Genomic DNA, 1153433 nt, shown 5'->3' on the forward strand with positions numbered 1-1153433 from the left:
TTAATATGTTATTCTCGAAAGGAATGTTATGAAACATACAGATTTTTCACTCAGAAAATGTCACCTTTAACTAAGACATATCCATGAGGCAGAGGGTTAAGAGAGTTATGTAGAGGGGGCAATGAATCACATTTATTCACTTCTGTCTTTTGCAGAAGCCCCTTATAACTTTGCTTTGTAGATGGCAGATCTATCACCATGGAATAATGGGAGTACAAGCATATGAGGAAGACTAAACGTCTCTCCCAAGCACAAAACAAGAGAAAGGTTATTCTAAACCAAGGCGGACTGAGATGAACATACATTGTTTATTGCAGAAAAAATATAGAATGGGAGTCAGTGAAAATCACTCAGTTTAAATGAGCTTCCGTCCCATGAAAACAACAAATAATACAGAACAACAAACAATCCAGGCAGGAGCCAGGAGGAACACGTTTCACCTTTTGCTGTGGACAAAACTATACTCCCATCCCTGTAAAAGGTATTAGTCCTTCCAGATGTGTCAGATGCAGCACATCCATTAAAAAGAACATAGTAATGTAAGACTGGAAGGGGGCTTGTGGGCTTTCAAGTCCAGTCCTTATGAGCTCTTTAAAATTCTCCCAACATCAAATGATGGAAAGATGTAAAATGCATTCCTAAATAGCATCCTCATGTGTTTACTTGGCATGTACAGCAATCAGGTACAGCAAGTCTGGCTCAAGAAAAGTGTTGGCCGCATCTACTGTGTGACACCGAATTCATCATACAGTAACCACCACTACTTTTAGAATCAGCAGTAGTGCCAGGCAGTAAACCTGGGAAAGTACATAGATCTTTCAAGGGTCAACAGCTGAAGAAGCTGACTTAAAGCAGACAGGATCCCTGGAAATTTTTCATGTCCTAACACTCTGCCTGAATTTTGCAGTCAACAAGCTGAATTTTACAGGCCATTAGTCTATATGTGGATTATTGCCCTTGGGTATTTTGGAAATTAAAAACACTTTCATTTAGAAATGTTCTTTTCTGTGCAATTAAAATTTCATAAAGATATTTAGGCACATCAGTTTAGGACATGTGCTTAGTAACTGAATCACCATAAAAGCCCTTAATATTGCCTCTGGAACAGTTACTCTCTGGGATTTATAATCCACAAAATGAAAAGAATTGAGACAATAGATGGGAGCTGTTATTGTCCATCACAGTAGAATGTGTTTTTGTAATTAGCATGTTTATCAAAATCTGTATACCCAATAGCCTCTGAAGACTATTGTTTAAATCACATATATAACAAAATTCATATTTAACCAGTTGAATAGTAGGCTTTTAGAAATGCCTCAACATAAATTCATCCAGTCTGAATCACTTATTGTCTGTCGACTAGTGAGCCTAGAATGGCTGCCACTGAATGTTTGTTTTGAACCTTTTATAATTTTTTTAATATACAAAATGTACTTTAGTTTTAAACAAAAGAAGAAAATTGCATGCAAAGCATCTCAGCAATCCAAACTGCAAGAGTAAGAGCATTCAAATTTCAATATGTAACTCACAAGATCCTTTCAATTTTGAATTTGCTGGGTTTAGCCAGTATATATCAAAGCCTAAATGCTTTTTAAATGAAGGTTTTTGTCAATATCAGTTTTCTGATTGGATCAAGATAAAATGCTGCTTGAATCATTGTTCAGATGTGTTTTATGTAGCAAAAAAAAGCTGTCCCATACAAGTGTCAAGCTAGATTTTTCTTTTTAGACAATTCCTAAACTTTTAGGGATTGTTGATTCATTTGCATGTCTTTTGGAAATGACACTACTTATTTAGCAATGATGCTTTCAAAGGTTTTATTTCTTAGCAATTACTTCTTTTCTTGACTCTCTCAAACTATAGTTTAATATTTTGAAGAAAGGGTAATGCCGTTGATTTGCTGTATCATAAGATGTTTATGCACATGTGACTGTGCAGACACATACAGCATTAAACCTTCCTTTCAAATTTGATGGGCGCATCTACATGAGACACTACATCACCATAGTGATGACCTATAGTGATGTAACTCATTGCTAAAACAACAGCGCTGTCAGGCATAAACCATGATGCCAATGCTACTGTGCAGTAGCAACAAGCTACTGCATGGTGGCTCATTATTACTGTGCATTAGGGTCAGAAACAACCCATGTGCTGCTGGTTAAGGGTCTGGCTAAGGTCAGAAATGACCCATGCTAAAGCAAATAGTAAATGACTTTACAGTAACTGTGCAGTGAAGTGCACATGTAGACACTCCCACTATGTCCTTTTTTTATACCCATCCTGGGCTTCTCCTATGACTTGCTTTGGCAATGATTTGTGTGTGTTTTCTACTAGGTTGGCGGATCTCCTCCGGTGGGCTTTAAACTAGGCTCATCGGGGAGAGGGGAGTACGAGGGCATGGGAAGCTGTGGACCACCAAACCATGTGGCACCCACAAGGACAGCCAGCCTGAAGAAGGAGAACATTGGAAACCTAAAAGCCATGGGGAGACCAGCACTACAGAACAGGTAAGAAACAAGAAGGTAAGAAACAATGGGCCCCTTGGGACTCGGAGCGGGGGGGCAGCAAAGGCACCAGTCGCAGGGCTCAAGTGCCTATATACTAATGCTAGGAGCATGGGGAACAAGCAGGATGAATTAGCGCTCCTGCTTGCACTAAACACCTATGACTTAGTGGGGCTAACAGAGACCTGGTGGGATTCATCCCATGACTGGGCGGTACATATTTAGGGCTATAGATTGTATAGAAATGACAGGTTGGGGAAGAAAGGGGGGGGGGGTTACACTTTATGTCAGTGAGCAATATACATCAACCCTCATCAAGACAGAATCCAAGGTTGAGGAAGTAGAAGGATTGTGGGTTAGGCTACATGGGGGGCAAGGAGAAAGGGATTTGGTGGTAGGGGTCTGCTACAGACCCCCACACCAAGGGGAAGAAATAGATGCGGGGCTCCTGAGGCAACTCTCGGAGACCATAAAAGCTAAAGAGGCGGTAGTCATGGGGGACATAAACTACCCAGACATCTGCTGGGAGACGCAGACAGCAAGGTCCCATCGCTCACGCAGGTTTCTAACCTGTATACAGGACCTCCACCTGACACAGGAGGTACATGGTCCCACTAGGGGGAATGCCATACTAGATCTGGTATTGGCAACAGGAGATGACATAGTAGGGGACCTCCAGATCAGTAGCCATTTGGGAGACAGTGATCACATAATAATAGAATTCAACATAAGACAGCGAGTGGGTAAGGTAACTAGTAGGGTGAAAGTGCTAGACTTTAGGAAAGCTGATCTCAATGCACTCAGGTGATTAGTCAAGGAAGCACTGCAGACTAGGAGTTTTGAAGGGATGGGAGCCTAAGAAGGGTGGCTGTGCCTAAAGGAAACGATCCTTCGGGCACAAAGCAAGACGATCCCCGAGCAAGGTAAAAAAGGGAAAGGGGCCAGGAGGCTTCCATGGCTGATCAGAGAAATCCAGGGCAGCCTAAGGGCCAAAAGGGGAGCACATAAAAAGTGGAAACAGGGTGAGATCACTAAAGATGAATATACCTCCTCTGCTCGTGCTTGTAGGGAGGCAGTTAGATGGGCCAAAGCTACCATGGAGCTGAGGATGGCAACCCAAGTAAAAGACAACAAGAAATTGTTTTTTTAGATATATTGGGAGTAAAAGGAAGGCCCAGGGAGGAATAGGACCCCTGCTAAATGGGCAGAAACAATTGGTGACAGATAGGGGGGACAATGCTGAACTCCTCAACAAGTTCTTTGCCTCAGTGTTCCTAAGTGAGGGGCACGACAAGTCTCTCACTGGGGTTGTAGAGAGGCAGCAGCAAGGCGCCAGACTTCCATACGTAGATCCTGAGGTGGTGCAGAGTCATTTGGAAGAACTGGATGCCTTTAAATCGGCAGGCCCAGATGGGCTCCATCCAAGGGTGCTGAAGGCACTGGCCGACATCATTGCACAGCCACTGGCGGGAATATTCGAACGCTCGTGGTGCATGGGACAAGTCCCAGAGGACTGGAAAAGGGCTAACGTGGTCCCCATTTTCAAAACGGGGAGGAAGGAGGACCCAGGCAACTATAGGCCAGTCAGTCACACCTCCATCCTTGGTAAAGTCTTTGAAAAAATTATCAAGGCTCACATTTGTGAGAGCCCGGCAGGGCAAATTATGCTGAGGGGAAACCAGCACGGGTTTGTGGCGGGCAGATCGTGCCTGACCAATCTAGTCTCTTTCTATGACCAGGTTACGAAATGCCTGGACACAGGAGGAGGGGTGGATGTCGTATACTTAGACTTCAGGAAGGCCTTCGATACGGTATCCCACCCCATACTGGTGAACAAGCTAAGAGGCTGTGATGTGGATGACTGCACAGTCCGGCGGGTGGTGAATTGGCTAGAGGGTCGCACCCAAAGAGTCGTGGTGGATGGGTCGGTCTCGACCTGGAAGGGTGTGGGCAGTGGGGTCCCGCAGGGTTCGGTCCTTGGACCGATACTCTTTAATGTCTTCATCAGCAACTTGGACGTGGGAGTGAAATGTACTCTGTCCAAGTTTGCAGATGACACAAAGCTATGGGGAGAAGTGGACACGCCGGAGGGCAGGGAACAGCTGCAGGCAGACCTGGATAGGTTGGACAAGTGGGCAGAAAACAAGAGGATGCAGTTCAACAAGGAGAAATGCAAAGTGCTGCACCTAGGGAGGAAAAATGTCCAGCACACCTACAGCCTAGGGAATAACCTGCTGGGTGGCACAGAGGTGGAAAGGGATCTTGGAGTCCTAGTGGACTCCAAGATGAACATGAGCCAGCAGCGTGACGAAGCCATCAGAAAAGCCAATGGCACTTTATCGTCCATCAGCAGATGCATGACGAATAGGTCCAGGGAGGTGATACTTCCCCTCTATCGAGCGCTGGTCAGACCGCAGTTGGAGTACTGCGTGCAATTCTGGGCGCCACGCTTCAAGAAGGATGCGAATAACCTGGAGAGGGTCCAGAGAAGGGCAACTCGTATGGTCAAGGGCCTGCAGACCAAGCCCTACGAGGAGAGACTAGAGAAACTGGACCTTTTCAGCCTCCGCAAGAGAAGTTTGAGAGGCGACCTTGTGGCTGCCTATAAGTTCATCACGGGGGCACAGAAGGGAATTGGTGAGTATTTATTCACCAAGGCGCCCCCGGGGGTTACAAGAAACAATGGCCACAAGCTAGCAGAGAGCAGATTTAGATTGGACATTAGGAAGAACTTCTTCACAGTTCGAGTGGCCAAGGTCTGGAACGGGCTCCCAAGGTAGGTGGTGCTCTCCCCTACCCTGGGGGTCTTCAAGAGGAGGTTAGATGAGTATCTAGCTGGGGTCATCTAGACCCAGCACTCTTTCCTGCTTTATGCAGGGGGTCGGACTCGATGATCTATTGAGGTCCCTTCCGACCCTAACATCTATGAATCTATGAATCTATGATTGTGAACACCTGGCTTTAATGGCACTTTATTTCCAAAATGAACTGTCAGGTGAAAAAGAAATTATGTAACATGCTTTAACACCAGACATATCCATGAAGAATCAGAGTATTGTGTATACATATAAATCAATCATGACTGATCATGACACTTAATGTCACTTGAACATTTTGAAATCTTTTAGTTCATTGAAATTAAAGATTATAATATTAGCTGGAAAGCAACACAGAAATAATTTTAATAGATTCTGGAAAAATTGATAGAAGAGTTTTAAGAAGGCTTGGTTTTACTTGTTTTCATTGTACAGGAAGTTTCCAGGTATAGATTTATGTGTAGATACAGTGACACATACCATGTACTACACTAGATACTCTGATTCATTTCCTACTTCAGTTGGTCAGTTCTTGAGATAATAGTCTAAGACCTTTGTGTGGGTGACAACATCCTAGACACCTGAAAGTGGTTTGTTTTTCACGAGGGCAATTCTGTCTAGGTATATCATTGACAGGAGTCCAAATGAGTGCTCCTTCACCTGAGGGATAATAACTATAATGTGTAAAGACGTGGATTCCAGACTAAGGAACAGATCTAAGGAAGAGACTGATCACACAGAAAGAGAGAATCTAGACAGATGTTAGGTAAAGATATACTAGGGAGAAAGAGAAGGGAAGAAACCTAATGGGGGAATCCATTGCTATAGTTTTATACTTGTCTTTTTATTTGCTTGCATTATTTTATCAGTGTTTCCATATTAAAAGAGATTCAATGTAGGTATTCAGGAGGAAAGAATAAACACAGCTCTATTGTGGGGGTGGGGAAAGAATGCATCAACTCCTCTTTGAGACTGCCTAAATGTATTTTATACAGGGGAGAAGAAAATTTACACAGAAAATTCACCTAGAAAGGGTTCTCTTTTTAAACTAAGGCGAGCTAAGAGCTTACGAATTTTTTTTTGAGTAACAGGAAATGCTTTTCTAATTCTATAAATATTGTTGAGAGAAAAATATTTGAAGAAAATATATTATGCATCTGTTGTACCTGCTGCAGGCTTCATCTCGGGAAGAATGAATACATTTAAGGAAGCAGAGAATGTGGCTCCAGTGTATAGATTCTGATGAAATGCTAGATGTAAGTCAGATCAATATGCCAAAACACAAGTTGGTCTGGTCCTGATAAAAGTCCACTGTAATGGAAGGTCTGTAGGGGGAGGTTCTGATGTCAAACATATGACAAGCACCCTTGTGTCAGGGAAATCACAGGAGGCAAGAACAAAGTATGCAGCAGTGATCAGGGAAAAGGACATAGCTAACACAGGTGGGTCATATATTGATTTAGCTCTTTATTGCTCACTTTCACGGTTATGCTGCTGTGAAATCTGGCTGTAACCTCTTCTAAGTACTCGCCTCCTCATCCCCCTGCCCATCTCCCATGTAAGAGAAATTCCAAGAGAACATGATGACAATATGTCATATTCCATGTTTGAGGGTGACACTACCTACAGTAGATCTGGTTGATGAGCATCAACCAGGATGATAAGTTGGCAGATTAGATAAGGTAAATTGGTGTTTTAAAATAAAGGAAGGAAAGTGCTGTCCTAGGTTTTGACCAAACTAGAAAGAATGGGGGGGAAAGCATCCATCGTTGACAATCCCACGATTTGAGGATGATCTCTACCACAGCTCATTGATGGGTCTTGAGATAATTTAAGAGTCCAATCCTTGAGAGACAGATTCATCCAGTTTCAGGTCTTTCTACACAGGAAAGTAGGTTGCAGAGTGGGATTTTTCTCCTTTTCCTTCCTCCATTCTCTCTTCTCTGACTCATCTGTTTTACTTCAAAATGGGCTCCTGCTTGGTTGAGTTTGTGGTACCATTGGAGTCTGCCAGCAGCCAGCCCCTCCAACTCTTGATGTTGGCATCTGGGGTGGGGGTTTTGAGGTATGCTTTCAATGTGTTTTGTAACATTTCCTCCGGTCACTGCAAGATCTCAGGCAATTACTAAATTGGGAATAGAGCACTTGATTTGTAAATCAAGTCAGGCATCCGCATACAGGGCACCTATACACATGACAGAGCTCTGATCCAATGCGTGCTAATTAGCACACATCAGAGCAGACTTGATTAATTGAGTCTGCTGTGAGTCTGTTGGAGCATGATAATTAGCGCACTCCAGCAACTCCATGTCATGTGTATTCATTGATCCCATTTTTCAAAATGGTGGCAGGAGTACTTTAACTAAAGTCCATTGAACAAGCTTTAGTTAAATTGCCCCTGCTGCTATTTTAAAGTAAGGGGCACTGAATACATGTGACACTATGGGTGCTTTAATTAGAGAAGCTCTCAGAGCAGCTCTAACTAAAGCACTCCCCTCCCCCACCTCAGAGCATGTGTATAGACACCCATAATGTTAGATCCAGCAAAGCTGGTACTTGAGGATCACAGACTCAGCACTGGTAACAGTAGCTTCAGCAAGGATGCTGGTGTTTGTGCAATGATCTTCCCATTTGCTCTGGAGGATTTTTTAGAGGCATCATTGGTGAATGGAAATATAAAATTCAAGCACTTTTCTTTAATTAGACTTCATCATCAACTTCATGAAGTCTACTTGTCTGATGCTAGTCTTACGAGCTAGGGACAGACATTACATATAAACCGGTTTAAATTATCAGAAACTGATTTAAACCTGTAACAAAACAGATGGTCAGTGCACATAAACCAGTTTGAGAAAAATCTGGTAAAATGTAATATCAGACTTAACTGATTTGGCTCAAACCTGTTTATGCAATGTCTGTCCCAGACCCCTTGCTGGTTTAAATTAAATCAGACTCCCCCAGCATCCCAGCATGCTCTCTGAGCTGGGCAGGGCTCTCTGCTTCACAGCAGGGCTGGCTCCTCCTCTCTGCTCCCTGGCCACAGCTCCAGAGACTATGGGCTGCTCCCCCCTCGCCTCACCACTCCCTGCTAAGCAGGAATTCCCCACTCCCCTCTGCCTTGCCAAGAGGTGTCTGTGTATTAGCTAGCAGATCACATGCTGGCTATGGTCCGTGCTGAATCAACAAATAGAATCAACAGGCAGAATCAACAAGTGACTGGTAATGTCCCTCTGTTGATTTCTTAATTGGGTGATAAAGACTGTTATCAATTCCCTGCTGAGCTAATCATAGCTCCTGGCAGAGCCTGGCCCCTCCCCTCTCAGCTCCATGCTCTGGAATGAAGGGAGGGCTGCTCTAGCCGCCCCAGCTTCTAGCCTGAGCCACTACAGGCATGTGACTGCATTTTTGGGATGTCCGTCTGGTTACAAAACTGATTTAGTCTAGCCAGGTTAAACTAACCTGCAGAGATTTAATCAATTCAGGCTCAGGGTTTTTGAATGTCTGCTCCTAGCCATGCTGATTTACTTATCTGTCTGATTAGCCTATTATCAATCTTTCTCAAAATAAAACTTCCTAGTGCAGCTAATGCAACATATAAGTTTGAGATAGCCTCTTTTTAAATACACTTTATCTGCTTATTTCATGGGGTTGCATTTTCTGACATGATGTGCCAAAATATACTGTAAATATACCCTTCATTGCACTGGTCTTTATCCATTAGCATGCCAGTCTGCCAGCCTGCTGAGCTATCACACAAGCTCCTACTATGAAGATTTTGAAATGATACATATCTGACAATAAAACAGCATTTTATTCCCATTACATGGAACCTTAAATATACACATTACTTACACTAACCCTGTCATTTATTAAGTTTGTTGAACTGCTGGTGAGCCAGTTAGTCCAGTTAGGTGCAATAGGTAGGCAGACAGACTTAAATAACCATAAATCTGGTTATTAGATTTAGATTTAATGGATTAGATTAAAATTAAGGTATATTCTGATCTTCAGAAAATTCAGCAGTTCACTAGCTGCATGATGTCTCACACAGAATATATGAAAAGACTTGCATTCTAAAGATAATATTTAGCTATTTGTGAATTTGGGTTTAAATAGAAACTTCAATCAACATCATTCTAAGGCCTCAAATTAGCATGAATAGCAGTGATCTCTCAGAATACAGTGTAATACTTTATTCTGAATTCAGGAAGTATGTCCAAAGTGATGGTATCTGATGTTCCAGCAAAATCCAAAACGTTTTCTGGCAACTATTTTACAGGTATCAAATAGGCATGAATTAAAAATAATTACACTTTTATTTTTAAAGGTTGCTACACAATATCAACAAATATATGTTTCTCAGAGTGACAGATTCTATCTAGTAATTTATTTTTCTGAATGATTGTTTCAAGAAACACTGAATAAATGTCACTAGTATTCACTCCAAGCTAAAGTGCAGTGTCAATAGTGTCTGTGTTCATTTGATATTTCAGTTCAGCCTAAGCACTGTTAATTATACCTGAATACTTGCTACATTGGACTCTATGTTTACTAGGTACACACAGGAATACTTACTACTGTGTCAATTGCAAACATTCCAGAATTATGGGCCATCAGCCACCTCTACATCATTTTTTTTTCCTCAACAAGAAGTTTGAGGTTGTTCTTGCTTGCCTTTTGATTTTGAGTCCTTCTGTGATCAACATAAGGATCATATTTTCTCAATATATTCTTATGTCAAGGAAAAAATACTTCTGTGAGAAATGCAATCTGAGATTATCTCATACCTCAGGTATGAGGCTTTAAAGGAAACATTAGCTACTGGTAGATTTTTATAATAAAACAATGAGAATTGAAAACAATAGAATAAAACACAGGTGCTTTCAGTCCTGATCTAGCACTTGAGCTACCCAATTCATAGATTCATAGATGCTAGGGTTGGAAGGGACCTCAACAGATCATGGAGTCCGACCCCCTGCCTAGGCAGTAAAGAGTGCTGGAGTCAGATAACCTCAGGAAGATGCCTACCCAGCCTTCTATTAAAGACCCTCAAAGTAGGAGAGAGCACCACCTCCCTTGGAAGCCCATTCCAATTTTGGGCCACCCTTACCGTGAAGAAGTTTTTCCTGATATCAAGAAGTTTTTCCTGTGGAGGCTTATACATGGAAGGATATTCTAGTATTTAGTTCAGTAACCTGGATTTAGGAAATCTAAAATTAAGTCCCTGATGTGATAAAGACATCATGTAGCATTAGGAAACTCACATAGCCTCTCTTTCACAGATTAATAGTACTTTTTTACTACAAAGGGACTGCTCCAACCCAGTTCTACATGCTATGGAGAGGCTGGGTGGGACACAAAGGTTCTTCAGTGTAAGGCTAATCACCAGGCATCACCCACACTGAAGCACCCTCATGCCCCAGCCAGCCCCATCAGTGTCTACACGTTCATTGATGTGGACTAAGGCTAAGGGCAGAGATTCAAAAAGCCTGAACCTGAACTGATTCAATCTTTGCTAGTTAGTCTAACCTGCCTAGGTTGAACCGGTTTGCAACTGCACAGTCATTCCCTCTGGACTGAAGAAATGCTGGCATATGCCTGCAGTGGCTCAGGCTAGAAGCCGGGGGGCACTAGAGCCACCCTCCCTCCCATTCTACGGTGCTGAGATGGGGAGGCATGGCCAGGCCCTGGCAGGATGCTCTGATTAAGGAGAGGTGTAAACTCCCACCCTGCCTGCAATCCCACGCTTATCCGCACTTGGTGCTCAAGGGGCAGGAGTGCTGCCATACCCAGGCTAGCACTCTGAGGCAAAGCGAGTGTGTGTAGTGCATGCCACTGATACTGAACTTTTCAGTCTCCCTCTCCCTGCTTCTTCATACTGTCTGCAAACCTAACAGGTAAGGGAGCCAGCACGGGCTGATAACACTGCATTTATCAGCCCATCAGCCAAACAAAAGCCTCTTTCATTAGCTCAAGCTCTTCTTAAACACCTTTTTCCAAGGAAGGAACAGAGGGCCATTACCAGATGACCTGTTGATTAGCTCCAAAAAACCCTAAGCAGACACTGTTCTGTCTGCCTGTCCCAGTGAAATTGGACACACACACACATCTCTCAGCATTAGCTAATGTACCACATGCCTAGGGTCCATGGGGATAGGGTCCATGCTGTGGGAGATGGGAGGGAGGGAAGGGGATCCCTGCTTGAGCAGAGAGCAGGAGATGGGGCAGGGAGAAGCCAGGCAGACCCTGCTGGGCCTGCAGTCTCCACTACAGCTCCAGCTAGGGAGCAGAGGAGAGGGGACATCCCTACTCTCTGGAACAGACAGCACAGCCCAGGGCTGCAAATCATCTGGGATGCCAGGGGACTCTGATTTAACTTAAACCAGGAAGGGGTCTGGGACAGATATCAAATAAACCGGTTTTACCCAAATCAGTTAAATCTGATCCTACATTCAGCCAGGTTTATCTTAAACCAGTTTCAGCTATTTTGAAACTGGTTTATGTGCACTGAACTTATGTTCTGTTACAGGTTTAAACCAATTTCTGATCACTTAAACCATTTTATCTGTAATGTCTGTCTGTAGCCTAAATAAATGCCACCACAAACATATTTGCATTCACAATTACTATCTTATGGTGGCATTTACTAGTTTGCTGAGGCCTAATAGGACTGCCTGTGTAGACTCTGAGATTTTACTATTGAGCTAATTAGTCAACTGCACAGCAAACATCTCATGTAGATGTGCCCACAGCTATGAAGAACATAAATAAAATTAAAAGATCATGAGGAAGTCAGATACTGTAGTAATAGCAGACAGACAAGTACTGAATAGATAAGCTGAACAGTTCTGAATCTATTCTGCAAAAGGTAGTAAGTAATGTTGCATACAAACCAGTAGACTTACATTCTGAGGCTGGAAGGCTAGATTTTCAAAGCTATTTATGCTTTCATTCCAATGCGTGTAAGATATAATCTAGCATAAGGGCTTTTAAAAGGTTTGCAGTAATATAAGCTTATGTTGGTACTATTCTCCATTTGTAACATTAAGTTTTCCTCATTCTCAGACTTCTTGGGTAGCTCTGAAGAGAGCACACAGAATTCTACAACCATTGTACTTCTTCACCTTCAAAGATAATAAAGCTTTTGGTTTGTAAAATGGTTGAATAGGCGGAAATATCCAATGAGTTTGTCACAGAATAACTCAAGTGATCATCCATCCCAAAACTGTCCTGAATTTCATGGCTGTGCCCCAAAAGAATCCCTTCAATGAATGAATCTTTTTCTGAATCACTTGACCAACTCCCAGCCCTCCCACATTCTGCCAAGAGGTGAAGCTAAGTAGTCTGAATGCGGCACTGTAGAAATGTGCCTCAATTCTAGCGCTCAAAAGCCAGTCATTTTAAGAATGGCTGAACTCCTTGCTCACTCTCACTCTTCTCCAGCCTCACTAAGATCAACAGAGTTGTGCATCTGTAACAGGAGAAAAATGTGATTTAGCATGATCCATGTGTACACGGGCCTTTATCTCAGTACACATTCTTTTTTCTCAGAGTAAAATCACACAGTTACAAACTAAATGGGCACGTCAAGCAGAATGCTGAATTGGTACTGCTGCACGCTGTTACTGGTGGCCATCACGCAGCTGTCTGTTGTGCACGTGCTGCGTCTCCAGCAGCAGTTATCAACTCTCCACATTGACAGTTTGACTTCGGCAGCTCTCAGATTGAAATGCTGAGCCTTTAACGTTCTCTTTCTAAGGGTAGCATCTTGGGTTTTTCATTTGCTTTAGCCTAAAGCCACACAGCTGCTTCTGGCACAAAGCTGAGTTATAGCAATATATTTCTTTCTTGTCTGTTCTCACTTTGCTTTCCACTGACAGTAACTTACATCCAGTAATTTGTTTGAGGAATTCTGCTGAAATTGCATTTGAGAACACTGTGAAAAGCTCTCTTAAGTGACTAAAAACAAATTAAGCGCAAAGGAGAGGATGAGAAATTGCATTTGAGTGGCTGAACTCATGCAAAGATTCAGAAAGCTTAAAAACATGGGCTTCCAGACTAGCTTAGTGCTCTTGTGCTGTGCAGTATACAATGTTATATGGGTAAACTCCAATTAAAACAACAGCCAATTTGAATTTTAAGGAGTTTATATAAGTTTATTAGAATTCCTACAGAATATTTTAAGTTGGTTAGAATGATATGGCATAGCTCTCCATCTTTTAGGTATCAGGCGCCATGCTGTTCTCTAGCGTGCAATGTTCTTATACATAGTGCAGTAAGCATACTTCATTTGGAGTCCTCTTTCTGGTCTGTGGCTGGCTTGGTTATGGGTGACTGTTCCAACTCCTTAGTCATCTTTTATAGGATTTTTTCCCAGTGTTCATTTCTAACAGCTGGCCCTTTAAATTTGGCAGAGTTAAGAAGCTGAAGCCTTAAATTAGCTATTGAGTAGTTGGCTGCTGCTTCTCTCTCTATTAAAACTGGTTATTTGTTTCCCTTTTTTCATAAAACATGAGGTTTTACACATGTTCACAAGAGCAGTCACGCTATAACTGTTCTTCCCCAGGTCACTACAATCTACCCTGGAATACATTCCCTTCTTTTGAATAGTGCTTCTGCGAATTAGGGCAAGGCACATAGGGATGAATGTCTTCCATGTGAAGTAGTTGCAGGTGTATGCAGCCATGATTTCTGAAGAATCAGTGTCATTTGGCAGTCCTACTTCCATTGCAATTAGTGTCATCACTTTAAATGGAAAAGGAACTTGGCCCAAAGTCCTCTGATTGTCAGTGTCCTTTTTTTAAACACCGTGTACTCCATGATAAGATTGACTCCTCCGCCATTTCTAGATGGCATTTAGTAACTAAAGCAACAAATTAAAACAGAAATGAATGGCAATTTCCTCATGCCAAAGTGACCTTGTTCATACACTCTGTTATCAGCTTCTAGAAAGCTAAATGTCAATGGGAGAAAACATTATTTTCTAAATCATTATATCCTACGTGGTCCTGGCTATGACCATAAACTGCATCTGACTGGAGGGACTGGTGGCGACACAGCGGGGCTACTTGTGATGGGATAACTCCTATAAAATACCACAATGCTGAAAAGTGAGTATAGGGAGCTATAGGGAGCTCCACTGCCTTATGGCTAAGGGACATCACCCTGACAGAAACATGCCCTCACTAGGTAGTCAGCAGTAGTTCGTATCTGTTCCTCTGCCAGAAGCTACAACTATCGAAGCACTGAATGTCTAGATTCAGTCTGGCCTTTGGCTTCTTAGTGGTCTAAAGGTGGGGACGAATGGTGTTGGGCAGCCTCCAGTCCTCCATACTCTTGCCTAGGCACAAGCATTGAAGGTGTTGATATGATTGTCGCAGGACTCCATACAAGCATATTCACCAGGCACCTGACTAGACCTCATATGTGTACACCATGATCCAGGGATCGATGGTTGCCTGCTATATTCTCCAGCAGTCATGCCTCACTATTTCAACACTGTCAGTACATATTTAGAAAAATAAAGAAAATTAATCATCAGTATTCCAGTTTTGCATTTATAGATAAGCCTGATATTTTTAATACTAAAAGCTGATAACAAGTAAAGTTTATAATTAGAATGTGGGGAGGAAGGGGGAATTTGTATAATAATTAAGGTTGAGCTGTCTTTTAAATTCATCTCCATAACATTTAAATGCATTCATTAACTCGAGACATAATTGGGAGGCATGCCATTAATGCAACAGTTCTGAATGTTTGTCAAATTACCTCCAATCATCACTGTATCTTGATGATGCCTGGCAATCCGGTGTATGGACATCAATAAAATACTAATTATGAATTACTAATTGTAATCACTCCACCAGGCCTAAAAAAAGAAGCACCACTGTTTAAATTAAATTAAGTTAATTTTATTGACTTAATTATTGAAGGATGAACTGTTTCAAGCTGTAAAATTCTGAACTGACATTTCAAATTACTTCCATGCTTATAATTAATGCCAATTCTTCTAAAAGGAAAGACCACAAACAAAGAGATGCTGAAATAATAGGTCACACAAATTAACACATGCTTGCTTACCAGCTGTTTTAAACTAGGGGACCTGTTTTTTTTTTAAAGTTGTACATTTAAAATTTTTTCTATGCCAATTTATTTTATATTTAATATGTTTTAACCTGTTTTTAATATGCTTTTAACATATATCAGTTTACTTTTTGAGTTAGGCCACCTTATTTGCCAAGTAGATAAACAGCTTAAATTTTCAATAAAAAAATATATTAATAGCTAGGCAAAATGTGTAGATGCAAGACAATTTGCTATGTTTTTCTTCTCCAAAATCACAGTTCCCAGTGGCTGTCTTGACAGCTAGCCCTAAGGTAAAGCATTTGATCATGAACTTTCTCATTCATAAATGCTACAGCATACATATTTTAATGAGTACTCTGAGTTTAAAGGAGGTATTCAAACATCAATAATAGAAGATATTAAAGAGCTACTGGTTCCTAAACTCCTTTGATTAGCACAGGCCATCATATGGGAAGAACAGGTTAAGAAATTATTTTTGTCTGCCTGGTAATGTTTACTTGAGAACATATGCCAATGACCTAACCACTGCAGGGTGAGTATTTTGTTTCATCACTTGTAGTCCAGAGGGTGGATTACATTCAACTCTACATTAATCACTGAGGCATCACTATAAATACTTTTTTTATCACTTACAATAAAAAGTATCAATTTATGCTGCATTATTATTGATCCATGCTGACAGTGATGCAGATCCACTCAGCTTCAGGCATGACACCTGAACTTCACAGGTAGCAGGATGAATGCATCATCTGTTCATAATGTGCCTCATTTTCCCCCAGATCTTCTAGAGGGTTTAGCTAGGGTCTCAGTTATAGTCCTGCCTCCTCTTCAGTTTTCCTAGGTTGGTTTTACAGCCTAGGGTGTGACAAGAGGAAAAGCCCCTATAGATTGACGGCACCTTGTTTCCAGGAAACATTATCAACCGTACCACGTGCTATGAGCTAATATGAAACTACAAATGTGTCAGAGACATTTAAGGTATAAGTGGGAACTCAAAAAAGCACAGCTATTGAAACAAACAGAACTTAAGAGTAAAATGCTTGTTGGCACTGAAGTTTTGGCATTGCTCTTTGCTATGGCCAGGATTTTACCCTAAAAATGGAAGCAGGAAGAAACAATATATACCCTATGACTGATCCCGTAAAAGAGAAATGTTTTCTCTAAAAAAGTATTTCACAAAGTCCTGATTCTCCTCTTACATAAACTGATATCAATCCATAATCCCAACGTAATAGTATTACTCCAGGGTAAAACAAATGTAAATGAGAGAAGTAGCTGGACCAAGATGCTTATGGTTGCTAAAATGAATGTTTTCAAGTCACAAATCCTTATGAAAAACAGACATCTTTGTCTTCTATTAGTAGTATTTTTTTTATTATAATTGAAAAGATTGAAAAAGTTTTTGTCCTAATATCTACTTTAATAACTTTGTAAATGGACTACTTATTAGTATTACAAGTGGTTTTCAATCCTTCTTAATTAAATACTAATCTAATCTTTCATTGTCTCTCTTACAGCCATATCAGAATTCACTGTCATTTACTTATAGTTGATAGTAGCTGATGTACTTAAAAGCCAAATAGTTTAGAACAAGTATGTCAAACATACCTGACACCCCAAGCTAATCAAAACCGTGGGGCTCCTTGTGGGCTGGGTTCAGCCAGGGGGATGAGGAATACTTCAGCAGCCATTCTGGTGCTGGTGCTGATGGTGGTGGTGGCAGTGGTTATGGTGAGGGGTCTGTTGGTGGTGACAGGGAATCTGGCAGTGGCAGTAACTGGGGGAACAAGCCCCGAAGCAGTCATTGTCCATGTCCAGCAGGGCTGAAAAACTCTAGATTCTGTAGTAGGCTTTGCCCCCTAGCTTCCAGTGGCCCACCATTAGCTTGGTGAGCTAAACAGAGAGGCCCCATAGGCCAGACCTAGCCTGAAGGCCACCCCTGGGTTAAAATTTCCATACCACTGAACTGTCTAAGTGACAAGATGACATTGAAAGGGCCAGTTAATGTCAATGGAGCTATATCAAGAAAGAATTTAGTATAGATAATAGACTGAAGTATAGATAATAGACTATGATATTCCATCCATAATCTGTAATTGGCTTTGCATCTTCTGTATTTTGTAGTTACCTTGCATTTCCTATCTGCTCAAATCTAGTACACTGGGTTTTCAAGGAAAGCTAACTTCTTCAAGTTAGCTAACTTCATACTTTGTTTTAAAATTAACTGAAGATTTTTTTTTCCAACTTCAGTTTTTGTTTACATTCTGTAGGTGGCTCTCTGCTTAATGTAACTTTTTAAATAAAACCATAAACTTGAACAATTTAAAAAAATAAGATCAAATTTGAGCATTGTTACATTTTAATTTTAGGCAGCTCCTAGAGCTCCTAACATTTGGATCGTCTACACATTAGGCAATACAGCAGACATTGACTAAATAGCTGTACGTTAAATGTCTCAGCATCTACACATGCACCCCTATTAGGCTAGAGTGAACTAATTTACTCCACAGCAGGATAGTATTTGTAAATATAAGTACTATCCTACTGCATAGAAAAAAACTCTATAGCAGTGCATGTGTAGATGCTGGAGGGGCTGGCTGGGGCATGAGAGTGCTTCAGTGTTGGATTGCCTGCCAGCTAGCTCCACAGTGAAGCTCTCTTGAGCCCCAGCCAGCCCCTCCACAGCACACTGACCTGGAAGAAGGAGCCCCAGGCTGCCAGGATGATACCTGATGTCCTATGCCATTAGGGGCTGCTCCACCCTGGCTCCACATGCCTCATGTGAATTAACTGTGGAGCTTATTGCTCTGGAGTTAATTGCTCCTGGGCACATGTTCAAACAGCATGCCTAGGAGCAATAAATTCCAAAGCAATAAGCTCCACGTTTATTCATGTGCCATAATTGAAACTGTAAACACACCCATTAATATCTGAGACTAGTTTTAATCACTTTTGAGGCACCTAAACGTTACACCACTCCAGCCTAGATTTATCTCTGAACCATCATACCTAGTTCAGGTTACACTAATGTGTAGTCATTCTAGATTACATGTTAGTGTGAACACTTCACCTGCTCCCTGTCCCCACTGGCCTGGATTGAGTCACAGCCCACCTTTGCCCACCCCAGCACCCCAGATCCGCACTCACTACTACCCCCCCCCCCAGTTACTTATGGCTGCCCATGCTGTCTGTCCTGAGGGAGCAGGCAGGGAAAAGTTAACCTGCCCACCCATCTGCCACTGCTGCTCCCTGTACTGGGCTCAGCCCAGAGAAAAGCAGCAGCAGTCCAACAGTGGCAGTGGCAGCAGTGGGCCCAGGCAGGCAGGTTAACCCTTCACTCCCTTCTCCCTTGGAACAGACAGTGCAGGCAGCCACAAGTAAGTGGGGAGAGGAGGAGGTATCCCAGGAGGCTGTTCATCTCTGTTTCTGGGAAACCCCATGTGCAGCCAGACAGGGAGTTCTGCAGCAGGACCAGGATCTCCAGCCTACTTTAAATTTTTCAGATATCCCTGAGGTAGACAGAAGCATGTGCTCCCATTGCAGCTGCTTCCTGATGTTTGTACAGAAGGCATGCAGGACAGTTCCTCCTGATTGCTGTGTCACCCAGTTAAGAACTAATTTTTTATTGCACAGTGGAACATCTTCAACAGGAGGTATGGAGAGTTTCCTCGCCCATAGACTCCTTGATAAATTTTTCCAGGATTTTTCCTGGGATAGAAGTTAGGCTAATTGGCCTATAGTTGTCCAGGTCCTCTATCCTCCCCTTCTTAAAGATGGGTACAATATTGGCCCTCTTCCAGTCTTTAGGGACCAGCTCCAACCGCATGAGTTTTGGAAGAGTTTCACCAGAGATCCCATGATGACTTTGGCCAGCTCCTTCAGCATTCTTGGATGAAGTTCATCCACCCCTGATGACTTATAAATGTCTAACTATTCTAACTGATCATGCACCAGCTCAATGTCAACAGTAGGAAGGCAGTCATTCCCACCATGCCTATTCTGAACCTTCTCTAGTATGATTTTCCCCTTAGTCTGGTGAAATACCAAAACAAAGTAGTCATTCAGGAGTTCAGGTTTCTCCTGAGTGTCAGTAAGCATCTCTCCTGCATTGTTAAGCAATGGCCCCATGTTTCCATTTTTTTTCCTCCTATTCCCTATACAGGCGACCCTCACCATTCATGGGGGATAAGTTCTTGTATCCCCTGTGAATGGTAAAATCCACAAATAAGGCAGTGTGTTCATGAATGCCGTCTGCTTTCATGTACTCAGTGTCCCCAGCAGCTGGGGGGAAAGAGGGCATGGCTGCTCTGGCAATGTGGGAGTGTGGCGGTGGGAGCACAAAGGCAGCAGCGGCAGCCCAGTGGTGTTAGCAGGAGCCCAGCAGCAGCAAGTGTGGAGATTCCAAGGAGCTCCTTTAAGTGTATTTAAGAAGCGGGTTCAGCATTCATGGATATTTGAAACCATGAATGCTGAACCCACAAATAATGAGGGTTTCCTGTATACCTAAAGAAGGGCTTCTTATTGTCCTTGATTTCTGTTGCTAGTTTAAATTCAGTTGCCACCTTAGCCATTCTAATGTGCTCTGTACAACTGCGGGCCGTTGTGGTATAGTCCTCCTTGGGTACTGTCCCAAGCTTCCATTGTCTGTATGCTTCTTTCTTCTTCAAGAGTACCATAATATCCCTATTAAGCCAAGAAGGCTTACCAGGCCTTCTGCTATGTTTCCTCTGCATGGGAAAGGACTTCTTTTATGCTTCAAAGATCATGTCCTTGAGGAACAACTACTCTTCATGCACTCCTTTCACCTTCAGTTCCTAGTCCTGCAGCATTTCCCCTACTGTTGCCCTGATCCTGTTGAAATTCAATTTTTTGAAGTCCAGAACTTCAACCCTGCTAACTGATTTGCCTGCCTTGTGATGGACAGTGAATGTAATGGTTTCATGGTCACTGTTGCTACCCTCTATATTCAAGTCACTCACCAAATCATCTCCTTTGGCCAAGATGAAGTCTAGGAGAGCATTACTTCTGGTTGGCCCATGCACTCCCTGAGTCAGGTAGAACTCTTCAATACAGGTCAGGAAGCAATACAATTGATCCGACTTAGCTGAGTGTTCCTCCCAAGAGATGTCTGGGTAATTGAAGACACCCATGACAACCATGTCCCATGCACATGCAGCCTCTGCCGGTTCTCGAGAGAACTCCAGATCGAGCTCCTCCCCCTGGTTTGGTTGTCTATAGTGTACATCTACAGTTAGGTCTCTCTCACCATGTCCCCGCCAGACCTCCTTAACCCTAACCCCTCCACCCCCCCAAAGTATTTTCACCTGGAGAGTTTTGAGCTGCTCTTCTTTGGAGCTGATGCTGATGTCAGCCTCCAAGGAGGGGTACTGCTCCCTCACATAGAGAGCTACACCTCCACCTTTCTTCCCTACTTGGTCCCTTCTATATGGGGTGTAGCCCTTTATGGCTATGTTACAGTTATGTGAGGAGGCCCACCAGGTCTCCGTAATCCCTACTAGATCAAAATGCCCATTGGAGAGTAGAAAGGCTAGCTCCTCCTGCTTATTCCCCATGCTTCTGGCATTAGTGTACAGGCACCTGAGTCCTCCAATAGAAATCCTCAATTTCCTGTATCTGTTTTCCCCCCAAAATCAGTTTGTTACCCTCTTGCTAACTCATATATATATATACATAAAAAACTCATACCTTAATATTGACCCACTGCATCTGTGGTATGGCCTTGCAGTGGGAAGCTAAAAATGAAACACTGGGTAGAATCAAAACATGTATATGTTTACTAAGAAAGGAAATGGCAGAAAATGAAATTGCAGTTGCATCAAAAAATGATGCAGTTATTCAGGTAGGGTTATTGAAGGGAATGATGAGAGGCTTCTTATCAACATGTCATTATATTTATATCATATTATATTTTTATTATTCCATATATGAAACATGGGTCTATTCTAACAGACTTGGTAGTTTTCTGTCTTTAGCTCTTTATACAATATATACATTATGGGTATGGTAGCATCCAAAAGTACAGAGTGCAAAACCAAGGTACATATATATTCTACTGGTGTGGCAGAATTCTGGTGGTTTTCTGGAGTATGAAAGGTAAGTGGGGCCACTAGAGAGATTATAAGGTTTAAAAGGATACTAGCTAAATCATATGAATACCAAGGTGAAGTATTTTTTTCTTTAATTAGAAATTTACAGGAGAAAAAAATTATGCAAAGCCAATGGAGAATTTTCTCCATGTGAATATAGGGATTTATTTGGAGTCTAACATTTCATGAATAAGTTCTCTTCTTGTGGTAGCTAATTGAAATATAAGCTTGAGATTTATTCTTATCCTCTCCACTTTCTACTTAGTCTTGGGAAAGTCTTTGGTTAATATGAGTATATTCTAAAAACAAGTGTAGTTCTCAAGTAACAGCATCTCTTTCAGCAATAAACAGTGTCATTGTAGTTTTCAATGACAAGTGTTTCCATATCAATATGGTTAGTAAATGAGTATATACTAAATAATAATTCTGAAGTAACATCATAAGGAAATTATGAAATGAGCAAACATATTTAGATTCACTTTGGAAGACTGTCCTGTCTACTGACAAGAAATGAAATAATCTGAGAAAAAATGGGCAAAAATGGCAGTGTGGAGGTTAGAAATCATTACAGAAAAGTAAAGAAATAAAAATGCTGTTGATCCTGTTGATAGGCTGTAATGAAAACTACCATTAAAAACAAACCGCTGATAAAAACAAACAACCTTACAAAAAGTTCCACTTTCAACTTAACTGTGTAAAAGGCACTTTTTCCACAGCTCAGCAATTTAAGTTTAAAAATTGAATGAGGGTTACTAGTGATTTTGTCTTATATTTTATAAAGGCTTCTCCTTCTTTATTCTCCTTCTTTTATAATAGCTTTGGGTATAATCCCAACCCCATGCCAAATGAATACATTTTGCTAATGACTGCACTGGAGCAAAGTCAGGATTGAACTCTTCTCTTATTGTTTAAGAGACCTCTTATGAGGAAAATTGAGAAATCTGATTTACTGAAAGGGGTGAGATTCGGGGGTGGGGGGTGGGGGTAGAAGTTTGACTTTAACATTATCTAATTGGATTTTTTTTGCCCAAATTTGCCTGTTTTATAGGTTTTCATATTTCTAAAAAATTATTTTCACCACACAGACTCAAACCTTTAAATTCATACTGACTGTCTAGAAACATTTTTTGATTTTCCATCCATAAATATTAACAATTCACTGGAAAAAAGTAATTATACTTCCAGTACCCTGAAATATTATTTTGAAACTGTGGGGTGAGAATATTTTTTCAATGTTAAGTGTGATGTGTTATAAAGTTTTTGATAAAGTCTTACAGAAGTCTTGATACCTATGTCATTTTGGACAAAAGGGATTCCAAAGCATATCTTTCATTGCTTAAAAAAAATTGAAAGTTACAAATTTTTGTATTCTGAATAATAACTGATTTCATATTTTAGTACTGAAAAGTGTTTTTTAACACAAGTGAACATTAATTATTGATTTTTGGAATCTGTAAATTATACTTAAAACAGAACAATGTTCCAGAAGATTGCATCCACTAAATTGAAGAATTAGTGGTAAGAGATACCATTCTTGCCCTGAAGCCAAAGAAATCAGAGCACTAAACAATATCAAGAGAGAAACATTAATTTCTTACAGTCTAAGGATAATCAAAGTTGCAGGAAAATCCCTGAGGACCTGAACCAAACCTAGTGGTTGTTCATTCATTTGTTTTCTATAAACTTTAATGGATATAAAATATTGTCCCTGGAAGAAAAAAGGTTATAATGAATTTGTGTAGTATCTAAAGGGTTTCATAGACTCACAAAATAGTGCCCTTTTTGGAATAAGCATTTTGGATGGGTATATTATGCTGCGTTGTCACAGGTTCTCTGAATTTCCATGATTTCTTGTGGGATACATATTGGAAACCACTAGAGTTGAGGGACTTGGGTCAAATTTGCCAATCTCTATGTTTCCTGTTTTTACATCCCTAATTGAACTTTTTCCAAGCCTGCTGTCATGAATTAAACAGTGCTCTTCCCCACAATGTTAACAATGACTAATATACAGTGGCTGCAACTTGCATACTTCAAATTTCACTGCCACATGGTGTTAGCACCAGAATCTCAGAAGTAGTTTTAGCAGGAAGAGGATGAAAAGGGAGAGGGTATCCAGGAGCTTGTAAATGAACTCTCTTTAGTGTAGAATCACTCAGTGTGGCTTCATTTATAGGCTCAGGGAGCAAGGGCTGCCTGGTGGGAAGGACTGAGAGGCAGATCTGAAATGACATCAGTGACAACAAAATTGCTGGATGACAAAGGCTAGCCTCCTAAAGATCTGTGGGGAGCTCACACTAAGGCTGCAGTATACCTGCAGGAGGTCTAGATAAATGAACTCTATAAAACTGATTGAAAAAACACATCTGAATTTACTTATCAATAATTTGTCATCAAACTATTGACATATTAATTAACAATATACCAATTAACTGTGACATGTAAGTGGAATCCCACAGGGATCTGTCCTGGTCCTTGTACTAATCAATATTTTCATTAGTGCCTTCGATGAAGTAGAGAACATGCTGGGAATTGTTTTAGTAATGTGAAAGGTACTTTGGAGGCCAAGTTCAGAATTCAAATTTATCCTGGTAAATTGGCACAAAGGTCTGAAACCAACAAGATGAAACTCAATAATGACAAGTGCAAAGTGCTACACTTAGAAAAGAGAAATCAATTGCAGATACAAAATGAAACAAAAGCTTGGTGGACAGCATTTCTTCAGAGAAAGATATAACTGTTATATTGGACTACACAGTGAATGAGTGAACATGATGATGTTGCAAAAAAGGAAATGTGATTGCTTTGCTCTAATCCTTACTTTCCCTGGGTCTAGACACCCTGGTTAAGTACAGATGTTCAAAAAGCCTAAGGCAGAATCAATCTAAGTTATGTAGGTTAGACCAGTAGTGAACAGCACACATGATCACCCTTTGGCGGGGGGGGGGTGGGGAACATGCACACACTGGCCAAGGCCTGCAGGTTGAGGGCACCCCTGCATGCTTCCCAGGGTCTGCCCCTTCCCCTGGGCTCCCTGGGCTACCGGTGATGGCCAAGCACAGCCAAGTGCCTCAGCCACCCCTGATTGGCTACTGCTCATGGGCAAGCATGCCTCCTTCACCTCCTCCCCACCCTAGTATTCCAGGACCCTGAAGCTGCAGACCCAGGTGCCCATGGCCTGGGTACCTACCAGCAGTGGCCAAGTCATGGAGATCCCAGGGTTGCCTCCATACAAGCCCAGTCCCAGTGTTCTGCCCCCTGTCACCCTGACCCACCAAAGGCAAGCCACCCACACCAGCTCCTGCTCAGGGGGTCCATGCAGGGGTCCAAGTAGTAAGGTGTCTGGCTCTGCCCACTGAGATGTGGCGTTTGGGAACCAGGGTCAGGTTCCGTACGGATGTGCTCAAGCATGGCAGCATGCAGGTCCCTGGGTGGATGTGCAGGAGCCAGGGTCAGGCTCCATGGGGCTGTACCCAAGCACAGACTCAGTGGCAGATGTGTATGTACATCACTGGGTGCTTCATGAAAAGGTGCAGTGGTATGGCCCAGGGATGTGGGTGCCCAGGGCTCATACAGGGGACACTGATGCTTCTCTTCCCCCACTTCCTGCTGCAGCTGGCAGATGGCTGGAGGCAGGAGGTGGGGCTCAGGAGAGGGCTATTCTGGCTCAGCTCTGGGATAGACCAGGGGCAAGGCCCACTGGACACCTGGCCAGAGCAACCAAGCACAGGCCAAGTGCTAGCACACCTCCCTGTGAGGGGGGAGGGGGGCTGTTGCAGGGACCCACAAAGGAGGGTGGACTGCCGGAGGATAGCCAATGAACTTGAATCCATAGGGGATCTGGTACAGAAATTTGTTTCACTAACTTAACCTAAATCAATTAGATTTGAGTGCACATTGGACCAGGTCTATTTTAGACTGGGTTCCACCTTTTTTAGATCTTTCTATATGCACCAAACTTCTGTACAGTTCTGGGTTTAGATCAATTTTGATCACTTAGATGGGTTTGTGTATAATATCCGTACCTGGCTTCTGTTCCAGTGAATCCTGTTTTACTTTTAGATTGGTTACATTTGTTATGTGGTTGCTGGGGACAGTTGAGCAGGTATCAGCAAGTACATTGTGTCCTATTGTCTGCACTACCCATTCCAGAAGGTACAGACAAAATGCAAACTGTCTAAAAGAGAGCAACGTTATTAAAACATTATTTTTTTAAACCTAAAAGAAAGGTTACAAGAACTGATTTTTTCTTCTAGAAATTAGAAGACTGAAAGGGAACATGTCTTGAAATATGGATAAGGTAGTTGTAAAATGGACATTTATAAAGCAGACAGTTTTCAACCATTTGCTATGTTCACCCAGGAAAGAAGAAGTTTTCCTAGCTTAATTTGCAGAATGGGAGATTTAAGCTACAAGTTAAGAAAAAACTTGCTGACCGACAGAGGCTCAGTTTGTGCAGAGAGATTTGTGGTTAATTAGATTAATTTTATGTTTTGGGGTATTTTTCTTGGAAAGATCTCTGTAGTTTCTTTATAGGATGCAAATAAATGTTCAGCTTGTAGCAAAAATAATCTTTGTCAACCAGTACGTCAAGTATGTCTGAATAAATGTGTTCACACTCTCAAATACAATAAGACAAAAGTGAAACAGGGCAAACTTTGGATTAATACAACAGTTTAAATACATTACCAAACCAAAAAAGATCAGTTCAAACTTTACAACACTGCAATGCCTGAGTGCACAGTTGTGTTGGTCACAAACCATGCAAAGTCAGGCTTCTCTCCTAGTAATATTACTTTGTAGGGTAGAATGGGGTAGGAAAATGTTCATACTTCCAGAGCTCTCCACTCTCATTGTTGTAGGGTATAAGAGTGGAGAGAGAAATTGCTTCTAGCTAGAAGTTTGTGAGGAGACCATCAGAAAGTAGCTGTGTAGTGGTAGCACTGGCAACCATGACACGTTTATGTAGACACTTTACAATACCTTTCAGCAAAGATCTTGGATTAGCATCAGCTCTAGAGCTCTTTCTACATCTACCTACCTCTGTAATAGTATTTCCTGTCAAAGCAAGGTTCTCCCTTCTGCTCTGCAAAGGGGACTTCACTTTCATTTTCTGTGTTCTTGGACCTCTCCTGGGAGATTGCCACACTTTGGATGGACGTAAACTAATGTGTCAGGCTTTCATGGAAGCTGAAGAAATTCATAAGTTGATAGTGAACCTATCTAGTGCCCAAGTTAACAATGATAAAACATTTCTTTTTCTTCTTTTATAAAATGCTATTTCCACAGTATCTTCCCTTTTGGACAGGAACTTTAAGATGGTAAGTCATTTTCTACTTTACTTTCCCTAGGTCTAGACACCTTGTTCCAATGAATCCTGTTTTACTTTTAGGATGTTTAAATTTGTTGAGTAGTTGCTGGGGATAGCTGAGTAGTAATTTTGTGCTGGTATTTTGTCCTGTTGGTTGCATGTGTAACTAGCCAGGATTTCTGTCTGTCCTGCTTTGTGGGTTTGGCCTACAGAGTTGGCAGGTAGATATGTAAGTGGGAGTAGCCAGTGCATAGTCAACAATTAGTAATTGTATCTTCACTTCCCTGCATGTGACTTTTAGATAATAATAAGCTTTTACCTTGATATGAATAACCAGAAACCTAAAGGTAAGCAGCTTGTTCTAAAAGACAAAGTAGAGACTTGCAAGATAAGTCATGATGTTGTTTTACCAAAATGATACTCCCCTTCTAGAGTGCTCTGAGATGGAAAGGGCACTACTATTGATACAGGCAGCTATGAGAAAATTTCTTTGCTGTGCACTGTTCAGTCAAAAATATAGCAGTTCCTTTGCCTGCCAATCTATATTATTTCACCTGCATACTGGACAATATAGGGTTTTGCAATAATTGTTCCAAACCTTAAAGGTTGTTAATATCTGTAGAATGTTTAAAGGCAGCCAAACACCTTACATCTCTATGCACTGCTATGCCTTGCTTTAGGAAATATACCTCATCAAAAGCTTAGAAAGCTAGAAAATCAGGTATGTACGCCATGTGAACCAAGCTGCAAACCAGCGTAATTTTTCTATAACTATATTTATATCAAGGGTGTGAATTAAGGGGAAGCTCAGGGGGGATGAACCTCCTCCCCCATAAGAGACGAGAGCCCCCTGTAAGATTTGAAAATCATAACCTGGGGGGGTCTCCAATCAGATTGCTCCTTCACTTAGGTGGATTTGTTAATCAGTGAACCAGTTTAATTTTTTTTGCAGTGTCAAAGTATAATTTGAACCCTGTTTGTAGCTCTCAATAAATGGAAGAGTTTCTCATTGGAACCTGTTGTCCCACCACTAACCAGATCAGGATACTGACTGGAAATTGAGGACAAAGAGCACACAAATGAGAGAAAAGAAGCCTATGAAAGTCAAGAAGCAGGGAGCCAGAGTGGGAAATGGTGTTTGAACATGGCTGTGCCGGCATCAATGAGCTATTCACATCTTAGGATTCAATCTACCTAAAGTCAGAAGGTTTGCATTTTTTTGAGCTCATAGATAGGGGAAGAAAAAAGCTCACATCTGTTAGCAGTGATGATAGCTCTTGGCCACTTGGAGCAAAACAAATTCAGTTTTATTTTAGATAGCACAAAATACTTATTATTTATAGTACTAATGAATGTGATTTAGAACATGATATTTACTAATGCCCCCTTTCCACATTATCAGGCCAGGTGTCTGCTATCCATTTTCCAAAGTGTGCCTTCAGTTCTGGCATGAGCAAGAGTACTGGCTCTCTGCTTGTTAATGCTCTCCATTCAATAGTGTGTTCAGTGTGCTTTCAGTGCCGTTCACTGTAATTTGGTGGTGGTCTACTATGGAAAAATATCCCATACTTCCCTCAGTGTAAGAGCATACCACCAGCAAAGATATTGTAACTGTTGTTATGCTTTTTATAAGCAAAGACCAATCTCCTTGCCATTTTTTAGCATTGAGCACAGTCCAGGAACTGCACTTGTGGCTAAGTTATGCTGTCACATAGCAGATTACAAGGATTGTTGCTCAAGCGAGCCCTGCAATACTTTCTGCCCAGATGCTGAAAAAACTGAAGATTTCCACACAGATGTACCAGGCCTGGTTGCTATAATGCAGCTGTAATAATGTCAAAGTCATGCTAAGGTATGTGATTCCCTTTTGTGGTTGTACATTCCTAGCCAATCTAGTGATCTGCTAGCATTAAAATACAAATGTGGCTGCAACACCAAAGTAATAGAGAGCATATAGGTAAAAAAACAGTTCAACATCAGTAAGATGAAACGCAGCAGAAGATAGACCCTCAAGCTAGGTGTACATTAATTACTCATTTTTAAATCCATTTACGTACCTTTCAAAGTGGTTTATAAAAGTGGCATTAACTAACCAGGATTTTTGTGGGTGACATATTTTGTTGGACCAGGTGCACCATTGAGATAGATTTAGACAAACTTTCAAATGCAGTGCATCTTTCTTCGGCACTATTACTACATGGCCAGATACTTTGCAGTAGGAATTGTGTTGTGTTGAATGCAGGACATCTTGCTTTTGCTTCCATTTTTCTTTTATTTAAAGTTAGTACAAAATAACACCCCTATTTTGAAAAGCCCCCAAGAATTTGTGACTTTGCCACCTCCTTCTGCCTCTGGAAAGGGAATTTTTTGACATATTAAATATAGAATAGGGTATATTTAAAAAAAAACTAATGTTAAACTCTAAAAGTTTTCTTTTTTTAATATTTAACGGCACAGTCATTTTCATTGCTCCTTTGCTTCATGGCTTTTTCTGTTTGTCTCAGTTCTGCTCTTCCCACTTTGCTTTTTTCTTTGACATTTATTTCCATTTTCTGTTTTTCTGTGGAAAAATGTTAACTCACTCTTAGCTTATCTTTAAAATAAAAATAAGATTTATATTTGTTTAATACTCTTTTTTTACAAAGCCTTACTGGGCATGAACATATAAGTAATTTGCCACAGGATGAAAGGAATTTACAGCATGTCATCTTCCATATAAATACTCCTACCCTGGTATAAGAGAAAGGTAAATTGTGATAGTTTAGCCCTCAGTGAAAGAGGTAAGTTAATTTGGTGTGGTTTTCACTGACAATGGAGTGTACTCAGATGCACCCAGAGGGCATGTCCAGATGTGCATGAACGTTTGGTTCCCTGGGGACAAGTAGCAGTGGTGCAGCTTGTGCCACAGCTACATGTCCCCATGCCACGTGAGCTTTAGCACGCTGCGCGTTGCCCTGCGGGCAGTAGGGGAGGCTGAGGCCAGCACTTTGTTCGCCCCAGCAGCCTTACCTGGGGTCCTGGGGGCCTCCCGGGGCTGCAGCAATGGCAATCCTGCCTGGAGGAGCCTAGCCAGCAGCCGCAGCATGGCTGTAAGCAGCCCGGTTCCACTTTTTAATAGTGTGTGCTGCCCGAGCATGCACTACTTATATTCAGGTGTCAAAAAAAGTGTGGAAAAAAACCCAGAGCAGCGCACACTCAAGCAGTGTGCCCTTGCAGTGCAGAGAACCCCGGACTGTGCAGTATGTGTCACTGTAAACATGTTTGCAGCACCACATAACACACGACCACACTTATCTGGATATGCCTACACAGCTTATTTCAGAACATTGGCATGCAGTAAAGCCCCACCTTTTTTTATCACAAAGTACATTTTTTCATATATTTATCTTTTGTAAGGTGCTCAGATGCTGCAGAAATGGGGATCATATGAGTACCATAGTCACATTAAGCTTCAGTTCCATTTTAATTAATCAGTACTAAAGAAAAATAGAATGGGTTTACAATCTCCAAGCATTTAGAAAGGCAGATTTAGTTTTTAATCTCAACAAGTTCCCATATAGATGTATTACATGTGATATGCATCACATCCTTTTCACCTAATAGTGGCCATTATTAGAAAGTGCAAAATAAACTTCATTTTCCTATGCACTTCACAGCATTTCATGCTGAGAGACAAATTCTCACTTCTATGGAGGAAATAGTTTCAAAATGCCATTCATTTCTTGAGGTGGTCATAATTAAAACATCAACATTGTGAAGGATCCCAATTTTGTCTTAATACGTGACTTAAAAAAACTCTCAGTAAGACTCTTGTGTGTGTTTCTTAACTTACATGCTGATATTTGTATTGGAAGTGCCACATGTCATATGAAACTGATGCTGCAAACTCTGGCAATATGAAACCTCTGTAATCAGGTCATGGATGCTGGTATTCTGACTGCTGTCTTATATGGAAGAGATCTTTCTGAACTAACTGAAGGGTTCTACAGGGTCCTAACTAGAAAATGATTCTCTCTTACGGGATCAGGTATAATGGATCTTAATAAACATTTGGAACAGTCAATACAACCTTATTCACTGGTCTTCTTAACTGGAGTTTAGGCTTAATGCCCCCTAGCACCTGGGTTCTCTGTGATGGTATCAGAGGGGTGGTCTCTAAAGAGGGTTGGGGGGCAGGTTGACAGCATTGTTGCCTGATCTTATTTTCTGTATATCTTCTACCTCCAATGAAGAATCCTAAATTGCTCATTGTACTGTATCCAGTAAAGCAGATTCATGCACATTATTTTTAATATATGAAATTTTACTTGACCCCAAGAACACCCACCTGTAGCAGCAAAGGATAATATATAAAGGTGCCAAGATATTTCTATACGAGCTAAAAGAGGCAATGAAGTTTAGTAGTAAAGAAATTACAGTGCTGTTAAATATCATAGAATATGTTGAGTACCTACATGAATATACTAATGAGGATACCATGGTAAGGTACGTTTTCCTGAGACCAGATGAGAGTAATATCCTGCAGGTAGCAATTAGTTGTTGTGTAGGGCTTGTGCAATGTAGAAACTACTTGCTTTTAGAAATGAGGTACAGTAACAAAGATCTTATGGATAAACTAAAAAGGAAGTGGGTTTTATGAATAATGAACAATTACCTGCACTACATTATGCTGATACAAAAGCAAATAAATTTAACATTGGCTTTTAGTAATAACAAAATCTTTGAAGTTTTTTAAAGTAACTATCAAACATTTTTAATAGGATTGCAGCTCATAAGAAATTAGTTATATACATTTTATAGAACAAAAACAATGGTTTAGTAACAGTTCTTTACATTCATATCCATACATTCATATGCATACAAACCTTACCACAGAAAAATCATATGTTTCTTAGCAAACAATAACCATCCTAAAAAGAACTTTACGTGGCTCTCCAGTCATGCAACCAAAATGCAGATTACTCTATATTTTCATGTTTTGGCCTTCACCCATGCACTTGCAAAATCACTTCAACAAATGCTTGTTCCTGCACTTGCCTGTGTGTGCTGCAATGCCCTCATAATATTCAGAGCAGCACTTAAGCACACAGTAGATCTTAATCACATAATATTTAAGTGATTTCTGTCATGGGGATAGACTCAAATATCCTGAAATGAAGCCTAAGATTTGTGCATATCCTTTAAATGGTCCAATGCCTGTGCTTCAAAATATAGAGCTATTTAAAGCGTGGCTACAGGGGTCAAGGAAATTAAATAAATGCTTGAACCTGCAAAGAGTACATGCAAGTATATGCACGATTTTGTATCCAAATAGAGACCAGAACCAGTTGACAATCTAACTTGTTATGCATCGCAAATTGCCTAGATAGGAAAAACAATTTTAGATAGAGTTTATAGCAAAAAATGGAGAATTTCTAAGGTAATATGTTAGGTTTCCTATATTTCCTATCAATAACTTTCCTATCAAAGTTGGAAAGATGGTAATAATAGCATGGCATTTGTTTCAAGGTTTAAGCACAATTGTGATAAGATTAAAATACTGTGCCGGAACGGTGCCTGAATAAATACAGTTTGGAGAAATAAATCAGTTTGTTTCTTCTCTTTTAGATGAGAAAGATACTCAGAATATATTGATATGCACACATGTCATGAAACAGCCATTTTTTGTCAAGTACATAATGAGAGTTTTATCCATAGGCACAGTGTAATCATGAAATGTCAAGGGACATGTTTTATCATTTTCAGACAAAGAAGGAATAATATTAGGTTTCCCTTTGGATTGTCATGATGAATATTTGTTATAATAAAATACCCATGTGACTTAATTTGTATTGGCAAGCTCATCAGCATACTAAAAGCAAGAATACCAGGGCCTAAAATTGCTATGAGTAATGATGACATGAAAAAGCTAGTTGCATGTCACTTTAATAGCCTGAAATCATTATATTTCCAAGTAAAAGAACCTGTATCAAAAGTAAAGAGTGGTGGTAACTGGAAAAAATGGCTTGAGCAGAAAGAGGATTTCTGGACTGAGAACTGGAAATTGAAGCTCCATTTTGACTGAATGAAGAAACTGATGTATACAGCTTTTCCAGGCTAGAGGAAAGAGTGGAGAGAGAGGCACTACTTGAGGACATATGGTCTCAGTCATGCCAGTTGGTCAGTGTAGTAGTCTACCTATGTAGCAGATCAAAAAATCAATATTAACAATTGGAGTAAAGGTTTTATTCCTAATATTGGTTGCCTATCCTTGTGTTCCAAAAGGAGTTAGTTTTTAGGCTCAGAAAGTTGTGGCTCGGAGTAAAGACCTACCAAACTGTGCAGGAATTGTTTGACATTGGAGGCTAGTGATCTGCTATAGGATTATTCTCATGTTTCAGAATTCTGTGGGGGGAAATGATTTATGTAATCAGAACTTAAATCTAACTTTTCTTGTTTCAGCTAAATTTTGTTACGCTTCAAGGAGGAAAAGTTTAGCTGGTAGTTTGGCAGAAATTATGCAGTACTAGTTCAAAGCATTGCAGTAATGAAAGTGTTAACATGACATACCCAGCAGTCTTGAATTTGTCATGTGTATAATCTCCCTACATACAAGAATATGAATGCACATTATTATATAAACTTATCTTGCTTTACAAAATGCCGGCATCTTCTTATACCAGTTATCTGCAGTTTTACCTTTTCTCTCTTTCTCCTGCCCTCCTTCTGTCTGCAAAATACCAGTGGCTTCAGTCTACAGAATAGGTAATTTCTGTGAAGTGTATAGTTGATAAATTTTGGCTAGCATGAATTATTGATAGCATTTCAACTAAAAACATAACACTTTATTTTTAACCTGTGTGTGCAGTTTCAAATAATGTTCAGGTTTTTTTTTTAAATACATGTACCCCCTGATTATTAATAATCAGCAGAGACACTCATGTAACTTGCAGCTTACTTAACTTATCTAAGGAAAGATAACTCAGTGCAAGTATTCAACCTCTGCCTTTATTTACATGCCACTGAAGTCAATGGATTTACCAGCAAAATTATCTCTGAACTGGAAACATGTCTGTTTTATGTAGGTATATTCTTGTGTGACATGTTATGGTGAGGGGTGTGAGTGTATAGGTGTACATGCACATTAACATTCCCCAAATAGCTATGGTATGTGCCTCTAGTAGGGAACACCTTTGTCCATCCTTGAGAGCTGCTGCTGTTTGTCTTTCCCCCTCTTGTATATGGTGATTCAATATGTATAATCTTTATGATAAGAATAAAAGTGTGAGTTGTAGATCTGAGGGCACAGAGGTGTGAAACTGAGAGAGCAGATGGGTATAGCTGGGATGAGAGTAGGTGCCCAAGGGTTTAATCTCTAAAATACAACCAGGAGTCCCAAGATCACAACAGAGAGAAGAAAATAGGCACAGCAGGAGGCAAAATGAAGAAATAAATTTGCAGATATGAGAACAGCCAGGAATGATGACAAAACACAGAAAAAAGCATTGGAGTTGGTGTTTTGGGGAAGAAGGGGAGGAGAGAATTATGGAAGGGAGAACATGTACTATAATAGTAAGGGAGAAGAAAGGGAAGAAATTACTGAGAAAGATACTAAGTAGAGAAAGTGGGTTAGAAAATGAAAAAGCAGATATATACATAGAAAAGAGAGCAAAGACATGAGAAGACTGGGCAAACACAGCTAGTGAGGTACTACATTGGTAACAAGCTGTCAGAGCAAAAGGTAGAGAACAGTGAGATGCTTTTATGCTGATTTCTTACAAAAAAGAAGGAACTCCAAAGTCCTCAAAAGTTTGGGACTTTAACTGAGTTCAAAGATAAGACCTCATATGGCTACCATCTAATCAATTCATCCTTTTTCCCCCATCTAATCAATTAATCCTTTTTCTTTAGTGATAGAGGTTTGTGTACTTCTGACATTAAACATTTCTATCCCAACCAGTATCAGTGGGAAACAAAGAAAATTTAAACTTTTTTTCTTCACTTCATAAGAGACAATGTCATGATGGCACCAGTAATAATTTCTGATGGCATATTAAATCCTGTGAATGAAAACGAAAGACCCACATATCTAAATTATTAATTTGGTTAAGACCCATGATAAGGGGTCTTAACCAAAAGGGGGTGCTTCCTCTAAGGGGGGAAAGCATGCTGTTACGAAAGAGCCACATAAAAATAATCTTAAATCAAACAAATTCAACAAATGCTGAGCAATATCAAGAATCTCTTTCACATGGTCCCCATCTAGACTGAAGATGTAAAAGCCGATGGACGTAGAAACCCAATTCTGATTTGATATTCCAGGATGATTTACTTTATTTTAAAATGTAAAATTGGTCATTAATCAAAACAGTGTATCTAGAGGGAGAAAAATGACTCAATTTATAAGCAGAAACATTCCATCACTATTAACTAGATTTTGTTCTGCTTATCATAAGGAGACCATATTCTTAATGCTTTGGTTTGCCTTGTGGCCTTGCTGTTTGGCACGGTTTAGTGACCGAGGATGGATTTTTACAAACTCCTAAATGAGCTAAGAGTTATGCTCATAAGTTATTTGGGCACTCATAAAAATCCTACTCTAAAGTATGAGTTTGTAAGCATTTTAAATCTGAATCTTGTATCTGCCACGGGCTCTTTTTTTATATATATATCTTAAGCCTAAATAATTAAGTTGTGCTGATAACTATGGCTGATATTGCCAAAGTAAAGATTAATCACTATAGGCTTTAATTATGAAACCCTTTATTAGAAACTCACAAATAAAAGATGTTTATCAAGCCACTTTGTCCATTTTTATTTGGTAAACATTGATTTTTCTTCCATATTCATGGAATCAATATACCTCTGAGCACACGGGCCCAGTTCTAATGTCCTTACTCATTATCAAATTTAATTGGCAACATTGGCTGTTAGAGACTTCCCACCCCCAGCAGTCTCTAAGAATGTGTAGGGTGGCAAGCTTTTCTCCCCTATGCCTCCTTCCTCTCATCACAGCTTTTTAAGGGGAAATGTTGGAATAGTGAGTTCATTCATAAGCAATTCTGTGGTTATGTCCATGGTGTCGATTGTAGTGCAGCATAAAGATAAACTATATTCAAGCTAGTTAGCTTGGGTAGCAGAAATGGTCCAGACACAGCAACATGAAGTTTAACAGGCTCGTTTGCCTTGCTTCCGGGGTAATTCACTTCCTTCCAAATAGTCTCAGGGGAAGTTGTGCTTGCTTTGTTTTCCCATGGTAAAGGAGAGTCACTTAAATCAAGATGCCATCACAGCTGTATTGTATGCGCATAGTCGTTGCTTTGTACATAATCTCTCTGGGACTTGTCTCGGCATACACAAAACTCATTGAAAAACTGCAAATGGATTCTTTTGGAGCAGAGGGGAATGTATTTTTAGTACTCCAGTGTGCTAGTCAGGAATCTGTTAGACCTGTACATGAGCATTTTTGATGTTAAATGACCATGCTCCAGCATGTTTTAAGGAAGAATGTACTACACAATCGAATGGCTTTGGTAACTACAGTTTCTAGATAGTTTACCATATATAAATATAAACATACCTGTCAGATAATTCAGCTTTAAACAGAAGTCTGTATGCAGCTTTCACCCTTCCTGGGTATATGTTGCATACAGCTTATGGATCTGGATTGCTTTCCAAAGCTGTGTCCCTTTGCAGAAAGGTCTCCTCTAATTAGAACTTACATTTCAAATCAAAGATGAACCAATTGACTCAAAGAACACTTGAAATTGAAAATAATAACTAATCACCTTTGTAAGAGTCTCTCTCCATCAGCAACAGCTGTCTTTCAAGGCCACAGAATTTCTAAAGATTTTTGATTACTGAATAATTCTCTAACTATAAGGAGAAGCAAAGATTATTCAACAGCATAGTCTTACTTAACAATGGAAAATCAGACAGGGAAATCTTGCTATAACCTTTGCTCAGAGGCTTGGAGGAAAACATTTCAAGTTAGATACTTTAATATACGTCGTTTTATTTGGTGGTCTGTTAATAGTTCCGGAGAATGACTGTATCCGTAATTTATACCTGCTATACAAATTGGTGGTGGCTGTAAGGCTGATAGTAAAGATTGCCCTAAGCGGGTCTGGAGATTGCCTGAAGCTAAAACCCTTGGGCAATATATGCAGATGAAAGGAATGTTTTCATCCTTGAGAATTTTTTTGATGTTGCTCATGTATATAATCACTGTATTTGATTATCTTTCTGGACTGTCCTCATATATTTGAATCTTTGAGGCTATTTTTTAGAAAACCTGAAAGCTAACATCTCTCAGTTTCTTTAACTGAAGTGGAAGGAAGGTAGTTCATTTTTTCCCCCTGGTTAATTGTAAGGGGGAGACATAAGGTGGATGTTGAAGGAAACAGATTTGTGTGGTATGTTCATACTGATATTTAGGGCCTACTTTAAGACCGCCCTCAATCTCACCAATCCCCCATCTCTGTCTATAGATTATATCAAGTAATCTGCATTGAAGCTGCTCACATTATGATTCTTATTTCTGGAGTAAAAACCACCTAGGAATTAATTTGTGGATGGTTTGAGTCATCCTGGGCTTGTCTTTACTAACTTACGGGCAATAAGTGAGGGTGAGATGGAGAAGTCAGCCCAAAATAAGTGAACAAAAAATTGTGGACTGGTATGAGGCAAGCAAGGAGTGATATCAACCTTGTAATGGGTGGTTTTGCAGTTTCAACCAGGATCCAAAATAAAGAGTTTGTGGGATGGATTTTTGATAGATATGAGTTTCAAAGAACCTTAACATTGACCTAAACTGAAGGTTCCCAAACTTTTTCTTATTGCACACCCCCTTCCAGATTTACCAGATGTCCACATACCCCTAGCAGCATACATTTTTTTTACCCCATACATTCCAATTATTATTATAATGAAAATTAAATCCACCATTATACTATTTCATCTGTATATCCCCAGAAATGTCTTGCATACCCCCAGGGTACACATACTACAGTTTGGGAATTTGTGACCTAAACTATTAGTATAAAATTCTCTCTGTTGGTGAAATTCTGAATCTTAACTAGCATCAATCAAACTGTATGTACATGCTGAACATCACTGGTGTCTGATGGTGTTTACTTCCCACTGTGGCAGCTGTTAACATTTATTAAGTGGTTAAGTTGTAATATTATGAGTGCTTTAAATAAAATTACATGAATATACAGGCATATACAATAAGAGGAAACTCACAAAAGCAATGAATCTTAGAAATACGTATGTTTATCCTGATTTGCATAAGATATAAATTTACCACTTCAAAGCTACAACGCAAAGTAATATAAAACATTAGAAACATTTTTCAATTTTTCAATTTTAAAGCAAATTAGTGTATTCATATTTCAGCCCTTCAGCCTCTTCAATTACTACTGTTTTCAGTGCTTATAAGGAAGATAGGAAAAAATGAGCTGCAAAGGCTAAGGAGTGCTTGTAAGGCTTTTAAATGACAACTTTTTGAAGATCTTTTTTCTTGCCAAGCTGAAGCAGAATAATTTTCTATGTGTGTGTGTGTCTCTTCCAGCTTTGTCTTGAGTCACAACCCTGGTGTCCCCTGGGTTTGTGACAACCTCCTGTCTGTCTATTCTTTAGGGTCCACCAGCTGGGCCATCTGTACCTGAACTCTGCACAGGGTGCCAGGGGTCCTTCTCCTCTTGGCACATCCTGGAAATACCAGATCCTATTGATGGCCACTGCTCTTGCCATGGCAAAGTGTGCTGTTAGCTGAAGTCCCTTAAAGAAGTATTTCATTTTGGTGCTGTTACTTAGATGCCATATGTGTCCTATGTTGAATTCAACATCATAAATTTCCAAAACCACAGAAGAGGAAAGAAAACTGGGAGAGAATTGTCTCTATGCATAATAGATTCCAGGTATGTTGAGATAATTATATTAAGTACATAGTTGTAAAACAGTCCTTGCAGCTTCACATATAAGCTATTGAATTTACCTGTAACTCAGTTTGCTGAACCTACTGATGCACCCAACCCTACTTGTTCTGTTATTTTTTGTTAATATTCTGGTACAATGGCTTATTTTGTATACATATGGATATTTTTTACTCAAGTAAAATATTTAGGAGATTTTCTAAAATATTTGGTCTTTTTATTGTTTAGACTGTGGTAAGTCCAACGATAACTTAATTGTTCAGGCCTAATGGCATATGCAGCCTTTTGTCTTGAGCAACAGAATGTTCCTGGGTAGGTGTGATAGTACAGATCTGACTCGTATGGTATGCAACTCTCTCACAAGCCCTGCCTTCATTTTGCCAGTAGAGCTGTCACTTATGTGTAAGCTCTGCACACAGAGCTAATGCAAAATATGTAACCAATCTGCACTACAGAGAAATTATCTGCAGTGCAGATCAAAGAGAATTTTACTTTAGGATGCAAATTCAAAAATAATCCAGCATTAACCAAATCTTCCATGGCTGTTCTGTAGTAACTGTGAAATGAGTTGATGGTCTCAATCCATTTCTAAGTAAAAGTGGCCTCATCAGTAAGTTACAACCTTGTCAACAATTTTATATGACATTCTGGAAAGAGCAAACGAGCAGGGGGATGGAATTACTATCTCAGACTCCTGGTCCCCTTTTTATAACTGCTATCTCTACAGCAAGGTTGTGAGGAAACTTGTAACTGCATTGCTTATGCTGTATGTTTTCTATGCAAAAAGGAAGCTTCATCTGTCACTGCTTTCATTATGAAACACTTACTAAATATGTAATACACTATCCAAAATAAAAAGAGAGATAAATGACTGAAATGAAAATTATTTGGAAGTATTGTGTGCTTTTAAAGATAGAAAACTACTGGAAGAGACAATACCAGGTGATAAGCAAATATATATTTATGTATCATATTTAGGATGGACAATAAGCAGAGAGCAGCAGTGTTTGAGTTATAGCAGCATTTAAGTTTTGAATATGTTTGAAGCTCCGTGATTGTTTTTCTATGCATTAGGGACATAGATTTTATGCTTTGAGATTTAATGCCTAAAGAATTACCTTATGCAATAATGCAATGTAAATTACATTGTTTTCGCAGTAGAGTAGCTGTAACTTTACCTCCAGTTCTTCAAGGAAAATCTTTGAGTTTTAGTGGTTCTTAGTTTAAAAAGTGAGGTCCCAGAATGGGACACGTGTGTGCGTCTGCATGTGTATAAAATAAGATCAGATTTTGCATGTAAGTGAAGGGACTTCATTAGATATAACCCATACTCTTCTGGCCAAACTCCTGAGACGTACTGAACATTATTTCCTGAAGTCAGCTCCTAAGTGCTGAGTATATCTCAGGAGGTGGCCCTTTGTGTTGCATACTTTTGATTATTTAAGGAAAACTCTGTTGTAATACAGACGTACGCAAAGGGGGCAAATTAATTTTGCAAAGGGAACTTGAGTTCTGGTATGTCTCATCTTTTGACTGTGTGACATTGTAATTCTAAAGTTCCTTTACCAGACAGTATATATTTTAGCGAGAATGCAAGCAAACAGTTAAGTTTACTTTAGAGTTTCCTTTATAATTCCCCATTTTTAATACCTGTAAATATTCCAGTATTTCATTACATCTTTGGTTGAAGATTTCCAGCTGTGATATCCTCCTGATGTTGTTTAAGGAAAAGTTTGAGTAAAAATAGTTAGTCATCTTGAATGCATGTAATTTTAGGAAGAAAATATATTTCCTCTTTCTGTACAGATTCACACAGGGTTTTTTTTAACAGTACCTTGGCTGAAGCAGCTGATAGGAGAAGGTTGGCAATATGCAGGGAAATCTCTGTCATAAAAGTTAGAAGTGGCTGATCTTTCTTGTGAAAATTGCTTATGTTTTGCTGTGGAGTATTTCTGATAATGTTATTTTCTATTTTAATAATAATGTAAGTGTGATTTATGTTTCTTAGCACTTTTAATCACAGCTGTTCAGGAAATATTTTTTTTCTATCCTATGTTAGGATAAAAACGAGACCATTTATGTTTTATGCCTGGGTGGCAGGGAAGAAGACGGGGTGTATACAGATGTTTGGGGAGGTTAAGGAGAGGTTAGATTATGTTAAAAATGGCCACCTGATCTAACTGAGTTTGCCCAGGTGCAGACCTTTGACATAGTTCTCTAGCTAGGTGGATATAAATGTAAACTGTACAGAAGTTCCAGAAAGGGTGGATTGGTCTAAAATGTTTGACCCAATCTAAATTAATCCTACCTCCAAGGTGGCGATTGGGAGAGGTCCTGGATAATTGGAAAATGGCAAATGTAGTATTCATCTTTAAAAAAGGACAGAAGGAGAATCCATAAAGTACAGACTGGTCAGCCTCACCTCAGTCCCTGGAAAAATCATGGAGCAGGCCTTCAAGGAATTCATTTCTAAGCACTTGGAGGAAAAGGTGATTAGGAACAATAAGCATTGGATTCACCAAGAGCCAGTCATTCCTGACCAACCTGATTGCCTTCTATGATGAGATGACTGGCTCTATGGATGTGGGGAGACCAGTGGATGTGATATACCCTGACTTTAGCAAGGATTTTAATACAGTCTCACACATCATTATCTTAGGCAAGCTAAGGAAGTATGGATTGTGTGAATGGACTGTAAGGTGAATAGAAAACTGGCTGGATTGTCAGAATTAGAGGGTAGTAATCAATGGCTCGAAGTCTAGTTGGCAGCTGGCATCAAGCAGGGTGTCCTGTGGCCAATTTTGTTCAATATCTTCATCAGTGACCTAGAAGATGGGTTGGAGTGCACCCTCAGCAAGTTTACAGATGACACCAAGGTCAGGGGAGTAGTAGATATACTGGAGGGTAGGGTTAGGATATAGAGAGACCTAGACAAATTGGAGGATTGAACTAAAAGAGAACTTTTGAGGATCAATAAGGACAAGTACAGCATCCTGCACACAGGATGGAACAACCCCAGGCACAGGCTGGGGACTGAGTAGCTAAGCAGCAGCTCTGCAGAAAAGGACCTGGGGGTTACAGTGGACAATAAACTGAATATGACAAGGCCAACAGCATGCCTTTGTTGCCAAGAAGGTTAACAGCATACTGGACTGCATTAGTAGGAGCACTTCTAGCAGATTAAGGGAAATGTTTTTTCCCCTGTATTCAGCACTGATGAGGCCACAACTGGTGTACTGCATCCAGTTTTGGGCCTCCCACCATGGAAAGGATGTGGACAAATTGAAGAGAGTCCAGTGGAAGGTACTGAAAATAGTTAGGGGGCTGGGGAATGGGAACATGACTTCTTAGGTTTATTTCATCTAGAGAAGAGAAGACCAAGCCCCCACCCCACTCTCCCCTCCCCATCTTAATAGCAGATTCAACTACCTGAAGTGCGGTTCCAAAAAGGATGGACAGTTGTCAGTGGTGGCAGTTGACAGAGCAAAGACCAATGGTCTCAAGTTGTAGCAAGAGAAGTTTAAGTTAAATATTAGGAAAATGTTTCTCACTCACAAGGAAGGGTAGTGAAGCACTGGAACAGACTACCCAGAGAGCCTATGAATCTCCATCCTTGGAAGTTTTTAAAACCTAGCTAGACAAAGCCTTTGTTGGGTTAATATAATTGAGGATGGTCCTGCTTTGAGCAAGGGATTGGACTAGATGACATCCTGAAGTCCCTTCCAACCCTAATTTTCTATGATTCTAAGGCAAAAAGACATAAGATCTAGTGTCCTGCACATGGGACTTGGGGGAGAAGGGAGGGCGCTAAACAACTGACTCAGATTCATGCTCTTATCAAGTTTCCAATACTCATCTTTCTACAGTTCTCTCTAGACAACACTTTCTATCTTGATAGGCATACTATATAATTCCAATAATATGGCAGCTGACTTTTCTTACTTTGAGGTCACATTCTCAGAGGAAAAAATAAACTCTTATGACATGTAAGAAATTACAGCTTGCTTTCAAACTATGCTTTTATTTCTGTTCTGTATGTTTTTTTGTTGTCAAATGCTAGCTACAGGCATTCAAGAAACCTGAGGCACAAGTGCTCTAACTTTTGAGCTTTATTCTAAGTGTACAAGTTAATTCAGGACAAACAGAACAGATATAAGCCCTTCAGTGGGGCATGGCTCAGATCCTGCCTGATGGGCCGAGTCCAGCAGGTCATGGCCTGGACAGGTCTCACATGCCTCCTAGCATGCCCTGCAAGCTCCCCAGGCTACTGAAGACTCTTGAACTGAGCTTAATGGCTGAGCCACACCAGATTGGCTGCTGGGCCCAGGTCACCACACCTCCAATCCCTTGCCATCATGGCTTGCAAGTGCCTTTGTTTTTCAACTTGCTCGCCCAAGCAAGCAGGGAGACCCAGGAGCTACAGCAGATCCTGCTTATCACCCTGTGTGAGTCATGCTGGAGGCTGCAGGATATCATGGCCACCCACCTGGACCTGATGAATCAGCAGTTTGTCGTGGTATGCATCCTCATGGCCATGAGCCACCAGCCAGCTATTCTATGCATGGGTACACATCACACCCTGCACCCGCCAAATCTGATGCCTAGGTTCTTTGCCTGTGTGTATGGGTTTGTGTCCTTGATGCCCGAGTTCTGTTTGTCCCAGATACCTGGGTTCTGTGTGTGCGCATGTGTGTGTGTGTCCTGGACACCTAAGTTGTATGTCTGTGTGTATGTGGTGGGGGGGGGCAGGGGGAAGGTGTGTCCCAGGTGCCTGGGTTCTGTGTGTGTGTGTGTGTGTGTGTGTGTGTGTGTGTGTGTGTCCTAGATGCCTAGCACATACACACACACACAGAACCCAGGCATCTGCGACACACACATGCACCTGCACACACACACACCCCAGCTGTCTGGAACACAACTGGGCCACTGAGTTTCACAAAACCAATTTCATGTAGCCAATGAGGACAATGCCTGTGTCTTGGTCAACTCCCTGTTTCATGAGCTGATGGAGAGAGGGTGCTGTGCTCCCAGGGTCCCTGATTTTGTCATTGGTGATGTTATCACCCCCCAATTCTTGTTAGGGAACCAAACTACCCCTCCTGCCCTGATTCATGAGGTCCTATGCGGGGCAGCTGAATTGCCGAAAGGACCATTTCAACTATGGACTGGTCCTGGTGGTATAAGAACACTCAGTGCAGGGCTCAGGGAGAGGGTGAGCCCCCTGCTGATCTAGGTGGCCCCAGCCCCACACAGCAGCAGGATGTCCAGATTCATGAACCCATGGCCAAGTAACTTCTCAACTGCATAGACTGGGAGCCTTCCACAGATTAGTAGGGTTGGAGGGCTTCCAGTGCCCCCACCCTGGTACTGGGCTTTAGGTCTCCAGCCTGGGTTCCTGCAGACCCCCACATCCTGGGCAGTGCTGCCCACAACCCAGGCTGCCAGGGCACTATTCCCCTTCCCCACTAATTTTCCAACTGCCAGTAGAGCAGGCAAAGGGGAGGAGGACCAGGCTGTTTGAGACCCGATGCCAGGGCCAGCAGGAACACTGCCCAACTTCCAGGGCCAAGTCATTATCCTGGCCGCTGGCAGTCACCAGTATAAGTGCAGGCCCACCATAGGGAACCAGGCCAGTTCCAGAAAGGTGCAGGAGCTCTCAGAATGGGGGTGGGGGAGAAGGGTGCAGTCCACCAGCTTGCTAAGCCAATCCACACAAAAAGTTTGGCAGCTACAGCATTTAATTAAACTGAGGGGCATCAGTTTTGCACACAACATTCCCTCTGCTGCCTCAGAGGAAGTGTTTCTCCCATTGATGGCAGAAACAAACCCATCAGGAGAAATAAACCTACCAGCCTTCCTTGGAGGCTGGAACTCTGCCAACCTGCAAGGGGAAACCCATCATTTCCCATGTTTTTTTTCCTTTAAAGGAGAATCCATTTTTAAAGTTTGTTGATCAATTTTTTAAGTTTGTTCTCGGCCCTTTCATATATTCTTGCAACCCACTTTTGGGTATTGACCCACAGGTTGAGAAATGCTGCATTAGACTATTCCCTCACCTATAAACATCGCATTCAGAAGGGCAGCAATAAATTCTGTGCACGGGTAGCTGCCTTAAGATGTTCAGGCAGCATGACATGGGGTGCCAACTTCAAAGTGCTCAGAACCACTGCACTTGCAATTTTACTTCTGTATGGTCCAGAAGCTGTCACGCTAAAACTCTCACCACTGTACTTAACAGTGTCCAGAAACTTATAATAGGTTGAACATCTTACATACATACAGATGTACTCCCTGCACTTTCATGCATTAGACCAAGTGACATAAGAACCAGTCCCTTACTACCAGGTTTCTGGGCCTTTGGAGATCCCAGCAGGCTGGGTAATGTGGCCCATCTGTTACATTAAATTTAGTTCACAGGTCAGGTGAATGAAAATGAAATGATTGGTCAGACTAATCCGGTCTGAAATCTATAGGGTTTTATACCAACACCAAACCTGGCAGTGCATGGATGACTTGACAGTGCCTGGGTAGAGTGCCTGGTTGATTCTGAGGTGCTTGGTTGCGGTACTCAAGTGACCCAGTAGTTCCCATGCAGTGCCCACATGACCTGGCTTTGCCTAGGGACCTGGTTTTACCCAGGTTGGGTGCCCAGGTCACCCAGTAGTGCCTAGGTGGGGTGCCCTGATGACCGGGCAGTGCCTGTGTGACCCAGTAGTGCCCAGCTGGAATGCCTGTGTGTCCCAGTGGTGCCCAGATGTGCTGCCCAGGTAAACCAGTGGTACCCTGGTGGCATTCCTGGGCATTCCTGGCTGTGCTTATGTGGGGTGCCTAGGTAACATGGTAGTGTCTGGAAGACCTGGCAGTGCCCATATGGGGTGCCCTAGTTGGTGGTGTCCAGGTGACCAGACAGTGCCCAGATGGTTTACCAGGGTGACCCAGCAGCACACTGTTTAGGTGCCTGGGTGACCCTGGGTGCTCAGGTAGGGTGCACAAGTGACTCATTCACTGGTGCCCAGTTGTGGTGCCTGGATGACCTAGCTGTGCCCAGGTGACATAGCTGTTACCCACTGGCTCACCCTGGAACTCCACTCAGGAACCATTGTGTCACTCAGGCAACCAATTGAGCACCAGTGGGTCACCTGGGCACCACACCGTGGCATCACCAGCACCTAGCATGCCACCTGGGCACCAGCGGGTCACCCAGGCACTGTCAGGCCTCCCAGGCACCAATGCTCTCTCTCTCTCTCTCACACACAAACACACACACACTTCAGTATAATCTCCTAGTGGCTGTGACATGTGGGTTGGGGTTGACCTGAGAAGGATTTTTACCCCAAATCCCCACCTAAACACTGCTCTTTATTTCCTCCAGAGGAAACTTGGGCAGGGCCCTGCCTGACCCAAACCTTAGTTTTTACATGCCATCCTGCCTCCTGACAGACCACTGGACTGTGTGCTCTGTTCATTGTCCAGAATAAGCAGCTGTTTGGTCTGGTATTATGGGTGAAAATCCTTTCCAGGTCACCTCTAAACACATATCACTGCCACTTAGAGACTCTCCTGAGGAAGCCTGGGTTGGGCAGTGCCCAACCTGAAGCTTGTTTTTCCAGTGCCAACCTAACAACAGACCCCATGCATGTGCATTATGTATATGGCCCCTAAACAGGTCCTGTGGAACATTATGCCATTACTTGAATTAGTTTTTTTTACCCCTTTGTCTGTATTTATTACTCATTTGCCTTTCTCGGTACTGCCCCCTCTCCTCCCTCTCTCCTCTCCCTGTGTTTTATATTCTAAACACTCGTTCTATTTGATACACTGTTATGTGCATGTCCTCTCACAGCATCTTATGAAATGAGCTCTGGATCACAAAATGTCATGCTATACATCTCTGGTTTAATTAGTCTACAAGGTGCAAATCTACCCTGCCTTCTGCCTGACTTCAGACCAACATAGCTAACTACATTTCTCATGAGATTAAAATCCTCTATTTAACAACACTGCTATATCTGATCTTGGGGTTTTTCAGGGTTGGTCAGATTTCAGTTTCTCCATCCATACTCAGATAATATAGTTCTTTGCATCTGAGTTCTTCTTTTAATGTAATGGTGGCAAAATTACCAAAAACTGCAATCTTTACAAATGCCCAGACGGGGTAGATGGAATCTGAACACTGAGTGATGATACCAGACAGCGGCTCATATTTAGAAGCTGATATCTGATGCCATATGAAAGAAGAAAAAGTAGGACCCTGGAGCTGCAGGCCAAGAAAAGCCTTGCAGTACACCAGGTGTGCTTGGGCCCAGTACCTTCTGGCAGTACCCGAGCCAGAGAGGCCAAAGAGTTGCCTCTGCCCAGGCCCAGGCCTGATCTTCTGGCCCTTGCCAGCCTGAGCCAACAAAGGCAAGCTGCCTGCAGCATGCCCCACTGGGAGGCAGGGAGGGCACGCCATGCTGGGGTCAGATTGGTGGGGTGCCTGGCCCCATGGGTTGCCTGGGAGGGTATGCAAATACCAGAGCCCAGGTCATGTGGGTGTGCTCTTCCAGTCTCAGCACCAGGTCTGTGGGGTAATTCGTGACAGGGTATGGCAGAAGAAGGCCAGGGGATGCAAGTGCCCTGATGCCAGGACTGGTGCTGGGACACAGACCCCTTTACTGATGATTCTCTGTATTGGCAGAAAACCCATACAATTTTAAGGAAATAACTTATAGGGATACATGTAGTAGTCTTTACGTTCTCCCCCCGAAAAGACTCTTGCAACGTTTGGAGATAAATTGATACCTCTGTTGTTTACAGTAGACCTTTGACCAGGAAAAAGCCCTCAGAATCAAGCAAATGACATGTCCCTGTGTCATGAAATGTTATTTATATATTTCTGGGAAACAAACTTGAATATCAACATGTCATCTTCCAGAATTCAGTCAGCTATGAATATTGTGATAATCACTGATGTGTTACAGCTTTGCAGAATTGTTTTTAGTTTTCTCTGGTTCCACCCTTTAAAAGATCATATTAAATTGTGTTTACTTTTCTTTAGGGATATAGAAGAAAAATAAGTCAAAGGTATGTTTTGCATTTTGAAACTGGAAGTGGCAAAGCTCCAGTTTATCCTGTGCTGCTCTGGTAATACATTTCATGAGTTTGCACCTACCACTGTGAATTAGGTATTTCACTACATGTACTTTATCTTTATAACATACTTAAATAACATCAAAATTCAACATGTGATTTGAAAAAAAAAATTGAAATGGGTTCAGCTGAGAATTATGAGCTGAGAATTTTTTAAAACAATATTCAGATTGATATAGTGCTTCCTACCAAGCCAAAAATGTAATTACAGATGACCTACTTTTTTTTCTTTTCTCCAGTAAGCATTACATGAGAATTGCCTAATAATTTTCTTTCTAGATTCAGATTTCTATCATCCAGATATACATCCAACACACTGTAATGTAAAGGAAATGATGATTCATAGTGAGAACCAAATGAAATAGAATAATTGTATCTACTTGCAATAACCAGCTAATGTTTTCTCAGCCTACATACTGCATTATTAAATTCCCACTATGTCAACTGATGGGAATTCAGATTCTGGCAAGAGCATTGCATGAATATTATGTCAGACATCTGAAAATGGTACTTTTCAAGAAAAGAAAAAAAAGGAGAAACTAGTGATAGAAGGAGCAAATTGTGAAGTGTTATTAATGTATGATGAGGAATTTTTAACAGTCTAAGCTTTGACTTCCTAGTTTAGTAACTTAAACTCCCTGAAATGAAAACTACAAATAGACTTGATTTTTGCAATAGTTTAAAGTTAGTACAATTGCTTATCTTTCAAAATGTATTTTTTTTCAAAACAGGTAAGAGTATTGGAGTATTGGAGAAAAGAGTAGAATAGATGTTAGCTACCATCTAGATAGAGTCACAGAGCCAAATGAAAGTCCACCAATCTATTGTTTAGATTCCAGATCAGCGTTAAATGCTCCTTTCTCTATTAGAAAATGGCAGATACAATTGGAAACTCCAACAAAATACTAAGTATTTAGAGCTGACCTAGATCAAAAGGAACACTTAGCATCCTGAAAAAATCCTTGATTCCTTAGCCTTTGATATCATTTTGAAAGTCTGATGCCAGTCAATGAAAGAATTTCATTTATAACCCTCAACTCAGTGCTACTATCCCTATCCAAAATAATTATAGTGCCATCCATCTGGTGCTTTTATAATTAAGTTCCTGTCAATGTTGCCATTGTAAATCCCATTCTTTAGCTCTTTTGAGCTCAGTCATAAGAATGTATTCAAAGCTGAAAACTGATATATACAAATCAAGCTTAAGAGCTTTTCCCCCTGCTTTATATCTATTCTAAAATGAAGCTAGCCATTAGTAAGCCAGAAGAATAAAAAGCTACATTTAAGAAAACAGGAGGTCTCAAACCTAATCACTTATTTCTCTTATTGCTTAGCCACCAAAAAGAGAAACAGATTAGATAAAAGCACCAATTTTCTTTCTAAACTTGTTTCTTAGTCATATGAGTTTAATTATCACTACTACTTTTCAGGTTTGGCATATCTCTCTATTTCTTTCTTACACTCTGTTTGTTATATGTGTATTTTCAGCTTCTCTCATTTTCCCAACAGTTTCCTAAGACTTTCTAGGATATGTCTTCCAAATGGTTTGCTGATATTAACATTTAGTTATGGTTTTACTGCTGCGGTAATAGAAAGTTTAACAGATCATTAACTACTAAAATCCCACCTTTCTCCCTTACACATTTCTTCATGGCTCAAGCATTTCTCATTTAATCTCTTTTCATTCTCACCGTTCTACTTTTTGTTATTACTACTAAGTCTGCTGATTAAGATACCCAAAAGAAATGTTGTAAACATTAAATAAGGTAGTTCAGGAAGGAGAAGGTGGGGAAGGGGGAAGGGGAAAATCTCACTGCTAGTGAGATACAAACTCGAAGTGCTTGAAATACATATTTTCTGATCTGGGTGTTTCTTCACAGGAGTGTTCTTATTCCTCCTAGAAAAAATGTCGCCCAGTGCTGGAAATTATCAAAAATTTGAATTTCCAAGTTTTGTACAAAATATGGGACATTTTAGGAGCCTCTCTTAACAAAAGACTCGATTTTCAAATAAATAATCACACGTGGGTAGAAACTTAAAAAAAAAAAACAGGAATATCTATGCCAGTCTAATAAAATATCTAATAATAAAAATGATTCTTCAGACTTAAATAAGAGAAGATGGACCCACATTAAAAATAAATTAAAATCTAGACCATGACTAAGAATAGAATGGAATTTAAAAGTAAATAGCACTCCATATTATGGTAAATAAATCAATGTTAAGGAAGATGAAAGAAGACATTTTTACATAATTCTTAGTACCAGATATGCCAATTGCAATAAGGCTTCTACTATTTAGCTGTGTCATTCAGTCTTCTAGGGTGCCTGAACATAAGGCAGAGGCTGCTCCAATGTACAATAATTACAGCACACCAGAGCAGACTCGATTAATTGAGTCTGCTGGACTCCTGGAGCATGGTAATTACCACACTAACAAGATTCAACATCTTGCTGACATCCACAATATTCATGGTTTCTTCAGTGCCACCAAAGCCATGTATGGCCTGAGTACTTGGGGACCAACCTCCTTTAAACCTAAGGATGGAGGAGTCTTGATCAAGGAAAGGGGAGCCATCAATGCCCATTATAAGAAACATTTTGAAGACATTCCGCATGGTAATTAGTTCAGTCCAGCAGCCTCCCGCATATTGTGTATCAGCATCCCCACACTTAAAAATGGTGGCAGGGGCACTTGAACTAATGCTCATTCAACAAGGTTTAATTAAAGTGCCCCCACCACCATTTTGAAGCACAGGGACATTGATACATGAGACAGCAGTGCTTTAATTAGAATGGTTCTTAGAGCTGCTCTAATTAAAGCATTGCCCCTCCCCACACACCCCTAGAGCACCTGTAAAAATGCTCCTAGTGTTTGAAATAGATGAAAGAAGTAATTCTTACTTTACAGCATTTTGTTTATTCCTAAAATTTAGGTGAAAGTGTTTCATGATGTGATCTTTGCTTGCTATATTAACACGTTGTGGCAGGGCACTGTTGATGCCTGCCACTTTAAGGGCTCAGCCAAGCAGCCAGCAGGTGCTTGATTGTGGCAGCCATTTTAGACCTCTGGCCACCTATATAAACAGGGCAGTTCACTGCTGGAAGGCCAGGCAGTAACATTGCCTGGCTGCAAGGCTGCATGCAACATCCTGGAGGTAAGGGAGGAGCTGTAGGGGATGGTAAGGAGGCTCCTGGTCCTGGGCATGACCTAAAACTGCACTCTGCCAGGAGTGGGTGGCCTGGTGGGGCTCTCAGTGTCACAGGAGCCCCCAGGAAATACCAGGCCAGTTACCACCGTGGTGAAAAGTGGGTAGGGGTGCCTTAACCCCAGCACTCACCTTCAGGTGGGTTATTTGAACCATCTGATCCAGGGAATGCCAGGTAAGCTTCAGGAAGCTCCAGAGCTGGGAATGGGGGACCCTGATCCCTGAGTGCAGGTAGGAGGCATAGGCCCAACTGAGGAACTTAACTGGTCAATGCTGGGGCCAGGACTGGAAAGGGCCAGGGGCCCACCATGAGGGTGCCCATATAAAAGCTCGGGGTCCAAACTGGCCTGAGATGGGGCCAGGACTTATAGGGAAGCTGAAGGCCCCATGGAAGGGGCCACAGCTAATGGGCAAAGGGGATGATTGAGTCAACAGCCAGAGATGCCATCTGCGGGGCTTGGGCTTCATTGTAGGGGAGGAACAGAGCTGCAGATAGCACCCCTGGGCATTGGGGCAAGAAATAGGAACCCCCCTGCCTAATTAACATCCTAATTAGATATCACCAAGGCATGGCAGGAAAGAAGGCAGGCAGTTGGCCCAGAAACAGGTGAGCAGGCCATTGGTAGATTGGCCCCAAAAAGGCCCCCTGTTACACAGGTCTTGTTGAAATGGGATGCTATTGAGAGCTTCAGGCATACCAAGATACTACTTAGATGTGACTTTACAACCACATGCCCAATTCATTTATGCAAAGTGAAGTGAAATACTGGTCCTAGTCAAGACACTTGGAGTTTTGCCACTGACTTATGATATCACTCATAATGTAGACCTTCAGTTTCCGTTTTTAATGAAATAATGGTTTAGTTGTTACTGGAGACGTTTTTTGTCCTTACTTGAAATCATAATAGTAAAACAGCACTTTGGTTGCTATTAACTATTAACTAAAAGCAGGCAAACTGTTAATCCTGAGTTATAATTAAGAAATTAGATTTAACCGGAAATACTTCATTAACTACACTTTAATTCAACAATCATAAACTTGGCATCCATAGTGCACTTAATACAGCTTCATTTTGTTAACTCAATGCCCCTGGACCAGTGTCAATTACTGGTAATAGTATATCATAATATCACTGCAAATTAATACCATCTGTCAATACGAGAAGCATCAAGCTGAGTTTTGCAAAGCAAGCCAGCTTTTCTCACTAATGTAAATATATAGAACAGGTTTCCTTACAATGAAAGGAAGAACTTGGCCTCATCAGCCTCACTATCAGTATAGTCTGAGTAAAAGTAGAAGAACAAAATTCTGTCCCCAGGTCATAACACAATTCTATTAAATAATATACTTATTCTAGATCCATAGTTTTTATTTCCTATTTTAAAAAGGAGCAACTAGTCCTAACTACCAAGTTTGTCTTAAAGATTAGTTAGGGTTGGTTATGTGCTTACTCAGTTCACTATTACTGTAGACCAGCATTTCACTGATTACTATAGGCTCTTTCCTGTTTTTCTTGTAAAGTAAAAATTGGTTTTCAGCAACCACTTACCTTACTTATTATACTTCCCCAATAGAAAAGAGGCAAGTCTGGAAGCTTGCATTTATTTTTTCCAGTGGACCAACAGAAATATACCATATTATAATGCTGTTTATCTGATTGTTTCCCTGACAAAAATGTGTGTTTTCCTTACTCCTTTCACTTTCCATGCAATGGGTCTTGTACTCATGTCTGAGAAAATTCCTGAATGAAGAGCTTTTGGTTTAAATCCCTAATTTATAACAATTTTCCCTTTCCCTTTGACTGAAGGCCTTGAGGTTTGCTTGACTAGCACTACTTTAGTAGACCAGCATATCAGATAAAAAGACTAATAATAAACTTTGGAATTTTAATCCCTGCCTGACCCTATGGTGGTACTGACAGAAAAAAAGCATGGATTAGAGAGGCACAGGGAAGAGTTAAATGCCAGAACTGGGAGAAAAGAATACCTTTGCTCCTTGGTTTGTCTTCAATATGAGCCTTATTGTGAGAGGAATTCACAAAAGCTATTCAAGCCACAAATAGTTGGTTTATGCTATTATTAGTGCGATTACCAGGATAGTCTTCAGCAATCCCTCACAGTCAAGGATGATTGTCTTCCCTACCTCCCTCTTGACCATATGCCTTGGCTAAGCTGGGAGAATAAAACTTCCTTGGGGAGTCTGGAGTTGGGCATCGAGATGACATGGCTAGCCCAACAAAGTTGATGCTGGATGATCATTGCCTCAATAGTCATTGTGTTCCTTATATCCAGCCTGAAATGGTCTTGGAGGAGTTTATAACCATTTGACCTTGTCATCCCTTGGTTGCGCTCTGGTGAATAAACGTTCTCCCAGATCCTGGTGAGTACCCCTTATAAACTTATAGGTGGCCACCAGATCACCCCTGAGCCTGTGTTTTTCCAAGCTGAAGAGTCCCATAGCTCTCAACCTCTCATAATAAGGTCTGTTTTCCTGACCTCTGATCATGTGTGTGGATGTTCTCTGAACTCTCTCAAGCTTCTCCACATCCTTTTTGAATTGTAGAGCCCAAAACCGGACACAGTACTCCAGCTGCTGCCGCACCAAGGCCAAATACAATGGGAGAATGACATCCTGGGATTTGCTTGAGAAGCATCTATGGATGCAAGCCAGCGTTTTGCTCGCTTCACTAGCAGCCGCATCACACTGAAGGCTCATGTTCATCTTGTGGTCAATCATGACCCCCAAGTCCCTTTCATCTGTAGCGCTAGCCAGTGTAGCACTGCCGAGCCTATAAGTATGCTGCAGGTTTTTGCTCCCAAGGTATAGAATCTTGCATCGTTCAGTGTTAAATACCATCAGGTTCCCATCTGCCCATTTCCTGAGCCTGTCAAGGTCAGCCTAGATTTCCCCCCGTCCTCAGGTGTGGATGCTTTACCCCAAAGTTTGGTATCATTGGCGAACTTGGCCAGTCTGCATCTGGTACCAATATCTACATTGTTATTGAAGATGTTGAACAAAATAGGTCCAAGGACAGAGCCTTAAGGGACCCCAATGGTCACAGGACACAATGACGATTGACTTCCATCAACCACCACCCTCTGGGTTCGATCATGGAGCCAATTCCCCAACCAGCAGGTCGTGGTGGACCCGAGACCACAATTAGCCAGTTTTTGAAGAGGTGATCATGGGATACCAGATCAAAGGCTTTTTTAAAGTCAAGATATATGACATCAATCTTTTTTCCCCCTTGTCTAAGTGATAGGTCACCTGATCATAAAAGGAAATGAGATTGGTCAAGCACAGCCTACTGCCAACAAACCCACACTGGCTATCCCTCAGGGTGTTGCCATCAGCCAGTCCATTAAGAATGGCCTCTTTAATAATCTTTTCTAAGACCTTCCCTGGGATAGAGGTCAGGCTGATGGGCCTGTAGTTTACAGGATCCACTTTCCTCCCTTTCTTGAAGATAGGTACCACATTGGCCTTCTTCCAATCATCGGGCACTTCACCAGAGCACCAGGAGTTCTTGAAGATCCATGCCAGGGGCTAAGCTATCATGCTATCCAGCTCCTTAAGTACCCTGGGGTATAGACTATCAGGGCCAGCTGACTTGAAGGTGTCCAGCCTCTCAAGGTGTTCCTTCATGAGGTCATCATTGATGGAGGGCAAGGAATCTCCCTCACCCGGGCTTCCCTCTCCCATAATGGGCAGGGGTGTCCCATGGGACTGGTGAAAGACCAATGCAAAGTACCCATTTAGTAGGTTGGCTTTTTCCTGGATGTCGGTTGTCAGTTGTCCCATCTGGATTAGCAGGGGTCCAATGCTTGCTTTTCCTCCAGTTCCCCACATATCTAAAAAAGGACTTTTTATTATCTTTGATACTAGTAGCCAGTTGGAGTTCCATCGCAGCCTTGGCTTTCCTGGTTCATTCCCTGCAGGTCTGGACCAGTGAAGAATATTCCTCCTTGGAGGTGGATCCTGTCCTCCATCCTTTGTAGGTCTTTCTTTTTAGATGCAGGAGGTCCGCTAGTTCCTTGTTGAGCCAAGGGGGTTGCTGTGCCCTCTTGCTGCCTCTACTCTGAGATGGAATAATCTTAGCTTGTGCATCTAGGATCACTTCCTTGAGGAGCAACCACCCTTCCTGCATTCCCCTCCCATGGGGTTGTGGTCCAATAGGCCCTCACCAACAAGCCTCCTGAGCTTGTCAAAGTCAGCTTTCCTGAAGTCGAGGGCTTCTGTATTGCTGACTGACTTGTCAGCTTTACGGCAGATGATGAAGGTGATCAGGTTATGTTTGCTGTCACCCAGCTTCCCTTCGATTGTTAGGTTGCTGATTAGGTTGTGCCCAGTTGCCAGTATCAGGTCAAGCAGTGTTTTACCTCTTGTTGGCTCATAGACTTCTTGTGTCAGATAGAGCTCATCCATGCATGTGAGGAAGCTTCATGACTGCTCGGATTTGGCTGAGCGCTCTTCCCATGAGATATCTGGGTAGTTGAAGTCTCCTATGGCAACCATGGACCAGGAGCATGCGGCCTCAGCCAATTCCCTGGCAAACTCCTGATCAAGCTCTTGATTTTGGGTAAGAGGTCTGTAATAGACTCCCACCATTGTGTCCCTTGTGCCATGTTCCCCACGGATTTTAACCCAGAGGGTCTCCACTTGCCCACCCTGGGCACCAATGTTGGCTTGCAGGGACGTGTAGCTTTCCTTGACACAGAGCTACACCCTGCCCCTTTTGTCCACTTGATCTCTCCTGTACAGGGTATAGCCATCTGTACCTGTGGCCCAGTCATGGGTGGAGTCCCACCACGTCTCTGTTATCCCTATGATGTCATAATTATTTGTGTTAAGCAGGAGGACAAGTTCCTCCTTTTTATTACCCAAGCTCTTGGCATTTGTGTACAGGCAGGCAAGTGTCCCTCTAGGGGCCCTTACTTGCCCACCACTCATTCCAGGGCTGGGGCAGGATGGAGTTAAGAACACTCTTGTCAACAACAGAGTCTCAATTGAAAATATCTTCAAAATGCTCCTTCCAGTAGGCATCGATGGCTCCCCTTTCATTGATTCCTTCAGACTTAGGTTTGAAGGAGTTTGGTCCCTAAATACTCAGACTGTAGGTGGCTTTGGTGGCACTGAAGAAACTGCACATATTGTGGATGTCAGCAAGATGTTGAATATCCTCACACAGCTTGGTGGAGCTACCTAGATGTTGTGTTACCTGGCTTCTCAGGCCATGATTATAGTGTGGTGCTCTGGGCATTCACTATTATGGTTATCCATGGGGGTCCTGATGTTCCAGGTCTCAAAAATAATGATGTCTTTGCTGGTATTTTTGACTGCAGTCAAGGTGATACCACTGTATCCAGTTATCCAGTCAGGAAATAGGTAGACAGGCTATATTTAGGAGACTTTTTCGAGCCCCCTCCCCATGTGAGGTGAGCACAGTGGATCCTGAAGAGGTCTGCTCAGTCACAGTTGCGTATAACGAATCACACTCCTGTCTTATCCAAGTGCTGGATGACCTTCTTGCAACTGCCACCTTCACATCAATTCATGGGTAGGAGCTTCCAGACCACCTCACAATCCTGCTCCCATCACCATTATCTGGTCGCCAAAGTGCTTGAGAAATGTGCTGGGAAAGCTATTTTCATGGAAAACACATGTGAAAAGGGAGAGTTGAAAAGAGAGATTAACAGCAGGGAAAAAAAATACGGTTTGGTTCTAAAGTAGTCTGAGAATGGCAGCTGTAATATATATTGAGACTAGATAGTACAATCTCACATACAACTTACTAAGTGAGGTATGTAAATTGATTTTTGCTATGCTTGGAGGGCTAGATAAAATGTTTTTGCAGGTCAGATTCAGCCCATGGGCCATAGGTTGTCAACCTTTGCCTTTAAATGGTTGTAGTATAAGCAAAATAATATTGAATCCACTGAATTTTTAAAAAGTTTAATTTTTAATGGTTAGATTACATCAGGTATAGTTGTTTTAGGCTGCCTGCATATGTGTGTGGTTAAAAAATCTTTTTTTTCTTTTCTTTTTTTTTTTTTTGTAATATCACCTTATTTCTTTCTCATTTAAAAAAATAAAATAGCTAGGGAAGAAAGCAAATTTCATCAGACTTTCCACCTTGTCTCACTGGGACAAATTAGAATAAAAAAGAAAAAGGACAAGGTATTCTTATCGCTTCACAAGCCTGTATTGTTCAGTTGCATGATGCACAAGGGGGCTTTTCACTTAAATTAAGTGAAAGTGCTGCCAAAATAGAAAGTCTCAAATTAACTAAATATAGTATTTGTCTACTGAGAAACAAATACAGACACAGAACTTCACCAAGTGTGTCAAGGAAGAATCACAATAATAAAACAGAGGATGCAAAAGCTCTTCTTCATCGACCTCAAAATGCAAGTAATCGTTACATTGTCTTCCATTATTTGACTGTATCTTTATCTTTATTTCAGTACCGTTGGCTGTATCATAAAAAAGCTGGATTGACTACCTGTTGGTGATGGGATGCAGCAGCAGCAGCACGTAGTTGGTGGAGAGGGGAGCTATGGGTTCTCCAGCAACAGAAAGCCCCGACAGAGCAACTTGCAAAATGCTGTGGTCCCACTGAGGCACCAGGTAGTGCCATTCTGCTTTGTCTGCCCTTCAAAACCCAGCCTTGTTCAAACAACTAATCTTCAATCAAGCTCAGCGTTGCTTAATTTTTTGTGGACAAATCCATTTTATGAACTTTATAGACAGGTGTTTTTAGCCTACTTTTCATGGTTTGTCCCTAGGTGTACACACAGTTGGTAACCCTGACTGGAATATAGCCAGTGAAAACCTTGAGACATAATATCTAGATTAACTACTCAGGCAGTTTCTGATGTTCCCCATCCCCCAAAAACTCCCCAATACCTCTTCTCCCAGCTCTCTCTCTCTTTCTCCCTTGTTTCTGGATACATCTTTTTATCCAACAGTCTCCATTTTCAAATTTCTCCTTAGTTCCAGAGAGAGGATAGAATTTCTTCTGGTGTAGGGACTTGGTGTGTCAGCATCTTCTAATTGTTCCATTGTTTGCTTGATGCCCCATTCTCCACTAATAGACAAGATAAGCTGGTTCTCCTTCCAAACAAAGTTAACCCCTTCTTTCTGCCTATAAAAGCTAATAAGGGAAACTGAGGCATGCAACATAATCATGAGTTGAACAATATTACAACAAAACCACAGTTTGTCAGAGTAATATCTATACAAGTCCAGTGTTTTCTATTCCTTTGTCCTTATTCAAAACAGAAAAGAGTCTTTGGAACTTGGCTGTGTCTTCTGCAAGTAAAAGTGCTAGCACTAACATTTGTGCAAAAGATTTCTATTAAAAACTTTAAGTTAAAATCTGTTTCTGAAACTTGCAGAATTTCCATAAAATTGAAACACATTTGCAAAAGACATTAGATTTGAAAAATGAAATCAAAGTTTTGTGCTAAACTTGTCCTGTGTTACTTTTTTTGTATATGCTGATGGTCATGGTTGGTCATTGCATGAGTGGTGTTTAAGAAGGTATGCAGATGCCATGTTTCCTGTTCCCCAAGTTAAAAACCTTGCTCCTAAAAATACATAAATGCTTTATACGGTCTATTTTACTTCTGTGAATAGCTCCCTCGACATCAATGGTCACAAGATAGGAGGGAAATGCAAGTAAAAAGAAAATAAATATGGCCTATAAATGTTGTAAAAAAACATTACGCTCACATTTCTAGCATGCAAGCATGCACATTTCATGGCTGTCTGGTTCTTTTTCTTTTCACTGAGCCATCATTTAATTTCATTCCCAGAATTTGTTTAAGATACTATTTTGCATTTAGATTTTCCTGATAACTGCAAACAAAAGTTATCTCTAAAATTCTTGTCAAACTTTTAACTTTAAATGAATCTGAGACTTTATAATATATAATATTTTTGTACAGCATCAAAGTCTAACCAAAATAAAATGGAAGATACAGCATAAATTAAATGTTTTTATACCATTTTAAAAGCAATATTTTGACCTTTGAGGAGCAAATTAAGGAAGTTCAGTTTTTGTTTGTTTTTGTTTCCTTTTTTCCCTTCAAATTCCATTACAGGTTGACATTACCTTAGAACATTTTGATTTTAGGACAAAAAATGTATTTCTGACCAAATGTTATTCTCTTAAAAATGTTTCAATGAGCTTCAATCTTTTGTCAGTTTAGGGAGAACTGTAGTACACCTTAAATATGTTTGAAACATTAAATATTTACACTGAACATCTGTCAAAACTGTAAACATAATTACAGACACAATATCAGAGTAATATTAGAAAGGACTGTTTCTGTCTGATGATTTTCTTTTTAAGTTCAGTTTTCTTTTGGGGGTTTTATTTATTTATTTATTTTTTTGGTCTGAAATAGATGTTTCCTTTCTATTTCAAACAGCTTTGAATTTTATTGACCTCCTTGCTTTTCTTCCTAGCACTTTAACTATGCTTCCTACAGGGGGATTAGTGTATTATAAGTGTCCCTGGAAACACTATAATTTTCTCCTGATTTTAATGAGAGCAGAACTGATGAACTGCTGAATCCCATGTTGCCAACATGAACAAGTGTGTTCTTTTGACAAAGACATTATTTAAAAAGCACAAGAGACATGAATACATAGTAGGAAGCAGTTTTCTGTTGGGAATATGTTATGGTAGCACCCACAGTATGCTTTAGAACTTTTTCAAACAAAAACCCTTGAACTGAAGAGCTTAACATTTTAAACATGAGAGACAAACCAAGCTGTTGACTGAAGAGCGATCTGAGAAAGTGATCTGAAATAAAGGTTACATTCTCATCACACATGTAAGGAAATAAGAGTCAGAGCTGAAGAAAATGTTGAGAATTTAGAATTTAGTGAGGAACTTGAAAGGCAGAAGTGACTGAGTGACTGGGGACTCATGGATTTGGGAGGAAGAGGAGACAAAAAGAAGAGAAATGGTAGGAATAGTGAATTCCCCTACCACCAGTTTTGCCAAGAGAGAAGTACTATCTGCAGGAATACTCTACTTTGGGTTGAAGATTGAAGAAGGTTTTTCTGACTTTACAAATGAAAAATTCTTGCACATTTTTAGTGCAGTTGCTTCCACACTGCAGACTGATCAGGATTTCCTACCTCCTATATACAGTGAGAAGACTTAGTGGGGTCAACTGTTCTGTTGTAGATATTGAACACTTTGTCTTTCTTTTGCAGAGGAGAAAAGCCTGTCCATCAGTGGAAATGAGACAGAAAGTTTATGTATGTAACTCTTTTTTAAAAATTATCTGGCGACAAATGATCCTCAAAATAGATTACACACTCATACTTAATAACTTAGTGTAGTTTGCACACTAGTGTAGTCTGCTCACTAGTGTAGTTTGTACAATCACAAGTAAACTATTCGGGAAATATACACACCTGGCTTCTTAGGAACAATTTTTCCCTGGATTATGTGTATATTAAGAGCCCAGTTTTGTACACCATATATAGGTTACATTCACCCCAAAAATCAGTGGCTGCATCTGGACGAGCATGGATATTTGGTTCCCCAGAGATAACTAGCAGCGGCGCACCTTGTTATCTTGTGCTGCTGCTAGTTGTCCACAGGGAACACCCATACCACCTGCATTCTGGCATGCAGCAGATTACCCCGGGTGGCATAGAAAAGGCTGGAGCCAGCACTGGCCTGGCCCCAGCAGTCTTACCAGGGGTTCTGGAGGCTCCCAGGGCTGCAGCAGCAGTGATCCTGCTGCTCAAAGCCTGGTCACCAACCGCAGTATGGCCCCAGTGTTGAGTGGGGCTTTTGTGTGTGTGTGGATTTTTTTTGCATGGATTTTTTTGACTCTTGGATATCCAGGGGTCAAAAAAAAAACAACCCTGTGCTGCTCCTTTGCAGTACAGAAAACAATTGGACATGCAGTATATGGTGCCAAAGATGTGTCTGCGGTGTGCCATACCTCATGGCCGTGCTCATCTAGACATGGCTTGTGAGTCTCATCTCCAGAGAGAGAACAGAATTTGACCTAAACCAAGACTTTTGTATGAGATCAAATTTGAAAAATATGTACAAAGATGTGTTTTCCTTTCTCTGCCCAAAATTCTTCTTTCTGTTTTCTTTAATTCTTCTTCTTTCTTTCTTTGTGTTTGCATAAAAGTTCCTGTTTTATGTGAGAGCCTTTTTTGCTACTTAGTCCTCTAGGGAAAACATATCTCTGTGTTCTATTCAGAGGGGAATCTCTGAGATATTAAAAAATAAACATTATGATGATAAGTAAAAGAGAGAAGATGTACCCAATGAGAAAAGCCAGTTATACATAAATATCACAAATGTATATGTAATACACACAAAATGTACAAGCCATTTTCTACTACAGAAGTGTTCTAGTTTCCTGTTGCTAGGTATTTTGCTTATGCTGCAAAGTGTGTATTTAGTTTAAATATGATCATGTTTTTATATGTGCTATATTTAAATCATATTTGCTGTATCTTGGCTGCTTGTGATCTGGAAAGAAACAGGGTTGTCTACACGTAGGAAGAACAGCCCCCTGCTGTGTCTTGATACCTAAGGCTTTTGTTTAGGACACCGTGCTATAAACAAAAAACTGGTTTTGATCACGTAGCAGCAGGGAGGATCAGACCCCTAGCCATATTGGCTGAACTAGGCAGTGTTCTTTTTAAATTAATTGGTTAAGAGGAAAAAACTAAATGCCTGGCAACCTCTGATTGGATGTTTGGGGTGAAGTCATGCCAGTTAAATAGGAAGAGGGAGCTGGGGGCTGTTGTGGGCTCCAGGGAGGGCCCCTGCCGGAAAAACTAACATGAAGGGGAACTGTCATGTACAGAGTGAAAGAATCTCTGAATCTTTGACTCCTCTCCTCTCCCTTTCTTCGTTCCCTCTTTGCTTTCCTGGTTTTTGGGTGGGGTAATACTGTGGAGTCTTAATCCCCAGAGCAAACCCAGAATTAGAGCCTAGTAAAGTGTGGGTCAGGATTTGGAGCCCTGTTGTTGCTGTAGCATTTCTTCTGTCTTAGCCTAGCTGAGCCGATCTGCAGTTCAGACCCAGGAACTGGGATAAGCATGGCTCTCCTTCTTTTGATTTCTTTACAGTTTTTTGACCTAGTTGAAGCTGTGAGATTTGGGACTAGGAATTTTGGGGTGCAGTTACCACCCACACCCCCAAAGCTACCGCATGGAAGTGGAGATTCCTGTTCTACAGCTTCCCAGGGAGCAACGAGGGGCCCCTTGCACTGTAGAAGGACCTACTCTCACTAGCAGCTCTCAAGATGCAGCAAAACCCAAGGAGCAGCTCATAGGACATTCCTGCCGAGTAGAAGGTATAGGGGTGCATGCCTCCAAAACTAACACTTGGGTGAAGCCCCCCCACCACACACTCACACCTCTCAGACTGCCTGGGTATGGATGGAGTCTCCCCAAAACGGGTGCAAACTAGAGACTGTACTTTGTAGTTGAAAGTGTTTTAAATTGCATTTGGTGGTGTTTTCCCAGTAATCCCAGATTTCTGGGTGAGGGTTTGAGCCACAGTAAAAATATTTGGGTACCCCAAAATTTGAACCCATCCCTTGTTGCTGCCAACCAGTACCCAGAAGAAAGGTTACATATATAAGGCTTGTAAGCCCATAGTCAAAAGTGATTTAGGCTACCACACCCAACAGGACTTGAATTTCAAAGGCTTGATCACTTTTCAAAATGTTGCCACAAAAAAGACCAAAAGTGTTTATGAAAAAACCACTAGTTTAAAAAACATTCACCCATTTAAGTGATTCTAAATCTATGATGATCTTTTCTGAAGACTTTTTTTGAGGGTCTATTTTTAATTATTATCTTAAAAATAATAAGAAATATGTATTAATCACATTTAAAATTCAGTTTCAGGATAGGAAAGTATACAGGGCTAGCTCTAGAGACTGGTTAATGCATTCTCATTAGGATTTAATACAATTATTGGTACACATAAAGAGTTATAGAACTGTAAGAAAAATCTTTTAGTACATTTTATCATTCACCTTTGCTTTTCTGTGCTTTTTCTTGCCATATTTTCTTCTATCTGACTCTACTACAAATAGGAAAATAAAAGTTGAAGACAAAACATCTTATAATTTTTCTCTCTCGTGCAGAGTCATAACATAAATAAATCATTCCAAACTAGAAAAATAACTACCAGTACTAAACACTGGATGAAAGTTCAGCTTTTAGAAGAAAGGTATTATTCAGGCAGATCAGTACTTCAAATCAGCTCTAGTCAACCAATCTATTGGCCATGATCATGCCAATAAATGTGATAGTCAATTTTCATTTATAGTGGAATTGCTAGCACTGGGGGAAGGAGAGGGCAATTCCTTTTTTTTTAACCAATGTGCTAAAACACAGGAAACTGTTTGATAGAATAAGGTTTGGGATAGACAGGAATATATATATATATATATATATATATATATATATATAAACATTTGGGCATTGTTTGAATCTTCTTTGCTTTTTATTAACTATACTACCTTTGAATCTCTTTCAGATTCACTTGGGAACCCTTTCTAACTGGACACCCTTTGGATAATGTTTTTTTTTGTGGCAGGGCATTTGGGCAACACTTTAAGAGGTCAGGCAGCTTGCAAAGCCACTGGCAGGTGTGGGCCAGGGCTAATGGGGAGTCAGCTGACCCAAGAATCTGGCAGGTGAAGCTAGGCCTGATACAATCCTTGACTCAGGAGGGAGTCACTTGACTTCAACGGCTGGGCTTAAAGCGGGTATAAGTCCAGGCCCTGAGAGAAGTCTGATAGTAACATCTGGAGCCTGGTGAGAGAGCTCAGAAGAAGACTGCAAGTCAAGAGTAGCAGCATAGAGAGGACAGCTGAGGCAGTCTGGAGGTTCAGGTAGGAGCTAATGGGCTGGAGGAAGTTCTTAGGGACACAGGCTGGGGTCTGGGTGACTCCAAACCAAGGGACTAAGCATATAAGACCTATTGTGAGGCCTAAGGGAGCTCCCCACTAGCCCTTGCCCACAGATCAAGGGGCTAAGTATAGAAGATGTGTTATAGAGTCCAGGTAAAGCTCAGAGAAAGGGGCTTGGTGCATAAGATCTATTGTGAGTTCCAGGTTAGCCTAGAGACAAGGCCTGAGAGCTTAAGAGACCTGCTGAGCAGCCAGAGAGAGTAGAACCATGAGTGAGGCCATGAGAACTGACCCCAGTAGAATCTCACTGGCCTGCTAGAGGGGCCAAGGCCCAGAGAAAGGCTAAAGCCTGGAGGCAACCATAGCAGGAGACTACTGAAGCCAGAGAGGGGCATGGAGTTCTCAACTGGCCCAGGTTGGAGCCAGAGCTTAGTAGAAGCTACAGTCTATCAGGAAGGACCACTGCCAGAGAGGAAGGGGGATCAGCGGCCTGCAGCCCACAGTAAAGAGGGCCATGCCAGGGCTATCTGAAGGGTAGGAGGACCCAGGACAGAGGTGGCAGAGGGAGTGACTCCAAGAATCTCGCTGGCCTCCTAGTGGGGCTATCACCCAAAGGGGGGCCAAAGACTGGAGGAAGCCACAGTGGGAGACTACTAGAGAGAGGCCCAAAGCTCTCAAGTGGCCTGAGGTGGGGCCAGGGCTTCATAGAGGGTAAAGGTACAGGTGTGTCTACAGCCAGAGGGGAAGCGGTCAGAGAAAATGAGGCCCTAGATGAGGATGGCTAGGACAGGGCCATTAGATGTAGAGGAGGACCCAAGACAGTGATGAGACCAGGGAGCTTGGATGAAGTAGACTCAGGGCCAGAGAAAGGTGAGCCCAGAAGGAAGCTGGATGACAGCCAGTGATAGTAGGGACTGAGAGAGTGATCTGGGGCCACAGGAGCCTGGAGGAGTGACATCAGTAAGAGGTAAGGGTCACTGGACAGGGACAGCATGGCTTTGGGGACAGAGGCCAGGGCCTAAGCTGGTCCTGAGCATGATGGGAAAACTGAGGTCATGGTGGTGGGACCACTGGTGGTTGAGCAGCCCCTGGAAAGTACCACCAAGGCTAAAACCCAGGCAAGAGAGTCTGTGGAGCCCAAAAACTCCAGCCCCTGCTGCCTTGTAGGTTGCACCTTGGTGAGAAAAGGCTAGGAAATGCACCCCAAAATAAAAGCAGAGTCAGGACCAGATGGTCCAGAGCCCCAGGCAAGAAGCTGAGGAAGAACAGGACCTGATGGTCCAGCAGGCCAGTGAGGGGCCAAGAATAGTGTAGTGGGACCAGAAAGGTCCTGTGGCCCAGCAAGGGACCAGGAATAGTGTATTGGAACTGGAAGGGTCCAGCAACCAAGGAATTGACCTCCAGTGAAGGAGTAGGAATAATGCAGTGGGACCAGAAAGTCCAGTGGCCCAGTGAGGGCCAGGAATAGAGAAAGGCCCAACAGGGTCTAGAGGCTTGGAGAGGGGCCACATGAGAGACCAAGGGGTCTGACAGCAGCCCAGAGACGGTATGAAATGTCTAAGGATATGGGAAGGGGCCAAATGAGGAAGCAAAGGTTCTGACAGCCCAGGGAGGGGTCAGGAGTGAAAATGGGGGGCCTGGAAGGGGCCAAATGGGGCACCAAAGGATTTGGATACCCAGAGTGGAGTTGACTGAGGAACCTGGAGACCTAAGTGGGGCTGTGTGATACTGTGTGGTCTGCAGGCCTAGATGAGGGCTATGAGAGACTGAGGGGTCTGAGGGCCCAGAGGAGGGCTGTGTGAATGTTGACATGTGATAATGAGAACATCCATGATGATGCCATCTGTGAGGCATGGGGCACAGTGTAGGAAAAGTGTGGAGCCACAAAATTGGCCCATAAGGCAAAGGACCACAGCCACCAAGTGATTATTAAAACAAGATCAGGTCTGGGAAGCCCTGGGGCAGCTTCCCTTTTATAACTATAAAAGGCATCAAGGTATGGCAGGAAAGTAAAGGAGAGACTGTGTTCCCAGAGTGAGCAGAGGGGGAAAAAAGGATTTTTGGGGGGCGGGGGCTCCAAGGGCCTATGGCAACCCTTATAATATTAATATGACACATTAACACATTTTATATCTGTCTCCAAGTGCACTTTTTTTCAAAATCTGAGGCCCAAACTTGCTCTTGTGCATAGTTCTGCTTCTCTTAAGAAGCTCTATAGGAATATTCTGGCAAATCTGATCAGTTCTCCATAACTATACTCAGGTATACATAACTGTACTATCTGTTTCATTTTGCATCTATGATATGAATGTTCTATTTATTTCATTGTAGCTTATGCTGTTTGTCTGGATATTGCTCATGGAGCACATCTACATGTGTATTTAGGCATGCCTAAATTTAATAATGCGCGTTAGGCTTTTTTTAAGGCTCATGTCTATATGTGCATGCGTTGAAGCACATTAACACAGCATGCATGTACTGATCTAGGACTAAAGTTAGTCCCATGTCAGTCCATACTCAGTATTAATGCACCGTAACGTGTCAACATATGCATTAATGTGCTTTTTGGCATGAATAGCCTAAAATTGCCATTTAAGGTGCATGCATTTGTACATGCATGCCTTTAATGTGCCTTAAATGGAGCTAAAGCACCTGAAATGGGTGTAGACATGCCCATAGTATATAAAAATAATTTACACAAAATTTAGTGGCTGAGCCAAGAACTGAATTCTAATCCACTGTCCTAAGGACCTAGATAGGGAATTGTGTACCACTCCCACAACAACTATGAACAAGTTCCTAGCTGGCGAATCATTAGAATAGTTTGCTTATTGTGTGTGTCTGTACCCTTCTAGTCATTCTGGTTCTCATGATCAGGAGAAACTTTCTAGTGTCTTTCTTTTTTTTTAGTTGTTTTTTTTTTATATATATATAGTCTTTATTTTTGGAAGTAGTGTCTGAGTCAAGATAACAGCAACAACAACAACAACAGAAGACCTAGCCGGAGGCTCTCCAAGCTCTCTCCCATTTGTGGTAGGTCTTAAAAGTGGATAAACTTGGAATCTGCCCTTAATTTAGATGCTAGGTGTTATCTGGCTAACCCTGCATCAAATCTGGTGCTTGAGCATTTGCAAATCTCCTTCCAAATTTAACACTATTCTTCCCAGTTTTCACTAATAGATGTTTCATGACATTATGAATCCCATATGAGGTAAAAAAAAGAGACCCAGCACAATTTGGAGATAAGACAAGAAACTGGAGTCATTGCATTAAATTTGAGTTATGAAATAGTACAGAACGTAGAATGACACCAATTTTCACAAAGCATTTTGGTTCCCAGTGGCCTCCTAACGTTTCATAGCCCATTTATATTAGTCTGACCAGGAGACGTTTTTCAGACACCATAAAGTTCTTGTGCTTCAGGATGACATGACTGAACTTGTACAGAGTTGGCTCCTCAACTGTGGAATGTTCTCCGTTTTCATTGTCTCTAGTTTCCCTCTATGAATACCTGCCCTGTCTTAACCCTCCAAACAAGAGAGAAATATATATTTTCAAAGATGTACCTGGTCTTTACTCATTGGCAGCAGTTGAAGGGGAAAACCAAGCCCCTTTCAAAACTAATTAGATTTTTATTTCAATGTTTTGTATTTGCCCATTTTGGTTTTTGTTTGGTTGTTTTTTGTAAGTTGGAATGGCTTCTAAGTTGTAAGCTGGCTTAACTCTTAATGGTTTTAGTTGGGGTTGAAAGTTTATGGTATGAGTATTCATTTATATGAGTGAGAGTGCACATCTGAAATATTTATTTGTGCTACATTGATGTCTAGGGCTAAAAATAGATCTTGGGTTTATCCCAAGGCTGATTGTCAGACTTTGACTTGCATCAAAATAGGCTGGGGGGGTTGTTTATACATGCAGCTTGAATGGCAACTAATTAACTTTCCCCCTAGGACCAATTTGATCTCAGTACTTCACAGGTACTTAAGGTGGAAAAATTGACTTCTTATTTTGGGATCCTACAGAGATATAAAGCTTTGTCCCAGGGGAAATCGGACATCAGTTTTTAACCTAGAAGCCCAAGTTAGGTTCCAATACTGTTGTATATCATATAAACAGATAGGAGGAAACGTTCAAAAAACTAGGCAATCTAGGTTACAAAGGAACAGACACCACATTTTGTTTCAGGACAAGTTGAGCTGTTCTTGTCCCATAATAGAAAATTCCCAGAACAGGTATGTACACACACTGCCCATCCAGTCAGAGTTTAGTGAGCAGCTGAATACACTGATGTCTTTCTAACAGAGATGGCTGTCCTGGGGTTGCATTCAGACACACTCCATGATATCTTAGGACATACTTTTAATACTTAACCTGTGAACTGCTTTTTCCTGGGTTGTCTTGGGATAACGTATGTGGATGTCTAAATGACTGCACTTTATCCCAGGATAAAATAAGGTTTGAGGGGATAAATGTGTTGTCTGTTTTGTAATCTAACAGCTGCAACTATGGCCAATCCTTAGGCAAGTTGAACACGGCAGTAAGGTGTAGTAACAAGGGCAACTGCCCCAGGTGTCCACTTGCAAGGGGGTTGAAAAAATAGGATGCCGCCATCACGTGGTCATGCTGGCAGCAGTAGCAACCAGAAGCCACTGCTGTCCCTATGTGTAGGTGCCCAGCAATTCTGTCATGCCTCTGGGACAGAAGGATAGTTGACTTCTGGGTCCCATTGTGCAACCACAAGGGTCGGTCAAAATCAAGTCATAAGTTTGTGGCAGCCTACCTATAAATATCAATATTCTTCACCTTCACAATTCCGTCTTGCTGCACTGGCCACAGCACCTCTGAAAGGATTTTGCAGCATCCTGGGGTACTGCAGTACTCCACTAGTGAATCACTGATGTAGAAATCCCAGAAGCAGTTTGTACTTTTCATCTTGCATAAGTGAATCTGAGTGGGATAGCCGGTTCATACTATTTGGATCAAAAATACATATAGTGAAGTGCTGGCCTAAATGCACAGCAGTAACCAGCTTTAACAATCTAAGGCTGAACTTATCATTGAAGTATCTATCTATCTTCTGAGACCTGCTTGTATTTCCCCCCTCCTCCCCCCATCAAGAAATGTAGCTTGCATAATCACTAGGGACACTCCCCCTGTATGGTCATAACTGTCTAAACAAAATAGGGTATGCTAGTAGTATTTATCCATTATTTCTACACCATTCAGGCAGAAACAAAACAAGCTGAAATACATGTTCAATATGCCATGAAATGATTTTTGTTTGCAGCTCATTAAAAATAACAGGCATCATGTGTTTGATTCCCCAAGTGCCATCTCAAGAGTGAACCTGAGGAGTGAACTTAATACCTTTGTTAGAAATCCCTCATTGCCTCAGTGTTTTTTACTGAAACCCACAATTGCTTTAGACATTCATGTGTACAGTGCATATGTGCGGCACCTTAAACACTAATTGTACAGAATGAGATCATATCATACTGACACGTTGTAGTCCACAAAAGATAAGTCTGTCATTAGCCATGCAGAGATATTCAGAGCCTTTTTCTTACTAGCATTCAATATTATAAACACAAATGATATTTCAGTCTCCAATTCTTTTACAGGTGTTGGTCCTTGAATAGTTTCTTTATAAATACAGTGCTTTGCACTGTTAGAAAAGTTTTCATCACAGGTTTGTCACATATTGCACAAACAATCCAGCTACATACAACCCCTCAATTTTTGTATTATGCCTATATGAAAAATGCAAAGGCTGAGAATTTGTGACATATCTCAAGGTTATAAAGTTAATCCCAAGACCACTTTGAGGAACGGGCAGAAATCGTGGCTCTGGCCTTTACTGCAGACATCCATCTTCTGATCATCAAAATTCCTTGTTTATTAGCCAGCTAAACAATTATGTTGACTCAAAATACTTCCCTCACCCCCCCACCCCCATTTACTTTTGATTTGTTCAAAATACTGTGGACCTTCCCCTCCAGGATGTGATCATTTGATTTATGGCTTTGTTGTGTCCAAACAGGGCGGCAAAAATTAGGCAGAAGTTTTCTGCTGCAAATTGTTGCTTTCACTCTCATATAAGCGAAAATATCTTTAAAGGGGCTCTACAGCAGATCTGAATGAAGCAGCAGTCTTAACTACACTGGAACTTTGCTGGGAGGGGGTAAGGAGAGAGCACCAAGAGGTGTGACATATGATCTCTGTGTCCTGTAGTAGATTCCCAGCTGTCTGCAAGTTTGGGAGGTGGATCATCTTAAGAGCTAGATGTCAAGTTCTTCTGAAATAGGCCCATCTCTTTGAGTACGTCTCTGCCCTTCTATGGTGGCTGTGGAAAATTGGAACCACTGCCATTTTGAAATCTACCTGTTTTGGGATTTTATGTTATATATGGAAGATGCTCGGAGCCTGGAGTGGTGGATGACTAACAGAAATAGCAAACTCCTCAGACAGTTTCCTGGAATCTCTGTCTTTACTCCCCAGCTTCTAGTTGCAAACTACCACCAACTCCTAGTCACAAATTACTACTGAAGGAATGACATCTTCATGCTATTAATGTTGCATTAATTACGACATTTACCATTTATAAGATGAAGTTTTTTTCCCCCTAATCAGCATGAGGAAAAAGCCCTTGTCTTACATTTGCATACAATACAACCTCATTGAATATATTGTCTATTGATAAACTACTGCCAGAAGTGAATGTGCTCAGAAATGGAAACCAGCTGTGAAGTTGACTGAATATAGCTCACACTGATCATACATATGAAACACATGGCCTATACTGGCCAAATATACTGATGGGAATCTTGTTGTTTTTTGTAAGTAAACAAACAAACAAACAAACAACTTAAAAACCTACTTCCATCAGCTTACGTACTTACATTGTGTTACAAAAACTACATCAACTACAGGCCAAACAAAACAACAGATCATCAAAAACTTAAAATATGTTTCATCAACTTACATGACATTATAAAAACTACATCAGCTAAGAAGAAACAAACCAAGAAGGTGTCATAACTTAAAACATGTTTCTATCACCTTCCAAAACTTCAGCAAGTAAACAAACAAAAAAGATAGAGCATTTAAACATTATCCAAATCCCGCCTTCCTCAAATTTCTATTAATCCAGAGACCTGGATACTTTTGTTTCCTAATACTCATTTATTAATGCTTATAACTCCTTATCCCACATATGTTCTGCCCTTATCATGACTTTTTTCCTAGCCAACCCCGGGTCTGCGGCTATAGCTCTGCTGCCTCCCAGGCCTCATCATTTTTTATCCTCCTTGATCTACTAGGCCTTTCCATTCTTCTCTTCCATAAATACATCGCCTGCCTCTTACTTAGTTCTCTTGTGTACCCCCCAGCAATACCATCTCAAGTCCAAATACAAGGTATCATCTGCAGAAAGTTCCAGTTGTTGTAAAATTATTGTTTCTTGTCTTCCACAAAGGCTCACAAAAGCTTACTGCACTTTTCCATATTCTTCCTCCGTCTTTGCCCTGGGCCTTAGTCCACATTGCACATAAAACTACTTCTAGCATGAGTTAGCTCTTAGCACCCAGCCAATGTAGGAGCTTCTCTGCCTTCCCCTAGACCATTCTGGCAAACTGACACTCCCTCATCACATGGCATGTGCTTTCTTCCCCAGGACATGTTTGTGTGGGACACTCCACTGTTCTACACTGTCCCCATTTGTAATGGAGCACTTGTACTAGTACAAGTTGATATGCTAGCAGCCAACTAAAGTCCTGGTGCTGCTTCTATAAAGCTTTTGTCAAACATCCCTTTCAAAATTATATGTGCATCTTTCCCTATGAACCTTCCTACTGGGGATATAGTCCCTTTTTCCCTAAACCAGGCCTTCATTTGTTTATGGTCCACTAACTGTGTTGCTGCTATTGTCTGCATTCCACACCAATTCACAAATGTTACGATCTTCTCATGCTTTGGTGGCATTAACCAGGCCCAGGGCCATAAGAGTGACCTTTTACATGCATTAAATTAGTGCAATAACTTCCCTGAATAATACCACACAAATGCAGTCCATTTGGTGCCTCCTTTTATCCCTTCTTTGCAAATGTGTGCTTCGCAGAAACACCTCTGGAAACCCCCATCCTCCATTCAATTTCTGCTTGTATAGTGTTGTTCTCTTAAGCTTTTCCCTTCTAGTTTTCAAAAAGAACACCATCAGTTCCTCTTGAACCCTATGTGCAGTGGTGCATGATGGATGGAACCAAACATGTACATATAGTATGGCTGTGAGTACCACTGCCTTAATTACATTTCCTTGTCCTGCAATTGAAAGGTTACAAGTATACTAGTTACCCAGTTTTTGTCTCACCTTCTCTTTCAGTTTTTCCCAGGCTGCTTCACCTGTTAGTCACACATCTACATCCACCTCCACTCTCAATATCTTGATTTGTTCCATCATGACCTATAACCCCAGTTTTCCCATTCTTTCCATCTTCCCCACCACCAGGCACTTAATTTTTTCTATGTTTAGTTTTGCTCCCGATGCCTTTCCATAGTCATTTATGCATCTTATAGATTCATAGATTCATAGATGTTAGGGTCGGAAGGGACCTCAATAGATCATCGAGTCCAACCCCCTGCATAAGCAGGAAAGAGTGCTGGGTCTAGATGACCCCAGCTAGATACTCATCTAACCTCCTCTTGAAGACCCCCAGGGTAGGGGAGAGCACCACCTCCCTTGGGAGCCCGTTCCAGACCTTGGCCACTCGAACTGTGAAGAAGTTCTTCCTAATGTCCAATCTAAATCTGCTCTCTGCTAGCTTGTGGCCATTGTTTCTTGTAACCCCCGGGGGCCTTGGTGAATAAATACTCACCAATTCCCTTCTGTGCCCCCGTGATGAACTTATAGGCAGCCACAAGGTCGCTTCTCAACCTTCTCTTGCGGAGTCTGAAAAGGTCCAGTTTCTCTAGTCTCTCCTCGTAGGGCTTGGTCTGCAGGCCCTTGACCATACGAGTTGCCCTTCTCTGGACCCTCTCCAGTTTATCCGCATCCTTCTTGAAGTGTGGCGCCCAGAATTGCACGCAGTACTCCAACTGCGGTCTGACCAGCGCCCGATAGAGGGGAAGTATCACCTCCTTGGACCTATTCGTCATGCATCTGCTGATGCACAATAAAGTGCCATTGGATTTTTTGATGGCTTTGTCACACTGCCGGCTCATGTTCATCTTGGAGTCCACTAGGACTCCAAGATCCCTTTCCACCTCTGTGCCACCCAGCAGGTCATTCCCTAGGCTGTAGGTGTGCTGGACATTTTTCCTCCCTAGGTGCAGCACTTTGCATTTCTCCTTGTTGAACTGCATCCTGTTGTTTTCTGCCCACTTGTCCAACCTATCCAGGTCTGCCTGCAGCTGTTCCCTGCCCTCCGGCGTGTCCACTTCTCCCCATAGCTTTGTGTCATCTGCAAACTTGGACATTTCACTCCCTCGTCCAAGTCACTGATGAAGACATTAAAGAGAATCGGTCCGAGGACCGAGCCCTGCGGGACCCCACTGCCCACACCCTTCCAGGTCGAGACCGACCCATCCGCCATGACTCTCTGGGTGCAGCCCTCTAGCCAATTTGCCACCCACCGGACTGTGTAGTCATCCACGTCACAGCCTCTTAACTTGTTCACCAGTATGGGGTGGGATACCATATCGAAGGCCTTCCTGAAGTCTAAGTATACGACATCCACCCCTCCTCCTGTGTCCAGGCGTTTCGTAACCTGGTCATAGAAAGAGACTAGATTGGTCAGGCACGATCTGCCCGCCACAAACCCGTGCTGGTTTCCCCTCAGCATAATTTGCCCTGCTGGGCTCTCACAAATGTGAGCCTTAATAATTTTTTCAAAGACTTTACCAAGGATGGAGGTGAGACTGACTGGCCTATAGTTGCCCGGGTCCTTCTTCCTCCCCTTTTTGAAAATGGGGACCACGTTAGCCCTTTTCCAGTCCTCCGGGACTTGGCTCGTGCACCACGAGTGTTCAAATATTCCTGCCAGTGGCTCTGCAATGATGTCGGCCAGTGCCTTCAGCACCCTCGGATGGAGCCCATCCGGTCCTGCCGACTTAAAGGCATCCAGTTCTTCCAAGTGACTCTGCACCACCTCAAGATCTACATATGGAAGTCTGGCGCCTTGCTGCTGCCTCTCTACAACCCCAGTGAGAGACTTGTCGTGTCCCTCACTTAGGAACACTGAGGTAAAGAACTCGTTGAGGAGTTCAGCCTTGTCCCCCCTGTCTGTCACCAATTGTTTCTGCCCATTTAGCAGGGGTCCTATTCCTCCCTGGGTCTTCCTTTTACTCCCAATATATCTAAAAAACAATTTCTTGTTGTCTTTTACTTGGGTTGCCATCCTCAGCTCCACGGTAGCTTTGGCCTGTCTAACTGCCTCTCTACAAGTACGAGCAGAGGAGGTATATTCATCTTTAGTGATCTCACCTTGTTTCCACTTTTTATGTGCTCCCCTTTGGCCCTTAGGCTGCCCTGGATTTCTCTGGTCAGCCAGGGAAGCCTCCTGGCCCCTTTCTCTCTTTTGCCTCGCTCGGGGATCGTCTTGCTTTGTGCCCGAAGGATCGTTTCCTTAAGGCACAGCCACCCTTCTTGGGCTCCCATCACTTCAAAACTCCTACTCTGCAGTGCGTCCTTGACTAATCGCCTGAGTGCATTGAGATCAGCTTTCCTAAAGTCTAGCACTTTCACCCTACTAGTTACCTTACCCACTCGACGTCTTATGTTGAATTCTATTATTAGGTGATCACTGTCTCCCAAATGGCTACCGATCTGGAGGTCCCCTATCATGTCATCCCCTGTTGCCAATACCAGATTCAGTATGGCATTTCCTCTAGTGGGACCATGTACCTCCTGTGTCAGGTGGAGGTCCTGTACACAGGTTAGAAACCTGCGTGAGCGATGGGACCTTGCTGTCTGCGTCTCCCAGCAGATGTCCGGGTAGTTTAGGTCCCCCATGACTACCGCCTCTTTAGCTTTAATGGTCTCCGAGAGTTGCCTCAGGAGCCCCGCATCTATTTCTTCCCCTTGTTGTAGCAGACCCCTACCACCAAATCCCTTTCTCCTTGCCCCCCATGTAGCCTAACCCACAATCCTTCTACTTCCTCAACCTTGGATTCTGTCTTGATGAGGGTTGATGTATATTGCTCACTGACATAAAGTGCAACCCCCCCCCTTCTTCCCCAACCTGTCCTTTCTGTACAATCTATAGCCCTCAATATGTACCACCCAGTCGTGGGATGAATCCCACCAGGTTTCTGTTAGCCCCACTAAGTCATAGGTGTTTAGTGCAAGCAGGAGCGCTAGTTCATCCTGCTTGTTCCCCATGCTCCTAGCATTAGTATATAGGCACTTGAGCCCTGCGACTGGTGCCTTTGCTGCCCCCCCGCTCCGAGTCCCAAGGGGCCCATTGTTTCTTACCTTCTTGATTCTTACCTGTTCTGTAGTGCTGGTCTCCCCATGGCTTTCAGGTTTCCAATGCTCTCTTTCTTCAGGCTGGTCTGTCCTTGTGGGTGCCACATGGTTTAGTGGTCCACAGCCTCCCCTGCCCTCGTACTCCCCTCCCCCCAACGAGCCTAGTTTAAAGCCCGCCGGAGGAGATCCACCAACCTAGAAGAAAACACACGCTTACCTTTGGGGGACAGGTGAAGCCCATCCCAGCTGAGCATGTCCCTCGTCGTGATGTGCGGGTCATTGTCCAGGAAGCCGAAGCCTGCCTCGAGACACCACTGCCGAAGCTGCCAGTTGGTTTCTTGGATGCAGTTCTCCTGCTGTCTTCCTCGTCCGGTCACTGGTAGGATGGAAGAGAATACCATGTGTGCACCAAACTCCTTCAGCATGCCACCCAGAGCACTGTAGTCCGCCATCAGGTGATCGGGGGTTCTCCTGGCCGCATCATTAGAACCCACATGGACTATGACCATGGGGTAGTAATCGATGGGCTTGATCCTGGCCTGGATTACCTCCGTCACATCCCAAATCTTAGCACTAGAGGTATGCTGCCTCCCTGGAGCAGAGGGGTCCTGGTGACAGATGGGTCCTTCCGTACCTCTCAGGATAGAGTCGCCTATGACGAGCACTTGTCGCCTCCTCCTCTGGGTCCTTGTGGATCTCTTGACCTGTTCGGAGTGTGAAGAATGTGGTGTTTCTTCTTGCCCAAGGGTTTCCTCCTCCCCTTCCATCTCCTGCATGGTTGCCAGGGCCTCGTACCTGTTCACCAGTCGGACTGGAGAAGCTGGTACCGGTTCGCTGCGAGCTGCTCTGGTCCTGGCTGTGACCGTCTGCCACTCTGCTGTGGAAGGCATTCCCCGGGCTGCTTCTTCCTTCGGTGCCTGGGCCTGCAGGGAAAGGAAATAACTGTCAATTTCATCCTCCGCCTCCCTGATCCCCCTCAGCCTGCTAACCTCCTCCCGGAGCTCCCTCACCTGCGCCTCCAGAGCCCTAAGACAGGCACCTGCCGGACAGGTGTGGAGGCCCCCAATCTCTGCCCCCCCCAGCCCTGCTGGGGATCCCCCACAGGCCAGGAGGTAGGGGGACATCAGCTCCCCCATGGGCTCGGTCTGGGTGGAGGCCTCAGACCAGCCCCGGGTAGCCTTGGCCCCCTGGGCAGAGGCCCTAGCAGTACTCCTCGTCGACACCATTCTATAAGCTGCTGTTTGTGGACCTGTGTGGTGTCTACGCCCTACCCTTACAGGAGTCTCACTCCTGGCCCTCCCAGCCTGCCCGCCGGTGCAAACACCTGCGCAAACGCCAGCGTGCTCTTACAGAGCACCCCTGTTTGCGCACTCTGTTCGCGCCGCGCGGCTCGGGAGCGCGGCTCCCTACCGGCTCAGCTATATGGGACCCGGGGGGCTTCACCTCCGGATCCGGCTCAGCTGCGCCGGGTCCCTCCGCCCCACTTACCTTCGGGGGATCAGCTGCTGCTGCCCCCGCTGCCGATTCCTCTGCTGCTGCTGCTGCCACCGCCGCTGCCGCCTCCGTTCAGTCAGTTGGTAAAGGGGAACACGTGCGTGCGGGGACACACGTGTGCTTGACTCCTCTCCTTCCCACTGCTGGTTCCCGAGTGCTGGGAACTACGTCACCCTGGGGCTTTAAAGCCCGCGGTTTGAATTGCCCGCCCCGCTCCAACGGCCAATCAGGCACCCCGGTCTACCCAGAAGTGCCTGCCGGCAGTTCCGCCCCTACGCTCCCCCGCTGGGGGGATCCGCTGCCGCGGGAGCCTGCTCCCCAAGGGTTAGCCCCGGGGGTGCTCCCTGGCCTGGGGGGACAGTCCCCTCCCTAGCCCTCCCTGTTTGCGCGCTCTGTTCGCGCCGCGCGGCTCAGGACATGCATTCTAGGGACATGCTATCTCTTGCTAAGATATTAACATTGGGCATATACAACATACATTTTGCTTGTGTGCCCTTTCTTCCATGGATTAGCATGGCCTCAATCATACAATTATCCTGATCCTTCTTGATGGCACATATATTTAAGGCTGGTGAAGAAACAGGAGTGGTGACAGGGGGCAGCCCTGTCTCATGCCTCATTTGACCTTGACTTCCCCTGTTAGATGACCTTTTACTCATGACTCATGGCTTCCTGAATCTCCGGGGTGGCACAGGCTCTTAATAAGCTATGCCACTCCCGGGTACTCAGGGTTTCACATTCCACTATGTTCAGGGATTTCTGTAACCATAGTCCCAAATTCTTAATGTTAGCAGGTCCCAAGGTCTTGCTCAGGGTGGCTAGATCAGCTCCACTGAGGGGAACTGTCACGTATGGTTTCCCTGCATATCCCGGGTGACTGAGGTTTGAGTGATTGCACATGCCTCTGGCACCGATGTCCTCTCTTTCTCGGACTTAAGGTCCTCAGAGGGGAAGTCCACTGTGTCATCTGGGTCTCCCTATATCTCCCCACCCCAAATCTCTCCTGGGTTGAAGGGGATGTCTAGGTCCCAGGCTTGATATCCCTGCATGACAGCTGCTACTTGTAGACTGTACTGCTGGAGTTCTATCTTTAAATGATTGATGGTATTGATACAGAAACTGTGGTTTACTTTGGCTCCCTTCTCAGCTGGATCGTTAGCCATGGTCTTCACTAATTTGTGTAAGGTTTCTCAGCTAGCCTTTTCCTGGCCCAAGGATTCCAATTGTTGGACTTTATCTTGATTTACCTTTTCTCAAATCTTCATTTTCATTTTCAAAATTTTGAGACCAGTCCTTTTAGAAACTGATTACTTACTGGTTTCTAATTGGGCACATTTATCTTTTAGAATTTGGATTTGCTCTTCCTTCTCCTCAGTTTCTCGCTGAGCTTTTCCCTCAATTGCTGGTTTTACAGCATGCCACAGTAGCTAAACTAGGGCACTGTGTTGCCTTTGTGCCAAGGATTTTTCACAAAGGCAAAATTTCTCAAATTGGACTTCAGTGTCTCCTATGGAGAAGCCTGGGGTGCATACATCCTCCCTCCACAGGCTGGGTCCACTCTTCAGGATCCTCTTCTGGAGAGGGGAAATTTCCTCCCTCCATACCCACTTAGCTTCTTGGTCTCCTGCCCTGACTTTGTGGATCTTTTTCCTGAATAGGGACATTATCCTAAACATACTCCAAGCCCTCAGATCCTAAGCCTCAAATCTCCCCATGGACTATACCCCTGCCCTGCAGAAGTTTCATAGTTTCATAGTTGTTAAGGGCTGGAAGGGACCTTACAGATCATAGGGCCCAACCCCCTGCACTTGGGCAGGAAAGACTGCTGGGATCAGATGACCCTGCTGTAACCAAATCCCACTTCTCCATGGACGTGGGTTTTATTTGTTCCTGACCCTGAGCCTGTCAGTTCTTAAGCCCTTAGCTCCCAAGTTCTCACAGGGATTTTCCAAACAACTTCCACTCTCCTCTGTGGAAGTGGGTTCTAGGAGGTGACACAGCCCCCCCCCCCCCAGCCTCCCAAATATCAACTGTCCCAGCCATCAGTAATCTTAGAATTTTGCCTCCGTTCTCCACCAGCTAATGTTGGCTATAAAGGACCAACTCTTGGAATCATCATAAATTCTAGTTTATTGGATGGGATGTGAAGTTACCCATAAAATCATAAATGCAAACTTTAAATTATGAGTAGTACTGGTGACATTAGTGTACACACACACACACCACACACACTCATTCAAACCCATGTCATTTAAATCCATGTAGTATAGGGTATAGTAGCTTCTGTAGTGATTGTGAGAGCACTGTTAGTATATCTACCTATCCAAGGAACTGGAGTCTGCATCCTTGGTCAGCTTCCTTCAAGGTGATGTCGTCTCCAGAAGGAGGTTACCCACTTGTCCTCCTGTCTTGGTAGGTCAGGTGCTAGATGAGAGGGTGCCACTGAAGGTCACACTTCATTGCCTTTTATCCCTTTCTGGAAGACTTGTGTGATCTCCAAGCATCACCTTGGCTGCCCAATCTGGAGGTCATCCCACATGGATCTTGAATAGTGCATGATAGCTGTTAGTCACAGTCACTTGGTGTTTCTCGCAATGGTATAGTTTTGGAAGTCAGTTTGTGATTTTGATTAATTAACAATGGTATTGTTAATGGTTGCAGGAATAGTCAATAGGGTGGGTGCTCAGTCCCAGGAATTAGTTCCATGGCTTGTAGAGTAGAGTTTTGTAATGGTAAGTTTCCCTTGGCTAGGCTATTGTCATTTAATTACCTACTGATCACCATACATATTCGCATTCACTCAAGGGACCAACCTAATATAGCAGATTTTATCACTTTACAATTACAATTTCAATGCAGTTTTTAACAGTGGTCCAGGGTGTAACTTCATTCTACAGGGAGTACATTCCTTAAAGGTTTAAAAGTATAAAATATAAAATACAAAATTCCATGGTAAAGATGAGACAGATGAAATGTAAAAATGCATTGCGAGAAATATAATGTAATAAAAATGTAATGAGAATCAAAGGCTACTGGGGATAGTAAGTGTGTTAGGTTAGCATGAGGATATATTGACACTCTTTGAAGTGGATATTTTAGTTCTTCTGTTTTCTTTAGTGGCACTGAGCTTAACTGATATGTAGATGTAGTTTCTAGCTTTTTTCCTACAGAAAGCCACTTCAGCTTTCTAGCTTACTCTGAGCCTTGCTACACCCATGCAATGAGTGAGCTAGGTCTCTGCCAATACTTAAAAGGGAAAAAAATGCACAAAATGAGGGATAGGGGAAGGGGAATGCAGGCAAGAAAGGGCTTCTGTTATGTCAATGTCCAGAAGGGAAATGTGCGAAGGAGGCTTTCTGCTACACAGGAACTTGTGCTCTGCCTGGCCTTATGCTTTTCCTAAATCGAGATTCAGGAGTGCCACACTCAGTCCTCATTCTTGACGGTGCAAAATTGCACCTCATGTTATTAGAAATTACTACTGTCATGGACCGCACAAGCCTGGTCACTATGGACCACCTTTCCTATGACTTATTTTTAATCTATTTGCTAATACCTTGGCCTTTATCTTATCATCTAGTTTCAATAACATTATCGACCTCCAACTTTTCCCACTCTCCTTTCTTGTACAATAGCAGTATTTTTCCTCCTATGTGACCATACCTGCCCCCAGCTGCTCCCTCTCCAGACACTCTTGGAACACCACTAATAGGTTCAGACTTAGTATGTCCCAAAAAGTCTTCTAAAATTCTGTTGGGAGACTGTCATACCCTGGGAACTTGCCTCTCTTGAAGATATGGGTTGCCTCCTATGGTTCTTTCAGTGTCCATGTCTTCTCTAACTGATGCCTCTCACTTCAGTCTATGGTTCCCTCTAACCCAGCCACAAAAGAGTCAAGAGCTCCCTGATGCAACACCCTGCTGTAGTATAAATTTTGGTAAAACTATTTGACTGTACTACATATCTCTTCTGTCTTTTTTAGCTGCACTCCCCTCTCATTCTGAACTGCTATTATACTTTCCCCTCTTCTTTTTCAGGCAAAGTAAAAGGACCATTCTTCTCCTTCCTCCATTCAGGAAGCCTTCACATGAAAGATATTTTTCTGTCCTTTTTCTCTAAACCATTCCTTCAATATGTTTTTCTGTCTCTAATTTCCTCTCCTACCAGGAATACTTTCTCTGCCAGTAGTAGGAGATGCAGCAGTCTCCACTGAAGTCTCGTAAATCTCTTACACTTTTCCCAGGCCCTTCTTTTCTCCACATTCTGAAAAAAGGCTTGTGTTGTTCTCTAACATTTTCCCACCATCTCACTCTGCTTGTATACATTTCTTTCAGTGTTTCCCATTCTTCACAGTGTCTTCTATACCATCTGTATACTTATTCACCTTCCAGGAGTCTTGTATTTAACTTCCACTGACCTCTACTTGGTATTCCTTGCTTTCTCACTTGCAATACCATCCTCATTTACAGGTGATCTGAGAGGAAGAGTGCTATTCTCTCCACCACTTGAACTTTCCAGTCTATGGACCAAAACATGAAGTCTGTACAGGATCATGAGTGGCCTGCCATATCTACTATAGTAAACCTACTCTCAACTCTTCTTCTTGGGTGTCCTGTACTTTCATAATTTCATAGATGTTAGGGTTGGAAGGAACCTATTAGATCATCAAGTCCAACCCCCTGCCCTGGGCAGGAATGAGTGCTGGGGTCAGATGACCCCAGGCAGGTGTCTGTCCAATCTCCTTCTAAATATCTTCAAGAAAGGGGACAGCACCACTCCCTTGGAAGCATATTCCATATTTTGGCAACCCTCGCTTTAAAGAATTTTCTCCTGATGTCCAATCTGAATTTGCTCTCTTTCAGTTTGTGACCATTATTTCTTACACTGACAGGCACCCTGGTAAGCATTGTATCTCCTATTTCTTGCTGGCCCCCTCAATGAGCTTCTCGGCAGCCATGAGATCACCTCTCAGCCTCCTCTTGAGGAGGCTGAAGAGGTTCGGGTCTCCCAATCAGTCCACATAGGGTTTTTTCTGTCCCATATAGACTCCAAATGAGTGGTCCTCCTCTGAACCCTCTCCAGGCCATCCACATGTCTCTTGAAGTGTGCCTAAAACTACTTGCAGTACTCCAGCTGCAGCCTGACCAATGCCACATAGAGGGGAAGTATCACCTCCCTAGACCTGTTTGTGATGCACCTACTTATGCAAGAAAGGATTCTGTTAGCTTTACTTATTACCTCATCACACTGGTGATTCATGTTCATTTTGGAGTCGAGTACTACTCTGAGATCCCTTTCTGCAGTTCTGCTACTTAGAGCAGTACCTCCCAGGCTTTAGGAGTGTTGATGATTCTTCCTCCCCAGGTGCAACACATGACACTTATCCTTGTTAAACTGCATCCTATTCTGTTTGGCCCATTTCCCCAGCCTGTCCAAATCAGCCTGGATTCACTCCCTGCTGTCTAGTTTTGTACTTCCCCCCATAGTTTGGTATCATCAGCAAACATGGACAGGGTGCTTTTCACTCCCTCGTCCAAGTAACTAATGAAGATATTGAATAGTACTGCTCCCAGGACAGTGCCTTGGGGGACTCCACTGCCCATATTTCTCCACATAGAAACCAACCCATCCACCACCACTCTCTGGGTGTGTCCCATAAGCCAATTTTCTACCCAATGAACTGTGTAATAATCTACATTGCAACTATTTAGTTTATTTATAAGAATTGGGTGTGACACTGTGTCAAAGACCTTTTTTAAAATATAAGTAAATGACATCTACCTCTATTCCTTCATCCAAGCATTTTGTGACCTGGTTGTAAAATAAAACGAGGTTAGTCAGGCAGGATCTGCCTGCTATGAACCCATGCTGGTTGCCCCTTAGCATTATTTTACCCACTGGTCCCCCACAAATGTGTTCTTGCCAAGGATAGAGGTGAGACTAACCAGCCTGTAGTTACCTGGTTCCTCCTTCCTCCCCTTCTTGAAAATAGGGACCACTTTATGCTCCACTACCATCTTTGCCAGTATCTGTAAAGATGTATCTAACCCTGAAGTGTCACTTCCCATCCTTTCTCCACTATACAGTTAAAATTTCCAACCAATATTAGGACTATTTCTCCCAGTAGGAGGATTGCCAGTGCTTCTAAGAGGACACAGAATGCCTCTTACTCTGCTGGTGTATCCACATTCGGTATTCTAAACCCTTCTCCTCAGTCACCTTTAACACTCGGCTCCCAATTATCTCCCGTTACATTATTAGTCACAGCTATGGATCTTTATTTAGTACCACCAGGCCCACCACTCTGTGTTCATTACTGCCCAACCATATGGATAGGCCATGCTTTCATCTTCACATAAGGTCTCTGTAAGCCCTCTCTCCTAGGATCCCACATTCCTGCAGGTATATCATGTCTGCCTCCATCTGGTCCAAATACTGGCCCACCCACATCCATTTGCCATGCAAATGCTCCTTACATTAAGTGATATTAGTCTAATGAACATATTTATCCCAAGATATTATTTACAACCCTCCAAGTCCAGTCTGTGCACTCAGGTCTAGGTCTAGTCACTGAGGCCTAGGACTCCATTTCTGATTCCAAACTTGAGACTGATCCTTCCTTCTCCTCTGGTGTTCATCCTCCTTTCACCATGTTCACTACACACAACAAACATTGCATCTTCCTTTATCTAAGAAATCTACCCCAGAGAGGTTTTGGATTCCCTCTGAAGGCCCCAAAGAACCTGAGAGCCACAGACCTAGTAATGGGTCATGGAAGGGACCCAGGGGGTTTCTGCTTCACACATCCTCCAGACCACTCCTTCCTCCTCTCCTCCTCCTCCCCCTCTCCTTTTTCCTATACTCCCTGCCTTTTTTCTTAACCTTTCTCACCTCCATTCTCCCTTGTCATATTCTTCCTATTTCACCCTCCCAACTTCCCACCCTCCTTTTCCTCCCTCCATAGTATCAATTCCACTGTTCTTTCTGCCTCTTCTTTCCCTCCCACCTGTTCTATCCCTATATCCCCTATCTCCTCCTGCCAAGTGGCGGGGGGGGGGCGGGGAGTGAAGAGCCCCAGACCTGATTTGAAGCCTGTACCTTGCAGGTCTGACAGCACTTCAGGGGTGGAGCCTCCAGAGAGAATAAAAGGTGAGAGCTGCATGCCCAGCATGTAGCAGACATGTCAAGGAATGGAGAAGAGAGTGGGGCTAAGAAGAGCTGGGAAAGAGCATCCCAGTGAGCAGATGCTGTTCCCCTGAAGAGCCCCTGAAGACACCTCTCACTGTTTAGGGTTGGTAGACAGCTTCAGCTCCACTCAATGCATAGTGTAGCCCATGGGGCGAGACCCTGGGAGCTGTGTGAGGCAGCTCGGGTCTCCAGCCACTTGGTGCACACGGCGGTGCATGGAGCCTCAGGCCCTGGGAACTGTACGAGGCAGCTCAGGTCTACAATCCCAGGTATGAGGCTGGATTCTCAGTGCACAGAGTGGTGCATGGAGCCTCAGACCCTGGGAACACAAGGCAGCTTAGGTCTGCAACTCGTGGCATGAGGCTGGGAACCTGGAGCCAGCAGCATGGCATGGTGCAGTCTGGTGGGACCCTGACCCTGGGAGCTGCTCAAGATGGCCTGAGACCCTGACTGTGGCCAAAGTGGGGCACAGGGCTGCAAGAGATCAGAGGCCCTGCAGGAGCCCTGGGGCCTGCATTTAGGTCAGCTGAAAGAAACCCCGGCTGGGGTGACAAGGACCCCATATCACCCATTGGAGCTGTGAGTTATTGGGGAAAGGGTTCCCACTGGAGAGCGGGGTCTAACAGAGGGCCCTGTGGGGAAAGGGTCACTGTGGCCCCTTTCTTTTCCCTTTTTGGAGCTGTTCCAAGGCTTCTAGCATCAAAGGGGAGACTCCAGTACTCACACTGACGTTGATACCCTGAAGGGTGTGCAGGTGCCTTATATTTTGTTATTTCTAATGTGAGTTATTGTTTAACTGTTGTATATTTTGTGTGTGTGTATATAAAATACCTGTCTTGTTGAATCCCTTGTTAATACCCCCTCTGTGGTTTGCCAGTATTTATTTGCTGTTCACCTATATTTACTTGTTGGTTATTGGGACTTACCTGTACTTACCTGTTTCAGATCAGTTACTTACCTGTGCTGGGTCTGAGGCCATTGGTGGTGGTATACTATAACTGGTGACTAGAAAATTATATAGCCTTATATGTAAAATATATATTGTATATATTTATTAATATCACTCTTTGAGAGGGGGTGTATATGTGTGTGTATGTGTATTAATAAACCTGTATATAGTTAAGCTATTTTTGTCCTGGCCAGACTCTATAGAGAACAGAGGGAATGGGCCTGTATTGTAGATCCAGATCCCTCTCACAGCACTCCTGCTTGGTCACCCATCCTTTCTATTTGGAGAGGGGAGCACATACTTACAACATATTAAAATCAAGTGTGCCAGGACAGCATATTTCCAGCTTTCCTTGTAGGTCTCCCAGAATTTTATTTAGGCTGTTTTTTTCCAAATTGCTCTGCATCTGGATTAGACAATTCATATCAAATGCCCAAACCTTCAATATCTCCTGTAGTCTAAACCTCCTGAAATTCAACTGAGTAATCTCTAGCTTCCATACACCTGAGCAAAAACCCTGCTTTGCAGAGATTCTTATGCAGAACTGCCCCTTTCACTTGATTCTCATCCATTGTCCTCCACCAGGTACTGTCCATCCCACCTCTTCCCTTGCTGCCATTCCAAACACTGACATTGCTGCTGCCATCATGGCCACTGCTGCTCTTGATCCCTCCTAAGCCTTCCATCCAAACCAGGCTATAATCCTGATCTCGGCCAATAGACTGAGAAGTAGTCTACCGATGGCAACCTACCACAAGGCTAGGTTAAAGCAGCCCATTATGCTCAGTTGCCCTCAGTACCAGTTCTTTTTCAAATCATGGTGAACCACTACATAGAATACATTTCGTTTTCCTCTTCACTCACTTTCATAGCTGAGCTGCACCTTTCTTTCACATTTTCAATTATCCTGTTTTTTTTCCCCAGCCTTAAATGTCTGGCAAACATCTATGTAAATGAGATACTCTGTTGATTCCTCTCTCAAACCATGGCATATGATTGGTGTGGTCCTGCCCTCCATTAAGGTGAAGCGAGACCAGGAGACCCTATGCCTCATTGGCATCTAAATTTTATGAGAATTGCAAGACTCGTGACTGGAACTGGGTTTTCTTGTCATGAGTTGGACACTAGGATATTGGTTCCTTGTATGCTCTAGATTAACCTCCACAAATATATTGGGTAGTGTTGAGCTGTGGGGTCATCATGGCTTGAAATGCTTCTGAATCTGCTGGAGCCCAATCCAATATACATGATAAGTCATGATTTTTTTGGCTTTAGACACACATGATGCACAGTTTGTACTATACATAAGTACATCCAAAAGTGCTGCTCAAAACTCTGTTTATAGAGCACCTGTGCTGAAACTTGCAGTTGTTTGCAAAAAAAGTAAAATGCACCAATTCTGGATGAACTATGTTTATAGGTACCCATAGTAATGTGTTTATATGTAAATTAGTACAGGTATGTTTATTTCAAAGTCAGTGTTTTGTTCCCTTCAATTTCAACAGAGCCTGAGTAAGTTCTGAAAGTAAGGAGGGGAGAAAGAGAGATGCAGGGAGAAGTTCGGGCGAGGAAGGGCAAGGGAGCCACCTAGCTTCTTCTCCCCTCCCCCCCACCATGCCGCCACTATTTTTCCTGTTATAGCTGGGGGGGGGGGGGGGGGAGGGGAAGAAATTCAAGACAAACCTCCAATAATTAGATTACATACCTGGAAAATGCTAACAAATATATAAATTTTCCTTGTATAAAATCTAATTCTTGGGGGGTCATCTTAACTTCAAGGTTATATTAGATTCAAGTAAATATGGGGCTAGATAAAATAGAGGACTAATGCATAGGCATTAACTAGGATTATATTATAAATGGGGATATTCCACTAGTCAAAATGCAGAACTACTGGCATATTAATTCCTTATACCATTTTGTTCAACAAAATGATTAATCTATTATAAAATATTGTAAATACAACATGATTTGCTTCAATTTTTAGTTCTGTATTTCCATCTATATAAGTTAATTTAGGAATCACAAGGAACCTGATGAGTATTAAGAGCCTCTAGATTTGTTATGTTTCTCTAATGACCCAGTTAGTTTAGTGTGAGTGGTTTTGTGCAGCATTCAAGTTCTATGTGGCATGTTTCCTTGTTCTATCTCTTTTTTTTTCAAAATGGACCCCTTGTTACATTAAAAACAAGTTCTTTATGAGAAAAGCTTTGATTTATAGGTAACCCTTGAGAATGATAATGTGCAGTTGAAGGAAATGCTACTTACGGTATTAGGCAGACCTATTGGACTCAAATGCACTTGTGTTAAAAATAGAAATACAGTTGAATTAATTTTGCTAGTAGGTATTGGTTGAAAGTTCTGAAGGAAGGTATGCCTTTGAGAACATTTATATAATACTCTGTAAAGAGGATGCAAGGTAAATAAAAATTAGATTTATGAAAGATTGCAGTTCTACTCTGATTGAAAAGAATATTAGTTCATTTCTGATCAAAGTATTTGATAATGATGTCATGTGAAGATGACATCAGTGCGTAATGAGTGAAGAAAGCTTTTAAACAGGAAAATTATTTTCTTCCTGGTAAACGTGTAAGACAAGACAAAAAACACCAATTTTTGTTATTAACTATTTGCAAAAATCATTAGCAACTATTGCAAATATACTTAGCTCATTAACAAATCCTTCATAACAAATATGCATGTATGTTATGCATATGCAGAAATATACTTATCTTCCAGGTCCAGGAAGGACACGTCATGTTTCATCTTTTATTGAAAGGTAGCATGGTCTACTTGTCTGGACACTAATTTAAATGTTGAGTTAGATGTACTATTCTGGATGATCTTTCATTGTGAATGTAGAGAAGTTGTTTTGTTTTTGTTTTTAGGAGGGGTTGGGGGGGGAGAGTTAGTTCAAAACTCATTTATAAGTCGTCTGATCTTAAGAATTGCCAGAGTTTTCAGTCAGGAGGAGTATAGTGAGCTGTCACTTTGGCTGTTTACTGTTCTTAACCTTTGGCTTGTCACACCTAAATTAGATGGTATTATTTTTACCTGTAGACTGATTGGATGAGAAACTTCTGAAAAAAAAGTAGAATGGTGAGTACTCTTTATCACATGTATCCTGTGGTTCCTGTGCTGATAGGTGTCTTTACAAATGAAAGGCTGCTTCACAAACATACACGGGGAAAAATAATCCATTCATTTTGAAGTCTGCAAACAGCAAACTTTAAATCAGATTCACCAGGGGGTAGAGATCAAAGCCCTGAGGTAAGTGAGGAGGTGGGTGACATGGAGGTAGCAACAGGGAAAGCCTTCTTGTTCTTCCTAAGAAGGTAGAACAATCAGCTTTTTCATCGGGTGTCTGTACTTGAATGCATGGAGCCTGAGAAACGAGCTGGAAGAATTGGAAGTCCTCACACAATCACTGAACTATGATATGATTGGAATAATAGAGACTTGGTAGGATAGCTTACATGACTGGAGTACAATCATGGATGGGTATAAACTGGTCAGGAAGGTCATGGAGGGGAGAAGAGAAGTTGGTCATTGTGTAAAAGGTGTATGATAGCTTAGAGCTCCAGTATGAAACTGGAGACAGGCCTGGTGAAAGTCTCTGGGTTAGGGTCAGAGGGGAGAGCAACAAGGGTGATATCATGGTTGTTGCGTGCTATAGAGCAGCAAATCAGGAAGATGAGGTGGACGGGGCTGTCTTCAAACAGCTAGTGGAAGTTTTTAGATCATGGACCCTAGTTCTCATTGAAGATTTCAATCATCCTGACATCTGCTGGGAGGGCAATACAGCAGTTCACAGGCAATGCAGAAAGGTTTCAACAGTGTTGGGGACAGCTTCCTAGTGCAAATGTTAGGGACACTAACTAGGGGCTATGGCTCTTCTTGATCTGCTACTTACAACCAGGGGAGAAATGGTGGGAAACATAAAAGTTAACAGCAACTTGAGCAGCAGTGACTATAATATGATTGAGTTCAGGATCCTTAGGAAATCAAGGAAGGAGAGCAGCAGAGTACAGAGCCTCAATTTCTGAAAATCAGACTTTGACTCACTCAGGAAACTGATGAGCAAGATCCCTTGGGAGGCCAGTCTGAGGTAGAAAGGAGTCCAGGAGAGCTGGTTGTACCTCATAGAAACATTACTGAGAGCACACAAATGAACCATCCTGATGCACAGGAAGACTAGCAAAGTAGGGTACACTTTAATGAGCTAAAACACAAAATGGAAGCTCACAAGAAATGGAAACCTGGACAAACAACCAGGGAGGAGCATAAGAGTATTGCTCAGGCATGCAGGGATAAAGTCAGGAAGGCCAGAGTTGCAGCTAGCAAGGGATATAAAGGGTAATAAGAAGGGGTTCTGCAAGTATGTTAGCAACAAGAGGAAGATCAGGGAAAGTGTGAGTCACTTACTGAATGGGGAAGGCAACCTAGTGGAAAAGACTGAAGTATCTGAAGCCTTTTTTATCTCAGTCTATACAGACAAGGTCAGCTCCCAGACTACTACACCTGGCAGCACAGTTTGGGGAGGATGTGAGTAGCCAACAGTGATGAAAGAACAAGTTACGGACTATTTAGAAAAGGAGGACATCTACAAAACCATGGGGGCAGAAGCAATGCACTCAAGGATGCTGAAGAAATTGGCCAACATGATTGCAGAGCCACTATTCATTATCTTTAAAAATTCAGGGAGATTGTGAGAGGTCGGTGACCATTGGAAAAGGGCAAATATAGTGCCTATTTTTAAGGAAGAGGAGGAGGAGGATCTGGGGAACTACAGACCAGTCAGCCTCTCCTCAGTGCCTGGAAAGATCATGGAGCAGGTCCTTAAGGAATCTTTTTCTAAGCACTTTGAAGAGAAGTTGATTAGGAACAGTCGGCATGGATTCACCAAGGGCAAGTCATGCCTGACCAACCTGATTGCCTTCTGTGACGAGATGACAGGCTTTCTGGATGCCAGGGGAGCAATGGATCTCAATTCCTTCAAAGAGTAGTAATCAATGACTCAATGTATAGCTTACAGCCAGTATCAAGTGGAGTGCCCCAGGGATCTGTTTTGTTCAACACCTTCATCAATGGTCTGGAAGATGGGATGAAATGTACCCTCAGCAAGTTTGAAGATGACACCAAGCTGGAGGGAATAGTAGGTATGCTGAAGGTTACTGCTAGGATTCAAAGGGTATGTCTAAACATGCTATCAAGGTGAAGCAATAAACTTTGGTGCATATTGCACTGGAGCTTATTGTTCTTGGGCACCACGTTTACATGTATGCCTGGGAATGCAGCACACTGAGCTAGGTCAGAGCAGCCCCAGCTGTAAGGGAGACTAAGGAGTCAGCGTGCCAGCTCAGGGCTGCTTTCACCAGGTCAACGTGCTGCACAGAGACTGGCTGGGGCATGAGGGTACTCTAGTGTGGGGCTAGCCAGCAGGTAGCCCCTGCACTGAAGTACCTTCATGCTCCAGCCAGCTGTATCAGTGTCTACACATGCAGTGCTGTGGAGTAAAAAAACTCTGCAGTAGGATAGTACTTGCAAGTATTTACAAGTACTGTCCTTCTGCAGAATTAACTAGTTTCCTGAAGCCTAATAGGGCCACACATGTAGATGCAAGATGTTTACTGAAGAACAAATTAGTCTATTCTGCAGTAAATGCCTCATGTAGACGCACCCAGAGAGACCTAGACAAGTTGAAAGATTGGACCAAAAGACATCTCATGAGGTTCAATAAGGACAAGTGCAAAGTCATGCACTTAGGACAGAACAATCCCATGCACTGGTACAGGCTGGGAACTGACTGGCTAAGCAGCAGCTCTGCAAAAAAAGGACCTGGGAGTTACAGTAGACAGTAAGTTGGATATGAGTCAACGATGTGCCCTTGTTACCAAGAAGGATGATGGCACATTGGGCTGTATTAGGAGTGTAGGAGTGCTGCCAGTATATCAAGGGAAGTTTTTCTTTCTGTTTGGCACTGGTGAGGCCACATGGAGTGCTGTGTTTAGTTTGGGGCTCTCCTTACTACAGAAAGGATGTGGCAATTGTAGAGAGTCCAGCAGAAGGCAACAGAAATGGTTAGGGAGCTGGGACACATGACTTCTGGGGAGAGGCTGAGGGAAGTGGACTTTACTCTGGACAAGAGAAGGTTGAGAGGAGATTTAAGTACAGCCGTTGACCATCAACGGGAAGGGAGATTACAAAGAGGATGGAGGTAGACTGTTCACAGTGGTAGCAGATAATAGAACAAGGAGCAATGGGCTCAAGTTGCAGCAGGGAAAGTTTAGAAAAACTTTCTCGCTAGGAGTGAACAGGCTACTTGGAAAGGTTGTGGAATCTCTATCCTTAGAGGTTTTTAAGACAAGAGTAGGCAAAGCTTTGGCTGTGATGACCTAGCTGGGGATGGTCCTGCTTTGAGCAGGGGGATTGGATTAGATCAGTGTTTCTCAACCCATAGATGGCAACTCAAAAGTGGGTCACAAGAATACATGAAAGTGTTGTGAATAAATTTAAAAAATGGATCAACAAACTTAAACTTAAAAAACAGATTCTCCTGTAAAGGAGAAAAACATGGAAAACTGTGGCTTTTCCCTTGCAAGCTGTCAGAGTTCCAGCCTGTGAGGGGATGCTTGGATCCCTCCCTGCCCCACACACTGGGGACTGGGGCCTGGGGGCAGGAGGCAGCAGGTCAGGAGTGAGGGGCACTGGGTCATGACTGTCCATCGATGTTTACAAATGGGTCTTTGTACAAAAAAGGTTGAGAACAACTGAACTAGATGACCTTGTGAAGTCCCTTCCAACCCAAATTTTCTATGATACTAAATAGCAATGCTCACAAACAAACTGTAGCCTGCAGCTCCTATTGAATTTTATGGAAGCTGTGGCTGCTCAGTCTTCTGGGAAAGAAAATGCCTCTGTACCCCTTTTACTCTACCCAAAAGATAGAGGTAATAATTCTTATCTTTTTCATAAGCTGTTGTGATGATTAAGCCAGTAATGTACCCAGAACTGAAAGTGTTTAAAAGGCTATATATATGCTCTGCTTACTGTTATAAGGCAAAATGAAATCTCTAACATTGTCATTGTAATGTGTCTACCAAAATAGCTCCAGGGATACTATACAAGATACTTTGCATATTCAACACCAAAAGGGAAGCCCAATACGTTTTACTTTTGATATACTGTAAGTGATGCAATACAACAATATTGATGCTTTTTCTGCTACTCTTTTACTCCCAAAATACAGTGACCCAAGAGGAAAGAAATCTGAGAAATTATCATATTTTTTCTTAGAGTGAGGATTGTGATATGGCTAAACCAAAATTGTCTGTGCAGAACTTTAGACAAAAACAATCTCTACGTTCAGGACATTATCACTATCTGCTTTCTGCTGTTTTGTGTTTATTTATAAACCAGATAATCTATGACCTGAGGCTAGTATGAAATCAGAGCAATCATCCAGCAATCATGACAGAAACTAAATTTAATGATGAATTTTTCATAAACCTTTTCCATTGTTTAAATTTAATCAGTGTCCCATGACATTTGTCATTATATAATTAAGGAAATGCAAACTAAACAAAAGTACTTTGAGGTGAATACTGGTTAGATCTTTGCACTCAGTGAATAATCATCAATGGCTCACCATCTAATTGGGAGGAGGTATAAAGTGGGAATCCCCAAAGGTCTGTCTAGTGACAGGAATTGTGTAATCTTGTCATTAATGATATGGATGCTGGGATTTAGTGCACATTTAACAAAATTTTGGATAGCATTATGTTGGTTGAAATTGCAGACACCCGGGAGGATAGATCTGGGATCCAGAATGACCTGGTTAGAATGGAGAAATGGGCTGCAATCAACTAGATGAAATTCAACAAGGACAAGTGCAAAAACCTACACTTGGGACAGAATAATTGCATGTAGGAATGCAGGCTGGGGAATGACTGGCTAGGCTGCAAAACTTCACAGAAGGACCTGAGGCTTACAGTAGACTATAAGCTGGATATGAGCCAATGGCATACTGGATTGTATTAACAGGAGTATTACTTGCAAATCAAAGTGGTTCTTCAACTCTATTAAGTACTGGTAAGGCCTCACCTGAAGTACTGTGTCTAGTTTTGGGTCCCACGCTTCAAGAAGGAGGTGGACAAATCGGAAAGAATCAAGCAGAGGGTGACAAAAATAATTAGAGACCAGGGAAGAATGACTAATGAGCAGGGATTCTGGTTTTCTCTGATTATTTTTTTTTAATTCCCAATTTTTGGACTTAAGTAACCCAAAATCAACAATGTTCCCTGATTTAAAATGGTATAGCACTAATATATTGACAGTTCCTAGTCCTGTCCCTAGGAACTACAGAAAGGAAAACATCTCCATCCTCTCTATAATCAGCCTTTAGGTATTTGAAGACTGTTATCAAAACTACCCTTAGTCTTCTCTTCTCCAAGCTAAATAACCCTAGCTCTTTCTGCCTTTCCTCATTAGTAGGGATCCTGGTTTTCTCTGGTAAATAAAAAATCCCCACTTTTTGGATATAACCCCCTCCCCCCATCCACATCTTTCCATGATTAATATGAAACACCACACACACACACACACACACACATTACTTGCAAATATCTAGATATTAGTGGTATTTCATTTTAAGCAAGGAAAACGTGGATGTTGGTTTGTTTTTTTTTTCATATCCAAAAATTGGGGATTTTTTATTTATCAGAGAAAACCAGGATCCCTGCTAATGAGGAAAGGCAGAAAGAGCTAGGGTTATTTAGCTTGGAGAAGAGAAGACTAAGGGAAGATTTGATAACAGTCTTCAAATACCTGAAGGATGATGATAGAGAAGATGGAGATTTTTTTTCCTCTGTAGTCCTTAGGGACAGGACTAGGAACAATAGCTTCAAGATGCAGAAGGGAAAATTTAGGTAGGAAGTTAGAGGGAATTTTCTAACTATGAGGGTGACAACTAGAGAAGTTGTGGAATCATCATCCCTGGAAATTTTGAAGACCAGGGATGGGATAGTTTAGTTGGAGATGATCCTGTCTTGATCAGGGGGCTGGAGTAGATGGCCATGTAAGGTCTGTTCCATCCTATGATCTTATTAAAATACACTGGATCGTCCTTTGTTCAGGGCCCAGTGTATTTCAAGTATATTTGACATTGTTTCTGTTTGCCAAATTCACTGATAGTATTCTCTCTAAACACTGGGTACTCCATCTGGCCAGATCTAATAGTGTACTTGCTCCCATCCACTAGGCATCACAAGAGACAAAGTGACCTGACCAGCCTTCATTGTCTTTTTTGTTTCAGTGACAGTATGGAAAGCCACAACTGAAGCTTCTGATTCGGCTTTTTCAATGTGCCACACACAGTGAGTATTTAACACAACTAATGTCCCAGACTTAATCATAGGTGAAACAGTTTAAAATGTGTAATTGAAATTTGTGGCAGGCTCAGCAGGCCCTGTGTGTGTTTGATAAAAAGAAAAACAAAGAAGGATTAATAATAAATGTGTGAGCTGTGCTTTTTGCATTTTACTTTGGTGCAGGACAGAAATGCTACTTCTCAAACATGCATTCATATAGTGTGTATGTGGTGCTTGTTTATGATATGGACTGCAAGTGATTATTGGGTGGGACTTGTTCCATGAATAGTCCTACCAAGTTCTTAATAAGAGTGTTAAGGTAATATATTCTGCTTGTACATTACTTAAATATTTACTGAGAGAAAATCATTTTCTGGGTAAAGACTGAAATAGAAGACTGATCTCTGTGCTTCAGTTTCCCCTCTGTAACATGGAATAATTATAATACTCGCTTACCTCAAAGATGTTGTGAGAATAAATTTATGATTGCTTGTGAAGCACTTGCACGGTCATGGACAAAACGGACCACATACTCAAAGATGAGAGAGCTTACCAACAGCGTTCTACTAACTAACTCCTGAAAAAGACCCCACATGTTAAGTATGATTTAAACAAGAACTATGGGTTTTTATCTCATTACCTGGTATACCTTTTGTTGCCTCTTTGTTCCTATGGGTCCTTTGCTTGTATGCCTCTCACAGCACTCCTCTCCCTCCTACTTTCCTACCTACTGTATTCTAATCACTCACTCTACTTTATACTCTGCTCTATACTGTCCTTTCACAACATCTAAGGAAGTCAACTTGGTTTCCTGAAAGCTTGTCCTCTCTTATTTAACTAGTCTATAAATGTACATACCTACCCTGCCTTCTGATGGTGCAACAAAAGACACTGAAATGAGATAAGAAGGAAAGAATGGCTCTACAAAGGTAACCTGGAAAAATAGGTGGAGTTGTAAATGACAAAAATGGGGTTCTCATGCTATTATCAGAATAAGCAGGAGGTTTTTTCAATCTGCACAATATCCATTACTTCTAAACCAACAAATTGACACTATGAGCATATTTATGCTGCCTCACCAGAGTGCTACAGAACTGCAGTGAGATGTTTTGTGCCTGTATTCCCAAACCAGAAATAATGTAGATGGCTTAGTGCAGCTCTGGGTATGTGTCAATAACTTCCACTGCCTTTCAAGTGACTAACTGACATATACCTGATACTGTTCTGAGCCAGCCCTTGCTTCTGCTTGGGGGGAAAAAAAGATAGTATGGTTTCATTGCTATTATGTTTAACTGTGCCCGAGTGCCATGCTTGGTTGATGCATACATGACCTTGAGTCTGACTCATGATTTTTCAACACTTAGACTTAACATAGCTAATTAATTCAATAACTACATTGATGTCTTTGTGAACAGGGTGGATTGTAATACCTTTTTCCTCATGACATTTTTTAACAGAAAGCTTTTCCAAAAAAACTCCACTCGTGAGTTGGCTCAAAGTGTCATGGCCTCCTGTTAATTAAAGGAGACACGGTTGGCTTCTGACTTAACCCATACTGAATCTGACCTTTGGGTGCGATCTTTTCTGTTGAGGTTCTGGCCATTCCTCCTTTCTGCAAATCTGTTTTGAAGATCCAACCTTGGATGCTGATGAGCTTGTGAAGTTTTTAGGATGCTCTCAGGGAATTCACTCAATGAGCCATTGCCATTGTTCTCATAGAATACTCTAAGTATCTCCATTTTCTGATTGCTTATGCAGCTGCAATTGCTGTGCTAGATTAGCTCCTTATCCTGCATTATCTTTTCAGATCCCTGTGGCATACTGATGACCTTCAATGCAAAAGAGGCAGGGTGTCATATTGAATCCATAACCTTTGTTGGATCTTCTTGCAGAAGTGGTCACTCAGGGCACAGACAGAAGTTACATTTGTCATGTAATCAGTCCCTTGAAAGTGCTCTACAACTGTTCCCTGATAGAGGTGCACAGCTGTAGAGTGCTTTAAAAGTGCTTGATCATGAAATAAATTAAAATGAAGCGAAGCACCTTCATTAACTTCTGTCTGATCAGACTGATGCAGCCCAGCCCCACCCCCAGTGCTGTCTGCACAATGGGAGGGGGGAGAAGGGAAGGGAGGGAGCTCAAACTGAGGTTTGCTAGCCTGTGCTGGATTGGATTGGAGGCTCCCTGCCTGAGGGGGGAAGGGGAGTTCCAATCCACCGGGTCCCATTCCAGCACAGGCTAGTCAAACCTCAGCCCAAGCTGCCTCCCCTCCTTCCTCTCCCCTCCCACTGCAAACAGCACCAGAGCTGCTGGGGTCAGAGCTGACTCAGAGAGTGTCTATCGGGTTGGGAGGGTTGGTTTAACTCATGGTGCTTTCTGTAAAGCGCCATGAGTTAGACTGGGCTACTGCACATCTGTCAGTACCCTCAATGATTATCAACCATGGACTGACATGCCCATATCTTTCTAATATTTGCCTTCCATAATTTACTCATTTTTTAATTATCTTTAGTACTTAAGTTCCATAATATGCAAAATGAAGATACTTGGGTCTGGATTCTGCAGAGCAAATATACTGTAAGGATATGTTATGTTTTTGCTCATGATTCTGCACTGACAGTACAAATTAAGGTATTTGTGATGACTTTAACTTTAAAGCTTTAAAACTGTGAATCAACTGCAGTCATCACATGATAGTTCAGAAAAGCTGGAGGGAGAGTCTTGTGTCTATGGCTCAGTTAAGACAAATTTAGAACAGTGCTTTTGGAATCTACTTTTATAAGTTCTGGTTTAATAACCTTTGGGGATTTTTTTTAAATATCATACTTTATGCGTCTTCTACTTTTTGTATTTCAGCTCTTGGCTGACACAGTAATAGCCATAGAGATTAAAATAAATATATAAATATTCCCTTTGTTTAAAATATTTATTTAATGTGTATCTGTCATTTTTTTTGTTTTACCTAAATGAAGCAAATTCACTTTCCCAGTAGCTTCATGATGCTTCTTGCAGTACCTTGTGTTTTAGCCACAGCTAAAGATTTCTTCTTAAATATTACTCCAGAGCTGTATCCTTGCAAGGAAATTTTCTACGAAGTTATTAAAAAACTTAATTCAGTGAGAACTTAAGATAAGTAAGAAATGCTAAATAAAGATCCTTTTGTCCTTGTGTACTCCCTATATCATAGAATCTTAGAGAAGGAGGGTCAGAAGCAATCTCCAGAGGTCATCTAGTCCAGTCCCCAGTCTGAGGCTAAATCAAGGCTTTAAAAAAATCCTGACAGCTTGCTGCCAGCAGGAGGCTAAAAAATTCCCTCCTTACCCCATGTAGCAACCAGCAAAGCTCAGAAGCATGGCAAATATCTACAGCATCTCCAGGCAGTTTCTTCTACTGCCTTATTGTTCTAACAGTGAAGAGGTTTTTCCTGATATCCTGTCTAAACCTACTTTCCTGCAACTTCAAGCCACTGATCCACATCATGCTCTCTACAGCAAGAGAGAAAAGGTGTTTTCCTTCTTTACTGCAGCCCTTCGGGTATTTGAAGACCGCTATCATGTCCCCTCTTTGGTACCTTTTCTGAAAGCTGAACATGCCCATTTCCTTGAACCTCTCCTCAGATGACTTGACTTCCAAGCCCTTTATCATTTTTATTGCCTTCCTCTGGACCCTCTCTAATTTCTCCACATCCTTTTTTAAATGTGGAGCCCAAAATCTTCATATAATACTCTAGATGAGGCCTAACCGGTGCTGAGCAGAGGGGCACTATCATCTCCCATGTCCTGCATCCAATGCTTCTATTGATTCAGGCCAAAACTGCATTCACCTTCTGTGAAATTGCATTATACAGCAGACTCATGCTGAGTCTGTGATTTACCAAGACTCCCAGATCCTCCATAGTACTGCCATCCAGCCCAGTGTTACCCATTTCGTGTCTGTATTTTTGTTATTATTATTATTCCCTAGGTGTAGCACCTTGCATTTGTTAGAACTGAACTTCCTCCTGTTAGCTTCAGGCCAGTTTTCCAACCTGTCAGGATCCCTCTGAATTATACTCCTGTCCTCCAATGTGTTCCCAGTCCTTCCCAATTTCATGTTGTCTACAAACTTGCTCAGGAGGCAGTCAATTCCAGCATCCAAACTATTGTTATTTTATCTCTCAGCTTTCCCCCTTCCTTATCTTATTAGGTGTCCGGCTGCAGTTTTAATTATTTGTGAAGTCTGAGGCAAAGTAGGTGTTCAGTAGTTCTAGCTTCTTGCGTCTTCTTTTAAGAGCTCCCCCTGGATAGTTAACAGTGGATCCTCAGCTTTCTTTGTCTTCCTTTTCTGGCCAACATACTTATAGAATCTCCTCTTGTATTTAAGCTTCTTGACCAGGTGAAGCTCATCCTTTATCTTTACCTTCCTGATTTTGTCCCTGCAGTTTCTTGCTATATCCTGGTATGCTTCCTTGGTGGCTGACCTGCCCATCTTTCCATTGCTTGTATACTTTCCTCTGCATTTGAGTTATCCTAAAAACTCTGCAGATATAGTGATCTCTTACCATTCTTTTTGTTTTTTCCATGTAGGAGGAGTTTCTATTTGGGCTTCCAATATTATGCCCTTTAGGAGCTTTCAATTCTTGTGGGTGCCTTTTATCCTTCAGTCTATCAGTAGATCTATCTCTTCATAGATTGCCACAGATTAAAGATCTGTGTAGTTTGACCCCATTTCCCAACAGTTGGTAAACTAAGGGACATACTAAAGAAAGGAAAGCAAAGGATTTGATATCCTAGCCAGATGTCGTAGCACCTGATGAAGTGGGTTGTTGCCTACAAAAGCTTATGTTTCTCTGAAACAGTTCATCTTTAAGGGCCCTTGTACATGTGATGGGGCTTTTTGCCACATTGTCTCAGACTGTCTCCCTCAAACTGACATGATGGGGTATCATTTTTCCTGTCACTCTATTATGGGTGACAGGTCAAAAATCCCCAAATTCCTCCATGCACTATTCCACATAAAATATAGTAGGGGGATACCACATAACAATTTGATCCTGCTGACCTCTTAGTACTAAATTACAGCAGGGGGCACTGGTGATATTTTCAGATCAGCTAGAGTGGTTTAGCTTTATTAATTAACATACTTTATGTAATTGTAATTTCAGAACTTTCATTATTATCATAATTTAATACATATATTTTAAAGCAAAGTATTCTTTCCCCTTATTTGAAATTAATCATTATTTCTTATATTGTAATGTTTATATTTATTATTCTTTTTATTCCAGTAAAGCTTATTTATTGTTAAAATCTGCTGGCTAGCTCGTATTCCTTTGTTTCTCCCTTGACTACAGCACTTGGCCAGACAGCTGGCAGGTGTCAGTTTGGGGGTGGAGGGTGAAGTGTGCATCAGGGTCCCAGCCAATGCACCCCCTGTGTTCAGTGGATGGCCAGAGCACAGCCCCAGGCTGTGCTTGGGATGACAGCCAGCTTGGGAGTGTTTTGCTTTTGGGGGTCCCAGCTGACCCAGCCCCTGTTCGCAGTGGATGGCCACACAGTAGCCCTGGGCTGTGTTTTGGACTGCAGCCAGTTTGGGGGTGTTTTATTTTGGGGGACAAGCCATCTTTACAGAGCAACAGTAGCTTGTGCTAAGGGGGGCCTTTTTTTAGATAGGGCTATTGAATAGGCTCATTAGCATTATAACATTTTACGTTTCAATTCCTGTCCTCTGCAGATCTATGTTACTGGAAAAGCCTGTCCTTGGAAAAGTGGGGTGTCTGATGCCCACAGCATCACCCCCTTTTGCCATGGCATGCCCTCACTGCTAAAACTTTTGGGGCACTCAGTAGATAGGAGCACAATCCTAGGTTTCCTGTGTCTCAAGGCTCACCCCCTCCTGCCATGGCATCCCCTCACCACTACAACTTTTGGGGCACTCAGCAGACCCCTTTTGGCACAGAATCTTGAATTCTGCCTAGGCTTACTCCTGGGGTGCACACGTGTGGGTGACTTCTGAGAGTGTGACCGCATCCTCCTAGGTCTATGAAAGACCCCCCACCCAGCTGCTTTCACCATGATCTGTACACAATTTGTCCCCAGCACAGGCTTGAGGGAAGGAGAGGTGCTGGTGCTCAAGTGCCACTCCAGGCACCTGGCCATACCTCCTCCTCCTACATGCTCAGCATCTCCTGGCCATACCATCCCTGCCCCACCATTCCTAATGCCCCACCCCCCGCACATATTCTTCCCCTGCTTGAGCTGCATACCCACCCCCACCCCTCAGCCTCCTGCAGTCCCATCAATTCATATTTAAATAAACTGTGGGAATCCACCAAACCACCCACGTGCTCAGATGCATCCTGCAAAAAAGCAGGGACCCCTGCCCACCCAGATGTCCAGAGGGCACAGTCTCTAGAGCTGCCAGATAGCCTGTTCCTCTTCTTTCCCCTGCCCCAAAGGAAAGAATTCAGCTGTCTCTGCCTCAACCACTTCCCCTCGCACGCCAACTGCAGATTCCCATTACCCCGCCCCCCCCACCTTTCCAATATAGGCAATGTGCTGATCAGACATAGTTGATTGAAAGAAAATGTTTATTTAATTTCTGGAATCACTGAACACTAACTGCAGAACATTGTATCATGTCCTACAGAGCACACACTCCAGCAGCAGCAGCCAGAATGTGTGCAGCCAGGCAATTCCTCATAGTAGCTCCCCAACCACTGTTTGCTTGCAGGTCTAATGGCCCACCATGCCCTGCCTGCCTATGTCTGCTTTTGGCCACTGCCTTTGTGCAATTCTTTGGCCCAGGAATTGCTAAAAAATCTTACCCCTTGTCTCCAAATATTGTGAAGCATGCAGGCTGCCACTATGAAAATGGTGATGTTTTCTTGCTCAGCCTCTAGTCTGTAGTTCAGTGACCTCCGCCAGGCTTTCAGGCAACCAGAGGCACATTCAGCACTCATACAGCATTTGCTCATGTGATAATTGAAAGTCTGCTTTTGCTGGTGAGTCACTTGTCCATCATATGGCTTCATAAGCCAGGGCAGGAGGGATAATCTGCATCTGCTATGATAAATGGGGGCACAGAGACACCATGGATCACTACATCATCCAGTCTGGGCTCACAGCATCCCTTCTCCATCATGCCAGGTGAGTTTTGAAAGACACATGCATCGTAAGTGCTTCTTGCTCAGCTAGTATAAATGTTAGTAAATCATCCATGGTGTTTCCAGGTAATCCTGGAAACTACAGTTTCCAGGATTACTGAGTGAAATCCCTTTCTGTTGATAAATGACTGGCTCTTCTGGAATGGGGACAGGACCAGAATGTGTGTGCTGTCCAATGCACCCACACAGTTAGGGAACCCCATTGCCTTGAATCCTTCAACAACTTCCCTGAGGTTACTGAGGCAAATTAACTTGTTTGCTTCAATGTCCTGCAGCAGCTCACATATCTCATGTATCGTCACCCCTGTCATGCAGGGAGCCATGTCTAACTGGTTCCTGATGAACTGGAGTCTGGTTGGGGTGGCCACTTTCATGATGGCCATGGCCACCCTCTTTTCTGATTCAATATGCAGCCGCATGACAGTTTTCTGTCACTCAATGTGCGGGGACAGCATATCAACTATGTGAAAGAATGTCTCCCTGCTCATTCTGAATGTCTCCAGCCATTGCTGATCCACCCAAGTTGACATAACAATGCATTCCCACAAGCCAGAGCTTCTCATGTGTGCCCAGACCTTGCGATCGTTGCTCTTTAGGTTTAGCTACACAGCCGTCTCAGTCTCCAGAGCCACGGATTCCTCTCATTTGAACAATTCCAGCATTACATAAAGTTCTTGCACCATGGTGCATCTTGAAGTTGCTATCATGCAATGGTGCCCCCAGTAGGGTCAACATACCATGCATTGCGTTCGGCAACAGGAGCAATTGCTTATCAAGTTGCTTAGTTGGATATGGCCAGGACCTCCAAGATCTGAAGGTTCTCTTGCTCATGCCATTAGTCATGCAGAGAACAGAGCAACAGTTGGTTGTGCTAAGGGGGCTCTTGGTTAAATAGGGCTGTTGAACAGGCTCATCAGCATTCTAACACTCATGCTCTTTACATTTCAATTCCTATCCTTCATTGAACATTTTACTGTAAAAGCCCCTTCTTGGAAAATCTGGGGCGTCCAATGACCACAGCATCACCACCCCCTTTCCCAACCCCTCACCATTAAGACTTTTGGAGCAAAGAAAACAATCCCATGTGTACTATATCTAAAGGCTCACACCCTTTTGCCATGGCAGGCCCTCACAGCTAAAACTTTTGGAGTGCTCAGCAAATGCTTTTTAGTGGTGAACCCTGATTTTGGCCTAGGCTGGCTCCTGGGGTGCACACATCCCTGCCAAATCCCTTAACAATACGTCCCATTAGCACATCCAAAGCTATGCCAGGCATCCAGGAACATTTCCTAAATGGACAGTAGGGGGAAGGAATGGTTGATGCCCCAGCAGCAATTCTGTTCAATAAAGTTACATTAGTTTCAGGTGTTACCAGCAGTGAGCCATCATCACCTATCAACTTGGACAATCAGACCAACAATTTGGGTCAGACTATGAGTTGCAATGACACTGTTGAGTTACAATAGGCCACTTGGGCAGATTGGCATGAGTGTCAGGGTAAGGCACAGATCACACCTGTATAGGTATGCATAACTTTATCAAGTCAAGATGTTTGTGCACGGAGGTCCCATGCACTCGGCCCTGGTCATAAAGTAAACACTCTCTCTGTGCATCACTCCTCAGCCACCAAAAAAGCTACACAATGGAAGGACAAAAGAAGAAGCAATGTGTGTCTGGCTATCTGGACCAGCCACACACTTTTCAAAGCCAGGGCCCGAACTGGGCCCATGTTGAAGTTGAGGCACTGATTGATATTCAGGGAGAAAGGAAGGTGATAACACAGCTAGAAATTCAATGAAATAAGCTAATCTATGCATCCATTGCCAAGCAAATGAAGGAACATGGGTACACTCGTGACGAGGAAGAGTACCACAGTAAGATCAAGTCCCTAAAATGCGCTTTCCATTGGGCCAAGGGCCAGAATTCTTGTTCTAGGGTGGCGCACAGAGTAATCTCATGCTATGGCAAGCTGGTGGCCATTCTGACAAAGGATGCTGGAGACACTTGCCTATGGTCGCTCAGCACGATGGGTGTGCCAGAGATGGCCACAGCATCACCTCCCCAGGGCCAGTCTACAGCCTGTCCTGACACTGGAGCGGGCAGTGTGGTAGCCACTGCTCAAACTGCACTCAATCACAGGCATTTGGTGAGTGCTTGGAGCAGCTACAGGAGATAGAGAACCAAGATCGAGGGGAGAAGAGAAAACTTGAGTTTAGGACAAACCCTGATATCTTCTTTCTTCCTTTGCAGCACACTCGACACTTCTTGAACAGGGTCCCCTGCTTGAAGTGGTTTTTATGAAAGGCAGATAGAAAACTACACAAAAAGGACTGTGGGAGACTAGCCATGTCCGTGAAGTAAAACTGCAATCTCTCACTCTCAATGGATGGATAGTCTCCTTTAATTTTCATCTGCCATGACTTAGATGGAAAAAGAAGGAACCAAAGATGAACACAGTCCTGTGAGATAAGGTTGATGTTAGATCTGTGGTTCAGAAAGCTGGCTCCTCTTCACAGGACTCCACCATCCCATACCCTGCCCTTACCACACCAGGTGTTCTAACTTCACTTTTGTTAAATCTCCTTCATGGGAGCTATAGTGTCCAAATTGCCTTGCTTAGACTCAGCAGGAATTTCCTCATCCTCAGCCACTTGCCCAATTCTTCCTGGCACAAAACCCTAGTGAACCATCCCATCTTTTGTCTCTGCACTTATCTTTCAGTATAGAAGTATACTGGGCCACCACCCTGAATTTATGTTTGTGCTATTTATTTATAAAGAAAGTAAAGTTTTATTCCTGTAAGTTTCTTTGTTTTCAGCCAATGTATGCAGTGGCAAATGTCTTGTGGGTGGCGGCTGTTGGTGATGTGGGTCTCCCTTGCGGGGGGGGGGCACTGGTTTCTGTTTGGGGGGGGTGGTCATGAGGGCTGTCCCATGATGTACAGCAAGCATTTTAAATGTTGGGGTCTGGTGCCTAGCTGTGGCTGTGATAGTGGGACAGCTTAAAAAATTGGGGAGTGTAGAAACTAAAATACACATTAACCATCAGAACCTGAATTCAGGGTTCAGGCATTGAACTGTTCTGCTGAGTGGCCACATAGCATTACTGCCAATGACATCTGTTGTAAACAGAGGGTGCTAGGAGACATTGCAAATCTGGGATTGGGAATTCAGTCTTGGGGTCTGGCTAGTATATGGGATGCGTGGAACACAGAAGAGGAGCCAGCCTTCTGAACCACAGATCTAACATCAACCTTATCACACAGTACCCACCAGAGCCTGAATTCAGGGTTCAGCCAATGAAGTGTTCTGCTCACTGACTACATAGTTTTACTGCTGAGGGTGTCTCCTGTAATAAGTGGGGGGCTTGTAACAAGATTTTCAGGACTGTGACTGTGCTCCTGTGCTCCAGGGTGCCTGGCATGGTTCAAGCACCCCAGTTTTTGACACACCAACACACCCTAGCTGTCAGTAGAGTGAAGCTGAAGATGACTAACAATAACAGGTTTCTTTTAAATATTTTTAAAATTTAATTAATTAACTTAAAATAGGAGGATTGATCCATCAGCAGAAGATTGATCCATTTCAGGCTTTGCAGCTACACCTGGTGTGCTAAAGCATTCATTACACAAAAAACCTGCAAATTAAATGGCAAATTACATGAAAGTACCAGTGAATTGCAGCAGCAACTCGTGGGCAAGGGGCCTCAGGACACACAAACTGGTGGGTTGGCATGTATGTGACATCTACACATGATGGACTTTTTGGTTGCCAAAGGACAATTTGCCAAAATAAAGATAAAATACATCGGAGGCAGTCTAAGTTGTCACGCTCTATTACAGTTTGACACAACAAAACCTTGTGCATGTATACATAGTGACGCTATTATGCTAGCCAAATGACAGTTTTTTCTCATGTTTCATCACGTGTACAGGAGCAAATCATCATATGTACAAATGCCCAAAGATGCCATCCTGCCCTACCTTATGCCAGAATTCACTAGATATTCCTAAGCAACATATGGAAAATTTGAAATAAGATAATATGGCAAATGTCCCTGACTAATCAAGGCAGACAAGGTTCCTTGGGTGAATTTGATATCTTTTATTAGACCAACCCAAATAATTTGGGTTGGTCTAATAAAAGATATCAAATTCACCCAAGGAACCTTGTCTGCCTATGTCCTTAGACCAACACGGCTACAATCTACACCCCTAACTAATCAATACATTTTCTCTTTGGTATTAGAAGACTTTTGCATAAAAGATAATATTTTGGTTTGTAATATAGTGTTGTCGACTGACAGAAAAAATATTGTTTTTTCAGGAATTTGTATGCCCAATGAAGTTGTTAGGCACTATATGGTTAGCTGGAGATAGAATGACTCACCCAAACCTCCAAATCCATTCAATCAATATCTGACTCATTTTTGTTGGTGAGATAAATTGGCTGTTCATCTAAATTTACTTTGGACTCTTTTCAGAACATGTGTAGTGTATTAAATTGAACTGTAATGGAGGCAAAGTCATAACCAAAAAGAACCAAGTTACAGTACAAAAATTGTCACATAATATAGATCATTGTCTAAGTCACTAGTCCAAAATGGAACTGAAATGCTTTAGTAATTTCTTGTTCTGTAGACTAAATCAGTTCAATTAAGGTGTAAGCACAGAGCCATGTTTTGGGGGAACAAATACTAAGTTTTCTCCAGTGGAAAGTTAGCTTGTGAGTTGCAAAGATTCTAGAAATGTTAGGACTTTTTTCCATAAGTCAAACTTTGGAGAAAGACACCGATAAAGGCCATTGGGGAAGCACCAGTGCTACTTTTAGCGTAACCAACCTAGCTGAAGAACTTGAACTAGGAATCTTCATAGCTTGAAACAGGAGTTGTTATCTTCTAAGCCGAGCACTCTGTAACAATTCCTGTCTTCTGTGGGTCTGCTACTGAAGAGGGGTTTATAATCCACATTCACATTAACAATGGTCTCTTATGAGAACAGACTGCAATTTGCTTTGAAGGAAGCCTTCCTGTGGCCTTTAGTAAAACAAAACAAACAAACAGAAAGAAAACTATTGTTTGCATTGGTTATCTAATTAATTTTCATCCTGTAACCAATTTTAACAAGGGTTTGAGAGGACAAATTCTGAAGTACATAGGTGCCTCTGAACCCAGTTCTGGTCAGCGTGGGTATTGACCTGGTTCTGACACAGAGATTATATGTATTTAGTCAATGAACATCTAATGATGAATTAATCCAGTCTGTAGACACCGTTACTGCAGCTGGAGAGAAAATGTTTGACCTCTTTCCTATCCTCTCTAAATGACAGCTCCTCAGTGACTGAAAAGCAATATATTGTAGCTGAAAACCAAAGTATTTCAATTCAGAAATGTACTCACAGGTTTTAGGAAACTGATACCCATTTTCCTCTATAGGCCAAGCTTTATATTTGACTATATGTCCCATGAAGAACCACATGAGTTTCCGTTCTTGGTGAGGAAAGGCCCCAGAATTGTCCCATCTTTATAGTTGATCATAGGTAATGAATGTACCACTCCCATAAGGCACCACAACAGCATTTCAGAGTAAAATTATTTTCAACTATAGACAAAATACACTGTTCTTCTCCAAAATTGGAAAACGTATTTGGGGCTTTTGTTGAAAAACTGCAATGCAGGCATGCAACCATTCCCTGAAGTTCACAGCTAGAGAGAGGCAGGAGAGGCTCTGGGACTCCCCCAACCTCTGTACCTGGGTCAACCAAGGAGAGTAAGCATGATTGCATCCTGGCCAAACTCTGGAGAGGGGAGGTGCCACAGAGTGAGAGAGGAAGAGCCTTCCCTACTACAGGGACTCAAAAACAGTTCCTGGTTGCTGCCATGACGTGGTCTGCACACCCTAGTTGTTGCTCTAACAGCACTAGTATGGCGTGCCGGCATGCTACAACAGTAACACTGTGGAGTGGCTTCTGCCACGGGGGAATAAACTCCATGGCCACATCCAGACAAGTGAGTTTGGCAGTGGGGGGCAACCTTGAGAGACTGGAAAATCTAAGTTGTCAAGTCACTGAGATGAATAGATGGGTCCCATTTTTGCATATTTAAATATCCCATTTTTCCTCCATTCACTAAGAATCCACAGAGGCTGTAGGATCTTTCTAACACCCAAACTGGAGTGGTACACATCCTGTTCTGGCTACAGGTTTTTTTGGTATACAGGCAGATTTAGATTCCAGAATCTTACACTACACTGCTTTCTTTGCCTCATAAAAATAAAGTAATAGACCAATGGAGTAAATTTAATTATTTTGAAAATGTAGTGAATACATTCTTACAGTAGTGACTACTATAAATCTTGAATTATGGCAAACAGCTGTGTCATAACAACCTATTTGTAATACTAGGGTTACAGTTGTATCAGCATTTCCTTTCAAAGTCAGTTTTCATGGTTAAAAGCTTCAGGCAAAGAGCAAAAGGTTCTGTTTACTGATTTAAAAAAAAACAAAAGAACTGTAAAACAAGTCATCTGTTTGCTTTTTCTTTGGGGGGAATGGGGAAGAATGAGGAAGAACACAGTTTCTGACTTTATATGAAAAAATGAGAAAGACATGTTTAACAGTTCATATAGAAATACAGTAAATAGTATACAGTTACTTTCTCTATGCTGGCTGACATGGCTGCAGCATCTAATTGAATGCTGGCTGGGCAGCCACTGTTCAGAGTCCTTCTGTTATTTCCCTTTGCTGTGACTCACAGGTGCTTTCTTCCTTACTGAACTTCCACTCCAAAATACTGCATTCAGCACTGCTGTCCCCTCAGCCCCATTCATTTTTTTGGTAGATGTGGCAATCATTGAAACTTAGGAGGGGAAAAACTGTTTGGAAAAAAATATCTCGGATCAAGTCAATTTACATAATTTGATGAATAATCTCTATCAGTGCAGCGCCTGTTTTACTGAGATTTTAATTGCATCAAGGCAGGGAAATTCAGGATTGAGTTTCTGTGAAAAGCATTATTTCTGCCCCCTTGTGGTTATGGAATACAGTAGAGTAGGGCATGCTAGATTTATAGTTTTTAAATATCAATCTGTTTCAAAAGCAAACTATTTTTTTTTAAACACAGCAAAACTGACATTTCAGATTCTGTCCATAACAAGAAAGTAGTTTAATGGAAATGGAATTATCTGCCCCCCCCCCCCCAAAAAAAAAAAAGAGAAATAACAAATCTTGGAGAGTTTATTTCTGTCTTCACATATAATTAATGACTGACTGAGTGACTGCAAATTAAGAAAGTTTTCATACATTATCTGCTTTCAGACTCTGACAAGTAAGAGAAATTTTAGCACAAAATATTAATTCTTTCAGCAAAAGAAGAAAGTTGAAAATGGTAATTCGATGCATAGTTTCACTACTGACTATGAAACTATTAATGCAGCTCAATAGCAGTATACTTTCCTTGCTTGGTTTTCTCAAAATCTCACTAGAGGAACTAGGTATCTTGTCTTTGTCACTTACCTACAGATAAAAGCCATATTGCAATCTCTATTCCTAGCAGCGTGCGCGTATGCGCACACGCGTTTCTGTGTGTGTGTTGAACATATACAGTTTCCATCATAGCATTGATAGTGTCTAGAACCAATTCACTGAGCGCATGTGGAATGTGTCTATGGAAACAAGTGTGATGGTAGTTTAGCCACATAGTGGATAACCTTAATTATGTTATCAGATAGTTTATTGAGAATTAAGCTTACATAGCAAGTCAGGTTTCCAATTAAGAAATGTCACTGACTTTGTTTAATATTCTTTTGTCAGTGATGATGAGACTGCCATTTAATTTCTAAGAAAGGCAATTTTTTTTTCTTTTTTAAAAATTATCTTTTTTATAATTTTTCACTTAAATACTGAAAACAATAGCAATACTTTCTAGAGAAGAATAAGGCAATGCTACTACTTAGTGCCTGATTGTCTTGGACTTTTCAGTTAATGAATAGACCAAAACTTTCAGTTTCTATAAGTTAATATTCTAACTTTATTGAAACTATCATTTTGACAAGGTTGAAGCACTGTTAAAATCCTATCATTTCAACTTTTAGTTGATAGTATTATAGCAGCCAAAATAGTACTTTAAGGGAAGCATTTCAGCTTTGTTGAAGTATTTTGATAAGGTCATTTCAATATTTCCAAATTGTTTCCTTTCACTTTGAGCAGAAACAAAATCCTAGAGCTAGTCAAAACTTAGAATACCTATATGGTTACTGGAAGTGGAAGCACTGATAAATTGTATCAAGACATTGGGAAAAGCTACAATCAGTAGCAATTCAAAATAAATGGAAAACTAAGGCAATCTTTTGCTTGCTCATATACACATATGGACTCAGCATCTAAATGTAAGGGTATGTAGTTCCATGGTGTTGATTTAATTTGTATCTTTGCTAGGCATTTTCTAAACACAGAATCAGGTTTGTCGTGTTATGCTAGCATGTCAGATGCAATGTAAGGAGTAGACTAAGGGGTACACAATCAGACTTCATGTAAGCTCCTTGAACAACACCAGAGTATTTTTTTTATATATCTTTCTGCCTGTTATGCTTTCCTTGAGTGAGCTGACAATGGAGCCTGGGTGACATTTTACTGTGGCCAGTGCAATCATTAGGCTCCCCAGTCCTCCATGAACTAGTTATACAGCTTAGGAGGAAAGGTTTCTTCTCTTTTACCCCACTGATCAATTCCCCACTATACACCCTGACTGCTTGGCCCAGGCATTGGACAGAGTATTTGGCCATTAATTCAGTTCTATATCTGTCTAATCCAGGGCTGCACAATTATTTCGGCTGGTAAGCCACTTAAATTTTGGTGCGCTGTTAAGGGCCTCACACATATAATCTTTCAGAAGATATAATTTTAACAAATTATAAATTAAAAAATCATATGCTAAAAATCAAACATCTACTATAACCTATTTTAAGTTTATTTAAAAAAATAATTTTTGTCCTGATTTATATGTTTTTGAGTAGTATATAGAGACATTTTATAATAGCTCAAAATAAAGTCTCACTCTTGTATATTGTTTGGGCGGGGGGGGGAGGAGGGGGCATGGAGTGTCTGTGTGTGGGGAGGTGAGGGATGTGCAAGTGTTTGGAGGGCTTGCTCATGCTCTAGGTCCCAGAAGCTGCCTGGAGGTGAGGGGAGGCAGGGAGTGCATACATGCAGCAGAGTGGGCAGTGTGGTGCAGGTGCAGTCCACCCTGCCATCTGGCTCCTGACCATGCCCGCCAGTGGCCCTGGCCCAGTCAGCATGCACAGCTTCCTGGTGGGGCTGCTCCTGATGTGGCTGTACCCATCCAGGTACTGCTTGGTTACCCCTGCATTCAGGGGCTCCTCCTTCTCCTCTCCCTGCCCCTGCTGCATCTCTCCAGGCAGCAGGTAGTGCAGGAAAGTGGTGGCAGCCATGGGGATGTGTGCCAGGTACCTCATGCCCATCCAGGCAGAGGGGAAGCTGCAGCAGAACGGCTCCTTTCCCAGCACACAAGGCTCCAGCCTCAGCTCCTGGCTGCCTTCCAGCCACTTGGCCCCATAGGTGACTGATCAACATGCCAGGTGGGCAGAGTGGGTGGAAGGCAGCTGGGAGCTGGAGATGGAGCCCATGCACTGGGGCAGGAGTCATCAGACTGTAGCTTCCCTCCTGCCCTGAGTCAGACAGCAGGGGCATGAGGAGGAGGATCCACTGGAGGTGGAGGAAAGCTCAGCAGCACCCACGTGGCTGCAGCTGCACCAGGAGCAGCCCTGCTGAGAAGCAGTGTGTGCTGGCCAGGGCTGGGACCAGGACTGAGGGCATGTGCAGCACCATGGGGACAGTGGCATGCTGGATATACTCAATTGGCAGGCTCCCACCCACAAGCCAGATCCAATCAGTTGGTGAGCAGGCCATGTAGTGTCGACCCATGGTCTGATCTAATGCATTTCTAATGAGCCCTTCACTGTGGAATGTATGTGTTCTTGATTGTGAGTAAAGTAAACATGCATCATTCAGGCCTGCTTTTTCAAACTAAACTAAGACCATGTGCCGTTAAATGTTTGTATTTATGAATTTTTAAACCTATCTGTTTTTATATTGATTTTTTACAATTCCTTTGGGTGCTCCCAAGAAGGTTTTTGAAAGTAAACATAAACTGAAGTGACTGACTGACTGACTGATTGGGGCGGGGGAAATCTATAAATATGTATTTACACAAATCAACAATTAGTCTGCATGTTAACATTTAATTTCCTTGCAGTGCTTGCATTCTATGTCAAAATCTTAATGTCAAACAAGTACCGAGTTTTGTTGTTCTTGTTGCTATTTCATATGCTGGTTGTCTCATCTGCTTGTGGAATTATCTATGTCCTCTATTGGGTGAAATAAATTGTTCTTCCACTTCTTATTCCAGCTTCTCCCTGCTTCCCCCCGCCAATATGTATCACCCAACCGCTAGTTAAGTCTTAACCTAAGATCATAAAATCTCTTACTGAGAACTCAGCCATTATTTGTGGCCTTAAGGCTCTAATATGAACAAAATTTATTTGTATTCCCAGTGGGCTGAGTTGAAAGTTATCTTGCTACCTCTCATGTATAGCCTCTTTTTGTTGAAATGAGAGGGTCTATGATGGCACTTTGCTATATGCTTGCTGCTGTTTCTTTTCTCTTCTTTTGTATTCTCTCTGTGAGTATGTGATATGTTCTCCTAGTGAAGCTGAAGTGTGCAGAAGTATCGTGACTCTATATATCAGCAATTTGTTTCCCCTTCGTAACTGTTGTACATTCCCTTACTGCAACAAAAAACATCCTTGTTATGTTTTTGTAACCCAGAGCCAAACAAGCTACACTAGTTTTTCCTTTCCTATTGTTAGGAGTTGGTGTGGCAGGTAGACAGACACCTGCCAGTTGGCCCCAGGGGTGAATACAAAGGGGGTGCAATGGTGCAAGATGTACACTTTCACTCAACATTGCTGTGGGAGCAGCACCCAGGGACTTTGCTATCCCTGAACCCTAACCCCTTCCCTTCCCTTGTCTGGGTCTACCCCTAGACATTTAGGCTAGGGACAGAAGTTACACACAAACCGGTTTAAGTGATCAGAAACTGATTGAAACCTGTAACAAAAGCTCAGTACACATAAACTAGTTTCAAAATGACTGAAACTGGTTTAAGATAAACCTGGTTGAATATAGTGTCAGACTTAACTGATTTGGGTTAAACTGGTTTATGGAAACTTCTGTCCCAGGTCCTTTCCTCGTTGAAATTAAATCACAGTCCCCTAGCATCCCAACATGCTTTATAGCCCTGGACTGGGCTGTACTGTCTGCTTCAGAGAGCAGGGCTGGCCCTGGCCCTCTGCTTCCTAGCTGCAGTAGTGAGGGCTGGCTGACAAGTGGGGAGTAAGCCCAGTTGAGGACGCAGCCCAGTCTACAGGGGGAACTGCTCCCCCCACCCAAGCAAGCCCCAGCTAAGGTCTGAGTCAGGGAGGGGGCTTAAATCCCCTGTCCCCTGCTCAAACTTACTGCTGGCTGCAACTGTGGACTACAAATCCCAGAGGCATGTGGCGGCAGGAAGAGGAAGTGATGAGTAACCCTGCAGAGTCCTGCTGCTTTAATTTTGGACTGCAAATCCCAGAGACCTCGGGGGTAGCAGAAAGAAAAACACACAGCCAGAGAGCCATGCTCCAGCACCCCCTGGCTTTTAGCCTGAGCCACTGCAGGCATGTAGCTGCATTTTCTGAATCAAAGGTAGATGTCTGTTCACTTCTGTTTCAATTTAATCTGTGCATTTTAGACTAACCTGCAAAGACTGAATCAAATTAGCCTCAGGCTTTTTGACTGTCTGTACTTAGCCTTATTGTTTATGGAAAGCTTATGAACAAATAGGCAGAATATATTTTGTGGCTTCAAGAACTTTTAGGACCTACATGTCTTATGAACATTGCAAGGGTATTAACTTAGTGACACTTTGCTTCCTTTGGATTAGCATAAAGACCTCCATTGATATAGTGCACAGATATAGCAAAACATTTTAACAGATGATACAACAGGGCATTGCCCTCTGGTGTCACTATACGTGATGAGGTGTTTGGTTCCATCATTGCAATACTTAACAGGTACTCTAAAAGGAGCCAGGAAGAAGGAATTGGCATAACAAAGAGATCTCAGAGTGCTGTAAAGCACTTTCTTTATTAATAAGGATCTTTGGCATGTAATATCCAGATATTATGTGTTTAAGAACAACATCCCGAAGTATGCAATTTTACAACATAAGGTCACATAGTACTCAAAATGAGACAGCTTTTCCAAACCCTTTTCTGGCATCAGAAATAGATATTATTAAATAAGGTTAAAATGGCAAATTAATTGTAAGGTATCACATGTTTCCTCTGCCATTAAAGCTTAATTAATATACAAGTATGTTTTCCTTCTGACTCTCTGTGATGGTATATATAATGTTTTGTGTTATGTCGGGGTTGACAGCAGTTCTACAAAGAGTTTAGATTATGGTTTTGTATAGGATGATTTGGATAAGGGTGATCCTGCTTCAGGTAGGTGGCTAGACTAGATGACTTCTGGAGGCCCCTTCCAGTTCTACTTCTTTATGATTCTGTGAAGAGGGCACTATTTACCTTTCCTCAGAAGAATGAGACCTAAGGAAAATGTGAATTTGCTTATTTTGGCTTCTTGCATAGTACTCCCATTCCCTGTAAGTTGCAGTTTTATTTTTTGTACCCAAACTAGATGGAAGAAGAGTTGAATTTACATCACTCAGATACTATTGGTGCACATTTGGCTTTTATTGAAAAAGTAAACTATTGAGGAAGATTACAGGAATTATGAACAAGGACAAGGAGTAGAAGATGATGCAGTGTAAATTACATGAATTTGAGCAACAAAAATGATAAATAATTCTGTTTCAAGAATAGCTTTAGATCTGCTTTACCAAAGGTCTGCAAATTAAATTGTTATCTAACTGCAGTTTTAACCCACTGAATTGGACACTGCACTATTTTCAGTTGCTAAAGCAACAGTTCTCAAGGAGTTCTCAAGGAGAAACCTTTAAACTTTCTCAAAAATGCTGCTACGTAGCACCATATCCATATATGTCCCTGTGGCAATTCTTGTAGATCAACTCACCATTTTTAGGTTACACATGAAAACTCTCTCTCATGTTCCAATCAATAGTTCCTGATAAGGTATCATTTAAATCTGAAGCTTCTGTACAGATTACATTTCAGTAGGGGCTGTGAGATGACTTGACCATTTGTCTTACATATGCTCCTCAAGCCTGACTTTATTTACCTTGCCCAGAAAGTTTCTGAACAAAATAATGTCATAGATAGATACACAAGGACATATTAAAGCAAAGAGCATGATACGTGATCTAGTTCTGGAAAATGTGATTATCCATTGAACTGAAACTTGCAAAACTAGTATGAGGAACATGACTGCAGAGGCTGCCTGTGAATGTGCATTGTTTTTGTAGGAGATTGTAATGAAGCAGCCTCCTGGGTGTTGTGGACAAGGGAAAAAACACCCATAATAGTATGAGCTATAGTGGCAAAAAAGTGCTTTAGAGTCAGTCAGTCTCCCTTCTAGACAATATCCCAACTTGCACAGTCCTGGAGCTGTGGACATTAGCAATACATATCTTTTGATCAACATAACTGATTGTAGTGGGAAAGTGGCTGAAACGTATTTTAACCTTCAAGGCTGATCTATTCCAGTGTTTTCCTCAGAGCCTACAGTGTTAAGCCCTTGAAATACCCATATCTCAGAGAGAAGTTAATTCAGCAGATAAAAAGAGGGAAAAGGCTCATAAGAAGTGGTACAGAGATAGCAAAATTTTACTTTTAATACCATTGACAGCACAAACTTGCCCATCCAGCTGTAATCTGTCTTGAATGAATGCTCTTAGTTGGGAGAAAGTTCCATGTACTGTGTGTTTAAGTGGTGTTTACGTGCACCTATTCCCTGGTGCCTCTGTCAACAAGAGATTCAAACTACTAATACATATCTTATTGCCACCTCAAGGTTCTTCTCACCTTAAGAAAAATCCATTATACTTACAGCTTACTTAAATTCAGTGATGAGGAGAAGGAAAAAAGAGTTTAAAAAAACTGCTGGTTCTTTTCTGTTAAGAGCTGCTTCAGTCCAAGCCTGGAATACTTGAAGAACTCCATCAAATGGTCATAAGGGGTAGCCTGAAGAAGTCTATTTAAACAGAGAATGAAGAGTTTTATGATGCTGAGGATGGTAGACCTGTTTGTTCCGCTTTCTTTGAATAAAAGGAAATACATACTTAGAGTAGATAGAAGGAATCAGAACTTCTGATAGAGGTGATATCTTTTATTAGACCAAATAGATTTTTACAAAAAAAAACCCTTTATTTGCAGGCTTTCAGGCACTAGCACCCTTCTTCAAGCCTGGAAGAAAAGATTGTAAAGGTTCTCCTAGGTAGAAATTAAAGTTCATATTTCATAGGAGAATTGAAGGTGTGGTAAAATCTCCTGTTCGGAACAGTTCATTTTATGCAGATTAGGTTCAGAGAAAAGTTTGAATTGTCTGTTTACTTCCAAGTTGTTTGGTGGCAAGCAGGATGTAGAGTCATATTTCCTTCTGGTTATAATGTTTCATATTTCACAGAAGAATAAAAAGATGGTCTGCTCTGCTGGGCAGGAGTTTCTTATGTGGTGTGGTATCTCTGGGCTCTGTGATAATGCAAATTACCTTGAACAAAGGCAGGAGCAGGGTCTCAGGTTTCAGGTGGTAAAACTTGCTTCCTCCTTGTAAAAGTATGAAGATTTTATTTTAAAAATAGTAAATAAAGTAAATAAAAAGTAGATGTACATTATAACTTACTAATAGTGAGTCTATGTCCATACCTGTTAAGTAGTTGATTTGACTCACTCATTAAATCTTCAAACTCTGTCTTCTTTTATAAGCCAAATGTTATATATTTAATTCTTTGGCATACAGATGTTCTGAGTCAATTGCCAGGAAGCACTTTGTGGCTAACTCATTATTTACAACAATTTGGATAATGCCACTTACTGATTGTATGATAAACCATTGGATAAACTATAGTGGGGTGGACCCTTTTATTGATCTCTTTTTGTTTTTAACCAAATGACTTAGTTTTTAATGGTGTTGTTACATCTTGTACTGGTTGAAATGTATGCCAGGGTGGAAGGCACAATGCACTCCCACTTAAGCCTTTAACACAGATGACAAATAGGATTGGTAAAGGATCATCTATGCACCTGTTGTTTTTTCCCCCTGAACAACGTGTCCAAAATATGTTTCTTCTTCAGTGATTGGCTGAAACAGCCTCATATCATTCTCAGTAATTATGTAAACATTAGAAAATAATTGCTGTACAAATGTACATGTAATATATATTCTGCACAAAAGAATACCCTGTTGGAGGAGTGTTACTGCTGCAAAATGAATTACCCAAAAGTGAGGAATTGCTGAAACTAAGGCTCTCCATGTGACTGACTTTTGCTCCTTGTATGTGTGCTTTACAGCAGTGCTGTCTAACTTCCAAGTGGCCAGGGGGCATGTGCCCCACAGTCTGTACCTACAGGCAAGCTAATGGGCTGCACTAGGGCAAGCCACAGGCTGGGGAGAGGAAGCAGCAGCTGCAGGAGGGAGGGCTGCCCTCCCTGAAGACTTCAGCTGCTGTTACAGCTAGAGCAATACAGGGGTCAGAAGCCAAGCAGGAGCCCAGAGGCCCAGGAGCCACTAGTTGGACAGCCCTGCTTTCCATCAAGGAATTTAACCACATGGTCACATACTACTCAGTGAGCACATCTACACATGTTCCTATAGTGCCATTGTTACCGAGCCATCATTTAGTATTTCCTTTTTGGAGTAGGCTGCACGGTCCTTTTGGAAGTACTAAATGATGGTGCACTGCACATGGTTATTTTTAGCTGCTACATCGCCATAGCAATGCGTTAGAACAAGGAAGCAAGTTGCTATGGCAATGTAGCTATGATGTCATGTTTTGTGACTGCTGATGCTACACTGCCATAGCACTTTGCTACAACAGTATAATGTCATGTGTAGATGTGACCCGTATGCATGACTTCTCTGTCAGTCAGTTAAATCAAATTCCCACTGAATTCAGTGAAGGTTTGCTTGGAATCTGAGTGTGCTGACTGGCTGGTTCATGGGGGCTAAGGAATCTGATCAGCATCTCTTTTAATCACTGATGTTCAAAAAGTGGACTTTGCTTCATTTGTCATTCTTCATCATCCTTATTATATACTGAAGAAAATGAAGCAAAATGAAGTCATAATGTTATCTACCTAATTCATCTCCCTTATTTCTTATGTTGTTTATTTTGCTTCTGTCAATATAGTACCAAAATCCCTGACTTATGAGCTACCTGATATTTCTGCTTAGAGCTTGAGCATGCTTTGAGTCACAACAGAGAGAATTCATGTTTACTCCAAATTTTCAGTTTCAATAGCAAATAGAATTTAGCTACAAATAAAGCATAGATTCATGGGATTTTTTCTCATTCTCTATGCAGCATCTAACCTGATTATTACATGGGCAAAAGTCTTGTAAAAATATGCAATGATAATGAAATTAAAAGTCATATTATAATGTACTGGTAAGAGTAAAGGTATTAGGATTGTGTAGGCAGTTGCCCAAAAGAAAACGTTGGGAGGGGGGAAAAAAAATCATGGAATTTCTTTATGGAAGATGACAGACCATATACTGAACTAACACATCTAACAGAGTTAATCTGTACTAATTCTTAACACTAATGTCCATTCTTAATTTTATACATATGAACTACCTCTAGATATAAATACATGGATGTTTTCAGAATTGGTACCTGTAAATTATCTTTGTTCTGGCATATTTCAGGAAGTGGACCTCTCCTTGTTATCATACACCTTTACTGAAATCTCAAAACATGATCACTCTGTGATTTATTTTTTTTTAACACTATAAGAATATCACCTATTACAAGCAGCAATCTAGGGAAAATCCCATTTTGGTAGAAAGATAGACAGAATGACCTTAATAACTTTTTTCCGTTTCTAATTTGTATGATTCTAATTGCGATAATGTGGATAATTGCACGATTTTAAACCGATTAAACCTGTAAACATTTCTTTGTCACAGAACTTATAGGCTCATATATTCTACTGCCGAATTAAATGGACTAGCAGTAACAGGAAAAGAACAAACTGCTTAACTAAAATCTATCTTCACATCCTCTGTTTAACCATTGGGCACTTTTTCCTTGGAATTAGACATTACTATGTAATTTTTATATGCAGATTTCAAATTTTGAAGAGCAGGGCATTTTCTTCTGCCTCTAAAATTATGTAGGATGAATTGGAGTCAATCTTGCTACAAAGAGGATAGGTATCAGTGCTATATAGAAAAAAAAATATTGTACTATATGTTGATGCTGCATCTCAAAAATTAATACAGTACACTCCACAGAATCAGGGCATAAATATAATGTCAGCATACAAACGCTGTGGGGCTTGGCAATTATGATTTAGTGGAAATTAAGAGCAATATGTCAGTAACTATATCAATATAGCTATGTGTTGAAAGATATTCAGTAGAAAATAAACTGTAAATTATCTGTGAGATGTATTCATATGGACGCTAATACCCTGAGTTGGGACTTGTAGACCCCACACCATAAATAGAAATAATAGGGAAGGTATGATTCAGAAAAGCCTAAGACCTCAGATGAAGTGCAGACAGGGAACATCATCTACACAGACAATTAATGTGCATGAATAAACTCAAGAGCTTATTGCTCCAGAGTTTATTGCTCCTGGGGGCACTGTTTGAATGTGCAGCCGGGAGCAATACACCTCAGAGCAATAAGCTCTGGTTATTCATGTGCAGCACATTGGGCTAGGTCGGAGGAACGCCATCTGGCAGGAATCCCAGGGGATGAGCCTGCCAGCCCAGGGATGCTCTAACCTGGCTGTATGTGGTATGGAGGGGCAGGCAGCCCCTGCACTGAAGCACCCTCATGCCCCAGCTAGCTGGGCAGTGTCTATACATGTGCTGATGTGGAGTTTTTTTTATTCCACAGCAGAAGAGTACTTGTATTTACAAATACAAGTACTCTGCTGTGGAATAAGCGGACCCGGAACTGGACCAGAAGTACTTCTGGTCCACTATGAGGTCTGCCGCCAAGCACACAGGGGATACCCCCCCCCAGCTCAGCGACTGGTGCCTGCTGGGTCTGGGGGGGGCACCCGGGGTCCCCCCATGGTTGATCGCTCAGCGGGGAGGGCATAGGGAGGTAACCCACGTGCTTGGTGATGGACCCAGAAGTAGATTCTGGTCCACTTCCAGGTCCACCACCAAGCAGATGGGGGGGGCTGCACTCCTGTGGGATGCTCCATCTGCCCCATCATCTCAGCATTCAAGAGACACACCTGGTACCTCGGGGTATGTAGAAAAAAACATATAAAGCTGTGTCTATGATCTAAATGCTGATTCTCCGAATCAGAATCAAATCTTCAGATTCAGCCAAATCAAATTGGGACAGTGATCTGAATAATCAAATCAAATCACTATCACCCAAATTGGGCCAAATCCAAATTGAATACTGCCCACTTCGCACACCCCTACTGCCCAGCTAATTAATTAGCTTCACAGTAAACACCTCATTTGGGCACCCTCACTCAGACATTTTAGATCATTCAGTTTATCACTTCTGACTCCAACTAAACTGGGACTATCAAAAGTATAAGCCAGAAAAGGAGAATCAATAAGGATGGAAAATTAAAGTAGTAGAAGTGGCCATGGGACTGCAGCAGGTCATCTAATAGAGAAGAGATTTCTAGGCAGAAGGTGATACTAAAGGCAAGAGGTAAAAGAAGGTTCCAGTGAAGGGTAAAGACAACTGACTTCGCAAAAAAGGTGGGAAATGCCCAGGGAATATAGACTTATGGGTTAAGTGTATTAAAACATCATGGACAAGCTGGGTCTTGGCCAGGACTCACTGGAGTATGATGACTGTAAAAGTTTGGCCAGACCTACAAATGAAATCTAAATGACCAAATTAAAATAGGGCATCTTGCAGAAGAATATAAGTGTGTGACTGGGACCACTCAAAATTAGAGCAATCCAAATTGATTTAATCTCCTCTACTAGTTGCAAAAGTATCCAATTTTTTATTATGCTAAACCATTCATAAATATCTGTGTACCTTTACTGACTGTATCCTAGTTAACTCTGTCCCTGCCTAAGCTCAAGCAACCTTGACCAAGCGGCTTGGGGTTGAATGATCCTGGCTTGGGCTTGGTCTTTCTCTGGCACTTGCGCCCATTGTGCACCACTTCCTAAGGGAAGCTCCCAATACTCTCCTGCCACGTCTTGTTCTTAAGTTCACATGCAAGAGGTTCCCGTCTATGTTGGACTTGCTTAGAGGTGTTGCATGCAGACATCCTTGGGGCTTGATCTCTCCTACACCCCTTCCATATGCCAACCTGATGGTCTTGGCCATAGCCATACAGTTGGTAACTTGAGCTCTCTCCAACACAGGTGTGTGTGTTGACAGCCCAATTGGTCCTCTAATAGATTTTAATAAATACAGCATCTGCGTGTACACTGTTCACAAGTTGGTCAGTCTTCCTGCTGTGCGCTTCCTATAAAATGCTCAGAGGACATAGTAGAATAATTTTCCTCTTTATGATCATACTTCCTGGGTCAGACAGGCAAGCTGGTCCAGCCAACCAGAGTCCCTGAAGGCTCCTGGTCCCCCAGGCCCAGGAGTAATATCCCTGAATATGGCTTCAGTCTCTGGCCCCAGGAGCAATACAAATATTTTTTTTAAAAGAAACAAAAGTAAATCAGGGAGTTAGAGGTTTGTCCTCCCTACTCTTGTGTCCCTACATGTTGTCACAGCTTTAGTCCCTCAGCGTCCTTCCCCTGTCCAGCGCTGAGCTTGCTCCTTAGGGGGTCAGGCTCCCTAGACTCTATCTGGTGTCCCTGGTTTGTGCTGGCTGGGTCTGCTGGCCAGGAGCATGCATCTGCCTCCAGGCTGTTGCTCCCCTGCTTCTTCCTGGCATCTGGCTTTAGAAGCTGACTGCTGATTGATTGACATCATTCTCCCATACTGCTCCCAGCCACACTGATAAGCAGCTACTGAACTGTGCAAGTGGCTCTGCCTGGGGTTCTCTGTTTATCACCACCATGCCTCTGCCAGGTAAGTTTTCCTGGGTCACAGGGCTTCTGGAGCCATTCCCCCAGGACCGCAGGGTTTTCCCGTGGCTGCTCTGTGCCTGGGGAAGGGGTTTCCACACTTCCAATCTTGTCGCCCTGCAACAAACACATTTCTCCTTAATTAAGGCATAATTCTCAGAACAGGTAATCAATGTCCATCTGAGATTTTGTATATGTCTCCATCATCCAGACTATTGTAAATGTAAATCCTGCCCGATTGTTAAAACAATTACCCAAAGATGGTGTCCTGTCATCATTGCCCCAAAGTATTCCATTCATTCAATCAAGATCCATCTTCAGTCAATCAGAACCCATCCTCCTTGATTAAAATATAACCTCCAGACTGGTAAAAAACTTGGAAAAACAGGTTTCATGTCTGGACATCCAAAAATGGGATCCTAGCCGTCAGCAATTGTAATGTGATGGTCTCTTTCTACCTGCTTTGTTTTGGACTTTAATCAACCAACTATCAAGAAGAAATGCTTTGAAGCTATACAATTAATCTGTATAAGACTAAAACAAAGTTGCCATCAAAGTATGTGCTCCAAGAGAGATGAAAAAATCATCATAACATTGCAACTAGCTTATCATGGCAAAGGATCCTGCTCAGTGAAAGCTGTAAAGACTGAAACTGCTTCTTTCCTACATTGGTGAGAAAACACTCTTGCAGTTAAACATGTACTAGGTAGTTTATAATAGCTCATTTACTGAATATTGAAAAAGAGTCTTTTACTTTCATTTAGTTTTATAGGTCATGCATAGCATTGTTTTTAAAGCCTTTCTGCTATTAATTGAACGAGGTGTCATGTCAATCTTAACTGTACTAGATTTAAATCCTGCTTTTATCTGCAACAGAGTAAGGTGAGCCGGTTTCCTTTCACCTCATTCAAATTTCTGGAGATGGCATACACATGGATATGAGTTGTAGAAAAGGATTGTATAAGAAAATTCCCCCTGCAGATAAACAATAAAATATTGGGAAGGGGACAATCTTTATTAGATAATTCCAAAATGTGCAGAGGCAGAAATGGGAGGAAAGGAAGGTAAGGAAGAGAGCCCTTCTGCATAGAGCAGAGACAGACATACCAGCAACAGAATCATACAATCATAGAAAATTAGGGTTGGAAGAGACCTCAGAAGGTCATGTAGTCCAACATCCTCGCTCAAAGCAGGACCAATCCCAAGCAGATCATTCCAGCCAGGGCTCTGTCAAGCCGGGCATTAAAAACCTCTGAGGATTCCACCATCTCTTTAGGTAAACTGTTCCAGTTCTTCACTACCCTCCTAGTGAGAAAGCTTTTCTTAATATCTAACTTAAACTTTCTTTGCTGCAACTTGAGACCATTGCTCCTTTTTCTGTTATCTGCCACCACTGAGGACAGCCTAGCTCCATCCTCTTTGGAACCCCCCTTCAGCTAGTTAGAAACTGCTATCAAATTTCCCTTCAGTCTTCTCTTCTGCAGACGAAATAAGCCTAGTTCCCTCAGCCTGTCCTCACAACTCATATGCCCCAATCCCCTAACCCTTTTTGCTGCCCTCTGCTGGACTCTCTCCAACCTGTCCACATGCTTTCTGTAGTGGGAGGGGGGAAGGAAGGGAAGGGGTAAAACTGGAGGCAGTACTCCAGATGTGGCCTCACCAATGCAGAATAGAGTGGAATAATTACTTCCTTTGATCTGCTGGCAACACACCTTGCAATGCAGCCCAGTATGCCGTTAGCCCTCTTGGAAGCAAAGGCACACTGCTGACGCATAACCAGCTTATTGTCCACTGTAACCCCCAGATCCTTCTCTGCAGAGCTGCTGCTCAGCTAGTCAGTCTCCAGGCTGTAGCAGTGCATGGGGTTCTTCCATTCTAAGTGTAGGAGTTTGCACTTGTCCTTGTTTAATCCTAGAGATTTCTTTTGGAATCCTTCAATTTGTCTAGATACATCCAGCATATCTACTACATCCCCCAGCTTGGTGTCATCCACAAACTTGCTGAGGGTGCAATCCATCCCATCTTCCAGATCATTAAGGAAGGTATTGAACAAAACCGGCCCCAAGACCAACCCCTGGGACACTCCACTTGACACTGACTGCCACCTAGACACTGAGCCACTGATTACTACCCATTCAGTCCAATGATCCAGCCAGTCTTCTATCCACCTTACAGTCCATTCATTCAACCTATACTTCCTCAGCCTGCTTACCAGAATACTGTGAGAAATAGTATCAAAACCTTGCTAAAATCAAGGCATATTATGTCCATTGCTTTCCCTGCATCCACAGAGCCCGTAACCTCATCATTAGAAGTCAATCAGGTTGGTCAGGCATGACTTGCCCTTGGTGAATCCATGCTCACTGTTCTTAATCACCTAGTTCTCCTCCACGTGCTTAGAAATGGATTCTTTGAGGACCTGCTTCATGATTTTTCCAGGGTCTGAGGTGGGGCTGACTGGTCTGTAGTTCCCTGGATTCTTTTTCTTCCCTTTCTTAAAAATGGGCATTATATTGGCCCTTTTCCAATTGTCTGGGACCTTCCTCGATCACCACAAGTTTTCAAAGGTAATGGCCAGCAGCTCTGCAGTCACATCAACCAACTCCCTCAGCACCCTTAGATGCATTGCATCTGGCCCTATGGACTTGTACATGTCCAGATTTTCTAAATAGTCTCTAACCCGTTCTTTCACCACTGAGAGCTGCTCACCTTCTCCCCAAACTGAGCTGCTTAGTGCAGTAGTCTGGGAGCTGACCTTGCCTGAGAAGGCTGAAGTAAAAAGGGCATTGAGTACTTCAACCTTTTCCTTATTATCTATCACTAGGTTGCCACCCCATCCAGTAAGGGGCCCACATTTTCCCTGACTTCCCTCTTGTTGCTAACAGAGGATCATCCAACTGTTAGTAAAGTGTGGAACACAGAGTATGGGTGGGATCCAATGCTTAGATGGCAGCAGGAGATTGGCACCATTAGTAAAATGTGGAGTGGATCACTGACCAGATCCAATCTCTTCACAGGCCAGATGTGGCCTGTGGGCTGTAGGTTGCTGGTCCCTTGAATCCCAAGTAGCATTGACTTATTTTGGCTAGGAGAAAATGCTGTTATTCACTATTGATTAGATTCTTCAGGCCTTCATGTGACCTCTACATCTTTTAATATTTACGTTTCCTCTTAAAGAAATTCCCTCTATAACACAGCCTTTACTAACTTTTAGACACCCTCACCTGGTTCATCATCATCTTTGTAGAAAGAGAAATTCCAAATTTGTATAACAAATTTTTTTAATAGCCAACAATTAATATGAATTTTCTCATCTTTTCTTCTATATTCTTCATTCTTCTTCTAAATAACTATTTTTTTTAATAGTTAGCTTTGGCTAGCTTTGGTTTCCTTCCTATTTCTATAACATTATGTGCTTGTAAATACTTAGTACCATGTGGACACATGACCAACATGCATATTATTACTGTTTCACCTCACAATTGCATTTACTCCACTTATTTATCAGGTCATTCTAAACACAATTGCTCTTTTCCTTTATACAGACTTCTTCATTTCTGTCTTCAGTCCAATTTTGCTCTGTCTTTACATTTTGCATCTAAGTATTCTTTCTTCCTGGACACAGGCATATAAAGTTAACACAGCAGGACCTAATATAGATGCTGGCAGAATTGCACTTGTCACATCTATCCATTCTAGAATGTTTCCTTTCATTGGTACCATTTGTCTTCATTTCTCAAGACAGTTCTTTATCCTTATAAGCAGTTTGGATCTTCTACAATGCTGTAGCCTGTTGTGTGGTCATGTATTATACGATTTCCTGAAGTTTTTCTACAGGAGGTAATTTATGTCTACAATCTCTCCTTCTCAAATCTTTACATTATTTGCTCAAAAAAGCCTCTGTAAGTTTTGTTGTTACAGTTGCTGTCTTGTAAAATCATGCTGATAATCTTTAAACAATGAATTTATCCTTTAGTGCTCTCTTCTTTATCCTTTTTTAATATTTTCTGTATTTTTTTCCACATGACTGAAGGTTTTTGTTTATGTTGTTTTTATCTCCCCTAAAATCGGTATAAAAATGTAGATCTCTCCATTTCCTTTTTGTTTTTATTTTTTTCTACATAACTTTGTAAAAGTCTCCCTCTACCTATTTTACTGGGTTTTTTTCACAGCTTTAGGAGCATGCTTGTCTGATTTTTAATGCTTTGTCTACCCACAGTAATTTGAAAATGGTAAAATCTTTTTCATCTTTTCACTTCTTTCCTAGTCTGTTAAAAGTGTGTTCCTGTCATCAATTCTATCATTACCCCTTTTTTTCCCTACTCTGAGAAAGCTGAAGCATCTTAACTCATTTGCAATGTTTGTTTCCTCTACCAATAAATTACTTGTACTATCTCTTAAAGGTTTTACACATTCTTCAGAAGCCTTCATTCTCCATATATATTTTAGGAGATATACTATTCAATTCATTCTTGGCTTCAACTTTCCTTAAAATTGTTTTTGCATTCTATAAGCCTGCCACACAGAAAAGTATGCACTTGAAGGGTTTTATGCTTCACACTTTATACTTTAATAATAACCTGCACTTCATAGTCCCACCTCTGAGGGCTTAATTTATTTACAATAATTAGTGAGTTAAGACTCTTGATAATAGAATTAGTTTCTATTATTCCCATGCTACAAGTTGGGAAACAGAGGTGCACTGAGGTGAAATGACTTCTTGAGGTGCAAATAGCAAGTTGGAATCAAAGATAGAAAAGAATAGAGAATTTATTTTATCTATGTAAGTCTTGCTGTTCTGTTTTTTTCCATTTCCTGGTTTTTATTTTTATTTTTTCCATAGTAACCATTGTATAAGAAGTATTTCCACTGTAGGCTTGCTCCAGAGCCTATGATTTTCTTTGACAGTGACAGTGGAGAATATGATTTGCTCCTTCAGTACCCTCAAGTATTGTAACTATCACTTAATGCTCTTCCACATTTTCATCTTCGTGAGTGTCACTATAGAGCAAGAGCACTGTTCCATATAACTGGTTATTTTTGGGGAAGGAACCCTACTAACACACCTACAGTTCAGTTTATACATTTATAGTGCATGTGAGTGCATATGCATTATTATATTACCTTTAATTACATTGTCATATTGTCCATGGCAAACTTAAATTTAGGGGTTATACTGTGTGAATATATACCTCACAGATGCACATACAATATCTCCCTTAATTATGTTTGATAAATTGATATCTTTAATATAAGCCCTTCAGATCAGGGCTACTAAAGAGTTTCTACATTGCTTTATGATCCTGATTTGCAACATTTGGTCCCTATTTTAACATACAAAATAAAGATTATTATTATTTACTTTGTCTTTTTACCTATCCTTTTAGATTTCTTTACTCAGAGCCTTGCTATGATGTGCATCTTGAATTAGTCCTAAAACAGATTCCATCACCACCCTATTCCATTTATTATCAACTGCTGAGACACAGAGATGCCATTCCTTGCAGAGTATTTCCTAAGATCTCTCTCATCTCTGTACATTCAGCTTTATCCAATTACAGAACTTGATTCTTTTTTCTTGTGAATTCAATAATGCTTTTGAGATGTGTGTTCCTATACTCATAATTTAGTCAACAACACTTTCTGCATCAAAATAGTACAGAGAGCAAGCACCAAGCTGGCCTCCATAATAATTCACTTTATTGTGTTATTTGCCTGACAAAAAAGTGCCCTTCATGTTTCACAGGTGACACAGCACTGATGAGATTCTTCTAGTTTCCTTTGGAGAGGAAGGGAAAAGAAGAGGAAAAATGGTAGTTCATTCAGTTCAGAGCTGTCCAACTTCTGAGTGGTCAGGGGCCACAAGCCACCTAGCCAATGCTGCGAGGCATGGGAGAATTTAAAATTTTAAGAAGAGAGTGCTGCGCAACATCCATAACATGCTTTTTTATCTAGTTAAAGAGAAATGAGATGCTTTACTAAGATACTAGGTATCACTGTGTAAGTGAGTTTAAAATCAAAGCAAAAACTAATCTAACTATTGGAATGTGCACTAAGATGCTAGATTATATATAAAGTTAAAACACACAATAAACCAGGCAAAAATAGTCAAAAGATACTGCAACATTAGTTCTGTAGTCATTATAGTTGGCTGCAAGTCTCTCATTCAGATTCATAAAAAAAAAATCTAGCCTTGAGTGTCTTGACAGTAACTCCAGTACTTCACTGTAAGTCTTTTCTACACCTGAGTTAATATCACCACATCTGAGTTAAGGTTTTTAGCCAGAGCTAAAAACAGCCTGCAGGACTGTGAAATAGAAGAGAGACATTACCAGGAATGGCTAACAGACAGCAAATTGCTGAAGAAATGATAGTTTGAATAGTGGAACATCAAGAGCTTTAAAAAGGGTAGAAGGTCATTAACACCTGTGGAGTGGAGATTAGCAAGACTTGGGGAGATGACAGTGAGCCATGAAATCAATAGACTATCTCAGCAGTGCCAGAGTAGAAATGCTGCTGATCCTCCCAGGCAGTTGGTTTTAAAGTTTGGCTGGAGCAGGAAACAAAGGTCAGTGCAACTGTACCACTAAACCCCTGGATCTGCCCCTACTACATGAACACTCCTGGTTCATGCTCCTGGGGCCACAAATGGCACTCCACAGACCATACTTCCCCAGCCAACAGGCCCCCTCCCTAGAATCACACAAACCTCCCAAGCTAAATGGCACACCCACAGGGTAGACATGTAGACATCTCTTGCTTTATCACAAGCTTTGGTTTTCCAAAGCTCCCTGGTCACTTGCTCCCTCATCCCCACAGGCCATACCCTCCACCCTATCCCCAAGGGTGGGGGTATACTGTAGAAGAGAGGGGAAGTCCAGGGACTCCAGCAGCAGAAGCGGGAGAACAAAGGAGGGAAGGGAACCTAGATTGGGAACCTGGGGACCACATGTGGTCGGTGAGCTGCCAGTTGGGCAGCCCTGGCTTAGGTGATAGCACTTGCTGTTCTTATTTGTAGCACCTATGAGTCCTGTTCATGGGCTAGCACCTCATTGTGCTTTCTGTTCAAACACAGAATAAAAATGCAATTCTCTTCACCCCTCTCCCTAAATGTTTAGTTGTTAAAATATGGTACTACAGGCCATAATTCTGTTTCATTATTCATGATGAACATTACCCATTTCAAAAATAGTCCTGTCAAAACCAACATGATTTGTCACTAAAGTACTATTGCAGAGGCAATAGAGATATCTGAATCTGGTTTACAGCTCTTACTTTTTAGGCAATATCCAAATGCAAATGGCTGGAGAAGAGACAAAAATCATTATCACAGTGGCTTGGGGAAAAAAAAAACTGCTTCCAACTGGCTCACCATATGGAAAGTTTCTTCTAGGCTTTCTAATTAAGGAACAAGTGGGGCATGGGTAGGGTAGCATGAACTGAGCCCATGTCTTGACCAGGATGTTGTTCTCTGTTTTAACTGCATTGGAGTAGACATGGTTTACACTGAAACAAATTGTATTGGTGTAGAAACTGGACTAAAGGCTCACTCCAGTGTACCTATACCATTTGAGACAAACACTAAGTATGATATTGCCTAAATATCATACCTTGGATGATCATCAGAACTATGGAAAAGATTAGCATTTTCCCTCTAATACCCCAACACTGAGGAACCCTTAAGCATACCTCTTTGTGTGAAGGGGATATTTACAACAAGCAGCATTTGTCATAAACCAAAGGAAAGCAACAGTGAGTCCAACTGAAAGGGAAAAGTGTTATTTTCTTTGCAGCAGAAATAAACAGGCACAGGAGCTAATAAATCTACAGTCATTGCAATTCTCAAAGAAACAACAGCTGTACCAGATGCTGGAGCCTTCATCTTACCAGCTAAGCTTATTACTGTATATCACCAGCCTTCATTAGGATAACTTAGCAGTTTAGCCTCAGGGCTTGGCTATAGAGTCATGTTTCAACTATAGTGCAGAGTACCTCCTCTCATAACTTATCCAGTAATGAGCTATCAGAGCTACTACATCTGCTGTAGCAGAGTGACAAAATGACTCTCATTGTGTATGTATCAAATTGCCCACTGTGACATAATGGTTGCATGTGCAACATAGAAGTTAGCTTCCTCTCCAAGGACACCCTTTTTGGTGACTTCCTGATCCTGGAAAACCATCTGCATTTTCCACCTGTATGTCTTTTTGAGTCTGGCCCTTTATATTTGGTACAGCCAAGCAGCTGCAACCCTGAAGTGACCATAAGAATATATATCTAAATGGAGATGCAACTGGCTGGTGTTTATTACATCTCCCTCCCTTCAGTATTCTTCTCCAATATTGCAATTTTATTTTCTGTTTGAGAGGCAGAGGGAAGAAGGAAACATCCCCATAAGTTTTCTTGGTCTAAATTCCTTGATCCCAGGCTCTCCCTGCACTGGCAAGAAACAAGTTTCTGTGGCTAGGAACCCCTTCAGCTGACAGGACTCCCAACTCTGGGGGCATACCATGCTCTTCTCTGGCTAGGTGCCCCATTAGGTAACCTGGGCTCCCAGCTAATGCAGCCTACCAGCTTGGAGACCAGGTCAGCTGATGGGGCTTCAGCCACAGGGGTATGTGCTCCTGTGGTGGAGAGCTAGCATCAGCTGGGAGCTCTCAGGCTCAGTGGTGCAAATGGATCCCCCAGCTGGAAGCACTGATCAGCTGATGGGCTCCCAGTCATAGGGTCCCTGGCCACACATTCAGTTAATGGTGTGATAGGAAGCAGATAACTTTGTAGCTTTTTCCTTTTTTATTGTACCATTAATTGAATGAACATATGGCTAGGTGACCATTTAAGGCGTGATTAATTTGGTAATCATACCTTAAGTGTAACATGTAGAAGGGGCCTAAAACTAAATATACTCTCTATATGCCAATGCAGTTAAAAGTAAAGTGAATTATGTTGGGGTCTGCGGCTGCCCCCTCTGGCGCCTCAGAGGCCTCCACCCAGATGGAGCCCATGGTTCCAGGCTCCATGCAGATGGAGCTTCTGGCTCTTGGCTGCAGGGGCTGCCTGTCACTTTTTCAGGCTATGGGTCCTGGGAGCATAGCCATCTCCCCTTGTGAGGTCTGCTCTCTTTTGGGGTCTCTGGCACACCAGCTAGAGGAGCTCCAGGCCACAGTCCAGAGACTGTGTGCCATCAGGGACTGTAAGCAGGAGATCGACTCCTAGTGCCAGGCCCTTCTCCCCCGGCAGACGGAGGGTAGACCACGGTCTCCCTTCAGGACAATGGATGACTAGGGGACCTCCCATTCTGTCTAGCCAGGGGGTTGGACCAAGGTGGCTAAGGGCCCCAAAGTCTACCACACCAAGGTCCCTGCCCCACTGGAGCTTTGCAACAGGTACAAACCTCTTGCAGCCCCAGAAGAGCCTGCTAAGCTGCCAGCTCCCGCAGGTAACACAGGTTCTACTGTAGCTGCTGCCCCGCTCTCCCCAAGAAAAAAAACACAAAAAGTTTGTTGTGGGAGACTCCATCCTGTGGGGGACTGAGGGGGTAATCTGCCACCCTGGCTCCTCAGCCTGGGAAATCTGCTGCTTCCCAGGAGCCCATATCCAAGACATTGTGGAGAAGATCCCTAAACTCCTCCAGCCCACTGACCACTACCCTATGCTCCTTAACCATGTGGGCAGCAATGACACGCCTTGGAGAGCTCCCAGCCAGGTCATGAAGTGCTACAGGGATTTGGGAGCAGGTTTTAAGGGGTTGGGGGAGCAGGTGGTGTTTTCCTTGATCCTTCCTGTTTTGGGCTATGGGCTGAGGAGAGAGAGAAAGATCCAGGTAGTGAACCAAAGCCTGCAGTGCTGGTGTCATCAGGAAGGCTTCAGCTTCCATGACTACAGTCTGCTCTTTGGTGAGAGAGGCAGTGAGCTGCTGGGAAGGGATGGCCTCCACCTCTTTCCACTGGGGAGAAGGCTCTTTGTAGCCAGATTGGCTGACCTGCTCCACCGGGCTTTAACCTAAGCCCGCCAGGGGACGGGGGGACTACCACCACTGCTGGCCCACTGAGCAACCCTTGCAAAGCTAGCAGACCAAGGCACTTAAGGGGTTCCACCTTTTCTTCAGCCCTAGAGTGAGCTGTGGGCAAGGCAAGGGCCCCCAAGGGGACATTTACATGCCTGTGCACCAATGCCAGGAGTTTGGGGAATAAAAAGGAGGAACTTGTCCTGCTGCTCAACACAAACAATTATGATGTCATAGGGATAATGGAGACCTGGTGGGACTCCATCCATGTCTGGACCATGGGTATAGATGGCTATACACTGTACAGGAGGGATCGTGTGGACAAAAGGTGTAGCTCTCTATATCAAGGAGAGCTACGCATCCCTACAAGCTGACATCAGCACCCAGGGTGGACTAGAGACCCTCTGGGTTAAAATCCATGGGGAACATGGCACAGGAGATACAATGGTGGGAATCTACTACAGACCTCCCTCCCAGAATCAAGAGATTGACCAGGAGTTTGACAGGGAATTGGTTGAGGCTGCACAATCCCAGTCCATGGTTGTCATGGGAAACTTCAACTACCCAGACATCTCATGGGAAGGGCACTCAGACAAATCTGAACAGTCACAAAGCTTCCTCACATGCGTGGATGAGCTCTATCTGACTCAAAAAGTCTACGGGTCAATGAGAGGCAAAGCGCTAATTGACCGGGTACTGGCAACCGGGGATGAACTAATGATTGAAGGGAAGCTGGGTGACAGCTACCACGAGCTGATCATCTTCACCATCCGCCGAAAAGCTGTCAAGTCAGTCAGCGGTACAAAGGTCCTTGACTTCAGGAGGGCTGACTTTGACAAGCTCAGCAGACTTGTCAGTGAAGCCCTAAGGGACCATGACCCCAATGGGAGGGGAGCCCAGGAAGAGTGGTTGCTCCTCATGGGAGCAATCCTAGATGCACAAGCTAAGGCTATTCCATCTCGGAGAAAAGGCAGCAAAAGGGCACAGCAGCCCCCTTGGCTCAGCAAGGAACTAGCATCTTGTTGAGCTTGTCTGAGTCCAATAACTTCCTGCCCATGGCAGGGAACCAAACTTGATGATCTTGCAGGTCTCTTCTGGTCCTTGAATTCTATGATTCTATGTACTATGCTCGTGTTCCTGCCAGAGGGTCAGGAGCATTTCATCTGAAGTATAATCTGGTTCCTGCCCTGGAAGAAAAGATTCACAAATTAGAAACATGGGTATCCATGCTGAATTGCATTAGGACCAGCAAGATATTTTGGAGAAGAATTATGAGAGGCTGGTACTAGAGAGGCCAAAGGGCAATAAGGAGAAGTGACAGCATGAGACTACTCAAAGAAGGAGGGCCCCCAGAATTGAAAAGGAGAGGACGGAAGTCAGCAACCACTTTCAAGTGCTCTGTGGCAGAACTGTGGAGGAAGAGGCAGAGAAAAGGACATCTGCAGGCATAAGACAGAGGAGGCAGCAGCCTAGAGAGCAGAAAGTGCAAGGCTCCAAAGACAGGGGCTCTAGGACCACTGCTCCAAGAAGGAAGAGAAAAGTGGTAGTGGTCAGTAACTCACTTCTGCAGAGGACGAAGGCACCAATGTGTCAGCCAGATTTAGGGGCCTGGAAATTGTGCTGCCCACCTGATGCCCGAATTCAGGATGTCACAGAGAGTCCACCAAACCTCATCCATCTTTCAGACCACTACTCCCTCCTACTTGTCCATTAGGGCTGTGCAAAGCTTCAGTAGCTGATTCAATTTGGAGGAGATTCAGCCCGATTCGGCAGCCGAATATCCAAATCCAAATTGAATCAGGAGACCCATTAAAAGATCTACATTGATTTCAAAGCCTCCAAGTCTATTTGGAAAAGATTCAAAGAAATTCAGATTGGCCAAGGAGAGGCAAGCACAGCCAGGAAGCTGCAGGTTCTCCCGCTACTCCTCCAGCTGTGCCTACCTCTCCCTGTGTGGGGGCAGCTGCGGAAGAAGCCCCCATGGCTGCCTTGCCCAACCCCATCCCCCACCTGACCCCAGCCTCCTGGCACTTAAAAAGCTCTGCACTCACCAGCTAGAGCAGCAGCAATTAGGGCCTGTGGAGGTTCATGGCAGAACCCCCCCCCCCCATGCAGTGTGGGGTAGTGGGGGGCAGCAGGGATCAGCCCTCCCACTTGGCACCCGTACAGCAGCTGTCACATCGCATGGGTGCAGTGTGGCTTGGCAGGTCGCCACACACTGTCTGGGAGCTGGGGTGGCTCCACCTGTCAGTTGAGCCACGCTGCACCCATTCCATGGGGCAGCTGCTGCGCAGGTGCCAGGTGGGGGGAGTCATCCTCATTGCCCCCCACTGACCTGTGCTGCACGGGGGAGGCTCTGCCATGAGCCCTCAGAGGTTCTGATCACTGCTGCTGCAGCTGGTAAGTGTGAGGCTTTTTTTTTTAAGTGCTGGGAGGCTGGGGTCCGGCAGGGGATGGGGCAAGGCAGGGAAGCCATGGGGGCTTCTCCTGTGGCTCCCCCCACCTAGAGAGATGCAAGCACAGTCAGAGGAGCCATTGGAGAACCTGCAGCCGCTCAGCTGTGCCTGCCTCTCCCCGGCTGATACAAATCTCCAAATCAGCGCTGAATGAGTGCCAAATCTCCAATTCTGATTTGGCCAAATCAAATGGGGACAGTGATTCAAATACCAAATCGAATCACTGTCCTCCAAATTGGCTGAATCTGAATCAAATACTTCCCTATTCACACAGGCCTATTGTCCATGTAAGCACCAACAATACTGCCAGGAATGCTACTGACCAAATGTGAGGTGGATATGAGGCTCTTGGCAGGAGGATTAAGAAGTTTGGAGCACAAGTGGTGTTCTCATCCATCTCTTTCATGGAAGGCAGGGGTCCAGGCAGAGACCATCATATCCTGGAAGTGAACATGTGGCTGAGACAGTGGTGATGACATGAAAGCTTAAGCTTCTTCAATAACAGATGGAAGTTCATGGGAGAAGGGCTGCCATTCGCTGTAGGATTCTGTAAAAAGAACTATGATCTGACTGGCATCAATTAGACCTGGTGCAACAGCTCTTATGACTGAAATATGAACATTGAATGTTACACTCTCTTTCAGAAGGGCAGGGTTGGGAGAAAAGGTGGTGATGTTGCCTTGTTTGTCAGAAACATGTATACTTGTTCCCTGCTTCAGGAGGAAGAAGACAGTAAAGCAGAATACATTTGGGTAAAGATGAATGTGAAAGATGTGGAACCAGTATATTGGTGGGGATTTATTATATGCCACCTAATCGGGAACAGGAGGTGGATGAGGCACTCTTCAAGCAGGTGACAACGATGAATCTATCCAAAAGCTATGGGATGGTACTGATGGGATACTTCAGTTTTCTGGATGTATTTTGGAAGAACAGTGCAGCCAAACAAAATGTCCAGCCAGTTCCTAACTTGTGCAGAGGAAAACTTGCTCTTCCAGAAAGTGGAGGATAAAACTAGGGGATCATCTGTCTTGGATCTTGTCCTGACCAACAGGGAAGAATTGGTGGAGGATGTGAAGGTAATGGATAACTTGGGAGGAAATGGGGCTGTCTGTGGTCTGGTGCTGTTCAATGTGTATATTAATGATTTGAATGCTGGCATAGAAAGCTTCTTGAGCAAATTTGCAGATGACATGAAATGGGGAAGGAGTGTGAACATGTTGAAGATCTGACCACAATTTAGAAGGAGATCAACAAATTGGAAAGTTGGACTAGAGCTAACAGGATGTAGTTCAATGTGGACAAATGCAAGAGTGCTACACCTCAAGAGGAATAATCGAAAATACAAATACAATATGGGGGACATCTGACTGGATTTCAGCACTATAGAAAAGGATTAGGGAGTCTTGATATACCACATACTCGATACAAGTCTGCAGTGTGATGCAGCCACGCAAAAGGCGAATACGGTTTTGAGCTGAATGAATAGGAGTATTGGGTACAAGACATGGGAAGTGATAGTGCCTCTACTCTGTACTGGTTAGGCCTCATCTGGTATAGACTGGATACCCAGAAAAACTTTTTCACTGTTAGAACAGCACGGCAGTGGAACAGACTGTCTAGGGAAGTTGTTGACTCTCCAACACTGGAGGTGTTCAAGAAAGGGTTGTGCAGCCATTGGTAAGGCATGATCTAGGAATAGGCATCCATCTTTTCTACCCTTGGTATTTCCTATGCTTCTGGGCTTTGCTGGTTGCTCCGCCCTTCCCCTTCTACCTTCCCCCTTTTTCTACTGTGTGTGTCAGGGTGTTTTTAAGCTTCCCCAAGTGCAATTGGTGTTGGCTACATCTCATGCTTGGGACTTCAACTGGGGTGTCATGACGCTCCTGCTGGGACCAGAACTGGAGGCTCCTGGCTAGAGGATCTTTCTCCTCCACTCAGGATCAGACCAATCATGATGTTTGGAGTCAGGATGGAATTTTACTCAATGGTCAGATTGGTATGTACTGTGGGGTTTTTGTCTTCCTCTGTAGTGGTGTCACTTTACTAGCACCTCTTGAGCATATATTGAGAACATTTTATAGAAGCAGAACATTGGCTGCCATTGTTTCCCTGCTTTACCTGTGGAAGTTTAGATCTATGTTAGATCTATGTTGTGTCAGGGTTGAAAGCAGTCTTATATACAGTTTAGATTATATTTATACGGGCTGGTTTGGATAGGGATGATCCTTCCTCAGGTGGGGGGTTGAACTAGATGATTTTTGGAGGTCCCTTCCAGCCCTATTTCTCTATGACTCTGTGACATCGTAAACCAATATAATATGGGTTTACCAATATAATAGGGGTATCTGGAGCAGGAATACAGGTGGTTGGAGGAACAGACCTCCTTTCTGGGACCATGTGCAGTCTTAACTGCTGAAACATGACCTGTTTTCCATTATCCTCTGTAGGAATTGAAAAGTTTTGTACAATAACACTCATTGGCTTTCATGCCAAAGAACAGATGAAGGGATGACATCGATCCTTTATGCTGGTTGAAAAATCTCTCCAGTTGAGCAGGTCCTATCAAGGAGATATTTCAGGTTATTATAAAGTTGATTTGTGCTTCCATAATGATCTAGAAATGCCCTGGAGTAAATGAAATTCAGGCCCAATGCACAAAGTACAACTTGAGAGAATTGTCCACGTAGGAAAATGAGGAAAGATACAATTTTGAAATAAAACAAAAAGACCTTTTAAAAACCTGGAGATATGGAAGGATAGTTGGGATGTATTAAATAACTGAGGGTTAAATTCACTTCCACTGGGATACATCTGGCTCCTTTAAATATTTACTTTTTTTTCCTAAGTTTTTTCCAGTCTGGACTTTACATAATATTTGTGCGTGAACAGAGAATGGAGGAATGGTATTTCACACTTCATGAATTGCTCAGGAAATAATCATATCAATCATTTTGATGGACAGCATTGTGTCACTGTCCCTTCTGCAGGCGTGCAGGAAGTAATCTTTTTATGGTAATTTTTTAAAAATATATAAACATATATATTTATAACATGATTCCTGGAGGCTAGTCAGTCTTTTAACAAATAATCATGTCAACTTCTCAGTGATTGCAAAATGTATATGTCAAATAAAAAAGATAGTTGATGGAGTTTTTGAAACTCAAGTAGCCATATGTAAATCAAGGTTTATAATATAATTTCAAAGGACCCATTCTATCCAATTCAACCTGACTGGCTGCCATGAGAGCAGGACTGCATCCCAAGCTACAGAAATCTTCTTAAAAAGTCTGACCCCTTGAGATGTGTTTTATGTAATTAGGTGATTCTTGACTAATAAAAGATCATTAGGCTACAGGAGTTTATTTATTATTCACTGTTAATGATTCAGATTCTGCTGAGATGTTAATATGCTACTTATATGGCTGAGTGGTGACGCACACAGATACAAGGATATCTATGGGCATATTTTTCGTCTGCCTCCCTTAGCACCCACCACACCCTACCTTACCCCCTCTCCCCAGCCTAACTCTAGTTTAGATTTTTTGCCCAAAGGAAGTTAGAAAAAAAAATACCCTCACAGACTGCAGCTACTCATCCAGACCATCACTAAAAAATGTCCTGCTTTTAATATTTTGCTGCCCATGGCAACCACCTGTTCTGCTTATGTGCCAGAGCTGATATAACTCCAAGGAGTAAACATTCAGCAGAGTGATCAGTGATTAAGCACACAGTTCCTATCATTGATAATTAGAGTTGTGCCTCTAAATCAGGATGCAAAACATTGCTCAGATGACAAAAAACATGTTTCATTAAATGAACTGGTTATACACTTGAACGTGACCAGATATCATAGGTCCACATGAAAAAAAGCATCGTCTTGTTCAGGTAATTTGGACTGCTTGTCTGATAGTGTCTTCCCTCCATTCCCACTCCCCACCCGCTGGCTACCTCTGGTAATTTAGGGACTGATCCAGCAGACTTTTATGCAGATAACATATGAATTTGATATGAAGAATTTTACTAAAGTAAATTTCACTCAGGTGCATGATAAGCCATTTTTAGGATCCTTATTTCTTCCTTAATATATAGGATGCTACCTTTAAAATACTCGTTTAATTTTTATTCTTTTTTTGGAAGCAATTGTCTAAGAATGAAAATTATTTGCACATATACAGCCACCTTCTCTGGAAGGTGATGTGTAAGGAAGGAGAAAGCCCTGTCCCGTTCACCATAAAATCTTTCTCAAGCATGCTTTTGTTGTACAAAGCAATCTGGATTGGCAAGTATCTTTTCACTTAAAGGAAGTGTCCAAAATTTATAATTGTGGGCACCTAAAGTTAGACTTCTAAATTTGTATTTTTGTTTCTCAATGAGTGTCCTCATTTTCAGAAGTGCTAACTTCCACAAATCTTATTGCACTAAAAGGTCAACATTTCACTGTCAATTTAGAGTCAGCTTCCTTATTGCAATCACTGAGGACCTGTGCTTCGTAATTTATAGAGGTATATCCCAATTTTGGGACAATAGATGCTCAGTAGCTTTTGAAAAACAGATAATTTTGGAGCCATTAACTAGGTGTGCAGACTTGAAGATTCTGTGTTAATATGTCTATAGCATACATTGACTTTTGAAATGACAGGTTTTTCAAAGTGGGAAAATGCTGAACTGAAATAAACTTTTTGTTTCATTTTTTTAACATCTATTATTTTGATTAGTATTAAGTTTTAAAATAAAAAAAATTGTGAAGTTGGTAATTTGTTTGGGTGACACATTTTATTCTATAAAGTACTGGTTGTACACCCTTTTTTAAATCAAATATTAAGGCTTTCTTAAGACTTGGTTTAGCATTTTGAAAAAGACAGACTCCTTTGGTACATATGTAAAATGATAGTGCTTTGATGACATTGCCTCATACTGCTGCAGCAGTATAAATCAGGCAAAATGTGCATAAATGAAAAAAATATAAACTGAGCTTGAAGGCAGAGTAAGGGACTCAAGATCGTGCAGGAAAGCAGTAGTAGGAATCAGCAACATAGAAAAGAAAATAAATCAAATTTTAAACAAATGATTGAAGGGGCATAAATATGAGCATACATAGACTACCATACCTAAGCTAAATTAAGGAAATAGATTTTCTGAAGTTATTCTTAAAATACATATGTAGACTACAGAGGGCATGGAGAACAAAAACAAGATGGATGCCCTAAGATTATTGTTCTTTGTGAAAGTCAGTGGTTTGTAGGTGTTTTTACCTGTTTTGGTAATCTGTTCAGGTTGTACACCACGTTTTACTTTCAGTATGTCCTCTATTGCTGTTTGGGGTGACCTAACTCCCACCCTGGTCCCTGAAATTTGGGTAACTAGATTTGTCCAGTCGCATGGCAGTTTGGGCCTTCTTTTTTCAAGGTCTAGGATTTTGAATGCTCTTTCCTACTTACATCTCTGGCATCCCTTTGATTTATCCTTGAATATTTTCAATTAACTTTGCATTATTGTGGGGTTTAAATATTGCTCTGGATTCATAAGTATAGTTACCTTCTACTACCTTTTTCTCCCTCTATAGTGTATTCTATAACTTGAATAAAAAATATACAAAAGCAAGGGGTGACTAGGCCTCATTATGTATGTGTATGTATAATATATGTGCATATGCATTATATAATGTGGCCTAGTCACCCCTTCCTTATCTCTCTCTCTCTCTCTCTCTGTGGTTTCACAACCCCTTCAACTACTATGTGCATGTGCATGTGCATGTGCATGTGCATGTGCATGGCATGCAACACGCACGCGTTAAGGGGTTGTGAAACCACAGATAAAGTTGTATTAGGTTTTCAGTCTTGCATTTTAATACATTGCTATAGTGGAACAATTGTATTTGGTGGAATTACGTGACAAATTGAAAACCGATAACAGGAAATGCTTTTTTATGCAACTTCAAACTTTTTTGTCACGGAATGTTCTTGAGGTGAAGAATTAGAGATATTTAAAAAAACCACTGAAAATGTTACAAGTTTAATGAGAATATCCAAAATTCTAATACAAATAAACAAGGGAAAATAATGCCTCAGCCTTTCAGACTTAAACAAATCTCTAATTAATAAGTCTCAGGAGGTTTCTTGCACATTCCTCTCCATCATTTGGTGTTGTGTCCTGTCAGACAGGAGCCAGAACTAAACAGACATTTTCCTGATCCACCAACTTTTATAGTCCTACGTAGATCCATGTTTCTATTTATTTTAATTAAATGTGATTAGATCTAGAAATTAAGCATAGTAATTTGAAAAAGCTCCATCAGATGCAGAAAGTGGTGGCCTTTAGTTACACAGCATTCCAGAACTCCTCTTTTTGCAAGATTCCAATTGTAGATTTCAGTTTTGATAGTCGTATCTATTTTTTGGAGGTCATTTTGGCTCCCTGGTAGAAACCCTTTCGTTCCACCATCTTGATTTACAGTTACATTCCATTCACACTATGAATGTTTGTTCAATGGAGAGAGGATCATGAATGTACAAGACAAACACTTACAGGAACTGGACTTAGAATGTGGAACTCCAAAAATAAAAAGTGATCATAGCCTGCCACGCATTAAGAAGTAAATGCAAAATCTATCTCTTTGTGCTACATTTTCACAGCAACTTATCCCCTAACCACACCACACTTCTACCTTTGAAACTATCCCTACAAAAAGAAAGGAGAGTTTTTTCTTTGAAATTGAGGGCACTCTGATGCAATGATAATGGAAGCCTGAGAAGGGTATACGTATATACATAAGCAAGTCACTTCTCTCTCAGCATATAACTAGCAGTAAAGCAGGGAAGTGAAAGATCTGTGCTGATGTGAAAATATTGTGGTTGTAACCAACTCCTCTTAGGTGAACATCACATGGACTCTGACTTTTTTTTTGTCAGAGCTCTCTCCTTTGTATTATATTATCTTATGCATTTGGATGTCATGTAAGAGCTAAACTGTTTATGGACTGGACATTTTTATGAAACTGTATATTAAAAATACTGCATAAAATATACATTGATAAAACACATCAGGAAGATAATCAGATATATTTAAAAGAATAAAGATCAAAAAGAAAAAAGATGGAGACATGTACATCACATATTATATAAAAATGTTACATTTTTGTCATTAAGGGAAAATTTATAAGTGACAATATTCCAAACAGATTCAGTATTCAAAAGAATGAATGCATTAAGCTATACATGGAGCCCTTTTGTTTCTCTTTATGAGGTGTCTTGATGGGGATATATACTCCTGGGGAAAAAAAAAAATCTCTCAATATTAAAAAAAAAAAAATGCTTTCCTCTGAGTCTGTTCCTGGCTATAACTACACAGATGCATAACAATGAAGCATGGCACATGAAGAAAACATGCTGCTAAGGCTATAGGGAAAGCTAGCGATGTTTATGAAACATGAAAGCAATGCATCTAAAAAGACTAAAACATTTGGGTCCCAATTCTTCAACTCTTTTAAAGACCTTGTCACACATTCACTTGCAACAGCTGCAAACCATTGGAATGCAGTGACCTATTAAAGTTAGTATGTGTAGGAGATTACCCTCACCTGAAAAAGAACAATTTTACATTATCACAGGGGCACTTAACACCTAGTGAACTGTTTGAGTGTGAATCTGCTTGCATTTTAGCTGCACTTAGTAAGTGTTACGTTGAATGTGTAACACCACCTGAGCTGTACCAAAGTGAAATCCCAGTAGGGTCTATGGAAAGATCATGGAGCAAGTCTTCAAGGAATTTGCTATGAAGCACCTACGGGAGAACAGGGTACACGTACAAATACAGACTGAGGAGAACTGGGAAAGGCTGCAGTATTGTAGAGAACCTAGGGGTTACGGGAGATCATAAATTGAATATGAGCCAACTGTGTGCCCCTGTCAAAAAAGGGCCAACAGCACACTGCGTTGTACTAACAAGAGTATCACTTGCAAATGAAGAGAAGTGATTCTTCCACTGTATTCAGCACTGGGAGGGGGAGTTTTCAGCCCCACACTTCTAGGATATAGGCAGATTGGAAAGAGTCCAGCACAAAGCAACACAAATTATCAGGGGCCTGGGAGGCAAGATTTATAAGGAAAGGCTGATATAACTAGGATTATTAGTTTGGAGAAGAGAAGATTGAGGGGAGATTTTACAACAGTCTTTAAAGGGGGTAACAGAGGATGGAGATGGGTTTTTCTCTGTGGTGTAAGGGACAGAACTAAGAGCTGTGGCCTCAAGCGTCAGCAGGGGAGATTTAGGTTGGAGATTAGGAAGAACTTTGTGAGAAGGAGAGTGGTCAAATATTGGAACAGACTTTGTGAGGACGTTCCACCTCTACTTTCTTATGATCCTAAGTTTGCCAGAGTGTGTAGAGCTGTCTGGAAGAAAGGGAAGTGAAATGATCTGAAGAAACTCACTACCACTATGGAATATATTCCCTGTTGGCAAGATTCTCACCCTTGAGAATAAATTATAGTTTATGTATAAATGGGGGGTGAAAAATGGAGAACTTGGCTTTGGTTTATGGATTCTAGCACAATACAGCATTGTTCCTCTAAATTATGTACTGTAAAAAATGCTGTAAATTGCAGAAGCGTTTTTAGATTGTTTTTTGTATTTCTTTTGAAGTCTAGAGATACACTGAGCTATGTACTACAGGGCAGTTCTAGGATCTACAAGCTCTTTTTCCTATTAGTAGCTTACTGCTTCTTGCCTGATTTTCTTGTTACAAAAAGAAAGTAGAAGTTTTTTTTTAAATTTCTCTGGGCTACCAATACATTTAAAAAGATTCTGTGCTTACATCTGGTGCAGCTGCTAACACAGTATGGTGGCAACTAGGGGGAAAATGTGTGCACTGTATGCTCAGATCTTTTAGAAGTATGCAGAAGAGCCTAGGGGTGAGGCATAGGGGGTCCAGGGGCAGGAAGTCAGCAGGGATCATAGGATCCCAGCAAGATAAACATCCAAATGTGTCTTGAAGGTGTTCAAAGTGGGTGCTAGAACCACATCCGGCAGCAGCCTATTCCAAACCTTGGGGGCTCGGACAGTAAAAAAGTTCTTCCTTATGTCCAGCCTGAATTGGTTTGTGACCGTTCGATCTTGTTATCCTTTGGTGCGCTCTGGTGAATGGATGTTTCCCCAGATCCTGATGAACATGCCTGATAAACTTATAGGTGGCTACCAGATCACCCCTGAGCCTGCGCTTTTCCAGGCTGAAAAGTCCAACGGCTCTCAGCCTCTCATCATAAGGTCTGTTTTCCTGACCTCTGATCATGCGCATGGCTCTCCTCTGGACTCTCTCAAGCTTCTCCACATCCATTTTGAATTTAAGAGCCCAAAACTGGATATAGTACTCCAGCTGCAGTATCACCAAGGCCGAGTACAATGGGAGAACGATGTCCCGGGATTTGCTTGAGAAGCATCTATGGATGTAAGACAGGGTTTTTGCTCACTTTACTAGCCGCAACACCACATTGAAGGCTCATGTTCATCTTGTGGTCAATCATGACCCCCAAGTCCCTTTCATCTGTAGTGCTAGCCAGTGTAGCACTGCCGAGCCTATAAGCATGCTGCAGGTTTTTCTTCCCAAGGTGGAGAACCTTGGATTTTTCAGTGTTGAACACCATCAGGTTCTCATCTGCCCATTTCATAAGCCTGTCGATCTGCCTGAATCACCCTCCTGTCCTCAGGTGTGGATGATTTACCCCAGTTTGGTGTCATTGGCGAACTTGGCCAGCCTGTTTCTGACACCAACGTCTACATCATTGATGAAGATGTTAAAAAGTATAGGCCCAAGGACTGAGCCTTGGGGGACCCCACTTGTCACAGTGCACTTGACGATTGACTTCCAACAGGGGTATGCGCAGCAGCAGAAAGCATAAATTTGTGCTGGTGCTATGTATGCCACAGCAAAAGCATGCTCCTGCATGTAGGGATATACCCAGACAGAGTATCCTACTACAAGCCTCCAACTATAAAAAGCTCCCGAAAAGTAGAGAGGGAAGGGAACAAGTTGTGAGTTTAACTGCTTGTTGTAGAAGGTACAAGGCTAGGAGGCAAAGGCAAAAGAGGCCTCCTTGAGTGTCTGGGAAGGTGCAGAAGGGTTTCATATTTGTTGGCTTAATTTGTTTATTTGTGTGTGATTTAAGGACTATATTATTGGAAGGCTGTGGATCTCCTCAGGGGGCAAAGCTGCCTGTAAAAACCAGCAGATTAAATAACTTGCTTACAAGGTTCCTTGACCTACTCAGGGTATTTCCAAAAGAAGATACAAATTTATCTTGCTCTACTAAGTTCCAATGTGATGCCTATGGGTTAGAGAGATAATGCTGTAAAAATACAATTCCTTATTTTCATACCCATTCCTTAGATTTTTCTCACTTTTAGATTCATCTCCTCTTTTGGAGATGGCTGGCGCAGTCCTAGCTTAACTTAGTGTTGTTGAGTTTCCACGCTTAAAGGATCTTGGGAAATTATACTATTTTATTTGTATTATTATTATTTTTCCATTAATGGCCTGTATAATACTTTCCACTTTCTATCTTGCCTTTTCCAGTTGGCAAATATTGATTTCTGCCCTCCTCTTTCATTTCTTTTTATGAAGTACAAGCAATACATACAGTATGTTTATTTTTCTTGCTTGTCAAAAGCATAACTGATGATTTCATCAGTGTTATTGGCACAGTTGTTGGGAAACAAGGTTTTCTAGCTTGTACTCCCTCTGAAAAGCTCACTTCTTCTGGAATAACATAAATGTACTGTAGCATTATACATTAACAATGAATGTTGTGAGATTTTTTTAAATATCTAGATGGCAAAGAATTTGTTAAAGAAAACATTTATAATACAGAAGCTACTGCCCTTTATATTATAAGAGAGATTACTACTACAAGTAAAGTTAAATCTCTTTGTCTGAACTCCTTTATAGAATATGGTTCCAAGAAGATAGCTTCAGTTTAATGCGGATGTAGATGTGATTTTTTCTGTTTCTAACTGCTTTTTGGTGGAATTAATTCAAACTGTGCATAAACTGTACTTAAAAAATGATCTTGGAAACTGGAATTGTGGCTCTGCATCACTCTTATTGTATAGTTGTTTTTTGGGGGGGGTTGGTTTTTTTGTAGCCAAATGCTTAAATCAGTGGAGTGCAAGAGTCATACTGGGCTAACCAAATTTCATCGCATACAGAGCAGTTTTCAAAGCCTTATAATGAATTTGCTTTCTATCTGGATTTTCTTATGGTCTTGAAGTTCTGGAATCAAGTAGCATGATAAATATTATAAATCCAAAACCAATTCTCCCCTCCCAAAATTATAAAGCCAAAAATAAAAGTAATGTTTGCTAAGAAACAAGTAAAATACTATGGGTGAAATGCTAGCTTGATTGAAATCAGCAGCTATAAGTCCAATTAATCCAAGGAACTAGAACTCATCATTTGATATTTAGTCTTAATAATGTGTCCACCTCGCCTCCAAAGTTTATAAGCTTCTCCCTTTAAGAGTATTTTGTAAAAAATTAAGGTATAGAATTTTTTTCTTAGTATTTTAGCCACTTTCACAGTTTCCATTATTTTAATTCATTATTTGAGCAAGTTCTTGCTTGCCAGACAAGTTCTTGCTGCTCTGAAAGATGTAGTTATACATGGTTACATTCTTTATGTAACAAAATTGCCATAAGGAAGGGGGAAAATATTTCTAAGAGTACTAAAATGAGTTCTGCAAAGTGATGTATCTGCAAAGAAAAAGACTATTTTCCCTAGAAAAGTACATCATTGGGCAATGCAGATTTGCTGTACAGAGTAAGAGATTTTCAGATTTTCTCAGGATAGTAGTCTGAACACCTTGACATTTGCTAATTCAACTGATATTTACATTTTTTATAAAAAGTTCATTATTTACGTAAAATCAGAAAAAAAATTCTAGGAGATAAATCCACTGGCTCTAGTTAAGGAGAGAAGTGCTTTTCATAATTTTGCACAATGGGTGCAAAATTACTTACCATGTTATAAATAGCATTATACAGCATGAGAGAGCCATATGACATTATAAACTGGCTATGGGCAGAGCTGACAAACCAACCTGGTCGTTGAGCAACAGTAGCCAAAAACACAAGCAAAACTTTTAGACTAAAAAAGATTATGACACAATTAGAAATTACTGGTACATCAATATATAGATTATTTGATTAAATTCTATACTGTTTCAGGCTGGGGAGAGTCCCAGATATTCTCAAAGGGTTCCCAGAGTCTAATCTAGGGTGGGCAATCATTTGGGCCTGGGGGGCCAGATAGGGAGTTTTGATGAGTTGTTGCGGGCCAGATCAGCACCCTACTCCTTCCCTCCCCGCGACAAAAAACTCACTCAAACTCCCTATGTGGGATGGGGCCATGGGCAGGGAGCAGTGTTTGAGAGCAGAACCAGCAGGTGCAGCTGGGATCATGGGGCAGGGTTGTAGGGTAGTTACAGTGTGGGGCAGAGCCTGGGCCAGAGCCATGACCCACTGCCTGCATACCATTCTGATGGGTGCAGGTTCCGTGGGCAGGGAAGTTCAGGGAGCAGATCCTAGCTCTACCCTGGGCCCTGGTCCTGCATTGTCACCACCCCAAGATCCTGGTCTCAGCCCTGGAGGCAGCTCCTCACCCACACAGCCACGTGCCCTGCTCACACAGTTCCAGGCCATTCTCCATGGAGACTGCAGGATCATGGGGTGGGTACTGTGTGGGGCTAGGGCTTGGGGCAGAGTTGCAATCCACTCCTTGCAGGCCTCTGCCTTGTGGGAGGGGGTTGTGGGAGGTGTAAGGCATGTGTGTGTGGCGGGGCAGGGGGTGTTCATGTTTGTGGGGTGCTGCCTGGGTGCTAGGTGCTTGGAGCCGGCTGGGATGAGGGAAGGAAGGAGGGGGCAAGGGACATGTGCAGCAGAGCTTGCCTGGGTGGTGTGGTCCGTGGCTACTCCAGTGGTGCTCTGAAGAGGGTCAAGCCCCACCTGCTCCTGTCCAGGGCAACTTGAGCTGCACTCCAGCCCATGCCCACCAGCCCAGTCTTGGCCAGCGTGCACAGCTTACAAATGGAGATGTTCCCAGTGTGACTACAGCTTCCCTCACCTCCAGTGGAAGCTCCTCCTCCTGTTCCTGCTGTGCTGCTCTTGGTGGGGAGGATGCTCTATTGAGTTGGGGAGGAAGCTCCAGCCGGGCAGCTCCTACCCCAGTGTGCAGGACTCTGCTGAAGCTTCCGGACACCTTCCACACACTTGGCCACCCACAGGTGGCTGCTCTACCGGGTGAGTAGAGTGGATGGAAGGCAGCTGGGAGCTGGAACCCCACATGCTGACAGAGGAGCCACCTGGCTGAAGCTTCCTCCCTGCACAGAGTGGTACAGCAAGGGCAGGAGCAGGAGGAGAAGCACCATTTTGACCGCCCTGGGTGGGGCTTGGCTCCATGCAAAGCACTGCAGGGGAAGCTGTGGGCCAGATCCAATCAATTGGTGGGCACTTCACATGGGCCGGATCCAATCAGTTGGCAGGCCAGCTTTTACCCAGCCCTGATCTAAGTGCATCTACATGTACAATAAATGTGAAGCAATAAACTTCAGAGCACTTTCAACCAGAGCAAACTGCTTCTAGGAGCAGCATCTACACGCATGTCTGAAACAACAGCAATTTGAGCTGGGATGGAGTAGGCCCCTGGCTGGCTAGGCTGACCAGGTGCAATTTACACCCCCATTCAGTGTCTACATGTGAATTTCAGTGCAGAATATTATTCCATCCTAAAACAGTACTGTCCAGGACAGTACTCTCTTACGGAGTAATTAATTAGTTTACTATGCCCTAATACCAGTGCATGTGTAGATGGTGATGCTTTACTGCAGAGCTAATTAGTCTACTCTGCACTAAAGTGCATGTGTAGATGCACCTTCTGAGTGTTTAGATCTTGCCTTGTCACATGGTGTAGGAATGCCTTCCAAATGACTTAGATAAACCTTCTTGCCTGACTACATCTGGCTCTTGAGTTCTGAAGGAAACATGTTGCTTTGTTCATGAATGACTGGTACCTCCTGAGACTGGGGAGGCACCATGGCAGCGAGTGGGGACTTCCTGCAGCTGCCAGTGTTGGTGTCAGCAGCAGCAAGCAGGGACCTCCTGCAGATGCCACTGGCCACGTTGGCGGTGATGGCAGGGAGTGGGTGGTGAGCGGCAATCACTCACAGAAGATGGCGGTGGCTTCAGTAGTGGCCAAACTCGGGGGGGCACGTGTCCCTCTGTGCTCCCCTTACGCATCACTGATGGCTTTGTTCTTGGTTTGTATCGCATGTTTATAGTCTTGATTATTAAAAGAAGCATAGGATTTTCATAGTAATTCTGAGAATTTCTGAGAATGCATTCCACAGCCACAGAACTGTTCCTGAGAAAGGCTTGTGTCCCCCTTACACTGGTTTTGTTCTTGAATTTGACTGTTCCTTTAGGACAGTGGCAAAGAGCAGTCATAGGAAGTTATAAGGTATCCGAAGTAATGCAAAAGTTATAAGATATTTCAAATAATGTAAGGTACTGTGCATACTGAAGGTACCGTGTGTACTGTGGTTGCAACAATAATATGCTCCCGAGAAAGTTACAAAAGGGATAGTCCTGGACTACAGAAACTGAAATTTAAAACATTGAATAGCCCTATGGAGGGCTTTGAATTTTTGTCCAAAATCTTGAATATTTACTCTATCCAGTAGAAAGCAAAAACAAACAAATAAACAAAAAGTGGAATACCACAGCAATGTAGTTGAGGAATAAAAGAGCAGCTGCCCCTGAATCACTTGGAACCCTTTATAATTAGGGATTTAATTCCTATGTTTAACAACCAAGTCTGGAGTTCACAAATACCTGGATAAACTCATTCTGAGGGCTGAATTTGACAAGTGGAAAGATAAATTAATACCTAACAGTAGTTGTGAAAGAGCAGCAAGAATGTTTATGCATTCTTTTATTGGACCAACAGTATAGCCCTTCTTCATGGTTTGGGAAAGAAGCAGAAACAGAATAAACTAAACAATGGAAAACATTTTTTTAATCTGCATATACATGAAAACATGCACTTAAAGGAATGGAGGATGGATATGAAGTAGGAACAATGAGAGGTTATCAGGAGGTTCCTAAAACAAGGAAAATACAGTTAAATAACCTAAATATTTTGCTTAGGATGGTCCAACTCCTCAGTGCTTGGGGTGACCTTTCCATGGGGACTGTGTGAACTCCCCCATTCCCCCAACCCAGCAGGTTCCTCTGTCACAGTTCCTCTCCCTGCACCTCTACCATGCAGGGCTCCTGTTGGCAAGTGTCCAGTAAGATTACAGTGTCACAACCCAAAGTTGTGAGTTTTCGTTTGTGTGCGCTTCGGCGCTGCTAAATTATGTTCCCGCTAAATTGCAGCTTCCTTGCACGGTGGAGTTCTCTGCTGCAGAAGAGAACTCCGGTGCAATGCGGAATTTCTTTTGCATCTCAGAAATGCACGGTGCAAAGGAGTTCCCGCCATTTGTATGAAGATTCGTGCCACGTTATTGGCCGATTCTAATATATGTACACGTGGCGGCTAGCGATTGGCTTGCTAGCTGTATAAAGAACTTGAGTGATTTCCGCCCAAGTTGGAGGACTCCACGAACATCAGGAGAGAAATCACTTAGAGAGCGTGAAGATCTCTAAGCGCTGCAGATCCTCACGGACCCAATGCATTTCTTAAGCAGGCAACAGAGGTCTAAACAGCCTCTGGCCTCTCCCTGTCGCCGAGCGCAATCCTAGCAATATCCCTTTCCTATATACTCAAGATTCGAACCCACGGAGCTTTAACAACTCCGGGGCCAGAAAGCCGAACCAAACCCACGGAGCTTCGACAACTCTGTGGGAAAGAAATTGCCGAACCCGCGGAGCCTTAACAACTCCGGGGCCAAAGAACCGAATTTGTCGTAGTCCTCCAACGAGGATTTAAGCGGAGCTGTACCTGGGAAACTGTCCAGCCTACACTGCGAGCATCTTGGGTGTAAGTAAATAATCTTTAAATCAACCATTACGCCTCTGTGACTAATTCTAGCCCGTGCGTGCCTTGCCGCCGCACGGTCCTCTCCAGCCCCGCATGCCTGGGCTGCTGGCCACAGCCCGTGTGTGCAAAGAAAGGCCCGGCTCACCCCCGGCCCGCACATACAGTAGCTGGGAAAGTATGTCTTTCTTTAGCCATAATTATCTGAGTGACTCTGCTCCTGAAGAAGCATGTGCAGTCACATACATACTAAACAACCTTTTGGTTCTGAGCCACGTTTCTACATTTGACTAAGTAAAGTACTTTTTTGCCATACAAATAAGGCTTATTGATTCTTTTGTGAGTGTTGTGTTTTGTATTGTAACCAAATTAATAGTGTGCTTCAAAAACTCAGTATTGCTACATATTATCTTTAACTGGACCAAGATTATTTTATCCCCCATATGGTGGACTTCATCTTCTCTATCAGGAGCAAGACAGGCAAGTGGCCTCCTCATCAGCAGCCAGGTAGTCTTTGCATGTATCTAAATCCAGATCATTGAGGTTTCTATGTCTGAAAAGGGGAACTCTTTATTTAAGGACACTTTAAATATAGGGAAAAACAGTGTTTTTATTTTAAGTGACTGTTACCCATAAAAAATTAATCTAAATTACTGCAATTTTAGATCTTTATGAAAATCTTTATAAGTTGTTAAGAACCTCAAACATAATAGTAGTGCAAACATTTATGAAACTATCTTTTGTTTATTGTGCATCGTTTCCTCACTGCTATAATGCTGTTGTTCACTGTTGTATAATTTATCTTAGTACAGCTTTAATTGTATTTTCAATGTTCATAAGAAAGCATCCTATTTGGAATAATTACTCACTTTGAAGATCAGTAATTCGGTTCCTGAGCACCTAAGAAAATTAGTCAAAATTTTTGAAGAAGGCAGTTTCCTACAAAGACAAGGTACTTATTTTTTTTTCTTTTTTAAGTTTACTTCTTTCTCATTTAGTGAAGCATTAGGAAAGTTTCTTTGGACATGTTGACTTGTTAACCATTTTTCCCCCTCTCTAGAAAGATCTTTACCATTATAAAAGCTATCCTGTCTGTTGGAATCCTTGTCAACAATGATCGTGTGTTCCTCAAAGGCACGTTTTTCTAAGGTGCTTCATGAAAATGTCAGGGTGTAGAAGACATCTACAGAAAACCAGATTGTTTTTTCATGAGGTAGAATGTGACATGAAACTTCATATTTCAATATCAATTTATACAAGAACATTATTAACATAATGTAAGGGATTTTGTATTTAATTATACTTCCATTTAATGTTTTTTATCAAATACCAATAGTTAAAATATATATCTCGACAGAACATCAAGACAACAACAAAACTGCATGAAGATCTTTACAAACGAGGTCTCTGTCTCAAAAAACTTAAAAATGAAGGGACGGGTACTCAGCTGATATTTGTGTGTCTGCTAGTTTTGGTAGATTTCACAGTTTATATCGTATGTACTTGTTTCTGGGCCCAGGTCTGACATCCTTATATATGCTGACTAGTAGCTTTACCAACAGTCTCATTGAAGTTAATGGTACTTAAGGACAAAAGGTAAGGATGGGGAAGATTGATAAACTTAAACTCAAGATATTTTTCCCATATTTTCCTTGCTGACTTGATAATGAAGCATCTAGCAGATTACTTAAAATTGTGAATGATAAGCATAATAATCAAACTTGAGGTATACTAATTTTCCTTGTTGCTTTAGAACAGTGGTATTAAACTCACTCGGCCTCAACCTGGACCTCAACCACAAGGCTTCTCATGAGCTAGATAGAGCTGGCGTACTGGGTCACTGCAGAGGCAGAAATTTCACGTGCAGGGAGGTCCAGACTTGGCGAAGGGTCTTGGGAGGTGCAACTGTCATTACTTGCCATGGTCAGTAGGGCCAAGGCCCCAAATTCTGCTGCAGATCATACCATCTAACTTCCGGTGGTTTGCCAGTAGCCCAGCAGGCCAGATAGACAGGCTCCCCAGTCTGGATCCAGCCAATGGGCATTGTGTTTGATGCTCCTGCTTTAGAACATTTTGAACAAGAAATATTTAATTGTGCTGTAAATCAGAATTATCTGACAGGATGTAAAGTATATGTTAAATAGTGGCTACACCTAAATTATGACAAATTTTTTTGCTTTCCAGACCTTTTCTCATTAATTCTTTGTGGTGGCTGGTGGTATGCTTTTTACATACTGTTGACCTAACAACATTGATTTCTTCATGTGTCAGATTAGAGCTGCAGCATCTGATGACAGTTTCATATTTGGTCATTGTGGTTGCATTGCTGTCCTTCTTTTAAATATTTGGTTATAATGATGAATACATTCCTTTTCTAACTATGCACTCATCCAACAGTTTGGATCCTTGGTTTCCAAACTAGATATGGTCATTATAGTCCCAAATGAAGCTATGTCAGTATGTATCATTCTCCTGGAAGAAAAGCATGTTTTATTTAAGGAATGACAGATACTGCAGGTATTTTTTGGTGTTGAACTGGGATTTTTCAGTGCCTTGAAATCCATGTTTTCTGTTCATTTCATATGCTGCCATGGACACCCATCACCACATAAGTAGGGATGTGGAAGGAATAATCAATTTTGATATTTCTTTCTAGTCTATATTTGTAAATTCTAAGAGTGATTATTCTGTCACATTTTACACTCAATTGAAGATCTTTCTTCAGTTATAGAAAATGTCTTTCCCTAATCCCTATACCTCTTGGATGGCCAGTATTTAAGCTACTCTCCACTGCTTCAGGCAATTGTATTTTAGTAAAAGGGTCAGAAAAAAAACAGATCATACTTAGAAATAATGCCAGTTAAATGCCCATACCACATCACTGACCAAACTCTTCCCCATAAAAATAACCTTGCTTCCTTTGAGTTTATAGTTCTAAGCAGAACAATTCAGGTTCTGATTTTTCTTTAAATTTGGATCATTAGTGCTCATGGACCTCCTACTTCATCTTGGATTATTTTTTTCATTAATGTAAAACTTAGTAAATATTTACTATGAATATATTAGTGAGAGCCAACCCTTTGTTTGGCTGCAGCATTCCCTGTTTCCTCCCGATCTGCTGTTTGCCGCTCACAGACGCAGCCCATGACATTTGCGGCACACATGCTGCAGGTTGGTCACTCCTGTTATACATTTGGTTTTTCTGAGTTCTTAAATTTACCAAACATTAAGATGACAAGCTCTGCGTTTAATGTCTCTGGTATCTTACTCTAATCAATTTCTTTAAATGAATTGTAAGGAAGTTAAGGTACACACATATGTAACTGTTGGCTTGGTGGCTTTTAATTCTTTTTGTTTATTGCTGTTTTTCTTCCCTCCTAACAACTGAAGTTTTGTTATGCATCAAGGTGCTGTTGGATGATAATGTTTCAAAATGATATCAACCCCAAAGCTAAAACTAATATGGCAACAACATCCAGTGTATTCCATGTAAAGGGTTTCCTGACTTGTAATGTTTTTATTTCCCTTTCTTGTAAATTTTCACTAATGAATTACTTCATTGTCTTCTCATCTTATTTTATCACCATTGTCTATTTTTGTAGCTGTGCACTAAGACAAACAGGGAGAGCATCCTTGAAGGCACCTAAGTGTGTATGTAGTACATCCTGAAGTTGTTTCCTCTTTCAGGGCCTAAATGACTGTTCCAATCACTGGGAGTCTTTTCTTTGACATCAGTGAATCTGAGCCTTGGTCCTAACCTAAAAGACTTTGCTGGAGCTTCCATGTGTCATTTTGCCACTCTCCCTGCCGTTATATATGAAGATGCTTGTTTAAGCATGGAGTGGCCTTGGAAGACCACCACCTCTGACTTACATTGTAAAAAAATAAACCACCTGGCCTGGCTTGCATGGGATGGTTTGGAGAGGGATGATCCAGGAGAAGATTATCCAGGAGCACATCTGGGAAGGACTGGCAGGGGGGACGATGCCCAGGGGCAACCAGCATGGGGTCATTAGGGGCAGGTCCTGTCAGACCAACCTGATTGCCTTCTACGATCAGGTCACAAAATCATTGGATGCAGGTGTCACGGTGGATGTAGTCTTTCTGGACTTTAGGGAGGCCTTTGATACTGTCTCCCACCCCATTTTCATTAAAAAGCTAGGCGACTGTGGCATTGATGCCTACACAGTCAGATAGGTTGCAAATTGGCTGAGGGGCCGCACGCAGAGAGTGGTGGTGGACGGGTCATATTCGACCTGGAGGGATGTGGGCAGTGGGGTCCCCCTGGGCTCGGTCCTCGAGCCTGCACTGTTTAATTTCTTTATTAGCGACTTGGACGAGGAGGTGAAAAGCACCCTGTTCAAATTCGCTGATGACGCCAAGATCTGGGGCGAAGTGGGCACGCTAGAAGGTAGGGACAGGATACAGCTGGACCTGGACAGGTTACAGGGGTGGGCAAATGAGAATAGGATGGGATTCAATACTGACAAGTGCAGGGTACTGCACATGGGCAGTAAGAACCAGCAGCATACCTATAGGCTGGGGAACTCCCTTCTCGAAAGCACAGTGGCAGAAAGAAATCTTGGAGTCATTATCGATTCCAAAATGAACATGGGCCACCAGTGTGAGGACGTGGTCAGGAAGGCCAACCACACCTTGTCATGCATTCACAGATGCATCACAAGCAGGACCAAAGAGGTGATCCTCCCCATTTATGTGACACTGGTCAGGCCACAGTTAGAGTATTGAGTCCAGTTCTGGGCACTGCACTTTAGGAGAGAAATGGCCAGCATTGAGAGGATACAGAGGAGGGCCACTCGCATGATCTGGGGACAGCAGGGCAGACCCTATGAAGAGAGGCTACGGGACCTGAACCTGTTCAGCCTTCACAAGAGGAGGCTGAGAGGGGACTTGATGGCCGTCTACAAACTTACCAGGGGGGACCAGCGGGGAATGGGAGAGACCCTGTTCACCCATGCACCTCCTGGAGTAATAAGGAAGAACGGCCATAAATTGTTTGAAAATAGGATCGGGCCGGACATTAGAAGACACTATTTCAAAGTCAGGGCAGCTAGGATCTGGAACCAACTTCCAAGGGAAGTGGTGCTGGCTCCTACCTTGGGGGTCTTTAAGAGGAGGCTTGATGATTACCTAGCTGGGGTCATATGAGCCCAGTATTGTCTCCTGCCCATGGCAGGGGGTCGGACTTGACGATCTACTTAGGTCCCTTCTGACTCTACATCTATGAATTTATGAATCTATGATCCTGCCTTGGGCAGGGTGTTGGACTAGGACCAGTGTTTCTTAACTTGTAGGTGGTGTCCCAAAAGTGGGTGGCAAGAATATGTGAAAGGGTTTCAAACAAACATCATAAATGTATCAACAAACTTTCAAAATGGATTCTCCTTTAAAGGCAAAAAATGTGGGAAACCATGGCTTTTCCCTTGCAGACTGGCAGAGTTCTACCTTGCAAAGGGGTGCTTGGGGCCCCACACACTCACCCTCTGCCCCAGAATGTGGGGCTAGGGCCTTGGGGCAGGGGGGAAGCGGGCTGGAAGTGAGAGGCACTGGGTCAGAACTGGCCATTGATGTTTACAAAGGAGTCCTTGTACAAAAAATGTTGAGAGTAACTGGATTAGATGACCTCTGGAGGTCGCTTCCAGTCCTACTTTTCTATTCTATGTGCCCTCCTTCCCCCTGTCCCCCCCTTTATTAGGATTATCTGAATACATTTCTAAGATACCATCCACTGAAGGTTAGCCATACATATCTTGCTTAGCTCAGCAAGTTTTGGCTAATGATATCATCTCCCCTTCCTTCACATCAGGATTCTTAGAACTCTCTCAGCAGGTGTCAAGTGGAGAGTACTCTCATGTTATCTCAGTAAACGAACCTGGAAGAAGAAACGACGGAAAACATTAGAAGGGCACCATGCAGAAATAACGCACAAATATTTCGCTAGGGGCACAGAACAAGATCCTTGTCGCCACACATCTACTTCTGCTGTCTCCTGGCGCATGTAGCACAGGTGGGAAGGTGACAAGTTTATTGCTGAAGCATCTCAGACACAGGAGGACTTGGAGGGGAGCAGGGGGAAGAGATTATATCACTTCTTCAAAAGTCAGGCTGCTTAATAAAAAATTATCCAGGTCCTCTTGCAGGGGGTGAGGATAAAAATCTCTTGGGGCAGGGAACAGATTATTGCACCTCTTCAAAAGTCAGGATGGTTAATAAAAAAAATCCCCTCTTCTGGGGGAGGGGGTGTGGGGGGGGGATAAAAGTCTCTTTTGGGGGGGGAAGAGATTATTTTACTTCTTCAAAAGTCAGGCTGGTTAATAAGAAAAAGTCAGGTCTTCTTGCAGGGGGAGGGGGAATAAAACTATTTTCAGGGGTGGGGAGATTATTTCACTTTTTCAAAAGTCAGGCTAGTTAATAACAAAAATTCAGGTCGGGGGGGGGGAATAAAACTATTTTTGTGGGGGAAGAGATTATTTCACCTCTTCAAAAATCAGGCTGGTTAATAAAACAAAAATCCAGGTCCTCTTGCAGGGGGGAATAAAAACCTCAGGGGTGGGGAAGGTAAGAGATTATTTCATCTCTTCAAAAGTCAGGCTGGTTGAAAAATAATTCAGGTCCTCTTCTGGGGTGGGAGGAATAAAAAAAAGTCTTAATGGGGGGAGATAAACACCTCTTCTTCGGGGGGGGGGGGGGGGGGGGGCGGAATAATACATCCCTCCCAGCTCCAGCAAGGTTCTCAGGTACCAGCCCGGCTGGATGAGGTATAGCCTCTTATTAGGGTGGCAAAACAGAGGTTCCCCCTCCCTTTCCTCTTCTGATACATAAGCAGGTCCAAAGAAGCAGTGCCCCCTTATGAACACACACACACGCACACAAGAGCCCCCTGCCCTCCCCGGGGCTGGGGAGGCCCACAGGTGCGCAGGGCAAGGATCTGGCCCGCGTCCCTTCGCGGGGCGCTGCCCCCCGCATCACTTCGCAGCAGCGCGGAGGAATCCCGCCCCGCGCTCCCCCGCAGCAGCCGGGTGCTGCGGTCGCGTGCGAGTGCTCGCGCGGAAGGATACCCGCTCGCCGCCGCCTCCGCTGCCGCCTTGATATAGTGCGGCGCGGGCGGCGCGGCCGCACTTGGCGAGCGGCGCTCGCGGCTGGGGCAGGCGGGTGGGAGGCGGCAAAGCGGGTTGCCCGGCACTCGGCCACCGCCAACTTGGGAAGTGTCCGCCCGGACGAGCTCCCACCATGAGCCGCCTCCTGCCTCTCTGCCTGCTCGGATTGCTCCTGGGCGGCGGGCAAGGTAGGAGCGCCGCTGCGTCCCCGCCGGGCTCGGGGGCATCTTCGCGCCGCCTCCTGCTCCGCGGCGGCGCGGGGCACGCGGGCCGGGGTGGCGGGGTAGGCAGCGCCGTGCTCCGGGGCAGGGGGCGAGCCCGGGGGACTGGCAGCAGGAGCGACCCGCCAAACTTCGAGCCTTGTCTGCTTTGGATCCGACGGAGGAAGCCCCTGATGCGGGGAAGGGGAGAGGGCAGGCGTGGAGAGAGGTGCGGACCAGCTACCTGGGGGCTGGAGAGAACGATGTGTAAGGGCAGGTGGAGAGAGATCTCTATCGGTCTATCTAGAGAGAGATCGGTATCGATTGATGTATTTCTCGCCCTCCTCTCTTCTTTCCCATTTCAGGGGCTTTCTGTGCCTTGGATTTTGTGTGTGTGTGTGTGTGTGTGTGTGTGTGTGTGTGCGCGCACGCACATCTATATAAACTGGAAGATGCTAAGTGCACTTAGCTCCTTTGCATGGGTTATTGTCTTTTTTTCATTGGATTTTTTTAATGTAGCATGCGCATGGGAGTGTGTGTGTATACACACATACATGCACATATACATACATACACGTACACACATATACACACGTGTATACACATAGATTGGAACGTACTAAGTGCACTTAGCTGCTTTGCATGGGCAATCTTTTTTTTCTTTGGATTTTTTATGGGTGTGTATACATGCACATATGCATACATACACATATACACACATGTAGACATACACGTATACACACAATGTAGATTGGAAGATGCTAGGTACACTTAGCTACTTTGCATGGTCTGTCATTTTTTCTGTGGATTTTTGTGTGTGTGTGTATACATGTACATGCACATGTATACATATACGTACATGCACATGTAGACTGGAAGATGCGAAGTGCATTTAACTGCTTTGCATGGGCTATCTTTTTTTATGTTTTAAATAAATGTAGCGTGGGAGTGTGCGTGTGATTTGTTGTTGTTGTTGGAAGAACCTTTATTTGTTTGCAGCCCAGATTTGGGAAGCGGGAGGAGACAGATCTGGTTTGTGTTTGGTCCCTCTGGGGTTTGTTTGGGATTTGGGGAGAAGAGGTGGTGGGGGGAGTCTCCCCTGTTGTCAGTGATCTGTCATACTTGAAATTCGTCTCTCAAGGTCTCTCTGCTTCTGTCATTAGAAGTGGAGGAGAACTGTGTTCGTATCAGGCAGTTGGGAACTATAGGAGCGGATGGTCGGTCATGGTGAAGCTGGGCCGTTCTGGCTGGTGGGAGTGCATATGGGAGTTTACAGCTAGTAGCCTGTATCCGTGTGTGTATATGTTGTCTTCATTTTATTCATTAAAAAAAAAAAAGTCTGAAGAGGCAGGTATGGGGAAAGAACCAAATCACCTGTACAATCTGCTGGCTTTCATCTTCCTCTGTACATCATGTCCATACATGCCTGGGAGCCACGTTCCCTGAAATCGAGATTGGCTGCTGTGGGTGTATTACCTAGAGGATGATTTCAGGACTTAAGCTCCTGTAGTTGGGGGGGGGGGGAGCTGCAGGGCAGAGGCAGTGCCTGTGTATGTCACACATGGACAGGGCCCCTTTGTGTAGTAAATGAATGAACTGCAGTGTTTCATACTGTTCAGGCAAGTTTTTTTGGCATTCGGGCTGAACTGGGATTGCAACTCCCAGCATGTCCAAAACGTATCTCAAATCACTAAGCTAGTTTTCAGAATGGGGAGAGGGCCATGGGCATGTGTGTGTGTGTGGGGGGGGGGGGCGTGTTGTGTATTTGCAGACGCTTCTTTTTTTAGGGAGGGAAGCTGGGGGGAAAAAAAATCTTTCAGTGAAGTGAAGGTGTCTGAACTGCTGCTGGGTTAAAGTCCAGGCATTCCCCCCCTACTCCCTTTCTGCCAGCAGGGGGTGGCAGAACTCCATTCAGGTGCTCTGGCTTCTTCCTATTTGGCTGCATGCATTCAGGAGAGGGAGGGAGAAAGAGAGCAAGCCTGTCTTCTATCATTCTTCAAGCACAACTTGACATTTGGGATGTGAAGCCTTCATTTCTCCAGCTTCCTCCTCCCCCAAGCCAGAGGAGCTGGAGTGACATAACCAGATGCAGATTAGCTAGTGCACACATGCACACACGCACACACATGCACGCAGTGAACTGTTAGGAACTGTCACCGAGGCAGAAAGCTCAGTGCACATGTTTGCTGCAAAGGTGACTGTGCGAACTGTTGCACTTAAAAACCAAGCGAGCAAGAACTGCGGGGTGGGGGGTGGGCAGGGGTCAGTAGCACTGCAAATCCCTGCTTAATTGCAGTTCTGTCTAGAGCTCTGGGCATATCTGACATTTTGTTTAAGAAGTGGTGGATAGCAAAGCCCCACTAGGTGCTCTCAAGCTCTACAGAAATGCCTCTGAGCTTTCACCATCTCGTAGCGAGCGCTGGTGCTATCGCAATTAGCAATTCTGAAAGAGTCTGGAGGATTTTCAGCATAGTTGTATGCTGAAGCTTCAGCCTTTGTATTGATCCAGCTAGGTGCAGGGTGGCTACACATGGGGGTTGTGGTGTCTGGCAGAAAGCAAGTTGGCAGAGGGCCTTGTTATATGTTGCACTGTAAGATGCACAAATGTTGATCAGATCAGCACTGGCTTGCAGACACGCACACATTTTCTGACTGCCGTGGGAGAGGGTTGCTTAGTGTTCCCAGGCTGTCCTGCAAATGCAGAGGTTAATCTGTGAAGTGAAATCTCCAAATGCCATGGAGGGAGTTTGAATCTGAGCTCTTAGCAATATCCCCCCCCCCCCCCCCCCCGACGTGTATTTGTATGCAAGGGGACTGCTTATGTAGCATTACACCCGAGAAAGTTGGCATCAATGTCAATTCAACAGACAACTGCCGTTTTATAGAGCAAGCAAATGGAATCAGAAAAACGGAGTGTGGAAGGAGCAGGCAGCCTCGATCTGCTGCAGTGAATGGTGAATAGGACCAGGAGGGGCAACTCTCTAAGAAGAAATCTCCATTCAGGTTGTTAGGAGAGAAGGGAAAAACAAAAAAACGTGACTGGGATTTCTGGAAAAAAACCCACAAAAAACATTGTCGAGGCAAAAGACTTAAAGCAATTTTGTTTTCATTTCCTTGGAGTAAACTTCAACATTTCTTTAAATGCTTCGTAAAATTTGAGAGGCTGCTTCATACAGTCTCCTGGAATCTATCCTATAAACAATCCGTTTGAAGGATTCAGTAGCAAACATTTGCATCAGAACAAGTGGTGGGTTTTTCTTGTGTTTGTTGTTTTTTTTTTTTTTGTTTTAAGACGGTAGTACCCTGTACTATGTGCAGGGGAGTAAAAAGGGGATCAAAATAATCCCAGCAATGATCATGGGAGTCATTTGCTTTAGATATGCTAAAAACGTAGGCTAAAGATTTGTATTTCTAGCATTACAGTTGCAGTGGTTTTAAAGAAGAATGATTGAAAGTATTTCTTTGGGAAGTGGTGATGGAAAGCAAAGGGAATGTTAGAAGGGAAAGGAAATGGTGATATTGCCTGTTAGGTTGTCATAACAGTTGGAACCTAAGCAGCTGAGTGCAAGAACATGATAGCGAAAAACTAACTTAAGCACTGATCAATGTCATAATTAGCTAAGAAGACCAGCTACTTCCACTTTTAACTTTCATCACAAAGGAACAAGTTCCTTTTCACTGGCAATGTTGTTAAATTGCAGCTACAAACATTTTTATAGTGTATACAGTGTATAAGAGCTCAAATTTAATTAGCAAAGGAAAAAATTTACTAGCCAATTTACTATGTGTTTTTTAAGTGTGTGGAAATACGGGATCAGAGCAAGGCAGGCTACATTAGTCTTTACCAGTAGCCACAGACACTGCCTTATGGTGAATGAAAGTAGTCTTTCAAGACCTTAGTGTCCAAAAATGTTTATTGGTATGGGTTCTAGATCATTATCTAGCTAGCTTGCCTCACTATACTCTTTTTCTCTAATGAAGTCGGAATAGGAGACCTACTTGTTGCGGGTTAGCTATTTTAAATAAAAAACAAACCCACAAGCATGTAGAGTAGTAGGAAGAGCATTTGAGCAAGGATAAAAATGTGTCTTCTGCCAGTTCCTCTCTTAGGAACTTTCTTCAACAGAGAGGCCAGGTGTGTTGCATAGTCCGTTTATGGACTTTTCTTCATCTGCTTTTGAGTTAGAAACTAGGTACAAAATCTCTACTGAATTCACTGGGGTTTTGCCTTTGAATTTACTGGTGCTAGGATTTTGTCCCAGACTTCAGCATCTAGTTGCCTCAAGTCAACTAGGTACATTCTGGTAGCCTAGAATATTTTCTTTTTCTTCTAGTTCCAATTTTACAGAGCAACAGAATAAAAATCAAATATCATGAGCCTCCCTCCACATGAACATGAACACACACATACACACAAGGGGAAGTGGACTGCAAGTCAACAAGGAATATTTTAGAAACTCTGGTACAGAACAATTGATTGGAAAGTCTTTCCTTGGGATGCATACCAGTAACTGCGAGAGTGATCCTTTACCCACGGGTGGCGTCTTGAGGATGGATAATAAAGAAATGTTGTTTACCAAAAACTTGCCATTTTTGTATTTGGAGAACAGGAATGTTTTTATTAGCTTGCAGCTGCCCTAGAAAATGAAGCAGCAGCAATTCCCAAGAAAAGGCAACTCCTCCAATTACAGGATAAAGTGGTAGAAGGACAGCACTGAATATTCTGAAATGTTTGAACATATGTTTTTTTTATCTTGTGGGAATCTTTTGTTTAGTTAACAAAAATGTTTCTATGAGTGGCAATTTTTGGTGATGACCAAATTGTAAAGCATTTTTTAAAGTAAGTCCACCTCCTTCCTTTCTAAGAGAGCTTGGAATATGAAGACTTTGGTAATACGACCTTTCAATGACCTTTCCTTTGAGGTAGCACATCCTTGATCTGTTGTTCTTAAATTTCCTTCAGTAATCCTTTAGTTATACCAGTATTCAGATAATGCTATTAATTCCAGTACAACAAGTCAAGTATTAAAAGTGTTACTTTAAAATGATGATATATAATTTTTTTCGCTAAATTAATATGTGGCCAAGTGCATGGGTGTATGAGCATTGTAAGTATACACATTTCTTCAGTTATGAAATGCAGATAGTCTTTTATATCTAGAAATTAGGCAATGAAGCGTTTTCAGTTAGCACCAGCTAAGGATTTGGCTCATTTTATCTTAGATGCATGTGATTTGATAATAAATATGTCATTATATCAAATAATTATAACGTAGTTAATGAACCCTGGGGCTTTTGTGCTATAAGATACAGTTAGAATTATTGTTGATTGTGCAAATTTGATGGCTTTGAAGATCACAAAATGAAGTGGCTTGGTAAGAAAAGTTGTGTATAGTAGTGTTCAGAAGTCATATTAAGTCTGATAGACTATATTTATTAAAATCAAGTATTTTGAGCTGATCAATTTATGATTGTGTGTTTGTATGTGTAAAAATACTTATGCTCTAAGCTGTTGAAAAATCATTGCATTTTTCAGCAGCTAATTTTAAACTCAATAATTTCTCATAATGCATTGAATGGTTAGAATTCCCCCTGCAATTACCTCCATAGTCTCTTGATAGCCAGTTTCAACAAGATAATTCAACATCCTTGTCAAGCTGATGTTTTGTTAAATTGTAACCCAAATCATCTCTGGTCTCTCTCTGGTCTTTTTCGTAAAGATGCCCAGTGATATGAGCCAGGTTTGTAATAAAGTACTGTCAAGGTGCTTAATGTTATGCTGTAATGTTTTAAACTATATATTTTAAAAGCAAGACAAGAAAATGAGAAGCTTGTTTTACTTATAAATCTTGATCTGAATTATTGTTAATCCAGAATTACACTACTGAATCCAGAACTTCATTAACTTGGTAGTACTGTTCTGGGCTAACACCAATGTAAATAGCATCAGGTCATTGAATGTGTACAATGAACAATATCCATAGGATGTCAGTCAGTAAGATCAGCTATAAATTAATGAGAAACCGAAGAAAAGTACACACATTCAAAAGGACCTTTTGTTTAAGTGCATATGTTCTTTTCTTTATAATAACAACTACCATTGCAACAACAAACATATGAAAAACATGTTTGCACGCTATTTAAACCCTTGTTCAGGAGGGTACCTAATTTTTTGACCAAAGTTAAATATATAAGTAGTTCCATCAAAACACATTTGGCCTGATCCAAATGGTCTTGTCATTAACTAGAGTTTTTCTATTGACTTCAGTGGGTTTTGGATCTGGCTGTAGAGTATGCATACCTTGATGCCATATGAATTGGTGTCATATAAATGGTTTTGATTTTGAAAATATGCAGCATAGGATGGAGGGTATTTGATGTGATTTACAAAGTACACTTTCCTTGAAAGCTTAATTAATAGAATATACATAGGTATGTGCCTGTGCTTCAGAATTTATGGCCTTAACGACCTGGCACAGAAGCAGAGGCATGAACTCCTGAACCCTAAGAAAGATCTACTGTACAGTGAGATATTTATGGTGTAATTATTAAACTTCTGGAAAGCTGGTGGCAACGAAGCCAAATTCTGCTCGCCTTACTTAGATGGATATTTCCATTGACTTCAATCAGACTATGCCTGAGAGCCATACACATGGGACTTCTTTTTTTAGGAGGAATTCTTTCCTTACTTTTTCCATTTGTTTTATAGTACTTAAGGAATCATTATGGACAATATTGGTGCTACCATATGATAGACTTGTGATTATCTGACCACAAGAAATGCTATTGCTGTAAATAAACTACTGTAAAAGACTGGAATATTTTTCCCTTCTTCTTTCTTTCTTTTTTAAAAAAATTTTTAGAATAGAAATATATTTTTTCACCTATGCTTCAGTGTAGCCTTTAGGGAGTATAGGAAATAGGATGAACAGCTGCATACTGTTTTGAATTTGTCTAATAATGTATTGACAGAATTTCATTACTAGCAGCTGTACTGTGTAGCCATGCTAACAGAGGTTCACAGTGTAGATAGGGGGATCAGTTATGGCTTCATCAATTTTTGTTTAGAAAACATCCAAGGAAGGAGAATCTGGATGCTGCAGGAATTGTGTTTTGTGATTCAGAAGCTGTAGGCATTTCTTTTTTCCCAGTCAGTACTGACATCCGTACTGGTATGGTATAAGAGAATCTTGTGTTCCTCCTGGTATCACCTTTCAGCCAAGGTCATAAAAATGGGAGTTTCAGCATTCATAGTCACTGAAGATGTTGTGGCATAACTTTCAAACAGATAAGCCTTTTTTCTTTGTTTGTTTGTTTTTTAACCTTTTATTCACCTGAAATTCTCCATGTATGGTAGGACAGATATGTTGTTGCTGTCATGTATCATTCTAAATGCCTGTTTAGTGCTACTGAGCACTTTCAAACAACTGCCAAGGGTGGATGCATTTGAGAGATTGGTAGTCTTAATGAAATACTGTTTTATAAATCTCTTCAGAATTTTCCAGGATGTGAAATGCTACGTAAGTGTAAGTTCATAATATATATGTCGTATGAATCTGCATTTGCCTTTTTGATATTTAATTTCCAGTCAACTAAGATTAAACAATATTTACATTTAAGGTTTTAGTTTATTTATCAACAAGACACATGGTTTGTATGTGGAATTAAATTCTTAAATAGTGCTGGAAGGGGATTTATTAGACAAGATCATATTGTTCTCAGTATTTTGCTTTTACACTTGGTCATTTGGCTCTTACTGTGCAATGCAGTTTGAAAATAATATATTCATCTCATTAAAACACACAGCATTATTCAATTATGGCAGAAGCAGTTAAGTACAAGAACATTGTAGCAAAGAGCTGAATTTTGTTTGCTTTTCTTTATAGAGCTTTGTGAAAGTAGCTGTGTTTTAAAATGTTAGATGTGAAATATTTGGAAGGAGAGGTCTGAAATAATGAGAAATGGTGCTACTGCTGTTGTGGACATTGTACAGTGTGATGGTTCTTCCAAAGAACTTCCTTTAAAATGTAAGGAGAACTAATTTTGTCCTTCACCTATACAATAGACTTGTATAATGTAATGTGTAGAATGTTTCTTTGACTCTAATGGGGAAAGTATAACCAGAATTAAGACAGTATTATGTTTCTAGTCAAAGCAAAATAAACTAACCACATGTTTCCAGTTCTGTCATGCCAAAAGATGGTACATTTTGCTTTCTCTGGAGTTAGCAAGCATCCCAGTATTGTTCATGAACTAGATATTTTGAGAAGGAATAGCTATTTGTTCAATCAGTGATGATATGGATTGCATTTTTTTGTTTTATTTATTTTTCATTGAACAGCAGGTTGCTAAATGTAAACAATCTTTCTTGTTTATAGTTTGAGAACTACAGTCACCTGTTTTAAACTTTTAGAGGAGACTAAATAGCTTAACAAAATGAGGGCTCGGAGAGATGTGATTTGCTGCCATAAGTACATAGGGGCGGTCAAAGTAAAGGACAATATTGGCACAAGAACAAATGACTACCAACCGGCCACAAGTAATGGGCTGAAATTCAAATAAGATTTCTAAGTGTTAGAGGAATGAGGTTCTGGAACAGACTCTCAATCAGAGCAGAAGTCCAAAACTGATGGGCTTTTGAGCTGGAACCATATTGTTTTGTGAGAGTGAGATAAGACTAGTTGCTTACTGTTGCAGAAGACGGGCAACTTTGAGATGACCCAAATGAGTTGCTTTTCATCCAGTGTTCTGCATCCCTGAATCACCCCTGGTATTTTAATAATTGTTCTTTAGATATTCCTCTCCCACCCCCCCGCCCCCAAACAAAACAAAAAAGTCAGTTTTATGTTGTTGAATCATACTTTCTGGTAGATCGGTCTTCCAAAATATTCTTAAGTATCTATGTGTGTTGAAAGTAAAAGCTGGATACAGGAAGATATTACCAAAGTCAAATTTCTACCCTCTGATAAATTATGTGGAACTCCTGCTAAAGTAACTGGATATTACATACAGAGATATGAAAGGAAAACTTGATGCCTAAAATGCAACCCATACTTCTGTCCAAGCTTCAGAAAGCTAGAAGAGAAATTAGCAAAATACTATCTTCTACTTGTAAATGCCTATAGATTTTCAAACATAATCCTTCCTGTTAAAACAGATTATATTTTGATATACATGAAAAGTATTATCTTTTTAGTTGTTTCATCCTTTAATTAACAGTTTGTTTATACAAAAATGATTGCAAATTCCAGGCAATAAAGTCAGTTGTTTCAAGGTTTTCCATGTTTATGGCCTCTCAATGACTCCTTGTGTGACATGTTGACTTTAGAAGTAAAAAGGAGTTTTTCCCTAAATTCCAACCTTGCAAACTCAGTTTTGGGATCTGAAAGTTAAGCTGGATCTTGCCAGGATAGATATCACTGTTAACGAGTGTTGATGATTCTATAGATTATGTTCATAAAGTGGTAATACAGCATATTCATGTTTACGTGTTTGTGAAGTGGTTACCCTACGTTGAGTGTAGGGAAAAGCTAAGGTATGCTTTTCATGTGGACTAATTATGCTGTATTATTTATACTGTGTTTATATCTCTGCTGTGCAATTTAATTTTAGAAAATTATTTCATATAGGTAAGTTCTAGGTGTAAATTTTCAAACTTGGCATGAATGGAACTCTTCCTGAAGTCAGAGGAAGATTTGCATGCAGAGGGCCTATAGGCTCATGTGTGAGGTTGACTGCAGCTTTCAGTACCTGTTGATAATTGTAAATAGGATACACCACCAGGACCTCATTTTGCAAGGGTAATTTTAAAGTTGAACTTCAAAAGAAGTGGGAATCATTCCTAGATAAAGAATAGAAAAGCCTGGTGGGTATGCTTGTAGTATAAGTAGTTAAGTAACTTGAGTATTAGTACTACTTTAATAGTTTAGGAAGGCCAAGACTAGAGTAATAAACTTGCTGATGTAATACACCGATTCTCTTGAAAGAAAATTGTGATTATTGTTAGAGAGAGAGTATTTTCCTTATGTTTATAAAACCAAAATAAAATGAGCCTTGTTAAGAACTGTAATTAATTTACTACATTTCGTTCTGGGGAACAGATAACAAAGTTTGAACTTTTAGTTGCTCTCCAGGTCATAGCTTTATTGGAAATGGAATGTGTTTATGAAAGAACTTATCTTTTGTACTGAAAAATGTTTTGTGTATGTGTTGTGCGTGCCTCTGAGTTTTGGGTTTTTTTTTCATTTTCTTGTTTGATTTGTGTTTTTTGACACTAGTCAAAATTGTTCTTAACATGCTCAGTATTCAGATGGTGTTTCTAACTCATTGGAGTATTGTGGTTGAATGACTGGATGTTCAGTGGATTTGTGTCAGATTATGGTAGTTACAGGCATGAACACCAGTAGCTTCTTAACACTTGGGAATGGGCTTGCATTAGATCTCTGTGATTATTTCATTTTAACAATGTAGCCTCTAAATTTGGGTAACTTCTCCAGTTGTTTGCTTGTTGGACTGTCTTGCAGGTGAATGTTTTCACAGAGTTGATGCAACCTAGTTTTACTATACATTGCATAATTTGGTTACAGATGTATTTCTTACTATGGTGTCAGTAGATCTTTGTTCTGAAAGTACATTACTGTTAAAATAATATTAATTGATAAGGGTGTGCGAAACAGGCCATATTTGATTCGGATTCAGCCCGAATTGGGGACAGTGATTCGATTGGTTGATGCAGATCGCTGTCCCTGATTTGATTTGGCCGAATCCATAGATTTCATAGATTTCATAGACATTAGGGCTGGAAGGGACCTCGGAAGATCATCGAGTCCAGCCCCCCGCCCAAAGGGCAGGACGTCAGCTGGGGTCATAGGATCCCAGCAAGATAAGCATCCAGTTTCATCTTGAAGGTGTTCAATGAAGGCGCTTGAACAACCTCCGGCGGCAGGCTGTTCCAGACCTTGGGGGCTCGGACAGTAAAGAAATTCTTCCTTATGTCCAGCCTGAAACGATCTTGTAGTAGTTTGTGACCATTCGTCCTCGTCATCCCTTGGGGCGCTCTGGTGAACAAACGTTCCCCTAGATACTGGTGATCACCCCTGATAAACTTGTAGGTGGCCATCAGATCACCCCTGAGCCTGCGCTTTTCCAGGCTAAAGAGCCCCAGGGCTCTCAGCCTGTCATCGTAGGGTCTGCTTCCCTGACCCCAGATCATGCGCGTGGCTCTTCTCTGGACTCTCTCAAGCTTCTCCACATCCTTTTTGAATTGTGGAGCCCAAAACTGGACGCAGTACTCCAGCTGCGGCCTCACTAAGGCCGAGTACAGGGGGAGAATGACGTCCCGGGATTTGCTTGAGAAGCATCTATGGATGCAAGCCAGCGTTTTGGTCGCTTTACTAGCCGCAGCATCGCATTGCAGGCTCATGTTCATCTTGTGGTCAGTGATGACCCCCAAGTCTCTTTCTTCCATAGTGCTAACCAACATAGCACTGCCGAGCCTATAAGGATGCTGCGGGTTTTTCTTCCCAAGGTGGAGAACCTTGCATTTATCGGCGTTGAACACCATCAGATTCTCATCTGCCCACTTGCTGAGCCTGTCCAGGTCAGCCTGGATCACCCGCCTGTCTTCTGGTGTGGATGCTTTGCCCCAAAGTTTGGTGTCATCGGCGAACTTGGCCAGTCCGCTTCTGACTCCAGTGTCCACATCGTTAATGAAGATGTTGAACAGTATGGGTCCAAGGACAGAGCCCTGGGGGACCCCACTGGTCACAGGACACCACGATGAGTGACTTCCATCAATTACTACCCTCTGGGTCCGACCCCGGAGCCAATTTTCCAGCCAGTGGATCGTGGGGGACCCAAGGCGACAATTGGCCAGTTTCTCCAAGAGACGATCATGGGACACCAGATCGAAGGCTTTTTTGAAGTCAAGATATATGACATCAATCTCATCTCCCTTGTCCAGGTGATAGGTCACCTGGTCGTAGAAGGAAATGAGATTGGTCAAGCAAGACCTACCCGCAACAAACCCGTGCTGGCTATCCCTTAAGATGTTGGCGTCGGCCAGTCCATTAAGGATGGCCTCCTTAATAAACTTTTCTAAGATCTTCCCCGGGATACAAGTCAGGCTGATGGGCCTATAGTTAGCTGGATCCACTTTCCTCCCTTTCTTGAAGATAGGCACCACGTTGGCCTTCTTCCAGTCTTCGGGCACTACACCAGAGCGCCAAGAGTTTTCAAAGATCCGCGCTAGAGGCTGGGCTATGATGCTCGCCAGCTCCTTGAGTACCCTGGGGTGAAGATTGTCAGGGCCGGCTGACTTGAAGGTATCCAGCTTCTCAAGATGTTCCTTCACAAAGTCAGCATTAATGGAGGGCAGGGGATCACCCTCACCCGGACTTCCCGGCCCTGTAGCAGGCACAGGCGTCCCATGGGGCTGATGAAAGACCGACGCAAAGTACCTATTTAATAGGTTGGCTTTTTCCTGGGCGTCAGTTGTCAGTTGCCCCATCTGGTTCAGCAGGGGTCCAACGTTGCCCCTGCTTTTCCTCCGGCTCCCCACATATCTGAAAAAGGACTTTTTATTGTCCTTGATGCTCAAAGCTAGCTGGAGTTCAGCTGCAGCCTTGGCTTTCCTGGTCTGCTCCCTACAGGACCGGACCAGTGCAGAATAATCCTCCTTGGAGGTGACTCCCATCCTCCATCCTTTGTAGGCCTTTCTTTTTAGCCTCAGGAGGTCTGCTAGGTCCCTGGAGAGCCAGGGGGGCTGCTGTGCCCTCTTGCTGCCTTTCCTCCGAGATGGAATAGACTTAGTTTGTGCATTGAGGATCGCTCCCTTGAGGAGCAACCACTCTTCTTGAACTCCCCTCTCCCTGCGGTCACAGTCCCTTAGGGCCTCACTGACAAGCCTCCTGAGCTTGTCAAAGTCGGCTTTCCTGAAGTCAAGGACTTGCGTGTTGCTGACCGACTTGCCAGCTTTTCGGCGGATGGTGAAGGTGATCAGCTCATGGTCGCTGTCACCCAGCTTCCCATCGATCATTAGGTCGCCGACTAGGTCCTCCCCAGTAGCCAGCACCAGGTCGAGCAGCGCTTTGCCTCTCGTTGGCCCATAGACTTCTTGAGTCAGGTAGAGGTCATCCACGCACGAGAGGAAGCTCTGCGACCGCTCAGATTTTGCTGAGCGATCCTCCCACGAGATGTCTGGGTAATTGAAGTCACCCATGACAACCATGGTCCTGGAGCAAGCTGCCTCAGCCAGTTCCTGGGCAAACTCCTGGTCTAGCTCAGGACTTTGGGTGGGAGGTCTGTAATAGACTCCCACCATTGTGTCCCCTGTGCCGTGTTCCCCACAGATTTTAACCCAGAGGGTCTCCAGCCGTCCACCCTGGTCGCCAATATCGGCTTGCAGGGACGCGTAGCTTTCCTTAACATAGAGAGCTACACCCCCGCCCCTTTTCCGAATCTGAAGATGCGATGCTGATCTGGAGAATCTGTGATTCGGCCGTAGACACAGCTTTTAAATGTTTTTTTTTCTACATACCTCCAGGTATCAGGTGCAGCTCATGAACGCTGTGATGCTGGGGAGGATGGAGCGTCCCACAGAAGTACAGGTCCCCCCCTCCCCGTGTGCTCAGTGGCGAACCTGGAAAAGTGGACTGGAAGTACTTCCGGTCCACTTTTGGTTCTGCCAGGGGGCATGCCGAGGGGGCCCCCATGTGCCTCCTTAGCTGCGAGGGGACCTTGGGTCCCCCTCCCGTACCCAGTAGGCACCAGTTGCTGAGCCTCAGGGGCATGGGTGGGGGGGCAGCATGCTCCCTGGTGGACCTGGAAGTGGACCAGAAGTGCTTCTGGTCCACTTCTGGGTCTGCTGCCAAGCACACTGGGGAGCCCGGCATGCTTCCGTGGGATACTCTGTGTCCTAGCATCGCAGCACTTATGAGCTGCCTGGTACCTTGAGGTATGTAGAAAAAGCTTTTAAAACTAACCTTTATACTTTTACTATCTTCAGATATTCAAAAGTAAGGCAAAGCCTTTTTTTGCATTGAGATGTAAGAAGCCAGCTTCTTCAGTTTGTTCACCCCCATGATTACCCGTTTCATAATACTCTTCTGTTAGTATGGAGTGCTGTTTGGGAAATATTATGTGTGAATAGGGAAATTAATTGTTTCCTATGGAAAACTTTTTATAACAAAGAACAACTTAATTTTCAAAGAACATCTGCTTTCCTTCTCAGGTTTGCACATTAAAGCCTGAATTCCCTCCTTGTCACCTGCCCCCTTCCCCACCTCCCCAAAAAGGAAAAAAATAGTTTTTAATGGGAACCTAACTAATGTTTTGCAAAAACCAGATTTTTTATTTTATTTTTTTTAAATAAAGAAAAATCTTGCACAAAAAAAAATTAAACAGTAGAGCACCTTTTAAGTTGAAAAGACCATTTTATTTTGAGGAAACGTTTTGATATTAAATTTGCACTCAGCTCAAATAGACAGCTTCTATAGAGTGAATTAACTCCTTTAATGCAAGTTTCTCAACTACTTTCTTGGCAAAACGAATGTCTCCTATTGAACTTCTGTAGCGTTTCACAGTTTCTGCAGTTCTTCAGAGAGCTTACTTGAATGCCTTTTATTGTTCTACCATGCATAAAAATACTGCCTTAACATATCGTGAATGTACAGGTTTCCCTTGCTTTATGCAGGTTCTGTATGTGCAGATTTTGCTCTTATGTGATGATCATTTTTGTACCAAAACTTCATTATATGCAAGGTAAATTCACTCTTATGCGATCGGTGTGTTGGAAGTCCACAGTGAGCTGCTTTGTGTGGTGCATTGTGGAAGTGACACACACCAAAATATAGTTTCCTGTGTGGATTTTTGCTCCTTGCTCGTTATCTGAGATACGATAACGTATCTGTAGTTGCCATCCCCATTATGATAGTGCCCTGTGCTTGGGTGTACTGTCTGCTGTTGGTGGGTACCAACATTATCTTGTTAAAGTGGTAGAAATGAGTTTGGGGGTCAGTATAGTTGAGGTCTTGGAATGTATCCCTGTTTTTTACATTGTAAAGTGGGTTCCCTTTATGCAAATTTGAGTTGTGCGCCATTTTCCAGGAACTCATGTACAGCATAAAGCGAGGGAAACCTGTACTTGTGACTGTATTCAGGATTCTGAATTCCAATAGGTCTAGTCCTGAGAGGTGTGATTAACCTCAGCTCCTGGTAGCTAGCACTGCTGAAAACCTCTGAGGGCTGCTCACTACCTCACCTCACAGGACTGAGCTGTGTTGAGCAGCATATGCCAGTGAAATAACAGGAAGTATGTTCATATAGGAATAAATATTTATGAGTGATATCTCATTTTTGCTAACACAAGTAACAGAAAAAAGCTGATAATTCTTAATTTTACAAGTACACCTATGAAAATTTGATCTAAAAATCAGTAGCTATAAGAAATCAGTATGAGGAGTGTTCAGAGCCTAGCTAGGGACATCTGGGTTCTACTGAAGAAACATGTAGGTCTGCCTATGTAGGAACATGTGTAAATTTGCAAATATGAGCGAGTTAACTCTACTTTCATGGTTCAGCTGTACTTTAAGTCAGTACACACTTTTTTTTTTCTTTGTAGTTCTGAAAGACGATTATGAATATTGGATGGCCATTTTTCTGTTGATGCTTTTTATGCTTAACTATGTGTAGTGCTTTTATTATAAGGATTTTTATCCACTAAGGACTGCTCCGAGTTCAACTGTATTCCTATTGGATACAGTGTGAACACTGTAAAATATATTCTCTACAAGATGCATCAGTTTTCCATTCTCTGTGTCTGTTTTATTCATAATAAAATTTTTATCACGTCCAGGAAATAGTCTATGATGAGAGGTTACAAAATGATCATAATAGCTGCAGAACCATGACATTTTGGCAAGAGTATTTGGGTATGTAAAACATGTACTCATGGATGGATTTAGGATATTGAAAAGGGAGGTGCAGATGATGTGCTTCATCATCTCGTATAGCACGATGCACATTTTTGTTCAGTTAAAGAGAAACTAGAAGATAAGCTAGGGCCCTAGTGCTATATCATTCACTTTAAGGTCAAAGCAAAAATAAATTAACTTTATTGGAATGTTCACTAGTTTGCTAGATGACCTCTTAAGTTTAAACAGCAATAAGATAGAAGATATTGTTTCATTAGTCCTCTAGTCATTATATTTAAATGTCCTGACAGTGCTTCCAATACGTTACTGTCAGTCATTTCTACAACTGAGTTAAAGTTTCTAATTTGAACTAAAAAACAGTTTGCAGCGTTCTGAAGTAGAAGGGAGAGATTGCCAGGAATGACTAACAGGCTGCGTCTACATAAGATGCTGACCATGCAGTCATTTAGTAGTTGTATAAACAGTTGCCAAACACAGTCATTTAGTACTTGTATAAGTGCTGCTGAATGGCTTTTTCATGACGCTGACTGTGCAGTAGCCCATGACTGCTGTGCATTCAGCGTCTCGTGTAGACATGGCCACAGACAGCAAATGCAGAAGAAAGGTTAGTTTGATTAGTGGGACGTTAAGACCATGGAGAAGGGCAGAGGGTTGTTCAGCTCTGTGAAATGAAGAGATTAGCATGAAGTGGGTATATTTTAATAATAAGCCATGAAGTCAATTGACTCCATCAGTGGTGCCCAAATAAAAATGCTGCTGTCTCTCCTAGGAAGCTGTTTTTTAAAGTGTGGGTAGAGCAAGAATGAAAGGGATAGGAAAAGTGCAGAGGGTGCAGCTGCATCCATGCACCTGTGCTAGATCCAGCCCTGCATGCACTTTTATCCTTTTCCCTACTCCCTTTTAAAACATTATGCATCTCTATACATATTTATTTTGTAATTAATTAATATTATTTAAATAAGCACGTTTTAATGTTATTGTTTACCAAGTTCAGATGTAACCAGAGAAGATAAAGTTTGATATGTCCATTTACCCTGTAGATGTGGGTTTCCACAGTAAAGAATTATTAAAGCAGAAAAATTAAAATATTAGATTGTGAAGCAACTGTTAGCAAAGAAAAGGCATTTTAAACATGCTTTCCCTATAGAACATCATTCATGTGTACTTTAAAATGGCAGTAAGAGAACAAACAGAAGTAGTGCTGTATGATGAGTTACTTTTGCTGCAATAATGAATTATATTGCCTACTCATCAACTTTTGGAGGCTGATTTCTCATCTAAAGTATGAATAGAGAGAAAGTTAAGTACAAAGATGCACTGAGTTAACTTTCCGCTTTCTCCTACATCCCTTTGACACAGTATCTCTACTTGAGCTGTACTTCTGTTTACTGGCAGTGTACAATACATGTATAATCTAAACTTCATCTTTCTGTGCAATTATTTTAATTTTATGAGGGAGTAAATATTCTGGTTCAAAGTTGCTCACCTTTTTAGATGTTAGATCGGCTTATTTGGTGTTACAGTGGCATACTAGTGATGTACAGACCCATCTGGCATCAAAAGAGCTGACTCAATTGAGAAATGAAGTGCTTGATTTTCCTGGTAATTACAAGAAATAAGCAAACCCTGTCTTTTCTCCAGGACATTAAAGATATAAAAGTAGCGATCTATGCAAAGGATGGTGATTTTCTTTCTCTCCTATCTAATTTCTAGTTCACAAAGAACTGTGTAATAAATGGACACTACTGGCATCTTTGCTGTTAAATTTAGAAGAAAAGCTAAGGAAGACTAAATGAGAGTGGAAGTTTCCTTTCTTAGCACTAGCAGTGGTCTCCCCAAATCAGAGCTATTAGGGCAACATGAGGCACTTGCATTGCCATTGTTAGATGGTGAACTTCTACTCTAGATAAATCAAGGAAAACAGTTTCTGTGGCTGTCTATCCACTATTATTTACCGGCCCTTAAATAACTATTATTTGTCTTGAAAACTTAGCATTACCATGTATGAATGGCTCACAACAAAGTATTATTCTTACTGTGCTTCGGTGAGTAGGAACTAATGCCATTTTTGAGAATGAAACTGAATCGCAGAGGGATTCAGGATCATACTGGAGATCTGAGACAGGACAAGACACTAAATCTGGGTCTTCCAAACCAGGTGAGTAAGTACACCAACCACAGACCATGTTTGAAAATACTAATGGACCCCTATACTTGCGCAGTTTCTGCTGTCTTCATTGGGGACCACTAATGTTCCACACTTTGTGAGACTGTCCATGTAGTTTGTTGTAGTTTATCATTTGTGAGACTCATATTAAGAGTCAAACTGTGGAAGACAATTCTTGATTGCACCCCACGAATGGATTTGACGTGTTCTGAACTAGAAAGAAATGAGCCATTTGAATGAAAACACAGTTGTGCTTCTTAATAACTGTTGCCCACTGTTTATAAAATTAATATGCAGTACTGTCAGCGGTCAATATATCTTTTGATGTTTTCATAGAAACATGGTAATGGGGTGATTTTAATTTAGTTCTTAACTTTTGTGGGCAGGAGATAAATTTGTTGCTGTGGATGGATGAAGCATGACCAGGCAACAGGAAAATTTGAGCTCTGTTCCAGTCTCTCCTGATATCATAGCTAATGACTTGAGGCAGGTCATTTTTCTTGTCTGTGATTTGGTGCCATATTCTGTCAAAAGGGGTACTACTATTTACACATTTATACAGTAAAGTGGTTTGCTGTGCTTGCATAAAGTGCTGTAGCATCAAGTATTTTTTATATATATAATGAGAAGACTCGAGACTGGATATTTGTCCTTAATTTATTGTGAAAAATTATTTTTGTATTCATAACATTTGATAAGGTTTCATTGAGTTAGAAGCAAATTAGCAATATTTGCAGTACAGACAAGTTGGCTGTTTCCATGTCATCTATTCAATGGATTATGCTCTTTATTTTATTATGATATAGGAAGTTCTTACCTGTGATTATGGGCCATTTTTCTTATCATTGCACAAACATATGCGGAAATATGTTGATGTGGACTGTAAACTATTTAAGCGAGAAACAAAGAAAGAGAGGGAGAAAGGAAGTATTAATTTCCCATTTTACTATTGTGAAGTGAGATACCAGTCGACTGACTTACCCAGGGTCACCTAGGAAGTCTGTAGCAGAGGTCTGAACTCCATCCAATTTTTTTTGATTTTCACTGAAGTTCTGTAATGACAAGATCCTTCTCCTGTTTTTTTTATAGGACACAGGATCAAACCTGGCAAAAGAGATGCTGATTTCATTTCCTAGAGTTTATTCTTTAGGATCAGAGCACACCAGATTCTCTGAAGTTTCTGCCAAGAGGGTCTCTGCCTGAGGGGGAGGTTGACCAATATGATAATTCAACCATTCTCTGGGCTTTAGTTGAGATGCATCTAGAAATTAATTCTGACCTTAAACCTGCTGAGTACCCAGACTCTGGATATGGATGCAGGTAACAACTGAATTATTCCAAAATGTCACCTATTGGGAACCCTTTCACAATTGTAGATTGGGGGCATGTGTTTTAAGTGGAACTGTTGTCTTAGACATTGAAATACTGTGTCTGTGATGCCATGGAATGGAATTGAGACCCCAGCCCAGCATGAATTGCAATGGTGTGTGGGGAGGGAGGGTGCTTACACCTATGCTTTGGTAGTCCCTGGGTTGAGTGGCCTGTGGCTGGAGGTGTTTTGACTTTTCTACTTTTTCTTCTTTCCTAAAGATGAGTTTAGAAAAGTTCAGTAGCCTACACTTGACCAGACTTTGCAGTTTGCTTGAAAAATTGCTTTTAGTGAAGCAGCAGCACAAGGCAGCTTATTGATTTAGAGAGTGCCAACAAAAGTGGAGAGGAGGGGGAAAGGGGCAGGTAATTCACATACCAGTGTAGTCAGTTCTAACAGTAGCATGGAGTTATGCAGTGTGGGATGCCTGGAAGACTGACCAGACCCATGTCACAGAACGCTTCATGTCCACACATAATATTGACATAGTAGTACCCAGTGAACTGGTTCAAAATAATACTTTATTTTCCAAGTGTACTTCTGAACTGTTCCAGGCAGCTTTACATTATTTTGACAGGCTTGTATGTCTGTCTGCTTCAGGTTTAAACTGCATTTAAATAAGTTATGTCGTTGGTCCATGCCCTCTAACATTCCATGTCTACTCTCCAGGCTGCATGAAGCTGTAACATGTACATGTGTACTGATAACCAACTAAGCAGCATCTTTTATTTTAGGAAAAAGTCTAAGCTTAAGAATTTAAGTCTGTTATAATGTGAGGAATATTCCCCTGAGACTGTTCAAAGTACTCATTGATTTTAAAAGAAGAAGAAATAAAAAACCCCCAAATACTGCCTTTGCTGGGAAATTTAAGAAAAAATAGCCAGAGTTTCCGTAAGACCTTGATACAAACATTGCTTGGTGCTCTCTGTTCACTGTGGCAGTAATTACAATAAAATATGATACTGTCAAGATTGTTTTTCAGAGTTTTGAAATAATCACTCTCATGGTTTATCTCTTTGAAGGATGAAAGTAAATTCTGTCTCTACCAAATTGCTTTCTTTTAGTGGGGAAACAGACTGTTTTGTTATTCAAGGGAGATGTTGAGGGCTGGATTGCTAGCATGTTATCATTGGTTTGGAACTGGATGGGTTAGAACAGACAAAAGGAGGTCAACCTAGCAGTGTTGTCAACTTGTCTCTAACAAGCTCCGTTACCTAGGAGTCAGTAGTTTTTATTCTTATACTCCATTCTGTTAGCTGATTTTTGTGGATTATCTTGCAATCAAGTTTTGCTTGCTGTACTGTTGTTTTTTTCCCCTTATTTAAAACTGGGCTAATAGTGTATGATCGCTTATGTAATGTGGTTTGAAAAAAAAAAAAAGCACCAGCAAGTGCTACATTTTGAAATAGCTGTATCAATAATAACAAAATATAGAAGTAAACAGTAAAGCCACATGAATATCGAGATTTATTGCAGAAAAAGTCAGGACAAAAAAGAAAGTTCTAAATAAAATGTGCAACTTGGAAAGTAATTGTATTACAAAGGTGCAAGTTTTGAAGAACAAGGCAAGAAATAGTTAATTTACTGTATTAAAAAAAAAGGGGGGGGGGAGGAAGTTTTCATTCTGGTGGGTTCTCTTACCACCATTTTATTATGCCAGGAATACTGCAGAATGTTAGCTTCAACATGCACTTTTAGGTTTCTTCACGCAGAGAATGGGATGGCAGAACTATTGGAGAGAAAAGTGAATATGTTAGATTCATATCTGTGTTCACATGCATACTGATCATTCTCTATGGCAAGCTGGGGAGGCTCCACAAACATTTGCATAACCATGGTGTTTTAGGTCAGGACCTGAAGACAAGAAAAGAGCTATGCAGGAACAAGAGGGATATCACCAAGGGAGGCTTGCTGGCAAAGACCCATTGATACATTTTTATTAATGGAGTACATATGATGCTCATGCTTTTAACTGGAAACATTTGGAGAGAGTAGTTCTTCCAGAACTGTAACAAGCATTTTTTTTTCTATCTTGGTCCACAGTGGTGGTGGTCTGATAGTAGCAGCTGCTAATCTGCACCTTCTCATAACTGGTGCCTTGGGCTGGTGCCCCATTCACTCCTCCCTACTTTGGATACTGCTTCTTTCAATATGTTTTGACCACCCACAGGTTTAAGAGCTCATGGCTGACACCTTTAACAGTGTTTTTCACTTAGATTTAAGTTAACTTGAGATTTGGTTGTAATAGTCTACTACATTGATATAATTTTTCCACTTGGAGAACGCTCTCGTATCTTTTGCTTCAGTGAGCTGCATGACACCCAAATAGAGGTGATGGTGGAGATATTGGGTGGCCCCCTGACTCCTTTGAAGTCCAATATAAAAATTTGCAGTGACTTTTTTTTTTAGTGCTTGGATTTCACACTGTACTGTCTACACTCTGTTTGGAGAGGGGATGGAAACTGTCGATTATTTTTGCTAGCTAAAGAAATGCCAGTCCCATTGTGGGGGTCTATTTGTTTGTTGCCCTACGTATGAATCTCTCTTCCAGGACAACTAGAACTCAGAGGTAATAGAAATCACTTCTACTACATCTACTTCTATTGTCTTTCTCTTTTCTCATTCACAGGTACTTTGGGGTAGAGAAACGACTCCTCCTAGTTGCTGTGGGGTTGGAGGACGACAATCTCTTTTACATCTTACCAAGTTAAATAATGATTTCAATGAAGTCTTTTTTACAGCTTTGTGAAATATGCAGAAAGTAATTTGACTTCTGACTAAGGCTACTGTGAGATTCGGGGTTGGTGCCATGATTAGAACTCACATTATTTAATTTTGTCCATAGATTTCACAGCATTGTGGGTAGCATAGTAATGCCCATAATGCAAATTGGAATGATGAAAAGAACTCTTCTTATTTTTTTTAAGTGAATATGAAACCTGTTAAGATTTACAGTGGTGTTCTATAATCTGTCTCTGAAACAAGCAGGCAAGGGTTTTGTGATGATCTGGGGGGAGGGGTGGGGGAGAGAATTTGAGTGGGTTTATAGTAGTTTGGTAACTTGAATAAGCACTTTCTGCAGATGATTTGGCAATCTTAATTTAAAAAAAAAACTTTCCATGTTCTGTTTTAAATGAAAATAGTTTTACAACTCTTTAAAATGACTTTCTTGAGCGCAACATTAGTTCTAGTAGAAACTGATATGTTGCATGCAATATGCCATTTACTTTTCTAATTCTAATAGTTAATTTTTCCAGACCAAATTTGTCACTTTGGCAAGGTGGACTTTTATTTAATCTCTTTTCTGGACCTAATGCAGTCTTGTAAAAAGAGAACCTTTCTGATTCAAAGTTCTTCATTGTCATGTTGCCCATGTACATTTCTGACCAGAATGTAAAGTAGTTTTAATCCATACATCCTTTTTCTCTGTACTGGGGTAGGTGCCAAATCTATGTCAGTAATTAGCTTTTGAGTAAATTGGCTCAAACAACTTCAGTTGGCTCTAACAGTTCAGTGTAACTTGACTAGTTAACAAGTAGTTATAAAAAAGAAGCATTTTCATAAAGCGGTGCTACTCTATTTTGGATAAGTAGCCAAACATCTGTAAAAAACAAACAAAAAAAACCCCACCACAACATACCAAAAAAGAAAAATAAATTTTAATATTTTATTATTGATTTTGGGTTTTTTTTTATGTTGTTTTTTTAAGGGATAGCTTTGATTAATTCTTCAAATCACAGTATGGTGATTAGCTTATTGATAAAGGTGTCCCATAAAACTACTTTAATTCTTAAATTCTGTTTAAAAATAAAGACATTTGTGGGGGCCGAGGGGGATCCGGGAAAGGGTCAGCTGGGTTGTGGCCACAAACCGGGCACGTACAGATGGGTACTTTCGACTGCTGGAGTAGAATTAGGCACAAATGCGTACTGGTTCAAACAAAGATGGCTTTACTTACACTGTCGAGATGTACAGCGTAGGAAGAAAGTTAACTTCAAACTTCAGTTCCAGTTTAACCGAGGAGCTGTGAGAAGACGAGAGATCTTTCTATCGGGTTTTAACACGAGCATGCAGGACACGGGGGTACGTCGGGGATGGTTGGCGACGGGGAGTCGTCGGCGGTTGATCAGTCCGCCACGTTCACTCTGAGATGGGCGCGGAGTTCTCCAACCTGGGCGGAAACTGCTTCAACCTTTTATACGGCTAGCGAGCCAATTGCTAGTCGCCACGTAGGAATAATTTAGAACCGGCCAATAGTAATGTGTAAATTTGCATATGAGTGGCGGGAACCTTTCCACGCCGGGCCACCGTGCCGAGAAATTCCCTCGTACAAAATCTCACCGTGCCTTGTGCTAGAAAGTTCCACTGTGCCGAGGCACTCAACCACTATGCTCTGACAACATTATATGTTTTCCTTTAAAAGGTGAGGGGGGAGGGGAACAAGAAACAAAAGCAGCAGGAAATCCAAATCATTCTAGCCAGTTCTATGACAAATTGGGTAGAGAAAGGAATATTACATTATTACGAAATAAAATAGTTTAAACTGCCATAGAATCTGATTGTGGCAGGCAGCTGTTGGTCAAGAGCAGGGTGTATGGCCATAAAACATAAAGGAATAGTCAAAAACATACGTGGTGCACTGAATGTATGGCCTAAGTGAAAGATGCATGGAAGTAATTTATTCTGATTGTTCCTATATCTTCTGTTTTGTACTGGTCACAAATAAATCATAACAACTTTATATTTGTCAGTCTTAATTAACTAAATTTATTCAGCAAACAATTTCCAGTGTGCAGAGGGTATATGAACAGTTTGTTGAGAGTATTTTCAATTTACACTGCATTGGCTACATGAGTCTCTCCGCCCCCTCCCCCCCTCCAATTTTAAATTTGATAGTATATAATTATAATGAATGTATGCAGCACCAATAGTGCATTTGTAATGCATTCATTCAAGACTTTTTTTTTTTAATTCTGCAATCTTAAAATGCATGTTTTTGAGCATTCCTGGTGGAAAAACTGAAAAGTTTTTATTCTGGTAGGAAAAAAACCCCCACACAGGTCATTCTAATATGTAATATACACAGTGCTGCAAAAGAAGATAGAACTGTTACATGGATGTCAGGTGCTAGAGCTCTATGCAGAGACATGGAATTATTTTTGCTGAGTAGATTAGTTGAGCTCTGTTAAATGCAAGCTCTGAGAAGTGAACAGTTCCAGTGCCTCTTCAAGGCACAAGAAACAAGGGTCACAGACTAAGGATGTCCCACAAAGAAAATGTGTAAGAAATTAAAGGGAAAACTTGTAATGGTGTTTCTATTAGGTTGTTTAGGATAAAAACAGCAAGACAAATTCGGGGGAAAAATATATAATTAGGATCATAATCTATGTGCATGTATACTTTGAGTGAGAGTGGGAACTTCTCCTTTTTACAGTGGGGAAAAAAAAGCTGCTGAATTATTTTTTTTTTTTAATCCAAAAAATATTCCCATTGCTTTCCCAGTTCTACTATTAAGAAACAGCAGAAATTATGGGCATGGTCTTTGAGAATGCATAAGCTGTTCTTTTTGAGGAAGAAAAATCTTTTTTTTTTTTTATACAAGTCCAGATAAAATGGGCTTTGCATTAGCAATATGTGCAGTACGTGGGCAAAAGGAATCCTGCCCCATAACAGTGGCAAGGTGTACTGCATCAGTACAACCACACTGTAGGCCACCGCTATAAATTGTAACGGCAGTTGCATGTATTCAGTAGACATGCATCTATGTAGACGTAGTCCCACACTTTTACTTGCTTTTTTCCCCTTACCAACTTTGTACACGATCTCCACACGTACCCTATTTCACTTGTCTTTTCACTTCCTCATGCTAGAATATGATATTGTACACCTGCATAAAGGTAGTAGGTGAGACACGCAAAATATTTTCTCTTCACTTCATTGTGTTAGGCATTGTAGGGAAGTCAGAACAGTGAATATGTCTCTTTCACATCCACATATGGATGAATGCGTGTTTGGAAGATAGTTGTTAAGATACCTTAAATATGCAAACTTGTTTGCAGAATAAAAACAGTGAATGGTCTTTATGCAGGCTTTTGTGCAGAATATTTAAGATTACTATAATACATTTAAAACAGTGATTCCCAAACAAGTTGCTGGGACACCTGGTGTGCTTTGTGATCCTATGAAAGGTGTCCCACAGTGTGAGGAGATAAGCAGATAAGCACAGGTTCGGGTTCTGGCTCAATCCCTGCCTGGTAATTCCCCCATCCCTACTGCCTGGCCCCTCTGCAAAGAGGTAAGCAGTGTAATAAAGTTTTTTTTTTTAAAGTGGGGTGTCTAATGAGGGGTGTCTTGAGTCTAAAAAGATTGAAAACCATTGATTTAGAACATGAAATAACTGCTGTATTATATGTGCGGGTTCTTTGTTGCATGTGTAAACTAAAACTCTTTCTAAATTTATTTTTAATATATAGTTCATTGTCTCTGCTCAAAGATATAAAAGTAACTGTGTTAGTAGCTAATACACTAACACTAATTATCCCATAACTACGATCACTCCTATACTAATTGCTTATGTATTCTTCCTTCCATCCACATCCTTCTCATCTACTTCCATTCTTTCACAGCAGTAACTCTGGTTTTAAAAACTAGCTCCTATTCCAGGAACAAAACCTTGCATTTAAATGCTAGTTTTACTTTATTATTTAGAAATATTACTAACTTATTTAAATATCTATAATCGAGAAGCATTTTAAAGCGATGAAATTAACAGTTAATTAAATTGTAAAACCTACATTGCTCATAAAACACACGTTAGTTTGAATTTTCAAACATAGATATGTAACTAAGCATCTAAATCCATATTTCAATATGTAAATTGTAGTAGGGTATGAAGTAATGTACCTTTCATCAGAACATAACAGCTTGTCTCAGTAATAACACTATATTCAAAGAATTTCTGGACTATTTGGGTGTCATCTATCTGAACTTCAGTAGAGAATTTGATCTAGTGCCACATGGGAAATTATTAGTAGAAATGGAGAAGATGGGAATTCATTGAAGAACTGTAAGATGGATAAGGAACTGTCTTGAAGGAAAATGGGATTAAGTAATGTTGGAAGCAGAAGCATCAAGCTGTAAGCAGGCTACTAGGAGATAGCCAATAAGGCCGCGGCCAGACGAGTGCAGACATTTGGTTCCCAAGGGATAAGTAGTGACAGTGCAACTCGTGCTGCTGCTGCTTGTCCCCAGGGAACGCCTGTGCCATGTGTGCTTTGGTGCACAGCAAGTTACTCTGGGGTGGGGTGGTGGAGGGGAATGCTGTGGCCAGCATTGTGCTGGCCCCAGCAGCCTTACCTGGGATCCTGGGGGCCTCCCAGGACTGTACGCCACCTGGCCAGCAGCTGGAGAATGGCTCTGGGTGACCTGCCTCTGCTTTTGAGCGGTACACACTGCCTGTGTATGCACTGCTCTGCCTCCTCCCCCCACCAGGTTTTTTTTAACCCTGGGAAAATCGTAGGAGTGGGGAGCCTATCATAGAAATGGAGATTAAAAGAATTTGGCATGTTCAGGATAACAAAGCAAAGGCTGAGAGGGAATCTGATTGCTCTCAGCAAATATTTCAACGGAGTAAATGCAGTGAGGGAGAAGAATTGGTTAGGTTAGAGGACCGTCTTTAGATGGGCATAAACTGGCTGGACAAAGGTAAGCTGAAAATAAGACAGACTGCTTACTGTAAGAACAGTAAAGTTCTGGAATAGCATTCCCATCAGAGTAGAGGAGATAAAAAACCTAAGTATTTTTGAGATGCAGCTTGGTATGTTTATGAAAGTTATTTTACATTGTGGCGATCATCATAGGATGGGGTCTAGATTCTATGACCTAGGATTTCTCTCCAATCCTGTTTCCATACGTTTCTAATACTTAAGACAAAATTGCCTTTGAACGTTATGATTCAGGCTGTCCAGAATCTGATGCTGTAAGGTAATAGAAACAAAACAACCCACCAAGACCACTCAGTCTTGGATGAATGGACATACATATACACCATCAACCAGAACAACAAAAGCAAAAATAATAATAATAATAATAATAAAGAAATCCACAGAATCTTCATTAGAGGCTTCAAAACACAAATTGAATTTTTTACTTTGGTCTTCAGCCAGATCATCGTTTCTGTAAGTACTGTGGAAACGGAAATACAATAGTAGATTCATAAAAGTTAGGAAAATAATGAAGTAACCAAAGATATAAATGCTGTAATATATATGCAATATAAAAGATGAACAAAGAATTCGCAAAAAAACTAATAATTCTGGGTAATAAAAACAAAAAATCAATATTTGCATTCAGCACAGTAAAATTAGGTGTTGTGAAACCAACCATCAAAAACACTTTGTATCAAAGCGTCCTTCCTCCAATGGATAGTGTTTCTTTATGATTACTATGAATCACAATGTCATAATTGCATCCGTGGTTGTCCTCGATTAGAGTGGCTCATTCCAGAGTGCTAGGATTTTATTTCTGATTTTGCTTTAACATACTGATGATGTATCAGTGTGATATATATGTTTGCTATAAAGTGTTGATAACAATGCTCTGCAGAATCATTGGCATGTTACCCAAAATATATTATCTACAAACATATTCAATATCAGCTGGTTCAATTTATTGTTTACGAAATAAGAATTGGTTATTAAATACAATGGTAGTTTATGGTCAGTGAATGCGATTCCAGATGAAAAAATGAAAAACAACACAAAAAAACTGTTCTTTTTTTAAATGTATTTGTGCAAGGTCACCTGAGAAAATGTCCTCCAGCTTACAGAAATCTCTAATATGACTGGAAGAAGTATAGCAAAAATTTTATTGATTGAGCCATGAATTACAGGGATGTGTTACATTAGACTGGTTTGGGTTTTGATTATAGCTTTTGAAAGGAGAGGATGCATTTCTGGGGCTTAGGCATTCACAGTAAGTTCTCGGATGTAGAATCTTTCCATTGTGCCAGTGATCATCTAAACCTGGTGATCAGTAAATATGATCGGGATATGGCCAATTTGTAATTACTGGATCCAACTGCAAGGACAAAACTTTTCATTACAAAGTCAACAGATGGAATGCTGCATTTAAAGTCTCATGCCAAAAGTGCTTTTAAAAACATAGCAAGTAATGGTTCTGTACGACTGATAAGTTCATAGGTTCAGCAACATCACTGGTGGTAAACATTTTTGCAGGCATGCCACTAGTGAACCCCTGCTCTCTTCCCATGTGCCACTGATTCCTACTCCCTTCTGTGTCTATCCCTCCCTCCCACCCCATACAGGTTTGTGCCCTGGGGCTATGTAATATTATATAGAGGGCTTCCAGCCTCCAGCCACGCTGAATGGAGTGGAGGAAGGACGCTGCTACAAAGATGTCAACACCAATTGCCAGGTTAACCCTAGCCCTGTGACTGCCAGATTTATATAGTATGTGCGGATCCAAGGCCCTGAATTCAGCAGCAACTGCAGGAACAGCTCTTGGTAGTGATACTTGACACTTGCAGCAGTGGCTCTCTGCTATACTCCGCAGGGTCAGCTGCTTAAGTTCCCCGTCTCCATTCTAGTGCTTCCCAAACGGAGCACCTTGGGCTCATGTGCCACACATGGTTGTTTATGGCACATGTACTGTGGGTCAGTACTTTCCCTCTGTTTTATCCATATATTGTAGGTATCCTGGGCAACACAACACAACTCGCTCACCAAGACATAGACACATTCTCTTACATGTTTTATAATAATAATGTTACTGAACATTCTAGAACAGGGGTAGGCAACATTTTTGGCTGGAGCGCTGAGAAAACCACGATGTCTACTTTGTAAGGTGCTGGCATGCCACAAAAATAAAACCAGAGTGGGGGGTACATGGCAAGAGGCACTGTGTATTAATATATTTAATAATCATAAATGGTGCTTTTTATGGTGAATACCAGGTTTTCTAAAAACTATAAACCTGGTGACAATAAATAAAACTTGAATCTATTGCCTTCGTTCTTGTGTATTCTTTTTTGTTAAGCATGTCATGATGAGAGAGAGAGAGAGAAAAAAAAAAGGAAGGTGAGGGGAAAAAAAGAGAAAACAAAGCAAAAGTGCTAAAGAAAGAAAAAGGAGACAGAAGAAGGGAGAGAGAGAGAAGAGAGAAAGGAAGAAGAGAGGAAAACAAAGGAAAAAGAAAGAGGGTGTGTCCCTTGCTGCCCAGATCTCCCATCACAACTGGCTGTGCCTTAGGCCTGGTCCAGGGCAGTGTCTGGTGGAAGGAGGCAGCGACACCTCAGCAGCAAGGACCAGGGCACTCAGGCCTCCTCAGTGATCCTAGGGTGCAGGGAGCCTGGGCTCAGGGCTGGGAGGGAGAACCTGGCCAGATAGATGACCTATTCCACTCAGGCAGGGGCAGCACTGGGGCAACCCAGCTCTGGGGCCTGGTGGTACAGAGAGACAATGGCTCGGGGAGGTGCTGTGGGCAGGCTGACCCAGCTGCATCCTTGGGAAGGTGGCAGCTAAAGGAGAGGGGAGCGAGTGGGAAGTGGGGGCTGCCCTGGGGTTCTTCAGATCTGGGCTGTGGCAGATGGGTGGGGGTGCCTGGTGAGGCCTGGCCCAGCCTGGCCCGAGCAGCTTTATGGGGATGGAGCACAGCCGCCCTAACCACAAGGGGACGTCTTCTGGCCAGGGCAGAGCGCTGGACTTGGGCCCAGGGCTTGTCCACCTGGTGGAAGCCTCCAGTGAAGTGACCCTGCACAGCTCCTATCCAAGTCCTGCCCCCCCCCCCCCACCCAGCTCCCTCTGGGGGGCACAGCCTGGGGACAGGGGGCAGCATCAGCAGAATGCAGACTGTTCCCTGCTTGTGTTTTCCCTACTCCACCCCCAGTGCCTGCAACAATGCTGGGACCTGTGACTGCTTGAGAGAGCCCAGAGCAGCAACTTTAATTTTACGTATGTATGTATGTATGTATATATTTTAAACAATTTTGTCGCACAACTCAGGGCGAGCTGGGAAAAATGTCTCCGTGCCCCACTAATTGGCACACATGTCAGGGGTTGCTGATCCCTGTTCTAGAAGCAGCTTCACTTGAGAAAAGTAAAACTTTGTTTTGGTGGATTGCAGTGTACCGCATTTAACGGGTGTTCTACAACCGTGTCAAAATGGAATTTACAAGTTTAGTGTCCACATGAAAAGTGTACTTTTCTCCAGGAGAAACGGATGGAAAGTGACTTTGGCTTAGAATTTTCAGCATGCTGTCTTGTCAAAAAATGATAACACTGCCTTCGGATGCCATACTTCTGTATTATCAATATTCACATTTTTTTAATTTTATTTACAGATGTTTTACTTGCATACTTCAAAATAGTTAAAGAGCTTATAGAGAAATTGGGTCAGCTTAAATGGTGTTCCTGTAGGTAGCCATTCCAAAGGCGGGGGGAGGGGAAGCTATGTCCATTTTTGGAAATTTTATTTTAGTACAGATTTTATTAACAATACAACTGCATTATGTCTGCTTGTTACATGGGTAAGAAGCAGTCCCTTACATTTCAAACAAAGGAAGTTTAATAATTTAGAATAAAGAATTTCAAATGGTGTGCATATTTTATTTCACTAGTGCTTGCCAAATTGGATTATTTTAAAGTTGATTTTAGTTTATTCTGAACTTTAAGGGTCATGCATGAATTGACTGTCAGAATTTTTTTCAGGTTTTATTCCTCAATTAAAGTTGTTGTAGATGAAATTATTTAAAAAATGTCCTGCTTTGTTTCCACTGGTATTTTTACATGGTTAAATTATTTTTCTTATACCTCTGTGGATAAATAGGTTTCATTAAGCCATCTCCACCTGGTGGCAGCATGTCATAGCTAGCAACTAAATAAACAGAACTAGAGCATTCAAACATGGTTTATTTTTTTCCTTTACAGAAAGATAATGTCAAAGCCAGTTAATCAGATCAATTGTTTAATGCTAAAAAGACCTACACATTCAGATGAAATGTATGAAGTTTAATGAAATATATTCATATATGAAGCTTAATCATGTATATGCTTTATATTGTATGTAATCTCATAAAGGCATAGCTATGGGTGTGTGATTTTTTTTTTTTTATATAAATATTCCCTTGTATTAGCACCTTCCAAAGGATGAGGGAGTTGCCAAGTGCTCCATTAGCACAGCTGCATTAATGCCTGCATTACTTCCATTTTGAAAGAACAGTGAAAGTATTTTGATGGCTAAAATCAGTGCTCCGTGTTTCTTGTTCATATTCTGCTTATTGCTGTAGTTATAAAATATGGATTAGCCAGAGTAAAGATCACATAATGTACTTTCTTTTATCATAACTTTTCAGCCCATTGCAGTGAAATATCCCTTCACTTCAGTGCTGAATTGCCAATTTGCCACAATGAAGAAAGGAAACCTTTCTAGATAGCAGTTAAATTCTTAAAAGCATGCATTCATTTGCTAAGATACTCATTCTTACTAAGTCATCCAAGTCACTGGCCCGAAGTGCAGTATATAAATGTGAAGTGAAAAGTGCCACAGATGGTTAAGAACAAAATAATTCATTCTTTGTCTGCTTTGAGTAGTGATTCTGTTTAAAAAATGAATACATCTTTGGTAGCCATTAGGATAGCATACCTACCTCCACGCTTTTCCAAGATGTGTAGAATGAATCTAGGTTTAAGAGGGGCTGGAGATAAAAGCCCACAGATAATTAAATATCAGGGTGACTGATAAAAACGAAGTAAGAGGAGGCAATATGTGGGAGTCTTTACAGTCTTCTTAGAGGGCAACTAACTAGTCATCTAAGATCTATATACTAATATGAAAAGCATGGGGAATAAGCAGGAAAAGTTGGAAGTCCTAGTACAGTCATGGAAATATGTAGGAGCTGAGAAATATGATGGATAGTTCACACTAAAATCCTGTCAGGGATGGGTGTAATTTTTTGGGGGGGAAGGCAATTATTTTCGCTGGAGGGCCGCTTAATGAATTTTGATGAGCTGTCAAGGGATGCAAGGGCAGCCCTGCCTCTTAGAAGGTGCTACACCTCTACACGTCCTGATCATCATTTTGGACTGGAAGTCCTGCCCCTAACCTTTGCCACCCAAAGTCCCTCCCCTGACCCCTGGAAGTACTCCTTTTGGGAGGAGAGAGTTGCTATCTTGGAACCAGACAAAAACCAAATCATATACTAAAAGTCAAACACCTACTATAACATATTAGTTTCATTACAAAAAAATATTTTGTCATGATTTGTATTTGCATAACATATAGAAGCATGATTGCATAATAACTCAAAAATAAAGCCTTACTCTTGTATATTGGTTGGTGTGGCTGGTGGTGGGGGGGTGTGTATGTTGGGATGTGGGGTGTGTGTGGTGGGGTGTAGAGTGGCTGTGGGGGGCAGTGGCTTATGTTGGGGGGGTGTATGTGTGGGATTGTGGGGTGGGATGTGTGGGATTTGTGGGGGACTGTGGGGACCCCGCACTTGCTCTCCCCTATGGCACAGTCAGTTCTGGCAGCAGCAGCAGCAGGCACGGGCACTCTGGGTGCTCATGCCTGGTGCAGGCATTGCTGCCAGTGATGTGTGGTTCCAGCTAGTGTTGCACGTGGGAGCGAGAAGCACAGCTAGACTGGCCTGCCACTGTCTCATGGAGCTCTGTGCAGTGCATGTGCAGGTCCTGCACTCGTGTGCCACCGGGGGATGTCCCAGTGATGGAGCTAGATATCTTCATGTCTCCCTGCTGTGTAGGTCCCTGCACTGTGCCAGAAGTGGAGGAAGGCCCTTCCCCCTGCTTCCCTGCGGAGTCCTGGGACCTGCACAGCAGGGACATGGAAAGCAGCCAGCTCTATCGCTGGGGCGTCCCCTGGTGGTTCAGAGCTGTATGTGCTCTATATTGAGCCCCATGCAATAGAGGTGCAGTAGCAAGGTTGCGCTCCTTGCCCCCACATGCAGTGATGGCCAGAGCTGAGTGTTGCCAGCAACAGTGCCAACACCAGGCATGAGTGCCCCCACCTGCTGCTGCTGGCAGGGACTGTGCACCATGGAGGGGATGGGACTGTGGGTGGCGACCACCCACACCCTCCACTCTCCTTCACACCCACACTCCCACTGCCCCCCTGTGCATGCACTCCATGCTGCTGCCCAGCTGTAGCTCCTTCCCTACCCCTGCTGCTTCCCTAGCTGCTGCCCAGAGTGAGCAGGATGCCAGGGAAGCTGATCAGGTCCCCTGGTGGCTGCAGCAGTGGCATGAGCAGCCCTGGCTGGAAGCTGTGCGCTGGCTGGGCCAGGCCAGGCCCTTCTATCTACAAGGATGGGAGTGTAACACAATAGGGTATGTTGGCAGGGGAGGCGGCTGTTGGTGGATGTCCATGAGCTGGATAAAATTGCCTGGCAGGTCAGATCCAGGTCTAATTCAGAAAGATTGCGGGGGGGGGGGTGTTTCTCTTTATATAAAGGAGAGACCTGTTCTGAAGTGCAGGAGAAAGTGGTATAGCTGTTAAAAGCCTCTGAATGAAGGTAAAAGGTGACATAATAGGGGGTTCTTTCTATAGACCACTAAACCAGGAGGAGGTGGTAAAGAAGTCTTTTTTTTTTCCCCCCAAACAAATGGAAATATCCACATTGCAGTACCTGGTTGCTGATGAGGGACTTGAATTATCATAACACCTGTCTGGAGCTTAACATGGGAGTGTTCTTTCAACCCAGCAACAGGAAGGGTTAGAAAGTCTTTTGGAACAAGCCATGAAGAAGCCTACTAGGAAGGAAGCTCTTTTTGATTTGCTGCTCATGAACAGGGAGAATTGGCTAAGAATCTGAAGGGAGTGACAGTGATTGAGAATCTGTTGGGTGACAGTGACTATGAAATTATAAGAGATCAAGATCTTAAGGGAAGGAAGGAAGGAAAGCCACAGAATAAAGATACCAGACTTCAAAAAATCTGACTGTAATAAACTCGGGGAACTGATGTGTGATGAGTTTAAGGGGAAAAGGAGTCCAAGAGAGTTTGCTGTTCCCAAAAAAGACTGTATGATGGGGAGAAAAGTGTAGCAAGGGGAGAAAGTGCAACAGACCAGTCTGTCTAAATAGTTGCTCTCCAGTAAGTTGAAAATCACAAAACTAATCTTAGGAAACTCAGGCTACAAGGGATGAATATAAAGGTATTACCTGAGTATGCAGAGAAAACATAGGAAGTTTAAGACACAATTTGAGATGCAGCTAGCAAGGGGCATAAAAAACAAACAAACCCAAGAAACATGTTACAAGTGTATCTGAAGTAAGAGGAAGATCAAAGAAAGCAAGGGTCCCTTAATTGAACCTAGAGGGCAATCTGGTAATAGATGATGTGGAGCAGCCTAAAGTATTTGATGGGTTTTTTCTTTGTTCTTCATGAATTCAGATCTGCTATGAGATGACAAGTGCAGTTTACAGCTAGGAGAAGAAAGATGATCGGCCTAGAGAGGACAGTATGTTTTAGGTGTCGTTTAGAGATTATTTAGAGAGGCTGGAAGTTTTCAAGTCACCAGGGCCAGAAAGATTGTGTCCTAGATTAATCCTAGATTAATCAAGGAATTAATTTAACTGAGGTAATTGCAGAACCATTGGCTATTCTCTTTGATAATTCTGAGGGGTCAGGTGAAATCCTGGAAGACTGAAATGGCAATTATAGTACCTATTATTTAAAAAAAAAAAAACCAAAAAAAAAAAAAATCCAGGGAATTGTAGAATGGTCAATCATATCTCAATAAATGGAAAAAATATGGATCGTGTTATCAGTTAATCTGTTTCTAAACATCTAGAAAACAACAAGGTTATCAGGAATAGCCTGCATGGATTCATCAAGAGCAAATTTTCCTTGGCCCTACTGATTTTTATGAAGTGTGGAAAAGACAAGTGCAGAGTCTTAATGAGATGGATTTGGGGCGGGGGTGGGAAGCGGGGGAGGAAATGTCTTCCTGTCACTCCTCCTATGGGTCTGCTCAGGCAGGTTCAGAGCCAGTCAGAAGTGGTGGCTGCTGCAGCTGGAGCAGAGCACAGAGCCAGGTTCTCCCTGCCCTCTCCATTGCAGGCTTAGGGCTCCCTGCCTGTATGTGTTGGTCACTGCTGTGTATGTGTGTGTTGGAGAAACTCATTGGAGAAATAGCTTTCCAAACTTGGCCTTGAAACAAAGATTTTCAGACATCATGGCATCTTGAGAGCTTGCACAGTATTAAATGTAATAATATGAAGTAGGTCACTTATTTTTTTTTATAATGTGTAGTTTATAAAAGATATGTTAAGCAACCTTATTTTTGTCAAGAATTTAATGTAAAATTAATTCGGAATATTAAAAGCATTGTGGTAACTTTTTTTCAGTACTGTTTTAGGTCAGCACATCTCTGTTCCACTAGATGATAAAATCTTTTAAAATTATTCTTTTTTATTTTTTTTTTCATTCTCTCTCTTTCCTGCTGTATTTATAACTCTTGCTACTAACAATTCCCAGTAGGAATGATTGCATGAGTGATGCCTGAAATATCTGCAGTGCAACTTTTTAATTAGCTGAGCTCAGGTGTACTAGTTGCACCTGAATTTACCTGCTGTAAATAATGAATGTAAAGAAAAAATCCAGGGGGAGAAGTTTTGAACAAGTCTGCGAGCATATGTTACTGGCAACATGGAGATGATGACCAATTTTATTTTAAGAAAACCAGTTTAAGAATGAATTTCAGAAGTTATTTTTGGCCTAATTTTCAAATTCTGTTAAAGTCAATAGAAGGTTTAGGTCATGGCTGGGCAGTTATTTTAGCCACTTAATCAGTGCTGGTGTCCTCCTGAGTACCACATCTTTCTCTGCCCCTCCTTCCCTCCCTGGAGCTGTAGCATGCCACTATCCCCATCCCCTGTGTCTCTGTCTTTGTCCCCATCCTGAGCTGTAGCATGCCCTTATCCCCATCCCCTCTCTCTTTCTCTCCCTTTCCTTGGAGCTGTAGCACATTCCGATCCTCTCCCTTTCTTCTGCCTCCCCAGAGCTGTAGCAGTCCTGGGTGGGCACCACCATCAGCTGTAGATGCACCTGGTAGGTTCCGGGTAAGGATTGGGGCATCTGCCTGGATCCACAGCTGATGCCACTGCATCAGCACTGGGCAGAACCAGACATGCCTGCCTGCCCTCCACAGTGGAAGTGGTCCTGCTTGCCTGGCAACAGGTGGCGGCTGGAGCCAGAGCCACTGACCACCCACCTCCCATGACTTGGTGGCAGCCTGTTTGTGGTCACATAAAATCAGTTGGCAGGCTCAATCCGGCCCACAGGTCATATTTTGCTACCCCTGGTTTAGATTCTCAGCTCCACTGTAAATCAGGCCTTTCTAGATACTTGTGCCCCAGAGATTTATTACTAGTCTCTGTATTCCAGGTTGTACTGGAATGTGTGCGGGCCGCGCCCCGATCCCACCTTTGTCGCCATGTGCGGCGGCGATTCCCATCTCATTCCCGTCGCCATGTGCGAGCCGGGGGCGAGCCGGGCCCGTCTTTGTTGCACACGAGCTGTGGCCAGCAGCCCGGGCACACGGGGCTGGAGAGAACCGCTGGGCGGTTTAGCGCACGCGAGTTTGAATTAGTTACGGAGGCGTGATGGTTGATTGAAAAGATTGTTTACTTACACCCAAAGATGGTATTGGTGTAGGCTGGACAGGTTTCCAGGCACAGCTCCCGCTTGGATCCTCACTAGAGGAACACGACAAATCGATTGCTCCCACGGAGTTGTTCAGGCTCCGCGGGTCCGGTTCGGTTGAACTCGAAAAGTTTCCCCGGAGTTACTTAGGCTCCTCGGGTCCGAAGTTACAGGAAAGGGATACGTCTAGGATTGCGCTTGGTGACGGGGAGAGGCGAGAAGCGAAAGCTCCGTAGGCTCGGTTCTATTGCCTGTATTGCCTGCTTAGGGGAGGTGCGTTGGGTCCGCGAGGGTCCGCAGCGCTTGGAGATCTTCACACAGAATCTCTCTCGTCCTCCCTCCTCCGACTTGGGCGGAAACTACCCAAGCCTTTTGTACGGCTAGCAAGCCAATCGCTAGCCGCCACGTGTGCCTACATTAGGAATGGGCCAGTAATGTGGCGCGAATCCTAATACAAATGGCGGGAACTTCTTTACAGTATGTATCACTACGATGCAAAAGAGATGCACCCTGCAAAGAAGCTGTAATCTGGCGGGAAATCCCCCGTTGCACCAGAGTTCTCTCTTGCAGCAGAGAACTCTAGCATGCAAAGAAAGTGACAAATTGGCGGGAAATAATTTAGCGGTGCCGAAGCGCGCGCACAAACAAAAAATCACAACTTTAGGTTGTGACACCAGAAAAAGCTGCTTAATTTTCAGACAACAAAGACAGCGTACGAATTGATCTAAGAATTAACTTGAATTTCTTAACTCTTAAAATGAACTTAACATAGCAGGAACCAGACTGTTGGTTCCTAGCTTAACTAATACCAACTCTATCAGATTCTTTTGAATTCTTTTAGCCTTGATGGAGACTCTGTATCTTTATGACTGAGAAATGTAAATTTACACTTAAGGCCTTGTGTAGACAAAATGAGGGGCATGTGTGCACAACACTTTAAAGTGGGTTACATGCTTTTGCACCACTTTAATGGTGTCAGTGTTTGCATGCGTCAGTGGCGTATTGCACAGTAATTCCAGCCACTGTAATGAATTAGGCAGCATAATGCACCTTAAATGACTTTGGACATAGCAAACTAAAACTCCTTGGAGGAGTTTAGTTTGCTGCCCTACAGCCACGGAGCGAAGCACTGGGCTCTGTGCAGCTCAGGAGCTCTGCAGGAAGCCCATACAGGTAGCTTGGCAGGAGCCTGGGAAGGCAGGCTCTGCCCAAGGAACAAAAAAAGCAGCAAGCTTGATTTCCTGCTCCCCCCCCCCCCGGAGCCTGCTTCTGCTTGAGCTGTGCGGGGGCCCAGTGCTTCCCTCTGTGGGTGTGATGCCCCCCTGGGATTGCCTAAGCCAGATGCCTGCTTGTGGGGAGCCACTGCTGCTGCACTCAGGCACCACTTTGCCCACTGGCAGCTCACCCTCCCCTCTGCCACTGAGGAGGCAGTTAAGTGCATGGATGTGTGCATGACATGGGAGTTTACTTTTTAAAAACCCAACACTTCAATTTAGGACCCCCATTTCATCTACACATGCCCTAAGAAGACTGAAAAGACAAATAAATATTCCACATTTCTAAAATGGGAACTAGTGCTGCAAAATAATGAAATGTGCAATATCACACACAGTGGGAGAAACTTTCAGTTAAAGCCATAGAGAACTAGATTTTCCAGACTTCAGCTCCCATTTATTTATTTAATAAAGGCCATGCTTTAAAAAATGATCAGCACATTGCATACTTTTCCTGAAATCTAACCGCTTACCAGTATTTTGGCTCTTCACTGGGTACTGAATTCTTCTGAAGATTGTGGTTTGCATGCATGCACACTGTAATACTTCGAAGGGACTGCTTTTATGTAGCTGATATGAATCAATATATGATCCCATCTATATCCAACAAGTAAAACATGTTTTATATGTATATTGTTGTACTAGCATTAAGATGTTTTACTTCTGTTTGAGGTAGGAAAACATATATTGCTGAGTTCCAGCTACTTCTGAGTTTTTCTTGCACACACAGGGTGTCAGAAACAGAAACTTATTACAGATGGTGAATGATTAAATTTACAATATCAATGCATGCTGATTTCTTAGGGTAAAGTTAACCTCCAAACCAAGTTCCAGCTTGGAGCTGAAAGCAGTTATTTAGCATGACTTTTTCTGGTGGCAAGCCAGAGACTTAAACAGATCTGCTAGCACTGGCCTTTGACCCATAATCAAACTAGTAAATGTGGGATATCTGTGTGTGTTTAGTTTCTAATGTGATTCAAGGAAAGATCGCTGAAATCTTTTCCCGGCAGTTCTGGAACTGTGCTGTAGGGAGGAAGGGATGTTGGGGCTCACTTAGAAGCCTGGTCATCATGGAGGACAGACCTTGCAGTTTTATGATGAAGCATGTGGTGATAAATTTGTTGGCCAGAATCTGATGGAGTTTAATGCAGTATTGAACTAAGCAAATATTACTGTAAGATTTGGAAGAGTAACCCCATCAACTTTGAAGCAGGGGTTGAATGATGGTCCAGGAAATATGGAAGCGACAGTTTCCTGATGATATCTTTTATTGGACCAACTGAATACATTTGGTGCAATAAAATGTACTACCAAAACTCAATTTTTTTCTCACAGACTTTGAAAACAGAGATGTCCCTAAGCATTTCAGGGCTATTTGGTTATCCAGACATACTTTAAGTTTTTATAGTCCAAATATATGTACTAGTTGGTAACTCCTTGTAGCAGATCAAATGTACTGCAGGAAGAAATGTTTTTAAAAATGGACAGAACTAATACAGGAGACCCATGTCATTCATGGAGGATACATTCTGGAGATCCTTACGAATGGCGAAATCCGCGAATACTGACCGAGCTCCCCGTCAGGCCCTACAGCCATCCCCTGCAGCACCTGGGGACTGACTTCTTCCCCCTGAGTGCTGCTGTGGCTGCCTCTGGCGGTGGCAGAGAAAATGCTGCTGCCCTCCCGATCCCCGGGGCTCCCCCACAGCACCTGGGTACCAACCCTTTCCCCCCCCGAGCGCCACTGCAGCTGCCTCTGGGGGAGAAGTTGCCACCACTGCCACCCTCCATGTCCCCAGTGCTCGCTCTCCACCCACCTCCTGGTTCTGCCCTCCCCTGTGAATATTTGAATCCATGAACCTGGAGTTTTCCTGTATAGGCCTGACTAGATGCATTATAGTAAAAGAAAAGAAAAAAGATGAGGTTTTTCACCTTCTTCACAGAAGAATTTCATCCTATTAGTGTTAATGAACAGATTACATTTATTAAATTGAATCCAAAGGATAGCCAAAAAATTAAGCTCCAATTTGGACCTTCTGTATGCTACTCAGATCTAAGAGGGTTTTTTTTTTTTTCTTTCTTTTTTTCAAATTATAGTACCTGATATTTCAGGAGAAATGTCCTACCTTTGGGGAAATTTGTACTTCAGAGATTGTCATGCACAATAACAGCCACAATGGGTTTAAATATTCTCTTTTTGCTTTTATTGCTGTGTTCGTCAAAGCCTGCCAGTGTTTAAAAGTGAATGTAATTCAGTTCCTAGGAATTGGGTATTTCCAGCTTTGTCCTGGGTTTTAATGAGAGCCAATGGAGAATCAGTTATCAACATGCTTTCATAAAGTGTCTGTAGAATTAACTTATTTCTTTTACCTGCCCTGTGAACAAGGAAGACTCAAGGTAGAGCAGTACCTCAAATCTTCCATTAAAAACTTAATAGCAAGACTATAGAAAATATACATTTTTCAGGACTGACAACACTTTCTGTTCAGCATTGACCTGTTTTGACATCACCAACATTGAATTTGAAAGTATACTAACATATTAAGTTGTTTGAAAACTATTATTGATCCTTTTGCTCCTTCACTGCTTTTCAACTCATTTATCCATTTGCATTCTATAAAATAAAATTCAGTACTACAGCTCTAGCTGTACTTGGAAAAAATATATTTCCATAGTTGAGATGTCTAAGAGATTTCAGAAAAAGCCCAAATCAAAGACACAGGGCCAGTAAGAAATTTACATTATAAGTTGAATAAAAGGATATGATTAAAAAATGAATAACTTAAGTTTTATGCTGGTGTAGCAATGTAAAAAAAGCAGCCCTTTATATTTAACATGTACTGTAAATTGGCTTGGGGTCACCTTTGCAGATTCCCCAAATACTCCTAAAGCTTAATGTAAAGGTCTCAATTTAATTGAAAGATAAACATGTAATAAATAGTCAATACAACAATCCAACGTGATCAACCTGTTCTGAAGAAACTTCTTTAAAATAAATTAAAATTCTCTTCCCTCAAAAGTATAAGCAATTAGACTCTTAAATCTTATCCAAAATGGAAAAAATGGAACAAACATTTGGCAGGGAATTTAGCCTTTGCCACCTTTTCAATCTATATACTTTGAAGCTGTTAAATTCAGAACTGTGAGTATGTATCTATGTATTTTTACATAACTAAATGTGCTACTCATTTTTAGATGAGTTATGTAAAACTAAAGAAGCTAATTGTAGTTGATGTGACATACATGCATTATTGGTTGTTGGGCTAGACTGATATTTAGCTATGAATGATGAACTTTCTTTAAATGTTATGCTCTGTACAACATGTATACTTGAAGCTGATAGAACTGTAATAAGGAAAATGGTTATTGTATAACCGGGGAAGTGTGAAATGCGCAAACTTGGGACCTCCGGTGCAATTCCCTGACCTGCCATGTCTTTGGCATGAAGCATGTCCTGTTCTGTCCTTCTATGAATCATGCTCCTTGCAGATTCTACTAGATTTTTAACCACCTGCAGATCCTTCCAATGTAATCCACCACCCTTATATTGGCGTGATTGACATGAAGTGAATGACTTACATAATTTGTTTTGATTTTTACTTACTCGGTCATATAATCAACATGGGTTCTGTAGCTTTGTTTATCTTCATCTGATCATATAGTTACTATGTCTTCTGAAACCATTATCTATTTTCATGCCCGTTCTTCCTGCTTCTATATTTAGTGGTGACAAAAATCAACAATGAACAAATGATTTTTAGCTTCTGAAACAAATGTTAAGTGTTTGTTTTTGGCAACATAAAATTAAAATAAACAAGCATGTATCCGTTTGACCAATTTTCAAAAATGTTAAGCTAACAGGCATTATTGACAGTTTAACTGCATGGAAATTACACATTCAAGATAGTCTTGCTGATCCAGTTCCTAGCATTTGAAGACTTAAGGCTGAATCATTACTCTCTTTCCCTTCCTTTGTTCCCATCAGTGACAAGTTAACAGGTTTTTTGGTTGTAGCAATGTTGGTCTAAGGACATAGACAGACAAGGTTCTTTGCGTAGATGTGCTATCTTTTATTAGACCAACTGAGTAGTTGGAACAGAGTTCTTTCATAGTTTCATAGTAGCTAGGGTCAGGAGGGACTTGAACTGATCATCTAGCCTGACCCCCTGCCACAGGCAGGAATGAATGCTGGGTTCACAATACCCCAGACAAGTGATCATCCAACCTCCTCTTGAATTTGCCCAAGGTAGGGGTGAGGACCACTTCCCTAGGAAGTTGGTTCCAGATTCTGGCCACCCTAAGTGTAAAATATTGCCTACTGATCTGTAACCTAAACCTATTCTCCATTAGCTTATTACCATTGTTCCTTGTCACCCCAGGTGGTGCTGGGGAGAAAAGGGCTCTACCTATTTGCTGTTGATCTCCCCTAATGAGTTTGTAGGCAGCCCTGACCAGGCCTCCCCCCACTCCACCGCCGCAAGCTTCCTTTTGCTGAGGCTGAACAGGTTCAGGTCCTTCAGTCTCTCCTCATAGGGCCTGTCCTGCTGCCCTCTCACCAAGTGAGTGGCCCTCCTCTGAACCCTCCCCAGGCTGGCCACATTGCTTTTGAAGTGCAGCACCCAGTGCTGGACACAGTACTCCAACTGCGGCCTGACCAAAGTCTCATAGAGGGGGAGTATCACCTCTCTGGACCGGCTTGAGATGCATCTTTGAATGCATGACAAGGTATAGCTGGCCTTGCTGGCTGCGGTCTGGCATTGGTGGCTCATGTTCATCTTGGAGTCAACAATGACACCAAGATCCCTTTCTGCCTCTGTGCTTTCAAGAGGGGAACTCCCCAGACTGTATGTATGCTGTGGATTCCTTCTCCCAAGGTGCAGCACCCTGCATTTGTCTACGTTGAACCCCATCCTATTTTTGTCTGCCCACTTCTGTAGTCTGTCTAAATCTAGTTGCAGCCTGTCTCTCCCTTCAAGTGTGTCCACCTCGCCCCACATCTTAGTGTCATCAGCAAACTTGGACAGTGTGCTTTCTACCCCCTCGTCCAAGTTGCTGATGAAGATGTTAAACAGTGCGGGCCGGAGGACCGAGCCCTGGGGGACCCCACTGCTCACATCTCGCCAGATTGAGTACAACCCGTCCACCACTACTCTCTGGGTGCGCACCATCAGCCAATTTTTTTACCCATCCAACTGTGTAGGCATCAATGCCACAGTCGCTTAATTTATTGGTGAGGATGGGGTGAGAGACAGTGTCAAAGGCCTTCTTAAAGTCTAGAAAGACTATGTCCACGGCGACACCATCATCCAAGGATTTTGTTACTTGGTCATAAAAGGCAATCAGGTTGGTCAGGCAGGACCTGCCTTTGAACCCATGCTGATTGCCCCTGAGCATTATCTCCCCTGCTGGCCCCCCACAGATGTGCTTCTCTCCAAGATTTTCCCGAGCACCGAGGTGAGGCTTATAGGCCTATAGTTACTTGGGTCCTCCTTTCTCCCTTTCTTGAAAATTGGGACCACATTAGCCAGTTTCCAATCCCTCAGCACCTGGCCAGATGACCACAAATGCTGATACAGTCAGGCCAAGTGCTCCACGATGACCCCTGGCAGCTCCCTCAACACCCTTGGGTGGAGGGCATCTGGACCTGCAGATTTAAAAATGTTTAGTTCTTCCAGAAGATCCCTAACTACATCTGCACTGACTGAAGGCCTGACAGAGCTATCCCTGAGATTGTCCCTACCTCTGGAAGGGACAAGCTTTGCAAGCTTTTGGGCACAAGTATCCTCCTTTTGGCATAGGGAGACTCTGTTAATGACAGGTTAAGGAGTTCAGTCAGCATCTTACAGGAGAAGAATTGTCTTGTAAAGTCCTGTTACATCTAAGGTTCTGGTCTTGAAGCTCTGCTCAGGTGAAATTCATTGTAGTTATCAAACATAAGTATACTACAGTGATCTAAAATTGTTATAGAATAGTGGATTTGGCCCTCATTTGTGTACATTGCTAAGTTGCTTGTATGTCTGAGTTACACCCTGCTTAATCAGATTCTTCAAATCCCATTCATATTCACCTGAAAAGAGTTCAGTTTGTAAGAAGGCATAAGAGTCATTATTCACTGTTTGTCTGCGTTCAGCACATTTTAAAGAAGGGCAGGGACCTTGACTTTGTATAGTGCTTTAAATGTGCTGAACACAGACAAACAGTGAATAATGATTCATACTGCTTTTTAGGTACCTAGATACCTTGGTAGTCTGGCTCTTAGTGGCAAGTTTTTTTTTTTTCTTTCTTTCTTTCTTGGAAGTCCATCTCCAGGCTCACCGGACCCTCCCCGCCGTGGCCGCTGTGCACGGCGCCTTCCCACCGCTGCCCGTCATCCCAGCGGTACCTGGTGAGCTGGCCGAGCAGCCCGACATGCTGCTTAGGCTCCCGGTGCCCCGCAGCAGCAATACTGGCTGCCCTTTTGGCACCTTGCCCCGCAAGGGCCTCTACATGTGGGTGGTGCGCACCCGGCAAGCCCAGGCACTGGCTGGCCGCCCTGACACCACGTGGCGGCGGCGCCTGGCGCAGCCCGGGACCCCGGCGTGGCACACACTGTATAAGGCGCCCACCGCCAAGAAGACCGGTGACCTGTAGTGGCGGCTCGTGCACGGCATCCTGGCCACTGGCACCTTTGTTCGCCACCTGGACCCGGAGGCCTCGGCGGCTTGCCCCTTCTGCCCGGGGGTGCCGGATGAGGACATTTTCCACGCGTTCCTCAACTGCCCCCTGCTGCAGCCGCTCTTTGCCACCCTGGGCGCGCTGTTTTGGGCGCTGGGCCGGAACTTCTCCGAGGACGTCTACGTCCACTCCTTCCCCTACCGGGCAGCGGAGAGGGCCGTGGTCAGCCTGGCCATCTTCCTGCTGGGCCAGGCCAAGATGGCCACCGTGAAGAGCCGGCGAAACTGGCTCGCCGGGACCAGTATGGTCGACGCCCTGCAGCTCTTCTGCCTGCTGGTGCGGGCCCGCCTCTCGCTCGAGTTTGAGCACGCGGTCCTGCGGCGGACGGTGCCCACCTTCGAGGAACGCTGGGACCTCGAGGGGGCGCTCTGCCGAGTTGAGGCGGGGCGCCTGCTCCTCGCCCTGTAACACCCCCGGCTGCTCAAGCTGCGGACACACGTCCAGCGGGCCGAGGCCTTGGACTTTGTCTCACGCGGGTCGAGCCCTGAGGCTCCCCATGAGTGTCCCCGCTTGCGGAAATGTAAATATGTCAATAGACCTTTGGCTCACTATGGTTTTTAGTCTAGAGTGTACGGGCAGGCCTTGCAGGCCGTGAGCCCAGGACCATGTCCGTGAGGCCCAGGTGTTTGGGCCAACCTGTACATACTCTTTACTGGCTCCGAGTTATCACCCTCCCGGGAATAAAGGTCTCTTAAAAGTCAAAAGTCTTTCTTTCTTTCAAGATGGCCGCCGACAGCTGAAGCCTTTCTAAGCTCCTCCAGCTCAGGTGCTTTCAGCTCGTTGCCTCGCACTCCCTGCCCGCCTTTTCCTGTCCCCCCCAAAAAAAACCCTTGCCTCTCCCCACCCTGTCCCTGGGAACCCCCCCCCTGCCCCTTCCCCGCACTTTCTGAGCCTTTTTCCCCTGGGCTCTGGCAGCCTCGTTTGCCTCTGCCCCTCCCCCACCCCCGCCTGAGTTGTCCCTTTGATTTCTGCTGCCTCCCTCCCCCAGGGCCCCTTCCCTTGGTCCCTGCCATCTGCCCCTGCCTTGGGGCTTGGCCTGAGCCCCTGCAGGGTTGCTCTGCCCCCCCTCAGGCCGATTTTGGGGCGTTTTCAGCCCCCTCCCAGTCCCAGTCCCCCGTGTCAGCCTGAGGCTTTTTTTTTTGCTGCGCTTCGCAGTTTAACCCTGTCCTGGCAAGGAATGGCGGCTCCTACGCCTGGCAGCTGGCATGAGGATGTCTCTCGGAACCTCCCACTGTCTCATGGCCTGAGGGTTCATGCCCCTGTCCATGTGGGGCTCGAGGCTTGCATGGAGGCTCTGGCCGCCCTCCTGGGATGGCGTACCATCCGCTACGCGGGGCGTGTGAACACGGTCCCGATGATCTATTTGAGCAAGCCCGCCTTGGTTGACAGGGTGTGTGCGGAGGGCCTGGACATTGCGGGCATCCACTACCCTGTCACGCCCCTAGAGACTCAGGCAGTGAGGGTGGTGATTTCCAACGTCCCACCGCACGTTTCCAATCGGGAGCTGGCCAGGGGACTCGAGGCCTATGGGGTTCCCGCGAGTCCTTTTCGCCGCCTGCCGATGGGAAACAAGAACCCTCAGGGCAAGCACGTCCTGTCCTTTCGGAGGCAGGTCTTCATGCTCCTCAAGGAGGGCCCCCAGTCGCTGCCTCGCTCCCTGAGCCTCACGCTCGAGGGGCGGCGGTTTATTATCTATCTGTCTGTGGGAGAGACCACGTGCTTCAAGTGCGGGGGCTCCTCCCACCTGGCCGCGCAGTGCCCTCGGAACAAGGCGGCCGGACCATCGCCGCCTGCGGCAGCGCCGAGAGACGGCGCGTCGACCTCTGGGGCACGCGGCAGGCCCAGGGAGGCTGGGAGCTCTTCCTCCCGACCTCCTTCCCCCCCCATTCCATCTCAGGGGACCGGGGTCTCCAGCGGGAAGCCATCGTCCAGCCGAGGGGCTGGCGCTACTACCGTGGCCCCGCCGCCCCCTCCCCCGTCTGTGGCGCCCCCTGCCCTCGGTGCGGCAGCCCCACCGGGTGGAGAGGCGGACGCCTCCCCTTGCCCCCTGCCTGCCCCGGCCGAAGTGGCTGGGGTGGCCGGGGACTGCGGTGCTGGAGCCTCATCGGATGATGGGGCTCGGGCATCCTCCCTACCACCCGAAAAAGAGAGGCAGATGAGGGGGGCCTCTCAGGACACCCCATCCCTGACAGACCCCTCCTCGGCCAGTGCCGAGGACCCCCCCACTACAGAGCCGGACCCCGTTCCGGCCGCCACACCACCCGCCCCGTCGGATGTAGCCACCGACGAGGCAGACTTAGCGGGTGGGGGGGAGGGGCCTTCAGGGGTCCCCCTCCCCTCGCCTGTCCCCCAGCCTCCGGAGTCAGGCGGCAGCAGGGATAGTGGCGAATGTCTCTCTTCCGGTGGCCTGGCCCCGGGGGTGGCGGGAGAGCCCGCTGCCCCTTTGGTCACGCCCCAGCCTACCGGAGCAGATGGGGACGTTAGCGAGATGGAGATCCAGCTCTCGGAGTCTCGCAAGAGACGTCGTGAGCGGGATGGCCCCTCCCCCCCCAAGAAGACAGGGAATGTCCTCACGGAGCCGGTCCTCGACTCGGACGACGAGAGGCGGCTGATGTGCCTGGACATCGAGGGGGTCGACGCTGCAGTTGCGGGCGAGCTCCCGCCGGGGGTGCGGCCTCGCCGCTCTTCCGTGGGCAACATCCACCCCAAGCTGGCGGAGCCCCCCTGGGTCTCTCCTGACTATGGGGGACTCCTGTCCTTGCTGAAGCTAACCAAGGGGCAGAAAAATGTAGCGGGGCACATCACCCAGTGGTGTGCGGACCCCAAAGTGTTTGTCAAGGCTGCCAGGGCGGCAGTCAAGCTCATGAAGCAAGATCGGGGCACACGTCAGATGGCCTACCGTCTGGACAAGCTTGCCCAGAGGGTGAGAGTGGAGTGGGGCCTGGGCGGGTCCCTCGACTAGAGTAGGGCACGGTAGGCCTTCCCTGACCTGTCTGTATTGCCTTGCTCTGCTCTTGGGTGCTCGCTCTTCCACCCGCACTCTGCTTTGCTCCTCCTCTCCCACACCCACCCCCATGGCAGCCACAACCATTGGCACCTTCAACGTCAACGGCTGTCGAGACGCGGTGAAGCGCGAGGCCGTCCTGGAGCTCCTGCGGCAGAAGAGGCTGGCCATCGCCTTCCTACAAGAGACCCACTCTGACAGGTTCAACCAGGCGGCCTGGCGGGCTGCCTGGCGAGGACAGGTGTTCCTGAGCCACGGCACCAACCTCCGCGCGGGGGTCGCGACACTCTTATCGCCGCAGCTGCAGCTTGACGCGGCGGTGCCGCGGGAGGTCGTCCCCGGCCGCCTGCTGACCGTCCGCGTCACCCTCGCGCAACACCGTCTGCTGCTCGTCAACATCTACGCGCCCTCCGATGGCCAGGAGAGGGTCGCTTTCTTTGAGAGCTTGGCTGCCCTCCTGCACGACGCTAGCGAGGATGATGACCTGCTCCTCCTCGGGGGCGATTTCAATTGCACCACTGCCCCGCGCCTCGACCGCACAGGGCCTGAGCCCCACCTGCCCTCCGCTCGCAAGCTGCAAGCTGCCCTGGAGGGGGCAGACCTCGTGGACGTCTGGCGAGCCCTGCATCCCGATGCGCGCCAGTACACCTGGGCCAAGACGAGTGCCGGCGGTCTCACCATGGCTCGCCTCGACCGCCTTTATATCACCAGGCACCACCTGCCACTCCTGCGCAGCAGCCGCATCGCTCCCTCGGGTCTATCAGATCATGGCCTGGCCTTCAGCGAACTGAGCCTGCCGGGGAGAGCCTGTGCACGGGCACCGTATTGGTGTTTGAACATTAGTCTGCTCCAGGACTCTTATTTCCGGGACTGCTTTGCCCACTTTTGGCGGAGGTGGGAGGCTGCGAGACCGAGCCACTCCTCCTGGAAGCTGTGGTGGGACGTGGGCAAGGTCCAGACCCGAGCCTTCTGCCAGCAGTACACCCAGCTGGCCGCGAACGAGACGCGCCGCCGTATCCGGGAGTTGGAGGAGGACGTGGCGGAGCTCGAGGCTGCTCTGCTGGCCGCCGGCAGCGACGCGGCACTGAGCGAGAGCCTCCGGCTCCGCAGGAAATGCCTGCGCGACTTGGCGGAGAGCGCGGCCCGCGGCGCGAGGATCCGCGCCCGCTGCCAGGAGCTGGTGGAAACCGACGCCCCGACCCGCTTCTTTTTCGACCTGGAGCGGCGGCGGGCAGCGAGCAAAGTCTTGGACCATCTCAAGACTCCTGAGGGCCGGGTCATTACAGAGCCGGGCGAAGTCCGCGAACGTGCCGTCGCCTTCTATCGCGACCTGTTCGCGGCCGAGCCGTCGTGCCCCGAGGCCACGCGGGAACTCCACGAGGGCCTACCGCGTCTCGATGCCCTGGAGGCCGGCGAGCTGGAGCGGGACTTGTCCCTGGAAGAGCTGGCGGCCGCCACGGCCGGCCTCGCCTCCGGCAAAGCCCCGGGCCTCGACGGGCTGCCTGCCGAGTTCTACAAGACCTTCTGGCCTCTCCTCGGCCCCAGCCTCCTGCGCGTTTTCCAGGAGAGCCTCGCCGACAAGGTCTTGCCGATCAGCTGCCGCCGAGCGGTGCTGACCCTGCTGCCCAAGAAGGGAGACCTGGGCTACATGAAGAACTGGCGGCCGGTCTCCCTGCTGTGCGCGGACTACAAGATTCTGGCCAAAGCGCTGGCCACCCGCCTCCGCGCGGTCATGGCCTCTCTCACCGGGCCCGAGCAGAGCTACTGCGTGCCGGGCAGGACCATACAAGACAACCTGTTCCTGCTGCGGGACCTGCTCACGGCTAGCGAGCTCTTTGGCCTCGACGTCGGCCTCCTCTCTCTCGACCAGGAGAAGGCCTTTGACCGCGTGGGCCACGCCTACCTCTTCCGCACGCTGGAGGCCTTTGGCTTTGGGCCCCTCTTCACCGGGGCCCTCCGGGTCTTGTACCGGGACATTTCCAGCCTGCTCAAGGTGAACGGGGTGCTTTGCGCTCCGTTCCCCGCGCGCAGGGGCATTCGCCAGGGCTGTCCGCTGTCGGGCATGCTCTACGCCCTGGCCATCGAGCCGCTGTTACACGCGCTGCGCCGCCGCCTGAGTGGGGTGGTCCTGCCATCGGCCACGGGCCCGTCCGCTGGCCCTCGTCTCCGGCTGTCGGCCTATGCGGACGACGTCACCGTCTTCCTCGCCACCCGGGAAGACGTGCGGGCTCTGGCAGATTGCCAGCGGGCCTACGAGCGCGCCTCCTCCGCCCGCATCAACTGGGGCAAGAGTGACACTCTGCTGCTTGGCGCATGGACTGGCAGGCCTCCGCCAGACTTGCCGGGGGGCCTCGCCTGGCGCCGCGAGGGCCTCAAGGTCTTGGGCGTGTTCCTGGGGCCGACGACCTTCATGGCGCGCAACTGGGACGGGCTCGAGGAGGGAGTGGAGGCCCGCCTGCAGCGGTGGCGCTGGCGCCTGCCCAGCCTTTCCTACCGGGGGCGCGTCCTCGTCATCAATAACCTGGCGGCGGCCACCCTGTGGCACCGCTGCGCGGTGCTGGACCCTCCGCCGGAGCTACTGGAGAGACTGCAGCGGCTCCTGGTGGATTTCCTGTGGGACGGACGCCACTGGCTCCCACGAGCTGCCCTCTACCTGCCCACCGGCGAGGGGGGCCAGGGCCTGATCGATCTGGCCAGCAGGGTGGCCGCCTATCGGCTGCAGGCCCTCCAGCGGCTCCTGTACACCGAAGGCCACCTCCCGTGGCGACAGCTGGCGTGCCGATTCCTGCGGCGAGTGGGGGGCCTCGGCTTTGACCGGGAGCTGTTCCAACTGGACCTCACCTTCCTGAACGGGGCGGTCCTTCCCCCGTTCTACCGCAGCGTGGTGCGGGCCTGGCGGGCGGCCTTCCATCTCTGTCCCCAGGCCAGGCACCTGCGGTTCCCGCAGCTCCTTCGAGAGCCCTTGGTCCACAACCCGGCCCTGCACCGTGTCGTGCCGAGCCTGGCCTCCGCCAGCCTCACGGCAGCTCTCGTCGAGGCGCGCTCCACCCGCCTGGAGCACCTCCTGGACCCCGCTCGGTCGGACTGGCTGTCACCCGAGGCCCTGGCTGCCCGGCTGGCCATGCGCTCCGTCCGCACCGCGGGGCGGCTTCTGCGGGCCGTTAGGGCCGCCCTCCCGACGGAGGCAGCGACCGCCCTGGAAGCCCATCTCCAGACTCGCCGGCCCCTCCCCGCCGCAGACGCCGCAGAAGACGCCTTCCCACCGCTACCCGTCATCCCAGCGGTACCCGGCGAGCTGGCCGAGCGGCCCAACACGCTGCTCAGGCTCCCGGTGCCCCCCAGCAGCAATACGGGCTGCCCTTTTGGCACCCTGCCCCGCAAGGGCCTCTACATGTGGGTGGTGCGCACCCGGCACGCCCAGGTGCTCGCCGGCCGCCCGGACACCGCGTGGCGGCGGCGCCTGGCGCGGCCCGGGACCCCGGCGTGGCGCACGCTGTATAAGGCGCCCATCGCCAAGAAGACCGGCGACCTGCAGTGGCGGCTCGTGCACGGCATCCTGGCCACCGGCACCTTTGTGCGTCACTTGGACCCAGCGGCCTCGGCGGCCTGCCCCTTCTGCCCGGGGGTGCTGGACGAGGACATTTTCCACGCCTTCCTCGACTGCCCCCGGCTGCAGCCTCTCTTTGCCGCCCTGGGCGCACTGCTTCGGGTACTGGGCCGTGACCTCTCCGAAGACGCTTACGTCCACTCCTTTCCGTACCGGGCGGCCGAGCGGGCCACGGTCAGCCTGGCCAACTTCCTGCTGGGCCAGGCCAAGATGGCCACCCTGAAGAGCCGGCGAAACCAGCTCAGCGGCACCGGGATGGTCGACGCCCTGCAGCTCTTCCGCCTGCTGGTGCGGGCCCGCCTCTCGCTCGAGTTTGAGCACGCTGTCCTCCGGCGGGCGGTGCCCGCCTTTGAGGAGCGCTGGGCCCTCGAGGGGGTGCTGTGCCGGGTCGAGGCGGGACGCCTGATCCTCGCTCTGTGATGCCACCGGCTGCTCAAGCCGCAGAGACGCGTCAAGCGGGCCGAGGCCCTGGACTTTTGCTCGTGCGGGTCGACCCCGGAGGCCTCCATGGGTGTCCCTGCTGGCAGAACTGTAAATACTGTAAATAGTCCTTATGTTCGTTGTGTTGGTTGGTGTTTTTTTGTCTAGCGTGTACGGGCAGGCCTTGCAGGCCACGAGCCCAGGCCTTGTCCACGAGGCCCAGAGCTTTGGGCGTCCTTGTACATGCTTTTGACTGGCTCCGAGTCATCACCCTCCGGGGAATAAAGGTCTCTTAAAAGTTAAAAGTCTTTCTTTCTTTCTTTCTTTCTTTCTTTCTTTCTTTCTTTCTTTCTTTCTTTCTTTCTTTCGGGTAAATATTTATTTCTATGAAGTTTAATTGACCGGACTGAAAAGTCTGCTGTACTCTTCTTAAAAACCAGCAGTGTAAACCGGGGGTGCTCAGTCTCTGGCATGTGGGCTAGATCTAGTCTACAGAGCTAAGTCATTTGGCCCACGGGTCTTCCCAGGAATCTGGAAGTTTGGCAGTGGGAGAATGGAGCCACTGTTAATTACCCCTTGCCTGCTGCCAATTTTCTGGCTCCGGGGAGAAATGTGCAGGCTAGATGGCATGGCTCTGCATGGTAGATTGTATCAGCATGTGGTCAGACTGGGATGTGGAGTTACTCAGCAGCTATATCTGTATACACGGGGCTGGGAAGGTGCACCAGCTTGCACCCATGAACTGACTCTATGCACTGACCCTATGTGTTGACCCCATTCTGGATCTGGCCCTGCACATGGAATCTGGTCTGAAAACTGGCCCTATACCACTCATCCAGCCAGCGAGGTGGAATATGCTGAGCACTATCATTATTTGAAATATCTTGTGTTTAGTGGTAATGACTGAAAAAGATTTTTAGTCGCCACCTATTTACTATAGAATTGTATCTTAAAATCAAAGCACTCTCAAATTTGAAATAAAGGAATTGTTATAGCAAACCACTAAAAATGTTCTTTATCCTTGATGGAGCCTGTCTTTAATGGGAGAAATGAACACAAATACTGAAAAAATCCCTTTTATAATGTGCCGAGTGCCCTTAGCTTCTCTTAAAGTAAGTGGAAGTTCAGCACGTATCAGTCTTATTGCTAGGTAAAAGGCAGGCCAGACAGGCCATCTTCAGATTTGTTCCAGTTCGCATTTGATTGAGTGATTTTTTTTTCTTTTTTTTTCTTTTTAATAAGAATTCCTTCTTAAATCTCTGTAGTATTTTACAGACCATTCCTAGAATCTTCCCTCAGGCAAAATTCCCACTTGTATTTATGATATTTAGAATCAGGCTTTAAATATTAACCTCTAATAAATACAGGATCACTAAGGGTATAATTCATGAGGGCACTATGTATTTTTGGACTAATTGCTCTGAAAGCACTACTACGTGAGTTCCATATTTGAGCTTTCAAGAGTCTATAATTAATTAAATGCAAGTTGTGGTGCTTCAGAATACGTAGAATTATATAAAGGGGTCAGAATACCCTTCTCTTATCATGGTTTGACTAACAGGCTTTCCTGGAAAATAGATTATCTAGTAATGACCTAGCTGCTGTCCTCCTTGACTTTTTCTTGTCTGTACCTGTGTGTGTGTGCGCGCGTGCGCGTGCATGTACGTACGTACCTACGTACGTATGTATGTATGCACGCACGTATATGCATAGAGATTTTTTTTAATGAAGTTCACAGAACTTTATGCTGTTTGTCTAACCCAGGGGTGGGCAATTATTTTGGGCAGAGGGCCGCTTACTGAGTGTTGGCAAGCCACCGAGGGCTGTATGACAGTCAGCCCAGGGCAGATAAATATTAATTTTCTAATTTTTTTAGGGGTCCTGCGGGCTGGATAGAATGTCCTGGCGGGCTGCATCTGCCCCCTGGACTGCATTTTGCCCATCCCTAGTCTAACCCCTTCCCTTATGTTTAATTTAAAAATTTTTTTTTTCTCGATAAATGATGCTATGTATTAAAGAGGAACAAGCAAGGGCAGTACATTTGTGTACTACTGGAACATCTTTTGTCCCCCACCTTGAATGAACCATGCTGTATCTTTACACCTGTGATTGTTGACCAGGGTCACTTGACAGCCTGAAAAGCAGGAAGTGTTTTTAGTTGCATCCTTTGTTTTATCTATATTAGTGTTTGTGGTCGTATGTCTTTCAGGGATGTTGAAAACTTAACTACCAGTCACAGAGGTAATACATACTGGCTGCATTTATATGTGTGTGCTTAATTAAATAGCTGTGCAGTAAAGTGTCATAGTCTTCAAATGTTGGTATAAGGCTGCAGTAAACTAATTAATGCTGTAGTTAAGATAGTACTGTCCCAAACAGTACTATATTATGCCAGGATAATTTATTGAAATTAAATACACACGTAGGTGCTGAGTGTGGATGTAAATTGCTCCCAGTGAGCTTAGCCAGTCAGGGGTCAAATTCCTGCCTGTTGCATAGCTACATGGCTCCATGCTTTCAGCACCCTTGTGCTCCAGCCATCCCCTCCACTGCCCGATGCTGCTGACCAGAGCCTAGGGCCCCACACCCTAGGCTAGCTTGAATTGCTGCTGGCCTGGGTGCTTGTTTAGATGCTTCTCCTCGGAATAGTTTACTCTGGCTCAAACTGCTCAGGAGTTTATTTCTTCATGTTAATTGTATGTGTAGAGACACTCACTCAGGATGATTTTTGTGACACCCCAGATGCTGAAAGTTGCAACAAAGAATTATCAGGGAAAGAATGGTTGTATAGGCATACGTACTTTGAATTTAATATCCTGAAGAGAGTAGCTTTTGCAATCTACAAAACTTTGCTTTCTTAGACTTGAATGCTGACAGTAGTTCCAGACTAAATCTTCTGAAAGAGTTTTGTTTTCTCTCAATAAGAATATTACTGTTATTACAGATGGTACAACTCCAGGTAATGTTGAAGAGATCAATGCATGCTTTGTGAGTATAATAAATAATGCTTGCCCTTAAATTTATTTTGTGTTAATGTTCCAAGTAATTTAGAATTGTAACAAATGTTTCTTTAAAATACGCAATGCAGTTCTTTGCTACAGGGGTTTGAGTTCCTGGTAATGCTTCTGCAACCTGCTGTGTTATTTTTTTAAGTTTTCAGGTGTACCAATAAAATGTTGTTAATCAGACATCACTCTCATCTGAGTGTAACAAGCTCAGCAGGTAGCCTATCAGCTCAAATGAAGTATGTTATACTGCATTCTAGAAAACAGTGATGATTTTAGACAATTATTTGCAATTGTGAGTGTATGATAAGTATTTATATCAGTTCATTTCTTGAGTTCTTCAATTGCCACTCTTTTCATGTAAATTTCTAAACTTTACGGTGCCTGCAGATGTGCGAGGATGCTGCTCTGACATGCAGCCTCTGCATGTTGTGTATTCAGCATCCCTGTGCTTCAAAATGACGGTGGGGGAGCTTTACTTAAAGTGCCCCTGCCACCATTTTGAAGTGTGGGATGCTGAATACATGAGACACTGCAGGCACTTTAATTAGCGTGGCTTTTGGAGTAGTATCTTATGTCAGGGTAATTTACTGCAATTAAATGCATGTGTAGACAATGACCATGGCCATAAATTGAGCCCAGTCAGCCCAGCAGCTCACAGAGCTACTCTAATTGAAGTATCCCCCCTCCAGCCCCAAGAGCAGGCTGAAAATGCCCTAAGTGACTAAACACTCATTCTTCCTTGGATCTAAGCAAATAACCAAATAGTCTTCCCTAAATTATTACCTTTTGTTTGAACAAGTTGGGTTTACTTCAGATGTATATCTGGATCCGTACAGATTCACAGATTGTTGACACCTATATTTATCAAGATGCTGAGTGCTTTGTTCCTTTTGTCATTCAAATATTTAATACCAGCTAACTTGATCTTGGTTTAGGTCATGGGCATGATGTTAAAAATGCTTTTGACTATTGGTAAATGAAACTCTTTCCATTTTAATGAACAATAAGAACCTTCTCCATTGTATTCCTGTCTTCAAATAATAATCTGGTAGCTTGTATAAAATTGCCTATTCCTAAGAACATGGAAAGCCGATCAAACCTAATTATCTTTGTTGTTCTAATCTCCCAGCAGAGCCATTAGACTTTTCTTTTACTCAGCAGCAAACCAAAAATTTTTTTTTCTCAGTCATCTGCATTTCATGTTATAGATTTTTAATTCTTAGCTTCAGTAACATCCATCTCTAACACTAAGGATTTTACAAATGAGATTAGATAAAATTTAAAGTATTTTACAGAAGTAATTATTTACTAATAAATCACAGCCATTATTGTATGATAAGAAATTGGAAATGGTTTAGTTTTTGTTTTCAGATGATTAATCATTATCCATGAATGTAAGGCTTGTCTCTAAACAGGTCAGAATATTACTCAGGAAGTTGCTGAATTTTGGTTCTCTAGAGTGGCTAATGACTATTTTTAAGTCTTGGCAATAGTCTGATTGGCAACTTGTGGATTCTGTAATGTGATAAATTCTCCCTGGCACCAAGAAGAAAGAAGTAAGTAAAATTTTACAAGCAAGAAAGCTGTAGTGAAAGTTAAAATATAACCTAAGTCTGTAATGATATTAATGATATTTTCAGTGATAGACTTACACAGGACATAATAGTACAAGAGAAGATGGCCCAAATAAGATCTGTTTTTGAAGTTCTCACCATCTGTTTAACTTTGCAATCCATAGTACAACAGCTTTAAAGATGGGTAATGATAGTGACATACATAAATTGATATAGCCAAAGAATAGTGAAGTCTTGATGTTATGAATGTTCTAAATTGGTTGTAGAAAAAAGTATAGATTGTTTTACTTAAAATCAGTATTAAAATGAACTAGTTTTATTGAATGTAATTTACCCTGTAAAATGACAGTGATATGCAAGCATCCTTTCTTTCATTTAGAGAAACTTGCAAGTCTGATCATACAAATATGAATATGAATAAAGGGTGAATAGTTCAACTTAGTCCTTGTAAGCAGTTCCTCTTCTTGCATCCTTCATTATCTCAATCATTTACTAAAAATGGTGCTCTCCCCAACTGGTTCTTACTGCCTTGTCACTTCTCTGCTCTTTCTTTTCTCCCACGATGCTAACATGTCATTGATAAAGAAAGGGAAGGCAGATGTTTTCTGCAGTGGATCAAACAGTCAAAGTTTGTGGTGTACACGCGGGACTCCTTCTCCCCTACACCCCAGTCTATCATATATCCATTTAGATTTTAGTCAGCAGATTGTAAGCCTGAGGTTCTTGTCTGGTATCCCTTGTTTTTGTTCTCACTTGAGTTGAAAGTACTAGTTGCCTACAAGTCCGTCCCTTCTTCACCTTCTTGGAAGTCTGATGGTGACAGGGTTCCCTTTCTGCCTGCTCCTTTAGGTGTGGCCTCTTTCAGCTCCTTGACTGACCGGGTCACAAACAGTCACCAATCAATTCATCTCTTAATTACTTTGACATTATTAGGTTATCAATTGGCACTCTCTTTGCAGTTGATTCTTCCTTGATTAATTTGTTACAACTCAAATGATCAATTAGTCCCGTATTTGTAATTGATTTTATCCCATCAGATCTCAATTAATCTACAGTTTTAATCAATATGGTCCACCCTTATCAGTTAACTTCTTGTTTTGGGTCCTGCCCCCTTAAATTTACTTTAGCTCCTGGGACTTGCTCACCTTATGGGCAGGCACAGGTTTTTCTTTCCCTCCCGGGCACAACTCTTCTTTCTTTGGGGCTGGGACGATCCCCGTATCTGTCAGGATCTTGAGCTGGGCAACTGCCCAGCATTAGTCTCTCATTCTCTCTTTTTTGGACCATATTCTTCTCCTGGTCTTCGCTCCCAGTTCATGCTTTCATGTGAATGGTGAGGTATCTGTAGTTCTGCCCACTCCTCCTTTCTAGGAAAAAAAGTAAGCCTGGCTACTCCCTTTTAAAGAGGATCGGAACTCCTGGGGTCCTATGGGAGCCAGTTTCTGTTGCTCCTGATGGCTACTCAACTTTAACCCTTTTGGCACTGGCGTGGGCTTTCCCTACAGCTCTGGGCACAATTGCATCAGCGCTCCCCAGTTGGATTTCTCTCTGGGTCTATGTTTAACAGGGCCTGGGATTTGTAGCATATTATAGTCCTGTATACAAGAATAGGGCTTGTATAGGATATATACCTGTTTTTGTTTTTTGTTTTTAAATCATAATGTCAAAAAAATTTGGCAACAGTGTAAAATCCTATACTTAGATTTGCATATGGCATAGTGAGAATCAGTTTTGTTCCAAATCATACCTAAAAAGAAACGGTTTAAAATAGAGGTGGCCAAACTTTTTTCAAGTGTGCCAAAAGTTAAGTCCCACTTCTCTCTGAGTGCCACTCTGATCTCTGCCTCCCAGAAGTATACCTCATAGTTTGTTTCCTGGGGCACTAGAATGGTGGCAGTAGGGCTCGAGTCTCCAGACTGGCAAAGCAGAGCAGTGGCAGGATACTGCTGAAAGAGGTGGTGTCACTACCAAGAGCTGGGGTAACCAATCTCTGGCACTGTAACAACCTCAGTGTTACGGTGAATGTGGATTCAGAGCCTTAATTTAGTATCAGTTGCAGGCTAGTGAAGTCAACTCCTAGAGAAGCATCCTGGTGCTTCTCTATTCCATGCAGCCAGTGGCTGGAGCCCCCCCTACCACCATTCCACTGAGTGCTGGGGGTCATATGCCACACACAGTGGCTGCCTGTGGCATGTGTGCTGCAGGTTGGCCACCTCTAATGCTTTGTATTAGTTGGGCTGAAAATTAGAGAGAGAGAGATAAAATAAAAGGGTTTCTTGTAAAACATTTTAAAGAGGTGTGAAAAAACACTCATGTATCCTGATTATGCATGGGGATTTTTGACAAGGGAGTCAGAGGCCTGGGGCATTCCACCCTTGGACAACTGTATGCCAGAGACTGCCTGAAAGGTGTCACTGGGGTCCCTTGAAGATGCCCTCACTAAGCAGCCCCTTCAGTGGGACCTCTTATAATGGGGTTGTCCCCAGTCAAACTGTTAGGGATTGGGTGATTCCATGGGGCAGTGGGATGAGGTGCCATTCAAGGGAAACTGGTATCATGATGGGATACAGCAGAGTTGAAGACTTCATGTGGAACAGTGACATTGGAACCCCAGGTCTGAGCATAATGGAGAAGCATACTGTACAGAGGGCTCAGTTTTTGAAGTGGCACTGGAGCATATGGGGTTGCTTGAGAGGTGCCCTGCTGTATTTTTGGGAACAAGGGGAAATGGTAGCCTCTGGGTTCTCTGGACTTGGTGCTTGTTGCAGCTATGCAGGTCCCAGATTGGGATTGCTAAACTGGGCTAGGCCTGGGCAAAGGCATAACAAACAATAGTTGTGCAGTGGGAAAACCCTTTCTGTACCTGGCAGGCTGTGTGTGTGTGTTGGGGGTAGGGGGTGGTAAGGAAGTGACAACTGCTTAAGATCAGGGACAGGAAAGGATTGTGGTCAGTCTTGGGGAGAGAGTACAAGTTAAAATTAGACCATGTTAAGAGTGCTTAAAATGTTAATGAGCTTTAATGTGGGATCATTCACCAGTGTTGGATGCCCTCTAGGCATCTTGTAGTTATGCCACCTTGAAGGAGGTTCATCTTTTGAACTATGTTACCCAGCTCAAGTTAATATCCGACTGTTCAGCTGAGATAAAACCACCAATTGGCATTCTCTCTAGTATTCTAGGAGGCACCATCCCAGGTGGAGTAGCAATCTTCCAGGACTCTATGGTTCTGGACTGACAGCTAGGGATTGCTGGGCAGCAGATGAGTTGCAGGAGCTGCCATACTGCTGCAGGAGTAGAATGGGTGGGCCTGCTAGTTCCTTGAGCCACAGATTGAGCCTATGCTGCACTTGCTGCACCCCATGGCTACCCAGAAGCTCCCATGGGGGTTGGAGGATGCAGGTAAGGGCAGGGGAGGGGGCTGGCTTGCAGCTATGGGTGTCCGGAAACTCTCTAGCTGCCCAGCTCAGGCCCGCCACCCGCCTTCCTCCCCTTCTCCCCCCTTGGGCCCTTTTAACTTCCTGACAGCTGCTCGTCCCCCACTTCCCTGCCCTTACCTAGCAGTGAGCTGCTGGGCAGCTTTGGGGCTTAGCAGGGACTAACTTCAAACATATGGGGCTGGTGTGGGTTGTCAGGAGCAGGCATGGAGGGGCAACACCTGCTGCCCCTCTTCTCCCTTACTTTAGATACTGTCATTGCCACTCTGATTGGGACATCAGGGCAACAATCCAGGGATGGAGATGCCAATGTGGGACGATCTTGGCAGTGGGGTGGGGAGGATGGGGATGGAAGGCAGTGTAGTACGGGGGTGGAGAGGCCAGTCTGGGGGCAGGGTATATCCGAGGGATTTATGTCAAGTGTAGAGGGCAATAGGGGGACTGAGAGAGGTGATACAAGTGGTATGGGGGACCCCTTTTGCCCTCCCATGTGGCATATACTGTGGCTAGAGAGCTGGTGAGAGGGGCAGGCAGAGCAGACATGGCAGCTTCTTTGCATCCATGCGTCTGCTCACCAGGTGTCTAGTGGCAGGTCTGGACAGTGCGTTACAGGGAAAGATCTGAATGCTGTTTTTCCTGTGTCCTTTATTGGGCTGCACAGGGCTGCCCTCCGCCTCTCCCAACAGCTGGGCTCTGAGGGCTATCTTCCCCCTTCCATCCTGACAGCCAGTCATTGGGGGCTGTCTTCTACCCTTCCTCCTTCTGGCCTTGCAGCAAAGGGCCCTCTCCCCATCCTTATCCTTCCCACCTAGTTTCATCCAGTTGGTTCTCAGTTGTTTCTGCCTAAACTCTCTGGCTGTGCTGCCTTTGCCACAGAACAACTGAGAGGGGCACTAGATGGCCTCTGCTGGCCTCCCACCTGGGGCAGAACAGACCCAGAAAACCATGGTGCACCCCATGAACCCCAGACCCTACCTGCCCCTCTCCTGCTTTCTGTTTGCAGGTGTGCCCCCAGCCCTCATAGCACACCCTGATTTTGTGCTTTACTTTCGGTGCACATGGTATTGACCATCCCTGATTTAAGACACCATAAAGATGATTAGAGTAATTCATGCGTGCTTAGATCTTACTGCATTTCCTCTTTCCCTGGAAAACCTTTGAGAATGGTAAGATTTCCTTATGTATAAACTGAGGATAGTAGAGTGAAAGAGGATAGTAGAGTGTTTCAACATGGATGCAATGGAAAATGTAGCATGATTGCACTCTACTTGCCATGCTAACACCAGTGCACATATTCATTAAGATGTGTTCTGCTCTTTTTGAGGAGCATAGTTTTTAGATGAATTCTTTGCATGTGGTGAAGCTTGACTAAAGAATTGACTGATCTGAATAATGCATGCCCCTCCTTTCTGCTTCAATATAATCTTACTATTTACATGAAATGATGCTGGTGGTAAATGCTTTTTCATTGTCTGTAATTGGGATCTACAGCAGTGCATTAATAAATGTGAATGGAAATGTATTTTGTCATGATGGGAAAGGTACACAAATATGTATTTTTATGGGTTTTTTTTTTTCTTTTGTGTGGTCAAGAGAAGGGGAATGACTCAAAGAATTGGTGATAAATTATTTTCCCCAGGATATGTTGTCAAGGGCCTTTGGATTTACTGCCATCTTTTGAAGTTCATTTTCCATCAGGATAAAGTGGGGAGATATAAAAACAGGAACAAATAACAAATGCCTTGTCTTTTTCTATTTATGTCAAATATAGTATCTTTTAACTATGGAGCCTGGTACATAATGAATGCCAGTAAATTGTGATGAAAAGTGTGTGTGAAGCCAGTTGACTGTAAAAAGGCTGTCTCAGTCTGTATTCAGTGGGCATAATACCTTCTCACAAACCAAAAACCCTGCTATTGCTTTTTTGGCATTAATTGCCATTGTGGGCTGCCCATTCAATGTGCATGCAGCAGACATGGGAAGGAAAAATCTTTAAGGTTTAAAAAAAAATCTTGTGTCAAGATTTGGTGAATATTGACATGTCGGGGTGAGGAGAGTTTTACTACCTCTGCCCATTCTGTATTTATAGTATGACTGACTGACTCCTCCTGCTGGTGTGTTAGTTTGAATACATTTTAAAACACCAAATTTACCTTGAATTTAAAAAGGATGTACCAGATTTGTGTAACTGGTCAGTGTTGTTTGTTGAAGTGTTATCTGGAAGACAGCACAGAAACAAATGCTGTTCACACTGGTGAGCTGACTTGCTATGCTTTGCAGAAATATTGTACGTAAAGATAGACCCTTATTTCTCTTGCTTTTGCTTGGCACAATTATTATGCTTTTAAGAGTATGAGACTTGTTCAGGATATAATGCAAATGAATTACAGTTCGTTTACTAATACTTCAAATATATATATTAGCATAAATATGTCAAGAGAATTGGGCCTTGGCTGTGATCAAAATTTTGCATATCCAGTGAAGTAGCAAGCATTTGAAGAGAGATATTGAAAGTTATCTTTTCCCTAGTGTTGAAAACATTCCTAAGTAGTATTCTTTAGCAACTTCATAGTATACAGGTTATACTTGAATGTTGGTTAAAATATGCCATAGTGAGTCCTCCCTAAAGCATTTCCCCAGAGTTTCAAATATGAATTTTACTATTTTTAGATATGACCACTTATTTTACTTAGTTGGAATTTCCTTGCAGTTCTGGATATTGACTGATGAAACACATTATGTAACTAGTTATATTAAGGAAGAGAATTTGGAAGTGCTAAGCTTTGTATTTTTGAGGAGAAAAAACACTGTTTGACAATGTAAATACAATACATTTGTAATGAGTTGTGCTTTATTACCATCATGATTGTTTGTGAATAATCTGAGTTGAATGGAGGGTATTTATTTTACTGGCATTTAATTTGTTTCTGTTACAAACACCACATTTCAGGCTGTAAAACTCACATCTGGATCCTGCAGTAACCACACATTATAAGAAGAGTCATCCTGTCTCATTCTGTTAAAACGTACTTCTTTTATAGAAATACTTTGAAGTTGGCAGTAGTGAAAAACTGGCCTCTGTGTTGAAATAATCAAACAAGGAAATCTTTATATGACAATACTAAAAAAACCCAGAAATTTAAAAAATGTTTTAATTTTGACATTATACAGGTTAATTCGTCTAAAAAAAATAGTCAGACGGTTCAGTGATAAGACTGTTTTGCTTGTAGAGTGAACTATTTCAATACTGCAGCATCTTTTTTTTTTGCATCTTTATGCCATTTAAATCAACTTCAAATATGAAATTACTCTCTCAATTCCTGTATTATGAATGATCTATATTCCCTGTTTTCTGAGAGAGAACTAAATTAAACAGTATTCTTAGAGATAACTGATCTCCCTACGGAATATCCTAAGATTGTAGAATTGGGTAATAGATATTCTAGCATATTTAAAATAACATTATTAAGAAACAATACAAACCTACATTAATAAAAACATACGTTTATTTTGCAAGTCTGTCATCACATTGAACCCACTATTCTTAGGGAGATCTCAGTTCTTCCAGCTTTAATACATATATATCATTTTGAGTTAAGTGCTGTTATAAATGCTGAGTAGTATCAGTGATGAGAAGGCACTTAAAGACTAAGTTCTAAGGTCGCTCACAAATAAAAATCAGACCAGAAAAATAGGACAAACTGCCACTTGTTTGACTGGTTTTACTTTTTTTACCAAATACTTGTATGTTTGTTTGGTTAAAGCAACTGAACAGATTGTATTCTGATAGTTTTCAGTTTGGAGATGAGTACAGCTGATATTTAACCAAACCCTAGATAACCAATTCTTACAACCTTGAGTAGGATTGGGCCATTTTATTGCTTTGCATTTAAAATAAAAAGCAGAATTTCAAGAGTTTTATGCTTATTTGGCCAATGACCATGGAATATGTGGCTAGTAGAACTACAGTTGACTTCAGGGGGGCTCTAAACTTGGGAGCTTGTGCAAATCCAATTGCAGAATTGGACTTTTTAGTTGCACTGATAATACAGACACCAAAGAAAAAAATGGTCTGGCTGAGGAAATATTGAAGCTTTGCCGTTATGAAAATTGTTTAGTTGAAAAAAGTGGTTTTCTGTATAAATCTCCTTCAGACAAAATGCCCTGACTCAAGAAATCAACCCTATTCAGCGGATTTTTTTTGTTTTGTTTTGTTTTCCACCATTTTTAGTTTAGGGTTAGTAATTTTCTTTTAAATTGTCACTTTTTCTCATCTGAGAGAGGCCCAAGCCAAGCTGTAATTATTTGAAGTGCTTGAATGGCAAGCTAGATCAGCGGTTAAGCAGAAGAGTGTCTCTAAAGACTTCTTATCTCAAATTTTCATACATAATTTAAATATAAAAATATATCAATTTTTATGAAGAAATAAAGAAAACAATGAGAGAAGAAATATAATTAAAGATATAACAGATGTTGACCTAAACTGTTAAGGACATTTAGAACTCAATCCCTAAATAAATCAATGAGAGTTAAATATACAGATGTCTTTTTAAGTCTGGGTTTTTTGTTTTTAAATTATACTAAGTTATCAATATGTATGTTTCAAGTATATCTGAGCACAATCTCACCGTGTGAATAAAGAAAAAAACAAACCAGAACAAAAGCATAATTTTAGGGCATTTAAAAAGTGGAATACCAAAGCACTACTGAACTATAATGCATAACAAATAATTATATCTTGGTATAAGTTTATTGTGGAGCAGCTACCTGTTTTAACTGAATTTCAACCTTGGCATTAGGTTAATTTCTGAGATAGGGCTTAAATGAGGCAGAATTATTTGTAGATTATCCAGAACTGGGTGGACATCATCTGTGGTACATAAGGTCTGGTCCAATGCTTAATAAAGTTTAAAGAAAAAAAAAGTTCACAGTGAGCTTTAAGGCTGTGGGATATGCACAGATGTATATTTCCTAGCAGACAGTTCCCATATTTTGAATTTCACAATCGAGACATTATTCAGCTGTCTTGAAAAGAAAAAATGTTTCTTTTTAATGATGATTTTGGTTTTAATTAGAGGATAAACACAACTAGGATAAATAAATGTTCCTAGTTTTCTGTACAGCACAGGTTTTTCAATTGAGTTTGACTTTGCAGTCTTAGTGGAAGTTTGTTCAGGATGCATAAAGTACTGTTACAAACATTTCTTTTTAAAGAGTCCAAAAATATAAAGACATTTTAAATATTAGCTTTTTTGTTGCCAAAGCAGAGTGGTATGTAATTAGTTACTTCAGTAATCCTTTTTGAACTTGCATAGATAGTGCTACACTCTTGTTCAATGAAGAGCTGCTGATGCATCATGGAAAACTTTTTGTACATAGTAATCTATAAACTCGTCTGTTTCTATACCATAAATTTTAATTGCTGTTTCCGGTTCTTTGCTACTAAGGCAGTTTACATGATCTTTGTTTTTGAAGTGTTCATCTGGGGCTTTTGCTTATTCTCTGCATGGCATCATAGTCTTTTATCACATTTCTATTTCTTTAGCAACAAACTGTGATGGACAGCTGTCAAGACTCCTGTCAGAAGTAGGAATTTTCCATGTGGCAAACTTTTTTTTTTTCCTCCTGTTCTCCTCTGCTAATATTTTTCTTTCTACCTGCCCTGTCCATAAGGTAGATCTGCAGTTTGCCAGTGAAACAGACTTCACAGGAAAATTCATAGCACTCCTCAAGGCAATGTCATTAACTATCATTAACTTTTAGTGGTAGCAGGTTTAATAGTTTAACTGATCAGCTCAGTGATAACCAGTTCTAGCTTACCAGTTACCATTTAGCTTGGGCCCTGGTGCAGCCTGGGAGGGAAGGGGGAGAAAGAAAGTCCTGCGGTGTCTTACCAGGAGCTGGAAGGTGAAAGGGCAGGAGGGAGAGAAGATTGAGGAGGAAGGCAGCAGGGAGAAGAGAGGAGAAGAGCTCTGGTGGGGCTGCTTTGGTCCTTGGCTCCCCATGTTACTCAGGGAAGGTAATTACAACAGGTTAAATAAATATGTATTTAATCGGTATTTACTTCTCTCATGGGAACATGAAGCTGGGAAGTGGCAAGGAAATGAGGGTGGGGAAAGGGTAGTGAAGGAAGTCGGCCAATGAAAGAAATAAGCAAAGAAAAAAATAAAGAGGACATATATTAAAGGTCTTAATTTCAATAAATTGGGATTTTGGATTAGAGTGTAGGGGGTGTTGGTCATGCTTCCTGAAGTGTCTGAGTGCTGGAGTAGTGAGGGAAGGGGCTTTTGGAGCAGTTACTCCTGACCCAGAAAGGAAGCCCCAGCTCATGCAGACCCAATCCAGCCCCCTACAGTGTACCCCCTCCAGCCCCCTAGAGCCTGCTCCCAGAACCATCTGTACCTTGTGACCTGACTAGCTGGCTCATGCTTTGTAGGCTGTTTACATGGGGTTGCACCTTGGGGGTGGAAAGGTCACACTGCTGGGGGCAGAGGGGGATTGGTGTGGTGCCAGAACTGCTCCCTAAGCCATAGAGATCAAGGGGTGGAAAGTTTGTCCACACAGAACAGGAGGGTAAAGGAGGGGCACTACATCCTGGGATGCTGGAGAACTGCCAGTTGGGTGGCTCATGTGTGGGGAGTGGCCATACATTAATGGGACACGAGCTGGGTAACACAGATCAGAGAGAAACCTGCCCTGGAGTGGCATAACTCTAAGTCTATAAAGCAGGGGTGGGTAAAATGCGGCCCAAGGGCCGGATGAGGCCTGCCAAGCCATTCTATCTGGCCCACAGGGCCCCTAAAAATTTTAGAAAATTAATATTTATCTGCCCTGGGCTGCCTGTCATGCGGCCCTCGATGGCTTGCCGAAACTCAGTAAGCGGCTCTCCGCCCAAAATAATTGCCCACTCCTGCTATAAAGTGTGCTTAAAACTAGTTTCAGGTGTTAATGCATGCACAATCTAGGGGTTAAGAGCTCTAGGAGCCACATAAAATTAATGTGCAACAAGGCTCTAAATATTTAGAAAGAAAACAAGCAAGGGAATTAAGAAAAGGACATACCCCCTCCACGCCCCCTCCCCCCCAAAAAACCTCCCCAAAATAAAATAAAGGTAAATAAAGCAGCTCTACTAGATAATGAAAGCAAAGGATAATGTAACATAATACAAAACAACAATACCAGCATGTCCTGTATTTTCAGGCCGCTTAAGTCATTCTAAAAAACATTCTGCTGTATTTCCTAAAACATCAGTGAGAATGAGAAGCAAAGTGGTAAGTAGGAGTGGGCCTTCCTGTGCTCTTGCTTTGCTTACTGGCCTAGGATATTGGGACAGGTAGATCAAAATGAATTTTTTAGTTGAATGTATGCTAAATATCTGTCCCACACCATTGGTTAGTGGAGATATTAACACTCCTTGACACTGGGGAAAGGCTCCTCAAGCCTATGCCACAAGTGTTTTAGCTTTTGTGTTATTTGTTCTGACCATCATCCTTTTTCTAGGTACTTTTTGCTTGGTTGAAAGGCTGCAGAGGCATAAAGAGCCCCAGTTTTGGTTGAGGGAGCAGGAACCATAGATAACAGCTGTCAGACTGCATGCCAGACACCCCCCTACGTTCCTCCCACTCCATCTTGTGAGCCCTGATGTTAGAGTGAACAGTGTCAGGATCATTTCACTCAATGTTGATAGTGTACAGAGAAGCTGACACACTGTCACGGTGGAAGGCCTGTAAGAATTGTGTAAATTGTCAGGCATAGCTTCAGTCGTCAGACCAACTCAGAATCATGAGGATATAAGGACGGCTTGAAGCTATTATAAGTTTCTCCACTTACGGGAAGCAGGCTATGTATTCTGTTTCTAAGAGGGGCCACAAAGAATCCAATCCTACTGTTTGGGGTGGAAAGAAGCATCAGGATTAATGGATAAGAAGCAAATTTTGTTTTTATCAAAATTTCTCTGCATTCAAGAGAAATTTTAATAATCCATTAAATTAAGTAGTTTGAATTTCCAAATTCTTGCATTTGAGGCCACTGTTTTTGGGAATGATGACTTTTTCCTAAAATGAATAGTTAAGTCTCTAGCTGTTTCATATTTAAAATTATATTTTTCAAGATATTTCTATTAATGTTGTTGTATTCATCAAAACCTTGTTTTAAAATGAATCTATTGCATTTCTGTTAGATTGCTACTCTTGGTCTTTCTTGAGGGCTCGATCTTAAAGACTAAAATGTTGTATTTGTTATTAAAGGCACCTGAGATCTAATTACTGGTCAAGGTCAAGACTGCTTGATTGTGGAACTGGTGATTTTGTATTCTGGCTTAATTATTGCTTAAGACATATTACTAGAGCTACGTAGCCAGTAAATACTAATAAATAATCTATACATAACTTAGCTACTAGGACATACACTTTCTTTGTTCATTATACTTTCAGCTTGCTAAGCTTTAGAGCAAGTAAATGCTGCTAATAAAAATTAAGTCCTCCCAAAAGCAAATTACGTTTGTGTCATATGACCTTATTAAATAGCTGTATGGATAAAAGACTTTGTATGTTCTAGAACTGCATGTGTCATTTCTTCAGTGTCTCTGTAGTCAGTAAAGATGAGACAGTTTATTGGCTTTGTAAAGGTGTTTTTATTAACTTCTGGCTATGGCATGGCTTCATAAGCTGCTTTATAAGGTAACATTCAAAATAATAAATTCCTAAGTACTTAAGTCTTTAGTATTTGCTGTGTTCTCAGATAGACAGTTATACTGTGTTATAAGGAACAGTAAGAATAGTTCAGAATTGACTTTTAATATTAGTCTCTATGTTGTTAAGAAAAAGAGATTAAGAACATTAGTCTCTATGTTTTAAGTTTTTTCACTGTAATACTTTTTTCCTTGGGTGTGGGATCTAATGATTTATAGTATTCAGATGAGATGACCAGTAAAATGGGATTCAGGGGACGGGGGGTGAGGGGAAGACAAGGACAGGGAGAGCAGATTTTTGTCATCTTGCAGAGGAAAAAGGTAATCATCATACCCTTTTCTGGCTTTTAAGTCTATAAATCTCCAGATACCAACAAATTAATATAAAATAAGTATCAGATCAGCTGCAAAGAAAAGGGTAGGAAAACGGGAATGAAAATGGTAATAGAATAAAGGACTAACTGATTAACAAAGTTATTAATATTTGTCCTTTTTAACAACAGTTGGTCAACTGCCATGTATGGTTCTGTTGCTTGCTGATATGAAAGTCCCTGAATTCCCAAGATGTAATCATAGTGTACCAAAATCCAGTTTTGAGATGAGTAGTGATTTAAAATATACTGATTGGTAACTTTTAATCAAGAGATTGAGCCACCTATTAATAGCTTTATTTGTATTTTGCTAAATTAGGTATAAAAGAGTTTAAGTCTCTCTAAAGACTTATATTTAGTAGATCTTTACCCTTAGGCAGTTAGTTAATGCAACACATAGGAAAATGGATTTAAGTGTAAACTTCTTATTCCCAAAGTACCTCAGATAATTTCTTAGCCATATATTATTAAATATTATATTAAACAGATGTGTGTACATGCATAATATGATACACAAATGCTATATTTGAATATCTGGTAATTCTAAAATTACATGAGCCATTGCCAATTTAGACATGCCCGAAGGCAATTCTAATGTGAATATAGCTCTCGCATGAGAACCATTTTTTTTTACAGTTTCTTACCAGCAGAAAAAAAAAAATGAGTTGAATTGAATGAACCAGCAGCCCCAAGCTATTCTATGTGGTGGGAAGCCCTGAAGGCAGACATTAGAGAGAAAATTCTCTTTTATTCTTTCAAGACAAAAAAAGAGTCTGGGAATCTTTTTAAACAACTGAAAGGAAAGGAAATATGGAAACTAACATTCAGAATTCCTGAATTCAAAGTAAACAACACCACAAGGTAGAGAGCAAACCAGACTGCAGACTGCAAGGAGAGCTTTTTTTCACTGCATAAAATAACTTAAAAGGGGTGCATTTCTGTGTATAGAATAAATATGAAAATTAATTACAAATAAGGTGCTTAAAGTTAGGCACATAAATTAGCACCTTTCCCTGAACAGGTAAGCTTTCCTGGTTTGGATGATGTAAGCTGAATATACCAGGATCATAGGTAAAACCAATAGTTTCTGAAAAGCTATGTAATGAAGGAATAATTTCCACACACAAGCACAATATTTTTAATATTTTAAATCTTCCTATAATATACACAGGTTAGGTACAGGCTTTCAAATATAGCTCATGGCAGAATTGTTCTAAGTTGCATGGTTTTCTGAAAGTGGCGTACTTTAGATCAGTAACGAATAGAACACATGTTCACCCTTTGTGGGGGAGGGCCCATCTTTGACCAGGTTTGCCAATATCATACCTCCTTGTCATCATAATGGCCCGGGCTCTCCTCGCACGTCCTTCTACCCAACAGGTAACCTTCTCACCAAAAGCCCCTTGTCCATTCTGGCACTCAGATCCTATCCCAAGTAATGTCCCCTGCCCCTTGACCTTGCAGAAGTGGGGGTTGTGCCACCTCTCAATGACCCCTCCCCTTAGTAAGCCCACGACTGCACTCCACTTCGGTATACAGAAACAAATGATTTTGGGTTTGGGGAAGACTTCAGCTGCTTGCTTTGCCTGTACTCAGGGAAATGTACCCTTCTGAGTCTGCCCATGCCCAGCTTTATGCTACCTTGATTGTACTACTGGTTCAGCCTCCATGATCTTCTGCAATGAATAACCCAAGAAAGGGTCTCACAGAACCTAAACTGTTTACCTTAGCGTTGTAGCTCCCTCCTGTTTCTGACCACAGCACCACACTGCTGTGCCTGACTTCAAGCCAACCCCTTCCTTCTCTGTCTCTTGATTTGCTGTGGGTTCAAATTCCCTAGGAACAAAGCCACTCACTACAGGTTCCTAGGTAGTCGCACACTTTTATTGGGCATACCTGGGGTGGTGAGCAAAGAAACATTACCAAGAGTATCAGATAGGATAATTATAGAAGAAATGCTAGCTTGATCAGTGAATGATCAAAGGTTGTTAACACCTTCAGAATGAAGAGGTTAGTAGGAACCAAGTAAGTAATAATGAGCCATGAAGTCAGTTAACTCTCTAAGGGGTAGGGGGTAGCATTTCCAGCAGTTCTCAGAGGAGCAGCTGTAGACACTGTTGGGGTAGCTGGGGCAGGTGAAAGGCACCAGAGAAGAGAGCATTTACCTTCTCGCGTAAAGGCTTGGCAGTGCAGCACCATTAAAAGGATCTTGCAGTACCCTAGGTTCCATGGTAATGCTGGTTGAGAATCGCCGTACTGAAGTATTGGTACTTGCCAGCGATGGAAGCAAGATGCTGGTCTGATTTTTATATGAGAGCTATTAGTTTTTAAATAACTGTGGCCATCAATGCTGAAGGTGAAGGTTCTATAACTCTGTACTCCTATGCAATATTTACCAAAGATTGCAGTAGCAATTTCTACAATATCTCTAAACTTTTTTCAGTCATTAAGCCACCTTGAATAAAATCCCTCATTTTGTAAATATGGCCAACAGTCTTTGGTGCTTAATTTATGGCTACCTTGTATGGCTGTAGTGTTTTCTTGTGCCCAGCATTTTCTGTATCAGTGACTTTTCATTATTTACTGTTGCTCCTATCTTTGTATCATCTAGAAAATTTGAGTAATGGTTTTGTATTTTTTTCAGGTTGTAGATTAAAATATTAAATAGTACCTAGAATTGAGCAGTGTGAGATCCAGTAGGACCAATATGGACCCAGTAGGACCATGATGATGATTATGAGTCCCAATTTATAATTATACTGAGACATATCAGTTAGATAGTTTAAATCTATTTAGGCTGTACTTACGTTGATGGATTGTTTATTGTTTTAGTTTTTTTGTTGACCCTTTCCCTTTTATCAGCAGAATTTATTAAACTTATGTATTGATTTAATTAAAACGCATTTTCCATAATTAGCATTAATTTTATCATATTCTATTTATTTTTCAATCCACTTCACTGTTAGCAGTTCTATGTTGCCTGAGGTTTTTTTTCTCTTAGCTCAATTGGATTGGCTAACATTTGCTTTCATCTTTGTGAAACTGTTGTTTTTTAAGCACAGTACCAAATATGGATGCATGTGCATGGTGTGGAAGTGTTTGGTGTGCATATACAGTTCCTAGCTAGAACTTCATCTTCTTTGTGTATAAGTGTATTCAAATAATACATTTTGATTTTTTTGGTCAAAATGGCGTTTTCTGATAGAAAATTTTAGAGCACTTTCTGACTAGCTCTAGTTTTAGTTAAATGCTTGTGACCTATAATTTGTAATTTTTACTCTGTAATAAACTACTGAACAGCTTCAGAAGTATTAGATTTAGAGAGCTGACTACTATTCAACTTCACTGGGCTATTTTGGAGGAATTTGCAGCCTATAGAACCATAGAATACTAGCATGGAGATTTAAAAAAAAATCTGGACTTCATTGCCTATTTTTCATTTTCCAAATTTGATGCTATCGTCGTGATACCAGACTTTTTTCAAAGATTTGTATTTTCAACATATAATCTTTTCAATAGCAATAGCAAACCAGATTAAGTTGGTTTAGTTGGAGGAAGTCATCCCTTATTTTATTTCTGAAGAAAGAATAATTATTAAGCCTTACCTATAATTTGATATTATATGAAACACTTTTTCTGTGTGTAATAAGTGATTTGTAAGGTCTATAGTACACAAGTGAGGCATAATGGTATAATGAAATCTCTATTATCTGGCATCCCCAGGGTAAGGGGATTGCCAGTTACATAAAAACTCTGGTTATCTGAAATAACCTGTCAGGGTTTTCAGATAACATGGAGCCGGTTGGGGGGTGGGGGGGGGCGTGGTGGGGGTGGCTGCACACAAAGCGGCGGCAATGCAGGGTGGCGGGTGGCGGTGGCCGCTGTCACATGCATGTCTGTGTCTGTGTCCCATCCCCCCACCCCCGTGAGCATCTGGCCAGTTAATGCAGTATTCCGGTTGCTTAAGCACCGGATAGCAGAGATTTTGCTGTATAAAGTGGCTTTGTTCTAGTTCTAAACTTTAGTTTATGGATGCCAAGATATGAGGTAGGAATGGAAAAACTACCATAAAGTACAAGTCTTTGAAAGACCAAATTCTTTTTTATTTTAATATTCTATTATATTCCATTCAGTGAAAAAGAAATTTTGTTTTACAAATGAAAGGCTAACAGCATCCTCCTCGGGCTGAGTAATGTGGTATAGCAAATCAGTAAAACATGTGCAGATGACAGCATGATCCATGTGTCCTAGCTGGTCCTGTGTGATTTTGCTAGCTCTCAGCAATTCTTATCCTTTGGCATGCTTGTTTAAAAAAATGTTTCCTTGTATGTCCTAATCCACATCTTGGCAGCTTTTTGTGGAACTATAGTATTCTTACTATATTTATGACACATCACAATGATATTTTTCCTTTATATTGAGTTAGCTTCACCCTTTGTTACAAAGCTGTTGTAGGGAGCATATCTACAGTGAAAATGAACATACACACGTCAGGGTTTTGTTACAAACAGGAAGATAGCCTTTCAGTTCATCAATCTCTGAAGATAATGTTGTTATATAATTTAGGGCTCCACTGAAATCAAGTGATACAGGATATGGCCCTTTTGGGGAAATCCCCCCACCAGCATGAAGGATCCCAGATCCAATAGAACAGTTCTTTTAGGGAAGGATAAGACTTCAGGATCATGTGCAGGGGTGCCAATACCCTTATGTATCCCAACCCCATTATCAATGATAATTCTTTATGATGATTATAGGCAGTATAACCCAAGGTGGAGCTGTTTTAGTGTAGTTATTCCACATATTGTGCCCAGAAGAGCAGGAGCAAAAAGATCCCAGAAGGTATTATTATATCCCTAGCCATGTCTGAACAGGGTTTCTTTTCTGGTCTTCTCTAGAAGTGGGTTGCATTGAAGGTTCCGTTAGAGATTTTTGGGAGATCCTAGATGATTATGATGGAGACCTCACTCAGCATGTCAGCCTCCCAAATCGGCATGCTAGTAGGGACATAGAAGCAAAGACACTTGCAGCCCCCTCCCTATGATTTCATTAAGGGCTTTCTCATTGAAGTATCATGATCAATTTGGTTTAGTTCTTGTGGTTCAAATAAATCCTTGAAACTACTCTTTCTTCTTCACTTTTAAAAACCAACGCCTGTTGTATTTCAAGAGATACTACTCTGTTTTATGTTATTGTAAATGCATCTTTTTTCCTGTGTAAAATGTATTTTATAGTAGATTTCCATTCTAACTTGAGTAAACCATAAATTATGATTCGTACTATATTTAAGATGCAATCTATATGCTATCCTGTATCTCTTCTATTTTGTAAGTAGCGGCAAGGGATGTTTGTCAAGCAAAGCAATAGTTGAAGAATCAACATTAAATATGCATGTAAAAAGGGAGATAAACAGGGAGCAGAGATGCAATAAGTTAATTATTGTACATAATGTGCTAATTTTGGTTTAAATCATCATTGTGATAGGGATTTCAACTTACTACCATATTTACTTGAATCCAAGATAAGGTTTTTTCCCCATTCAACATGGGGAGGAGATGCTTGTCTTGGATTTGAGTAAAAGGAAGTGGGTAGGTGGCTGCTGGGGCTGCAACTCTGGTCTTGACCAGGTTTTGAATTACAGTTTGCAAAAAAAATTGGGCTGCCCATCATGATGTCCTAATTACATCGGAGGCCCCCCAGGTTATTCTTTTCAAATCTTACAGGGGGGCTCTTGTCTCTTATGGGGGGCTCAGCCCCTCAAACTCCCCCCTAATTTGAATCTTGGTCTTGACTAAGACTTGGAGTCAAAGCTGCAGCTTCTGTTCTGTGTCTCCCTACAGCCTTTGCCCCAACCCACCCTGCTCCTACGTGCCCTCTGCCATCTATGCCACCCACTGCTTTCACTCCATACCAACTCTATGCCCCTTCTCCCCATACCACTATTGCCATTTACTTGTGAGTCATGGTTCAAGTCTGGGTCCAGCAACAACTGCAGCCCTGCTCCGGACTGGTGCATGGAGCAAATACTGGCTCTGGTCCAGGACTGGGCAGGAAGCAGCAGCAGCTCTGGCCCCAGCTCTGGCTCTCACCTTCTGGCCAGGGCTGGGGCCAGGGCTGGAATTGCCAGTGCTGCAGACACTGCTGCCTTGATCTCATATTTACTTATACTTGTTTCTTGTATTCTTCCCTCTGAAATCCTTGGTGGAAGCATAGAAGGAATGTCTTTTCAAGATAAATAGATTTTTACGCAGAGCACGTGCATCAACAGGAACCACATTGCAATAACAGCATGCATATAAGGGGAAATCATTGTCATTTGAGAGTGTACCATCAGAATTTTTAGAGCCCCATGAGATAAAAACTAAAGTGAGTACCACTGAAAGCTGTTGATCTGTTATGATTTCTCTAACGTGTTCTCTAGGCATACCATGGGCCAGATCCTGTAGTAGCATACGCTGGAACAGACCATTCTGCAGTACAGAGCATTACAAGCATTTGTACAGATGCCACTGTCAGATTGTGGTCCACAGGTACAAAGAACAATTTTTATGTGAGAGACCTCAGTATATCACATCTTCTTGGGTTGAAAACTGGTGACATTCTACAACTAATTGTATAGTGAACACCACTCATTCACTCGGCATTCTAGGGTTTTGTTTTCTTTTTTTGTTAGTTTGTTTTTCTTTTAATTTCTTATGAAGAATATTGTGTAAACTCTGGTAATGCAATGCAACAAATGGCCAGTTTTAAGATTAGCATCTTTCTTAGAAATCCAGAGTATTAACATGGATAGGAGTTGTTAAAATGAATTTGTGTACTAACTTTAAAAGAAAATGACTAATTCTCAACAATTGCAAACAAAGGATGCTTGAATGAATGTTGTTCTTGGAATGGAAAAAAAGTTCTGTCAGGGTGGTGCTTTTTCTTAGTCTGTTCATGCAGCAGGAAGGTAACAGAAAGCTTTAGATCATTAGTCTTTAAATCATTATAACCATTCTCTTAGGAAATCTGGTTGATACATTCTCTCTCTTGTCATTGATTTCTCCTCATATAAACTGCTGACAGAATTGAGGAACTTAACTATTAGCCAGTAAATGGTGGGCCAAATTTATCCCTGGTGGAAAGTCATTGTCATAATTGGAGTTACCCTGTGGAAGTCTTTCATCTGTTTGCTTTTTAGAAAAGGATTATACTTCTAATTTAATCTTATTGCTCCTAAATGTTTCTCTTGGAATTGTCTCTCTGATAAATTTACTTGCTATATTCATACAATCAGCATTAATTGTAAATTTAGCCACCTATAAGCCCATTGAAGTTTCAAGTGCAACCCTAAGCCCAAAAGTTTATACTACAAATATTTTTCTTTTTGGGCTTAGTTATCTGGCCTTGCCCCCAGATCTGGTGATCTTTTGGAGTGTCTTCAACTATAAAAAAATATATTCAGTACAGAGGTATGTTACAATGTAAGCAGTACTTTCTCATTGTGATACAGACAGAAAATGTGGCTTTTAGTTTTATCGAGAACTGTCATCCCTAGAGAGATTCTTCCATTTTCTTTTCTTTGAAAAATACCAGCTAAATCTGGAATAATGTTTTGGTATTGGTATATGTTTTGAATAATAACATTGACAATGGTTATTAATCTACTAGGATAAATCGGGATCCAAACTCTCAAACGCCTTTCCTTCTTCCCTCCCTCCCCTAGTTTATTTACATGTTTAAATATTATGGTGATCATAATATACATTAAATATACAGCCAGTTGAATCAATTAGGTAATGTTACTCCCCTCAAAGTTCTTCATTTCCTGAACTTAATGTGCTTCTGAACTTCTCCCTTCAGTTTCTCTTCTCTCTTTGTTCAGACTTCCTGTTCCCTTTCCCTCCTGTTTGTTATCTCAACAGTTTAAAAAAAAAAAAGAAAAAAAAAAAAAGAAATAGCTAGTTGTATTGATAAACTTTATTTGAATAAGGAAAATGGTATGAGAGCTCAAACTTCACTACCTCTTTGCTTCATTGTTGAATTTCTGTTGCCTTGAACCTTATTCAATTCCCTTACTGCATGGCTTCCAGATATCAGTTTCAATATATTGTGAACATGTTCCCATGTTTACCTGAGGAAGGCTATTTAGTGCCCAGAAGCCCATCTGTATCCCTCCCAACTGTTCAGTTGGTCCAATGAAGGCTATTACCCACAAAAATCCTGGCCTCTTGCATATTCCTGGACCATCATGGTTACTACACTACTTCAACTCTACCACAAGTACATCCTCATACACCATTGTTTCCTCAGAAACCCTCTTAGCAAAGAACCCTCATTTTTCTTTTCTCAAGTTCTGTCTTGAATTTTCCAGGCTTTGGAGAGGAAAATGGCACTAGTGATTTGCTCTTCTCTGCAGTTGCTACAGGACATGCCTGAAGATCTGTGAAGTTTACCCAAGAAGTAGCAGGGTCACTGCTCTTTATTGCTACTTTGCAAGAAAATACATTATCTAGTGATTTGGAAATATGGAGGCAGGGCTGAGCTTTAAAATATCTACACTGTTACACATGCAAAAGCATGTTTGCTAAGGTCAAGTGGGAAAATACAAAGTATTAGAGATATGATATCTAGGATACCATATATTGCTTTTTGTTTTGACTTGTATTATTTTACAATCCAAGTTTTTGCCCTGAGGCCTGGGGTGATCCCTTGAAGGATTCTATGGCAGAGAAGTCTGGGAAGTCAGAGATCATGGTAGTAATTCTAGACCTTCACAAACTGCTGAATTTATTTTATGCTTTTAAGATACGGCATAGACTCTTAGTCTGTTTTGGTCTGACACTTTTAAAAGATGCGCTTGTGATTCTGTTTCTCTCCCCAGATTAGTTTGGGGTTAATGCTGTCGTGTTTTTATTGTCCACGGAATCAAAGCACAAAATGAGATCTTTGAATCTAAACACAAATGCTTTGCCTCTTTTCCACATCATTAGTTTATAGCAGGGAGGACATAAGGGTATGTTTGGAGCTATCCAAATAATGTTTCTTTATGCCTGTCTCTCCAGCTTTCCAAAAGAAAAAAGCTAATAAACAATACAGAAAAATTTTCTTTTAAAAACGTGCGTATAACAAACTTTTGGGGAAAATAATGGGCTATTACCCAGCTTTTGGATTAAGTATTTGCTTTTTCTTTAGACTGACTGAAGGCTAATTCTTTCTGTGGTGTTTGCAGGGGAGGGGGCTGTGCAGGTGGTGGCCCAGGGGGACCCAGCTGGTGCTGCCCAGGAAGAAGAGGCTCTGCTGCCTTTCCCTGCCCACATCCCCCATGCTCCCAGCTGCGGGCAGGGTTGGAGGGGACTGTCCAGCCTGGTGTGGGCCCTGGTACCTGGTGCATCTTACTGGATGTGGCCATGGCAGCAGAAGCGGGATGGGGCATACATAGCCAGCTGCCTCCCTCCTGGAGGTGCCCCACCTCCTGCACATGACTGCTAGCAGCGGAAGCCATGGCCTGGTGGTTGGAAACCCCTGGTCTGGGCTGGGCTGCACCAGCAGGGAGAGAGGGGAGCTGGCTCGGTTCCATAGAGCGCGTGCCAGCCAGGACCCTGTGCTCCTACTGCCGGCCGGGACCCTGCACTCCTGCCGCCTTGCTCTGGGCCCCGCTGGCACTGGCCTCGGGGCACCAGCGCCGGCCCTGCTCTGTCATATGACTGCCACACGCCTGCTTACTTCCAGCCGTGCCTGCCCCAGCCCGATGGTACAGGTGGGGATGACTGCAAGCAGCTCCGACTCCATGCACCCCACACTTGCTTGTCTGTGCTGAGCAGCAGCATCAGGGCACAAACTAGTGCTCAACACAGGGGAAAATTGCCCTCCCTCCCTGCCACCGGTGCTCCCTGCTGCAGCTGGTTGGAGCCCACATGGGGCTGCCTGTGCTTGCTCGCCATTGCCGCCACTGCCCCGTGGGGTGCTAGTGACATGGTGGAGATGCAGGCAACCCTGTGTGGGCTCTGGCTGGCTGCAGCAGGGAGCACCAGCGGAAGGGGAGGGGAGAACTTTTCCCCTGCGCTGAGCACCAGTTTGCTCCCTCCGCCGCTGCTCAGCCCGGATGAGTGAGTGTGGGGTCAGGGCTGCTTGTGGTCATCCCCGCCTGTACCGCAGGGATGGGGCAGTCGGGGCTGGGAGTGAGTGGGCGTGTGACAGGCCCCATGCTCCTGTCTGGCTGTGCTGGTGCCCTGGGACCAGTGCTGGAGGGGGCCAGAGCACAGGGTCCTGGGCAGCAGGGGCTCTATGGAGCCAGGCTGGCTCTCCTCTCTCCCTGCTGGCGCAGCCCAGCCCAGATCCATAGAGCCCTGCCAGCCCGCATCCTGCACTCCTGACATCTTTCTCTGGGCCCTGCTGGTGCTGGCCCTGGGGCACTGGCATGGACCTTGCACTCCTACATGCTTCTACCCCCTCTTGCTTTTTCCCTGAATTTCTTGCTCCAGTGCAGGGAGGCACGAACAGCCCCATGCTAGGTTGGGGGTGGACGGGGCAGGCCTTGCTTTTGCAGACGCCTGCCATGGCTTCCCCTGGGTCCTACTGCCCTTGTCTGCTGTCATCTTTGCCACGTGGCTAGGGGCAGATAGTATTAATTTTCTCCATTTTTTTTAGTGGCCCTGTGGGCTGGATAGAATGGTCCGGCGAGCCGTATTTTCCCCAGCCCTGCTGTAAAATGATACCACTTCTGATTTCCATTTAATTTCTATCTGTTTTCATATCCATTTCCTCAGTGGTGAAGTTTTAGTCAGGAATGAGTTTGTTTAATAAGATGCTGATTTACTTTGGGAGGCTTTGCTTCACTTGCTGCATTCCTAGGACTAATCACTGCACGTATTTACAAACTGGATATTATTTAAAGGGAAGCTCTCTAATTCTATTACTATTTTTTCCAACCAAATTATAATCTGTTGGAGTAACTGCAAGTTGGTAGCCTAAAAAAAAATAAATCAGATTTTCACTTATCTAATTATATTGATAAAGACAAAGTTATAGGGAACCACAGAACTTCTTTGCCAAGTGTACCAAATTTATTTTGTATGGTAATCAGATAAATACCATGTAAAATAGTAAGCATAAATGAACATTTAAAATATCTAGAAAAAGTTTCATTCATAGACTGTAATTTACTTCCATAATAAATGCATTAAGCAGATGATGACCAAAGGTCTGGGACCAGTGCTTAATCATGATCAGTTGACACAGTGTTCCACACCAAGCTTCTGCTCTGAATTGAATGTCCAAACTACAGTTGAAGTAGAATTTGTACTAATGAGCCTGGTGTGTACTAATATGTGTTCCCATGCAAAGTTGCATCTCTTTTAAAAAAATACCACAGATATCATCTTCTATGGGTATTCATTCACTTCCTTGTAAATACTTTTTAGCTTTTGAAAATAAAGTACTGTTAGAGGATTGAACGACTTTACTGCAGAAACAAGGTACAAGTGGGCAGTTGTATAATTGTGCCCCAGTAGGTATATTTGATACTGTTAAGGTTTCATAGATTTCCTAGACATTCAGGCTGGAAGGGACTCCGGAGGATCATCGAGTCCAACTCCCTGCCCCAGGGGAAGGAAGTCAGGAGGGATAATAGGATCCCAGCAAGATAAGCATCCAAATGTATTTTGAAGGCATTCAAAGTGGGTGCTTGAACCGCCTCTGGTGGTACTCTATTCCAAACCTTGGTGGCTTGGACAGTAAAGAAGTTCTTCCTTATGTCCAACCTGAATCGGTCATGGCGGAGTTTGTGACAGTTCAATCTTGTCATCCCTTGGGGCTCTCTGGTGAACAGATGTTCCCCCAGATCCGGGTGAGCACCCCGATAAACTTATAGGTGGCCACCAGATAACCTCTGAGCCTGCGCTTTTCCAGGCTGAAGAGTCCCATGGCTCTCAGCCTGTCATCGGAAGGTCTGTTTTCCTGACCTCTGATCATGCACGTGGCTCTCCTCTGCACCCTCTCAAGCTTCTCCACATCCTTTTTGAATTTTGGAGCCCAAAACTGGACACAGTACTCCAGCTGCGGCCTCACCAAGTGCAACGGGAGAATGATGTCCTGGGATGTGCTTGAGAAGCATTTATGGATGCAAGCTAGGGTTTTGCTTGCTTCACTAGCTGCAGCGTCACATTGAAGGCTCATGTTCATCTTGTGGTCAATCATGATCCCCAAGTCCCTATCATCTGTAGTCCTAACCACCATAGCACTGCCGAGCCTATAAGGATGCTGTGGGTTTTTCCTCCCAAGGTGGAGAACCTTGGATTTTTCGGTGTTAAACACCATCAGTTTCTCAACTGCCCCTTTCCTGAGCCTGTCAAGATCTGCCTGGATCACCCTCCTGTACTCGGGTGTGGATGCTTTACCCCAGAGTTTGGTGTCATCAGCAAACTTGGCCAGCCCGCTTCTGACACCAGTGTCTACATCATCGATGAAGATGTTAAATAGTATAGGCCCTAGGACAGAATCTTGAGGGACCCCACTGGTGACCGCGCTCCAAGATGATTGGCTTTTGTCAACCACCACCCTCAGGTTTTCATACAAATCAGGTTTTCATACAAATACATAATGTGTCCCCCTAAATTAAGCCAACTTGCTTTCTGAAACATTTTAGTTCTGTTAACAGTGTGCATGCCATCTCGGATACCTGTCCCAGAATTCTCATTTCACCCTGAATATTCAGTGATTTTCTTGGATATAAAGAAAGCATCAGGATTATCCAAATTGGTTTGTGGTGAATTTTATTTTTCAGAGGTTCGTGCTAATAATACACTTATTCAAACAGAACATTGGCTTTGGTTAAAGCAGAGTTAATCAAAATTATATTAAACATAGAAGTAAATCATTTGGAGCACTTGTATGAGTGGACATGATTTACTTTATAAGTGCAACAGAGACAACAGGACATATATTCTTCACATATAGACAAGGTCATAGGGCTAGTTGTTGTTGGTTATTATTTATTCTGTGCACCGTGTAGATTTATTGAAGAGGCAATGTCTCATACCATGAGCCTAGGTGGGAGAAAGGAAGCTGTCTATCCATCTTCCACCTATTTTTGTTTCTCTTGACTACATCTTAACCCTATGACATTATAGTTACTAATTCCACAATGTTTTCATTACCCTCTTTATGTTATTGGGAACATATCCATCATATAATATGGCTTCTTGTTTATTTCTCTTCCCCCTCACATTTGTGTATTTATACTTATTATATTAATCCTCTCAATGTCACTTTTTCATTTCTGAACATCCCTATGTTTTTTAATGAAAGGGTTGTACTGGACAAACTTGCTGATTTGCATTTAACTGACCTACCTGGCTTGTAAATTACTTACTTTTGGAGGCCTTCTCCAGCTTATCAGCAGATTTAAGGGCAGAATGCATTGATGAAACCTGCAAGTCATAAAGAATTTATAACATTCTCTAAGCATGGAAACATATTTTCTAGTAAATAAGTGAAGATTTTTTAAATTGTTGCCTGCTTTTGTTTCTTATTCATAGATTCATAGATGTTAGGGTCGGAAGGGACCTCAATAGATCATCAAGTCCGACCCCCTGCATAAGCAGGAAAGAGTGCTGGGTCTAAATGACCCCAGCTAGATACTCGTCTAACCTCCTCTTGAAGACCCCCAGGGTAGGGGAGAGCACCACCTCCCTTGGGAGCCTGTTCCAGACCTTGGCCACTCGAACTGTGAAGAAGTTCTTCCTAATGTCCAGTCTAAATCTGCTGTCTGCTAGCTTGTGGCCATTGTTTCTTGTAACCCCCGGGGGCGCCTTGGTGAATAAATCCTCACCAATTCCCTTCTGTGCCCCCGTGATGAACTTATAGGCAGCCACAAGGTCGCCTCTCAACCTTCTCTTGCGGAGGCTGAAAAGGTCCAGTTTCTCTAGTCTCTCCTCGTAGGGCTTGGTCTGCAGGCCCTTGACCATACGAGTTGCCCTTCGCTGTACCCTCTCCAGGTTATCCGCATCCTTCTTGAAGTGTGGCGTCCAGAATTGCACGCAGTACTCCAACTGCGGTCTGACCAACGCCCTATAGAGGGGAAGTATCACCTCCCTGGACCTATTTGTCATGCATCTGCTGATGCACAATAAAGTGCCATTGGCTTTTCTGATGGCTTCGTCACACTGCCGGCTCATGTTCAACTTGGAGTCCACTAGGACTCCAAGATCCCTTTCCACCTCTGTGCCACCCAGCAGGTCATTCCCTAGGCTGTAGGTGTGCTGGACATTTTTCCTCCCTAGGTGCAGCACTTTGCATTTCTCCTTTGTTGAACTGCATCCTGTTGTTTTCTGCCCACTTGTCCAGCCTATCCAGGTCTGCCTGCAGCTGTTCCCTGCCCTCCGGCGTGTCCACTTCTCCCCATAGCTTTGTGTTATCTGCAAACTTGGACAGAGTACGTTTCACTCCCACGTCCAAGTCGCTGATGAAGACATTAAAGAGTATCGGTCTAAGGACCGAACCCTGCGGGACCCCACTGCCCACACCCTTCCAGGTCGAGACCGACCCATCTACCACGACTCTTTGGGTGCGACCCTCTAGCCAATTCGCCACCCACTGGACTGTGCAGTCATCCACATCACAGCCTCTTAATTTGTTCACCAGTATGGGGTGGGATACCATATCGAAGGCCTTCCTGAAGTCCAGGTATACGACATCCACCCCTCCTCCTGTGTCCAGGCGTTTCGTAACCTGGTCATAGAAAGAGACTAGGTTGGTCAGGCACGATCTGCCCACCACAAACCCATGCTGGTTTCCCCTCAGCATAATTTGTCCTGCCGGGCTCTCACAAATGTGAGCCTTGATAATTTTTTCAAATACTTTACCAAGGATGGAGGTGAGACTGACTGGCCTATAGTTGCCCGGGTCCTCCTTCCTCCCCTTTTTGAAAATGGGGACCACGTTAGCCCTTTTCCAGTCCTCCGGGTCTTGGCCCGTGCGCCACGAGCATTCGAATATTCCCGCCAGTGGCTCTGCAATGACGTCGGCCAGTGCCTTCAGCACCCTCAGATGGAGCCCATCCGGGCCTGCCGACTTAAAGGCATCCAGTTCTTCCAAGTGACTCTGCACCACCTCAGGATCTACGCATGGAAGTCTGGTGCCTTGCTGCTGCCTCTCTACAACCCCAGTGAGAGACTTGTCGTGCCCCTCGCTTAGGAACACTGAGGCAAAGAACTCGTTGAGGAGTTCAGCCTTGTCCCCTCTATCTGTCACCAGTTGCTTCTGCCCATTTAGCAGGGGTCCTATTCCTCCCTGGGCCTTCCTTTTACTCCCTATGTATCTAAAAAACAATTTCTTGTTGTCCTTTACTTGGGTTGCCATCCTCAGCTCCATGATAGCTTTGGCCCGCCTAACTGCCTCCCTACAAGCACGAGCAGAGGAGGTATATTCATCTTTAGTGATCTCACTCTGTTTCCACTTTTTATGTGCTCCCCTTTTGGCCCTTAGGCTGCCCTGGATTTCTCTGGTCAGCCATGGAAGCCTCCTGGCCCCTTTCCCTCTTTTGCCTCGCTCGGGGATCGTCTTGCTTTGTGCCCAAAGGATCGTTTCCTTTAGGCACAGCCACCCTTCTTGGGCACCCATCCCATCAAAACTCCTACTCTGCAGTGCTTCCTTGACTAATCGCCTGAGTGCAATGAGATCAGCTTTCCTAAAGTCTAGCACTTTCACCCTACTAGTTACCTTACCCACTCGCCGTCTTATGTTGAATTCTATCATATTCTATCATTCTTATTAATTTCCTCACCAAATTGTCAAATTTTATTCAAAGTATCTGTCATTCATCCATATTATTGCCATTTCTACTTTATTACTGTTTTAGTCAAAGGGTCTCAAACATTATTTCTTCAACTAAACACTTCTAAAAAGAAAGTATTTTTTATTTTTATTTTTTATTTTTTATAATTGTATTGTGGTGGTGGTGGTGGTGGTGGTGGTATTAATAAATTCAGGAGCTTTTAAGATGAGAGCCATAACCAAAGAAAGACTCATGGTGCGGGAAGACAAATGTTATCAATTTAAAAGTGGAGGCATCCTGCAGGGAAATTACTATATGTTTTCTGTTCTGTAGGAACTCTTTTTTTGTAGATTTGTTCTATCCCATGGTGAATGGAAACTAAACCTCAGTAAGGCCACTGACAGTAGGAACTGCAGCTGTTTGGTTCAGCATCAGATCATGTTGCACCATATTGCTGGTGTAGGGGAAGGCTTGCCCTGAACTGGCAAGTAGTAAGGTTGGCTCCCTGTGCTCCTCTGGTTAGGAGTGCTGATCAGAGCTCCCAGCTGGGGAAGTGCGCTGGAGTCGAAGGCTCCATATAATCCCCTAGATTGGCTCCCCTGGCCAGCTGACCAGCACTCCCAGCCTCTGGAGCACATGGGAATCTGGAAGGGCTCCAGTGTGCTCCAGAGGCTGGGAGTGCTGACCACATCTTCAGTTAAAGGCATGATAGGAACTAGCCACAAAGTTATTACTTGTATTTTGATTAATAACTTTCTGGCAGTCCTTGTTTTATATCACACCATTCATTGAATTAACTGGTGTCACTATTTAGGACTTAATTAACCAGTTAACCAGGTCTCAGAAGTTGGTACCAAACCATTGTATCAAATTCAACTGAAAAAGGTTTTAGACATGTTTCTAAAGCGTTGCTCATAAATACTTATTCCTATTCAGAAAGTGGGGCGGGGGGTGTCTCTCTATCTTGTCATGATATTCTGTAAGAAATTATTGTTTTGCTTCTATGCCAAATGATAATCGGAGCCTGAGGGGGGGAAAAAAAAATGTATAGACTTTTTCTTGTTTTTATCTGTCATAAGGTTAGTTTTTTTTAACAAACCCACTAAGTACTGGATATAAAATATGCCATATTTTAAATCCTCATTCCTTAAATATTTCAGAAATATTTGTACCATTGCCATTAAAAGCATGGAGAAGAAAAGCACCCTTTTATTTTTAGTTGACTGTTTTGAAGCTTGAAGGGTTTTATTCTAACAAAAGCTTTCAGATGCTGCAATTCCATTTTTATGTGGATCATTCTTGAGTGCTAGCAGTCGATAAGAAAAAAAATACTAATGCCCAATGATGTTCATAATTTGTGTCCACATGTTGCAACTAAAATGTTCAAGTCTTCAATCAGCCTTTTGTGTGTTTTGCTTGAACAAGACTTATGTCTAGTTATATATTAGGAAGTATATTAGAAGAGTAATGGCATATCAAAGGAATATAATCTGTGATTTGATACTGATGATGGTAATAGAGGCTGATGACCATAATACTGCTCTTTTTATAGTGCATCATAATTATTGTTTGCAGTGCCATTTGCTGTGTTCTTGTCATCAGAAATACATGGTTGGTGCCTGAAAGATATTAAGTAATGCTTTCAGGGTGATGGTGTCTCTACCTCTGCTTTATGGTATTTTAAACTATTTGTATAACAAAAGCAAACTTTCTAACCAATAAGGCTACTATTCAGACAAACTCTGTTTCTTTCCTTTTTTTTGTGGCAGCAGGTTTATCTGCTTTTGATTCTTTTCAATTCAGTGTTGCTCAAGCTTGTGTGTGTATGCATTTTTAAAGCCAGCTCTGAATAAAAGTGATTATGGGAGAATATCTTTTTTTTTTTTTTTTTAATAGATAAAACATTGTTTATAGCATGTAGGCTAGCTATAAGCAATAAGCTTAGGGTTGCCATAGGGCTGCAGGAAAAAGATTGAAAATGTGACTGATGTATAACCTAAAAGCTAAAAACTCAGAAGGAAAAAAGGTGCAAAGTCTGTTATTGAAGAAATCATCTCATATAGCCTCATATTTGCCCTTGACCAATTATTTTGTGAACACTTATGTTTGATAATGATGCAAGTAACATGTTAGAAAGCACGGTCAAGTCTCATTTGGCTTCCTCAACTACACTACCACTCACATTAGGATGAAATTCAAGCCCTCTTAAAGTGAATTGGAGTACAGAAATTAAATTCTGAGGGATCAGGATTCAATCCTAAGAATATATTTATCGCAGGGAATGGGTGCTGCTCAAATTGATTGAAAAAGAAACCACTGTATATATGTCAAATGAAGGCAGGATCAAAGTGTGTTCAGTGCTGTTTCTGAAACCATGGTGAATTCTCAGGCATATTAAATTGATTTATTCATAAAATCTCCACCCCAGGATGCAGAGGGAATTGGCAGGGGTCATTGCGGGACCCGTGGCACAGCTTTACGAGCACCCGTGGTGCTCTGGCCAGGTGCCAGAGGACTGAAAAAGGGCCAGTGTGGTCCCCATTTTCAAAAAAAGGGAGGAAAGAGGACCCAGGTAACTGTAGGCCCGTTAGTCTTACCTCGTTCTTGGGGAAGCTCTTTGAGAAAATTATCCAGGTGCACATCTGTGAGGGACTAGCAGGGGAGATTATACTTAGGGGCAACCAACATGGGTTCATTAGGGGCAGGTCCTGTCAGACCAACTTGGTGGCCTTTTACGACTAGGTCGCTAAATCCTTGGATGCAGGTGTCGCTGTGGACGTAGTCTTTCTGGACTTCAGGGAGGGCTTCTACATGATCTCTCACCCCATTCTCATTTAAAAAAAAAAAAATTAGGTGACTGCGGCATTGATGCCTACACAGTCAGATGGGTCACAAATTGGCTAGAGGGCCACACCCCGAGACTGGTGGTGAATGGGTCATTTTCAACCTGGAGGGATGTGGGCAGTGGAGTCCTCCAGGGCTCAGTCCTTGGGCCTGCCCTGTTCAATGTCCTCATCAGCGACTTGGACGAGGGGGTGAAAAGCATCCTGTTCAAATTTGCGGATGACACTAAGATGTGGGGAGAGGTGGGCATGATAGAAGGGAGGGACAGGCTACAACTAGATCTAGGCAGGCTACGGGGGCAGGGGGATGAGAATAGGATGGGATTCAGTACTGGCAAGTGCAGACTACTGCACCTAGGGAGAAAGAAGCAGCAGCATACCTAAAGGCTGGGGAACTCCCTTCTCGTCAGCACAGAGACAGAAAGGGATCTTGGAGTCCTTATCGATTCCAAGATGAACATGGGCTGCCAATGTGACGATGTGGTCAGTAAGGCTAACCACACCTTGTCATGCATCCACAGATACATCACGAGCAGGTCCAAGGAGGTGATCCTCCCCCTCTATGCGACATTAGTCAGGATACATTTGGAGTACTGTGTCCAGTTCTGGGTGCTGCACTTCAGGAGGGATGTGGCTAGCATTGTCAGGGTCCAGAGGAGAGCCACTCGCATGGTTGGGGACAGCAGGGCAGACCCTATGAGGAGAGGCTATGTGACCTGAACCTGTTCAGCCTCCACAAGAGAAGGCTGAGAGGGGATCTGGTGGCCATCTATAAACTTAACAGGGGGGACCTGCAGGGAACGGGAGAGTCCCTGTTCCCCCTGAGCACTACCAGGAGTAACTAGGAATAACGGCCAGAATTTGATTGAGAGTAGGTTCAGGCTAGACATCAGGGACATCAGAAAGCACTACTTCACAGTCAGGACAGCTAGGATCTGGAACCAACTTCTAAGGGAAGTGGTGCTCGCTCCTACCCCGGGGGTCTTCAAAAGGAGGCTAGATAATTACCTACCCGGGGTCATTTGACCCCAGCATTCTTTCCTGCCAATGGCAGGGGGTCGGACTTGATGATCTGCTCAGGTCTCTTCAGACCCTACCAACTATGAACTATGTTGTCAGTAATGGGTCAATAATAGGTAATCCTGATGGTGGTAGTTATGATTGGAACTTTATTATAGTTGTGAATGGAACACAGTAACACTTTAATCAGTAATTCCTTCTGAATAGTATTAACCCTACTTTAGTCATGGGTTAAAATGTTAGCAGTCTGTCTATAGAACTGGTACACACATGCTATTTCAGTGGTAGGGAGTTTGAAGAAATATGGTAGCATAGTCAAGGAGTCATAATGGGTCTTGACCATGCTTTATAATATATTGCCAAACATAGATAGTTGTCATTTGCAATGAAACTATCTTAAGCCCCATTTACAAACAGAGGTCAATTTCTTAGCATGCACAAGCTTAGATGTATAAAGCACATCCTTAATAGACAATATAATTTGTGTGATAGGCAGAATAATAGTGTGGGCAGAATTTTTTCCATTTCCTACACTGATTTAAGGTGTTAGTCATCACCCTTGTGCTGCCATAAATTTTTTTTATGGCGGCACAAGTTGCAAGGGAACAGGTGTTCTAGGCCCCTGTCACACTCCAAGTAACCAAAAAAGTTGCTGTCACCAACAGTAGTTACAGTTTGTGGTGCATCAAATGGGAGGATGTCTGTTTTGTTTATTGCACCCAACAGGTATTCCTGTACAGGAGAATTCCTGGGGTGCGCTTGCAGATGCCTATACAGACACCTGCAGATGCTTCAGGCAGGCGCATTCCTGTGCCACATGTATCTCACTGTTGTGCCCCAAATCACTACAGCTGATCCCACTTCAAAGGTAACATCAGTTTATAGCCTAATAGAGATAGTGGAGGAGGCTGCTGTTTCTCGAAGACGTTAGGTGAAGGAGAGATGAAAACTCTTCTATGAATTACTAGTAACGCTAGTACATCTTACGAAGGCTAAGGACTTGTTATTTTTCATACTGCCCGTTTTATCTTGTATGAAGAGAAACAGCAAATAATATTTCTCTTGTTTGCCTTTTTCAAGATATTGGATTTCAGATTTAGAAATTGATTTAGTACTAATGCTCCTAATCTCATCTTCAATATAAACAGCAACCATCACACTGTATTGTAATATATTATCAGAATTCTCATATTGAGAATAGCACCAGCCACTCTTTCTTTTCCTACAACAGCTCGACTAGAAAGACATATCTCAGTTTGACCAAATAATACTTTGTCTTGTTTTTGTCCATGAATAAATATAACAGAACTTTGTTTTTGATTTCAAAAAGCAATAGTATTCTTTATCCTGCTAAAAATCCAACCCTATCTTGCAGCATGAATTTTCATAACCACGGTGACCTCAGCTTAGGGATCAGTGGCAAAAGATACTTGTTGTTTATCAGAATTGGCACTTTCCATGTTTTAAAGATGGTGATTCAAAAAAGGTCCAATGTTCTTGTTTGCTGTGTTAAGAGATGGAACCCTCTAATGGTCATGATACTACAGATGGGCAGCCTGTGAATTGAGTAGTCCTGTAATTTAATGGTAGATCTGTATGAGTATCCAAGCACTTTTATAGCCAAAAGATAGATAATATATGACTTTAGCAGGATCTGTGTGATGCAGGGTAACAATGGAAATGCACTAGTGACATCACAGTAGTTCATGCAACCTTAAGACTATTATAACATGAAATAAGAAAGGATTGGCAAGAGGTGGTAGAATGTAGAAAAAGTGGCAAAAGTCTATGTGGTCTTAATCCTATGTTAAGAAGGATTAAGGGAACTGACATGGTCTTCATTTTTTGGCCCTCATACAGACATCTGATACGTCCAATACAGCTTCTTCACAGACATCTCAACTGTGCAGAATATATGGAGGGCTTGAAACTAGGTTAACAGGAGGATGGAGACAAAAGCCCAGATATAAATAGAGAGCCAAGGGATCCATATAAAAACTTGCTATGGGGAGGCATTAGTGGAAACCTTAGCAATGTTCCCAGGGAGAAAATAGGCCATTCCGCTAGTTGCCTGAAATGTTCATACACTAATGCCAGAAGCAGAGAACAAGCAGGAATAATCAGAGGTTCAAGTACACTCACAGTATGATGATGTAATTGAGATTACAGAGATACCATGTGATGCTTCACATGATTGGGGTACTATCATGGATGGGTAAATCTTGTTGAGGAAGAGAAGAAGGAGATAAAGAGGATTTGTTTCCTGCTATATAAAGGAAATATACATGTGTTTTGAGCCACAGTACAAAAGTGGAAGGCATATTGAAACGCTTAGGTTTCAATAAGTTAAAGGTTAGAGCAGGAGAGTGTCTGCTGTAGGCCACCAAATCGGGAGGAAGAGGTGAATGAGGTCGTCTTTGAAGACCTGGTGGAAGGTTCCAAATCACAGGGCCTGGTTCTCACAGGGAACTTTAATTATGGTGTCACCGCTTGGGTGGAAAACAGAGCAGTGACAGGCAATCTAGAAAAAAACTTGAAGTGACAGGGATAACTTTTTGTGACATAGGTGGTGGAGAGGCCAACCACGGAGAAATCTCTTTTTAACTTGATACTTGCATGGGAGGAATTGGTGGAGAATGTGAAGGTGGAAGGCAGCTTGGATGATAGTGGGTATGTCTACACATTCATTAAGTTTGGTATCTGTAATTACTTTTAGTAGCTGTAATTACCTTAATGTGCCGTAACTGGTGCTACTGTGCGTTGGTGCTGGCACAAGCTTTTTTGGTGATGCTTCAAGCACAGTAGACTAATTTTACTGCACATTTGCATGGGTTTTACCCACCATGCTAATGCATAGTAGGATTAGCCTACTGTGTTTGAAGTGTCTTGCTTAGATGTGACCAGTGATAGAGTTCAAGATATTAAGAGAAGGAAGAAAGGAGAGCATCAGAATAACAACACTGGACTTGAGAGAAACATTCTTAATTAAACTTGGGGAACTGGTAGGTGGGATCTCTTGGGAGGCAAATCTGAGGAAAGGAGGAGTCCAGAAGGCCTGAGCCCATCTTAAGGGCACCATCTTAAGGAGGCCATCTTAACAGCACAGAAGTGAGTTTTCCCAATGTGACAGAAGAATGGGAAGTGCAACAGGAGTAGCCTGCCTAGGCAGCAGTCTCTTCAATGAGCTGAAACAGAAAAAGGAATCCTAAAACCCGCCAGAAACTTAGTTGCAGAAGGAAAACTAGTATTTTTAGCACACTTTCAAAAAATGGTGCAGACCCCTGGGATACACCCTAGAGCACTGAAGAAATTGTCTGAGGTAATTTCATAGGCATTAGATATTATCTTTGAGAAATCATGGAGGTAGTGTCAGATTCAGTATCACTAGAAAAGGGCAAATATGTTGCCTACATTTAAGAAATGAGAAGGAGAAAGTTTTGGGGTATTAGAGCGTCAATGCATAGAAAGATCATAGAACAGGTTCTCAAGGAATATATTTTGAAATGCACAAAGAAGAATGAAGTTATCAAGTGAATCCATGCTGGATTCTCCAACAGTAAGTCATTCCTGACCAACTTGATTTCATTCTCTGTAAGGTGACAGGCTCTGTGAATTGTGGGGTGGAAACACCATAATGTATATAAATTAGTTTTTGAAGTGGGTGCCACAATTCACAAAAGTTATGGAGGTGTGGATTGAGTCCTGTGAGGGGTGCTTGGAGTCCAAAAAGGTTGAGAACCACTGCAGCAGACCATATGCAGAATATGAGTTAGCAACATGCTCTTGTTGCAAAACGAAACAAAACAAAACAAAAACAAAAAAACAGCTGCGCAGCATACCGGGTTGTATTAACAGAACTATATCTTGTAAATTAAGGGAAGTGATTCTTCCACTGATGAGACCTCACTGGAAGTACTGTTTCCAGTTTTGGGAAGAAATGCTTAGAAAGAGATGTGGACAAATTGTAAAGAGTCCAGTGGAAAGCGGCAAAAATGATTAGAGGGGTGGGAGGTATGACGTACAAGGACAGGTTAAAAGAACTAGGGTTATTTAGTATGTAGAAAAGAAGTTGGAAGGAGCATTTGATGAACATCTCCAAATACTTGAAGGGCAGTTAGTTACAAAGAGGATGAAGATAGCCTTTTCTCTGTGGCTTTAAGGACAGGACTAAGAACAATGGTCCCAAGCGGCAGCACAGGAAATTTAGTTTGGAGAATCAGAAGAACGTTTTCCCTGTGAAGGTGGCTTAGCATTGGAACAGGCCACCTGGAGAAGAAGACTTGGACATTTACAAGAGAAAGTTAGACTGACACTTGCCTGGCATGGTTCAATCAAGATTTCCTTGAGCTGGTGGCTAGACTAGTTGCTCTCAGGAGGTTGCTGAACCCTGACAGCTCTACTTTCCTAAGATCATATAACCATATGATAGGAGCTGGTTGGAGAAAGAAACAGGAACCCAGGGCACATGGTTGTTGTAAGCTGGATGATGGGATAACAACATGCTCTAACACAATAGTGGCAAAAGTTTAATTGAACAAAAGATTGAGCTTCAGTTAGCAGAAGATACAACTGGTAATATGGCTAATGTGTTGTTGCTTACAGTTAGAAGCTATTGGACCCTTACCAATGATACTTTGAGTTCTCTACTCTTCTTACAGTTTTCTGTTTACTCTTTTTCTGGGGTTAATTCAGAATACTTCTGTTTATTTCCACAAAATTGCATTTTTGGATTTATCTTGGTGTTCCACCATAATGATTTTTTATGTTCCTGTATGTAACCTAAGTAATGTTCCAAAGTTTAACCACTATTGCAAATGAAGATTCTTCTTAATACTCAAGCTAAATATCTGTTATTGCAATTTAAGATAATTTTAACTTGTACTGGTTCTTGTGGCCAGAGAAAACAGTCTATCAAAATTCCCTTTATTATATTTCTTTCTTTCGAGTATTTGAAAATTGTTATCACATCCTTACTTAGTCTCTTGCTCTGCAGAGTAAAAAAATCTAAATTCTTCACTCCTGTCTTCATAAGTCATTTTTGTTAGAGAAATAATCATTTTTGTTGCTCTTTGCTGGACTCATTTCCAATCTATTCCCCTCCCCCCCCCCCCCTTTTTTTTTTTGAAGTTTTGTGTCCCAAATTGGAAACAGTACTACATGTAAAGCCTTAATAGTGCCCAACAGAACAGAATAATCCCTTCTCTTCACTTGCAAGCAAACGTTCTGTTAATAGAATGTAGTATGCTATTGACTTGTTTTGCAAGAACAGCACAATCAGTTTACATTGCACTATGACCCCTGGTTCTTTTCCAAAATACTGCAGCCAATGCAATTTCTCTCCTATCTAGATTAGTGTGTATTTTTTTTTATGAGTTCCTGACACATTACATCTATTCCTGACACATTACATCTATTACACAATTAACTGGTAATTGTGCAATACATTTAGACCAGCTACACATGCAAAGTAATTATCACAAAATAAAAAGAACTAACCAGCCAGCGTTAGTGTTTGAAAAATATAGACCATTTTATACCTGGTTTCTGTCCAGCTTTAATGTTTATGAAGGTCAGTCTGAATCCTAATCCTAACCCCCAAATTGTTTGCAACTGTACTAAATTGGTGGCATTTGCACACTTGCTAATTGTGTATTCAGTTCCAGTACAAGACCAGGACAGATGCTTGGAAAAATCCCAATTCATACCTCCTGTCATTCGACATGAAGTCGTTGATTACTATTCTTAATGTGCAACAGTTGTTCTAGTTATGTATTCACCTTAGAATACGATTAGAATAATCTAAACTGTTTTTCCTTGTTTTACTAAAGAAGCTCATGAAAGTCAGTGTTGAAAATTTTGCTAAAGTTGAGGATATGTCACGTCTTCTGCTCTCACCATCCACAAAACTTCTCATATTGTCACAGAGGAAAATCAAGTTGACCAAACATGACTTGTTCTTGACAAATCTATTTCTTTAAGTACCTTTTTATTCTCTAGGTTCTCAGAAATAGATTATGGAGCATAATATTAAAGGACCTTTCTAGGTACTGAGTTCATTTCCCTTTATTCTTCTTCTCTATTTGCCCTTTTCTATTTGTCCAGATCCTCATCTGGCCTTCATGAATTTTCAGAGATAACACCCAATGGCTCTAAATCAGTGGTTTTAAACATTTTTTTTCATTTGCAGCGTCCTTTGGAAATTTTGAATGGATGTGCGGACCCCTTTGAATTGTAAGTGTGGGTATTCATGTGCTTTTCATTAATCGTAGTCATTTTTTGTGGACCCCTTAGACATGGTCTGTGGGCCCTCTGGGTGACGAAACACATTTCATCAAAGTCAGATGAAATGTAGTTTTGGTGTCTTGTTGCACAGGACACTTAGTGTGTGTTAAAACTGTGTGGGATTAAAGTTAGACCGTTCTGCGCAGCTGTACTGGAACTTTTACTATCATTTCTAACAGGCACAGTTGACTGAGTTTTGGTTCTGGCAGTCAGTCTTGAACCAGTGCTTCTGGAGCTCTGATTGTTGGTCTGGACCCAGCATTGCTTCTCAGTCTTGAGCCAGCTCTGGGGCTGACAATCAACTCATTATCAGTCCTGCCTTAGCACCAGAGGTTTTTCAGTGAGAAGAAAAAGCAGGATTGAGCCTCTGGCAGGCTGCAGTACCATGATCCCATTGGAGCATGCTGACTGTAAAGCCCAGAGGGAAGTGAGGGGACTGCGAGAATCAGCTCCAGTACTTGCTATTGTCACTTAAAATTTGGCTGGATGCCTCAGGGGACTGCACATAGCTGAACACGTGCTACTTCATATAATCTGGAGATACTCCACCTGCAAAAAATGTTAATTTTGCTATGAAATGATCACACTTAGCATGTGTTTTATTACTTGTGTTCAGACACTTGCTCTTTATATGCATTTAACACATTGTAAGCGTAACGTGTGACATGGCCCTTGGTAAAGCTGAATTATGCAGCCCCACTTCTATATGAGTGAGTGGAGAAGCAGGCAGTATGAATGAAGTCATTCTTAAAATTCCAAAGAAAGTAAAAATCATATATGATTTTCCTCACCAGTAGAACAGCTTTTGCATGATCACAGTTACTAATATGGTACTATCTTTGGAAATTATAATTTATGTAACACAGCTACAATGTGTTAGGGTAAAAATCATTAGTTTTCATTTAACGTATCAGTTTGTTTTTTTTTCTAGATGTGTCCAAATATGTTTTGTAATACTATTGATTTTATCCTTTAGATGCTGATTTCCATTGTAAAATAATACTTTCCTTCTTTAGGTGATTCATATTTTTAAAATGAAAAAAATTACTTTCTTATTTCTATATTATTTCTCATTAGAGTGTTTCAAGAGCTGTTAACTCATTTAAAGGCTAGTGGATTTGGAATGTATCAATTTATTACCATAATTTTATTTTGTTAGTTTTACTGTTGCATTGCTAGATTCTAAAGAAAGCTAGAAAGACTTCATTGATAATGTATATGGACGTAGCTGTGAATACAGGCCCTTGAATTTGATTGTTGTTTACACTAAGGGCCCTTCTTTCCCTGATTACATTGTAAAGAGGTTTTCAAGCTGTGAATTATAGCTATAATTTAATTGACCTTAATGCATCTGGAGTGTTGCCGCTATTATGCATTTTAAAGCATATATAGAAATGATTACTTATCTTGAATGCTAAGCCATATTTTATAAAGATAAAACCTGGTCCTTCTGAATGCTAGGCCTTATAGATTCATAGCTGCTAGGGTTGGAAGAGACCTCAACAGATCATTGAGTCCAACCCCCTACCTAGGCAGGAAAGAGTGCTGGGGTCAGATGACCCCAGCCAGATGCCTATTCAGCCTTCTCTTAAAGACCCCCAAGGTAGGGGAGAGCACCACCTCCCTTGGCAGCCCATTCCAAATTTTGGCCACCCTTACCGTAAATATTTTTTTCCTGATAGCTAGCATAAAGCTGCTCTCTGTCAGTTTGTGACCATTGTTCCTTGAACCTTATTCTATGAAAAGAAATTAGTTTAGCAGGCCTATTGTGAAATGGTCAAGGAAGTCTCCTTGTTAAGATAATTTTTTTTCATTGCCACATTAAGAAATCTTTGCAGCCATTAGCCCTAAGCTTTGGACATTTCAGAAGTTCAGTAGATTAGAAAAGTGTGGTCCTCTTCACATCTGAATGTTTCAAGTTGCTAGATTCCAGTAATGACTTGCACAAAAAAAAAAGTCTCTGAATTTGGAACATTTTCATAGCATGTCCAACAAATACAAGAATCAGTTATTAGACAAGCACTTACTGGGTTTTTTTCCACTTAAAGTGCAAATCACCAGGTAGTAAATTAGTGTTCTGTAAAATATGTGTACAATAGCAAGATCTATCCTTTATGGCAAGGTGTTTAAAAACAAAACAAAACAAAACAAAACAAAAAAGATGTCTCCACAAGCAAGGAGGAAGACCCTTTTTCTGCCTGGAATGGTAGACATTTTAAGTTTTACTGCTAATATTAGATTGTATATTTGTAAAATAAAGCTATTATCTTTTTGTTCAACTCAGTCATGTTTGCCAAATGTCTGATGCAAAGCAGTTGTACACAGCTTCTTCCTATAATGCTGGCTCTGTCAAAACCTCTGACAGTAGTAAGAGATTTCCCATAGAAACTATGGAATATGGCCTAGGATGAGGAATTGCAATGTCCATTGTGCATTTTATGGTGTTCCTGTTCTTGCTGCAATAATTTTTTCAGTGGGTTATGATGACCCTTATTGAATATAAGCGTCGGTTTTACTTGAGGCTTGTCTGAAGACTCCATAAAACTGTTCAGGGGCTATTCATTATAAGTGAAACGTTTACTACCTGAATTGAAGCAGTTTTAAAAGCTACAGCACAAGACTTAGCACTTAACTATTTCGTCTTCCCTTGATACATTTCTGTTTAAAAAAAAAAAGAAAGAGTTGAACAAAACATTTTTTCCTGAGGACCTATTTGTATTTATTTAGAAATTTCAGCAGATAGAGCATTTGGTAATTAAATGCGTTTACTCTTGTGCTTTGTATGTGATGCTTCAAACTTTTTTCATGCTCTAGCCTTCTCTATCTCTGGGCCATCACCAGCAATTACTTTTACAATGTAGTTGTACCCAACGAATGAAAGTTAGGAATTCCCAAGATTTGAAGATGGCAATTTTGGGTGGGGAAGGATGTAAAGTTCAACCACATCTGTACATTGTTGTAGCTCTTCTCTACGAAGATTCAATCCTAGAACTAAAAATTCTTTTAAGACTCCCTCTTTAGCTATAGAGAAAGGTATGGCATTGTTAAATGCATGGCACATGCTATGAGTGGCCCATCTTGTAATGTTTTTCCCACTGTGTTGTTTGTTCCCAACATGGATGCTAAATGTTATTTGACCTTTCTTTCTTTTCATCCCCCTAACTAACTTGAATTAATATTAACCATTTTAATAAAAAGCTTGGATCTTACCAGTTTTTCCAGAGTAAATTGTGGAAGGCAACTCCGTATTAAAATGTATGCTGGTACTGATTACTGGATGAGTGCTTCAGTATGATCTCTGCTAAGAAGTCATGTTTTGCTGTTAAACCGGGTCTCTGTTAAATCATATTAACCTCACTAAAAATGGGCAAAAGTGGAACATCTTTGTAAAATTTACTATATGTGATGGATGACCATCTAGGCCACCTCCCAGCACAGATTAAATAACAGAAGTGTGGCAGTGAAGCAGGAAGTATGTCATGCTTCACTGCAGGGTCATTTTTTCCACTGATTCTCTGAATCTCCTCAAACGCTTCCTCCACAGCTAGACATTCAGCTAAGGTAAATCATTCTAACTCCACTGATATATTATTAGACTACAGTCAGATTACGCCATTTGGTAGCCTGGAAAGTTTTGCCCATATTTTGTTTTGCTTGATTTAATTCACTAGGAGCCTTCCCCCCCCCCCCCCTTTGGTCTCTGCAATAAGGAGAAGGCATAAATTCTGGCCCACCAGTTTCCTTCCCCCCCCCCCCCCCCATATGTCACTGAGGAAGAGAAATAGAATTTGCCTTGTGAATATGTAATTGGGCAAGGGAGTTAAGAGAAAGTGAATAGATGAAGTTAATCATTTTTCAACTTCTGATTCTTTCAGTGCATTTCACATATCTATACTTTTTAAATCTGTGCTCCCCCTTATGTTCATTATTCAGTTAAGTATTTTTTTTAAGATTAATTCCTTGCTCACAGACCAAATGCTATATATGTCCATATTGGAAATTGCTTCCCACTTGCTAGCTCAGTACCTTGAATGATCCAAATTCTTAGGGATCTTTTGTTGCTTATTATTCAGAATTTGTTCTACCTCAAATTTTAATTGCAACCAGAAGAACCTGCCAGTATTATTTGATATTAAGACCACTGGCATTACTAGAGTTTAACTCCATGTTAGAGGCAACATTTAACCTATCAAATTCATCCATAAAAAACTGAAATCTGAAACGGACTATGGGATAATCTAGTTGCCATAGTTTTCCAATATGAAGTTTTCTGAGTTCAGTTTTTCTCCTGCTTTTTAAAGCAACTTCATATTTAATCCCTATCTCAACTTCTGTTTCATGCCTGTTAACTTAGCCATTAATCTTTGATGAGGACCTTGTCAACTGTTCTTTGAACACCCAGATATACTTTATTCAGTGATTTTTTTCCCCTTATTTATCATGGCAGTAATGTTTTCAAAGAACTACGGAAGGTTAGTTAAGCATGACCTCCCCTGTCTGAATCCATGTTGACTGTCATTAATCAAACTGTGCTTTACTCTATGTTCTTCCTTAAAGATAATTTCCAAAATTTTCCTCACAGTACATGGTAAGTGTTCTGGTTTACATTTTAGCTTATAAGGTTTCTTTTTTTTTCTTTTCTTTTTTTTTTTTTAAAGCTTTGATTGATGAGATGTGAAGAGCTGGAGAGTTTTCTGTTCGTACCCTAATCCTTTTTTCTGTATGACAAAAATAATATTTTCACTTGCCCTAAAAAAGACGAATCTGTCAGTGGCATGTATTTCAACACTTGTTATTGATTAAAGCATTTGCTTATACGGAGATATTTTCGAAAGCTGAAATGGTCATGAAACATCTAACTGGTAGTAGATGTAAGCCAGATCAAAACTTTCATTACTAGCTTAATTAAGATTGAAATCTGTTCTGATTTTATACCTAAAAGTTTCAGTGATGTTGAATGAAGGACAGATTATCATGCTAAAAGGATTATTGCCAAACCCCAATATTTATTAAGGGTTATTGTAAAAAAATTACATATGTAAAAATCATGCTTTTAAATAATGTAACAAAACTCATAATATTTCTCAAGGATCAGTACATTTGCATATACCATAAGGGGAGAATCTCTCTGTATTCAACTTCGGTAAAAGCCTGAACGTAACTCAAGAGAAAAATAAGGCCAGAGGAACATGCTATGCTATGCTTTCCCAACAAAAGGAAAGATAAGAAGATACCTGCTTGGCTAACCAGTGAGAGTTCTCCAAAGAATGATAAAAAAAATAGTAGAACGAGTAGAAACTTGGCCGTATTAGTAAGGATGAATATAAGTTTATATAAAGGACAAAATCAAGAATGTCAAAGTACAAACTGAGATGATCAGTTAGCAACAAATATAAAAAAATGAAACACAAAATGTTCAAAGTATTTTAGAAGTTAGGGAAAGACGAAGGAGGTTGTAAAATATATTGAATAGGGAGAGGAAAATATGGATGGATTTGGGAGTCTAATGTGTTCAGTGACTTGTTTTATTCTAGTCTTCACAAAAAATTCAGTTACCAAGATAAAACTGAGCAGCTTAGAGTAGGGAAAAATCAGATTAGAGATTGCTTATCTCACGGGTGTTAAACGTACAGGCCCCAAGCTTCATCTGACCTGTAGATTCTCCCTATGTAGCCTGCTGGGTTTCTGGAACTTGGGGGCAGGTAGAGTGTGGCCTGCAATAGAACAAAGGCCCTTTCAGCCTTGCTTGCCATGACTGTTGGTGGTGAGGTTGAATTGCAGGTGCCCACGTATCCTGTGTTGGATCTGTCCTGTAAGGACCCTGGGATCCAGATCATGTTTGGGGCCCCTGGTGACATCCAGAGCTACAGAAATTTCAGAGCCATTGTTTATTATTTTTGAGAACTCACGAAGTTTCCCAAAATACTACAAAAACAGCAATCATTATAACAAAAGAGAAAAAGGAGACTCCAGGATGCAACAGATTTATCACTCTAACATTGATACCTAGAAAGATATTGGAACATATCATCAAACTATTTCAAAGCAAATATTTCAAAGCACAGCAGTAGAAAGGCATCTTGGAGTCGCATTCAACTCCAAAATGAATATGAGTTGTCAGTGTATTGAAGTGATAAGTAAAGCCAACTGCACTCTTTCATGCATTAGAACCAGCTCTAAGGAGGTGATACCTCCCCTCTATAGGGCATTGGTAAGACCACAGCTTGATTACTGCATCCAGTTCTGGGCACCGCAATTCAAGAGGGATATGAATAACTTTGAGAAGGTCCAGAGCAGGGCCACTCATATGGTTAAGGGCCTTCATGTAAGTTCCTATGAGAAGAGACTGAGGCACCCGAATCTCTTCAGCCTTCACAAACAAAGGCTGAGGGGGGATCTTGTGGCCATCTACAGATTCATCGGGGGGGGGGGGGGAAGCGAGCAGCAAGGAATAGGGGACACTGTTTACCAGGGAGGCTCTTTGGGTTACTAGGAAACATGGCTGTAAATTGATAGAGAGCAGTTTTATATTAGACATTAAGAAAAAATTCTTTACGGTGAGGGTTGCCAAAATCTGGAATGAGCTTCCAAGGGAGGTAGTGCTCTTCCCTACCTTGAAGGTCTTTAAGAGGAGACTAGACCAGCACCTGGCTGGGGTCATCTGACCTCAGCATTCTTTCCTGCCCAGGACAGGGGGTCGGACTCGATCTATTGAGGTCCCTTCCGACCCTAAAAATCTATGAAATCTATAAAGGATAGCAGGATGATAAATAAAAGCCAATATGGGTTGGTTGAAAGAAAGCCCTGCCCAACCAACTTGATTCTTTTTTGTGATAAGGGACAGGCCTTGTGTGTAGAGGGAGATTGTGGATATGAGTGGCTGTGTTATACCTGTTTTAAAAAAAGATATTTGACACAGTGTCTCATGACATTTATTTTATTTTATTTATTATTCCCAAAAAAGACTCAGGCAGCTTGTAAAAGGGGTACAGAATAACTTATAAAACAAGAGAACAAACAAGATAAAAAAAAACAAACCTTAAAATCAATTAGAATATTAACATAAACCACAACTCCTCAAAACAATGTCACAGTCTAGTTTTATTTGCGAAATGCCTGCCAAAATTGGAAGGTGTTAGTGTTTTTGCAAGACATCCAGGGTCAGCTGGGCCTTGAGAGGGAGGGCATTCCAGAGCAGAGAAGTGACTTCTGAGAATGATTTCCCATGCATTTTTAATTTTGCACACTAATGGTTCTTGCAGGAGGTTGCTCTTAGCTGACCTTGAGGATTGTGATGGGGCGTGAGTGAGAAGCCAGGTACACCTTGAATTGCACCCAGAAAGCTAATGAGAACTAGTGCTGACTCTTGAGCACTGGAGTTTTGTGCTTCCAGAGATGACTCCCACTTCAAAAGTCAAGCTGCTGGAGTTGCAGCTTCCAGACGGTTTTCAAGGGCACCCCAATATAAAGGGTATTGCAGAAGCCTAGCCCTCTGATTATGAAGGAATGGATGATGGTGGTCAGATATAAATCTGAAAGAAAGGGTTGCAGCCTTCTAACCAGATGGAGTTGATTAAATATGCTCCTTGCCACTGCTGCCACCTGAATATCCAGGTGCAGCATAGGGTCCAGGAATACCTCCAGGTTGCATAACTGAGTGAGAAGGGGAGGCTGAATCCTATCAATAAGTGTCTCAGTCCCTCCCAAGTAAAGTGGTTTGCCCATCACCGTCACCTCTGTCATGTCTGGATTCATCTTCAAGTGAGTTCGCTTGCATCTTTTTCCCATCTGCAGTCAGGCATTGGAAAAAAAAAAACAGACTTTGGAATGTGGGTTAGATGAGAGAGCAGATATTGTCTAAATGAAATTACTGTAAAGTGGAGGTATAACTGATTGGAAAACTATGCTCAGTGATTTAATGTCAGAATGGAATGAGGTATTAAATGCGATTCCAAAGAGTTTTGTGTTGGGCTGGCACTTCATTGTTCAGTATCTTCATTAATACTTTGGGAAGGTAGAATTAAATGTCTACTTAGTAAATTTGTAGATGGTGCTAAGAAAGATAGCAGACACTTCAGCAGGTATGATGAGGATTACAAGTGGCCCTTGCAATAATGGTCTGAAATACATAGGGTAAACTCAAATTGAAGACTACACCATTTACGCAGAACAATCAAATGTGTAGAAACAAATTGAAGAATAACTTGCTAGTTGCAGAACTGCAGGGAAGGACATGGTAGTGAAAGTAGATACAAGGGAACAGAATAGTGGCTAAGTACAGACATTTGGGTGCATCAAGGGGAGGTTAAATTGATTCTAAATGGCTGCCCAATATTGGGTAAGTCAGGGTAGGGGGACTGAAGTTTCACTGGGGGGGTGAAGTGAGGCATCACCCACGAGGAATGGCGAGCAGGTGCAACCTGTGGTTGGGCTGGGTTCCCCCCACCAGCAAACCTACACCCCATCCTTCCCACCCCTGCATGCACTAGGACTTCCTTGCTCAGCTCCAGCACACTGATAAAAGTGGCTACATCTAGAGCGGCTTGTGGGATGGGGGATGAGAGGGCTGGCTAGTTGTGGGGGAGGGGCAGGGTGCTGAGGGGGCCAAAAGTAGCCCAGTGTGGGGGAGGGAAGTGGGGTGGGGGATGAAAAGAGCAGCTGTGGGGATGGGACCAGTGGCTGGGTTTTCCCAGCCCCAGGGCTGCTCAGGGAAAGTACAGAAGTTCCATTTAGAGGTTTGACCTAAATTTGAATAAGCTTGTTACTACATTGATCCCAGTTTATCTTAAAGATGATGACCGGGGGGTGGGGCATCTGGCAATGGGCGGGGCTACTTATGCAGCCAAAATTCATTAAGTGGTCCTCCTCCCAAAATAATTGCCCGCCTCTGAGTTAAGCAGTTCCTTTGTCCCCAGTCTACCCCACACAGCTCTGAGCACCCCCAGAGATGCTTAGAGTTTCCCTTTCCAATCTTTCTAGCTCCCTATCCACTTGTCTCAGTCCTCAGACTCCTCTGACTAGGAGCTGCCAAGCTGCTTGATTCCAGCGTGTTATCCCATTGTCACATATATCTCCTTTAGACACTTTCTGGGTATTGGGCATCTCACCTTTCTTAGTATGTCAGCAAAGCTGTTCGAGACTGCTGCTGTTAAAGGTCTGCCTTGTTTTATATTGCCTATAGCCAGTCCTGACTTATTCATTCTCTGTTCACAGGCTAGTGAAGTAAACTGAGTTGCACATTATTATAACTGAATACAGTTAACACAAATATCACAATAAAAGTGGTAGTACGTCATAAGTGGATCCAGCAGCGATGAGTGGTCCAGCAGCAGTGGCCACATGGAATCTAGAGGTGGTGGCAGCAATGGGTCTGGAAGTGGCAAGATACCCAGAGGCTGAAGCTGGCCTAGTGGGGTCCAGTGGCAGTGGTATTGGAGTCTGGCTTCCCACCAATGTCCATCACCAACAGGACCAAAGGGAACTGAATTCCATGGTAGGCAGTGCTTCCAAGGTCTAGTGGCCCACTGATAGCCCAGCAAGCTAGATAGACCATCTCTATAGACTGGATCTGGGTCTATATGTTTAACCCCCCCTTATCTAGACGTTGCTGAGTTGATGAGGTTTCATCTGTGCAATCCCATTAACAGAAAACTGACCTAGAGTGCCTTTATTAACAGTGGGGTTGTGTTATATTTGACTTAAACTGAAAGTTTTCATGAAGATTGGTTAAAAATAAAGGAAAACACTTTTTTTTTTTTGCACATGGGGAACTCATCATGTTTAAAACAAACACTAAACAACACAAGGCTATTTTAGAATCTCTTTAGAGTGCAACCACACTCTGATAGGAATTAGTTAATATTTTAATTATTGCATACTAGAAACTCTCATTATATTTCGAAGTATGGATATGTTATTGCCAGTGCAAATTTCTATATGGGTTTTGAATATTATTGCACAGTACACCTATTTCCTACAGCCTTTGAACAAAGTATTCCTAGTTTTAGCCCATGTGCAATTGACAAATCATAGAAGAATATTTAACAATATAGGAAATTATATTTTATTTCTGTGATATCTCTCCTACACTGAAGTTAGGATAAATCTGATTTTATGCTTAAATAAAAAAAGAATATGCATATAAACTTGTCCTTCATCAGCACTCTTAATATGCACTTATATGTTTAGTTAAATTGTATTTTTCAAAACAAATGATAGAAATACAATATATATATAATATGCAAAAAATGTGCGTAGCTTTTATGAAAAGACATGAAAACCTGCTGTCTTGTGGGCAGGATTTACCCATACTTGGAAAACAAAATTGCAAACAACAAAAATGTATTAGTTTTATTCTTTTCCTATTTATTATAAGGTTCAATTGTTATAATAATTACCTTTTATTATACTCAACTGGAATAAGAGGGGGTAGTACATGTAATCAGCATAGTTTTGCTCTAGCAGTCCTGTTTAGTTCACTGCAGGTATGTTGCTGTGAAATAGAACCTCAATAGAGGATAATTTATGCAGTGTTTAGTTTTCAATGAAAATATAGAAATCAGCCATCCTCAAAAATATTTATAGCTGCTGTTACAAACAATGTAAAATATGGTTAATAATAAATCTGTCTAGAATATTTTAATAAACAAATTAAATACATTTGTATTTTATTTTCACTACTTTTCCAATTTTTTTTCAATTTTTGCCAAATTTGTTCAATGTGTACAAGGTGTTTGCATGTCCATCCATACAGATAATAACAGTATTTCATGAAAGCTATGTTGAAAATGTGGAGCTTATTAATTTTATGTCCTCTATAGCTTCAGAATTCAGTGATGATTATACAGATGTACAAAATGTCAAATTTTTTGTGCAAGAAAAAATTATTCTAGACTGATTTTTTTTTTAAATAGACCATGCCCTTTTAAAACTCCTTTCCATTTTAAATCTCAGATTCTTTTTTACACTACATGTTAAAAGTCCTATTTTGATTTCTTTAAGTTTACCACAATTTCAGACTTTATTCTAGTGATTTAAAAATAATCATAATAAATCTTGCAACTGATTTAGAAAGATATTTTCATTTTTATAAAAGGACCAAGTACTATTACTTGAGTTCACTTATAGGCCACATACATTGTAGAAACTGGTAACAAAAATAATTCACTCATAGTATGAATGGGCAAATCCAAAATGATTCAAACTTTGACTAGTATAAATAATTGTAAATCAGATGGTGGTTGGGTTCACAGTCCCATAAACTTTGGTTTTATAGGAGTGACATATGACTTTCAGTCTTGTCTCAAGTAATGGGCATTCAACCTGAAGTACCCCCTTAGGTGGTCTGATTTTTTTTTTATTTTATTTTTTTTAAGAGTTTTAATTCTCAGAACTTGTCTAAAAATCTAGTTGCTTTCAAGTCGCTCAAGCTGGGGACCCAATAATTGATGCATCCATAATTGTTAGTGAGTTGACCACTAAATAATATAAGGGTAATGTAGCAAAGAACTGCATAAAATCAACAAGAAAGCAGTACTACTCCATTTCTCTTTTGTTCTTGTCTGAAACTTGCAAATTCTAAAGGTCAAATAGATTGTGCTCTGTATGATAAAATAATGCTTGATTTCATCATTAATTTTATCTTGCTTTTACCTTTTATCAATTTATAGATTTCCTTGAATTTTAGAGTGAATACAGAGGCAGAGACATCTGATATAAAATGTCATGTGGCTATGAAATAACCACAGTTTCTTTAAGCAAGCTTTTAACAATTAAAGCCACTTTAGTAATGAGCCCTACCCAAAAAGAAAACTCTTGCATCCTATATAATTGTTTAATGAGGAAATGGGATCTTTACCATTTGGAAACACTGAATTGTAGAGCTGCCAGAGTGGTATTTAAATTCATATAATTCATGCTCAGGCAGCAGTCCAGATACTTTAATCTTAACCTGAAACACAATCTTGTTAAATCATTTTTTGACCTCAGTTCTTAACCAGAATAAAAACAAGGTTGGATGCTCTCCCATGCTGTGGTGGGCAGGACCAAATTTAAATTTTGTGAGCTTGAACAAAATATTTGCTTGGGGAGAAACAGTGGACAAACATATAAAACAAAAAATAGATCTTTACAAGCTCAGCGAGAATCATTAATGAGAGACAACAATAACCTCCAATTAAGACAGAAGGTGGAAAAATCTGGCAAACTCTCCTAAGTACTTAAATTCGTGGTTAGTAAATTTCTTCCAACATTCAGTAGAATTTCAGTAATGAAAATAGGTCAGGCTGTGTTTGGGAAGGTATGCAGAAAGGTTTTAACAGTGAATTATTTCTCTTCTGTGTAAGAGAAACAATACTTTTTTCCCTTTCCTAGTTGAAAATTCCTGCTATAGATGACAGAGGTCAGGTTTCTAAAAATCACTGGCCTAGTAACTGATACCAAATGAAAGGACTTCTTATATTGTGGGCCTGATGCTCCCTTTTTCAGCTTTAAAAAAGAGTGGGCCCAAAACTCCTGCTTTGACCATTGTGTTGCCAGTGCACTTGTGCAAAGTGGTTTGGAAATCATACGAGAGTAGGATGATTTTACATCTTCATGGTACTCATTTTTACTGACTGTAAGGGAGGATGTGAAATGTCAGGTTCAGGAGAATTACGCCCAAAGATTTTAGAGGTTATGAGCCTTTTTCCCCTCAAAGAAATAGAGATACTTAAGCTTTTGGGAGGGAGTTCCGGCTTTCTCAGAGAGTTTAAACTGTTGTGGTATCCAGCTAGGTGGTTACCAGTAGCTTAGTGGGGCGGATGGTACTAAACCTATTAGGCATTTAATAGGGAGAGATCCTATTCCATTCTGCTCAAATCCCTGAGAAACTGTTAATGGTTATATCTTTGCCATGTACCTTCCTCTTAGTCTTACTATTATGCTATGAAAAATGGAGAGAAAAGGATGTGCATACATTTTGCATTGACAGTTCTTCAGTTCAGTCAGGGGGTGCCACATTCAAGAATGCTTTGGGGTTGTGCTGCATGTAGGAGCCACTCCCCTCCTCTGGGATGTAAGCTGAAATTAGTGTTGTAAGCAGCACAGTTCTGGTGCCCCGGAGCAGATGTGCTGTGCAGCACAGTAGTGGAGTAGGTGTGTGGTGGCTCATCCCTGGAGTGATGGAGTGGCTACCCTGTGCAGCGTAGCTCCGGTGTGGTGAAGCAGCATGTGGCTGCTCCAGGGCTATGTTGCAGAAGTTTTCTTTGCTCCTGGACATGAGCTGGAGTGGGTGCTGCAGGCAGCATGCAGGGTCATATGGCATACCTTGCATGCTGTTTGGGTCATCTCTGAGACCTATGCAGTATCACCCGGTGCTGAATGATAGGGCTCCATGAGCCAGATCCAGCCTGTGGGCTGTCTTTGATACCCCTAAATTAGGATATTTCTATAGTGCTTTGGCTGTGGGTCCTGGGGAGAATTGAGCACTAGTGTTTGGTGCATTTTTAGTGACATGAGTTATGGAGACCGTGGGATGCCATACTGTAGAACAAATGAAATACCTCATTTTCATGTTAGGGTACACTTGCAGTTAATTGAAGCAGCATACTTTAGGGATGTCAAATACCTAGATTACTGTGGCTAGACCTTTGTTTTTGAAAAGGGGTTTAAGTTTCCTAGCAATATGTAGTGGGGAGTTTTTGGAAACATGCTATGATTTTAGGCTATGCATGGTGAAAAGTCAGTTAGGACATTCAGGCTGTGTGGCCCTTTGCTGAGAGGACATTAAAAACAGTAACTTAGCCAGATGTTTGGAGCAGTTTTCCTTCTTGAACAGCATCATTTTTTGTCTTGCCTAGGTGCAGCTTGCGTTAGATACTCCTCATCCCGTGTATTTGTTATACTCTTATAGGAACAGTGGTTTAATCAACTGAAAATGTGGTATGCAGTTGTCATCAGCTGAATTGATGATATTTCATTATTTTTCCTAGTATTGTAATGTAGTTATTGAAGAAAAGTTGGGATGGTATGGAGCCCTGTGGGACCTCCTAGCGAGAAGGAAGATTTTATCGTCATTCACTGTAGTCCTGGCCTGCCTCTTTCTGCAAATAGACAAGTAACTAGCATTTTCTGATCCATTGTACAGTGCCACTTTTAGTCATGGGCCTAGAGCCTCAAAGGTCCCCATCTAGTGCCTTCATAGAGGGTGAAAGCACAACACAAAATAGACAAAGCACAAGCACAAAAATGAACTAAAATTCAAATATGTAAGTGTGTTTGTGAAACACTAAATTAATACACATGTGTACTCAAGCCTGTGATAAATGTCACTTGATTAAAGACATGGCAGTCCCAAATCAGCACTGTGTTCAGGGCCTTCAAAAGATTTAAAATGATTCTGCCAAGAAATCCAATACTCTGTGATTCAACTTGTGTCCATATCACAATATTGTCCCCACAAAATTAATTGTGAATAAATGTTACGAGTGTTAGCTGTAGAGAGCCAGTGGTCGTTAATAATTACTGGCAGTGTAATTAAAAAGAATTGCTCATCTGCTTGACCACATTATTGTGTATTGTTTATCTTACCTTGTTGGTCGGAATGTTATTTTGTAGATATGAAGAAGATCACTGGCTTGGATATCAGCGAGCCTCGAGAAAAAAATAACTGCTATGTGTATGTTGTGACCCAAAAGCTGCCACAAAGTGCCAAATACTTGGCAGTTTATATAGTTGTGGTCTGCCAATAAAACATTATAGATGCAGCACAGATGCATTCTTGCATCAGAGCGCAGCTTGCTACATGTCAAGTTCACTGAGCGATAGGACCTATTTTACTGCTCCTTCCAGCAGGAGTAAGACATTCATTAAAAACTTGCTAGCTGTGGTAATGCTTACTTGCAGATGGTATCAGGTGTGTTCTGTGGATTATTTCTGCCTTAATGTGCCCTTCAACATATTGCATAGATTCCCCTTGGTATTTGGAGACAGTCACTACTTCTTTTCTGTCTAATCTTATTCTCTCTCACTGTGGTTCATGACCCTTTGTGGTGGCTGCAAGGACATTCATGTGCCATAATAAAATGCCATCTGGTTGTTTCCCCTTGTGTGCCCTCATACATCTTTTGCACGGTTTTCTCCATGCTCACTGGAACAAACAAGCATGATGTGTTGTCCTATTTGGATAGTGATAAATGTAATTACAAAAATACACTTGTAATTTTTGTATAAGTGTACATATCTATTATTGCTATCCTGTGTTGGAGAATGTAATCCTAAAGCAAGGGTGGGCAAAATGCAGCCCGTGGGCCGGATGGATGTGGTCTGCCAGGCCATTCTATCCAGCTCGCTGGGCCCCTAAATAGTTTAGAAAATTAATATTTATCTGCCCCTGGCTGCCTGTCATGCCAAATTAATTGCCTGCCCCTGGCCTAAAGTTAAAGGAATTTGTTAGTATCTCAGTAATTGTTGGTTATTCTTGACCATTATAGCTCTATAACACAGGGTCACTTCACATTTACAAGACAGTCCATGAACAGAATTATGCTGTAAGAATGTGTAGTCTGTGTGTTTAACTACACTTGCCTTTAAAATCTTGTGCCTAGAAGTAAGAAGTGTATAGTGATTATACCACGATTAACACGCTGTCATATATTTCAACAGTTAAGTATACTAAATGCACATGAGTGAGTGGAACTTTAACATAAATCGCTTAGCACAAAGATGATACATGTAGGTTCTTGAAGCAATGTATGTTTAATAAAAAGGAAGGCCTAGTTTTATTTAAACTCAAGGGAATAAATGAACACGGAACATTCAGTTTTGGAAGAAAGACAAAGCAATATATGCCCCAATTAGTATATAATAAGACAGCCTATGGCATGGGTGCCACAAGTGGCACAGGCAGCTTGTGTGTGTGACATGTGTCAGATGGAGGAGGGGACAAGCAGCACAGCAAGAGTTAGGACAGGAAGGAGGAAACCAGTCAGAGAGCACAGGGAAGGAATAGGCAGAACAGGAAATCAGGCAGGAAGCAGAAGGCTGGGAGTACCAGACTGGGCAGGGGAAGAGATTGGAGAGGCACCTGGGGAGGGTGTGGCACTGATTTGCATGCCTATCAAAACGTTTGCCCCCCAAGTGTGAAATGGTTATTGCTATATCTTGACTTCTTTCAACTCTATTTGCTTTATGTAAAGTGGTATAATCCCATTTTAAAAAGAACTAAAACATTCCTTTATTAAATGCCAGATGACAGTAAGAATGACCTCTGGTTTCCTTCTGTCCGCTCAACTACTGAATGACTGGAAACTACTAATATACTACCAAGTCCTGTGGTGAATGAAGCCAAAGAAATGTAATCCTCTCATGCCTGCATTGCAATTCCTGTTTCATGAATCAAGAAAGGATGAAAGTGCCTTTGCAAACTTATCTATAGCTCTCACTACTGTTGATACTATATTATAGCTTCCTAAAGGCTATTAAAGGTAATGTAATTTTTTTTTGTATATAGAAAAGGGAAAAGTAAAAATATTTCTGATACCAAAGTATGATAACTGTTGGTTAACAGTGTTTTTAATGAGAATATATAGTGGAATATATAGTTCTGAATTGTAGTTCATCTATCACTAAGTTTGACTGGAATTAAAGAAACTGAAAAACTACTGTTTTCTAATATAGAGCAGCACAGATATTGTCAACACACATGAATGTTTATCCCCTTGTTGCTCTGCTGCCCTCTCCTTTTGGATACATTCATAAAGCATTTCAGCTTTGTCTGCCCCTCTCCCCTCTGCTCCTGTAGTTCCAACTGAATTAAAGCCTTTCCAGTACTCCTGAGGCTTAAAATTAGACTGTGCCCATCTGTTGCCATGGATAAAGGGGAAAATTCAGGTATCTTGCCTACCATTGCATTCAATTAATGAAACTGGGCCCCTTGGAGTTTCTGCAGTAAGGATTCCTCCTTTTGTTTTTTCTTCCAAAGTAACCCCTGAGGCTGTCTGTGCCCATCTTCTTAGAAGTAAGGCTGAGGACTCGTATGGCATGCCCTGAGCTGGATGTTGAGAATTATAATGAGCATCCTGGAAACTCAGGGGCATGGGGCATAGTCTAGCTAGGGGTTGGAGTGGTGCAGACTGCCTTGCAGGTGGGCAGACAGGCGCCACTGCCTGGCCAGCATGCAGCCCTGTCCCTACTAACTTGTGAGAATGTGGGGAGAGGGGGCAGCATCCTGGGTTTCCAGGATTGTCATGTCAGCTTAGTAAAAACCCTCCCTCCCCTTGCACCCTGTTAAGCAGCTTTTCATGTATGAACATACATATGCAAATTTCTTGCAGTGTATCATTTTTTACATTTTTTCATTTGATACTTAATGTATTTATTGAAGTCAATGACAAAGTATTATTAATATTATGCATATCGTCAATATTCTAAAACAGTAAAACATATTGCATAAGAAGCATCTTGTTATATTGGTACTTCTCTTTTTCTGTCTCTTCTCACTTCCGTCTCTTTCTCTCTCAATTAATATACTTCATATAATGTAGGTTTGTTTTCCCTGCACTTAAATAAATCTTGCTTTTGTAGCCTTATTCTATTAGTGTTGCTTTATAGGTGCAAGTTGAAATATTTCTAGTATTCTTGTTTAACAATTATAATTAAATGCATGCAGTATTTAGGAAGGATTCACATACTTCAGTGAAATTATATTGTACTGAAAAAGTATGGATAATAAGATCTCTAAAAATGAATACATTGATTTGTGTTTCAGAATAGCAAAATTATTGAGTGCCCAATTAGTGTTGCTCTCTAACAATTTTCTGTGACTCTCTAGTTGTCATGTTCTGATGACTGCCATCGGAACTGCCTAAACCAATGCCCAACAAATTAAGCAATGATAAGTAACATTATCATCCCCTTTTAAAGAGTCCATTTGAGATGTTCAGTGCTCTTACACTTCTTCCTACAATATAGATTTAACATTCAAATTTTCCTCAAAACCAGCATCTTTATTTTAAATTAATTAATTGTTGCTTGACTTCAGTAGTCAAAATATCATTTTACATCTGTGGTAGGACAGAATAGCTTTCCTTTGCTGAAGAAGGATAGAGAGAGTCCCCAGGCCAGACAGCTCTATCTCCAACCAATACCAGTCACAGGAAGAGGAAAAGAAAGAGAGAACAAGAAAAGGAGGCAACATTTGGCATTTAAGAAAGAAGCTGAAGGAGAGCTCAGCTAGGAAGACTGAGGAAAAGAGATGGTGCTGCTTCTTGGGGCAACTTATAAGTAAAAAAATAAATACGGGGAGCCTGGCCTGGGAAGAAGGTACATTGGGTGCATGGTTGGATAATTTGGGCTCCCAAGACAAAGCTTGCTAAATTGACTGCTTTGGTTTTTCCTTTTGGTTTTTTTTCAAAACATAAGTGTGCTTCATACTCTCACTGACCATGGATCCAAAGTGTGGGTGTAAGGGATGTTGCTAACCCAAAGTAGGGTCCCTTCTTTACAGTTGATGCCATTCAACATCCCTGCCCTGTCTGGAATAAGGGGTTTCTCCTATACAGAATCAGAGGTCCTCAAGTTTTCCAATTTCATTGAAGAACAAGGGGAAGATGAGACAAAGTGAGTTTATACATAAATGAGGAATCCATTGACCCCTAGCAAGTGGGGATTATTCCTCCTTTTAATCTACAGAACAATTGTACTTTCTCCATAAAAATTGCTGACTGGAAAATTTTACATTTGTCTCTGCTGGCTAGAATTTTGTCTAGTACTTTTAGTCAGGAGTATGTAAGAGTGTTCTAGATTTTTTTTTGTCTGTTGTGCCAGGTATATCAGCTCACAGCCACTCCCTGGAAAGTGGAAAATTTGAAACCCCCTCGGTTCCTCATCCACTGGTAAATGTATGGTTTGAACAAACTGGCATGGTGTTGGATCCATGGTGAAGAAATTTACTGATGCTGATGTGCCCTGTTGGGAATAGCTACTACCTCCTCTTGTTCAAGGCTGAAGAACTGCTTCAGGCCTTCCCAGGAGATTTTAAATGTGGGAACAGCAGACCTCTTTGAAGGATGAAGGAAAACCACATGGGAGTAGTTGAAGAGCCTTATCATGACTGGAAAAGTCCAATCAAGTTTGTCTTGAAATAAGACATATGAACAAAAATCAACAGTGTATCGAAATGTGTTGCCTGATCGATATCATGGATTAAAGAAATGATAGATCAGATGGGAGAAAAGACGTGTATTACTACTGTTGGTCTGACCAAAGGGTATTGACAGATGCCACTTGCATCAGAATCTTCAAAGGGAAAAACACCCTTTGCCACTTCGAATACGCCAACTCAGTACAGTACTAATTGGGGTCACTTGGGCCTTTACCAGATTCTGCCTGCTTCCTTCACCTTCATTCGTGCTGCACCACTACTCATTTATATAATGTGTTTTATTACAGCTTGATCTGGGCCAATCACCTTAATCCTATCTCTGGCATTCCCTAGTCATTGAAGCAGGACTAATTGCAACTTTTTCGAATACCAGTAAGGAAAAAGACTAAACATTTACTTGGGGTGCGCTTAAGGAAACAGGAAAATCTAGCCATTAGTGGACAAAAGCATATGCTTTAGAAATTTACCTCTTACCAGTTTCATAGAACGAGTTCTTCAGTCTCTGGGATTAGTGGGTTGAGACCAGCAATTTATGGATGCCTTTTCATTTATTGCAGCTTCCCTTACAAACCTCCTAGAGAATTTTTGCCTGCAAACATTTCACTGGACTTAATGTGCACGCAGGCCTCCCAGTCCAACTTACGTAAAGAACTAGCATTATATAGCCCTGACTTCTCAAAAGACTTTGAGTCAGCATCTTTGATATGGAGTTAGTTGTGATCTTATCTCAGGTGGTAAGTGGAGAGGAACATCCTCTTCACTTTCCCACTCTTAGAGAGGAAATTCCCACACTGAAATGTAGCAATGCAATATACAAGCATTGTACAAGACACATGGCCAAATATATTATTAATAGCTTATTAATTGGTAAAATGCATAGTGTAACCTTAGAATGTTACATTACATCATACACCTCATATGAAGATGAAAGGTTTCCAAGATCCAGTCAAGAAGTAATATTTTAGGAAGTTTTCCCCTTTATTAAAAATGATATTCTGCAAGGTTTGATTTTTTTATGGGTGCTCTGCAGTGAAAATGATTAAATACTTGTAACTTTATTCAGAGGACTGCTTAGAAAGTTCTGCATGTGATTAGAGCTTCTACTAGCACTGTATGTAAACCATATGTGTCTTTGTATATATGTGTAGATATAAAAATCCATATGCATCTGCAATGTGTATGTATATACATACATACATACACACACACATATACACACTATAATATACATTAACATTCTTATACATTTATTATGCATATATGTAATGTTACTCTAACTTTTTCTTTATATGTATTACAACTTTTTTAGTTATGATCATTATTACCATCATTGTATGATGATGTAGAAATCAAAGGTGATGCTATATAAGAATATAAATTTTGTGTCGTGGCATGCTTTGAAAATATTTTAACCTTAAAAATGTTTTTAAGCACTGAGAACATAATACATAAAAAGAGAAAAGTCATGATTGCATATCAAATTATAGTACAGTGCCAATAGCTTTTGGAGTAGCAGCTTTCGAAGTAGGAACAGAAGTGTGACATCAGTCAGAATGGAATTTTACTCTTTTAATTCTGTTTATTAAAACAGACTAAGGATTATAAATACTTTATGGCAAGGGTGTCTAACATATGGCCTGTGGGCAGATATGGAGCTACTTAATTCAGCCTTCTAGGCTACCGGTGGGCTACCAGAAGTGTAGGGCAGGCATGGCCTCCTGCAGATTTTGGGGTCCTTAGGCTCTGGTGGAGGTGGGTATTGGCAGCAGGAAGGTAAGCAAGGGTTGTGTTGACAAAGTCTCACTTTCCCTGAGGTGGCCAGTATTCCCTCTGCTTGCTGTACTGCCACTGGTACCACCACATCCATCACTGTCCCTGCTGGTCCCACCTTGTGCTCTGTGCCCTGTGCTAGATTTGGCCTGCAAAAGAGCTCCACTGGTTGGATCTAGGCCGGGAAATGAGGTAAGTTTGATGCCCCTGTATTCTAGTAAAATTGCTTATTTTCTAGAAATATATTTCCTTACCTATTTTTCACATATATCGTAGGTGGATGTGTAAGAATCTGCAATTCCCATCTGAAAACATACTATTTCAGTTAAATTTAACTTTTAATCTTTGGGCCTTGTTACACCTTACACTGTGAGCTGCACAAATATTGATGAGTGTTAGGGCTAGCTCGAGTTTGGATCAGTTGCTCTTCAGGCTAGCAGGGGCCTGGAGGACTGAAAGCCACCCCTCCCATTCTGGTCTTCCCCCACTGCCCCCTGGGGCTCCCTCCTGCTTCCCCTTCCCTCTGGAGCATAATTTACTTGTGGCTATGTGTTTTGTCAGCCCCAGGCGAGCAGGCAGGAAAGGGTTAATGTACCTGCCTGGCCACTGCTGTTGAGGGCTGATGCTCTTCTGGCCTGGAGAAAAGCAGCATCAGCATCTGGGCAGTCGGGTTAACCCTTCCCTGCTTGCTCCCCTGGGACAACCGTATGGGCAGCCACAAGTAAGTGGGGGAGGAGAGCAGAGTGGGAAGTGAGTGGGGATTTCGGGTGATGGGGGAAGGTATGCCCAGTCTGGCCATTCCGGAAGTGAGGGTGGGTGGGGTGTTTACATTAAGGTGTAGCCTTAAGCAGAGGGTCACAAACTTTCTTATTTTGTGCTTCCTTCCAGATTTGCCAGCTGTCCGCATACCCTACCAGCATACTTCTTATATTTTAACCCCTTAAATACCTATTATAATGAAAATTAAAACTGCTATTACACAATTCCTGCCATGTACCTCTGTCACAGTGTCATTGCTTCCTTCCCAGGGTAGGGGAAGATGTCTCGGTGGCCTATAGTAGCCATGTCCTTAATAAGGTGGCCCAGTATATACTCCTCCTTGAATCTAGGTAACTACAGTCCTCACAGTCTCACCTGCCACAACTTGGATGGAATCTTTGAGGAGGTGATATATCCAGGGGTCATCCCTCTCCTCATAAGGGAACTACTAGTGCTACCAGTCTTGATACAGCTGAACCTCTAGGTCAGCTATGGTGCCTTAGGGGTCAGAATGGGAGCTCCTCCAGCCCTTACACTCCCACCCCAAACCTCCGATTGGAGGCACTATGGAGTATTTACAATCCCCATATGGGGTCTGCAGTCAGTTAACATCAGTTCAAGCCTTATTTATACTCAGCCTTGTAGATGAAGGTGCTGGGCTTTGCTCCAGGTATCCCTAACCACCCGTTCCTAATAAGAACAACAAAAGGTGAGCAGCTCAACTCAGCAGCTCAGCTGTCCACTGTCCTGTGCTTTCTGTACTCTGCTTCCTTCCGTGCTTCAGTTCCAGGGGCTTCTTAAAGGCTCCAGCTGCTCCCCCTTTCCCCTTGGTGTCTGCTGCCACTGCATAGCTGTGGCCTGTAATCCCTGCTGAGGGGATAACTGGGTCTGCTGTAGCCAGCCAACTGCTCATCGTTGGACCACCCCCAAACCCAGGGCTTCACCAGCAAGCAGCTTTGTCACTGGCCTCTGATCAGGCCAGTCCCTTCAACACAGTTGGGTGTGGAGAATGGCCCTGGCTTGGCTTGTTTGGCTCCCAGAGTGAACCACTGTCTGGGAGGATCCCAGACACACTGCAGGTAAGGGAAGGGGTGTGAGTGGGGTTCTCCTTCCCTTTTTACCATTCACTCTGCCACAATCTCCCAGAGATTTTTTGCTTACCCCCACAGGTATGTGTACCATAGTTTGGGAACCCCTGGCCAGAACGGCTACACCTTAATGTAACATGAGCTAGGTGGTATAATTTTGAGCTGCATAGCCTGTGCTTAAAATCACTTTTAGGTGTTAGTGGGTATACAGTCCAGGAGTTAAGAACTCCAGGAGTTGCCCAAAATTGCTGTGTAACAGGGCTATATGATTTACTGCTTTTCTTATGCAGAAGAGTAGGCAGCCCAGAATGGAGTATGCCATTTTCTCAGTCCAGACCATGTTACAATTCTTGTAGTTCATTTGCTATGTTTTTAAAACAGTCATCATTTTTAGTGTACACTGGTTGCAACAGTTTTTGTGAAATTTTAAAATGAAGAATGGGGGTAGCCTGCTGTATCTGGAAACTGAACTGATTGATTTTTTCTTTTTAAAAAAGAAAAACCATGCGTTTTCCCAGAGTATCTCATAAATTCGTATAATGTCCTTGAGAGCCAAGCCTTACATTTATAGGTTAGCTAGAAGATGCTTAAAGTGGCAATTAGGTAGCGAGTTATCTGTTGGCCTTGCATCTGAAGAGGTTCTTGTTCATAGATTCATAGATGTTAGGGTTGTAAGGGACCTCAATAGATCATCGAGTCCGACCCCCTGCATAGGCAGGAAAGAGTGCTGGGTCTAGATGACCCCAGCTAGATGCATATCCAACCTCCTCCTGAAGACCCCCAGGGTAGGGGAGAGCACCACCTCCCTTGGGAACCCGTTCCAGACCTTGGCCACTCTAACTGTGAAGAAGTTCTTCCTAATGTCCAGTCTAAATCTGCTCTCTGCTAGCTTGTGGCCATTAGTTCTTGTAACCCCCGGGGGCGCCTTGGTGAATAAAACCTCACCAATTCCCTTCTGTGCCCTGGTGATGAACTTGAATGTATTATTATATAATGAACTTGTGTATTATTCCTGTAAATATTTTCCCCAGTGTGAAATGTAACGTACTTACATTGGATGCATATAAATGCTGTCTGAAGCTTGCATACACACTCTATACAGTACTCAGTATGTTCCCCACTGTGGAGATGGATATACTGTAATGCTGACAGTAACATTGCTTTTGATCACCCTTTGCTTGTAAATGGTTTAATCAGAGTAATTTAATGAGATGTATATTTTAAACTTTAATCTGCAAAAAAGGTGCAGGAGTATGCCAGTTTGTGTTAGAAAAGTTCATGAAATAATGAAACAGTTCTGCTATATATATAAAAAACAAACAAACAAACAAACAAACAAAGAACCCCCCTCCCAAAAAAACTACATTAACCCCCCGCCCCCACTAAGTATTTATAGCTGTCTTTAGTCTTTTGACTATGTCTTGGTCACCAGTGGGTAATCTAGTACCCTTTCTAGGATACCCGCATAGCAAGAACAACCTTTCACCAGGTATCTTTCACCTGCAGTTGAAATAAAATCTCACTATAAAGAGTTAAGGTGGTCCTAGGCTTAATGTTAAATGCATACTGTTTTTGCTAAAAATAATTTAACCAGTCTTTTAGTATTATTTATTTTTGTTTCATACTTTTCTTTCATATGCAGCTTACTTTCACCATTTGATTTTTGTCTACACTTGTCTACATTGGTTGATAGTTTTTCATACTGAGAGAGCTTTTGTTCTATGAAGGAATCACACCCACCTCTAAAAACTTTAGGAATCAATAGGACCTACCACATATCTTGGCTTCTCTTCTTTATTTTGCAGAAGTAACTTTAAAGCTGATTTGTAATTTTTTTTAGTTGTAATTCAGGAAGTTAATTGTGTAGGTGGAAAATTAATAGAGTCTAAAAAGTTTTTGAGGAAATGACTTGCATGTGAAAAAGTTCATTGCTGGATATCAGTCTGTTCCAAATGAGAATGAAACTTATTCAATGTGACACTTCTAATTATAGGGTTTTTGGATCCTAAGTAGACCTAGATCAATCTTTGTATTTTTCTTTTTTAATCTGAGGATATCTACAGAATTTTGGCGCACACAGTTGTTCATAGTAGGTTTATTTCCTATCTCTTACTAATGGGACCACAGATATTTGACCTTAAAATGTTTTATCCGTATAGTTGTTGCACAGTGTTATTTATAGAACAGAGTTATAGCTATCTTGGTTTCATGAAACATGCTTTCCATTTCTTACCATGTTTAATTTTCCTTGGATGTATCCTTATAACATCAAGGAAAAGGATGTTTTGATGTTTTGTTAATTCATAACAAAATTATATCTGAATTTTGTTTGTTAATCCTTGAATTTGGGGTTTGGGAAAATTCCCTGTATTTATTTAGTGTTGGTGTGATGTACTCCATCACTAATAAAATATGGAGAATATCAAAATTTGCTGCTTACAATGCTTTCCCTCGTTTGTTTGTTTTTTGTTTGTTTGCTTATGTAAAGTTGTTGTTATTATATATTCACCCTTAATTCTGTGTGTTTGGGGGGGGGCAGGCATGTGGGTGCGCATGTATGGATGTGTGTAAAGCACACAATATTGCTGCTGTAAAATAAGTATTTGTAAATTGCTTTGAAATACCAATATTTAAATGTGCAATCAGAGCCTGTTTCTTAATCTTAGTTTCGTAATTGCTTTGAGAATACTTGTTTTGTGCTTGTCAAACTGTATTGTGTGTTGGCATTGAACGGTGATAAATCACATTGAAGTTTGTGACAAGTGGACTGTGCATTTTTACTTGTAAAGTCAATAACTAAGATAACACTGAAATAAAAATACAAAAAACCCCTCTCTATAAAAAGAGGGTTTTAGTTCAGCCTAAATTCTCCTATCTGTGTCTTTTAGCTCAATCTGCCTTGCAGCTTATATCAGGCTGCAGCCCTTGTAGCTTGAGCCATATATGTATATGTCTCTAAGCTTTTTGGAAGGGATTTAAGATACACACGGACCTTTCTTATTTTGAAAACAGTCTGTCTTGAGATAGCATTAAGAAGCAGGTAAGCTGTAAGTGAAGCAGAATAGAGAACTGACAAGAAAGTGATCATCCTTCTGCCTGCTCCCCACAGCTAAATGCCCTAGGTACAGGGACAGCCAGGTTTCCTCTTAATTGGCTCTTGCCTTAAGATTCTTCCAATCTTGGTTGCAACTTTCTATTTTCTGCCCAGACTATTCTGTAGTGTTGTGGGTGACTGTCCTGGGAGGTGAATTATGTTTAATCCCCTCAGGCTGAGAGGGGCCTGCAATGCTTTTCTCTCACTTCCTAGGTGAATGTTTTATCCAGTAGGCTATTATGAAAAAGGTGAGCTGTTACCACCACCTCTTCTCCTTCCCTTTACTAAAAGAAAAAAAAAAAAAAAGCATTGTGCAGAACTCAGCTGTCTACTTCACCTGATGAAGGGTACATGAAAGCTTGTCTATGTCTATCCCCAACCATGCAGTTGTTTCAGTTAAAGGTTTCTTGCATCTCACATTTCCTGACCATCATAGCAATAATATCACCTCAACACTACCATAAATGCTACAGAAGAATTGTGAGCAGTCAAATGGTTGATTTAGAATGACTATAACCAGTATTACAGAAGAAAATGTATTATCATAAACATAAAAGCATTTCAGAGACTATGGCAAGAACCATCCACAGAATAAAACAGGCTAGACTGCATAAATACATAGCTTTATGATTACTGGAAAGCTGTTCCTAACCTGAATTAATGTGCTTAAAGGTGCCCCAAAAGGAAAGGAAGGTATAGAGATAAATTTCATAAATGCAACTGTAATGAGTAAATATAAGAGTTGTGTCTTTTAACTCTGAAAGTTAAATTCTTCATTCTGTAAGTGGAAAGGATTTAAATATTTTCATGTTTTGTACATATTCTTAATTAAAAATTAAATCCTTTATTTTGTGGACTTCGAAGCTTTAATAACTTCACAATTGTGTTTGTTTTGGGAAAAATAAATTAAAAAATTGGAAATAAATGATAGGGAGCTAAAGAAAACAAGTTCAGAATTTATTTGTAAGCATATTCTGGTATTAAAATTCAAATGCATACAATATAAAACCCATCCTAAATTACTGTATTTACTCAAATCTTTTTTTCCCCATTCAGCACTGGGAGATTTGAGTATGGATTGGGAGGTTGCTGGCCGGTTGCTTAGTCAGTCAGATCTCACCTGTGCTTTTAGACTGCTAGTAAGCTATCCTCTCAGCTGATCTCAGTTTGGATTCAGTGCTACTAAAAACAATAGGAGGAAGTAAACATTTTGCAAAGGGCCTGTTCTTTTTGAAATTCTTAAAAATATTATTTAGATTAAACTGTAGGAGAATCTTCCGACTATGAAGAATAACTGCTGAATATAATTATTTCAAAGAACAGGGTTTAGATATGCCTTGTATACTATATATCTGTTTCAGTGATATAGGACTTTCGAACAACCCACAGTTTTGTAATTGATGATAACAAAACACTGACTCCAACAGTAGTCTGAACTGGTTGCTTATTTTCTTTATAGATAGTAGAACAACAAGTAAAACTTAGTTTTAAGTGTGGAACCGCTAGGAATGCTTTCCTAATAATACACATAAATACACACAATATGCTAGAAAGTTTATGTGTATGTGGGGCGTGGGGAGGGGGGAGGAGGTGGGGGTGGAATTTTGCTACTTTTTGTTAATTTGAGCTATTATTTTTCCATTTATGCTGGTTCTTAATTCAAAATGATTTATAGATCAAAACAATATAAATTATAGTTTTTGTATTTTGCTGTTTACAATTAGTAAAAAAAATGCTGATTATTTAACTAGTTTAAGGCTTTTTAAAAACTTAACTGAAAATACGTGCTATTATAACTGTAAATTAAATAAAGTACTCCAGTTGCATGTAATTCTTACTGTCACTTTAAACACATTCCTAAAGTGGAAATAAGGCAAAAAGCAAAATATTGAAAGCAAAATATTGCATACACTAGCAATCCCTAAGTGGACACATAGATAGTAGGACTCCGCTTGTTCACATGAACAATTGTGGAGTCAAAAGTCAAAATGTACAAACAGAGATACAAGCAAAGGCTAACATTTTCAGAAAATGCTCAGGGTGAGACTTGGAATGGAATTTAACAGCTTAAAGATGCGGGCAGGAACCTATTAATATTTGAAAAAGAGCATTGTTATCTAGAATTTAGGAGCTACGTATGTGGCGGTATAAATCTGTGTCATCTTAAAACAAAATAGTTTCTTTATTAACACTGATGTAATCTGGACTTTCTGTATTACAAATGGCAGTTTCTTATTTTTCTAATGGAGTTTATCTTTACATACCAAAATATTTAGGAATTCAAGTCTCTCTAATGTAAAATTTCTTCTGATAAAGGAGCATATATTGGATAAAGCAAAGGTGTTAAACTCACCCTTGATTCTGGGTTGGATTCCAACTTTGGGGCTATCCTTAGGCCAGTTCCATGGGGTTAGTGCCAGCTATGGTGGGTCCAGCTCTGATGGGGTATGGTTGCAACAGTGGGGACAGGACAAACAGGAGATGTATTTCCAGAGCCCTCATTTACCTCCCTGCCACCAATCACCATGTCCACTGGTGGCCAGGAGCCAAAATTCTGAAGCAAAACCCACCGCCACAATTTCCGGTAGCCCACAGGTAGCCTGACAGGCCAGATGTGGGCCATATCTTTGATACATCTAGGTTAAAACATTTTAATGCTGTTGGCTTAGAATCATAAAAATATAGGTCTGAAAGAAACCTTAGGAAGTTATCTAGTCTACTTCCCTGCTGAAGGCAGGACCATCCTTGTCTAAATGTTTGTATAATCTGCTCTTAAAAACTTGTGGATGTAATGTTGGCAAGTGCAGTACTTGATTTGCTCATTGTTTTTGAACTGCTTCTCTCATAGAGGATGTAAATTAGACCTGAGCTTGTCTTTTTAAGCATAGAAGAGTGTTTCAAGTACACAACGCATTAAGAAAAAGAAAATGTAATATTAAATTATTAAAGATACAAATATAACATCCATGTTAACAATTTAAATCAATAAAACTTCAAAAAGAAAGGAAAAACAAACTGGGGCCGTGTAAATAATAAAAAATATTAATTTAAATGTTACATTATAATTCTTTTTATTCACTCTGGTTCTTCAGGTACAAAGTGATAGGATAAAACTGAAATGAAACAAGACTTTGCTGCTAGATCTAATTCTCTAAATGAAAATTAGAAGTAGAAAGTTACAGCTAAATGGTTTTTAGCACACGGAAGTAATTTGTGATTTCATTCTGAAGTTCTTATTTTACTTAGGGTTTCCTTTCCAAAATAAATAATACTCAATTGTACAGTTAATTTGAGCCCACCATTACTGTAATTGACCATGCAGATTGGTAACTGTGCATGTAAATATTCAGTTAAATACAAAAAAAAAACTTCGTTATAAAAGCACTTTATATTTTCATGCCCCTTATTATGAAAATCCAAACGGTGGAACTGTTTTGGGGGAGATAAGAGAATTTTTTAAGAGGAGGTTTTATAGGTTTCATGAGTTTTCAGCTCTGGTGTCGTGTTGAATGTTATTCTATGAAATCTTCATTTAAAAAATATGCAGGCAATAATTGTGTGTTATACCGCTGATTTAGAACCAAGTTTATTTAAAATTCAGTCCAAAAAATGTGGTCTTGCAATGGACTAAATGTAATATGAAAACAAATTTGGAACAATGGCAATAGTGATTTGATCTAGCTGAGTGGTACCCATACTTTTTGCCCTGCCATCCACACGAGCAGTGGCAGGTCATTCCATAGGTTGCTTCTGGTCCATGGGTCTGTTCCAGCTATAGGCAAGTGGTTTGGCTAGGGCCTGATCTGGTTGTGCGGGGCAGGTGCGGCCAGGATCCAATCCCTGCAGCTGGGGGCAGGGTTCAACGCAGCTCTGTGGCAGTGGCCTGGCCATTGACTGATGCATCTGCTGAGGACCAGAATTGATTTAGCTGTGTGGGTCTTGGAAATTAAGAGGTCAGTTTTTGCCACATAAGCAATTAACATCCTTTTTTGGCATGAATGGAATTATTATATAAAATGTGCTTCAAATTTTAATAATACTATTCATAAACCCCTATTTAAAATGTATCTGTAAAATGAAGATACAACTATGATTGTCAAGCAATCTATTAAACTTACATTGTGAATGAATAAATAATATTAGCTCCTTTTTTATTTTTATAAAAAATTGCTAAACATTATTTGGCACAAATCATGGAACTATTTTTCACACTTTTTCCTTGCCTCAATACATTTTTGATTTCTTAAACAATGTGCTATACATTAATCAGACTTTTACAACTTTATCTCTCTGATACAGCTTACAAGGAGAACTTCAGTGATTAAAAGTATTGTCATTATTTTTGTTTAAATTTTAATCTTTGAACTATCATATATGGAACTCCACATTGATTTATTCAATTGCTAACATACATGAGTGACCCCCAGGACACATGAGGTGACTGTGAAATCCGTTGGTATGTTCTAAAAATACTCTCTTAAATTCTGATTCTAGTTCTGCATATTAATTCTGGCAAAAACTCTGCAGTAACTAAATAATTCTTTACAGAACGCTATATTTTGTCACTAGAAGGTCCTGCACTTGCTTACAGTATTGCAGTGTTGATAATTCATTCTTGATGTTGTCCCAAAGGTAAATGCATTATGTATTCCATGAATATTTTATAGATTCTTTTTAAAGCCAGCGACACATTCGTATTTTATACTGGATATAGTAATAATGAATATCTTCTTTCAATTATCCACAACGTATCTTAATTTTCAAGTTTATTTTCATGGCATAAATTCATTTAATACTTAAACAATATCATTCATATGCATGGTTTGTTGAGTCACAGCCTTACCTTAATCATGTATAAAGTCTATTTTAGAAAGCAACAGGATCATGGATACTGTATATTTTATAAATATAGTCTTTCAGTGTCCTTGTGATAAAGGCAAATGCAAATAACATAATTTAGATGCAGCCTATAACACATTCTTTTCATTTTTGAAAGGCCAAAATCCATTTTCGATGTGTAATTTATGATCTTAGCTTTAATGAAGACATTGACAGCTGACAGGAAAAGTATGTCAATTTTCTTCTCAAATGCACTTAAATTCTGATTAAGGGAACTGCGATACAGAACGTTAAAGGCCATGCTTGTATATGTGCGCGCGCACACGCGCGCACACATTTTTAGATGCCTTTCTACCTACCTAGATCTATGTATATATCTAAAAGCAAACATGGCCACACATAGAAACATGGATACATTAGGCAAACTGTCATCTATGTTTGAGGTAAGAATCACCCAAACCCTTTTTGAGGGTAGATTACATTTTTATAAAAACTCTTTAAAGCTTTTAACATCATATTTTGATTAATAATTTCCCTAATAAACAATTTTGATTGTTAAACTGTCTATGAAACTAACAATATCGAAAGGTATATTTAATTTTAATAAAATTAGGACATCTTATAATTAAGGGCCATAGGATTTGAGATGGTAGTTCCTCTCAGTGGCATTATTTAGCTTAGGGGGAATTTATGTATATTGTTTTCTTTTGTTAAGTGATAGCTTCATTATTAAGTTTTGAAATTTATTATTATAATTAAACATTTGATTGTTGTTAAGTATTACACATGCAGTGTATCAAGTCACAATGCATTCATATATCTGAAGGCAGAAATTGGCTTCTTCCATTTAATTTATCCCTGAATAAGTCCCTTTTAACTTTATTGCATCGAACACTATCTCTTTTCCTTTTGGCATAAGTAGCACCTACGTAACCTGTGGTGAGAGCAGGCAATTTTTGTTGCTTGGTCACTGCCCAAAGAGCAGATTTTGCGGTCTCTTCATGGCAACCCTGCTCCTCTGTGCTGATTGGTAGAGAGGCCCCTAGGGGGGCAGGTATGAGAGGGAAGTCGATATCTTGCCTGCTGTTTTCCCTTCATGTAGCCCTGCCCCTCAGTGCTGATTGACGGAGAGGCATGAGGGGTCAATAGCCATCTTGGCTGCTATCGTCTCTAGTGCCCTACCAGCCAATGCTTTCCTCTCCGAGTGGGATGCAAGGTTGGGTTGCCGCAGCAGCAAGAAATACTGACTCTGACTGGGGAACCAGCATTTTCTTTAATTAAAAAAATTTTTTTTTTGGTTGATTTCCTGGGAAATTGCAGCCAATGCCATTTTTTGCAATGATTGATGTTTTTTCTTATTTCCATGAAAATGGTGAAACCACAGTTTAAGTAGGTCTCTAACCATAAGGTCCATCTCTATTTAGTCCAACCTACTAGCTTCTTGAGGTATTGACACACAGTTTTGTTCTGCTAAGTATGACAGCCTTTCTTACCTGTTTTGTTTTTGTTTTTTTCTGTGAGAATCTTCAGTCTTTTCCTATTGCCACTATCTGTAGGAAAGTCCTTATCAAAAAGACTCTTTAAATCATTCTTTAATATCTACCTTGGTGATACTTGCATACCACACCTGTGTAACACTGGTTAGGCAGATGCCGAGTTGTGATTTCTACTTTACTCCTCAACTCTGTTTTAATCAATCCCTTATTTTTTTTCTACCCAACTTAACATTGTTTGTTTTGTCATAAATTGTTTAGAATTTTAAATTCCTCATATACACCAAATAATTCTTAGGCTCTGCTCAAATGAAACGTGAATCAATGACCTAATATATCAATGTGAATAATAATAACAGTGAAGAGTACAGATTATTTATTAAAATTATAATTTACATTTTAGCCTTTCAAACTCTTTTTTAATTAAAATTTGAGAGTAATGTGTTAGTTTCACTACCTATTTTATTTGTAATATTTCTGTAACAAAGGTTTATGAGATAATGAAACATGTGGGTAAACCTTTGCTAGCAGTAATAGTTTTAAAGTTTCTATTGTTTATTTTTTAATACTTGAAGACATAAAATACAGGTTAAGATAAAATGAGATTTTGCAGATGTTGGCACATTTAAGACTGGCTAAGGTTTTGAGCATGACCTTTACAATTCAAGAAGGTATAGAAATACTTGCATCTCTTGTAGCTATGGAATATCTAAAAGGTAATCTGCTATTCTGCTTTCTTACATCAAATCCCTAATCTTAATCAGACTCGGACCTCTGAAACTCAAGTCAGATCATATGTATCCTTACTGAGTAATGAAAATTACTTGTTCTTTTTCCTCTAGAAATCTTACTGCAATTTACTGATTGATGGTCTCCAGTTTTGACAAAAAAAAATATAGTTATTTTAGAAGTCATCTATCTGAAGTATTGGAATAAAAATATAATATTCCTAATCTTTAAAAAGATCCTGCAGCATATTATCCCATTAGTCTTTTGTGTAGTCCAGCCAAAATACTTGGGAGTCATTTTTTGATCTACAAACATGTATTTCTGAAAATATTTTTTCTGGGAGAAGAAGGCTAGTTTCAGAGGAGGCTGTTTTTGTATGGATCACTGCTTAGTGTTGTATCTGGTGTCAAAATATGTGAAAATAAAATAAATCATTTATGTGTATCTTTTATATGTCAAAGGGGAGCTTTTGACTCCATAAACTGATTATAGTTATGGTAATAAGATCAGTCAACAAATCTCTCTCAGAATTAATCATAGCTTCTAATTCAAATACAGCATCTAGGGTGTGGCATGAGATTGGTGGTGCCTTGTCCAACAGTTTCCCAGTTAAGACAGCAGTAGGACAAGGATTCTGTTTGGTCCACTACTTTTTAAATCTATTCCTGAATGATCTGAATCTTGTATTAACAGGGAATCACTTCCATGCAATTCAGTGTTGAATGATTCTATTCCTCTCTTGGTTTGGCAGATGGTGCTCTATTAACGTCACAGTCACAGATAAGCCTCTGTTACAGGACTGGCCCTTGAGGGCAACATTACACCCCTAATTTTAACTCACTCTGGTTTCTCAGTTTTCCTTCTCATTTTGAGAGGCTACCTTTGAGTCTTGGGATGATTTTAGTAGTCTGGCCCTTTGCCTAAATTAACTTGGCTGAACTCTCAGTTCTATTCATATCATACAACTCTTAGTCCATTACCAAAATCTAACTTGTTCTCTGCTGGTACTTATCGTGCCTGGTTGGAACCATTCATGTCCCGCTGGAACTAGTCGTACACTATGGACACTACTTGAGCCCTACTGGTCCTAAATGTGCCTTAGGAGAACTAATTATGGGCTCCAGCCCCCCCATGCCTCACAGGTCTTACTTTGGCTTCATTCATTGGGTTCCTGGCCCTGGCAAGGTTCTACCTACTCCTGGGGATCCTTGCCGTATCTTGGCTTTAGTCACTCTAGCCAGGCTTTGGTCCTCTTGGCCTTAGTCCATCTCTGGGTGACTTCAGTCCCTCCCAGTTCTCAGCCTCTCTGCCCTACCTCTAACCTTTTTGTCCTTATCCCATCTCTGTGACCCTGTCCATGCTAGGCTGCACATGCAGAGTACCCCAGGCACCCCACTATGTGGCCTCTGAACTGCCCTTGTAGCTACAACCCAAACCTCCCATCCAGCTAAGCACAAGATAAATACAAATGAACCATTTTCTAACTGAAGGTTAAATCCCACCTTGGGTCTTTATATGCCACAAAACCCATCTCCAATCTGCTGTCTCTCTCCCAGGCTCCAGGATACCTTCCTAGGGCTGCAGCTTTTCCTCAGTAGGAGATCTTGCTAGCAGGAGCTTCTCTTCTGCCTGCTCTAGTTCAGAAAACATGGTTTATACTCCCTGAGCCCCACTTCTGGTCAGGTGTCTCCCTGGCCAGCAGCGTGTGAGCTGTCTAAGACTACACACACATAATCTTTCAGAAGATATCTTTTTAACAAATGATAAATTAAAAAAAATTGTATACTAAAAGTCAAACATCTACTGTAACATATTTTACTTTATTTCTGAAACTATTTTTTATCCTGATTTTTGTTTCTGAGTAGTGTATGTATAGGCAATTGCATAATAGCTCAAAATAAAGTAGTCTTGTGTGTGTGTGTGTAAGGGTGGAAGGGTGGGAGGTGGGGGGGGAAGGGAGACTTCCTGTTCACAAGGTCTCCAGAGCCAGCTGGTGGTAGGGGGAGGAAAAGGGGTGCAGAGGATGCATGCAGCACAGCTCACCTGGGCAATGCAATGCAGGTTTGGTCACCTTTTTCCCCCCTTCCCATCCCCAATCTGGCCCTTGGCTGCCCCTACCATATTCTGCATGGGGCTAAGCCTCACCTGTTCCTGCTTGGGGGGAGCCCACACTGTGCTTCCACACACACCCACCGATAGTCCCAGTCCTGGCCAGTGTGCACAGGTTCATGGCAGGGCTGCTTCCAGTGTGGCTGCAACCTCCCAAGTACTTACTGCTCATTTCCCCCTGCCTCTGATGGCTCCTCCTCCTCTTTCTGCCTCTGCTGTGCTGCTCCAGCATCAGGTAGTGCAGGGAAGGGCAGTGGCCATGGGAACATGTGTCTGGCACTACACACCCAACTGGTCAGAGTGGGGGGGGGGGAGCTGCAGCCAGGTGTCTCTTGCCTCAGTGTGCAGGGTACCATGTTCAGCTCCAGTTCCAGATCCCAGTTGCTTTCCACCTGCTTGGCCCCCCACAGGAGGCTGCTCATCGTGCCAGGCAGGTGGAGTGGGTGGAAAGCAGCTGGAAGCTGGAGCCGCCTGGCTACAGCTTCCTCCCACCTGGCTGGGTATGTGGTGCCTGGCATGCAACCCCATGACCCCTGTCACTTCCCCCTGCTAGCTGCTGGCCAGAGTGGTACAGCAGGGGCAGAAGGAGGCAGAGCTGCTCGAGGTGGGGAATGCTGAGCAGTACCTGGGAAGCTGCAGCTGCACCAGGAACAGCTCCACCAGGAAGCTGTGTGTGCTGGCCAGGGCCAAGGCCATTGCAGGGTGCAGGCAGGAGTGTGGCATGGGCTGCCCTGGATGGGAGGCAGCAAGGCTTGGACCCATGCTGGACACCACAGGGGTAACTGGGTTGGCTACAATCAATTGGTGGGCACCTGTTGGTGGGCCAGATCCAGTTGGTTGGTGGGCTGGATCCAGCCTATGGGCCATATTTTGTCCACCCCTGAATTAAAGCAAAACAAGCTGTGGGTGTGGTTTTATTCTTTTGCAGTAAGACTGGCAGAAGGACAGTCCTGGCAGCTCTGTAAGTTAGAGTCCATATTATGTACGGAGGGGAACTGACCCAATGGTTTATTCTAAAATAGAAAAAAAAGTCTAATTACTTTTTAAGGCAGCTTTTTCCTTTAATAAACTCTGTGATAGGGGGGACTCATGACCTGAAATGGGACTACTTAATATGAACACTGTAGCTCAATTAAGAGCTTGAAATTATTGGATAAAACCTAACTTTTGTACCCTACGAAGTGCATTTTAGAAGCCTGTTGTTTTCCAAATAAACCCTTATTTGGATGGTAAAATAACAGTTATAATCTCCTCCAGACAAATGGCCTGGGAAATGTGCTGACAATCAGTGATGCAATCTTTCCAACAGATTTAAAACATGACATAAATTTAAGAATGACAGATGCCAGCATGAAGACAGATGTGCAGGCAGTAAGATTTTCTCAAACTTCCCCAATTTGTAAATTAATAAAGCACTGTTTTGGCTTCAAAATGTATCTGTATGAAGTACAAAACTACAAATAATGAGACACAATTACAAGACTGCAATTCGCTCTAATGAAATGTTTAGTTGTCACGGGGAGGTGGTGGCGGTGGTGGCGGACTCTGTGTTTGGACAGGATATGTTTTGAAGGAAGAATGAGATAGGTGACCTATATCACTATTTGTGATCTTGTTTGTTGTTTGAAGAAATGAGGGACATTAATCTCTCTATTGGTGGAAAATGTTCAGTACTGGCATAATGAAGAAAAAAACAAATTTGCTCTTTCTAACAACTTACAGCCTCTTCTATACTCTGGTATATTTCAGCTACTTGCAGAAAAAATAAGAGGCAAAATGAAGTAAGAGTTCCCTGTTTTTAATTTATTATTTTTTATTACTTAATTTTATTTATTTTACGTATCATCATATTTTATGTATCATCGTATTATTTCATTTTTGTTTAAATTAGTAGAAAGTGCAGTTTTTGCATGCTTGTACCAGTAAGCACAAATATAATTTTATTACCATATCTCATAATTTTACTGTTGATTCTACTTTCTCATTTTAGCAAAAGCTCTAAATAACCTACTACTACTACCACTAGATAAAATCTCAGTTCTAACCAACCCAGTTCAAGCTTGTTTTGCATCTAATTTTACAAATATTTGTAAAATTAATTAGTATTTTTGTAAAATTAATTATTATATTTATATTTACAAATATTTGTAAAATTAATTTTATATATATATATATATATATATAATTTGTTACACATTCATGAAGAATTTCATTAGATTATGGTTCTAGCAATAAGGACGTAGGGGATATAGTACGGGGATCCACAGATTTGTGGATGACAAAATCAGTCCTCTAAGATAGGCACTGAAGGGTAGAACAAGAGCCTGTGCTAGAATACAGGGTTGGGATGGGGGGATGTTGTTTGTTTTTTAACACTGTCTAGGTAAAAATAGTTTCTAAAATGGTGAACAGTCCTTTAAATTTGCAAGAGAAAAAGAAAATCACTAAATTGTATCCTGGTACTTCCTGGAACTTTCTGGAAAGCTTTTCACGTATCTGAATGTAAATTATTGTTGTTCAGGAACCTTATTTCTCAGCCATTTTTCTAATAAAAATACAGCTTGCCTCTGATATAAGTAGGTTGTAGGATGCTTGTGAGAGGGTAATTGACTGTTTCTGTAAGTCTGCCTGCTGTGGTGCAAGTACAGTTCTATAGATTGAGCTGCTCAGATCACCAGCTGTGTAATATTTTATTTGTATTTCCTTCCTACAGAAGAAAATCAGAAATGGAGTGCTTCAAGTTTGAGTAACATGTAGATGAATCAAGTCCTGCATTTTTAATTGAGGAAAAAACAAAAGGGAGGGAGATGTAGTTTTCTATGCCTCTCCCCATGAGCGTCACATGTCTGGATCTCCTTTGAACCTTGCTGCTGCCTTCTGGGTTGCACGGCTAAACTACTGGGAGCAGCCTTGGGTCAGCTCCCCAGGGGTCTCACCTGCCACATCTTTGAAGCTTAGTTCTTTAGCGGGAGGAAGATGTTTAATCCCATCTTCCCTGGTACTTCCCCCTTGGTCATCCTTCTGATTAGTGTTTCTACTGCTGCAGGCCTCTGTCCACGCCAGCCTTGTCGGTGACTTGCTGGGCCTTAGCTGGCCCTCCTTGTCTCGTGTGGTTCCCCTTCCGGGGTGCAACCACATATCTTCTGTCACTGGCCCCTCGGTCCTTCTTGACCTCTCTGAGCCAGGTGGGAATGCCTCTTCTGGTCCCCCCGAGCTTCCTTCCTGCTGGGGCTTTTTATCAGGGCGGCCGCCTGGCTAATCACCCCAGCACGCTTGTATAAAGTGCACCCATACAGACATGGGAGCCGTTCCTGGCCCCTCCCTGCTCCACCACGGGCTTTTGTTTTGATCTTGGACCACCGCTGTGGTTTCACTTTCACTGCTGGCAGCCACCGGCACAGTGTCCCGCCACCTCTCTCCGGCTTCAGGTAAGTTTCCTTCACAGATGTCTTTAAAAAACAATTAGGAATATATACACAAAAAACCCCTGAAAGGGGCATGATGTATCAGTTCTGTTACATATGCAGAATTGATTTTATGGGGATTGTTCTAAAAAAAATTGTCATAAAATGTTTTCAGTATGGTTTACCAAAACTTTGTTATTATCTATTTACCATTATTTGCTAGAGTTCACCTTCCCCTCTAAAATAATAGCATCTTGTAACCTCATTCATCTCAGGAACATATTTATAGCAGAAAACATAATGCTCCTTCAAAACTTCATACGCTGTTAATGGTGGACACTGGAAACCGATGGGAGGGAATTGGCAATATGTGAATTCAGGTGCCCTTTGGTATGTGTTGTGGAAGAAGTGTAGTTCTTGTTCAGGGTATTCTTGGGACTTGACAACAGTCAGACTCATTTAAACAAAAAGTAGACACATCATTGAGATGGGGCATGACACAGTTGTCTGTTGCTGTCCTTGAAAGTGAAGTGCTATTTACATCTGTGAGTTTCAAATTATTGCTTGCTTTCCTCTTCAAGAATACTGGCACATTCTAAACCAACTATATGAAGATACAGCATTATATGTTTTGTGATAGATTTCCATCCAATTTGTAGGTGGCCACAAGATCACCTGTCAGCCTTCTCTTTTGGAGGCTGAAGAGATCCAGGTCCCTCAATCTCTCCTCATGGGGCTTGTCCTGTAAGCCCCTAAACATATGAGTGGCCCTCTTCTGGACCCTCTTGAGTCTATCGACATCCTTCTTGAAGTATGGTGCCCAAAACTGGACACAGTACTCCAACTGCGGTCTGATCAATGCCACATAGATGGGAAGTATCATCTCCTTGGATCTATTTGTCATGCATCTGCTGATGCATGAAAAAGTGCAGTTAGCTTGGCTGATGATTCGTCACACTGATGACTCATGTTCATCTTGGAGTCCACTATGACTCCAAGATCCCTTTCTGCTTCTGTGCTGCTGACAAGGTAATTTCCCAGCCAGTAGGTGTGCTGGATATTTTTGCGCCCTAGGTGCAGCACTCTGCACTTGTCCTTATTGTACTTCATCCTATTGTGTACTGCCCACTTTTCTAACCTTTCCAGGTCTGCCTGCAATAGTTCCCTACCCCCCGGAGTGTGCACTTCACCCCACAATTTAGTATCATCTGCAAACTTGGACAGAGTACACTTCACACCCACATCTAAGTCACTGATGAAGATATTGAAGAGTACAGCTCCAAGGACTGAACTCTTTGGGACCCCACTACCCACATCCTTCCAGGTCGATACTGACCCATCCACTACCACTTCCTGGGTGTGACCGCTAAGCCAATTTGCCACCTACCAGACCGTGTAAACTTCTATATCACAGTCTCTTAATTTATTTAATTTATTTATGAGAATAGGATGAGATATGAACATGTTGGAGCATGTGTATAAGCACACTTTATGCCTAGAAGGCATTAGACAAACACTTAGCACCATGGCAATACTTAAGTATAGTTTCTTATCTGGCTATTTACATTCATTACATTGGATTCTTGGGGAGGCAGTATCTACACATTCATTAATGCACCATAATTACGATGCATTACGTTTAGTATGTGTAACAACAGAAACTAACTTATTGTGCCTCAATGGGCACTACTTTGCATTATAAAGATGAACACTTTTTTTAGTGATTTTAATATGCATTAGACTAAATCTAATGCTTATTAGTACATTAGCACAGGCTTTGCCCACCATGCTAATGCTTAGTAGAATTAGTCTTCTGTACTTTAAGTGTCTCGTGTAGATGTACCCACTGTGTGTATAACTTTCTGCTTCTCAAGGGTATATTTATTTACCAGAGGTGAAAGTCTTTTCTTCTAATTGTGACCAGGAGAATATTTACATCCTTTCAGACATTATAAAGTTACTATCCTAAAAATACTGTGACTCACTTAATTTCCCCACTGTGGGAAACATACTTCCCTGATCAGCCTGAGTAGCCAAGGCTAATTCTCATCAGAGGTCTCTCTTTTAATGTCTAAATTCATTATTGTCCGGAAGAGCCTGGCTGATGTTCCTCAGCCATGTCCACAATGGCATATTTGACTGGTATACCGATGATGGGTGCTAATTCTTAGGCCCCTTCTACATGGTACATCTATTGAGTAATTACCTGGTTAATTGTGCAATTAATTTAGATTGGCTACAAGTGCAAATTAATTATGGCACCTTGAAAAAGTCCAATCAGCTGTAAAGTTATTGCTGGAAAATTTATAATAACTTTATACCTGACTTCTATCTAGCTTTAGTTTGCATGCGTAGCCTGCATGTGGGGTGCAGACGGAGCAGGTTCTGCCAGCGGCAGGACTTGCAGCTGCGAGAGCTTGCTGTTTGCCTGTGCAGGGCAAGCTCAGGCACTCTCTGTTCCTATAATAGCGCATGATAGGATCTTTTGCTGGTTCCCACAGTCATACTCCTGAATGCATGTGCAGCATCACAGAAGGCATGATTGTGTGGATTGCATGATAAATCCCATCATGCCTTTACCAGTATGTGTAGAGGGGACCTTAGTGATCTCATGTGTAAATGGGTGAGGAATGTTTTATGTTGATCATTGAGAGGCAGTTAGCTGTGTTAATCTGAAGTTAGAAGGCAGGATCTTTATACACCTTCTATAGACTAACTACATAATCTACATTGGCCAAAAAATAAGAAACATAAAAATTACATTCATATCAAATACTGCAGTTCATACAGCCATAATATTGATCAGGCGGAATACATCCTTACACTACCTGTACATAGAGACTATGCATGTCATATCATGAAAACAAACTCAAGGAAACGTTCATGAGATTCCATAAACACATTAAAATATTGTAAATCTGTGATTATTATAAATATACTTAATTCAAATTTAGTCTACATTTTTCACTTAGTGAAACAACACCTCCCTTCCCTTTCCCTTCACTAGTTTTCTAGGGAAAAAAATGTTTTTTTTATTTGTGGTTGACTTGTGATTTTTTACTTAAAAAAAAAAAAAAATAAACTGTTTTGCTGGGCAAAGGGTGATGGTATAAAGCCAGTTGCTTTATCTCTATAGAAAGGAATTTCTAACAGGTGAAATGATTTTAAGGGTAAGAAATATAGCAGTAATAACAATAAGAATAATAAATAAATGCAATAAAACAACAAATCACAACTCTGTGAGAAGGTATAAAATTATGGATACAAAATATCCAGATTGCTCTATTGAGGTAGAACCAAAAAATATGACCACTTTAGGTCCCATTCAGCCCTATTTTTATATGATTTTATGACCAACATAACTAATTATTTTCAGAAAACAGAAGAGGAAAACATTTGACTCTTTTGGAAGCTATGCAATGATAAAGATTTAAGACCCTTGGAAATGGACTGGCAATTAAAACAGGTTACCTACTACTTTGGAAATAACCTGGAAAATAAAGGAGGGTGACCAACATAATCTGTTCTTATTGCCACCTACTCTTATAGGGGCAGATCCAGAAGCAGTACAGTGGTTGCAGGTGCACCCCCACCCAAACTTTAAAACCAACTGCCTAGGAGGGGTGTAGAATTTCTATTCAGGCATTGCTGAGCTAGTCTTTGGACTTCATAGCTCATTGTCATCTCCTTGCCAATCTCTGCCCACTCCAGAGGTGTTAATGACTCATTATCCTTTTTAATGGTCTTTGCTTGAGTAATACAGAAAAATACTAGAGGGATGTTTCTATTTCAATAATGCATTGGAGTATAAGGTTGAAGGAAGGGGTGAAGCCAGAGAATGGTACACTAAACAGACACAGAAAATAATATCCATGAGATTTTGAAAAAAAAGTATTATTATCAGAATTTTACCCCCCCCCATCCCCCGCTGCCATTCCTTACCCATGACATGCACACACAAATCATGCTGCCACCTACCTCTCTCCCCCTGGCCCATCACAACCCCCTGCCTGGTTTCTGGGACCAGGATCCCTCATGGGGCCAGCAAGGCTGGCAAGGCCTTGGCCAGGCAGAACAGTATGTGGGTTAGCTGTGCCATTTCTCTCCTTCCCTTCCTGCACTCTGCTGTGCAGTGTATCCCCAGTCACCCCGTCTATTGCTAGCCCCAGCAGAGCTGCCAGCCGTTGCTGCAGTTATGGACTGGTGGGATATGGCATGACAATGCAATGGCACTAGCACAGCAGATGGGCAATGCTCGTCTCCAGTGCTTCAGACCTTGGTACCACCCTGGCTGGGCAGTGCCCCCAGTCCCAGCCCCCAACCCTACCACAAGATGTCTGGCCTGGTGGGCAGGGGTGCACTATGTACCCCCTTCTTCCCTCCCACACTGAGCTGCTTCCACTATTATCCCAGTTGGGCAGTGCCTGCAGCCCCAGCCTGAGCCCAATTGGGATGAGCCGTAGTGGGATGAGGCAGCTCACACCTGCCTTGGCCTGTGGCACAGCACAGAACATTTGCCATCCATGCACCCCTGCCCAGCCCCCTGCCCACCTTGCCAGCTCTCTCCTCAGGCCCAGTACCCCACTGGCAGCGTGTGACCCTGACCCAAGCCAAAAGCTACCCCCCAGCCTTTAATTGCTGACTTAGACTTGCTGTTAACATTCTTTGTTATATCTTCAGTCTCACGGAAACTGATTAGTTTGGCAAATCATTGGAGTATAAGAGTAAAATCATACTCCCGTTTAAGCCAATGGGAATTGGATAATTTACTTCAACCGTGCCAAGATTTAAATCAAGTAGGGATCTTCTAGCTTTATTTTCTCATTCCTGGTCTCCTGGTCTCTAACACTTATTTGGAAATATTGCACTCAGAAAGTAGTAAAAGTAGATCTGCAAGAAAGCTATTTCCTGTGGAAAACTTCTATCTGTGCTCTTGAATCTGAAGGGGATCTGGGATAGAAATTCAATAAATCGATTTAATTTAAATCAGTTAAGTCTGATACTGCATCCATCCAGGTTTATCTTAAACTGGATTTGGCCATTTTGAAAGTGGTTTATGTGTACTGAACTTCTATTCTCTTATAGATTTGAACCAGTTTTCAATAATTTATATTGTTTCATGTGTCATTTCTGTCCCTAGCTGAAGTGCCCTTCCTCAAGTCTGAGGATTTGATGACTATGCATGAGATGTCTGTCTTCAAACAGAACAGTGTGCCTATATCTAATCCACAGAATGTTTACTATGCTTGTTTGTTTTATCAATCAAATATTTTTGTGAGTTTTAGAAGCAGCTGCAATTGTTTGTTTTCAATCCTTACTTGAAAAACTGCATTTTATGAATTTTGCTATCAGGAACTTGTGTCAAAACTGCAAATCTAATGCAGAAGAGTGGCAAATCCAATTTAAGGGTAGGCTTGGTTTGAATCATGTTGGAAAAAATTATATCTTTTTCAGCTACTTAAAATGGAGCTTCTCATTGCAATATATATGTACTAAGATAATTATAATCGATGCTGGCTTCGTTTAGATAAAACAACATGTAGCCGAAGCATAACAGCACTATTTTTAGATGTACAGCATCTATTCTAAGCTACATATACTTCAATACATGGTTCAGAAATCATAGCTGGAAGGATGTACCTTAGATTTGATTTTATTTGTCCTGAAATTTTACTGATAATAAGATAGCTGCAAATATTGTTAGTTGGCTCTCATTGCCACTGTTACATAGAATTAAGATTATACTAATTCTTTTTTTTTCCAAATGTATTTTAAAATTATATCTGCTATTTATCAGGAAGTATGCATTAGTATCTACTAGGAAAAAACTTGATCTGAAAAAAAAGTGTGTTTTTTTTCTTTTTAAAAAAATGGGTATTTGAAAGATTGTAGGTAACAAACTGTGTAATACTCATAAGCAGGACTGATACATATCTATAGAAATTCTTTTTCTAAATGGATGGAATTTCTGAAGAGCGATTTTTAAATATATACATGTTGCCTGTTTTATATATTTAATTTTCTTCAAATCATGGCTATTAGTGACCCCAAAAGGTTCCTTTTGTTTTATGAGCTACTTGCCTGCAAGACTATACCTGGATTGTTGTAGGCTGGCTTGCTTCTTTAAAGAAAGTGAATTCAGCTTCCCTGTGATAGACCAAATGATAGACCCAGCTAAACCAAATTTGAAGAAAGGTGCCTCTGCCCCAAACTTCTCTTTCTCCAATGAATCAAGAACTTCCAGGTGTGGAGTCTGGGGAGTTCCTGCTGGAAACAGAAGAGGCTGAGAAGGGGATTGAGGAGAAGTCTCAGGAGTGATAAAAGGTTCCAGAGCTTGGGGCTTTTGACAAACTGTGTTTCAAACTTTGTGTGCTGGAAGGGAGGGAGAGATGGATGGATGGTTGGATGGATGGATGGATGGATGGATGGATGGATGGATGATGTGCTGGGGTTTATGGACTCTTTGTTCTTTGTGTAGGAATATAGACTTTGTAGTAGTTTATTAGCCTGAGAACCTACAGAGGAATCCATGAGGAATTGAGGAGAAAAATGAGTCTGGGCCTTTGCCTTATTGCTGCGGGTGCTAAGGCAGATCAGCTGTTATAATCATAGTTTAAAACTTGCATGTTTAATAGCACACAGATGTCTTGAAATATGCGATCTGTAGCTTGAGTAAATGACTGGCTGTACAGGGGGTGGGTGGAGCAATTAATGCAATTTTGGATTGCTTAAAAAAAGACATTCACATTAGAATGCTGACTGTTGTATAAATTATAGGATCTAATTACAGAAGAGCATTGGAAAATGAGGATTGCATTGGTTCTCCCAGTATATTCATCTTCTCAGATAGAGGAGGAGTTGTACCGGACAGGGACTCAGACATGTTTCCCCAGACTGTGCATTCAAATCGACCACCTTGCTATCTTTCCCTTTACCAAAAGTAGGGATGTCATTAATTATAACACACTCCTAAGTGTTTTGTAATCAGTATTATTTCATGTGCCCAAAAAGTTATCTAAAGAATTTAGCACCAGATGTTTCCAGTTGCCATCCTACTTGTGAAAGAAAATGAAATGTTGGAAAACAGCGCCCAAAACGAAACCACATATGGTTAAAGTAGACAAGGTTCCTTGGGTGAATTTGATATCTTTTATTAGACCAACCCAAATGGTTGGAGAATAGTTATTAAGCAAGCTTCCAGGTTCAAAAACCCTTCGTCAGGCTAAGGACGCTGCAGCAGTTCCTGCGTGCTCTTCCTGGATGGAATGAAAAGTAAAGAAGCCAGGGGCTGGGCTGGGCTGGGGAGTCAGTTGCCAGGCAGATTGTAATGTATAAAAAATCCAATGTCTGTGTTTAGTCCCTGATCTCTAGTATCCAGCAGGTTGATGAAATGGAGCTCATAGGCTCGTCTCTGGGACGTGTTGTGTAAATTTCCCTTGAGGATCAGGACTGAGAGATTGGAGAGAGAGTGGCCCTCCTGTGAGAAATGTGCCCCCATCGGTAATTGGGTGTTTCTGTCTTTGATGGATTTCCGGTGTGCATTCATTCTGGTGCTCAGTTGTTGTCTGGTCTCTCCTACATATCTTCCATCAGGGCATTTGGTGCATTGGATGAGGTATACTACATTCCTGGAGGTGCAGCTGTAAGATCCTGGGATGCTGATGGCTCTGTTGTGGGGTGTAGTAATAGTGGAGGTGGTGGAGATGTGGGGGCAGGTTTTGCTATTCTTGTTATGGCACGGTCTGGATCCTTTTGGTGTGTTCTGGGGTTGAGGAAGTTTGCTTCTTGTGATGAGGTTGGCGAGGTTCGGTGCTTGTCTGAAGGCTAGAATGGGTGGCTCTAGGAAGATTTTTTTAAGAATAGGGTCTTTTTCTAATATGGGTTGCAATTTTTTGAGGATTTTCCTTATAGGTTCAAGGGATGGGTGATAGGTCATAACCAGCGGTGTGCGATTTGTGGGTGTTTTTCATCTGTACTGCAGCAGTTCTTCATGTGGTATCCAGGTGGCTCTTTCAAACGTGCGATCTACCTCTCTGGAGGAGTGTCCTTGCTGGGTGAAAGCCTTTTTAAGATTGGTGAGGTGGCGATCCCGGGTGTTCTCTTCAGTACAGATGCGGTGGTATCTGAGGGCTTGGCTGTATATCACAGCTTTTTTGGTGTGTTTCGGGTGATTGCTGGTTTTGTGCAGATATGTGTGTTGGTCTGTGGGTTTCTTGTATACTGTGGTCTGTATTTTACCCTTCTGGATACTGATCATTGTGTCTAAAAAGGGGATGTTGGTGCTGGAGTATTCTAAAGAAAGTCGGATGGAGGGATGGTGACTGTTGAATTTCTGGTGAAACTCAATTAGAGATTCCCGGTTCTCACTCCAAATGATGAAGATGTCATCGATATATTATAAGTATAGCAAGGGTTTGATGGTGCAGTTCTTGAGGAAGTCTTCTTCCAGGTGGCTCATAAAAAGGTTGGCATACTGTGGGGCCATTTTAGTGCACATAGCTGTTCCCATCGTCTGGAGGAAGTGTTGATTATTAAAAGTGAAATTGTTGTGTGTGAGGGTGAAGTGTATAAGCTCAGTGATATCTTTGGGTCTGTATTTTGGGTTGTAATCTTGTTCCTGTAGATATGTAAGGCAGGCATGGATGCCATCCTGGTGTGGGATGTTGGTGTATAGGCTGGTAACGTCCATGGTGGCTAGGAGTGTGTTGCTGGGAAGGTGGTCTATGTTTTTAAGTTTCCGTAGCAAGTCTGTGGTGTCTTGGACAAAACTTGCTCTGTGGCTGACAAGCGGTTTTAGGATGGATTCAACAAAACCTGATATTTCTTCAGTTAGGGTTCCATGGTTGGATATGATAAGTCTGCCAGGGTTCCCTTGTTTGTGGATTTTAGGGAGCATGTAAAAAGTCCCTGCGTTAGGTAGTGGGGGGATCAAGGTCTGTAGTTTTTCTTGTAATCTCGGTGGAAATTATTTGATGGTATTGTTGAGTTTTTTGGTGAAAAGGGGAGTAGGATCTTCTTGTAGTTCTTTGTAGTAGGTGGTGTCAGAGAGCTGTCTGTTGGCTTCCTTTATGTAATCCTCACGGTTTAGGATGACTATGGCTCCTCCTTTATCTGCTGGTTTTATTACTATTTGGTGGTTGGATCTTAGAGATTCTATGGCCTTTTTCTCTGGTAGAGAGAGGTTGTTGTGGTGGCGCGTGTTGCTGATTATTTCATTGTTCATTCTTTCCCTGAAGTAATCAATGTAGTGGTCAAGGTTAGGGTTTCGTCCACTGCGAGGTGTCCAATCTGATGTTTTTTTGGGTTTTTTGGTATTGATCTTTTCTTGAATGTTGTCAGAGGATGAGTTGTCGTTGGGAGTGGGTTCAGTGTGGTCGTGGAAATATTCTTTGAGGCGCAGGCATCGGAAGAATTCTTCTAGTTCTCCACATTGAAGTATTTTATTAGGGTATTTTTCTGGACAGAAATTTAGGCCTTTAGAAAGGACAGATTTTTCAGTTTTGGTAAGCGTGTGTGTGGAGAGATTGATAATATTTGTGGGTTGGTTGGTGCCTGCAGTTTCATCAAGTCTGAGGTTGGAAGGTCATAAGGTGTTGGTGTTGTTCCTCTGATGGTTGTTTTGTGGCTGGGGAGCTTGTTCTTGGAGTAATTTGTCCCATTTCTTCTTTTTATGTAGGATGAATGCTGTAGAAAGTTTTTCGTAGTCTCTTTGTATCTGCTGTATATTGTCAGGGAACATGCATGGATTTCTATCTTTTAAGTTGTTGTAGTGTATGACGATTTCCTTCCTGAGTTGGTCTCTTTTGGAGTAGAGTAGGTGAAGTAGATGATTTCTAATTTTCTCTGAAGTTCTTCTGCATAGCTGTGCAGCATATTTGGAGTTGTGTGTAGTAGTCAGGGGATTGTAGATGTTTAGTCCTCAGGGAATGAAGTTGTGTTTCTTGCAAAGGCTTAGAAAATATATGTCACTGTTGAGTCTGGCTTCTTTCTTTTTCATGTTGTACAGTTTCCATTTCAGACGGCTGAATTCGATATCTTCCATGTTGCAGGGGTTTAGGTTGTAGCCGTGTTGGTCTAAGGATATAGGCAGACAAGGTTCCTTGAGTGAATTTGATATCTTTTATTAGACCAACCCAAATGGTTGGAGAATAGTTATTAAGCAAGCTTTCGGGTATGGTTAAAGTACAAATTTACAGTTTGTCACATAAGAGTACTAGACAATTTAGATTGTTTCCTATCTCTCGGGACTAGATTCTGTTTGCTACAGAAGATGGTGAACTTCTTTGTATTTTCAAACAAACCTTGAGTGACGATGGCAGGTACAATTTCAATGGCTTTTAAACCCTTGTTTTTTTTAGTCTTGTATGAAAACATATTTACTATTAAAGTTATTGTTTCATTATTAGTACAGGCGGAGTAGTAGTATTATTTTGCCACAAAGAACACTAGAACGGAAACTTTTTTTTCTTGAATACTGCTGCAGGAGCTTCCATTAACATACGAGTTTGGGTTATTTGTATTAACGTCAGCTTGAATAAATATGTGTTATGTGCTTTATAGTTGCAATATCTCAAATATGATTTCCCCCAGGCTTTATGATGGCCATTAAGCCACAAGTCATTAATATTTTCTATACAAATGAAATATGGGGGATTAACATGCTGTTTTAGACTTATGTATCTCTTTAACCTTTTACAAATAAGTTTATTTAACCTTTTGCACATATGTTTACTGAGGTTCTTGAGAGCAGTCTTTTCATTTGTACAGTGTTAACTGATGGGCAAATGTTTACTGAATTGAAGTCTAGATTTTTCTCTGTGTTGCTACTGAATACGTGTACTTTTTAGTTTAAAAAGCAAAAAGAGATCCCTGTTACTCAAAGTATTTGGATTATTTTGGTTCAGTGTTTTGTGATCCTGACACACTTAGCCAAATCTTTTTTTTCTCACAAGTACATGTTTCAAGATATAGATTGTGTGACTCATTGTTGCATTATTGTATACTAATATGCAGCTTACTATAACTCTTTTTTGTCTGCCTGTGCATCTCTCTACCCTGAGGTAGTTCTGTTCACTTGAGAGAAACATCAGGTGGTCAGAAGATTGTGTTAATAAGGCTTAGATTTTTGGAGGTGATATTTTTTATTGGACCAACTACATAGTTGGGAGGGACACAAATGAGTTTCTGGGTATCACTGTACCCTTCCACATGTCTCTGAAAAATGGTTTTACTTTTTTCCTGGAGAGAGACACCCAAATTATAGTTGGAGGTCTTGGACTTGATCTTCAAGGAACCCTAGCATATGTAAAGTTTGCTTAACATTTTGTAGTAAAGACTAGTTGCCTGCTCTGCTCCTTTGACCAATTAAACTTTTCTGTGAAACTAAGGTACAGAAGATGAAACTTGCTGAATAACTGGTTTGAAAGATATAAAATAAACTCCCAAAGCTACTAATTAGTGTCAGAAACCCAAACTACACTCCATTCCATTTCATTTGCAAGACATGTGCGTTTGCCTTCTTGAACATTAAACACATAGCAATATCTTTTATAACAACCCACAAACAATACATTAAATACTTGGGTCTCCCTTTCAGAAGATGGATTGATTAAATATGTGACAGATGTTTTTCACATTTATAGAATCTTAGAAAAGTAAGGTTGGAAGAAACCTTCAGAGATCATCTAGTCCAAACTCCCACCAGGGGCAGGATTATCCCCATCCAAGCCATCCTATATAAATTCATTGTCTAATCCAGGGGTAGGCAAAGTTTTTTGGCTGGAGTGCTGAAAAAATTACACTGTCTACCTTGTAAGGTGCAGGAGTGCCAGCACACCACAAAATCAAAATGGGGTGAAGGGATTACATGGTAGTATGCACTGCACATTTAATACAAGTAATAATCAATGTTGCTTTTTTTTATTTTTATTTTTTTACAGTAAATAGACAGCTGGTGTCAGGCGGGGAGCGGGGGCTGCCCCAGGGCTCTGCTACTTGGGCCACAGCAGGGGGCCCAGCAGCACTGGAGGTGGGGCCCAGCCGGCCTGCACAGCTTCACAGGGATGGGGCGTAGCCACCCTGCCCACAAAGGGATGCTGCCTGACTGGGGCAGGATACCAGGCTCAGGGAGCTCCCTGCTTGGTCTCCGTGCCAGCTGGGTACAGTGTGAGTGGGAGCTGCAGCCACAGGCTGTTCCCCAGTCTAGGAACAGCCACCACAGCTGGTGCTCTGGGCCGAGCTGGCCAGGAGCCTGCAGCGCAATGGCTCTGTGCAGTGTCTGCCCCAGCCCTGGCCCCTTGAGGGGAGCTGCGGGTGGGCAAGGCTGCGACCCAGGCAGGCTGAGGCAGCTGTGATGGCTGTTCCCAGGCTCCAGGGTGCTCCCACAGCCAGTCCCCTGCACTGGGGATGGCTCTACCTCACCTGCACTGTGTCCAGTGTGCAGGGAGGCCAGTCATGGAGAGGGAAGCCCCCTGAGCCCAATGTCCTAACCCATCCTTGAGGAGCTGCACGGGCCAGGCCATGCCCCACCATGGGTGCCACTGGGCACCCCTGCCTGCCTGCCCACCACAGTTTGAGCCCGCAGAGCCCTGGGACTGCCCCCACTTCCCGCCTGGCCCCTGCTTTCCTAAGGGCCCGACAGGGCTGGCTTGCCCACGGTGCCTCCCCCCACGCTGCCCAGACCCTGCCCTGATCGCCCAGCCCCAGCACTCAGCACCTCAGTGCTGTTCCCAGTGGGACAGAGTGTCTGCCTGCCTGGGAAGCTCCCTCCAGGGGCCAGCTGGGCTGGAGCACGCAGTCTGAGAGCAAGGGGCAGGGGCAGTAGAGCACAGACAGCTGCCCTGCCTGCATTCTTCTGGCCCTGGTGCCTGCCGTGACGCTGGGACTTGTGGCTGCACAGCCCGGAGCAGCAACTTAAAAATAAATAAACAAGTTCACTAATGGCATGTGTGCTGGGGGTTGCTGACCCCTGGTCTAATCTATTGGTAAAACTACATAATTAATCCTGTCACACAACCAGAAGGTGTTGCACCTTAACCAACTATTAGTAAAGCAGGGGGATAAGTGACCAATATTATGCTGCTGCTAGGGTTGTAAATATGATTGAGAGTTTCAAGGAAGAGTGACATACCCCAAACCAACAACAGATGAAAGCAAAAAACCCCACCGTCTGTACCACTCTGACCATAAGTTAAAATTCTTTCCTGACCCCAGAGTTGCTTACAGACATGAAAAAACAAACTTAAAAAAAAGAAACCAGCACATTATTTTCAGCTTAGTGTGCCTCCATGCTGAGCTGAGCGCATACCCAGAAGAGGCATTGTGTCAGTTTGACCCAGCTTGCCCAATGTCTGTACAGATTGCACACTTTAGCAGTAGTTTTGGCCCTTTTATCTAATAGCTGAAGATATTAGATAAATGCCAAAAATCCCTGCTGAACATATGGTCTATACAGATGTTAGGCAAGCCAGATCAAACTGATGCAATGCCTCTTCTGGTAAAGTGATTTTTTTTGTATGTCTTCTCCCCTCATGTCTGTCAGCAGCTGAAATGTCACATTCAGTCTGAGCAGAGGGGCCAGACACTCTAAACTTCTGGGTTTAAGTCCCAACAAAAGCACTGGCTCACCCAAGGCAAAACCCCCACCCTTGGCTGTAACCAACACCAATGCTTCCGAGAAAGGGGAAACAAAAATCATATCCCCCTGCAAACCTCCCTCCTAAATTAAAAACTCCTGATGTGTAGCAATAGGAGGGGGAAAAATATCTTCCTGATCCCATATGAGAACCAGCAAAGCCCAGAAGCATAGGAAATACCTGTAGTAGAGCATAGGCATAGCTACTCCTAGATCATTCTTGACCAGTGCTTGTCCAGACTCCCCATGAACCCTATCAATGATGTACATTTCTCAGCTTCCTTAGGCAGTCCATTCTGTTGCCCCACTGTTCTAACACTGAAGATTCTTTTCCTGAAATGCAGTCAAGTAGATTTAGATTTCAGAATGGTCTGTGTCCTTCTGTCTGTTGCAAGAGAAAAAAGATGTTTTCCTTCTTCTGTATGGCAGCCCTTCATATATTTGAAGACTGCAAATCATTGTTTGGCACAATTTGTTCTTAATAAAAATCCTTGCTGGCTGCTTGTGGTCAGCCTTTCCTCATCCAGATACTTAAAAACAGACTTCCTTACACTATGTTCCAGTAACTTCCCTGGTATTGATGTAAGAATAACTGATCTGTAGTTCCCTGGGTCCTTCTTTTTTGCTTTTTCTGAAGAGGGGCACTACATTGGCTCTTTTCCAGTCCTATGGTACTTGTTCATCTCCCATGACATGCCATGGGCTCTGAGATTCCTTCTGGTAGTTCCTTCAGTACCCTAGGATGAAGTTCATCAGTCCCTGCGGACTTGAATTCATTCAAAACCATCACAAGTACTCTGACTGTTTCTTTTGTTATCTTATCCCTCCTCAAATCTGCTTTCCTATTGTAATTCATTGATGCATTACTAGAAGACACTGAGGCTGCATTCACGTGAGCATGGACTTTTGGTTCCCCGGGGACAATTAGTAGTGGATATCTTATCATAGAATCATAGAAGTAGGGTCGAAAGGGACCTTGTAGATCTTCAAGTCCGACCCCCTGCCTGGGCAGGAAGAAAACTGGGCTCAAATGACCCCAGCCAGGTAGGCATCGAGCTGCTTCTTGAAGACCCCCAGGGTAGGAGCCAGCACCACTTCCCTTAGAAGTTGGTTCTGGATCCTAGCCGCCCTAACTGTGAAGTAGTTCCTACGGATGTCTAATCTAAACTTACTGTCCAACAACTTGTGGCTGTTATTCCTTGTTATCCCGGGGGGGGGGGCGCTAGGGAAAACAAGGTCTGCCCCAGCAGCCTTACCTGAGGTCCTGGGGGTCTCCTGGGGCTGCAGCAGTGATCCTGCTGATCAGAGTGTGTCCAGCAGCCAGGGTGTGGCTCTAGCTGGCCAGGCTCTGGTTTTGAGCAGTGTGTACTGTCCCTGTCCCCAACATCCTTCCCCAGCCAGGCAGCATCCCCATGTGCACAGGGTGGTTGCGGCCCATCCCTGAGGCGCTGTGTGGGCCGGGCCATGCCCCACCACGGGTGCCACTGGGCACCACTCCCCTTTTTTAGCATGGGTTTTTCTTGACTCCTGTATAGCTAGGGGTCAAAAAAACCAAAACCCTGTGCTGTTTCCTTTCAGCAGGGAGAACACCTGAATGAGTGGTATGTGGCACCGCAGATTTGTCTGCAGCACCACATACTGCACGGCTGCGCTCATCTGGACATGGCCTGAAATATCATAGTTGTCCCATATAGATGGGTTGCATAAGAATCTATACAGGTGGTCAAGGAAAGAAAATCCAAAAAAGCTTTGATTTTAATTTACTTGGGTCAGATATTAATTGGAATAAAATATATGAAATCAAACATATTTTTAAGAATGTTTATTTGACCCCCAAATTTATATCCATATGAAATCCTGTCACCCAGTTACAAAACTCAGGGGCAGGCACCTCTGGTAGCAGCCGCAGGAGCCACCTTTGGTGGATGTTATATAAAATTATCCACCACAGCAGCTAGCATTTGACTGTGCCACTGATAGTACAGGGGCTGGAAGTGTTGCCCAGGGCATAGATCTACCCTCCCCAAAAAAGATTTATCAGAATATTGTTTTGAAAGCACTCTATAAGTTATTTTTATGCAGAATTTGAGTTTTAAAATTGTAATTGTTTAGCCAGTAACATACACTAACATGCATGTTATAAGCTATATGAGGCATCATCTTGAAATAGCATTAGAATGGCATTTACTGAGTTTTAAGGTGAAAATGTCCAATTCATATTGAAAATGTAATATGAGGGGACTCATTTCTAAGTACTTTTTAAGGCAGCTTTATCTCTACCAAACTCTGGTGGTGTGGGACTCATGCAGTGTGAAATGAGGCTGCTTAAGGTGAGCGCTTTGGAACCTGTGCCGGCGGTATCAGATACCCTAAGAAGTGCCTTTTATAAGCCTCTCCTTTTCCAAATAAAAATTCATATTATTATCCAGACGGATATCCTGGGAAACGTGCTGGTGGTCACTCGTCTAATAATTCCCTTATATAGGACAAGATATATATTTAAGCATTAAAAATGCCAGCATGCTGACGGGTATTCAGGCAGTGAGATCTTCTCTAGCTTCTCCTTTAAGTTTAATAGACAGGTTTCTAGGTGAAGAGTGTTTATCTGAAATACAGAGCCACAAACAAGAAGCAGCCATTGCTAGATTGGGATTTACTGAAATGTGCGTTTACGGGGGGGGGGGGGGGGGGGTCAGACCCTACATACAGATAGGGTATATTTTTTGTGGGAAAAGTGAGAGAGACAATTTAAATCACTATTTGTGATTGTCACGGTGGGCATCCTCCAGGAGGGCCGTGATCTCCTTGAGGCCCCTTCCTCTGTGCCAAGTCAGCCCAAGGGCACACTCTGATTCTCGCCCGCCACATCTTTGCTGTTAGATAAGGTTGGGAGGCTGCCTTATGTCTTCTTGGACACGGTTCATTGTAACCTCTGTCCCCTTGGACCCCCGGACCCCTTGTGGGTCTTGTCCTGCAAATGGGTGCCCTGGGCACCCTAGCCTTATGAGCTATGTGTGGCTCCAACCACCCCTTATACTACGCCCCAAGCCTCGCAGTTGGACTGGACGTTGTTCGGTCTCTTGGTCTCATGCCCGGCTTCTGGGCCTTCTCTGTACTGCCGCCCGGCTCTCGGGCCTTCTCTGTAGTGCCACCCCCTCCTGGGGCTCTCTATGCCCACTCTGGGCCTTCTCAGTACCGCTGCCCTCTCTCCTGGGCCTTCTTAAGAATACCGCCCTTCTCTTTGGGGCCCTCTCTCTAGTGCCGCCCCTTTCCTGGGGCTCTCTGTGCCCACTCTGGGGCCCTCCCTGTGAAGCCGCCCTTCTCTGGGGCCTTCTGTGCTCACTCTGGGATGTCTTGGTCAAGCCACCTGTCTCTCAGGCCCACCGCACTGCTACCCCCTCTCTCCGGGGCTCACCGCACTACTACCCCCTCTCTCCAGGGTTTACCTCACTACTACGCCCTTCTCCGGGGTTTACCTCAGGGCTATACCCTTCCTCAAGGGCTCACCACGCCCACCCTGGGGCTTCTCAATAACGCCCCCTCCCTGGGGCTCGCCACGCCCGCCCTGGGGCTTCTCAGTAGTGCCCCCCTCTCTGGGGCTCACCACACCCGCACTGGGGCTTCTCAATAACGCCCCCTCTCTGGGGCTCACCACGCCTGCACTGGGGCTTCTCAATAACGCCCCCTCTCTGGGGGTGGGGTCTAAGCACCCCGTGAGCTGTGCACTTACTGGCACTGGTGCCCCCACACCACTGTGGGTCCCTATGAGTATGCTGCACCCTCACTGGCGCCAGGGTCGCCACGCCGCTGTGGGTTCCCCATGAGGCCTCCTCCAACCCCTAATAGCCTCACCCAAGCCACTGGTGTAATACATAACAACAATGCAAAATACAAGCCCCTAGGCTCTAACACAAATTGAAGCCACCTGGCTATAACTTAACATCGTTGCTCAAGCCTCCAGAGCTGCCATAAGCTGTACTTGTGATCAGGCTTCTTCCCGCATCCTGGCTTAGGGAGCTCCTGCCTCTCTGACTGCTGGCAAGGAACTGCCAACCTGGCCGCAGCCCTGGGCTTTATGAGGGCCAGGCCCTGCCCCTTCCAGTCAGCTGACCTCCTGGTTGCCCCAGGCAACCCACAGCTGTGCTCCTTATTCCCTGCCAGGGCTCTCTCCCTGGCAGTTTCCCCTCTGTAGGAGCAGAGCACCGAGGTGCCCTGTGACAGTGATCTTGCTCTTTCTTTGAAGAATAAGACAATGATCTCTCCATTATATGAACATTTTAAACAATGCACTAATGAGGAAAAAAACAGTTTTACTCCTTACAGCTTGGCCTGTCTTGTATTCCCTGAGAGTATTTGAGTTACTTGCACAAAGGATAAGGGCAAAAGTATTAAAAAAAAAAAAAAATCTTGTATTTATTCATTTACTATAGTACATTAATATTTCAGCTTGTTTATTTTTGTATCATATGTTTGTTTTAATTTTGTTTAAATTGATAGAATGTACATTATGGTCTGGTTTTACCAATACCATACATTATTTATTATTTTATATAGAATTGTTTTGTCATTTTTTTTTTAGTGAATTGTTTTAGTGAATTTAGTGTATTGTATTTAGTGAATTGTTTTTTAGTGAATTTAGTGTATTGTTTTAGTGAAAACTGTAAATAATCGACTACTACATGTAATATTATTTGTAGTGATACATATTGCATGCTACGGACATTATTAACATAGTAAGGACAAATAAACAGCTTCTGTGAATATATCTAAGAGCATTTGTGTAAAATGTTTGTGCAAAATGTTTTTTATTTTAATGCTAAAATGTATCAACTATAGATATTTTGCAGAAAACATTTTAATTACAGAGTACTTGCTAATTGGGATACGTATAGCTCTGTTTCCTTGTTTGGTATATTTATGTTCTCACTTTGGCTTATGCAGTTGTTATGCTGCTTAAGCACTGTAGTTTTGTTTCCTTTCAGTGTTTTAATGTCAAGTAAATGTCTTTTGTGTATGAATTGTAAATCTTAAAACTACTCTGAAGTTTATTTGTGAAGGCTTGGATAAAATTAGTTACTTATATCTTATGAAGACAGGAAAAAGTATGTATGTGACATTGGTTCTTATTTGCAGATTTGCTCAGGATGAGGTGTGGGAATGGAGGGCCCAACTCAATTACTACTTTGAAGTTTTCATGCTAATTTTAGTGAGAGTTGCACTGGATTTTTTGTAGTCAAATCTGGACATCATCTGAGCAAAATTTCCTTTTATTCTTTTCTTTCTCTCCTCCCCCTCCAAAAAAAAGTTCATGGCAAATAGCTGTTCAAAGTGCTTAAATAGCCGAATTCAATAGGACTATACATATGCTTAATGGCTGGCACATAATTTTGGATGTGAGGCTTTGATGGAGGTTCAGAAATAAATTCCTACTAAGTGGCCATGACTGCCTTGCGCTATGTAATTGTGACAAAAATACTCGTTTTTGTCTCTTCCACAACCTGAACTAGTAGGGTCTGTATGGATGTTTATATAGAGCAGACTGCAAAACCTAAACTATTTTGGAGTTATCCAAGAGCAAGGTGACACTGTATTTTAGAGACGGACTGAGAACAGTCTTTTCCATTATTCTAAAACTAAGCTGGTATTGCCAGGATTGTGAAAAAGGAGATAGGGAGAAGGGGAAAACATTAAATTTTATTTTGGCCACACATGCAAAGTAAGACTAGCCACAAGTACAAAACAGTTATCACACAGTTAACTGATTAATCACACAGTAATTTAGACCAGCCATGCAAAATAATTATCAGATGATAAAAATATAGCTATAAAAATAGCTGACCATCTATAAAGTTAGTGCTTGAAAATGTGTAATACCTCTGTAGCCAGCTTTAACGTGAACATGTAGCAGAGCCCTAAGAATCTTTCTATGCGGGGATCTATGGAATGGAACATATTGGAAACTACAGATTTCTTTTTCTTCTTCTACCTTTTCATTTTCCTTTTTGTCTTTGGAACAATATTTTGGATGATATCTTTTAGTGGACCATTGTTGGGATAGGCCTAGACAAGCTTTTGGGCATCACAGTACCTTTCCTTAGGTATCTGGGAGAGAAACAGACACAGCAGAGCCAAGTAGAAGATGGAACAATAGGTTGTGATAAAACTTAGGTAAAATTGCCTTTACATAACATGACTGCGCTTAAGCAAGACACAGAATAATGGTTTTAGTATACTTTGTGCTTTTCAAAATCAGTCTCCAAATTGGAATGTACAATAACCATCCTAATTTTTCCTTGATGTATTATCCTGAAAATAAAACATAAAAGCAGAAATTTAACACTTGGCTTAATGGCCTGGACTGGTGCTGACTTCTGCCATAAGTTAGATGTGTATTCTAAGTGAAAAAGATTGTTTTTATATGGGAGGAAGCTTTTAGACATCCTGGAAATAGAGTCCTAAAATAAGTCCTAAAATTTAGAAATACAAAACGTGAAATAGAAATTTTGCAAGTGAATAGAATTCATTATTTGACTCACTGTTATTGGTTGAACAGATCTTGAGCACATTTTTATTATACTGCACAAAAAAGTTTTTGTGGAAATATTAATTTTATAAATTTAAAATTAATGTGAACTCAATAACAGATTCCTACTTGCATCCAGATTTTTAGTTATATTCGTCACAAAATTAATTAATTCTCCAGCATTTTAAATAAAATGCCTCTTGGCAGGAATTGGTAATTAAAAAAAACAATTTTAAAGTCTTTCCAAACTGGTTACTTTGAAGATACTGAACTTGGTTTGTACAATATATAAAGTACATGCTGTATCCAGAAGATTCATTTTGATTCTCAAAATTGTGGTATAACCAAGCAGTCAGCCAAACAAATTATTTTGAGGTTATACACTTCTTATGTCCACAGTCTCCAAAGAGAAGTTATTAAAGTGGGATAATTGTTAGTCATTTGAAAGGACTTGTAAAGTTATAAATAATGCTTTGGCAGCAATTCTCAAGGAACTGCCTGAGGGAATTACTTGTGCAGATCTTATTAATGGGATTTGTACAACTAAAAATCCCTATGCATCTCACTGTAAATGCCCTTTTTGTGTGCTTGCTATTTAAATGATTGGTATTGCTACTAAACACTAGCTGTTGCATGTAAAACTCTTGGGGAAAAGCTAATATAGTTCCCTAATGTATCTGTGTATATGGTGTAAAAGGTTGCAGTTGTGGAAGTGAATTGAGATGTCGGGTCAAGAAAACATTAATTTTAACAAAACAAAACAAAAGAACAGAACATGTTGCTTTGGTGTTAGACCAGATGTTTTTTCCGTAAATTTTAGCCACAACGGTTCAGTGATTGCCCTACAGACAAGATTTACCCTTGACTTGTTCGTTCATTCTTTCTCCCAATGGTTATAACTGGGATCCAGGGTTGCACTTTTAAGAACAACCATCTTCTACATGTTGTAACACATTTGACATCCGCCTTTTACTTCCATGAGAGATCACTTGAATGTTACTGAGTGATTTCAACAGTAATGTAAGCTATTGGATAAATGGTCACAGTTAACATTTTGTTTTCCATCATCATTTTCTGCTTCTACAATATAAGCTAAGTAGTTGTTGCATTATGCTGATACACAGCGGTAGGAACTTAAACTGTGATTGAGTGGGTGCCAGGGCACTGTGCAAACATCCTCCATATAATTGTGTGAATATAGCAAATTCAAAATTGTTCAGTCTTTTCCTGAGCCGTATCTGAGAAGAGACTGAATCATGACAACTTGTGACAAACAGTGTATTGAGGTGTGAAGGGAATATTAAGATTTACTGGAGTTGTGAGACCACCAGGGATCTGGATTTTCTGTTTCCTGTGGAAAAACTGGAAAAACGCAGATTTTACAATTTCCCCCTTTTAACAGAGAAACACTCAGATTTTCCCTTTTGCAAAGAGCTCTCTGCAGGCTGACAGAGTTCCAGCCTGAAAGGAGCTGTGGGGAGTGGGAGGGCAGTTGGGCAGTAGTGCCATGTGTGTGAATATGCACATGGCTGCCAGGCAGCCTGGAAAGCAGCTGACATAGGTAAGTCTGGCAAAGGGGTGTGGAGGTGGGATTGAGGCCCCCATAGCAAGGGAGTTAGGCTGTGGCTGTGGCTAGGGCTGCTGCCTAGCCTGAGTGGTGTGTGGGGCTTGGGGCCCAGGGCTGAGTGATGGGGCCATGGGTGGCTTGTCCAGAGTGTGAGGGGAAAGGGTTGGCTCCTTGCTGCACACATTCCTGGGGAGGACCAGAGGGACCTGTGCCCCACAGATCTATATGCAGACAGGGGTGGGTATGGGCTGCCTGCTGTGGGCTTGGGCTCCCCACCCTGCTACCCTCCCCCTGGGGCCTCTGCGGCCCAGCAGGCAGGACTCAGAACAGGAGGGTGGTGCAGGGCCAGGCAGGGAAGCTTCTTGTTGCTACTGGGAGCTCTGCACTGCCCTGTCATCCTTTTCCTGCCAGCAGCTTCCCAGCAGGCAGGAGTGCATCGCCATGGCAGTGCAAAGCTCCCCAAAGAAGCAAGGAGCTTCCCTGCCCAGTCCTGCTTTGTCCTGCTCCACCGGGTCCCACGTACTAGGCTGTGGAGACCTTGGGGGAGGGCACCATGGCAGCAGTGGGCAGCTAGCCCCCCACCCAAGCCTGTAGCAGGTAGCCTGCACCCTGTACCATGGGCTTGGCTGCAGCCATGCCACCCACGGGGGAGAGGGAGCTGGGTGGCAGCCAGGGCTTAGGCGCTGCTATGAGGGGCAGGGGGCTGTGGACGTGGGTCCCTGGTTCTGTAGTCATGGGAGCTGGGGGCCTCTTCTGGCAGGGTTGGGGGAGGGCTGGGGGATGTGAAGGGGGGGGGAGTGAGAGGCACCAGCAGGACTAGGGTGCTGTCACTTGGTCTAGGTCCCTCACTCCCTGCATTCTGGTGAGATAAGGGGACAGGGAGAGCTCTGGTTTTCCATGATGATAAACCCAGAATCAAATATCAACATTTATAGGTATTTAGAATTTATTTCATTATAGTGACTGAGGCACTAGTAGGCTTCCAAATTGCTTTCAAACTGTAAATATATCAGTAAAACATATTCAATTGATGGCTATATGTATAATGGTGTTTCATTTTAATTGAGGATTTGGGGGGTTGTTATCAGAGAAATTGCTATTTTTTATCAGATAATTTGTGAGTTGTTTTTTTTTTTAATCAGAGAAAACCAGGATCCCCAGAGAGCACTAACTTCATTTGTATTCAAACACAGACCCACAAAAGAAGAAAGGTGTGATTATTAACATTTTTTTTCCAGGTGAGGTCTTCACTAGCACTTATAGTTTTCTCATCCCTCCCCTTTCCCCACTTGTTTAATGTCTTCCTTAATATTTACCAGAAGAAGAAAATACTGTAGAATTTCATAGTAAAAAGGATTAATAGAAAACTGTAATCCTGATGTAAATATCTGTAGGCTGAGTTCAGTAATTCTGTAAGAAAACTAGGATATAACATTTTACACACCTCTTTCATATGTCTTCACAGAGGAATCTGGTTAAGATTGGTTTATTTAAAACAATCAAACAAACCAAAAATATACGTGTTGAGATGTTTAAAAACTTAAAAGCCAGTGCTTCAAATAAGTTTTTCAGAATTTACTTGTCAGAAGTGTTTATGCTAATAATTAAGTAATTTTACATCTGGGCTAAGTAAAGACAGTCAAAAAGCCCAAGGCTGAATAGATTCAGTCTTTGCAGGTCAATGTAAGCTGCACAGATTAAATTGAAACAGAAGTGAGCAGACATTTACCTTTGATTCAGGAAATGCAGCCATATGCTTCTGGCTCATGCCAGAAGCTTGGGGGGGGGGGGGGAGATGCTAGAGCACAGCTTTCTGGCTGTGTGTTCACTTCCTTTTCCTGTTACCCTCAAAGTCTCTCGAATTTGTAGTCCAGAATTACAACAACAGGACTCTGCAGGGTTGCTCATAACTTCTTCCTGTTTCCAGGTGGCTCTGGGATTTGTAGTCCACGGTTGGAGCCAGAAGTAAGTTTGAGCGGGGGAGGGGGTGTTTAACTCCCTTCATGAGTGACTGGTGCCTCTTGAATCTGGGGCGGGGGGGTACCTGCAAAAGCCACCAATGGCAGGGGCCCTGTCAGGGGGGCCACTAGCCCTAACAACAGCATCAGTGTCAGCCGTCAAGGGGGCATTCCCCCCCCATGCACCCCCCCTACCAGTCACCCCCATGCACCCCCTACCAGTCACCTATGACCCCGTCTCTGGCCCCAGACCCAAGCCAGAGTTTGCCTGGGGAGGGGCAGTGCCCCCCTGTAGACTGGGCTGCATTCCCAGCTGGGTTTTTTCCCCCACTCTTACCCCCACCCCTTTGTCAGCCAGTCCTTACTGTTCCAGCTTGGAAGCAGAGGGGTGGGGCCAGCCCTGCTGGCTGGTGCAGACAACACAGCACAGCTCAGGGCTTAAAAACATGCTGGGGGACTGATTTAACTTGAAGCAGGAATGGGTCTGGGACAGAAGTTTCATGAACCAGTTTAACCCAAATTAGTTAAGTCTGATACTGCATTCAACCAGGTTTATCTTAAACCTGTTTCTGATGACTTAAACCAGTGTACGTGTAACTTCTGATAGCAAGAAGTTATTTTAGATGTATCCACTTCGTTTTGAAATTGTGTTTGTGTAATACATACGCACTTATAGGTAGCCTTTGAGAAGCTGAAATTATTACATAATTTCCTAGTAATAAATACAATATTGAAGCATTTCACTTTATATACCGTTGTAGAAAAATCTGAATTAGTTTTCCTGATTCATAGTTTTGTTTGGTCTATGGTTTATAATGCATGTAATGGTTTATAATGCACATAATAGGTATGAGGTACCACAAATAAAACATAGATAACAGATTTCTTTCATCTTAAATCTTTAGTTGTATATCATAAAATAACTGACATGCTTACACTATAAATAATAATTCTAAAGAAGAGTCTTGACATTACCTATCATGTGTACCCATTCTACTTTTCTGGTTGTTCTTTTAGCTAAATATTTACCTACCTCACTGATTTCACTTGTTTCTGTGTGAGTGACATTTTTTGAATCACTGTCTCAGGGATTTGATCACATGTAAATGGCACCTTCACTGGTTTTGGAATGTATTGTAAGGCCCCTCTTTCATGAGGACTTGCATTTCTTTAGTATGAATTTAGCACTACTATCCTTTTGCACTTCTGTCCAGTTTCTCTTTATGGCTTTCTCAGAAGCTCTTTCAGGAGTATCGCAGGTAGTTTGCTATGCATTTTCGAGGACAGGGTCATGCCTATTGTGTTCTTGCATTTTCAAGGCTAGTGCCAGCCTGGCAGTATTCTGGGATTGAATCTTGAGTGATTGGTTGTGGTGGTGTTTTTAATGTACATATTAATGTACATTTTAATGTTTGTAATGTATTATCCAGCAAAGTATGAAGGATCCACTTTTTTAACTGAAATGATCTGCAAACAGAATTTGTCTATGCATTTAACTCATTTTCTTTGTATCATTGTTTACTTTGAAGCAAGTTTAAACCATATGTACAATGGCACATACGTTTTAATTTCATGATAGTACTGTATTTATTTGAAGAGAAGGCAACCCTGATTATAAGAACCACCAGTAATTGGGATGGAGAGATAGACAGATTTGGTAAATTTAATTATTCAAAGTGTGCATTGAATCTGTCCCCTTCCTACTGCTACAGCAGGGAAAACAATTGCGGGGAGGGGGGTCAGGTAGTCCTTTGCTCTCTGCTTCCCCCCCAACTTTTTCTCTTAGCAGCCCCCTCCCCCCTCTTTACTCTCAGTTCCTGCTCACGCTGAGCACATGGAAATGAGGACCAAATTTGAAAACAACGACCTTGACATTAAACATGGCTGTAGAAATTTACATATAGTACCCATGCATTTAGTTTATCCAGGATTGATGCATGTTACCTTTTTATTTTTATTTATTTATTTATTTATATTTGAAACTGCTGCTTTTTTAGCATAGGTACTCCATAAAAACACTTGAACGGCACTTTGGAACCTACTTGTATGTAGCATAAACTATGCATGATATTAGTTGAAAGCCAGAGGCCCTTCTTTCAGCCTGGTGCATATGATTAGTGTGGCCCACCCTCGATGAGGCAAAGACAGACCAGGTTGTCCTGTGCCTTATCTGCATATACATTTTTGGTACATCCCAGGACTTGTGACCAGAACAACCAGTTCCAGGCATGAGTTGGGGATAATTAGTGTATAGATCCTTTATGGTGGGTAACTGGAATATGCACATATACTGTGTGTGAGTGCTGAGCTATGGGGGTCAAAATGACTTGCAGTGCTGTTGACTGGTGGAATCCAGCCCAATGAATGATGTGACATACTTGTCCTTTCCTGTTAAACAATTTTGAAAAACTTGATAGTATAGATTATGATGAACCAAAATTCAGTTAAAAAAAACAAAATCGTAAGTCAAAAGTTGGTTAAAATATCTATTTCAAATTGAAACATTTTATTTTTAATTTTGACTTTTTATTTTTTTTAATATTATAATTAATGTTTTTCATTTAAAAGCTCAGTGATAAGGAAGCAACATAGTAATGGTTCCCAAACAACTTGGAAAAGCTTGTTATAACTTTTGTAAAATTACTGGTTTTATGAACTATCTTTTTTTACCTCTAAGTATTGATATTGAATGATACAATTAAAAGAACTCAGTGCTTTAAAAGGAATAGACATGCTTATCATAGTGAATTTCAGTTGACTGGATCTAGCTTTCATATAACATACCAGTAAGAACTTAACTAGAAGTCTATTTGAAATCTTGTGAGCTACTGATGCTTCCTTCCCTGCCTTGCCTCCATTCCCCTGCCTTCATATCTATGTAGAGAGATAGAAATGCACGCAAAATCATTAGGTGTCATGTAATGTCTCACAGTTTACTATTATGTGACTAAATGGCATGACTTTTCTGGTAGTTATAAACTGAGAATTTATTTCAGAGGTAGTTTACTGATGGGGTGATATTCTAGCACAGAGCTAGAAAGTCCAGCTGACAGCCTACATGCCACATGAGGCCCATAAGGAGTTAATATGTGGCCCCTTTTGTGGCTCTCGATGCCCCACCAGGCTGCTGCTCTCTATTGCTCTGGGTCCAGCAGTAAACAGGACCTCTAGGGTTTCCTTCTAGCTTCTTCCTGTGCCTGTCCTAGGGGGTAGTGCACTGCATGGGAAGCTGTGGCATGGTGTATTGGGGACTCCGCAACTCTGAGATGGGGAGGATGGCACCTATATGTGTGTAGTATAGCATTGGGGAGGGGAACCACCTGCCCAGGTGTGTGGTATAATGGTGGCAATGATGGCTGTTTAGCTATATGAGCTGTAGCATTTGTTGGGGGTGGGGGTCCTGCATGCATGGTGGAGTGGAGAAGAGCTGTTTGCACGTGGGACGAGAGGTAGTGGGCTTGCTGGCCCATGTACATATCATGCAGGGTTCTGGGGGACTGCCCACATGTGGTAGAGTAATGTGAGTGAGCTTTGCTATGCAGTAGAAAAGTGCCTGTGAAGGGGGGCCCTATTTACTGCAGCTGCATGGCATGCTCTTTCCCCCATGCAGCCCGTGTGGGGTGTGGCACCTGGCCACTGAGAGGTTGAAAAGATCAATTCTAGCTTAGAATAGTTTTAGGTCTGATTTGGTAGAAGCAAGAGGTAATATGCTAGAGAAAAGTTAAATGAACTTTTTGACCTGAACAGAATTGCACATAAGGGAATAATGACTTGATGGATACATCAGTTTTTATCTTAATTGTTATTGTGGTTCTAAAGCAGTCAGCCTAGTCAAAGTTGTGAAATATGTTGAATCCCCAGTAGGCTTTATAAGAAAAGCAAGGAAGTAGTAATACATAATTTGGTGTTCTTTCAGTTACATGACTGAGCTAGTGTAAAAACTGAACTTTCTTTTGTCCCTAGAGCTTACCAGTGGAGGTCACTGGCAGAACAATATTGGGAATTTGCTACGCAGTTTTCTTGACTACTGCTTGAACTGTAAGGAAGAAATATTTATCTGAATATCATAGCTTTAAAAATTCTCTAATTTTTCCAATTACAATTACATACCTGAATTTTCAGTTATTCCACATAGTTTAAGTTATTTGATGAGAGAACTGTGTTTAGTGATAGATTCATAATTAAAAGTTTTTTTGGTAACATCTTAAAAATCTAGTCTTTTCTGGTATTAAAGGATTTAGTATTAATATAAGGCATTGGACAGATGATTACTTCTTTTTAACTGCTACTTGATAGAAATAATCTGGCTCATTGTTTCCAAGATCCATTTTGCTTTACTATGTAACTTTTTCACCATTAGTTCATAAAAAACATGCATCTGCCTGATAATTGACAGTGCACTAGGACCTGGCCTATTGGCAAAAACTATACTATTTTAGGATCAGTTCAGAATTTATGAGACGTTGTCTCATGGCTTTGCACTAGTTGAGAAATCTTTGATGTTGAAGTAATAACTGGCGACTAGAGAAGTTGGACTCATGTTAGTGCTTCTGAGCATTGCAAAATGACTAGAACAGAAAAGAAAACTCTAAACTAATTGCTTCTAATTAAGCATTTTGATTTAGGGACAGAATTCTCAGAAAACTTAAACTGATAGTAGACAAAGTGCTGAACAGAAGTCATAGGCAGGCAAGGTTCTTTGGCAGAGATTTGATATCTTTTTGTTAGACCAACTGAATAATTGGAAAAAAAAGTTCTTAGCAAGCTTTTGGGTGTAGTCACCCTTCGTCAGGCCTAGGGAGTCTCTGATGGTCTGAGACTCCCTTTTCAGATGGTCCCCAATGAGATGGTCCCCCAAAACCTTCTCTCATTTCTTGGAGTCTCAGACCAGCAGAGACTCTCTAGGCCTGATGAAGGGTGACTGCGCCCAAAAGCTTGTTAAGAACTTTTTTCCCACTACTTAGTTGGTCTAATAAATGTTATGACATCTACCCAAAGAACCTTGCCTGCCTATGTCTTTAGACAAACACAGCTACAAGCAGAAACCCCAGGAACAGAAGCCATTTATCATAATCTGTCCTTCAGAAGTTTAAGTAAATACCCTGATCATAAGTTCAGGAGAAAAATAAGTGTTCCTTATTTTTTTTTTTCCTTTTAAGGTAAAATTTGATAATTTTAAAAACAAATTTCTTAGAAAATATGAAAAGCCAGTTTTGTGGGGTTTTTCCTAAAAATCAGTTAAAATAACCCCTCCCCCCCAAAAAAACTAAGCAGACAAAAAAACAAAACTCCCAAATAATCATGGCACCCATTTGCTTTTATGAATCCCTTCCTTACTTTGGATTGCTTTATATGATGTTTATACTGTACCACTTCTCTATACTTCTTCTAGGTTTATACTATACCATTACAACGGCATGACTTAAAATATGCAAAGATTATTAATATTATTTAGTAGGTGGGCAGACAGTCCAGCAATAGAAGGTTTCTGCCCTGTTCTGTCACCCATGATTATTTAATATAAAATGTATAAATTAAATACATGGAAAAACAAACAAACATTGGAGGTGCTCATCTAGGTCTCCCTCCCAGGGTAATTTACCTTCTCACTGATTCTCAGAGTCAGGCTTGTTCCATGTCTGGCCCCATTAATCTTTCATTCTTGGCTACAGTGGGCCAGCTTTCAACTGGAAGGTGGAAGCTCAGTGAGAGTGCCAGCAATGCCCTGTCCAGTGGTTAGGGTACTTTCCTGGGAAATGAGAGTTTGGGGATGTCATATTCCCCTTATAGGGTCAGATCTCTCACTTTCCAGGCAAGTGCTTTAGCCACTAGGCAACTGGGCATATTGTAAGTACCATAGTTATGGTTGTCACTGGTCATAAGTTTCTACGCTTATTTTTCTCATGTAGACACTACTTTTCACTTTCCAGAAGGAACAGGATTGTAATATAGCTTAGGTAGAGATAAAAAAAGATCCAGAACCTAGGCATCTCTGCATGAACAGTTAGACCTAAGAATCTTGTTGCCTAGGGATCTTCTCCAGGCAAGATGGAAACGTATTAGGAATTTGTGAATGCTGGAGGGAAGGTGGCTGGAATATAATCATATTTAACAAAGATTTTTTGACACCTGAAAGTTATGCCTGTAGATGACTTGGTATAATAGGATCTGGACTTTAAGTACTGAATTATGCTTATTGATTTAGAGGAGGAGTAACATTTCTAAGGCTAGAAAATGCTTGGTAGACCACCAGAAAAGTTGTATAAATCTGAACTGGAAATGAGGATAGAAAAAGAAAATTGAGAACAGATTTGAAATGGAAGGTAGGCATTGTTTCTGAGGTGGGCATCTTGAAAGACTGTTAGTTTTTGACCCTGTACAAAGCAAAGAATGTAAGGGTTGTCTCAAGATTTAATTAGGAGTATACAGTTTGAAACAAAGGTAAGTACTTGGGTGAAAAGATGAAGATGACTTATGCATGGTGATCTAGTGAAAATATTTATGATACGGGTTAAACACTGAAGTACAACAGAAAAAAAAAAGATGAGGGCAATGAAATGCAACAAAATCACTAGTTAAATCTGGGGGCTGAAAGACTTTCTCTTTCATTAGGTATGCAGTTAATATTTGGTTATATCATTAATATTAATTTCCATTCTGTGGGTCTACCATGGTCAAGAATGAGTAAAGAATGGTGGGTTAAATTTCAAATTACAATCCACCTTCCAAAAATACTGGTGAATTAAGTAACAAAAAGTCCTACACATGTATGTCTTTTCTTCTGAATGATTAAAATGTACCTGTGCAACTAAAAAAAAGTCAAAAATCAAAACATTCAGAAGAATTAACCTAAAGACCTACTAAAAGCAAAAACCTGGCACCTCATAAATGTAATCTTTTTTTATAAAGGAGCATGTACAACATTTAAGTTGCCAGAATGAATTATGAGCAACTATGAATTTGCTGTCCATGTTAGACAGTTCCATTGTAAGGAAAAATGCATGAAATCATGATATTATTTTGGAGGATGATTTCATCAATTCGCATGTCAAAGGATTTTTAAATAGCTGAAAACTTTACTAATATATTTTCCTCAGTCCCTGAAATATTTAGATGTAACAGTAGCTTCTCTTGTGAAGATTTAATCAAAACCTATTGGAGTAATTGTAGAAAACTCCCATTGACCTCTGGGTCAAGATCAGAGGAGACAGCAGCAGGGGATGTCAAAGTGGGCAACTGGATAGGCCGGCAGACCTGGAGAAAGAGGTGGATGAGGCCTTCTTTAAACTGACAGAAGCTTCCAAATCACAGGAACCCATTATCATGAGGGACTTTAATTACTGGGGAGGAAAACACAGCAGTGCACAAACAGTCTAGCAAATTCTTGGATGGTGTTGGGGATAAGTTTTTTTTTTTTTGGATGCAGGTAGTAGAGAGGGCAGCTAAGGAATAAGATCTTCTCAACTGTTGCTTACAAACAGGAAGAAATTGGTTATGAAGGAGGAAAGTACCTTGTGTGACAGTGGGTGTGTCTACACAAGACATTTAATTCAGAGTAGACTAATTAGTTGCACAGTAAATGTTGTGCACCTACACATGCATCCCTATTAGGCCGTAAGAAACTAATAAACTCTGGAGCAGTGTAGTACTTGTAAATACAAGTACTATCCTGTTTCAGAATTTTTTTTACTCTTCCATAGATCATGTGTGGATGCTGATGCAGCTAGCTGAGGCATGAGGGTGCTTCAGTGCAGGGGCTGCCTGCTGGCAAGCACCACATTGGAATACCCTTGTGCCTCTGCAGCACATTGAGGCAGGTGGTTAGAGCAGTCCCAGGCTAGCAGTTTGACTCTTCCCCGCCTCCCTCAGGCTTCCTGCCAGCTGGGGCTGTTTTGACTCGGCTCAACATGCTGTGGTCCTGGGTGCACATTCAAACAGTGTTCCTGAGAGCAATAAACTCCAGTGTGATATGCGCTGGAGTTTATTCCTGTATGCCAATACCCTGTGTAGATATGCCCAGTGACCACAAAATGATAGGATTCAGGATCTGAAGGGGAGGAAGGAAGCAGAGTAGTAGAATAAAGACACTGGACTTCAGAAAAGCAGACTTTAGCAAACTCAGGGAACTGGTAGGCAGGATCCCCTGGGAAGCAAATCTGGGAGGAAAAGGAGTCGAGGAGAGTTGGATGTATTATAAGGAGGCCTATTTAAGTGTAAAGAAGCAACCTATTCTGATGCAACAAAAGATTGGTAAATGAAGTTGGAGATCAGCCATCTCATCAATGGGTTGAAACTGGAAAAAAAGCATCTTACAAAAAGTGGAAACTTGGTCATAGAACTAGAGAAAATTATGAGAGTATTGCATGGTCATGCAGAGAGAGAAGTTTTAAAGCCAAGTCACAGTTTGAGGTGTAAATGGCCAGAGACATAAATGTCATTAAAAAGGAATTTTGCAAGTATGTCAGAAGTAAACTTTTGAAGACCAAAGCAACCACAGGTCCCTTATGAAATGTAGAAGGCACCTAATTAAGGATGATGCAAAGAAGGCTGAATATTTAATGCCTTTTTTACTTCAGTCTTCAGAAATGGAAATAGGCATCAGATAATGAGTGTAGTTGGAAGCAAAGATGGGTAAGGAGACAAACAGGCTAGAGTAATGGCAGAACAGGTTGTTTGTTTTTATTTTCCTGTGACCTCACTGGGCTTCATATTGGGGCTTCAATTGTACTTTTAAAACTGTAATATTTAAAATGGGTTTTTATCTTTCTCCGATTTAATTTTCCTTTGGTCAACAGAATGAAAATGACAAGAACTACATAGAAAGGAACACTTTTTTCTATTTGTAAAAAAAGGAAAGTGTGTTTGTCTCTGAATACTAAAGTAAATATATTTTTGAGCAGTAGCTAACGAAGGCAGAATGCTAGTCATAAGTGCGTGTTCACTAAGGATTTAATTCCTGTGTACAGTTGAATGTGTCAAGTAGCAATTGATATACAAATTGACAAGCTTAGGATTTGTGATTTGAAATAAAGGCCTTCATGGAATTTATCAAAGATTAACATATAAGTGCTAAATATAGAATGGTACTTCATCTGAAACAGGGTTGTTCAGTTGATGCCCCGAGGGCCACATGATGTCCCCGAGGGGTTAAACTGTGGTCTCTCGCTTACCTGTCTGGGCACTGTTGGAACTGGATTCACATCACAGCTCCGATATCCTGCTCTGGGCAAGCACAACCTGCAGACTGACCACAACTCCTCCAGTTGATAATAGGCAACATTTATTGACGCACAGTGATTGGAAATAAGAGCAATGCAGGCAAAATGAGCAAGATGATTACAACATACATTATCCAAATTCCCCAGTACCTAGAATATACACAAGGAAGGTGGTGTGTCTGACCAGGAGGTAAACTACACCGTGAGGGTGTTTGCTTGAACGTCCAACGACAGCAACCTTAGAGGTTGGGGGCCAATGCCAACTTGTTCTGAAAACATCTCCTTTTGTATTCTTACTTCTTGGATGACACTTCATCTTTGGGCACCATTGATTGGTCTCCCTGTGGTCATCATCCTGTCCACATTCTGTTTTGTCAGCCAAATTCCTATCTTCATCAACCTATCACATGCACACACCTTAATTTGGTCATTTAATTTGAAACTGGAAATCCCAAGGGTTTGCAAGTGGGTACTACAGCCTTGGAGCCAGGCCTATCTCTGTTATGAAAATAAAGTTTAGGTGTTTTTAATTTCCCAGGATGTGTATGTTGGTTGGCCTTAGATACCCTATGGGTCTTGAGACCTGTGAAACTGTGATAGACAGGCTTTTAGAAATCAATTAACCCTTGCCATTTTCCTAAACCATTGTTCTAATGCAATATCTACTTTACCTACAAGCCAATTCCTAAAAACAAACCTCTAAATATCATTTTCTGGCTATCAAGCACTGCCCCCAAACATGTCTTTCCAGCTACCTGCCACTGGAGTCTGTGGGCTCCCTGTCGTTCTTTACTTTCTGCGTTGCTGCCCCTACACCTGGGGGCAGGAAGATGTGGTGTATAGGCCTAAGGGAGCCTATGGCATGCAGGCTCACTGAGACCCCCCACACAACATGTCCTGTATGAAAAGGAGGAGGATGGGGGGAAATTTGGGTCATCTGAGTAATGATTATCTATATTGATATCCATCAAATACTCTATTTTAAGCATAGTCTAGTCTGAATGAGAGTGCCTCCCTACAGAAAGTTCAATTTCACCTGAAAAAAAATTTGGTTTGGGTCTTATCCATGAAAGTGCATACATTTTTCAGTCTCTTAGTAAAAATGAAACTAATTTTCATCGAAAAGTTTCTCACAGTAAAAAAAATAAATCCAAAGATACATGGAAGATCCTTAGTCCACTTATAGTTAGTTAAAGTAGGGGAAAAGAAAGTTTTACCAATAACTGACAAGCTTTAAAGCTGAAATATATGACTAAAGCATGACTGCAGGGCAAATGATGGCCTTTTGAATATATAGGGCCTTTGTACACGCCACAAAATTGGCCCTTAAAGTGGTTTAAATGCCCTTTTGCACTGCTTTAATGACGTTGCTGTTTGCACGTTTGGCAGCATATTCCACTTTAATGGCATTGCTGTTTGCATGCTTGGTGGCGTATTCCGCTTTAAATTACTTTGGTACATAGCAAGATAAAACACCTCTGAGGTGTTTTAGTTTGCTACCTAACAAAGTGCAACAGTGCACAAGGCACTGGAAGCCGATGTGCTTGGAGTTTGGCAGGCCTCACATAGCTCAGTGGCTGTGGGACTCGGCAGCAACCTGTGTAGGTAGACTCCACTGAAGAAAAAAAAAAGTGGTGAGCCTGATCACTTTTTTCCCCCCCTGGATCCTGCCTGCCTGCCTGAGCTGTGCCAGGGCCCGGTGCTTTCCACGGGGTGAGGGGGGAGGGCAGTATGGGCCTGGTGCCAGTGGGGAAGTGCTGCCTGGGGGGCCCAAGTGCAGCTGAGTCACCGTTTGGCCTGCCGGCAGCTCGCCTCTCACCTGCCACTGAAGAGGCAGGTAAGGATCGGGCCCCCAACCTTGTGTACATGCCATGGGGACTTAGCTTGGTTTAATTCTCCCTAAATTTAAGTGGGGAGATTTTAAAAACACCACTTAAATTTAGGGAGAACTAAACTGAATTAAACCCTTGTGGCATGTACAAGCATCCCTGTTTGCTTAGATCACTTCAGAGTTGGAAGACATAGGCTATAGGTCCCTTCTGTTCTTGAGAATCTTAACATCCATATCTCACTCCCAGGATAGATCCCAAACCACAGGGCTAGTAGCTTAGTTGGGATGGTTTCTACCCCTTCTGTTGAAATTTGACCACTGCAGAAAGGAATGCAAATGTCATAAGTCTGACAGGCATACAGGAGTCTACTGTTGAGGATGTACTCTTGGGAGCACCTGAAAATAACCTGTTCTTACTTGAAAATTGGACATTCACAAATAGTGCATCTGTCTGAAGACACTATCCCTTTAAGAGGATTTAAAATCGTTAATATTCAGTAGGGGTTTTATCTACTTCAGAAGACATCTTGAAGACATTTTGTTGTAGCTCCCCAAATTACATAGTTGGATCCTTTGGTACCAAAAAGCTCCCCATTGATCTCTCTCCATAGATGTTCTTGGGCACGGTTATTCAGCAGCCTGCCTGCTATTCAAGTACAAAATGATGGATAAGAGCAACGTTTCCATTATTAATTCTTCCTCTTTTTAGCTTGCAAGTATGTCAAACACTTCTGTACACTACTGATTGAGCTAGAACTTAAGTGAATCAAGTGTATCTAGAATTGTTGTTTCCCTGGTTTATAAATGTTCACTGCGCATTGATCGCTCCAATTTTAGCGTATTAGAATGAGCTTAGTGCTTTTTTTTTTTTAAGCTAGAAGATATGCAACTTGCTCTCCATTATAATATAACATAAGGTCTCGGTTTTTGACAAAATTGCATTTAAATGCTGTTAAATGCATTCCAAGCAATCGCCTCCTGGCTGCTCATCCCAGTTTGGTTCATTCTGGTTTCCAGAAACTGATAATGTGGTGCTGATCTAATGCTCTTTCTTTGGGGATATTTTTTGAGCAAAATTTTCTTTGACTTTTATAGGTCTTTTGCTAAAGCAACGACTGGAGGAGTAAGGCAAATAGCTATCATCATGATTATGTAAGGAAGATGTATTTTCAGTGTACAAAAAAAAATGTATTAAAATACTAATAGCTTCTTAGCATGAATCTCTTCCTTCTACTTCTTCCTGAGCTTATTATGCAGGTGGTACTTTTAGAAAAATGCTTAATATTAGGTTAGTCAGTTTTATATATTGTAATGCTTCTATGATTAGTTAATCTCTTTGTATTCTGTATTAACTACCAAGATGATTAATTTGATCTTTATGTTCCACATTTCAGTTTACAGAAAATTGGAGATAGCTAGGTATGGAAGTCACCTTAACTCAGTAACTTTTTCAAATTGCTATAGGTTGTTCATATTTATAGAATGCAATATTTGCTCTTTGCCTGGGAGACTGATAGCTGCTTTGCTTTTATGACATGGTTTGACAGCTTATCCATTGAAAAGCAGAGGCTTCAAAGGAAAGCTTTCCTTTTTCTACGTGCTGCATCAGCAGCTGTCTGAGAAGATGGGAGATTTGGTAGGAAAAAAGGCAGAAGCTGACTAAAGCCAATTTGTCTACGTTTTTCCATTTTGCAACTAAAAGACATTTTCTAGGTAATGCTTTTTGTAGAATAAAAAGTTAATGGGAGTTGTGACTATTGTTAGGGTGTTCAGTGGTAGCATAGTCAGCATTACACCAGATATATTTCTTCGTGTATGTCAAAGTCCTGGGTATTTGCTGTAGAGAACGTATATAAAATACATTACTGAAAATAGTTCCATTTTACTGTAACCAATAAGTCACAAAAGACTTGCACGATATAATAAAGGTTAGCATATGCTATTTGTGTTGGATGACCAATACCTTTTAAAAGGGAATGTAGCTGAGCAAGCATTAAACTTCATAACTTAAAATTTTGGCTGGTCTACAGTGAAATCTCCTCTTTTTAGTTGTTGAATAATTGACTAACAGGATCCCTAGAGAATTCTGTCTTCAAGTCAGTGTAACTTCTACCATGTGTACTTTCTTTACGTTCAGGTATATTTTTTATGACTTTCTATCTTTGATCAATGTGGTTCTGAAGGAAACACATACTAACTGAAAGTGGTTTGGAATTTATGAGATAACATTTATCCTGACTTTAGTTGGTCACTAACTCATCACAAGAACTTATTGGTTGGGCTAAAAATAGCATAGAAAGCCTGAATGATACTTCAGAATGCTGTCTTGTTTCCTGCAAAGCTGTCAGGTAAATGGAGCTGTCAGTCATATCCCTTCCACAAATTCTTAAGATGCAGTAATGGTTTCTTGCCCAGGAAACTGGATGAGTGGATGGTTGACCTTGAACATCCTAAATTTCTGTTTGCTGGAAGCTGTAAAAGAAAAGAAGGGAGTGGACATGCCCTTTTTATCTTCCTCCTGAGCAGCCATGCTTTTCCACTACATGGGATAGGATCCTGAGCTTGATGGACCTATGGTCCGAGCCAGTAAATAGGTTTTCTTATGTTCTTCAGGGATTCTTCCAGATCCATGTCATTTCTGGGGTCAGTGGCTTTGGGCAGAGTGTCACAGGGTCGGGGAACATGGGATATAGTACCTGTGGTTTTGGGGGAACTGGCCACAGCTTTCAGGCCATATGTTGTGGAACTAGGGGCTTGAAACATCTGAGAGTTTCCCCAGTTTTGAAAGTAACAAAAACATCACCTTTACTGAGAACCTGAAGTAGCTGGAAAACATGTTTTATTTAAGGAATACTATGTGTTGGTATTCCTGTGAGGGAAGGGGATGGGGAAAACATCCAAAGACACTTGAAAGAAAAATACCCATTAATCAGAAATCCTGCTTTTTCATTTGTTTTTTCATTCCCACCTAATCATGAGATTTGGGTTTTCTGGGTTTGGAAAGATTTATTTTTTTGAGTTGCTGGGAAAATTATTGAATCTCTCTGAGTTACAGTTCCTTGTGTGGGATGAGAATTTGCTCAATGTCAGGTGTCTCTGAGTCTTGCCATAGAACTTAACTTGTACAGCATCTAGTATAAGGAGGCTCTGATCTGAGGAAAGGCTACTAGATACTACCTGAGTGCAAGTAGTACTGAAATTCCATTTGGATTTCATTTCTTTTCATCTGCCAAATGAAAACAATTTATAATTCTGTGTGTCAAATTTTATGATTGGAATGGGAAGTAAATGGCTACTTCCTAGACCAGGGGTAGGCAACTCCTGGCATGGGCGCCAGTGTGTGGCACTTGAAGGCATTTTGCTTGGCACTCATGCCTTGGGGTGGATGGCAGGGAAGGAATTGGAGCTGTGCTGCCATAACAAGAATTGGGGCACTCATCGCTCCCCCGCTGTCTGTCCCTGGTGCACCAACATCTTACAAATCGTAGTTGTGGGTGTTTTGGACACTCTGCCCAAAAGTGTTGCTGATCCCTGTCCTAGACATGTTTCAAGGGTACCATTAGTTTGAAGATTATAGGTATACTAAAGTTTTATGTGATTCTATTGTACAGTAAAGAGGAAAACTTGCATAATTTCATATTTCTAGCAGGTAAGGTTATCCAGTCCAGTAAAATATTAGTCCAGATATCTCCATCTGTCTTAGGTTATCCCACACTGCTTTTGTTTTCGCGAAACTGTCTCCCACTCCCACATACAACTGTTTCAGATTTGGAGATTTGTTATACCTACAAATGAATGATGGCTACCATGGCTCTGTTGATTTGAGTAGCTATGTTTTGGGGATTGTAAGTATAGGAAACCCTGTTCTAGATCCTTTGAAGTGTGCATCCCAGCCAATGGGATCAGAACAAATAAAATTATAACGCAGTGCTGCAGGGTGGGGAGGGCAAATGGCCACAGGTGCAGGCAGCAGAGCAGGACCGGTGCCAGGCTGAGCAGGCACCAGGGTGGCAAGGGGCAGGGGTCTAGCTGCCGGCTTTCCCTGCCACAGCAGTAGGAGGGATGAATTTAAGAAGACCTTCAATATTTAGATTCTCTACATTGAAAATTATAACAGATTTATAGTTTTCCATGTATAGAACTTAATTGGGGGGGAGGCATACTCTTGTTTTCAAAGTCATCTTGGACTCAGGCAAGTATAGTATATGAGGTGGGCCTTCTCTGTTCCCAACTTACAACTTTATACTGCTGTATGCAGGCCTGACTGAGGAGCCCTTGGGAAATGGACTGCTGTCTTCTGCAGTAGCTGGAACTTCTAGGAAGGCCTTAGAGATGGCTTTAGGATGAACACATTGCAAAAATTTACAATTGAAGTAACAAAGCAGGAGAGGGGGCAAAAATTTTCATTGGATAACTCCCCCCCCCCCCCCCCAACCCCAATCTTTTCATCATCTTCTCAAAAAGAATAATGGGTATGTGGAGGAATTTGTCATTCCTCCTATTCTGACTGACTGTGGAAATTTTTAAGCAGTGTACATTTTTTTGTTCTGCCAAAATTCTTTGGGGAAAGAGAGAAAATAAATTTTTAATTCAAACTTTATTTAGAACAGAATCATATTCATATCAAATATAGCTGCTGTAGTCTTTTTGTCAGCAACTCTTGATGAAAAGACTGGCTTACTGCAACTGTTTGGATATCCAGAAATACTTTTGGTAAAATAATTCTCAGTACTGACAGTTCAATAGATGATTCAAATATCTCCATTTACTTTTTAAATTGTTACCTCAAGGATAAATTCTATCATATCAAAACTGTTTAGCAGTCAGATTGCTTTCGTTTATAGTAGACTTCAGTTCTAGTGTGACTCCAAAATCTGAATAAGATATAAGGAATTTTATATAGAGTTTCATCAAGATATTGACAGCAAAAACTAGAATATCTTTCTGAACCATTCTGACTTCACAAAAATGAAGGTGGTGAAATTACGCTGTAGACGTCATATGTTGGGGCCTATGAATCGGATTAGTAGTTCCACAACACCTCTGTTTCAAGCCTAGTTTGCCTCTCAAAACTTATACTTTATTGGTGGATGGCTACAATAAAAAAAGAAAAAGTAATAAATGTGGTTTAGATACATATGAAGGCAAAGACAAACTGCATTTCCAGCTGTTTCAAAAGCTGTAGCAAATATTATAGTTTCAGCCACAGCAACTGCAGTGGTCTGTGCACTTCTTGGCACCCTTCCAGTTTCTCAAACTGTTGGTTTTAACACGCACAGCTCTGCATGGTTTGTGCATGTAACAGGCTCTTTTTTCATGTTATTCCAGAGCTGGAGTTTGAGGTTTTAATTTGAGGTCTGTCAACCTCTAAAGTGTGGAGTAAAGTAGAAACCTCTTTATATTGGAATTTGTTTTCACTTCTCGTCTTGTAGAATTTGCTGGCTTAGCACTCACTCTAAAGTGGGTATATTCACTAAGCCCTGAAGGATTTGGGGCAGTGAAAGGAAAAAATGCAGAGTGTTTTATTTTTATGAGCTAGTCTGGCTATTGCTGCAGCTGCTGGATTATATTTTATAATGTATAATCTCCATAAATCAATATACATGCCTCTAGAACCTTTTCAGAGGCCCAGTATACTCTCTAAAAGAACAAATAAGTACAAATTTAAGCCATTATAGCAGGGTTATCCAACTTCTAAGACCCCGAGGGCCAACCAGCAGGAGAAAAATGCCACGTGGCCCACACCAGGCGAGCCACAGTCCTCTGGGCCTTGTGCTATATGGGTACCGCTACCTGCACTGGATCCCCAGCCCTCCTGCCCCCTCTCTGTGTGAAACACCTCTCCCTATTGCTGTTTCACTCAGGCATGATACCCTTCCATGTAGCCTCGATTCCTCTTTCCCCTTACCCAGTGTGTACAGCCAGGATTAAACGTCATCGCCTTGTGCTTCACTGCACTGCCTAGTCCCTTAGGTGAGTGCATGACACCTCCAGGCTGCCCCTCCCTCTATAGAGGAGGGAGGGGCAGCCTAGAGGCAATGGCTGTAACAGCTGCTGCAACTGCAGCCAGTGTGATGGGGGGAGTGGCAACCAGGTGAAAGCCCTGGTGCATGCAGCTTAACCCAGGAACAGCAACCGGTTCAACATCCTTGGTTTATAATAATTTTGCAGATTCTTGTATGGTATTGGAGAAATGAAATGGGGGAGGAGGAAATGCTTTACTACCAATAGGAATATTAGAATCCTAGAAATATAAGAAAAACCAGCAACATGGGACCTCAGGAGGTCTTCTAGTCATCCAGTTGTTTGTCAGACCTTTTAACTTCCAGTGATAAGGATTTCACAGTTGCTCTAGACCAGGGGTAGGCAACGTTTTTTGACTGGAGTGCCAAAAAACCCCACAATGTATATATACCTTGGAAGGTGCCAGAGTGCCGACATGCCGGAGCCTGGAGCAGCTGTTTGCAGCCTCCCGGGTGCAGCGGCCCATGGCGCCCAGTCTGCTTGCAGCAGGGCTTGCAGCCTCCCAGCCGCCCGCTGGGAACAGCCTGGGCTCCATGGCTGGCAGCAGCTGTTTAGAGCCCAGGCTGGCAGTGGTGTGCTGAGCAAAATGGCGTTGCATGCTTGGCGTGCATGCTGGGGGTTGCTGACCCCTGCTCTAGACAGTTTATTTCAATGCTTAACCAACTCATGCTCAGAAAATTCCTCCAAATATCTAACATAAAGTTCTTTTGTTACAATTTAAGACTGTTAGTCTACACTTTGTGCACTTTGAAATTAACTGTTGAATTTCCTTTTAATGTTGTTAACCTTTTATTCTTCAGACTAGGTAACCATGGTTCTTCCAGTTTTTTCCCTATAAATTGTTTTCCAGCCTCATCATTCATTCTCCAGTCTATATTTGTGCATGTACTTGCTCTATCCTAAGTGCAGAACTCTGTACTTGTCCTTGAATCTAGCATACTTATTTTTGTTTGTATTGCGTGGTAGATTAAATCAAAATCTTCATTTTGGGGTAAAGGACAAGAAAATTCGTTAATAAAAAAGGTTGAGCTGATGAGTACCCAGAGCATGTAAAATATTCATCCTAACTTCCATTTTTTTTTCTTCTTTTCTTTTAAATGGACTGGCTTTGGTCACCCTTTCTTCCTTGAATTGGAACTTTCTATTATGTGTCTTGATTTAATTCTACAAATAGGTAAGTTAGTGATTTTTTTTCCCCCTCAGTTACAGTAGATGTACTTTTATTTGACACAGAAAGTGAATGTTAACTATTTTAATGAAAAAAAAATCTGTTCAAAGTTTGTCCATTAATACAGATTATCCATATTAAGAAGAAGTTATAGATAGTAATGTATCTTTTCTGTGCACATCAGACAGGAGGGTTGACTTTTTTGCTTCTTGGTCCTATTAATTTGGGCTGTTGGTTTTGCTTTCATTTGTATTGACATGCAAAAGGCCTGCTCGCATTAAAGGGCTATCTGTCTATTGTGCTGAAAGCTGAGCGCTAAGAGTCTGCTTTAGTAGAACTGCAATTTATACAGATGATCCATCATAATGTGACATGTAAGGGATAAGGGTAGACATGCAGAGCAAATTTTTGTGCTCTAACTTCTTTCTACCACTTTATACAACAGGAATTGTCTTTCTCTCTGTAGGATGAATACATGGTCCAAATGTGTAGGGCTCACTCTACTCCATGCTGTTTTGGGCTTCCAAATCTCATACTTTGGAATGCTCTGCATGTTAGCATATAAATGTCACCAGGATTATTGAATAAATGCTCACCCATTTATGTGATGATAAAAATCACTGGGATACCAAAAGTTTACTCCTAGGGCAGCTGCTTCATTTTCATCAATAATGCAACAGCCTATGAAATCATTCTCTGCTCCTGGATGGCTATACGTTTTGATTTCAGATGACAGAAAGAAATGATATTATGCATTATTATAATCATTGATTTAATAAAGTAGCAAAAGCCTAGGCTTAGTACTGATTTTTTTAAAATTTAAATACTCTTATGAGCCACTCAACATCAGAGAAAATGCCAAATAAGAAAGTCAAAACCAGTCAGGTGTTAGTTGTTGGCTCCTCCCCACTCCCCCTTTAAGAATACAGGATCAATTAAGGAACCTTATAAATCTCATGACTGCCAAAATCAACTAAGAAAACCTTTCTTCTCTGCACCCACTTCCATAGCTAGAGCATTTTCTAGCCTAACTGCAAGTTGGGCTTTGCTTTTTGAAAAGTAATAAGCAAGAATTTTAAATGATTTGACATTTATGTATCATTGTCTAAGAAGGACAGTGTATTGTAATCTCTTATTGCAGTGTCAGATAAAATGGTAGCATGTTACTGTATAAAGGACTCATCTTCCATCACTGATGTTTTATCTGCTGAATAGTGTGTGCCTGTGTGTGTGTGCCTGTGTGCCTGTGTTTGTGTTAAGTGAAGGGTTGGGGAAGGGTAGGTTTATGCAGCTCATATTGATAAATGGTTTGTATTGGTGTTCCCCTGACTTAATGCTGACTCCTTTTTTCCATGAATCAATCATAAAGTAAATTGAGAAGCTGTAATACCTAGTGGAGGTACATGCTGTCATACCAGAACCAGCATGAAAGAAAGGAATTAATTCTGGTCATGTGTCCATATCTTTGCCAGATGTTTGGGATTGTTATAAGGTCTAGTCTCAAACATATTCTCTTGCAATTAGTGCTATTGGTGATCTACTATTGAAAAATAATAATCTGATTTATCTTATTAGTAGCTTGTACCTATTTATATGGATGATAGTCCTGCTAAATAATGATGCAAATGTGAAACTAAATAGTTGCGGTCTGTATTCAGTACTATTGACTCATTTTTGAAGCAATGAAAGTAATGAGCAAATTGTGGCAGTGCAGTTTTTGGCAGATTAAATTAAATTAAATCTAGCAGACAAACTACTTTTCTTTCAAAACAAAAACAAAACAAAGAAAAGTACATTATTTATTATTTGATCTAACTTATCAAATAAATTTAGCAATTAAAGATGCATCCATTCCTCTAAGGTATACATAAATACAAATATTTATCTCTCATCAACAGTTCTTCCTTAATGCAAACACCCTTAAGGTCTGTACAGAAGTCTTGTCTTTTCTTCTCTTCCTTTCAGTCTCTGATAAAGTTCCCTTATTCTTCAGTTTATCCAGCCTTGGGTTTCTTCATCTCCATTTATAGCCAGCTTAATAATTCACCCCTTATCTCCTCAAAACTCTGCATAATACAAATCTCACAGTCTAGTACCCATCTCTGATTTCTGTCTTTAAATTCATTACAAATATGTTTGTAGCTGTTAACTCATAGAACTTGCTCTCCCTTTCAGCGTTCAAAAATTTCTCAGACTTTCTGTTTTGGAGTCAGGAGAAGATTCTTTTTTAGCGAATTCCAAGAACTTCTGTCAAACTTCTAAGTAAGCATTTTTTTCTACTCCCCTAAAGAACATTGACTTGGATGATTTTCCCATTACTAAAGCTTCTCAAATTATTTTAAACTAGTCAGTAATTCTAGGAGTGTGACTTGTCTTCCAAGCTTTTTGCAAATGTAATTCTTGTAGCCACTGAAAGGTGACCAGTCACTTCTCTATGACTTGTATATGTTGTAGAGTTTTTAAAAAGGTTTAAGAAGAAAACTCAAAGGCTATCTCATTGTTGTCATTCTGTTGTTTCCCTTATTATGTACCTTGTTACACATTAATTTTGGGTAGCTCCTGGAGCTCTTAACACCTTGATAATCCACACATTAATTTTAAACTGCCTAAAGTGTGCCCAAAACTAGTTTCAGGTATTATGTCATGCCAGGGCAGATTTATATCTGATCCGTGTTACCCTAGTCATGTTCCATAAATGTGTGGCTTCTCCCCAAGGATGAGCTGCCCAAGTTGCAGTCCTCCTGCATCCCAGGATGCAGTGTCCTCTCCCCCAACCTCCTGTTCTGTGTGGACAGATTTTTAACCCCTGAACATTACTGTCCTGGGGGTGGTTCTGGCTTCAAGCCAATTCCACTTCCCACCCTTGGGGTGTGACATTCCCATTTCCAGGGTGCAACCCCATACAAACAGCCAAGCTTCAAGGCATGGATGGGGAAAGGGATCTACAGGGGGTGCGGAGAGAACAAAGTAGGGGGGCCGGATTGGGTCCACATTTGGCTTCCTTTCTGGGGTGGGGAAAGTAGCTCCTCCAGAAATGCCTTCCATCACTGCTTACAGCTTCTAGCCATCCTGAGAAACACAGCCAGTTCTCCCTCCCCTCCCCTCCCCTCCCCCCATACTCCAATCCCAAGCCCCAATTTATTAAAACATGAGACCTTCTTTAATTTACTTTCTCTGCTATTTCTTTTTAATTTTTTTTTTCACTTTTTATTTTATCCTTAGTGACTGGCTTCACCACCATTCCCGCAGCCCCTTTTCCTTTCTGCCTCCAGTTTCATTAACCACCCCATCAAATAACTCTTTTTGCCTCCCAGCTTCATGTTCTCACCCACACCGCTACTAAGAGCCTACCCTGGCTTACCAGCCCTCTAGTGGCAGCTCATAGCTATAGCTGGTAGTCAGGCCCCTGCTTGCCAGCCCTCTAGTGGTAAGTCACAGCTGTGTAGGTATGGGACAGTCTGAGAAGTTTTGGGGCCTTAAGGTGTAGCTGCTCTAAACTCAAGCTAGCACTGACACTGATCAACATTTGAGTGGCACGAAGTGCAACGTGTAACAAGGCTCTGTGTCACCAACCTTTTTCTAGAAGAGTTTGATTCTGGGATGCATCCGTTATGCGTGATAGAATCCTCCCAGATGACCACACTCCCTCCAACATTTGCTTGTTCCCTCACTATAACTACAGAATCAGCAATATAAAATAGGGGAAATGTAACAGATTGATCGTACAGTTACGGGAATCAGATTCATCTCACTGTTTCTTCTTTGACTTTCAGTGCCCCTTGGCCACAGCTATTATGGATGCATATGATAGGTACTTAACTTTATTGAAAAGTTAACAGCTGCTCTGAGGATACCATCACTTTCCCTTACTTAGCATATGTACAGTGAGGCCTTAACTTACAGTATGTTGAGGTAGAGTAGGTGGTTTCTGAGAAGGCAATACCTAGTCAGTGAATTAAAAACCATCTTGATATGCAACCTATATCAGCAGGGCTTAGTTTGACAATGTATTTTCCACCCCCAGCATACCACTTTATCCAGTGAAAGGAGCAGAGTTACTTTGTTCTTTGGTTCCTCCCCTTTTCCCATCAAAACAAGTCTGAAAATGAAAATTTAGTTTGGGATTTTTTCATCAAAAAGCGTTTGTGTTTTCTCTGGAAAGTAAAAAATGCCAAAGGTTTTCAAATAATTGTTTATATCATCAGTCTTTTTATTTTATTTTGACCAGAATGATATCAGTCATCCTCATCACTTTAATTTTGAAGCAGAGTTTATACACAGTCAGTATTTCAGGCAGGTTATTTTTAGTATTTGTACAAAACCCTAGTACTGTTTGACTTCAGAATCCCTATCTTATTTTAACCATTAAGGGATCATCAGAATTAGCTATGATTTAGTAAAAGCAGTTCCAGTAAAGATATGCTGCATTCAAATAATTGATTACATCTGCAGGGGTTGTTTTTTTTGTTGGTTTTTTTTTTTTTTCTGAAGCATTTTTTTGCCTATTGGGGCTTTTATATATAGGGCCATTTTTTATTAGAGAAAGAGGCAAGTCCATCAGTTTGGAATCATTTAGCAAAGTCACAGAAATCTGTTTTAGAGATGAGAAGATGTCATATTACTCGCCTCCCTCAACCCTTTCTTTAAGGGGTAAACTTGGATATTTTGGTGGTGATGTTATATTTTATATTAGGGATGTTTAACTTACATTGTGCCCCAACTTGGATTTCAGCCACAGGGTTCCTTATGGGCTGGGTCTAGCTCGGTGCATGAGAAACTGAAGGTAGCAGCTCCTGGACCCAGAGCATGCAGTACATGTCCCATGCCAGATCTGGAGCTGCCATGTTCCCCATGCCATGGTAGCAGCTCTGGCTACAGTTCCAGCTCTGGCATAGGGCATGTGGTGGGGGCCAGTGGTTGGGGAAATAGGGCCATGGAAGTAGCAACAGGCAGAGCAGCTAGAGTGTGACTGGGGCTGCCCTTTCTTGCCCTCCTGCCATCAATTATTATGTACGCTGTGGCCCCCAGATTCTGTAGCAGGCCACTTCTCCGCAGCCATGCAAGTACATTTACTTTGCCCACCAGTAGTCTGGTTGGCCAGGTAGAGTGGATCTGTGGGCTGGATTCAGTCTGTGGTCAAAATGTTTGACACTTCTGTTTTATATAACTATAAAGCTTTGCAGCATTTCTTTTTCAGAAATATACTTCTGTTAGCAGGTTACATAGAATAAAAATTACTCGGAGTAAAACTTTGGTCTTGTATTATTAGTCTTTAAGTAACTCCTGTTATATGCCTCTTTGGAGGGTTCATATTTGACTGATTTATGCAACATAAGGCACAATTTCTTAAAAATTTCAGTGAAAATAGTTTGGTGTCTGGGGTGTGTGTGTGTGTGTGTGTAAATAAATAAAAAACAGTGGGTATTACATTTCTGCATAATCCCTGTCATAATTTTATTCCTTCTTTAAAATCTAACTGTACTTTTTATATATATATTAATATTATATTTATGGTTTTACTTTTGTGGTGTATAGTCATTTTAATATAATTACACCCAAATAATGAAGCGTTAAAGGCAAAGAAATAAAGTTAATTTGTTTCCTTAACATTTTTACAGTTCATTGTAGAAACTATATGGAGAAAATTAATTTTATTCCAATATATAGAGTATTGGACAACAATGAAAGCCCTGATCAGCAAGGCATAAAGGTGAGATTTTCAAAAGGGAAAGGCAATTGCTGCTGAGTTTCCATAGAAAGTAATTGAATTTTTTTCTTTCTTTCTTGGAAATAATCTTCCTAGGAACAATTCTTTGAACACCAGAGGGTTTTTTATGAAGTTTAAACTTCTGGCTATAATTCTATTGTATTCATATTTAAAATGTTATAACACAAATTAATAAGGTGAGAAAAATAGTAAACACTTAAATTCAGTTTTTAATAACTTTATTACTTACATAAAATTATGCTGCAGTCTTCAAAAAATTTAAATTGTATTATGATGAATTAGACTAACTATCTGCTTTCTTTGTGTGTGTCTCTTCTTTTTTTAATCATACCATGAAAAAATGGCTTTTGTTCTCAACTTATAAGAAAAGTTAATAATTCAGGGAATACATTTGGAAATCACAGAATCTAGGCTCCCACTTTCACAAGCAACCACATCCATATAGTCCTTTTAATATGTAGAGGATCAGGCTTCCTTTGCTCAGGTAAATCTCCAATGAATTCAGGAGTGGTCTTGCCTGAGTGATGAATGAAAAGTAAATGCTAGTTTGTACCCCAGGTGTTCAATAGCACCTTTTTCTGACAAAGTCTTTAAGGACATACTTGGCACCTTGTGAGATTGGACCTTGAGTATGGAATTTGTCACTATTGCTAGTAATAATATTTTGCAAACTTTAGTAGAAAAATCGAGGAAATATACTCTGACATTCCTAAACCAATGATGCTTCATATCAGGGAGGGTATACCCACATACAGATGTATCATTTCTCTTGGGAGAGTCATTGCTGTCCCAGGAGAGCTTGCACTAGAAACTACGAGCACATAGAGGTGTATACATAGGTGCCTTCTGGTTGTGCAGCATCAGCACTGTAAGCTCTCTGCTCTTCAAGGGCTTGTCATTTGAATATCTGTTAGGTGTCTCTGAATAAGTTTCCTACCAGGAAGACAAACTCTGGGGAATTCTCCCAGACTGTATAAACTTGTGTAGTCTATAACTCTCCCTCTGACAGTGGCAAATAGTAGACACTTTAGAGAAACTCCTGGGCTGGATGGACAATTGGCTTAACTCACTATGATGCAACTTAAATTCTTATCAGTAAGTAGTCAGTTACTAAAACTTGTCAATTCTAAACAAAAGGATAATGTCAGAGCAGCATTAGCATCTGGCAGGAATTATTTTTTATAAGTGCATGAGAAAGTGTCAAGCTAAAACTAACTCAAAGAATAAACTCTTTTGCCATCTCTTCGGAACACTTGCACCCAATTTACACATTTTATATAATATGAAAGTAATTTATGAACAATAGTGTGTGCATGTCTGTGTTTGTTACTATTGCAGTCATAAGGTGTACACTGCTAGCAATTTTATATACATATACATTTAGATAACCTCTAGTGGCATGTAAGAAAGCTTTTCATATCTAAGGTGGGGGCAAAATCTGACAAGTCTCTCACAAGGGTAAGATATGTGTCCTGGATCAAAAAATCCTGATGTGTATATTAATTTTTAAAATAATATTATGTTCTGAAGAAGTTAAATGATTAGTATTTTAATGTGTATATATGCAACATGTATATGCCTTTTCTTTATAAGGTCAGGAAATAAACTGGAATGCTGAAATGCATTGATAAGTTGATCTTTCGTTCTCTCGAAAGGATCTCAAGTCCATTTCCTGGCCTATAGTTCAGGAGTTTACTCATTAGAATGATGTACAAAGTTGTGTCTACTCAACACAAACTACAGCTGGGCATATTTTCAGAAATTGTTTTTTAGTAGCACCTTAGTTTCCTTCTACAGTGGATTATGTATTATTGTAATTGTATTTTAATGGTATGATTATTTTGGAAGGGTGGCAGGGAGAGGGATATAGGGTCTGGAGGAAATGCTTGGGTGGGAGAAAAGGAAATCCAGAAACCAAACTAAAGAAGGAACAGAAAACAATTTATGCTTTAGCAAAGATAGCTTATTTTCTTATCTGTCCACTTATGCCTAGATGTCTTTTGAGTAGATTAGTCATCTTGGACTAGGAATCCTGGGAAGCAGCAAATGAATTAAAGAGAAAAGGGAGAATTGCTCAACTAATTTCATATGACCTAACAACTGGGAACAGATTGATTTTTCCCTTGAGACTAAATGAATAGAATATTACTAGGGGTGCACCGATAGAGATCTTGGGGTGGGGGCCGATACCGATATCTGATATTTAAAGAGGCATATCAGTTGATACCGATCTGTTATCCAATACAGCTGTCATCAGGTGGTAAATCTGGGGGGTGGAAGGGAAGGGGGGAGAGAAGGGCCATGGTGGGGCAGATCAATGCCCCCCGTGGTGAAGGAGTGGGCAGGGCAGATGCTGCCCAGGCAGAGCAGGTGGGAGGCATGGGACAGAGGCATGGCTCGTGGGGTGGGGGCAGCTCCTGCTGCTGCTTGCACACCAGGAGGGCAGCAGTGGAAAGGTGTGTACCTCCAGATCTATGCAGGGTGGGGCAGACTGCAGCTGCAGGGTGGAGCTGGAGCTGCGTGGGTTTTTTTTTGCTGGGGGCTGGGCTTGTATGGGGCTCTAGCAGCACTGAGAGGAAGCAGCAGCCACCCCAGATTTTGCTGCAGCTCTGCTTTCAGCCCTGTGCTGCCACCTGGTGCAGCCCTGGCTTTTTCTGGTCTTGCGTAGAGGTGGGGCATTCAGCCGGGACTGCATTGGGTGGTGGCACAGGGCTGGGAGCTGAGCCGTGGCAAAACTGAAGGTGGCTGCAGCCTCCTCCCAGCACCTCCAGAGCCCCCACTGAGCACAGCCCCGGCCAGAAAAGCTCTGCTCAGCGCTGGCTCCAGCTCCACCCCACAGGTGCAGCCCATCCTGTGAGGCGCAGATCTGGGGGCATGTGCTCCCTGTGCCTCTGCCCTCCTGAAATGCAAGCAGTGATGGGAGTTGCCCCCACCCCATGAACCATGTATCTGTCCCATGCCCCCCCCCCCCGTCCGTCCTGGCTGGGCAGTGCCTGCCCCTTTCCTCACTGCGGGGGGGGGGGGTATCTGCCCCCCCCATGTCCCTTCCCTCCCCCCTCCCTTTCCGATTTACCAGTTGGAGGTGGCTCTCCATGCTGCCAGCTCTGCTTCGTGCTGCATTGCAGCTGCATGTAGCATGGGAATTTATTGGCCAAATTATTGGCCCCATCAGGCCGATACCTGGTATAGACAGTTTTCTTTATATCGGTCCTGATCCGATATCAGACTGATGCATCGGTACACCTCTAAACATTACAAAAGGATCAGAAGACACTTTTTAGTTTGCATTGTAAATTCAGCAGCTACATTTTGTATGGACTGCATAGACTGATGTATTTCAAAATTTTCAGCAGTAAAAAAGAAAAAAAAGAAATGTTTCACATTTCAGGTCTAAAAGCCATCTGGATAGTTAGGTAATTTTCAGGATGTGCATTGATATCTGTGCACATAGTACAAAAATGGATGTTATTGCCTATTCTCCAGTATCTACTTTATGCCTAAGTAATCCCATTAATGGTAGAAAGTATAATATAAGTTTAACTAAAATGCCAGGGGCCTTCTGCTTCAGAAATTTAATTTTGCATCCAGGCACATAAGTTATAAAAATGATTCATCTATCATTGTGACACTGATCATTTCATTTTTTCTATTGCTGAAGTCCCTTGGCATTTTTTGTTCATTTATTTCACGCTTCTCCGTATGAATGTGAAACTTGGAAGAGCATAACTTCTCAGAATGGAAGAGGGGCTCTTGAGGGCCTAGCAGAGCTCAATCTGTGTGGGGTTGCAGAAAGAATAGTGGCCATGGAAGAAGTTGAATGCCCTGGTTGCAGCTCGGTTTTCTTGGTAATTCTCCCTGAGTGGCTACACAGTAGGCAGCTCAGGAAAAACAACAACAACAGTAACAACAACAAAACCCTCTCACTTTGTACCTGTTCTCCTGAAGGGACTCCAACATGAAGCAATTTTGTTTGCACCATAGGCAGTACAGGAACAACGCAGACTTAAAAAAACTATGGCCAGTATTCTCTCTACTTTTTTTTTCTGTTGCTGAAGTGTCAGTATAGTCTAATGACCTGGTGTGAACCTCAAATTTGGGCAGAAGAACATGCGGTGTTCATTTATAATTTCAATCCATCTGTTTGGCATTTAAGGGGAAAAATATATGTTGTTCATCTTGAGAGAGAAAGAAGGTGCATCCCATTCAGGCACTGAAGAGAAATAAGTGGAGATCATTTGATTTATTCATGACAACACACAGAAAAGTGTCTTGGAGATGGATCTTGTCAACCCTGCTCTGAAGTGATTTGTGCCCAGTGACATTGCAACTGGATTCGTAAGGATTTAGTTTTATGAGCAAAACCAAAGTGGGAAAATAGAAATCCTTCCAGGGTTTAAGCCTTTAATTCAGGTTTATCTCGCAACAAAGCTGGCTGGTGACAGATCTGGTTCTAGTATTAAGTCAAGGTCCCTGTGTTGGCTCGTGTTTTCTCCAGGGTAAGTCAAAACTGGGAGCTTGGCATGTAGTCAGAGCTGCCTTCGTGGCCAAGTCAATGAAGCTTAAATATGACTTACTTCAGGATACTGATATTTTGCTAAACTGCTTAGCCTCAGCTGACAACTCGCACAGCTTTGGGGAATTGGATATTAAATAGCTTTATTTCCTGTGACCACTTTGGCTAGTCCCTTGATTGTCTCAATTGATCCTTTTAAAATTAATGAACTCGGATAAAGAGAGAGCTCACAAGGTCTGCTTTTACTCTTCCCTAAGAGAAACTAAAACTGCCAAAGCATCTCTATATTCCTGCATATGGAACAGTTTTGAAAGTGTCCCTTTCCCTTCACAAAGTACCCAAACCTTTTTTGCTGCAAGTGACATATAATTAGGGATGCACTCAATTTGTGATTTCCTGCTCTTTGTGGAAACCAGGAAAAAGGTGGTTTCTGCAATCACTGGGGAAAAAAAAAACAACAACTGGTGTTCCCTGTGATTTTTCATGGAATCTCAGGGGAAAAAAAATTACTAAAAATAAAATATTGGCTGCCTGGCCTCATAGCCCACTGTTGTTGGGAAACTGTTGGCATGAAGAGCGAAGCCAAGATGGTGGCTGCTCCCTCCTCCCTCTGCCACTGATTGTCTAAGAGAGCTGCCTTTTGTGTGGTCCTGTTCCCTCTGCCAATCAGCAGTGAGGGGCGGGGCCGCATGAAGGGCAGTGCTCTTTGCCAATCAGTGGCGAAGGGTGAGGCCACGTGAAAGGCAGCTCTTGGCCAATCAGCAATTTATAAATATATAAATTTCTAGTTCAGCTAGGGTACCTTGAGAGCTTCTCAGGTACTGCAGGGTGCCACATCATGTTAATACTGCTGGGTGTGTAAATTCATGTGATGAACCCAAATGTTTAGAATTGGAAACTACAGTGATCAATACATTCTGCTGTGTCATGTTGTTTCTGAGGTTTTTTGGGTTTTTTTGCAATGGACAGAAAAACAAGTGAGAACTAAGAGCTGGCATTTACCAAGTGGTGTCTTCTGTGTAAGCAGGAGTATAGACTCAAGTCACTCCTCCATAGACTTGAGACAAAGATCAAGAACCACTGTTATAGTTTTATCATTTTTCACCTTGTAGAATAAGTTAAAAAATCCAGGATTTTGATGTAGGGGCTAATGAAGACAAAAGTCTCTTCTACTTAATTGCCTGTTTATGTTCTATATGGTTTTCTTTAACTTTTTTTCATAAACATTAGCAAGGAAGAATACTTAAAGCATGCATTAAGTGTACATAAAACATGGCATAAGAATATATTATATATCCTGGCACAAGCCCAGGTATCCAGTTAGCTTTATTTTTCTGCAGTGCTAGTCAAAACATTTCCTTTCCTGCAGGTGGTAGTACATTTATTGGATTAGAAGTGCTATGCTGTGTGTGTGGTTTTGAATGTATATTTGGATCAGAATTATCTGTGACCCGAAAATAAATTACACTATGTAGGATTTATTCAGATATTTGACATGATATATTCTTTGGCCATCACTTCAAATCACATCACCCTAAAGATAAATCATAAACATGTGCATCTGTTGAAAGTGCTTAAATTGTAGAAAGTTGCATTCAACAGAAGAATTAATTTAATGTAAATTAAATTGGCAGATACAGAGACATGATCCACTAGCACAGAGTATGCTTTGTTTACACTGTTCATATGTTAAAATTAAATGCAGAAAAATTGGGCAGACATATTGAGATGTCCTTTAAGCAGCAGTACAGATCAGAGCAAATATTTGCAGACATGAACAAATCTCAGAGGAATAGGAAATTCTTTTTCAACAATTATGTATGCAGCTATCAAATACAATTTTCTGTAATTAGTGGGTAAGCAGAAGATGTTGACTTTCTAATTACATGACAATTCTAAGGGAAGTTTTCCCCTTTAATTTGCCTGGGTAAATACTATCAATACTTTCAGAATCAAAATAAACTACAGTTGCTATTTAAGATTTGTCAGCTCCATAGCATGTAAAGCAATGAAAAAGATGATTTGGATGAAAAGAATAAATCGAAATAGATAGCCTCCCACTTGTTTTGGTGAGGGGGAAGAAATTCCATATGTTGCATATGGAATTTCCTCATGTTTATATGCTATAAAAATATATATGTCTAACAATAGTTTCTCTGATACCTTTCTGAAATTCTCTTCTAAGAAAATAGCAGTGACAAATGGGCTGACATTTAAATCCTAAACTTGAGGAAAGAAAGATAGGAACCATTTAATTGGCAGATATAGAGGAAGGTGGATAGTGCTTAGGTATCAGCTGGAGGAAGATGGAGAAAGGAGCAGAAGCAACAGAGAACCCATTTTCACAGTTGCAGCATTTTTAATTTGTTGGAAGGAAGTGGAGGGGAGAGGTAGGAAAAAGCACTTTAATTGAAATGATTGGGAGAATAATATGTATATATCGATGTGTTAAAGAAGATGAAATGTTTAAAGATGTGTGTCCCAGCCACCTGCAGAGGGTTCCGGATTGAGATTATGGTTGGAGGTAGAAAGGTAAGAAAGATTTATTGACTTAACAAAAACACAACTACATGTAGTAACAAGACAAACAATGACAGACAAAAGCAATTTGCGTCGGCAACTTATCGGCAGTCCCCTCTGATGCCTGATACACAGCAAGCTTCTCTTTCCACAAAATTCAGTGAAGTCAGGAGTCCCTGAACAGCACTGTCCAAAGGGGTACTGGGAAGGACCCTGGAATGCAGTTCTTGGGCTCCTCGAGGTCCACGGGCCCACTGATCCAGGCAACAGCTAACTAATTTTTTTCACAGAGCTGTATCTTCTTTCTGAATGGTTTCCAGATATTCCAGCCAATTTAAAGCTTCTGAGTGGTTTTGATAATGTACAGCCACTCAGATTCCTTTTACTTCAACTGTCCTTAGACTGACCAATTAGCAGTACAAGCCTTGCATTCCTTTGATAAGGTAATTTTAACTACGCCACAGGGCCTTACTACTTCAATGCTTTACTAAATTTACTAGGCCTTACTTTATACAAGGCCTCACTACATCTTAAACTTTAATTAGGTTTTTAGCAACAACATATAGCTTAATATCTAAAAAAATACAGAAAAAACACTTCGTCTAATCTTCATAGGGCCTTCAGCAAGCACCTTTATCACACAAACATAATTTCAGCTGTCACAAGATGGATGAAGGGATATAGTGGTCCTGGACTAAGATTAAATGTTTGTAGGCGGACCAGAAATGTTGTTCCACCTACAAAGGAGTCTTGGAGTTGGCAGAAATTCAGATTGGTGGCTGGACATAAAATTGTAAGATGATGAGATTTAGTTAGGTGGGCTATATAGAGGACAGGGAAAATAGCACTAAAGTGAGCCATGGAGTGAATGAAATTTGACTCCCTTCCTTTCTATTTAAGCTTAAGAATATTCATGAAACAAAAAGTGAGGATACCACTCTGTCAACCAGGAAACTAATATAACATGTTCTCTTTGCCAAGAATTCATTTTGAATGATAGAAAAAAAAAAATAAGGTTAGCATGTGAGTTTAACAGCCTCCACCAGTTCTCGGCAAGGGAGAGTTACCTCTGGGTATGTGCAGACATTTACCTCACCCAGTCTGTGATCAAGCTGTGTGATTATCCCTAACTGTAACCTTAATCCTTGGGAGTGTCTTATGTGCGTATTCACTATGGAGAGGACAGGCTAGCTTTGACAGTCCTAGCCCTGTGGTGGCAGCTGTGCCTGTTGGTGTTGTGGCTTCTGTGATAGCACTGGCAACAGCTCCAGGTCTTCCAAGGGGAGTGGCAGTGCTAACATATTATGGCATCTGTGGACCTTGCTAAATGTTGCACTTTTAGGTGCTCAAATGTTGATCAGTGTTATTCCTTGCTCAAGTTTGGAACAGTCTCACATTAAGGCCTCAGTCCTTTTTTGACTGTCCCCATCTGCACAGCTGTGGCTTCCCATTAGAGGGCTGGTGAGCATGGGGCTGACTAGAGAAAGTAAATAAAAGAAGGAAGTAAATGAAAGAAGTTCTCATGTTTTAAGAAATCGGGATTTGGGATTGAGGTGTGTTTGTGCGGGGTTAGGGTCAGGGTGCTGGTCATGCATTTCAGGGTGTCTGGGAGCTGGGAACGGTGAGGGAAGGCACTTTTGGGGGAGCTGGTCCCCTGTCCTGGGAAGGAAGCCCCAATTCATAGGGATCAGATCTGGCCCTTTACCTTGTTCCATCCAAACCTGCACTAGACCCCCCCTCCTCAGCCTGTCTGTGCCTTGGGCCTGGCTATCTGACATGTGTTCTGTATTCTGTTTGTATGGGGTTGCACTCCTAGGGGTGGGAGGTCATACCCCTGTGGGTGGGAAAGGGAGGTGGTTTGGTTTCAGAATGACCACCTGGGCAATAGAGATTTTTGGGGGGTGGAAAGTTTGTCCACACGGAACAGGAGGGTAGGGGAGGTGATACAGCATCCTAGGATGCTGCAAGACAAACTTGGATGGCTCATCTGTGAGGAGTGTCCACCCCATAATGCAACACAACCTTGGTAACACAGATCAGAGATAAATCTGTCCTGGAGTAGCATAACTTTAAGACACCTAAAATGTTCTTAAATATAGTTTCAGTGTTAATGTGTGGACAATCCAGATGTTAAGAGCTCCAGGAGCTACCTCAAATGAATATGTAACAAGGCATTTTCAGTGCTTTAACTGCAGCCTGGCATCAGGGTGCCAGCAGGGCTGTTTAACAGCTTGTTGAGAAGGGGTCACAAAGAACCATCAGCTTTCCCTCCCTCCTCTGTGGAGAGAGGGAGTGGGGGGAAGGGAGAGTGGAGGACTGCAGGGTGCAGGGGGTTCGAAGGACCCCTTATAGTGCTAAATATATCTACAGATACATTGCACATGGTTCTACAAAAAGGTTCTGCTACAAAAAGTTACCTCTGAGTATGTGTAGACATTTACCTCTGCCAATCTGATCATGCAGCTTATTTTAAGCTGTGTGATTGTCTCTAAACATAACAGTCACCCTTGGGAGTGTCTTGGGTGCATGTTCACCAGTGCCTAGGAGCTGTGCTGGGAGCCCATTCTAAGTAACTCATGGAGAGAGAGGGACAGATGGGATAGTGGGTAGCTAGTGAATCTGGGGCAGGTTGGTGGGATTGAGGAATGGCTGACAGGTCTGCAGGGGAGATTCTGTCTGGAAGTGGAGGGATCAGAGGCTAAACATAGCCCAGTGGGAGGGGTAGGAAAAATGCTGCCCTGGGACTGGGCAAACAGCAGGGCTTTTCCAGCCTTAGGGGTTCACTTCAAACATTCTCAGACATTTGCTAGATTGAGTGTAACAGGGAGCTTAGTGCTTCTGTTAGTTTGAGAGAGAACCTGCAGCTGGTAGAGCCTAGGCAGCTGACCTAGGGTATCTTCAAGAGAGAAGGCAGCAAGGAACCACTGTTACCTAGATAGTGAGCTGCCCATTAATGCAAAGGGTCACACCTACAGCCAGTCAAGGAAACACCTGACTGGAAGTGGGGAGTGCTTAGGGAGAATATAAGACCTGAGCTTTAGGTTTGGTGTGTAGTTTGGCCCTGCAGGCTGCAAAGGAAAGCTCCAGGGCTGGAGAGCTGCAGAAGAGCTTCTGGCTGACACTTGCTACCCTGGAGAATGTAAGTAGGATGCTGCTGACTTGAAAGGGAGTATGACTCAGAGTAGAGGGAAGCTTTCTGATGCATCCAAGAGCTGATGTTTGTGTTTAGATCCAAGATGGAGATTGTGTTTTAGCCAGAGGGCTTATTCCTTTGTTATAGTTATCATAAGACTCATTTGAGACTGTCAGGAGTGGAGGAGGTCGCAGCAGTGCCTGAGCAGAGCAGAGGCAGGGTGAGAGGGCCCTGTGCCCAAACTGGGTGGAGGCAGGGCCAGGGAGCCCTGTGCCCAAGCAAGGCAGAGACAGGGCTAGAGCCAAGAGCCTTATGCCAAAAAGCAGACTGGGCAAGGGCTAGAGCCCAGAAACAAGGTCCAACACAATGGGCTAGGCTAGAAAGCCCAGTGAGAGAAAAAGGGTGGAAGCTGTGAAGGCCAAAGCCGCAACATGGGAGAGTGATCAAATGGAAGCATCTACGAGGCATGGACATGGCTATAGGAGAGGTTGAAGTTTGCAACATTAGCCCTTAAGATAATTAGTGCTTTAGGAGCACAGATGGGCCACAAGAGCCTAGGTAGCTTGAGACAGGATTGAGACCAGTAGAGTTGGAGAGGGATATGCTGGCAAGAAGATGGACTAGGACTTGCTCTAGTACCCTTGGGTAACTTCTCTTCTCACATTCTAATAATTCCAACAAAAGCATGGCAGGCAAGAGAAGAGGAAGGGTACTCTAAAACTGAAGCACAACAGGAGCTGCATGGTCACAATGGGGTGTTATGGCTGCCCTGAGGACTGGCATCTGCTATATGGGGTACCTGGTTCCTAATCTAACTTTGTTCACCTCAGGCCATATTTTGTCCTTTGGGATCAGAGATCATCTTCACAGATTGACCCTTAGACCAACCTAATGCTAGTTAGGTCAATCTAAATGTAATTTCTGAAAAAGGAATGATTTTGTGGCATATGTGTTGTTTTAGTTCAGCATGCACATCTGTATGATAGTTTTTTGTGGCTTTATATCCATGGCTTGTTTGAAGCATTAACAGGACCACAAGTTCTTGCTTTAACCTAACATGTTATCTGCCTTGAGAGAGAGCCTTTAAAAGTTCAGCAGGACCTCTGTGTATCCTGTTTCTCAATGGTGTGTGAGATGCACTGCCTATGCCGTGGCCCACCCTGGCTATGCAGCACCTGTGCCTGTCTCTGCCCAGTCCCACTCCCTCCCTCATCATGGGGGCCTCCATCTGCTCCCCTACGCCCTTTCCCCACCACGCCTATTCCCCCCACAGACTTACCAGCCTGATGCTGCTCTCCAAGCTGCTGGGCTGCATATCAGCAATTGGATCAGTATTGGCCAATTTGGCTCGTTAATAACCAGCCATTAGCAACAGCCCAAAAAATATTTATTGGTGCACCCCTACAAGTAAGTAACAGTTATAGTGACTTTACTATGATGACATTGTCTTATTTCTATCTTTCACATTTTTCTCTTGTTGAGTTTATCATGCTTGTGGTTGTCTTTATAGCATCTCTGAATTATATAGAGATGCAACTTAATGCTGTTCAGCCGTTGGACAAGATATTTATTGAATTAAGGGGACCATTGTTTAGAAGTTTTTCTCAAAATGAAAAGTGCTGTTTATTCTGTCATCTCATTGGGTATCATCTTGTGAAGTTTGTCCTGACTATTTGAGAAGCTGTCTGTGTTATATTATGTCACCTCTGTGTCATTACAGATGTATCATGTCAGCTCCCAGTACCTGCTTCTCACAACCTACAAACTTTGCTTTTTACCTACAATTCCTAAACATTAGAATTCCTAAAGCATTAGAATGTCATTGTGCTATTTTCCTGACATGTAACAAAGATAGCCTCATTTTCTTTGTGATGTAAGTTATGGACAGAAAAGGAGGATTAGGGGAGAATATCGCAAACTTGCTTTTGGACACTACAAGATTTACGTAGACCTTTTGATGTCATAGAAGTAGTATCAAAGAGGTAGAATTTTTATCAGAGATGGAGGGGAGTACTATAGAATTGTTAAATTAGGCAAATGGCAGAGTTGGAGAAGACAATGCATTTCTAATGGAGAAAATTGGATTGATTATATAATTTTTCACAGAGGATATTCAGCTATACAGGATCCTGAACAGGGAAAATGAGTAGTGAATATAAGCCAGGGCTGTAGTTTTTCAGAATAAACCCATGGATGGAAAGGAGATCCATATGAGTCAAGAATAGGCCCTTGAATAGGTCCTTCACCTCTCCTTGGTGACAGTCTTTCTTTCTTCATTTATTTCATTGGTGGATAAGTTTTTGTAGCATTCTTGCCACAGCTTTTGGGAAGTACTGTGCATTTTTGCAATCTTAATATGAAAGTGCATAAAACACAAGAAGATTTAGTAAAATTTTAAATTTCCTCTAACATTACTCCTTTTGCAATTAGGACAGAGATTTAATAAATTAGGTTATAGACCTTGATTAATAATACCATAAATTTACAGGTCTTAAATTAGCTTTTTGATAACTCCTCTATTTGTACCCTACATATAGTAAGAACATTGTGATTTTTACATTAAAAAATTCATGCTAATACAATATATTATAATTAAAGCTATGTTGCTCCAAGGATAAATTATTTCTTATTTTATAGTATGTACCAGGCTAGAAGTTGATCCCCCACCCAAAAAAAAATTAGCTGCATTTTATTTCTGATTGTAATCTCTGTCACTTTGGTATTCTTGGCACAGTTCCATCACTATTTTCTTTTAAAAGAACAGTTGATATATTCTAAGATTTCTGTTTGAAATCCTGGGAAATAATGAACTGTCCATGCTGATGGGATGTTTGGCTGGAATATATAAGTCCATTATATGCATTATATTTTATTGATAACCTTTTGAAAGGTGAACTGAAAAAGCAAAGAAAGGCTTTTAACTTAAATTCCTTTCTGAGAGAATATGGAGAATATCTGCTTCACCCAGGATGTCCCAATATATGTAGTCTTGTGATTTGCTAGTCCTAAACATATACTTCTACATATATTTCAGTAACATGGTGGTCTGGCCCTTTAAGAGGGAGCAGGCAGGCTGTGGTAGAGGCCTAGCTTGGGTGGTTAGCTACTCATGCAGGCAAATACACCCTAGAAAGAAAGCAGGATGCTCAAGCTAGGGGGAAGAAACAATCTAGGAGTAGGAGAAAGACATGGATGGATGGCGTGAAATTAGCTCAGGAGTCCTAGCACACACTGACATAAGGACAGGCTCTTAGGGCTATAGAGTTGGGGGCAAAAGAGGATCATAACCAAAAGGTGGTATTAGACCCAGGGAAAGAGGAGCTCTCACTCTGCTTCTCATGTTGCCAGCCTGGTCACTGGCACCAGGATGACCCCATCATTGGCTGTAGTTATGTCCAGTCTGGGGGTTGTTGAGGTCCCAATTGGTGCCCCTGGACAAAGAGCCTACGTATCCCCCATCATTGTTGGAGATTTCTGGGTTCTTGGCCTCACAGACTCTTGTTTATGCCAGGCGTATATGCACGGGTAGCTTCCGGACCCTGCCAGCTAACAATTCCATGATGCATGTATGTAACCTCTGTACATGGAGACATTCCTCCCTATCCTATTGTGTGCAACTCTTGAGGTGCCACTGACCAAGTTGCTACACCTGGCCATGTAACAGAAGGGAAACCTGGAACCAGTGGAGTACCACAGGAATCAATTAAGGGAGATATTCCTTTTTGACTCTTGAGGTCTTCAGAACTCAATCTATATCACACTGGGAGCACATGCAGATTAGGAAGGTAGTTCTGGCACCAGAGAACAGACTGGGTAAGAGACAAAAGAAGAGTCAGGGTCCAATGCAAGCTGGGTGCACCCAAAGAAGATTCACTGGAACCAGGCTTTGCAGGCAGACATCTGTGGGAGAGGTGGGGCCCCAAAATGAAGTTTCTAACTTCATACAAAGGCAAAGAGTGGACCCAGTCTTTGCACCACTTTATTCCAGCAGGCCTAGGGGCGCAGCAAGACAATGGGGCGATTGTATACATAATGATGTCACGATGTACATGTGATAAAATTTCCCTTTTTGTGGAATTACATGTACACAAGTTTTGGGACTTTTAAATGAGTTTGTATCATTGCAATCTAAACCCCATCCTTATGTAGTTTAGTTTGCATTGCAGCCATTAGTCAGCTCGTGCCCTAGCTGTGGGACAGGCAGGCAGGCTCTGCAGAAATAAAGGATTGGACACGTACCTGGTGCATTGATACAATGAATGACTGGGGATGACCAAGTCCATAGCCATACTAGATCTGATGTAGGAGTGAGGGGGCTGCAGGTGATTGACCACCTGGGCAACAGCGATCATTGTCTGCTGGAATTCACCATCCAGTGCAAGGTGGCAAAAGCCTACAGCAAGGCAGCAGCCCTGGACTTCAGGAGGGCGGATTTCAATGAGGTAAGAAGAATAGTTGTGGAAGTACTGAGGTCCTGGAGGGGAGGGGAGTCAGGTGTCCAAGAAGAGTGGTTGTTCCTTAAGGAGACGATCCTCCAAGCCCATAGGGAGGTAATCCCAACAAGGATCAAAGGGGGCAAGAGGACGCAAAAGCCCCCATGGCTCACCAAAAGCATACGGGAACGTTTCCTAGCTAAAAAGGAGACGTACACCCAATGGAAGAGAGGGGCCATCACCAGGGAGGACTATACTTCGGTTGCTCGGGGTTACAGGGGGGCAGTCAGGAAGGCCAAGGCGGAGATGGAACTGGGACTAGCTACCCGGATCAAGGACAACAAGAAGTCCTTTTTTAAATACATAGTAGGGGGCAAAAAGAAGATACCGGGTAACATGGGCCTCTGCAAGACACGCTAGGAAATCTGGTTGTCACACCAGATGACAAGGCTAACCTATTTAACAATTTCTTTGCCTCCATTTTCCTGAGCAGGGACCAGATCAGCCCATCCTCCAGGACCCCCTCAGGGCCCGGGTCGAGGTGCACCCAGGCCTAGGGTCAGTGAAGATCTAGTCAGGGAACTTCTGGAGGGACTGGACTTATTTAAATCAGCTGGTCCTGACGACCTCAACCCCAGAGTGCTAAAGGAATTAGCAGAAGTCATTGAGGGACCCCTGGCATGGCTTTACGAGCACTCGTGGTGCTCTGGTGTGGTGCCAGAGGACTGGAAAAGGGCCAATGTGGTTCCCATTTTCAAAAAAGGGAGGAAGGCAGACCCAGGGAACTATAGGCCAGTTAGTCTTACCTCGATCCTGGGTAAGTTTTTTGAGAGAATTGTCCTGGTGCATGTCCGCGAGGGGCCAGCAGGGGAGATTATGCTTAGGGGCAACCTACATGGCTTCATTAGAGGCAGGTCCTGTCAGACCAGTGTGGTGGCCTTCTATGACCAGGTCACAAAATCTTTAGTCGCACGTGTAGCAGTGGACGTAGTCTTTTTGGACTTCAGGAAGGCCTTCAACACTGTCTCTCACCCCATTCTCATTAAAAAAAAACTAGGGGACTGTGGCATCAACACCTACACAGTCAAATGGGTCGCTAACTGGCTGGAGGGCCTAACCCAGAGAGTGGTGGTGGATGAGTCATTTTCAACCTGGAAGGATGTGGGCAGTGGGGTCCCCCAGGGCTCGGACCAGCGCTGTTCAACATCTTCATCAGTGACTTGGACAAAGGGGTAAAAAGTACCCTATTCACATTTGCTGATAACACTAAGATGTCGGGAGAAGTAGGCATGCCAGAAGGGAGGAATAGGCTGCAATTGGACCTAGACAGGTTACAGGGGTGGGCAGATAGAATAGGATGGGTTTCAACACTGACAAGTGCAAGGTGCTGCACCTGTGGGGGAAGAACCAGCAGCATACCTACAGGCTGGGGAGCTCCCTTCTTGTCAGTGCAGAGGCAGAAAAGGCTCTTGGAGTTATTGATGCCAAAATGAACATGGGCCGACAGTGTGGGGACGCGGTCAGGAAGGCCAGCCACACCTTGTCATGCATCCACAGATGCATCTCAAGCAGGTCCAAGGAGGTGATCCTCCCCCTCTATGCGGCACTGGTCAGGCCGCAGTTGGAGTACTGCGTCCAGTTCTGGGCGCCGCACTTCAGGAGAGATGTGGACAGAATTGAGAGGGTTCAGAGGAGGGCCACCCGCATGATCAGGGGGCAGCAGGGCAGGCCCTACGAGGAGAAGTTAAGAGACCTGAACCTGTTCAGCCTCCACAAGAGAAGGCTGAGGGGGGGGATCTAGTGGCCTGTTACAAACTAGTTAGAGGGGACCAGCAGGCATTGCGGGAGTCCCTGTTCCCCCGAGTACCACCAGGAGTGACTAGAAATAACGGCCACAAGCTGGCAGAGGGTAGATTTAGACTTGACATCAGGAGGTGCTACTTCACTGTCAGGGTGACTAGGACCTGGAAACAGCTTCCAAGCGAAGTGGTGCTGACTCCTACCCTGGGTGTCTTTAAGAGGAGGCTAGACGAACACCTTGCAGGGGTTGTTTGATCCCATTGCTTTTTCCAGCCATGGCAGGGGGTCGGACTAGATGATCTGCTCAGGTCCCTTCTGACCCTACCAACTATGAAACTAAATGTGAGAGAACATGAATTCGAAACAGATTTTGTTTGAAGTACCGTAACTGATGGGAAAATGTGCTATTCAGAGACATAGTGAAGCAAGCTGGTGTGGAGAATGGTCACCAGAAACCTATGACTGAATTTCTCAGGGCAAAAATTGAATACAACTAAGATTTATATGTTGTTTAACTTTCCCTTCCACAGAATTGAGGTTAAATTGAAAATTGAAAGTGTGAGGGATATTTTTAAAACAATTTATCTAAAGTGGGAGAGGGCGAGGAGGGAAATAGTGGCCAAACTTTTTTATTTATTGTAAAAGGAAAAAAAAAACTTGATATAACAACAGTCTTTCATCAATATTTATCTTGTTATTGCTTGACTGTCCTCAATAGCTTCTTATGTCATCCACAAATCAAAGACCTTGCACAAGAATCTCATAAATTTTTCAATGTTTACCATATTTTTGATGCACTCAGTACCTTAACTCATACTCCTGCTTTTTGGTTCTTAGAACTTAAACTAACTTCAGTGGAATTTGGAGATGCAACAAGAACAGAATATTAGACTTTAAAAGAGATAGCTTTGTGTCAACCCCATGATTGTAGCTATGTTTATAGATGTGCTATATACCAGAAAGTGGCTTTAGTTAATTTTCACAAAATTTGACTTCATAACCATATAAGGGGACACATTCTGATCCTCATTACAGTGATATAAAACCCAGAGTAATTTAATGGATTGTAGTTAATCTGTTTCAAATTTACTCCGGGGTAACAGACAACAGTATTTATCATTTTCTTTATTGCAGACTAAAAATTATTAGTTTTTGTGGGAACTGACAGAACTTCAGTATGTTAAATATGTTTATGCTCTACTCCAGGATTTATTGTAGGGTTTGCAGGTCTGGACAACTTTAAAAAGTTGTTTCCCACTTATAAATTATGATAACATGAGATTGACTATCATAGCTCTATGACAAATCACTAGTTACAGCTTCCGTGCAATAAATTAGATTGCTAGGGATCAGACTTCTGAGAGGGCCACAGACATACACTTTCAGCTAGATTAAACCAGCTAAATACCAGCGGTAATGTGTACAAGTGCTGCTGTTACTAGGAATGAACTATCCTTTTGTTTGTTTGTTTGTTTGTTTGTTTGTTTGTTTTTCCCTTACAGTTTTAATAGTGAGGGATGAAGCTCACTATTAAAGAGAAAAGAAGTTTCTCTTTAAGAAGAAAACAATTGAAAGAGAAATGTGAAATCTCATTGGGAAATGTAGTATTGGCTACTGGTTACAGCCCAAAACTGAGAATTCCATGATCTATTCCATGGGTGCGCAATTATTTTGGCTGCGGGGGGGTACTTCAGGAATTTTGATGAGCTGTTGAGGGCTGTGGGTGGGGGTGCTGACCTGCCCCAGCACGGCAGGAAAAGGTGGAAGGGGATGCTGACCTGATTTGGCATGACTGGGGCAGTGCAATTGATTCTATATTGCCTGGGCACATTTACTTCGCATCCACTAACGGATCACCGAATGGAGTTGAAGGGAAGCAAACTCATGGGGGTTTCCAAAGTAATGAATGCAGAGTGTTGTTAGATCTCTATTACCCTATCAGCCAGCTTTTGGCAGGCCAAAAAGGGACAAATCTCCAGGTATTGGCCTGAAACACTTAGAAACCAAATTTTTAACCTAGTGCTTTAAGAATTGACACAACACTCGATTGATGAATAGCAGAAAAGCTTGCTTTAATAACTACCAACAAATTACAAAACTAAATGACAGGAAAAGACCCTTTCCCAATATAAAATGAGCTATCTGTCTTTGTATTATCTTAGCTGCAAAGCTAACTTTACTCCATGCAGGCAGGAAGCAGTTCTTTTACAGCCTCACAGTGTGGATCATTCACATGTGGCTACGTGGTCCAAGATGAGTTCTTGATCTTCCCTGGACTGCACAAACACATTGCTGGCAATTCTGTCTTGCCTTTTATACTGTTTTAATTGTACAGCTTCAATGCATTCCTTCTTAATAGTTGGTTAATCAGAGTCTGAACAAAGCAGGAAAGGCCAGAATTAACATATTACAATTGTATCCTATTTGTGTGTTTTGTGAAGTTTGCAAGCTTCTGATCAGTTTGGAATCAAATAGAATGAGTATTGATTGAAAGATACCTTTAGGAAGTTGATCACAGAATACTATTTCTCAGTAGCTATTTTAACAATGGCACCTAAGAAATAGCTGCATCAAATGGCTTATGGAGATAGTGAAGATCAGAGACCATTGGGTACAAAAGGTGTTAGTTTCAGGAGAATACATGCTGGTTCAGCATAATAAACATTTGGAAATTGACTACCTGTTTTGAGAAATATGTCTTAATTAATACATTCAAATGTGAGGCAGTGAGTATCAGGCAGTAGGTGTGAGGTAGGTTAGATGCAGTCATGTATGCTGATTTAGCATAAAGCTTTAGACAGATATTGGATGTTTGCTTTGGGAAATGCATCTTAATCAAAGGGGAAATGTATTAACCAGGATATATTTACAATCATGTTGTCAATGCACCTTGGCTTTTCTTGTCTCTTACAGGCTTTGCTTTGAAGTCGATATTTTATTTATTTTGTTTCTTTAGTGACACTTAACTGAACTGAGATGTAGACGTAGTTTGTAGGTTTCTCCCCCAGGCCACTTGGTTTTGTTTTCTGGCTTGCTCTCTGAGTCTTGTTACATTTCTCTAATGAGTATGTCAGGTCTCTCTGCCAATACTGTTAACCACCACTAATTTTTTTAGGCTCAGGTGTGGCAGAAGTTTGAGGACTGTTATTTTTATTGTTATCTTCTGGTATAGGTCTGGTATTGGGTACCACAAGCACTCCATTCTCTCTTACATCTAATGGGTTGCAAACGATTAGTGGAGTTCGATTTTCTTTGTGGTAGGCTTGTTACCACAACCCCATCTTGCCCCAGCCATTGTCTTGCATTTTTGTGCAAGACACTGTCCAAGCTTTCACACTTTTCATATGCAGCATTCAGGTTTTCTGGAAACTTTAGGCCCTCTAGTCATGTCCACATGCGTATTAGCTGTTATGATGGAGATTGTTCTTCACAGGCTGGTCTGGGGTCTACAGAGTGCATGGGTAAGCAGGTGAGCAGGGTCTCCATAGAGACTGGCTTGGGAACCTTGTGGGCAGGGTATGCTAAGCTGGGCCGATGGGGTAGGATTGCAGTCTGCTCCCAATGGCATCTGGGAATGGGACGAGCAAGTGATGTTAGGGCTGGGATTGTGTGCTGTTGAAATCTGGGAGCAGATGGGGCCAGGGCTGGGGCAGAGCTGTAATCCACTTCCTGATGTGATGGCTTTGGCCCCGTCCACCTGTCCTGCTCCAAGGTGCTGCTCCCACCTGCGCATGGCCCTCTCCCATCTGCCCAGGTAAGTGCACCCTGACCATGTGTGTTCCAAGTCAGTCTCCATGGAGACCCTGCACACTCCATTCAGTGCTCCTAGCAGTGGGATATGGGGTGGATGGGTCAGGGTGCTCAGGTAGCTGAGCCAGGTCTAGTGCTGGTGGAGACAGTAGCAGTAGTAGCCAGAAGGAGCTGCTGCTGTGGGGGCTGCTGGGAAGCAGAGTCCTAGCTGCTCATGCCATAGCTCAGGATGCATCCCCCCTCCTGCCTGAGCCAGGTTGGGCTGAGGGACTCATTGTGGACCTGATAGAATCCCTTGGTGGGCCAGATTTTATCCACCCCTGATCTAGGTTCTGCTTCAAAATTTGCAACTGGCTTAGTGTGTAATGTAACATCTCTTTGCTTACATTCTCCTACTTATAAAATGCAGGTAAGGCTCACTCATCTTTGTAACACCCACTTCGAAATCCACTGATGAGATCTGTAGCAGTATAAGATATTACTGGTATTAAGATGGTATTAAAATAATGATAAAAGGACAAATTGTGGAATTTAAGTAGAAATTTCAAATGTCAGTTACAAATGATCACTATGCAGCAGGGGTTTAGGTTGTAGCCATGTTGGTCTAAGGATATAGGCAGACAAGGTTCCTTGGGTGAATTTGATATCTTTTATTAGACCAACCTAAATGGTTGGAGAATAGTTATTAAGCAAGCTTTCGGGTTCAAAAACCCTTTGTCAGGCTAAGGAAGCTGCAGCAGTTGTTGTGTGCTCTTCCTGGATGGAATGAAAAGTAAACAAGCCAGGGGCTGGGCTGGGCTGGGCTGGGCTGGGCTGGGGAGTCAGTTGCCAGGCAGATTGTAATGTATCAAAAATCCAATGTCTGTGTTTAGTCCCTGATCTCTAGTATCCAGCAGGTTGATGAAATGGAGCTCATAGGCTCGTCTCTGGTATGCGTTGTGTAAATTTCCCTTGAGGATCAGGACTGAGAGATTGGAGAGAGAGTGGCCCTCCTGTGAGAAATGTTCCCCCACCGGTAATTGGGTGTTTCTGTCTTTGATGGATTTCCGGTGTGTGTTCATTCTGGTGCGCAGTTGTTGTCTGGTCTCTCCTACATATCTTCCATCAGGGCATTTGGTGCATTGGATGAGGTATATCACATTCCTGGAGGTGCAGCTGTAAGATCCTGGGATGCTGATGGCTCTGTTGTGGGGTGTAGTAATAGTGGGGGTGGTGGAGATGTGGGGGCAGGTTTTGCATCTCTTGTCATGGCACGGTCTGGATCCCATCAAATCATTTCCACCAAGATTACAAGAAAAACTACAGACCTTGATCCCCTGCTACCTAACCCAGGGACTTTTTACATGCTCCCTAAAATCCACAAACAAGGGAACCCTGGCAGACCTATCATATCCAACCACGGGACCCTAACTGAGGAAATATCAGGTTTTGTTGAATCCATCCTAAAACTGCTTGTCACCCACAGAGCAAGTTTTGTCCAAGACACCACAGACTTGCTACGGAAACTAAAAACATAGACCACCTTCCCAGCAACACACTCCTAGCCACCATGGACGTTACCAGCCTATACACCAACATCCCACACCAGGATGGCATCCAAGCCTGCCTTACATATCTACAGGAACAAGATTACAACCCAGAATACAGACCCAGAGATAACACTGAGCTTATACACTTCATCCTCACACATAACAATTTCACTTTTAATAATCAACACTTCCTCCAGATGATGGGAACAGCTATGGGCACTAAAATGGCCCCACAGTATGCCAACCTTTTTATGAGCCACCTGGAAGAAGACTTCCTCAAGAACTGCACCATCAAACCCTTGCTGTACTTACGATATATCGATGACATCTTCATCATTTGGAGTGATAACCTGGAATCTCTGATTGAGTTCCACCAGAAATTCAATAGTCACTATCCCTCCATCCGACTTTCTTTAGAATACTCCAACACCAACATCCCCTTTTTAGACACAAGGATCAGTATCCAGAAGGGTAAAATACAGACCACAGTATACAAGAAACCCACAGACCAACATACATATCTGCACAGAACCAGCAATCACCCGAAACACACCAAAAAAGCTGTGATATACAGCCAAGCCCTCAGATACCACCACATCTGTACTGAAGAGAGCACCTGGGATCGCCACCTCACCAATCTTAAAAAGGCTTTCACCCAGCAAGGACACTCCTCCAGAGAGGTAGATCGCACGTTTGAAAGAGCCACCTGGATACCACGTGAAGAACTGCTGCAGTACAGAAGAAAAACACCCACAAATTGCACACCGCTGGTTATGACGTATCACCCATCCCTTGAACCTGTACGGAAAATCCTCAAAAAATTGCAACCCATATTAGAAAAAGACCCTATTCTTAAAAACATCTTCCCAGAGCCACCCATCCTAGCCTTCAGACAAGCACCGAACCTTGCCAACCTCATCACCAGAAGCAAACTTCCTCAACCCCAGAACACACCAAAAGGATCCAGACCATGCCATGACAAGAGATGCAAAACCTGCCCCCACATCTCCACCACCCCCACTATTACTACACCCCACAACAGAGCCATCAGCATCCCAGGATCTTACAGCTGCACCTCCAGGAATGTGATATACCTCATCCAATGCACCAAATGCCCTGATGGAAGATATGTAGGAGAGACCAAACAACAACTGCGCACCAGAATGAATGCACACCAGAAATTCATCAAAGACAGAAACACCCAATTACCGGTGGGGGCATTTTTCTCACAGGAGGGCCACTCTCTCTCCAATCTCTCAGTCCTGATCCTCAAGGGAAATTTACACAACGCATCCCAGAGACGAGCCTATGAGCTCCATTTCATCAACCTGCTGGATACTAGAGATCAGGGACTAAACACAGACATTGGATTTTTGATACATTACAATCTGCCTGGCAACTGACTCCCCAGCCCAGCCCAGCCCCTGGCTTATTTACTTTTCTTTCCATCCAGGAAGAGCACACACCAACTGCTGCAGCTTCCTTAGCCTGACGAAGGGTTTTTGAACCCAAAAGCTTGCTTAATAACTATTCTCCAACCATTTAGGTTGGTCTAATAAAAGATATCAAATTCACCCAAGGAACCTTGTCTGCCAAATGATCACTACTGCATTTTGACAGAAGTTAAATCGTATATTGTCTTTTTCTATTCTTCCCATAATACCCCTTCCCTTTTTGTAAGGGTTTTGTCCTTTAGTTTTTTTAAAGTTGTTACAGGTTTTATAAAATTGTAGGAAATTAAATACAAATCAGACAGGGTAAGACTCATGGAAAGAAAATTGCCAACAATAAGTTTACTGTAAAACCAAACAACATTACCCAATGAAAGTACAATAATTAAATTGTTTGTCTAAGTTATTTATTTCAGCCCAACAAATATTACTGTGAAAACTGAATCAAATGAAAGAATGTCAGTACAGCCTATGATTTTCTGTCCTGTTACAGACATTAATGAAGGGAAGATTTAACACATGTATTCAATACTTCTTGCTCAGTAACTTTAATAGGAGCTTTTGCCTGCAGTACATTTATGCTGAAGAAAAAAGGCTTGAAGAAATTTGTCAGATAGTTTAAAACTATAGATTTTATTGTATTGCATCTCAGCATAATGATGAAATTTCTGTAATCAATTTTTAGAAATTAACTACATAAACAGATTAAAAGCACGTTCAGTGTGAGATTATTGTTATATTAAAAACAGCCTGTGGAACTCAGTACTACAGGAAATTATTGAAGCAAATGGCATAATTTGGTTTTAAATTCATTTAATGAGTAAAACATAGCACCTGCAGTTAAACTAGATAAATTATTACAGTTGGAAATCCTTATTTATTGTGTCAAAAGTATAATATGGCACAATTCTCTGAAATTATGTTTATTGGCATTTTATCATATAACATTGAATGGCTAAATATTGCTCTAAAAAGAATGTGGTTACAGATTTAAGAAAAAGGAGAAAAAACACTAAAACTCAGTAGAAGTCTATTATTATTTCTTTAATAAACACTTCCTGGTTAAGATGGACTGATGAATCCATGTGTCATATATATCATGACACTGTCTACAATTCTTCTCCAAGTTACTGGATTACATAGAGAGATTGGGACTGGGGAAAATGGAACTTCCTCAGAAACACCCAGGACTGGATAGTTGGTAAAGATTAGGCAGAAGGTTTAGATAAAATATTGATTTGTGCTAATACCAGAATTCCTTTGATACAAATAATAAAAACATTTTGGGCTTCAAACACCTCTCTTCCATGCACGCTGTATGATAAGCTTTAAGAACTGAAAAAAAAATGCTTTAGATGAGGGGCTCCCACCAAATCTTGCTTAATCTATTGGATTTTTTTTTATATTAAAATATTGTCTTGCTATTCTGTAATCCAACTGTATAAACCCCACCACTTAAAGGATATTGATCTTTCATTTTGACAGCTTTCTGCATTAAAGACACTCTGTTCCTTTTTGTAAGCCAGAACGAAGCGATAAGAAACATCTACTTTGTAACATACTGCTTCAACACAGATTTAGATGAATAGAAATAGTAGAATTGCTGGGTCTTACATCCTGTCAAATGGTATATAATTGATTTTTTTTTCCACCTCATCACGTTAATCTCTAGCACCGAAGAAGAAACATTATTATCTGGAGATTTGGGGCCAGATTCCTCTCTGCCCGAGAACTGCTTTGTGTATGAGAGGAAGCAGTTGGGCCAAATGGCTTTAGAGTACTTTGTTTTAACTATATCTATCAGTCAGAGTAAATTGGAACAGTCTGAATATTGTTTTACAATCTAAAGATAATAATAATGACAAAATGAAGGTAAATTACTAATTAAATAATGGTAAGTTGAAAAGATTGGCCAGCAGAAATTATGTTCATCTTTAGGGCAAATACCTAGCCATAGTACGCATCAGATGATGCAAGCATAAAACACATGCTTCAAAATTATGGAGGAAAGCCACCATAGTTCTTTAACTGTGAGCAGTAAGGGAATTAGCTGTCAGTTGTCTAACAAGGACTGTAGTATGCACGGGACTTGCTAACCCAAGAAAAATGTAACAGTGGTAGAATAAACCTGATCATGCTCTCTTTCTTAGTGTTTTCAACATTCTCAAATGGAAGTAGACAATTAGAATTTTGAGTATGATCCAACATCTGAAAATATCCAAGTCTGATTTTTGCTGGAACTTGAGTAAAAGATCTAGACAGCTGAGATAGTATTTGAGTTCGCAGTTTGCTTAGATTTCATCTGCATCTGGAATTTATGGCTGCCCTGGGTTGTGCCATTGTTCCAAGCACCTAGCTGCCCTGTTACATCTATGCATAGATATAGCAGAAACAGGCATCTAACCTCTTACTGACTTTCTAACAACAGAAAAAATTGTAAAGTTACTAATGACTTACGCAACTGTTGGCAAAGAGAGCTGTAAGGGGGAAAGCAGTGAGTTCTAGACTTTTATGTGTAAATGATGAATAGCAGAAAGGCGTGGGGAAAAATTCTAATGGGGAATTGGAAATGTTTTCTTAATTCAATATGTCATGTTGGTGGCAACATGGTGGGGCTATTCTTGGCGGGGTAGGTTCTATAAAATACTACAATGTTGCAACCTCCAAAGTAAGGTGATTATAGGGTGCTGCAAAACCCTATCCCTCACTGCCTTATGGGTACTCCTTGGCTGGAGAAAGGCTAAGGGATATCACCCTGACAGAAATGTGCCCTTGCTTGACACATTAGACAGTTAGCAGCAGTTCTTATCTGTTGCTCTCTGGTAGAAGCCACAGTCATTGAAGAACTGCATGTCTGAATTCAGTCTGGCCTTTGGATTCTTTCTCAGTGCTCAAAAGGGGGGGAAGGTAGATCTTGGGCAACCTCCACTCCTCTATGCTCTTGCCTAGGCATATGTGTTGAAAGTCTTTGTGTGACAGTCTGTAGAAGCAGATTCATCAGGCACCTGACTAGACATCTTATGCATACATCAGGATCCAGAGGATCAACAGGTGCCTACTGCAGGTCATATTACAGGACTATAAAATAGAACTGTTATGGTGGTGTACAAACCTGTTGGAAATTGGTGAGGGTGTGTGTGTGTGCACACACTTACACGCACAGAAATTTACAAGCCATTGCTAAAATGTCTATCAGAACGGCATAAGTGAGCCATCATTCTGCCTTTGGCTCTTAGGCATAATTTAGGTTATGAAAAACAAATGGCAGCAATGAATACTCTGTGGACATACAGAAATTGGTAGTTGGATCCAAAAAAAGTTATTGTCCAAAGAAATCATTGCCTTTCACATTTTGGCAAAATTCCTGGACTAGCACAGCTACAAAATCTCTAGCACTACTAGTTACTTTAAATAGTTATTGGCCATTGCCTTGTATACGTAATGTATGGTAGTTGCTATCACAGGTTCTATCTAATTTATTACATGAGATTTTAATTGTCAATATGGAAGGTGGAGAGAGATCCAGAATATGGCAGGTCTTTTTTTTCCCCCATCAGTAAGATGAGAACTGGCATGATTTTAAGAAATGTCGGCTCATGTAGGGTACCTATACATGTGCTTCAATGCGGAGAAGAGAAGACCAAGAGGGGACTTAATAGCAGCCTCTAACTACCTGAAGTGGGGTTCAAAAGAGAATGGAACTAGATTGTTCTCAGTGGTGACAGATGACAGAACAGGGAGCAGTGGACTCAAGTTGCAGCAAGGGAAGTTTAGGTGGATATTAAGAAAAACTTTCTCACTAGGAGGGTGGTGAAGAACTAGAACAAGTTATCTAGAGGGGTGTTGGAATCTCCATCCTTAGAGGTTTTTATGGTCTGGATTGATACAACCCTGGCTAGAATGATCTAGTTGGGGCTTTGAGCAGGGGGTTAGACTAGATGACCCCCTGAGGTCCTTCCAAACCTAATTTTCTATGATTCTATGATTACCGCGTCTGCTCCAACACACTAATTAGCCCACGGAGCAGATGTCCAGCACGTGTATAGGTGCTCAATGGGGCTATAGTGCTTTTGGTTTGGAAGGCAGACTACCCAGAACTTGAAGATGCTGTTTTGGAGTGTGGCAGGTTTACCACATATGATAGAGTTACTAAAAGCATAATTCAAGACAGCAATGCATCAAAACTGTCTTTAACAGGCTATACTTTAACGCATATCAGGACAATGTTCCATATATAGGTGACTTTCTCCTATATTTTTACTCATGCAGATCTTGGGATCTTTCAGAAGTTGCATCAATTCCTGGCACAAATCAGAGAAACCTTAGAACTGTTCCAGTTTTTGTAACTAACAGAAATTATCTTGCACCTTGCCTTTTAAAGGGCCACTTTACCTACGACCAGAGTATGTACATCCTCAGGCCTCTATTCCTGATGAAACCTTCCTGTCTCAAGCTCACCCTGGAATGTTGCTGTATGTTAGAGAGCCAAAGACAAACTGAAGCTGTTATACCTGTCCCACCTAAAGATTTCCTGGGCTGTCTCAAAAGGAGCAAAGTATCTGGTGCCTGGTGTGCATGAGAACATCTACATCTCTTCTCTAATTAATTAAATGGTACCCAGATTTATTAAATAATTTATCAGATTCCACACTGGAAAAAAGAGGTTTCTTTTTAAATAGAGGAGGTCAAAAAATCTTCACCAAAACAAAGAGGACATGCTGTACAAAATATCTATATTTATATTACAAAACAAAACAGTAAACCACTTAAAAAAAACAGAAGCAGAAAAAAGTTTATCAGCTCAGGAGTTTCTCTTTTTACTAGCTCACAGGCAGCTAGAGAATGATTAGCTAAACTGCAGTACTGCAGAAAAGGACGAAGGCACTACAGTAGACTATAAGCAAACATTGTACTCCTGTTGCAGAAACAAAACATTCTGCCCCCCCCCCCCCCCCCCCCCGCCTGCATCCTGCATTGTATCAACAGGAGTGTCACTCGCAAAGCAAGGAAAGTGATTCTTTTGCTCTATTCAGCACTGGTGAGGCCTTACCTGGAGTACTGTTTCTAGTTTTGGGCCCTGCATTTCAAGAAGGATGTGGACAGTTTGGGAAGAGTCCAGTTCAGAGCAACAGAAATGCTTAGGTGTCTGTGAGGCAAGAATTATGAGGAATGAACTTTAGTTAAAACTTCCTACAGCCATTTTTAAATGCACAGAGGCTCAATATATGTGACGCTGCTGTGTTTTAATTAGAGCAACTCTCTGGGAGCTGCTCTAATTAACCCTCCCCCCAAGCACACACATAGGTATCCATAATGTTACAACTGCCTTTGAGGTCTGGAGTGTTACATAGCCTGTTGGGGGGGGAGGGGGGGGTTGGGTTTTTTTGTCTTTTTTCCCCAGTCATTCTGTTCTTCCTGGAATGTGCTAATATTATCAGTCATGTGCTGATGCACTTAGAGAGTCTGATTTTTCTGCATTTCACTGGAAACTACTCTAGTTTCAATTTTAATCTGATACCATAGAATCAGAGTCTTTTGAGAAGTGGATTAAATGAAATTACTAAAGTGTGTTTTCATGTATCCTCTTGCCAGACTGTGTTGTTTTGGGATATTTTAAATGTACAGACATTTCTGTATGGGTGTTTCATAGTTTCATAGTAGCTAGTATCAGGAGGGACCTGAACAGTTCATCTAGCCTGAACCCCTGCCACAGGCAGGAATGAATGCTGGGTTCACAAGACCCCAGACAGGTGATCATCCAACCTCCTCTTGAATATGCCCAAGGTAGGGGCGACGACCACCTCCCTGGGAAGTTGGTTCCAGATTTTGGCCACCCTAACTGTAAAATATTGCCTTCTGATCTCTAACCTAAACCTCCATCAACTTATTACCATTGTTCCTTGTCACCCCAGTTGGTGCTGGGGAGAAAAGGGCTCTGCCTATTTGCTGTTGATCTCCCCTGATGAGCTTGTAGGCAGCCACCAAGTCCCCCCTCAGCCTCCTCTTGCTGAGGCTGAACAGGTTCAGGTCCTTCAGTCCCTCCTCATAGGGCCTGTCCTGCAGCACTCTCACCAAATGGGTGGCCCTCCTCTGAACCCTCTCCAGGCTGGCCACATCCCTTTTGAAGTGTGGTGTCCAGTACTGGATGCAGTACTCCAACTGTGCCCTGACCAAAGTCGTATAGAGGGGGAGTATCACCTCTCTGGACCGGCCTGAGATTTACCTTTTGGATGCATGACAAGGTATGGCTGGCCTTGCTGGCTGCAGTCTGGCATTGGCGGCTCATGTTCATCTTGGAGTCAATAATGACACCATGATCCCTTTTTGCCACTGTGCTTTCAAGAGGGGAACTCCCCAGCCTGTATGTGTGCTGTGGATTCCTTCTCCCAAGGTGCAGCACCCTGCATTTGTCTACCTTGAACCCCATCCTGCTCTCATCTGACCACTTTTGTAGTCTGTCTAAATCTAGTTGCAGCCTCTCTCTCCCTTCAAGTGTGTCCACCCCACCCCACATCTTAGTGTCATCAGCAAACTTGGACAGTGAGCTTTCCACCCCCTCATCCAAGTTGCTGATGAAGATATTAAACAGTGTGGGCCCGAGCCCTGGGGTACCCCACTGCTCACATCTCACTAGTTTGAGTACAACCCGTCCACTACTACTCTCTGGGTGCACCCCATCAGCTAATTTTTTTACCCATCCAACTGTGCAGGCATCAATGCCGCAGTCACTTAATTTATTGATGAGGATGGGGGAGAGACAGTGTCAAAGGCCTTCTTAAAGTCTAGAAAGACTACGTCCACAGCAACACCATCATCCAAGGATTTAGTCACCTGGTCATAAAAGGCAATCAGGTTGGTCTGGCAGGACCTGCCTTTGATGAACCCATGCTGATTGCCCCTGAGCATGATCTCCCCTGCTGTTCCCCCAGAGATGTGCTCCTTGATGATTCTCTCCAAGATCTTCCTGAGTACCGAGGTGAGGCTTACAGGCCTATAGTTACTTGGGTCCTCCTTCTTCCCTTTCTTGAAAATTGGGAGCACAATAGCCAGTTTCCAATCCCTGGGCACCTGGCCAGATGACCACGAATGCTTATACAGCTGGGCCAAGCTCCCTCAACACCCTTGGGTGGAGGGCATCTGGATCTGCAGATTTAAAAATGTCTAGCCCTTCCAGAATATCCCTAACTACATCTGCGCTGACTAAAGGCCTGATAGAGCTATCCCCAAGATTGTGCCAACCTCTGATAGGTGGTATATCCCAGTCCCTGTTCAAGAAAACAGAGGCAAAGAATCTGTTAAAAATATCAGCTTTCTTGTCTGGCGTACTCACAAGATTTACTGTTTGCGTCTTGCAGGGGCCCTACATTGCCTGGTGCCCTCTTCCTGCTCCCAATGTACTTGAAAAAGGACTTTTTGTTGTCCTTAATCCTGGACGCTAGCCTCAGTTCCATCTCTTCCTTGGCCTTCCTAATAGCCCTCCTACACTCATGGGCCAAGGAGGAGTACTCCTCCTTGGTGATAGCTCCTACCTTCCACTGGTTGTACCCCTCCCCCACTTTTAGTCCTCAGGCGTTGCTGAATGCCCTTGCCGAGCCAAGGGGGTTTCTGAGCACTCTTACCCCGCTTGCTTCTCTCAGGGACTGTTATCCTTTGGGCCTGGAGGATTGCCTCCTTAAGGTATGACCATCCCTCATGGACTCCCATCTCCTCTACCTTCTGGGCCCTCAGTGCCTCCCCCACTAGTCTCCTAAGCTCATTGAAGTTGGCCCTTCTGTAGTCAAGGGCTTAGCCTTGGTGTGAGCCCTTGATGCCCTGCGCTGGATAATGAAATCTAGCAGGTGATGATAGCTATTGCCCAGGTGGTCAAGGACCTGCAGTCCCCTCACCAGGTCATCCCCTGTGGCCAGGACCGGTTCTAGCAAGGTGTTACCCCTAGTGGGGCTGTGCACTTCCTGGATAAGGTGAAGGTCCTGTAATACATCCAGGAACCTACATGAGCAGATAGACCTGACTGTCTGCTCCTCCCAGCAAATGGCTGGGTAGTTTAGGTCACCCATGACAATGACAGTGTTAGAGAAGGTAATGTCAAAGGTGTGCACTTTGAATGAAGACAGGGCAAATGCAGTAGTCCATAGTTTCTGTTGGAGTTCATTCTACAGTGCTGGGCCAGTCAGAGAAAACAGTCTTCTTCATAGACTATATCTACCCTGACTGTAGAAAATGCCATGGGCCATATGAGTGAAATAATTGGCTATCATCCTCTTCCTGGATAGTATTTTATAAAGTTTTTTAAATCATAAATTGACCCCAAGACATAAATTGTTTAAAAATAAGGTAACATACTGCATATAATGCATAAGGAAAAACTTTCCACCACCAATAAGAAAAGTGAAAAGATACAGAACTAACAGACTTTGTAAATGTCTACAAAAGGACCTTTATTAGGTTAGTCCCTCATAGCAGGGGTGCTCAACCTTTTGGCCCCATAGATCAGGTGAGTGGGACAGGGCCAGTCTTCAGGTTGGATGCAGCTTCACTCTCCAGCATCAGGCTCTATGACCCAGCACTGCCTTCTTCCACCCCTGTGTGCCTAGATTGAGTCCCAGGGGCCCAGCACTGCTCCTTCCCCCTTGTTCCCATGCACTGGAATCAATCCGAGGACCCTGGTGCTGCCCCCTTGCATGCTGGGATTAATCTTGGGGACCTGGCACCATCCTTTCCTGGCCCCCCACACCAGGATAGGATGCTGGGGTCCAGCATTACCGTTGCCTGGCCCTTCATGCTGGGATTTGGTACCCAAGCCAGTGTGCAGGGCCCAGGCCTCCCCATGGGTCCAGAAATTTGACAGTGTGGGATCAGTGCCACTGCTCTTCCACCACCAAATTTATGACTCCATGTGGTGGAGCCTGACAGGCTAGGTGACTTGAAGCAGCAGACCTTATCTGGCTCCTGGAGTGTGGGTTGAGCACTCCCGCCCCATAGCATAAGCTGGATAAGAAGGGAGGGAGGAAGGAAGGAAGAGAGAGAGTAAGCAAGGTAAAATTTTGACCATGCTTATGTTAGCTCATCCAAATGTCTAAACCCCTATAATATTGCATTAATAATGGCGTTTTATGAGACGGGTATTATACTCGCACAAAAATCTTAAGAGCTAATAGCAGCAAAAGTCTGTTCTGTTGAGAGGAATTATTTTAGTACTTTGAAGGAATTTGTTGTTGTTAAATCTGTAGGCTTCCATATGTGTAGCAGACTATTTGTAGTGAAGATCGACAATCCATCTTTACAGAAGCTCTTTAATTTTTCATTCATTCTAAAGGGAAGTTTAGTGGTTACAGAAACTTCATAGATATGATTTCAGTTCCACAGAGGTTAGGGAAAAGAAAGAATAGAAATGCTGATTCTTTGTCTACATGACTGAATTAGGAGAAGAATTATGTATATGTACATCAAGGTATATCAAGATTCTACAAGAGAAGGACTAAGTACACATGTATGTAAGCAGCCCTTGATCTACTGCTGGAATGATTAATACAGGACAAGAAGAGTATGTAAGCAGAAAAGCGGGGATCCTGAACTTAAAACAGCATATAATTGGGAACTTGTACATGTATTTAGCCCAGGGGCGGGCAATTATTTTGGGCGGAGGGCTGCTTACCCAGTTTTGGCAGGCTGTAGAGGGCCGCATAGGTAACCCCACCCCATGACAGGAGCCCCACCCCTTGACAGGTACCCCGCCCACTGGTCACCATCTTGGGACCAGTGTCCCAGTGTCTTGGGACCAATGTCCCAGGGCCAGCACCGGGAGGGGCCCAAAGCAGGGTGCAAGGTGGCAGGGGTCTCTGGAGCTGGGCTGGGCTGCACCAGCAGAGAGAGGGAGGTCCTGGCTTGGCTCCATAGAGCCCCTGCTGGCTGGGACCCCGTGCTCCTGCCACCCTGCTCTCATCCCGCCGGCACTGGCCCCAGGGGACCGGTGCAGGCCCCATGCTCCCACTGACTCCCCACCCACTCACACTCAGTGCCCCCCAGCTCCGCGGTACAGGCAGGGGGCAGTGCACAGCCCCGACCCCCTCTTTGCCAGCAGGGAAGAAGCTGGTGCTGAGCGTGGGGAAAAGCAGCCCCTCTCCCACCCCATGGCTGGCGTGCTCTGCTGCAGCCGCTTGCAGGCCTCGCGGGGCTGTCCGGAGCAGTCACAGGCAGCCCCAGGCTGGCTGCGAGCGTCTGCAGCGTGGGGCACCAGCCACATGGTAAGCAAGGGCCTGCTTTTCCCTGAGCTCAACACCAGCTTGTAACCTGGCCCTGCTGCCAGCCTGGCAGTGGGGCTGGGTTACAAGGTAGTGCTGTGGGGGGGCAGGGAAAGCAGCCCCTTGCCCGCCCCATGCCTGTTGCCCCATGCTGCAGACACTTGCAGCTGGCCTGGGGCTGCCTGTGCCTGCTCTGGACAGCCCCGCATGGACTGTGAGTGCTTGCAGCAGGGAGCACTGACCATGGGGTGGGTGGGGGGGCCTCAGGGAAGGAACCCAGGGAAAATCTGAGCATGGGGGGGAAAAGCAGCTCCTCCCTTGCCCCATGGCCGGCGCTCCCTGCTGCAGCTGCTTGCAGCCCATGGGGCTGTCCGGAGCAGGCACAGGCAGCCCCACATAGGCTACGAGCAGCTGCAGCATGGGGTGCTGGCCATGGGGCAGGGAATGGGCTGCTTCCCATCCCCCCCCACACTCCTTCCCTGTCCTTCTCCCCCCTACCCTGCTCCCCTACACTTACCTGCAGTTCCGGTGTGGGGCAGCCATGTGCTCCCAGGCACAGGTGGGGCTGGGCAGGCCTCACTGTTGTTGGAGCCTGCTGGTCTTCCCCTGGGTCCTATCATTTTTGACAGGAACCAAGGGCAGAGGAATATTAATTTTCTACATTTTTAGGGGCCCTGCGGGCTGGATAGAATGGCCTCGTGGGCTGCATCTGGCCTGTGGGCCGTATTTTGCCTACCCCGATTTAGCCTGATATGTAGTATTTTACAAATGTAGGATTTTTTTTTATCTCTGTGGAAAAAAATATTGGACACAAAAAGGGGTCAGTGGCACCCTGTGATTGTTTCCTGCTAGGTTACAGCATAAAAGTTAACTTTATTTTAACAATGAAATTTGTTCTTCTGAATCTTTTAATGGCTGACTGTAAGCATCTAAGTAGGATGTTTCAAAAAGTAAAAGTTTACTTATCTCTTCTCCAGATGAAGTGAGTGGTTCTTTTGACAAATTGCAATAGGATGGTAAATTTATATCAGTACTGTGAACACTTTCTTGAAAATACCATCCCTAAATTTGATAACTTGAAAAGTTAGGCTCTCATCCTTCAAAAACATAAAAGAGTGTTTGACTGTCATATTTTGCAATTGTATTCTTGATCATACTACCATTATCTACTTTGACAGTCTGGATAATGCAAATATTATTGATATCAACAGAAGTGCACTAATGGAGCTGTTAGAACATGAATATATGTGACTTGTTTGCAGTGGAACTGACATGACTCACAAGTTTAATACTCCCCCATTTGCCAGGTATATGTGTGTTAAAAGCCCCATAAAGGAGGTAAAGCAACAGGGATGACACATTTGGGAGGGGTGGGAGGTAGGGGGTGAACAATTTATAAAATATATTTCTAAAACCAAATGATTTGTCTGAAACTCTCTTAGATTTATTAGAGGATTTAGTTACCATTCACAAAACAGAGATGTTAACCGCAATATTTTGTAGCCCAGTAATAGATAGTCACTACCCAGGTTCAGCTCCAGAACTTGACCACAGGTTTTCCTTCCCTCAGGAGAGCCCCTAACAACTGTGTATAGGAGTCTTTCTTCATACTTTGAATAAATTATGAATATTTAAAGTGCTGTGGAGAGACAGTGACTACAGACTAGTACCCAACATCCCTTGCTCCCCAACAGGATCTAATGCATGATTCATAAAATTGCATCTCTTGCTATGCCGCGTGCACAGCAGGAGGTGTAATTGTGGGATCGTGCATTAGATCCCATCATGCCTTATTGCTGGTACAGAGGGAGCCTGATCCAGGCCCTCATCCAGATGATCCTGACCTCTAGAAGTTTAACTTTGAGCCACATAAGTAGTGCTTTAAAACTAGTTTCAGGTGTTAATGTGTGGGCAGTCTAGGGGTTAAGAGCTTCAGGTGCCACTCAAATACCCTGTAAGAAGGCTCCTGAAAGTTGGCATGAGGAATTAGGCCTGGTCTAACAAAGTTAAAAAGTCATAAAAGTAAGAAAAATTGCATAAAAGTTCTATCTTGAGGATGGCATTTTTAAACCTTTCTTATAGGCTGAATTTGGTACTTTCAAAGTATATCTAGATTGTGTATATTGATACCAGCCTGTTTGATCAAAATAAAAAATCTAAATAATGTGTAAAAGAATATTGGCATACAGATTCCTTATGATTAGTATAATCAATATAGTTTAATAAAAGATATGAGATTTACCGAAAGAACCTTGTCTGCTTAGGATCAAGTATGAAATGTATTTGAATACTCTAAAGCACTTTTTGGGTAATCAAAAATTCCTCTGTCCTGGGTAATTCTGAATTCTTCTGTAGTTAACACTTTTCGTTTTAGTTCACTGTATTGTGGTGAGTTATGTAGAGAAAAAAGAGGACAGTGTATGTAGTCACCTTGCATCTCTACAAGCATTATCATCAGCCTGTGACTGTCTATCTCTATAAACGACTGGACTAGGAGCAATCAAACTTGTATTCTCTCCCCCAGACAAGAAGAGAAAATGCTCTGCAGCACAAAATGTACTTTTTCATACCTGACAGAGGAGCTGTGTGCTCTTCTTAGCATGGAGTCTTCTCATGGAATCCTAAAATTCCCATGTTGGCTAGAAGCCAAAGGTAGTGAAATGTGGCTTATTAATGAAATACTCGCATTTTGTTGTCTTGGTTCTTATGTGGATTAAATTTTCATTTACAAATACAAACTTCTGGTATGTTAAAGCTTCTCTTTATGCAGCATACCCTTGGTGCATGTGTGTTTAATGCTATATCTGTAATATTATATTTTGAATAATTTCCATTAATTTAAAGAATTATAGTAAGTATTGAAATAGTGTAATGACATATACTACAGTATATGTATACTATTTGTAATTTTAATCTTTACAAATATTTAACTTTGCTATATAATATAAACTTTAAACATGTCATGTCAGTACTAGCAGAGTCCAAGTATTAAAGGATTCTGTTTTAAAAACACTTTACTAGGTTATTGTAACACATTTTATTCACCAAATTAATAACACTGCTGCAGCAGATCATTCTAAGTCGCTTTGAAGTTAGTTACACTTTGTTGCTAGGTTGTATTTTTCCAAAGTACAGTACAAACTCACAAAAAACCAAGAAAATTCAATCAAAGTATGTAGTGCTGGACAAATGTTACTTTGAATCAACTGAGTGGGGGGGGGGAAATAAAGGAACATTTTAATTAGCTTGTCAAACTATTTGTATTTGTCAGCGTAATAAAACACTGTCTATACAAGGTCACACAAGAAGTCACTTCTTTCTTTGCTGTAGTACAAGTGGTGAGGTCGACAACGGTGTATGGAATAGTTTTCTGGAAGAGTAGTTTTGTTTTTTTAGAAAGCATTTGAGATGTCTATAAAACGTAAAAATTGGACTGCTGTTTCTAAAACTTGGGCAGCATGGGCACCTATACACATGCCGGGTATTTGGTCTGATGTGTGCTAATTATATGAATAAAGTCTACTGGAGTGTGCTAATTAGGTTCAAAGTAGCCACCATTTTGAAGCACTGGATGCTGAATGCACATGATGCTCTGGGAGCTTTAATTAGAGTAGCTGTCAGAGCTGCTCTAATTAAAGTGTCCCCTCCCCCCCCCCCCCTCACCTCAGAGCACATGTAAAGATGCTCTTTTCTATTAATTGCTCAATGGTTTACCAGAAGACACTAATCATTCTTCTGTCTAGAACCATACTTAAAAAAAAGTTTGATGGCAGGTATTATTTACTGGGAGAAATATGAATTACTAAGGTTTTCCCTTGGGGAATTTATGATTCTAGTTCAGGAAAGCACTTAATCATCTGCTTATGGTCCTATTGACTTTACAGCAGGAGTGTCAAACAACCATCCTGCAGGTCACATCTCCATTAGCAGCAAGTTTGCATTACTGCTGCTGCCCCTGGGCCCATCACCTTCTGCCACTCTGGATCCCACTGACCCTGGATATTCACCTATACTTCTCACTTAAATAAAGCACGTATCTCTGACCAGAAGCAGTTTCCTGCAAGCAGCTTCTTAGCTTGTTATCCAGCTTCTACCATCTGGGGGAATAGATCATCCAAAGCCTAGGGATCACTAAGCAAAACACTTCTCTGCAGGCATCCCATAAGTACATCCTTTGGCTGGGATGATATAATGGGGATGGTCCAGCTTTGAGCAAGGGGTTGGAATAGATTTAGACTGGACATTAGGAAGAACTTCTTCACAGTTAGTGGCCAAAGTCTGGAATGGGCTCCCAAGGGAGGTGGTGCTCTCCCCTACCCTGGGGGTCTTCAAGAGGAGGTTAGATAGGCATCTAACTGGGGTCATCTAAACCCAGCACTCTTTCCTGCCTATGCAGGGGGTCGGACTCAATGATCTATTGAGGTCCCTTCCGACCCTAACATCTATGAATCTATGAACTGACAGAAGCTAAATCTGCTCTCTCCTAGCTTATGGCCATTATTTCTTGTGACCCCCAGGAGCGCCTTGATGAGTAAAGTCTCATCAATTCCCTTCTGTGTCCCCATGATGAACTTATAGGCAGCCACAAGGTCACCTCTCAACCTTCTCTTGCGGAGGCCGAAGAGGTCCAGGTGCCCTAGTCTCTCCTCATAGGGCTTGGCCTGCAAGCTCTTAACCATATGAGTGGCCGTTCTCTGGCCCCTGTCCAGGTTATCCACATCCCTCTTGAAGTGCAGCGCCCAAAATTGCATGCAGTACTCCAACTGCAATCTAACCAGCGCCCGATAGAGGGGAATTATCACCTCCTTGGTTCTGTTTGTTATGCATCTGCTGATGCACGATAAAGTGCCATTGGCTTTTCTGATGACTTCGTCACACTGCTGACTCATGTTCATCTTGGAGTCCACTAGGACTCCAAGATCCCTTTCCGCTTCCGTGCCTCCAAGCAGGTAATTTCCTAGGCAGTAGGTATGCTGGACATGTTTCCTCCCTAGGTGCAGCACTTTGCATTTCTCCTTGTTGAATTGCATTCTGTTGTTTTCCGCCCATATGTCCAACCTGTCCAGGTCTGCTTGTAGTTGTTCCCTGCCCTCCGGTGTGTCCACTTCTCCCCACAGTTTTGTGTCATCCGCAAACTTGGACAGAGTACACTTCACTCCCTCGTCCAAGTCACTGATGAATACATTGAAGAGTATCGGTCCAAGGACCGAGCCCTGCGGGACCCCACTGCCCACACCCTTCCAGGTTGATACCGACCCATCCACTACGACTCTCTGGGTACGACCCTCTAGCTAATTTGCCACCCACCGGACTGTGTAGTCATCCAAGTCACAGCCTCTAAATTTGTTCACCAGTATGGTGTGGGATACCGTATTGAAGGCCTTCCTGAAGTCTAAGTAAACGACGTCAACCCCTGCCCTGCATCCAGGTGTTTTGTAACCTGGTCATAAAAAGAGACTAGATTAGTCAGGCATGATCTGCCTGCTACGAACCCGTGCTGGTTTCCCCTAAGCATAATTTGTCCTGCCGGGCTCTCGCAAATGTGAGCCTTGATAATTTTTTCAAAGACTGCCTAGGATGGAGGTGAGACTGACTGGCCTATAGTTGCTTGGGTCCTCCTTCCTCCCCTTCTTGAAAATGGGGACCACACTGGCCCTTTTCCAGTCCTCCGGGACTTGACCTGTGCACCATGAGTGTTCAAATATTCCCGCCAGTGGCTGTTCAATGATGTCAGCCAACGCCTTCAGTACCCTTGGATGGAGCTCATCTGGGTCTGCCGTCTTAAACGCATCCAGTTCCTCCAAGTGCCTCTGCACCATCTCAGGGTCTATGCTTGGTAGTCTGGCGTCCTGCTGCTGCCTCTCTACAATCCCAGTGAGAGCCTTGTCTTGCCCCTCGCTTAGGAACACTGAGGCAAAGAACTCATTGAGGAGGTCAGCCTTGTCCCCCCTGTCCATCACCAATTGCTTCTGCCCATTTAGTAGGGGTTCTATTCCTCCCTGGGCCTTCCTTTTACTCCCTATGTATCTAAAAAACAATTTTTTGTTATCCTTAACTTGGGATGCCATCCTCAGCTCCATGGTAGCTTTGGCCTGTCTAACTGCCTCCCTGCAAGCGCGAGCAGAGGAGGTATACTCCTCTTTAGTAATCTTGCCTCGTTTCCAATTTTTATATGCCCCGCTTTTAGCCCGTAGACTGCTCTGGATTTCTGTGGTCAGCCAAGGAAGCTTCTTGGCCCCTTTCCCTCTTTTTCCCCGCATCGGGATCATCTCCCTCTGTGCCCAAAGGATCATTTCCTTAAGGCACAGCCACCCTTCCTGGGCTCCCAACTCTTTACAACTCTTACTCTGCAGTGCATCCTTGACTAAATGCCTGAGTTCATTGAGATCAGCTTTCCTAAAGTCTAGCACTTTCACCCTACTAGTTACCTTACCCACTCGACATCTTATGGTGAATTCTATTATTTGGTGATCACTGTCCCCCAGGTGACCACCGATCTGTAGGTCTCCTACCATGTTATCCCCCATTGCCAATACCAGGTCCAGTAAGGCATTACCCCTAGTGGGACCATGTACCTCCTGCGTCAGATGGAGGTCCTGTACATAGGATAGGAACCTGCGTGAATGGTGGGACTTTGCTGTCTGCATCTCCCAGCAGATATCTGAGTAGTTTAGGTCCCCCATGACTACCGCCTCCCTAGTTTTTATGGTCTCCGAGAGCTGCCTCAGGAGCCCCAAATCTAGTTCTTCCCCTTGGTGTGGGGGTCTGTAGCAGACCCCTACCACCAAATCCCTTTAAATAAGGCTTTAAATAAGGCTTTTTTCATCTCCCCCCTGGCTTTGTGTCCTGTAGCAGAAAGGGACAGGAATCCCAAAGGCTTTCAACAGGCCTACATTCCACTTCGTACTGCATGTGTACATCTTTATATGTAGGGCAACATCTCCTCCATTTTCCCGTTGCCTGTTCTTTCTGAACAACAGATACTCAGCCATGACCATATTCCAGACATGCGGACTATTCCATCATATCTCCATAATCCCCAAAATATCATACTGTTTCAGTTGTACTAGTCAATTCTTTCTATTTTTTTACCATTTTCCCATATTTCTCTCATTAGTATATAAACACTTGAGATATCTAGTGGATATGCTTATCTTGAGAACATTGCTAAGATTTCCACTATTGCTTTTTCCTCACTACATTTTCCTCCTCACTAGGTTAGCAAGCCTGTAAACAAAAACACTTTTCCCTCTCTCTCGCTGGTGGACCCAATCTCTTCCTAGTAGTCCTTCTTCTTAGGTGACCACCCCATAGTTGAATGACCAAAAGCCCACCATCTATGCAGCATGGCATAGTAGTCAGAGGGCCAGATGAGTCTCAGCACCCTTTCTGTGATTTACCGGAGATGGGCTCTTGGCAGGTCAATGTCAGGCCAGCAGATCTCCTTGTCCCTCAGGAGGGAGTTGCCAATTACTGCCATTGCTTCCACCTGGCAGCAGTGGCCTTGATCCTTCCACCCCTAGGGATGCATGATTAGGCCTCTCCTACACTGAGTAGGCTCCTTCTCATCTGCCACTGGAGTTCTGTACCTGTTCTTTAGCTGGACAGCCACAAGTCTTCTTTAATCTTCCTGAGTATCCATGTCTTGCATGTCTTTCAGTGCCTTCTTTGGTAGTCCATCTTCCACAATGCTGAGAGCCTCTTTTTGCATTAAGCTGATGAAGAACTTGTGCGCATGAATGCTTCTGAGCCTACTCGCCTCCTCCTGCAGCTCTCTTACTTGACTCCTTAGAGAAACAATCATGAGGCACCTCTTTCATTGCAAGTACTCCCCAACATGACTATCTTTGGCAAAGAAGTACAGGCCTCATTCCCTGCAAAGCCAGACCAAGCAATTTGGTGGAAATGTCTGCATTTGGGCAGAACCTGCACAGGTACAGACAGAGGTACAGCCAGCAATGACAGGGGCTTGGGCATTATGGAGTCTTACAACCACCTGGTTCATTCTCCTGATAGCTCCTTCCTCGTCTTCCACTGGTACTCCTGAAAAATTGCCTTTTCCTCCTGTCCTTGCTTCTACTCAGCAAGCTCTTAGTGAAGAAAGGGTAAGAAAGAAACTGTCTGGTCAGACTCCATACTTGAACTGCCACTGAAACTCCCCTATTTGCTGGCCTGTTTGTTGGTACTGGTTTTGCTAACTCCTGTGTTTTTGCTGTGTCACATCTCTGATATAGTTAATGTATAAGGTACACATCTATCCTGGCTTCTCTCTGGGTATTCCTAACACTCCATCGGAAATCACTTGACTATCTAATACAAGTCACATTCTAAAAATACAAAAACGCATTGACTTCAAATACCATGGTTCATGCAAATACAAAAATGATCAAATGTACCTAATTTATTTAACATTGACTATAAACAGAGCCCAGACAGTATATTAGCAATTCTAATTCAAGAAAATATTTCTGAATAACACACAACAAATCCCTGAATCAGCCCCAGGGGTGAGTTTGTGAGAGAGAAGCTGGTAGGGGAAAAATAGTTTTGTCAGTGTTTTAAATTTGTTTTCATTATTTTTAATAGTTCTAATACTTCAGTGATACAATGTATAACGTTTGAATTTTTCAAGTAGATAGTCATTTTAGTATAGAGGAGACTTTCTGATCTGGAAATCTACTCTGGTTGGTCCAGAATATAAGCCATAGAAACCTTGTTTTTGTACATGTGTAGTAAGGTTGGCTTATGAGCTAAAGGCTTGATCATGCTTCTACTGAAGTCAATAAGGAAAAAACTGTTTCTGTCATAGGATAACCATATTTCCTGTTCTCAAAGTAGAGCATTCTGGTACCCCTCCCAACTCTCTATACACTTAGCTTTCTTTAAGCTCTGGTCTCAGTTGAAGGGTAGAAGGAAGCTGTGGAGCACCAGTGAGCAGGTGGGGCTTGAGGAGGTGTGGAGTGCTGCAACATGGCAGAGGACTGGCATCCCCATTCCTAGCGAGTGCTTCTTTTGATGCATTCCTGCTGTAAAAACAGGACAGAAGTATTCATTTGACCATGCTGACAGGATGTCTGGGTCAGATGTTGAAGTGACAAAACTGGGACGTGTGATTACCCAGATCTGTGGGGCATAGATGCATGACTTCAAGCCTTATTCTGGGTTTGTATTGAATGATGTCCCCAATTGACACAGGTGTAAATGGGTGCCTGTCCTGGCAAAAGATATTGCGTGATCTTTCTTGTTCATAATAATGATTTGGGGACTAATTGTACATTACTGAAATTTGCAACAGGAAATCTTAGTGCTCTGTTCTTGTGATTGACACACAGTGTCTTAATGTAAACGATAAAATTTTCTATGCTACTAATTATGCTGTGTCTTTTTATAAAGATATTTCACAGGTATGAGAACATGCTACAGCCTTTCATGCATAGGAGAAGATTGTTATTTTGAGTTTGAATGCTGAAGTGGACAGATTAACAAAGATACAAGTAGAAAATCCATTTATTTTGAGTAAAGGAAGTAAATTTCTCTTTCATAAACTGAGAATGATTGATCATCTATCCCAAATATTTCAGTGTTGCATGACATATGTTATATAATATTATTTGAGATTCTTAGAAATACAATAATTGGGTCTTTTGGTTAAAGCACAACACTAGTTCTACCTTAAATATGTGATACGTACCTACTGAAGTAGAATGAATGTTTGGCCTTTGCATTTCATTGCAGCATAGACACTGCAATGTACTGCAGCAATGAAATATTTCATGCATTAGTTCATGCAATATTTCTGCACTGTCAGTTCTTCCAAATATAAAAAAAAAAAAGGATTCTTACTCTGTTTAACTTAGAGGCAGAAATCACCCAATTCACACAGGAAAATGTGTTTGGAACAAAGTTCCCCTCCCCTCCCCCCCCCCCCGCCCTTGTATTTGTCTCTTTTCCCTAGCCCTCTTCCCTAGCTTGAAGGAATAATCTTTTATTGTTTGCTATTTTATTTTTATATTTTTCCTTTCAGAGTTCAGCACAAAGAAAAGCTGACAAAACACCTACTAAAGATCTTATACGCTTGCTAGCATTCATTGTGAAGATGTCTTGGTAAACAAAATGTTGTGTATATTTTGAATCATCCATGTTTTGTTCCAGACAAATGAACTACTAAAATTCCTTTTCCAAAAACCTTTTGCTTTATATGGTAATACAGCATTTTCAATTTGTTTTTTAATATAGGGTGGCGGGGCACCTGACTGTTAGTGGGGTCCCCTGTACACACGCAGGTAAAGATGTAATGGGATCTAATGTAAGATTCACATAATCATGCTTTCTGCCAAGCCACATATGCATGACAGGAGGTGGGATTGTGCCTAAGATCCCATCATGCCTTATTGCCAGTCCAGGGGGAGCACAGACAGGAGCCTGCTTCTTGTCAGGCTGCACTGATGAGAGGCAGGCTCCCATAGCTGGGAGCCCCATTCCCCCACCCTCCCAGTTGAGTGGCTAGCAGCCCTAGGGGTGCCCCATACACCCTTGCAGTGGGGGAATCGCGATCTACCTACCCGAGGGATGCATGAAACCCCTGGAGTAGGAGATCACTGCTGTGGTGATCTTCCTACTCCTGGGGTGCAGGTCATCACTGAAGGGATGATTCCCCACATACCAGGGGGGCAGAAAACCTCCCAGGGCTAGAAGATCACCACAACATGATTTCCCCATGCTCCAGGAGTTTTCCACACCCCCAGGGTGGGGGGGATTGCCTCTGAGGTAAAAGCCTTGGGAGTTTCCTATACCCTTGAGCCCTGGGATCATGGCAACCATGATCCCCTGGGCCCAGCTATTTCATGCACCCCCAAGCAAGTCCTGGGAATCATGGCAGCCATAATGCCAAGGGCCCAGGTGTTTCACGCACCCCTGATCCCTAAGGATCATAGGAGCTCTGATCCCCAGGGCATGGGGTTTTGCCCTGGGCATGATGTGGCTATGCACCTGGGAGCCCTGTCAACTGATGGGGCTTCCAGCCACAGGTGAGACCCTGCTACAATTGCAAATTAAAGCTTGATAGCAACCAGCTATGAAGTCAGTACACATTTTCAAGGTCTAACTTCATTGCTGTCTGGAACTTTTTATTGCGTGATAGCTATTTTGCTTTGTGTAGCCGGTCTCGAGGTAACTGCACAATTAATCAGTGAATTGCCCATTACTCATAATGTGTAGAGGGGGCCCAAAGTACACATTTTGAAAATAAAATAAAGGAAGTAGGGGACTAGAGGTGGGGAAGAGGGGACCATTGGAAGTTCTTGTTTGTTTCTGCTAGGATTTCCTCTTTGTAAGTCTTTCTACCATGAGCGAGAGAAATACAGGCCTGGATTCCAAAAAGTGTCCTTGGACTGTTTAGCTACCACTCGCTTCACAGCAGGCACATGTATACTGTGCAGTAGACTAATTGGCTGCATAGTAAATATTTCGTTGTCTACACATGTGGCCCCTTAGGCTGGTCTAAACTAATTTACTTCACAGCAGGATAATACTTTTAAATACAAGTGTTATGCTGCTGCAGAGTAAAAAGCTCTGCAGCAGTGCATGTATAGACTCTGCTCTGGCTGGCTGGGACACGAGGGTAATTTACTATAGGGACTGCCTGCCAGGTAGTCCCATGCTGAACCTTCCTTGTGCCCCAGCCAGCTCCTCCAGGCTGAAGTAGGAGTGTCACAGTGCAAGAACGTTACTAGGGTACCAAATGACAAAAAGCCTTCCTTTCAGGAAGTTCTGTACCAAAATATGTTTCTCTTTAAAATACTGTTTGTGGGCTTGGGTCATTGTAGAAGGATGCTGTGTTTTAACCTGGTTATCACTTTATCAGAATGCTTATTGAAATATTTTTTTTCCTTCAAATAAGGAATTCAGTATGGGACTCTAAGTAATGTGTTCCACCTGATGACTTGAGAGTTATGACCTATCGTGTACATCCAGTGAAAATGACTAAAACCCCCTTAAATATGTGTAAAATTCTATTTTTAATAGAACTAATTATTCTAGCCATGTGGTGGTTATATTTGTATGTGTGTGTATTTGTTTACTTCTAGTTTAGAAAGAGTTTGCAGTAAAACAATATTACTGAGGGAAGGAAGATCAGCTATAAGCAATTTTGGGTGCATCTGTACCTTTTTATTAAAATCTTATTTCTGGTATTCTTCCAATTGACTCTCATCGGGGGGGGGAGGGGGGGAAGTACTTCTTGAGCTTTAAACTAATTTGATTAAGTAGCTTAATATGAAAAGAAAATTAAGAGTTACTCAATACTCTTTTCATAATAAAGCCTTCTGTATAACATTTCCATGATTGTTATTTCATGTCTAAATAAAAGAATGAGATGGCTACTATTTAAAAAAATGTTACTATAGTAATTTCATTTTTAATATTCACACAATAAATATCATTATCAATTATTACAAATTATTAGTTTTTAAAGAGATAATGAAAATGCAGTTAGCTTTGTCCAGCTCTAGCTCATGATAGAATAATTATCATAATTTTTTTCACATTTTTTAAACTATTTGTTTTAAAGGTATATTATTTCCCAAACAAATATAATTTACCTTTATAATAATAAAGGTATTATTATTTCCCTCTTTGCACTGTTGTAATATCCTGACATCCAAACTGTTAGAGGCAGCTGTTGTTCTGGTTCTTAACCTGATCCTTTTACCATTTTACTCCAGGGTTGCTGAGGGACAGGAATAAAAGTAAAGGAAATGTGGACAGAATACTTAAGTACCATGCTAGTTCATGATTGGTTGAGGGAAATCCTGCCTCACCAATCTTCTAGAGTTCTTTTGAGGGTGTGGCAAGGTGGAACCAGCTAATGTAATATATTTGGACTTTCAAAAAGCTTTCAACATGATCTCTCACCAAAGTCTTAAAACAACCCAAAAAGTTACCATGGGATGGGTTCTTTTGTGGACTTATCATTGGCCTTCCCTCGATACGAGGATGATGTCTGCCATAAGGGGGAGTTTTAAGGTGTCTGAGGAGTCCAGTCTGTACTCTGCAAGTTTTTCCACAGATATGGCAAGTGATGCCTTTGGGCAGGGGGTTACTGTTGGCCAGGATGTTTTCATAGATTTCATAGACATTAGGGCTGGAAGGGACCTCGGAAGATCATCGAGTCCAGCCCCCTGCCCAAAGGGCAGGAAGTCAGCTGGGGTCATAGGATCCCAGCAAGATAAGCATCCAGTTTGCTCTTAAAGGTGTTCAGTGTAGGTGCTTGAACCACCTCCGGTGGCAGGCTGTTCCAGACCTTGGGGGCTCGGACAGTAAATAAATTCGTCCTTATGTCCAGCCTGAAATGGTCTTGTAGTAGTTTATGACTGTTCGACCTAGTTGTCATCCCTAGGGGCACTCTGGTGAACAAACGTTCCCCCAGATACTGATGGTCACCCCTGATAAACTTATATATAAACCCATCAGATCACCCCTGAGCCTGCGCTTTTCCAGGCTAAAGAGCCCGAGGGCTCTCAGCCTTTCATTGTATGGTCTGCTTCCCTGACCTCTGATCATGCGTGTGGCTCTTCTCTGGACTCTCTCAAGCTTCTCCACATCCTTTTTGAATTGTGGAGTCCAAAACTGGACGCAGTACTCCAGCTGTGGCCTCACCAAGGCTGAGTAGAAGAGGAGAATGACGTCCTGGGATTTGCTTGAGAAGTATCTATGGATGCAAGCCAGCGTTTTGGTCACTTTACTAGCCGCAGCATCGCACTGCAGGCTCATGTTCATCTTGTGGTCAATGATGACCCCCAAGTCTCTTTCTTCCATAGTGCTAGCCAACATAGCACTGCCGAGCATATAAGGATGCTGCTGGTTTTTCTTCCCAAAGGCAGAGAACCTTGCATTTATTGGCGTTGAACACCATCAGATTCTCGTCCACCCACTTGCTGAGCCTGTCCAGGTCAGCCTGGATCATCCGCCTGTCTTCTGGTGTGGATGCTTTGCCCCAAAGTTTGGTGTCATCGACGAACTTGGCCAGTTCGTTTCTGACTCCAGTGTCCACATCATTAATAAAGATGTTGAACAGTATGGGTCCAAGGACAGAGCCTTGGGGGGACCCCACTGGTCACAGGACACCATGATGAGTGACTTCCATCAATTACTACCCTCTGGGTCCGACCACGGAGCCAATTTTCCAGCCAATGGATCATGGTGGACCCAAGGCGACAATTGGCCAGTTTCACCAAGAGGTGATCATGGGATACCAGATCGAAGGCTTTTTTGAAGTCAAGATATATGCCATCAATCTCTTCTCCCTTGTCCTTTGGATAGGTCATCTGGTCGTAGAAGGAAATGAGATTGGTCAACCAAGACCTACCCGCAACAAACCCGTGCTGGCTATCCCTTAAGATGTTGGCTTTGGCCAGTCCATTAAGGATGGCCTCTTTAATAAACTTTTCTAAGATCTTCCCCGGGATAGAAGTCAGGCTAATGGGCCTATAGTTAGGCGGATCCACTTTCCTCCCTTTCTTGAACATAGGCACCACATTGGCCTTCTTCCAGTCTTCGGGCACTACACCAGAGCGCCAAGAGTTTTCAAAGATCCACGCTAGAGGCTGGGCTATGATGCTCGCCATCTCCTTGAGTACCCTGGGGTGAAGATTGTCAGGGCCGGCTGACTTGAAGGTATCCAGCTTCTCAAGATGTTCCTTCACGAAGTCAGCATTAATAGAGGGCAGGGGATCACCCTCATCCGGACTTCCCTGTCCCATAGCGGGCATGGGCGTCCCATGGGACTGATGAAAGACCGACGCAAAGTGCCTATTTAATAGGTCGGCTTTTTCCTGGGCGTCAGTTGTCAGTTGTCCCATCTGGTTCAGCAGGGGTCCAATGTTGCCCCTGTTTTTCCTCTGGCTCCCCACATATCTGAAAAAGAACTTTTTGTTGTCCTGATGCTCAAAGCTAGTTGGAGTTCAGTTGCAGCCTTGGCTTTCCTGGTATGCTCCCTACAGGACCGGACCAGTGCAGAATAATCCTCCTTGGAGGAGGATGTTGTGTGCTTTCTTTCTCCTTCTGCCATTTCTTGACATCCTGAGCAAGATGATTCTCTTTGAAGTGGATCATAGCCTGATGTATGGTGCAGCACCATTGAGACCTATCACCAGACAACACTTCTCAATTTGTAGGGTTGATGCCACCCTTCTTAAGGTGTCCTTTCAGAGTATCCTTGTACCTCTTTCTCTGTCCTTTGCAAGTCGTTTTACCGTGACTAAGTTGATAGAAGAGGGCTTGCTTTGGGAGACAAGTTTCAGTCATCCGCACACAGTGGTCAGCCCAGTGGAGCTCATGTTTCATGATCTTTGCCTCAATGCTGGTTATGTTAGCTGCAGAGAGGATGCTTGCATTGGTGCAGTGGTGTTCCCATCTAATGCGAAGGACCTTCCTGAGGCAATGCTGGTGGAACCATTTCAGATGTTTCACTTAAGATGGCTTCAATATCACACCCATAGAAGAGCGTGGGGATAGCCACTGCATTGTAGACCAGGATCTTAGTTTCCATCTGCAAATCTTGGTCAGCAAATGTGTGGTGAAGCAGTTTTCCAAATGATTCATAGATTCACAGATGTTAGGGTCAAAAGGGACCTCAATAGATCATCGAGTCCAACACCCTGCATAAGCAGGAAAGAGTGCTGAGTTCAGATGACCTCAGCCAGATGCCCATCTAACTTCCTTTTGAAGACCCCCAGGATAGGGGAGAGCACCACCTCCCTTGGGAGCCTATTCCAGATTTTGACCACTCTAACTTTGAAGAAGTTCCTCCTAATTATATGCTGGCACAGGGAATCCTACGTTGAATTTCTACATCAAGACTGACTGGGAGAGATAACTGCCAAGGTATGGCATATATTCAATATTTTCCAGGGGTTCTCCACCAATGGTAATTTGTGGGGGCACAGGGGAAGGCTGACGGAGCACTTTTGTCCTCCCAATGTTAAAGAAGAGTCCTGGGCTATGATAGACACCTGAGAAATGGTCAAGGGTGGACTGCAGACTGATCTCAGTGTGTGCAAGGATATTAGTCACCGGCATACTGAAGGTGCATGATGCCAGTCTTGGTAACTTTTGTTTTGCTGTGAAGGTGTCATGGGTGGAAAAGCTGACTGTCCACTTGAAACTCAACCCCAGTTCTAGGAGGAAGGTGGTCATGGATCAGAATCAAAATCACAGCAAGATAGATGCAAAGAAGTGTTTGGGCGATGATGCAGCCTCACTTAACACCAATACAGAAGGTAAATGGGTTTGTCTCTGGTCCATTGGAAAGGACTGTGGTGGTCATCCCATCGTGGAGCAGCCTGAGGACACTGATGAATTTCAGTGGACAACAAAACCGAGCCAGCACCTTCCATGAGGCTTCACAGTTGATGGAGTTGAAGGCCTTGGTTAGGTCAGTGAATGTCATAAACAGTTCCTGGTGTTGCTCTCTACACTTCTCCTGGACCTGTTGTGTAACAAAAATCATGTTGGTGGCCTAAAACCATACTAGGATTCTGGAAGGACATCTTCAGCAAGGGGGAGAGGTGATTCAGAAGGATGAGAGTAAGAATCTCCCTGGCAATGGAGAGGAGGGCAAGGCCTCAGTAGTTCCCACACATTGACTTGCTCCCTTTCTTGAAGATTATCACAGTGTCAGGTGGAACTTCCTTGTTAACCTTTATTCTGATGAGAAGCTGGTGAAATTTTTGTGCTAGTGCTGTTTCACCAGCTCTGAAGAACTCTTCAGGAATGCCATCAGGGCCTGGTACCTTATTGTTCTTGGTCTGAGTGATGGTACACCAGACTTCCTTGAATGATGCGGGATCAGAAAGAAGTTCTATTACTGGGTGTTGAGGGATGAACTCGGTGGCAGCTGAGACCTCAGATTCACAACTGAGTAGAGTTTTGAATTTCTCCTTCCAGTGTTGCTTGATAGATGCATTGTCCATGAGAAAGGTAGAGCTATCCTGGGATTACAAGGGGGTTGGGCCATTGGAACTTGGCCCCATTGGAACTTGGCCCATAGATGGCTTTTATTGCTTGAAAGAAGGTTTTCATGTCATGTTGGTCATACATAAAAAGATAGGTGAAACTCTGGATCTCCATTGCCTTCACTTGTCACCACTGATCCTTGATGTCCTGTAGCCTCCTATGAACTACAGCTTTGAGCCTGTGATAAGCCTCTCATTTTTGCTGGTTGGAGGGTTCATTTTGCCAACTGCAGATTGCGGCTCCCTTCTGGTGGATAAGTGCTAGGATTTTCTCATTGTTCTTGTCAAACCAATCTTAGTGATAGTAAGTAGAGTATCCAATTGATTCACGGCAGGCCTTGTGAATAATGTTCTTAAGCTCCTCCTAATCAGGAATCTGTCGTGCAAGCTTGATAGGAGGGTGTCCTGAACCCAGTGGCCTTTGACCTGTGGCCTTTTCAGGATGGAGGGATGTCCTTGATTTTGTCAGATAGGTCAGAGAGCCTCTTATAAGGCATTACTGAAGAGCCTTGCATCTAGCTTGGTCTTGAAGTGCCTTGCTGTTAAATCTTTTCTGCATTCCTTTCAGTTGTTTATGGTGTTGCGGTGCAAGTTGCATGTCCGTGATTGATCGGACTAAAACATGGGCCGTCCAGCAGTCATCTGCAACTCTCAGGAATCAGGTGATATGGATGCCAGTACAATCATGGGCTCTCACAGTAATGTAGTCAAGAAGGTGCCAGTGATTGGAGCATAGATGTTTGCAATTGGTCTTACACTTGTCACTCTGCCTGAAGATGGTATTCATGGTGAGCAAGTCATGCTCTGCATATTTGCTGAGGAGAAGAATACTATTGGAGTTGACTTTCTCCACCCCCTCTCTCCCAGTGGTGCCACTGCAGAGTTCAGTGTTGCCCAACTCTTGTGATGATGTCACCCATGAGGTGGTGGTGGTCAGGACTGTGTCAAGAGCACAGTGGAACTGTTCCTTGTTGATGTGTTCATCATCAAGTGTGGGGGTGTATGCACTGATCACCATAGCATACTGGTTGTTACTGAGCTTGAAGTGGAAAGTCGTAAGGCATTCATTAATGCCCACAGGGGAAAGTTCTTAAAGTTGTCTGACAATTTTGTTCTTGATGGCAAAGCCAAACCTGTGAATGCGCCTATCTTCAGATAACTTTCTTTTCCAAAAAAGGGTGTAGCCTCTCCTTTCAGCTGGCCTTCATTTGCCCAGTGGGTCTTCCTTCAGGCAGCAATATTGATATCATATCTTGTATGTTCTCTAGCTACTATGATAGTTCTTCTTTCAGGACGCTTACTTGTGGGGAGTCCATGAGAGTGCAGACATTACTATGGCGAACTTTATTATTTTATTTTGTTGGTTTCAGTTACAAGTAGAGTAATCCCACTGAATACGGTAGTTCAGCCAGGGGGTTTGAGGCAGCATATGTTTAGGGCACCTTTTCTAGCTCCTTTACCAGTCAGGGTGAGGAGAGGGGATCCTAAAGAGGACTCCTCGGTCATGGCCACAACTGCTGAATTGTACTTTTATCTCAGTAGGTGCAAAATGACCATCACGTGACCCCTGCCTAAGTGCTGTTTTGTGACTAGGGACTCCCAGAAATCACTGTTCCTATCTCTACTGCCACTTCTCCATCATTGCAGGACTTGATTTGTGAGAGATTTTAACATCCCTAGTAGAGGCCTGTGCATGCCATGTTTAAATGTGGGGAAGCCAGTTTGCAAGTGACAACCACACAAGTTTGACAGGAGGGAGCCCTGAACCCATTGGCAGGGATTTCCAAGACAACTGGCGCCCTCTATCCTGCTGCAGCCCTCAACTGCCTTCACAGCCACAGAGAACCAGCAGGTCCTCAGGTACACCTGTTTTGCTGTTGGGGTCTTCAGGAGTTTGGACCATGCTTAGTCTGGAACCTCACCTCAGATCTATTTGCCAGGGAAGACCCTACCAGTAGTACAAGACTCCAGATGACATAGTTGTGAGGGTCATTGGAACACACAAACCCCTCCATCACAACACGGTTACAGTCTAAGGAGAGGTTTTGTGGACTGAGAGCAGGGTAAAAGATGGGAAGCAAAGGATAGGGCTAAATAGTCATTTTTCAGGATGGAGGGAGGTAAAAAATGGGTTTATCAGTGACTTGGAAAAAGAGGTATGCAATGATCACAAGTGCCCATATCTTGAATACTGTATGTAGTTCTGGTCTCCACATCTCAAAAAGGGTGTAGTAGATTTATAAAAGGCACAGAGAAGGACAGTCAAAATGTTCAGAGATATATAGCAATTGCCCTACCAAGAGAGACTGAATAGGCTAGAACTCTTCAGTTTGGAAAGGCTGGTGAGGGATATGATAGAAGTCTATCAAATCATGTAGGGTATGGACAAATTAAATAGGAAACTGTTATTCACCATGTCCCAGAATACTAGAACTAGAGTGCACTGACTAAACTTAGTAGAAGGCAGGTTTAAAACTAAAAAGAAAAAGAACTTTGTTATGCAAGTAAGAATTAACTTATGGAGTTAATTGCCACAGGAGATGGTAGAGGCAGATAGTACAGCCAGGTTCAAAATGTGAGTAGATAACTACAGTATAACCTCATAAATATGGCATGCTTGGGACCAAGCACCTTCTGGAAATTTGAAGATTCCAGATTTTTTAAGTCAGAGTGGCGGCCAGTTGTAGGGGGTGGAGGGGGTGGGTAGTGGCAGCCAGTCCCAGAATACTGGCCACATGCAGAGCGGGGTGATGGATGGTGTATGCAAGCTTCCCTACTCCATGTTCAGGGAGGTTTGGGGGGAGCGGCGGCAGCACACAGAGCAGTGGTGCATGGTGGTAGATGGTGACAGCAACTGCTGCATGCAGGCTTCCCCCTCGCGTCTGGGGGAGCAGAGGGGAAAGCTTAAAAAGTCCTGGATTTTCGAGAATTTTAGATTTTTAACATTTTTATTTTATTTATTTATTTATTTATTTATTTTTGATATCCAGATTGATGAGGTTATACTGTATATAGATGATCACTTTATTAGCAGCCGTTGAACAGAATTGTTGGATGAAAGGGAGGGTAATGGTTATGGGGTAGATCACTCTAGACATATCTACTTCAATGCTCTTCTGCCACTGTTGGAAACAATATACTGGACTAGATGGACCTAGTCTGACCCAGCATGGCATTTTTATGTTCTTATATTCTTAATGGTGCACCGGGTTTCTGTTGGAATGGCACACACTGGAAATGCATGCCTTTACATTTTGTTTTGTTCTGGGTAGGCTCTGGCACTATCTCTTTCTTTGGCCTTTCCAGCCTTTCATGGGAAAGGGCCTTGTTATCCCTTCAAGGAAGTGAGAAGCTGTCCTAGCCTCTAAGAGCAATACTGGTGCTCTGGTTGCTTAACAGCCTCCCAGATTTATGCACTCTGGTTTACAGGTACACGTGTTAGTGTAAGCACATAACACAGACTTTGCAAATATTTCTAATAAAATGGTTCTTTACTTTATGCTTATTATACAGATCTAGAAACAAAGAAAGAAAAATATTGTATGCATTTCTCTGTGTTGTTGATATAAAACTTTTTTGGATGTGTTCCTCATTTTTTAATAAATCATTTTTCTTCTATTTGGCCTATATATTATCTTCTTACTGCTGCATTCAGCTTTCTACTATTGGTCTCATCTCCTTTTGAATAAAATAACCCTCTCTTCCATCTCCTATTTCCATTGAAAGGTATTCCCTAATCATCACGTGGAAGCCTTATGTCTGAAATACCAATTTGAACACTCAGTTTCCTTGAAGTAGTCCTCTTTCTACACATAACTCATATTATCAAGGCTTAATGACCCTCAGTTATAGCCCTGTGTCATAGTCTTTTAGAATTTCAGTCCAATGTAGGTAAAAAGTCAACAATTAAGACTGGCACACCCTGGACTTAAGCCAGAGTTTGAAATTTAAGACACACACAGCTTCCCCAATGTCAACCAACATTTTTAACTAGGATGCAGACAGATCCTTCAGATTGTTACAAGATTATTCTTAGGTCTATTACATCTGCTAAACTGACAATTTTGCCAGGCAAACATTTCCTGTATTGAGGAAGCTATTGAGAGTGAGCAAACCTTATCCTAGCAGGGATGTTTGCTTAAACAACAGAAGGAAGTGGCTCCCCTTTGAAAAAATTCCATGTGTAATCCATGTCAAAAGAATTTTTGGCTTATAAAATTAAAACAAACTAACAAATAGTCATTGAAATATATTTTACACAGCTACAGAAATATGACTAGGGGGAATTAAAATCCATCGTATAGCAAGGCATAAATAGCTTTTTACTCAAATAGTTGGTATTTCATTGTAGTAGGTTTCATGCATATTGTGTTTCGAAGTAAACTATTTAACCTGCTAACATCAGAACTTTGTGCCTGGCTGTGCACAGATGGTCTGAAAAAAGTATAAACCAAGTAGAGAGAGGTAGGGTTCTGTTAAGCTTTGGTAGTCAATTCGATTTGGAGGAGATTTAGCCTAATTCAGGGACTAAATCTCCAAATCAGAATTGAATTGAGAGTCCAATTAAAAGCTTTGAATTGATTTAAAGCACCCAAATTGATTCAGAAAATTTCAGAAAAGATTTGGCTGCTTCGGAAATTCAGCCATAGACTAAACAGGCAGCTGACACAGCTGCCTCCAGCTGGTAAGTCTGTTGGGGTTGGAGGAGGTGGAAGGGAAAGTGCATGAGGAAGGAGGAACTGGGGATAGGACTGGGACAAGCTGCCCAGCCAGGGCAGGGGGGCGTGTTATTTGGGGAGGGGAATAGGGGGGGCACAGGATGTGGCAGCGGGGGCTCTGCCCTGCTGCTGCGTGCCCAGCTGGAGCTGTGGGGATGCGGGATGCAGGCACAGCTTGCTCTGGGCAGAAGCGGGCAAGCAGCAGCAGGGCATAGCCCCCACTCCCAGCGCTGCTGTGCTCACATCCTGTTCTCCTCCACGACAGCTAGCAAGCAGCAACAGGGCAGAGCCCCCACTCCCAACGCTGATGCAATTGCAGCAGCACTGAGAGTGGGGGCTGTGCCCTGCTGCTGACTGGAGCGAGCTGCTCCTGCATTGTGCCTCCATCCCCACCCCAAACGCTGGCTGGGCAAGTGGCAGCAGGGCATAACCTCTGCTCTGAGTGCTACCGTGCCCGCATCTACCCCTGCACTGGTGGGCAAATGGCGGCAGTGCCCACACCACCACGCCAACTGGCAAGCGGTGGCCGGGCAGAGTCCCTGCTCCCAGCGCTGATGTGGGTCCCACAGTGCTGGGAGCAGGGGCTGTGCCCTGCTGCTGCCTGGATCAAGTCACACCTACATCGTGCCCCCCACCTCTCATGCCAGCTGGGTTGGGCAGGGATGGGCCTGGGCAGGGCAGCCATGCGGGCTTCTCCCATAGCTCCCTCCACCTGGGGAGAGGCAGGCACAGCCAGAGTCATCGCGGGAGAACCTTCAGCTGCTCGGCTGTGCCTGCCTCTCCCCGGCTGATCCCAATCTCCGAATCAGCGCTGAATCTCCAATTCTGATTCGGCCAAATTGAATGGGGACAGTAATTCCAATCACCAAATTGAATCGCTGTTCTCCAAATTGGCCAAATCTGAATCGAATGCTTCTCTATTCACACAGGCCTAGAGGGAGGTATTTAGCTGCCTTAGCCTGAAGTCACGCAGAAGGCAGGACAGGGTGGCACCTTAGAGCAGTGATTCTCAACCAGAGAGGTGGGGCATCCTGGGGTACTGCCAGATCTTTTGAAGGGTGTCATGAGGTGTGAGGACATAAGCGTAGTATTGGGAGATAATTTTTCTAGTTTAGCTGATTAGAGCAGGCAGACTTGTCTCTGAGGGGCATGCCCCCTTTTCACTGCTAGGCCTCTTTGCCAGGAAGCAAGCACTGTAATCTGTAAATCATTTTTTTAGAAATCGGGTGCCACTCAATACACAAAAGTTATAGATGGGTACCTCTAGTCCAGTGAGAGGTGCCTCAAATTCAAAAAAAGTTGAGAATTGCTGTCTTAGAGAAACAGGCTGTTCCATAGAGAGACTTTTGAGAGATTTAATTTAGGAAACTCATCTTAGTGAGACCAGTCTTTCCCTGCTTTCCACAGAAAAAGTCCTAAGGTCTGCTCCAAATCTGTCAGGTGCCCAGCGATCCATAAAAGGCCAGTCATTGGCTTAGAACATTCACAGCAACTCTGACCCCACCTTTATTTAGCATCTATGTGCTACAGTCTGCAAAGGTGAGTTCTCTGTCCCTTGGCCTCCTTGCCTGCCCTTTCACCACTTTCTCTCTACCAAAATAAATCAAAGACTGTCTACTCCATGAAGAAGAATCAGTGATGTGAAAAGCAATGTGTGAGTGAGGGTGACCACTCCTGTACCCTTTCTTTTCTGTATGCATTTCTGTTGGTTACAATCTAGACAATGGCACTATTTACATGTGTAATCTGTAAGAAAAATGGTTGTAAGCAATGAAACTGGGCTGATTTTTGTGAGAGAAATAGTGGTTCTGATAATATAAGGATCTATGATTTTAAGTGATTGTAAATAAGAGGGCTGTCTTAGGTGTGGTAGGATGTTACTCTTAATAGTAGCTTGCAATTAAGTGGAAGGAGTAGTAAAAAAAAAAAAAAGTTTACTTGAATGAAGCAGGAACAACATGGAAAAGGCAATATGACATGATATAATTTAGGACATACACAATTCCATCTAAAGTAAGGTGCCTTGTCTGTTAATTCCCAGCATCTCCTAACTCTTGAATGCTTACTTTTAATCTCTGTAGTATTGCTCTGTGTGCATATTATGCACATGTGGATCTTCCCAAATGAACTACAAGGGTTTATGGGCTTACTCAGAAGTTTTTTAAAAGTGTACCTAACTGTACTTTAAAGTATATAACTTTTTTATTATTATTATTATTTTTTACCATGGAGACTGAAAGCAGACCCTTACAGTGGAAAAAAAAAAAAGAATCCAAATGGTTAGGGTGCGCAAGTTATGGACAATTTAAAACTGGGTTTAATAATGGGAACTTTTGGTGCTGCTAACTCCATGCAGATTACAAAAGTATACTATTTCTTATTCTATTTATGACTATTACATTTAACAAATTATTTACAGTCTAAGAATGCCAGAAAGTTCATCTGATCATTAAGACATATTCCCAGGGTTTTTCTCCCTCACGCCTATCCCAAGATACACTCCTGTGTTCTTTTGTAGTTAGTCGAATCTCCTTGTGCATGTAAAGAAAGAGACAAGAACTGGACCTGTTTGAATGTTATCATATATGTATTTCTTCCTGATGAAGAAATACCTTGAGTATAAATCATTTTCTTTGTGTTTGATCTCGAAATTCTTATTTTGTTTTAAAACTCCACATGGTTCCCTTAAAGTTTTATTTTGCATCTAAAGCTTTAAATTTGCTAAGGAAAAATCTAAGCACTCCCAGATATCTTTTTTTCTTTTGTATTACTTAGACTTTTGATTTTATATTGAAATCTGCCATTAGTTGTTACTACTCTTAAATGTGAATTAAAAACCAATAATTTACCACTTTCTCTGATCACTTTTGACATGTTTTCTACATGTATCCACAAAGTCTCTACAAAGTACTTCAGCTTCCTCCAGATAAAAATTGTTCCAGACTCTAGTCTTATACTTTCTGGAGGTGAGGAGAAGCGTATATATCTTCTATGTCAGTGTTTCCCAACCATTTTTGCCCCATGGCACACTTACCTAAATAAAACACTCTGGCTCACTGGACATAGAGCGGGGGGGTGGGTAGGGGAAGGGGTGGTGAGTGGCCAGCAGATGCCAATGGGGAGAGGCAGCAGGCCGGGGCATGGCCCCAGCCCAAAATGCTGCGGCACACCCGGATGTGCCTGACGGCACCAGTTGGGAAATGCCGTTCTATGCAGATCTTGAGGGTTCCAGCTTCTATGTTAATTGGAGACTGTGGCCTCATACAGACATTTAGTTTCTCCTGATAGTGTCATTGCTCTCCTAGGAGAAACCGTGAATATACAGATGCCCAGGCATCTTTTCCCTAAGTAAAAATGGCTGCTGCATGAGAAAAATAACCTCAGAACTACCAGGGTTAAGTCACTCCTGTGAGAGTTTCTCTTGGGATAGTGAATGTCTGTAGAGGCTGTGACTTTTTTCAGAAAAGAGCAGGGTCTATGGATAGACGTTCACTTACTCCAGGAAGTGTCCCTGCTCTCTTAGGAAAAAATAACAAGTGTCAGACATTCATATTTTTTTCACTGAGGGTAAAGAGGCTACTGTTAGAGAGAAAATAACTTGGGAATGACCCATGTATAATCCAACTAAAATACTTTTTTACTCATAAAATCAAAAGAAACTAACAAATAGCAGTTGAAACATTTTTTACACAACTACACAAATATGACTAGGGGCAATTAAAATCCATGGTATAGGAATATAGCATAAATAACTTTTTACTCAAATGCAATACAGAATATTGTATTGAAGTGGTTCCCGGGAGAATGTCTGTACAGGCAGAGGTTCAAAAGCAGCTGCAGAGCTGGTCCTTGGAATCCCAGTGAGCCTTGCTCTCTCTGCCTCCAAGTCAACCCAGCCCCTGTTCCCATGTAACCCCATCCCTGACTATGGCACTTTGGTGTTGGGAAGTGTAGGTGGGGAGTTCAAGGTAGAGAACTCCATGCACAAGAGGAGCACAAATCCTCTCCTCCCTCTCCTAATGTGGCAACCCCCTGCCTCCCTTCCCTGGCCTGGCAGACCTTGCTGGGACTGCAGCATTTTGGGCACCTATAGAAGTGATGGACCTCTGCTCTGACATGTCCTAATTACTACGTGTTGGAGCAGATTTGATTAATTGAGCCTGCTGCATGTCTGCTGGAGCATGCTAATTGGTACATTCCAGCAGTCTCCCTGTCATGTGTATTCAGTGTCCCCACATTTCAAAATGGTGGCGGGGATTCTTTAACTAACGGGATGAGCTTTAGTTAAAGCCCCTCCACCATCATTTTGAAGTGTAGGATGCCGAATACATGAGACACTGCAGGCACTTTAATAAGAGCAGCTCTCAGAGCCGCTCTAATTACAGTGCCTCCTCCCTCCATCCTGGAGCATATGTATAGATGTCCTTTGTTCTGGGAAGTACAATTCCCTAATGTGAGGAGACAAACTCAGAATCTCTTCTGTCAAAGTCTTACAGGAGCGGGGGAAGGGATGGGTTCTGAGTTGGAGGCCCTCAGGGGCATGGTCCCTGAACCAGCAAGCCACTAAATGTAGCCTGTGACCTTCCTTATGTTACTGTTGCTGGGCAGAAAAAGGAGCCTGCAAAGTTCCTTTGGATGCATGCTCTACTTGAACTTCAGCTTGAACCATTCACATAAATTTTCTCTAAGAAAAACAAACTTGGGAGAGTGTTCCTGAATGATTTGAACATGCATATGCAGCCATAGTCCTCCAGCATCTCCTCTCCTTCCCACTCCTCAAGGAGACAGTGTGTACCTCTCTAGACTCTGCCGCTCCTGGTAGGAGCAGAACACTTCACAAACTTTACGCCGGAGGGCAGGGAACAGCTGCAGGCAGACCTGGATAGGTTGGACAAGTGGGCAGAAAACAACAGGATGCAGTTCAACAAGGAGAAATGCAAAGTGCTGCACCTAGGGAGGAAAAATGTCCAGCACACCTACAGCCTAGGGAATGACCTGCTGGGTGGCACAGAGGTGGAAAGGGGTCTTGGAGTCCTAGTGGACTCCAAGTTGAACATGAGCCGGCAGTGTGACGAAGCCATCAGAAAAGCCAATGGCACTTTATCGTGCATCAGCAGATGCATGACAAATAGGTCCAGGGAGGTGATACTTCCCCTCTATAGGGCGCTGGTCAGACCGCAGTTGGAGTTCTGCGTGCAATTCTGGGCACCACACTTCAAGAAGGATGCGGAAAACCTGGAGAGGGTCCAGAGAAGGGCAACTCGTATGGTCAAGGGCCTGCAGACCAAGCCCTATGAGGAGAGACTAGAGAAACTGGACCTTTTCAGCCTCCGCAAGAGAAGGTTGAGAGGCGACCTTGTGGCTGGCTTTAAGTTCATCACGGGGGCACAGAAGGGAATTGGTGAGTATTTATTCACCAAGGCGCCCCCGGGGGTTACAAGAAACAATGGCCACAAGCTAGCAGAGAGCAGATTTAGATTGGACATTAGGAAGAACTTCTTCACAGTTCGAGTGGCCAAGGTCTGGAATGGGCTTCCAAGGGAGGTGGTGCTGTCCCCTACCCTGGGGGTCTTCAAGAGGAGGTTAGATGAGCATCTAGCTGGGGTCATCTAGACCCAGCACTCTTTCCTGCTTATGCAGGGGGTCGGACTCGATGATCTATTGAGGTCCCTTCTGATCCTAACATCTATGGATCTATGAATCTATGAATCCTCACATGAGTGGTGACATGTACAGGGTGCACAGTGTTGCATGTGCACCCCCTGAGAGGGCTGGTGCACCCCCTGGCTGGAAATGCTTGTTGCTTAGGCAATGGGTATGGGGGGCAGGCAGGAGCGCTGGTGCCCCCCCTGCAAGTGCCAGCAATTGGCCATCGTGGGATCATCTGTGGGGGACCCTCCCCCCCCACCCCCAGTCAGTGGGACTGGTCACGGGGGGGGGGGGGAGGGCGGTGCCCATGAGCACATTGTGCTGCAAGGAAACAGGCTGACCATGGGTAGTCTGGATCAGCCAATTAGTGTTGCGTTACATATTGCTGCTTCCAGAGCATGCTGAGATGTGTGCACAGGGTCTCTTCATCCCTCCATGCCCTCAGCTGTACAGTGTTAGCACTGCACAGTTTTCTGATGTTCAGGGCCTCAGCAGTTGGATGTCTGTACATGCAGCTCTGGGTAAGTTTTTCTACCAAGAGAACAAAGCTGGGAGAATCCTTGCAGATTATTTTAATATCTGTATGTAGCTAGTATTAGAGCAAAGATAAGAATGCATTGATAAGACAGGATGCCAAGCCACTGCAATGCAGCATCTTTACAACCACAATACTTCTAAATGGTGCCTGCCTCCACCTCTTCCCTCTGTTGGCTCACCTCAGGATAAAGTGCTAGTGTGGAAAAATTGAGAGCAAAATATAGCTAATATATAACTGATTTATCTGAGTGTTGTATGCAACTTCTCAATAACTATGCATTTGTGGGAGTTTCCATAATTATCCCAGGAAGTACCTTTATAAAATGTACTTATAAATGTTATATTACTTTCAGACAGAATGTGCACTTATTTGGAAAAGAGGTACTCCACTTCTAACTTTCAAACCGCAATAATTTGTTTTAATTAACTTGATGAAAAAAATGCATCAACTATGCTTGCCTAACTTGATGCATCTTTTAGAAGTGGGTAAACTGACACCACAGGTTTTTTTGGGTTTTTTTTCCCCCAGAGCATTCTTCTAGCTCCTCTGATGCATAGAATAGTTTAGGATTTTGTATGGTCTGTGTGTAGATCTCAAATTGGACTCAAAGCATTAGTCTGAAGAAAATAAATATACTTTTCAATGTAAGTAGGAAATGTATATGGTGTCCAGTATTCCTTCACAGTGTACACTTGCAATATTATTAATACTTCCTATGGTGTAAGGTTTTAATTAAATAGGCTGTAAAAGCAGACAAGTGATTGCCTAACTAACTTTTCACTGTTGTCGTCAGGACATAACTTACATGACAATTTGCTCTACAAATTAAAATGTACGGTGAATGCATCTGAAGAGGTAGCAAAATCCAATTTTATGACTGCTGTGGTATTCAAGATTAAATAGGACTTCAAATCATATGATGTTTAATAGCCTATGTGTGGTCTTGTATACAGTGTAGATAGTGCTTTAAGAAATGTCTAGTATGTTGTAATAAATTTATAAAGTGCTAATGTCATCAAGCAATGAAAAAGTAGAGCTTCATGTAATTATTGTGGTATCGTATTTTTCACTTTTTAGCACTGGGAAAAAAACCTATAAATTATAGAATCTAATTTGCATAAAATAAATCTTGACTCTAAGCAAGTGAGGACCTGCAGTTTGTTTTGAATGTTTCAGGGTGAAACAGTAGTAAGTTTATGATCATAGACAAGTGTTCATTTCTCTGAAATTCTCTTACTGCTAGAAAAATATTATAAATGACTTCCAGCACTCTGGCTGAAGAGCTACACAGGCAAGTTCTTCCACCGGGGACACTAGAGGGCTGTTCCTTGGGTAAGCCCCTTCTCTTAGGCAAACCCATTATTTGACATCCTGTCTTTTCCCCATCTGGGAAGCAGGCACTCTGTCAGTAGACAGCTTTCAGGTTTTAAATCACCTTGTGTGCATATGCAGAAAGCCACCCCGGATGCCTGTACACAAGCCAGGTCTGCTCCTGTGTGCTGTAATTACAGTGTGGGAGAGCAGGCTTGATTAACTGAGTCAGATGGAGCATGGGAATTATCGTGTTCTAGCCAGCTTCTGTGTCTCATGCATCAGCATCCCCCCACTTCAAAATGGTGGTGTAGGTGCTTTAACTAAAACTCACTTAAGTTTTAGATAAAGCACCCCTGCTGCCATTTTGAAGCACAGGGACACTGATACACAAGAAGTTCCAGATGCTTTAATTAGAGTGGTTCTCAGAGCCACCCTAATTAAAGCACCCCCCTCCCCCCCACTGGACGTGTAAAATCGCCCCCTGATTTTAGGCCCTGGTTCCCCAGCTTTGAAATGGCTGCATGTGCCACCCAATTTGGCAGCACATGTAGCATTTAAGGTCTGCAGGGCTGGAAACTAGGGCAGAGATGGCTTTCCTGACCCTCATGGGCTTTGAAATCCCCAACTGTGTCACACAGCTGGGCATTGGGCAGCATTCAAAGCTCAGGGGACCAGGAGCCAGGGCAGGAATAAGTTCCCTGGCCCCAGCACTGTGGGGCTTTGAAATCACTGTCCATGTCACTTAGATGGGCAGTGGGAGTTGTGGGGGTATTTAATGCCTGCAGGGCTCAGAATTATGATGGAAGGATTCTGCTGGGGCTGGAGCCCTTCCAAGAAATCTAGCGTGGCTCCAGCCCCAGGTGCACCTACCTTCTACCCCTGCACTCTTTAACCACCCTTGCACGAAAATGCCCCCCTCCATCACATTCAGCTGATTGGCAGAATTGTGGGGGAAGATCATTCTGCCAGGGCTAGAACCCTCCCAGGGCTCCAGGAGGGCTCAAGATGCAGGAAGATTTTGTGCTCCCCACCCCCCACATCCTGACAGTCAACTGATTGGCAGGGCAGAGAGGCTCCTAGGCACCTCACCCTAGAGCAGGCTGTCAGGGAGCCAGTTCTGTTCCACAAGAAATCCTTTGAACACTCTCTTTTTTGTGGCAGGAAAAAAACCCTTTTCCTGGCACAAATGTAACATTTTTTCATACCCTGTGTGTTATCACTCTTCTGAGACTTCCTTTGGGAAAGATTTATTTTAAAAGTAAAACCACTCATTAAAACCTGCAAAGTGCTAGAAACTTATTGGGAGATATTGAAAGCAAGAAGAACTAGTTAATCTAGTGACAGAATTAATCTTCATTTGTATTATAGTAGTGCCCTGAGGCTCCAGTAGGGATTGGAATTGCATTATGAGAAAAGGGTAGGATCTGATTCTGCATCTTCTAGTGTTCAAGCAAACTGCAAGTGCTCTAATGTCATGGGAGCTCTTCAAGAACACTTTTGTCTACGTCTTCTAGCTTGGAGAATTAGGGCCATATATATACTAAGCCTGTCCACAATAGCTTAATAGGTTATCTAATTTTAAAATGGTATCATCTGGCCATGCTGAATTAAATAGTGAAAACATTTACTTCCATAAAGTAAGGCTATCACCAAAATGCTATTTCAACAAATAATTAGAAGGAAAAGGGTCAGGATGAACATAATACTTCCAGAAGAAATCAGTGAGCAATTTAAATGCATCACAATCCTCTTCCTTTCTATCTTTCATTGTCACTATGCCAAATTCTTATGCTTATTACTTAAAAATATATATATTTATATGCACTTCTGTATGCTTTCTAGCTTCTGTGTTTGTTTTTTAATTATTTTTATATAATCACCTCCTTTCATACTTTCTATTATATTTTTTCTTTTAGTATAACATTATAAACAGTTCTGTCTCTCCTCCTTTGTATTTGATAAAACAGAAAAACACAATCCCTGATAACTCGTTATTCTGGGCTAACCCCAAATTCCAAATGTTTTTGCACAGTCATTCCTCTTCTTGTCATGACGGGAACAAAACCTGAGCTCCAGGGCAGTCACTTAATTGGCTTTCCTAAAATCTAAAATTCATGCTCCCTGATCATGGTGTTTCTCACCCTTCAGAGATGGTCCAGTATGTTAGTTCTTTAGGAGACATGTGAGGGCAGGGCACCCACCTCATTTTTGGTAGGAACTCTTTTCTATTTCAATAGCTATACCATGGTGAGGATGACTGAACCATACTTACTCCAAGCAGTTGTCATCCGATCTTGGCTGATGGGATAAAAAGCTTCTCTATTCCCAACATGAGATATGATATCTCCACCAAATAGGCTCAGTTTTATGATATCCATGTGGAGCTTTATGAAATCTGGTTGCATGTTTCAGTATTAATATAAGGAAGATGCTAAGAAGTATTCTGGAGTGCCAGATTTGCAGTCTTGCAGATTTGTTTGTTGCTTGTCTGTTTGGATGGTCCTCATTTTTGTTCTTATTTTTATTAAGGTGGGTGGGGAAAGGGTAGTGAATAGTTTTTCAAGAAAAATTTTTCTCTTATGTCCCTGACAGGCATTACCAATAACATGGAACATCTCTGTGGCTAGCTTGTATGGTGCCTTAAAATGAATATATGGCATGCGTCTCCAGACTTGGGGCTGTTCAGTGGCTGGTGCTGCCAATCATCATTGGCTCGGAATCTTGACCTGGTTCAAGATTTGGGGCTGTACTAGAGAGATGCCAGCAATCAGTGGATTGGCAACATTGACTACGGTAACCCCAGGACCCAGTTCAGCCCTGGAAGTGGCACAATTGGGATCTGATGAATTTTAGGCCCATATTGGGAATTGCATGTCCTTCCTTGAATGTCAGATCCTAATTGTGCCATTAAATTAACATCTGGCAGAGCTTTAGTATCTGTTCTTGGAATCTAGTTGGTGTTTGACAAATATTCTTCATGAAAGTAATTGACAAATTCATTGGGATTTTCTGGATTTATTTAAAGAAATTACATTATTTCACGTATTTAATTGTTGGTGATTGTTTTAATGGAGAAATTGTATTTTGTTTCATTTCACTGTCTGATATGGATGTTTTTTCAGTGCTTGTGATTATTGCAAATATATTTTCCAGTTTTCTACAATACGAAAAAAGAAATACTAAGATCATGTTAATGAGTGTTCTAACCTGGATGTTTCTGAGAGCTACACACAAACTCACTTGGTATTTACCAGGAGGTTTATGTGATATTTAGTTGAGAATAAATGTTGAGGTTAACTATTACAGTGTATGGGGTTTCAGAGCCATGTCACATGTTACCTTAGTATGTGTTATATGAACTTAAAATGAGAGTGACCACCTGTTCAATCAGTAAAACACATTCTAAGTGTGCTTGAATTGTAGCAAAGTTAAGAATTTTTGCACGAGACCAAGTTATGTAACACATTTTCAGTTATCATCAGACTGCTCCACAGAGGTAATATGAGAAATTTGCAATTCTTCAGCATCTCAGGATGTACTGCCACATAACATTCCACAGATTTAACATATAATAACTTGACAATGCCCTCATACTTAAAAACAAAAACAAAAAAAAAAGGGGGGGTGCGCTGCTTCATTTACAAATATTAAAGTCTCTTTATGTGTGGAGCTCTGAGTCAGGTTTTCCTGATAAAGCTAACAGAATAAATTGAATTCATTTTCAAGAAGAGATGAATGGAGGTAATGTACAGCAACGGGAATCCCAAGCAGGCTTACCATGGCAAGTTGATGTATAACTTGAGTGCAAACTATTAGACAATGAATAGAGGAGGAGGCACAGAGTATAGGGTGCTTCATTATGAAATTAGTCTGAGATACAGAAAGAAGATGCCACCCAAGTGCACTTACTGCTGACTAATTCAGAATGAAGATGCTACAGCATGTGCACTGTAGGCTCTGTAATTTCAGCCCTTTTGTATGGGTGAATGCAGCAGCCTGGGTGAATACAGCAACCTGGGCTTAGCTAATCAATCCCTAGGTGTTATTCTCTACATTGGAGGGTGAAGTTACAGATTACACACAGATCATACTGACAACTTTTCAAACTCTTTAGTGTATGTACATTAAAGTTCATTAACTCATGCTGAGTGCCCTCCAAGTGTCTCAAAATTATGCCACTAAAGGCAAGGGTTAACTCTGAGCCATACTACATAGCTCATCTTGGGGTAACTTCAGTCTGTTTCACAGAGAGAGTGAGCAAATTGCAGCACCCAGCATCCCAGGATGCACTGCTTCCTGCCCCCTCCACCAAGAGCAGGGATAGAGCCCCCTGGCTCCTAGACATGCCCTGGCTCACCACCCCTCTAGTGGCAGGTCAGAGTAGCGCAGGCAAGAAATGTCATTAACCCTTAACTTGGAAAAGCTCACAGTAGGTTCTAAATTGAACACTGCTTAACATTTCATAGGTTTAGTATGGTCTAAGCATAATGTGTAACTTCAGCCTAACAAAAGGCACACTTGTGTTACACAATTAACAGCATAATGGCACATTGTCATTCCAGGTCATAGGCAGGCAGGTCTGGGGGTTACAGTAGATGGAGTGCAGGAGAAAGAACTGAGGTTCAAGGAGAGTGTGCCAAATCAGAGTGTAGAGAAACCAGAAGATCTGTTTGGGAAACAGAGTCAGAAATCCAGAGGGTTCGGCAGAGTACAGGGTCAGAAAGCTATCCAGGTCAGGTATGCAGGAAATCAAACCAGAATTGTGTTGGATATCCAAAGGGTCAGGCCAAATTCAGTGTCTGTGCCCAAGATGGGTTGGATATCCAGGGAGTGTGTCAGGCAGCCAGTAGCAGCACGAGCCAACAGTGCAGCAGTCTGGGTACACGGTTGAATCTTCTTGCTCAGCTATTTCTTCCAGGTCAGGAGTTTATATTGGAAGGGGTGAGTGGTCAGCTGACCCTGGCTGGCCACTCCATTGGCAGGAAGTGGCCATGTGGCTAGGCCTGGCTGGATGGTTCTGGCCACCTGTGTCCACTCTTATGCTTTGCTGAGAAGGTGGCAGATCAGGATGAGCAGGCAAGCTGAGCCCCGAGCTTCCAAGCAACAGCTTGACAGGCTCAGGCAAGAAGCAGGCTGCAGAAGGGAGCTCTCTCTCATTACTTTATGAGGGGTATACACTTTCAACTCTAGCCATGTTCAATACCCTTATTGGCACCAGCTCTCATCATCCAGAGGGTCAGAGAACACAGCATGACTACTGCTAATGTAGAAGCTTGTGCTGGGAATGGATATTTTCTTTCCTTAAAAACAAATAAACACACAGAAACTTGCTATTCTCTGGGTTGGGGTGTCCTTGTGTCTGAGGCATTGTTGTCGCATGGGTTTTTCAGTGTTTTGACATCCTTGCCATCTGATCATGCTGTTCTGATTTTTTATTTATTTATTTATTTTTTATTATTATTATTCAGACAGAGCAGGCTGGGAAGGTAAATATGGCAACTCAAAAGGTGCTGAGGTTTTGTACAGCCTGTTTGCAAAGTAGTTGGAGTACAAGGTCTGTTTCATTGGATCACAGAACAAAAATAAGTAGTAAATATAGTAGGTTTTATTATTTGCCCATTAATTGATACCAAGATCCATTCTGAGAGAGAACACACACATTTTCATTTTTTGTTTATTTGAAGAATGAATCCTGTCATGTTTTACATATTTGAACTACCTGGAGGCACTCGTTTATGAGCTGCTGTGAATAACTACAAAGTACATTACTCTAATTGTCATAAATCTACAGGAAAGAATACTAACCACCAAAGTAATGCTATGCTTGTGCATTGCAGTCAAGAGTTTGGACCTTCATAAGAATCAACCTTTATTCTGATCACTCTTTTCACACCTGTATATTTGTTAAGCTCTGCAAGGGAGAGGAAAGTGCTACTGCAGAGTGAAAATGGGAACACTGCAGTTTCTGAGTGCAGTGTTTCAGACAGAAGGGAGAAAAAAAGCCAAGCTGAATTCTCTGTAAACAGAGCAGGAGAAAGAACAACACTTAAAAGGATAAAAAGAAAATTCTGAAAATGGGGAGGAGAACTGACAAAGCATTCAGAATAATTGTATTTCATATATAATCAAGAAAAAAAAACAGTGTGACAAAAGCAATCACTTCAGCACAGTGGCATGTCAAGGGGAGAGAGTTATACATGCGTTAGAATAGCAATGGTTTTATGGTGGCATTTCCATTTTAAGTCCCTGTTTTCAAGATTTTAAAACTCAGCTAAACAAACTTGCTTCAGGCTGAAACATGGCATAAATGAACCTAGCTGGAGAACACAATTTTGTTTTAGCAGTGTTTCAAATCTTTACTTTGCACTGCTTGTGACCTTTACTGCAGTATAACCAATGAACGAGCTTCTCCAACCTGACAAACATGTTATGGTGGCATAGAACAGCCTCCACCAATGTGAAGCAGAGGGGAATTGAAGTAATCTCAGTTATATATAGTTTGTAATATTCAATGCAGTTCTCCTACTAACAGCAACAGGAGTAACTCAGAAAAAAGAAGACACAGTCGTGAAGTTCTATAACTGGTTTAAAACTGGTATAATTCCATTATACATTCAGGGCACCTATACACATGCCAGACATCTCATCTCATGTATGCTAATTAGCACACGTCAGACCAGACTTGATTAATTGGGTCTGCTGCAGCGTGCTGATTAGCACACCCCAGTAGCCTCCGTGTCATGTGTATTCAGTGACCCGATACTTCAAATTAGCTCCAGGGGCACTTTAACTAAAGCTCATTGAATGAGCTTTAGATAAAGCACTTCCACCGCCATTTTGAAGCACGGGACACTGAATACATGCCACACTGCAGGTGCTTTAATTAATGGCTTTCAGAGCCATTCTTATTAAAGCAGCCTCTGCCCTGGAACATGTGTAAAGATGACTGAAATATGAAAGCACTTTGAAATAGTATATGTTTTGCATATTAGTAACATGCCTAGCACAATGGACACATCTCCTGATCAGAATTTCTGGCCATTTCAGCAATAAAAATAATTATTATAATAAGTCAAGTGATTAATTCAAGGTATTGGATTCTTTCTTCTTCTTTTTTTGGTAAATGTGTGTTATTTAGCTTTTAAATTTTTGTTCATAGTTTTATAGTTTCATAGTAGATAGGATCAGGGGTGACCTGAACAGGTCATCGAGCCTGACCCCCTGGCACAGGCAGGAATGAATGCTGGGTTCACAAGACCCCAGGCAGGTGATCATCCAACCTCCTCTTGAATTTGCCCAAGGTAGGGGCGAGGAGCACTTCCCTAGGAAGTTGGTTCCAGATTTTGGCCACCCTAACTGTAAAATATTTCCTCCTGATCTCTAACCTAAACCTATTCTCCATCAGCTTATGACCATTGTTCCTTGTCACCCCAGGTGGTGCTGTGTAGAAAAGGGCTCTGCCTACTTGCTGTTGATCTCCCCTAATGAGCTTGTAGGCAGCCACCAGGTCCCCCCTCAGCCTCCTCTTGCTGAGGCTGAACAGGTTCAGGTCCTTCAGCCTCTCCTCATAGGGCCTGTCCTGCAGCCCTCTCAACAAGTGGTTGGCCCTCCTCTGAACCCTCTACAGGCTGGCCACATCCCTTTTGAAGTGCGGCACCCAGTACTGGACGCAGTACTCCAAGTGCGGCCTGACCAAAGTCGCACAGAGGGGGAGTATCACTTCTCTGTACTGGCTTGAGATGCACCTTTGGATGCATGACATGGTATGGCTGGCCTTGCTGGCTGAGGTCTGGCATTGGCGGCTCATGTTCATCTTGGAGTCAATAATGACACCAAGATCCCTTTCTGCTTCTGTGCTTTCAAGAGGGGAACTCCCCAGCCTGTGCTGTGGATTCCTTCTCCCAAGGTGCAGCACCCTGCATTTGTCTACGTTGAACCCCATCCTATTCTAATCTGCCCACTTTTGTAGTCTGTCTAAATCTAGTTGCAACCTCTCTCTCCCTTCAAGTGTGTCCACCTCGCCCCACATCTTAGTGTCATCATCAAACTTGGACAGTGTGCTTTCCACCCCCTTGTCCAAGTCACTGATGAAGATGTTAAACAGTGCGGGACCGAGGCCTGGGGTACCCCACTGCTCACATCTCACCAGGTTGAGTACAACCCATCTGCTACTGGTCTCTGGGTGCGCCCCATCAGCCAATTTTTTACCTATCCAACTGTGCAGGCATCAATGCCACAGTCGCTTAATTTATTGATGAGGATAAGGTGAGAGACAGTGTCAAAAGCCTTCTTAAAGTCTAGAAAGACTACGTCCACCACGATTTAAAAACCTCCTTTTGTTCTTAAAAACCTTTAGAATACTGTAAAACTACGTATTTTGAAAGGAAAATCTACTTTTAATCCAGCCTCAGTAAATGGATTTTGTATTACTGATAAAATATTATATTTGTATTACTAATACAAATGCCATTGTGAATGATTGGTACTTGCTAAATATTTTGTGTTGAGTTTATAATGAGACGATAACGTATTTATTGAATAGGGTGAAATTGGTTTAATTTTGATTTATTTTACAGTTACATTTATAAACATGCATAGTAGCAAATGTTTAGCTGATAAATTACAAAGGTAACACTTATCAAAACCTGCCTAAAAATAGGTCAGATTCAGTAAGTTCTCCATCTTGTGTCTGTGCTGAAAAACATTAAGAGGAGTGAGTTTTCACTAAAATTTAGCACTATTATACAGTAAAATCCTTTCTCATGATGTGATCTACTACACACTTACCAATAAAAATATTCTGTGGTTTACTTGTACTAACATGCATTATCCCCCAGCTCATAACTCAGTGGTCTATATCTGATTGGAAGAGGAAGGGAAAAAAATGGTCCTTTGTGATAGAGCCGTACTTTGTGTATTCCCTTTGTTTTATTAACTTTGCAGGCTTTTGTTGGCCAGTATCATAAATTGCACCTTAAAATAATTTATATGTAGTTCTTTTGAATTCTTTATTTAGGGGGGAGAGGGAGAATAATTTTTAAAATGTGTGACATTTTTTTCAGAGAAGCAGCATTTGAATATGCCTCACAATGACGTGTATGCATTGCTCTGGAGAAGCTGTTAATCTTTTTATCTTTTCATTTGTTAGGGTCCTGATCCTGCAGTGCTTAGTGTACTGATGTCAATGGCAAATGCTTATGTCCCATGTACCAAAGGATAGACAGCTAAAGTTCATGGAACACTCTCTTGAGTATGGCTTAGCTTTTGAAAATATATTCACCTAAGTTAAGAGCAGCAGTTTTACAGAAGTTTAATTTGGTAGGATTGGCAAGTTTTGTCCTTAAGCTGTTGATCTGAGTTTGTGTGTCGTTCCAGAAGATGTCAGCAAGACTGTAGCCTGCTTAAAGTTTGGCTTATTCTTAGCAAGCTGAACAAGAATTAAAACAGTAGATTTATTAGAAGCAATTGCTACTCTTTACATTTATTATATTTCTGGGTGGATGGTGATAGACCAATTGGATAGGAATAGAAGAGAGAGCATAGATATTTTAACTTTATTTGATAGGTACTGTAGCAGTCATGAATATCATACAAGTGTCTGATCCTGAAGCGCTGTTCCTGTGGAAATATACTGGTGCTGGGTTGTGAGTAGCTGGGTTGACCGAATCTTAGCCCCACACAATTTGTCTTCAGCCCTTGTTTATTGTACATATTATCACTACATCTTTAAGCTTAATAAACAGAGAGCTGGCTGATCAGATTGGCTGGCAGAGGGAAGGTGTGCAGGGGTTATGTCTGAAGTGTTTCAGAATAGTTTTATATCTTGTATAAATAATAGTTTTATACTCTTGTAATACATTGAATAACTATAGAAAAATAAGTCAAAAAATCAATCAGATTCTAGTGATTGTATAAGAAATCCAGTCACTGGTTGCCACACAGATACCCTGCAAGGTGTTCCCTATTTCACTGCTTTGGTATACGTACCAATTAGTTGTCCTCTTATTGTTGAACCGCCTCTAAAATGTCCGGGTCTTCCTGGAAGTTATGTCACTTAAAAAATACCATCTGCACAGACCTATTTTCTGTGAAGGAAGGAGGAAGGGAGAAACTTGGTTAGGAATAGAGACCACAAAAAAACTAAGGAGAAGGGAAAGTGAATTGGGAGGGAGACCTGCTAGAAGCAGAGGCCCTGTTAAGCCACAGTTTTGCTGAAGCCTTAGTGAGACGGTGTCAAGGGCATATCCAAGAGTGCTCAAGCTTATTCAGGGTTTGGAGAGATGAAAACATATATTCAGTTCTTTAATCTCAACAGATAAACAGCAAAAAAAAAAAATGGATGAATACAAAGGACTCTTGGGGCACAGAAATTTTAAAAATTTTAAATCCATTTTCAGAAATACTAATGTGTACAACTTCAAAATTCCTATTCTGCAAATATTCATTGCAGTAAAACTGGGGTGTCTTAGTATGTGTTACTTGTAACCCTTTGGGGTTTATTTCATGGCCAAAGTAAATTTAATGTGTTTATACTGGATTACAATTCTACTCAATTTTTCATGATGGAGATGATATACAACTTAGCTGTTTGAGAACTTGGAAAGAAATTGTGGCTCAAGGGGTGTGTCTCCATGAGATGCTTTATTGTGAAATAGCATAGTTTACTATGCAGTAAGTATGTGCATCTACACATGCACATGCTTATTGCACAGTAAACCTTGCTAATTGTGAGTAAATTTGCTACCTCATGACGTGGCAATAACACACCTGTAGATGGCTGACTGGGAGCAAATCTGCTCCTGGTCAGCTGGCCACCAGGGGGTGGAAGATTGCTCCCTGCCCTGGAAGCTGCCTGTTGCTGGGGTGGGTTCCACCACTAGAGCCCAGGAGGAGACTATGTCCCCCTGCCCAAGCAGAAGGGCGCTCCCAGCCCCATCACGACTGGGGAGTTGGGGCTGGGAGATTCTTATCTCCCAGTGCCCAGCCCATGACCGCAGAGCTCTGGCCCTGCTACTATGGAGCTGGCACTGGGAGTTTCCTGGTGATGGGGGCTGGGGAACTTGTTTCCTGCTCAACTCCGTGAGCATGGAGTTGGGTGGCAAACAGGATGGGGAGCTTGTTCCCTGTCCAGATCCATGAATGCACAAGTGGTCAGCATGGTTTCGACGCTTTGGAGTACTTGAAATCTCTGGATTGATCTTCTGAATTTTGTATGCACATTTAGCAGTTACCCTTGAACAGCATTTGTGACATCCTTAAAAAGATCTCATAGCATCCCAGAGTGACATGGTACCTTGGTTGAGGATTGCTTCACAAGGCTTATAGCATCATGCTTCTTCTTCTTGACCCAATGAATCTTTTTTTCACAGCTTTAAAGTCAAGGGTTGGATATTGTCTGTATAGCCTATAGTTAGAGGATTATTTGGGGAGTGGGGGATATGGTCTTGAATCTTCTCAGGCAGAAGAAAGAGTTGAGCCTTAGTTTTTTTTTTTCATATTCTGGCCATATATTCTAGTCCCTAATCTGTTGTAGGCAAAGTGTAGTGAGCTCTATTCCATTAGATTTTGGCAGGATAGGTTGTACCTGCTTACCTTCAGGTGAATATTTTGAGATGTAGATCACTGAATAAAGAACTGAAGACAGGGAAAGGATGGGGGCTTTCTCTTTAGAGTTCCTACATTGGTTAGTTCTAGGTGTTTTCCAGCAGCTCACGTTTGTTATTTTGAGTCTTAGTCTGAGGCACCTGAGATTCTCCATGCACTGTATAGGTAGCTAGCATGAGGCCCTGGTTTTCACACAAGGAGTTGGAACCTTGATAGTTAAGCATCTGGCTGCAGGCCATAGCTCTTAGTCCTTAATGTCCCAGCAATAGGCATTATAAACCAAAGGATAAAAATGAACTACCAGATCAGATAAAAGCAGGCTTTCTTTAAAATGTAACTCTTGTTATACTCTCTAAAGTATATCAAATGCCATTTCATATTAGAAAAAGTTGTAAGAATCTTTTTTCTGAACATTGATTTTTTTTTTTCATAAATCTGTTCCTCCCCCTTTCCCTCCCCTCATTTTGACAAGCTGGTTTTTTAGAGGCAATATCATGTGCTCTTATGTTTCAAACTGGAGGGTGATAATAAAAAGTAGAATGCTGCAGGATGAAATAATGTTCAATCTTTACACCTTTTATTAATGTACTTGTTCAGTGTTGATTTCTTTTTTTATAAGAAAAGAAACAAACTGCACTTTTTACAACTTAGCTTTATTGGACATCTCGATCATTGATCATAACGCACTTCTCAGGCATACATAACACTGTATTCCTTTCCTAGGTTTAGAGCTCTGCTTTTATATTATCACAGACAGGCAGCTCAGCCAGAATAACTTCCAACCTGGCCAAACCTTCCAAAGGCTCTGACTGGCAGACACAAACTAGCTGATATATACTATCTGGCCACTGATAGGGCTTCCTGATTAGCTGCTGGGGAGAGTAGCATCCACATTTAAGTCCACCCGTGGCATCAGGCTGCAGCTAGCCAACAGTTTTGTGGGCAGGCCTACTGGGGTAAGCCTCCCTGAATCCTGTGCTCTTGGTTCTCTAGCTTCTGACCCCTGACCCTACTCAGCTCCTATAAAATACCATTTTATTTGGACTCTGGCTTTGTGGAGATTCCTTTGGCTTTGGTAACTTGGTCTGTGATTCAACAACCCTGATTCATCCTATCACTTAGCTTCTTCTCCTGGAATTCCCCCTAAGTTTGGACTCCATCTTCTATCTCTTGCCCACCCCTCATGATCTAACCAATAGACAAGATTGCCTAACACACACTACTTCATTTTTTACACATTTGTACTTTCTGCTGTAGTCAGAGATTGAATTGTCTAGGAAACAAATAGATTTTTTGCATGCATTTTGCTTTCATTTGACAAATCAACAAGGAGACTGTTTTCTATGGTGAGTGCAGAATTTAGTTTCAACAATAGCTTGCTTTCTATGTGATATGTTCAGAATACAGCAATTGTGATAATGACTGCTTGGTAACTTCTTTCACCAGTCTTTGGGCGGGTTCCAGAGGTCAAGTGACTCAGCATTGTTAGTTAAATGAACGTTTGGGGAAGCACTGGACTACTGATCCAAAGGGGATTTGCAAAAGTAGGCAAGTAGAGGGCGAGCTCCTTGAACAGCTGTGGACCATCTTACAGTGAAGTGAAGGGTTTCTTTTAGCATGGCTGGCAGACGAGAAATTCCAAGAATTCCAAAAGTTAAAAATAGAATGGTATTTTATAGGAATTGCTATAATGGATTACCTGAATGATCAATCTAAACCAGAGGTGTCAAACATACTGTACTTAGCTATGATTCATCCTGCCAGTGGGCTGGATCCAGCCCTGAGAGTTGTTTCATGTGAACCACAGGGCTGGGAGTTTGTGGGGGAGGCCTGCTGCTGAAATCCAGGGCATGTCAGTGGTAGGTGGCAAGTAACAGCTGTATTAACCCATGCTGCAGCCATTGCTACTTGCCCTGCAGATTCACCCTGCAAGGGGCCCCCTCAATCTAGATCTGGCCTGGTGGGGATTGGGGGGATGAGTGAGATTGGCACCCCCGATTCAAAGAAATATCTAGCATTCAGCAATTGTTAGTAGCAGCTGTTTCAAAGGAAAATGTACAATCTTGTCTTGTAGATCACTTATCTTTTTGAATTGTATAATCATCTGGAATTCACTACCATGGGTCTAATTTAAAAAAAAAAATAGTTTAGTAAGATTCTCATACATGTGATATTTACTTTTACATTCAGTCAGTTGAAAAAGGGTATGAATCACCAGGCTCTGGACATATGCTAATTGTCAGATGGAACACAGCAGAGTATTTTATCTCATAGTGTAAGTCCAGAACTTTTTCCAGGAAGCATTATGTATCGCAATCTGCTTTCCACTAAAACTCTGTTCAGCAATGCGTTTGACCTGAAACTGTCTGGCTTGGGTCTGAGGTGAGCCAGCGTTCTGATCCAGCCAATACCACTTTTCCCAGCTGCTGCTGTGTTTCCCTGTTCTACAACTTCAGGTCTAGTACAACTTCCCTCAGCCTGGTCCTGCTATAGCTCCTTGTTGTTTGACCTTGGTGTAGGGGTGGGCAAAGCCTCTCATCCATGATGCACTGCCAAAGTCACCCAGCTCTGTGGCCTAGGTTCAGTGGCTCTGAGGACCCATATATTGCCAATCCCCTGCATTAAAGCATTAGATAGGATAGTGTGCTGTATTCTATGGTGTATGCTTGTTTTCCTAGTGATTCTTCATTCAGTCAAAAATGCTTGTTTCTCTTAACCGGAGGAGACCAGTGTGTGGAAAAATAAGATCTCTCTCCAAAGACGGAACATTTTAATGGATCAAAAAGAAGCATTTGTTTAATTGGGGGCAAAGTGTTCTTTCAAGACCAAGAAGATGGTTATTGTTTCTTATGTGTACTATTGTACCACCTATGTAGTGGATATCATTGTACTAAGAACTGTACTAGAGAGCTTGCAATACTTACGTAAAGTGAGGCAACAGATATCTACAGAGAGGAGAGTACAATGCAACATTATCAGTTGACATGACATGCACTATTCATATCCCATCACCAGCCTAACTTGTTTTCTGTAGGCATCACGCCAAAGCAGGATCTTGAGGTGGGTTTATGGATATTTAGAGGAAGCTTAAGTGCAATGAGCAGCAAGGGACAAAGTACAAAAATATGAAGTTTGAAGAACTAACAAGTGTATGGTAGAGCCTAGCACCATGCGCAAAATATAGGTAGGAGATAATCTCCTAGTAGTGAATTAAATGGAGACCAATACTGGGAAAGAATTGAGCGTCAAGAGAATGAAACAAGAGGAATGAAATTCTCCAGGTTGGGAGAGCTAGGATGGAAAGAGAAGAAAAATACTGGTGTATGTGAAGGAAGAGGGGACACCCACACACATCTACAGAATATTCCTGTGATTAAACCACAAGACAGACAGTTAATGATCTTGGAATAATTACTTTTGTATTCTCATTGTGCCCATTCTCTCCTTGTGTGAAATACAATTAATAATGCCTATCCATCTTTGAAAAAGAACTCTGGGGTCTTTAGATGAAAAAAAAGTACAAAAGAACAAGACTATGCTATGGAAGTGAAGATAATGCTTATCCAACAATATTCTTGGGAAGCTAAATTATTGATGTTTGCAAAGCACTTCTGAAGTCAGATGTCATGCTCTACAGCAAGGGTCAGCAACATCTAGTCCATGAAGCTACTGGATACAGCCCACAAAGCTGGAGGGCTTTGTCTGTTCCTGTGTCCACTCCTGTGCTGGGGCCAGACTGCCAGGAGCTGTGCTGGGGCTTGGCAGCTTCCAGTGGTGCCCATTGCATCTCTTCCACATGGCCTCTCCCCCACCCAGGTGCAGCATAGGAACAGCTTTCAGCTGGTGGGGAGTTGCACTGGGGCTGGGCAGCTTGCAACTGAACTCCCTAATACAGTTTCCCACTGGTTGAAAGTTGTGCCCACACTGTAGCTGTGCCCACACTATGAAATAGGTTGCGGGGTGGAGTTTGGAGATATGGCAGCTGCATGGGCACAGTTCCCACCTCTCAGGTACCAGTGTGAGCACAGAGAAAGCCTGTCCCCTAACCCCTCTCATGCTGCCAGAGCCACTCAGCCTGGATTGGATCACTGCTCTGGCTTGTGACTTGAAAGAGGTTGTGATTGTTCCTGTATAGTAACAGACAGTATTGTATCAACATGTTTTTTAATCAAAGCTGTAATTCTAGAAGAATGTGAGGCATGCAGAAACCTATAGATTCCTTATGTTAGGGGAATTCTACATGCTGTGGTATCTTTTGGACACATCTTTCTCTTTGCCTTAAGGATTCAAATGTTTTAATATCATCACTATATTAAGTGAAATATTGAGAGCAATAGCATGATTAACTGCTTGTCTTTTGCAGTGATTAGGTAAATGAATCATCGCTATTAATTTGAAGTCTGTTTTATTGATCTGCATTAAAATACAAAGTACAATGAATGCTAGGGTCAGCCTATTGTCTCAGTTTTCTAGGGATATATAGTTGATTTAGTAGCTTCAAGTGCAGTAAATTTAACAGCTGCTTATATGGTCCAGACATATTGTAAAGCAGTCAGAAAAAACTTGCCTGCTAAATCAGAGGGATTTGATTAACCATCCCTATACAGATTCTGTACCATAATGCTTTAGTTTCTGTAGAAAACATACGGGAACACACATCACTCATTTTATCTTTGTTTTCTGTCTTTCTGTTATAAGTACAGGACTAAGGAATTTGTGTTTTCTAAAAAGTCGACTGAACAAAAATGATGTTTAACAAGCAAAAGCAGATGTTTTATTAGGGATTCTAGAACATGTCGAAATATAAAAAGATTCTATAAAAACAGAAATTAAAGAATGTCTTGCATAGAGCAGCAATAATGTAAAATGGGGAAGAGTATATTGTACACAGCCTTACTTATCTTTATTGTTTAGATCAGTGGCAGGCAATTATTTTGGCTGAAGGGCTGCTTAATGAGTTATAGTGAGCTGTCAAGGGCCACAAGGGTAGCCCTACCTCCTGGTTGCCATCTTGGGACCAGAAATCCTGTCCCTAACTCCTGACCTTTGCCACTGGAAGTCCCTCCCCTTACCTCAGAAGTATTCCTTTTGGGACAGGGGTTGCCATCTTGAAACCAGAAAATAACCCCAAATCATATACTAAAAAAAATCAAACATTGACTATAACTTATTTTATTTTTATTTAAAAAACATATTAGTTCTGATTTACATATGTTTGCCTAATGTATCTAGAGGCAATTTCATAATAGCTCAAAATACAGTCTTACTCTTGTTTATTGTTGGGGGGGCAAGGGGGTGTATGTGAGGGGGTTGGGGAGTGTGTGTGTTGAGGTGTGGAAGGGGGTGGGTGTTGGGTATGTGGTTGGGGTGGGGATATATGGGAGGATGTGGTTGTGTGTGTGTGTGTGTGTGCATATGGTGAGGGGTGGGAGTGTGTGTGGGGCTGTGGGAGAGCATGGGTGTGTTTGGGGACAGGGTGAGGGGTGGGTTCTATGTGTGCATGAGTGTGCAGGGGAATCGCACAGTCCCTGAAGTGTGTGTGTCTCTGGATCTGCATGTGGTGGCAGCCCTGCCTGGCCCCATAACATACAGCTTCCTGTGTTCCCACCCCAGTTCCCAGCTGCAGGTGGCAGCAGCGTACGGGGCCAGCCCCACCTGGTCCTGTAACACGCAGTTCCTGCCAAAATCTCTGGCTGTACATAGCAGCAGTGTGCAGGGCCAGCCGCACTTGGCCCCATAGCACTGCTTTCCAAGTCCCTGGCCGTACATGGTAGCAGTGTGCAGGGTCAGCCTTGCCTGGCCTCATAGCCACAGCTCCCACCCAAGTGGTAGCAGCATGCAGGGCCAGGCCCACCCAGCCCAATAGCGTTCCTGCTGGAGTCCTCAGCCACACCTGGTGGCAGGGTGCAGGGCCAGCTCCACCTGGCCCCATTGTTGCAGCTCCTGGGTTCCCACCCTAGTCGCTGCCTACACATGGCTACAGTGGATGGGGCTAGTCCCACCCAGCCCCATAGCCGCAGCTTCTGTTCTCCTGCAGCGTGTGGGGGCAGCTCAGGCAAGCCCCATAGCACACAAGTTCCTGTGCTCCCAGTCTGCTCTCCCCCAGCGGGAGTCCCTGACCTCAACCTGGTGGAGGCTATACCTGCATTTCCAGGCTCACAGGCAGGGAGGCTGGAAACAGGCACAGTGTGGCCAGGCACAAGCTCTGCCAGGCAGAAGCTTCTTGTCCCTAGCACCCCTGGGCTCAGGGCTGCACTGGGTCAGGCCAGGCTGGGTTGGGTGGGGGTGGTTGCTTACTAAGCAGAGCTGCACGTCTTTAATGGAGGTGCCGGCTTGTGGAGGGACAGCCCGGGGCAAGGACTTACAGCGGGTTTATGGAGGGGTTCCATGGGCTGCATGGAATTGCCTGGCTGGCTGGATCCAGCCCACAGGCCACATTTTGCCCGCCTCTGGTTTAGATTTACTACTTTTGTTTCAGAGTTGTTTGTTTGAATTTGAAGACTTCTTAAAGCAAACATCTTGTAAGGCTGCATTTCACTAGATATAAGACATAATAATATGCACAGGTGTGGCTAATCTCTTTGATATACTGCCAGTCCTTTTCCTAAATCTTTTGGAGACTTGCCTGGTTGAGATTATGAAGCAGGTATTGTAGATCATAGTTTAGGATTTAAAGCATGCTATGATTCAAGATTTTTAGTTGCAAAGTTAAATCAATGTCATATTAGAAGATGCCTTTCAGGATCTTCATGTCTGCCTTGAAAAGTGTAATCAGCTTAAATAGTCAGGTTTGCTGGGAAAGAAGGCACAAGACTAACAGAACAGGCACTCAGCAATGACAGGTTCAACTCAAGTTTCTGTAATCGCCAACAATTGCTTAAAAGGTTAATGAACATATTAGCACATTCATTACTGAGGTAATGTAATGCTTCATTGGTATAATCACACCCCACTAGTAACATGATATCTCTCCGTCAGATCATTTGCTTATGAAATAACTTGGTTTTTACTCTGAAAATGATGATAAAAATCACACCTTACTCTTATGCTTGTGCGTATTTAGATATTGCTTTCAGTTTTCTAAAGATGTATATTTTGAATTTTCATTTTGTATTCCCCTGAACAACTGATTCAGATAAGACTGTCTAGAAGCCATCTCTTCTTTTCTTCTGCATCACCTTCAAAATTACTCCTATATTTTTAATGTAATAAATAGTCTGTTACACTGGTGGAAACTTGCAGACTATAGTGGGATTTAATAGATGCTATTTAATGAGGATGCATGGTTGTAGCTAACTTTTTTTCTTTTTGCTTACAGAACATTGATTATGGATTTTTTGAAAAATCCAGCAGAACTGTCACTAGATTCCATTTAGCTTGTGATCATCTGCTATGTTTTGGGGTTGGGGGGGGGGGGGGATAGCAGAGGGAGGGAGACTCACTTTTTCAATATAAAAGAACAAAAGAAGAAAAGAATCTGATTGTGCCTTTTTTTTTTTTACTTAGTCACTATTTAGAACAATACACTTTTAAGGCTATCTTGGGTTTCTTTTGATGACAGTGCAAGATAAATATAGTGAAAAATATTTAGCAGCAAATAAGTAAGCAAGCAACCTCTGAAACTTGAAATGTTATATGGACAGTTTTTGCCTTTGTTTCAGTCCCTGTCACATTTATTTTAATCAGTATGGCTTTTTTTCCTGCGTGTGTGTTTTTAATTAATCATTTTTGTACATATTATGCCACACACATTGTTGCAAGAGTCCAAAAATGATCATCAGTTTTCAGAATCTAATTAATTTCCATCACTCAGTAATATTAACATGAGCTTCTGGATACAGAAAGCACAAGCAATTTAAGTTGCTTGAACCTCCAGACCCCAAATTTAATTCAGTTCTCATAAATACTAATTAAATGTATTGTTTCATATTTATAAAAGGCTTAATATGATGAATGTTGGCCCTGTTCTGGGTTTTCTTAAATAGCAGTAATAGTTTACTGAGAGAACTATTAATAAATGTAACCATTTATGAAGTGCATGCATGTACCATATCTTCAGATACGTAATTAATGGAAACGTATTAACACTTTTAGATATGATGTTAATAATATGTTAAATGGAAAAACTGAATCATACTTCAGTTCTGTGTCAGACTCTTTATAGGAAATTAACTGAAGTTTGTCAGACATCTGCCTTTCAGCAGATTTTCAGTTAGAAACATTTCTCTTGGTGCTTGTAACAGACTAAGTATTACCTCAAAGATACACTACTACTAAAGGGCTTAATTTTTAGCAAACCCCAATAGTCTGTGTAAGTGCAAAAATATCTAATTGCTTTCAAGTCTTTATTTAGGTTTTAGTAGTTGATGTTTCCCATGGGCCTAAGGCAAGGCTGCATAATTACCTGAGGAAGATGAACACCTGCTGTTAGTTCAAAGGGTAACATTTTGTGTAGATAGACAATTAAAATCTTTGATTTTATTATGTCAAATTTTCAGTACATCTTATTATGGTAGAAAACAGTCTTTGAAATGGAATATCTCAAAAACTTAAGATTAAATAAAATTTAGCATTTGTGTTACTATAATTAATTGATTTAATTTCATATAAAGGGCAAACGTGTTTCCTGGTGCCATACCATTAACTGAATAACCATGTCATGAACATCATATCATACTATATCTTACTATATCTATTTTGGATGTATTTATCTTAATTACAACCAGTCAAAATGAGTAAGATTATTTTTTTCTTTTGGACGATGTTGTACTTGCAATTGAATGCTTTAAAAAACGATTTTTTTGATATCCAATAATAATTATACAGTATCCAATTTTTCAAGACAATAATGAGGAAAGGTAAGATTCCTTAGGTTGATATGGAGGGTGAGATTGGACAAATTACAGTGATTTCTAAATCATTTTACATCTTGTTGCTGAATTGAAAAGTCTTCATGCTCTTCAGAGCAGCCAGAGATATTTCAGTATATCCATTGCCTGTTAAATGTAAAATGCATATTCACTGTTTGGGCAGGGGCAGAGAGAGAAGCTAGAACCTGGACTTGCTTTCCATCTTCATCTCAGTGAGTGGGAGAAGTTATTAGGGTTTATCCAGACACCAAAACCAAAGTATCCCAAATTAGTTTTTCACCTCATTATATTGTAGATGATGATATACTGTTTTTCCCCACTTACACAACAAGTATTTTTAATACAACAAGGATGAGGTTATTCTATTTTTATCCTATAGAACCATCTCCCTTTAAATCTAATGCCAAATTATCAATTTACGGTAGTTTTAATTTATGCTCAGCTGAACCTGGAATGTGTTAATTCAATGGGTTTAACAGGTGTGAGGCTAACATTTTTAATATGAGGCCAAAACTCATCCTTAGTAGTAATTTAGATAAAATTGATCACATCGGAGTAGGAGGTTTCCCATTTGGGTATTTAAAATTGTAATTATAGCAACATATGTCCTCTTAAGGTCAATGTAAGCATCTGGCCTCCATCTCCAGTCCTGGAAGAACTAATAACATTGAAAGTTTAATTTTGGCTCTTTTTCTCAAGGCATCATCTTTATTTATTCACAACAAAGCAGTTCAATATAAGTTATATATATTAAAAACTAGCTTGTCTAACTCAGGTTATTATGCAAGGTTTTCCCTATCCCCTTTTCTATCAGCTGCCTGTTTTCAAATCACCCTGATTCAGGGCCTGCCACAAGACCCAGGTCTTTCCTGTATGTCTTTTCTGTTCTCCTTTCTCTGGCTCATGACACAGGATCTTACTAGCAGTTCTTTTTTCTAGCTGGTGTCTGTTCAAGCTCTTACAATCATTTGATCCGTCTCAACTAGGAGGTGGCTGATAAGTCAAAAATAAGGCTGGGTTGAACTCCACTTTAAGAGGCCCAGCTCCTGGTGACAGTCACTTAATTATTCCTCTAAAATTACATTAAGGATTTGATTAATCATCATTATATTTACACCAGGCACAAAATAAATCATTTCACTTGCAAGACTGGTCTGGGCATGTACCTCCTTTCAGTAATTGATATGTGACCCTCCCAAGTGACAGGAAGGCAAAGGTTATTCATTTACTTCCATTTCGCTGGATCTCTTCAGGTTACAGTGTGAACAGTTGTTAGTGTTAATAATGACAGAACAAATTCAGTACAGCAAGTGACTATTTGTTTATTTCTTAGTTCAAGAGATGAGATAAAACACTTGTGAACATTAGATGCATATTTAAGTCCCTTTCTAAAGTTTCTGGGGAGTTCTTTAAAATTAAAAAAAAAAAAATCCTTTTAATTGTCCTGTTGCAGACTTGGAGAATCAGAACAGCATTGACTGTAGCGTGTGTGTGTGTATATAATGTGTATATGTGTATAATGTATATGTGTATAGAAAAGCATGCAGGAAAATCCAAAGTGAGTGCAGTGGTTTGGTTAGATCTCCTTTTTCAGCAAGAACTTTAGCCTCAGTGCACAGTGAGCTCACACTCCCCCTATTGAGCTGCTCTTGGCATGTGTACCATCCCAGGACCCTCAGTACTAAAATCACTTTGTTTCTAACGCTTAATTTTATCTGATGCAGTGGTAGTAGAGCCTTATCCTTTTGTGCAACATTAGAGGAAGTTGTTATTTATTTAATTATTTTGCATCTAGCAGAAAACTGTTTCTCCAAAACAATACTGGAAAGATCTCCCCTTCCTGTCCAATGCTGCCCTGCTTTGCAGAAGCAACTCGGGAACTAGAGAATATTTAAAGCAGAATCGGAAAAGCAACAAAGCACATTAATGCAGTTCTGTCAGTGGGTGTAAGGCAGTGGTTCTCAACCTTTTTGGACTCGAGGCACCTCTTGAAAAATGTCAGCTCTTAGTTCTCACTCTTGTTTTGACTGCACAAAAATAATAGAGCAGTTTTTCTGTTGTAAATAATTGAGAAAGACCACACCTAAGGGTTTCTATCTGAAGTTTCTGGGTTTGTTTTGTGAATCATGTTTGCAAACCCAACATTGCTAATATAGTATGGCATCCCATAGCACCCTTGAAAGGATCTTAAGGCCCCCTAGGGTGCCTTTGCACCTGAGTTTCACTTGTGTAAGGTATACAATTCCAGTACTTATACACACTCCTGAAAATGATTTCAAAGCTGCCTATGGGTTTTACTTGTCTGACCTCAAACTATTTTACGAGGGTCTGATTATCAGAGTGTGGATGCTCAGCCATTTCTTCAATCATTCCCTTTGAAGACTTTTCAGCTTTGACACTCAAGAACTATAGCATCCACACTTACAAAGTCACATTTTTTTCTTAGTATAGGGCATATATTATGTTTCTAGGAATAAAATGCAGAGATCATTTGGACCTCTGGTGATGTTGGATCACTCTCAACTTCCTAGAATAAGTTTATCAAAGTCAAATGAAGTTGTAAAATATTAACATTATTGTTTGACCACTTGAGCTAGAATTTAACCTCGGATACCATATCAAATAAAAGGAATAGGGAAACTTTATGCATAAATATTTTTTCCCATATTTGTTTCAACCGTAATTCTGTCTGGGTTGCATTTAGGGGAAGTTTGTTGGGTCATTTTAATCCATACCCAAAACTAATAGGCAGTAATCTTTTTTCAGTGCAGTGAAAATTTCTAAATGTTGGTGCCAAGAATCCAGAGACTGGTCACTTTGGGATGCTCTACATGCATCAAATGATTAATGAGAGAGGCTTATGATATCTGGCTTCTGACCTAATAAAAAAAAGGTTCATCAGACATGCAAATCAAAACATTAATAATAGTAATTGCAGGCTTTCCAAGCTCTTGCGACTTATGCACACAATAGGCTGAACACTTATAAAACAGGGTGGCAAATTTACTACAGTCTGTATTGCCTGAAGAAATATTTCATTGCCCTTTAAAGATGCATGCTTAACAGCTATTTTTTTTTTTCTAGAACAAATAACGGTTGTGGATCCTATTAAAATTCTTCACCATTTAATATCTGCTGATAGATTGCTTTATAGTATGGATTGTGGTTGAAACTGTTAACGTATTAGCTAAAAGATCAGTACAACAGAAAGAGAAAAAAGTTTCTAAAAGTAGGAATTGAGTGGGGAATAAGATGTGAGGAATTGTCATCTGACCAAAATGGCTACCTGTTGGAAATACTTATACAAATAGCATTTGTAAATTCCAAAAGCAAATTTTAGGATGTACAAAGCTTTTTTTTTTTTTTTTTAATTAATTGTTTGCAGCACCATTGTCCTTGTAAATAGCTTCTATCTTACTATGTGATGATTTGTGATGTAAAAACAGATTTACCCTAATATCTGAAGTGATCTCCATTAATTGTGAAATGAGCAAGATTTCAGGTCATATAAACGAATGGGTCACTGCATTCGCCTATAAATGTGTATTCCCCTTTTCCCCTGACTTCTACCCCCCATCCCTCTACCCACCAAATTTTATGGATTTGAAGTGAGTGGCTAAAATAAAATATATGATTTGCCTGAACGTTGTCATAGAAAAGGAATATTTTTTAGTCATGAAGAAAATTAAGTTTAATTTTTTTCAGTAGCAGTTATAGATGATATTTCTGTACTCTTGAATCTACTGAACAGCCACAGTGCCTAACCGTAGTATATTTCCCTTATGGTTTATACGTTCATACTTGATTTTTAATTCTGTTTTTATTTAAGACATTTTTTTCCTGTAGTGGAATGAATTAAGGAATATAGTTTTAACCATTATAATCTTTTTATAATCCCTAATCCTCCTCATTACTCAATTTACTTGCTCTGTATAATTCTAAAACCTATAGAGTCCTAGAGGATCTGCACACATTGTCTTCTCTGTGCCTCCCATGTCTGGGATACACTCTGACAATGCCATTTAAAATTGTGAGATGTATCACAATGGATCATAGAACCGTAATTTCTTTTATGTGGAAAAGAACAGAATATCATTAAATGTATAAAGAAAGACTTAATAGTAAAAGGACACTGAAGACAGGACATATGGCCAGATGGTATTGTTTCCATTTAGTGTCATTCTTTCCACATTTTCATATGTAAATGCCCAGAGAAAACAAGTGGGAATGCCTCCATAAAAGTGACTGATTTCAGAAAATGGTGAATCAGATCCCATTAACATGAGGGTGCCTCTGCATAAGGAGCACAGCCAGAGACCATACAAAGTCTGTGGAATATTAAGTGGTGGTAAAGTTAGAAGGTGCCATGAAAAGTTTCATGCTAAGGTTTATACTATTTCTTTCCTGCACAGCTCTGACTTGCTATTAGAGAGGTAGCAAGTACAGGAGTGGCTAGGAGCCAGGACATCTGGGCTTTATCCTTGCTCTGAGTAGTGGTGGGTTGGAGAGCAGGATTTCTGTGGTGGGAGCATGGAGCTGAGAGGCAGAGGAGCATTGGGGTTGTGGCTTCTCTCTGAAGACCCCACAGATTCCCATGCTGGGGTGGGGATGGGGAGGAGGGAGGGCTATGCTATAAGGAGTCCTCCGCCAACCCCTGCTGACCTAATCCCTGTCTGACCTGATCTCAGCCCCTCTAACCTTCCCTGTAGAGGGCCATGCTGTTCACCTGGAACTGGACAAAAGCTGCAGAAAAGTTCAATTAACCTCAGTTACTTGAGGTTAATTAAAAGTTTCTCATGCTGCTTGGCCAGTTTCCACAAAGTGCTGCTGGCCCTCCCCTGGCCAAGTACATTGCTGAGGACTGTCTTTCAGAGTCTTTCATTTTCATCCCCTGTTTCTGTGAGGGTGGAAAGGGGGAATGTGCTACCAGCACAAAGACCCTAAATTTTAGCACAGTGGAAGAATGGAAACTTGGGGAGCTGCACAGAGCTGACGGGAAGCCTGCTTTCCCGCTTGCTATGGCTATGTGCTGCAGCAGAATCAAGCTGAAGTGGAGCCTCCGAGGTAGCGCAGAGCCATGGAGAGTGTGCTTCCTTGCTCCCTTAATCTCCATGCTCCCTCCATGCTGAACCCCAGAAGCTCCATGTTGGTAACATAGCCATCTTCCAACCCCAGCACGGCAACAGCAGTTGTGGAGGCTAGCCACAGGCCCTGTTAAGCCCTCTGGGTGTGTGGAGGAAACAGGCCCAGTGGGAAAATTTCAGTTAATCTTGAGTAACTGAAATAAATTGAACTTTTGTCCAGCTTTTGGTGAAAAACTCACCCCCCTCTAGGGAAGGTAGGGGAGGGGAAAGAGTTTGGGTTGAAGTGGCAGTGACAGGGGTTGGTAGAGACTCCCCACAGCACAGCCTTCTCCCCCTGTCCCTCACACCAGGACAAGAATGAGGGGTCCTATGAGGGGAAGCTGCAGCCCCTATGGCTCTCCACTTCTCAGATCCATGCTTCTGCCACTGCAACCCCCTCCTGGCATTGGCAGGGCCCTGCCTGCTTTCTGGCAGTACCACACTCTGGGAAGCAGAATTCAGGAGGGTGGAAAGTTTGTCCATGGAGCAGGAGGGGAAGGAGGGGGAGGGCCGGGGGTGGATCTTGGGATATTGGAGGACTGCAGTTTGCTCATTTTATCTTTGTAGGGCATACTGAAATTAAACTAGCATGAGCTAGGTAACACAGGCCAACGTTAATACTTGGCTCAAGTGGCATAACTTTGAGACGCTCATAGGGCACTTAGCAGAAGTTAATGAGCTTTAACAGGTGGATGTTCATATTTTAAGTGCCCTTAGTATGGCCTAAGTGGATTGTGTCATTTAGGAAGTGTTAAGTTGAACATGTGACACCATCCTATCAAAAGTGTTAATTGGAAAGGGACTTGAAACTGAGCAAAGATGCTATCCTCTGCTGATTTTGCTGCTGTTCTTCTTCTTTATTTCTTATCTTTCTTGCTATGTACATAGCTCAGTGTTTTCTTGAACATGCTGGCTTATGACACGCGCCTGACTCGATCATCAATTCTTAATGGAAATAACTCGTAACACCCTGAGTTTGACTAACTATTTGGGTCAAATAGGAATGACTGTAGTATTGGGAAGTATAATTTTGGAAATAGCTGCATGAATAGACATAAATTAAGACATATTTGTTATTTAGCAGTGTTATAAAAATGATCTAGAAGTGGGCTGTGATATTTCATCCCTAACTAGGTGGTACTGTCAGCCCAAGGACAGCCCTAGTTCTCCAACCTGGTGTGGGATTGCCCTCTGGAGGGGGGGAAAGGTTGGGCAGGGGGCTGAGAGCCTCTGATTGACTGCACTGTGCCAGAACTTCTGGTTGCAGGGTTTAAATTCTAAGTAGGGGAACTTTTTTGCCTATACCTACCTTGGCTGACAATCAACTGATTGTTTCTCCAGCCCCAGGATGGTCTTGGGTAATGCTGGGCTACTAGCACCTGGCTTTCAACTTGCGGGTTTAGGGGGAATCCAGGATTCCCCATGCACTGGGAAGTAGATAGAGCACAATTGGAAGCTAATCCCTGACGCCACAGTTGTGCTTCCTATCATACCTATGTCATGCCAGTAGGCACTATTGAGAATCAGATCCCCTGGCATCTCTAACTGAATATGTGCCAAGGGCCAGTGATTTCTGTCTCTTCCCTCCCCACACCCCCATCACCCTGGGTGAGTTTAAATCAGGTTCAAATAACCATTTTTTTTTTAGTCATGGATCTGTTCTTCGTTTACACTGGTATAAAGTCTGCTTTGCACTATATAAATGTGTTGTGTGTTTAAGGCCTCAGTAGCAGAGAAGGAATACAACCCAATAATTGTTTTTAGCACTGTTCCTGCAGTCTTGTTCCTGTCATTTTAATTATGCTTCTATTAGAAAGTTTTTTGTTTATCTGGATATGAATTGGTTAATAAAATAGGTGTTTAGTTGGCATATGGTAGTTAATATACATTGAAATTGGAGCCTAATTTGTATATCTCATATTGGGATTACATGAAAGTGAAATTCCTACTTATTTTCGGGAAGTGCCATCTTTAAAAAGTTCAGTTGACAAGCATAGTTAGAAATTGCAAATTAACTTTCTAAGATTGTAGTCAAAATGAGTGGGAGCCATGAAGCCTTAATAATTCATATTAATCTCAAAATGAACAGAGTAGCCTGATCAGGGAAAAATACTTTGAAATCCACAGCTTATTCATCTTTATTAATATTCATCTAGAAACTTAGTTTCTAAGGGTGTGTTTTTCTTGATTTTCTTATTTAAAAAAAACAAACAAACTAGTTATAGCTTGACCAGATAAAGATCTAATAAAAACAAGGACGCAAAACAAAACTGTAGCAGTATGGATGAATGCACATTTATTTCCAGGAAGAGATTGTTTTTTAACACCTTCAGTTATCTAGAACCACAGGTTTTTGCTTATTACTTTGTCCAACTAATGTCATGTTAACTGCATTGATGTTTGTTCTCAGTCAAGAAAACCTTCAAAGCAGTCCTTTGAAAAGAAATTAGTTTTCTAAACCAAGATAAAAATTAGATATGGAAACCTGTTAGTGCCCATACAATTGCCCGGGAAGATCAAAGAGCTTAAGGGCTAAAAGCAAGAGCTTAGAAAAATCTGTCTGTTTCATCATGATCCCAGGTAGGGTCATTTTCAGTGGGCATTTTCTTTAATCTTTAATTTTTTTTCAATAAATTTGAATATTTGTGACTAAGACTTTTATAATTCCTCAAAGTGCTTCAGATTATGTCTCTACAACAAACAAATTAATATCACTACAACTAAAAATTATTGGATGGATTTTATATATGTACTATTTTAATAATAAACAAATAATTGATCTTTTGAGGATCTACATGCATCTTGTAAGAGAGGTTGTTGTAGCAGAATTGCAGGTTTAAGAGAGCTTTGTTGCAGATTTACCTTTTTGTAATTTATAGTAATATTTATACTGTGTTTATTCTGCTGATTAGAGCACCAATCTAAAGAGCTGTTTTTTGACAGCTAGATTGCACAAATGATTTCATTAGCATCATTTCATTTAACTATCCAGAGGAAAAAAAAAAAACATTTTTTCTCTACATTCAATTGTGAAATATGTTTTCAGTTATTGTAGAAACCATAGAAAGCTTTTGGTTCATGTTCTATTTATCAAATAGGGTCGCATAACGCTTGTAGGTAAAGTTTGTAAATAGAACTTGGGCGCGTCTGCATGTGACACTATGTTGCTCTAGTGACAGACTACAGTAACATAGATCGTCTCTATGGTGATGTAGCATTGGTGGGCATAAACCATGATACTGGCGCTACATCGCTGTAGCAACAAGCTATCTCACTATAGTGTATCACTACAGCGACATAGGTGCTAAAAATAACCGTGCACCACTAGGATGGTGCAGTAATGGCTGTTATTGCACTGTCTTTAAGTACTTCATAAAGCAAGTACTAAATGACAGTGCAGTTGGGCACGTGTAGATGTGCCCACCACTGTTAATAAGATAGTGGATACTTTTTTTTGTTCACTAAGCATTTCTATTGCTTATTCTGCAAATTATAGTCCTCGATGGCATGGAATGAGGCACCTGAAAACTATATAGGATCAAGAACAGTGTAATGAACCAAAATATTGATTCAGTATAAGTAATCACAAGAGGATGTTGTAGTAAATTTATGTACCTTGACTCCATTGTTACCTACAATCTGTCACTTGGGGCTGAACTGAATAACCGTATTGGCAAAGCATCAGGTGTCATGAGCGTGCTGAACAAATGATTGTGGAACACTAACAAACTGACTCTTCAGGCCAAGGTCAAAGCATATCATGTTTGCTTCATCAGCAGCCTCTTTTATGACAGCAAATCCTGGACCATATACTCTACTCAGCAGTTCACATGTGCTCAGTAGCTTCCACTTATGTTGCCTTCACATTTTAGGAATTTTCTAGTGGGGAAAAAGTTACCCATGCTTAGGCCTTAGAACACATGCAAACATTCTGAGTATCCATTCTCTTATTAGTCTGTGTTGACTTTGATGGTTTGGCCATATGTAGAGAATGGATGATGGCCACATACCTAAGGATCTCTTCTATGGAGAGCTCTTTAAAGGAGGAAGACCACAGGGTCATCCTTATCTCTGGTCCAAAGATACATGCAAGAGAGATGAAAGCAATGAACATTGAAAATTGAAGTGGTTGGAAACAGTCTAAACATGGAATGAAGACTTTTGAAGAAAGAAGAGCCCAACATGCAAAGGAAAGAAGAAAATTCAGGAAGAATTTAAGATTGTTTGATATGAACTTCAACCGTGTTTAGTGTGGACGGGACTCTTGCTCAATATTTGGGCACTACAGCCACACTTGCAGCTACTCAGTGAGCTGATGCATCACTTACTGGAATTCTGTGGTCTTGCAAGACAAACAGATGTTTATTACTACTACTACTACTAGTACTACTAATGTGTGTGTGATACAAAATACTTGGATCATCTTTTGAACCTATTACATTTGTGCTGAATTCTTTAAAAGAGGGTGGTGGGAACTCACAGGGAGAAACAGCTTGTCTCATTCTGTCGCCTCTCTAAATTCAGTTAATATGGGACCACTTTGGGTCATCATTCAATTCTAGATAAGTGATCCAACCTTCTCTCTTGGCCATTCTGTTCTGAGCCTGATTCCAGCTCAACAATTGAAAAAGGATGACAGTTCCATTCAAGGCAGAAGTGCCAAATCTAAATCCAAGGGCAGGACTTCTACAAATGGTATTGTAGCCACAGGCAGGGGGAAGGGGGGGTGGGGCAGGTTGCTAAAATAGCTGGGTAGAGTTAAAGAGGTAGAAATAGCACAGCCTTGGAGCTGGAGCTGGGGCAAGCAGTTGGGCTTTTCCAGCCTTGAGGGTGCGCTCCAAATATGTTCAGATGTTTAATAAAATCGGATTAACCCATTTCCAACCTAAGTCAGTTCACCTCCTCAGCTGAGCTAACTTAGATCACGCCTGTCATTTTGGGGGGGCAGTTTAAACCCTCCTTATATTGCAGACTCCAGCAAAATGTAAAGTTCAGATAATACTGAGGCTATAGAGAACTTAAACAATGATTAAATAAGGTTTAATATAAAATAAAACTTTAAACAATACAGTAATTCACCACTCTGTAAACAAATGCAACTTTAAAGCATAAAATATGACAAGCTACCCTAACACTTCCTCTCATTTTTGGGTTAGTCATACATTACTTTCCATAAAAAAAGAAAAGAGAGCAGGAGACAAGGTGTTTGTCAGATAGGCGTCTGAGTAAAAATGACTGTTAAAATGTTGCAATTTTAGAAGTAAGCTTTTGTAAAAGGTGATGCAACATGTTACAGTCTAGTCACAGAAAGCTATAAAATGACTGACATTGTATTTTATTTGGTGTATCTAAAACTCTTTAAATGATTCTAAAATATCACCTCAGTTCTAGCATATTTTCAGCCTTCTCCTTGGTATCCAGTGGACAAACCTTGATAAATTTGTTTTTTGTTTTATTATATGAGTTTTTAAAAAGTTTATACAATGTGGAAATGTCTTAGGTTCAAAGATTATACTGCAGACCATTGAATGTAATTTATAAAGCAAGTTGTTACTTGAAGTGTATTGATTTGGAAAGGACGCCTAACCATATTCTCGTATTGACAAGAATAGTAGGGAAGCTAGAGGCTGTTTTCTTTTCTGTTTTATCTCCTTTCTAATTCTCTTCATTTGGATTCTTTCATACTTTATAACAAGATCTGTTGTAAACATTTTACAGTTCATTAAAAATATATTATTTAAATTGATTTTCTTAGAAACTGGGCCAACTTCTACCCTGTTTTAAGGAGGCTTATTTTCATTGACTTAGGTGGAATTTTGCTTTTTAACTAGGATTGAATTGGCATCAGCATCTGATACACTGTGATCTGTCACTTTAAAACTTACTTTATTTAATTGGGGGGAGAAAATACTATATAATTTATCACTTTACCTGAAATAAATATAAACAGTTTGTCTCATGAAATTTGGCCTATATTAAAAAAAATCCCTAATATACCTTTCCTTTTTTTTACATGGAAATAAAAGCTTCAAAGTTCATTTAGAAAGAAAGTTAGTTCAAAGGAGGTTCTCAGGCTATAAAATCTTCTTACAGCGTGGTATGCTATAGATAACCTGTTTCCAACTTTTTTCCCCTTGAAGTGGACTTCTAGCTATTTTAGATATTTATTTTAGATAAGTGTCTACTTTTTGAAGTTCATTGTGTTTTTAAATCTAATCTAGCTTTGCTTCTAATTTTGATTGCTGAATTATTTTTATAATTTTATTGGATAGATTTTTATATAGTCACTGAACCCTTGAATTACTTGAACAATCTGAGTCTGCCTTAGGCAGATGAAAATAATAATAATGTAAACTGATATATGACCTGGTCCTGTGGTGAAAAAGTGAAATAAATAATTTCCATTCACTTGATGAATATTGGATCAGGATAGTAGTTTATATTTTTATTCGATTTTTCTCTGTATGTCAAGGTGCTGCGCATTGTAGCATCTTGGAAATATCTCTCCTTTGTTTCCCTGGGTAATATCATTTCATAAGTGAATATTAAGAGATGTTTTACAGGCTACAGTAGCTCTTTCTATTTGCTTAATATCTTTTTTTGCAGGCCAACAGATTAGTTATACTCAATCTTAAAATAAACAGAAATAGTTTTGGCAGGCTTTTATTTCCTACTTGCAGTACATTTTGATGGCAAATTAGGTCCTGTTCCTGAAATGCTGTTCTGATGCCCTGGTTTGGCAGACCTCTGTCTTCAGAAGGCCCTGCTTGGGCCTAGAACAGCTTTACTAATTCCGTGTACATTTTGGAAAACTTTTTCTTTTTTTTATATTTCAGATTCTTTAAATTCTTTCTTTTTTCCAAGTCTTGTTAAACAGGATTATTTTTAGGCTGAGATTTGAGGTACAATAAATCATCCAATCAGATTAAAATGAAACATCTGTTGAGGATTTTTAAAATTGGGTGACTAAGTTAATTTTTGACATCTATGCACTTGTTAGTGTCTCAGTTATCTGAAGTGCTGAACTTCTAGCAACAGGCTTTTAATCAGTCTGTATGGGTGGTGTAAGCACTTCCAAATCTCGAGTAACTCATAGAGCTAAATGAAAGCTAAATTTAGTCATCACTTAAAAAAAAAAAAAAAAAAAGCCTGTTAGACTTGAAAGTATATAGCAAAATGAAAGTTGAACTATAGCTTAATTTTTGTTCGTAATGAGATTTTGTTTACGTAAAGTGCTACATTAAAACTGAATAGTATCTAACTTCTAGTACAATAGTGACTAATTTATTTCTATTTTACTTATGTCACCAACGTTAAAAGTAACAGTATTCCATAAAATATTGCCATAGTTACTGATAAGTTTGTGTTTCAGAATTCATAACTGTTATTGCACAGACTATATCCATTACATCACCCTCTTCACACCTGAGATATCTGTTATGTCCCACTGGGCAGAATGAACTTTGTGTGACTTCTTCATCTGTCTCATCAGAGAAAGCTAACCTTATTTTAATGCATGTACAAAATGTAGACACTATGACACAAGTCTATATTCAAATAAGATGCACTTTATTCCATGCAACACTAGGTATAATCAATAAAGACTCTAGTTATCAATTGATAATGAGTCTTAGGGTATTCATAGCAAGACCCCATTTTCTGTTGATAAATTCAAACCAAATTCACTTGATGATGGAATGGAAAGTTTTTTCAGAAGTCCTTTTAATTAATCCTGAAACTTGATGTAAAGCAATTAAAACTATAACAAACATCTTATAGTACTTTAATACCCTGGAGAAGCAACTTCTAATGATCTAGTAACCCAGCCGATATGAAGTTGATAACTAACCAATCTCCATAGAGTTTAAACTTCTGTTTATTGAGACTGGCAGGTGCAGCTTGTGAGACTTGTAACTATTTGAATAAACCAAATGTAGGCAGACAATCAAGCTACTTAACCATTTGGATGGATGAGACGAATATCATTAGACCTTTTGGGACTGCATCATTCATTAGGTAAAAGTACATGGCAATATGACATTGTATCACCTTCTGGAATATTATATTTTGCAAAGTAGTTTATTAAATGTAGAAAAACTAATAATAATTGTAGAATAATGTGTACATGAAAGAAGTAAAAGAAAGAAAACTCATAATTAGGGACCTATGCAAATTGAGAAGTCAGGCAGCTGATTTCTCAGAAAGATCGTAGGGCTGGCTGCCATTTTCATAGTCTTATTGCAGTGTCCCCCCGCCCCAGGCCTCTGATTAGCTGAGAGGCCCTTGTGCCCCAGCCCTCACCACTGATTGGCTGAGAGTGCTGTCCATCATGTGGCCTCACCTTGCTGCTTATTGTTGGAGAGGGGTGGGGCTGCACAACAGGCAGCCCTCTTGGCCAATCAGCGGTGAGGGGCGTGGTTGGCAACCATCTTGGTTGCTTCCTTTCATACCAGCAGCCTACCTTGTGCCACTGGTATGCTGCATGGCCAGGCTACAGTGGACATGAGGACTGTTGGTTCCCACTGGGGAGCCAGCATTTTATTTTTAATAATTTGGGGGCGGGGGTTAGCCAAATATCTTAAAAATATAGTTATAAACATTAGGTTGTTTTTCTTCAACCTATTTTTAAAAGTAATTTATGTAAGTGAAATCATGACAGAAGAAAAACTTTTCAGTATCTTTTTAATAAGATGATAATCTGCATTTTTATTGTAATTGATTTTGCCATCATTATTCATGTGGAGCAACACTTTACTGAACAGTACAATTAGTTGCTCTGCGAATGGTTGTCTCTATCCACTCATCATGAGTAAGGTTTACTCAAACAGTTAAAGAACCTTTCTCTCAATAATGTACATGTTTTACCTTTAAATACTTTTGGATTAATATCTACTTTTCCTTGGGTTGTTGTTTATTAATTCCTTTATTAATGTGGCTTTTTATATAGTATTTTTTTTCTATTACATTAAGCATATGTAGGATGAGAGCTTCTTGCCTTGAGAGTATACTTACTGTAGATACAAAAGAGGTGTGCAGCAAAATATCTTTGTTTCAGACTATTTGACGGTTTATTTTTGATTGGTGTGCTAAAGTGGTGAAGGTGATAGTATCCGGTAACTTTTTCTTTTGTCTAAAAGCTGGCAGTGTGTCACATTCTTGGAGAATATTAGAGGCTTGCAGCTTTTATTGGAAAAAGAAAAGCCTGACACTTTGGATAACTTTATCTCAGCAAAAACAACTTCCTCCTTTTCCCCAAAGGCTCACTTAGCGGCATGAATCCATAAGGTCTTCAATGCAACTCAGTTTGGGACTGTGGCTTTAAAAACACTTTTTCCAGGTAGATGTGTCTGTTTTTTTGTGATTTTGATCTTATCCAGAAACTGCCCAATTCATATTTTTTTTGTCAGTTTCCAACCTACTGACTTAGAGAGAACTTTTATGACATCCTTGTAGCTCCATCATTTCTGAATTATACTCAGAAGTCAGCTAACTGATATATATAAAAATAAGAGCCACACCACCAAGAATATTTATTCTTGAACCATCAGATGATATCACTTAATATTTTATCATGTAAAGCAGTGGTTTTCAACCTTTTTGGATTCAGGGCACCCCTTCAACTTTTTTCAATTTGGTGGCATCCCAGATTGAGAACCACTGTTATGTTGCCTAAACTTACTGCAGTGCTTCTCAACCAGGTGTGCCAGGTCAAAGCCACCCTCCTCCTCCCCACTACTCTGCACCTGCTGCACAGCCAATCAGGAAGCACTTATTTTCCAGTCTCATTTGTATTCTCTGACAACCCTAAAGCAATCAAGAGTACCCTTTTGTGCTATAGCCCTTCCTGGTCTGACCCTGTTCAGTAGCCCCCAGAAACAGAGGCCCATGGGGCAGGTAGAACTGTCTTGCTCACTTTTTTTCTTTCCAGAAGTGTGGGGGTACTAGACTGGGAAGGGCTGAGGCACAAGCCAGCTCTCCCACCTGCTTGATGGTTATCATGAAACCCTAATGAGGTTGGAGAGTGCATGTGTGCCACACTCCTTCACACTCTGACTGTGCACCAAGCACACAGGACACTTTTACCTAGCCATGACAAAGCTTATGCTATGCCCCCCTGATGGGGTCTTTTGGCAACACCCTAGTTGAAAATTGCTGATGTTAAAATTTTCTCTCTAATTCCTGTGTTAAGTAAAAACACAAAATGGGGATAAAATAACATTCAAAACAAAAAAACCCCAAACAGCTTGTTTGGTATTTTTTAATGTTCAAAACAATACTAAAATCAGACAGTGCTGAAAAACTGAAAGAACAAGGAATTAATGGCTATAAATTGTTTGAGAGTAGGTTCAGGCTGGACATCAGGGGAGACTACTTCACAGTCAGGGCAGCTAGGATCTGGAACCAACTTCCAAGGGAAGTGGAGCTGGCTCCTACCTTGGGGGACTTTAAGAGGAGGCTTGATAATTACCTAGATGTGGTCATATGAGCCCAGTATTCTCTCCTGCCCAGGGTAGGGGGTCGGACTTGATGATCTACTTAGGTCCCTTCTGACCCTACATGTATGAATATATGAATCTGTGAACATGGACAGACATGCACCAACTCAGTATAATTTACAACAGCTTTGCATACCTATTCACTAGAATCAGGAATGGGGATGCATTCAGTTATGCTAGAGTAGCTTACACAGTAGATAACTATTACAATATTTCCCTGCTAGGTGGCAGAGAACCAGGTTTCTTTGCTTTTACATAATAATGACCTTGTATTGAATATGTATAGATTACATCTAAACCGTGGTAGTGATTTACCACTATTATTGATTGCTGCTGGGGGCAAGGTTAGAGAATGCTGTCACCATCAGGGTATTCTCATTTAAGGGGCACATGACCTTTGTGGCAACTACCTTGATCCTCTTTTGTCTTTCCTAAGTACCACTGTGAAATTCACCTTCAGCTGTGGTCCAGTCATGTTGTCCTCCCTTTTCATAAGTTCTTTCCTTGGTTCCATGTCAAACTCGTTGATCTCATTTTGAAGGCTCTGGCTAGCTTGCCCCTACCTATTTCCCAGCTATTTCTTCTTTGCTCATTTACCCTTCTTTTGCATTTGTATCCAAGTGGGATGCTGAATAAACTTTATCATATTTGGTTTTTATTAATGGCTTGTTCTTTTGTGAAAAACAGTGAGCAGATTCAAGGTTCATTGTGCAAAAGTGGCCATGGCTATAATAATAATTGAAGATGACTAAAGTAACTAGTTATTCAAACATATACTATAGAATTTTTAGAACATTCTAATATGTAAACTTTTATGTAAAATTAACAATGCTTATATCATAACACATTTAAATTTAATAACAAACAAACACAATGGTCTGAGTGATGCTTTGTTTTGTAAATTCTAAGCCACCAAATGAATTGGACACAGCTGATGTAATTTTTTTCATAGCTCACTGAAATAATTTTTATCAGAATACTTCCTCTTGCTTTTTCAAATATTGTGTGATCTTTGAATGATGAAAGTAGATATAATGGTTACTCCAAGCCAGTGGTTTTCTTCTGGTTTCACCTCAACTCAGTGAGCCCTCACAGCTTGATAGACAATTTATTTTTCTTTCAGAGAGAATTTGCATATGTTTGGCCTGTAAATTGGGCTTTAGAGGTGCAGTTGTAAATCTACCCATACCTCTCTCCTCTCAGTCTACCCCGACTATGGGCAATGGGCGACTTAAAGTTATGTCCTGATGGGTGAACTCCTGAAGCCATGTCTTTGTCCGGCTCTGTAGTCCCGTGTTACGTTTGTTGGTCTTCATATGTGATGGTTTCTTGAATTATTCTTACTTTGGATCCATCATTTGAATGCTTTAGTGTGTTTCAAGATGAGAAGATGTAAAACTGTTATAATGGGCAGAAAAGGAATCATTTGTTGAGGATACTGAACATAGTGGCCTGCTTTCTTGCATGCTGACCAACTAAAAACAAAGCCTGATTTGCCTACTGAAATACTCAAGGTGTCTTTAAGTCTTGGCCTGGCCCTGTGTATTTATGGAAGAAGACTTCTGACTTGCATTTCATTTGCTTAAATTTGAGAATTAATGGGTGCTTGGTTGACAGCTCTGAAAACAACTGTCTGCTATTAATCTACATGATTATTAAGGAAGGACAAGAGCAGGAAAGCATCGTTTCCTCATACACTGGTTCACCCTGGCACCAAAGAAATTAAGCTATGCCTATACCTACCATCTTCTACTAGCATAATTTCTGCAGATAGACTAAGAACTGCTGCTTGCAAACTATGGGTCCCTCTACACTGCCAGGTAAAGGCCTAATTGGATCTAATGTGCGCTCCATACAGTTGTGCCTCCTGCCATACCATGCATACATGGCAGGAGGCCTGATTGTGGAATTGCCCATTAGATCCCATGGTATATTATCACTGGTGCAGGGGGAGCCCAGGATCATGATCTCAGGCTTCCCCTTCACCAACTCCCATGATAGGGCTCAAAAGGGCTTGCAGTGGAGGGCATCATTTCCCCACTGAAGGAATGCTTGCGTCCACTGTAAATATTGTCAGCTGCAGGTCCTGCAGCAGGGCAACCTTTTCCACATGCCTCCCCCAATGCAAGCCCTGCAGCTAATGTTGCTGTGGGGCTCACAGTGGGGACCGCATGAGGGAATGCTGCAACCACTGTGGGCCTCCTGAGGTGTGGGACTTGCAACAGCAGCAGTGTTGTTCCTGCTACCGCCGCTGCAAGCTCCATAGGAATGTGGGCTGTGGGGTTTGCAGTGGGGGCAGTGCAGCGGAATGCACTGCCCATCAGGCTCACAGTGGCAGCAGCATTCTTTCCCCTGCCAGCCCTGCAGCTGAGGATGCTGCCCCTGCTGTGAGCCCTGTAGCCAAGGAAGCTCTCAGCAGGGGCGGTACTCTCTGCTGCAAACCCTGAAGCTGACAGTGCTGCCCCCCCTCCCCAACCTGTCTCTCACCCATTGATGACTCAGTCTACATTTTCACTGACTACCTGTCTTGTATGCATACCAGCCCAGCCTCTGGCTTCTTTACTTTTCATTCCATCCAGGAAGAGCACACACCAACTGCTGAAACGTCCTTAGCCTGACGAAGGGTTTTGAACCCGGAAGCTTGCTTAATAATCGTTTTCCAACTATTTAAGTTGGTCTAATAAAAGATATCAGATTCACCCAAAGAACCTTGTCTGCCTATGTCTATCTATTACACATTTTTAATGGAGTAACTTTGTAGCTTGTTTTATCATGCCATGATTTGTTTGAATGCATAGCTGGGTCACAACTTAAGGCATGATTACCTGGTTAATCATGTCTTAAGTGCAACGTGTAGCGGGGCCTTTGAGAATGTGTTTACATACATGCTAGCACAGAGAATACTCTGAGAAACCACCAGCGTCTGGGTGGATCACAGAAGCTGGCTGAAGTGCCTACACATGCCCTCAGCTGGATAGCCACAGCAGCTTTCCTCCTCCAAGTGCCAGAGGAGTTCCGCTGATCCAGAGGAGCTTTTAGCGTAAATTCACTCAAATGTTTGCCAGAAGAGCTGAAGTTCTGCTTTCAAAATATTGTAGCACAGGATGAGTTATGAGAGCACAGTCCACTCTTTTTTTTTTTTTTTTTTTTTCCTATAAAGGGTCGAAAAGTACAACCCTGGAGATCTTCAAAAGGAGACTGGACACACACCTTGCTGGGGTTATTTGACTGTAGCCGTCTTTTTTGCCCAGAGCAGGGGGCTGGACCTGTTGAGCTCACAAGGTCCCTTCCAGCCCTAAGCTTCTGTGAATAAGGTTCCCAGTTGTGGCTGTGGTTTTGTGATAAACACAATTGTCTATTGGGAATGGAACAAAGACCAGGTCTGCTGAAAGTAATTAGGTAGTATTGAAGGACCTTAATCTAGCCACATATTTAACAGAATATATAGATCGCATGTAACATTTCTAACTCACTGTCTTCCACAATGGTTCCCATGCTTCATAAGAGGGTAGTCTAACATCAAAGTCCTGATACTGTTACAGATGATGAATTAGAACTTGTGTTGGAAGTGATATTTTTAATTAGCCCAAATAGATATTTGCAAAAAAAAAAAGTCTTTATTTGCAAGCTTTCACTCTTCATGGAAGAAGACTATATCACAAAGCATGTTCTCAAATCCTTATTCATTTCATCACTGAAAAATGCTCTCTAGCCCTTAGTGGGTATTTTGACTTCATCCCCCTGCCTAAAGAGTAGTTGATGCTACAGTAGCAGTTTCCTCTCCCGCACATACAGTGAGTTTCACCTGAAGGTAGTATGCCATGAATATGCTTTAAATGTTCATTGGCTAGCCCTGTAATATTCTTAGAAATGTGGGAGGAAGCAATATTTTGTCAGAACCTGTAGGCAGCATTTTTTTTTTTTTTTTAATTCTCGCCTTTCTGTAACTCGGTTACAAACTTAGACTGCTGACCTGAGTCTGTAGAACAGCTTCATTGACCTGATAAGCTAAGCGTTCACTTGTGCGTTCAGAGACCTTGAAACCAGTTTTATAAAAACTGCCTGTAATTTAATTTATTAGCTCTTGGTATACAGCAGTAAATTTAAGATCGTACATGTTCTTGTATACTGGCTTCATCAAGGCACCTAATAACTTACATGTATAAGTGGCTCCCACTGAAATAAACTTGGATGAGATGGAAAACTTTCTGGGCTGTGCAATCTCTTCACAATATTTTACCTTTAATTAAATGTCACACTCCAAATAAATGATGAGTGAGCTTCTCCTAGCTTAGTAATGGACTCTTTGCCTGACTACCTCATAAGCACAGATTGCTAGACTAATCACTTAGGCAATATTTTCCCATCCTAATTTACATAAGAGAATATTTTTCTATTCCTATTTACATAAAGCAATACCAGTAAAGGGCAGTGTTGGCTAGACTAGAAAAAGAGGGCAGATGGTCTGATATTTTCTTATTTTGTAAATATTAAAGTACCATATGTAGAAAATGTGATTTAATTTTTATTTCAGCAGTGTATCTCCTCTGTCTCTTGAGTTTATTGTTCTGTTTATCCGTAGAATTATAAATGCAACTCCATGTTCCTGCTCAAGTTATATTGTACTCTAAAAATATATATTTCATTCTTGGATGGGAAGACTTCTCTATCATTTGCTTTTGACCCACCCTTGTACATGATTTTTATATCCTATCTGGAACATATTATTTCATATAGTGAATTTGCATAGTTAGCATCCGTTTATTAATTTTTGTGATTGCATTTGGAAATTAAACCTTGGAGCTATGCTGTAAAGATGTTAATATATTTAATTTTAATATATTTAATTTCTAAAACAAATTTATACAACTAGAAAAATGTAACAACAATTAAATATTTAACAGGCATGAGGCTTTAAATGTTCCTCTATCACTTGTGATAAGCATCTAGACACTCACCTTCTGAGATTTCCCAATCGCTACGTTTCATATGTAGCTTATTTTATGGTAATATCATTCTGGGTTGTACTTTTATATAAACTCTTGCTATGAATGTATGTGTTGTTATTTTTTCTGCTTACATTTTTTATGAGCAGATTCTGTAATGTTTATAACCAGGAGTGCTTTGAAAAAAATATTGGTTCCTGGATGATTTAGTGGTTCCATACTATACTGAGGAGATCTGTACTCATCCTCAAACTAATTTTCTTTTATCATAGCTGTATGTAGTTTTTGGCCCTATAATGATCAGGGCCAACAGTGAACTAAGGCATTTTTCTTTGACTTTGTAGCACTAGGATTTCACTACAGAATGAGCTCCATGTTACCTTGGTTAAATTGTTACTTGTACCCAAACCACTAGTTTAAATCTAGCTTATGTAGGTACACGTTAGACATTTAATTGACAACATGGTAGACTTACCTTCCATCTGACAGTTTTTATGGAGTATTAAGCAATGTAAAGTGGAAATTTCAAACACAGTGGCTATATTAGTATACGCCTGAAATAGGTTGTATTCTTACTTTTGCTCATTGGGGGTTTATTTTCTTTTGTGGTATAACCATTTTTATTAATCTGTGTCTGCCAGTGTTATATAGATGTTTTGTGGGGCCGAAATGTATACAGTTTAAAACCTGTCATGGAGAATGTTACATCTCCAGTACCCAATGTATCATTCTTGTTTGAAACAATTACTATTAAAATGATCATAAACATTAATTTTAACCATCAGCACATGATTGTAACGTTTTAAGGTGGGACTTGGAAACAATTTAGAGTTCTGCATGCTTAAAGCCAGGGCTGTTCAACTTCAGACTTGCGTGAGGCTCATAAATCAAGTGCCTGGGCTCCCACCTGGCTGCCACTCCCCTATTGTTCCAGCTGTAGCAGCAGCAGGTGGGAGGCTGTGGGATCCCCCTTCCTATCCCAGCTTCTGTTTCTAGCCTTTATGCTAGGGTGCAGGCCACAGGGGAAGCTATACAGCACAGTGCTGCAATGGAGCCCATGACCAGAGAGCTTGGGGGCAGAGGGTACAGCATGCAGCCTTTGGAGTCCCACAGTCCACTGTGGTGCAGTCAGCATGGCATTCAGCCCCTACTGATGCAGCTCATGTGGTGCATGGCCTCCAGCTGCTTAGAATGTGGGCAGCTCGGCTTCAAATCACTGTTGCAGCTCTATGGAAATAAAAGACATTCACTTTCTCATAAATGACATAGTATATTAGGGTATCGGTGTCTTTCGTTCATAAGCTGTTATGCGGAGACATAAACAGGTAATAGCAGATGTGCTGCATGATGATTTGGATGGTTTTCAGTAGATTGTGGTAATTGTCATATGGGTTTATTTAATTGTGTATGAACTACCATTTAAAATGCCATATTGTGTTTATCTTTTTGTCATTTCTTCATTAGACATAACAGTACAATTGGTACTGTACAAAGAGATTTTTCAGAGTTATAAAATGTACCACTTTAATTGTAGTTGTGGTGGGACGGCCTCATGGAAGATTCAGGGTGACAGTACTTCTACCCGTCTCCAAAAGGTCATCGGACAAGTCCATGTTTATAGTGGGCTTAGAGCCTCGAGTCTATGTGACAGCCTCTACACAGTGCTGCCAACCCTGGTTTTTAAGAAACCGGCACAAAAATGTATAAGTGAACTTGTCCAAAATGGACAGTGCTTTTAAATCTTGAAAGGATTTTATCAAGTATCTTTAAAACCTCAATCAGCTTGTAATTCTTTGTTTTTCATAAGAACATATTAGAATTTTGCAAATAATTTCCTTTACTAAAATGTTGGTCCTATTCCATTAGATGGACATGGCACTTCCAAAGTTCCACTAGAGACAACAAAGAACATGAGGCTGTATGGGCCAAATCCTGTGAGCTAAAGTAACTTATAGTAGTTGCAGTTTCTTATACCAGGGCAGAATTGTTTGTGTTCTAATACATTTCTGGAAAAATGATTTCTTAGTTTGCCTTTACTTTTTGTGTTCGGATCAATTTTTTTTAGGACCTTTATAAATAATGGAAATTATATTGGATAGGTGTTCTATTTTCTTTGGCCCTAATCTGTCGGTATTAGGGATGATAACCTATAAGCAACTGCCAATCAGGGCATCTTCTGAAATGTCATATTTTATATTTAAAACATGATCTCTGACTTATTCTTAGATGATGATTTGTGTTTTCTCCAATCACTGTACACACACTGCTTTGGGAAATACTATGTTTAGCTCTCCGTATTCATCATTTTTATATGTTATGTTGTGCAGCAGTCAAGCATATTGTAATGAATTTGTGCAAAATATATTCATGATGTACTTAAATTTTATTTTTCAGCTCTTCTTCAAGTGGCGATTTCACTTAGCAAGGTAGAGCTTAGTGTGGGTGAATCCAAATTCTTCACATGTACAGGTATGTATTTCATTATATATTCAGGAATGCAGTTTTTGCTAGATTTTCACTATCAACCTGTATAATTTGAATTCAATTCATAGCCATAGAATATGTATATTAAAACTATGCATTTTTATATTTTGCATTGAATTTTAACTGCTTGATTGTTGGGGTAAATACTCAGTCTTGCTTGGTTTCCCATAATGTATTTTATTCTGGAGACTGGTGATATTAGATGCCAAGCAGATTAAATCACTTACTTCTGAAATTGATTTCCATTAGTATAAATTGTTTATGTATATTGTTTTGTCCTTTTAAAATTATTTTACTTGTCTAAACACTAATATTAGAATGAATGTAATGATCATAATTGCATAATCTTTCTAAATAGTTAATGAATAAATTAGACATACCACACTGCACTGCAGTTGCACCTGATTGTTTTAGTGTCCAATAGAACATAACCTGAAAAAATGAAATTAATTTATTCTAATAAAATAGACTTTTTATCTAGAGAAAATTTTAATAAACTGTCAGAAAAAATATTCTGTGACTCGAGGTCTAAACTCAAAAGTGCTGAATAATTTCCACAAACCTAGAGTGCGTTTGCATGGTATTTCATTGGAGTCTGTTTTAATAACTTCTTTTATTCAAGGTATATGTAGTATGAGTTCCTGGCCCAATAACATCCATGGTAGTTTTGCATTTACTTTAGTGAGGCCAAAATTTAATTTGTGGTGTTGGTGTCCTTTAGGATGCTGCTGACATGCACTTTGATGGATGAAATTCTGCTGCCAGTGAAATCAGTTCTAAAACTACCATTGATTTCAGTGGGCCTGGGATTATGCTCTTTCTTCACCTGATTTAAGACATTATTTGGTGTATGGCTCAGACTTTAGTGTGGATATGATCATTGCTTTGTTTTTATAAGATGAAAATTGGTATTGCTTATGGTTCTTATAGAAGTAAGCCGTTCTTAACAGTGGGACACCCTGGTGCTTTTCAATAGTTTTATCATTCAAAATGAATAAGTACCTGAGGGGTTCAGTCTCTCTCAGAGGTTAGGCCCCTCATATATTTCAGTACCTAATAGAGAAAGATTATGATTATTTATTTAGCGTTACCATATCATTATATTCATATGAATCTATTGATTGCCCCATGAAAAGTCATCAGTATATCATCCCTATGCTTTATCAAGAGTCTGTAAATAAAGTGATGGTACAAAATTGTTAGTTCTGTTGTGGTAACAATAGAAATTATGCATCTTTTGTAGGAATGAGGTAAAAGTGACTTAATTTTTTGAATGGCTCATTGGTAAACAGTATGATTTAAAATATTACTTAAAATATGTTAGGCCACATTCTGCAATGTCATCAGTTTTGTTTACTCCCAGGTACTTTTAATTTTACCAAAACCAGAGCAGAGACTGGAAAAAGACCTTATATTAGTTTTATAAATGCCTGACTAACCCTCTGCCTTTGCCTACTCCCTAATCCCGTTTTAGTTAGGGTCATTGATTTGCTGGCATATTCACCTGTCCAGCCAAACAAATTAATTTATCCTTTTTGGAAATCACAGATATCACTGTTGTTGGTCCTGCATCCTCTTTGACATTCAGCTGTGAAGAGCAGAAACCAATTCCCATTCTCATAATACTCTATGGCAAGGCAGGTCACAGGCTCTGTTTCTTCGGCAGGGTTGATTTGGTGTTGAATATCTGCTTTGTAGTATTTTCTTTAAGGATGTAGCCTCATCTCTCAAGAGTCTGTGTTCCAAGATGGGGGATGAGTGGTTAGTCTGGGATACAGAATATAGTGGAGTTGGGATATGGTACAGAATGTGGCCTAGTAATACCACATATGTACCTATATCGGGAGGGATTTGAACCAATCAGTGAGATTTTTGAATGGATGATAATTTAAAAAAAAGTAAAAGAGCAGGCAGGTGCATGAATTCAGCTAGCTGGATATCAGTTTGTTTTGAAAAGTGTAATATCGTTTAATGACTGTTTTTGAATGCAAGTCAAAGAGGCTGCTGAAGTTGTTTAATGACAACTTAGAAGCAAAATGTAACAGTTCAAAATAGTAAATTAATCTAGTTAATCTTACATACAAAACCATTTATCTGGTTGCATTTAAAATATTTTTACTGTTTTTAATCTTTTTTTTCTCAAAAATATGTCTTACAAAGATATTTTCTTAAAAAAGAACAACTAATTTTTGGAATGGTGACAAAATGTCTCAATGTTGCATTTATTACTCTGGTTATATTACTATGGGCCTCTCTACATGTGCTGATAAAGGTACAATGGGATATATTCCCATCAGGTATTATGATCCCAGACAGCCCTTGTGCCAGCTCCCATAGCTGCAAGCACTGCAGCTGATTGGGCTTAGCAAAGCTTGCAACTGGGGCAGCATGGGAAATGCTGCTGCCACTGTGAGCCGTGTACCTTATGAGGCTTGCAGCAGGGACAGCATTCTCCCCACTGTGAGCTCCACAGACAAGGATGGTTGCAGGGTGGGGAGCATGCTTCCTGCTGGCTGCAAGCCCTGCAGCTGACAGTGCTGCCACTACTGCAAGCCTTGTCAGGTACGGGGCTGGAAGCATGTGTTTCATGCCTGTGGCTGGGAGCCCTTCACTTATTGGGACTCCTAGCCACAAAGGAGCACATTGCCACATGTTCAATTAATGGTGCTTTTGGAACAAGCTAAAAGTTATTGCACGTTTGTTGTGGAATATCTTGATAGCTTATTGCTTGTTTTATCACACTATTTATTGTGTGAATGTGTAGCTGGGTCACAACTTAAGATGTCATGACTTAAGTCTAAGGTGTAGAGGGGGCCTTAATGGTATGGTATACTATACTGTATACTATAATATATAGTACTGAATTATGGTAATTTAATATATAACCCATACCTAGCTTTTGCTTCAGGTGATAAAACATCTGAGAGAGAAATGCCAGTGGGTCAGGTCTAAAATACAGCACTGCTTCAGAGAAAAATGTTCACCAGAAGCTTTTCTCTATTTAATTGTTTTTTAAATTTAGTTTATTTATTTTTTATTATCATTATCAGCACTGAGTATCAGATAGACAGGGACCAAGAAGGGTAAAGCTGCAATTCAATGAAAATTAGAACATACTCTGGGGCAACAAAAGATGTAAAGAAAGGTTCAATTTAAGGTTTTGCCTAACGTTTTGGCTTGGATCTTATCTTCTTCAAATAAACTTCCCCAAAATGGTATTCTACACTATTGCTGTACAAATACAGATCTCAACATATTGATAGATTTATGTTTCTAGTCCTTACTAATAATTCAGTTTAATAACCCATTGAATTTGTATCTCTTGGATTTAATTTGGTCCCACTTAAAACTTGTATGCAGTTTATACACAAGATAAGCTTGATATGGTTAAGATCATCTCAACTGAATAAAACATGCTTAACTTTTTTTTTTTAATATTGCTTTTTCTTTTAGCTATTGGTGAGCCTGACAGTATAGATTGGTACAATCCACAAGGCGAGAAGATTGTTTCTAGTCAACGAGTAGTTGTTCAAAAAGAAGGTGTTAGATCACGGCTAACCATTTACAATGCAAATGTAGAAGATGCTGGGATATATCGGTGCCAAGCAACAGATGCAAAAGGACAGTCTCAAGAAGCCACTGTTGTTTTGGAAATTTATCGTAAGTGAAATTGAGGAGCGAAAACAAATGAAAAGAGAAGATTTGTTTTAAATTCCATTTATTAGGTAGAAAACTTGCCCTTGATGAAAAAGTAAGCGCTCTGTAGACATATTTCTTTGATGCAATTGATTGTAACTCATGCAGTCCAAATCATACATATTGTTATGGAGATTTTAATGTGACATATTCCCCCTCCCCCCCACCCAAACTCTATTATAATATACTATAGCATCATTTAGTATTATGAAATACAGGGCATGTCTACAAATGCATTGATGTGCTTTAGTTAATGTGCATTAAATTTAGTGCCTTTGGGTATTTATACATGTGCTCCAAGAGCAATTCGAATTATTGCACCCAGAACATCTCATGTATCATCATCCCCACACTTCAAAAGGGCAGCTGTGGTGCTTTATCTAAAGCTTGTTCAATAAGGTTTAGATAAAGCATCCATGCTGCCCTTTTGAAGTGCAGGGACACTGATACACAAAATGCAGAGTCTGCTAGAATGCAGTATTTGCCATACTCCATCAAATAAGTCTACTCCAACACATGGGAATTACAGTGCGTCGGAGCAGCCTCTCTGCTCATGTACTTCATGTTCTCCATTGTGAAGTACTAAGAAAATGTCCATTAACCTATCTTAATGTGCATTAACTGAAGAGCACAGTTTTTAAGTTAGGCATAGTGCATATTAACCTATTTTAATGCACATTAACTAAATAACACTTTTTCAGTGAGGCTTTAATGCACATTAAAGTAGGCTAATATACATTAAAGTGCATGTATAGATGCTCCCACAGTATCTTATCATGAGGATGCACTATGTATATTTCTTGTAGGAGAAGGTACCTGTAACAGGGGCCCCAACCCCAGTTACTTGAGTGAAGCAAACTGCAGTGAAGCTGCAATGAAGTAAACTGCAGACTTGTAAGCCAGCTAATAGGGTACAGACTGCAAGAGCAACAAAGATGGAGTAAGGGGAGGGACTAAAAGGGAGTGAGGCACTGGAAAATTCCTTTTTTTCTTTTTTTCTTTTTTTTCTTTTAAGATAGCAGGTTTAGAGTTTGGGTGAGGTTACCTTTCAGGGGGTGAACATGGAAGAGCCCAAGATGGACTGATAAGAATTAGTTAATAATAATAAATAATAAGTATTAGGCCAATATAAATTTCCTTTACAAATTCCAAATTGCACATTGATTTGTAGGAAGAGGGATGCAACGTTTAGGCTAGGTACAGACATTCAAAAAGCCCAATGTGAAATTGATCTAAGTTGCAGGGTTTTTTGTAAACAGTGTAGTTTTGATCGGTAGCAGATAGAACACACATTTGCTCTTTGTTGAGAGAGGCAAATCTTAGACCACATTCTGCCATTTTAAAACCAGTCTGTGTGTGCTGAACTTCTGTTACAGGTAGAGATTGGTTTCCAATCACTTATACAGTAAAAGTGTAATGTTTGTACCTGACCCTAGTGTTTAAAAAAGAGCATACAGTAAAATGTCAATCTTTCCCTGTACTTGGTCCTGGGACTTATAGGAACTTGGTTAGAAAGCTTTAAAGCCTTTAACATAGCCATTAAGTGCCATCTAAGCACATTCTATTTACCTAAAAATATATATCCAGTATTTAATTGAAGATTATTTTTTCAAATATAAACAGTAGGCATTATGATAAAGTGAGTATATAAAAGCCATACCAGAGGAACTTAGCCAAAGTGTAGTTCAGATAGCTTTAGCAGGTATAATATATTGAACTGAATTCTTTAAATCAATTGTATATATGTACTAATCTAAATGAAGCACTCAGATGAAGCCTAAGATAAAAATTCATGCATTAAAGCTATATTGTGCCATTATTACTTAAGCAGAACTCCTCATTTATTTCAATGGTGAATAATATATTAAAGTTAATGACAGGCTGTGGCCAATAGTCAGGCCAGGTCACTGATGAGCTAGAACATGACAGGTAAATGTCAGGTCAAATATTGAAGTGCTGCAGCTGTAAAAGTACAGCAGATGCCAAAGGACAGACCATTTGAATAATAAATACGATTGACAAAACAACTGTTCAAGCTGATGACATTTACAAACAATAACATGATGGTTGCAAAGTTGATAGTTCAAAATAATTTCAAATTCTGTAGAAGTCATTTGTATGCCTAAAGCTATCATTCACAACATGGGCAGACTACTGAGAAGTGTAGAAATCTTTTGAAGTGTTTGTCAGAAAGAAGTATAGCAATCTAATATTTAACAAAATAGTTCTCAGGAGACAAAGAAAAAGAAAATTAATTACATGAACCCAGGAAAAAGACATGAAGTTTCATGCCAAATTTCTCTAATTTGCATTACTTATGCTGTATGATGGAACAATGAGAGTTCCTGTGTCCTTTCAAGTGTGATTATAAGTACACAGCAGTCAGTATGGCCAGGTACAGACATCACACTTTTACTGGTATAAGTGATCAGAAGCTGGTCTATACCCATCGCAGAACAGAAGTTTATCACACATAGACTGGTTTAAAAAATGGCAGAATTCAGTCTTAAGATTTAGCCCTCTCCTCCCCCGGCGCCCCATCAAAGGGCAAATGTGTGTTCTGTTTGCTATCAATCTAAACTAAACCACTGATTATAGACCTCATTGGCCAATAGATCAGGCTGTACAAGAGATGCACGCAATAGCAGTATGTGACCTGGGTATCACATTGACTGTTTATTCCTCCATTTGAAGTCTCTGCAAAGGGGATTTGTAGAAGCAAGTAGGAGATAAATTCATGTCTCTGTGTGCTACCCTCCAAACCAGCCAGTAACAAGAAATGCTTGAACTTCAGGGGAGGTTCTATTCTGTCCTAAATGATATTTCTTTGTGCTTTCCCTGTGCACAAAATGTGCATTAACAGAGAGAATACATCTAAGGCATGGTCTTTCAAAAGATCTTGTTGGGCAACAGTTTTGCAAGGACCCTGCATAGGGTACTGTGTTGTATTATTTTTCAATAAGGATTCAAATGATTCAAACCATACTTACACAATTAACTACTCCAACCCCAAATTATTAAATAATATATTTTTGAATAAATATGGAGTTATTTGTCCATTGGTTTTTGATCCCTTAGGTTTCACTCAGATGATATGTTTTGTCTTTTTCTACAATCAAGGAACTAAAAATTCACTTCCCCACCCTCAGTTTTATGTGCTTTTTAAATAAAAACTGAGATTTTCACAAAATCTCTCCCTTTTTAGTTTCTGAGGCATATATAGAAAAATGCAAACCACTGCCATCAAGGATGTTTCTACTTCAGGAAGTACTCATCCTCCTGAGTAAAAATTCCACTGCCAGGCCCAAAATAGTTAAAAGCGAGAAGTAGGAATCTGTTTTATATCTTGAAGAATGGATTAGATGACCTGATTACAAATGTTCCCACCTTTTTCTTTGATTTGTTTCTCTTCGAACAATGTATGGGCATGTAACCTGCAAAGCTAAATAAAATAATATAAGGATTGTTAACTACTGTTTTTTGCATTTTACAGAAAAGCTCACTTTCCGAGATATAACATCCCCACAAGAATTCAGACAAGGAGAGGATGCAGAAGTTGTTTGCCGTGTCACTAGTTCACCTGCACCTGTTGTCAGCTGGTTGTATCGAAATGAGGAAGTCACAACTATCGCTGACAGTTAGTATTTTGGTAACTCTTTAAGTTATAGTTCTAATTACAAGTAATAAGACCTATTTTAATAGAAAGTGCAGGATAGCAAGGATGAGTCTTAAGGGACTTTTAATTTTCACTTAATATGTATTTGGATTATACACAAGTTGAAAGTTTAAATGGAGACTGATAGCTTTCTAAGGGTATGATCACACAACTAAGTTGCCTTGAGTATATTAAGATAAGATAAAAATGAGTGATGTCATATTTGTTGAAAGACTGAATGCAAACCAACAAAATGAATAAAAACAGAGAGTACTCTCTTCATGAAATGTCACGTGAAAATGAGAATTTTATTTCAGATGTTGTGCTCTTTGAACTTTTACTTTATCGAGACTATATGAAGTAATGATTATTTCAGGGTATATTGAAATAAATGAAAAGCATCCTTTCACTAAATATTTATGCTCTTACTAAGTTAGAATGAAAGTAATATAGCATCCACTGACCTAATATGATTACACCTGTGTTCTTACCCTACTATTTTCCTTTTATACTTCTGTCCATAGCTTTTAAGAACAGAAGTGAATGTTCTTTGTGTTGAAAGTAAGGACATATACTGCTACTGTCTCTCTTCTAAGACCTCACTGCTTCTCCCCAAAGCTGATTAATGTTGGTTAGTAGTAAGATACCTATGTCTGTTGTGAGGTGAATTGTTTTCCTATCTAGCTTCCCAAGACTACAAAGGAAAAAAGGCAGTAAAACAATTGCCCGTGTTTTGTCACATTGTCCATTTTGTGGTTTTGTTCCTCTTAATTGTTGTTAGAAAGCTCTTTAGATTCTCAAGGAATGACTGATCTCACTAGAACTTCACTATTTTACGAAGTATTTTCATGAAATTTCCTCTTGAGTTTTTCGGCAGTATCAGACTTCCAATGCTTGATGAGATTCAAGTAACAGTTCAACCTTTAATTTAACTTAATGCAGACTGCAACACCATTTCTTTAGCTCAAGATCCTGACTTGAGTGGAGCTGTTTTTAATTTGTTCATTTTGTTTCATAATCCTTTGATCACATATGTTAACCCAGTAATTTTACAGTAGATTGAGTTAAAAATCCCATTCATGGGAATTTACTCAGAAGAAGTCATTCTTCAGTAGGGCTACTTATGTCAGTGAGTACTAATCTGTGTTTGTAAAGGCTTGCATGATTAAGTTTATCCAGATGTGTGACTAGAACCCTTATTCTTATTTTATCCCAGTATTTCTCTATTCTTATTCTACCTCTATGGAGGAAGAAAGTAAATCTCTTCCCTATAAGGCACACAAAGCATGAATAGACAGGTTTTTCCCTACCTGCATACCAGTGACTTGTCCACTATCAGACTTGGGCTCTTCCTTCTAGTGTTATCAACCGATTCAGAGATTTATCAGTCACCACTTTCCAAATCTTTTCTGCTTGTGACAAAACTGTAAAATGCATCATAATCACATTTGAAATTTCAGATTGAAGCATGCAGACTCCTCTTGAGTGGCATTAATGTCCTACTTTTTTTTACTTCAAAACGATAATAAAATGTTTAGATATAATTCATAGCCTCACCAAAGAATTACAGCCACCAAAGAAGAGATCGATTTGGCTTCTGTTTGGAAAACCACATGCAATCCTGCACCAGTGCCGGAAAAAATATTTATGTTTAGTTGCATAGCATTTGTATACACATTCATGGCACAAAAGCCAGGCAAAGTTTCATTTCAATTTGTTCTGTACATATTTTGTTTAATTCCTGGCCTCACCCTGCTGCAAACATCTTAGTAGAAGAACTGCGTTTAGAAGAGAGATGCAGTTTTTCTATATATTTTAAATAATGACTAAATGTGTGGGTTTTAATATTTTGGAACATAACTAACACCTAAGCAGGTGTTGAACAAAAGTAAGACTTTAAAATCTGAAGAAAATCTGAGGGAAAAGCCTCATTGCATTAATCTGTTTTGTATTTCTTTTGTTATAGTTTCCTATAAACTTTGTTGGAAAAGACTTGGATATTTTCTCAGAATCATGCTTTTTTAAATGGGATAATTAATTTTTTTTTAAGTGTTTAGATTTATCCATGAAGGTTTTCATCATGTAATATTTTGGGTTTGAGTTACCTTATGAGGTATGAACTGTTAAAGCAAGATAAATACAAGGTATTAAGTTCCTAAATAGTCTATATTTGGCAAGTATAATTAGCATTTTAAAACCTTTTCTCTTTTATGTCTTGGTATCATATTGAGATCTTCTGTCAGACTTATGTTTGATAGTAAAGTCCCATTGAATTCAGTAGGATCCTGAATGCAGGTAAGCTCCCAGATCCTGATGTAGGAAGTGATCATTTAAGTATATGCAAGGAAGAATTGAAATGGTTTGAGTGTTTATAGCAAAAGTTTAGTAACATTTTTTCCTTGTAACTGATGGATAACTATTCCTAATATAAAGCTAAGCACCTACATTCATTAAATATTAAATGTATTAAAAGATGCATTGATTATAAAAATAAATTTGTATTTATTCTAATTGTTGTCTTCATTTTTGTTCCTAGAAACCTAAAAATATAGAATAATTTGACATTTGAAATTGAAATGATAATTTCCTTCTATATTGTGCAGTTTGTTTGTTTTTTATTATGCACAAGGAAGTCATTTTCATTTAAAACATTTTTAGCACCTGCATTGGTGAGAGCTATACAATAATTGGATTGCTTTACTGCTCTAGCTTTCCAATTACAAAATTAATATAATTCTGCTGTATGGGATACATAGTGAATAAATTCTAGCATCTGAATCTGCATAACTAGCTATGATTATCCAGGCAGCCTTGGAAGTTTCTATTAATTGTATATCTGCTTTACATGGGAGGCTGACTTAATTCCTAGACAGGTCAGTTCTTCATAGTGAAAATGTAAAGAATATGAAGGAAGTTTATAGTTAACTGGGAATATGAAGTCTGTTTGATCTTTCCATCACACTCAAATTACTAGATAGTGCTTCAGTTCCAAGACTTACAGTATTCCTTCTGGTCAATCATGAAGTGAAGGGATGAACTGTCCAACATTCTTTGATAAAATTTAAAAAGACCAACTGGAGAAACCATGACCTCAGGAAGAAACCCTTATTCCCTAAAACACTTTATTTCTTGGCTAGGTGCTTTATCTTTTTAAAGATAGAGCAGGAGCTCAGTAGCCCAAGGAAGGGTTGAACTGCTATGGGTACCTGTGATGTTCTCCAAAGCTTAGTTGTCATGAATTACAATCCCATTGTGTCGCAGGGCACTAAGGTGCCTGCTCCTAGAAGAGCAGAAACTGCCTGGGGAGGGAGCCCAAAGAGAGAGACAGAAGCCCAGGTGCAGGTTACCAGGGCAACAAGCCAGAGGGCAAATTAGCCTGCACCTGCACATGGTTAGCTGATCAGAAGGGACAGGGCCCTGGTCCCATATAAACCCCAGGCTGGAACGAGGGAGGGCAGTTCTGCTAGCAGCCAGAGGGGAAGGAGCCTCCAGGCAGGAAGTGCTCAGTGATGAAGCAACTGCCTGATATGCTGCCCCTAGGGCTAATGGTGCTCCATGAGCTCTGCAGGTACCCTTGTCTACTCGACATTAGTGCCGGGGATGAAGTTCAATGCTTTTAAAGGGGCAGGCAGAGCACGCCCTGGTCTTTTGTATTATGTTATAGCCCAGGGGCTTATGTTTGTTTGCTGTTTATAACACCAGTGGTTTGGGTGAGGCTATTTGGGGAAGGAGGAACCCTCATTGGGGGTCCACTACAGTGAGGGGACCCTGGGGCCCAAGTGGGTACAGCACTTGGTTGGGGCACAGACCCTGGCAGCAGCGAGGGTGTAGCATTTGGGGGGGCACAGACCTTGGTGCCAGTGAGGCGCAGAGACAGGGCTGTGGAGAGCCCAGAGAGGACAAGGGGGCCAAATCACAGCAAGGCCTAGGCAGGACAATGTCAATGCCATCTGCGAGGCTTGGGTGTGGTAAGGGGGCAGTTGGAGCCATGCATATAGCCCATAAGGCTAGAGTGTCCCGAAACATCCATTTTGAAGTAGAATCCATAAGGGGTCCAGGGAAGTCCATCAGGACTGTATCCGACCAGATGTGAAGGCAGCCTCCCTATATTACATTTTCATCAAGACATGGTGGGCAAGAAAAGTGGGTGCCCATCAGGCTGAATTGGCACGGCTGAGGGGCCTTAGGAGATTACCACCATTCTTGGACACCCCATCCTGTGACGCATTGCATGAGAGTCATATCCGTGGTGCTAGAGATGATGGTGGCCTGAACTATTTTTAATTATTCATTTCTTCTGTACATCAACTGTATGCCCTTAGTTTGTTTGTTTGTTTTTTTTAATTTGCACAGCAGGAATACACAGGGAATTAAACTAATACCTGCTTAAATAGGTGTGAACGTTTCTGAGGGACTGGATTCAGCCAGAGGAGGTACTAGCTGCCAAAAAGTAATGTAAATGCGGTATTGTTTTCATTAGTCTAGTGATCAAATTGTGTATGTATAGCAGACATACCGTTTTCACAGACCTGAGAGCCACTTGCTAGAGATGCAGTTCAGAAACACTGGGGATAGGCATTTTCTTCAACTGTGTCACAGCACATCACAGACTAACTGAATTCAAGATTGGGGCAGTAGCATAACTAATGGTGGATGACTCGGGCACCAGTTCTAGGCACAGATTTAGAGGGGGCTCCAGATTGGTGGTTCTCAGGGATCAGTAACCAAGGGTAGGGAGACCATACTGTGAGTGCTTAAAGTCTGAGTGTCTGGAGCAGGTAAGGGTGACAACAGCTTCCCACTCCAACACTTCTCCCTCACCTCCTCCCAAATCCTTCATGCCTGTTGTGTACGACAGTGCTCTGTAGTACATTTTTCCTGATGTGAGAGGAAGAAGGTATTGAATGTTGTGTACGTGTTGGTTGCTTGTTTATTTCTTCTAGTTTCACTATAGGATCCGGATATTTTTAATACAACTATAAGAGTCTGGAAAACTGTCTGAATTCAAGCTTACAAACCCTTCCTGATTCAGTTTAAAAGGAGTGATTTTTGGTATAAATTGGCTTATGTGCCTTTAATATATATAACCTGTCACATAGGATTTCATTTTTAAAAACACAGAATTGAGAATACGCTTGTGTCATGCTGCCATTATAAAACTCCTATTTCTGGGAGATAGTCTTAAAAAAAAGCCATATTCTATATAGGAGCCAATATATAATACAAGGCAGTATCCAATAATAGGGGGATTACAGAAGATGCATACAAACTTTACCTAGGGCATACTCCACAGGAGCGAATTCTGGTACCACAAGACAAGATTGCAGGGAAAATATCTAGGTATAAGAATGGAATCAAGAAGTAAAATACAAAGGCATTTTCCCAACAAGTGATGTAGTTACAGAAGGCAAAAATATATATTAAGCCACTGCCTACCACTCCACCTTTGACATTTCAAGAAAGGTGATGATGATTGCATTTTATGATCAAAGTGATCATTCGAACTACAGCCTCTCCCAGAGTGAGACTAAATGAAACAGATTTATGATGAACTGGTCTGACACTCTTGATCATATTAGAAATGCCCAGGCAATTAAGGCCACCTAAGGAACAACATGGGATTTGTGCCATGTTGTTCCTATCTCAGTGATCCAAGATCAAACTCATAATAAACTCCAAACAGCCCAAAATGAACCAATATGTAGACAAAAGAGAGTTGGTGTCCAGAAAGCTTCTATTGATATCTTTTTTTTAAAATAACAACAGTGGGAACCCTGCTACTTTGGAAATAAGCTTAATGACAGACAAAATCTAAGGATGATTTTAAGTATTTCTGCTTCAAATCAACAGTTTGTCTTTCTAACTGGAACTGTGTACCTGTGGGAAGAACAACAATGCCTGTCCATGCCCTCTGGGTGAAATTCATCAACATAAAGTCTTACAATTGAAACTCATAGTACATAGGGCTTCTTTAGCTTGTTGCACAAGAGAAACTTGCATCCTTTTGGTGGGGAAACTACTGCATCCATGGAACCTATGGATGTTGTTTTAGGCCTTTCCTATGAAAAGAAACCTGGGGGAGAGAGGGGTTAGTCCTGGCCTTGCTCATTGCTTTGTCTACATCAATACTGTAAGTTATGGGAGTTTTAGGATTCATCTGTTTCTAGCTTTTTTAATCTGCTGATTAGCTATGGGATCCTACTTTTATGTCCTAGGCCATAGTAAAGCTTATGGTGTTCAGTGTCTTATTCTTCACTGTTCTCATCCATTGATTGTGATTCTCTGTCTTGGGAGAATTTAATTTATATGTTGTTATACCTATGAGGCAGTACATTATCTGTCAGTGTGGAACATACATTTCATTACTTCATTTTTAGACTTATGTATATATTATGATATATTACAAGGATAAGCTGTTACCTATGAGAGAAGTCTGCTGCTCTAGACTTTGCCCTATGCATTTTGTGGTATATCTGAATCACATCCCTTTTCTAGTATCTGACTGTGAAGTGTAAGTTTGCTGACTTTGGGCATGGACAGACAAATGAGTTACCATAAAGTAAATGGCACTAATTGCCCATGTGCATGTTTCTACCCCATGATTTAAACAAATGCTAACTTATGTAGCTTACATATCAATAAGAAAGAGTAGAGCCACCTTGCTTAGCTTTGATTTACTGTGTAATAAAAGTGCCTATGAAATCAGTTGCTATGGAGTAGCAGATGTGTAAATTCCCACTATGTTTTCCCTTGTGATAATTTATTCACGTGCCCATACTCTTAGTCTGGCTGCACATAAGTGCCTCCTGCTGGGTAGAAACAATTACTTTACATATTTAGTGGCATAATTTATAACATATGCAGTGATTCCCTGAATATTGTACCAATACACAATTGTACCAATGGATTGGGTAGAGAGTGATGACTTCTCAAGATAGCCATATGTTTCAGTTCACTTCCTATCCTACCCATCTTTCCTACATGTAATGTATATACCTTGTATTAATCTGTCAGCTATGATGGTAGAAAGTGTGAATTATGAAGTTTTATTCATCTGATGTACAGTTTAAGGGTGCCTATCTAAAACTTATCAAATGAGCTTTAGATAAAGCATCCTGTGACCATTTTGAAATGTGCAAGGGCATAATACACATGATGGTGAGTCATTTTAATTAAAGTGACTGTCTAGGGACCACTCTAATTAAAATGCCTCCCTGCCACCCTGGAACACGGATATAAGCAGCCTTGTTTAGAAAAAAAACAAAACAAAACACCTGCTATTGTACACATTTTCTCCACTATAGATTTTTTATGGTGTTTTGCAGCTATTTAAAACAACATTATTATTATTGTTACTCTTATTCATAATAATAATAATGATGATAATAATAGTTAATGTTGTTGTTTGATTGTCTTATTTTACAGAGAAAAAAGAAAATGTGATTTGCATGTGTCAATGTCTGATATGGCATTGATGCTCATGCATGATTTTAACAACCTAGACATAATCAGTGAAAGTATTTTGAAAGCATGAATGTACCTTTAAGGTTTTACTAGACAAAAACATTTTTATCTTTGTTTTTCATTTTCAATTTGAAGGTTCTGGATTATGTAGTCAGTTTCACTCCACAAAATGCCTTAGACAGACAATGGTTTGTGGGAAGTAGTGACAATCAAAAAAAACCAAAAAACAAAACCAAAAAACTAATTATCTGGTAACAGTTTAAGGGCATCATCCTAATTAACATATTAGCCTGAGTAGACTTAGTTGCCTACATCATTCTATTGAACAGTGATTAAGTCCCTGAAAATATATGATTGTACCTATAGGTTCATAGATTCATAGATGTAGGGCTGGAAGGGATCTTGCAGATCTTCTAGTCCAACCCCCTGCCCTAATCGTCAAACCTCCTCTAAAAGACCCCCAAGGTAGAAGCCAGCACTACTTCCCTTGGAGGTTGGTTCCAGATCCTAGCCACCCTGACTGTGAAGTAGTACCTTCTAATGTCTAGTCTGAACCTACTCTCTAACAACTTATGGCCGTTATTCCTTGTTACTCTAGGAGGCACTTGGGGGAACAAGGTCTCTCCCATTCCCCACTGGTCCCCCCTAGTAAGTTTGCAGATGGCCACCAGGTCCCCTTTCAGCCTTCTTTTGTGAAGGCTGAGCTTGTTCAGGTCCTATAGCTTCTCCTCGTAGCATCTGCCCTGCTGTCCCTGGATCATGCGAGTGGCCCTCCTTTGGACCCTCTCGATGTTGTCCACATCCCTCCTGAAGTGCAGGACCCAGAACTGGATGCAGTACTCTAACTGTGGCCTGACCAGTGTCGCATGGAGGGGGAAGATCACCTCCTTGGCCCTGCTTGTGATGCATCTGTGGATGCATGACAAGGTGTGGTTAGCCCTACTGACTGTGTCCTCGCATTGCTGGCCCATGTTCATTTTGGAATCGGTAATGACTCCAAGATCTCTTTCTGCCACTGTGCTTTCGAGAAGAGAGTTCCCCAGCCTATAGGTATGCTGCTGGTTCTTACTGCCCAAGTGCAGTACCCTGCACTTGTCATTATTGAATTCCATACTATTCTCATTTGCCCACCCCTGTAACCTGTCCAGGTCCAGCTGTATCCTTTCCCTCCCTTCTAGCGTGCCCACCTTAACCCAAATCTTGGTGTCGTCCATGAATTTAAACAGGGTGCTTTTCACCCCCTTGTCCAAGTCGCTAATAAAGAAATTGAACAGTGCGGGCCCAAGAAGCAAGCCCTGAGGGACTCCACTGCTCATATCCCTCCAGGTCGAATATGATCCGTCCACCACCACTCTCTGGGTGTGGTTCCTCAGCCAATTTGCTATCCATCTGACTGTGTAGGCATCAGTGCCACAGTCGCCTAGCTTTTTAATGAGATTGGGGTGGGAGAGGGTGTCAGATGCCTTCCTGGAGTCCAGCAAGACTACATCTACCGCAACACCTGCGTCCAATGATTTTGTGACCTGATTGTAGAAGGCAATCAGGTTGGTTTGACAGGACGTGCCCCTAATGAAACCATGCTGGTTGCCCCTGAGCATCATCCCTGCTGCTGGCCCTTCACAGATGTGCTCCTTGATAATCTTCTCAAAGAGCTTCCCCAGGATCAAAGTAAGATTAATGGCCCTATAGTTGCCTGGGTCCTCCCTCCTCCCTTTTTTGAAGATGGGGACCACATTGGCCCTCTTCCAGTCGTCCAGCACCTGGCCAGAGCACCACAAGCGCTCATAAAGCCATGCCAGGTGCCCTGCGATAATGCCTGCCAATTCCCTCAACACCCTGGGGTGGAGAGCATCTGGACCTGCTGATTTGGACATGTACAGCCCCTCCAGAAGTTCTCTAACTTGGTCCTCCCTGACCATAGGCCTGGCGAAGTCTCCCCTGAATCCAGCCTGAATCTTGGTGGGGGAGTCCTGGGCTGTGCACAAAAAAAAAAATGGAGGCATGGAAATTGTTAAAAAGGTCTGCTTTTTCCTCTGGTGCAACCACCAGATTGCCTAGCGTATCCTGCAGGGTCCCCACATTACCCGGTGCCTTCTTCATACTCCCTATGTATTTAAAAAAGGACTTTTTGTTGTCCTTGATGCTAGCCCTAGCTCTGTATTTGCCTTAGCTTTCCTAACAGCCCCCCTACAGACCCAAGCGATGGAGGTATACGCCTCTTCAGTGATAGTCCCTCCCTTCCACTGGGTGTACACCTACTTTTTGGCAATCAGGCATTCCCGAATGTCCTTGGCAAGCCAGAGGGGCTTTTGAGCACTCTAACCCCCTTTGATTCTCGTTGGGATTGTCACCCCTTGGGCTCTGAGTATCGCTTCCTTAAGGAACGACCACTTATCTTGGGCACCCAGTTCCCCTACTCTCCAGGACTCCAGTGCCAATCCTACCAATCTCCTCAACTCGTTTGAAGTTGGCCCTCTTGAAGTCAAGGGCTACTGCATTGCTGCAGGCCCTTGACACCCTGCACTGAATGGTGAATTCCAGCAGGCGATGAACACTTTTGCCCAGGTGGTTGAACACCCGCAGTCCCCTCATCAGGTCGTCACCTGTGGCCAGGACCACGTCCAGCAGGGCATTTACCCTGGTGGGACTGTGCACCTCCTGGGTTAAGTGGAGGTCCTGTATCTTGGCAAGGAACCTTTTTGAGCATTCCAACCTGGCTGATTGCTCCTCCTGATGTCTGGGTAATTTAGACATGGCCCATGACAACTACATCCCTTGCCTTAAGTGCCTCTGCAAGCTGACTCAAGAATTCGCAGTCCAGCTCTTCCCCTTGGTTGGTAGGTCTGTAGTAGACCCCCACTGTTAACTCCCTTTCCCCACAACCCCACTGTATTCTGACCCAGAGCAATTCAGCATGTTTATAATATGTCATCATCATAGCTTTACAATTAAGTTACTGAAAGTAACAAGCAGAAGAAGATCCAGTCAACCTGCTGTGTTAAGTTTTTTCTATGACTTGATCATGGTGGGATATGTTTATACTTCAGACATCCAGGAGGATCTGGGCTAAAGGCTAATAAATATATTCACTATCCAGCTCTAAAAGGTCAAAAGATCTTTAAGGCCCCCTCTGCATCTGCAGGTAAAGGTGTGATTGGATCCAATGCATGATCCATACAATTGCACCTCCTGCCATGCTTCACATGCATACAATTATAAAATTGTACATTAGATCCAATTGTATCATATTCCTGGTGCACTGGAAAGAAGCAGGCTCCCACAGTTAGGAACTCCCTTGGAGGGGGCTCCCAGCTGAAGGGGCCATGCACAGGCTGGGACCAAGAAACCCTGCAACAGATGGGGCTCCTGGTCCTGGATGCATCTCATGCATAGTTGGGGCTGAGGGCTCTGCAACTAACAGAGCTCCCAGCCCTGGCTGAACCTCACATGCAGCCAGGGCCAAGAGCCTCATGAGTTGCAGGATTCTTGGTCCCTGCTGTGGGACAGAAGCCAGATGTAGAACCCATGGACAGTGGGAGTTTCATGGCCTTGGAGATCACAGCAGCTGTCTCCTTAGGGTTCAGGGTTTTCACACTGGGCAAGGTTCACCTGTGCAGCTGAGAGTTTGTCAGCTGATAAAGCTGCCAACTGCAGGGGAGACCCTGCAACACGTGCAAATTAAAGCTCTATAGCAAATGGCTACAAAGTTAGTGTACATTTTTAGGTCTAACTTTATAGCTGGCTCGAGCTTTTTGTTGTGTGATAGCTACCTTGCACGTCTAGCTGATTCTTACTTCCCATTTCAATATGAATCATCTGTATATAAGATTTTTTCAGACTAATGTTAACTTATTTGGGGAAAAGTAGTATGTGGAGATGAATTCTTATTAGAGGGATGAGCAAAGCTACAGGTAACATATACAGAGTTGCCTATTCAAGATTTTTTTTATTTTTTTTTTACTGACAATTTTTACCATTGTGTGTCTTTACTTATATATGTTTTATATAATATAAACATAATTTTATTCTGTCAGGCCCTACCCTGATGCTGAGCCTCAGTTATAAAGGTTGGGTTCAAATAAGGGTTTAACATCAAGTATAGTTAAAAAAAAAAAAAAAAAAAAAAGTGTAGTAAACAACAATTTCTTGGGTTGCCAACCCTGCTTGACTACAGCAAGGCTTGATGGACTCCCCCTCTATATTCTGATGCTCCTGACTGCACTGTGCTGCCCTTCTAGCTTACTCCCTTGCTGTTCCCCAGATCCCAGCACAGACCCCTCCCCCAAAGAAGCCTAGCTTCAGTATTACAGGCAGCCTGGAACGCAACAGCAGCAGCACATGGTTGATTGAACAGTCATTACAGGGTGCTGTCCTCACTGTTGAACGCCAGGTGGTGATCCTGTGCTCTGTCTTCTATTAAGGGGAGACTGCTTAGTGTTTTTTTATGGATGGATAAAGTTATTTTGTTTGTTTGTTTGGTTTTACAGACTTTAATAACATCCATTTTTAGCCTGATTTTACTGACAGTCAGTACATATACAGGGTTGTCACCTGTCAGTAAACTTACCATGTGAACATCTTTATAGATTTTTATCCAATTTTATTTTAGGGAGAAGAATCTCTATCAGATTCTAGAAGTTGCATGGAATATTTCCTGTAGATCCTTGTCCCCCCCCCCCCCCCACTGGGGATAAAATCTATAGGATTTTATATTGTTGCTTTAGATAAATTAAGTTTTATTTCCATTTGTATTAATGGCTTACTTTGCCTCTAGATCTATTCTACAGGGTTCTGTGAATCCTGTAGATTCATTCATCAGCAAAATCCTTAACCACATGCCTCTTTACATGCTTAAGCTTTAATAATTTGAATCACAAATTTGCAGAAACCACAGGAGTCATATATAATCACCTGAGGAGCAGTGTACGACTCAACAGGCATGGTTTGACAAAGGCTAGTTTAGAAAGAATTGAAGTAAAAATTATCTTCAGCTACAACTTATTCCCGCAGTGTCTTAAGTATGTCTACACATATCCAACACAGCACTTAAGCATATGCTTAGGGCTTGATTCTGCAATGCACTTACACTGTGGAAATCAACAGAACATGAACACTTTGAGTATGTACTTAAGTGTTTAGCTAGATTACAGCCATATGCTTGGCACCTTGAACTGTTAAGCTCATAGTTAAACATTTGACCAGAAGCAGTAGTATCTGTGATCTAATGGGGTTGGGAAAACACACATACCCATGTTTTCTCACATACAGCATGCTCTGCATGTAACACACACATTGTTTTTGTAGGAAGCTTGAAAGGAAAAAAAAATCTTCCTCATAGAAATTTAGTAGCAGCAGATAGGAAGTGAAGTCTGCTTCCAGCTGCCAGCCTAGCATGTCAGATGAGACCCACTGTGGGTGAATGCAAAGGTATCCATTGGTGCACCTCCCACCATTGCCAGCAGCACTTCTATTTAGGCAGCAGTGATGGAGTTAATTTACTTATTGAATCATTAGAATTTGCTTGGTTCCTTCTAAACTCTTGGTTCTAAGGTTTTAACAGCACTCTTTGCTTTTAAATGGTCTTTAATGATTTCACTACTTCAGCTACCTTTACTTCTGCAATGCTGCTGTTAGCTGCTCCTAGTAACTTACTTTCCATTTCACAGCCCTGCAGATTTTTTTTTTTAACCTCTGGCTAAAAATATTAGCATAGGTGTGGAAATATTAACTCGGGTGAACATGAGCGCAGGTATGGATACCACTTTTAATGAAGCATTGGAGGAACTGTCCAGATGCTCCACAAGGTTTTATTTTGTTTGATAAATCTGAAAAAGAGACATATATTTAACTATAATGACTCTAGCACTAAAGAAACAATATCTTTTGATTATTTTGCCTAGTTTGTTGTGGGTTTATGTATAATATATGGTATTACAAATTAATGCACATTCCAATAAATATTTATTTTATTTATTTATTTTTATTTATTTTTATTTATTTTTATTTTTATTTATTTTTATTTTATTTTTTTTTGCTTCAGTATTAAAGGGAACACACGCCATCAAGGCACAGGGACACCAAGAGCCCCCTTTGAGGGACTAAAATGTCTTTATTCAAATGCCAGGAGTATGGGGAACAAGCAGGAGGAGCTCGCACTCTTGCTTGCTAGCACCCAGTATGACCTAGTTGGACTAACCGAGACATGGTGGGATTCTACGTACAACTGGGCAGTAGGCATTGAGGGGTATAGGTTGTATAGGCATGACAGAGTGGGGAAAAAAGGTGGGGGGGTAGCACTCTATGTTAAGGAGCAGCATACATCTTCCACCATTAAGGTGGGGTGGAGGAGGGGAACACCGAGGCATTGTGGGTCAAGATCAAGGGGGGGCCAGGGGAAAAGGACTCGGTTGTGGGGGTCTACTACAGGCCTCCTCATTAGGATCAAGAGCTAGATGATGTATTCTCTGGGCAGCTAGCAGACACCACACAGGCAAGGGAGGCAGTGGTAGTGGGAGATCTAAACTATCCAGATATCTGCTGGGAGGAGCAGACAGCCAAAACCTCCATGAGACAAGCCACTCATGGAGGTTCTTACACTGTGTGCAGGACCTCCACCTAATCCAGGTGGTGTCTAGTCCCACCAGGGGTAGCACCTTGCTTGATCTGGTCTTAGCAACAGGGGATTATCTCGTGTGGAACATGCAAGTTCATGGTAGCCTGGGAGATAGTGACCTTCACTTGGTTGAGTTCACTATCCAGTGAAGGGTGAGTAAAGTAACTAGTGGGGCTAAGGTGTTGGACTTCAGGAGGGCCAACTTTAGCAAGCTTAGAAGTCTAGTTAGTGAGGGGATGCAACTCAAGAACATAGAGCATTTGGGGGTCCAGGAGGGTTGGAGGTATCTCAAGGGAGTGATCCTTGGGGCTCAAAAGGAGTCTATCCCATTATGTAGGAAGGGAGGTAAGGGGGCAAAAAAAAAACCTTGGCTGAACAGGGAACTCCGGGAGAGTCTGGGGGCAAAGAAAGAGCTGTATAGGCAATGAAAGCAGGGAGCAGCAACCAAGGAGGAATATATCTCCCTGGTGCGCTATTGCAGGGAATCAGTTAGACAGGCCAAGGTGGGGCTTGAACTCAGGCTGGCTTCAACAATCAAGGACAATAAAAAGTCCTTCAGGTATATAGCGGGCAAAAGGAAAGCTCAGAGCAACATAGGGCCCCTGCAGGACAAATCAGAACAGTTGGTGGTTGATGCGGGGAAACAAAGCAGAGCTCTTCAATGAGTTCTTCGCTTCAGTATTTCTATGTACCGAGCAAGCCAATTCCCCCACCTCGATCATTGACGGATGTCCACATGGCACCAGTCCACCTATGGTTAGTTCTGAAATAGTTAAGGAGCTCCTGGAGGAGCTGGATGGGTACAAGTCAGCAGGCCTGGATGACCTCCATCCACGGCTGCTGAAAGAATTGGCCAGTGTTATAGCTGAGCCACTGGCACAGATATTCCAGCACTTGTGGTGCTCCGGCCAGGTCCCTGAGGACTGGAGAAGGGCCAATGTGGTGTCCATTTTCAAGAAAGGGAAAAGGGGTGAGCCAGGTAACTTTAGACCAGTCAGTCTTACCTCTATTCCTGGGAAAATGCTAGAGAAAATAATCAAGGAACACATTTGTGCAGGCCCAGCAGGAGAAATGATGCTGAGGAGAAACCAGCACGGGTTTGTCACAGGTAGATCCTGCCTGACAAACCTTGTAGCCTTCTATGACCAGGTCACATACTGCCTGGACGTGGGAGCCGAGGCTGATGTCATCTTCCTGGACTTTAGGAAGGCCTTCGACACAGTTTTGGACCCTATCCTCATTGGGAAGCTAGCAGACTGTGGAGTGGATGCCTACATGGTCAGGTGGGTGGCCAGTTGGCTTAAGGACCTCACCCAGAAGTGGTGGTGGATGGTTCCTTCTCGGCCTGGAGGGAGGTGGGCAGTGGAGTCCTGCAGGGTTCGGTCCTTGGACCGATATTATTTAATATCTTCATCAGTGATTTGGATGAGGGCGTGGAGTTCATTAATGATGCCCTCTCCAAGTTCGCTGATGATACCAAGTTATGGGGCAAAGTTAGTACAGTGGAGGGCAAGGAGCAGATTCAAGCTGACCTGGACAGGTTGGATCAATGGGCAGAGAGAAATAGGATGCAATTTAATAAAGATAAATGTAAGGTACTCCACCTGGGAAGGAGGAACCCCCAGCACACCTAGAGGTTGGGGAGTGTCCTTAGCAGCTCGGAGGCAGAGAGGGATCTTGGAATCATAATTGACTCCAAGATGAACATGAGCCGGCAGTGTAACGAGGCCGTCAACAAGGCCAATCACACCTTGTCATGCATTAGCAGGTGCATGACTAATAGATCAAAGGAGGTGATGCTCCCCCTCTATGCGGCACTGGTCAGGCTGCAGTTGGAGTACTGTGTCCAGTTTTGGGCACCACACTTCAAGAGGGATGCGGGGAATCTCGAGGGGGTCCAGAGTAGGGCCACTTGCATGATTAGTGGCCTTTGTGATAGACCCTACGGGCGGAGGTTGAGAGAGCTGAATCTTTTCAGCCTTTACAAGAGACATCTGAGGGGACATCTTGTGGCCGCCTATAAATTTATTAGGGGAGGTCAACGGGGAATAGGGAAAGCGCTGTTTACTAAGGCACCCCAGGGAGTGACTAGGAATAACGGGTGTAAACGAGTTGAGAGTGGATTTAGGTTAGATATTAGGAAGAAATGTTTCACAGTAAGGGTGGCCAGGATCTGGAGTGGGCTTCCAAAAGAGGTGGTGCTATCACCTAGCTTGGAGGTCTTCAAGAGGAGGCTAGATAGTCACCCGGTTGGGGTAATCTGACCTCGGTCCTCTTTCGTGCCAGGGGCAGGGAGTCGGACATGATGATCCATTGCGTTCCCTTCCGACTCTACAATCTATGAATCTATTAAATTAAATAATATAACAATGTAAGTGTAGGCCCCCAATTATTAGTGAAGCTTCTGAGAAAAAATATGTGTTGTTTTATATGTAATGATGCACCATACCATCTGCACCCCCCTTTTCAAAATCCTAGATCCATCTATGGGACCCACAGACTGACCTGGCATATCAGCTCATATAATCGAGAGGGGGTGGGGGTGGGGAGGCAGGGGTGCTCCTCATGGTCCAGAAATTTGGTAGCAGAAGAGTAGACAGCACTAATTACTGTAACTCCCAGAGCTGTGGCAATTCATGCTGCCATGGTTAGTCCAGTGCCAAATTTCTGGATACTTGGGGATTCATATTTCCTGCATTTAAGGCACACCCCAATTTTTGCCACCGAATTATGTGCCAAAAAATATGGTGCATGCAAGAGTGCACACTTGTGTGTACCCCCCCACACACACACACATCTAAGTTTTGGCTGAAACTGAATGTTTATATAGAAACACAAATAAAATGTTGGTGAATGTAAGAATGGTCATACTTGTCAGATCAAAGGTCTGGCTCCAACAATAGCAAGAGTTTTTAAAAAGGTAGAGTAAAAGAAATGGGGAACATGTAGAATATTCCATCTACTGCATACTTTCCCAGTAACCTCCTGCTGTCGTAAGTTTAGGGATGTGTCAAGCCTGAGGTTACACATGTGACTTGTGTTTGTGCTGTGTTGCGTTTAATATCTTTGGATGGACCACCAACTAGGATAGAAAGGATTATTTTCTTCTTCATTGTACAGTCTGATGATATTTTATTTTTTTAAATACACACATTTTCTGAAAACTGTATTTGTGATAAGACCATGTAGGATCCTTTATAGAACATATACAATATGGCCATGATCCTGCTTTTGTTGTACTGTACATGGATGAATATACTTTGAAATGAAAACAGTCTATGAAATGTTCCCAAGCAGAATGAGTTGCTGAATTTTAGACTTGCATTGAGATTTTGTTTTTGTTTTTAATCACATTGGATAAAATCCTAGGCATGGTGAACTCAATTTGATACCTCATTTTGATAGTGTTAGGATTCACCCATTACTCTTGCTTTTCAAATTTAAAATGATTAGGTTAATTTGTCCTTGAAAAATACTGACTAATGTATGAGGGAAGATGTTCGTGATTCATATAGCACGTATACACAGAGCATTTATTTTGGTTGAATGTATTATATGTATACTGGCAGACAAGGTTCTTTGGATACATCAGATATCTTTCATTACACCAACTCAAATAGTGGGGAAAACTCTTCTTTGTGAGCTTGCAGGTACAAATACTCTTCTTCAGGCTGAGGAAACATCTGCAGATTGTCTGTGCTCTTCCTGGATGAAATACTAAAAATACTTGAGGCCAGTATGCATGGGAGAGAGCCAGTCAGTGAAAATATAAATTGAGGTAGTCAATGGGTGAGAGAGAGGTCGGGGGAGAGGTGTCTGGCCCTGCTCATGGTAAGGGGCATTGCTCCATCCCTGCCCACCCTTACCCCCTAGGACTTTCCCAGGTACGCATACCCCCAGTTGATAACCCCTCTCCTGCAACATAATTGACAATTTTTGTCAATTGGTGAGAGATGGGGCAGGGGGGCAACGGGAGAAGGGGAATTAATATAGCTGGTAAATAGTAGAAAGGTTTATCTATTGTTTACCAGCTGTTTACCAGCTATATCCATTCCCTCTCACCCACTGACTACCTCAATTTACATTTTCACTGACTGGCTCTCTCCCATGCATACTGGCCTCTGGCATTTTTACTATTTCATCCAGGAAGAGCACAGACCAATTACAGATGCTTCCTCAGCCTCAGGAAGGGTATTTGTACCTGAAAGCTTGCAAAGAAGAATTTTTTTCCAACTATTTGAGTTGGTCTAATGAAAGATATCAGATTTACCCAAAGAACCTTGTCTGCCTATGTCCTTAGACCAACACAGCTACAACCTATACCCCTGATTTTATATATATATATATATATATATATATATATATATATATATATATATATATATAAAACAGACACCACACAGGCAAGAGAGGCAGTGGTCGTGGGAGATCTAAACTATCCAGATATCTGCTGGGAGGAGCAGACAGCCAAAACCTCCATGAGACAAGCCACTCATGGCGGTTCTTACACTGTGTGCAGGACCTCCACCTAACCCAGGTGGTGTCTAGTCCCACCAGGGGTAGCACCTTGCTTGACCTGGTCTTAGCAACAGGGGATTATCTCGTGTGGAACATGCGAGTTCATGGTAGCCTGGGAGATAGTATATACAATATACTAGTTCATGGTAGCCTGGGAGATACAATATATATATTGTATTTCTGTCAACACTGGAGTGGACGTTCTGGAGCAGCAACATGCAGAAGGATTGTTCAATTTCCAGTTTATATGGAAGGAAAATCCTGACTATATTATAACAGAACATAGAGCAGTGAGTTTAAGGGTTGAATAACTGAACTTCTAAGATTCAATTTTACTTTTAAATTGAAAAGGATTTTGTTGAATAGCACTCTGATAATGTAAAACAAATTAGTATTCCCATCACTGCCTTTATTTACTAATATCACTTTATCCCTTACATGACTTTCTAGATCGATTTGCTATGTTAGCAAACAATAATCTCCAGATTATTAACATCAATAAAAGTGATGAAGGAATATATAGATGTGAAGGAAGAGTGGAAGCTAGAGGAGAAATCGACTTCCGGGATATCATTGTCATTGTGAATGGTAAGAAATAAAATGTGGCATTTCTGAGATTGAATTGAGTTCCTGCTCTATTTATTGTAATGTATAGTTTATCAGCTTATAAGAAATCTTGATTCTGCTACATATTGTAATAATTAACTCTGTTATATTATTTTTTGTTAATCAACATACTGTTTACAAATTTTCCATTGTGTTACATTATATTAAATGTAAGCTTGACATACATATGTCATACATGTATGGAAATGGCATCATGGAAAAAGACTGATGTAAAAATAGATCCCATCTCCTTACACAATTTCAAATATGTTGTGAAAAAGGAGGGGTTTTTGGTTTGTTTGTTTTTATTAAACCTTTACAGGAGGAAAGCAACTATTCTAAGACCAAAGTCCAAATTTTAATATGCAATATTTTACTTTGCTATTTATCTTTCAGTACTTGGTCACGTGTTGTTGTAAAACACTTCATTTTATGTAATTAATGCAGTTATCCAGCTTCACTAAGCCTGAGCTGTTTTATGAATTGCCCATATTTAAAATCCTCTTAAGAACTATTAATATAATTTTTATATAGTAGTATGGCTGAATTAACTGAATGTTTTATTGAACGTTGCCACTATTTTAAGTCATTATAAATTTTACCAATTTATTATAAACTCTAGAACAAGTAATATGAAATTGCGAACATAAAATTGAGTATGTAGCTTGACCTCAAAGCTAAAGTTAGTGTCAGCACAGTAAAACATAAGTGAATGTGTTTCTCTTCCTGTGGTGGCCAGCAAAGATGCTGTCCATTTGCATACTTTATTTAACTTAGGTATTTTGTTGTCTCCAGCTCCTTAAGGCTAAATCCTAAGTAGTGTCCACATGCTTATGTGGCCATAAGCATGTGAACACCATATACAATCATGTAACTTTAGTTTTTGGCACTTTTGTACTGTCTGAGATTCTGTTTCTACCTGTTGCAGAATTGGAGTGCTTTACGTAGCTGTGTGTCTGAAATGAAGTGGAGGCGAGTGGCTGTCACACTTTTTAACCCAATAACCTAGTGTTTGTCACTTTCCTAGGGAATAGCTCACCTAAAACGTTGTTGAACCTCTGTCCTGCTTCCCAGCAGGGTGCTCTAACCATTAGGACACAGGCTAGTTATTATCTAGAGCTTGCTCTAGCCCTTCCATTGAAGATGGCCACTGCATCTTGTATTTTATATTCATTGGATAAAATGAATAAACAACATTGGGATTGGGCCCTAGAGCCCAGGGCATCTCCCATCCAGGACAGAATCCATCTCACTGACTTGCCTTCCATCTGGGTTGCCCTCCTCCCCACTTATCTTCCTCTCTTTGCTCTAGTGGGACATCTTAAATACAAAATGTTTATTTCCTGCTTGGGTACACTGGGAAATACCTATCGTGTGGCTTCGTGGGTAATATATTGTGTTTAGGAATCATGTAACCTAAGTTCAAACCCCTTCTGGGTGATGGGTACCTAGAAACCAGGTCTTCTATCCTAAGAACTGTTGAATTAATAAGTATATGGGGTCCTCCTCTTCTGTTAAACATCTAGTTTTCCTCTAGGTTCATTTTCAGGATTTGCCATGTGTTTTTACTTGGGTGATTCTGTTTCTGTGGACACTTGTGCATGCACATACATGTGCGTACATGTGCATGCACATGCAAACCAGCTACATGGCCACCGTGCAGTCTAATGTGCAAGCTTAGTAAAGAAGTTCAGGATGAGTACACCTATCCTGAATCTCAACTGTGTTAAGTTGCAAAAAACTGAATTTGCTTAGCTACATAAATGCCATTTAAGCATGTGAATGGAAAAACAAAAAAACAAGATCTGTCTTATAAGGGGGCTTTTTTTTTTCTGGATGCCTCGACAACCAGATTTTCTCATCTTTATGGTCATCTAAGTCCCAAAAATGCCATTTTTGCCCAAGTTGACGTTTTGTTCCTGGGAAGTTAGTCTTATGCATGCGAACAGGTACGTGTACATCCAAAAATAGAAGGCCAGCCTGTACATAAGTAGCATTCACCCTTGGAGTTTGTGGCCCATGCAGTGTGTGTGTGTGGGGGGGGGGGGGTGGGCATGCAGCTCCTAGCCACTTCAAAATTGGACAACCCTGAGGTAGATGACAAAATATGGTCATCTAGGCATCCAGAAAAGAATAGAATGCCATCCTTAGTATCTGGAATTATGGCTATACCTTGTTATTGAATGGCCTAATTAGCAAACCCTTAGATATATGAATAATAGTTTGAAATGTGAGCTAGGGATGAGTAAATATTATTTGTCACAAGTGTTTCTTAAATCCAATGTCTGAGAAGTAAGACATTTTAAACAAGTAAGCTTTATATATTTTTTTTTATAGTAAAGAGAGGGGGAAGGATGATAAGTGAAAGAATGTTCTGCATGTCACATGAAAGAGTAGCATGTAGTTTCCTTTTACTTTGGTGTTTCAAAAAGGCAGATTGCCTCCCTCTTTCTTTGTGTGTATTTTGGTCCTGAACTGCACCTATTTATTGGGCAGATGCATTTCCTACAACATGGGTTTTCAAACTTTTTTAATAAGTGTACCTCTGGTGGCTGGAAAGGGGGGAGTGGAGTGGGGTGGGTAGCACTTGACCAGATGCGGGGCGGGGGGGTGATGGGTGTGCAGGGTGGTGAGTGTGAACTTTCCTCCCCCCTACATCCGGCCCTGCCCTTGTCCTCCCCCCCCCCCCCCCGGCCCTGCTCCTGAGAGATGGTGGCGCAGGGTGGTGAGTGGTGGCACTCTGTCCCTGCCCGCCCATACCCCATAGGGCCTTCCCAAGTACCCCCAGGGGTATGGGTACCCCTAGTTGATAACCCCTGTCCTATAACATAATTAATAATATTTGTCTATATAGTAAAGTCTCTTTGCTTTGTGTGTGGGTGTGTAGTATTTAAATTAAGGTGATATATTTTATTTCTATTAACAGTGTTCATTTTATACTGTTCCGTCTCTGCTAATAGACACACTAAAACTCCACAACCTATACAGACTTTTAATATTTCAAGTTCCATATTTCATATTTGTCCAGTGCATTAGGTTTGATTTTGTACCTTTTTTTTCACAAAATGAGGTTGTTGGACTCATGCCCATACCTCACCTGGAAATCCAGTGTATTCTTTTTAATCTGGCCTCTACCTTTCTACCCTGCTGGTAGCTGTGTCACGCTACTCCTGACACATCTCTCAGGGTTACAGAGACATGCAAGCTCCTCCACCATATTAAAATGAGAATACCTTCAGAGTGAGTGTGAGAGGTAGATTTTGGAAGGTGAGGTGGAGAGACAGACCAAAACAGCAATGTGCAGATAACATAAAAAGTGATCTGGAAGGGATACACAAAGATGCAAGAAGGTGAAAGGAAATTGCACAGGCTAGGAAGAGATGGAAGGCTCTGTTTAAGGCAGTTATTGTCTCTTGAGGCATACATGTGCATGCTTTCCCTCTCAATTATATATAAACGTAGGACTATAAAACATTATAGGATTATTTTTATCATGCAGACATGTAAACTTCTACATAATTTATATATAAAAGGGGATTATTATATTTATATTATAAATGAGTATGTGTGTGTGTGCATGTGCACGTTTTTGTATGTATGCCTTGAATAATCATTTACCCTGTAGTACTTCATAAAGTAAGGAAATGAATACTAATAGTGCAGAAGTTGGACAGAGAAATAGACCAAACATTGTACGCATATTTTATTGTGGATATTAGAATGTGCTTTGTGAAGACAGGTAACTGAAGACCTAAATACTAGATTTATGCCTTCTTTATAAAGGGATGTCTTTTTATTTCCACTTTTATTTTAAATAGAGTGTCAAAGTGAAGTGTCATATAAGAACTGTGCCTAAATTAAAGCCTTGTATTAGTGAGTATGGTTCAATTCCTATAAGACTGCAACATTTCTAGACTACAATTTTGAGAACCAGAATAAAAGTTTTACCAGCTAAGCAACTTTAAAACCATTTCACTTTGTAGAATGGTATTCATTAAGGTCTACCTCCTACTTGATTTATTGGGATAACTGGCTTTTTTAGGATGAAGCCAAATATATTAAATCTGTCCCCAGAAGGCATTTAATGTTTAAAAAAGAAAACACATTGCAGGGACCTGTAATGAAAAACAAAAATTACATACCTGGTTCAAGACAAATAACAGTTTTTTCTAAGGACCAGTACAGTCTCCACACAGCTGCAGCCTGGCAGGTCCTCCCTCCATAAACTAAACATTAGAAAGGAGCTATGCAAGGGTTTTACATTTTCAGGGAAGGAATAGAAACTGCATGGATGAGAACCTGTTTCTTTACTTATTTACATAGAAGTATTCAAATTACTTGAAGTATTTCAAGTAGCGTGTCAACGTTTCTGATCCTAAGGCCTATTCTAGTCCCCTGTACCAGCCTATACCCATATTCTACCCCTTCCATATCCTTTAACATTACCTGCCACTTGCAGCCAATCTTACCCAACACCATATATAGATGTGCAACCTTTCTCACAGTGTAGTGTAGACATCCTGTAGCCAGCTCTGTACATGCTATCTCTGTAAGAGAAGCAGAATAGCCACATTTGCAGAGTACTATGCCTGGTATAATTAGCTTCCCAGTGGAGCTAATTTTCCCACTCACATCACTATGCTAAGACAATTCTGTTGCTCCCTTTGCAGAGATTTGGACCCTTCATTACCTGGAATATTCATGAGGAGAGGGTTCTGAAGAGCCTCCCCTCAGCCTCCCTTATACCTATGCTACCATTGTTTGAGAACCGTTGGCTTGAGTTTTGTTAAGTTTTGTATTAACATTATCAAGAACCAGTTCTACCCAAAAGCGTCTTCCCTCTAAGATTAAGATCAAATATGACTGGACAGAAATGAAGAAATATGTGTAGGGCAGAAGTACTGGGTAACAACACAACAATAATACTAATGTATTTTTGTGTATACTTTTTACACGCATAATTCTGCTTGTTGTTGCTGTTGTATTTGAAGGAGAACTATCATGTGTCCCAGTGTCTCTAGTATAGTAAATGTCATGGAAGAAATGGGCTTTGAGGGGGAGTTGAAGAATGGTGAAGTATCTTTAAATATTAATATGGGAAGGGACTAAAATCTGCCCATATGGTTCTATTATCCTTTCTTAGAGTAAATGCATTGCCTTCCAAATTGGTAGTGTTCCTCTGTTACCTAGCAGGGGTTGATATTACAGAGGCAGATAAGTGCTTTTCTGAGATATGTGCATAATATCAGTATAGGCAGTTTGTGTTTACATTTATAATCACTTCGCTGAAAATTGGAACAGAAAATAAAATGGTATAAAATAACAGAGGTAGGCACAATTCATAAAGGCAGTGCTTGCAGCCTTTATGTCAGGGGCTAGGACACTCATTTGGGAGGTAGGATATCTTGGTTAAACTAAGTCTCCCTTTTACCCAGAGCAATGGTTTGAACCAATATCTCATACTTCCCAAATAAATACCCTTTCTACTGGGGTAGAGACATGTTCTCTTTTGTCTGTCTGACTCTGAATATTTTATATAAATTGTAAGCATTCCATTCACTGTCAGTCACAGAGACTGAGAATACACCATACTAGCCTACCCTAGAGCCCACTGATGAAAATATTCCCTTTGGAGTGTCAAATCTGCAAGTCTTGTCAAGGATGAGGAATGAATGGAATTAGGACTTCCATAGCTAAGATGAATGTCCTAACTGAGAGTCCAACTTCATTGCTAACTGAAACAGGAACTATCACTAGCTATTTCTACTCCCACATGAACATAATCTTTCATTTTCTTTGCTTTCATTATGAGTACCAAAACCTAAAATGTTCTAGAAATGACAAAATGAATTGCCCAATCCTGTACGATGCTGAGTATTCCAAGGTGACACTTACTTCACTGGAAGCTGAAGTAACCCATGGTCTGTCAGAAAGCTTAAATGTTTAGTATCTCAGGTCCTTTGTTAAAATATAACATTCATTGAAACAAGTCTTCAAATGGTGTAACCTAGAGTATCTCCACTATAATCAACCGTAATAACCTCTGTCTAAAAACATATGTATGGACTTCTGATTTGAAGAATTCTTAAGACATGCAATTTCCATTTAAAAGAACTAGCCTTCTCTCCTTTATGGAAACAATAAAAGGAAGAAAAAAACCCCACGGAAAAGTGTTCTTCAAGGTTAAAGAAAAGAAAAAACGCAAATAAAAAAATATTTTAGTAAATATTGCTATGGATAGAATAGAGAACATTGTATTCTTCTTATTCTGTTGTTCAGTTATCAAGATTGATTCACTTATTCTTCCATTATGAAGTCTAAAATAGTAGCAAGTCATTGGCAGAGAAAATGAAAATGGTATGGTAGTGTTTCTTTTGAGCAGGTCTTTTGGCAACACAAAACTGTCTTAAAATTAGCTTGTGGGCCACTTGAGGATTTCTTGTACATGGTGCCTTGGTCATGTCTATCTACAGGATAATTAATGGTTGCCAAATTGGTAAGCATTCAACCTAAGCTGTTTAATTACACTGGTGGCTGGTTATAGTAGAATTATGGGAAAGTTCTGTTACTTAATGCCACCCTTTAGATGGTGTCGAGAACATGCTACAGTTTTCACTGAACTGAAATTTTGTTCAAATTTGAGCCTAAAATTCAGTGCCTATCTCTATATTGTGGTTTTTAAATAAGCATCTTGATTTTTGTCAAAGTTCCTGGCCACCTGCAACTACCATTGATCAACTATGAGATGAAGCTTAGGAATCCAGACCAGAAAATATATGCTCTGTATTTCTTAGATGATGATAAGAGAGATATGTTTTGGGTTTGTTTTTGGTTTGTTTTTTTGGGGGGGGTTCCCCCTCAACAAACAAAGCTCATCCCATGTGAAAGAGGCCTAGTGAGAGCAGACTGAGTGCAAGAGGTCCCAGTGAGAGGGCTGTGTGGTATGTGTGCAGCTCGGTATGGGCTGAATGAGAGAAACACTGCACTGAGTTGGGCCCGGCCTCATGCCGAAGCGTAGCACAACTTGGGAGAACATCAGCAAGGCATGGGACATGATAGGGGAAGGTAGGGCTCATGTGCTTACTACCCTTGGACGTAAGGTTGCTCGAAGGGCAGCCTCCCATCTAATTAACAACTTTAATTTACATCAAGGCATGTTAGGTGAGTAAGGCAGGTGTCTTGCCCAAAGACAGGTGGGCGGGTCAGTACTGTGACTGGGCCTAGGAGTTTGCCCCCTGTTGCACCATACCATTGTAGAAGTTGTATCATATATTGAAATGTTCTGTGGATAATATACTAAAACTTACTTTAGCAGTAACTAATGCCTTAATAGATGAAAGGGGCAATTTAACCCAAATTACAGAATTTTTGGAGGAGTGGAATCATAAAGAAGGGACTAAATCAATTCCCTTCCAACATTTACCATTTTTTTACGAATTGATTTTTGCTACATTGAAAATAAAACACTCTTGCTTCATTACTATAGAAATGAGAAAATACTCTATCCTTTGGGTATAAATATTATCCTCTGCTAGCTTGTGCTGTTAGCATTTTAGAAATAATTTTCTTGTTTTTTGAGAGAATGACATGTTTATCTGTTGAAAAAATCTTTTTGCTTATTCTTAAATAATGGAGAGAGGGATTTCAGTCTTAGAAGAGACCTAGGAGTCCCTCTAGTTGTTCAGGTAAAGGTATGCTAGGATCTGCCATGTGTTCCACACAGCCGCACCTCCTGCCATGCAACAAATGTGTGGCAGGAGACATGATTGTGGGATCCAGCATCAGACAGATCCTATCATGCCTTATTGCTAGTGGAGGGGGAGTCCAAAATTGTGATCCTAGGCTCTCCCTGCACTGGCAAACTAGTAGCAAACTCCATCAGCTGACGGGACTCCCAGCCACAGGGGCATAGTGTTACTTAAAATTGCCAATAGCTCAAATTAAGAACGAGACCTTAAAAAGGGGGGATAAGGCAAAATGCCGTGCTTATTGGTTACATGAAGCAGATACATAAGCTTGGACACACCAGTCATACAAAGACATACACAAGCATACATACAAACAGACATACAGACAAAAACACTCTGGTAAGATGTTATAGTTACCATCAGATGTTACTCAATATTAGCACTGGATGGCTGGGTCCAGGCTTCTTGAGGGTCATAGGAGCGGAGGAAGAACAGACATGCATGCCTGTGCTCCATGAGGTTGCAGAGAGTGGATTCCCCATCTTGGCCTGTCTGCATCACACTTTTAGAGGGATTTCAAGTCTTTGTTCAGATTGGAATTTTTCCATGCTCAGTCTTTAATTAGAGGTTGTTTCTTCTTGTTATCTCCGCTGAGGTCATTCCAGTAAAGTTGGTTATCTCCACTGAAGCATTGTGTAGTTGGTCTTGAAGCATTATGTCGTTGATCTTGCAGCATTGTGTAGTTCAAATGGCAGGGTATGTAACATTCCTCCTTCTTTGAGCCTGATCACAGATGAGTTCGTCAACCATCCCTTAAGTAGTTTACTGTCTGGTAACTTATATATTGGTGCCTTGTTACTTACACAGTCAATTCAATCGTCCTCTGTTTTCATGCAAATAGTTACCATTCTTTCACCATTTGCCCTCTCACACAGACACTCATGTACACAAGGCATACAAAATTCATCCTCTCATGTCAAGCAGGGAAACAAGCACAAAATGGAGTTTTAGTTGTTCATACAATCATAGAGGTACTATCATCATTTAAACATAATCACTAATATGCAAAAATTCATTCTACATGTCCCCCCTTTGACCCTTCAAACAATAGTGAAGAATGGGTCACATTTTATATTTGTTGAGCAAATAGATATTTAGTTTCTAATAGTGACTCTTGGAGTTTTGGATACAACAATTTCATTCAACAACACACACAGCACATTATAAAGAACAGTATTCCAAACAGTGTAAACAATATGATTACAGGGTGTAACAGAACATTAAGAAAACATCATATCAATGTTATATCATTACTTGGTTAGTTTGTTTCAGTACTCTCAAAATCTCTGAACCTTGGTGTGAAAGTTATAATACATAGTTGATTTTATTCTTGTGTTGTCTAATAAGATAACCAATTTTTGATTTTTTTTTAATAAAAAAAAATTAAGGTAGTTTTGAGTCCTAAAGAGAAATGGAAATCAATTCAATATTCCATCTTCAGGGATGATTTGCTTTAAGACACTTGCACATTTCAAAATACTCAATAGAAAAGTAATAAAAACATGAGAATATCCTATGAAATTTTAACTAAAAAAAAAAAAAAGCAATGTCAAAATATCATGAGACAAATATATTAAAAATAGAAAAATAACAAAAAATACAAATTAACACTTGTTCTTCTTCATTGCTGTTTAACAGCCACTAGTCTTTTAGTTCATCAGTGTTCTTGGGCATCCACGTGGCTTTTAAATAAATTTAATACATTAAATTTCATATACTACTGAATAACTTAACTGAAATACATGTACCCATTTGATTCTTTTTCCCAATTGTATTTCATATACCACTGGATTAAGACAGTTAATGATATGCACCAGTTCAACTCACTTGGAACCCAAAGTATGTTGTGTACCCAGTTATAAATATATAACTTGATCATCAATTTTCCATAAAAACGGGTTGCCAATCTTTTCTTTTTAATTGTGCCAACCATTTATACATTGTAGTTAGTGGTATCTCCCACATCATTAAACTGATTCACATCCAGCACCAACTTCATGTGCCATACATTCTGTATTTTGCTTTAATCAAGAAAGAGTTTTCTTACTTCTTTATACAAATACTGATGTGCTAGGTTTACCAATTCTTGCTTTTCCTATAAAACAATGGGTTAATGCAGTTTTCACACATCCTGGTATGTTGATGTTATAGATCGTATCTAAATACAAATGAGATTTCCTTTATAGCCTTACAAACATTTTATCAGGTTATTTACTGAATACATATATATTACTTATTTCTTTTTAAATGCCATGTGCTAAATAAGTAAACTTTATAACTTAAAACTTTCATATGAATTGCTGTTGTTTGTTTCAATGATTAGAACAACTTTCCTGTCCAATTTGGACGGAAGTGTTCTGGTCTGAGATCCACAGACAAATTCAATTTTAAATCAGGGAGTCACACACACTAAGCATTTGTACTATCATTTCCTGACTTAACAAACTACTTACCATGAGCTATAATCCTGTTTCAGTTTCCAGTGAATATTTACACTGCACTGATGGGGGAGGGTTTGGTCCCTCAGTTAAGACATATGCCTGTACCTTGTTACATTTTAACCTTTTTCTTTTACCCAACTTTAGGAAATGCCTTCTTTCAATTATCTGGGTTAAGCCCATCATTCACTCAATTCCAGCAAAATTTTAACAGCTGCTAACACCTTTTTTTCTAAGATACCTATACCCACACTATTTCTGGACATCTCACCCCCATTACCAATAAGAGTATACTTTTACACTTCTAGCAGTCTCTGCCTTGCAACACAGGCCCAGAGCAAACACACAACACTGCTTTATTCTCTGCTTTGCACAAACACCTCAACAGTTTTTGCAAAGCTCCTCGCTCATTAGGCTCTACTTCTGTTACAAACATTTAGTTTCTAGCACAGAATTTCGTTTTCTCTGCTACTGGCTTCCTTTCAGACCAGCATTTTCATTAACCACCTCAGACACTCTCTGAGATCAAATTACAACTTTTTTAAAGCATCTTTCAACTGCATCTTTTTCCTGCTCTAAAGCAGTCATTCTTAAAATTGTATTTTTACTCTTTCCTCCTACCTGTTCTAGCATTCAAACTTTATTAATCTCCTATTCTCTCTTTTCTTTCTAAACGTTTTGTGTATCCTTTTTTCTTTGGCCTTTACCAAGGGTTTTTCTGTCAGGGTATGCTCCCCCTGAAACACTGTGTGTGACAGATTACACACCACACACAATCCCTTTGGAAGAGCTCTTCCTACCTTCAGAAGGGACCTTTAAACCATGCCTTTGATAAGCTCACTTCTCTTCCCTGCCCAGAGTAACTTAAAGTAATTCTGGGTGCTAATCTCTGTTTACACAGCTGTACCGTGATGTTTCCCTAAACAAGCTGTTACACTCTTGTAACAATCTTTATCTCCTTTAGGCTCTTCACTGTTCCTGGGGGGGGAGAACCAAGTTTTCCCTCGCTTCCAATCACAAATTGTGTGCTACTGCCCGAGTAGATGTCCAGTAACATTACTTGTCTCTTTTTCATTCCTCTAACCATCTCTGATCTTTCTGAAGCTGCACTGCACTCTGCCTTATCATAAATGCATTTGTAACTTACACTTTACAAACTTCACAGCAAACACATACCTGCTCTTGTCCTTTCTCAACGCTCTGCCTCACTACAAGTCTCAGGTAACCCTCTAGAACAGATCACTCTGCATCAACAAATTTCCTGATCGGTCTTCCCATGGTTATTACTGCCACTTGTTGGCTGGCAAACCCTGGCTTCTGCCTAAAATGTTTAATGATAGAATCACAGCGGACATGACTGGCAGGCACATGCACCTGCTTCAAAGTTAACTTCTTTACCATCCCCTGTAATATGATTCTCTTGTTTTTACTTAACTTTTTTTTTCTGCTTGTTCCTTTAAGTTCTTGTTCTCTAACTGTACTTTTCATAGGGCAGTGCCCCTGCTGAAGTTACCCTTAAACTTTTCAAACTTGAGCAAGTTGTTTATTTGACAGAGCCACCTCTTCCTGACTATTTGTCAGGCAAAGGAAAAGATTTTTAGAAGCCATCTATAATAGCCAAATCACTGCAGCTTCTTTTCTCATGGAATATGGAGGCTTATCAGACTATTCAACATATTTTCCAATTTTTTCTTTCAAATCAGTAATAGTGCAGGCAGGTAGTGAACTGCCTGTTCAGTTCAAGGGCTATGCCCAAATTTTGCAGGGTTTTTAGGGTAAGGATCCCTGGCTCTCAGTATGACCCTCCTGTACTATCTTTTTCTTAAACATGTTTTCTGCTACCTAGTGTTTAATCTCAGTTACCAATACCAATAGCCACAAAATCAAAACCATAAATCGTTAACAATCCTTATGTCAAAAACAGTCTAACCCATAACCACAGTACAATTCAAACCTACAAAACCCCGCACACAAGCCAAGGACAATTCAAACCTACAAAAACTTTTTGTGCAGTTGGTCTAACCCAGAACCACAGTACCTGGCACTTCTACCATCGGGCGGTGTGCACACCTTTAAACAGACAAACAAATCAATAAGTGCAATATTAAGCCACATACACCCCCCTTTGCATTCTCCACCAAAATGTTACTTAAAATTGCCAATAGCTCAAATTAAGAGCAAGACCTTACAAAGAGGGAGAAGGGAAAATGCCGTGTTTATTGGTTACATGAAGCAGATACATAAGCTTGGGCACACCAGTTATACAAAGACCTACACAAATATATTGGAAAAACCACTCCAGTAAGATGTTATAGTTACCAGCAGATGTTACTCAATATTAGCACTGGATGGCTGGGTCCAGGCTTATTGAGGGTGATAGGAGCGGGGGAAGAACAGACATGCATGCCTGTGATCCATGAGGTTGCAGAGCGTGAATTCCCCATCTTGGCTTGTCTGCATCTCACTTTTAGAGGGATTTCAAGTCTTTGTTCAGCATTGGGGTTTTTCCATGCTCAGTCTTTAATTAGGGGTTGTTTCTTCTTGTTATCTCAACTTGAGATCATTCCAGTAAAGTTGGTTATCTCCACTGAAGCATTGTGTAGTTGGACTTGAAGCAGTGTGTAGTTCAAATGGCAGGGTATGCAAAATTCCTTCTTCTTTGCACCTGATCACAGATGAGTTCGTCAGACATCCATACTTAGTTTACTGTCTGGTAACTTATACATTGGCGCCTTGTTGCTTACACAATCAACTCAATCTTCGTCTGTTTTCATGCAAATAGTTACCATTCTTTCACCATTCACCCTCTCACACAGGCACTCAGATATACAAGGCATATGAAGTTCATCTACTCATGTCAAGCAGGGAAACAAGCACAAAATGGAGTGTTAGTTGTTTATACAATCATAAAGGTGCTATTATTTTTTAAACATAATAACTAATATGCAAGAATTCATACTACAATAGGCTACACATGCATATTAGAGAGACCAGATATAAAGTTGTTATAGATTCTCCATATCTGATTTTTATAGCTGGTTGTCCTTTTTAAGGTGTGATAATTAATTTGCACATATAGCTGTCTAAATTAATTGCAGAATTAACCAGGTAGATGTGTAATATATGTAACGTGTAGAGGGGGCTGACTGATATACTGCCTATCAAAGTATTAGCTTACTCATAGGTAGGGCAGATGAAAATGGCAATTTAAAATTAACAGAAAAATTGAAAATTGGTAACATATCTTCATATTGATAAAGTATTGTTTTTGCCTTAGCACAGGTTAAACTACATTATCAAATTAAATCTAGAGATTAGCTATAGAAGAAAAATCTGTTGAATAGTCAGTGTTCTGGTTAGATTTGCATGACAGTGCTTCTATTGAATATCTTGATAGCTTGCACCCAAATTGCATTTTAAAATAAAGCTTATAATTCATGATAAGAAAAATCAGTGGTTTTCCTGAAAATGTATTATACTGTGTCTCTCTAAATTACTGACAGTCAACAATAATCCTAAACCAGGGGATACTAGTATATTTACATGTCCAATCGTAAGTGTTGTATAATTATAGATGCAACTTACTGACATATTATACCTTTTGAATATCAAATTTTAGGAAACACTACAATCTTTTCAGTGATGAAAAGGTATGATGTTATTGTACAGTTCTAGTTTGCCTCTGTGACCAAAAAGACAATATAACTGGAACTATCTGTCTGAAGCCAAAAAGCTGCGTTATTCTCTTCTGCCTTTAGTCATTACCTTCAGTAACTTGATTTATAGATGACACACCTTTTTCTCTGGAATTTGCTTCAAAATAGAAGCTCTAAAATATACATTTTGTACAAGTACCTGATTTTACTTTGACAAAAAGGCTGTTAGAACACTGTATATGGAATTTCATTGGTTACATAAAATAAGTGTGCCCACCCCCCAGGCCTCTAATACTTGAAAAGATGTTTATATGCTCTCTACCATATATGACAGTATACACACACAATAAAGCCCAGGAAATCAGTATTCTTCATGGGCTGTGCTGTTATAGGGACATTTTTCTCACTAAAGTCAGTGACAACATGCTCATTCACCTCATGGTGAAGCCCAATATATGCAAACTTGTTCCGTGTCACAGGGGCTTAGGTATGTGAAATATGTTATACCTTTGATGGGCACAAATCTAAAACTCTGTGTCACTAGCATAATGGATTAGCATTAAAATAGTCTAGTGCCATTTTATTTGTCTCTTATTTAGGTGTCTGGCAGCAGAGTTAGAATTTAGAATTTCTAGCTAGTAAGAATTTCTGACATTTGGATGCATAAAGATATGCAATGTGTATACATTTATATCAGCAATGAGCTCACCTTGTTATATCCTCTATGTAATATATCCCATTGTGTTTCTGTGAATGTTTTGTTCTTCACCAAACCAAAAAAGCTAATGTAAAGTTTCCTAACTGTGTTTTAAGTGTATAGTTAGGGTGTGCAACTGCCTACCCCACCACTGCCTCTGCACTTCCTTCATCTTCCCTTTAAAGCCTTGGGCTCCTCTCCCCCACCCCCTGCCCTCCTCTCTTCTCCCAGCCTCTTCTTTCCCCCCCATATCCCTGCCCTGCAGTCTCTACCCCAGGCCACTTACTCTTGCTGCCAGCCTGGCAGGCTCTGCGCTGCTGCAGCCTGAAGCACAGAGCATGACCCCAGCCTGACCCTATAGCAGCAATGTGGAGCCATGGTGGGTGGGGTGAGGACAGGGGACTCAAAGCCGTTCTGAGGATAAGAGACATGAGGGGGAGGGCTTGAAGCTTTAGAGGAGTAGGCACAAGGGAGGGTAAGTGGGGAAGGGTACAGTGGCAGAGGGCTAGCTGTCACCTCTCTGCCTTCCCCAAAACCTGTCCCTTTACTGCCTCCCAATGTTTGCCCCTTACTGCCTGTCTTCTGCCATTGTTTTCCCTGCTGCTGTGGTAGTTGGGATGAATTTAAGATGATTCTCCAATAATTAGGTTCTATACATGAAAAAATATAACATTTATAAATTTTCCATGTATAGAATCCAATTATAAGTGAGGGGTGGTCATCTTAAATTCTTGGATTCAGGAAAATAGAATAATTCAATGCATAGAAACTGGAATTGGATGATGTTCAGATGCAAAATAGAAATGGATTAATTTTCTTGGGTGATCATTATGATTTTTATCATTTCAACATAGTTACTAACTGAGCCATTTTTTAAAGTTCTATGATACGTATATATTTGTAACTGCACAGACACTGCTTTTGTGTATTGTTTTAATTTTGGTACCAAAGTTCATTATTCCATATATGGTCCTAATTCTGACAATGAGCGCATTTTTACCTAATGATCAAGAGCACCAGCCCTGTGAAATGGTAGCCTAAATTGGCCTTCTTTGAATGCATTTTATTCTGATTGAGACTTACCAAGAAAGTTAGGGTTACCTAAGCTATTTTCTTTTTAATTGTTTCTATGGAGAATTAAGGCAAGATTTTTTTTTTCCCCTGAGTTTATAAAGGTTACATTTCAGATGGTCCTTTGATTAACAGTTTATTTTTAGTGTATTCCACTAAAGGTGAAACATTAGCAACGTAGATGATAAAAATAACGCAAGAATCAGCATAAAGTTTGTAGCTGGCAATTAAAGTAACATTTAAATTGGATTCTCTTATTGAAATTTAATGATCAGGTATTTTGTGCCATTGGAAATTCTGCTGTAGTGCATGTGCAGTGAAAACAGCAGTTTTAAAAATAAATAATGCGAAAAATAAGGCAAAAAGACACACTACATGTCTGTAAAGAAAACATCAAAATAGTTCAGACAGTCTGTAATATGCATGGTTATGCTTTCTTTCATTTTTAGCAATAAATATATACTGTGACATCCTGAATCCGTTGATTTCAATGGCAAATTTTATATAGGCTTCAATAAGTCCAGGATTTCACCATTATGGTTTTAGTCTGAAAGGCAAGAAACTGGTTGTGGCTGTCAGTTTCTGGTGAACAAGAACAATCTTAAGTGTATAGGGTTTACATTTCTTTACCCTGGTCAGTTTCCCTCTTTAGCATCGCCTTGACTTGAATGTAAGTTTTAGGACTAGGCCAAAGATAACATTCAAGATTCCACTGGATGTATGGAAAAGTCCAAATATTTGTCATTCTTGAACCTTGAAAGGGAAAATAATATCTGCTTGAACACTTGAAATGTTTATATGTGATTTATTGAATTGAGGCTGCAACCATAAAATCCTAAACACGGCTAACAGAAAAATGGCTGTTGGTCTGCAGAGAGCTGGTTTATCACCTTGGTTCTTCCATAGTTCCATGGGCAGGAACACATTACAAAATAACTGAAATATACTTTGCATTTGAAAACATATACCAACCATGGAACTGGTCCAGTAAATATACTATCCACAAAGATCCTCTTTTCCTTAAACATTATTAAGCACTTTCCAAGTGGTATGTTGCCATATAAAATCAGTTTCCAGTCATGGTAGGAAGTAGTCTATATAATTTTGGTTTGTTGACACGCTAGTCCATGAAACTAATCCCTACTATATAGAGGTCATACTGGCAATGCATTGGATAAGTTATAGACTGTTTCCTTTTAGAGAGATGATTTATTGCCATCAATTACTCTTAAGTAATAAGCACAAGTCAGTATGGATAGTGAGCTGGGATAGTTAAAGTAGTCATTGGTTTACAGAGGTAAGGCTTGATTCCCTTCTGTGCCTAAGTGTGGCAGAACACTTGTAGTGCCTGCCACTTTAAGGGCTGAATCAAGCAGCCAGCAGGTGCTTGATTGTGACAGACATTTTGAGACCCTAGTATATAAAGGATGCAGTCTGCTGCTGCCAGCCCAGGCAGAAACATTGCTTAGCTAAGCTGCAGCAGGTGGCGGGGCTCCTACTGGTGTGGGAGCCCCCAGGAAATGTCACACCAGTTACCACCCTGGTGAAAGGCAGGTTGGGGTGCCTTAACCCTTAACCCCCACAACACTGTGGGTGCAAGGGGGCCAGGCATGGCTACAGCCACCTGAGCCCAAAAAGGATGCAAGACTCAGGAGAGGCCCGTCACAGTTGCAGCCACCTGAGCCTCCACAGGGGAGGGAAACCCTGGAGCCCTGTCGGAGGGGGTAGGTGTGTAACCCCAGAGAGGGGCGGTAGTGGGGGCCCGGAAGAGGGTTTAGTAAGGCTGAGGGTCAGCCTGAAGGGCAGCGCATGGGCCAACCCCTGGAGAGCAAGTTGAGGAAAGTGTGCATTACAGAGGGCTGGGATCCCAGCATGTGGGGCCGGGGGGGCCAGCATGTGTTTATGTATGTTTATGTAAAGATGCCCTGAGAAGGGACAGGACAAGTTTGGCCTAGATGAGTGTCATGGGAGAGGCCCAAAGGACTGTATATCTGCCCCCCAAGGTGTGATCTGGATAAAGCCTATGGCCTACGGGAGCCGCTCCAGGAGGGAGCAGGGTGGGACAACTTGTTGATGCAAGAAAGAGACCCTAGTGAGAGGAGGGCAGAATGAATGTGTGTGTGAAAGAGGCCTGACAGTGAGGGCTAAGCATGGCCTCGCTGTGGGCTGGGAGCATAATGACACCATGGATGCCATCTGCGAGGCATGGGCTGAGCTGTAGGGGAGGTTCGGAGCCGCAGATAACACCCCCTGGCATCGGGGCATGTAATGGGCAGTATCCTGCATTTTACCACCTGTTTTGAGAACAGTAAAGTCATGGCAGCTGAGACTGGGCAGACTGCCCCATAGATAGGTGGGTGGACCAGCATGAGACCTGGTCTCAAGAGCTGCACCCTATCACACTAAGCAAATCTTAAGTAGAGGGAGGAAGTAGACAGCTCCCTTGTTCTCACCCACCAGCGCTGGCTTAAATTAAAGGTGCAGAGGGATGATTTTAAAGTAGTCTGGTGGTAGAACACCTAGCTCTTTTGAATAGCAGAGAAGTGGACTTGGTGAAATCCTTGTTCTTTCATTCCCACTCTCTCCTCTCCACTGAAACAACCCCATTCTCACACCCATATCACTTTACATTTCTGCATGCTCACAGATAGCATTCCACTTCAGGAGGTGTTAAAGCCCAGCAAAGAATAGTGTGAGCTTGGTGGACAAGAGAATCCAAGATTAAGGTCTTCTGATATACTTGTCTGTTCCATTAAAGGCAACAAATCTATGATTTTAGTGGACACATCAGAAATAAGATAATTCAGGGGTTGTCAACTGGGAGTATGCAGGAAGGCCCTAGGGGCTGTGTGTGGGCAGGCAGGGACGGAGCACCATCACCTACCACCCCATGCTGTCATTTCGCAGGAGAAGGGCCGGGAGTGGTGGGGGTGAGGGCAGCAGCACCCTTATGCAGGCGGCACAGGTGCCGCCTGAACAGCCAGACACGGGGAGAGGGGAAGGGAAAGGTTGTACATGGTGATGGCTGTTGCCACCCACCACCCTGCACTGCTGCTCCACGTCTGGCCATGCCCCCCGCCCCCCACTCCATATCCGGCCACTGGGGGTACACTTATTAAAAAAGGTTGAAAACCCCTGGGATAGTTGATTACCTACTGGAGGTACCCAGGTAAGAATATTATAATAGTATAATAGATAATTTGAATATACTTTGAGTAGAATGCTTAATGGAAATTAATTTTTTTACCATCTGTCTTAAGTGTATGCTTGTATCATAACATTAATATCACAAAAAATATATTAAATAGTAGCTTCAGCTTTATTGTCCCTTACACCTGCATTTTCATTATGTACATTAGTGAGGATGTTCTGTGCAAACTATTATTTAAGTATCTCCGTCCTATCAAAAATAGGCAGACATTTTCAGGATACAATTAGAACTTTTGAAAATATAATTTTAGAAATCTATTGTGCATGCAAGCCTATCACAGTACACCATTTTAGGCTGATGATATTTCTGTCCAGAAAATATACTGTCATTTGTTTAAAAAAATTAAGTATGTTTAATCAAAAAGAACATTACAGCCTCGCACCTAATTTGAAAGTGCTGTCTCACATCAGTGCATGGCTGGGCGTCAATTACACAATTGCATAAGAGAGAGAAGAAGAGAGACACGTTTTTATTTGAGGTAGTTAAATTAACACTAATCAGTATCTTTGCAATGACATGCACATGTGAGCTAAGGCTAGAAACACTTTTAATGCTTATTAAATAAAATTCATATCAAGAGAGTGAGATGCTTATCTTGTCTTTGTTCTTATTTAGTTCAGAAGAAGCCATGCCAAAGTATCTTGATAACATTTAAGTGGAATCCTCCTGGCTACATTTTACACAGGAACTACAGTAATGCAGATAACTTTGTGGCAATTTAATATTGTAGCCTGAATTCAATTTATGTTTGTAAATTAAAGATTATCAAGAATTGCTCTATTTAAAGTTTTCATAGCTATAATAGAAATATCATATTTTTAATTAGCTGACCTCACATGTACTGTTCACATTTCTTTTAGTTCCTCCATCAATTACTGTGCTACAGAAATCCTTTAATGCCACAGCAGATCGGGGAGAGGCAATTACTTTATTCTGTAGAGCCACTGGCTCTCCTGAACCTGAAATCATCTGGTATAGGTAAGTTTAGTTTATATCTCTGTACCAGAAAGGTTTAAAATATGGTAGGAGCGTATATATTACTGAAATAAAAATACAGTGTTCTACCTCCGTTTGTCTCATTGGCAGTTTGAAGAACATTGATGACAACATTTGCTATTAAGATACCAAAAAACAAAGTCAGTCCTAAGAAACAAGTTGCTTACTACAAATTAAATTGCACTCTGGTTATCATCAAGCCAGAGAAACTGGAAATGTAATTAAAAAATATCAAGAATCAGTTTTAAAAGTAGTTCCTTTTGAAACAAGGTGGAATAAATTAAAGTGGTATACCAGTGACTTAAGAACAAAACAAATAAAAACAGAAACCATTTCTTAATTTCTACATGTGAAATTTCCAGTCTTTGATTGTATTTGAAACTAAGATGGCAAAAGGTATAGATAAAACTTGTATACTATAATTATACAGAGTACTGTGTATTATAGTGTACAATGTAAAATAAAGGTCTTGCTTCAACTGATAGCTTTCATCTGATATGCAGTGGCAGGTCTCGCATTTGGGTATTCTGTTACACTGTGCTTGATATTTGATTAAATTGCTTGCAGATGTATCTTAGATAATTTTGCAGCTGTGAATGTGTTAGAAACAGATGACTGCTTTTGGAGTATTTGGCTTATCTTCCAGATGAAGTCAATGAGATTTGAATAGTTAAAATTGTGCAGTTCTGACAACTTATTATCCTTAATATCGATAAACATTTTAACATTGTATTGGTTTCTGTTTCCCTACTTTATATAACAATCTTGCATTCCTTTCTTTTCTGTCTTCCAATCCTTCCTTTTCTAAAGTTGATCAGTTCAACAAGGGTACATGCCTCCTTTTAAGATATGAAATATCTCACATTCTCCTTTTGAATGTGCATTTCTATTTTAGACTTCAATAAATCATCTCCATATGTGCATTTTCAAAAACATCAAGAGATCAATGCATATTTTTGGAGTACATTAAACTCAATAGGCATTCCCATCAATTCCCCCATATCTTTCTTACCCAGCATTTGGAACTTTTAAAGACTGCTAAATTTAGCTTAGATATATTGTGTTTTCCCTTTGTTTACACCTTCCTTGCATTGGGTATATACCAAGACAATGTTCAGTTCACTCATTAATATAGATAGAAAAAGTTTGTAACAGACCAGAAAAAAATGCAAAGTCCAAATTATTTTTAAAAGTTATATTGAATTCGCAAACTAAAGTTTCATACTCTGAGAACTTGCAGTTTCTTTGTGATCATATTACACAGTGTACTTGTCTGTCAGTATTCTCAGAGTTTAGTTAACCCCCTCCCCCCCCCAAAAAAAAGCAATATTCCAAATGTCCTCATTACAAGAAGTAAACACTCCACAATGGTACCTTTCATTTTCAAAAAGGAAAGACTAGACCTACCAGCTTATGTAAAGATGCTCTCTGACTTTGAAAAGTCTTAAGTAATATTTTTAGAATATTCTGATTTTAAAGTATTTCAGTATATCACAGCCTGATGGCTGTCACCAAGGTGCCACTTCCCCTTCTCCCCATCACTTTTAGCATTGCCACTGCCACTGGGGGCTACAGGCTCCCCCTTGCTCCTCCAGTTTCTGCTTCTTGTCTGCAACACTTAGGGTGAGGCAGTGAAGGCTAGGGCCAATGACATGCAGCTACCGCCAGCCCTAAACAGACTAGGTGTCCTATTCAACATAACTTTCCTACATATAATTAATTTCATACATATATATGTAATTAATTTTGTTTTGCAGCTGTAAATATGCAGTGTTTTCTGATAATATATTTTTAAAACTCTCTCCTTTAGGAAAATCTGTTTTGTATGGCCAGTTCATGACACAGGTGATACTCCTGCTGAAGCTAAGCAACCCCCCCCCCACACACACACACACACAAACACTTGTTAAAAGACTGCAAAATTTAAATTTGTCTTCCTATATAACTTCCTTACAGTTGAATTAAGTCAGAATTTCAAAGAGTTAAAAATATACTGTCTCTGGAATTTTCATTTCCCATAAATTGCTTTCAGTGATAGTCAAATTCAGCCATAGTACAAAATGGTGCTACAACAGTGAAATCAGCTGAGCTTTAAAATATGCAAACATTATTTTTAATTTTCTTGTGTTTTGCAACTCAGTAAACAAAATTCTGGCCAAATTAAGTAGTTTATCAATCCTCCATTGATCTGTGTATAATATCACAGATCTTAACTAACTGTTTGCTATCTGTGCTGATATGGGAATATAGATAAACTTAATTTAGATAATCATTTAGATAATTGCAGTCATACAAAATGTAGGCAACTGAGCTAATGTGTCAACATTTTCCCTAACAGTCCCTTAGATTGCTTACAGGTCAGTCACTTTAAAACATACATGAGAAGAAATATCAGCATGGATTAGTTACTGATTTATTTATTGTGGAAATGTACCCAGTTACATTTTCGTGGACATGGAGCATACATGATACATGATTTCATGGATACACGATTCTTCTTTCACTGACATTGGCATCTCTATTGAAGATAATATAAGTAAACTAGGGTAACTCAATAAAAGTGAAAGAAAAAAGTAGACAAAGAAAATTTTATTTTCCAAGTCTGGAAGATAACCACAGTCTGACAAATTGTAGTTGGTATCCCTATGGAAATAAGCATGGCTCTTTCTACACATGGAGATAACTTACATATATGATGATTTCCAATTAATTCTTTATTTCCAGTGACAGGATTTAGAATTAACAGAATACTCTTCTGATGTTCTGATATATACGTGTTTGCTCATTCTGTAATATCAACATTAATTTGAGTCTGTCCCTTTCCATGGAGGTCCTGGGGATAATCTTATCTCCACTTAGAAGTAGTCAGGGGCATAAGGGAGATCATGATAAACAGACATTTTTTTTGGATCCAATTTTAACCTTGGATACATTGTTGTATCTTGTATTGGAATTACTACAACTGTGTGAAACTATCTAAAAGCAGAGTTAACCCGATATACTAACTTGCCTTGAAAAGGAGATGAATCAATGTTACCATAAAGTGTCTAAAATATAGGCATAAACAGATTAAAATTGGAGTGATGGTAATTGTTAAAACGTAAGACAGAGAAAGTCCTTCCAATGGAATGCTGCTAGCATAACATTAGTATTCCCAAGAAATGAATTTTCTGCTTTGAAGAATTAGATTATTTAGAAAATAGTACATTAAAGATGACTCTTGGTATTAAGTAAATATAAAGAAATTAAAATAATTTTGAAATGTAGACCCTGTAAATGTAAATTTAGCATGAATATACACATTTAGACATTTAAGTTGCTTGCAGATGTGGAACAAAAATAGTGCTTTACATCAAACTTGGTGTTCTCCCATGCCAAGCCCAACACACGCCCAGAAGAGGCAGTGCATTAGTTGTACCTGGATTTCCCAACATCTGTAGAGATTGGGCACTTTAGTGGAGGGTTTTTGGTGCTTTTATCTAACAGCTGATTGAATCAGGTTTAAAAGTACCAAAAAGCCTTGCTGACACACCAGTCCATACAGATGCTGTGGAGCCAAGTCGAAGTAATGCGCTGCTGCTTCTGGGAGAGTGTGCATTTTTTCCCCACCCCTTCTTCCCCCATGTCTGTCAGCACCTTTAGATATCCATTCTTGGGCATTCACTTTTTAGACATCCACGTTTACACATCCCTTTTTCATGGATGGTGAGATATGGTAGCTCAATACTTCTGAAGTCAGGCGATTTATTTAGGAACTCAAGTGAAGAAGGTGCGTAGCTGGTCAACAGAAATAAGGTCAAGAGCATGAGACTGTGAAGAGAAATAAAAAGAATTACGATTATAACCAAGTAGATGAAATGAAGTAAATGTGATAATTGTGTGTTGCCAAGGTGCTAAAATAGATTAATCAAGATTAAAGCAGCTCTTAGAATGTTCTGAGGTTTCATTATTCTTATGCTGTCTGGTCAGAATTCATTTTTGTGTTTAGAGGTATGTCTGTTTACTAAATTGTCACTAGCCAGCAATGATCAAATACATAAAAAAAGATGAGCTGTTTATATGCCACTATAAATTACATATAAGTAAAGAAAATAAATTTTATAAATTGTTGCACACACATGTGAATGGTAACAATTTGCTTTGAAATGTTTCTGCCTTCTTCTTTTCTTTCTTTACTTTTTTTTGCTGTTCTGAATGGAAACCTTCTTATTCAGGCTTATTCACAGGTATATTTTTGTCACTGAATCAATATTAAAATTATGGAAATGGAAGTGTTGTACAGCTTCTAATTAATTTGTATTTTAGAACTTGGCAACGAAAGATTTGTGTCAGGGATTTCTGAGCATCTAAATGCAATGCAGAATGATTCCCTTATGCTTGGAATTTAAACATATTTATGAAGACATCCTGATACTTATTACAACATTTTAGATCAAGCTAAAATCAACTGGCTTCTAAATACGATACCAGCAAGCAGCACAACTGTTTTAATGTTTCTGACATTAGCAATATAACACCCTTCTCCAGCAGAAATAGATTTAAAGGGATTGATACATTCACAGAACAGTCTTTGAGATTATGAAGCATTCCACATGATTTTCCATTCTTCTGTTATTCTTTAGGAATGGGAAACTTATTGAAGAAAGTGAAAAATATATATTGAAAGGAAGCCATACAGAATTAACAATCAAAGATATAAAAAATATTGATGCAGGTCCTTATGTGTGTGAAGCAAAAAACAAAGCTGGAAATGATAAAAAACAAACATTCCTCCAAGTTTTTGGTAAGTATTTCATAGTGTATGATAAATTTAAAAATATATATCATAGTTCAATGTGATTGCTATTGGTGGTATTGTGTAATACAAAAACCTATATAGGTACACATCCTATGGTAAGTATGATTGCTGTTGCTGGTACTGTGTAAGAAAAAAAGATAATACCTTTCCATAAATAAGTCAGGGGAAATCTGCCATTTTATACCATTTAAGGAATAAACCAATACTGTTGCTGAAAAAAAATCCTTTAAAAAAATCTAACTGATGATATAAAGACTTGACTTTTAACATCCATGTACTAGTCTGCCTGGCTTTTTTAAATATAAGGAACAAGAGAGAATATGGAACAGTGGTAACTGAAATTATCATTTGTAAGTTTATATGGAATGATGATCCTACAAGGTTTCGACTAGGGCTGTGTGAAGCTTTGGTCGCTGATATGATTCAGAGGAGAGTCAGCCCAATTTGGTGATGGAATCTCTGAATCTGAATTGAATCAGGAGACTCATTAATCTCTCCAAATCAAATTGGAAACCTCAATTCAATTTGGAGAGGTTCGGCGATTCGGACGTAGGCACAGCTTTATATGTTTTTTCTACATACTTCAAGGTACCAGGCAGTTTATGAATGCTGACATGGTGGGGCAGATGGAGCGTCCCGTGGGAGTGTGGGAGGGGTCCCCAGTGCACTCAGAGGTGGATCCGGAAATGGTCCAGAAGCACTTCCGGTTCTGTTGCAGAGCATGCAGAACACCCTCCCCCCCCACCATGCCTCCGGGCTCAGCGACTGGTGCCTCCTGGGTCTTGGAGGGCACCTAGGGTCCCCCCGCAGCTCATCGCTGAGCTGGGGGGCCATGGGGAATCCCCCATGTGCTCGGCAGTGGACCCAGAAGTGGACTGGAAGTGGCCCCCCTTTGCTCCTGGTGGGGCGGATGGAACAGCCCAAATCTCATCACGGTTCACGAACCATGCCTGGTACCTTGAGGCATGTAGGAAAAACATTTAAAGCTGTGTCTATGGCTGAATCACTGAATCTCTGAATCAGAATCAAATCTTCAGATTCGGATTTGGCCATATTGAATTGGGACAGTGATCTGAGTCAGCTAATCAAATCACTGTCCCCCGAATCAGGCCAAATCTGAATCAAATACAGTCCACTTTGCATACCCCTAGTTTCTACTACACAGTCAACTTTCTGCATTCTGTCTCTGGGGAAGCTTTTTCTGGTCTTGGCTTTTTTAAACTGTAGTCAGGAATTTGACTTTGAAGTTCTGTTATCTTCAGCATCTGCTGATCTGCTACTTAGATTTAGTACAATTAACTAGTAAATTGTTAATTCCTTCTAGTTTTCTTTTAAAAACTGACTGCTGGACTATGAAAAGGGGAGGAGAGGAAACTCTTGGAAATAAACAACAGGATACTTAGTTAAGTGCAATATTTTTCAGCTAGATAAAACAATAGAGAGGTGTTTTTTTTTTTCTTTTTATCAGTTTATTTCATGCATGTTTACACATACATTGTTTAGTATGCAATTTACATTACATTTTCATCTTAATACATAAGTACATATACTTTAAATAATTGAATATACATCTATATTAGTGAGGAACCAAAACTTGTGGAAGAGGTGATAACTTTTATTAGACAAGCTAGTTTTTTGGGTTTTTTTTCAAACAAATTATTTTATTTGCAAGCTTTCAGGCATACTCGCCCTTCATCAGGCATAGGAGAAAGCAGAGATTGCAAAAGTAATCCTAGGTAGAAATTAAAATTCGTATTTCACAGGAGAGCTGAAGGTATGGTAGAGTGTCCAAATAAATAAAATAATGTGTTTTGCAAATATCTAGTTGTTCTAATAAGAGATATCACCTCTTCCATGAGTTTTAATTCCTTTTGCCTCTGCACCAATATGGCTACAACCTGGATACCGTATACATTAATAAGACATTTTATTTATTATTACATATAATATCTGATCATCCTAATGGTTAAAGCACAAAGTTAGGAACCATATAGCCATTTCTGAACTCTGAAATCTGTTGTGTGCCTCAACCTTTTTACATAGGTAGAAATGTGGTAGCTTTAATAAATTTCTGTGTAGATAGGGTTATTTATTTCCATTCCAGGGAGACACTAATGAAAGGAACTTCCCATTGGAGCTGGACATCAGGACTATGACCACAGTTTGTTCATGAAAGCTCTACAGATATAATGGATCACTATATATTTTTTTCACCATAAAATAGTTCCTGTACCTTTAAATCTATTTTACAGTGTATAAATAATTAAAATTTTATTGAACCAAAGAGACAGAGGGGGAGAGAGATTGACTCTGAGACATAGTTGGTCTCGTACCAAGTGAGGGCACTAAATTTTTTGTCCCATCCCAACAAACAGTTATAATTAATTTAGTATACTGAAATAGTCTTATTCCAGAATAGCCAATGGTCTGAAGATTAGAGTTCTTATTTAGTTTACTCTCCTTAAACTATGTTAAAGGAATTTAGTAAGAAAAGGTGTTGGGAAGACCTAAAAAGCTTTGTTTTCATATAAGTTTATCATCAGCAATAAGGAGCTTCAGTGGGGAAAAAACTTTTAAATAATGAGTCATTATTTTTAAATATATTCAGACCAAACAAACCCAGCAAACTACAGTATTTCAGCGTGTAAAAATTTACATGTTATTGTCACCCTTGCTTATAAAAATACCAAATCTGATAACTGAGATGTGGGTGGGCATTAGAAGCACGGCTGGATTATTCCTGGATAATACTGTTGCTGCACTATTTCCTGTGTGACTGCTTATCTCCCATTGCTCAAGTCAGTTTTCTGTTTGAGGAAGACAGTTAGTGATCTCTTTGGTCATCGTACTAGTAAACAGACTAGTGAAAAGATTACTGCACAGTCTGTGGTATTGTGCGTGTGTGTGTACAGACACACACATATATATAGCCATGTAATTTTGGGGGATTGTACCCACTTCTTGGATATGCATATGTAGCAGTCTGAGGTTAGTTATTCAAGGTTGCAACATGACCTCTCTCTGCCTGCAGTAAGTCCTATAGCCTCTGCCCCAAAAGGCACAACACAGTGATCTGAGATGTTTGAAAACTCAGAGCAGCCCGTCTAAGAGGCTCCCCCGCCCTGCTCTCCCTCACCTGAGGAGGCACTACCTGGTTAATCCTGCCAGCTCATGAGGTAGTGGAAGGGAGACAAAGAACAATATATCGTTCTGTATATGTAAAAATTATGCAGTTTATGCAGCAAAAAAAAAAAAAAAAAAAAAAATTTGTGTAGATTTTGCAGAAATATTGTTTTGATTTTTTGTTAATTTTAGTGAACTAAGATAAATGTGTAAATAGTTTTTCTCCCAATCACACTAACAAATCTTACTGTCTCAAAAATATTCTCTTTAATCATATCCTACACCAGCTATATTATCTGGATATATTTCCATTAAATTTATTCTTCCATCTGCTGTTAGTTTCACCTAAGGATAAAAAGGGGAGAATCATTTATTTAAACACAGACCTCTTAGCTGATTCCTAACCTTCCTATCTGTGCACAGATCTGTACTATTATCTTTCAAAAATCCCATGCTTGCTTTTACTCTGACAGAGTTGCCTGAGATGCTTTTCTTCTTACAAGCACATATACCTTTCTTCAATGTTACTCCTGTTACACAGGACAGACTTCCAGTAATCATCTATAAAGCTAATACCTTATCCTGGCCTTTCTACAGGGAGAAAATTGAAGTCTCTACCCTCAGAAGTTGTGCATATCCTAAATATAGTTTCAGATATCCATTTTTCTCCTTCAAATGATTAAAACGTTCTTATTATTCCTACATGGCATTAAGGCCTCTGAGCACAGGACAGGAGGAATTAAAGGCCAAAACAACTTCATCTGCACCAAATGAATGCTGATGACTGTAGTGGAAGAAAACTTTCAAGGATTAGCGGCACAGCTACCAATGCTTTATCAGATAGCAAGTGCTATCCTATGTACTGAGGCCTAGTGTTGTTTTTTTTAATTTATAAGAACGTTTACTCAGTTGGTGGTGGAGGATGCAGGCATTCTAAGTTAACTCCAGCAGTAGAGACAGGAACCCTGCTAAAATGGCTGGAGGGGCTGCACCAGCAACTGCAGCAGCTGTTTCAGCAGCTCCAACTCCAGCAGCAACAGTTCCAGAAGAAACAGCAGCAGCAGCTGCAGCAGCTCCAGAGGGAGTAGCAGCAGGAGTGGCAGGAGTTCTTGAAGCAGCATTTGGAGTGAAGACAGACCTGCACCCAAGTTGGTGAGTCATCTGGTTCCCAGAGGATAGAGGTTAGAGTACTAATGAAGATGGGACCTGAAGATAACCTGGAGGCCTTCCTTATGATGACATTTGAGTGGGAGACAGAGGCCTATCAGTGGCCACAAGATGCATGGGCTGTGAGGATGGCCCTATTAACTGGAGAGGCACAGACCACTTACCAGGTGCAGATTTGCCCTGGGATTCTAAGACCCTTAAAGTTGCCATGCTGGACTAGCTGGGTCTCGCAGAAGAGACCTACCGCTGCAAGTTTTGACAGGGAACTTGCACACCCAAATGCACACCCTCAAGCCATGCCTTAGAAATTAAGGAACTTGTGCACCCTCTGGCTAAAAACCCTAACTCTCAGTTAGCTGTGGAAATAGTGGAACTCGTGGCCCAAGAGCAGTTCTGCACCATCCTCCCAGTAGGAACGTGAAAGTGGGTGTATCACCACCATGTGATCAGCTTGGAGGAAGCCACCCAGAAAGTGATCAGAGGGTAGTATATACCCCTCTTCGTAGCTGATTGGGTTGGGCCAATGAGGTCATAGTAGATGCACGCTTAGCAGCCCAGGAACCCCATTTTGTGTAACACAAGGTCCTCTTGATGAAAGTAACAAAAGATAAGGCCAGAGGGACCTGGCAGTCCCAAATATTAGTGCCAAAGCAGTACTGGAGTCAGTTTTTGAAACTAGCCCATGGTGTATTATGTGGAGGCCATTTGCAGGTGGCAAAGACCCAGGATATAGTTCTGGCAAGGTTTTCCTGCCCTAAGGTATACCAACAAATCAAGGACTATTATGCATCCTACCTCAAATGTCAGCTGGTTGCCCCCCAACTTCATGGGGGTGGAGTTAAATTGTCCTGTTCCCTTAGAGGCCAGGATATCCCAGGGTCAAGGAACCCTGTACTGTGAAGGAAACAGGCAGGTTCTCTAAAGAAGCCTCCATCTACTCAGAGAACCCAGCTGCGGGGAACAGCTTTTGAGTGGCCCCTTTGGAAATGATAGGCACCTGGGGTGGGAAGAGGAAGGGATGCTCTGATAACTTGTTTCCAATTTAGGGAGAAGGGTCATTGATATCAGGACTGCCCTCAGAGGGACTGTAGGTATGCCTCTGTCTATACATCACAGGCATGGCATGAGAGCCCAGACCGAAGGGATATATGGGCCCAGTTAACGTTGAGGATGTCCATGTCCATGGTATAGGGCTTATAGACTTGGGCTTTAGTCAGACCTTTGTCCATGAGCAATTTGTGAATCTGACAGACATCCCAGTGAATTAGTATGTTTGTGTGTCATGTATCCATGGAGATACCTCACCGTACTCCATAGCACCTCTGAGCTTGACCACTGGGGAGAGTAAGTTAACATGATAGCTGTAGTGGCCATCCATTTAGCTTACCCAGTGGAGGTGGGATGAGACTGGGACTTGGGCAAATTGTTGTGATTGGCTCAAAGTTGATAGACCCCAATTCCACTGAGCCACAGCTGGGGGAAAAATTTCCCTTCTTAGACCCTGAACTCTTTTGGATCTTCCTCCAGATCACAGTGAGAGTGGCACTGGGTTAGGAGGAAAACCCTTCCATGCCAGAAGAAATGCTCAGAGAAAGGGATTGGGGTTCAATGCAGTCTGAACTGCCCTTCAGAGAATTCAGAGGGTCAGGAGACCCCAAGAACTCCTCAAGAGGGTGGACTGGATCAGGTGAGGGGAGGCCTGGGTTTCATTTGTGATCAAAGTGAGGATCTAGTATATGCCCTTCTTTATAGCTGAGAGGATTGGGCTAATGGAGTCATAGTGGAAGCAAGCTTAGCAGCCCAGGAAGCCAATTTTGTGGTACAGGAGAACCTCTTGATGAGAGTGACAAAAGACAATCCCACAGGGATCTGGCAATTCTATCAATGCGAAAGCAGTGCTGCATCCAGGTTTTGAAACTGGCCCACGATATATTATGTGGAGACCATTTGAGGGTGGAAAAGACCCAGAATATAGAACTGTAAGGTTTTTTTTCTGGCTGGGGTATACCAAGAGCTATTGGGCATCATGCTTAGAATGCCAGCTGTTTGCTCCCCAACCCACTTACAGGGCCCTACCGGTATCTTTTCCATTGGTTAGTATATCCCTTGAGTGAGTTGGGGTAGACTTGGTGGGACCAGTGGAACCCAGCTCAAGAGGGTCCAAGTTCATCCTGATCCTTGTCAACTATGGTACCCACTGCCCCGAGGCCGTGGCAGTTCAGTTTTGGCACAAACTGTGGCCTCTGAGCTATTACAAATATTCTCTCAGGTGGGCATTCCCTGAGAGTTTTTGACTGACCAAGGCATGGTCTACTGAAAGAAGTTTGGGACTTATTGAAAGGCCATTCTGTAAAGACTTCAGTGTACCATCCCCAGTTGGATGGATTAGTTGAAAGATTTAATTGGACACTGAAGAGGATGCTGATAAATTGTGTCTCGGAATTGCCTCAGAACCAGTTATTACTGTACATGTTGTTTGCCATTCAAGGGGTTCCACAGTCTTCCACGGGCTTTTTGGCCTTTGAATTATTCTGAGAGGCAGCCCTAGGGCATTATAGCTCTGAGAAGAATCCTGGCAGGCCTAGGGGACAACAACACTGAATGTAGTTCAATATGTCCTGAAGCTATAGGAAAGATTACATCTGGTGGGTACTCTTGCAAAAAAGAAAAAAAAAAAAATCTCAGGCTGCACAGCAGGTGCAGCAACAGCAGTGTAATAAAAATGTTTGGCTCTGGGTTTATCAGCCAGGGAATAGGGTTCTACTACTTCTCCACTCCTCCAAGAGTAATTTGCAGGCACTTTTGAGGTCCTGTGGAGGGTAGATGAGGTAAATTATGAAGTTCACTTAGTAGGGAAATGGTGGGGTTCACAGATATGTTACATCAATCTGCTGAAACCTTGGAGGACCAGAGAAGCCTATATGGTCCCTACGTGTTTGCTGGGAGCTGGCCTGGGGATTGTAGATCTCTCATCAAAAATCTCTGGCTGCCCTCATATTACGGGAGGCTTTGAGTCCAACTCAATGAGCTGAAGTAAAATGTCTACTTGTGGAATTTAAAGGGGTGTTACAGTTATTCCAGGCAGGACTGTGCTGATCAAACACCACATTATCCTCCAGCCAGGCTGTGCAATTCACAAGGGATACTCAAGAATAACAGTGTAGATGAGGGAAATGGTAAAATAAGATCTTAAGAAGATGCTGGACCTAGGGGTAATAGATCAATTTGCTAGTGAGTGGAGTAGCCCACATGTTTTGGTGTCAATGCCTGATCACGCCATCCGGTTTTGTATTGGTTTCCATAAAATCAGTGCAGTTTCAAAGTGTGATGCATATCCTATGCCCAGAATAAATTAAGTGATAGAAGAAATAGGCAACACATGGTACATAACCACCCTGGGTTTAACCAAAGGGTATTGGCAAATACCTCTGGACTCAGTGTCCTGAGAAATAATAGTCTTTGCAACACCCTGGGGACTCTATCACTTTCGATCTCTACCTTTTGGTTTCCACAGGGTCCCTGCAACCTTCCAATGTCTAATGGACAAAATACTCTGCCTACACCAGAGATATACAGTCAGTATCTGGACAATGTGGTAATATTTGCCAACATTTGGGCAGAACACCTCCAGCAGGTGAGAGAGGTGCTGTGGTCAATACAAGCAGTTGGTCTCACAGCCAACCCTGCTAATTGTCACTTGGAATCCACAGAGACTACAACCTAGGGTATATACTGAGCAATGGCAAGATCAGGCCCCTATTGGCCAAAGTAAAGCATTGGTGGAATCTCCAGTGCCACCAACCAAATGTCAGGTAAAGTCATTTTTAGGGTTGACAAGCTACTATTTGTGATTCAAACCATATTTTGCTGCCATTCTGGACCCAGCAGCAGACCTACTAAAGAAAGGAGTGCCCCAAAGAATCCATTGGTCCCCCAAGTATAAGGCAGCATCCGGGACAGCAAAATGACTACTATGCATTGTCAGTCCAGTGCAGCCTGGACTTAACAAAAGACTCAACAAAAAACATAACAAATAAAAACCTAACAAAGGAGTTTGTTTTACTGAAAGAAGCCTCAGAGCAAGGTTTGGGGTCTATTCTCTGCCAGGAGTTTGAAGATGAAGAACACACCATCCTGTATCTCAGCAGAAAGCTCCTCCCCCGGGAACAGAAATATGCAGTGATAGAGAAGGAGTGTCTAGCAATTAAGTGGGCCATTGAGATCCTCCATTATTACATCCATGGGGCCCATTTTCTTTTGCTCACTGACCATGCCCCACTAGCATAGCTTAATGCTATGTGGGAGGCCATAGGTTGATGAGATGGTCTCTGTCCTTGAAGCATTTTCATTTTTCAATATACCACTGCCACTGCCCTGGAACTGTACATACAAATGCATACTTCTGCTCCCAAGAAGCTGGGGAGGGGAGGGCTTTAAAAATGAAGAGTAGTATCTTGGGCTCCATTCTGGGGAGTGGGGATTTGTGGCAAGGTGCATAACTCGAGGGCTGGAGCCCAGCTACAGGGGGCTAGAGAGTAATAGCTTGCCTGCCTAGGAGCTCTGAACCAGCTGACAGAGATAATTGGCTGGCCCTGGAGGAAGTTAAAAGCTCCCAGAGAGATGACACTGGAGAAGAGAAGCTGAGAAGAAAGGTAGCACTGAAGCACTACAGTAAAGCCTTTGCCCTGGATTGGGGGGAGGGGAGGTTGTTAATGTTTTGTTATTCTATTTAGTTTGCAGTAGGAAAGGGGGAATGTAGGCTCTGGGCCTGGCCAAAGGAGTAACAACCCACTACAGATGCATTTTAAGATGAGTGTGGAGAAAACCGAGAGGTTCCAGAAGAGAATACTAATAATCAAAGAGTTGAAATGCAAGCAGTATAAGGGAAAGTTGACAGAAATAGATATATTTATGGCAAACAGGAGACCCAGGTAGAAGGGGAACATAATAGCCATTTCAGTTATATTAACACTGCTTTAAAAAGGTTGGACTTGAAGCAGCGTGTAAACTGGAGCAAAACAGACTTCCATTCAGTTTGAGAAAAAGGCTTCCCTGTTGTCAGAATGATAGAACACAGGAAAAGAGCTGCCCACCGAAGCATTAGAATGTTCTCCACTGAAGATTTTCAAGAAGAGACTAGATAAGCATTTGATTATGTTAGTGTCGGATTGGCATTTAGGGGATTTGTATAGTAGATCCTTAAAGATTTGTTCTGTGTTCCTAGAAGCCTATACACGATGTAGAAGTCTTTCTGTCTGTCTGTAACCATGCTCATTTCACTTGTCATTAGGTGCTAACTGAAATAAAACCTGACTATACTTAACAACTGATTAAGCCCTTAAAAAAAAAAAAGCCAAAAAACTCCTCAAACTTCTACTGTTTCCTCACAGTGTAGCTCTTCTATCTCATTCTCTTAGAAAATAGATACATGTTATACTCCAGTATCCTTAACCAAGGAAGTAACGTCAGGATTTTTTTACAAGGTCAGGTCTTAAATTCCTGTTCTATTAGTTCAATAATGAAAATGTTTTTGGATGGACACTCCTATTTTGGGTATGGTCCATACATTTAAGGTGAATTTGGCCAAATAAATCCATCCTTACTAGTATACATACCTTTTATTACTCTTCTACTGTATCTTAATGAGTAGATCGTCAGAATGATTCTTTCCAATCAGCAGGGTCCAAGATCTTAGTAGAAAATGGATTAGGAACATGTTTAACCTCTTGTCCAGAGGTCAGACAGGAATCCTGTGACTGGACTAAATTGTTTGCCCTCATGAAGACATAAAAATATCTGACTGAAAACACTGCATTGACACTAACAATTTTGACTTTTCTTATGAGTATTTTGTATTTTATTTAAGCTCCAGATACTGTAGTTATTTGACATTTTTTTCCTTAAAAGAAGATTTTTTTTCTATCTTGCATTGTTGCAGAGAAGAGCTCAAATTTGTGTCCTAAGGGCTTGAAAAGAAGAGAATCCAGGATTTATTATTTTTTAAAGATTTTTCTCAAAATGTGTCTTAGTATTTTGAGACTGTTCAGGTTTGTTTGTTTGGGGGGGGGTTGATTTTGGGTTTTTTTTTTTGCATGCTTGGGGTTAGAAATACTTAGATTGTTATGTATTTTTAAATAAGTAAATATGGAAACCAACTTCAAAGGTTAGAAAAGATTTCATATATATATTTACCAGGCTTTTATGCTTCTGTAAATCCATTTTATGATCTTCAGAAATAAACTTACAATTTTCTTCAACTGAGAATTTTTCATCAGTTCCTATCTAAATACTGACCTTTTCTCTGAGAACAATATCTTTTTTTTAACTGTGAATAATTTATGTAATGGACAAGATCAGTCTTTTTAGCAGTGTCCAGTTTTCAACTGTGTTAAAAAGGATAAGTGACAGTCCCGCTTGTTTTTTTTCTTCTTAAAATATTGCTATAACTAAGTTTGACTACAACTCCTTTCTTCTTTCAATACAAGAAAATACTTCACTAAACTTAGTCTGTAAATATGATTTATTGTAAACTCTGAAATAATTGTGGTGGTAGATCCTAAACATAGAGATTTCCTGCCCTGAAATCCTAAGATTTTATAATGTCATTGGCTGTTTGATTGGACAGGAGTGCTATATATAGCTGTTTAATTTTGAAGTGACTTTGGTCCTTTGGAATATACGTAGATGGAATGGGAAAAAAATCTGATCTAGTTTTCTTTCCCACAATACCCCTCTTACCTCATTGTGGAATAGATATAATTATTTGCCTTCATACAGTCATTCTTTTAAGACTTTCCTATTATCTCAACTATGTAATTAAAAGGTATTTAAGTGCCATAACACATTACAGACCTTTTGTTCAACAGCAAATTATGGCTTATGACCTATACAAAATAGAGCAATTAAATAATATCCTTTTTCACCTTTTGAGCTTTCCTTTTTTCTGGTAATAACTGTCAGCTAGGAATATTTCATGATTAATCAGAGGTTAGTTCTTTAAATGTCAAATGGTGGTGTCTAAAATGTCAAGCTAGAATTTTACCTCTTGTAGTGACCCACTTGAAGAAGGTCTTAAGAAATTTAGATCATAAATAGAACTGAAAAGATCAAGGAGGGGCTGCTACTTGTAATTTTTTTACTATATATCCTTGTGAGAAATACTTGTTGTTTCTCATGTTTTACATAAAGGGAAATACTCCTACACTAAACCAACCCCCTCCCCCTTCAAAAAGCCTCCTTCAAACCATTATAGGATAAATGATATTCCCACTATAAAGAGAAATAGAAATTTAAAAAACCTACTTTCATTTTGGAATCTGAAAGTATACATGATGTCTTTCATTTATTTATTATTATTTTAAGAGTTGGCACTCCATTCCTCCTCCTTGCTGTTTCCCCACTCTAAAACAAACAAACAAACAAACAAACAAAACCTTTGTGGTTAAAAAAGGTACAAGTGTTGGTGTGTCTACTATAGTTCTTTCTTTGTGGACAAGGAGGATATGGATTCAAGAGAAGGACAAGATTCTGTGGCTTTTGGGAAAAAAAGACATAAAGTTGGCCTGAAATGTGAATATATTAGGGATATTTTTAATTTTAACAGAAGGTGGGACAGAATGGCACCTTAGAAATGGATGAGAGATACATGAGTTTTCATATGGCATGTAGAGATTTCACGTTTAGAACAATCTAACTAGGGTTAGGTCAATCTCCTGGATTTATTTGAATACTAAGTGAGGTTGTTTTGCACAATCATGATCAGGGAAAAAGGCCTCTCATCTTATGTTCTCATATGTGGCAACTTTATTAAATATGTTGTCCACCTTTGAACTGCTGCTTAAAGTACATGTGTTCAGTCATAGAAACTATGAAGTTAATTAAATGCAGGCAACACTGAGCATGACTGGAAAGTACATGGCCCTTATTGGGTGAACATGCTGATGGGAACCTACCATAAGGATAAGCTAGCGTAGCTCATCTTAATGAGATATATGGTGGTGCCCATTTAGTGCAGTCCCCCTCAATGCCAACTCTTTTTTTCAGGTCATGGTGACCCACTACACTGAATACATGTCAACCTTTTCTTCACTCCCATAGCTGAGCAGAGTCTTTCTTTCCCATTTCCAGTGATTCCTGTTTCTTCACCAGCCTTAAATGTCTGGCAAACATCACCAAACAGGGCACTAAACAGTTCACCAAGAATCCCTCTGTCATCCCTTCTCTCAGGCTGTCACATATGATTAGTGTGGCCCTGCTGTCCTTGAGGTGAAGCCAGATGAGGTTGCCCTGTGCCTTATCTGCATATACATTTTTAGAGGATCCCAGAAATCATGAGAGAAATCCCAAAGTCACTCTGTAACATACCCCAAAATCCATGTTCCTTCACAATTAAAACAAAAAGATCATTAGAGAGAGAGAGATCAGTTGGGCATTGTTTTATTGATATATCTACAGTGTTAAAGCAATTCAGAAGCCTAGCAGTGTCTCTATCATCATAATAAAATTAATTCTAAATGCCTATATGTTTTGCTGACCCCCACAGGAGTCACAGCCTCTCCACCAGGGGCTACAGCTGCCCCACAGGGGTCACAGCCTGCCCACAGGAGCTACAGTCCCCCCCAACAAGGGCCAAATGGCCCCCGCAGGGGCTACCGTCCCCACCACAGGTCCCACATGCCCCACTCCCTCTTGCTCCCCCAGCCCTCCAGATTGTTGCCCTGCCTGGCTCCATGCCTCACTGGCTCCGGCATCCCCACCCTGATGCCCCCCCCCCCAGCCTCTACTCACCAAACGGTATCTGTGGGGCCTCCTGTCAGCTCCCCCCTCCTGGGCTGCACAGGGCAGCAGGGCCCTGGCTGGGGCTGTCACCTGGCCCCACGCTGTGCAGAGGGGCCCCAGTGACCCAAACAGCAGCTGGAACTGCCAGTAAGTGCCTAGGGTGTTTTTGTTTTGTTTTGTTTTGTTTTAAATTGTGGGGATGCTGGGGTTGGAGTCAGTGATTGTGGGGAATGGGGCCAGGCAGGGCAGTGATGGGTGGCTGGGGGGGCTGGGCGTGGCAGCCATTGGGGGCTCAGGGAGCTGGGAGGGATGGGACTGGGTGGGGCAGGGATGGAGGGGGATTGGTGGTAGGCGGGGGATGGGACTGAGCAGGGAAGGGATTGGGGATGCTAGGGGAGTAGGTGGGGGATGAGGCTGGGTGGGGCACCCATCAAGGGACTGGGGAGTGAGGCCGGGCAGGGCACTGATCTGGGGAGCTGCGGGAGCAGGCAGGGCCACTGGGGGTCCACCCCACTGTCCCCTCCAGACTCCCCAAACCCCTACTTACCTGCTCTGGAGCCTGGGTCCAGCTCTCTGCTGCTGGCATGGTGCCTGCCCTGCATGGGCAGGCAGCGTGCTTCAGCACCAGGGTGAGAGCCAACCACAGAGATGCTTTGGCAGCCAGAACATCTCTGTGGAGGACCCAGCCTCCAGGACCATACCCTGCCCTGATTTTTTTTTTCATTTCATTTTTTATTGACCCCTGGATATCCAGGGGTCTAGTGTTGTACCTGCACCGAAAACTTGCAGTGTGGGGAGCCTTTTCCCATTCCCACACATGCCTCTTGCAGCGTCTCAAAGGGGTTTGAGATGCTGCAAGAGGCATGTGCAAGTTTGTCTGGATGCACCCTTAGTGTCTAAGGTGCAACTGTGCTCTGGTTTAGTAAAAGTGTAATCCTGTTGTAGAGTGCGGGTAAAAACTCAAAGTCACTGCCTTGCAACTTGAAGTGCTGGGCACCAACAGCTTCAATTTGCATTAACTGTAGTTGTGATTGCTCAGCACATATATATTTGTAAAACACTCAGTTATTTCAGAAAAATGATAGAAAATCATGTAGATATGAATATACTTAATATTATTTGCAGAGCTTACAAAGCTTGTAGCAGTGATTATATAGGGACATGCATACATGCATGCATATGTACATGAAAAAAATAATAAGAAATATAAAACATTTGTCTTTCTCATCATTTAAGCACTATTCATCCTGGTACTCATTCAGGCAGGGATCTTGTGGGGAAAAAATAGTATGCAATCATATAGTGAAAGATGAAATCATCACGTATATGTGCCCAGAGTTTACATGGGCAACGTTAAACTTGGAAATTCCTAACTTTGGATGTTTCATTTGTGCGGCCTTAATATCCTACAATATTTTTTCTAAGCAAGATATTTGTAATTGGCCCAATAACTTAATGCAGAGATCTTCCCATGACTGGGCAGTACATATTGAGGGCTATAGATTGTATAGAAAGGACAGGTCGGGGAAGAAAGGGGGGGGGGTTGCACTTTATGTCAGTGAGCAATACACATCAACCCTCATCAAAACAGAATCTGAGGCTAAGGAAGTAGAAGGATTGTGGGTTAAGCTACATGGGGGGCAAGGAGAAAGGGATTTGGTGGTAGGGGTCTGTTACAGACCCCCACACCAAGGGGAAGAAATAGATGCGGGGCTCCTGAGGCAACTCTCGGAGACCATAAAAGCTAAAGAGGCAGTAGTCATGGGGGACCTAAACTACCCGGACATCTGCTGGGAGACGCAGACAGCAAGGTCCCATCGCTCACGCAGGTTTCTAACTTGTGTACAGGACCTCCACCTGACACAGGAGGTGCATGGTCCCACTAGGGGGAATGTCATACTGGATCTGGTATTGGCAACGGGAGATGACATGATAGGGGACCTCCAGATCGGTAGCTATCTGGGAGACAGTGATCACCTTATAATAGAATTCAACATAAGACGGCGAGTGGGTAAGGTAACTAGTAGGGTAAAAGTGCTAGACTTTAGGAAAGCTGATCTCATTGCGCTCAGGCGATTAGTCAAGGAAGCACTGCAGAGTAGGAGTTTTGATGGGATGGGTGCCCAAGAAGGGTGGCTGTGCCTAAAGGAAACGATCCTTTGGGCACAAAGCAAGGCGATCCCCGAGTGAGGCAAAAGAGGGAAAGGGGCCGGGAGGCTTCCATGGCTGACCAGAGAAATCCAGGGCAGCCTAAGGGCCAAAAGGGGAGCACATAAAAAGTGGAAACAGGGTGAGATCACTAAAGATAAATATACCTCCTCTGCTCGTGCTTGTAGGGAGGCAGTTAGGCGGGCCAAAGCTACCATGGAGCTGAGGATGGCAACCCAAGTAAAGGACAACAAGAAATTGTTTTTTAGATATATAGGGAGTAAAAGGAAGGCCCAGGGAGGAATAGGACCCCTGCTAAATGGGCAGAAGCAATTGGTGACAGGGGGGACAAGGCTGAACTCCTCAACGAGTTCTTTGCCTCAGTGTTCCTAAGTGAGGGGCACGACAAGTCTCTCACTGGGGTTGTAGAGAGGCAGCAGCAAGGCACCAGACTTCCATGTGTAGATCCTGAGGTGGTGCAGAGTCACTTGGAAGAACTGGATGCCTTTAAGTCGGCAGGCCCGGATGGGCTCCATCCGAGGGTGCTGAAGGCACTGGCCGACGTCATTGCAGAGCCACTGGCGGGAATATTCGAATGCTCGTGGCGCACAGGCCAAGTCCCGGAGGACTGGAAAAGGGCTAACGTGGTCCCCATTTTCAAAAAGGGGAGGAAGGAGGACCCGGGCAACTATAGGCCGGTCAGTCTCACCTCCATCCTTGGTAAAGTATTTGAAAAAATTATCAAGGCTCACATCTGTGAGAGCCCGGCAGGACAAATTATGCTGAGGGGAAACCAGCATGGATTTGTGGCGGGCAGATCGTGCCTGACCAACCTAGTCTCTTTCTATGACCAGGTTACGAAATGCCTGGACGCAGGAGGAGGGGTGGATGTCGTATACTTGGACTTCAGGAAGGCCTTCGATACGGTATCCCACCCCATACCGGTGAACAAGTTAAGAGGCTGTGATGTGGATGACTGCACAGTCCGGTGGGTGGCGAATTGGCTAGAGGGTCGCACCCAAAGAGTCGTGGTAGATGGGTCGGTCTCAACCTGGAAGGGTGTGGGAAGTGGGGTCCCGCAGGGTTCAGTCCTTGGACCGATACTCTTTAATGTCTTCATCAGCGACTTGGACGTGGGAGTGAAATGTACTCTGTCCAAGTTTGCAGATGACACAAAGCTATGGGGAGAAGTGGACACGCCGGAGGGCAGGGAACAGCTGCAGGCAGACCTGGATAGGCTGGACAAGTGGGCAGAAAACAACAGGATGCAGTTCAACAAGGAGAAATGCAAAGTGCTGCACCTAGGGAGGAAAAATGTCCAGCACACCTACAGCCTAGGGAATGACCTGCTGGGTGGCACAGAGGTGGAAAGGGATCTTGGAGTCCTAGTGGACTCCAAGTTGAACATGAGCCGGCAGTGTGACGAAGCCATCAGAAAAGCCAATGGCACTTTATCGTGCATCAGCAGATGCATGACAAATAGGTCCAGGGAGGTGATACTTCCCCTCTATAGGGCCTTGGTCAGACCGCAGTTGGAGTACTGCGTGCAATTCTGGGCGCCACACTTCAAGAAGGATGCGGATAACCTGGAGAGGGTACAGCAAAGGGCAACTCGTATGGTCAAGGGCCTGCAGACCAAGCCCTATGAGGAGAGACTAGAGAAACTGGACCTTTTCAGCCTCCGCAAGAGAAGGTTGAGAGGCGACCTTGTAGCTGCCTACAAGTTCATCACGGGGGCACAGAAGGGAATTGGTGAGGATTTATTCACCAAGGCGCCCCCGGGGGTTACAAGAAACAATGGCCACAAGCTAGCAGAGAGCAGATTTAGACTGGACATTAGGAAGAACTTCTTCACAGTTCGAGTGGCCAAGGTCTGGAACGGGCTCCCAAGGGAGGTGGTGCTGTCCCCTACCCTGGGGGTCTTCAAGAGGAGGTTAGACGAGTATCTAGCTGGGGTCATGTAGACCCAGCACTCTTTCCTGCTTATGCAGGGGGTCGGACTTGATGATCTATTGAGGTCCCTTCCGACCTTAACATCTATGAATCTATGAATCTTAAAAAGGTCTTAAGAAAATGAAACAATGAAAACAACACAGATGTTTTCCCAGCACCTCTCTTAGTCTTTCTGGATGTATTCTTATTTTCAAAATTTTGTACAAAGTAAGGTAGGGCTTACTTTGTAGTGGCACACGCAGGAGAAGCCAAGAAGCAGTTGTAGGCATGCCCAATAACTATGGCATTGTAAATTGATTTAAGAAAATCTGATTTAAAATGATAATACATTAAGAACTTGTCCCCATGGGTGAACCTAGAATTTTGAGAATGGAGGTAGAGATGATGAGGTGCATCATCACATATAAGGACACACTTTTTTTTTCCCCATTTGAAAATAAACTAAAAGCTTTACTAATATGCTTAGGGCTGTATTATTCAGTTTAAGATTGAAGCAAAAACAAATATAACTTTATTGGAATGAGTTAAAAAAACAATCTACAGGGTTGTGAGATAGGAGCTTCATTACCAGGAACAGCTACAGACAGTGGAACTGTAGAACAAAGGATCAGACCATTAAAAAGAAGATAAGGTTGTCAACACCCGTTGAATGAAGATTTTAGGTGGATTTTAATGACACATGAAGTCAGATGACTATTTTAGCACTGCCTGACTAGTAATGCTGTTGCCACTTTCAAGCAATAGAATTTAAACTTAGGGTGGACCAGGAATCAAAGGGGGGGGGGGGCGAGGTACAAGTGCATCAGTGCACCCCCTCCCCCAGATCTGCCTCTGCTTGTCCCATCAGATCCATATATGATTAGTGAATCTTTTAATGTTTTAATCATTAAATCATTAATCTTTTATGTTTTAATCATTTTCCCTCAAGAATGTAAATAGATTCCATGGGAGCAGACCTCTGTTTTATGTATTCATTTATAATTTGATGTTGTCTCATCTCAAATTTTAACATGGTCACCACAATCAGTAAACAAAAAGGATGAACGATGGGCCAAACTCATGGAGGACCAGGGAGGTTCTTTAAAGAGAGATAGTGGTGGGGGCTGAAAAAAGAGGACTGAAGAAATTATAGCAGGGGCAGGCAATTTTTTCAGGTAGAGGGCTGCTTACTGAGTTTTGGCAAGTTGTCGAGGGTCGCATGGGTAGCCCTGCCCCTAGACAGGTGCCTCTCCCCCTGGTCATCATCTTGTGACTAGAGGTGCACTGATACATTGGTCTGATATCGGATTGGTACCAATACAAAGATAACTGGCTGTATTGGATATCAGCCCGATAAATGCCTGTGTTGTGTGCAGCTGCAGTGCAGCACTCAAGCAACAAAGAACATAGCCCGGCAGTATGGAGAGCTGCCTCCAGCTGGTAAATCTGGTGTGGTGAAAGGAGAGGGGGGAGGAAAGAGGCGTGGGAGGGCAGATCATCACCCCCTGCAGTGAGGGAGGGTGCAGGGGCAGGCACTGCCCAGGTGGGGTTGGGGGGTGGAGCTGCTGCTCGTGTTGGGGGAGGCAGCTCCCACTGCTGCTTGCACCTTGTGAGGGCATGTGGGGGGTGTATGACCCCCAGATCTGGATCTTTGTGGGGTGGAGCAGGGCAGGCTGCAGCCAGGGCTGTGCAGGGCTCTTCTTGGTGGGGACTGGGCACGGAGTGGGCACTGGCAACGCTGGAAGGATGCTGCATCCACCCCACATTTCACTGCCACTCTGCTCCCAGCACCTCCATCCATATGGCTCATGGGTGGAGGTGGGGCATTGAGCCAGGCCTCCCCCCCCCGACACCCTTTACCTCCCCCCTCCCATTCCACCACACCAGATTTAACAACTGGAGGCAGCTGTATTGGAAATTCGATCAGGATCAGCCGATATGCATCCTTAAATATCAGCTATCAATATTGGCCCTCAAAATATCGGTACACTCCTACTTGTGACCGTAAGCCCTGCTCTGCCTCCCCTGAACTTTGCCACCAGAAATCCCTGGAAGTACTTCTTTCAGCAAGGGGTTTTGCCATCTCAGAACCAATAAAATACCAAATTATAGTCTAAAAAACAAATATCTACAGCATTCATTAATTTGATTTAAAAAAAGATTTTTGTCGTGATTTACATGTGTTTGTGCAGTGCACATAGAGGTGATTGCACAATAGCTTAAAATGAAGTATTCATCTTGTATGTTGTTTGGGGGTGGGTATAAATTTGTAGGGGGCTGTGGGTGTGTGGGTATGTGGTGTGAGGAAGCATGTGAGGTTTTTGGGAGGCTGTGTGGGGAGAGGGTGGCTGGGGTGTGGGAGGCAGTATGGGTGTGGGGGTCTGCATGTATGGCAGTTTGAGGGAGGTGAGGGTGCATGTTTATGGTGGGGTGTGTATGTAGGACTTGCCCTATGAACACACACACATACACACCCTGTCCCTGTCTACTCACACACTGGAGCAGGAAGCAGGGAAATAGCCTGCCTCATGCTGCCACCTCCCCCTGGGTCCTACTGCCCCTGGCTCCTGTCATCTTTGACAGGCAACAAGGAGCAAATAAATATGAATTTGCTAACTTTTTTAGGGGTCCCACATGCCACATAGAATGGTCTGGTGGGCCAGACCTGACCCGCGGGCTGTATTTTGCCTGGCCATGAATTATAGACTAGTCAACCTAACTTCAGTTTTTGGAAAAATACTGGAAAAAAATAATTCATTGATTTGTAACCATCTCGGAGAACAGAAGCAAACATAAAAAACCCAAACAAAACATAAAACCCACAAACCAAACCAAAGCAGGCATTTGTTAAGGAAATATTTCTCCATGTAAGTTGATTTATTTTTAAGAGGAAGAAAAAGGCTCTCTGGCTGGGAAAGGTCCAATAGATGTTATCTATCTTGACTTCATTAAAGTTTTTCTTACCATTTTACATGAAATTGTAATAATCAAGCTAAAAAAATATAATCTGTCTGAAAATTACAATAAGTGGGTGCACAACTGCTTGGAAAACTGTACTCAAAGGGCGCATCTATATCTTGTCCTATGGCACTGTTGTTACTATACATGCTGTAGTACTTCCTTTTGGAAGTACTAAAGCATAGCGCAGTAACATAGTTCATAGTGCTCCGTATGCACAGTACATGGTTATTTTTTGCAGCCACTTCACTGTAGTGGTGCACTATGACAGGGGAGCATGCCACTATGGTTGAGTAGCTGCTGGTCATGTGTAGATCCCCCTGGATGCTACGTTGCCATAGTGTCACATGCAAACATGCCCAAAGAGTAATAAAAGGTCAAACATGAAGGAATTCAGTGGCATTCCAAAAGGCTTTGTACTACCTTGGGTCCAGCACTATGTATCATTTTCATTAATGACATGCATGTTGGACTAGAGAGTACTTATTAAATCTACAAATGACATAAAGCTGGGAGAATATACAAGCACTTTGAAGGACAGGATTGAAATCCAATGTGATCTTGAGAAATTGAAGAAATGGTCTGAAATAAATAGGATGAAGTTCAGCAAGGGCAAGTGCAAATTGTGCTTAAGTTAAAATAAACAACAGAATGGGTACAGAATGGAAAATGAGTGTCTCTGTTTTGGTGGAAAGAAGTTTGAGAGTGATAGTGGATCAGAAAATTGAAGAAAGGGAATCAATATCATAGTGTTGCAACAAAAAATAAAGGAAAAAAAAAATCAAATACCATTCTGGGTTTTTTTTCGCAGGAGAGTTGTATATGTATGATTAATGAAGGAATCCTTGTACTCTGCTCATCACTCAACCATAGCCTCAGTTAGGACACAACACTTTTGGGTACCAAACTCAGAAAAGGTTGTGGACCAAATGGAGGGTCCAGAGAACAGTAACAAAAATAGCCGTATGCCTAGAACACAAGACAAGAATAGGTTAGAAAAACATTTGTTATAAATGGTTTAGGTCAGGGGCACAAGGAAATAGTGGCTGTGGCAGCAATATTTTCAGCTCTGCCATGTGCCTTATGCCAGAACTTCAAATACTGCCATCATATGCCACTGTGTGGTGACAGGCAAAGTGGCCAGAAGGTGACTGGGACTGCATCAGCCTTTTCTCTATCTTCTCCTGCCAACTGCTATGTCCATTGGGGCTAAAGAGCCCCAGATTCTTTGGCAGCCTACACATCCCAGCCACACCCACGCAACAACTTCTAGTGGCTTTGTGGTAGTCTAACAGGTTGGCTAGAGTGGCTTTGTGGGCCACGTTTTTTAAGCTTCTGACTTGTGGATCAGCAGATCCTGACAAAGGACAGGAGGATGAACAAGATGACTTTTCAAGGTCCCTTTAAACCCTATTTTTTTATAAATTTATGAAACATGATTTGAAGCACATGGAATTACAGTGATTTCAGGTAAGTGGTACAGAATGTCTTCCAAAATAAGTATAAAAGCTTTCTAGTTGTATTTAGGTGTAAACTACATTTATTTGTCTGTTTTTTATGCCAAATGTATGTAATACTTTTATCAATCTCCACTAACTTACTTTTTTTATTGATCTCTGCTAAATTGGTATTTGAAGAAGCATTCTTCTTGAATACTTCCTAGCAAAGTCATGTATGAAACTAACCCCTTTTTCATGCTAACCTTTACATAAGAGCTTTGGGTTTTTTGTTTTGTTTTGGGGTTTTTTTGAAAGATGGTGCCAACCTGAGAGTTTTAACTAGTAAGAAGATATGAAAAATGTACTTTTCCTACTTGTACAAATGATATACTTGTTATATTAAACCACTCTACCTAATAGAACAAATTGATTTGAGGCAGTTACTTTATTGAGATGTCTCCCAGGAGGTAGACTTAACATAATGATAATATAAATTAAAGAAGCGAGAGAATGGAAATAAGATGCTTGTCCATCATTAACCTGTTTTCTTGTATAGAGTACAACCCCGTATATAAGCCTCACCTAATTTGTGAGAGGCAGAAAGAAATATTTATTGTAGAAACTGTGTTGCAGCATGTAGGGAGCTGAGCTTGTTCCCAAAAATGCTGTCAGCTCTGCATGCTGGTAAGGGACCACGGAGAGGTCTGCTGTGCCTGTTCCAGTGCTGCACACTGAGCCTAACCCAGTGCACCAAGTCCAAGCCCATGCTACGCCCAAGGCCTCATAGTCTTAGTGACATCTGTGAGTTCATGTACTACCCTTGTAGTTAAACCCCTCTCAGGAAATGGTATCTAGGAATGAAGGGATTCAAACTCATATATTGTAGTAGAAGAGTGTAGGCATCATCAAGCTAGAAGCTTGGCTGGGCCGAGGGCACTGTACCCTACCCCTTTTGAAGCTCACATTCTATCCAGAAGGGAAAATGAGAGGTCATGGAGCCAGAAGGAGAGCATGCAATAAAATGTATCACTCTGTTGCCAAGTGATGAGGAATGGAGAAATAGAACGAGAAAAAGAAATGTCCTGGTCCCTACTTCCAGTGCTGTGCATGCTTTTTTATCCAGTCTTATACATGTGAAATGCATAGGCAATGCCTTTAATTTGTTGAACATAACAATTAAAGTTAAACCTATTGAATGCAGAAAAATAAATCTTATGCTTGGGTCTTTTTATCAATATTTATTTCATGGATTATAAATAGTGCTGTTGATTAATCCCAAATTATCTTTTTTTTAAAAAAAGAAATGTTTTGGGATAGATGAGCATAGGATTGTTTATGCAAAATGAGTAATATAATTTATATTTTTAACAGTACAGCCTCAGATAATACAACTTAAAAATGAAACCACATTTGAGAACGGTCAAACAACACTCATTTGTGAGGCAGAAGGAGAACCAATTCCAGAAATTACTTGGAAAAGAGCCATCGATGGAATAACTTTCTCTGAAGGTGATAAGGTAAAGAAGTTTCTTATGTGTGATTCTGAATGGTTAGACACTAAAAGTCTAAATACATATTGTTTCATTGTCTTTTTTGCAAGTAAAAAACTAATATAGAAAAAAGATTAATAGGTTTCTTTCAGAACTGGAGGACACTTGTTATTGAAAATAATAATACTATATTATGCAATTTTTACGTTTTGAAAGAAAGAAAAGAAAAAATGCAGTCAAACTGATGAAAGGTAAATCATCCCAAAATGGGTCTAACCTTTCAAAAAGTACTACTTTAGGTAATTCGGTTTCTTGGTTCCTATCTTAAGACCCATGTAGCGTAATTTCAGTCCTCTTTCAGTCTTTCCCTTTTGACCTTTTCTGTTTCATTTAGTGAGAGAGACCATCCCAATGAGTAGCAAACATGAGAGTTTTAAGTATAGAAATTAGTGTAGGTGGACTGAAATAGTCAGTCAAAGTAGTCATACTCATAGTGTGATGGGGGTAGACGGAGGATAGACAAAAAAACAGAGGGATTATGCCAAAATAAGAAAAAGCATGAATTACAGCAGAGAATTACTGAATAGAAAGAAGATCTGCATTTATGCCTTATTAAGGGTCTGTTCTAAGGCACAATAGAAATATTTTCATTGACTTTGTGGGCATTGCATGTGGCCCTTCACATACAGTAGTCCTTGAATTAGATAAGACAATTACATTTCAGTATAAAATATAGAAGGTACACTCCTAGACATCTCATTTAATATTAGTCCTCTCGGAAATTATAAATTAAAACACTTACAAAAACCAAGTGAAATATTTTTGAGTCAAAGTTGGCCTACAGAAGGATACATCTTTCACCTCCACCAAAAGCAAGGTGGTTCAAAGCACATGAACTATATTTTTTTTCATTAGAATGTTCCTAAAGATGGTTTTGTCAAACCAAAAGTAATTCTATAAACAGTCATTATACTTTTTGAAGTTTAAACCTAAGTATTTCCCTATAGTTCATGTATATGCTTTCCATTGATAGTGTACAAAATTAGGCACTGCACACCTCTCTTGCTCACACGTGTGCGCTCGCACGCTCTCTCTCTCTCTCTCTCTCTCTTTACTTTTAAAAGATAGTGTTTAACACATTGAGGATGACAAAATACAAGTTAAATGGAGGTACCTTTTGCATGGCTGATGTATGTTCAAGACTTAAAAAGATCAAAAGAAATAAACATGTTCTGGTTGCCTCTTGCTCTTACTGCTGAAGGTTTTTGGCTGCCTATAAATATGCTCGTAATTAGAATGCTTTGGAGCAAACTCAGTTAATTGAGTCTGCTCCACGTTCTAATTGGAACACTCCAGCATCATTTCACCATCCCATGTATTAAGCCCCCACACATTTTAAAATGGCAGTGATGGTGCTTTAAACCTCATCAAATGAGCTTTAGATAAAGTATCCTGCTAGCAGTTTAAAATGCACTGGGGCTTAATATACATGACAGTGAGCTGTTATAGAGTGGCTGTCCAGAAACTGCACTAATTAAAGCCCCTGCTCTTTCCCCGCCCTCCCCCCCCCCCCCAAGCACAAGTATAGTCAGCCCTTTTTATTTCCAGTTTTGCTAATCTGGACTTTAATTTTCCATGGAGTAGAAAATAATGCACCACATTGGAACCTTGGTAGCTCAGTTTAGGGTTTAATTGTACCTTCCCTAACTCACTTGTATCGTAACAGCATTACAAACATTGCCAAATGAAGCCCAACACAGCTGATCTGCTGTATTTGGCAAAACACGTTGCCTTTTGTCCCTCCATTGTTCATATGGGACAATGGGTGACGTGTTCCACTTACAGGAACCCCAGGAAACAAGAGGACAGCTGGGGTTGCCCCTTTCAGAGACATGCCCTGGAGATTCCTAGGGGAATGTCTCTGTAAGTATGAAAAACTGGGAAGCCACTCTTGGAGGTTGGAGGACTCAATCCTTCATGAATTCCTGGAGCATGCAGAGACAAGGCCCCTCAAGGCCTGAGAGTTGCTCCCTGGGGTGGCTGGGTGTGAGCAGCTCCAGGTCTTCTTGTGCAAATAGACCTCGCCCACAAAAAAAGAGGCACAAGCTATTACTACCTTCTGTCACAGCCACAAGGAAAGGCATTTATGGCATGACAAAGGGCCTGGGTGTCTATTTGTTTTTATTTTGTGCCTCCATAAAAATTATTATGGCAGCAGAAAGGCAATGTCTGTTTCCAGGCATAGAGCACTGTGGAATTCAAAGCTCTTTTTGTTTTTTGGGAAGTATTCTGCATTATAAATATTGGTTATTTCATAAGTTCCCAGTCTTCTTACCTTTTTTGTCTTTTAGTTAGGCTTTGTAAAGTATGGTATATTTCAACAAGTTATTGAGATACAGAATATACCTCTATGGATCCCTGGTGCATGAGCACCAGTGGAGAACTGTCATTCAATTCTTCCTTCCACTCTGCAGGATAAGAAACCACACTGGCAGAGTTTGACCTATTATATAATAATGTAATAATAAGGTGCCAGAGAAAGTAGAACATTGGGGAACTATACTTTTAGAAATTATATATATAAGTTATTTATAAATTAAAATACATTCTATAACTTTAAAAGTAATGTTAAAATGTTCTTCTTAACATGCATATATGTGTTTGTGTGTGTGTATTTATACACATAGGCTTGTGTGCGCACACATGTACACACACGCATGAGTGCGTGTGTGCGCGCGTGCACACACACACACAAATATATATTTTGTGGATGCCACTTAGACATTTTTCAATTGTTTGGAATTTTGCACATTTTGTCCATAGCCTGAGATGTAATCATTACCATGCCTGTAAACCCAACAGATCTGCTGTCATAAATCATGGACGCAAGTGTCCCAATTATGTTTCTTTTGGAATGAAAGACTCTCAGGAATATAATCATTATCTAATGTGTCCCAGATGTCTCATATCAGAAGCAACTAGGGCACTTCAGAGCATAGGGGACAAAATTCAGAAATAATCAAACTCGGTGTTTTTGTTTTTTAGCCTCCCCCACAGTTAAAAATGTTATGCTTTCAGAAGCAGTGGATAACTTTGTCATCAGCCAGTTTATTGTGTATGAATAAAAGTAGTCCCTTCAACTTCCTAGTTTTGACTGCAGACTCTATTCTCATGAATTAATATTCTGAAGGAATGAAAAGTTTACTCAGTAAAGCAGGGATTCCCAACCCCTGGACCATGGCCTGGTACTGGGCTGCAAAGGGTTGGCTGATGGTCCACAGGAGGCTTGGCTGCTGGACTGGAATTGGCCGTGGACCGGAAAACTGGCGACTGGAAGTGACTGGCGTACGGCGAACTGGCAGGCACCCCTTTTTTATACTGAGTATAAAAAGGGGTTGGCTGCCTGCCCACAGTATGCTGGTGACTACTGGTCTGTAGTTTGCCAGTCTGTGGTTATTTCCGGTCCATGGTTTGCCAGTCCTCAGCATAAAAAGGTTGGGAACACCTACAGTAGAATGTTTTGAATGAGAGTTTCCATTAAATGGAATTTTAGCTTTTATGCTCTTGGTTTTTTTTCTAGCCTGATAAAATTCTCTTTATTTGAGAGTGATTGATTAATAATGAAAAAATGTTAAGTTTTATTATCTAATTGAAAAATATAATAAAATGCTGGAAAGCATTTATTTTGCATTATTAAATTGAATCGGTTTCCCCCAAGCTCTTCAATATGCATGGGAAGCTTACAACTGAAAATTCTACTAATAACATATTAATAAATGTAAGTGTAGCATTTAAAAAAAAACAAACTAGAAACATGCTGCTACTGGTTATTATCTCAAAAAAAATACTAACAATTATTTATAACATATTGGTAGGTAGGAATAATTCTTAGATATTCATAAATATCAATAATTAGATAAACTGCAGGCATTTAAGGCCTGACACAGAAGTCAATGACAAATTCTTATTAGATTCAATGGTCATAGTAGCAGGCTTTTTCTCTTTTCAGGTAAATAAGGCTATATAATTTTGTGTTCCAATTATCTAAAGTAGCTCTATAAAGTATTAGATTTGATCTTCATATATATCTTGGTATCTGGAAAATGCTGTTAAGTGCAGAAAGTAGTCCCAAAGAACACTAACCCACCACAACAGAAACAATTAAATAAAATACCTCTGTATTTCTAGCAAAATCCCATAAATCAAGTAAGAAGTAATGCAAGCTTTCACTGTCCTTTTAACTCAGTTCATTCATGTCATTACAGTACAAATGGTTTTTAAGATAAGTGGAAGGCTTGCTTTTTTTAAACCTTCTTTTATTATTCATTACAATATTTTATTGACTTATTTTTGCAAAGACCACTACCATAATGAGAAGAGCAGAATTGATCTGCATATTGTACCACACCATCCAACATACTTGAAAACTGTGTATCCCCCTCTTTAAGAACTCATACATACAAGGGACTAGACATTTAAAATGGCTCTTGAAAGTGTCCTTGTAGGAAAGGGAAGCTTTGGTGAGACTGTGGTGCCCAATATGAACTGTATTCTACAATTAACATTCAGTAAATGCACTAAAGTAGTGCCTGAATTGAATAACCCCAGACTTGAAAAAGAAAATACAATGACAGTGTTTTATATGTAGATAAATAAACCTTGGTTACAAGTAGACCAGAATGTGGCATTAAACTAATAAAATAAAGATCACTATTTTATTTGATGATGTCTTGAATAAAATCTGTGATAGACTAGGAGTTTTGTGGAACTCAACGTTTTATTTTTTTTTTCTTTTGTATTCATTTAAAATTTTTTTTTTTGTATTACTGTAGTTTGGCCAAGGTAGTCATTCATAGTTGTAGTTTTCCAGGCTAGAAGGGAATATTACCCAGTGGAGGCTTCTACATGAGTGCCTTACTGCAGAGTTGCCTAATTAGCTATACATATTGTTATACATACAAAAACCAATGAATTGCATTGCTTTTTCTTTTGCTTTAGTAACAGCAGTCCTTTTGTTTCCTTGCTCACAGTGATCAAGGGACATGTCTACATGTGCATTAAGGTGTTTTTCTTAATGAGCATTATATTTAGTACCTCCAATGGGTGATAGAAAACAAATGTGCATTAGACTGCCTTCATGCACAGTAATGAATGTGCACAGGTTTTAAGTGATGCTTAATGCACAGTAGCCTATTTTACTGTGCATTAGCATAATACCAAAGGTTTGTTTTGTTTTTTTTTTATGTAACGCTCTAATAAGCGGTAAAATAAGCTACTGCACATTAAAACACACATGTAGACACACCCAAGGATCAGCTCTGTGTGAATGATGAATTGGCAAAAAGCAGAAATGTATGTAGGTTTTCACTGTATTCCAGGAAATGTCCCTCTTTTCTGAGTTTTATATACATAAAAGCCTTGTAGTCTTAGCTGAAAGAACTTGTCTCTCATGCGTAGCTGGAAAAATACCTGGGGAAAGGGTTGCACTGCCTACTTGAGGACATGCTTTTTCTGCCTTAGTTCTGAGTGCTCTTTGTGCCATATGCTTGCCATAGACTGCCGTACTGCCATAGACTGTTTTTGCCATTGTAATTGGAGACAATAATGAAGTTTTTGTTTACTAAACCTGCATCAATGCTATATAAATGAAAAAGTAGCTCTGACATAATGCCTTCCCTCAGTAGTCCTGTGCTGGCTTATGGCTCTAGCAATGCTATTTAAAGCAGTCACAGAACCTGTTTAAATTAGCTCCCCTTTGAGTCTGCTGCATAGATCAGACAAGTAAACTGTAGATTGCTGTTTCCTAGCCCTTCTTTTCCTTGAATGCCCTCAGCTAGCTCTAATATACTCTGTACTCCAGGAGGTTTAGTTAGGACTATCATCAAGCTAGCTCTTCCATCTTTACACCAATTCAGAATTCTCTCCTTCCAAGAATTTCTCATTTCCCTCTTCAGTGAAGCATTACAGCCACTGTACACTGTTCCAATGGCACAAAATGAGCTAAACAGATTCAGAGACCTTACTAATTCTACCACATTCAGATGGCACAAATCAAAAAACTATTTTCCAAATTCTAATGCCTTTTCCACATACTTATTTAGTTCAATTGTGTCAAGGTTTCTTTAGCTTTATTTAAGTTGTAGTTTAACCTGTTGTTGGTTATAATCACTTCATTTAAGTAAATACGTTTATATTATAAACGTATTATGAAAAAAGAATTATTGCATCTTTTCTAGTTGTATTTTAAGTTAAAATATGACCTGTGTAATTCATTTGTTAATGTAATAAATGCATCTACAATGGATGTCATCAAGTATTTTTTATGAGTCTTAGTATTGTGTTTTCTTTTTGAGAAATCTTGGAAATCATACTTTTCTTCCCACTTTTTTCCCCCCAATTTGCCTTCCTTCAGTTATCCTAATGGAGGTTTATATTAAGGCACTTTGCATACATTCATTTAATGGTGCGATGGCCTCTGATCTCTAATCCCAACCTTTATGCCTCCTGCCATGTCACACACGCATGGCAGGACATACAACTTTGGGGATCAGATCCCAATGCCGACATTACTGCTTGCCAGTGCAGGGGGACCTTGGGCTTCCGGAATGCTTGTGCACCTTCAACTTGAAAGCAGGGTGCCTGCAGTTTGTCTGAACCCACATAATTGGGGCTGGGACCAACAATGAGCTGACCATCACTTTCAGCACTGGAGCCCATTACGGATTCCTATGCAGTCCTGGGTCTGAGATCAACAATCAAGTGATCTCAGTTAGAGGAAGTATGTGTTGGATAAATGGACTGTAAGGTAGATAGGAAGCTGGCTGGCTCGTCGGGCTCAGTAGGTAATGATCAATGGCTCGAGGTCTAGTAGGCTGCCAGTATCAAGTGGAATGCATCAGGGGTTGGTCCCAGGGCCAGTTTTGTTCAATATCTTCATTAACAATCTGGAAGATGGAATTGATTACACCCTAAGCAAGTTCACAGATGACACCAAGCTGAGGGTTAGAGTAGATATACTGGAGGGTATTCAGGGTATTCTCTAGAATTCAGAGTGACCTAGAGAAATTGGAGAATTGAGCCAAAAGAAATCTCATGAGGTTCAACAAGGACAAGTACAAAGTCCTGCCCTTAAGACGGAACTTTGCAAATGGGCTAAGCAGCAGCTCTGCAGAAAAGGACCTTGTCGTTACAGTGGACAGTAAGCTAAATATGAGTCACTCAGTATCCCCTTGTTGCCAAGAAGGCTAACAGCATACTGGGCTGCATTAGTAAGAACATTGCTAGCAGATTGGGGGAAGTAATTATTCCCCTCTATTTGGCACTGGTGAGGCCACATCTGGAATATTGTGTGAAGTTTTGCCCTCCTCCCCCCCCTCCCCCCGGACAGGATGTGGACAAGTTTGGAGAGAGTCCAGCAAAGGGTAAGAAAAATGCTTAGGAGGCTGAGGCACATGACTTATGAGGAGAGGCTGGGGGAACTGGGCTTATTTAGTCTGGAGAAGAGAAGACTGAGTGGAGGATTTAATAGCAGCCTTCAAGTACCTGAAGGATGGTTCCAAAGAGGATGGAGCTAGACTATTCTCAGTGATGACATGACAAAACTGGGAGCAATGGTCTCAAGTTGCAGCAAGGGAGGTTTAATTTGGACATTAGGAAAAAAACTTTCTCACTAGGAGGGTGGTAAAGCACTGAAATGGGTTACCTAGAGAGGTGGTGTAATCTCCATCCTTGGCGATTTCTTAGGACCAGCTTGACAAAGCCCTGGCTGGAATGATCTACTTGGGGATGGTCCTACTGTGAGCAGGGGGTTAGACTAGATGACCCCCTGAGGTCTCTTCCAGCCCTAGTTTTCAATGATTGTCTGATTTTATAACCCACTGTTAGTCCTAGCCCTGGGACTGTACTGCAGCTGGTTCATGACTCCCATATGGTCCTAGGGCTGGGACTGACAATCAGCTGATTGTTGGTCCCAGCCCTGGGGCCTCACAAGATTCTTAAACTGGCTCTGGTTACCATGCCACAAATTAAGGCACGATGGAAATGAGCCACGAAAATATTACATATCTTTTGTGACCTATTTTTGTGGCTACTATCCTGTTTTTATGTTGCCACGAAATCCTTTAATATGTGGCAGGATTACTGTTTTGTGGCATGATTAATGATATCTTAATTGTAACATCTTCTAGGATACAAAGAGATGCATATTTTTTGTGATGCACCAGAAACTCCTATAATGTCAGTATAGCCTGAAGATAAATGATAGTTTGCTGCTGCTACAGCAAAAATGCAGTAGCAACAAGTACTGTTTTGTGTACTATTTTGATGCAGTTTTCCAAAAGCTGTTGTTGGGGTTTTTTTGTTGTGTTTTTTTGTTTTTTGTTTTTTTTTTATTAAGGATTGATGTTGTCTGGTGGTAAATTTATTACAGTCATACCTTAAGAACAGGAGTCGTTCAGTAGAATACTGTAGGTGATTATCACCCAGAAAATTTGAAAATAAATAATCTTTTAAGTGTTATATGGAATCCTGTTGCTAAGATCTACTCTGATCGTCTAGCAAGATGTTGTAATACTGCTCATAATACATATAGTTTTATATTTTTTATCCTGTGAAACCTGTAGGTTATCTCTGATCCTTGAAGGAATAACTCAGAATAATATTTGAAATTTAAAAGCATGATTTATTAGCCTAAATTAAGATTTTTTTTTTCTGAAGGGGAAGCTGATTAGAATGTAGTTTTAAGAGGAGAAATGCAGGCCTCGTTCCCAGGACCTTATTAACCCTATAGAGGGCCCTAGGCAAACAAACTTGTGGGCCCCTAGTTTTTCTCACTTAATAATTATAATACGTAAAATAAGCACAACTGGGCCCCTTCTTCACTTAGGGCCCTAGGCATGTGCCTAGTTTGCCTATGTGTTAATCCGGCCATGCTCATTCCTTGAAACATTTAAATAAATTAGGTATGGAATTCAGAAAATGCAATGTAAAGAATAATCTTGAAGAATAAACTGGAGGATGAAATAAGTGATAGAATTTCTCCCCTCACATGATCCCTGGCAGCTATTCCCCCTACGTCTTCTTTGATCACTTTGAACAATATTCACCTTCTGTCATCCAGGCCTATAAACAGGGCATCACCACGTCCATGGTATATCACAAATGGATCCACAATGCCAGTAGACTCTGTTACTTGTTAGAGTTTCCAATAAACACTTTTCTGATCTCTCCCATGTTACCTGTCACACTTGGGGAAGCCTTCATAAACTTCCACAAAGATGCCTCATATCAGTCTTCCAGTCCCTCCCTAAAACTCTCATGACTATAAGAAATCTGAGCAGTCAGGGCACACGTGTGTTTAGACCATGGACAACTGCATAGATCAATAATTTCTCATTATTTCCTTATTCTCCCCTTCCCGTCTGTCTCCATCTGTTGTCTCTTCTCTTATTTGAATTACAAGTTCTTTGAGCCACCATCCATCTTTTTGTTCCCTGCTTTACAGCACACAGCACAACTGGGGCCATGGTCTATGACAAAAGTTCCTATATTAAAAATAGTTTGTGTTTTGTTCGTATTTGTTTGTTTGGGGGGGATTTTTCGCCTTGGTATCTCTAATTCCATAGCTCTACAAACCATGCACAAGTAATTGTAAAGCTGTGCTATCTGTGTCAAAAGCTGAGAAATTAATAGGATTCAGTAGTCTTATAATTTGTTGCCAAGTGACCCTTTACATATCTCACTGTACCTTGTAGACAGCTGTAATTAGTTTATTATATTACAACCTGTGTAGAACAGATGTAATACTTGGTCAAATGGGGTATAGTTAAATATACAAGTACAATCTATAAACAGTGATTTAGTATTAACATGCAATTCCTTTCTTTATATATTATCGGTTGTAATCTTGATTTTCTTTGAACACATTTTTTTTTCTGCAAATGCTTCCTTTATAGAGCTCTGTAAAAAGTGGAAAAGTCTCATATGTTTTGTAGCTGTCAACCCCCAGACCCTGGGCATTTGCTATAATCCCTAGAGCTCAGGGGTGCATGAAACCTAGGTCTCAGTGGTTTTACATTGGGCATGGTGTATCCTGCATTTGGGAGCCCCGTTAGCTGGTGGGCTCCCAGCCGCATGTGAGACCCTACTACATGTGCAAATTAAACCTCAGTAGCCACCAGCTATAAAGTTAGTACACATTTTCGAGGTGTAACTACTGGTTGGAGCTTTTTATTGACCAGATACTTTGCACCTGTAGCTGGTCTCCACGTAATTGCTCAATTAACCACTTAATTATGCAATACCTGTAATGTGTAGGGGGAACTATATTACATACATTTTACCAGTGTTGCAATGATGTAGCCCTTAATGAATGCAGAATGCATGGCTCTGACAGAACAGATCCAAGTTTCACCTGCTTCTCCACGTTGTTTTTCATAAGAAAAATGCAAAAACATGCACTAATACAGTTTGACTCTGTGTTATCTTGTAGTGGCTATACCACGTTCAGTGGATTTGGTTCTTTGGCTCCAGTGGTAAAGTCTTAAGCTATTACACCCCAAGTTCATAAACTTTGATCCTCCAAAGAATCCAGATTTACTTTTTTTGCACATCACTATTATTTGCCATCAGCAGAGCATATTTTGTTCAAAAAGCCAGGAATAGCAATAAAGAATTTTAATACCCAATATTTCCTTGCTGCCTGACAAATTGTTTTGTAACTAATGAAGCAGGTAGTATGCCTTGTATGAGCTGGATTTCATATTTAGAGATGGGAATTCCATAGATGATACTGAGAAACAGAGAAATGATACACAAGGATGGAGGACAGAATGCTGATATATGCTCTGTGTGTGTGGGGGGGTGGTATTTATTTGAAATCTATAAAAATATAGGGATCATGTTAAAACTAAATTACATTGTAAACTAACTAAATTTCATTGTAAACTTCCACAGCTGCTCTAATTAAAACACCCCCCATCCACCCCATAGTGCATGTATAGCCATCCTCCCCCATCCTCCCCCCCCCCCCCAGTTTTAATCAAATAGTTTGAGTAGAAACTTAGTTCCCTTAAAAAGCAGTCCCCCTGCCTAGGTCAGGCCTTGATGCCTTACCTAGGAACCCAATCTGCATTGCTACGCAAATGTAAATTATCAGTGTTTACTTCTCCCAACTATTTGGGCTTTGATTCCCTAAGTGACCCTTTTAACCCTCTTGAAGTCTCATTTACCTTCTTTGACTATTTTCATATTAAACATCATAACTCATGAAAATAACAAGATCAGATGTACCTTATCATGAGCTGTTTATACATCCCAAATATTCTATATCAGTGAACCTAATTTCAAGAAACATGCATGGCATTCCATGTTTGGGACAAAGGGTCTTCAGTGAAACTTTCTGTAACTGGACAGTGATGTTATTGTTCACACTGAGTTTACAAAATTTGACAACACTGCAATTATCTCTTTTGCATATCCCTCAGGAATGAGTAGTGGAGAGAAGTTTAAAATTCAAAAGCCTTTGCAAGTATTCTATTAATTTATCTGTCCATGTGGAGGCAAAGCTAGTTTGCCTCTTCTGTTTCCATTCCTACCTTTGTTTTGTAGTGTCTCAGTCTTGCAAGGCACAAAGTATTCCTGCTTAGTAGTGAGCATCCTCAGCTTCAAATTGATTTGAACAGAAATTGAGGAAACTCAGTATTTCATGTTGAGTGCTTGATGCCTTGTAGAGTTGCGTTGTATAAGATATACCACATATAGTGATGCAGGTTTTGTGAGGACTTTAAATATATATATTTGTAAATGTGTTATTCACTTCTGAATGCAAATGAAAGTTAAAGTCAAATGAATTTAGCATAATTTATTTGCAGAGAAAATAACTCCCAATGCCGCTTCCCCCTCAGACCCAAAATATAACACATTAAAAGTAAACAAAATCCAGTAAATCAACTCATAATCGTTTCTACTTTCTGATTTTGCCTCCTGCTAAGCCAGGATTCACAATCTGTCAGCCATTTCATCTCATGGTCACATTCATGCTAAGCACTGAATGATGGCTTCAAGAAACTATCATCTTCAAAATGGTTTTATATTTATTAAAAAGGAGGAGAAAAAGTCACTAGGTTGGAAGTTGGAGGTTTGGGTGTCGAAATATGATTGGTCCCAGTTATTTTTTTCCTCCAAGTGAATGGATCTCATACATAAATAAGGTGTTGAAATAATTTTCTAATATCTTAGTTATCCGTTTTGGAAGAACTTGTCTGGAGACATATCATTGCTTTATTTGTGCCGGGGTTTTTTTCCCCAATAGCATTTTATCTGAAGACAGTCACACAGTATACAGGCAACATCATTTAAATGACATTAGCCGCTAGTCAATGTTTCTGATTTGGAAAATCATATTTACTACCACTACTGCTAAGTAAATACTTAACAGTAGTGATTCCTGCTCATATACACAGGGATCTGATCATCTGAGGATACATTCTGGTAAGTAAAAAGTTATTCAAACTGAAGCAGAGTCAGACCTCATATCTGCATGTGTTTTGGAATTGCTTGTGTGCTGGCCATCTCCTACCACAAAAGTAGCTCCTCCAATTTATGCTAATTTATAGTGGATCTGAACCAGCTCTCAATGTTTACAAAGATGAGAGAATTGTCATGGTGGGATACAGCCTTCTTCATGCTGTTGTAACTAGAGAATCAGATCAGTAAGTTTCAGTTATCTAAGATAAGATGTGATTGTGTAGTTAGTATATTATTTTAACAGTTGGATTAAGAAAAATCTGTTTTGAATAGAACTATGTTAAAAGTTCTTCTTTAGAAGAATTGTGCTAATCTTCTCAGTAGAACTGGTATCTGTTGGAATTAAATTGTTTATTACAGGATCAAATTTTCTAATAACAAAGTAAAGAAGATTACAGTATTTTAATAAATCCTTTACATGTATAAATCATTTTTTAATTACCAGTTCTTCTGTAGAATTGTATCACATGCTACAAATATACTTGCCATTATTCCTCATCAAACATTTCTCCCTTCTGATTTGTGCCTTTATTGAAGGTAACTTTGAATGGGCAATCACCATGCTCTATCTTCATCATTACTTTTTCATGCTCTTCTACAATTACAAGCAAACAAAATGAGCTCTTCCAAGAACAGCAGCCCAGTCTTCTGTTTCATGTCCTAGTTTGTGTTTTTTGGTGTGTTGGAAATTGTGTCACCTGATTGTTTACCAACCACAGTGACATAAGAATGTGCCAGCATAAATCAATAAAGGGTTAGTCCATATAGTGTTATCATTTCTTAAATAGCATCTGAAGCTCCCAAGAGTATAATTTCCCTGAATATATGTACCGTTGACAACTGGCAGAGAAGCTGTCATATCTACTTGAATTCTTTAAAACTAGATGCTATGTCTACAAATGGAAAGAAAGCTAACACAACAAAATATCTTTACTTTGAGACTGGCTTCTCATGGCTTCCTATGTATTACACCATAGACTTAGAGTTAATAAGTTTACTCTGAAAATTTCTTCCATTGGGAAAAAAAAACAACTCTGACCCCTTTGAGGATTTTGCAGCATACTGCAATGATTACTAAGTCCTTGAAAGTTAGAATAAGTAAGCTGCAGTTTTAAATTGAAGATGATACCCAAGATCTTCTATTTAAAAAAAAAAAATACAAGTCCAAGACTCTGCTGTAACATTATTGATTCACTGGACTTTAAGACATATACACGTAGCAATACTCTGGAATTTTCTGCTGTTTCCAACAGGTGCATGGATAGAATACATATACCTGAAGAGTGTGAGGAATATTGTGAATATACCATCCATAATCCAGAAGGGAGCTTCCATCAGCTTCTTCACGTTGATGGCTGTTGTGAATAACAGCCCTTTCTCATCGTCAAAGGTAGATTCTCAGACTAGGAATTGTTGGTCACTTATATTTATTAGAATTCTGGAATTCTTATATTCATCCAGTGCCATTAGCTCAGGTGGCAAGTCTTCCCTTCTAGCTTGCTTTTCTTTCTGCTTCATGGGCAAGTTTAATGGGCAGTTATGATCTACTTCAAACTGATTTTTAAGAAACTTCCATCTGAATGAGTCACAAGTGTCCACTTCAAAGTTATACTTTCTGGTAGATGTCAGTAACACTACAAATGAAAACAAAAATTTCCATGATGATATAGGAAAGGGTGTGTTTCATGGCACTCCACAGATGATTCTGTTCCTCAACTTTAACCATTGTCTCCTCTTGAAAATTCACTGTTATATAGGCTCAGAATATGAGTAAGGCAACCCATCCTTCCAACTATGGAAGAATGATGCATAAAGTCAAGGCATATTTTTGTTTTGACTTTGCTATCATCTTTGTCTGTAGCAGCTGTTTTGGAGGTACTCAAACTGGAAAAATTGCATTTTCTACAGGGGTTTTTATGAATTTTCAGGCCAGTCATGTTCTTGGACATGTTAGGAAAAAAAACCCCTAGGAATTCTAATCTAGTGTTCCATCATCATTTCGGTGGTTGACACACAGTATTTTTTTCATATCCAGAGAAACACAAAAGCATGTCACAGAATGTGTAAGTTGTCAGGAAGAAGTGCCTAATCATTATATTCAGTGACAAGCAAAATTGACCTAAAATAGAGTGACTATGGGGAGTCATGGCACTTTGATCATATACAGCAAGATTTAAACACTAATATATGAACAAAAAGAAGAATTTTAACTTAGATTTTAAATTGAGATATGTGACCTGTAACTCAAAGGATTCCTTTTTTTTAATTTTTTTTGCTACATAGTAGTCAACATGCTGTCATATGTGCTGTCACGGTCTAAATAATGCCATCAAAGTATAGCTACAAATGAGTTACTACTTAATGCATCTGTTTTCACCTGCCACTCTAGCTCTCAGCCAACTCAAAATGCACACTTTGGCAGCCTTACAGCTTTATCTCATTTGCTACACCAGTCCAACAGTGGGAGTCAGAGAAAGGCTTGATCAGTCCAAATCACCTATACCCCCCTGTTGCACCATTTCCACTTAGCTACAATTAAATAATAATACACACACACACACACACACACACACACACACAATCAGGTTCAGTCATCATTTTAGTGTATAAAATCAGCCCACAAAAATAGTGAAATTACACTCTTGAAACTATAATGACAGTGAAATCATGACACTTGACCTCTTCATGTGCATGTTTCAGAGCACATGATACTCCTTAAGGTTTAACCTAATAGTTTAACCTTAAAACTATTCTGATATCCTCCTGATATCTTCCTGGTTGCTGCACTTTCAGCAATGTTTCCTCATCACCAGTACTCCAATACTGACCCCCTCATCTGCTTTTGGAACATGTAGAATCAGTGACTCGCATGAATTCCAGTACTCTCATGGGTACTTTTGAAAGATGGTTTTCATGCTGCGCCCTGATGACAAGTATAGTAGACAGTCAAAAGATAGGGGGAAATTTAAAAAATGAAATAGTGCAAGTTATGAGGAAGCTCAGGAAGTAACGTGTACAATGCTTTCAGTTATATATATATTTGCCCTTGCAAAGCCCATAGGGTTAATCCACAGGTAGTTGGATTGCTTCCATTTCATTTGGATTGAACTAAAATTGGGAGTAGGAGTGAGTAATGTGTGTAACTAAGGAACCTCTCAACTTGAATTCTCTTTGGAGGCACTTTTATTATGAGTCTAGGTCATTATTAACTTAGATAACACTTCAGCTTCTATGAAGAACAATCTTGTTTTTCTCTTGACAGTTTATTGCTCCTTGAATATTTAATCTCTAAGTCTTTGTAAATAAAGCTTATGCAATTAGATTGCTATCAATATTCAAAATGCCAAAGCTGTCTTATTGTGAAAGGTTAAACATTCTAGTTCACTGAATAGATTTTCTGTATCTCACTCAGGTTTCTTGGGATGTATCACTTAGTTGAACTCTCACATATCAGGTTATTAGGTCTCAGTGCTTTTTTTACTACATTTCATAGGTACCCAAGATCAAGATTTGAAAACATGGTCAACAGTATGAGATACATTTTTAGGGATACACTGAGACCTCTGGTATATGAGTGGAACTTCTCTAATGCCAGCACCACAAAATGAGTCCTATTGTCTTTAAGATGATTTTGTTGAAGTGGGTATGTGGGCAGGGAGGGGATGACATTGATTTGATCATCATGATAGTCTCCATAATTAGCATTCGAGTTGAAATATACTTTGCTTTATAAACTTGTGATTTTCCGCAGTGCCCACTGAATGTCATTCACTTAAGAAACATTAAGCAGGGGTAAGAGCGGATTTAGTACTTACATCATGTTTGCAAGCTTCATAATGCTCTGTTTAGTAAAATGAATTATTCCTGTATTCTTTTTTTTTTTAGGAGTGGTATCTATGCAAGCAGCTGTTAACTGCTCACTTCCTGGTTGGGTCTTGTTAGGCAAACTCTAGTCCTACATACTTATGAATGAAACTAGCTTGACCAAGACTATTGTTTATACCAGACTAATTATTCATGATCCATAATAAGAGAGTTGCTGTGCGACTTAGAGCTCATTATTACTGAACCACAGAGACTGATTTGTCTTTGATTTTTTATTTTTATACTTCGTTGTCATTGAAAAATAATGGTTTGTCCGTGTCTGTTCATGGGCAATAGAGCAGATAATGTCCCACTTTATTTGATTTGATTTGATTTCATATTATTGTTATTGTTGTTGTTATTAGAATTTTAAGGGCCCATATCAAACCTGGTGATAGATACATTTGAGTAGGTACCGACCATCCTTGGAGGTAAATTTAAGATTCATTGATGTAACCAGTTTTAGGGAGCGTATTTTTACAATAACTTGATAGTAAACACTATCTTGGTTAAAGTTTGACTAAGGATTACATTAAAGCACTGTGGCCGGTCAATACTGAAGGCAGATTTTTATCCTGTCTGAATGTATGGTTATCCTGTGTCTTAGAAATCTAATGTTCAGCAGTTGAAAACAATAATACGCATGATCTTACTTTTACTTCAAGCTCAGCTTGTGTTGTGCTTGCCCTTTTAACAAACAATTATCTGGCAGCACAGTAAGACCTTCTCATTGCTTCTTGCAAAAATAAATTCTTTTTGGCGCTATCTTGGTTGTCTCTTCCTAACAATGCTGCAATAGAGCTATAATGCCACGGCATGTGTTCTGTCATCAGTATACATCCATGACCTACTTACCTGTGAGGGCCTGTTAACTTCTTTAGGCTCCTACATAAAATTCTGGACCTACTAGTAGTTTTAAAGCCCTTGTACAATCCCATTGTATTCTTTTTCTGACAGGTCTCATTCTTTACTTCTCTATCACTGTTCCTGACTTAGAAGGTTGCCTCTAAACTGGTGTCACAACCCTATATAGAGCTGGGCAAATACTAGAAAGCATTTCTATAATATTTGCTTGCATTTTTGCTTTTTTCTTGTTCTGTGTTTGTGCTTTCTTAGCTTTTGCTACCCATAGTTTGATTAACAGGAACATTTGCCAACAGAAAGTATAGTTAAATCAAACATTGAAAAGATGTTTGCAGAAAAGGAACTGTGAATTTGCAACTAAGTATTCAGTCCTGCTTCAAATGTTACACTAATTCAGGCAAAAAATAGGAAAATCCTATAGGGTCTGTCTGTGTTTCCAATGCAAACAACTTGGGTTTTTTGTTTCCTAACAGTGAACACTCGCATTAAACTACTTATAAAGAAACTATAGATCAAGAAATATTAATCACAGTCTGCTCTTAGCAATTTACAAGAAGAAAAAGGTGAAGTTTATTGAAGCAATAATTTTTCAATCATTTTGGCCAATTCGTTTTCAGCTTTATGCTAATATAATGATAGCAGGATTGTCTGCACTGCTTTCTCTGATCATCCAAATCCTGTATACTTTTCTGATGATCCAAGGGAGAAAGGAAGAAAAATGTGTGTGTGTACGTGTGTGCGTGCTCCTGCCTGCCTTGCTCTTTTGAATTATGAACATGTTTATATAGATTCCTTTCTTGGATCTGAAAAGTATATAGAATTAGCATTATATATTCTGTATATTTAATTTTTTTGCAAATCTATACAGGAACATCTACTATTTACAGTAGTAGGAAATGGTTCTGCCATACCATAAAAAATATAATACTAATCATTTAGGCAATTTATGTCTGGAATTTGTTTCCTGGAAAGGAGGAGATTGAATTTACATTCACTTATGACTAATCAGATATTGTGCCAGCTGTAGCAGAGTAGCAAACCTCTCAAGCATTTTTAGCAACCTTCACAGCCTCAAGACATCAGCCACCATGGTGTCCCTGCTTTACCTGTGGGAAGGGTGTTATGTGTTGTGGTTATGTTAGGGTTAGGACCTTTGTTTCTAAAACGTATTCCTGGCTACCCAAACAAAGGAAGAAGAACCTGGCCAGCATGCAGGCTCTATACAGCTGCACCCCCTTTCTCACTACTGAATTTGGGGGTTTTGAGTTGTTATTAGAGACCAAAATCGGTGGCCGGAGAAAAGGAGTCAAGTGGTAGCAGTCGTCACCTTGGTTTCTTGCCTTATGAAGAACCACTGCCCCATTGCCAAAGGTGGATCATCTGACCCATGAGAAGCCCTGTGCTCCAGATCTTGCCTGTAAGCCACATGCCCCTACTGCTTAGACCATTCATTTGTAAGAGGGGTTTGTTTCATTTTCTTTGTTTTTAATTTGAATATTGGAAATAAGAAGTTATCCATTTACATATATTTAAACCAGCTGCCCCTAGTGTGTTTTCATAGGTGATCTGAGAACAGAATTTGGTCTTTTGCATTCATTTTGAATTTAATAAGAATATATGACTTTTTCAAACCGGTGTTTAAACAATCTAAAGTAGTTTGGAGACAGCTGTACCATTCTATCTTGTAACAAAATAATTTGATAGTATTAATCTAAAACAGAATATCAAGTCAGCATTTAAAATGTAAACATGTACCTTATTACACACTTCTCTGGTGATCCTCACTGTCTCATGTGAATACAGTGCTAGGCTATAGCCACTTACACAACTGCAAGCACCAAGAGCTGAGATACAAGTTTTCAAAGCACCTGGCACTACAACACTACTTACACATGTTAAAAAGTTCTTAGAGACCAACAGGTTCAGAGAGGCATGAACTTTTAGAGGCAACAACTTACATCATCAGATGCCAGGAATGGACTGAGGAATAGTACAGAAGTAATAGATTTCTATTATCAAGATTATACACAGATGAATACTACAAAAAAATTAAGTCATTCTTAAATTTAAAGTAAATTCTTAAATTATTTTTAAAAATCTATTCAGGAATTCAGCATCTTTCTAAAGGAAGTAGCTTGTTCACCAATGATGATAAATTCTGACTTTTTAATTTTTAGTAATGTTCTTGATGAATTAAGGATATTAATCTGCATATGTTTAAAGATTTACTGAGGATGACATTTTCATCATTTAAGACTGACAAAAGAGAAAATTAAGTGATCTTGTGATTTAGCTAGTGATGGGGTCTTTTGGGTGCTCCTGGATTTAGGCCTGTTACTGAAGACCTCTTCATTTGTTTTCCTTCGGTGGCATTTTCTGCTGTGAATAACGGCTGCGCTATTGGATTTGGATGCAAAACCAAAGGCATAGGTTTCTTTACATAAAGATTCTGGTGTACATATCTAACTAGTTTCCTTTGATGTGAACTGTTTTGTGAACCGATTTGCTTGTGAATTTTCTGTACTGTTTCACAAAGGTGTATCCAAACAGCTTTGTGCCCAGGCCAGCTGCAATGCATGACACTGCACTGGGTTGCCACAGGGTATATTACAGCTGTACATCCAGCCAGTGCTCCAGTGGTGACTATTTTTGCACTCCTCCAAAGGTGGTGCCTGAGGCAGCTGCTCCAGTGCCCTCTTTCCCACACATCCCCCAGTTATGCTTCTAATTCAAAAATAATAAAAAATAGGGTATATTGTCCTGCATAAGATACAGAGACATAGGGTATAATCCGGCAAACACTGGCTGCCACTTCAAGAAAATTTACCTTAAAAAAGCAATAGGCCCAATAACAAGTGTTTGCAGAACTGGGCCTCAGAGTTCTTTTACATATTTAACATCCTGTACAAGCAGTAACTAATTAATTCTGACAGCTCCTGAGAGGTAGGTAAGTATCTTTATCCTTATTTAACCGAAGAAGGAATAAGGCAGGGAAATGAAGCAACAACCTAGAAGCCCCAAGTAAGTAAATTGCTGAACCAGGATGAGAATCAAAGACTTCCTAACTTCAAGGCCTGTGCTCATACTTCTAGAACACGATACTTAAGAGAGATCCAGTTGCCACCATAAAATATTTAATATGTTTAAAAATGGTTATTTACTTCCTTTTTCATATAATTATGTTTCTAAAATCAAATTGTATTTTTCTTCCTGTATATGTTTTGAAGTAAATGGATGTAGGATTTTGTTCACTTTTGCCAAGTTAAACTATCAATATTTGCTTTTTTGAAAAAGCAGAAGACAGCATGAATCTCCAACCCCCTCGCCACCCTGCCCTGACCCATCTGTTTCTGTCATCATAACCATCATCCGTAAAAGCCCATAGTATCAAGAATATTTTGGGATGATTTGTTCATTGGTGGTGTTAGCAGAAAAATACAAATTAAGATATTTTGGGTTCTTTTTTTTTGTTTCCTTTTTCAGTTTTTCACTGACTCTCTTTAAAGGTTGGGGAGAGAGTCTGGAATCAAATTTGATATGACTGTATACCACCATTCCACTAACTGCTTAGGAGTTATTCCTTATTTCCATCAATGTGCCTGAGATCATAAACAGATTCCTTAGTTGCTATTAAGTTATGTCAGTCTTAGAATTGTTAACTGTGTGGCTTCATTTGTTGGTGTTCCTTTAAGCATGTACTTATTGCCTTAACCATAGAATCTTGAATCAGGATATCACTTCTTTAGAGATATATACAAAGAAAGATAGATAGGTGGGCAGATAGCTATATAGATCTATATATATTTAAAATCTTATGTTCTGACACATTTTAAAATTGCTTAGTGATTAACATTAATTTCACTATAAGTGATTAGAAGCTTTCACAGCAATTTTTTTACATTTAGTCATAATTATCAATGATGTTTAATATATCAACATATATAAAGAAAAACCTTTCTTTTTTTCTGAATTAATGTAAACAGAGCCCAGATGGCCGTATAGAAGTCAAAGGGCAGCATGGAAAATCGTCACTGCATATTAAAGATGTGAAGTTGTCAGATTCAGGGAGATATGACTGTGAAGCTGCAAGTAGAATTGGTGGGCACCAAAAGAGCATGTTCCTTGATATTGAATGTAAGTTCTAATATTTTATCTTCTCTTTAAATTTGTTTAAAAAAAAAAGTACATTCTTAATGGAAGATCACATTTTATTAGTAATCCATGTTTAACCTTGCATATTATATGGGTGAAGTTATAAATTACACTTAGGCCATACTAAATCTGTGGAATGCTGTGTAGTGTTGAAGTTGGAACATGCTGTGAACAGTTGCACATTAAGGGTTAATACCTTTTGTTTTGTTTTGTTTTGTTTTCTTGTGTGTTTTTTGGTTTTTTGCCTGCACTGCTCTGACTTGTCACTAGGGGCCTGGAGAGCAGGGGCAGGGGCAGAGGTAGGAGCCAGGGCATCTGGGTTCTATTCCTGCTATGGGAGATGGGGAGAACTGTACTGCATCCCTGGATGCTGGAAAAGTGCAAATTACTCACTCATTTTATATCCGTGGAGCAGACCAACATAACCCTAACATGAGCTAGTTAGCACAAGCCAGGGTTAACCCACACTTAAAGTGGCATAACTTTGATATGCTCAGAGAGCACTTAGCCTGAATTAATTAATTTTAATGTGCAGACATTCAGGTTTTAAGTACTGTTAGTACAGCCTAAGTGTAATGTGTAACTTCACCCTAAGAAAGAGTGGCTGTCCAAAGTTAATATTTCTGACCACACTGTACAAATCCTGCCTCTGTTGAATACAGTTAAAGACATTGATTTTTGTCCAGCCCATGTTTCCTTTGTGACTATGTTTTGATGGCATCCCTCTCTGCAAGACATTCTGGCCAGTGGAGGCTACGTGGGAGTGAAAAATAAGGTCTGAACCTTATTAAAAAAAAAAAAAAAAAAGTCTAGAATGTTCCCTATCTCCTTTTCCCACTTTTCCTCAAAAAGTTTTATACCTTTGTGGTAACTTGAAGTCATGTATTATTTGTGGGACAGTCTGCTTTATTCAAAGCTTGTGTGTTCCAAGTGAGTGCAGTGGAGGATAAGCAGATTTACATTTGAAGTCTCCAATTCTGTACAAACTGATCATGGTAACTAAATTCCATCCTGAAAGGCAGAAGAGGTTTCAAGTTTAGCATAGAGTTCAGAAAACTAAAACATTTTTCGCTATTTTTTCTTTGGGTTTTACAAGATCCTCCATATTTAGAACAGACCTTGAGAGAGAGAGTTAGGGACTGAGGATCTCGAAATAATGAAATGTATAGGAGTTGTAGAGGGACAAGTGTGAAAACCCATAAATTGTTAAAAAAAAATAATAATAAAGTGTTGGGGGGCAAAATATGGCAGAAGGATGTACTGGGGGGGAGAAACAGAAGCTGGGTAATAAAACTGCATAACTGTTCATAGTTTCATAGTTGGTAGAGTCGGAAGGGACCTGAGCAGATCATCAAGTCCGACCCCCTGCCATGGGCAGAAAATAATGCTGGGGTCAAATGACCCCAGCAAGGTGTCTATCTAGCCTCCTTTTGAAGACCCCCAGGGTAGGAGCGAGCACCACTTCCCTTGGAAGTTGTTTCCAGATCCTAGCCGCCCTGACAGTGAAGTAGTGCCTCCTGATATCTAGCCTGAATCTACTCTCAGACAACTTATGGCCGTTATTCCTTGTTACTCCCGGTAGTGGTCGAGGGAACAGGGACTCTCCCATTGCCTGCTGGTCTTCCTTGGCCAGTTTGTAGGCAGCCACCAGATCTCCTCTCAGCCTTCTCTTGTGGAGGCTGAACAGGTTCAGGTCCAGTAGCCTCTCCTTGTAGGGCCTGCCTTGTTGACCCCGATCATGCGAGTGGCCCTTCTCTGAACCCTCTTGATGCTGGACACATCCCTCCTGAAGTACAGTGCCCAGAACTGGATGCAGTACTCCAACTGCGGTCAGACCAGCATCACATAGAGGGGGATCACCTCCTTGGACCTGCTCATGATGCATCTGTGGATGCATGACAAGGTGGGGTTAGCTTTCCTGACCACGTCACCACATTGGTGGCCCTTGTTCATTTCGGAGTCTATAATGACTCCAAGATCCTTTTCTGCCTCTGTGCTGACGAGAAGGGAGTTCCCCAGCCTGTAGGTATGCTGCTGGTTCTTTCTCCCTAGGTGCAGTACCTGGCACTTGTTAATATTGTCCAGATCCAATTACAGCCTGTCCCTCCCTTCTAGCATGCCCACTTCTCCCCACATCTTAGTGTCATCCGTGAATTTGAACAAGGTGCTTTTCACCCCCTTGTCTAAGTCACTGATGAAGATGTTGAACAGTGCGGGCCTGAGGACCGAGCCCTGGGGGACCCCACTGCTCTCATCCCTCCAGGTCGAAAATGACCCGTCCACCACCACTTTCTGGGTGCAGCCCTCCAGCCAATTGGTAATGCAGCTGACTGTGTGTAGGCATTGACGCCATAATCTCCTAATTTTTTTACGAGAGTGGGGTGTGAGACAGTGTTGAAGGCCTTCCTAAAGTCCAGAAAGACTATGTCCACCACGACACCTGCATCCAAGGCTTTTGTGACCTGGTCACAGAAGGCCACCAGGTTGGTCTGACAAAACCTGCCCCTAATGAACCCATGTTGGTTGCCCCTAATTGGATGATTGTAAATGAATTTTTGATGGTGTCCTGATGCTAGATTGTATGGTTGGTCTTTTTCACAGGAAAACCAGTGTACTTAAAAATAGGAAATTGGTGTCAAAGAAAAATATAAAAAATGCAAATTGAAGAATTGGCACACTAACTTATGACTGGATGAAGGAGAAAGCCATGCCAACTCCTGTATATAGATTTTGTTAAAAGGTTTAGCAGAGTGATTTATGATCAAAAATTAATTTCAGAAACTTTTACACTTTCTGAAATACTGTTAGCATTTGGAGACATAGTTACTTAAAGCATATTTTTTATCAGGAGCATATTACATCTAATTTATTCTTTTTTTACATATTCATTTAGAATCATTATGTTGATTGTTGGGGTAAAAATGTATTCCTTTAAAAAATCCTAGCATGACATGAACTATATTGTTTGACTAAATTTACAAAATTGCTGAACTTCATTACAAACAGTTTTACTTTTGCTCCATCCAGAAAACATTTATGAAAGTGTTTGCAGGAGCATCTTATATGGAACACAACCAACAGAATCTTAAGAGCACATTAGGAAAACATAATTAATACAAAAAGATGTAATAGCAATGTCTCTAGTTTTTAATTCAGTGAAAAACTTCAGTCAAGGGTCTCTGTCAAAGATTTTTGATGTTTTATCTGATGCCTTGAGCTGAATTATATTTCAATTCTGCTTCTCCTTTAGTAGTAAGAGTCTGTTAGATTCACTAGTAAACGCATATAGAGCTAATAAAAATATTGAAAGTGAAAATGTAATGGCTTTTAGTGTTAAACCTAGATGTGTTTAACTATCCAAATTAATTTGATATGACAGAAAACTTTATCCAGTTAAAAACTGAAACATTTTTCAAGCCAACAGCAGTTTAGGACACATAATGTATTAGCACATCATAAATTTAACATGACAACTTTTAAAATATTTAATACATGAGTTGTTGATTTGACCTGACACAGAATAATAAGATTGAACCTGAATCAATTTGCAAAATTAGAGAGTTTATAATTTTTATAAGGTTTCAAACTTTAAATTGAACTCTATACTATTTAAGAAGTGCTGCGAGACTAATCTGATATTTGTTTCCAGAATGGTTATTCTCTGAGTCACAGGCATGTAAATTTCTCCATGTTAACCTAACCAGTGAGATATGTTCCATTTATGACGATTTCCAATGACAAGGGGATAGGAATTCTCCTCATTCCCATCCTGTTCAGATTTCCTTTTTCAGTAAAGCTTAATCTGCACAGACCATAAAGCAACTGTCAATGGTAATGACTTCAGGCATGAGCTATATTTAAGTTGATGTCCTAGGACTGAGACGGGCTTATTCCAATGTCACTCTGGAAATATATCTACAGTATTTCCCTTTATAAAACTTCTGTAACAAAATAATTTCTTCCAAAAACCGAAGGACACTTTCACTATTGTGTACATACATCACCTTTTTGTCACAAGCATCAGAAACAAAATAAAGTTCTCTTATCCACACACAAATTCTTCTTCTTCCACAGTTTGCATTTCCTTTGTTTTTATAACATTAAACAATAATTTTAAGTGTTGTCATATCTTTTTCTTTAAACCAATGTGCAGAATTATTCTCATTATGTAGTTCTTAACTAAGACTAGATTACTGTGCCTAATGCATTTCCATAAATTAATAATTACAGTGGTTTTCCTCATATTGTTTTTTTCACTTACATGGGTATTTTGTATAGTTGGAGAGCATGTTCCTCTCGTATTTTTGCAGGATATTACATCCAAAGTGAAATAATGGAGATTCACAGCTACAAAGTGTCACAGGGCTTTTTAGTCTCAGTGACCCCTGTCAGAGACTTAAACTGTTAGTGTGAGTACAAGGGGTTTCTCTGCTTAGCCTTTCTCTCTGTCAAGGTTGCTCTTAGTAGTACCAGCAATTCCCAAAGCAAAATACATGACTAGGTTTAATACCATCATAGAAAAACTAGCCCTGGGCCATGGACACATAAACTAATGGATTAGATGTGAAAGTACCCAATCTCCGCCCCCCCCCCCCAAAAAAAAAAAAAATCCTGTGGTGATATGGTGCAGTCCCTAGAAGGGATGTAGCCTTCCCTGCCTACTAGATGAATCTGGGTCAAATGTCTTATGCTTTCAAATGCTTATTAGGACAAAGTATGTAGATGCAGCAGGGAAAGTTTGTGGGAGAGCTGAGGAAACCAAAACCCTGTGAGAATTAAGGTCTCGCATCTAACCAACAAGGAGGTAGGAACATGTACAACAGAAAGAAAAATGGAAGGCCTGGGCTGTCTAAAGATAGCTCTGAAGTTGAGAGGGAGCTCTGACTAAGGCTTTGTCTATATCTGTCTGTTTGCCAGCAGAACCTGTGGCAGCAGACAGCAGGTGTCACAGTCAAGACACCAAAGCAGTATAGACCTAAAAACTCCCGGTAGTTCTGTACAGCTGGACAGTAGACAGTGTTCTGAGAAGGTACTGGCGGCTATGAAAGAATTATGACAGCCAAATGAAAGTGAATGAGTGTTTCTGTGCCCCCTAGGCCAGGAGGAAACAGAAGCCTTACCCAGGCTGGCAGTGGTTTAACACTGCTAGTAAAAATAGGAGTTCTGCTTCTGCAGAGCACATTATTTGAAAAGACTGTGGCTAAGACCAGACCTTCAAAAAGCCAAATCGATGTAAGTGATGCTGTTTTCTGTAAGCAGCGTAGTTTAGATCGGTAGCAAACAGAACGCATAGTCACCCTTTGGTTGGGGGGGTGAAAGCAGGGTGGGAAATCTTAGACTGGATTCCACCATTTTTAAACCAGTCAATGTTTGCTGAACTTTTGTTCTGTTATGGATACCAGTTTCTGATCACTTATACCAGTAGAAGTGTACTGTTTGTACCTGGCCTCAGCATATTGCTGGCAGAATTGCGGTTTGTCAACAAAACTCTAGTAGTGTAGACTAGCTCTGAGAAGGAACTCTGTGACTATGATGTCTTTAAGGGTTTGAAGTAAAAAGGAAGGGTGTTGACAAAGATATGAGTGGCCCAAAACTTAGTGCCTTGAACTCAAAGGAAGTATTAGGACCTAAGTTTCCCAAGTCACAAGACTTCCTGCACCTTCCAAGCTTCAGAGGATATTTACAATGCCTTTGTGTTCAAGCTCAAATGGATTAATGACTACAGAAGGTCATGGGTCCTTATTAGTCCCATACCAGCTCAGTAAGATGTTATGTGGGATTGTGAATGATTGTGCTCTTTATCGCTGTCTGGAAGGGAAACGCAAAAATCAGGAGCCAGGACACTGGCACTTACCATTCATAGCATAGCCAGCTTGGTTCTCATGTTTTCAGTGCATATCTTGCTTGTTTGTGTGCACCTGCTATGGTGAGATTCATTCCAGATTGTATCTTGAGCATGGCAATGCTCTTGTGATTTATATGAAGTAAATGCATGCTGGACATCCATGATTTAGTAGCCCAGAGCTGGTATATACCCATTGCTTCCGGCAAGTGTTATCAGTATACTGAAGTACTTCAGGCAAGTTTGGAAGAATATAAATTTAGAACAAAATGCATATATAGTGTGTATGTGTGTGTAGACATGCATACATCCATACATACAGGTTGTAGAAGATCAAATAAAATCCCTATACATGGAAGCTGTATATATGTAGGTTCTAGAAGACCAAATAAAATCAGGAAAAAATCCATTAATAGACTGTAACTTCGATTCTGTATAGAATATCATATATCCTATATCCAAAGAGTGTCTCTTGGGGCTGCTGTTTCAAATAAACTAAAATACTCTATGGAAAGCACCATAAAAATATAGAAAACATTAAGAATAGATTTTTTTTAATGGCTTTTCCAAAAGGACCATATGAAATTAGGTATGCAGATGTAACTGTAAATGGAGGGAAAAACAACAATGAAAGTATAATTTCTTGAAATGAGTGTTTAAAAATATTTGGCATACTAATTATTGTCCTTATGAATTAGATAAAATGTAACTGAAAGATTTTGGACAGGCAGAGCTACTTCCTTTCCCTTATGCTTACCATCTTCACTAGGTCTGTGCAGGCAAGTTGGCCTCAGTGAAGTGATAGATGTTAACAAGAATGTTGTCCATATCCTTTGACCCATTTATACCATAGTTTCTTATGCATTTGAAGCCTTCTCTATCCTCATTGTATTGGATAGGTAGCTTACTGACAACTTTTCAGCAGCCTGGTTATTCACCATATGCATTTTAGGGCAATCATATGCAACTTTTACTTTTAACATAGCATATTTGTGCCGTTGCTTGTTGTCCCCGGGCAACACACCTGAACTTGTGCTCTGGTGCAGAGCAGATTGCCCCGGGTGGGGTAAGGGAGGCTTGGGCCATCACCTAAGTTGGCCCTAGGGAGCCCTGGGGGCCTCCTGGGGCTACAGCAGCAGCAATCCGGGTGTGTGGAAACTGGTTGGCAGCCAGAGCATGGCTCTGGCTGGCCAAGCTCCTGTTTTGGGTGGCGCATGGTGCTGCTGCATGTGCCATGCTGCCTTTTTTCTCTGTGCATTTTTTAGATACCGGGATTTCCCTGTATCTTATTTTGCCTCCACGCTACAAATATGCAGCATGGAGAGTCTATTTATGTGCACCATGTGCATTTGGGTCACCTCAGAAGCCTTTGAGGTGCTGCAAAGCACATGTTCCCACTCATGGGGATGTAGCCATAAGCTTTAATAGCAAAGGTGCAGAATGCAATGTATTTTTTATACAATAATGAGTTCAAGTATGTGAATTCAAGTCATGCTTTCATAGGAAATGTATTCTATGAAAAAATAAAATCATTAAACCATTATGCTATTTTGCAACAAAGGGAAATTATTTCCCTCCAAATTATATTAAACATCAACACTGAACAGTTTGTTGCTCTTGTCATTTAAGTGTTCAGTGCTACAAAAGATGCAAATAAATAGTATTTGAAGTGAACCCGTGTCAAAATTTGTCTACAAAGTATGCTTGCATATTATTATACACCCCCATATTCTTTCATTATCGCTTATTGGCAATAGCCATTTTTGCCTGCATGTTTGAAGTCAACCTCATTAATGTAAGAGTGTTAAAACTCTTCTGAGTAGATTAGCTTTTAGACCTTTTACATTTGTCTTATGTTAAAGAACTGTATTTTATTGCAGCTTATGCAAATGCCTTGAATCCATGCCATTTTATTTCACAGCATTTCAAAGGAATTGCTATATTTCAAGGCGAGTTGAAAATATAGAACAACAAGTGATGTCTAATTAGAGAACTCATAAAATCGATGCAGATTATAGCAACAACTAAGACTTAATATAAGTACAAATGAATTAGCATGTTTGTCTTCACATGGTGTTCCAGTTACTACTGTTTTTACCTGTTACTCATGAATGGGCACCGTATAGTTCAGGCTCCATTACTGTTCACAGAAGCTGTTGCCATAATGTCCTGTTAGTATGATTTATTACGTTACCTCTTAACCTTGTCCACAATATACAATAATAGCAGCAAGTATCAGGTCCAGTCCTACAGACCAATGGTTATATTAGTTTCAAGTTCATGAACAAAGGATAAGATCCATTACATACCATCCCAAAAAACACTACTTTCAAGATTTCTGCAGCAAGGTCTTTAGCATTAAGAACTAAACTAAAAATTGAGAGACCTGTTTTCTTTTCATTATTCTTCCACAGATGTTGGGCAAGAAGCTTAACCTCTCCATTTTTCAATTACCACATCTGTACTAGTAATAAAAATAATACAAAAATCTTTCTTCTGTCTCCCAAAGGTATTCTGACATTTAGGCCAGATATTAGTGGGAGTCAGAAAGCCTAAATTCTGTGATGAGCTCTATAGAATACTCTCCAATAAATGCATTAAATAATAAAACCAAAATAGGGATCTGAGTTTATTTGTAGTTCTGTATGATTTTGCTAGCTCTTTCTCCCAAGCGTAATGTCATTTTAAAGTCGCTTTTTAATAACATGTTGACAGATTTTCTTCTAACAAGAAGAATGTAATTTTGGAAGATAAATAAAACCCATTAATCTTAGTGAAGTTTGTTTTTAGTTGCTATTCTATTTTCCTTCAGATTAAATTTACTTGTTTTGTCAACAAGTTTATTTGCCTCAGCAGCTCTGCTTAGTAGTATACTAATCTCATATTCTGTAGCCTCTAAGCAAATGTTTTATCTACACTTGTTTGGGAAATATTTTTATGGATACGTTTTACCTGTAATGAGAAAAAAGTAAAAATAAAAAAAACACACCTTCTGATAATACTTTCTTAATACCAATATAATTATCAATACATTAGAACAAAAGAACAAAGCTTGAATTAGGTCTTCAATTAAAATAGTCCCCCCTCCCCTCCTTGTCCCCCCAAAAGGTATTAAGAATGTTGCAATCAATTTTCTATGTAACTTTAACTATTCCTATATGTTCTTGTATGCATATATGTGTGCATATATTCCATCCTTTAGAAAAAAATGGAGATATTTAGGCTTACCTTGACATGGATCATCATTAAGTTTAAAACAAACTGCAGCCTGGCCAGACCAGCATGGGTAGGAGCCACCTCCACAGCCCAGCTGCAGGACCTGGTGTGGGAGGACAAAGTGGGGTAGCAAGACTATATAGTATAGAAACATCTAGAATGTTTTAATGGAACTTTTACAATAACCTAGATTTGTAAATGCCTTAGATATTTGAATTCTTTGTCATCTCACCATCTTTTCCAGCACCCTCTTCTCCCCCCCCCAAGCCCCTCAAACAGAAACTCTCCATGAATTTCTACTTAAATAAAAAAAATAGGTCTAATGAGATGTTAAAGAAGAAAAAGGTCATTAACTCCAATACAACAGCAACACAGATATTTGAGACTGTTTTATCTTTCCAAACCAGATAACACCACAAAACTAAAAGCTCTTGTTTTTAATTAATCAGTGATTAAATTAAGTGTACTCTTCCTTAAGGCCATACAGAGACCACAGAAAAGTATGTATTTTATCTATTCTGATTGACAAATCATACAAAAGGCATTTGTGATCCACCACTCACAAAGATGAAAAGAACCACCAACATATTTCATTAGCCAGAATTTTTGGTCAGAACCAGCCTATTTCTATGACTACTAATGTTCTAGTACCTGTTCTTGATACTAGGGGTTAATAGAAAAACAATACAGTTAATATCCAAGAAGCATATTTGAAACTAATGTTCTATGGGGCAGATTCTGAATAAGTCACCCTCAAAATGTGTAGCTGATCGGTAACAATGTATAGGCCCTCTAAAAACAGGTATATAAAGGTTTCCTCACCCTCACACGGATACAGACATAAAAAGAAAGTATTATAAGGTAAACAAGGGTAGGGAGCACCCTGCCAGCAGTCCATACTCTTACTGAATTTTAAGTGAAAAATAAGCCACTTTGATGAGGTGGAGAAATGTTACAGGTTTGCCTTCATTTCCTGGAGGTGGTTATCATGAAGCAACTCATTCCGTGACCCCCAGCCCTTGTTCATCTTGTGATCACTTTTGTGTGTTTGTGTGTCTTTGAGAAACGGAGGAGTATTAAACAAAAATAAAAATATTCAGAAATTGCTTCAGCTCTAGAGGTAACAAATGCTTCTTCAGTAATGGTAACTGAGTATTCAAAACATTTTTTTTTAAAGGGATTGGCTCTAAATCATACTGCTTGAAAAAAAAAAAAAAGTTGTGATCTTTCTTTAGCTTTTAGGTTTTTTGAGCCCCAACAGGTTCTTAGTTTGAAGCTTTCCTTTCCACCTGCAGCTCATACAATTCTTGATAAAATAACAAGAGTTGGCAATGCTGCTTCCTGTTATGTCCCTTCTACATGTTGCAGGTATTGTGCAATCAACTGGTTAATTGCACAATTACCGTAAAACCAGCTACACCAGGAGTGGGCAAAATACTGCCCATGGGCCAGGTCCGGCCTGCCAAGCAATTCCACTTGGCCTGCAGGGCCCCTCTGTAAGCCTTCTTTAAATCCTGGTCCTGGGCTGCCCCTCTGCAAGCCAGGACCTCTAAGCAGGAGGTGCAGCTCTGGTTGCTAAGTAACCACTGCCCCAGGGCCTGACCCACTGCCAGCCCTGAGCCTGGGGGGAAAGAGGGCAGGAGTGCAGAAAGCCATGTGCTATGGGGCTGGACTGGGTTGGCTCTGCACTCTTCAGGAACTGTGCACTATAGGGCTGGGTGGGGCTGGCCCGCATGCTGCCACCATGTGTGTCTGGAGACTCAGGCAAGATTGCTATTGGGCCAGGTGGAGCTGGCTCTGCACACTGCTGCCATCTGCGGCCAGGACTGGGGTGGGAGCATGGGAGCTGCATGTAATGGGGCTGGTGGGGCTGGCCCTGCATGGGGACTCAGACAGGAGTGGTATTGGTCTAGGTGCTGCTGCCACCTGTGGCCGGGGACTGGCGTTGGGAGCGTGGGGAGCTGTTTGCTATGGGGCTAGGCAGGGCTAGCCCCACTTGATGCCACTACATAAATTCATAGATTCATGTGCAGCTTCAGGGACTCACTCGCTCCAGGGATGCTGAGGACCCTCTTTTCCACCCCCACATATATACACCCACACCCTCCCGTACACCCCACCTGCACCATACCCCCGAACGCGCACCCACAGTCTCCTACAGCCCTCACACAAGCTCCCACCCCCCACCGTAATTCCACAGCCCACACACACACTCCCCTACCCCTACTCCCACCATACCCACACACACTGACACCCTCCCACACACCCATACCCTCTCACAGCCCCCCCACACTCCCACTCCTCCACCCCACCATACCCACACTCACATCCACACCCTTCTACACATCCCAGCCCAACACATACCCCACGCTCCTCCACCCCATCCTCTACCCTCCCCCACACACCTCACCCCCTACTCACACCCCATCACACATACACCACTCCCCAACCACACACCTCCTACATACACCCTGTTACCCCCCACTATACAAGAGTAAGACTCTATGTTGAGCTATGATGCATTCACCTCTAAATATATGATGCATACACACACATCAGAACAAATATATATATATATATATATATATTTTAAGTAAGATTAATATAAGTTATAGTAGATGTTTGATTTTTTTTAGTATATACTTTGTTTTTCTCCAGTTTCAAGATGTCAACCTCTTGCCCTCAAAAGGAGTACTTCTGGGGCAAGGGGAGGGGCTTCCAGTGGTAATGGTCAGAGGTTAGGGGCAGAATATCCAGTCCCAAGATGGCGTCCAGGGAGTGGGGCATCTGTCAAGGGCCAGGGCTACCCTTGCAGCCCTCAACAGCTCACCAAAATTTGTTAAGTGGCACTCCGATGGAACTTTTGCTACCTGCTCGTCTGGCACCAGGCTATTTTCTGACCAGCCACCGCCCTGCCTCCAAAACCCCCATCCCATAAACCTCCTGATGCCAGTTTTACTAATATTCAGATGCTAGAAGAATTGGTGGGGAGAGGAGAGGGAACAATGCAGGGTGTAGGTTTGCTAGGGGGAGTCAGGGCTAAAAATAGCCCCTGTTCTCCCCACCAAGTTCTCATCTACAGATCCCAAGAGCCCTCCCTCCCTCTTCCTTCGCCCCCCCCCCCGATCCAGCAAAACCCTCCTGGACCCCAGCTCCACACAGTCCCTGCCTGCACCACTGATCACTCCTGTGGACTCTGCTTGACCCCAGGACTTCTCCAGTCCCTCCCATAGATGCTACTTGCCCCCAGTCCCTCCTGCCGATGCCACCTTCCCTCCAATCAATCCTGCAGATTGCGCCTGACTCATCACTTGTGTGGCTCACACCACCCCACCATCACTCCTGCAGGTCCTTTCTGCCCTCCCAGCCCCCTGCAGACATCTTCTGCATCCCCATCCCCCTGTGGATCACTCTTGCCCACCTGATCTCTCCCACAGATTGCACCTGCCCTCATTCCTCCTGTAGATCCTGCCTGCCCCCTAATCCCCCTGTGGATCCTGCTCTTCCTGAGCCCCCTGCACACCCTCAATACCCCCAAACCTACTTGTCCCCTCCTCCAACCACCCTCTGATAGCCCCTCTGTCCCAAATTAGATTGGGTATCCATTTTTAATGCAATCTAACCTCTCCCTAGCCCTCCCAAATGCCTACACTCAGTCAAAAGCTATTACCTCCAATGAAATGTATTGTTTCCCCTTTTGTGGACCTTGTAAGGTCCCTTGTTTGGAGCAGAGTAGAGCTAAAGCCTTATTAGAGGAGGCAGGCTGTCTAATTCTGTGAGCAGGTGCCTTCCTGTGCATGTAGACCTCTTCAGGTCTGTTGGAAAGAGGCTCCCTCTAGTTAAGTTTAGGAATCCTAACTTGCAGCTGTCTGGGCGTAAAGCCCAAACTAAATCTCTCTCTCTCTCTCTCTCTCTCTCTCTCACACACACACACACACACACACACACACACACACACACACACACTCTCTCTCTCTCTCTCTCTCTCTCTTTAATACTGTACAGATTTATTTATTTCAAGGGGGGGAGGGAATAGCCAAATATCTGAAAACCTTTGGTCTTCTCGTTATAAGTATAAACATGGATTGGCCATTATAGGTCCCTGGGCACATGTGCTGAATCAGGTAATTTGCCATATCCAATTTTGCATATGACTCTGAACATACACTAGGGCTGGATCTATGAAATCATTAATTGAATTACCTTCTGGATGTGACAAATGATGTATTAGTCTGTACTCCTCTCACGGTGTCTGAGACATTAAGCCTAATGGGGATGTTCAAATATATGGCAACAGTTTTCAGACAAGGATTTGCTTCTGTACATAATTTCCTTATCCAGTTTATGCAGAACTTCTTTTCATGGTTGCTGCTGATTTTTTTTCCCCATTTGAAAAGAGCAAGAATGCTGTGAGGTTACTTAACACCTTAATTTGATTTTTCTAAAAGCCATTCTAAAACTATAGGAAGTTTACATAATATAAGGCATGCCTTTAGCTTAATTACATACTTTTGCTAACTGTTTTTGCTGTTTCCAGGCATTTTTTTCTTTCTCTACATAGGTTAAAGTGCTTCCTTTTGACACTACTCCTCATTTTGCCATTCCAGTTTACAATAGCATATGTAAAGTTTGCAGTGCATTTATAGGAGCTGTAGTTACTACAGCTACAACAGTAGCTTTTATACTGCTTTCTTTTTAGTAGAGACAAGCAGAGTTTCAAATGTCTTATACTTCTGTTTTCCCAGAGTTTTTGTTGGATGCAAGTTTTTTGTTCAGCTTTTTATATTGTTATGAGCCAGTCATTAAGTTTGGCTTCTGCCAATTTTACCAAAATTCAAACACAATCAGACCTAAAATTATTGATGCAGGATCATATCTATTTTATGAGGTACATTAAGTACAGTGTACTTTTTAACTGACTGCTTGCTTTATCTTGGAACCATATCATTTCAGAATATATTGCAGAAAAAGTGTGGTTGATTTCTTATCAGATCTGTTTCATGCAAGGCACAATGAGTGCTGTATTGCAGGTGACCCTAGTGCTAGGCTGTAATATATTCATCTCTGTTTTGAAAGAGATAGGGCCTTCAACTTTGTTTCTGTGATTTTTAATTTATTGCATAGTTGTATGGAAAATGCTTTCATTTTTGTTATACAATAGCACAGAAACATTTAGACTTCAAGTTGTCCATAAATTAGCAATAATGGACTTGGGTAAAATATAGATAACAAAAGGAAATGTAGCAGTCTGTTGTGGCTTTCTAATCTCTCTGTGGCTGTTGGGGGATATGCATTCCCAAGAAAAAGCCTGTTCATTTGTTTCTACCTGCATATTGCTTATTTTCAGTTGATAACAATTGCTATGGCCACCAGAATCGGCTGGCATTATCCCCTCCCACTCCTATATAGCAGTCTGTATAGCCTAATTTCCAATTTTGATTTTGCAGAGTTTATAGTTGTTACACTGCTGGGACACAGCCTTAATAGTGTAAAAAGTTAAGTACAGACAATCAAAAAGCCCAAGGCAGAATCGATCCAATTTACACAGGTTTCTCTAAGCTGCAGAGTTTGAAGCAATTAACTCACATTCACTCTCTAGTTGGGGGAAGCAGGCAAATGCCTATACTCTTGCACACCTCTCAGCATGCTGGATATTACTGAGGGCAGCTGAGCCCAGCTCAGGTGGTTGGCAGGTGTAGGCAGCCAGCGGCAGGAGGCATGCTCGCCCCACTCAGTGGTATGGGAAGCTATGAGCTTTGTCCAATGTAAGGTTCACTCCAGGTAGGACGGAGGCTGCAGGGGAGCAGGGCTCATCAGCTGCTTCGGGGGAGGCAGTGCCAGGACTGCATCCCACATTCCCAGCCCAGGTCAGCAGGGCACAGTGTCCCTCCCCTGTCTTGAGCCCCTGGACCATGTGCCAGAACAGTTTCAGGAAGGGCCCACTGGATTTCTCATCCAGAGCTAGCACCAGGTTTCTGACTGAAGATGGATACTCTGCAAATGCAGGGCTTCAGTTCCCAGGGAGGCAAGAGTGTAAGGTGCTATGGGCAGATTCTGGGCAGATCACAGCCAGGCATGCTTGGTCATATCAGTAGAGCTGACCATTTTTACTTTTTCTGCTGGCTTTGGCTAAAGACCCACTATTCAGAGCCCTTGCCTCTGCTGCAGCAGGGCTAATAGAGGCCACACAGGAGTTGTGAGAATGCAAAATGAGCAAAGAAAGTTAAACAAATAAACTGTCACTTAGCTGTCTTCCAGAAGTTCTTCCCAGATTTCAGCTGCTGGTCGCCTCTTAACTTTCAGAGGTTTTGGAGAGCCCACAGGCTTGTGCAAACAAACAGTCAAACAGACAGGAGCCCTCCTTTTGACACCTCCCAGTGGCTGCTTAACCCCAGGTCACCCCAGGCTCCAGGCACCCTTCTCCCTGACAGGTGTAACCCCCTTGAAGCTGCTTTCAGCATTTTTTATTCTTCCCTCTGCTGGCCCACGTGGGTGGCTCTTCCTCATTCACTGCATCTGTGTCAGCTCCCTTGCTGGGAGACTCACTGCATCCCCAGACCTGGATCCTCAACCTTTGGTGAGTCCTTCCAGGTTTGGGCTGGGTGTGGGGTGGATGTGCTGCAGGTTGTGGGGCTGTTCTGATTCCCCCACACCCTTAGTAACAGGACCCTGCCCTGTTACTGGGGGGCTGCCATGCCTTTCCCAGAGCTACTGTAATGGATGGTCCTGGAGCTCAGGTGGGATGGGAGGAACACTCTGTACCCTGCCAACCTGGTTGGAAATGTGGGGTGTGCCTCTGGAACACTGCTAGGAACAGTGTTCAGCCTCCGCAAGAAGGATGCAGATAACCTGGAGAGGGTCCAGAGAAGGGTCCCTCGTATGGTTAAGTGCTTGCAGAACAAGCCCTACGAGGAGAGACTAGAGAAACTGGACCTCTTCAGCCTCCGCAAGAGAAGGTTGAGAGGCGACCTTGTGGCTGCCTACAAGTTCATCACGGGGGCACAGAAGGGAATTGGTGAGGTTTTATTCACCAAGGTGCCCCCGGGGGTTACAAGAAATAATGGCCACAAGCTAGCAGAGAGCAGATTTAGATTGGACATTAGGAAGAACTTCTTCACAGTTCGAGTGGCCAAGGTCTGGAACGGGCTCCCAAGGGAGGTGGTGCTCTCCCCTACCCTGGGGGTCTTCAAGAGGAGGTTGGATATGCATCTAGCTGGTGTCATCTAGACCCAGCACTCTTTCCTGCCTATGCAGGGGGTCGGACTCGATAATCTATTGAGGTCCCTTCCGGCCCTAACATCTATGAATCTATGGAACCACTTCCTTCCAGAAGGTCATGAGCCCCTCTCTTCTCTTGTGTCTCTGTCTTGCCGGGTTGTCAGATGGAAAGCTCAGGGCTCAAGCCATCTAGGTGCTTGGCTGGAGCAGTGAGCCACAGCTCCTCAAAATGGGGGGTGGTTAGGAGGTTCCGCAAAGTCCCCTGGGATACTGGTGGAGAGTGACCTACCTTGATTCAGCAGTGAACCTGGCAGTGACGTTCAATACACTGGTCCCACCGAGGTCAAATAAGTCTGATACTACATCTATCCAAGTCTATCTCATATTGAGGTCTGCCATTTTGAAGCCTGTCTGTGTGCCCAGAACTTGACTTTTGTTACTGCTATAGACCTGTTTCTGCCCACCTAAACCAAACAAAGTATCATGTCTGTACCTGGCCATGACGCGTGTAGTTTTATCATGATTTTTTTCCCCCAACATACACAGTATTCCTATAAGAAACACATTGTAAGCCTTTGTAAGAGACCTAGTAAAAATACTGCACCTTCTAAACGCAATGGAATAAAATAAATAATTAAAGAAATATAAGAACCAAATAAGGGTACACCCTTTTCTATCATGATTTTTTGTTCTGAATGTAGATTCAATCAATAATCCAGATAATCATCATGTTGAGCAAGCTATGCTTAATCTGCTCCCCTTTTGGCTGCATTATTACATCAGTAGAAATTTTCCTCTATTGAAAATATTTTGAGAGTACTTTGGGAAGGATGATCATTATGCCTGTGGTTTACATTCTGCAAATAATCTGAATTTATTTCTGGTGTAATATATTCCATTGGTTTTAGTCTTTTAAAATCTTTTTTAAAGTTGCGCCCTCCTTACCTCATAGGTACCTAATCATGTTCTAGTTAGATCATGAATGTCTCTGGAATTTGATATATATGTCATATTGTTAGATCCAAGATTTGTTAACCTGAAAGACGGGCAGCAGAATGACTGTTTTCTGAGGCCCGTTGAGAAAAATGAGAAACATTTTTGCTTGGAAGTGCCAACTATTGATATTAGATGCATGGCTCTTTGAGAGATGTTCTTTCTTTTTGTAATTTACACATCTGTCATTTTGCCTAGTAGCTTTTACTGGAACTGCTTTGGTCCCTGATTTGATTCGGTGGAAATTCGGCCCAATTTGGTGGCCGAATCTCTGAATCTGAATTGAATCAGAGGACCATTTAATCTCTCTAAATAGAATTGGAACACTCCAAATTGATTCAGAGAGTTTCAGAAAGATTCAGTGATTCAGACACAGACACGGGTTTAAATGTTTTTTCTCCATACCTCTAGGTAGTAGGTGGCTCATGAGTGCTGCAATGCTGGGTGGCATGGAATGTCCCACAGAAATGTGGGGGTCTCCTCAGCGTGCTCAGCAGCAGACCCAGAAGTGGACCAGAAGCACTTCTGGTCCACTTCTGGGTCTGCCAGGGAGCACACAAGGGGCCCACCCGCACCCTGCCATCTTGGCAACTGGTGCCTCCTGGGTCTAGGAGGGGCACCCAGGGTCCCCCCATGGCCAAATGCCAACCCATGGAGGGCATGGGCCAGGGGGCCCCCCTGCAAGCTCCCTGGCTGATCCAGAAGTGGATCAGAAATACTTCTGGTCCACTTCTGGATTTGCCGCTGAGCACGTGGAAGGTCCCCCCACACTCCTGTGGGATGCTGCATCCACCCCAGCATCTCAGTGTTCACGAGCCACGCTGGTACCTCGAGGTATGTAGAAAAACATTTAAAGCTGTGTCTATGTCCAAATTGCTGATTCTCCGAATCAGCATAAAATCTTCAGATTCGGATTTGGCCAAATTGAATCAGGGACAGTAATCCAAATCAACAAATCGAATCACTGTCCCTGATTCGGGCTGAATCCGAATCAAATAGGGCCCACTTTGCACACCCCTACTAAACGTGTATAAGTACCCTGAACATAAGACATGGTTACTTATATAAGGTAGAAAAGCAGATCTTTAAAATTTAGATATGGCTATGTTTTTAAGAAACAGATAAGATTAGGAAACTTTTATTCTTCCAAAATATGTGTACATGCAGAAAATTACATCCCTTCTTTGCTTAAAAGAATTTTGGCAAACTGTTAGAATTGCCATAGAAAAGTAGAGTTCATTATATCACTAGCCACAGTTTTTCAAAACAGAAAACCAGATGGTAGTTTCTTTTTCTTTTTCCTTTTACAAGCTCACTATTCACTTGTAAAAAAACAAACAAAGAAAAACACCCCCTCCCCCCACTAATTTTAAGAAAGTATATACAATGGTGTACAAATTGCTTACTCAGAATGTACCATGGATTTGTAGCAAGTTCTGTCCCACCTGAAATGAATGTCAATTTCTTCAGTATCCCTCCAGAAAGCTCTCATAGTCCTTCCCCATTTCTCCACCTATGGCTGATGCTCCTAGCTTAATACTTCAGGGTTGCTGACTCTAACAAATCATAATGCAGACAGATGCTGTGCAAATGTTCTCTTTCAAAAAGCTGCATTAATGTGAAATGTCAAATCCTGCAGCCCCTCTGCAATTGTATCCTTTATATAAAAATATTTGTAGGCTAAAATCTGCCCTTTAGATGTTATAAAAGTACCATATTTTGAAAGTAAGTAAGCATTTATGCTGCAAAAGTCTAGCAGTGATTAAATTACATGGTATTATAACTTCTGGTAGCAAAAGATGAGTATACTAAAATAGGATTCTAGGAAGACATATTTTTTTCTTTCATGATTGGAGCCAGGTTCTTCCCTCAGGAAGTTGAGTATTTCTGAAAATCTTTGCTATCTTTGACCAATAATATATCATCCTTCATCTGTGCTTAAAACTCCCAATAATGACAAGTCTACTTTTTGATCAAAGCCAGGATAAATTCCTGTAAGAGCAGCAACATTATACTAAAAGATTAAGCAATTTCACAAAGGCAAATACGGAAGGAGTTTATACATGTGCACCTCAAAAACACAATTAGTTTTAAACCTTTTCTGAGGCCCCTTTTTAGCACTTAGTTACAATTGCTTTAATCTGGTGTCAGGGCCCCTGATGGGCTGCCAAATGTGTATATTATATTTGTGCATGTATGTGTATTATATAATTTTCCCTAAAAGTGAACCCATTATTTTAGTCTTTCACAGAGTTATAATTTGTCATTCATGTCATCCCTTTCTTATCGTGTAATACATCTGATGTTGACTGATAGGTCATTTCACCCACATTTGATCAAGCTAGTTTTCAATTCTGTGTTGGATTATAGTAGTATCAAGATTGGGTCTCGTCTGTCTGATGTTTTGTAGAGACGTATAGTAAAACACAGTTACTACTCCCAAAGAATTTATTGTGGACTTGGACTAGACTAATCATCAAAATTTATGTCAGAGCGAGTGATTTAAGTTCATGACATTATATTTGGCAACCTAGATATTTTGGGTTTAACCTGCTGTATCACAACTTTCAGACCTACTCACTGGTGAGTAGTCCCTCCAGCAGGTTGAATATAGAGGAAGAGACCTTAGACCAGAGATGAATGAGACTTGAAAACTTCTATGGAGATAGATTGATAGAAGTTTCTCTCCATGTTCAGGTTCTCAGGCCTACAACTGAACTTTCACCATGGCATACTTAAGCATTTGTTATAGAGAGCTGTGATCAGTAAATTATTTTCAAGTGACTTTAATGATGGACACCAAACAGAAGTACATTTTTGTTGAATTTTTGGAATTTACATGATAAGTGACAGTGTAATAATCCATATTACGAAGTGACAGAGTAGTAATTTCACATATCCTTCAGAGCCTCAAAGCTTGCATATTTTATGCATTGCATATTTTAATGAAATATAACAGCTAATATATTTGTATATTTCCTTTTTTCCAGATGCTCCAACATTTGTGTCAAATCAGACCATGTATTATTCTTGGGAAGGCAATCCCATCAATATAAGCTGTGAAGTGCTAGCTAATCCTTCAGCTTCAATTCAGTGGAGAAGAGGAAAGTTAGTTTTACCTGCAAAAAATACTACTCATTTAAAGACCTACAGTGCAGGAAGAAAGCTGATATTAGAGGTAAGGCATTAAATAAAATGAGATTGCATTCATCACGGGGGAATCATTTAATTTCTTCACCAGTCAGTCCCCATCACAAGGGTTATATCAAATTTTTAAAAGATTAGCTCTATGACACAATAAGGAAGCTTCATAAAACAATCTTATGAGTTATTCATCTCAATATTCCTTGTGATCCAATTAGATAATTGCCCTCAAATTTCAGTATTTGTCTTTCTGTCATTTCATTATTTTCAGTGAAAACTGGTATAATTTGCATTGCTTTGAAAGCAGCAAATACAAATTGAACATTTTAAAATATTTAAGCTGATTGAATAGATTAATATTAAACACTGATCTTGAAAACCAAGTCAACACATGATAGCTCTTTCCTTGATATGAAAATATGTTGTTTTTTTTTCAATTCCTGTCAAAGCAAACTGATATTTGCCATACCAAACCTACCACAGCAGTTAATATTAGTTGTTGGTAGTCCCCATAGTAATGCCACTGAAAGAATAAAGAAATTAAACTCCCTTCTCATTCCTGGAACTGATCCTAGGAAGTCAGAGATGAGCTACATTTTCCCTAATTTACAAGGAGAACAGAGGAAATACAAGGGAAAATCATGTCTATCAGGCTTCCTGAATTACTTTCCACCTGATAGAGGGACATCTGCCCTCTCGTTCCATCATTCTGCCCCCATTCTCAGCTCTTTATTAGGATCTCATCATTATCCCTGACTTAAACTGCCCAGGAAAGGAAGTAGTCTCCTCAGTGTATTGGATATTAGGAGCCTTGCTACACAGTAATTTTGGGCAAGTCCTGGATCTCTTAATCCCCATATTGTCCACACAATAACACCTTAAAGTGGTTTTAAAAACTTGTTAAGTGACTCTAAGTTGCATTGTGCCAGGTCAGGATTATCTCTGATCTGCACTACACAACTCGTGTTCCATTCAAGCATGGCCACTTCCCATACATGTGCTGCCCAAGTTGAAGTCCTCTAGTATCCCACATCTCTCACACCTCCCCCTGTAGAGCAGGGATAGCAGCCTGTCCTGGCTCACCAGGTCTTTAGTGGCAACTCACTGCTACTGCTCCTAGTCCTGACCCTGCTTACCAGGGCTAAGGGCAGACATTACACACAAACCAGTTTAAATGATCAGAAATTGGTTTAAACCTGTAACAAAATAGATGTTCAGTGCTTATAAACCAGTTTGACAATGGCTGAAACCAGTTTGAGACAAACCTGGTTGAATGTAGTATCAGACTTAACTAATTTGGGTCAAATTGGTTTATGCCATGTCTGTCCCAGACCCCTTGCTGGTTTAAGTTAAATCAGAGTCCCCCCAGCATCCCAGCATGCTCTCTGGGCTGGGCAGGGCTCTCATCATCATCAGGGCTGCCTCCTCCCCTCTGCTCCCTGGCTGGACCTCTGGCAGAGACTTGCAGGCACAGCAAGATCTGACTGGTTTCCTTTTGCTTTCCCCCTCCCCTCCCCACTCCCTGCTAAACAGGGATCCCCCATCCCCTCTGCTTTACACAGACACCTCAGCATTAGCTAGCAGACCACATGCTGGCTATAGTCTGTGCTGTGGCAAACAACAGTATCACCTTAGGGCTTTTTGGAGCTAATCAAAGCTCAGATGGTAATGTCCCTCCAATCTTCTTTGTTTAAGAAGAGATGAATTAATGAGAGAGGCTGTTGGTTTCTGATGGGGTGATAAATGCTGATAACAGAGCTGATAAATGTGGTACTTTAAATTGCAAATTGCTCAAATTAAGAGGGAGTAGTTATAAAGGAGGATAAGGCAAAATGCCTCATTTATTGATTACATGAAGCAGAAACATAAGCTTGCGCACATTTTCATACAAACATACATACAAACAGACATACAAACAAAACCACTCCAGTAAGATGTTATAGTTACCAGCAGAAGTTATTCAGTGTTAGCACTGGATGGCCAGTCCAGGCTCATTGAGGGTGATGAGCGGATGTAAACAAATATGCCTGTGTTCCAGGAGGTAGCAGAGAATAGATTCCTTATCTTGGCTTGTCTGCATCTCACTTTTATAGGGATTTCAAGTCTTTGGTCAGCATTGGGGTTTTTCCATGCTCAGTCTTTAATTAGAGGTTCTTTCTTCTCAACTTGAGGTCATTCCAGTAAAGTTGGTATTTCTGATGAGGTCATTCCAGTAAAGTTGGTATCTCCGAGTTGGTATTTCTGCCTTGAAGCATTATGTAGTTCAAATGGAAGGATATGCTAAATTCCTTCTTCTTACTATTTTCTTCACACCTGATCACAGATGAGTTCTTCAGCCATCCATTAATTAGCTTAATTAGTTTACTGTCTGGTAACTCATACATTGGCGCCTTGTTCCTTACACAATCAGTTAAATCTTCTTCTGTTTTCATGCAAATAGTTACCATTCTTTCACCATTCACCCTCTCAGACAGACACTCGCGTACACAGAGCATACGAAGTTCATTTACTCATGTCAAGCAGGGAACAAGCACAAAATGGAGTTTTAGTTGTTCATACAATCATAGAGGTTGATCAATTCAATACTATTATCATTTAAGCATAATAATCAATATGCAAAAAATCATACTACAAATGCTCTGTTATCAAGGAGGGTGGGGGGGCAGAACCCTTTCTAATCCTGCTGGGGCCTGGCCACACCCTCCTCAGCTCAGCCCCATGGAAGGGAAGGGAAGGGAAGGGAAGGGAAGGGAAGGGAAGGGAAGGGAAGGGAAGGGAAGGGAAGGGAAGGAAAGGATGCTCTAGTCCTCCTTGGCTTCTACCCTGAGCCACTGTAGGCATGTGCCTCCATTTCTTGGATGTCTTTGCAATTACAATGTGATTCAGCCTAGCCAGATTAGATTAAACTCTAAAGACTGAATCAATTTAGGCTCAGAATGTTTTACCTGTCCCTAGCCCAGGTCTCTAGTGGCAAGTCACAGAAAGTGGAGGGCAGTCAAAGAAGGTTTGTAGACTTGGAGTGTGACTGCTCCAAACACCAAGCTAGCACTAACACACATCAACATTCATGCAGCACATAGCAAAAGGTGTAACAAGGCCCTATTCCCCACCTTTCCCTAAACCCACTTTCAATTTCCCACAGAACGAGACTCTAAATGGAATGAATATCTGCACTAGAAATCTTGAAGGTTGTTGTAACTTAATCATAACCTCTTGACTTTGGAGCCAAGTGATTTTTAACACTTTGGAACAAGCAGCCTTTCCACCCCCCAAAATCACACAAGCATGCCTTGGCTAGTCTGACAGAAGAAGGTGGAAAAATGTATATACCTTACTCTGGGCATACAGAGACCAGTTACTGCTGTGAATTCCACAAGCTTCCCACTAGCTCGTGTCAGTTCCACATGCATTTGAGGGAAGAGTAATAAATTCATGAAGGAAAAACTACTATTTTTTTCCTCTCAATCCAGAGATGCATCCAATGTCATAAAAGGTTGTGCTAAAGATGGTAGAAAGTAGCATTCACATTTAATATAAACTTAGTACCTAGGCTTAGTAAGGCACTAAAACTAAGTGGAAAAGAGATGTCTTCCTAAAGGATGGCAGTGATGCTTAATTAATTAATTGGTATGAAGCATTTTAAATTGAGAGGTTGAAAATGTTCTTAGACACAAAAGAACAGATTCATTGCTGGAGAGAGGTCATTTTTCAATATTATATGTATAAATTATCCAAAACTTAGTAAGTAATGCTTTATACTTAAATGGAAGATCAAAAGCATAAACATACTATCAATCAAATATAAATTTACATTAAATCTAATTTTAATTTCTCTTCTTTTATTTCTGAATCATTAAATGCTGCAGAGTGAGTGAGAGAGAGAATTGTCTATAATATTAGCAATTATCAATATCTGAGGTATCAGTTCCAAAATTGATATGAAGGTTCCATAGACATTATCCCTTTTCTTATTGACATTAACAAAACATTATAATTGATTTCCTTGAGAGCAAGATAATGGGTTTTGGGTTAATAGTGAATTTATAATGCAGAAGCAACAAACACTTCTAGATAGCTGTTTTCTGTCCTTATCTTTTTACTGTTCTCTTTGAAGTTTTGTTTGTAACTATGTCACATGAAGAGGAGTTCATAATTGAAATGTACTTTTAAAACATGAATTCATTGACAGTTTGTTTGGGGCTCCTATTCAATTTGAACAAAAGTGTTACTGTGAGCCAGCAACTAAAAATGCAATATTGTATGTCTGAGAATATCTGGTTAACAAATGATCTTTGCACCACTCAAGGAGAATTTTGCTGTATGAAAAATCCTTTCTGTGTTTCTTTCTCATTTATATATTTGCTTGTTCCCCATGTAAGAGCTTTCTTCTCTTTTCACTGTTGAGAATGAATGCTTGGAAAGTCTTTGAAGATCTTATGAGAAATGTTCCAATTATATCTTTTGTTTAGCAAATCGGTTTCTGCTTGTTCTATCTGTTACTGGTGTTAGCAATGTTTTATACTATAAAAGGAGTAAAATGTTCAGAGCTGTATGAAAAAGATCACCAGAAAAATATACAATATTTTCAACTATGGCTACTTAAAAATATTCCTAAATTCTAAGTCCAACATTCAAGCAAAATTCCCATTAATTTTATAGAGTGCTTTCCTTGAAATGGAAAGGCTTCCATAGACATGATCCTTTTCTTATTGACATTAACAAAACATGGGAAGATTATGTACTGTACAAGAAGCAGATTATACATTTTCAGTTGCATTCAAATGAGAATGCCATAGCTTGAACTAAAAGAACCACCACTTAAGTATAACAGCAAAATTCTTAAAGAAAGGCATATGGGCCATACTGCTGACAGACGTGAGGGGGAGGAAAATGGTGCTTTACTTTCAGCTCAGTGCAGCCCCACACCAAATGCATGGCCAGGAGAACTATGTCAGTTTGACCTGGCTCACCCATCTGTATAGATCATGCATTTCAGTGGGGCTTTTGCCTTTTTTATCTAATAGTTTTACTCTTCCAGTAAAACACTGTTTTGAGGGGGTGGGGGAGGGGTTTTCCCCGATGTCTGTCAATTTTCATACTGAATTATCCTCCTACTAAAACTAAGTAAACTCCTGGGGAGAGGGGGGGGTCAAGTAGGGTCTGCAGGAAGGAATGGGGGGGGCAAGTGGTGTCCACAGTGTGGAACTATGGAGGCAAGGTGATCTGAGAGATCAAGGAGGGAAGCAGAGTCTGCAGGGGGGACTGAATCATAGAATCATAGACAGGGTTGAAAGAGACCTCAGAAGGTCGTCTAGTTCAAACCCGTAAAAGCAGGACTGTCCCCAGCTAGATTATCCGAACTAAGGATTATCCGAACTAAGGATTTGTTTAGCTGGGTCTTAAAAACCTCCAAGAAAGAAGACTCCACAGCTTCTCTGGATATTCTGTTCCAGTGTCATATTACCCTTCTAGTGAGAAAGTTTTTACTAATATCTAACCTAAACTTCTCTTGCTGCAATTTGAAACCATTGCTCCTTGTTCTGTCGTCTGCCATGACTGAGAGAATGGTCTAGCTCCATCCTGTTTGGAACCACACTTCAGGGAGTTGAAAGCTGCTATTAAATCCCCACTGTCTTTTCTTCTACAGGATAAAGAATCCTAGTTGCCTCAGCCTCTCCTCAGAAGTCTTGTGCCCCAGCCCATTAACCATTTTTGTTTTCCTCCACTGGACTTCTTCCAATTTGTCCACATTCTTTCTGTAGTGGAACCCCAAAACTGGACAGATGTAGCCTCACCAGTGCTGAAAAGAGGGGAATAATCGCTTTCCTTCAACAGCTGGTGCTGTTTCTACTAATGTAACCTAATATACTGTTACCCTTCTGTGCAGCCAGGGCAGAGCCACACTGTTGGCTCATAAGGGCACCACTGATTAGTGGCAGCTAGCGCTGTTTGTCAGAGGGAATTGGATGATTGGGAACAGGCAGCAGGGTCTGCAGGGGTGTTGGTGGGGTCCAGAAGGGTTTGGAAGTATCAGAGGAACTAGTAGGGGCCCTCAGGAGGTTTGCGGGGGGGGGGGTGGCAGGGGGCTGTCTTCCCCCCTCCAGGACCAGGGGATATCTTTAGCTTCCTGACCCCTCCCACCCCCAGACAAACAAACCTCTCCCAGTGAACCAACTGTCGTTCCATCCCACCCCTACCTGCACCCTGACTGATTTCTTTGGTTCCCAGCACCAAGAGTAGCTTGTTGGATGGGGTGAGGGTGGTTCTGGATTCAGGTGGCCTGGCTGGTCTGTGAGGGTTTGAGAGTTGTCTGTCAGGGGAAGGGGCAAGGTACCGGGAGGTTAAAATAGCCCAGTGCCAGAGAGAGAGATAGGAAAAGTGCAGCCCTGGACCTGGGGCCAGCGCCTGGGCTTTTCCAGCTCCAAGACTGCATTGGGAACTGTACACAAGTTCAGTTAGATTAGGCTCATCTGATCCAATGTAAGTTAAACTACCTTGGATATGCAGTTAATTTGGGTTGGGTTGGCCATTTTTAGACCAACCTTAACATCTATACAGTTCATGTTTGGATCCACCTAACTACGGATCTAAGTGTAAGGTCTGCACCAGGGTGTACTAAGTTAGATCAGGTGGCCATTTTTAATGCAAATTAACCTTCCTTTAACCTCCCCAAGCAACTGTATGTACTCTTAGGTCATCTAGGTGGCTCAGGTAGCGGGGGCAACTCCCAATGCTACACACACCCTGGGAGGGCACCTCGGAGCTGGGTGAGGGTGGCTGCCACTCCGGGCTCAGCTAAGCTCTTCCTGGTGGGGGACTAGGCTGTGCTGCTGTCCAGATGGGCAGTAGCATGGGTGGGCTATAGCAAATTTTGGGGTGGCTGTGGGCCCCCCTCCCAGTGCTGCCATCACCCGGCCCAGCCCCCTCTGGGAAGACCTCGGCACCTCCCCTGCCCCAGCCCACAGTGACATCCTGCCTTCACCCCATACACAGATCCGGGGGCACACCCCCCCTGTGCCCTCCAGGGGTGCGCATATCGGCAGGAGCCCCCCCCTCCCCATGCCCCCCCAAACAAGCTGATCATGGCTCTGTCCTGTGCTCCACCCCAGCTGTGCAGCACCTGCCCCTGCCACAGCCCCAGTCCTACTTCCTCCCTCACTGTGGGGGCCTTGTTCTGCCCCGCCCATGTCCCTTCCTTTCCTCCTTGCCCCTTCCCCCCACAACAGACTTACCAGCCAAACGTTGCTCTCTAAGCTGCCTGGCTGCATATTGGCAATAAGATCAGTATTGGCCAATAGGGCTAATTAAAAATTGTCCATCTGTTTTGGCTCAAAAAATCTTTATCAGTGCACCCCTAGTATTTAGTCTTTGCAAATCTTTCACATGGTTTAATTCAAAGGCCCATAAAATACAACCCCTACAACTTCAAGGGAGGAGGACTTTAGATCACCAAGAACAGGCTGTAGCTCTTTATTTTAAGAGTCTCTGTTGCTAGGAATCGATTAAAAGGGAAGTGGAAGTCATTACCTAAGTAAGAGAATAGGCTCAAGGAGCTCAGATAAGTCAATGGGTCCTATAGATATATGCAGAAATTATGTAAACTGCTTTTCGGCTAGAACAACTGGAACCCTGAATAACAGTCTCACTTAATGCCTTGGACAAGAGTAAGCTTTGAAAGATGAACAGGATAGCAGAATATTCACTTCATATTATTTATCCAAACAACAATTTGTAGTACCAGGAATTGTGGCATAAAGCAATACACCCAGGTATTAAGGATTGTCCTGGTGTACTAAAGCACCCTGAAGTGAAATTGTGGCTCTGAACAATTCACCATCTGCTAGTCAATAACTTCTGTCCCATGCAAGTTGTGAATGAATAGAACTTGTCATAATGTATGTTTTACCTCACTATTCTGTAAGAATAATGTTAAATAGAGTGAAATAAGAGATCATCATACTATTTAGCCAAAGAGTATTTAAATGAAAAATGCTTAGAAGCTTTGAGATATTGTCATTAATAACTTGAAAATAGATGGTAAATTGTCTTTGTTTATTTTAAAGATTGCTCCAACATCTGACAATGATTTTGGACGATATAACTGTACAGCTACAAATAGAATAGGAACAAGGTATCAGGAGTATACGCTTGGTCAGGCTGGTAAGTACAATCTGTTGTGTCACAGTTACGTACTTTTTGTATTCTGTCTTTTTATTTGCTTAGGCCCCGTCTGCATGTGCAGATAAAGGTGCAATGGGATCTAAGATGCAATCCACACAGTTCCAACTCCTGCAATTCCATATGTGCATTAGATCCCATCATGCCAAGTTATCGGGGAAAGGGAGCCCAGTCCTGGATTTCCTCTGTACCGGCAAGAAGCAAGGTCCCATGACAAGGAGCCCCATCAATTGAGGCTTCCAGCCTCGGAGAGCAGGAGACCCTGCTACACATGCAAATTAAAGCTTGATAGCAACCAGCTATAAAGTTAGTACACATTTTCCAAGTCTAACTTTATAGCTAGTTGGAGCTTTTTATTGTGTGATAAGTACTTTGCATTGTAGCTGGTCCAAGGTAACTACACAATCCCTACGATTGTTACAATAACATTGAGACAATGTGGAAGTGAAGGAAATGACTTCTTCCAACATAAGAGTCCTCCTTGAACTAAGAGGGAGCACTTACTAAAATTTGGGAAAATGTGACTAACTTTTTTTTTTAAAACACTGGGGTCTTGTTTTCTTGAGTATATTGATTTTATATTGTTACGTGTGTTTTATAGCTGTCTGAATAGGGAAGAGTCAGGTCTGTAATTGTTCCTTCCAAAAGCCAGGATCAGAAAGAGTATTGCTGAAAAAATGCAGCAAAGCCTATCTTCTAAAAATTTCAAACCAGGTTTGGAGATGAAATGTGCCCAATTCTGCCTTCTGTGGTATGCTTAAGAAAATGGGTTGCACAAATGCAGAGTGGGATCTGGCTTAAGGGCATTAGATTAAAGTCACAAACTGTGTGGCAGAGTCAGATAAACTCTGAGGTGTTAATGTAGATGAAATATTAAATGCTCTTCTCCATCTATTTGATTTTATGGAAATATGAAAATAAGATTATATAGTTTTACATTGGCAGAGTTTGACATTTGTGTTCAGTTTTGTAGAGCACACAAGGTCCAGGGAATGAACTATTTCTGTTAAATAATTGGATATTTTTGTGGTATTCTTTTTTCTTTCTGTGTTTCAGTGGCGGGACCCCTATAGAGCAGCGATTATACACCAAGCTAGCAGATCTCAGAATGTTAGAGACCAGTTTTTTAGTTTGTGTTTATCAGCATAGCTCCACCACTGAAGTTCATAGAGCAATACTCTCACCTTAGAACTCCTGAAGATCTGGCCATTTATTTTCCAGCATAAATATTTTCCATAGTACGATTAGGATGTAAATACAATATGTTTGGCTTTTTGCTTGCTCTTGTGTGTTTTGTAAGGAGTTATTTCTATACACTTTTTCTGTGCTCTCAATTGTTTCAGTTGTGACAAAAAATGTGAAAAGAAAAGAAAAAAGTTTGAGATATAAGGTGTACTCTTTATAACACTGATGATTATGTTAATATGGCAGCCTTGCTATAATATGAACACCAGCCTTAGTGCCTTACAGTGACTTGACTTTTTAATTTTTGTGAGACATTGAATAGCAGAGTGGTTGCTTTATTTTTAGCACTTCAAGACTTGCAAAAACAAATTGTGGTGTTTACAAAGAGAGTTATTATGTAGAGATTGTCAACAGCTTTGAATTTTTACCCATTACTTAAAAAAAAAAAAAAAAAAAAGAGATCATCTGACAGTATTTACTTTTTATTCTGTGGTATGTCTCTCCTTGTAACAATCAGAGCAGCTGCACTTCCAGAAGTACCTGAATTTATGTATCACAAAACAAGTAGATTTCCATCTGGCCTCAAATGAACCTGCTGTACCCAGAAACAAATAAACAGTATGATGTATGCACAAGTGGCATAATGTAAAATACACTCAGTTCCCTTTACTAATAATCTTTTTTTGTGGTTAGAAGCTGCATTATGACTTTACCCGTCTTCTGACCCTACATTGATTTACCTTTGCTGAACACCTTGGGCTCAAATTACTATCAGTACAAATCATTCTTGACTGTCCTACATATTCAACATCCCAACAAAACAGAATTCCCACAGTTTAGAGGGAATCCCACAAATTAAATAATTTACCTTAATTTCATAGTAGGAAAATAGACAGGATCAGGTAGTGGAATCTTTACTCAGATAGGTGAGCAGTTACTCAAATGCCTCCATTTATTTCAGTGGGATTTTGCGTGAGCATGTTTACACAGTTGGGCCCCAGAACATATATTTAGCAGCTCATCTGAATGTCTTTATTTAATGATCCAAGTTAATGTTAGCTACTTCTCATGATAATAGATTTATGTCAGAAATCTAATTAGAACAAAAGACATTGTATACCACTAAAAATGGAAAGAGTTGTTTGATATATCAGCTTCCTAGAACTTTTCTTTTTCAATAACAAGCTTTCTAGAGAGCTCAAAAATACAGGGGAGAAATAACACTGAGACCAAATTTCTGAAATGCTATAGAAAAGCAGTGAGCTTCAATCTTCAAAATGGCAGCAATAAGGGGTCAGCCCTGAGAAATGACCACAGAGTCTGTAGCAGCAAAGAAAAACAGCCAGTCTCCTCAGCTCCCCAGTCATTTTGGGTGAAGTAATGAATCTTATCAGTTATTCAGTGCTGAAGGCATGTCTCTTCATGGTACCTCCTAATTGAACACAAATTGGCTCCAAAGGAAGATGCAACATTCAGTGTCCAGCTCAACACTCATGTGCTGAACATTCCTCTACTATAATGAAAAACAGACACTGTCCCTGTTGTTAAGTTCCTATTTCTTTCTGCCAGACAGCAAGATCCCATTATCCTCTTTTCAAAGTTTCTTCCCATTTATGTCAGCATCCTCCCCATGTCAGCAACATCAGTGCCTACAAAAATGGTCCATACCCTTCCATCTTACGCTAATGAAATGCAGTCTGTAGATGTTACTGAAAAATACTGTAATATTTTACTGAAGGAGAAGGAGAAAGTGAAAGTTAGTGTAAGGTAAGTGAGTCTTGTCAGAGGGTTCACTGACTTTCTATTGCTTAAAATCTTTACTTCAAGGCTATACTAAAAGTGTGGGTAAATTATATAATGGAGTCCTAAATTTTTTTGAGTTTCAGCCGTCCAACTGGTATCATCAAAGATACTGTGCCTTGCAGATCTTTAGGAATTATTATTTTTTAAATGTGGAAAGTATCATTTGACAATAACCAATTTATAGTTTCCCTTTTCACTATACAAAAGCAATCTGTTTCATACTCTCATAGTGCTTAGGGTCAGAAGGGACTTAAGCAGATCATCAGGTCTGACTCCCTGCCCCAGGCAGGAATGGGTGCCGGGGTCGTATCACCCCAGCCAAATATCTGTCCAGCCTCCTCTTGAAGACCCCAAGGTAGGAGAGAATACTACCTCACCTGGGAGTCCATTCCAGAGCCTGGCAGCCCTAACTGTAAAGTAACGTCTTCTGATGTCCAGTCTGAACCTTCTCTCTAACAATTTGTGGCTGTTATTCCTAGTAACCCTGGATGGTGCCCACGGGAACAGAGCCTCCCCTAATTCCCACTGGTCCCCCCTGGTGAGTTTGTAAACGGCCACCAGATCCCCTCTTAGCCTTCTCTTGTGGAGGCTGAATAGATTCACGCCCTTTAGCCTCTCTTCATAGGGAGAGGGCCCCGCTGCCCCTTAACCATGCAAGTGGCCCTCCTCTGGACCCTCCCAGTACTAGCCATATACCTCTTGAAGTGCAGCACCCAGAACTGGACACAGTACTCCAACTGCGGCCTGACCAATGCCACATAGAGGGGAAGCCTTACTGACTGCTTCCTCACATTGGTGGCTCATGTTCATCCTGGAATCAACAATGACTCCAAGATCCCTTTCTGCCACCATGTTGACAACAAGGGTGTTCCCCAGCCTATAGGTGTGTTTCTGGTTCCTTGTCCCTAGATGCAGTACCTTGCACTTGTCTGCGATGAATTCCATCCTATTCTCATCTGCCCGCCTCTGTAATTTGTCTAGATCTAGCTAGACTCTGTCCCTCCCCTCCATTGTGCCCACCTCACCCCACAACTTGGTGTCATCAGCGAATTTGGACAGCGTTCATTCCACACCCACATCCAGATCGCTAATAAAGATGTTGAACGGTACAGGCCCCAAGACCAAGCCCTGGGGGACTCCACTGCCCACATCCCTCCAGGTCAAAAATGACCCATCCACCACCACTCTTGGGGTGCGACCATCTAGCCAATTTGCCACCCAGCTGCCTGTAGGCATCAATGCCACAGTCACCTAGTTTTTTTTTAAAAGAATATGGTGGGAAACAATGTCAAAGGCCTTCTTAAAGTCCAGGAAGATGACATCCACCCCGACACCTTCGTCCAGGTACTTTGTGACCTGATCATAAAAAGAAACCAGGTTAGTCAGGCAGGCCCTGCCCTCAGTGAACCCATGTTGGTTGCCCCTGAGCATTACCTCCCCTGCTGGGCCCTTGCAGATGTGCTCTTTGTTAATTTTCTCAAAGGTCTTCCCAAGGACAGAGGTAATACTGGCTGGCCTATAATTGCCAAGGTCCTCCTTTCTCCCCTTCTTCTAAATGCTGACCACATTGGCCCTTTTCCAGCCCTCTGGTACCTGGCCAGTGCCCCACGAGCACTCATAGAGCCATGCCCGGGGCCCCACTATGACCCCTGCCAATTCCCTCAGCACCTTCAGGTGAAGAGCATCTGGACCTGCTGATTTAAATACATCCAGCCCCTCCAAAAGTTCCCTAACTAGGCCGTCCCTGACCTTAGGCATGTTAGTGCCTCCCCTGGGCCCATCTGCAATTCTAGTGGGGGAGATGTCCCCATCCCTGTTCAGGAATATGGGGGCAAAGAATTTGTTAAAGAGGTCAGCTGTTGTGTTTGCCACTACCACCAGATTGCCACGCCTGTCCTGTAGGGGCCCCATGTTATCCGGTGCCACCTTCTTACTTCCTATGTATTTGAAGAAGGACTTTTTATTATCCTTAATTCTGGTTGCTAGGCCTAGCTCCTTCTCTGCCTTGGCCTTCCTAACAGCCTCCCTGCAGTCCTGAGCAATGGAGGTGTAATTCTCCTTGGTGATGGCCCCTTGCTTCCACTGTTTCCTCAGTGTTTTCTACAGTAGTGTACTGTACATTACTCCAAAAGAAATACCTTACTCCAGCACCAACATCTCCTTTTTAGACACGATGATCAGTATCCAAAATTATAAAATACAGACCACATTATACAAGAAACCCACAGACCAACATACATATCTGCACAGAACCAGCAATCACCCTAAACACACCAAAAAAGCTGTGATATACAGCCAAGCCCTCAGATACCACCGCATTTATGCTGAAGAGAACACCCGGGATTGCCACCTCACCAATCTTAAAAAGGCTTTCACCCAACAAGGACACTCCTCCAGAGAGGTAGATCGCACATTTGAAAGAACCACCCGGATACCACGTGAAGAACTGCTGCAGTACAGCATATGACATATCACCCCTCCCTTGAACCTGTACGAAAAATCCTCAAACAACTGCAACCCATACTAGAAAGAAACCCTATTCTTGAAAAGATCTTCCCAGAGCCACCCATCCTAGCCTTCAAACAAGCACTGAACCTCGCCAACCTCATCACCAGAAGCAAACTTCCTCAAGCCCAGAACACACCAAAAGGATCCAGACCGTGCCAGGACAAGAGATGCAAAACCTGCCCCCACATCTCCACCACCCCCACTATTACTACACCCCACAACAGAGCCATCAGCATCCCAGGATCTTACAGCTGCACCTCCAGGAATGTGATATACCTCATCCAATGCACCAAATGCCCTGATGGAAGATATGTAGGAGAGACCAAACAACAACTGCACACCAGAATGAACGCACACCGGAAATCCATCAAAGACAGAAACACCCAATTACCGGTGGGGGCACATTTCTCACATAATCATTTTAAAAATAAACAATATAGGTAGGGTGACTATACGTCCCAATTTAACTGGGACAGTCCAGGATTTTGGATGCTGGTCCTGGCCAGCTGATGAGAATTAAAATGAGCATCCTGGAAATGCAGAGGCATGGGGTACAGTGCAGCAGGGAGGCAAAGCAGCATAAAGCAGCATGCTGTGCCAGACGGGTGAGTAGGCAGGCACCGCCACTGCCTGGTGTGTGCCTCCCCACCCTGCCTTTGCCTCCAGCAGCGTCACTGTTTTGGGAAAGTGGTGGTGGAGAGTGTTCTGTATTTCCTATTTTTTCATATGGTTATCCTAAATATAGGGTACCATCCTGCAATCCTTCCTGAAAATTGTAAGTGTTTTATGCACACAACATTGAGCCTGAGGAGAATAAATATTTGTTTTTCTGTAATTTGTTCTATTTAGATTAAAAACAGAAAAACAAAAAAATTAAAATTACACCTGTAGGAAGACAATACTGGTTATAATAGGTGGTAAATAGCCATTATTTTGTGTTTTTCTTTTGATTTATGAGCCACATTTTATAAATATTAGAGGCATTATCTTGTATAAGCTACCTAGTGGATGTGGACCTTACTTTCTTGAATAGTCTGAGTAAATTCCATCAGTCTTCACAATATCAAGTGCCAGACCAAGCTCTTAGTCACTTCTGTTTGATTCAACAGTCTTACCAGACCTGCCTTTGTCTCTAGTAGACTAAGGCCACAAACCAGCATTCATTTCTAGTGGTGGAAATGTCTGGGAAGCTACCCATGCCTTTCCCAGACCAGGATCTTGGGAATAGGTGGGGAGCATCCCTCTCTTTGCAGAGGGAGCAATATAGGAAAGGCCCCAGTACATTACCCAAGCCTGGCAAGGAGCAGTAGCATCTGTCCTCCATACCTTTCCCAGAGTCCTCAGGAGGAACCAAGCAGTGGGGAAGCATGCAGGTGCTCTTTCCTGATCTCAGATGCATTGTTTGATTCACGTGAGGCTTCCTGAGGGATCGGGAGTCGTACAGATGGCAGCTATCACAACCACTTCCCCATCCCTGTGGAGCACAGAACATTTGCTTTTGAAACCCAGCTCCCTGAGCCCAGGAATGAAAAGGTGAATGAGACTAGGAAAACTACCTTTTCTCTCCTTCCCAACATTCAAGGTGGGAGAAAAAGAAAAATAGGAAACTATATTAAAAGAAGTCTTGTCTTTGTATTGATCTGTGATATTGTCCTTGTATAGAACAGTGATTCCTTGTATTATAACCACACTCAGAAACAGTTTCATTTGGTTCAAATTGGAAGACAGTGAAGCTATACCAGCATATACTACCTGAAATGGTCCAAACCATAGCTGACATGGGAGAGAAGCACAGAGGGCATGTGCCTCCCCCAAATTTCTCTGCCAATGGTGGAATGTGGGGCTGCAGCCCAGCTGGAGCCAGTGCCCAGCAGCAGTTGGGGTGGTGGCAATGGCATGGATTTGTGCCCCCCAACTGTCCAACACTTACGCATTGTCTACTGTCTAAACTCCCAAAGCAGTATCACTAAAAAGCCAGAGATGCTGTGCGTGGATTATTGTAAGCTTCTCTGAGTGCTTCTACACAAGACTTTAACTGTGCAGTAGCCTAATTCTACTGACCAGTAGCGTGCAGGGCAAAATCTATGCTAATATGCTACAGCTCAGTATTATTAGGCTACTGCGCAGTTAGTGTTACTAAAAGCTGTGTGCCAGCACTACGACATAGTAGCACCAATTACAGCACATTGATTTAATACTCTCTCCAAATTCATTTGCTGCTTCTTCAGCTCTAAATGCTGTGTTGGCTACAAGTAATTCTCCCACGTATGTAAGAAGTTGACATTGGCTCAGTTTTTACTAATTTTATGAAGAATTACCCTCAGTATCAGCTTTAAGATGTTAGCTAGAAGAGTTTATTACCATTCTGATTATGAATTTATTGTTTGTATGCATTGTGTATTTGTTATGTATTATGTTCTTACATGAAAGCCATATTGAAATGCTGTACAGTAAATTGAATCTAAGTAGAAGTATTTGCAAGGGAAATAGCATGCAAATGCTATATACTTATCAGTGATTTATTTCCTCCTTTTAATCCAGCTATATCGCATATGAAACTGATGTCAATTTTTCAAATGGATTAGCATCTTTTCGCTGTGGCAGCAAATTGTTTAACATGTTTTCAATCAATTCTGCACTAAACTCGATCCATACTTTTTTGCAAAAGAACTGTATCAAAGTTCTGTGCAAATCCAAGTACCTCAAGTTGTATTTCTTGGTATATAATATTTGGAGAATGATAAATTAGCTGATTTAGAAATGCTTTATTCAGCCAATTTATATATCGAAAGGCATCCATGAGGCCTGTAAATAATCTCTACGCTTTTCCACAAAGATACCGCAAAACTGGTTCAGTGAGAGTGATAGGAAAATGCAAGTTCTCATTGACAGTAAAAGGAGAGCCTTTAAAGCTTGGCGGAATTACATCAATTACAAGCAGCAGGAAAACACATTACCATATTACCACCAAGACCCAGAGGAAAATTCAAGAGTGAAAGAACAAGTGGTGGGATGACAAAGCGAAAGAGATTTAAGAGTTTTTCAACAGCTATGACATGCTTAGTTTCTTCAGCACAACCAAAGCTTATGGGTCAAACACATAAGAAGCCATCCCTCTGAGGTCCAAGGATAGAAAAAAAAACTCCTTAAAGATAGATCTGCCATCAATTCTTGGTAGCAGGAGCACTTTCAGGAGCTTCTGAACTGAGACTCTAATATCAAAGACCACGCCATAAAAGCCATTCCACAAAAACCCACTAAGGACTACCTTGCAGATCCATCTACTTAAGAAGTCTTGAAAGCTGTTAAGCAGATGAAGAACAACAAAATGTGGTCCTGGTAAAATACCAAATGAAATCTATAAGCAAGATGGAAAAATGTTATCTTACCAATTTCATGTCCCTATGAAAATCTAGAAATATGTTTCAGATTTCCCAGATTCCCTATGATTTGAGATATGCCAGAATTATTACCATATTTAAACAAGGAGATGGATTGGATTTTACCAGTTATCATGGTATTGCACTCCTATCTATAGCTTGGAAGAGCCTCACCCTCATTCTCCTCAGTAGACTCACTTTCTTCACTAAGAAAATCCTACCCAAATCCCAATGTGGTTTCACACAGGTAAGAGGTACCATACATATTTTTGCTAGACAACTGCAGAAGCATTTCAAGCAAGTCTGAGTTGTTTATATGGACCTCAATGACCTGACTAAAGCCTTTGATTCAATCAACAGAGAGGCACTATGGAAAATCGTAATGAGATTTGGATGTCTGCCAAAGTTTGTTGCCATTATTAGACTTCTTCTGAATGACATGACAGCAACCATCCTAAGCAATAGATCTGAAACAGACTCCTTCACTACCAAATCCAGAGGCAAGCAGGGATGTGTGATTACACCAACACTCATTTCCAGATATATTACAGCTAGTTCACATTTCACAGCTAACAGACTTCTATCTAGAGTCAGCATCCAATACAGCATGGATGGGAATCTCTTGATTATCAACTGGTTACATTTCAAATACAATATAACCAATACTTCTGTTACTGAGCTCCAGGTCATTCTTGACTGCTTCTGTGATGTGTATGAAATGCTTGGGCTCACTGTCAACTTCTCACAAACCAAGGCACTTTACCAACCCAACCCAAATCAACCAGCTGCTCCTCCATGCATTACATTTAGAGGACAATCCTTGGAGAATGTTGAACATTTCCCCTACCTGGGTAGGCAACTTTCCCAAAATGTAAACACAAGCAATGATCAACACTGGATAACATCTATTAGTGTTGCTTTTGGATGTCTCCAAAATTGTGTCTTCAATGATCATCATTGGGATGCAAGCCAAATCTACCAAGCTGTTTTCTCCTTTAATCTATCTCTGGAAAATCCTCCATAGATTCATAGATTCATAGATGTTAGGGTCGGAAGGGACCTCAATAGATCATCGAGTCCGACCCCCTGCATAAGCAGGAAAGAGTGCTGGGTCTAGATGACCCCAGCTAGATACTCATCTAACCTCCTCTTGAAGACCCCCAGGGTAGGGGACAGCACCACCTCCCTTGGGAGCCCGTTCCAGACCTTGGCCACTCTAACTGTGAAGAAGTTCTTCCTAATGTCCAATCTAAATCTGCTCTCTGCTAGCTTGTGGCCATTGTTTCTTGTAACCCCCGGGGGCGCCTTGGTGAATAAATACTCACCAATTCCCTTCTTTGCCCCCGTGATGAACTTATAGGCAGCCACAAGGTCGCCTCTCAACCTTCTCTTGCGGAGGCTGAAAAGGTCCAGTTTCTCTAGTCTCTCCTCGTAGGGCTTGGTCTGCAGGCCCTTGACCATACGAGTTGCCCTTCTCTGGACCCTCTCCAGGTTTTCCGCATCCTTCTTGAAGTGTGGTGCCCAGAATTGCACGCAGTACTCCAACTGCGGTCTGACCAGCGCCCGATAGAGGGGAAGTATCACCTCCTTGGACCTATTCGTCATGCATCTGCTGATGCACGATAAAGTGCCATTGGCTTTTCTGATGGCTTCGTCACACTGCCGGCTCATGTTCATCTTGGAGTCCACTAGGAGACTTAAGCACTGAACTCAGCCCAATGGTGCTGTGTTCTATGACAAAGCAAACTATGGAGGTGAGAGAAACATCTCATCTATGGAGATGTGAGAGAGAAAGGGAGAGCTGTGACCTAATGTAACCAGGATCTACTCCTTTCTTCTGGAACTATTTGCCACATCTGTAGTCAGACATGCAGATCTCAGATCAACCCCCTCGGTCATCTACAGACTGATTACTCCCCTGTCTACTAGAAAACTTGTCATCCTTATATCAAGATAATACTGACATTGATATTATATATTGCCAAAACAAAATACTTAAATGTGATCAAACTCAAACTTAATATTGTAAACCCAGTGTCTCCTAGTGTCACTAGTTACTGTGCTATTAATATAATTAACTATAAAAGTTGTGCAGGATCTGCATTGCAGTAGTTTCCACAGGTTCCAATCATATTAGGGATCCACTGTACTAAAACCTGTAAAAATACATGGTAAAAAACTGTCTTTGCTTCAAACAATTTACAGTCTTTAGTTCTTTCTGTACAGAAACTTTGCATGAATTTAACTACACAGAGCAGACTCGAACGAGCTTTAGTTAAAGCACCCCTGATCCATTTTGAAGTGTAAGGCACTGAATACACAAGACAGTGCAGGTGCTTTAATTGGAGCAGCTCCCAAGAACCACTTTAATTAAAGTGCCCCCATGTAAAGATGCTCTTACTGCGCAGCTAATTAGTCAGATGCATGGTAAATGCCTCATGTAGACACACCCTCAGAAGGATAAGCTTTAAGGCTGGGAGGGGCAGTTGAAACCCTAGAAACCCATGATGTATTCTCATATCTCATAATTCTAACAGTTGACTGCTGGTTTGTTCCTACTTTTACTATTCAGGTGGCTTTATTTTTGGTTTATTTAAGATTATCCTTTTAATTTTACTCCTTGTAGGTAAAATCCTGACATTATTCAGGTTCTTAGGCTTTTCTTTAATACAGCCAGGGTTTTCACCACTATCTAGCTGTAATTGTAAGTACTAATGTTGAAAGACAGAATACTTGATAATGTATATTATTATAATATGCCAAACATATTATTATTCAGTAGTATTATATAGTAGTTTCATAATGTAAATCACCCAAATACAGTATATATTATTTTACTGAATTAATTTCTGCTTAAGTTCTTCAGAAATCACTGACTTCTTTAGGTATTATTCTAAGGGAGTTTTGCTGGGGGGGGTTTGTTTGTTTTTTGGGGTTTGTTTTTTTTGGGTTTTTTTTTGTTTTTTTTTTGTTTTTTTGCTTTGCTTTGCTTTGCTTTGCTTTGCTTTCTAGCAGGGCAGACAATATTATTTTATTTCTGTTTACTGTAACTTGAAAAGTGCTTGTATGGCACAATGCCATTGTCTTTATTTTGGCTGCCATCCTTTAAAGATTAAATGTATTGATGACAGAAAAAAATCCTCTTTTCAACAAGGATTCTGTTTTTAATAATAGTTTACTTATTACAGGAGAACTGTGCCTGTTCACCCTAGTTATACAAGAGCTATTTAATCAGTATGTAAAGCTACAAGAACAGTTTGAGCATCTCATTCAGTTTCAGATTTGATCCTCCAAGATGCCCACAACTTCTTGAAAGAAAGTTAGGACTCTCAGTTCCCTCTGAAATCCCTATGACTTGGAGTTGTTGGATACCTCAAATAAGATGCTCAACTCCTGACAATATCAGACTGTTGTTATCTTCCCCTTTTCATTGCTTGAGCATTTGAACTGCTGTATAAACATCTTTAAGAATGCAGAACTGGATTAATTTTTGAATATTTTTCCTGCTATTTATAAGTAATTTTATATCACAACCACAGTTTATGATATAGAAGTCTACTAAAACATTGTTTTTCTCTTATGACAGGCTTAGGCTTGGCAAGCCAGGTGAGCTTGGCAGATTGTCTCAATAGCTTTCAGAGCCTGAGGTGAGCACAGACATTCCTAGACTTGCCCAAATCTAGTTTAGTCATAATATTATGTGAAATCTCAATATGCAGAGAAAAATACTTTAATTATTATATACACATACCTTTTTTCTTAAATTTTTACTATTTAAAAAATATTTCACAAAATTTAATGAAATCTCATATTGCAATGAGTAAGCTTAAATTTTTAAGATATGAGTAAAATTTTTTTTAAAACAAAAGAGGTTAATGTGAAAGTCATGATAGATAGACATTTTTTTCTTTTTAATTAATTCAGTGTTTAGCAACACAAAGCTGAATTGAATGCAGGGCAGTAAGACCAGGGTATAACTAGGCCATGGGTAGTCCAAAATATGGTTCAAGTGGAGCAGTAGTTTGGGCCAAAATTAAAGTTCAAATTTGAAGGTCAGGAGAAAAAGTTCCACACCAGTCAGGAAACTGAAGAATCTGATCAGAAGTCAGACCAGGCACTAGAGTAGGTAAGCAGTAATTAAGGTAGACACTTGAGACACAGGTAAGTCTTAGTACGGTTGCTTAAATCTGACAAAAAATTTAGAATACTGGTAGGTTCTCATCAGCAATCTACTCAATCTTTTTTTATATCTGACCTTGAAATAGGGTAGGGTAGGGTTTTATGCAGGGTATAATCTAACCTAGTTACTTCCACTTTCCTCATGAAGATTGACAGGATTATGAAAATAACTGTTACATATCTGGAGTCTGCATGGCCCTGCTCCTATGCCATACCTATGCCTTGCTCCCTGGAGTGGCAATAGGTATTAAAGTCCAAATGAATTAGTCGGTTCACCCTTCTAGGAATTATTGTTCTTGGCTGTAGAATGGTAACATATACATTGTATACATATATAGTGTAAATTTATTCAAGTAATGAGAGGTTGCCTGTCTAAACTTTGGTTTAAAAAATATGGATTTAAAAAATATCTGAAATTTACATTTACATTTTCCATTATGTGTAAAATTGAAAGCAGGAATTGAAACACCTAAAGTAAAAAACTGAATTTATACTTATGGACAACAAGTGAATTCTCATGCTATCTTTTTCATTTTGTATCTAATGATAATAAGGGTACATGAGGGTTAATGAAATGAAGACAGGTAAGAAGAAAGTGTTCCTGGTGGTGGAGCTTCTTATAAATGACCTATGTTACAGAATCAAGCTGTGCTCAAAAATAAGATCAGACAGAGCCATGCTATAGATTCACATTTCATAGTTTACTAATTAGGGTTTTTGTTGCTAGTGCTTTGAAGCTTTTGCTTCTATAAATGCTTGGATTTTCACTATAAGCAAAATTCTTGTAACCTAAACTGCCTGCTCCCTTAGTGAAGAATATAGCAATGTAAATATATATACTCTGGAGGGTAGGGCTAGGTTCCAGAAAGACCTGGATAAATTGGAGAAATGTCCCACAATCGATCAAATAGGATTCATCAAGGACAAGTGCAAAGTCCTTCACTTGGGATGGAATAACCACATGTGCAAATACAGACTGGGAATGACTGACTAGGCTACAGTACTACAGAGAAGGACATGGACCCTAAGCTGAGTATGAGCCTACAGTGTATTCTTGTTGCAAAAAAAAGCCAACAATATACTGGGTTGTATTAACAGGAGTGTCACTTGCTCTCTATTTGGTACTGGTAATGCCTCACCTGGAGTGCCACATCCAGTTTTAGGCCCCTCACTTCAAAAAGGATGTGGACTATTTGGAAGAATATAGCAAAGAGCAACAAAATGATCAGAGGCCTGGGAGACAGATCCTGTGAATAAAAGCTGAAGGAGCCAGGGTTATTTAGTCTGGAGAAGAGAAGACTGTGGGGGATTTGATAATAGTCTTCAAATACCTTCAGGGTAATCATAGAAAGGATGGAGATGGGCTTTTCTCTGTGGCCGCATTGGACATGACTAGGAACGAGTTTTCAGCTGCAGCAGGAGAAATTTAGACTGGAATTTAGGAGGAACTTTCTAATTATGAAGATGGTCAAGCATTTGAAACATCCTCCCTAGGGAAATTGTGAAATCTCTATCCGTGGAAGTTTTCAAGAGCAGGTTAGACAGACATGTGGCTGGGATGATTTAATCTGGGAAGATCCTGCCTTGAGCAGGGAGTTGGACTAGGTGGCCTTCTGGTAGGGACCCATTAGGTCCCTACCAGCCCTACTTTTCTATGATCCTGTTCTATGGAGAGATATGTTTGTTTGTTTTTTGTATAGTTATTCCCCACCACTTCCAAATTTAAAGTAGTTCCATTAGAATTACCAAAGTAGGTCAGGGCCAACTAGATTTCAATTCTGAAACTTGCCATTCAAAGCTACAGCAGTATCAGGACAGCAACTGAACTTATTAGTGATGATGCAATAAACAAGCATAGTCTTTCTTCTAATGAGGTTTCTAACTGCTCAATACACAATAAAATAACTTTAATATACATCTATTTGCTAATGGGTGGGTTCTTACTGCCAAGGGGATAAAGTTTTTACTCAGACCTTAAGACAAAGACAAAAACTCCCAGTGAATTTTCAAGAAACACTGTATGAATGGCTTAAGTTTTTAAGTAAAAATTAAGTTTAACTGTAACTGAGGGTGAAGTTACATGTTATACTTGGACCTTACTAAATTTGTGGAATGTTAAGCAATGTGAACAGTTCCATGGTAAGAGTTAATACCATTTCTTGTGTGTATAGCTCTGACTTGCCACTAGAGGGCTGGCAAGCAGGAGCATGGCTAGAAGTCAGGACACCTGGGGCACATCCAAATGAGCACAGTCATGCAGTATGTGGTGCCACAGTCACATTTCCAGTGCCATGAACAACACAGTCCAGCATTCTTCATACTGCAAGAATGTGCTGCCCGAATATGTGCTGCTCCGATGTTTTTTTTCCCCATGGGTTTTTTTGACTGCTGGATATCCAGGAATCAAAAAAAAAACAGAGAAAAAAAAACCAAAACAGTGCATGCTTGGGCAGGACCACCATCGTTGCAGCCCTGGAAGGCCCCCAGGACACCAGGTAAGGCTTCTGGGGCCAGCACAGTGTTGGCTCCAGCCTCCCCTACTGCCCCTGGGGTGACTTGACATGTCAAAGCATGTGTAGTCTGGGCATTCCCCAGGGACAAGTAGCTGTGGTGCAGGTGCACTGCTGCTACCTGTCTCTGGGGAATCAAACGATATATGTCTCAAGGTGCCCCTGGGCTCTGTTCCTGCTCTGAGTGAGAAAGGCATGGGAGAGAAGGGTTTCAGTGTTGGAAGCATAGAACTGGGAGACACAGTGAATGAAGCTATAGGGAGTGGGGAAGCATGCCTCCCCACAGCTTCATGTTACCTCCATGCTAAACCCCAGAAAGCTACAGCACCCAAGGGAGAACTGGCAGCTTTGGGGGGAAATGGGACAAGCAGTTTAGGAAGATTTCAATTAACCTCAAGGAACTGAGGTAAATTGAAATTTTCCATGGCTTTTGCCTACCTCCAGGCAAAAGGTGTAACCCTCTCCAGGGAAGACTGGGGGCCTAAAATTGCACTGGGGGGCCTCAGGTGAGGTCAGCAGGGGGTGGTGGAGGGCCCCTCAAAGCACAGTACTCTTCCCCCCCCCCCACAAAACACCTCACCCCAGGACAGGTATGGGGGGGGGCCTGTGGAGGAAGGCCCCAACCTCCATACTTCTACCTGTCATGTGTGAAGTTCTGATCACTGCATGGCCCCTCCTGGCACTAGCAGAGCCCAGCCTGCTCCCAAGCAGTTCCTAGGCAGAAGAGTTTGGGAGGGTAGAAAATTTGTTCATGAAGCAGGAGGTGGGGAGCAGGGCTCAGAGTAGTGCACCCTGGACTGCAAGTTTCTCATTTTCTCTCCGTGGAGAAGACGGAAATTATCCTAACACAGGGGTGGGCAAAATGCGGCCCGCAGGCCAGATGCGGCCCGCCACACCATTCTATCCGGCCCGCAGGGCCCCTAAAAAATGTAGAAAATTAATAATTATCTGTCCCCAGCTGCCTGTCATGCATCCCCCGATGGCTTGCCAAAACTCAGTAAGCACCCCTCTGCCCAAAATAATTGCCCGCCCCTGTCCTAACACAATCTGGATAGCACAGCCCAGAGTTAGCCCTTACCTGAAGTGGCATAACTCTTAGTAGGAGTTAACAAGTTTTCATGTGTAGATGCTTAAGTACATGCTTAATGTTTATGTGGATCTGGGACATAGTCATAAGCCCCTTATAGTATCTAATTAATATTCTTTACATAACTCCAAGATTGGACTGGAGTTCGCACTGGACTCAGTGTACTGATGTTCTGTCTCTTTGCTTGCCATTGGGGAAAAGGAATATATTTATACAATGTGAAAGAAATAGTAGATATCTTAAATTATTTTATTCAAAGGAAAATAAAGCAGCTGTTCTTAATTGTGGCTAGTGACTTTTGTTTTTTGTCCTATTTACATCAGATGATTCACTGTATGCATATATAAAACTGCGTCAAATTTGCTTTGTCATGCTGAAAAGTTCCTAAATTGTAAGTGGCATTCTTTACAGGATGTGCATTTAATATACTATTATGAGTAACTGTTCAAGTGGGTTTCACACTTTCATAAGTAGGTTCCTTTTAAACATTTTGGCATGTTGTTATTTATTCTGGACAGTACTAGTTTTTAACAAGAATGTATTTGATGTTCAATACTGAAAAGGAACTGAGCATGATATATGTCTCAAAACAATTGCACTCAGCTCTCCAGGAGGAAAAGATGTAGGACATTCCTGTCTATGCCTGGGATGTTTTCTTCAATGTGCCATGTGTATCATAATGTATTCTGCGCACATATAAAAAAAAAAAAAAGGCAGACTATGCAAAGGAAACAACTGCCATGACTTTTCAGTCCCCAAAGCACATAAGAATCCTGAACCCCACTTTCAGCAGTCCCTCCCTTCCCTTAGGTTCTTGGCAGGACCTCCCCTCTCCTGCCCTTCCGTTCCCCCATCATCCTCTTTACTCATGCCTCTGGGTGCAGGGACATCCACCTGCTGCTCTTCCAGAGGCTTATGTCCCACTCAAGCTGGAGCTGCAGGAAGTGGCTGCATGCAAAGCCAGATTTGGTCAGTGACAACAACCATGGTGCCCATGGTGAATGGGTTATCCTGCCCTTGCTGGAGGAGCACCCAAAGGGGCTAGGCAGGGAGAAAGAACTTGTCCACTGCCTCTGTCCCCAGCCAAAGAGAAGGTTGAGAGGCGACCTTGTGGCTGCCTATAAGTTCATCACGGGGGCACAGAAGGGAATTGGTGAGTATTTATTCACCAAGTCACCCCCGGGGGTTACAAGAAATAATGGCCACAAGCTAGCAGAGAGCAGATTTAGATTGGACATTAGGAGGAACTTCTTCACAGTTCGAGTGGCCAAGGTCTGGAATGGGCTCCCAAGGGAGGTGGTGCTCTCCCCTACCCTGGGGGTCTTCAAGAGGAGTTTAGATAAGCATCTAGCTGGCGTCATCTAGACCCAGCACTCTTTCCTGCCTATGCAGGGGGTCGGACTCTATGATCTATTGAGGTCCCTTCCGACCCTAACATCTATGAAAAAAAAATCTGGCTCTCTCTGGAGCTGCTCCTTGAAGCCCTGGCAGGAATGGAGCAGGAGTGGCTCTAGAGCTCCCCCGATTCCTGAAGCAGCAAGGAACAGCAGGGACAACAGAGTGGTGGTAAAAGAGGGATGAAATGGGATGTGCTGCTGACCATTAAAGGGAATAGGCCAGTGTTTATTTCACTTAGCAATAGTAATCTCTCCTTCCTGGGCAGATCTGCATCCACTTCTCTCAGGGTTTTTCCCAGCAAGTGTTCTGGAGTGCACCATTCTCATTTTTTTTTCTATTGGACCTGTCCCAATATTGCTTGATAGCTTGAATCCTGTCAGACTGTGTCTCCTCACTTGTTTCCAGTGCAAGTGTTCTGACTACTGGTGACCACTTTTTCCTCCTCTTCTGGTCATATTTTTTAATAAAAGCCATGACTCCCTATTTTCCGCTATACTTACTACAGTCAGTGTGTCCTAGACATGCAAGAAGTATGCCTACTTACTGGACCTCTCAGGGGACTTGTATGTGGAGATGACTGGTTTCTCTATTCCAGAATGACTTAAATGTGAGCTGGATAGTAAGGCACTCTGCCCAGAACTGCCATCACTTTAGTAGGGCTTATCCAGTAGAACTCTAGGCAAATTTTTGCCAAATTTTCTGGCAAAACTTGGATGCCTGTAGACTCTTAAATTTAATCTTAAGCAACAATGTGCTTTTTTGATCAGGTCCTTAATGATTTAAGGATAGCAACCATTTTAGGATTCTGAATCTTCCCTTTTGTGTGAGAGCTAGGAAGATGAATGTGCCCTTAAATAATCTTTTTGTACTTTAATTTTTGGCATTTGTTTCCATTTTTGGCTTATATTAATTCAGATACTAATATTTGATAGAATTTCAGATTGATTGATTGATTATTTCATTCCAGAAGTCCTATATCCCTTTAAAAGTCTTCAGTTTATGTGATTGGCATAGTAAATGGATAAATGTTAGTTATCTTTAAACTTCTGTGTATCCTTGTTAACGTTTGTACCATGCTACTCAGAAAGAGGAAGTGCATTTTCCCCATGTTGCAAGGTAATGTGAAATATCACATCAAATATGCAAGCAAGAAGTAAATTACATGTAAACCAAATCAAAATCTATCATACTTAAAAATAGTTGGACTTTTGCACAGAACACAAAAATGCTCCCTTGCCCCTATACTTCTTTATATTTATAACACTCATAGCTAGAACCTCTGTGAAGATCCTTAAAATGTATCTTTTTTCCTGTTATGTGGGATATGTTGTAATATAGTGTTTCTGCTTCTGACTCTGAAATCAATTTTTAATTTTTATTTCATATCTTAGAATCTCAATAATGTGAACCCTTGCTTAATATTTTTAGGGTTCTTTCTGTTTTGCAACCCATTCAGTATTTTTAATTACAGACAAAACATTTAATCCCTACAATTGTCAAGTTAATCCTTTATCTGAAATAAGAAAAGACACCTTATATAAAGTTTCCTTAATAACACTGTGGAGTCCAATCTGTCAAAAAGAAATGAGTGCTCAGCTGCCGTGTTTTGGGTTTTTTAAATAATAAAAACGGCTAAATGGTGTCATATGAACATCTCCATATTTTGTTTGCTTAATCTTGGAGACTTTCAAATCTGAATGACCTAGTGAGACACAACTGTTTCTTATATCTGTATTTGATGTAAAGTTTTTTTTAATCCTCATTTACATAATTATACAGTAAACTAAATAATCAGATACTCCTAAGTTTTCCTCTGACTGTTCGCTGTTAGAAAGATGAAAGAGAGACAAATGTGAAAGAATTTCCTTGCAGAAATGGAATTATGCTCTTAACACAATTTGAGTATTGTTTAATTGCTCATATAAGAAAATGTGTTTCATTTCCCCCTGGTTTCATATTATGGAACTTACTATAAACTCAACTAATAAAAAGTGTTCTGAAATCGTATGCATGAAATATTTTATAGCCTATTTTTTTCTTGAAAATGTAGACTATTTGAGAGAGATTTTCAGATACTAGTTGTGGATTATTTAATAACTAGTGCTCAATAAAACTGATGTTTGTTTCTTCTTTTCTAGATGTGCCGTCCAGTCCCTACGGAGTGAAAATTCTAGAGTTGTCACAGACTACTGCCAAGGTGTCTTTCAATAAGCCAGACTCACATGGAGGTGTCCCCATTCATCATTACCAAGTGGATGTAAAAGAAGTGACTTCAGAGACCTGGAAAATAGTGCGCTCCCATGGAGTTCAAAGTGAGTCTGCAATAAGAGAACTAGATTTTTTTTTATAATGTTTTGTTAAAAGAATATCAATATGAGTTAAGTCTTTGTTGGTATGACCCATCATTATGACACCAGGGACCATATCTTCAGACAGTATGTGCTTTTGAGTCCTTATAATCTTGTAAAAGCAAATTGACATGATTCTCTAGTTTTGAATATTAAAGTATGCATTAAATATGCATTTAATTGAGAAATAATAAAGGACTACAGCATGCCATTTTAAATCTGATGATTAATTATTGAGTTTGAACTACTTGGTAAAATCTTACATTCCCATTAGTCTTCATTACATATGTTTCAAAACATAATTATAGAATATTATATAATAAATGATTGATTAATGCTACAGTAAATATCATTTTTATGAAATATACATGGTCAAGATTCTAGGCAGATGGAATCAAATCTTAGTCAACCTTCTGCATGATTTCAAAGTCAGAAAATATCTATAAATCTCCGTAAGCAGCAGAAGAGTCTACTGGCATGGGTGTCAGAGTGCTGTTAGAGTCCAGTAGTCTCCAACAGACATACATATCATTTGGTGGTGTTAGCAGGTACTATAGGTTAGAGCAGGGGTTTTCAACCAGGGGTACGTGTACCCCAGCGGGTACTTGGGATGGCCTCGGGGTACTCGGCAGCAGGCACCGCTACCACCACTTCCAGTGCTGCCAGCATGGTCACCGATTGGCTGTGGGCTCTCCCACTGCCCCCCTCCCCATTCATCTGGCCACTGGAGGACTCTACTGTCCACTGGGGGTACACTGACCCAAAAAGGTTGAAAAATCCTGGGTTAGAGCATCCCTGAGATGATGTGAGGGGGTTGACTGGTTTCCAGCTATCTACAGGTTGCCAGATCACAAATTTGGCCAATACATAAATGTGGGTGCAGACATATATCATGATTGTTTGAAAGTAAATGTACTTTGAATTATAATTTTTAGTAAATTTACTTTGCAGTAAAAGGTGAAAGCAGTGTTAGCTGTCTCAAGCTGACTGCCTACAACAGATCCTATTTCAGTGCCTACCTGGCCATAAAATGGTGAGAGTGGTTTGCAGAGCAAATGGCTCCCTCAGAATGAAAAAGACTAGGGGAGTAGTAAAGTTATTACACACTTTTCCAGGACTAACTTTACCCTGTATTTGAGTGATTTACTATGAAATAGGGTTGTGTATCATACATGTGCTCCAAATTTACCCTATAGTAAAACTTCCCACTCTCTCTCTCTCTCTCTCTCTCTCTCTCTCTCTCTCTCTCTCTCATTCACTCATACACACGCACAGATTGAAGAGTTATATTCCAGATCATCTCTTTATCTTCAATATTTTAGCAGAACTATTATTATGACATAATACAATGGCTCATTTTTTTATTTTAAACGTTTTTGGTAAATCATGCTAATTGTCACAAATGTCCTAATTAAGATGGCATGACTCTATCAAGTAAAGCTTCTCATTCCCCCAAATTAACACATCATAAAACTTCCACTTTTTGGTGCTGCTTCCTCCCTCTGCAAATTTTTTGAAAATCCTTTGGCCATTTAATGTTTAAAAATGCTGCCAAATCATTAATACAGTATGATGCATTACAATACACTCTCATTTTTGGGGACAAGAAAAATTCAAGTTTTAAAGGTGGTAAGTTTTAAATCAAACTCAAAACTTTGCCAAACTAAGGATCAAAACATGACCTTTTAGCAACTTAAAACAATGTGTAGAGCTGGTTACACGTTTTTGGACAGAACACTTCTGCATCCCTCAGAAAGGGCCAGTGCACAGAAAACGGATTTGCAGAAGTGTGAAAGGTATGAAAGGGGTAAAATATGAAAATATATGTGAAAATATGTTTTTTTATGAAAATAGGGTTGAAATGTTACATTATGCCTTTTTTCAAAGACAATTATATATTTCTCTGATTATAAATTTGGAAGACTACGCTTCGTAATTTTGACTACAGGTGGAAATACCATAAAATATGGAGGTGGTATGTTTAAAATTTCAAAATAAAAACATTTTGTGAGATTTTCATCACCTTCAGGATTGTTGATCAAGGAGTTTTAGAAAATTATAAATGGTAAAATGTATCAGAACTAAACCATGGCATGAAATGCACATGGATATATGTGTTTCTTTTGTCACCATGTACGGTAGCGTAATAACATATTTTAAGTTCCTGTCCTTAAAATGTATATTTACTTCCTAACCTTTAGTGTAGAAGAAGAAATAAGAGGAGGAGGAAGACTTTTGGCAGTTGATAGTATCACTGGTAGAGGGGTGGCACTCTAAATCAAAAACTGCATTGAATCAAATACAGTAGATTTTTAAACCACTAAGAGAGGAACCATAGAATCTTTGTGGATAGAAACCCCAGGTTTCAATGGAAAAAAGTACATCTGGGGATATATTATCGACCCCCAGACCAGGATGGAAGCAGCAAGCTTGAAATGCTAAGAGAATTGAGAGAGGCTGCGACAGTAGAAAATGCAGTAATAACAGCAACTTCAACTACTAACAAATAGACAATGTCAGTCTAAGATCAGGCTGGATTACAGAGACCAAATTTCTTTATGTTATAAAAGACTGCTCCCTGGAGTAGTTAGTCCTGGATCCTACAAGAGGAAAGGCCATTCTTGACCTAGTCCTAAGTAGTGCACAGGATAAGTGTTATTGAGCCACTCAGCGGTAGTGACCACAATACAATTGGGTTTGACATCCATGTAGGAGGAGAGACAATAAAATCTACCACAGTAGCCTTGAACTTAAAAAAGGGAGACTATACCAAAAATGAGGAAGCTAGTTAGAAGTTAAAAGGGGGCCCTAAAGAAATGAGGAACTTGCAGGTAGCATGGGAATTGCTTAAAAATACTAGATTAGAGGCACAGAGCAAATGCATGCTGCAAATAAAAATAAATAAATAAATAAAAGAAAGCAGACTAAAAGAAAGCCAGCATGGTTTAATGGCAGAATTGCAGAGGCAATAAGCAGAAAAAGGCCTTCTTTCAAAAAATGGAAGTCAGATTCTAATATAGGAAATTAAAAAGTGCATAACCACTGGCAAGGCCAATATTAATCTGTAATAAGACAAGAGAGAATTCGAGAAGAAACTTGCTAAAGACACAAAAGATAACAATAACAATTTCTTTAAATGTATTAGAAGCTAAAGACCTGCCAGGGAGTCATTTAGGCTTTTGGGTGATCACAGTGTAAAAGGGGTGCTAAAGGATGACATGGCCATTGCTGAGAAACTAAATGTGTTATTTGCATCTGCCTTCACTGTGGAAGATGAGGGAAATTTTGTTACCAGATGCACTCCTGAGCCAAATTGAGGTTTCAGTAGATGAGGTTGTAGAGGAAATTGATAAACTAAACAGTAGCAAATCACCAGGACCTGATGGCATTCACCCTAGCGTTCTGAAGGAGTTTGGAAATGCAACCTGTCATTTAAAACAGCCTTGGTACCAGACGACTAGAGGTTTGTCAATGTGACTACCATATTTTAATATGATGTTGTCTCTAGATGGAACTACAGGCAGTGAACCTAACTTGTGTTTCTGGAAAGCTGGCAGAAAGAATAATTAAAAAAAAAAAGAAAAAGAATTGTTCAGCATATGGATGAGTAAGACTTGCTGGGGAGGAATCAACATGGCTTTGTCAAAGGGAGACTGTGACTTACCAACCTACTAGAGTTCTTTAAGGGTGTCAGTAAGCTGGTGGAACAGGGAGGTCTCCAGAAAGCTTTGACAAGGTCCCCCATCAGAGGCTCTTAACTAAACTAGGTGGTCATGGGTTTACATGTAATGTCCACTCATGGATTACACACTGGCTCTAGGATGGAAAGCAGAATGAGTATAAATGGTCAGCTTTCAAGATGGAAAGAAGTAAACAGCAGGCTTTCCCAGAGATCTGTGTTGGGACCAGTGCTGTTTAACATATTCATAACTGATCTGGAAAAGGGTGTGAGTAGTGAGGTGGCTAAATTTGTGGACAACACAAAATTATTCAAAGTAGTAAAGACCAAGGAAGGCTGTGAGGAATTACAGAAGGATCCGACATGACTGAGTGATTGAATTTCATTTAGTAAATTTAGTTGCCCAATGTAGATAAGTGTAAGTGGTACACCTGAGCAAAAATAACCTGAATTATACACACAAGGATAGGATTTACATTAGCTGTTACCACACAAGAAAGATATCTGGGAGTCATAGATGTTCACTAAAAACATCAGCTCAGTGCTCAGCAGCTGTCAAAAAGGCAACTCAAGTTTTAAGGGTTATTAAGAAAGGAATTGTAAACAAAACTGAAAGTATCATAATAAATCCTTGGTGAGTCCACACCTTGAATACTGTTCCCAATTCTGGTCCCCACCCCTTAAAAAGGATATTAAAGAACTAGATTAGTGGTATAAGGAGAGACTAAAGAGACTAGGCCTATTCAGTTTAGAAGCGATGCTTGAGGGGGGGATATGATAAGGTTTCATGAAATACTACATGGTGTAGAGAAAGGAAATAAGGATTTATTATTTACTGTCTCTCACAGTAGAAGAACTAGGAGTCACAAAAGGAAGCTAGTAGATAGTAAGTTTCAAACTAACAAAAGGAAGTCCTTTTTTCACAGTGGGCACATCTACATGTGATGCTTTAATGCACATTAGCCTAAATTAATGGATGTATCTACACATGAGCGCCCTTAATGCACATTAAAAATGGCAAAATGAGGCTATTTCTGCCTAAATTTATTACTAGAGTGGAATAAAATAGTCCACCTTTAATCTGATAAGTCTTGCCAATATCAAAAGCCTTGCCAAATATCAAAGCATTTTTTTCACAATGGGATCAACTGTCGGACCAGCTACCCAGCCATGACTGTATACTACTATACTGTGTACAAACTGCTGCTTGAGAGAAATCTGTTGAAGTTCTTTTCAAATACTGTGACAGAGAAAAGTAACTATCCTTGCCTCTCACAACAATAATGCATGAGAAGTTTTAAAGTCTGATACAATGCAAAAGTAAATGCAGGCATCATATTTAGGTGCAAATAGTTAAAGTGCATTAACAAATATCTGGATGTATTAAAGCGCATTAACACTGTGTATGTGCACTAACTTGGGACTAACTGGAGTCCCAAGTCAGTCCATACAAACAGCATTAATGTGCTTTAATGCCTGTATATGTAGATGCCTGCCTAAACCCGCTTAATGTGCATTAAGCTAGTGCACATTAAATTTAGGTGTGCTTAAATTCACGTTTAGATATGCCTGGAGTGTAATTAAAGTGTGGAACTCATTAACACCAGATGTTGTGGAAACTGACAGTTTAGCTAGATTCAAAAAGGAACAGGACAAATTCTTGGAGAAAAGGTGCATCAGTAGCTATTGAGCATGGGAATTAGGGATACAGCCTCTGAATTAGACATTCCTAAACCTTAAATGCTGGAGGCTGCAAGTGAGAGAGGAACAGTGAAAAAGAAACCCTGGTCATACCCAGTTCACTCTTCCTTTCAGCATCCACTGTCTGGCACTTTGGGCACATCTACACATGCATTAATAAGTCATTTGTAATGTGCATTACATTTAGTACCTCCAATGTGGGCATTAGGCTGCACTAATGTGCAGTAGGACATTTGCATGCTTTTTTAGTGACGCTTAATGCACAGTAACCTATTTTACTGCGCGTTAATGTAATGCCACCGTTTTTTACGTGACACTTTAATGAACATTATAATAGTCTACTGCACAGTAAAGTGCAGACATGTGTAGACATGCCCTGTGTGACGCAGAATACTGGGCATGATGATGGACCTATTATCCAACCCAGTAAATGTCGATTCTACGTTCTTATATATTAATAACTAGATTGCTCAATTCAAAGTAAGGATGCAAGGAAGAGAAAAAAAGATTTAGCTTTTAGCCATGTATCATGATATAGTTTTCCATTTCTCCTGATAACTTTGTTTGAATTTTATGGTTTCTCTTAATCAAAGGGTGTACAGAAATTATTACATAACAAGAATGGTCAAAGCATTGTGTGTTTTTTGTTTTTGTGGGTATTTTTATCAGTACTGACTGGAGTTACTTTCCTGCCAACATTCACTCAGTTTGATTTTGAAATACTCTTTTAACATTACACTTTGATTTATATATTTTAATTTAGGATTTGTTAGTTAATTGATTGCTTCCGTATAATCTGTTTTAATTTCACATTAGTTAACCATGAAGCTGGAGAATATCCTGGGAAATACAAATACTCAATGGGCTTCTGTGAACAATGCTTTTTGTGAATAGTTTCCAAAATACCTTGAAGCAGAATGGGCATAGCTCAGTCTTGTTGGCCTCAACTATAGTGTTTATATGTCTTCTCTGAATGAACTGCAAAACTCTCTCCTGTTCCTGTTGTTTGTGGGTCCTGTTGGTCTCAATATTTTTATTTCTCCTTTTCTCCATAGGTTTCCATCATTTTTCCCTGTATTAGTCCTTTCTCTCCTTTCCAATGTACACTTCCCCCCAGTGTTTTACCCCCACATTCCTCCCCATTCCCTTGCGAGACTTTGCCCCACACTTCAACTCTGAGATGTCACAGTGAAAAAATGTCATGTGGCCCGCATATGTTAGAGATAGATAATACCAGGTAGATCACTCTACCTAAGAGCAAAACCTTGGAACACCTGCATAAAAGTCCTGAAGCATTACCTTTGAATCTCAAATAAGTTTTGCAGTTTATAAGTAGATGAAAAATAAAAATGCTTTCCTTATTAGGAACAATGGTAAGTGTAGCATTAAAAATTCATCAGGGACCATAATTAATATAGTATAATAAATTAAATCAGTGTTTTTTTTCCACAGCAAATCAAGACCTTCTATAAGGATTTTTTTGGTAAAAAATAAATACACTGAATTTTTAAATCTATTTTGAAATGTTTATACTACTGTAACATTTCATATATCACTGCTTCTTAGCCACAAGGGGGGAACCCAACCATATGCACAGCTTTTTGAGCCTGTACTATACAGACTGACATCTTTTTTGTAAACTGATGCAGAATGATGTACTTGAAAACCTGCTGTTTCTTACTGTAAAATACCATAGGCACAAACAAACAGAACCATTACAGTGTTACCAGAAACAAGCAAACAACCCCCCCCCCCCAAAAAAAAACCCATTCACCTGCTCTAGGAGGGAGAAAAAGTCCAACCATGCTAGGGTTACCAAAAACCTTTTATCTACTATACCAACTGACTGATAACTATAGCGAGAGCCAGTGTAAAAACTTGGGCCTTTGCCTCTTTCCTTCCAGACTGCTTTTATGTGCAGTCTGTTACCACAAATTTTCTAAAAGTCTTTTTACACTTCCCTTTGTTAGTTTTTATCCTATTTACCGAGCTATGGCAGGTAAGGTTGAGAGGACACTTCCATTTAAACCATTATTTTCAATTGCTTAATGCTTTTTTTTCAAAACTGTACTTTTTCTAAGCCTCTAAAGCCTTTTTACTTTACTTTTTTCATTCTTTTGGGAAACTGATAAAAGTTGAGACACCTCTTTGAATCTGAGTTTGTTGAATGAACATAATCAATGTAACTTAATAATTTTAAGCGAGTGTGTGTGTGAGAAAAATAGAAAGAGAATTATGCTTGAATAATTCAGAACCAGTTTTCTTGTAAGGCCTCAGATTTGTTCATCGGAGTGCTCCTCAGTATAGAATACATACTTTGTCTCTACACGCAGAAGTTTTTTATTTAACATTGTGACACTGTGGATGCTTGACAAGAAAACCAAAATCAGAGTATATACTACCACTGCTGTGTGTTTTTTATAGTTTCTGCTGTGTAAAACAGTTTTACACTGTGTACAAGCACATCTCTCATGCTTGGCTAGCTTTGAAATTAGCCATTGTCAAATAATTAAAAAAAGGACAACAAGAAATTGTTTTTTAGATACATAGGGAGTAAAAGGAAGGCCCAGGGAGGAATAGGACCCCTGCTAAATGGGCAGAAGCAATTGGTGACAGATAGGGGGGACAAGGCTGAACTCCTCAACGAGTTCTTTGCCTCAGTGTTCCTAAGCGAGGGGCACGACAAGTCTCTCACTGGGGTTGTAGAGAGGCAGCAGCAAGGCGCCAGACTTCCATGCGTAGATCCTGAGGTGGTGCAGAGTCACTTGGAAGAACTGGATGCCTTTAAGTCGGCAGGCCCGGATGGGCTCCATCCGAGGGTGCTGAAGGCACTGGCCGACGTCATTGCAGAGCCACTGGCGGGAATATTCGAATGCTCGTGGCGCACGGGCCAAGTCCCGGAGGACTGGAAAAGGGCTAACGTGGTCCCCATTTTCAAAAAGGGGAGGAAGGAGGACCCGGGCAACTATAGGCCGGTCAGTCTCACCTCCATCCTTTGTAAAGTATTTGAAAAAATTATCAAGGCTCACATTTGTGAGAGCCCGGCAGGACAAATTATGCTGAGGGGAAACCAGCATGGGTTTGTGGCGGGCAGATCGTGCCTGACCAACCTAGTCTCTTTCTATGACCAGGTTACGAAACGCCTGGACACAGGAGGAGGGGTGGATGTCGTATACCTGGACTTCAGGAAGGCCTTCGATACGGTATCCCACCCCATACTGGTGAACAAATTAAGAGGTTGTGATGTGGATGACTGCACAGTCCGGTGGGTGGCGAATTGGCTAGAGGGTCGCACCCAAAGAGTCGTGGTAGATGGGTCGGTCTCGACCTGGAAGGGTGTGGGCAGTGGGGTCCCGCAGGGTTCGGTCCTTGGACCGATACTCTTTAATGTCTTCATCAGCGACTTGGACGTGGGAGTGAAATGTACTCTGTCCAAGTTTGCAGATGACACAAAGCTATGGGGAGAAGTGGACACGCCGGAGGGCAGGGAACAGCTGCAGGCAGACCTGGATAGGCTGGACAAGTGGGCAGAAAACAACAGGATGCAGTTCAACAAGGAGAAATGCAAAGTGCTGCACCTAGGGAGGAAAAATGTCAAGCACACCTACAGCCTAGGGAATGACCTGCTGGGTGGCACAGAGGTGGAAAGGGATCTTGGAGTCCTAGTGGACTCCAAGTTGAACATGAGCCGGCAGTGTGACGAAGCCATCAGAAAAGCCAATGGCACTTTATCGTGCATCAGCAGATGCATGACAAATAGGTCCAGGGAGGTGATACTTCCCCTCTATAGGGCGTTGGTCAGACCGCAGTTGGAGTACTGCGTGTAATTCTGGGCGCCACTCTTCAAGAAGGACGCGGATAACCTGGAGAGGGTACAGCGAAGGGCAACTCGTATGGTCAAGGGCCTGCAGACCAAGCCCTACGAGGAGAGACTAGAGAAACTGGACCTTTTCAGCCTCCGCAAGAGGAGGTTGAGAGGCGACCTTGTGGCTGCCTATAAGTTCATCACGGGGGCACAGAAGGGAATTGGTGAGGATTTATTCACCAAGGCGCCCCCGGGGGTTACAAGAAACAATGGCCACAAGCTAGCAGAGAGCAGATTTAGACTGGACATTAGGAAGAACTTCTTCACAGTTCAAGTGGCCAAGGTCTGGAACGGGCTCCCAAGGGAGGTGGTGCTGTCCCCTACCCTGGGGGTCTTCAAGAGGAGGTTAGACGAGTATCTAGCTGGGGTCATCTAGACCCAGCACTCTTTCCTGCTTATGCAGGGGGTCGGACTTGATGATCTATTGAGGTCCCTTCCGACCCTAACATCTATGAATCTATGAATCTATGAATTATTAGTCAGAACTCTTTGATGAGAAACAGACTTTTAAGATGAACAATGCATTAGTTACCTTGAGCAATAAGTATTTGCCCTGTCTCTCTTACTGGAATAGGGAACAATAGTGGCAGTTATAATCCATTCATTGCCTTTGTAGACAGTGGGCGAGTCTACGCATGACACTGTGTCACTCTAGTGACACTCTCCCTTGGTATAGTGTAACACTGTGGCAACACAGGGACTAAAAATAATTGTACACTGCCAGCACAGCGCAGTAACTACCTCTGAAAGAAAGTACTAAATGATGGCTCAGTAACAACGGCACTGTAGGAGCATGTGTAGATGTGTCCAGTGATACAAATTGGGGCTGTATTACTTGATATGAGGGGCATCTCTGGGTTGGGTATTTTACCTATTACAGCTGGGACTACTACAGCCAGGGCAGGTACTATTGACATGGCTGTATTATAACAGCTCCATACCACTGGAAGTCCTGGTTGCTCAGTACTGTTGAAATACAGACTGCTTATTTAGGTACATAAACATGGATTTAATAGCATTACTTTAGCTCCTAGCATTGGAAAATCTTAGTCCTCAGGGACTTGCTTTATCTATCCATAGAACTATTACACTGTAGAAGTAAAAGCCACTGGGACCTGTTCTGCCTTTGTTTTTTCATTTGTCAAGTACTGCCCATGTTTACTGTCTGTCATAGGGAAGGACATAATACTTGCAAAGGACTATATACATCACAATCAGCACCTTATATTCCATGAAGAGAACACTGGGAACCCAGCACAGATCACAGAACACAGGCGTCACATGCCACACTCAGTAATTGAGCTATTATATTCTACCACTATTTCAGTCTCAAAATAGTTTCAACGTGATTGTCAAAGTCTAACAGCAGCTGGGTCTCTAGAAACATCACTGGATTATAAACTAATGGCAGATGTGCTTTCTTGATTAAAAGAAACAGCTGCTTTCTTCAATTTGTCATCATCACCACCTATGCCTTGTCTGGACTGAGCTTCAGCCAGCACTCTGTCATCCATCCATGCCCCCGAGTTAGGCACTGAACCACATTTTCCAGGTTGAATGAAGGGGAGATGCACAGTTATATATTGGGCTCTTGAGTAACCCTCTTAGAAGTTCCATCTGTATGTTGAACAGGAGGGAAGATAGTATGGAAGATTTCAGAACCTCATTCTTGAGAGCTCTTTTGGAAGAGGTACAATTGTCCATAGTGACCCAGTGAAACCTTTGAGAGAAAATAATAGATTCACGGAAGAGTCAGCAATCTGTTATGTTCAGTGGTATTGAAGGCAGCTGATGGATCTAGTAATACCAGCATGGACATCTGCCATGAGATGCCCCTCATGAATTTGCTGCCCACAGATATCACTCAGATCATCAGCTATCACCAGGAAGAAAGAAGATAAGCAACCAGTGTACTATTTGTTTAATGGCCATGTATCTATCCAAATTGATATGGATTAGGCAGGTCAGAAGCATGGAGGTACTGTGAGAGTCATTTGCCCTAGCCTTCTACACAGTTATACCCAGAAAGGGAAGGTGTGAGTACCTACTTGGTAAGTGACATTGTCAGCATCAAGTAAAGGTTACATGTTTGCTGCGTTCAACAAAAGCAGCAGCTTGCCCTTTTTGATGGGCTCCACTTGTTGGGGGCTCAAGGTCTTCCCTATTGGCTTTCACGTGCCAGCAGTGGCATGAATAAAATGTAAAGACTGTGAGAGAGATTTTTTTTTCCCAATGCTCCCTGTTTCTCAGGTAGCATCGCTGCCTGAAACACTAGTGGAGGAGAAAATAACCCTGTTTCCTGAAGTCCCACTGTACCAGAGTGGAATAAGGTAGTCTACCTTTAATCTAATAAGTCTTGCCAGTAAAATAACAAACCATTTCTTCACTATGGGAGCAACTTTCAGACCAGCTACCCAGCCAAGACTGTATACTACTATACTGTGTACCAGACAAAGTACTGCCTGAGAGTTGAAGTTATTTTCAGATACTGTGAGAGAAAAGTAACTATCCTTGCCACTCACAAAAGTAAAGCATAAGAATTTTTAAGGTCTGCTACAATGTGTCAGCCCCAGCTTGAGAATTTCAGCAGCACTGCTCTCCTTTTCACTACAGCTTCATTTGTTAAATCAGGGTGATTTGTGAGAGCAAAGCAAGTAAACTCTTAATTAATGGTGGAGATGAAATAGCATGATGAAATTTTGCTATCCATAAAAGAAATGCTTCTGTCCAGTTACAGAAAGGAGTCTTTCAACTCCCCCAGCTCCCCAAAATAAGGGCCAAGGTGCAAATGCTATTTGTAAATCTACCTTTCTTAAAAGAAATTCTCTAGTGTTGAATTATAGGAGGAGGGAAACCCCTCCCCCCTTTTTTTTAAGTGCTAAGCATATTTATACAAGACAGTGCTTCTGACCCTTTCTTCCCAGACAGATCCAAACATAGTGGTGCCTATTTTAAGTGACAACAAAACAGTCAGGAAGAAAAACAAAAAAACAAATAATGCCTAGCACAATGTTGGCACAATCTATATTTAATCATTATTGTATTTAGACTGAAGCTCTTTTGGGTAGGAATTGCATTCATGTGCCTGTCAAAATGTGGCCTTGATCTTGGTTGAGGCTTCTAGATAAAACAAAGAAATAATACAGACAGTATTTTTAACTTAATATCAATACATTTTAATGGAAACCACAGGAACATAAAGGGAGTTGCTCATTGACTCTAGTCTCTGGCTAGTTACAGACATTTAAAAAGCCTGAGGCAGAATTGATTTAAGTTGCATGGTTTTCTTTAAGTGGCATAATTTAGATTGGTTATGAACAGAACATGCCTTTCTGCTAGGGGATGAAAATCTTAGACTGTGTTCTGCCATTTTTAAACTAGTCTATGTGTGCCAAACTGCTCTTCTGTTATGGATATAGACTGGTTTTGTATTCCGAATGGTTATGGGTATAGATCAATTTACAGTTTTACACCGGTAAAAGTGTAATGTCTGTACCTGGCCTCTAGATCAGGTTTCACAGTAAGTACTACTGGAAATGTAATCTGAATTAGAGAGAAAGCCGAATGTAGTAAATTATCTTGTTCTCTTAGATATATTAGCCACTGGACTCCTTAGCCATGGGGTTTGTTTTTCTCTTGATCTGCCGTGCAAAAAAGTTTCCATCCACTTTCTGCAAAAGAATACTTGTACTTTAGAGTCAGTCATTTGGAGTCAATTTATACATAGAGTATAATTCATAGAATCCAATTTTTGCTACTCCCATTAGGAGTCTTAGTAGTAGAATAGTACCTAAGGACCCCAATCAGAAATTGGGCCCCATTGTGCTAAACACTGTACAAACTTTTATTTAAAAGGAAGTCCTTGAACCAACTGGAGATTTTTAAAAAGTAAGTATTCTCCACTTCATAAAAATGTAATTTTTCTTTGATCAATTAAACCAAAGTTTGGTAAGTCAAGTAATCTATGTATGTCACATTTACTCGTCATAAGACAGTAAAGTAAAAAAAAAAGTCCAGGATCTAATTTTATGTATTATTTTTCTACTTATGTAGCAATTTACAGTTGTGCAAAGGGGTTATAAAGCTGAATGGTAGAGTTTTATAGGCCTTTCCCCTTCGATACAAGTGACTAGAAAAGGTAGAAAATGAAGGTGAACCAGGCCCCTTATTTCATAGCATATCACATCCCCTTGCCAGGAACTTCAAATTACAGCAGTGAAAATTGGCCAATGTCCTGGTACTTCCCTAATAATCCAACTTAAACCACTGGAGAGTGAATAGGGATGTTTTAAGATATTTCTATTTTCAATATCAAATATTACTTGAAGTCCTTAGCAGGCCTCAGAAACCAATTTGGAAGGGATACAAAGGCACCCAGGGAGCTTCTGCCACAGCCACTTGCAACATGTGCAGGGAACTCATGCTTCAGCAGCAGCCCCTGTGCAAGGAGGGTGAGTGATTGGCACCTGCCACTTACTCACCCATGGCACCAAAGATCCGTTATACCTCTGGTCCTTAGTATTAGGAATGTTAGGCTTAGATATATATAATTGGCTCTCTGCAGTCAATCAGGGACATGATTCTACTGTTTTAGTGACAGTGATGGGGTTCCTTGCCATGCTTTAGGGGACTTTAAGTGTCCCTATACATGTGCTCAGGATTGAGGGGGGGGGGGGGCATTTTAATTAGAGCAGTTCCCAGAGAGCTATTCTAATTAAAATGCTACAGCATCACATGTATTAAGCCCCTGCATTTTTTAAAATGGCTGCAGGATGCTTTAAATAATCTGACGAGCTTTAGTTAAAGCACCCCAGTGGCCATGTTTTAACCCGCAGGAGCTTATATACATGACTCTGTGGCAATGCTAGAGCATTCTAATTAGAACATGGAGCAGGCTCAGTTAATTAATTAATTAATTGATTTTGCTTCAACGTGTTCTAATTAGTATGCATCGGAGCATGTACATAGGCACATTAAGCGGGTTTCTTTAATGTGATTAAAGAAAAACAAGGCAACTATATTCTTTGAATATGTCTTATTCTTAATGGTTATGAGTGTAGAAATTTGAGGACAGAGATATTGACTGCCATCAGAACAGAACAAGCAATTCTGTTTTTTCTTCTCAAAACCTCAAGGAAAGTGGAAAGTACACCTCTCATGCGTGGCTGGATTTGAAATTAGCTGTTGTCACTCTTTCATTGATTTAGCACCATCAGAGGTTCATGTTAATAACACCTTCAGTTTGTGAGCATATACTTTATTTAATGCATATGCAGATACTTAAAAATGTTTCTCAGAACACATCTGTATACAGACCTTCATTTGTAGACAGAACACCTTTGTTTTTTTCTTATGTCAGTATGTACCATAAATAAATTAAATATGTGACAGTTTGTTTTCTTAAAGAAAGGTCGTGTCTATATCAAATTGGTGTTTTATTCAAAGGATTTTGTTCTTCGAGGAGATGCCAGCTGATTATTCTTTATAATTCTTCAATATCACAAGTACAAAACCAATGTGCATCTTAAGTTTTAGTAAAAGTTCAAGCAGTTGTTTGTGATAAAATATTATAAAACATGTATGGAAAACAGCAATTCTTATATCTAAAGTAATTTGTGGATATTCTTGCAATACAGTCTACTACAGTGTAAAAAGAAGGGAGGAATGAAATCTTTAATTTATTTAAAACTGTTTAATCTCATATAATCATTAGTGTTTATCTTTGTGCACTTGTGGCAGATGTGGAGTACATTGCAGTGGACTGGAGAAGGGCAAGTGCAGTTCCTTTCTTTTTTTCTGTTTTTCGAAAGAGAGGACCCAGGGAATTATAAACCAGTCAGCCCTGGAAAGATTCTGGTAGACATTTTTAAATAATCCATTTACAGCAGGGGTGTCAAACACATAGCTTATGAGCCAGATCCAACCCACAAAACCATTGCATCTTGCCCACTGGGCTACCAGAAATGCATGCCTTTGGTTAGTGGCAGCCATATACCCGTAGCTCCATTGTGCTGTCTAGGAGTGTGTAACTGCAGTCAATTGGTAGTATCAGGGGTGTTCAGCAATGCAAAACTGAAGTTGTGTGGTGGCTTGGAACCTCATTCAGACAGCCCAGCCCAGACCCCTGCTGCTGCCCAAACATATCCCCACAGATCCTGAATTTCATATCCAATCCAGGCCTGGAGTAAATTTGACACTCCAGTCTGATTTACAAGCATTCTAAAGATGATGATATGGTTTAAAAAAACAACAGACAATCAACATTGATGTCTCAAGATAAATTGTGTCATACAACCAGTTTCCTTCTGTGACAGGATAACTATCTCAAGTGTGTGTCTGTGTGTGTATGTGTGAAACAAGGAGGAGTACATTAGATCTATTTTAACTTTAGTCGATCCTTTTACACTGTCCTGCATAACATTCTTAAACACAAACACAAGTGTGTTCTAAATGAGATCACCATAAGGAGGTATAAAAGTTCACTGTAAAACTGGAAGGGTATTTTAGCTGTGGCCCTTCAGTGTTCTGTTGTATTTCCGGTTGTATTTAATATTTTCTTTTATCTAAAAGGATGATGGAATTAAAAACAAACTTATAAATTGTGCTGGAACTACCAATTTTCAGAGGGTTTCCAAGCACTGAGACAGGATCATAATTCAGAATATTCTTGATAAATTGTAGAAGTCTGAAATCAAAATAAAATTCAAGAAGAGTAAGTACAAAGTGCTACACTTCAATAAGAGAAATCAAATGCACACGTACATTTGAGGTATTGAGGTCTCTTCCAGCCTACAAGTTTATGGTTCTTTGTTTCTATTATCTACTGCATAAAAAAGGGATTTGTTGTCAACACATGGCTACAAATGGTTTAAAAGGGTGACAGTCACATTTGCCTTAAAAATAATGTATTAAGGAACATATAATTATATAACTATATCTATCTATCAATCGATCAATAGATAGATAGATATAGATATAAAGTAAAAAGACAAGTCATGCTGTAAATTAAACAATTCATTAAATATAACTTTTTTTACAGACTGTTGCTCAAGTTTCAACTGCTATAGCTAATTTTACCTATCTTAAAAACATGCTTAATATACCATCTCTTCTGAGTGACTGGGACTCAGGTCTGAAAAAAACTAATTCCCTGCAACTTCAAGTTCAAATCACAGTATGTTCAATTCATCCTTTTATTCTTCCTAAATTGGTACATTAAATTTAATGTATTTTTGTGAGTACAGTTGGTTAAATGAGTTATTAAAAACAAAGTCCTATTTGTTCAAGGTACACATTTATTAAACTTTCCTAGACATGACTTAATAAAGGAGGAAATTGCTTTTATCCAAAACATATTTTTTCCCACTGTTGTGCTGTGCCTGGAGCTTATCCTCCCATCAGATGCATGTGTGAAAATCCCATTTAAGTAAATAGTAAGTGTGCATTTGCAAGTGATGGGATAATTAAACTCCTAAAGTAGTCCACCTAGCTGCTGCCTTTCCACTCTAGAGCTAGGTGAACCTGGCAGAGAAAGTATACATAAAATGTACAAATCTTTATGGGATAGTTCTGTGTATTAACATAATATTATTTCATTTTCTGTTTCACTTTATTATAATATATATGTTGTTCCAGAATATCACTATTTAAAATGCAGTAATTCTTCTGTGCAATTCAAGCTTTTGGATAATGCATTGGGCTTCGCCTTAGTATGCTGAACCAAGAGGCTTAGACTACTTGACAGGTGTCTCATAATTCAAATAGTTATGCCCTCTGAGGTCTCAACCTCTCAGTATATGAAAAACACATTATCATAAGATGTTCTATGTTGTATTGAAATCTAACAGTTGGTATCAAAGCATTTTCATAGTGAAGCTGTCGTGTTTGAATATTTATCAGTGAGGGAATCTGAATGACCTATTTATTGTGTATGAAAGCACACTGAAGGAAAAAAAAGTCATCAACAGAGATATGTAATTCATTAGTGCCCTTTCCCTTGGATAGTCATCTTATCACTTTCTGAAGACTGGTCTCTATTTACTTACTTATTTATTAGATTTGTATATCACCCTTCCCAAAGAGGTTGTGATAAATTGGAAACTTTAATTTTAAATGTTCTAAAATTACTGGTCAATTTTGAAAAAGTAAACTTTAAGCTCTACTACTTCTTCCCTCACTTGTCTCATCTAAATGCGGGTCACTGTTGTGGATCCTGGCTTTCCACAGGGTTTGGTCAATTTGGTTGTCGTCTTCCAACTCCTCCTGTCTCGTGTCCCTCTTATGGAATTTATATACTTGAACATGTGAATTACCTTCATATTTATCTAATACCATTAGCCAGTTCTGCTCTCTTGAAATCACTAGCAGGGAATGCCCAGCCCCAGCTCCATGATTGGTTCAGGGGACTTTGAAAGAGCTGCAGGGAACGGGCAGGTCCACCTGTTCAACAGCTAACAACAAGCCCCCAGCGGGTGGGGAATCACCGTTCAGCTGGGGGCTCACTACTAGCTGCCCCACTGATGGATGTGGAAAGGGGCTGGGACCTGTCCCACCCCTGCAGCTCTTTCCAAGCGCCATGCCTCAGTCACCCAATTGGGGCATGGGGCTGGGACTTGCCCCTGACCAGGACGGTTCGCAGCCCCCAGGCCACAATCATGGGACATCTTCAACCCCCCCACTCCCTGATTGCAATGCCAAAGCAGGGGCTGGGAGATAAGGATCTCCCTGCCCCTACTCCCTCATCGCAATCTCAGTGCGTTGAGCTTGGAGTGGCTGGGGAGTGCAAGCATCTTAGGCCACCTGAATTCTTCCACCACAGAGCTAATAGACTTCTACCAGAAAAGAAGTTCACCAGAGGGCAGGAGCAGCTATTTGCTCACCATTTGTACCACCATAAATATATATTTTATGGTGACACCAATGAGATGTCAGGAGACTTCTGTTTCCATCCTCAGAGCCTGTAGCTCCTTGCTGTGATAACCCATCTGTCTGGCCACTCCAACAGGCTGATCCTCACAGGTGGAAACTCTGTCTTCTGCCCCCTGAATCCACTTCGCCGGGGTGTCCAACAAAGCCTGGACATTAATTACAAATTCCTGAGTCTTGTTTACTGTAATTTTAATGCCCAACATATCTCTGCTAAGATCTACATTAGAGAAGCTAAGTCTTCTATCTGCCCCTTCTGGCCTCAGAAACCTCCATCTTATATGCCAATGGGTTTCTTGATCTTTGTAGTTTTTTGGTGGCCTCCAAAACAGGAGGGAGTTAAAGTTGTTCCAAGTCATAAAAAAGGATCTATAGTAATCCCATTATTTCTGTAAGGTTCTGAGCAATTCTAAGAACTAAAAGTGAACAAAAATGTTGCAAAATAGCAGGAGCCTGTCAGACTCGTATCTGCTTGGTCCACAGCACATCTGGCTGGGAAAGGTTGATTTTATGTTTAGATTGTAAATAAAAGCCCTAAGCTAAATTATGTAGATTACATAAGGCATTTGTAAGGCCAGCGGGTTCAGTTATATAGAACACCTATGAGTAAAGGGAATGCCAAAATGAAATGTATCAGAAGACATTTATACAGAATTTAAATTCTCAGGTGGATGAAAATGTGCATACTTATCACTTCCCAAGGCATTTTGTTCACCTTTGAAAGTGAAGACAACTCAGGCAATGCATTTTATACCTACAAGCAAGTCCAGTGTTATGAAGATACAAGTACTCACAATTTGTGCACTCCTGTAGCTTGTAATTATGTGTCTGCAACTGCATTTGATAGAAGAGTTGATGTACCTTCCAAAACATGTGCCATTTTCTCTGATTAATACTATGCTCCTGTTTAAAAGAAACATTAAGTATATTGGAAACATCTAGAAACATTTACAGAAGGGGTTCCCCCCAAAATGAAATATGTAACAAATCTGTTTAAGCAAAGAAATGATTATTTAAAATAAATTCCCCTGCATAGATACTATTACCACTACTACTATGTTTATATTTTCCCTACTATACTTTGCTAATACATATTTAAACCTCTTTTAGGGTATATGTGATTACTATACTCTAAAGTAAACTATTGTTGTTTATATATTCACAGTGGTATGCTGATCTGATCTGGGCAACTTGCTGATTTGGTTCCTATGTTTTAATCTCATTAAGAAAAGGGTTGTGTAATGTAATATTGGATATGAATAACTGATAAATAGGAAGCATAGTCCAGCTGCAGATTTTGCCTTTCAAAGCAGTATTCATCTGCATCTATTTTACATTTCTAATCTCGAGAAAAAGTAAAGTACACATACAGAATATTTATGCTACAAAAGCTGTTGCAATATTTTGTAATAAAAAATAGTGAAGTATTTTCTGGAGGATGTATACTGTTTAAGCAAATGCTTTTTAAAATGATTCACTGACATGGAATTTCTGAGGTTTCGTCACTACTCACTACTACTAATACTTCCCAGTTGGGGAAACATGGAAGTAATGATAGAATTACCCATTCTTCTGTTGCAGTCCCAACATCAGTAAATGCATCAGCTTCTTATCAGCTCTCTGCCCTTATGTTTCCTAAGTGGCAGTATTAAGAAATGGGAATGTAATGTAACTGTCCACACCTCCACCAGTGCAGGCTGGGGCCTCACAGCATATGAACATAACAAATGCCATACAGAGTCAGATGAATGATCCATCTAGCTCAGTATCTTGTCTCTCACAGCAGTAAGAGTGGATGCTTTAGAGGCACAACACTGAACTGGATATCCATCAAGTGATCTATCACCTATTCATTACCCTCCCTAGTATCCACCATTATTGGTTTAGAAATACCTGAAGAAACCTCTCCAACCATTCTGCTCCACAGTTATTAATAACTCCAGTATCCATTAATGTGTCTAGTCTCTTTTTGAATGTGTCTGTGCTTTCTGCCTCCATGACCTTCTGTGTCAATGAACTCCACAACTTAACTATATGTTGCATAAAAGTACTTTCTCTTGTTAGTTTTAAACTGTCTCCTACTAGTTTCAATGGGTGCCTCCTAGACTAGTTCTAGTATTCTGGGACTTAGTGAATAACAGTTCCCAGATAACTTTGTCCCCATCCTTGATGCTTTATAGACCTTTATCATATTGCCCCTCAGCCTTCTCCTTTCCATACTAAAGAGTCCTAGCATTTTTAGACTCTCCTAGTATGGTAACTACTCCATACCCCTGATCATTTTGGTTGCCCTTCTCTGTACCTTTTCTAATTCTACTCCATCGTTTTTGAGATGCAGAGACCAGAACTGCACACAGTATTCAAAATATGGGCACGTGTGGCTTGATGATATTCTGTTTTGTTCCCAACATTTTATTGGCTTTTTTGGTCACCACATTGAGTTGACCTTTTTAGACAACAATCTACAATGACTTGAAGGTCTCTTTCCTGAGTTATACCTTCTTTGGCAATCCCTCACAGTTAAGGATGATTGTCTTCCATTATAGTCTTATCTGTGTGTCCAAAGATGGCTAATGAGGACTTTCTGTGATCAACATACTCTATTGCAGTTTGGACATATGTTTCCTTGTGGGATGGGTGGTGCTGGATGCTTGATTTGGTCCATGACATGCTTTTCCTGCCACTCCTGCTTTTCCATCTGTTGTTGTCATGAGGTTTCAAAGTACTGAGATCCCTGCAGCAGGCGCTTCCTCCATTTGGGGTTGTCCTGGGCAATAGTCTCCCGTGAGTTAACATCAGAGTTCAGTTTATTAAACTTGACCTTGAGGACATCTCTGAAGTGCTTTGTGTGCCCTCTTGTTGAGTGTATGCCTTGGCTGAGCTGGGAGAATAAAACTTGCTTTGGGATTCTGGAGTCAGACATATGGGTTACATGGCCAACCCAGCAAAGTTGATGTTGGATCATCATCACCTCAGTACTTGTGATGTTTGCTTGCTAACTGGTGCATATGTCTTCCCACTGCATTTGGAGGATCTTCTGTAGGCAGTGTTGATGGTACTTCAACAATTTTAGATGCCTTCTGAACATTGTCTATGCCTCAGACCTGTACAAGTTGGATGAGTTGGTGTCATTTTGCCAAGCACAAAAGGCCTTGTACTTACTATAAATCAACACTTGGATCTCCCAGTGGTTCTTATCAAGCCAGTCTTGATGTTTCATGGTAAAGAATCTAAATGTCTCTTCATAGATATAGATGATAATGGCCTTCAGGGCACCCCACATGTTGATGACCTTCTCCCATTGTTGTTGATTGGAATTTACCAGTTTTTGGTTGAGGCACTGATGAAAGAGGTCTCACTTGCTTGGGTCCTTGAGTCTTGCAACGCTGTTCTTCATCTTCTGTTGGCATTGCTTCTGCTGCACCCATAATTTGGGAGTCAGTTTGAGTGACATAACTGAGTGGATGAGTAGATGATCAGTATAGCAATCATCAGCTCCTAACATAGCTTGGTTGATGTGGACATCTTTGCAATCCTGGGCACAAAAGATGACATAGTCTTTCAGGTGCCAATATTTAGGTTGGTGGTGTTGCCGTGATGTCTTGTGCCTGTTTTTTTCTGCTGGAACAAGGTGTTGCTGATGGTGAGTCCATGTTCTGCACATTTGGTCAAGAGAAGGAAGCCACTGGAGTTGATCTTTCCTACTCCCTCTTTGCCACTGGTTCTTGTCCTGAGGTTTGAGTCCCTTACAGCTCTAGCATTGAAATTGTTGAGAAAGATAAGTCTGTCTTTGTCTGAAATGTCAGAAATGACTTGTTCAAGGTCGCCGTACAATTCCTCCTTGGTTTCATCAACAGCATCAAGAGTCGGGACACATGCACTGATGATATAGGCATATTGGCTCTGCACCAGTTTAAGACTGAAAGTCATGAGGAGCTCATTAAATATGATGGGGAACTCACTGAGTTAGTTTATGAGTTCATTCTTGATGGTAAAACCAACTCCTTGTAGTCAGTGTTCTCCTTCCTGTTTACCTTTCCAGAAAAAGATATAGCTGCCTCCATGTTTTTTGAGCTGCCCGTCTCCTACTTGCCGGGTCTCACTCAGTGCAGCTACAATGATGTTATCACCTGAGTTCTCAGGCCATGATTGCAGTGCAGTGCTCTGGGCATTCACTATTAGGGTTGCCCATGAGGGTTCTGATGTTCCAGGTCCCAAAAATGATGGTGGGTCTTTGCTAGTATTTTCAACCATAGTAAAGGCTATCGCACTGGATGTGGTTATCCAGTAAGGAAGAAATATAGAATACTGTATTAGGTTAAGTTTAGGGCACGTTTTCTGCCCCCCTCCCCATGTGGGGTGAGCAGAGCTGATCCTGAAGAGATCTGCTCAGTAACAGTTACAGCTGCTGAATTGCATTCCTGTCTCATCCAAGTTCTGAACAATCTTCTTCTAACTGCTGCCTTCATACCAGTTCATGACTAGGAGCTTCTAGACCTCATAATCCTGCTTATGTAAACACTAGCTGGTTGACAAAGAGATTAAGGAATGTGCTGGAAAAGCTGTTTTCATGGAAACCACCTGTGTGTGACTGCTTTTATTGTGGACAAGCTGCTGCACATCAGCTTCCACATTGCTCTTGACAGAACAGGACAAATCTAATGGCAAGGAGGCCAAGACAACTGGGGATCTTGTTCCACTGCAAACTTCATCCACCTTCACAGCCACTGAGATGTTAACATCTTCTTCCATATACTCCACCGTTGAGGACTTGTAGATTGATGGTCACAGACTGGGAAGGCTTATTACAGTGATGACCAGGGATCCTGGTTTTCTCTGATTTAAAAAAAAAAATATCCAATTTTTTTGGTTTTTAAAATGAAACATCTATCTATCTATCTATCTATCTATCTATCTATCTATCTATCTATCTATCTATCTATCTATTAGTGGTGTTGCATTTTAATAATGGAAAAATGTGGATTTTGGGTTACGTTTTTAAATCTGAAAATTGGGGATTTTCTTTATCAGAGAAAACCAAGATCCCTTGTTGATTACCTGTATTTGCCATGTCACAGCACCATCAAAGGATATATGTGGCTTTTCAGGAGGGAAAGCATTGCCATCTGCTGTCCTCCCCACATTCTGGTGGTTCTGCCACTGCTTGGTCCGCAACTGCTTATTCATCAGAGTTACCCCTACTTATTTCACAGCTAACCTTCCCTGAAGGTCATTCCACTATTTGAATCATACCAGTTAGTTCAGAACCACCATTCTGTATTCCTCTTCATAGGATCATCTCAAGGTCTTTACATCATTTATGATACATTATATGTCTATTTTGACGTCTTGAATAGGATTTCAGTGCTGCAAATGCCTTGTGTAGGTTCTCTGTTAAAGGTGATTCTTCCTTTCACAACCTGATTTCAGTCTATTCTGCATACCTGCTTGGGAGAGAAGGACAACCCCTGTGGCCTAATTTATCCTTGCTGGCTGTCCATGCTGTGGGTAGCTGCCTGGAAAGAAATAACAGTAGTGTCCAGAAGACTGTCATGTGCCTGCCTACTCTAGCATAGAGGCAAAGGAGTAGAGTCTCACCCTACCTATCCTGAGGGTACCAGCCTGAAAAGGGGTGTTTGCTGCACCAGTTTAGAGTGTAGGTGCAAGGTACATACTGAATGAAGAAAAGAACTCTGAGGCATAACCCAATTATCCAGTCTGCTCCTGGATCAGAGGAAGCCTCATACTTGGGACATGATTAATCCATTAGTGTTAATGAGCGTTGCACTCTTAAAAATCTAATCAACCCAATAGTAGTCCAGTCAAAATAAGTTTACAGACACATGCAATTAAAGTTAACTTTTATTGGTTTTAGAGTAGCTGAGTGGATTAGGATTGTTTCCCTGTTTGAGAGACTGAGCAAATGTAATAAATAATTCAACAAACCCCAAAAGCATATTTGCACTTCAAGCATAGAAATGAATGAAGCCTTATATTATAGAACATAATTCCAATATATAAAATGGAGGAAGATGCTGAGATTTCTTCTGTGTTGTTCTGTTCCTTTTTGTTTAGTATGCAGTATTTTAACAAAATAGTGTGGTCAGAATTTTAAACAGAAATTCTAGCTGAGATTTGGGGTTTTGCAACATAAATTGATTTGTCTACCAGAATTCTTCAATTCTCTGGGAACATAGATGCAAATTTGCATATTTTGAGGCAGACCTTCCTTAGGCTTGGCATGGAGAATTCCTAAATTGTGACTTTTTTGTGCAAACTTCAAAAAGTAATGACCTAGGTCAATTTCCCAAGCCTTTCAAGGCCAGCTAATTAAGAAGCTTCCTTGCTTGCCCTTTAGTATCTTGAAGAAGGTGACAATTCCATACTATCATTAGAAATTACGAAAATAAGATATATAAAATGTATTAAACAAAGGCATTGCAAGATATCAAAATGGGAAAAAGAGCAGTGGGGATATCAGAATAATCCATTTTATAGTATTGTACTACTTAACACATGGTAACCATGAATGAAGTAAAGTTCTAGGTACTAGAGGCCTATTGCTGTCAATGCTGTATTGGTCAAGAAAGAAAAAAACGTAATTTCTTTGAGAATCATTGAACAAAATCAGTGTAGTATTGGGATGAGAGGTTAGGACCTAGGAGAGATTTGTTTAATGCCCTGCTTTCTAAGTTACATGTTACACAGAGCATACTAAGAGCACTTAAAATGATGGGTTCCACACATTAAAGCTTATTAACTCATGCTAAATTACCTCTGAACTTCTCAGAGTTGCTCAGCTTGAGGCAACAGTTAACTCTGGGCCATACTACTGAGCTTGTATTAGGGTAACTTCAGTCTGCTCCATGGATAAATTGAGAAACTTGCAGTCCTCCAGCATCTCCGGATGCAGTGCTCCCATCCCTTCTCTTTTCCCCCAAAAGTAGAGATAGAGTAACTTACAAAGCAGGGACTTACACTCAGGTGTTCTGGCTCCTAGCTCCACCCCTTCTCACTACCACTCTAGTGGCATGTCAGAGCTTACCAGGCAGGAAGTATATTAACCCTTAATGTGCATCTGCTCACAACATGTACTAACTTTAACACCATTTAACACTCTACAGATGTATTATGGTCTAAATATAATGTGTAACATCAGCCTTAGAGACTGCTTGTGTGACTTGGAGCCAAAAGTTTTGTCTACATTTCCCGTCTGTAAAATAGGGACAGTAGTATTTCCCTACTCTACAGGTGTTTTTTGAGTATAAATATGTTAACAATTCTGATATGCTCAACTACTATAGGAATGAGGGACATAAAGAAGCTCAGTTTGACCAGGAATGTTTTTTGTTTGTTTGTTTGTTTCAGGGTTATTTTAATTAATTTGGGGGGAGAGTGACTAGCTTGTAAGGATTTGGTAAAGCAAAAATATTGGACTACTGTTCATAGATGAAAGAACGGTTTGTAGTGAGAAAAAATTGTCTCATCCTCTCTTCTTCCAGCACCTCTTCATACTATAAAGCTCCTGTCACTCTCCTGTTGTGAACTGTAAATATTTGCAGCTCTGGGGTGCAGTTCAAAAGAAGGAAGTACTAAATTATGCACTTATGTTGTCAAGATGAGAGCTTGGTTGTTAATGGTCTACAGTTACAAATTTAAAATAAATTGTAACAATTTGCAATTTGTAAAAATTAAGTTTTGCAATGTTGTTAATTAAAATACAGGAGCATTAAGTACAAGTAAATTGTATGTGACTGAATAGATTTTAAGCATTAAAAAGGAAAGAAAAACACAATGATTTTGTGCGTCTATGAAAGCACTGTAAAGAATGAAAAAAATAATTATTAGTTTTAGTTCTTTGTGGCATCAGCTTTCACTGAATTTTTGTAATGAATAAATAATCTCATTTTCCATTCCCAGAGGCTACATTTCCCAGAACTGATGTGTAATTTAAATTTTTGCCACTGACACATCTACTCACATAATTTTATATATAATTTCAAATAGTTTTTTGCTCTGCTAAATTTTTGTGCCCAGTGGGATTATTTTCACCTTCCAAGGAAGCTCTGCCTTGAAATAAAAATAAGAAAAGAATACACTCCTTGAATATTGTCTCTGGAAAATAACACTATTCAAATAATGGAAGATATATTTAATTATATATTTGAAGTTTAGATTATATTTCTTATATCATTATTGAAATCACTGTAAGGGGACTTAGTGAGTAATGTTTTGCTTTTCCAGAAGAAACATTATGTTTATTTATGTATTTAGTGTGTCCTTTTTAGTGAGAAAATTGTATCACAAAATTTTTGATGCATCTAGATTGAAATATTTTTTGGATTATGATGTTGAAAAATGTTCAAAGAAAAAGTGGAAATGTGAAAAAATATAGGTGATATATTAATAATTGTGTGTGTTTGAGAAGAGACAGAGAGCTGTAATAATGTGTGTATACTAGCTCTGGCTGTATCTGGCAGCTCCAGACTTCCTTAGCAATGGTATTTCTTGCTTCAGAACCAGACACAGAAGAAGCAATATTTTCTGGCACTGGGCAGTGATCTCCTCATAATGTATAAGGAGTTTGCTGATTTTAATAGTTCTGTCAGTAGTCCTTGTTACCACTAACCCCAAGATTTGTTTTACATGGCAATGGACTCTGATAGAAGTAGTTGGATTAGTTCCTGAGTCTTCCTTCCCTTTTTGAGGATAATATCAAACTTTGTGTAGTTTTTTGTATATCCCTCAAGCACTCTCACATTTAAATAATTGAAAAGTTCTTCTCTTGTCCTCTCCTGACAAAATACTTACCTATGAGGCTAAAAGAAGCATAATGAAATAAAAATGGATGGTAATGTCTCTAATATAGTGTTGACATTCATGCTTTCAGTTAATCTCATTCTAATTAGTTAATGGAATGCAGGTGATTGGATGAGGGAATCTTGGTAGAGGGTACTTAACATCACAAAGGGGTAGAGTAATAGGCTGGGATTAAAAAAAAAAAAAGACAACAGGACTGGCTGGTATTCTTGTAATCCTTGTAATTAAAGATGCAAAAATGTAATTCATGGCACAAGTTTATTGTTTGTGGCTAATGGGGACCTGGACAGCTGGGCAGCAACACCACTAAACAGTATATTTTTCTAGATGTGTTGTTAAGGATAATAATATGACTGTTTTCTGTCAAGTGAAGACATTGCTACAATAATCCTTCTCTCTTTCACCTCAAGATTAGGAACTAATACAGTGTTGTCTGTGAACATGATCCAAAGCCCAGTGAAACTAATGGAAAGGTAATTGACTTGGTGGGCTTTTAACTCATGGGAAGTTATATCATGGTGGTGCAGAGTCACTTGGAAGAACTGGATGCCTTCAAGTTGGCAGGCCCGGATGAGCTCCATCTGAGGGTGCTGAAGGCACTGGCCGACATCATTGCAGAGCCACTGGCGGGAATATTTGAACACTCGTGGTGCACGGGTCAAGTCCCGGAGGACTGGAAAAGGGCTAACGTGGTCCCCATTTTCAAAAAGGGGAGGAAGGAGGACCCGGGCAACTATAGGCCAGTCAGTCTCACCTCCATCCTTGGTACAGTCTTTGAAAAAATTATCAAGGCTCACATTTGTGAGAGCCCGGCAGGGCAAATTATGCTGAGGCGAAACCAGCACGGGTTTGTGGCGGGAAGATCGTGCCTGACCAATCTAGTCTCTTTCTATGACCAGGTTACGAAACGCCTGGACACAGGAGGAGGGGTGGATGTCGTATACTTAGACTTCAGGAAGGCCTTCGATACGGTATCCCACTCCATACTGGTGAACAAGTTAAGAGGCTGTGATGTGGATGACTACACAGTCCGGTGGGTGGCGAATTGGCTAGAGGGTCGAACCCAGAGAGTCGTGGTGGATGGGTCGGTCTCGACCTGGAAGGGTGTGGGCAGTGGAGTTCCGCAGGGCTCAGTCTTTGGACCGATACTCTTTAATGTCTTCATCAGTGACTTGGACGAGGGAGTCAAATGTACTCTGTCCAAGTTTGCAGATGACACAAAGCTATGGGGAGAAGTGGACACACCGGAGGGCAGGGAACAGCTTCAGGCAGACCTGGACAGGTTGGACAAGTGGGCAGAAAACAACAGGATGCAGTTCAACAAGGAGAAATGCAAAGTGCTGCACCTAGGGAGGAAAAATGTCCATCACACCTACAGCCTAGTGAATGACCTGCTGGGTGGCACAGAGGTGGAAAGGGATCTTGGAGTCCTAGCGGACTCCAAGATGAACATGAGCCGGCAGTGTGACGAAGCCATCAGAAAAGCCAATGGCACTTTATCGTGCATCAGCAGATGCATGACGAATAGGTCCAAGGAGGTGATACTTCCCCTCTATCGGGCGCTGGTCAGACCGCAGTTGGAGTACTGCGTGCAATTCTGGGCACCGCACTTCAAGAAGGATGCGGATAACCTGGAGAGGGTCCAGAGAAGGGCAACTCGTATGGTCAAGGGCCTGCAGACCAAGCCCTACGAGGAGAGACTATAGAAACTGGACCTTTTCAGCCTCCACAAGAGAAGGTTGAGAGGCGACCTTGTGGCTGCCTATAAGTTCATCACGGGGGCACAGAAGGGAATTGGTGAGTTTTTATTCACCAAGGCGCCCCCGGGGGTTACAAGAAACAATGGCCACAAGCTAGCAGAGAGCAGATTTAGATTGGACATTAGGAAGAACTTCTTCACAGTGAGAGTGGCCAAGGTCTGGAACGGGGTCCCAAGGGAGGTGGTGCTCTCCCCTACCCTGGGGGTCTTCAAGAGGAAGTTAGATGAGTATCTAGCTGGGGTCATCTAAACCCAGCACTCTTTCCTACTTATGCAGGGGGTCGGACTCGATGATCTATTGAGGTCCTTTCCGACCCTAACATCTATGAATCTATGAGGTAACATCTGGAGATGTCCTAGAAGTTGTTACATACAAAAACCATCTGCCTTAATAAGTGGAATGCCATGCATGCCATGAATTATACTGACCTTTTGTTGTTCTTCATGTACAGCTCAACTTATTAGTTTAGGGGGAAAAATTCTAGTTTCAGATTTTGATAACTGAAAGCTGGCCTGTCTTTCTGTAGTGTTCTTTCACAGCTGATCACCATATGTGTTCAAGTTGAGCCTTTTCTTTTGCGTACCCCTTAGTTTAGGAACTTGCTTTGGTCCTGGATCTGCATAAGCAAATTGTTTTTCTCAAATGTTTGAGAAGAAGAATAGGTTTGGATTGAATTTGAGGATGTTGGGGGTGGTAAAATAGTTATTTCATGGAGTTTTACTTATCCTTGTGATGATATGATTTGATATTGTGAATTCATGAGTTTTAAATTGAGTTCATGTCAACACATTCATAATGCAAAAAACCCTATGGGCAGAAGAAAATTCAACCCTTTGGCCTCTCATGAGAGACTAGAGTCTAGACAATGATGCATAGAAAAAGAATCAAGGAAGAATGAAAGAGTAGTGATTGATTGAAAGAGACTTGGGGTGCAATTATACATTACAATTAGCACCTGATAACTCTTGAGGAATATTAGATGATGTTAAAATTAGCACATGCTGTGAGTGATCTCTGTATTGCTCAGACCTGCTACTGGAGGTCTGGTGAGCAAGGGCATAATTTAGATCTTCAAGGTCTGCTCTGTTCCAGCCCCACTTAATGGTTTTTAGCCACAGTATAGGCCAGGTCTGAGAATGGAAGGGGCCTCCCCATACCACATGGCTCATCCCCTTTGCCCCTGAATTGTCTCCCACCACTCCCTATGGACCTCAGATATCCCCCAATGCCCAAATTGTTACCTTACCACCCCAATAACCTCCCCCAATTGCCACTCCATCCTCCATTAGCCCCTCCACCCCTGGATCATGGCCCTGATGCCCCAATCATGTCAAGAGTGTGGTAGAAGTGGGAGGATAGTTCTCCATCCCTGTATCCTGGCTCCCCTGCATCCTGTATCACCCCTATGGGCCTGAATCCAGCCCCTGCCAGACCCCGTCTATGAATAGAGGGTAGGAGGGAGGGGACAGTGGGGTGAAGAGATCGCAGAAAGCCACAGAGCCTGGCAGGGGGTGAATCCTGGAACAGGCAGGGAAAGGGAATTGCCTATCTGCTGCCACTGCTCTAGGGCTGATCAGGGTGGCAATTTGGGGGTGGCAGGATTCATGAAGAACAAAGAGATCAATGAGCTGGGAGATTCAGGGTGCAGGAGACCATCAAGGGGGAAAAGGGGGTGATTGGGGTGGCAGGAGAGTGATCTGGGTAGTGGAGAGGGAGTAGAGTTGGGGTGATCCAGGAGTGGAGGGACTAATCTGTGGGTTAAAGGGGCATTTGAGGGGGCGATCAGGGTTGTATGGTAGTGGTGTGGGCACTAAGGAGAAATAGAGTGACAGGGAGCAATCTGAGGGCCTACAGGGAGTGGAGGGTGCAATTTGGGTGGGAAGGGGACCAATGGCACAGCAGGGACCATGTGCAGAGGGAACAGTGGCTCAGTAGCTCCTCACCCACTACTTTCCCTTTCTCCCCTTGGCCCTTACATTCCTGTCCCGGCTTGCTCTTTCCCCAAGCCTGCCCACCCACCCACCCCCAGTTTCCTTTCGCCCTTTTCCCCATTCATCCCCTTCCCACTCATTGGCTGTCCCCAGCTATCAGTCCAGGGCCATAGAGACCTTGCTGATAGCTAGTCTATCTGGGAGCATCACCTTCTGGGATACTGGAAGACTACAAGATGGTGGCTTTATCGTAGTTGAACAGCTAGAAATAACTGACTTAGATAGCACTGGTCAAAGATAATCCTCACCTGAAGTGACATAACTTTAAGATGCCTAGAGGGCACTTAGTACTTGTTAATGATACTTAATCATGCACTTAATCGTGCAGTCATTCAAGTATGAAGTGTTCTTAACATGGTCTAATTGTAATGTGTATTCTCACTCTTGAAATTTCATGTATATTTTTGCTGATAGGCTTGTGTAAATACTCAGATTTATCCAGCAAGTCCTTGTTTATTCTTCCTTGGTTAGTCTGTAAGGATCAAGTATCCTGTCTACTACTTAACTTCAGACAAACGTGGCTAACAATGGTTTGTTTTCTTTTTTTTTGCCTAAAAGGATACAAGACTAGCTATAAACAGGTGTTTTTAAGAGTTTAGATGCAGTGAGTTATCATTGCACTTGATTAATACATTCTATATTGTATTCTATATTGTGCTGGTCATAATTTTTTGTGCATCAGGTAAAGAACATATTAATTGTAGTGATAAAGATTTGTGTGACTAATCACCTAAGTTTGGTCATGATAAAGTTTACAAAGGAAAACTAAAAAGGGAGAAAGAGGAGATCATAAAAAGTGGTCTATTTTAAATAGATATGTTCTAGATATTCAGTAGAGGCATAGACATATTTATGTGTTTTAGGAAAAATTCAGTTGTGGGGAAACAGGAAACATCTTGTACTCTCTATAAAAAATAACCAGGTTGGCTTTATCCTTAGTAGTAGACAACCATCATTTTCTTAGTAAGGTACGTCTTGTGAAAAAATAAGCCAATGCATTTGAGTGCTTAAATGGACTATGAAAACTGCAATAAAACACAATATGTCTAGCAATGCCAGCAAAATAGAAAGCTTACCAAATTGCAGATTTGTGGGAAAGAGCTTTATAGAAACAGATGAAAATCAGAAGGTGTGAAGCCTGAAGTGTTGCTGATGGAGCAAAATGTTGTTGTAGAGATGAGAATTGAAAGGAAACTGTTAAAGAGAGGATTTTAATAGAAATTAGCCTGTTCAAAACTAACACTAGGCACAAAACGGTCCCATTAAACTTTTTCTCAAATGATGTGAGAAACGGTGACAACTATTTCAAAATAAGAACACTGTGTTTTCTAAAGTATTGGAAACTGGTATTTCATTGGTGGTATATTGAAAGAAATATTAAAGGTTCTGTCATAAAAACAGGCCTGTCTATCAAACATCCATGTTAGTACAAGGTTGTAGAAACATCTATTAGAAAAAAAGAAATTAATAGCCCAAAGCCTATAATTGAAATCTGAAAAATAGTAAAAGTAGACCCTGTCAATAATTTTTCAGCAGAATATATTTTCATGGGAACCTTTTATATTTATTTTTTTATGTAGAAATGTACCACTTTTCACAAGACTTTTGTCAGGAAAGGTGTCTCAGAACCAGGCTGTAATTTCCAGTCAAAATAAAAGAGAACCCTAGCACACAGATTGGTAGTTAATCCAGTTGTTTGGAATATGGAGATATAGGTTCAAGTTCAGAGTCTGGATCCAACAGAGCTAGATCTTGAACATGGGTCTGCCATAACCCAGCTGGTTGCCTGGACCGAACACCAGGATAACAGCCATTCTAGGGTAGGTTTCTTTGTTACAGATTTTCATGTAAAATTTAAAAAGTCCTGTTCCATCCAAGATACTAGATGAGGATTCTTGAGAGATGGGAAAGCAATTTTTGTTATATTCCAAGAGAAAGACCAATATTCTTATGTATGGGAGCCCTGAGTGAGTATTAGTGAGTTTGGAAGGTTTGGATTTTTATAGGAAAATTGGAACATATATATATTGGAACATCCATATATATATTGGAACGTATATATATATATATGTTCCAATTTATATGATATATATATATATAATTTATATGATTTATATATAATATATCTATCTATATGTGTTTCCAATATCCCCAGTGTTTCCTGTAGCTTGTGGCAGCAACCCTTGTTCCCTCATAAACTTTTGTCCCCCCAGAGATTTATGAGAGTGGAGAAAAGACTGGTAGTGGAGTCAAAAGGTGAGCTAGTACTGTGTTCTTGGGCACCCATGTCCCTTAGAGCAGAGAGATGTTAGGCCTTAAGATGTCTGTAATGCCTTGGTGGAGCAGTGATGCAGAACTGATGGCTAGATCCCATTTCTCTTTTCAGACTATTTGGGCCCTCTGCTCTTTTGGCCTACTCCTCAGTCATTTACATCAAAAGAGATTCTGACTTCCACAGTTGGATGTTACATGCAGACAAGTCCAATACAGAGGAAAGATCCCCTCTCACAGTTCACTTAGCACTACAGAAACGCAGAGTCCAGGCATATTCCAGGAAAATTGGTATAGCTGTAAAACTCCCAGGATTATAATGAAAGAGCACCTAAAAAATACCTGAAGCAACAGGAAACAAATTACTGAGCAGTGAATATCTGGATGGAACTGTTCCCAGTTTGCAAGAAACATTTTGACATATGTTTCTGTGATTTCAAGACATCGAGATTTCACTGTCTTGAAAACAATGGGCTGTGCAAGGCACTGGAGACAGAAACAGGGAAAATATCAGTAGGGTTTTTTGGTTTCATTTAAAATGTGTTGAAATTGCTGTATCTAAATTCAGATGCCTCAGTTATACGACTCTATAACTTTATTGCTACTTTGTAATTACCATGAAAAAGCAGATTCTATCATCCTCGGAGTAAGTTGGCTCCTGACCACATGCAGATGATTCAGTTGATTCATTTGGATTGCTCAGACAAAACAGATATTCACTGTGAGCAAGGGTGGCAGGATTAGACTGCAAACCATTAATTTTATTATTGTCTTTTGTATCTGACAAAATTTTAAATAGAACATGACAGCATCATGAGATACATCACTAATAAGAATCATCAGCACATTTTTATTTTTACCCATTAGTCTATAACATTTTGGTACAGTTGTATACTTCTTCATTTCTGTTTTTATTGTCTTTTGCAGGCATATCATCAGGGGGTGTCTACAGAGGTTACACTTTCCACATGATGAGGCCACCAAGAGCACTCTACAGCTGTAACATAACAAATGTTCACAGTTGCAGAGTTCTTTTAAAATGGCCAATTGCTCAAAAATTTTAACCTTCATCACATGAAGGCACTTTAGGGCAGATTGCCTTAGCAAACCTGTGTACAGGTTCATAGTGAGGGCTACTTTCAGGTAATTCTGCATAAAGGTGCATGGGATGCAGGCAGGGCTTGTCTTCTCTCTCTGCCCAAGCACTGGGCCAGCCCCCAGACTGTCAGTAACAGCCCCTCATCCCAGCCCAACATCAACCTGGCAGTGGAGAGGGAAGGAGGGATGCTGTCTCTCCCCACAGTGTCCCCAGGACCAGGGAAGGTGGACACACTGTGTGGGGGGGGAGGGGAATCTCTCCCCTCTCCTTGCTCCCCCAGGGCTCAGGGAGCAGTTAGCCTGACTAGGCGCACTATGAGGGGGTGTGGGTCTCTCCCCCCTTGCTTGCTTGCTTCTGTGGGACCAGGGGAGCAAGCAGCCCAGCCAGGCTGATTGCTTTCCCAGTCCCAAGACAGCAAGCAGGAAGAAGAGGAACCCCCGCCCCCCTCTCCGCAGCATGCCTGGCCATGCTGCTGGCTCCCCCCAGTCCCAGGGACATTGGGCAGAGATACCAGGCCCCCTTCTCTCCCCATGTGCCAGACTGTGGATCTCAGCTGGCTGGTGGGATGAGAAACAGTCACTGTCAGCCTAGGGTGGGAAGCAGCTGTAGCAGCCCTGGGCAGGCAAGCTACTTGGCTATGGCTAGCATCTTTGCCTGCTCTCAGTAGTCTCCAGCAGCCCTGTGCCTCCTGGCTTGAGCCAGTGCAGGGAGGCTCTGAGCTCCCCGCTCCCATCCCCACCAGATACCGAATGGCTGTTATATTCAATCTTGCTGTAACTTTTAGCACTTTTTATATAGTGTGAAAGTTACAACATGATTGTAAGTGCCTTTCTGTATGTGCCCTGAGATGCAGCTAGTTGAATGGATTTTTGTAATTGGAGCTAGACTATTTCAACAATTCACTAATAAAATGTAAAACTAATTAATCTTAGTGAGTTGGTTTCTGTTCTAAGTTTGTGGTTGTGTTTCCCTCTTCTGCTTCAGAATACTTCATTGAATTGTTTGCTGAGCCATAATTTGGGTTAAATGTATGAAAGTAACTCTTCTAACAAAATGAGAGAGAGAATTAAAATGTGAATATAAATAAGTCTTCTCAAGCAAAACTTCTCCTTGTTAATGAGAAGCTGTATGCTAAATACCGTTTTAAAGGACAACACAGTTGCTTACTTGATACTTACATTGTCTCAGCTGTGTTGAATAAAGCCATGTTTTCAATCCATTACTCAGTCAGGAATAGTTATGAATTGGCATCTGCTCTATTCCATTGGTTTGCTTTGCTATATACAGTGATGTGTGCATGAGTGGTATGCAGAGAAGGCAAAAATTGAAAACAATCTGGAATCTCAGAAGTGCATTTTTAATTTTAAAGGAAAATGGACCCTTTCTAAAAGAATAATATTACTGTAGCACCATTCCAAATGAGGCTACATTGGGTGCATCTACACACATGCTTTACTGAAGAGCTAATTAGTCAACTCTGCAGTAAAGTGTCACTGTCCACATATGTACCAGTATTAGGATTCAGTGAATTAACTGTCAGGGACAGTACTATCTTACAGAGGAGTGATTAACTACGATCAAATGCTCATCTGGACAGTGAACACCAGGTGCAAGTGGCCCCTCTGCTACCTGACACTGTCAACTGGAGCCCAGGGCTGACCCCCCGTGTCCTCTGCCAGCCCAGGGCTACTCTGCCCCATGTCTAATTGTTGCAGTCCCAGGCACACGTGTAGATTCTGCACTTGGGAGTAGTTAACTTCTGCATGAACTGCCCCAGATTTTATTGCGTCACCTTAATAGCATGTATAGTTGACCCACTGTGTACATACAGAACAAACTGTATATGCGTTTTAAAAAGTATTAGCTATTGTATCCACTAAGTATCTAGAGCCCACAGAAGTCAATAAAGATAATTCCCTGTTTTCTGTGGATCAGGCCTTAATATAATTTTTATTGCCATTAATTTATGGCTCTTCAAATTTTATAAAGATAATTGTTCCACTAGTATATTTTTTTTCTTATTGGACTTAGGTGTGTCAATGAAAATATGTATCAAAGGTCATCTCCCAAGTGTAACTGTAGCCCTTAAGATCCCTGCTGTTGCTTCTAATTCAGTTTGTTTATGTTATGTCCAGAAATCTTTAAACTACCTAATGAAAACAAAAAATAAATGTAAAGGAGTAAGAAAACCTTAAAAGAGCAATTGTGTTTTGCCAACTGAGTATGCACCAAACATATCATATGTTTGTGCCAAGTGCAATCTTTTCACATCAATTATAGAAAATTATATTTTAAAATGAAATGATCCATGTAACATTCTATATGATTCACAGGTAATTAAGCTGCCCTATTTTTATGTGAACACTGTAATAATTTAATATTATACGGGGTGGTGGAAGTTTCAGGCAAAGCCATTATCTCACTAATTTTTTTAAATTTGATTTTTTGGGGGGGGGGTTTTCATGTTTGTTAAACAAAGATGACTTGGGGTCCAATCCCATTTCCATACAAGTTAATGAAAGTTATGCCATTGCTTTTCACGCAGGATTAGACCTTTAATTGTAATTTCTTACCATTCTAGTAGTTAGCTTGAAATATTTTCATTAATAAAGTGTAGCTCATTTTGTTAGTTGAATTTTGACATTTAAAAATTGTTGTTACTTGGGCAAGCCAGCAGATAGAATTGGGACAATTAAACTGTTTCTACATATAAATCAACACAATACCTATGCCCCCAACAACAATACATATCCTCAGTCTGCTCATCACAACTTATATGGGATAGATCTTCCAGTTACAAGTAAAGAGGACTTTTGTCACCTTTGTGCACACTTGTAGATCACATGCCTTCTGAACAGAGGTTTGTTGAGAAATTCTTTAGGTTGGCTTACTCTACCGGCAGTTGAATTTATATAAGTAAGCAGTGCAGGGCTAGCATTCATATCATGAGAGGAGGGGGACATGAAAGGGGGAATGTGATAGGTCAGCATTTTCTCACAAAGGGAGGGTCACAGAAGTATTAAGGGAAAAGGGCCTTCCCTGACCTTCCTGCTCCACTGGAGATAAAGCAAGATTCAGTCAGAAGCCAGTGTGCTCAATTCTGTATTGGTTTGCACCTTGTGCAGTCATTTCCCTGGTCAGCACAAAGAGGATGTAGAATGATAGTACATCAGATCTCACCACTTAACTGACACTGTTAAAAGAGTTCTTACACCAGTACTCAGTTTACACAGATGTAAATAGCTACACACAGTGCAGGTTATTGCAAAATCAGACCTGGGGAGAAGTTTCCTCCTTGGTGCTCCCCCCCCCCCCTCCACACACGAACACCCCTTCCTTATAAAAACAATTCTGTAATTCTGCCACCCTTTAAGATATGTTTCTCTGGGTACGTGCAGATGTTACACTTTGATCAACCCTACTAGGATTAGATTGATATAAATGCTGAACAGCCCAATCTAACTTAGTTCATCCGAGGAGGTTCACTAATAGATCAGGATAACCCATGCTCGATATAACCAAATGTGTGTACATGTTCAGAGCACAGTCCTAGGGCTCAGAAAGCCCAGCCATGAACCCCAGCCAAGGGTCTGTGCTTTTTCTAACCCTCCCCCCCCCCCCGAACCCGGAGTGGGCTATTTTTAGTTCTCCAAACTCCCCACCCCTGGACAAATAACCCCTCTAGATGTGCCAAACCTCTCGTGCATCTGCTAGCCCCACCCCATCTCACCCACCTGGCCCTACAACCTGACTTACTTAGATTGCATTCCCAGCACAGCTTCCTGCACTAGAAAACATGTGCATAAGTGGGGAGCCAATCTACAATCATGTGGTTTAAAGCAAGCTCCATATTCGTAGATTGGGTCCCATGAATATGTGCATATGCCCTCAGACTCTGGTTTTGCACCGTAATGACCTGTCACCAATAACTTATAAAAGTTACCAAAATGGAAGATTAATATTCTGTAACAGTTATCCTACATATATGTAGGATTTTTATGATGCTTATAGGCCCATAACTTTAGATTTGGAGATGAGAAGAAAGCTGTTCCCTGCAACAGCTAACTCCCCAATGTTTTTCAGTATTTTCATGTATACACAAGTTACATTTTTTACGTGATTGGGCCCCTGAAAATACAGGAATGTATTTGGATGTATGATGTAACATACATTCATGCCTGCAGAGCCCTTGTAAAATGACCAGTTGCACAAAAAAGTAACCCTTTTCAAATGAGGTATTAGATGAAGGTGCTCTAAAAAAGAGCACCTTAGGGAACTTGTGTTCCCTCAAGGGGAACAAGGGAATCAAGGGAACACAAGTTCCCTCAAGGGTTAATTAATCTTGTTTTGTGGGGCTGGGCTGGTGCTCATACAGGCAAGCATCAGCCCAGTCCCACCTGTGGGGATGTCAGAAGGGTAGGGAGTGGAGGAAAGGGAAGGATCTGCAGGCAACTGCCAGCTGGGCTTGGTCTGAATGGAGGGAAGGGCAGGGTGGTAAGGAGCCCCCTTGCCTTGCAGACCCAGCCCTGCTACCCCATATGCCCCAACTGGGGTAGCTGCAGGGGGAGGCATTAGGTGAGAGGGGGTTGGTTCCACCCTGCCCCCTCCTCCAGTTCCAGCCAAACCAAGTCCAGCAGGCAGCTGCCTGCTGCTTCCTGCCCCTGCCCTTCTGTTCCCCGCTGACAGCCCCAGATCTGGGATTGGGGTGGGGAGAGGTGGTTCAGCTGCTTCCTCAGAGGCTACTGGACCACCCCCACCTGATGGTAGGACTGATGCAGGCAGGCTTAAGCCCCTCGGATCCATCTGTTGGGTTGGAGGGGCCAGGGAGGGGAGGGACTGTAACTCAGGGTGCTCACTGTGAGTTAGTGGGGGCCCTAAACATCTGTAGGCACCCTATAATTCTGTTAATCTCAAAAAGGATCTATTACAGGATACAATTGCACCCTTAAAACCTTAACCCTCCTTATTGGGGATAGTTTTTGTTGCCCATCATAGTCCCAAAAGAATCCTAAAGCCATGCTTTCTTCAAAGAGGAAAGTCAATTTAATATGCATATAAAAACTAAACAGTTCCATTCTCATATCTTGCTATAACCAGACAATATAAACAACCTAAGCCCAGCACCAGAATTTTTTTAACTGTTAGATTTATGACTCCATTTGTTTCACTGCAAACCTTGTGTTAGCAATCTTTGCATTTTATATAAATACACAATTCTTCTTGAAAGCAGTTAATCTCCTGTAATAATGAATGAAACTTCTCAAGCTGAAACATTTATGTACTGAGTCTGAAATATTGTTTTACCTCTAGATGCAGAAACTCTAAATATTATATTTTTCTTTCATGCTTAAGTGTTATATTCCTTGTAGAATTTCCTCTGCTGTGGCATATTGAGGGGAAACTATGCTGTCTGTTTAAATTGTAGGGGGTTACTAACCATGCTTGCAGGCTAAGGGACTCCAGGGAAGTGCACAGACAGAATCTTGTTTTCAGTATTGCTGTTGATTGAAACTTTCTGCAACATGGCAGGTTCAGTTGGTGCTTAATGTTCATTGGTTTTCATTTGGGGGTATGTTATAGAGTCTTTTTTTCCCCTCTGGATTTTAAGAAAATAAAGTATTATCCTGTTACTGCTTCTTCAGAAAAAGCTTCAATGTTTTTGTTTCAACTCCCCTGTGTTTGGCAAAAATAATACCAGCTCCGCTTCCATAAGGTCTTTCCCATCCTTCAAAACGAGTGGCTAGTTCCATATGACTCATACCTCTATAAATAGCTCCTATCTAGTAGGAAAAAAGGACTTAAGCAGTTTAGGTTTTCTTTCCCATATTTTTAATTAAGAAGTCCTAGTTTAGGGGACAAAAATCCAGTTTTGTTTGAAATTATGGAGGTTTACTGGTCATTATTATTATCAGATTTTTCTGTAAGAGGTATGTGATTAACGTATTAATGAAGCTCTTCCATTCCCACATTTCATTCCAAAGTAATAACATTGCTTTATTGGAAGATAAAATTCCCATCATTATTTTGAGTTCATTTTAAGTCTTGGACATCCTACACTGTACTGGCAAGGGCATCTCCCTTACCTAGCTAGTTGGTACTCCAGAGGTCCCTGCCCCCAATCCTGCATCTGATTGTTCAAAGTATCATCGAGGCACATGTGTTTGTTTACTTGCTTTCCACTGAAGGTTATAACTAGTACATTATAGTACTAACTAGCATGCTACTATTTGTAGTGACACTATTGACTCTTTCTGTTGCAATGAAATACTAAAATAATCAAGAAATACCACATATAAAGAGTTTTTGAACAGAACTCCTCATAAATGTCAGTGCTTAAGGCTGAATTGTTTTTCACAAGTTTTTAATCATGATTCATTTTCATAAAGCTGTTTTTAAGACTCAAGATACCAAGATATACAGTAACACTGTTGGTATTGATCCTTTAAAACAATGAGCCTATGGGTAATTTTCTTTATTAAATAATAGTTCCATGTCACTCAGGTGTATGCAAGACTGAGCCCTTATATTGTATGAGGTGTTAACATGTTAATGTTTTAGTAAGAGTAGACTCCTGGCTTGCTTTGAGATGTTTAAATTTTAAAAATATTTACTGTAACGCTAATTTTTAGTATGCCCTAAGGTTTATTTTGAATGCAGTTATTCAGACATGTAGAAGAATCACAGCTAATAGGCAGTTGAAACACGGCTGAAGCTTAGTTTATGTTTTTCCATTTAATCTTACCATTTTACCCATCCTGCATATTATATTTCCCTTTTTTCTCAATATATGGTTGTTAATCTCATCACTAAAGAAAATAGTCTACTGGTTATAATTGAGATTTTAATTTTTAAAATCTTATGAAAATGATAAAAAAACAAGGAATGCTGACACACACATAACTTTACTGCTTTGTTTATGAGGAAATGATCCCGCATTTCAATGATTAATTCATATAAAATGTTCATAATTGAGTGTGAAATGTGAAAGTTCTTGTTTTCCAAAATTCATTAAACTCATTTAGCTCCACTTGTAATGTGACTTCTATCTACTACAGAAAAACAAGATGCATCCAAAATAGAAGATAAACATGAAATCATAAATAACAAAGTAGTAATAACAGAACTAATTATACTTTCATTAAACATAGAACTTGAAAATTAAGCCCAAATCAACTATTGAAATACTTCACCACTACAAAAAATTGGGCTTCTGCCACTGTGCTTCCAATGATTCTGCATGACTTCAGACTCATTGCTCCCTGTAAATGACCATAGTACCCCAGTTCTATGGGGCAAAGTGTAGTTTTATGTCCATCTGTACATTCCCCAATGTGGCTCTGAACTCATAAAGTACCTTGTACAAGACCTAGGGAAGAGTAGGAGGGAACTTTATTGTAGAGATACCTGCACATTCCTTCCCTGGAGAGGAAGGGAATTAACATTCAGATGGTCTTTCTGAATCCAGGTCTTAAAAAGCTTATACTACTTCAGTAATGTTTACTGTGATCATGCCAAAACTTTATAGCATCCTGTATCATGCTTTCAGTGAGGATCTGGAAACATTCTATATATTATTAATTAATATATAGATATATAATATTATATATGTGTATATATATAAGAGCTACAACTGAAGATTTTCTTGAACTGAGGTGTATACCTTAAGCAGGGAAGTTGATTTTGGGTACATCTACCTGTGCACATTTACTGCACAGTATGGGCGCACGTCTACATGTGCACATCCATACTGCACAGTGAATATGGTGACTTAGGCTGATTTGAGCATAAATCTGATACCTGCAAATGCACATTAACACACATGTAGATGCCTTACTGCACAGTAACACTGTGTGTGTGGACTGACTTGGGACTAAAGTTAGTCCCAAGTCAATCCACACACAGCGTTAATGCACTTTAGTGCCTGCACGTGTAGATGCCAGCTTATTCCTACTTACTGTGCAGTAAATTTAAGCTGGCATAAATGTACATGTAGACATGCCCTTTTTCACCAAAATGGAAGCATGGGGACTGTAGCAACTACTTGGGGCTGACTTCATGCTTGGAAAGCAGAAGAGGCAATGTGCACTCCTCGGTGTTACTCGCTCTCACTCATTGTATCTAAATCTTTAACCCTAATCCCCATTGCTTTGATCTTGATTTTCATCAATAAACGAGATAAGCAGGGAGAGCTAAAACCATAATCTGCAAAACTGGATAGAGCCATTGCATGGCTGAGGCCTGGAGCGTAGGCTACACAAGAACTCCAGACTGCTAATTGTGATAATGAATAAGCCCTGTGCCTCATGTGGGGATGACAATGCATGCAGCTGGAAGAGGGGTGAACCTAAGCCTGTGAGCCCTGCTCCTGGGCTGAAGGTACATGAAAAGGACAGGAACTCCCTGGAGTGTAGGTTGGCCTTGATAAGCCCAACAACACTCCACACCACACCATCTCAGCAAGCTGGGGGATATAAATCCACTTTTGTACACCCCACAGTTACCAGCTCTACACACTCATGGTCTGCACCCTTCACCATCTCATCCATCCTCAAGTCCTATCCAGACACCAAGTGCAGAAGATGCTCAGTGATGACAAGAGCCCCTAGTTGACAAGTTTATATTCTGCCCTGATACCACCGGTCACCAGGGACCCCAGCTGGTGCCTCCTCCATGGAGCTATTGCCATGGGCAAGTATCTGGCGCATGTTACAGACTCTTCCAACACCTGTCCCTTCTGTGAGCAGAGGTAGACCGTGGCACATGCCTAACTGGAGTAAGCCAGGCTGAAGACCCTTCACCACCTCCTAAAAAACCTCTTGCTGAGGTTCTGGCTGCACCATTCCCTGCACCTTTTTGTTTACACACTCCCCATCCATGGCTCCACCAAGTCCTAGGACCCTCCTGGTCAACCTCCTCCTGCCTCTAACTAAGCTAGTTAAGCAGGAAGGAGGCTCTGGCTGGGAGGACCCTTGGTGACTGCAGGGCTGTCTTCCTGTCCCTCATCCCTGCATATCTCTGGGTGAGTTTCACTGGACAGTGTCCACTAGCTCCTTAGATTTGTTCTGCCCTGTGTCCACCCCTTCCCTCCCCCCCCCCCCCTTGGAGCATTTGCTGTTATTTCTGACCCTCACTTTGTTGCCCTGGGGGGTCAGGCCAACTCTCAGGATCTCAATATTGTGCTTAGGCAGGAGGGTATGACACAACTGCACATATACAAAACACACACAAATCAATTAAGTACACACACAAACACACACATAGTACCAGCTCAGGCACATACACATTCAAACCAGCCTAGGCACATGCATACTTATTGCCAATTCAAGCACATACACTATACACCCCAAAAGTTAGACACAGATCACTAATTCAGATATCATGCACACAATGCCATGTATGTATACACACACACACACACACACTCACACCAGCACCTCAGATACACACACGTTTAAAATAACCAATCTAGGTTCATGCACACCTATCACCAGTTTAAGCCCATACACGCTACACACACACCAAATTCAGACAGAATCAGTTACCAGTTACCAACACCTGCACATCCAATACACATATGTCAATTACTAATTCATATACCACACACACACACACACAGACACACACACACACACACAATGATATCTGTATATGTGTATTCACTAATTCATACACATACCACCCACCTACACATACACACAGGTGAGTTCCTAAGTTGGGTGTTGTGTATGTATGTATGTGCTTGGTGTACTTGGGATACCTGGGGAAAGGTTAAGGTAAGAAAGTAAAAGTGTAAGGATTTAAAGTTACCAGGACCGGGATTAGAACCAGTAGGCTGCAGGGGCCTGAGCTGAAGAACTGAGTCTCGGGGGTAACTCTAGGTTAATTGATCTTAATTGATTAAAAGACAAGCCCAAAGCCTGCAGAACAGGGAGCATGCCCACAGAGGCTGGGTCTGGAGCCAGAGCTATGGGGAAGCTGAAAAGGTAGATGGGGAGAGGGGAAAATGAGACTAAGGGAAAGTGTGGGTGTTAAAGAGGGGCTCTGGGCGTGGGGGAGCCAGAGGATGGCTCCGGGGCAGCTAAAGAAGTCTGAGAAGCTGCAGGGGGGGAAGCCTGAAAACAGATACAGACAGCTGAAAATCACAGAAAGAGCAGCAGGAGAGACTGAAAGGCAGCAGGAAAGCAGAGAAATGCAGCAGAAAGTCACAGGGAAAAGGCAGTAGGAGCGTGGGAAGCAGGGGTACAGCAGAAAATTACAGGAAAAGCAGCAGAAGAGACTGAGAGACAGCAGGGGTAGCGGAAAAGCAGAGAAAAGCAGCAGAAGGTCACCGGGAAAAGGCAGTAGGAATTGAGAGGAGATCAGGAAAGTAGTGGAGAGGGGTGGGGGCTGGAATTCAGAGAGAGAGAGAGAGAATGAGGCTGGAAATTGAGATAAGGAAGGGACTGGGATTCAGTAAAACATGACCCAACTCAGAGTTACAAATGACAGTGGTTTTATTGAACAGGGGAGATGGTAACACAATGCCAAATTGCTTCCCTTGCATCTACACACACACAGCCCCACACACACCCCCACGCACATCCCCACACAATGGCAGCAGGGGTTAGAGAGGCTTGGTGCAGGGGCTGAAGTCCACTGAAGTCCAGGAGGAGAGAGAAAGAGAGAGAGTCCAAATTGTAGGAGGAGCTGTGCAGGTAATATCTACCTATCCCAGGCTGGAAGTTGATCCTCGATGGCCAGTCGGGGTCTCCTTCATCTCGGTGTTGTCCAGAGGGGGTGGGTAGGTGACGTGAAGCTGGTCTGGTCCAGATGGAAATGACGTTCCCACTGGGTCTGTCTTCACTGCCCCTTCTTATATGGGCAGACCGTGTGTGACCCTTGTTACAGGAGGCATGCCCAGGCAAGGGTCAGCCCCTGGCGTACTGAGCATGTGTGCTCCATGCAGGGATGTGCAGTTTCAGGTATCTGTACTGGTGGGGTACAATGGTAGAGTTGCTGGTTCTGCAGGGCCCTTTATCTTTCAAATGCTGGTCTTGTCTCTGTTCCTGGGTGAGGTCCATGGTTCCTGGATGAATCAATGCGAGGTGATGGCCCAGTCATTACAGGCCATTTAGTAGAGGCCTGCTACCATTGTGTTTCAGTCATTCTCAATCATTTTCATTTATCGGGGAACCAATTTACATGGGAGGGGTACAATGAATCATATTATTGCAGCATGGGATGCCCAGGCAGAGGACACAAGATGGAGGCTTGACATATAAAATGGAAACTTGATATGACTTTGATTCACTTAAAAACACAGGCCTAAACCATACAATATCCATATGAAATAATAAAAATCAATACAAAAATGATAATAATACAATATACAACAGTAAAAATTAATACAAACCTAATAATTATACGATATAAAACAATGGATATCCAAAACCAAAAACTTGCTAGCAAAATAAAAATAAAAATGTTTAAAGCTTATCCTAAGTTTGAGCTCACTTATACTTATCTATAGGGAATAAAGAGGGAGAGAAAAGTCAGAAATGGTTGGGGAAGTGGAGGGAATGCATTTTAAAAGAAAAAAAAAGAAAAACTGGGTTTTGCTACAACTTCTGCCCCTGTTGTTATTTTAGGTGTTCTTAATAGGTGTCTTTAATAGCCCTTTCTAAAAAACAGGGGGCTATTTCTATTTGGGTCCATGCCCAGCATTCTCTTGTGCATCAAATAGGTGTGGAGTGTAGGCTGCAGACTGAAGTGTTCACAAACAAATAAGATACATCAAGGAGCTGATGGAAAACAGCTTCTGGTAGAGGAAGTTATGTAGTAGAGGTACTCAGAGGGACTTTGGTTATGTTGATAACAGTCTGATGGATTTTGTTTGTGTATGCTTTGGCTGTGAAGATTTGGGTGGCTAGTAGGGGAGCATGGAGGCCATAGAGGGGCACTATGCTGATTACACATGTTTTTGTTTGCTTTTAATGAAAGGCATAGGGTTGCTATCGCAGAAATGTGAAGCCCACTAAAGGGCACCTTGTGAGAGCATATTTGAACAGTAGGAGTGCCTTGAGAGGGTGCTGTGTTTTCTGTCCGGTACAGAGTAGACATTGGATAATTATGCCCAAAGCAGTGCACAATTGCTTGAGAGGACATTCCAAGAGTGTCAGGTAGCCGCTTGGGGACAGGCAGAGTGTACCAGTATGTAGAGTAAAATATGCAGGAAGAAGCCTGAGTCTGAGCCAAGCAGACAGTGGAGACAGTTAGAGGATCAAACCTGAGTTTTTCTTCATTGTGTCTTCAATCCAACCTTTCTATATGGTCTGTTCCCAATATTCTGCACAGGCCACTGCTTCTGGTATTGGTGTTGCCAGATCTTGTGGGGTGCACTGTGGTGCTACAGGGCATCTCAAGAGATGATCCATGGTTTGCTTCTCCTTACAAACACATTAGTTAGTTGCATAGAGGCCCATGATTTCATGAGAAAGGTGTATCCTCCAAGGCCCTTCTCAATCTGTTCAGGCTCTGCCATGTATACCATTTGTAGCTGGAGCCTGATTTAACTGCTGCATACAGATCATGCATGTGAGGCAGTAGAGAGCTCCAAGAGCAAGCTGCCTAGGATTGCTAGGATATCCTGTCTGGGACAGATGGAAAAAGGAGAGACAGCTGAGAGGTGTAGGAGCAAGCTGCACAGAGCAACAAGATGACTAGTTCAGACCACAGAACTGAGGGTGGGCTGGACTGTGAAATTGGGATTAAGTTACAGGCCAAAAGAGCCAGATTTGGTGTTAGGACTAGGTAGTGAAGAGAGAGAAATTTACCTGCAAAGCCAGAAATTCCCCTAGGCTGATTTTGGATGGGACCAGATAGAATTCCCCACCCCACCCCCTGATGATGAGAACAGCAGAGAGAAAAGTACCTAAGGTGTTCCTCTGGCAGTTGAGGGCAGCCTCCCAAATTATAACTACTATCAGGCCTGGCAGGCAGGTTAAAAAAGGGGGTAACCAAGAGGCCAGAGAGCCTAGCAGAACTGACTTTCAGAGGACATCAGACTCTAAGTCAAAGCCTTGAACCTGCTACACCCTTTCATACCTGCTGCCTACTGTTGCCCCATGTAGTTAGCCGTGCATGGGCCATGGCTGGCAAATTCTTTTTTTTCTGTATTCTGCATTTCCAAAGCAAGGTGCATGTGTAATTTGGGGGATGGGTGTTACACAGAAAACATGGTACATTGCTCAACTTTTTCTCTATATTGTCTGTGTAATAGTACTATTCCAACTAGATGGTTAACTTCATTATCATTTTTCTTACTGCTTTCTGTGTTTTTATCCTAATATATAGTTACTGTTTTAGAACCAAGCATGATCTGCATGGAATGCTCAGGTTATGGTTTAGTCTTGCAACCTAATATATGACATATATTGATGTGAACTTTAGAAAATCAACTTTCGCTTTTTTCAATGTTCTTTGTCACATAGCATAAAAATGTAGATGGCCTTCAGGATAAGGTCCAAGTCTGCTTCTCTTCATAATTGTTTAGCATGTTCCCAATTGTTTTTGGCTTGTAGACCTCCTTTTAAGGACCTACTGGTGTGACCAATTCATTTTCAAATTCTTGGTATTTGAACGTAAAAGGTTTCCTTTAACTGAATCCCGTCCTTTTAGAAGTGTAATGAAATGTCATGAAATTTGCCTAGCATTGTGAATGGCTGATTTACATACCATGTTCAGGACCATGGATGGTTACGGAGGAATGCATGATGCAGTTCAGGATGTGGTGGGAATTGATGCTATCCTGATATCAATACAGATATGTCTGAAAATTGCTGTAATTTTTAACAGCAGCTGCCAAAGGACCACTACCACAGTCAATTACCAAAGAAGAGTGAGAAAACTGATGTTCCATATTCTAGATTTGTGCGTCCTACACTGAGGCAGCGCAGGAGTATAGTGCCAAATGAGCCACATTAGCAGATTTCTGCTGCCTGAGTATATCTTTGTACCGGATTTCATGGTGTGGTTCTCCAAAACAGCTTTAGGGCAGATTTTTCACCAGTGGAATAAGGCCAAAGTGATACTGAATCTCGGGGGGGGGGGGGAATCAATCAAAGCATCTTACAAAGATATGACAAAAGTATCCTTGTGTTTGGACATGGCTTGTGTAATTCCTGTATTAGTGTCCCTAGATAGCATAATATACTTCATCACAGTAACATTCGTCTCCAGATAAAATCTATTTGGAACCATTAGCACTGGACAAGATGATTATTGACCATTTAAAAAAATAAAGCATTTTAAAATCAGCCTCCTAATTGATGGTGAAGCATGTAAATTTGAAAATGGCCTTGGAAATGTTATTTTCTTAACTTATCATTTAGTCAATTTTTGTTTCAGTACTTTCTTTCCTTTCCTTTTAGCAATGGTAGTTCTGAGCAATCTGGAGCCAAATACAACATATGAAATCAAGGTTGCAGCTGTAAATGGAAAAGGGCAAGGAGAATATAGTAAAATCGAGATCTTTCAGACCTTACCAGTCCGTAAGTAATATTTTTCCTTTTAAATGAAAACTTAATTTTATCTGCACTGTTGGCAGGCTTGTTGACTTCTAGCTCAGCTATTAATTTTAAATATGAAAAATAACCTCTGATATTTTAAAAAAAAGCTTGTGCTTCAGAAATCAGCAAAACATTATGAGGTTCTTTCAAATGTGATGTTTCCAGGTAGCTTGTATAAGCTTTAATTTTATAATTTCTTTAGTAATTTATATTTTATTAGAATAGTAACAAAAACTATGTCATAGCCAGGTATATATGACATAAAAATGTACAAGACTACAGTTAGTCTCATCAACATAAATAAGATTAAAATTTAGCCTTTTAAATTTTAATTTAGCCCCAGCAAATTATTCTAGGCACAGTATCCTATTAATCCATCTTGAAATTGAATCATAAAAATGAAAATATGGGCACCTATAAATCAGTTATTATAACTATGATTACATGAGTGGCAAATGCCAAAGACTCATTTTCAGAAAAGCAGTAATCTTTGTAGCAAGGGCATTTAGATCTACCGATACTAAGCACTAATGAAAACTATTATTTTCAATTCAAAACAGAACTCAAGTACAAACAGACAAGGTAAGTAGTGGAAAAAATGAATGATTGTACATGACTTTTAGCCCTCTGGCAAAAGATAACTTTTGCTTTTAGACCAATTTTTGCCATGCTTATTTGCACTGAGTAGGGGTATCACAGTCTTCCGCAATGAGGGATAAAGAGCTAGTTAGTGCAAGCAAAAGTGACACAAACCGACTTTTAAAGAAAGATCAATAAAGTGATTTTTGCCTAGTTACACAGCAAAGAACTATTTCTTTTTGATAATAAATTATGTAGGCAATTACTCCAGAGCATGCTTCTGTCCCAAAATCTGTTGCCTTCCCAATGTACTATTTGAAAATTTGCTATTCTTTTGATTTCAATTTTATACATAGCATAATAATAAGTGAAAGATTTGCCAACGTCTTTGTATCTCAAACCAGGAAAAGTTGCACTGAGTTATTATCAAATACTAGACTTCATTATTAAATGCCAGAAATCAGGGAAATTCTGAGCTGAGATTGAAATCAAACCAGCTTTTCTACAAATGATTATAACACCTATCATAGATAAGATCATCTTTGATCACCAAAATCTCAAGCATTTCAAAGTAAGGGAGCATCTTATCTTAATGAATGAGAAGGGAAATTGTTTTTATTAGAAAGCAGCTTCTACTCTTTAAAAGTAATCCTGAAATGGAAAGGGGGGGGGGGGGGAAACCTTCCAAAAAAACCAAAACAAAACAACAGCCCTCTCTCCTATATACTAAATGGCCCTCAAGAGACCCATGCAAAAGTGAGCAAAAGCAGTCCTGAGATGCTTACATATATTTTTAAAGAGAGAGAGTAGATTAATATACTAATATATATACAGAGAGAGAGAGAGTGTGAGTTACCCAGTCATACGAAGCTTTTACTTAGCCTGCTCTATTCTGAACAGTAGATAAGGCATCAAGTCATGCTACTCAAAAAACGTTGGCTTTTTTTTTCTGGTAAACTATACAATAAGAGTTCCTACAAAATTTCCTGTAGGGTTTGTTCATGTGTTTTGTTTTTGTTTTCAATTATTTAAAAAAACAACCTTAAATTCAAAATTCTGATTTATTGAACTGATGTCTGAACAAAATATCATTTTGTAAAGAGTGACCTAGCCATGTTATACATTTACATTGTAACTTACCTTCACTGCTGATCATTGCGGTTGCCCTTCTCTGTATCTTTTTTGATTCTACCACATACTTTTTGAGATGCAAAGACCAGAACTGCACCCAGTACTCAAGATATGGTCACAACATAGATCTGCATAATGGCATGATGATGACCTCCATTTTGTTTTCAGTTCTCTTCTTAACAATACCCAACATTTTACCGGCTTTTCAGGGTCCGTCTACTGGTGGCCCCGCCCACCAGTTATGGGCCAACCGCTCACCTTCTCTCCTGCCATGCCTTGTTGTTAATTAATTGTTGTTAATTAAGTGGGAAGCTGCCCATTATATGCCCCGATGCCAGGGTGCGCTATCTGCGGCTCTGTTCCTCCCCTACACCGCAGCCCAAGCCTCGCAGATGGTATTTAGTAAATTCTTCTTTATGCTGGGGTCTCAGCCGCTGTGGGCCTACCCCTTTTCTCTCTAGCTAGGCCTGTCAGTCAAAAAAAACCCACTAATCAGGGTTTGACTCCCAGGATCTAGCTCTCAAAAAAAAACAAACCTCCCTCGGGCTCCTGCCCCTCTGTGGTGCTGGGGTCAGCTCACCCCCAAACACTGCACCCTCTATAGCGCCGGGGTCAGCTCACCCCCAAACACTGCGCCCTCTGTAGCACCAGGGTTGGCTTACCCCCGAATACTGTGCCCTCTCTGTTGCTGAGGTCCCCACACTGCAGTGGGCCCCCAATGAGGCCTCCTCCTTCCCCAAATAGGCTCTCCCAAAGCACCGGTGTTAACATTAAACAGGAGAGCCAACATGCCTGCTTACTTTAGATGATCATGAGGATGGCTCAGGGCATGGCATAGTCTTCCAACAGAGACTGCAGCCTCGGCACCATAATCATTGGGAGTCTGCCTCCCTGATGCCCCTCTGGCCTTCTCCACTTGACATTTGTAGGGTCCTGGCCTTCCTCTTCCTGTCACCTGACCAGCTGGCAGGGCTTGAGCCTTAACCCCTACTTGACCAGCCGGCTGTGACTGGAAGGTTCTGGACTTAAAGGGACCACCCTGCCTCTTAGTAAAAGGATTAGGGTTCCCTGTTACAATTCTCTTCCTGGCTTCCTTCTTCTGATATTTATTTTAATTGTTTTATGATTAATTTAGCATCTTCTGCTATATATTCTTTTTTAGCCCTCCTTACATCACTTTGACACTTGACCTGCCAGAATTTGTTATCTTACCTGTTTTCCTATTTGGGCATGCCTTCTGTTTTTTAAATGATCTCTTTTTGCCTTGTTTGGGCTCCTTAAGTCTGCTATTAAACCATGCAGGGATTTTATTGGACTCCCCATTAGCGTTTTTTCTTTGTGAAATTTACTTTTTCTAAGCCTCTAATATGGTTTTTTTAAATAGCTTCCAAGCTGTCTACAGACCATTCTAGGTTTTTCACTGCTCCTTTTAATTTCTTTCTTGCTCTTGTGTCATTTCCCTTCCTAAAGTAATATATTAGTGTGGTGGATTTTACTTATTCCCTCCTAGTAGAATGTTGAATGTGATTGTTAGGATCAGTATTACAGAGAGACTCACCAAGAGATCCTTCTTGAACCAGGTCCTGTTTGTTACTCAGGATTAGGTCTAGGATTACTTCTCCTTTGGTATGTTCCAAAAGAAGCAGTAATTTATTATATCCAGAAATATTATCTCCATATTTGGCCCTAATGAAGTGTTTACTTAGTCTATGTAAAGCTAGTTGAAATTTTCAGTTAGTATTGCTTGTCTCATTTTAGCAGCTTTTCTAATCTCCCTGATGATTTCATGATCACCTTCACCTTGATCTGGTCATTGGTAGTACAAACCTAGTACTATATTCTTTTTATTCAAGCATCACATTTCTGTCCACAGGGATTCTATGGTAGCTTTCCTTTCAAATAAGATTTTTTATTCTGTTACTATTTATATTATTCTTAACATACAGTGCCACTCCTCCACCTGCATGTTCTACACTGTCATCCCTATGTAGTTTGTAACCTGGTATAAACAGCACCCAATTCATTATCATCCTTCCACCAGGACTCTGAGATGCCTAATATGTCAAAGTCACTATTTAATACCAGACATTCTGGTTTACTCACCTTATCTTTTAGGCTTCTGGTATTTGTGTAAAGGTATTTATACATTTTCTCCTTGTTCAGCTGTTAGTTACTGCTCATGCTATTTGATTCTGACTTATCCTCACTATTATGTATAGTTATACCTCTTATGCCCCTACTATCCCCTTCAAGTCAGTATAGGATCAGAGTGATGTCTCTTTTTGGGCTTATGTTAACTCATACTGTGTACTTGCATCAACTTGTACCGTGCACTTTTCTGCATTTGTTGTTTACTTCTACTTTTTTAATTTAAAAGCTGCTGTACACCCTTTCTCATATTTAGTGCCAAAAGTCTGGTTCCGTACTGGTTCAGGTTTTCTGTACAAGTTCTTCCCCAGTGCCTGGTAAACATAAATCCCTCTTCTCTGTGCCATCATCTCATCTACCTATTGAGACTGGAGTTTTTCCTATCTCTCTGTAGGACTGGAAGTATTGATACTGTGGAGGTCCTGGATTTAATCTCTGGTATAGCAATCTAAATTTAAATGTAAGGACTTCTGTTCTACACCTCCCTACATCTATGGTATCCACATAGAGCATGACCACCAGCTCCTCCCTACCATCTACTAGCAACCTATCTACAAATCTCATTGGGTCTTCTGCCTTTGCTCCTAGCAGTTAAGTAGCCAGGAAGTGCTCCCAGGGATCAAAAACCCAAGCCCCCTCTACTCCTACCACCTGATTTTGTTTTTTTTCCTATCCTGTGGGATCCACTTCTTTGGAGGAGTATCCTTTGTGCAAGAAGTCTTTCAAAGCCAAGAGCAACTTGCATTGGGTGCATACATATGAAACTTGTCCCCAGGGTACTTCAGGTAGATATCTAAGTTGATTAGTCTTAACTAAAGGACTAACTTACCTTTAAGGCTTCAAAGAAGGGAGGTGCAAACTGCCCTCTTTACTATTGCCAGGTGCTGTCTCCTCTGGTCACTCAGCTGCCCTCCTTTTGTGCTGTCCAAGCCTGGGCTAACTCTGCCCACTCGCTAGGGCCTTGTTAGGTCATAGACAGCAACATTTCCTCTGTAATCACTCAGCAAAATCAAATCTCAGCACACTCAAATCTCAGAGCATAGCACCCAAACAAAGAACGAAATTGATGCTCGCCAAATAGCTAAACAGATCAAATTCACCATGCTTATTTATCTTCCAGGAAAAAGATTTAGTGCCTGGCTCCTTTTCCTTTTTTTCCTCGTGCTCCCAGTGAACTATCTTGCAAACTGCCCTGTTCACTTACTCCTGCTTCCTCACTGAGAGTGTAACAAGGGAGTTGCTTTGAAGGCATATAGCATGGTAACTAGGCCTGTGCAAAGTGGCTAGTATTGGCTGATTCAGGGGACAGTGATTTGATTTGGTGACTTGAATCACTGCCCCTGCCCACTTTCAATGATTGCCCTGCCTGGCCCCAGCCCCTGGCTCTTTGGGGAAAAAAAAAAACCCACTCGCCAGCTAATGCCGGGCAGGGGGGCAATCCCCACTGCCCCCCTGCACTACCCCACGCTGCATGGTGGGCACTGCCATGAGCCCCCCAACCCCCACCTGCTCTCCCCCCACCATGGCTGCCCCACCCGCCCCAGATCCCAGCCCTTTAAAACAAAAAAACCCCAGAATCACTGGCTGCTCCTGGGTGGGTAGGGGGCAATCTTCACTGCCCCTCATTGCCCCATGCTGTATGGGGGGCTCTGCCATGAGCCCCCTGAAGCCCCAAGGCTGCTGCAGGAGCCAGGGAGCCAGGGGTTTGGGGGTTGTTTGTTTGTTTTTTAAGGGCCAGGAGCTGGGGTGGGTGGGACAGCCATGGGCGGGGGGGGCTGGGACAGTGGGCAGGGGTCAGGGGGCTAGTGGCAGAGCCCCCCATGCAGTGTGGGGCAGTGGGGAGCAGCAGGGATCCCCCTCCACAAACCTGGCAGGAGCCGGTGAGTAGGGGCTTTTTTTTTTTAAACAATTGGGAGCTGGGCCGAGTGGGGCAGCCATGGGGGGGCTGGGAGAGCGAGCAGGGGTCGTGGGGCACTCAGAGGAGGTGGGGGAGCAGACAGGGGATGGGGCCTGGCAGGGGTCCCCCACATGGTCTCCTTCCCCCTTCTCCAGCTCCCCCCTCCCCTGCCCGCTACTTTCCAGCATGGAGTCCAGGTCCAGCTCCCTGCTGCAGCCAGCAGGAACTGCCCGAATCGCCGAAGCTGTCCAAGTCTTTTCCAAATTGATGAGGACCTTTTAATTGGTCCCCTGATTTGATTCAGAGATTCGGCCACCAAATTGGGCCAAATCTCCTCTGAATCGAATCAACACCCAAAGCTTTGCACAGCCCTAATGGCAACTCTTCTTGGAACTGAATAACTTAGCAACAGTATACCAAATACATCTTAACTACTTTGTTAATATGCTGTGTGTCCCGAATCTGAGTTTATATTTGAAAGAGGAAAAAGTGTCAAAACAAAGTGAAACTACTTTTCTTCTTAATTCCTTTTATTTTCTATTTTCTATTTCTGTTTGTTACAGAACATTATTAGAAGTAGCAATAGTGTTAGTGTCACAAAGCTTGTGACATGACTGCTTAGAAAAATTGTGTTTGATTGTAAGTAATACATACAATAGAAATATTTAATTTATCTTCTTTTCCTTCTCATGACTAGGTGAGCCAAGCCCTCCATCAATTCATGGACAGCCAGGCAGTGGAAAGAGCTTTAAACTTAGCATAACTAAACAGGATGATGGAGGAGCTCCTATTTTGGAATACATTGTGAAATACAGAAGTGTAAGTATTCCATTATTCACAAAGGATAATGTTGTGGCTCAATATAATTTTTAAATGTAGAGAAAAGTTTTACTAGTAATGAGATCTAAATCTAAAAAGCATTGCTTAATGCATGAGTGAAATAATGGACTCTAATATTATTTTATTACTCCCCATGAACATGATTTTAGTTCCAGATTAGTAAACTCATATTTGGACAGTTTTAAGGTTTTAGGTGACAAAATACATACAATTTTATTTCCTTTTCCAGTCTACTGTAGTGTACTTAAAATAGTGAGAGGAAAGAAATTTATGATTAGCAAATGGGGATGGGTTTCACAGTAGTCCCTGAATATACAGAAGCAGTGATCAGCCATCATCCAACTATACCTGACTAGATGTAGCAGAAGACCACTTAAAATACATTAAACAGAAAGTGGCTATGCCCTTATGCTATAGAAATTAGAAAGCTGCAAGAAGTTAGTTCAAGTACCGAGCCTATTTATTTACCTGTAGTGCTGTCATTGTCAATAAGCCAACATACTCATTTTTAAAATAGTTCTGACACGTTTCCTAAGATATTTTACCAGAGATCTTTCTAATTTTATTCTAGATCTAGGCTTATACGAGTGCTAAATGTGGGATGTAAAGTCATTGTTTGCCCTATGCTAACTATAACCAAAGAAGATTGGTAGCTCAAAATCAATTGAGAATGAGGTGATAGAGCTTGCAATAATAGCTTTAGGGAATAACAGCAGTCTTTATATCAAAGATTCCTAAATCTTAATTGATTTACTTAAATCACTTGCAGTCTAACAAGTTGCAGCGTATCTCTATGAAGAAAAGAAGAGGAAAAGTAACTGGAGTGATATGATAACAAAATACACAAAGAGCTAATGAGACCTAATGGAATTGTATGAAGATGCATTTCCTGGTCATTACTTCCTGGTCATTTCAAAGTGTCTGGTTATTTATATACAAAAATATTTAAAATAGACTTAAAAATTCTAGGTTAAGATGTGGATTATGGATTTCCTTACTATAAGGAACCTAACTCATATCCATTACCTTTTATTTAAAAAAAAAATGTGTATATTATATAGTCTGGTTTTGGTCAGTATATATTTTCACTTAAAGTGTTAATGTGTTTTATGTATTGAAAGTGTGTGCTTTACAGGGAATAAATGAAAATGTGAAGACTTAAGTAAAGATGAAAAGCAAACCATAACGTAGCCAAACATCATTTCTGTAAATCCAGTTATTCCAATCTATTTATTTAAAATATTTCTATACATCTATTTATCTAAATCTAAATGTAAAGAGAATATTTTATATTGTCCAAAAAAAAAGAAGCAGCATTTTGGTCTTTAGACAATACAAAAAAGAAATTACATGAAATGTATATAATATATTAATGGTTAATATAATATATACATCTGTGTATTTTTGTATACTGCATGTTACAGGGGAAGCCTTTTTGGTTTTCTATATTGATAGTAGTGAAAGTTATGGAAGAGTTAACAATGGAAAGTGAGGAACAAAGGAAACTAGTACCAATGTGTAATAATCTTACTCTCCTTCAAGGTACCCCCCCACACAATCAACTCTCAACCCTTATTATTGGAAGGTGTCACCTATGTTTAATTCCTTTTTAAAGTTTGTAACATTGGCTCCTAGCTATTTAAGTGCTGTTAAATACAAGAAAAGAGAGATTTAATGTTAGTTCAGTGTCTTTAGAAGGGCTTAATCTATAGGTGCAACAAGGGTGCTGGAGTCAGCTGCTCCTGGATGTAGCATTTACACATGCGCCCAGGTCTGCAGCATGTCAAGCTGGGGTAGAGCAGCCCTGGGCTGGCAGGAGGTCTGGCAGGGTCAGCTCCAGGCCGTTGGTAACAGCACTGGTCAACGGAGGGACTGGCTGGGGCACAAGGGTGCCACAGTGCAGGGCTAGCCAGTAAAAAGTCCCTGCACTGTAGCACCCTTGTGCCCCAGCCAGCCCCTGTCACAGTCTACACATTTGAGCACATGTAACTGCTCTGCTGTATGATAGTACTGTCCCTGACCAGTACATACAGTCAGTATGTATCCTACGGCAGAGTTAATTCATGTACTGTGCCCTAATATGGGCACATATGTAGACTGTGACACTTTACTGTGGAGTTAATTAGTCAACTTGCGTAAAGCTCGCATGCAGATGCACCCACTGAGAACACGTCTGCTAATATGTTTACTCCATATCCCGGTGCATAACTAAATTTCCTCAATTCTAACCTTATTTCAAGTACAGATGTTGGAAGCTGAGTGAGTTACAGTAATACATCATCAATTTGCAGAGTTTGTTTATGCCCGCTTGTTCCAAACTTCAGTCTCAGTTGATTTATACTTGCTCTGCTAAGAATCTTTAAATAGGGAAAACAGCAGGAGTGACAAGGTATACCCCAATGTGTGCAATTGCTCAGAATCTCATCTGTGTGCAAGGTCTGAAGCAAGCCACTAAATCCTTACTGCATTTTTGATGGTCTGTCTTTTTTTGCAGAATTTCCTTCATCTTTAAATTATAATTTTCCCTTGTGTCTGTAAAACAATGTGCTTTTTCCTGTAGCTTGTCAGACTGCAATAAGTGCTGTATCCCCTTTCATCTCCAGCAATCCAGCAAATGGGAAAGAGATGATGTGGAGAAGGGGAACGAAGAGCCTAAGGAAGGAGATAGGACCAGCTAGGTGGCTTGACCTACATATAATGCCACTTATTTTTCCCCCACTGAAATACCTTTCTCCATTAACTAGTACCTTGGAACATTAGGCCACAGAGATGCTGCTTTTGTTTGGAGCCAAGTCCATATTTCTCTAAGCACTCAATTGGGGAAAAAAAGTCATTTGACCAAATTAAAGGCCTCTTTGAAGCAAAAGATAGAATAATAATTTCCTAGTGCTTTAATCAGAATGAATGGATGCTATTTAAAGTTCTTAATTATCTGTTGACTATTTGTCTTCTATGTTCACCATTCAGTCCCATTTAATTAGCTTTCCTATAATTCCCTCCAGCCTCATTAGCAACACCTGGACCAATATCTTTGCTCGCGTGTTAAAGACTTACATTGGATAATAAGCCGAATATCAGTCAACAGGTTTTTCATCTTTGGGAGCAGTGTTTCTGTATAGCTTATTTTTTATTAGGGATCAGTTTTCCTAATTGTTTTAGATTTCTACACAAGCTCTTGCTAGGACTTTGAACAGTTCAGCTATATAAAAGATCACTGCAAAGCCCAGGACATTTTTATTCTGCCAGTTGCCTGTTCTGCTTCTGTCAGTTTTTGCTGCAGAGAATTGTTCTATTTCTGTTATAGGCATTTAAAAAAAATAAATTTAACCAAATAATTTTGAAGCATGGAGCTTTCTGTTGCAAGCTCCAGCATACATCACCTAGAATACGGATTTTCCAGTACCTTTTATAATCATATCCTCACTTCCTATGTGAAGTCTTACTAGCTACATGTGGTGCAAGGAGCATAGGGACTTCATATGTGTTTAGGAGAGAGAAATCCTTCCTTACCACTTAAGGCCACAAAATGCCAATGATTTAGAAATGGAGAAAGCTTTTCTGCTCCATCCTTGATTCCATAGCAATTTAGAATTGGCATAAAATATTTCATAGTTTCCATAGGTTTCATAGACATCAGGGCTGGAAGGGACCTCAGAAGATCATCGAGTCCAGCCCCCTGCCCCAGGGGCAGAAAGTCAGCTGGGGTCATAGAAGCCCAGCATATTAATGTAGCTAACTTTATTTGGAGTGTATGCCAGTCTCTGACAATAGCAAAATAATAATATTCTAACCAATACAAATCACTACTAAAAATATTCAACTAGAAAATGTTTTAATCACTCTATAGAAAACACCTGCCTATCTGCAGATGTCTAAAACAAAGTGGTAGTAAAAGTGTTGGTAGCCTTTTTCTCCTCTCTCGTTGCCTCCATAATTATATCTGGGGAAACTATTACAGATGTGGTTTTCATCTTTTCTGTTGACATGTCACAACATGATGTTACCATGTTGAGTTTTTGCATTGGCTAAACTTTAGTTTGAAGCTCGGCTAGGTTTCACTTTAACTTAATTTCTTCCTCTCTCTTTCACCTGTCCCTCATCTTAATTATTTAAATATGGGTCTTTTTAAAAAAGGCAATGCAGGGTTTATTTTCTTCTGCTCTAGGGTCTCTTCCTTATTGCACTGGTTTTGGTTTGTCGCCTCAGTTTTTCACTGTACAGTTCTCAATAGATAACTGGATAGATAGAGATAGAGGCACAAGAAGTGATGCTTCCAGAACTCTTACCATTGTCAGTTCCAACTCCAAGATTTCCCCTCTGCATATTACAGAAATTATAAAATTATAATTATAAAGGAACTCTACCATATACTAAATCTATTTTTGTGTGATCCTGGGTTTTGTTATTTGAAGAGATATGTTTACCAAAAGGAGAAATGTTTTAAATACAGCATATTTCTTTTTACAAAATTGATACAGGAAGCCTGCAGTTAAAAGATAACCACTCTGTCTCATGTGTTTTATTTTGTTGTCTTTAAACACTTTGTGCTACAGACTTTGGGCAGTTTTTTTCCAAGTGCTTAAGTCCCTTGAGTTCAACAGGAGTAATGCACTAAATAGTTTTGAGGCTATGGGGCTTATAAACCTAAAGGTATTTTTACACTTGAGACTGTAAAACAACGTAAAGATGCCTGAACTAAGTTTCATTGAGCTAGCTAATTTGGATATCTATCTACTGCATAGTTTCCTATTGAGTGTATTATTAAGATTCATGAGAAACAACAAATTCTCTGATGGAACATATTGAGCATTAAACTGCCACACAAGGTAGCTGCTTCCTAGGAGAGAGAGATTAGGTTGTATGAAGTTCCATGCTATTGTAGCTCCTGTTTAAAGCCTCCACAATGACACAGCCATTACGTTGGTACAAAAGTATAACTGATGGGCAACATGAATCTCTAAAGCAGGGGCAAGGATCTTTGTGGGTGATATCTTTTATTGCAGTAACTGCATATTTGGGATAAAGTTATACAAGCTTTTCAGTGCAAGATATTCTTCATCAGGTCTAAGGGAAGACTCAGGGTAACTTACCCAATTGAGTGAAGAATTCCCTTTGAAAGAAGTGGGGATAAAACTCAACTGGTAAGTTACAACACTTTAGGTTTTGCTTCTCCTTGTCCATTCCACTGTGGTTACTAGAGACAGCCAATGTCCCCCACCCTCCAGGTGCAGTAGTAGTCACATACCATGTGAGGTATCCTGGGAAAGCTGCAGGTTGGTCCTTTCCTAACCTGGTGTAATTTGCATCAGTATACAAAATTATTGTAAATTATTCAGTGGTTTATGACCTTTAGGACCTTAATTGCCTAGGTCACATAAACATGAGAGTTACTTTTGAAATTAGTTTGACATCACAACAATGAACAGGGCAACACCTATATATATATATATATATATATATATTTTATTTTTTAATCTGGGCCATAGGTAGCGGGATTTGCAGAAGAACCTAGATACCTAACTGAATGGGATTTATGTACCTAGACAGATAAAATCCTACTAGGTTCTATCTGCACGCTTAAGAACCCAACTGCCTTTAGCAGTCTGGCTCTTGGCCATTTTGAAAATGTTAGCTTTTTGCCCTTTTATCTGTCTGTCAACAGGTTATACTTCTTTAAGGGACATGGATATATAAGAACACATCTCATAAAATGTAAAAGTACTGGAACTGGGCATTTAGATTCCATAAGCAACTGTGAAAATCTCATCCATGATACTGCTCAGTGATCATGCATGAGACATCTGCAGCCTCCTATAAGAGGTACTTCAGCACTGCACAAAGAAAGCAAACAGTCTCAGGCTGTGGTCCAAATTGTAATGCGTGAAGATTTACATTGCTTGATGAAACTGTTAACAGCAGTCCTGATGGAAGAGTTGTATTTTGAAAGGAAAAGAAATTAGATTGTGAACTCTGGCTTCAAAGGAGCCTCTTGCCTTGTGTGTGTTTGTAAAGTGCTTTATTTACATAAAACATTCTGTAAATTATAAATAATAAGTATAATGAAAGAACAGACTAATAAGGTAAGATATTTTACCTTACCTTAGGTCTATTTTTCTGCCCTTGAATACCAAATTAAAGGGCCTAAACAGAAACAGGAATATTTGTTGACATTGTTGGTGTTGTTTCTTTCTTCTTCCACTTAAGCATTTGAAATTACCCTAGGAGTGTTTCTCAAAATATGATACTGTCTTGAAATTACAGATACAATATCAGCTAAATTGTAGGAAATTTCAGCTGTTTTTTCTACATGTTCTGGTAAAGTGCCACTAATAGACTGAATGCAAGGAAAAAACAAGTTCAAGGAAAAATGAGGCAGGAGAGCTTGTGGGTTTCCCATAGAGCTTGCTATCCTGACCTTTCTTTGAGTTTCAATTCTTCTACTTTTTAATTGGCAGTGTACTGCTAGATCTTTCACCATTATGTGTCCTTGCATTGTGCCTCAGATCACTTTTTTTCTTCCCTGTCAGTCTATCCACCACCCTCCAGTATGAATTAAAATTGCAATATAGCTTCTTTGGCTAGATATGATTTATATTTTTTCAGCTGTTTTCTATACTCTCTCTGCCTCCAACTAATCATGTCCTCTTAGATCTACCAGATCTTCACTTAGTAAGATGCTTCTTCTAGATATATTAAACTAACTGCTAAGACTGTAACCTCAGACAATCTCCCAAATCTCATATTTATCCCTGCTGCCAAATCTAATCCTTCAAGTTGACCTCAAAATTTGTTCAATTCTCATATCTTGGAAGAAAAGATGTAAAGCCACCCATCATCACCTCTGAAACATTAATTGTATCTGACAACATTCTGTCTCTTCCTTTGTTTAAATTCATAGTGATATCCTCAGAAGGCTCAGTTGACTACAGTCATTTTTTTTCATTTATAGTTTTTTTCACCAAATTTAAATTGTCCAACAGTGAAAAGCTTAGCAGTTCATTCAAGGGCAAACTGAAGAATGCTAGGCCTCTGACAGTCTTTAGAACAATTATCTGCTGGCTTATCTATCCCAGAATTCAGGAGAGAATCTCATTCTGATCCTTTATGTACCATTTATATGAAAGGAAACCTAATTCTCTTCTTGCTGGAATAGTGAATGTCAGGGGTAATTCCTTTGAATGTCTTTGGGATTGTATTTTCACCAGCAAGAGAAGAGATTTAGAAATCATATGCCCAATACTCTTGCTATACACAATCATTTTCCATATAACCTTTTATCTATATCCCAAGATTTCTTTACATATCTTCCTTCCTTCCTAACAGTTTATAGTTCTGTTCTGTTTCTACTTATAGCTGTCAGAATTGCCTATTGCATTCTTTTTAATTTTAATCCAAAATCCATTTCTTAACTCTTCTCCATGATTCCAAAAATGTACCTAATTTTTCAGTATACACATGGACAGACATACGCACACCACACACACGTACATGCATGCAGGAGCACATACACACATGCACACAATCTGTTCATGTACTGTTTTCTACAGAAAGCAGACTAAAAGGGAAAACATCCATACCCAAGTGGTAAGATTAGGCCAAAAACTACTTAAGTGCAAATGCTGTTTCCATTAGCACATGTCACTGAGCAGTACAGCTGCTACAAAAAAACAACCAAAGCCACAAGTGTCCAGGAAAGTATTGGGTCATCACAGACATGCCATCTTCCTCTGCAACCATAAAGGATCTTCAGGAAACAGTATCCCAACACAGATAAGTTTGTGGGGCATCAGTTTAGGTGACATGGATAGTAGGGATGTGCAAAGCTTCAGTCACTGATTGGATTTGGAGGATATTCAGCCCAATTCAGCGGCCAAATCTCCTAATCGAATCAGGAGACCCATTAGTCTCTCTGAATTGAATCTGAAGCCTCCAAATCAATTCAGAGAGATTTGGAGAGATTCGATAATTTGGCCATAGACACAGCTTTATATGTTTTTTCTAAGTCCCTCGAGGTACCAGGTGCAGCTTGTGAATGCTGAGATGGTGGGGTGGATGAAGCATCCCGTGGGAACATGGAGGGGTCCCCCATACGCTCAGTGGCAGAGCACAAGGGGAGCCTTCCACCCCCCTTGCTTGGCAGCTGGTACCTCCTGGGTCTGGGGGGCCACCCAGGGTCCCTCCCACGGCTAATCACTGAGTCAGGGTGGCATGGGGAGGTCTGCTGCTGAGCTCACGGGGGACCCCCCCCCCCCCCTGCACTCCTGTGGGATGCTCCATCTGCCCCACCATCTCAGCATTCACAAGCCATGCCTGGTACCTCAAGGTATATAGAAAAAACATATAAAGCTTTGTCTATGGCCGAATTACTGATTCTCTGGATCAGAACCGAATCTTCAGATTCAGCTGAATAGAATCAGGACAGTGATCCAAATCAGCGAATCAAATCACTGTTCCCCGAATTGGACCGAATCCAGATTGAATACTGCCTGCTTTGCACACCCCTAATGAATAGGATTTGCCCCTTAGCTTGTGTTTATCCATTTGGAAATAACTTTCCTGCACTGTAGGTTACATGTCATAGATCAATAACACACTTTTAGTCAAAAGGCAGTACCTACATTTCCAGATACCTTTTTTAAAAATAGATATGGAAATATAATGTTCTGTAATCCCTGTAACATTACAGTATAATCACCAGAATAACATTATATAACATACAAAATGTTAAGCATGCTAAGATTGCAAAACCAGGCACTCTGAAGTTATTAAATGCCAGAATTAAGACAGCATATGCAACCTTATTTTGGCCACATTGTGCATATGTCTTATGATAAAAACTTAATTGAATCAACACATGGGCAAACTAACATAGAACCCCTGTTACAGTTCATGCACATAACTGCTCTGGGGACAAATCAGGCTTGTGTAGTGAAGGAAATTGATGTCTTGTTTGGCACTATCATGTTTGTTTTAGAAGTTGGTACTTGCAGAAGCTATTCAGCATAGTGAACAAGACAATGAATTGCATGAAAAAAATAATTTGTCTCATCGTTAAAGCAGTTGAAAGTTTCCCTGAGGTATTTGAAGTCATCCCTGTCTCTGCCTTACAGTTCCAGTACAATACTCAGCAAGTTGCTTAAAGCAATTTATTTTTTTTACAGAGTTACTCACTTGAGACTCTGAGGTTCTGTTCTGCAGAAGACCTGAATACTCAAAGCTTCAATTAAGGCTTCAGGATAGAGAAAATTCCACATAATCCTGATTTCCTAACTTTTGAATGTTGGCTTTTAACCTCAACTTTTTTAGCATAATTTATTGTGTATAATTTACAAAAAGAAACCCCAAACATGAGAATAGTATTGACTCCATCATGATTTATTGAAAGGATTCAAACCTTGAAATCTACAGCAGAGACCTGTAACACTTCAACTGACAAAATAACTGAAAAAATTATTTGTTATGATAGTTTGTATGGACCAAGTAGTAGAAAGGATTGGATGTGTATGTTTCTAGGGGTGCAGGTTGTAGCCGTGTTGGTCTAAGGACATAGGCAGACAAGGTCTTTGGGTGAATCTGATATCTTTTATTAGACCAACTTAAATAGTTGTAAAAAAATGTTAAGCAAGCTTTCAGGTTTAAAAACCATTCATCAGGCTGAGGAAGTCTCTGCAGTTGGTGTGTGCTCTCCCTGTATGGAACACTCACCATTCCATCCAGGAAGAGCACACATCAACTGCAGAGACTTCCTCAGCCTGATGAAGGGTTTTTAAACCTGAAAGTTTGCTTAATTTTTTTTCCCCCCAACTATTTAAGTTGGTCTAATAAAAGATGTCAGATTCACCCAAAGAGCCTTGTCTGCCTATGTTACTAGTACATTTCAGAGATATTTTGTAGCATCAGAAATGTTAGGTTTAATTCTAGTGTTTGGTGATGACTGTGCTGTCATGGTCATAAACCCTTTTTTTTTTTTTTTCTTAATAAGCCTGCCCCCTGTTTACTTTGACCTAATCCTATCTCTCTTCCACCTTCTTTGCTTTCCCACCCTAGTCTCTTCAAGTCATTCCCACTCTCTGCTTCAAGACTCCCTGGTCTTTCCTGTACACTACTTTATGGTCCTGGTCTCTCACCCTAGATTCCCATTATACTCTTTTCCCAAACTCTTGACCCTACTTTTACAAACTGTCATACTCTCTCTACTTCCCACACTGTTAATCTGATCCCATTTCTCCCATACAACCATTTTTTTTTCCAGTCCCAGCTTCTAGGTACAGCTAATCCAAGTCCCTTGCTTCTATGCTTATTTTGTTGGTCCTCATTAGATCAGTTGTAAGCAACTGAAAAATAGGGTGTTATATAGAAAGTACTGTGGAATATTAACCATCAGTGGAATTACCACTGTCATTTATATTGATGTCATTATGGAATGTTCTTTTTTCTTTTACAGTTTTACTTCTTTACCTTAAGGTGTCAACAGGATATTTTTATATATCCCTCTTCTCAACATCATGACTATCAGTTTGTTTTTCCTGTTTTCACTGATGAGGGCCTTACAAACACGTTTAATTTAAATAAAAAAGAAGTCTAGTTTGTATAACATTTAAAGAAAGTGGTCTGGAACTTCTGGACACCATGGCAATAAAAATAAAAAATAATAATACATTTTGTTACTGTAGATTCTCCGTGCTAAGGTAATCTATTGCAAAATATTTGAGTTAGAAATGAAAGGACCCTGCTACATGTCCAGGTAAAAGTGCAATGGGATCTAATACAATTGCACCTCCTACAGTGCGATACCTACATGACAGCAGGAGTGCTTGTGGGATCCAGCATAAGATCCTATTGCTGGTTCAGGTGGAGCCCATAATTGCCATCCTGGGCTCCCCCTGCACTGGCAAATAGCAAGGTCCCACAGCTGCAAGTGCCACAGCTCACAGGACTCTGGGTTCTTCAGCCCCACTGATTGAGTCCCATAGTTGATGGGACTTTCAGCCCTGGCAACTGTGGGGCACCCCTATGGCTGGGAAATCTCAGCTACATGGGTTTGTGGGACACCCCCATCTCTGGGAGACTGCAGCTGCTGCGCTGTTCCAGCCAGAGGGGCACAAGCTACACGTACAAATTAAAGCTGGATAGAAACCAGTTTTAAAGTTATTATACATTTTCCAGAAATAATTTTATAGTTGATTGGACCTTTTTAAGGGACCATAGTAAATTTGCATGTGTAGCCACTCTAAATTATTTGCATAATTAACCAAGTAATTGCATAATAGATGTACTGGGTGGGGGGGGTGTAAGAAATACACCACTTAAAAGATTATGTAACCTAAAGCATATCGTGTATGAGTTCGTGATACATAATCAGTTTAAGTGGTATATATCTTCCATCCATGTAAATAAAAGGCTACCAAATTACCCAATATTGTATAAAGTTCTGCATACAGACTAAGGACAGAATATGATTAATAGATATTTTAAGCGCTTATTTATAACTGTTATGTGCGTGCATTACATTCATAAATTAGTCATCTTTGTTTTTAATGGGAAGTGTCTTCAAAATAATTTTGTTAAGCCAAATCATTGAAACTTAAGTGCTGGAAAGAGTTTCTTATTCTTACAAGAACATACAATTCATGATTCTTCTGTTCTTTGTGGTGGTCATTTTAACTTGCATGAAGTCAAATTTGGGCCAGAATTTCCAAGCTTGGATACCCCTAAATCCATTTTTAGAGACTTAAATATAACTGGCCGCATTTTTAGAAGAACTAAGCACCCATATCTTCCATTGAAGTCTGTTGGCCATGCAAGCTGAAAACCTTTGAAAATTAAATCTTATGTTTGGGTTTAATTTAGGGTATCTGACATTTTTAATATCTCCTTTAGTACACCAGTTTGTAAGAATCTAAACTAATATTGCCATCTTTACAGAAAGACAAGGAAGACCAGTGGCTAGAAAAAAAAGTGCAGGGTAGTAGAGACCACATCATCTTAGAACATCTTCAGTGGACCATGGGTTATGAAGTGCAAATTACTGCTGCCAATAGACTCGGTTATTCTGAACCAACATTGTATGAGTTCAGCATGCCACCAAAACCCAACATTATTACAGGTAAGTTAATTTTAAATGTTTCCTAATACTGCTTGTTTTTTTGCTTATAATATTTAATGTATGTGTTCATTGGTTCTGAATACAGTCTCCAAACTTAAATTTATCATTTGAAGGCCTTTCTAACTGCTAAACCTTGAGACCCCATATTCTTTGTCATTAGGAAAATTGAACTTATAAACTCTAAACTGGAATTCCTTTCCTTTCACTGTTCCTGCTAGTGACATTGTCCTTCATAATTACAAAAGTTACTAAGAGATACTGATGTTGTTTAAAATATATTTACTGTTTTTATGAGAATGTATTTAATTTTTATGTTGTCTTTTGTGTAGTTGCTCACATGTTGGTATGAGGGTTTCAAACTAAGTCAGTTGGACTATCCATGCATGTTAAGTATGTCTTTCAGAAAGTCACCATATTTACTTATTTACTACATCCACCCTTTCCCCAAAATTGGCCTTCCAAAGTTTTGTGTGTGCGTTGGGGGGGGGGGGGGGTTGTATTAATCAGGGAAGTTGAATTTTCAGCCCAGAATAGAAGTATGGAGGTGCTGTAAGATGGATGGTTGCTTCTTTTACTTCTCTTTCCTCCAGCAGCTGCATGGAGGAAGGGACAAAGTCCATCCAGGGCAGATCCAGTGGAGTTGTGATGGTGCAGTTGCACCCTAGTTTGATTCCTGCACTATCCTGTAAAGGGGATGGAAGGGAAATGAACTGAAGATGAGGCTTTGTTCCTGCTCTGTCTAGCCACTCAAGAAAAATCTTTTTCGCTTTATTCTGCTTTCACAGAAGCAAGGTGCTTGTTTTATCTGGAGGCATGTGGATGCAAGAAAATATGATTAATTTGCAGACTTGCTAGCTTTCAAGATCAAGGTCATAAGTAGGGTTCTTTTGATCTAATCTTATCAGTTCCAGTTCATCTACAATTTATGCAATGTTGTTGATGTGCTTAAGTGCTGGCGTGATTTTTTTTAATACAAATACATTGCAATTTCTTATTAGTGGTTTTTCATTATCAACATCTAAAGGGTTAAAATTAATCATCAGTGGGTGGGAGCATCTACATGTGCAATTAATGCAAAGCAATAAACTCTGGAGCTTATTGCTCTGGAGTTTATTGATCCCAGGTGTGCCCTTTACACATGCACCTAGGACTGCATCATGTTGAGCCAGGTCAGAGCAGCCCCAGCTGGTATGGGGCTGTTCTGACCCAGCTCTATGTGCTGTGGAAGGTCTGTCTGGGGCATGAGGGTCCTTCCATGTTGAGCTAGCCAGAAGGTAGCCCCCACACTGAAGTACCCTCATGCCCCAGCCAGGCCCTCCAGCATCTACACATGTGGTGCAGCAGAGTGAAAAACTCTGCAACTGGATAGTACTTGTAAATACAAATACTATCCTGCTGCAGAATGTATTTGTTTACTCCACCCTAATGCCCTGCATGTTTAGATGCCAAGACATTTACTGAGGGGCTAATTAGTCTACTCTGCAATAAATGTCCCACGTAGTCTCACCCAGTGTTTTGCAAAATGTACCTTGCGCAGCTTGTCAAGCCCCTGTGGCAGTTTGGTGCACCAGGCGGAACTGATTATTAAATCCGAGAGTGAACTTCACTCAGTGCAAGTGGTTTCAAGTATTTTCTGATGCGCTGTAGCTAAGATGAAAATTAATTTTAGATCTATGAATTTCAATAACAAGATTTATAGCCCAGGTTTTGAAGCAGTCTCTTTGATAATAAACTCAAAATAAAATAAATGACAGAAATATTTATATTTCAAAAGCAGATGTTAAAACTTTGCAATATCTAAGTTGCATAATTTTATAAAATATGTTATATATATTGCATTTAAATTTCACTTTACCAAATATAGAGCATGGCAAATGCAAAAAAAGGATAAAAGCAATAACATATCAACACCTGTGTCTAAAATGAAGTTTGAATGTATGACCAGCACTGATTGCAGTACTGGTATGGAGTTAAGTTCAAATGACTTACTGACTTGAGGCAGGAAAGGTTTTTTGAGTAGATGTGATATCTTTTATTAGACCAGCTGAGTAGTTGGAAAAAAGTTCTTAGCAAGCTTTCAGGTGCAGACACCCTTCTTCAGGCATAGGGAGTCTGTTGGTCTGAGACTCCAAGGAATGAGAGAAGCTAAAAGTGTAGCAGGATGTCAGTGAGTGTAAATAGGTAGAAATTAGACAGACAAAATTTGGTAAGGCAGAGAAGGGAGCGGGGGCGAAAGTATGGGGGGGAGAAGGGAGACATTACAATGACAAAATACAAGGTAGAAAAGAGGCTGTCTGTGAAAAAGGGAATAGTAGGAGATTAGGAAAATAGGAATGAGAGAACCTGTGTGTGTGACAAGATGTCAGTGAGAATATAAATAGGTAGAAATTAAAAAAAAAACAGAAGGTAAAGCAGGGAAGGGAGAGGGGAGAAACTGGAGGGAGGTGGGGGGAGGCCAAAGGGAAAACAGAGGCAATAATACAAAATGAAAAAGAGGCAACAATAAGGAAGGAAATATATGGAAATCACAAAGACAAAGGGCAGAAAAGTAGGGGAGGAGAGGGGAGAAAAGGTGGGGGAAAAGAAGAAGGTAAGAAGTCAGGTCAGGCAGATACCTGGCAGGTTGTAATGTGTCATAAATCAGGATGTCTGGCAGGTTGTAATGTGTCTATACTGAGTCCATTATTTTTTGTATCCAATAGATTTATGAAGTGGAGTTTGTAGGCTTGTCTATGAATGGTGTTTTGTAAGTTCCCTTTGAGAATTAGGCTACAATCAAAAACCCAATTACTGACTTGAGCGATCACTGGAAGTATTTCAAATGATTGATTGATTACATTTCCTCTATAATTTGATTTCCATATAGAAAAAGTCCACTTATTGAACTATTAATAATAATATGTGTGTGTGTTTGTGTGCGTGTGTGTTGTGTGTTTGTTGAGCCTACAAACTTAACTTCATAAATACACACACACACATATTCTCATTGATAATTATATCTCTATATATAATTATCAATGAGAATATATATCTAAAATTCACATTAATAATTCATAAATGTGTGTGTGTGTGTGTGTGTGTGTACACACCCTTATTTTTTTTTCCCAAGGGAGTTGTGTTATCATCTATTTTAATGCTTTTGGCTAGGGACAGACATTACACATAAACTGGTTTAAATGATCAAAAACTGGTTTAAACCTGTGACAGAACGGGTATTCAGTGTACATAATCCAGTTTGAAAATGGCTGAAACCAGTTTGAGATAAACCTGGTTAAATGTAGCAGCAGTTTGAGATAAACCTGATTGAATGTAGTATCAGAATCAGACTTAACTGATTTGGCTCAAACCAGTTTATGCAATGTCTGTCCCAGACCCCTTGCTGGTTTAAGTTAAATCGGACTCCCCAAGCATCCTGGCATGTTCTCTGGGCTGGGCAGGGCTCTCTGCTCCACAGCAGGGCTGGGCCCTCCCCTCTGCTCCCTGGCTGGAGCTCTGGCAGAGACTACAAGTGTCTGCCTGACTTCCCCCTCCTCCCTTGCCCTCCCCTCCCTACTCCCTGCTAAGCAGAGATTCCTGGGTCCCCTGTGCCTTACACAGACACCTTACACATCATTAGCTAACAGACCACATGCTGGCTATGGTCCGTGCTGTTGCAGATGGGACAAAGGCAGAATCAAGAAGTAGCTGCTAATGTCCCTCTGCTGTTTTCTTAATGGGGTGATAAACACTGAGTTACAGGTGATAAACACTGTGTTATCAATTCCCTGCTGAGCTGGTCAGAAGAGTAGGGGAGGAACACTTCCCTAATCAGATCATCCTGCCGGAGCCAGGCCACACCCCCCCCTCAGCTCAGCATTGTGGAGGGGAAGGGAAGGCTGCTCTAATGCTCCCCCTCCCCCCCCCCAGCTTCTAGCCTGAGCCACTGCAGGCATGTGCCTGCATTTCTGGGATATCTGTGCAGTTACAAACTGATTCAGCCTAGCCAGGTTAGACTAACCTGCAAAGAATGAATCAATTCAGACTTAGCCTTTTTGAATGTCTATCCCTAGCCTTTAAGAACAACTTACTGTAAGTTGATATCAGAAATCCAGTTACTGGCATTTATATATGTAAGGAATTAGTGGAAAAAATGGGAAGGATTTTACTGAATTTGATAAGGATACTATAAAATCCTATCCAATTTAGTGGAACCAAGGTTATTTAGTTGGGGTACAGCAGTGGAAGTTTGTTTGGAACTTTAGGGCCTTGTTGCATTGTAATTTTAGGCAGTTTCTGGAGCTCTTAACCCTTGGATTGACTGCACATTAACACCTTTTAAGTGTTTTAAAGCACTCATTATTCATCTTAAAGTTACGCCACTCCAGGGCATCATTTTTTTCTAAACCACCTAATTTTGCTCCTGTTCCATTGAAGTGTGGACACTCTCCATAACTATTCCTCTGAAGATGAAATCCTCCAGCACCCCACGATGTAATGGCCTCTCCTGAGTTAGGGTGCATGGGGATGCCAGGGCACAGCAGGGCTGGGCATGGCACCTCATCCCCTGCACATGTCAGGCCAAGTAAGTGCCACAGCTCCAGAGCACCTGGAAGTCACAGTGCCTTTGCTGCCACTCAGACTGCTTCTGCTACCGCCAGGCAGAATGCGCCAGTCTGAGTGGAGGCAGGAGGTGCAGGCACTCAAACTGGCTGACTCCGCCTGCTGGGAGCAGAGCCAGTCCAAGCAGCTGGAGTAGGTACCGCAACTACTAGGTGGTCCAGAGCTATGGGGCTTTCTCTGCCTGGCAGAAGACACAAGCTGGTCCTGACCCTGCTCACCAAACCTCTTGTGGCAAGTTGCAACTGTACAGGTAAAGGACAGTCAGAGATGGTTTTTCACCTTAAGGCGTAACTGCTCCACTAAGCCAATTAACACTAAACTGATTAACATTTGGGCGGTTTTCAGAGTAAGGTGTGACAAGGCCATTAGTGAGGCTTACTTCCCTCACAATCCAGCTTCTACCTCCAATCCATCTTCTATAGTTTGAACCTGTAGTGAAAGGATGTACCTTAGGACATCAGTCTTTTTGAAACAGAAACATTGCTCTGTCAGAGTTCAGAATTATAATTTCAGCACATGATCGAAATGGAGGAGAAAGTTAACAAAGCAAACGCTTCCCATCAAAGTAAAAGCTCTCGTAAATAAAGCAATCAATATTTTTTTATGAAATACATAAAAGAGAAAGTGATCTCTCAAAAAGTATGACATATTTGGACCTGTTGAAGAGTATGGAATTTTTATCTTAATTCTAATCTGATGCTTTTCCATGCAATGTAATATAACTTTATACATTTTCAATTACATGCATTATTTACAATCATTAATGCAAATACTATAAGAAACTCAAAATGTCTGTGTGAATGGGAACAAAGTTTTGATTTCATTTATAAGACAGTTCTGGTAACCAACATCTAAAAGGAGATGGAGCTTTTAAAATTATTTTATAAACATGATTTCAGAAACATGGTTTATAAACTGTCTTTTTCTGTCAGTTGTTTCGTATCACCTCTGTTAGCATTAAGGAGAATTCAGACTGCTGCAACATTTCACATGTATTCCTCTTGATATGGATAATTATTGCAATTATGATTGTAGAACTAATTAGTTTCCTTGACAACTATTTTTGCAAGGCCTAATGAGGGTGTGAAATTAACATCATATGGAAATTCTGTAGAAGCTTTTTTAAAGGATCTGAATTATTCTGCCAGGAGATGCTCAAACTCTAAACATCATTCACTGTAGCATCTTTGATCCTATCCTGAAAAACACAGCATTGCCTTTCCCATTGCAAGAACAGCCAGACCAAAATTCTGAAAGTTAGAGCATGGTCCTTATAAGTTTTTATCTTTAGGCAGGTGATTATTATCTTTGACTTCAATGCATCTACTCACATGTTTAAATCATAATACATTTATGAATGTTAGTACATGGGTGTCTCAAAAATGACTGCCAAAATGGCTGCCCATGCTGTAATTCTGCAACAAAGTGTGGAAACTACACAGCATCAGGGAACACTGATGACAGCATTGTTGAATGTACCCATCGTTTATGACTCTGTAGAGAATCAGTGTGGTTCAGTAAATGATTGTTGCACACAAAATGGTTTTATTGCAAAATTGCTGTTACTTAAACCCTTGTAGATTCAGAGCTGTTGTTTAGTACCTAAAGTTCTGCTACTGCACCTGTTGAGGATTTACTTTTTAGGCAGAGCTGAGCATCACATCTAGCAGGACTGCTGAGAGGTCACTTAACTTGCCCTAGTACCATTGAGTTCAGCAGAAGCACATGAGCCATGGCTTCTTTCATTTGAAAAAAATTTGTTCAATTTTAATATAGTTCCCTGCTGGTTAGAATAGCTGCTCAGGAATTAGACTGTGGGCTTTCTACCTATTCTGCATGAGAAGGTTCATACCATGTCCCAATCCTAAGGTGGTGTTACACATTGCAATTAACACGTGCTAACTCGAAGGATTTTTCATCCGGGTTATAAAGCTAGCCTGTGTTGTGAGGAGTTGCAAATTAAGGATTAATCACCTTCCATAAAGTGGACTCACCTTCCATAAACTTGACTGAAGTGACCTGCCCCTAGAGGGCTGGCAAGCAGAGGTATGGTAAGTCTGCCCCATGCCTACCCTGCTTAGTGGCTTTCTAGAGCAGTAAAGGTTCTAGGATTGGGGCCCTGCTAACTTCCCTCAGCCCAGATCTAGCCCCTCCAGCCTTATCAGGACCTTGCCAATCCATTCCTCCTCACTCCCCAGCCCAGATTGGGACCCACTGCCTTGCAGCTCCCCACAATCCTTTGGCAGCTTCTGGGGGCTGGGTTCAACCCAGCAGCAGCAGTGGTGGCATCAGGTGTCCCTGCCTGCTACCAGGACAGCACCAGCAGCACAGGAACCATGGGGGGGGTTGGGGGGGGAGGAGGAGATGGGATAGAGAGTGAGTTCCAGGGGATAGAAGGGAAGGGGGTGAGCCCCTGGGGGAGGGGAGAGAGGTGAGCCTTAAGGTATTAGGGGTGGAAATGTTGAACCTGGGGGTGAGTCCCCAAGGGACCAGAAGATAGGGGGTGGTAGGGTGAGCTCCAAGAGGCTAGGTCAGGAGGAGTGAGCTGCAGGGTATAGGGGAGGTGTGGAAGCCCAGAATGGGAGTAGGGGGGAGGGAAGGAAGCCTGCAGACAACATAAGAGAAGGTTTTGGGGGAGGATTCTTACCTTTAGGGCTCCCTTGCTGTTGCCTCTCCCTGCTGTCACATGGTGCAGGATGGTGTGTCCACTGGGAGCGGCATATCCTTGGCTACTAGATGACCGCTCCCAACCCAAATTAGCCTTGGGGAACAGTCTGACATGACTGCAACATGAGCTCCCTAACAGTAGCAGAGGACTGTCTCTGATCTGAGACAAGTAGAGGGTGCTTAGCTCACCTTTTCCTGCCTTAATGTGCTGACACTCCCATTTTAAGAACCCTTAACAAGTGTGAATGGTAACCTGTAACAACACCCTTACTATGCTCAGTTTCTACTGGGTTTAGTGAAGAAATGGGTGTCAGAGGAGCTAATTCTATAGCTAATCCTTTGTTAGCTTCAGCATTGTGTAAAACAACCTTAGGATAGCACTTCATATGCAGCCCCTGTAGTGTCATAAGCTATAGCACTTCTCAAGGATCCCACAAAAGCTGCCGGTTCTTCAGCAGTTGGGGAGATCCAGCTGCCTACCAGCCTTTTTCTGTTAAACAAATGGCACAGGCACAAAATATCCTGATCACACCTGAGAGATCTGACCCATTACAGTTGCAAATCAGAAAACATAAGTAATGTACATTGCAAACCTTGAAAGATAATGCAGGGTTTGCTAATCTTGTTGCAGTCAGGATCTTTTATGTGAGTAACATATATTTCCAATAGTTAGTGGCAGAACATTTATTTAATTAAAACTTTTCCTGACTTGTTGTACTGGTTATTGTGGTCATCACATTTTCTACATATCCAATGATTTTTTCAGGCTATCTGGCAGTAATATATTGCTATTAAAAAGCCTGTTAGCTAAATGGTAGTGGTATCTTGTGTAAAGGTGATAGATATGTTTTGAAACATAGCTGAATGAGTGGTTTTATACTAACAAGCCACTGTTGCTTTCTTCCTTTATTCTACCCCAATGCAAATCTATTAAGGAAACAATAAAAATCAATCTAGGATAAAAATAACTAGCAGCTCTGTCAGCCTGTTTTTCATGTGTCATGTTTGTTTGTATTTGTTTTTCTTCTGCTTGCTATGCACTTTTCTTTTCTTTTTAAAGAAAAAGGTTTTTATTTTAAATGTTGCATCCATTAAGGGTCTTTTGTACTAACAGCTAAGAAGAGTCTCTGTGCTGTTCTCATGAAAAGAATGACCTTTCCTGTCACAGTGTTGAGCATCTTGCTTACTCTTTTGAACAAATGGCTGTCACTTGTACTAAAGCACCTTCACTCATCCTGACCCAAGTCATTTAGTGATGGGTAAAGATGGACAATTTGTTTAATATGTGATATTCTCTGTGATCTTCATGCTTTGCCCTATAGCAACAAAGATGTCAGTGTTCATCATGCCATAGAAATACTTTAAATAATCAATATTGACTAAGATGACAGCTTTATGACATCTAAAGGGAATTTACTCAAAGGGAAATTGTCTCAAAGGGAATTTACAACAATGAGAAACAAAATCAGGGATCAGATCACAGTCTTTCCATTTTGTCAGTTCAAGGGGAGCCTGGAATCATGATCCCTGGCTCCCCCTGAACCAACAGGTTGGAAGCCAAACAATCAACTGATCATTCACTGGCTCCAGGGACCCATGAGGCTGTTAAAGCCCTTATGTAGTTTCCAGAGCTGGCCAACAATCAGCGAAGCAGCAGCAGCAGCAGATCAGAATGGCTCCATGGTTTGCCTGGAGCAGTCCAGATCTGGGGTGATCCCTGCCACACATTCAGTTTAAGATGTGATGGAAACCAGCTTCAAAATTATTACACATATTTTGCAGCTGCAGCTGGTTTCCTGCTTTAATTGTACAGTTTATTCCTGAATGTGTGGCCAGTTTACACTTTAAAATGTGATTAACTGTTTAATCGCATCTCAAGTATAACGGCTGCCCAGGGGCTGTAATGAAACAGTCTGCTGGATATTGAAGGAACGGGATCCCAGTTAGTCATTCTTAGATGCACTGATTCTACTGTGCTACCAGTAACCAAAACCTAGTAAGAACTCATTTCAGCTAGTAATAACAGATAACTGCAGGATAGGCTCAGAAAGCAGATTTGTTAAATGACAATACATTTAACTAAGAAGTAGTGCCAATGCCATATGCTAGCTTCCATTTCTTAATTACATGGAAGTGTGTCATATCAGTAAAAATAGATAAAAAATATGAAAAAGGTAATATTTTTTCTATGGTACTCCCTTTCTATGGAATTTTGTGAGAGGGACTACCAGTACCACAAATATTCAAATAAGAATTTATCTAAGATAAATTATGTACCAGTACCTCAACTCATTCGACTATATTACTAGTCTCATGCTTCTAGTTAAAGGCTAGTGAGAGCTGCCATGATTCTCTAAGTTTTTAGACTTAAGGGACATTTGTACATATGGTTGCGCCTCAGTGCCAGGCACTTTTAAAAGTGGCCACTGCTACGGTGCATGCATTTGTATAAATGGCAAAATGGACGTCAGCGCTGAGAAAATGGCAGCAGTGCTTTTGAAGGTGCTTTTGAAACAAATTGAAGGTGTTTTAGTTCAAAAGCACACCATCACCATTTTATCAGTGCTGACACACATTTTGCCGTTTATACAAATGTATGCAACACAATGCTGGGCACCGCAGCTCGCATGCAGAGCAGACTCAATTAATCAAGTCTGCTCCAACTTGCCAGATCTTCAGTGCATCGAAGCAGACAAATGTATGTGTATAGTCCCAGACCAGCTGTCAGGATTTCAGTGCCACCTAAGGGTGGCTGGGTAGGCAGATTAACCCTTCCCTGCCTGCTCCCCAGGACAGACAGCCAGGCAGCTACAAGGGAGTGACAGGAGAGCTGTGTGCAAGGTATTGTTTGGTGTCTTTTTTTTAATTACAGACCAATAATTTCATACCTTTCCTGTGCCAAGACTTTCTTTATTTGAACATGGATGTAAGGCTTGAATTTCTTGGGAGGTTGGTCCTGGGAATTTAGTAATTAGAGGTTATCGCAAAGTAGCCGCACAGTGATATGTGAACATCTTTGTAGAAGCAAAATATTCAAGCGTCAGGGTGATATCTACCAGATGGAAAGATTCCCCAGTGCAGCCATGAAGCCTTCTTCCGCCCTGTCAAGTTTGTTTATAGTCAAACCATGAAGAAAGAATGAAATACAATACATCATATACACAGCATGGAGGATTCCAATGTTTTATGACTCTCAGGAAATTTTCAAATAGCAATATTGGTACATCCAAAGCAAATCAAAGCAAAGCTGAAATGTCCAGCCTACTAAGTTATCTTAAATAAGTTATTGATAATTTAATGGGTATTGTCATACCAAAACCAGAAGGCAGGGGAAATAGACTAGTTCTAAGAACTTGTGCCCGATCATTGAATACATTCTGGGGAACACAGCAAGCAAAAGGTATACAGAGCATAACCCTAAACAACTTTGAATTTCACAGGAGGGAACTTCTTTTTATTTTCCAGCAGTATCTTTCTTTATTCCACATAGTAGTGACACCTATGAGAGCTAGGTATATTTGAGGAACTATCAGCTTCATGCTATGAGTATATAACCTAGGCGGTACTCCAAGAGGTACCCCCTCTCCAATTGAAGGGATCAAAGTAGGTGCTCAAGTGCTGTGGGAGGTGTAGGGACTCTCCTCCCACTATAGAGCAGAGCCAGACCACCAATAGGGACTTAACCATATACCTTTTAATGAGGGAACAATACTGGGAACATAGCTAGTATAAACCAGGGGGGTATAGGGGACACTACAATGCCACGGAGGGGCAGGATTCAACAAAGGTTATACACTTACAATCATAGACATATTCATCCAATTGACAAAAGACAGGGTTAACCAAAATGTAAAACACAAACAGCAGAACAAACAATACTGGTTGGTATTACTGGAAATACAAAAGGCACAAAATGTCGAATGGCAAGGAATATAGGGCCTAGGTACCTGGAGGGGGGAAACAATGCCCCCTTTCTACTGCAAGAGGAATTTCTTCCTGTTAGCTCACTCACCCAAAGTCACCAAAGCTGGGATATGAACTCAGATTTCCTACATGGTAGACAGAAACTCTGCCACACAGCCACCAGTGCTGCTACTGTGCTAAACTGCTAGGGGTCTTGACCTTCCTGGAGCCCCAGCCTCATGTTGAGCTGCCTGGCCTCTGATTGGAGGAGCTGGAAGCAGAGCTGGGAACCTCTTAGGTTGCTCCTCAGATCCTTGCTGGAACTGGGGAACCTCTCCTGCTGGCTGCAGCCTCTCATAGGCAATCCTGGAGCCCAGTGGGGAGCCTCTCCTGCCAGCCACATTCCACGCTGCTGAGGATCCCAGTGCTGCCTGCAGGTCCCACTCCCTCAGGCTCTTCTGGGGCAACTGCTCCCGTCCCGCTGCCTCAGCTCTTGCCAGCTCCTTGAAGCTCCTTCCTTGTGGTCCCTCGCTGGTCTCTCCCCTGCATCAGCCGCACTGCCCTTTTTATCCCCCTCCAGGGGACCCAAAGGGCCAATCAGGGGACATGAAGGGTGAGTCTTTGGGGCCTGATTGGTGAGGAAAGGGAATCCCAAGTCCTCCAATCATCTTTTGCCCTTTCAAAACCCCTGGGCTAAGTCACTACCAGCCAGCCCATCACAAGTATATGACACATGACTAGGAGTCCAGTCAATATAGTATCTGTAAAGAAATGCATAACCAAACTGGCAACACATCGATGGTCCCCAAAAAACTCTGAAATAATAGCCACAGCCAGTAAAAACCATAGTGCACACATTCGGTTTTGCAAAAGAATACTAGAAATGTGTGGTATAAGAACAGTCTCTCATTAAGGAGAGTTGCACATTTTTCTGACTGGAATGGCATGTTCTCGCTGTAGGGTAGGAATAGTTGTCTTGCTCCATTCCCTGCAAAGACTCTAATGGTTTTTACACTTAGCAGACTAGAAATCACTTACAAACATTGACAGTGGAGCACTTGATGTGAATCAAAAGGAGACACAAACTCATAAACAAGCTCACACTATCATTATTGGCCCGACTCATAGCCAAGGAAAGTAGGACATTTGAAAGACAAGTCAATAAAGGTCTGCATATCATTACCAGGCACACTGCAGTACATTCATCCATAGCATAGCAAAAACAAAAACTAATCAACCAGAGAAAAATGCTCAAAAATTGAGAAATAACTTAGTGTGAACAGAACTCCTACTTCAGCTAAAGAGAGTTTTCTTTTTTTTTTTCCCATTGGGAATGGTTCAGTCTTTAAAGGCTTGCTCATTGTTTGAATGAAAAACAAACTTTAATAAAAACAGTATTGAAATATTTAACCACAGTGTCAATGGACAATGCTCTTATTTGTACTATTCACAGTAAGCTATCATATTAAATATAATTGCAAGTAATATGTTGCTTTAAAGTTTTAGGGACTAGTACAGCAATAAGTTGGAGATAAAGTCATTTCACATATTATTGTGGAATATGTATGAGGGAGAGGTATAAAAATAACTGTCACAAATCAATTAAACTTCTCAAACATTTGCTAAAAAATGTAACTCTTAAGAACATACCTTAGTTGATTTTCAGGAAAACAAACTGCACCTTTCAGGTTGGTTTTAGTAATACTTCATAAAGAAAAATACTGATTTGGAAAGCTCTGATATACATTACTCCTTCAAAAAATGCACTGCACGTCTATTTTAAGGATAATTTCTTTCAATCTCAAGTAACTGTTTGATTTAGTTATATTCTTGCTCTTTGCAACATGCTATTCAAGTATGTCTGTGAATATTTGAGGGATCCCTGCTATTCCTATTTAAAAAATGACACAAGAACAAAGGCAGCATTTCATGTTCTAGGCCAAGTTTGAAAAGCACTGGTAAAACTGTATAAGAGTGAAATCCAGACAGCAAAGGATTTCCTTCAGCAAATCCTTTTAACTGTTTGCCTCAGTTCCCCATCTGTTAAAAGGGCATTATAAGGCTTTCTCACACCCTCGGTCCCTCTTTCTGTTTAGACTATAAACACTGGTGGAAGACTCTCTCTTAATATGTGTTGGTGCAGTGCCTGACAAAATGGATCCTGTATTACCTATGGCAGTGGCATATACATTTAAATAATGATTATAATTATAATCAGGGATTTACACAATATATATTGAGCTACATTGTTTTTTGGGGGTGCTCCCTTCTACTTTCACCATTACCATTACCATTTCTGAAAAGTCACTGTTTGAAGTTAGCTACATTTAAATACCCAGGGCTATTACTCAGTGAGCGCCTCTACATGACACACTGCATCATCGTAGCAATGAGCCATGGCAACAAAGCTCATCTTTACAGCAATGTAGCATCAGCCGGCACAAACTGTGATGCTGACACTACTGCACAGTAGTGTTGCTACTGCACAGTAGGGTCAGAAACAACTCAGGCACCACAGGACTGTGCAATAATGGCAGTTACTGTGTAGTCATTTACTTGCCCAGTCTGTATACATTTTTCTACATTTGAACTGTTTTTATATAAATCCTTTTAGAAAGGTACACTTAACTTGCTAACGTTAGTTAATATTCATAATCTTAAATGAAGTGTTGTTTTATATTGCTTTCAAGAAATACTAGCATACACTTATGGAGATTCAGATATGTAAGCATATTGTAACAGCTACACAAATTTACAAAATTGGACCTTTGATTATATTTCCAAAAAGAGTGAATATTCAACCTAATATAGTTAGCTGTGTCACCCCATATATGCCAAAGAAATATCAATAAATACAATTGAGTATAATTAATGGTATAATTAATACTTCACACAGCGCGCTGCCATGTCAGCTGTGGGGAGTTTGTGAGACCCGAACATCTCTGGAGATGGGAAACTTTTCCCACTAACCCATTAGTCCAAAAAACTGTATCATCTGCTAGTTGTCCAGTGACCTATGTAAAATGAGCTCTGCAATCTCAGTCAAATTCTAAGGGAAAAATTGCCCACATTACAAAGCTTAGCCTTCACAGCTGGCATAAGCTGGCACTCTTATCACAATCTAAATATAAAAGCTGGGTGAACTACTTGCAGCAAACCGTTCATTTGACAAACTGTTTGTGATGAGGAACAGTCTATAAACAGGCATGTTTTAAAGAATGTGTTCATTTTTCACAATTAGTAATTTGACAACTGATATAAGCATACATATTTTAGCATGTGGACTAGTATTGAATATTGCTTTACATATGAGCTAGAGGTTCTGTTCTTGATTCCTGATCCAACAAAAGTCTTCATGAATATTTGTAAAATAGATCGTTACTCATGTATTTACAGCTTTTTTCTTTTCACAAGCATTCTTCCAAACAGAAAATGAGCTCATTTGAGTTTTCCTGGTAGTTCATAGAGTCCACTACATAGGATCATCATCAGTAGTTAGAAGTGTTTGTATTTTTTTCTCTTACAGTCATTCTGTTTAGCTTAGAAACTATTTGCGAGGCCCCAATTCAGCCAAAGACTCCAGCTTGTTTACTGAGACTGCTGACATACTTAAAACAAAGTATGCCCTTACTTACTTGGCTAGAGATGGCCCAAGGCAGAGAGAATGCCTATGAAGGTAATTCTTCCAGAACAGTGTTGCCACTGATTACTGGGCAAGTGTGAGAGTTATTGCCCACATTGATTCTGTACAAATAAGCTATCATTTGTAAGTTAGAAACTTCAGTGTCCAGTTTATCTTTCCTGTGACTTAAAAGGCACTTCAGTTAGAATATTTTCAGTGTAATTTATTGTTTCTATTAGAGTGATTGTTTTTAAACAGCTGTCTCACGTTGTATAAATAATGCATTAATTATTTTTTCTCTTTTTTCTTTCTCACTGTCACTTTTTTCCTTTTAATTCTTTCTTTTTTTCAAATATTTTATGAACTTTTCCACTTTTTTTTCTCAAACGTACTTCTGTCTTACACTCCTGATTTTCTGTAACAATCCTCGTCCATGCAGATAGATGCTGCGAAGGCACTAGAGGTGAAAATGGAAGCCAATCCTGGCAGCAGAACACTGCTGTTTTTTCTTTCATTGTAACCATAAGTCTCTTGTGCATGTTTTGATGTTGTTCTTGTGACAACCAGTATGTTTTCTTCTTTTACCTGGGAATTTTATGATTAAGGTAAATACAGACCTGGATATAAAGTGGACTTTTCTGGAACTCTCTTGACATAGTCAATAATAATTGCTATTATAGAAAGGTACTTATCAATTAATGCATGGAAAATTCTCACAAGTAGCATTCTTCAGTATGGAAACCCTATAAGTTTTCAGAGGAATACAAATTGATTAAGACTGGCCATGTAACATAATGTAGAGAAACATGATTTATTTTATTCAGTTTTTCACTACTCTATTTTGTGCATAGACATGTGTATGTTATTGTGGATGCTATTGGTTTCCTTGCTTGACTTTTATCTGTCTTTCACGGGAACATTTTTTTCTGTATTAATCCTCCTACACATTATGATGTCTTTATTAGACATATTTATGTATTGCTTCCCCTACTAAATGATTGATTCATCAGTCCTTTTACAAAATGTTTAAATGAAAAATTGCATTACACAATGCAAATTAATCTAATTTACTTTCTTTGTTCCTCTCTATCAATATTCCTCTCTGCATGTGATAGGACCCTCACAGTAATATCCTAAGAGGTCCCTTGGGTCTACTTCTTGAAAATGAAAAGCTACCATTCTTAACCATTATTTCTATAGCATGGTGTTGGTCTTGAAAGACAAGTAATGCAGGGTTATTTATCCTGTATTTTAAAAAAATGGAAAACTAGATATGATTTGGCATGCCTAAAAAGTAGACATTAATGCTACAATCAACTACATGTGGGCAGAGCTTTTATTTTCCTTATTGACACGCATTCACTTTAGTTGGGATGCACATGGACATAATTGTACACTCACATCGTATTGGTATTGCAGCATCAGGGGCTAAGTGCATGTAATTCATAATCCTGTTACAACTGAACTAATCTGGGAGAGAACTGAGGGAGAGCTAAGATTTAGTTTAGGACATTTTCCTCAAAGAAAAAAGTCCTGTGAAATCCTGTGATTTTAAAATACTGTATGTTCTCATGACAGAACATAGAGATTGAGAAAAATAACACAGTATGTTGAAATATTTTCCTTTATTTGTTTTTGTACTATTCTTTTTTTATATATATATATATTTTTTACAAAAACAATTTCACGTTGTCAAATTTCAATATTATTACTGAAGAAAACCTTAGCATCTTCATCAGCAGTGTTTCCATATTGTTAAAAAACATCAATTTGTTCCTGAAGGTTTTCTACTTATAATTACCATGAATAGTCTTTTGTCATATGCTACCAATGGCAATGTAAATTTAAAAAACTGACTGATCTCACGTGCAAGAGGCTATCTGTTCCTTTTTCCCAAATTGCACAAGTTTAACTCCCAGTCCTTGCTGAAATAGGAAGGAAAACATGCATATCTTTTAATTAAAATATCTACCACAACAAGGAATATTCAGGGCCAATCTAGCAAGCTCCTCGCTTGAAATATTGAACCCTATTTAAGTCAAAGAAAGACAAAATGCCTACTGAATTAAATGGCCATAGTTTTATCCTTGGCACTTATTTACTATCATATAACATCAGTTTTATGCCAATGCAATTCAATTAATCTGAATTTAGTTATAGAAGCATAACACTAGTATGATAGAATGGAAACTTGCATGTGCTTTTCAAGATAATTAGTCATTGTAATTAAACATTTGGGGCCAAATTCAGCATGTCACTTAAGTGAGTAAATAATTTCAGCCCATGAAAATCCCATTCCTATATAGCAAAGCACCCAACTATGTACTTGATTTCAATTACACTAGTCAGCTTTTTAAAATTTTAAACATGTTTAAGTTTTGTGCTGTTCTAGAACCCAAGCCCAGAAGTGACTACAGGACCTAGACTTTAAAAAAGTAGTTGAGATTTCTTAGAAAATGTTCTGTGCATGTGTGTAACAGTGTGGTTAGGAGTGCCACCTTGTTCTAAAACTCTGTCTGTTTTCAGTTGTTTATAACTTTTGCCAAATACTAATAGTTCACACCAAAATTTACATACTGGCGTATTGCCTTAGGCTGACGTTTTTAGGAAGGTTTCAACTATTTGTCACCTTCTCTAAAAACAAGATTCAAACAAAATACATAATTTTGTCTATGATTAAAAGATATATCCATACAAACTGTCCAGAATATTCTAGCATTTCCATGTTTCCAAGCAGGTACTTGAAATTTGGCCTATGGGTTGCTTTTGTGTTATAAATGTGCCTTTAAGTTTTTTAAATGAAAAATTGCCCAATTTGAAAATCACTGTTTTTACATATAGGCTCAGTAGATACTTAGGCTTCTTACAGATGCGGTGGGAAAAAAACAAAAAAAAACAATGCTTTACTTTCAGTTCGGTGAGCCCCCGTGCTGAACACAGCACATGCCAGGAAGAGGCATCTCATCAGTTTGACCCGGCTCCCCCAATGTCTCTATAGATCGTGAGCTTCAGCGGGGATTTTTAATGCTTTTATCTAATAGCTGATTCAATCAGCTATTAAATAAAAGTGCTAAAAAAACCATCTGAAGCACGTAATCTATACAGATGCTGTGGAATTGGTTCAAACTAATGCACTTTCTCTTCAGATAAAGCTCTGTTTGTTTTGTTTTTTTTTCACGTCTGTCAGCGGCCTTATTGAATTTGTTACTTAAATTTAATCTGTTCTGACCTTCCTCCAACTCAGGATACATGAGAGCTGACCAGGACTTGCCCTGAAGAGGTCTCTTCTGGCTGCCAGTGTGCCATACAGAAACCTCTTTCATGCTCTTATTCCTTTCTCTGTCAGGGCCTAGCCAATGTACAGGGGAAAACAAAATGACTGGCACGCAAAGGGGGCAAAAAATGGACAAGACCAGATGGTCCTGTTCAACAAGGAGTTGTTCCTTAGTGCTGGTGGAGGAGGAGGGTACTTGGATGGAAAAGAGGGAGAGGCTAAGGGACTGGGAGATGCTGAGCATGGAGACTTAGAATAGTAGATGGAAGGTAACAGGTGGTCCAGGGGACTTGAAGCCCTTTTTTGGGGCTTCTGAAGACTCAGATTTCATGAAGGTTCCAGGTAAAGAGGAGATTAGGTCTGGCTCTATGAGGAAATATGAAGCAAAGTGCCTTCAGTGAGACAAGATCAGGAAGTCTGTTTGAAGGAGTTTGAGTCTGAGAATTAGGAGTAGAATGGTCAGACTTGGTTGGAAACAAGGGTAGAATAGCAGAAAAAAATCTGTGAGGCCTGAAATTCAGCCATACTCTGACATCATCAAGCAGTTGTGAAACAGACTGACAAAATATATTTTATTCCCCTTAATAATTAGTCTATACAGAAGGAAAATCTGTTTTAATCTGCCAAACGGAAATGATCTCTTATGTAACTGGGGTGCTGGAGAACTGTTAAATAGCATTTCTAGAGCATTCAGATGACAGTGATGAGCACCACATACAAGTCCATGAAGAAATTAATACTTCTGTTTTTTATGGCAGACTTTGAATAATGTGCAATAAGTAAGGTTTGGGGCCACACACTAAATGACAAGCAAACACCAAATAGCTGCTTATTCATTAAGCATTATCCACCCTGTTTATGGATGTGGCAAGGGTCCCATGGAAAAATAATATGGAATCGTGGAATTAAAGGTTGGATAATAATAAATGAGGAATCTGAATTAACTTTTCACAGACAACCTTAGTTTTGATATGTTTTTAGCTTTGCTTTCCTTGTCTTGCAAACTTAACATTATTTAATACAGCATTTGGGGCATAAAATATCGTAAGTTTTCTTTGTTTTTCCCTTTATAAAATGATACAAACACTATCTAAAATTACGTGTATAGAAGTTTCTAAAGAGTTAGCCTACTGCTGCTCCTCATTTGCTGTACTTTTGTGTTGGTGACATTTTTTATCATAGCAAATGCTTCTGATATTGCAGACAGACAGCTAGAAAATTAGGTGTAGTCTGGTGATCTCTGAGCTACTTAGACTCACTACAGAAACAGTGAAAACTGTAATAGAACCTAAATTTGTGGCTTAAGAGACAATTTCATTAGTGTCCCTTTTCTATCCCTAAGGTAACACATTGTTATATACCCTTGGGGAATGAGGTAATGGATCAGCTTTCTGTAATTTTAACTTCTTCCCTTGGTATTGGAACCAGCTGGAGACTAGATCAGTCCTTTGGTTAAGTTAGTGAAATCTCATATTTATTCTAAGTTGCATCTACTTGCTGAATACTAAGTGTAACATCAGGCAACCAACTCCTTTTCTTAGCCCATATCCTCTACAGCAGGAGCTAAGTGTGAGTTAAGCCTTAGCTCCATGCCGCTTCATCTGGAACAGGGATCTGACCCATTAAAATGAAGTGGTCTTTAAACCATTGAACATAAAAGAACAATTAGGACCCAATAAGCACATCTACATGTTCGTTAATGCACTGTAGTTACTGTGCATTAAGTTTAGTACTTGGTTAACTAAGTACTAAATCATGCACAGGAACTTGTGCTACTGTGCAGTAGTGTCGGTGCATAGGTTTTTAGTGATGCTTACTATACAGTAGCCTAATACTACAGTTTAGTAACATATTAATATGGTTTTTGCCCGCATAGTTAGTGTCTCATGTAGTCACACCCAGTTTCTCCTTGGGCTGTCTTTCAGACTGTCACACATTTCCAGACATTAGTACCTAATATATAGTTGTAGTCATTGATCATTAAAGTATTAGGAAGAGAGCATTCTTATACAGTTTGTATTAATATTATGCTTTCTCACAGGAAGGAGCATGGAAGAAGGAGAGGATTCAATGTAAATCAAATTATAGTTGGTAGAGCTACACTTAACAGCTTTCACTCTGCAGCTTATGCCATATTAAAGTGATAAATATATCTTCACAAACTTAATTTAGTACTCTGCCGTCAGCAGGGCTTAAATGTTAAATAAGCGATTGTGTTCTTTAAATAATGTAATTATAAAAAAAGATTCTTAGCTTTTATGATTGGCAATATAATGTGTTCCCATTTTTGCAGTATTTTCATGGTTTTTTTAAATGCTTCTGTTCATCCTCTTATACTTTTACGGTCCCCAAAATATACTGCAACCGAACTTGAGCCTTGAATTCTGGTTGCTGGTGCAGAAAACTTTTAAAAATACATAAAGTGTCCATATCATGATATGAATCAAAACAGCAATATTTTTAATATATTTTTTCATTCCATTTTTTTTTAAGTCTTCCTCAAAAAGGTTATCGTTCTTGCTACCTGAATTAAGAACAAGTTCCAAGAATGAACAAATTGTTTATCAGTGCTTTGCACAATAAAAATACAAGTCAAAATGCCATTCTTTATTTTTAATGCTTGGAATATAAATCACTATGTTAGAAGAAGATAAGCATTTATAAATTACTACATTATAATAACCAAATAAATTTCATATATGTCCATTTGTCTTTTATATTTGTATTTGTGTTGATGTTTATACAATAGACATACCAAAAATTCCATGTGTAGCTAAATAAAAACAAACTAAAGTTTCATTTCAGAGTTGTGATATAATTAGGGAGCCGAACACACTGAAGTAAGAAACAAAATGCAGCTGTTTTCATATGTTTAACAGCAGTATGACCTTTACAGCATTTTAACTAAAGGAATAATAGTATGCAAATAATCAATTTTAGGGTGTGATTATTTCTGGAACTAGCTCAGATTCATGATCCTGTCACCAACTTCTTCCATTCAACAGCCCATAAAAAAGACATTTGACTGTACAATTAAAACTAGCTAACAGAAGATCTAACAATCTTAATAAGCAAGAACAGGACACCACAAGGTAAATATCCATATACATTAGATGTCCCTGATCCTCTGTTCATGATCTAGATTGGCTGAAATTATCCATATTCCATTCTTGCATTTTTTTAGTCCTCTGAGTGGTTGGAGCCCCATTTGGTTCTTGGAATCCACTTGAAATAGGTTACCAGAAGATAATAACCTACAGCACTTCTCATGACAGTTGTTTATTGCTTTGTTGCTATTTGCTGTGCTTACCATGATGTCCTTACAATCCAGAAGCTGGTGTTAGGCACCTACTCTTCCAGTACATTGCATTGAGTGTGGGGAACACAACAGATATTTATTTCTTAACCAAATGTGAAATACTTATGCTAACACTGTCTTTTCCAAACTGCCCCCTTTGGGATTTAGATGTTTTACTTAGGGCTTTGGGAAAACGTCACTTTCCGCTAAAAATTCACAGACCTGGACCATTTTCTGAAGTTAGTCTCCTATGACCTTGCTTTCAAAACATAGAGTCCTTGCTCCAGTGGCTCTTTGTATACTTTATCCAATGAGTCTTTAATGAAAAATACATCAGTGGACCTGGGAGTAGGGATTGGAAACTAAGTCTTCCCCTTCCAGGTGAGTGACACTTGACTGTAAGGTTATAGAGTTATGCTCCTTCATACTCTTTTGCTCTGACCCAATAAACCTTGAAATATTCCATGCAACAAGACAGATTCAGACCATCATTGTTATCATGCATACTAGCCGTTTAGATGGTTTAACATCTAGTTTTTTACTTTAAGCCAAGTGAGATGCATTCTGTTTTGTTTTACCAGCCCAGTTCCTATGCTTTCTTTCTCTAAAAGCCACTTTCTGTACTCAACATTTACTCTACAAAGGGTACATCTACATGTGTGCTTTACTGTGGAGTTGACTAATTAGCTCCACAGTAAAGTGTTACTGTCTACATATGTGGTGTTATTGGGCTGCAGTAAACTAAGTACCTCCACTGTAGGATAGTACTGCCCGACATAAGTACTATCCTATGGCAGAGTTGTTTGGTGCACCTCAGCACTAGGGGTGTGCAAAGCAGGCTCTATTTGATCCGGATTTGGATTTGGCTTAAATCGGGGACAGTGATTCAATTCATTGATTCAGATCACTGTCCCTAATTTGATTTAGCTGAATCCGAATCTGAAAATTTGATGCTGATTCAGAGAATCAGCAATTCAGCCATAGACACAGCTTTAAATGTTTTTTCTACATACCTCAAGGTACCAGCGTGGCTTGTTAATGCTGTAATGCTGGGGCAGATGGAGCATCCCATAGGAGTAGGCGGGGTGGGGGGGGGGCTTCATGGGCTCAGCAGTGAACCCGAAAGTGATTCCAGTCCACTTCTGGGTCCACCAGGGAGCACACGGGGGGGGGAGGGGAGGGGGGCACAGCCCCCAGGCTCGGTGATAGACCATGGGGGGACCCTGGGTGCCCACCCAGACCCAGGAGGCACCAGTCGCCAAGCCAGGGAGGCGTGGGGGGAGGGCACTGCACACTCCACAGTCGACATGGAAGTGGACCAGAAGTGCTTCTGGTCCACTTCTGGGTCTGCTGCTGAGCATGCTGGGAAGCCCCCCGCACTTCTGTTGGACACTCCATGCGCCCCACCATTGCAGGATTCACGAGCCACCTGCTACGTAGAGGTACGTAAAGAAAACATTTAAAGCTGTGTCTATGTCCAAATCTTTCTGAATCTCTCCAAATTGATTTGAAGGATTCTTATTCAATTCAGAGAGATTAAAGGGCCCTCTGATTCAATTTGGATTCAGAGATTCAGCCACCAAATTGGGCCAAATCTCCACTGAATTGAATCAGGGACTGAAGCTTTGCACAGCCCTACTCAACACGTGTAGACTGTGGCTGAGGCTAGGTGGGGCACGAGGGTGCTACAGTGTGCAGCTGCCCCCTAGCTAGCCCTGCACTGTAGCACCTTTGTGCCCAGGCAGCCCCTTTGCAGCGCATTGAGCTGGGGTAGAGCAGCTCTGGGCTGGCATGCTGATCCCCCAGGCTCCCTGCCAGGCAGGGCTGCTCTGACTTGGCTCAACATGCTGTGGTCCTGGGCACATGTGTAAATGCTGCATCTGGAAGCAATAAACTCTGGTGTGAATTATGTCAGAGTTTATTCAGCTGCACTAATTGCATGTGTAGATGCACCCTGAGAGCTGTAGTGAGATACTGAGATCATCTTATGAGATGGTAGCCTGCACCATGGTCAACTATTAAGATTGTGATCCCAAATAGCATGAAATGAAACCAATCATGCCTTCAGCTCCTAATAAATATCTAAGAAGTTAGGATAATGTGACCTCTAATTACCTGGCTCTCACACATGAAAATACATAATGCTACCTATCCAAATATTCACTAGATGTATATTCTATTTTTAAAATACTAGTGATGAAAGCATATGTCAGAAAATGATGGTCCTTGGAAGCCAAAATTTCAGCTTTGGAAAATCTGCATATTTTCCAGGATTTATCTCTTTATAAACGATAGCTCTGAAGACATATATCATTAAGGTATAGTTGTTTCATAATTTTTGTAGGCTCACACAGTTCATTGATATGGAATACCTCCTGTGTATGAGATCTGTGCAGTGGCCTATTTCACCTTTTTGGAAGTCACTGTACTGGTCTGAGGGCAATTATTCCTCCAGAGAAATGTTCCTTTCTTTAACACTGTAGTCTCTTAATAATTGGTTTTCCATTTCTATTAAGTAGTTAAAATATTTATGACTTCCAATCTTACCCATCTGTGACAATTAGAAGAAAATCTAATCTCATAGAAGAGACTATACTGTGATGTAGATGCCTCTCTATAGTGTCGTATAGAAAAATATTACACATATTTAATGAAATACAGACTAATAATGATATATTAAATTAAATATAACTGTTAATCATTAAAGGCTAAACACATACTGTTCTGAATTAATCTGGATTAAGTAGATAGGAGTTTAACATATGATAGGATATATTTTATATAAATCAGCAAACAAAAATGTGTAAGGTTTAGAGTTCACCTTTGAGGGTACTAATTTACTATTCACATATTATATATAGTACTTGAATTCATTAGGTAATTTAATGTTTGAGAAGTTAACACATGAATAGCATGCATTTTATAATTCTATGTAGTAAACATAAATAGATTATGAACTAGCATCTGTCATGAAATATTTTCTAAAAACATCTAACCCAATTATTAAAAAGTGTGTGTGTCAGAGGAGCAAGAGCATCAGGCTCCAATTTGCAAATACTAACACCTGAGTTTAACTTTCAGCATCTGAGTCATCTCATGAAAGTCAATGAAACTACTTATGTACTTATATTTAAGCATTTGTGTGTTTGTAGGGATCTGAGTAATTAAGTATAATTATTTTTAAGTCACTGAGTTTAAACCATGTTGCTACTATCACTCAGTTTTTGCACTTTTATTTTATATAATCCTGAAAAATTATAGCAGACATTCTTGCCATTATAGACGCACCATATTTTATTATATTAACTTTAATAGTATTTAATATTTATTTTAGAAATCTAAAACTTTTCTCCATGGAAAAACAACTATTTTCAGACAGCATATTATTCCATATATATTTTTATTTGGCTACACATTCATTGATGTGTAGCACAAGCAAAGCAAATCTGATCCATTGTATATTTCCAGCACTATTAAAATGTCACATACACTATGTCCTCAGTCTGCTTCTGTGTAAAATACTGTAAGGACTATCATTTCTGTAAAATTTCATTAAAAAAAAAAGATAACAGCAAAAAATTTCTGGGTTTCAAATAATAGTAATATTTTGTGAAACATTAACTTTTAATTTCTTTTCTCCATCCCATTTGTGTTTCACTGACATTCTGTCCCTTTGGCTTTTCTTATGCATGCAGTACTACTGCCATCTCTCAGTTCTTTCCCTGAAAAATGTGTGCCTAGTGCAAATGTAATGACCCTCAACATCTTTCCAAACGTACTGTCAAGAAATGTATGTAATGTTATGCATGTTTTTCATTTGTTGTTCAAAGTCCTTTTTATTTCATGCAGCCTTTGTCTTCATTTTTGTAATAAAGAAAACTGACTTAAAGCTTCCTTATCTGTATTTTCTTTATTACTGATGAACCCTCTTGTCCTTGTCTTGTATTTCCTTTATACATCACAATTAGCCAAATAGAATTTTGACCTTTACATACATTATTTTTATTTTAATGGTTAATGGCAATATTTGATCCCCATAGTGAATATCTTTTAAAGAGAAAATTTCATTTCCACACATTTTTATCTTCCACTTAATGATGGCTACTACATTACTCCACTTGAAGGGGAAACATGTAATTACCACACAGCTTTTCCTTGAGATGTATGTGTAGTGGCTCTAGAAATACATTAAATTATGTCTTTTAGGGCCTGCCTACACACAAATTATATCATTTGTAGGGACCTACTTAATTTGCAATTTCATGGATTTTGCAGAAACTGCAAAGCAGTCAGGCAATTTAGTAGAGAGGCATATAGTGAAGAAATTAATTCTGCTTGCTCTTCTCTTCCTTCTGATGCATCCAATAGGAGAGCTTCATCAAGGAAGAGACCACAGCTTCTCACAGAACTCCCAACTTCTGAGACTTCAGGAAGATCATCTGAAAATATGTTGCTAGGGCTATTTAAAAATCTTCACTTTTAATTGTGATAGGCTGCAACTGCAGAGGCACACTTTCAGTTCATATTCAACTACACACTTCCTTGTTAACACTGGGGGAGTCTACACAGGATGCTTTACTTGAGAATGGAGCAAATTACTGCACAGTAAGCATCACAATCTACATGTGCAGAAGCTTACTACACAATGATTTGCTCTAATCATGAGTAAATTTGCTACCTGTGTAAATTTGCTACCTTTGCAAATGTGCTCGCAGGTGGCAGGATATTGCTTTCTGCCCTTGGGAGCTGCCTGCTGCCAGGACAGGCTCTACCACCAGAGCCCAGGCAGGGACAATGTCACCCTGTCCCGACAGCAGTGAGCTTCTTATCTCCCAGTGGTCACGAGGCCAGGGCTGGGAGATCCTCAACTCCCAGCCCAAGCCCTCGGTTGTGGAGCCCAAGCAGGGAGATAAGGATCTCCCAGGGTGAGCTCCACCACAAGAGCCTGGGCAGGGACAATGTTTCCCTGGCCTGGGCAGAGCCCAGGCAGGGAGCAGCCTCTGCTCTGTGACCATGGGACCAGGACTGGGAGATCCTTATCCCAATGCCCCAGCCCCTGCCAGGAGACAGCTGTGTCCTTGCCCCTGGGCTAGCACTGAGAGGGAGCCTAGAGCTCCCCCAGGCTGCTGCAGAGGCCTGTTACAGGACCACAGAGAGTGGGAGCAGTCTGCTGCTAGGAACAGCACATCTGTTCCCACATCTCTGTATGTGTAGATGCATGGCTGGGGAATTTACTCTCAAGTAGTTTACTCAAGAGTAAACTGCTCCCAGAGTATTTGAACATGTAGACTTGCCAAATATGAGTATGATTCCAAAAAAACGTTTTCAGTCAAGAATTTACAAAAAAAGCATAGCATTCCTGATGAGCATCATTTCAGGTACCCACAGCTTTGGAAATGTATCACCTTAAACCTAATTATCTTAAGACCAGTGCAGACTACCTCACCTATGAAACTGACTGTTTGGTTCCTCCTTCCCCAATGTTGTCTGTCATGTCCAATACATTTTCATTTCTGAAGGTTCCCCTCACTGGAGTCAATAGGAGCTTAGCTGCTGCCTTCAACATGAACAGGTTTATGGCCACAGTAACTAAGTATCTATTTACAAGGAGAAAGTTTGAGGCAACCTTCACCATATTTATACATCTGAAGTGGTTGTATTATCTCTGTATTTTCTTATTTCACAAAACTGCACCTAAATCATATTGTCAGAATGAGCTTTTTGTTGAACATATCAGGCAAGGAAGAGCATATTTTTCATATGCTTTGAACCTGCCCTTCAACAATATTCATTCTAAGAGAAAGATGTCATTTCAAAAAGAGATCATTCCAAATTAAATGAGCATTGAATATGTCTCTGTAAAAGTACCAAATATTTTGTAAAAGGAAATACACTGAAAGGAACATGGCTGATTGTCACCAACCATCCACTGTCTCACACTATCACAACACATTCCTATAGTAAACATTTACTTAAACCTGTTATTTTTAGCACCAACCTGGGGGGTGTAGAGGATACATTGGGGGATAAGGCTAGGATTCTGAGTGACCTAGACAAATTGAAGGATTGGGCCAAAAGATATCACATGAAGTTCAACAGGACAAGTGGAAAGTCCTGCACTTAGGACAGAAGAATCCCATGCACCACTACAGCCTGGGGACTGACTGGCTAAGCACCAGCTCTGCAGAAAAAGACCTGGGGGTTATAGTGGACAATAAGATGGATATGAGTCAGCAGTCTACCTTTGTTGCCAAGAAGGCTAACAGCATACTGGACTGCATTAGTAAATGCGTTGCCAACAGATCGAGAGAAGTAACTATTCCACTCTATTCTGCACTGGTGAGGTCACATCTGGAGCACTGTGTCCAGTTTTGGGGCCCCCACTATAGAAAGGATGTGGACAAGTTGGAGAGAGCCCAGTAGAGTGCAGTGAAAATGGGTCGGGGCTGGAACACATGACTTATTAGGAGAGGCTGAGGGAACTAGGTTTAAACTACCTGACAACAGTGACATATTACAGAACAAGGAGCAATGATCTCACTAGAAGGGTGTTGAACAAGTTACCTAGACTAGAGAGATGGTGGAATCTCCATCTTTGCAGGTTTTTAAGGCCCAGCTTGACAAAGCCCTGGCTGGAGTGATTTAGTGGGGGATGGTCCTGCTTTGAGCAGGGGGTTGGACTCGATGCCTTCCTGAGGTCTCTCCCAACCCCAATTTTCTATGATTCTATAGCTACCACTTAATTGCAATATTACTTTGAGGGCACAAAAGCTGTTGGATAGTTTATCTGGTCTAAAGTCCCTATAGTTATCCTGAGAAGTGAAGACGTTTTTGTTTACCACAAGGCAGCCAAACATGGCAGCCAAACTAAAGAGTTAAGGCACAGTTCAAACAAAGTACTATTTTTATGCTACCTGTGGGCTGATATATATGGTCAATATTGGAAACATTCTGTTAATAATCCTCCTATGAAAAGAAGGATTTAAAAAAAAGCTGTAGACATGGGAAGGATATGAAAATTTCTCCAGTGAAAAAAGTAACTGTTTTGTTCATCAATTAAGAAATCCATTCCAGTTTGATACACGTGTCTGTACTTGCATCCCCCAAGAAATATAGGGAGGAATCTTGTCATAGCATCAGGAAGTAATGAATAATTACTTCGATTAAAGTGGAAATGAGGTCATTTAATATTTGTCCATGTCTCTGTTTATATTTGTTTATGTCTGTGCATGTTTTTTCTTTATGTACACTATTTTGATTTTACAAAATGGTTATAGTCTTTAATATGTGAGAAGTTCTTGGTTCTCAGAACTATTTGCAAATATTACAACTGTATTTAATTTTAAATAATTTCCTTACCTTTAGCTTCAGAAAAATAGACTACAATAATTAGTTTTTCATAAATCTAACAAAATAGAAGGCAAAAGCAAAGCAGAAGAATAGTATATGTTCATATAAAAGTACCACTGGTGAAAGCTGCCACAACAAAACCAAACAACAAATTAACAAACAAAAGCAAAGCATGGATACAATAAACTATGTGCTAATATAGTTGTTACCAAATAAAAGCCCATATGCATTGTACACATAACTAAATGACACATTAAGTTTAAAAAAATAGTAATAAATATTCCAGATGCTGTCTTTGTAAAATCAAAGCTATTCATATTCATAGATTATTAAGATATAAATACATAAGATTAATGTAATCCATATTTATGTCAGTAAGTCACAGCAGGAGCAGATCCAATGGAGGTGCAGCAGTGCAGTCACAATCTGGTTGGCTGTGTCACGTGAGCTTTCAGCATGGGACTCCAGAGGGTGAGCTGTGCCATGATCACTCACCCGCTTCATTCCCCTGCTGCTGAATTCAGTGGAGAGAACATGAAGGAAAAGGGAGAGCATCAGCAGAATTCACCCCCTGAGCTCTGTTATTGCGTGAAAGCAGGAGATATAACCAACCCCCACCTGATCCACTCTGAACTCACCTGCCTAATCAGCGATGAGCTCTGAACTCACCACTCATGCAGAGCTCTGGCAGTAGCCTGCATTGACCAAGAAGTGAAAGTATGTGGGAGAGAGAGAGGGAGGTAGGAACAGAGAGGTGTACAAGCCTCTTGCCCCAGATCTTGGATCCATTACAATGTCTTGGCATCATCCTTAGAAATACTTTTCTTTCAAACAGTAACACAGACTTTGGCTTGGAAAAATAGTGTTGAAAATGAAATTTTCAGGGAAAGAAACTGACTATAGATGGAAAAACTATTTTCCTGTGTGCTTGTTTATCCTTGGGTAAAGAATGTTCCTCTATTCATCCTCTGTCACCAGAAGAAAACTGCATATGTTCCTCTGTTTTTCTACATTTGGTCAGAAAGAAGATAGAGATGTCCAGCCTCTAGTGATAGTGAAGGGTAGGCAGAAGGTAGAGTAGTTTTGCATCTTATAGACCTACTAAATCAGAGATGCTTTTATAAGCAGCTTCCTTCATCAGATGCTAACTACTCTGACAATATATGACAGAAGTTTCTTCATTCTTTATCCAGAGTATATAGAACTTACAAACCTAGTCCCCTGTTTTTCACCACTGCGGTTTAGTCATTAACCTCAAGAGAAGAATCAGGCCTTGAAAAAATAGGAATAAATACAGTATTTTTTTTTTTTAATAATGTTAATAATGTATACAAATCTAACTTAAAAGCAACAACTTTACATTTTTCCCATGGTATTCAGAACATTTCCACACAAATAATCCTAGCTGAATTCTGTTTGAGTCAGAAAGTATTCCTCAATGTAAGAGTTGCACAGTCTAGCCTACATCTGTAGGTAATTCTAACACATTAATAATATATGTTCTTGAACTTTCTTTCCAGTTTCACAATCTAGAGAAGCCTTGTCTTCAGCATTATCTTCATTCCGTCTTTTAAATTCTACAGCACTGTGTTCCATTTTTTGGAATGGTTATCAAGAAATGTTCCTTTTGAATCATAACAAGAGTTTTTGAATGGAGTAAATAAGTTTTGGAAGTGATTAAGTCAAAGCAGACTTCCAGAGCATGCATAGAAGCTAAGACTGTCCCTTTTGATTTTAGGTACTATTTTTAAGATGCTTCATGTGGAACACAACTTATTCAGGATCTTTAACAGCCTCTGTAGTGAGTGCAAGAGGTCAGTTGGAAGAAAAGTCTAAGCAAGCTAATTATTCCCCAGTCAGTTTCCCATGTAGTATTTTCAAAAATTAATTCTACCACGCCATACGCAGAGGCAGGAAAAATATATGGGGGGGGGGCCTGAGCACGTGCGCACATGCACACATGCTCAGCCCCCCCAAATGGGGTGTGGGACAGAGCCACGAGCAGTTTGTCCAGAGGTGCCTAGCGTGGGGAGGGGGTGGCAGCTCCTGCAACCATGCACACCCTGGGAGGGCATGGGAGGCATGTGTCCCCCGATCTGCATGGGAGGAGGCAGACTGCTGTTGCGGGTTGGGGCCAGGGATATGCCATGCTCTTCCCATCAGGGGCTGTGCCATGCTGAACTCGGGGCAGGCAGCAGTGGTGCTGGGAGGGGGCGGTCAGGATACTATGGCAAATTTTGAGGTGGCTGCAGCTACACCCATACCTCCTTCCCAGTGCCATTCCCCCACCTGAGCACAGCCTGGCCTGGTCCCCCTGGCAAGAGCCCAATGCAGCACTAACCCACGGTGGCAGCCCACCTCCCCCTATGAAGATCTGGGGGCATTTGCTCCCAATGCCCTCCCGAGGGGCACATAGCAGCAGGAGCTTTGCCCCCCCCCCCGCCCCAAGCTCCCCAGATGAGTTGCTCACAGCTCCGTCCCCAGTTCAGCCCCAACAGGAAGCACCTGCCCCACCCCCACTCCCTTGCCACCTCTGCTGCAGCCACTGGAAGCCTGTGGCTAGGCCACCTTGTAGCCCTACCACTGCCCTGCGTTTGAAGGGGCTAAGTCCCGTTAACCCCCCCACAGGCCTGTGCTACCACCTGTTTTTCAGTTAGTTTAGTTTCTAAACCCAATATAGTGAGTTTTAGGAGATATTTCAAAGAAAGGGATATTTTTTAATCTTAGTACTGACTTTCCATTGTCCTGTGTCTTATAGTGTTTGTTTATGTCACTTTAAATTAGTATAATTGTAACCAAATTGAAATAATAGAGCTTTACACCACTACACTCATGCAAATGATAGTGCAAGATTCAAGGCAATAGAGCATCATCAACATGCATTTTAAGCAATGATTCCTTGTTCATGTGTATATGTGGAGACAGCTTTCAGAATATCTGGCATAACATACTTAGAGGAAAGGACAAAGACCATTATATTGGGAGTCTAAATTTTTTTTCTATTTGTGCCCATTTATGAAGTTTTTAATTCATATAATATACTGGGTGCATCTACACATGCAGAGTTACTGTGCAGTTATTTAGGTTACTATGCAGTAACTGAAAATTACTGCATAGTACAGGCATGTGTCTACATGCGTGTACCCGTATTGTGCAGTAACTATGGCAACTTACACTGATTTGGGTGTAAATTTTCATGATGCAGGTAGCAAATTTACACCCAAGTAGTTCCTGAACAGTAATTGCATGTGTAGACACACCCAGGGTAAACTAACGTTGAACATTAATAGAGATTTAAAATACAATTCAGTAATTGAGCATTTGGAAATTGCCAAAAGTTTAATCCGTTTTACTGGAACCTGTTCCGTTTTTATTGTTACAATTCTAAATCTTTCAGAACTCTTATTTCCCAGAGATTTGTTCTTTGATAAACATTTATTTGAAGAAATGAGCACACTCTGTGCTTTTTTTTAAATTCACTGTTCCTTTTATTATTATGATAATGGATATTAGAATGCCATATTACATTTGACACATTCTATATATTAAAAGCATATAGGTATAAATACATCATGACTTTGACAATGGGAAAATCAAAACTAATGCAGAACTATGGAAAATGTACTTTTTTTCCTAGATTGATATTTTTAAAGGTACAGTTGTGGTTAGATTATTAAGAATAGATATAAATCTTTTAGAGAAAATGTTAAGGTTAATTCACTAAAACTAAAGTTGAATTACAATTAATTATTCTATTAATTAGGAAACACATTACACGTGGGTGGGCATGTGTATAGACACAATATCGTGATACTGTATCACGGCATAAAATTAGTACCATCTTTTTAAAACCATTGGATACACTATGATTCTTTTGTTTAAAAGGTCAATTTAAAATTAGTATTGCTTATAGCATATTTTCTTTTACTCTCTCTTTATTTAAGGATGCTTATATCAAAGTAAGAGTTTATTTATATTAATAACCATATATTTTATTTATATTAAATGGTTCTGATATTGATGGTATTTCTATATGAGTTTGAACACAATATGCTTTGTTTTAACCATCCTTTATATTGATATATCTGTTGACATCATAAGATTATGTTCTTGTGACCTCACAAACCACAGTAGTTTTATATGGGATTTTCAATGTGATCAATCTCTGTGTTTGTGGCAGTTGGAATGGGAAATTTATGATTGACTTTAGAGGGAAGGTAGTTGAACCAATACAAATTCTATTGACTTATGTTGACCCAAAGTCAACAGTGAACAGTATTGAAAAGCTCACCCTCAAATATTATCCTGTTTTTGCAAATTTCCATAATACTGAAGAGCTAGAGATGATAATGATCTGTATTAGAAAGTCAATGATAATAAATAAACCTACAACATCCAACTTCAGATCTTCAGATCCAACATCCATACTGCCCCTGAGTTGGTACCACCGTCCCTGGTATAAGGTCCCTGAGGAGCGTTTTGTGGGATAGGAGGGCTGGAGGGTTTTGGGGGGGAGGGGGGGAGTTGGTGGGTCCATATGGGGGGAGTGTCCATCCTGGGGTAGGGAGTTCAGGAGGTCAATGGATAAACAATATAAGGAAACCTCTAAACCATGAGTAAGGATTAGAAGCTCATGTGTACATGCTAATCAAATAAGTCGGCCTGTAGGAACCTAAAAGATGGAAAAAATAGATGTTAGAATTTAATAACTAATGTGGGATCATGATGTTTCTGTAGTAACTGAAAATAACAATGAGGTGCAACAAAAAGGAAATCAAGGGTTAGGAAATCTGTAAAATCAGGAGATAGAAATAAAGGATGGGCATGGATCCAAGCTAAGTGACAAAGCAATAGAAATTAAGAGTCAAAGCAGTAAAGTTTTCCAAGATCTTACATTAATGTGTAAATCCTTAAATAAGAAGAGATTAGCAGAAAATGTGCTATAAGAAATACTGATGTTAAATTGTATTTTATGCAGCTCCTGATCCAAGGAAACATTGTTAATGGCATTATCAAGCATTACTAAATGATAAAATTTGTCTCTGAATTGGAGACCAATGTTTTCAAAACTGTACCCCTGAAGTTAGGTTAAATATGTAGCTCTGGCATCTGGGTCTGAAAAATTATTCCTGAGAATTTATTGGATTCACAAAAAGGTTACAGATTTACATAAGGAAAGAGAATATCTTCAAATATTTTAGATAATGGGTGACCAAGAATCTTCCTTCATGAGTCTACAGATCAACTCTGTACCACATATCCAGCCCATGGGTCCCAATGAGTTGACACCTTGTTTAGATCATATAAAATAAAGAAGTAAAGATTAAAGTATTGAATTTATTAAACACAAACTGAGAAGCATGAGAAGGAAGCTTAGCCTATTGGCAGGATACATCCTAATTATGTTTCTCTTGGCATAGATTACGTGACAGCAATGTATTGAAAAGAAGTGCCCTCTGACACATTATTCAGGAATACAATCCATGTGTTTGTCCTTATTGGGGATGTTGTATTTGCAGGGACACTATTGGAAGTGAGATCATGATAAAATAATGACCGACCAACAAAGTCCTATGTCATAATAGAGGGTAGCATTTCAGCGACAGACTATGACACACACTAGAATACTGTTAGGGCAGTACAAAATGGTGAAAAAATATGAAAATGATCATAAATCATCATTCTATTTCAGATTATGTTGCACCCACTAAATATATCCCTTTGATTGACTCAGGAAGGTGAGGACAAGAGACTATGATGTATGTCAGTGGCAAGGAGTCTTTTAGGTAACTAGAAATCACAGCCACTGTTTGGGCAAGAGAAGGCACTACCTCCAAGTGCCACATGTGGAACAACACGCCCAAAAGCAGAGGCGATCAATCACCTGGTAGGATTAGCACTAAAAGCCTGGTGATCCAGCACTAAAAGCCTGGTGCTAAATATTCTCAAATGCTGTAGTTATTTATGTATACATGCATCTTTTCCCCCCAAATTACCCTTCCAAAATTGGGATGTGTGTCTTAAAAAAAGGAGCTGGAATAGAGCCAAAAACATGTTAGAATAGCTTCAGGGGGCTTTGCTCAGAACCAGCTCATCCAGGGCTAAACCCTGGAGCAGGGGCAGAGCCTGGTCATCAGCATCACTCCTCCCCCACAGCTTCAGGATCAATGGCCAGAGGTTTAACCCTATCACGGTCTTTGCCAGTTCTCCCATGCTGTGACAGGTAAGATTATGAGAGAATTTTTTTTCTTTTCTCTGCCTTCCAAAAACAAGTTGCGTGTCTTACTTGGAGGTATCCAGTGTGTGAATAAATATAGTATTTGAGATTACATAAGGAAAAATGTCAGCAGTCTTTTTAAGCCTGGTGTTTAGTGTGTTTCCAATTAGTTTAACTATAGCCAGTTCCATGGCCTACAGTGAAAGCAAGTTACTCCAGAAAGCAATTTTTCTCCCTCCAGTGGAATGCTTCTGAAGCTTCCCCTGGGGCAGTCTACTTGTTCACCCTCCTTATCAGCCAGCTAGAATTAATATCAAAATTTACCCCCAAAACATATTTTCAGAAGGGTATATAAGGAAAAATATGCTGAGAGAATTTTAAATATAATAGACATGCCTGTCCCTAAAATATGGAGAATCAACTGATACATTGCTAGGTCCTGATCCTGAATACCTTTCACAACTTTAATTCAATTGTATTTCCTTGATATTTTTTCCCCCAGTACATCTTCAAGTCCCTCCAAAAGTAAGCAGTATGTGCCCATGTCATGCTTAATGGAGCTTTCATGTAGAAAGTAAAACCTTGCTATATCTTCCAGGCAACACTTTACACCAAAACATTGCTGTTGGCAACATAAAATGAAATAAGGCATATAGTTTCTACATTCACCTTATTGTTCTGTTGGTAAAAGGAAAGAAAAAAAAACCTCCCTCTAGCAAAAGGATTCAGAACTTAGTTATTTTTAAAAAATATATTGATTTCTGTATAGATTCCCTTCACCCCTTTATATTCCTTGGCTTTGTGATATCCTTTTCACTAATGCAATTCACTTATAAGCATTCTGACGAAGAGAAGAAACAAAAAAAGATCAAAATGAAGGGAAAAAATCCTGCCACACAAAGAAGCAGAAAAATATATATCAATCAAATACTCATGACTCAGAAGATGTCTCAGGCAGCCCTGACTGATTTTTAAAAAATGCCCAAATTGCCTTGTGAAATAAAAAGTCTGCTGCCATAAACATTTCTGTCAGTTGGCAGTGTTTTCTGATAAAAATTAATTATGCAGTAATCCACATCACAAACACCCTGCTCACCTTATTGAAGTCCTTAGGGACTGAAAGTTTGACACAATGTAGGCAGGTCTACACAAGACATTTTGAGCACAGTAGAATAATTCTACTGCACATTAGCATGGTGGGCAAAACCCATAGCGCACAGTATAATCAGTCTACTACATGGTAGTGTCACTTAAAATGAGTGTGACAGCGGTGCTGTGCAGCTACACCAGTTACTGCGCATTTAGTTTAATACCTGGTATTACATGCCAATTTCTGGTTTAGTACCTGGTATTACAAGTACTAAACTAAATGCACAGTAACTGCTGCACATTATTGCATGTGTAGATATGTCCCCAGTTTCTATTGATATAAATATCTCTCTCTCTATATATAATATATATAAGGTCCCTGCCGACCCTAACATCTATGAATCAATGAATCTCAGAAAATTACATTAGCTTAACATTTTAAAAAAATATTTTGTAGTAATTTTCTACTTTATGAAAAAGGCCTATAGAATATGACTTCTTCCATTTTTGACATGCTATAATATATTTTTTAATGGATCATTTTTCACATTTTGTACTCTTTTACCATATTCTATGGAATAATTAAAAATGGTATAGAAAGACTACTTAGAAATATTTGTATAGGTTGTTAGAGGAATTCTTTTCTAACCTCATATTTTTATAGGATTTGACTGGCTTCTTCTGTTAAATCCTTTAGGGGTTTTTTTAAAGCCTTATTGAGTGTGTATTATAATTGTTTGGCCAATCTGGATTAAATGACAAATACATCTATGCTTTGAATTAAAGTTAGTTTTTGTATGTATAAGGTCCAGAGCTCTAGTTGCATTGTAAATCATGGCATATCAGTCTTTATCTCATGTGTTCATTCAAGCTTTAGAAGTTATGGTTGGCAACATTTAACCAGATAAAGTTTATATAAAAAAGAAAGAAAACTAGTTTACTTTAAGATGTCAGACTTCCAAGCCTGCTGGCAAGGGCACTGCATAAATGATGTATTATTTTCATTGAGGTTTTACTATCTTTCTTTCTTTTATCTAATGCTATCTTTCTATCTTAAGTAAGTTTTCTGGGCAAAGGAAAATATGTATTTTTAAAACATCTGAATTCTCATTTATTGCACGATAAACTTCTATGAAATTGTCTTAATAAAATGGCCCATACCAAACTGCATGAAATTGATTGCAGGTTCTTTTTAAAGGGCCATAAAATAATACATGAGGCATGGAAAACATGTTTCTTTTGAAATAATTCATTGATTTTATATGTAAATATATTGTCAGATTGCTTTATGGAAATACAAGCTATATACCTTAAGAAATTTAATTATGCAAGAAATAGAAATTAATCTAGACATTCTTAACCAAAAATCATTCTAAACTATATAGCTGATGTGGTGAGATGAGAAGAGGAAAGATGAAGTTAATACCACTGTCAAAGTATATACTGGTTTTTGATAACACATTTTGCTCCCCATCACAGTTATATTCACATGTTCTAGTCTAGGAAAAATATCCTGCTTATACCTTTACAACTTGCAAGATGATAGTATAAGCAGGATATTTGGACAAATGGGTGTTTGCCAGTGTGTTGCTAACTAGTATCTGGCATGTCACTTCTAGGCATGATGTGCTATTTTATTACTTTTTTGTGTAATTTTCTTATGTATTGCATCAAGAGCTAGCACAGATTTAGTTAATTTACTGATGGAGTTTGTTAAAATACCACAAGCCATTTTTGAGCTACATGTATCCTTCAACCTGCAACTTCTTTTGGGAGTGGTATTTGAATGGTTATTTTATTATAAATACAATTATTTTCTTCACAAACAAAGGATATTACTTGCGTGCATGGATAAAATGCTCCGTACGTCCTTCTCATAACTGACGTGTACTTCCAGATGTGCCACACAAGAACATAGTCTAAAGTTCCATCTACCCACTAAAAATACATTTTTAGAAATGTAAAATTACCGTATTTACTTGAATATGAGATGAGGTGTTTTCCTTTCAATCAGCATGGAGAAAATGACCTTTATCTTACATTCATATATGCAGAAACCTCATTAAATACATTGTCTATCATTAATTGTTACCAAAAGCCAGTAATGGAAACCAACCATGAAGTAGATTAAACGTAGTTAACACTGAGCATGACTAGAAAACATATGGCCCAGAGTGGGCAACCATACTGATGGGAACCTACCAATTTTTTTTTTAAGACATTTTTCATGTTCCAAGCCAAATCAGCCAAATCAAGTCCAAATCCATGAGTCAGTCCAGAACCTTAAGTGGCCCTACAATGGGCAAACATCCTCCACCCCACCAGGGGCTTCAGATATTTCCAATGTCTTTTGGCAGGCATCCTATGTGCAGGCCCAAGCCTGGAGGCTTGGGATTCAGATGCCCCCAAATTTCGCCTGCCCTCAGCCATATGGCCACAGGAGCAAGCTAGGGAGGAGCCTCCTATTTCCATTAAGTGGGCTTTAAGTCCCAACACCTCAGCAGGTACTAAACCATGTCAGAAGAACAGTTATCCCTGGGAGCACTTAAGGAAAACTTCCTTCATGGACCCAAATATATGGTGTTTCTTTACTACATGCACTTTACTTTCCTGTTTCCAGTGATTCTTGTTTCTTCACCAGCCTTAAATGCCTGGCCAGCATCATAAAATGAAGCCGTAAACAGTTCACCTGCAAACCCTCTCTCATCCTATTGCGTATGATTAGTGTGGCTCCACCCTCCCCAAGATGAAGGTCTGCCCTCCCCAGGTTCTCCTACACCTCATCTGCATATACATTTTTGGAACACCCTGGAACTTGTGACAAGAACACCCAGTTCCAGTCTTAAAAGGGGATCCTAATTAGCACCTGGATCCTTTGGGGGGGGGTATCTTGAGTATATACACCTACTGAGCAATGCTGAGCTGTGACATCACCGTGGCTTAAAATGCTGTTGGCTGCTAGGGCCCAACCCAATGAACTGTATGGTAAATCATGAGCATTTTGGCTTTGGACTAATATCATGCATAGTTTACACTATATATAAGTGGGTGCCAAAGTGCTGCTTAGAAGTCTGTGTATGGAGTACCTGTGCTAATACTTGTAGCATTTTCAAAAAAGGTGAAATGCATCATTTCTAGATGAACTAAGTCTATAGGTCCTATATGTACATTTCTGTAGCAATGTTATTTCAAGGTCAGCGTTCTCAAATTCATGCCTCACTTCCATGTGGTCAGGGAAAGCAGAGTCTGATGGTAAGGAGCGGGGAAGGAGCTGCAGGAGATATAAGTTGAGGGGAACCAGAGGGCAAGGGGGCTGCCTGATTTATTTTTCCTTCTGTAGTAGGGGAGAGAGGGGAGGGGGAGGGAGGTGATGGGGCAAATTCAAATAAACATTCCAATAATTAGATTCTATCCCTGCAAAAAAAAAAAATGTAACAAATTCATCATTTTCCCATATATAGAATCTAAGTGGTTATCTTAAAACCAAGTCAATTTATATCCTAGTCATTAGAGTAAGCTAAAAAAAGCCTAGTCTTAGATTTTAAAAACATGAGTAGAATCAGCTGTAAAGCTGTAAAATACTCCCCACCCACCCCTGCCGCCAATTTTTAAGTTTCCTTTTAAAACACGGAGGAATAAAAACAAGTCCCCAGTTCTAAAACCATTCAAGTGCTTTCTTCTCTTTGCTCCCCCAAGTAGTCTTATTGACTTCGCTTTGATTTCTTGCATGTGCAAGTGTTTGCAGGATTAAGTTTTAAATTTACTTTGAACACATTTTCATTACATTTCAATTCAAAAGCAGACCTATAATACAATGAATACAGATGTTGAAACGTACTTTCATAAGGTAAAATAATATTTAATACCATTATAATGTATGTGATTTATTAAATTTGAAAAAATGACTTATTTATAAAGAAAACATTGTTTTGCATGATGAATAAAAAAAGTGTTTTCATATTAACATTATGATGAAATACAATTAATTATCTATCAGTGATAGGTAAAGTTTTAAGAACTCTTGGTTCAAAAATCCGCTCTGTGCTTTCCACTTTAAAATGTTCTAAACCATGTAAACATGTTTGAAAAAACCTCTATATTTCTGAGTTAAAATTTATGTTCATTACCACTTGTAATGTTTGTCGGCACCTGGGCAGCTATCTTTTAAGTCAATGGAATCAGGAGCAGATTTGCCCTCAGGAAAATATTAAAGGCTAAGCAGAGAATGGATTTAAGGTTCTACTCTTCAGTAGTTTACATACATGCTTAACTTTATGTACCTAAAAAGTGTGACTGAATTCAGAATTTTTTTGATATCCTGATTTTCTTAAACTATTTGAAAAACAAACAAACAAAAACAGTCTGTATCCCCCTGTATAGGCTTAACTCAAACAATCTAATATTTTCTTGCTGTTGTTTTCAAGACACTCTTTTTAATGGTCTTGGACTTGGTGCTGTCATTGGCCTGGGTGTGGCAGCACTTTTGTTAGTCCTTGTTGTGACTGATGTGAGCTGCTTCTTTGTACGGCAATGTGGATTGCTAATGTGCATCACCAGGAGAATTTGTGGGAAAAAGAGTGGATCCAGTGGAAAGAGTAAGGAATTAGAAGAAGGAAAGGCTGCATACCTGTGAGTACGAATAACATAACTTAAGAATATTCTTTTCACATTACCTTGATGTTAAGTATATCGTATAATTAGAAAGCTGCTTAATAAATTATTCTTTTTGCTGGAACAATGAATGAATAATGAAAAAATCTTGATATTTGTACTAATCTTTAGATAAGGAAATAATGATGTTATTTTAGATGTGACACAAGTATTGGCAAATGTTGTCTTTATAAAAGATGACAGCAGTGTATCATTACAAAATTTCCTGTTTTGGCTATTTAGACTATTTGGGCACAGAGGAGCAGTGCTCATACATGAGAAATATACTTGGAAAAATCTTTGGTTCTTGAGCAGCAAATGAGAGAACAATTAAAACTCTACCCACTCCACTCCACTTCGTTAAGTCAGAAATCTGATATCTGTACATTCTCTGATACTAATGTGAAGAACAGTACTAACCACTGACTTTTGGAAACACAAGTTTTGTTGGAACTCAAAAAAAAATGAATCTCAAGTTTAAAGCTTATGTAAGGCCTTAGTAGAGTTATAAATCAATTAAAAGCAGGTTTATTGTACAATGGCAATTGCAAATATGTTCTAAAGCATAAAATAAGTTAAAGAGTAAAACAGCGTGCCATTTCCCACACAAGCTTTGTTGTTTTTAATTCACTAAAAGAATATCGAAGTATGGTCCATCCATGGTAGCTGTTTGTTTCTGCAACTGTTGAGAGGATAATAAGAGCTATGGAAACCAACAGTGTAAGTTCTGATTTAAAAAACACACAACCCCCTCCCCTCCAAGTTTACTTTATGGACTCAATTTTTACAAGGTTTCAAAACATATGAAAGAAGGAAAACCTATAGCATACTATCTCCCAATTTTTAGTTAGTTCTATTTTCTTCCTGTGGAAATAAGTATGGAAATATCTATATTGCTGATAGGGTAGAAAACTAAGGTGAACTAAGTTAGATTGGGCCATCAGTTTGTTACCCAAACTAACCACCCCAAATGTCTGTACACACTGGCATTTAGATCAACATAACCCTCCTTAGGTTGATCTAAGTATAACATCTGCACTTACCCACAGTGTTGCTTATGCTCATGCCCTGGCTGTCGGTCTCTTGTAAGAGAATTTTTCAACTCCAAGTTCACAACCTTTCCATCCCTCAACTTCTTTCTGCGTGAGATACTGTAATAAAAACACTGGAATCGCTGACAGTCATGGGGGAAAAAAACACAAACAACACTTTCTTTCAGCTATTAGATAAAAGTGCCCAAACTGAAGCATGTGATCTATACAGATACTGGATGAGCCAGGGCAAACTGGTGCGGTTCCTCTTCTGGGCATGCAGGGGTCTTGGTGCAGGGGTGCACTGAGCTGAAAGTAAAGTACCATTTTGTTTGGGTTTTTTTCCCCACATCCTTCAGCAGCCTGATATTCCAGGTTACATGTCCCTAGCCATCAATCATGCTACCTACTAAACCAAATATTCTTGGCAATTGTACAAGTTTCTTTTGTGGAGTCTGTGGACAGTCATAAAATTCAGAAACACATTCCTTTATCCATTAATAGTTGCCATTTCCATTTCTTTCACAGTACCTAGGCTTCTTAAAATAAATCACTGGACATCTTAATTTCCCCCAATTGCAGCTGGTAGCTTTCTGCATTTCTTTTTATTAGATTGGATTACTGCAAAATATATTTCTATTGTCTATGTTCCATGTGTACTGATTATAGAAGATGCAGTGTATGTGGATCATGCAGGCTGCTGGAATAGAAATAAGGAATGTTTCTTTTATGAATGGTCTAAATCTTTTTTAGAAATTAAAAGAGCATTCTGAATGCATTCTGCTACTTAAAAAGCATGCTTTTCCAGGCTTTGGGATATATAATAATGTCCTATTTTATAGAATATGCTGAATAGAAATTATAACCCCTTTTACCAATCCCATTATGATTCATAGCCTTTTTACATACATGGTAGCTGTTATCCTAAATGATGCTTCTATGAAAAGAATGGTGGTTCGTTCTAACTAGCACTCAACTTTAATGCCTCATAAACTGAACATTTCCTGTTGAAGTCTTCAAAAATAAGCATTAATTTGATCCATGTTGGCTAAAACTTGAATTCAGCTTTCACAGGTAAATAAGCACTTATTAGGTATTGCTTTTCAGATAGCCCAAGGCTTTGGGGTATTATTTTAACATATGCATCCCTAGTTGGTCAATTTATAGTTTACACTTGTCTGTCTAGCACACTCATTACCTGCATCTCTCTGCTGCCTTCCTTACTGGTAAGGGATAAAGACTCTCTCCAAGAATAACTACCAGTAAGTGTTAGACAGAGCTCCCCATGCATGTTCCAGACTGATGGAAACTTCACTATAAAGTCTATGTGTATGAATTATAGTGGTTTTCTGGCAACAATACAGAAATATAAGACATAGAATAGAGTAGGATCAATCCCTTTTTTGGGGATCAAGTAGCTAGTAATTAGACAATCTCTGGCATGCAGCAGATGTAGAGGACAGGTTGCTAAACATGAGGACTGTCACCTTTATTTCACCTGAGTTAACTGTGCTTTCAACATTCAAGTTATTAAGCTGGGAACCTGAGTCAAACAGAAATAAACTAAATGAGAAAAGGAGTATTTTTTGAAGCATTAGATTCATTTTGGGAAACCTCTATCCCATCCTTCTAATGCTAAAAAAAAGGGTATTAATAAATAGTTACATTCTTTATGTTGCCATAGAAAGTAGAGGCTCTGACTAGGATTGGACACAGTCATTGTGCTGGACCCAATAAAGCATATAATAAACAACCAGTTTGCCCCAAATTGTTTACAATGCATTGTCTGGTTGATATGAGAAATGATTAGCTGATGTGATGAGTAGAGTACTTTCGCCTGTTCATAAAATTAGGACATATGAGACAGAATGAATGTGATGAAAATGTGCCATATTCTAACTTACAAATCGGCCCTTTTATCATGTTATGGCAATAGACAAAGACCCTAAGTTAGATATAAATTGTATAATACTAACTTTTAGGCTCTTTATACTGCCAAATCAGTATAAGTGACTTCCAGCACAGTAAGAATCTGGCCCTATGCTTTTACATAGGGTACACTGGCTAAGTACAGACATTCAGAAAGCCTGAGGCAGAATCAATCTAAGTGTTGAGGTTTTCTGTAAGCAGCATAGGTTAGATCAGTAGTGAACAGAACACATGTTCGCTTCTTCAGTGGTGGGAGGGGGAGGGGGTCACACAGGCAAGGTGCACTGGCTGAGGCATGTCTGCATGTCTCCTAGGGCATTTATACACAAAGTTTTTTGTCCCGCAACACACTGACAATCCGCCACGTTGGAGCAGATGCGAGCTGAGGCGAACTGCACTGAGCTGTGTTCAGTTGTATAAGTGGCAAAATGCACATCAGTGCACAGAAAATGGTGATGGCATGCTTTTGAACTCAAGCACCTGCAATGTGTTTTAGTTCAAAGTGTGCCGCCGCTGTTTTCTTACCGCCAGCACTCGTTTTGCTATTTATACAGCTGCTTTTCAAAGCGCCCAGTGCTGCGGCACTTACATGTGTAAAAATGCACCCAGTCTGCTGTGCAGGCTCCCTAGGCTGCCAGAGATTGCCAAGCAAAACTGAGCACCTGGCTTAGCCCCTGATAGGCTGCCAGGCATAGGTGAGCATGCCCCCCTCCCCCTGCTCTGTCATCTTTCAGCTATGGACATCTTTCAGCTGCAAGCAGGCAGTGTCGGGGGGGGAGGGGGAGATGTGTGTCTCTTCAGAAAGAACCATCATGAAGCACCCCATTGTGTACACACAGACCTGACACTGAGCCCAACAGAGCGGGTGCAGCGCCACAGAGTCCATCTGGTCTGCCGGGCATGGGCAAGCATTTCCACAGCCCTCCCCCCAATGCTACCTGATGGCAGCTGTCAGATGCCTGTGCTTGATAGAGGACAAGGCAGATGGAGGGGGAATGCTCGCCCCTGCCTGACAGCCCAATCAGGCTCCATGGTGCTGTGCCCACTTGCAGGGGTTCTCCTGGGTTAATGTGACAGGTGTTTGTGTACATCATAGGGTGCTTCTTGACGGGGCTTGTGCAGGGACACATGCCTCCCTTTCCCATGTTGGTGCTGACTTGGCTCTGTGACACCTCGGGGACGGGACACACTGGGTATTCGGTCAGAGCAGCTGAGCGTGGGGCAAGTGCTATCGCACCTTCCTTCAAGGGAGGGCTAGTGGGGGCAGTAAAGGAGCCTGGAATGCCAGTGGACAGTGACCTAACATGAATTGATAGGGATTCTGGTACATAAGTTTGATTCACCGGTCTTACCTAAATTGATTAAGTTTGAGTACACATCTATTCAGATCTATCTTAGATTGGGTTCTGCCATTTTTAAACCAATCTGTGTACACCGATTTTTTGTTCTGTTATGGGTATAGACCAGTTCCCAATCACTTATACAGATAAAAATGCAATGTCTGTACCTAGTACTCTATAATATCTTAAGAGTACATCATAAGATTATTCCTAGCCACCGTGATTATTAGCAAATGGTCATTCTTCTGCTAAATGTGGTTATATAGAGAATAGATAAGTGCCCATAGCTATAGAATGAGTTGAATACTATAAGGCAGGGCTGTCCAACTTCTGAGAGGCTAATGGCTGCACTCTGTGTGCACCACACACCGTGCCACACCATACTGCATGGGTTGCGCTGTACTATATTGCACTACATGGGCCACCCCTACTGCACTGAGTCATGTGGGCATCTCTGCATGGTGCTTTGCTGTAAGTTCACCAGGCCTCACAAGACACAGGCTCCTTGGGCCTCACAATCTGCACAGTCCCCTCTCCCCCAGCGGGTGGGAAGCAGAGGCTGAGGGAGGGAGTTAGGATCCCAGAGACTCAGGCAGCAGCACCAAAAGAGCAGTACGGGAAGAAGTACCTGGACTGGGATCAGAGGAGTAATATCTGCATCAGGATTTGGGGAGGAGGCCACCCGTTGGACAGCCCTGCTCTAAAAGCATCAAAAACATGTTATATTGAATGTGTTCCAGTGCCATAAGTGATAATAGACTTTTTTTTTTTCTTTGGTGAGGATTTGAAATGAGGGAACTTGGTAATTAATAAAGTGTAACGCCTGCTAAAGACATGACAATGGAGGTTAAGATTCTTCTAATAATTTTTAGGAAAGATGGATCAAAAGAGCCAATAGTGGAAATGAGAACAGAGGATGAAAGAATTACCAATCATGAAGATGGGAGCCCAGTAAATGAGCCAAATGAAACAACGCCACTCACAGAACCTGAGTATGTAATCTTGAATTTCTAATAGCTACCCAATTAGAATAAATAAATTTGTGAAACTTTGCAAAAGAGAAAAAGTAATGTTAATAGTGTTGTGAGAGTGATCTATTGTGTATGCTTTATTATCAGTGTGACTTTTACAGTAGTCATTCTAAAGCAGTCATAGCTTAACAGCAAGATCAAGGGCATCTCCATCCCTTTCCCACTTTACTTTCTCACCCACAGCACTACTAAATCTGTTGTGCGTGGGCTTCTCCCTGCTGTAGAGATGGTGAAGACCAGGGGTGGAGAGTAATGGAAAAATCTCTGACTGCTTTATATTCTGGTTGCCCTCAGTTCCTAGAGGCACACTTTCATTGAGTCCTACAGCCAGATGCTCACCTGCCTGCATCCAGGTGCTGCTTTCTGGCCTTTTGGAAACAAAGGCCTTTTTTGATTATTCAATTCCTGCTACCCTAAGCACTCCCAAAGGGTGCTATCAACATCCAGTTGTTTGTGTGACTCCATTTGCTGTAACCGGTAGAATTATGTTGAGATAAAGCTCCTTTTTGTTGCTTCATTCCTCAATAACTTTTCCCTGGTCTTGAAACCCCATTCAGAGCAAAGGGTACTCTCTCAGAGATAGGGTGACGATATGTCCCCGACTGGCTGAGACAGTCCCAGATTTCGCAGGCCAGCCCAGCTGGTTGGTGTAAATTGAAGCAAGAGCCCCAAATTTGGCTTCTGCAGGCAGAGGCTGCTGCCACCTGCAGAGCCCAGCCTGGCTTATGCTGAGCAGTAGCTGGAGGCAGGGGAGTGGGGTGGGCACTGCTCTTCCTGCCTGGGGTGAGGGGCAGGCTAGGGGAGGGGACCAAGGGCAACGCTTGGGCACCTGTACAAGGTGAGCCCTGCTGCTGTGGCCATTGCCAAGTCCTGAGGTGCCCCCGAGAGCTGCCAGTGGTAGGGGGGAGGGACCATTCCCACCCAGGTCCATCCTCTGCATGCAGGGGATAGAGCCTGGCTGCGGGCCTCCATGCTGTCTCACCCCACCATCAGTGGCAGGTGTGTGGATTTCCTTACCCCATCCCAGATTTCCTTTACCATAATATGGTCACCCTACTTAGAGAGCTTACAGATAGTGTTGGATTCACTGGGGAAGGGCACACTACCTCTGCGTTTTTAAGCTCCAGAATGCAGAAATACAGAATACTGTCCTCCGTTCAACCTATTGCAGCCAATGGAGCAAATTCAGATTTACATAACTGCTGCTGTTAATGCCTTAAATATCTTTTAAGAAATGTATATAGGATATGATTTGCCTTATAACAGATCATGGGCAAGCATGAGATGTTCCAAAATCAGCCACTGATCTGTCATCTCAATATGATATTCTGAAGTTTTTTTATTATTATTTTACTTTTTCTTCCCTTGCAAATTAGGTATGCACTTGCAAATAAATATTAAAAGGTGTCGTGGGAATAGCACTCTTTTACAAGAACCCAAGCAATTGACTTAAAAGAAAGTAGATCAATTACTGAAGAGCTTCATCCAAAAAGTTTGGGCCATTGCAATAAGAATTTGTATTGATGAAAGGGAAAGCTGGCCTGTTCTGGGGACCTGCTGACTAATAAGAACATAACACTCACAGGGTGAATCCGCATGTGCGCTTTAATGCTCATTACCCTATTTTAATGCACATGAAGGCATCACAGAAAAACCACGCTCTTTAGCTAAAATAAGCTAATGTGCCTGTTTCTAGTACCTCACAATGGAGGACCTCTGTACATGTGCTTCAGAGGGGGGGAGAAGGCACTTTAATTAGAGCGGTTCCAAGCACCGCTCTAATTAAAGCATCTGCAACGTCATGTGTATTCAGCATCCCATGGTTCAAAATGGTGGTGGAGGTGCTTGAACTAAAGCTCACTCAGCGAGCTTTAGTTCAAGTGCCCCTGCTGCTGTTTTGAAGCACAGGGACACTGAATAAATGTGACACAGGGACTGTTGGAGCGTATTTCATAGATTTCATAGATTTCATAGACATTAGGGCTGGAAGGGACCTCAGAAGATCATCGAGTCCAGCCCCCTGCCCAAACGGCAGGAAGTCAGCTGGGGTCATAGGATTCCAGCAAGATAAGCATCCAGTTTCATCTTGAAGGTGTTCAATGAAGGCGCTTGAACGACCTCCGGTGGCAGGCTGTTCCAGTCCTTGGGGGCTCGGACAGTAAAGAAATTCTTCCTTATGTCCAGCCTGAAACGATCTTGTAGTAGTTTGTGACCATTCGACCTCGTCATCCCTTGGGGCGCTCTGGTGAACAAACGTTCCCCCAGATACTGGTGGTCACCCCTGATAAACTTGTAGGTGGCCATCAGATCACCCCTGAGCCTGCGCTTTTCCAGGCTAAAGAGCCCCAGGGCTCTCAGCCTGTCATTGTAGGGTCTGCTTCCCTGACCTCTGATCATGCGCGTGGCTCTTCGATGGACTCTCTCAAGCTTCTCCACATCCTTTTTGAATTGTGGAGCCCAAAACTGGACGCAGTACTCCAGCTGCGGCCTCACTAAGGCCGAGTACAGGGGGAGAATGACATCCCGGGATTTGCTTGAGAAGCATCTATGGATGCAAGCCAGCGTTTTGGTCGCTTTACTAGCCGCAGTATCGCACTGCAGGCTCATGTTCATCTTGTGGTCAATGATGACCCCCAAGTCTCTTTCTTCCATAGTGCTAGCCAACATAGCACTGCCGAGCCTATAAGGATGCTGCAGGTTTTTCCTCCCAAGGTGGAGAACCTTGCATTTATCGGCATTGAACACCATCAGATTCTCGTCCGCCCACTTGCTGAGCCTGTCCAGGTCAGCCTGGATCACCCGCCTGTCTTCTGGCGTGGATGCTTTGCCCCAAAGTTTGGTGTCATCGGCGAACTTGGCCAGTCCGCTTCTGACACCAGTGTCCACATCATTAATGAAGATGTTGAACAGTATGGGTCCAAGGACAGAGCCCTGGGGGACCCCACTGGTCACCGGACACCACGATGAGTGACTTCCATCAATTACTACCCTCTGGGTCCGACCCCGGAGCCAATTTTCCAGCCAGTGGATCGTGGAGGACCCAAGGCGACAATTGGCCAGTTTCTCCAAGAGACGATCATGGGACACCAGATCGAAGGCTTTTTTGAAGTCAAGGTATATGACATCAATCTCATCTCCCTTGTCCAGGTGATAGGTCACCTGGTCGTAGAAGGAAATGAGATTGGTCAAGCAAGACCTACCCGCAACAAACCCGTGCTGGCTATCCCTTAAGATGTTGGCGTCGGCCAGTCCATTAAGGATGGCCTCTTTAATAAATTTTTCTAAGATCTTCCCCGGGATAGAAGTCAGGCTGATGGGCCTATAGTTAGGCGGATCCACTTTCCTCCCTTTCTTGAAGTTAGGCACCACATTGGCCTTCTTCCAGTCTTCGGGCACTACACCAGAGCGCCAAGAGTTTTCAAAGATCCACGCTAGAGGCTGGGCTATGATGCTCGCCAGCTCCTTGAGTACCCTGGGGTGAAGATTGTCAGGGCCGGCTGACTTGAAGGTATCCAGCTTCTCAAGATGTTCCTTCACGAAGTCAGCATTAATGGAGGGCAGGGGATCACCCTCACCCGGACTTCCCGGCCCTGTAGCGGGCATGGGCGTCCCATGGGGCTGATGAAAGACCGACGCAAAGTACCTATTTAATAGGTTGGCTTTTTCCTTGGCGTCAGTTGTCAGTTGCCCCATCTGGTTCAGCAGGGGTCCAACGTTGCCCCTGCTTTTCCTCCGGCTCCCCACGTATCTGAAAAAGGACTTTTTATTGTCCTTGATGCTCAAAGCTAGCTGGAGTTCAGTTGCAGCCTTGGCTTTCCAGGTCAGCTCCCTACAGGACCGGACCAGTGCAGAATAATCCTAATTAACACGCAGAATAATATAAATTAACACGCTCCAACAGACTAAGTTAATCACATTGGAGCAGACATCCGGCACATGTAAAGGTGCCCAGAGGTACTAGATTTGATGTGCATTACCTTAAGTGCATTAATGAATATGTAGATATGCACTCAGTGCTGAAAACATAGTTCAAGAGTAAATAAGGGGAAGACAGAAACTATCCAGTTGACTACTTTTACAGCCTGTTTTTAAACTGACTATTTTTAAATACAACTAGTTTTGTAAGGGAAAGAAATATTTTGGAAATACAATAAAGACTCTTACTAGCCATCATCTAAAATTGCAAAATATAAGAAACTTCATATCATTGAGAAAAGTTGAATGCTATGAACTTGCATTGACAGATGGAAAAAAAAAACATTTGGGGATTCTACTGCAATTGTAGCGTGTTCCTGCCTAAATAACGTGTTACTTGAGAATTTCAATCTTCAGGTAATAAATCAACTACTAAAAGAGTTGAATGCTTGAACTGATATATCCAGTCATAGTTTGTTACTGGACAGCTGCCATGCAGATTCTATTTAATGAGATCTGCTTAGACACCACAGGAAAGGGTACTATAAAAGCCCATAGCTAGTTGAAAACTGTTTTCTTTCACCAGTACATTTGTGAAACAATATTGTTCTATTGTTCAGTGCAAAATTGCCAGCACAAAGACCTGAACAAGTGTTTAGTGTAATTCAGTAACACTGTGAGGGCATATGTAACTCTGATACTACTCTACTCATTCAGTGTTACTGTATCACTATAGGAATGTTTAAATGCTCACAACTGACAATAATAAACAGCATGGACAAACCTACAGGCCATGTCCAGACAAGCATGGTTGAGTGGTATGTGGCACTGTGCCATATACCACACAATCAGCTATTTTCTGTGCTCAAAGTTTGAGGAGATGCCGGGGTCAAAAATAATTGAGCAAAAAAAAAAAAAAGGAGTGGTTCACTTGGGCATAGCAAGTGCCACCCAAAACCAGAGCCTGGCTGTCTGGAGCCACACTCCAGCTGCTGGCCAGGCTCAGAGAGGCAGGATCCATACTGCTACTGCTATAGCCCCAAGAGGCCCCCAGGACCCAAGGTAAGGCTGTTGGAGTCAGCCTAGTGCTGGACCCAGCCTCCCCTAACCGAGCTGGGGTAATCTGCCGCATGCCAGAAGGCACATGGCACAGGCGTTCCTCAGGGACAAGTAGCAGCAGCACAAGTTGTGCTGCTGCTTCTTGTCTCCAGGGAAACAAACGTCTATGCTCATGCAGACACAGCCACAGAATACAAACTATTGTACAGAGAACCATATTAGATGAAGACGAAAACCACTTTTGATGTCCATCTCCAATCTTTGGACCTGGTTTGGTTTCTGAACTAAATGATAGCCTGCCTCAAGGATGCCCTAAACTCTTCTAAGTGCTGTGACCCTCAGTAGGCTGCTTTGGCTGTAGCCTGCTGCAGGTGTAGCATTGCTTAAATGCAATGACTGCTGTAGCATTCCTTGATCAGACACCTGTCTTCTAACCTTATCTTCTAGTTTGAGGTCAAAAGAGAGTGTCATAGAGCTGTAGCAAACTGCAGGGATCTTGGACGGAGAAGTACAGCTTACTGGAGAGGGCATCAGAAAGCCAGTCATTTTGACATGGCTAGAAAGCTGCATGCTTCTCCATAAGATGGCACCCATAAAGAAGACCTAGCTTAATTTTTTTTGGAACACAGAATCCTCTTATCTTAATCATCTAGCACATGGTTCATGAAATATGGTGTCAGCAGTCAGTGAAGCAATTCAGAACAAGGAAGAGAATATGATGAAAAGGCAAAGTGACACCAGAAACAGAATGCAAAGGCAGCATGGAAGGACTTTGATCACTGGCAAAATGCTGGATCTCCATTTTTAAAAAATCTTCATACAAGCATAGGAGTGGAAGCAATAATGAAATCAGCACACTGAGCTGAATATAGGGCATAAAGGTAGGATAAAGACAAGAAAATGGAAGGGTTTTGTTTTTTTTTTAATTTTTACTATCCCACATAGACAAAGAAAGGTTGAAACGCTGGTGCCAGCTGTTTCAGCAAATATATTAGAGCAGTTGTTAAAGGTGTATGATGCATGGAAATTCCAAATCTTGTACTAGTAATGGGAAAGATTTCATAATACTTTACCTCTACACAGAAGTATTGTGGTTATGAAGAGGAAAATAATTGTAAAAAGGTTTAACTTACCTGAAAGAATCAATTTCACACCTCTAGTTAGTTTGTTAAAAGCAAAGTTTATTTTTCTGTCCAATAAAACAGCAAATGCAACAATCTTAGGTTTATCCAGGAATAGATATGCATATAAAGATAGCAAGTGGAGTTGCTAATCACCCTAATGTCATACCCTAGCTTACCTTCCAGTAATTTGAGTGCCCATACCTTGAGAGAAGATTTACTTACCCAAAGCAGATCAAGTTTTTAAAGGGGTCCACATTATTCCTTTTGCCATCATAAAAGGATGCATGTCTCTAAGTAGTTAACGATTCCCATGACTGACAAATACATCTGGGCATGATAGAAGGGAGGGACAGGCTACAACTAGATCTGGACAGGTTACAGAGGTGGGTGGATGAGAATAGAATGGGATTCATTACTGACAAGTGCAAAGTACTGAACCTGGGGAGGAAGAACCAGCAGTATACCTATAGGCTGGGAAACTCCCTTCTATCAGCACAGTGGCAGAAAAGGATCTTGGAGTCATTATTGATTCCAAGATGAACATGAGCCGCCAATGTGAGGATGTGGTCAGGAAGGCTAACCGCACCTTGTCATGCATCCACAGATGCATCACGAGCAGGTCCCAGGAGGTGATCCTCCCCCTCTATGCAACATTGATCAGGCTGCAGTTGGGGTACTGCATCCAATTCTGGGCGCCGCACTTCAGGAGGGATGTGGACAGCATCAAGAGGGTCCAGAGGAGGGCCACTCACTTGATCAGGGGGCAGCAGGGCAGGACCTACGAGGAGAGGCTACGGGACCTGAACCTGTTCAGCCTTCACAAGAGAAGGCTGAGAGGAGACCTGGTGGCCATCTGTAAAGTTACCAGGGGGGACCAGCGGGGAATGGGAGAGTCCCTGTTCCCCTGAGCACTACCAGGAGTAACTAGGAATAACGGCCACAAGTTGATTGAGAGTAGGTTCAGACTAGACATCAGGAGGCACTACTTCACTGTCAAGGCGGCTGGGATCTGGAACCAACTTCCAAGGAGTGGTGCTCACTGCAACCCTGGGGGTCTTTAAAAGGAGGCTAGATAATCACCTAGCCAGGATCATTTGACCCCAGCACTCTTTCCTGCCCATAGCAGGGGGTCAGACTAGATGATCTGCTCAAGTCCCTTCCGACCCTGCCAACTATGAAACTATCTCAAAATACATCCAAGCAAAAACTGTAAATATAGTATTCAGTGAATGCAAAAGGAAAAAAGATGAAGTCTGGCATGAGAGTTCAGAAGTGATTTAAGACATGCAGGCAAACTCCAAAGCAATTGGGGAATTTTACACATTTCAAAATAAAGTTCAATGTAAATGATGTCATGTTAAATATTTTTTAATGAAGCATCCATATAGATGTTTTTCTTTTTTTTATTTCAATGAATATCAACCCTAAACCACAAGCTTAAGACTTTGATATTAAAGAGAGAGTCTTTAAAATGGAAAACTCATCATTTCTCAAGTTTTGATTTCTTCTTTTTTTCTTTGTAATGAAAGCCATTCTCATTACACATTGACTTAAATTTAAGGAAGAATGTGTGCTGATTGTCCTACACAAATGAGAATCAAGCAAGTCTTCCCATTTGGGGGAAAAAAAAAAACTATTTGTGGTACACTCTGCTCCCTATCCTAAACTATCTTCTATTTAGTATCACAGAATAAGATCAGTCCGCTTACTTCTAAGTCACAAGAATGTCTATGTATTTTTCTGTACTGGTTTCTGCCAAATTACTTTAGATTTTCAACTCCAAAGTTACAAATCATAATTACATAAGACATTTTTTAGCACAAGTTTAAGAACTTTTAATACTGAGCCTTTTGGCACTGGTTTTCAATTTATAATTTAAAATATATATTTAAAAGCCATGGTACTCTTGCCCTTACCTGTCATCTTATTTTAATTAATTTTCTGATGTCATTACCATCTTCCATTCTGTGGGCTGGATTCTCCATTCCATCAGCTTGTGGAAGAAAGTGAACTTAAACTAGCCAGAGGTCAATGTCAGAGAGTCCCCCTGGGCCAGATGAACGATAATCTCGGAGCAAGCCTGTCTTCCTGTGTTTTTTTTTTCTCAAAGATCATTTGTTTTCATTGCTTTACCTTTTGATAAATAGCAATTTTCCTTGCTTATTTCATCAAGCACCAATATCAAAAGAGTAGTAAGATGGGTATTGTTTTATTTATTGATATTAGATAATGTGATTACAAACCTTTCCTAAGGGATGCGTCAGATAGGTTTTGAATAGTTCCTTGCTCTCTAGTGTTTCAAAGCAATCAGAAAGATAGTTTACTGAAGAATTTAACAGTTATCATGAATAAAAAGAAAATCAGATGTCTAGTGCTCTCCAGGTAAAAATGCCCTGAAATAAAAAAATAGATTAACCACAGTTATGTCTGGTATATGTTGTAATAGTGTGTTGGGTAAGCTATACACATTTTTACAGCAAGCAACTGGTGGTAAAAGCATCTGACATTTAACTAAGCATTTCACATGACAGTATTGTAATCTCTTTTCTGTAAATTTAAGATAGGAATTTCAAAAGTGATCAACAGTGGTCTAACACTTTTTTCATTAAAATAATTGACTAAAAGACCCCAAGGGATCACTAAGTCAGTTCTGAGGATTTTGGAAAATCCCATGGTCAAGGTTCATATGCAGAGTTTTCAGATAAGAAAAGTTTTCAGAACAGAATAATATATCATTTGCCTGGAAGATTGTGGAGTCAGTCATCCCATGACATAGTCTGCTTATTAAAATGAGTTGAAACGTATGAGTTGGCTTGACCGAATTCTAATAATTATTCAGAAATTTCTATTCCCATTCTCTCTCAAATATAAACTATATTTTCACGCACAAGATCAGACCCACAAGGCTAGACAAAATTTCATAGATTTCATAGACATTAGGGCTGGAAGGGACCTCGGAAGATCATCGAGTCCAGCCCCCCGCCCAAAGGGCAGGACGTCAGCTGGGGTCATAGGATCCCAGCAAGATAAGCATCCAGTTTCATCTTGAAGGTGTTCAATGAAGGCGCTTGAACGACCTCCGGTGGCAGGCTGTTCCAGACCTTGGGGGCTTGGACAGTAAAGAAATTCTTCCTTATGTCCAGCCTGAAACGATCTTGTAGTACTTTGTGACCATTCGACCTTGTCATCCCTTGGGGCGCTCTGGTGAACAAACGTTCCCCCAGATACTGGTGGTCACCCCTGATAAACTTGTAGGTGGCCATCAGATCACCCCTGAGCCTGCGCTTTTCCAGGCTAAAGAGCCCCAGGGCTCTCAGCCTGTCATTGTAGGGTCTGTTTCCCTGACCTCTGATCATGCGTGTGGCTCTTCTCTGGACTCTCTCAAGCTTCTCCACATCCTTTTTGAATTGTGGAGCCCAAAACTGGACGCAGTACTCCAGCTGCGGCCTCACTAAGGCCGAGTACAGGGGGAGAATGACGTCCCGGGATTTGCTTGAGAAGCATCTATGGATGCAAGCCAGCGTTTTGGTCGCTTTACTAGCCGCAGTATCGCACTGCAGGCTCATGTTCATCTTGTGGTCAATGATGACCCCCAAGTCTCTTTCTTCCATAGTGCTAGCCAACATAGCACTGCCGAGCCTATAAGGATGCTGCAGGTTTTTCCTCCCAAGGTGGAGAACCTTGCATTTATCGGCGTTGAACACCATCAGATTCTCGTCCGCCCACTTGCTGAGCCTGTCCAGGTCAGCCTGGATCACCCGCCTGTCTTCTGGTGTGGATGCTTTGCCCCAAAGTTTGGTGTCATCTGCGAACTTGGCCAGTCCGCTTCTGACTCCAGTGTCCACATCATTAATGAAGATGTTGAACAGTATGGGTCCAAGGACAGAGCCCTGGGGGACCCCACTGGTCACCGGACACCACGATGAGTGACTTCCATCAATTACTACCCTCTGGGTCCGACCCCGGAGCCAATTTTCCAGCCAGTGGATTGTGGAGGACCCAAGGCAACAATTGGCCAGTTTCTCCAAGAGATGATGATAGGGAAACCAGATCGAAGGCTTTTTTGAAGTCAAGATATATGACATCAATCTCATCTCCCTTGTCCAGGTGATAGGTCACCTGGTCGTAGAAGGAAATGAGATTGGTCAAGCAAGACCTACCCGCAACAAACCTGTGCTGGCTATCCCTTAAGATGTTGGCGTCGGCCAGTCCATTAAGGATGGCCTCTTTAATAAACTTTTCTAAGATCTTCCCCGGGATAGAAGTCAGGCTGATGGGCCTATAGTTAGCCGGATCCACTTTCCTCCCTTTCTTGAAGATAGGCACCACGTTGGCCTTCTTCCAGTCTTCGGGCACTACACCAGAGAGCCAAGAGTTTTCAAAGATCCACGCTAGAGGCTGGGCTATGATGCTCGCCAGCTCCTTGAGTACCCTGGGGTGAAGATTGTCAGGGCCGGCTGACTTGAAGGTATCCAGCTTCTCTAGATGTTCCTTCACGAAGCCAGCATTAATGGAGGGCAGGGGATCACCCTCACCCGGACTTCCCTGCCCTGTAGCGGGCATGGGTGTTCCATGGGGCTGATGAAAGACTGACGCAAAGTACCTATTTAATAGGTTGGCTTTTTCCTGGGCGTCAGTTGCCCCATCTGGTTCAGCAGGGGTCCAACGTTGCCCCTGCTTTTCCTCCGGCTCCCCACGTATCTGATAAAGGACCTTTTATTGTCCTTGATGCTCAAAGCTAGCTGGAATTCAGTTGCAGCCTTGGCTTTCCTGGTCAGCTCCCTACAGGACCAGACCAGTGCAGAATAATCCTCCTTGGAGGTGACTCCCATCCTCCATCCTTTGTAGGCCTTTCTTTTTAGCCTCAGGAGGTCTACTAGGTCCCTGGAGAGCCAGGGGGGCTGCTGTGCCCTCTTGCTGACTTTCCTCCGAGATGGAATAGACTTAGTTTGTGCATTGAGGATCGCTCCCTTGAGGAGCAACCACTCTTCTTGAACTCCCCTCTCCCTGCGGTCACAGTCCCTTAGGGCCTCACTGACAAGCCTCCTGAGCTTGTCAAAGTCGGCTTTCCTGAAGGCAAGGACTTCCGTGTTGCTGACTGACTTGCCAGCTTTTCGGTGGATGGTGAAGGTGATCAGCTCATGGTCGCTGTCACCCAGCTTCCCATCGATCACTAGGTCGCCGACTAGGTCATCCCCAGTAGCCAGTACCAGGTCGAGCAGCGCTTTGCCTCTCGTTGGCCCATAGACTTCTTGAGTCAGGTAGAGGTCATCCACGCACGAGAGGAAGCTCTGCGACCACTCGGATTTTCCTGAGCGATCCTCCCATGAGATGTCCCATGCGAGCTGCTGGGAAGAGATGGTCTCCACCTCTCTCCCCTAGGGAGGAGGCTCTTCTCAGCCAGACTGGCTGACCTGCTCCACCGGGCTTTAAACTAAGCCCGCTGGGGGACGGGGGCACAACCGCCACTGCTGGCCCGCTGAGCAAATCTTGCAAAGCCAGCGGATCATGGCACTCAAGGGAGCCCGCCCCAGCCCCAGCCCTGGTAAAATCTGTGGGCAAGGAAGGAGCCCCCCAGGGGGCGCTTGCCTGCCTGTACACAAATGCCAGGAGCTTGGGGAATAAGCAGGAGGAACTCATTCTCCTGCACAGTGCAAACAATTACGATGTCATAGGGATCACGGAGACCTGGTGGGACTCCACCCATGACTGGACCACGGGGATAGATGGCTATACCCTGTACAGGAGGGATCGTGTAGAGAAAAGGGGCGGGGGTGTAGCTCTCTATGTTAAGGAAAGCTACGCGTCCCTGCAAGCCGATATTGGCGACCAGGGTGGACGGCTGGAGACCCTCTGGGTTAAAATCTGTGGGGAACACGGCACAGGGGACACAATGGTGGGAGTCTATTACAGACCTCCCACCCAAAGTCCTGAGCTAGACCAGGAGTTTGCCCAGGAACTGGCTGAGGCAGCTTGCTCCAGGACCATGGTTGTCATGGGTGACTTCAATTACCCAGACATCTCGTGGGAGGATCGCTCAGCAAAATCTGAGCGGTCGCAGAGCTTCCTCTCGTGCGTGGATGACCTCTACCTGACTCAAGAAGTCTATGGGCCAACGAGAGGCAAAGCGCTGCTCGACCTGGTTCTGGCTACTGGGGAGGACCTAGTCGGTGACCTAATGATCGATGGGAAGCTGGGTGACAGCGACCACGAGCTGATCACCTTCACCATCCACCGAAAAGCTGGCAAGTCGGTCAGCAACACGCAAGTCCTTGACTTCAGGAAAGCCGACTTTGACAAGCTCAGGAGGCTTGTCAGTGAGGCCCTAAGGGACTGTGACCGCAGGGAGAGGGGAGTTCAAGAAGAGTGGTTGCTCCTCAAGGGAGCGATCCTCAATGCACAAACTAAGTCTATTCCATCTCGGAGGAAAGGCAGCAAGAGGGCACAGCAGCCCCCCTGGCTCTCCAGGGACCTAGCAGACCTCCTGAGGCTAAAAAGAAAGGCCTACAAAGGATGGAGGATGGGAGTCACCTCCAAGGAGGATTATTCTGCACTGGTCCGGTCCTGTAGGGAGCTGACCAGGAAAGCCAAGGCTGCAACTGAACTCCAGCTAGCTTTGAGCATCAAGGACAATAAAAAGTCCTTTTTCAGATATGTGGGGAGCCGGAGGAAAAGCAGGGGCAACGTTGGACCCCTGCTGAACCAGATGGGGCAACTGACAACTGACGCCCAGGAAAAAGCCAACCTATTAAATAGGTACTTTGCGTCGGTCTTTCATCAGCCCCATGGGACGCCCGTGCCTGCTACAGGGCCTGGAAGTCCGGGTGAGGGTGATCCCCTGCCCTCCATTAATGCTGACTTTGTGAAGGAACATCTTGAGAAGCTGGATACCTTCAAGTCAGCCGGCCCTGACAACCTTCACCCCAGGGTACTCAAGGAGCTGGTGAGCATCATAGCCCAGCCTCTAGCGCGGATCTTTGAAAACTCTTGGTGCTCTGGTGTAGTGCCCGAAGACTGGAAGAAGGCCAACGTGGTGCCTATCATCCAGAAAGGGAGGAAAGTGGATCCGCCTAACTATAGGCCCATCAGCCTGACTTCTATCCTGGGGAAGATCTTAGAAAAGTTTATTAAGGAGGCCATCCTTAATGGACTGGCCGATGCCAACATCTTAAGGGATAGCCAGCACGGGTTTGTTGCGGGTAGGTCTTGCTTGACCAATCTCATTTCCTTCTACGGCCAGGTGACCTATCACCTGGACAAGGGAGATGAGATTGATGTCATATATCTTGACTTCAAAAAAGCCTTCGATCTGGTGTCCCATGATCTTCTCCTGGAGAAACTGGCCAGTTGTCGCCTTGGGTCCCCCACGATCCACTGGCTGGAAAATTGGCTCCGGGGTCGGACCCAGAGGGTAGTAATTGATGGAAGTCACTCATCGTGGTGTCCTGTGAACAGTGGGGTCCCCCAGGGCTCTGTCCTTGGACCCATACTGTTCAACATCTTCATTAATGATGTGGACACTGGTGTCAGAAGCGGACTGGCCAAGTTCGCCGATGACACCAAACTTTGGGGCAAAGCATCCACGCCAGAAGACAGGCGGGTGATCCAGGCTGACCTGGACAGGCTCAGCAAGTGGGCGGATGAGAATCTGATGGTGTTCAACGCCGATAAATGCAAGGTTCTCCACCTTGGGAAGAAAAACTCGCAGCATCCTTATAGGCTCGGCAGTGCTATGTTGGTTAGCACTATGGAAGAAAGAGACTTCGGGGTCATCATTGACCACAAGATGAACATGAGCCTGAAATGCGATGCTGCGGCTAGTAAAGTGACCAAAACGCTGGCTTGCATCCATAGATGCTTCTCAAGCAAATCCCGGGACGTCATTCTCCCCCTGTACTCGACCTTAGTGATGCCGCAGCTGGAGTACTGCATCCAGTTTTGGGCTCCACAATTCAAAAAGGATGTGGAGAAGCTTGAGAGAGTCCAGAGAAGAGCCACGCGCATGATCAGGGGTCAGGGAAGCAGACCCTACGATGACAGGCTGAGAGCCCTGGGGGTCTTTAGCCTGGAAAGTGCAGGCTCAGGGGTGATCTGATGGCCACCTACAAGTTTTTCAGGGGTGATCACCAGTATCTAGGCGAACGTTTGTTCACCAGAGCGCCCCAAGGGATGACGAGGACGAATGGTCACAAAGTACTACAAGATCGTTTCAGGCTGGACATAAGGAAGAATTTCTTTACTGTCTGAACCCCCAAGGTCTGGAACAGCCTGCCGCCGGAGGTTGTTCAAGCGCCTTCATTGAACACCTTCAAGATGAAACTGGATGCTTATCTTGCTGGGATCCTATGACCCCAGCTGACGTCCTGCCCTTTGGGCGGGGGGCTGGACTCGATGATCTTCTGAGGTCCCTTCCAGCCCTAATGTCTATGAAATCTATGAAATCTATGAAATGTCTGGGTAATTGAAGTCACCCATGACAACCATGGTCCTGGAGCAAGCTGCCTCAGCCAGTTCCTGGGCAAACTCCTGGTCTAGCTCAGGACTTTGGGTGGGAGGTCTGTATTAGACTCCCACCATTGTGTCCCCTGTGCCGTGTTCCCCATGGATTTTAACCCAGAGGGTCTCCAGCCGTCCACCCCTGTCGCCAATATCGGCTTGCAGGGACGCATAGCTTTCCTTAACATAGAGAGCTACACCCCCGCCCCTTTTCTCTACACGATCCCTCCTGTACAGGGTATAGCCATCTATCCCCGTGGTCCAGTCATGGGTGGAGTCCCACCAGGTCTCCGTTATCCCTATGACATCGTAATTGTTTGCACTGAGCAGGAGAATGAGTTCCTCCTGCTTATTCCCCAGGCTCCTGGCATTAGTGTACAGGCAGGCAAGTGCCCCCTGGGGGGCTCCTTCCTTGCCCACAGATTTTACCAGGGCTGGGGCCGGGGTGGGTTCCCTTGAGTGCCATGATCCGCTGGCTTTGCAAGGATTGCTCAGCGGGCCAGCAGTGGCGGTAGTCCCCCTGTCCCCTAACGGGCTTAGTTTAAAGCCCGGTGGAGCAGGTCAGCCAGTCTGGCTGAGAAGAGCCTCCTTCCTAGGGGAGAGAGGTGGAGACCACCTCTTCCCAGCAGCTCGCTGCCTCTCTCGCCAAAGAGCGGGCTGTGGTCATGAAAGCCAAAGCCTTCCTGACGACACCAGTGCCACAGTCTTTGGTTGACCACATAGATCCTCCTGTCCCTTCTCAGCCCATAGCCTGAGACTGGGAGGATCAACGAGAACACCACCTGTGCCCCCAGACCCTTAAGTCCCGCTCCCAAATCCCTGTAGCGCCTCATGATCTGGCTGGGAGTGCTCCGAGCCGTGTCATTGGTGCCCACATGAATAAGGAGCATGGGATAGTGGTCTGTGGGTTTGAGGAGCTTGGGGATCCTCTCCACAATGTCCCAGATGCGGGCCCCTGGGAAGCAGCAGACTTGCCGGGCTAAGGGGTCTGGGTGGCAGATTGGCCCCTCCGTCCCCCTCAGGAGGGAGTCTCCCACAACAAACACCTTACGTTTTATCTTGGGGAGAGCAGGGGCGGGAGCTGCAGTTAGGCCCATGTTGCCTGTGGGGGCCGGCAAGTCAGCAGGCTCTGCTGGGGCAGCAAGAGGTGCATACCTGTTGCTCAGTTCTGGTGGGGGAGGGGCCTTGGTGCAGCGGGCCTTAGGGCCCTTGACCACCTTGGTCCATGCCCTGCCTGGACACAGCAGGAGGTCCCAGAGTCCTCCTTTGGCATGGAGGGAGACTGTGGTCTACCCTCCACCTCCCGGGGGAGAAGGGCCTGGCAGTAGGAGTCTATCTCCTGCTCGCAGTCCCTGATGGCACGCAGTCTCTGTACTGTGGCCTGGAGCTCCTCCAGCTGGCGCACCAGAGACCCCAAAAGGGAGCAGACCCCGCAAGGGGAGGTCGCCATGCTCCCAGGCCCCAGAGCCTGAAAAAGGGACAGGCAGCCCCCGCAGCCGAGAGCCAGGCTCGTCTAAATTCTTCTGTTCAAGATCATATTTAACTTTAGGAAGTGGTTCAGCAAAGTACTTGAACTAGGTCTGTCCCTATTCAGCAAAGCCTTAATTATGTATTTCACTTTAAGAGTGTCTAAGGGCATCTATACACATTCTCCAGGGTGGAGGGTGCTTTAATTGGAGTGGCTCTGAGAAACTCTAATTAAACCAACCCACAGTGACACATGTATTCAGCATCCCATGCTTCAATATGGTGGCAGGGTGATGAATATGTATGAATACATGGAGGCTGCTGAAGCACACTAATTAGCACACTGCAGCAGACTCGATTAACCAGGTCTGCTCTGACACGTGCTAATTAGCACACATCGGAGCAGAAGTCCGTTCTGTATATAGGTGCCCTAGAGGTCCAACTGAGCCTCTACTTAAGCCCTCTACTGAACTGGTCCTTAGTCTGGTTTTTTGGTGTTTTCTTCTACTTCTTGTATAAATGTTTATTTACTTAAAAGCTTGGTATCTTTTTTTTTTAACTGTCTCCTCTACTCACTTGGGCTGAAATCCTGACCTTGTTATAGCAATGCAAAACTGCCATTGACTTCAATATACATCAAGAGAGACTAGTTTGAGAACGAAATTATGAATCTTTGCTCAGATTAATGATCCTTTGTATGGATCATCCAGTGACAGTGTAAGGCTAAATTGTGGCTTTTCCCACACCACCACATAGAGAAATAATGGGGAACATCTTCATCTGCCCTGGCTCCTTCTATTGCAGTGCACTAGAGAGAACTGACTCCCCAGAGCTCCTTTTCCTCCTATGCATCTAACTAAGTAGGTAGAGAAAGACAGAGAATCGTCTCTTAGTCTGCTCTTGAGACTTTGTAGCTGTGCCATGAATCTCACTTCCCTGAGATTCATGGCAAAGCCATGCTTTATTCCTTAGAGGCTTTATATAATGAGATAGTCACCATCTACATTTCCTAAGAATATTCACATGCTCCTGAAGGGTATTCAGTATTATTTTTAGAAAATAATGTTGTGATTTTTCTCACAGGAAACTGCCACTAAAGGAAGAAAATGGGAAAGAAGCTTTAAATCCAGAAACTATAGAAATCAAAGTTACAAATGACATCATCCAGTCAAAAGAAGATGATAGCAAAGCATAATAAGATAACTACAGCTGTCTGAAAAAAAGCATATGGATTGGAGTAACCCTGTGACCAAAACTTTATGGCTGACCTTAACATCTTGGACAACTTAAGCTTGGAATAGTTAGTACATGTGTACATATGATCAAAATACTTCTGTCTACAGTACCTTTTTATTTGGTTTTGTTAATGGTTTTAGTATATGTAGTCCTGGCTGATGCCCGTCCCATGGTTTCAATTTGATAAAACCTACAGAATGAGAAATGTAATTTATTATATTGCAAAAATGATCTATTTATAAAAAAGACTTTCAAAAAACTCCCTGCCAGACAATATATCAAATGACTCCACAACCTTTGGTGCAAGCTAAATACATGAAAGAAAGTGTCATGTACTCTTGCTGTGTTTGTTTCCAATTTGTATAATTTAGGTTGCTTTTGAAAGAAAAAAAAGTCTCAGTATGAAATTTGAGACCATAGAGTTGGCAAAGACTGGGCAGTCACTTCAGCTGTTTTTATAAATTGAAAAGAAATAGAATGACTGACTACTATGTGGTGACAAGCCTGCAGTTTCACATGGGTTCTTTAGCACAGTAAAGGTTAATAAACATGATGTACAGATTAAAAAGCAAAATTGCTAAATACCTTGCATTAAAAAATGTTGGCCTCATCCTAGCTATATGATTTTGAGGCTGAAAGGCCACAGGAATTTTCAGAGCTTCAGATATTCTGTATTAATGTTTGGAAGATCATGTGTGAACTGAAATGTGGAAACTTGTTTTGTGTGAAAAGAAAACTAATTTATGATAATAGCTTTTGGTTTCAAATGAAACCTTCAAATAAACACAAGCTCAAATTAGTTGCCTCAATGTATTTATACATATATATCTTTTTTTTTTTTTTAATGTTCATTCTAGCCATTTAGTCAGGGAATGATTCTCTGCATTTCAATATAACAAATAAGTTGTTCACCCCAACTCAGCATGTATGTTATAAAACAGTTGCACTTTTTTGTGTAATAGTTTCTGCTTTATAATAGTACACCCATTTGTACTGGAAAACACAATAGGAAAGGAGAAAAGGAAAGACTTTGACTAAATGGCTAAGAACATTTTAAATGATTAAATTTTCAGGCAAATATTTTCACTAAACATTCTCTAAAACAATTGTTTTCACTTATTCTAGTAACTGTACCTATGGTGTTCCAGTAATCCATTTTTAGGTGAAAAATTTATCCCTGTCTACAATTCATTATTTTTCCAGCATTAAAAATAGGAGAAATAACTTTTCAGAGCCAGTCCAGCACATAATATCCATCACCTTCCATACTGCTCAAGCCTACATTTTAAAAGCAACAGATATATTCTACAAAAGACCCCAAAAAATCTAATATTTAGGAGCAAGTTGTAGAGCAACCCACAAATGTTACCCAGCTGAACTCAGAGTATGTAAATCTGCTGAACAGATTCACAGCCTCATAAATTTACCTCAAGTTCTGCATTTGACTCAGTAATAATATTCAGACGATCCAGTCTCCCAGAGACCATCATGTAACTTTTAACTGATACTTAGTAGTTATGGAAAGGGGATGACTTCTGTGTAGCAAAGCTAAAAATTTAAGGGAAATGAGGAAAATTATTGCTCCCCTTTCCCACTGGTCTAATTACTGGTTGTCTATGGATGCTGCTGCAAGTATGTTAAAATTCAAGGTCCCTAGCTTCTTGGCCTTAAGCAATTTATGAAATTAAGCTAGCTCCAGAAAACCCCAACAATTTTGTAAGGTTGTCCCTTTAAAATCCTTCCTAGTTTTCAGTGAGTCAGGGAAGAACCCACAATGAGTCAAGCAGTCAGAGACAAAAAACAGGTAGGACTAGGATTGTAAGCTAAGCTTGTCTACAAAACTAGAAATGAGATAAAATTGGGGCAGGAGATGTAGCAGTGGACTATGAAGCCTCTGAAAGATAAGTTGCCTCTTGAAATGCTAAACTGCTGCCCCTGGATAAGGGAAAGCTGAAGATGTTCTATTTTAGAGCTCTCCAGCTTGCTTCCAGGAACTGAGCAGGCATTTGCACAGTATTATTAGACAGCTGTCTACTAACTTTGTCTTTTGTACCCTCCTGGGCCTGAGAAGTCAATAAGAATACTCATTAAAATGATGGGGCTTGCCTCTAGCCAATAATGCACAGAACCACATTTCACACAAAAGGCATATATGTCACTGGAGCTTCTCCCATTGACAAAATTCAATGGAAAAAACCACGGGATTCAAAAGTTGAGTTCTGAACTTCACTCTGTCACCTCCCCAAACAATATTTTTACTAGGATCACTGAGTAAGTAGTTCTTCAATCCCCAGAAATTCCTACCATAAGAAGGCCAGATTTTGCCACTTTCACTTATATCATACTCAAAGCTTACTATCCAAATAATGCTGTTTGAAACCAAGGGGACTGTTTTCACATTAAAGTACCTTACCTAGTGAGCAAGGATGGTAGAACCTAAATCAGGTTATAGTTGATTTTAGGGGTGTACAAAACGTGCCGTATTCTATTCAGATTCGTCCGAAATTGGGGACAGTGATTTGATTTGTTGATTTGGATTACTGTCCCAATTCAATTTGGCTGAATCCTTATCTGAAGATTCAATGCTGATTAAGAGACTCAGCGATTTGTCCGTAGACACAGCTTTAAATGTTTTGTCTACATACCTCAAGGTACCAGGTATGGCTTGTGAATGCTACAATGCTGAGGCTAGTGGAGCGTCCACCAGGAGCATTGGGGGTGGGGGGGGCAGGGCAGTGAACCTGGAAGTGGACCCAAAGTACTTCCGGTCCACTTCTGGGTCTGCTGTCGAGCACACGGTTTCTACCATCCCCCCCGCCCTGCACCCACCCGGCTTGGCAGTCAGCCATGGGGGGACGCCAGGTGCTCCCCAGACCCAGGAGGACACCAGCTGCCAAGCCAGGGAGGTGCAGGGGGGCCCCCTGTGTGCTCCCTGGTGGACCTGGAAGTAAACTGGAAGTGCTTCTGGTCCACTTCTGGGCCTGCTGCCGAGCACGCTGGGGACGCCTCGTGTTCCTGTGGGACGCTCCATCCACCCCACCATCTCAGCATTCACGAGCTGCCTGGTACCTTGAGGTATGTAGGAAAAACATTTAAAGCTGTGTCTGTGTCTGAATCATTGAATCTTTCCGAATCTCTCTGATTCGATTTGGAGAAATTAAACGGTCTCCTGATTTGATTCAGATTTGGAGATTCTGTCACCAAATCGGGCTGTACCTCCACTGAATCGAATCAGCAACTGAAGCTTTGCACAGCCCGATTAGTTTCCAAGGGTTATTCTCTTCATCTGGAATTAGAAAATAACTTCTCTGGCAGCAAAGCCAAGAGACACTTCCCTGTCCGTTATCTAGAGAAACGATTTTTGCTTGAATGTGTTCTTAAATTAGTGAATGAACCCAAATAGGAACAGATTTGAAAATTGTCTATACAGCATGTTTATTATCACTAAGCTTGCGCTACTTATTAAAAGCAAAAATACACTGAGAAATATATGTGACTACTTAGTATGTTAGTGGGAGCAGAAGTATTTCCTAGTACACTGGTTTTTACAGATCAAGAGGTTTTCCCAAAAGTGTTTATGTTCTTCCTGTAGCTAAATCTCTTGCTAGTGGTGCAATGTGATGTTCAGAGAATTATAGGAAGCTAAATTACTGGTAGACTATTCTACGTGCACCCTTTGATTTTCAGATTAGTAGAATATCTCTTGCTCCAAGCCATGTAAGAGAAAGACAAGACTACAACAGCTTTTTACATTATGACAGAAAACTCCAAAATGTCAACATTTGCAAATGTTTCCAAATGAGGGACAGCTTGTAGTAAATTGTAAGATACGTGTAGAACAGGAATAACATCACTTCTTTATTTTCCTTTCTTATTCTAGACTGAAAATATCAGATATCTGTATAAATGTCACTTTTACTGTCTGAAAGTAATTTTAAGTGTTAGTATGAAATGTCAGAAGAGTTGACTGAATATAACTATTTGTAAAAGTAATCTAAATGGTTACACTACTACAATTTGTGCGGGGTAAGAAGTCACTGGATTTTTTGTCATTTCTTGATAGGTTACATGAAATATGGCAAAGACAATCTCTGTTCAACAAAAGATAAGGAACAAAACAGCAAAAACAGCTTACTTTTTTATTAGAAAATGCATTTTGATTTACAAATATTTTTTTAAAAATTATTTGCAATTAACTTTTTTCAAGTTGTTCTAAAATATATTGTGGAGGGTAGGTCTTTTTTTCAGTTTTATTTTTTTGGCAAGGAAGAAATATTTACTATTCCATTGATGCTAATGCCTGATGTGACAAAGCTTAATTTATTTAGGACCCAGTTTTGTAAGCTATTTTGTGTGGGTGAATCTTTAATTTCACTTTGGTGGGAATCTGCTTAGACAGAAGGCTGCACTTACATAGGACAGCTTGCAAGAACAGGGACTACTTTCTGTCTTCGTCGTAGGTATGTGCAACTGTAGCACGCAGTGATAGTCATGGACAAATGCTGTTTGACAACAGTTCATGGTATAGTAAATTCCATTTAATGTCTTCAGCCTTTGCTTGATATTTATCCAAAAAAGTGGCTTTCTTTTTAATGATGGTAATTACATTGATCAACTCCTTATTTATTTAAGTGCCAATCATTGAAGTGTAGTATTATAATCATGTTATATTTTGTGTTTCTTAGATCAGATAATTAAGATGTATTTGTGCCTTTGGATAGCATGCCACTCTGCTTTATTAAAGAGAAATCTCTTCCAATAATTTGTTTACAAATCCTGTTTAAAAAGGTCTGAAGTTTTTTTACAATGATATACTTTCCTGCTTAGAAAACATAAAACTTATCTAAGGTAAACAGAAAGGTCATACTGTCTATTAACTTTAAAAATCAAAACCTAATGAAGAGTTTTGAGAGTTAGCAATTTTGTTTTCATTTACTGGGGCTATTCTTTACTGTAATTATTAGGAAGGTTGTGTTCAGGATACTGGTAGGGGAGGCCATAGCACTGGATTTATGCACTTTGACTAATAGCATTAAGATTCATCTAGTGATTCTCCACAGTGATATTCAGGCCTATTAGTCCTTCCATTCTCTTTAAAAAGTTAACATTTTTAGAAAGAAATCTAGAACCTCTTTCTAGCATTTTAGCTTTGGAATAAAACCGCTGTGAATGTTTGCTTCAGAATTGTTTGTGATGCCATTATCTCCATTATAGTTATCACAGGAAATAAGTTATTTAAAGTATATGCTGTTAGTATTGCATATGGCTCAGTTCTGAGTAGAAGGCTGGCACAAGCCCATGCATTTCCTAACCTGCAACTACATCTAAATATGTTTGTCAGAGTATTTCTTCACAGAAAGTTACTGGGTGAAATCTTGATTTAATTGACATTAATGACAGACATCTGCATGACTAAAGTTTATCCACTGACTTCTGTGGACACTTTTTCCTATATGCAGTCTTAGTGTATCAGGCATTAGCGCACAAATGAGGCGTACACAGCAGATCAGCCTAGTGCTAACTTAATGCATCAGGAAAAATTTCTCTGTTAGAATTTCTTGATTACTACAATATTGTATCCCAGTTCGACCCCAGCCTGAGCATATTTTCAAAGTTATCTTTGCAGAAGGGAAAAAGTTGTTTTCTTCCATTTATTTCTAAACTCAGTTTGGTTTCCTGAGGATAACTGCTTCAATGGAAAACAACTGTGATTAATCGAATATTTATGGTTTTGTTTATTTAAACAAACCTTGAGCGAGAGAGAGAGAGAATGCCCATTCATGTATCTCTACAATATTTTTCAGATCATAATGTTATTTAAGAAACCACCCAACCAAAATGCTGCTGTTAGAAAAACGCATCATTTATGTGTGAAATGAGTACTCCATTGCACACATAAATGAGCAATTTAGACCTGGGTCTATGAGGACCTGATCTAAATGGGAGGTTTTTTCCATTGTTCCATGTTCTGATCTAGCCCTTAAAGATCGTCATTTACCTTTGCATTTTTCTTCTCATAAGGCGTTGTGAGCCCTATGCTATTTGACTTTCAGACTTGAATGTTGGCCTTTTCTAGCCCAGAGAAATGTACTGCCAAATTGGTATTGGCAGATCTTAAATCACAGGTGGAATTTGGAGCCTAGCAGGATGGCTAGATGCAGTGCAAGAAAGCTGAAAAAAATGAGAAAAGTCAAAAAATAAATAATAAATAAGAGACAGGAGGTGAAAAGGCATGAGCTTGAGGAGGGAGCAGCCACTAAGTAAGCCAGTTGTGTTGGAATCAGAGAAAAAATGGAGCTGCTAAACCAAAAGTGGTCTCTGGAGAAGGGTCTTGGGATCAGAAGTGTCTTGAACTTGAACTACTAGAAACAGGAGAGTATTAGTTCAGATAGACCCTTTAATCCTGCCATATAATTAAGATATATTTAAAAAAAAAATGTAATGTGGGAGAATGGAGGAAAGGAAAAACAAACCTTCAGAATGTATATTCATCAGCAGTAAGACAACACTGAAATAATTGAACCTTTCAGGAAAATGATGTCATTGTTAATGGTGTTGAGTTCTTGCTAAGAATATATAAACTATTTAGACAAGATTTAAAAAATAGCTTTCCTGCCACAAAGAGCACTCGGTATGTATTTTGTATGCTATGTGTATAAGCTAAAGCATACCATGCATTGTTTTTGTTATTCCAAACGTTGTCAACGGCCCACTTACAGTATACACCACCTGAATTAAATATTGATGAGATAGCTACTACTGGAGCTAGTTTGTTTATTGTTTCAAAATCTTATGTCCCTATGAAATGCTGTATATATATATATCTAAACTGTAAAAAAAAAAAAAAAAAAAAAAGTAATACTGCAAATGCTGAAGTTTTGTATTTATGAAAGACATTGAAAGTATGGCTTAAAGTATATCAATTATTTGTCACTCTTCACCATTTGTATATTAATAGTAAAGATACTTTTACTTTAATGAAGTGTTGCAGTTTACATTTATTTTTGCTAAGGGCTAGGAATGAGTTGATTTACCAGGATTAATTCAAGGACATTCACCTTCTCAGAACTTTTAAAATTGTTGCAGTCTTTTACTACTCTTCTAAATGAAATGGCATGTTATTGCCAAAAAGTAACATAAATTATTTAGTCTTTCTTGTTATGGTAACTTCATGGAGGGCTGAAAGGATACTCAGGTAAGTCTGTAATTTATGGTATTCTTTTAACTCAAATGCAGCAATTATTTATTGCTACTGCTACTGAAGCACCTCTAGAGATTGCAACCAAGACATCTATTTGGAAAGACAAATAAAAGGCAGTTTATACCGCTGGTGTTCTTAAAGCTGCAATTTAACCTACAGTTTTAGCTACAGTTTAACCTACATCCACATCTAAGACCAGTCTACACAATAAAGTTATTGTACATACTTAAATATACAGTACTGCTCTGGGTACCTCCTGTACCAGCCACAGTGTAATGGCATCTGTGTGAAGCCTGCATGGGCAGAAAAAATGGCATTGAAACTCAGTGATATTAATTAGCCCACCAGAAGAGCCAAGCAGATGGCTCCTAGCTCACCAGGTAGCCCTCCCCTGCCAATTCAGCATACTTAAAAGATGTTGCTCTAATGCATAGATTACACTGTAGACATGACCCGAGTCCCCCTTGTTGCTGGCTATATTGATAATTTGTGCCTGAGCATCAGTATCTTCTGCCAATAGGGAAATGGCCATATCTACCTAATCTGAAACTCAGACCTAGGAACATCAGAGTTAAATACAGTGAATACCTGTATCTCCCATTTCCTGGACACTCTAAGGCTATTGTCCTGCGAAAACCGATGCACATATTTGACTGAATGTCAATGGGCTTATTAACATGTGAAAAGTTAAGACCTGGTGGGGAAAAAAGTGCAGGTGCAGGACCCAAATAGAGACAAAGTATGAAATTGTATATGAAAATTAAAACACGGAGCATTAAAGCATTAAGAGCTCAAGTCAACAAGGTACTATTTAAGCACATGCCTAGCTTTAAACATGTGAGTAGTCTCACTAAAGTCAGTGGGACAAATTACTTTTAAAATTACCATCTGTATGTCACTGAATTCATAGATTCATAGATGTTAGGGTCGGAAGGGACCTCAATAGATCATCGAGTCTGACCCCCTGCATAGGCAGGAAAGAGTGCTGGGTCTAGATGACCCCAGCTAGATACTCATCTAACCTCCTCTTGAAGACCCCCAGGGTAGGGGAGAGCACCACCTCCCTTGGGAGCCCGTTCCAGACCTTGGCCACTCGAACTGTGAAGAAGTTCTTCCTAATGTCCAATCTAAATCTGCTCTCTGCTAGCTTGTGGCCATTATTTCTTGTAACCCCCGGGGGCACCTTGGTGAATAAAAACTCACCAATTCCCTTCTGTGCCCCCGTGATGAACTTATAGGCAGCCACAAGGTCACCTCTCAACCTTCTCTTGCGGAGGCTGAAAAGGTCCAGTTTCTCTAGTCTCTCCTCATAGGGCTTGGTCTGTAGGCCGTTAACCATACGAGTGTCCCTTCTCTGGACCCTCTCCAGGTTATCTGCATCCCTCTTGAAGTGTGGCACCCAGAATTGCACGCAGTACTCCAACTCTGGTCTAACCAGTGCCTGATAGAGGGGAAGTATCACCTCCTTGGACCTATTCATCATGCATCTGCTGATGCACGATAAAGTGCCATTGGCTTTTCTGATGGCTTTGTCACACTGCCGACTCATGTTCATCTTGGAGTCCACTAGGACTCCAAGATCCTTTTCCACTTCCGTGCCACCCAGCAGGTCATTCCCTAGGCTGTAGGTGTGCTGGACATTTTTCCTCCCTAGGTGCAGCACTTTGCATTTCTCCTTGTTGAACTACATTCTGTTGTTTTCTGCCCACTTGTCCAACCTGTCCAGGTCTGCCTGCAGCTGTTCCCTGCCCTCCGGCGTGTCCACATCTCCCCATAGCTTTGTGTCATCTGCAAACTTGGACAGAGTACATTTCACTCCCTCGTCCAAGTCGCTGATGAAGACATTAAAGAGTATCGGTCCAAGGACTGAGCCCTGCGGGACCCCACTGCCCACACCCTTCCAGGTCGAAACCGACCCATCCACCACGACTCTCTGGGTGCGACCCTCCAGCCAATTCGCCACCCACCGGACTGTGTAGTCATCCAAGTCACATCCTCTTAACTTGTTCACCAGTATGGGGTGGGATTCCGTATCGAAGGCCTTCCTGAAGTCTAAGTATACGACATCCACCCCTCCTCCTGTGTCCAGGTGTTTCGTAACCTGGTCATAAAAAGAAACTAGATTGGTCAGGCACGATCTGCCTGCCCCGAACCCGTGCTGGTTTCCCCTCAGCATAATTTGTCCTGCCGGGCTCTCACAAATGTGAGCCTTGATAATTTTTTCAAAGATTTTGCCAAGGATGGAGGTGAGACTGACTGGCCTATAGTTGCCCGGGTCCTCCTTCCTCCCCTTCTTGAAAATGGGGACCACATTGGCCCTTTTCCAGTCCTCCGGGACTTTGCCCATGTGCCACGAGCGTTCAAATATTCCTTCCAGTGGCTCTGCAATGATGTCGGCCAGTGCCTTCAGCACCCTCGGATGGAGCTCATCCGGGCCTGCAGACTTAAAGGCATCCAGTTCTTCCAAGTGACTCTGCACCATCTCAGGGTCTACACATGGTAGTCTGGCACCTTGCTGCTGCCTCTCTACAACCCCAGTGAGAGACTTGTCGTGTCCCTCGCTTAGGAACACTAAGGCAAAGAACTCGTTGAGAAGTTCAGCCTTGTCCCCTCTGTCCGTCACCAATTGTTTCTGCCAATTTAGCAGGGGTCCTTTTGCTCCCTGGGCCTTCCTTTTACTCCCTATATATCTAAAAAACAATTTCTTGTTATCCTTTACTTGGGATGCCATCCTCAGCTCCATGGTAGCTTTGGCCTGTCTAACTGCCTCCCTACAAGCGCGAGCAGTGGAGGTATATTCATCTTTGGTGATCTCTCCCTCTTTCCACTTTTTATGTGCTCCCCTTTTGGCCCTTAGGCTGCCCTGGATTTCTCTGGTCAGCCAAGGAAGCCTCTTGGCCCCTTTCCCTCCTTTTCCTTGCATCGGGATCATCTCGCTTTGTGCCCGAAAGATCATTTCCTTAAGGCACAACCACCCTTCTTGGGCTCCCATCACTTCAAAACTCCTACTCTGCAGTGCGTCCTTGACTAATCGCCTGAGTTCATTGAAATCAGCTTTCCTAAAGTCTAGCACTTTCACCCTACTAGTTACCTTACCCACTCGACGTCTTATGGTGAATTCTATTATTAGGTGATCACTGTCCCCCAGATGGCTACCGATCTGTAGGTCCCCTACCATGTCATCCCCTGTTACCAATACCAGATCCACTATGGCATTCCCCCTAGTGGGACCGTGTACCTCCTGTGTCAGGTGGAGGTCCTGTACACAGGTTAGAAACCTGCGTGAATGGTGGGACTTTGCCGTCTGCGTCTACCAGCAGATGTCTGGGTAGTTTAGGTCCCCCCTAACTACCACCTCTTTAGCTTTTATGGTCTCTGAGAGCTGCCTCAGGAGCCCCGAATCTATTTCTTCCCCTTGGTGTGGGGGTCTGTAGCAGACCTCTACCACCAAATCCCTTTCTCCTTGCCCCCCATGTAGCCTAACCCACAATCCTTCTACTTCCTCATCCTTTGATTCTGTCTTGATGAGGGTCGATGTATAGTGCTCATTGACATAGAGCGCAACCCCTCCCCCTTTTTTCCCCACCCTGTCCTTTCTGTACAATCTATAACCCTCAATATGTACCGCCCAGTCATGGGACGAATCCCACCAGGTTTCCGTTAGCCCTACTAAGTCATAGGTGTTTTGTGCAAGCACCTAAATTGGCAATTGGCACCTAAAGATGTGTCCTCATGAGTGGGAGTGTGTTTCTCAGTGAAGTGACAACTATGTGCCACTGCTAGTTGTCCCCCAGTATGCCTCTGTGTGCATGCTCTGGCAAATTGCCCCAGGTGGGGTAGAAGAGGCTGGGACCATCTCTTTGGCTGGCCCTAGCAGCCTTACCTCAGGTCCTATGAGCCTGGGGCAATCTGGGCACATGAAGCCTGGCTGGCAGCCAGAACATTTTGAGACTGGGATCTCCTGGTGTCAAAAAACCCTGCTGTGCTGTAAATTAGCAGTGGCATGAATGCATGAATGAACAGCTTGTGCAGTTCGTGGTGCTGCAAATGGGTTTGCAATACCGCTTACTGCATGTGCAGGCTTGTGGGCATGAGCCCTAAGATATTAGCGTACCAGGCTTCGATTGTACAAAAGTTTATGACTGAGCCAGAAGTTGAACCCAGAGTTGTGTAAATAACTCCAACTTTCTTTTAATTCATTTCTACTCCTGCACTTCACATGGCTCTCAAAACATTTATAAAACTGAAGCTGGGGAAAGAACAATTTCCTTTATGAGGACAGTGTTACATAAAGGACACTAGCAGATATTCTGAGAAGAACCATTTCCTCAAGTTTATTCTTAATTATTCCTTAGAGCAACCCAATTGAGAAGAGAAGAAAAAGGAAGAAAAGAAGCAAAGCTTAGTTTTGTGAAACTTGTTTTTTACATCAAATAAATCTGGAAACAGACAGCTTCTGACATTGCCCCTTTAACAGTCCATCAGAAATGAATGCTGCAGTGAGGGGTAAATTATTTCTTATGAATCTCAACCCAAATTGGTCATTTCATTTAAATATTACATGTGCTAACTGGCTATTACATCTTGTTTTTACAATTCAACTTTTGTTTTTGGAAGACCTGAATCACACACTATAAAGGCAAGTAATCATAAGCCATTTTACAATGGGTCTATCAGGCACTTCTGTGGATTTAGACACCCATGGATTCAGGCTCAAGACCTTGAAAAATGGTAAAAATGGCAAAAAATGGATGAGCCCTTCTCCTGGACACTGCTTTTCTACCACTTTGTCTTATCACCAATAAGAAGATGGCATGTTACAAAAGAAAGCAGGATAATATTTTTTCAGAGACTTGAGCAGGGTGGAATAGGTTTGCATTGAGGTGTCAAAGTCCAATTAAGCACCAAATAGTTGACTAAAATCTGGCCTTCTCCTCCTTTATGCTGCTTTCAGAGTCAATAAAATATAAACAATATGGCCCAGGTCATATACTGCCTATTAGGTGCCTCAGTGGGCTTAAGCACCTACACGGGAGGATCCGAGAAGAAGGGGCAGGGAACAACCACACTCCTTTCAGCTACGCAGCACATGGCTTATCAGAACAGTTCCTGGTAGGATTTATGTTTGAGGGCAGGTAAAGAGGGGGAAGCAGTGGCAACATTCATACCCTGGGTTCAGGAATTATGTTGACAAGCCAATGAGCCCAGAGAGCTCAGTGTGCATGCGCCACTCAGCCAAAGGACAAGGGGCTGCAAGTAGCCTCTCCAACCCCACTCCTTCTGGATTGGCCTTTGGACCTCTAAATTTAATCCAATTCCACATTGCTCAGGTCCCTGAAACAACAGTACATGCAAGAAGTGCATGGATCCTTTTCCTGCTTGTTGCTTTTTGTGACATAATTTTAAGGCTAAAATGAATATGCATGTTACAAAAGTGAAATGTTCACAGTTTTGCAGGGGATTAAGCAGAGCAGAATTAGGATCACATTTGGACAAATCGGTAGACTAGGTCTAGCCCTGCCACTTTTGAAAGAACTACCTGCGAATGGATAGAAAAACTACACATATTTTACAAAAATGAACATGCAGTTACTACTTACACATTGAATGCTGCAAGTTTAATTGAAAGGCAGCTTGCAATAAAATCAAACCATGTTATAATACATAGACCAGAATCAAATCTACACTATATAAACTTTACTATGCACAGCTTTCTATTTAGTTAGAGAAATTTATTATCAGTCCTTTCCCTAATGTGAAGTCTGTGCTAGTTAGACTAAAGTAATGTGATTGCATTTGTTTGTATGCATGACATATCTGGCTGCAGTATTTTCTTCTCCCTATATACATGTAAAATGTATGTGCAGTACATGATGAATTAGAATGGTATTGTCTTTAAAATATAGGATAAAAATTATATTTGGTAAACTGTAGTTCACAATGCCCTCTTCTGTGAGTGAGAAGATTAAAGCCCCTACTTGATTGAATATCTGTTAGTGGATAGATGAGTTAACTTCCTCTTCCACATACATTTGCCAAAGTGGCTTCATGCCCTGATCCTGGAAGGCAAGCTGCTTATTAGGGCGGAACCTGCTGTCAGTGTGACTCGCTGATGATCTGTACTGCTAGCTTGCACTGAGACCTCAAGCTAGGTGTAATGGAATATGGGGGTTATTGTAATATTTCTCTGTTAACTGCATTCTTGGTGTAATGTTGTGTGGCTCGGTCTACCTATAAAGCTAATATAAAGGGAAAGAAGGATTAATAGGGTCCCTGATATGTGTCACGGCTACTTGTATGCAGGGCAAGGCAAAAGGAATCTCCAGCATCAACTGGGCTTGAATAGCCCTGTTGCTGGTTCAGGCAGGCTTTGTACTCATCCTTTGGAGGAGATACCCCAGAGGTATCAAAGATAAGAGATGGAGATAAGTAAAACAATAGAGTGGGGACCATGAACAAGCAGGATGTCAGTTCCTGGCAGGGACGGTCGGAGGAGAGAAGCTGGAGACTAAGACCAGTGAAGGAGCTTGTGGGGTTCAGGAGCTGGAAAACATTGGAAAGAGAGCGGTGGATCATTCTTTAGGGGTGCTCTGGGCTGTGTGGCCTGAACTGGGGACAAAGGAGCTAGTTAAACCTTTGAATGGGAGCAGAGAACCTGTGTCCTGCTGGCCTTTGCCTCAATAAGTGCCTTTGTTGAAGTGGCAGACAAGGTTTTTTGGTAAATCTGATATCTTTTATTAGACCAACTCAGATAGCTGGAAAAATTCTTAGCAAGCTTTCGGAAATAAACACCCTTTGTCAGGCTGAGAAAGCATCTGCAGATACTCTGTGCTCTTCCTGGATGGAGTGGTAAAGCAGCCAGAGGCCAGTGCCTAGGCAAGAAAGCCAGTCGGTTAATGTAAATTGAGGTGGTCAGTAGATGAGAGACAGGGTGGGGGGCAGGAAATGAATGCAGCTGTTGAAGTGGAGCTGTTTGTTTGCTACTTGGAAGTTTAGGTTGCACTTGGTCTCCCCAACCAATGGTATAATCCCTCTCTCAGGAGGGAAACTAGAAACTGGCTCCTCAAATCAGGGCCACACAGCACCAGTGAGGTTGAGAGCCTAAAAGGCCAGGGTCTCAAGAGTGGGGATAAGCCCAAGCTCCCCCTCTGCTCCTGAAGCCACCCCCAGGCTGGCTTCTAGGTCTCTCTGAGACCAGACAAGGCTGCAGTGGTCCTAAGCAAGCATCCCCCCTTGGGGGGACAAGAGAACTTTTAGTAAAAGTTGTTTTCCAAAGTTACTTAGGTGCTTTTGAAAATGTCATCCTAAATTTACAGAATCCAAATGAAAGTGAGATAGTGGAAGAGAAATATGAGAGCAAGAGAACCCATTTTATGGCTTACTAATGAATTTGCTGTTAACGTCAACAAAAAAGAAGAGAGATGAGTCTAAAAGTAATCATAAGATTTCTCTGATAATATTGCAAGACAGCTAAAGAGATTAGTTGACAGCTGAGAAGTTTTCACGCTTGCAGAACTCAAGTTAAAGATTTGAACTAAGGGGGAAAAAAAAATCTTTACTCAGGCACAGCTGCTGAAGTTACAACTGAGATGAAGAACAGGTTTCCACTTCCCATATTTTAAGAATATGCCATCATATGCCAAACACCATTACAGATCCATCCCCCACCAGCACTTCTACAAAGTTTATCTCTCAGACCATTTGTCTTTCTCATTTGCTCAATTAATCAAGAGTGCACTGACTATACTTTTCAAAACTTTTGACATATGAGTTTTCCATGTCTTAAAGAAGAAACATAAGAATGAAGCAGGTTCTAAGTTACAATTTGCTTGTAAATGGAGGACTATACATCTAATTAATAGACATAGAGATGGCATTGGACTGGGAATCAAAAAATCCAAGTTCCCTTTCTGATGCTATCAGAGAACCTTGCATGCCCTTTGGGTAATCAATTAATCTTTCAATTTTTCATTTGAAAAATAGAGTTAATAATCCTTTCTATCTCCCATCCTTTGTCTATTTTGTCTAACTTACATGCATGCTTAACTTTGTTGCCCACTATAGCCCTATTTATTTCATTTGGGGGGGGGGGGGTAGCGAGGAGGACTCACAGAAGTGTTAAGCATGTGCATATGCATCCTCAGGACTGTTTGCTTTGGAGAAGGGAACATTTTCTAGTATAGGTGTATACAGTGAGTAACACAATGAAGCACTATTTTGTTTAAACCTTTAGGTATTTCTGCAATGTGAATAATAATAACCAAAAAATATCATCTGAACTTTTAACATGTAAGCAGTATTCTCAAAAAGTGATGCGGAATCCATCAAACATCTTGCTCTGAATCTGTCTTTCCATTAAAAGTCAAATTTTTGAATCCCAGTAAATTAGAGCTCTGTGGTAAGTTAAAAAAAAAAATAACTGACTTTTTTATTTATTAATAACAACAGTGTTTATATAGTACATTTAATCAAAAGAATCCCAAAGGGTTTGAACTATTAATATGAGTGGAGCTTTATCATTAACTTCAAAATGGCAGAATTATGCTGTCTATATAGTGTAGGTGACTGAAATGCAATAACAACTAATCATCATACAGCACAGAGAAGGATGAGGTCTATTTTTAGTCTAAAGAACATCATGCATGTATGTACCTTGCAACAAATCAAGTGATGTGAAAATTACAGCATAAAACCATTCAGAAGCAACAACTTCATTCTCAACTGCATATTACTTGGCAACTACCTGTTCACTTCTGCCTGTCTATAGTGGAAAGTTACACTTTCATAGAAATGCTGTTTTTCTCCTGACATACCTTTCTGAGGATGGCCCTTTAAATTTGGCAAATCAAATGGCAACAAGCTGATAGTGGCCATTTTGCAAATGGCAGCTTTTTCCTGCATTGCCTTTTATTTCAGTGGTAAGTACTCTTTGTTCCTGTTATCTTTTCCTTTGTTTTTTCTAGAGTGAGCAAGTACTGGACTACTATGCGTAATTCTGGGTTCATGTTCAGGCTGTGGAAAAGGTACTTAACAGGGAACATGATAGCAGTCTCCAAATACTTGAAAGGCTGCCATAAAAATAAGGGAAAGCACCTTTTCTCTCTTGCTGCAGAGTGGAGGACATGGACCAGTGGCTTGAAATTGCAACAAAGTAAATTTAAATTAGATATCTAGGAAAACCTCTTCACTGTTAGAATGGTGAGACAGTGGAATAGACTGTCTATGTCTAGGCAAGTTGTGGACTCTCCATCACTGGAGGTGTTCAAGAAGAGGTTGGACAGCCACTAGTCGGGAATGATCTAGGCATAGCTATGCCTATGTTCTATTATGGGTATTTCCCATGCTTCTGAGCTTTGCTGGTTGCTCCCCTCCCCTCTTTCTGCCACATGTGTGTATGACGGTGGGGAGGAGAGTTACACCTCAGAAGTTGCTGCAGCTAAGACTGGGGACTTGGACTGGGGTGTGCCAATGTTCCTGCTGGGACCAAATCGCCATATTTGAATCACCATATTTGCAGTCAGGAAGGAATTTTAACCTGTGGTCAGATTGGTATGGGCTGTGAGGTTTTTGCCTTCCTCTGTAGTGGGGGGCATGGCCCTCTCCTCAGTATCTCTTGAGTATATTCACAGCATTTAATAGAAACAGAGCATTGGCTGCCATGGTTCCCCTGCTTTACCTGTGGCATGTTAAGGTGTTAAGTTTGTGTTGTGACAGGATTGACAGTAGTCTTTTCTAGAGTTTATATTATGGATTATACAGAATGGTTTGGATAGGCATAATCCTGCCTTAGGCAGGGGGTTGGACTAGATGGCCCATGGAGGTCTCTTCCATAGAATCACATTTCTATGGGTCTAAGATCTGCGTAATGAAAGCAGAATGATTGCATACGGTAAACATGAATATATTTAGATATTAATGTATAAGTATATTCTATCACTGTATACAATAATATTAACATATAATAATTTTACATATTGTTGTTTATAACAAGGTAGCACCCAAATGCTTCAGTTTGATTGAGGCCCCACTGCACTAGAATTTAACAAACAGAGAAAAACATGGGCCTGTTTCCTATTTCAAACTATTAGTGAGGGAGAGAGAGAGAGAACCAGTGGTCCAAGAGTTGGGCATAAGGAAATCCTATTCAAAGAGAGCAAACAAGGCTATTATGCTGGAGATAATACCTGTTAATTTAATTTTTTTTCATTCAGTATTTTATTATGGGAAGAAGTGGTGAGAGGTAACAGGGACTGAGAGATGAGCAAAGATCAAGGACTGTAGAAGGTTTTGGAGGGAGAAGACTAGAAAGGGAAATGCAATAAGAGAAGCAAGGGGTGACTGAAATTTAGACCCAATCAGAAAAAATAGTGGGTGTATTAATGATTAAAAAAGCTATCTGCTATACTACTCATGGTCTGTGGAACTGGGCAGGGATGAGGCAGGTATACCGACTGGTATTTTAACAACCCTTGTCATGCTGCTGAGTTAGCTGAGTACATATTCCAAGTAAATTTTTTTGTTGGATACAAATTTCTGTCCTGAAGGTTTCCAATCCTAAAGCTAGGAAATAGTTATGATACTTAATAACAATGAAGGTCCTCTGGACATTTCCATTTATTTATGCATGTATTATGCATGTATTTATTTATTTATTGGTCTCAACCCAATTTCCCAAAGTGTATCTATTCTTAGTTAACTACAGACTCTCTCGAAGTAAATTGTTACCTGAACTTTTGTGTCTTAATGCATTGAGGTTGTCTCTCAGGGGCCCTACATACCAAAGAATGGGGGAAGTCCTGTAGCCTCTTCACTTTTCACTAATAACTATAAAAAAGCTAGCTTTAATAATAAGCTTTTTATGTGAGGTACTTTTGGAAAGGCCAAATGATTTCTCTCTCCTTTGTCCATTATCTTACTGGTGTACTCAAAAATTCTTATAGGCTGGTGAATGATGTCTGCATGCCTGGATACTTATTCCAATAGTTTGGATTTCATCTCGTAATACTAGATCTGAAAAACAAGATGTAAAACAAGTTTAATCTGCATCTGTCAATGTACAATTCTTGAGCAATCTCCAACCCTCCGTAGCTGGGTGCCAGTCTTTAATATATTAAATCTTTACTGCATCCCAGTGATGTAGGAAAGTGCTGTTATTTTCACTTTTACATAAAGGACAAATGATTTGCCCTAAATTACACAAGAAGTCAGTGGCAAAATAGGGATTTGACCCCAAATTTCCCAATCCTAGGCTAGTGTCCAACTGCCAAACCAAAATTTTCTCTTGCTTCCTTACATTTCTCTTGCTTTGAGTGCCAATTTTAGATTGAAGATTATGTATAAAGGGTCAAATTGTCAGGGCAGCCTCCTGTAATGTAAAGTTTGAGCAAATCAAATAGATGCTCGTGTTTTATGTTTGTGGGTGTGTTACGTGGGGCTCAGGCCCCTCTAAAATCTGGCTGTAAAGGTGTGCAGATGATAGTAATGTGCAGTAAAACAAAATGCATATCTCAGAAGTAGGGCTTCCATGGGACTGTTGTGTTTATTTCTGATGGGCCCTTCTCTTCATGCTGACTAAGACTACTTGACAATGAGTTGCCAGACTTTGTCAGTGTTTCTTCTGTGTAAATGTTTAGTGATGCAGGCTAAAGGCTGTAATAAAGTATAATCCTATATTCTGTTTGTCTAAGGGCAGGTCTACCAAGCACTGTAGTGTTGGGGCACTCAAGCTTCAGGTAGCAGTTAAACCGTGATAGGCAAGAAGCTCAGTGTGAATTGCAAAACTCTCCTGTAAGAAGACACGTAAATTAACCTATACTGAGTTATGTGCCGCTGTCGCTATTTTTCTACTCTCAGGAGCTTGGCAAGGGTAAAACTTTTTCTGGTATTGCTAAACTTTGCTACAGTTTCAGTGACTCCATTGTAGTTAGAACTACAGATATTTTACCCTTAAGAAACTGCTTAAGTGATTCAATTCAACATGGTATTTTTATCAAAGCAAACCCCTTTCCATGCTGAGAAACAGTATTTTGTTTAGCAACATTTATTTTGTCACCTCTTGCCAAACCTGGCTGAAAGAGTGAACATATGGGTCTGGGACAGACATTGCATGAACTGGTTTGACCTAGATCAGTTAAATCTGATACTACATTCAACTAGGTTTATCTCAAACCAGTTCAGCCATTTACAAACTGGTTTATTTGCACTTTACATCTGTTCTGTTACAGGTTTAAACCAGTTTCTGATCACTTAAACCGGTTTATATGTAATGTCTGCCCTCCCCCCCCCCCCCCCCATGAGGGTAGGGATAGACATTAATTGCTTTTAAGATTGATAAAGAAAATTAAAATAGTTTTTCCTATTTCCAAATCTATTTGGTTCATCAGGGCTATATGCAACCTCTTTCACAAACAACAGGTATATTCCCTCCTACTTCACACCAACTGAATATATCTGTGTAATTCTTTCTGATTTGTACTGATGTGTGTTTAGAAGAATAAAGTCCTAATATAGTCATAGAGAAGGAAAATTCTATTAATAAGCCCATGTGATGTATTACCCAGGCCATTACTAATCCATTATGATTTGGGAGCTGCAAAAAGAGAAAAAAAAATTCCTTTGGCAAGTACAAATGTTCTTTAAGGATCAGTTCTCCGACACACTCACAATAAACTTCATTTCTATGTCACATCTCCTTTGCAGCTGGGTTGGCCACCATTTATTCTCATCATCTGAGAAGTCTGTTAGCAAGTGATTGTCTCTCATCAGGACAGGCTTGTGCATGCAGGTTGGTGATATACAATAATGCAGTAGAATCTCATGGACAGCAATTGTAATCTTGGACTCCTTGTTACACTTGTTCCATTGTGCTGGTATGGATGCTGCCCTCATTTTGAAGTATCCTACTTTTGATTATGGCAGAAGAAAGTAATTGCCTTTAACATATAAATATATTCAGTACTATAAATCTGGATTTAACTGTTATTTTTTGTTGGGTTTAAATGACAATGGCAGTATAATTTATGTTCCTATTACAGATACAGAGTCTGTGCCTAGAGATGTTACATCAGTGCTGGTAGTTTTCTCTCTGCTTATGTTTATGGGGCCTGGTTAAAATGTGGAAATAGCACTATATGATTAAAGGACACATCTTTCCATACTGAAAGTTTTAGTTAGCTAGATGTGGAGCTCTAAGGCACTGGATGAATTTTCAGCTGAGAGAATCTATGAATAGACACAGATGCACAAACATTACGAAATATTTTAGAAGTAAACATCATCATAGTCGCTTCCTTTTCATCAAAATACCATATTCGCTTGAAGGCCTTTACCAAACAACCTTCACGTACCATCCAATGCTACCAAAACAGCTGAGATGAGACGCACAACAAAATTATTGTAAGGAGGGACCATCTGTGCTTAGTTTCCTAGTGTTGCGCAGGAATGGAAATGTTAATGAGCAAAGTCTCATCTGGGGCTTGAATATCCTTAACATGATAAAATAAACTAAGCTATCCCAGTCTTCCACATAGATAAATGTGAATGAATGGTTAAGACTTTACTCTCTATAATCATGATGATCAAGCCTAATATTAGAAAGAATATCCAGAGTGATGTATGTGAACATCCCAAAATGGTTCAATTTATGCAAAGTAATATTTATTCTAATTTTAGTGAGGCTTCTTTCCACTTGTAAAGCCAAATCTCAAGGATCTTAAATGACTAGTAACCCTGTTGCTATTGTGACTTTACTTCATGGAGACTGAGAAGGCAATGGTAATATGGGTTCATGATCTTAATCACTGTTTCTTCCCAATCTTGCACCTAGACCTTTATGATCCACATTTAATATAGTACAATTAACAATGACTCCTGTGCTGCCCACTGTCAGATCCTGCAACTCTTGAGCAGTGGAGCCTTACCAGTCCAGCAATATCTGAGTTCTCTGTAGGAGATGTGGAAGAATATATTCCAATTAGTAACTCATTTCATTTGCCTGTAAGTGTATAAATAGGTTTTGGTGTGTTCTGGCAGAGAGATTACGATCTCTTGCTTCAGCTCCAAATGTGTAAGTTTGAACGCCATTCCAGAGTTAAACTGAAAGCAACCCCCTAGACTACCCATCAAATGGGTCATTTGGGTTAAAGATGGCCAGGGATGACACTGGCAACACCATGTGCTGTTGGCTATGGAAACTGGCATGCTTTAACCGTGCTGTCTTGATTGGCTGTAGCCTGACGTGGACCTTTCATATAAATAGACTCTGCTGTTGAATGTATCATTTGTCCACATAGCTATTTAGAATTAAAAATGCCCTATATTGACTCAGCTAAAATCTGGTTTTCTTTTTTTTGAAGAAGTAATAAATCAGAGTGCTCTTCCGTGAAATACAAAAAAAAAACCAAAAAAACCCCCAAAAAACTAGAACTCTTGGTTCCAAAATTATACCTTTTATTAGACCAACTGAAAAATGGAAAGAAAATTGTCCTTGTCTGCAAGTTTTCAGAATCAAAGTCCCTTTGTCAGACTCTGGGAAAAGTGTAGATGGTACAAGATGGTAAAAAGTCCCCATAGGTAGGAAATAAACTTCATTTTTGTACAGAGGGAGCTGAAAATGGAAGATTGTCCCTCTGGGTCCATGAGAGTGTCTTTGAGCTGAGCTAGTTGAGTAACTCTTTGATGTGTAGATGGGGTAGAATTCTTTCCCTGGAGGTGTCAGATGGCAGGCAGGGAAGTAAAAAAACCCTTCCTTGTTGTTCTGCAATGAAGTTAAAGCTTCTGGAAAAAAGAGATCTGCATTGATTTAAACCTTTCAGTTCTAACAGTGTTTGATCCCATTTAAATACTACAGCTGAAGGTCATTAGGGTTCCCTTTCCACCCTTGGCTTGGCCAGAGCAATGAAGAGAACAAGAGAAAGGTAAAATGTTTCTACTTCCCAATCTATCCTTACCCTTGTAAAACTACTACAGACTTTAATATGAATAGAAAAACTGCAGGAATAGGCCCAGGCAAGATGAGAAAGAGGTTCTGAACAGAATCTCTGTAGTGATGCCCAAGAAGCATAGTAGCTTTAGAGATCATACCTTTTTCTGTTTTTTTCCCAATAAAGAACTATTTAAGGGCAAAAGAAAATAATTTTGTGATTCACTATTGTAACAAAATTTGCTTGTATGTAGAAGCAAAGTGATGATCATGTTTCTACAAAGAGGTCACCCCCACCAGTTCTCCACCTGCAAGGATAGACAGGAAGACTTGCTTGAATCTGTTGCAGGAGGGAAGGATAGAGGGGTGCCACTGTCATTTCTTGACATGCAAGAGGAAAGTGAGTAATCAGCTCTGGTTGTCTTTAAGTGATGTTTGAGTGAATGCTTCTGTTCTAAAAACCTCATCGTATGCTGACTGTGCTGCTTTAAAACATAACTTCTTCCACTCTCTTCCAAAACCAACAAATATGGGGCTGGAAGAGCATGGTTTCATTTGATACAACCAAAGAAGAGAAACATTTTATAGCAAGAGATTGCTAACACTTGTAGGATATTCTGTGGTAGGCATGAAGTTCTTGATCTCCTTGACAGCAGCCAATATCTTTTGAGACAACTTTCACTTCTTGTTGTAAAATCATGTTGTTGTGGTCCTGATTCACATATGATAAAATTAAAAACAACGTGAGTTTGATCATAGTTTATCATGCAATATGTCATTCTTGCACAGTTGTTGGAAAGAAAATCACTTGGGGCCTCTTGAAGAGTAGTCTTCTTGATCACCTAGAAAAAACTATTTTAATTAACAAATTACTTCTGATTACTTGATAAGTTTCTCAGATAAATTCAGAAAAATGAAACAATCTGCTGCTGGAATAGCACTTTATGGTTCAACAAATGATAGGCTTTATTAAAGAAAACACTGCTGATTTTATTGTTTCAAATGCAAACAAATAAACATGTGTTAAGAGTCTCAGGATTGAGTCCTTAGGCTGTTCTGAAAATCAGATGGACCACTGAATTCTCCTTCTCCCTTTCAGCATAGCTCTCACACATGAACTGGAGAAGCTCTAGTATCACAAGGGAAACGCGTAGATCAGTCCTGTTATGCTAACTCTGAACATTGAGCACTGGGTTTTAATAGATTTTTAAGTGTATCTGAACAGATTTGCAAGGCCTGAGTGATTCAGGCAGACATTTGCAAAAATGTTTCAAGAAGTTAGGGATGTAAATCCTATTTACTTTCCTGCTGAGGTCCAGATTTTTAAAGGTATTTAAGTTCCTAACACTACCTAAAAAGTCTACTGCAGACTGTTTCTTATTATCAGAAGTAAATGTTAACTTTAACTTGGAAAAGACACTTCTAGGGATGAGAAGCGTGCTTTAATTTCATACTATATAATTTCTTTTTGGTTCTCTATTGAAACTATCAGCAAAGGAGTCAGTTTTGATCAGAGATCCTGGTCGTCTCTAATAAAAAACAATCCCCAATGTTCAGATTTTAAAAAGTAACCCAAAATCCACATTTTTCCATGATTAAAATGAAACACCGCTATATCTATCTATCTATCTATCTATCTATCTATCTATCTATCTATCTATCTATCTATCTATCTATCTATCTATCGCTATATAGATATTAATGGCATTTCATTTTAATCATGGAAAAATGTGGATTTTGGGTTACTTTTTTAAACCTGAACATTAGGGATTTTTTTTTTAATCAGAGAAAACCAGGATCCTTGGTCATGATACTGATACTTAGTACAATTCTTAAGCAACTACCAACTCAGTTCATGAAGGTCGATCAGCAACCAGACACTGATATTCACTTATTTCAAAACTGTAGAAAGATAAATGTTCTAGGAGTGAAAGGTTTAGCAGTTTATTGCCTCTCCCACCCTAGCCAGTAACTTGAAAACTCTGTTTATTTGAAACATGCAAATTATTCCTTGCTAGTAATTCTTAGACTTCATCAATCCTTTTCAACTACAAATCTATAGAGGGCATTTCTGGCCATGGAGGGACCGCATGGGAGGCACCACAGCTGCCAGGCACTCCAAGGCTGCAGCATTTGCTCTGCCCGGCGGGAGCAGTGAACCAGACTGGGCAATAACAGAAGGCTCTGTGGCCACTGGGTGCTCCAGATCTGAGGTGCTAGCTCTGCCTGGCAGAAGCAGAGAGCTGGTCTGGCAGGAGGTACCATGGCCACCAGACACTCTAGGGCTGTGGCTCTTGCTCTGCCCAATGTGTCCAGGGGGCTACCACCCAGACCAGCTCACTGCTCCAGCTGGGCAGAGTGAGGGCTATAACCCTAGAGTGCCCAAAGGTCAAGGTGCTTTCCAATGCTGTCCAAACTGGCTCTCTGCTACTGCTGGGCAGGAAGAGTAAGCACCATAGCCCTGGAGCATCCTGAGATACCAGAAGATTTCAACTTGGGTGGACTAGCTGTGGGGAGTGGGCACACCTTAATAAAACAGAAGCAAAATTATGCATATTAGAGATAATTCTGCCCTGACGTGGTGTAACTTTGAGCTGAATAATGAGTGCTTTAAGCCACATAAAGGTGTGAACCTGCAACCAATTCAGGGGTTAAGAGCTCCAGAAACTGCCTAAATTTACCTTATAACAATGCCTTTTGTATTCATACAGCATCTAAGAAGGTGACACAGTAAGCAGGTTTAGTTTGATGGCTCTTACAAAAGAATTTGCTTCCTTATGAGCACCTTCGCCGGTTCTCCAAAATTCAGTCTTTAAGTAAAAAAAGAAACCAAAATCCTCTATCCTCTCCTAGGCACTAGGAGGACAACCCTTTTCTCTTCTGACCTCAGCACAGCAGCTTGGCTTCTCCTTGTACCAGGCTGTTCCTCTCGGTGTCAGTGGCAGGATGTGGGTGACCCTACCTGGGGGCCAACAAATGTGAGTATTAATCAAAGGTGTAGAGGACAAGCAGGGTGCAGGGACAGGCCGTGTCAGGAAATTAGGAGATTGAGGGGGGAGCGAGGTCTGTGAGCAAGCCAAGCCTGGAAACCAGAAGTGGGTAGTGAAGTCCACAGATGAGACAGGTAAGGAAGTAAATAAAATTATCAAAGGTGAAGTCTAAGGTCAGAAAGTACCTTGTTGTCCCAACACTTCCTGTTCCTTTCCCCGGGCTTATCTAGGGGAAGTGTAGTCAGATGACAAGAGCCAGCCACTCAAGTGTCAGGGAGCAGATGGAGTTTCAGCCACTGATAGAGGCCTTAGACAAGTCTAATGTAGCCTTTGGGAATAGCAGCAAAGCGGTAAATTGGGATATATGGCTATTCTGGTTAGGCCAAGACCTGGGTTCAGTTCTGCAGGCCTGCCAGAAAGTTTGCTTTCTCTTATTCCTCCATAGAAACATGCTCCACAGCTGAGCTTTCTTAACAGGGCTGATTGTTCCTTCTTAAAGGGCCCACCCAATTACAGATACAAAGATTATTTAAGATCTCAACCCAAAGAAAGACAGGTAGTCAATATTGAAATATATATCTTTCTTTGAAACTTAAATGAAAGGCATGTCATTATTATTACTATTTTTAAATTGAATTGTCATTTTTTTCCTATCCTAAAAATTGTATAAGAGCTGATTCAATGTACCTACATGGGCTTGGAGTGCTTCCACATCTGAGATTATGAAATGAAAGTTTTTTGAAAGATGATCAGATCAACAGTATGTCTGTGAAATTTTCAATACTGTTCATTAACATGCCATGGTTAATAAAAGACTCAGGATCTGAATGCAAATCAAATACTGTATGTTTCTTCAGAATAATAGGCCACATTCATCATTGATGTAACTCCATTGGCTTCAGCAAAAGTGCATATATAAGGATAAATCCATCATTGGTGAAACTTCAGTCCTAGAATAGAATGCATGTTGAATGCCAAAAGAGCAATATATTGGTGAGGAAAATTGTATAGCATGGCATTCAGATGCCTTTCTATATAGCCCTAATTGAGTTGAAATTTTGGCTATTCGAGAGCTCTCTGTATGTCCCTAAAGAGTCAAAAAACCCCCCATCAAATTCATCACATTTGTTTAATCATTTATATTCCAAATTAGGACATTATTATTTTCTTTGTTGTTTTGCTGTCCCTAAATTTGGGCAACCTGGCAGATCACCCCTCACTCCAAATAGAGTCTTGTCACCATTTGGCAAACTTCCCAAGCACGAACTTACCTACAACCAAAATCTGTGAATATTTAAATATATGTTAAGTTACATAGCACTAGGAGGGCCTGTTGAATCAAGAGCTGAATGCTGGAAAATGCACACAAAGGAAGCAGTTAATGTTAATTAAACGTACACGATAATGAAAATGGTTAACCTATCTGGTATCATTTTTGGCTGGAGTGGTTCTTAGTTACCAGTAAATCATTCCAGTTCTATGCTAGTGTAATTTTTTAATATTAATGGGGTGAATCATATCTATGAAATTGAGTATTAATGTATGTGTAATATATTTTGATTAAATAATATTTCATATTTTTATTTGAATGCTCATTTTTTGTTTAGCCATGTCATCATCTTATTTTACCTTATAGTATTTTGTAATTAAATAAAATTCAAAATAGTTTAAGGTTTCTCCAGAGAGAGAGGATATTTTGATATCCTGCTGATATTATGCATAGCATCTGAATTAGAATGTTCAAAATAAACTAAAATCTTCTCTCTTTTTTTCCTGTAAATGATTAACACTTGGTATTTGTTGTGATAGAAACAATGACATTGTACAAATAACTAATAAATCATTTAACATTACTCCCATCAACTATACAGTATGTGGCTTTGTTCATTAATCAGGTAGATTAATTTCAAATCACATTCAAATTGCAGAGGAAGTAAAAATAAAGACAGCGTAGGTTTTTCTTTGATTTGTTTTTGGTTTGTTTTTTTCCTCCTAAACTGATTAACTATTTAGCAGTTAAGTAATCCAGAGATCCATGACCTATAGATAGATAGATAAATAGATAGGTCTATCTATCTATCTATGTATAGGCAATAGATCTATGGAACATGTAACATATATCTAGTATGGAAAAAATTCCATTTAAAAAGACTAGAAGCCTACCATACAGAAGTCCAATGTGATATATATATTCTGCTATCACAGTGGGCTTCTGTATCCAACTTATGACTCTTTTAAAGTGTTTTAAAACTTATTTGCTATTTTTATTTAATATATTTACATTTTATTTAATATATTTACAGTAAAAGCCGTGTTATCTGGCACCTTACAAGCCGACATGCTCTACTAACTGGCATGCTGGCTTGTAAGGTAAAGTGAAACCCAAAGTGACCACCATGGCACTTCCAGTTTCTCTGAGCCCCTACGGCCTGGGGCAAAGCAGCCTGTGCTGCTGAACCCCCATGACCTGGGGAAATAACAGGCTGCACCGGGCCTGCCTTCCTTTCCTACAGGGCTTGCAGGGCCTGTGGGAGGGGCGGCCATGTGGTGGGAGAAGCAGCGGCCCAAATAGGCAGGGACACCTGTTCGGGCTGCTCAATTAACCACATGTTTTGTTATCCAGCATCCCCCATTCATGGGGGATGCCGGATAACAGAGCTTTTACTGTAACTGGTTTGAACAGGTTTCACTATATCCTAACTTATCTAATATTTATTAGGGCTGTGCAAAGCTTTGGGTGCTGATCTGATTTGGAGGAGATTCGGCCTGTTTTGCTGGCCAAATCTCCAAATCCGAATCGAATCAGGGGACCAATTAAAAGGTCTGAATGGATTTGAAGCTCTCTGAATCAATTCGGAAAAGATTCAGAGACCTTTGGAAATTCAGGAGCTGCACCCGGACTCCATGCTGGTAGTAGGGGGCAGGGGAGTCGGGGGCTGGAGGAGGGAGGAGGGGATCATGGAAGGACCCCTGCCAGGCCCCATTCCCTGCCTGTTCCCCCAGTCCACCCCATGGTTGCCTTACCTGCCCCAGCTCCTGGTTGTGGCAAAGCCCCCCATGTAGCGTGGGACAGTGGAGGGCAGAAGGGATCACCCCCCCCCCCCGCAGCAGTCAGTCACTGGGGGCTTTTTTTTTCAAAGAGCTGGGGGCTGGGGGAGAGCAGGCGTGGGATGGGGCCTGTGTGATTCAGAGTTTCGGCTGATTTGGCAGCAGCCGAATCTCCAAATCAGATTCAGCCAAATCAATTCAGGACAGTGATTCAAATTGCTGAATCAAACCAGTGTCTGCCAAATCAGCTGAATCTGAATCCTAAGCAAATAATAGATGCTTCACACAGGCCTAATATTTATGTAGTTTTCTACTGAGACTTATCTCATTTAGCAAATTCTATGTAACAGTGTTGTCCATTGTAGTAGCCTTTGTTCAGAACCAACAATAAGATCAATGACAGTTAAATAACAATAATGGCTGCTTGCAGACATTAAAAAAGGTCCCTCATGCTTTAAACTCCATTCTGTCCCACACGGAACCCAGTGCATGCCAAGGAGAGGAAGCAAGTTAATTGGAAGTGCCTTACCCAATGTTTTTATAGATTGGGTGCTTTAGCGGGGCTTTTTTGGTACCTTTATCTAATAGCTGATTGAATCAGCTATTAGATAAGGGTGCCAACAAGCCCAGCTGAAGGACCCAATGTATACAAATCTACACAGATCCGTAGAGCTGGGTTGAAGTAACATGCTGCTTCTTTCAGTAAAGCCCGTTTTTTTTTTCATTTTTTTTTAATGTCTGCAAGCAGCCAATGCCGCTCTACAACTTTATTAAGAAAAAAGCTTTTCATAGTTTTGAGTTTTCCATCTTTAGATCACATTTAAAATTGAGGTTCTAATCATCTGTTCCCACTAATGGTTGCATGATAAATCTTATAAGAGAAAAGAGGTAATCTTTCATGGTATTCCAATTAAATTCTTATTGGATATTTACATTAGATGCTAAATTTTCATATTTATGGTCAACCCTGCAGGTTATCCAAAAGCAACCTGAGTGATGTTCATTGCCCTTCCCCATATATATCATTCCTTGTACACTCCAGTTTTATTTCATATTTTTTGAGTATGACACTAAGATGTATATCTTGTTCCTTTGTGCAGCCATTTTAGGAACTGGTTTGTAGACAACTTATCCCTCTACCCAGGCACATGTATATTTAGAGCAGGAAAGAGAAGAGGGATGCAGAAGGTCTAGTCAGGAACAGGGAATTAATTGTAGAATTTTTCTGCTGAGAAATTTTTCTTTGCTGCTAGATTCCTCTCTGTGAGGCCTGTATGCCTGGGTAAGGTCTAAACATGGTGCACAAAGGGATTGACCCTATCTTGTGCTTGCCTCCTAGTCTATCTCATACCAAACAGATCACTTGCCCTTGCTCAAATCTCCTGCCTTATTTTGTTTTGTTATTATATTATAAAGTTGCCTTTTAGTTGTTCTAAACATTTTCTTTTATAATTTTCTTAGTTTTCTCCTGAGTTTCTCTACCCACTAATATTTTACTAGCTGGTTAATGTCACTGTATACCATATGTCTCAGAAACACCTTTTTATATGCACCTTCTCTGGGATATCTAGTCAGGCTGGAGGGCACATAGAGGAAAGCAGGTCCTATATTACAGGGCAACAGACAAGATGAGTCTGTTGGTGGATATGGGCGCAGGAGGGCCTGCTTCTTCTACAGCAAATCTAGGAGCCCCACAATCAGCAAGATAAAGTCTGGTCCTAACCAAGAGCACCAGTTCAGCTGGTACCTACAATGTTATTTTCTGTATAACTTGGAATATGGGACTCTGATTTTTAAGCCACAGTAATAGGGAAGTTAAATCAATGTTTATATTGTTTTGACAACTCATTTTCCAATTTAGTAGCAAATGTATCTATTAAAACCCTTCCAGTATATTAAACACTAGTCCTGCAGACCATGCAACTGGGATCTGTATTAAAGATGTCTGATCTTCCCTTAGATTCCCTTATCTCTAGTTTCATTTTTTTAATTTAATATTTAATATTAGCAAAATACAATAATACATTATAAATGAAGCTTTAGTCTCTTTATTTTTGTGGTTTCAAAATCACCAGTAACAACTTTCATAAAAAGAAAAAAGCAGATATAATAAATGCACTGTCATAAAATGAAGTACATCCAGCCACTGGACTTAAAGTCCATCCTCAATACATGGGCTAAATGATGGTCTCTCTCAACCTTTATGTCCAAAATTGAAAGTCTCCTGAGTCATCCATAATGTTTCAAGGCACATACAAAGCAAGAACACAAAAAAGAATCAAAGTACCATCTGTTCTTGAAACAGAGCATGGTGACTAATTTGTAATGAATAATTTATTTGATGAAAGTTGCCTCTTTCTGTTTGTGAATTGATTGCAGATAGCTATTTCCTTAAAGGTAGTTGTTGATCAGAAACATTAGCCAAATGATTTCTTCAAATACTTGTTAGGCTGTAATAAACTGTTCCAAACCAGCTACAGATATTTGTTTTTCAAAATTTTAGCATGGTTTGATAACATATCTAGTACTTTACCTTGACAAATGAAAAGCAATAATTTTTTTAAACATCCTGAAGTCTTTGTGGAGCTATTTTGTTAAAATACTGGAAAATTGAAAATATTAATTTTTTTGAAAAACTACTATTCATCAGAAAGGATAATGTTTTAAGTGGGATTTAATAGAGATCATTAAAATGTTTCTGTCAATAATGGTTTGGATTGGATTCTTTTCCCCCGCAAATTTTTTCTTGCTGCAGAACATTTTGAAGTATAGAGGAAGGTCATTCTTTTGTTTTTGAATTTGAGTAAACTCATTCCTTTGTATGTTTGCCAGACTCCTGATTTATGAGCCATCAGTAGAAAGTGGTACAATTATTGGATAATGTGTTACTTTTTAATTCTCACAGAAAGATAAACATGAATGAAAGTTGACTGGAAAGCATTCTCAAAGACAGACAAGAAAGAAGATAGATGTGTTAGAAAGTTTGACAAAATTTTTGTCTTCTCCTATGTCAATTTGTAATTATACCAAAACTAAAGTATGTTATTTGACACAGCAACCTAGAACCATTTACAAGATTTTTTTTTGACAACTCCAACCATTTGCCAAATGTCTCCATTTTTACACAACTTCTGGCTGTCATTGTTAGGATGCATTAGTGTCAAGCTGAGGAATGGTGAGTAGGGTTGAAAGGCACGTACTGCACATAGTCTACTCTACTGCAATCTTATCTAAATGAAGTTGTGCCTTTTGCGAAGATGAAACAGATGTATTTTTTTAAATGTACTCATCTTCCTTGCTAACCCCCAATACTACTACAGTGAGCAACAGTTCGTTGAAGGAAGAAGTAAACTAGAAATGAATTACTTGTCTAAGTTTAACAAAAACAGAAAACAGTTGTAGGGTTTCTATGTACTTTTTGGTTTCAGCATGTGTTACCATTAGACAATGCAGGTTATTGTTAAAAATTGGTGCCTTCATTTTTGGTTATAGTTTCCCATTTGGGTATTTTAAGTTGAACACCAAAAATGAGAGTCCACTTCAGATTCTGGTATGTGTAAACTTTTGCTTTGTATATATCCCATACTCAGGATTTGGGAAGAAAACACACCTTGAGGTACAAAACTGGCTCAACTGAAAACTAGTTCTTCAGTGTAGATGAGTATTATTTCTCCAGTGTAATAGAGCAATATCAATTAAATACCAGAATCATCTTGCTTGCCTAGCATAACTCTCCAATGCACGTAGGGAATACAGCAGTATGAGTTCCCTTAAAACTACCCAAAATGTGATGTGTGCAGGTCTGTAAGTGGGTGTATAACAGAACCCAATCTTTGATTCTGGCTGTGGTATCCCCGCCAAGTGGCCCACTTGTCCTGTTTGCCACACTCTGGCCTTCCAGGGTGGCCTTGCTGTCTAATCTGCCATGCCTCGATGGTGAAATGCTTATACAGTCAGGAAGATTGCCCTCAAAAACTAGTATGAGCCTTCTAAGTGCTTCACTTAGCCCTACTCATCATCAGCCTAAATTTCCTGCCCTGAGAAGGACTCTTCCTCTTATTCTCAGCCATAGCCAAAAGTAGTTCACTTAACCTTGTTCTCTGGGATCCTTTTACACAGTCCTCTGGGCTCGGGGCCCCTTTTCCCCTTCCTCTCATCACTGGGCCTGTAGCCCTGCCTCTCTGGCACTAATTGTAACCCCATCAGCCCTAGTCATTGCCTTCAGCCTCAGCCATAGCTGCACCTATGACTTGTGGGTATAACTTTAATTTGGTTCAACTGCTCAGCCTTTCAGTGTCAGCCTCCCTGCTGTAGCATCAGCCCCTCCAGTCCCTGGTCCTCTCAGTGTTGCAGGACTCAAAGCAACAAGGGCCACCCAGGCAACCCCTCTAAGCCACTCCTATAGTGACTCCCAGGCCTCTGGTATTCACCAGCCTATACTCAAACATAATCCTTAATCCTCTCTGGGTCTCTCCAGGGCCCAGCAAATTCCTACCCTCTATCCTCTGGCTCCTTGCAATTTCCCTCTGTACCTATGCTGCCTGGGTTCACCCTCGAAGGAGCTCTCCCCCCGAGCACAAGCTGGGACCAGAGAGAGCTCTCTAGCTCAGGAGCCAGACTTCTAGTATACTGGGCTCTACCTCTTCTGGGCACATGACCTTCAATTTACCCAGGGATTTCTGCTTTGCATATTACTCAGCCTGCTCTGATCTACTGTAGTCTGCTCACCTGGTCTTCAGCTGCTTTTCAGCTACCTGTCCACTTAAAGCACTGCCCCTGTAGCTTATTGCAGGGTTATCTTGCCTGAAACAGCTGTCTTCAGATCTGTAGCTCCATTCTTTATCTTCCCTGTGGGTTGCTTACCTCTCTTCAGCTGGCCTTTGCTCAGCTATATTTTTCCTCTTAAAGTAAGAGAGTTTCTTGATCCCTGTTATAGGGTGCCCATTCTCATGCTCTATGAAGACAGTGGGTATGTCAATGACAGTAAGGCAAAGTTTAATGGATTTGCTTAACTAGGTTCCAACAAGGATAACCTTTTACTGCTTTAGGTGGAGATAATGGAGAAGTAAAGAATGGCCATGCAGCATATTTCCTTGTTACTTGATCTTGTCAGCTATGATTCTGTCCCACTCTTATTCCCTTGATTAACTACTTTCTCCAACACAGGGGGAAAGGTGTAGGGATCTTCACAATGTAATCCCTCCTCTCCCCTTATTGTACCAAATAAGTCAGCCTCTACCACCTCAGACTCATACTCTTGTGGATTCTTCTATATAGAACATCCACCTGAAAGTAGTCAGTGGAGGGGTTTGAAGGTGAGCAAAATAACTTATCAGTATACTTCTGCTACAATGCCAACAGGAAGCTATTAGATATATAACCAGAAATTATGTATTTATTTATATCTTATAAATTATAGCAGTTTAAGAATTAATTAGGGCATGCATCATCAGGCCATATGGAAGAATGCTTCTGTTCTTGTTTTTGTAATATTTGTACTCAGACTTGTGCCTTTCCTTAATTCAATTGTAAGAATTTTTGTGGTAGGTACATGCAGGTGCTACAATTATGCTACAGTTACTATTGTCTAATGTGCAGTACTACAGCTAATGTGCAGTAAGCATCTATATGAGACACTTACTGCACATTAGCCTAATAACACTGTGTGGTAGCATGTCATGGCAAAAACCATCCTAATAGCCTAATGTGCAGTGTTATTAGGCTAATGTACAGGAAGCATCACTAAATAACCATGTGCTGGAGCTACTGTGCAGTAACTCTAGTTTTGCACATTTAGTTAGTACTTTATTAAGCAAGTACTACACTAAATGTGCAGTATCTAAGACACCTTAATGTACATGTAGATGCACCCACTGAATACTATAAGTAGTACTAGTTTATTTACAGCTTCTGTTAAAATGTAAAACAGATTTAACTGTAAAATTATATATTAATAGCATTACAAGATTTGTAGTTATTGGTATAAACATACAAATTCCACATTCTACTGCTTTAAACAGCAGTGAAATTGAACATAATATATCATGATACATAAAAGTAAACAAAATGAAGCAATATAAAATAGTAAAATAAAAATAAAATAAAAACAGGGAATTCTATTGATTTTTGTCCCTTATTCTTTGTGCAAGTAGCAACAACCCCACATACTATAGGATGGGCTGTAAGTTGTTAGAGAAGATCCAGATTGTTTTTTTTTTCTTCATTAGCCCAGTTCCTAAAATTTCCCACTAATGAAAAATCATTACTTCAGAAACATCAAGACAACAAATAGTGATTTAGACCATCTCTCTCATTTATCCTGAAAGAACATATCCTGTCCAAATATGACCACACCAGCTCCCCGTGTTGACTGCATATCTCAGAGTGAATCACAGTCTTGTCATGGTCTCTTGTTGTTTGTAGTTATAGGGTGCTGGTACACATGATGCCATTACCATGTACACATGATGAAAACATCACTTTGTATGGCTTAATGGCATCACACTGTACATGTGCAAGAGTTTGGGGGTTTTTAAATGAGTTTGCATCGTTGCGAACTAAACTACAACCCAATGTTTAGTTTAGTCTGCAAAGTTGTAAATTGCAACAATGCAGCTGTCAGCTCACCCCTCAGCTGCAGGAGAGGTGGGAAGGCTCTGCAGAAAAAAGGATTGGGCCCCTCACTGCATCTGCTTTCAGTAGGCTCCTGTGGCTGGCAGGATGCCTGAGGCCATCTGGGAATAGCCTGGCTTGCGCTTGGGACAGCATGGGGAGGAGGCAGGAGGGTGGCTGGGTTTGCTGGCAGCCAGAAGAGGTGGGAGGGATGGTGCATGGGGTGCTGGATGCCTGAATGGTCTTGGGGAAGTGTTGGATTGGGTGCTTCCAAGCTGAGGCTGCACCTGGGCGTCTAGCAGCCTGCCTGGGCTTCCAACACCCTGTGCACTGTCCCTGACACCTTCTCTGGCTGCCAGCAAACCCAGCTGCCCTCCTGTTGCCTTCCTGCACTGCTCCAGAGGCAAAGCAGCCTGTTCCTGGGGGGCCCTAGGCATCCTGCTGACTGCAGGAGCCTGCTGAAGGCAGAAGCAGCAAGGAGCCTTATCCTTTTCTTCTTTTTTTTGGCAGAGCCTGCACACCTCTCCTGCAGCTGAGGGGGGGGGGGGGGGCAAGCTGCTGGTGGCCTGAGCAGCCCTTAAGTTACAGATGGCTCCGGTTCTTCTCTCCATGGTGGTGGCACTCCACACAGCCACCTGGGCAAGCTGCTAGCAGGCTGGGTGTTGCCCCAACTCAGGGTTGGGGAAGAGTTGGATAGGGCTGACTGCTGCCTCCAAGCTGGGACAGCACTCCGCTCACTAGGATCCCACCCATGTGGTGCTGGGGGTGCCAGTGCTGCAGAGGGAAGGACCAAGGCCCCCCACAGCTCAGGGGCTGCTCAGCCCACTAGCAGTTCATCTCTAGTCATGCATGTGCAGGTTCCAGCTCTCCCCCCCCCCCCCAAAAAAAAAAAGTATCAGGCTCCTCAATCTAATATGACAGAAAAATTGAAATGGTGGGTTTTAATTAAAAAAAACCCACCATTTCAATTTATGGGGCATACAATAAAACTCTGGCGACTAAACGCCCATCACATGTACAAAGGCCCTTATACTTCAGATAGATAGGCGTGCTTTATTAATTTCCAAAGATGGGAAATTTGAGAAAAATCTTACCACCTGTGTATCTGTCTGCATACTGGCATCTTTTCTGGCATAATTCTTAAAATGTATATCTTGTTTTTAATGTTGGGTCTGCAGTTGTCAGCATATTTCTCAGGCCTTTTGTCTGGAGGAGGGTATAAATGTTACTTAACCATCCAAATAAGAGTTTATTTGGAAGAGAAGGAGCTTCTAAAATGCATTTTGTAGGGTATCTGATCAGGGTACAAACTCTAATTTTTAAACAATAATTCAGTGTTCTTAACTGATCTGTAGTCCTCACGTCAAGTAGCCCAATTTCAGATCACATGAGTCCTCCTGCTGTTGAGTTTTGTAGAAATAAAAGCCTCCTTAAAAATTAATTAGAATGTATTCATGAACCTGGAGTCTGTTGTGAATAGATCCTATGTGTACACACCTCAAAAAGACAATCTAGTTGGAATAATTTCTAATTGTAAATGCTTAAAGTTGAATTCAAGCCATTTTTATTAATTTCTGTTGGAAAATTCAAGTACTACCAAACTGTGTGTGAGAATGTGTGTGTTTTTAAATACATCTACATGAAAATGAGGTGAGGCCCTCACACTCCAGGCAGTTGTTGATGTTGATCCTGATGCTGGAGAGGTTGGGCCTCCCAGCAGTAAATTTATAAGAAATGATGGTAATTATTCAGTACAGGGTAACTAGCTTTATTCCTGCCATGTTATCGCCTCATAACTGTATAATTAGCTTGTGTCACTACAGCTGTAAATAAAACTGTATGTGAGCCGGCATGAATGAGAGATTATCTTTTACTTTTGTTCTCTTGAACATTCATGCTTCTAATTATGTAAATCTTTCTCTCTCAGATGTTTTTTTTTTCCTTTTTTCCCTATTCTTCCTGTTTCAAACTAACTTCACTATTAAAACATAAACAATATATTGACTCCATAAGTGTAGCTATCACAGACCACATTCTGTTTAGCAGACTTAGCAACGATGGAATAAAAACGGGCTTTACCATGTGACCATGACATTAACATTTTAGTGCTCCGGTAGAAAATGAATCCTGAAGTATAAGGCCCATTATGGAGAATACTCTTCCAGAAGAACATCAGACTTTTCTAGACTATTATGAATCCAGCTAGTGTGTTGATACCAGCTCTGGCAGTAGGTCATGAAGAGATAGGTAGTCAGGGACAGACATTCAAAAAGCCTGAGCCTGAATTGATTCAATCTTTTCAGGTTAGTCTAACCTGGCTAGGTTAAATCACTTTGTAACTGCACAGACATCCCAGAAATGCAGGCACATGCCTCCAGTGGCTCAGGCTAGAAGCTGGGGGACACTAGAGCAGCCCTCCCTTCCTTCCAGAGAAATGAGCTGAGGGGGGTGTGACCAGGCCCTGGCAGGGTGCTCTGATTAACTCATCAGGAAATTGATATCAGTGTTTATCACCCCATTAAGAAAACAGCAGAGGGACATTACCAGCTATCTGTTGATTCTGCCTGTTAATTCAGCACAGACCATAGCCAGCATGTGGTGTGGTCTACTAGTTAATGCACACCTCTCAGCAAGGCAGAGGGGAGGAGGAGTTGCTGCTTAGCGGGGCTGGTGGGAGGGAGGGGGTAGCAAACACGTCTTCTAAATAGCTTTCCCAAGGAAAGACATTAAGCTACCTGTTGATCAGCTACAAAAAGCCCATATGCCTTGGTCATCTCCCACAGCACGGACTGTAGCCAGCATGTGGTGTGCTAGCTAATGCTGAGGTGTCGGCGTAAGGCAGAGGGGAGGGGGAAATAATCCCTACTTAGCAGGGAAAAGCCAGGCAGCCACTCCTGTGCCTGCAAGTCACTGCCGAACTGCAGCCAGGGAGCAAAAGGGAGGGGCCAGCCTTGCTGTGGAGCAGAAAGCCCCACCCAGCCCGGAGAGCATGCTGGGATGCTGGGGGTGTCTGGTTTATCTTAAACCAGCAAGGGGCCTGAGACAGACATTGCATAAATTGGTTCAAACCAAAACAGTTAAGTCTGATTCTGATACTACATTCAATCAGATTTATCTCAAACCAGTTTCAGACATTTTCAAACTGGTTTATGTGCACTGAACATCTGTTCTGTTAAAGGTTTGAACCAGTTTTGTATGTAATGTCTGTCCCTAGCCACAAGGTCTAAACTATTGCACTATCTTGTCACCTTGTCTCTGATTCAGGAAACCATCTCCTTTCAGAAAATGACTCAAGTCCCTTTGAAATTGATGGAGATTAAATATATACAACTGTCTTCCTAAATCGCAATAAACTTAAGGATTTTTTCCCCCTGTGTTAGAGCCTTCATGCCTGTGGGTAGTAATTGAAGTCACTGGAATTACCTATATGACACTACTCATGTTCTCTAAATAATTATTAGTACACATTAAAATTATTTATAACTAGGTGCATGATATTTGGGGCTGGTCTCAAGGATCTGCTGAACCCTTGCAATTACAAATGTATTTGGTGCTAAGATTTTCTGAAAATTAGCCTTTTGTCTGAAGTTAGTTGATCCCAAGTCCAGGCTCTCCAAAGTTTGTTTTCAATATTATAGAGATGACAGCACTTTATTACTATGTAAGCACTTTTATAAAAATAGAACTTATTTTTTTGCACTGCTCCACTTCTACACACTTCCAGTAACTTTCATCTGACTTTCATCCCCTTTCAACTAAGTTCAGCCTGGCAATAACATTTTATTGTCCTTGTAAGTTTTCATTTTCACCTTTTTATGAACATCTTTGTAACAAAGTTAAGGGCTTCCCTTATATGCCAAGGTGCTAATCATTTTCCTCTTCTATTACTAATCACAAAGTATGGAGGATTTTTTTGTCTGTGACTACAGCATGTATATTTTGTAACATGAATCTCATGAGAAATATATACAGATTACCAAATATTTTCTCTTGGCTTTTAAAATTAATATTGTGGCAAATATTAGGTCAAATACAGCAATCCACATAAGCACATATACAATTTTGAGGAGACAATAACAATTCCTTTCTATTAATCTGAGAACTTAAGTATATTCTTAGATATGTAAGTGCTTGGGAACTTTGGGTTCAGACAGCAGTACAGCTCCCAGCTATAACTAAGAACTCTTTGCAGGAAGCGTTCTGAATTACAACAATCCCTCGGACCAAATGGAAGTTCACTGTTCAGGGTGGAGAGGAATCTAGCTGCTTGCTATGAGACTGCAGCCAGTTGCCCCTAGCAAGGGCCCCTCCTCCCTACAAGCCCATATATTCTAGTCTAGGGGTTCCCAAGCCAGTGCTGGAGGGTGGGGTGGGTGGATTGGAACCCCCCCACATCAGGGGGTGCTCCAGTACTCCCACCCCACCCTCTAGTGGGGCCTGAAAACCCCCCAGACCGAACTCTCTCCGCTCCATTTCCCCCCTCCCATTGTGAAAACAGTGACAGTCTAGGAGTCAGTGCAGACAGAAGTTACAGAAGACACTCTGTTTTGAAACATCGTCTGACCCCTCATGCAGTGAGGGTTCAGATATTTACCTGATCGGCCATTTTTGAAGTGGTTTGCAGTCATGCACTTGTGTTTGGTCACAGCTATAGACCACTTTCTTTGGCCAGGTAGGGTGAAAATTGTCACTTCTGCCTATGCCCCTAAATACTTTCCTCTGTGGGGCCACAATTATAAAGGCCCAGACTGAGCAAGGCACTTACGTATATGCTTAAATTTAAGCAGTTAATACAATTGAAGTTAATTAGTACATATGTTTTCCCATAACTTGGTGAATTGGGGCATTAATGAAGACAGTAAGAGGTTTATAATCCTTGCTGATATTGTTCAGCCCCCTAACTAGCTTTGCCTGACTGCAACCTACCTGCTAATCCTTTTCTGGATCTTATGAGTAGACTTTAAGTTGTGCCTGTTTCTTTATTTTGCATCTGAATAAAACTGTACAAATAACAGAAATCCCATTTTGTAAGGGAGTTTGATCTTACACTTCCTTGCAACTGAATGCACCAAACATCAGGCTAATGACTATTCTGGAATATACCTGTCTGCATTTTGTCTGCACTTATTTTTTACTCTTTACATTTACTATGTAAATTGATCAAAAATGTTTTCCTTAGGGCAAAATAATTTGCACATGTGCTAAAGAACTGGCCTCCCTCCCAAGAAAAGCTCACACCATATTGTCTTTACACAAGGCAAATTGCTTTCCTTAACTTCAAATCTGTGTAAGGTCAGCTCAGGATTGGCCCCTATGTATTCATTTAGAGCTATAAAGAAGAAGTATCCATGGTATTGCAATAAAAAATGAGAGAAGAGATTTATTTTCATTAGATGTTCAAAAGAAGTTAATGGCATTTTCTAAAATAAGTTTCTACATTACTTATATTCTTTTGATTTTTTCTATTTACATATACAAGGCTAAATTACAATTTAAGAAAAATAATCTTATTATTTGTAGGGAAGCACCATATAGGAGGTTGTATTTACATAAGACACTGAATGCGCAGGCTACTGCGCAGTCAGTGTCAGAAAAAGTTGTTTTGTCAGTGCTACTGCGCAGTGACATGGGTTACTGCGCAGTCATTTAGTATTTGTTTATGGAAGCACTAAATGACCATGCAGTAATGACTGGAAAGTCAATATCTTGTGTAGACATGGTCAGAGTCTATTGTACTACAACTGCACAAACACAATCGGTGAAATATACCCTAAAGCCAATTTTAACAATCTTAATTGTTTTTAACTCTGTATTTATCCATACAAACACAGTGATGTCTATGAGAGCTAAGGAGTAAGGAGTTACAGTTAAGGCAGTGCTTCCCAAAGTTTTCCATAGCATGACCCCATTTAAGACCCCATTTCCTTAGCATGGCATCTCACTCCCAACCCCTGGCCCCTCACGTCCCCCCAGGCACCCCTTATTCCCTACCCACAGCCCCTTGGCTCTGCCATTGCACCTCACTCCCCACCCACCGCCCCCACCCATCCTCTGAGCCTGCCTCTGTCCTCGCTCTGTGCCCAAAACTGGGAAACATGTGCCCCCCCCCCCATGACTCTCTCCCCTGGACCGTGTGACCCCATTTTTTATAATTGTGACCCCAGGATTGGGAACTACTGAGTTAAGGAGTTACACTGTAAAAGAGAATGAGTAAATGAGTGAGTGAGTATGTGTGAGCCTACTTCTTGAGATGGTGTTCAACAGATTTATTATAACTGCTTTGTCTACACCCTTCCTAAAAAGGTATAAATGTTTCATGTCCACACTCTGAATAAGAGCCCCTCTGTGTTCCCTTTGGGATGAGAATGACTAGAGAAAATCACAGGTTTATTAATAAGAATACAGGCAAAGGAGAGATGTCTAGTTTCCTCCCATTGCCAGCAGCTATATAATTTAACACTTTTCATAAACTGATCAAGCTCCTTCCTAAAACTAATGAGAATGTTTTCAGTCCTGAAAATTACCACTGAAAGACTGTTCTGGAACCTCAAAAATTTTGATGGTTAGACACATTCTTCTGATTTTCAGTGGCTGCATTTACATGAGATACTGGAGCTACCGAGATACGAGTTACTGTGTAGCAGAGTCCCCAAATGGCTTTTTCATGATGCTGACTGCACAGTAGATCATTACTACTGTGCAGTAGCATTGCATCATGTTTCATGCCACGTGGTACTATTGCGCAGCAGTAATGGGCTACTGCACAGTCAGCATCTGGGGTAGATGCGGCCAGTCTATATTTATTCATATCCCGTATATAACCTTTTGTTCTTGTTCTAACATAGTTCATTAGCTGAAAGAATTTTTTTCCATCCCTTGGTTTTACCCTTCAGATGTCTGTATAGATAGAAATTGCATCCCTGCATAATTGTAGCTTTGCTAAGCTCTGTTATTCTGTTCTCATAAGATTCTCCATTCCCTTATTCATCATAGTAGCCCTTCTCTGCACCTGTTCTAACCTGAATTCTTTTTCCTGACCACGGGGGCCAGAATTATACACCATGATGTTTCGCCAGTGTCTTTTACAATTATGTTAATATTTGCCACTATCTACTGAAAATGTCTTATCTGATATATTTTGGGATTATATTTACCTTTTTAACAGATTTACCAGCACATTCCTATTCTGGTCTTCACACAGGTTTGGATTTTGGTGATAATGATGGTCCCATAATTCTTCAGTCACTACAGATTTTATAACGGATCATCAAGTGCAACTATTTGTGGTTTTTTTCATCTTATTTTCATGCGTAATAGAATAGTTTTATTTGCTGCCTCTGCATTTAGAGTGCTTTCCAAATGTGGAGGTAAGGACTAGATTTTGCAATGAACTGTTTTCATTGATATCGTAGATAATTAAGTAGGAGATATTTACCATGTCAACTATATTGAAGTTTTTTGACATCATCCAGTTTACTGAAGCTGTTTAACATACATTCTTAACATGCAATAAGGAGGTTGAGAGCAATTTAGTAAGCGTTGCAGATCACTGGCTGGTTATAGTAACTATAAACTTCTCTCTCTCTTTAATAGCAAATGCAAATCTTTGTATTTTGTTTTATAAATTTAGTTATGAAATAGCTGTAGCTTAAATGTTACTGAAAACAATGGGCATTTTTACACATGCTCCAGGAGGCATGGGGGGGCACTATAATTATTGAGTCACACTAATTAAAAGCACCCAATCATCACATATATCAGCATCCCTGCACTAAATAAAAGGCAGTGGGGCACTTTGAATTGAAGCTCGCTCAATGGGCTTTAGTTCAAAGGGCCCCACTGCTATTTTTTCAGCACAGGGAGGATGCATGTGATGCTAGAGCCTGTTGGAGCTTGTTAATTCAGACTTGATTAATTGAGTCTGATCCGATGGGCTGGATTTCCAGCATGTCAGAACAGGCTCTCTACATGTGTATAGGAGCACAATGTTTCTTTTAGATATTGTACAAATGGGGCATTCTGAGTGTGCAGAATCGGTTTGAGCAAACCCCCTGCATTCCACAAGGTGTGTTAGCTTCCTTGTCTCTTCTGAATGTGACATGAGGAGAAAACACTATGAGTTCTTTAAAACCTTAAATGGGCTGTTGCATTCCAACCTGACAGATTGCTCCTTTTCTTCTGTTGATCTCCTATAACTGAAATCAATATAGGTCTCTCTGTCTGAGACTCCTGAAAACAAAAAGGAAGTGGGCTGGTAAATGAGAATATATTTCTAATACAAAACGGGGAGGGAGGAGAGAGGGCTACACTTGGAACTAGCTTTTCCTGAAGTAGCTCAATTGACTTTTGGGGCATATTGCAAACTCATCTGTTTGAAGGTACCTTCTGGAGTTGACTGAGTTGATGGCTGTTGGTGGAAGTATAATTTTGGTCTTTGGTTGTTTCTCATCTTTGGCTGTTGGAGTTTTCTTATGCCTAATGTGTGTTTTTTTTCTGCTGATTGGCACATGGTGATGTGGAAAAGGAATGTGCTCATTTTTCTGTCTCATAATTATTTTTGTTAGTGTAATCTGAATATATGAAACATTCTGAAATATGAGGTAGGCCTCCTTCCACTTATGAGTTATTTGAATCATGGTCTAGGTCTTTTTCAGGTGAGGGTTGAGTATTCCCAGGTTAAAGTCTTCTTCTTTATTGGATCTTTAAGAACTTGATATTAGTGGGCTTCAGACTTTTTTTCCCCCTTGAGTAGGCTCTTGAAAGATTTTTTTTTTCCTTTTTAATTTTTTTTTTATTGATTTATTTTTGTTAATTGAATGCTTCCAGCCAGGCATGTTTAAGAAGGGTAGGACTGTTTGAGTTTTAAGGTCTGTTTTATTTTAATAAGTATTGTATAGTACTTACTGAAATTATCAGGCAGTACCTTAGATTAAAAATCAATAAATTACAATAAAGCTAATGCACATAATAAAATACATGGTGTGATGAATGGCAGAACCTCATAACGTTATAGCAGGAGGTATGCACTGACACTGTTGCACATAATTCCATCCCTATTCTTAGCATTCAGGTAAGATTTTAGACTTGTAAAAACATTACAATGACTTTAGATGTTACATTATGTTGTATTTACTGATACTGCTTCTGTATAAGAAGCTATGGCAAACATCAAAATAGGTCTTTGCCTTCAGATTTGATTTGGATTAAAGAGATCAAGGCATGGTCATTGGGCATTGGACCTTAGTCTGAGCAAATAGACATAGGTCTGAGCCAGGATCCCAGGAAGATGGGATGCCTTTGTACGTTTGTGGCCATCTATGTTCAGACAAACACTAAGGCTATAGCAAGGCCCCACATCACTGATTCTTCTTCAATGGGAAGCTGACATGAAAACACATATGTATATGTTAGCACTTCAGGAGGGTAACAAGGAAAACAGAATTATGAAACTAGGGGCCTTTTAAATATTGTAAAAGCAGGATAGTTACTGCATGCAAGATAAAAAGCAAGTGCATCAATTTTAATTAGCAAAGGAATTAGATTTGAAAAATGATGAAGGGGGATGACAGTCTGATTTTTTTATTATTATTGTATCACCATCATTCAGACATCATGTTGGAGATGCCACTACATACACAGCAGCACACACTGTTCATTTATCAGTGTTGGAAAATTGCAAGTATAGGTATTTGCACATTAGTTAGTTGTGTTGGTAAAGCTCTTTTCATGTACATATAATTGTGTCTATGTGAAGGCTTTTGCTGATATTAACATATTGTAAAACATCTTTTAACTTTGTTCAATATAATTATACTATCAAAAGTTTATCATGTAAGTCTGGCCTGTGTTCTAGCCTTCTCACATACATAAAATGAAAAGGACAGTAGTACGTTATAAAGCTATAGTCTTTTTTGTACATTGCTACCATAGTGGAATGCATCTGGAGGCAACATTATAAAAGTGGAGAGAAGGGGAGAATTCAGCCTGAATCAGGGTGACAACATTCACTACTCTGTCATATTCACAGCTTTTATGAGTGTTTGCCAAAGCTAACATTGAAAGAAGTGTGCTCAGTTTAGATGTGAACATACAAAGATAGTAGGATTTTTTGGGAGAAAGCACTAACATTCAAGTATGTTTCCATGCCTGCTTCCCCTATTGTGTTGCATTTTGTAGCAAAAAAAAAAAAGCCCTTGAACTTAGTTCTCATTGAAGGTTTACACTTTGATGTTTCATGCTGTCCTTGTTTTCTTTGCGTCCCATGAAATCAGATATTATTTCCCAATTACGGCAGCAAAAGAACAGCTGAGCTACTGCAAGCTTTTCCTCTTGCTAGATTTAGTAAACAAGGTACTCAATGATTCTAGCAGATGTCTCTGATTTGAACCCTTTTACCTCTTTCCATGGAGCAAATGCTGGTGATGATCAAGACCTGGATATGAGCCCATCAGTACCACGAACAATGTGTTAACATGGCCAGCAGCACTAGGATTTCTGCCACTATTCCCAGCAGCTTAATTTTCTGATCAACCATGCTGATCATATGTGCCTCTTAATAGAATATTCCACCATTCTCTCTCCTGGGTCACTGCACACCATTCAGAATATTATTTATTTATATTTTAATCCACCTATTCCTCAGTTTATCCGTATGTTGTCTATTGTCCTCGAGACAGATCTACATCACACACATCTGTTAGTTTAAACTTGCCAGTACCCTCATGACTCTGATGCCTCTTTTACTAAGTCTGCAGTGTGTGCGACATCTTTCTGCATAATAAACCAGCATGACAGCATTCGGTCTCATGTTTCCAGAAGTAAGAACTCAGGACATGAATTAACAACAGCAAAAACAAAATCAAATCAGTGAGTGCTCATGTATGGAGGGGGTGGAGGGGACACACACAGTATGAATGCTCTTATTTTATAATTGTTGTATTAAAGACAATACTTAATGCCATATGAAGAGTCATCCCTAGGGGTGTGCAGGGCCTGGGACATATCAGCCTGTATGGGGCGGGGGTGAGGAGGTGGCAAGTGGCCAGAGCCAGCAGTGCTCGGTAGCGGCAACACATGGCAGCCACAACGAGGCCTGTATGGCACTGTTCACAGGGCCCCCCAAAGCACGAGACCCAGAGTGGTTGCCTGAATTTGCCCTCCACCCCCCACCCAGGGTCAACCCTGGCCATATGTATTATTTATGGCAATAAGTATTATTTTTTATAAACAAAGCAATAACAGAGAAAATGGGGAAAAGCTGTCAATTCACCTTAGGTACATTTTCCAAAACAGTTTAAAGGGCAGATTCCTGGTGAAAATTGTTGTTGGTCATTTGTCTTCAATAGAACAAGCAAGTTGTGCCCCTGTTTCCTTGAAAATGAATGAGACTTAGCCTGTACTCTATCCATGCCACTCCCAAGGCTGCTGCCAGAAAATAAACCCTGCCCACCCACTCCTGTTCTGCACAGTCCAAACTGTGAAACAGGGCAATGAGGATATTCCTAATGGTTGCCTTCCCCTCCCACCCTTGAGCTTTCTAGATTTGACGTGCTAGAGCAGAAATAGGTCAGGCTTTGTTTTAGGCAGTGTTTTCAAGAATGGTGTAGAACCAGTACAGATATATCCTAAATCACTTAAGTACTTACGAAAAATGTATCTTAAGTCTCCGTTTCAATTGGTATAAACAAATGTTGCCAAATGAAGCAAATTAGCAGTGCTTGGATGTGTCCACTACAATTGATCTGCATCATTGGGCGATACAGACATTGTCTGTTGTCTTGCAGGCTGGGCTTCTTCAACTCCTGAGGGTAGCTGGTGCCTGACTGATCCTGTGGGCAGCACTCAGGGTGCTCCTTTGCTAAAAGGAAAACCTAACCTTGCCCCCTAATAAAAAAAGTGCCCAGGGACTTCCCAGGAGCTCCTCTGTTAGTAGTAGGGTTTGTAGTCTGAGGGCACCCTGAGTTTCCTTGTTTCAGAGACATGTGCTCAAGGAATCCCAAAAGAGATCCCCCGGACAAGTGCTTCTGAAGCTTCAGAGGCCCAATTCTATGTATCCCAGAAATGGGAATTGCAACAAATGAGAATGGCAGCTCTGGGAGGCTGCCCTCTCCCACCTTAAAGCAAACATATTTCCGCTACAAAATAGTGGCAAAAAATTCATGCCACCTATGTTACAGCCACAAATTTTGAGCATTTGTGGTATGACAAGGGGTATGGATATCTGTTTGATTGGACTTTGTGCTGCCATGAGGATTTTTTATGGTGGCACAGAGTTAATGCTTGTTTACGCCCAAATGAGATTACAGTTAAGGAATACTATGGAGCAACACACTGAGCAATTTAGCTTATCACCAAGAGTAGTTGGGGTTCTAAGCACTTTGCAGCAAGAGACTTTAGATAACAACCATACACAATATAACAGACAAAGAGAACATATGAAGGTGCAATGGGGATGGGACCACTTAAGCGAAGGAGAAGGCTAAGCACAGGGTGGTGAGTTGGGGCGAAAAGAGCCAAGATGAAGGTGAGGGCAGTATTGATGTGGGACTTGAAAATAAGGATAACGATCTTAACTTTGATGAAAACAGTGAAACAATCCAGTAAAAGTAAAGGTGGGGGCGCAAAATTTGTCAAGGTGACAGTATGAAAGATGTTAGCTTTCACTTTGAGGCCCACTAAGGCTAAGGGAGAGAGACAAAGCAACATAAAAGCCTTCTCCCTGGGACCCAGGCAAAGAACTATTGGTTATCTTGTCCCAACCCATCTCTGTTGTCCTTACTGATGTTTCAATAGCACATATTTCCAACTGCATAAAAGCAGAACACTTATAGTTTGGTTCCATTGGCATTTCTCATACAAACCATTTTTTAAAATGCTATGTCTCAGGTATGGAATGATCACTAGTTATGGGCTGGGTCCTGTTCCCTTGAAGCTGATAGCAGCAGGGCTCAGGGCAGAATGTGTTTTTAGTTTTGTTGAAATGCAACGGAACATAAACTGCAATTTCCCTGTCCAAGCTAGAGAAAGGAATTATTTTTTTATGGAAGATCATTTCAGTCTACAGCATGGGGTGGGCTTATGCATTTTCATTGTGGTTCTGGCTTCTACCCATCTAATGCAAAGCCTCCAGCCACAGAAAGTTGAGCCAGAAGGCATTGCAATGAGCAGCTGGCCATCTCAACCCCAACAGAGTCCAGTGCCAGTGCTTGAAGGGACATAATTTGGGAGACTGACTGACTGCAATGATGCAGCACATCCCTAGGGCATCTTTCAGCAACAGCTCTCTATTATAGTTCAGGCCCCAATACCGTCTTTGAGGCAGTGCATAGTGTACGTATCTTTCCCTCTGTGCTGAAGTTAAAGCAACATATATGTGTATTCTCACTTCTGGCAAGGCAAACTTCATATACCAAATATCAAATGTAATGCAGGGCTGGCTTCAAATATACAAGATAAACCTCATGCATGATATTTTTATTTTATACTTATCGTATCATTTTAATCGGTCCATATATCTGATGATTGTTTCCAAGTTGGAACACTGGCTTACATATAAGTAAACCAATAAACTTGCCAGCCCATCTATTTCTTAATGTTCAGACTTCAAATACCAGGCTTTTGAATCAATAGTTATAACTTGCCTTGAGGGATTTCAATAAAAATAGTTTTCATTTTGTTTGTAAACTTCTGAGGAATTCAAGAATCTTAGGGTTTGCTATGGGAGATATATATTGAGCCACACTAATCTAAATTTATTATTCCTGCATTCTTATCAAATGGCAGCAATAATGAAAAATATACAGCTTATTCTTCAGTGTTCCTTTTTATCCCCCTGCTCTCCCAGGTTTTCTTCCTTTTTGAGTGTCAGACATGAGGCATTAGTATCTATTGCAGATTTCAAGCAGCTTTTAGGGAAGAATGGGAAAACAAAAAGAGAAGAGAAAATCAGCCATAAAAATTCAGGTCAGGAGTGTGTGCTCAGATTAATTCTGGAAAGCTATATATTTATCGGAAATACTTTTGAAAACAAAACAAAACAAAATAAAACAATATTATATTGTGGCATTCATTAAAAGGAGCAAACGAACAAAAAGGCAACTTCCTCCACCCTTCAGGTGTGTTGGTGTGGCAACATTAAGGTTTTACTATAAATCCAGAAATAAATGATATCCTGAATGGAAACTTCCCCCAGCATTTCACTCGTGTGAGTAAGTCTCAAGTGCAAATCTATAGTGTCCCATATAACAACCTTTCAGCAGGGAGAATTCTGAGAGACAGAGGCTAAGTGCAGGTATTCAAGAAGCCCATGGTGGAAGCCCTCTAGCTTTTGAGCTTTACTCTAAGCACCTAAGGTTAGGTTGGAAGCAAGCAGATCACATCTGGCTGGTGGAGACATCATGGCCACCCACCTGGACCTGATGTGGCAACAATTTGTCATGGCATGCACCCTCCTGGCCATGAACCACCAGCCAGTCTTCCTGCTCATGCTCACCCACTGTGTCCTGCAACTGCCAAGTGTGTGTCACACACCTGGGCTCTGTGTGTGCGTGTGTGTCTGCTCCAGATGCCTGGGTTTTTTGTGTGCATGTATGTCAGATGCCTCTGTGTATGGCGGTGTGTGTGTGTGTGTGTGTCCTGGATGCCTGTGTTCCATTTTGTTTGTGTGTGTCTGTACCAGATACCTGGGTTCTGTGTGTGTGTATGTGTACCCCCGCCCCCACACACACAGATACCAGGTTTCCTGGTCACTCACATACACACATGTACATGCACACACACACAACTCAGGCATCTGGGGCATGACTGGGTCACTGACTTTCATGTGGCCAATGAGGATGATGCCTATGCCTTGTACAAATCCCTGTTCCCCAGGCTGATGGAGACTGGGCACTATGCTTCTGGGGTCCCTGATTTCATCATCAGTGATGTCATCACCCCCTAGTCCTTGTGGGGAGCCCACCCTGCCCCGGCTCATGAGGCCTTATGGGGGGCAGCTGAACCACCAGGAGCATTTCAACTGTGGACCAGGTTTCTCGCTGTAAGCACAGGAGACACAGGGATGGGGGAGAGGGTGAGTCCCCCACCGAGGTGTATGGTCCTGGCCCCGCACAATGGCAGGCCATCTAGATCTACAAACCCTAGCCAATTTTCTCACCCATGTATTCTCACTTCTCACTTGACTCCAGTGCTCTTTCCTGGCCAGAGCAGGGGATCAGACTTGATGATGTAATAGGTCCCTTCCAACCCTAGAAATCTATGAAATCTATGTGGACTGGGAGCCCTCCCCAGATGAGTAGGGCCAGACAGTTTTGAGTGTCCCTGCCCTGGCACCAGGCCATTGGTTTTGTGGCACAGGCTCCTCTGGCCTCACATCACAGAAAGTGCTGACCACAACTCAGGCTGCCCAGGCACCGTCCTCCTTCCCCATTACCTCCCAGCCACTCCCTCCCCATCCCCCCCAACCTTGAGGTACACTTTGGGTTGTAGGGGAATGCAGCATGAAGAAGAAATGTTTAAAATGGTGTGGTTGCCAAACTTTAACTGTGTTTAATAAAGAAAATCTGTTCAACATGCTCTGTGTCTCAGCTTGGTCCCTGTTGCCAATTAACACAAAATATCAAACCTTTGCTGGTAGCAGGATCAGGTGGGGGGCGAGGGGCATTGAGAACAGGGTGGGGTGACCAGAACCATTAGGAATTGGCTTTAGACATGAAAACAGAGAAACACTCTCTGCTTTTTAATGGGCTATTAAATGCTTAAAAGATTCCTGGGACTTTGAGTCTGTAAGCTGGACTCATGGGTTTCTGGTCCTGCATTCTGTAATGAGCACAGGCAGTGTAAGAGCTTCTCACAATCTACATTTTACATATGCATTCAGTTTCCTCAGACGAGTCAAAAAGTAGTGATTCTACATATTATTATGCATAGGTATGCTGGTATACATTTTAGGTATATTCAAGTATACTTTTTAGGAAACTTGCTGTTGCCAGAAATCAGTGCAGGTAAATCAGTTCTTAAGACAGGCTAACTGTGAGCAGATGCAAAATAGCAGCTGACCCACATGGGTGCACTTACTCAATCGCACACATGACAATGTGCAGTAAGAGAAATTCAGCAATAAGCATTGTTTCTTTGTATAGATGGATCTATGCTAACTGGAGGGAGGATGCGGGCAGGCTTAGGTACAGTGGCTTTGCTGAATCTTGTCAGTGACATCCTGGGGGCAGGGCTGGAGATGGGGTTGGCCCAGAGCATGAGCAGAAGAGTCAAGCTCTGGCCAAGGATACAGTGTTGTCCTGCAAGGAGGTTAAGCAGGGTGCTGCAAAGCCCCATGGGTTCCTGGCAGAATGCAACCTAACATGGGCCATAATGGGATCTGGTACAGATGATCATTCCAGCACTCTAACCTATAATGCTAAAGTTGGATACCGCATCCATCCAGGGTTATCTTGGAGTGGATCTTCTATCTTTTACAGAGCTCTATGTGCCCTGACCATCTATGTGGTTACGGCTATAGAGTGTTTTCTGTATGCTTACCATGCAATAAATGTAACTTATGTACCTGACTGCTTCATCAGGACTGGACAACCTAAGCCTGTTAGTCCTTTTGGTCAATAATCCATTGCTGTGTTGTTCAGAATTACACAGATGAATACCTTTGGAGTATATTTTTTCATAATTTATCATGTTTCTTTTTCCATTGCATGTCTCATAAACATGTCAATATAACATCCTTTAATAATATCCTATTTTTGGTCTTTACACTATTTCTGTTTTTACCTGGACTTTTCATTAGGTTACTACAATATTTTTTCACTTTTTCCCTATCTAATCTATTTTAGGGTTGGTGCTTCCCAGATAAATCAAATATATTTAATAAGGTCCCTGGAGACAGGGAGTCTTCTGTTTTTATTCCTTCCTAAATTCTGCCTGGAGAGCAAATCCTTCCTGCCAGCACTCTTCTTACATTACTTATTGGAGAGTAAGTCTTTCTCAGTGTGCCTTATAACTGGTATTTTTGGGGATCACTCTAAAATAGGTTCCACTACTAAGGTTCTTTATGAGATTATTTTTAAGTCTAATTCCTACATAAAAATCCTGAGGGGATTATTATTTTATTTCTATTGTCTCACAGGAATCTAGCTACCTTGGTTGGTTATAGACTGAGATGAGTTCAGTGATGTGTCTAGGATACTGACCCTGAGGTGCCCTTGTATTGACAATGGAATTGGACTGGGAGATGGTAGAGGGATGAGTAGATATATTCTATATTATCTACCCAAGATGCTGACAAATACCACTATTACTTCATTCTCAATTTTCTTAGTTTAGGAATGTAATCTGTGAGTCAGGAGCCACTGGTAGACATTATTTCCATCAAGCAGGTAATAATATCACTTGGTGGAAACTGTCATACCATGTAGCCAGATTTATATTCAGAGGAGACACTGCCCAGAGGGGAAAGAAGTATCCTAGGGACTTGTTCTCCCAGCACTCACTAGCAAGGTAGAGCTGGAGAGCTGCTGGCAGGGGCTTGTCATACCTCTCTTCAGCTGTGCTGGGAATAAGAAGTCAGCTGTGCTCCCCCTGGGTGAAAGAAATGCTCTGTCAACCCTTGTGCAGATCTGTGGAAAATTTTTTGGAAGATGGGGGGCAGGAACAGCAGCACTTAAATTCTCCTGGGAACTTATGAGGTGCTTTCATACTTGTCCTGCTCCCAGGTTTCTGAACTAATTCCCTTCTCCATCTGTACTTGTGTCAGAAAAGTAAAGCATGTCACTTGAGAGTTTGTTTACACTCTGGGTTTCACAAACAGGTGCTAATCAGTTCTTTAAAAGGCAGTTCTGAAGACCAGTAGAAGAAAGGGAAGAGGGACAGTAAATCATGACATCTTCTGCTACTGTACTCTGGGGCAGCAGAGTTGAGCATGAATCACAGATATTCTCCTTGCAGGAAAGGGGAAGGGGAGAAAGAGTAGTCTACCCTGAGTTACTGGAGGACCTGGCCAAACACTAGCATCTAATGTGTAGGGCCTTGTTTAAATCATGGGCCCAGCTCGAATTATAGCAGCTGCTTTAATCTTGGAGTTCCCCCTACCCAAACCATTTATTGGCAGAAGGGCCCTATTGGCCCTGCTGCTTTCTGCTTGTTCCTGATGGCTGGGAGGCAAAAACTGTGGTTTTAAATATGCTGTGGTTTTTGCCTCCCATCTTGTCAGCAGCAAGCAGCAGGAGGCAAAAACCAAGTCATATTTAAAGCCATGGTTTTGTCTCCTGGTCATCAGGAGCAAGTGGTGAGCAGCAGAACTGTTCTACATTTTTTAAGTGACAACTTCAAGCTACCCAGACATCTGCTGGGAGGAGCAGTCAGCCAGGTTTGACCGCTTATGTAGGTTCCTACCCAGGATACAGGACCTCCACCTAACCCAGGAGGTGCATAGTCCCACCAGGGCAAATGCATTGCTGGACTTGGTCCTTGCCACAGGCAACAACCCGGTGAGGGGTCTGCGGGTACTCAACCATCTGGGTGACAGTGATCATCACCTGCTGGAATTTACTATCCAGCATAGGGTAGTGAAAGCAAGCAGTAAGGCAAAAGTCCTTGACTTCAAGAGAGCCAACTTCAATGAGCTAAGAAGATTAATAGGAGAGGCATTGGGGTCTTGGGGCTTCAACGAGATGGGAGTCCAAGATGGGTGGTTGTTCCTCAAGGAGACGATCCTCTGAGCTCAGAGGGAGTCAGTCCCAATGTGTAACAAAGGGGCAAGAGTGCTAAAAAGCCCCCATGGCTCAGCAAAGGCATTCAGGAATACCTGAGGGCAAAAAAGGAGGCATACAAATAGTGGAAGCAAGGGGCATTATAACTCCTGTGCTCATGACAGTAGAGAGGCTGTTAGGAAGGCCAAGGCAGAGATGGAGCAAGGGCTAGCGACCAGAATTAGGGATAACAAAAAGTCCTTTTTCAAATACATAGGGAGTAAGAAGAAGACACCAGGTAATGTGGGGCCCCTACAGGACAGGCTTCGCAATCTGGTGATTGTAGAAAATGAAAAAGCTTCTTTAATGAATTCTTTGCCTCCATATTTCTCAACAGGGATAGGGACATTTCCCTCACTAGGATTATAGACAGACCCAGGGCAGGCACTGCCAGGCCTAGGGTCAGGGACAACCTAGTTAGGGAACTTTTGGAGGGGCTGGATGTGTTTAAATCAGCAGGTCCAGATGCTCTTCACTCGAGGGTGCTAAGGGAATTGGTGAGGGTCATAGTGGGGCCCCTGGCACGGCTTTATGAGTGCTCGTGGGGCTCTGGCCAGGTACCAGAGGATTGGAAATGGGGCAATGTGGTCCCCATTTACAAGAAGGGGAGAAAGGAGGACCCCGGCAATTATAGGCCAGGTAATATTACCTCAGTCCTTGGGAAGACCTTTGAGAAAATTACCAAGGAACACATCTGCAAGGGCCCAGCAGGTGACGTAATGCTCAGGGGCAACCAACCAAGCAACCAACCAGCATGATTGAGGGCAGATCTTGCCTGACTAACCTGGTTTCCTTTTATGATCAGGTCACAAAGTCCCTGGATGAGGGCATTGAGGTGGATGTCGTCTTCCTGGACTTTAAGAAGGCCTTTGACACTGTTCCTCACCACATTCTCTCAAAAAACAAACAAACTAGGTGACTGTGGCATTGATGCTTACAAAGTCAGATGGGTGGCAAATTGGCTAGATCATCGCACCCAGAGAGTGGTGGTGGATAGGTCATTTTCGACCTGGAGGGATGTGGGCAGTGGAGTCCCCCAGGGCTCAGTCCTGGGTCCTGTACTGTTCAACATCTTTGTCAGCGATCTGGATGTGGGTGTGGAAAGCACGCTGTCCAAATTCACTGATGATACCAAGATGTGGGGTGAGGTGGGCATGCTGGAGGGGAGGGACAGAATGCAGCTAGATCTAGACAGGTTACAGAGGTGGGCGGATGAGAATAGGATGGAATTCAACACAGAGAAGTGCAGGGTATTGCATCTAGGGAGAAGGAACCAGCAGCACACCTATAGGCTGGGGAAAACCCTTCTTATTAATATGGTGGCAGAAAGGGATCTTGTAATCATTGTTGACTCCAGGATGAACATGAGCCACCAATGTGAGGAAGTGGTCAGTAAGGCTAACCGCACCTTGTCATGCATCTACAGATGCATCACAAGCAGGTGCAGGGAGGTGATCCTCTAGGCATCTATGCAGCATTGGTCAGGCCGCAGTTGCAGTGCTGCTTCCAGTTCTGGGTGCTGCACTTCAAGAGGGATGTGGCTAGCATTGAGAGGGTCCAGAGGAGGACCACTCACATGGTCAAGGGGCAGCAGGTCAGGCCGTACAAAGAGAGGCTAAAGGGCCTGAATCTATTCAGCCTCCACAAGAGAAGGCTGAGAGGGGACCTGGTGGCCATTTACGGACTCACCAGGGGGACCAGCCTGTGTCCTTAGACCAACACAGCTACAACCAACAACTGTACAAGAACTCTAATTTTTTTGTGCACTTAACCAGTTAATTGTACAATAGCTGTAATATGTCAGAGGCCAAGGTCATAACTCTATGTGAAGAATTGGCCTGAGGTTTGAGTTGACTACATCAGTCAGATAGCTTTCCAGGTTCATATCTCTGGAGAAGGTGCTTATGGCTCTCACTAATAAATGGTTGTTTTTCAGTGGCTGTCACCAGGTATGAGAACTCTGTATCACATTTGTAGGCAATGGCTTGAATAAAGCTTTTTAAATAAAGGCTGTTTTGTCCTTGTATGATTAACCATTTGTTCTGAAGATATTTGTGTGTACTGAGGTGGGGGCAGCAGTCTTCTCTGAAAGTCTTTGACTTTTCCATTGGACCTCTAAAAAACTTAAATCACTTTTCTATTCTAATAGGGCATCATGACTTTCATTATTTTAGAGAAATGAATATAGTTCAAGGAGCCTGTTTTAAAAATGAATCCACTTCAGAAGTACATGGTATATAACAAAGGAGACTTCTCACACTGTTGTAAAAGTGTAACTAAAAATTTGATGATGTTGGAAATATAATTATATGGAAATGAATCATTCAGGATATCATGCAAAAGATGAAGAAGACATTTCTAATTTTTAGAATTCAATGATAGAGACCAAGAGAAGATGGGAGATAGTAAAAATATAGCAATTATAAAAGGCAGAGAAAATGAATTAGGCCTTATCTAACTCTGGCATGCTTGAAAAGGGCAAAATAGGAACTGAGGATAAAATATATTAATGGCTAACATAAAAATGTCTGATCATCTTTGCATGATACTAAAACTTTTTTTTTCCCTTTAGAATGACAGACTGTGTTTATAATAAAATGCACATTTTTCCTGAAATATTACAGAAGGTTTTTTTTATTTGTTTTAAAGCCAATATAGGAAGTTTTCAGAATTTTTTCCCTATAATTTTGAGGACAAATTGTATGCTTTCAAATATCTCTACAGACATAATGCTCTGTAAATTGAAATGTTAAACTACCACATATGACTAACATCTGAAAAATACAATACAAGCCAACTATAATTATATGATTTCTCAAATATTTGGTCAAAGAATGGAATTAGTTTGAAAAAAGGACTGATAAAAAAGGATTTCTTGAAAGAAAAAAGGATGACAATAAATAAAATTTGAATCAAATTTTGCATGGCCAATGTACATTTAGACATGCAACATCATCAAAAGAAAAGATGATTCCTAATTGATTTAAGAGGACATTATTGCTGTGTATCTACAATCATATAAGTGTGTGTGTGTGTGTATTGGTGTATGTATAAAAAAGGAGGGAGAAATAGACCTATGGAAAGAAAGGGAACTACTGTGTTATGGCTTTATCCATATTTGTTCTTTAAAAATACTTCAGGCAAATATTGAATAACTTCACAGAGAATTTTACCTCCTACTGGCAGTGAATATTTTTAAAAAGACTTCATACTTTCTCTTTGGAAACATTTCTAATTTTAATCATCATTGGAGATGCGTAGGAGGTGCATGTGGGTGCATGTACACCCCCTGAGCATGGTGGTGCACCCCTTGCGGGTGGTCACCACTTGCCACCCCCCCGTTGCCGCTGACACCACCGGCAGTGTCTGCGGGTGGTCCGTGATCGCTGCTGCTAACTGCTGCTGCTGCTGATGGTGTCTGCAGGTGGTTGCCGACTGCTGGTCAGTGCTTGCCAGCCCCCTCCCCCACCACTGACAGCACCGTGGCTGCCTGCAGGAGCTCCCTGCTCGCTGCCGCCATGCTCCCACTGCTGACAGTGCTGCTGCTGCCTGTGGGAGCTTGCCGTGCCCTCCCCAGCCTTCGGGGGCACACGGCATTCATTTTAATCACTGTATGTGATTAATTTTTGTACTAGTTCTAATTCAGTTCTTTTTATGGGTCCAGTCCTTTGCTGCTTATGGGACTTTTACCTGAGTGAAAAGAGTGGAAATGGGCCCTAAAACACCATGATGCTCTGTTTAACCAGGTTTTCTTCATCTGATATAAGTATTTAGGGGTCCATTCTCCCCATGCCATGCATGAGTAAGTCCTGCAGACATTAACGGGAGTTCTTACATTATTTTCAAGGTTATCATTAAGGATCATGTTAAGTGGTGAAATGAAACCATTAAAGCTGAAGCTATGTTAGTGGTGGGCAGAGATGCATGGCACCAACGGTAGTTGCTGGTGGCATTCTCCCAGCGGAGGACAGAGGGAAGCAGAATGAAGGCACTATGGGAACACTCAGCATTGCTGGTTGATCTTGGTATAAGGGACAAGGTATCTAGAGTAGCTCAAGTACAGGCCACTACAAATACAGAAATAGCAGGGAAGGGGTGTATTTATTCCTAGCCATATTACGCTATTTTCTGCAGAGCATTTACAGGCCTGTTTGGCTTTAGATAACAAGAACTGCACCTTGGGGCCCCTTAGAGGAACCCAAGAAGTATGAGCTTCCTGTTCTCTTCCCCTTGCTCTCCTCAACTTCCTTGTGCGAGCAGCAAGAATCCTTCTCTTGGAACTATGAAGCAGAGCTATGGGGACTTGGAGGAAGACATTTATCATCTACTGTCTGAGAACTGGGAGCATTATGCCTGTGAAAAAAAAGTTCTTCAGGTCAGTGAAGTGAGAGTTTCACCAATGGCTTCTGCTACAGCTGTAGAAAGTGGTCTCCTCCCCAGCACTTTCCCACTAAACATGTTGCAGGGGTCACTCTCAGGAACTCATCCATGCTCCTGGAATCAGTAGCACTGCTGAGCATTTAGAATCTCTGAAAATCAGGGCACTTTTTATTTAGATGGCTAAATACATAGTTTAAAAATGTTTGCTTGCCTTTGACTATTCTCAGTTGATGATTATATTATGCAGCTTCAGATGCCTTACATTTTACAGCAAAAGTTCTATATGTTATGTCATTTCCCTTTGGCTTCCAAGGCAGATGCTACAATACATGGTACAATATGGGATCTGTTCCTGTGTAATCAGGTTGCCTTAAAACCATTTTGTTGGAAGCAAAGAATTGAATGTGTCATTCTGTCTCTAAACACAATACTAACATTCTTGAAAATGAGTTGCCTGCCATCTCCAGCAAAACAACCTCAAAAGAAGTAAAGCTAGCTTACAGAGTTCATGTTACTGTGGGTAAACACAACCATCATATTCAGAAAGATTTGTAGGAGATGGTTGTTTTTGTTGTTCTTGCTTGAAACATATTCACAACTTGGGAAACTGTGAGAAATGGTTCTTAGTAATATTCTCAGTATCTCCCGACAGCAAGTTGGGGAAGCCATGTTGTAAACAGACATCCTGGGAGAAAGCCTTTTATCCCAGGATCCTGCAGATGTAAAAGTCCAATCCTGCTTCAAGTCCTCCTGAAGTATATGAGACAAAATATGCTAACATTTTTTTCCCTGGATGTGGCTGTAGTGTATATGCCTGTAAGGTTATTGCAGGTCATTCCCACGTGGTCAGGCTGTGTGTTCATGGGCTACCTAGTGGCAGAAGAGTAACGATTCAGTTTGGTAGGGTGATGTGTGTACATGACTGTATCATACCTGTTTGATCTCAGTGAAACCCCAGGACATTCAGGCCCATAAGAAATGAGACATCAATTTACATCCCATCCACAGTGTTATGGCTACTGTATGCATGATTAGTCAGGTTTTATTAAAGGATCTGATTGACAGAATTAAAAAAGCACTCTATTTAATTTTTGATGGCTTTAATAAGCAATGAAGGCACATAATAAGCCAGTTTTGGCAAGAATAAAGGATAACATGCAACTGAAAAAAGACTTGTTTGTTTTTTTTAAAAAAGGATCAACGTGCTGTGACCTTCAATTCACCTGCTTGCAAATACCCCAAAAAATATCAGTGTGAAAAAGCAATTCATGTGTTTCTTGCATGTCAGAGAGCACCCGGTGCTAGACCCTAGTGACTTAGAGCTTCTATGCTGACAGCATTGCAACTGAAGTTATTGAAAGGTTTATCCGTGTAAGAAATGGGAGAACAGATATTTTAAAATTAATTCATAATATATCTATTAGCATTACGTCACTGATATCAATGGCAGCATCAAAGCTGCTTTTGATTGAAATTTATCCAATCAGGTTACTGTGATTTGAGGATATTTTACACTAAAGTTCAGGCCTTCAATCAAGTTCAGAAAATGTTTGTGTGTATTTTTATTTATTGGGCCTTTGTACATGCAACAAGATTGACCTTTAAAGTGGCTTAAATGCCCTTATGCACCATTTTAATGGTGCTGTTTGCATGCTCAGCAGCATATTGTACTTTTATGGCATTGCTTTTTGCATGCTCGGTGGCGTATTGCTCTTTAAATAACTGTGTTATGTAGTAAGATAAAACATCTCCAAGGTATTTTAGTTTGCTACCTAACAAAGTGCATTAGTGCACAGGGCACTGGAAGCCAAGTGCTCAGGGCTTGGTGGGCTTCTAGCACCCTGTACACTATCCCCACCACATTCTCCCACTGCTAGCACACCCAGCTGCCTTCCTGCCACCTTGCCTCTGTGCCCCAGGGCAAGCCAGCCATTCCCAGGTGGTCCCAGGTGGCAAAGGCTGTGCAGAGGTGCTGAAGCTTACCTGGCTCTCTGGCAGGGGTGGTGGGGAGAGTAGCAAGCTCCCCCCAGGTTGCATGGCCCCCTGAACTGTGGGGGACCCTGGTGCTTTCCTCCATGGTGGTGGGGCTCCCCAGGTGGCACTCACCCACTGACACCTGGTCCGGGAGGTCCTGGGGGGCACCACAGCCATGGAAGGAAGCACCAGGCCCTGTGCAGCTCAGAGACTGAGACCCAGTGGCAGCCCATGCAGGCAGGCTCCACTGACGGAAAAAAAAAAGTGTCAAGGAGAGTGATCTTTTTTTTTTTTTTCTTGCGCAGAGCCTGCCTGCTTGAGCTGTGCAGGGCCCGGTGCTTCCCTACATGGCTGCAGGATGGGCAATGCTTCCCTTTGTAGCTACAGCACCCCCTGGGACCCCCTGCCACTGAAGAGGCAATTAAGGATCAGGCCCCCACCCTTGTGTACATGCCATGGGGGTTTAGTTCAGTTTAATTGTGCCTAATCTGAAATGGTGGGTTTTTGCAAACCCACCATTTCAAATTAGGGAGAACTAAATCGAATTAAAGCCCTGTGGCATGTACAAGCACCCATTCAGAAGAGTTTGCTCATAAACATGTTCACATTTTTTATGCAGATGAGAGAAGTTTTCTATTAGCAGTTTCAAACCAAAAAATACAAGTCTGTTACTCTCATCCCATTTGTTTAAATTAAACATATTGTTTTGAATTTTTCATATCAGTATATCACAATTACTATGGATGGCATGCACAAGTTGATGCAGATTGTTGTATGTAGTTATAAAACTAGAAGGACATTTGGGTGGGATTTTATGTGATATGACTTCAGATTTTAAGTACTTTCTCTATGTAGAGAATTCAGCCATCATTTTGCTTTAGTGCTGAGTACAGGCAATATAGCCTTGAGTAAAAACTGGTTAAACTTTGTCCATTTGATTATTTGATATTGAGCCAGGTCAGAGGAGCAGTTATTTAATGTCCTCAAATCTCTGTACTCAGACCTGATCAATCCCAACCCCCACTTAGTTATCTTGGTTTTGGAGTTCAGGCCTGAAAAATAGGTACTCCAACTCCCCAGCTAAGCCCCCAACCTGACTTACCTGATATTGGGCAGCCATTTTGAATTTATTTAAATTCCCCCTAATGCTCTTGAATGTCTGTACTTAGCCCTGGGATTCTTCTGATGAATGGAAATTCAGAGGTACTCACACTCTATGTATATTTAGTAAACCATGATGTGACTACAATAAGTACTAGTATTACTATGAATAGTTGGTAACAATACCAGTTAAGATGACATGGCACAGATATTAACACAAGACAGAGGCCAGCCTATGTCCTTGTGGTCCTAGGAGATTTTGCAGTCTGATTGCTAAAATATATGTTGGTGTTATTGTTACCTGTGCTAATTATATTATGCTAGCACATGCTACAATGATATTCATTCTGCTAAGTGGATGTAGCTATGGGGGGTCTAAGGAAACTCTCTACAGAGGAAAGAAACCCTGATTTGGAGAGAGGGCATGGGCAGAAAGGAGATCCTGGAGTCCATAGAGACACTGACCTAAGCCCAAGAACAATGAAGTAGCTGAGGTAGAGAAATGCATTAAAATGTTTTTTGGGCTTTTTGCATATTTTTCCTGCCTTTTAAAGTAAGAGAGGGATTTATTTGAGGAACTTTTAGAAAGCATTTGTGTGTGTTTCTTTTGCTAAAGTACTTTCCCAAGAGATTAAATGTATCCACAATATTCATAAAGAGAACTTTGAAAATGGGTGTGATTGGGGTCTTGGGCCACTGAGACATAGGGTCTTCTTTCCATGAAAAGGGTAAAGGACAGAGAGCTCATTTTCGGAAAATGTACCAGAAAGCCTAAAAGAGGGACAGTGCTGCATCTTGCTCACATGAGGTGAAACCTTAGCTTCATTGACTCACTGTGATAGGTCCAGAAATGGGAGGCTCATGCGGGTCCCACTGTAGGAACTGTGACAGTTTCTAATGCTAGTGGGAGTGAAGCAATGTTGGTAACACATTGTTTACAGGGATTCTCTAGTGTAAGGCTTTCAGAAGAGACCAGCACTGTTTCTTTCTTGCATACCTTTGCACATTGTGGGCAAACATATCTACACAAGATGTTTACTGAGGATCTGTCTAATTAGCTCCACAGTAAAGTCTCAGGGTCTACATGGCTGGCCCTATTAGAATGCAGTAAACAAATAACTCTGCCATAGGTTAGTACTTGTAAACACTATTACAATCCTGTGGTGGTGTTATTTAGTGAGCAGTAATTCATGTGCAGATGCTGAAGGGGCTGGCTGGGGCAAAAGAGTGCTTCAGTGTGGGGGTTGCCGGCTAGTTCCACATTGGAGCACACTCATGCCCCAGCCAGCCTCTACGCAGAACACTGAATTGGGTGGGGAGAAGCCCCGGACTGGCAAGCTGACCCCCTGAACTGCTGCTCTGACCTGGCTCAATGTGTTTCAGTCCCAGTTGCATGTGTAAATGTGGCACTTGGGAGCAATAATCTCAGACATTATATGCACCAGAATATATTGTGTTTCATATGTAGATGCACCCTGGAAGCTTATATTTGTTCCTGGCATTTAGAGATATGCACCAATATGTTAAAGGAACAATGCATTACAGTTAAAAGAATCGCTGATGAGAATTTCCAGTGCAGAAATTTTGCAAGCTACAATAATGAGGTATTGAAAATACTCTTTAATTATTGAAAAATAAACATGAAGGAGGCCTGGGACTTTAACTGGATTATATATTCAAAGATTTAGCTAAGAATTTAACAAAGTGAAATGCCCTTTCTACATTACCTCGATCCCTGATGCTATATATTTTAAAGATATTAGTAAATCGAAAATATTCAGTAGTTAAGTAAGAGACGTGGGAAAACTGTCTGTCAAGAGACATGCTTTTGCATATCAGAAGTGGTCTGCCTAATGAATAATTGAAATACCAACTCCATCTAACTGTTAGTTGCTGAATGACCTGCTTCCCTTGGGCAGCTAGTAGAGAAGCTCTAAATTATAAAATCAGATGCTTTGTTATAAGAGAGTTCAGTTCTTCTGTGATCTGATTCATTATTGCCTATGATTGTTTCTACTGCCCATTTCAATTAGGGATCTAGGATAGAAAGTGCTTTGAGTTTGTAGTTAGAAAAAAAGGTTTGAGTTTTGCTTCCCCTCAAAGCTTCTATTGATCACAACAGTTTTTCAGCTGAAAATTTCAAGCCCAAACAAACAAAACAATATGTTATTTCATACTAAATTTCTAGTACATCGTGAGTTTTGTTCTGAAATACAGATACCCCATTGTGGTTAGGGAAAGGTATGCAATGTTCTAGACTGAGATAGATATTTAATTAGTCTCTCTAATCTTTTCCCTGCTTAATAACTGCATCGTTAATTGCTCAGTGCAACCTACAATGTTAGCTGACATTGAATATCCTGTCAGTCACTGTGTGAAGAGAGATCTTTTGAGAAGCAGAAAAATAGCCACTTTGTAAGAGCTCTGCTAAAAATACATTCACACACATGCATGTATTACTTGATTTGCATTTTCAACACATTTTCTAAATTTGGACGTAACAGCAGAAGACAAATGTTTACAGATAGCAAATAAAAAAATCACGTATAGATATATATATGTTACATATATTTAAAGCTGTTAATATATCCCAGAACAGGAGATCTAAAGCAAAACCTTCTTGCTGAACATCATGGGCAAGGCTCATTCTCTTTCCTGAATGTACATTAATTCAGATTACTTCCATAATATCCTGGACGAATTTATGTCAGCAAGCCAAGGAACAGGGATGATCTTTGGTTACAGATATTTTTCCCTACTTATGCAGGCAAATTCTTGGTACATATTTTAAATATTCACTAAATGGTTATATGGTTATTTCTTAGTAGCTATGTATCATGTGAATCCCTAAAAGAATAATTAAGCAACCACCTTAGCTAGTCAGTGATCAGATGCTGGTATAATTACTTTATTGTTTATTATACACACATGCATTTTTAGATGGCCTTATAGGAACACTGCCATAAGCTGGGGATAATATGGCAGTTCAGAAAGCAAATCAGATAGTTTATTTTGGAGACATGTTGTCTTTGGACTCAATTGTATAACCTGAGAGAAGGATTCACCTTAATCTTATTTTAATGTAATTTTTCATCTCTTTTGCCACAAGCACCTCATGTTTGAAAAAAAGGGGATTTACTATACTTGAAAGTGGACTTCTAATAACATTGTGATATGGAACCCCACTATGATTATTTGCTTTCCTTCCATGTTGTTGGTTAGAAAATTGTGCACACACACACACACATACAGAATATATGTATATGTGTGCATCTGCATATATATGTGTACATACAGTTCTTTTTGGACATCTTTAGATCAGTGATTTTCAGCCAGTGGGTCACCAGATCCTTTGTAGGTTGCCATAAGTTGTGAGGAGATAAGCAAATAAACTAAGCCGATTAACATAAGTTCAGGCTTATCCCTGCCTGAATGATCCCTCACCCTTACCAGCCACCCCCTCCACTAGAGTAAGTACTATAATATATAAATTAGTTTTTGAAACTGGGTTCATCTTAGTTCACAAACGTTATGGACTGGTGGCTGAATTCCAATGAGGGGTCAAATTCAAAGAGGTTGAGGCCCACTGCTTGAAATAATAATAATATATAACATTTTAATTCAGTTTGATAGACCCTATTCAGCTATAGAAAAATGAGCTGGAATAAACATTGGCCTGTCACAGGACATTAGTAGTGTCATTAAATATATTCTTATAATAGCATCTCTATCACTAGTAGCATTGATGCATGAGACAGAAAAGACCCATGGTTAACTTTCTGAGCTTTAGTTGCATTTTCTGGGGATAAGAGCTTCGAAGGGCAAAAGAGAACTGAAGTATCTCAGAATCTTGTAACTGATATGGCAATGAAAAACTATAAAAAAAAAGATAAATGGGTATATGTTTTTGAAAAAGAGTTGGGGAAATAAATAAAGAGAAACATCAGTTTGGGAATTAATCCAAAGAAGAACTATATGGAGTTTCTATAATACAAGGCAAAAGTGACTCTGATGTCCATTGCTCATATGTTTCTCATAAAGGGATAGCCAATGAAATTATCTTAAAAGTTCTACATCTATGTTTTACGGACAATGCCAGATAACCATTCACATGCATGTGAGTATACTCGCACTGAAATTTAGATAAATTCTCCTGACAGAGGTCAGGTCATAGAATTATAGAAAATCAGGGTTGGAAGGGACCTCAGGAGGTCATCTAGTCCAACCTCCTGCTCAAAGCAAGATTATACCCAACTAGATCATTCCAGCCAAGGCCTTGTTGAGCTGGGTCTTAAAAACCTCCAAAGATGGAGATTCCACAACCTTCCTGGGTAGCCTGTTCTAGTGCTGTACTACCCTCCTAGTGAGAGAGTTTTTCCTAATATTTAACCTAAATTTCCCTTGCTGCAAATTGAAGTCTTCATATGTATTTGTAAATCACCTTATTGAATGGGACATCTGTTATAATCAGAGTTTGGGGAAAATTTGCTTCATATAATAAATCCATCATCCAGAAATACAGAGAAAGATGCCTAACAATAGTCTCATCCAAAACCTTTTCCTTGGGCTGCTGTAAGAAGACCGGTGCTCCAGGGGGGGTTGTGATGCCCCCTGTTGATTATGAAGTTCCTGCCATGCTCTGGCTCTAGGTTACTCTCCCTTTTATCCTTCCTGCCATGCCTTGATGTTCTTAGTTAATTCTTGGAAGAGAGGCTGCCCAAGGGTCCTAGTGTGAGCCTTAGTCCATCTTCCTCCAGCAGATCCCTCTCAGACTCCACTAATACCAACTTAACCCTCATGTTAGGTGGGCCCCCTTGGCCTGTATGTGTCCATAAGGCATCCATTGCCTTAGGAGCTATTCATGATGTCTGACTTCCACTATAGCGATGCACATGCCTTACAGAAATTACCATTCCATCACTCCTTTGTCAGGGCCTCAGCCTTCTCAGCCTCCTCCCCTTTGTCTTACTGGGCCCTCTAGCTCAGGTTCACTGTGCCAAACTGGGCTTTTGTGCTCCAGCCTTTGTCTCGCATGTTTTGGTTCTAGGCCTCTGGCCTTCTCTCTGCCCCACTTGGGCACTTGGCCCCCTGGTCCTCTCTCTGCCCTTCTTGGGCCCTGGTCCTCTGTCCCTGTCTGGTTGCTGTCTGTATTAAGCTTCTGCTTCTCTCTCTCTCTCAGTCTGCAATTGATACCTCAGCCCCTGGCAGGGCTCATGACAGTCATGTGATCCTTGGGCATTCCAGGGATCTCCAACTTCTTCTGATATTCCCAAACCAAGCTGCAGTTAAAACTCAAATGAAAACCATAAGCCCTCTGGCTATAACAAAACTCTCAGCCCACTGGCTGTATACCAACTCTTACTCATCTGGGTTCTAGTCCCCTGCCAACCCTCAGTCCCTCTCTTACTGTTCCCTGGTGTAACAGGATCTTGGTCAGTCATCCAGCAACAGGCATCTCACTGCAAAGCTCTTCCCCACTGCAGCCTCCATGGCCAGACTGACCATCCTGGATCAGTCCCTGGGTTTATATGCCTCTTAGGCCCACCCCTCCCCAGATACCTGCAAGTATTTTCTAATTAGGTTTGCTATCCGGCTTCAACTACAGCCTACTACTGTTGGTGTTGCTACTTCCCCAAACAGGGCCATAGGCGATGAATAGGTAGGGCATGGGGGGGGGGCATTTGCCCCCTCCCCAAGAGCACTGGTGCCCCCCTGAGAGCAAGTGCTCTGACTCATAGCAGGGCACAGAGAGCACTTGTGCCCCCTCTGAAATTGTCTCTGCTGGCAGGATGTTGCTTGGTGACCAGCAGCTGGGGAACCCCTCCTGGTTGTTGGCTGGTTGCTGGGGAACACCCCCTCCAGTTGCTGGCTGGTTGCTGGGGGACCCCCCCTCAGTTGTGCCCCACTGGTGCCCCCGAGACTCAGAATAGGGCTCTGCCCTTCTGGACTAGTGCAGAGTAACCAGCTCTGCAATAAGCATTCCTAGCCTCTGTTTTTCCCCCTGGCTGACCATTTCCTTGTAGTTAGCTCAGCCTACTACTTTTTCCTCCTCAGGTAACAGGAACCTTTTGGCTCTGTTACAGCTGACTTTGAACAAACAAGCTCTAAATACTGATTCTCCTGACCACTTCAGGCTTCTCCAAGTAATTTAAGCTGGCTGGGGGAATGAAACATTTGCTCCAAAAACATTTTGTGACCTTTTCTAGCTACTTATATGCATACAGTCTGCCCTGACTCCCCTGCTCTGACTTCTTTCATCTGCCACCTCTAAAATATAAAAGTTTTGGTTGGTCAAATGCTTGTTGAAAGCCATAGGCCCTACAATTGCAGCTCTAAATTTACAAGAACTCAAGGAATGTGTGTATCTGCCCAAGGTCCAATGTCCTATTATACTGCAATCACCATAGCCAGAGCTGGACATTTAAGCTTGATAATGCCTAAGACACAGCACCTCAGTATAGCAAATTTACTGTGCCAGCCAGAGGTACCCTCAGGCATCCACACTCTTCTTTACAGAGAAGAGCCCTGGTGCTAGGCACAGTAATTTTGCAGTGTGAACACTGCCCAACAGCCTGACTTCCAATTTTGGAGGCACAGAAACATAAGACTATACGGTTTATTCTTGCTTTTTAAAAACGTTACTTTAAAAATTTATTTTCAATTTAAAGAAATATAACTTTAAGTTTCCACCCCCTTTTCTATAAGATAGATGAAAAAGTAAATTGATCACTAGAGTAGAAATTTAATCAGTGATTTTTTTTTTCTCTAATAATTACTGATTATTTGCCATTACACCTACAACAGCCTTATGCAAGATTTTTGGCTCCCTTTAGGTATTGCCTTTCAATTTAGTTCTTGGCACTGTGTGTGAAGGACTGTTAAGTGTACAGGAGTCACTGACAATGCCAGAGCTGCTGAAAGCTCTTCCCCACTGAAGTTTGTCTATATTGCCACTGTATGGAACCCAGGAGTGCCACAGAGAAGCACATCACACCCACTTGTTCCCATTCCTCATACTCCAAATCCCAGAAATGAGGATATACAGCTTCTTTAAAACAGCACCCAGAGCTGTTCTCGGGCTTTGTTTGGGCATGTTTATTGGCATGTGCTCAGGACTTCTCAAATCTGCTGTACTACCTCATTTCTAGGATTGATTTGTGTGGAATGGAAACAAGTGGGCAGAATACATTTCTCAGCAGTGCTCCTATGCTTAGCATAGAGGTGATATAGATGTTATTTGTATCAGCTGTGTTGAACTAAGCATGAGGAAAGAATGGATGGCAGTGACCATTCTGGTACAATAGGCTTTAGTCACATCACTTAACTTCTCTGTTTCTGGGATATAGATTTGTAGTCAGTTACTGATGTTTCCAGAGGCAGAAGGCACAAGGTTGGTAGCATGATAGTAACTGAGAGGCTAATGTTAAAAAAGGGATATTTTACAAGATAGGGTGAAACTTTTGTTCACAGACTATTGAAATTCCTTCTGAGATGTTCTCAGCTATACCTCTCCCCTATCTTAAAAAAGTGAATGTTGGCTTCTGATTTGATAGAGCAGGTTGTAAAGATACAGCTAGAGAAAACAGCTGACCTAAAGAGAGGTTTTTTTAAAATTCATTCAATCCCCATGCGATATCAGATTAAAAAATTATTTTGATTTCAGTGACAGTTTAGGTACCTTAATGCTTTAGGTATCTAAATGCTTAACAGGCATAGGAATGAAACCTCTGTTTGATACTTTAACTTCCCTCCCCTTCAAGTCTTTCTTCATATTTTTTTAAGAGAATTTTCCTGACTCCTTCACTGCTTTGTTTTCCTCTTTAACTATTTCTTCCTCCAGAGATATTGTCTGGAGAGGAATCAATGTATTTTAAATTCTATTATGAAAAATATGGGTAAATTATTCTGTATCTTTTATCCTTTTTGTGTAAAACCACTGACATTAAATGGCCACATATGAGGACTGCATTTCTTTCGGATGCCTCCAAGGACAAATTCCTGGCTGCTTTCTCAAATTGAATAGTTTGCCTTGAAGCCACTTTAAGTATCAGCTAGTGTACTTGTCAAGGTCAGTGAATCTTTAGAAAAAAAATCCAAATTATGTGTCATGCATCATGATGACCATTTGTGAGTTGTGATATAGTAGTTGAGAATCATGAATTCTAAGTATGAACACTAGAACTTTCTTACCGAGAATAGAAGTCAACATATCATAGAAGTTAACAGATATCTTTTTTCTTGATTCCTTATATAATAAAGGGCAAAATTACTGTATTACCTCTGCACAACCTCACCAAAATCAGAAGGTTGTAAATGAATGGAATCTGGAACCCAATGTTTGGAATTGACATATAATATTTGTTTACATTAGAAATAATATACTGAACATTCAGGAGATAAATATCTGGTGAACATATGTTCTTACAATAATAGACTGTAAAACTTGAAAATAGTGATGGCAGAGATATTGTGATACCTAAAGACTATTTCTGTAGAACAGGATGTTAGGTATGCCAAAATATCTAAAAACACATTCATATTTTTTCCTGGGTGTTTGGTACGAGTTTTGTGTTCAGTATGCCCTTTTCTTTTAAATAATAGGAAATCATTATTATATTGTTTCAGAAACATTCATTAATATGACACACACTCAGTATCACATGTACAGAATTAGTAACAAAAATTATTCACAAATACGCTGATATAAATCCTACATTATAGACCTATCAAATCTATAGCCTCTCTGCACTGCCACAATAGCATAAGGGAACCTTAGTGGCATCCTAAAGAGGCAAATAAGTACTCCTTCCAGGTAGGGAAGATCTTGACTCATAAAGCACTGGTACAAATGCCTCAATATCATTCTATTCCTCTATATCATTCTATTCCTATTCTTCCAGTGTAGGGGTCCACACTAAAGATCTATTGTAGGGTGGGGGACCAATGTTGGTGTGTGGTACGTTCTAGCTGTGTCTGGCTGTCATAGAAAAGTTGTAGGTTTTAGCAGCTGGGGAGTGGAAGTTTAGAGTTTTAAATGTGTTTCACTGGGAAATACCAATTCACATAACTCAAAATGTTCAGGGTTCAACAAACTGTCATATAATTGTAGCCAAGTTTCAGATGGGACTCAGTCTGGTTTCTTGGTGGCCTCTAGTACAGACTAGACTTCAGGGCCCAAGGCACAAGGAGGTAATCCTTACAGATAGATTATCCCAAAACCAGGGATATCACGACTTACTAGGCCTACAGATCTGAAGCAACCCTGCCATACCAAAACTTTGAAGATCACTGACATGGAGTTAGGAAAACTTTGGACCTCCAGCTTTGAATGAGACTTATCTCCTGGCTCTGTAGCAGAAAGCCTAGAAACTCTAAGGACCCTTCCTTGAATTTATACCCCAGATTAGCTGCCACTGTGGGCTCTCAGGGCTTCCATAGTCCTGCCACAGAGCTTGGAGTTTGGAAATCTTAGGAAGGCCTTAGGTCTAGAACTTGAAAACTAATAGCAATAGCTTGGAGAAGTACTTTTGATTTTAGAAACATTGTCACTGTTCCTGAAACTATTTCTTTTTAAATGTCTGGTTTATGTGATTTTTTTTTGTTTCTTTCTTTATATCCCTCCTCCCCACCCCACACACACACATGCTAATTGGAATTAAACTAAAACAATCCTAGAAATCCAAAGTTTCAGCCAGCTCTATTCAGAGGAGTAGAGAATGTTATCTGGGTGTTCAGAGTAATAGTTAACATTGCTATTAAGTGATAGGTCTTCCATTGTTTGCAGTAGGTTTTGCTTCAGGTTCTTTCTCAGCATAAGATTTGTGTGTTTAAATATATTCATAAGTCATGCCAAGTCAAAAACAGAAATCTGGTGAGGTTACCAAAAGAAGAGAGGCAGGAGAAGAGAACTGATCCTATTTACAGTTCACATTTTCAAATAGTGCGGATAACACTGCCAAGGGTGGGAGATGGCCTGCAGGGAACCTGCATTGTGAGAGGTTGCTGCTTTTATTTTCAGGTTCAAGTCAAGATACCAATTCAAACCAGTTCTTAAATTTTGATTCAATTCCAGTTCAACTCCTAGTTACAGCAGGGGGCAGTGGAATAGACCCCCAGGGAAGCTGTGAACTTTCCAGTGCTGGAAGTGTTCAGGAAGAAATTGGTCAGCTACCAGTCAGGGATGTGCCAATGCTTCTGTTGAGACTCAGCCCTGAAGAGTCCTGGCTACAGGGCTGGGCCAGACCTGTGCTGCATTGGTGTTAGGATTGAATTTTCCCCTGGTCAAACTGGTATAGGCTGGGGGGAGGGGAGTTGCCTTCCTCTTCCAGCAGCTGCTGAGGTAAGCTGGACCTGGGCAAGCCCCAGATGCAGTTGGCACCTAGAAGCTTGGTAGTCCTGTGTTGCCCCAAATCCCCACCCCTATGTTCCAAGGCTCCAGTAGGGCTTGCCACAATTTTCTTTAGTGGATAGTTTCCCACCTTTTCTGCTTGGAATCAGGCAGTCCTTTCTCTCCACCCCCCCACCTCCACCCCAACCCCAACAAAATTGCAGAGCTTGCCTGCTTTTTTTTTTAATGGAAAACCTTAGATTTTGTGTGGTCCATGAAAAAAATACAACCACAAATTGAGTTGGTCTCCACATCCAGGGACTCATGTTTTGATGCATCTCAAATTTTACTTCAGCCCCAGACATCACATTCAAATCTAGAAAAGATGCCAAAGAGTGCAAAAGTCATCCCTAAAGACCGTGTTGCTCAGTTTGACAAGGATAAATTTCACATTGACAGTACTGTCTTGCTTTGCACTGCATGCAGCAAGGCTGTAGATCACGTTTGAAGCAGATTGATTATAGAACACATGGAAAGCATTAAGCACAAGCAGAATGAAAAGAGATGAAGAGAAGATGCTGAAACAGCAGGGCCATCATCAACAGTAAAGAAACAATGCACTGTGACTGCAGCATTCCAGCCTTCTACAGATGCCAAAAGTCACCGTGACATCATCACTTTGGATTTTGTTTGAATGTGTTTAAAAGCAGATTTTCCTCTGCATAAAATGGATTTACCTGTTGTCAGAGATTTTTTGAGCAAACACGTTAAGGGAGGCGGTGCCATTCTCAAGTCAGACCAATGGTATTCCCACCTACCAGCTCTTTTTGAAGAGGAAAAACATAACTTTATTAATGTCTTCCATGGAAGCATCATTATCATGATCACTGATGAAACAACCAACTTCCAAAATAGACCAGTTTTCAACATTTTATCTCAGGTTCTCAAGATATGGACAATGGACATAGACATTTCTGCACCACAGCTGATAAAGACAGTATGCCTGGGTGCGATGGCCAGAACCAGAGGGGTTAATGAGAAAATTATAACAAATAATGTCTGCTTCTTGAAAGTATCTGACAATGGCATAACAGTTAATATTAGCTAAGGCAAAGCTTGCAAGATTGTAACCCGCAAGTTGTACTCTGTCTGTCACAAGTATAACCGTGATGTTAAAATTAATTGTCTGTACCAATCATAAACTAAACCGGGTCCCAAGAAGCGGAACTAGAAAATAGAACTGCAAACTAGCTGACCTAATGGTTTTTGCTTAAAGGTCAGTAAAAATGACAAACCTGACCACAAGTTATAATTAACACTTTCCAAAAAATTCCCAAGAGGAAGTAACCAAGTGGGTTGAACTCAGACGGAGTAAATGCTAATCTCAGACCCTAAAGTGATGTGGTGTGATTTGCTTACTGGGTAAACCCAAGTTTAGGCAGTAACCTATTATGATAATTTCTAACACCTTCTAATCCCATAGAGTAAGATTATGAGTGGCTCTGAAGCCAACAGATTAGCGTAGGGCAAGATATAAAAGAACACGCTTTTCAGGTGACGAGTAGGAAGGATGGAACAGAATGGTCATTGCTGTTTCAAGCCTGGACTCCAGACTCCCAGTGTAAGCGAAGACCAGATCCTGACTAAAGGATATTGCCCGGTGCTCCCTCTGACAGCGTCGATCAGGGACACCTGACTTCACTGGAACAACTTGGTGCATACCTGGCACTGAGGGACTATCAATAAGTTGCCAACCAAGTGGGAACTCTTTGTCAATTTGTTTGTCTGTTGTTATTATCACTGCCAATTTTTAACTCTCGTTGTTGTATTATCTGTTTATTAGATTAACCTTTCTATTAACTGTTATACATGTAAACCATATTTTGCTGCTAAAACATTTTTTTTGCTGTTACCTTGCTGCTATAAGTACAATTTATCTTTACTGTTATAAAGGAAACTTGTCTTTGCTTTACTCCCAACTCCGCCTCCTCGATCCTGAACCAAACAGCCCAGTGGCTGATACATTCACAGCGCCCAGTTGGCCTGTGACCAAATTGATACACTCACAGTCACAGTGCCCAGTTGACCTGTGACACCTGGGAAAAGTTAAACATGCCTCCATTTTACAAGTCTTGATTTCCTGTATGGTGGAATTCAGCATCCCAATTGAATGAATATTAGCATTTGTAACACAGTGTAAACTACATGGTGAAAGCTTGGAACAATGTGCTTTGCAATCTGTGGTCAAACTGTGTACATATTTGTTGCTATGCACATATAGTTGCTCTGGCAGGAAATACTTGGTGAGATACCTTCATGCAAGTGGATCACTTTGTTGTTTTGATGAAGTCACTTTTAGTGAAAGCTCCAGCTTGTTGTGCAAGGTTCTTGAGTTACCTGAAAGAACAGTGTTGGTTTGCCAATATTTCCACCAAAACCAGTTATGACCAGGTGAAATATATAGTTCAGTTGTGTAAAGTACCAACTAATCAGTCTGTTACCAGTAGAAGACCTGCACACCAACATTGAAGAAAACTGTGGATGACTGGTGACAATACTGGATATTTTACAGTCCCCAAAATATCAAATATACAAAGTATACAATACTGTCCTGGATTTAATTTAATGGCTGGAGCATCTTACATCATAATCTGACAATGTGAAAGGGTCACAGTTGCTCAAAGCACTTGAAGATCCCATTCAGTTCTGGATGACTGTTGAAGATCTTGTTCCCAACCTGGAGAAATATGCAGTGGTTCTTTTCCAACTGACTGTAAATTCAGCTGATGTGGAAAGAAGTTTCAGGAAACTGGGGGTTCTTTTCAGTACTCAGTGCCAATGCCCAAAAGATGAAAACGGGCATCTATAGGTGCAAGGAGCCTGCTCCAACATGCTGGAAATCGAGTCTGCTGGAGCACAGAAATCGACGCACTCTGGCATCCTTCTGCATCTTGTGTATCAACATCCACGCGTGTCCCTGTACTTAAAAAATGGTGGTGGGGTGCTTTGAAATAAAACATGTTTGATGAGCTTTAGTTCAAAGCAACCCCCTACCATTATTTTAGTGCAGGGATGTGCGGGACTGCTGATATATATGATGTGTGGGTGTTTTTAATTAGCATGGCTCGTTAATTAAAGTGCTTGGCACTGTGTCCCAGGGAACACATAAAAATGCCCGATGTGGCTGGAATGCTGCAACTCTGTTTTAACAACCCAGACTAACTCAGAAAGAGATTAAATTTTCTGTGCATTTAAAAAAATATATATTTAGCTAGCACTTGGGTCAGAGTCATGGGCTAGCTTGAGGACTTTCTGGTTTTTTAAGAGGAAGAATACCTTATAGGTATTAGTCCCTGTATTTTAAAGGCCCAGCCAGTGAGTCTCTTCTGCAAAGTTGTTAATCCTGCTCCAAGTAGTCTGTGGATTGGTACCAGGAATTTGGGGATGCAGTGACTGGCAGAGGTCAGCAGCCAACCCACACTTACAGCCACCAGGTAGGAGCAACGACCAGCAAACCCCAGCAGCTCACTGAGTACCTCCAGAATCAGCTTATGTTGCAGCAAGGACAGACACACTGAGATACAGGGACCCCCCAGGAGCAGCTTACTTTGCAGTGCATCCCAGCAGTGTACCTCAGCAGCACACTGAGATTTCCCCTGGAACAGCTTACAGAGTTCCCTGGTGTGGCCTGCTTATCCAGTCAGTTAGAGTGAGGCAGGTAAAGGGTGGTGGGACCTGGGGCTCCCCACCCTTGGGTGGACCTCCCAAGTCCAGATTGACTAGACTTGGCAGAAGTTTCCTGAGGGGTGGTGTATAGTAGGGCACTCTAGGTGCCTGCCACCTGAGGAGCAAGTCAGGCTTCAGAAGCCAGGCTATGGGGGGAGCAGCTGTCAATCTGACCAGTCACATGACCCTCTGGGGGTGGGGCTAGCAGCCTATAAGCCCCAGCCAGAAGGCAGAACAGACTGTGGATGGCCAGGTAACATGGGGTGGGCTGTGGATAGGACTTGGAGGGGAGGTGAAGGTCCCAGTAGACCCAGGGAGGAGGGTCCAGGGGCCCCTGGAATGAGTGAATAGCTCCAGGAGTATTGAGGAGAGTGGAGAGCCCAGGTGGGGCTGGACTATAGAACTTGAGCCTTAGAGAGTTTAAAAGTGCTTTAAAAGCTGTACCTTGTGTTTCTTTCCCCCTTGTCCTATAATAAGTCTGGCTTTTGTTAGTACATTGCTTGTAAGAGAACCATTTTTTCATTCAGGATGCACCATTTTAAATCTAGTTGGCTCAGGTTTTGGGGTGGGAGGTGAGCTTGAGCTGAAGTTAAACTTATAAGCTTATTTGGACCCCCCCGAACCTGGGCCTTACTGCTGCCAACAGGTGCAGGGAGCAGAACAGCAGGGGCTGGCACTGCTTAGAGCCACAAAGCAGCAGTGGGGACAGCCACAGCTGAACCCATGTCCTGGTGCAGGGGGGGAGCTGCTGCCAGGAGTGGGTGAGTAGGAGGTAGGCAGGTGCTGCAGGTTGGGAGTGCGGGTTGGGAGTGAGGCTAGAAGGGCTGTGGCTTGGGAGGGAAGGGCACCAGCATATCCAGGTTGCTCAGTGCCACAAAGCAGGGGGGGGGAGGGGGTGACAGCCACAGCTGGACCACATCCTGGTGAGTGAAGGGGGCAGGGGGAGCTCTGATTTGCTATGATAAAAAAAAACCTATCAAATATATAGGTATCTACAATTTATTTTATTATAATTATTGAGGCACTGGTAGACTTCCAAATGGCTTTAAAATTGGAAATATATCAATAATTTTTTTGGGGGGGTGGGGGGGTGGGGAATGGGCGGCTGATACCTATATATATAGTGGAGTTTCATTTTAATTGCAGAAAAACACGGATTTTGGGGGATTTAATCGGAGAATTTTGGACTTCCTAACAGGGAAAACCAGGATCCCTTCTGATCTCTGTTTCAAACCCTGGCTTTCCTGAAATTCATATTTTCTCTTGCTTCCTTAACCCAAGTTTGTAAGCTTCTACCTAATTAATTTTAGTCCAAACAATTTTTCCTTTATTACCTAAAAATAGATCATGGATGATTGTATTTCCAGATGTATGTCTGTGAAGTATGGTGTTAGTTAATGGTTTTATTCATTAATATGAATGAAAAGAAGAATGACAATCTTACTTCTCATAATTGAGCTAATTAAAATGGTCTAAAAATAAGTTTGGGGTTTTTTTTTAAATAAGAAAGGACAGTAGAACACTGAACAACTTTATGCCAATCAATTATATTTCCAACGACCTCACAATGCTTCATGGTGTTTTGGCAGTTCAATTTGGTTCCTCCTTCTTACGTTATGTAAAAAGTTTTTATTTCTTTGTGATCAGGAAATCTCTTGGCATTTGTAAGTGCTTGAAAAAGCACCTGTCTACATTTCCCTTATGTGTTTACCAAGCACTTTAAAACGTAGTCTCTGATTATGGGCAGAAACAACCCAACCACTTCAAAAGGGGAGGAGTAATTCCTCTTGGGAGCATGCACAGTTATTATGCTGTTACTGTTACATCTTTATGCTCCTGTAGCAATGTAAATGAGCTAAATTGGTGTAAAATTTAACTCTGAATGAAACAGGGTTACCTTCCTTTTCAAAAGACTAGAAGACAGTCAAGGAGTGGAGGAAGCTAAGTGTTATATGGTTTAGATGAGGGGTATCAAACTCATCCAGCCCTGTGGGATGGATTTAGAGTATGGTGTCAGTCTGTGGACCAGATCTGGAGGGTAGAGCCATGCTATACAACACATGCAGCTGCCTGTGGGGCCATGGCAACATTAATTGCCACAGCTTCCAAAGTCATAGTAGCCGCTATTCTTCCTGTCACCAAATTTTTGGCCCCACAGGCAGCTGTATAGGCTAAATGACATGGTGCCATTCTCTGAATCTGACTCACAGGGCTGTCCATGGGGCTGGAATTTTGTTGGCAGGGCAAGGGATCATAGTGTTAATTTGTTCAGATAGTGATGTTTCTCTTAAAAAAAAAAAAAAAAAAAATTATGGGCTGCAGAATGGAATGTACTATATTTATAATAAAGGCTTTTAACAAAAGTGTATGGAATCTTGATGTGATGAACAAACCAGCTTTTTAGGTTTCTGCTGTCTTCCTTTTTTAGTGCTATGCTAGAGGTCAAACTGAACACTGACCTGCTTCTGAATTATATGCCCTGCATTAGTTCACATATACTCATAAACATGGCATCTAATTTGCCCTCACTAATTTAGCTCCCTTAATGTACAGAGACATTAATTTATCTAAAAACCTCAGACTGGATGACTCAGAAAATGACATAGCCTGAGGGGCCTTTTATAAATAGAGCCATAGGAATTGATAAGCAATAGAGCTATAAGAATTGATATATTTGATCAAAATTATAGATTATCTAGTCTCAGCTACTTATCTACAAAAGAGACCAGAGACCAATACTGATGCTATAGTGTACAATTCTAATAAACAAAACTGAAACAAAAACAAAATAAAACCCCTTAAAATAGACTTGCACTAGGCAGATATGAGATGATTTATTTTCTAAGGGAATTATCTCCAAACCCCTAATAATAATATATTTGTTGCTGTTGTCATTATTACCATTGTTGCTATTACTATTACTATTAGACATTGCAACTAGTTCCCAAACAAATTTCTTTGCTACCCTTTGCTATTTTGAATATTGTTATCATTCCTCTTATGTTCTCCTCCTTTCTAAACTAAACAACCCTAGTCTTTTTCAGCCTCCCTGTATGAGGGTTTTTTTCAGGCTTCTAATAATTTTTTCACTTACCTCTGAGCCTCCTCTAAATCTGCAATATGCTTCTTGAGATGGGATAAAAGGTACCCTATACCTCATTCCAGATAAGGCAGAAACATTGATTTTTTTTTTTAATAAAAGCATTATATTATTTTCTGGGGTTTTCCCCATCCTATTTTGCAACATGTTGCTGCACTTTGTGAGAAGAGGTCCGTAGTGAGATGTTCATGAGGACGTATAGTTACTTATACTTATTTAATGAAAATAATTTCAAACCTAATGAAAAGTATGTGTAGATCATGTAATGAACATTTATTAATTTTAAATAGCTTACACGCTATTTAAAGGTGGTTCAAACCAAACCTAGGCCAGGGTGATAAGTAGTCATTACCATCAGCTCACTGCTTGGTCATCTCTATGATATGCCTTAATAGTTTCAGTCCAGTTTTAAAGGTCGACACTACAAAAGCTATCATCATAACTGGCAAATTAGTACACTGAGGCAGGCCAAGAACCGAATAGGCCTGGGAGACCTCAACCCTTGGAAGAGATCCATTTGGAACGGTGGTATGATAGCATACTGGAGCTGCTCTATCCAGCCTGCCCCTCTTCTGATGCTGAATAGAGTGCTGATATTTCCAAGACTGTTGCCTGGCACACTGAGGGAACATTAAAATCATAAACAAAGCAGGAACAGCCAAAATAAACCAGGTTTATTGATTTATAGGTAGAAATAAAGTAGATTTTTGGAGGCTAATTTAGCTCCTGGTTAGGTTTTTTTTTTTTTTTCCCCTGTTACCCATTCTGTTAAAACCATGCTGACAGTAATGTTGCCAATATAGAAAACAAACAAGATTTGTACTACTACTTACTTAATGTGCATGTGATAGATAATAGCACACTTTCTTCTAATAGCATGCAACCATGTCTTGGCAGTTTCTTGGTAATGTTATATACAGGCATTTACTAAGATACATCTAGAAAATTGCTACTTTTCTGTAGTTTTTTATTTCAAAACCTATAGTCAGAAGCTTAATAGGAGTACACAACTCTAAAAGTCTTGGTTCAGAGGTGATACCATTTATTAGACCAACTAGAAAATAGCAAAAAAAGTATCTTTCTTTGCAAGCTTTCAGGCATACGTGCTCTTCTTCAGGCTGAGAGGAAATTAAAGATGGTAAAAGTCCCCTTAGGTAGAAAATAAACTTCATTTTGCACAGAGGAAGCTGGAGGTGGATGTATGTTCCTCTGGGTCCATCAGATATCCTTTGTGTGAGTTGCTCTTTGATGTTCAGATAAGACAGTTTCTCTTTCATGGTGGTGTCAGATGGCAGAAAGGCAGGGAGGTGTAGAAATCTTTCTTTCTCGTTTAGCAATGAAGTTTATATTTCCAAAATATGGTCAGAAGCTTGTAATCCATCTTTTCCCTCTCAAACTTTATCTAGGTATAGGACCTCCTCTCAATATTTCCGTGCCTATGAGCAACTGACAATGTTTCATAACATTCTGTTTTTATCACATAAACATTTACCATGTGTCCTTCATGTCATTGCCAAAATGTGTGCAGTGGCACTGACAGCAGAAAATTTAAAGGCAGCCAGTTTTAGGACATAAGCAGTGGCAGTATCAGGTTTATCAACATGAGCAGCAAGTACTGTGGATGTCTCCCTATTGTGTACTGTGAACAAAACCGTCTGTCACTATCAACCACTTCTCTGGAGAAGATGAAGGAAGCTTGTAGTCTGTGCTGACTTACACAGTTAGTAACTTTTTATGATAAATGAAAAGAAATTCCCTCTGCCCAGGCTGCATTTTAAATTGATGTTCAGCCTCATAATTGCCCCAAATCTCACCCAGGCTTGCCATTAACATTATGCATTTATGGATTTTTTATAAATTAATACAGAACCTGAATGAATAATGCAAAATACTATATGTGATTTTTTTTTTTAATTTGGATTTCTAAATCCACTCACTTCAACCATTTTGTGCACTTTTTATATTAACTTCCTTTCAAAAAATATTTATTAATATTGATGTTCATGTAAAACAAATTTCAAAGTTGTGCACCAGTTTCTATTTCACCTCTCAAGCGTGTAATTGGACTTAACTACCCAAGTGGGATTCTATTCCGCCCTGAAAAAAGAGTTAATGCAAGGGGTCCTCCGCATTCCCCCTGCTTTTTTTGTGACCCATCTTAAAGGTAAGATAACAATGTGCTACAAACGTAGATGCATGAATGGATTTTCGTGGCTTGAACAGGGTGGAATAAAATCACACCTATGTACATAAGTTCACTCTGGGTAGAAATAGACATTGCCAAATGGCATGCATTAGCTGTGCCAGGATGTATCCCAGCTCAGCTGTTTCACTTCACTGGGTGAAGCATTTTGCTTGTGGTCCTGCTTGTTCATGCTGTGGGAGATGTATTCTCCTGGGGTTTCAGGGGCCCAGTCCTATGCACCCCAGGAATTCTCAAGCAGCATTAGGCCCTTCAAGCATGGGAGTGCCTTGCCAGCTATCCTTTCTTACCAAGACAGGCCCCACAGGGGGGTCTGCCTTGGTAAGCGGGGAAAATTGGGGTTTCCTCGCTTACCAAGATGTGCCCTGGAGACCTTGGGGTGCATCTTGGTAAGTGTAGAAAGTGAGGTGTGCATTTCCAAGCCCTGATCCTGCCAAGGAATTCATAGGGTGTGCAGGATCAGGCCCCTCAAGCCCCTTGAGCACCAGTTTAGGGAAGCTGGAGAATGCAGGCACCTATGGGCTGCCTTCATTTTCATGACTTAAAAGTAAATGGCGGCATAAATTGATATTGTCATTGTTGTGACCACTTTTTGTGACATGACACATCTGCTTGCTTCACTTTTGTGGCCTCATATAATTTTTTTTTGTGGTAAAATCTGATTCCATCATTAGATACCTAATGGGTGGAATACAGTCTGATCCCGTTTCACAGAAATCAAATTTAAAAACTGCATACATTCAAAACAGGAATATTTGGATTCTCATCTAGTAAGGCAACAGAATCATTCCTATTTGACTTGTCCATCCAAGGAAGATAGTTTGAATTTTGAATCCGTATGATTAATCAAGAGAGGAAGACCCTAACCCTACTCCCCCCCCCCCATCAAATAATAATAAAGAAATTTTGATTTGATATTGCTTATTCTTCCAGAAGAGGTAGAGGCTTAATTAGCCAAATAAATTATTAACTGTGAATTATTCATTTAGTAATAATGAATACAATACAAAAAATGTACCAAGTTAACTACATGGAGATCTCATGGAAAATACAGACAACTGTTTCTGTGCATAAATGAGATACTCTTGAGTAGCCCCATATAATTAGACCCAAGTGCTCTTCTGTTTTGCATTCATTGTTAAAGCTGTTGTAGAAAACTTGTGTTACTTGAAGAATAGTTATACTATAATAATTAAGGTAGAAAATAAGGAAGGGTGCTACTTCACAGTCTTTAAGGGGTCACCTTGCTCTATTTTCTGCTTGTCTTCATACTAACATGGCTGACCTCCTCTATGATAATTAAATGTTTTATTTGTTAGAAGATAGTCTGTGACCTGACCTGTGTAATAGAGGAGATCAGACTGGTCAGTTTACATAGATCTTAGGCTTCAAAGTAGAGAGATTTTGCTTAATAAATGTAAACTTTAGAAATATACTGGAGCAAAATTTGCTAGGAGCAAAATATTAAATATTCTTGGACATACTTTCCCTGAAGTGATCTTCCTAGCTTCATATAGATTCAGGTAGATGCATCAGTTTCCCAGTGAGTTAAGGAGAGAAGCAGAGAACTTATTCAGAGTTTATGTTCTGATAGAAACAGAACTAATTTTCTGATATTACCAACACAATGTTAAAAGTGAAAAGTCCATGCCAGACTTGTGTAACACATACAGCTAATGTGGTTTCTTTGCCAACACCACACAAGGTAGTGTTGTAACTAGTATTATACTTTTTGACACCCTAGCTACCATAATTACTCAAATGTAAAATGATCCTGATTATAAGATGACCATCAATAATTGCAGTTTATAGATGGAAAATGTATACATGTGTTATAATTTTCTAGGTATAGAATCTAATTGTTAGAGGGTTGCCTCAAATTTGTCCCCTCTCACTGCTACAGCAGTGAAAATAAATCTGGGGGTCAGGTATCCCCCTTGCTTTCTGGTTCCTTGCACTTACTTCCCCCTGAAGCCCCTTTCCCCCTCCTTGCTGTCAGACCCTCCTCTCCTTGAACACATGGAAGTGACCACTTGAAAACACCAACCTTGAAATTAAACATAGCTGTAGTAATTGGCATATAGTACCCATAGACTTAGTTCATCCAGAATTGATGTAGGTTATATTTATTTGAAGCTGCTGTGAGTTTGAGCACAGGTGTTCAGTAAACACCCTTTTAAGCAGCACTTGAGTACCTACCTATATTTAGTACAGGCTATGCATGATATTAGTCCAAAGCCAAAAGACTCATCATTTACCATATAGTTTAGTGGGCTGGGCCCCAGCAAAGTCCACAGCATTTCAAGCCATGATGACCCCCTTGGCTCAGCACTGTTCAGCATAGTTGTGTACTCCAGAAACCCACCACAAAGGATTCACTTGTTAAAAAGCCCCCACTCACGATTAGAACCAGGTGATCTTGTCACAAGTACTGGGATTCTCCAAAAATGTATATGCAGATGAGGCAAAGGACAGGCTAGTCTGACTTCATCTCATGGAGGGCAGGGCCACATGAATAGTATGTGGTAGGGACAGAGAGGGGGTCACAGAGAAATTCTGGGTGAACTGTTTGCAGTTCCATTTGATGATGTTTGCCAGACATTTAAGGCTGATGAAGAAACCATTAGAAATGGGAAAGAAAGGCACAGCTCAGGTGTGAGAGTGAAGAGGAAATAGAAACATATGCAATTTAGTGGCTTATTATGATTTCAAAAAGAGTTGGTGCTGAGGGGGACTATGCTTAATGAATGGTACCAGATAGATATCTTATTCAGATAGACTGCACTATATTTTCCTTGTGGTAGGTTCCCATCAGTATGTTTGCCCAATATGGGCCATGTGTTTTACAGTCATGCTCAGAGTTGGCTGCATTTAATCAGCTTCATAGTTGGTTTCCATTACTGAGGACATGCTGCCTTTGGCGGCAGTGTAATGATAGATAATTAGGGACCCCTAGAATTCAAGCCAGAAGTACACTGTGCAGCATCTCCTTTGATCTTGCCGTTTCCCCCATGTGCCCCTCCCCCCCAACCATTGATTGGCATTGAATCAGCAGCAAGCAGAGGGGCTGCTGGGCCCCCTCTTCCAATCAGCAGCAGGAGGCAAAAACCACAGCATATTTAAAGGTGCAGTTTTCACTTCCCTGCTGATCAGGGGGAGCAGCAAGCAGTGAGGCCCCACCACCAATCAGTGGCGGGGGATATGCAGAGGAAAATGCAAGATTAAAGGGACCACCGTGCACTGGAATTTGAACACTTTTGGCTCAAATTCCAGTGGTCCATATAGATATTGTATTTAGTGAGGTTTTCGTATATCTACATTTAAGATGAAGGACTTTTCCTTTATGCTTATTGGGGAAGAAAACATCATCTTGTATGTAAGTAAATACAGTATTAAGCTATCCTTTGCATAAATCCTTACAAGCTTGTTTACTAGAGATGGAAATAAGAAGAGGAGGTCTGTATCATTAACCATCATTTGAAGTGCTGTGGAAATTTCGGTTCATGTTGCAGCCCAATGAGGGATATGCCAATGAGGTTGGCATAATTTATACAGCCCTGAGGATCTATCAAAATGTTATGCTAGGGACATTTGTTGGACTTAGAAGTAAGATTGGGGCGAGGAACAGAATAGAATGTCAAATAAGGTCTACATCCCCATTGCCCATCACAATTTTCTGATAGCCTGCATCGACTTGTTAAAATCCTAACTGCACAGGGAGGCAGCAGAAAGAGAACATACATTGTGTTACGTTATCTTACAAGAAGACTTTGGGGGCTGAATTGGATAGATAGACAGCCTGTGAAAAGCAGCAAGTATTTGCTTCAGATTCAGATTAGGCTGATTCAGTGACTCAAATCATTGTCCCTATTTGATTAGGCCGATTCAGATCTGAAGATTCAGCACTGATTCGGAGATTCGCCCATAGACTAAACAAGCAGCAGTCCTCACCATGCTGGACACAGCTGTTTCCAGCTGTAAGTCTGTTGTGGTGAAGGGAGGTGGGAAGGGGCATGGTGGGGGCAGATCAATGCCCCCACAGTGAGGGAGGGATTGGGGATGGGACAAGCTGCCCAGCTGGGGCTGGGGGGGTGCAGGACTTGGGTAGGCAGGCTCCCACCACTGCACATTGCTGGTCTGGGAGAGCATGGGAGTGGGTTCATGGCCCCAGATCTGTGTGGGGTGGGCTGGGCCAGGCTGTGCTCTGGATGGGTGGCAAAAGGTTCTGGGAGTGGGAACTGTGCCCTCCTGCTGCTTGCCCAGCCTCCCTGCCCCTCCCGGACAAGCCGCAGCTTCACCCTGGCTGGGCGAACAGTGGCAGAACATGGTGGGGGGTGTATGCACCTGGGTCAGGGAGGGCCCAGTGGCAGGGGTTATGGGAAATTTTAGGGTGGCTGCAACCCTCTCATAGCCCCTGCTCCATTGCGCTTGGTGGGGCAGGTGGAGCCAGTGCTGTACTCCAGGTTGCGGCTAGGGCCAGCCACTCAGAGCACAGTCCCAGTTCAACTCCCCTGCGGAGCATAGCTCGATGGCGGGTGGCTGGGTCTAGTTTCCTGAAGAGTAGCTTGGCTCAGCTTGCCAAGCACAGATCAGGGGGCACATGTCCATTCCCATGCCCTCCCAGACCAGTGGCACATGGTGGCGTGCAGTCACGGGAGCCCCCTTCCCCGAGTCCCATGCCCCCAGCCCCGGCTGGGCACCTTGTCGCAGCCCCAACCCCTCCCTCACTATGGAAGCATTGATCTGCCCACCTTATGCCCCTTCCCTCCCCACTCTGCCCACCACAACAGATTTACCAGCTGTAGTCATCTGTGTCCAGCATGGTGAGGACTGCTGCCTGTTTAGTCTATGGCCAAATCTCCTAATTGATGCCGAATCTTTTCCAAATTGATTCAGAGGCTTCTGATTTGATTTGGACCTCTTAATTGGTCTCCCAATTCAATTCAGATTTGATGATTCGGCTGCTGAATCAGGCTGAATCTCCTCTGAATCGAATTGGGTACTGAAGCTTTGCACAGCCCTAGTAGAGAGTGTAGTTCTTATATCAATGGCCCCTGACCTAGACAAGTGGCCCAAATCTTAAAATCACAAAGTGGGTTAAGGGCCACATGGAAAAGCATTATAGTTCTATACTTTGGTATATCCTAATCGTAAGCATTTTAAGAAATATTGGAAAGGAAAATATACATTTTTAGTAATTAGGCATATTAATACAAAGAAAAATGTTCAGTATGTTGTAGTATTATTTTAAATGTTGTCAAAATAATGACACTGTAGAATCTTTGCTAAAAAACAATAAGACCAACAATAGTATAACACAAGATAAATTAAATAATTATTTTACATGAAAAATGGAGATGGCCCAGCTGGTAACCCTGTACCTTACTATAGCTACTTGAACTTCTCATTCTCAGTACCCTACTAATATCTACTGAAGGGAAGGAAATGGTGGTGATGTTCAGCTTTTGGGCTTTAGAGTGCATGGAAGTTCAGAGTTCACTGGCACGTCAATACGGGTAATCACCACTGTTGTAACTTCCTTTCTTATGTCACTGAATTCCATGGCAGGAGTGGTCACCTGCACTGACATGCCAGGTATAGGCCATCCACACCAGTTTCTCAGGCCACATCTGGCTCTGGGGCTAAAGGAAGAGCATTAGCATCTTAGCTCATCAAAATAATCTTTCATTATTAGCCTATCAACTCTTCCAACAGCCAACTGTCTTCCCATCCCCTCTCCCATGCAGATCCCTGTGGAAGGCCCTCTACTTGGTACAACATTTCCATTACCTGTATGGGGCTTTTGTGGTATGACAAGGTAAAACTAATTGTAGCAATATGCCCCACTAATGCTGAAAGTATTAACAGGACTGGTTCTTAAATAAGCAATAATATTTAATTGAAATTTTATTATAGTATTTTATTGCATGTGGACTTTAAACTGTCATTTGACAAAACAGAATTAATTGATATTTTATTGCAGGACCATAACTTCTGTATTAAATCTATATGAGTTACTTAAGTGAGGGCAAGTACTGCTTTATTGATTTGCTGGATCCAGATAATGCTGGCTTATGTACCCTCTCATTTTGGGCATTACTTAGCTGTGCTCCTTTCCAGGTACTGTTGAGTCTTGTCTTTACACTCAAATGCATTTTGTTTTCTTGTTTTCCACCGTTGTGAACTTTTGATTCCTTACTGTGCCTGGAAACTCCGTCTCCTGCATTTCAGAGGGGATTTATCCAGAAAAGGTAGACAGGTTTTCAATTCTCAAATAGCATTTCTTTCTTTTGGTAGCTAGCAGCTTTAACTATTATCAATGAAACCAAAAGCGTCCCATTGGTGCATTTCAGAGAAAAAACACTAAATCTGCACATTCTATGGTCTCCCTTGAGCACATTCCTTTTTTAATGATGCTGCCCACTTTCTAGACTGTACTGGCCCCTTTCTGCTTAATAGCAGAAATAGAAGTGAAATTGTCTTTTCTTGGAGCGATCACATTCTGGGCTTCTGGCAAACTTCCTCTGAAGACCACAAATGGGTTTTCAGCGTTGGCTGCATTTCAAAATCCATGCAAATCTAAATCCATGAATGAATCTGGTCTGCAGTATATTGATAGCCTTCAAATACAGCTAAGAGTGTTGTGTAGTAAAGTCTCCACATATTTTTTTCCTTTTGACTCACTGATTTGAGGGTTAAAAAAATTGTTTTGAAGTTAAAGCCCTGCCCCTTGCTAGGATAGTGGGATAAAATCTAGCAAACAGCTGACACTTCAAAACTATGTGGGAACACATTGGTCATGAATTGAGATAGCTTTGCAAACTAGCCAGAGGACCACTGTGTAATGTATCGCAGGATGAAACTGAAAAAGCAATGGGAAAATTCTGTGACAAATCAACTTATGTTTTCTCTGCTTTGACTATTGATTGATGCCTCTCATTTACGGTTGTCCTACTCTTTGGGTTAAACAGATCCAGTGTGAAATTGTATTACATTCATTGACTCTGCTTTCTGAAAGAGATGGAAATTGGAGATGAACTGTTTCAATTTAATACTGTTTTAAAAGTAAATTAATTTAACTGCCACATATCTGGTTCCTCGCTCTTCCATCAATAGTTTAACAGCACTCTGCTAAGGATCTTATCCTCCATTGAAATATACCTATAATGTTGTAACTCACTCAGTATATTGGGTTCTACAGGTAGCTTCCTGACATATGATCTATAAGTGTTAGATAACAATTTGGGAAAAATTACATATACACACACGTGCATTATATATAAAATGTATGGGTATAATTATATAAATGAGAGCGAAAAAAAAGATAGAATATGAGAGAGAGAGAATGCACTGTAACAGGTGAGTAGATTAATATAGATAAAACTTGGATACTTGTCTTTAGAAAGGGCTGATCCAGACGCTGATAAAGTACGCCATTCTACATTAATATCAATGAGACTTTGATTTTAATATTTCAAAAGCAGGTCTGCTTCAAGTCCCAGTGGGAGCAATGGGTTTTATCCATGGTGCAGGAGTCCTCTGTAGAAGACCAAGATTGGCACTGTAAGTTGTAGTAAGATATTGTGGCCTTTGAACACTAATGTTTTGCTTTATATTGCAAGAATCCCAAATTGCATTGATTTTCTTGAAAAAAAAAATAGCTTAGATAAATTCACTTCCTCTTTCTGTCTTATCCATCTAATCATGTGTATGTGAGAACTCTCCGTAAATGGATTTATTTATTATCCACCAGGGAAGAAGGGTTTCTCCACATGACTCAGAATGCAGAATTGGAGCTTAAGCTATTAATCCTGCAATAAATCAAAACTGAACATTTTTCTTCAGGGACAAGTTTGTTGAACAGACTAGAGACATATATTCTAAATTCAAATTTTGATTTTTTTGAACTATTTTATGGATTTGCCTTTCTATAAGCATATACAAGTGTTACATATCATCAATAGGATTGTAGTTTCTCTGGTTGAAATGCTAGATGTACAAGTGCTTACTTGGGCTAAAATTAGTTTGCTCAGTGGAAATCTCTACCGTATCACACAAGGTAGAAGTTGCCTCTGGCAGTTCAACAAATGCTTGTACACTTCTCTATTGATAGAAGTCATTGAGTTACCCTCCAGCCTCCCAGCACGGATTGCTTCCACCCTTCCTGGCAGAGACACTGTGACTCAAGCTTCACTACCATACTCAGCTGGAGCAGCGAACAAACCCTGACCCCTGTCAGCTTTAGAACTGGGAAAAGCCAGGACCTCTCCACAGCCCATCACTGTGCTCCAGGGAGACATGGGGTCGAAGGCACCTGTGTCTCCTGAACAGGACTCAGACCTCCAGAGCCAGACTGAGACCCGAAAACCCAGTACCAAAGTCCCCCAAAGGTCCAGACTCAGACCAAACCCCAGGACCTCCAAGATTCAGACAGAACCAGAAATCCAGGGCCCCAAGACAGACCCAGGACTCGGAGAGTCAGACCCAGCCTAGAAACATAAGAATCAAAGAAACAGACCCACATCTCTCTAGGATCACCTCTACCATGGCCCTCTCACAATAGCCCAAGGAAAACAATGGTTGCACAAACCCTGAAGATGGAGGAACTGAGGAAGGAGAAACTTAGTGCACAGGTTCCCCACCTAAAACTGGTGTCCAGTCAGCTTAGGGCATTCAGGCCCCTGAGCCTCTCATGCAATACTCCCCACTTTCATCCAGCTGTCCATCATGTCCCAGTGTCCCAAAATATAATCTGCCAGAGTGTCCCTTATCACAAATCTCTGCCAGTTGGTGTAATCTAAGTGCTGATGCCTGCAGAAGGGTATGCTGTGCCTTGACTCTTCATGCTTCACATGCTCTGCTTACAATGCTTCCTTTGCACATTGTTTGTCTTCCACTCAAGCTTCACAGAATACTTTTTCTCTGGTCTTCCAGATGTTGTGGAAGATACAGGTAGAGACAATGAATCTCAGATGTGCAGAAAGTACTTGTATATACCTAGAGCCCTCTAGTGCCCCTTGAGGAAGCCAAAAATGTACTTGACAGTCATGTGCAACTTTCTGAGGCAGCAACTGAAGTGCTCCTTGCTGTGGTCCTGGTGCTCAGTATAAGGCTTTGTGAGCCAAGGAAGGAAACAGTAGACCAGATCCCCAGTAAGGAGGGCAGGGATGAGGACTCTACTAACCTCAATGCTGGAGGGCCTGGGGGGTGTACTGTCCACCAACTAGGGGAAGATGGAGTTATGTAAGACCTCGGCATCATAGACATTGCTGGCCAGCCAGTGAAGATGTGGGTAAAGTGGCCACTGTGGTTGATAATGCCCTATGGCATGATAGAGAAAAAGCCCTTCCAGTTTAGGAAATCTACAGCATTTAGGGCAGGTGAAGGATGGGATGTTGACAGTCCCCACACAGGTGGGAAAGCCCAGCTGTCAGAAGCTGGAGATGATGATGATCATGTGTGAGTTGCTGAGAAGGATGATGCAGGTCACTAGCACATTCTGGATGACCAGGCACACCTCCTGGACCATTGCTCTGGCTGTGGACTTGTTCACACCAAAGTAGTTGGGGATGGAGTGTAGGCTTTCAGGGATGGTGAGCTTCCAGAGGATGATGGGAAGGAAAATCTTTGGAAGGGGGTGGAGGGGATTTGCAATGTTCTTCTGCTTAGTCTTGGGGGCCAGCTGGGTAACAATGTTAGGAGCCCAGGATAATCCAGTCCCACAAGCTGCAGCTCCCAGGCCTTCATCAGCGAGGTCAACAGGCAGCTTTGGAGCTGGTGTTACCAAGTGGGCCTTGGGCTCTTGGATCATGACCCACATTTCCACACAGAGAACATGCTTTGGCGGGACGGACTTCATCTCTCCCCGAAAGGTAAGCATGTTTTTTTCTTCCAGGCTGGCTGATCTCATATGGTAAGCTTTAAACTAGGTTCACTGGGGGTCAGGGATGCCGAGGAACATGAGGACACTTTGCCGTCAAGCCAGGTGATGCACATGGGTAGTACCCAGGTAAATGACAGGGGCCAGAGAAGGCTAAGGAACAAGGGGGCATCACAGGCACTTACAGAAGGCCTCAAATGCCTCTACACAAATGCTCAAAGCATGGGGAATAAGCAGGAGGAACTCATCCTCCTGCTACCTAGCAAAATCCCAGACCTAGTGGGGTTCATGGAAACCTGGTGGGGTTCTACCCATGACTGGACAGTGGACATCAAAAGATACAGACTATACAGGCAAGATAGAGCAGGGAAAAGGGCGGGGGGGTTGTAGCGCTATACGTCAAAGAGGAATACACATCCTCAATGATCGGGATGGGGTCAGAGGAGAGGCAAAATGAGGAGCTCTGAGTAAGAATGCAAGGGGGGCATGGGGAAAGGGAGTTGAAAGTGGGCATCTGCTACAGACCACCTAAGCAGGATGATGAGCTTGACCTGGAATTCTCAGGTCAGTTCACAGACGCAGTAAAGTCAAGGGATGTGGTTGTCATGGGTGACCTAAACTACCCAGACATCTGCTGGGAGGAGCAGTCAGCCAGGTCCAACTACTCACATAGGTTCCTAGCCAGGATACAGGACCTCCACCTAACTCAGAAGGTACATAGTCCCACTAGGGGAAATGCCTTGCTGGACTTGGTCCTTGCCACAGGCAACTACCTGGTGAGGGGTCTGTGGGTACTCAATTACCTGGGTGACAGTCATCATTGCCTGCTAGAATTTACTATCCAGTGCAGGGTGGTGAAAGCAAGCAGCAAGGCAGAGTTCCTTGACTTCAGGAGGGCCAACTTCTGTAAGCTAAGAAGGTTAGTAGGAGAGGCATTGGGGTCTCAGAGCTTCAATGAGGTGAGAATCCAAGACGGCTGGTTGTTCCTCAAGGAGACGATCCTCCAAGCTGAAAGGGAGTCAGTCCCAATGTGCACCAAGGGGGGGAAGAAGTGCTAAGAAGCCCCCTTGTCTTGCCAAAGGCATCCAGGAATGCCTGAGGGCAAAAAAGGAGGCAAACAAACAGTGGAAGCAAGGGGCTATCACCAAGGAGGATTACACCTCTGTTGCTTGGGACTGCAGGGAGGCTATTAGGAAGCCCAAGGCAGAGATAGAGCTAGGGCTAGCGACCAGAATTAAAGATAATAAAAAGTCCTTTTTCAAATATATAGGAAACAGCTGCCCCATGGTCTTGGTGCAGCATGGCTTGGTAGGGCACCGTACTCTGTCTGGGAGCTGAGGCTGCTGGGGCTGAGTGGTGCTGGGCTCCGGCTGACTGCTGGAGCTGCCCTAGCTTCCAGACAGTGTGCGGCACCCTGCTGAGCTGTGCTGCACCCGTGCAATGTGACAGCTGCTACATGAGTGCCAAGTGTGGGGGCAATCCCTGATACCCCCCACTCCACTGTGCTGCATGGGATGGGGTCTGCCATGAGCCCCCAGAGGCCCTGATTACTGCTGCTGCAGCCATGGGGACTTCTCCTGCAGAAGTGGGGCTTTTTAATTATTTTTTTAAGTGCCAGGAGGCTGGGCCAGGAGAGGGATGGGGCCAGGCAGGGCAGCCACGGGGACTTCTCCTGCAGCTCCCTCCTCCCAGGGAGAGGCAGGCACAGCCAGAGGAGCCGCAGCAGAACCTGCAGCTGCCCAGTTGTGCCAGCCTCTCCCCGGCTGATCCAAATCTCTGAATCAGCGCCAAATCTCCGATTCTGTTTCAGCTGAATTGAACGAGGACAGTGATTTGAATCACTGTCCTCTGAATCGGCCAAATCTTAATCCAAATTGAATACTTCTCTATTTGCATAGGTCTACCGGAGAGCCTGCAAAGAAGTCTGAGATGCATGCACAGGGGTCCCCTGGCTGCAGGCCATCACTAGTGCAGGCGGTTTGCATGGTTCCTGCCGAATGCTTGCACAGTGCTCTACTGGTAGGAGTTCCAACCACTAAAACTAAACTGCTCAACTATAACTGATTGATTTGAATTCTTGCATGCACCCTGTATCATCCTAACTTTTGGTCAGTCTCTGGCCCTTATGATTATTAAGAAGGAGTAACTTTTTCATTGGTTCGGCGTTCTTCAGTGCTTATTTATTAATATTATAAACAAATTTCACTAGAGAGTCAGGACTAGGTCCACTGGGAGATTTTTTGATTTGCAGCAACCCTGGATCTTCTCATGCGTCCAAGTTATTCCCCTGTGTCAAAAGGTCATTTAAGCTGAGGGTTAAAGTTGGGAGTGGATGTGACCCATTGCATTTATGACCCATGTGACCCATTTCATATTTGTTTCTTTATTTTAATATTTGAAAATGTTCATCCTTAATAATTATTAATTAGTCTGGAATATTAAGAGCTATTGGGAGATTTGTACTAAGATTTGTCTAAAAGTTAGCAGTGGACAGTGACATCAAGGACAGGGACATGCTACTGTGGAAAGAATCAGGTATTGTCTTGACTGTGAATCAGTGTCATGAAATGATCTGTTCATAAATTCAAGATAATCTCATTTTCTCATAATATTTTTTTAGGTCAAAATGCCCTTTATCTATCCAACTGTGCCAGCACCTTTTCAGTCCCTCCGCTGTGCTGGAGCAGTTGATCAACAGTCATATAAAATGTAAAATCTCACCTCTTATTCACTAGAAAGGTTTCCTAATCTTCTAGGTAATTAATACATATTTTATAATGGAGCCAAGTTTCATTTTTTTTCTCTGGTCCTTGTAAACAAATGCATTTACGCATGGAATTACAATGAGTTTTAGACATGTACCAATAAACCTCCTGCAGCAAATATAAAATCAAGGCTGGGATTTGTCATAACTCACATCATTGCTCCTATTATGGGCTGTGTTCTCTCTATCCTATTTACAATTTCCTCAATTCAGCTTTCTTTTTTTGAACCATTCACACTATTACTTATGCTGCAAAAAACTCTGGGGGTGCTTTTTATATGATATTACAAAACATATGGTTCACTTTCAGATTTGCTACTGAGCATATGGATGACAGAAAAGAATTGGATATGAAACGCAGGTGATCTTCTAGGTCTCTGAAGTGATACTGATTATTTCTATTCTGCTCTTTTGCTTGCTAAATTTCACTGTCTTTCCACAAAAGCATTATGATGTCTTGGCTCTCTGATATCTGGAATTAATGTTTTTCATTTGGTTAACTCCAAACTTTGTCTTTTGTGGCACGAAATTAATTATTTTAAGCACAGTTTAAACGCAGCATATATATGAAATTCAGCGTGGGTGGTCAGTCTAAACAGTGAAAGTACTATGCTAGAACCCAGTGGAGTTGTTTCACTTATTGTTTCTCATTTCCTCAGGAAAAATAAGATAAAAGGTGGCTCTGCATGTACTTGGTGAAATAATTTACAGCACATACTAGATTTCTGAAGTTGCTGCTGGTATGTCCTGTGCCACCGGTGAAAGATGAGACACCCTGCTTTGAAACAGAGTGTTTCTAGGATGCACTTATTTGGTATGTTTTAGCCTTCACGTTGTACATGCATTTAGTACAAAACTTCATGTAGTCTTCAGAATGAAAATGGCACAGCACCATATCCTTCTTCTGGTCTTGACAATGGAATCCATGTTCCTTACTACTCTGTCTTAGCTTCTACATAGTATTTGCCACCTTTTTTCATAGCCAAGCTGTGTGCAGGTGTCTTCTGGTCCTCTTTAGGTTCTTAATGTCAATTTGTATACAAATTTCACACATATTATTTATCTGTAAATAAGTGCTTTCATACACACTTAATTTGAGCCTGTTGAGCACAACTTGCTGGTATTATTTGATCCCAGTAGTTTTTCCTGCCCAGACCAGGGGGTCTGGACCCAATGATCTCACGAGGTCCCTTCCAGCCCTAAACTTCTGTGAATCCGTGAGTGAATTTTTGGCAAAGTGGGCTAAGAGTAATACTTTTTGCTAATACAGCCTCAAATGCAGGCTCAGGTATGCTTTATAATGGGATAATCTAGATCTTAGGCAAGGGAAAATCACTGTAAGGTTTCTTATGTCTTATCCTCTGATAGAACTGATCAGTCTGTACAGCAGGGGCAGGCAAACCTTAGCATGTGTGCCACAGCATGGCATGCAAAAGCGTTTTGATTGGCACTTATGCCTTGGAGAAGGGGCTGGGGCTGTGCTGCCACAATAAGGATCAGGCCCCTCATGGCTCCCCTGCTGCCTGTCCCTGGCATGCCAACATCTTACAAGTTGAGGTTGTTGGTGTTTTTAGCACTCCGCCAAAAAAAAGTTGCCCACCCCTGCTGTACAGGGTAAATCACCATTGAAATGAATAACATACTTGCATTTGCATGTTAGGGTATAGATAGAATTTATAGAGATGAGAGCTCTGAATTTTAGACAAGTTATTAATGTGTGTATGTGTGTAGCTTTCATCTCAAATTTTCATCTTCTATACACTGAAAAGTTTCATTCCCATTAAAAGGCAGACAATTGAAACAGATTCACAGTCTTATGTCCATCAACATCAGCTGCATTTAAGTTTGCTCTGCAGGCTTTGAAATAGAGCATTTTAATATGTAATAAACTAACAAAGGAAACTAGGGAATTCATTAAATATATAGCCTCATGAAATTATTTTCAAACTGACCTTTCATTATCTCCCTAATTGAAACTGAAACATTTTGAGGGCCCATAGCATTTTCTTAAATTATTATTGTTATAGAAACATGACAGAGTATTCTATAACAAGCTTGTAATGTGGCCCACTTACTGTGATTTAAATAAAAAATACAATTGAATTTTTTGATTGTTACCTGTTGAAATGTTAGTCCTGAAGCCCTTACTTCAATGTATGGGTCACTGAGCCTATGTAATGCCTGGAAGAACTGACCGTAATAATTCTAGGATACAGTACATGCCTAAGTCTGGAGAAGACTGGTTTTGGCTATATAGTTAAAGCTGAGTTTTGAACTTAGAGAAAGGACCTGTTTTATGATCAGGAAAAACATTTAATATATTTACCAAACTTACAGCATTTGCTCTTTGTTTGTGTCTGACGTGCATTTACATCGGCTTACATGTGTGTTACTGAGCAATAGCTAATCAGGTGTAAATTTTATACCTGCATGATGCCAAACTAATAGCTTACCAAAACTGATAACATAACTTCTGCTATTGTTTTAAACATGCTTTTGTTACCATTTTGCTTGTGTTATGCACTAATTTTGTCTCTATAGAAGCAAGACATCTTTGAAGAGGAAGTCTTTATCAAAGTAGCAATAGCTGAAGACAATTGGACCAAATGAGCCATTTAAAAATTATATTGAACAATTATATTCAATGTGGTTTCTCATGTAGCTACTGACCAGTATGAGTCAGGGACTCACCATTAATCTTGTAAAACATAAAAAGGTGTTGGAGAAAGACTGTATGTCTGTTAACTGGATTTAGCTGTTTTTCAAAAACAGCTTATGGTAATGCCCTCTATATGCATCATCTTAAAGGCAACTAGTTTTAACTCTTTTCACTTCTCACTAGATTGCAGCTGAATTCAGAACAAATAAATTAGTTGAAGGAACGAATATCCTGTTTCTCTTTCTTAGTCCTTCCCAATGTATTTATGCTTCACTGTTCATATTTGGCCCATGGTGGTATATTTAATGGTTTGAAATAATGTATAGGCTCTTCACTGACATGAGTTGTTGATTCTTATTTCCAAAATCTTCCTTCTTCAATCAGAAGCTTAAAAATATTAAATTATGACATAACTTGTGAATAAGATTACATCAAAAATATAAGTCAAAGTAATGTAAACCTTAACTTTCCTTCCTTTTATTAATATGCATTGAAGATCAAGAATGAGCAATATGAATTTATATCACTACTTAATATTAACAATGTTTTTTAACCTTCTTATCTCTATTAGGTAAGAGAAGATAAAAGGACTAACTTTGTTTTCTCATCAGGTTTTCTATGATTAGATCCATGGAGACAGAAGGAATCATTAATTGACTGCTGTTAGCTGTAGTTACTCATCATTTCTCAAAGTCAGGCCATCAAATTTCCAAAGAGAACAAAATTATCCATTTTTTTTGTGCAAAGCATGTAATTAAATTATACAAATAAAGTAGTCCAAAAATCAAGAAAATATCACAATGTACTGAGCACTGTAGACATGTATTGATACCAATAACAATATTAGATTTTGTTTAGTTCAAAAATGTAATCCTGTCTCATTTTCTGGAATGCTTAGTTTTTTGGCAAAAAATAAAAACCAAGCAAAACAAAAGCATTTTCAGATAATGATATATTCTTACATATTTGGATTTTCAATTAAACAAATGACATTTTATATGGAAAGTTTACACACTTGCAAAAAACAAAACAAAATAAAAACTGTATTTGAAAAATCAGTTTCAACAATATTTTTGATGAGTCTTATAATGCATCTCTCTAAAAACAAAATAAAAATAACTTGTGACCACGGACCTTCTCATTTAAGGATTTCATTCAACATGATCCATGTGTATGGATAATGCTTTATTGTGGTCTTTCATGGAGGTTCCACTGCTTACTAAATCTCATGACAGCAACCCACATAGTCAGTGGGTGGGATTTCAGCAACTGATATAGGGTTGGGAAAGTGTGACGGTGGTGTGCTGCTGTCACGGGCACAGACAGAGGACAGGAAGGATTGGGGGGCAGCGACAGCCCCTAAACAGAACCCTGGGCCAGGTTACTTACTCCCGGAAGGGATGGCAGCATCGGAGATGGGACCGCAGCAGCAGCTGCAGCCGCCATTACAGCTGCGTGAGCCGGCATTAAGCCGGCTGTTTAAACAGCTGTTCCCAGTAAGGGGAACAGCTGAGCCAATCGCGTCGACCGCAGTGGCCACTATGGGAGAGTTTAAAAGCCCCAGCAAACCCTGTGGGAGGGGGAAGCAGGAAAGAGAGAGAGAAGAGGAGCAGCACATCCATTGTGCTGCAGCTTCCCCGGGGAGAGAGCCTCCCCTAGGTGGCTCTGCAGCAGTACAGCCTCTCTCAGAGGCAGGAGGAGGCTCTAAGCCTCTGCAGGAGGCAGGTAGCAGGAAGCTCCCTGCCCTACTTCAGGTAGGAAGTGAAGAGGAGCCAGGATCCCTCTTAGGAAGGGAGACGCAGGGTGAGCAGTGAGACACCCTGCACAGATCATCACCACCCCTAAGGGAGATGGGGACAGGGACGGTTGGAGTGGTCCCTAGTGGCTGCCAGGTCCAGGGCGTCAGTCCAGGAAGATTCCCCATCCCGGCGGAGTGTTATTTCTAGATCAGAGGAAGATACCACCAGCAAGCAAGCCTGCAGAGCATTGCAGGGCACCATCCTACATCAAGTGACCAGTTGGCAAGTGGACAGGGTGTAGGGGTGGCAGAGCCCTGTGGAACAACCAAAGCGGCAATCATGAGTACACCCGCATCGGGGAGCCCCTTGGGTAAAAGAGCTCCACTGAAACCCTCCTACACATCACACCTAACATCAAAGTCGTAGCAGGCGAGATGAGGGGAGGGGCTACCCAGGGGCGGGTGACGTGAAACGCCCAACGTCACAGAAGGCTTCAGCAAAGCAGTAAAAACAGAGTGCAGGTGAGATGAAGCCCTGCTTACAGATGGATAATTTATTGTCCCTGAAAGACAACCCCCTGCCCTCCCCCAAAAGGCAGTCAACTTTGGCAACTGCTTGTGTATCTTAAAGCAGTGAAAGGAGAATACTTCAAACCATCATATGGGGTAAATTCATCCATTATAATTTCAGAAACCATGATCTAAATGGGCTGACGATAATTTTAATTTCAGATTCATGTACATTGCATAAAATAATTTGTGGTACAAAATAATTCATGATATAAAACAATCACCTTAAAAAAAGGAGAGGGATTTGTTGTATTAGGATGATGAAACACCTGCATGAAGGAGGACTGGGTTGCAAACAAGATAATCTCTCCTGTAAAAGCTGTTTTGTTAAATTACCTTATTTGGCAATCCCCCTTAATTAGAGTTGGGATAGTTTGTCTTCCCATGTATTATGGCAGTCTTTTACCTTTCTGTGTTAATGTCTTTCACAATGGTGGCAGACCTACAAGTTGCAAGTAGTACTGGGTAAAACGATTTTTATGGAATTGAACATTAAATTTGATAATATAATTGTTATCAGACTTTATAGCACAATCTGAGGAGGGAAAACTTTCTCAGTCTCTCAGTTTAAACTCCTCCAGCATTAACAATTAAAGAGCAGAAAATAATTTTTTAAAATCCTAAAATGAATTTAAGCACATATATAAACAAAATTTGATTCCGTGCTACTACACTTCTAAGCAATTCAATTTGTGTTCCATATTCACATTTCTAAGGATATACAGATTTGTTTAGCCATCTATACTGAATGTAGGAGGCATCTCAGAACTGAATAGAATAATGAAAAGAAATCTGTTTTCCCTTTCCCCCTTTCTTTTTAAATATCTATTCTTTAATCCTTCTCATGTCAGTGCTGATACAAGGGGTTAAAATTAGTCTGTGAATATTTACTTCTTTCAGTCTCCCTGTAATGCCCTTCTGGATAACCTGTTCCAGTGCTTTATTACCCTCCTGATGAGAGGGCTCTTCCTAACATCTAACCTAAACTTCACTTGCTGCAACTTGAATCCATTGCTCCTTGCTCTGTCATCCACCACCAATGAGAAGAATCTAGCTCCATCCTCTTTGGAACCCTCTTTCAGGAAGTTGAAGACTGCTATTAAAGACTGGGGAGCCTCAGTCTTCTCTCCAGACTCGATAAGCCTAGTTCCCTCAGCCTCTCCTCAGAAGTCATGTATTGCAGCCCCCTAACCATTTTTGTTATCTTCTACTAGACTCTTCCCATTTGTCAACATCCTTTCATTAGTGGGGGACCCAAAACTGGACTCAATACTCTAGATATGGCCTTACCAGTGCCAAATATAGGAAAGCAATCACTTCCCTTGATCTGCTGGCAATGCTCCTACTAATGCAGCCCAGTATGCTGCTAGTCTTCTTTGCAACAAAGGCACACTGTTGACTCATATTCAACTTATTATCCACTGTAACCCCCAAGCCCTTTTCTGCAGACCTGCTACCCAGGCAGTGAGTTCCCAGCTGTCCTAAGTGCATGATTTTGCACTCATCCTTATTGGACATCATGAGATTTCTTTTGGTCCAATCTTCCCATTTCTCAAGGTTTCTGAATCCTAGCTCTGTTCTCCAGCATATCTACTTCTTTTCACCGCAGCTTGGTGTCATATGCAAACTTGATAATGGTGCATTCAATCCCATCTTACAGATTGTTGAGCAAAACTGGCCCCATGACCAACTTCTGGATCACTCCACTTGATACTAGCTGCTAACTAGACTTTGAGCCATTGATTACTACTCTCTGAGCCCAACAATCCAGCCAGTTTTATGTCTACCTTACAGTCCATTAATCAAACCCATACATCCTTAGCTTGCTTTCAAGAATGTTGTGGGAGACCGTATCAAAAGCCTTGCTAAAGGCTGAAGAAGGGTGTTTCTACCTGAAAGCTTGCAAAGAAGAAATTTTTCAACAATTGTAGTTGGTCTAATAAAAGATATCAGATTTACCCAAAGAACCTTATCTGCCTACTTGCTAAAGTACATTACATCCACTGCTCTCCCAGAATTCACAGAACCAGTCATCTCATTATAGAAAGCAGTCAGGTTGATCAGGCATGACTTGGTGAATTCAGGATGACTGTTCCTAATCATCTTCTTCTCATGCATGTGCTTAGATATGGTTTCCTTGAGGACTTGCTTCATGATCTTTCCAGAGACTGAGGTGAGGCTGACTGGTCTGTAGTTCCCTGGATCCTTCTTATTCCCTATCTTATAGATGGGCGTCATATTTTCCCTTTTCCAGTCATCTGGGACCTCGCCTAATCACCATGAGCTTGCAATTACATCAGCTAACTCCCTCAGCATCCTTGGATGCATTGCATCTAGCCCTATGGGCTTGTACGTGTTCAGGTTTTCTAAATAGTCCCTAACCTGTTCTTTCACCATGGTAGGCTTCTCAATTTCTCCCCATATTGTGCTTCCAGATGCAGTAGTCTGGGAGCTGACCTTGCCTGTGAACACTGAAGTGAAAAAGGCATTGAGTACTTCAGCCTTTTCTGCATCATCTGTCACTAGGTTGCCTCCCCCATTCAATAAAGGACCTACACTTTTTGTGATCTTCCCTGATCTTCATTGTCCTTCATTGTCTACAGACTGATCTTCATTGTCTACAGACCAAGACCAATGTCACTTGTCCATGGTTGATATCCTGTCAAGAAATTGGAATATTTTAAATGAATGTAAGGGTGTCTGAATGACACAAGAGCTGTCTGATTTAAAAACAAAACAAAAATAAGCAAATGAATCACAGATATATATACAGCTTATGACAAAGATTTAGTTACCAAAACGTATTTGAGGAAAGCATTTCTGTGTCTATTAAGACCAGTGTTGCAGAAAACTATTAGTATTCACTTATCTCCTGGTTTTGCTTGGAACTTACACAAGGAAAATATATATTAGCTGACCAATACTGAATGCTTTAATTGGATTGTTGAAATAAAAACTACAAATATATTAGCTATATAAAAGGTGTATTGTACCCTTGTTCTGGAGAGGGAAAGAGAGAGCAACCTCCCACTGACCTCTCTGGGAGTTTTGTTATACATTACTTCCTCCTTTCCCTTTTTTAGGCAGGTATTGAAATTTGAAAATAGTAGTGGGGTAGAGGTTGATTTTCTTTTCTATTCTTTTTTTTCTCACTCAACCAGCTATAGCTGATAGATAAGCTAGCTTTTGGTGAAATCATCATTGAGAGGTAGCAAGATTGGGACTAGTCCAGTAAACTTTACTGAAGCATAAGAATATTACTGCAAGGAATATTACTGCACAGCCATGGATCATAGCTTTCTAGGGATCATGTATCCTATTATGTTATAGATATTTTTTCTTTGGTAGAATGCTACTTAATGAAGCTATATATAGAGAGATCCTTCTCTAGAAGTGCTGTCATCTTAATGTTTAGGATGATCTTTTATGAGTTCTAAGTTTGAACCTCATGCTTCTGTTCTGTGTCAATCATACATTGACACACAAAAATTGTGATTATATCTGGTTCCATCCTTTCCTAATTGATTATGCTCTACTATATACAACAGTTATCTCCGGAAACTGTAGGTATCAGTCTTGTTACAGAAGAATTTTCTTTGTCATCTTGACCTACTTTCGGTGACTGGTCAGGCACTCTTATGAATTTCACAGGTGAACTGATAAGCATGAGCATTTCCAGAATGCACTAGGGGGCATTACCTTGAAATATGGCATGCCTGCTCTGTGGACAACATCATGGGCTGAATGTAATGTAGTTTTCTTAGAATGGTGCTGGGATCACATGCCAATAAATTCAGTCTTGACTAGGCTTACTGACTACATTTAATCTGTTCTCTGGCATGGTGCATAGTTTTTTGATAGTGTAGATGTGGCCTTTTACAGCATCAGCTAAATTCAAGTTGAAAGAGGGAAAGAAAAAGTAATAGCCTATGAATGTTGTCTCAGATCCACTACACTCAGAAAGATGTTCAGGCACCGCAATGTATGACTTACATTCAAGTAGGAGGCGCATGACCTAATGTCTCTCCCAATGACCAATAAAATCAATGGAAGCCTTGTGACAGCTTCTTTGGAGAAGCTTCATAATTGGCTTCCAAAGAGGATAAAGAGGTTATCAATAAGATTTCTATCAAAGCTTATGAGATTATTATTTTATTTCTATATACTATGGCCCTGATTCAGCAACATACTTTGGCACTTAACTAATTTTAAATATAAAAATAATCTTGAAATTAGTAGTATTTTTGATGTACTTCAGTCACTTAAGCATCTTTATGATTTGACATTTAATACTTTTACAAAATACATTGTATAGAATAAAGTATAATTAAAATAATAAAATAGTAATAGAAATTCTGTAACTAAGCAGCGTTGAAACAAACGGTATTGAAATATATTATTTTTTGACAATTTTAATGAATATTGTTAACTACAGCCAGTTAACATAAGCTAATTAAAACAAGACCATTTATTGACTAGCAAGCTAATACATCTGTAGAATTCAGTGTATGCCTCTCATCACTCTTCTTCCTTTCCTCACCCCCACACCTCACTGTTTTGAAGTGCAAGTATAGAAAGTCTCTCCTGAGATCATTTGCTGTTTGAAAGTCTAGGTTCCCTGAGCCATATTATGAGTTATGCAGGGTTTCTACCAGACAGAGGCTAAAAGAACATGGAGACTGTTGGAGGTTTGAGATTCTCTAAGGCAATGAATCTGGCTTCATTTCATATATCATTTTACTTATATGATTGTTAAATGAAACAACTTCACTGAAACCCAGGATTCCTCGCATCTTCAAGTATTGTGGATGGTTGCAGTTGTTAAGGAAGGAAACTACAAAACATCTGAACATTGGCCAGAAATTGCCTCTTGTCTTGGAAAATAATTGCAAACTTCTAAAATGACAATTTGTTATAAATTAAATGATTTATTTAGTTTACATATTTCATTTAATCCAAGAGAATTAGAGCTATTTAAGCTCTCTCTCTTATCTCTCATTTAGTCTCTCTCTGAGTTTCTGATCAGACAAATATCCTCATCAAGACATCCTCTGCATATGATTTTGCAGCTGCTTAAAAATTGAATAGAATATTATATGATATTCCTTTCTTGAAAATCATAGTGAGGTCCTTAGTCAGAAGAAATTGGCAGTTTTCCAGGGATAAGTAATAATGTGGGACTTTAACATTTAAGAGAGAATTTTTTTGCATGGACTCAAAGATCGATTTCTATTATATCAGATTGAGTTAATAAAAACCTGACAAACTGTTTCAATTTTATGGTTGCTGCCACTGTTTGACACAAATCTATTAAAGCAACTTAAAATTACATTTTAAAATACTTGTATAAAATACTCAATACATGTATTATAAGTTACTAATTTCACTAATTTATTGATTGTGTTTGAAAATGCTTAATAACCATGCTAGGAAATATACTGTCATAGATATTGAGAATGCATAAAAAGGACACAAACTACTGTAGAAGAAACAAATTATATTCTCTTCATTCTTTTTGATTTACTGTACCATATTTGCTTCCTTCCTTCCTGCTACAATCAATAAGTTCACTGCTACTGAAAATGAAATTTTTGAGAAGTCTTACATTGCTGGAGGATACTTTATGCATATGGTTTGAAACAGGAGCAAATGTTTACCTTCTTAGGGCAGAATAGTGAAGCCACTTCATTTTAGAATCGATAATAAATAAAGCCTTTGATCAGGATGCTGTGTACAAAAGCAGAATGAACTGTAATTTATAAATAAACTGAGTTTTTATTACACTGGCTTATGCCAGAACTGGAATTATTAAGAGTGTAAAATGAAGAGGAGCATTAAACAAGAAAGAGCAATAGCATGTACTCAACATTGCATATTAACCTGATAATTCTCTCTTCATTTATGTACTACTGAAATTTCTCTGGCAACCAATGTTTAAAAATCCCAGGGAAACATGCCTTGTTCCATTCCTTGAGAAAATCACACCTGGATTCTAGCAGTGAATTCAGTGAACTCTCACACTGGCCTTACCTTGAGTGCTAAAGAAGTCATGTGTTTTATCTCAGGATAATCAAGGTTAAAAAAAAAAAAACATAAAGAAGACCAGGTACTTGGATTTTGCCATGAGATAATTTTGCCAGGTTCAGCCTATTAACACCCCTTGTGACCTTAGGAGGTTTATGTTGCAGTAGAACTAGCTTGTCCTCTGTACTGTGGCTTTGCCTTGGAAAAACTGAATGCAAGTTAGTTTCTGTATGGTAAAAACAATGGCTTTTTTAGCCATAAATCAGCTAGGTCTGGGGCCACTTGGGGATCGAAGTGTCAACCAATGCAATGGTAGTGAGATGACTTCAGGGACAAGCCAGGTCAGGAAACCAGGAGGTCAGTCTGAGAAAAGGGTTGAGGTGCAAGCCAAGTCAAGCAGCTGGATGATCAGGCAGAGAGTGAAGCCAGGGAGTTAGCTGGGTAGAAAAGTCAGGAGATCAAGCAGAAAGCATAGTCAGTGAATAGCAAAGCAGCTTGGGATCCGATTGAGCTCTGTTGCTCAGACACTTTCTGTACTGGATCTCCTTTCTGCAAATAGAGGGATACACTTGGCCATGACTGCCTTGATCTGAAGCTGCCTTGATCTTGTTCCAGACTGAAGCCCCTTCACCAGCTCCTCAGAAACTGAGGTTCTGGTTGCATTCCTTCATGCACCTTTCATTTATATACTCTTTGTCTGTGGCCTTGCCATGTCCCAGGACCTGGTTAGTTCTTTCTGCCTCTAGCCAGGCTCACCATCTCTCTGATCAGGAAGGAGACCAAACCCCAGTGACAGTGGGGCTGTTTTGCAGCCCTTCATCTCATCTGCTCATATATCTGGGCAGAGTTTCACTGGGTGGTGTCCACTAGCTCCTTGGACTCATTCGAAGGCCAGTGGGTTCTGGTTGATGTACTCTGCTTGGTGTCCTCTCCTTGCAGCAATGGTTACTAACCTTTGACCCAGACTTCCATTCCTGTTTCTGCTTTTGTAGTCCCCTGGAATGAGTTGTGTTTCCAGTAGCCTCCCTGACTGAGGAAGATTTACAGTTTTCTTGGTAAGCATTAGGTCCACTGCCACTCAACACAACAAATTGGCCTGTCCACCTTTTCTGTAAACAAAGGAAGACCCTGGCACACTCCTACCTTGTATGCACTAGGTGGTAGCCCCTTCATTGCCTTCTCAAGAACCTCTTCCTGAGGTTCTGGCTGAAGGTCTCCCTGCACTTTTTCTTTTACAAATTCCTTATCCATGGCCCCACTAAGTCCAGGGACTTCCTGGGCAACCTCCTTTTCGCTCAGGCCAAGCTTGCCATCTGTCAGACCAGGAATGAAGCTCTGGCTGGGAATAAGACTCGGGGACTGTGGGGGCCATTTTAAAATCACTTTTGCACTCATGTCTCTGGGAACGGTTTCACTGGTCACTGTCCACAAGCTCCTTGGGCAGTGTGTTCTGACTGGGGTCTCTATTTAGGTCTCATGTTATTAACTTATGACCCTTACAACCATCTCCATTTTCTCTTTTGTTGTCCCCTGTAATCAGTTGTTATGTATCTAGTGGCCTCCCTGATTAAGGGAGGTTTAGATCCACTAAGACAGGGGTGGGCAAAATAGCAGATCTGGCTGGCAGCTGAACTCCAATTCCCAGCAGACCTTGCCTGCATGGCTGCAGACCCCAGCAACAACTGCGCTGTGATAGCAAGGCTGGGATTGCCATGGAGACCAGCCCCAGCCATGCTGGCAGGGCACGCAGCAGGGAGAGTGGGGGTTGCTCTGGAGCTGCTAGGATCTTGCAGTGTGGGCAGTATGGTCAAGGCCAGGGCACAGCAGTGATCTGCAGCCTGCATGCTCTGGGTAGGGATGCACAGACAGTGGTTTGTGGCTCTGATGCTGCTCTTTACCACTGCAAGGAGTCAAGACAGAGGCATGATCCACTACCTGTGCACCCCTGCCTAGAGTGTGCAGGCTGCAGATCACAGCTCTGCCCTGGCCCCAACCAAGCTTCCCTTGCCTCAAGAGCCCAGTGGCTCTGGAGTGACCCCCCTGCCCTGCCACATGCCCTGCCAGCAGGGCTGGGATCGGTCTCCATGGCAACCCCCAGCCTTGCACTACCACAGCACAGCTGTGGCTGGGGTCTCCATGGAGAATGGCTCCAGCCATGTGGGCAGGGGCTGCTGGGAAATGGAGTCCACTGCCAGCTGGATCTGGTCCATGGGCTGGACTTTGCCTCCCCCTGCACTAAGGCAACTATAAACCCACTCCTCCCCATTACATAACAAAATAGGCTGGTTTCAGGCCAGAGGTTTATACGGGGAGAGTGGAGGATCAGCTGATCCCAGATGTCCACTCTGAGGTCAGTGACTAGGTGGAGGACTGGGACCTTCTGGAAGCTTCACAACCTTCTTGCCCAACCTGGGTGACCATTTGTAGGGTGTCCAGCTGGGATCAATGGCTATGTTGGTCAGGGCAAAATGCCCAGGTTCAAGGCTGTGACCTGACACAATGAAGACAAATCCCTAGTGATTAAGCTGCTGTTAGTTCTCTTTCATTTTACTCAAAAAAGAAGAGATGCTTGAGCATCTCATCTGATCCTATATGGCACAGAATCAAAATTGTGAGTTGTTTATCAGCTCAAAGCCTAGGGCATTTGGGGTTCGACATCAAATAAATAATTATACTCTTTAATCAATTGGTAATTAGAGTGTTTCTGAGTACACTGACTGAAAATGCAGACAAGGCCAGAAAGATAATAGGTCAATGCTTTCTAATGTGCACCCAAATTTAGTTTCTTAGATATGTAATTAGATGCCTAAACAGAACTAATTTGACTTTCACTAATTCACAAAACCTGATCCACTGACCTCAGTGAGACTTTCAGGACTTCACATCAGTTTGTTAGATCTTTAAAAAGAAATTTAGAATTGGACATCAAAGTTTGAAGAAGTTGGCTTTTCTGCGTAACAAAGAACAGCATGTCTAACATACCCCCCTCATGTTTTGTATTCTCTTCTTTCTCATTCTTTCTGCATATGGATGCATTCATTAAAGATTTTAAGTACCCTGTTTCTCCTCAGAATATATTTTCTGCAACTTTTATGATCCTCATTATTTACATAGCATCCTAAATAGCCCTAGCTCTTTCAAGTAATTAGAATGTGGGAGGCAAAAAAAAAAAAAAAGAATTTGTGCCTTAGACAGTTTATAGGTAAACCCTAAAACTCACAAAGGTGTGAGCAGGTTCAGTACAGAACAGATGCAGAGTGGCTATCATAGCAATTACATTGCTTCATGTAACAGATGGGATTCAAAGGAAATAAGGAGAGGAGGGCCTTTGGCATATTCCATTTGGCAGGCAACTCTAAGAGAAAGTCTAGATTGTGCCTGGTTCTAGCAAAGATGTCCAGGGATTGGGAAATAAAAAAGAAATCTTTTATTTAATTTATTTTGCAATCCTGCTGTCTAACTGGTGTATAAACACAAGGGAGCATCACAATCTTTATGCTTTAAAAGTATTGGAGTGATGTTGTAGCCATGATGATCCAGGAAATATGTGGGAGGCAAGGATTTTTGTGTGTGATATACTTTATTGACCAGCTGCAAGGTTGGGATATATTTAGAAAAATGTTTGGGCAGCACAATACCCTTCCACTGGTCTCTGGAAAAGAAGGAAATAAAATAAAAAGAGCTTTATGCTTTATGGCTCTGGGGACAAAAATCACCAGAAGGTGTCCAGGACAGGTGGGAAGAAAGCTGAGTTGTAACTCTGTACCACTTAAGGGCCATATCAGCTGCTCATTAACTATCATTAGGGGCCTATTCAAATATATTTTGCAGATTTTGTGAAAATCACACAAATTGTGAAATTGAACAATCTCTGCACAATCTTTTTGGGGACGGTACACCTTGCTAAAAACGAAGTGTTGGCTCCCTGGTGGGAGCCAGCAGTCCTCCTGGCTGTGCAGCCTGGCACAAAGTGGGCGCTATCACAAAAGCAAGCGGGCAAGATAACTGCTACCACTGCCCCTCACTGCTGATTGGCTGAGAGGGCTATCTGTAGTGCAGCCCTGCCCCTCTCCATCAAACACTGGCAAGGGGTGGGGCTGCAGAATGGACAGCTCTCTCCAGCAAATCAGTGATGCAGGGCAGGGCATGGGGGCCCCCACCACAATAAACCTATGAAAATGGCAGCAGCTCCTCAATCTGCCTATGAAATCAGCTGGCTGCCACCTTGAGTTGGCTAGTCCCCTAACTATCATAGGAGTTGTCTGCACATCCACAGTTGTTTTGGGTTACCCGTCTCTGACGACACTGGCCTCAGGTATGCTTTACTGCTCAAGAGAGGCTGCTTTGGAAATTGGAAGCAAGGCTGCCTGAATGGGTTACTTGGCAAGGCATGGATTAATTGGCACTATCATTCACACATGCTAATGAATCCCTCCCAAGCACTGTGTGAAGTAGCAACATGGCTTCAGGAGAAAGCCCACCTGCAGTAGTTCAGTGAGAGTGTTGCTACCAGGCATGGGAAATTTATTATATAAACATATAATTTTAGACTTCAAGGGACAGTACCTCAGGTGACTCAGGTGACTGTGCCTCAGGTGACTCAGCCAGAAGCACAGTAGTGGGGATGTATTTACTGCCGGTTATCCTATTGATCATTAATGAGCAGCTGATCAGACCCTTGAATATTAGAGCTATGATTCAGCCTCTTCGCAGATGTTCTTTGACCCCTTTAGGTAATTTCTGTCCCCAGAGACACAGCCAAAGGGATGGTGCAGCCAGGTTCACTGCCAGAAAATTTGACAGAAAATGTTCCTTTATTTTAAAAGCTAATCTCACCATTAGAGACTTCCTTGAACTGAAATTGAAAACCAGAGTTCAGTGAATCATAAGTAAAGATGATAGGTTTGTTTATAATAAATAGCAGAGGGTGAAGGCAACTCAGTTCTCTTAGATCTAAAAATATGTAAAAGCAAAATTTTTCTTTCCTTTATTGAGGTGTGGATTAGCACTTTGGAAGCTTAATTGGCAAGGCACTTCTGAGATAAAAGGTTTGCTATTATCTGTGCTTTGGGTACAGAGGATTTATAAAATAAGTTGTTAATGAATATTAATAATTCAAGGTCTTAATATCTAATTAAACCTCATGCACATAAGCAATACCTTCCATTATATCAAAGTGATTTAGCTCTCATTGCTGGCCAAGAAGTGTAGTGGTATTTGGCCATTTCCAGTAAATAAGTACAGTTTCCTATAGTAAATGCTTTGTACTTAATAAGGAAAGACATGCAGAGCACGTGATGGCTGAAATAAAAAATATATTGTTATTCAATCAGATAATATGGGTAAACTGACCCTAAATGAAGAGTGAAACTTTCCTGGGGGAATCAATGGCAAGAAACTTCTGTTTAGCACTGTATTATTATTAGTAGTAGTTCAGCATTGTATTATTTTATAATTATTTCATTCATTTATTCATGTTTGTGTAGCAACATTGCCTAGAGGCTTCATCCAGGTCAGGACCTCATTGTATTGTGGTATTCCACAACTAATAGACAGTCCCTGGCCTAAAAGACTAATTATTTAGTGAAAACAGTAGTTAACCAAGTAAATGAAGAAATTGTATTAAAGTGTTTTTGTGTTGAATGCAAACTATCATATCTGTTTCTCTCTCCTTTGTACGTGCACATTGTGGTGGAGAAAATACATACTTAGTAATTCACTATGAGAGATTCTCTGCCATTCTCTTTTTTGTTCCTCATATGAGGATTTAAGATAGGTTCATGTGGCTCTTGTGACAAGTCTGTATTATACTTGGCCTTTTCGGAGAGGGTGTCCACCTTCCTGTGTCTAGGCCCAGGATGTTGACTTATGTGGAAGTTAAATCCAAAGGAGAGTGACCAAAGTTGCCCCCAATTAAGTACCTTATCCTTTTGGAAATACTCTGAATCAATTCAAAGCTCTCTGAATTGATTTGGAAAAGATTCGGAGAGCTTCAATGATTCAGGTAGTCCCCGGTTGCTGCAGCAGGGAACTGGAGCTGGACTTGGAGCTGGTAAGTAGGGGTTGGGGGAGAGGGGCCTGGAGGAGGGGTGAGGGGACCATGGTGGGGACTCCTGCCAGGCCCCGTCCCCTGCCTGCTCCCTCAGCTCCCCCAGCACCCCCTGACCCACCCCCCACGGCTGCCCTGCCTGCCCCAGCTCCCGGCCCTTTAAAAAACAAACCCTACTCACTGGGTGCTGCCCAGCAGGGGGGGTGATCCCTGCTGCCCCCCACTGCCCCACGCTGCATTGAGGGGCTCTGCCATGAGCCCACCCACCCCTGCCTGCTCCTCCAGCCCACCCAATGATTGCTCCACCCGCCCTAGCTCGTGGTTGTTTAAAAATAGCCTCAACTCATTGGGTGCTGCCCGGTTGGAGGGGGTGATCCCCACTGCCCCCCACAGCCCCACACTGTGTGAGGGGCTCTGCCATGAGCCCCCCGATCCCCCCTGCTCCTCCAGCCCCCCCGTGGCTATCCCAGCCCACCATTCAGCAGCAACCGAATCTCTGAATCCAATTCAGCTGAATCGATTCAGGACAATGATTCGAATCACCAAATCAAATCACTGTCCCTTGAATTGGCCAAATCTGAATCTGAAGTGAAGACTAGCTGCTTTGCTCAGGCCTGTTGCACAGCCAGATCAGACCCCAGCTAGGCTGGACCCATGTGGTAGGATTGGACTCCAGCTGGGCCAGGCCTATGTGACTGAATCGGGCTCTGGCTGGGTCAGGATTGGGACCATGAATTGGATGCGGTCTACAGACTGACCTCGTACTGCTCATCCAGCCTGCGGGCCCAAAAGATTGAGGACTACTGTGTATATCTGAAAAGTATATATACGTAGCTTTTCAAGTATAAGAGTTAAGTGTACTGCTCATTTTAATCCAGAGAAAAAGTGTGTCCCACCGTATCAAAAGTTTGGGAAACACTTCTCCAGCTCCTGATCAGTGTGTGAGAGAAGCCTCCAGCTGGAGGGACAGGGCACACCTCCTGAAAATAGCTGGAGTCTCTCTCGCCTCTGAAGTGCATTTAACAAAAGAAGACATGGACATGCATAGAAGGGAAGGGAGAAAAACACAGCTGGGTTACTTGGTCCAAACACTATCCCCGGGGAGTGGGAGTGCAGAACACAGGACTCACCACAGGAAGGAAGGAAACAGTGGTGCTGTTAGGACAGCTGGCAGTGGAGTTGGAGGGGCCTTGCTGGTGGTGCTGAGATCCTCTCAGGCTGATAGCAGCTGTGGCAGCAGTGGTGAGTAGTAGGAGCCCCTTCCTCCAGAGGGAAGGGCAGTGCCCAGGTGGGGAGCAGGAGCCAGCAGTATGTCAGAGCTTGTGATTCCAGAACAGTTGGCTAGCAGTGCCTGTACAGTTGCCCCCTTCTGGAAACAGGCTTCTGGGTCAGATGGACCATTTGCCTGACCCAATGGGTGCTTCTACACATCACCCTAGGGTAATGTAGCATTGCGCTGTGTTGCTGTACAGCATGCTACAGTGACATAGAGATCAGGTGGGTCTACATGTGATTGGCAGCTATGTCACTGTAGTAGTATGCTCCCCTGGTATAGTGAGCCACCATGGCTTCCAAAAGGAAGCACTAAAGCACAGGCCATAGCAATGTTGCCATACAGTGATGTGTAGACACACCCAATATCGCGCTTTTCATGAGAGGTTGGCTACTTGCCTTTCTCTTGCTAGCTACCTAAAAATGGATCCAGTAACACTGCAGTCTGGTAATTCTATTGCTAATTTTAATGGGAACAGGACGAGGTCTTTGCTTTATGAAAAACTGCAGCTCTATCCCTATTTGTTCAACTGAAGGAAGCAAGTATAGAGGTAGAACATTCATATTCTATATACAGTTTAGAAATATCTGAGGGTTTTGAATCTGGACAATGATATAAACAGTATTTTATTCACAAGAGAGTAGATTTTCTGGAAAAACTGTCCCTGAAAACCTTAGAAATTGACCTCATTTTTACATAAGGCATGACAGTAGAGGATATATAGAAATTATGTTCAGTAAAGAAGCTCAATTAAAAACCATTGTGCAATCACAGGCAAGGATGTTTTTCTAATAGGAAGAAGACAAGTTTAAGAGCTGAACTCACACACTGTCCAGAGAAAAACACTTGCAACTTTGGTATCATATTATGCATAGGCAGAATTTAATATGCATCTTAATGTATATTATGAGAAGTTAATAAGGGCTTTCTAAAATAACTCCAGGGGGAAAAAATACTGTAGAGAACTTAGATCAGTTATAGTGATAGTACAATCTCTATGGTTGGTCACATTAGTGTTTCTTTTATAAAATTAGCTCCCCGTGGGGTGTGCAACTTGCTTGTAAAAATTATTCCTGACTGAAACTTAACATGCAAGCTCTTAGGCTAGAAGCACATTTAGTAAATTATGCATTATGAAAAAATATTAATTAGAATTTTGCCAGTTTAAGATCATTTTGCCTCTAAGTATACATCAGTATACAGCAGCTTTGACAAATGGCTTTTGACAGGGTTTTAAGAGGGATGGGGGAGGGTGGTGAGGTGTGTGGGGGAGCAAAAGGAATTATATTTAACTGAGCAAATTCACAGCAACTCTTTTAACAAGGATTTTTACTATGCAAATTTTAAATACATGTTCTCATGGCAGACTGCATGGTAACATTCATAGAATCATAGAATCATTGAAAATTAGGGCTGGAAGGGACCTCAGGAGGTCATCCAGTCCAACCTCCTGCTCAAAGCAGGACCATCTCCAACTAGATCACTCCAGCCAGGGCTTTGTTGAGCTAGGCCTTAAAAACTTCCAAGGATGAAGATGGGTTACCCACCCCTCTGGGTAACCCATTCCAGTACTACCACACCACGCTCTATTAGGCAATTCAGTAGCTGTAGGTATAAATCTATGTATTTGTTTCAGATAAACATGTGTCTATGTAAACCAGTTAGCAGAACGATGAAGTATATTTTAAAGGGAAGTGGGTGTAAGCTAGTCTGAAACCTATCCATAGTTTAATAATCAGATAGTACTAAAAGGGCAGACTTTATCAGACCACCTGATAATGTTTGCTCTTTGAGACTTTCATGAAAATTACCATCATCTTAGGAAGAGTATTCTCTCTATTACTATCTAATATGCCTCTGATGGTGTTGACTTGTTTCAGTTCTTTGTGCTTTCCTTTAGGAATTACATTGAATATAATTTATTTAACCTCACCCATACAGAGTCCTCTTTTAAAAAATGATCTAAAATATAAATTATCTAAATGAGGGTGTTGTTATACCTTACACTATGAGCCGCAAAAGTGTTGAACAGTGGTACAACAGGTATTAGTGGTAGCCTGAGTTTGGAGCAGTCACAATTCAGGCTAGCAGGGTCTGGAGGACTGAAATGTAAAAATCACCTCCTCCCATTTCCCTTCCTCCCTGCCCCCAGCCCCTGGGGCTCCCCCATCACTCTACCCACCCCTTGGGCTCCCCCTCCTCAGGGTTCCCCTTGCTACTTGCTTTGCCTGACCCCTGGAACATTATTTACTTGTGACTGTCTGTCCCAGGGAAGCAGGCAAAGAAGGTCTAACCAGAGAACAGCAGCAGCAGCAGCCAGGCAGGAAGTTTAACCCTTCTTTGCCTGCTCCTTTGGGACAGACAGTGTGGGCAGCTATAAGTGCAGGCAGTGTGGGCAGGGGAGAAGGATGGGTGGGGCCAGTGATCAGGGATCTGGGGTGCTGTGGAGGTCAGAGGGGCAGTGGGTCCAATCTGGGCCAGCAGGGGTGGGGAGTAGAGGTGAGGTATTTACATTAGATATAGCCTAGAGTTGCTACACATTAGGGCCTTGTTTCACATTAATTTTAGGTGGCTCCTGGAGCTCTTAACCTCTGGATTGTACACACATTAACACCTGGAACTTGTTTTAAGCACACTTTAGGTGGCTTAAAGTTATACCACTCTGGGGCATGTTTATCTCTGATCTGTGTTACCCAACTCATGTTCCATTGCGTGGTCACTCCTCACTGATGAGCCACCCAAGTTGCAGCCCTTCATCACCCCAGGATTCAGTATCCCTTCCCCCACCCTCCTGTAACTTTCCACCCCCTGAACTTTGCTGCCCAGGGGATGGCACTGTCACCAAGCAAGTTCCCTCTCCTACCCCTGGGGTGTGACTTTCCAACTCTCAGGGGTGCAACACTGTTCAAACAGGTTGCAGAACAGGTCACAGGGCATAGACAGGTTTAGGAGTGAAGTCTAGGTGGGGTTGGGGGGGGTGAGGGACTTCCCAGTTTCATGTTTCTGCCACAACTCTTTTCTCACACACCCCCACCTATAGCAGAGCTAGAAACCTGTCTGGGCTCACTAGCCCTGTAGTGGTACAACTTTGTAATAATAATCCTGTCCTGGGGTAGTACTACTTTGAGCCACATAACAAGTGCTTAATACCAATTCCAAGCGTTAGTGTGTGGACAATCCCGGTGTTAAGAGCTCCAGGAGCCTCCCAAAATGACCCTGTAACAATGGGAGGTACGCTTTTTCTTGTTAGTCTTTATTAACACCTTCAGAGCTAGAAGAAGTTATAAAAATGTGCACTTAAACAATAAGGCCCGTTCAGTGATCTACTTAAAGTAAATTCATTTAATCCCATATAGCTAAGAAATGGCTACCTTTTAACTGTCCTTTCTCAGGAAACTGCCATTTTATATGCCCACGACATTTCTCTGTAACTGAATTGAGCACTCCTTAGCTACAGAAGTTTGAGATTGGCAGGATTTGGTTGCCTGTTTCAGTCTGAACTCTGAATTCCTGCCAGCTCTCTATTGTGTCGAGGTACATGATATATACCGTGAACAAATCAGCTCCTGAGGATGAAAAGGAAGACGTATCAATTGTTTTCTAGGGGACAAGAGTGATTACCAGCTGGATCAAGTCTCCTCTAGTTTGTTTTTTGTTTACAATGACATTGTTCAGGCCTGGACCCAAGAAAGAGTTAATAATAAACCCTAAATTACATACTCTCTGAGTACCCCATGAAAATATTGGTTCTGAAGCATGTCATTTTATTTATTAAGTGCACAGCAAGAATAAATTATCAGCAATATTATGCATAGGAATGGCTGCTAGTTATTATGCATAATCATCCTCTTACCTGGAAATTTCCATTATGTTTTGTAAGATCTCACTGAGAATAATAAAATCCAAATGCTACAGGACTATGCTTAAATATTTAATAGCTAATCATTAAAAAGTCATTCAATGTGTTTGTATTAAATATTTTCTCATAAATTTAATCTTATAGTAGCTTCACCTTATTAGACATAGGGCCAAACTGAGTCCTGATGCAAACAAATGTAATTCTATTGACTTTCATTCACTTGGATTTGTGACCCTGATTGCAGAGTATGAAATCCATTCTTCCAATTGAAAGGGCTATAGCAGATGACTCAGGGGCAGAGATGCTATGTAAATATGGCCCTCCTTTGTCAAAAGAAACATCTCTGTCTTACACAGAGCTGAATTCTGAGAGGGCATTAACTTCTTCTGTTCTTCTATTTCAGCTGATTGTTTACAGTTTTGGAGTCTGTGTGTAGAGACCTTACTTCAACAAAAGTCCAGAACAGCAAAACACCATTCCCTCTTGGTGTTTTAGCAGCAGTGCAATCCCTAAAAGTTAAGGGTTTTGCTTAGAAGCCTTGGCAGTGTATGTGTGGATACTTCTGTCAATGGACTATTATGACCTAGTTCTCAAACAGTAACATTCTTGGAATGGTTCAACTGTTATGTTCCCCCACACTGGCTGTGTCCACATGAGTGTGGACATTTGGTTCCCTGGAGACAAGTAGCAGCGGGACACATTGTGCTGATGCTGGTCATTTCTGGGGAAAGCCTGTGGCACTTGCCCTCTGGCATGCAGCAGATTATTTTGGGTTGGCCCCAGCAGCCTTGCCTGGGGTCCTGAGAGCCTCCTGGGGCTGCAGAATGGTGATCCTGCTGCTTGGAGCACGGCCGGCAGCCGGAGTGTGGCTTTGGCCAGCCAGGCTCTGGTTTTGAGTGGCACACACTGTACCCATGTGTGCTGATCCACTTTTATTTGGAGCAAGGTTTTTTTGACCCCTGGACATTCAAGGGTCAACCCCCCGCCACACACACACTGCTCCCTTGCAGCATGGAGAACAGCTGAATGTGTGGTATATACTGCCAAAGATGTGTCTGCAGAGCCATATACTGCATGACTGTGCTCATTTGGATGCAGCCACTAAAATTATCAGGTAATCTGACTTAAAAAGCTGGAGGTTTGTGAAATGCAGCAAATAATGTGAGACTTTAAAATCATGACAATTAGCACTACTGAATAGAGCACGTAGGAAGAATGATACACTGAGCTAGCCTTGGACAGGGAAGATGTAGATTCAAATCCTTACTCTGCCACAGACTTTCAGTGGGTGCGTCAACATGAAACTTTTTACTGTGCATTAGATTAGTTATCAATAAAACATCACCATCTGTATATGCACAGCAATTACTGCAGAGTACATTCGTCTAATATGTTTTTTTCTAGTACCTGTAGATACAGGTACTAGAAATTGGTGCGTTAAACTAATGTGCTGAAGTGCATGTGTAGAAACTCACTGGGAGCAAATACTTGCTGTCTAGGCAAAAACTCAGCCTAGACAGCAAGGGACCACAGGGGGGCAGGGAGAGCTGTCTTGGCTCTGCAGGATGCTGCCTTCCAGCCACATGGGCTGCTTATACACAGCATGGGGGTTTACTTTGGTTTAATTCTCCCTAAATTGAAGTGGTGGGTTTTAAAAAATGCCGCTTCAATTTAGGGAGAATTAAACTGAAGTAAACCACCACAGCGTGTACACAAGGGTCAGGCCCGAATCCTTACCTGACTCTCTGGTGGTGGTGGGGATGTGTTAGGATAATAGAGATGATCCTCCTTGAAGTGGTTAGACTAGATGATCTCCTGAGGTCCCTTCTATCCCTACTTTTCTATGATTCTTCAGTAGAGCCTGCCTCCGCGGGCTGCCACCAGGCTGCCTACACGGGCTGCCTGCACAGCCCCTGAGCTGCATTGGGCCTGATGCTTCCCTTCACAGCTGTTGTACTTTGTTAGGTAGCAAACTAAAACAACTGGTGTGTGTGTGTGTGTGTGGGGGGGGGGGGTTATTTTGCTATGCCCGAAAGCCATTTAAAGCTCAATAAGCTGCCGACAGTGAAAACAGCAATGCCATTAAAGTGGTGCAAAAGGGCATTTCAGCCACTTTAAATGCCAATCTTGTGGCATGTACAAAGGCCCCGTATGCTGATCAGGACCTGTCCCAATCTCCACAGGGCAGGGAGAGCTGTCCCAGCTGCTGGGCACATGGAGATCTGGACCCATCCCTATATCCATGGGGCAAGGATAGCTGTTCCTAATATATATTACCCTAGATATCTTAGCAACATGTCTGTCATACAGCCAAATAATTGATGTAATATACATTGTATTCTCCTTTTGCATTATTTTGCAATGCAATCAATTAATTACATTACACATTATTACAAATAATTATTATTGTTATACTTTGTACTGCAGTAGTATTTAATAACCTCATACAAGACCGGAGACCCACTATGTTAGTTTGTTTCTGTGAAACTTTTCACAAACAGGAATTAAAGTACCACTTTTACTTGGCTATAAGATGACCCTGAATATAAGATACCCCCCCACCAATAATTAGATTTTGTATCTGGAAAATTTATGAATCTGTTATAATTTTCCAGATATAGAATCTAATTACTAGATGCGTGACTTGAAATTGTTCCCCTCCCATTGCTCCAGCAGGGAAAATAAATCTGGGGGGGGGGGGCAGGGGTCAGATAGCCCCCTTGCCCTCTGCCCCCCTAACTTCTTCCCCTCTCCTTACTTTCAAACCCTGCTCTTCCTGTGCACATGGAAATGAGCAAAATTTGCATATAGGCAAACTACCACAGATCCCAGTCACTTAGTTCATCCAGGATTGATACATTTTGCCTTTTTTTTTAAACTGCTACAAGTTTTAGTACAGGTACTCCATAAACACACTTTTAAACAGGACTTTGGTACCTACTTATATATAGGATAAACCATGCATGTGCACTTCAGATACCCCCACAAAGGATCCATGAGCTAATTAGATCCCCACCTCCACCCCTGAATGAAACTTGGTGTTCTTATCACAAATCCTGGGATCCTCCAAAACTTTATATGCAGATGCGGCACAGGGCAACCTGATCCAGCTCCATCTCACGGAGGGTGGGGCCACACTAGTTATATATGGCAGCCTGACAGAAGGATTCTGGGTGAACTGTTTGCGGTCCTGTTTGGTGATGTTTACCAGACATTTAAGGCTGATGAATAACATGACATGAGAAAGAAAGGCACAGCTCAGTTGTGGGAGTGAAGAGGAAGTTGAAATGTATTCAAGGTAGTGGCTTGAAAAAGAGTTGGTGCTGAGGGGGACTGAGCACAATAGGCATTACTATTCAGATGGGCTGTACTTAGGTATCTTTGTGGTAGGTTTCCATCAGTATTTTTATTCCATATGGGCCATGTGTTTTATAGTCATACATAATGTTAGCTGCCATTTAGTCAACTTCATGGTTGGTTTCCATTACTGAGCACTTGCTGTTTTTGGCAGCAGTTTAATGAGAGATAATGTATTTAATGAGTTTTCATTGTATGCAACTATAAGGCAAAGGGCTTTTCCCCCATATGATTGAAAAATCTCATCTTGTATTTGAGTAAATACAGTGCATATTTCTGCTTCATGCCAATTAGCTACCTTTTCTCTATTTAATTAAAAAAATATGGAGTAGAAAGCAAGATTAGAGACTCTGTATCCAAAAAGCTGCATCCATGAGAAGGCAAAACTCAGCAGCTGGTTCATTCATGAGCAAAACATAGAATCACTAATAGTTGATACATTCAACACAGAAAGTTTTAGAAGAAGTGATGGATATTTCAGTTTGTTTGGCTACAATATGGTTCCATTATCAATTTATTTACTTGATTTGAAAAGCAACTCTTCCAAAGGCCTTTGAAAGTATTGTTATATATACTGGCAGACTCAATTCACATGTAACATAATAGTGTTCCATATTTCTCCCTCTTTTCTGTCATGAATGCATCAAGGATAATAGACAGGAAGTGGAGAGACACTCTTTGAAAAAGTAGTAATAGGAGCTGTGTGTTTAGGAGACTTTGTGAGACACGGGAGTTTTAAAACGAACACTTCCCCCCACCTGTTACTTCAATGTTTGCCATTCTTTTCTACCCTTTAAATCACAGACATCAGGGGGAGGAGGAGCAAGGAGGATTTTTGGTGCCAAATCAGAGACAATTGAAAGGCATGTAGCCTCCCAGAAGCAAAAGTATATAATCAGTGCCAATCACTGTGAGGAACAACAATTAGTTACTGTATATGGCAGACTAACAGAAAAGTAAATGTGATTTCTACCTAATTCTTTCATGTGACTAACTAACAGTGTTACCTGAAGAAGTTTTTTTTATGATAATGATGGTGATTTAGGAAGTATTGTAATACATGCTTTAAAGAACAATATAACAAATTGGCTAAAGAAAAAGCAGATAAAACTAACGTTGTCTACTTTTCTAGTGCGATCATGTTTTTTTGTTAAATTAGCCTGTGGCTTGTCTATTTAATGATATACTGTAAGGAAATATCAGAAAACAGAAGCAAGAATTCTCTGAAAAGTAATACAGTAGAAAAATGAATATTCAAACAGGATTTTGATTTTTGTTGTATAGCATCATAGATGTTATCTCTAAAAGGTGGATATTCAAATCTTCTCACCCTCAATATATTTTCTAAGCAAGAGTCTGCCTGCCATTAACTGCAATGGCATGTACACCTGCTATTCTTGCACATAAATATTTGCAATAGGTATTCCATTACAATAATTGCTTGCTGTAAGTTAAAACTAGTCCTGGTAAATTAATGTTAAACTGTTTCTTTTTTAAAGAGTGACAGGTAAAGCACCATACAATAACTAAGAATCTCTCCCGGTTTAGTCGGCAGTAATACTAACCAAACAAAATAACCCATCCTGTATTCCAGACAATAGTTAGTTTCCTTTTGCAAAGCACAGCAATAAAAATGAAGATAGATGTATAAAAAATGTAAACCTGACCCTATTGCTGTACTTGATTAAACTGGCACTAAGCACTGCCCCAGAATCAGATGTCCTATTCTGTGGCTGAACTGAAGTTCTCAGTATACACAGAAGTTCTAACGTGCTTTAAGATAAAGAGTAATATATAAGGTAATATAAAATTATTCCAAGGGAATCAGAAAGAAAATTTAAAATGGTGATGTTCACCTGAGGATCATAACTAGATTCAAGAGTCAGGGTCAAGATTGTATCAGGGAGAAGGTTCTGGTTTGCAATGCATGGTACCAAGATTTAATTCACATCATTCACATCAGAGTGAGGAACACAAAATAAATCCTGGTTTAGGATCCAATATGGAATAAAAAATTCAAAGATCAAAGTCAAACATTTAGCACCAACCTTCAATTTTAAAGGTCCAGTTTAAGGTTTTGACTATGATCCTCTATTCTGTGTGAGTATAAGAAAGAGCAAAACATTTTTTTAAAGAAATACAAACATAGTTTTATTTTGTCCTTTCATGGTAGAATGATAATGCAAGAATTTCCTGGCTTTCGATTTAATTGCAACAGAACTGAATGTTATAGCAAATTGCTCAATGCATTGTTGATTACTGGGCCTGTCTAGATGACAAGAATTTGCACATATTTGTTGCTCACAAAGCTTTCCAAGTTTGTTCACTCTATGTCCAAACAAACATGCCCCTTTGACATTCTTCACAAGAAATGAAAAAGAGAAGAGAATGTGACAGAAAGCAATCTTCGCGCTCCCGAACAGCTGAAAACCTTGTGGTGAGGACATTCATCTGGGATGAGAGAGATTCTGGACTAAGTCCCTGAACTGAACTGGACTGGTTCTCCAATCAGGGTGTGTAATACTTGGAATCATGTTTGTGGTTCCCAAATTGCAATGCAGAGTGTTGGAGTGGTTTTACCATGTTTCTGGGCTTTGTTGGTTGCCAGGAAACAGTACTTCCCCTCATGTTGCTATAGCTGTTAAAGGATTTTTTTCTGCATTTCTGAGAAGCATTGGATGTTGGCTGTAGCTGATGAGTGTGCTGATGCTCCTGCTGGGACTTAAACCCCTGTTAGTTGCCTGGCTATAGTCAGATTAATCAGTACATATGGGATCAGTGAAGAATTTACCCCATTGGGCAGACTGGCATGGATGGGAAGGCTCTTGGTTATTTTGCGGGGGCTGGAGGTTTTTGGTTATTCTGAATTGGGGATGTTTTAATCCAGTTCAGAATAACCAAGAGCCTCTAGCCCCAAAATTAAGTGCTCAGCTGGTATATGGAAGAATCACAGAATCATAGAAAAGTCAATCTGTCCTTCATCAGGATCCCATGCTGGACCATTGGATTTAATTGTTTTAATGAACTGTCTATTCACGGGGCTGGACTTGATGATCTTCAAGGTCCCTTCCAACCCTAATATCTATGAAATGTCTATGAAATCATTTTTCAATATATGGATTGCTTTCAGATATTTACTCCTGAATATAGCCAGTGCAGCTAAACTGAAGAACAATGCATTTGCCTGGGACTTCTTAAAAACATTTTAACAAAATGTTATACGTGTAAGTCAGTGAAACTTCTGAAACTTTTTTTAAATCTCTATTATACATTGTTGAAATGGTTTGGTAATCATTGTTAACTCTTTATGTGAAAAGAAAAGTAAGGAAAAGAAAAAACACAAATGTATCTTGTACAGGTTGTATTACTCAAATCGGATTCATAGCCTTGAAACCAAAGGCAAACTGGAAACACAATTAGTTTTGCACTACTTTTTGCTTTATTGTAAGTTAAGGAGATATGAGTAGGGAGACAATAGAGCTTGTTGTAATTTATATTGCTACATATATTTTATCAGGTGAGAATTTTATGACTTTTTAATACATTTCTTAACATTCTACCTCTGTGTTTCACGCTATTCAAGTCCTCTGAACTAAAGAGCTTTGTTCCTGCAGAAGTTCTAATGAATTAGGTGTGTTTAAACTTTATTATGCCATTGCACTCAGATGTATCAAGTCATATGGCAGCACCTCATATGAATGAGCCCCATTTTAATTTTGCAACACTCTCTGATAAGGTTGGGGATCTCCAGAGTAGGTACATAGCTGCTCAGAAGTCAAAAGAAGCATTTCCAGATCATGTAGATACATAACTGCTCATCAAACAGTTAGAACAGCATTTTGCCATGCTTTGACTCAGTATTTTTATCAAGTTAAAGAGCTCAAATGATTTCCACTAGAACTAGCACCAAACATGTTTACAAAATGATATCTGAGAATTATACACGGACATCTTTTTAATCCAGGAGCAATAGAAACTAGTGCAGGTAGCTGAACAGGTTTGGGGAGTCTTGAACTGACTTGTATGAATTTTAAATTAGTTCACTTTTTAATATGGCTCAAACGCGCTTTGTAAGATGAGAGCACATAGTGTGCATGGTACAGTGTATGATATTAACTTCCTAGGGCTTTAAACTTGCCAGTGTCTTCATTAAGAACTGCTAAAAATATGAAAATATGGAAGGTACTATGATAAAGTGTGACACAGTGGAGTACAGGTAAGAGGTGAATCTTGAATGAGCTCTGTGGAAACATGGGGATATGCCAGAGGAAAACCAAAATAACATTTTGACTAATGCTTGTATATTAAGATCATTTTGTTCTCTTTGTCTTGCTAGCCTTTCTGTTTGAAGTGTTTGGGGAGAGGGGAGTTCAGCCTTTCCTGGACCATCGTTCTTTTGTCTCTGGCTGACTTTACCTGTAAGAGTACATAGATCAATTTCTTCTCCCAAGGTACTTTCACAGCCTGCCCAAGCTAAGTTTCTCCCTTCTCATTTTATATGTAGCTGACCTTTCGGCATGAAACCTAACAACGTATTCATTTTTGTGCCCTTTGAATTCTCTGTGTTATTTTGTTTGGTTTCTTTTCACATATTTTTAATTAGAAGTGTTTGAATTGAGTTTCTGGTTGAGATGTTTTGAGATTTCTAAATGTTTTACATAAGTGTGCATTTTTAAAATGTTATTCATCCACATAAAAATTGGCAGAGAGCCAGATCTTGAATAGGTCTGGTGCTGCGAGTTGTTTTTTGAAATGAAATATTTAGCATTTGTGGTGGTGAGATTCTTGTTTTTTGGGGGCTGTTTTTTTTTTTATCATTCTTTATAAATGAAAGATTATCCTACAGCAGAGGCTGCTATACAAACTCTTCCCTTTCAGAGGAACTTGAATCTGCCAGCTCGCCTGTGCAATCAGGAGACAAAGCAGCACTATAAGAAGCAGGTGAATGTAAGTGGACACAGAAGTATGTGAGAATGTGGAGGGCACAAGGGAAGCTGATGCTGCTGGAGGTAGAATATGAAGTCTTCCCATGGTTTTGTTTGCTTGTTTGTTTTGTCCCCCCCGCCCCGTGTCTTTCCTGGGCTCAGTTTCAGCTAATTTTCTCTCAGTGTTGAATTTACCTCTTGGGAAATAGCACTGTTAATATTTCTGACAAATTAAATGTATTGCTAGGTATTATCAGCATACAATTAATATCAGAGTGCTTTGGCATGGATATTTAAATAGTTATTTGACCAGCCTGGGTTCTCTGTCAGGGCTGAGCACAGGGAAAGAGATGGAGGTGGAGGAATGTGGTACTTATAGGATCATTGGGGGTTGGACTTGATGATCTGCTCAAGTCCCTTCTGACCCTACCTACTAAGAAACTATTCCTTATTTATATTATAGTAAATATCCTTGCATATTTGTAAGAGACTGGGGTGGAGGTGGTCTTGCCTAATGGTTAGGTCACCAAGGGAAAGCAGGGCCTTGGCTGGGTCAAAGGGCAGGAGCCATACCAAAGCCAGAGGGAGATCCAGAAGTAGAGTCCATGACACAGTCCAGCATCAGGATCTGGGGGCCAGATGCCAAGTACTAATTTGGGTGCAATCCAGAGGGTGAAGTCCAAAAACAGGCCAAACCAGGGTCAGGAGCCAGGAAACAGAACTTCAGGGAAATCAGAGCCTGGGCCCAGAAATAAACAGAAAATCAGGGTCAGGAACGAAGAGGCTTGCCACTGCAGAACTGTTGACTGGCCTGCAGACCCAAGGCCCCAGATGGTGCTAAATGGATAGGTGCTGCTTCCGTCAGCTGATCAGGATGCTTGCTGTTCCCAGTGGAGCAGAGTTCATTAGCCTGGATTTGCTGCAGTTGTGGCTGCTGTGGCAGTTGGTTTAGGTTGTTCTGCCTATTCATAGTCCCTGACAGGACTCCAGGGATGGGAGCCCAAGAAGGGTGGCTGTGCCTTAAGGAAACGATCCTTCGGGCACAAAGCAAGACGATCCCCGAGCGAGGTAAAAGAGGGAAAGGGGCCAGGAGGCTTCCCTGGCTGACCACAGAAATCCAGGGCAGCCTAAGGGCCAAAAGGGGAGCACATAAAAAGTGGAAACAGGGAGAGATCACCAAAGATGAATATACCTCCTCTGCTCATGCTTGTAGGGAGGCAGTTAGATGGGCCAAAGCTACCATGGAGCTGAGGATAGCAACCCAAGTAAAAGACAACAAGAAATTGTTTTTTAGATATATAGGGAGTAAAAGGAAGACCCAGGGAGGAATAGGACCCCTGCTAAATGGGCAGAAACAATTGGTGACGACCAGGGGGGACAAGGTTGAACTCCTCAGTGAGTTATTTGCCTCAGTGTTCCTAAGCGAGGGACACGACAAGTCTCTCACTGTTGTAGAGAGGCAGCAGCAAGGCGCCAGACTGCCATGCGTAGACCCTGAGATGGTGCAGAGTCACTTGGAAGAACTGGATGCCTTTAAGTCAGCAGGCCCGGATGAGCTCCATCCGAGGGTGCTGAAGGCACTGGCCGACATCATTGCAGAGCCACTGGCAGGAATATTCGAGTGCTCATGGTGCATGGGCCAAGTCCCAGAGGACTGGAAAAGGGCCAACGTGGTCCCCATTTTCAAAAAGGGGAGGAAGGAGGACCCGGGCAACTATAGGCCAGTCAGTCTCACCTCCATCCTTGGCAAAGTCTTTGAAAAAATTATCAAGGCTCACATTTGTGAGAGCCCGGCAGGACAAATTATGCTGAGGGGAAACCAGCACGGGTTCGTGGCAGGCAGATTGTGCCTGACCAATCTAGTCTCTTTTTATGACCAGGTTATGGAACGCCTGGACACAGGAGGAGGGGTGGATGTCGTATACTTAGACTTCAGGAAGGCCTTCGATATGGTATCCCACCCCATACTCGTGAACAAGTTAAGAGGCTGTGACTTGGATGACTACACAGTCCGGTGGGTGGCGAATTGGCTGGAGGGTCGCACCCAGAGAGTCGTGGTGGATGGGTCGGTTTCGACCTGGAAGGGTGTGGGCAGTGGGGTCCCGCAGGGCTCGGTCCTTGGATCGATACTCTTTAATGTCTTCATCAGCGACTTGGACAAGGGAGTCAAATGTACTCTGTCCAAGTTTGCAGATGACACAAAGCTATGGGGAGAAGTGGACACGCCGGAGGGCAGGGAACAGCTGCAGGCAGACCTGGACAGGTTGGACAAGTGGCCCGAAAACAACAGAATGCAGTTCAACAAGGAGAAATGCAAAGTGCTGCACCTAGGGAGGAAAAATGTCCAGCACACCTACAGCCTAGGAAATGACCTGCTGGGTGGCACAGAGGTGGAAAGGGATCTTGGAGTCCTAGTGGACTCCAAGATGAACATGAGTCGGCAGTGTGACGAAGTCATCAAAAAAGCCAATGGCACTTTATCGTGCATCAGCAGATGCATGACGAATAGGTCCAAGGAGGTGATACTTCCCCTCTATCGGGCGCTGGTCAGACCGCAGTTGGAGTACTGCGTGCAATTCTGGGCGCCACACTTCAAGAAGGATGCGAATAACCTGGGAGGGTACAGCGAAGGGCCACTCGTATGGTTAAGGGCCTGCAGACCAAGCCCTATGAGGAGAGACTAGAGAAACTGGACCTTTTCAGCCTCCGCAAGAGGAGGTTGAGAGGCGACCTTGTGGCTGCCTATAAGTTCATCACGGGGGCACAGAAGGGAATTGGTGAGTATTTATTCACCAAGGCGCCCCCGGGGGTTACAAGAAACAATGGCCACAAGCTAGCAGAGAGCAGATTTAGATTGGACATTAGGAAGAACTTCTTCACAGTTAGAGTGGCCAAGGTCTGGAACGGGCTCCCAAGGGAGGTGGTGCTCTCCCCTACCCTGGGGGTCTTCAAGAGGAGGTTGGATATGCATCTAGCTGGTGTCATCTAGACCCAGCACTTTTTCCTGTTTATGCAGGGGGTCGGACTCGATGATCTATTGAGGTCCCTTCCAACCCTAACATCTATGAATCTATGACAGCACTGGGTCTACTTGATCAGAGTCTCTGACAATATTGTGCTACAGTGGCATGTCATTCTCTAAAATGGAGGTGATATTTCCTTCAAGCAAGAGAGATGTAGGTGGCTGTGTTAGTCTGAAGTCAGGTATGGTGGGGTAGGGTGGTACCTGAGGGCATCTATACAGGTGCTCTGGAGAGCTGGGAGTGTTTTAATTAGAGTGGCTCTCAGGAGCTGCTTTAATTAAAATGTCCACAGTGTTTCATGTATTCACTGCCCTGCATTTCAAAATGTCAGCAAAGGACATTTGATGAGCTTTAGTTAAAGCACCCCCAGTGCCATTTTGAAATGTGGGGATGCTGAATACATGAGACGCTGCAGCATGCTGGAGCATTCTGATGAATCAAGGCTGCACCGATGCTTTCTAATCAGAGGACATGTAAAAGTGCCCACATAGGCTAACCTATTTAAGAAGCATACACTTTCATAGATTGTGACCTACTTTATCAAATACTATGAAACCATTCAGGTAAGAGGTAGTGTGCAAATTTAGGGAACTGGAAATTCTGGTTCAAGTCCTCTTTCTTGCACAGACTTTATGTGACTTTAATAATGTCTGTTAAACTATACACTCTTGTGTTAAACTATTTACTCTCTCCTTGCTGACCCTAGAGCTGCTACTCATAAAATAAAGAGTGGGCCTGAGCAGGTCAGAGAGCCCCTGGGTCTGCCACCCAATGCTACTCACAGGCTCCTGAGCTTGAGATTGGTGTTGGGGTATGCACTTAAGGCCTCTCCTAAGCCATCTACCCTGACTTCTTGCTGATCTCTGGTGAACTGAAGGGTGAGAATGGGCAAGGCTTATCTCATTGGTGATCCCAGGGTCAGCAAAGAAGCAGTCTAGTTATGGCCCTAATCTCTCAATTCCTCAGGGCCTTGTTACACATTGCTCACATGTTGATTGGTGTTAGTGCTAGCTTCAGTTTGGAGCAGTCCCACCTTAAGACTAAAAACCTTCTCTGACCATTGAAGACCTGCACAGTAGGGCTGCACGAAGCTTTGGTCCCTGATTGGATTTGGTGGAGATTAGGCCCAATTTGGTGGCCAAATCTCCAAGTCCAAATTGAATCAGGAGACCCTTTAATTTTTCTGAATCAAATTGGAACCCTCTAAATTGATTCAGAGCGATTCAGAAAAATTCGTTGATTCAGACATAGACATAGCTTTAAATGTTTTTTCTACATACCTCAGGGTACCAGGTGGCTCTTCAACACAGCGACGGTGGGGCGCATGAAGTGTCCCACAGGAGCATGAAGGCCTTCCCAGCATGCTTGGCAGCAGCCACGAAAGTGCACCAGAACCACTTCTGGTCGTGGCTGATCACCGAGCCAGGGCAGGGGTGGGGGGAGTGGGGACATGTGGGGGTGCTCCCTGGAGGACCTGGAAGTGGACCAGAAGTACTTCCAGTCCACTTCTGGGTTCACTGCCAAGCACACAGGGGACCCCACTGCACTCCTGTGGGATGCTTCATCTGCCCCAGCATCACAGCATTCATGAGCTGTGCCTGGTACCTCAAGGTATGTAGAAAAAACATTTAAAGGTTTGTCTATGGCTGAATCACTGATTCTCTGAATCAGCATCAAATCTTCAGATTCAGATTCAGTTTAATTGAATCGGGGACAGTGATCCCAATCAATGAATCAAATCACTCTCCCTGATTTGGGCTGAATCCAAATAGAATAGGGCCCGTTTCACACCCCCCCTACTGCACAGCTGTGACATTTCACTAGAGGACTGTGAGCAGGGATAGGAGCCTGTCACTCATAGCTACAGTTCTTAGTCTTGCCTTTGCTCACCAGGCCTCTAGTGCAGCAGTTCCCAAACTGTGGGTCTCAACCCCAAATGGAGTGTCAACATCAGCAGATGAAGTCACGGTGTGGTGCTCTCTTTGGTGCCAGGTCCTTCCCACCAGGTTGCAGAGGCCTGGGAGAAGGACAGCAGGGCAGGGAGCCCCAAAGCCTGCAATGGGCAGCCCGCATTGTCACCTCCACCACGATGTCTGCTCTCACTGTGCTACCTATGGGGGCAGGGGGGGAGCTGGGCTCTGCGCTCCAGCCTCAGCAGCTGCTGCTTCCTGTGGGTGGCAACCAGAGCTCAGGTGTTGCTGGAGTGTGTGTGTGGCGGGGCGGGGGGTGCAGGCTTGGCCCTGGGGCACCTGGGGAGAGTGGGGGACTGTGGATTGGGAGTGAGGGGCACCAGCAGGGCCAGGGGACTGTAGGTCAGGAGTGAGGGGCACCTAGGAGGCTGGGGGGCTGTGAGCGGGGAGTGAGGGGCCACGCCGAGGAAATGGGGTCGTAAATGGGATCATGCTGAGCAAAAGTTTGGGAAGTACTGCTCTAGTAGCAAGTCACAGCTGTGCTGATGGGACATAGTCAGAGAAGCTGTGACTGCTCCAAATTCCAGGCTAACACTAACACAGATCAACATTTGTGTGGCTCACAACATAACATGCAAAAAGACCCAGAGATAAACCTGCGCTGGAGTGGCATAACTTCAAGCTGCCTAAAGAGTGCTTAAAACAAGTTTCAGGTGTTATTGTGTTTCAGGTGTTAATGTATGGACAATCTAGGGATTAAGAGTTCCAGGAGCCACCTAAAATTAACGTGTAACAAGGCCTTCTGTTCCCCATATTTTATTAATTGCATGGATTTCATAAAAATAAATAATGTTAAAGATTGGGAAATACTATTAAAGATTGGGAAGTGGAGGATTAAATATTTAAGATTGGGAAGTGGAGGATATCTTCATTCTAATATTAATTACTAGGAGTATTGTGTACCTACTGGAGAGAACACTGGAGACTCAGGAGACCTAGAATCTATTCTCAGATCTGCTCCTGGCCTGCTGGATTATTTTGACTGAGTCACTTCATATCTGTTTTAATCCTGTTCTCCCCTTTGGGAAAACACTTTGAGAACTGCTTGATATTTTTGTAAGACAAGATGACACTGCTTTTTTTCTCTTTTTCTTGTTTTTAGGGGTGAGGAGAGAGACTACTGGCACAAAGTGACTGCCTGAAAAACTCATTGTCTATTTACCAAGTACTGTAAACAGTGGTCTTGCACTTTAATTTACTGGTTTTGTGAGTAAGGAGAGCTGAGAATTACTTGCCCCTGTTACTTCAGTCCACTTGAAACTTGAGGGTATTTTTCTCAGAGCGTGCTACTCTTCTGGATCCTTTCTGGGAGGGGAAATTAGGAAAGTGCAATTGCAGTGGATGGGGCTTAGGATCGTGTTCTCAGGAATGGGCTCTCTTGAATAGTGGAGCTGTTGCCCTTTTTCCCACCTGGGATAACTCATTGCTTATTTCATGTAGACTTTGAACTAAAATGAAAGATAGTGAATGAAATGTTTTCCTTGTAACACTAGGACAAAACAAAGGAGCTGCTTCTCTCATATTACACTATTAAGGAACACCTCTTTGATTTGAAAGCTGAAACTTGGGAGAGTATGCAGCTGCTATGTTAATATTAAAGCTTAGAATGTGTATTTTGAAAGACATGTAAAGATGAGTGAAGATAAGAGAGTATTAGGGGATATTAAACACAATTTATGAATTTCTGCTCGCCTATTGGAATGCAATAAGATCTGTGCATGAAACAACACCCGCTACATCTCCACCCACGAGCTATGAATGAAAAAATTACTCCTTGCCCATAAGCAGATTGATGCAGGGAGCATTTAATAAAAAGAAAATATGCTAATTTTAGCATATGGATATATGCTAAACAAATTAAATGCTATTTTACTTTTCCCACCACAAGTCTTAAATATATCAGACTGGTGCCTGGTTCTCCTAACTAGAGGTGAATATATAAGAAACCCATTCTGCTTCACTGGTTTGATATCTGCCAGGGACACAGTGCCCTAGGTGAAGCATAATCAGATAGAAAGGGCATTGAACCAAGGAAGGTGCAGGGTGGGGAAGGACATTACATGTGTCAGCAAGAAAGAGGCACTCTGGGAAATGTAGTCCTATAGAACAAGAGTGGCTAGAGTTCATTGTGCTGCTGAATCACCCAATTTTACTGCTGCAAAAAGCAGGAGCTTTTGGGAGCACTTGACATGGGCACTTGCCAAACGTGAGGTGGCAGCATGCAGGAGCAGCAGCTGGATTCTGCTGCTGCTGAGGGGACATGTCACCTAATTTTTCTGAGAAGCACTTGGAGCCACAGGAAATGAAGGGATAGAGAAGAGGACTGGGGGGAGAAGAGGACTGTCTCAGGTACAGTTCTGGTCACCTACACCTCTGATGATACTTGTCTTATTTGTTGATATGGTGAAGTCTCAGGGTGGGGGAAGGGGTGGGGGGACTGTCTGTCATCCCAATGACAACTAGCACAGTAAGTCTTCAATGGACCTTTTAGGCAGCATGTAGCATAGATCATAAATAAAGCATTGGATTGAGACTTAGAAAATTCAGATCATAGTCCCTGGCTCTGCTCTAGGCTTACTGCATGACTTCAGGCAGTCAGGCAGGGCCAGGCTCTCTGTTGTTATTCTAATGCAGAAACTACATGATAACTATACACAGAGGAAAGAAAATGCAGACTCCCAGAGGCATGTGACTATCTAAAATGATCCTTTAAATGTAATGAGAGTGGCATGATTTGTAAGATGGCCTTGCATGCAGTGACTGAGCAGATATTGTATCATTTGTCACAGGTACATAAATCCATTCAGCAGAAATGTGGCATCCTTAGCAGTGAAGTACTGACAGCTTCTATTTCTCAAGGAGCAACTTTATTATTTTTTTGTCAATGGAAAGTTTTTACAGTTGCTTATTGGAATTTTCCCAGTGCCTAAACTCCATGTGCATCTTGGTAAAACCTCTGGATTTCTTCAGAGTAAAGCTTCATTGGGTGTATCTAAATGAGATGCTGACTGGAGAGTAGCCTGATACTACTGTGCAATAGCATCACGTGGCAAAAACCATGACGCGATGCTACTGTGCAGTAGGATTAGGTTAATGCACAGTAGCATCATACAAATGGCATTTGCTGGCAGTACTGCACAGTAACTCAGGTTGCCATGCATTTATTTAGTACTTGTTTATACAAGTACTAAATAAATGCACAGTAACCACTGCACAGTAGCATGTTGTGTAGTTGCGGCCATTGCTGAATAGATGCAAAGGTCTTTTGTTGTCTGGCCCTCACAACAAGAGTAAATTTCATCCTTTATGACTCTTGGCACACTGTGTATATTTTGTGAACACAGGGAGCATCTACATTTGCACCTGACTGCCCAGTTTTTACTGTGCAGTTATTAGTACTTACCTTAGCAAGTACTAACTGGTTGCGCAGTCATTGCCATTACTGAGCAGTCTCGGTGGCACATGGCTCATTTCTGAGCATTAGCACTACTGAGCATTAGCATCGGTGTCACAGTTCATGCCCCCCCCCCCCCCCCCCGATGCTATGTTGCTGTAGTGATGAGCTATGTCTCCAGAAAGAAAAATGGAAGGAGTGAAGAAAAGGACTAAAAAAGTTTGCTAGAAGGACTGGAAAGATTAGAGGCAACTAGATCCTATTTTTATGATGGTTGAGAAGGGACCTGGTGCCAAATAAACATGGGTGGTTTAAAGGGATTACAGAAATAACAGAAAATTCTGAAAGCTACAGTATTAGAGACATTTAAAAGTAGATAACATACTGAAAAGGATGATTTGGCCCTGGCTAAAGTGTATTTAAATGACTTTGGTCTTGATCCTGCCTGACTTGATCCTGAAGTCAGTGGCATCAAGATCAAGTCCCTAGTCAGTCTTTCTGGCTTCCCATAATGTTATGATCCTTTAAGATAAACCTGAAGCTTGGACATTCCTATCAGTGAGAACAGTAAGCCCCTGCCCTGTCTCCCCCACCCAGAAGAAAGACAAACAAAGTTAGAAAGAAAGAAAGATCCATGAAACTCATTTTTACTTATTTATTCAACAGAGACTGTAAGCACTAATTTTCAGGAGAGACCGAGACAGAAGGAAACATCTGTGCAATAATGAAATGTTAATGCATAACTCTTACCAAAGTAACAGTTAGCTATTTTTATGTGCAGGATGTATGTTTTTGGTTGGGCTACACCAGAGTCAGCAAGTTAGGAGAATTAATTTCTGAAAAAGAAAATGTTCTCTGGCCAGCTGGAAATGAGACAGCACACAGGAAGCATACAAATACAAAAAGTTGGTAGGTAGGAATTCTCATAGCAAAAACCCCTAAATTTAACAAATGTTTTGACCCCAAAGTAGAGATTACTTCCATATGTAACTGCTTGCAAAATTCAGCTCTAAAATATAACTTATTTCCTGATGTCTTCTCTGGTGTCATGTCATTAATTTTTATGAAATCTTCTTCACTAGATAACAGAATTTTTTTCACCCAAATCACAACTTTTTGAGGGTCAGGAAAAAATTACAAAGGCCAAAAAGTTTTCAAACTTGACAAAACTTCTCGTTATGACAGGGTGAAGATTATTTTTTGCTACTAAACTACATTTTATTTTGAATTTGAAGTTAGCATCAGGCATTGTTTTACACAGGCAGAAAATGGCTAATATGAGAATATAAACCTTTTGAGTTATGATTGTTTCCTTTTTTCTGTGTTCAAACAGTGCCTTGTTAAGTGATACCTTGATACATAACCAGCACTTCTAGCACTATGGCAGCACAAATAAGTAAGAGAGAGTGACGGTGAACAGAAATTCATTATTTGCTCATTGTCAATCAGGTAATTGCTCTGTCTTGTGAGAAATCTGGTCATTGGCAGCAGTAGCAAAAATTTCAGTTTAGATCCAGTTTGCCAGCACTCTTGGACTGAAAACTGATAGCTTGTCTCGTCACCTCAATCCAATGATCATTGATAATGGTCACTTTAAATGGGATTTTAAAATATCTTTTCATGAGTATTGATTTAATAAAATATCATTGTTTCTGTATTATCTAGGTAAGCAAATAATTCTATTTTTATTTACTGTACATCTCTCTCTAGGAATAGCTTAGATTTGAAAGAAACTAATGTTATATGCAACACCATTGGCAGAACATGTGGGAAACCGTTAAGTGCTATCTCCCTGATGAAATATTATCTTTAGTTCAATTCAGTTTTTAATAAATTTTGTAATTTGAGGCATACTTTATTAGGTCTTAATGTTGAAAAAAGCTTATAATTGAGAAAAGAGGTAATCAATAATTTATTTGGGCAAATGCAAATTTTCTTCTCTCATGGAGCATTGAATGTCTTTACATTATCTATTAAACTAGAAACTGGTTAAGATTCTTCAGAATTCAATTGCTTTCATCATTCAAGACTGGTCAAATATATCACATAATGTTGTTTTTCTTTTCTGATTAGCAGTGCATACTAGCATTCCTATATGCATGACTGAAGTGCATGATTCCATTTTTTCCTCACAAATCTTTTTCATTCTTTTTTATTATATTATGAGAGAGAACATTTCTATTCATTCTATCTCTCTTCACTGTACTGCTTGTTAGTTTGTATACCTTCATCATATCCTTTTGAACCTCCTTAAAATAAACAGTCCCAAACTTTTCAATCTCTCCTGATATGGAAATTATGCAATATCGCTAATCTTTTTCAAACTTACTCTCTGAACCAGCTCTCCTTCTATTTGATTAATTTCTGTGATAGGACAAGTAGAATTCAACACAATGTTGTAGAAGAAATCATGCCATAGTTTATACAAAGGCAGTTCATTGCTAACGCATTCCAGTTGCATTGAGTTTTAGCCACACTATGAGGGTGGAGTATAGCCCAGTCACCATACATCTCTCTGAAAACTTAAACTCTGGATGAACATTCAATGTAATGCATATAATGCAATTTGTAGAAATCCCCAAGTCATTGTTAATTCTTACATATTTTAGGGTTTATATTAGCTGCCCCCAACCACATTAGCTGCACATCCTTCATGTAAAGTCATTAGTACTGGCTGCCAGGCTTAAGAAATCACCAGTTTCATTCTTTATTTGCAAAGATTGAGAGTAGGAACATCTGTTCAGTCCTGGTTAAATCCTTGGGCCCTGGTCTAGCTTTCATGACAAAGAAAGAATGCTGTCTTAAGAAAAAAAACACTAAGCAAAGATAACAATTTTGAATTGCTTAGGTATGTTTTGTGTTAGGTCTTGCTCTTCCTTCATTTTTGAGCTCGCTCAGTTTTCAAAGTAAACCCCATCCCTTCATCTGTCCATTAACGCGGTAAGTGCTAATGGCACAGCTATTACTAGGAGCCACCTCAGGTTTCCCCTTCTACTATAATATGCAAATTCTGAAAGCCTTATGGGATTTGCCTAGGTTAGAAGATCCTTTAGAAGATCTTCAATAATGAGTGCAACAAGGAGGGTTACACAGTAACAACTTGAAATGGAACCCCAGGTCACATTTACCTCTCAGGTTGTAAAATGGACACAGGTTTTATTAAGACCTGACCAAGATTTTCGAAACTAATTAGGTACCTCAGTCTTGGCTGACCTATTTTGAGATATCTTAATGGGAGCCTGAATTTTCAGAAAAATATTTTGAACTTACTCTGTGAAAATTAGCTTATTTATGACTCTTCAAGGTGGGAAGATGAAAATGAAGTCACCCAATGTCTGTAGTCACTTTTAACATCTTGGTCCTTATCCTTGTCTGAGCACAACACCCACCATTATTACACAAGAGTTGGTTAACTGAAGCATGTTGATTAACCTAAATAAACGTCTACACTTTCCCTAATCTATAAAAAATCCTATGGCAGTGAAAATTGCTTGTCATACTTGGTGACCTTTCTATTCGCATTGGTGGTAGTAGGAAGGGAAATTTCACAAAACAGTTAAAAGTAAATATGTTTCCCTTTTTACCCAACAGGCAAGGCTCTGAATCTAGCTGTAGCTGAAATTAGCATAATTGCTTCTTGCTACTTCTGTTAACCTCCTCAAAGGTCTCTAGATATAAACACTCTATACGTAAGACTCATCTGAGCAGGTGTCAGACATTGAGTGCCCCTTGACGCCCATCATGGTTCTGATTAATGACTGTCTCTGAGGGAGAACCATTCAAGCATAGAAATGGTAGCATTCTACCTGGTTTGTAGCTACTGCTACAGAGACAGATTGTTTTGCAACTTAATGGAGAGGTATGATGGACAGTGCAAGTCTTGATGAAGTGAGCTAGTTACTGCACCTGCTAGGTTCATTGGTCAAACATGCTTTACTTGTTTAGTGACTCAGCTCTCTGTTTAAGAAATCAGAATGAATCAAATGAAAATGGAAATGTGATGGGTGTCTAAATTTCTTACTTTTCACAGTATATGCTGTTTTTGATTCATTTAAGAGATTTTCTAAAGCGAAGAGAAAGAGCAAAGGGAAATTTGCTGAGTAATCTACAGTATCTTGTCTTTCTCTCAGGAATTTAATTATTCTCCTTTGCTTTTTTCTTTCTTTCCAGGTAATGCCTAGTATTCTCTGAGAGGAAGTACTCATACTTAAATCCTTTTTTGTGAGAAACCCTGTCCTTTATCTATCTCTTTCTCTTTCTCTCTCTCCTACTATCCGTTTAATAATAATGATGACAGTCAATTAATGATATGTACAACTGACACAGAGATCATGATGATGAGCTCCATGGGCACATCCACGGGCATATATTCATTTGAGGATCTCAATGTTCTTAAAATATGTTAGTGAAGTAAGCCTTATACAAAGTCCTTCCTTGTTAAATTGTAAGGGCCAGCTGATTGATTCCTATTCTTCAACTAACTGGGAAAGTAACCACTTTAGGGAAACAATGATTTGATGCTTCTATTGCCCACAGTACTCATCACTCTTTGGACCATCACTCAGTACTCATTGCTTTTCATTATGACATGAATCCTTCCTTGTTTAAGATGACAGAACCAGACAAATGCTGGAGCATATCATAGTATCATCTGGGATGATGTTTTAGTTCTCATCTGCAGCCCCTGCATACTCTGAAATCATCCTGCATTAATATCTGCCTCTATGGATTGCCTGAGGTAGTAACCACCCATCACACTCTCTGACTCCCACTCTGATCTCTCCTTTCTTTTGTTACCTTTAGAATACCAACTCCATCTCAAAGGAGATCGTTACCATTCAGAATTCTTTTCATTTCTTTTCCCTTGTGTTTTCTAGGACTAAGACACAAAATCTACACCTCAGTATCCACACTGTCTTACTACAGCTACTCAGAATTACATTCTCCTCACCACCGCATGACTGGGCAGTGAACATCAAGGGCTATAGGCTGTACAGGAGGGATAGGACAGGGAGGAAATGTGGGGGTGTGGGGCTCTACGTTAAGGAGCAATACACATCCTCAACAAGTAGCACAAGGTCAGAGGAGGGGCACACTGAAGTGCTCTGTGTTAGAATACAAGGAAGTCGAGGGGAAAGGGACTTAATGGTGGGGGTCTACTGCAGACCACCCAACCAACAGGAAGAGCTAGACTGGGAATTCTTAAGTCAGCTCACCGAGGTAGTTAGGTCAAAGGACGTGGTCATCATGGGTGACTGGAGCTTTCCAGACATCTGCTGGGAAGATCAGTCAGACAGGTCTGACCACTCAAGTAGGTTCCTAGCTGAGATACAGGACCTCCATCTATTCCAGGAAGTGCACAGCCCCACCAGGGGAGACACCTTGTTGGACCTGGTCCTGGCCATGGGCGACAACCTGGTGAGGGGTCTGTGGGTGCTGGACCACCTGGGTGACAGCGATCATCACCTGCTGGAATTCACCATCCAGCACAAGGTACCAAAGGCCTGCAGCAAGGCAGCAGCCCTGGACTTCAGGAGGCTGGACTTCAATGATGTAAGGAGAATAGTCGGGGAGGCACTGAGGTCCTGAAGGGGAGAGGTATCGGGTGTCCAAGAAGAGTGGTTCTTCTTTAGGAAGACGATCCTCCAAGCCCGAAGGGAGGTAATCCCAACACAGATCAAAGGGGGCAAGAGGGTGCAAAAGCCCCCTTGGCTCATCAAAAGCATATGGGAACGTCTCCTAGCCAAAAAGGAGGTATACATCCAATGGAAGGGAGGGGCCACCACAAGGGAGGACTATACCTCAGTTGCTCGGGGCTGTAGGGGGGTGGTCAGGAAAGCCAAGGCAGAGATGGAACTGGGACTAGCTACCCAGATCAAGGACAACAAGAAGTCCTTTTTTAAATACATAGGGGGTAAAAAGAAGGTACTGGGTAACGTGGGGCCGCTGCAAGACATGCTAGGAAATCTGGTCATCACACCAGATGACAAAGCTAACCTATTTAACAATTTCTTTGCCTCCATTTTCCTGAGCAGGGATCAGGTTACCCCCCCCCCCCACAACCACCACCACCGGAACCCCCATAGGCCCCAGGGAAGGCACACCCAGGCCTAGGGTCAGCGAGGATCTAGTCAGGGAACTTCTGGAGGGACTGGATGTATTTACATCAGCTGGTCCTGATGATCTGCACCTCAAAGTGCTGAGGGAATTAGTAGAGGTCATTGTGGGACCCCTGGGATGGCTTTACGAGCACTCGTGGTGCTCTGGTGTGGTGCCAGAGAACTGGAAAAGGGCCAATGTGGTTCCCATTTTCAAAAAAGGGAGGAAGAAGGACCCAGGAAACTATAGGTCAGTTAACCTTACCTCGATCCTGGGTAAGCTTTTTGAGAGAATTATCTTGGCGCATGTCCACAAGGGGCCAGCAGGGGAGATTATGCTTAGGGGCAACCAGCATGAGTTCATTAGAGTCAGGTCCTGTCAGACCAATTTGGTGACCTTGTATGATCAGGTTACAAAATCCTTAGATGCAGGGGTAGCAGTGGACGTAGTCTTTCTGGACTTTAGGAAGGCCTTCAACACTGTCTCTGACCCCATTCTCACTAAAAAAAATAGGGGACTGTGGCGTCAACACCTACACAGTCAAATGGGTCACTAACTGTCTGGAGGGCTGCATCCAGAGAGTGGTGGTGGATAGGTCTTATTCAACCTGGAGGGATGTGGGCAGTGGGGTTCTGCAGGGCTTGGTCCTCGGGCCCGCACTGTTCAACATATTCATCAGAGACTTGGACGAGTGGGTAAAAAGCACCCTGTTCAAATTTGCAGATGACACTAAGTTGTGGGGGGAAGTGGGCATGCTAGAAGGGAGGAATAGGCTGCAACTGGACCTAGATAGGTTACAGGGCTGGGTGGATGAGAACAGGATGGGTTTCAACACTGACAAGTGCAAGGCACTGCACCTGGGGAGGAGGAACCAGCAGCATACCTACAGGCTGGGGAACTCCCTCCTCATCAGTGCAGAGGCAGAAAAGGATCTTGGAGTTATTGTTGATGCCAAATTGAACATGGGCTGACAGTGTGGGGATGCAGTCAGGAAGGCCAACCACACCTTGTCATGCATCCACAGATGCATCTTAAGCAGGTCCAAGGAGGTGATCCTCCCCCTCTATGCAACACTGGTCGGGCCGCCGTTGGAGTACTGTGACCAGTTCTGGGTGCCGCACTTCAGGAGGGATGTGGACAACATGGAAAGGGTCCAGAGGAGGGCCACTTGCATGATCAGGGGTCAACAGGGCAGGCCCTATGAGGAGAGGCTTAGGGACCTGAACCTGTTCAGCCTCCACAAGAGAAGGCTGAGGGGGGATCTAGTGGCCATTTACAAACTAGTCAGAGGGGACCAGCAGGCATTGGGGGAGTCCCTGTTCCCCCAAGCACTACCAGGAGTGACAAGAAATAACGGTCACAAGCTGGCAGAGGGTAGATTCAGACTAGACATCAGGAGGCACTACTTCACTGTCAGGGTGGCTAGGATCTGGAACTAACTTCCAAGAGAAGTTGTGCTGGCTCCTACCCTGGGGATCTTTAAAAGGAGGCTAGATGAACACCTTGCTGGGGTCTTTTGACCCCAGTACTTTTTCCTGCCATGGTAGGGGGTTGGACTTGATCATCTACTCAGGTCCCTTCCAACCCTACCAACTATGAAACTATGAAACTGCTACCTTCTAAGATATATGCTAAGAGGGCCTCACTTTTTCCATCTCCTTCATCTTCAAGTATCTCTTCTCTTCCCTCTCCATTTTGCCATCACCTACTCACTCACTTTCCTCACTTATCCCATTTAGATTTGATTCTTGACTCTCTTCTATTCACAAATTCTTCTTTCATAGTTATAGCTTCCATGTTGTTATCCAATCCCAATCTATTAGTTAGCAACCTCTTGCCCTTGACTTTTGATTTTACCATCAACCGTAGACAAGCTGTTCCACAAAGCAGCCATCCATCCATCCACTTGATCTTTCAGTAACCACAGCTCCAGAGTTGCCAACTATTCATATATTTATGGATGGTTAGTAAAAAGAACGGTCTAACAGTACCTGGCTGTGAAGTCCATAAAAACAAATTGATTTGTCTGTAAAAATGAAGAAGCCCTGAGCTCATTTCAACATCCATCATACACATAAAACTACATTCAAGTGTCAATGCTGGACAGAGAGCATAGAACCACCATTTTGTGTCTAAGTGGCAGTGTTGCTTAGCAACCTTCAGTGAACTGTGTGTCAGGGCTTTCTAGATCACTGGAGCCTCTGTAGTTTCTTTTCCACCCTCATTCTAGCTATGTGCTGCCACTGCATATCTTGGCTGTCACCTGCCTATGAAGACTACTTAGTACTCACCTCATAGTCAAGCAGGGCTGTGTGGCTCTGAGTTATACAAGAGACAAGTGGTGTGGCTGGACAGACCCGTGCGGCTAGGAGAGGGGAAGCTGTGGTGGGTGGGGATGTAGGACAGGATGGGGGAGCAAGGATAGTGGGGAGTCCAATTGGCAGGTAGAATGGGGGGACAGCATAGTTCAGGGTGCAGCTTGAGGTGGGGTATCAGGTTGTGAGGAGAAGGGGACTCATGGTGTGGGAATAGCATGGTATAAAACTATTTCTACAGTCGAGCAAGACTACCAACCCCACTATTTTTTTACTGACAGTCTGCAACATTTTTACTGAACACTAAACTTTTTTACTATGTTTGATATTAAACCCCTTGTAACAGGGAACCCTAGCCCTGCTATCAGGAAGCAGGGTGGCTCCTTTAAATCCAGAACCTTCCAGGTGCAGCTTTCCAGCCAAACAGGAGTTGAGGATCGAGCCCTGCCACCTGGTCAGGTGACAGGAAGAGGAAGGCCAGAACCATATAAACCTCAAGTGGAGAAGGCCAAGGGGGCAGCGAAGAGGGAGACTCCCGATGACTACGGAGCAGTTGCGGCAGCCTTCTTGGGAAGAATGTGCCATGCTGTGAGACAGAAGCACAAGCCCATGTAAGTGGGAAATTTGTCTCTCTTATTGTTTTAATTTTTATTATATGGCCATAGGGGCTGATGGTTTACGTTTAATGTTAAATGCTGGTGGTTTGTGGCTGAGGCTGTAGGGGAGGAGGAGACCTTATTAACTCTGAGGTGCGCTGTGATAGAGTCCTCATGAAGCTCTGCTGCACTAGGGGTGCAGCACTAGGGCCACGAGCCCGGAGTCGCTTGAAGGGAAGATAGGAGCCTTGAAGCCTGGTCCTAGTGGGTGTACTTGGGTGAACGGCCCTAACTACAGAAAGAGGGGCAAAGCTGGAGTGGCTGAGGCCTCAACAGTCTGGTGCTGCAGGGACGCAGTGTAGAAGGGCCAGTAGTTCTGGTGTCATGGAGAGTATGGAATAGAGGACCTTGAGCCCGAGCAAGTTAGAGACCCAGAGCCTCAGAGTCGAGCCCTGCTTAGTGGGTTTTTGACTGACAGGTCTAGCTCTTGAGAGAGGGGGAAGCCCACAGTGGCTGAGAACCCAACATAAAGAAAGAGAAAATTATAAAACATCTGCAAGGCATGGGGTACCTCATGGGGAGGTAGAAGCGTGCATTTTGCCCTTAAGGCAACAGCTCATTCTATAGGTGGTGAGCCTAGATCCTGTCTGGTAACTTGTGGGTCAGCCTCCCGCCTTTTTAAAAACACCATGACATCAAGTTGTGAAAGGTGAGTAAAGGGCGGGGGGGGGGGGGGGGAGGGGAAGCTGATCCCCAGGGGAGGAAAATTCAGCAAGACTTGATGGGTGCACATGCACCGGCCTATAAAAAAATGCAGCTGAAGATGACACCCTGTCACACCCCTCAATTTGAATCCCACCCTTGTCACTACTATCAAGGGCCTGGCAGAATGGTTACATTTACATTAAGTGTGTACAGTATGTCACTAAAAACATGTGTTAATAAAAAGGTTTGCTTGTCAGTACAAAGTTTACAGATTGTATTTAAAAAAAGTATCTAAAAAATTGGTGGTTGGCAACCCTGCACATTTCCCTGCCTGACATATCAGAAAGAGACCCCTCTCTTTGAACACCATCTCAACAAAAGAAGAAGAATCCAGGGAAATGCAGACCAGTAAGCCTCACCTCAGTCCCCGGGAAAATCATGGAACAAGTCCTCAAGAATCCATTTTGAAGCACTTGGAGGAAAAGAAAGTGATCAGAAAATGTTAGCATGGATTCACCAATGGCAAGTCATATCTGACCAAATTGATTACCTTCTACGATGAGATGACTGGCCCTGTTGATGAGGAGAAAGCAGTGCACATGATATATCTTGACTTTAGCAAGACTTTTGATACAATCATCAACAGCATTTGGCAAGTACCTAAGGAAGTGCAGGTTGGATGAATGGACTGTAAGGTAGATAGAAAGCTGGCTGGATCATCAGGCTTGATGTCTACTTGGCAGTCAGTATCAAATGGAGTGCCCCAGGGGTCAATCCTGGGTTGTTTTTTTCCCCAGTACCTTCATTAACGATCTGGAAGATGGGATGGATTGTACCCTAAGCATCTTGTGGATTACACCAAGATGCGGGGTGTAGTAAGTATGCTGAGGGTATGGCTAGGATTCAGAGTGACCTAGACAAATTGGAAGATTGGGCCAAAAGAAATCTCATGAGGTTCAACAAGGACAAGAACAAAGTCCTGCATTTAGGATGAAAGAATCTTGTGCACTGATGCAGGCTGAGGGCTGACTGGCTGCAGCATCTCTGCAGGAAAAGACCTGGGGGTTACAGTAGACAATAAGTTGGATATGAGTTCAACAGTGTGCCCTTGTTGCCAAGAAGGCTAATGGTATACTGGGTTTCATTAGTAGAAGCATTACCAGCAGATTGAGGGAAGTAATTATTTCCCTCTATTCAGCACTGGTGAGGCCACATATGGAGTACTCTGTCCAGTTTTGGGCCCCACACTACAGAAAGGATGTGGATGAATTGGAGAGACTCCAGCAGAGGGCAAAAAAAATGATTCAGAGGTTGGGGCACATGACTTATGAGGAGAAGCTGAGGAAACTGGGCTTATTTAGTCTGCAGAAGAGAAGACTGAGAGGGGATTTGATAGCATCTTTTACCTACCTGATGGGTGGCTCCAAAGAGGATGGAGATAGACTGTTGTTAGTGATGGTAGATAATATAATAGAGCAAGGAACAATGGGTGCCTATACTTAAGTAGCAAGGTTGCTCCAATGTGCTGTAATTCCAATGTGTCAGAGAAGACTCAATTAATCGAGTCTGCTGGAGAATGGTAATTACCATGCTCCAGCAGACTGCAGTGTCTTGTACAGCAGCATCCCTGTGTTTAAAAATGGTGGTGGGGGAGCTTAAGTTAAAGCAACACTGCCACCATTTTTAAGCGCAGGGATGCTGATACACGAGACTTTGGATGCATTAATTACAGCAGCTTTTAGAGATGCTGTAGTTGAAGTGCTACCTCCCCAGCCCCCCCTCACACTCCCAGAGCATGTTTATAAATGCCCAATAGTCTCAAGTTGCAGCAAGGGAGATTTGGGTTGGATATTAGGAAATACTTTTTCACTAGGAGGGTGAAGCTCTGGAACTGGTTACCTAGAGAGGTGGTGGAATCTCCTTCCTTGGATGTTTTTAAGGCCTGACTCAAGAAAGGCCCGTGTGGAATGATCTAGTTGGGGATGGTCCTGCTTTGAGCAGGGGGTTGGACTAGATGACCTCCTGAGGTCCCTTTCAACCCTAATTTTTTCTATGATTCTGTATTCATTTCTTTCTATATTGCCTTACTCACACAATCCCTTCTGTTCTGTCCCTATAGAATAGTAAGTCTCTCAATATTTATTTCTGTTACTGGCTGTCTCCCTTTCCCAATTCATTCCTCTATCTCAGCTGTTGATTCTCTCCACTTTATTCTATCTTGTATCTGGCCTCATTCACCTGTTTCTCTCACCACAACATCTGCAAGGAGAATTAGACTAAAAATAACAGCCCCAGAATGGATCATATAAAGGTGAGGACAGGGCCATGCTACTGTATTTGCCAGTAGGGAGATACTGGGATTAGTATCAATTAATATTGATTAATATTAGCTAAAAACTAGCTAAACCACAATACACTGTTTTCCCAGACTGAGAGTGCGCATATTTAGAAGATGGTATACAGGTAGCCATAAGTACCATTTCTTCTGTCCTCTATTTATACTGGACAAATGAGAACACCAGGTTGTACTGAGATTTAAAACATTTTCAAAAGAACAAAAAAGAGAAATAATTCCAAAGGAGACAACTGGACATCATGTGGAAACAGGAAAAGTCATATGCTTTCATTATTTATCAAACACAGTAATTTGTGCTCTGTAATGTATTTATTATTGATGTCACCTTAATTTGGTGCAACAGTGATGGTAATACAGAAGATATGGCCCTTTTTATTTGAGAGTCTGTGTGGTTATAAACATTTGCTGCAGAAAGCAGATAATTTTAAAATGTTGACAGCTAAAGATAATATTGGTTAAAGTAGAAGTGCAGTAGGATGAGGGATGATGTTGCTACACAAAAGCTATATTTACCAGTTAAACTATAAGTGCTTTAACATGCCACCAAAAGGTCAGTCTCCAAGAGTAATGGATAAATTATTGGAGGAAAGTCTACATAAGTACTGCAGGGGGGGAGAGCAAGTTCATTCCCTCTCTATATAGTGTGTAAAGTAAAGATAAAGTAGTTCTTGGTAAAATGTAGTGAGGAAAAAGACAACATTTTTTTTAATATATATATAATAAAATTTGCTTTGTAACTAGAAAGGAATTTTGAAGTTACCTAAATGTTCTGCATTCTTTTAAACAATGTCCTTCTACCAACCTCTCTTCTTTGGCTCCAGTCAAAAGAAACAAAAGGAAAGAGAAAAAAAGAGGATAAGAAGGGTTTCCACCTTCTTTCCACAGATGATGATAGGGCTAGAATTACAGGATGGATGTTTCCTAGCTTATGCTTTAAAAAAAAAAGAAGAGAAATTGGAGTAGATGACTATTGTTTTTTCTCGTGTCTAGTCAAGCTGATTTCTCATTTTGAAGACCTACTTGTTTTTCATACTCTCATTTTCACAGGTTTGCTAGCCAAGTTTTAATGTGCTTAAAATGTCCAGTGTCCTGCCAGGCAGCAGGTGAACCTCCTATAATTCATTTGCATTGTTTTAATATGGAGCTCAAGTATGGCTTTAAGCTGTACTACTTGGCAGATGCTGAAGCGAAGAGTCCAACACTCCAGCAGGCAAGCATAGTGCCTCTTGGAGTATAAAAAACATACCTTTTATGTTTCATTTTGGAAGGGTGAAACTTGGGCTCTTTTTCAGAGAGGCCACCCTAAGAAATGGGATAAGAGGATGGGAAGTGGAGAGAAAACACCCATGGCCCCATCTTTAACAGATTACTTTGGGTAAACTTGCCATGCTGCTAAATGCTAGTCCTCAAGGCTAGGGACAGACAGTCAAAAAGCCTGAGCCTGAATTGATTCAATCTTTGCCGGTTAGTCTGACCTGTATAGATTGAACTGATTTTTTAAGTGGATAGACATTCACGTTTGATTCTGGAAATGCAGGCATATGCCTGTAGTGGCTCAGGCTAGAAGCCGGGGAAGGGGGGTGAGGGGGAGGGGGCACTACAGCAAGCCCTTCCTTCCCTTTCTTAGTGCTGAGCTAAGAGAAGGTGTAGCCAGGTTCACAGGATGCTATGATTAGGGAAGGGTTTAAATCCCCATCCTGACCTGCACTGTCCCCAGCCGAGGAATACCTGAAGGGGGAAGGGGAAGCAGCCCTTGCCAGGCATTTCCCCACTTACAGGTCAAGGGATAGGGAATGTTGCCAAACCCCAGCCCCTGACTAGCACTCTGTGGCAAAGTGGGGGAAGGAGGAGCTGCTTGTGCAGAGCACATGCATCTAGATTCCTCTCCCTGCTTCTCCATGTAGTCTGCAGCTGTGAACAGGAAGTGAATGGTACCAAAGCCTCTCAGAAGTGCCTGAGATGCCTGCACTTTGAGGGTTTAAAAGCAAGCCAGCAGGGAGTTTATTAGGACACAAAGCATATCAGCCCATCAAGCCCTACAAAAGAAAATAAAAACAGCTCTCTCATTAGTTTCAAGCTCTTCTTACCTGCAGGAGCATTGGCATTTGCAAGTCACTGGCTTCTGGCTGCAGCCCTGATTAGTTTCAGAAAGCCCTAAGCCAACACTGTTCTGTTTGTCCTCACTCCAGTGAAATTGGAGACACCTACATAGACACCTCTCAGCATTTGCTAGCATGAGGAGTGGGCATGACCAGATGCCGGCTGTGGACCCTGCCACTGTGGTCCCTGCTGTGGGAGAGGGGAGGGAGGGAGAGGAAGGGGAATCCTGGGAGCCGCTGCTGTGCCCCTGCCCAGCAGACCCCGGCTGCAGACCCTCACCCCCTTCTCAGCCGGAGCAGTGATAGTGTTCTTGCTAAGAAGGAGAGGGGCGGAGCCAGCCCTGCTCTCTGGAGCAGACACTACAGCTCAGCCCAGGGCTGAAAAGCATGCTGGGATGCTGAGGTATTCTGATTTAACTTAAACCATGAAGGGGTCTAAGACAGAAGTCCCATAAACCAGTTTCACACAAATCACTTAAGTCTGATACTGCATTCAGCCAGGTTTATCAGAAACCAGTTTCAGCCATTTTGTAACTGGTTTATGAGCACTGGACTTCTGTTCTGTTACAAGTTTAAACCAGTTTCAGATTACTTAAACCAGTTTATCTGTAACTTCTGTCCCTAACCCAATAGTCTTTAAGCACATGCCAGTGAGCTGAGGGTCAGTTCCTAAACAAACTTTGAAGTGCCTCTGCTTAATTATTGCAACATCTAAAATGTAGGCACCTTGTTCAAGAAGGTGGTCCTAACTGACAGGGCTTGATGCTTAGATTTTCTATTGAATGACTGGGTAGAGCTGAGCATTTTGCAAAGATCATGCACATTGCCTAGGCACTTGGAAGGCAGGTGTTTACAGCTATCCATTAGCAAATACTAAATACAGGACTGTGCCTGAACTCCTATTCCATTTTATAGCCTAGGCATCAGCCTCAAGGCTGCAACAGATGGGTTTCCATCAAGTTGGGTTCCAGATTGCTCAAAAAGGAGACCTACCTGAGACAGAATGTCAAGTTTACAGCGTTGCTGCCTTCAGTATAAAGCACAGCACCCCATGTTTACTCACTCTTGAACTTTGTACTGCTCCTTTGATCAATACATTCGTTGTCAGAAGTTTTTGACAGGAAATGAGGAATCTTCCCTACCCACTGCTTCTTACTCTGATGGGGTTCTAACCCATCCCACCTACTTCCCAGAAGAGTACCGTTCCCACCAGACTACAGGTTGTGTGGTGTCCTCCGTTTATTGAAGCTGGCCCACTGGGCAGCCAAGAATGTGAGCTTCATGAGGCCAGAAGCAAGTGGAATTTTGACTCTGTAGCAGAGCACTTTTGGCATTATCCTGGGTTCTAGTCCATGCAGCTAGAATTTTTCTGTATATTATGTTTGACAATGATTCTTAAAAACAGGAATAAGAAATGAATCAGAAATCCCCTTTCTAGCTAAACACCTTCCTCACAGTGCCAGTCACACACCCACTCAGTTGTTCTTCCTGTACCCCATTGATTTTTCACTTTTGGCTGCCTTTTGGGTCAGCTTCAAATGGAGCAGGTGGAGGATCCATCCTGGGCACTCCCCAGACTGCCCCATAACCTTGTGATCAGAGCACTCCCCTGGAAAGAGGGAAATGTGAGATGAATCCTCTCAGGTTAAAAGTGACTACAATTCAGTGTTCCCAGTTCCTTGGGAAGCACTTTTACCAAAAGTGGACATCCCAGCATCTGTTTTGTAATAAACTGCATGTATTTTCCCAGTACTAGGGGTATTCTGTGGCTGCCTGAGGAATTGAGGACAGGGGAGGAATTTAGGCTCTTGCCAGTCCTGATTTGAATTGCAATACAAGCCATGCAGGATCTAGGCACTTCAGACCTAGCCAAACTGGATAGCATCTAAAAATACAGAGTAACTCAAGGCTAGTTACCTGGGGAACTTTTCAAGCAGATGTATCTAATGAATCCAGTTGCTTAAGTTGTTTTGTGTCTGCTAAGCAGCATTGATTTGAATCTCTTTTTGTGACTCAGGCACTTAAATTCTGCTCAAGTTCTGTTTAGTTACATACAGGTTCAGTTTGGAGGAGCTGGGCCTCAAAGACTACAACTGCACATGGATGCTGCACAGGAATACAAGGTAGCAGAAGACTCCACATTCCCTCTTTTCCCATTGTGTACACACACAAAAACCAATACAATGTTGAAGTTAATGTACAGGCAAAATTGGAGGTGAGCTGGCTGAAGCAGCAGCAAAATGAAAACACTGCATAATATATATGTTCAATCAAAGCAAATGACAGATGCACAGTGGTTTTATCCCTTTAGCTTCCATTTAAACAAGTGAGAAGGTGACAGTTGAATAATAAGATACACAAAAAATACATGCTTAATTTGAACTTGCTCACACTATTCTACTTTATGGAAAGAGACTACTTCTGGCATAGTGAAAAACATAAAACACAAACAGCAGGCATTATGACAGATTTTTTTATTGATGTCCAGAGGATGATTCCATAATACATTTTTGTTGCTATAATTTTAAGGTTTTCAGAATTTATTTTCTATAACCTCTTTGATGTTCTGTATTATTCCAACAGCTTCCAGACAGCAGAACAAGAATTACTCAGAACAAATTTCACTGCCTTTAGATTTACAGTACAAAGAATCTGGCTATTATGCAGTGCTCTATCTGTCAAGCTGTAAATCATCTGTCTACTTTTTAAAATAAACACCATTCATTTTAAAGTTAGTCTGGAAAAGGGAAAGATGTAATCCCCTCATCAATCAGGGGCCTTATTTACAGACTGGCCTGAGAAATGTGTTTTAGGTTTTAATTTTGACAAAGTTTTGATGTTTGGTTTGTCTTTTGTTTGGTGTTGCAGTTCTGCTTCATTTCCTTGTGCAGACTATGAGTCTGATCCCTCCAACATTTTTTGCTTTGTGCAGTCATTTACCTCTGTGCAAAGTGGGTGTAAAACATTTGCACATCAGAGTAGTGACATCTTACTCCATGCTGCACAAATATAAGTGAGCACACAATTTGCAAAGTAGTAGAAAGTCAGACCCAGGAGTCCCTCTAAAAAAATTGAAGTTGGATGTGGAATTAAAGTTCCTTAGAGTCTGATGTCCCATAATACAGGATTATGGTTCTTATCTAGTCTTCATCTGTTACTTTTGTCTGAAGATTATTATGTTATTTGCATGATGCTGCTCCTGTTTGCTCAGTAATTTTCATACCATTCAGAAAGATGATTAGCTGTGTTAGTCTGAAGTCAGGCAGAAGGTAGGGTAATGTAGGACTTCAGTGATTAACTGGTTTGAAGCTCGCACGTGATAAAGTAGGCTGTTGCCTACTAAAGCTCATGCCTCTCTGAACCAGTCAGCCTATAAGGTTTCACCCTTGCCTACATTCTGTCATTACATTCGGTAATCTTTTGGCATTACATTATCCAAATACTGTAGAAGAAATAGTACTGATATTTGATGCTGATAATGTTTGGATCCAAACAACCAGTTGTGAGATTGTCAAAGGAAAGTCATGCTCAGCTCAGAAGACAGGAGAGCAGATGACTCTTCCAAAAAGCAGTTGTGATCTAGTGTTAGACAACACATTACATGGGTACCATAAGTAGGTCATTTATCCAGCTTCCTTATCAAGGCCAGTCAGCCTTGTTTCCAGCTGGGTTTTCAGCCAGTTTAGTTTATATAGGCCAGCCTTGTTGCCATGTTAAACAACATAAACAACAAGCAAAGCAAACTAAAACCTGCTGTCTTTCTTTAAACCTTGAGAGAAGCAACCTAGGCTCTGTGCTTCATACTGGAGCTCTTAACCCTCTCTGTGGTTTCATCCTTCATTTACTAGTTATCAGTTGCAGCCTGCTTCTGGCTTTGCAGCCAGGGAGACTGTTAACTGCTTACTACCTGAAGCTGGGTTTCAGCCCTGTGAAGGCTGAGAACCTACTTATAGGTATATTTACCAGTGTGTGAATCAGCAGAGTCTATTAGACTTATTTTGGTTAAAACAATCAAAGGAATGATTAGAACAAGGATGCTTTTCTTACTCTTCTCCGGAGCTCTGGATTCTCTGGGATCTTGGGCATCTCGTTGTCCGGGTTTTTTTGTTTTTTGTTTTTATTTACCTTCTTGTCTTCCCAATTCCTTGCTTATTATATTATTTCTATAGAGTTTCTCAGATGCCTTTGGTAAAGTCTCTGGAATAGCTACGTGAGCTGAAGTTCTTGGATGTGATGGATTTAAAGTTGGTTTTAACTTAATGTGAAAGTTCTCTTAGAGAAGCCCTAAATCAGATTTCTTAGCTGCTTCTCTTGGGGTGAATTCTTTACAAGTAGATCCAGTCTTCATAAAACAGGTCTCCCTGAACATTGAAGATTAATACACATCCTGGAGCAGTGAGATATGTGGTGTTTAAACCCCTCGTAAGGGAGATAGTTATATCTATGAAGCTGTACAAGTAAGTTAGGGTGAGGAGGGGCATACTCTGACTGACCTGTATGTGAAATTCTGTTTTTTTTTTAAACTACACCCAGACCATCACAAACATTTTGAGTATAACACACACACACACACACACACACACACACACACACTGGGTTGTGTATTGTTTGTGTGTGTGTGTGTGTGCATGTGAATGTGCATGTGTTTTTATATGGGCAAGATGTTCTGGACATGTGCTCAGCAAATGGTAAGCTGGGACCTGTACCTGGGGAAAATATGTACAACCCTCTGGCTTTGTTGGCCAGAGGAAGCAGAGGATGCTAGCAGATTGGGTGGGAGAAAGACTGAATTGTGTCCATCCCAGATTGGACAAGATTTAGGTGATATCATACCAGGTATATAAGAACAACTCACTAACAGTCTCTCCCCCCACCCCACCCCAGGGCTGCTGAGAGCTGCACAGCTACATTGGGAGCCAGAAAACCTGCTCCCCATGACAGGGGGTCTCCCCCACTCTTTGCTGGAGGGACAAACAAACACTATTTGAAGGGAGAGAAAGTCTGTTTTGGAGGTTGAGACTCCTATTTCCTCCCTTTTTCTTTTCTTTTTCTTAAGCAGGTTAATGCCATGGGGTATTAATCACTGAAGCAAACTGCCCAGGAGTGGGTCCTGGCAGTTACTGGCTACACTGGCCTTAAGTGGGATTAACACCATGGAGGTACTAATCACTGGAGCAAACTGTCCAGGAATGGGTCCTGGCAGTTACTGACTACAGGGGCCTGGCCCCCTCTGATTTGTAATTGTATCATCTCAGCATGGGGTGTAGCTGAGACCGGATGTCCAGGCCACAGCCATAGGCCTGGGCCTTTTTTTCTGCTGTTTCTATAGCTATGGTGGTTCAGCCTAGCTGCATGGCTGAACGTCAGCTGTATGTTTGGACCTCAATGAAGTACTGGCATGGCTGATTTTTGCTGCCCAGGTCAGGCCCAGTAAGGTAGGCCTGACCTCTCCTTTGAAGTTTTCGTTTTGCAGTTTCTGCCCAGCAGAGCTGGGGTTAGGACTAGGAATTTAGGGGTGTGACATGCTTTGTGGGAATCACCCTATAGTGTTGCAGGAAGCAACGAGGGGTCCCTTGCAATGCAGAAGGACTCACACTCTCTAGCAGCTTCCAGCACCCCAGTGAACCCAAGGCACCGCTCAAAGGACTCTCCAGTGAAGCCTGCCTCTCCAGCCCATTGCTGAAGGGCAGGTGGCAGGGTGCAAGCCCCTGGAGCTGCCTTTTGGGTGAGCCCCAAGTCCCAGACAGCCTGGCATGCATGAAGCTTCCCAAGAGGGTGCAATCTACGAACTATGCCTTGTAGTAGGTACTGTAGTGTTTAAAATTACAGTTAGTGTTTTCCTTTGTTTTCTTTGCCTTTGAGATTCAGAATTTCATCATTCAAATAATGTCAACAAGCTCGATCAGTGGGTCAATTTAGTGGCAAAAATATTTTTTAAAATATTCAGCTTTCAAAAGAATAGCTGTCTGTTTTCTTAAAGGTTGTAATATTATGTTGGGGGAATGAATAATATATTTCATAAAAAAGGGACAAATGTGAAAAATTAGCCATATTCTGGGGGTGGGGATTATTTATTTATTTGTTTTTTTACAGGTGCCCTTTTCTATTGATGACAAAAATAAAACCTTTTGGTTTAAAAAAAAATCAATCAGGTCTGGGCTGAATAGCTCAGATTGTCCCCCATGGGGAAGAATCTGTTTCAGCCTTTCCAGAGGTTAGTAGACATGCATGTTGCTGATATGGCCAGTGTTTTCTGGAGATTAGTGGACATGTTCATGGGTGCACTGAACTCTGTTTTCTAACCTACTATATATATAATGTCTTAATCTCTTGGATCTAAAATTATGACACTTGATTAATATAGCATTCCTTTGGCCTAGAAATGTACCTGTCTGTGGTGCAAAACCACAAATGAAAGCCCATTATTAGATTGAGATTCATTCTAATGAGATCTGCAGTTATCATGGGCAGATGGAGCTGGACTTTATATTAAGAGAGAATGTGTTAGATTAGGAAGAATGAGATAGCTTAAATAAATCATTATTAGTGGTCTTGTTTGTTCATTGAAGAAATAAGAGGAAAATGGATCCCTACATTAATGGGGAAATGTAAATACTAGGTTAATGAAGAAAAAAACTGTGATTTCTTTTTAACAATTCCGAGCCTGTCCTACACTCCTTCAGTGCATTTGCATTACTTACACAAACAATATGTGCCAAAATAATTTTTTTCTGTTTTGTTTTATTATCTACTACTTAATTTTATCTTCTCTTTTATATCATCATATACAGTGATCTGTTTTAATTTATTGTAGACCGGTAGAATGGATAATCTTATTTATATTTTTTAGCAACAGAAATTAAATAAATTAAATAAATGATATATATGTATATATTTATTGTTCATTGTATGCTATTGTTTTGATGGAAGCTGTAAATAAACTACTATTACTGCACTTGAAAGAAGAAAAAGTTTATGCAACAGGAGGAAAACGCAAAATAGCAAAAGCAATTCTACAAATGGTAAATTTCCACAGTGGGAAATTCATAAAATATTGGTATAAAAATGCAATTGCTGACATGCCAATTATTTTATTCTATATCTTTATACTTGGTCTACATATCTATGCTTCTAGGCATAAATAAAAGGAAAAGTGTCCCTAAATATAATTGCATTCTAATGTAAAACAGTAATGGACTTTTGTTTCCATGTGCAAGAAAGCATCTTTCTTCATGGGGGAATATAGATTGCAATTTGTATTTATAGATTATGTATTTACAACTTTAAAACAGCTGATACATCTCTTCTTCAAGATGACAGTAAAAGTTTCACATATCTATTAATGGATTTAAGCAGTTTTGTAGAAGTGATGTTATAAAAATATTCATTAACATTAATGGAGAATGCTACATCAGAACAGCAGAGACTTGAATGTAAAATGTTATAAACATTCAGAGAAAGCAAGCATGCCAGGTTTAAAGGACAGACATTACACATAAACTGGTTTAAGTGATCAGAAACTGGTTTAAAACTGTAACAGAATAGATGTTCAGCTGAAACCTGGTTGAATGTAGTATCAGACTTAACTGCTTTGGCTCAAACCAGTTGATGCAATGTCTGTCCCAGACCCCTTGCTAGTTTAAGATAAACCAGACTCCCCTAGCATCCCAGCATTTAATGTAAATATGATTATTATATAAGGAATTATTACAAATGTTTTTCTTTAAATAAACATTCTGTGCATGTCTCTGGTGGATTTAATTGCGACATTATGTGAGCTGTGAGACTTCTAAGTTTAGTATTTCAACCTTTATATATCAATCTTCCTGATCTCATCAGGCTAACATAATTAAGGCATGAATGCCAGTTTCTGTAGTCAGAAGACCATAAAGGGGATGGTGTGGGTAGCATCCAGTCTCTGCTACCTTTTATTTCCTAGCCTACCTGAGCAAGTGGAGCCAACTTGGGGCAGCCTTTGCATTTGGTGCCAGTTTGGGGCAGCCTTTGCATTTGGTGTCATGCTTGTAGAGCCATAGCAAAAAAGACGCAAGTGCTCAGTTACTGTGTCACATAGTATGTCTAAAATAAAAATAATGGCTAAGAACAGATGTTCAGAAAGCCTGAGGTAGAAGCACGCTAAAAATTGGCCTTTACTCAAAGTGTCCTAGTTTAAGTTGGGAGTCAACAAAACAGGTTTTCATTGTTTAGTGGGATCAGAAGTTGCCTGCACTGGTGAAGGTCAGCAGCTTGAGGGCACCTTTGCTTGCCTCCCAGTGTGCCCTGTGGGCTCCCCAGGCTGTCAGAGACTCCTGAGCACAGCCAAACGGAGAAACCATCTTTGAGTGGCAAAGACAGGAATCACAGGGAATGACAGAGAAGCAGGGCTGAGAGGGATCTCTGGGCCAGATTGGGGACACCTGGCAACCAGGATCCAAGATAGGGAGTCCATCTGCTGAGTGCCGGCAGGGACAGGCTGGGCATGGGCATGTCCCTAGAGTGGCCATGGGGGCTGGGGACTTCTGTCCTGCCTGGATCTGCCATAGATCAGGGGTGGAGAGGGCAGGATCACTCAAGGCCAGGCTGGACAGACACACACACATGCGCACACACAGATCTCTCTCTCTCTCTCTCTCTCTCTCTCTCTCTCTCTTTCTCTCTTACACACATACACACACACACTTCTCTGCCTGTCTTTCTGTGTCTCTCTCACACAAGCACACACACATGCAGACACATGCGCACACAGAGATCTCTCTCTCTCTTACACACACACACACACCTCTTTGTCTTACACACATACACCTCCAGATCTCTGTCTTACACGCATACACACCCCAGATCTCTCTCACACATACATGCCCACCAGATCTCTCTCATACATGTGTGTGCATGCATGTGTGCATGCATGCACAAACACACACACACACACACACACACACACACCTGCCCCTCCACAGCCTCACTCCCCCCACAGAGCCAGCGGCAGCAGCAGAGTCATGCCATGGCCCTACTGGGCTCCATGCACACAGGACACAGCAGCCCACTGATGCTTGCTGATGCTGCCTACCATATCCTGCTGCCACCACCAGCCAAGGGGCCCAGCCCATCTGTCTGTGGAGCATGCCTGCCCTGCAAGGGACATTGCATAATGATAGAAAAAGAGAGATACAGATAGTCCTTTACCCTCCCACCTGCCTGCCTGTGGCTGACAGCTCGGAGCAGCTGAGTGAGCTGAGTTCCAGCGTGCCTTCATGTTAAGGGTGCAGGGAGCATGGGAGCCCGTCATGTCACCTGGGATGCTGCTGGAATGTGACCTATCTTGACTTGCGGTGGGATCTGATACAGATGTTGGATAAAGCACTCTAATGTAAAGCACTTTTGTCTGATATCCATTCAGGGTTACATTTGAGTGGGATCCACCATTTTTAAAGCTTTCTGTATGCTGTTAACATCTGTTCAGTTACAGCTGTAGAGTGCTTTCTGTGTGCTTATTGCACAATAGTGTAATGCTGTACCTAGCCAGTAACACCTTTCTACCATCATGTATTGTAATAAATTTTCATCTCTGGGAGAGGAGGCTCTTTGCTCATATAAGAAAAATGTTTTCAAAGATACGTAAAATAGCCAATACTAGAAAATAGTTTAATTGAAGAAGGAATACTGTGATGATAATTTTGTTAAATAGATATCTCTTTACTAAAAATTGATCAGCAGCTCATTTCACATAATACAGGTAACTGAATAGCTGTCTGATTTCTTATCATCATGGCTGGCTTCATACAAATGATGAAATACTAGTTGATAGGGTACAGAAACTTCAGTTCCATGAACTTCTAGACCCTTGGAAATATTTTCTTTCAAGTGGTCTTTTTTAAATTATTGTGCTTATTTCTCTAGAACTTGGGCTTTTGAAATTGTTTCCTAATGTGATTACTTTGTCATTGATTTAAAAGGTTATGGGTTAATTGAGACTAACTCTTAGGCCTGTGCCGTTCACACATATATAATTTGTATTTTATTATGTTCCAATATTTGCATATTTTGACTTGACTACATTTGAAAAAATGCACACACAGTTCATTGTTTACTATTTATAATTGTTCAAGGCTGAAAGGTTTTCTCATTGCTTAAATAGGACATCCATTTAGCTTAATTAAACTTGTGCTTGAGGTAAGCTCTTGCTTATTAATGCTTGCTATAATCATAGCTTTTTATGTCCAAAGGGGTGCTCCAGAGGATAGCTTTGATCATCTGGTATTGGTTTTCTTTCTACCACAGGCAGAGTTCTTTGGTACACATCATGACATCAATGGTAGCTTTAAGTCAAATTTTAGGTGTGATACTGTAATTTATCTTTAATGGTCTCATGTGGTCATTAATCACGGACACTTTCAAAGTGCTTATCACTGGTGTGTAGTGACTATATTGACCATTCAAGTAAACTTTGCACCTACTGCTGCTTTGCAAGCCATTATACAGTGCAGGGCACTGAGTAACTCTTTCAAATGGACTCTTGATCTAAAACTGTTTTTGAGTTATGTGAAAAACTGAGAGAAGTAGCACATGGAATTGGGATGAGGGAATATGTACTTCCCATTTATGTGAGAGGATCAAGTTTCTGAAATTAGTGCTGTATGATATAATATAGACTCTGGAGAACAACTGAGAGGTCTTCTTTTGTAATCCTTCATGCCCAACACCTTGGAATATAGTGGGTGAAGTATACGTGCTTGTATGGTCTTTTCCTTTGCTGCTTAAATCCTTCTGTCCATTTGATTGAAAACAGCTTACAGACCATCCAACTCAAATATATGTAGCCTGTTACTCAAATATATGTAGCCTGTTAGTATTATGATGTATCTATCTCATAGGTATAACTTGGAGGGAGGGTGAATTTTGATATATGCATATTACTTTTAAAAAGGTTCCAAAGCAAAAGCTTCTTTAGTCATGGTGTTATAAATAAGAGATTCCAGAAAATAAAATCAAAGATAAGTGTGCAGCTTTTATTCATTCTGGAGCTTTTAATAGCACTAGCATGAATGTTTATCTCTATCTATGCTACTGAATATCAGCTGGCTTCTAGTTTTAAGGCTGACTTTTATTGTTAGTATCATTTCATTGGCTTCAGTCCTGCAATCACTTTTTCCCAGATTCCTAATGCTATTCATGTGTTGCTCCACTCAGTGCTGTAAGGCCTAAGTCAGGGCTATGCAACTTTGGCATAGCTGAGGCCCACAAATAATACCAGGGTGTGGCCCTGGTGCCACAAACTAGTGCAGTGCGAAGTTTTGGTAGCCAATTCGATTAGGAGGAGATTCGACTCAATTCAGCAGCTGAATCTAGAAATCTGAATTGAATAGGGAGACCGATTAATAGATCCAAATTGAATCAGAAACATCCAAATTGATTTGGAAAAGATTCAGAAAGATTCAGAGATTCAGAAGGCAGGCTTGCAGGAAACAGAAACCGGGAAGATGGAGGGAGAAGGAGGGGAAAGACTTGTTCTGATATTGACATCTGTAGCTGGCCAGTAACTATTATCTTTCCCTGAGTTCCCTTCTAATCACAGTGCTCTGGGGGAGGGACATAGAAACAACATATAAGGCTGTGTGTGAAGTGATCTATGTCTTTTGTGAGCTATGTCTCTCTTGGACTAGCAGTGTCTGAAAGGCTGTGATTTGCTATCTAGTCTCTTGGTAGCTAGTCTCTCTTCTGTGTTTTCCCTGACAGTGTGTCATCATTGTTCAGGAAAGCACAACATATATTACAGACACACACACACTTTGCAGCACACCAAACATTATGAAGCATGCTGGAAAGGCAGCTACCAGGTTTTCTGCCAGGGGAGGGAGAGGAGGCAGAGGGAGAGCTGTAAGCTTCCCTCCCCACCCCAAACATAGACACACCCTCTTTCCTGGCAGCGATGAGTCTTCTGCTGCTAGTGGGAGGCAGGAGGTGGGAGCACCTGCGCCACCTCCACTAGCACCAGTAATAACCACCAGCACCAGCATAACAGTTGCCACCTCAATTTTAGGTCCCAGAATGAGCCTTCCAGTGCCAGAGGAGGAGCTGGATCTGGAAGCAGAGAAGCTGAGTGTCATAGCTAAGAAAATTCTAGGGAAGGTGGGGGAATCTGAGTTTGTGCTCCATGCCCCTCAAAGTTCCCCTAGAGGCAGGTCTCTTCTGGAACGCACTTTGGAGGAGGTTGTGGGGGCAGGTGGTTCAGCTCCTCCTATTGTGCCTCTGCCTGGTGAGGAGGGGGATAAGGCAGGATCCCTACCCTCAACCCAGAAGTGGGTGGGTAGTGTAGTATGGGATCATTATGAGGTGGCAGGTGCTCCTAGGTATGCTACCTGCCAACAATGCCAAAAGTAGATCAGCTGGAGCAAGGAGGTGAAACACTTCACCACCATGGCAATGCTGCTACATCTCAAGTGGCAGCACCCACTTGCCCTTGTTCCTCCTCAGCCTGGTGTCAGTGAGAGCATGCCCAAAAAGAGTCCCGCTCTTGTTCCAAAGTCCCTGTCCCCATGAAGCAGAGGCAGATCACCCTGGACCAGTTGGGGAGAGGCAGAGAGCAAGGGGGGCACATTCCCAAGGGGAGAAAGGTCACCCAGAGCATTAGGGAGATGCTTTCTCTGCATGGCCAGCCCTTCTCCTTTGTTGAGCATCCAGGGTTCAGGCAGTTCATGGTGCTTGTGGCCTCATCCTACCAAGTGCCTGAATGTACAACCTTTGGCAGGACAGTGGTGCCCTTCCTGTATGAGGCATTAAGGGAGTACTTGAGGGAGGAGCTGCACAAAGCAGGGCTGCAGGTAGCTTTGTACTTCACCTCGGACATCTGGAGCATCCGGGGTGGAGATCATGCCTACCTCTACCTCACAGGGCACTGGTAAAATCAGTCAGGCCATTGGTGGGCTCTCCTTCAAGCGAAGGTGATGGATGAGTCCCACACATCAAGGGAAATCATGGTGACCATGAACTGTATAGTGCAGGGGTGGCTCATTGAGCAAGGCGAGCTCACCTATAGGTTCATGGTCACTGACAATGGGGCCAGTATAGTGAAGGTGGTGCATGATGCCAACTTTGTTGGCATCTGCTGTGTGGCACACAAATTCCACCTCATAATAGGGGACACCTTGGAGAGGGCAGCGCTCCGAGTGATGGTGCCTTCACTACTACTACCAGACAGCTCATTTCAAAATGCAGGAAGGTGGCAGGATACCTCCACCAGAGCATCAAGGGGGGCAAGATGCTGCGGGACAAAGAGGCAGAGCTGAGCATCCTGCTGCACAAAATCATGCAGGATGTGGAGACTCAGTGGAACTCCACATACCTGATGCGAGAAAGACTGGTTGAGCAACAGAAGGCCATCTATGAGATGACCTTGCTCAGGGAGATTGGGATCAGTGGCCCCATTAACAAAATGGAGCGGGATACCATCTCCCAGATCTTGGTGGTCCCCAAGCCATTCCTACCTATCTCGCCAAGGACATATAGCCACTGTACTGTGACCCCTTGACCTATTAGGTAACCAGGTGTGGCAGGATCTGGGTTTCCCCAAGCTCCACATGCAGATGGAGTAAGTGCCACCATCTTCACTCTGCACCTATTTGTTTTTTTTTTATTGCTTTCAGAACAATTTAATGCTCTTATCTCAGAGCTGGAGGTGGCAGGTAGTTTATCACCAGCCAGCAGAGGAAGAATATTTCCCTGCTGAACTCCCATAACAGGAAGAACTTGGAGGTATGGAGTGGGGCTGTAGAGAAGGAGGAGACCCCAGGTCCTGGGCATGACCTAAAACTACACCCTGCTAGGGTAGGGAAGCCTGGTGGGACTGCCAGTAGCTTGGCAGTCCCAGGAAATGCCAGGACCATGAACCTCCCTTGTGAAAGGTGGATAGGGGGTATCTGATAACTTCCAGCCACCTCACACATACACTGTCCTGGCTGAGGAAAACCCGGACCTGTAATATCTTTGAGAGGCTTGAGGCTTATTAGTTGCAGTGGAGTTGTGAGTGTGAGAACAAGCAGGCAGCTCATATCTGACCTGATGTACCCTTGACTGGTCCATGCTGGGGCCAGGATTCAAAGCGGGGTTGAAGAGCCAGGGGCCCACTGTGAGGAATGTCCAGAGTAAGAGGCTCAGGATTCCAACTTACTTGAAGGCAGGACCAGGGCTGAAAGGGGAGCCAAGGGTCCCAGAGAGGGGACCACAGCTGGAGAGGGTGAAGGATGCAATCTACATGGCATGGGCCACATTGTAGGGAAGGTATGGAGCCACAGAATGGATGTCACCCCAAGACATTAGGGGCCTAAATGGGCAGCCTCCTGCCTTGGTAACATCTGAATCAGTTTTCCATCAAGGCATGGCAGGAGAAAGAGGGGTGGGCGGTTGGCCCAGAAACAGGTGGGTGGGTCAAGATCTAACCGGCACTTGGAAGGTCCCCTGTTACAGGCTACCAACCCTGCTGCATTCATCCCACTCTGCCTTAACACACAAAAGGCAGACAAGGTTCTTTGGGTCAATCTGATATCTTTTATTAGGTCAACTAAATAGAGAAATATAGCAAGCTTTCCGGTTTAAAAACCCTTTGTCAGGCTGAGGAAGCATCTGTAGTTGGTGTGTGCTTTTCCTGGATGGAATGAGTAGTAAAGAAGCCAGAGACTGGTATGCATGCAAGAAAGCCAGTCAGTGAAAATGTAAATTGAGGCGTCAGGAGGTGAGAGACAGGCTGTGGGGGGATGTAGCATGTTAAAGTGGAGAGGTACCTGGGGAGTCAGATGTCAGGAAGGTTATAGTGTGTCATAAATCCAATGTCTATATTGAGTCCATGAGGTTTAGTATCTAGGAGGTTGATGAACTGAAGTTCATAGGCACATCTGTGAAAAGCGTTAATGGCAATTCCCTTGGAGGATCAGGACTGAGAGATTGGAGAATGAGTGGTTTTCTTGAGAGAAATGTGCCCCCACTGGTAATTGGGTTCTCTTGTCTTTAATAGATTTCCAGTGTGCATTCATTCTGGTGAACAGTTGTTGTTTGGTTTCTCCTATGTATTTTCCATCATGGCATTTGGTGCACTGAATGAGATATATAATGTTTCTGTAGGTACAGTTGTAAGATCCAGGAATGGTGATGGTTCTGTTGTGGGGTGTACTTATTCTGGGGGTACTGGAGATATGTTGGCAGGTTTTGCATTTCTTGTCATGTCATGGTCTGGATCCATTTTGTGTGTGTTTGTGCTGTAGGAAGTTTGCTTCTGGTGATGAGGTTAGTGAGGTTCAGTGCTTGTTTGAATTTACAAAACACGTTTCACTGATGAGCCTATGAGCTTCACTTCATCAGCCTTCAAGATCTTGTTCTGTGTGAGCAACACATGACCCCACCCCACCCCTTTCTACTGCATGTGGGCTGCATGTGCAGTGCACGGTCCTTTGGGCCCTGCTGCATGGGCAGCATTTGCCCACCTCCCATGACCCTAACTTCACACACAGTGATTGGGTGTGCGTAGCCCCTAATGGGTCTTCCCCTGCTGCATGGCAGTGGGAGAAGCAGCTGCAGGGGCTCACATGCCCCACAGTGATTTAATGATTATTCCTCAAGCTCCTGTTGTCTAGCACAGGTTGGACTCTTGTGAAACTGCATCTCATGTGGTACTCTGATGTTCCTTTTGGTGAAAAGATGCTCTTGTGCAGAATGTTTGATGAAGGACAGCCTATAAAAGAGAACTTTAGTCCCTTATATTATAACTCTCTTGACATTCTTAATGGCATTTCACATTCTTAATATTTCAGTTTTTGAGTCAAATATTTCAGGTTTTCAGATTCTTTGGTGTTCAGGTTTTCAACAAAAAGCTTGAAAATTGTGCATGTGAAAGGCACCTATCAAAGATAAAAATCACTTAGAAAACAACTAGTCACTAATGAATATTCTGAGTTTGTATTTTTATTTGTTCACCATCATTTTGCAATACTGTCTTCTGGGGTAAATCTACACTGTGATCTTTCTGAGCTTCCTAGTTATGCTGTTGATGGATTTCTATCTATTAATTTATTTTTCCCCAGGTAATTTGGAGTACTTGAATTGGACTTGTTTTTAAATGATAAAACCTTGAAAATAAAGTTCAGTATCATATCTGTCTTCTTACATGATAACAAATAAATATCAAATTTCAGACAACCCTCAGAGGACAGAGTGCCTTACTTAAACACAATATTGTAGCAGAAAATATGAGTATGTATGATCAGGGTATTGGCAAGACTTGTCAGGTAGAGAGGTGAGCTGCATTGTTAATGGGAGGAAGATGCAATAAAGAATGTTGTTCTGAAATTTCCCTAGTTAACACAGGGTAGTAAATTTAACTTTCTGCTGTATCCAGATTTCTTTCTGCTGTATCCAGATTTTTAAGTAGCTACAACTCTAATTTGGCACCTGAATAAGGGACCAGAATTCATCTCCCACATTCTTATTGTTCTCAGTGGTAATGTTTAAGTGTTCTGGCCACTAATTCGGGCACCTACATAAAAGTTAAGGGTGTGGGGTTTTTTGTTTTTTTGGGGCCAGGTTTTCAGGGAAGTTTTTTTTTATGGTGGGAGGGGGAATGTTATTCCATAGGGCTTAACACCAGGGCTTAGTGTTTTAAGTAGTGTTGTGTAAAGTGGACTGAAGTCAATAAGACTAAGGTAAAATAGTCTATCCAATCTGTAAACAGGTTTTCAGGAGCACACCTTTGGTTGCTAAGATGTATCATGTTCTGAGTTTCTCATACACCTACACATGCACACAATTTATTTTTTAAATGATATATTGAGAGCTGCTACTGGAAGGGACTGAATAGATTTCAGTTTTGATCAGTTTGAAAAATTTGTTTTCTTATGGGTTTTTTACAATTCTTAGTACAATGGAGCTCTGTACCTGATTGGGGTTGTTATAGATTACCATAATATAAATGATAAAAATCATGATGGAAGCAAATCTTGATATTTTTGTAGGTGCTTTAACAAATTCTGTGACATACCTACTTTACATACCTTTTCTATCTGTGTGCTGCACTTAAAATATTAAGAATCAATGGTACTATCTTCCTTAAAAGCAGTTATAATTAAATGTGATTATAAAAATAATGGGGCTAGCAGTCATTAAGATTGACTGCTACCTAAGATGTGTCCATAATGGTTTCAGCTCGGGTGAAATAGTCACTTTAATCTTAAAAAATAGTCACTTTGGGTGCCTATACACAAGCAGGGGGGCTGCTCCAACATGCTGCAATTCCAGCATGTCAGAGCAGACTAGATTAATTAAGTCTTCAAAACGGTAGCAGGGGCACTTTATCTAATGTTCATTTGATGAGCTTTAGACAAAGTGCCCAGAGCTCAAACTGGCCCCGGTGTGGTCCAGATTTTGCCAATGATCAACTGAATGTCAGGTTAAGGGACCATACCAAAGTCTGAGCACCAATGCGGATCTGATCCAGTTAATGAGCAGCTAATTGTCAGATAGAACCCTGCTGATCTGGTTTGAGCCTCAGTGCGGCTCCAATCCTGTCAATGATCAGCTGGACATCAGCTGGGACTGCACCAAGACTGGTTGGCAACTCTAGTGAGATCCTAACTCTGCCATATGTTCAGTTTAAGGCATGGTGGAAACCAGCCAGAAAATATTACACATTTTTGTGTAATATTTTTGTGATTGGCTTCCATTTTTGCAGTGGTATTAATTCCTTGAAAGTGTGGTTTTGTTGCTACTTAATATTCAATTAACTGATTAATTGCATCTTAAGTGTAATGTCTTTCAGGTACCTACCTGTCCTAGTTGTGAAGTTTGCACTTCTCTGCACTTCCAGTCTTAACAGTGAAGCCTCCCCTAAATATTAAATGCGTTTTGTCCCTTACTACTGGAGAGGAATTTTTGGCATTATCAAACACTTGGTAAATGTTTTGATTAACATCTTTTTTCTTCTTTCTTCTTCAATGCATACTTCAGAGTACTCTGTATCCTTTTTCCAGTGCTATGCACAAGGATTATTTCTGGAAGGAACACCACTTGGGAGGGTAATGTATGTTGCTGCACTGGGTGACTTGGCTCCCAGAGGCTCCGGGAGCAAGGGGGTTTCACCGAGGAAGCAAAGGGGTTTCACTGAGGAACCTCCCGCTCTGTTCTTAACATCATCAAGTCGTGGCGGATGAGTAAGAGAGGGGGATCCACTGCAGACATTGAAGCTTTGAGTGCCCATCAGACCCTCTGCAGGCACAATGTACATCATATATGTACCTGAATTAATTTTAACAGAGCCCTGAAGAACAGTATTATGATACCCAGAAGCTTGCCTGTGTCTATGCCAACCATGAAGTTGGTTCAATCACACGTAAGTCTTCTTGTATCTCCCATTCATTTTAGAATAATTTAAACTTATATAAACTTGCTGTTAAAAACAATGTACACATAAAATGGAAACTCCTTTAAGGATACTTCAGTCTTTTGAAATGCAGCCTTTAATTTCATTATGTGATATAGTATCATAGGAAGACAGAGCGGGAAGGGACCTCATGAAGTCGTCTTGCCCAAGCCTCTCAGGACATCCCTAACTAAACCATTCCAGTCGAGTTTCTGTCTAGCCTGCTCTTGAAATTCCACAACCTATCTAGGTAGCTTGTTCCAGTGCTTAACCACTTTCATAATGAGAAAGATTTCCTGATCTCTAATCTATATTTTGTCTGCAGAAATGTGAAGCTATTGCTTCTAATCCTATCCCCTGTGGCTGTAGAGAATAGTCTATCTCCATCCTCTTTATAACCCTTTTTCAGGAATTTGAAGACTATAACCAAATTCCCCCTCGGTGTTCTCTTCTGTAGACCAGGGGTTTTCAAGAGGTCTGTGGACTGTCTAAGGGGTCTGGAAAAGATGCCTATGTTCAATCAAAAGTATGTTAATACCCACACTTACAATTCAAAAGGGTTTGCATCTTTAGTCAAAATTGCCAAAGGGGTCTGCAAATGAAAGAAGGTTGAAAACCACTGCTACGGAGTAAATGATTCTAGTTCTTTCAGTCATTGCTCTTAATTCCATGTGTTAGGTGTCTAATAATTTGTGTTGCTCTCTGTTGAACTCTTTCTAAGGTATTTGCATCTTTTTGAACTTTGGGGCCCAAAATTACATACAGTATTCCAGGTGAGGCAGCATCTGTGCTGAATATGGAAGAATCGCTTGTCACTTGATTTCCAAGTGATATTCCTTTTAATACAACCCATCATGCTGTTGGCTTTCTTTTAGCACAAGAGCATACTATGGGTTCCTATTCAGCTTATGTTACCCTCAGGTTCTTTGTCTTCAGTATATATAAATCTAGTGTTATAAAAAACACTGAATTATTATAGGTAAAGTTGTCATTGAGGTCTCTTTATGAGTGCATCTAATACAAAATAAAGTAAAGAGGAAAAAGAAAGAGGAAAGGCATTTGATGTTGGGACTGCAGGTCTAAAAATCACACTTCAATATGCCTATTGTTCTTATGAATATGTCCATATAATATATGAGCAGCATCTTTCAATATCCAGCCAGGTCTTAAGTCCAGATCCTTGGCTTTACCAAATTTCAGGTAAATCAGATGAAGGGATTGAAGATGAAATTGTTTTTATGCATCGTGTTCTGAGTTAAAATATCTTTGAAATCCAAGTGATAAGTTGCAGCATGTAGAGATTGCAGAAGCATAGATCACTTTAGCCTCCCCACCTTGCATCCTTTAGGCCAGTGTTTCTCAACCTTTTAAGTAGCAAGTACCCCCTAACTTCTTAAAATTTTAATAAGCTCCCCAAAACTCAATTTTCCAGGGGATTTTATGTTTACAGACTAATATGTGCCATATGTTAGAAGAAGGACTGTGTATATAAGGCTGTGATGTGACAGATGTCTGATCTGGTGTGGGTAGGGTTGCTATCTTTTACACCAGGGGTGCTCAAGAATGTACCTGGGCTAGAGGTGATGTTGGCCAAAGTTGGGAGGGCTGAACCCAGTGTCGAGCAAAGCATGGCATGCCAAATTATTGCTGGGGAATTTAAAGCTCTGTGCAATGTACGGTGTGCCAAATTTTTTGCCTTAGTTTTCGGAGGAGGAAGGGGTGAGAGAGACAGGGAAAGACGGCAAGAGAGAGAGAGGAAAAGAGGGTGATGGAGAGAGATAGACAAGGATATAGGGTGAGAGAGAGAGAGAGAGATGGGAATGAGGGAGGGTGAAGAGAAAGAGGGAAGGGGAGAGAGAGAGGGGACAGGTAGCAACCATAATTGTAGTGCATGCAGGTGGTGTCAGCTGCTTCCAGGACTGCTGCAGCAGGGGTTGGGGTGATGGGGAGAAGCAGAGGCCCATGGCACGGTGAGATAAGTCTGTACAGCAGGGGTTGGCAACCCCCGGGGCACACGTGCTGAGCATGGTATGCGAGGCCATTTTGCTCATCATGCTAAGTCTGTAGGGTAGGGGTTGTCGACCCCTGGAACATGTGTGCCAAGCATGGCATGCGAGGCCATTTTGCTTGGCACTCCACTGCCAGCCCAGACTCTAGGCAGGTGCTGCCAACCACAGAGCCTGGGCTGTTCCCAGCAGGTGGCTGGGAAGCTACAAGCCCTGCTGCAATCGGTCCGGGCTCTGTGGCTGGCAGCAGCTACCAAGAGCCTGGGCTTGCTGCAGCCAGGAAGCTGCAAAGGAGCTACTCCAGGCTCCAGCATCCTGCAGCTCTGAGCAGATGGGGGGGGGGGGGGGGGCTGGGATAGCGCAGCCCAAAAAAGCCCTGTGCCACCACTGGCACTGCCTGTATCCAGCCTGGGCTCTGGACAGCTGCAGCAGAGAGGCTGCAAACAGCTGCACTGGGCACCGCAGCCCTGTCATCAGCTCCATGCCAGCGACTGCATGTGTACCTCAAAGCAGAGAGAGGGTTTATCCCCACTCTCTGCTCTGATGCACATGTACAGTCACCACCAGCATGGAGCTGATGATGGGGCTCTGGAGCTGAGCACAGCTGTTTGTAGCCAGCTGGGCTCTGGGGCAGCTGCAGCAAGCAGGCTGCAAACAGCTGCACTGGGCTCCGGAGCCCCAGCATCAGCGCTTGTGGAGTTGCTGGCATGGAGCTGATGCTGGCATGGAGCTGATGCTGGGGCTGCAGAGCCCGGTGCAGCTGTTTGCAGCCTGCCTGCTGCCTGTTGCAGCTGCCCCAAAGCCCAGGCTGGCTATAGGTGGGCTCTGGTGTTGGCACAGTTCTTTCCCTCATGTTTGGCAGCAACAGCCCTGGGGGGGCAGGCAGCAGCCCTCCTCCCATCACCACAGCGTGCCTTGAGCACCAGAAAGAGCCCAGTGCCACCGCCAGCCCTCCTGCCCACAGTGAACTGGGCCCTGGGCGGGCTGGGTCATGGGGCCAATCCCCACAGTGCAGGAGGGAGCAGAGCAGCACACTTCCTCTCCCGCACTCTGGGGGTCTTGATCTGTCCCACCCCCCAGAAAGCCCAGGCAGGATAAAAAAGAAAGAAAACTTACCTGCCTATTGGCGGGGAGGGTGCAAGCTTCTGTGTGCTCACCCTCCCTCTCCTGCAGCAGCCTCTGACTGGCTTGGGGGTGGGTATGAGAGGTCAGACTTGAACCTGGGAGTGGCAGGGGGAGTGGCAGTGCCCCCTTGATATGGGGGTTTTCTGTGCTCATGTACCCCCTGCCTGTGTCTCGCATACCCCCAGGGGTAAACGTACCACAGGTTAAGAAACTATGCTTTAGGCAAGGGATTAGTTCAAGGGATTATGTATAACCAACTAGGTAGTAGCTACACTACTTATGAATTCTTTCCTCTTGGCTGATGATGAAAGAAAAGAACTTTTCAGGGGTGCTGTAAAAGTTATCCGATGTGGGAAATTTGATAATCCTGTCATAGTTGAGAGAGATGTATATAAATAGTTTATGTAGGAAGAGATCTAAAAAGTTGAAAGGGGGAAAGTCATTGGAACCACTGATATGACCACAATTTTGTAATATTTTTGCTTAGTTTTAATGGGAATTCAAACTAATGGGAGTCTTTCAGTACACTTTAAGTCAAGAATCATTTATCTCAGTAGAGAACAAAACATGGAAAAGAAAATAAATAATCTACACACACACACACACAAACTTCCATTAAGAGAAAACCACAGGAAATTCAAATCTGTAATTCTGAAAACAAATATTCATCTGGAATAATAGGACATCTACCCTAGAAGTATTCCATCAGGCTATGCAAGACAGATGTTAATTTTTCAGTTCTTTCACAAATTTGTTTCTATGCCTGAAGGAATTTAGACAGAGACTTTATGTTTGTTTGTAAACTAATGGTTTTTCTATTGTTTTTACTGCTCTGCTGCTGTCACAAATTTACATTTAACACAGAACATTGTGAAATCCTCAACATGAGCTTATGATAAGATCAAATAGAACCTTTCTAGAACAATAAATCTAGTGGATCTATTGCAAAGCCATTATGTTAACATTATTTCTACATTTTCCACCTCACCAGTTTTCTTAGTGCAGTGACTGAACAGCAGTTGGACAAAAGTATGTGAATTAGAATCTATTGCAGTAGAACCTGTGCTGATTTTACAGTTATCAATACAATGTACACTGCAGCTGAATAAATGCAGCTGCCCTAGACACTTGTGATACATTGCTTGATGGTTACCAGCACGGCCACTCATTCCAACTTGTACTGGAAGATTTTAGGACCTCATGTGCACCTTACTTGGAAGAGTATTATGACTTAGCCAGCCAGGCTGGCAAACTGCAGATAAATTCCATTTATAACAAAAGAAAAAATGTGTTTAATTATATTTGAGGTTGCTAGCTATACATTTTTACCTTAAAAGTATCCTTCATAATATGATGTTCATTTGATGTTCAAAATTCAGCTAAGATATACTAATTGGTCTTTTGGGAAACCCCTCCCCCCACAAAATATGTATCTATACAGCCTACCACCCTATGACTAATATGTAGGTCCAGACAATGTCTATTTGGTTCATATATTTTTGGCCTGGTTTTCCAAAATAAAACTGTTCCATAATTTTCCATCAAAACCCTTTTTTTCACAGAAATTTCTGATTCACTGAAAACAGATTTTTTTTTAAAGTTTACCAGTTTTGACAATATTTGATTCAGCTTCTCCACTCCAGAATGAAATTTCTCCTTAAAGCCAAAAAGAGAGAAAGACCTGTCTCAAAATGCCCAGTAGATTTGCAGTTAGGAAGGTACTTTGGTCACCTGAATTAGCAGAATGGGGACTTGAAACTTGGTCTTTCACATTTCCATACACTACAATAATATGGAGATGCACATGTGAGAGTACGTGTGTAAAAACTTAAATGTTTGGTTTTATTGTAGTTTTGGATGGGAAAAACTCTGAAATCTCAGTTTTGGGAATGAGAAAATAATGTTTCCCACTCTCATATAAAAATATCTTGTATACCCTTTTGTGTAGTCTCCCAGTGTCATTCTACAGATGCTTAACAGTTTTTTTTGAAAGCAGTAACACTTCAGCTACAGGTCCTGTGCACCCTCTGTTTTTAGAACACCTTTATATTGGTGCAGGGTGGTTGTATAGATTTGTGGCCATAGTTCATTGTGTCCTATGGTCAAATTTTTGCCCTTGTAATCTTATATGTTACTTATCATTCTTTTTTCACATTTTCTTTTGCATAGCCTTCATATTCATGGATTTACATAGTGTCTGGAGGCAGCAGGAAGCATGGCATAATTGTATAACTGTTCATTTTCTGTAGCTAAAAGGTGTCATAAACCCTGCATAACAGTCACACGTTGGGCAGAGCTACTGCACAATTCAAGTTGGATTGTTTTGCATCTAGCTGAACTGCAAGAAAGAAGCAAGTTTGTACTTGCAGATATGCATTTTGTTTGCTAAAGACTGTTATGCCTGTTGAGTTCACAGCCTAGCCCTGTTTCTTCCTGATAAATCAGGACAAAGAGGAAGCAATTGGGAGGCAGTGACTGAAGTGATGGGAGCAGAATAAGGTGAGGCCCCAATACCTATTCCAGGTTCACGTTGAAGCTTTGACACATTTGTCTCAGCCACAGCTGTGATTACTGAATAACTTATCTCCACTTCCTTCAGCAGTTTCCTAAACTGTAGAGCTACTTACACCTTAGAAATCCCAGATTCCTGAATACAGTTTGTCAAGAACCCCCTGCCTTCTTCTTAACAATCACATCCCAGAAATCTTTATCTCCTGGAATTTTCTGTTCTAACCTCCTAAATGCCATTACAGTCCATGTTTCTTACAGCTTAGTTCATTGCACTAACCATTATTGAGGTTGTTGGCAGGAGTAGTAAAATTGATAATAACATAGTATCAACATCCATCCATCCTGTTATCCATGAATTTTCTATTTAGATTTTTTCACCCACAAGTTAGATCTCCGAAATAGTGAGTACCCCCTTTATCTTCTCACCATTGCTTGGAGTAGTGTGTTGACTGCTTATAGTTATATGAAATTATTTCTAATATACCAATTAACTTATTGGATTACTTGAATAATGTGTCACCCATGGAGCAGAACAAACCTGAGCATCCACTAATGCATAGCTTTCTCCCTTCCCTTTGAGCAATCATTTCAGGCTTTCCAGGCTTTGCACAGCATTGCGCAACATCTCTGGTTTTCTGTAATTGGATTGAGGATATTCAAGAGCAAACCAGGGAAAAAGTATCTTTTGATATAAGTCATAAACCTTTGGCAAATTGAAAACAGATTGCATAATTATTGTTTAAAAAAAAAACTGTTGCACAATGCCATATGTATTTTTACATGCCCTGGAAAATAAAGAGTATAAACAGCAATGAAGCACACACAGAAGAGAGACATTTATTTCAGAGCAGATTGTGTTGCACTGTTGTGTTAAATGACTTCAGGAAGCTTATTGTAAATATATAGTGTTATCATTAATTTTAAACAGTATGTCAAATAAAGAATTAACAGCTTGCTCAAAGCAGGGCTCAGAATGGTATTTGGAGACAACAGTATGACTTGGAAAAGATCGCTGGTGTTGTTATTTAGGCAGAGGAACTGAGAGTCAGATCAGCAATGTGTCAATGGCTAAAGAATTAAAGGTATGTTTTCACTACTTGTCTCTGTTTTGACAAGTAGATTATAATAGTTATCGTGCTCCCACATGTTCCAGCATAATACTGTGTACAGGACATGCATCTGGGCATTACTTTACCCATTAAAATTGAAGACAGCTTTTGTCAGTTTATATTCCTTGTGTCCATGAGGTTTTGTTAAAAAGAAAAAAAAAGCCCATACACAGATACATAAACATAAATCATTTTAAATTACAAACAGACTCCCATGCTCCATTTCATGTAAATCAATTCAGTAGTCCCAAATTTATTATTGCATATTGGTTCTTTGCAGTCAGTGGAGTTTTGGCATGTTACAATGTGTTGTGGTATTTTGTCATTTATACAGAAATCAAAATGGTATGCTGAGCTCCTGCTGCTTTGGATACTAAAAGAAAGTGAGCTTTTTGGTTTGTTAGGTTGTATGATGCATTGTAATCTGCCACCTCCTCCTTGTAACTTATTCTGAAAATATTTTTAAGTAATACAGCAAATATGCTAAGTATGTTTTGTAAAAATATGGAATTATTAAGAGCTCGAGAATGTATGAAAACCAATACAGTCAAGGGAAGAAAGTTGTGCTATTGATCCCAAACAGAACAGATTTGGCACCTGGTTTGTAAAAAGCTGTTTTTTGTTTTCCCATTTATTTTCTTAGTATTTATATTAAAAGTATTGTTAGGCATTATGGAGCTAAAGATACCTCCTTGTGACTTACAGAGCAGCATCTGGCTGCAGTTTATCACTTTTCTTTAATTTCACATTTGGTTTAATTTTGGGATAGGAAAAAATCTGTTAGATAATTTCCTCAGCATGTTGGCATTTCTATGGTGTTAAAAGTGATGGTGTGTCAGCCCCAAGTGATACAACACCATCTAATCAGTGACAACACTCTGCCTAGAGAATGAGAGGAGGTTTAAAATACAGATTTGATTCTTGACTCATTGTGACTGGGGGCCAAGTTAAGGCCAGGTCTCAACATCGGCCCACCCACCTGTCTATGTGGGGTAGTCCACCCAATCTCTCCTGCCACTACTTGTTGTCTGATAATTGGTGTAAAATGTGGGAGGCTGCCCATTTTAATGCCTCGATGTGAGGGGGCATTGCACATGGCTCCGTACCACACCTACACCATGTTCCATGCCTCAAAGATGGCATCCAGAGTGGTTCTGGCCCCACGCTGGGCCCCATTACGTTTGAGTCTAATATCGGACCCCAACCTGGATCCCTCCTCTCAGGTGGTCTACTCCACCCTCATTCTGGGCTGTCAAGCTCCCTGAAGCCTTCTACCTCTCAGCAGTGGCCTCCTTTCTGAGAACCTTTGGCCACACAGGCTCTGGTCCTGCCTCTAGGCCAGTCAGAACTCTAGACCCCTGGCTCTGGGCATCCCTTTCGGTGGGCACTCTGGTCCTTTTGACCCTTCTGGTTCTGGCCCCAGCATTGACCAGTCAAGGATCCCTCAGATCAGTTCTCTGAGCAGCTAGCCCAATCCCTCTCAAATCGGTCTAGATTCTCAGGTCCCTCCAAACACAGGCCTTATGTCACTTGGGTTCCAGGCCTCTGATAACAGCCCCTTACCTGTCCCATCTATGGGGTTACCCACTAGGATGTGGGAGCTTGGGTTATAAGGCACCCCTACCCACCTATCACTGGGGAGGCAACTGGCCTGGAGGCAACTGGCTTGGGGAGGCATCTTAGAGACCTGGTGGAAGGCCAGTAATCAATGGGATACTGTTATATTGGGTTACAAACTATAGTATATAGAAATTGCAAGATAGGGAGAGGGCACCCTCTGTATGTTAAGTACTGTATTGATAGACAACATAAAAATATTATCTGATATTAAAATTTTCATAGAAAACCTCAAGTAGAAATTCTGTATTTGAATAAAAAGAATATAAAACTAGGATTGTACTACCAACCACCTGATCAAGAAAGTGAAGGTGATTATGAACTGTTCAGGGAGATTTGAAAGGTTACTATAAGCAATAAAAATGGGATAAGCAATAATAATGGGAGACTTCAACTATCCTCACATAGATGAGGTAAACATCTCATTAGAGAGATATGTGGAGATGAAGTTTCTGGATGTAATAAATGACTGCTTTCTATAAGTACTCTTGGTACACACAAGAAGAAAAGCAATTCTAAATTTAATCCTAGTAAAAGGCAAGACCTGGTTCAAGAGGTATCTTTTTGCGAGACACTCTGTAATAGTGACTTTAACATAATCACATTCAAAATTCTAGTTGGAGGAATTTACCAATCTTAGGATTGAAAATGATAACACTGATGTTGAAGAAGATTGGAAAGCTCTAAAAGAGACCATCCATGAAGCTTGCACAGAATCAACTAGCTTTGTCACCTGATGCCATTAGGATGGGTTTAACAAAAACAATGCTGAAATCAAAGTCCTTCTCAATTGGAAGAAAAAAGCTTTCTGTGACTGGCAAAAACATCTTATGTCCAGTCAGAAGCAGAGAACATTTCAATTACTTAAATCTGAAGCCCAGAGGAAGATTTGAGAAATCAAAAACAAATGGTGGGAAGAAAAGAGGAAAGTTGTCTAACCATTTATTAACAATCATGACAGGCACAGCTTCTTCAGTGCAATCAAGGCTGTGCACAGACCAAGTTCTTGTGGATTCACGTGGCTTAGATTGGAAGACGCCAATGCACTTTACAAACACAATGAATCCATCAAAAACTGCTGGAAGGAGCAGTACCAAAAACTCCTGAACAGAGAATCGGCAGTGACTGATGAAACCATTGTATCCATCCCACAACATCGAGTAAGGGAAGGTCTTGCCAGTCCAACAACCTCTGAAGAAGTCCATTGTACAATAAGACAGATGAAGAACAACAAAGAATCTGGCTGTGATGGCATACTAACTAAGGTCTTCAACGCTGAAGGGAAACTATGACTAAGAAGCTCCATACATTGTTTCTCAAAATCTGGAACACTGAGGAAATTCCCACTGACCTAAGAAATGTGTGGCAGGGCACTGTTTGTGCCTGTCACTTTAAGGGCCTGGAGCTGGCAGCTGCCAGGTGCCTAATGAGGGCAGCCATTTTGAATCTGGGGTTGCCCATATAAACAGGGCAGTTCTGCTGCTGAAGGCTAGGTAACAACACCACCTGGCTGTGGGGCTCTGGTACCATCTCTGGATGGAAGCGAGGAGCTGTAGGGGATGGTAAGGAGGCTCCTGGTCCTGGGCATGACCTAAGACTGCAACCTGCCAGGAGTAGGTGGCCTGGTGGGGCTCCCAGTGGTGCGGGAGCCCCCAGGAAATGCCAGGCCAGTTATCATCCCAGTGAAAGGCACCTTAACCCCTAGCCCCCACAACCAGGTGGGTTACCCCTTCATAGGGTCTGGAGGGTGGACCCTCGGAGAGAGAGAAAAGGCCATAGACTCATGCCTGTCTGGACTTCCCCTGACTGGTCAGTGCTGGGGCCAGGACCAGAAAGGTCAAAGGGCCAGGGGCCCACTGCGAGGAACACCCAAGAGCTGCGGGCCTGGGGTTCTGACTGGCCTGGAAGTGGGCCAGGGCTAGTGATCCAAAGGTCCTGAGGGGACCACACCCAAAGGGGAAGCAGTTCAGGGAGCTATGCTGCCTGGTATGAAGGTGGGGGAGACTGCCTGAGGAGAGGAATCCAGGTGGGGTTCAATTAGGAGGATTCTGGGGCCCAATGTGGGGGCTGGTGATGATGATAACATCTAGATGCCATCAGCGAGGCTTGGGCTGCAGTGTAGGGGAGGAATGGTCACAGATAGTGCCCCCTGGCAGCAGGGCAGGAAATGAGCAGCCTCCCACTTATTAACATCTATTAATTAATTCCAACAAGGCGTGGTGGGTAAGAAGGCGGGCAGTTAGCCCAGAAACAGGTGGGTGGGCCACAGTTAAATCGGCCCTGAGAAGGCCCCCTGTTACAAATGCTAATATTGCCACCATTTTTAAAAAGGGAGAAAAGTCTGACTGTGGAAACAATTGGGTTATTACCCTCCTCTCCATCACTGGAAAGATCCTTGCTCAAATTCTGCTGAACCAACTGCTCTCCCTGGTGGAGGAAATCCTTACTGTGTCTGAGTATGCCTTCAGACTATCGACAGGCAAGTTTAGTAATGTACCTGTGCAGTGAGATTTCTAATTTACAAATCATGGGGAGAAGTGATAGTGTAGCAAAACCCCCAGTTTCTTTTTTTATTATTATTTATTTATTTTAAAATGCATTCCCTCCCCTTCTTCAATCATTTCTGACTTTTTCTCTCCCTCTCTTTTCCCTATAGATAAGTATAAGTAAGCTAAGACGTAGGATAAGCTTTAAACATTTTTATTTTGGTAGCAAGTTTTTGGTTTTGGATATCCACCGTTTTATATTGTATTATTATTAAGTTTGTATTAATTCTTATTGTTGTATATTGTACTATTATCATTTTCGAACTGATTTTTATTATTTCATATGGATATTATATGGTTTAGGCCTGTGTTTGTAAGTGAACCAAAGTCATGTCAAGTTTCCATTTTATATGTCAAGCCTCCATCTTGTGCCCTCTGCCTGGGCATCCCATGTTGCAACAATATGGTTCATTGTACCCCTTCCATGTAAATTGGTTCCCTGATGAATGAGTGTGATTGGGAATGACTGAAATACAATGGTTCAGGCCTCAACTGAATGGCCTGTAATGACTGGGCCATCACCTCACATTGAATCACCCAGGAACCACAGACTTCACCTAGGAACAGAGACAAGACCAGCATTTGAAAGACAAAGGACCTTGCAAAACCAGCAACTCTCACCATTATAGACACCAGAAACTGCACATCCCTGCATGAAGCACACATGCTCAGTACACCAGGGGCTGACCCTTGCCTGGGCGTGCCTCCTGTCACTAGGGTCACACAAGGTCTGCCCCTATAAAAAGGGGCAGTGAAGACAGATATAGTGGGAACTCCATTTCTATCTGGACCAGCACCATGCCGCACAACCTATCCACTCAGAGGCCCTGCCGGTGACCCCCCCCCCCCCTTCTGGACAACACCTACTGGACAAGGACCCCTTTCCAGCCTGGATAGGTAGATATTACCTGCACACCTCCTCCTACAATTTGGACTCTCTCTCTTTCTCTCTCTCTCTCTCTCTCCTCGTGGACTTCAGCCCCTGCACCAAGCCTCTCTAACCCCCGCTGCCATTGTGTGTGTGGGTGCAAGGGAACCACTTTGGCATTGTGTCACCATATCCTCTGTTCAATAATACCACTGTCATTTGCAATCCTGAGTTGGGTCATGTTTTACTGAATCCCAGTCCCTTCCTTATCTTAATTTCCAGCCTCATTCTCTCTCTCTCTCTCTCAATTCCAGCCCCCACCCCTCTCCACTAGTTTCCCGATCTCCTCTCAATTCCTACTACCTTTTCCCTGTGACTTTCTGCTGCCTTCTTCTGCTTCCCTGCTGCCTCTCAGTCTCTTCTGCCACTTGTAATTTTCTGCTGTCCCCCTGTTTCCCACGCTCCTACTGCCTTTTCCCTGTGACTTTCTGCTGCCTTTCTCTGTTTTTCTGCTGCCCCTGCCACCTTTCAGTCTCTCCTGCTGCCTTTTTCTGTGATATTCTGCTGTCCATCTCGCTGTTTTCAGGCTCTCCCCCCTGCAGCTGCCCAGACTTCTCTAGCTGCCCCAGAGCCATCCTCTAGCTCCCCCAGAGCCCCTCTTTATCACCCACACTTTCCCTTAGTTCCACTTTCCCTCTCCAGCACCTACCTTTTCAGGTCCTCCATAGCTCTGGCTCCCAAACTCCAAAGCTCTGGCTCTGGAGTCCCAAACTCTGTGCCAGCATGCTTCCCTGTTTTGCAGGCTTTGGGCATTGTCTTTTAATCAATTAAGATCAATTAACCTAAAGTTACCCCCAAGGCTCAGTTCTTCAGCCCAGGCCCCTGCAGTTGACTGGTTCTAATCCCGGTCCTGGTAACTTTAAATCCTTACACTTCTACTTTCTTACCTTAACCTTTCCCCAGGTATCCCAAGTACACCAAGCACATGCATACATACACATCACAACATCCAACTTAGGAACTCACCTGTGTGTATGTGTAGGTGGGTGGTGTGTGTGTGAATTAGTGAATACACATATATAGATATCATTGTGTGTGTGTGTGTGTGTGTGTGTGGTATATGAATTAGTAATCCACGTATGTGTATTGGATGTGCAGGTGTTGGTAACTGGTAACTGATTCTGTCTAAATGTGGTGTGTGTAGCATGTATGGGCTTAAACTGGTGATAGGTGTGCATGAACCTAGACTGGATATTTTGAACGTGTGTGTATCTGAGGTGCTAGTGTGTGTATATACATATATGGTATTGTGTGCATGATATATGAATTAGTAATCTGTGTCTAACTTTTGGGGTGTATAGTGTATGTGCTTGAAGTGGTGATAAGTATGCATGTGCCTAGGCTGGTTTCAATGTGCACGTGCTTGAGCTGGTAGTGCGTGTGTGTGTATGCACCTAATTGATTTGTGTGTGTTTTGTATGTGTGCAATTCTGTCACACCCTCCTGTCTAGCAATGCAATATTGAGATCCTGAGAGTTGGCCTGGCCCCCCCAGGACAACAATAGCAATGACCATTTAAGAAACACTAACCCACTTCAGACAGAGCTGCATTATTTTGGCCTACTGCTCCTAAAAAGTTTGCTAACCCCTGCTCTAGGCTAGAGGGGGGTTTCTTATTAAGCTATGTTTACCTAGGCTGTTACCTATGAAAGGGGAAGAGCTTGATCTTTAGTCTCATCTCCAGTGAATATTTTACTCCTATGTATTTAGTGGAGCAAGGATTAGGGCCCAGGTTTCTCTGCTCTAAGATGACTCCCTTAATCACTCAATTACATAATGCTACTCTCTGGTCCAGTAAATACTTAATTACTTCATAATTAAATATAATGCTAATATTATAATTTGTTATAAACTATTGGCTCAAGTCCAATGGCACCTTTTAGTGAATGAAATTTATGCTTTTACAGTGGTGCTGTATTGATAAATGAAGGGTGTTCGTGGATCCAAAAGAGTGAAGTTTTAAAATTTTGCTTTCTCTGTCATTTTAACGAATGCCATTAGCAAAGAAGAAAAACTAAAAAGGCAATTGAGAGTTTTAAAAAATTCAGGAAAAACTTTTTTCTCTTATTTTTTTTTCTCCCAAATATTCAGTGGAATTTTACAGTGACAGTCTGTTGCTTGCTTGATTTTAAAACATGGTGTTAAATATCTTTTTGAGAAAAGGGAGACATAGAGAGCTGCTTGAGGTGTGGTTGGAGGAAACTGGCTTCCTTAAAATGTTTTTACCACTACCAGTATTTGTTGGTTGACTTTCTGAAAAGCAATGTATAAAAAGAAGTGGCAGTTTCTCTCTGTCAGAACTATCCAATGAAAACATTAATGCAGTGACTAATTCTGTCTTTATTCTTCTGTTTTAGCACTACTTTTACATGCCTCTGTAGAAATTTTGCAAGCATACCAGGAAACTAGATTACCCCTGATTAGTTCTTTTAGCTTAAATACATCTAGTTTGCAACTTTTTTTCTTATTTTAGTTGTTTTAATTAGCTGTTTTATATAACAGACCAACTGGACTTCCCTTACTCATAAACAGCTTAAACTAAAGCCCTCTGAATGAAGAAGACTCTCTTCAAGTAAACAATAATTATATTACCCAATTAGATAACATTATTTTAGTATTTCCTGTACATAAGAAGTGATTAAGGGTAGTGTTCCCTCTAAGTTGTGTGATGTGCACGGCTTTGCAGGCGCGCTTATGCTGTGCTGCCAGGCATGCCTGGGTGGCTGTGCGTGCTATGCAGCTTAGAGGGAACACTGATTCAGGCATGATCAAGGAATCCATAATGATGAAGACTGTGACAGGGTGAAAGACAACTCTATTCTAGAGGGGGTAGTCCTGGTGAGGAGCCAGAGAGTGAGGTTAGGATAAGGGCAAGAGTAATTAAAAGTATTGGTGTCATGGTGTGGGGTCTCCAGGGATGGCTGTGATGCCCCTAGGGCTCCATGATCATGCCAGTCTTGCCCAATGGGCACCCTTTTCCTCACTTGCCATGTCTTGCTGGTAATTATAATAAATAGGGAGGCTGCCCACAAGTTTATTTTTGGACACAGTCCTGATGGACCCCACTGAACCCTGTGGGTTCTTGGACCCCTTTTTGGGTCCTACTCAAAATGGATGCCACACAGGACACCTTCAGCCACACCTGTCCCTCTGAGGCCTTGATATAGCTCAGCCTCTCCTTCGTCACTGGTCTCTCCACAGCCCTGGCTCTGAGCCTACACTAGTGCTGGGCTCTCCACAGCCCTGTTGTTGCACCTACACTGGCGCTGCACCTGCTGGCACTGGGGTCTCCACACTGTAGTGTGCCCTAATGAGGCCTCCTCCCCAGAAGCCTCAGTCCGGTCCACCGGTTTATAAACAACAACCAAAATATGAGCCCCTGGCCTATAACATAATACGAACAGTGCCAAGTGCACTCTCATAGTTTCATAGTAGTTAGGGGTCAGAAGGGACCTGAATAGATCATCTAATCTAACCCCCTGCCACTGGTTGGAGCACATGCTGGGATCACATGACCCCAGACAGGTGTTCATCCAACATCTTTTTTAATTTACCCAAGGTAGGAACGAGAACCACTTCCATAGGAAGTTGGTTCCAGATCCTAGCTATCCTGACAGTGAAACAGTGCCTCCTAATCTGTAACCTGAACCTATTCTCCAGCAGCTTCTGGCCATTGTTCGTCATCACAATGGGGTGACAATCTTCACCCCAGGGTACTCAAGGAGCTGGCGAGCATCATAGCCCAGCCTCTAGCTCGGATCTTTGAAAACTCTTGGCACTCTGGTGTAGTGCCCGAAGACTGGAAGAAGGCCAATGTGGTGCCTATGTTCAAGAAAGGGAGGAAAGTGGATCCGGCTAACTATAGGTCCATTAGCCTGACTTCTATTCCGGGGAAGATCTTAGAAAAGTTTATTAAAGAGGCCATCCTTAATGGAGTGGCCGACGCCAACATCTTAAGGGATAGCCAGCATGGGTTTGTTGTGGGTAGGTCTTGCTTGACCAATCTCATTTCCTTCTATGACCAGGTGACCTATCACCTGGACAAGGGAGAAGAGATTGATGTCATATATCTTGACTTCAAAAAAGCCTTCGATCTGGTTTCCCATGATCACCTTTTGGAGAAACTGGCCAATTGTCGCCTTGGGTCCTCCACGATCCACTGGCTGGAAAATTGGCTCCGTGGTTGGACCCAGAGGGTAGTAATTGATGGAAGTCACTCATCATGGTGTCCTGTGACCAGTGGGGTCCCCCAGGGCTCTGTCCTTGGACCCATACTGTTCAACATCTTCATTAATGATGTGGACACTGGAGTCAGAAGTGGACTGGCCAAGTTCGTCGATGGCACCAAACTTTGTGGCAGAGCATCCACACCAGAAGACAGCCGGGTGGTCCAGGCTGACCTGGACAGGCTCAGCAAGTGGGCAGACGAGAACCTGATAGTGTTCAACGCCGATAAATGCAAGGTTCTCCACCTTGGGAAGAAAAACCCACAGCATCCTTATAGGCTTGGCAGTGCTGTGTTGGCTAGCACTATGAAAGAATGAGACTTGGGGGTCATCATTGACCACAAGATGAACATGAGCCTGCAGTGCGATGCTGCACCTAGTAAAGTGACCAAAACGCTGGCTTGCATCCATAGATGCTTCTCAAGCAAATCCCGGGACGTCATTCTCCCCTTGTACTCGGCCTTAGTGAGGCCGCAGCTGGAGTACTGTGTCCAGTTTTGGGCTCCACAATTCAAAAAGGATGTGGAGAAGCTTGAGAGAGTCCAGAGAAGAGCCACGCGCATAATCAGAGGTCAGGGAAGCAGACCCTATGATGACAGGCTGAGAGCCCTGGGGCTCTTTAGCCTGGAAAAGCGTAGGCTCAGGGGTGATCTGATGGCCACCTATAAGTTTATCAGGGGTGACCACCAGTATCTGGGGGGAACGTTTGTTCACCAGAGTGCCCCAAGGGATGACGAGGTCTGCTCTGTTGCCCTCCAGCCAAGCGGGTGGCCCTCCTCTGAACCCTCTCAAGGCAGGCCACATCCTTCTTAAAGTGCATGCCCAGAACTAGACACAGTACTCCAGTTAAGGCCAGACCAATGTCATGTAGATGGGGAGTATCGCCTCTCTGGACTGGCTTGAGATGCATCTTTGGATGCATGACAAGGTGTGGCGGGCCTTGCTGGCTGCGGTCTGGCATTGGCAGCTCATGTTCATCTTGGAGTCAATAATGACTCCAAGATCCCTTTCTGCCTCTGTGCTCACAAGAGGTGAGCTCCCCAGCTTGTATGTATACTCTGTTTCTTGAGAAGTGGCAAACTTCTCCCCAAGCATTAAGCACTTTGTAGACCAGGGTACCTAGTGAGCTCCTGGTGAGCCCCATTAGTCCTATAGATGGCTTATCAGGTGGCCACAGTGTCTCTGAGCAATTCTTCTCTGCAGGCTGCTTCCCCTGGCTGCTGCCAGAGAACAAACCCCTGCTAGCCTCAGCCTGGGGTTGATATGTGCCCAAGGCCCTGCCTTCTTCCGGTCAGCTGACTGGGTGCAGGTGCAGGCTAATTCCCTTGTTAGCCTGCTGCCATAGTAACCTACACCTGTGGGGTTTCTGCCTGGCTCTTAGAGCCCTCTTCCTAGGCAGTTTCTACCCTTAAAGGAGCAGACACTTTAGTGCTCTATGACAATTGGTCACTGTTGAGGGGATCTGCACAAAGGGGAAGAGTTAACCGACAAGTAGCAAGCTGTTGAAACCTGTGGATAGCTTCAGTTACTGACTCTACAGATCAATAATGGCAATCATGAGGTGACTTACTGTTAGAAATACAAATTTTGATAGTATCCAGAGCTTTGTCTGACAATGCATATTCAAAAGGTAGACTGAATGTCCAGAAATGTTAACCTTGTCAGTTAAAATAGTAGTGCATTTTTATAAGCAGTAGGCTATATCCAATAGCTTGATCCCACAGCAAGGGATCAGGCAAGGAAAAGCTGAGGAGAAAAGTTACATACCTGCAGGGTATGAAGAACACAGGATCATGGTGAGTGGACAGATGCCTGACACAGTGCAAAGGCCGTGGGATTGCTGTGAATGGATGGATTCCTGACACAGGGAAGAAGTGGGGGGGGAGGTCAGGTCAGGTTGAAGAATACCCCACTAAGCGAAGCAAGAGATAAGAAAGGGGAAGAATAAAGCATAGGAGTGCTGCAGATCATGGTGATTGTTAACACTCATGCGGGGAGCACAATAAAATGAAAATTCATTTATTTCATGACTTACGTGATTAAGTACACTCTTTCTCAGGGATAATTAGCTCTCTTATTTTCCCAACATTTTAAGGCACGGCAGATGAGTCCCTGAGAGAGAGTATTTGATATTCACCCCCAGCCTGGCCACAAAGACCTTCCCCCACAGTTTTACCTTACATTTTATGCTGTTCCTTAGTAGGAATGTTGGAATGCTATTTCAACTCTTCCATCTCAAGTCTCCATTTGGTATAATACAATATATTAAAATATGTATTTTGTCCAACTATTATATTTGATTTTAAAAATGCTTTGTGACATTTTCCTCCATCAGAACAAAACAACTGTACTTCATTTATTTCATTTGCTGACTTGAAGTACACAACAAATATATTGAATTTTCTTATCTAAACTATTTCATATATTTGCACATCAAAGAAACCACCTCAAAAGTGTGCCTTGCCTATTCCTGGTTGCTGAAGTGGGCAACAAAAGATTGATGATATTTGATGGGGACTAAAGAATTATTTATCAAATGTCTAATTTAAATATTTCTAATGTTGATAGTTCTGATACCCTGCTGTTTAAAAGTTATTAAATCTTCTATTCTTTGCAACCAAGATAACAGGAGACCAAGTATGAAGTGAAATGGAATTTTCAGGATGCTAAAGTTTAGTCTGGGATGTAATTTATAAACAAGTAAAGACTGCAAACTTTCTCTAGGCCCCACGTATAAAAATGATGGAAACCCACAGATGACAGTTTAATAGGTTTAGGCAGGAGGATAAGGCTATATAATATCAAGATAAATGGTGGTGAAACCTGTGGATAGATTCAGTTACTGACTCTACAGATCAATAATGGCAATCAAGAGGTGAATTACTGTTAGAGATACATATTTTGGTAGTTTCCAGGGCTTTGTCTGACAATGCATATTCAAAAGATAGACTGAATGTCCAGAAATGTTAACCTTGTCAGTTAAAAGAGTAGTGCATTTTTATAAGCAGTAGGCTATATCCAATGTGCTGCTTTTTTCCCTCAGAGTTTTTTGCATGACTCTAAATATTATATTAATTCAACTTATATGGGAGCTTTTCACAGAAACAATATGGAAATGATAAAAAAAGAAATCCAAATAGTAAATGAAAACTATTCTGAGCATGTTATATCTGCAGATAGCTGCACAGCAGTTCTCTGCAGGCTTAGAAAGAAAATAGTTTCATCACAGTTTAGCATAGGACACATGAATAAAAATACATAAAAGGACTTTTTCTATAGCTAGGATTTTAGGGTCAGGAATTAATTTAGCCTCCTGAGAGCCTGAAATGGTTTGAAAACCTTTAGTGCAGTCCCACCCTTCAGTTACAGCAAATTAGAAGAAGACCATTTTCAACTTGCTCGAGTCTGTAAGACACTTCAATTTTTAACATCAGAAAAGGTCTTTTGAAGGGTATTTGAATCAGAACAGCAATTCTGATAGCAAAATATGGTACCTGATAACTAATTCTATTGTTGTGATCTCCCTAATATTAAGTCCATCACTAGCCATCATCAGATATGTTTGAGTTGATCCATATGCAGTATTCCCAAGGCTTATAAAGGTTCAGATGAAATAGTGGCCCAGTCTAAGTCAAGGATAGGTTTGTTATTGACTTTAGTGGGGTCAGCATTTCATTCTTGGGGCCTGGGACCAGGTTACTGTAAAACCTTAAAGGGGCTTAAGACAAGAGGAGGAATTAGCCAGTGGTCATGTCTACACATGTGGTTAATGTGCACAAATATTTTGCTTCTGGGCATGCTGTTTGAACATGCACCTAGGAGCAAAACACTCAAGAACATATTGCTCTGGAGTGTATTTGTGCACAGCATGTGAAATCTGGTTGGAGTAGCTTGGGCTGCCAGAGGATCCAGGAGGGTCAGCTTGCCAGCCCAGGCTGCTACAATGGGGCTCCATGTGCTGCAGAGGGGCTGGCTAGGGTATAGGAGTGCTTCATTATAGGGCTAGCCAGCAGGCAGCCCCTGTACTGAAGCACCCTGTGCCTCAGCCAGCAATGCCAGTGTCTATGTGTGTGCAGCTGCAGATGAAAAAACTCTGCAGCAGGGTGGTACTTATACAAGTACTACTATATTGCAGAGTTGATTAGGTTTGTGTGCCCTAATAGGGGCACATGGGTAGATGCCAAGATGTTTACTGCACAGTTAATTAGTCAACTGTGCAGTAAACATCTTATGTAGATGCGCCAAATGGGTGTTAAACTGCCATAACTAACCTTTAAAAGATAAACCACTCAAAAGATTTTCCTTATTCAGTTCTATGGCATTTTTTGAATTGTCAGGGGAAGTAAAATGCTTTACTTTAATTTCTACAGCATCCCAGGATGCACAGCTCCCAGTAACTCTAACCCTTCCTACCCTCCAAAACTCTAGTGGCTCCCCACCTATGCCTCCTTCCTACTGAGAGCAACTTCTCTGACTTTATTACAAACAGTGCCATAGCAAGGAAGTTTGGCACTCAGGGCAAGTCTGCAGCAGCACCTCACCCTGTGCACAGATCCAAGGGGAACATGTCCTCTCCCATGCTTGCCTGGGGGTGTACACATGCTCCCCCACATGAGTGCTTGCAGCTACATCTCATGCACAACCCCACCTCGGCTGGGCAGCACTTGCCCCAGTCCCAGCCCCCCTCCTCCCTCACTAGGGGGCCTCAATCTGTCCCCCCGCATTCACCTTCCCTCCCCCCAGCCCTTCCTCACCAGAACAGACTCACCAGCCAGATGGTACTTTCTAAGCTCCTGGGCTGGCCATGTGCATGTTGCAGTTGTGCACATGCACATGGAGTTTATTGTCAATTAAAAAAATTAACAAAATATTTGAAATATTTATAACAAAATTTATAACTTGTGACTTGCCTGTTAGTGCCTCTTCACTTTGGTGCCTAGGGCGGTCACCCCACTTGCCCCCCAGCCCCTCCCCCCCTTGCTACAGTACTGATTGCAGAGAAACCATTGCAGAGAAGGATGCTTCCTGCGGCTGCTTGATCCTGTTGTGGAAAACTCAATATTAGCTCTAGCTTCAGCTTCAAATACCAGTTCACTAGGACACATGGAAGACTTTAGTCCTTTCATTCTTTAAAATCTTTTTTTCATAGATTTTATAGATTTCATAGACATTCCGGCTGGAAGGGACCCCAGAGGGTCATCAAGTCCAGCCCCCTGCCCCAGGGGCAGGAAGTCAGCAGGGATCATAGGATTCCAGCAAGATAAGCATCCAAATGTGTCTTGAAGGTATTCAAAGTGGGTGCTTGAACTGCCCCCAGCAGCAGTCTATTCCAAACCTTGGGGGCTTAGACAGTATTCATAATTCCATAGTTTCATAGTAGCTAGGGCCAGGAGGTCCCTGAACAGATCATCTAGCCTGAGCCTCTCCCACAGGCAGGAATGAATGCTGGGTTCACAAGACCCCAGAGAGGTGATCATCTAACCTCTTTTTGAATTTACCCAAGGTAGGGACGAGGACCACTTCCCTAGGAAGCTGGTTTCAGATTCTGGCCACCTTAACTGTAAAATATTGCCTCTTGGTCTCTAACCTAAACCTACTTTCCATCAGCTTATTACCATTGTTGCTTATCACCCCAGGTGGTGCTGGGGAGAATAGGGCTCTTCCTATTTGCTGATGATCTCCCCTGATGAGTTTGTAGGCAGCCGCCAGGTCCCCGCTTCAGCCTCCTCTTGCTGAAGCTGAACAGGTTCAGGTCCCTCATAGGGCCTGTCCTGCTGCCCTGTCACCAAATGGGTGGCCATCCTCTGAACTAACTCTCTCCAAGCTGGCCACATCCTTTTTAAAGTGTGGCCCACAGTACTAGATGCAGTACTCCAACTGCGGCTTGACCAATGTCGCATAGAGGGAGAGTATCACCTTTCTGGACCGGCTTGAGATGCATCTTTGGGTGCATGACAAGGTATGGGGGGCCTTGCTGGCTGTGGTCTGGCATTGGCAGTTCATGTTCATCTTGGAGTCAATAATGACTCCAAGATCCCTTTCTACCTCTGTGCTTTCAAGAGGGGAACTCCCCAGCCTGTATGTATGCTGTGGATTCCTTCCCCCAAGATGCAGCACCCTGCATTTGTCTACATTGAACCCCATCCTAATCTCATCTGATCACTTCTGTAGTCTGTCTAAATCTAGTTGCAGCCTCTTTCTCCCTTCAAGTGTGCCCATCTCGCCCCACATCTTAGTATCATCAGCAAACTTGGACAATGCGCTTTCAACCCCCTCATCCAAGTAATTGATGAAGATGTTAAACATTGCGGGCCTGAGGACTGAGTCCTGGAGGACCCCACTGCTCACATCTCACCAGGTTGAGTATAACCCATCCACCACTACTCTCTGGGTGTGCCCCATCAGCCAGTTTTTTACCCATCCAACTGTGTAGGCATCAATGCCACAGTCGCTTAATTTATTAATGAGAATGGGGTGAGAGACAGTGTCAAAGGCCTTCTTAAAGTCTAGAAAGACTACATCGATGGTGACACCATCATCCAAGTATTTAGTTACCTGGTCATAAAAGGCAATCAGGTTGGTCAGGCAGGACCTGCCTTTGATGAACCCATGCTGATTGCCCCTGAGCATGATCTCCCCTGCTGGCCCCCCACAGATATGCTCCTTGATGATTTTCTCCAAGATCTTCCCAAGGACCGAGGTGAAGCTTACGGGCCTATATTACTTGGGTCCTCCTTCCTCCCTTTCTTAAAAATGGGGACCACATTAGCTAGTTTCCAATTCCCCAGTACCTGGCCAGACGACCACGAATGATCATACAGCTAGGCCAAGGGCTGTTCTTCAAAGGTAAAGGAGTTCTTCCTTATGTCCAGCCTGAAGAAGTCATGGTGAAGTCTGTGACCATTTGATCTTGTCATCCCTTGGAGCGCTCTGGTGAACAGATGTTCCCCCAGATCCTGAGGAGCACCCCTGATAAACTTATAGGTGGCCAACAGATTACCTCTGAGCCTGTGCTTTTCTGGGCTGGAGTCCCATGGCTCTCAGCCTCTCATCATAAGGTCTGTTTTTCTGACCTCTGATCATGTGTGTGGCTCTCCTCTGCACTCTCTCAAGCTTCTCCACATCCTTTTTGAATTGTGGAGCCCAAAATTGGACACAGTACTCCAGCTGCGGCCTCACCAAGGCCGAGTACAATGGGAGAATGATGTCCTGGGATTTGATTGAGAAGCATCTATGAATGCAAGCCAGCATTTTGCTTGCTTTACTACCCACAGCATCACACTGAAGGCTCATGTTCATCTTGTGGTCAATCATGACCCCTAAGTCTCTTTCTTCCATAGTGCTAACCAGCATAGCACTGCTGAGCCTATAAGCATGCTGCAGGTTTTTCCTCCCAAGGTGGAGAACCTTGCATTTATCGGCGTTGAACACCATCAGATTCTCGTCCGCCCACTTGCTGAGCCTGTCCAGGTCAGCCTGGATCACCCGCCTGTCTTCTGGTGTGGATGCTTTGCCCCAAAGTTTGGTGTCATCTGCGAACTTGGCCAGTCCGCTTCTGACTCCAGTGTCCACATCATTAATGAAGATGTTGAACAGTATGGGTCCAAGGACAGAGCCCTGGGGGACCCCACTGGTGACCATGCACCAAGATGATTGGCTTCCATCAACCACCACCCTCTGGGTCCTACCACATAGTCAATTCTCCAGCCAGTGGATCATGGTGAGGTCGAGGCTGCAGTTAGCCAGTTTTGCCAAGAGGTGATCATGGGATACCAGATCTAAGGCTTTTTAAAAATCAAGATATACAACATCAATCTCTTCCCCCTTGCCCAGGTGATAGGTCACCTGGTCATAAAAGGAAATAAGATTGGTCAAGCAAGACCTACCTGCAATAAACCCATGCTGGGTATCCCTCAGGATATTGGAGTCAGCTAGTCTGTTAAGGATGGCCTCTCTGATAATCTTTTCCAAGACCTTCTCCAGGATAGAAGTCAGGCTTTCTTGAAGATAGGCACAACATTGGCCTTCTTCCTATCTTCGGGCACTTCACCAGAGCACCAGGAGTTCTTGAAGATCCATGCCAGGGGCTGAGCTATGATGCTTGCCAGCTCTTTGAGTACCCTTCACTTCTTTCTTTTTATTTTGGCATCCTCCTCCCACCTCCAGCACCACTCCCACCTCTTCTTTTCAAACAGTTTTTAAAGATTTCTCCCCTCCCACCCTGTACTCTGGCTGGGCTTCTCCTGGAAGTGGAGAGTTCTCACATTTACAGATAACTTATACCCAAAGCCCTTGATGTATTTATTAAAACCTAAGCTCTAGCTGGAGAAAACCTTGAGAAAATTAAACCTAATTATTCAAGAAGGAGAAGACATACAAAAAGAACCCAACCTGTATTATTATTTCTAAGAGTTACATGATTATTAAACCAAAATTGTGATCCTGGGGGACTAGCCTTGTGATTTTTCAATGTTTGACCTTTACAGTCGTAATATTTTGTAATTTAGTAATTTTTGATCCCTATATAGGCAGAAGGTAGATGATTAGTGGAATGATGTTTCCTATGTTTAGCCATAGGAAACTAGAGTTTGCTTCTTTGGCCACAAGAGCCCTCTTTGTTTATTGCTTAAATCTGTGAACACTAGAAAACTCATAGTGTTTTATTGTTTCCTCACCCTTCATGTTTGAACAGGAGGCTGCCTGCTGGGTAGTGCACGCAAAGGGATTATTACTGCTAATAATTATTGTAAATAGTATTTTTATCATCAGTCCAGAACATATTTGAATTTTTAACACTTGTTTATATTATATTCTTTAATTTCTTAAAGAAGTACCTAGAGATTGGGGAGGGAGGGAGGGAGGGAGTTAGGGTGGCCATCACAGAGGCCATTCTGGTTTTCTGCTACTCTGTCCTCTGTTGATACAAAACCTGATTTCTGAACAGAAAAATAGAGGACATAAAGGCATCTGGTTTTGTATCAATAGAGAGCAGTCCGGTTGTCCTCTGTCCTCTATGATGGCCACCCTAGGGGAAGTGGTGCCTGAATATCTTTGAGGACCTGAGCCATCATACACAAGATTAAATTAACTATCCTTGCCTTGTGGAAAAAAAAATGTATGCTCCACATCTGTAAGCCAGTGTCTTAGCCAAAGCTATTTTTAAGCAGCGTTATATGACTAAGCTTGCAAAAGATTTTGTTTTTTTATCTTCTCTGCTATTTTTTGTGGTGAAACATAGCAACAGTTGATGCTAGGTTTGTATATGAGGAAAAGGGTTAAAAATTGAAGACAGCCTCGGGGAATTCAGATTCATTCAAATTCTGAGGAGAAGGTGCCTCAGAAAAAGCACCCCACAATGCAGGATCACCAGAGGCCAGCCAACTAAAGGAGCCAGTGGTCAATCGGGGGAACATTTAGGTAACTATGACTTTGAATATTAATAGAGCAATCATGGAATCTAGATACATTCTCTGACTTAATTGAAAGGTTCAATACTTGTCTCCATGTAAAGCGATAGGGTTAAACATAGCCTACTAAACTGTGAAACACCTTAGAAATAGTAATTACTTAAGTAATCAAAGACTGCCCTGGGGTGCAAAAGTCCAAGGTAGGAAAGGGAAAATTGTGCATTGAACCTTAATTTTTAGTATTCCCCAAATTTTGAGTGCTAAAGACTTTAGTCTAACCCTTTCCTTAATGCAGCATTTGTTGTTGTGTGTTTTTGTAAAGACTAGATTACTAGGTTGTCTGTTTTGATTTAGACTTCAATATCTCTTGTTGCACTAGGGGAGAAAAGATATTTTATGTTTGTCTTGAGATGTAGTAATAACAATAAAAAACCCTTCCACTGTAAATGTTCACATTTTAATAAGTTCAAAAGGATGCTATTGAACAAACATCTTTGATCTTCTGACAAAAGTTCTTGATGGGTAGGTATAAAAGAGGCTACAGCAGAGTCCAAAAGATGAAGAGGATTAAATACACAATCTTCAATATTGCCCCTCAGTGTATTAGATGTTAAAAAATTAGTCCTTGTATTGGAATTATGTAAAAGAGAATAAAAGGTAAATTCCTTATGTTGGGCTGCAAGACTCTCTATAGATCAATTAACCTCAATTCCAGAAGAAAATGATGGATTGTTTTAGCTAGCTTATGAGTTTCTCTTGAGACAGAAATGGATTTATCCAGTACAGAATTAAGAACTGAACTTAAATCTCTTTCAAAAATATAAGATCCTGGGAAGTCTGCCAGGGTTAGACATATTTCTTGAAAGAAACTGGATAAGTTAAAATGTGAAGTGCAGAAATCAAATAAAATGGCTTATGCGAGATAATATGTACTTTTATAAAAAGACTAGTGCATATGTAATCTTTATTCTGTCTAGTCCATTTGAAATTAAGCATTTTGCTAATCAGTGCTAGTGCTTTCACAAGTGAAACTTTTGCTGACTCTCAAGAGTTCATTCTTCTGAACTTTTCTAGTACTATAGAGCCTCAAAGTGATAATGAATAGAAAGCATGGCATTCCACAGTCTCCTTTAGGGAAGCAGTTTCTAATGATTGTTGTTAAAATTGAACCTTTTAAATTTGGATTTTACTATATAAGAATGAAAGACCAAAATTTGAAAGATGAACATCAGTGAGATTTTCAGAGTTACCTGAGTACATTATTAACAATAAAACTTGTAGAATTAAAATGTATAGTATCATTTACCCTTAGGACCTAGCCACCTGCATTCACCTTGCAAATGAAATGGTCAGTTGGGGTCAGCTGACCCTTCACTTCCTTCCTTTGGGCAACAGTGCTCAGTTGTTAGCCATACTTCTTTGCCAGAATGTCTTGTGTCTACACTGGCATTCTGCTTGATCCCTCAGCTACACAACCTGAATCACCTTCAGACTCCATGCTCTCCTCACCCTTTGGCATCCTGACCTATCTTCCTATTCTCAGCTTGATCTCTTGGCCACCCAACCCACCTTGCCTCCTTACACAGTGTTCTGCCTGATCTGCCAGCTCCCTGTCTCAGTTTCTCAGACTGACCTCCTGGCTTCTGGCTTCCTAACATTCATGTTCTGTGTGCTCCTTCTGACCCCAGTTGCTCCCTCAGACCCCAAGTTACTCATCACCCATAACCCAGCATGACAGATGTAAGCACAGAAATCTGATAAATAAATAAATATCACTGTGAGAGAAAGTCTTAGTTCCTATGCTTAGTATTTCCTTTATTTTGTATTGCAGAGTTCCAGGTTACACTTGTTTCTGTGAAGTCAATGAAATATGTGGATTTGCTATTAACTTCAAGAAAACCAAGAAAACTCCAAACCAACTGGCTTCTCCCTCACTTATTAGAGGGCAATCCTTTGCGAATGTTGAGAATTTCCCCTCCCTGGGTAGCTAACTTCCTCAAAAATTAAACAAAGACAGTGATATTCACCAGGTAAAAACGGCTAATGCTGCCTTTGGACAGCTCCAAAACCATGTCTTTCCTGATTGTGACATCAAGACTTAAATCAACTTCTCATATTCCAGGCAGTTGTATGGATGTGAAACTTGTGCAACTTATGGAAAACACCTCAAAGCTTTGCAATGTTATCATTAGTAATGTTTTCAGAAAATCATTTATATCAGTTGGAAGGATAGAAAATGAATGCCAGCATTCTGGTTCAAGCAAAGACCACCAGCTTTGAAGCCATATTTATATGGTGCCAGTTCCATTGGACAGGACATATAGTAAGGATGTCTGATACCTGGCTCCTGAAACAGGCTCTATATTTCCAACTACTGATAGTCACTGATCTAGAGGTGGGAGAAGAAGAGATTCAAGGACACTTTGAAGGCCAGTTTGAAGAAATTCAATATTAACATCAATACTTGAGAGACTCAAGCACTGAATCATCCCTAGTGGTGGTGTTGTATGGCAAAGCATCAATCATTTTGAGAAAATTCACCTCACTATGGGGGTGGCTAGATGACAGAAAAAAAGAGAGAGAGCTGTGACCCAACATCATCAGGATATACTTTGTCCTCCCAGAACTATTTGCAATGTCTACAGTCAAATATATAGATCATGGATTGGCCTCCTCAGTTGCATACAGACTCACTGATGACCAGAGATGCTAGATTTTCAGTATAAAACCAAAGTTCTTTGTGGTAAGCCTGCTCACAACACTGATTGGTACCTACTCCCCACCAGTGGACCTCTTGGCCAATCAGCAGTGGAGGGAGGAGTGGGAGGCCATTATCTTGGCTGCTTCTCTGTGTGCCAGCAGCTTTTCCCTCCTGGTGGACTGCTGCAGCAACCATGAGAAACACCAGCTCCCAGTTGGGAACCAGCGTGTTATTTTAGTAAGGGTTTTTTTTGTTTGTTTTGGTTTTTGTGGTGATTATAAAGATTCTCTGTAAAAACACAAATTCTGCATTTTTTCCATGGCAAACAGATGTCTGGGATCCCTGCTGATGATATCCCTATTTACTGCAATATGGTCATCCTTGGGATTTCAAAAAATGACAATTTTATATTATAACTTATATTAAGTATATTAGAAATATTATGTCTAAACATGTATAATATAATACATTTCTTCTGGATTTAATGTTTCTCTAAAGCACTAATTTACCTCCATTAGGATTACATGTCAATAATATTTTTTAAAAGAGTTACTAAGAAACAAATATTAAAACAAGATTGGAGCCGAGAGGGCTTACAGTTGAGCATACTATTTGGCTATGCGATGCATAAAAGGAATGTATTGATACACTGGGAAGGATATACACGTAGTAAGTATCTGTAAAACTAAACAAGTGCAGTATTTTAAATCACAGAACCTATTCTCTGTAGGTAAGGGGAAAGGAGACAATTGCTTAATTATTTGATTGACCAATAGAGGGATGCAGAGGTGCCTACTGATTACTGTGTATCGAAGTGCAATTTGGTTATAAAGGAAAACCAGTGACCTGCAGACACACGACAGAAAAAAATATTATTTTTTATTAGCTCTTTTTGATTTTCAGCCAGGGAGTGTTAGCTGGTATTTCAATACTTCCAATTCACTCAGGAAGTTATTTTCTAATTGGGAAGTAAATTAAGATCAGGGAGGTCAAATTTACCAGTTGTTATATATTCTTTTCTCCCAAACAATATTTTTCAATAGCTGTCATAAAATGTGCAACTTAAACATTAAATGAGCAGAAAAAAGGGTGGAATATACAACATAATGTGCAGTCTAGAAGAAATAATAAGGGGAAACAAGTATATTCTTCTTGCCTACACAAAATTAGTAAATTGTCATAGCAAAGCCCAAATGAAAATTCATTCTGTAGTTTTAGATCCAGTGGCTGTGTCTGCATGAGACAATAACTGCACAGTTAGCCAGCATCAGCTAGCCTAATACTACTGCTCAGTAGTGTCATGTCATAGCTTTTGCCATGTAACACTACTGCACAGTAGTATTGGGCTACTACACAGTCAGTGTCTCATGTAGATGCAGCCAGTGACATATTCTCTGAAGTAACTTAATGAGAAATGAGGTTGAACTGACTGAAGTAATTCATATGGCCTTAGCCATGGAATTGAGTTCAAACACACACAAAATTGTCTGCAAAATTATACCTGTGGGTTTCATGCCAAATTAAAAACTTTTATCAGCAAACCATAAAATGTATTTAAGAAAAAATGCCAGGTTCATATGGGTTGACAGAGTAGATAGGATGCTATGTGAATGGGTATTGTAATTGATCTTAAACCTATGGAATTTATGGATACAAACAGAACCCCCCCCCCTCCCAAAACAACAACAGAAATACCCTGTAAATAAAGTATTCACATACTGAACAATTTTTAAGTTCTATTACTCCTCTTAAAATAAATCTTCAAATTCCAGATTCTGTGAAGCATGAGAGTAATGTTATTGTCATCTTTCTGGCTACTAATTTAAATTCTGTAATTCAGTCGTCTCAATGTTCTTGGAACCCCTATGCTTCTAGTTTTTCCTGGAGGGAGTTTGGATTGGTAAACCATATATGGCATTTATGGCTTAAACTTCAGCAGTTCTGGAATTTGTCTTCAGTCCTCTATTCCAGGATCATTCCTGAGATGATTTTGTTAGTGTCTGGCTGCACAGATGAAATGATCATCTGAGTGAAATCAAATGAGTCACTATCCATATCTTTTATTATCTTGTAAAAAGTGATGGAGGGATATACTTCTGTCCTGGTATTCTTTGCTTCTAATCAACCTTAAGGCTAGGGACAGACATTACACATAAACCAGTTTAAGTGATCAGAAATTGGTTTAAACCTGTAACAGAGCAGATGTTCAGTGCACATAAACTAGTTTGAAAATGGCTGAAGCTGGTTTGAGATAAACCTGGTAGAATGTAGTATCAGACTTAACTTGGGTCAAAATGGTTTATGCAATGTCTGTCCCAGACCCCTTGCTGGTTTAAGATAAACCAGACTCCCTCAGCATCCCTGCATGCTCTCTGGGCTGGGCAGGGCTTTCTGCTACACAGCAAAGCTGGCCTCTCCCCTCTGCTCTCTGGCTGGTACTCCAGCAGAGACTGCAGGCTGCTTCCCTGCCTCCCCCTGACCACTCCTGGCTAAGCAGGAATTCCTCCCTCCCCTCTGCCTTGCCAAGAGGCATTTGTGTATTAGCTAGCAAATCACATGCTGCTGCAGACAGGACAAAGGCAGAATCAACAGATAGCTCATAATGTCCCTGTGTTGTTTTCTTAATAATGAGGTGATAAAGACTGTTATCAGTTCCCTGCTGGGCTGGACAGGAGCAGGGGGAACCCCTCCCTAGTCAGAGCATCTTCCTGGGGCCTGGCCATGCTCCCCCTCAGCTCAACACTGGAAGATCAGGGAGGGCTGCTTTAATGCCTCCTGGCTTCTAGCCGAAGCCACTGCAGGCATGTGCCTGCATGTCTGGGATGTCTGTACAGATACAAACTAATTTAACTTAACCATGTTAGACTAACCTGCAAAGATTAAATCAATTCAGGCTCAGGCTTTTTGAATGTCTTTCCCTACCCTAAGGGAGATTCCTTTAGTGTTGTAGGTAGGATATCTTCTGACTTGTGATCTTTAGGTTGTTCCAATTAAGACAAAAAATGGTGATGTAGTTAGCTATTTCTTTGATGCAATCTTGGTCATTTTCAAAGAATGAAAAAGTCCTTCTCTTGAACCCAGGAGGTCAATAACAAACCAGAGACTGTTTCCTTACTCACAGCACTTAGGCTCTTCCAGCCTGCATTCACTAAAAGCACTTTCTCAAAGATTTTCCTCAAGATTATACTAATATTTATTTAGGCTATGCTGTGGCCTCCTTCATGTTCTATTCCTGTGTCCTTTGGGATTTTTTCCTGTCAACACTGTTATGACTTTGTTAGTGCCCTTTACCCAAAATAAAACCTAGGTAAGTTCCTCCAGGTACAGTTCAAATTCCCTGCTTCTTAGCATCGCTAATTAACCTGGGTGTAGCACCTCCTAATACACCATCCCAAAGTCCCAGAGAGACTCCATTGGACACTGTTCTGATGGAGATGCTCTCTTTCAGATCAGATGTATAAATATGATTCTGATCTCTCCTTCCTGGCACAGTGAGGGGAGCATGTGGAACAGCAGATGCTACTTTAATGAAGATAAATCCCAGACACACATTTTTCTAAGAGCCAGGTTCTTTAGCCCTAGCATCCTAGCTGTACTTTGCTTTTACCTTTCTAAGGCCGCTTTCCTTTCCAGTGTTGGTGCTAGCAGGAACAGAGCTATCTCAGTTATCTATAGATAGCCTTGAATAGTGTACCTTTGGTATTTAAATTAGCACATTCACAGTAAGTTCAGGATATCTCTGCGTGGGTCTGCATTATGCATATAGACTGCTTTATGTTACTCCCATCACTACAATATTTGAGTGACTTGCAATATTTAATGCACTTAAAAACATCCTGGTAATGTAAAGGAGGGCCATTTAATTGATGAATAGCTGGGGGCTGCAGGACCCTACCACATGCTGCATGGGCCAGGCCCTCCCCCTGTCTCATGCTGTGTGGGCTGTGCAACCCGTCCCATCCTGCAATGCTATAGACACACCCCCACCACTTTACTGTGCTAATTCTCCTGCAGTGTGCTGAACAGCCCTTGCTCCCCACCTGACGTTGCACAGGGGGTACCCAACTACCACTATGCCATGCTGGTGTCCCAGGTCCCCTGGAACTCTCCGCTGTGGGATCCTTTGTCTCCACAGGCTATGTCTCCCTATCGCATAATGGGTGACTTTAAATAGCTGATTCCATCACTATTTTTTTTTCTTTTAATTGGAACAACCTAAAGATCTCAGGTTAAAAGATATCCTACCTGTGACTGAAAGAACCTCCCTTAGAGTTGATTGGAAACAAAGAATGGCAGGACAGGAGCGTATCCCACCATTGCTTTTGTTTTGTGCAACTTTGTTTAATTACTTCATTTATTACTTAAAGTCTTGTTAATAATTTAAGTAATAATAAATATTTTCTTGCTCAAATTAGGGTTGAAAGTCAGATTTGGTTATCGCTATTAATTGTATTTTGAGACTCCTGTTTTGAAAGCTGGTCCCCATGGATGTATATCCATGAATCAGTGGGATTCAGCAGGTTCATTGATTCACTCGCATGCTTTGTAGGGAAAGGGCTGTCATAATGTAAATTAATACATTTGACCCAATGTATGTGTTTTAAAATGCATTAAGGTTCCGAACCTGTCTCTTTCTTTCTATAGGAGGGCTTGCTTATGGCATTTAGCCCTAATTGAGGCAAGCATCTCTATTCCAGGCACCATTTAAACACTGTTTCTATTCCACTTGATGCCAGTTACCCATGTGTTTTGTGGGAGAGGCATACAGCTTGTAGGTTTTGCACTCCCCCAGCATCCAGAGATAAGGCAACCATAATGTGATTGGCGAGCAATATGCTGAAGTGATATGCTAGGTGATTCTTCTATCTGTCAGAGCTAGTCATAACCTGGCTTTTGAAGAATGCTGATAAAAAACAATCCTGACAAGGCCTAGATTCAGATGCATTTCATTAATACAAACATATATCAGTCACAGCATATGAAAAGAGTATATTTTTTCATTATGACAGAATTTTAAAAAATGGCTCAAACAGTATAGCTGAATGTGTCCACACTAATGCACACTTGGACTGAGATCAAGCAGGAAAAAAATTCTGCTCAAAAAGCAAGTTTGAGCAATTAAAAATTTGAGATAGGGAAGCAAATTAAGATGGAAATTGAAAGTCAACCTTATATATAATATTTGTTGCTATCACTATCTTATAAATGACAAGACAGACAAGGAAACTAAAATAGATGGATATGACCAATACTCTTGAAGACACAGAATCAGTTCTCTATGTTCTTATAATCTTCCCTTCTGCTTTCACCATCAGTTTTTGAAAAGCAAGTTCAGAATTGTCTAATTAAAAACTAAGCACTCTGTAGGCAATTGCTCTCCTATGTGCTATATAGATTTGATTTAGTGACTTGTAAGTGAAAAATTATATAACGTTACCAATTCTTTGAATATTTTTTTTCAGTTTTCAGGTAAGTGGTATTTTTCCCCTCAGTACTATTCAAATAATTAGATAGGAGAACATTTAAATTTCCAACACATCTACATGTGCTATTAAGGCAACAGAATAAACTCTGGCACATTTTGTGCTGTAGTTAACTGCTTCTGGGTGTAACACCTACATATGTGCCTGGGACAGCAGCATTTTGAGTCAGGGTTGAGCAGCCCCAAGTTGACAGCAGGCTTGGGAGATCAGCCCCGGGCTCTGGGTGTGTTTCGTTGAGATATGAGTGTGCCCAAAGAGCAGAGCCATGTAGCTAGGTGGTAGGCAGGAATCTGATCTCCTGCTGCCTGGGTTGACTGGGCACAATTTACTTATGGCTCAGCATTTACCTGTGTGTTTCACCATAGTTAAGTCTCCTGTAAGATAGTACTTTCCCCAAAGATGGTACTATTTTATAGCAGAGTTAATTAATTTACTGCCCCCTAATACTGGCACTCGGATAGGCTCTGTGCATAGCCACACGTGCATTTATGCTGGTTTAACTATACTGTGCAGTAAGTTACTGTGCAGTAAATAGGAATAGGCTGGTATCTACAAGTGCAGGCGTTAAAGTGTCTTAATGCTGTGTGTGGACTGATTTGGGACTACAGCTAATCCCATGTCAGTCCACAAACGCAGTGGTAGTGTGTAGTAAGGTGTCTACACCTGTGTTACTGTGCAGTAACTAATTGGGTGTAAATATGATACCTGCATGTTGCAGGCATCAAAGTTACATTCAAGTAGACATAAGTCACCATATTTACTGCATGGTATGGGAGTGCACATGTAGATGTGTTCCAACACTGCGAAGTAATTTGTTACTGCTCAGTAAATGCACATGTGTAGATGCACCCAGTGATGTTTTACTGTGGAGATAATTAGTCAACTCTGCAGTAAAGTGCACATGTAGATGTACCCAGTATGAACTGCACAAACCTAAGGAGGAAAAAAAATGATAATATAGTCCTTTCACAGCAAACTTCTTTGAGTAGCTTCTCAATCTGTAAGAAAATGTTTTGTAGGTTTTTTTTAGCATTAGCATTTTTCCCCTTTTTGATTGATATGCAGTCTCTGCCACTTAATCATTTTATCATGCAAAAAGAAGCTCCTTGATATCTTCCCAGTACCTCTCTCTGATCATTTAACAGACCCAGAAGGCAAACAAAATAGGTTATGAGTCTCTTTCTAGCCTCTTTCTTTCCCACAATTAAGCATCTAACTCCAAGGGTAATAAACAAAGATGATTTATTTACACTGGTATACACAAAACATTAGATGAGAAGATTAAGAAAGAAAACAACAACAGATTCACAATAATTTATTTGGTGAGCATACCTAACTAGATACTATAGAGGTATTTTAGAATTTTTAACTTAAAGCAGGGACTTAGCCCTTTGATATTATATTGTATCATCCCTAACCTGCTGGACAGAATCAGTAAACATAACATTTAATGTTAAACAAGAAATTAAAATTTAGTCTTAAGTTACATTTTCACAAGGAATTTTCCTGTATTGACTTTTGTTTTGTATATCTTTGTCTAACAAAAAGCTTGTTACTAATTGTTCAATGAAGCACATATGCAGGCTGTTGCACTGTATAGGGACCCCAAACTTGCTGCCAACACTGGAGATGACTGGTAAGGCATTTCATCTCCACAGGATTCTATCAAGGGATAAGCTCCTAGAAGCCAATGTTAGTAACTTTTCCTTTTTTCCTGTGGGGAAGGAATGGAGGCTCGATCAGAGGTAGAAACCTGATTTCAAGCTTAAGAATGCTCCTTCCATTGAGTACTAGTTCAGCTCCAGTTATTGATGGGGAGGCTTGAACCTCTGTAAATTGTATAGCCGGGTATCAGCTCCCCAGTCCATTCAGGCATGATTCACACCCTTTTACTTCACGGGTTTTCATTTAATCTGTCAGCGATAAAGCAGTAGAGAAGGACTGTTTCAGTGAAGATGAACTCTCTCCAGTCCAGCAGAGGAAGTGTAAAGGGTGTGTTTCCTCTTTGTACAGGAACTAGGCAACTGCATTCCTGCCTGCCACCCCTTGTTTTAATCCATGTTCAACATCCTGAAGTTAGAACAAGATAGAGGCTTCTGTGGGCTCAATCCCAAAGGACAACAACATCACTTTGATACTGCCACAGCATATAGACTTTTATGGCTACGTTGCTGGCCTGATGTAAAAGCACTGTCACTGAGTCATCAAAACAATTTTTTAAAAGGAAAAAAAAAAACCTTTGAAATGGTTATAATCAGTTTGATGCTAACAAGGTAAATGTACATGTGCACTTTACTGCAGAGTTGACTAATTAGCTCCTCAGTAAAGCATCACCATCTACACGTAAACCACATTAGGGCACAGTAAATTAAATAATTCCACAAAGTCATTTATTGTGCAGAAATATATGTGAACAGTGTCTGGGACTGCAGTAGTTTGAGCCAGGGAAGAGCAGCTCTGGGCTGGCAGCAGTCTTAGGTGGTCAGCCATATGGCTCTGGAGCCTTGGCACTCTCATGCCCCTGCCAGCCTCTCCACTGCCACCTGGAGGCCAGGGCTGACCCACTGAGCCTGCTGACAGCCAGGTCACTGCTCTACTCCATCTCAAACTGCTGCAGTCTGGAGTTTATTATGTTGCCTTAATGGCGCATGTAGATGCATCCATAGGCCACATCCAGATGAGCACAGCCATTTGTTTCCCTGGGGACAAGTAGCAGCAGCTCACCTTGTGCCACTGCTACTTGTCCTTGGAGAATGCCCATGCCATGTGCTTTCTGGCATGTGGCAGGTAACCTTGGGTGGGGTAGGGGAGTTTGATGCCAGCAACTGTGCTGGCCCCAGCAGCCTTATCTGGGGTCCTGGGGGCCTCCCAGAGCTGCAGCCATGATTGTCTTGGAGGTGGGAGGCTGGCCAGCAGCTGGAACATGCCTCCAGCCAGCCAGGCTCTGGTTTTAGGTGTCACATGCTTCCAACATGTGTGCTGCCTCACTTTTTTTTGGCAGGGTTTTTTTTTACCCCAGGATCTTCTAGGATCAACTCCCCCCCCCCCCCCCCCCCCAACGCTGCAAGGTAGCAGTGAGGGGAATGCCTGCATCACCACATATCACATGTCTGCACTTGTCTGGTCATGGCCACAGTGAGTTTTTTATGCAATATTTAAATTATTATTTCAGGGGAAACCTAAGAAAAGGAAAAATCAGTAGTTTTGTGTGACCTGACTGTTCTGGGAGAATTTTGGCTTCTAAATTCAAACTCGACTTGAAATAACACAAAATTTTGCTGCAAAGCTACTAGAAGGTGATTTATCAGGATGCTTTTGTAAAACAAAGCATCATAAGAAAAAGTAACTAGAATATAATATGGACTAATAGAATTTTAACAGAAATGAAAGAGTATAGCTCAGGGGCTGTTTCTAAGTACAAAATTCCTCATTCACAGTTTATAGCAATCCTAGGAGAATTTTGATGAATTGGTACCCTAATTTTATGGCCACTCTTTATGAGAAGATAACAAATAATTCCTTTAGGGATATATTTAGTTAGAAATTACATTTTCCTTTGAATGCACATTTACTTCATGAAGGTTAATAAATTACCTGGGGCCAGGAAAAAAAAAATATTATACAATCACAAGTTATCCATTTTCATCTTTCAGAAATAATCATAGCAGTGAAAACAATAATTTAATTCTCTTTAAATACCTTGGCCAATATCTGTCACAGAAAAGAATTATAACATTTGTTTTTAGACCTATGTTTTTGTTTTGTGATATTTATTAACCTGGAAACTAAAAGCCAGATGTAAATAAAACCGACTCCTGCTAACTGCTGCTAATGTTCCTTGTTGTTCCATGGGGCATACAGTAACGTTTTGCTGATGGTTACACTGTATTGGCCTGAAGGAATTATCATCATACTTTATAATTTAATGCTGTAGAACTTATTAGAACTTGCAGACTTTGACAAAATTGAATAAGAAGCTGTGGTGGTAGCTCTCCCAAAATACAATTTGTCCCCCTAAACAAAAATTTGCACAGCCATGAACAATCTGTTTTTTCTTTCTTTTTCAGCCCTGGAGATGTTGGTCTTCAAGACTGCAATAGCTGTAATGCAGGACATGCCATGCAGTCTTCCATCAGTGGTTGGAGTAAGTGGCAAAATTCTCATTTATTTCTATGGAAGCTGGATTTCCCACTAGAAAGATATATATTCAAAGGATACATGCAGACATTACACTTAGACTAATCTAACTGGTCTTAGGCCAGTCTAAGTGCCAAACTGTACATACCTGCAGGGAGTTTATATCGGGGAAAAAATAAACGTCTCAATTTACCTTAGGAGGTGCACTATATAGATTGGGCTAATCCTTGCCCAGTCTAACCAAATGTGTGTACACATTTGAAATGCAGCCCTAGGGCTGGGAAAACCTAATTGCTTACCTCAGCCCTGGGGTGTGCTTTTCTTATCAGCTCCTCTCATCCTTACTAGATTATTTTTAGCTCTCCAACCCTAGCACAGATGGACAACTCCCACCCGTCCACCCTGCCAGCCCCTCTCCCACCTTTGGACCTGCTAGTCCTGCTGATCCCACCCACTCCTCCCCCTACCCTAATTTATTTAAATAAATTCCCAGTAAAGTAAGCTGCATGTTCATAGGTTGGGTCCCAGGAATGTCTTTATGTGCCCATAATATTTTAAAATCATTGCATAATGCTACCACTTACACTTAGATTTTACTATCATATAATAATGAATAACTTCTTTTATTTTTAACTTCAGATCATTTTACCTACCTGGGAACCATTTTTGGTTCATTGTCCTTGTTACTTGTCCCACTAGCTTTTCTTTCTTATTTCTACCTTTCAGGATAACTTGATGCTCCCTTCCAAAGAAGTCAAATTTTGACTTATCTAATGTTTTCTGTCACTTCTCCACATCTCATGATCATGAGATCTATTATTTGTACTGTACATAGACAATTAGACAATGTTAATGAAGCAGCTCTGGAAGTAATTAAATATGAAAACAAATTTACCCGGTTTGTGTAGGAGGAGGTAGAGCTGTTTCTTTTGGTGAGCAAATTATGATTACTGTCTATTGTTTTTATTTCAACTAGCCTTGCAAAGCCAATGCAGCTCAAATAAAATGAAATACATTTAATCCTAAATCATACATGACTAGGAGAATTCTTAACAAAGTTCTGTTTATTGGAACAATTTCTGCCCTCAGTTATGTGCATTCCATCTCAGTGGAGAGAAGGGATTAGGCATGGGGAAATGAATCTTAGCATTGATTTTTTTCCCGTTACAATGATTTTGTACTTTCTGTTAAAACAAAGGAGCCTTCGCTCCAGATTAAATGGCATCCTGGAGATTCTGATGGCATAATTGGCCTAAAATTTCCTAGATACTATTGATCATAAGTAGATCTGGAAGAACCTTTGCAGAAAGCAAATTAAAAAAAATATATATTTTTCCAAAATTCATTTTTGATGGAAAGCTGACTCTAAGTTTTATATCCACTGAATAAGGGAACAGAAATATATCAGGAGAGTTAGTAACCAACCACACAGCTCCAATTTTGAACACTGACTCCTTTCAGTCAATGGAGCTACAGATGAGGAATTATTTGAGAAATATTTAAAAATTAATTTGAGACAAAGCTTTACCTGATTGCTAAAAATTCACAAAGAAGGGTAAAACTCAATGGCATTCTAAGGATAAATTATGAACTATAAGTTCAATGTATTTTTGGCTAATCAATAGGACACATGTAGGCAGGTACTTTGACTCCAACTGTAGATTTGGTAACTGTGTTTATGTAAGGCATTTTAACTAAAATAGACAATTATTATCCTGATCATATCTTATCATTCTTTCAATTATTTTAGAATGCTCCAGCTAGTGCAAGTGGAAATGAAATGATACATTTGTGTGAAAAATGGTAGATTATGTTCTTTCATTCCTTCATGAAACAACTAGGTCATTCAACTTTGGACAAAATACTAGAAGTATAAATTAATATTTAGATTTGGCTAAGTACCATTTAAAACCCATTCAAATGGCTTGCATATTATGAAACTTCATAAAGACATTAGCGTGTTAATTAGACAATCTGAAAACATTTTTTTTCTGTATGGAATCATATTCTAATTTATTATTAAAAATGGCCAATATCACTTTTTAAATGTACATAAATATTAAGACTGTGTGAAGCTTTGGCTGCTGATTTGATTTGGAGGAGATTTGGCCCAATTCAGTGGCCAAATCTCCAAATCTGAATCAAATCAGGAGACCAATTAAAAGGTCCAAATCAATTCGAAGCCTCTGAATTGATTTGGAAAAGATTTGGAGATTCAGATAATCCTCGCTTGCCACGGGAGGGAGCTGGACCCAGGCTCTGTGCCAGTAGGTTGGGGGTGCTAGAGGAGGGGGAAAGGGAACATGGGGGATCTCTCACCAGGCCCCATTCCGTGGCTGTTCATCCAGCCCCCTGGAACACCACCTGAGTGCCCTCTGACCCCTGCCCACTCTCCCAGCCCTATCAATGGCTGTCCTGCCTTGCCCCAGTGTCCCAGCACTTTATAAAAAATAATAAAAAAAATCCCTGCATTCACCGGTTGGTGTCATTGAGGCCTCCGGGGGCTCATGGCAGAGCCCCCCCCCCCCCCTGCAGTGGGGAGCAGCAGAGATCCCGCCCCCCCACCTGGCAGGAGCCAGTGAGTGTGGGGCTTAACATTTTTTTTTTATGTAAGTGCTGGGACTCTGGGGCCGCGAGGGGCAGCCATTGATGGGACTGGGGGAGCAGGTGGGGGATGGGGCCTGTCCAGTTTGGAGATTCAGTTGATTCGGTGGCAGCTGAATCACCAAATCAGATTCAGCCAAATTGATTTGGAACAGTGATTTGAATCACCGCATCAAATCGCTGTCCCCCAAATTGGCCAAATTTGAATCCAAAGTGAATACTAGCTGCTTCACACAGGCCTAATAAACATGTGTAACATAAGAAATATCCATAGTTATGGCTGGGGGGGGGGGTGTGCACTCATGAATGCATGTAACCTTTACCTCATTATGTGAAGTCAGCGTCAAATCCTATTCTTTGGGAACTTTTACATTTGAAATCACAGCCCAGTTACTATTCCAGCTCTCACTGTCTGAAGGCAGGTTGGATACGACGTGGATGATGATTTGAGTTGATAACCTTGTTCACATTTTGAAGTAGTCCCCAGAGGTCAATTCAGGACATCTAACAATCTTTTCAGTCAGGTGTAATATGAATACATATGTGGTCCTGTTAATGTATTAGGGCAACAGGTTTACAAAAGATGACGGAAAAGGGGAGCACTTATATGTAGGTGTTCCCCTATATATATATATATATGTAGGGGGGGTGTATATACAGGTGTACCAATGTTTTAATATGTTTATATATTGCTTATTTAAAGTAGAACCCACAATGTAACAGCCTTGCTGTGCTCCTGGCCTACTTGACACTACTCTAAACTTACTTTGGTGCTCAAACCTGACTTCAATCGTAGCTCTGTAATCTTGGCTTGTAACCTGCAGCACTGAACTCCTGTTTTGGACCTTCCTGCCTGTATCTGCTTGCTCCTTGTCCTGCCTCATACCTGTTCCTACTTGCACATGCTGCAGGATCATCCTTATCTCTGTCTCCTGCTCCTGTCTCCTGCCTTCTTTTTATTTATTTCCATTCCAGATGGTTCCTCCTCCTGGCTTGAACCTCCCATCTTGACAAACAGCTTGACCAGAACATGACCGCACCTCAACTATCAGCTTAATTTCCTCATCTCAGTCTGATGCCTGGCTTTGCTTCAGCTTACACTTCAGTAGTCCCCTGATGTAGCACAATCCACTTGAACTGCCTATGCCCCCGTCCACCCTCACGGGTTTGCTGTGTTGCATAGGTGCACTCTCCTTTCTTGGGGATTTTTGTTCTCTTCATTTGTAAAGGCAGAAGTTATATAACCTACCTCATTTAGTTCTCCCAGTTGAAAAAAATAGGCTTGTTGCCCAGATTTTATGCAAGAAAATGCTTGATTAATCACTATTTATTGAAAGAGTATGTCAATATTTTATTAATAAAAAGTAACCTAATGGTTATATTTTAAAAGAGCTAAGGGAAAGGCAGTTTGGTTCAACAAAAAACTAACATCAGAGACCTCCATACAGCACTAAATACCTTTGAAAATTTGCATCAGTTTAGTCTTTAATTAGTAATGGGAGTTCTTTTCAGTTATTTGATTGTGTTAGTAATCAGTTAAAGACAGTTCAATCTATTTACTACTATATTAATCTCATGTTAATGGGGTTAACATAATGCATAACCCAGCATTTCATTATATTATATTTATTTGAATATCCAACTTGAGTACATCATATTTAATTGAAACAATAATTGAGAAAAGGTCATAGGTTAGAAATGAATGTGGAAATGGAGCTTCAACAACATTACATGTACAATTTGTGTTTTCCAAGTACAGAGAAAAGACAAACAATCTCTCCTTGAGTGGTTTTACCTTTCATGTTAAGTATAAGAAACACCAGACATCAGTTTATTTTTCTCTTCACACACAAAACACACAAATCTTCTTTTAAAATCTTAATCCTGGATTATAATTTACTAAAGTGCATCAGAAGCCAGTATTTACTAAGACTCTAGCCCAAATGCTAATTTTAAAAAGCAGTAAAACCTGCCTTGCTAAAGCACTTTTTATGGATTCTGTGTTATGAGGATGATGGCATTTTTAAAAAAAGACACCTTTAAAATTTCACCACAGTATGGTCCTTTAATGTTTCTAAAGTGACAGTGGACTCATTGGTGTTTGTAAAATGTTAAAACCTATTTTTCTGCCACTATATAGTAGCTTTGGATGTTGGGTAGATATCTACCTCGCTCAGCAAAATGCCATCATTTTGAACTCTGGGTATATAGCTATGCATATTTAACTATATAACTCTAACCCTTCTGCTTTGCACTGGTTGGCAGCCAAAAGGGCAAGGTTCACATTTTGGGATACCTCATAAAGTATACCAGTGGATGAAGCCCCTCCCCAGAAATCTGGAAATGCCAAATTTTCTGGGGCATGCTGTATAAATAAACCCCCCTCCACACAAGCAGCGTAAACACAAAAACCCAAATTTATAACAGAGAATAAAAACAAAAAAACCCCTCAAAGAAAATACTAAATATAATATTAAAATACTATTAACTACAAAGCAGAGTCTATTGGTGGCACCTTCTTGGGGAGGCTTACCTCATGCCTAGATAGTCTGAGTCTTGGGGATCCCCAAAGGGTAGTTCTGGGGGCCTTCACTCCTATACCTGCCTTTCAATAATAGGCTGGAAGTGGGGGCCCATGCCAAAGAGTCCTATGAGTTGCTCCTTGGGTTCACTGTACCATTTGGAGCTGCTTGAGAGTATGGGTCCTTCTGCATTGCAAGGGACTCTATTGCTCCTGGAGAAGTGGTAGAACTCTGACCTCCACTTCTGCATGATGGCTTTGAGGGATTAACTTCAGCTTTCATCAGCATACAGCACCACAAAATTCCTAGTCCCAATCTCAGCTCTGCTGGGCAGAAAACTGCAAAAGAACTCAAAGGAAAGATCAGATTTATCTCATTATACCACTGTGCTGGGACACTACAATTACAAAACAGAGGGGGACAGTAGCTGCTAGGACCCTTTCTTGGTCAGTCTGCTCCTGGGATTAATACCCCCATGGTATTATCCCACTCAGGTTTGTGTGCCCAAAACTGCCAGGACTCCATTCCTGATCAGTTTGTTCCAGGGACTAATACTCCCATGGTATTATCTCACTTAAAACAAACAAACAAACAAACAAACAAACAAACAAACAAACGGAATGAGGGAGGGAATGGGTGTCTCAAACTCTGAGACAGACTTTCTCTCCCTGTACTTGAGGCTTTCCCTTCACATAGCTTTCTATCACCTCTACAGTGAAGACGGGGAGGGAGACTCGCCACATGGGGAGGAGGTTTTCTGGCTCCCAATGCAGCCCCAGGAAAAAGAGAGAAAAACCTTAGTTGAGTTGTTCTTATATATCTGGTGTGACATCTCCAAAGCCTTGGGCAATTAGGGAGTGCAACTCTCCAGCCTCTCAATGAATTTTCCTGGAGATTCTTCTGGTTCCTTTGGCCAACAAGGCCAGAGGATTTTACATATTTTGCCTACATACAGGCCCCAGCTTTCCATGAGCAGAGGACATGGCCAAAACTACAAGGGCCATCTTGCCCACATAAACGCACACCCTCCCCCCCCACATGATACACTACAACCAAAAACATGCACTTTACCATACACAACCCAAATGTGTGTGGGTGTTATATAACATTCTAATATTACAACATAATGAATAAATTTGGGTATTCATGTAGATTTTACATGTATTTTTTTATAAAATATTACATTTTAATGAAAACTTAGTCAAGCTCTAGATAATGAACATATAATAAAGTGCTAACAAAGTATTGTACTAAATGCATTAATTCCAAAAGCTGGACTTTTATCCAGCCATGGGTGCATTTGGTCCCCAAGACTGTCATCTGAAAAACTGTTTCTGTATTAAATCTCTGAAATATACAAAATTCTATCAATATATAGAACAATTCTGGTCAGATGACCACCCAGCGTGGTCAGCAGCAGACCCAGAAGTGGACCAGCAGTACTTATGGTCCACTTCCGGGTTCACCACCAAGCATGCGGACCTCTCACTGCCCCCTGCGCTCCTGTGGGATGCTCCATCCGCCCCAGCATTGCAGCATTTAAAAGCTACACCTGGTACCTCCAGGTATGTAGAAAAAACATTTAAAGCTGTGTCTATGGCCAAATTGCTGATTCTCTGAATCGGCATTGAATCTTCAGATTTGGATCCAGCCAAATTGAATCAGGGACAGTGATCCAAATCAATTAATTGAATCACTGTCTTTGATGAGGGCTTAATCTGAATCAAATATGGTCCATTTTGCACACCCCTACTATATAATCAGTCTTCCTCCTGAAAATGCAGGTCAGCATGACATAACCTAAAAGTGTATGTATCTTTTCTAATCTAAGTTTTTTTACTAGTAAAGCACAAAAGAAGAAAATAATCAACTGATTCTAAATTACACATGCTACCACATGATTTTTATTTATTTATTTATTTTCACCAAACTGTCAATGCAGCTCCCTCAACTGAATGTGAAGTTTTGGCAGAATTATAATCCCAGGTATCGATTCTCTAATCAGGGGAACAGGATAAAAAAGCAATTAAGTTAGCCGGAGAAAATGGAGAAATGGAATGGCTTCATTCAGAGCCTGAATGAAGTAGAATTAGAAATAAGGCATGGTATTAATTTCCTTTTGGGGAAGTCCATCAAGCAGAGATGTGGAAGAACATTAGGTAGTTGTAAATGCTTCATCTAGAAGAGAATGTGAATACCCTTTGAATTTATGTTTATTTTTCTCATACCAGGCAGCCATCAAAATTAAGCCAAGCCTAAAGAAAAGTATTTGTGCAACACATTGCTGGTGAAGGAGAAAATGATTGAATAATAACTTTAATTTGTTTAACCATTTTCACTTCTTTTTACTAAACCCACCTTGTCTGGAGCAATGAGGTGACCAAGGGACAGACTATGAATCTGGGACTAGTAACAGGCATTCAGAAAGCCTGAGGTGGAATCGTGGAATCAATCTAAATACTGTGGTTTTCTGTAAGCAGCATAGTTTAGATCAGGAGACACAACTTATTTTCCAGACTATATTAGAGTCCACACAGCCATGTGCTGCTGCTTGCTGAATTTAGAACATAATATCATGATCTTCTCCTGTTGAGATTCTCTTCACTGTCTTCATGTTAAAAATGGCAGGACTTTAAGCCTCGTTCCTTATGGGACAAAGGCTATGGTTTGATGGCCTTACTAGTGCCATCATTTAATTTGCTTTATGAAGGGGAAGTTATCCTGTATTAGCCAATTGCTAATTTAGCACAGTTTAGTTTCCACTTACTCCAGGTTACAGCAATGACCTGAAACAGTTGTTGTGGATCAACAACTGTTGGATGGTCCCCTCTTCTTTTAAATATATAACTTATTCATCTATCTACAACTATTATGATCTCTTAATATTATTTTTGGTTTTTATATCTATTACTTGTGAGGGTTTTTTAAAGACTGTCAAAATACCCCAACAAGATAGTCATGATGTTCTCACCAATTATTTTTTGTTAGTGTTGTTTATTAAATGATCTATATACTTCTGAAAAAAAAAATAACTGACATTACAAAGTTAACATCTGGGAAGAGTATGACTAGCATCACATGCAGCTGTTTCTAACTTCTTAGTCCAAATAATCGGTACTCATCTAAAGAAGGTCAAGGTGTATGTAGGTGTGTGCAAATCCATAATAAGGAATTGAATTTATACTTTTGGATCTGGAACAAGACAGGTTATCTGCCATTGTGCCTTAACTACAGATACAGTTGCTTTAATTCGCTACTCAAAGAAATTGTTTATATAAGGAAATCAATGTTTTTTGTGAAAGCCCAAGCTTATTCCCACCCATACTCAAGGCATCGAGGTACCAATTAGCTTCTGTTTCCTGTAGCTAGGTGGATTAGAATGAATGTAGAACAGGTGGCATCCCTCCTTTTAATGTTCCTTCTTGGTTCTCAGAATTATAGCATTCCTCTTTTTAGGTAGAGGAGGAAGGAATGGATGCCTTGCAGTTGAAGAAAGTATTGGAGTGGGAACCTATATTGCTTCTATTCAGAGTGAGATGAATTTACTGTGTGTTATTCAGGGATTACAGGGGGAATGTGGGGGCCAAATTCTGCATTGATTTACATTCCATGAAAGCTCATTTGTGTAAGAAGGGTTTTATGGGGGACATAGAAAGATCAGATTTAGATTAAATGGTAATCTTGTGGAGAAAGAAATCTTAAATGGATAGCGATCGTAAATGTGCTAGAGCTCTGGGGAAATCAGCATGGGGGGGCTGCCATCCATGACTTTTTTACCTATTTCCATTCCTTCTCTTATTAGAAAGGGGACAGAACATTAATCCACCACCAGCATTCCCCAATAGTTCTTCAATTTAGCAGAAATGGTGGCATATACTATTTCAATTCTATATTGTCAGCTTTGCTTTGTGACTCTTTCAAATGCAGTTTTCATCATAGTGATGGAACAGCAAACAGTCACAAAGGTTCCCTATCCCTGAAGGATGGCCACCAACTTTTGTTCCTTTTCCATCACAATTGGTCATTCTCATTTTTGTAAATGAGAGAGAGGGTGTACCTTTGGGTACTATTAACCTTTTTAAAAGTCAGCCTTCTCCATTTAGCTTTGGGGGACAAAGCTGCTAACAGGCTTTCTTGCTAGAAATGTTTGAGAACTGCAGCTTCCTCTTTATACTAACAACAGATCTATTTTTTTGTGATAGAACATGGATGCATTGCTGTCAAGAACTCTTACCTGATGTTAAACTTATGTTAAATAATACCCTGAAATGTGCATTATGTAATGCCAAATTTACACATTTGTGTTCTCTTAGGTCCCCTCTACACTTTACATTTATGCCACAATTAATGTATGAATTGTGACATAAATGGCAAGATCGCTACATATGCACTCAATTTAAGTAACCATTAAATGGCAAACTATCCATAAAAATATTTCTACATACTGAACATTTTTATGGGTGCTTTGTACTGTGTTTTAAATTGAATATGTGGCAGGTCTGGCCCCAGGGCTGAGAATCAGCTGATAGTCAGCTCCAGTCACAAGAGAGTACTGGGGTATCAAACTGGTACCAAACCTGTGAGCACTCAGATTTCAATTTGTCAGTTCAGAAATAGGTGAGAATCATGGTCCCAGGGCTCTCCTGGTACTGGCAAGTAGAAAGGACATGATTTCTTTCATCCCAAAATTTTGCCTCCTGCCTGGCAAGTTTGGCATAGCAAGGAGGCATGATTAATGGGATCAGATCCCAAGGTGTCTTTTAAATGAACATGTGCCAGGGACCTAAATGTCTCACTTCAACTAAATGTGGTACATTTTTATAAGCATTGAATTAAGTTCTCTAATTACTGATTTGAAGCTGTACAACCTGTTCCATCACATTTTTAGGAGTTATTTTACTGGAGAAGCAATAAATGTGTTTTGAAAAATGGCAAGTTCTTCATTTGAATCCCATTTGATTGCATCACATCCTTTAAGTAGTAATTTATGTCATATAATTGTTGTGTATAAACCACCTGGTATCTTAAAACATCATAGATGAAAACAACCATACCATTATAATTCACAAAAGTTTGAGAAAAGTATTGACTGACAGGCATTTTTCTGAAATCTATCAGACTCTCAGATCTACTGAATTGCTCAAGCTTTGTCTTGAGTACAGCCAGTAATAATTAGTATTTTGGTTCATCAGCCAAATCTAACAAATATAAACAAGTATAAAGCATATTGGTTAGTATTTTCTTTGACCAAGCCATGCATTTGAAAATTTTTCTTTTTGACACACTGAGGGTCCTTTACGAAATCAAAAGGTTTCTTTTATCTGATTACTATCAAGCCAAAGTCTGTTTTAGATGGTTGATTATTGCTTCTATTAGTATAAGATACTTAGGAAAACTGTTTAAAAACACTGTCAGCCAACTTCTTTTTTTCCATCAGTTTATAAAATAATTACTCTGGTAACTGCCGATCCTTAATCCAAACAACTAAACAATCTATGGTGTGTTGCTCCGTAGTGAAAGAGATGTTAATTTTGATGATTTTAATACTGTGAAAAATTAGTGTTAAATTTGAAAATGTAATGGCTCTGTTATTTAATTGGATTTTCTAAAGACTGTAGTTTTGCTAGGTAGCAACTAGTTCTTTGTGATTTATAAATATTCATAGTCTTATTTTACATAATAGAATAAATATTAGATATTGAAAAAACACTTTATGGCCATCCCAGGTCTTTGCAGAATTATCCTTTACAATATATTTCCGATTACTTTGTTTCAGACTTGTTTCAGTGACTCAAACAATAATTTGTTCATCTCTTTGCATGGAAGACTATTGTGCAGTTTTGCTTTCTTATTGCAGGAAGCTGGAAAATGCTACCCAGAGAAGTTTATGAATCTCATATTGGGGGGAAATTTTCAAGAAAAGGCTAGATCAGCATTTAACTAGGAGAATCTATAAACAGCACATCCTACTTATGGTGAGAATTGGTCTACTTGACCCAGAAGGTTTCTTCCAGTCCTATGATTGTATGATTCTTGAAATTTACTGTCAGTGGCATTGGAGAGTTTATTCAGAATAATAATTTCAATAAGTTTCCCTGGGACAGAGCATAGAGTCATCCCAATGCTGATTGTTGTAGTAATTTAAATCCCTTTTCTCAGGCAATCACATGATGATTACTTTTTTCCATTCTTCTGGGGGAGAGAAGGAAAAGATTATGACTCCCATACTTAAGTGAAGCCTTATAGAAACATTTTTTCAAGTTTTCTTTCTTATTTACTTTGAGCAAATCTGTAGTAATTTTACCTGGCCTGCTATTCTACATTTCTTTAGCTTGACAGCTGCTTCAAGTTCTCCCAAGGTGATTTCCTCAGAACTGATATTCACTTCTTTCATCTTATTTACATTGTTAAAGTTGAATTTTGTTTCAGGCGAAAGCCTGTTTAATATATAACTAAACAATACATAGGACATATAATTAGGTGACCACAGGTCCCAGTTTGGATAGGCACTCCTGGATTCTGGTTGGTGCCGGTCAGTTGGTCAAAACTCCTCCACGTGTGGGCAAGGTGGCACCAGCTCTAGTTCATGTGTTTAACTCCCCAGGCAGGCACTACTACCCAGGCAGGTAGTAGTGCCTGGTGCACCATACTACTGGTGCACCAGGCACTGCCTGCCTGGTGCACCATACTACTCTGCTTCCTCGCTGGACTCTGACCTGGGAATTTTGACCAACCGGCAGGAATCGACCTATGGAATACAAAGCGTCTTGGCCAAACCAGGACAGATGGTCACTCTACATAATGAAAGTGTTCTTTTCTTCTTTTACTTTTTCTCCAGGGATGGTGGATAATTTCCATGTTTATCTTTAACTAGTCCAATGTAGTTGAGACCAATGTCACCTGAAAACTTTTTTGTAGTTTGTTATAGAGTTCTTGTGTGCTCTTTTGTGGCCACCACATTCCCTTCCTGAAATGCAATTCTTGGTGCATGCTTTTTTATGTAGTTTTGTGCTGTATGGCCTGTTGCTGACATGTTTTTCCCTAGAGAAGATTTAGTATGCTGCTATAGCAGTAGGTGAAGTGTGCTGGCATAGTGACTAAGATATTTTGCTATGGATCAGAGGTGTGAGATTGTGCCTCATTTTGGATTTGTACCAAAGACCAATCACCTATAATTTACTATCTGGTCATTTGTGAGGAAGAGTGAAATGTGGCCAAATGTGTTCCATGTCACATCTCTCATGGATGCTATGGCCCATGAATGTGCTGTGCCTTAACTCAGCTAGCCTGATATGACCTAAGCTTGAGGTGATCTTGATTTATAATAGGAGAGCTGTAATATGACTGAACCTCCCAATATTATATTATAAAATTTTCACTTGGCTAAAATTCACTCCTACATTGGTCTATTGCGACCAAAGTCAGAATCAGCTAAGCTATCAATGGGATTCCTTGAGGAATAAGATACCACCTTTGGAGATTTTGTATTTAACCTTGTAGGACTGACTCATAAAGCAGGGCTTGGTTAATGATTACTGAATATTCGATACAACTGTTCAATATTTTAATCAGTCAAATGAAGGAGAAAGACTTTTTTCATAGAGCTGTTTGGAACTTTTTCAACCAAAAAGTTTTCACCGATATAGGCCAATTCATTGAACTAAAAACAAATGTTTGTTTGCAATAAACTTCTGCTAAAACATGGGCTGGGGTCTCTTGTCTAGGGAGCCAGTTATGCAATTGTCCTTCAATTGGGGAGTTCCTGTATGGCACAGGCAACCCTGGAAATGCTTTGGAGTCAGACCAGATAGCTACTCAACTTTATTTTGGAAAAAAATGTATATAAAAAAAATGGATTATCTTTCTGTGAGGGGGAGGAGCTGAAATTTTTGAAAATTTGACTTTTTGTTCTAATTTAGAACTAAAACTTTATACAAACTTTATGAACTATTGCATGGATTGTACATTCAAATTTAATTCAATTCTATTCTTTCATTAGAGTATAGGTATTTTTATATGTATTTCCAAAGAAGTTTAATTCAATAAATAAACCAGATCAGATGAAAAGACCCAGGATATAAAGAAAAATAACATTTTGTCTGTCTCTGCTTTTTTTGGAGAAAGTATTGTTATAAACTGAGAAAAAGCAAAGTGTTTTCTTCCACAAGGAGAAAGACAGGTCTTTATTTTCACAAGATAGCACAAAGTAGGAAATATGTATAAGTGATACCTTCCCTAGAGGAAGCAGACTATTAATGAGAGGTCTGCTTTTACACTGACTTACACAAACAACACCCTTGTAACTACAAAAATTGGGGTCAATTTTAAAGATAAGATAACTTCAGCTGTTTCACAGACAATGTAAGACAATTCTTTGAAGTCTACAGGCAGGATGCAAATAATTTAGAGACAGAATGGGACAGAGAAGATGAGTGAGAGTGATGATATTATATGTCCCAGTGATTCTCTGTGGGAAATGAAATGAAATAAAGGTTATTTGGCGGTTTATTTGCTTCTTGGTAATCTTATAATGGCTGAAAGGATGGACATTTTTTACAAACAGATGTTTACAATGGAGTTCAAAATCAAGTTTAGTTTCTCTGGTATTGGTGGCTTACAGGGTTTTCTATCTAATTGTTTTTTTCTCATTTGCTCAACTCAGCAGGAAAATGTAAACTATAAGGGCAAAAATTATTTGATTACATTTAAATAGCTGGTCTGTGCATATGTGAGAATTTATAGAACGTTAGAATTAAAGAGGTTCAGGCAGAAAATTCTGGATATTAAGTTGATCTTATGTTTATTCCCCATTGTACAAAATTAGAATCTATATGACTAATAAAAGTGAATACAGTGCTAACAACACCAGCTGTTCCATTTGTTGACTTTTTTCCTAAATTAAAACACCAGGCCTTAGCTAGGCCTCTCCTGTGCAGCAACTTGCAGTGAAGGCACTGGGACTGCTTCCAGTGTAGAGTTTGGCATGTGCAATGTGCATACCTTTTTGTGTGTCTTATAGATGAACTGAAACAATGAGGATAGTGACATAAAATATCTTACAAAAAGATGCCCTTATTGGGCATGTCCACATGAGCACACACATGCCTCTTGCCCCGCCTCAAACCCCTTTGAGGTGGGGCAACAGGCATGTGCGGGAACAAAAAAATGTTTTTGCAGAGCAGGGAGAAAATTTAACCCCTGGATATCCAGGCATCTAAAAAAGGTGAAGTATAAAAAAATGGCACAGGGCATGGTTTCTGACTGTGCCCTGTGGCAACTGGAGGCTGGGTCCTCCATAGAGACACTCTGGCAGCCAGAGCATCTCTATGGTTGCCCCTCACCCTGGTACCAGTGAGTAAGGGGTCGGGGGGGCTGGAGCAGGGGGAAGGGACTGTGGGGGGACCCTCCGCTGGCCCTGCCTACTCCCCCAGCCCTCCGCCCCCCACCAACCCCCCCTGAACAATGATACGGCCAGCCCCTCCCTCACCAGCCCCTCTGAGGCCCCCGACCCCAGCTGGGGCTGGCCCCTCCCCTTTCCAGCCCCCCCCAGGCCCCCAACCACTGACACAGCTGGCCCCTCCCTCTGCCAGCCCCTCTGAGCCCCCGACCTCTGCTGAGGCTGGCCCCTCCCCCTGCCATACCCCCCTGAGACCCCTGACTGCTACCGTGACTGGCCCCTCCCCCAGCAGCCCCCCGACCCCTGCCACGGCCAGCCCCTCCCCACACCAGCCCTACTGAGGCCCCAGACCCTGCCCTGGCTGGCCCCATCCCCCCAAACCCCTGCCATCCCTGTCTGCCCACCCCATACTTAAAAAAACAAAACAAAACCCCAGCACTTACTGGCATTTGGAGCTGCCATCAGTCTGACTGGGGCCCCACCCACACAGTGCATGGCAGGGTGACAGCCCCAGCAGCCCCAGCCCAGGCCTTCCTGCCCTTCTGCTGTCCTGTGCGGCACGGGAGGCTCTGCCAGGAGGCCCTGGAGCCCCCCCCCCCCTGCTTCTAAGGTAAGATGAGGCTTTTTCCCCATTTTTTCTGTTCTTTTTCTGTTTTATTTTTTTTTAAGTGATGGTGCCTGGTGTTGTGGGGATGCAAGTTGAGGGGTGGGGCTGGGTGGGGCACCAATCAGGGGGGCTGGGAGAGCAGGGGGTAGGGCCGTGTGGGGCAGCCATTGAGGGGATGCAGCAGCTGGTGGGGGATGGGGCCAGATGGGACAGCAATTGGGGGGCTGGGGTGGGGCATGTGGGACTTGCAGGGGGGTGGTAGCCCCTGTGGGGGCCATACCCCTTGTGTGGGGAACAACCCCCCTGTTGGGGGGCCAAACCCTTTGTGTGGGGGGACAAACCCCCTTTTGGGGGGCTGAATCCCTTGTGTGGGGGCCAAACCCCTTCTGTAGGGGCTGAAATGCTGTTGGGGGCTGTAGCCCTTGTGTGGGGGACCAACCCCTTGTGTGGGGGGGTCATCACTCTGTGGGAGGGCAGCAAATTATGTATTCATGAATTCATGAATCCTGTATTTAGAGTTGACTTTATTATTATGATAAGAGACATGCTTTAACACTGTAGATATATCAATAAAAATTTGTCCAACTGATTGCTATCTCTGTCTTTCTCTCTGTCTTTATAGCGGACCTTTGTTTTACTTGTGGAGGAACATAGATTTGGAGGTATTTTAGAGAGTGACTTTGGGATTTATTTATCAGGGATTTTTCAGTTTTCCAATAAGGAACACCAGAATTCCTGCTAGGGAGGCCAGTGGCAGGACCCTGCCTGCTCAGAGCTGGCACCTTGAACCCATCTGGCTGTGGCTGATCTGGCCAAATGGGGCCAGGAGGACATGCTTTGACAGTTCAAAGCAGGCCACCACACCCAGAACATCTTCCAGGTGATAGCTGCGCAGATGGCCAGGCAGGGGTCACATATGGCAGTAGTGCCACACAGAGGCCAACTCTGCAGCCACAGCCCACTGGCAGCTGGCCCAGAGAGGCAGATGCCTCTACTGGCTGTGCAGTCCCCATCCGGGTCTGTCAGGTGTGCAGTAGGTCACAGCCAGGCAGCAGCCCCCATTGCCAGACTGCTGCAGTGGGTAGAGGGTGAAGAGAACTCTCAGGGCTGCTTCAGCAGTCCAGCTGGAACAAGGGGTAGTGTTTCCAGGTACCAATTGGCTGGGCCCCAGAAGCTCCTGAGAGCTAGTAGCCCTGAGCTACTTGCCAGAGTGGCTTTTATAGTGCTGGGGCCAGGACAGGGCAGCTTTTTATACTCCTGGGGACAGCACAGGTGCTGACTGAAGATCCGGGAGGAGGCAGGCAGGGTTATTTTGCCCCAAGTGGCACAATTTGCTCCACAATAAAGTGCATGTCTGGGCACATGCACTGAGGCAAAAAGCCCCAGCTCTAATTTGTACCACTTCTATTTGAGCTGCTGCAAGTGCACATGCTTGCATGTGTAGATGCACCCATTATGTCTAAAATATTGTCCATGTACCCTGTCCCTAAACTGTTTCTGTTGTAGGTCATCTAGTTGAGTTGATACTACAGCTTCCACTCTGTCATCCCCAAATTATTTTTTGACCACCATTAGAAGCAGAAAATAATGGAATGTCAATTTTTTTAACAATATCTGGAGTTTAGGGGTTTAGATAGTGAATACTGTACTACTATTATTGTACTTACATGCCTGGGTCAAGTTTACAACCAAGATGTATGAATTGCAAAAATCTTTCCTGGTAAATTGATTTTAAAAACAAGTATGTAAAAGAGGAAAAGAAAATTTCAAACACAGCACAAATTCTGACTTGTAGAGCCAAAATTGTTGAAGAGATGTTTTCTATAGGTAATCATTTATATATTCCCAGGAAAACTATATAATATGTAGTATATATGTAGTAATATGTAGAATATAAAAATTGAAAAATATTAACTAGAAATATACGTTTTAAATGTATGTGGTTGGAAGCTATTACTTTACTGAAAAGGAATCCTTAGAGCTCTGAATTTTACAGTTCCATGTATGAGAGAGAGTTGTTCCTCCTTTTTAGCTACTGGGATTGTGAGCTAACACTGATACAATATATTTGTCATAAAAGCATGTTAAAAAGTCCAGTTGTTTCATGAAGCATACTTGGTATTGAACCTTAAAATTCCTTATTATAAAAATCAGTAACTAGAAAAGTCATTGATATTATAAAAGTCTTAAGGTGTAGATGAATATACACTACAGTGCTCCGCATTATATAAGGCAATATAAAAAATTTTAGTATAGTAATAAAACTGTAGTTTTAAAAACCAACACTAATGGTCATGGTAAAAAGGATGTCTCTATAACTCAAGGATATCTTAATTTTTTTTCTGTGTATTTAGCTGCAGGAAAGTTATGTTATCTTCTACAATTTAGTCTCAAATGCTGTACATTGCTTAAGAGCTTGGAAGTACATGTACTTGCATGAAATTATAATTATTGTCAACTGAAAGAAAATAGCCTTGAAGGATGAGAAAGATGAGTTATTGCTTGACTTCTGAATTTTGAATACTAAAAGGGTATCTTTCAGCATTTAGCTGACAAGTTTTAGGAAACTTTCCACTGTGTGTTTGGATATGTTGGGTGCATTTACACATGAAATTAAGGTGACACAACAAACTCCAGAGCAGTTTACACTGCTACGGTATATCGTCAGCAGAAGTTTGAGCTGGGGTGGACCAGTCCTGGGCTGGCAGTAGGCTGATGGGTTCAGCCCTGGACTCTGCATAGCAGCTTCGGGTGGTGGAGGGTCTGGCTGGGGCACAAGATTGCCAAAATTTCAGAGCAGCAGGCAGGTGTCTAGCCCCCTGCTGTCTGGGCTGACCAGATGCAATTTACACCCACAGTCACTGGCTACAAGTGCATTTAATCACAGTTAATTACCCCGCTGTAGGGTAGTGCGATCCCTGACAGTACTATCCTATGGCAGTGTTAATTAGTTTACTGTACTCTAATACTGGCACATGTGTAGACTGTGATGCTTTACCATAGAGCTAATTTGTCTGCTTCACAGTAAAGCACATGTGTAGATGCATTCTCTGGGCATGTACACACATGCAAGCAAGTGCACTTGCACCAGCTCAAATATAATTGATACAAATTCGACCTGGGGCTTTTTGCCTCAGTGCACATGCTTGGACATGCACTTCATTGTGGAGCAAATTGTGCTACTTGGGGCAAAATAACCCTGCCTGGCTCATCCTGGATCTGCAGTCAGGGGGAGCTAGAGCTCGGGGCCAGCACCTGTGCTTTCCCCAGCAGTATAAAAAGCTGCCCTGTCCTGGCCCCAGCACTATAAAAAGCCTCCCTGGCAAGTAGCTCAGGGCTACTAACTCTCAGGAGCTTCTGGGGTTGGGGGAGCAGCACCAGCTGGCAGGGATGGGGCCAGGTGGGGCAACAATCTGGGGGCTGGGGTGGGGCATGTGTCCATTTTGTGGGGGGCTGTAGCCCTTGTGTGGGGGCTGAACCCCCTGTTTGGGTGCCATAACCTCTGTGGGGGGACCATAGCCCCTGTGGGAGGGCAGCTGAACACGTGGCCTTCCCTGCATGGGCAGGCTGTGTGTTCAGCACCAGGGTGAAGAGACAACCAGAGGGCCTGTGGAGGACCCAGCCTCCAGTTGCCTCAGGGCACGGTTTGGGACTGTGCCCTGCTCCGCTTTTTTAAACCCCTGGATATCTGGGGGTCTAATTTTCAAGTTTGCAGCACAGGGAACATTTTTTTGTTCCCACACGTGTCTCTTGCCTCATCTCAAAGGGGTTTGAGATGAGCCAAGAGGCATGTGCACGCTCGTCTGGTCGCACCCCCTGTCACCCAAATGCTATTCCCTCAGGGTTACTATGGAATTTCATTAATGATGGGCTGTCCCTGCTCTTCAACTAACAAATATTCAAATACTGTTCCTGAATCATCATCTTAGTTATAGTTCATGACAAAACAGTGAATTTTCAAAATAAAATAAATATCTCAGCAGGAATAAGCCTCCAACATTTTTCTGGACACAATGGAAAATAAAAATAGACTACTTTAATAAGTAGCTTTCAAAACGTGAGTGCTGAGACATAATTTGTACAATTAAACTGAATTTTCAAAGAGGTTTTAGTTCTCCAGCAACTGTCCTCTAGCACTCCTATATTTTGTATGACAGACTTAATGGGAGAGAGATCTAGGTACAAAGCCCTTCTGGTCTTCTCTGTTTAAGTACTAGGGCTCAGAGATTCAACATTATTTAGGTGCCTAATTCCCATAGATTTCAGTAGCATTTAGATGCCTAACACCCATAGATTTCAGTGGTATTTAGGTGCTGAAATACCTTGAGGATCTGTGGCTTGGAATCCGATTGTTGTGGTGTGGTGTGGTGTGTTTTTCCCTCAATCTCAAAAATAAAACTAGTTCTCATAGAATGTCAGTCAGTTACCATACTGAGGTCTGGTCTATGCAAAATGATGCCGGCAAAGCTTTACATTTGTCTGTTTAGGAAAGTATACAGTTAGAGTGGTATGAACTATAGGCTAGTTAGCCTCACCTCTATCCTTGGGGAAACCTATTAAGGATCACATTTGTGGGAATTCAGCAGGACAAATAATGCTGAAGGGCAACCAAAACAGGTTCAACACAGGTTCATAGCAGGTAGATCCTGCTTGACTATCCTTGTTTATTTTTATGACCAGGTCATAAAAATGCTTAGATACAGGGGATGAGGTAGATGTCATCTACCTGGATTTTAAGAACGCCTTTGATACAGTATCTCATCTTGTTCTCATAAATAAACTGAGCGGCTATGACATTACGTGGTCAGGTGGCTGGCAAATTGGCTAATGGTACACACTCAGAGAGTGGTGGTGGATGGGTTGGCATTGACTTGCAGATATGTGGGCAGTGGAATTCTCCAAGGTTCGGCTCTTGGACCAGTGCTGTTCAATGTCTTCATCAGTGACTTGTTTGAGGGCATGGAGAGCACTCTGTCCAGATTCACAGATGACACCAAATTATGGGGTAAAGTAAACATGCTTGTGGGCAGGAAATTAATCTAGCTGGATCTGGACAGGTTGGAAAAGTGGGCAGAACAGAATAGGATCGAATTCAACAAGGATAAATGCTAAGTGATACACCTAAGGAGAAGGAATCACCAGCACACTTACAGGCTAGGGGATGACCTTCTCAGCAGCACTGTAGCAGAAATGGATCTTGGAGTCATAGTTAACTCCAAGATGAACATGAGTCATCAGTGTGATGAAGTGATCAGTAAAGCTAACCACACTTTATCCTGAGTTAGCAGGTGCAACACAAACAAGTCCAGGGAGGTGATACTTCCCCTCTATACAGCACTGGTGAGGCCATAGCTGGAGTACTGCATCCAGTTTTGGGCACTGTACTTCAAGAGTGATATGGAAAACCTTGACAGGGTCCAGAGGAGGGCCACTCATATGGTTAAGGACCTGCAGGTAAGGCGCTATGAGCAGAGATTGAGGGACCTGAATCTCTTTAACCTCCGCAAGAGAAGGCTGAGAAGTGATCTTGTGGCCACCTACAAATTCATCCGGGGGGGGACAGCAAGGGATTGTCTGTTTATCAGGGCACCGCTTGGAGTAATTAGAAATAACAGCCACAGACTGATGGAGAGCAGATTCAGGTTAGACATCAGGAAAAACTTCTTTACAGTAAGGGTTGCCAGAATCTGGAATGGGCTTCTAAGGGAGGTGGTACTCTTCCTAACATTGGGGGTCTTTAAGAGGAGATTGGACAAGCACCAGTCTGGGGACATCTGACCCCAGTGCTCTTTCCTGCCAGGGGCAGGGGGTCAGACTCGATGATCTGTTGAGATCCCTTCTGACCCAAATATCTGTTAATCTAAAAAAAATCTCATGCAGATGTACGGTGTTTGCATTGGCATACTTTACTGACTTTATATCAATAAGCCATACTAATATAACAGGATAGCTCTGTCCTTAGTGACAGGAATTGTATGGCTCTGAATATATATGTTTCTGTACTGGAATAGTTTAAGCAGTACAAAACCTTTAGAAATTTCAGTCTTAGTCATGTTATAAGACTACAGTATAATGAGCCATGGAAATAAATACTTTTTTTCATAAAATATATGAATATTTTGTCCATTTTAAAAATTGTTTTTAAATTCAAAAAATTTCAAGCATCCCTAGGAATAAACACCTTAAACAGTGTGAAATTTCAATGATAACATACTGTATATCCTTAGTTAATTGTCTGTACTAGTACTTTTTATAATCCTGACTAAATTATAACCCCCATTTATGATTCTCTCAAATCTTTTCTAAAATGATGAAACTTCAAGAGACAGCTTCCTTTAGGAGACCATTACCAACTAAACTTCAGTGTCCTGGTTCACCTCCTATTATCTATGAGTGACTTTTTCCTTCACAAACTATGGGATCAGAAAGATTGTTGCCATACATCAGAGGCTATTATTTTGATGATAATCCATTAAAAGAGCTTGAGACATCATTGAGCATGATTCATGCATATACAGCTATCCTAATGTGAAACTATAGTCTGGTTTGGGAATTCCATAGTATCTGGTTGGTGTAGAGTGACTAGGCTTCCATTACGTTTTCTCCATAAACATCTACTGGTATATAGTTCTCAGTTGTATAAAATGATGGACTAGTGAAACAGTGTGGAGAGTAACAGGCAGGAGATCATGAAAATCTCCCCACAAAAAAGAGAAGACTGTAGGGGAAGAGAGAAACATGCTGTAGCAGTGGCACTTCTGAAGCAGCTTCTCTTTGAGGATACAGTGGCCCTGGGAAAGGAGGGGCAGTGCACTGGAGAAGATAGGGCAAAGGGAGATAGAAAGGGAGGCCTAGGATAGTGGGCAAGAGCCATCTCTGAGTGGGGAAGAGAGCTCGGCCTTGCTCTACTGAGCTGCAAGACTGCAGCTGAAGGGACACCGCCAGAAGAAGTGGCAGGAGAGCTCCACCCAAGACAGGCAAGCTGAGAGAGAAATGGCTGCTACTAGCAGGTTCCAGCAAAAGCTGGGTTTTTTTTCTTTTCTTTCTCTTTAGTTAAATGGTAATTGAGTTCAGCTGGACTATCGGTAGGTCTGTGGAATGAGGGTGTCAGAGTAGCTATGACATCAAAACTCTTAAAGGAATGATATTTCTTAGAGCTGCAGACTGTGGCTGGAGCCCAGATAAAGGACAGTTTGAACTGTCAGAGAAACCATAGCTCAAGAGACTGAAAGAGGGGAATAAACCCTGGGATTAAAAATCCCAGAAAGGGCTCTTCTGGTTTTTTGGGTGTTTTTTAAACTATTTAATTTACAATGTTGGGCAGGGCTCCTTGAGATTGGGACACATCAGGTCCTACCATGACCATATCCAAGACTTACCTTATGCAGGTGGAAGCCAGTGGGTCTGCTTTCTTCTGGGTCATTGAGTATACAGATAAAGCCTAGAATGAAAAAAATAAAGTTATCTCACTTAAGTCTGTGATTTCAATTGGTGATGGAACATCTAGGTGGAGCTAGGGCACGGTGTGGGGAGGTTGGAGGTCCGGAAGAAATCCCAGTGGAAGTTGCCGGTGACAAACTACAGTAAGATGCAAGAAACATCTCCCGACTAATAACATCAAAGAAAATTCAAGACGTGGCAGAAGAAAGTCAGAACGTATAGTAGTGAAGCAATGCTGAGCAACAATGGTATGAAGGGATTAGGCTGAGAAATATCCAACCTGCTTTAGACTTGCATTTAACCAGAGGTAATGCCCTCACAAAGTGGTGCATTGGAGGATATACCACAGAAAAGTGTCATGTCCACTGAAATATTAATCATTTGTTAGCTGTACGAGATTTAAAATATACCTCTTCCTTAATACCATATTTACATAAATATAAGATGACCCTGAACATAAGACATACCCCAATAATTAGATTGTATATATGGAAAATGTATACATTAGTTACAGTTTTCCAGGTGTAGAATCTAATTATTGGAAGGTTGTCTTCCTATCCCTCATATTGCTACAACAGGGAAAATAGTGACTTGGAGCGGGGTGGGAGGGGAGCATCAGGTCGCCCCTTGCCCTCTGCCCCCACTTCTTCACCTTGCAGGCTTCCTGCCCCCTCTTACTGTCAGACTCTTCTCAGACTGTTCTTTCCATTAGCACTATGTGGAAGTAAGCTGCATTTGACAGTAAGAAGGAAAAGGGACAGAGAAGAGGATAAAAGCTGCAGAAGTGGGCAGGAGACTCCTGTGTGTCTGGCTCTGGCCCTGACTCAGACTCATGCTAGAGTCAGAACTACAGCAGTTGCCTGATCCCATGCACCCCTCCTGCTTCTCCCCCTTGTTAATTTGAAATGCAAGAGACCAAAAACCTCGCTTTGACATAAACATACCTATAATAATTTGCATATAGGCCAATTACTATAGCTAGCTATACACTTAGTACATCCAGAACTGATGCACTTTAACCTGTTGCAAACTGCTACAAATTTCAGCACAGGTACTCTATATACACACTTTTGCGGAGCACCTTTGTACCTACCTATACATAGTACAAACTGTTCATGATATTAGTCCAGAGGCAAAAGGCTCATAACTTATCATTCAGTTCATTGGGCTGGGACCCAGGAGAGTCAAGCCATGGTGATCCCACAGCTGAGAACTGTTTGGTATGTGTGTGTACTCCAGAAGGATCCACATGCTAATTAGCCCCCCACTCACAACTGGAACCAGATGTTCTTGTCATAGTCCTGCAACCCTTCAAAAATTTATATACAGATGAGGCATAGGGCTGCCTGGTCCATCTCCACCCCATAGAGTGTGGAGATACACTAATCATATGTGACAGACTGAGAGAGAGACTGATAGCTTCTCAGCTACATAGAAGTTTGGTGATGTTTTCCAGACATTTAAGGCTGATGAAGAAATAGGAATCACTGGAAATGGAAAAGAAAGGTGCGGTTCACCTGTGGGAGAGAAGAACAAGTTGAAATGTATTCGATGTAGAGGTTCACCAAGACTTGAAATAGGCTGAGAGGGACTGAGCACAATGGACACTATTTCCTAGATGGATTGTATTAACCCAGCTTTGTGGTAGGTTCCCATTTATATTTTTGCTCTGCAAAGGCCAGGTGCCTTATTGACATGCTCAATATGGGCTGCAGTCAATCAACTTCCTAGTTGCTTTCCATGTCTGAATACATGCTGTTTCTAGCAGCAGTTTAATGCAAGACAATGTATTTAATGGGTATGTAATGATAGGTATGTGGGTATTTGCTGGTGTGTAAATGTTAGGGAAAAGCCCTACTCTTATAGTCAAGCAAACATGGTACATGGCACAACATGGTTTACTTGTATGGAGACAGTTTCTGTCACATTTGCACACACCAAATTATATCTTACTTCTTAAGTATCTTTGCAGACACAAATAGAACTACTGCTTGTAAAGCAAAGTATTATTCACAGTAATCACAGCAGAACATGAAAATTGTTTTGTAGTGTTCTAGGAAAAATTATACATACTGTCTTTTAAGCCTGATATTTTAACATCTTTTCTCTGAGTATGAATACTAGTATTCTTTCCAGTATGTTGTACAAATGTACATTAGATGTACCTGTATAGCATTTACTTAGGACAGCATGATTTTTAAGGCTCTTTTTGGCTCTGGACATTTTATTCCAGCAGTGAAAGGGAACTGATTTGGTGATATTAGTTATAATTTTAACTGCTTTGCTAAGAAACAAGAAGCTCTAATGTCTGTATGCTTCACTTATAGTAGCTTCTGATAATTGTATGCCCATGCAAGCAATAATAGTGCAGAAAGGAGGTAATTTTGAAACTGTAGATATAATTACTAATGTTTTTATAATTAAAAGTTTTATGGACAAAGGGAAGTGTCAGGGGAATTTAACTAATATGTCAAAATATTTACAGTCTTTAAAAATATTTGACATGATGCCAAAAGAGGAATCAAACTCCCTATTTCAGTCTTAATTCTGGGTGGGGTTCCAGATTGTTTTCCCTTTTTTATTGTTTTTATGATAGTGTATTTTTGCTATAGAGGAGTGCTGAACTAAACCTGATATATAAATAGTTTTTAAAAACAACAACGTGAGGTTCTATGATACATAAACAGACCTAGTTTATGATAAGCTGTCAGAAATTAATATATATTATTTTATATACTCACAAGCTAAGGTTGTTCATCTGAAGCGCACTCATTTTTTTACTTCTTTTTCCATCTTTCTTTCATCAGGAAAAAAATCATGCATCAATCTAGAGGTTTTAATTTCTGTTATCTTCCCATGATCTAATATAAAAAACCTTTGTCTGTCTATCTATCCATAATGCTTTATTTTCACTCTGATTGGTTGTCTGAAACAACCAATCAGAGTGCTCCAACAGCATTCTGAACAGGCAGCAGCAGTGGCATGGTGCATCGCCACCATGATGCTGGGGATGGAAGGGACAGAAGGGACAGAGGGTATTTAGCAGAGGGCCTGAGGCCAGCAATGCTTGCCTCGTCCCCCTTGCTCCTGCTTCCTGGAGGCAAGGCGACGGAGTGGATGGAGCGGGGAGGTGAGGCCCTGGACCTGAAGGGGGCTGGGAGGAGTGGGTCTGGACCTGCAGTGCCAAGCGGGGAGGTTGGGGAGCAGGCCTGGTCCTGGGATGGCGGTGGGGAGGAGGAGAACAGGCCTGGTCCTGAAGTGGCTAGGGGGAGGGTTGGGGGAGCGGGGCTGGCCCTGAAGCAGTGCAGAGGTTGAAGTGGGGCAGATGCAGGCATCTGTGTCCCCCCCCATCGTTCTTGATAGGCAATTTGCTAGTTCTGGAATAAATTTATGAATGAAACTGATGTTATTATAGCATTAGAAGACCAATGTAGAGATTTTTTCTAGACCATACTGATTGTCTTTGTAATGATGATATGTCTTGAGAGTAAAGAGTTATAAATTCCAAAAGATAAGGTAATAAGGTCTTTGACTTTTAATATAATGTTTCATAGTCCTACTAGACCCCTCATTTGTCACAGTTTTCTACATCCTGTTAATCTCAAAGGAAATAAATCATCAGTTTACCACATTGTTTTTTTTCTCATCCACCAATGTATCAGCATGCACTGCACAGTGCAGAAAGCAGGCATGACAGGAATTCTGAATCAAGAAACGTAGACGTTATGCTTTCCCAGATAGCATTCTGACTAATGGCACCATAGGCAACATAGACTTTGTGTTTGCTCCCATCAAACTGAATACATTTATGGGTGGCATCTATAGTTTAAACATAGCATGCTTTTACCTGAACATATAGAGGGGCCCTAAAAGGTATGAAAGATCACGTTAAGTTTAAGGGCATTTATATAGCCTGCTTTTAATGAATGAAATATAGTCATTCAGGTTTAATTCTAAACTCAGACTACTTCCTTGAACATAATACTGACTATGTTATTTTAAAACAGTGGGTGAAATCTTTGCTGTTTTTTTAAATTAATGGCCATATCCACACAACAAACTGACCACACCCATGCATGCCCCATTGTTCTGGGTGTACTTCCTGCTAAACTAGAAACAGTATAGCTACATTTATATGGTATGCTGCTGAATGACAGGAGCAATTAGCCCACTCCATGATGAGTAGCTCTCCTGTGGTGTGATCTTGAAATAGTTATGCTGTTTCTGGTTTAGGAGGCATCCTACCTGGAGCAATATGGTATGCTTGCAGGCTTCACTGTAGGGCATTCAAAGCTGACCACTTAGACATAGCTAATGTGAGCTTTGTTGTTGACTTCAATGAAGTCAATAACAGTTCACACAATATGTTTCATACAATATGTTTTTGTTAATTTTTAAAATGTAATCAAAGAAACAAACAAAAGTAAATCCAATATATGTTTTGGGTTGGTTCATATCAGCTGTCTATATCATCTGACAATACCTTGTAAGTATACATGAATAAAATCATGGATTCCGTATCTGAATACATTATGCATTTTGAACTATACTTTTCTAAGAAGGTATGGGGTATTCACTGCATTTGCAAGGTGTGGATATAGAATTCTTATGACCTGTTTTTATTTATTATTTGCATTACAGACCCATTTAGAGGACCAGAGGTCAGGCATTCTACAGATAAATAGTAAGTCAGAATCTTTGTCCTACAGACTTTGAAATCTATATAAGACAAGACAGATGAAAGTGCCATTTTTTCCAGTTTACAGATTAAATTCACACACATTAAAGCTGTGGTGGGACCAGGACCTTGTTCTCCTGATTTCCAATCCAGTAACTTACATGTAAAACCTTTATAGTCGTATAAACACAATGTCTTCTCGTTTTGTGCTATTTCCATAAAACTGTTCCTTTGGATCAATGACTTCAACCCCTGACAACTAAATCTGCTGTTTTTGTTGTTTTTATTCCCAACTGTGATTGAACCAAAACTGAACATGCAGTCTATGAGCTTCTAAATTAGGGATTGGCAACGTTTTTGGTGGGAGTGCTAAAAACACTCGCACTTCGATTTGGTATGCCAGAGGCAGACACTGGGGGAATCTCAAGGGGCCCACTCCTCATTGCTGATGGTAGGTGCATGCACACTTCCAGTGGGAAAGCATGGGAGGGACAGGGGTTGCACTGCCTGGTCCCTTCCCCACCATGTGCCCTGAGTTGTGTGTGCACCGACCACCAGCATGGAGCTGGTGCTAGGGCTCTGGACTCTGGTGTAGCTGTTTGCAGCCTGCCTGCCACCTGCTGCAGCTGCCCAGAGCCTGAGCTGGCTGTGGCAAGTACCTGAGAAGCTGCAAACAGCTGCACTGGGCTATGGAGCCCTGGCCAGACTTTGTGGCTGCTACACACACGCTTTAGGGTGCCCAGCTGGGAAGGGGCATGGGGCAGAACAACCCCAGCCCCTCTCCCGCCATCCAGAGCCCAGTGAAGTTGACTGCAGCCTCTGGCTTCCTGCCATAATCATCCTGGGCAGCTGCTGAATGCCATGGAGCCCAGGCTATTTACAAAAGGGCTTGCAGGGCTTTGCTCATCCGTGGCGTGCTGAACACAATGGCCTGGTGTATGATGCTCTGGCAGGGTGCCGGGGGTTGCCGGCCACTCACTAGTCGTATTGATTTTAAAGAAGAAAAGTAAGCAGGTAGACACTTAGCAACAATTAAGTATGAGAGGTATTCCATAAAGCTTTTGTTTATATAATTGTTCATTTTTCCTTAGTAAACCTTATATGTAATCAATCTTGTAGGAATCCATATTTTTTTCATATCATGTTTTTAAGGCACTAGAGTTCCACAGCTGGAAAATTAGGACACTGTTAGCATATAAATTGAAGAGGATCCAGAATGTCAAACAATTATATCTCCCATTTGTTTAACTGTTATCACCTTAAGCCATAAAATGTCAACTAAAAACAGAAACTCTTTTCCTCTCATCAAATATTCTGCAGTGATGCAAAGCTCAATCTTATATAGTACACCAAGCTTTAAATATGAATTCATTTGTTGAAATTAACTCTGAAAAGCTAATGAAAAAATCTGGTCATAATCATGAATGATACATCACATCATTACAATTGCCAATCTTAAATTATTCAAACAACTTTTTAATATGCTTCTGACTGGTTCTCCCTAGAAATTCTTTTAGCTCAATTTATTCCTAGCATTTTACAGCCACAGTTCTCTACAATATAGAACCCATTTTCACAACTAAAAGGCCAATGGATTTTGACAGCATAACACTTCACTGCACCATCTAACTCTATCAGCTGAACTTGAAGCCATTCGTCTTCTTATGACCATCTCTCAAAAAAGCTATCAAACATAGCTATAGAATGAATGCAATTATTTGTGCCTGTGATTTTAATTTTGCTTCTGTCTGAAAAGGAGAAGATTAAAAAGTTGGGTGGTATTGGTGTTAAGAATTTACTGTTCAATGAGGGCCCTTTTTTTTTCTAAAAATTGAGACCTTATTAGCTCTTCAGGTCATAGACAAATGGTCATGTAGAGGAAATAAGAATGTGGGCATGTTTAGAATTCTGCAGATATTACCAGGATTTCTTGTGGGCAGAATAGGCCAGGCAGGTTGCACAGTTATGGCTAATATTAGTAAGCTGCAGAGGAAAAACTGTCACTTCTACTTGCTCTCTCATCTGTAATGAAAATTCAGGAATATATGTGAGTTGCATTAATGAATTTAGTATAATGGATACACTATACATTCAGTCAGAAACCTGAATAAATCTCATATTACAGAAGTACAAAGAATTAATCTTTTTTCCATTGTGGTCATATAAGTTTAATTATTGGCATCAGTATGAGTAAGGCAGGACTCTGAACATGTATTGATTGTAATGAAAACATTCTAAAACTAGCTTGCATTATAATTCTATATCATGGACACAATCTAGCTCTTGCTGAAGCTGGGGAGAGATTTGTCACTGACCTGAATAGGAGCATTTTGGGTCCTCTATCTTTCTTTTATTTCAAATGTAAAAAAAATGCTATAAAAATATATGCTGTTTCCTCCATTTGTTGGCAGAAGTTAAGGTACTATCTTTTTTTGTGTACTCCAATAAATAATCCTGTATTGACCTAGTATATTGGTAAGTCCACTTGCCCTAGTTTGCAGATATTAGCTAAAGCTTCAAGATATTGTATTCATTTGTTGCTGCTAGAAGAAAACATTTTAAAAACTTAAGTATTATCCCACCATTGTTCAACACTGGGTTAAATAATTCATGATATGTTTCAGTGTTTAAATTATACCTCCATGTGTCAAGATTCATTTAAATGTAGTTGCAGCAGCTGGTTAATATCTATGGTTCATAATTTCACTAATAAATAGCTCTTTAAAATGGAACCTTTGAATTCTGTGTAGGTTCAGGAATGTTATTAAAGAACATGCTGATTTGCCTTTCTTGAATCCATTGCTAACTTCCTCCCAGAGTAGCTAATTACTGAAGATGAATGTTCATTAAATATTCTCCCCACAAGCCATCTTCTCCTCCTGATGGTTTGAACTAAGAGAATTTTTGTTATAGTCATTTGCTTCCACTTTTACAATTATTTAAGACTGAAAAACAGGACAGAAAGGTCAGTTTTCAAAACAAAACAGTCCCTTCTGATAAGCATGCCTGGCAGCAAATGGCTTATTATAAGACAGAAAACTCTAAACAAGAGGATATCCACTGATATGGAGTACACTGATTGTTTGCAAAGAATATCCAGCCTGGCACTTAATATGGTAATATTAAAATTTGGGTATAATGTGTGTATATGACATGTTTAAATTTGAATTTTAAATATATTTTGTTATGTTTAGATACACAGGGCATGTCTACATGAGATGCTAACTGCATAGTAGCCTAATAATATTGTGCAGTAACGTGTCACAGCACAAACAATGCTAATATGCTACTGCGCAGTATTATACAAGTGCTAAAATTAATGCACAAGAACTATGATACATTAATGAACTTGTAGATGTGCCCAAATACGTATTTATAAATAAATAATATACTGTGTGTATATGTATTTGTATATAATGTATCTATAAATAAAATATATTTAAAATCCAAATGCTTTAGAATATTAATGTATTCTGCACATGATTTGCATTCCTACTATACAATTTATAAATATAAATATTGAAACAAAACCACTATGCATAATTACTGTGGACATTAATTGTTAAAATGTATCACAAAACAAACTGAATTTCATGAGGACTATATTAAAATAATATAAAAATAGCCAAGAGGGTTGCTGTAGTTAAGTGATAGCTGCCATGTATATTATAAACCTATTTTTGTGAAGTTATGTTTCAGCTTTATTAATTTGTGAAACCTTGACATATAATTTGTCAGCCCATATGAAAATGTTCAAAAGAAAAATGTATTTACTCAGTTTAATAAACATACAAATATACAATGGACAAAAAGAAGTTCTTGGTGCCTTCAGTCAAGTAAATTTTAATTTGTCACAATGAAATTGAAACTGGCTTTTTAAAAAAAAATAGACATGTAGGAATTGTACTTAGTGCTGATAGTGGAGCTGTTTTGATTTTAAAATAGCTGTATGTAAGATTGTCTGCTTGCTTATTTGTATCCAAAGAGTCTTTTTTACATTTTAGAAAGGAGTCATTCCATGTGAAGAAGTTTCTTGCTGATAAAAGTCTAAATACTGTAGAAAGAATGCTCCTTTATATAGCCATGGTGCATCCTTTGCCCAGTCCTAGCTCTCACACCTTAAAAAGGACATAGAACAAATAGAGAAGGAACACAGAAAGATGTTTAACAGTATGGTGAAGCTTCCATATGAGGAGAGACTAAAGAGGCTAAGCCCATTCAGTTTAGAAAACAGATACTTGTAGGGGGACCTTATAAGGGGTTATGAAATACTAAATGGCAAAGAGAAAGCAAATAGAGATTTATTATTATCTTTCACAATACAAGCAGTAGGAGTCACAAAATGAAAGTTGTAAGTAGAAAGCTAAAAGTGAATAAAAGGAAGTTCTCTCTCACATAGTATGTAGCTGAAGTGTGAAGCTCATTGCCACCAGATGTTGTAGAAACTGACTTTTTAGCCAGAGTTGGAAAAGGGATTGGACAAGTTCTTGGAGGAGAGGGGCATCAGTAGCTATTAAGCATGGGAGTTAGGGATACGGCCTCTGAACCAGAACTTCCTAGACCTAAAATCATGGAGGCAGCAAGTGAGAGTAACAGTGAAAAAAGATCCTAGCCATACCCAGTTCACTTTCTCTCTCAGTTTTTACTCTCTGCCACTGTGACACAAGATAAGAGGCAAGATGCACCTATTATATAGTGTAATTTATGCCCAATCCACTTGCAACTGGATAAAAGGCAGGGATTAAGGGACAGCTTTCATGGTAAATGATAATACAAATTGCAGTGTCCTCTGGTACCCTGAAGCCAATAGCCTTCACTTACAGATAGATGAAAGCAAAGTAGAGTGACACCTTGGAGACTGACTAGTTCAGAAAGGCATAAGGTTGTGTGACAGTCACCTCCTACAAAAGTGTATGCCTCCCTGAACCAGTGTCTTATGCTGACTTCACATGAATAAGGCTAACTATCTCTCACCTCTCTCATATGGTTAGAAGTCATAGACCAATGGATTCCTGCCATGTGTCCTGACCTCTAATGAAATGTGATACATGCTGTAACAGGGTGGTCCGCCCCCATAAGAAAGGGGCAACCAGCCCTAAGGCTGTTCAGGCAGGGGGCCGGGCATTCTGCTAATGAAAGAATGTTCCACTGGAAGCTTAAAACCCCAGAGAAGCGAGCAGAAGGGGAAAAGCTATGAGGGAAGAAGAGAGGCCAGGCTACTACGCTGGAGAACACCAGAGTGGAAAGTAGCTCTTTTCCTAATGTCTGGGGAGGACTGAGGTTTTTTTCTTTTTTCTGTTAGAGCTTAAAATTTGTTTGGTGGGAATTTAATAGCTTGAGAAACCAATAGCAGAACAGACTGGCTTCCAAAAAGTAGCAGGAAGAAGGACCTGCCCACACTAACCTGGAATAATAGTGGGGAGGAATACATTTTCCATTTGTGGCAATAATAAGATTCTCCCTTACATTCCCTATGTTCTTAACGTGCACACATCCAATTGTTTTACTCCGTGAGAGAGAAGGCCACAACCCTTGACTTTTGGAGTCTTCAACAGATTCATGAGCAGGAAGGAATGAGCATATGCCTGCGCTGAATCAGGCTTGGGAATTGGACACCCAGCAGAATATAAAAGTTTTCTATTGGATGATGGAAGGCAGAGTAGATTTACATTTTACAGATTAACCAAAGTGTGGGTGTGTAGTATGTGTATAGCATAAACTTCCATGCTGTGAAAAGATAGCAGAAAGCAGAATATAAGTTGGAGAGAGAAAGGAGAATACAAAAGACCAGGGAGAGGGAAGGGTGGGGGCAGTTCTGGGAGACAAATGGTAAACCCATAGGAAAAAAGGTGTCATCATGGCACTGGCAGACTTTCAGGCCCTTTCTCCAACTCATGGTGCTTTACATAAAGTATCATGAGTTAGAGATGTTTGCCTGTTGGGTGGGGGTGAGGGAGAGGCAGAAATCAAGCGCGCCTCCCCCCCACCCAAGCTTCAGGGCTATCAGCGAGAAGGGCAGGGGAAGCCAGCATCAGCCAGCTGGGGTTTGCCTGGCTGCAGCTGGGGTGGGGTTAATTGGAGACCCCCACCTTATGGGCCCAGCCAAGCTCTCCCAATACCTAGCCACAGGATGTGGGGACAGGTTGTGAGGAGGGAGGGCTCTGACCACTCCCACCCCCACTCCAGCTCAGGCCAGGCGAACCCCAGCCAGTAGCTCATTGCTTTCCCTTCTCCCCTCTCTTCACAATAGTAGTGGTACTACAGTAGTTGCATCAGCCCAGCCCTGATCATGTGAAAAATTAACCCTAGGGAACACAAGTTCCCTAAAGCAGAACACCTTCATCTGATACCTCATTTGAGGAGGGTTAATTTTTTGCACAGTCATCTACTTCAAAAGCACTCTACAGCTGTGCATGTGTCCCACAGCATGTCTGTAGAGAGCTATCAGGGGTGCAATGGTGGGAAAAATGTAACTTTTGTTTCTGCCCAAAAACTAATTGAGGTAATTGGATAAGAATCCATAATCCCTGTTTAAGCCACACTTAAAACAATCTTGTCTGTGGATGATTTCTTGTTCCACAATTTCCCATTCAAATCAGTTTGCTCTCTAAGAACAGACACCATGAGGTCAGCAATGGTATGTCCATGGAGCTTGCAGTATTCTGCTACAGGCTTGCAAGTCTTTCTACAGCTGATGTTAGAGTTCTTTCTGTTATGTAGTAATGTTAACTACTGAACTTAATTAAGCAAATGAGGGTGTTACTCAGGGAAATCCCAGGGAAAGGATTTTTAAGGCAGTGGGTGACTCTAAGCAGGGTGTTTGTTCGCTTGCATCCCAGTGCTACCCCACCACAAGTACAAATAGACTCCTTAATGAACTCAAAGCTTAAGAATGTATTAATATTAACAGACAACAATAACAACAACATGATTGTATACAGGAGATCTTTTACAATAGTGTACAGAGAAAGAACAGTAAGAGAGAAAACAGAATGCAGACCCTCAGCCCGTGTACTCCAAATAATGTTGCAACTTGTGCTAACACAGACAGCTTAGCTGTCAAGCAGTATACTTTCAGTGAGAACTATATGAATTCACTCACCTTCCTTGGAGACTTTCCCCTCTTTAGGGTACTCTTTCTCCTTTTGTCAAGGGCACAGGTGATATGTTACAATAAGAGTGCTGGCCCAGTGGCACCGGTCCTGGTCAATGGTCAAATGCCAAAGTGATCACTGGAGGGCCTTACTCTACTCAGGAAACACACAACTCCAATCACTCCACAGACACTAGACACTCACAGAACACCCTTGATCTCACAGTCTCAAACTCAGTAACTCACACCTCAGATACACGCACCAGATGAATCCATACAAACACAAACAGAACCCACTCAAACTCAGTAGGGCAAAGCTCAGGCCCTTTTATATCTCAAAATCACACCACATTCACAGTCCAATCATATCTCTAAGGCACATGTCACTCAACTGCTCATCCAACTGCTGCATCTGTCAATCAGCACATTGAAACAAACATCAATCTTCACACTTCAGACCAATCATTATCCATCTTGCCTCAGGAGATAGTGGTCACCTTTTTGGCCCCAAAATCCCTGTTATCAGGTCTTCGCTGTGCATGCTTAATATATGCAACTATATTAGTACCTCTTTAGAGGTGGAAAGTTCCTTGTTTCTCAAACCTTCAGACTCTTGCCCTACTGTGCATGTACAGAACTCAACATTATATGACTTTTCAGATAGGCCAGGGCATGTATCAGCACCATGTACTCTACAGTAGTCACTGAGTCCATCCAATATAGAGATCAAAGAGGCACTGTAAGCAGATTATGGCATATATGTCATTTTGTCCAGTGAAGATGTCTGTATTCATGTTGTGACACAGAAGGCATTTGGATCTATTACAAGCCCTGATGCCTAGTGCCTCCTGACCGGGGGTTAGGTAGCCTGTTGATTGAGAGACAACATTTGGGGGTGGGAAGCAGTATCCTAACTACATTGTCTTGCCTTGTCTTTTTGTTTCTGTTTCCATTTTTCTCAGCATTTTCTTTTTTTTCCCCTTTTTCTTTCTTTGAGTAGACAACCTCAGAAGGGAAGTGCATTGATAGACACAACTTCCGCTGTGAATGCCTTGTGGATCACAAGAATAAAAGATACAAATGTTTTGGCCAGCTGTATCTCTTGACAATATTTCTGAAATAAATTGTGTGCATGGCCGTCACATTTCAGGGAAGAGGAGAAGAGATCTTCTATGGTTCAGTAGAATAATGACAGGTAAGAAGAAACTGGCCAGAACTTGCACACTATTTGTCAACTATGTAAAGAGCCAATTAAATTGCTTCAAGATGCAGTTCAATAAGCTTATAGGATGTATAGTATGATAGAGTTGTTCTTGGACTAGTAATCTGTTTCTATGCTATGGGGATTCATGTATTCCTCAAAAATCTCTATCTCTGTATGTGGATGGTGTCTGGTGATTCCCTGTTTTGCTGTATTTCAGGGCATTTTCTGGTTTCCTTATAGGGGAAAGGAATACTGCTTTATTTGGTGTCTGTTTTCTCAGAAATGTTAGACATCTGCCACAGCTTAAGGGGGGAATTTGACTTAGTGTGCTGTTGTGCCCACAGGTACTTAGAAACCTTTCAAAGTTTCTGGAGGGTTTTGCTTATGTATTTACGATAACATTTGGGGGATCAGGAAGGATTTTTTCCTTAAAATCAGAATAACAAGGACTCTAAGTTTTTTGTCTGCCTTTGAAATGTGGGGAATACATGCATGAAGTTAGGGTGATGAGGAAATGTAGCCTTTACCTGTTTGGACAATCAGGCACCTTATTCCCTGCAAGCAATATGTTTATCAGGAAATTCTTGATCAGCCCCCTTATATATAAGGCATGTTGCAGATGTGAGCAGCATAATAGACTAGTCCTAGAGGAACAGAATCCAGCTAGGGAGACACTAAGGTGGAGTGAGACATGGATCTTTACTTAACCTATTTTAAATAACATATATCCTATTAAATATGCTTAATGTAAGTATAAGAACCAATGCAGACTTAGCTAGGGAGACTACTATCCTGAGGGCACAATAGAACAGGAACCTGTTGGCAAATATTGTGCTTCTGATTCCTACAGCCTGGAGGAAGCATTTCTTTACCAGAACATGTTCATGCATAGATATACACAAGTAATTGTGTTTTAGGACTTTGAAGAAATCATTTCTATACGAGTTTCCTATAGAAGAATTATACTTCCTTTATTAAATTATGTTTCCACAATCAATACAACTTATTTAGTTACAGACTTACTAATAGATTTGAAGCAAAATTCCAAAGTGCAGTTTGAGATTAACTCTTAAATTTCCTGACTCTTGTGTAAGACTGATTCTGTTATATAAGAAACCTATTATAAGAACAGGATCATTCTCAAGGGCTGTTGGGGTTTAATGCTCAGAGGTAGCAAAGAGGACTGTGCTGCCTTTCCCTTGAGGCAAACTAAATGGCAGATACATTGAGGAATGGTTTAATAAAAGGTAGTAAAGGTCTTCTGTCTTTCTCCTTTATGGCCTTCCCTAAGTCCAAGGGGATGCACAGTGGTCTGCCTCATTATTCTGGAGGCCTACACCAGTGATCAGGACCTATCAAGGAGTTTGCAGGATCTGCTACTATGTTCTTTCCTCTGTGCTGAAGCCTAGGAAGATCAAAGTACTAGAAAGACAACAGCATTGCTACAGGCAGCCAAGTGGTAAAGGAAGTTCTAACACAGTTCAAACAAGTTTGTGGCTAAGCAACACAGGATAGGTGCAAGATGTTTTGGCTTATGCAGGTATAATAAACTGGATAATTAGCTTTCTTCATTTTCTCCCTGCCCTCTCCTATTCCTTGTGTCTGTATACTTGATGAAATTCCTGAAGACATTCACAGTTAGGAAGTATATTTGTGTGGAGAATCAGTCTGATTCCTGTTTCTAATCAAAGTTTCAGTCCTTTTCTTTATTTTTTTGCCAAATCTCCAGCCTTACTTGAGGCGCACCAGTTATTGATTGTAATGAAGAAAGACAAGAACAAGCGTTAAGAATGATAGTGTCTGGTATAGACTAAAGAATGATAGTGTCTGGTATAGACTAGTTCTAAACATGAAATAGCTCAGTACATTGCAACTGAATATTCTTACAATTAACAGAACCAGGGAGGTTTGGTGGGTGGCTTCTGTTCTTTTCTCTCCCTTCAACTCAGAGTCACTGTCATGCTGAAGTTTGCAGAACAAAGAGGCTTCTCAAGCATTGCTGATTTAAAATTGAATCAGCTTTTAAGTCACCATCTGGTGCATCAGCTAAATCTTAGAAATGCCTGGCTAAAGAAAAAAAAAATATCTCTAAGAATCCTGAAACCTTCCAATCAATATTTGTTTCTCTTACTGTAGGCTAGATTGAGGCTTTCTGATTCAGAACTTGGCATGAGACCACCATAAAATGCTCTTAGCAATTTGAGCTAGACTCTTACAGCCTTCGTTCAGCCACACAGGAGCAAAGCTCATCCTCCCTCTGCATTTATTCCTATTATCATTTGTTCCTATTCGCTTCTTAGCTACACTTGAAAGTTCACATTAGTGTGTGAATTTAAGGCACCAAAGGTAACCTGAACATTCAAAAATAAGAGCGTTTACACATGGTGTTTTTTAAAAAGAGACTGTATACATAAAAGCTTTCCATTTACTATTTCACTTCTAGAGAAGGGGAAAATTGGGATTTTCATTGACCTCCCTGCTGCTGGTAGAGAGAAAGAAAACAGGAAGAGGCTTGTCTTCATCTTTCCTACTCCAGCCAGCTGCCCAGATTACTAGTTGGTACACCTGAAGGAGTAAGGAAATATATTTCATGAAAAGAGGTAATGCAGATTACTCTCCAGAGCAAGACAGTAGCAGGAAAGGAACAGTGATACTGAGACACAAATTTCCTTTCTGTTCTTCAACGGGCATAGTGTAATGTAAAGTTGTAATCTTGCACTGTGGGAGATGTCACAGTTTAAGCAACAGGATCAGATATAGCTGTCGTGAGCGGATGCCACTTCAATTTAAAGTCAGTGAGAGTGATCTTATTTTACACCAGGGCTGAGCTGAATCTAACAGGTGATCTAGGAGTTAATTAGAGATTCCAAATTAGCCTAACTAGTAATGTAAACTCAATGCCTTTTAGTTTTTCTAAATGAATAGAATCTTTTATGCCATAAATAGTCCCAGTTAAACTGCTTAGATCTCTTTGGGCCTTATGTGATCATTTTGGTTGGCTCCTGCAGCTCTTAACACCTGGAGTGTCCGCACATTAACACCTGAAAGTAGTTTTAAGCACTTGTTATGTGGCTCAAAGTTACACCACTACAGGGCAGGGTACACCCCAGAGCTCCACTCACTGCCCTCCCCCCCACCCCCCACCCCTAGCTTACTCATGGCTGCCCCCACTGTCTATCCTGGGAGAGCAGGCAAGGAAGGGTTAACCTGCTTGCCTGACTGCCACTGCCAGACTACTGCTCTTCTCCAGGCTGAATCAGCCCAGAGAGCGGCAGTAGCAATGAGCAGTGACAAGTACAAAGCTACAATGGGCAAAGGGAGAGGTGGGGAGCTCCAGGGCCAGGAGAGGGCAGAAGGGAACTCTGAGGGGCAGGGTGGGAGCTCTGGGAGTAAGAGGAGGAAGCAGGGGAATGCTGGGGGGTAAGAAGAAGTATCTAATGGGAGTGAGTGGTCCAAACTCCAGCGAGCACTAATGCTAATCAACATATGTGCAGCTCACAGTGTAAGGTGTGAAAAGGTCCCTAACGTAATATGATGGTACCTAACATAAGGGTAGCAGAATACAGGCCCATGTTTGGACAACAGTTCCTTGTTGCTCAAAGCAACAAATAAGAATGGAATTGTGCTTCAAGTCATTACAATTCATCATTGCATATCTTCTTGTCCTCTGTTATATTAACTCATATTGCATGTCACAAGATCTCACATCTTAACATCTGACCAAAAGCTGTACAAACTATTCCTGTCAGGCATGCTTGGAAGATGGGAAGTACTGAAATTATGTGAGTAATGATATAAGAACAGAGGTAGAGGAGAAAAGTAAATAAAAAATGAAAATAAATAAATAAGCAAAAGGTCAGTGTGCATCTATACTTTGTTATATGAGCAGAAAAAGTGTTTCTCTCTCTAAGTCTTATCAGAAAAATATATCAAGAGATTTAATTTAAACAAAAAAGATATATGATTTTTGGTTGCATTCATTTTAAGGCCAGGTTTCCTCTAGTTTTGCCTTGGAATAGTTATGTCAATTAGGCAGGTATGATTTTTGCTGCTGTTGGCAGTGCTTTCTTTGACCACCTCCAAATGAGCATGGCTGTGTGGTATGTGGGGCAGCAGACACATCTGTGGCACCGCACACCATACATTCAGGTGTTCTCCATGCTGCAAGATAGCAGTGCAAATGTTTTTTTTTTACCCTGGGAGATCCAGGGGTCAAAAAACCCATGGATCCCCTTCCCCCAAACCCTCCCCCCCCCAACAGCCAGGCAGTGCATACAGGGACAGTGTGTGTTGTCCAAAACCAGCACCTTGCCAGCTAGAGCCAGGCTCTGGCTGCTGGCAAGGCTCCAAGTTACAGGATTGTCACTGCTGCAGCTCCAGGAGGCCCCCACCACCCCAGATAAAGCTTCTGGGGTCAGCCCAGTGCTGGCCCCAGCCTATTCTACCTTACTTAGGGTAATCTGCCATGCACCACAGAGTGTGTAGCACAGGTGTTTTCTGGGGACAAGTAGCAGCAGCACAAGGTGTGCCACTGCTAGTTCTCCCCAGGGAACCAAACTTCCATGCTTATGTGGATGCAGCCTTTTTGTTTTATTTTATTCTTGCACTGAAGTAGTTATCAATGCAATTTTACTGATATAAACTTGCAAGAATATCAGTATAGCTTATTCCAATTCTATTTTGACTGATATTTTCCTTAATGCAATACAAAAAACAGATATATCAACTATATATGAACTATGTGCATGTCTTTCACAAAAAATTAATAATGAAAGTGGGAAAGGAGGGAAGTGGTTGATACAGAACAAAGAAAAATGAAGTGAGCAAGGACTAATATTTTAATTAGAAAATATTTTAAGAACCTAAGCTATACTAAACTTTTCCAAGAAGTAAGCCTTATAAACATGACCCTCTCCTGAGATGCCACCTGTGACATCTCATCGTACCAGTTTTCAACCTTTGGAGATGTCCTAAGCTTATTCCAATTCTAATATGAGTGTAGATCTTCGTATGTAAAACACCTTTTTACTAATTTAGCTGTGTTCATGGGTGGATGACAGGGAGTGGACTGTGGCCAAGAGGGGACCATGTGCTTCTTGAAATACACTTATACAGTTGGTGTGGTATAACTTTTTTTGTGTGTAGACTAGCCAGAAGGCCCCTTTCTGCCAGAGTGGTGTAAACTACTCTTACGGGCATGTAGGTTTTAGCCATATTGGTCTAAAGACATAGGCAGACACGGTTCTTTGGGTGAATCTGATTTCTTTTATTAGACCAACTTAAAACAGTTCTTAGAACTCAAGTGTTTTTGGGCTCCAGGAAACAAGAAGCATTTTTAAAATTTCTCTGCTGTAGTTCAGTTTTACTCTATTAGGATGACAAGAAATAGTGTTTTCAAATTTAATATAGTACATTCATGTGGGTAGGGATTGAGAGTGATGATATAGTTTTAAGTAGCAAGTCTCTTTTACATCACACAGCCAGACTGGGGGTCAAGAGCCAGGCCAGAGACTGTAGGGGAAGTCCAGAGCTGAAGCCTGAGAAAAAGACAAAAAACAAAGTCAGGAGCTCAAGAATCAGGAGGCTTACCACAGTGGACTAATACAGAACTGTTGACTGTCCTGGAAACCCATGGCCCTAGCTGGTAGGCAGCATTCCCAGCAGCCAATTAAGCTTGCTGGTTGTAAACTGGGGTAGAGTTTATTAGCTGAGGGTTTACTGCAGGTGTGGCTGCTGAGGCACTTGGTGCAGGCTGATCTGCCTGATCAGAGTCCCTGGGGTCATGGGAGGGTTGTGTTTTTCACCAGATCCTTACTTTAATTACAGCTATGGTGTAGATGGGTACTTTGTTGTATTATTTACCTTATGAACATAATGATCCACTGGGCACCTATACACGTGCAGTGAGGCTGCTCTGACATACTGTAATTACAGTGCATCAGAGAAGACTTGATTATTCTTGATTATAATCAAGTCTTCTGGAGCATTGTAATTATTACGCTCCAGCAGAGTCCAGCGTCACATGATTCAGCATCTTAACTAAAGCTCATTCAATAAGCTTTATTTAAAGTGCCCCTGCTGCCATTTTTCAGTGTGGGGACATGTGATGCTCCAGGTGCTTTAATTAGAGTGGTTCTGATTGCTGCTTTACTTAAAGCACCCCTCTCCCCAGAGCACATGTATAAACACCTAGTTTGACCATTAAACAACAAATATGATCCTATTTCTAAATGTACATATTTAAAATGTCTTCGAACGTTTCTATAGCCAAAACAGAAGGAAGCCATTAGAAATGAACTAATAACATGTTGGGTTCATTCAGGGAGTCTCACTTTCTGGATTTATAAATTAAAAATCTAGTCATCTCATTAAAACAGCACTACTTGAACAAATAAAATATGCATAGAACTCTGATGTGCTAAAGTGGCTATAACTACTATGCATCTTGGTTTTAAGGCTGCCTCTTGAAATTCATTTAAATATTCCTACTCCCTACATCAAAATGTTTTCTTTTAGGCATCATCACATTGGAAGTTCTAAAAGGAAGAAATACATCTGTTGTTTGAATGATGAGTAGTTCAGCATGCTATAGAATTTCCATAATGATAGCAATTAAATGCATTATATATATTTTGGATGAAGTTTTGTTCTTACATTGACTTTTTAAGGTGAAAAGGGAACTTAGCAAATAAATTTAGCTACAGTAGGAAGGTATGAAAATAAATTACATAAAATAACTAAGCATCAAACATATAACCATAACAAATACATACATCTAAATACAGAACCAAAATTATAACGTAAATCTTGATAATATTTAAAGATTGCAAAATTAAAACATGGCTCTCTGCAAAAGTCTACATCCATTATCATTTTGTGTGTTCTATGACAACCTTTATAAAATAGCTAGCTGCATTTGCTTGCCATCATTAGCATGACATTTTCACACCAGTGTTACTCTCTAGGTTGTAAATTTACAGTTCTGCTCATTTTCATCATTGTTCCAAGTACTAAATTTATAATATTTCTGAACTTTGTGCATTTCATTTTCTCTTTCTATTCTGGTCTTATTTTTGCATCTAGGATTGTTTTAGTGTCCCATAGTAGCAAGGCTGTTGTCAATATTGTCTTTTTGGCTACTGGCCCCTAAAATTTACCACTCAGTTTTTACTCAGCAGTTGTTGTCAATTACCCTTTTGTAAAAATAAGTAACTTAAATCAAAGTACTCATTATTTCATTGAATTACTCAAGAGAAACAAATGCAACTGGAAGGGAATGGAGGAAAAGGTCCACCTGAATAATTAATTTTGTCACAATTCTCAAATGTTATCTGGGACAGCAGATCTGTGGGCCGGGTTCAAAATCAAGATGTGTTTTTGTAGCAAAACCCCCAGTTTTTTCTTCTTTTTTTTTTCTTTTAAAATGCATTCCCTCCCCCTCCCCAACCATTTCTGACTTTGTCTCTCCCTCTCTATTCCCTATAGATATGTGTAAGTATGCTAAGATGTAGGATAAGCTTTAACATTTTATTTTGGATATTAAGTTTTATTTCTTTCCCCTCTGCAAATAAGTGCCCTACTATTTTGACATAGATATCCACTATTTTATAAGTGATAATGATTATGTTTGTATTGTTTGTTTGTTTTTTTACTGCTTTTATATCGTGTGATTACTGTTTTAGGCCTATATGTGTAAGTTAGCATATGTCAAGTTTCCATCTTGCAATGTCAAGCCTCCATCTTATCCCTATGCCCAGTTGTGTAACCTATGACTCATACTACCCCTCCTATCATAACTTGGTTCCTGAATGAATGGGGATGAATGAGGGTGCTTGAGAGACAATGGCAGTAGGTCTAAAAATAGCTCCTTCTGAATGACCAAACTATCAACACCAATACCTGGACCAATGACCCAGCCCTTGGAACCACCCGCAGCATTCAAGAAACAAAATATAGGCAACCCGCCATTGTGTCAGGCTGCACATGCTCAGTAAGAACACCTGGAACTGTCTGGGACAGGACGGACCTTGCCTGGACAGGCCCTCCCCATAGGAGATCATAGGTAGTTTACCCCATAAAAAGGGATAGTGAAGACTGACTCCTTGGGAATGCCATTTCCATCTGGACCAGCACCATGACACACCACCTATCCACCCCAGAGGCCCTGCCAGCGCCCCCCTCTGGACAACACTGAGCTGGAGGAGACCCTGACTGGCCATCGAGGGCCCACTTTCAGCCTGGGATAGGTAAATATCACCTGCATATTTCCTCCTCCAATTTGGACTCACGCTGTCTCCTCCCAGACTTCAGCCCCTGCACCAAGCCTCTTTAACCCCTGCTGCCACTGTGTGTGTGTGTGTGTGTGTGTGTGTGTGTGTGTGTGTGTGTGTGTGTAGGAAATAATAAGATATTGTGTCACCATCTCCCCTGTTCAATAAAACCACTATCATTTGTAAACCCCAGTTGGGTTGTGTTTTACTGAATCCTGGTCCCTTCACTATCTTAAATTCTGATCTCTGTTTCTCTCTCTCTCTCAGCTCCAGCCACATTTTCCTGATCTCTCAATTTTGTCTCCCCTTTCCTGCCATCTCTCAGCTCTTCTCTGTCCTTTTTTTGCAGGCTCTCAGCCCTGTTGCTTTTCCAGGCTCTCAGCCCTGTTCCCACCATGTTTTGCCCCCTCTCTGTTCCCCTTCTGCAGGATCTCAGGCCTGTTGCTTTCTGCTTTCAATTAACACCAATTAACCTTAACTTACCCCAACTTCCCTCCAGTCTGCTGGTTCTAATCCCAACACTGGCAACTTTCACCCCCTACATTTTCATTCTCTCTTTCTCACCTTATCCTTCCCCCAGGTATCCCAAATACACCAAGCCCATACATAAACACCACAACACCCAAGTTAGGAACTCAGCTGTGTGTATGTGTAAGTGAGTGGTACGTATGTGAACTGATGTACATGTATGTCACTGTGTGCATGATATATGAATTAGTGATCCATGTATGTGTATTGGGTGTGCAGGCATTGGTAATTGATTTGGGTCTAATTTATTTTGGTCAGTATAGTGTGTGTAGGTGCTTGAATTGGTGATAGGTGTGCATTTTCCTAGGCTGGTCATTTTGGATGTGTATGTACCTGAATTGGTTGTGTGTGTGTGTGCACACCTGGTGGGGGTGTATATACCTAGAGTGTGTGTATGCACCTAACTGATTTTTGAGTTTGTGCATGTGCAATTGTACACCATGCCTTCCTGTCTAACAGTGCAATATTGAGATCCTGAGAGTTGGTCTGACCCCACAGGGCAACATTTTGGCTAAACCAGGATTATTGGCAGATGTGCTGGTGGCTTTTCTTTCTTTCCAACCCCTATTTTATAGAAGAGATGCAAGTTAGAACTAAATGAGTCAGGGTTCTGTGGCAACTCTGAATTCTCTCTATATTATCTGGGAGATGATAATGTGCACTCTGGGGGCATGTCCAGGGGCTTCATATTTGGTCCACTGCTAGTTGTCCTCAGGGAATGCCCCTGCATGCAAGCTCTGGCACTTAGCAAGTTGCCCTGTGTGGGTACAGTAGGCTGAAGCCAGAACCTGGGCTGGCCCCAGCAGCCTTAACTGGGGCCCTGAGGGCCTCCTGGGGCTTCAGCAGTGGTGATCTGGGTTCACAGAGCCTGGCTGGGAGCCAGAGTATAGCTCTGGCAAGCCAGGCTTTAGTTTTGGGTGGTGCATGCTGCTGCCGTGTGCAGCATCCTGCTTTTTATTGGCATGCTTTTTTTTTTTTTTTTTTTTTTTTTTGATACTGAGGTTTCCTGGTATCCAATTTTGGCTCTGTGCTGCAAATTTGCAGTGCAGAGAACCGGTTCACATGTGTGAAGGTACATTTTGTGGTGCCTTAAAAAAGCCTTTGTTCTTTGTTCCTAATTTCTGCCTGTTAGTTCCTGATTCCTTGACCAGACTCCAGCCTGGACCATTTGCTCTAGCCTTCCTTGCTACTTCCTGACTTGAGTCCAGACCCCTGTTTTTTTGACAGCTTGCCTTTGTCTCTTAGTTTGGTGATTACCCATATCTTGGTCCTATATGGCTACAAGTGCCTGCTTTGGAGCCCCAGGCTGGTTACTTCAATTCAGATCCCTGCTTCCTTTTCCTGAACTCCATGGTTCATGGTTCTACCCAAGATCAGTATCCACATCTCAATCCCTTACAGACCTAAATCTTCTTATCTTCTCGCTCCAGATCCCTGACTTCTAAGACTAGTTGGAACTTTTGCTTCTTGACTTTTTCTGTTCCTGATCCCCTGTGTTGTGACCTTCACCATTAAGTAACTACATTAATTTGGCATAATACTTCTTTCATATGGTTTATTTCACTAATGCGTCTTGTACCTTATCTCCACTAGCATTTTACAACAGTATAACTGATGCATATTTAATAATAAATATGCTTACCAAATAATAAAACAAACTAAAAAAAACCACATTTGTTTTTCAGCAGAGAAGATAGAATTTCCAATAGGTACAAGGGTTTGGAGGCATCCCTGGCCGCTCTGCTTCTGTTTGTTTAGTTGCCTCCCCAGAAGCTCAACAAGCTCCCTTACCCTAGTCTCAGTATGAGGCAGAGTAGTTAAGATGTTTCAGTTCCTGACACATTGCTTTGAGCTGTTCTTTGTCAATCCCTGTCAACTCAAGTTGCAAATGGGAATCATATTGTTTGGACTGAGGAGTTAAAAATGGCTGGATGTAATGATGATTACAAAGATACTTTTTGTTCTTCTGGCCACAGAAATTGTCCTCCTTTAATTCTGCTAGCCCAAATGGCCATGAGACTCAGATGGGCTTTAGCTTTAAAGCCTACAGGTACATGGTGTTAGTGGTCAAATAAAGTTGGACCTGCCCACAGATCAGGAACAGTAGTGTCAGCTTTAAAATAATTTTAAAATGTAAAACTGTCAAAACCATTTCTTACATTTGCACAGATTTCACTCTCTGTTATGAAGACTTGTAAACAGGTCATGGGCCATTAAGCCCTGTAGTGCTGTTCTTTTTCCAAAACCTTGTTGGCTAGATACCAGTTTCCCCATGGAGAAATGTGTCAGTCATCATAATTAAATATAATTTACACCAGGAGATGTGCTAGTGGGTTATCAGGCAACTTGGTCTCTATGCAGCTGTGGAGTGGTTGGAGGCTGGTGTAGAATGCCTCCTGATGTTCTTGCAGGTTAGCAGGAATCAGAGTATGCAAGGGTAAACAAAAAGGTGGTAACACCAAAAAAGGAAGTGGAAAGAAAGAATATAAGAAGGTATGAGGAGAGACCAGTGATATAGAAGCAGGGACTATGAAATTATCAAGAGGAAGAGACAAATGTAAGAAAGGAGGCAAGGAGAGCCTCAGTTAAAAATACAACATAGACACTGCTTTAGTAACAAAGATCACCATATAACAATACTTTTTTAAAGGAAAAAACAATCAAAGATGAGTAGCAGCCAGCAAAAATGGTAAAAACGTTTACTGTAGCTAAATGTGTTCTGTGCCTGTGATTGTTTCAGTGTGCTGTGTGAAGATTTGGGTATGGAGTAAATGTAAGAGGGAAGGAAATTTGAAGATTCAATACTTTTTTTTTTCCAGTGAGAGGAGTGTAATGAAGCTTATTTCATTATCCATTATCCTTTATATAATTTGCTGGGCTAGGGATAGAAATTATACATACACTCGTATAAGTGATTGGAAACCAGTTTATATGTATAACAGAACAGAAGTTCAGTGCACGTAAACCACTTTCAAATGGCTGGAACCAGTTTAAGATGAACCTGGATGGATGTAGTATCAGACTTAATTGATATAGGTTAAATTGGTTTATTGAACTTCTGTCTCAGATCCTATCCAGATTAAAGTCAACTTAATCCCCCAGAATCTCAGAATGCTTTGCACCTCCCCTGCAGACCTCCCCCCCCCCACCCCCCAAACCTTGCAGGGTGGCTGGGCTAGTCTTAGCCCAAACTGTTTGCTCCTGCTAAGATTCTGTTGTGCCTCTGCAGGCACGTGACTGCATTTCTGAAATCAAAAGTGAATGTCTGTTCACTTGCTTATTGGTTCAATCTACGCAGTTTAGACTAACCTGCAAAGATTGAATTGATTCAGCCACAGGCTTCTTGACTGCCTGTACTTAGCCCTAATGTGTTAAATATAGGAACTGAATATCTTTTGGAACCTTAAAATGACCTATTTCTTTTTTTCCTCCCCCTATCAATTGATTTTCCTTTCTCTATTAGGTTAGCTGAGGGTCTGATCCTATTGGAACTGAACTCTGCCCAGGTCCTCTGCTTGAGCTAGGTGGACCCTCATCTCATTGCAGATACTGCTGGCTAGGATCAAGTCTGTGGATGATCTGGCAGGAACTGCAGCTTGCCCACCCAGCTCAGCTGAAGAAGAGAAAAGAGGGGCCAGGTTCAGCTCAAACAGTAGCACTTGCTAGGTCATGTGGTTAAGGGATTAATAGTACAGCCACAGGATTTTCTCCATTTCAACTGCAGCTGTATTTTCCCTGTGAAAAGATCCTACTTACTGGCATTTGCAAGGAAAGATCCTTTTTACTTCATTCCACCTTTCAAAAACAAGGTGGGTGTCTTATTTAGGGGGGGAGTGGTATCTGAGAAAAATATGGTGTGTATAATAAAGCCTTTGGGGAAATGGACTCTTCTACATATAGTACACATTACAAAGTAGTTTTAACTCTACTTGTGGATGCTGGCAAAACACAGAAATAGGAATAATGAAAATATTACTTATTGCCAGCCATTTTGCAATACTGCATATATTGCTACATATGAACACTTCCATATCATATCATATTGATAAAAAGAGAACATTACAAAGTTAAATCAGGTGTGGTAGCTGTGGTAATTATATATTGTAGGGCCCATGATATAACTGTATAAAACTGGGTACATCCTATTAAATTGGATGCTACAACCTATCAGGTAAATACATTTTTATTATATGCACTAATAATGACAGAATGGTATTATTTACATGGTACCTAGTAATAATGCCTTCAGAACTGATATTAAGATGGACTTTCTCCAGCTCCGCCTACAGAATCTTTCATTTTCCATTTGTCTCTCTGGGCCATCAACTGATCAGTTTTCATCTAAGGTTCTTACTTGGCAAAACAGTTATTCATGAACAGTAGCAGTCTCAAAGCCATGTCAGGGAAACAGTGTATCACCTGGAGGATTTCTAGCAGAATGGTATAAATCAAGTTTAGGCCTCTGGGTTTTTTTCATGAAGCAGCTGCATCACATTCCTCTGAAGCAACTTCTTCCTTTTCATACAATGCTTGGGGCTGTCTTCTCAGTTTCTCTCTCTCAAGTGTGATTGGAATACCCATACCATTTGTGAATGTGACCTGTTTCACATTTTATAAATATGCTGCAGAAGTTCTTCTGGTTTGTTTAGTTACAATAGAGTCAAATACCACATTTAAGGAGCAGAAGAATGGATTTTGATGGCACACACTGCCCCCTCACTGGGGTTCCACCCACCACCCTCACTGGGGCTCTATTGAGGTCATCTACTTCTTGGGGCTCAGATGGCCACAGCCATGCCTGGCCCTAGGGTCTTACACTCCGACACTGCCCCCTTACTAGGGTTCCACACACCACCCCTCACTGCGGCTCCACTGGGGTCTACCACCCTATCCAACTCAGGTGGTCATAGCCCTGCTCAGCCCCCTCTCAGGGCCTCTGCAGCCACAGGACTCATGAAGAGCCTGGGCACAGCTCCAGGTCCCTCCCATGATCTGGGCCCTGCCTCAGGACTTCCATGAGCCTGGACTCCCCCTGTGCAGATTGAATCCACCAGGGATGTGGGGACTGGGGTTTTAAGTGCCCCTCCATGCCTTTTACCAGGGAGGTAACTGGCCTGGCATTTCTGGGGAGCTACCCCACCATGGGTAGCTCCATTAGGCCACCCTTCCTGGCAGGGTCCAGCTTCAAGTCATACCCAGGATGAAAAAGGCTTCCTCCTTCCCCATAGCTTCACCCTTTACCTCCAAGATATTCCAGTAACAGCTCATCCTAATGTTGCCTCCTTGGCTGCTCAACCCAGACTGCTGCCTTTCTAGCCTATGTTTGAAAATGGCCACCACAATCAGCCACCTGGTGGCTGCCTGCTCCAGCTTTTAAAGTGACTGAGCACTAAAGCTGCTCCATCACACTTTGCCTTAGGCATTTATCTTTGTGTTTGCTTCTATTAAACTTCCTCTTTGCACCTCATACTGTTAGGCAGAAGATAGTGCAGGGTGGTACTTCAGTGTGTGAACAAGCTTTTGCCACATTTTGTCTAGTTGTTAATGGATTACTTTATGCCACCAAAACCTAAACCCAAATCAGGCTCATGCAGAAGTTCACTGCTCTAAGGAGCAGTGTGTACAGGCCTTCACCACTTCCAGGAGCTGCACGGGGAAACCAGTGTGAGGTCCCTCCCAGGCCTACAGGTAAAGGCGTGATAAGATCTGATGCCCAATCCACACAATCACACTTCCTGCCAAGCCAGAGGCCTGTTATATACCTATACAGGTTTCCCTTGATTTATGGTTTACATGTGTTCCTGGAGAACAGTGCATAAATTGAATTTGAATAAAGTGAACCCACTTTACAGTGTAACAAATAGGGATAGGTTTCCATGGTGGTGAGGGAGGGAGGAAGTGAAGCTGGGACTAGGGAAGGGGCGGAGGGAGAGGGTGCCGTTCCTGGGTCTGCAAAAGGCAGCAAATCAGAGGGCATAGAGCAGCACTCATGCCAGCCCTGCATGCAGCAGCCCCAGAAGTGGCTGGCACCACATGCAGCTGCTGGGCTGTGCTGTGCTCCACCTGTCCCCACTTACCTCTGCTCCTGGGCTGTGTCATGCCCTGTTGCAGGCAGCTGGTGTTGGCTGCTCCTAGGGCCACTGCAGCCAGGGCTGGGGTGAGTGGGACCATGACCCTTTCCCCTCCTCCCATAGACTTACCTGTTTGGGTGGGGGGACATCTATGCTGATTGCATAAGAGATAATTTACCTCACATATAATGAATTATGGGTCTAAATATGCTCATCACATAGGAGCAAATTCACATATAAAAAAGCCTCATAAAGAGAGAGAAACCTGTATTAGATAAATACTAAAAAATCTGTGACAAACACTGAATCCTGGAAAAAACATTGTTTTAAGTAATATTTTCGGATCAGCTTACCTGTTATAACCTTACGTGTCAGTATATTATAGTGGATAGGTAAGAGGCCATGTCCAGACTAGTGTGGATGTTTAGTTTCCCGGGGCAAGTAGCAGTGGCACATCTTGTGCCGCTGCTACTTGTTGCCGAGGAATGCCTGTGCCACATAGTTTCATAGTTTCATAGTAGCTAGGGTCAGGAGGGACCTGAACAGATGATCTAGCCTGAACCCCTGCCACAGGCAGGAACGAATGCTGGGTTCACAAGACCCCAGACAGGTGATCATCCAAACTCCTCTTGAATTTGCCCAAGGTAGGGGCGAGGACCACTTCCCTGGGAAGTTGGTTCCAGATTTTGGCCACCCTAACTGTAAAATATTGCCTTCTGATCTCCAACCTAAACCTATTCTCCATCATCTTATTACCGTTGTTCTTTGTCACCCCAGGTGGTGCTGGGAAGAAAAGGGCTCTACCTTTTTGCTGTTGATGTCCCCCGATGAGCTTGTAGGCAGCCACTAGGTCTCCAATCAGCCTCCTCTTGCTGAGGCTGAATAGGTTCAGGTCCCTCAGTCTCTCCTCATATGGCCTGTCCTGCTGCCCTCTCACCAAGAGGGTGGCCATCCTCTGAACCCTCTCCAGGCTGGCCACATCCCTTTTGAAGTGTGGCGTCCAGTACTGGACGCAGTACTCCAACTGTGGCCTGACCAAAGTCGCATAGAGGGGGAGTATCACTTCCCTGGACCGGCTTGAGATGCACCTTTGGATGCATGACAAAGTATGGCTGGCTTTGCTGGCTGCGGTCTGGCATTGGGGGCTCATGTTCATCTTGGAGTCAATAATGACTCCAAGATTCCTTTCTGCCTCTGTGCTTTCAAGAAGGGAACTCCCCAGGCTGTATGTATGAAGTGGATGCCTTTTCCCAAGGTGCAGCACCCTGCATTTGTCTACGTTGAACCCCATCCTATTCTCATCTGCCCACTTTTGTAGTCTGTCTAAATCTAATTGCAGCCTCTTTCTCCCTTCAAGTGTGTCCACCTCACCCCACATCTTAGTGTCATCAGCAAACTTGGATAGTGTGCTTTCCACCTCCTCGTCCAAGTCGCTGATGAAGTTGTTAAACAGTGTGGGCCTGAGGACTGAGCCCTGGGGTACCCCACTGCTCACATATCACCAGGTTGAGTACAACCCGTCCACTACTACTCTCTGGGTGCACCCCATCAGCCAATTTTTACCCATCCAACTGTGTAGACATCAGTGCCACAGTTGCTTAATTTATTGATGAGGATGGGGTGAGAGAGAGTGTCAAAGGCCTTCTTAAAGTCTAGAAAGACACCACAGAGACACCATCATCGAAGGATTTATTTAGTTGGTCATAAAAGGCAATCAGGTTGGTCTGGCAGGACGTGCCTTTGATGAACCCATGATGATTGCCCCTGAGCATGATCTCCCCTGCAGGCCCCTCACAGATGTGCTCCTTGGTAATTCTCTCCAAGATCTTCCTAAGCACTGAGGTAAGGCTTACAGGCCTATAGTTACTTGGGTCTTCCTTCCTCCCTTTCTTGAAAATTGGGACCACATTAGCCAGTTTCCAATCCCTCGGCACCTGGCCAGATGACCACGAATGCTCATATAGCCAGGCCAAGGGCTCCGCAATGACCCCTGCCAGCTCCCTCAACACCCTTGGGTGGAGGGCATCTGGACCTGAAGATTTAAAAATGTCTAGCCCTTCCAGAAGATCCATAACTACATCTGCACTGACTGAAGGCCTGATAGAGCTATCCCCAAGTTTGCCCCTACCTCTGGTAGGTGGGATATCCCAGTCCCTGTTCAAGAAAACAGAGGCAAAGAAACTGTTAAAAATATCAGCTTTCTTGTCTGGCGTAGCCAAAAGATTACTGTTTGTGTCTTGCAGGGGCCTTACATTGTCTGGTTCCCTCTTTTTGCTCCCAATGTACTTGAAAAGGGACTTCTTGTTGTCCTTAATCCTGGATGCTAGCCTGAGTTCCATCTCTGCCTTGGCCTTCCTAATAGCCCTCCTATGCTCATGGGCTGAGGAGGAGTACTCCTCCTTGGTGATAGCTCCTCCCTTCCACTGGTTGTACGCCCCCCTTTTAGTCCTTAGGCATTCCTGAATGCCCTTGCTTAGCCAAGGGGGTTTCTGAGCACTCTTACCCCACTTGCTTTTCTCAGGGACTGTTATCCTTTCGGACTGGATGATGGGCCCCTTAAAGTACGACCATCCCTCATGGACTCCCATCTCCTCTACCTTCTGGGCCCTTAGTGCCTCCCCCATTAGTCTCCTAAGCTCATTGAAGCTGGCCCTTCTGAAGTCAAGGGCTTTGGCCTTGGTGTGAGCCCTTGATGCCCTGCATTGGATAATGAAATCCAGCAGGTGATGATTGCTATTGCCCAGGTGGTCAAGGATCTGCAGTCCCCTTACCAGGTCATCCCCCATGGCCAGGACCAGGTCCAGCAAGGCATTACCCCTAGTGGGGCTGTGCACTTCCTGGATAAGGTGAAGGTCCTGTAATACAGCTAGGAACCTACGCGAGTGGTCAGACCTGGTTGTCTCCTTCTCCCAGCAAATGTCTGGGTAGTTTAGGTCACCTATGACAATAACATCCCTTGACCTAACCACCTCCATAAGATAACTGGAGAAGTCCTGGTCTAGCTCTTCCCCCTGGTTTGGTGGTCTGTAGTCTGTGGTCTGGTTTGGTGGTCTGCCATGCACTCTGGTACATGGCAGGTTATCCTGGGTGGGGTAGTGGAGGCTGGGGCTAGCATCTGCGCTGCCTCTAGTAACCTTTTCTGGGCTCCTGGAGGCTGGGGAAGCTGCATTCATGGCACTTCTGTAACTATGAGCCTGGCCAGCAGCCAGAGTGTGGCTCCAGTTGGCCTTGCTCCAGTTTGGGGCAGCACATGCTGCCTCCATGTATGTTGTCCCACGTTTTTTTCTCCATGCAGGATCTTCTTGTGTCAAGTGCCTACCCTGCACTGCAAGGTAGCAGTATGGGGAATGCCTTAATGTACAGTGTATGGCATTGCAAACGGGTCTGCAGTGCCACATAACACACAAATGTGCTTGTCTGGATGTGGCTAGAGAGGATAGTAAGCAGCTTTGTTTGGAGTTCAGATACATTGAAATGTACATATTATTTGCTAGAGGTAGTGAAAGAAAGTGACTGCAATAAAAGAACAAAACAAATCTCTTTTTTAATATGAGACTAGAGTATATTTTGGCATATGAGGCCTTGAAATATCAGATTTCTGCTCCTTCCATTCATAGCTGAATCCTCCAATAGAAAAATTATATTATACATTTCAAGACTAGTTTTTTTCCTTGACCCTTTTCAGGCCTGTCTCAAAGAATAAAAATGTTGATGGTTCTGAAGGTCATGTCCTTTATGTATAGCAGATATACAATTTTATCCTGAAACTATTTGTAAGTTTTACTTTTTCACCTTCAAGATACTGTGCCTTTTCTTTAATATTTTTAGTTTTACTTTGCCTTTTCAGGCTGCCCAGAGGGTAACACAGTCAGTTTTCTAGTTCCTCTAAGGCATTATGCTTTGATAATACTGTTTGTTCTATGCTTTCACATCTCATGTATGTTTTATGTGCATCTTGCAGTTTGTTTTGCCATATTTTCATTTTTAGGATGGGATGGCGAGGAAAGGGGATAATAAATTGCCACACAAGCTTTCAAATAATGCATAAAATTGCCACACAGTACATTGGGGATGCATCTACATGTGCAAATAGTTGTGACTAAATTTACTGTGCATTAAACTAATGCACAGTAAGTAATTTTTGGCAGGTGTCTAAATGTGCAAGTACCCCTATGGCCACTGGGGGGAGTGCCAACTTCCGGCCACATGGCTGCCAGCACTTGGCAGCCATGTTGAAGCCATAACCAGCTGCCAGTGCTTGTTAGCCATCTTGAAAACACAGCCCCACCCTCTGATCCCTGGCCAGCCCCTTCCCTGCCCAGGAGCCATGTGCCCAGCTTGAAGGAAGCACATGGCAGCTCTCTCCTTGACCACCCTGCTTCTGCACTATTGCTGCTTCAGACCCTGGCCCTACCCCTGCCCCTTCTCCTGCCAGTGATATCCAGAGCCCTGTGCTACTGCTGGCCATGTTGCTGGCCCTGCTGGCCCCAGGCTCCAGGAGACCTATGCACCCACAGAGGCCAGGGCACCAGATGCAGGAGGCTGTGGCTGATCCCCTCCTTCTATGGTCCCTGCCCCAGCCCACCTGTCTCGCCACCCATACCTCCCCACTCCCTGCCCAGCCCCAACACCACTGTCAGTCCAGGCACATGGTTGAGACAAAAAAACTTTATTTCCCTAACAAAAACCCACCCCTTCCCTCCCACCTCCTCCCTCAACAGAGGCCCTTCCCCCTCCCTCCCTCTCTACCAACAATAAAAAAACCTACTTATAATATCAACACTATTTACAATGGCTCTGTTTTTCTGTCCCAGAGTGGGGGGCCATGTGGGGGTGGCTTGGGGTCAGAACCTGGGGCAGGTTCCCAGCATCCCAGGCTTGGGCCATTCCACCATAGGTCCAGGGACTGCAGTGACCCCAGTGGGTGGCTGTCTCATGTTGTGGCCACTTGGGATGGTGCTTCCTGAGGGTGGATGGATCCCCCTCTAGCTTCCCCAGTGAAGCCCCATCATCCCTGTGAGGCACATCTAGGTCCTCAGGTGCATGGTGCAGAGGAGAGTGGTGGGGCTGGGCCCAGGTGGGTGGTGGCTAGTCCAGAGTGGGGGTCAGGCCAAGTGGTCCAGTGGGCAGAAGGTACCAGAGGACCTCCTTCCAAGTGCAGGTGGGGGCCTGTTGTAGGGCAGTGGATGGGAACCAGGGATCCTGCAGGGCCATGGGTGGGGCCAGGCAGTGGTTGGCATGGATGTGAACACCAGGCCCAGGAGGGTGTCCAGGGTTTGGTAGCCAGCGCCCTTGGCCTCCACTGTCTAGGCCTGGAGGGCCACTTGCTGCTGTAGCTCCTGCAGTGTGCTTCTGCTCCAGGGCCTCCATCCACTCCTTGCTGCACCTGGTCCTATGCCTCCTATTGGGAAGTTTTCTGGGTGATGTCCTCCAGCCACCAGGCTTGCTCCCACATCTTCTACTCCTACCACCACCAGCCACCAGAGCAGGGTAGTCTATCCAGGGTACACTGCTGGCAGAGCCAGAACATTCGGATGGCTCCAGTGCTGGGTGTTATCAACCTGGAGCCTGCATCCCTGCTGGGGCTGGTGAGCTTCCCACCCCCGCCCCCCCACATATCATTTAGTGAAAACTTTTTCACACACCTTAAACCACATTTAAAGCCCATGCACCCATTACAATAAATGCACCCACTGACCTCCACTCCCACAGACCCATCCACAATCCTTTCCCTAAACCATTTCCATTGTCTTTTAATTCTAGCCCCGATTTTGGGGTTTACATTCTCAGTTCATTCACTGTCACTGTCAATGTCACTGTTGCTTCCACTGCCGCTGACCCTGCTGCTACCATTGTCAATGTCTCCAGGTCCAGTTGTCTCATAGTCCTCTTCACTATCCCTGTCCACTACCTCTTTAGAGGGGTCTTTGAAGAACCTTTGCCAAGTGTTTCTTTGCCAGGTAGAGTTGGCTGCATCTTTTCTGTCCTCTCACACTGATTTCTACTAGTAGGACTGGAGTTCACTCAGAAACATTTTAACACAGTCTGTTTCCTTGATATTTGTGTATCTGTACATCAGGAGGTTCCTGGACTTCTATAGAGGTATAGGTTGTAGTTGTGTTGGTTTAAGAACATAAATAGATAAGGTTCTTTGGGTAAATCTGATATCTTTTAATACACCAACTCAAATAGTTGGAAAAATTCTTCTTTGCAAACTTTCAGGTATAAATACTCTTTGTCAGGCTGAGGAAGCATCTGCAGTTGGTGTGTGCTTTTCCTGGATGGAATGAATAGTAAAGAGGCTAGAGGCTGGTAAGCATGCAAGAAAGCCAGTCAGTGAAGATGTAATTGAGGAGTCAGTGGGTGAAAGACAGGTATGGGGGAAGGGGAATAAATGTAGCTGGTATATAGTGGAGAGGTATCCGGGGAGTCAAATGTAAGGCAGGGTATAATGTGTCATAAATCCAATATCTATATTTAGTCCATGATTTTTTGTATCTAGGAGATTGAAGTGAAGTTCATAGGCTCATCTGTGAAAGGTGCTTTGTAAATTTCCTTTGGTTTACACAAAGAACCTTGTCTGGTCTTCAACAGCATGCTCCGGATGCAAGACACAAACTGGTCAAAGTGGGTTGTTGGGTTCCCCTGATGTTTAGTCAGGTTTCTGTACAGTGCTATCTCCACTGTCATCAGCCTTACCCTGTCACCTCTTTGTGGAACTGAATAACCTTTTTTCACATTTCCTTGGCATATGGGCAGAGCCATAGGAGATGGTAAATGGTCTCTGTTGCACCTTGATAGATTTCCCTGGGGCAGCTGGGTCAAGTCCTTTGCCTCTCTCTGTGCCTTCACACCCTCACTGGGAGTGTGCAGTGGGCTATTAGCCAGTTCAGGTCTCTGTGGTTCTTTTGTGGGTTCTTGTGGAAGATACACTCCCAGATGGCATAGAAGTCATCATCGTGGAGCAGCATGGTCAATAGCATGTCTCTGGCTCTGACTGCCTTCTGTATCTTCCTGTGGTTTGACAGAGTCACTGGGCCTTCATTCTGTAGCCAGTACTCACTCCAGAACTCATTCAAGACCTGGGTGTTCCATAGTCCCTGGCGTCCCATTGGTGTCCCTTCTGGTGACACTTGCAGAGGTATGGCCTGGGTCCCAGGGAACCAAAATGCATGTCAGCTCCTGCATAAAGGCAGTCTTGTGGGCATGACTGGGCCTGTGATTGTAGTTGGTTATGGTCATCCACTGTGCCCACAAGGTCTTGACCTTAGTGCGGCACTGCCGCGCTGACCAGGAGTGCCTTCACTTCCACATGCCATCTGACAGGCCATCATAAATATGGGCATTTGAGTGCCTTCCCCACGCTAACTGCCTCAACATGTTGATACATCCCCAGAGCACCACAAGATTGCCAACCTCTTTCTAGGTCCAGTTGGGGGCCTGGGTGGTTGGCACAGGCATGCTCATGCAAGTGGGGCTGGGGCTTAGTGGGGAGGATGGTGAGGACATGATATCCTGCACCAGCTTTCTGGGCCCCTGCAAGGCTGTCCCTGTGATGCTGGTCATGGACACTTGCTAGCAGTGCCCATTGCAGAGGCATGGCAAGGGACTGGGAGCCATACAGCAGAGATACTTCATTGCAGTACTTTTAAAGACAGTATTCCCTGGGGGAATATCAGGGCTGGGCAAGGAAGCTGTAGCCCTTTGCAACACTCACCTGTGGCCAAGCAGCAGCTCTGGAGAGGGAAAGGGTCAGGCAGAGGTAGCCTGTGTCCTGGCCAGGGGGGCACATGGGGCTTGCCGTGGTCCTGTGGATTGCACCGGAACCACCAAACTTCTGTGTGGTGTGCCCCAAGGCACAAGATGGCTGCTGGCTCTTATAGCCTGCAGCTAGTGGCTACCAGAGTAGCCCAGCCTGCCCCAGGAGAGGGTCCCAACCAGGAGCCCTTGGGCTGGGCTCAGGTCAGCCACCTAGTGGCAGGGCAGACCCAGAACTAAAGTTAGTTCCAGGTCATGTCTACATGTGTGTTACTGCACATTAACTAATTGCAACTAAATTTGATGCCTGCATTTGTAGGTATCAGAATTAGTTGTGATGAGCCATTTTTACTGTGCAGTAAGGGGGTGCATGTGTTAACATGCACCCATGCTGTGCCGTAAATTGGGTTAAGATGCATTAACACATCTTGTGTGGACATGCCCCAGAAGATACATACTTGTTCATGTGTGTAATTTTATGGAGCTATTTAAATAGTTAATACCAATTCATGGCCCAGAAAAAAATAGAATCCTGTCCCCCCAACCCCAGCTGGGCAAGCTGCAGCAGGGCAGAGTTCCCGCTGCCGCACCCACATCCCACCTGCAAGTCCCCCCTCTGTCTGAGTAATGTACCCTCCAACCCAGCTGGGCAGCTTGTCCCAGCCCCAGCCCCAATCCCTCCCTCCCCCATGCCCCAATCCCTCCCTTCTCCCCCAATCCCAGCAGATTTACCAGCTGGAGGCAGCTGTCAGCTGCTTGTTTAGTCTATGGCCGAATCTCTGAATTGGCAGAATTTTTTTCTGAATCATTTTCCAAATCAATTCAGATGCTTTGAATTGATTCGGAACTTTTACTTGGTCTCCTGATTTGATTTGGAGATTCGGTCCCTGAATTGGGCCAAATCTCCTTCCAACTGAATCAGCTACCAAAGCTTTGCACAACCCTACTGACAACCATAGGCAGATTTAGGATTTTAGAAAGAGTTGTACAGATGTTGTACATCATCACATATAAACCAACATATTTTTTTTTCCTGCTAAGAAGCTTTATTACTAAGCTAGGGGTCTACAGCTATATTATTCAGTTTAAGATAGAAGCCAAAAGGAAGTATAACTTTATTACAGTATGCAATACTTTGCTGTATCATATAACATATATAAAAACACAAAAAACTAGGCAAAAATAATCAAACAATGTTGTTTCATTAGTCATGTTGTCATTAAACTATAAAGTACATTTCTTTTTCATATTCATAAAAGAAAATCTAGAGTTCATGAGCATCTTAACAGTATCTCCAATGATTCACTGCCAATTGTTTCTATAACTAAGTTGATGTTCACTTTAATTAACACTTCCACACCTGGGTTAAAGTTTCTAGCTAAATTTAAAAACATTCTGCCGGGCTATGAAAAAGTAATTACACTACCAGGAACAGCGAAAAAACAGGCAGAAAATTTGCAGAAAAAAGAAGTGCTTGATTAGTGGAACCATTAAAAACTATTACAAAGGAAAGAGGGCCATTAGCTCCTGTGGAATGAAGAGTTTAGAAGGAATCAGGTAGATTACAATGAGCCATGAAGTCAATTGACTCCCTTATTGGTACCTGAGTTGAAATGCTGTTGCAATTGTGAGGCAGTTGGTTTTAAACTTTGGATGGACCAGAAATTGAAGGGGGCATGCAACTTGATAGGGCTTTACAGACAACTAGTTCCCAAAACAGGTCCTATACTCTCAGCTCGTTGATGTCATGGCTCTAGAGAAGGGCAAAAGAAGAGACTGAAGGACAGCTTGAAGGCCAATCTGAAGAAATGCAATGTCAACAACTGGGAGACTCAAGCACTGAATTGCCCCCTGGGGTCTGTGATGTATGACAGGGCAATCATTTCAAGCTAAGTCGCCTCACTGTGGACATGGATAGATGAGAGAGACTAAGAGAAAGACCTATGACCTGACATTGTCAGGATCAAATCCTTCTTCCCAAAACTATTTGCCATATCTGTAGTAAAGCTACAGATCTCAGATTGGCCTTTTGAGCCATTTATAAACTCACAGATTTCCATATTTCTTGGAAGCTCATCCTCATATTGAGGGACTACTGCTGCAACTGACAATATAGTGTAGAGTGGATAGATATGAAAGATAAGAAAGCTTAGTAGTGGAGTGTGCAAATGTTAATCAAAACAGACAGATGATCAATGCCTTACCATAGAAAGGAGTGTTGTACCTACATCAACTAGACAATACAGACAGGATCTTCAAAGATAGGAGTTGGTTGTTAGGATAAATTTGGCCATTTAAATTAAGCACTTAAATATAGTTCTATAATCCTAAACTCCTATTTTTGAAAATTTGGCCTAGATATGAGATTTAAAGAAATAAATCAATTAAAATAATGAATAAAATAATGTAAAATATTTTTTGCGTCAATGGCTACGTACATGCAGTCAAAAACCTTGAGGCTGAATGAATTCAGTCTTTGAAGGTTTGTCTAAATTGTGTAGATTGAACTGATAAGCAAGTGACAGACATTCACTTTTGATTCTGGAAATGTAGCCCCATGCCTGCAGTGCCCCTGACCAGAAGCCAGCAGGTACTAGAACACTCCCTGCTTGGTTCAAGTTGACAGTTTGGGCCAAGGATTATAGGGAGATGCAAAGCATCCTGGGATGCTGGGAGATTGTGAGTTACTTCAATGTGGAGGGGATCTGGGACAGAAGTTCAATAAACCATTTTAACCTAAATCAGTTAAGTCTGATAATACATTCATCCAGGTTCATCTTAAACTGGTTTCAGCCATTTTGAAAGCAGTTTATGTGCACTGACCTTCTGTTGTTACATATTTGAAATGGTTTCTGATCATTTATACTCATGTATCTGTAACTTCTGTCCCTAGCCAATATATTTGTCTGCAAGGGTCAATTCATTTGACCGTTCAAAGTTTAATCTTCTTTGTTTGTGTTTAGCCAGGACATTTACTAGATAGATGGGGAAAAAAGTAAGCCTTTTCATTTATATAAAAGAACGTAACAATTTCTTTCAGGCAAGGGGGAAAAAAGTAGCAAAATTTTGTTGTCTTCCTGTTAAATTTCTATACTGAAGCACTAAATCTTTCCTTTCTGTAAGGATTCTTATTCAACTTAAGGTCTTGTGGTAGCAAATTCTTTACATTAAGAAAATGAAGAGTCTTCAGTCTTCCGGATAAAAAAAAATATTTAAAAAAATGCAACAGCAGTCATGATATTTGATGTTAATTCAGCTTTCTGACAATGTCAGTTGCCCAAGATTAAGACCTATAATAAAAAAAAAATAGTGTTGACAGTATGCTTTTATGTGAAACCTATCAGTTAGTTTTGCATCTTTATAGTACCCTTTATGAAGGAAACAATGACAGTATGATGTGTTGAAACCCTACCAAAATTCAAACTAAACCAACCTGTGTTAAGAATATAAATGATCAGACAAGTGCAGAATGTATTTGGGATTTGAAAACTCCAGCAGTTTCCAAAGTCTTACCTTGTTAGGTGCAAGCAGTCCAACAGACAAAAGTGGAAGTAACTCCTTGGTGTCTATGTTTAAGATTTGAAAAAAAAAATCTTGACATTTTCTGTACAAACAGAACATCCTTTAAAGTGAATTCTTTTCACAGCTAGCCTGAAACCCCAGAGACAGATCACTTCAAGAAATTAAGGTTTATGGGAAGAAGAGCTAACCAAGGTAACATTAGAAAGCTGAAAAGAGTTGTTCATTGACTTCAGTCAAGTGCAGAAATCAGTATACTAATATTATATACTAAGTAGTGTTGTAAAAATGAAAATGATATACAATAGAGATTGAAAGTAGTGCTGGACAGAAGAAATTCAATGGAGGTTTTCCACAGGAAAATGCAATTATGCTGAAATCAAAATGCTTCATGGACTCGTATTGATTTTGCTGAAAGTTTTGTTTTAGAAAAGAAGGGGAAAAACCGGGACACTGTTAAAAGGTTTTATTTTTTGAATTAAATGTTTCTTTTTAACCTTTAAAAATTAACTTGTAATATATTATGTACAATTTTCATTTTAATGCCTATAAACTGAAGCAAACCATTTTTTCCTGGAATTTACTTTCACAGTGTATATTGGGATTTTGTTCTGAGTTGGAACTGTTCCATGAAATGGAATTTCCATTCTCTGCCCAGCTCTAATTATAAGCTGTGTGTAAAGCAACTGTATGAAATACCATTTCTAGCATAAGAGAAATTCTCTCATAGTACAGAGCAGGCACATGAGTTTCTACACTATGCTCCTCCCTGATGTCTAAATGGAAGAAACCAATCATAACTACTGTTTCAGCCTCTTTAGAGAATGGTAAAAGCTCTTCTGTGCCCTTGAACGTGAAACTTTAGGATCAGGAAATGCAAGTGCACCTTATATCTTAACAGCCCAGACTACCATCATATATAGTGTGTGCAGCTGAGCCAAACTTAAGCATCTAGCTTCAATGTCTGGCTTAATCAAGTTCAGACTTAAGCATCTGGCTTAATCAATATTTATATTTTATTTTGTTTTGATTTGCTTTGTATTACTATTGAAATTTAAATAGCAAGCTATAATATTAAATGCATGTTAATTACAGGTATTGAAACTCTATAGAGAGATAGGCCTAGTTTTCAGTAAAGAGTATTATGGGTAGACCTTGCTTCTTTAAGGAAAACACTTTGTGTGCATACTCAACTATCTTCCATGGCAGTAGAATCCTGTACTCTCCCAGGAGAGTTACTGCAACTTTGCTGAGTAGAATTTGGCTTCTTCTGCAGCCTGGCACTTGGCTGAAGGCACATGAAAAAAGGTCGGTAGCCTTCTGCTAGCTGCCATACCCCCATAGGTGTTGTTGTGTTGTTCTGTATCCTGAGCAGTGGTGGAACATGGGGTGGCAGTGGCAGCTGCGGTGTTAATGGTGAGCTGGCAGCTAGGAGAGCAGGGGTGCCAAATGCTTTTTCTGTGTCTCCCTAAGTTGGCACCCAGGGCTTGTGCCCCAGTTAATTCCCCACCCCCTTAGTGATTGGTACAGCATTAGTTACATTACTATATTCAACAGCTGGTGCCTTTTCAGATAGTTCCTTATAGTTTGGCACATTGGCAATATATAGGGGGTGCATGTGGATGCACATTCACCCCGTGAGATTGGCTGTGCTCTCCCTGGAAACACCATCTGTGAAACCAGAAGTGCCTCCAGAGATGCACTTCCTTTTCTCCTGGGTTTGCCACTGGCTCAGCAATTGGCTGCTGGGGGACCCACCTCCCATGTCGGTGATAGGCCACTGGGGGACCCCCCTATCAACGATCAGCCACTGGGGGACCCCCCCCATCAGCAATGTGGTGTCCTCGCAGACTCAGGAAGCACCAGTCACCCATGCTTTGGCAGCACAGCTACAGGGTGTGGAGCTAGCAGCTAGCAGAAGAACATGTACAAATGCCCTCTTGTGGTAGCAACTTCCTGTCATTCTTTAATTACCATATACCCACAAAGGGAAGGAAAAAAGGAAACAACCACTGTAGGTCATTCAAACATAACAGCTGTCCCTCCATTGCTTCATGAAATGGAGGTATGGAAGGCAGCTATGGTTTTACTGAGTGCTGCTCTAGAACACATCCTTGCTAGAGAAAGTTATGAAATATTTTTCATTGTTGCTAAAGCATTACCAACTTTAATGTTACTGCATTACTTATAGGTCTTTCTGCCAAATAACCTTTATGCAATGTGCCAAAGAATTATTCAGCCATATCTAAGAAACTGCAAATTGGCTTAGGTCTACTGATTTCAGATGACAGGAAGCTGTCTATACTGTGTCTCCCAAAATGTCTAGTATGGAATATTTACTGAATTTATTTATTACATTTATAAATAATGACGTAGTTCTTCTATATCCTTTTTGGGGTGTGAGGACTAGAACTGGGCTCAATGTTAAAGGTGTGGATGCACCATTGATATATAAAAGAGCATTCTTTGTACAGTATTGTGTCTCATATCTGGAATGATTTTAACTGGAATAATTAGTAAAGTTAAAATTATTAATTACTTTTATGGATAATTATCCATACATGTCTTCAGTGTAGAGTAGACCAAGGAAAACAGATGGATCCTATTTACCTAGGAAGTGGCAGATGATTGGGTAATTGCAAGATTTGGGAAAATAACTGATGTGTCATTTTATCTTGATTTGACCTGAATTCAACATCTTCTAGCCCTATATTATTGATTCCTTTAATCATAGTAAGCATAAACACATTTACCTTGTTGTCAGTTTTTAATAGGAATCCCCCCAACTTTTTACAAAAAAATTAAAAAATCAAAGTGTTAAACACAGATAGATGTACTATAGTCGAAGATAAGATGTGCATAAAAGAAGTGGAAAAGGGCAAAGAGATTAGGAAAAATAATGTATGAAATAATAAACTGTTACAAAACCTTGATGCTGCCTGAAAGTTTAATTTAAAATATTATGTAGAAACATATATGTTTTATAATCACAGATGGATCAATTCTCTTTCAATTATTCTAATAATGCCTTGAATTTTACTTGTGAAGACTGGAAGTCAGAAATTAGTTTGTAGTCAGTTAAATAAGACTATTAGTGTTGGATTTGAAATAGTAGATTTGCATCTAAAAGGATTTTCTATGTAGATATTTAGGTAGGAGTTAAACTTAAAGCAAACCAGAAAACAATTCAGCATGTTTTTAATTCTTGGTATTATTCAAAAAGTAAGCAGTGGGTTACTGTGAGCTAGTCACCCTGACCTAACCTCTTTGATACTTGATACAGCTAATGGAAAAATAAAGCTAATAGTTTACTCTATATTGTAGACATATCAGTTAGTTCATAATCTGTCCCATACCTGATCAAAATAAGGAAAAAATCCCTTTGCAATAAAAGCTAAATCCTTTCTCATAGAATAGAGCTAACCTAGAACTAAATTTTTTGATAGGAAGATGAGGAAGGTGAAGGAAACTTGAGTGAGGAACATGTACTTGGATCGTGGACAGCCATTCTAATTAAAAAGGATCACTGTCACATGTATTAAGCCCCACAGTGTTTCAAAATGGCCACAGAACACTTTATCTTAAGCTCATTTGATGAGGTTTAGATAAAGTACCCTCGCGGTGAGTTTGAAATGTGTGGAGGCTTAATACATATGATGGTGAGGTGACACTGGAGCATTCTAATTAGAATGCAAGAAGGCTCGATTAATTGAGTCTGCTCCAACATATTGTAATTAGAATGTGAATGAGCATGACTATTGACAGCCAAATAGTATCACTGCCAAAAGATAGAGAGTTGTGGGTATGTCAGCAGAAAGGAGTGACTTCTAACAGAACAGGAGGGCTCACTAGGGCTGTACCTATGTAATTGATTCTCAGCCATGCTGCCACAGTACTCTGGGGTGCCATGAGGTCCTTTTAAGGGTGACATGGCATGCTATGCAATATTAGAATTTCTCACAAGATAAACCTAGAGAGTTCAAATAAGAATCCATTCTGTCCAAGATATTATTACCTCTTGTGGTATTTATGAGCTCTTTCCAACAGAAGAATTCTTTTATTATTTTTCTGCAGTCAAATAGTGAAAGCTAAGAACTTCCAATTTCTGAGGGGTACCTTGAGTCTACTAAGAGGTGCTTTGAGTCTAACAAGGTCCCTTGAGTCCATGTAAATCAGTGGTCTACCTTACAGACATGTGCTAATATAGCTGTCAGTCAGGGGTATGGAAAAGGTGTGATCTATGATTGACGTACCTGTGGTGAAGGATTCCCGGTGTCCACAGTTATACCATCAAAACATCCCTTTTTTAACCATTATAGCTTATTTTCCTTAGAGGCAGGGAATGATAGAATAAGTTATACCAATAAAAGTGCAGTTTTGATGGAAGTGCTTTGCTAGTCTCATATACCAGTGAATAGCTTATACAGTACACATGGCTGTAGGTTATTTCAGGTAGGAAAGTTTGTTCTATAAAGGAGATACTGTAAAAGGGAAAAAACTCATAGCTCTTTTGACTCCAAGGCTATGTTTAAACACCTCTTTTTTTCTCCAGGGCTCCACAAATGGCTTCTACCTAAAGGGAAGAAATGCAGCCAGAAATAATAGCATTGACACAGGCAACCTTTCCGAAACAAGCCAGAATGTACTAGTTAACTAGAATCTAGGAGGCAGAATTCTTACACTAGTACAGCCAGGCCAAGCTTAAGGCTGAATCTATATCACCAGAGAAACAAGGCAAAAGGCCAAAAGTTCTGTGGAATACATCTTCATTTATCTGTGCATCCATGGCTTTGTTTATAGATTCATAGATTCTAGGGTCGGAAGCGACCTCAGTGGGCCATCTAGTCCAACCCCCTGCCCCTGGCAAGCAAGAAAATGATCACCAAACCTGGGATCATGTGATTGCAGCCAGGTGCCTGTCCAGTCTCCTCTTAGGATGGGGCAAGCACCACCTCCCTTGGAAGCCCATTCCAGATCCTGGAAACCCTGATCGTGAAAAACTTTTTTCTAATGTCCAGTGTAAACCTTCTCTCCAGTAGCTGATGGCCATTGTTCCTTGTCATTCCATGGGGTGCCCTGGTAAACAGATCATCTCCTATTTCATGTTGCTCTCCCCATATTAATTTGTATGCTGCCACAAGGTCCCCTTTCAGCCTTCTCTTGGAGAAGCTGAAGAGGTTAAGGTCCCTTAGACTTTCCTCAAAGGGCCTTCCCTGCAGGCCTCTAATCAGATGTGTGGGTCTTCTTTGGACCCTCTCCAGGTTGTCTGCATCCCACTTGAACTGTAGCATCCAGAGCTGGACACATTACTCCAGCTGTGGCCTGACCAATGCCATGGAAAGAGGGAGAATCACTTCCCTGGACCTGTTTGTGAAGCAACTATGGATGCATGACAAAGTGCGATTGGGTCTACCAACTACTTCATTGCATTGACGAATCATGTTCATCCTGAAGTCAACAGTGACTCCAAGATCTCTTTCTGTCTCAGTGGTGCTGAGAAGGTCACCCCCCAGCCTATGTGTCTGATGGCAGTTCTTTCTCCCTAGATGCACACCTTGCACTTGTCCTTATTGAATTGCATCCTGTTGCTCTCTTCTTACTTCTCCAACCTGTCTAGGTCAGCCTGGATCTGATTCCTCCTCTCCAGGGTGTTAGCTTCACCCCATATTTTTGTGTCATCCATGAATTTGGACAGGGTGCTTCCCACCCCTTCACCCAGATCACTGATGAAGATGTTGAATAGCACTGGCCTCACAACTGAGCCCCGAGGGACTCCACTGCACACATCTTTCCAGGTTGACACTGACCCATCCACCACCACCCTCTGAGTGCAACCCCTGAGCCAGTTTGCTACCCAGTCTACCGTTTAATCATCCAGGGCAAATCTTCTCAGTTTATTTATAAGGATGGTATGGGATACCATGTCAAAGGCTTGAAGTCCAGATAGATAATATCCACCTCTATTCCTGCATCTAAACATTTGGTGGCCTTGTGATAAAAAGAAACTAGTTTAGTCAGGCAGGACCTGCCTGCTATAAACCCATGTTGGTTACCCCTCCTCATCACATTAGCTCCCTCAGATGTGTTCCTTGATAATTTTTCTAGGATTTTCCCAGGGATAGAGGTAAGGCTGACTGGTCTATGGTTCCCCAGATCCTCCCTCCCCTTCTTAAAGATTGGGATGACATTGGCCCTCTTCCAGTTCTCTGGGACCTGACCTGACCACCATGAGTGCTCGTATATCTTTGCTAGTGGTTCATCTATGACACTCGCTAATTCTTTCATTACCCATGGGTAGAGTGCCTCTGGTCTTGGTGATTTGAACACATTCAGTCCCTTCAAGTGTCTTTTTACTGTGTCGGCACTGACCGTTGGTCGACTGATGTTCCCCTTGTTGGTGTCCGTGATGCATATTGAGGGTTTGTCTAGATTCTTATTTAAGAAGACAGAGGCAAAAAGCTCATTTATGAGCTCTTCCTTTTTCCTCCTATCCATCACTAAGCCCCCCTGCCTGTCCTGTAGGGGTCCTATGCTCCCAACATACCTAAAGAAGAACTTTTTATTGTCCTTAATCCCTGTCGCTAGTCTGAGTTCTAGAGCTGCCTTGGCCTTCCAGATGGAATCCCTGCAGGTGCGGGCCGCAGAATTGTATTCCTCTTTGCTAGCTACCCCCTGCTTCCACTTCCTGTATGCCCTTTTCTTTGCCCTTAAGGTATCCTGGATGGACCCTGGTTATCCAAAGGGGCTTTCTGGCCCCTTGGCCCCCTTTCCTCTGCCATGGGATTGTCTCACTGTGAGCCCAAAGAATGGTATCCTTGAGGAATGATCACCCATCCTGGACCCCCAAAGCATCTAGGCTCTAGGTTCCTAGTACCCTGCTAACCAATCCCCTAAGCCTATTAAAGTCAGCCTTTTTAAAGTTTAGCACCTGTGTCCTGCTATGTATAGTTTATATTTATCTATGTCTTCATGTTCTGGCCTACAGAAAAGCATTACAAAAAAGCATTTTCAAATGTGGCTCCATGTTTCCACACTTTTTGATTATATTTATATGGCTTCTAGGGCATTTATACACATACCTTTTTGTCCCACAATGTGCTGGAGATCTGCTGCTTCAGAGCAGACTTGATTAATCAAGCGTGCTCTGCAGGTGAGCTGACCTGCAATGCACTGCACTGCATGCAGTTGTATAAGCAGTGAAATGCGTATCAGCGCACAGAAAATGGTGGTGGTGTGCTTTTGAACTCAAGTCATTTACTCAGTGCATTTCACTGCTTTTCAACTGCAAGTGTTGCAGCAACAGGTACTTTTCAAAGTTCCCGGTGCTGTGGTGTTTACACATGCAAAAAATGCCTCTACTATTTTCCAGTCATTTAGGCTTCTATAGGCTTTTCCCAAGATACTCTTTCCTTAGGCAGATAGTTTCCCTCAGCTTTTGATGGACCATTTCATATGAACCTGAGCATTCCCCCTCCATTTACCTACATATCATTTCCTTACATGCAGAACAGATTTGAACCCATCTACCCCCAGTGTGTAATAGTACACAGGAATGAGGAAAACCTGAGGCATAGTTATTCATATTTTCCATATCACCATTTGTGAATATACACACAATTATCTTCTGTCTTCTGTAGAATAGGATAAAACTTAATCCACTTAGATTCTATAAAAATGAAAGAACTGCCATGAATTTAAAAAAAAAGAAAAACTATAGAATTTACTATATAGGATTAATTCCTGTAGAAGTCAAGAACATAGTTCTCTATTGAATTCTACAACAGGATTTAAAAATCAAGAGAAAGTATTTCTACAATATTCTAAATATTTTTAGAAAAGTTTCAAGAGAAAGCACCTTGGCTTCTATAGAAACCAGTTGGTTTCATCCCTATTGAATTCATATAGAGTACCAGACTGGAAACATCCCATTGCCTAGATTCCCAGCAAAAATAGTATTTGGGAGAGCAAAAGTATCAGGTGTCCTATCCACAGAAGAAAGAGAACAAGTGAAGTGATGGATGACTGATTAACCAGAGACAGGGAAGCATTGCGCTGCTCTTTAGAACTAAAGATAACTAGAAAAGCTGATGGGAAGTAGAGCAAAGAGCTGCCAGTTAGGAGGGGAGCAGGGCAAAGGTTGAGCCTTTGATTCTTTCTTTGTTTTTACAATATTGTATACATTTAATCTGAACCAGAAGAAGTATTACTTTTATGAAGGGGAATATGCAGTGTATGGGATATTATTCTTAGTCTATTTTTATATTTTCTGTATATACCTTAATAATGGTGGGTATGTACAGACAGTACACTTAATAGATCTAACTAGAGTTGGGTCTGTCTATGTGCTGACCTATACACATTTCTGGGGAGGTTAACTCAGGCAAAAAATTGTCAGCCCAATCTAACATAGTTCACCTGAGAAAGTGCATTAAATTAGACTGGGCACATGTTAGCTTGATCTACCAATTGGGCGTACACATTTGCCTAGGACTGGGAAAGACCACCTGCTCACTCCAGCCTTGGCTCTGTGCTTTTCCTAACCTCCTCACTCCCACTGGGACTGGACTATTTTTAGCCCTCTGACCAACAGACAACCCCCTTGCCTCACAGACCTGCCAACCCTCCTCAGTCCCACCAACCATGCCTTGACTTGGACCTAATTAAAGTAAGCTGTATGATTATAGATCAGGTCCTGGAAACATCTGCACATGTCCAGTGTCTAAGAAAACAAGACTTTTCAAGATTACTTGATGTAGCTTGGCGGCTAAAGTGTTAGCTATCTTAAGTACATATAATTTACAGCAATCAAAATGTACATTTGCAGAAATTTAGGAATAAAGAAGTACAGCCAAACTTAAACCCCACTTTTAACAATAGCAATAAATATACTATAGAGATTTTTTGTCAAACTTAATTTTTCTTAGTGAAAAACCATAAGAAAACGTGTTTTAATATTTAACTTTGTCACAAACAGGATCTAAGATTAAAAACAGAATATATATCACTGTGGAAATATTTCTCCTAATCTGAAAAATGCTAAACAGCCCATAAATATCACAAAATTACCTTTGTGAATTGTTTCAGTGATTAATTGATTGTATAGCTTTAGCTCATATGTCTGCGGCTTGATAAATAATTGTAGAAGAATTGTGTGAGAATGGTTATATATTTTTTCCTGACTTAAAATATGAAGAAACAATTAGGAACACTGCACACTGGCACAATGGCATAAATCTCTTGCAGCACTCTTAAGAAAGACTTGTGATCCAAGTGCTTTGTGGACCTGCCATTTGTCCATGAAAAACTAAGAAAAGTATGTGTATGGTGAAAAATGTAGTACATGTTTCATATTTTACCTTGGTTCTACCACTAGCAATTCTTTATGATAGTTTGCAGTTAGGTTCAGCCATTAAATATCATCTGGTAAACTTGGCTAAAACATATTTTCCAGATACAGTAAAATCCCTGTTACCTGGTGAGTGGGGAATGCCGGGTGCCAGTTATGTAAAAATTCCAGTTATCTGTGGTAGATAATGCAGAGTGGGAGGGGAGGGGAGGGGAGGGGGTGGTGGCGGCTGCACGCGGAGGGTGGCAGCACATCGTGGTGGGTGGCAGCAGCTGCTACTGTGTGCGAACTTCCCCCGTCCCCGTCCCCCCCCCCCCCCCCCAAAGTGTGTGGCCGGCTGGCCCGAAATTCAAGTTGGTAGAGTATTCTGGCTTGTAGAAGGCCGGATAACAGGGATTTTACTGTATATGAGGGCTGCTCAAAAAGTATGGAGATTGATGCTGTAGGAAACAAAATAGTTTATTTGCAGGAGTTTGGGCTTAATCTCCTGTGAAGTATGTTCCTTCTGCAGCCACACACTTCTCCCAATGTTTCTGCCATTGTTGGAAGCAATTTGTGGAATCACTAAAAGCTGCTCAGTCACATTTGTTTTATGGATTCCACATCACAAACTCTTCTTCCTTTCAAGGTTTTCTTTAGTTGAGGAAAGAGAAAAAAGTTGCATGGGGCCATATCAGGTGAATATGAAGGCTGCAGCACTTGTGGGATACGGTGTTTGTCTAAAATTTGGCTAAAAATTGCTTCACAAGCTGTCCTGAGCGCGTAGGCACATTGAAGCATCCAAGAATCAGATACCCACTTTACTGGTAATTTTTCTGGTTGTTTCATTCCCAAATTGCCAGTTAGAATTGAATAACATGAATCAACAGAAATTCCAGCTTCTTCTGCTATCTTTCTGACTGTCAATCCCCTATCATTTCAAACCAAACTATGAACTGCTGCCACATTTTTATCATTTCATGATGTTGAAGGGCATCCAGAATGCACATCACTTTCAACCGATGATTGTCCTTTAAACCGACAATATCGTTCAAAAACCCTTGCACAGCTCATAGTGTCATCACCAAATGCTATTTTAAGTAATTCAAATGTTTCACTTGCTTTTTTCCCAATTTCCTAATTTTCATTAAAAATGTAATGCACATGAATTGTTCTGCAAACTCAGACATAACAAAAGGGGATGTGAGACACATGCTCAGCAAAACCATGCTCCCCACCCAATACTTTGTACCACAAATACACATTCAGTCTCGATATATTTTTTAACAGACCCTGTAAGATAAGAGCCTACCATTTCCATGAGTATTTTGTTCCCAACACCCACTTTTTAGAAAGTAATTCTAATTTGAAAATGTCTGGCTTCGGTTATCAACAATTGGTTTTTCTGTCATTTTCCTCTGCCAGATAAAAAAAGCCCTTCTAATATTTAGTATTTTCACCACAAAGTTACTTACATACTTACACCTCTCAAGAGATTTCTCTTTGCTAAGCTAAGCAGGTAAAGCTCTTGTTTCAAGTTTCCTGCCCCCACTCAACTCTTGAATCTTTTTATGGCTTTTTTATGTATTTCCCATGGTAAAGCTTAAATAACTTTAAAACGTGGACACCAAAACCATATGTACTATTCCAGTATTGGTCTTTTCAGTGCCACTTCCAGATGTAAAATAAGCTTCTGTCTTCTATTTTTTTCTCTCCTATTTACATATTTGAAAGTTGCATTTGCTCCTTTTGCCGCAGTATCATTTATGAGTTGCTTGTCCATTATGACTGCAAAATCATACTTTAACTTTTTGGAGTAATTCCTTTACAAGATAAAGTCCCTTGTTCTGTAAGTACAGCTGGTATTTCTTGTTGTTACTTGTAACACTTTGCTTTTGGCAGTATTCTATTCAAACATTAAAACACGTTTTGTTTGAATAGACTCCAAGCCTCAACAAAACAGTAACAGCAAATCAGGACTCTCTGCATAACTTCCCTCTCCTCACCTTTATTTATCACTCTTTCAATTTTTCCATTACTCATAATTTTTATCAGCAGTGATTTTATATTTACTTTCAAAACATTGGTGGGAATGTTCAATTGTGTTAGGCCTATGTTAAAATAGCTCTTGCCCTCATGGTGTGTGCCCTTCATTATTCTCCACTGAGGGGCTTTGGGGCTGCAGCTCTTAAAAAACAGAAACCAGAGGGAGGAAGAACAGAATGGGGAACTGAGACTACTCTGAGGCTAACCCTCAGAGACAAATTATCTGGCTGTCTGTACTTGCTCTGGGTTTCCTGATCCTGCACTGCTATAGCAACAAGGCAGGCAGTGGGGGTTAGGACATGGAAATGTTTTTAGCCTGGTGGTGTGTTTACTGTGCAAACAGTTCTGTGGGAGGTGAATTGTCCTTCTTTCTGTAAATTGTACACCAGTCTATTCTCCAAGATGACAGTGCGGTAGATGATTTTTCAAGTACATTATTTGTATAAAACATACAAAAATAGGATGTATGGAAACTGAATGATAGACATGCAAGGACAAAGCAAACTCCTCACACTCACATATGGTAGAGGGTGTGTATAGACATTCAGGGAGGTTAGGGGGAGGTTAGATCAAGTTAAAAATGGACACGTGATCTAAGGTAAATCAGATTGGGGAGGCTGGTTTGGGGACTGGTGATTGGGGAGAACCAGCAGGGTCTGGGGTGGTCAAGGGATTGGGGGACAGGTGGGGTCTATGAGAGGGTGTTGTGGTCCAGGAGGGTTTGGCAGGATCAGGAGGGGCTTGTGGGGTCTGTGAGAGGTTTTAGGGGGATGGGAAAGCATGTCTCCCACCCCCACTCCAGACCAGGTACTCTTTTTAATTGCCCGACCTCCCCCTCACACCCAGATGAACAGCCCTCACAGTGAACCAACCCCCTTTCCCCTCCCCTTCCCCCCACTCCAACTTATTTCCTCTGTTCCTAGCACTGGCTAGCACTGGTAAAACTGGCACTGGGAGAGGTTTGGGGTTTCATGGACTGGGAGTGTGTGGCTGGTCTGTGGGGATAGGGTTTTCATCTGGGGGTGGAGAGTGGGACTGGGGGGCTAAAAATAACCTTGTGCCATGGAGGGGATATAAAAAGTGCAACCCTCTGGCTGGCACCAGGAGCTGGGCTTTTGCAACCCTGGTTCTGTGCTGGGAACTGTACAGAAGCTCAAGAAAATTAGATCAATCTAAAAATGGGCAACCTAATCCATGTTAAGTGCATCTTGGATGCAGGGTTACCTTAGGCTGACCATTTTCAGACTGATCTAACTGTCCTGAACTTCTGAATAGTTTGTGCTTAGGTGGACCTAACTATGGATCCAAGTGTAAAGTCTGCATGTGGGCAAGTTTGGGTGGCCATTTTTAACATGTTCTAACCTGCCTCTAACTTTCCTGAATATCAGTATGCAACCAAAGAAAGAGAGAATCAGGTCTATAGCTGGGAGTTTTCTTTCCTTCTTTGATTTTACAACGTCATTACTTTTGTGGATCATCTGATTGGCTAGTGGTAAAAAACAACTGTAGTTTCAAATATGCAGCACCTTCTTCTTTGATAAATATCATATAAAAATGCTCAAACAGAAATTCTGTTAGGGATTTTCAAGCTGTGACACTACAGTGAGTTTTAAATTTCCATCACCATTACCATTCTGTGATAGTATATGACAAGCACAGAGTCCTGCTCTTGCGACAGAATAATTACATGCACAAATACAGCCTGGGGAATAGCAGACTAGGCTTCAGGACTGCACAAAAGTACCTGGGGCTTACAGTAGATCATAAGCTGAATAGGAAACAAGAGGCTTCTCTTGTTACAAAAAAAAAGCCAACAATATATTGGGCTGTATTAACAGTATTGTCACTTGCAAATCAGGGGAGTGATTTTTCCACAGTATTCAGCACTGGTGAGGCCTCCTGAGGTCCTGTATCCAGATTTGGGCCCTACACTTCAAGAAGCATGGGGGCATTTAGGAAAAAGTCCAGTACAGAGCAACAGAAATGATTAGGAGTCTGGGAAGCAAGACTTATGAAGAAAGAATGGAAATAGCTTGGAAAAGAGAAGCCTGAGGAGGAAATTTGATACTCTTCCAATCTTCAAATACTAGATGTGTGATTATAAAGAGGATGGGAATTACCTTTTCTCTGTGACTATAGGGATCAGGACTAGGAACAGTGGCCTAAAGCTTCAGCACAGGAAATTTGGGTTTGAGATTAGAAGGCATTTCCTGACTATGAGGGTGTTCAAGCATTGGAACAGGCTACTTAGAGAATTTGTGAAATCTTCATCCTTGGAAATTTCTGAAACAAGTTAGAGAGATGCTTGCTTTGGATGATTTAGTTGAGGATGATCCTGCCTTGAGCAGGAGGCTGCACTAGATGACCTTGTCAGGTCCCTTCCAGTTCTACTTTCCTATGATCCTAATGTGCTCTGATAGAACTTCACTACAGGTTGAGAGGTAAATTTAGTCCAAACCAAGCTGGATTCTATAATTTGGTTTAGTACAGTAGTATCCTAATCCTCTTTGTATATGTGCATGTGTGTGAAAATATACTGAATGATATTATGGACAATGCCCCTTGATGTGAAAAAGTGATAGCTATGAGATTGAAATGGCAGCTGATCTTAAGTCCTCTTTATGTCTTCCTACTTTTGGGCTGCTCCAGGAACCATAATGTCCTCTCCTATAGAACAGGGTAGGTCCGTGCCTTGGCAGCAGTATGTTGTGACTGAGATGTTCCCAAGCATGCTCTGCTCATCTTGATTTCCCCCTCCAAACCCAGAAATATGCTTTTCAAGCATTCTGGAGACTAAGATCTCAGGAGAGACCACAGAGTAGCCTCCCTGGTATATTTCTTGGTTTAGAATGTGTCAACATATGCTCAAGGTCATCCCAACCTGGGTGCGTGGACCCCCTATGAGTTGAGCATGACCTAGAAATATCCTTTCTGGCTACCAGAATGCTCTCTGTGCTCAGACTGTGGAGTCTGCAGGGCTGAGTGCATGAACCAGAGTAGTTATCCCTTGCTGGTAGCAGGGCTTTTAAGGGTCTTCTATGTCTCTAAAGTAGCATCTGAAGACAGGAGTAAGAATCTCATTTGCTGTCTGATGATGTCTTCCAATCCCCACCGCCTCCTTGTTTTGTTTGTTTTTTTCTTTTAGAATACGGTTCTGCTCCCACTGGAATCAACAACAAAATTCTCATTGGCTTTACTGAGGTAGGAGCAACTACGTAGAGTTTCTGAGGAAAATCATTCCAGATTAAAGATTTCAGAACTAGCCCCCAAAGCCTTGGATCTGCAATGAGGGTCAGACCTAAGTTTATACTGACATAATCTGCATAATAAGTCTAATACGGTTCACAGATCCAGTCTTGCAACATTAAAACCTGCTCCATTTCCTTAATTAGTTCTCTTAGAACTCCCAACAGTCAAAGATATTTTTTGAACATCTTGGGAAAGGCTTTGAATTGTTTTAGTGATGCATCAGTAGTAATTATAAACTTCAGTTTTAATTAGGAAACAAAATACAACATATTAAGTGGGGGGAAATGCTTAAGAAGTGTTTTTAACTGCTGCATCATTTTGAAAATGTATTAATATGAAACATGAAGAAAGCTTGTTATTATATGTGGTTCCTATATATATCCTGGCCTCTGAGGAACTCATTCAGTCAGTGCTTGTCCACATTTGTGGAGATACTACTTTGTGTTAGGAAGGAATTTACTCTTGTAGGCTGCCATAGAAAGCTAGTTTCTGAGTAGCCGTTCTCTTTTCTCTATTAGTGACAGCTGAAATACAGCTGAAAGCATGGTATGTAAAAATATAAGTCAACCCATTCTAGGAAATTACATTGGTGAATCATTCATATATATTTAAGGTTACTTCCACCTTGGCATGGGTTTGATTCCACCATGATCAACACTACAAATAGGTCGAAATTAAGTCAAACCAAGGGAAAACAATAGACAGGACATAATTTTGCCTTTTTTTCAGCAACCAACAGTACAACAACAATATAATTCTTGAAAAAGAAATTCAATAAACTTGTACATGACACACCTTTCCCTGAGCTTTGTGTCCCATTGTCCTATTTCATCAATGTTTGGGGTAAGTACATGTGATTGTCCAAGAACGGATTGTAACCCCACTGCTTCTTTGGGGATCCTCCTCACCACCACATTCCCTTTTTGCCTCAGAGGTGTGAAATACCTCTACTTCAAGTCTTTCTTACATCTGTTGGAAAGAAATAAAAGTCTTTAGGGTTTGCTTGTTATTTAGTATTATCTAGTTCATTAAAACAATCATTTGATCAAGAAGCAGAAACGATGGTATGTGGCAGGTATTAACTAAAGTATCCCAAATGATGCTCAGTACGATTTGTGCTTTGATGTTTTCGGTACTGGTTTGACTGCTCCACTGCTATCAACAATTGGAGATTTTTGCTATTCCAGGCAAGGCCTAGATGGATCAGTCTCTCTCAGAGCCACTTATTTTAAGTTATAGTGAATATGCTAGGTCATTTAACACATGCTGGCTTGCAAAAATAGGTGGAGCTTCTTATCCTTTAGAGAGGTGTGGCGGCATCTAGACTGGGGCTGAGCAGTAAATAGGGCTAGTGAATGATTAAAAAAAAAATCACAATCGCGAGGTTAAAAAAATAGTTGCAATTAATTGCAATTTTAATCATGCAGTTAAACAATAATAGAATCCCAATTTATTAGAAATATTTTTGGATGTACACACATGGACACAAACCCTAGACAGTCCCCAAGACCTGGCTCTCCAATCCCTCTCCCCCTCATACACTTACCTGCATCCAGCTGCTGAGTCTGATCCCAGGGTACCCTGCCTTGCTGGTCTGTGTGTGTGTGTGTGTGTGTGTGTGTTTGTGTCCTCCTGGCTCTGTGTATATATGTCTTTGTGTGTGTGTGTGTGTGTGTGTGTGTGTGTCCGGGCAGCAGCGAGCAGGGAGAGCCGCTTTTGCTCCAGCAGCACAGGCAAGCACACAGCAGCAAGGGGAGAGGGGCTGCTTTTCCCCCCATCACCAGCAGTGATTAATGTGTGTTAAAAAAATTAATGCAACATCAAATTAACGCATTATTTGCAGGCGTTAATCGTGATTAATTGACAGCCCTAGCAGTAACATAGGAGAAAGTCTAAGTGGAGCCAAGCTCCAAGAGCAGATTCATTTGGGAGTTTGTGGTGCTTATTGTCATAAGATATAAGAAAGTCCAGAAAGGGGGTGAGCTTTGAACCTGCATAAGATGTGCTAACTATTTTGGAGTGGCTTGAAGCATCACTGGCTTATGCTGACAAAGGGGAAAAGTGATTTTCAGGTATTGCTTTAGAACTTGCATTAACCTACATTCTTAATCCATATTCAAAACTGTGCATTATATTATATAAGCAAGTGTAAAGACCTATTCTGCTTAAGGCAGACAGAATGATTTCTGTTCCTTTGGAAATAAAGAAGTGGGAATCAGAGGAAGGGTAACCCACCATTTGCTGGAGGAAGGCCAAAACCTATAAAGGGAGAATGTCATTTTCAAGCATATTAAAAGAAATTATAAGCTTAATTAAGTGTGGAAATTAAAATAATTTAAAATAAATCAACATTAATTGACAGCTGCCACTCTGTTACTTAACTACTCTGTTGTGTCTAGCTTTTGTTAAGGTTGAAGACAGTAGGAGAAACGTGACATATCAAATGCGTATTGCATTTCCCAGGCAGAACTGAATCAGAAAAATATGAAAGAGTAGCCCCTGTGAATTCCCTGGCTTTTGTCAGTTCTTTTGTCAGTCAGAACATTATTATGACTTCTCTGCCCTTAAGATGTTATGCAGTGTTTTTGTATCCCCTCTGACAATTGACAAAGAGCTGTTTCAATAAACTTGTTTTAAAGTTGCTTTGTCTTTGTTTTCCAGCTGCAGTCTTACTGACCTGGAACGGAACAAAGATGTAGAAATGACATTCACACCATTTAATTGGTATCATTAACAGTTTTTTCACCCCATAAGGGAAGCAATAACAGCTCTTCAAGAGCACACTTCTCCTGGGAATAAAGAAACCAACCTCTAATTGAGTTTACGGAGCTGTTGTTGTTTTTTTTTAGAAAAGACAGGTTAGAATTCAAGGCACTGGCTATAACCATCAAATTTTGAATGAAGAAATAGACAGGCTCTTCCTTTGAGGGGCCCTAAGCAGTATTAGGTTGCACATCAGCCTAAAGATGGGACTTGTCAGAAAAGTCAAAATTCATGTTAAAACAATGTTGTGGTGAATACCGACATGAACTGAATTCTTCTGGGGGTTGTCCACAGTATGAGGCCTATCAAGCACCTAAGGAAAGCCCTTCGGATGACTGATGGCCCAGGGTAAAAATACTAGGTGTTTGAAAAAGCACTTCTATCTGAACTGACCCATGCAAATTCAAAACTGTCTGTTTTTATAATTCCAATGCACATTGTATTGAAGCATCAAATAATAAGCAAAGGGTATCAGCTGCTATTAACTTTTGCAATTATTTTGAATATGAATGTTTTAATGATCTGAGGCTTTCATTATGATGTGCATACTGATTTAAAGCTGACATTTCAGCCAGAGATGTGCCAAATAAACTGGAACTCATGTGATGTAGCAGAATTCTTTTCTCTATAAAGGTCATTATTTTATCTGCTAGATAAAGACTCTGCTGGATTTGTTTGTGAAAATAATAATGCATTGGAAAGCATGTTGAGATCCCTTACTGAAGTTTTTTTTATAGAATTACAGCCAATAATCAGGTAAACCTCACAAATCCCTATGTGGTATGCATTTTTAAAGTATTATATGGATAGGGAAATTGAGATTCAGAGAAATTGTATGATTATGCAAGTTTAGTGCTATTAGAAGTCTTAACTCTAATCATATATTTTAACAATTAGATTAGCTTTCTTTTTCTTCAAAGGAAATTAAAATGTCTATACTGGGTGATATTCACGTGCAACATCCTACTGCTATTTGCTTTGTATCATTTTAAAGGACGCAGTCTATTCTATGGTCAAAACTATTCCGATGTCTTAAATTGCTTCTCTCCCAGGCCATTTTAGAAGGGCATGTCTACGCTGCACAATGAAGTGCAATGCAGAGATACCCAAGTTAACTCAGTGATCTACTTCTGTGCTGTAACAGCTAGACTGCTCCTGGGACCTGAAGTTTAGGTATCTGTACACTACATGGAGTTTAAAGGGTAGACATACCCAAGTCAGGAGGCAACAACTTAGGGCACTTTGACATGTTCCAAGGGTGGTGGTGGGAGGGTACACTTTAATTAGGGAGACTCTGAGAGCTGTTTTAATTAAAACGCCACAGCACCTCGTGTATCAGTGTCCCCATGCTTCAAAATGATGGTAAGGGCACTTGAACCAAAGATCATTCAATAAGCCCCTGTTCAAGTGCCCCTGCTGCCATTTTGAAGTATGGGGACACTGATACATGAGATGCGGGAGGCTGCTGGAGTGCAGTAGTTACCATGCTCCAGAAGACTCGACTAATTGAGTCAGTGCATTGGGAAAGCCTCTGTGCTCATCTATAGGCACTTTTACAGCCCACAGGCCACATCTGTTCTTGCAGAACCATTGGATCTGGCCTACAGGTATGGGACTTCAGTGGCATTTGGTGGCAGGGGGCTTCAGCTGTGAGGACTGTTCCCATGCTGCTCTGGGGACAAGGGCCAGCTGTGAGCACCCTTCCTATGCTGCAGTAGAAATGAGCGGCAGCAATGGCTAGGTCCAAGTCCGTTCCCTACCTCTGTAACATAACACCCCGGTTTCTTTTTTTTTTTCTCTTTTATATATAGATATAGATATAGATATGTATTCCCTCCTCTCCCCACCTATTTCTGACTTTTCCTCTCCCTCTCTATTCCCTGTAGATAATTATAAATAAGCTAAGTTATAGGATAAGCTTTAATAAGCTTTATTTTGGGTATTAAGTTTTATTTTTTTCTCCCCTCTTTGCAAATAACTGCCCTGCTATTTTGATATAGATACCCACTGTTTTATAAGTGATAATGATTATGTTTGTACTGCTTTTATATTATATTACTGTTTTAGGCCTATATATGTAAGTTAGCGTAAGTCATGTCAAGTCTCCATTTTGTAATGTCAAGCCTCCATCTTATCCCCATGCCTGGTTGTGTAACCCATGACTCACACTACCCCTCCTATGCAACTTGGTTCCTGAATGAATAAAAATAGCTCCCTCTGACTGACCCAAACCATCAACACCAATACTTGGACCAATGACCCAGCCATTGGAACCACTCTCAGCACTCAAGAAAGAAAAGATGAGGCAACCCACCATTTTGCCAAGGCTGCAGATGCTCAGTAAGAACACCTGGAGCCCTCTGGGACAGGACTGACCTTGCCTGGACAGGCCCTCCCCATAGGAGATCAGAGGTAGTCTGCCCCATAAAAAGGGGTAGTGAAGACTAACTCATTGGGAACATCATTTCCATCTGGACCAGAGCAGTTCCATGTCACACTGCCTATCCACCCCAGAGGCCCTGCTGGCGCCCCACTCTGGACAACATCAAGCTGAAGGAGACCCCAACTGGCCATCAAGGACCCACTTTCAGCCTGGGATAGGTAGATATCACCTGCATATTTATTCCTCCAATTTGGACTCTGTCTTTCTCCTCCCAGACTTCAGTCCCTGCACTAAGCCTCTTTAACCCCTGCTGCCATTGTGTGTGTGTGTGTGTGTGTGTGTGTGTGTGTGTGTGTATGTATGTGCGCGCGCTCAAAGGAAACAATAAAATATTGTGTCACCATCTCTCCTGTTCAATAAAACCACTGTCATTTGTAACCCCGAGTTGAGTTGTGTTTTTCTGAGCTCCATTCCCTATCTTAAATTCCGGTCTCTGTCTCTCTCGGCTCCGGTTCCCACTCCCCCGACACGCATTTTCCTGATCTCTCAATTCTGTCTCCCTTTTTCTGCCACCTTTCAGCTCCTCTTTGTCCCTTTCTGCAGTCTCTCAGCCCTGTGGCTTTCTGCAAGCAGTTAACTCCACTGCTGCCACTTTTGCATCCTCTCAGCCCTGTGGCTTTTGCAATCTGTCAGCCCTGGCACTTCCTGCAAGTAGTTAACCCTGCTCCTGCCACTTTTGCAATCTCTCAGCCCTGTCGCTTTCTGCAAGCAGTTAGCCCTGCTCCCACCACTTTTTGTAACCTCTCAGCCTTGTGGCTTTCTGAAGTCTCTCAGCCCTACATCCAGTTTTCCTTTCCCCATGTACCTCTCAGTTCCCCTGCAGTATCCTTGCTCTGGCTCCAGCCTCCGGGCTCCTCCCCGACATCACTTCTTTGCTCTACCAGCTTTCTGCTTTTAATTAACACCAATTAATCTTAAGTTACCCCAACTTCCCTTCCAGTCTGTCGGTTCTAAACCCGGCACTGGCAACTTTCAGTCTCCACCTGAAGTAACCCCAAGCTTCAGCCTAGCTCTTTCTAAGGTTACTGGTTCTAATCCCAGTCCTGGCAACTTTCACCCCCCTACACTTTCACTCCCTCTCTTACCTTTACCTTCCCCCGGGTATCCCAAGTCCACCAAGCACATACATACACACCACAAATTAGGAAGTCAGCAGTGTGTGTGTGTAGGTGAGTGGTATGTATGTGAACTGATATACATGTATGTCACTGTGTGCATGATATATGAATTAGTGATCTGTGTATGTGTATTGGGTGTGCAGGTATTGGTACTTGATTCTGGTCTAATTTCTTTTGGTCTGTATAGTGTGTGCAGGTGCTTGAATTGGTGATAGGTGTGCATTTGCCTAGGCTGGTAATTTTGGATGTGTATGTGCCTGGATTGGTAGTGTGTGTGTACATACCTGTTGGGGGGTGCACACGCCTAGCATGAGTGTATGCGCCGTGTGTGTGAATGCACCTAACTGGAGCATGTGCATGTGCAATTGTACACCATGCCCTCCTGTCTAACAGCGCAATATTGAGATCCTGAGGGTTGGCCTGACCCCACAGGGCAACACCTCTACCTCTGACCTGAGGTATGTCATTCGAGCTTGCAGATGGAAAAGGTAGCCTACCCCTGCCCTAAGTGACCACTTTGTTAATGAGCAAAACAAAGCCTTCAGCCCCACTCAGTATAAAGGCTCTACTGTAGAAATAGTTCCATTAAAGAACTGAGAAAAACTTTCAGTGAATGATTTGAAAGCTTCATGTAGTGACTAGGCAGATGCTAACCTAGTCTACATTTATCCTAATATATATAATATGCACAAAAAAAAAAGCAAAAATATGTGCTTAATCCTGTTTAAATATCTCTCCCAATATATACTTGGTCCAAATAAAGATCACTCAAAACTTTCTTCCTTTTCACATATTTCCTGGACCATCACAGCTGTTATCATACTCTATCCATATGTACAATAGCCAAATTTTTCAGTATTTGATATTTTGGTTCAAGCCCCATCTCTGGATAGAGGTGGTTATGTGAACATTTGAGCTTTAATACAGAAAGAGAGCCTCATCATTGAAAAAAAAATGAAAATGTTACCCAACTGTACCAGGGAGGTTCAGAATTCAGAAGGGAAATAAAAAATATGTAAGTTTCATTACTTTTATGCTAATCTGATGATCTTCCCCCAGGCCCCTTCCCCATATTGCTATCTGTGTCATGATTTTTTTTTCCCCCTGCTTCCTCGGAAGCAATGGGTGTTGGCTATAGCCAAGGACGGGGATTTTGAGTGGGCTTTGCTAATGCTACTTCTGGGACTAAAATCTAGAAGTTCTTGCTGTTTAACTCAGGGTTAGACTGATTGTCAGATTTGGGGTCAGGAAGAAGTTTTATCTGATTACCAGGTTTGTATGGACTCTGAGGATTTTTGCCTTTCTCTGTAGTGAGTGAGAGCCAGAGTCAGCTTTAGGGAAAATGGCATCCTAGATGAATTTGTAATTTGGCATTCCCCCCTCCTACCTGGCACCCCCCTGATGCCTGCTCCCAAGCCACTGGCACTGCTGCCTTGTCACAGAGGCTTCATCTGATAAGCCAGAGAACTGAGCAGGGAGCTATGGAGCTAAAGCAGAGATACAGGAGCCTATAAGGAGCAGCCAATGAATGCTGGCATTGGGGATCTGGTGCCTTGTGGCCACCATATGGCTCCTCCAGTGCCCCACATGATCAGTCGTATGCAGGTAAGTCTTGGTAAGAGCCATCCTATGTTCCCCTCCATGGGCTGCCAGCCCCATCCTGGGGCTCCCTGCATGTGCTTCCCCACTCTGCTCCACCCTGCAGGAGCAGGTGCTGCTGCCACCCCCACATACAGAATCCTGGGTAGCTCATCCTGCCACATCCTGCTGAGGTGCCTTTCCCGCAACCCCAGCATCGTTGTGGGTCCCAAACAATAACCCAGACTGGCACCATTAACTTCTGCTTAGGGTGCCCTTGTATATGTATGGAAAATCCCTGGTCGTGGTGCCCTGGCTGGCTGCTCATGTTACCCACCCCTAAAGCTGGCTCTGATGGTGGGGATGGGGTCCTCCTTCTTGGATCTCTTGTATATATTTTAACAACCCTTGTAGCAGTAGGATGCTAACTTCCACAGTCCCCTGATTTATCTGTAGCACGCTAGTATTTTATGCCTTGTAGCTGTGTGAAAGGGTGTAATTTAAGTGATAGATCAGACAAAGATTTGTATGGAATGATTTGCATAGGGATGATCCTGCCTTAGGCATGGGGTTGGACTTGATGACCTCCAGAGGCCTCTTCCAGCCATACTTGTCTATGGTTCTATGAAAGCCCTGCATAAACAGTTGCACAGTTGAATAGCATCAGTTAAAATGCTTTGCTTTTGATTATCAAGTTAGGAAACATAATTGCTTGTTCATACTTTATATAATTTTACATATGTCTCTCATAATCTAAGATATACAGTGGAATACAAAGTTTCCTGGTGTGTTGTTGCAAATATATTTAAAATATTTTTATTAACCAAACTTTAAATAAAGTTGATACAGAGATGCACACAATCTGGAAAATGCTTCAGAGGATTGGCAGGTCTCTAAGGGCATGTACACATGTCCTCCAGGATGGAGGGGGATGTTTTAATTAGTGTGGCTGGAGACCCACTCTAATTAAAGCACCTGCAGCGTCATGCGTATTCAGCATCCCACACTTCAAAATGGTGGTGGGGACACTTTAACTAAAGCTCATTTGACGAGCTTTAGTTAAAGCACTCCAACTGCCATTTTGAAACACAGGGTTGGTGAATACACGTGAGGTGGAGGCTGCTGGAGTGCACTAAATGGCACTCTTCAGCAGACTCCATCGCATGCTAATTAGTGTGGTCCAGCCACAGGCAACTGGTTGTAGAGGCACGGGGCGGGCACGTGCCCTCCCTGAGATAGGCCCCTGACTCGGCACCACTCAGGACAGGGCAGTTTTTTGCCATGCCATCCGGCAGCATGTTGGGGGAGCAGGGGCACTAAGCCACAGCATAGAAGTATAGGAGTGGATATGGGGGCTTTAGCCTGCCCCCAGGCCCACCCACAAATTGTGCCCCCCCCCCAGGCTTGTAGCAAAAAAAAAATTCAAACAAACCCTTCTTTTTTTCAGGAAGCACCCCCCTCCCCCTTTTAGATTATATTTTAAATTATATACATATATTGTGTTCATTTCTGTATTCTATTTTATTATGCATTTCTGTATTTTATTGTTCATGTATTCCCTGTACACTTTTGCCATGGCATCCTGTGTGTAACATTTTATCTATGCCTTACATTTTATTTTATATGGTCTTTAAATTAAACTAAGCCTTTTAATTTTGAAATTGTAGCTGTAAAAAATCATTGAATTGTATCACCTGTACAATGTAGTGGGTGGTCCCTTGTGTGAATGAAAGTATGTATGAGGCAGCTGTTAACCGAATGACAAGCAGGGAATACAAAGCAAGAGCCTCTGGCTGTTAATTGACAATAGCCAAGGCAGAGGAACTTACCATTACAAAACTACTCTAAAAGCCATTTTAAGCTAATCAAGCCAAAGAACTGATTCCTGGAACCTGTCATGACACAGCCATTGAGTCAATCAAGTCAAGGGTAGACTGCCGAAGCTGCACCATGGGGCAGAACCCCCAGTGACTGTGACTGACAGCTGTCATGCACTACTCAAGACCCACATGGAACAGCAAACTCCAGATTGGGTGGCCAAGATGATGCTGGGGGATCACAGAAGTCTGCCAGAGAAGGATAAAAGGCAGTGAAGTGAGACCCTCAGTGGCACCCTCTTTCTTTGACCAGCTCCCAAACCAAGTGACTAAGAGGACAAGCCAGTGACTCCCTTCTGGAGAAGACATAACCTTGGAGGAAGCTTCAGCTGGCCATCAGTAGCAGACTCCAGCACCTCGGATAGGTAGATATATTAACATCAGTCCTCTCACAAACTACAGCAGTTACTATATAGGTTTGAATGACTGTGTGTGTGTATGTGTGTGTGAGTAGAAGAGTGATATCCCTTTTGGTTCCAATCCTGTGCAGGGTATAATAATTACATGTCCCCATACAATAAACTTGATATTGGAGATCCTGTGAGTTGGTCTTAATTGCCAACAGACTTAGGAGGCAACAATTACTCGGGTCCAGCAGCCACCATGCCATGTGTATTCAGTATTTCCATGTTTCAAAATGGTGGCAGGGGCGCTTTAAATAGACCTTGTCAAACAAGTTAATTAGCATGTGTCAGAGCAGAGCTCTATCATGTGTATAGATGTCCTAAGATACTAAAAAAATTGAACAGAAAAAAATGCCTGTGAGAATTTATAGTGTAATATCTGAAAGTTTTAGTTTAATTAACAGACTAATAGATTTTAAAATGAGAAGGAACTACAAATTCAATTTCTAGAGTCTGACAATTTGTTTTTAGTAATGCACTTTGTAATGGTGTGGGGTCCCCAGCATGAGTGACTGGTGCCTCCTGAATCTGGGGGGCACCTGCAGAAGCCGCCAATGGTGGCAGCCCTGTCGGGGGGTGGGGGCACCAGCACTACCGACACCATCAATGTCAGCCACCGGGGGGGGCACCGGCCCCTTCGGGGGGGGCACTTGCACCCCCTTGCACCACCTACTAGTCGCCTATGGTCCCCAGGGATGGCCATGATGTCCCTAGGGCTCCATGACCATGTCTGGTCTGCCCTGTGGGCACCTTCTTATCTTTCCTGCCACATCTTGTTGGTTAAAATAACAAGGTCAGAGGCTGTCCACAAGTTTCTGTGTTGTCACGGTCCAGCAGAAGCCCACTAGACCCTGCTGGTCTTGGATCCCTGGTCAGGTCTCACTCAAAGTCAGTGCCTTACGGGACACCCTAAGCCTTATGGGCTAGATGCATGGCTCCAAAACCTCCCCTTTACCATGCCCCATGCCTTGTAGGTCGTATATGGATAACATCCCTGTGCTGGGGTCTTGTCTTAATTCAGCCTTTGGTTGTCACTGGGTGCCAGGCCCCTGTCACTGCACCCCTCTGGCACTGGGCCCTCTGCGGCCCTGTTGCTGTGCCCCTCTGGTGCTGGGCCCTCTGCAGCCCTCCGCAGCTTGCACCCCATTGGCTCTGGGGTCTATACAGCAATGTGCCCCAATGAGGCCTCCTCCTCTCCTATTAGCGTAATCCTGGCCCACTGGTGCAAATAAAAGCCCCCGGGCTACAACATAACAATAATGATGGAGTTCACACTTTTCCCCTTTAAGCAGGCAAACTTCTCCCTTAGTATTGTGTGCCTCCTAACCCCAGGTAATTTATGAGCTCCTGGAGCCCTATTAATTTTGTAGGTAGCAGATCAGGCAACCGCACATTCCTAGGTAGCTCTTTTGCACAGGAGTTGCTCCCTCTGGTGAGTGCCAGTGAACTGCCTCCACCCATCTGCAGGTCTTATATGTGCCCAGGGCTCTGCCTCCTTCTGGTCAGCTGACCGTGTGCAGGTGTTACCTAATTCATTAGCCAGCTGCCTGGGTACCCTGCAGCTCTGGAGCTCTGCCTTGCTTGCAGAGCTCTCTAGCTAGCTGCTTTTATTCTTAAAGGAGCAGACTTGCTTTAGCACCCTGCAACACACTTCTTCCAGAAGGCATCCACTCTTGATCTGAAGTCATCAAGAGATGGCTAATCTCTATTACTTTATTATAGTGGTTAAGCACTGTCAATGTTACAATTTGATTCTTTTTTTTTTTCCATCTGTCCTTAATTATATCTTTTTTTTGTTTGTTTTTTGGGGGTTTTTTTGCTTAAACTATGCTTCCGTATTTATAAATTGAATCAGTACTTTGCAATTTGAGGTTCCGTATATTGGGATATATTTCATTAGGTAAGTATATTTCCAAGCTATATATTTTTTACAAAAATTAAAATAGTCAATAAGGTTCTCTTGGCACTTCTTTTGCTGTTAAAAAATCTTAGCTTTTCAAATAAGATTCCAGATACAAAAATGACCTTCAAAGAAGAATGAACTTTGTATGTTGAAGAAAAAATCTGTATAGTGCTGCAAGCTCATACTACTGAAGAGTGTATCAAATTTTCTATGAAGTTGGGGCCTGTTCAAATGTATTCATAGTTCCTGCATTAAGAAATGTCAATATTTATCATTAAGATAAAAAATGAATTTTAACTGCCAAGTATCTGTTCACTCAACCTGTGGTTCAAATTCTGCATTTAGTCACTACGGGCACCTATACATTTACCACATGTCTGCTCTTATGTGTGCTAATTAGCACATGTTGGAGCAGACTCAATCAATCAAGTCTGCTGAAGCATGCTCCAGCAGCTTCTACATCACATGTATTTTGCATCCCCACACTTCAAAATGGTGGCAGGGATGATTTAACTCAAGCTCATTGAACAAACTTTAGTTAAAGCACCCCTGCCACCATTTTGAAGTGTGGGATGCTAAATACATATGACTCTGTAAGTAGTTTAATTAGAGTGGCTCCTGAGAGCTGCCCATCCCTGAGCATATGAAAAGACACCCTATAGTCTATATTCTATGTTGTGAAGGTATTTTAAAAACATGGTTTAAACGAAGGTACAGTATGTAAAAATTCATAAGGTGATATATTCAATTGTAATATTAGTATCCTGAAGATGTTACTAAGACCCATGCAGCTGGGAACACTAGCCATTTTTCTCATAATATAGGTGGGGGGGGGAGAATCTGTATTTTCATTACCCAACAGTCAAAGTGATTTCAGAGACAAAATATACAAGAGAGTGCCTCTTGAAAATATAATCCCAAATTAATATTCTTAAAAATAATTCTATAATTCAGAAAAAAAATTCTATAATATAACACATTTGTAGTCAGTCTTTGCATTTTTAGCCCTGACAAGATAATGATATACTACTAATATTTCTATTTACCATATAAATGTAATATAATATTTATCATATCCACTAGGTTTAACAATCATTTCCCATGAGAAATTTTACAAGAATTTTTACATTTTCAAGTAATTTTTGTTTTGAACAATTTTAATTGTTTTTCAAACCAAAACCCAAAATATTGCAGATAACCACATTTCATGAAAATGTTTCCAACTGCTCAAATCATTTTTTTAAATGAGAAATGTTCTTACCTGTTTTAGATTCTTCATAGAAAACAAGAACATTTCTATTAAAATGAAACTTCTGCAAAAATTTTAAGTTGGGGTAAAAAGATGCTTTTTACTGGAGGAAAATTTGAATGATCTTGTATTACATTCCCCCAGTTATGAATAGTTTAAGGGGTTTGGGACTCAGACTCACCTGACCTATCCCACTTTTCCACATAAGGGTAAATAAATATGAACTCCCATGACAGGAAACTTTGGATTTAGAACCAATGGTTCACTTGGGTAAAAATGACAGCCTTTAGCCAGTTAGGAAATAAATTCTAAAGAGAATGGTTTGGGGTTTGAGTGATCCATTGAAAAGCAGCAGGAACAGCCTCAGAAAAAAGTAGTAAGTAAGGCATAAAGCCAGAAACAGATCTGAAGTCAAAGCCATGGAATTAATGCTACTGGACTGGAAGCAGCCCATGGGCTATATTGTCAGTACCTCTGCAAGAATCACATGGAGGCACCTATGCCAGTTCATAGAAAGATGTGAACAGGGTTCACTGCTTTTTTTATAGGAGGGAAAGCAGCTGTTTCCTATAATAGTGGTTAGTATGCTTGTCCAGAAAGTGGAAGACATAAATTATTCTATTTTCACCTAAGTGGATTCAAATCCACAGATGCCACCTTCTTGGAGAATGCCCTAATCACCAGACTGTAGGTTAAGCTGGGTAGGAACACCTGCCAATTCCATGTTAAAAATAAGCTACCTAAAAATAGAACACAAGTTCCAGGTTCCAGTCCTGCTCCCAGGGTCATGTCTGATTTTTATCCAATGATTTGTAATTAAAAAAGATATAAGAATAGTTCTGCTGGAGAGATGTTGTCAGTGGAATGGTTTTATCTTAGGACACAATCTGAAGTTTGCCATCACAGGTAGTAATAAATTAACTTTTAATTTACAAGAAAAAATTACATTGGAATTAAAGGGATAATTATTTCCAAGAAGGTAACTAATTAGTAACTTTGTAATTGTACAATGAAAACAAATCAGCCAGCAATGATAAATATGTAAAAAATAACTACATAGTGGTTGGAATAAGTTCCTAATTAGATACACAATTCATGTGACAAGAAGCTGATGGAACAAAATAAAATATTAAGATTAAACTTAAATTGCCTTCATGGCAGTCATATGACTTAGCTGATACAAGATCACCTTGGGCACATCTACACATGCAATATATATGCAGAAATAAGATTTGGAATTCATTGCTCTGAGGTGCTGTGTTTGCACATATGCCTTGGACCACAGCATGTTGAGCTGGGAGAGTGCAGCCCTGGTTGACAGGGAGCCCTGGGGGCCAGCCTGTCAGCCTGGGGCTGCTCTGATCTGGCCCAACGTACTGTGGAGGGAATGGTTGGGGCACAAAAGTGCTTCCTTCATGGCCCAGCTAGCCCTGACAGCATCTACAAGTGCATTGCAATAGTGTAAATAACTCTTCTGTAGGATAATACTGGTGTCTAGCAGTACTATCTTATGGTGGGGTTAATCTAGTTTACTCCATTCTAATAGCATTGCACATGTAGATGGTAATGTTTTGCTGCAGAGCTAATTCGTCAACATGGCAGTAAACATCTTATGTAGACATGCCCCTGCCCACTATCTCCTTAAGAAATTGGATTCTGAGAGGTAATTCACAGAAGAGTCTCTGTTAGAGAAATCCCTGCTGGAACTAATAGCCATGATAAATAATAAGGAAGGGAGTGTTGAAATAGTGATCAAAAGTGTATGTTACAGTTTCTCCATGTGTATATTACAGTTTACTAGTGGAGATGTCAAGAGAGGGCTAAACTCATGAATATTCATAATTGCCATCCCATTGCTTCCCCACTGCTTGGGGAAGGCATATTTGAAATTGGAAGTTAGTGAAATAAAAAATGAAAACAAGAGGAAGAAAACTGCCCAATAAGGGGAAATAGAACAAATGAGGAAAATGACATCTATTCTAAAAACTTTTTCAGGGATAAATATCTAAGCTAGAGAGAGATCTGAGCTCCTGTCCAGTGTGCTTGTCATGCCTGATAAGCATCAGTTTGAGCATAATTAGATGATTTCTAGAGAGGAAATTAAGACAAGACTGCTATCAGAAAGAACTGGGTTCCTGATTGTGTAGGGGTGGGGGGAATTAAACAAACTAATGGATTAGGGGGGAAAAGTCATACTGAAATATGGCTCTTTAAGTGAAAGTGACATCATAGGATTCTATCAGCTATTATTTCCTAGCTATTTTTCTGGTTTGCAAGTTATATTATTCTAATTATTGGCCCTACAAACTGGATTCTTTAAGTTAAATTATATTCTTTCAAATTCACACATCAGCAATTGTTATAAAGATTCCAAAGACAAAACTGCCTTCAATTACACCTAGTTACTGGTTACAATTACACCACAGTTACACTTTGTTCTTGTGTTAAATTCAGTCCATGTATAAACAGACGAGTTCATTAATTTCTATTGACTGAATTTAAAATCACTGTTTTTAAAATTCACTACTCTTTGGTACAAATTCATCCTTCATGTATCTCTACTGAGGTCATGGACATATCGATCACTTAGCACAGTGTGAAAAAGGCTTACCTTGTGAAGCCGGGAGGCAATGGGACACTGCCTGGAGGAGCAAAGCTGGAGAAAGTGAAACCATGGCAGGCAGAGCTGCCGCAGATACAGTTCAAAGAGAAAAAGAGCAGACAAGCTGGAGGGAGCCGGGAACGGCTCCCGCATTGATTTGGATGTGCTTTGTAGGGGCATGCCGGGGCCGATTGGCTGGACGGACGCCTGGAGCCAGGCTAAAAAGAACACCAACCCGGGGGACCAGAAGTGGAGTCCCCAGTGCAGCAGGGTGGGCAAGAGCCCATGGGAAATCCACAAGGGAAGCCCTGGTGGGCACCTTAGGAAGGGGTCACTCCAGGACTTCATAGGCAGCCTAGATCAGAGGCACCATCCACGGAGCCACTGTAGACAGCCTTGACCTCCAACGAAGACTGGAGCCTGGTGGGACCCAGCAGCATGGCAGGTCAGCCACAGCAGACAGACAATCAAATCCAAGGCCAGAAGAGGGGCAAGGCACCCAAGTACAGGGCGGTGCCAAGCACGGATGCTATGTAGACGAAGAAAGACTTCATTCACCCTGATATCTTCTGTGAGGGCAATAAAGCAGTGCACAGGAAATCCAGGAAGTTTTTGGAGAGTGTTGGGGACAACTTCCTGTTGCAATTGTTGGAGAGGCCAACTAGGGACTCTGTTCTTTGAATTGGGATAATCTAAATGACATAGCATATTTGGATTTATAATTCAGGTTATTTTGCTCAGATGCATCACTTAATACTTATCTACACTGAAATTCACCTGCCATTTAGTTGCCCATTTGCTCAATCATGCCACATCCTTCTGTAGTTCCTAACAGTCCACCTTGGTGTTTATCATAATTTTGTGTCATTAGCAAATTTGGCCATCTCACAACTCACTCCCTTTCTAGATCCTTTGTGAATATGTTAAACAACCCTAGTCCCAGCTAAGATCCCTGGAGGACCCTGCTGTTTACTTTTTTCCATCCTGAAAACTGAACATTTATAATCACTCTGCTTTTTATCTTGGAGTTAATTTCTAATCTAGAAACAAACATTCCCTGTAATCCCATCACTACCTAACTGATTTAAGAGCTGTCTGTTGGGGGACCTTGTCCAAGGCTTTTTGGAAGTCCAAATATGCTATGACATCTAGATTGCCCCAATTCAATTGCTTATTAATACCCTCAAAAAGCTCTACCTAGTAGGTTGGTGAAACATGATTTTCCTTTGACAAAGTCATGTTGATTTCTCAATGTCACATTCATTCAAATGCTGAACAATTATTTTATTATTATTATTACTGTTGTTTCTGCCAGTTTTCCAGGAACAGAAGTTAGTTTCACTGGCATGTAGTTCCCTGAATCCCTTCTAGAGCCATTTGAAAATACGGGGGGTCACATTGGTAACCTTCCAGTTCTCTAGTACCAAAGCTGTTTTTAGTGATACGTGAAAGGCTCCTGAACTACAGCCTGGGTCAGCTCTGTGAAGCTCAGCTAGGCTCCTGCTACGAAGTCCTTTTTAAGTGCAGCTGACCCAGTTACAATAATCAAGACCCTAACCCTAACCCTCAGCCCTTTCCCTCTGATTGGTCCTGGAGCTGGTTTTAAGGAACTCCTCCAGCACCTGACCCTTGCTGCACAACACATTGATCTTCAGTCTCTGAGCAGATCAGGTCTTAGTAATATCTCTGGATTCTCTGGTTCCTGACCATGCTTTTGGCTTCTTACTACATTTTGGCTTTGGATTGTCCTTGATGACTTGAACCCTGGCTCCTGACCCTGATTTGGCTTGCTCTTGGGCTTCTCCCTGTGGACTATTCTTCAAATTTGGTAACTAGCTTTCTGACTTCCAGCTCCTGACCCTGGCTTATACAGGTGTGCAAAGCAGGCCATATTCAATTTGGATTCAGATTTGGCCTTAATCATGGGACACTGATTCAATTAATTGGTTTGGATCACTGTCCCAATTCGATTCAGCCAAATCTGAAGATTTGATGCTGATTTGGAGCGTCAGCGATTCAGCCGTAGACACAGCTTTAAAAGTTTTTCCTGCATACCTTGAGGTATCAGGCATGACTCGTGAATGTTTAGATGGTGGGGCAGATGCAAAGTCCTACAGGAGCATGGGAGGGTCCCCCGCATGCTCGGCAGTGGACCCAGAAGTGGACTGGAAATATTTCCAGTCCACTTTGAGGTCCACTGCTGAGCATGCAGAAGACCCACTCCCATACTCCCCTGGCTCAGCGATTAGCCATGGGGGGACCCCAAATGACTTCCACACCCAGGAGGCACCAGTTACTGAAGGGGGAGGGTCACCCGCACATTCTTCAGTGAACCTGGAAGTGCTTCTTGTCCAGTTCCGGGTCCATTGCTGAGTGTGCTGGGGACCCCCCATACTCCCATGGGACGCTCCATCTGCCCCATGATCTCAGGGTTCATGAACTACCTGGTATGTAGAAAAAACATAAAGCTGTGTCTATGTCTGAATCATCAAATCTCTCCAATTCTCTCTGACTCAATTTGGAGGATTCCAGTTTGATTCAGAGAGATTAAAGGGTCTCCTGATTTGATTCGGATTTGGAGATTCAGCTGCCAAATTGGGCCAAATCTCCACTGAATTGAAACAGTGACTGCAGCTTTGCACAGCCCTACTGGCTTGGCGTTTGGCTCCTGACTTGTTGCTTCTGACCCTGCTACCCCTACAACACCCAGTTACACATCTAGCTCGCTCTGTCTGTAGATGTGTGGACTGTGACAGCAGGTTACATACTACAATTAGGACTTCAGCAGTTTCTGATCTGAGCTCCTTTACGAAACTAGGGTGAATGCCATCAGGTCCTAGTGATTTACTACTGTTTCATTTATCAATTTCCTCTATTATTTCATCAATTCATTGACTTCTCCCTAGAAAGGAGTGGATCTGGTGCTAGAATTTCTCTAACACCTTCCATAGTGAAAACAGATGCAAAGACTAAACTTAGTTTCTTGTAGGGCTGTCAGTTAATCACAATTAACTTATGTGATTAATGCAAAAACAAATTAACATGTTAATTTTTTCAATCATGTTAATCATGGACATTGTTGTGACCAGTGGAGTGGACCAGCTCTGGGCCAGTTGGAACTTGTGCTCACAGCCCTGACTCTGGCCAGTCCTGTGCTTGCTCCAGACTCATCTGCCCATGCTGAGCAGTGGAAGCAGCAGTAGTGGCTGGGCAGAAGCTGCTACTCATCATGGGGGGAAAGCAGCCCATCCCCCTGGCTGCTGTTGGGCCCTTCTTGCTGCAGCCATTCAGAGAACACCTGGGTTGCCCTATGGCTTCTCTTCACTGCTACCACTGACCCCTCTGGGCCACCTAACAGGGTAGTGGTGGCAGTGCAGAGGAGCCCCAGGACAGCCCAGATACAGGCTTTGGGCATGTGCAGCAAGAAGAGCCCAGCAGCGGTGAGGGGGAGCAGTGACTTTTCCTCCACAGTGAGCAGCAGGTTCTGCCTGGCTGCTTCCACTGCTCAGTGTGGGCAGGTGAGTCTGGAGCAGGCACTAGGTTGTCTGGGGTCAGAGCTTGGGCTTTGCGCTGTTGGTAGTGAAGGGGAGAAGCCACAGGGTGTATGGACTCTGGGCTGTTGGGTGGGGGGTGCTATTTTTTAACTGTGTGTTTAAAATTAAGATTAATTGTGACTATTTATTTTAATCCTGTAATTAATTGAGATTTTTAAAAATAGTTTGTCAACACTAGTTTATTGGCAATGACCTTGTCATCCTTTAGTGCCCCTTTTACACCCTGATCATCCAAAGGTCCAACTGACTCCTTGGCAAGTCTTTGGCTTCTAAAATACTTAAAGGATGATTTAATGTTACCTTTTGTGTCTGTAGAAAATTGTTTCTAAAGCTATAGTCTGAGTTTTAAATGGAATACAGATTAAAGACAATTAGTATGGTGTTACATGACCAAAGTAGGCCTGAGTCTGATTTCTGAAGAAACTTTTGACTTTTTTAGTGTTTACAGAAGTAATAAAGTACAGAAAATGTAGAGGCTAGTTCTGCTGTTTGTAGATAACATGAGGGAAATATTACTCAAAGCTTTTCTTAATTCAAATTTGCAGTAATTAACATTGTGAAATAAATCTTATAATTCATTCAAAATAAGATATTGATGAAAATCCTCATCCTATTGAACCTGATAGCAACATGTCCATTGATCTCTCATAGTATTAAGGATTAAGGTATACAATAGAAAACATTTTTGAGGAGAGTTCTCTAGGGATACAGAACAGTTTGATCTTGGGTAAAGCAAAAGTAATAGTAGACTTTCCAAAGAGCAATAACTAAATAAGGAAACAAGTACATATGAAATGGTTCTTTTTTGTAATATATTCAACAGGATTAGGAACAAAGGAGTTAAGAGGGCAGTTCATAGCACTTCATAACATCAAAACTCAGTGAAGTTTGTTATTTTTAGGGAGATATATGAGGCACACATTTTCAGCAGTTATTGACTAGTAACTCTGAGTCAGACTAATATGTGTTTCAACAAAGTATTAGTATAAGCACGTGCTAATTTGTCAATTGTTATGTGTCAAGAGACTGTCTTTCAAAGTTGTGCAAGTACCTTTTTGATCACATACTGTACAATTATGTGCTCAGGTGCCCAGTTAGATAGCATTCTATTTTCATATTAGAATACACAAAGAGGAAATGCATGCTAGGAATTTTGTTGTACAAATACCTAACAGAATAATAGAGTCAAATTAGTTGCTATGTTTCCCTTTTGTGTTCTGAATGTATAATTGCTTATTTGGTTCAAAATGCTCATATATATGTGTATGCTGAGTGGCATTTCAGAATTTGCTTAATTCCCATATTTGTTGATCATATTAACTAAGAAAAACCTATTCCTATGAAGTGGAGCTTTGATAGAATTTTTTTAAATCTTCTAATGGACAAGTTTTCTGCTAGCTTTCCCTTTTTCTTTTTTTTACATATATATATTTATATATATATGTGTGTGTGTATACACATATATATTTTTACACACACATAGATAGATAGATAGATAGATAGATAGATATAAAGGCTGTAGTCAGTCTGGTAATTGTATCTGTTAGTAGATTCTTCTCAATTAGTGTTCATATCCAATATCTTTTATACTTTTACACAATATATACTATTCTTTCTTTCTTTATTCATTCCTTTTTCTTCAGTTTATATCTGGAGGTCAAATCAGAGAGAGAGAGAGAGAGAGAGAGAGAGGAAAAATGTGCTCATAGTTCAAAAAGCAAAAAGTGAAAGTAAATACTTCATAAAGACTTGATAGAACAATATATATTCACAAAGTATTTACTCACAGACTATTTGTTGATTTCTAGTATATTTTTAAAGATTCTTACAAACAAAACATGACAATTTTACCAACCACTCATATTTACTCTGAAAAGATTCACATTTTCAAACAAAAATTGAATTTACCAAATTCTATTACAGTGAAAGTATATTTTAGTTTAGTAGTTCAAAATGTGAAGTTTCCCTTTAGTGACTCTCTTCTAATAGTTGTTTTGTATTTTCATGTTCTCTGAATTTTGAAAAACAGTAATATGTGTTCAGGAGATCCACAACCATGTTTTTACAACACACATTCTGTGCCAAAAAAATTCCTAGTAGGAGGATGAATCAACAGTGTGTTTATTGAAAGTAAAAACAAAAGATGACTCATCATGTAGTCTGACCTCACTAACATTTCTAGTAGCTTTTATTCTATATTATTTCCCAACTTGATTTACAGACATACACTGCTCCAGAGGATGACCAGTATATATGCAGATTGAATGAAAAATTTGAAAAATTATTTTAAAAGAGAAGCTGAAAATTTGGTATTAAAAGGGAAAAAAAATGGGAAAATGGAGCAGTCCTAGAGTTTGCTGTCATAGCTATGTGAATTGTTAACAGCTTAAGTAAGGAACTAGAGGAAGTCATTTGTAACCTAAAATAAGAATATATTTTGTAATAGTGTAAAATCTAAGAACTGTGGGTGCTTATACACATGCAGCAAGGCTGCACTGACACTCTCTAATTACAGCATATTGGAGCAAACTCAATTAATCAAGTCCGCTGGAGTGTGGTAATTACTGCACTCCAGCAGACTCCATGTATCAATGTCTCTGCACTGAAAAACAGCAGCGGGCACTTTAACTAAAGTTCGTTCAATGAGCTTCAGTTAAAATTCCCCTGCTGCCATTTTTCAGCATGGGGACACTGATACATGTGACATTCTGGGTGCTTTAATTAGAGCAGCTCTCCCACCCCCATACCACTAACTCTGCAGCTTCTAGCTTTATGTGCCTGCCCCCTCAACCCTTCTCTCACCCCCCCAAGGAGGGATAGAAACCTGCGCTGGCTCACTAGCCCTACAGTGGCAATTTACAGCTGTAGCACCTAGTCCTGCCTCTGCTCACCAGGCTTCTAGTGGAAAGTCATAGCTGTGCAGGTTGGGGGGCAGTCAGAGAAGGTTTTTAGCCTTAAGCCTGAACTCAAGTTAGTTGAACCCTGATCAACATTTGAGCAGCTCAAGGTGCAACATGTAACAAGGCTCTGACATTTCATTTTGGATTTAAACATTTTAAACTGTATTATTACATAACATTGAAGGAAATATTACAAAAAGCAAAAATGTTGAATTTCTTTGCCCCAAAGGCAAACAATTCAGCAAACTGAGGTGAATTCTCAAAACAATATAGTCTTAATGAAGCTACATTTTTCACTGGGAAAAAAAATAGGGCTGAAAATATTGCCCAGTTTTACATATCAGTTTTAAATATTTTATACAAACAAAGTCATCTACTTTTTTTCTTTATTGGAGATATCAAAAGAAAGATTAAAAAACATTTTATATTGTTCTAAAAAATAGTTGTATTCACCATATGCACTTTTCTTTCATTATTATTGGGCAATGAACAAGGAGGCATAAATGCTGAGTTTGACTGAGGATTTGCAACTCTCACTGAGGTCAGCGGAACAGCAGATGCTCAGCACCTATCTAGATTTGACATCAAATGAAAAATTCTCAGTATAATCAGTAAAGTTTTATGAATAATCTTGCTAGCCTGTATTTATTATTTATTAATTCCTAGCTTTTTTTGGCATAGCAAGGACCGTATTTTAAGGGAGAGCTAGATAACTTTCTATTATTTTAAATACATATATGGTACTCATAGCATCAGAGCTCCTAATCATCTTTTCGTGAATTTAATACATTTTTGGCACAGAACTTCTTTGAAGTAAGGACATTTTGGAGCAACAAAGATTGTATGTGATCCTCAGCAAATCCACTAGAGTTTGCAGTAAACTGACATCTCTGGACTCCAAGTCAGCATCCTAATTACTAGATCAAAGAGATCAAATCACTGGAGCTGTGGTTACTGACTTAATAGCCACCTACAATACAGTTAACCAATGATGACTTCTCCACAAGACTTGGAAATGACAAAAGATTTACATATTACAGAGCTGATACAAACCTTCCCCAAAAACAGATTTTATTTTCTCAAACTGGATAGGAACAAAGCAGATGGAGATGACATATTCATGGCCTTTCCCAGGGAAGCATACTTGCACCACTGTTATATAGCATCTATACAAATAACCAGCTAATTCATCTGGAAACAAAACATTTAATCTATGCAGATGACCTGTACACAATGGCCCAAAACACTGGCTTTGACCATGAAATTCTTAAGTGAAGCACTTGTAATAACATTTTATATAAGCCCATCAACTTGAAATGGGGAGATAGACCCTCAACCATCTGACCCAATGCTCTGACTCTCAGCTTCTCTTCTGCCAAGTAAGCATGTCCTATACGGGAGAGGTCTGTACATGATAAGTGCCTTGACACCATTCTGAATGATAGCAGCCGATACATCACAGGGTGTCTATAGCTTACCAGCCTACACAGCATGTACCTGCTGACTGACATCACTCTGCCTGACATCAGAAGAGAGGTGGCCATCAGGATAAAACAACTGAGACAAACTGAAGATGTGAGACACCTGTTGTATGACTAACCTGCAGGGCAAAAATAACTGAATCCATGCAGGAGCTTCGTCACCAGCACCCAATCTCTCAATGCCACACTCAAGGAGACATGACTACAGATGTGGAACAAAATGCTGAAGAAAATACCTGACAGTGGAAAAACAGACATTCCAGCAACTGAGTCCTTACCACCATGGCAAAAGTTATACCATTGGTTCAACCACCTGTGACTGTGGCACAGAGCCTCAGACTATGCAACACGTTGGAACGCTCCTGCTTGAAGGCACATGTACAATGAAAGATTTTACAAAGTACAATAAAAGAGCACAAGCATATGTAACAAAATTGTCAAATGTGGCATAGAGACACGGGAAGACAGAAGTCTCAAATGCAGCAAGCCATGTGGCTTGGAAAAGGGGAACTGAGCCTGTCTCCAGGCTAAATCAGGCCCACAGACTGGCAGACTGGTGCACATATTGTATCCATTGTACAGTGCCAGAATGGTGTGAGTGCTATATCATATGCTGTGGACTGGCCTTGTGCACCACAAACCATGCATTCTCCAGAAGAACCCCATGTGCAGCATGTGCCAGTCTAGCTCCACATGCTGCATGCAGTGCACACATTAGCTAGGGACAGACATTTAACATAAATCAGTTTAAGTGATCAGAAACTGGTCTAAACCTGCCACAGAACATAAGTTCAGTGTACATAAACCAGTTTCAAAATGGCTGAAACTGGTTTAAGATAAACCTGGTTGAATATAGTATCAGACTTAACTGATTTGGGTCAAACTGGCTTATGCAATGTCTGTCCCAGACACCTTCCTTTAACCCTAAGTTAAACCAGAGTCCTTCAGCATCTTAGATGCTTTGCATCCCTTGGCTGGGCTAGGCTGGGCTGGGCTGCGCTAGGCTAGGGTAGGCTGTTCTCTCTGCTTCAAAGAAGCCCTGCCCCTCTCCTCTGTAGCCAGAGCTCCAGGAGAGACTGCAAGCACATCAGGGCTTGCCTGGCTTCCCTCCCTGCTTGCTGCTTAAGAGGGATTCCACCGTCCCTCTCCCCCCTCCCTCCCATGTCCCACAGCACGGACCCCAGCCCCATGTCCCTAGGCATGTGGTATGCTAGCTAATGCTGAGAGGGGTGTGTGTGTGTGTGTCCAATTTCACTGGGACTGGACAAAGGCAGACAGAACAGTGTCTGCTTAGGGCTTTTTGAAGCTAATCAACAGGTCAGCTGGTAAAGTTCCTCCTTGGAAAAAGCTGGTTAAGAAGAGCTTGAACTAATGAGAGAGGCTTTTGTTTTGCTGATGGGCTGATAAATACTGTGGCTTTATCAGCCCCCTCTGCTGGTTTGCAGCCCTGTCAGATTTGCAGACAGATTTGCAGACAGGGTGAGGGATATTGAGAAGTTCAGTATCATCAACAGATGCATATACTGCACCCCATCCCCCTTTGCCTCAGAGTGCTAGCCGAGGGCTGGGGGCTGGCCCCACCCCCTCCCTAATAAGAGCACACTGCCGGGACCTGGCCAAACCCACCTCAGCTCAGCACTATGGAAAAGACGGGAGGGCTGCTCTAGTGCCCCTTGGCTTCTAGCCTGAGCCACTGCATGCATGTGCATGCATTTCTGGAATGAAAAGGGAATGTCTATTCACCTCTAAATCAGCTCAAGCTTTGCAAGTTAGTTTAACCTGTGAAAATTGAATCAATGCAGGCTCAGGCTTTTTTAATGTCTGTCCCTAGCCCTAGGCTCCAGACTCATATACTGTGTGCAGTATACAAGAGACTGATTCTTCATGCTGCATGCAGTGTGGAGGGCCAGGGTTGGCACATGCTGCATACATGCAGTAAGCAGGGCCAGACCAAGACTAACATGCAGCACTATGAGCTATACGAGAGAGCTCTATGGGTTGGATCTGGCTTGTGGGCTATATCCTTGACACCCCTGCAGTTGATCATCATTTCTGTCTGGATTTCATTATCCCCTTTGCCACTTGGAATGACAGGACGTGCCAGGATGGAAACTACTAGGATGGGGGTATTATAGAAAAACTTAGCATATTTGTAGTTGCTATTTATTGAATTTAGAAGATAGAAATGAAGTACAGAATCCATGACCACATGACTGGCCAGCACTTCTTTACCAGTCTACATAACAAGTGGCTCATAGCAAAGTTTGGAAACCTTTGTTAGTGCCCTTTAAATGCCCAAGGAGTCCCATATTGCTGAGGGAAAGAAATCTTCCATTTGGGCATGAATTTATCTGACTGTACTCAGTTTTAAACATGGCTCTCCTGGATGACATTTCAGCTGCCAGTTAATAGATAAACAAATACACACCAAAATCACTCAAAAGCTGTTCAGGAAGTAATAAATATGTCCCCAAAGTACCCAGTTCTACATTGTGGGATAGCAGTTATTGGTATTTCTATAAATCTCTAATGAGAAGAAGGTATAGTATTGTAGCCAGAGTCAAGAAGGCACCTTCTTATATGAAAGGGCAAAGGAAACACAGCTAATAGGAAGAACCAAAGAAGCAGAAGACAAAATCACAGCATAGACAAGACTATACATTTTCTGTCAGTGAGACATTAATCTTTCCAAAGATGCCACAGCATGCCTTAGAAATGATGATACATTATCCAAAGTAATCTTTGCAGTGCGTTGTGTCGCATAGATGCAATATTAACAAAGAACATAGTTAGTTCTTTCTCTTCACCTCAGTAAGTTTAATTGCTGTCATGCCAGGTTCTCAGTTTGTTACTGCTGATGAAGTCTAGTAGTTCAGTCCTAATGTGTTATCCCAAGAAAAGAAACTATTTTGAATATAGATGTGACAAGCTACTTCAAATCAACACAGTAAAACTACCATATTTAGGAGTCACATTCTTACCTACTAAAATAAAGTGTTCCATCAGCTGTACTGAAGGGGAGCTATAATGACATTAATTGTCCCATCAGAATAAATTATAGGTGAGCATTCCCTAAGGATATTGCAGATGATAAAAGACAGATCCTGTTCCCATCTTAAATAAGGTAGTCTGCATCTAGCTGCCCACCAAGGTCAGAGTTATTTTATGCTTTGTTTAAGGTAAGAGGATTCAGAGTAGAAATTTCACATCAGATTGCAATCCAAATTGCAGTACAGGTAAACCAATAAAAGGATAGGAATTTTTTCAAGGAATGTTTACATCTTGAAATATAAACACAGAATTATATCATTATATCTGTTTTGAGTTCCAAGAAAAAGATCAAGTCTGTCTGATTTTTGCAATGTTATAGGAATGATCACTTTCTGAGGGTAGCAAATACATTTGAGTTGGTAATGTACTGACAGATAGGTAAATCTTTCTTCATGACATGTTTTTGTATTACTTACACCAGAATAAACTTGCCATTTCAGTTAAATAAATCATACTGCTGTAAAAAACAATGTAAGAGAAAATAATGGAGCCCAAATTCTTCACTTCCTTATACCCACACTCCTATACTCATCGCATCATCATGTTGTTGGCAGTCCCTTCTGGTCAAGGATGATTACTCCCATGGGTCAGGTAAAGGGTTGTAAATAAGCATTGATGGCTAAGATGACCAATCCTAAAGCCACAGACTCTCTGGCAAATGCCACAATTGGTGGTTAAAGGGAAGGTCAGACCACGGATTTCTTGGCCTTGTTTCCTTTCCTTCTGCTTCTGTCATTAAATTCCATATTAATACTACATGGGTGTATTTGGTAGCTGTGTTGGTTTGAGCCAAAAAGAAATGCAAAACTCCAGAACTCTTCATTTAAAGGTGATACCTTTTATTAGACCAACTGAGAAATTGCAAAAAAATTATATATATATCTTTTTCTGTAAGCTTTCAAGCACACATGCCTTTCCTCAGTCTCAGTGAAAATGAAAGATGGTAAAAAGTCCCCATAGGTAAAAAATAAACTTCATTTTTGCACAGAGGAAGCTGGGGGCGGAAATCTGTTCCTCAGACCAACACAGCTACTAAGTGCATCCCTGAAACATGGAAGATGCCAAATTTTAGCTGATTTTGGATTTAAAGATGCCAAATATTAGCTGGTTTTTGGATTTAAACTTAATTGCTGAACAACAAGAATGATTTGTACACCTCCCTGCCTCCCTGTCTGCCATCTGACACCACTAGGGAAGGCATCCTGTCTTATCTGCATATCAAAGAGCAACTCACAAAGAGACTCTTATGGACCCAGAGGAAAAGACTTCCATCCTCAGCTTCCTCTGTGCAAAAATGAAGTTTATTTTCTACCTATGGGGACTTTTTAGCTTCTTTAATTTTCCCTGAGCATGAAGAAGGGCATGTGTGCCAGGAAGCTTGCAGAAAAATATATTTTTTGTGATTTCTTTGTTGGTCTAATAAAAGGTATCATCTCTGAACCAAGAGTTTTGCATTTCATATTAATACAACATGGGTCAATACTACAGTGATGTCAGGGAGAAGGGTTTTAGCCCAACTTACTGTCCATTACCTTGTTTGGTTCCATGGGCCGTGTCTAGATGAGCACAGCTGTGCGGTATGTGACGTTGCTGACATGTCTATGGTGCCACGTACTGCACATTCAGATGTTCTCTGGGGTGGGGGGTTGATCCCAGATCTAGGGGTCAAAAAAACCTGTGCAATTTTTTTTTTTTTAAAGTGGGGCACTGCATGCAGGGACAGTGTGTACCACCCAAAACCAGAGCCACACTCAGGCTGCCAGTCAGGCTCTGAGTGGCAGGACTTTCACAGCTGTAGCCCCAGGAGACCCTCAAGTCCCCAGGTAAGGCTGCTGAGGTTAGCCCAGTGCTGGTCCCAGCCTCCCCTATGCCACCTGGGGTAACCTGCCGAGTGCCAGAGGGTGTGTGGTACAGGCGCTCCTTGCGGACAGGCAGCAGTGGCACAAGGTGTGCCACTGCTTTTTGTTCCCATGGAAACAAATTCCCATGCTTATGTGGATGCGTCCATGAGGTTTAATTTGACTTGGCAAACTTTTATGAGCAACACTCTGTTTACATTAGTCATGATGATGGGTACCCCTGCACTTTCACTATGCATTTTCTACTTCGGGAGCAGCTTTGTATGTTTTGAAAAGTATTTTATCTAACCAAGGGCATAGAGTAGGTTGTTTAGGCTGGGGGAGATCGCTTGTTGCTTAGTTGCTTAATTGCTGGCCTTGCTAGAAGGAAAGCTGTATCAACAGAGTCTGGAGCTGGAAGGGGGGTTACTTGCTGGGCTTGCTATACATTTCGTCACATCAGCAAGTTTAACCTGTTACGTAGCTATATAAGGCAGACGCCCACTGAGGTGGGTGTGCTTGCTTTGCGAACGATTGCCAAGCACCACTTTCTGCGCAGAAATAAAGATTAAGTTGGATCCTTCAACCCTGTGTGTTTATTGGCACAAGCGCACCGGGCACGAACGTACCGTTGTTTGGGGACAACAATGAGATGGGGCGAGAACTTCAACTTATACAAACTTTAGTAGCATTACCATTTACCAGGAGTATTACCATTTATACCAGAATCAGGTTTGTGGTAGCTGACTTTATTACATAAGAACATAACAACCACCATAGAGAGTCAGACCAAGAAGGGTTCTCTTAGCCCAGTATCTGTCTCTGTTTATGGCAAATAGTAGATGCTTTGGAGTGAGAATATATGAATGGAGCATATCTTGAGTTATGTAATCTCTGTCATATCCTTCCTGGCATCAACCATTATGGCTAAGTACAGGCAATCAAAAAGCCCAAGGCTGGATAATTTCAGTCTTTGCAGGTTAATCTAAGTTTCAGAGATTAAACTGAGAAACAACTGGAAAATCATTCACTTTTGATTTGGCCAAAAGCCAGAGGACTCTAAAGCATGACGCTCTGACACATAGCTAGCATGGGGTGTGTGTTCACTTCCTCTTCCTGCTGCCTCTGAGGTCTCTGGGATTTACAGTTCAGAATTACAGCAGCAAGATTCTGCAGAGTTGTTTATCACTTCCTTTTCCTGCTTCCAGATGCCTCTGGGATTTGTAGTCCACAGTCACAGCCAGCAGGAAATTTTTAGCAGGGCAGGGCAGGGCAGGGCAGGGCAGGGCAGGGCAGGGCAGCTCTGTTGGAGGAAGGAAACGTTAACCCCTTCCCTGATCCCAGACCCCAGCCAGGGTTTGCCTGGATGGGGGTGGGAGGGGAAGGCAGTCCCTCACCCCCCCCCTCCAACCCTTCTCTGCTGAAGTAGACAGCACAGCACAGCACAGCACAGTCCAGGGCTGGAAAGCATGCTGGGGGACTGTGATTTAACTAGAACCAGAAAGGGGGCTGAGACAGAAGTTTCATAAATCAGTTTGACATAAATCAGTTAAGTTTGATGCTATATTCAACCAGGTTTATCTTAAACCAGTTTCAGTCATTTTGAAACTGGTTTATGTGTACTGAACTTCTGTTCTGTTACAGATTTAAATCAGTTTCTGATGCCTTAAACCAGTTTATGTGTAACTTCTGTCCCTAGCCTATAGGTTTGGGAATGTCACAGGATATATACTGCATTTTTCATTTTTTCATTTTCTTTGAATATGTCCAATCCTTTTTTTTTAACCTGGTTATACTATCCATTTCTATAGCCTCCTATGGCAATGAGTTACATAAGTTAACTACACATTGTAAGAAAGTTCTTTCTCTTTTTTGTTTTGAACCTGCTAGCTATTAGGGTGAGATTAGAACTTAGAATTAAACCTTGTTAAGGATTCTAAAATGTGAAGGATCACATTTTTGTGCTCATTAAAAAAGTTCTAAGTGCCCTGGAGGGGTCTTAAAGTTATATCATTTAAAGGGAGTTATCTTTGAGCTGTGCTAACTAGTGTGATTTAGCCTAACTTCTAATTGTTCATGGGAGATGAAATGACCAATTCATAGTCCTCTAGTATCCCAGGAGGCACTGCTTCCAGGGCATTAACTGTTCTTCTAGACTCTGATTTCCCCCCACTCTCCCCTCACCACCATGTCAGCCTGGACAGCAGAACAACATTTTGTGAGTGGGGAGGGAAGCTGCCAGGCTATAAGGGAGGGGGTGGGCACTGCACATAGCACAACACACACGCATGCAGCACAACACACTACATATACACAATACACATGGCACAACACAGAACAACACAATGCAACACACACATAGCACAGAATAGCATCTACAGCACAGCACAAGACAATGCACACACCACACAACATACACATAAACAACACAATATACACACCACAGCACAACACATACTATACAAGAAATGGCACAGCACAACTTAACACAGCCCCATACACACACAACACAGCACCACACACGCGCATTCATACAGAACAATACAACATGCACTCCTACTTGCATAGAAAAACACACACACATGGCAAGGCACAGCACAACACACAAACTCCAATAGCTCTGTACAACAGACATGAGCAGCAGTGGGTACCTGTATGGTGTGCCTCTGACAGCAGTCAGCAACCCAGCAGTAATGGGACTACCCACATGCTCCCAGGCTCTGCCCAGTCAGGGATGGGCCCTCCTCCATTGCTGCTCCCATTCCCCAGCTGTGCTGCTCAGAGGCAGGCAGAAGAAGTCTAGAGATGGGCAGTGACACAAACCCGTTCTTTGTGTTGTGTGTGTGTTCTGAGAGTGTGTGCTATGTGGTGTTGTGCTGTCCATGCTGAGGGAGGGGGGAGATGTGGGGTGTATATTAGTTGCTGCTAAAGAACTGGAAAACACGGTAGGCATGGAGCAGATTTGTCAGCTCCTAGCCACATGCCTGCTCACTAGCTCTCTGGTCAGCAGCTCAGAGCTGTGCACATTACAAAAGCATATTAACCCTGAACTTGTCACTACTCCCAGCATGTGCTAATTTTAATACTGACCTAACATTGTAAGAACACCCCTGGTTTCAGTGGGAGCCCTCTAGTTTTTATATTCTGGGACATGGTAAATAATAGTCCTTTATTCAATTTATCCACACACTTCATGATTTTATATACCTCTGTCCTATCTGAGACTATATTACTCTTTGTTAGACCCCGACTCCATGCGACGCCCAACGACTAGGGAGACAATGATCCAATCACTCATGGATCCTGTTATTCATTAGTCAGAGGAAGCAGGGAACAAATGCTACCTGCACACATTGCTCGCAACAGTTTTATTGAAAATGGAGACAGCTTTGGGCAAGCTCCCTCACAGATACACAGCCTGTGAACATGGGGAGCAGCCCTGAACAATTTTTTCCCCACATTTTATACACTTTGGTTCATGCTCATTACCATTTATTCCACCCATATTTCTCCTATGGTTCCACCCATATCTCCTCCCCTTTCAAGCTCCGCCTCTGTTTACTGTTTGCTTCATTAGCATGGAATTGTCTATGCATTTCATTCATTTACATGTCTTTTTGTCCATGTCCAAGGCCTTCACCCCACTTCTTCAGTCAATGGGCGGACTCTGGAGGGTTTTTTACCAATTGCCATTCACCCTTTTGCATATGTTCATCTTGGTTCTGTGTTATCTTCCACATTCCAGTCTGTTTTTCTGTCCCATGTTGTACCATCTCCACCTTCCTTGGGCCCCTGTATCTTATCTCATTCCTCACTGTTGCTGGTTCACAGCACACAGACTTACTTGCTGCTTTTTCCAGAAAATGGGTGACAAAATTAAGATGGTTACTTAGCGTAAGCATTCATAAGCAAAATCTACTTTTCCTTATAACAATAGCTGGTGGTTTACATTCTGTTTCTTTTATATAATGATTATATATATCTTATAACACTACTATATAGTTAAAAAAAATCTACTTTTCTACTATATATACTTTTAATATATCATTCTGCCTTGTGGTTAGCAGCTTTTGCTGGGCCACAGGTTATAGCCTTTTTTATTCAGCTGAAAATCTAATGCTCCCCAAGATCCAAACATAGTCACTCTAACAATATAGTAACTCTTACAAACTGAAGAGTGCAGCTACTCCATACCCTTGATAATTTTTTTGCACTTCTGAATGTTTTGTTTGTTTGTTTTATTTTTGGTTTTAAGTTATAATGTGCTTTTCTGACTTATCAGACTTGAAGGGTAAGGGATCATAGAAAAGCAGAGCTGTACTTCACTTACTACTCCACTGATGTAAGTGGTGACAGGAAGGAATAATCCTTTTAGATCTCTAAACTATGCTGAAGCTTGGTAAGTAAAGGATCAGGGAGCTACCAAAAGCTCCCCATACAGCCATAATCCCTGTAAGATTTAAACCTCATTTTCTGCTAATATGTTATAGGAAAAATTAACCAAGGCAAGGACCACTGAATCTCACTGTAAAATGCTGTTTAAGATTAAAAAGAGGAAAAAACAGAGAAAGTTCTAGAGCAGAGCCCAGTGATGGAGAGAGGATTTTATTGCTCTATATGATTCCTTGCTCATTTTATCTCCCTTTACACAACTAAAACTGTCTTACCACTTACAGCAGTCTTTCAGGCAACAAGGTCTCTTCAATCTCCCTTGAGAAGATTATGAAATACATCCATGATTGAACAGTTGTAATGTCTTCATAATAGATGGAATAAATATTTTTTTTTAAAGACACTTTAATCTCAAAGAAAATTATGCACAAAATTATACATATGTGCAGATATGTAAATGCATATGTATTGCACTCCCTAATATTTAAAATACACAGAAGTCTTATATTATATAAAAAGTGACAAATGTTTCTCTCTTGCAAAACAAAAAACAGGCTATTTCCCAGTTAGCAAAATGTTGCAGGATTACACTTATGTATTCATTTGAAGATGGTTTCTGTCACATAGAGTACTCTGTGTCAGCAAAGTAAAAGTTTTAAAACTTCCATTATAAAAATACTGCTTCAAAATCAGGTAATTCTAAACTCTCATCAATGCAGTAATTGCAAGGAAGTTCAGGCATATTGGTAAATGAAAAGAGATCAGTCTGCTGTGCATCATGAAAAACAATGGATGATTCAAAAGTGTTGATGTGTTCACATTATAGTATCAATATGATACACAGACCTAATGATATTATTCATACATTTCATACTGGGTTTTACTATTAAGATGGAAAGACAAGCCTGTCAGCTCATATGCAAAAAAAAAAAAAAAAAAGGTAGAGCTGAGGACCCTGGAAAAAGGTAGTTGTTGAAGAGAGGTTTATATAATCAAATCACATTTAGCTGTGAATTTGAATGTTATTTTGAATGTGTATTTAATTGTATCTGTATTAATTATTTTTATTTTTAACTTGTTTCTTTAAGGAAAGGATAGGATGTGTTTGTTGGGGTTTGAGAGCAGAATGTGTGGCAGGACATCGTTTTACAATCCCAGACTGTAGAAAACCCAGACTATATAAGCAGTAAGGAAAATCAAAATGCAAATAAAAACTCATTCTTCTAGAAAACCTACCTCCATTCTTTACTCAGAGAAAAACACAGGATTTTGTATGCAAGATTTTACATGGAAATCGCTAGTCAATATATGGTATGGAGTTGACTTATGTATATTTTCACACAGACACACACTCTCTAAAGCCCCTTCCAGATCATAGAATCATAGAAAATGATGGTTGGAAGGTACCTCAGGAGGTCATCTAGTCCAACCCCCTTCTCAATGCAGGACCATTCCAAAGTAAATGATTCCAGCCAGAGCTTTGTCAAGCTGGGCCTTAAAAACCTCCAAGAATGGAGATTCCACCACCTCTCTAGGTGATCTGTTTCAGTGCTTCATCATCCTCCTAGTGGGAAAGTTTTCCCTAATATCTAACCTAAACTTCCTTTGCAACTTGAGACCACTGCTTCTTGTTCTGTCATCTGCCATCACTGAAAAAAGTCTAGGTACATCCTCTTTGGAACCACCCTTCAGGTAGTTAAAGGTTGCTATCAACCTCTTCACCCCTCAGTCTTCTCTTCTGCAGACTAAATAAGCCCAGTTCCCTCAGTCTCTACTGATAAGTCATGTGCCCCAGTCCCCAAACCATGTTGTTGCTCTTTACTGGGCTCTCTCCAACTTGTCTACATCCTTTCTGTAGTGAGGGGCCCAAAACTGGACATAGTACTCTAGATGTGGTCTCACCATGCCAAATAGAGTTAAATAATTACTTCCCTTGATCTGCTGGCAATGCTCATACTAATGCAGCCCAGTATGCTGCTAGGGCACACTGTGGACTCATATCCAGCTTATTTTCCACTGTAACCACCAGGTCCTTTTCTGCAGAGCTCCTGTTTAGTCAGTTGGTCCCAAGCCTGTGGTAGTACATGGGATTGTTCTGTGCTAAGTGCAGGACTTTGCAATTGTTCTTCTTGAACCTCCCAACGTTTCCTTTGTTCCGATCCTCCAATTTATCAAGGTTTGTCTGAATCCTAGCCCTACCCTCCATCATATCTATTACTCCCCCCAGCTTGGTGTCATTAGCAAATTTGCACTCCATCCCATCTTCCATATTGTTAATGAAGATATTGAACAAAACCAAACCCAGGACCTGAGGCACTCCACTTGATACCATCTGCCAGCTAGACATCAAGCCATTGATCACTACCCACTGAGACTGATGATCCAGCGAGCTTGCTAGCCACCTTGCAGTCCATTCATGCAACCCATACAACACAAATAGCCTCATTGTATTGTCAGGACCTGCACAGGAAGCAGGGAAAGTAATGGGACTAGAACATCCACCGATTTGCACTTACATACATACAGTGGATCCAGCTTTTCGGAGCTTGGGTTCATACAGGGTGTAGTTGTTAGCCACAGCTGCATCCATCTCAGTGCAGGCATGCAGTATGTGGTGTACCAAACACCCCACATTCCCTGCATTGCTATCCTGCACCATGGGGTCAAATAAACCTGCACCTTAAAAAAGCAGGGCAATGCACGTGGTGGTTGCGTATGCAGTGGCCAGATCCTGGCCAGCTGGAGCCACACTCTGGCTGCCAGCAGGCTCCCAGCTATAGCTGCACTGCAGCTGCAGCTCCCTGAGGCCCTCAGGATGCCAGGCAAGGTTGCTGGGGCCTCCCCTATCCCACCTGGGGTAATGTGCTGCACACCAGAGCATGCTTGGCACAGGCATTCCTCCAAGTTTGCCATTGCTACTTGTCTCCCAGGAAACAAGTGACTGCACTCATCTGGATGCAGACCATGGGTTCAAATAGAAATGTTGAAGAGTGAATGTTTTTCTTTCCTCTGAATTTCCCTCTGAATTTGCCCTTCATAGACCTGGATTACTTTTGTTCCACAGAGAGTCAGTAAATTTTGTCCTTATGGAGTATTGGCAGGTTTTTGGGGAGGGAGGGGCTTTGTATAAATGATCCTACACAAAAATAAACTGCATTGTATTGTATTGGCAATCTATCATTAGAATGCTGTCTCAACTGACTGTGAATCTCTCTCATAACTAAGGCACAGTACACAAAACTGTAAAATTTATCCAAAGAAAGCACCTAACGCTTAAAGCTTTTGAAAAGATAAATATACTTTAAGGTAGTTATATCTGTAAACTGAGTACAGAATTAATTTTATGTCAGCAAATTACTGTTTTTAACAAGTTATACAAGGCACAGAACCATATAATTGCCCTACACTTGAAATATGCTCTCTTTCAAATAGAGGTAATGAAGTTAGCTGAAGGTGCAGTACATGGGGGGAGGAGGGGAACCTCATGTCTTATCTGTTCAATGACTTGTTCTTTACAGGTGGTTGGTTGGGAAATTAGCAGCTATTATTTTCTGCAGTAATAAATTCTAATATTTGAAGAAAGCAGGAACAGATGGATTGCCAGTTCATTGCCACTTGCCACAGTACAATGAAGATTTAATCTTTATGATGAGCAATTCACTCTTCACACAACTGCTATAGTGGCATTTTAATGTAAAGCGTCATCATCCCATTTTTAAGGCATGTAGGAAGATAGTTTCCTGTTGTTCTGCAACATAAAGTTATTTTTGATTTTTTGTTGACATTGTCTCTTAATGATGTTAAGATATTTCAGCATTACTTAATCGTGCATTATCTGCTCAAGTACTAAAATTAAAGCATAGGAAGAATTTTACAGTTGTCAGAAATGTGTGTGAATATTTGCTATTCACACAATGCTATTTTTAATGAACTATGTAAAATAATATTTATATAGCCATAGATGTCATGCACAACCTTGAATGGAGCTCTTATTTTGCAAGAATGTATTAAAATAGCATGTTGACCTAGTTTCAGCTGTACCCAGTTTACACTGAGCACAATGGAGCTAGTTGTTGTCCTTTATTATGGGTCTGGTCCCTCCACTGGCACTGACCTACTTTAGAGCAGTCTAGAGTTTGTTCTAAAAGACACCAGCTAGCTGTGTCTCCCAAGAGACCATCTGTCAGCTGGATATTGCTGAAGTATAATAGTGCTCTGTCATGCCCTACAGTATTCCCAAATGCCCCCCACATTTGAGCCAATGCCAACTATGAACTCCCAAATACTCAATGCATCCTCATGCACTAAAATCAGTCCATCAGCTTTCTGGCCTCTTTGCACCAACAGGGCTTTATCATAGAAACAGACTGAAAAAGAAAAAAGATGTCAATTTTCTTTTTTTTCTTTTGGCATTCATGTACAGATATAGTAGAATACATACATAACTACAAGCATTTGAACATAAACATTTTCCACACCCTCCTTTTACTATCTTCAAAACATATTTTCCAATATCTGCTTTATAATTAAAGCTTCTTTGTACAGAATTATTGTAAAGACTATGGAGGCAAGTTGCTTAATCCCTATTGCAAGAAAATGGTGAAGAATCACGAATGTCATATTCTTCAAATGCCTAACAAGGTACATTATTGGAAGAAGGACAATATTACCTCTATATCTAATCCTTCTCTATTTTACTTTGCCTAATATTTCATATGTTTCTGCATGTCAAGCATGTGAAGAGACTTGGTGGGTAGGGTATGGCCAGTGCTGGGTCTCACAAACACTGCAGTATAGGCAAACCCTTGCAGGCCATGTGTACAATGTATCCTTTTTTGTAATTATTGCAATGATATATTTTTTGCAGTTATTATTTGGGGCCTTTTAAACTAACTGTTGTTATGATCAGTGTTCTACTGTTGGATTGCTGAAACTGATTATGAATGGGTGATTACTTGTCTCACATTTTAAAGGAATGTCCTTATTTTAAGCCTAATGTTTAAAGACCCACAAAAATAAGGAACTATGAAAGGATATGATAAGTTTAAAAATAAGTATATTTTCAAGCAATTACATTGGGAAGAGATACGCTTATAAGATTATTGTACCAGGACTAAAAATATTATGAGACAGGGTTACTGAAAATGTGTCTCACTCTGTGGCTTTACTATACTTTATAATACACTTATCTTTATAATATATGCTACCCCAGTAGCCACCTTTCCCTAAAAGTAAACATACACAATGATATTCAACACGAGATAAAATATGCTGGTGCTGCCTTTGGATGTTTCTGAAATCATGTCTTTGATGATAATGACGTCATGACCCAAACCACACTTCTTGTCTACCAGCCTGTTGTCATTCCTACCTTGTTGTATGGGTATGAAACATTAGCATTCGTTTTGGAACATTACTATTAGCAATATCTTTGGAAAATCATATCAACTGGAAGGAGAGAAGAATGGATACCAACATTTTGGCTCAAGCAAATACCACTAGCATAGGAGCCGTATTTATACAGCATCAACTGTGTTGGACAAGGCATGTCACAAGGAAGCCTGAAAACCAGCTGCCAAAGCAGGTCTTATACTCCCAGATTAATCATGGTCACCACTGTAGAGGTGGGCAAAGAAGAGATTCAAGCATTCCTTGAAGGCCAACTTGAAGAAATGCAAAATAAACTTTGGTATCTGGGAGACTTAAGTGCTGAATTATCCACAGAGGCACTGAGATATATGGCAAGGCATTGATCATTTCAAGTAACCCACCTCACTATGTAGTAGGTGGATATGCAGGAGAGGCAACAGCAACTATGACCTGACATCATTAGGATCTACTCTTTTCTCCCAGAACTATTTGCACATCTGCAGCTGAATGTGCAGGTCTTGGATTGCCTCCTCAGTCATCTATGGACTTACTGACAACTTCCTTTTTTACTGAAAGACTTTAATGAAAGGACTGCCACCTCCACCATAATTGCTTTGAATATAAAAGTATTTTTTGCTGACATGTTTTAATCAGAGTTGATGATTCATAATTGGAAGAATGTAGACATCTTTTACTAATAAATATTTTATGGTTTGTTTGAGAACCCACTTACCTTTTATTTTTAAGAGAACACTTTTTACAAGAGATGCATTATTCAGCTCAGATACAAAATCCACTTTTCAGTAATATCTTACAGGTGGTTTATTTGAGTCACAGAGAAAATGGAAGAATGGCTTTGTGAATTAAAGTGGATATATGAACAAGACATCTTGGTTTTATGCTGCAATTTGATAATCAAATAAAGTCTTTTTGCAAGTTTACCAAATTAAGTGAAAGTTATAGGGTAGAATGCTGTTTCTTCTGTATACCTATATGGGAGTTTTCTAACGACATAAGTGCCCTTTAGGGCATTTAAGCACAGATTCTATTACCCTTGCTCTGAAGACATGTAAGCATGCTTCTTGTAATAAATTTGGGTTCAGCTGGAGAAAATTCAGCCCCAAGCCCCAGTTGTAGTGACCAGGGCATAGGTTCAATCATCTCTCCAGGGGTACAGAAAAAAGGGCCCCACCCATATAAATACTTCTAAGCTCAGGGAAGACAACTGCAAGCTGTGCTCCTGGCCTGCTTCAAACAGCTCATCTACTACTGATTTTGGCTCTGCCACCTTAACTTGGCTCCAGACTCTGGCTTCTGACTTTGGCTCTGCAATGCTCATTTCAGCTCCTGACCTTGGTTTCTTTGACCCTGATTTTGGCTGTAGACTTGGCTCCTACCCTTCTCTCTGACTTGGATCAGTGACTCCACTTTGTCAACCCTGATCCCAGCTTCTGGACCCTGCCCATGCCCTAGTCCTTTATACACATGTGGACTGAACCTTCTAATTATATACTGGCTAGGCATATATGCAGGGATATATGTGTGTATGTCTTGGTGCAAATAAATGACAGAGCGAGGAAGAGGGAGACCTTCATATGTTTTGGCCCCAACAGATGAGTAATTAGGACTCTCACTCCAGAAAGGTGGAGCTGTGGGTTTTAGGGTCCCCCACCCTCCCCATTCAGAACTTATACCTCTCTGATTTCCCAGTATGAAAGTTCAGGCACCAGGCCACAAGTTAAGTATTATACAGTTCCCTTCTCTGGAACTCCCTTCTGAAACTAGCTGTCTGGGCAAAGAAGAGAGAAAGCTATGTGGTGACAAGACAACTAAAACAAGTTGAAGGGCATGTGGCTCTGAGATCTCTACTACTCTTTAAAAACAAAAATTGTTTTATTTTAATAAAACTATTTATTAAACATACAGATTGCTGGAAAGAGTATTTATGATTATTTGAACCCAAAATATTATTTAACTAGAACTATGAACAAAATTTAAACTTTTTTTAGTGTTTCAAAACGTGAATGAACAATTTGCTAAGTCTGCAGTTCACACTGTTTTCAAACTAATAATTACTTCCAAAAACATTTCCTAACTATTTTAACTAAATGTTGCATTCCTCACAGAGCACCAATGATGTACTGTGTTGCACACAAGCAAATCACTTACAGTCTTTGCATCATTTCTGGGTTTTGCAGTCATCTGTCCTTGGACAAAAAGCACAATGTCCACTCATGCTTGCAGAACGTTCTACTTGCATGCATTGTGGCAATTTATAATTTAGGGCACTCATACCAGACTTAATGGACTTAGGCAGATTGTTTGTATCCATCATTCTTTGTTTTATTTGTCCGTTGATCAGCTGTTCTTCAAACTTCTGCAAAAATGTGCTGTCTTCATAAATGTGATCTTTGCTTCCAGTTTGTGTTGTGGCCTAGCCAAATGATGAGGCTGGCAATGGCAGCCACATCCAGCATATTGAAAAATAGTGTCATTGGTTACCTGTTGATTTTCTGTCTGCAGGTGGTCATACAGACTAAGTGGTTAAGGTTATCCACCCCACCCTTGTTTTTACTGTAGTCATGGAAGATGTCCAGCTTTCTTTGCTCTCCACCCACTGACAGGTCATGGTGCATGCTTTACAGCAACAGCACAACTTTGGACTTCTTTGGAACATGGGAAACTAGGCTGAGTTCTCCATCAAAAGCAAAAGCAGAGTGGAGGATGACTATCCATTAGTTACCATGGATAGCTGAAGTGAACATGAATGAGGTGTGAATCAATGCTGACCTTTCAGATGCATCCACCCAAAATGGCCAAATAGGTCTAGGCCTGTCATTTATACAGAAATTGCATTAGGGTAGCAAGTTACCCCGATGTGTTAACATGGGCTTGGGATAAGTTATTACCCCATATGTAAAAACACATTCACACTTGGGGTAACAGAGAACAAACCATTCATGTAAGCTGGCTTTTGTTTGGGGATACTGTGCACTGCAGTTCCAGTGACAATGTCCTAAAAACAAAATTTTTTAGAATTAATTAACTTTAAGATACTGCACAAAATATGCATCTGGGTAGGAAATTACCCCATGGAAACATATGAAGGTTAACCTGGTATGATTTTGTGTGGGGAAGGTGATCATGTCTGTTTAACCCTTTTACAAGCTTTTCTTCAGTAAGAAGAAAACATTTTAATGGCTTTTTCCTTTTTTAAATAATTTACATTGCACCGTAAGTGCCTTAGAGACATTTCTATATTTGTTTTGGATTGTAGAAAGAGGTAGTTAGCTGTCCTAGACTCAAGCCAGTCAGAAGGCAGGGTATTTTTGTACCTTTATATACTAAATCAGAGATGGAAGCAAATTAAAAGAGTAGGAATAGTTATAGAGTAACTGTTCTCTTTTCTACATTCCATCCTTCTTTCTATTTACCTGTCACTTGATTTGTTATGCTGATCTTTGGGTCTGCTAAAGTTTCTAAGTGCCTTTTTTGAGGAGGACAGTGGTTTCTGAAACATCGGATATCATCTAGAGTTGCTCAGTTGATAGATAAACATTGTAAACCTTTTCCAAATAAAATCCTTTTTTCCCTTTGAAATACTGACTAATGCTAATCAATCACATTGCAGGGTAATGCAACATTACATGTTGACATCCTGCTGCATTTGTTCCAAATAGGTCTCTGATATTCATGAGGAAAGGAAGAAAACAGGCAGCTTGCTAACATGTACTAATTGAATGTTGTTATATGATTTGATGCAGTATTACTACTCAGACATTTTTGGGATCTGTCTTTAGCAGGAGAGGTTTAATAGGGCTGTGCAAAGCTTTTGTTCCTGATTCAATTTGGCGGAGATTCAGCCTGATTCAGTAGCCGAAACTCCGAATCCAAATTGAATCAGAAGACCCTTTAATATCTCTGAATTGAATAGGAACCCTCTGAATTGATTCAGAGAGATTCAGAAAGATTTGGAGATTCAGACATAGACAGAGCTTTAAATGTTTTTGCTACATACCTCAAGGTACCAGGCAGCTTATCAATGCTGCAATCGTGGGGCAGATGCTCACAGCAGTGTGTGTGTGTGTGTGTGTGTGTGGAGCGGGGTCCCCAGTGTTCTTGGCATCAGACCCAGAAGTGGACCAATCCACTTCTGGGTCTGTTGGGGAGTGCAGTAGGCCCCCACCCACCCACCAGCTCAGCGACTGCTGCCTCCTGGGTGTGGAGAAGCACCCGGCGTTCCCCCCCGCAGCCGATTGCTGAGCCAGGGAGGTGATGCTGAGTGGGGGCAGTGCCCCATCCACCTCAGCATTGCAGCATTCATAAGCCATGCTTGGTACCTGGTATGAAAGTGTATGTGTGTTGTTTTGCTACATACCTCAAGGTACCAGGCAGTTCATCAATGCTGCAATGAGGTATGTAGAAAAAAAACAAACATTTAAAGCTGTGTCTATGGCTGAATCACTGATTCTCCGAATCAGCACCAGATCTTCAGATTTGGATTTGTCCGTATCAAAACAGGGACAGTGATCCGAATCAACTAATCGAATCACTGTCTCTGATTCAAGCCAAATCCAAATCGAATATGGCCCATTTTGCACACCCCTAATATTTAAGGCCCTTCAGTGGGCATGTCTACATGTGCATTAATGCAATGAAGTTACTGCAGATTAAGTTTAGTACCTATAATAACAGGTACTAAATGTGCAGAAACCAGCGCTACTCCTTTTAAGTGACAGCATTAAGTGATGCTGGGGCATGCATTTTAAGTGATGCTAATGCTCAGTAGACTAATTCTACTGTGCATTAGTGCATTAGCATGGTTTTTGCCATGATGCGCTAATGCACAATAGAATTAGTCTACTGAACATTTAATGTCTCATATAGATGCTCCCAGTGAGTCCTATATAGTGTGGGGATTCATCCAAGCAGAGTTCACCGAAAGGCTGTAGTTTAAGCTTGACAGTTTACAATAGTAAGATTTTTCCTAGGATTCTTTTTTCCATTCAAAATAAAATAACTTCTTGCTGTTTAGAAAAATTAAATTTTATTTAAGACTTGGATCAAAATAAAGCTCTGAGCAGTGGAAACATTGCTTTTCTTAAGAACAGTAAAATATGATAAAATCATGGAACAAAATGAGAAAAGCCAAGGCATAAATGAAATACAATTAGGAAGAGTAATAAAAGGTAACAAGAAGACATTAGAAGGTTAAGGTAAGAACTGGTTCATTACTCAAACAGGAGGGAAATAACAGATGATGTTGAGAAATCCAAAGTGTTTTATGCCCTCTTTCTCTCAGCCTTCACTAAAAGTGTTAAATGTGATTAGATACCTAACACACTTAGTGTTAGCAACAAATGAATAAGACTTCAGGCAAGAGCAGGGAAGCAACTGTTTGAAGATTATTTAGATAAGCTAGATATTTACAAATCAGTTACGCCTGACAAATTCAGTCTACAGGGCTTAGAGAACTAGTTGAAGAACTCTCAGAGCCATTCACAAGAACCTTACTGAAGCTGTGGAGACCAGTTGTGCAGTCCCAGCAGACTGATAAAAGGTTAAAAAAATAGTGCCTATCTTTACAAAGAGGGGAAAGGAGGACCAAAGGAGTTACAGACCCAGATAGTACTGCAATAAATAATGGAACAATATATTGGTAAGTACCTGGAAGATAACAAGGTAATAAGTTACAGGTACCATTATTTTTTTAAGAATAAATAATGTCAAATTAATTTTCCACTATAATAGAAAAAAGGCCTTGTAATTGGGGATAACCAGTAGCTCTGATAAATTTTACTAAATCTTGACTTTAGTAAGGCTTTAGATGTTATCACAGGGGACATCCTTATAGGTAGGGAAATGTGGTCTACATTAAAATACTGTATGATAGTTGCATAACTGGCTGGGAAACTGCATTCTGACTGTTCTAAGAGTAATAATTAAGGGTTCAATAACACATTTAAAGAATGTATCAAATGTGGTTCTGCAGGGTTCATACTATTCAATATTATTTGGTGACTCAGATGATGAAAGAGAGAGTCTAAATTTCCATGCTATTCCAAATATTCCAATATTTTCTAGCATTTTGGGGGATTAGAATTCCAAGTGATACTGTAAAATTAAAAAAAAAAATAGCCAAAACAAAGAGGATGCTTATATAGGAACAATCCACTGCACAAGCACAGTGTGGGGAACAACAGGTCAGGCAGCAGTTCTGACAAATAAGATTTTGGGGGTTACAGAGGATCACATATGAGCCGTGTCAATAATATCAATGTAAAAAAAAATAGACCAAGCACATTATTTGGATGCATAAGCAGGGGTGTTGAAAGATATGTAAAATAATTATTTAACTCTGCTTAACACAGGTAAAACTCCAGCTACTATAGTATGTCCAGTTTTGAATGCCACATTTCATGGACCGATGGGAAAGAGTCCAGAAAAGATCATAAAAAATGATCAATGGTCTAGAAATTGAAAGAACTGGGCCTGTTTGGTCCAAAGAAGAACAGATGGATGCAATACATGAGAGTCTTCAAATATATAAAAGGTTACAGGAAAGAGGAAGGTAATAAATTGTTCTTCATGTTCACTGGGGAAAGGACAAGAAGTAATTTACTTAAATTGCAACAAGGAAGATTTAGGTTAGGCATTAAGAAAATCTTTCTAATGGTAAGGATACTTAAGCACTGTAATAGATTACTGAGGCAGCCTGTGGAATCTCTAGCAATGGAGTTTTTTAAAAACAAGAAAGATAATACCTGTCAATAAAAGCTTAGGTATAGCTGGAGCAGGGAAACCTTGAGGTACCTTCCAACCCTATTTTCTATGAGGATATGATTTTTTCACTGGTTCCATGATAGTAATGTTTTTGTATGAGTGATACAGCAGGATCCCATACAAGCATTTTTTTCCACTGTCTTGAAGCTGTTTCACTTTGCATAAATATCCAGTTCAGACAGAGAGAAGGCTAGATGCAAGAAAATACTTAGGCACCTAAATTAGTATTGAAGAGTAAGTATATTTTCTGCAATTCAGAAAAAATTCTACTTAGCTGCTGACCAATTCAGGGGATCCATAAACTTTCTTTGTGCTACCTTGTTAAGGTTTCTGGGCAACTAGAATTTTTATTTCCCTATACACCTAGAACTGCCCCAGAAAGAGCATCTCACCACGTGTCTCCAAGTTAACCTGATTGCAGTCTAGAAACTAGCAGAGAAACACATAAGTCCCCTGATGGGTCCAATCAGATAAACATGTTCGAAGCATGACTAATATATGCTTCGTACAAAATTTAATTGTAGCTACATTCTTTAAAAACACAGCTAATGTTGGTACACAGGATTTACATAATTGCACACTGGTTAGAGCACTTGTAAAATTAATTTCAATGCCCTTCTCATCCTGAGGGCTATCATACTCATGGCTCACACCTACAACAAAATGCCCTTACCACCAAGTTTTCCAAACTAGAGGTGGTGAGATTTGGAGAAATCTAAAGAAGTTGTGCCATCATGCAACATGGAATGTGAGATTTGTGCAGCAAGAGTGAGAGCAAGAAAGAACATCACTCTAATTTAGTGGGTAGGACATTGACTTGCAAGGGGGGAGTCCTGTGTTTTGGTTCATCCTCACAAGTTTATTTCTAGATTTTATCTATTTATTGACTAAATATAAGACAGAATGACTATGGCTTAGCAGGAGAGAATAAAGTCTGGCCTGCAAGCCAGGTCCAGCTGGCAGTGGACTCCACTTCCCACCGCTCTAGCCCACATGCTTTGGGCAAGTCTTCATAGAGACCCTAGCCACAGCTACACTGTGATACCTCAAGCCTGGGGTTGCCATGGAGACTGGCCCCGGCCATGCTGGCAGGGCACATGGCAGGGCAGGGGGCTGCACTGCAGCCGCTGGGATCTTACATTGGAGGCAACTTGGTCTGGGGCCAGATCAGAGCCACAATCTACTGCCTGCATGCTCCGTGACATGCACAAATGAATCAGTTAGATATGTCCTTTTAATTCCAGCTGAAACTATTTGCTGAATTATACTCAAATTCACAAACAGTTTTAGCCATCCCGAAGCTGAATTTTTCAGTGATTCATCAAAAAAACGTAAAAGTCATGTGGCTTTACTCACAGCTGGGTTGTGTATCAGTAAATGACCAGTTATCCAGGTTGTAAATGTAAATGATCATAAATGATCATACACTTTTCAGAGAGACAGTCCTGAGAGAGGTGTTCCTCCTTTGTTTTGCTGATGTTTAAGATATAGGTATTTGCCCTGTATGTCAACAGAAAGAGTAATTGCTTTCTCCACAGGTTCAGTTGTACACTCAAAGGGTTAGTGAAGATTTTACCTGTTCCATAATGAAATGATTAAATTTAAATAATCGTACTTCTCACTTCACTGAATAAATGTTTGCATATATAATTACATTTATATATTTAATTATAATAGCTGTTGTTGCTGATATTATTCTGTACACACACTGCAACTGTATTTTATTAGTAAATACCAGAAAGCAGATCAGAATCTGTTCAGTTCAAAAGCAAGTGACTTCTGAAGAGATTCAGAAATTGATGGGCAGGGTTAATCAATTTTGGTAGTGTTATATTCAGACTTGATACTTAAGGTTTTATTTACTTTGCAGAAAGCAAGTATAGAGATACCCCTCCTAACATTATGTTATCTAGTTGGCTACTAGACACAATTTAGTTCAGGCAGAATGTAGCTGTGCTTTGGTTAAATTACCTGCTCAGGTTGGCTAGTTTCCTTCTGTTACCCAGCCTAACTTGGGTTTCTCTACAGTACCATAATATAAGTCTGCTTCTAACTTCAAACTGAACAAAAGGTTATCTTGGGTCCTGTTCACATTATTGTACCATATCTGTCACAAAAATGCATTTGCACTGTACAACTGTATGTTCTTGTTACAACACTTGTCAGAAAAATGAGACAACAGAAGTGTAATACTCTGTATGTGCGGTGGAAAGCAGTAGAATGTTACAACGCTAGACAGTTATTTGATATTCTGTGTTTGGATCAAACAGTTATTTTTCTTTCTGCTCCAGGAATGGGGCCACAGCAGACGGTTACACCTGGGCCAAGGGAAGATCTGACAATTTAATCCGTGCTATCCTATCTTACCTAAATGTATGTCAGCTTCATTTTTAACTAAATGGTCTTAATTTGTTTCTGAGTTGAATTTCTGATGATTTAATCCAAATCCTATTGAAACCACTGAGAATGCACTACTAATTTCAAAGCAAATCAGAAAACGAGCTAAGGAGGAAACACAGCATCTTGGTAATAGGTGCCTTTGAGGTGAAATTCTGACCTCTCTGACATTAGTGGGAATTTTGTCATTGATTCCCAAAGTGGTTAGGACATCAACTTTGCTTTCTGAAGTCTCCCAAACTACTCTAAAATTCATTACTAACTTCCTGCTTCAATATGGCATGGAAAAAAATGCTGTTGGGTGAAATATCTTATGATGGGATTCTCTCTCTGCAATGAATTCATCATGACAAGACTGCTTTTTAGATCAGTTATTTATGAATCTTCTACTTGCATCTTTAAAGATATTTAAGCTGGGGACATCATTTTCTGTGAGCATTTCTGCATGGCATCATAATTTACTGAGGGCAGAACAGTCAAGGAAAATGTAAAGTAATACAATATGATAGAGTAATATAAAATAAATTATATAAGGAGAGCCAACTAGTTACTCTATTTTACCAGCTAATGTTATAAAAACAAAGAGAGTAGCCAGGCAGTTCTCTCCATAGCGTAGTACTTGTGATGTTTTAGCTATGAGTTCCTGAAAATATTTCTACTCTGGCTGTGCAAAGCACAGCTTAGGCACTAGCCTGAGATCTGGCTTCAGTACTTGACTCCGAGCTTTTGAATGACTGTGCAAACCATTTTGGCCCAGATACAAAAAAGAATTATGGACTTCAGTACCACTATGTATGCAATGTATGCCATGTGGGGACAACTGCTGTGACGTATGCCTTTCCCTTTCATTTCTGTTCCACATGTGACAATTCGAAGACATAAGGATAGGTAAGCCACTTAGAATGGCCTAAGCAGGCACACAGTGCCCCTGTCAGTTTCTCTGTCTCAGGTATGCTAACTATTGTGCTCTGTGGGCTGCTCTTCTTCATTTCAGGGATTTGGCTACAGAGAATAGAAGCAAGTGGATGCAGCATGTTTCACTGCAGCTTTCCCAGACACACCACAGGGGTAGTACAGACATAACTGTAAGGCTAAGTACAGAGAGTCAAAAAGCTTGAGGCTGAATCAATTCAATCTTTGCAGGTTAGTCTAAATTATGTAGATTGAATTGATAAGCAAGTGAATAGACATTCACATTTAATTCTGGAAATACAGCCATGTGCCTGCAGTGGCCTAGGCCAGAAGCTGGGGGATGCCAGAGCATGCCTTTCTGCTTGGCTGGAGCAGACAGCTTGGGTCAAGGCTAAGCCACGCACTCTGCAAGTGGGGGTTCAGGGGAAGTGCAAAGCATTCTGGGATGCAGGGGGACTGTGAGTTAACTTGAATCTGGAGGGGATATGGAGCAGACGTTCAATAAACTAATTTAACCTAAATCAGTTTTGTCTGATACTACATCCATCCAGGTTTATCTTTAACTGGTTTCGACCATTTTGAAAGTAGTTTATGTGCACTAAACTTCTATGCATATTTGAACTGATTTCCAATCACTTGTATGTCATTTCTGTCTCTAGTTTAAATGTCTGAAGTGGGACATAGGAAGAATTTGGGCACTTAAATGCAAGATCATGATTCACAAAAAACACCTGCTCCTGGCTGCATGTCCAACTCTCCCTGAAAAGGTTGTAGATACCAATAAATTTCCCTAGGGGCATTCATAGACATGCTCCAGGAGGCAGGGAGGGTTGCTTTAATGTTGGAGGCTGCTGGAGCACGTTAATTTCTGTGCTCCAGCAGACTGGATTAATCAAATCTGCTTTGACACGCTGGATTTACAGCATGTCAGAGCAGCCTTGCTGCACATATGTAGGAGCCCTAGATGACTACACTGCTGGTTCTGCCTATGCAGAGCACTGTTACCTTCTTAGAAGTTTGAAGAGCTTGGTCTTTATCTTATTTTTAACCCTGTTTGGAATCCACAAATTAGGTTTCCCTATGCCTGCGTACCCTAAGTAAGTTTACTGAAACGATACCTAATACTGACAGAATTGAGTTTGGCACAAAAATGAGCATTCATGGTATTTTCATTTGAAAACCGGTCTAGGTGCACACACCATCCTTTTCTCTGCTGTGCAGCAAACTGAAAGATTCATGAGGATCTGGAAATGAAGGGAGCAAGACAGACACCATGATTGGTAGCCTGAGTACAAGGAGACCCTGATGGGTTTCTGGGCTCTGCTTCCAGGAGTGCTTATGTCTGTTATTCCTCACCACCCTTGCTCAGCACAATGCCTGTCATCAATCTTATTCCTTACTGTGTACAGCATAACTTGGGGTTCTGAATTCTACTTAGGGAAATGGGCACCTAACATTTAGGCATGGTGATTCTCAGCAATACCATGGCTAAGTTGATTCGTGTATCTGTGCCCTGGGCCTGTGAATACTTACATCTATGCTTTACTTTCAAATAAATGTCTGAGTATTTTCATAGCTAAAAACTGAATATTAGCATAAGTGTTTGCAGGAACAGGGCTCACATCTCTGGGTGTTTCCATCTGTGTTTTGTTTTGTCCACATTGTGATAATACTACTTTCATTTTTGATCTTTGGGCTGTAAGTTCCTTGGAGAAGGGACAACTGCTTATTACTTACTGGGACAGAGATTGTGTAGTAGGGTCTGAATCTTTGGTGTAGAATGTTTTACTGAGATACAGATAATAATGTTTCAGTTTAAGTTTAGTAAGACCAATAAAGGTGTATTCGTTTCACTACATGGTATATTAATTTTACTGTTGGATACATGGCTTAGAAGCCTCCTGTATATAGACTTACATTGGATTCCTAAAGTGATTCCTATCTAAATATTAAAATAAAAGCACCAAAAGCTTTTACAGGTGTTAGGTTTAGACATGTGATTCCACTTACTGAAATCAAGAAGACTGCTTGTTACGGCTGTGTGAAATTTCGCTGCCAGTTTTGTTTTGATGCTGTTTCGCCGTCACAACAGTGACATTGAAATGAAACAGATATCATTGAAACAGTTTCAAAACAAAATGAGACAAGTCGAAACATTTCACCATTTTGACACTGTTTCACCATTTTGCCCATAGGCTATAATGGGGGAGGTTGAACCAGCCTATAACTTTGTCATTTCTGGCCTGATTTGCATGAAACTCACAAGAATGGTAGCATCTTCTGAGGGCATGAAGTCTGCCAAAAAAACTCATGTCACGTGTATGTATTAAGCCACAACAGAATCAAAACTGCAGGCATGCTAGCCCCTGCTGAGGCCACAAAGCCCACCAAGTTTCAAGGAGATAGGTGCAGGGGTTTGGGGAAAGATGTACCTCAAGCTGTGGACAAGCAAAACTCATGACATGGGTGACACTGGGTGTGTTAAGGTGCGGCAGACTGAAGGCTGAAGGCCTGCTAGCCCCTGCTGAGGCCACAATACCTGCCAGCTGTCAAGGAGATAGGTACAGGAGATAGGTACAGGAACTTCTGGGTTCTCTAGCTGCTGACAAGCAAAACTCGTAACATGGGTGCTTGTGGGGCTGTGTCTGTCTTGGGGCAGAGGTGGGTGAAAACTGCAGGCCTGCTAGACCCTGCTGTGGCCATGAATCCTACCAGCTGTTAAGGAGATTGGTGTAAGGAGGTTCTGGGGCCCTGCACCCCTAGCCTCTGACAACCAAAACTCTTGACATGGGTGCTTATTCAACTGCTGCCTGTCATTAGGCAGCAGGACCGAAGATCCCCCATCATTTGCCACCATAGACCTGGGGGTAATAATTGGCCAGGAGGGCTAACAATGCCTTGGCATGCATCAATTGATGCATCTCCAGCAAAACGAGCAAAACCATTGCAAAGAAGTGATTCTCCTGCTCTACTCAGCTTGCCTTATCATTGGTGAGACTGCAGTTGGAGTACTGCATCCAGTTCTGGGCTCTGTACTTTAACGTGGTAAAGCTTGAGAGAGTCCAGAGAAGGGCTACCCATATGATCAGAGACTTGCATGGCAAGCCATATGAGGAAAGGCTGAGGGACCTGGGACTCATTAGCCTGAAAAAGAGAAGGCTAAGAGGGAACTTGGTAGCAGCTTACCACTACATCAGAAGCATACATCTAAGGCTTGGTGAACAACTGTTCACCAGGGCACCCTTGGGGAAAAATAGGAGTAATGGTCACAAACTACTGGAAGATCACTTCAGGCTCAACATTAGGAAAAATTACTTTATAACTAGGGTGTTCAGACTGTGGAATAAGCTCCCTCCAGAGGTGGTGTGACCACTTACTGTTGAAATCTCCAAGAGGAGACTAGACAGTCACTTTGCTGGGGTCACCTGATCCCCAGTTATCTTTCCTGCTTGGTGCAGGGGGCTGGACCTGATGATCTTCCAAGGTCCCTTCCAGCCTTACAATCTATGAATCTATGAGTGGTTGGAGCCTAAGTCTTAGGAGATATGGCTTTGAAACAGTTTTTCCACAGACTTCCAGAACAAGCTTGGTCAGGTTCCTTAGCCTCCCTTAGCCTTCTTCGTGGCCGCAGCAGGGCCTAGCAGGCCTGCAGTTTTCACCCACCCCTGCCCCAAGACAGACACAGTCCCACACGCATCCATGTTGTGAGTTTTGCCTGTCAGCAGCTAGAGGTGCAGGGCCCCAGAACCCAGAAGCCCCGCACCTATCTCATTGAAAGCTGGCAGGCTTTGTGGCCTTAGCAGGGGTTAGCAGGCCTGCAGCTTTCACCCTGCTGTGCCTTAGCACACCCAGTGTCACCCATGCCACGAGTTTTGCTTGTCCGCAGCTTGAGGTACACTTTCCCCTAAACCCCTTTACCTATCTCCTTGAAACTTGGCAGGTTTTGTGGCCTCAGCAGGAGCTAGCAAGCCTGCAGTTTTGACCTCACTGTGGCTTAACACATACACGTGAGACAATTTTGCTTTCAAGAATTGGGGTGTAGTTTCCCCAACCCCCCTGTACCTATCTCCATGAAACTTGGCAGGCTTCATGCCCTTAGATGGGACTACTGGTCTTGCAAGTTTTGGCTAAATCAGGCCATAAATGGCAAAGTTATAGGCTGTTTCAACCTTCCCCATTATATCCTATTGGCGAAACGTCGAAACCAAGTCAAAATGGCAAAATTGTTTCTACGAAATGAAATGGAACAACTGTTTTGAATCGAAACAAAATTTGAAATGGAATGCTATGCCGTTGAAATGTTGAAATGCTGTTCGAAATGGAATCCTGCCATTTCGCACAGGCCTAGTACTTGTGTGTGTAAAGTGAATCAATGGTGCAAATTTTTCCAAGGACAGAACTTAATTTTCAGAGGGCCTGCATACTATCAGTTACCCATACCATCAAATCCACACAGAAGGACTATTTTCCTTCCTTCCAACATTCCAAACATTTTCAGGTCAGATTAGTCTTAATGAGTTTGATTTTGAAAGTAAGAAGAATTTCTAGAGATTTTAGTTCCTTTCCTCTTCTAAAATTTAAGTAGCAATATCCCTAATGTATTTCTGTCACAGTTGTGACAAATGTTAATACATCATCTAGCAATAGAGTTATAATGATGTATTGCTTATTGTATATTCTCTGACTAGTAGTCTTGATAGTAGTATGTTCAGAATTTTAAACTCTAGAAGCTTTTAATATTCAAAGAAGCTTTAACATCTTTAAAAAAATAATTTTCTACAGTTGCAGAGATTAGGATCATTCAGAGCTGAAAGAATACTGAAATGCTCTCAGATGGGAGATAAGCATATGCATTTTAAGATAGCAGTGATTGGATCCACTATTTATTCCATTTTTTCCCTGGCAATGCTGTTGTTTACCGTAGAGATTTTTTTCCCTCCTCTGATGTTCTTTATAACATAAAGACACAAACTAGAAAAAGACTTTTCTCTTCTGAGATTTCTTGCAAGGCAGTTTTTCCAGTGCTACTCAACCACAGATTCCCCACTTGCTTGATTTGTTAATGAGCAGGTGGGGGAACTTCTCTCTCAACTGTTTCTAATCTCAGAAGTAGCACTGGATTTTGCTAGTGGTGAAGAAGGAGTTTTTTCTCTTCTCTTCTCTTCGTTAGGTAGAGTTGTGATTTGATGGTGCCTTTTTAAGTAAGTTAAATGTGGTGCAAATGTAATGAAATGGAAAATGAAGATAGTGGTTGTTAAAAAAAAAAGCTGAAATACAGGAAACTAGAGTAAGACTTCTGTTTTTCCTTTGTTCCCACCCTGAGTTGAAAAAAAAATTAAGACACCTTTGTCTTTAATAATCCCTTTAGTTTAGTCGCATCACAATATCAATCCTTCAGTTGATTTGCACTTTGCTTGCAAATAGCTCCTGTGAAATCAGTTGCAGGATTGTGTTTTTTTAATGTATGGGAGCACTTCAGTTATTTCAGTGGAATTGTTTATGTGAGTTCATTTATAAAGCTACCTATATACCTGCATTTGAAATTTGATATATGTTTGCAGTCCCTAAAAGCTCTTCAGAAAGTCCTTTTAATGTGTGAATGGATCAGGCTGCTGTGAAAATAATGTCTTGGGATCAGGGGCTTGCTTGGTTTGAAGTGGCAGATTTTCCTCTTCACTTTTTGGATTTCAAAAATGCCAAAAGAGTTGCTTTTTATCAGTGAACTACACTTGAATTTTGCAGCTTCCTAAGACTAAATCTGCATTCTAAAGTTGCTTGTGGGAATCGTCTGATGTTACTATACAAACTAGAAATGTTGGCCTTACTACATAACATGGCTTTCTTTTCCTTGCAAGTGTAAAGTTAAAGCAGTTTGTCATGCTTGCGTGGAACCAAGCGTGAGGGTAATTTTGCTTTGTTTCTTTATTTTCAAATAGTATTTCTATATGTAAGGCTGGATAATCTGATTGTGTATGATTGAGGACCCTGAGAATTCTAATCTTTACTAAAGTGACTACTTTTTTTTCTCATCTTGAATCTGAATACAATATGAATGGAGAAGTGGAGACTCATTGAATTAACTCAGCTTCAGGATTTTCCCATACATTCTGTTGTTACTGCTACATTTTTGGTAACTGTAAGCTTTTGCTCTTCTTGCAGTGGACTACTGATAGAAGGTGATGTAGAACTATTCATTTAGAATGCCTGGATATGGCGTGTGTCCTTTTATTTTCTGTTTCTCCTTTTTTCCCCTCCATTTTATTGTTGATTTTGGTGATGTGACACCTTGTTTTTTTTCCCCTTTTTAACCACCTTTGAAATATGGAATGACATACTGCAAAGTTTCTCAGTGCAAGGTCCCAGTTGAACAAAGCATTAGGACATACCCCTGCAACTATGTGTAGGAGATGAAGCAGTGGGGATAAAGATAAATAAGTTGTAAATATGTGTATATACTTTTGTTGTATATGGGCTACAGATAAAAGGTAATTTCTAAGGTGTTGGGTATAATGTTTCCAAATGTGTAAGGTGACATTGAACCAGGTTGTGTTATGGTTGTGGTTGAGTGATAAATGGTTGTAGAGTTTTAAGTTTGGAGATGGATCCAATATGTCAATCTTTGTGTTGTAAGCTGGAAAGTTTGGTCTAGATTGGAAATTTTAAGTTGGGTTTGTTACTTTATTAATAAAAATATATATATACTCCTGCAACTTGTTATACTTAAGCAGACCATTGTATCCAAGCAGACTCTGAAAGGGGTCAGTAGTGTGCCATATTGAGACAACACAGCATCGCACAGGAGCTCTTTTTTGTTATCTGGATTTCAGTCCTGAAAACTGCCATGTGGAGTCTCACTGAATTCAGAGAGATCACTTTTTTTATCCTGGGGTCTACTGATAGTTTAGACTGCAGTACTGGTGCTTTGGGCAAATAGTTACTATTATCAGAAGTGGTGCTATTGATGATATTGCTATCATCAATAGTACTTAATAATACCTATCTGATATATAGCATTTTGCCTCAGTAGATTTTGAAGACGGGAGGAGAAAGGAGGGAGTGTTGGCACTTGACAGCGGGGGACACCTGCTCTGTTCTCCACCCCTAATTATGCTACTGGGAAAGTCTTCGTTGTGCAGATGGGGAAGTAGATTATCCAGTAAGACTGTGGTGTCAGAATGGAGTTTAAGTGACTTGTATATTGGAAAATGGCTTCCACTTCTTGATTGCTTAGCTCAAAATATATAAAGCCAAGTAGAAAATACACATTAATATACTTTTCATGTATTCATACTTTTCTGCATATGAATGCTATCCAGACAAAGAACATTTCCTAAAGGAAAACCCATTATAAGCCAACAAAATGTGATTTTTTTTTTTCATATAATGTAATTTTTATTTCAGAATCAAAATACTGTATATATAATGATGCTGTTTCTTAAATGGTGTTACTCTCCCACCACATTTAAGTATTAGAGTAGAGAACTTTAACAAGGAAGAACTAAAGAGAGCCTTCTATCATAAGTGAAATCATTACTTGTTAGCATTATTCTATCTGCACTAAAACTGCATGCTCAATCCATTCTTGAAACAAACAATAGAGAGACAATTTTTCACAATAGCGGCATTTAAAAATCTACCTAGTACAGTGTCTAAGAAGACTACTTAAGCAAAAGGAGAGTGATTCACCACAAAGTTATTTCAGATCAAGAGAATGGAGATGATGTATAGTTTTCAAACTACAAGCCTATTAAAGGAGTATAGGATTTCTGTGCATCTTGAAACTTCTTCTAGTACTGATATTCATTACCAGTATACTATTCCCATGATTTGGAAAGTGTTGTGTTTTATTTTTAAGCTCACAATGTGTCTACATAATACACATACTCAGAAATACATAAACAATAATTGTCTTTGCAGTGAAGGTGGTATATGGGACTCCAAGGTCACTTTTATGTGAGTGTTTAGGTAGTTGTAAATATGTTTTATAACTGTTAGCAAGAGTTTTATAACTGTTCTCCAAGCATTAATGCATGTTTAACTATGCTCAGGTGAAAAGCCTCACTAAAGTCTATCTGGTACATGTTAGTATGTGTAAACATTTAGAGAACTGGAGCCTAAGCATAGGACATTTCGTGACACCATCATGTGTGCGCAATAAAGAAAGCAAATTAAACTCTGTGTGTGGCAGGACAGTAAGACAGGGCTTTCAGTTTTCTGTTTGAAGTCACAAGAGTAGAAATGCACTCTAAAATGGCATACTTGCTTTAAACAATGTTACGTGTGTATGGAAACAGAAGATGCAACAATATGCTAAATGGAAAAGCTGTCAAATACCTCCAGAGATTGACTTTGATTTTTGCTAGGAATGCTAAGTAGAAATGTGCTAGGATACCATAACCTAACATTTTTGTTCTTCAGTCCCAATGCTTACCAAAGCTTAATAAACTACTCTCCAACTATTTGGGCTGGTCTAATAAAAGATATCAAATTCACCCAAGGAACCTTGTCTGCCTACCACCACAATGCGCGCTAATTTTAAAATAAAAAATATTTTACACAATGTCTAAAAATGTCTACAACATTTCACCCTCTTACAATTACTGCTTAAATAACTGCTGGAAACTTTAATTGCTTTTACAAGACAGAAAAAAAAAAAAGATATACAGAAGTCAGCAACCCTATACCATATTATTACTTGGTACCTTTTCATTTACTGTCCTTATCTATTACAAGCTCTGGGATGGATGCTTAAGGCATTCCATCTCTCCTGCTTTTCAATATGCTGTATGCACAACATACATGCATCTCTTAATAACAGAGCCCAGCTATGTCCAGAGAGAACTCTACTAGATACTTTTAGTTTAATTATATTTCCCTCCTAGGCAAATAGAATAGATTCTAATGATCAAGAATAGGTAACTGTGTCCTTTTTTTTCCTCTATGTGGTGAGGTGAAGGGAAAAGGTAGAGGCATAACTAGGAATATTGGTGGCATGGGCAGAAATGCTTGGGGATGTGGGGAGCTCCAGGGAGAGTCGGGGAATGCTGAGCACTGTAGAATGAAGAGGTGGTAGGAAGCAATGGAGTGATGGGCACAGGAGAATCCAGGTAGCTCTTCATCTGTTCACTCACTCTTAGTTAGGCTACTGGGAAAAGGTCTCTTGCATCTGACCTACAGTCATTTGATGTGGTAAATAATAATTTGAGAAATGTACACCTTTATTTAGGAGTATACTATGATGACTTGATTGCTAGGTTTCCTTCTAGCAGTGGGGGCCAACCTGTTTGGCAGATGTGCCACAAGGCAAGTCCAGCCCCCTCCCAGGTGGCTCTGATTCCTTTCCCCTGCCAGCTCTACTCTTCTGCTTTCTGCTCCCCGCCCTATCTGCCATTGTGGTCCTTGTTCCTTCCTTGATCTGCCATGGGATACACATAGGGTATATCTACATGTACAATTAGTGTAATGCAATCAACTCTGGCACAGTTTGCATTGGAAGATAGGCACCACCTTTTTTTGCCACTGGGTCCATGGAGATGTTCAGGGAAGGGGGAAGCATTCATTGGTGCCAAGCCCTATGCATGACCAAAAGAGGTAGCACATTACTTCCACCTGCCTCTGCAACATCTGTAAAGATCAGGTGCTTTAGTGGGGCTTTTATGTAATAGCTGATTGAATCAGCTTTAGCTAAAAGTGCCAAAAAGTCCCACTGAAGTGCTCAATCTACACAGATGCTGCAGAGCCTTGTTAAAGTAGCATGCTGCTGCTTCCCAGGTAAGTATGTTTCTTTTCTTTTCTTGTCTGTCTGTTTGTTTCAACATCTGCAAGTGTTTAATGTGGGTGCTGAACATCCACTATTTTTTTTTTCAGTGAGCACCCACAGTCCCGGAGCACCCACAGAGTTGGTGCCTAGGTGCTGGCTTCAGCTGCTCCTGGGCACAGCATCTACATGTGCCCCTGGGATCACAGTATGTTGAGCTGGGGTAGAGCAGCCCCAGGCTGGCAGGGGACCCGAGGAATCATCCCTGGGCTCTAGGTGGTTGTGTCAGGCAGTGGAGGGGCTGGCTGGGGCACAAGGATGCTATAGTGCAGGGCAAGGCAGCAGGCAGCCCTCACACTTTAGCATCCTCATGCCCCAGCCAGGCTGCATTACAGTCTACATGTGCGTTTGATCACACATAAGCACCTGACTGTAAAATAGTTCATTAATCTACTGCACCCTAATACCAGCACGTGTAAATTGTGACTCGCTGCTGCTGAACTAATTGGCCTGTTCCTCAGTAAAGTGCATGTGTAGATGCATTCACAGAGGCTTCCCATGCCACTTATGGCACATGTGTCAACTTTTAACCACCCCTTCTTAGACTTACGTCGAGCTAGATTATGGCTTGAAAGTTTTTATTGCAATACATACCCTTTTTTTTTTTTTTTTAACTTAGCTTTTCTGTTGGGTAAGTTGAATGCATGTGAATTAAAAAACAAAATATCTGCCTAACAAAGTAAAAACTGTCTAACTGTATAACCTGAAAGCATGGTAATACACTTATTCAGTTCTTCAGAAACCACATTAAAAAACAGTCTTCTGTTTATTTTAGTCAGTGCAGTCCCAGTCATTAATATGACAAGTTATTCACTGGAATATTGCATTTTGGCAAGTAAGTGCCTATGAATTCACTTTCATTTTCAGATTGCTCATTGTCTTCATTGTCCTCCTAATGAAAAGATGCATTCCTTTTCTACAGTACAGTCTTATTTCAAAAAGGTAGCTATAGGTCACCAGTAAACACCAACTGAAAACCCAGAAAAAAGTTTCATGATTGGATAACCTATACTTAAATAACTAAAACTAGTGCCAATATCAAGTGATTATAAGCTATTCACTTTCTTCCTGACTATACTAGTGTGGCAATTATGCTTCAAAATGCAAATGTGATTATATGATTTTTAACACCAAGTGAATTGTAGTGTGGTTTAAGCAGCACAGACAGCTCTTGCCTTTAAATTCAGAAGTTGTTTGACTTTATTAAAAAGAGAGAGAGTGAGAGAGAGAATGAAATATCATTTATATTTCCTCTGAAAAGTATGGATAAGTTCATGTTTCTCTGAGTAAAGTTAATATGCTTTTGTAGACAATGGGGCAATCATATTTTGATGTTCAGGTTTTATGGTTTTGGACACAAAACAGAGTGAATGGGCTAGATGCAGGAACCAGTACTAAAACATGATATTTGATCAATGTTGGCCTTTCTGTAACCAACATCCAACAGGTGCTGGTGACCAAAATTGTACCCCCTGTATGATGATTATGATATGGAATAAAAAAGATGCTGCTATTACACTTGTGTGTCTTACTGGGTGCAGTTCATAATATAAGACCTAGATGTCACTTAGATTGCACATGTGGTCTATTTTGAACATTTTAGTAGTGAGGCCCAGGTTTGCTGGTGGAGAGAAATTCACCCCTTTTTATAAGGCACTCTGTACCCTCAGTCAATAGCATCTGATATTATCATTCTTTTTAGTTTTGCTTTTATGAAAATATTATGAATTTCTTATTACTTTGCCTTTAGACTTTCCATAACTTTGGTAATGTCACTTTCCTTAGGCTAGAGAGTATGATATCTTTATGTGCCATACCAAAACATGCTCCCTAGAAAGACTTCTTCAAGCACCTGTAGCTCTAGTACTGACATGCAACTGATGCAGCATAATGGTGTTAACGTTGGTGACCATTAATTATGAACATCTTATGATATATTTTAGGGGTGGGCAATTATTTCAGCTGGAGGGCCACTTAACTTTTGGTGAGCTGTCAAGGGCTGCAAGGGTAAGCCCACCCCTTGACAGGTGACCCACCCCCTTATCACTGTCTTTGGACCAGAAGTCCCACCCCTAACTCCTGACCTTTGCCACTGGAATCGCCTCTCTTTGCCCACAGAAGCACTCATATTAGGAGGGGGGGGGGGGGTTGCCATCTTGGGACCAGAAAAAAATTATATACTAAAACTAAAACATTGAATATAACATATTTTAATTTTTTTTAAATTGTCCAAATTTACATGTGTTTGCATAGTGTGTATAGACATGATTGCATAGTAGCTCAAAATAGTCTTGTGTGCGGGGGGTGTGTGGGAGAGGTTGGGGGGGTGAGGCTTGTGGGGGGTTGTCGGGTTTCTGAGGATGTGTGGGGGTGGAGTTTGTGCATGGGTGTTGGACTCCTTCCACATGCCCCCCACGCTGCACAGCTATTGCCACTGGTGGCAGCAGCAGGTGGTGGGTCCTTAGGGCCCTCCTGCCCATAGCAGACAGCCTCCTGGTAGCGCGCGGCTCTGGCTGAGTCCTGGGAGCTGCATGTGGTAGCACAGAGCTGACCTGGCCCAGCCTGTTGGTACATGCCTTCAAGCCAGACTGAGCTGGCTCCATACTAGCACTTGGGGCTCCCAGCACTACAGGTGGGAGCTGGGCAGGCTTCCTGCCTCCATGTGGGACTTCCAGCACTCTAGCAGAAAGCTGCATGTGATGGCATGTAGCCTGCCTGACCCAATGGCATGTTGTACCTGTGGCTCCCGGTCCACATCAGGCCAGGTGGGTTCCATGCCTTCATGTGCAGACCCCTGGTGCTGTGCTGGAAACCCCATGTGGTGGCACAGAGGTGGCCCAGCCCAATGGCTCATGGCTTCTGCCTGCAGTCCCAGTATCCCCAAGTGCTGGCATGGAGCCAGCTTGGTCTGGCTCAAAGGTAAATGCCAGTGGGCCAGGTTGGCTCCATGCCAGCACATGCAGCTCCTGGGACTCAGCCAGAGGGGAACCTTCCTGCAGCGGGCCATGAGTGCCCCAAGGGCCTGCTTCTGCCACTGCTGGTGACAGGGGCTGTGAACCATGGTGAGGGGAACCACCACAACCCCCCTCTCCTGCAGGCAGGAGCATACCTCCCTACTCATCAGACGTCTAGTTGTACACCATCGTGCTAAGTGTCTCCACATGGAGCTCCCAGATGGAGCACTAGGAGTCCCATGGAGGTGGAAGCATAGATCCTGCCTGGTTCAGTGGCACATACCCTCTGAAAGCTCTGCCTCCTGCCAGCTTTCAAAGTGGCAGCCATGAATTGGTAATAATTGTATTTTGAAGGGGTCCTGTGGGCCAGATAGAATGGCCTGGTGGGCAGATTCTCATCCGTGGGCCATGTTTTGCCCACCCCAATCTACTGTAGCTAACTGTAAACAGGTGGTTAGCAAGCCACTGTCTCGCATGAGGCTGTCCTGGTCAGAAGACTAGAGGTGATGCAGGGTTGGGATTTCATTTCCCCCCTCCCCGGCCCACTGACTGCCCTTTTTAGATCATTCAGCAGGATCAGAAGTCAGGGATGTTTTTAATTCCCAAAGCAGGTGAGACTTTGGGACCCTTCTTAACTCTCCCTGTATTTCCTTTAATGCTCAGCAGCACATCCCATTTCTTCCCTCTTTTACCACCACTCTGTTATCCCTGCTGTTCCTTGCTGCTTCAGGAATGGGGGGAGCTCTAGAGCCACTCCTGCTCCATTCCTGCCAGGGCTTCAGGGAGTGGCTCCACAGAGATCCAGATTTGGCTGGGGACAGTGGCAGTGGACAAGTTCTTTCTCCCTGCCTAGCCCCTCTGGGTGCTGCTCCAGCAAGGACAGGGTAACTCATTCACCATGGGCACCACGGTTGTCCCCAGCCAGATCTGGCTTTTCATGCAACCACTTCCTGTGGCTCCAGCTTGAGTGGGACATAAGCCTCTGGAAGAGCAGCAGGTGGATGTCCCTGCACCCAGAGGCATGAGTAAATAGGGTGATGGGGGAATGGAAGGGCAGAAGAGGGGAGGTGCTGCCAAGAGCTGAAGGGAAGGGAGGGGCTTCTGAAAGTGGGGTTCAGGATCCCTGTGTGCTTTGGGGACTGAAAAGTCCTGGCAATTGTTCCCATGGCATAGTCTGCCTACCCTGGCAGCAGGGTGGCTGGGAGCCAACCCAGAAACATTGGTTTGCTGTTCCCACACACCCCTTAAAAAAATTCTGGATGTGCCTTTGGCCCTGATATTTCAGGGTCTGGAGTTTGACTCGGATCAAAGAGGAATAGATTCATAGATTCATAGATGTTAGGGTCGGAAGGGACCTCAATAGATCATCAAATCCGACCCCCTGCATAAGCAGGAAAGAGTGCTGGGTCTAGATGACCCCAGCTAGGTGCTCATCTAACCTCTTGAAGACCCCCAGGGTAGGGGAGAGCACCACCTCCCTTGGGAGCCCGTTCCAGACCTTGGCCACTCGAACTGTGAAGAAGTTCTTCCAAATGTCCAATCTAAATCTGCTCTCTGCTAGCTTGTGGCCATTATTTCTTGTAACCCCCGGGGGCACCTTGGTGAATAAATACTCACCAATTCCCTTCTGTGCCCCCGTGATGAACTTACAGGCGGCCACAAGGTCGCCTCTCAACCTTCTCTTGTGGAGGCTGAAAAGATCCAGTTTCTCTAGTCTCTCCTCGTAGGGCTTGGTCTGCAGGCCCTTAACCATACAAGTGGCCCTTCTCTGGACCCTCTCCAGGTTATCTGCATCCTTCTTGAAGTGCGGTGCCCAGAATTGCACGCAGTACTCCAACTGCGGTCTGACCAGTGCCCGATAGAGGGGAAGTATCACCTCCTTGGACCTATTCGTCATACATCTGCTGATTCACGATAAAGTGCCATTGGCTTTTTTGATGGCTTCGTCACACTGCCGGCTCATGTTCATCTTGGAGTCCACTAGGACCCCAAGTTCCCTTTCCACCTCTGTGCCACCCAGCAGGTCATTCCCTAGGCTGTAGGTGTGCTGGACATTTTTTCTCCCTAGGTGCAGCACTTTGCATTTCTCCTTGTTGAACTGCATCCTGTTGTTTTCTGCCCACTTGTCCAACCTGTCCAGATCTGCTTGCAGCTGTTCCCTGCCCTCCGGTGTGTCTACATCCCCCCATAGCTTTCTGTCATCTGCAAACTTGGACAGAGTACATTTGACTCCCTCGTCCAAGTCGCTGATGAAGACATTAAAGAGTATCGGTCCAAGGACTGAACCCTGCAGGACCCCACTGCCCACACCCTTCCAGGTCGAAACCGACCCATCCACAACAACTCTCTGGGTGCAACCCTCCAGCCAATTTGCCACCCACCGGACTGTGTAGTCATCCACATCACAGCCTCTTAACTTGTTCACCAGTATGGGGTGGGATACCGTATCGAAGGCCTTCCTGAAGTCTAAGTATACAACATCCACCCCTCCTCCTGTGTCCAGGCGTTTCGTAACCTGGTCATAAAAAGAAACTAGATTGGTCAGGCACGATCTGCCTGCCACGAACCCGTGCTGATTTCCCCTCAACATAATTTGCCCTGCTGGGCTCTCACAAATGTGAGCTTTGATAATTTTTTCAAAGACTTTACCAAGGATGGAGGTGAGACTGACTGGCCTATAGTTGCCCGGGTCCTCCTTCCTCCCCTTTTTGAAAATGGGGACCATGTTAGCCCTTTTCCAGTCCTCCGGGACTTGGCCCGTGCGCCACGAGTGTTCAAATATTCCCGCCAGTGGCTCTGCAATGATGTCAGCCAGTGCCTTCAGCACCCTCGGATGGAGCTCATCCAGGCCTGCCGACTTAAAGGCATCCAGTTCTTCCAAGTGACTCTGCACTACCTCAGGATCTACGCATGGAAGTCTGGCACCTTGCTGCTGCCTCTCTACAACCCCAGTGAGAGACTTGTCGTGCCCCTCACTTAGGAACACTGAGGCAAAGAACTCGTTGAGGAGTTCAGCCTTGTCCCCCCTATCTGTCACCAATTGTTTCTGCCCATTTAGCAGGGGTCCTATTCCTCCCTGGGCCTTCCTTTTACTCCCTATATACCTAAAAAACAATTTCTTGTTGTCTTTTACTTGGGTTGCCATCCTCAGCTCCATGGTAGCTTTGGCCTGTCTAACTGCCTCCCTACAAGCACGAGCAGAGGAGGTATATTCATCTTTAGTGATCTCACCTTGTTTCCACTTTTTATGTGCTCCCCTTTTGGCCCTTAAGCTGCCCTGGATTTCTCTGGTCAGCCAGGGAAGCCTCCTGGCCCCTTTCCCTCTTTTACCTCGCTCGGGGATCGTCTTGCTTTGTGCCCGAAGGATCGTTTCCTTAAGGCACAGCCACCCTTCTTGGGCTTCCATTTCTTCAAATCTCCTACTCTGCAGTGCGTCCTTGACTAATCGCCTGAGTTCATTGAAATCAGCTTTCCTAAAGTCTAGCACTTTCACCCTACTAGTTACCTTACCCACTTGATGTCTTATGGTGTGTTCTATTATTAGGTGATCACTGTCCCCCAGATGGTTACTGCTCTGGAGGTCCGCTACCATGTCATCTCCCGTTGCCAGTACCAGATCCAGTATGGCATTCCCCCTAGTGGGACCGTGTACCTCCTGTGTCAGGTGGAGGTCCTGTACACAGGTTAGAAACCTGCGTGAGCGGTGGGACTTTGCTGTCTGCGTCTCCCAGCAGATGTCCGGGTAGTTTAGGTCCCCCATGACTACCTCCTCTTTATCTTTTATGGTCTCCGAGAGTTGCCTCAGGAGTCCCGAATCTCTTTCTTCCCCTTGATGTGGGGGTCTGTAGCAGACCCCTACCACCAAATCCCTTTCTCCTTGCCCCCCATGTAGCCTAACCCACAATCCTTCTACTTCCTCATCCTCGGATTCCATCTTGATGAGGGTTGACGTATATTGCTCACTAACATAGAGTGCAACCCCTCCCCCTTTCTTCTCCACCCTGTCCTTTCTGTACAATCTATAGCCCTCGATATGTACTGCCCAGTCATGGGATGAATCCCACCAGGTTTCCGTTAGCCCCACTAAGTCATAGGTGTTTAGTGCAAGCAGGAGCGCTAGTTCATCCTGCTTGTGTCCCATGCTCCTAGCATTAGTATATAGGCACTTGAGCCCTGTGACTGGTGCCTTTGCTGCCCCCCCACTCCGAGTCCCAAGGGGCCCTTTGATTGTTACCTTCTCATTTCTTACCTGTGCCGTAGTACTGGCCTCCCCATGGCTTTCAGGTTCCCAATGCTCTCTTTCTTCAGGCTGGGCTGTCTTTGTGGGTGCCACATGGTTTGGTGGTCCACAGCTTCCCCCACCCTTATCTTCCCCTCCCCCTGACGAGCCTAGTTTAAAGCCTGCCGGAGGAGATCCACCAACCTAGAAGAAAACACACGCTTACCTTTGGGGGACAGGTGAAGCCCATCCCAGCTGAGCATGTCCCTCGTCGTGATGTGCGGGTCGTTGTCCAGGAAGCCGAAGCCTGGCACAGCCCTTCCCACAAGTAGCCCTTCCTAGCTTCCCTGATACTCCTCTGCAAGGGAGAACACACAGCCTGACAGGTGGAATAATTAACTTAAATGGGACAAGATTAAGTTACACAGTACACAGCATTGTCCTGGGGGGAAAAAGTGTGAGTACATTTTCTCTGTCATACTTCACAGGTGCTTAAAATGGGACCATGGATCTTTACCTCTGTAGGGCAATAGGTTTTCTCTAAGAGAAATGAGAAATTTCCAATCACTGTGTTTTGTAACCATATTCCAGGTGTTAGCTCTGTATTTTGGTAGTATTCCCTCCTTGAACTCTGCGGTCTGATATTTTTGGAATAAAGATTTAGGCCCTATTTTAATTTTTCAGCACATAAAATATTCTAATTTAGCTGGTCATTATACCAAAGATCATGATGTCCTATGGCAAAAATACTGCCATCACAATTTATAAACTTCTTCAAAGAGATAGAAGTGCTGACTTTAACATTTGAATAAGCTGTTAAGGTAGCAGGACAATCAAATTCCTGAAATTTCAATTATGTTGTTAGTGGCAACGCAATTGGTATACAACTTTAATGCTAAAAAGGTTATTTGTGCCATATTGGTTTTATTTTATGTTTTCCAATTTGTGGATGTACATGCTTATGGCCCAAACTGTCTTGATCAATAATGCACCATATTATGAAATCACTAAAAAAAAACAACATTCTAAACAGATATCTTTCCTCTAATTTTCATTTTAAAAATAGGATTTTTTAACATTGTGGGTCTGTGTAAATTCCTTGAGGCATTTATTTTATTGTTGTTGTTGCATTTTGATATATGTTTGAGGAAAGCAGCGCATCAGGGGCAAGGAAGTATGTGTATGAGTGATTCTTTCCCCAGCAAAATGAAAACTGTTTATTTTGAAAATTGTCTCAATGAAAAACAGCCACAGCAAGAACATCAATCCAAAGAAAGACTTGCCCAATGGAAATAATTCTGCCAACTCTCATGCAGGTGCTTAGGCTCTTGTTTAAAAGTAGGAGTGTAAAGTCCAGGGACTATGTTGTGTTTTTACTGTACGTGTTCAGTGCCTAAAACAATGGGTGTCCAGGTGTTACAGCAATGCAAATAATATCAGATTCAGCTGAAAGGTATGATACTACCTTGTCCATAAAGTGTGGGATGCTCTGTGATGGTAGAAGATCCAAAAATCATATCCTGACTGACTGATTTGTGAAATGTTTAGAACAACAGTAGCCCTAAGACATGCAAAGTTTGAGTTTATTGTATTAAACAGCTTTAATGCCAAAGTCATTTTCCATGCACAGGTATGCTGTCTACAAAACATACTTTGAATTTTAATGCACAAGTAATAGGTGATAAAAAATATTTTTAGCTTGTTAATGTGTTGATCTCCCCTGAGTGAGGACCTAAGACTGCTGTGGTCACAGCTGAAGAAGCAGCTTGTATCAATCATCAAGGGTAGAATCTGACTGACAAAAGCATTTGTGCAGTATGGGATTCAGGGTGAGTTGCATTCAGCCCTCCATAGCATTGGAAAAAGGGCATCTTGACATCTGTGTGAGTGCAAGGGGAGGACAAAAGAGGAATAATGGAAGTCTGCCAGAGAACATTTAAAAAAGGAAGTGTTTTCACAAATGTGCAATTATCTTGTGGCAATGAATTCCCCAGGCTATCATTAAAGCCAAGAGCTTTGTAGGTTTAAACAAAAAAAAGGTTTGACATGCACAGGGATGAGATCGTTCAAAGTGACATTAGCAAGGGTTGAAAACGTGCACATGCAATGGAAAATTACTAATCATTTTAGAAAGATCGTAAACTTTTTTTATACTTCAGGGCTCATGTCAATTTCTTTGCTGTGTTAAAAAGGACCTTCCATTTTGGGTAAATTATCCCATTTTTCTTGCTCTTTGTTTGGAGTACCTCATACTGGCTACTGTCAAAGGCTGCGTTGTGGAGTAGTTGGACATAGAATCTAGCCTGTTGTTACAGCAGTTTTTTATGTTCCTGTTTGCAGCCCCAATATGGCTGATCCTTTGACAGTAGGCAATACACGATGTAACTGAGACTGTGAAGCACTAATTTGCACATCTTTAGTACATTCATATTTATATTTGGTGCCCACAGTTCCAACATTTTGGGAAATTGTTTTTAGCATCAGTGGTTAGGTCCATATTGACTCCCCTTAAAAATAGGGAAAGGGGAAAGAGTGGTCATGAAGAATACCTGGAATATGGTTAGCAAACTCTTCCTATGTAAACAGTATGCAATTGCCTGTAGCTTATAGATAGATGGTAGAATCATTAACATTTTCCAGAATAATATGCTCCCTTCTCTGCTGTTTTTCTGAATAGTCTTTTCCCCATATACAGAGGCAAAAAATAAGGCCTTGTCTCCTCTTACTCACCTCTATCATCAAATCTTCTGGCAGCAGAATGAACCTGCTACTGCTAAGCTGCCAGATGGCATACATAGCCCTGCATTCCTGGTAGTTTTGTGTACAGCATACAAATAGTTTTGAACATGCATTAACTATTCAAGGGACCGTGACAGATAATAGGAGGTATAGGACCTTTATACTTCTGGGAAGCAGCAGAAACTTTATTCCAGTTGGCAGAAATGGAGCAACTATGTGGTAGTGAAACCTTGCTTGCCACCACAGAGAAGCTTTGGGTGTGGATGCCACCAAATTTTGCTGACAGAACTTCTATTCTTCTGCCAGCAATACTTTGTGGCATGGATTAGACCTAAGAATATGAAGGACTAGGTGGAGGGAGAGATGACACTAGTAGTGTTTTATTTATGCATTGATCCTATCACATGGACATTGCTAATGTTGTTGTGTATAACTGGTATAGGACAGGAAGTCAGGGTTTATTACCTACTGCTTCCATTTTGTGAAAAATGTTTGATCTTTCCTTTTTTCTCATGTCCTTGTGACAAGGTATTTAGCAGAATTTGCAGATTTGTTGGAATCTGATATGGCTGCACCATGATTGCTTCTGCTATGCCCTCAAACTTATGACCTTTGCATTGTCAACCATGTGCTTTGGCACCCACACCACCCAAGTCCCTATATTTGACCCTAACACACATTCTTTTTTGAAGATTTTTTTTTTTTTAATTTATGAATGTGAACAGAACTTGGGGAGCTCTGTTGAGATGATTAAATCCTGACATAATACTGCTCCTCTTTCTTAGATTCATATCGTGCTTAAATTCTGGACCTTTCAAAAGCAAAGTTCAAAACTTAGTTTGTGAATTTGTCTCTTTAGAACCCATAGCTAAGTCCCTCACTTTGCCCAGAATTTTATATGCACTTCTTTTCAGTCCAGTATATTTCAAGTCACTTTCTTCCAGGCTTTCTCCTTCTCAGAGCTTGGTCCTCCTGAATGTAAGGAAACATAATTTGTTGTTATTATTTATGGCCCCCAATTGTGTATGTGAGGTGAAGTCTTCAAGCAGTATTTTGAGGAACCTGAGGCAGAGATTCTCTTTAGCTCCACTGGGGAATGAGCTGTTGGTACAGTGACTACTCCAGACATGAGATCAGGTTGACATCTCCTACCCCTCCCACATTGCTTTTCTAGAATTTGAATTCACTGCAATTGACACTGCACCTTGATAAAGTCCCCCTTTAAGACTATATTAAATCCTTCTTAAATCCTTGGAAGCATATGAAATCAATGTGATGGAAACAAATGCAAAAGTGCTTGGCTATTCTGGATATTAAGGATGTAGCAACTGGTAAGACGATTAAATATAAATTATATATAAATAATATTACTAACTTATATATAACCTTAACTTTTACTAACACCCTGAGCTGAGCCAAAACCTTTTATGAGGCATGAATAAGACTTGTAGACTTCCTTTGGCTGGCTCTACCTTTGGTAACTGTGGAAGGGTGATACTCAATGGTTCCCTTTGTTGGTGTCCTTGGTATCTTTGGCAGGGAGAGAGGGTCTTTTTTTGTTTGTTTGTTTCTTCTTTACATCAGATTGAAAGAACATAGCAGTGTTTGTTATGGGAGGGGGAAATTATGTGTTTTTGGAACAGCCACATCCCCTCTATAGGACAGAAGGAAAAGTCTTAGAATGGAAAATAAAGGAGTGGTGGGGGACACTCTTCTTTGTGTGTGAGGCAGGAGAGTGGGAGTGGGTGGGCATGGGGAGAAGAAATTTCTTGTGCCCGAGTGTGTGTGGGGATTGGGAAGCACAGTTGGGATTGGCTGGAGGGTTTGCTATCTTGGGAGGTAGGCAGGAAAGAGAGCATGTGGGTGAGGTAGAGTTTTCAAGTTTTGGAATATCATTTGGGGAGTCTGCTGTTATTTCTTATCTGTTTGTCATTGATTGGGAGCCACCCTGAGCCTGCCTGGTTAGGGTAGGATAAAAATGTACTGGTGATAATAAGTTATCATATCTTGTTTCTGGTCTTTTTGACTAGTATTAGCCATTATGTCTAGAACATGAGAGTTCTTTTGGATGTGGAATTTTCTGAGCCTGGAATGCTTTAAATTGGCAGCTTTATGAGGAACCTTAAGTAGAGTTTCTGTTCAGCCCTACTAGAGAAGGGAAATATCTTCTCCAGAAGAAAGACTTTGAGGACAGAGCTTATCCACATTTATAAAGGAAGTTGTGATGAAATTTGATGTTGTTGACCTTGGTACTTTGGAAACTAATTGATCTTATGGAAATTTTAGCATTTATTTATTTTTGTAAACGTGTGGCTTTTCATCCAAAAAATATTGCTAGAACAAACTTTGTGGATACTATACTGAATAACTCCTGACACAGAATCTGAGTGGTATCCTATTAATGTCACTCTACAGTGAGAGGTTACACTAAAGTGAAAAATAATCCTTTAAGATTCCTGTCTTGTCACAACTGCACTTAGAGAGAAGATTTTTCTTTCTTTGACTTGGAGATAACCAAGTAAAAGTGCATGTATGCCACTTCTTAAGTGCCTCCTCACTGCCTCTCTCAAGCAGACTAGAAAAAAAAGGAAGGGAAGCTTCTCTGATTGAGTTGTGACTTTGGTTTGCATGGAGCAGGAATAGGTGAGTAGAACATGCTTCTTGGCAGCACTTTTGCAATCGCAGGGCAACTGGAATAGATATAGCCTAAAAAGTCTTGCATGCAATTAACTGATGGCTGAGCTCTTAGATGGCTATTTTGCTGTGTGTGCTTTCCCTTCATAATGTTTACTCTTCTGAAATACATGAGACATCTCAAAGATGGTTAGACATGCTGAGGTGGGACCACCATGCTAGTCGGTCCTTCTACCAATGCTGCTGAGGTGAGGAGTGAGTGCTGCTTTGTTACTACCATATTGCGTTAGTTAGCATCCTAAATCAGTCTTTCACTTGGGTCAGTGCAACTGCCATATCATTGGCTTAATTCTAATTAGGATTTTTTTTTCTCTTGGACATACTCTCAAAACAAGATATGTTGAGTATTTAAGCTTATCCTTAAAGCACATGAGTTTGGTAAGTAAAAGGCAGGGCATGTGGCACCTTATAGACAGGGGTGAGGTGGCATGTTTGTATCACCTTTCTGCTGTGTAGTTCACAAGCCTGCGGTTCTGGATTCCCACTGCTCCTGGGATGGGACCAGGGTTTTGGGGCAGTCATCATCATTTCTCATATGGGTAGGGCAAGCAATGGCTGAAAAATTGCTGGTTAATTAAAGATGTATGTTGAGGTTTCATGGACAGTTGATGACACCCAGGCTAGCTAAGTATATTGCTTCAATCCCGCCATGATTATGAAAGTTCAGTGCAGGGAACACATGCTCATTGCAGGGGCATGCACGTCAGGGGCATGTAGGTACTCCTTGGTTGGAAAAAAGCTAAGGAACATCACCCTGACAGAAACACATCCTTGCTGTGGTGCTAGGCAGTCAGTAACAGCTCTAATCTGTTGCTCTCTGGCAGAAGCTACTGCCATTGTACAACTGAATGTCTGGACTTGATCTGGCCTTTGGACTCTCTCCCAGTGGTCTAAAGCAGGGATGGTAGGTCTAGGGCAGCCTCTGCTCCTCCATACTTGTGCCTAAGTGTATGTGTTAAAGGTCTTGGTGTGATGGTTGCGTGGAGCTGTTGTGCATATGCCATGATCTAGAGGACTGATGGTTGCCGGGAAGATTTGGTTCGCAACAAAGAAGAATATTGTCAAGGCTCTAGATAATGGATTTTTTTTTCCCAGAATTAAATTTCTGAGCTGCATTGCCAACAAAATGATTCATGTCCTGCAATGATTAATAACGAAAAGTCTATAGGCATAGAGATAGAGATGCACACACATTTTGGCACCCTCAGGCACACTATATATAATGTATACACGTGTGTGTATATGTATATTTGTGTGTGTGTGTGTGTGTATACATATACGCACACGTGCATACATTTTCCCCTCTTCTGTTATTGAACATAGTGCTGTCACAGAGGTTAGGCATTTATTTCTTTTCTAATTAAATACAATCTGAAAGGTTTCTCTTCTTGTATATCAGAGATGCAAGGTCCTCAGTCCTATTTGCAACATAACATTTCCTTAAAAACAGGGGCCTCATTAACCTTCTGAGCCCTTCAATCTAACTAGCTGCTTTTCCTAAAGAGGCACATTGTTAAACTGGCAGTCTGCAAACCCCATATAGGAGTGGCTTAAGGGTCTGTCTAACCCAGTAGCCTGGATCTTGCTGTGGCACAGAATGAATGGTAAGGGTAAGATATTTGTATAGGGTTTAACCAGGCTCACCTGTCTGAAGCCCCTCTTCTTTTACAATTTAACTTTACCTTATCAAAAGCAAGGAATGCTTTCTTCTCATTGCTACAGTTCAATGTTTTTTCTCTGTCCTTGCTGAACCTAAATTCACTCAAGGCACTAACAGAAACTGCAAGTTTACAATGAAGCTATTGCCTAAAAGAGCTTATTAATATACAGCTGTTAATATGTGTCTAGATAAATTGGGCTCTGAAAATGGATTATGTTAATCAAATAACATGCTATAGCTTTGTTTGTAAGCCTATTCTTTTCCCAGTGCAAAATGAGATTACTTACTGAACATCTATAGTATTAGTGAGAAGCAGGTGTGTGTGTGAAGGGGGATAGGGATAACTAAGGAGCAAGGAGAAACCTATCACTCCTTGGATGGAGAGAGTGGTTTTGTGGCAACTTTGTTGTTCTTCAGCCAGCTAGCTTTGAACAGGTGGCTGCCCATAGTGCTCTTCTTTCTTAATTTAATTTTTTTTTTTGGTAGTGCTACAATTTTGGAGGACTACAAAAATAATGTCTGTCAGGGCCCTGTGTCCCACATTGCAACCTTTCTTCATTAAGCCTAAAGATGTCACAAATAAACAGTAATGACCAGCTGTAAACTAGAGGCAAATAGCTTTGTGCTAGCTATGTACAACGGTAAAATGATTTTTCTGTGGTACACCCACATCCAGCCTTAAGAGTGGCTGGTATGGGCAATCTCTCATGGTGCCATGGTTGGGGGTGCCACATGCCCACACACACCCTGCCCTGCCCTGCCTTGCCCTGGCACTTGTGCAGGGCAGGAGCCATTGGGGGATTTTGGTAGCAACTAATCTTGGGGGCTGGGTAGTGGGGCCTGCTGTGCCCAGAGCTGATGTTATCCAGCCTGCTAGGGCAGTGGGATAAAAAAGCTCCCTGGGGGAGAGACAATATGGCCTGGCAGTGCCTGCCACTGTGACAGGATGGGAGGAAGATGGCAAGGGCAAGGTGGCAGCACCCAGGAAGAAGGTGACATGGTGGGGTGGCCCTGGTTTGTGCACCAAGGGCTTCATTGACTTGCTGGAACTGGAAGTGCCATGACTGACTTGTGTCAAGCAGTGACACAGCAGGGAGAAACTCATGTCTCCAGGCATAACTTGCACACCTAGGCTAAAGCTTGCTACTTCTTCAGAACTTCTCTAGAGTCAGAACTTCTTACCCCATGGCTCCTATCATAATGCTGATTTATGACTTAGTGATATAATAAGATTATTTCTGTCTTTTCTGGTCTCCTTATTTATTTTCTTTTCTTGTTTCCAGGCTATTTAAAATTCTACATTATGGTATTCCTCCTAGTTAAAAGTCAAATGAAAGAGAAGGATTAAAATGGTTTAATGAAAGCAAATTACTGCATGTATTAATATTCATGTTAATATAAGGGTTGGTAATATGCGTATTTCTATTTTTTTACTATATTTTGCTTTGTGTAAATAAAGTACTTTTTTTGTTCAGGCCATATGTTATTTTTCCATTGCTAAAGCACATCTTCACATATTTGATGAAAACCATAGGGAAACTGTTAAACTGTGTGTCTTTCATTTGCCCAGCATTAGAGTTTTTCCACCTGGTAGCTTTGCATGATTTGAGTCACTTCCACATTGGGAAATATAAATCTATTAGAACATGAAGGAAGATGATGACATTGGAATTAAAACTTTAAACATCTCCTAGAGGAATGCGTTTTTGGAGGTGGTGTTCTTGTAGAAGTACATTATAATTTAAAAAGACACAAAAAATACTGCTTACTTTTTTTCCTTTAGAGGATATGTAGTTTGTTTTTACATAAAGAGGATTCCATGTACAATATTTCCAACTTCATACTTACATGTAGCACTTAAAGTTACTTGTATACAAAGAAGAAGAAATATATCACACTTTAATATGTTGCACCCTATTTTACAAGAAAGATACCCCAGCACTCTAAATTCCATTCAGGTCAAATTACAAGGAAAATCTAAAGGACCTTAGTTACTGCAGGAAGAAACTTTAGCTAGTAAGCAATATTAATGATTATAAATATAAGGATCATATTGGGTAGTACCATGTTTTTGTGTATGCTGAGAAGCGCCCTCTAATTCACATATGTAACTGGAGTGTCTTAAGCATTATTACAGGAATTTTCTCAGCTACTGAAGCTTTCTCACTGGGTTGAGCTGCTCACCCGTACTTATGTTACTGCAGTGTATGTCCTCAAAGAGTTAAATGCTCGGATTCAAATCTCTTTCTTGACTGCATGAATGTAGCTTCTTATTGAAATCAGTGGCAAACATGTGAATTTGTATACCACTTTCCCTTTAAAAAAAAGAAAAGAAAGAAAATGAAAACAAAGAAAGAAAAAGGAAAAAAAAAAAGCAATAGTATGGCCAATGCAATTTAATTTTTCATTTTTTTTAAACAAAAATATGATACATTTGGTAATATTAAACAAAATGAAAACAGTATAAAACAGCTCTTAAATATGACTGCTTTGTTGCATGGTATTAGATCTTGATGTATGTGGAATTCTGTGATAACAGCAAAATGCTGTAAACACACACCATAGGAAATGAGTTTCCATTAGCCTCTCAGTATGTGATTCTCAATATTTGTTATAAAAAAACCAGAATACATTTTGTGTAACCCAGTTCCCCTGTGGTACAACATTGGTTATTTCACTTCAAATATATCTTTCTTGGGTAATAATGAGTAAAAGACATTGAAGCCAATGTCTTGCTCCAGAATTGACTTCCTCTGTGACATTAACAAGCATTCACCTCTGTTCTTCCTCTCCTATCTATTGTAGTCCTGCTGTAGCTTAAATAAATATTCAACAATTAGTAAATTCATCTAAAATAGTTTGGGGCATAAATATTGCCGGCATTGGCATTTTTAAGAGCCTAGATAGGAGTGCAGGGCTGTGGCAGAAACAGTAAGCTCAACATCTTAAACGATTGTGTCTGAATTTTGCAAGTGTTATAGAAGACATGTTCAGCAAAGTGTTATATAATAATTGACATACCCACATAAACAATTGTTATCATCTATGATCTAGATTAAGGAAGAGGCATAGGAGGAAACAGTTGATCAGAAAAACAGTTCAGGATGTAAATACTGCACAGAGTAGCATGAGTATTTTAGAATGCAGTAGTTACCTATGTAACAGTGGGTGCATCTATACATGCAATTAGCATGTAGTGATAAATGCTGGTGAACTCCAGTGCAGTTCACGCCAGAGTTTATTGCTCCTGGGCACACCATTTTCATGTGTGCCTGGGATCACAGCACATTGAGCCAGGGCAGAGCAGCTCTGGCTAGCAGGGGGCCCAGGGGACAAGCTGCCAGCCTGATGGTACTCTGTCCTGGCTCAATGTGCTATGGAGGGGCTGACTGGGGCACTAGGAAGCTACAGTGTGGGGCTAGCCACTCCAGCAGGCAGTCCCAGTCACCATCTACATGTGTGTTTTTGTGCACATAAGTACTCTGCTGTAGGATAGTACTTATCTCAGATAGTACTATCCTACAGTAGAGGTAATTCATTTACTGTACCCTAATACATATATAGATGGTGATGCTTTACTATACAGCTAATTAGTCAGTTCTGCAGTAAAGCACAAGTGTAGATGCACCCAGTATGTCGTTTGTGCTATCTTTTTGTTAGGTTTCTTTGATAAGCTATAAATGCATATGGAGCCCTTTTTAGACGGACCATTAAATGGGGGAAAGAAAATGCCCCTGTGGGTGGGATGTGTTGACTGGAGGAGGGGAGGTTGATTCCTTGGCTGGGAAGGGAGGTGGGGGGAATCAACAGCCCATGACAGCGGTCAGGTTTTAAGCTACAATCTGCAGCTGGTAAAGATTTTTGACCTCTGAATTGGGCAGTACAGTAGAAAATACACTGGATCCTGTACAGGTAAATAATTGAGTAGATCATTATTTCCATTGTTATTCATGTTAGTATTACAGTCTAAATGCTAATCCTTCTTTTGCTGTCTGGTATCGCTTATGTTTCTGCCATATTATCTGCTCTGTTCTGGGCTCCTGTTTGCTGGGAGAGCTACCTTATTGGGTTTCTGTAAATTACCTTTTTTAGAAGGCCAGAACTTAGTGTCCAGTGTGGAGGACCAGTGGATTCTTCTCTTTTTCTTTTCTTTTTCTTTCTTTCTTTTTTAAATCTAGTTCCTATGTTATGGTCAGTCTGGCTTGGGTAGCTAAGAGGCATTATAACTCTTACTGACATAGCTCTTAGAGCCATTGGATCATAAAAACAAAAGCCACTCTATAACTTTATTGATTCTGGTGGAGTTGCTGCTTATTTAAAGAAGTACAAGTGGAAAAATGCATTAATATTTTATTAAATTATCATATTTGATTTGCCATAGTGACCACAACATACATTTTTAATTTGCATTTTTTTTCATTCTGATTAACAATCTCTTCATTTTTGTACCATTTCTTATTCCAATAAATATCTTGAAAATAAAAACTATCAGATCAACCTAGAATGAATAATATACTATGCAAAAATGCCATTTATGGATCCTTTTATATGATTAAAAAAAAAAGTGAAAGTTTAATAACAGAATGGTGAATCAGACTAAGTCTTTCCTCCATTTTGCAGTTCTTTATGCATGTGTTTTATAATGATGATTAACATCAAAGTTCATTATAGGTAGGGTGACCATATATCCTGGTTTGGCTGGGAAAATCCCAGATTCCTTGGGCCGGTCCCAGCCAGTTGGTCAGGAGTCTGGGGTGGGAGTCTGGTGGGGAGGTGGAGTGGCATGGTGTGCCAGGCAGGTGGGTGGGTAGCAGAGATGACTTGAGCAGGGTGCGGGGCCCGGGGCAAATCAGCCTGTGCAGGGGCCTGCCTAAAACATGAGGAAGCTGGTGGCAGATTCATTGTGGGGGGGGGGGGTGCTGAGTGGGCAGATATAAAGCTGGGGGCAGCGCAGAGTATCCATTCTGCCCAGCTCCATGGGATCCCCCAAAGCATGGGGCCTGGGGTGGTTGTCCTGATTTGCACTCCCCACCCCCGCACCAGGGACGGCCTTGGTGGGTAGGCACCAGTGCTGCTTTACAGGAGAAAGGCAGTTGGACGTATGGTTACACTATCTAAGATGCCATATCCACAGTTCCTACATTCCTTGCTGTGGAACCTGCGACTTTCCTGACCAAACCCAGATGTATGATCACTCTAATTTATAGATGAAACTTAGGTCTGATCCTACTTATGCTCTGGTGCCAGATTTAATGTTTATTCCTCAGAGAATCCTATTGATTTCTTGACTTCCTTTCCTAAATGTTGTTGGTTGACAGAGGTGTGCATATTAAATGTATTTGCAGACTTAAATTGAATATTGTCAATTATAGTCATTACTAAGTGAGGGGATGCTATGGTCTTTGGTAGTTCAATATTTAAGTGGATAACTTTCAATAATTCATAAAGGTAACATGATATTTAAGGGGAAGATATATGGGAATATACAAGATCAAAATCAAAGGTGAGAACTCTTGCCCCAGACAGAGGCAGATATTGGTTTTTTACCCTGTGTACAATTATTCATAGTTATTTAGAAGGATAGATTTCCCAGCTGAAAATTCAGATGTTCTGCAGGATTCAGTTAGCAGCTGTAGGTAGGTAGCAGTTTGCTGTACCTGGCCACCACTAGTGAAGGTATTTTCTTTTCTATTAAAGAGATGACATTTTACAAAATCACCTTGCTTAGGCAGCTTTCTTTTGAACTTTATGTTGAAATCCCTGAGATGTTTGCATTATTTAAGTTGTAGTTCTGAAGAAATCTGACCTTGCATGTCAGGAAAGCTTATTGAATCGTACAGTTTGTCCACCTTGACTCTAGCTTTTGTTATACCTCACTGAAAACAAAAAATCTTGTAGATGTTCACATAATTCAGTTGTTAAATGACTGGCAATTATTCCAACTGACATAACTTGAAATGTGAATGTCAAAGATTGAAATCATTAAGCAAATACTGCTTATTTTAAAGGCACAGAAATATTTGAGTCTATTAGTCTGTCTCTGGTGTCTTTCAGAATTAAGTTTTATTTATTTGCCACTAAGAAAGGATGTTTTGATTGAGATCATATGAAAATAAGACGTTTTATTAGAAGATGTTAAATCAAAAACATTGCTCAAGGTCAGTATAGGTGTTTTGTTTTTTTCTGATGGAGTCCTTAGCTAGTCTTGACTAACAGCTTTCGGGATACCTGTGAATATTATTTCTGTCCATGAACTTCTTGTACTAAGCATGTGTAGGCCCATGTTCCCTCTAAGCTGTGCAGTGTGCATGGCTGTGGAGGTATGCATGGCAGTGTGGCATGAGCAAACCTCCGCAGCCACGCATGCCACACAGCTTAGAGGAAATGCTGGTGTAGGCCATCATGAGTAGCTGCAATATGAGCTAGCTGGAAACGAGCTGGGGAAGGAGTCTGGAATTTATTTTTATGCAGATCACTTAAGGGACCCAAACCATTATTTCAGTAATTGAGGAGGGGCTCCAGTCTGTAGAATAGTAACTGGGTGATGTGGGAAGGCTTTAGCACATACCCTCATCCTCACCCAGTCCTGTTAGACATTAACATTCACTATCCCCCAGCCCCTCAACTTCTCTGCCTTTGTATAGTAGGATTAGGAATTCATTAAAATAGGGAAGTCTTTTATACTTATATATGGGGAAATGAAATGTGAGCATTACATTACCTTAAGCTATTTAACAAATGTTTGCCTTGTAGTGAACACCTTAGTAATGGAACCCATACTCACAAAAATGAGTACCTATAAAGATTCCCATATTTTTTTTTTTTTGTGTGTGTGGCTTTTTGAACAATATATTTTCCTACTGTACTTGACAGTGACATTCCTTCCAGCTGCTCCTCCTTTAGTTAGAGCCTCCACCACCATTTTGAAAGGCAGGATGATGACTATACAAGACATTGTGGGCATTTTAATTACAGCAGTTCCCAAGAGCTGCTCTAATTATCCCACTCCTCCCTGCTGCTCTGGAACGCATGAATTTTTCTTGGAAAAATGTTGCTAATTTTTTTCCTCTCTTCTCTCTTTTTGCCATCAGTTTTCTTAAATATATTTGAAAACAATTGGAAACATATTGTGAAATACTTGTATTTCTATAATAGAATTTTATTGGCAATGTCACCTTCGCTGTTCTTTGGTGCATAAGATATTTATTCTAAAGATGACTTTGTCTCTCCTGGGTCTCAAACATCATAACAGTGAGTTGTGCCAAAATGTAAAAAAGTAGTTTCAAAATGTAAAACAGAAATGTTTTATTCTCAAAATAATAATAATAAAAAAGATTTTAAGGCCTTCCATTTTGGAAGATGGAAGTGAAAATGGCTAATTTCATGAAGCATTTTGACTATGATAGGGCTATATGTTCCAATGGCATACAATTTCATCCAGTTTGTCTCACCAGCTCTAACTCACAGTAAAGGATACTAAAGTATGGGCATATTGCTGAAGCATTTAGTATTATCACAATCTCTATAGATGTAGCAGGTGAGTAGATCCTTCTCCACTAAAATTCTCAATTCTGTTTTTGGATGTTGAAAAAGTACACTGTTATAAGAAAAAGCCACTGTTTTTCTTATTATTGGGAGAAACTGGTCTCTCCTGAAAGTATTGAGTATCAATTTAATTTTTAAGTAATATTTCATTAAAAATATAGCTAGCATTTGGGAGGCAATGACTTGAATGATTGAAGCCTGATATCTAGAAATAGCTAGCTGGCTGAGGTGTCTATTATAGGAAGGTAGCTTTAATGTTGTTCATTTAACAAAAATATTTCCTTTGTCAGAGATTATACATGGAGTCTGATAGTGAGGTACATTTGTTTTACAGAACTCCTAGATATCAATACAAAAGTGGGGAAAAAAATCCCAGACAATGCCCTAAACTCTTTAACATAAAACAGAAGCCCTCTGGAAGACCAAAGAGTAACAATTACCTTATAACCAAATTCTGGAATAGACTCCCAACAGGGGTGGTGCAGGCACCTAGCCTGGAGATCTTCAAAAGGAGATTGGATGCACATCTTGCTGGTTATTTGACCCTAGCAGTCTTTCCTTCCCAGAGCAGGGAGGCTGAATCTGATGATCTCATGAGGTCCCTTCCAGCCCTAAACTGTTGTGAATCTGAAAGCTATGGGAATTTAGGGTGTCTTTATATATGCTCTGGGTGTGGGGGTGCTTTAATTAGATTTCATCCAGCAGCTCCAAGAATTACTGTAATTAAAGCACCCACAGTGCTTTATATGGTGGCAAGGGCTCTATCTAAAGCTCATTCAATAAGCTTTAGTTAAAGCACCCTCACCACCATTTTGAAGTGCGGGGATGCTGAATACACAAGACACTGAGGCTGCTGGAATACACTGATTATCACATTGGAGAAGCATCCTTGCATGTCTGCAGGTACCTGTAACTTCCATGTTACTCGGTTTCACTATTATATCAGACATCAAATAGTTCTGTAAAGATTTGCAAGTTCTTTTTCTTTAAATTTGAGGGCTGTTCAATTTAGTTTAAAATGTATTGAATCATTAGGAATTAGATCTTTGAGCCCTGTAGATCTTCTCCTCTACCTCTGTAGCTCTGGAATTGACTCTAATTAAAGTTTCTTTCTAGGAAATGGACATTTATTTTAAGTCTTAGATTTTTTGCCTGAAAAAGAGTGTAGATGGTGTCCCATTTGGGATTATCTCTATTTAGTATGGTATACATGAAGAAACTGAATTTAGAGAGTCCATGTATTTGATGCAACTTATTTCACTCCACCCAGCCTTTATAAGAAATTAACTACCAGGGCTTAACATTTACTATGACATTACAGAGGAATTAAAAGTACTATTTTTTTTTTTTTTTCTGCAGGCAAGACATGTAACATATAACACATACATGAAATGTTGTGAATGATTTTTATAGCAGGATACTTATTCTACCTAAATTTTCCCCTAAATATAGGAGCAAGACTCTCCATACTTTCTGATGATAGATAGATGTGGGTCAGTAAATATTTAAACTGTTGTCTTTTAACTACAGCAGTGATGCAATACCATCTCATTTAAAAAAGAAATTAGGGTAATTTAGAAATCGTAGATTCAACCTCTTCTTTATAATTCTTTGTATACTTTTCTATATTCTTGAGTAATGATACCAATTGTATTTAGTAGACTAATTAATAAGTCAACTATTAAAATAGGTGATCAAGGCACTGGGAATTAAATTATGAATCTCATACCAAACATAATGGCCAAACCTATTCACTGGTTCAGCTATGTTGCAGGAATGAAGGGTGTGATGGTTATTTTCCTATATTGATTTAATGTTCATTATTCTTATCTTTATAGCACTAAAATAAAAAATAACATTTTAAAAATTGCTTAAAAATTTGGAGTCACTAGACCATTATCATTTAATGATTCAAGGTCTAAATATTCTGTAACATTCAACCAAGTGCTGGGGAAAATGAAAGTGATGATCAATAATGGTGCCATACTACTGGAGATTTCAATATAATTTTAAAGTATCATACTAGCTCCTTGCTATTTGTAAATTTATAATAGCAAGCTAATGTGATGACAATAGGTAGAAGACATTTTAGCAGACTATTTCTTAATGTTATTGTCCTAAGAATAATCTGGATAAATCTGGTTGAATGCCTGTGAATTTACTTCCAGGACTAGCTAAGAAAAGATACCATCTTCCTTTTCTTGCATATTAAAATACAAAAATCTTGAATGTGTAATCCACATGCCCTATAAAGATTCAAAATTCAAAAGACAAAAATCCCCTCTAAAACGATGAGCTTGTGAAATGTCATTCATTACTTTTGAATAATTTCAATACAGTGTGGGATTCTTGTCAATAAGCTAGCTTCCATTTTAAACCATTGCCTACTATCTATAGAGACCTAAATAATACCCCACACATTAATTTTAACAAGTAAAAGGAGGACTAATTGCAAGCAATTTATTTATGTTCTGTAACGAATAACCAGGTTGAAGTAAGATCTTAAGTCAGCACAACACCCGTGTGTTACTTGTACATAAAGAATTGTATTTCATCCATAGAAGGCTCGGACGGTTGGGGGAACTTACAATTTTATGCATATATCCTATTCTTTAATAAATATATCTTAATACCCTTCTTAGGATCTTATAGATCTTTCCCTCCAGTAAGATTAGCTAAGGCACAATCAGCCCCTAAGAGTAATTTTTTTTCAGATTCCAGATATTTGCAAAAAGTTGGCAGGCATTTATTTCAAAAGTTGCTCCTTATAGTTATGTCATATGCATTATCAGAGTTTACTGCAAGTTCTATTAGTTTAACAGGTAACAAAACACACTTCTAGAATGGTTTCCTTCTGCTCCTAAGGTGCACAAACAAAATAAATTAACCAGAAACCTATTTGACCAAAATGCCTAAGGTTGTACTGGATAAAAAAAGTAGTTTTCTAAACATCTTGTATATTCTGACTTGGATTTTTTGCCCAAAGGTACAAAAATATAGCATCCTTCAAAATATACTTATTGATGATGTATTTTATAAACATGCATTCAACTGTAGATATCAAAATTAGCATTCTTTATATGTCTCTTTATATGGGAATCAATTAGATGTCATTAGGATCATAGAAAAATAAGGCTAGAAGGGACCTCACAAGGTCACTTACTCCAGCCTGTGCTCAAGGAAGGATTATCCCTGACAACCATTTTAGCTAAGTGTCTGTCTAACCTGTTCTTTAAAACTTCCAAGGATGGAAAATCTATATTTTCTCTAGCTAGCCTGTTTCAGGGCCTGGCTATCCTCATAATCGGAAAGCTTCTTCTAATTTCCAGTATAAATTTTCCCTCCTGGAGCTTGATGCCATTGCTCCTACTCCTATTCCTTATGGTCATGGAGAAAAGCCCATCTCCATTCTCTCCATAATCACCCTTCAGATGTTTAAGGCCATTATCAAATCCTCAGTCTTCTCTTCTCCAGAATAAATAACCCTTGTTCTTCCAGCCTTTCCTTGTAAGTCTTGCTTCCTCTTGTTGCTCTGTGCTGGACTCTTGTCTGTTCACATCCTTCTTGAAGTCTGGGGCCCAAAACTGGACACAGTACTCCAGGTGAGGCCTCACCAATGCTGAATTGAACAGGAGAATCACTTCCCTTGATTTACAATTGACACTCCTGTTCACATAACCCAGTATGCTGTTGGCCTTTTGCGCAACAAGAGCACACTGTTGGTTTGTATTCAACTTGTTGTCAGCTGTAACTCCAGGGTCCTTCTCTGCAGAACTGCAGCCTAGGCAGTCATTCTCCAGTCTTCAGAGATGACCTGAGCAAGGTGTGGGGCCTGGGGCAAATCAGCCTGTGCAGATGTGAAGAAGCTGGCAGTGGATTCAGCTGCGGGGGTGGGGAGGTGCCAAGCGGCCAGATGTGAAGCCAGCTGCGGTGGTGCTGAACCATTGTGGCTGCTCTACGGGACCCTGGGGTGGTTGCCCCAATTCACACCGCCCCTCCCCAAGCACGGCCCTGCCAGTCTGTATTTATGCCGGCAATTATTCTGTCGCAAGTGCAAGACTTTGAACTTGTCCTTGTTCAACCTCATCTGGTTGACTGCAGACCATTTTTTCTAGTCTATCTAGGTCATTCTAGATCCTAACCCTATCTTTCAGTGTTTCCATAACTCCATACAGCTTGGTGTCATTCATAAATGTGCTAAGTGTGTACTCATTCACATCATCCAAATCATTCATGAAGATATTAAACGATACTGGATCCAAGACCCTTCTTGAAGCCCACTTGATACCTCCATTGATATTAAGTCAATGATGACTACTTTTGTTGAGCACAATTATCCAATATGTTATATTGGATTCATCAAAGAAGAGGTGTAGAACTTCCAAGCTCTGGCTCAAGAAAAAAAAAACACTTGAGAAGCAAAGTAATTTCCATAACAGATTGAAGGTCCTAAGATAAAGGGCAAAGAAGAGTTAATATTTGAAGGGCTAGTTAAAACTAAGTTACTCAAATAACATACTATCTAGTAGTGAAAGAATTAAAATGAGTCTTTTTTTTTTTTTAATTACTAAAATCTAAAAAGATTGCATAGGCAAAGAAGTAGCAAAAACCAGAATTGTGTTGCATAATTATGGAAGAAATGTCTCCCAACACAAGCCTTGAGAGTCTATTCTAGTCCTCGCTGGAACATTGATTGATAGACTCCTCTCACAAAAGCTTTGCATTGGCTTAAGCAGCAAACCTGATGAATACATGAACTCTTTACATAAGTAAAACATGGTATGTTAGCCAGATAGGCCAGAAAATTGTAGGGGAAGATGTCTATACAAGGTGTAGGATAGTCTAGTATGAGGATGATAAAGCTGGAAGAGGAACATCCAGGGCAGGATGCCCACAAAGCAGAGTTATAAATAGAATGTAATGAATAATTTGCTTTGATCACTATATAAAAGGCAGATTGGAAAGTATGGGAATTTTGCAGCAGGTTAGAGGAGCTTGTGTGGTGTTCTGCTGACTACATTGTCACAGATACAAATGCGCTAACATCTAGGCAAATGTACTTGTTAGGGCTGTGCTTGTACGCAATAAACGTGGCTGAATCTTTGCCACAAGCCTGTGGTTGTTCTTTTAAGACAAGATTGGTATTGGAATCTTTTGGCTGCAATTTTTGTAGCACTTCAGTTCCTGAGACTTCAACACTGACGGCATATCAGTAACACCGAACACAAGACAACAGCAACAATGACACTGGTAATCCTGACTCGATCCACTACAAGCATTTGCATGTTAAAAAAACTTAACAACTATGTCTCAGTCAAATGTCCCCCCCCTTCCCAAAAAAGAAAAAAAAAAAGGCAAACAGTTTTCAATTTCAATTCAATTTATTAAGGATTATGGCTGAAAGCCATGCTCCAAAAAACAACATAACAGATATACAACCATAATATAAATTAAAAAACAAAAACAAAAACAGAAATGCAAATATAATAATAAACTAGGGCCAGCCATTATAAAAGCATTATACCCACTTCTAGAACTAACATAATCATGTACAAATATGGTGATAAATAAATCAGATCATGAATCTATAAAAATGGTGTGCATAGGTCCACAATTAACACAATAAAAAACAAATATAGTGATAAAGTTTATCGGTCATATCAACAGTAAAGGGTGTTTAACTCTAATCACTTCAGCCTTGTAAGCAAAAATTGCAAGATGGAAGCGAACAGCTTTTGATAAAGCTCTGGTGATTATATTAAATAGAGAGAGGTAGTTAGCTATGTTAGTCTGAAGTCAATTAGAAGGCAGGATAGATTTGTTCTTTATAGACTAACTGAAGTAGATATAGTTGCAGCACAAGCTTTTGTAAGCTGAAGTTCAATTCGTCAGATGTTGTAAAAGGATGTGCAGAAAACAGAGTATAAGGAGAAGGAAACTAAAATATGAAAGACAAGGGAGAGGTGGGAGGGCTAGGAGTAACAAGCAAACAAGCAGTAAACACATAGCAACAGAAGAGTCACAAAAGCTAATCCAGGTAACGGGATAAGAATCCGTAGTCCCTGTTTAAACCATACTTAACACAATCCCATCTGTGGATGATTTCTTGTCCACAATTTCCTGCTCAAATCAGTTTTAAAAGATTGCTTTCAGACAACAGCCACCATCAGATGGAGTGTCCATGGATTTTAAAGTGTTCTGTCACAGACATACATGTCTTTCTACATCTGATGTCAGAGTGGTGTTTATTCATTCTGTCACATAGAATGAATACATTGTCCACATACATTGCCCAGCCTGGCTAATGTAGACAGGAGAGGGACGTTGTAAGCAAGTGATGGTATATATGACATTGGTGGAGTTGCAAGTGAATGAACCACAGACATAATCTGTTTTATTCTGTTCAGTGATAATGTGGTCTGTATTGATGCTTGGACACAGAAAGCATTTGGGTCTGTTTTAAGGCCTGGTCCCCCAGTGAGGATGGGAGTTAGGTACCTGTTGCTTGAGAGATGCCATTTAAGGCTGGAGGTTGCTAGGACCAGTTTGTCAGCTGGAACTACTTTTAGAATGTCATCCTGTTTCAGAAGGGATTGGAGGTCATTAATGATATGTTTAAAGTATGCAAGGTAGGGGTTGTAGGTGACAACCAGAGGGATTCTGTTATCCTTGCCCTGGGGCTGGTACTGCAGGTCAGAACAGAGTTTGAGTCCAGCTTTGATATGAGTGACTACAGTTTTGGTGTTGTATTGTAATTTCAGGAACCCCTGCTCCAGATTCTTAATTTGTGTATCCCAGTCAGTTAGATCTGAGCAGATGCACTTGTAAAGTAGATCTTGGCTTTAGATGAATGATTTTTAGGTACGCTTAGGAAAAAAGCTAATGAAGCTACAGCTACAGTAGCTACAGCTACATGAAGGTAGCTGTAGAGGTTGATTTGGTTTCTGATACAATGTGGTATCAATGTAGTCATTGTAAACCTTTAATGTAGCATTTAAGAAATGAATTCAGTAGGTGAAGTATTCCAGAATTAGTAGGATAGAGAGGTATAAGTCATTAGAGACTTGGTGAAAATTCTCTAGAGATTTCTTCCCATGTGTCATAGAAATCATAGAAAATTAGGGTTGGAAGGGACCTCCAGAGGTCATCTAGTCCAACCCCCTGCTCAAAGCAAGACCATCCCCAACTAGATCATTTCAGCCAAAGCTTTGTCTATCTGGGTGTTGAAAATCTCCACAAATGGAGATTTCACCACCTCTTTGGGTAACCATTTATAGTGTTTTATTACCCTCCCAGTGAGAAAATTCTTCCCAATATCTAACCTAAACATCCCTTGCTTCAACTTGAAACCATAGCTCCTTGTTCTGTCATCTGCCACCACTGAGAACTGTCTAGCTCTATCATCTTTTGAAACCCCCTTCATGTAGTTGAAAGCTGCTATTCAATCACCTCTGTTTTCCTCTTCCCTAGACCAAATGCAGATGACACCAAGCTGGGGAGAGTAGTAGATATGCTGGAGGGTAGGGCTAGGATTCAGAGACTGAGTTAGACATATTGGAGGATTGAGCCAAAAGGAGTTGCGTGAGGTTCAATGAGGACAAGTGCAAAGTCCTGCACTTAGGACAGAACAATCCTATGCACCAGTACAAGCTGGGAACTGACTGGCTGGGCAGAAACTCTGCAGAAAAGGACCAGGGTATTACAGTGGACAAGAAGCTGAATATGAGCCAGTGTGCCTAGTTGCCAAGAAGGCTAATGGCATACTGGACTGCATTGGTATGTTTGTTGCCAGTAGGTCAAGGGAAGTGCCCTACTGGCAACCCCAGTAGGATAGTAGTAGTATTGTGGTCTGTATATCAATACAGACCACATTATCACTGGACAGAATTAAACAGATTATAATATCTGTGGTTCGTTCACTTGCAACTCCGCCAATGTCATATATACCATTATTTGCTTACAGCTTCCCTCTCCTGTCTGTATTGGCCAGAGTGGAAAATGTATGTGGACAATGTCATCCCCCTTTATCCCCAATCAGTTTTATCCCCAGACTGACTGACCTGCTTGACCAAGCTTTAAACTAAGCCTGCCGGGGAATGGGGGGGACTACTACCACAACAAGCCCATTGGGCAACTTTTGCAAATCCAGCAGGCTAAGGCACTCAAGGGAACCCACCCCTGCCCCAGCCATGGAATGATGTGTAGGGAAGACTAGGGCCCCCAACGGGACAATCACGTGCCTGTAAACCAATGCTAGAAGACAGGTAAGGATACCCCACCACCTGCATGATTTTGTGCTTTGGGATGCTCAGCTTTGCCTGTTTCTCCCACAGTTTCTTGCCTGCTTTGATGCTGTTGTGGAAGTAGCTTGCCACCTTCCTGCATTTTGAAATGAGCTGGCTCACAGTGGGAGTGGCAGTGCCATCACTGGCAGCTCTTTCCCCCTCCAAGGCATCTCTGACTATGAGGCACAACCTGTGTGCCACACAGCAAATGCCAATGAAGTTGGCATCACAGACAGCCTTGACCACATTGCCCCATTGTTGGTGACCATGAACCCATGGGTGACCTTGGCCTGCCCAATGAGACACCCCTGTACCATGTGGTTCATGGCCACCATGATCTCCCTTGCTGTGTGGAACTCATCCAGCACCTTGGCTTGGAGGAGAGCCCACTGATGGTGTGACTGATCACACCAGTAAGGGAGAGCTAGGCGTGATCACCACCCTGGCTGCTCCAGATGTTGGAAGTGAAGTGCAAAGCTACCTGCAGCCTTGCCTTGCACAGCTCCTCCCTCAAGTACTCCCTGCATGCCTCGTACAGGGAGGTCTCCACCGTCCTGCTAAAGGTGCCTATGGGCACTTGGTATAATGAGTGCCATGAACTGCCTGAACCCTGGCTGCTCAACTAAGGACAAGGGATGGCTATTCATAGATTCATAGATGTTAGGGTTGGAAAGGACCTAAATAGATCATCGAGTCTGACCCCCTGCATAGGTAGGAAAGAGTGCTGGGTCTAGATAACCCCAGCTAGATGCGTATCCAACCTCCTCTTGAAGACCCCCAGGATAGGGGAGAGCACCACCTCCCTTGGGAGCCCATTCCAGACCTTGGCCACTCTAACTATGAAGAAGTTCTTCCTAATGTCCAGTCTAAATCTGCTCTCTGCTAGCTTGTGGCCATTATTTCTCGTAACCCCCGGGGGCGTCTTGCTGAATAAAACCTCACCAATTCCCTTCTGTGCCCCCGTGATGCACTTATAGGCAGCCACAAGGTCGCCTCTCAACCTTCTCTTGTGGAGGCTGAAAAGATCCAGGTTCTCTAGTCTCTCCTCATAGGGCTTGGCCTGCAAGCCCTTAACCATACGAGTGGCCCTTCTCTGGACCCTCTCCAGGTTATCTGCATCCTTCTTGAAGTGCGGTGCCCAGAATTGCACGCAGTACTCCAACTGCGGTCTGACCAGCACCCGATAGAGGGGAAATATCACCTCTTTGGATCTATTTGTCATGCATCTGCTGGTGCACGATAAAGTGCCATTAGCTTTTCTGATTGCTTTCGTCACACTGCCGACTCATGTTCATCTTGGAGTCCACTAGGACTCCAAGATCCCTTTCCACTTCCATGCCACCCAGCAGGTCATTTTCTAGGCAGTAGGTATGCTGGACATTTTTCCTCCCTAGGTGCAGCACTTTGATTAGTCAGGCATGACTATCTGGAGCAACATCTCTCCAATGGTCTGGGTGATCTCACTCACCCTGGGAATGCACCCCCCTCTGTCTGCAGCTTTCCCCCACTGCTCCAGAGTGGCCTACCTCTGCGTTGAGGGGGATGGGAGCTTTGAAGCGAACTTCCCTTTGGGCACACTTGCACTGGTGGCAGGCTGAGAATGAAGAAGGGCAAGGGGGTGCTGCCTCCTGAGATGCGACAGCATTACTGTGGTGTTGAAGTGTTTCACCTCCTTGCCCTGGCTGCTCTACTTTCAGCAGTGCTGGCAGATAGCAAACCAGGGATCATCTGCCAGCTGAAAATGCTCCCACACTTGCCCACTTCTGGGTTGAGGGTAGGGATCCTGCCTTATCCCCCAGCTGAGCCACTTTATCTGAGACTCTGCAACCTCCTCAACCTCCTCTGAGGGGTTACTTTCTGGAGAAGGAGATCTGGTTCTAGGAGAACTTTGAGGGGTGTGGAGCACAAATTCTGATTCCCCCTCAGTCCCCAGAATTGCTTGAGACAGGGTGCTTAGGTCCCCTGGCTCCAGCTCCAGCTCTGGCAGTGAGAGTCTCACACTGGGAGATGAAATTGGGGTGGAGGAGACCATCATTCTGCTGCTGGTGCCTATTTCTGGAGTTAAGGAGGTGGTGCAGGTGCAGGGATGTCAAGTACTGCTCTCACCTCCTTGCTTCCACTGGCAAAAGAAACCTCATGGCTGCTCAGGAAAAGGATGCATCTATGTTTGGGAGGATGGGGGGGGGGAACTTGCAGCTCTGGCTCTCTCCCTACCCCCTCTCCCTCCCCTGCCAGAAGACCTGGCACCTGCCTTTCCAATACACTTCATATTAATCTTTTCTGCGCTGCAAAAGTGGTATGTGTGTGTGTGTGTGTGTGTGTCTGACTTCTTCTAGGTTGTATGATTTGTTTGCTTTGCTTTGTGTTGTATATAGTGAACTGTGGCTTGATTATTGATCAAGTATATGGTGTGTGTGCTGTTCTTCAGTGATGTGCGTGCTGCCTTGACTCTGAATGGGTGACTGTCGGACTTCTCCTTCTCTTCTTCTAGGTTATATGATTTGTTTGCTTTGCTTTGTGTTGTGTATAGTGGACTGTGGCTTGATTATTGATTATTAATAAGGATGTGGTGTGTGTGTGTGTGTGTGTGGTGTTCTTTGGTGATGTGCTGTCTGCCCTGACTCTGAATGGGTGAATGACTCTTCTTCTCCAGGGTTGTGTTTTTTTTACTGTACTGTTCCGTGTTGTGTTGTGTAGTGTACTTAAAATATCATATTTTCTGTGTTGAGAATAAGAAGATATCTTATTTTCTTAAGACTCTGAGTTCTGTGTTGTGTGTGTTGATGTTAATCTCTATCTGACTACTTCTTTCGTGTTGTCTTTAGTCTGTATGTAAACTAATTATAATAATATTAATGAGTAATAACTACTATATATAATCTGAATCTCTTATTCTATGATGTGTGTGAGCATGTGCAATGTGTTCTTCCCTGCACAGTGATGGATAACACTGCCAGGGAAAACACTAAGCTTTCTCTTTAAGAAGTATTGGGAAACAACACAAATATGAATTGGAAGTAGATGGAAGCTTAGCTTAGCTTATCTTAGTTTAGCTTAGCTATATCCTATCCAATCCATTATAACAGCAAAAAGTAGCAGACCACTGACTAAGAAGTCAGTCTAGTAGCTACAGTATCTTTGACATACTATTGCTCAGGCAGAAACAGCTCAGAAAAGGGACAGAAAAGACTGAAGACAGAGGCTTTTATGCTTTTTCTATGTCACTCCCCCAGACACTGATTGAAAGGGAAGTCAGGGAGAAATCACACTCACTGGTGAGCTACAGATGTCAGTCATCCCCCCTCCCCCTCCCCCCCTGCTCCCCTTCCTTCTAAGTTTCTGTTTCCCCTCAAAGACTGCCTTCCAAATCACTAAATCTCTTCTGAATCTTTTCCAAATTGATTTGGAAAGTTTGAAGCTTCAAACAATTCAATTCAGATTCGGAGATTCAGCCTCCAAATCAGGCCAGACCTTCTCCGAATCAAATTATGAACCAAAGCTTCACACAGCCCTTGTGTGTGTGTGTGTGTGTGTACTGAGGGCTGGCACTCGGGACAAAGCTGGAGGTGGCTGACCTCCTGGCCACTTGACAATTCAAAGCAGGCCACCATACTGAGAACATCTGGGTGATAGCTGCCCAGATGGTAGAGCGGGGGCACCCCATCTGGATCTGGCAGAAGCGCAGCCTTGGCACCACATGCTGTTGCAGGTGACAGCCAGGCAGCAGCCCCCACTGCCAGACTGCTGCAATGAGTAGAGGGTGCAAGGACCACTCCAGGTTAGGGCTGCTTCAGCAGTCCAGCCGGCACAATGGGTAGTGTCTCCAGATACTAAGTGGCTGGGCTTTAGAAGCTCCTAAAGGCAAGTAACCATGAGCTGCTTGTCAGAGAAGCTTTTTATACTGCTGTGACCAGCACAGCGTAGGCTTTTAGACTGCTGGAGCCAGCACAGGTGCTGGACCCAGGCTCTAGCTCCCCCTGGCTGAAGATACAGGAGGAGCTGGGCAGGATTATTTTGCACCAAGTGACACAACTTGCCCCACAACAAAGTGCATGTCTCGGCATGTCTGGTGAGGGAAAAATCCCCAGCTCAAATTTGTGCCACTTCTACTTGAGCTGCTGCAAGTGCACATGCCTGCATGTGTGGACATGCCTATGAGGGGCAGGGAGGAGGGTTTTTTCTGTGACATAGTGTTTTTTGGCATTTATTTTTCATTGACAAGTGTTTTGTGCTTGGTCCTTGGGAGGGCCACAAAACTTTGCACTTTTAACATTTGTTTTTGTATTTGTGTGTGTATGTGACGTTTTAGACCTTTATTATACAAATATAAAAACCAAATATATATATTAGTGCAGTTCTGCATGGTATGGTGAAGTTGAATACTACACAATCTTGGATATTCCTATTTTCTGAAGCCTATAGTGTAGGCTGCTGTACCAACAATAAAAAATGTGATTTAGCTTTGCATAATTCATGTTTAATGCCAATCGTTCATGTTCTTCTTAATGTCAGTCATTCATGCTCTCTCTCTGTGCTAGGATTGAGACACATTCCTCCTGTTTGCTTTACTGCTTAATCTGGACATACCTGAGATGAATATGTTGTAAACATTTGGTTCAGACTGTATGGGTTTGCTGCAATTTCTCACTGGGCAAATAAGCTATATGAAACATTAGGAGAACCTTTTCAACTGAAATTTAATTTTCTTAAAATTTTCCAACAACAGCCAGCATTTTATCACTTAGACACTTTGTTGTTGCCCAATTTTGAAAAAAATAGAGACACATTTGATTAAAAAGTAAGGTTTAGCAGTTTAAGGAGGCATGTGCTCATTCATTTTTGGTCCACCTTGCAGTCTTGCCATCCCTGAAACATTTCACTGCACACATTTTACAATATGGTACTGACTGTATAAGTAAAAATGTTATGTAAGTGGACATAGATATTTTGTTTTTAATATGGTGAATTTTAATATCCATGAATCTGTTGGATTCTATCAGGTCACTTTTCACTCCTTATCCAAGTGAAATATTTTGACCAAGTCCATGCAGTGTGCAGGTTGTTTTTCTGTTGAGGATCCATAAAGGGGTCTTGGATTGGGGTGTTGCAGCATGGGAGAGTTTTTTGACACCAGGATTACTCAGGGTCAAAAGAAGCCTGTGCCTAAAAAAGAAAGTGAGGTGGTGCATGTGACAGTAGCATGTACCACCCAAAACTGGACCCTGGCCATCTGGAGCCATACTCTGGCTGCCAGCCCAGCTTCTTAATGCAGGATTGCCATGGCTGCAGCTCCTGAAGGTCCCCAGGACTTCAGGTAAGGCTGTTGCCCTGTGGGGTCAGGCCAATGCTCAGGATCTCAATACCACATGGTTAGACAGGAGAGCATGGTGTATAATTGCAGATGCACCCATACACAAATCAATTACATGCACATGCAATAGTAGCAGGAAAAAGAGACTCAGTGAAAGGGTTGGAGTCCAAGTCCTTGGTTGAAGAGAGGGTGGGGGTGATAGCTATCCAGGCTGGAAGGGGGTCCTTGATGGCCAGTCAGGGTCTTTGTCCAGCAGGTGTTGTCCCGAGGGGGTCACTGGCAGGGGCTCTGGGTAGATAGGTGGTGTGGCATGGTGCTGGTCCAGATGGAGAGGGTGTCTCACTGGATCTGTCTTCACTGTCCCTGTTTATAGGGGCAGACCCTTTATGACCCTGGTGGCCAGAGCATGCCCAGGCAAGTGTCAGCCTCTGGTATAGTGAGCATGTGCACTCTTAGGTAAGGACATGCAGTTTTAGGTGTCTGTAATGGTGAAGACAAACAGTCTGTGTCTTCCAAATCTTGAGCCAGGGAGGGTCAATGCAGGGTGATGGTTGGGTCATTGAGTTGATGGTTTGGTCATTCAGAGGGAGCTATTTTTTTAAACCTACTTCCATTGTCTCTCAAGCACCTTGATTCATCCCCATTCATTCAGTAACCAATTTATATAGGAGGGGTAGGTATGAGTCATAGGTTACAACATACTTGCACAACAGGGCATGGGGACAAGAGGGGAACCTGACACACACAGTGGATACTTGACATCACTCATGCCAACCCACATTGCAGGCCTAAATCATACAATGTTAGTATGAAACAATAAAAATCACTGCACAAATGATAGGAATACAATGTAATACAATATAAAACAGTAAAAATCAATACTAACATAACAGAACACTATTTACAATATATAAAAAAGGGGCTTATTACAATAATAGTATATAAGAACTTAGCTTACCTAGGACTACTTGTCATCACTTATAAGGGGTAGAGAGGGCATAGAGAAAGTCAGAAATGGTTGGGGAAGGGGAGGGAATGCATTTTAAAAATAAAACAAAAACTGGGAGTTTTGCTACTAGGCTGCTGGGGCTAACACAGTTGCTGGATCCACTCCTCCCACACATTGTGCTGATGCTGTTTGCCCCCAGGATAATGCTAGTTCTTACTCATGGGGACTTACCCAAGGACTCTTGTGGTCCTTTCCAGCCCTGCTTTTCTATTATTCTGTAGCAGAAAAAAAACAAACAAAACTATCTCATAATTTTTCTTTCTATACTAAATAGAGAAGTGTTTCTCTGTTTTAAAGACCAAAGAAGTAATATATATATATATTTAAAACCATGATCTGGAACTTGGAAGGGCAGTGCTGTGCCTCAGGAAACAATGATGCACAGGGCAATGCCAAGATACTATGTTGCCCATCCTGGTAGTAAAGTTACCTGTTCCTGTGGCAGAGGCAATTTTTGCACTCCCTGACAAAGGTAGCTCCTGAAGGTACTGCCTTGGATGCTCCTCTCAGTTGTGTTAATGAAAGCAGTTAATGGGCCCTAGGACTTCTCTGAAACTGGTATCATATTTTCTAGGAGTCAAGTTTAGGATTTAAAAAGGAAAAAAAAAATCTCTACTTTTTTTTTTTTTTTTTTAGAAGAGATTTTCACAGCATGAATTAATATATTTAATTGCATGATGGTACTACATCTTTAGGAAGACAGGAACAAACATTTTCAGTGAGATCTTAACTCAGATATTGAGGTATAATTATTTAAGTATTACCTAGGTCACTGCTTTCCCTCCCAAATGTCCATTGAGAAAAATTAAGGAGGACAGGAGAGCCTACAGAGGGACAGCTGTTATTTAGCCCTACGGAGGGAGAGCTGAGTTCAAGGAATCCAGTGGAATCAGACAAAGAACATGATCCTATTTTGAATACCTAAACAATCTAATCTGAAAAGTATCTCATTTTAATGATTCAAATAGAGGGAGTTTATTCCTTGACTTGGAAGCATACTAGTCCCAAATTTGATATCTTGTGGTATGGAGACTAATGATGCAGGTTCACAGTAACTTTAAACAGTAACACTTTGCAACTGTAAATAGGCTGAAACAGTAATCAAACTGGAATAGCTGGATTACAGGAGAGGAGTAAGGGAAACACATTCTGAATTGAGAGGAGGTTGGGGAGGGATTAGCATACATCTGAATGTTGGGGTTGTGCGAAGCTTCGGTCCCTGATTCAGTGGCCGAATCTCTGAATCAAATCGAGAAATCCTTTAATCTCTCCAAATTGAATTGGAACCATCCAAATCCTAGACATAGCTTTAAATGTTTTTTCTATGTACCTCTAGGTAGCAGGCAGCTCATGAATGCTGCAATGCTGGGTTGGATGGAGTGTCCTGCAGAAGCACAGACGCCTCCCCAGTGTGCTCAGCAGCAGACCTGGAAGTGAACCCGAAGCACTTCCAGTCCACTTCCTGGTCCCCTGAGGACAGTGTAGGGAGATCCCCCCTGCATGCCCTTGGTTCAGCGACTGGGTACCTCCTGGGTCTGGGGAGGGCACGCTGGGTCCCCCCGCGGCTGATCGCCAAGCCAGGTGGGCGTGGGGGGCCCCCCAGTGTGCTCCTTGGTGGACCTGGGAGAGGACTGGGAGTACTTCTGGTCCACTTCTGGGTTCACCGCTGAGCACGTGGGGGGCTCTCCCATGCTCCTGTAGGACGCTCTATCTGCCCCAGCATCACAGCATTCATGAGCTGCACCTGGTACCTCGAGGTATGTAGAAAAGACATTTAAAGCTGTGTGTACGGCTGAATTGCTGATCTCCAAATCAGCATCGAATCTTCAGATTCAGCTGATTCGAATCAGGGACAGTCATCCAAATCAATTAATCGAATCACTGTCCCTGATTTGGGCTGAATCTGAATTGAATAGGCCCCTTTTTTCATACCCCTACTGAATGTGTTTCCCAGGTGGTGACTTGATTTGTAATAGGTTTCTTTTGTTTGCTTCCATCTTGGCACCAAGTTAAAAACAGATCCCTCCAGTAGATGGGAAGCTTATCAATGAAAACTAAAGTTGATAGTTCTTTTTCATCACTGAGAACTAGATTGGTAGTTCTACAGCCTTCCTAGCAGTAGCAAATTGGCACAAAAACAGTGGAAACTGGAGTGAATATGCATGAATGCATGTACATATATCTCCTTCCCTGTGAAAAGGACAACCTAGATAAAGGTCACAAAATGACATTTGGGAGCGTGATCTTGGGAATTGGTTCCTAAGTTTTGTGTATTTCAGCTATAAACAAGCTATGGACCAAATCTTATTTGTTGTATATATTTTACATAACCTATTTCTGAAGAGAACAGGGAATTCCAAGCGTTTATAAAGTATTTGTAACATTTCAAATAGAGCATGCTGCAAATGTTAATCTACATTTCAGAGAAATGCAACCTGAATATATCATTAAAATACCATAGACATGCATTTCAGGAAAAAAATGTAAAGGCACAATGAAAAAATAAATTTATAAAACTAGTTCTCAACAATTTCTCAGAAAATAATTAAATCAGTGGTTTGTAAAAGGTTTTTTTATTATACACAGTTACATTTTATTACTTTAACTGCAAGATAAACTGTCTTTTTAAATTACAATGAAAAAGCTATTATTAAGTAGAATAATAGCATAGATGCAGTTTAAAAACCTCGGCTTCCAAATATTTATGCCTATGGTTAATGGCAGTCTGTTTTATACTGAGTTCAGCTTTAAAAATATTTGACCTAAATAAATTAATGTTATAACTAAGTAACTTCAAATACAAGAAATTAATTTAAAAAATGAACAATTTTTTTTTTCTATACTACGGTACTATTTTTCCTTGTGGAGAATTAAAATAGGCAGTATAATCTATTATATTTATTCCTTGCATCTGAAATTATAGCTGCATCTAAAGGAAAAAAAAAGTTCCAGATACTTTTAGAACTGAGTAACCCCCAAAGTTCTATGCCATATGTTTGAATTTCTACAAAATGTGGTACATCAGTTTTCTTCAGTATACAATAAACCTTTGTAGCCAAAGTGCTGGACCCTTACATGTTCAGATTCCCAGATATCACAGGGATTAGCATGGTAGAATTCAACATATGGTTCACTGTTGCCATGCTGCAGGTTTTATGCAGGCAGATCATTATTTATGTCAATGGAATGACACCATAAAGTCATAGAATGGGTTAGTGACATGGGTTGCAAATGCAGAGTAGAAACATATGGCTAATTCTTTGAAACCTACACTGGCATTGGAGCACATTCATACTTCAGTGAGCTTGTCTGTTACTGGACAAGTTTGATCTATTGGAGAGCTCTGGATGATGCAGAGTTGTAATAATGCCACTTGTATTGCCCCAACCGGCTGCTACTACATGGGACATGGGGCATTACTCAGAAAAAGCAGCGGGGCTGAGTAGAACAATGACATCTTAACAAATTTTCCTTTTAAGATGCCCTACTGCTGTGTATGTTACTGTTACTTTGAGGCCACTCTAATTTTGGGGGGATTGGACTCAGGCTGCTGGAAGGATTGTTTAATTTCCTTTGTCTACCCAGTTTCAAGTAATGCTCTTAAAACTAAGCCTCATTCATCACTGTTATACTGTATAATAATGTTTTTATTGTATTATATATTATAATGGCTATTAAAAGAGACAAATAAGCGGTGGCTCTTAACCATAGAAAAACCAATAGGGGCTTCTTGAAGAGTTTGCTTATAACTGCATTCAGTCAGTCTTATAAGCTGCCTATACACCTGCTGGTTCATGTTCTAATTGGATCATTCTGCCTTTAGAGATGAATTATTCAATAGTTTCTAGGGAGGAAAAATACCCACACCTGATAAACAGTTATGTTTTATAAAAGCTCCTTCTTTTTTGGCAGTACATATTTTATTTTTATTTCTTTTAAATTGCCATCATTCTTCATTAATTATTATGAGGAAACTATTGTTCTCATGATTTGCAACTCCTAATCATTCATTTGCTGAATATTCATGGAAATTAGCAGTGGAGCACAATAATCATTTTGTATTTATTAATTTAATTCTACAAATAGATAATTATTACATTAAAATCACCTGGCACTTTTTAACTGTTAGTCCATCTGAATAGATTGATTCTGAATTGGCAGACTATGATTTTGCATCCCAATCTTTCAAATATTAATATGTACACCTCCAATGAGACTCTTCGGTTGAGTAAAGTTAATACACTTCCTTATCTTCAGGGTTGGCACCTTTATTATTATTGAACTGTCACTTCCTAATAACATTTCTCTACTAAAGAACTAATTCCTGTTCAGTGATGATGCCTTGAGCTATTCATATTATTTATATGATACAATTAGATGGTGGACACATGACAAAGACTAACAAAGTTAGCAGTTCTAGTCTTTTAGATAGTATCAAAAATGAACAAAATCATTCTTAGTTTTTGTCAAATATAGTCTACCAAAAATGTTGACTCTTGTAGAGCAATTTGTTTTTCAGCAGCCAGCCCCTCCCTTTCTCATTTTTACCCACTTTGCAAATTTTACTTGAAAACCAAAGTGTTTTCTTTTTGATGGGCATGTACACATTTGCATTTATGAAACCACTAACATTTTTAATTGTTTGGAAAATACCACCTGTTTTGTCTCCAGCTCTACTTAAATTGGATGATACTAACACACACAAAACCCAAACTTAAAGTAACTAGGCTAGTCCAGTGAACGTGTCCTTGGTTACAAGCAATAGCCAACACATTTCATTCTTGGGTGCAGTACTTAGCTGCAAATGACTTTTCACTAATGACTTTTTGAAACAGGCCAAACAGTGCTGGCCAACAGTAAAGGCCCAACCACAGAGCAGTTCCTGCTTTTTGAACCATTATATACTAAGCAATTGTGCCAAGTTTCTTTCAGATGGGGTTTAGTCCCCTCCCCCCCCCCCAACTCTGTCCTATACCTGTCTAATTTATAGAGGATTTGAAAACTTTTTCGAGTTAGTTTTGCACCAAAATGGTAAATTAAAACAGCAATTGTTATCAATTCTCTGTCTGGTTTTAAATATTTTAACTGATTGCTCCCTTAAAGCAACCCAATTAAACATTTTTCGTGCTGAAATAAGGTCTCTGAAATGTGTGTGTGTGTAGGGGGATACTTTTTAAGCAGGAAAAAGGGAAGTGCTTGTAAGAGATTAATGTATTTACATCAAACTATTCTTCACACAATTAAGAAGATTCCTAAGAAGAATCTAAGCAGGGCTACCCAAGACATGTCTGAGCTAGGGAATCGTGCTTAAGATTGCCTATGTTTAATTGTCTTGTGGCAGCTTTTTTATGAGGATGCCTGAATTCTAATGCAACATTTCGGGCCATCCCCCCAAGGTACAGTAATGACCAGATTCCGTGTAGGGAAAAAATGTAGATTTCTGAAATAGCCAAAAATAATCTTATCATATAGTGGGATACCAGAGGATGTACACTTGAGAGACTGGGGTAACATTTTAAGTTCTTGAGTGACTTAGAGGCCTAATTGGAACTGAATGTCTTTTTCTATTAGGTAAGAAGTTCTTTTTGTTAAACTTGCTACCTACTAGTTTCATTATGTGACCTCTAGTTCTTGTGTTATGATAGTAAATAATAAATTCCTATTTACTTCCTCTTCACCATTAATGCTTTGTAAACACTTATCATGGCCCCTGCCAAGCATAATTTTCTAAACTGAATAGGCCTAGCCTCTTTAGTCATATGGAGGGGCTTCCATAAAAGGAGAGACTAAACATCCTTGTTGCCTTTCTCAGTACATTCTGTTGTTTAATTTTTTTGTATCCTTTTTGAGGTGTGGGGACCAGAACTGGGCACAGTATACCAGGTTTGGACTTTCCATGGATTTATAAAGGGACATGATGATACCTCTATTTTTGGTTACAATTCCCTTTTTAACAATCTATCACATTTTGTTTGTTTTTTTGATAGCTTCTGAGCACTGAGATGTTTTTAGTGAACTGTCCACAATGATTCTCAGATCTTTCCTGTGTGGTAACAGCTAGTGTAGAGACCATCATACTGTAAGTATAGTTTTGGTTAGGTGGACCATAACAGAAAGTAATGTTTTCCCATTCTTTTCAGTTACTCCAGTCTTGCTTTTGAGAAATCTATAAGTTAACATAATATACATATGCTATACAGCTCATATTTCCTTGTAGATAATTTGCAAACAGAAAGAGAATAGTCTTTAGGATTCATCTGTGAAACTGTTGCTGTGAACACGTCACCCAATTATACCCTAATATTTGAAATGCAAATCAACTTGAATCGGTTACCTGCTGGATATTGCAAAATGAGAAAAATCTCTTTATATTAGACAAGGGAATCTTAATGTTATGATTCTGTACAGGATCTATTCCAAGATTTTTATGAGGAAGAGATTTCGAGCAACCTATTGGGGAGACTGGAGAGGAATCCCCCCCCCCCCCAAATGTGTTTCAGGCTTACATCAGTGTGCAGAAATTAGTATTTTTATAGAAGTAGCTACACATTGGTGATAAATAAGTACTATACAGGCTGTTTCATGTATATAACAATTTGAATTTAAAACATATTCTCATTCTTTAATTGTATAAAAGAGTCTGAATTGCTTGCTTACATAATAGACTTGCATAGAAGGTGCTTTTGAAAAAAAAGACAAGACATATATGTCTTGTGCTTTTGAAAAAAAAGACAAGACATATATATATAATTATAAATATATATAATATATTATTTATCTATATTATTATATATATGAAAATAAGAACCTGAATGTTTATCATCTTGTATGGCAAAACCAAAGAGGACAGAAGGCAGGGTTGACATGCACTTCATACACTAACTAAATTAGAGAGAGAGAAAATAAGCTTTTGTGAACTCAAGTTCACATCATCATATGTTCTGAAAGGGCAAGCATAGAGTAGTGTATAAAGTGGAGTGAGGGGTGTACTTGGTAGCCATGTTGGTCTGAGAAAAGAAGACGAACAAAAAAACTAGAACTCTTGGTTCCAAAATGATACCTTTTATTAGACTGACTGGGAAATCGCAAGAAAATGGTCTTTTTCTGTGAGCTTTCGGGATCAAAATCCCTTCCTTTTTACCATCTTGTACCATCTACACATTTCCCAGACCCTGACAAAAAGGGACTTTGATCCCAAAAGCATGCAGAAAAGGACAGTTTTCTTGTGATTTCCCATTTGGTCTAATAAAATATATCATTTTGGAAACAAGAGTTCTAGTTTTTTGTTTGTCTTAAAGTGGAGTGAGTGATATGAATATAAGAAGTGGGAAGGGAGGAGAGAAAGGAAAGGTGGGGGCATTTCTGGCAAACAAGAGAAGAACTCAAGAAATAAAGGGGTCACAAAAGCTAAGTCATATAATGGGATAAGAATCTTTAGTTCTTATTTAAACCATAGGTAACACAACCCAGTCTGTGAATGATTTCTTATTCCTCAATTTCCCATTCAAACCAGATATTGGAAATTCTGATAAATCAGAATCTGATAAATCCTAGCTTGTGCATAGGCTTTAGGAAACTAGACACAGCTTAGTTAGAGTCGAGAAACAACTTAATTATGACAAAAAAATAGTAGTTTACAGAGGGGAATGTTGTTTCTTGTATGGACCTCTCCCATTGTTTCTCTTTAGTGGAGACTTCTACCAACTCAACTGGAACTGGCGTAGCTTGTGCAGATGGAACAGCAATGGAAAAGATACTACTGTGCATAAGTGGCATACAAATTTAGGATTTATATTCAATAACCAGCCAGATTTTTAAAGAAATTACTCACAGATTTTGGCATATGTGAGACAGAGCATTGACATGACTGCTGACATTATAATTTTTCACTATAATAGGCTTATCCTTAAAGGCCAAAACAATACACTTGCTGCCCCTTAAATCACTTCACCTCACCATGCTGGTGAACTCCTTTGACTTGCATGGATTTTGATTAAGAATAACTTCATTTAAAACCAGAATCTAATGGTCAGTGAAATTAAATAGAACTGTTTTCCTGGACTTCAATGAACAGTTCTTTGTGAAATATGTAGTAAAGCAAAATTTACGGCACCAACAGCTGTCTCCCATGAGGCGAGGCAGAATTTAGCTACCATTACTATTTAATAGGACTGTGCGAAAGTTCACTGACAGTTTCATTTCAACACTGTTTTGACTTGTTTCGAGCTTGAAACTGAATTGAAATGAAACACAGAGCTTCGAAACAGTCTCAAAACAAAATGGGGCAAGTCAAAATGTTTTGAAATTTTCAAAACTTTTAGAGTTTTGAAGCTCAAGCTGGGCTTGCCTGCAGGAAAAACAGAAAGTAAAGTAAGGAGAGGGAGGGAAGGTGATGGGTGAAGGAGTGCTCTCATTATTGACTGTGTAGCTGGCCAGCGACTGTCATCCTTTCCTGAGGTCCCTCCCAATCCCTGTGCTCTGGGGGAGGGATGGAAAAACTGCATAAAAGGCAGCATTGTTTGAACTGCCCTGCTTTCTGCCTTGGTGTCAGTTGAATGAGGGCACACCTTAACACGTACACAGTGTCACCCACCCATGTCATGAATTTTGCCTGTCAGCAGCTAGAGATGCAGGGCCCCAGAACCCAGAAGCCCCGCACCTATCTCCTTGACAGCTGGTAGGCTTTATGGCCACAGCAGGGCCTAGCAGGTCTACAGCTTTCACCCTGCTGTGCCTTAACACACACAGTGTCACCCATGTCACAAGTTTTGCTTGTCCGTAGCTGGTGAAGTTTCCCCAAAACCCCTGCATCTCTCCCCTTGAAAGCTGGCAGGCTTTGTGGCCTCAGCAAGGGATAGCAAGCTGTTGCTATCCCCTTCTGAGGCAGTTTTGACCCCGCTGTGGCTTAACACATACACGTGACATGAATGTTTTGCTTTCAAGACATTGAGGCACAGTTTCCCTGAAACTCCTGCACCTATCTCCTTGAAACCTGGCAGACTTCATACGCTCAGCAGGGGCTACCATTACTGCAAGTTTCATTAAAATCAAGCTGGAAATGACAAAGTTATTGGCTGTTTTGAGCTTCCCCAATTATAGCCTATGATTGAAACGTCGAAACAGCAAAACTGTGTTGACGAAACAAAACAGAACAGCTGTTTCGAATTGAAATGAATTTCAAAACAAAACACCGTTCCATTGAAACATCAAAATGCAAGTTAAAATGGAACAGTGCCATTTCACACAGCCCTACTGTTTAATATATACATAAAGATCCATCTATATGCCTGAGTAGCAGAAGTTTTGCTTATGTGAACAAACTCTGTGGGTGACAGCTCAAGGCAAGGACTTTTAATGAAAGTAAACTATTAACCAATTTGTGCACTGCTCAGGAGTATACCTTTCACCAAAATTTCACGTGGAAATAGTTGACTGACTGGCCAACCACTTCAGTCTGTTTCACTCAGGTCCATATCAAGAGAATCATGGCAAAAGTTAGTTCACTATGTATTATCAATCAGAAACTAGCTAATTCTAAATGGGGGTTGACTGCATTCACACACTCAATTGCACTGCCCTTTCATATTCAGCAGTTGAGTTCTTTATGGGAGAGGACCAAACATGCAAAGAACCTCAAACGTGATTTAAATTACTTGGCAACAGGCATAAGTGCAGCAGATACCTTGGATTCTTGGTCCACTTCATCTGTTCTCCATGTTTGCCCACTGTTCTCCTAAAATCAGGTGATATGATGCCAGCAAATAGCTAAGGCTATCGATACTGGTCAGTCTGAGGCTATTGGTATTACCTCAGATTAGCCTCTATAGATATTATTAGAACAGTCCTGACATAAGATATATGCAGGTGTACCTTGGGCTTCTCATGGACACAAAATTTTGCCTACACATACCCATTTACAGAGTTAGGTTCGTAGTTTGTTAGCTTATTATTAGAAGCCTATAGGTGAGTAAAGTTATTGAATTTAAAAGTAAGATAGGCCAGGACAAAATTTCAGTCTTCTAAAGTCGCTCTTTAATATTTGGGGAGGGGGTGGAATCAGATTAAGAGTATTTTTACCTCAGTCTTCACATGCAAGGCCAGCTCCTAGACTACTGTACCTGGCAGCACAGTTTGGGGAGGAGGTGAGACTATTTAGAAAAGCTGGGCACGTGCAGTTTCATGGGGCCGGATATGATGCACCTGAGGGAATTAGCCAATGTGATTGCAGATCTGCTGGCCATTTTATCTGAAAACTTGGGGCAATTGGCAGAAGATAATTAGAAACAGGCAAACATAGTGATCATATTTAAGAAAGGGAAGGAGGAGGATCTGAGGAACTACAGACCAGTCAGCCTCACCTCAGTCCCTGGAAAAATTGTGAAGCAGGTCCTCAAGGAATCCATTTCTAAGCACTTGGAGGAGAAGGTGATTAGGAACAGGCAGCCTGGATTTACCAAGGGAAATCATGTCTGGCCAACCTCATTGCCTTCTATGATGAGATGACTGGCTTTGTGGATGTGGGAAGAACAGTAGATGTGATATACCTTGAATTCAGCAAGGTTTTTTATAAGTCTCCCACAACATTCTTGTAGGCAAACTGAGGAAGTACCGTTTGGATGAATGGACTGTAAAGTAGATAAACTGGCTGGATTGTCAGGCTCAGAGGGTAATAATCAATGGTTTGATATCTAGTTGTCAGACAGTATCAGGTGGAGGGTCCCCAGAGTCAGTTCTGGTGTTGGTTTTGTTCAATGTCTTCATCTATGATCTGGAAGATGGGATGGAGTGCACCCTCATCAAGTTTGTGGATGACCCCAAGTTGGAGGAGTAGTTGATATGCTGAAGGGTAGGGCTAGGATTCAGAGAGAGCAAGACAAAGTGGAGGATTGGACCAAAAGAAATCTCATGAGCAGGTATCTACCCTATTCAAGCACAAAGGAAAGCATGGAAATCTCTGCATCCAGAGCTCGTGATTTCACTGAGAGAGCTAGTGAGAGGCCGAGCTAGTGATATAGGCTTAGTAAAGGCATTGGTCAGGGAAGTGAGAGGGTTTTGTGGCCAACTTTCAAACAGTGCAGGTAATGCTTTCTGAAGATGTTGAGTGAAAGGAACTGCCATAAAGCTAAGAACTTTCCAGCTATAGATCATGTCAGGTATTACCCTTCAGGAATCTTGCATGCAAATGTTGGCAAATTGTTTTCTTCATCATGCAATGTGACTCTGGATATGGCAAGAAAAAGCAGCATGGATCATCATTTAGCATCTGAATTGCACATGAAACAAAAGAGTACTCCAGGGGCTTAAGGATAGAGCAAGAGACACATGACCATGCTTTGGATGTTTATAAGGACCACTGAAAGCAGTGCAACAAGAAAAGAAGCTATATTTGTGCTAGCTGAGGCATTCATGGCTATGAACATCCCTCTACAGAAAACTGACAACTTTAAATGAAGGGAGTACTTGAAGACAAACATGGTGGATATTTTACACATGCAAAAAAGCTTTTCACCAGGATTATCTACCAACCATGATTTGCTTCTTATGTACAATCTACAAAAACTACAGAATATGAATCCATCTCTGCTGTAGCAGATGAAGCTACAGATCCTCAAAATAACTGTCCTGCACATTTTATTTGTACCTGGGAGCTGAGCAGACCACAACCTGCCTGTTTTTCAAGCAGAGCCAATTCAGCACACAATTTTTCTACCGTGGCACCAGCTGCAGTGAAAGCTATTGTAAACTACAGGTTACATTTTAACAAGAGCTCAGCATTTTTGTTTGACAATGCCATGTATATGTGAAAATTGTTCTCTGATGTGCTCCAAGAAATGCTGCCCAATGCATTTCATGTCACCTGCAATGCATGCATTCTGCCTTTAGTAAGTGACACCTGGTACATGTATCTTCCTGATATAGATAGCTTAGTTTCCTCCTTTAAAAAAGTCTTCAAATGTTGTGCAGGCTGTAAGCTCTGGTACAGCGAGTCCATTACCAATCAAAGTGGGGGTCTATGGGCAACTGTGCCATTTCCACCAGAGTCAGTGCCTACTAGGTGGAATTTGTGGTTTAATGTGGTTTGTTACCACACCAAGAATTTGAGGTACTATCAGTAATTTATGAGCAAGCAGCTAGAAATCACACTTGACAAACAGCACGTGCTTAAGCTATATGATCTCTTAAGACAGGGGGATGTTGAAGATCAAGTGATATTTGTGGCTGAAAATGTAGTCCAGTTCATGGAGCTTCTAATTTGGTTTGAAGGCTGGCAGGCTATGATCCACAACAGACACAACAGGCTGATGGATTTGATAAGCTGAGTCAAAGATATGTCATCAAACAGCTTTCAAACTGTCAACATGAAAACCAGTGGAGACAAGAACTTTTCTAGACAATCACTACGAAGTTGAATCAGTGCTACAAGAATGATCAGTCACATCCCTCATGGTTGAAACAATTGGATGCCCCCTTTTTTTTTTTTAATTGCTGTTTGCATTTTGGAGCCTGACCAAGTGTCTGTTCTGAGTTGTGATGCTCAGATAGTGAAATCAATCCCTGGATGGAGGAAAGAGAATGACAATGGATGCGCTGCTTATGTGGACTTTGTCAAAGAGTGTCTGTGACTGATTGTGCTTTGGGGAATCTGTTTGTGACTAGTTTCCACATCTGTAAAACCTGACAAGACTTTGCCCTACCATTACAACCGATTAAGTGGATGCAGAGTATGCAATCTCAATGTATGGACAAGTGTTCACATGGCAGAGATGGAGGATGCCAACCACAACTGCTGGTGGATGCTGCATGGTACTGTTTAACAAGTAACATGATGAAATTCTTTCTATCAAGCATAGCATAATTTAATTTGATGTGGTTCAATTCAATACTGCATCCAAAATCCTTGGGTTTGGGGAAAGGCTGTGCAACACTTGACATTCATATATATTGAGCTGCAGAATTAATACATGATTAATTTTATTCATAAAAATGTTAGTTGCTTAATTGTGAGATCATCTTAACATTCAGTATGCTGGATACCTTTTAGCTTCTTTTTTTCCACCCATGCTCACAAATATATTTAATATTTTCAAACATTCAGCTACTACCAATATTGTTTGTGATTAAACATGTATTTCCTAAAATTGATTCCTAAACCTGTTGAAGAATGGAAAAAAATAAGACTATATTAGTTTCAATTCATTTTGTGTACAAATTTATTTTTGTAAGGTATTTCAATGTACATTTAATTCCTTAGATTAATGAGTGAATTGTTTTTATGGGTTTTGTATGTATTATGCCATGATTTTGGCCCCTTGGTAAATCAGCAGCTGGGGCTCTTCAGCTAATTAGCGGTCAGAGGGGAGGGCGTGGCAATGAGTGTGAAACTGGCATGGACTGCTGCAAGTGGCCCATGATTTTTCACTTGCCTCAATAAGAATTAAGGAGATCCCTACTCATGAGGCTCAGTAAGAACACGTGCAAAGTTCTGCTCTGAGATTGGAATGATCCCATGCACTGGTACAGGCAGGCACCAAGTAGCTAACAAGCAGCTCTGCAGAAAATGACCTGGAGTTTATAATGGACATTTAAGCTGAATCTGAGCCAAGAGTGCACCCTTGTTGAGAAGAAGGCTAAAGGCATACTGGGCTGTATTAGTAGGAGTGTTGCCAGCAGATGTAGGGAAGTGATTTTGCCCTCTATTCAGCACCGGTGAAACCACTTCTGGAGTACTGTGTCCAGCTTTGGGCCCCCCACTATAGAAAAGATGTTGTTAAGTTGGAGAGAGTCCAGCAGAGGGCAATGAAAATGGCTAAGGGGCTGGGGCACATGACTTACGAGGAAAGGCTGAGGGACCAAGGTTTATCCAGTATGGAGAATAGAAGACTGAGGGGGCATTTTAATAGCAGCTTTCAACTATCTAAAGGATTGTTCCAAAAAGGATGGAGCTAAACTCTTCTCTGTGGTGGTAGATGACAGAACAAGGAGCAGTGGTCTCAAGCTACAGCAAGGGAAGTTTAGGTAAAATATTAAGAGGATACTAAATCACTGAAACAGGTTACCCAGAAAGGTTTTGAATCTCCATCCTTAGAGATTTTTTAAGATTTAAAAAAAAAAAAAAAAAACTCGATAAACTCATGGCTGGGATGATATAGTTAGGGATAGTTCTGCTTTAAGCAGAAGGTTGGACTAGATGACCTCCTGATTCCAACTCTCATTTTCTATGATTCTGTTCAATTTTTCTCATCTAGTGCCTGTACTCTAATAGATTGAACCAAAGCTGAATATTCAAGCAGCATCAGCTCTTAATAAGGGGCAAGGATTCCCAAATAAAAATCCAGTCATTGCAGTTTGGGCACATTTTTAATACTTTACATCCGGGGTGTCAAACTCATTGGCCCTCTTGGGTGGAGTGGAGCCAGTCCATGGGCCAGATCAGGCCTGTAGACCCCACCACCCACATTCCTTATCTAGAACAGGTGGCACCCACCTGGGCCAGCTCAGGATGTCAGTCCTTAGCAAGCATTGCAGGCAAACAAAGGGCCAGTCTGGCACAGCAACAGGATTAATAGGGAAGCACTACGGGACTTGATTATGGGGCTCAGCAGGCCATATGTTTGACACCCCTTGTCTGTCCATTTCACTACAGCAGCATGAGTATAATTTTGTGCTTTGCCTCCCACCCCATAGATGCTATTGCCTAAATGATTAGTCTGAATTTGCACTTAATTTCAGTTTCACTCACTGATTCCTTTGTGTACTTCAAAAATGTGTGACAAAAATAAACAAGATAAATATCCTGGTCATCTCCCCATTGATTTCCTATCAGAATACATGTTTGTATGGAGGGCATTATAACGGGATGTTGTTCCTTTTCACATAATTTAATACTAAAGTATAAAGATCCCAGTGCTTGATTTACTCTCAGTACAGTTATCTTAAAATAGGTGCTAAGTATTGTGCTTAAGACAAATTATCATTACAACCAAATGTTTATCAGTATTTTGTATACATGTTGACTTTTATCATGACCTTCATTTCAGTTAAATAGAGAAAAGAGTGTATTTAAGTTTGAGTAATAAGCTTTAGCTTTCCACGATAAATGCTAAAAAGAAAATAATAATAATTTATAAGGATCCTAAGAATCCCATGTCTTTAAAGGAGATTCAGTATATTTCTATTTGAGACTTCCAGCCAAAATCATTACCTTGGAGAAGTATAGTCATTAAGACATCACAAAAATGAGAATGCAACTCAGAGACCACACCATAAAACACCTATATTTGAAGAGATGATGGAATTTGTTTTTGGGGGCAATAAGGTGACTGTGGAAGAAGTGGTTATGTTGTCAAAGTGATTTCCTAGCTTGACAAAGTGGAATAAAAGAAGCAGGAAGTGAAACGGTTATGAGAGTGAGATTTTTCTTGAGTTACTGATTCTTACTGATGTCAGAGGAGAATTGGTCTTATGACTGTAGGGAGAGACTGAAGTGGTAGATGACCTTTTATCATGAAAAGGTTTTGGCAAAGCCTTACTTGGAATTTTTTGAATTTCTGAAACTTTAATAAAAATAGCAATTATGGAGGAGGAGAAACTAGAATGGTGGTAGCGTTGGAGGTGCCATAACTTTTGAAATGGTGTCCGGAAATTTTGAGATGAAGTATACTTTCATTAAAAAGTGGCTTTAATAAGACTTCTTGGAAACACTTAATATTATTGCAAACACTTGTGGAATTACCATAAGACATCAGAAAAAAGGAACAATTATGGCTTTCAAATACTTCCTCTCTGATCCCATTCCAAAACCTATAAGTCAAGTCTCATAGTGGGGATAATTTTAGCTAGGTGGAACATAAACTCACAGGAATAGCAAATAGATTTCACCTTTCTTCATCAAGAAAAAAACTATGTGGAAAATCTCCATTACTCTATTCCCTGCATCTAGAAACAATTGTAAAACCTGGATTTTTGCTAATTACCTGATCAGGTTTTGATCCATTTCATCCTTTCGCTTCCTTTGTGCAACTCTGTATAGTTTTTTCCTTCACATATGATTTAAATAATGCCACGCATCACTCATTATTATTTGTGTATGTTATATACTGTTGGACAGTATGACTTTTCTGTCTTGATACTTGACATTATAGAACCAACTCAATTGTAAAGGTGTTCAAAATGGTAGTCTATTAATGTTAATAATGGTTCCATATTATTCCTAATTACTAGTAAATAACCCTTTAGAACATCTTCCTTCCAGAATAAATTATGCAGCTTTTAATAACTTTTACTTTTCATCTCATGATTTCTTCTGAAGCAGGGTTTGTGATGTCAATATGCTGGTGAAGGTCTTTTTGTTTAAGGTTTATTGCAAAGATTAGAACAAAGAATAAGCTCTGGACAATGTGTAGTTCAGTTGTTTGCTATACGAAGCCTTTTAGGGTTGTTCCAAAAGTGGTTGAGGTCTGCTGGCAATTGCTTTTATTATAGGCTTTCAAGGGCAGATTGCATGGAGACACAAGCAATGGAGTCCTAGTCTGACAGAGCACTACCACAATATCATTTAATTATTTATTTTTGTGAGTTGGAGGGTGCGTGTACATTTGCAAATGCTCTGGGGTAGGCTGACTGTAAAGTAATTTAGGGGCTGGTGGGTAGCATGGGGCCAGGAAACAGATTGCTCCCTGCTTCCAGGAGCTGCCTGCTGCTGGGGTGAGCTCCGCCACCAAATCCCCAGTGGGGACAATGTCCCCATGTCCCAGCAGCAGGGAGCTCCCAAGCTCCATGCTGCAGTTGTGGAACCAGGGCTAGGAGCTCCCTGAGGCTGGGGCAGGGGGACATTGAGCATGCCCCAGCAGCAGGCAGCTCCCAGGGGAAGGGAGCAATCTCCTGCTGCCTCCTGCTCAGCTGACTGGGAGCACATTTGCTCCTGATTAGCCATCTACACACACTGTACTGTGCAGTAATTACTCCCAAGTAAATTCACTACTTGTATTTACAGGTAGCACATTTACTCATAATAGGAGCAAAATACTGTGCAGTAAGCATCTGAATGTGTAGACAGTGATACTTACTGTGCAGTATTTGCTTTAATCTCAAGTAAAGTGTTTTATGCAGACATGTCCAGAATCAGTGAGCCAGATCCTTGGTCTTATTGAATTCACTTCAACAGTGCAAAGGGGACTTGAAAGGTTTCTTAAATATGCAGCTGATGAGTCTTATGTAGGGAAATCTTCTCCAATAGAGTTTTTGATCTGACTGTATGCTGCCCCTAATACAGCCTGCAGTGTAGGGGATGTGGCTGAAGAAAACGATAACAATTTAGAATTCTCATACACTATAGAAATTTCCAGTTACTATTATTTCTACATGTAACCAGACTTGTGGTCGGCAATTTTAGAACACGGGATCCTTATCCATAGTGTGGGATTGAAGTCTGTGCTGTTCCAATCTTGTGTTCATCACCAATCAAATGAGACTGATGATTTTGGTTAAGTTGTGTATATTAAGTGTCCAAAAGTGCAGTACCTAAGGCCCCTTAAGTATCCCAACCTTTCAAGCTGAAACTCCAGTATATCATGTATAACCATATGACCAGTATTGATAATATTCCAATCCTACTCTAAAACTTTCCCAATAACTTCCAGGATTTTGCATTTTTCTGCTCTTCTGTCTCATTCTTATAATTGACCTTTGTCATGTGTAAATCTGCTCCCAAAAATTATCTTCCTTTCATAGCCTAATTGCTAAGCATATTGTTCCTAGACATTTAGGTGGCAGGCATTCCAGGGCTTCCTCTATCAGAATGTTTCACTTGAATAAATGGATAATGTTTCAACATAAGGGAGGTACCTAAATTGCATCAAGGCAAAAGAAAAATTGTGGGCCACTCGCAGCATGTAGAACCATTTTCTTGGTTTTTCAAGGCAGCACCCCCACCACTGATTGGCTGAGGTGCCCCAGCAACCCTGTCCCTCACTGCTTTTTGGCCAAGATGGCAGTTCATTGTGCAGCCCCACTTCCTACTGCTCAATGGAGGAGAGGGGTGGGGGTATATGATGGGCAGCCCTTGGCCAGTTAGCAGTAAGGGGGCAGCTGCTATCTTTGCTGTTCTCCTTTATGCTTGCAGCTTCCCCCTACCCCAGCAATCCTTAGGACTGCTGGCTCCCACTGGGGAGGCAGCATCCAATTTGTAGTAAGTTTTTGGGTTTGTTTGGGGTTTTTTCCCCCTCATGATTCCATCCAAAAATGTGGGGCTCACAGAAACCATTTTTTTTTTCATGGTTTTAATGAAGTGTGTGAAATCATGATTAGGGTAGATCCCTATTCACCATGGCTCTTCTGGGAATGCATAAATAGGAGCTCCCCTTATCAGTTTCAGGCTATCTGTGATCAAACATCTTGTACCTCAGTCCCCATTATTTGTGTTCTCTCCTAAAAGAGTTGCCACTTCAGTGAGCGCCTGTCACTTAGATTGTTAACCTTTTTTAGACTTGTAGTAAATGTCCACTGTTGGCCTGAATTTTTTTTAGAGTTTTAGAATAATTTAGTAATTTAAAATGGGTGTAAACAGGAAAGTTTTTGCACAATCATTCAATATAGAACAGCAGGTTTTAATGAATATTAACCTATCTTACTGTTTAATGGGCTTTGATTTTCTTCCTTTACCAATTGCAAAAAGAAGAAAGGGCTTCTGAATAGAAGAGTCTTGTGGACTCGATTCAGGAAAAAAAGTAATGTAAAAATTGAGTTTCTCTCAATTGAAAGTGTAAAGTGAAGATTCCTAGAGAGAGAGCAAATTAATATTACCTTAGAATAATTTGGCTAATCAGTGAAACATTTTAAAAATGCTGCATGTAGGTTAATATTCTAGTGGCTTGTATGCATATGGCTTTTATGAAAAAATATAGGTTTTGTCACCTGATATATACTTCTTGTTCAACAGGAGCATATGCATAGATTGTACTTGTTAGACTACTGGTCTAAATCAAGAGCTGGCTACAAATTAAGAGCTGGCAACATGGGCCAGATTGAGCTGGCAGATAAAAGGGCTTTGCCTGTGCCTTTACTCTCATACTCATGCCTGTACCCATGCTAAGGCTAAGCAGTGGGAAGCTGTACCAAGCTGGGGAACTTTCATCTCTACCCTTGTTACCACTACTTCTTCGTCCCACCTCTTTGCCTCTTCCCCACTTGTGGCAGGTGTGCAGCTTCCAGCCAGTAGGAGGTGCACTAGTGCCAGGCAGCTGGAAGTTGCATCTATGCTGCTGCTGTCTCTCCTTTCCTCACCCCCAAATCCCCGAGTTGTGGCACAGGTACATCAGCATTATGGATGCAACATCCAGATGTCTAGCCCTAGTGCAGCTCCTGACTGTATAGAAGCTGCACACAGGCAAAAGTAGTTTTGTATCCTGTGAATTCTTGGCCTGGGTCATGGCTGCTTTAATCTGTGTGTCTTGCAATATCCTTGGGGATTACTGTAAAGTACATCAGCCATAAATGACTACCTATGGGTCAATCTTTTGTTCACAATAAATCAAATTAATCAAATTCAATGTACTCTGGTACAGGAAAGTGATGTTGTGATACTCTGCCAGCTGTACTTCCACAGTTGAAGGACCTTTGTGAGGAACATTATGGCGAGAGCATTTGGGTAAAGTGGCTGAGGGGTAGGTCTTGGAACCAGTTTGGTTAAACATCTTCATCAATGCCCTGGAAGATGGGATTGAAGTGCACACACATATAGTTTGTAGATAACACCAAGCTGAGGGGAGTGGTAGGTATTCTGGATACTAGGGTAGGGATAGGCTTCTGAGAGACCTTGGCAAATTGGAGGATTGAACTAAAAGAAATCTCATGAGGTTCAATAAGGACAAGTACAAAGTTCTTCCCTTAGGACAGACCCATCCCACGCACCACTACAGGCTGGAGACTGACTGGCTAAGCAGCAGCTCTGCAGGAAAATAACCTGTGGGTTACAGTGGACAAGTTGAATATGAAGCAACAGTGTGTCCTTGTTGTGAAGAAGCCTAGTGGCATGTTGGGCTAGACTAGTAGGGATATTGCCAACAGATCAAGGGAAGTAATGATTCTCTTCTAGTCAGCACTGGTGAAGCCATAGCTGGAGTACTGTGTCCAGTTTTGCCCCCAGCTACAGAAAGGATGTTGGCAAATTGGAGAAAGTCCAGTGGAGGGCATCAAAAATGGTTCGGGGGCTGGAGCACATGACTTCAGAGGAGAGGCTAAGGAAGCTGGGTTTATTTAGTTTGAGAAGACAAGACTGAGTGGGGATTTAATAGCAGCCTTCAACTACCTGAAGGGTAATTACAAAGAGGTTGGAACTAGACTGTTTTTAGTGGGTACATTTACATGAGATGATAACTATACAGTATCCTAATAACACTATGCAGTAGTATGCTGGCCTAAACCCATGTTATACTCTACTGAACAGTAGTAGTAGGCTACTGTGCAGTTAGCATCTGTAAAAACCCATGATCCAGTGCTACTCTGAACTAGCACCAGTTTCTGTTTCTTGATTTTAGTACTCGGTTATGCAAGTACTAAGCTTAATGTGCAGTCACTACAGTGCATTGATGAACGTGTAGATGCATCCAGGAGTGGCAGATGACAGAACAAGGATCAATGGTCTCAAGTTGCAAGGAAAGATTATTTTAGATATTAGGAGAAAAAATTCTTACCACAAGAGTAGTGAAGCACTGAAACAGGTTCCCAGAGAAGTTGTGGCATCTCCATCCTTGGAGGTTTTTAAGACCAGGCCAGACAAATCCTGGGCTGGGATGTTTTAATTGGGGATGGCCCTGCTTTGAGCAGGGGTTTGGACTTAATGACCTCCTGAGGTCCTTTCCATCCCTAATTTTCTATGATTTCTGTCATGTCTACAGCTATCCTGTGTTGCCACAGTGGTTCTATGGACCCAGAGCTAAAGTGTCTGGAGTTGATCCCAAGCAACCGAGGGCTTGTTCATATTTATCATGCATACATTCAGTTTCTAACTAAGACTCTAAGGAAAGAGGTAACAAGGTTGTTAGGCATGAGGTACTTAAGTACAATGTGTAATATGAGATTACAGATATATACATTATGTCTGGCTCCAGCCAGTGGTACCATGCTAGTTCATTTTTTCATAGGTATTTAATTTTATAACCATTTTATTTAAAACAACCATTGTTGATGAAGTTCCATTTCTATAGCTACTGCCACTGTATAATATAAAATGAATATAAAATTATTGTATGTTTGTGTGAAAAAAAACTGAAATGCAAAGGGTGAGAAACAAAAGCAAGTGCTGTGCTAGTCAGAAATGGATGATAGAGGAACTGTTATAATAAGAGGAAGGAATTCAGTTAAATGTTATGCTTGAAAAGGCATGGCTAATAGAGGGAGGAAGATACATCAGTTACATTAATGTGGATCAATAATGAATCTTTAAAAGAAGGATAACAGTCAAGTGTGTCCCATTAATGATAAGAGATTAAGTACAGTCAAAAAGTCGAGCATAGATGATAAAATATGAATAGTGAGATCTGAGTGATAAAAACAAATTGGCATTCTGTTCAATATGAAGTTTTGTGGCAATGCTAATGGCGACCTGTACCTTTTATCAGGAAGCTGTAATAGCTTTGTTGAAATAAAAAGTGCTGTAAGATACAAATAGAAAATGCATAGCAATTAAAATAAAACCCCAAATCCTGTCTTTTCACCTAGAACTTTATAACATGTGTTCCAAATTGGTAATGAGTACTTAGTTGAAAATATAGAACTTAGTAAGGAATGCTACAAAAGCCATAAATAGCAAAGCAAACTGCAGGTAGTTTTAGAAAAAGGAAGGGGGAATAAGGAGATCAAACTAATTTAAAAGGCTAGTAAATGATGAATTCAGGGTTGCTAATGTTAGAATGATAGCATCTGTGTCACTTCATCACATGAGCCCTAAGCTTTATAAACTGATTAATGAGACAGTATAAGGATAAAAAGTCAATCACTGCTGTATCATCAATAAATGGTGAGGAATAGGAAGGCAAAAAGACAACACTTTAATTCATTAAATAATGAAGGTTTTCATTTAAGTTCATATCACTTTGGAGGATCCTGAGGGGAAAATTAGACAAAGGTAGCCATTTTTCTGTGCTTTAACAAATTAAGCAGAAGAATTTACTAACAAAATCAAGGAAATATTAATGTATGAGAAGAGATATCTCCTATATAAGACTGTCTTAATTGTTACAATACATTTTTTATGAGTAATATACAGTCAACTACAGCCCAACATATTAAGTTGAAAAGTCAAATATTCAAGTGAAATGTTGCCTCTGAACTGTTTCATGTGGCTCAATGGGCTGTAACTTACCTCACTAAAACATCTCATATTTGTTAGAAAATGCTGTTTTTGTTTCAGCTAAAATGTCTTAGAAATGTATGCCATGGGGAATATTGTGTTGGAAAAGTGTTATATTTTGGATCAAAACTGAACACACACCTAATCACCCAGTTAGCAAATAGTCTGATGGTCTGGGCAAACCTCATCCAGGGTTGTGTGGGAGGTTCAGTTCCCTCATGTACTCGAATCAGGCTATCAGACTTTAATCTGGATCATAAAAAGCTAGGGGAATGTGTTTCATTCTCAACCCATTGTACTATTCTGGGGTGAAAATGCTGAAAGGTGTTTCATTCCCAATCCAGAATGGGAAACTTTTTAGAACCTTAAAAAGTGTCACAAAATGGAGAAAAGCTGTTTTCCATTCCAAGAGTAGACTTCCAGAGGTAACGCATTTCCTTGCTGACCCAGACCTACCTGGAGATTTTCCTGTAGCTCTTTTGGGAATAAAATCTCTCAGGGTTACTGAGGTCTGAGGTAAGGGTTACTGAATCCTCAGAGTTAAGGACTGAAATCCATTCATTAATGTGACTATCTCCATTTCTTTGCCAAGTGGATTTCTGTTCAAGAGAGTTTTACCATTGATTCTAGTGGGAGCAGGATCCAACACCTATCAAAATCAGTGAAACTGCAGACTCACTGAGGTATTTAGATCAGCCCTAATTTAAATGGAGGGTGACCTGTATATGGGTCAGTCTTAGTATGATCCAAGTAACTCTTCCAAATTATTTCATACTTTGGTAGCTCATTTTGAATGTTATAACCTAATCAATCAAAGGATGAACTTATTGGTAAATCAATGCAATGGTCTCAAGATGATGGTAAAACTGACTTTCCATCTGTGCCACCGTAATGAGCTTGCAGAGAAGAGGTTATGAACAGCAACCGTTTATATCTTTCAGCACTGGCTTATTACTCCTTTTGATTTTTATGCATGCACTCCTTAATATATTTATTGAAATTGCATGAGTTTCTCTTTGTTAATTTCTCATCCCTCACAATTTTATTAAATCACTGGCTTTATTTCGTCCCCCTTTAACCCCTACCTCCTGTCCCAACTGCTGGCAGATAAAGCAAAAGTGCTCAGCTTATTGTATGACTTTAACTTCATGGGTAAAAGGTAGAAAAAGTTTAAGAAATATTTTTTTCAAATATTAAAGCGATATGTTTTCTTTCTAAAGTTAATCTACCGTTCATGAATAATCCCAGAATAATAGCCATAGTAACATAACTTTTCTCTTTATCCCCTCAGAGCCCAAATCCTGATGTTCTTTCTTTGCTGTACCAGGAGTATTTTCAAGTAAGTTCGATAACAGAGTACAGAACAAGCAGCAAGAGTGCAAGATTGCCAACGTTACTTCATTGCTAGAACTCAAAGTTTCTCAGTGTAAGGGTGGAAGAGCAATTAGTTCAATAATGGTACAGTAATAATAGTAGCTTTTATGATGTGGACAGCTGTCCACCAGAAGCTGGCCTGAGAGCAAGAACCCTTTTAGTATAGATCATGGGGGGAAGAAAAAAATCACTTCCATAATAATTTCCATTAACTTGTGACCTGGAATGGATTTAAACAGTGACCTAGGAATGATATTCCAAATTTTCTCACTAATAAATTTTATATTTCTTTAGATTTTTAACTATTTTTTCAAAGGAATGTAGATTTGTGAATGTATCACTTTGTATTATCCTTATTTATTTTAAAAGGCTATTTGCCTTGAAAAGAAGAAAAAGTGACTTGTTTAAATGGAGAGTGAAAAGCAAGTAATCATAGATTTTTAAATTTAAAAAATTCCCTAAGTAACTGGTTTATATATAAAAAATATATTGTTATATAGTCTGTTAATTTTATTGCAGTGTGTGTATAATATATATTACACACACACACACACACCCCCTCTCATATATATGCATCCTTACATATAAAATGTTCTCCAAAGGAATATAATGCTAAAGTAAATGCAATTCTGTGGCTCCAGTACTGGGGCTTTTTCATTTTTTGAGCATCAAGTAGTCAAAGCTTTTTGGATAAATTCCCTTTTGGATTTGGTTGGAAATTACCTTTGAATATCAGTGAAAACCAGTTGTCCTCCCCTATGTAAGTCAAACGCAGTGTTCGAGATTCTAGTGGAACAAGGGTATATTTATCTTGTCAGAGCCCACAGAATGAACACACTACATATTCAGGAGGTAAGCATTATACAAAATGAAGAGAAAAGAACAAATACTAAGACTCTTACCCATGTATTTACAAATATAAATGTTGGTATGTTTATATTTCTATTTTTATAGAGGTTTCTAGTAAAATAAATGCAGAATAAAATGGTTATACAATCACCAGTGTATATCTCTGGAGTTTAGTTTTTCTCTCAGTTATTTGGATCTATTTATAAGGAAAATGTCACTAGAGGCATTTTAACCATTTCAGTTTGTGAACATGGTAATTATATCAGGAGCAAGGGTGAGGGCTCTCTGGTGGTAGATGTATTAACTGCCAGCCCCACTCTCTGTTCCCGTCACTCCTGGATAAACCCACCATGCCTTGGTCTTCAGTGGTAGAACAGGGTGAATGGCCTCCACAGTAGCTTGTCACAAGGGTTAGAGTCCCGTTGGATGTCTTCATAGGGCTCCTTCTCTGCTATACCCTGCCTACACCACTCCCGAAGAGTTGTGCCATTGAAGATGTTGACAACTCCTCTTTCAAGATGGTCTCTCTGGTCCTGCTTCTTTCTTCCAGTGCAATCCCACTCTGAGCCATTGTTTCTTTTTAGAATCACCACTTTGAAACAATAAACTCTCTACTTGGGCTTGCCTTGGTGAGTCCACCCCCCCCCCCCAGACCCTGCTGGCCCCACTCACTGGGCTTCTGAGTGCATCCTTGCTGGCAGGCTGGGCTAACCATGCTACTGACATCCCTCAATCCTGGGTCTGCTCCTAGATTCATAGATTGTTAGGGGCTAGAATGAACTTCACAGATCATTGGGTCTAGGCAGGAAGACAAATGGGGTCAAGTCTCCTCTTAAAATCCTCCAGGGTAGGTATCTGCACCACCTCTGCAGGGAGTTTATTCCAGAGTCTGGACACCCTGACTCTGAAGGAGTTTTTTCCTGGTATTAAGCCTGAAGCAGCCTTCCAGGAGTTTATATCCATTGGTCCTGGTCTTCCCCAGGGGTGCCTTAGTGAACAGTTGTTCACTGAGGTCCTGATGCACTCCTCTGATATAGCAGTAAGCTGCTATCAAGTCCCCTCTCAACCTTCTTTACTTTAGGCTAAAGAGGCCCAGGTCCCTCAGCCTTTCCTCATATGGCTTGTCTTGAAAGTCCATGATCATATGGGTGGTTCTTCTCTGGACCCTCTCAAGTATTTCCATGTCCTTATTGAAATATGCCCAGAACTGGATGCAGTACTCCAACTGCAGTCTCACCAGTGCTATGTACAGCAGAAGTATCACTTCCTAAGTTTTACATGAGATGCATCTGTTGATGCATGCCAGTGTGTTGTTTGCCTTGCTGGCCACCACATCACAGTGATGGCTCATGTTCATGCAATGGTCAATCATTACCCCTAGGTCACTTTCAGCCATGGTGCAAATCAGGCTGTTGCCTCTCAGCCTGTATGTATGTTGAGGGTTATTTGCTCCCAGAGGGAGCACCTTATGCTTGGAAGTGTTAAACTTCATCTAGTTCCAGTCTGCCCAACTCCCTAGCCTGTCCAGGTCCACCTGCATCAGCAACCTAACTTCTGGCATGACCACACTGCCTCATAACTTGGTGTCATCTGCAAACTTGGCCAGCAAGCTTTTCACTCCACCATCCAAATCATTGATAAAGATGTTGAAAAGCACTGGTCCAAGTATGGACCCCTGAGGGGCTCCACTGGCCACTTTGCACCAGGATGACATGGAACTGTTCATGAGAACTCTCTGGGTCCTACTCTGTAGCCAGTTTCCCACCCATTGAACCGTTGAGCAGCTGAGCCCACAATCTTCCAGTTTTCCCAGAAGGATATTTAGTGGGTTACTAGATCAAAAGCCTTTTGGAAGTCTAGGTATATAATGTCTTCCTTGTACCTTGCTTTTCCAGGATTTTCCCTGGGATAGAAGTTAAGCTGATTGGCCTATAGTTGCCCGGGTCCTCCCTCTTCCCCTTCTTGAAGATGGGCTCTGTTCCAATCCTTGGGTCTTTCCCCTGTGCACCATGAATTCTGAAAGAGCTTTGCCCGGGGTTCCACGATGACCTCAGCCAACTCCTTCAGCACTCTCAGATGGAGTCCATTCGGTAAGTCCATTCGGTCCCGCTGACTTATACATGTCTAGCTTTTCTAGTTGGTTTTGCACCCACTCAGCACCTACAGTGGGGAGGCTGTCAGTCATGACATGTCCCCTATGAGTCTTATCTCACCTGACTTTCCCCTTGATCCAGTGAAATACCGAAGCAAAGTGGGCATTCAGGAGTTCATTTTTTTTTTTCTGAATGTCATTTACCAGCTGTCCCAAGGTGTTAAGTAGGGGTCCCACACTTCCATTTGTTTTCCTTCTACTCCCTACATACCTAAAGAAGGACTTTTTATTGTCCTTGACTCCTGTGGCTAATCTAAACTAAAGACGTATACACACAGTGGAAGCTAGGTATAGACTATATCTAGCTTCCACTGTGTGTATACGTCTTTTTTTTTCATTTTTAAGAGGACTGCAGTATCCCTATTAAACCAGAAGGGCTTGCCAGCCCTTCTGCTATCTTTCCTCTTTGCAGGAGCTGTGTTCTTTTGTGCTTCAAGGATTGTGTCCTTGAGCAACAACCACTCTTTGTGCACTCCGTTTGCCTTCCCTTCCTGGTCCCTTAATGCCTCTCCTACTAATGCTCTAAGCCTGTCAAAGTCAGCATTCTTGAAGTCAAGGATTTCAGTCCTGCTGGTTGATTGCCATCTGCCAGTTGCCGCATCTCCTGTCCCATTGGAAGTGGGGAGGGGTTGATGGTGAGGGACATTTTGGGTGTAGTTCTAATCTGTCAGAACTTCCTCGGTGCTCTCCCCCTGCAGGCTGCTTCTGGCTGCTTCAAATTTGCTGTGTGCAACTCTGCCAGCCAGTCTGGGCATTCTGCCTGTCCCCTGTGACTGCCTCAGGCTGTTGCATGCTGTATTTCCCCCATCTGTTCCATCCTGACCCGGCTGTCTTCCTGGTCTGCGACTTAGGGCAGGAAGCATGGGAGGGTTTTTCTGTACACTGTGTTGCTCGGTAGGGGTCCCATGCCTGAGTTCCTGGCAATTCTCTATAATTACCAAAATAAAAGCAAATATTTTAAACTGTAACACTATAAATAATGGGGAGCAGGGGCAGGGGAAGGACATATAACATAAGTATAATCTATTCCTAGCCATATGTTCCATAATTTACAGAGAGAAAGAAATAGAATGTACCTTGACCATATGGCCAAGTTCATCTAGCACAACAGAACCTTGCAAAAGCAAGATAGTGTCCTATTATTTTAAGAGAGATCCCACAGGATTGATTAGGAGCAGAAAATTGACATTGGACATAAGTAGCTGTGATTTAGCACTGAAAGTAGCCTGAGTAGCACTTCAGGGTGAGTTATGAGCTTTGAAAAAGCCTACTCTGTATGTGCACCATGAAGTTCTTACTGCCAACACTACTCATATGATAATGACCACGATGACAGAAGGGCACACTGTATTTGGGTGCATGATTAGCAGTGAAAAATTGAACCAAGGTGAGCAGTGAAGAAGCTCCATTGCTTCTACTGTACAAGAGGTACAAGAAGTGAAATCAGCTTCAACTTCCTTTGTGCATCCAACCTATCTTGTGCATTTGCTTGCCTTGATAGAGAAATGCTAAAGGAATTGAGAGGCTCCCTCTTCTGGGCTCTGTAACGTGTTTAGGTTTTGGTCTTCCAGTGGCATCTTAAATAATAGTTAAACAGTGTGGAATTTCTTTTCTTCTAGGAAAGTCCATAAAGGCCCTTTAAATTAAGGGGGAAAACATTTACAGCTGCATAATTAAGTTTGCAACAGTACGGAAGTGACCTATTTGAGGCTTTGCTTATTTTCTTGTGTGTATAACTGAAAAAAAATGTGATCACATAGACTTCTCATTTATCAAGAAATACCAATTAATGAAAAAAAAAATCTATAATGTTAGGCATGTATATGCAGCTTCTTTTAATACTGAATGTTTGAGTCATGCATAAAACATAAGGAGGCCATTTTTTACAAAAATATAGTAAACTGAATTTTAAACTAATTACTGCAAATGGAATAGTACAGGGATGCTCAGTAGGACTTTGTGAAGCTTGAGTAGCTGATTCAGTTCAGAGGATATTTGGCCTGATTCGGGGAACAAATCTTCAAATCAAATTGGGAGACCAAATAAAAGCTCTGAATCTATTCAAAGCATCCAATTCAATTCAGAAAAGATTGAGCCAATTCAGATATTCAGCCATAGACTAAACAGACAGCTGTCAGCTGCCTCCAGCTGGTTAGTTTTTTGGGGAGGGGGGGGAGGGAAGGGGCAAGGGGGAGGCAGGGATTGGGACTGGGACAAGCTGGCAAGCTGGGATGGGAGGCACATTACTTGGGCAGGGGGTGAGGGATGTGTGTTCGACAGCACTGGAAGCAGGGGTTCTGCCCTGCTGCCACTTGCCCAGCCAGGGGTGGGGGGGGGGTGGGCAGAATGCATGGTTCACTCCAGGTGAAAGGGGGCAAGTGGCAGCAGGGCATAGGCCCTGCTCCCAGTGCTGCCATGCCTGAATCCCTCACCCCCCTGTGCCAGCTGGCAAGTAGCAGCAGGGCAAAAAAAAAGCCCTGTACTCACTGGCTGCAGGAGCAACAATTGGGGCCTCTGGGCACTAGTGGCACAGTCCCCCCAGTGCAGTGGGGGCAGTGCTCAGCCCCATTGACCCTAGCTCCCAGGAAGTGTGCAGCACGCTGCTAAGCTGTGCTGCACCCATGCCATGGGGTAGCTGCCATGCAGGTGTCAAGCAGAGGGAGGGGGGGGTGATCCCTGCTGCCCCTCACCACTGCCCTGCACGGCATAGTGCTCCCAGTGCTGCCACACCTGAATCCCTCACCCCCCTGTGCCAGCTAGCAGTGGCAGTAGGGCAGAGCCCCTGCTCCCAGTGCTGATGCAGGTGCAGCAGCATTGGGAGCAGGGGCTCTGCCCTGCTGCCATTCAACATGAGCCGTGCCTACCTCATGCCCCACCTCCGCCATGCTGGCTTGGCAAGTGGCAGCATGGCGGAGGGCTGGGGCTGAGGCAGGCACAGCTGGAGGAGTGGCTGGAGAAGCCACCATGGCTGCCCAGCCCAGCCCAGCCCAGTCCAGCCCAGCCCAGCCCAGCCCAGCCTCTTTTTTTTTTTTTTTTGAGTGCTAAGAGCCCTGTACTCACCAGCTGCAGGACCAGCAATTGGGGCTTCTGGGCACCAGTGGCACAGCCCACCCTGTGCAGCGTGGGACAGTGGGGGCAGTGGCAGTGCTCAGCCTCATTGGCCCCAGCTCCCAGGCAGTGTGCTGCACCCTGCTAAGCTGCGCTCCACCCATGCCATGGGGTAGCTGCCATGCAGGTGCAAAGCAGAGGGAGGGGGGTTGATTCCTGCTACCTCCCCCCCCCCCACTGCCCTGCACTGCATGGGGCAGGACAGTGGCTCTACCATGAGCACCCAGAGAACCCAATTGCTACTCCTGCAGACAGTGAGTGCAGGCCTTTTTTTTTTAGTGACAAGATTAGGCTGGGGCCAGTTGGGGGATGGGACTGGGCGGGGCAGCCATGGGGGCTTCTCCTGTGGCTCCCCCCAACCAGGGAGAGGCAAGCACACCTAGAAGAGCTTCAGGAGAACCCGCAGCCACATGGCTGTGCCTGCCTTTCTGGAGTCGATCCGAATCACCGAATCTTCCGAAGCTGATTCAGCCAAACTGATTCAGGACAGTGATGTGAATTTCCACATCCAATCACTGTGCTCCATATCAGCTGAATATGTGTCTGAATTGAATGCTTCCCTATTCACACAGGCCTAATGCTCAACCCCTGGCCTGCAAGCCAGATCCAGCCTCAGAGCCATGTAATTCAGGCTGTAGGGTTCTCTCAGTCCTTGGGAGCTGTGGCCCTGCACACTAGATCAGGTCTTCACTGTGATGCAGGGACCAATCCTGGTGTGCAAGACCAGGTGGGTGTGGCATGGGGGTCACAGAGCCCAATCCCAGTGTGTGGGGCTGGCTTGAAGCCACAGTGCCTGATCCCAGTACAGGGGGACCAGGCAGAGGTAGTGTAGACACCCAGGGTCTGATCTCAATGTGAAGAGACAGTGCTGGGTCTGATCAAGCCCATGGATTGCCCCTGAGTCACTCATTTGGCCTGTGGATCCAAAGGATTGAGCACCACTAGAATAGAACACCAATGTAATACTCATATTTTACTAACATGCTTAGAAGACACCTATTTTTTTTTCCCCTAGGCAGCAGCTCTATAGGTAATTTATCTTACCTTAATTATACCTAAGGTGCTGCTGATTGTTCAGTAAATAATGCCTAGAACAGGGGTTGGCAAAAATGGTGGATCTGGCTGCACTTCATTTCCAAGCAGCCCCTGTCTGCATTGCTCTGGCCAATGTCCATGGAGATGGTAGGAGTGATGGGGCCGTGATGGTGCTAGGGTTGGGATTTTGCTGTGATGACAGTGTGGTCCGGAGCAGGGGCAGAACCATGGTCCACTTCCTTCCCCCCCCCCCCCCGGCTTTTTACCCTTCCAGTTCAGCTCAGGCCAGGCTACATGGAAACCCTGGCCCAATGCTGTCGTGGCCCCATTGCTCCTAGGATTTCCATAGGAACTGACTGCAGTTTTGTGGGAAGGGACTGCTGGAAACTGGAGCCTGATCTGACCCATAGGCTGAACTTTGCCTGTTCCTGACCTAGAAGCTGGTTAGAGATTCAAACTTGGATATTAACCAGTGTAGTGATTACTGTTGAAAGATTTCCTATTGACTGTGTTTGGTAATAGGTACCACACCTAGCAATATGTTTGGAGTATTAGATATTAAATACATTTTGGGAAAAAGCTGGTATACATATAAATGCATAAAGCTAGGTTCCATGACTGAGAAAATGGCCTAGCTATCTGATATGTTTATACCAGTGTAAAAAAGGAGTATGTTTCAGAGGGCATAGAAAAACATACACTTGGAATGTAGAAAAGCTGTTGCTCAGGAGTGCACAGCTAGTATTATGCTGTTACAATTACATGTGCACAATCCTTGTGTCCCAGCTGCCAACGGAGGATTCGGGATTGATTGAGAGTGTGGTCGGGGGGTAGAAAGGTAAGAAAGGTTTATTGACTTGACAAAAACACAACTACATGTAGTAACAAGACAAACAATAACAGGCAAGAATAATTCATGTTGGCAACTTATCAGCAGTCCCCTCTGATGCCTAACATATGACAAGTTTATCTTTCAACAAATCTCAGCGAAGTTAGGCATCCCCGATCAGCGCTGTCCAAGAGGTACCGGGAAGAACCTGGTACTCAGTCCTTGGGCTCCTCCAGATCCACGGGCCCACTCATCCAGGTCAACAGCTAATTAATCCCTTTCACAGAGCTGTATCTTCCTTCTGAATGATTTCTGGATGTTTCAGCCAATTTATAACTTCTGAATTGTGCTGATAACTTACAGCCATTCAGATTCTTTTTACTTCTACTGTCCTTAGACTGACCAATAGCAGTACAAGCCTTGCATTCCTTTGATAAGGTTAATTTTAACTACGCCACAGGGCCTTACTACTTTAAGGCTTTGCTAAATTTACTAGGCCTTACTTTATATAAGGCCTTACTACATCTTAAACTTTAATTAGGCTTTTAGCAACAACATATAGCTTAATATTTAAACAAATGACAGAAAAAACACTTGGTCTAATCTTCATAGAGCCTTCAGCAAGCACCTTTATCACACAGACATAATTTTCAGCTGTCACACCTAGAGTGATGCAAATGTTGCAACATTGCTCCAACTTTAACCCTGACTGAAGCAAGCGCTCCAGATATACACTTATTCATGCCCTTATGTGAACTCCTACACTAGAGTAATATTACCCTATCTGGTATATGATGCTGATTTAAAAGAATCATGGTAAAACTCCCCAATAGAAATGTCATCTGTCTGCTTTCATCCCAGTGTAGCTTTTTGCGCAAATTAAACAGGCTGCTAGTTGTTCCTTACCAGTTAGATTTGTGTGTGCAATAGCACCTTCTGAGTGGAGCTACTGTGGAGCCAGCTATTTATTTGTCTGCTGTGGAACCCAACATAACTTGCATCGGTGTACAAAGCCAATGGAAGCTTGCCATTTGTCTGCATCATTAGATAATCGATAAGTGGTCTGTTTTCCTAAGTACTGAGATCTCAGCTACTCTATAGACTTTAGTGTCAATACCTATGGGTTGAGTAATGTTACACCTTTGTGTCACTACTGGATCATAGTCTTAATCAGTTAGACATTCTTTAGAATTAGTATTAGAAGCGTTCTACTGAGTCTTTGCAATGTCAGATTCAGTAGTGTGGAGACTCAAAGTATAAAAAGGGAAATGTTTTATGTTAAGTCAGTTTTATTCATCCCATGGACTTTGTCTCAGGCAACATATTAGGTCATATTTGTGAACGTAAATTAAAGCAAAATGTCCTCTGAGAATTCTTTACAAATTAGATTACCATGGACTTTTAACTGTATCTTCAGTTTCATTTGATTATAATTCTCAGTATGAGCCATGTAGACTATTTTTTGTGAAACCATAATTTGCTTAAATGTGTACTGCTGAATACTTTACAGACAATTTTTAAAAATGTCATGTTTTATATTCAGTTGAATTCATATTAGTGCGATAGTACTTTTCTGAACACCCTTAACATTTTAGTCGGCTTATAACTTCTGTTCTCAGAGGCTTCTGGCAATCAAAGCCAGACTCATGTAATGAAAAGAGGGTTGGGTGAATTTTATTTTGTGAAATACTTTATTCATCCCAAATTTGCAGTTTTTAGGTTGACCTTTCAAAGCTGATTCGCCAGATAGTTTCAGCTGGTAAAAATCAGGGTCTAGGTTTGGTGGTTGTGTCTTTGTTCATTGATTCTCTCAGTCATTACATAGTTCAACTTTGATATGGCTAGAGAAACATTCTGTTTCCGTTTCTTCCTGTAAGGGTTAGAACCTACATATCCCACCTTCCAGGAGAGGTTCAAGATGACTGGAAAAGGTTAAATAATAGTGCTCATCTTCAAAGAAGGTCAAAAAAGATGATCTGGGGAATTGCACGGCAGTATTTCTGACCTCAGTTACTGAAAAAAATTATGGTGTAGGTCATCAAAGAGTCTATTTCTAAGCACTTGGAGAAGAACAAGGTGTTTTTAGCTCATGTGGCTGAATGAGAGCCTCACAATGCAAGCTAAACAACTCTCAGACAACTTTAGAATATAGGGTCAGTTGGGATCCCTATTCATCTCTATTAGGTGTTTATTCATCTTCATTATTATAGATTTAGTGTCATGACATGTTCCAGCAAAAGGGAGTGTGGGATAAACCCAGCCTGCTCCCCCACTTCAGTGGTCATAATTTCATTTAAGTTAGCATAAATAATTTTAGTTACACATATACTTTTGGTTTTTTTTCTACTTAAAGTGGATCAATTTGTGAACATTTGGCAAAGGTTTTATTTCATGAAAATTTTTCATGTAAAGTTGTTGCTCCTTACCAAAACTAAGTCTAAAATAGCACCTTTCCTTGTTGATTCTATGCACAAAACTGCTATAACTATACACATTTTCAACTAGAAAACTTAAAAAAAAAATCTGTTATTTATTTGAGCTATCAGAAAATGGTAATTTATATTTTATTTCGCACACTTTCTTAGGGAGGTGTATTGCATTTTCCAACCATTTAACACATGGCCCTAATTAAGACCTAGTTTAAGTTCTACTGGCTCATTCAAAGTTGGCATGTTGAACAAAAAGTTACTAATCTTGAATCCCTAGTTTACAGTATTTCACCTACAACATCCAAGGTTTGTCAGTCTTTCAAAGCATCATAAGTAAGGTTCCATGAGAAGTCTTCTTGAATTCCTGGATTCTTTGTGGCCTATGATGGAACCTGTTTTTTTTCCAGAATGCAAAGCCCTGGGTTGCTGTTTAATGTACCTTAATCTGGTCCTTTTTAGCTTAATGAAATGTACAATGAAACTTTCAGCCAAAAGTTGGTGTCTTGAAAGAAGCATACCCTATTCCAGAAGAACTCCAAAAGCAGTTTGTTTAATTTGTTTAGTATTTTTAACTGATGAGAAATTTAAAAAACAATTTGAAAGAAACACGTGAAAATGTCCAGTTTTCATAATAGAAACCTGCTAGCTCTAAGTAGATGTATAAATTTCTATGTGAAAAATAATGTTTAGTTCTGCATGGGCCACAGAAAAAAACATTTAGAGATCTTTGGGTAAACCAGCTGTTGCTATTGTCATTGCTCCTAGTAGATCAGATCAAAATTTTGATTAAAATTGTGATTACAGTTGGTAACTTATCTAACCCTATGGCCTTGTCTGTGCTACAATTTTTTTTTCTGGCAAAACTCTGACACCTACAGGCTAGAAAGATCTAGCATCATAGCTGTTATAGCTCTGCTGGTAAAACTGTTGGGATGCACACAACTCTGATGACAGAGGGCATTTTCTGCTGGCAGAGCTGCTTTCATTCAGAGGACCTGGTAGAATTCTGAAGCAGAAAAACTTCTACAGATTGCATCGGTGCCAGGGTAAGCCACCACAGCTGAAGCAGCAGTTCCTATAGTGTAGACCTAACTTAAGGTTTAGTTCAGGTGTTGACCAGATCTGGGTTGCCAAGTGATTCGGTCCAGCCCACTAATCTGGGACACTGGCAACAATTTAATGATGTCAGGGTAAGCAGTGTTAGATGACAAATGTAATGGTGGCAGGGAAAGTGGTGGCCACAGAAGCACAGCAAAGTAGTGGTAGCTGAATCCCAAGCAGTGACCTGCCTTCATGGTGGGCTGTATTAATTTGGCCCACTGCTTATAGAAGGTTGATAACCTCTGTCTTAGTCTATGCTATGGATGTTATTTCTCAGGAAATTCAGTGGCAACATTAGCATTAGGGTTTTCTTGTCACAAGACCTACACCATTTTCCCCTGAAAATGGAAACTGTATGCTGATAGAAAGTGCCTTCTGCTGTTCAAGTTGCATCCACATTAAGTGTTTAGCTGGTGTGGCTATGCTGCCTACAGGAAGGGGATTCTTTGCACTTCTAGCCACCATAACCTGCCACCAGGACTTTGCAATGCAAAGTAGGACTATGTAATGTAGCTGAGCTCATTTTAGCAATGATGGGAAATGGCTGTTATATAGAAAGGAAGTAATGGTGTTTACCTACCTCCACGTTTCAGAGAATTGCTGCACCAGATTACATGGAAACTACTTGAATGAAAGGGCCAGATGTTAGTTGTTGCTGCCACAAGAAAGCAAGATTAGGAGCATGTAGTTAGGCTTCATAGAATCTTGCTCTTTTCTTTGGGGATTCAGCAGAATAGAAACTAATGAGCTAGCTGATCTCAGCAGATAAGTTAGATGCAAGAAGAAAGGTAACTATCTTATGGATTCATTGCTTAGAATGGTAGTTTGCTCTTCATTATATTAAAAAAAAGCAACACTTAAAGAGACTGATGGTCAAGAACAATTAAAAAAATTGACAAGAATTGTATCTTGAGAATTTGTATTGGGGTCTGTTGCCAATATAATACAATAATTATTGAAGTATACAGATATATATGTGCACATGTTGATTATATCAACAAAATGACTTTTTATGAAATGAGTGTCATCTTTGCTTTTATCTCCTACTACCTTTTTAAGAATACATGCTGCTTGCTGTTGTGCAGCTTCATGACTTTTCTCTGCAGTAATGTATAAGCACGGGTTTTGCCCAGAACACTACTGCACAGTGTTATTAGGCTACTGTACAGTTAGTGGCTCATATAGATATTACTAGGGAATAGGGAAAATCTCTTGTGGTTACAACTCACATATGTTTAATCCACATGCACTGTTACTCTTAAATTGTGAATAAATTACTTTTGAATATTCATATTGGAGGTTTGGTTTTACTCTATATTAAATTAAATTATACATATATCATATGTATCAAAGAAGATAACACAACACTAAAAATAAAACCAATGAAATGACTACAGATTGTCTAAAAAATGGGTTTTCAATATTATTTAGATTGATTTGATTCTAATTCTTCTTGCAGCTAAAACTCATCTCAGTTAGTAGGAATGTTTTATATTTAGAACAACAGAAGTGTCAGACCACTGGAAGACACATTGTCAATAGGCATATGATCCAAAGTACAATAGAAAGATGACTTCAGTCATGTCTGCACGTCCATTTAGGTGCACATAAACAAAATGTGCATTTGCTTACTGCACATTAAGGTGATTTAGGGTCATATCTACACGTGCACATAGTAAAGTGCATTAACACGGGGTGCGTGGATTGATGTGGGACTAAATTAGTCCCAAGTCAGTCCATACACAGTGTTAATATGCCTTAATGTGTCTACATGTGCATTAATGTGCTTTAGTTATTCATACCTAAATTTGATACCTGCTTTTGCAGGTATCAAATTTAGGTGCAAATAGCCTAAAATTGCCATTTGAAGGCACATTAAGGGTATGCATGTGTAGATGCCTGCCCTTAATGTGACTTAAAATGGGTTAAAATGCCTTTAATTGGCAGGTGTAGATGTGCCTTTCATTGATCACAACAACTTTGGATCAGGTCCTTTCAGCAGATCTTATTATTTTTATTAAAATGTTTAAAAGCAATTTCACTAATGTAATCAAAACAATTCATCAAACTTGATTCTTCTATGCTTTTAGGTTCATTGCTCTACAGGTCTCTTTCCATCAGAGAGTAATTCACTGGATGCATACCTTGCGGCTTGTTCCTTCCCTATAAACGTTTTTGGGAGCCTTTGCACATATTTGGAGGTACTCTATCATCAATTGATTTAACTTGTATTCTCCTCAGAATAATCCCTTTTCCTCATGAGTTCCTCCCTTTTCCATTATTATTATTATTTTTTTTTTTGCCAAGTTCAAGTGGCTTTCCTCTGGCTAATGGGCCATTCTACTGTCTTTACTACTGGGGACTTGTTTTTTTCTCACTGCAAGCAGATGACAAGTGGTTCCTTCTCTCTGTTATTTGGGATTGCCAGATGCCCTTGCCCCAGAACACAATGGCAGGAGATTTAGCAGTTTTACATATTCTCTTTTCCATAAGTATACATTCCTCATTTTCTTTGGCTAAATCATGTTCAAAATCATAAAGATACATGTAGACAGTGTAACATAATCTATACAAAGATAAAAGAAACAAAGGGATACAGAATAACATGAGCTTTTCAGCAAGACCTCATATGCAATATTAATACAAAAATGCAGGAAAATCTGCATAACATTCCATGACCCCGCTAAAATTGTTGGGGTTCATGACACCAGTTTTTTTATTCTTTGTTCAGTTTTATGAAGAAGACATTTTACTTCATTATGTTTTCCCCATCTGTTGCTTCTCTGATGATGCTTATGAGACCAGTGTATTGTAGACCTCCAAAATGGCAAACAGTGATTGATATTAATTACAGCTGATATGATGCTGCACCATTGTTGTACTTGCACACTAACCGCAAAAAGCAATTGAGAGAAAATTCTCTTCTCTGCATGTGCTACATTTCTGGAATTACGCCAGTTTATGCACACTGAGAACAAGCCACCTGCAACTGAGGGCGATTCTGTGCAAGGAATGTCTTGGCCAGTAACAGTGATGTGAATTAAGAGGGAGCTGAACACATTGGTGGGAATTCAGCTGAGTAGTGAACTCTATTACTAGTATTAACTGTTTGACGTGGAGGTTACAAAGTGATTGTCATCCTTTTAGGCACAGATTTTGAGTGAGGTAACGAATTCACTGAGCTACGGGAGAGCAATATCCACTCAAGGAGAGCAATTTCTTTCATTATACCATGGGCATGATGGATGAATCAGTAAATTTATTTTTATGGCAGACAAGTGGTTAGCAATCTGCAAAATGTCTTTTGGATTATTGCCAAGAAGACCTCTCATGTCAAATAAAGGGGTGGGGGGGGCGGGGCGGGCGGGGAGGTTAAACAAGGGGAATATTTGTCTCGTGTTCTGCTGTTACCGTTTTCTGCTCTTCCTACTGAGAAGAATGGGATTACAACTGGAATAGACCTAAACTTTTCAGTTAAGGTCAACATGAATTACAGGGAATGAATGACAATGGCTGCTATTAAAAAGAATTGGTAATCTTCTTGTTTCTTAAAAAAAAAAGAAAAAAGAAAATTGGCATGAAACCTTGAGCAAACAATGAGTCAAAATATAAGAATTAAATCTACAACCATCTGAAAGACAATAAAGTTAACTGAGTTAAACTGTGAATGAATTGGCACCCACCTTTTTCAGATTATAGAAACTACATACTAAAATTATTTGTAGAGAAATAGGTAATGCATTTATCAATGAAGATGATTAAAAAAAACCCCCAATACCAACAGACACATCAAAATGGACTAGTTCACATAGTTCACTTGGTGACCTGCATGAATACTGATTTACCATATCTAGATCTGTTAGGTTTTTTTTCCTTCCATGGAAATCGCTCCATTTATTCCATATCATTTCATTCTCCCCTTTGCAAAGCAATGAGAGAAATGTACCACTTAAGCTATAGTTTCACTGTCCTTCTACAACATGGACATTTTTATTTCATAAGCAAACTTGTTTTTTGACCCTTATGCTTTTCTATGTTTATAATGGTTTTTTAAAAACTGAAATGGAGTTTTGTTCAATATTATTAGCCTCTGAATTGGGTGGACTAACTTACTAAACTCCTGAAGACATACATACTCACATACTATGGATATGTACAGGCATTACATTTTGGATCAGCCTGCTTAGGGTTAGGTCAATGCCCATGCTCATCTGTGTAGGCATTCAGAGGTGTTGCACCAATTTGGCAAAAAATGGTGCACCCAATCTATGTTACTTCATATGAGAAGATGCACTAATTTAGATTAAGACCAAACTAACCTAACCCAGGAAAGGGTTAACCCAATCTCACATATGCCTGTACATGCTTCACAGCCCAACCACTTGCCTCTGCCTGAGGGCTGTACTGTGTCCCCCCCCCCACTCCCTGCAACTTTGACTGGGCTCTTTTTAGCTCCCTGACTAAACCACGTAACACTGATCCCACCTACCCCCCAAGTTACTTGCACTGTTTGTCCCACACAGCTCCCAAAAGTGGTGAATGCCTGTACACGCCACTCCCAGGAGCAATGAATATCCGCACATATTTACTCCCAGCCTAAGTGTAGACAGCTTAAAGTAAGCCACATACACCTAGACCAGGTCCCTCAAATACTTCTCACACCCTTACCCACTAAACTCCTGAAGTCCCTTGAAGGATTTTATTATTTTAATAATATGTGAGAGAAATTGTGTCTATTGGGACAATTTGCTTAGGAAACTATTGACTTGCTGCTTTTTGTTTGAATATGATAATGAAGATAAATTTTACTAGTAGTTCATACCTGTACTACCCTTGTTGAACAAAATAGGGTTGCACAAGTCAGTTGTTATAGAATGTATCCATAGGTATCAGTAAGGACAGACAGATTGCTTTTCATATCCTTGGGAAGCTTTTCCTAAATGCAGCATGCAGCTTTCTTAGAGTAGTTGAATATAATATTTTTGTCAAGGTACAAGACAAAGGCAGACTGAGCAGGAAAAATAAAAGGCAGGGGAATGAGATGGATATATACCATTTTGAATAAGCAGAAAATAGAGTGCACGAGGGATAGTAGAGGATAGGAAAAATACGTGGGAAGGAACAGGAAAATGATTTGAAGCTAAGTTCATTTAAAGCCCTTTAGTGTCCCCTTCATCCCCCACCCATCATTTTATCTTTTAGCAAATATTAAGAGGATGAGGGGCAGGTATCCAACTTGATTGATACACTCTGTGGTGTCTACTGGTATTATCAAAATGTGGTGGCACCCACTTTTGGTGACCAAATCCTTAAGATATGGTCAGACCTAGAGGGATTAATAGGTAAGCTTTGCACTGGAGAGTAACACTATGTCACCACTTGGAATAGCACTGGCTGATGTTCAGCTAGTGGTTGTGACATGACATACACGTGTTGCCCTGTGGGCCAACTCCCAGGATCTCAAAATTGCATTGCTAGACAGGAGGGCACAGTGTACAATCATACACAAACAAAGACATCAATTAGGTGCACGCGGACACACACACACACACACACACACACTGGCAGCAGGGGTTAAAAAAGCTTGGTGCAGGGGCTGAAGTCCAGGAGGAGAGAGAGAGAGTCCAAATTGGAGGAGGAAATGTGCAGGTAATAACTACCTATCTCAGGCTGAAAGTTGGTCCTCGATGGCCAGTTGGGGTTTCCTTTAGCTCGGTGTTGTCCAGAGGGGGTCGCCGGCAGGGTCTCTGGGGTGGATAGGTAGTGTGATGTGGAGCTGGTCTGGTTCAGATAGAAATAACGTTCCCACTGGGTCTGTCTTCACTGTCCCTTTTTATAGGGGCAGACCTTGTGTGACCCTAATCACAGAAGGCATTCCCAGGCAAGGGTCAGCCCCTAATGTACTGAGCACGTGTGCTCCATGCAGGGATGTGCAGTTTTGGGTGTCTGTAATGGTGGGGTACAATGGTAGAGTTGCTGGTTCTGCAGGGTCTTTTGTTTTTCAAATGCTGGGTTCTTGTCTCTGTTCCTGGGTGAATTAATGCGAGGTGATGGCCCAGTCATTACAGGCCATTCAGTAGAGGCCTGCTACCATTGTATTTCAATCATTCCCAATCACTGCCATTCATCCAGGAACCAATTTACATGGGAGGGATAGACATGAGTCACAGTTACAACACAGGGGATGCCCGGGCAGAGGACACAAGATGGAGGCTTGACATACAAAATCGAAACTTGACATTACCTTGGTTCACTTACAAACACAGGCCTAAACCATACGATATCCATATGAAAGAATAAAAATCAATATGGAAATTATAATAATACAATATACAACAGTAAAAATCAATACAAACCTAGCAAAACACTATTTACAATATAAAAGAAAGGGGGCTTGTCATATAAGAACTTAGCTTACCTAATACTACTAACTACTACTTATAAGGGATAGAGAGGTCGGAAAGAAAGTTAGAAATGGTTAGGGAAGGGGAGGGAATACATTAAAAAAAAAAAAAAAAAGAAACACTGGAGAGGTTTGCTACACACGTGTGTGTGCACATGTGCGCGCGCTCTCTCTCTCTCTCTCTCTCTGTAAGTTACATTACTGGTCAGACATTTTTAATCATGAAATCTAGAGCTTAAATTGAAAAGTACTCCTGATATCAGCTAAGGCTACAAAGATGTTTCGGTCAGAATACATCTAGGAGGTATGTGACTTTTTCCCTTCCCCTCATTTGTTCAAGTACTACAACTGCTTATCCTTTGCTATTTCTTCTTAGATAGTTTCTATGCATTAATACATCACAGAAAACACAGATAAAAGTGAATTGCTGAAGAACAGGAGAAGAATTTCATAGACATTAGGGCTGGAAGGGACCTCGCAAGATTGAGTCCAGCCCCCTGCCCGAGGGGCAGGAAGTCAGCTGGGGTCATAGGATCCCAGCAAGATAAGCATCCAATTTTTTCTTGAGAGCATATGGCTCATTTAGTAACCAATATTAATTATGGAAGGATTTTACAGACTCAAAAGCTAAAATTTGTGAAGATACATAGTCTTATTTTAGCTTGTTTTTCATCTCTGTTAATTTCAGTGACTCATTTGAATTGTTCAGGCAGGAAATGGGGGGGAAAAGTACAAATTAGTCACTAGTTCAATTTGCTGGCTTCAGTGGGATTATAATAGAAATTAATTCACCTTTTGGGTCCAATTCACTACTGAGATGCAACCATATATTTAATATTAGGATCATAAACAAAAATAAGGACAAAATCCATCACACTCCTTATCCTATGCTGTCCTTCTGAAAGAAATGGTGCTACACAGTGTTTTTAAGTGCAAATATACTTTCATAGAATCATAGATAATTATGGTTGGAAGAGACCTCAGGAGGTCATCTAATCCAGCCCCCTGCTCAAAGCGGGATCATCCTCAACTAGTTCATTTCAGCCAGGGATTTGTTGAACTAGGCCTTTAAAATATTTAAGGATGGAGATTGCACCAGCTGTTTAGGTAACTTATTGCAGTGCTGAACTACCCTCCTAATGAGGAAGTTCTTCCTAATATTCAATCTATACCTCCCTTGCTGCAACTTGAGGCCATTGCTCTTGATGTGTCTTGTGTCACAACTAAAGACAAGCTCCATCCTCTTTGTTAGCAAACTTCGGATAGTTGAAGGCTGATACCAAATCCTGCCCCCCCCCCCCCCGTCTTCTCTTCTGCAGACTAAATAAGCCATTTCCTCAGCCTCTCCTCATAAATTATGTGCCCCAGCCCTTGAACCACTTTTATTGCTCTCCATTGGACTCTCTCCAACTTTTCCACATCCTTTCTGTAGTGGTGGCTCCGAAATTGGATACACTACTTCAGTTATGGCCTCACCAGTGCTGAATAGAGGGGAATAATTACTTCCCTTGATCTGCTGACAGTGCTTCTACTAATGCAGCCCAGTATGCCATTAGCCTTCCTGGCAACCAGGGCACATTGTTGACTCATATCCATTTTATGGCCAACTGGGAACCCAAGGTCCTTTTCTGCAGGGCTGCTGATAAGCCAGTTGGTCCCACAAATAGAATTCTTTCATCATAAGTGCAGGACTTTGCACTTGTCCTTGTTGAACCTCACATGATTTATTTTGGCCCAATCCTCCAATTTGTCAAGGTCACACTGAATCCTAGCCCTACCCTCCAGCATATCTACTACACTCACAAGTTTGGTGTCATCTGCAAACTTGCTTAGGGTGCAATCCATCCCATCTTCCAGATCATTAATGACGATATTGAACAAGGACATCAGCCCAAGGACTGATCCCTTGGGCATTCAACTTGACACCAGCTGCCATCTAGACTTTGAGCCATTGATCACTATCCATTGAGCCCTGCCATCTAGCTAGCTTTCTACCTATCGTACAGTCCATTCATCCAACCTTTCCTTCTTCAGCTTCTTGTAAGAATTCTGTGAGACACTATATCAAAAGCCTTGCTAAAGTCAAGTTACACCATGTCCACTGCTCTCCCTGTATCCACTGAGCCAGTCATTTAATCATAGAAGGCATCAGATTGGTTAGGCATGACTTCTTGGTGAATTCATGCTGACTTCCTGATCGCATTCTTTTCCTCCAAGTGCTTAGAAATGGATCCTTTGCAAACCTTCTTCACAATTTTTCTGGGAACTGAGGTAAGGTTGACTGGTCTGTAGCTCTCTGGATCCTCCTTCTTTCCTTTTTTCAACATGAGAACTATATTTGCCCTTTTCCAATCATCTGAGACCTCCCCTGATTGTCACTAGTTTTCGAAGAAAGATAATGGCCAGCAGCTTTGCAATCACATCAGTGGAACTCCCTCAGCACCCTTGAATGCATTGCATCCAGCCCCATGGACTTTTAAATGTCCAGTTTTCTAAATAGTCCCTAACCTGTTTTTTCACCACTGAGAGCTGCTCACTTTTTCTCAAAACTGTGCTGCCCAGTGCAGTTGTCTCAGAGTCGACCTTGCCTTTGAAGACTCGGGTAAAAAAGGCATTGAATACTTCAGACTTTTCGTCCTCATAGGTGACTAGGTTCTCACCCATTCAGTGAGGGGCCCACATGTTTTGTGACCTTCCTCTTGTTGCTAACATACCTGTAGAATCCTTTCTTTTTACCCTTCATATTGCTTGCTAGCTGCAACTCCAATTGTGATCTGGCCTTCCTGATTTCATTTCCTGGTTTCATCCCTTAATAATTTACAAGTTCCAATAAAAAAGCAACATGCAAGTTTCATCAGTTATATTTCTAATTATGTAATTCACTATTTGTTCCTTCCAGTGTTGCTGGTAGACAAATTATCCCCTAATAAGCAGTTATATTAGTGTAAGTGTTTCCCAGTGTTGTAAGAATACTAACAATTAGTACTTGTGCTTTTTTTTCTTGCATAATTAAGGAAAGATTTCATTTTCCTGTGTTAAGTACAGACTGAGATGAAGAAGGCCAAGTCTCAGCTGGTGTAAGTGAAGAAAATTACTCTAAATCCAGTGGAAATGCAAATGTATTTAAAGTAGTCTTGCATTTTTCTTAGACAGAAGAGTGAGATTTCCAAAGCCCTTGAGGGGAATTGAGGCATGCATCTGCCTAACTTAAGTGACTTTAAACCAAATGGATTGTCCAAGGGGATCCAGCAATCCCGTTACAAAGCTAGGAGAAGAAATCAAGAATGTATTGGACAGTGTTGCTTAAGCAGGGACGTGAAACAAGCAGAGGTGTATACCTTATCTCATCAATAAAAATTAAAAGCCAGGGCACCCTAGAAAATAATTTTAGATGCTGTGATTTGTAGGCATCAGAGATACCAGTTTCTTAACACAACCGCAGTTAGATCCAGAACCCACACTATAGCTGAATGCATCTCTTTTGTCCCTCACACCACATCATGTCAGCTATGGCCTTGATCCCTCTATCTAGGAAAAGAAAAAAAGAGGGAGAAAGAGGAATCCCAGACTTCTGGAATAAAGACAGTCATGGAGAGATCGTGTGCACTTTAGCAGGGAGGAGGCAGGCTAAAAGCCCAGTGCAGCTATGGAAGCTGTAATATATGTGTCTCTGCTACAGAAGTTTGATTGTGGGAATGCAGGGAGTTGGTTTGGTGGATCAGAAGGATTAAGTGGTTGTGGGAGGTTATCATAAAGAAGGAGGAGTACAGAGGACTATTGGGTAAATGCCCTCATCTTTGCTATGAGAGAGGCAGAAGATTAAGTGCTATGTGCCTTTCCCCTCATTGAGGATTAAAATAAAGCCTATAAAAAAGTGAAAGAGGAATTTGATGCCCATTTCATAGGGGTAAAAAAAAAAAAAAGTTATACACAAAAGGGCCAACTTTTAATGAAATACCAGGAACCAGAGGAAATACATCAATCTTTTATTGTTTTACTTCCCTGCTTAAGCAATACTGCAGTTCAAGCTCTTGCTGAACACTGCAGTTACAGTTTTGAAAGAACTCAGAAGTGACAGGATTGTTATAAGCATCAGAGGTGTTAATTCCTCAGCACAAATCTAGTTAGATTCAGAAACCAAACTGTCTGCTTGTATCTGTTGCCCTCATGCCACATGATTCATCCATATAAAAGATCTTGTGATTTTAAAATGCTGCTGACTACTAGGGCTGCATGAAATTTCACCAGGTGTTTTGTTTCAAAGCTGTTTTGATGCATTTCGAGCTTGAAACAATGAAATCAAAATATGCAGGCTCCAGCAGCAGCCTCCTGTCATCCCACAGGCAGAATGGGGGCTACATCCCCAGGAGGAATCTGGCACAGCCCCACAGCCTTCCTGGGGGTGTGGGCCCCTGGATCTGCCTGCCAGATGACTGGAGGCTGCCTCTGCCAGCAAGTGAGTTTTGCTTGTCAGAATCTTTAGGTGAAGTTTCGCAGAACCCTCTGCACCTATATCCTTGAAATTTGGTACTCTTCATACCCTCAGAGGGGTGTACCATCCCTGCAAGTTTCATCTGAGTCAAGCTAGAAATGACAAAGTTATAGGCAGTTTTGTGCTTCCCCATTTTAGCCTGTGGGCAAACGTCAAAACAATAAAATAGTTTTGATTAAATGAAATGGAAGAGTGATTTCAAACCAAAAATAAAATTAAAACAAAACACAATTCCATCAAAACGGAAGTCAAAGTGGAATGGTGTTGTTTCACACAACTGTACTGATTACCTGCTTAGGTTTATCATATTTTCAGTTTAAAAAAAGAGGACACCCAGAGAGTGGTGGTGGAATAGTCTTTTTTGACCTGCAGGGATGTGGGCAGTGGGGTCCCCCAGGGCTCAGTCCTTGGGCCTGCACTGTTCAACATCTTCATCAGTGACTTGGACGAGGGGATGAAAAGCACCTTGTTCAAATTTGTGGATGACGCATATGTGGGGAGAAGTGGGGACACTGGAGGAGAGGGATGGACTGCAACTAGATCTGGACAAGTTACAGGGGTGGGCAGATGAGAACAGGATGGGATTCAATACTGACAAGTGCAAGGTACTGCACCTGAGGAGGAAGAAGCAGCAGCATACCTACAGGCTGGGAAGGCTAACCACACCTTGTCATGCATCCACAGATGCATCTCAAACAGGTCCAAGGAGGTAATCCTCCCCCTCTATGCGACACTGGTCAGGCCACTGTTGGAGTACTGCATCCAGTTCTGGGTGCCACACTTCAGGAGGGATGTGGCCAGCATCGAGAGGGTCCAGAGGAGGGCCACTTGCATGATCAGGGGGAAGCAAAGCAGGCCCTACAAGCAGAGGTTACGGGACCTGAACTTATTCAGCTTTCACAAGAGAAGGCTAGAGGGGATCTGGTGGCCATCTATAAACTGGCCAAGGGGGACCAGCAGGGTATAGGGGAGTCCCTGTTCCCCCGAGCGCTACCAGGAGTAACAAGGAATAATGGCCATAAGTTGACTGAGAGTAGATTCAGGCTAGATAGCAGGAGGCACTACTTCACAGTCAGGGCAGCTAGGACCTGGAACCAACTTCCAAGGGAAGGGTGCTCACTCCTACCCTGGGGGTCTTCAAAAGGAGGCTAGATAGGCACCTAGCTGGGGTCATTTGATCCCAGCATTCTTTCCTGCCCATGGCAGGGGGTCGGACTTGATGATCTATTTAGGTCCCTTCTGACACTACCAAATATGAAACTATGACACCTGTGGCAAGAGGGGGACGGGTAATGGGATTGTGGGGAGGAGGCAGTGATATGCCCATTCCCTCCCCCTGCCTTTTATTCCCAAGCCACAGCCCTGCTTCTGCTCCTCGCTCCTGACCCACAGTATCCCATGCCCTAGACAAGGGATTGTCAATTGAGGGTACACATACCCCCAGAGGTACTTAGAAAGGTTGTAGGGGGTACACACAGGCAGGGATAGAACATGCCCCAGGGCACAGTGGTGGCATCTCCCCTGGTGCATTTCCACACTTTTTGCCGGTTACCTTGGGAAGGGGGAGGGAGAAGAGGAAGGACATGCTGGGCACTGCCAGCCCCACACAGCCCACTGCGGAACCTCCCCCACCACCACCTCAGGTCATTGTTCTGATTGGCAGCTACCCCCATACAGCAGAGTTGCGAGGGTCTGAAAGGCAGGGGGAGGACAAAGTGTTTTGTGTCTGCCCCCAGCAGCATGCCAATGGCAGGGTGCAAGGCCTGTCAACAACCCCGAGAGCCGTGACCATCCATGGGAAAGCAGTGTGGCATGTGGCCAAGCAGGATGGCTGCTGCATGCAAGCCCTGTCCAGTTTAGCCCCTGCCCCTCTCTGGGATGGCATGGTGGGGTGTGTGCCCCTGGTGTATCACATGGGGCAGGGGAGGCTGTGGGCCACTGTGGCCTGGGGCAGGGGCAGTGTTGGCCTGTTCCTGGTGGGTGTGTTGGGCTTGGCTGTGCTGGGACATGGTTGGGGAGCCTACAGAGAATTTTGGGGTGGCTGCAGCCCCTCCTGTAGCCCCGCTTCTAGTGCCACTGTTCCCCTCCCTGAGTGCAGCCTGACCCAGCTTCCACCAAGAAGAGCCCAGCACAGCCTTGTTCCCAACCCATAGCCAAAACCCAGCCCCTACGCAGATGCAGGGGTACATGCAGCCCCCAAGCCCTCCCAGGGGTGCACTATGTGGCAGGAGCCACCACCCCTCCCCCCCGCCATGCAGCACATTCCCATGCCCTGTTCTGGTTGTGCAGTGCCTGAGCCAGCCCCAGTCTCAGTCTCAGCCCCAACTCCACTCCCTCCCTCACTTTGTGACGGGGATTGGCAGTTGGGGGAGATAGATTCATAGATGTTAAGGTCAAAAGGTGTAGCAAAACCCCCAATTTTTCTTTTTTTTTTTTTATTTATGTTAAAATGCATTCCCTCCCATTCCCCAACCATTTCTGACTTTTTCTCTCCCTCTCTATTCCCTATAGATATGTATAAGTAAGCTAAGATGTAGGATAAGCTTTAACATTTTATTTTAGGTAGTAAGTTTTACTTTTCTCTCCCCTCCTTGCAAATAAGGGCCCTGATATTCTTGTTATAGAAATCTACTGTTTTCTAAGTGATAATTATTATGTTTTGTATTGATTTTTTTTTCTTTTTTTACTGCTTTTATATTGTGTGATTACTGTTTTAGGCCTATATTTGTAAGTTAGCATAAGTCATGTCAAGTTTCCATTTTGTTTGTCAAGTCTCCATCCTGTCTCCAGGCCCGGTTGTGTAACCCATGACTCGCACATATCCCTCCTATGTAACTTGGTTCCTGAATGGATGAGAATGAATGAGGGTGCTTGTGAGACAATGGCCTACAATGGTCTACAAATAGGTCCCTCTGAATGACCAAACCATCAATACCAATACCTGGACCAATGACCCAGCCCTTGGAACCACCCTCAGCGTTCAAGAAACAAAAGATGAGGCAACCAACCATTGTGCCAAGATGCACATGCTCAGTAAGAACACCTGGAGCCCTCTGGAACAGGACTGACATTGCCTGGACAGGCCCTCCCCATAGGAGATCAGAGGTAGTCTGTCCCATGAAAGGGGTAGTGAAGACTGACTCCTTGGGATGCCCTCTCCATCTGGACCAGTACCATGCCACACGACCTATCCACCCAGAGGCCCTGACGGTGACCCCCCTCTGGACAATACCTACTGGACAAAGACTCCTTTCCGGCCTGGATAGTTAGCTATCACCCCCCACACCATCTTCAACCAAAGACTTGGACTCTGCTCCTCTTCCCTACCTGGACTCCAAACCTTCCACTGAGTCTCTTTCTCCTGCTGCCATTGTGTGTGTGTGTGTGTGTGTGTGTGTGTGTGTATGTGTGTAAACCAATAACTTCATGGGGCTGTGTAGTGTATTGTCTGTTTAATAAAACTGTTATTTTGACCCCTGAGTTGGGTTTTGCTTTACTATGATTTGGCCCTGCTCCAATCTCTGCTCCTCGCCCTTCTAACTTGCATCTAATTTCTCCCTCTCCTGCTTCTGGCTCACTGCCACCCCCAACACCTGTCCTGAGCTCCTCTCTTCCTCCAAACCCCCTGTTTCTTTGCCACTGTCTTATCCCCACTGCCTTTTACCTTGAACTCCCAGATTCCTGCCTCAGTTTCTTTCCCAGCTGTCTCCTCCTCGCCACCAGTTATCTGCCCCCGGCCAATATCTCAGCTGTCTGCCTCAGTTTCCAGCCCCAGTTTACCTTAAGTAAACCCAAGCCTCAGTTCCTCAGCCAGCTTCTCTGTAGCCCACCGGTTCTAATCCCAGTTCTGGCAACTTTCACTCCCTACACTTTAACTCTCTCTCTCACCTGAACCTTCCCCCAAGTATCCCAGGTACCCCAACTACACACATACACACTGTAGCATCCAAGTTAGGAACGTACTTATGTGTAGGTGGGGTGTGTGTGTGTGTGTGTTGTGTGTATGTACACCTATATATATCATTGTGTGCATGATATACAAATTAGTGATCTGTGTATGTGTACTGAGTGTGTGTGTGTATTGACAATTGATTTTTTTCTAATTTTTAGTGTGTGGTGTGTATGTGCTTGAATTGGTGGTAGGTATGTATGTGCCTAGGCTCATTTGGATGTTTATGTGCCTGAGCTGGTAGTATGTGTGTGTATGCACCTCATTGATTTGTGTGTTTGTATATGTGCAATTGTGTCACATCCTCCTGTCTAACAGTGCAATATTGAGATCCTGAGAGTTGGACTGACCCCACAGGGCAACAAAGGGACCTCAGTAGGTCAAGTCCAACTCCCTGCCCTGGGCAGGAAAGAGCGCTGGGGTCAGACAAACCTAGCTAGATGCTTGTCCAGTTTCCTCTTGAAGACCCCCAAGGTAGGGGAGAGCACCACCTCCCTTGGAAATCCATTCCAGATTCTTTCAAATCTTACCATGAAGAAGTTCTTTCTAATGTCCAACCTAAATCTGATCTCTGTCAATTTGTGTCCATTGTTCCTCATTTTTCCAGGGGTGCCCTAGTAAATAGAGCATCTCTGATTCCCTGATTCCCTCCCCTGATGAATTTATAGGCAACCACAAAATCACCTCTCAGCTTTCTCTTGCAAAGGCTGAAGAGATCTTGTTCTCACAGTCTCTCCATGTAGGGCCTTGCCTGCAGGCCTCTGATCATATGAGTTGTCCTCCTATGAACCCTTTCAAGATTCTCCATATCCCTCTTGAAGTGCAATGCCAACAACTGGAGGCAGTACTCCAACTGTGGCCTGACCACTGCCACATAGAGGGGAGAAGCATGATCTCTCTTGACCTGTTCATTATGCATCTGCTAATGCATGATAACATGTGGTTAGCCTTGTTGATCACTTCGTCACATTGATTACTCATGTTCATCTTGGAGTCAACTATGACTCTAAGATCCCTTTCTGCTGCTGTGATGCTGAGAAGGTCATCCACTAGCCTGTAAGTGTGTTGGTGGTTCTTTTTGCCCATGTGCAGCACTTTGTCTTTGTTGAACTGCATCCTATTTCATTCTGCCCATTTTTCCAACCTGTCCAGATCTGCCTGAATTTGTTCCCTACCCTCACAAAAAGGGTTAAGTTAAGTTTGCCCCATAATTTGGTATCATTGAAAACTGGTACAGGCTGCTCTCTACATCCTTATCGAAGTCACTAATGAACACATTTGAATAGCAGTGGTCCAGGGACCAAGCCTTGTGGGACTCTACTGCCCACATCTTTCCAGATCAATATTGACCCATCCATCACCACTCTCTGGGTATGACTCTCTGGGTATGACCCCTAAGCCAATTTGCCACTCACTTGGCCATGTAATCATCTACATCACAGCCTGGAAGTTTATTTACAAGAACAGAATATGATACCGTATCAAAGGCCTTCTTAAAGTCTAGGTAGATGACATCTACCTTGACTCCTGCATCTAAGCATTTTGTGACTTGGTCATAAAAAGAAACAAGGTTAGTCAGGCAGGATCTACCTGCAATGAAACTGTGCTGATTTCCTTTCAGCATTATTTCCCCTGCTGGGCTCCCACAAATGTGATCCTTAATGATTTTTTTCCAGAGTTTTCCCAAAGATAGAGGTGAGACTAACTGTCCTATAGTTTCTCAGTCCCTTCTTCCTCCCCTTTTTGAACATAGGGACCACATTGGCCCTTTTCCAGTCCTCTGGGACCCGACTGAAGCACTATGAGTGCTTGAGCAGCTGTGCCAGCAGCTCTGCTATGACACTGGCCAATTCCTTGGATGAAGGTCATCCGGGCCCACTGATTTGAACACATCCAGTCCCTCCAAGTGCCCCTTCACTAAGTCTGCACTAACAGTTGGTGGGCTGGTGTCCCTCCTGTGTCTATCTATGATCCAATTGGGAGATTTGGCTTGATCTGTGTCTAGGAATACCAACACAAAGAACTCATTGAAGAGCTTAACTTTGTCCCCCATCTCTGTCACCAATTGCCCTAGTTTGTCTTGTATGGCTCCTATGCTACCCTGCACCTTCCTTTTACTCTCTATATACCTGAAGAAGGACTTTTTGTTGTCGTTAATTTTTGTCACCAGCCTAAGTTCTAATCCTTCTTTGGCCTTCCTAATTGATTCCCTGCACGTGTTATCCAGGGAGGTATACTCCTCCTTGGTAGCTACCCCATTTCCACAGCTTGTATACCTCTTTCTTTGACTTTAGGCTTTCCTGGACTTCCTTGTTCAGCCAAGTGGGCTTCTTGGCCCCTTTGCCCCCTTTTTTGCTCAATGGTATTATCTCTTTCTGTGCCTGTAGGATCACTCCCATGAGGAATGACCACCCTTCATGGACCCCCATTTCACCAATGCTCTTGAGCTTTAATGCTCGCTAACTAATCTCCTGAGCACACTGAAGTTAGTCTTTTTGAAGTTTAGCACTTCAGCCCTGCTGGTTAGTTTACCTACCCTTTGCCAGATAGTGAATTCAATCAATTGATGGTCACTATCCCCTAGGTTACATTGTACATGCAGATTCTCCACCAGGTCATCCCCTGTAGCTAACACTAAGTCCAGCAAGGCATTTCCCCTAGTGGGATTGTATACCTCCTGAGTTAGGTGGAGGTCCTGTATGCAGGTTAAGAACCTATGTGGGTGGTTAGATTTGACTGACTGCTCCTTCCAGAAGTTGTCAGGGCAGTTTAGGTCACCCATGACAGCCATATCTCTCAACCGTATGGCCTCTGAGAGCTCTCTGGATAATTCTAGGTCTAGCTCATCCTCTTGGTGTGGTGGTCTATAGTAGACCCCCACTACCAAGTTCCTTTCCGCTCAACATCCTTGTATCCTGACCCACAGCACCTTGGTTTGACCTTCCTCTGATCCCATCTTGATTATAGGGGATGTATATTGTTCCTTAACATAGAGAGAAACACCACCCCCACCCTTTTTCTCCCCATTCTATCCTATCTTTACAACTTGTAACTCTCAATACCTACTGTTCAGTCATGAGTAGGGTCCCACCAGGTTTTAGTTAGTCCAAGATTGAGGCCCCCACAGTGCATGAGGGAGTGGGGCAGGGTCAAATCATTCACCCCTGCCCCATTCCCTCCTGCACTGCAGGAACTGTCCCATGACCCAACCCGGCCAGGGCCCCATTCACTGTGAATGAGGCCCTGGCCAGGCTGGGTCTTGGGACAGTTGGAGCCAAGCATCTCAGCTAGGGGTGTGGGTGGGTGGCTTTCAGCTAGGGGTGTGGGTGGGTGGCTCCCACCGCTGCATACACTGTGGGGGAGTCAAGGGGGGGAGTACAAATTTCAATAAAAATGTCCCCCCAGCCTTGCTGCCCACATAACTCCTTGCTGCCCCTGAAGAACACCTTCAACCCCTTCCCACATTGGAGGAGCAGGCACCTCTCCCACCTCCCCACCCTACTGCAGCCTCAGTGCTCAGACAAATTCCTCCGGTACTGGCAGGCATCTGCCCCCCTTGCATGTATGCACATGCACGTACGCATGCGCGCTTGTGCGTGCACGCGCACACACACACACACACACACACCCTTAAACCCCTGTCCCCAAGCCCTGTCCCTCCAACTCCTACCCACCACAGACTTACTTGCCTATAGCTGCTGGGCCATGTGTGCAGATAGACATGATGCCCCTGTCTCTAATTGCCTTCCCTGCCTCCCCCACTCTAAAGAGCTCCTTGCCAAGGTAAGCCAGGAAGTGCCAGAAAAAGCTTCACTGCTGAGCAGAACAGAATCCTGGACATTTATTGATATTTAAAAAAAACTACCCAGATGGAGATGAGACAACCCAAGAAGAAGACTTGTCCAGGAAAACCTGGATGTATGGTAACCCTATACCCACTGCTCTCTTCATTTCTGTCCTGCATAGCACTAGTAAGCCAGGGTAGAAATTGTTCTCATCACTTTTGTGGAATATTTGGTATGGCCATTTTGAGCTGTCTGCTTGTATTTTATGTCACCTTTCCCTCAGGGTAGCCCTGGCTGATTTCTGCTTAGTGGAAGAGGATTTTCTTAAGGTATGTATCATCTTTTCTTCATTTCCCAAATACCAATAGGAGTTTAAGCAGCCTGATATTTCTAATTTTCTCCCCCATCTTTCATTTCTTAAAATATTTGAACACTCCCCTGAATGGTACTCTCTTGGGAAACCAAATTCCTTTCTTTTTCCAGAACAAATTTTTAGGAAGAAGTACTTCCTGCTCTCCCAAACTTCCTCACAGTGTATCTCAATCCTGCATTACGATGCCTGTTAGGAAAATGCTTCATTTCCAGGTTGGCATGGACCTTGGTCTTGAAAGAGAAGCTTTCAAGAGTGTTCAACAGGGCTTGTTTTACAGTGTGTATCCTATCCATTGAGAGAAAGACATAACACTCAAAAAGAAATGCATATAGTAACTTTAAATTCACTAGAAAATTCATTTCTCTGTTGCATGCTTCTATCCCTGAAATGCCTTTGTTTTTTTCAGAATGATGAATAATATATAAAAAGTTATATCTGTATGTTTGTTTCCTTCCATGTATCGACGCTCATACTAGATGGCAGGTAAAGTTAATTTCAGAATAGGTTGAAAAATGAAGTGCCAAAAAGCATTAAAGATTAGAAGGTAATATGACATGCTTACCTTCTTACTCCCATAGTGCTCTGACATTATTCAACACTTTAAGCTAAATTAGGGAAAATTGACATTAACAGAGAGTGATGCATATTGATGTTGTGCAAGTAGTGACTACTCTAAATGTACTGCACCTGCCTCCAACTCAAGTCAGAGCCACATTTCATTTATTTCTTGTGATGAGGATGCATTTGGAAGTATTCTGAGACATCTGAGTAACAATACAGCAGAAGTAATAAAAGGAATATAAATTATTGCCATTGATACTTGCTCCCTCACTTTCAGTAACAAGAACCCTTGGCCTCATCACTTTGGGGGAGCTATTTGTTTTATCATAGCTTTGTTTTGGAATCTTATTTGCCATTGTTGAATATCATTTGTTCAAAGCATGTCTGCAACCTCACATGTACTCCAATGAAGCTTATATAAGATATGGGGCAACAAAGAAAGAAGGGAGCAAGTTTAATGACTCTGAAGCCAATGGCCATAGACTTTTTCAATGGAGTTTTTACCCTAAGGGTCTTTACATTGCTGTAAGTCTTTGAGGGAGATCAAAGAACAACAACATCTTGTGCTTAGCTTTGTTTTATATCTCTGTCTTTTATGTGATGTGACTTAATTTGACAAATTTTGACCAGGAAGCTTTCATTGTAAAAATAAATTTTGAAGGACAGAAAGCAAGGAAGTAGAAAAATGAGAAAAGGGATGAACAGGGAAATTATCTCTGATCATCTGTAATGCAAACATTATTATCTGATGAAGACTAGAACATGGCTGAAAAAAGGAAATGTTACTATGCCAAATCCAGCATTTTGGATTTGAGACTATAAGGAGAACATTGCCAGAGTGGGTTTCTTCTATGAAGTGGTATCTCTGGCCTCATGCTCTGTTAGGATTGGTAGAAGATATGAGTGGGAGCAATACAAAATCCCCAAGGAATTTTTTGTTTTTGTCTTTTTACACTGTTTAATTTTATATTTAGATAGTATAACATATAGAGTAACACATAAAATTGAGTGATTCTTCATTTATCATTGACTCTGTTTTTCTGAGAAATTGGCGTAATCCGAGGATGGTCTTATCTGGTGGTACAAAAGATGTGTCACTGTGATGAATATTGGAGGAGTCTGTCATTGTGAGTGCTTCTGTCTTTTTGTTTGTTAAAATGTATAAGCTTTCTAGATGCGTCACTTCTATTGTTACCTTAAAATGAAGTAAGTTGCATTTTGCTTTAAACAAAATTTGCTGCTCAACTTCAACTCAGTCTGCTACTCAGTAAAACTATTCAATTCACCAAAGTAAAGATTTTTTTTTAAAGCATTAATATCAGCAACAGATTTGGAGAAAAATTAAAACATGATTTAAAGTAATGAAGCAAAATATAGTTGCTAAGTGCTTCAAATAAATAGTCTTTTAAAAGCTTTGTAGCATTTGGTATTCAGACACAGCCAGATAGCTAGGTGAAGGGGATTTCAGGGATTCACACCAACTTTTTCATGTACTTGAACTCCTTAGACTTTTTTCTGCTAATGTCCTTGCAGTGTATTAATTGATTCTGTACACAGTTTTATTCTCATTTTTTAAATGGTTGAATTCTTCCCAATTAGCTTATTATTCAAAGCAGTAAGCATGCTTATATATAAAGCTTCACATTGTTTCATTGTAGCCATATATTATATTTTTTAAAGAGCAAATATTCAGAGGAAGTTCATCAATAGATTACAAGTTTGGGATGGATCTTACTTATTTTGAATAGTGCCTCACAAGTAGGCCCATTAAAAATAATTGGGCTACTTCAATAGTGAGATGCTACTCAGTGGGAGTAAATGTCCTCTGAGCAGTTGGTATATTATGCTTTTGAAAGGCAGACTGTGATTTAGGGAGTGAAAACCTCTCTCTTGTCTCCTCACTGGTATAGGCAGAGAGTGAAATATAACATCCACTCCTGTTCCACATTAAATACTGCAACAAGTAAACCCTCTAACATGCTAATGTAACTATGGCACCAAGAGTAGAGAGGTGGAGTGAAGACTTGTATGCAATGCATGAACACAGTGGCTTTGCTCTGGAAGTGGTAATAAAAGCACAGCTGTACAGGGATGTGTTTTGAATGCCTTGTGTAGGTGCAGGATATATTGTGATCTGGTCAACTGCAACTTCAGAATAAACATTTTAGTTTGTACACTGGGTGCCTATGGACGTGTATGCTTCTTCACTCAACTTTAGCAAGACTAAAATAATTTTAGAAGCGTTTTGGTGAGAGTCACCCTCAGACAGCTGTGGAGCTGTCTCATTTTGGTGTATTTTTCTGTTAAGCATAACCATGAATTTGGCCAGGAGCTATACTGATAGGTGTTGCTTGTTAAATCTTCTGCATAAATAGTTATGTTAAAGTTTGCTTTAAAGTATACCCTGTACAGGAGGGATCGTGTAGAGAAAAGGGGCGGGGGTGTAGCTCTCTATGTTAAGGAAAGCTACACATTCCTGCAAGCCGATACTGGCGACCAGGGTGGACGGCTGGAGACCCTCTGGGTTAAAATCCATGGGGAACACGGCACAGGGGACACAATGGTGGGAGTCTACTACAGACCTCCCACTCAAAGTCCTGAGCTTGACCAGGAGTTTGCCCGGGAACTGGCTGAGGCAGCTTGCTCCAGGACCATAGTTGTCATGGGTGACTTCAATTACCCGGACATCTCGTGGGAAGATCACTTAGCAAAATCTGAGCAGTCGCAGAGCTTCCTCTCATACGTTGATGACCTCTACCTGACTCAAGAAGTCTATGGGCCAACGAGAGGCAAAGCGCTGCTCGACCTGGTACTAGCTACTGGGGATGACCTAGTCGGCGACCTAGTGATCGATGGGAAGCTGGGTGACAGCAACCACGAGCTGATCACCTTCACCATCCGCCGAAAAGCTGGCAAGCCGGTCAGCAACACGCAAGTCCTTGACTTCAGGAAAACCGACTTTGACAAGCTCAGGAGGCTTGTCAGTGAGGCCCTAAGGGACCGTGACCACAAGGAGAGGGGACATCAAGAAGAGTGGTTGCTCCTTAAGGGAGCGATCCTCAATGCACAAACTAAGTCTATTCCATCTCAGAGGAAAGGCAGCAAGAGTGCACAGCAGCCCCCCTGGCTCTCCAGGGACCTAGCAGACCTCCTAAGGCTAAAAAGAAAGGCCTACAAAGGATGGAGGATGGGAGTCCCCTCCAAGGAGGATTATTCTGCACTGGTCCAGTTCTGTAGGGAGCAGACCAGGAAAGCAAAGGCTGCAACTGAACTCCAGCTAGCTTTGAGCATCAAGGACAATAAAAAGTCCTTTTTCAGATAAGTGGGGAGCCGGAGGAAAATCAGGGGCAACGTTGGACCCCTGCTGAACCAGATGGGGCAACTGACGCCCAGGAAAAAGCCAATCTATTAAATAGGTACTTTGCGTCAGTCTTTCATCAGCCCCATGGGACACCCATGCCCACTACAGGGCTGGGAAGTCTGGGTGAGGGTGATCCCCTCCCCTCCATTAATGCTGACTTTCTGAAGGAACACCTTGAGAAGCTGGACACCTTCAAGTCAGCCGGCCCTGACAATCTTCACCCCAGGGTACTCAAGGAGCTGGCGAGCATCATAGCCCAGCCTCTAGCACGGATCTTTGAAAACTCTTGGTGCTCTGGTGTAGTGCCCGAAGACTGGAAGAAGGCCAATGTGGTGCCTATCTTCAAGAAAGGGAGGGAAGTGGATCCGGCTAACTATAGGCCCATCAGCCTGACTTCTATCCCAGGGAAGATCTTAGAAAAGTTTATTAAAGAGGCCATCCTTAATGGAGTGGCCGACGCCAACATCTTAAGGGATAGCCAGCACGGGTTTGTTGCGGGTAGGTCTTGCTTGACCAATCTCATTTCCTTCTATGACCAGGTGATCTATCACCTGGACAAGGGAGAAGAGATTGATGTCATATATCTTGACTTCAAAAAAGCCTTCAATCTGGTGTCCCACGATCGCCTCTTGGAGAAACTGGCCAATTGTTGCCTTGGGTCCTCCACGATACACTGGCTGGAAAATTGGCTCCGGGGTCGGACCCAGAGGGTAGTAATTGATGGAAGTCACTCATCGTGGTGTCCTGTGACCAATGGGGTCCTCCAGGGCTCTGTCCTTGGACCCATACTGTTCAACATCTTCATTAATGATGTGGACACTGGAGTCAGAAGCGGACTGGCCAAGTTCGTGGATGACACCAAACTTTGGGGCAAAGCATCCACACCAGAAGACAGGCGGGTGATCCAGGCTGACCTGGACATGCTCAGCAAGTGGGAGGATGAGAATCTGATGATGTTCAACGCCGATAAATGCAAGGTTCTCCACCTTGGGAAGAAAAACCCACAGCATCCTTATAGGCTCAGCAGTGCTATGTTGGCTAGCACTCTGGAAGAAAGAGACTTGGGGGTCATCATTGACCACAAGATGAACATGAGCCTGCAATGCGATGTGGCGGCTAGTAAAGCGACCAAAACGCTGGCTTGCATCCATAGATGCTTCTCAAGCAAATCCCGGGACTTCATTCTCCCCCTGTACTCGGCCTTAGTGAAGCCGCAGCTGGAGTACTGCGTCCAGTTTTGGGCTCCGCAATTCAAAAAGGATGTGGAGAAGTTTGAGAGAGTCCAGAGAAGAGCCACGCGCATGATCAGAGGTCAGGGAAGCAGACCCTACGATGACAGGCTGAGAGCCCTGGGGCTCTTTAGCCTGGAAAAGCGTAGGCTCAGGGGTGATCTGATGGCCACCTACAAGTTTATCAGGGGTGATCACCAGTATCTGGGGGAACGTTTGTTCACCAGAGCGCCCCAAGGGATGACGTGGTCGAATGGTCACAAAATACTTCAAGATCGTTTCAGGCTGGACATAAGGAAAATGTCTTTACTGTCCGAGCCCCCAAGGTCTGGAACAGCCTGCCACTGGAGGTGGTTCAAGCGCCTTCATTGAACACTTTTGAGATGAAACTGGATGCTTATCTTGCTGGGATCCTATGACCCCAGCTGACTTCCTGCCCTTTGGGCAGGGGGCTGGACTCGATGATCTTCCGAGGTCCCTTCCAGCC

At 41.6% G+C, this 1153433-nt stretch overlaps 1 protein-coding gene and 3 long non-coding RNA genes across 8 annotated transcripts; 3 read left to right on the forward strand and 1 right to left on the reverse strand.

Moving 5' to 3' along the window:
- The first annotated feature begins 157422 nt into the window (after nucleotides 1-157422).
- On the forward strand, nucleotides 157423-727202 carry NCAM2 (neural cell adhesion molecule 2). 3 transcript variants are annotated; one of them, XM_019476390.2, is made up of 18 exons: nucleotides 157423-157621; nucleotides 444884-444958; nucleotides 448427-448633; nucleotides 452163-452306; nucleotides 471370-471507; nucleotides 491207-491324; nucleotides 495965-496125; nucleotides 519057-519202; nucleotides 540412-540562; nucleotides 560840-561027; nucleotides 569057-569153; nucleotides 589360-589533; nucleotides 638089-638208; nucleotides 644679-644800; nucleotides 656747-656927; nucleotides 697371-697575; nucleotides 702769-702888; nucleotides 720072-727202. In XM_019476390.2, the coding sequence occupies exons 1-18, from the start codon at nucleotides 157567-157569 to the stop codon at nucleotides 720181-720183; spliced, it is 2514 nt and encodes an 837-aa protein (XP_019331935.1). In that variant the 5' UTR covers nucleotides 157423-157566; the 3' UTR covers nucleotides 720184-727202. The 3 variants fall into 3 exon arrangements, with proteins under 3 accessions (XP_019331935.1, XP_019331937.1, XP_019331936.1); XM_019476392.2 differs by lacking the exons at nucleotides 697371-697575; nucleotides 702769-702888; nucleotides 720072-727202 and adding an exon at nucleotides 657518-657930; XM_019476391.2 differs by lacking the exons at nucleotides 697371-697575; nucleotides 702769-702888; nucleotides 720072-727202 and adding an exon at nucleotides 672158-682179 and having other exon boundaries at nucleotides 157424-157621.
- A 115594-nt stretch (nucleotides 727203-842796) lies between these two features.
- Nucleotides 842797-852180, forward strand: LOC132247717 (uncharacterized). Of its 2 annotated transcripts, none has more exons than XR_009459049.1 (4): nucleotides 842797-842950; nucleotides 843071-843185; nucleotides 843613-843743; nucleotides 849755-852180. It is a non-coding gene; the product is annotated as an uncharacterized LOC132247717 (long non-coding RNA). The 2 variants fall into 2 exon arrangements; XR_009459048.1 differs by having other exon boundaries at nucleotides 842798-842950; nucleotides 843613-843681.
- Nucleotides 852181-860589: 8409 nt separating this feature from the next.
- LOC109280333 (uncharacterized) lies at nucleotides 860590-1004304 on the forward strand. Of its 2 annotated transcripts, XR_009459050.1 has the most exons (8): nucleotides 860590-861071; nucleotides 911920-912831; nucleotides 922340-922416; nucleotides 949621-949663; nucleotides 957751-957945; nucleotides 998617-998672; nucleotides 999450-999563; nucleotides 1001382-1004304. It is a non-coding gene; the product is annotated as an uncharacterized LOC109280333 (long non-coding RNA). The 2 variants fall into 2 exon arrangements; XR_002086614.2 differs by having other exon boundaries at nucleotides 998617-999563.
- Nucleotides 963186-972099, reverse strand: LOC132250138 (uncharacterized). The gene is made up of 3 exons (XR_009461725.1): nucleotides 971994-972099; nucleotides 971172-971351; nucleotides 963186-963491 (listed from the first exon to the last, which is right to left on the reverse strand). It is a non-coding gene; the product is annotated as an uncharacterized LOC132250138 (long non-coding RNA).
- Nucleotides 1004305-1153433: the final 149129 nt, after the last annotated feature.

The sequence above is a fragment of the Alligator mississippiensis genome, chromosome 1 (assembly GCF_030867095.1).
Source record: "Alligator mississippiensis isolate rAllMis1 chromosome 1, rAllMis1, whole genome shotgun sequence".
In the NCBI taxonomy this organism is placed as follows: domain Eukaryota; kingdom Metazoa; phylum Chordata; order Crocodylia; family Alligatoridae; genus Alligator; species Alligator mississippiensis.

Excerpts from the sequence above, each read along its gene's own strand:
- NCAM2 (XM_019476390.2), top strand. The coding sequence starts at position 157,567 with ATGAGCCGCCTCCTGCCTCTCTGCCTGCTCGGATTGCTCCTGGGCGGC. Across the intron at positions 452,307-471,369 it reads AGTCACAACTATCGCTGACA|ATCGATTTGCTATGTTAGCA; the intron begins GTTAGTATTTTG and ends ATGACTTTCTAG. Across the intron at positions 656,928-697,370 it reads AAAACCCAACATTATTACAG|ACACTCTTTTTAATGGTCTT; the intron begins GTAAGTTAATTT and ends GTTGTTTTCAAG.